At 46.7% G+C, this 982,791-nt stretch overlaps 16 protein-coding genes and 7 long non-coding RNA genes across 54 annotated transcripts; 13 read left to right on the forward strand and 10 right to left on the reverse strand.

Moving 5' to 3' along the window:
* Positions 1 to 58,089: 58,089 nt before the first annotated feature.
* Positions 58,090 to 67,524, reverse strand: LOC133214308 (uncharacterized). The gene is made up of 6 exons (XR_009726088.1): positions 67,390 to 67,524; positions 67,172 to 67,313; positions 66,832 to 66,912; positions 65,197 to 65,257; positions 60,741 to 61,035; positions 58,090 to 58,368 (listed from the first exon to the last, which is right to left on the reverse strand). It is a non-coding gene; the product is annotated as an uncharacterized LOC133214308 (long non-coding RNA).
* GRIFIN (galectin-related inter-fiber protein) lies at positions 60,265 to 61,814 on the forward strand. The gene is made up of 3 exons (XM_061357109.1): positions 60,265 to 60,850; positions 60,931 to 61,093; positions 61,566 to 61,814. Exons 1-3 carry the CDS (start codon positions 60,714 to 60,716, stop codon positions 61,728 to 61,730), a joined length of 465 nt encoding a protein of 154 aa, XP_061213093.1. The 5' UTR covers positions 60,265 to 60,713; the 3' UTR covers positions 61,731 to 61,814.
* A 6,059-nt stretch (positions 67,525 to 73,583) lies between the features above and the next one.
* LOC133214240 (QRFP-like peptide receptor) lies at positions 73,584 to 77,321 on the forward strand. Its single transcript, XM_061356982.1, has one exon. The coding sequence runs from the start codon at positions 73,659 to 73,661 to the stop codon at positions 74,985 to 74,987; it is 1,329 nt and encodes a 442-aa protein (XP_061212966.1). The 5' UTR covers positions 73,584 to 73,658; the 3' UTR covers positions 74,988 to 77,321.
* A 28,450-nt stretch (positions 77,322 to 105,771) lies between these two features.
* On the reverse strand, positions 105,772 to 114,524 carry CHST12 (carbohydrate sulfotransferase 12). 5 transcript variants are annotated; one of them, XM_061356987.1, is made up of 2 exons: positions 114,505 to 114,524; positions 105,772 to 107,558 (listed from the first exon to the last, which is right to left on the reverse strand). In XM_061356987.1, exon 2 carries the CDS (start codon positions 107,461 to 107,463, stop codon positions 106,216 to 106,218), a length of 1,248 nt encoding a protein of 415 aa, XP_061212971.1. In that variant the 5' UTR covers positions 107,464 to 107,558; positions 114,505 to 114,524; the 3' UTR covers positions 105,772 to 106,215. The 5 variants fall into 5 exon arrangements, with proteins under 5 accessions (XP_061212971.1, XP_061212969.1, XP_061212968.1 ...); XM_061356985.1 differs by lacking the exon at positions 114,505 to 114,524 and adding an exon at positions 112,891 to 113,029; XM_061356984.1 differs by lacking the exon at positions 114,505 to 114,524 and adding an exon at positions 112,727 to 112,867.
* Positions 114,525 to 130,926: 16,402 nt separating this feature from the next.
* EIF3B (eukaryotic translation initiation factor 3 subunit B) lies at positions 130,927 to 149,438 on the reverse strand. The gene is made up of 19 exons (XM_061357004.1): positions 148,898 to 149,438; positions 143,633 to 143,825; positions 142,302 to 142,421; positions 142,154 to 142,211; positions 141,666 to 141,794; positions 140,555 to 140,712; positions 139,534 to 139,665; positions 139,371 to 139,437; positions 138,733 to 138,779; positions 137,731 to 137,941; positions 137,105 to 137,177; positions 136,531 to 136,653; positions 135,953 to 136,031; positions 134,995 to 135,133; positions 134,255 to 134,380; positions 133,710 to 133,787; positions 133,160 to 133,268; positions 132,564 to 132,681; positions 130,927 to 131,492 (listed from the first exon to the last, which is right to left on the reverse strand). Exons 1-18 carry the CDS (start codon positions 149,403 to 149,405, stop codon positions 132,578 to 132,580), a joined length of 2,454 nt encoding a protein of 817 aa, XP_061212988.1. The 5' UTR covers positions 149,406 to 149,438; the 3' UTR covers positions 130,927 to 131,492; positions 132,564 to 132,577.
* Positions 149,439 to 149,976: 538 nt separating this feature from the next.
* SNX8 (sorting nexin 8) lies at positions 149,977 to 178,877 on the forward strand. Of its 5 annotated transcripts, XM_061356990.1 has the most exons (12): positions 154,480 to 154,613; positions 155,390 to 155,463; positions 162,069 to 162,259; positions 165,268 to 165,385; positions 168,115 to 168,236; positions 168,599 to 168,679; positions 169,614 to 169,774; positions 170,411 to 170,543; positions 171,600 to 171,668; positions 172,428 to 172,577; positions 173,302 to 173,451; positions 174,329 to 178,877. In XM_061356990.1, the coding sequence occupies exons 2-12, from the start codon at positions 155,430 to 155,432 to the stop codon at positions 174,440 to 174,442; spliced, it is 1,323 nt and encodes a 440-aa protein (XP_061212974.1). In that variant the 5' UTR covers positions 154,480 to 154,613; positions 155,390 to 155,429; the 3' UTR covers positions 174,443 to 178,877. The 5 variants fall into 5 exon arrangements, with proteins under 5 accessions (XP_061212975.1, XP_061212974.1, XP_061212973.1 ...); XM_061356991.1 differs by lacking the exons at positions 154,480 to 154,613; positions 155,390 to 155,463 and adding an exon at positions 149,977 to 150,123; XM_061356989.1 differs by lacking the exon at positions 155,390 to 155,463.
* Positions 178,878 to 179,257: 380 nt separating this feature from the next.
* On the reverse strand, positions 179,258 to 184,160 carry NUDT1 (nudix hydrolase 1). Of its 7 annotated transcripts, none has more exons than XM_061356998.1 (5): positions 184,137 to 184,160; positions 183,045 to 183,201; positions 182,167 to 182,258; positions 180,042 to 180,206; positions 179,258 to 179,780 (listed from the first exon to the last, which is right to left on the reverse strand). In XM_061356998.1, the coding sequence occupies exons 2-5, from the start codon at positions 183,194 to 183,196 to the stop codon at positions 179,608 to 179,610; spliced, it is 582 nt and encodes a 193-aa protein (XP_061212982.1). In that variant the 5' UTR covers positions 183,197 to 183,201; positions 184,137 to 184,160; the 3' UTR covers positions 179,258 to 179,607. The 7 variants fall into 7 exon arrangements, with proteins under 7 accessions (XP_061212982.1, XP_061212980.1, XP_061212981.1 ...); XM_061356996.1 differs by lacking the exon at positions 184,137 to 184,160 and adding an exon at positions 183,652 to 183,675; XM_061356997.1 differs by lacking the exon at positions 184,137 to 184,160 and adding an exon at positions 183,397 to 183,466.
* Positions 183,914 to 186,358, forward strand: MRM2 (mitochondrial rRNA methyltransferase 2). Its single transcript, XM_061356995.1, has 3 exons — positions 183,914 to 183,963; positions 184,669 to 184,940; positions 185,624 to 186,358. The coding sequence occupies exons 1-3, from the start codon at positions 183,917 to 183,919 to the stop codon at positions 186,046 to 186,048; spliced, it is 744 nt and encodes a 247-aa protein (XP_061212979.1). The 5' UTR covers positions 183,914 to 183,916; the 3' UTR covers positions 186,049 to 186,358.
* A 665-nt stretch (positions 186,359 to 187,023) lies between these two features.
* On the forward strand, positions 187,024 to 559,272 carry MAD1L1 (mitotic arrest deficient 1 like 1). Of its 7 annotated transcripts, XR_009726062.1 has the most exons (19): positions 187,851 to 188,036; positions 188,645 to 188,792; positions 190,065 to 190,205; positions 191,910 to 192,089; positions 193,521 to 193,645; positions 194,337 to 194,418; positions 195,043 to 195,173; positions 196,451 to 196,565; positions 197,499 to 197,560; positions 224,028 to 224,114; positions 301,548 to 301,692; positions 345,125 to 345,265; positions 370,443 to 370,499; positions 390,417 to 390,505; positions 399,143 to 399,233; positions 434,917 to 435,124; positions 467,242 to 467,432; positions 474,786 to 474,976; positions 558,183 to 558,311. XR_009726062.1 is itself a non-coding variant. In XM_061357021.1 (18 exons), exons 2-18 carry the CDS (start codon positions 188,649 to 188,651, stop codon positions 558,339 to 558,341), a joined length of 2,148 nt encoding a protein of 715 aa, XP_061213005.1. In that variant the 5' UTR covers positions 187,024 to 187,163; positions 188,645 to 188,648; the 3' UTR covers positions 558,342 to 559,272. The 7 variants fall into 7 exon arrangements, 6 of the variants coding, with proteins under 6 accessions (XP_061213005.1, XP_061213003.1, XP_061213004.1 ...); XM_061357021.1 differs by lacking the exons at positions 187,851 to 188,036; positions 474,786 to 474,976 and adding an exon at positions 187,024 to 187,163 and having other exon boundaries at positions 558,183 to 559,272; XM_061357018.1 differs by lacking the exon at positions 474,786 to 474,976 and having other exon boundaries at positions 187,859 to 188,036; positions 558,183 to 559,272.
* On the reverse strand, positions 425,665 to 427,260 carry LOC133214258 (uncharacterized). The gene is made up of 2 exons (XR_009726066.1): positions 427,178 to 427,260; positions 425,665 to 426,438 (listed from the first exon to the last, which is right to left on the reverse strand). It is a non-coding gene; the product is annotated as an uncharacterized LOC133214258 (long non-coding RNA).
* On the reverse strand, positions 435,048 to 436,035 carry LOC133214256 (uncharacterized). The gene is made up of 3 exons (XR_009726064.1): positions 435,938 to 436,035; positions 435,691 to 435,743; positions 435,048 to 435,186 (listed from the first exon to the last, which is right to left on the reverse strand). It is a non-coding gene; the product is annotated as an uncharacterized LOC133214256 (long non-coding RNA).
* An 18,666-nt stretch (positions 559,273 to 577,938) lies between the features above and the next one.
* Positions 577,939 to 815,703, reverse strand: ELFN1 (extracellular leucine rich repeat and fibronectin type III domain containing 1). Of its 5 annotated transcripts, none has more exons than XM_061357014.1 (4): positions 684,571 to 684,780; positions 662,770 to 662,882; positions 625,979 to 626,113; positions 577,939 to 581,599 (listed from the first exon to the last, which is right to left on the reverse strand). In XM_061357014.1, exon 4 carries the CDS (start codon positions 581,158 to 581,160, stop codon positions 578,770 to 578,772), a length of 2,391 nt encoding a protein of 796 aa, XP_061212998.1. In that variant the 5' UTR covers positions 581,161 to 581,599; positions 625,979 to 626,113; positions 662,770 to 662,882; positions 684,571 to 684,780; the 3' UTR covers positions 577,939 to 578,769. The 5 variants fall into 5 exon arrangements, with proteins under 5 accessions (XP_061212998.1, XP_061212997.1, XP_061212999.1 ...); XM_061357013.1 differs by lacking the exon at positions 684,571 to 684,780 and adding an exon at positions 681,535 to 681,597; XM_061357015.1 differs by lacking the exon at positions 684,571 to 684,780 and adding an exon at positions 679,356 to 679,468.
* LOC133214254 (uncharacterized) lies at positions 586,975 to 593,819 on the forward strand. Its single transcript, XR_009726063.1, has 5 exons — positions 586,975 to 587,599; positions 589,122 to 589,296; positions 590,312 to 590,394; positions 591,820 to 591,867; positions 593,315 to 593,819. It is a non-coding gene; the product is annotated as an uncharacterized LOC133214254 (long non-coding RNA).
* On the forward strand, positions 681,005 to 682,159 carry LOC133214305 (basic salivary proline-rich protein 4-like). Its single transcript, XM_061357106.1, has 2 exons — positions 681,005 to 681,310; positions 681,779 to 682,159. Exons 1-2 carry the CDS (start codon positions 681,005 to 681,007, stop codon positions 682,157 to 682,159), a joined length of 687 nt encoding a protein of 228 aa, XP_061213090.1.
* On the forward strand, positions 685,015 to 688,346 carry LOC133214257 (uncharacterized). The gene is made up of 3 exons (XR_009726065.1): positions 685,015 to 685,088; positions 686,761 to 686,849; positions 687,791 to 688,346. It is a non-coding gene; the product is annotated as an uncharacterized LOC133214257 (long non-coding RNA).
* On the reverse strand, positions 695,483 to 698,381 carry LOC133214309 (uncharacterized). The gene is made up of 3 exons (XR_009726089.1): positions 697,687 to 698,381; positions 697,142 to 697,354; positions 695,483 to 696,018 (listed from the first exon to the last, which is right to left on the reverse strand). It is a non-coding gene; the product is annotated as an uncharacterized LOC133214309 (long non-coding RNA).
* Positions 725,144 to 728,683, forward strand: PSMG3 (proteasome assembly chaperone 3). The gene is given in 4 exon segments (XM_061357005.1): positions 725,144 to 725,193; positions 725,195 to 725,349; positions 725,744 to 725,961; positions 728,132 to 728,683. Coding segments are annotated over 4 exon segments (561 nt in total). The 5' UTR covers positions 725,144 to 725,158; the 3' UTR covers positions 728,285 to 728,683.
* Positions 730,365 to 739,308, forward strand: TMEM184A (transmembrane protein 184A). 3 transcript variants are annotated; one of them, XM_061357025.1, is made up of 9 exons: positions 730,365 to 730,751; positions 733,819 to 734,043; positions 734,637 to 734,802; positions 735,663 to 735,753; positions 735,845 to 735,920; positions 736,483 to 736,574; positions 736,821 to 736,990; positions 737,086 to 737,283; positions 737,695 to 739,308. In XM_061357025.1, exons 1-9 carry the CDS (start codon positions 730,473 to 730,475, stop codon positions 737,943 to 737,945), a joined length of 1,548 nt encoding a protein of 515 aa, XP_061213009.1. In that variant the 5' UTR covers positions 730,365 to 730,472; the 3' UTR covers positions 737,946 to 739,308. The 3 variants fall into 3 exon arrangements, with proteins under 3 accessions (XP_061213009.1, XP_061213011.1, XP_061213010.1); XM_061357027.1 differs by lacking the exon at positions 730,365 to 730,751 and adding an exon at positions 731,823 to 732,401; XM_061357026.1 differs by lacking the exon at positions 730,365 to 730,751 and adding an exon at positions 731,823 to 732,392.
* Positions 741,852 to 755,715, reverse strand: MAFK (MAF bZIP transcription factor K). 3 transcript variants are annotated; one of them, XM_061357030.1, is made up of 3 exons: positions 755,546 to 755,715; positions 747,898 to 747,977; positions 741,852 to 746,729 (listed from the first exon to the last, which is right to left on the reverse strand). In XM_061357030.1, exons 2-3 carry the CDS (start codon positions 747,931 to 747,933, stop codon positions 746,295 to 746,297), a joined length of 471 nt encoding a protein of 156 aa, XP_061213014.1. In that variant the 5' UTR covers positions 747,934 to 747,977; positions 755,546 to 755,715; the 3' UTR covers positions 741,852 to 746,294. The 3 variants fall into 3 exon arrangements, with proteins under 3 accessions (XP_061213014.1, XP_061213013.1, XP_061213012.1); XM_061357029.1 differs by lacking the exon at positions 755,546 to 755,715 and adding an exon at positions 749,953 to 750,148; XM_061357028.1 differs by lacking the exon at positions 755,546 to 755,715 and adding an exon at positions 748,916 to 748,995.
* On the forward strand, positions 759,332 to 769,625 carry LOC133214248 (lysosomal alpha-glucosidase-like). 2 transcript variants are annotated; one of them, XM_061357009.1, is made up of 20 exons: positions 759,332 to 759,415; positions 760,414 to 760,939; positions 761,114 to 761,259; positions 762,393 to 762,558; positions 762,981 to 763,077; positions 764,034 to 764,153; positions 764,366 to 764,484; positions 764,556 to 764,687; positions 765,385 to 765,495; positions 766,263 to 766,376; positions 766,520 to 766,604; positions 766,945 to 767,062; positions 767,399 to 767,532; positions 767,636 to 767,787; positions 767,913 to 768,061; positions 768,146 to 768,287; positions 768,490 to 768,588; positions 768,715 to 768,879; positions 768,954 to 769,100; positions 769,315 to 769,625. In XM_061357009.1, exons 2-20 carry the CDS (start codon positions 760,424 to 760,426, stop codon positions 769,375 to 769,377), a joined length of 2,775 nt encoding a protein of 924 aa, XP_061212993.1. In that variant the 5' UTR covers positions 759,332 to 759,415; positions 760,414 to 760,423; the 3' UTR covers positions 769,378 to 769,625. The 2 variants fall into 2 exon arrangements, with proteins under 2 accessions (XP_061212993.1, XP_061212992.1); XM_061357008.1 differs by having other exon boundaries at positions 759,380 to 759,419.
* On the forward strand, positions 770,080 to 799,797 carry INTS1 (integrator complex subunit 1). Of its 2 annotated transcripts, none has more exons than XM_061357006.1 (47): positions 770,080 to 770,150; positions 770,248 to 770,538; positions 771,109 to 771,305; positions 771,508 to 771,645; positions 772,101 to 772,260; positions 772,635 to 772,740; positions 773,018 to 773,204; positions 773,346 to 773,491; positions 773,791 to 773,932; positions 774,653 to 774,829; positions 775,111 to 775,219; positions 775,812 to 775,932; positions 776,586 to 776,663; positions 777,189 to 777,346; positions 778,476 to 778,572; positions 778,925 to 779,016; positions 779,350 to 779,410; positions 779,794 to 779,991; positions 780,231 to 780,360; positions 780,535 to 780,714; positions 780,806 to 780,955; positions 781,521 to 781,700; positions 781,880 to 781,984; positions 782,826 to 782,993; positions 783,325 to 783,436; positions 783,876 to 784,037; positions 785,188 to 785,334; positions 785,739 to 785,837; positions 786,210 to 786,334; positions 787,016 to 787,270; positions 787,936 to 788,095; positions 788,695 to 788,835; positions 789,224 to 789,398; positions 789,483 to 789,606; positions 790,130 to 790,248; positions 791,292 to 791,379; positions 791,997 to 792,223; positions 793,209 to 793,332; positions 793,811 to 793,944; positions 794,328 to 794,520; positions 794,775 to 794,902; positions 795,393 to 795,505; positions 796,054 to 796,167; positions 797,059 to 797,129; positions 797,654 to 797,745; positions 797,862 to 797,971; positions 798,378 to 799,797. In XM_061357006.1, the coding sequence occupies exons 1-47, from the start codon at positions 770,093 to 770,095 to the stop codon at positions 798,491 to 798,493; spliced, it is 6,558 nt and encodes a 2,185-aa protein (XP_061212990.1). In that variant the 5' UTR covers positions 770,080 to 770,092; the 3' UTR covers positions 798,494 to 799,797. The 2 variants fall into 2 exon arrangements, with proteins under 2 accessions (XP_061212990.1, XP_061212991.1); XM_061357007.1 differs by having other exon boundaries at positions 783,879 to 784,037.
* Positions 807,550 to 830,766, forward strand: MICALL2 (MICAL like 2). 2 transcript variants are annotated; one of them, XM_061357010.1, is made up of 17 exons: positions 807,550 to 807,817; positions 813,815 to 813,863; positions 817,369 to 817,510; positions 820,333 to 820,493; positions 821,197 to 821,318; positions 821,684 to 822,352; positions 822,560 to 822,738; positions 823,216 to 823,291; positions 823,609 to 823,724; positions 824,215 to 824,364; positions 827,106 to 827,161; positions 827,568 to 827,691; positions 828,281 to 828,371; positions 828,737 to 828,810; positions 829,142 to 829,256; positions 830,201 to 830,247; positions 830,345 to 830,766. In XM_061357010.1, exons 1-17 carry the CDS (start codon positions 807,675 to 807,677, stop codon positions 830,437 to 830,439), a joined length of 2,409 nt encoding a protein of 802 aa, XP_061212994.1. In that variant the 5' UTR covers positions 807,550 to 807,674; the 3' UTR covers positions 830,440 to 830,766. The 2 variants fall into 2 exon arrangements, with proteins under 2 accessions (XP_061212994.1, XP_061212995.1); XM_061357011.1 differs by lacking the exon at positions 817,369 to 817,510 and having other exon boundaries at positions 807,725 to 807,817.
* Positions 830,767 to 898,884: 68,118 nt separating this feature from the next.
* Positions 898,885 to 901,988, reverse strand: LOC133214310 (uncharacterized). The gene is made up of 3 exons (XR_009726090.1): positions 901,443 to 901,988; positions 901,017 to 901,105; positions 898,885 to 900,468 (listed from the first exon to the last, which is right to left on the reverse strand). It is a non-coding gene; the product is annotated as an uncharacterized LOC133214310 (long non-coding RNA).
* Positions 901,989 to 982,791: the final 80,803 nt, after the last annotated feature.

The raw sequence follows: 982,791 nt of genomic DNA on the forward strand, positions 1-982,791 counted from the left end.
GCTCTTGGGTTTTTCTCTCCAGGCGTGTGTGCTGCTATGGGGAGGCAGATTTGGGTTTGGGCCTGGGCTGCAATGTAATGCCATAATCAGGGGCTGCTGCATTTTTGGGGCAGGGACCTTGTCCAACTTGCATTTTTCCTGCAGTCACGTGCTCCATTCATCTCTGGCACTGGATAAACAATACCATAATACCAGGCAGGACCAAGCAGGGAAGCTGCTTCCTCAGGCAAGCCCCAGCATTTGCCTTCTGCTTTTAGGCTATACATTCCCCTGGTCAGCCCTTGAACAATAGCTCCAGGCTAGAAATGCCTGTGGAGGCTGTGGGGTTTGGTTTTGCACGGTGTCTGGGGAGAGACATGTGCTGCCCAAGAAGCCCTCCATAATAAAGGGGGGAAAAAAAGGAGTTAGACCGTACAAACACAGGAACCAAATCCCACACTCCCCACTTCCCGCTATTGCTGCAAAACCCAGCCTTCCAGGCTCAATTTGCTTTCTTTTCGGGCACCCTTTGTCTCTAACTGATGGCACAGCAACCGCGGCTTGAGAGGCAGCTGAAAAGCCCGATCAGCAGAACCCTGAATGAAGAAAGAGCCCCTTTCTCCAGCAGCCAGAAGGGAAGGAAAGGCACTTTTCCCCCTACCAGCTGCTCTCCCGCTCCTGCAGGCTGGGGACACGCGCCGTGGCCAGATGTTGGGGTCCTGGCTGGCGCCGCAGGCCAAGTGACAATACAGGCTCTGTGTGCCCTGAGCGATGCAGTGAGGTCTGTGGAGCTGCTGTGCCCTTTCCAGCATGGTATAAGAGGTCTTCTGGCCCCCTGTCACTGCTTGTAACCCCTTTCCTCGGCTCAGCCCAGCTGCCCAGGGTCAGTGAGGCACGGCAGCAAAGGGAAGCTATTCTTTTGGTGGCGTTGTCCGTCCGGAGCGGGACTCCTGCGGGATTGTCCAGCCACTGGCTGTGTCCCCACAGGCTTCCTCTCCAGGCGCCTGGCCTCCTGGCTCAGCCCTCACCTGCCACGTGGATGTCCCCTAGTGAGCCACTGTCTCCCTTGGGGAAATGGTGATGGGGTAAATGGTTGCATTGCTTACCCCTCGGTGGGCACAGGATGGTACCCAAAGGGGTTGGGAGCAGGAGACTGCAGGGGGAGGATGCCCTCAGGAACACCCTGCTCCCAGTTTGTTGGGATTCAGCCACTCTTCTGGCTACAAGGAGCCTAACCCCTACCTGAATGTCCCCAGCACCAGACAAATTAGGGTGGCACACAAATACAAGGACCAAGGGACAGGAATGGTGTCAGGACTGCTGTGCAGGAAGGATGCTGGACTGGACCAGGATGCACATCTCGCTTCCTCCTCCAAAAAGGATCCCATTTTGGACAATGGCCCACAACTCGTTCCACTCACGTGTCACAGGCTGTGGCTGCAGGGTGCTGGTGAGCTCCTTGCTCTGCCCAGCTCCACATGGATGGGTCCAAGCCAGAACCAACTGCCCAAAGCCCCCAGATCCCAGGGATATGCCCTTTGCAGAGCTCACTCCCACTGCAAATTAACCTCACTCAAACCCCATCCTGTTTTTCCCCTGGAACTGGCTGGATTCAGTCCCACACCAACCCAGTGCTGAGGCTATCTCCCTTTCAGCCTCACGGTGGTATTAGGTCGGTTTAAATTGGTTTAAAGCCTCCTCATGGTCCCCGCTCGCTGCCTGACCCTGGCTCTCAATAGGTGGTCCCCTAAGAAGCTCCCAGGTTCTCAGGGCTGCTCGAAACGGTTCATAAATAAATCCTCAGCAGTAGTGTTCAGGTCATCCGAGGGAAGCGCCGCGCTCGGGCTGCCGAGCTGCATTGTCCGCCCGCCCGGAGCGATTTACGCGCTTCGTCGGACAGGGGTTAAAAGCTCTGTCGGGAGCCACCGCTTTGTCGCGGGTGTTTAACGGGGTCCAGCCCCGACGCGCGGCCGAGGTGTGCGAGGGGACACATCGGAGGAGGGCGGCGCGGGAGCTGGATCCCCCCCTTCCCTGCTCACCCCCTTGCTTTTTCTTCCTGGGATTTTCTGAGAGCACAAAAGAGACTTTGCATCAATTACTGGGAGGGAAACGGCAGCGCCCCGCGGCAGACTTCTGCGCTCCCGGCCCGGGTTTGGTTAACTTCCCATTGTCTCATGGGCTCCGCTATTCAGGGCTCGAGGGCCCGTTTGTTTCATCTACTGGGGGGTTTTAACCACTCTGGAAACACAAACCCTTCCTGCCCTCGCAGCAGAGGAGCTGGCACTGCCATCGGGGTGGCTGTGAGAGTGGAGCACATCCGTGCCTCTGCCCAGCACCCAGATCTCCAGCAGTGCTCATGATGCACCTCCATCCCCATCCCTATAGTCCTCCAAGGTACTCCAGCTCTGGCACCGCTGCAAGCCCCATGTACCCTCCATGGGCTCAGACCCTGCATCACTTTCTCCCTCCACCTTAGGGGACTACGGGTCCCCTCAGCGGGGCGGGAGGACACGATGTGATCCGTGCAGGGCACTTAGAGATCCCACGGGGCCAGGGGGCTATACAAATGCAAAGCGTTATTATATTCCCGGGGCTGAAGCAGAGGCCTGAGAAAGGTTGAGCGAGAGAGGCAGCGAGTGGGGAACAGCAGGGGATTTAGCTCCTGAAAAGGAGCCGGGGAAAAAAGCGGGCGAAGAGCTTCATTGTGCGCTGGGCAGAGGGGGTCACGAGCAAGTTAAACTGGTTAATGTATTGGAGCAGCTTCCTCTGAGCTGCTGGGAGCAAGCAAAGCCCTGCAACAAAAGGCCGAGGGAGCATTCTTGCGGGGAAAGTGGGCTCTCTTTAAAAGGATTTGATTTCTTTTCTGTCAGTTGAATGGAATTTGGTGGTGACTCCTCCAGGTCTAAGAATCTGGGGCTTTGGCAGTGGTGGTGACGGGAGGGGACGGTCCTTGTCCCCCCCTCCCTGCTCCTGCATTCTTCTCCATCTCCAAGCCTGCAGCCCCCAGATTACAGCTCCCAGTGTTGGGGAGGGGGGGGAGACGGGTCGGGGGAACACAAGCGGCCCCGTAAACGCTCTGATCCTGAAAGAAAGAGAGGGGCATGGGGCCATCCCTGCCCAGCCTGGTTTCTCATGCTCCCTATTCAGCCCAGGGGAGGGGAGGTAGATGTGGGGAGAAGGGAGGCTGGTGGGGCATCCATCGCTGATTTAATGCCTCTCTCAGAGCTTCAGGGTCGAGGTGGATCATGAGGGAGTTTCAGCAGTGTAAGGTGTGCAAAGGGGACTTTCTGCTCCTTCCATTGGGGTGAGAGTTTCTAACACTAAAACCATGGAATTAAGGCAAAAACAGGAGGGAAAGGGATGCCGATCTAGTGAAACCAGATGGATCCAACCCCACTTTCCCACGCCTTGTGCATCTCTCTCCTCCCAACATCAGCTCCTGTTCTCTCCGACCTGTCTCTCCCATACCAAAATCCCTGGATGCTGGGCAGGAGCATCCCTTCTTCATAGGTACACCCACAGGGCCATGGGGGGGGGGACACTGCTGCCGGCCAGGGATGCTGGGCTGGATGCTGTCTGCCTCTGGCTGCATTGGCGCTGGCAGCAAACCAGGGAACTTTAGAGCTGTCCGAGGCTGGAGGCTGCTGCACGCTGCTTGGATTGAACTGACACTGTGTGTCTGGGGTGGCAAAAGAAAATAATCAGTTAAGCAGAGTTTAAGTGACTGGTGACCCTGCACTGCATGAGCTATTGCGGATCCAGAGCCTTCAGCAGTGGCCAGCTAGGTGGACAGAGAGACAGACAGACAGAGGGGAATGGGCAGCAGGCTCGCACTGGCTCTTCCCATCTCATTGTGCCTCAGTTTCCCAAGAGGTGATGTGCCTCTGGTAGCTGCCTGTTTGGGAGATTCCCTTATGGGCTGTCCATGGAGTCTGTACGTGTCCATCTGTACAGGCAGGGCAAGAGCACAACAAGCTGAGATCATGTTTTGTTGGACATGAGGGCCAGACTGTCCCAGGCACCTTCCAGAGGTGGGGTTGGAGAAGACTGCAGCTCCTGGCCTTTAATTCCTGGCCTCTCATGCTTTCTGGCCCCAGTGATTTCACATTCTTGTCCTGAGTTGTCCCTCTCCCTACTGCCTTTCTGAAGATGGGCCAGAAACTGATGTCAGGGAAGCATTCAGATATTACCCCAAGGAGAAAGCAGGAATCAAGTCTCATGCTAGGCTGGACTGGATGAGGGCCCAGTGAACCCAGTGTCCAATCTCCAGCAACAGCAGAACTGGAGTGTAAGGAACAGCAAGTGAAGGAGGCTGCTCCCAGGCCCCATCCCAGCCAAGCCGTGCTCTCTGTTTAACAGTTGTTACAGGTTCTGTGTGAAGGGAGCAGAGGCAAGAACCAGGAAGGCTGAAAGTGGGAGCAGGTGAGCTCTGGCCCTGAAATGCTCCACAGTGGAGCCCAGATGTGCCCAGATGTGCCAGCAGCCACAGGCGAAAGCAGTGCAAGGACCCTCCTTGCTGGGGACAGCATCGGAGAGCCGAGATGAGCCCAGGTGGCTGCTTGTTCCCCAGGGCTCCCCTCCAGCCCAGCACCTGCCTTGGTAACCCCCTTAATCTGCTTTAAGGTCCACATTCTATGCAGCAGGTTTCCAAAACCTCCTGGGGACGGAGAGGATTGGGATGCATGTTAGTTCCCTGCCTGGACCTGTGCATCTCAGTGCCCCCAGCTCACCCTGGAGCAGCAATAGCTCCCACAGCTGCCTGTGCACACCCTCTACATCCAGCCCATATCTGATACCTGTGTCACCCCCAGCCCCAATACATTCCTGCCAAGGCTATTTCCAAAGGGAATTTGGCTTCTTTCTGTGCCCCCAGAGCTTCTTGGCTTCTCCCTTGCCCCTGAGGTGTCCTGATGGAGCTGCTGAGTGGTGTTTCAAAGGCAGATGAAGCGAGTCAGGATTCACCCAGCGCTTCCCCCAGCTTGCCTTGGTGGTCTCCAATTCCCCACCGCCACCCCCTGGGAAATCGTTCGCTCCTTTCCCATTCCCCCTGCAAAAGGGATTAAAAGCAACAGTTCATTTTTCATGTGATGTTAGTTTAAATAGGAATTTCACTGCTCTGGTTTCCGGGAGCCGAGAGAGGTTGGCATTAGCACTGTGCAGGGAGAAGGAGGAGGAGGGAGGTGGGAGTTGAAAGGGGGAAAGGCGGGAGGAGGGGGATATGCGGGGGTGAAGAATGGGATTAAAACATCCCATTAGAATTTCTGTTTTTGGAAAGCTCACAAAAATGTTGACATGTAGCATGACTAACATAGTGCAAATGTCAGCCCGGCGCTGCGAACGGGGGCCCTCGCTCTCCTCCCAACGCACTGGCCCCCTTTTAAGGCAAAACCATACAATGAGCTGCACAATGGCCGAATTCCAGAGAGCAGCGCTAATTGTTCCTCGCTCACGTCGGGCTAATTGCTTTGCTGAAGCCATCCGTGCCTGGCCTGGATCCCACGTGTTTTTACCATTTAATTAGGGGAGAAAAGCTGGGGCCAGGAAACGGGATGAGATAAAGGCAGGCAGAGATGGGGGACAGGTCGGGTGCTCTAACCTGGAGGGGAGATGTGCTATGTGCGCTCCAGCAGGAGAGTGGGCAAGGAACAGAGCCTGCTCCATGCCAGCTTCCAGTGGGATTGAAGCTGTGCAGGCACCCAGGATAGGAGCAGGAATATGGGTCAAACAGCTCTTGAGGTTGGCGAGATCAACTGTGAGATGGAGAAATGCTGCCAGCAGCAAATACTTGCATAGAACACTTTCATCCAGCTGCTCAGTGACTGCTCCGAGGCTCACGGACACAAGGACGTGTGTAGCTCTTCACCTAGTGCAGTAATTAGAAGGTCCGTCCACTTGCAGACCATGTGCAAAGCTTCATCAGAACTAAGGGAGGGAAACAATAGATGGGCAGGAAATGCCTTTTGATGACTGTTTATTGTCTTCCACCTTCTGGGGGAACTGGAAGTTTAACTATAGTCTTCCTCTTTCAGGTATTCCTGTAAAGCTCCAGTCCTCAGAGGATGCTCCTGGACCACAGCATCGTCAGGCGCTGGGCTCCATTGTACTGAGGAATGTGCATGTGGTTTTCCCCTTGAATAGCTCCTCTGAGACTGCAGCGACCCAGAAACACTGCAGGGGCCCAGCACATCCCCTCTGGGGGAGAAGGGTTTGCTTACAGGTGCCACTGTCCCCTCGAAGGCACAGCACAACATCTCTGCTGACTTTCACCCCACTGCGGTGCTGCAGGTGATGCCAATACCCATGCTGCAAACAGGGCTGAGTGCACAGGGTTTAATAGTAGCACTTCCTTCTCTTTCTCCACATCCACTGTACATCTCCACAGCATCCTCTGGGAAGACTTCATCCAGGCTGCACAGTCTCATAGGCCACTTAATATGTGATCTGATACTGAAGTGCAGCATCTTCTGGGGTGGACCCTGATGGAGCTGATCTGTAACTCCCAGAAGTATTTCATCTCCCTGTAATGCATCTTTCATTGCTCACCTACACATCTTCCTCTGGTGACAGCAAACAGCAAGAGCGCACTTGCTTGTTTGGGTCACTGGTATCACACAAGCCTGCACCATTCCTCATCCCTGCATGAGTGCTCCCAGTGCTTGGGATCTCTGCAGTACAATTTGCACTTGGCAGGTTTAATTGCTCAGTGGCCTCCATGTCAGAACAACTCTTGGCCTTATAAGCAATACTCCTGGTGTGTTTGGGCACTCAGCACTATCAGATCAGTGTGGAAAGATTGTAGCACGATTCAAAGTGCAAATCTCAAAGTGAATCTGGCTCCAGCCTCCATTAGTGCTGCAGAAGAGCCCCAGGAGCTTTGCTGATGGGCTCTCAGACCCTGGTGTGGAGAGGAGCTGTGACATCTATGGCTGGAGGCATTTCCGTCCATCTGTCCCAATGGTGAGGGATGTGCTTGGACTCCGCATCCCTCCCAGCCCAAGGTTCTGGGCTTTCAGGTCTCTTCAAAGAAGGTCACATTATGCTCAGGTGCAGATGGAGGAGGAATTAGCCACACAGAGCTCAACCATGAGCAGATATGGAGCCCAAGCTTCAAACGCTCCCCAGAAAATGTGTAGTTCTCTGTCCCAGTATAACAAGGGTGATCTTCTCTTTGTGTTTCCATAAAAGCCCATAGGAGCACACCCACGCCCTGAGGACAAGGATGTCAACAAACACTGGAATTTACAACAGCAATTTATTCAGGAGAAAGGCTGCAGGTGATGAGGTCTGATACTTAAACAAGAGAGGAAGAATTCTTCATAGATGCAAATGCAATACTTGTAAGTCAATATTTGCTCTTGCAATATTGGCACACGCAGAAACGGTTTTCCAACATGAATAGGTTTCAGGCCAGCTGCTCCAGGATCGTGTTGTTCAGAAGCATTCAGATCCACTTCTTAAACTTCATTAAAAATGTGTTTTTTTAAAGCCTTTGGGGAGCTAAAAGCCTTTTATGACGAGTCCTTCTAGCCATTGAAATCCATCAGCGCCATGGGGTGGCCTCATGCTAGCTAACCAGGAACAGATGGTCCCTTTGGGATGAGAATATTTACAACCCCAAAATACAGACAAGTCAGAACAGATCCATGTGGCAAGAAGAGCTGAGAACATTTAATCTTAGACCAGTGAGTGATGGACAAGCCCCCAGATTATATCTAGTTCGGGACTAACCCCCCACTCCATCATGTTTCTAGCTCCCTCCATGTACTGGAACATCACATCAAGATGCCCCTATCTTCTCACTTGTTTGAGGTTTTGAGCAGTCCCCTTGAAGTTACTGTCATGTATGTGTGAGCAGGGTGCCTGGGACATACAGGTGATATGAGGACCTCCTGGCTGGGCACAGTCCATGTGTATTGCAAACCAATGTGCCTGCCACAGCCCCCTATGCCTGCCCTTCACAAAGAACACAGGGGGTAAGTCCCCAGCCAAGGGATGTGGAAAGATATTCCTGATAACCCACAAAGCCTTCCTTAAGACCTGGCTTTATTTACACAAAAGAGGAAACAGTCAAAATACTGGGAATTAATTTTCCTATCTGGGATGGGAGATAGTAACCCAGCCTAGCCATTGCACTGGGTGCTCTGGGAGCAGCTCTACCAGTCCATGAGGTACCCTGGGACTCCTGGGCAAGCGCTTACCCCGTGATAAGGTGAGCGTATCTCTTTATGAGATGAACCAAGAAGCAAGCAAGCATACTGCAGGCTGGAAACCCAAGATGTAGCAGAGAACTGTGCAGTCTGTCTGCATATCACCTGGGAAAAACTTAGGTCAGGGATCATCGTCTAAACCTGGTAGCAACAAATGAGGAAACTCCTTATTCCTGTTCCCCATGGCTCAGAGAGGCTTGCGTCAGGAAGGGTGGAGGCGACGTGTTTTGTACTCTTGGAAGGGACTAGGCGTCCTCGACAAAGCAATTGCTCCTCTTGTTGCTGCAGAACAGCCTCTGTCCTTTGTCCCATGAGGGTCCCCTTTGTCCCCCATTCCCTGACCTTGAAGGAACACATCTAAGGGTGACATTGGCATTGCTTTTGGTTTTGTTTCAAGTGTTGCCCGATTAGAGAATTAACTGCAACTTCCACCTTGGAATAGCATCCCGGGTGTGGGTTGTCCACTCCGCTGGAGAAAGGACATGATAAAAGGGTAGTTATCCTGGGATTTAGACTCAGAACAACATGACTTTTATTCTGGAAAAGCTGGTTGCTGGCTGCTCCTCTGGAACAGGGCGCAGGGAGCGTGCCAAGCCTATGGAGGGGATGCAGCCACCTGCCCCATAGGAAGTGGGACTCAGGCCAGGCGCCGTGGTTTGCACACACCGCTGGACAGGCACCCAGCAGCATCCTCCACTACCGACCTGGGCTGGATTCAAACTGGCAGCTGAGAGGGAAGAGGAAACCATATTATATCGTTATCTCTCACCTTGCTTCCCTTTCATAACAACCCCATCCCTGTGCAGAACAGAAAAACACACTGGGGCTGCTGGAGCACACTCACTGAGCTGGGGCCAGGGCTGGAGCTTCCCTTGCAGAGGGCCATGCACACACAAGCTATCATTTCCCCAATCTGGGTCAAATGTAAAAGAGAAAAGCTGAGGGAACAGCAAGACTTTGTTTCCCAGCTCCATCGCAGCCTCTACAGGGTGGGATGCTGCTGCAGACAGGTTTTCTCCACAAAACTCCATTATTTCTCCATTATCCCCATAGTGCACTATCCCCATCCTCAAGACTCTGCTGTGCCGCCTGATCAGTTTTACCAGGAACATACATTATAAATGCCCAGGGATATGAATCAGAAATGTGGGAGGAAAGAGACTAAGCTCCCAAGATAGCTGCCCTCATGCTCTCCCCTTGTGCTGTGCAACAGTCCTGTCTCTTTGCGGTTTAAGCTCCTGATGTCTCAATCCCCGGGTCTAACAGAGTGCCTGGCTGTCAGCTCTGCCCACCCTAATCCATTCATGTGGCTCCTATCCGGGCTCCCAGGAGCGACAGGGGCCGTTTCTCTGTTTTTTCACATCAAGAAAATTCATGAGCTGGTTTCACATTTGTTTTTCTTTCAAACTTGAGGCTTTGCAGATATTAAACCATAATCCAGGAAGAATTTGCTTTGTGAGGGAAGAGTGTGGGATCACGGAGGGGAGAGGGGTCAGTGGGGGAGCGCGGGGAGGTGGGGGTGGCAAAGAGTTTTCATTTCCCCTCTGTGTCCCATTGGGATCGAAGCTTTTACCTCCCTGCGAACAATAGTGGCCAGTATGGGACTATATGGGAGTCTCCATGCTCCCAGAGGTGGGAATTTCTGTTTGCAGCAGCGAGTTTAGACATTGCCCATGGTGTGGGCAGAAGAAAAGCTCTTTGCAGGTGGAAGAAGCGGAGAAGGTGTAGACCATGAAGGAATGAGTAGAAAGGAGAGAAGAAAACTTCTTTTCTAATGCCAAGTTGTTGCTCTGCATCAAAATGAAAGGCAAACAAATACAATTTGTGTTATAGGTAAACAGAGGAACTGGCCAGGGCAGGACAGGAAGGCAAAGCCCTGTCAGAGCCCCGTGTTACATGGGGAGATAAACAAGAATCCTAGAAATGTGGAGAGAGGCTTAAGGTGATTGCTCAACACATGAGGAAATACGGGGCAAAAGCCAGATATCAGGGAGAGGAAGCTGGAAAAGGGCAGGCTGATACGAGCAATGAGGTCAGTGCTGCTAAAATAGCATGGGAAGGCTTCCTGAAGGCAGAGCCACGTGCCCCCCGGCTCCTCCTGCCTTAGGTGCTCAGGTGGCAAGAGCTTACTAGACCAATATTAGGCTAAAACCACTCCGTGGCAGTGAGTCCAGTTCATCAACGGCTCCTAAGCAGGAAACCCCGCTTTACAGCACCTGCAGCTGAGCTTTATTTCCAAGGGAGTACTTCCAGATTGACGCAGCTCCATTGGCAGAGTCCTGTTGAGCTTGCCCTAGCTGAGGCTGTCACCCAAAAAAAGCATCAGGAATGAGCGGCTGCATCCACTCAAAACAGCCATTTTTCTTGAATGAGTATAAAGCTGGCCCCAGCTCTCTGTCACAGAGCGAGCACAAGACAGACAGACTGCCCTCCTGGCTTGGGTTTGATCTCCAGCCCCGTTGTATGGTGAGCTCATCTCTTCTGGACTGCAAGGCACACTGCTGGGAGAGCAGCCAGCTGACCTGTGGCTCTGTAAGCACTGGCAGCATGGTTTGTTTGGGTTCCTGATATGCCAGGGGTCTTAAGGCTTGTTTTGAGTTCATCTCAGTTTGGCTCTTTTGATGGATTCTGCCTTTCTGGTCTGGTCACAAGCAGTTGGATCTTGCTCTAAGACAAACAGCATCCATAAATCTCTGGTTGAAGCCGAGCAAGTCTTGCATTGCTCCATGCTGTCCCCTTAGTCCTTTGAACCCCTGATGCCCTTACAAGTATGGAAACCTTAATCAATGTCCTATCAAAATGAACCGAATAAATCTCATTATCCTCTGAGATGAAGTCACACTGCCTGTGTGGCCCTCTGGCAACAGATGGGGTTGCTCCTTGGGTTGTCTTCTCTTTGCAGGAAGTCTTCCATCAACTCTTGCAAAGCATGAACCTCTATATGTCTCCAAAATGCAGTTTCAGCAGTTGTCCCTGCTGTGGCTTGTTTAGTGAATTACTGCTCAAACCAGATGACTTTCCATTGTGGTCCATCTTATCAATCCATCCTGCTTCAAGGATACATCATGCTTCCAGTCTTGCCCCCAGTATCTTACTAGGGGATCTCCCATTAGGATCCTATGAAACACTGAGCAACTTCTCCCGTTCCTTTGAAATACGACTGGTTTTTTCAGTTACCTGCAGAAAGAAGGATCTTTCAGGAGAAAGCCATGCACTGCAGACCCTTGTGCTTTGTCGAAGTGATTTCTCTAGCTTATCTGCTACTCTGCCTTCTCCTACGTTCACAGTGATTTGTTAAAACATCTCACCAAAGCTTCTAACATCAGTAAGTTTGGACCAGACCTTGAGCTTCAATTCATAGAAAAACCTATTTTCCTGCCCCATTGCTCTCTCTGTGCTGGACCTGATGCCAGGGTCAAGGGCAGCCATGCTGACATGAACATGTGTTTTTAGCCGATGCTCCCATCCACTCTCAGGCAGGAAAGTGGACAGGGATGTTCTGTGGCTGTTTGAAGAGGATGCACAGCTGATAGCAACCACATTCGTGGCAGTGTTTATTTGCATTTCCAGCAAGCCTTTGATAAATCTCTGCTCCTGCCTGTGCTGCCCAAGCTCCAGGGACCATGGGAATGCCGGGAGGACCATCTCCCCATCTGGGACAGGACACGGGAAAGCCAGCAACCATCCCACTGGCCCAGCAGCACATTCAGCTGGACATACATCCCCTTCAAGGGACAAAGGGACTCGTTGAGGGAGGAAGAAACCATGTGTGGCCTACAGGAAGGAGGGGGCTGAAGAGGACTTGACTTCACCAGCATCAGGGAGGGAGGATAAGGGGGGAAAATCAGATTGTTTCCAACTCACGTCCGGGAGTCCATGGGGAAGAGGCTATTGGATCCACGTGTGGTGTGCAGGGCCTGGAAGTTGCGGGAATGTTGGAGAGTTTCCAGTAGACCCTGTGGAGCCTGTTTGTTCCCAGGAAGGTGATGTCTCTTGCCACGATGACAATGGCACAAGGAAGTTCTGAATGTGGACAAGGGAAGCCAACCCCACCATCACCTACTGCCCACCAGCCTTTGCTGGATCTCATCACTGCTGCACTTCTTAGAGAGCAGAAAGGATTTCATGGGGAGCATTGAAGCACCTCACCCCATATGAAGTACCATTCGCGATAGCTGGGGAGACACACAGAAATGACTGCACATTTCCTCTTCTCCTTGGGCACCTTCCAGCTGTGTCTGCTCATGAGGCCAAGAGCAGTGAGGATCCACTGGGCAGAAGTGCCTGCTGACCCTCCCTAAGAACAGGGACCCTTTTCTGCCTGTTACCCTATAGCTATGACCCAGTTTCACTGAGGCATTTCCCAACTCCAGGCTTTTTTCTTTTTGTCTCCTCTCTCATCATTCTCCTCCCTCCCCTTCAGCACCAGCATTTGATATTTACTTTCAGGCTTGGGAGGGACAGAGGAGGCTTTTCCTTGTGTTGCCCCCACATTGTTCCCCACTGGTATTTTGGAACAAGTGTGACATTCAGGGGAGCTGGAGCAGACAAAGCCTGCTTGGAGGTAATCATACCGCAGGCGGGTGTATCGGGTGTCCGCGGACACAGGGCATCCAAGAGCCTTTTGACTGTGTCTTTTTTAGGAAGAGCTTTCTCAGCCTCGGTATCTCTCAGATTAGGTTTTGTCCCCAGAGGAGCCTGTTGTGTCTCCATTGTAGAGCAGCTGTGGGAACCCACGGCACAGCTCGGCACTGGAGCACTAGGACAAAGCCGAAAGGCACCGGTGCTCCTGACCCATCCGATGGGCGGCTCCTCCTGCGGTCCAGAGGGACCGATCTCTAACGAGAATGTTGTGTGGACATCTGCTTCCTGGCTCTTTCTCTTCTGTACTCAGAGAGCCACAAAAGAGCAGGTACGGATGGAATCCCTGTGCCCTTGGCAAGCATCCCTGAGACATGCATGGAGATGGAGAGGGTGAGACACACAAATACACATGCACATGGACGTGACTAGTACCCCACGCATAAATCATGAATGGTTTGGGTTGGAAAGGACCTTAAGATCATCTAGTTCCAGCCCCGCAAAATTCCCCAAAACATAGTTCTAACCTCCCAAAATGTGGGTTTGTGCCTTGGATGTGCAAGGAGGAGGCAACGCAAGGAAACCGTCTTGTTATCCCTGGATCTGGGCTGGGAGAGCAGCAACCACCTCAAAACCTCAGCAACAAGAGGGAAAGTGCTAAGGAAAGCTCAGGACTATTTCCGTTTCCTCCCATACACCTTTGGCATGACCAGGCCAAGCTGGTCCTGGATACAAAGCACCTACAGCCTCTTACAAAAAGCAGAAGATGCTTGCTTGCCTGTCTCCAATTATCTTTTACACTCAGGCATTTGCAGGGATGCTAAACACACCCCAGAGATGTTAGAAGGGATATTGGTCCTCAAGCACAGGCTCATGCTGCTGTATGTTCCATCTGAGGATGTTGATCCCCAGACAGCATAGACAGAGCCTGGCAGCTGTATGACCTTGCCCGTCTTGGGACAGGATGACATCTAGAGCACAGACAGGTCCAAGGAGGCTGCAGTGTCTCTTCTTCTCAAAGAAATCAGCACTCGCCCCTCCCCAGTCCCATTAAAATGCCTGATTCAGTACAGATTCTAACTGCATTTAGACCATGTAAAGCCACTTCTGGCTCCTCTCTGCTGAGGAGCTGCGTAAGCCTGGTGAAGCCTTGGTGATAGAAACCAGTCACTGACTGATCCCTTATCTCCAGCCTTCTCGTGCTGACTGATCTGTTCCTCCCTCTTCTCTCAGCCGAGCCTCTGCTCCAGATCCAGACTTTTCATCACTTTTGAAATCCTGGCCCAATAAAACATTAAAGCACTTGAATATGAATGGGTCTGTTTACTTGCTTAAACCTAAACATGGGATGTAGACGGATCAAGACCTTTCTCATTCTGCCCAATGCTTCCTCCTCCAGTGTCCGGGCTGCTCTGCTCAGCATCGTCTGTGGCTTCTCTCCACTACGGTGCAATGTAATGGAGCATTTCCAGTTTCCCATTTGTGACACTCTGGTTTTACCTAAGGTGACAAATGACCTCCTCCCTCCACGATAAACCAATTTACTCATCCCAGGCTGCGTCTGCTGGTTAGTCACAGACTGCCCTCAGAGCCAAAGGCTTTCGGTTCTGCTCAGCATCTGCACCACAGCTGTTTGCCATTGACTTTCCCCTGTTGTCTTTAGCACCCAGCCACTCACTTCCTATTGCGTTTGGGCTCGTCGTGTTTCCTTTTAACATTCTCAGTTCTCTAAACCAAGCTGGCTGCGTGCTTCTGGGAAGGACAATCCTCTGCCAGGCTATGAAGCAGCCCTCAGTAGCTCAGTGTGATTTAGCACATCGAGTTTTGCTGGGAATCATGAGCATTTCTAGGGATGATGGGCCAGGCAGGTGGGAGATGCTGCTAAGGATGGCTGGCTGGGGAAGGGACATGGCCTGCTGTCTCTGGATGCAGAGGGATGTTCTTGGATGGGTAGAAGTGTCCACTCAGGAGCTGATCTCTCCCCAGTGCTGTATGGGACCAGCTGCCTGCAGCTGCAGAGCCACTGCAGCATGCATGAGCATGCAGTCCATCAGATGTAGCCCTGGACGAGGTGTCTGGGAGCAGGTCAAGGCTTATGCAAGTCGGGCCGGCTGCCGAACGCACGCATCCTCCGTGCAAGGAAAAGATGCCTTAGCAGGGATACAAATGCACAATGGGCAGGTCCCTGGATGAAGCCACTTCCCTCCAGCACATCTGGAAAATTGCTCCCATCCCCCTGTAAACAGGCTTCCAGAGGAAGATCCGTGCTTGTGTTGTCCTCCCTTTGGGATGTGGTGGAGCCAAGGTAGGAAAATCCAGCGGGATGGGAGGATATAGGCTCTCCTAGAATAACTTACAGCTGTTCTGGAAGCTCAGAGACCTGGAGGGCTGAGAAACATGTGGGCAAAGTTACAGATTTCATCAATTTTCTCTATTCTTGGCAAAGGACCAGGGGAAGACACGGTTTCTGCTGTACAGCAGTGATGATGGAGATCCATCTGGAGTCCCTGCTGAGTTCAGCCTTTTCTCCCACTTCTCTAGACCCAGAGGAGCAGCAGTGTAGGTGGGTCTATGGGTCAGGCTCAGGGGAAAGCCTGGAGGAATCAATACAGCTGTTATTACTCCTCCTCCTCCTGAGCAAAGAAGTGATGTGGTAGCTTTAAAAATCACTGCACAACGTCTGGCACCACTGAGGATGGGTTATTGTTTAAAGTGGCTGGTGAGAAGAGAAAAGAAGTGGTATCATGCTATGAAGTCCTCCAAGGAAGGGGAAGGATCCAAGAGAATAACCTCAGGTCCTCAGCCCTGGAGCAGAGATTGGGAAGGGGCTCCCTCCAGCATAGGGAGAAGTGGTGAGAAAGTGCTGCAGTGCTTAGAGAGCAAACGGAGGCTTTGCTCAAATCTCTTGTAACAATAATTATGTCACAGCTGCTGAGCAGAGGGCCCAGAGCTATTTTGTTAGAGATTGTAAGCCCAGATATGGGTAAATGAGGAAGCTCAAGTCTCTCTTCAGAGGGGCATAAGTAAGGAGGTTGCTTGGTTGTTCTCCAGTGTAGATGGACGTGGAGGCCTGTGCTCCCTTCAGGCACCGCAGATAGATGTCACACATGAAAGAAAACAAACCAGAGGCATGATTCATGGCACACTGAATGTGATGCTGTGGTCCCACTCCAGGACTGTGGTCAGTAGCCCCAGGCACAAAAACCTCCTGCATACTGGAAGCAGGCTCCTCTTAGGAAACCAAGAACCTGCTAAGTTCAGCTCTGGTTACAGCCTTAAACCATCATGTCATAAATCTTACTTGCAGCATCCTTGGCAAGGGTGTTCTCCACCAAACGCCTTGCTCAGCAGCGTAGCCAATGTGGTTTTGGGGCTGTATCTCTCTGCTATGGGAAGGGCAGCCTCAAAGTAGCCCCCAAGGCATGCTCAGGCCTCGGGAGCCCAGCATGGTGGCCCTGGAGAGGTGACAGATGTGACTTTTCCAGCCTTCCCAAGGCCTCTCCCAGCTAAATCTCTCTGGGCAGCGTGATGAGGCAGACAGTGCTGGACACTGAACATGCCAACCCTCCTTCCAGCCAGATGACGAGCCCAGACAGGCTGACCAAAGCCAGTACGGTCTCTTCTCCCCACACTGATGCCCAAGCATGAGAGCCAGGAGGTCCTAGTGCCACTCTGTGGCTGGCACACTGGTCCCTGGGAGAGAAGTAAGCTGGTGGGGCACTGCTAAAGATGGATTAAGGGGTCAGCATTGAGCTCTGTCAGATTTTTATCACCTATAAAAACACCTATAGGAGCCTGTTCAAACTGAGTGTTTCAGAGCTCTCCCAGGGACCCCATTCCTGCCCTTCTCCCCTTTGCAGCTCAGCCCCAACTCCCTCAAAATCTCTACGTGACAAAAGGATCTTTGGGGCTCAGCATCATCCACAGCCCATCACCCGCCTGCCCAGCCTTATGGATGGAGGGCAGGACCATCTGCTCTAGGGCAAATGAACCCCATGGCCAGATGCTCTGCTTTGCTAAGAAGGCTGTAAAAGCCTTGGACCCAGTTCATGGGAACCGCTTCGCTCTCCCCCTCCTCCTCTTCCCACACACATTAACCTCTTTACTGCCACTGATGTCTTTACAGCAACATCTGAGGGAGGAGAAGGAGGCGGGTGAGAAGGCACGGGGGCCGCAGGGCAGGATGCTGCAGAGGTGTGCTGGGAGCTTGCCTGACACAGTGATGTGAAGTTTGCCGTCCTTCCTCCCCTCTTTGGGAAGATGGGGAATGAGAGGCCGTTCCCAGCGGGGAGGCTGCAGGCAGCACGGGAGCGGGTGTGGAAGCACCGCAGGGGTGGGAGGAGGAGGTGGCAGGATTGGCACTCGCTTTGGAAGTGTCCCTGCAGGGGTTTGCTCTCCATTGCAGCCGATTCCCACGAGCAGACTGAGCCCCATCCCCCAAAGCCTGTCCCAAGGTTTCCATGAACCATCCTGATGGTTCCCATCCTTAGGGCAGCAATGAAGGCACCCGGTGTTCGCTCTGATGGAGAGGACATGAGAGACTTTGGCTGTGGTCCCCATCGCAGCCCATCCCTGTACCAGTCACCCTGTGGCAATAGCACGCATTTGCACCAAAGAGCAAGGTTTTAGCAGGGAGAGGGACCCAGAAGTCCTACCTACATGACAGGTAATTCCTGTCATGCTGCTAACTGGGAATAAGCCACATAACTTCTATATCACCCTTAATCCTTCCAGAGACAGAAAGTGGGTATCAGTCCCCCTGGCAGGGTGCTCCCATGCAGCACCCTGGTTTGGGGCAGGACTGACAAGCATCCGGTCTATGGGGATGTACAACCTGAGTACTGCTCAGCACCACAAAGCCCACAACATAGGTAAGCAACTGCTTCTGTGGGCTGGATCCAACCCTCCTGCTTGGATCGGGAGTCTTTCAACCTATTAACAGACACAGAATGATGTAGCTTCTACCACGGTGCTGCATCTGCCTCTCCCCTCCCTCCTGCACATGTTTTCTGCCCCTCTAAACTCACTTTCAGCCACCCAGGCCACCAAGGGTTAAAGCCACCCTTCTCTGGTGGGCTGTCACAGCGCTGGGGACATCACAGGTGGGACTCGGCTTGCATGGCATGGCAGGCTGCTGGAAAAGACCTTGACTATTGAACCCTGAAAAATCTCCTCCTTTCCACCAGAGCCTTCCTTGTCCTGGTTCCCACAGGGCTCCTCAGCCACCCCGCACCTCTGGGAAGGTCACACGCCGCTGCTGTATCTCACTCAGTGCGGTGGGAATCCGATTAACAACCGGCCCCCGGCTCTGGGATTGGGCAACGATGGGCGAGAGAAGGGCCCCGTGCCCGGAGAAGAGCTTTCCCACACTCCGTCCCCCCTCGCCGGCGACGGCGGAGGAAATCGTCCATATCTAAATGTGTCCTGATAGCTGCGCTAATCTAGGGCTGAATGTGCAGCTCGGGGTGGGCTCACCGGCAGCATTAGTGCAACACATGGCCTGCATTCAGCTCACACAAAGGGCCATATTCTTCCTTACCCTGCTCCGGCTTCGCATGCTCGAGTGGGAAAACAGAGCGCGGTGAGGGATGAGGGGAGACCGTTGAGATGGAGCAGCTGGCTCCCCTAGGGATGCAGAGGGAATTCTGACCCCGGCAGGGTTTGCTCTGCACCCGATGCGTGTCCATCCCCACCAGGCAGAGAGGACTGTGTGATGCTGCATTTGTAGCTCTGAAAAGTTGGCAGAGAGAAGGGAAAACCAGGGTTTTCTAAGCAGTAGAGGGGTATTTTGGGGTGGCTGCATGGCAAAGTCCACCCCTGGTTCGTAAGGGTGCTCTATGGGATGGGGTTTCCCTGCTCATTCTCTGCACCAAGGGGAAAAAAATGTTGGCAAGACATCAACAAAAGTCAGTTCAGCTCAACCTGAAACATTCCTCCAACCAAACCCACAAGGTTTTCTTCCCTTTTTGGAGTCTTCCTTTTCTGCACCTTTTTAACCCTTCTCCTTTGGGCTCGCAGCACAGCTCAAAGAGGAAAAGCTGTTTTGAAATAAGGCGAAAGAATATGTTTTGCTTTGAAAAGTGTTGAAACAAGATGTTTCGACATCTTCCAAATGATCTCCCTCACTTGTTTTGGCTGAAGCCCTGCATTTGCATTTGACCTGGATTTGCACATTGTTGGTTCCCCACAAAAGGGCACATTTTTCAGTGAACTCAGCCCTGTTCACCAAAAAGCAGCTCAGCTCAGCTCTGGGGCCAAGCTTCTGTAAGCAGAAACTTTCAGAACTACAAGCTAAGCAGTTGGTCTGGACAAAGGTGAAGATCCTCTTCTCAAAGGACCTCAAAATGCCCCACTTTGACCACAAAGTTCCCCATTCCTGTCCTCTTTTTTCCTGCACTCTCTCTTCTCTTTCTGCCTCAATGCTTAGGCCAGCCCCTCACCTAAACATCTGTAAACTCACTTTTGGGGGAGTCATTTAGTGAATAAATGCTGCTGCCAGGCTTGGATGCAAATTCTTGGAGCCCTGGAGAGACTGGAAACCATAAAGCCCAAGGATGGGGTAATCTCTCCATAAGGACCATTCTCAGCCACTGGAAAACACTCTCCACCTGGATAAGGGAAAGTTTTCCCTTGGAAAAGAGGTGTCCTAACTATGCCCCCGCTCCCCAGGTCCTGGGGATGGCTTAGGGATGGGTGCAAGGGATCAGTGGGGCAGGCACACCCACACACATGGGGATGCTATGAGCAGCCCTCCCCTAATCACTCCTCAGATCACATTAGCAGCAGTTCCCACCCTTGCATGGAGCCCTGTCACCTCCCCACTTCACCAGCGGGATGAGTTTCCTCCTCCTTGCCAAGGACTGGCTCCTTCACAGCAGGCTGATGGGTGCTGATGGGGAAGAACCCCCCTATTCCAGAAGCTGGGAAAGCAGCGACCTTCCCAATGTCTACTGGGAAGGGTGGGGAGCGAGGGGAAGCAGCCTTTCCATGCCTGGCAGATCCTCCATCGTCCTCCTTCTGGGCCCTGTCGAAATCTGCCTGTTTTAACTTGTCTGTATGCCTCACTGGGGAGATGGACTGGAAAATACAAGGCACATCCAAGCAGCCTTCTCCATAGGGAAAGCTTTCAGCACATAATAGTCTGGGGCTTGTTTGATGCCTGGTGTAAGATGCAGCTGAATAAAACCATGTAGAAGGAGCTTGAATAGTAAAGGGCATCTTAAGAAACAAGCAGCCTTTTCTTCCCTTTCCCGCTGCTGGAGCTGCCCTGGAGCTGCTGTGTGTGAGGGGAGAGGGGCTGGTTCCCATTTAATCTCAGGATGAAGGCTGCCACTATAAATGAAAGTAAATATATAATTCCTCCTATTCCTGCCCAGTTGCTATGGAGACCACAGTTTAATTAACCACAACGCTGATGCCCTGCATGCCACAAAGCTGCCCAGGAAAATATTACGGGTATCTCCCTATGTGTCAGCCCTACGCCTGTTTCTTGGTTTTACTCACTTCCAGATCTTGCCAAAAGTACGTGATGGGCACACGGTGCAACCTGGCGTCATCGTATGAGCCATGCTCTCACTTCCCACAAGAGATGGGCCAGAAGGGCAGGAGCTACCAAAACCAGATTCCTTGCTACGATGTGTGGTGTCCCTGCCCATGGCACCAGGGTTAAAGCTGGATGATCTTAAGGTCCTTTCCAACCCTAACTGTTCTATGATTCTACGTGCAGGCTGGATGGAAAATCCCACGCGCACAGGGAATTTCCAAAGAAGAAAAGGGAGAAATCAACCTGTTCAGTCTTCCCAGGACTTTGCTCAGAAAACCCACTGAGGTAGGGTTATATGATCCCTGTTTCTTCTGTCTTGTGGACTGCAGCTTGGTGGGAGGCAGTGGTGCTGGTGCAGAAGGTGGCTGCACATCTCTCTTGAGCAAGGTTAGCTCCTGATATAGCCTTTGCAAGGAGCTGGGCTTGGAAGGGGCTTTCCTTCCTACCAGAGACCTGCTGGAGTATTTCCATCACACCCAGTTTCTAGTTGAGGGCTGAAGCTCTGCTCCAAGCCCCTGCACCCCTGCAGCAACTTCCTGGTGGGGAACATCGGTGCGAATCCATCGGGAAAGACTTCTGGGTGGCGGCAGATTTGCAGACCCCTCACTGCACTCTGGATCTCTCCAGCTTCTCACCTCCAGGGGAGGAGGAGCTGGACGGGGGACTGGGGAGAGACCTGCGGCAGGGAGCTGGCACAGGCACAGGAAATCCAGCTGTCAAGACGACTCCAGCGCGCTCACCCATCCCTGCCTCCCGGCACCTTTTTCTGGTGTGCGTTTGTGTTTCAGACAGCGCGGATCCTGCCGGCCAGCCCTTACCTGCCAGCATCTGTCAGACACCGCAGTAAAGAGGAGCCGGAGGGCACGAACAGCCCGCCACCGGGCCCACACCTAGATCCACCTCCGTGATGCAACGTCTTGCTGCGCAGCTGCTCGCCCCACTGCCAACAGCCCCCGCGGCTCCGAAGGAGGATGGGTCTCCGAAATAGGAGCTTTGGCACCGCCCCAGATGTTTGCTCAGCCCCAGCCTTGAAAGTGAATCTCAAGAAAAGCCAGAAAAAGCCTTCTCCTGCCTCGGGGAGAGAAGAGCAGGGGTAAGGCTTGACTTGGTCCATCAAGAAGATGGATGAATACTAAAGACCCTTCTTCATGCCTTTGCCCTCATCACGTAAGGTGCTGTCATGGGGTGTCACTACAGGGCTTGGAGGCAACGCAATCAACTGTGCTGCCACGTTGTGTGGTGTGTGACAACAGATGCCAGTTAATAAACAAAGTAGGGCAGTAGGCAGGGTGTTTATGGGATCATACTATACCAAGCATGTTCTGGTGAGAGCTGGTACAGAATAGCTCTGCTGTTACCCCAGCAATAGTATCCACATCTGCTACAGTGGAATTACCTGCATCCCTGGGAGCAGCATTAGCCAGAAATCACCACAGAAACCCAAAACTCAGCCAAAGACATGGGAGACACAAGCCCAGGCCCCAACAGGACGAATCTGGGGGCCTGGAGAGGAGGACGAGCCATCTGGCTGCTCCAGACATTCAGATCATCTTGACCTCATCTGGAGGGACTCACCTCTCTGGCTCATCGGGAGGGTTTGTTTTTCCTGCTGGAAAATTTAGACCCTCATTTCCATTCCCGAGCTCCCTGGGGTGCTGGAGAGGTCCTTCTCTGTTTTTACAGTCTGCACTGCTTTCCACTGCCCTCTGTTTTCCTTTTCCTCTTCTCCGTGACATGAAGCTTAACCAAACTCCAGAGAAGGAGGAACTCTGGCTCAGTGTTTCTATGAGATCCCCAGAGAATCAGGCATGGTTTTAAGTGCCCTGCAGGGTGCAGGCAGAGGGAGAGCCAGGGGATTACCCTCCAGGCCAGCCAGAGCTGGGTGAGTAATTCCCGTTGCTCTTCTTCATCTTTTCCATGGGACTTTCCAGTCTCTTCATCTGAGCTCTGATCTGACCATGCGCAGCAGCCAGGATGGCCTGGAAGGGTGTATTTCTCTGTGATGGTTTCAGTTGCACTTGCTCAGCACAGGAGGTTGGTATCAACAGTTTCATCCTTTTCTGCCCTCTCAAGTAAGATATTAGTATAGCGGGGGATTTTGATTGCTCAAGAAACCTATAAGATGCTCTCAGTGAACTGCTGCTTTGCAGTTAGGAAGCCTGTTCACAGCCTGCACCCTTCAACTCTCCAGGAAACTGACACCCATTTGGGATATGTGATGGGAACTAAGCTGAGGATCTCCAAAACACAGTATAGCCTTAAAAAGCTGGTAAGCAGGGGGCTGTCTTCATGACTCTCATCCCCACATGACATGTAACATGCAGAGCAACAGGCATCTATTCAGGCTGGGTTTAGCAGGTAGCAAGGCTGAGGTTTGGGGGGCAGGTATTGCACTGCCAAAGCTCACCCAGTGCCTCCTCAACAGCTCGTCTGCCAGCCTGGGGACAACGGATGCAGCACTCTTAAGAACAGCCCTGGTTTTAAGGCCATAAATCACACCCAAGGGAAGAACAAAGGCATCTCATTGGATGGGGTGGGGGGCAAAAAGCATTGCTTGGGGCTGCCTGAATTTATGGCACCCTCTGGCTCCTTTAAAAATGGATGCTTTTGACATAAGACTCAAAGCAACAGCCTTAGAGGGAAGATAAAAGGCTGGGAGAAAATAAAAGACCATCTTTTTTCTCCTCTTTCATTTTTGCTTTTAGAGCAGAGGGAGAGGAGGCACCATGGCAACGCCAAGCTCCTTGGGCAGGATGCTTGCAGTGGAGGCCCCAGGCTTAACCACCCTTCTCGGACCATACACCCCACAGCACACCCCTGTCTTCATTTCCCCATGCACCCACTGCCAGTGCTGCCCACCTGGCTGATAGAAGAATCCATTCCCAAGGATGGGATCATCCAACTGCCTCAGCTCCTCAATGAAACAGAGAGGGAAAGGAGGAGGAGAGCTACCCTGTTAACAAACCTTGGCTAAATAAGCTGCTTGGGGCTGTGCAGGCAGAGCCAATGCCCTCATTGATATTGAAATCAGGTGCAATCCATCATGGGGTGAACAGGCTCCTTCCATGGGAAGCTGAAAAGAGCCACTCTCAAAGGGAGGGGGAAAAACTTGTCTAGGGGAAGGGCAAACCAAAGCGTGGCAGGTGTGGTATGGAGAGGGATGCTGTCCACGACAGACAGTGATTCATTGCCCAGAGGCGCCATGCCATCCCTAGGGCAGGCACAGAGAGAAGGCGCCAACGTGTCCCCTGGATGGTGGGAGGACAGCAGGCATGGGGATGCACTGGGTTTTGTCTGGGTCTGGCTCCATAGCAGAGAATGGCTGTGGTTTGCACCCAGCGTGGGAAAGTCCCTGCTGCAGGAGTCATCATGACCAAGGCGGGTGGTTTGTGGGTGTCAGGAGAGGAGGTGGCATCGGGCATAGTCATAGAATAATAGAATAGTGAGGGTTGGAAAGGACCCTAAGCTCATCCAGTTCCAACCCCCTGCCATGGGCAGGGACACCTCACACTAAACCATGGCACCCAAAGCTCTCGCCAACCTGGCCTTGAACACCACCAGGGATGGAGCATTCACAATCTCCCTGGGCAACCCATTCCAGTGCCTCACCACCCTCACAATAAAGAAATCCCTCCTTATATCCAACCTAAACTTTCCCTGTTTAAGTTTTAACCTGTTACCCCTTGTCCTATCACTACAGTCCCTAATGAAGAGTTCCTCCCCAGCATACTTATAGGCCCCCTTCAGATACTGGCAGGCTGCTCTGAGGTCTCCACGCAGCCTTCTCTTCTCCAGGCTGAACAGCCCCAACTTTCTCAGTTATGGGACATGTACCTCCTGGGCCACCCCAACTCCTTTCGTCTGTGACTGAGCATAATGAGTGAAAACGCACTTTCACCCATGGGTTGATGTTGGTACCTGCAGGACAGCACATAGCTACTGCCCGCAGGGTGAGCTATGATGAGCCTTTTCACTTCTCATTTCAGTCAGCTCCCTGTGGCTCTGAGGGGCCAGCACAGCCGCCAACACTGGGAGGCAACACCAGTGCTCCCCTGGGTGCTCCCTAGGCACAAATGGAGACCAGACCACAGGGGCCCTTGAACCTGGGTTGCTCTCAGGTCTGTAGGTCTAGCTCAGCGTTTAAAACACAACCCAAAGTGAAACTGAATTTGGTTTCCTGTGTCTCAAACCAACTTTCCACCAAGCTTGAGGGCCACCGCTGGCTTCGGCACAGCCTGATATGACAGGAACCTCCTCCATGGGGAGGGCTGTGAGGACTAGGTCAATGAGAGGAGGGGGCACTGGGGATGGTGAGAAGCCTCATGAGATCCCCTACTGCAGACAGCCCATGGTCTCGAAGCATGGTCACTCTCACCCCACAGAGTCTTGTCTTTCAATGTATGTATTGAGGGTCATCCCAGAGTCATCCCACTGCATCCAACATGTTCAAGCAGAATGATGCCAAATCTATCCCATCATCTCAGCACTCAGCATCCAGCCTCGGCTCCCTGCACCTGGACGCAATCACAGAACCGGACGGAGAATGGGAAAAAGCCATCAGATTCAGTTCACCAGCAGCTGCTGTTTATTTACCCGGGATCCTTCCTACTGAGGAAAGATTTAATGGGGGAAAAAGCACTTCCCACCCCCTCAGGCTGCCCCTCCGGGGACCATGCGGTGTGAGAGGGATGCCCTGGTGAGGAGGGGGCTGATGCTCTTGTCAGAGCTGTGAATGGACCGTGGCAGGGTTGGCCTTTCCCAGCACAGCACCGGGGGCCCGGGGGAAGCCCACATCTGTGTGCGGGAGCCGGGCCAGCGCCGGTGTCCTGCGGGGATGGGCGGTGGAGGAACGCGGGGCTGCAGACCCATCGCTACCCTGCGGAGGCGTTTCAAACATCGCATTCTTCTCTCCTTTGCTTTCTATTTCCCGCCCCCCTCCTCAAAAAGAGAACCATGCGAGCTCTGGAGTTAATTAAGCAAAGGACAGAGAGTCTGGGATGTGCTGGGGTACAGCTATGAAAGCAATCCTGCTCCAAAGGGAAAAGGGGTTTGCTTCTTGAAGGCTTCTCTTAGCACAGTGTTGTGCTGTGCATTGGCTATGGGATGAGACCTGGGGCTGGCAGGGTTGCTCTGTGCCCCCCGTGGCATCCCCCATACTCCCTCTGATGAGCATCCTTTGTGCTGTGAGTGGACTGTGCTCAGCTTCAGTGCTGCCATAGGGTTTGTCACCACGGCAAAGTGAGTTATAGCTGATACCAAGCCTCTGCCCCCGCCTTGCCAAGTGGATTTGGCCACGTTATGTCCCTGCTTTGTGCCTTAGTTTTCTCTCTGCCTTATGCCTGAGAAATAAGCATTTCTCATATATACACCTTAAAGGGTGTATATAAACCCTGAACAGTTTTTTGCCAGAGCAGCTCTGTACAGTGCTTAGCACCATAGTGTGCTAGTGAGATTTGCAGCACTCCCCCTTAAACTTGTAACAGTGAATTGAAAGGTACATGAGACAGGAGGCAACCAAGGGAATCTCCTCTTCTAGCCTTGGGATTAGGGCATTTATCCCAGGATATGGGCTCTGCCACACCAGAGCAGGCAGGCATCCCTCTGGGAAGGAGAACCATTCCCAGGCTGCATCTGTGCCATTGTGCTCAGCTGAATGATGGGAAGGGGAGCGAAGGGGAAAATTAAATTTGCACCCTGAGCCTGGAGATTAGTTTCCCCTTATTGTTGTAGGAATAATTAAAACTGTTGGCCACATCATTGTTCCTTTTCACCTTCTCATAACCCGCTTGCCGTGTTTGATTCCCCAACCTCCTTCTGATAATTACACGTTACACTGTGCTTTTACAGTCCTGCATGTCCTCTGTCACCATGGGATCTTTCTCATTGCCACCCTCCCTTTTCACTCCACTATTTCATGGTAGCAATTGGCTCACCCTGCTTAGCAAGGATCCTTCATTCCCCCCATGCTGCTCTGGGAGGCCAACATGGGTCCCCATGGACCAACATGGGCAGTAATGGATGCCCACATTGCGGAACAAAGCCACCTCTATATGATGCTCTCCCAGGCTCATTGAGGAGCAGAGTTACTATCCTGGGTGTGTTACTGCTGCTTTATTCCTTCATTCCAAGTTGCTGGAGCTGGGTTTGACAAGGCTTTGCCTTGGCAGCCTTGCACTGCACTACACAGACCCTTGGCAGAAGAATGTGGAGAAAGCTGCCATCCAGGGAAAGCAAGTTCCCATCCCTGGGGATCAGCAGCATGATCCAGACAGGACCAGTGCTCTCGGCCACGTTAGACAAACAAACATGGAGCTGGGGCTGACAGGGGCTCATGGGCAGTGACCGGTGGTGGTTTGACAGGTCATCGGGCCCTCACAGCTGCCATCTGCCACTGCAACCTCTGGGATGCAGTGAGTGTCCCTGAGGGAATGGGGATGGTGGGACAGGGATGAGGAAGAGGAGAAGGAGGGAAAGCTGCTCCTGGCAGCTTTGGAGCAGGGCTGGCCTGTGGCTGTGAGCTGGAGGAGGCATATTCTGGCAAAATAATACTGAAAATAAACCCCACTAAACTTATTTTTAGCCCTGCTGATGATGCTGGGACTATTTAGAGGCTGGCTGACACTGTGGTCTGGGGCAGTTTGACAAGCCCCACTTATCTTGTGTTCTGTCCTTCGGTCGTAAAACTTGGTGGGAGAATAGGGATCATTCCTGTGCGTTGGTCAAGGACCCCATGCCTAGGATGCCTGAGCTCTTTGGTGTAGGAAAGAATAAATACAAATAATGATTCACCAGGAATTTACTATGTCTGATACAAACTATCCAGCTGTTCAAACAGGGAGAAGGAAATCTGCAGGGATGACTTTGGTCAGTCTGAGAGTGAGATGGATGCAGAACTGTGCCAGTAACTCATCAGACAACAAGACAGATGTTTAAAGTCTATTCCAAATATGCATGGATAATGCCAGTGAGAAAACAACCCAACCTTTGTGGAAATGAAACAAAGGTCAAAGAAGAAGAAGAGGGGATAGCATCTTGTTATGGGCATACTAGAGAGGGAGATAGGGTAACTGGGTTTGAGTGACAGTGGGCAACTCATTAAATCACACATGCTCCCATGGGTGGATGGGGGGCAAAGCAATGCTGCCCTTCTCATAGGCCACAGCCAGCCCTCAGGATGCATCCCAGCTTTGCTGCATGGGTCAGGAGTCAACATGATGCAGAGCAAAGCAGTAGCTCTTCCATTTCAGTCAGCACAAACCAACACAAACCAATTTTCAATGGCTTTAAAACCCTCCCTGCAAGAAGGTTTGACAAGGAAAACACATGAAGACCCATAAATTAGCTGCAGTAGCTGAAGCCCCATTGTGTAGGCAATGGCTCACAGCACACAACAGCTACTCCCGGTTAACAATGCGAGGAAAATCACTCTGCTCATTCTTTATCCTTTGACACAAAGTGCAGCTGCAGGAATACCTCAAACGGGATTTTAATGAAAGACAATCATGTTCTTCTGGCTCTGCATGTTTGAGAATGAACCCATGGAGATAACGGGCCCGGGCTCACAGAGATAAACATGTCCAGATAACTAAAATTATGGCTTTCTTCTAACAGTAAAGGGCAAGATCCTCATCTGATACACGCTGTTGTAGCTCAGTACGGTCAGTGGAGTCACTCCTGCTTGCCCCACTGGAGACTGAGCCCACGGAATTGGCAGCAGTGAAATGGGATCCAGCAACCAGGCTCTGCAGCGTGGTCAGAGAGGTCGCTGTTTGGTTCGACGTGCCAAATTCTCATCTTTCCCCATCCAAAATAAATCCGGGATTTTTGTATGTGTGTGCAAATGTCATCTGGGAGCTAAGATGAGGGCAGGCAAGCTGCCTGTGCAATAGGGGAGCCAGCTTTCAGGGCTGCAGGCAAAGCAGAAAGCACCGGGTGCTAAAAGGACACACATGAATTTTCCAAGCAGGAATACTATTGAATTAGGCTGGGAAGCTGTGGCAGGGAGCATGGCAGCAGGAGATCGGGGTCATACACACACTTGGGAAGGGCTGGGGGCAGCTTTCACTGGGATGAGACACACCAAACTCCACAAGACATTCTGGGCCAGGTTCCTAGAGGATGTTCAAGCAAGGAGAGGTGCTGGAAAACGGCAGCCTGAAGGAAAAAAGTCTGGAGGAGCCTCTGGCAGCAGCAGGGGAGGGCAAGCAGGCAGGATTGCCCTGCAGAGGAGGAGCAGGAGCGTGCACAGGGCCGGTGTCAGGGCTTGTCAGCACAGAGGAGCATAGCAAAGCTCCTATTGTGGAATAAAATATGCTGGAATGCAGACACGCCTATTCCAGAATAAAGCTGCTTTTTCCTAATTTAACTTAATCCACTATTTGTTTTTATTATTTTTATCATCATCAGATGCAGCTAATTTGGAAAAGCTGTTCCAATTAATTTCCCTGCATAGACAAGCAGTTACATGCTGGAAAGCCTTTGTCTGTTCGGTGGCAGCCTGACCAGCAGCTTCTATTCATTTCAAAACCAGCTCCTTTCTTCTCCCTCTGACCATTTTTTCTTACTTTGTCTCATCAGACCATGAGGGGAACAGGAGCGGGATTTTTTCCTGGGAGCATGGAGCCTGTTTATGGGATGAAAAGCAGGAAAGGAAGCATTATTTAAAGGGGAGGAAGACAAAGACTTCAGGAGAACAAAAGTCCAGGGCAACGGTCAAGGAGGTCATGAGGAAGATGCCATGAGGTGGTGTCTGCCATCCCCTTTGGACTATTTAAGCTGCAGGTAGTGCATGGACCAAGATCTCAGCAGGAGGGTAGAAGGATGGAGTCCACTGGGTCGTCCACACTGAAGAGACCCACAGCTTGAATCAGAGCCAGAGCAATGGCTGTTGGCACCATAGTTGGCTGTTGGACGTAGTCTTGGTGGTACCAAGACTATGCCAAGGATGGAGCAGCCCTCTTGGATGTATCCATGTCACTGGAAGGCAGGAGCATCCTGTTCCCCAGGGGGGCTGCAGTGACTGTGCTATTCCTGGTGAGGCAGAGCCAGCTCTCGCAGAGCCCAGATGCTGCAGAGGAAGCTGCTGAAGGATGATCCATCCTTTCCTTTGGCTCAGAGATGAAAGCAGTTCACAGGAGCTTGGAGCTATGAGCGAGTAACTGATTAACCAGTACTGCAGATATTGCAGATGCTGCAGGAGCCACTGTGCTGGTTCTGCATAGCTCTTTCCCTCTTCAGCTTTCAGCCAGAGTGAGACAAGACTTGGGGGACCTGTACATTAGGAAAAGCCAAGACACAACCCCTTGTCTCCAAGCTGATTTTCTCCCTCCAAATCTTCAGTCTGTCTCTTTTCCTACTTCCTCCTCTTCCATCCTTTTGCTCTGGGACTCCTCCATCTCCTCACTCCATCCCATGTGGTCTTGTCCTTTGGCACTTCAGAGACTTGGCTCATCCTCCTGCTGACTGGCAAATGTTGGGAGGCCACAGTTACACGTTCATCTCCAAAAGCAACCTGAAACTAGTCCAGTCCATCAGCCTCTGTGGTCTGGGCAATGGAGCCAGTGCCAGCAGAAAAAGCCAAGCATACCCATTGCTTGTGTGGCAGGGAGCTTGCAAGAGAGAGATGCTGGGGAAGAAAGATGAAAGTTAAACCCCAAAGTCTGCTGCCGGATGTTGGGGGCACCTAAAGAGATGGCAGTGGCTGATGCTAGAAGGAAGGACAGCTTTTCTCCCTTTCAGGCAATTCCTATGTTGTTTGTGAGTCTCTTTTCTTCCAAGGCTTGACCTTGAAAAACGCTATAAAAGCCTTAAAATCTCAGCGCAGGACTCTTGCAAGCTATTTCATCATGCAATCAGGTTATCATTTGCTACAGCTCCTTCTCCCCCGGTACCTCTGAGAAGGCTGTGTTCAGGGGAAACTCGTGGGTGAACTCCTCATGCTCTGGCTCTGATGAGTCAAAAAACAAATCTTCTGCCCCACCAACGTATTTGGTCCCTCTCACCCAGTGCTTGCTGGATCTGTACCTCCCTGCTAATAAAGCCTGGTACTTTGTAGGGGCAGGCCCGCAAGAAAACAACAAACAGCTTCAATAGAAGGGATGTGCTGCCAGCCCCCTCCCTTCTCCAGTGAGTGTTTGTATGGTCCTGATTTCCGTACAGAGACTCTGATCTGCAAGTTGTATTCGTGACCATAAAACAGAGATAAGCTCTTATCTCTGGCAGGCAGCAGTATTAGACACCAGCCCTCTCTCCAGAGCGTTGGCAGCCAAGAACCAGCCCAGCACACGAAGATGAACTAGTTGGAAGAGGAGGAGGTAAACAACGTGGGGAAAACCAGTTGTGGGAGGTGAACCTGGAGGATGGGATGATGCCAACCTGCCCTGGGCTGCAAGGGAGCCCCGAGCCCCAGCGCAAGGGTGAGAGGCAGGGGAGGAAGCTGTGATTAGACACCAGCGTCTGCAATCAAGAGGCAGGAAGCATGATCTCCAGGAAATGCTCGCCTCTTACCCTGTGTGATAAGCTGCCGAGTGCCCCACGGAGGAGGCACCCATCCCTTCCGTGCCCCCCTGGCAGGGTGCCCAATAGGCAGCACCCAAGCCCTGCACACATAGGGAGCTGGTCATGGCCACTGAGCCACTGGCAGCATCTTCCCAGGTATGGTTGCACCTGGATGGTATATACCTGGGTGGAAGAGCTGTATAGACAGGCAGAAACACTGGGGCTCATTTGGAGTCTTACTCACTGCTAGTCAAACACAGCTCCGCTTACGTAGGGGTTTGGGTTGATTCAGTGGTGGTGTGTGTGGGAATAGGCTTTGTCCATCAGATGGCTGCAGGAGAGAAAGAGAAGGAGAGTGAAGAGAGGAGTGGGAAAAGAAAAAAGTAAGAAAGAAGACAAAAGGAAAAGGAAGGAAAAGAGGAGAGGAGAGGAGAGGAGAGGAGAGGAGAGGAGAGGAGAGGAGAGGAGAGGAGAGGAGAGGAGAGGAGAGGAGAGGAGAGGAGAGGAGAGGAGAGGAGAGGAGAGGAGAGGAGAGGAGAGGAGAGGAGAGGAGAGGAGATGAGAAGAGAGAAAAGAAAAGAAAAGAAAAGAAAAGAAAAGAAAAGAAAAGAAAAGAAAAGAAAAGAAAAGAAAAGAAAAGAAAAGAAAAGAAAAGAAAAGAAAAGAAAAGAAAAGAAAAGAAAAGAAAAGAAAAAAGGAAAGGAAAGGAAAGGAAAGGAAAGGAAAGGAAAGGAAAGGAAAGGAAAGGAAAGGAAAGGAAAAGAAAGGAAAAGAAAGGAAAGGAAAAAGAAAAGAAAAGAAAAGAAAAGAAAAGAAAAGAAAAGAAAAGAAAAGAAAAGAAAAGAAAAGAAAAGAAAAGAAAAGAAAAAAGAAAAGAAAAGAGAAAAGAAAAGAAAAGAAGAAAAGAGTGGAGGGGAGAAAAGGAGAGGGGAGAAAAGGGGAGGGGAAGGGAGGGGAAAGGAAGGGAGGAGAGGAGAGGAGAGGAGAGGAGAGGAGAGGAGAGGAGAGGAGAGGAGAGGAGAGGAGAGGAGAGGAGAGGAGAGGAGAGGAGAGGAGAGGAGAGGAGAGGAGAGGAGAGGAGAGGAGAGGAGAGGAGAGGAGAGGAGAGGAGAGGAGAGGAGAGGAGAGGAGAGGAGATGAGAAGAGAAGAGAAGAGAAGAGAAGAGAAGAGAAGAGAAGAGAAGAGAAGAGAAGAGAAGAGAAGAGAAGAGAAGAGAAGAGAAGAGAAGAGAAGAGAAGAGAGAAGAGAAGAGAAGAGAAGAGAAGAGAAGAGAAGAGAAGAGAAGAGAAGAGAAGAGAAGAGAAGAGAAGAGAAAAGAGAAGAGAAGAAGAGAAGAGAAAAAAGAGAAAAGAAAAAGGAAAAGAAAGTTAAAAAGAAAAGAAAAGAGAAAAGAGAAAGGGAGACAGAGTGAGGGGAAAAAGAACCCCTTTTGAAAGCCTTAAACCTGCCTCTTTATCTCCCTAATCTGTATTTCCCCCCCAAAGCCTCTTTCTGTACAGGATGAAAGCAGATTTCTCCTCTTTATTTTCGTTTTCTGTGTCCTTTAGGAAGGCATTTGCTCGAGACTAATTGAATTTTCTGCCTGTGAAGAGAAAGACACGACACAGAGTGAGTTAAAGTCCGACACCAGGACAGGGCGCAGGAGCCGTGTTAACTGGTGTGGGGGACAGCCCCTCACTTAACAAAAGTGTTTAATTCTGTCCCCTCTTGTTAAGAAGGGGCGGAAGGAGGGGATATTTATTCTGTTCTTTTCTCAAGGTTTTTCCTTTCGGGTCACAAAGTGCCCCCCACGATCCCGGCCCCCCCTTCTTTCCCTGCTTTTGTGGCAGCAGCAGCTGGTGGGTTGCAAAGGGGACAGGCTTTGTCTTTTGACACACTTGAACATTGCTGCACAGAGCTGGGGAAACCTTTCCCTTCCCCACCTCTCGCCTTTCCAGCCAAGGAGGAGGGAGCAAGAGGCAGAGTTACAGCGAGGGGATAAAATGGCACAAAGGGTGGCTGGAGCTGTGGTGGACAAGGGATCAAGGCTGGGCTGTGGTGAGCAGATGGTGATGGGCATCAGGAGGGGGTGGGATGGCCCCGAATGCTGGGGAGGCTTGTGTTGAGCAAGCAGTTGGAGAGAGAGGGGAGGAAAGCCATCTAAGAGGCAGCAATGCCATAGAGTGCAGGGTTTAGCTCTTCCCAAATTCAACAAAGAATGTTCATCCCCTCCCAGGGATAGGTCCCAGTTAGTCTTCTGGACACAACAAATGGAGGATTCACTTGGTTTGTGCTGCCAGTCCATAAAAAGAGCTCCCTTTTCTGCAAGCAGCACTCTTGAGTCCTCCATATAATGTGTGCAGACTCTTCAGGCCCTTCACAAAGGTTGTGACGGCTCTTCCCACACCTCTTCCAAAGATGGGACATTGAGGCTGATGCCCAAGAATGCGCACAATGCAACCACGTTTGACATCAGGACATGAGGAACGCCATGGTGGAACCCAGCAGTGGTGGCCTGGGGCTTGAATGAGATCAGGCTCCTTGCAGACAAGAGCATGAAATCAGGGCTTGACCCCTGAGCAGTCAGAATAACCTGCCTGCATCCACCCTGTACCGTATGGGTCCGTAGCCTAGGAATGGCCCCAGAACATTTCTGTCCTGGGCAAAGCTCAAGGTAGAAAGCTAAACCCCATCTCTCTCATGATCTCACAGCTTGAAGACTAAATTCCTTCATTGTCTTCCCCATGACCAAGCACCTTGTAAGAGATCCCAGCCTGGGACAATACCGTGCCTCTGTTGGGCAGTAAAACCAATCCCTTGCAGCCTAATTGCTGTTACTGGGTGTTTACCAACAGTGATACCAAACAACCTGCACCAGGAGAAGGTCATCCCTTCTCAGGCTGAAGATGCGAGAATGTGTGGACACTAAAGGATGATCCTCCCAAATTACAGCCAGTGACCTGATTCAAGTCCATCCAGCTCTACCTTATACTAGCGCAAGCTGGCAGCTTCAGTGGGTGGACACTGGGGTAGAACCAGTACGAGGTGGGTGAGAACAGAGATCATAGAATCATTGTAGATGTGGATTTTAACCTCTGTGCAGCACTGGATGTATACTCGAACCTTTGGGAAATGCCTGCTTCCGCAGGAGCTTTCAGGAGAGTCCTTATGAGTGGAAAATAAATGGATATATTCATTATCCAAAATGTCTTATTTTTGTGGTGCTTCTTGAGTAAACCCACTTCTGAGGCTGTTCTAATTGCTTTGCAATTGAGCAGAGATAAATATTTATCAAAGAGCTGCATCAGGAAACCACAGTTCAGAGAACCAGTATCGGGCAATGTGTCTCAGGAAGGATGAGTCTGAGTGGTTTTAGCTTGCTGACCTGTAAGGCTTCCTCCCTCGCACGAGGCAGAGCTTCACCCAAGCTCAGACCCACGTGGCACCACACCAGTCCCATACCATTGCCTGGAGCTGGTCATGCAGAGCCTTTGGAGGACTATTCTTCATGCTGGAGTCCCCTTGTTGCCCTGTCCCATTGACCTGGTGTTTTCTGACACCTTTTCTTCCTCTGACTTCGTGGCCTTGCTTGCTTTCTATTAAAAACCCCAGGGACGTGGCCCATATTCCCCTGGGAGCCGCAGTGCTAAAAGAGGCCCACATGCAAATATTTAGCCGCACTATTATTAGCACAGGAACATCCAAACAGATGGCAAAGTTTCTAGGTCTTGCTGTGCAAAACTGGCTGTTAGGAATAAAATAGGCTGGGATGGAGCTCCAGGATTGCCCGCTGCTCCCTGAGATCCCAGACTGCTACACTGAGGCAGTAGCACACATGGGACAAGGGCTTTCTAGCATCTTGCACATGCGGGACATCCCTTCAGCAAGCAGCGTTTCATCTAAAAAGAGAGGAAATGATTCTGACAAGCAAATTTTGAGGTTCAATGTGTCAGACGAGAGGGTTGGGTTCACAGCATAGCCATTCAGGTCTGCTTCAGGCATACCTGATCCCTCTGCAGAGAGGAGGCATTTTGCATTGACCGCAATCTGCCGTGTGCTGTCCATAGCTGGGGAGGGCAGGAGCCCCTCTGTTAATGTCAGCATCAGCATTAAGCAGCCTCAAGAACAAAGAAGAGCAGAATTTGCTCTGCTGCTACAGTTTGTGCCCATCCATTAAAAAACCTCTCTCGCAGGAGCACTCCCTCAAGACAGAAATGCCCAAAGAGATGATTGTAATGCCGAGCACAAGCCAGCAAAATTGCCGGTCTAAACTTCAGATGGATGATGTTCCTATTTAATTGGGAGCGGGTGTTTGTTTTTGACTCATGCAAAGGGCATGCTATTTTTATAATGAGCTGAATTCAGATCACAGCCTCCTTATGTTGGGCTCTGCACATACATCTAATGAGAGCCAGGTCCTGCTTAGAAGCCCCTACAACAGGCTGAGAGTTGGGAGGAGAGCTCAGAAGCGTCTCACCCAGGGGCTTTGCGAGGTTGCCCGCCAGGGTCTATTTTTTCCATCCTCACTCATGTTGGAGAAGTTAAATATTTACTGAAGCTATTAAATATTTATGCTAAGCTGCTTCTCCCGTGGGGAGGCATCCTATTGCCGGCTCCTGGGGTCTGCAGCCAACTCTCTCACATGCCTGTGCTCAGCTCTGCTCTGCTCCAGAGCGCAAACACATGGGGACTTCATGGGGCTGCCATGTCCCGTAATAAGGAAGGAACTGGTTTTGGCACCAATAATACTATTAGATGATGGACTTCATGGTTCTTTGGGTATCTCACTTAAAGATCAGTCCTTCAGGAAGATGGGAGTTGCTCTCTGCTGTTCTTCCCCCCATGGAAGGTGGTGCCGTCTCATCCCTGAGATGAGAACATCCAGCCTGACCCAACTTTGGCTTCCTCTATCTTCCCAGTAGGTCACGACCACCACCATGGGAGCAACATGACTTGAGGCAGCAGGTCTCTAATCCATAGCATCCAAGAGGATTTATGATCAACACAGTAAGAGCAGGAAACCCAGTGACAATGCCAAACCTCGCTAAGTCAAATGGGAGAAGACCCATCCCCAGGGGAGCAAGTAGCAGCGCTGGAACAAGCTCCGACTCGGGCTGAGTGGGTTAATGTGGCTGTGCCTCCCTGCTGGAATGGGGCCAGAGGAAAAAGGCTCCACCGCTTCCCTGTCCGCCTGGAAAACAGGCCGGCTGTTCTCTCCAGCAGCAGGAGGCTGTTTATTCTGGGCCAGATTCAACAGTGTCTTTTCCACCCCAACCCAAAACCCTGGCCCATGGGAAGGCTGAAGGGCACAACCTGCCTGGGGGAGATCTGAGGGTGCTCTCCCCACCTGGTCTGACCCCCCCCCAGGCGCCACTCTGCCCTTCCTGTCCCCATCCTTTTCCTTTCCTCCCCGTCCTACTCCATGCAGGGCTGGGGACGCCCTTTCCTGCCTGGCACCAGGCTGGCTCAATGGCAGAGATGGTCCTGCCAAACATCATGGCATTGTCCCTGCCTTGGCACTCCTGCCCAAGGCCTCACCACATTATCACTCTCTTCATCGTGATAGAAGTGCCTGGGAAAGAAAGAAGAAAGAAAGGAAAAAGAAAGGGGGAAAGAAACCAGCCTTTGGCTCAAACACACCAAAGGGAGCGACAGTGCGTGTGCTTTGGCTCACTTTCTCGCCAGCTCTTTTCCCAGCTGAGCGATAAGAGACAGGGCAAGTGCAATCACAAGCAGAGCAGGTCCCAGCGGCTTGGCCAGCTCTGGGCTAGGATGACCGAGGGACACTGAGTGCTCCGCAGGGACATATTTCCAAAGTCAAGTCATCCTGGTGCTCCTCCAGCCACCCGACAGCCTGCTGCAAAGCATCGCTGCTGCCCCCACGGCCAGAATAAAGCTGTGAGGAGCCCTGACCCAGCAGAGGCACATTTAAGTGCTCCCCAGGCAGCCCCTTTCTCCAGCCACAGCAGTTTTCACACAGCAGCACATGGGCTCGGCTGGACACGCTGGAGCATCCTGAGCACAGGATGGATGCTTTGGGTCCAAAATATGGCTGGCCTAGAAGGGCAGCTTGAAGGTTGGTTTTGAGGCTGCTCCTGAGCTCGCTGCACTACACAGTATACCCACCTTGTTGGAGCATGGGGTATGTGGGCTCTCTCACTTTTGAACACGCATGCCATGGTGTGAGATACCAGTTGTGCTGGGAAAGGGCTCCAATGGAACTTGATAGTTGATAATTAAGGCTGGGAGAGGTTTGAAGACACACCAGGAGATAAAGTCATGAGGGCCAGCCTGCAGAACCTTCAAACTCCTCCTTGCTCACCTCAACCCGTCCAACAGCCCCCCTGCTCCAGCCCCACAACCAAGTGCCAAAGCCCTTCTCCACCCATCAGCACCCCTCTCCATCTCCACACTCATTGATAAAGAGGAACCCCTGTCCACCTGCTCTCCCATGGGACCCTGTTCATTTAACACTAGCCCATGATGTCCTGGAAGCAGACAGGATCCTGAGACCATCACCCGCCCCGATGCAGCAGTGTCATACAAGACTCCCTGGAAGATGACAGCTCCATCCCTGAGCCCTTCATGGAACAACCTCTGAAATCAGGAGGTCCCAGCATGGTTTGCCCACCTCCAGCACAGTCTGGAAATGCCACAGCATGCAGCCAGCACACTCAGCTCACCCTGATAGCTGCTCCCCAGCCCTTCCTCTTAGTCACCTCTTCCTTACCATAATAAATTAAAAATCAAATGGGTATTATGGTTCATTATCCTCTCATCAGCATTAAATTAGCAAACCTAACAATGCCCTGATAGAGGCACCAGTAGGGCTGAGATAAGCAACAATAACAAAGGGAAATCAATCCTCTATGGCAGCCCACAGGGCTTGGGGTATCCTGGCAGGGAATGCAGGGTCAGGCATTCAAGGAAATCCCACCAATTAGTCCATCTCCTCATGGCCTCTATACCAGAGATGCTCAGCACCCCATAAAGGACCCCAGAAAGCTGAAGGCAAGCACCTGGGATCCCCTGGGCGGGCCTGCGTGCCAATGGGATGGAGGAGAGACTCCAATGTCCATTAGAAGAGGTTGGGACTAAGCAAAGCTAATGATGTCCTTACAGGAAGCACTTTCCCCTGTCACAGCAAGACAGAGATGTCTACAGGAAAACCTCTGCCTGGAAAACTCATCTGAAATAGCTGCAGATGCCTCATCATCATGGCCCATCTCCAGCTGATGTGAGCAGGAGTTGACTTGAACCCACCAGCAAAGGTCTCAGTGATGTTTTGCTCAGCACCAAAAGGGGCTGTGAATGGGAATAACCCACCCCTCCTTCCTCATCTGCCTAGAAAATGGGCAGAAAAGGAACAATTGCAGCAGTCAGGGATAGTTTCAGGCCAGCTCGGGGTCTGGACAGAGCAGCTCTTGGAGGCAGAGACCATCAGGACGGCTCAGGCCATCCCTGCTCCCTGGAGAGAGGTGCACGGAGAGGTGGGACACACACCCCTTGGGAGGAGTTCCTGTTTTGAGGGAAGAAGAAAAGGACACGGACGTGGCGGTCAGGGATGTGCTGTTGGCCCTGCTAATAGAAACCCTCTGTGTAAACAGGGAGAGGATCCAACAGAGATCAGAGATGGTTTTTCTTTCAAGAAAATTAAACATTTAAACCATTTGAGAACACCCGCCCTCACCCCCCGGACAGTAATTAACTTCTTCCTGTGCAGAGCATGGAGCACTTTCCAAAAACAGAGCTACATGGATTATTTTTCAAAGGAAATGTTGTTGAAAGGATCTTCTGTTATGTCCCAAAGTGGGAAAACAGTCACAGCGACTGAGGAAGAGCTTGCTCCATGCATGTGCCATGTTGGGGCTGCCCAAGGAGATGGTGACACTCCAGATGCTGCAGGTTTGGGGGCCACGTGGTGGCTGAGCAGCAGTTTCTTTGTTTGAAAAAAGTTGGTGTTTGGTCATTGTATGACCCTAAAGCAAAAGAACATCAGTGCAAAGTAAACCAGTCACCAACAGTGAAAACCAATTGCTGGGGAGGGACTCGTCATTAGGGACTGTAGTGATAGGACAAGGGGTAACGGGTTCAAACTGAAACAGGGAAAGTTTAGATTGGATATAAGGAAGAAGTTCTTTACTGTAAGGGTGGTGAGGCACTGGAATGGGTTGCACAGGAAAGTTGTGAATGCTCCATCCCTGGCGGTGTTCAAGACTAGGTTGGACAGAGCCTTAGGTGACATGGTCTACTGTGAGGCATCCCTGCCCATGGCAGGGGGTTGGAACTGGATGATCTTAAGGTCCTTTCCAACCCTAACTGTTCTATGGTTCTATAACAACCTATGAGGGATGGATTGCATCTCCCCAACCACAATGAGGGAGTCTTTCCATGAGAGGATGCAAATTCAGATGCAGATGCAAATATGTGCAGTGTTCGAGAGGATTTACATCCCACATCCCCATCTGAGCCCATCTTCCTGCAACTTTGGATGAGCTCAGCCCTTGTGAATCTCTGTTCTCAGAGCAGTAGCATGAAAAGAGGCAGCTGGTATGTGTGTTAAACAAGCACAGTGTGAATGACATCCCAGCAATAAAAGGACTCCACTGCTAGCCAAGGTGTTTGGTGGGAACAAAATAACTTCCCAGGCTGATCCTACCACACTCCCTGAGCCTGCAGAGAGGCAGGGAGCAGCACAGGGAAGCAGGGCCGGATAGAAATGTGTAAGAGCTGGTCTGGAGAGACAATTGTGCTTTGTAGCAAAGGTTGAGGTTTGGATGTTTGTTTTCAGTGCTGCACTGGGAGGAAAATAAAACCCAGCATTTTTTGCAACACAGACTTGTGGGGAAACAGCCTTTCTGTGGTTGAAAAGGTCAGGTTTGCTTTCCATATCTCCCTCTCATCAAAAATGTCCTGCAATCCCTGGAGCTGGAGAGAAAATTTCCTCTTGCAAAGTTAAGTGAGGGCAGGCCTGCAGGGAGAGCTCATTTCTTTTCCTAGACCAGCTCAAGTCAACTGAGAGAAATGGGTCTGGGTTTGAGCACCCAGCTGCTCTTTCAGGGCTGGAGTAAAAGGGCAGGAAACAGCAGGAGCCCAAACATCTACAAGACCAAGTGTGGCTGGAGGTGGGTCAAAACCAGTGGCAAGTTTGCAAAAGCAAAGGGTGTTACTGGAACAGGACAGTCACGGTCCAGCACAGAGCCAGTGCACAGTCACTGCACAGTGGTTTTGGCCAAGCAGCCAAGCTGCTCAGCAGGACCTGCCTGCCTGGGAGACATGTGCAGCCCAGGACATCACAATGATGGGGCATCATCGTGGATGCTTCCTCCCTGGCAGTGTTCAAGGCCAGGTTGGACAGGGCTTGGAGCAACCTGGTGTACTGGAAGGTGTCCCTGCCCATGGAAGGGGGATGGAAATAGGTGGTCTTTAAGGTCCCTTCTAACCCAAACCATTCTATGATCACACCCTTGAGCAAGGGACAACAGGACTGTCATCATGCAAGGCTGTGTGTGGTCCATGCCAGAGCAGCTCTTGCACTCCTCCCCAGGGTACAGCATCCATTGGGAATCAAACCTGGCGCCACAGAGCCAGGGCACAATACCACATTTGGCATGGGAAAAGATACACTTGGGGTGGGAAGTCTTCTGGCACTGCTTCTGCCATTTCCCTTCATTCATTTTACTCCTTATAATCCTAAAATCACTCCAAAATTTCTGGATCCCCTTTGGGTATCCCTCCTCTTTGACTTGATGTTACAGCCTTCCCTTGGCTGAGATTTAGCTTTTAGAATCTTCACACTAGGAAGGATCTCTCTGTGTCAGCATCATGAAGAGTTTTGGCACTGCACACCAGTGTGTCCCTTATAATGAGACATCCAGTGCTGAGCCTGGGAAGATGGTGAATGCGTACAAAGAAAAAATAATTCAAAGAGACAAGACAAAGGGATCTGTTGGATGGGGACCAGTGCATCTGGGGAAACATCTTTGTTTTAGAGGGGGAAGAGAGCAAAAGGGAGAAAAAGAAAGAGAAAGAGAGGAAAAAGGCATCCAGAGCGGGATTGTTCCTTGCCTGCAGGTGTGTGAGTGTGTAGGACAGGACAGCACCATACATTTGTGACATTAAAAGCATTTCAAGCTGGTCACCTTTAGCTGTTCACTCCACACTCCCTCCCAGGGTGTTGTATTCCTGTGCCTCCAGGCAGCGTGCTCCATCCTTTTCTCTTTTCCCCACCATCTGCCATTGCAAATTCCCCTGAGCATCTCCCACCCCGGCATAGAGTTTCAGCCCCGGGAAGAAAACAAGAGGGAAAGAAACCCAAACCCAACCTGCAGCAGCATGGGGACAGACAGGACCCAGCTTGTGCCTGGTCCCTATCGCAGTGTTATTCATCTAGCCTCTGCTATCAGGTGCTACAGGGGCACTCCTGGATGCCAGTGGGTGCTGGGGGCTGCTTATCCCAGGCTGGGACAGGGGAGGATGGGTAATGCAAGGCTGCACAAACAGTGAGATCCTCTTTCCTTGTACGGCCAGGGCTGCCGGCAGCACAATCCCCCCTAACCCCATTGTTTCAGATTACAAAGCTGCCCCGATCCCACTGAGCCACCTCAGATCCAAGGAAAGAATTGGCAACTGCTTTGAAATCCAGACTGGAGAGTCTCCAGCAGGCAGTGCTTAAAACAACAGCTGGGCTCCCGCCTCATGGGACACAGCACCCCGGGTACCAGGAAGGGGACCATGGGCTTAGAGGCCCCTGGCATAAGTGAAAAGGGCGTTTGGATATGGAGCAGGGCTCCCACTGCTTCCCAGAGCAACCAGCACCCTCCTGCATCATTCGTGGCCATTACACATCTCCCTTAAGGGCCCAGAAAAGACCCTGAGTCCTGGTGAGTGATACACAGGGATGCTTCCTTGCATTCTCATGCACCCTGGTCCCTTTCACATGTCCCACACCAGTTATTGTGCTAAACCTCTCCTCCAGTGTACATTCAACCCGTTGTCCCCTGAGAGAGAGCAATAGTGGGCAAAGGTCTACAATAATCATGCTTTTGCCAAGCTTATTGCCCTATATCAGCGTTTTATCCCTTTTGTGGCCTCCAGCACAACCTTCTGGGTCTTGTGCCACCCATCCCTGACCTTTGGGATCTGTCACCCTCTGTGGTCACAGGAGATGGAGGATGGAAGTGGGCCCAAGGGTTGACCTGATTCTTCAGGCATTGTTAACTCCCCCTTGGGATGGTCAGGGAGCAGAACACAGGGCCATTGCTGTGACAAACTTGGTCATGCTCAGCCTCATTCCTGCCTTCAAAAGAGCCTGGTGGACAAGGGCCCTGGGAGATCACATTTCTCAGGGCTTTTGTAGCCCTAACAGCTGTGACGGCATGGGCAAAAACTGTTAGTGTGCATGGCTGTGCAGGCAAGAGGGTCGGGGAGGCACCATCCTCCCCAGCTCAACCCGGCATTAATCCCCCTAGCAGATTAATGATGCTTAGGGCTTTGAAGAGGAGAAAAAGGAGATGGGAAACTAATTGGGGAGATCAGCAGGACGAAGGCCAGTATGTACTCCCCACCAGAGCCCCAGCCAGCGTTTGGGGAATCAGCTTCTCCCTTGGAGAGCTCAGGGCATCTCCATAGGGAGCTCAGCCTGCCTCTAGGACCACAGCAGGCAGAACCAATGTCCCAACAGCCAGGAAGGGGTGACAAGGACCAAAGGTTGTAGTCCAATGCACACCTGGAGCTGCAGATCTGCACCTCCTGCATCTCCAGGGATGCTGAGCTCCCACCACGCACTCAGCCTGTGCCAGGAGCCTAATCCAGATCTCAGCTGTGCAGCTTTAAGCCCTGGCACACTCATGCCTCATAGCTGCGAGCAGCCTGAACAAATGCAGGCTGTTTGCAGAGCAGCAGCAGGAATGCTGGCCCCAAGCCCGGCAAGCTGCAGGGCTGGTGGCTCCCGTGCTCTCCTCACCACCAGACTGCTCCCTTCAGGCCTGCAGCCCAGGGGAAGGAAAAGGGCTTCACAGGGCTGGTAGACAAACAGGAGAAGATCATAGAACGATAGAACAGTTAGGGTTGGAAAGGACCTTAAGATCATCAAGTTCCAACCCCCCTGCCATGGGCAGTGACACCTCACACTAAACCATGTCACCCAAAGCTTCATCCAACCTAGTCTTGAACACCACCAGTGACGGAGCATTCACAACCTCCCTGGGCAACCCATTCCAGTGCCTCACCACCCTTACAGTAAGGAACTTCCTCCTTATATCCAAACTTCCCCTGTGTAAGTTTTAACCTGTTACCCCTTGTCCTGTTACTACAGTCACTAATGAAGAGTCCCTCCCCAGCATCCCTATAGCCCCCTTCAGATCCATCAGTGCAGGCAAGTCAGCTACTGTGTTTCATAGGTGTTGAAGAACCCACCTTGGAAGTGAATCGGTTGCCCTGTGGTGTGTACCTGCCTGCACTGATGGGGGCATCACAGCAGCCCCATTCGTAAGAACCTCCTGTGCATCCTTCCAGCTGCACTGGCCTCTTCACTGGTGTGGTCCCTCCTGTTCCATCAGCATCCCTCCAGGACATCACCTTCCTCCAGTTCCCAATGCACAGCCAGTCTCCAAAATAGGTGCAAGCCATTTCAGCAATTTCCCAAGGTCTTAAACTAGAAAAGGAGATCCATACTCACCTCTGCCTGAAGGAACATCAGCAGGATGCTCTGCCTGATGTCTTTTATTCTCCCCTAATTAGAAACAATGCAGACACCAATTACCTGCTCTTCTCTCCACACCTGTGAGACAGCCCTTTCCCCCAGTGTATCCTTGATCAACCACCACCCTGCAAACACTTGGTGGGAAAAGGGTCTTTCCCATCTCCAAGGATTCAGCCAAGGTGTCCTTTTATTTGTCTTCACTATCCTGGCCATGATTACTGCTGCAAAGGTTGTTGATAATTTCCTCCATACTTCCCAATAGCCCTTTGCAATGACTGACACCAGAAGACCAAGCTGAAGACCTCCTGAGCTCAAAAGCATATGGGCACTCCTGGGCCAGGTTCCCAAGCTGGAACAGCAGTGGATCTAAGTCTCTGGGTCACAGGCAGTCAATGAAGCATCCTTTACCCAAGTGATAGCTGCTCCAGCCCCCTATCCAGCCTGTCCAGCAGTATCCGGTCCTTCTTACCCTATTCCCTCTTTCCAAATTGGTACGAAAGCTCCCAGGACCAATTTACCCCATCCTGTGCACCAGGGAAAGTGTTTAAGGCCTAGAGGTGTATCAGGGCCACTGCAAGCAGGAAAGAAAAACAAACAGGGACAGGATGTCTCAGCAAACCAGCAGCCCTGAGAAGAGCCACCAGCCACCAGGTTTGTTGGGCTTTGGGTGTGTTGCCATCATTTGCTTCAAGCTGGCACAGGTACAGCTGCAGTGCCCATGCTGGATACATAACCACATCCAGAACCGGCACATCAGCTGTCATGTTTCCTAACCCTTTTATCTCCAAGCTTGTCCTGCCCCTCACTCAGTGGGCAACTGGCTTTGCCACCCAAGACAGTTTAGGCTAGGGATACCTTTCCTGATCCTGCTGTCCCTACTCATCCTGGTGTTCATGAGCATGCTCCCAAGCATTTGCTGAGATGTTCTGGATGTGCATGGGAATTTCCAGCCTAATTGACATAGAGTCATAGAATCATAGAATAGTTAGGGTTGGAAAGGACCTTAATATCATCCCATTCCAATCCCCTGCCATGGGCAGGGATGGCTCACACTAAACCATGCCACCCAAGGCTCTGTCCAACCTGGCCTTGAACACCGCCAGGGATGGAGCATTCACAACTTCCCTGGGTAACCCATTCCAGTGCCTCACCACCCTTATGGTAAAGAACTTCTTCCTTATATCCAATCTAAACTTCCCCTGTTTAAGTTTTAACCTGTTACCCCCCATTATCCCTTGTCCTATCACTATAGTCCCTAATGAAGAGTCCCTGCCCAGCATCCTTATAAGCCCCCTTCAGATACTGGAAAGCTGCTATGAGGTCTGCACATCTGCAAACATCACAACACTCCTCTTTGTACCATCAGCGATCCTGGTGGGAACCTTGGCTGCTCATCCCACCGTGCCTCAATTCGCCATTCATGCTCCAGGAACACTGTTCCCAGGGTCACGGGGAAAACCTTTGAGGACTTTCCCTCCATCCCCTGATGCCCTGGTGCTTTCCTTTCACCTGACTCCTTCCCATCTCCCTTGTTTGGTTATAACTGTGCATCTCTTCCCCACTGAGCTGATGAAAGAGCCTCCTGGTCCCCCCCCCCGTCACCCTCCAATGCCCCATCACAGTGAGCCCCTGTCTCGCAGAGGTAGGAATTAAAGTGACTGGCGATGCTTTCAGGCTCATCTAACGACTTCCAGAGCCTTAATTTAATTTAATTACCATCCCCTTCTTATCTTAATCATCCCGCCTGTGTTTATAAACAAAACACTGACTCCTTGCCCCACGGGCTGCAACCTGAGCGCGGTACCTCCCATCTGCACAACTCATTACATTCCTCGCTCAGCCCATCTGCCAGATGTCCGCAAGGAAGCCCGTGCAAGCCGGGACTGGAAAACCAGCACAGAAAAGGCACTGAGTTAACCACTTGCCTTTCATCCGACAGCCCAGATTTTCCCGGAACGCCTTCTTTGCTCCATGCCCCGGGTGAGGTATTTGGGTTGGGGTTGCTCTGTCCATTCCTTTGCTCTCCCATTGGGGGTGATGGTTCCTGCTGCTGCCAGCTTGGCCCTGGCCTCTCAGTTGGAATGTTTCTGCCGAGCAGACAGCCTGACTGATTGATCTTAGGGAAAACTGGGATGCTGTGAGCAGCCAGAGTGGTGTCAGCAAACTGCTGCATGAAAATGTTCAGCAGAGAACTTGTGATGAGCCATACCAAGCAGAACTGGGCTCCCGGGGATTCCCTGCTCATGCCAGGGAGCAAGATGCCATGGCTGGAGCTCACATGGTGGCTCTTCAACCCCAAAATGAGCCCAGAAATGGAGGAAAAGTCACTCCCTGCACAAACCCACTGCTCCCATGGATGTCAGTGGTCCCTGCACTTGGTTTGGAGCATCTTCTTCCTGCAACGTTGACGTGGGGTGAACCATGGTTCAGTTGACTCTGTCCCTACACCATGGACTTTGAGGCCCTGTTTTGGAGTCTGTGTCTGTTCCTCCTAAAGGATGCCCATCCTTTTAAAACCTGCCTCTTCCCCTCTAGGTAATCCTGATTATCTGAGCCACAGCTAAAGAGAGAGCTGGCAATCTTCCAGTAGAGCTGTTGTTTGGTTTCTCTCTTGACACTGGTTTTTAGTCCTTCAAGAGCCCAGATGCTTGCCAGTCTGGACAAACATCACCGAGATAACCCCACTGTTATAAAAGGTGAGGTGAGCTCCTGCTTACCAAAGAGATTCTCGTAAACACCAGAACAAGGGACTTGGCTCAATGCAGGCGTAAAAACAAACTTTGGCTCCGACTTCAAAAGCCTTGGGGTTTAAAAAGCAGTTATGATGCAACCTCCTTTGTGCGCGAGCAGGGATGGTAATGCCGGTTTCTGCAGGAGGGCGGGATGTGCTGCCTGCTCCAGGGGGGTATTTGCAGGAGGCTTTGCAAGCCCAGTGTGGTTCAGTGGTGGCAGGCCCATGGAAAAGGGCATCCCACTCAGGACATTCAGATCCTGGCTCCTCTGGTGGGAATGAAGATGATGGGAATGGAGGTATAGGGAGGAAAGAAAACATCTTACTCTGCTTTCTCTCTTTACTGCAACACCTGTGTTGCTCCTTGGGCTTTCTTCTGCCTGTCCTCAGGCCAGGGGAAGATTCACAGAGCATCACTGCTGAGACATGGTGTGGCTGGGATGGGTGATCAGCTTAGAGCCATGTGCTGGGAAGAGGTCTCAACAAGCCCTTTTCCCATCATTTGGACTCTTGACAAACTAACATCCGCAGGGCAGGCTGCGTGGCCAGCTGCACTTCGGATCTGCTGGCCCAAAATGCTTTGAATTGCCCCTTCTTACAGAGAAAGCATCAGGAACTTTGGACTGCTTTGTTTTCCCGATCTCACAGCACATCCCAGATCCCAGAAGCTCCTAATTCATTTCCATGATGCCAGATCCAGGACAGTCACACACCCCAGGGACCAGGGATTGCCAACAGCACAGTGCTAGCCAGCCAGTACCCAAAACATCTCTCCTGGAGATGTTTTCTTATGCCCTGCAGTTTAGCACCTTGGTAAACGTCCTGGTATCTGCCATCTGAGAAGCAGAACACTTATTCTGGAAAGGTGCATCCATGAGTCTAGTGTGTTTGGTTGGGTAAGATCTAGGTGAAGCTTGACACAAGGTCGTATCTTGTATTAGACTGATGGATAAATCAGGCAGAACTCTGAAGCTGTGTGTGCAGCTCCTCTCTGCAGCTCAGGTTGCTGAGGATTTAGGGGAAGATTGGTTCAAGTCCCTGTAGACAAATCCTTTTCCAAGTGTCCTGTATCCTTGGATGGACATCAACATCTCTATGAGAAGGGCAGATGAAACCACCAGCTCACGGAAGAGAGTTCTTGCTCTCTTGCAGCACCCAGGCAGCACAATGCCTGCTGGGAACAGACACGAAGGACCATGAACTTCTTAGAAGAGACAATATACAACCATCTTCGTGTCAGACATGATGTCCCCAGGCATTAACTGGGGTAAATGAGATCAGAAAACCCTCTAATGTGGCCACACCATTGTCCTTTGCGCAAGAGTGGGGAGCTGGGGCAGAGCGCTTGCAGTGATTTGTTCCCCTTGCACTGGTCGCTGGCAGGAAGAACACAGGTTTTTCCTATTATAACTTAGTCATGGGACTAATAAAGCCTCTTTAATTTTTGTTTGTCGCTTGTATGCACACACGCACACAAAGCTCAGAGCTGAAGTGCAGAGGGAGTCAGCACCTGGCAAAGTCATTATTGGCCACTTTAATTTCTTTCTAACCTGAAGCTGAGGATTAAAAACTGCAAACCTCTGCCGAGAGGAGAACTTTGCCCACGTGGGAGGAAAGGCTGCGATGGAGGTGTGTGGAATGGAGAGGGAAACTGAGGCAGAAGAGGGTGCAAACTGCTCTGTACCAAAGTGAGATGCTCTGGTGGGGTGCATTGGGAGCTCTCGCCATGCCAAGGTGCGTCCTGAGGCATGCCATGGGGCTGAGGTGTGGATGGGGAGGAGGGAACACCATATCCCCATGTGCTGCTTCCTCTTGCAGGGGATGGAAATACATGTATCAGTGAAACCAAGTTCCCAGATACACACTGCAGCAGCTCCTGGAGATGTCTAACATGGACCTTACCGAGTGTGCCTGATGGACCCAAAACTGACCGGGTATTACTTAAAACCTGTGTCCAGGCTAATAAGTTTAATGGAAAGTGGAGCTGCTTAAAACTCCCTCTCCCCTCACCCAGACGCAGGGTCCCCACTTCTTTATTTCAATAAGGCTGTAGCAATAAAACCTTATCAACCCATAAAACACACCCTCCTTAGTGCCTGTTCCCAGGGCAAAGCTGTGATAAGGGTTTCAAATACAGGAAGCAGCACAGAGAGCTCAACAGCAAAGGGGCTTTAGGGAGGTCCTACATAAATAACAGGCTCTGCGTTCAACAAGGAGCGGGGAGGATGGCACCCATCCTTACATTGGTATTGCACATGTGAGGCATGATGGAGAAGGGAAGGTTTCTTCTGCTGTGCCAAGCACAGTGTCCCATGGGTGATACACTTGGGTCAGCACCCCTGTTTGAGCTTTTGATCCCACCAGGATTCGGTTCAGGGACAGCAGGGTGAATGCAGTCAGCAGTGATAGCAGCGACCAAGAATGGGACTGAGTGAGGCAGGGAGGTTACCTGAGGGAATCCCATGTGGAGGAGTCCAGTAAAACATTTTCTTTTCCATTTTTTTCAGATTTATAGTGGAATAACCCATAAAGCTCAGTAAATATTACTCAGATATTTGTGGAGTCAGGGCTGGTGCGCTCACATCCGATGGCAGCTTCCTCGCGGCTTTCCTCGGAGCTTGGGAGGATCAACCCATCCGAAAGGAAAATACTTCAGTGACATGTTTACTCTTTTCACAGCTTGTTTTCTCGCCTGGATGGGAAAGCCTGAGGCTGTCAGGGTTTAAATCCAGCCAGCCTGCTGCGGGCTGGCAGCTGGAGGCACCTGCCACAGCATGCAGGAGTCCCTCGTCTTGTCTCCTAAATGCTCTCTATGGAAGTTCCATAGGAGTCAATGTGGGAGATGGTGTGTCCCAGGCTCCTTTTAAATACTTCATATGATCCCAATGTTCATTCCAGTCCCTTGGTATCCACACATTTGATCTTATCCTGCTTTTGACTACTGGCTTGGGAAACCCAATCCCATCTCAGCCCTGATGTTGAGGGTTACCATGATCCATCAGCTCAAACTTTTCAATACATAATGCCAAAATGAATAACATTCAATAAACAAAGAGAGCCTCCCCACCCTGTCTGCATAAGCAACGTTGCCAGTCCCTGAATCACTTCTGGGTTCTTTCCCTGAACACTCCCAATGTGCCATCCCTAATCCTTGGCAAGGGGACACTGCTCTCCCTGCTCTCACCCCCCTGCCACAGCAAATAGAACCTCCATCCACCACATCCAGGGATGGTGGTTGCCTCCTGCATTACACCAGGGATATAGTCAGTTACAGTACTTTGCAAGCACAAATCTGGGGACTCGGGGAGTCTGGAGCACCTCTGATGTGCTACAAAAACATTATTAGAGGTTGCCCCACTAAAATGAGGATAAACCCCATGGTTATGTATGGCTTGCACGTGCTTTGTTTCCCAAGACAAAGCGGTTACCCCATCCTGTAATATCACCTTCCCTTCTTGTTCCTAGACTCCCCATGTGGTTGTACTAAAAGAGGCAGTTTTGGCTTGCACCAAACTGATTGATCTGGCTCATTTTGTAACAGTCATTTACAAATGCTTTCAGAAGGGTCTTAGTTTTTCAGCAAACAGTAAAACTGGGGAGGATCCAGAACCAACACCACTGGAAAGGCGGCTGCATGACCACAATTCCCCAGGGCAGCTGCATCTCCCAGCCCATAGCCAGCATCATTTGCCCTCCCATCAGGTGAGCCGTGATGGTTTTATATCACTCTTTATCAATTAATCTAAGCAGTAGACTCCACTCCAGCTCCATTTGTACCGTGGCCAAATGCCACGTCAAACCACACAACCAAGGCTGTTGCATTGACAACATCATCTTCATCAACCCGAGTCCAAGCCTTGTAGAAATGAAGAAGTTAGCTGAGACCTATTTTCATCATTTTCTAGGATTGGCATCAGTTAAACCCCCTTATTTAATTAACTACACATTGCTTTGTATTAAAAGCCATCTCAGTGTTCCAGCTGTGATGGATGCCAAGCTGGCAGCCTCTGAATAACCCGAGGGGCCTCATTGCCCTTTCCAAAATACAGGCTTCTTTCTAGACCTCCTCCCAGCCTGGATATAAGGGCAGGCTTTGAGTCTGGGAGACCAAAACACCCATGCTGCCCCTCACATCATAGTGCCATATCCCTGTGCTAAGGTGATAGGCACTGGTGAGCACTGGTGTGACCTCCTCCAGGCATGATCCCTGTGGAGCAGGACCCAAAGGCATGTGATAGCATGGACAGGGTCTCACTGGGATTTTCCCAACTCCTTTCCTTTGTGAGTGGAGTGAGGATTTGAACTCAGCCCTTCCCAAGTGCCGCTATGGAGCATTAATCCAACAGGGTGCCTCCGTTTCCATGACCCTATTTCCACCCTCAGCTTTACACTCCACTCTAGCTCCATGAGCTGTTCCAGATGTTTTGGAAACCCCCTCACAGTTTGGTTAAAGCTAAAGCTAATTTCTCCCAGCAGCCAGATACAAAGGAGGAGGAGGAGAAGCAGAGGATATGAGGAGCAGAGCCATGGTTGAATAAGCTCTCCCCAGGCTACGATCCACATTAAGTACAAAACAGGATTGATGAAATGCTGATGCAGGTCAGAGCTACCCCTGATCACTCTTGGAGATGGAGGCTGAAACCCCCCAGCCCCTCTCCTTTCCCATCCATGGGAGCTTTACCCCTGACTGTGACAAATGGGCATCTCCCTCTGTGCCTGCTCCCTAGCCCTAGGGGGCTGGAATCCTGCCATCAGCCATGGCAGGAGCAGGAAAGATGGATATAGCACATTCTGGAGTTACAGCTCTGTCCTTAGGTCCATAGTGCGCCTTGGCTGCTCCTGAGCTGCTACTGAGATGCAGATGTGGCTTCAACCCCACTTCCCAGAGCAGGAAAATTGCAGTCAAGGTGTGGATAGGTCTCGGTTAAGCCTTTGGCGGATTAAACCCTTTGCAAGGCACGTGGCATACACCCACACCATGCTCTTGCTGCCAGTTTATATCCCTTCCTCCTGCTGAAATCTTGCACTAACAAATGCTTCATTTATAAAGCATCCCTTCACCTCCCTGCTGAAATTCTCACACCCTGCCCAGCTGTATCCATAACTATATAGAAGCAAATTATGTATAAATCCAGCACCAGAAACAGAGAGGGACTGAATCAGTAGCCTGGATCCAGCCTCCACCCAAGTCAGGAGTCGCGGGAAGCTGGACCTGTCTCCAGACTTTGCGGCTAGAGCCCATCTGCAAGCTCTAAAAGCCAGAATGAAAACAAAGATGAAACCAAATAACATGGCATCTCCTCGCCTTGACCACAGGCTCCCTGGGGCAGGGACTGTCTTTGAGCTCGTCTCAAGAAGAACAATTTTACTGTCTGCAAAAGAAGAGCTGGAGCAGGGTCAGGGAGTCTCATTGAGGGAAGGGGCAGAGAGGAGCAGATCTCCCAAGGGGGAGCTGGGTTCTTTGCTTCTCCAGCTCGGGAGGAGGAGGCAGCAAGACAGTCAGCAACAAACGTGGCTGTAGGGAAGGATACACTTCCCCTTCTTCATTCCTCAGCACCACCGTGTGTGCCAGAATCTCCAACAAATATGGTACCATCGGGTACCACCTCCTTGGCTTCCCCTGGTGCAGTCCCAGGCTCCAAGATGTGACAGCAAGGCAGTTATTCCTGGTGCCACCCTGTACAATGGTCTGGGAAGAGGATGGAGGGAAGCCAGACAAAGGAGGCAGGCATTTGGTTAAAAGCACCTCCCATCCCCTAAGCAGATCAGGAGACTGATGCCTCTGGTAGGGAGTTTGGTCCTTTCCAACTGAAACAGGACATCAGCCCTGGGACACAAGGAGTTGCAATTTAGCACCTTGAAATTACATCTCTTGGTTTGAGCTATCCCAGTCACACCAGGAAAGAAATGCAGCCGGTTCCCTAAATGAGAGGAAGGTTTTTGTCATTGTCGTCATTTTTCTAGTTTCAGTCTTTGTCAGCAGCTCTTCCTCTTCCTCCCTGCTCTCCGAAATAGCTGCATCCTCCTCCCCAGCTGCACCTCGCATGTTGCTGCAACACCCGGCACTTCTTCTCAGCCACCAGCCCTGTGGAGCAAAGGTCAGAGGCCACATGAAAAGGACCAAGTCTCCTGGCGCAGGGGTTTGTTGACTTGGTGACCTGTGGTACATGTGTATGGGGTCTTGCTGGAACCAGTACCCTTTGGATATGTGTCAGGCCCTGCCAAGCTGAAAATGCACTTCCCACCACTCACCTCACACGTGTCATCCCACCTTCTCGCAGAGGCTGGGATGGGGAGTGGACCCCACATCCCCTCTGCAAACATCACAGTCCCTTAATGCCACTGATGCAGCAGGGCAGATGACAGCCTGGTGCTGGAGGGGTTCTGACACTGATGGCCTCATTATTTTTCTCCTCTTTTGAACCTTTTCATCCTCCTTTGGTGCTTTTTGATATCTGAACCCAAACTGGACCTTGTCTAGGACCCAGCCTGTAGGACAGTTGATGGGGATATCAAACACAGACATGGGAAGGTTTGTACGATGCCAGCACCTCAACAGGACTCCTTATGTTAACAAATGTCAATTACAAATGGTGGAAAAGCAGGGCAAATCCTGATGTCCCAAAACCAGAGCTCTCCTCATGAAATCTGCTATCCCAGCACATGGGATACACCTGTGTCTGACTGCTCCATGAACACCAGAGCATCCCCAAAACCTTGCAGGTCGCTTCCCTTCAATTACAGGCTTCCTTCTCCTCTGTGTCTTCCCCAAACCTACCTGCAGGCATGAGGCTGCTGCTCCAACCCACGTCTTGGTGCCTGGGGGAGGAATCCAGGCTTTGATACACGGAGTGTGGCCCGCCTGTGCCATGCTCAGGCAAGTTGCCATGTGTTCTCCCAGGCCAAGGAGCTTGCATGAAGCTTGCAGGGAAGAGCATCATAAAGAGATGGTCTTGCTGTTACTTGTGTTCACAGCCCGGTGCTTGAGCAGAGCATGCTGCCAAGCTGCAGCCCCTCTAGTGATGTGCCTCCCCCTCCTCTCGTGTTTCGGGGCAGTAAATCACTCAGTATAGAAAAAGAGCTGCTCAAAGCCTGGCCCTTGGAGACTAACCTCACCTGGGAAGCCGCTGGGAAACACTTCTGAATTGGCAAGAGTTTGCAGTGAGGTGATGGGGGATTGAGGGGAATTCAGCAATGTTGATGATGCTCCCCAGGAACCAAGGATTCAATGTAAATGAGCACGGAGAGTTCACATGTACCCCCCCCTCCTTCTGAGGACCTGTCATTGCTTTAGCTCTGAGCCAGAGACCACCATGGAAGGACATGCAGTACACCCACACTGACTCCGAGGAGCACAGCGAGGCCCAGCGCCAGCTCTCCTCCTTCCCCATTAATCACCAGGAAGAGGGAGACAGATGTCTCCCGAGGGAGTTTGGAAGGTAGCACCAAGGAGCAGGATAAATCAGGTCCCTGCATATACAACGGGGCAATTATTTACGGAGGATCAAATATTTGCTCTATGAACCCCGGGCAGTAAACAACTGCCCGTGCCAGGTCGCGTGTTTACCTTCTGCCTGCCTGCATCTTGCAGTGCTGAGCAGGACTGATGGGTGAGCCATGCCCCAAACCCACCACTCCTTTCCAGCTGGTGAGGGCAATGGGACCTGCTTTGGGGCAGCTTTACCCAAGGGGAACTGAGCAAGAAATGATGAAGTCCTGGCTCACAAAGACTGGCTGGATAATGATGCGGCAGGTATGGATACCCACGGGCTGGGATGTGCTGGCTGCAGCAACGTTTGTGTTGCAGCACGTGTAACTGCCCTGAGCCAAGGAAGTAAGAGTAGATACAACCTGAACTCAACTTCTCTCTCTGCCTACTGCCTTTCACCTCTGCCTCAGTTTCTGGCTGGAGCCTGGCCATCCCCATGACATGCGTAGAGTCAAGGTGGCAGCAAGCAACGCCTTGTGGGGATGCCCATATAAGAGCAAATTCAAGCTCCAGATCATAAACTAAACCCTCCTCTTTCATTTACTCATCTGACCTGGCGGTGCTGGAGCTGATAATGCTGGTTTCCTTTTAAGCAGAGTCTAGTCTTAAATAAAATAAACCAGGCGTGCTTTGTGTTTCCACTGCCCTGCCTTTCATCCCTGCTCCTCAAAGCCACGCAAAGGGAAGTCCTGAACGGCAAGCAGGAGATGTGCAGGGACAACAGAAGCTCCGGGCTTGGCCTCAGTTGCACTTGTGCCAGTTCATGGGACAAATGAGACAGGGGTGGGATCACCTTCCCCTTTCATCTGCGTGGGGAAAGGGTGTAGTGAGAGGCAGAGATTTTGCTTGCAGTGATTCATATTCATGGCACTGACCAGGACCACACCAGGCTCCTTTTCCCGCTTACTGGACAACAAGAATAAAACCAGATTTCATACCCAAACAGCTGCTGAGGGAGAGGACATGCCCTCCCTTTCCCCAGCACCGGGAGGATGATGGGACCTGCTAACAAGCAGTCAAAGGATGGAAGATATGACAGATTCTGGCCCAGAAGCCGCTTGCATCAAGGCCATTCCCAGCAGCTTGTTAGTGGAGCTGATGCTCCAGTGAGGTGCAGGAAGCTCGGTCAACACCAGCCAGTGTATGCCGGGGTGTTAGCATCTCGCTGTTTCTCTTGCCACCTTACAGGGTGTGATGTTTTCTTTCTCTGCTCTCTGACAGGCTGCCTGGGGACGTTCAGGCTGAGTGGCTGCAAGGGGCTCCTTCTGCCAGGCATGTTGTGAGAGACAGAAGTCTCCTCAAAGCAGGCTTGAGAGGTGCAGGCTGCAGAGCTGATCCTCATCCCACAGCATAGCAGGTGTTGCATCAGGCTCTTCTAGAGTTAGACCTATGTGTGAGGTTTTGTATGCGTATCATTCATCGTAGAGGTTTGCCTGGAGTCTCCAGCCCTCTTCTGGCCAGTCCAGTAAAGCACAGCAAGGAAAGGCTGCAGAAGTAGATACCAAAGCCTGTTGCACTGAGGTTTAACTCCAAAGGGTTGTAGCCACAGTTTCCCTCTCCAGCATTAAGCCTGGAGGAGCACTCACACCATTCAGCCCTGATGACCGGTCTCTGGATGTTGGCTGTAGACAACAGCACTGAAGAGAGCTCCCAGTCGGGAGCAGGGAGCTAATGCAGAGCTGTAGGTCTGGGGGAAAGGGAATCAGGGTGAGCTGGCAAAGCAACGTGCCAAAACCCTTCCCAGAGTAACACATTCCCGAGGCGGTGTGACTGGAGCAGAGAGCTCACTCCTGATTGCACGGGGGAGCTTTAGGAATTCCCTGGAGAAACTGGAATGGCTGTGGAGGAGGTATAAATACTGCCAAGAGGCAGATAAGCAAGTCTGGAGAAGCCTCACACAGGGGTGTGTGATAGGGAAAACACAGCCCCTGGTTTGGTCTGGTAGGGAAGGCTCTGGGAGACCCACATGGTTTGGAATAACCAAAGAGAAAGAGCTGAGCCTCCCTGGAGCACACAGGCAATGCCCAGAGGCTCTGCTTGCACCCGGGCTATTGTTCCATTATGTCTTTGTTTCTGCAAAGCTATTGTCCTCAAACAAAGAGCATGGAAGGTTAGGAAAGACACTGAATCACTGGCTCCAGAGGTGGAGGAAAAGACCTGCATCCCTGATTTAGAGGAGGGAGTCATGGTGCTCTCCCCAGACAGGTAATGGGTGCTGGCTGGATGGGGATGCTCAAAGCAAGAAAAAGCAAGGGACTTTGCTATGGCATCATTTGCAGTCTCACTGTTGAGAGCCCAGCACTAAAAATACATCATTTCTCAGCTTAATATAAAGCTATTCCACAAGACTGCAAGGCTGGAGGCCCCTGGGCCAGCCCTAAGAGAGTTAGCCAAGAGTGACTTCAAGGGGAGCCCAGGTCTGGCAGCATCCATGTGTCCACATCCACCCTGCTATGGCCATTAGGCAGCAAAACAGCTTTGCAAGTCCATGGGCCACACAGGAGCACCGGGGTGGCTTGTTTGCATTGGTGTATTTAAGGAATGTGGGTTGATTTGTGATCACAGGCCTCCAGTAGGAATATATTGCTGAGGTCAAGTGGATGCTATATATGCATGTAAATACACATGTGAGTGAATATTAACTGGACACAGGGCTGTGCAATAATGTCTGAGGACACATATAGCAATATCAGGCAGGCATGGGCACAGCCAGGTCTGTGTGCTGATGCTCCCAGCCTGCAGAACAAGGCAGATATGGGACAGATATTTTACCAACCACTCACATTAGGGCTCGACTGAGTTAATCATGGGATGGACACCTCTTTCCTACACGAGCTCACAGTAAAACCTTAGTAGGTGTCAGATACCGGAGCATCACTTGGTGGGTGCATTGCAGAGGCAGGCAGTGCACAAGGAGAGGACCAATGTACAGGGTGTATTGCTGAGCACTGCCTTCAGGTCCTGAAAATCAAGGCTGTGTGTTTGGAGACCTCTAGAGATCAATGGAAATAATCACAGGTCTAGCAAAGCACCTGGCATAGCACAGGGGAGCCTTGCATGAAAATTCCCGTGGGAAGCAGAGTGCTCAGCTCCTCACTGGGTGTTTCTGCCACTTTGCTTGTGGGACAAACAGCAGCACATGCTTGAGGAAAGGTGCAAATGCTGATGCTTGTACGAGCAAATGGCTGGCAAATGCATAAGCAGGTCTGCTAATGCCTCCCCTGCAGTTAACCAAACCATTCTCCTTTCCTATGCTAGACTCCCTCCACCTCAGCCTGTATCTGTCTTTTGTGTATGCCAGTGGCAGACAATCAGCATGTGTGAGGTTCTTCCATCCATCACCAAACAGAGGGAAAAGTTATGACATTGAGAACCAACCACCCAGTGCTGCCTCCAGCATCTGAGGTTTATACATATTTACAGACCTTCCTCTTTGCTAAACAGACAGATGCTATGATAGCTTCTGAGCAGCAGCACAAAGGCAAATAAAAGAGCGCTTGTAAAACCAGTTGGTATTTGGGCACCACATACTGGTGGAACGCTTGTGCTTGCATTTTTCCCAAGCAACCTTTCTTGCTCTCATTGAGATGCCAACAGGAAGCAAAGCCGTGCATTTTGGGAAGTGCTGAGTATCTCAGATGTTGCTCTCCCCAGAATTGGAGCAATCTAAACTCCCCTTCCTTCCCTCAGAGTTTTCCCATCTCTCCAAACCTGCCTTCACTACTGCTGTTCTCCCACAGGGCAGCCCTATGGCTCCCAGTGCTGCTTGGCCCGAGGCAGCTTTTTGCAGTAGGGAAGCAAATTCCATTGCCTGTTGCTGGAACCAGTGGAAACTGGAAGGAGACTCGGTGTGGCTGGGGCATCACCCTGCCAGGTCAGACTATGTGCACAGATTCGTGACAAGCATACAATCATAAAGAAACCATAAAGAGCTACAGCAGCTTCTCTAGAGGTCGTGACTCACGCTGGTTCCTGCCCTATGTGGGTGAGATGCAGCCTCTGGGCAAGGAAAAGAGATGGCATTTGTCCCACCATGGTTTGACATCCTCTGTTATCCCACTGCACCGTGACCTGGCCTGTGGTGCCCAAGCCTTCCCCAGTGCACTGATCTCATTAGCATAGTTATGATAAACCTGGCACAGTTATTTAGCTTGCAGCTCACTCCTCTCCTATGTGCAGGACTGCAATGCAGTCTGGTTTTGTCCAGCATCCCACAAGCAGTCCCTTCTCCCTGCAGTCCTTTGCCTGACTGAGAGGAGGAACAATCAGGGAGGGATGATTTAAGGGTGAAAACACAGCCGGGCACATGGGAGAGGCCAATGTCCAGCATTGGAGGGATGGGTTGGATGCCCCTGGCCCTGGCATCACCACTTCAGCACCTCTGCTGCTGGCTCACGGCTCCTTTGCACGTCCCAATGCTGCCATCTGTAGCACAGAGCTCTGCTCCACTGCTCGCTGGTACAGAGCAAGGAGACCACGGCAGAGCTCAGCTTCACAAGCTTCAGTTCTGTAGGAGTCCAAATGGGCAAATCCCAGCTGGGACTCGGCTTCTTCAGCCCCGAGAGATCCTATTGGCTTCTATGTCCTCTGGATTGCATTTCTAATCATCTGCCAAGGGCACCAGAGCCTGGGATAGCAGCTCCCATTCTGCTTATCTGCTGGAAATAGAATAAACACATTAAGTAACATCAGCACTGCTGCCCATACAGTGAGGAAGTTTTAACCATGAAAGCCATGAAGTCCTGTAGGACCAGCCGGGAAGCGTTGCAGCCTGCTGTGCATGCAGGGATGGGGCCAGCATCTGGTTTTAATGCATTTACCCTGTGAAGAAGAGGGGGTGCACCCATCCCTCCCTTCCCTGGCTCGCTTCACCCAGCTGTACATGCTGACTGTCAGCCTGAAAATCCCCATCACTGACATTCATTTCATCGCTGCTCATTTCTTGGTGCTTTTCCATGACAGGAAATATCGGACAAAGGCTCCCAAATCCCTGTATTGTCCCCAGCAGGGAAGGGAAGCGCAGAGCTGGGGCCTGCTGAGCTCAGCATAGCAGCATCCCGAGTCCCACCAACACGAGGGTGCTGCGAGGTGGAAAAGCAGCTCTGACAGAGCTGGCATCAGCTTGTTTCAGACCAGGCTGTGACCCACAGGGAGTGAATAGAAAGAAAACAGGGAGAAAAAGGAATCTCTGATAATTAGGGTGAAGCTGAGCCCCTTCGGAGCCACCTCCCCTCTCTCTGGACCTTGCAGTGGATGGGACTCCCAGTAACTCTTGAGCTTTGGGAGCCCCCATCCATCCATCCTTCCTGCATTACACACAGACCACAGTGTGAATGCCTGTCTGCCCATCATTGCTTCACGCCAGCTCCATCACTCACAGCTCAGGATTGCCTGGTCACCACTGCCTTTGTGCAGGCAGCAGCAGGGCTGGATTAGCCCTGCATGCATGAGCAGGTTGACCCTGCTGGGCAGGCACCAGGATTTACTGCTCCCCATGTCCAAGCCCACTCTGAAAGCAAGACCTCAGCTCCTGTTGATGCTAATCCCACACATGTGGGCTCCAGGCTGGTGGCCTCTATATAGACCCCTCCAGCCATGCACCCAAGGTGGGTCTGCAGGACGAGGACAGGCAAGAGGATGGCGTTGAGGGTAAGTGCATCTGGCACAGCCTGGTCTGTCTGAGGGCATGGGGTCAAAGAGTAGGTAAAGGAAAGTGGCACAGATAAGAGCAAGAAAGATACAAATCCCGAAAGACGTGGGGATGAAACTTGTGGTGCTGCCCTATTTGAGTCTGGTCCAGGCTATTGCAAAACTGTGACCTTCATGGCTCTCAATAAAGGTCAATAGGACAGATGTTTAGCCTTGGGTATACTAGGGCTGATCTGGGGCAATGCTGCAGCACTTCTGGCTGGGAGGGTTTGAGCTGAGACTGAAATACAACCAATGCTTTGCCATCCATCCCTGCTGGAACAGCCAGCAGCAAAGAGGGAACTGCTGTTTGCTGTGTTCATGGTGTGCCTTTTGCTGGGCTTGTTACAGTGATGACAAGCCAAGAATTAAGGGAAGGTGAACCTGGTTGTTGCTGTCACCACTGGTTTAAAAAAGGAACATCAGTTCCATCAGCTCCCTGTGTTTCACAGGGGTGAACACTGGTGTGGTCAGAGCCTTTAAACAACCATGTGCAGGTTCCCAAAGCTGCCCTCCAAGAGTAGCCAGGCACGAGGGCATAAGGTTGGCCATGGTCATGTCTCAGCTCCTGCCTACGAGCATGCATATCCCAAAAATGCATTGGAAAATGAGGCATCATGGCAGATAAAGAAATGGGAAGGGAAAGGCTGTGGAGGTGCCAAGGCTGGAAAGGTCTTTCCAGTGCAAGCAAAAAGTTTGGGAGAGAGGGATGATCAGAAATGCAGGATCATTAGAATGCTAAAAAAAGCAGGGTGAGATGACCAAGCACTTCTTATTAGAATGAGTTATTTAATAAAACTATGTATTATTTAAAAAGTAATATTTTCCAGGCCATTTTGTGCCAGTTTAAATTTGGAGATGGGGGAGTAGGTGGAATGGGGGACCAGGCAGGAGCTTATGGGAAGAGCCTCCCATGCAATGCTAGATGAGGGCAGGTTGGATGCCACGTTACACCCATTCCTCGTCTTTCGCACCCTGCTTTGAAGCATCACAAAGTTTTCTGCTTCTGATTTTGTATTGCCCAGGCAGGCAGAGGAGCAGTGTCTTTGTGTCCTGCTGATGATGAAGGCAGCCAGGTTCCTCTTCAATTTTTGCTCCTTGATCGCACCCAGCTCTTCACAAAAGACCTCAGGGACAGCAAATCCCACTTCATGCCCTGGATGTTGGAGCAGCAGCTTCATTTCTTATCAATACAGAGCCCCTGAGATTGTATAGAAGTGAGAAAGAGGCAGGGGCAGAGAATACCTGAATGGGAATGGGGAAGAAAGGAGAAAACAATGACAGGATGAGAAAGATGGAGAAGTATAAGGAATAAATGGGGCTGTGCACCTCTCCACCTTACCATGTTTCACCATCATCTCCTTGTCGGCAGTTTGAAGCCCTGTACCCGGAGGGGATGTGTCCCGGCTGGAGCGTCGTGGTCAAGGGTGAGACCAGTTCCAGCACAAGCATGTAAGGACACTGCTTGCAGCAATCCCAGCTCACAAGAGGCAGCAGCATCACTCCATCTCCTCTTTCTCTCCCTGTCCCAGGTTTGAAATCAACTTGCTCTGTGATCCTGGAGACCAAATCGCTCTCCACTTTAATCCTCGCTTCTCCAGCTCCAGGATCGTCTGCAACTCCTTCCTTGCCAACCACTGGGGGAAGGAAGAGGTTAATAACACCTTCCCCTTCAAAGCAAAGGAGTCATTCCAGGTAACCCCCTGTCACCCCATAGATGTCCTCAGTGGTGGGACAGGAATGACCCAGCCAACACTGGGGTCCTCCTCATGGATCTAGCCCTGCTTTTCCTGCAGCACTATACCAAGTAGCATCCCCTTTCTGGCTCTGTCTCCTGTTAGTATTTCTGTTGTACCCTGATTTGCTGCTGATTTACACCCAGCTCTGGCACAGAAACACAGAGCTCTAACAGTAATTCTTGGATGCTCCATTTGTTTTCAATTTAGGCTTTGCTTTATCACCAGTTTCTGTTATCATGAAGCAAAGAACACAGTTATTCTCTCTCTTTTCCCAAAATGGGGATGAACAGAGTGTATGTCAGCTTTGGCAGGGTTCTACTGGGTTGCAGACGCATGCACCCATATCGAGGCACTCACAGACATGATGGCAACAAGGTCCAGTAAGGACACGTGGCCACATGATGGACCTAACACAGTCTCTCTTTCAGGTTGAAATCTACTCTGACCAGGACTATTTCCACGTTTTCATTGATGAAAACAAAATCTTGCAGTACAAGCATCGGCAGAAGCGGCTTTCATCCATCACCAAACTGCAGATTCTCAATGATATTGCCATTTCTTCAGTGGAAATCACCAAACGAGGCTTTTACTAAAGACTGGAGTTGGGACAGCCTCACAGACCATTCCTCCTTCAGCTCTTGATGTAGCCAAGGGGCCACCTCCTCCCTTTCTCCACCCAACATACACCATCATTAGCCAGGGAGATAGCTACATGTGTATTGAAGAATAACAATAGTCATTCCCATTGCATGTCATTAAGACAGCACCAAGCCATGTCACTAACTGTAGCCCAGATCATCAAAGACCTTCTGCCTTCATGCCTTAGGGTACATGGTGGGCTCTGTAGGTCTTTGCTGTTGGACAGCCTGACAGATCATCACAGCACACAGACATTTGCCTTGAGTAGTAGCCTGGACACCTGGCATGTTACCCTAGAAGTTGTAGGTGTGAGTTAGCACTAGTCCTCAGCTTGCTACATGGTGAAAGAAGTGATGGGTGCAGATGTTAGGAATGGAAAAGCCCATTGGTTTCCAGGAGCTGGGTAAAAATGCTACCAATATTTGCCAATAAAACAAAACATGGAAATCCCTGCTGAGCCATCCCTCAATGGGCAGATCTATCAGGTTATTCATTCCCTGCAAAGCTCCAGGCACCCAGCATGAGCAAGGGGTGGTGACTGGGCAGGACACAGGCTGAGAGCTGCTTGGTTTTGGCACTGGGAAAACACTGCCTTTTTGCTTTATGGGCTAGCACAACATGAAGGTCCCTTGTAGGGAGATCAGGGTGTTAAGATCCAACTTGCAAGGTATTTCCAGAGGTTATTTTCACCAGTTGCGAGACGTTTGCTCAGCCTGAGTCCTGCTGACTCCAGGCTTCTTAAATGGACCCTGAGAAAAGGGTAAAAGCTTAAGCAGACCCAATAAAAAGGGTCAGAAAATGGTAAAAGCTTAAATAGACACATAAAAGTACCCAGTCCCTTCATCATGCACCAAAAATGCAGCTGGACTCCGAACAAAAGTAAATCAGGGTCTAGAAATTACGATAAGTTTGGAATGAACAAAAATGCCATTATCCCTGCGGATAGCCTCTGGCTTTTCTCTTTGCTTGGCCTTCTTGTTTTCTTTTGTTCTGCTTCATAGTTGTCTTTCAAAACAATCCACTTGTCCCTTGCACCCTCTTCTCTTTTCCACCCTCTTCCTTGGAGCTCAGTCCATCCCTGACTCTTTGGCTTGGCCACAGCAGGCTTAAAGTTGTTATTTTTACTTTGTTTTAATTACACGCATCACAAGAAGCATAATGCCACAGTGTTAAAGTCTGACCAGCAACTCACTCCAAAAATGCAATTACAGTTGCCCCCAAATCACTCCTTTGCTCCTCAGACATAAGACAGACCACATTCCTGATGCAAAAGACAAAGATGATCCCGCCTTGCCAGTCCTTTCCATCAAGGAAAAATCACTTGGTAAGAAGTCAGCCCTGATCCATCCTTGCCTTTGGGTGAGATCTCTGGAAGTCACAGCATTGTTCAGCCTTTTCTCAATGCTCAAATTGGCCATTCCCAACTCTTCTCTCTGTTTATAGTTTCAAGGACTTATGAGGAAGAGGTGACCGCGTAGCCAACCACAACACATGATGCCACAGAGCTGATATTTATGGGTCTGCTAAAAGTTCATAATGTTTTTCCAGACTATAAAGAACCCTAATTGGAAACCATCCTGTCCTCGTGGCAAAGGGTGCAACAGGAAACCAAATGGGCCCAGCTGGTACCTCCTCCCTCCAAACAGAACAGAAAACACTGTTTGGAGATGGCCACAGTCTTGGTTGCAAGTCAGGAAGGTTGGAGATAGTGAGACTTCCTGTGGTCTGGAATAAATCCGTCAGAACAGGGACAAGGGGGTTGGCTCAGATTCTGGTTGTCGTGGTGTAACTCAGCGGTTCAACAACTTCACTCTTACGGCCATCCCTTCAGTAAAACAGGCACAAACAGACCAAGCAGGCCCACTGGGATCTCTGTGTCATGCATCTGATAATGCTGAGCTGCCATTTGAGAGAAAACGTTCTTTTTGTTCTTCGGAGGTTGATGGGTCAGTTCTCATGGAAGAAAAGTGATTAAATCATTTATAAGGGTGATGCTTTGTACTTATATGGCTGCAAACTCCATCTGTAGGCACTGCTGCAGAAACACAGTGTGATTTGATTGTCCTCCAGAAGTGGACACAAAAAATGAGGCAGCAGCAGAGGTTATGTGCTGATTCCTGACCACGTTCCCCCGAGCTTCTGTCAGCAGCTGATCTCACTCCATAACCATCTGCACCAAGAGAGCCCAATCTCTGCCGACACATCCACAGCACTGCTGTTAGCGTCAGGATTTTATCTGCTGCCTCCTCCAGCCAAAACACTCCCAAGGGTGAAGGGGTCATCAGAGCAAAAGAGGTCTACGGAGCTACAGAGCATCTCTGGGAGGAAAACTCCAGGGCTGGCTGTTTGTATATAGCTCTTTGGCACAGTTCTATGGAGAATGAGAGATGCTCTCCAAGACTGTGATCCTCATCTGCCCCTTAAGGAGAAACTCCAGAGTAGAACGAAACCCCGCAATTATGACGGTCAATTACACTCTCAGGAGGGGGGTTGGCACTTTAGGCTTGCACAGAGGCTGGCATTGAGGCGATCAAAGGGAACAAATAAATCCTTCCAAATTGTAACCAGTCTTCCCATTTATGACCCTGGGTTTGTAACTGGGGATGGAACCGATGGAGACAGGCTCCTGCCCAAGGGTGATTTCTGAAGAGTAGCAGACCTTTTGAAGGGGTAGGAGCAGAGGCAGCCGGGGTGCAGCTCCAGGATTTGCTGCCCAGCCTAAAGGCTGAGCTTGGTATTTTTGCTGTGACCAAGTGCAGGACAAGAACCAGGCTGAAACACTTCCAGAGAGAGCAATCACCATAGGATGGGACTATCCTAGGCAGGATCTGCTTATAAAGCAGGATTACACAAACCAGAGAGGAGCACCTGAGAGAGATGGTGACCTCCCATATGGGCTCTTCCCCTTTCCCACTGATTCTCCCCATTTGGGCTGGATCTGCAGAGCTCAGTGAAACACTCTGGCTTGTCCCTAGATCAAGGAGTGGCAAAGTCATGCTTGTAATCCATTATGCAAACACTCCAAGAGCCAAGGCCCCCTCTGGCAGTGTCAGTGCTGCAGATGTCCTGAGGAGCCTCTGTTGATGCATGAGCAGAGAGTTCTCCTTGGTACCACTGACACTGTGGACAGTCATCGCATACCCCAGCAGCAAGCACCAGCAGTTCCCTCACAGGCTGGTAGGCAAACAGCTCCCACGTCAGTGAGAATCACATCAGCAGGGCAGCAGCCTGGAGGCATTGGACTGAGTGACACTGCCTCTGCCAGCCTTAGCAAGGGACAGTTGAATATCAGACACTGGGTCTGGCATTGAGATAGGGAGCACGGTGGGAAAAGGTACAAGGATTTGTTGCCAGTGGGGAAGACTTCTAGGAAAGCACAAAAAAGGGGGAAATGTACAGGCTGCATCTGCACATACTCACTTTCTTTCATCAGACTTCAGTGCTGGAGTTGTAGCTACTTACATCTAGCTAGAGGGCAGCTCTGGTGAACGAAAGGCAGGAAGAAGGCAGCTATTAACCATTTAACTAACAATTCCCTTTCTCCTCCCATTTCAATGATGGATAACAGCTGAGCTGCAGCAGAGATCTTCACCTCCCCACTGATCCCAAGTGACTGTACTGGGGTGCAGCTCAGTGATCATGGACAATGACTGTGGCATCTCTGATTTCCCACATCCCCTATGGCTCCTGCTTTCCCAACACCTTGCCACAGAAATAGCTATTGAAAGTGCAGACCTTATCAGCAATGACTTTCTTCTTTGCACGTCTGAGCCCTTATGCAAGAGGCTGCTTATTCAAGAACGTGGGCTGTCAAACTCTGTAAATGCTCAGGAGCCACACGTGTTCACTGGCAGGACTGAGGAATACGAAGGGCAAATGTTCAGCCTTTCTCTGAAGGATATGACAGAAAGAAATTAACACCACACAAGAAGAAAGGAGGAGTAAGTCTCGGTTCTGATTGGGAAGAGGCAGTTCTGAGGCAGCCCCAGACTGCAATGAAGAGAGATGTTTCTTTTATTACATTTAAAGAGAGCATTATAAAGCCATTTTGACTCGCAGCATCTCCACCCAGAGCCAGCTCAGACACAAAAGTACCCCTCCCATTCCTGATCTTACATGCATGGTAGCAGGTACCAGCTGCAGACATTAAATGCAGGCTAGAGAAATACTATGTTATGAAAGAAAGGATCTGCTCTAGAGGCTGAAGAATTGGAAGCTGATGGTATCACTTTGGCAGCTGTGCTATTGTGTATCACCCAAGGAAAGGGTGACAGAAAAGAGCCTGATGCCCAAGTTTACCGGCCCTCCAGTTCCACAGTCTGTTCAAGACCCTCTTACCAAAGCTAGATGCAATCTATCGTGTCATTCCTTCAAGCTATATAAACACAGCTAGCCAAATCTCTGACTTTAGCAGAGCACAAGACACAGGCCTAAGGAGATCAGGATACTTTTGCTGCACCATCACACCATTGTAAGCTGTCTGGGTCTTATAAAGCACTTTAAAACCATACGGGTCCAAGGAAACTGTAAAGAGAAGGAATTATCTTAACACCCTTGTGAAGATGAGGAAACCAAGGCATATGCAGGAAAGCAGCAGAGCAGAAAAAGGAGGGAACAGGATGCTCTTGCCTCCAGCCTGGTGCTCTCATCATACAGCTCCTGGCCATATAACCATAGGTAGGTTTGGGTGGGACTTCCCATGATCTATCAGATGTTACCCCAAGCTTCAGTGAGTTACCAGGCTGCAGCACAACCCAGGTCACACAGACCAGCCAGCACCTTAGTCTTAAATGAAGCAGCAGAGCTGCTGGGCACCTCAGACCCAAGGGATTTTCCATCTATCCATAGGTAGCATTGCTGTGGTCTTAGCTACTAAACAGTATTTTCCTAGCTTGTTTCATGTTCCAGCCCAGACAACAACCAAAGAGCCACCAACATCCCTCCTTAATACTCAAGCTGTCCTTTCTTAAGCTTAGTAACATTTGTGTGAATTACTGCACAACAAACTTGCTGCTTTCAAACACCAGGAGTAAAACTGGGATGCAGCTGGTTTACCTTCTAACCTCTGCCTTTGTGCTGAACTCCATCTACTGTCAGCTTTCATTTCCTATAGCTGCTTTTTGCTGTGAGCACACGCTGGAAACAAAGACAGACGTGGTCAGTGGAGAGGGCAGTGATTGTACTTCCAGTAAATTGCCCAAGTCTTTCCAGATGAATCACTTGCACAGAGAGGTGAGGCATTATTACTAGAGAGAAAAAGTTTGCTACTGATCCTGACAGAGTTTAGCAGCCTCTCAAGGCCTCTGCCTGCCTGATGCTCTACAGCTCCATTTGGGGAGATTCCTTTTAAAAGGGTGCCCAAAATAAATAGCAGCTCACAGTTTGTTTTTCTTACCTGTCAAAACACCAGAGCAGGCTGCTAGAGTGCATTCAGACTCAGCATCACTTCTCCCCCTGACTCCCAGCTGATTCCTTATTGAATCCACAGAGCAGAAATCCCAAGGATTTTCTGGTTAGGAGTATAAAACATAAGAAAGCTTATTAAAAAACACATAGCACTTGACCACCAAGCCCTTGTTGCAAATGTGCTCATGTTCTAATTCCTATTACAACCAGATCCCAGCCACATTTGCTTTGTGACAGCTACCCACAAAGCATCACCTAAGGTTAGAGTAAATAATCTTGCTCAGAGAGACAGACTCCCTCCTATTGTATTCTCTCCAGTCCTTATCTCCTCCATGACAGAGGCAGACAGGGGCCCTGAGAGTGCTGTTTCTCAGAGCCTTTCCTTCCTGCCTCCTTGTGCTTCGCCTCTGCAGCTGGGAAAAGGCAAACAGTGGCAAATTTAAAGCCCTTGTCAGAGACTTCCCCCAGATGGCAATCAGCTGATGCAACTAGGAAGCTTTCTCATCTAGAAAGCCCTTTATTAGGCTTTATTATGGGGAGAGAGCACCAGGGAAGCAATGTTGGTATGCAAACCTGGCAGCATGTAGCTAGGATAGAGGACTGACTGCCTTAGCAGCCCCTTGTTTTATCTGCCTCTCTTCTCACTAACATCAGTGGCAAACTGCTTACACCACTAGAGTTACAACAGGATGAAAAGGAGCCCCACAGACCTGGTCAAACCACCAGATTTCCCCAGTTACCAAATCTACTTGATTTGGGCTGGTTCTAATTCTGTGGGTTGATGGTGCCTGTATTAATCCAGAGGGTGAGCCTGCCACATAACAGATAGACACAGAGGAAATCCCACCACTGCTTCAGCTGATCCTGGATCACAGCTCACAGGAGAGAAGGGCTATCAGACAGCTACTTTGTGTGTCAGCTGGCACCCCTGCTAAGTCCTGGTTTCTTTAAACTTCTTGACTTGATGCTCTGCATCACTTCAAAACCTTGCCTCTAAATTCGTGCAATGTATTAGGGACACACAGCACTGATTTCTCCTTTGAAAACCCACTTTGTTATGCAGTACGTCTCCATTTAGTGACTCTCCTTTTAACCAGACAGGGTCCAGTTCACTTGGCATGGTCCTGGTTTTCAGCAGGGACCCTGCAGAAGCACGTTCAGACCTGTGCTCCCCACCCTGCTTCTTGCCTGCACTACTGCACAAACCAAAAGCAAAGGTATCTGAAAGACATGTATCAATCACACTGATGCCAAAATGGTGTTTCATTGTCCTTGAGCAAGTGAACAGCATATCAGACAAATTCCTCTGAACAAAATCATCTTTTTGTTTCAGCCACATTTCCACAGTGCTCAATCTAAGAGGTTTCCAACAAGAAGGAGAGAAAATAAGGAATTTGGCACATATCTGTTTATGAAAACAAGCATCAGTGAATATTCTCAGGCGCTGAAATGCACACATTCTCCATTTAAAATTCTCCAAAGGACACTTGAAATACTTTAAACGTTTCAATCTTTGATTGAGGGGGAAGAATAGTGGCGGAAGAAAGATTTCCACTCTCATAAAAGTAATTACAAACAACGAACATCAATTCCCAGATGTTTTTTGTTTGTTATTTTATTGTCAAAGCATCTGAAGTGCACTTGGCATCTTCGGTGTATTGTCTTTGGCTGTGCACAGCGTTGTCCTCTTATCTCCTCCTGGATTCATAGCTCCGTCAATGCACTGACATCAGCGAATGCCACGCCAGAGCTATGACGAGGACCTGGACTGTGGTGCCAGAAATAGCTTGTGTGCCCCCAGAAACGGCAGTATCAGAGCGGCAAAGGCATGGGAACGGAGCAGCCACCAGCAGAGGGAGCGGCAAAGCCGGCTCAGAGGTCCCTGAAACCGATGGCACCCAGGATATGGGGATTTTGTTGCTAAAAAGGATGGACACCTTTTTTGTCTAATAAAAGTTAGCAAATGGTGATGCTGCTACTCTTTCCCCACGGCAAGACCCAAAGAAACAGATTTCAGTATTACTCCTGTTTATACTAAGCATCAGAAATGCTCATATAGACCCTCAAGGGTTGCAGTGGCCACTGAGTCCCTAGGAGGGGAAAGAGCCTACACAGCAGAGGGGCAGATGCAGGGGCTCAGGGAGCCTCCCTTACCCCATGGTCCTCCCATCTCCATGTCAGCCATTGAAAGTGAGAGAGGCAGAAGGGGTAAGTGACAATGAAGGTGGGGTTTATCCAGGGCAGTCCAACCAGCACCTATCTGCTGGGCAAGCATGGGGTGGGGGAAAGCAGCTATGTCCTCAAAACAGGTCTTTAGGTCAAGCCATGGCAGCTGAGACACATCAGGCATGCCAGGATATGCAGAGGAGGAAAGCTAAGAACACAAAGTGCCCTTCAGATGGGTGCCAGCCACCACACAGGGTCAAAGATGCAGCTCCACTGGAGGCTGTGCACCAGCAGGGAGTCTGAGCACTGTCCAGGGAGAAGAGTCTAAGTGGGGAAAGCACATGTGCTGCTGTAAGTAGATGCACAAGTGGAGGAATTCTTCCACCTTCACGCTCTCAAGGTGCACCTGGTCAGCAGCATAAGCTGGAAAAGCCTCAGGGTTTCCAGAGCTAGCACTCATTCTTGGGCCTGGGACAGGCAGTTGTCACTGCAGCTGTGCGACACCCAGCTTGTGCTGCAGCGGGAGCAGGGAGCTTGTGCTGAGACAGCTCTGCTAAATTTACCTTGCCCTGGGACTCTGATGTGCAGAGGGCAGAGCAGGTTTGGCAGCCGAGGCAGGCTTGGGAGCTGTTGTGAGTATTCCTGAGGCCCTGGCAAAGGCCCAAAGTGGCTGAATCACTGCTCCTCTCGGGTCAGTTCTTCACAGCTGTGACTCCTGTGGGTTATTTCTGATGTGCATCGCAGTCCAGTCCATTATCCGTGCTGGTGAAGGATGGCTCCTGTCTCCTGTGGGCTGTATTTAGCTTCTGCTCCAAAGCTGTTCCGTAAGTGGGGAACGTCATTTATTTTCGTTGGAGGTTCCCCATCCTGAGTTATCCGGTGACTTTGAACCTGTTAGAATCAATGAACTCATTGTAATCAGTGGCCCTGTTCTCTCTATCAGCTGGACACAGCGTGTAAGATTTATCATTCGCCGGTAGAGAAGAGTTGGCATCTGTGAGTTGTGCCAATGGACGTAAAAGCAGATTCATTGTAATTATATCAAACCTCTGATCAACTTAGTAGTCTAGTCAGGTATTTCAAGCCCTGAAGGTTCCTTAGCAGTAAATCATGCAGGTCACAAATAAAGTGCATGGGGCAGAAAAGAAAAAGAAGTTAACTGCTTTTATTAGCTTGAACGTTTGGAAGGCAACTGCCTGAACAAAATGCGATCGAAGAGCCCTGGCACATTTCTTCACTCTGTTCTCTTGTACTCTGTTAACACCCTGCTAAAACTGTTGACTTAACCACCTCCATCCTGTTGTTTTCTGTGCCTAATAGCAGCTCTGCTTTAGGGAGGCTGGACAGTGGCTGGCAAGGGCTTGGGAGCACAGTGATTCCCCATTGCTAGCTTTGACCCTGACCTGTGCAGCTGCCTCTGTGACAGATCTATTTGCTTGTGGAGTCGCTGTGAAATTGCAGCAGATTTTAGGCATCCATGAGAGTATCCATGCATTTCACCGCATAGGATAATGTGTACCTTGTGCTCTGGGCAGCACACTGTAATTAGTTTGTAGAAGTTGTTTGTCTCTGAAGAGCTATAAATAAATACACATACATAAAACTAGAAGGGAATAGCACTCACAAGCTTAATGCGAATGCATTGTAACGTGGAAGAGCTTTACACGCTGATCACATTCCCCCCACCCCAAATGTGATTCCACTGCTGATCTTCCTTTCATCTCACATAAGGCTGACCAAAAATATTTACTTTCTTATTTCACGTAAATAGATTAAATTGAATGGAGAATTTCCCACCGATATCAAGGGCAGTCACCATCCAGTGACAAGCAGCCTTCACATGGGCTGTGTTTGTTACCTTGCACTCTCTCGGAGAAGGCAAAGAAAACAAATTAAAACCAAACCCCTCAGGCAGAGGTAGCAGTTCCTTCTGTCAGACTTTCCCCCCTTGATTCACCAGCACCATCTGGGTACCTCCAGTCAAAAGCTGCATTTCACAAACCAATCTTGCTCCCCAACCAAGCCATTCAACTCTTTCATCTATCTTTTCTATGACCCATTCTTCCCATTCCTTCAGTGTAAGAGAAAAGACAAAACCCTGGCGTTTCTGGAGTGCTCTTTGCTTGAGTGGGTTCCAATACGTGTGGTGGTGTTAATTGCTGGCGTGCCAGCCTCTGCTGGGGAGCACAGTAGAAGACGGGAGTGATGCTGTTAGTGTTGTACTGGGGAAAGAAGCAACTCAAAGGCTGCACTGGGCCAGAAGTTTCATGAGGATCTGTGTTTAACTTATGCTGGAAACACTGTTCCCATCAAAAGCCTACTTTTACTGTAATTGGATGCTTCAAGCATTTAATTTTAAGGGAAAAGCAAAAATTCTAGTTTCAATATTTTCCCTTCAAACTAGTATTACTATGACACATAGCAGAGTGCCCATAAACACGGTGTATACCATGCTGTGGTGCAATACATTCTTAATTATAACAGACATTTCAATCTATCACGCCTTTATTTTCTAAACACCATGATTTACCCCAAACAACAAATTAAACTTCACAAAGGTGTTCAGGTTTAGTGCTCGAGGCCAGGTTTGATGGCGCTTTGAGCAAACTGGTCTAGTGGAAGGTATCCCTCGCCGTGGCAGGGGGCTGGAACTGGATGAGCTTGAAGGTGCCCTCCAACCCAAACCATCCTGTGATCCTATGATCCTGTGTAAGAGTAGAAGCAAGAACTGTAGTGCCTGGCCACCTCCCTGCCTTACTGAGCTGAGCGCAGGGAACCACTGGAGAGGGGAAAGAGAGGGGAACATCACGGAACATGTACGCCTCTGCCCTGCCTGTTCCCTGTTCCTGGCCGGTCGCAGCCTTGCCCTGCCCATCCCTGCCCGTTCCCTGCCCGGCCGACGCGGAGCTGTCCCTTCAGCACCACTGACGGGGTACATGATCCCGGCGGGCACGGCTCGGCACGGCTCGGCACGGCTCGGCTTGGCTCGGCACGGCTCGGCACGGCTCGGCTCGGCACGGTTCGGCTCGGCTCGGCTCGGCTCGGCTCGGCTTGGCTCGGCTCGGCTCGGCTCGGCACGGCTCGGCTCGGCTCGGCTCGGCACGGTTCGGCTCGGCTCGGCACGGCTCGGCTCGGCTCGGCACGGTTCGGCACGGCTCGGCTCGGCACGGCACGGCTCGGCACGGCACGGCACGGTTCGGCACGGCTCGGCACGGCTCGGCTCGGCTCGGCACGGTTCGGCTCGGCTCGGCACGGCTCGGCACGGCTCGGCTCGGCTCGGCACGGCTCGGCTCGGCTCGGCACGGCTCGGCTCGGCTCGGCATGGTTATGCCCGGTCCGGTCGTGCTCGGGTGTGGGTGCAGAGGGGGTGCAAAGCTTGAGCCGTTCCAGTGTGTGCGGGACGTGTGTGAGCAGGAGCGGCCGGGGGAGTGCGCATCGGGCGCGGACACGCGGGACGTGGGTGCTGTGTGTGTGCAGGGCACCTTAGGAAGGTGCGTGCAGGCAAGTGCTTGCAAGGGGAGGCTACACAGTGTGTGAGGGGGGCTATAGACGTGCGTGCGTGCCGGGGGTGTAGGGAGAGGGAGGTCTGTCGGGGTCCGCATGCAGGACTGTGCGTGTGCTCTCCCGTTCGGGGGCTGTACGGCGGGGGCTGTGCCTGTGCAGCGCCGTGTGAGTGCGGACACGGGTGCGCGCCGCGGGGTGTAGGGGCCGTGCGGTGGCAGCCGCTCGGTGAATGCGGGTGCGGGCGGTGCCAGCGGCCCCTGCGGTGCCGCGCACGGCAGAGCTGCCCTCGGGAGGAGCCCGGCCGGGAGCTGCCCATCCTCCGTCCGGTAAGTGCCGCCGCGCCGCGGGACCGGGGGAGAACCGAGGGACCGGGGCACCGAGGGGGGACAAGCGGGGGTCTGGGGGCTGCCTGGGAGCGGGGCACGCAACTTTCCCGAGAGGGAGGGGAGTCGCGGCGGGCCGGGGATGCTCTCTCGCGGTGCAGCGGACACCGTGCCCCCCTTCCTCTCCCTCCCGCTGGAGGCACTGTCTTCTCCGCGGCCGCACGGAGCCCCGGGCCGGTGCCCGCTGCCCAGCCCGCCCTGCCCGGCGCTCACGGCCCCCTCTTCACTAAGTTGCCGAGAAGCCATTTGAGAGCTGGTCCCTTCCCCGAGGAGGGAAAGCACACCCCGAACACAGCGCTCACCCTCCTCTTTCTGCACCGTCTTTTGCAGGCGCGGCTGATCCCGGCTAAACATGCCCGGAGCGCACAGGGCAGCGCGGCAGGCTCGGCCCCTTTAGCCCAGGGAGCCCGGGGGGGCTAAGCCATGAATTCCTCCCTCCCAACCCCCGGGATCCCCCCCGGCCCTCTGCAGCTCTGGCAGGAGGAGAACCAGACCCAAGGTGGGCTCTGGAATGGGAGCCAGGAGCTGGGATGGGAAGAGCTGGAGAAGATGCTCTTCCTCTTCGTGAAGGAGCCTGTCACCATCAGCCTCACAGCGATGTACCTGGTGTCGTTCGTGGTGGGCTTTGTGGGCAACATCATGTCCATCAGGGTGCTCACCCGGAAGCGTCGGAGTCGGGTGTCCAGCCTGAGTGCCACCCGCAGCCTCCTCATCAACCTGGCAGTGTGCGACCTCATGGTGGTGTGTGTCTGCATGCCCATCACCGTGGGCAACCTCATCTACAAAGCCTGGGTGTACGGGGACTTCCTTTGCCGGGCAGTGCCCTTCATCCAGGCTGTTTCTGTCTCCGCCAGCGTCCTCAGTCTGACCGTCATCAGCGTGAACCGGTACTACAGCGTGCATAACCCACTCAACGCCCGGTCTTTCTTCACCCAGAAAAGGATCCTCAGCACCATCCTGGTGGTGTGGCTGTTATCCTCAGGGATATGCATGCCCCTCATCTTCATGAACAAACGGGATGAAATTGGGGTGGTGGAGGGCTTGCCTCTGGTGTTTTCCATCTGCAGGGAGATTTGGCCTCAGGAGAGGCTCAAGCAAGCCTACAACTTTCTGCTCTTCTGTGCCCTCTATTGCCTGCCAGTCCTGTTCAACATGGTCATCTGCTTCCTCACGGTGCGCAAGCTGTGGAGCCGCAGCGGCCAGCTGAAGGAGAGCACTGCCCTGAACCGATCTCTGCCAGCCTCCAGGCTGAAGATACGGAAGAAGGTAGCGCAGATGGTGGTGGCCCTGGTGCTGCTGTTTGCAATCTCCTGGCTGCCCGTCTACCTGATGGACATCTGGATTGATTTCAACATCCCCAAATCCCTGCAGGATGTGACTCCTTCTCCTTGGATCTTGCAGCTCAGACCTTATGCCCAGTGGCTTGGCCTCACCAATTCCAGCCTCAACCCCATATGCTATTGCTTTGTTGGGAACCTCTACAGGTCAGCCAAGGAAATGAAGAGCAAATACCACCAAAGAATGGTCTCTTTCTTTAATTTCTCTCTGTCTGAAGGGACAACCCGTTCCTCAGTCCCAGAGCTGCTCTCTTACCAGAGCTCAATGGACCCTGCAAAGAAAGGACCCTCTGCCACCCCTACCATGGGCAGAAGATGTCAGGGAGGTCACGGACACAAGAACAAGTGTGGACACTTGAACTGCTGCCAGCATCCACCCCCAAACACTGTCTCCAGTGAGAACACTTCTTTGTGATTCACCCTCCCCTGCATTTAATGACTCTTAGGAGGACTTTCTGAGCCAGGTATTTTAATGATGGGAGAAAAAACTTCCTTCTAATCACTCCCACCACCAGTTCAAAAACTGAGACAGGGAAAGAAGCAAATAATGAGAGAAAAAAGTGACATATTTTAACTCAGATCAAATTTTAAGACAAAAGCTTTTTACTGGGGACAACTGGATGTGGAGCCTGTTGCCCAGTCAACAGCCACATAATTACATAGATCAACTTCCCAACGAGTGAGCTCTCCCTGCAGCTCCATCTCTGGATGCAGAGATGCAGTTTGGATACAGCAATGATTTGACTGCTTGCTGCTGCTCGCCCTGTGCTGATAAAGAGCAGCAATAAGAGGCACTCTGAGCTCCAAACCCATCAGTTGTAGTTGCAAGCAGGGAAGAAATGCTAAGAACAGCATCATAATAAAGTAACAGTAGAGGAGAATTTCACATACTTTACCCCTTGAGATTTCATTGTCTGATTGTTTCAGTCCTCCATGCAAACAAATCCCCCTGATGTGAAGAGACAGAGCCAGAAGCACTAAAGCAGCCATCACCGCTCTGCACTTGGGAATTCAAAAGGGATAATGTGGCTTTGGAGGTGATGTAGGAAATGCAATAGGAAAATGTTTTTTGGGCATCAGCTCTCTTTCTCCCAGCTACGTTACTGCAGGTGGAGCGGAAAGAACTGGGCATCTATTAACATCATTTGCACTTGAAAACTGTGCTCAGGCGTGTCTGCACCAAAGTCAATGGCATGTGGAAATAAAAATAGAAAGTGGTTTATAGCTAATAAAATCAGAATCAACGAATGCAATGCTATTTGTCTGGGAAGGAGAGAATCAAAGTGCTTGCTTTTCCTGAGGATCAGAAATAGGTTGAAACCTATTTCTTCCATCATCTCCTTTAAAGGAGGCTTTGATAAATAAATGGGATACTTTTATTACCTTAACATCAGAAAGCCCCACTAACGCTTGAGAATTCTATTGTGCTGAGCACTGGATCTGTATTTATAAATGAAAGAAGCCTTTCTCCCAGATGTCTAAGTGAAAACACATCAGGCCTGAACAGGTGGGAGAAAAAAGGAATACAACAAAGACCCTAAAGGCTGGAATGAAACTAAGGCTCAGCCCCTTCCCCATGCCCACCTGATGCTCAGTGGCATAGAAGAGCCCATGCCCTGGTTACCTATATACCAGCACCCAGCACAGCCAGGCACTCCTCTCAGTAAGTCCCAGGACCAGTGCAGCAGCATTCCTGGGACAGGATTTTGCATTTAATGGAATTCAGGCTTTTGATGATTAGGATTCCTTTTTGTAATTGCTGAACAAGGGAACTGTGTTCTGGCAAATCAAAGTTTCAGGTAATATTCTCCTGCCTTCTGGGGAGCTTTTTGCTTACAAAAACCACCAGAGCCAAAACACAGCCATTCAGCCCGACAGGACTCCCACCTTTGTAATGATTGCTCAGTAACGTTTTAACAATGATCTTCCAGGAGAACAAAAAAATCCCCTCTTAACAGAGCCCTGCACTATTTATGTTCTCTTTTTGTGTGAACGAGAATGAAATTACAACTCCTTGGTTTTACTTTGGGTGAGAAATCGCTTTTATGTGTGCTGTTTGACGAGAACATCTGCATTTTTGCAGGTGATTATGTGAGCGTACCTACTGCCGGAGCTTTTAGCTGTGGAGAAAAGCCTGTGAATATTTTATTTCCTCTTTCAAGGCATATTTTTAGGGCTGGCAAAAGGTGCCAGGGTGAGGAGCATTAAAAGCTCCCTCCAAATGCTGACTGCCTCCAGGTCCTGACTGTCTCCATCCCCAGACCAGATGTGACACAATACTGACACTTCCCTACCCATGTATTTAATCCTGCCCTGAATAACCCTAAGTGGATGGATGGTGGAGAGGCCAGGTCAGCTCTATCCCAGGTAGTGGCCCAGCTCTGAAAATGGCCAGGATCAAATAATGCAATCAAAGGTGCAAGACATTCACATCTTAAAGCATCCCAGAGGAGATGCTTTCCTTCTCTCAGCTCAAGAACTGATACCTGATGCCCTGAGAGTCTCTGTATCCTCTATGGAGGCAGAAATACCCAGGACTGCATGTTCTGAATGTGCCTGTGCCTTTCCCTCCTGCTGCAGATGCCCAGGCCTTTGTCCAGCCCCACAGCGTTCCTGACCACTAAGATACACGGTGGCAAGGACCACTTCCACCGGGCAAGCTCGTCTCCTCTTCACACTTTTCAATGTATTTTCCAGTTTCATTCAGTGTTCTTATTTTCCTATAATAAAGTCTAATTGTTCATTTTAACTCCTCTTTGCCTCCCTGCGTCTCTTCCTCCTATTCCCCATGCTCCACTGTTTCTATAGTGAAATCCCCCCCGCCTCTCATTGTTATCACTCTTTGCCTGTGAATTCCCCTCACCAACAACTCATTCATGTCTTCTCTCCTCTGATGAACAACCCCTCTCTGCCCTGCTGATTTGAATGGCTCCTTTTGTGCTGCAGACACCTGTTTGCTATGGGAAAGGGTGCCAGGTAGGAATGAATTTCGGTCACTATCCCCCAAGGGTAAATGAGAAGCAGTGACGTCAATGCAAAAGCCACTCAGCATCCCATGTGCCACCCAGGCTCTGGCAGTGATTTTATTAACCTGAACAGGTCTGTGTAATGCAGCAGTGTCTGGCTGACTCACACTGGCTTTGAGTGAGGTGAAACCTCAGCATCTGGGGAAGTGGCTTTTTTCCCCCTCTTGTCTGATAAAAGATCTCTACACTTTGGGCTGGGAAGACATCTGAGTGTCCTCCAGGCCACACAAGCTCCTTGTTTCAGATGTCAGGCACTTTGATGGGCAGTCATAGAATCACAGAATGGTTAGGGTTGGAAAGGACCTTAAGATCATCCAGTTCCAACCCCCTCCAATGGGCAGGAACACCTCCCACTAGACCAGGCTGCTTAAGGCCCTGTCCAACCTGGCCTCCAGGGGACTCCTGTCACTTCAAGGGATCAAGAGCAGATAGAGCTGTATGTGGTGAACAGTCTCCTCAAAGGAACTCAAGGCGAATGTCTCACACTCTGTGCATGGTTGAGGAAATTTGTTTCTCTCCAAATGCACCCAGGCAGGCTGGAAATGTGGATTTTAGCTGTCTCAAGGACAAAGTTTTCCCACAGCAATGCTGCTAATGCATCTCAGTTCCACTCCTTTCCTCACGGGTCTTTCTTCTCTGCTTTGCTATTGCAATCAATACAGGCATTTTACCACATTATCCAAATAGGACGTTTAAAACAGCTTTACTTAGAATCATTTAGGTTGGAAAAGACCTTTGAGATCATTGGGTCCAACTGTAAACCTGACATTGCCAAGTCCACCACTAAGCCATGTCCTTAAGTGCCACTTTTACCCATCATTTAAATACCTCCAGGGATGGTGATTCAACTGCTTCTGTGGGCAGCCAGCTCCAATTCTTGACAGCCCATTGCTGGGGTAAGGACTTCCAGAGAGTTGCTGTTAGGTAATTCTCTCTGGAATATTCCATGTTCTGTCCTTGTACTGTCAGTATTATCTCAAAGATGCTACAGGTTTATTTCCTGCCCGTGAACCACTGGAGAGATGAATAAAAGAGATAATCTTTCTTATGAGCTATTATAGAGGTACATATAATCACAACTGGTGCGTAGCCCTCATACAGAGAATGAAGAATGGCTGTTTCTCATAATAAAATAGACAGGGGAAGGCAGTGAAATGATTAGACAGCATGTGTAGGGCAAGGCAGCACCTTTTCTCAGAGCATGGCAACCACTGAGCTCACAGACAGAGGAGGTGGTGAGGGCTGAAAGCAATGAAAGGGTTTGAGAGGAGACAGCAGAAAGGGCTATCAAGGGCTACTAAAGACAACGATGCAACTTCTGGCTTAGAGAGTTTCAGGTATATAACCTGTAACTTCCACTCTTGCTCCTTCCCAGGACACGTGCTACCAGCCACCATTGGGAGCAGGATGCTGGGCTGAGCATCATTTGGTCTTCTTTGGTACTATTGTTCTTACTCCATTATGCAAAAAAAACCCACCCCCTTCACATTAACCTGAGTCCTGTTTTAAAGAGTAGGGAGAAAGCAGGGGTTGATTCCAGACCTGGCATCATTTGATCAAGAGAAAAACTCTGCAGGACACAGTCAGCTGGAGTAGGGCCAGCAGGAAGTACTAATGCTGACACAGCACAAGCTGAGAAATGCTCACTCAGTTACTCGTGGAGCAAGAGCTGAGTCCCTGTGGATGACAACAGACATAACATATCCATTCCTCTTCCAATATCCATCAGCCCTCTCGGTGGGTCAGCACCCTCGCTGCAACAACCCTGAGCACTGCAGAAAGGAGACTGTCCTCCCAAGGGGAACTCCTGCCTGTTGGTATTTTACATATTATACACTTATCAATGTTGGGATTCACGAGGATGGAAGCTGGCTGGTGAGTTCCCATGTCTCCTCCCGCACTCCCACCATCACAGTGCATCCCATACACAAACACCTGAGCTCTCCTGACTTCAAATAGCTAAAAGAACTGGGAGAATGCATGAGGTTCCTGGATTTCCAGTGCATTGCAATACCCTTGTTGTAAAGAACTAGGGAGCTTTCCAGGAAAACCCCTAGCAGCTCAGTTTACCTTTGTGATTATATCCAGCATGAAAATAAACCACTGGCAGCTGCTAGAAGAACAAATAAAAGAGCAGGCACAATGAAGAGATTGCTGGAGCCCTTGGGGAGAGTCAGCCTTTGGGAAAGTACTGCTCACCTGGCCCATATGGGGATCATATAAAACTTCCCCAGACTCCTAGGTATGCATCACCACTAGTTAGGTCAGCCCCAGGGGCACAGGAGTTGCAGTAGTTGCTTTCTTTGCCTGCTAAACACCTTTAGGCAAAGCCCTAAGACTCAGAACTGATACAACACAGCTATAAAGCCAATGTGGCCTCATGCAACTGCCTATCCCCATCCCCACTTTCTACATTAACTCACTAAAGATTGTGAGGAAGTCATAGAATTGAATTCTTTCATCAACACTTTATTCAAATAGTATTTTTAAGTATTTCATCAATATAGACACAGCACTTGCAGACAGCATCTTCCCAAAGGAGGAATCTGTGCCACAGTCTTCCCGTTTGGTGTCTCTTGCTGATTGCAAGAAACCCCATGAACAAATCAGTGCCTGGAGCACACTGGTAAAGAGCTGTCTCAAGGCTCCAGAGCAGGGGGCACTGATTGCCTTGTGATTATCCTCACACTACATGGGGAAGTCTCATGGAGCTGCAATGAGACCTTTGATTTTAAATGTTTCCTATGCCCAGCCTTTTCCCTCTTACTTCACTGCACCCTAAGACAGCTCAGCTGGTTTATGTTGTGAATTGGAGGGGGGGGGGGGTATGTGAGGGGATTTTCCTTCTACAAATGCATAAAAAATATTCCTGCTCCTGAAACATCCAGGAATTAACAGCTTGTCCCCTTACGCCTTACCCCTGTCTCTGTGAGATTTTGTGATGACAGACAGGTACTGTGGAGCACAAAACGCTGTGTGCACTATAGGATAACATCGCCAAACCTTAATCATTCCTTAACCCTTCTAATTAATCCCTTAGCACTCTGCCAAGCTCTCTGGGTCCAGTTTTCATAGAGAAGCAAGCAGTCACATTGCTGATGGGCTGGCTCGGGATGTCCCATCTGCCTGGCAGCCTGCCCCTACCAGAGGTGGCTGTTGGTGCCTGGCCAAGCTGAGCCTCTCAGCTCCACACTCCAAACACCAAGGACCACATCCTCAAGCAAAGCCACTGGGGAGGATTCCCAAGCTGGCTCCTGTGCTCCATGAAACAGGCTTAGCCACAGCCTGGGGATCTGTTGTACTTGGATGGTGCAGGAGACTGAACTATTCTTGTATCTACTCACTGTTGTGAAGCTCAGCTTGCATAGAGTGGCTGCAAACACCAGCCCACCATGAGATGCTCCAGCATCCCCGGGTTGCTGCAGGGTCATGCTGCTACCCAGGTGCCACATAGCCTTTGCCTTGCTTCATTTTCCACTTAACATGTTTTCAGTGAACCCCTGCTTTCCTCTCCTCAGCCATTCACCACAAGAACGGAGCTGCTGAATTAAAGAGCTGTATGAATGAGCCTTTAGGCTGTTATGTAGCACTCACAAGTCATGAGCTGCTATTTCTTGGTGTGAGGAAGGAAAATGTGGCAAAACGTTCAGGAATTAAGCTAGAAAATAAAAAGGGGAATGAAAGAAAATCCAGACAGTGAAGTAAAACCATCTTAAGGCAATTACTGGGGAAGAAATAGAGCTGCCAAGGATATTAAAGCTCTCACACACCTGCTAATCTCTTGTGATAAAGGTCTGACTGGCTAAACTAATAACACTATTAAATCTGCAGTAAATCATTACCAGAGGCATCCTGAGGATCTCACCAAGCCACGTGTCTGGAGGAAGACCATTTCCAGCATGAATGTTCACAACCAGCAGCAAGTAAGCGGTACCTGTACCTGACATAGTGTAATTGCTGGGTGGCTCTGAGTCGGTAACCTCCCTAATTGCCTGCCTCAGAACTGAACCCGCATTTCCCATCCAGCACTTTCCCATCTGCTTTTTCAGACTGTTCTTCTGGGTAGCACAGTTAAAAATAAGAAGTTCCTGTGCAGCCTCACAGTACGGATCAGGATTTGGAGTGCGCTGACTCACAAAGTCCCCGCAAAGGCTGGGATGTGCTTCAAAGGCTAATGATATAACATGGCTGCTGGCAGAAATGGATCGGGAAAAGGATATACAATGGCAAAAGTACCAAAAGTCTTCCTCTTCCTCCCAGGGAAATGGTCACAACACTAAGCCTCAGAGTTCAAAGGCTGTCTGGATGATGCTTTTAGTCGTATGATTTAGCTTTAGATAGTCCTGCAAAGGAGCAGGGAGCTAGGCTTGGTGAGCCTTATGGGTCCCTTCCAATTTAAGATGCTCTATGATGTGATATAAATCCTCATGGAAGGGGCAAAGCTGCAGTCCACTCCTCTGCGAGCAAGAGCAGAAACATACTGGGGTGGGATGAGCAGCCCCATAAGGTCCATGTATGTGGCAACCCTGGTACATCAGAGAGGAGATGCAGAAGCGCATCCACGCAGCAACATGAAAGGATGATCAAGACTTTGTGCTAAACCTTGTTTGATGCCATCACTCCAGCATGGTTCCCACAGCAGTGGGGCTGCTGCCTCCTCTGTGGCAGGGGAGCATTGCACAGGTTATCTGCTGCCTGAAAACACGCAGATCCTCCTTCTCTTTCATCCCCTCTTCACCACTGTTGACTTCGGCAGAGTTTCTTCTGATTCATACCTGCAGGAGATTAGAGCAAAGCCCACAGTGAAAGAAATACTGTCAAGGTGAAGCTGCTGTCACATCAGCTGCTGTAATTCTATCGACTTAATGGATCGACTCCCAATTTACGAGTCAGAGCTGGATCCAGCACCGGAGGCTGGGCACAGAGGTGTCATTTTTAGATAGTCAATAATAAAATACCACATTTGATCTTTCCAAGAGATCTGAGCTGCAACATATTCACTTCCATCCCTGCAGAAAGGTGAAATTCCCTTTATCATTTGCCCAGATTACCTTCAAGTCTCAAGGCTGGATATTTTTCAGCCATCTGCTTGTTCCACATGGACCCTCAGGGGCCAAAATGGGCAACTGGATCCTTCAGGGAGTAATCCAGCAATTTGCTGTGAGGGATGTTAAGTCCCTTCCTGGGGCTACTTTTTGCTGGGAACAGCAGCCTGATGATGTGCAGCCTCTTGCAGTGAAAATTAGGACAACAAAGAATAAATAGGCTTCTATCTATACAGGTTTTTCTTGTATACTTCTGAAATAAAGAATACTTACCTATAAGTATACTTCCCAACCAATGGTGGTGTAAGCACATCAAGCTCCAAACACCCTGGTCCCTCCAAAAACCAGTGAAGAGCTGCATGACTGCAGGTTGTGAATGGAAATTCATGGCTTAACCAATATCATGTCACACAGGACTGACTGTGGGAGAGGGAAATGGAGCTACACATCCCAGAAGAAAAGCACATCTACAGCACCCACATGTCCACATCAGCAAGCGCAGTGCGGGAATACTGTGTATGGTGGGAAAGTCTTTGCTCTCAAGGGAAATGAAATCCTCTTCTTGATCTCACCTCCCTAATTCCCTATTCTGAAGTCCAGGCATGACAGCCCAGAGGCCAGAAAGCTGCCAAAATTGTCATGGAAACAGCAAAGCAGGGTGTCAGAACTGGGAGCCAGAGCTCCAGCAATAGGAAAACCTCTTTCCCCACTCTTTTGCTCCATGAAGCAAAAAGTGAAGCTTGAGAAAACAGGAGCAGTGATGGATGCAGGGGTCCAGGGAGCATCTCCTCTTCCTCTATGCCCAAGGAATGCCAGGACATGGGGAAAGCTCCTTGCTCCAGGTTTAGTACAATGCACAGGACAGCAAGACCTTTAATTCCTTATCTGCAGACTTGAAGTTGTTAAACAAAGCTGTAACAACCAGAGGCATTCTTCACTCCCTTGTAGCACAGAAGCATGGTCCATAACCTACAGACTCCTCTCCTGTTGGCTATTGGAAGCCAGTGGAGGAAATCCTCAGGACATGGCACTTTCTGATGCAGGTCCATATCCTGCCCTGTGGCAGCAGAGATGTGCTGTGCTGGTGAGAAGGACTCAAAAGGAGTGAGAAAGAGAAAAGTAGCATTTCATTTCTCCTGATAAGCCTCAGTATGTTCGGTCAAACTGCCTTTGCTCATGGGAAATGTTTTGATAGATCATTGTTGGGGCTTTTTCCCCAAGTCCTTTCTGAACTGTGAGAAAAGTTAAGATCTTAATGTATTTTTTCCCCCTGTTCCTTGGCATGCTGTCCTGGAAAAGAGACATCTGCAAATAAAGGGATGAAATGATGGAGTGTATGCCTGACCAAGGAGCTGGACACATAGAGAGCTGCAAACAGCTTAGATTGGGAAGCAGCAAAAAAAGAACGTAAGTAGAGTAACCTTAGGTGAGCACACATATGTACCTTCTATGCTAGGAGCTTCTTCAAGAACCAGATAACCAACATGGAGACTACATGAGTTCGTCTTAACCTATGCCTCTCCCTTTAGTACATGATGGTCTGCTGTCCACCCTGGAGAAGAGAACTGGCTTTGACAGTCCCTGCTAACCTTTCCATGGCTCTCTCAAATGGAAAATGCTGTGACTCTCCCCATGCCTCCCTGTGTACCGCTGGGTGAGCCAGGACTTGACTTCCTTCAGTCCTACCATCCCCAAAGAGATGTTTGGAGCCTGGTCCTGCAGGTTCCACATCCCACAGCTTTGGTCCAGGAAAGGACAGGCTGGAGCCATACAGACTCCATTGCAAGGACTCAAAGGAAACACTCTCCGCATGCATCTGAAAGCGTGGTTAATTTGTCCTTTCCTTGCTCCTATTTTTATTGCGAGTCATTTAAATTATACAAATGAGGTTTTCTCTTGTCTCGTCCCCAGAGAGTCAATACATTAAACAAAACAAAACATTAAAACATACTCATAATCACGGAAACTCTCTCATATATATTTATAATCTTGGAATTATAATGCAGAAGCAGTTTCTATGCCCTTATCTCTTCTCACTGCTTCTATATCCAAAACATAAGGCACATGAAAGATAAACACATTGAAAGCACCCAGCCATTAACGCATCTGCCATCCAGCACCAAATGCAAGGAACAAATCTACAAGCAAAAGCCAGTGAAGAAGACAAACACAATTATGGTGATGTGTCTCCACCGCTGTCTGATCATTAAGGATGATGATGAGAGAATTAAGTGTCATTCCAAAGGTTCTGGCTACTTGGGGGCTGTTTCCAACAGGAGAAGCACTAAGCAGAGAAAAGGAGGAAGGTGGAAAACGCACAGTGACCCAGGGCAAAGAGGCTGGTTTGTTACCTGTGTGTAGTGCAAGGAGGCCCCGGGAATACTGGGGGATCAATCAATAAAGAAGGCAGGAGTTAGCCTCTGTTTTCAATGGTTGCACTGAAAATACTTCCCATTTCAGAGAGAAGGAAGACACCAAGAGCAGCCCTCAGCCACACTGTGCAGGAGAGGTGGGTAGGAAAGGATGAAGGCACTCATGGCTTTCGAGCATCAACAGATAGAGCAGTCACTACACACTACAGCCCTTCCATCACTCTCAAGCTCTTGAAGATGTGCTTCTTGGACTGTTCAATGCTGCTTTCACAGAATCATAGAATCACAAAATGGTTTGGGTTGGAAAGGACCTTAAGATCATCCAGTTCCAATCCACCTGCCATGGGCCGGGACACCTCACACTAAACCATGGCACCCAAGGCTCTGTCCAACCTGGCCTTGAACACTGCCAGGGATGGAGCATTCACAGCTTCCCAGGGCAACCCATTCCAGTGCCTTACCACCCTAACAGGAAAGGATTTCCTCCTTATATCCAATCTAAACTTCCCCTGTTTAAGTTTGAACCTGTTACCCCTTGTCCTGTCCCTACAGTCCCTAATGAAGAGTCCATCCCCAGCATCTCTATAGCCCCTCCTTCAGATACTGGAAGGCTGCTTTCTAAGCTTTGCTTAGTCTATTTTACTGTTTTCATAGTCTAAGCTTTGGTCTTGCCCTGGCAAAGCACTAGTGTCAGGATGCCTTCCCAAGAGCCATGAGACGGTAGCAGTCCCTAGCAGCTGTGGAGCCACAGAATGACCATCAAAGCGATGGAAAATAACCTCTGCTGCACCTGAGTCTCACTCCCTTCTCATATTCCCCTTGCCAGATTTTTCCTGGGCAGAGATTGCTGCAGCCTTATCCCAGGGTGGGAAGAGTCAAACTTGGTGTATCTAATTGAGGAGCCAGGCTCTTCCTTGTGCTCCAAGCACCAAAACACAAGACAAAAACCCTTCAGCATGCACCGTTTAGCTGGGGCATCTCTGCACCCCATGAACACTGTACAGCTTTCCCTCTGAGAACTTTGGATTTGAAGGCAGGAGCTGCTCTGCAGCACACTGGCTCAATAATCTAATTATGAAGCCCTCAGTCTCCAGTTTCTTCTGACCAATGCTTTGTGCTGCCAAAGCACCTCTTAGTTTCTGGCCAACTGTGTGCTTGATTTGTGAGTACCTTCAACTGCTCGCAAATTCAATCAACCATCCTTGTGGGAATTACTCCCACAGTTACACAGAATTCAAGGGAGACCTTACAAGGAATGGGCAGTCATGAAAAGCTGACCTTCAGCATCAATAACTGATGTTGCCAAAGCAGACTCCATAGACTCAAGATGCATTGATGCCAAGTGCACCTCCAGTGTGTATTAGCAATAAGTTACTGTAGGTACCTCTCAGTTTCTTCAATCAAAAAGCAATCACCCTCCTCCCTTCCCCATGGCAACCAGGGTTTAGTAATCACCTCATCACCTCTTCCAAATGGAGGTTGAAATACATGTTCCCAAGGACTGAAAGCTCCAGTCTTTATTAAACTGCAAATATCTGTTACTTGCACAGACAAAGCATCTTCCAGTCTTCATGTAGATAAATGTTCCCTTCTCTGGTTTGAAGTATGGTGGGATGGGAAGTGCAGAGGAGGTAAATATTTAAACAGCCTGCTAGAGGAAAGCCATGCTTTGAGACCCAGAAAACCAAAGGCTCTGCAGGTGAAACTCCCAACAGAAAGCAAGCAAATAAAGGATAAGGAATGAAGGACTGCATTTTGGCCGCAGGGAAGCCTTCTCTCATGTCTTTGTTTCTGGCTTTTGCAGGCAAGCTGACAGCCTGAGTTATCAAAGCATTTGTGCTACACAGAAGGTGTTCTCATTCTGGGGCTAATGCAGCAGAAGCCAGATCTAAGCCAGAAATGGAGGCCACCATTTGCTCCTTCACTGTTAGCTCTGGTAATGAGCTACGGCAACTTTCATCCTGGCCAGGGATAAAACCAAGGATGGGTCTCTCAACACTTGCAAGTATGCTGCCAAGGAGCCTGAAAATGGAGAGCTAAGACTCAACTCCAGACATGATGGAGGATGCTGAGCACTCATGGACAACGTCTCTTCTCCAGAGCCCCTTCACAGTGTTTCTCAAACAGTAGATTCTGGCCTGATACAAAATCTGAGCACTGAATTTTACTCAAAACCGTGAAAATTCGGGCAAACTGTATAAATTGAAAAATGCATGACCACGATTCATTTGTGGTTGTTTTTTTCCCCTAAATATTTGTGCTGTGAAAATGATGCGAATTAGACAGCATGAGGAAAATAGAGGAAAATTAAAGGTATAAATACCTTCTAGGATATTATTCAAGACATGGGGGGTAAATCTCTTCCTAGAATGGGAAGGATGGAATTCTGCTGGCTCGTGAGACACGTGCAGTCCTTGAAGCGACCATAAAAACCCTCCGATAAGAAACCGCTCGAACAAACGCGTTACCTGGTGGCACCATCTACTGGGTGTCAAGAGAAACAACTGAGGAATGGAGGAATCCGAGTCCGCCGTTGCATCCAGCAGACACAAGTGATGCAGGACAGGATGCTCTTGCTGCAGACACAAGTGATGCAGGACAGGATATTCTTGCTGCAGACACAAGTGAGGCAGGACAGGATGCTCTTGCTGCAGACACAAGTGATGCAGGACAGGATATTCTTGCTGCAGACACAAGTGAGGCAGGACAGGATGCTCTTGCTGCAGACACAAGTGATGCAGGACAGGATATTCTTGCTGCAGACACAAGTGAGGCAGGACAGGATGCTCTTGCTGCAGACACAAGTGATGCAGGACAGGATATTCTTGCTGCAGACACAAGTGAGGCAGGACAGGATGCTCTTGCTGCAGACACAAGTGATGCAGGACAGGATGCTCTTGCTGCAGACACAAGTGATGCAGGACAGGATGTTCTTGCTGCAGACACAAGTGATGCAGGACAGGATGCTCTTGCTGCAGACACAAGTGAGGCAGGACAGGATGCTCTTGCTGGAATGTGAGCCTGTCGACGTGCAGGATGCACAAAAGCATCTGCAACATCCAGCTATTGGCTCCATCCCGGTCTTCCCTACCATGGTGCTAACGGGTGAGAAACCCTCTTGCTTTCTGTAGGCTTCAAAGAAGATATCAAAGTAAGATGTATGCATTCTCTTGCTCTTGAGAACACATGATCTACATGTGAGTTCTTTACCAGGAAACACTATGGGCACATTTCTCCTCCTACATCCAAGAAATGTAGGCCTAAGAGAACCCCCAACAGAAGTGTTAAGTAGCTGCTTTTGAACTAGCTCTGTTTCAATCCACACAGCAGAAAGAGCATGGAGCAAATTCAGAAGCAGGGTTTATATTAAAGCATACAGTATACACAGTGTCTTCACAAAAGCCTCCCCGCTGGACTGGCCCTCAGTTGATGTGCTTGGCTTCCAACCTGCCTCATCCTTGTGCTCTTTGGTGACTCCAGGCCTCATTTTTGGCATGAGTGAAAGCTCCCAGCCCCTCTGCCATGTCATGGAGGTGGCTTCCCATGCTTGTGCTGCCCCACATCCCCAAGGTCAGCATGGATTTCCAACCGAAGTCCTCCTCCCAAGCCCTGACCTCCATTCTCTAGGTTACAGCATTCACCTCTGCTCTTTCAAAGGCAGCTTCCTTCAGGAGCAGACCCCACAGTATTCTTATAAGGAATGCACACCCTTAATCTTTTCCTAGTTTTCCTAGGCCTGAGATCCCTCACTAAACTTACTGAGAAGCTATTAGTTTTTTTATGACCCAGGCCTCTGTAATGGCTGGAGATACCACTGTGCCCTAGAGACACTGTGGTGTCTTGAGAATGAATTCTGGGATAGGCAAAATGGTCCTTCATTGTAGTTTGTCTTGTTCCAGCTCCACAGAAAACAGCCCAGGATTCCTAACCCATACCTGAATGGCACCAAGCAACCCGATTAGAACAAGTGATGTCCAATTAAAGATCAGCTTGAAAAGAATCCAGCATCAAAATCACTGAGTCTCTGGACTCTACAAAGAAAGGCCATTAAGTTTAATTCCCATGCTGCTGTAACATAGACCAGATAGACAAACTGAGAGGGGTTTTTCATTGGAATTCAACTTTGAAACCTAGTTGATGCCTCAGCAGAATCACTGCTCTGCATCCCACGCCTGCTCTCATCAAGACTGCAGCACCGTGTCTCAAGGAGGTACAAAAAGGGGGGGGTCCACAGGGATTTGTGATGAAACAGGATACAAGTTGCTGATTGTCTTCATGACAACCTGATGAGAGAGTGGAATCTTCATTCCATGGAAGTGGAATTTTATTTATAGCTGAGCTGCTTGAACCCCTCATCTTTGTGAGACAGGAGGAAAGTTGAGATTTCACCACATTTCCCAGCTGGAGATAAAACCAACTTGGAAAAAAAGATTTTCTGAGGATTTTATGGTGATTTTGATCTGTAGCTTCTTCCCCATGCATCAGCTCGGTGTCTCTCACAAGTCAAAGATGGGGTTTGTTACCTACATCATGGGGAGAAAGGCCTTATCACTGCTCTGATCTAAATTCTTCTAATACCCAAGCTTTTAAAGCCAACAGCAAAACTAGATTTTCCATGACTTTTAAACTTGGAAAAGATGATTTTTCAGTGGACACATGTACAATGGTTCTATTTTAGTTCCAGCCATTGATGGCTCTATATGCAACTTTTAACTCCCATTTTTAAGACCAGCAGAAGGATGTTCCTTGAAACAATTCATGTATCTGCTACAGGGATATTTTGGTACTTTGCTTTTAAGATAAATAGATAGGGGTAAGCTGAACTCTCCAGAGCTGCATTTTGCAAACTAGAGGAATACAAACAAGGGGCTTGTGAAAACACTTGTCAGGGATGCTGTTTATCACTCGCTGCAGAACCACATCAGAACATAGTTCAGTAATACATATTTTCTACCACCAATCGATCAAGTAATTGATATTGAAACATTTCAGGTACTTCTTCCAGGTTTTTCTTTTCATTAGAAATTCATATTGGACATTAAACATATTCCTTCAAAACACTTGAGAGTCACAGCTTTTCTTTTAAGTGATACAAAGCCCTCAGCCTTCTCTTTCCTCAGCCGCTTTGTATGCCTCGGGGTTGTTACAGCACAGTCCACTTCGAAGCCATTAGTCACCCATTGGCATGTTTGGGAGGATAATAGCTTTGAAAATCTGATTCTTGTGAGCACAAAGTGTCTGGTCCCATCGGATGCAGGCAGCACCAGATTGCTTGGCAGCATGAATACAAAGAGGCAGAAGGACATGTACGCAATTGCTCATCCTTGCTGTTGAATCAGCCATGGTGCTCAATACCATGATGATGCTGGTTAACGCCAGGGTTGGGCAGACTGGTCCCCCAGATGGCAAAGCACCCACCCTGGATGCCTGCCATTCCAAGAGCATCCTCCAGATGCAGGCAGGATGCCTGTGGGAGGCTGCTTTAGGACATGACTTCCTCTCCTAAGTTCTCCTTTCCCAGTGAAGCCTGGTGATGGTGAGAGATGCCAAATCCCTGTCCCAGAAATGGCTGTATGTGCTGCTCATGCCCTGCCTATAGGAGACATGGCAAGTGAGAGAGCGGACGCATTGACTAGTGGACAAGTAGGATACGCTGGCAGGCTTTGCTTGCCTGTGACTCTTCAGCTCCATCTCTGTCTTTGCCTCCTCACCCTTCACCAGCAGGGCAGTTCTGTCATCTGCAAACTATCATAGGAATGAGAGAAACCATCCCAGCTGATATTTTGCCTTCCAGGCAGACAGGGAGCTTCTTCTGGTATTGGGTCTATCTGGGTTAGTAGTGAGTCATTCTTCCTTGATATTTGACAAACCTCATCCATCACCAGCATCTCTTCAAGCATGTCCTGAGCAGCAGGAGAACAGTGATGAGGTGGACTCTTGGCTAGCTGAAAAGAAGGCAGAGGGCTTCCTCTTCAGAGTTGCAGCCCCACCATCAGCTCCAGATCTATACAGCACCTGAAGAGCAGGAGCAAGCTGCAGATCTTTGCCCCTCTCTTTCCCTCGCTCCTTCCACCACTGCCTTTTCAGAGATGGAACAGGAACGACAGCAACGGAACATTTTAAGGCTTTGAGGTCTACTGTCAGAAACGAGATACCAACCAAGCGCTGTTGGCTACCAGCGAGTCTCACCCACAGCAGTCCCTAAATCTATGCTCCTCCATCACCTTGTGCTCCTAAAATAGCTGTGATCTATTAAAGAAGCCATCCCTGGTGCTTTTGCTTCTACAAGGCTCCAGCTTTGCCCGCTGCAGGCTGAGATTGCCCAGCCGGGCACTAGATGGCCAAGAAAGGGAATTTCACATCCAACCCTTTCGGAAGGGGCAATGGGAGCTTAGGGCTGGGTTTCAAACGCAGGTGAAAATAAAGAACTTGCAAATCTAAATACATAGAGCCCAACAGAGACACGAGATCATTTGTATTCCCATCCTGCCTTCAGGAGGAGGTGTTTGTGTATGAGCATCTAATGCCGTTTCCTTCGGCGCTGCTCTCCTGCTGACAGATTATGGCCACAGTGCTTCAAATATGCAAACAGCACCAGAGCAGAGCACAGTCTGTCTATTTACATAGATACCATTTACATAGATACCCTGGCTCTTTGCAATGAGCATGGGGTAAGCAAACATGTGGCATCAGGTCCATGGATATCTGGAAACCTTCACATGGACAGCACTGCCAGCCTCTACTTTCAGCAGCTCCAAAATGAAGAATGGGCCACTTTGGCAGCATGGCTCCCCCACAGGGTTCTGTGGCTTTCCCCTCTCCTCCTGCCACATCCCCTTCCAGGTGGAAAAGATGCAGCTGCTGCACTCACTAAGGCAAATCCCTGTAGGGAAACCAGCCCTGGTTCAATGGGAGCACATGGGTAAGTGGAGGATGACCTGGAGATCTGTCCTGTGGGGCGCTGAGTGAGGATGCTCTAACCCTGTTGCTATGGCAATGCCACCTGTGCTCTTATGAATCCCCATATCTTGACTCTTGAGGACAGGACTATGTGTGAAGGAGAGAATACCCATCACAACCTCCCAAATCTTTCTCCTTCACAGTGAAGGGCTCCCAGCCCCACAGATGGAGATTGTCCCTGCAGGGTTTGTCTTATGAAGGGGAGATCCCTGCTCCTCCTTGTTGCATGCGCAGGGCGTCATCGGGTAACACACCCCATGTCTTACCCAAATGTACCTCCTGACCAGGCTTGAGTAGATCTCTTGGTAGGAATCACCATCCATTTCCTTTCTGGTGCCAGTGCCTTTCCCTGCTCTGTGAAATAGGATACAGAAGATTTAGGCACATACAAATGACATGCCCCAGTATTAAACCTCAGCTTATCATGCCACCAGGCTGAGCTCTCCTATTCACCCCAGGACCCATGCCCTTCACTTACCAGGTTCTGCTCTGTCCCTCCTACAGCATCCACCACTCTGGCCAGTTGCAGGGTCCAGAGCAGGTGATTGAAAGCCACTTGCCTCTAAAAAAAGCCATCTCCTCAGCTCCTCGCCCTCATGACTCCCTGTTGGCAAGTGCCATCTTCTTATTCCACAGCAATCAGCCCCTCGGTGGGACTCAAGGACCGAGCAGCCTCAGCTCACGAAGCGGTGTCAGTCATTTCTGCCTTCCCTGCCAAAACCCCTCCATCCCCCGGCTATAAAACATCACTCACCGTGCTTCGCTGTCTGGCAGGCAGGAACTGGAATGAGCCACAGAAACTTAACCTCACAAGCAGCTTTTTCCTTCTCTTTTAGCTCTCGGGATGTTAAATCCTCACCCGGATCTCTCCTCACTCTTTGCACTTCTACAGCCCCTTTGCTCAAAGGGCCTGTGACACTTAAAGGTACAGATGTTACAGATCATAGAGCCAGCACTGGCCAAGAGGGGTGACACCAGGCAGGGTCCAGCTCTCCAACCCTTGATGTTCTGCACTGCTAGCAGCACCTGTGTTGAAAACATCCCCCTTGCCTTGCTCTGGGGAAGCTGGACTGGAGGAACAGGAATCAAAACCTCCATCAAGGAGAGGATGTGGAGGATTTGGGGGCACAGATTGCCTGCAGCTCTGTCCTCCAGTGGGCACCCTCAGCCTGCATCATCACATGTGTTTGGTGGAGTGGTTTAATCCTACGTGAAGGTATCGGAAAGGGATGCTATGCCAGCTCCACAGCTTGGCAGATCGAGGGGAAAATGTGTTCAAAGCTACAAGTTCTGAGCGTGTTCTCTGCCTGGAATCTGCCTGCAAAACAACTCCAGTTTCTCAAAGGGATTCATTATTCAAAACTATTTGCTGAATAGCTTCTGTAAATGATTGCAGGTCTGAAGCTTGTCTGCAAACAATTCATCAGGAGTAGCCGGGCAGGCAGCTATAACTGCGCTCAGACTCTGGTCTGCATTCCTTGGCTGCGTGTGGATAACCCCTGCATTGGGTGGGAAGGGTAAATAAACTTGTTTACAAAATCAGGATCCTGGAAAAAGCATTAAAGAAATTGTATCAGCTTAAAATTACCTGCTCCCACCAGTGCTTCTAGATAGAAATGTGCCTGAAATAGTCTGGCAAGAGAGAAGTGAGAACTGGGGGATCAGCCCTGGGCTGCCACATCCCTGCACATGGCATCTGGCTCTGTCCTCCAGCTGCCCCAAGGGAGCAGCAAATCTGGTCTGGATGCAGGGCAAGGAGAGGAGCAGAAGACAGGGAAGGAGGAGCTGCTGCAACCCTTCATCTTCACAGGGCCCTGAGCATCACAGAGGGATCTGTCTGCTGGAGGAGCACACTGCAGAGCCACCATCCCTAGCAAATGCCACCAAGCAGCACTGACAATTCACAGGCACATTTGGAGAAGGAGCAGGGATTGACTGGAAGCGTTTCCACAATTGAGGGCTCAGAAAGTGCACAGTAGCACTGGGCTGGGTACCAAAGTCATCACTCAGGCGATGCTTCCTGCTGAAATCATGAAATAATAGATGTCCAATTAACTGGCAAAGTGAGATGCAAAGAGAAATATTGCTTACAGAGAGCTGGCATAGTGCCCATGGAGCTATAATAATAACATTTTATTTGCCTGGGCTTTAGATAACCTATTTCTATTCTCTCTCTTGCTGCCCCTGCGGCTCCTTAGGGTATATCAGTTTCTTGGAATAACTTCTTCTATTCCAGTGTCTGTAAAGTCCTCTCCAGCTCTACCAGCTCAAATGTAATATCAACTGCTGCTAGACTAAACACAGCCCTAGTAGCTGGTGTTAGAGACCAGGGTATGTAACACATTGAAACTGAGGCTGTGGTACTCCTCGAAAAGGGGCTGGCTGCTTCATCCTTTAAAATAGGCAGAGGAGGCAAAATTAAATCAGGAATAGGAGAAGAAAAACCAAACACCTTAGGAAAAAGATTATTTGGCAGGAAAAGTGCCTGCTTCACCCTGCAGTTTCCTAAGTCAAAATAAAGCCAAGGAGATGCCAATAGGACCCAGACAGATGTCAACTTCCCATCAGGCTGCCAATAAGTTATTAGAATCCAGAGGCTACTGCACGCAGGAAATCTTGTGTTCTGGAGCTAATACAAGGCACGTAGCACACATCCCTGAGAAACAAGAGGAAAGGACCCAACTGCAGCACACTAACCTATCAAATCCGTATGATTTAGATTAAGGATAACTAGCAGAAACTAAAACCTCTGAACAAGGTGCCTAGCAAAATAAGGTTTTTAATGGGTCAGTACCTCCCTATGGGTGCCACAGCAGTAACCTAATTGTTTGCTTAACTTGCCATGCAACCACAGCCTGGGGGAGTAAGTAACTGAAACCATTTAATTGCTGCAGCCATTAACCTAAAACGTGTTTTCTCTAATCCCCTCTATCTGCCTGGCCCAGCAGCATTTCCGAATCCTTAGAAACAAGTTGGAACTTTGGGAAAACCGGAGGCAGCAAGTGATCAGTGACTCACTGAAGAGCAGAGCGTGACCCACTTGCAGAACTAAGAATGGATAAACCCTTCACCTCGACCTCTTAGTCATACACCCTGGCCCTTGGATACAGCCCTGCTCCCAGTGCTCTCTGTTCTTGGGAAAGGCGACGCAAAGGCAGCTCCAACAGGAACTTATTTGTATTAAACTGCTATTGAAGCGGCCCAGAAACGTGATCTGTCAGTTCTGCTTCCTTCTTCCTTTCTGTTGTATTCTTTTTTAATTCTTCTTTTCTTCAAGGAATTCTTTCATCCTTGAGATTCTTTTATTCTTCCTTCCTTCTTTCTTATTCTTAAACCTCTCATTTTACAAAATCACAGAATGGTTTGGGTTAAAGGGACCTTAGAGCTCATCCACCTCCAACCCTCTGCCATGGGCAGGGACACCTTCCCCTACACCAGTTTGCCCTAAGCCCCGTTCAACCCAGCCTTGAACACGGCCAGGGATGAGGCAGCCACAGCTTCTCTGTGATCCTAAAGGCACTTTTACAGCTCACAAGGCAAAACCATTACCAGGCCAGCTGCAGAAGTGGGAATGTTATAGCTGTGATAGAGCTCCAGGCCAGACAAATCCTGCTGAGGAGCTGATTTCACCTCCATCACTTCTGGGATAGAGCTGGCTCCTGCCTGGTGCTACGGTGGGCTCTGCAGACACAGCCACCAGCTTGGAGCTGCTCCAGAGACCTTGGAGGGATTGATGTGAGCTCGGGGCTTTACTCTGTAAAGTGATGACAGAGTGAGAAGGAAAACACAGGACGTGACCGGGGAGTGGAAGATGTTTTCTGTCTGACAGCACCATTCTGGGAGCTGGGCAAAGCCTCAGTTCTCACCAGTGGAAGTCTGGTGCAGGTGCAAAAAAGCAATCAAGCAACTGAAAACACAATGAGACAGCCTTTTCCTGCCTTCTCCTGACCTCAGCCTTTCTCAACCCAAACACTGCTGTTCTTTCTGGGGGGGAAATGTTCCCCTGTTGCTTTAGATGAAACAAGAAAAGAAGAAAAACAAATCCAAATCCAGCCCATGCTATCTTTGGGTAGCTGTCTAAAAAGGGGGCAGAGAAGAGCGATGCCTCGGCACCACGCTGTCAAGCCTTGCAGCTGCAGGGCAGTGAGCTGCGGTAGCACAATGGCCTCTGAAATGCCTTGCCAGGGTCAGGCAGATCAAGCCAAACACGTGTACTCTCCCCATTTTTACTTGGAAGGCACTAAATGAGCTCCTGGAGGCAAATACAGAGTGTTTAACTCCAAAAAGGAGGATTAGGCAATGAGAGAAAAACCAGGTTGTCTCCATACCTTGCCCACATGTTGGTCCTTCACCAACATATTAACTCCATCCTGATGGGATGCCTCCTGCCACTGCTCTGGACACCCAGTGCCTAGAAGGGCCAAGGAAGGATCCTACAAGCAAGGCTTTGCTTGTGGACATCCGCACAGCATCACAATGTCTGTAATGCTGAAACTTACCCAATGCAAGCACCAGCAGGAAAAAAAGCCAATATTAAAGCAAATGTCAAGCTCAGAGTTAAGAACAAAGCAGGCAATTGCTGTGTGTTCTCTCGCTAAATGGCATCACTGCAAGGAGCGAGGCAGAGTATTTTAACCAAAATGTTCCAGCAAGGAATCTGCTTTTGGCAGCTACGCTGTATTGGAAATTTCCTTCCAATCAGCAGGAAAAATAGCTGACACTGACAACAGCAACCGGATCTATACTGAGAGCTCTTTCCTGTGCATTGGAGGGATAAATCAAACAAACCAACAAAACCCAAGCAAAAGATAAAACCAACAAAAACAACACATTAACTAGTCGCAAGCTGTCCTTTTAGCCTAAACTGACAAACTCAAGAGCTAGCTTTCAGCATCTCAATTCCAAAGGCAAACCTTGCACGCAGGCTGTTTTTTCCTATTGCAAACCAACCAAAAAGCATTACTCCCAAACCTGCAGACCTTCCAAAAGTGAGGAACCACATCCAAGCACACTGACCTTTTGCTAAGCTCTAAAGAATGTAATACATGCAAAGTGCAGCAGCATCTGGAACCTGCCCTCACATTTTGAATTCACATCCTCACTTGCTGATGAAAGATGCTTTGCATCTTATTTCAAACACATTTGGTCCCAGGAATGATGCTGCCACCTGAAGCCATGGCTGTGCTGGTGGAACTCATCCCAGCCTGACCAGGTTTTGGTACAGGAAGGGGCCTCACCGCACAGCAGCTTCATCTTGCTACTCTGCCTCAACCTGGTGCTGTGGGGTGGTTTGTCCTGGTCTTACAAAGCACTTTTGTTTCTAGGCTGGCTCCAAGCACCCTCACTTTCCTCAGGAAAATCTGTGTATAAGATGCAAAATCAATCTGAGAATGGCCTTGATTCAGCAGTACCTGTGCAATAACAGGCAGAGTTTTAGTGTCCACCATACACTATACTCTTTCTTTCCCGTTGCAGCTGGAAGGTCTCAGAAGGAAACTTTCGGTGCTATTTTGGGAATTCAGTAAATCCAGAAAGCTCAGATTTGATGCATCTATCTACACGAGAAGAGGAAAAGCCAGCATGATACCAATTCCATCACTTCGAAGCAGGGATGAGCTCCCCGCCCAGGGACTGCTGGATGCACGCAGTGAAAACTGGCCGGTGCACACAGCAACCGTGTCTGTGTGTGCTGGGTTCACTCTTTGGCTGCTAACAGCAGTTGGAACAGGAAACAAGGCTCAGGAAGTACAGCCAGAGAGATGACCACAAGCACTGTTAGGGCCTGCCTATCCCCCGCACACCCAACACAACACCAGCTTTTGCATGGTGATTGCACAACACAAACATCCCCAGGACACAACAGGGGCTGGCTTAGGAGAACAAAACTGTGTGAACAGCAAGGAGTGACCGCCCTAGAAATGACAATCCATTGCAATATCCCATATGAAGACAGGCTGAGAAAGTTGGGGCTGTTCAGCCTGGAGAAGAGAAGGCTGCGTGGAGACCTCAGAGCAGCCTTCTAGTATCTGAAGGGGGCCTGTAGGGATGCTGGGGAGGGACTCTTCATTAGGGACTGTAGTGATAGGACAAGGGGTAACGGGTTAAAACTTAAACAGGGGAAGTTTAGATTGGATATAAGGAGGAAATTCTTTCCTGTTAGGGTGGTGAGGCACTGGAATGGGTTGCCCAGGGAGGTTGTGAATGCTCCATCCCTGGCAGTGTTCAAGGCCAGGCTGGACAGAGCCTTGGGTGCCATGGTTTAGTGTGAGGTGTCCCTGCCCATGGCAGGGGGGTTGGAACTGGATGAACTTAAGGCCTTTCCAACCCTAACTATTCTGTGATTCTATGAACATACTAACGGTAACCACAATATTATCCTCTGCATACAGCGAACAGAAAGCCATAACTTGTATGTATTTCACTCTATCAAAAACTTCTGTGTTTAGCTAAACATTTCAACTGTGTCCACCTGCCCAGGATTGTGGATTGATTCTGGCACCAACTTGACATACACATACATTCCCATTCACCACATATAGGATACAGGTAAAGAGAATAAGGAAACACAAGTTCAGGTCATCCTGGTGCAAGAACCTTTACCCAGAACACCTGCATGCCCAGACCACTAACTGTGTAGCTGTGTTAACCCCAGAATGGGTCCCCACTGTTCACAGCATTACCCAGCACTTGGGAAATGCTTGTAGACACTCAGTTCATTGATTTCTCATTAGCTAAAGGTCACTGAAGGCTTTGTAAAGTGTTTTATACTCCCAGCATGATCATTGTAGGTGACAAATACTTCTGATTTACCCAAGAGCCAAAATATACAGAGTCTGAAATCAATAAGGCATGCGAAGGTTGAGAGAGAGAAAAACTGGAGGCAGACAGAGGTGCCCAATAGCATATGAAAGGTCATTGGCACCATCCCTCCTGTGCTTCCATCCCCTATGGGCATTGTCCTGCCTGCAGAGCCTGACAGCCGGTGAAGCTGCAATCCTTCCTCTCCCACTACAGGCAAAGGAACACATTAGCCCACTGCTAGTTTTAGTCTGCCTTTAAATGACCATGTGTTTGGTCCAAGCCTGCAGGTCCCACCACCGTCCACAAAGCCACCTCTATTCCAGATAATCAAAACCCCTCGAATTCGGATGAGCTTTCACTACTTCATTAGTCAATTACTGCTCTCCTCCTCTATGTTGGTCCTTGCTCCCACCCCTGCACACAGGGCAGGTCCCCACACTGCAGCCAATGACATTTGCTTTCTCAGCAGCCCCTCTCATTCATCTCAGCATTCACCCACTCTGCAGCATCCCCATTTCATCTGTAGATGCTTTCAACTCCCTCCGTTCTTTTTATCCTTCAGAAACGCATCCCCAGCCCTGCTCCACTCCCTGCTGACCACTCTTTTGGCTGCCACCGTCTTTTTGACACATCTTCTTGGCTCTTTCCTGTCCCCTGCGCTCCTCCCATGTTTTCCACAGAGACCTGTCCAGGGTCCAAACAAAACAAGAGTCAATCCCGATGGCATTTTCTCTTCCATCCATTTTGAATTCCTGCAATGACAGAGAAATAAACACTGAAACTGCAGCTTCTCTGCCATAAAATGTGGCCAGGCCAAAGCTGCGTGTGATCCATCTGCCTGGGGGAGAAAACATGGAATTTGTGAAGGCACTGCCTGGTGGGTCAGGAAAAGTCACTGTCATTTGTTTAATGCATGGTTTGGGCAAGGCTGGGAGCATTTTGATGCTGGCACAGACTGAGGGTGAAAACCTGGGACAAAACTACAAACCCCTTCACTAGCTGCAAAGCCACAGCCTCGCCGATGCTCATTGCTGTCTTAGCTGGCTGAGACCCTCTGCTTAAGGATGCTCAGTGTTTTCCAAGATAAAAGAAGACATTTTGTTCAGAGGGATGGCTCACTCCGGCCTCCCCTGCATCCCGAGCTGCCTGGAAGCCAGCCAGGGACAGAGCAGGACAGCGAGCCATGACCTCTGTGCATTTCCATAGCTGAGTTTTGCCCATGGACCCACACAGCTCTCCGAAGGGTATGTACTGCTTGAATCAGTACAGCCGGTTTTCATGCCAACAGCTTCCAAATTCACCCTGAGGTAAGAAAAGCCAGGATTGAGGCAGTTTTGCACAGCTTTCACTGCTGAATGCTGCAGCCCTGCCTTCCCAAGGCACTGCTCTTCCTGGAGACCTCCAAACCTCCTGCTGACACAGCTCATAGCCGAGCCCTGCAGAAAACAGGCATCTTCCACTGCCCCTTTATGGGGGACAAGCAGCAGACAGCTCAAGTAACTCATGAAGGGCATTACAGCAAACAATTAGCTAATCAAAAACATGCTCCTCATCTCTGCCTTTTGATTTGAGGAGAACACGGCCCATCACACGAGGCCCTGGGTTTTAACACCTGCATCCACATCAGCCCCTGCAAGGGAAACTCCTGCTGCCCTGCATCCCACCCCAGCCTGGGGGATCATCATCTCTATCCAAAAACAGTGGACCCTGCCAATAGGGTCCAAACCTCATGGTTCAGCTGGGAAAGACACCACCACCTGAAAAGCCAAAGAAATGAGAGGCAATAATAGTCTTAGGGTATAACTGGTGAGCAAAACACCGAGCAGCCCTGTTCACCTGCCCCGCTTCCCCTCTGCTAAAATTACTGCCCCATTCTCCATTAGCACCTATGGATTATGTCTTAAACCATCTCTTTCCATGTGGCTTTCTGGAGCCTTTGGTATTCTGTCGATGGTGACAGCCCCTTGTACCCCACTGCTGGCCAGGCTACTAGGCAGAACTAGACCAAATTGAAGCTGAGGCTGTGACCCAAAGCCTCCCAAAGCAAGGAAACACCAGCTTCAGGTGGGGCGGCCAGGTTTTCTGAGCATTAAAGAGCAACAAAGGCCCAAGTTCAAAGAGGTTTGGTTCAGGATGCCCAAACCCACACAGCCAGAGGGGGCTTTGGTGTGGGAACTTCCTCACCTCCTTGTCAAGGCCCAGGCTGCTGATCTTGCACCTCCTTCCCAACAGGAACCAGCTCCTACAACTTCTGCACTTCCTATTCTTATAAATAATTTAGTTCAAGCTGCTCCTGAACAAGGCAAAACCACAAAAAAAAGCAAAGACAAAGCAGGGCTGCAGGGACATCAGCCCCATGGGAAGTGCAACAGGGCATGTCGGGATGCTTGAGGGGACACCAGTGATGCTGGACATCACTGAGAAGAGATGAAAGGAAAGGAGCTTCATGTCTTGCAGGGAAAAGGCAGCAGGGCCTGATTCCCAGCTCCAGCAGCGAGCTGGCAGGCAGGAGGAGCAGAGTGGGGGGTCACTCACTGTTTAAGTGCATTTGCACCCCCCACACCCCAACCCTTTGCAACCCAAAGGCTGGGCAAGCACAGGATGCACAAGGCTCTGCTGAGTGCAGCAGCCTGGCTGCAGGTTTCGGTTGGGCTTTGCTCAACCCCTTCACAGGGCACCCAGCATGGGAATTGCTGCTGGTAAGAGACAGACCCCCGCTACCGCAGGAGCCAGGCTGGGGGGAGCAGGGCTTGCCAGAGCCCAGGAACAGAAAATGGGATTCAGATGGGGCGCTGCAGAGCGGCTGCACAGCCCCGGCTCCCACAGCACCTGGCACAGACACAGCTCACTGCAGTGAGCTCAGCCAGCCCTGCCGAGCATCGCTGCCGGCCCGGCATGGAGCTCTCCCACATCGCTTCCATCCCACAGCAAGGACAAGACTCAACCTCCGCAGTTCAAGCTAAATCCCTGATCTGATTTAATCAAGGAGAGAGCAGAAGAGCTGCATTATGCCTGCTCCAGACCCCGTGCCACCCACCCTCCCCATCTCTTCCCCAAACAGCCACATATCGATGGCAATACTAATTCTGCTGTTATTTCCCCCCCTCTCCTGCCCTTGACAAGCAAGACCAAGGTGGGCAAGCCTTTAAATGGAAGCAACGTGACTTGCTTGTAAGTCGCCACCCCCCGCGCCCTCCCTGGCACCGCTCTGCACCACAGCCACACAGCACCCTGCCAAGTCACCGGCTTTCCCCTTCGGCTGCCACGAAGGTCCAGCTTACATAAGAAGGAACAAACTCGCTTTTCTTCGCCACCCCTTCAATGCTGCCATTCATCCCCTGCCCTCCATCCTCCCGGTGCCACCTTGAGGGATGCAAAACACGCTGCCAAAACACTTCATCTCACACTTTATCCCTGGGCGAGTTTTGCCTGTGGGTAATGGGCCTATGATTTTGTCTCCCTAAACCACAAGTGAACTAATGTGTTAAAGCAAAACTGACTGGGATGCTGTAAAGGTATAGCTGTGAGGTAAGGACATCCTGGCACAGCCATGTCACTGCTCAAAAAGCAAAGAGCTCTGAGGTGTGACAGCCTTTCCCTGGAGGACACAGGGGCTGCAAGGGCCAGGTCACACACATCCCACCGGAGCAGAGACTCTGGCACCAAACAGAAAGGAACCGAGTCTGCCCAATGGTTGTGTAAAGGCTTTGCCTCTGATGCTGAGCGAGCACGAAAGCTGGTCTTAGTTCTGCCCAGCTGGAAACATCTTGGTCAAAACCCCAGGTTATTTTTGCATCTGCACATTGGTTCTGCCTGGTTAGAGACTTTGTGCTGACTTTGGCCAAGTGGTCAACCCGAGGGAAAAGCAAGCCAAGAGGGGAACAGGACATAACTTTGCAGGCTGAGCATGAAATGACAAAGCCAGGTTTATTCAGACACAAATAGGGCACTTCAAAAGCATTTTTCCACCCCCTTATAAAATCAGTACTAGCATCATCATCATCTACACGCCAGGATTCTCAGCCCTCTTCTGATTTCAGGCCAGCATGGATGCACACCGCCTTTCCTTTCCAATCATTCTGCCATTATTTGTCAAACACCAAATTCCAGCTCCTTTAGGAAACCAAGGGGGAAGGAAGCATGGCTGGCTGAACCCTTTGTCCTTCTCCCCCCCACACACACTTTCAATCAGAACAGAGCAAGAAACCCACAAAAAATGCACATTCCCAAAGCCAGAGGCTACATCCCAGTTCTGGCAACCCAGTGATCTCACCACAAAGCTCAGTGCATGCTTGGATCCCCTTTGACGCCTTAACAATGCATTCACAGTGGTGGAAGGGTGGGGAAGGAGGGCTTCAAAAGAAAAGAGCAGCATGGAACAAGCTCTTCTGAATCCAGAAGCCATCTACTGCAACATGAACCTTCTCCACGTGAGCTTTACTGCTCCTCCTAGCAAGAGCTTTGAAGCACGGCAATGAGACATGAGGAGAAAGCCAACAGCACTCAGTGCAGTGGCTGGGTATGGGCCTACAAGTACCAAAATGTCTTAAATGTCAACAAGGCCGATCTTGACAGGGTGACAGAGGGGAAGTACAGAACACAAAGCCCTCCGTCGCCTTATACCATCCATGTATTCCCCTGGCTGCAGCTCCTAGGGAGGCTGAGGAAGCCATTGGGATGCAGGCAGCTTACTGAACCTTGCACATGGGGAGCTTTGGACCTTAGCATGATGATATCATGCTAATACTTAAATATATATATAATACTTATCATGCTAATACCTTTATCTGTCTTTGGATGGGGAGAGAGAAGTCAATGCATTCAAAGTCTCCCCTCTTTAGCCAGTCTGCAAGCGAAGGGAGGGCTTCTCTTTTATTGCTGTTAAATTGCAATAAGGAGCGCAATAAAGGGAGGAAACATTCTCACACCACACAGAGCAGCTGCTCTGCAGGATTTGCTGCCATTCTGCACCTTCTCTGTCAATAGCACAACCAAGACCTTGCTGGCAAAAACGACAGCAACACATCCCTCCTCTGACCCGGATGACCAACAGGCAGTCAGTGACCTTGAAAAGATGCTCCTGAGCCCTTGGTTGGGACAAGCCATGGCCATGAGTCGCAGGACAACTGCAGCTGAGCAGGGAGCAGTCAGGGCAAGCCTGCTTCACGGGGGTACATCACCGGTCGGAAGGGCAGGAAGAGACAGGGCCAGATCAAGAGGTATAAGGGAAGCAGCTGGAAGGAAGCTTGCACAGCATCTGCGCTATGGTCCCAGCCACCCGTGTCTACACATATTAAACATCCATTAGATTTAAATTAAAAGAGAAAAAACAAACACTTTGTGAAGAGATGAAAACATCCATGCTGTATCTTTGAAGAGTGAGACAAATCCACCCTGAAGAAATGTAAATGTAGCAGGAACCAAGAAACTCCTGGGATTACTCATTACAGGAGACGAGATTCTCAACATCTTTCTGTTTTGCAGCAATTAGCTGGTAACTAGGAAAAAAAAATGAATAGCTCAACACTTTTCTATTATTAGCTTTAAATAATGATTCAGAAACAGGCACTTCCTTTTTCCCTTAGCTGTGAAGAGCCAAGCACCACGATCATGGCTTGGGGCTCATTTAAACTGCAAGTATCTCCGCAGAAATAACAAGAGTGGTGCGAACACAATGAGAAATAACCCCTTCATTTCAAGTGTAGCTATTAGCAATTACCTTCCATTTATAGGTTAAAAAGCTTAATACAGTATATTTGCTAGGAAGAGTGTGCAATGCCAAGAGGATGTATGCGCATGGAAGTTGGGCAGCAAGAAGAGACAGGGGCAGTCACACCTGCTGATGGCCTTGGAGAGAAACTGAGTAAGAAATCTGTCACACTCAAGGCTCCCTCCCAAAGCTTGCTCCTGTACTTTAATCACTGATACCATCCATAGCCCAAGGAAATAATTAAGCATTTCAGCTGTAAAAGGAGTTGCCTGCTCAATCTGCTAAGCAGACAGTTTCTGCAGAGCAATTCAGAGAGAAAAAGATAAGTAGATTCAGCTGATGTGACACAAAAAGTCTCTCTAAAAGCATTAATTTCCTTTGGGAAGCAGCCCACACGTTCCTAGCACAGTGGGCAACCATCACTCCTGCAGCAGGTCCCAGTAAGGCAGATGATTAAGTCTGCATCAGTCATTTGGAATAAGCAGAAAGGCAGCGGATCAGGATGCAGTGTCACAAGCAGTAGCTGGGTCTCTGAAAACAAGGGAACTTTGAGTTCACCTTGACACCTACTGAAAGAAGACTTTCAGATCTTATTCCAGGGATAATCATCTGCATCCCTGCCACATCCCCTTAAGCATGCACAGGAATGAGACATAGCACTACACACAGCAGCAACCAGGCCATGGAGCAGCACACAAACCTCCCTGTCCTGTAGCTGGCTGTGATACAGTGACCTGTGATTGTGCCTAAGCTATTGCAGTGTGATGCCTGGATGCCCATTTCCATGTAGCACATTCTGCCCATCCAGGCTGGCCACAGACCCCAAGAAAAGAACCTCAAGCACTATCCTGGAATGGGGCACATCATGGAAGATGCTCCATACAAGCAAGGTATAAATGGGCTGAGGAATCTCAGCTTTTTATAAAGTAGAGTCCCACCACCACTTAGCTGAAAGGTGAAGCAGTGCAGAGGTAGTGTGCTGGCCACCTGCACATCCTGAATCACCCCACAGGGCTTGGCATCATTGCTCCCAACTGCCATTTCCTTCCTGTGATCCTAGTGCTCTCAGCACACATCAATGGAACACCAGTATCCTTCCAGGACTGTTTGGCAATGTCAAGCACTGATGCATGCGATGTGCCTTGAGCCCAGCTCAGACCAACCACCAGAAGTGTGGGTGGTGGAAGCACCACCACCAAACCCCGCTCCCAAAGAGATCTGAGTGCTCCACAAACCTTGCACCTCCGAAACGGCAGCCCTGAGACAACACACAGAAGCAGGAGCATCATTTCTTGGGTTTTTCTTTTACTGGTTTTTTTCCTTTATTCCTTCCCTTCCTTTGCCACGACACACACTTTGTATTAAATATCTTAAATATATTAATTTTTAAAAAGTATTAATAAAAAGCTACTTGAAGGACACAGCTGGCAGAGTGACCGAGGGCAGCAACCCATTGCAAAACATGGGGGCATTTAAAAAAATCACAAACCAAATTCGAACCCAAACCAAAATGGCATTTGTTTGGTTTTTTGCATGTGCACAGCTGGCTGGAATACCCTGGACTCTGGCATTATTGCAAAAATGGAAGGGGAAGCAGTAGAAAAAATAGATTCCATTGTACCAACCTGTATGGGGAAGGGAGTTAAGAGCAAAAATGAGGAGGTTTTAAACATTTTTGGTATTTCAGATGTTCCCTCCCATACCCCCTCCCCCCCCCCCCCAATCACTTTCAGTCTTTCAGCAAGTTTTCTGGTTTGGGGTAGCCAAAGAGTACAAAATCTGCTTCATAAAGCTTATAGAGCTGCTGCCTCCAAGCCAGGGGGATTTTGGCAAACCAGTTATCTTCCCAGCTGCTGGCAGTCCTGTTCCGGTAGCTGGGGGGGAAGCGAAGCAGCCTGTCCACTTTGAGGAGCTGCAATAGATAAGCAGCATCCTCATCCAATGTCTCCAGCTTGCCGATGAAATCATAGTCTATCTGGCACGGGTGGCACAGACGGTAAACCTGCCTCCAATGCTCATTGAAAGGGGCCATCTTCTCTGTCCTGGGATCCAGTAAGTACTGGATGAAGTCAGAAAAGGAGACTTTGAGGCCTGCCCCGAAGGCCTCGCTAACAGAGGCAGGAAGGTTAGTATGGTTGGAGTACAGCTTTAGCATGGGGATGGCAAAACGCCGGTAGAATTCCTCATTCTCCAGCTCAAATTTGCTGCGAAAGGCAGAGATGAGGCGGACAAAAGGGTCCCGTACAAAGAGGAACTTGGTGTACTTCTTTAGCTTGATCTTCATGAGGTGTCGAGAGAACTTCCCATAGCGCCGCCAGAATTTGTTGAACGTCAAGTGGGTGCTGGTGTTGTGGACGTGTTCCCGGGGGATATCCAGAGGGTTCCGGTATGGGATACCCTGGTCTAGCAGGCTCTCACTTAGCACAATCATCACCCGCTTCCAGTTGGTGCAGGCCACCTTGGGGACGTAACAGTAGATAATGCCATGGCGGTCATCCACGATCAGGTGGTTGAGCTCATAGTTTGGGATGTCATCAAAGGAGCGCTCCTTGGTGGGGAAGGTGAAGCTGGAATTGGCACAAAACTCCTTCAACGTTCTCTGCCTCTCTATCTGCACTTGTTCTTGGTCCAAGCTGTTCCTATCGTTGTGTGTAGACCAGTCATAGCCCCGCACGTTCTCCTCCAAATTACTTGCCACAGGCTTGCTGGAGCCCTGGACAAGTAGCTGCTCTGTCTTTCTTGGAGTAGAGCTATTCTGTTTCAGGCTCGAACTAAGCAGCTTTGCCAAAAATTCATCCACATCTGGCAAGGCTTCCCAGTCTTCGCCTGCTGTGATACCAGGGGAATGAGGCCTGGAGAAGGATGTATGCAGGTAGAAGTGAGCTGTTCCCACGTTGTCCCAGTACACAATGATCAGGAGGATCATGAAGATGGAGACCAGCACCACAGACAGACGGAGGAGCCGTGCTTTGGTCATCCTGACACTTAGTGTAATAGTTGGCTTTCACCTGGATTCACCTCCAGCTTGCAGAGTGAGGCTTGGGATCCAGCATGGTGCTGCAGATCAAGTCCCTAAAAAGGTACCAGAAAGAAAAGTTAGTTGAACCCTTAATTACTCTGGTTTGGAGATAATGACCCTGCACAATTAACACTTGTCACTGAGCTCACCATCCATTTCTGCAGGGGAGAACTGTGCGAGTCTGAGGTACCCACAGAGAGACCCTGTGGAGAAGAGGGAACCGGCCAAAAGGAGGCATAATGTGCTGCAGTTTCACCAGTTTCCACAGCAGTGATGGGGGCTTTATCAACCTCAAGCTTCTGGAGCCATGTGATTTCAAGTTTTCATTTTAAAAAGTAAGCAAAACATAAAGATATCAGGCCTAGAGTTTACAGAGGGAAGTTGGAGACTATGAAGAGATACAACTACATACAGATAGGCAGAGCCAGCTACCTTTCAAACCTCCCTGGGGTCTCTTTTAAACATATCTAGCACAGACCAGGAAGAACGAGGGCTCCTCCCATGATTTTAACTTGTGGTACCACTCTGTGGTCTCATATCCCCATGAAGATGCTCTGTACCGCTGTACTGGAAACAAAGACCTCACTGGAGTTATAAATACATAGCTGAAGATGTTGTTGCTTTAGTGGCTAAAGCAAGCCCCTGTTGAGAGAACATCACTGACCTGAGCTCACCATCTTATCTGCGTGAAGGCACCCAGCACGTCATCCCCACAACCTTCCTCGGCAGTTACTTATTTTGTCAAAAACAGAGATTATACAGTTTTTCTACCAAAGAAAACCCAAAGGGACACAGTCCCTATAAGAGCCACATATCAATAAAAAAGGTCTAAAAGAATTATTAGTTTTAACTGAATGATTTTCCAGATTAAGGATGCTCTGGTAAATCTTTCTTCATGTTTGGTTCTGTCAGTGAGGACCTCTTTCTGGTTTAGTGTAATTCCTATTTCTATCACACTCATCCCTAATAACTCTTCACCACCAAACACAGGCGAGAAATAGCTGTTAGAAGGGCAGCTCAGATCTTTTCCAGAGGGTGAAACAGGTTTGGGGTATTTTTATTTCAACAAGTCCCATCTTGTTATTACTACGTATTTCCCTGCTGACTCCCAGCCCCTTTCCACCAGCAAGCTCCTCAAGGGAGATCCATCTCCCAACCCTGCTGCATGTTTTCTGGTCCAAGGCTCTGCAGAGCCAGCCGTGCTCTCTCCCCAAGTGATCAAGGAGCCAGTGCCTACAGCCTTGTAGGCTGCAGAAGAACAACTACAAATTAAAGGGGAGAACAATGTATTAAAGCCAGAAGCAGCTATCTGATATTTTGAGAGGTTTGATGTTCTACAGCCTCTCTGTGCAAAGTTTATCATCAAAAGACAAGCAGAAAGTAGTCACTCCTATTTCCTCTTCTCCAAACACAGTCCTGTCCCTGATTACAAAGACAGAACAGCATCTACAGATAGAAAAGAGCTGCCCTTTCTGCAAACATCCCCATTCTTTCCAATGACTTCAGAACAAGCCCTGCAAAAACCATCTCTGAAAACAAAGCCACTCCAGGACATGCTGCCCTGAAAAGCTTTTGAAAATGGAGACTGGGTGTCTCTTCCTCCTGAAATGCAAAGGTTGCTCCCCAATCAAGGCTCGCACAAAACCCTTCTAACAGGGCACCAACCCCATCCTAGGAAAGGAGTGAAAGAACCAGAGTCCAAATATGGGAAAGTGCTGAGCTCTGTCATTCCCAAGGGGAATATGCTCAGCACCTCTGAAGCTCACAGCAGCCTTGCATTTAATGACTTGTCTAAAGAGCATCTGCATGGCCGTGCTTATGCCTCAGGGATGCCAAATTTTAACAGTGCTGGTTTCAAGTACTAGACCAAAAGCATGAGACAAGAATTTAGTAACAAACAGGAACAATACAACATAGTCACATATCAAAGCATTACCTCAGCTTATAACAAAAGACAAAACATGAAACTGAAGGTTTAGGGTTTTTTCCATCCTTACACTTTAGAAGTAGGAAGAGCCAGAAATTCAATGGAGCTGTAGCTTAAGACATCTTTTCACTGTGACACCAAACACTGCACCTCCTGGAGCCAGGCTCTTACTCTACATGTGAAGAGGAGCTGGAGGACCTGCAGATGTAACACTTCGCACTTTGTGGAGCAAGAAGCAGGTATTATTCGGCAGTAATTACCTATGTTTAGCTAGTCAAGATTGTGGAGGGAGCAGATATAAGAAGCAGCACCCAAAGATAAGAGCACAGAGTTAAAGAAGAGGCAAATTACGTATGTGCGTCAGCACTTCTGGCCAAAGATCTCTGTCCAACAGCAGAAGATAATGGAGTGACACTGCCAAGCCTACTGCTTTGGCACACTTCTGGGTTTGCGTTTTGTCTGAATCTGTTCTTGCTTTTGAGCTGGTTAGCTGTTCAGGGCAGGGACTGCTTCCTATTCTGGATGAATAGGGTGCCCACTGCGCACATAATCCCTAGCACACTGTGCTTCCAACGCTGCTTGAGACCACTGGGCTGGCTGGAATGCAGCAAGCCCGGAGAGCTGCATGGAGCATCCTTTTCTGCCATCCCTATACCCAGCATCTTTAGACAGCACAGCATTTCTCCAGAGTTGTCCCACCCCAGCATGGACAGATCACCCTCTCAGCAGCAGTGACAGAGCAAATGAGACACTGTGTGTGGCATACGCATTCCTCAGGCAAACAGAAGGGGGGCTCTTTGTCAAAGCCACCACCATAATGTGGCTTTACCGAGCACACCCCAAGGGCTCGAGCCTGCTTTCCAGGACACAGCATGCAGGCCTGCCAGAGCGTTTGGCTTTTCCAAGACACACAGCAGCAGCATAGAATCGAAATGACTCCACTTCTATTAACTCTGTCAGTGCCAGAGCCCTGGAAAAGAGCAGTAACACAGCTTAAGTGCTCCTCATGAGAAAAATGCTGCAGAACACAGAGTTACTCTATTGACTACGATACATCCTCTTCCTGAGCACTTCATAAAAGACGCCAGACTGAAAGCACAAATTATAGGTCTCTGTGCACATCAGAAGGAACTCGCCTCCATCCTCCCCTTGCCAGAATCAAAAGGAAAAGCCTCCAGGAGGAGCCAAGAGCTTACAGTCAAGTTTAACCCAAAGTCACCAGCCAACAAGAACGTGCACCAGGATCCACACAAAGCTGCTTCTGTGACACGATGCTGGCAAACCGGGAAACGGACCAAGTGCTATAATAATCCTACAGAGTCCCCCAGCAACCATCCCATGATCATCTCCAACCTGAACCTTGCTTGGGTGTGAAACAAGGACTCATCTCCTCATCCTGGGTATGAGAAAGACACTGAGGTCTGAGGTCACCGGGTCCATCCTCTCCTATCACAAGCTGCCATGTCAAATAACCACCTCCCATTTAAAACCAGAAAGGGGAGGAGGGGGGATGTGTCCCCAGCGTTTTTATTGCAAAAGCTATTGCAGATGCAGCTCCTCAGGGATTTAGAAACCTTATTTGCACTTCACAGACCGATTACAACTGTTTGTTCCCAGGGCGAACAGCAACTTAAGTAATGACTGTCTCCTTCTTCCTCTCTTGCCTTTTTGCAATGACTACATTCTCCCACAGCCTCTCTCTGCAGGAGAGCAACTCTAGGCTACTTACAGGACAGTAAGGCCTATAGAAGATAAAGGAGCTTACATGCAGGTATGTACCAGAGACAGGGGACAGTGATCCCTCCTTAGGAACTGCAACGGTTTTGAAGGGACCGTGCCTTCAAAGGCTTGCATGCAGATTCCATCTCTTCTTGCTTTGTGTCTCCCCAAGTTTGTCCCTTTCCCACTGCTAACTGCCCATAGGGAAGCCCAAGGCACAGGTCGGGCACTCAGCACCATCTCATTTCCTCCAGCGCCCACTCATTCTGCCGTGATAAGGGACTTCAGGTAGCTTGCTTGGACTTTGCCTGCTTCTCAAGACAGAAAGAGGTGGAATGAGTACCTTTAAAGACATACAAAAACCACAGTCAAATAATTTCCCTTGGGAATGCAAGTTCCCTTGAGGTACCTACATTCATTAGCAACCACTCAATCCATGCAGCCTTCTTTACCCATATATTATGCTACACACCTGCCACCAGTTACACTTAGGGAACAAGGAGGCTCCAGAGAAGCGGAAGCAATTTAACCTGTTCCAGGTGGAGAACAAGCTCCCACCAGCCAAAACAGAAGTATCAATAACCAGAAATGAATTTCATTCACTTGCCATCACTCCATATTGCTGCTCCCCCAAAAACCTAACACCCTTTGCACAGCAGGAACGTTTTAACCCATGTAACAACATCAGCAGTTACATCAATACAAATACACTGTGTAAGCAGAAAATAGGGCTTGCACTGCATGTTCTACCCCAACTTAGCACGTGTATGCTAGAGACCAGCAAAGAATATCCTAATCTACGTAGCTATCCCAGTGCCTTCGCTCCCATCGCTGCCACAAAGCCTGGTTTGTGCAGGCTTGGCACCACCGGACGCCTCGTCTTTAACACCCATACTTGGAAGCTCCCTTAATGACCGTATTTCTGAGACTTCCCAAAGGAAACTCCCCAAACGCAGTATGTCCTGTTTGTTCATTGCCTTTATCACAAGCTTCATGCACACCCATTGCTCCTGACCTTACCAACATAAGGAGGGTCTCGGCAAGCCTTAGTGCTGAGAGCCTGAGTCAACAAGACCCCGGCACATTTGCTGTATGACAACACGAGCCAGAAATCAGCCCCCGCCACTCGCACCGCCTGCATTTGCCATACAAACACTTGATTTAAGCATCATTTTCTGCAGTGCGAAGTTTTCTGCGTGAAGTTCAAGCAGGATTAATCACGTTAACGGTTACCTCTGTAAAGCAAGACTAAAAACCACACTCTACCGTCAACAGGAAAGCTCTACCGAGGAGGCTGCTTCCTGGGTTCGCTTTTGTGGGCGCTGGGACCGCAGCCGCTCCCGAGTCCAGAAGCAGCACAGGCTGCAGATCAACACAGGGAAGGGGCACAAGCGGCTGCTCCCAGCCTCGGGCCCAGCACCGGCGGCAGAGCAGGGCAAGCCGGCGATGGGTGGCTCGGAGACGAGGAGCTGCCCATAGACCCAACCACCTCCCGCCACCACCGAGGTACGAGGACGGGCAGCGCTGCCCTGCCCAGCATACAGCACCCCGGTCCCGACGCGGCTCTCCCTTTACCTGGCACGCCGGAGGGAAGCGCGGAGGGACGCGGCTGCAGCTCATAACCGGAGCGGCCCCGGGGCGGCACCGCCGGCCGGGACCGCCTCACCCGAGCCCCGCCACCGCCCAACCCCTCCCCTCCCCTCCGGCCCTGGTCCAGGCCGTGCCCGCCCCGTACTCACCTCCCGCCCGGGCAGCGCAGCCTTCCTCCCCTCGCCTCTCCTCCTCCTCCTCCTCCTCCCGCTGCCCGGCCCCGTCCCGCCGCTACCCGGGCGCCGCCTCTCGCGAGACGCCGGGCACGGGGGTCCCCGCGGGGCCGCGGCGCAGGCGCTGCTCCGCCCGGCGGCGGGAGGCCCCGGCCCGCCCTGACCCGGCGCCTCCCCGCTGCTCCCCGCCGCTGGAGGCCCCGGGGCTGTGCCCAGGGCCCGTAGGCCCGGCCGGGAGCAGAGGGGCTGCTCCGGTCCAGCCCCCGGCGCGTTCCCGCAGCGAGGCCGCGACCGCTGTGGAGAACCAGGGGCAGCAAGCGGTGAACCACAGCATAGGGACCTTCCGAGGTGATCCGAAGCATAAGACTGCATAAGGAGGAGCTCGGGGGCTGCATGGATGGAATCCCGCTCCACTGCCTGCACCGTCCCAGACACAGGATAAGAGCCAGTAACGGATGGTCTGGTGACAGTCCTTGTCCTGAGGTGGACGCAGCATCCCAAGACCTGACATTGCTGCTTGCTATAGCTCATGGTTAAATGGAGCCAGGTCCAAGCTGTCTTGTGGAAGAAACCCCAGGCTTTGGGTTCTAGCACAGCAGAATATGAAAACCAAACTGTAGATAACTATACAGCAAGGCTAGAAAATGAAGCTGGAAAAACCCAGTTTAAGCTCCCTTTTTATCAGTTGTGATCAAGAAGAATCAAAGCAAAAAGCCATTAGCCCAGTGCTGAGGATGAGTGTGGTCCTGCTTGGTGTGGTAGACGGGCTGCAGACCATCTGCAGCAGTTAACCAAAGCTACAACTGATGATGTACACATTCTACCTCTGACATCTCAATCCCCAACATCTCCATTTGTTAACAGACCTAAAATGTATGTTTTGCAAACAGGGAGATCAGCACAGCCCCTGGCTCTGTGCTCTTCACAACAGTCATGGCAAATGACCAAACTCTTTGTCACACAACCTCCCCTTCAGAGATACAGCCTCAACCCGATGCGTTTGGCTCGGATGTCCCACTCTTTGTATGAAACAACTCTGCACAGTTTTGATGGTGATTCATCCCAAAAGTACATAGCAGAGATGTATACGCTTGGAAAACTCCGTTTTCCCTCATTTCTGGTCCTTCGCTGTTTGCAGGTCATGTGGGGTCCTGTAAATACAGGCTTGGCTCAAAGCCCTGCTGGCACAGGTTTGTTTTACACACAGTCTGTGCTTATTTATCTGTGCGTTGAGTTTTTGTGTCTTTGTTTATCTGAAAGAGTCAGCCCCGAGGGACAAGTGTTCCTGATCTTCTACTTCCCATCACACCTCTTCCTGATGCTTTTTCCTAAGGAAAATCAGCCGCTTGCTACACTTGTGTTGCACCCCCACTTCAGGACTTTATGGCATTTATATTTACAAGTAATCCAAGATTCCTCATCCCTGGAGAGAACTATCCCTCATCTTCCCACCAGCAAAACAAGAGGCAGAGAGGAGTGGGGAGTGTGCACAATGTCACACAGCAAGTCAGTGTATAAAGGAGACTTCATTGCAAGTGCTGCAGCTGTAATAAAGGTTCTCCATCCGTTTGAGAAAACACACAAACCTACCTGAAATCGTCATCTTCAGCAGACCTAGGAGGAAAGGCACTCCTGCTTGGGGCATGGAGTCACTGTGTATTCAGTGCAGCGACCAGAAGGCTTCATTCAATGGCATATTTGAAAAGCAGGGGAAATAGTGTTAAAAAGCCCCTTACGGAGGAGGCTGCTGGTTGGAGATGTTTGTTCCGAGGAGAAAAAACACATTCCCGTGGTTTACCTTCAGGCTAGCTCTTATCAGGGTCTGCACCTATCACCATGCTGCTTCTCCCGACAGCAGTTGTATCTGAAATGCTCTGTCGATAGAAAAGAGCTTAGAGCAATCTCTGGCTGCTCTCACAGCCAAACATCTGCTCACCCAAACAGCATTCCAGGCGTGTTACACCTCCCAGCTTCACAACAACACACAGGGACAGCGGGGAAGAACCGGGAGAACTATTTCTCAGGCATTTACATTTGGTTTTAATAGTCAGGGAGCCTTTTGGATTCATGGGTGGCATCCACACTTTTGCCCTGGGAAAAAAGGCAGCTTGGGCTCCATGCTGACATCTTCTGGGAGGCAAACACCGCTGGGAAAATGAGGGCTTCCTCTTCTCTTGGACTCTGTTAACACCCTACTTGTCTTCAAGTGAAGCTAACAGCTAAAGTATGCAATAAAGAGGAAAGTCTTGCAGTGGGGATATGGGAAAAGTAATCAACAACATATAGGTCCCTCTCCCCCCTTTGAATCATCCCTCTGCTTTTCAGCATCACAACACAGAAGCTAAAATACATTTTAAGGCACACTCCCCTGCATCTGCTTCCCTAACTTCCAGCAGTCTTGGAATGGCAATCCATGGGACCACAGAGAATCCTGCTCCCCTGGTGACTCCTATTTAATTTTCCTCTGGCTACTCACGCAGGAGACTGGCTGCTGCTTTTGCCGACTGCTGGCACCATCTGCAGGCCCTGCAGGTGAGGGAAGATGAAGCACTTGGGCAAGTTTCTCACTCTTCAATTCCAGTCTTATTGCCAGTCAAAGTGGGGACGAGACAGATCGCCATGGGATGTGGAGGGGTGAGTTTGGCAAGGGCCCTAGGATCTGCACATCAGTGACTGAAGAAAATCCCATGGCAACATGTTCAGGGGAAGTAGTGTGTTGTCACATGGCTCATTCAGATTAAATGATGTGCTTCACATATGGATTATACCAGGGTTATGTACAAGTCTGAAAATGTTATTTTCTCTTCCTAAGAGGTTATTTTTGGCTACGAGGGAGATGGAGTGTAACTCATTCTGGAACATTGCCCATATCATCTGTTTCAAAATAACAACAATAACAACAACAAAGGCTTAAAACTTGGCTATAAACCCCCACCCATGTGTCTGTTTTCCCAACTGGACTGTTTGTGTTGCATTTAACAGCTCTTTAGGTTCAGATTGCAACAGACAATTGAGTACACTGAAGTACTGAAGAATGTAGTGCTGAAGAATGTAGTAGTCCTCCTGAGCCAGCCAACCGGGTATTTCATATACTCACCCCTGACTTGGTTCTATAGGACCCATCCTTTGACATGATCTGCATTGCTCTGGTGGATGGTACTTGTAAGAGCATTGTCTTTTGGCAGCATCTCTGGTGGAGTCCCCTCTATAAAAGGCAGGGAGAGCTTCATTATGAGTAGTGGGAGCAGAGCACAGTTTAAAAACACTTATGCATGCATAAATTATTGCATTGTAAGTAAAATTCCAGACATTTATATATATATATATATATATATATACACACACACACACACACACACACACACGTAAAAAAGTAATTAAAACTAATTAGGGTAAGCACCCCTTGCCAGAATGGGGAAGGATTCTGGCTACATTTCAATAGGATTTGGGTATCCACTTCCCCTAAACTCATCCTGGCCACATGTGTCTGCACAAAGCAGAACAACTGAAGGTGACAGATGGTCAGTGCAGCCTGTCACATCTTGGTCTCCTTGCTGAGGCCTGGTTTAGATGTGAAACTGGCTGAATGATGAGGACTGAGCAGCAACTTGTATATGAACCCAGCTGAACGCTAACTCTCTCCCTTCATTACAGAGGCATAGTTGAGGCAGCGCTCTACAAAGGATGTGCTTTCTTACCCATCACAAGCTACTCAGTCCATATTAAAACAAATTAAGATCAGATTACTAATAGTTCTAAACATTTGCCTTTACTCAACTTACTGTCATATGAGAATCCATCTTTCCCAACAGAGCTGGTACAGGATGTCACTAAGTTCTTTAGCCCCTACCTGAATGGTGGCTGGTAGGAACCTTGCCCTCTGTGGCAGTGAATATGCTACTCACAGCTTTTGGCTAATGGAAGAGTCTAGCTTGGCACGAGCTAGCTTGGTTCTCAAAAGCTTTGTCTACACTGGGGCTTGAGGAAGTCCAATACTTAGCTTTTGAGATCTGAAGGCCATGGAGCTGAGTTAACATCAGTGATGTCTCTCACCTCTGTCTGTTCCACGCTGTACCAAAAAGATTTCTTTCCTTGCTGTTTAGGCAGGAGGTAAAGGGCATTATAGAGAATAAAGATATTTAACTTATTTCCTCCTGCAGTTTGTACTGTGTTCCTCATTGTATTCAAAAACTAACCCAGCTCCACTGGTTCAATGCCTTCTGCTCAACCCATTCCCTTTAGAAATACAAAGGACCTACCCTGTGGAAGTTTGATATCCCCTCAGGGAATATCCTTCATGGTACCAGATAGACCCTTTCTGATCTCAGCTTTATTAGGATCCAGATGCTGCCTCACATCAAGAGTAGGGCTGTTGTAGGTCTCCAGGAAGAGCGAAGAATGAGATCCTCAGCAGATTTTTCTCACTGTAAAGCCCCTCCTCTAGCCCAGGCTCTCAGCCTGTGGTCACAAAACTACTCTTGATACCTCTTGTGCTTTTCCACAGTTCAGCCACCTGCTGTTTGCTCCCCTCCTGTGGAAGGGCACCCAGAGTAGTTTTATTGCTCATATAACAGCAGGGTGAGCATTAAGTTTATTATTCAAGGTGAAACCCAACTCCTTGCCCTGTTCATTCTAGGCAGTCATAATAAACAGGAGATGCTGCAGCTTGGACTCCCTGCTGAGGACTGGCAATTTCCTGGCAGCCACTGTCTCAAAACACACACAAGTTTTCCAAAGACCAAGGAGCCAGCAGATCTTTCCTTTATTGCAGGAAGACCTGAAGACCTCAGTAACAACTGTGCCATCAGCAAGCGGATGGCTCTGCATGACAGTCTCCTTCAGCAGTCACTTGGAGAGTTGCATGTTTGGCCATCTGACCTTTGCTCTTCTGTTTGCCACCAAGCAAGTTGTCTCTCTCAAATCAAAGGGGAGGAGAGCAGAGCACCAGACACAAGATGTTCACAAAACAAAGTTCTATACAGCTCCTGATTGGCACCAGGACCCAGTCAGGCTTTGGGTGTGTGTGAATCTACCGATCAAGAAACAATGTGGGTTCTCCAGCACAAAGGCCTGCTCTGCCTTACCCTGAACATGCAGGACATCACTGAACGTACAGAAGCAGGTGGTTCAGTGTCTCCTCCTCCAGCTCAGAGAGGTGCTGGTGGTGTAAACTTCTCCAGTGCCTCTGGCACAGGAATATTCTGGGCTGGAACAGAGGTGGGGAGGAAGGGTTAAAGACCACTCCTAGAGAAGCAGCTGAGAACTGTGGAGTCATGACACTGAAAACAAGGTTTTCGGTGTGGGTTGTTCTCCAGTTTGCCATCAGAGAACAAAGCTTGGAGATAATGACAGAGCAGGAGCAAAGGTGCTGCTGTACCTCCCATCAGCATCTGCTGCTGCTGAGTAATCTTCACAGAGCAGCATATGCTGCTGCAGTTGCTGGATCACAAAATCTTTCTGGCACAATAGATTCTCCTTGTATAGTGTATTTGCCTGCAGCTCTGGTGAGGAGTCTTAGCACTTCCTGCTGATCCTCACTGGTGATTTGTCTGGGGAAAAACTCCTCCATCTGGGAAGCTTTTTCCTTGGCATTTGCTATGTGCTGCTCCAGCTCTGTCTGAAAAAGATAGACAGGGATTTGTCAAGACAGCTTCTTGGGATAACAAAGGCATCTGAGCAATTCTCTGCTGTGTCTTTCACACTGAGAATAAAGTAACACCTACAGAAAGTATTTTGCTTATTCTAGTAGAAGCCACCACGTTTCAGTCATGGCAGATATATTCAGATGCACAGTCCTAGCCTAGAGAAACTCACAAACATTAACATTAGTTACCAAAACAACCAGTGAATGACAAACTCTCAAAACATTCCTGAAAGGGGAAATGGGAAGAATTAGTCCCCTTACAGGTGCAAAAGCCCAGTGGGTGTTTTTTCCTCATCCTAAAACACACAGGGACAGATGCAGGATGCAAACATCGATGTTCCCATGCTGCTTCCTTCAGCAGCCCAAGGTATTTAGGAGTCCAGCTGCAATGCAGGTGCCACACTGCTCTTGTGGTGCTAGCCCAAAACCACATGAACCTCTCTGAGTTAACGCTGCTGCCCTCAATACCCACTGGGCAGAGGTCAGACTTGCCACCATAAGGACACCTTCACCTCCACACCTTCAGAGTCACTGTCTTGTGCTGTTCTTCCAGCAACAGGTTCATCTCCTCTCTTGCTACTCTAACTTCATGAGGTTCAGATGAACCTAGGATATCCATTTCCCTTGTCTTCTTCCTCTGTGTTTTCATCTTCCTCTTCTTTGGTTGCATTATCATGCTTGCATGCACCCTGAGCCTTCACCCGCTCCCAGCTGCCAGCTAAAAAAGAAAGGAACTCCTGGGACATGGTGACATAACTGATGATGCGTGCATAGCCCTTGCATTGTATCTGGCCTATTTCTTCTTGTGTGACAGTATCAGAACTGATTAGTCCAGGCTGCTCTGGAGCTGGACAAACCATACAGAAGAGCACAATTACCTTCCTCTGTTTGGAAGTCAATAAAACAGGCCTTGTGTGTGACATTTCCATGGCTAGAACAGTGCTTTTCCCCACCTTATCACAAGTTGTTGCCTATTCACATGTGCTTGTTGAATAACTTGATGTTCTGAAGGCTGTTTTAACTACAAATGACCCAAATCCTAAGGGGCTATAAAATTTACAGAGGCATTAGGTGGGTGATTAGTGATAATGAGAAGGAGCTGAAACCTACTTCTGGTTTAACCAGAAGGGTAGTGGTGCATGCTGACATGAAGCCATGCATCTGGATGGAAACTACTTCATAAACACAGAGTGACTAGACCATAGAAGGACCAACAATCCCAATCTGCTGCCATCCAGTTTTTCCATTAAAACACAAATCCAGAATAAGGGCCAAATAGGACAAATCTACCATTTATACTTTTGATCTTAAACTTGATGCTAGAAGTAGCTGGTTACCTTGTGAAGCTACATCAGGCAATAGCAATAAAGCAATGTGTGAAGACTACAATCTCCTCACAAGCACCAGGAGGGATTAGGGGTGTGTTTCTCAATAGCAGAAGTTACCTGTTGCAAATATAGCACCTTAATCTAAAGCTCAGAGCAGCATGGGCTTAATCTACCTTAAATCCCTCAGTGCCTTTCGCAGACCACCACCCTCCTAAGTTTTTCCTCGCCATAGAGGTAAATCCCAAACCTACTCTTGATCTCATTTAAGCTGAGTGGACCATGGGATATTGGCATTTCTTACAGCAATTTTGGAGGTCCATGTAAAGCGTACTGAAAGCTCAGGGGATCCTCACTCTGTGACTGTTAGGAGGTAGCAACAGGTATCAGCGTGCAGCAATGTGGTGTTCTCCAGCTCCATCAGGCTGTGCTTCATCTCCATTTGCTCTATGAAAGCCCTGATGAGCTGCTCCTGCAAGGTGCTCATTGCTTGGCCATGGTGAGCCTCACAGCCTTGATGCCTCTCTGCTGCAGAAGACATTTCTGACCTGACATTAGCCTACATAAACTACCAAGTCGCCACAAACCTACCCCTGGACCAAACCACTCGGTCTGTGTGTTACAAGACATTAGCTTGTAGGACTCTGCTTCATTCTGCGGCCTCTTGAAGTTAATCACATGCTTAGGAAATCTGATATATCTTTATGATTGTATTATTAGCAATAATAGGCTACTGCTTCTTCTTCTGCTTAAGAGGATACTGCATTGCAGGCACATCTCTTCCACCTTTCCATCCACCAAAAAGGTACTAGAGGTACCCTGGGTAGAGCAGAGGCCTGTTACGCCTCGTGTCTTGTCTCTGGGAGAACTTGCCTGTATTACATTCCTTGCCAGATTCATTGACAAAAGGAACAATCCCTGGGGCAGAACAATGGGTGTTTTAAAAGCTTCACCACGCTCCCTCCCTATTTATTTCCTTAATTAGGTGCGACGAACCATCCAACAGAGCTCCTGGACCTGACACAGCCTCAGAGCCTGCAGAGACACAGGCTACAAACTCAGTCATGTATCCGAGTGAGGGCTGCTCACAGCAAATGCCACCACTCGATGTCAAAGCTCTTTTCAAGGGCAGGTTTGTGGGATTTTAACACCATTTTGATGTTGCGGAAGATGCTGACAAGGTTGAATGCGTTGTCCAGTTAAACAGTACATCAGAGAGAGGGTCACACAGGAAAACAGCTTCAGCTCCCCTGTCTGTTTCCACTGCCCATCAGACTGTTTTCCACTCTGCACTGCTGAAATGGTTTCTCCAGCTACATCTGCATGGAAGCCCACCAAGCACCACCACAGCCTGGCCACACAGCTCCTTTCCCTACTCGCTTCCCTCCAGATTCCCCATAACAGTTCCTACTCCTGACTCTACCTTGCAAATCCCTGAGGTTGGAGCCGAATTCACTCTTCTCCTGTTTCCCAACCTTCACTTTTAGATGCTTGATCTCCCTGTGGAGGTCTGTGACGATGCTGGTGTATTGGTTGACGTTCAGCAGGTTCCATTTTCCTGGTGAGCCAGAACACATGAGCATTTGTCCCATGGTGTGTTATTGGTACAACAGCTGCAAGAAAAGCTATGCCTTCATTTGGAGTGGTGCTGAATCCTATGCCAGGGAAGAGTTTTCCCTCATGAGTGGGGAAACTGTAAATTAGGGGTTTTCCCTAATTACTGGAAATTTCCAAAAGGTAACAGAGAAAAGCCAGTGCTCCTGTGCCCACAGGGAAAACAGAGATCCACAAAGAGTGAAAACCCGGTTGTAGGTCATTGTTCATCTTTGTTCACCCCACAAGCCTCTCTCTCTTATTCCTCCTTTCTGCAGCCCCTCTGTTCCTCTTCCATACCCAGCATCCCCACTGGGACATTCCCTATACATTGTGTTCCCAGTAGTCATCTTCCGACCATCATTCCTTGTGTTCTGCACCCAGATTCATTTCAGGCACCTCACCTTCTGCCTTTCCATTATTCAGCTCCCTTGTTTTAAACCTCACATTCCTCTTCTCATCCATGACCCATACAATTTGCTTTCCACGGTCCCCTTCATCTGCTTTCCTCTGTCACCCACACTGAGCCCCTACATCCTACACTGCCCCATTCCGAAGTTTGCTCTCCCTTCATCCACTACGTCTGTTTCTGCTTTAAAAACTTTGAATCTCTAACCCCTCCTCCTTGTGAGTTGTTCACTCATTTACCTGTGTCTGGACGTTCTTTAGATCAAGGTCATTCCAGATTCTTCAAAGGAGATACTGGCCAGGCTGATGTGTGCAATCATAACAGTCCTGCTGTTGCCCCCTAATGAGTCCTAGAGGGATGCGAGTTGATGTGGCAAGTACAGACACAACAGGGACTTGCTGCTCGGTGGCTGTGTATCCCCGTGATTCATCGAGATTCTGGTGGAGAATCCCAATTAGGAGTGAAGGAAGTGCTGGTAAAAGACCATTCATTAGAGTCCTCTCTCCATCAACAGCACAATCAATAAGTAATTAACTGTCTACAAAAGAAGAATTTTTGTAATTGCCACAAACGTGCTGGCAGCTTCTCAGCCCTGCTCACAACAGAAGCCGGCCTTGTTCTCCATCCCTTCTCCTCCTCTAGCAATCACATCCGTCATGCAGTGGTAGCTCAGCTTCGAGGCTTGAGGCAAGGCTCATAAATGAGGTTGTAAACTATCCATACAAGAACCAGTGTTGCAAAGAGTGTGTCTGCAGCCTAAGGAAGAGACAACTGATGACAGCACATAGTCACGCTCAGTCTTTCTTCCTCCTGCTCCAACAGCATCCGAATTTATTGCCCAATTTCAGCTAAATCTGATAGAAAGGATGAAACATTCAGAGACAGTAAGTTGATTCAAATAGGGAAAAAAACACTGGTCACCTGTGAGCTTAGAGACTTACAACTCAAATCTATAGGATGTCCTTAACCCTTACCTATAGGATGTCCTACCTGGAGATCTGGTCTGAGATGCCTTGTATCCAGCCTCTATGGAGGAGGCATAATGGGAAATAGGGAGCCTGAGTCTGCCCACTAAAATGTAGGATCAACTCAACGCTCTGTAGATCTAAGGACCCAGTGCAATTCTCATACTAACCCCTCATTTCTTGCCTTACAGACCCTTATCAAAAGCCCCTCTCTAGGTTTCTTGTCAGCCCTTTTAGGCACTAGGAGCTGCTCTAACATCTCCCTGGAGCCTTCTCTCTCCAGGCTGGACAAGCCCAGCTCTCTCAGCCTGTCTCCATAGTCTGCCAGTCCTCTCACATTCAGCACTGTCACCTTCCAAGTGGGTGATGTGTGGCCTCTGGGATGGGCAGTTCTAGTCACTTGCCAAAAGCATTCATCTAAGCAGGGGAAAGCAATTCTATTGCTAAGCCATTTGGTTAAAAAAAGGGAAGGATGTTACCTGGGTTGTTCCATGATCAAAAACCATGTTAAATACCAATGTTTTTTCTCAGGATCTGTTAGTTTGCAAGATGTCATCTGGATCTTCACTTGGATCCACCAGGACCACCCTCTGTTTTGAGATACAGTCAGAAGAACTGTTATGTCTGGGTTTGGTTAACAGCCTGGCACTACCACCATCACATCTCTTGGCCAGAGGAACGTTGCGTTAGAGCTTTGTGTCGAACACACACATCACACACACAATTCTGAGGCCAACAGGGTTATTTTGCAACCAATGTCACAACCTCTGTAATTTGGAGAACCAGTTGTTGCTGCAAAATGCTTTGAAGGTCTGTTGTGCAGCGAAACAGTCACTGGCATTGGGTAATAGTGGTGGTTGCAGAGATGGGACATCCAACCAACCCCTATACCAACAGGAGGGGACAGGACCTCTTACCTCAATTTCCAGCCAACATTCAGACAGAAGAGGCATTCAAGAAAATCCCTCAGGATCAAAAGTGTCTGAAGTCATCTTCCAAAGCCTTTCCTGCACAAGGACTGACAGAAGTATCTGCATTGCTCATGGGCAGATTCCATTTCTGGCTATTATTAAGGAAAAAACTAAGGTGGGAGAGGCATTGCAGCAGGTTACGGAACTGGTTCTGATTCTTTGCAGTCCCTTAGGGTCTATTTTAGTACATAATTGTCACAGTATGTAATTACTGTGGAGAATGGTATTATTTCTCTATTGAAATGGCTCAGAAGGAGGTGCTCAAGCCTCAAGGAAAGGGACTGAGAGCCCTGTACCTCCTACTCCCAGAGCAGATTTCACTCTCTCAGGCACACAGCTCATTAGATAAGCAATTAGAGCATGGCTCAACCACCACTCGACCTACAGAACAACTGCACTAGGCGAGTACCCAGGACTAGAAACAGCCATGGGTGTTCAGGAATGTTAAGACTTCAGCCTCTTTTGCATTTCCTGCTAAACTCTAAGTCTCTTAAATGAGTACCTCCTTAAAACCTGAAGCAACACAAGAACAAATTCCAAAGGGAATTCTTGGCTTTATCCTCAGCAGAGGCATTTGCTTGCAAAAGATGGGCTGACATGTAATCATGTGCACATGCAAGTGTGACAGCCAAGTGCAGGGCTTGGAGAATGAGGTCAGCATGTTTCCTTTGGAGATATGCTCTGAAACACTTTCATGCTCCTTTGCCTGAGTCCTTATAACATCCAGATTTAGCTTGCAGTGTATCCATGGATCCAAAAGAGTCCTTCTCTTCCAGGCTGAGGCTAGCACCTTGTCTAAGGCGCAGTGGTCTGCAAGTACACATCTGCTATTGCATGGAAGCATTAAAATGCAACAAGACACTAACAGAGTCAGTTTTGAGTTTGGATTAATAAGCAGATAGAAGCTGTTCTAAATGAGTCTGGCTGGGAATAAAAATAGCAGGAAACATGGATATAAATCATAATACACCAAGAAATCCAAGTACTTCAACTGCCCAGTCAATTAATCTGCTTTTGTAATTACACTTATTTGCATTATTAAGAGAATCACATTCTCATAGATAGGAGTTACTCAGACTAACGTAATGCATGTTCTCTTCCCAGCTTTCCATTAGAGAAAATAGATCCCAGGGCAGATGATGCAAGTCTGAATAAGTGGCATAAAAACAAAGCTGATATCCTTGTGAGGTTAATGGCTGCCTTAAAACAAAGAAAAGGAGGGGAGAAGGGGGGAATGTTTCACCAGTAAGGTGCTGAACACAAATTGCATCTGTGAGATAATCCATAAAGAGAAGAGATTCATGTTCTCTTTGCTTCTGAGGGCTGCGATCATTTGACAGTTGTGTGGAGACAAGATGTATTACAGAATTAGTGTGCATTCAGATAAGGTTCAGGGGAAGAGCAGCTGAAGCATGATAGGAAATAATGGGATGGAAAAGAAGGTAAATAACAAAGGCTAAATAAAAATGTGTAAATAGATGTAGCAATATGGGAAGATAAGTAGGGACCTTCCTGCGGTCCTTGCCTCTTAAAAAGAGGAGGAAGAGGTGAAAGATGCAGAACTGAAGGAAAGAAGTACCATTTGCACAGGAGGCTGCATCCTGCTGTGTCCCAGCCAGGACAGGAGTTCTGCAGAGTCTGAAAGCAAGTGTTTGCATGTGAATGAGAAGAGCCAGAGTCTCATGGTGGCCTAGCTGGTACCAGGCAGAGCCCCCTGTCCCCATCGTGGGGACTCTGCAGTCCAATGCCCAACACAACCCACAGCTCACCTGGCAACAAGGGCAGCTCCCTCCTTCTCTTCTGCTTCATTGATGGGATGGATGCAAAGGGCCACCCGCACACACAGCACATACACACACGTGGTTTATGTGTGCTGAGGCTGCCCAGATTTACCTGCAACAGGTCTCAGCACCACTAATAGCTACAGCTTCTCACTGCATCGCCTCCACTGATTCATCTTAAAATCATGAATCAACTAGGCTGGAAAAGACCTTTAAGCTCATCAAATCCAACCATTACTCCAGGACTGCCAAGTCCACCCCTAAACCATGTCACTAAGGACCTCATCTACATGATTTATCAACACATCCAGGGATGATGACTCCAGCACTGCCCTGGGCAGCCTGTTCCAATGCCTGAGCACCCTTTGGGTGAAGAAATGTTTCCCAATATCAAGCCTAAACTTCCCCTGGTGCAGCTTGAGGCTATTAGATACCTGGGAAAAGAGACAGACGCTCACCACACTCCAGCCACTGTTACAGAGAGCTATAAGGTCCCCTGTGAGCCTTCTCTTCTCCAGACTAAACCCCAGCTCCCTCAGCCATTCCTTATCAGGTTTGTGCTCCAGGCTTAGGGCTTAGAGAGTTTAAGGAAGTTTATGAAGTCCAAACCAGTTAATTCTCCCAGGATTTGCACTTTTATCTGGACAAATCCTTCCTCCCTCTTCCCCTCTTTCCATCTCTAACGCAGCAAGACTCCAACTCATTGACAGAGGCGGCAGCAGAATGAACTCAGTCGTATCATTGCTGCTGCCAGCAAGAACCTTCAGGGGTCTGGGACTATGCTACCAACAGCCATAGAGCTGAGCATGCTTATAGATTCCCCCAGTGTTCCCAAAACACTGATTAAAGTTACCTGTGACAAAGAAAGGGAATTGCATTTCACTAAGTACCCATTTTGTTTAAGCCCAGGTAGCGCTATTATGAGCCTGTTCAACCAGATCAGAGCAAGTTGGCCCTGATCTGTGCAGGTCCTGCAGGGTTCCTTGGAAACTGGAATTCATCTAAGGACCAGAGTGATTATAAAGGAGCAATTAAGTGCCAGTGCCTTGTGCCACAACTCAATCAGTCAGAAACACAGTGCCCTGCTTTGAAACATGGGCAATTTGACATGAAGAATTAAAACACAGTGTCTATTTGTCAGTATTAACAAGAACAGATGTACTTCTGTCCTGTTTAGTCTGTAAGTGAAACAATAGAGAAAATGCAGCATCAGGGATCAGCTATGGGGTTAATTGTGCCCCTGAAGCTGGGGTGTTGGCTCACTGCAGCTGTGGATGAGCTGCACAATCCCGAAGCTGTGTGCCTGGTGAAGGGTCTATTCAAAATCCCACCTAAAAGCTGTCTTTGGGATCTAAGCTAATAACAGATATTGGAAAAATTCTATTTTCACCTTTCCACGGCTGTTTTTCCCTTTCATAAAATACAGCAGCATCCCCTTAGCAGCTCCTGACAGGAGAGTTGATGCTGATGGAACACTGCATAATGCACAGAAATGATGCCCCATCAGGAGGGTGTGCAATTATTGAAAGAGACTTGTTCTACAGCCCCACCAGGCGCAAGCAACCGGTTTCTATAGGAACCAGATTTATTTTCACAATAACAAGCTCCATGCCAATTTAACGAGGGTTTCACAAACAGCTCCCAGTCCCAAGCACTGCAAGCAGAGCTTTTGCAGCAGTTCCATCAACAGCGAAGGAACATTTCCTCACTGTGAACATCTTTGAGTACACGGAGAGCTCCTTGGCTTTGGGTAGCTTTTAATAGACCCAGGAATGTAACAAATAGATTCACTTCATCATCTCCCTAAACACAGCTGAGTGACACTCTTATGAGCATCTCATTCCCATGGGCTGAACTCATCTCTTAGAAGCATTTAAAGATATCATCTTGCACAGCATAATCCCAGATGTGCAGGAGCAGGGATAGTGCAAGTCTCCCTTAGACAGTCTTACCTTCCAGAATAACCCAGTTCATCACTGTATTGGGAACCCCAGCCACTGAGGGTATGAAAACAACCCCAAATAAGCAGCATGTGGAGACAGGTCACATCAAGTACTAAGGCTTTCCCTTGCATTAGAGAGGAATGCAAGACATTCTAGGTATTATTATTTTAAAGCAATTCCACTTTGAGCAGAGGTTTCTGAATCTGACCCAGTCATGTTTCAGCATATTATGAGTTTAATGGAGAGCCACAGGGTTGAAAGGCTGAAACTTGGGAAAGGATTACAGTTTCAAAGGGCTCCTCTGATCAACACAGAGATGATGCTGAGGTCCTGCAACAACGGCAAGGACTATAACCCCAGCTGCTTATGAGCACATACCTCAGATCCCACAGATGCACACACTGAAAATCCCTTTCTGAAGAGAACTAACGACCCCAACTGCAGGGTTACCCCATTCATCTGCACTGGGCTTTTTCCTCCCCACCTGTGACAGGGCTGCAGGAAGCAGAGTGCTAACACTGCATGGTGAAAGAGGTCAGGATAAGCTAAATGACCCACTTGCAAGCCCAAATCCTTTACATGCAAGTCCACCTCCATGCCACAGCCTTCACTTTGTGCCCAGATGCCAGATTCACAGACTGGTTTGGGTTGGAAGGGACCTTAAAGCTCCTCCAGTTCCAACCCTCTCCATCCTTCCACTAGGGCAGGTTGCTGCAAGCCCCATCCAAGCTGGCCTTCAACACTGCCAGGGATGGGGCAGCCACAGCTTCTCTGGGCACCCTGTGCCAGCGCCTCAGCACCCTCACAGGGAAGGATTTCTTCCTCATCTCAATCTCCCCTCTGTCAGTTTAAAACCATTGCCCTTTGTCCTGTCCCTACAGGCCCTTGTTAAATGCCCCTCTCCAGATTTTCTTGTCTGCCCCTTTAGGTATTAGAAGCCTCCTCTTCTCCAGGCTGAACAAGCCCAGCTCTCTCATCCTGTCTCCATAGCAGAGGTGCTCCAGCCCTCGGAGCATCTTTGCGACAGCTCCACGTCCCTTAGGATCAAACACACAACACAAGCAGGTAGAGGGGCCCACAGCTCCACCAAAAGCTGAGCAACAAGCACCCTGGCCCTCCAGTCCTGCACAAGAAGTGACAACCACCTTTAAGAGCACAGGAAACAGTATGCTCCCTCCCTGAGCCAAGTGTAAGCTTCCACTGTATTGTCACCTCACACAGAGCGGCATTTCACAGCTCCTGCATTCAGGAAGGCAATCACTTGTACTGTCAGTCCATTCTTTACAACCTATGAAAACAAAACACAACAAGATCACTTTTTCTCTTCATTATTTATTGACAGTAAACGAGTCAAACCTCATAAAAGTGACATAAAAAAACATTAGAATTTAAGGAGTTAAAACTTAGTATAGCAAGTGAACAGCACTTGCTCTGTGAAGTCTGCATGAAGGACTGGAGGTGGTTATAAAAGGTCATGAGAATGTTTATTACAGATTCAAATAGACTGAAAGTGAAGACTAGCCCAGGATTATAGGAACTGCTCCAGTTAATCTTGCTATATAAGAACAATCATTTAAAATACTTCAGACAATACTTTAACACACAGTGACATCCTATCCCACTTAATGCTTGCTTCCCTCCCTCCCCTTGCCCGAATTCTTGACCCTTAAAGGCATTCAGTGAAGTACAACTGCTGCTGGAAGCCTTTCCCCCACTTATACATCTCTCTATACAGTACCTACAAACCCACATCTGTTCTGACCATCCTTCAGAGCCCTCATAGGGGCCACAAGCTGAAATCCAGAGGCACCGAGTACTCGAAGCTACACCCAGCAACACAGATTCAATCCAATGAGACCCCTCCTCCTCCACTCTACAAGTCCTGGTGTTATTCTGAGCTATACCAAATAAGACTGCTTTACCAAATTCATACCCATAAAGCACTTTCAGTAGCACATGATTTCCAAAAAGCATTTGAAGTAGGGAACATTACAGAAAACACACAGTAAGTGAAGGAAGCAGAGTCAGAAATACCAGTGTTACAGATGAGAAGAGACATTTACCCCTGGTCATGACAACACTTGTCAACTTCCAAAGCTCCTACAGCAGCTTCAGAGAAGCACCTTGGAACTCAATTCACTTAACATTGGCATTATATTGCTTTACTTTGAAAATGGCCAGGAATAAACCACAGCAGCCCATTAAAATTTCAGTGCATGGAGACAGGAGAAAAAACCAACAACTTTTAACTCAATTTGTAACTTAGAAAATGCTGAGAAATCAGCTCTTTACAGCTAAAGGGTAATTAAAATGATTCCTGCCCTAGAAGTTCAAGCCCTTACTGGAGAACTCTGAAGTGCCCAGAGTTCTTCTGCACTGTTTTACAAGGAAGGAAGTATTCTTCTCCAGTCCAGTCCAGTGATGAGCTTAGTAAATACTGTGCAAAAAGCTTTAATCATCTATAGTATCTGCGTATATGGATCATGAATGAACACATTTCAACAAATAAGAATGGAAGCTAATACAGACTTCTGGAAATAAACCCACCCACTGGTTTAAGAGTCAACCACTGAAATTAAGCCAATACCATCACTATGGAACAACCATTCTGAAGAGTCTTCCTGCTGAAGAGAGCATGGGAGTTAATTGAGGGGTTTGCAGATCTGCTGTCACAGCATGTTCACCTAAGGACAAAGAAGAGTGAGTACTCAACACATTATTGTCCCTTGGCTGCCTCCAGCTGAACAGGGGGGACCCTTTGCCCAAGGGGTGCTTTCTGCTTCAGAGCTGTCAGACATTGCTGTGTCAGTGAGCTCAGGGTTTACAAACAGACAGTACACAGTGCTCACACTGGGCAATTTCACTGGCATCCTCACTCTCCTCTGCCCCTCAAAGGGCAAGCAGCCCACTAACCTCTCACTGCTCCAACAATATCCAGTAAAGAACTTCTACTCATAAACAGAGAAGTTCCTATAAGTACACTTTTCCCCTCTGAGCACAGAGGGCTTTAGAAATGAGACTAGGTACTGTAACACGAAGAATAAGGCATGTGCATAGAGCACTTCTCAGATATTTTGCACTATTCATTAATACGACAGACTAATCCAGTCATTCCTGAGGCTAGGATCATTTTGCAAATGGTTTAAGAAACCCACTCATTTCCTCGTTGCTCCACTAATGAAGAATAGGCCAGCTTGTCAGATGAATGAGCTGTACCATCACTGTAAAAACAACAAATCCAGAGGAGCCATGAGGAATTAAGACTAAAAAGTTCCAAATGAAGCATACAGACAAGATAAAAACCACTCTTGTTACTGCAGGCATGTTTGACTGTCATCACTCAGGGAAAGATTCCCTACAAACAACACGTAGCCAGCCTGGTTTTAGTATAGGTCTGCTTTTATTTCCATATTCAGCTCTTTGAGGGAGACATCCTTTCACAATCTGAAAGGAGGAGGATATAGCCCACTGTAGTGCTGCTTCAGCACACTAAGACACATCATATGAAAAATGGTTCTGTTGACTTTTCCCCAAACGAAAGGAACACTTGTCCATGCACTTGGGACATAGAAAGAGTCCTGAAACAGAAACATCGTGTGTTTAAGAGGTGCACTGGTGAATCTCACCTCACTGGCAATAGCCAAAACGCTACCAGTTGGCAAGTACTGCACAGGGAGTCAGGAAGTAAATACTGGTAGTAGTGGAGTTAAAAAAGAAAAAAAAAACAAAAATAAACCCCCTAAAAAAATAATAGAATTTAAAGCAGCGCCTTCCCAGTGCCTCACTGCAGCAGGCAGCAAGACTTAAAGGCACTACAGCGTGTCAGAATGGAGAAATCTGGTGCATCCACCCTTCCAGAGTGCAAGAATATGGATTACAAATTCCAGAGTTGATGTAGGCTTTCTGAAAAATGAACAAACTTCTTTTCAGCACAAGATCTGGTGGTGCTGCAGGAAGGGAAAAGAGAGGCAAGTTAGTTACTGTGCTTCTATATAAACAGCTCAACCTCATCAGAGAGGCTGCTTGGTGAAAGGCTGCACGTGTTTCACTTGTTCTTAAACTGATGTTTTCACCCTCTTCTTTCCATAAAAGGACCTCCCATGTATGGGACACAGATAAGCCTGATCAAAATACATTCACAGGTACCAAGGCTACATATTTGTCCATAAACCCAAGAGGTAAACTGTTTATGTTTTACTTGAACTCCTTAGATATCTGGAGATTAAAGAGCTATATAGGCTGACTTGCAGCTGTATAACGTATACTTCCAGTCTCCCCTTCCTTAAATGAAGTACTAAACATGACAGAACAGCAACACATTCCAGGTTTTAAGGCTTATGTGAGTGCCTTCACTATCAAAGTATCTTTTATCTTCTCAATCCAACAAACTCAAGCTCCCTAAGGGACATTTCCTATAACAGGGGCTGAAAGTAGCCTCTATTTTCAACATAGAAATACATCATATGAATTGACAAAAAGGCTCTGGGGAAAAGCACTGGATTAAATAAGATTTCAGCAACATGCAGCTGCATACAAGAATCTGCTACTTCCCAAGTTTTACCCAACATTCCTATAAAACAACAGCAGAGTTCATGTGGATGTTTAAACATCTCCAGGTTCTATCAGCCCAGTCAACTTGTTGTACCCTCTTCAGTACAGTACTTAAACTCTGTCCATTTTGAACTAACATGCAATTCATCCAAAAGGCACAATTTCTCTCTCATGCTACTCATTCCCCCTACTGACAGAACCTAGAGTCTGCAACACACTGAGCCTCGAAGCTGACCCTGACTCCAGTGCGGTTTGACAGCTCTGGCAAGACAGGCCATACACAGAATGCTGCTCAGCACAACTCATAAATCTGCCATTACTTCTTCAGACACTTTTGCCCTCTCTACAGAGAACGCACAAATCAACTTAAAGAGCAACACATTCACTCATGCAACAGACAGACCTAACTTTCTCAAGTAAATGATTGCATCTATAGCAATAGCAAACAGAGGGGTTTGTCATCTTACCACAGTTTAATTAATTACTCTGGTTCTGCAAGGGTAATAATTTCTTCATTGATAAAAAATTCAACAGTCTCCTCCTCCCAGTCGTCGACATTGCTGTCCAGCTCATCTGTGTCTACCCCTGCAATGCAGAAAACAGCAACACTGATCACACCAAACAAGGCAGCAATGGAAAGATTTGATGCTCATGGCAGAAACAGTCCTTAACACAGCAGTGAAAAGAGAGATTTTGGGGCTTTAAATCATACATGGTAAATTCATTAAATGACAACCAAGGTGCCTGCCAGCACAGGGCTTCTGCAGGTTTTCTGGTTAACTGCAACACCAAAGTCTCTTTGCTTTCCTTGAAGCATGAAGATGCAAGGTAAAACACAGATACCATATCTGGCAGCCAACAGCATTTGAACTTTCTCCTGTGGAGGGGGTGTGTGTGGTGGAATAAATCCTGTTGTGACTTAGGATAAAAAGTATAAATAACCTTTAGAGAACAGGGGATTAGCTTTGGCAGGAAATGGAGGGAGAGAATGGATGAATCCCCAGGACAGGGTAGTTATTTGGTAAGAAGCAGCATGACTTCACAAGTACTATGTGTGGCTTACCTCCTCGAAGCTCTAAACGCTCATTCCTCTGCTCCATGTACAATTTCTGTGCCATCTTGCGGTACTTTCTGAACTCTTCCATCATTGTACGTCTCCTTTCCACTAGCTCCTAGAGAGGCAGGAAGAGGTCATTAAACCTCCCCAGTAAATCAAATCCACATGGCAAGGCATTTGCTAGCAAGTCAAGCTTTCTCATGAACATATTTTCCACTAACTTGAAAGGAAAAAGATCTTTCACTTATGTAGTCAAAGAGCATCTTTGGTTTTAAAAGCTTTTCTTAAAGACTGCCAAATGGAGCAACTCACTAAGAACCCCCAAATTTTACCACCTTTGCTTAATGAGGCAACACCAGTGCCTCACCAGATTCATTATTATTTAACCTGACAGCTTGGTCACATCTTCCCTACTGGAACGAACTCTAACCATCTGGATTCAAATGAACACAAGTGTTTGTTAGAGAAGAAATTTAACTTGCATGTAACCATTACAAAATAGCTAAGGCCAGGTTACAAGTTGTATCTACATTACTATATTCCCAAAGTGTCTTGCCTTTGAAGCTTTGGACTGGCTCAGGCGATCCTTCTGCTCAAATATCTTGGAGTATTTCTTCAGGTCCTTCTTTATTTGCTGTAGAACAGGGAATTTTATTTCAACCAGGGTATCAGAGCAGCAATCATATTCTGCAAGAGCTCCTTCAATAGGTCTAAGCTGGCTATGCACTTTTTAAAAGCATCATCTTCTAGGTAATTTTCCTTCACTATCATTTTGTTTGTTCCGACTTAGGGATCTTGCAAATGCTGCTGTATGCATGCAATCAGTGAAATCTAAATTCAGTTTTGTTCTTTATACCCTTTGGCTTTACCCTAACTGTAAGAACAAGTTGTAGCCATTTCCACTCCGATCTTAAAGAGCAGTTAATATTTACCATCATTCTTAGAAGTGAGGTCCCCTACAGCAATGCTTTTTCACAAATTCAAGGCAAAAAGGCAGTTGCTTAACTTTGTAACAGCTCAAGCCCCATCCTCGACAAGAGAGAGTACGACAGGTCTATTCATACACCAAATCAATGTCAGCAGTCACCGGAAGGACACTACCTTTATCTGATCCTCACTGAGCAAGGTAGCTGGTCGTGGTCTCCACAGCAGCTGACAGAACCTGTCTTTGTTGTTTTTCTGGAGCAGACGGCCTTGGAATGTCCATAGCCAATATGCATTGTCCACCTGGAAGAGCAGTGCACCATCTCAGGTAAGATAAGCTATAACTTCACAATGTAGTCCTCACTCCATGTCTTAAGGGTCTTATAAAATAAGCACCATTAGTGAAGAGAAACAGGGTGCTCTTTTGGAAGTGCCTTCCTTGCACAAGTCAAATCCCTCTGCAAAACAGCTGTTCCATTAAAGCTTTGCAAGAAGTTACTCTCAAGGAGGATCCCACCAGTTTGAAACTAAGCCAGCCCTTCTACCACATTCTTAAGTCTCAAAGTCTATACTTGTACAGGAGAGGATTACAGAGCAGTGCCTGAAAGTAATACAGGTGCAATAAATCCTGCTACTCTGTGTGGACCACAAGGAGATCAAGGTTTAAACCACTAAAGACATAATGGAAAAGGACATTCAGTTTAGATTCATGAACTGCCCTTCCAGAACTTATTTTGGACAACTGGTGAAGCCAACGGCCTAAATACTGATGTTTAGAAGTTCATGTATAAAACTGCGGTGTAGGTTTTAAGTCACAGGATGACTGAGAGTTGCCCGTTTTCTTTTCCTAACCAACAGCCCAATAACTCTGGGAGACAAAGGAAAAACAAATACACCCCACAGGAAAACATCAGTACCTTATGGCTCCACCAAGACACAGAAGTCACAATGTATCTGCCTGTAGGATCCCATTCCACATCTGAAGCTGTGTAGTGTTCAGCTATATTCATCATGGTGCAGTCAGATGTATCAACAAATGCTAAGGCACCATTCATGCTGCAAAGACAAAATAAAGCAGATGGTTTTACATACTAGTATAGCCTGGTTTTTAAAAGCATTTCACAAGCTGCTTCTTTACACTTCCTCACTACAAAGATGAGTTCTCAGAGCAACCAAGAGACAGGCTCATACCAGTCTCTGTGGCTAGAAAGCATGTGATGAATAAAAACAAAACCCCAAGAATGACACTTTTGTGTCTGTGTTCAGTGACCCTGAACCCATTTTACTTCTGCTGTTAAAGTGACAGTGAAAACATACTATAGGCAAGTTACAGCCAAAGTTTAACAATCATATACTCAGACATACTTATGTAGTGAAGACAAGATGAGCAGCACTTGTCTAAAAGCACGTAAAGACAAATAGTACTCAAATGCTTAATAAAATTAACTTTCACTTGCTCTGATGTGAAACTTTCTTAATAGCTCTTTTACAAAACAGCTTTGTCATTAAGAGGTATTGCCCATGAGGAGCCACAGGGCTGTGACAACAAATGCATCGTAAGAACCACATGCGTGGTGCAAACTGGATTAGTTAAGTCAGTATTTAACTTAAACAGCTGAGAAGTGTTTCTAAATATCCACTTCTTGTTGAAAAAAGCATTCTGCATTTGGTATGGCAAAAATAGCATGTAAAAGATAAAGGACTAAACTACATCATGACATTGTGTTTCTTCTTTTCCTCTGCTTCTGCAAAGCTCTATCAGCATTACACAGTAATGCAACGTTCCTGGAGATGCCGAACATTCCTAGATGAATTACTCCAGTCTTTTCCCTCATCCAAATGAATGTGGTGTTCAGTAACTTGTGCAGTACTCACCTTCTGAGGCCAGCCAACACTACAAATTGCCCTTGAGGACTCCAGAATATCGTGTTTGCCTGCTGTTTGTCAAACGTTTCTGGAAAGAAACAAATTCAGAAGATCTCAACCTGACACCATCTCTTTGCTTACAAGCAGTCAACACCATTCAGTCCTCATAAGACATTTCTGAACTCTACAAGCAAGTCCTAACAACAGCCCTTAGCTCTACACTTCTAAAGGCAAAACCCAGTAGCACCCAGATGCCCAAAGGTAGCAGGAGAGATCAGAAGATCCCAACATACAACCTGGGAATAAATTTTATCTGAAGTGAGCCAAGTCTATGCTATCACCTCACATCCATTTCCCAAAGCCACAAAATTATTCTGCCTTGTAGGCCTTTTATTCCCAGACACTGGACTGATTCAGAGTCAAAACAGTTTAGCTGTCACCGAGAATTTAGATCTTTACAATACAATGTTAGGCAGAGCACATATCACTGTTCTACCCAAAACCAGGCAGAGTTTTGACTTTACTGTATCTACTGTCATGCAAAATGCCTAGTAACTCTATTTTTCACTTGTTTCCCAGTCACTTACTTATGAGTTCTATTTTCCCGTTGTTTTTAACATGGTAAAAGGAAACTGAAATTCGTGGAGTTTCTCCATGCAACACAGCAAACTTGCTTCCATTTGGTTCCCAAGCAAAGGCTATGATGCTTTCTGTAACAAAGAAAAAAACAAAAAACAATCCAAAACTCTCTCAAAAGACAATGCAAAACTTTGATTTCAAGCAGTTATCAAAGAAAACCAACGATGCTGAAAAAAGGAAACCCATCAGTTAAAAGACAGCCTATGTGGCAAAGCCTGTTAAAGCACGGGTTGATAAGGCAAAGGTAGGGAGTTATGGCATTTCAGACAAACAATAGCTCCCCAGAGTCTCCCATCTTCTGGAAAACACACTCATAGTATCAGCCCTATGATCTTTAATAGATTTTCAGTTACAAGCATGAGCAGCAACAAACATTTTGATTCCTCATCTCTACATGAGATGGAGGTGCCCTCCAACATTAATACTACACTAGGAAAAGAGTTATCTTCCCAGTTCTGTCACGTGCTGACAGCTATTTCTAAGAAACAAGTGTCTATAAAGTAAAGAAACACTTGGCATTACCTTTCATTTCCACCACATCCACTGGCACCTGTTTCTCTCTCATTCTGAATATTTCAAAGTTGGTCACTACTCCCTGTAAAGACCAAGATCAGCTCATTATCCAGCACAGAAGCAGTAGAGCAAATAGTTGTACTGGAAGGCACAGAAGGACAACTACACAATTAGCCTGTCAGGACACAGGATGAAAGACAAGATTTGTTTCTTTAATGGAAGCAGATAAATATAGTATGCCTCATTACCGAACACATTCCATCTTTTCCTGCCTGATAAAAAGTAACAGTACAAAAGCATTTGTTTCTTTCCAGACTGTTATGAAATTTAATTAAGACAGATAAACCTATGGTGCACCGTGCAGCACAAACTAAAGGCTGTTCAGCATCTGCTTGACATTGAGTGGAACAAGAGGTGAAGCCTGCAACTCTCGCCCAAGTCCACAATGTCACTGAAGTCAAAGCAAGCCTTGGGTGTAAACATGGCAGACTTTGCCTCTCCACATGCCTCAAATGCACATGGAAAAATGAAAAATAGCTTTGACATCATAGAATTTACACTGTCTGTATTGAAAGACAGTAGGTGTCAGCATGAGAGAGAACTAAATGTCATTAATATAATCAGAATCCACCTACCTGGGTGCCTTTGGGAGTCCTGTCTACCTTCACACACAGGTAATCCCCGTTCTTCTGCCAGTGTAGTTTACAGTCTACGACATTGAAGAGATTTCGCACACGAATCTCTTGTCTAGAAGGCAGCTGCATCAAAGTCACTCTTGCTGGGATGTCTTTGTCCTCAGGCACCCAGAAAGCAATTATGTTACCACCTGGAGACCATGAGAAGTCTCTACAGGAAGAAAGTAAAAAAATGCACTGGATTAATTTTTAATTAGAGATGCTACAAGCAGAAACCATTTTCATCATTGTATCTGAACCGCAGGCAAGTGTAAAATCTTAATAATAAAGGCAGATACAGACAAGCAACTCAGGCTAATTTAACCACCTTACACACATCACACCAAAACAGATGTTTAAACTGCTGTTTACACTTGCTCTATAATCAGTGTTATCAAACCCAGTACGTTTCAATTAGAGCAGGGGTTACACCCAGTGTAACAGATCTAAGAAACAGACTGATCAAACCAATGAGCAATAAGAAACCCTCCTATTAAATTACACAGGAGACAATATCCTTGCACCTGGGTACACTCAGTTTTCTTGTTGCTTTACAGAGGTACCTCAAAAGCTCTCATAGGAGTCCCTGTCTATCACACAGTCACGCACAAAACTAAACCCACTCCTTGCCAACAGGTAGGATACAGCACACCGTTCCAAGCCAGCATACAAATCTTGTTAGGGAGATATTCCCTGACTGCATTCCAGTTTGGTTTTGTAGACATAGAACAGGACTCCCCAGATAGACCCTGGATTAATCAGTAATACAAAGATTATTTCAAAGCACACAAGCTATCAACTACGGACAAGAATAAATGGAGCATTTTCCATTCCTTTTTGCCAGTTTGTCTGATTTGACCACTTTAGTGTACGAGACCAGAGTTCTAGATTCCTCTCACTATAAAGCCCCAGACACAACTCTCTTTAGTTAGAACTGTTATCTTTACAAAGGAATAGACCTACCTTATCCCATTGATTTTCAAGCTTTTTTTGTCCAACAAACCCATAGACTAAAAGAGAAAGGTGTGAATTTTGAAGTCAGTAACATTCTTCTTATTACAGATGTACCTTCTACTCCTATTAGAGCACACAAACTAGGAAATTGTGCACAGCTTTCAGAGATCCTGTATCACTTTTATTATGATCATACATATTCCACAGTTACAAATCAATAAAATCTGCTGTACAGATTAATGAGAGCAGAAGCCTGAATTGTCATGGAAATGTAAACCAGATTAGATTAGGCTGCAATTTATAGTGCATTTTTGGCACTCACCTTCTACTTAGAGCTCTGAGGCATCACAAACCTGATCCTACTGACTCATATATTGATCTGTCTAGTCATTCTAGACGTGTGAAATTGACTGTCAGACTCAGCTAAAGTTTTTCACCCAGGAAAGAAGACAAGCAAATGAATTTCTCCCCTTTTAAGCCCAGCTCTAGAGTATATTATTTTACAAAGTAAAACACTAATGGTAAGGGGGTTGGAACTAGATGATCTTAAGGCACTTTCCATCCCTAACTGTTCTATGATTATACATGTCATTTGAAATATATACCATGAGAAAGACTGACAAGAGAAAAAACAAGCAAGAACTTACAGGTGTTTCATAGATGCTGAGGATATCTGAAGTCATTCGAGCAAAGAATTTACCATCATGGCTCCATCTAAGCAAATAAAAAGGAAAAAGAATATTAAATAGGAACTGCCTTTTTATGTGATGAAATCTAGGATCAGTTCTCTCATTCTGTTTCTCAACCTACTTAAAAATAGGCCAGTGAGCTGAGTTTTCACAGTGGAATCCTCGCTTCTTCTGCCCAGTCAGAATGTCCCAGATGATAATAGCCTGAGGGTCATCCTGTGTGTCCATCAAAGGGCTGAAGGTCACTAAATACCTACAAAAGAAATAATTTCACTGTCAAAACTTCATCTAATATACCGATACAAGCAAGCTTTTATCCAAACAATATTACATACAATGTACTTTCAAACAGCAGTTTCTTTAATGGGATTTTAAGCAGTAAGAACAGTGTGATAAAGGGGAAGAATGCTTCCAAGATACTGTATTTCTCTGGCATTCCTCTGGCTGAGAAGACTCTAGATTTATGTACAAATCTTCCTGTATTGATGTTACAAGAAGAGGAATTCACTAAATACTGTTACCTACTATATAGCTTTGCCACAAGAACATGATTAGTTTCGGAAAGAATGTAAATCCATTGACCTTAGCCAACCTGAACCATAAGTATGTTAAGACTTCTCCACTGAAAGATAAATACTCTCTAATGTATTAAGACATAAAACCTAACGGCTTCCAAATGCTGTTTGAAAACTAGCAAAACAAGATATATCTCAGTCCTGAAACTATTTTAGCTTTCTATAAGGAGATCTTTAACATTAAAGAAAACATAGGGAATTCATGTAAGTACCAAAGATATACAGGACACTATACTCAACTGAATCTTAGAGAACGAAAGTCTAATATTAGAGACATCCCATCTAAGGAAAAAACACGGCCTTCTCCCTTGGGATAATACTCTCTGAGGAAACCTGTCAGCTCAGTTTTATAGAGCAATTATTCTAGATTATGTTAAGTATCTTTCCTGAAGTCAAAAGTCAGGCAGAGCTTCACTCGTTCCAAGAAGGAATTGTGCACGGAAAGCTGTACTTCCAAAGACAAAGGACAACAGAAAACCCCAACCACATGAGATTTGAAAGCACAGCAGCAACATGCATACTTCATGCTTTTGATCCCTTAGCCCAAACCAGTGTCATACCCCATACCTTTCACAAGGTGAGAAGTCAATAAGCTGCACTCCCTGGTGACTAAACCTTTGAATCTGCTTGAATTTCTCTCCACCCCAAAGTGCGATGCCTCGCTGGTGAAAGGTAGCTAAGTAGGTGCCCTTCGGGGACCAACGTACGTAGGTTTCTGTCCACCTCTGGATTTAAAAACAAAGGGTACACAAAGGTTTGGTTTCATGCTGCTTCCTAAAGGGGAAAGAATGAATGTGTGCCTTGTAGCTTCACACTTTACTGTTTATTAAGATCAGTGACAACCTGGACAAGCTGTGGAGTTTCATTCATGCACGTAATTCACAGTACTCAATTCTTCAGGTTGAAAAGTGTCAATTGAGACCTTTTCAACTTGCTGATCTTCAAAACCATTTTCCAGGTAGAGAGACAGCCTTTGTATAGTAACAATTATACCCACCTAAGCAGGCTTGGGTTTGCTCGCTGTGTTTCAGTCCTGGTAAGAACATACTCAGAAGTAAGGTCACTATTTCCAATTTCTTAACAATACACTTGACCTTCAGCTATGTTGAGAGGTTTCAGCAACACAGACCATGACCGGTGACCATGGTGATGAATGAATTACTCATCATCCCAGAGTCAACATCTTTCTACTGTAACACATAATAGTTACTACAGAAAATGCTTCTGGGTCACTGTCTGCAGCAGACAGGCACACTGACTCTCTCTTTTATATGCTACTACCAAACCAGCTATTCCTCTTTAGCATCTCCCTGTGGTCAGCAAAAAAGGATCAGAAGCAGCACACGTAAGCACATACTCCGCTCTAATGAATAACACTCCTCAGACTCTGACTTTGCATTTTCAGGTGTTTCTGAATCACCTACAATATAGAGACGAAGGAAACTAATGGGCATCGTGGACCAGTTAAGAAAAAGCAAACACCACCACAAACAAGTTAACTCTACATTTGTTTTACCTAAGCAGCTAATTCTGATTTTAAAGGATGTATTTTCACCATTCCTCACCAAAAGGAAGGAAAAAGGATTTCAGCAATAGGTGAAAAAATATCTTTGAAATGTCATAAAATAAATGAGACTGACAGTATATCTGTAATGTACAGCACTTCCAGGACACTCACTGCTCTGTCCTCAATTTGCACAGGTTCCTTGATGTCATTCCAAAAAATGGAGGTCCGGTCTCCTGACTCAAAGATCACACTGTACTGATCCCTACAATCAGGGTCTTCCAACCAGTATCGGAGATTGCCCTAAGACAAACAGAAGCAAAAAGCTTATTAGTGATAGTGGTAACAAACACAAGAGGTCTGCCTCCAGCATTTGGAAACATAAGATGCTTTCAAAACTCTATTTTTAAGCAGCTTGTGCAAAAAAATCATTCTTTCCTCTTATGTTTTGCTCTGTGTGGAACTACTAAACAGAGCCATTAAGTTCTTGTTCCTTCATGACAGTGAGAAGAAAGGAACAGGAGCGTATGACCACAGTATACTGTTACTTATAACAACACTACTGATGCATCATTTCTATTTTCATATGAATGCTCCAGTGATGAAGTCATCATTTCATATTGTGCTGAATATTCTTCCCACTTCCCCAAAGAAATCCTTACCAGGTCTTTAAATGGCTGTTTCTCAGGGATTTCCCACTCATCACTGATTGTCATGTACCTGAAAGAACAATTTCATTGGTTACCCTCCACGCAGGCACTTCTGGTTAGAATCCCCAGATCTACAGATACTCACGACAGCTGCACTCACTTATCAAAGTCTGTGAACAGGTTGACTCTGAAAGTGTGTTGTTTATCCAGTTTATAGGAATCTGCGTTCTTCACAGCATCCACAGCATGAGATGGAGACATGTACTCCAGGAAGATGTATCTGCAATGAAGGAAGATGACAGCAGGAAGTCATCACTGGCTATGTAACAGGCTCATATAAAAAAAAGACATTAAATAAAACACGGAACAAACAGTGGGGATGAACCAAGAACTCAGTATGGAGCACCTACAAAATTTTGTCTTGTCCCTAACAAGTTAGGGTTCAAAAGCAATTTATCTCCACTCTGGCCAAAAGCATATGCACACTTTTAGGCTGTATACAGGGCTTGATTGGAATTAAACTGATATTCTTTTTGCAGATAAGCTAGGCTAAGCAATGAATGCAAGTTCAATGCAACATAAATCAACAATGTGAGCTAGTAACAGGCAGGTTTGGTGCGCAGCTCTTTCCAGCTGAGTAACAAATCATGTGTAGGAAGTGTAAATCTTGCTGTCATAGACACCTCAAAGCACCACTCTTGTCTTTCAACTACACTGAATATAATCCAGCTTCCTTCTCACCATAATTTTCTCATGCTCCTCAAGCTGAACGTACAGAACCAACCAGGCATCTGCTCCAGAAAACCCAATTTCTTACGCTTTCCTCCCCAGACTCAGGAATATACAGTACTCCAACCAGAGGAGCAAGACTCTGTAAAACCTCATATTGATCAGGTTGATTTTGGCCTGCTTTCTCTCTCTAAAACTTTCCCTTTTGGCTTGATCACTTCTTGTTAGCTTTCTTCTCAATTTCAGATGCTGCAATTAACCATAAACAGGGATCAGAAGTTGGCAAAGGGGGACAGGATCTTCATAAGGGCTCACTGACCTTAAGGAAGTTGGAGTGACTAACATAAGCATAAGCACTGGCAACCAGAGATGAATACTGACAGTCCATTTTGAAATAAACAGTACATCCACTGCTACTAAGTTTTTAGCTAGAATCTATTATTAGCCATAGCTAAAATTAACAGAAAAATACCATTTAGTATTGCACAGAAATGTGCCTTCCAAACCCAGCTAAACTGTTTCCATAATTAATCTCCACACACACACACACTGTAGCTTAATGAGCTATTAAGCTTCTCAGCTCCCTCTGGAACTTCTGTTGCTTACTGAGACTAGATGTAAGGATTGTACAAAGTAAGGTAGAAGAAAGTGATAAGCAGGACTATGAGGTCACCATAAAAACTGGCCATAAAGTATTGACACTAACAATCAAGGGTAAGTCACAGCAGTGTCTCAGTCCCATTCCAGTAGGAGCTGACTTACCCTTTTGTCTTCCCATCTGCTTCTGGATAAAATTCATTGATAATTTTACCAAACTTGGAAAATATTTTGTGGATGACATTCTTCAGTTTCTCAAGTCGGTCTGGTCCAACCTGGGGAACATTATCCACGACAATTACAGAGTCAATCCCGTCTGCTTCCTGCGGCTGATCTTTCAGTACATCACCAAGTAATTCTGCAAAGAAAAAGCATACAAGAAACTAAGGCACCAGTCTACATCATGAAGTAGGAAGACAGGAGGGTAAAAAGAACAGTGACAGTAAGACAATAGGAAGACTTCAAATTTCAGGACATTTCAAGAATCATTCAAGAAAATTGGTAGTGAATGAATGTTCCATCAGAGAAACAACTGAACACCCATCCAACTCCCAAAACTTCCTTGCTAAGAGGCATGATTACACAGTTTCTTAAACTTCAAGCAGCTAACTCCTTACAGCAATACCTTACACTGAGGATGTCAACACCTGCACCACCAGCTTGTTTCTGGAGCTGTAACTGGCTCACAAAGCGCTCAAATTGTAACTGGATGACTGAAAGAAATGCAACATGTACCATCCTTCCAAATGCCATGAGTTTTAGCATAATTCAGAACTATCTGCTACGCTGGAAACTCTGCGTGTCTTAGCATCACTGTAATTATGTTTAAGAACTCACACTCTGTCTAAACCTTTAATTAAACACAAAAATGAAGGTCTAAGGCATGACACCTAAAGCCACCCTTAAGCATGCAGCAAGTGAAGACAAGCGCATACTTCTTCACACTCTGGACAGTCTTCAACTGTACTAACTCGCATTTCCTACAACATCTTAACACATTTTGAGAGTGGGATGGTTCAGTCCCTACACTGTCCCTTCACTACTAGGAAGAAATTGCTTACAACATCACTGAAGTTTCCCATACACAATAGGAAGAACATTCTCAAGGACTGTAACTGCAGTTATAACTTATGTGCCACACCACGATAAAAACACTTAAAAGGTCCAAAGTACACCTAGATGTTGTACATAAAGTTAGACGCTTCAACAACAACACTGCATAAGTTTTACTTAGTAGGTTTCTAGACTTATGTTCTGTAGAATTCTAGACAGACGTAATCTAGCTTTAATCTATTCCTCAAGTCAATTCTATTCGATTAGTCTGTAACCACCACCTAAACCCCATTGGTAATACATAAATTTAAACACAATTCTCAAATTAACATTACCCGAACTACATTCTAACCTGTAGATCCAAGAAGACACAGAAAAATTATATCCATGATTCAGTTCTCAATGGATTGAGCTAGAAGCACTAAAGACAAGGCTATCCAAACAAACCCTCACATAATGTTAACCTAAGGTTATTTTTAAACCTTTCCAGGAACAAAATCCAACATTATCCCTAGATATCCTGTTCAAACATACACTTTAATACTTGTCTAGATAACTGATTGTTCCACTTACTAACATGATTGCATGACTGGATTCTAAAGCAACATCAGTTACAAGTGGCAGATTTTCTCTGGTTTATGGACATTTTTAGCATTGTTTACTTAAATGGACCAGAACAGACATTCTGCTAACAAATAAGCCAAACGTGCTGAAATGAATGGCAGTTTCACACATACCACATGAACAGGAAAAATATACATGCTTATCTGCAGTAAGCCTTTAACTTACGTGAAAATATAAACTGCAAGACCAGACAGTAAATAAGTGTACACCACTATGCTTTGAATTAGAATACAAGGATAAAATTTGGTGTCAGACTATGTCCAGCATTCACAAGCCAGAGGAAAAAAATTAATCCATGCACATGTATGCATACACACAGAAAAACATTTAAAACATGAGAACAAATGAAAAAGGGTGCTCGATGTGTTGATACTTTGAAAGCATTTTAATGGAATTTTGCTGGTTTGGAATTCTAGAAGTTATCCTTCCCAGAAAGACCACTGGAAAGATCTCGAGTAGTGAATAAACATGTTTGCTTTGAATTTGAAATAACCAAAACCTTCAGCTTTCTATAACCTGAAGCTTCAACAGGTTATTACATGTGGAGATTTACAATGATTTGTGGCAATACGCTTCTCAAAAGCTTATGCAGAAACAGATGCCATCACCACTAAGATTATGTAGTACTCACGGAATATTGAGTTTGTAGTATTTATTATTCAAAAAGATGCTCTCCATGTGCTACTACCCGGCGTAAACTACCAGTTACTACTATTACTGGTAGTAACTAAAAGCTGAGGGGGTTAGAGGAATGATCCTCCATATTATGTCATTTTACTTACTCCACACACTCAGATTATACCCACAAACTTCCCCAATTATAGCAACTATTTACTAATTTGTAGCAACTATTACAAAATGGCTCAGACCATGTTCTTCAGAGCAAGTCAGATACTCAGTGAAGGTGTGCAACACAGCAAAAAGCAGGAGGACTTGACAGAAGTTAATGTTTAAGAGGCAAGTCTGAAGAGAGTCCTTAGTGAGGAGCAGCAGACTGAAAACTGGGACAAGAAGTCAAATGCAGGAAAAGTGAATTAAAACCCCCAGAATTAACAACAGGTATCCTAATGGCACAAAACCATATAGATCACCAAGGATAAGCAAAAACCTTGACATGAAGGTAGAGGCATTAGTCCCAGTAACAATCACAGGTGATGACAACTTTAAGAGCACTATTTCAAACAAATAGGTAGGCAAAGAAGTAGAAGGAAAATAGGACATACAGGTAAATCCTGACTTCTTTTAAGTACAGCAGTGTGTACAGGGATCACTCCAGGCAGGACTTTCTACCACACAAAGTGGTTTAAGTTAAGGTATTTTGGACCACGTTTCCCCCTCCTCCTTTCACCTTTCACCTACTGCAACATGGAAAATTGACCCAAACTGTTACAGATCCGGAAAAGAATACCACTTCTTTTGTGGTCAGGGGTTAATTTATACTATTGATTTACATACTATTTATCTACAGACTTCACTCTGGATGTGCAGAAAACGCAGAATGATGAAATCTAGTAAGATAAGATAAGGGCTGCAAGTTAATTTCCTAGTATATACTAGATCTCAAGATACTCTTTCAAGGAATAAGCCAACCTTCAGGTAGCTGATAATGTACTAAAGCTGTGGGTAAGGAACCACTTCCCTAGGATCTAGGATACACGCAGCAAAGTGTCTTCTACCACTACAAAAATTGGAAGGATTGAAAGGAATAGTTTAAAAATCCTGTATTACAGTAAAATAACATGCAGATTTCTTATTTACCCTATAATCCCCTATCTTAGATTTTCCCTGCATGTAAAATGAAAGCACGTACTTTCACACAAGTCTACAAGAAAAAGATGGAAACAAGGAAACACAAAAGGGTGATTTTTTAGGCTCTATTAGTCATTTTTCATAACTACTTCCCACAAAAAGACTTTGTAGGCCTACAGACAAACCAAGGAATGCATATTCAGATTCATTTGCAATAATACAGCGTTTAATCAAAACTGTAGCAGATTAAAGGCAAATGCCTACATTGTACCCTTCCTCGACCTTAAATCCAAAATTGTGAACAAAGGGATCTTCAAAAGGGAAGAAGCTGGTTTAGCCAGCTCTTATTCCACCCACAAGAGAAGCAGGGTGTGGTGGGTATACAGCTATCTTCAGCTGGCAGAATTGTAAGGACCACTATCATTATCTTAACTAAAGCTTCATTGCACCTAAGTGCATCTGACACATCCCTTCTCCTGCATGAACTTGGATGCGCTGTTCCTCCATGCCACCATCATGCTGGTGGAAAGCAAGCTGACGGTCCAATCCTAAAGATGGTCCAGCTCAAAGGTGCTCATGAAGATGGAATGTTATCATAAACACTGAAATAACTTTGGCTCAGTGACAGTGATAGACTCCTTTTCTCCTTCGGGAGTCATCAGGATACAGGGAAAGGAATAAGGAAGCTCAAGAAGTTGCGCATAGAAAGCCAGACCAACAAGAGTGACTAAACTTAAACACTGTAATTCAGGCACTAACACTGTATTATTCACACAGATGAGAAGTTAACCCAAATAATCCTTCACAATAAAATACATGAAATGGAAAATACATGCAGTTTCTGAAGACAATCAGAATTGACCATAATAATCCCAGGCATAGACCAAGTGTATCAAGCAAACGCTTAACCAGGCAAAAGCAATCCAACTACATACTTGCAGACGACTTTGCCAACATCTCTTTAAGAAACACGTGCACAAGTTCAAAGAGCCATACAGACGACTAAATTGAGACCAGCAAACACTCTCCTAATCTAAGGTATTTTGCTGCAGTTTTGTTAAGGTAAGCACAGGACTCAACACCAGAAGGCACATGGATCACCTGTGTTCCACGGCCAACGGAAGAACTGACTTACAATCACATGCTTTAAGAAACTTTTCTCCAGTTTTCATATATGTAACATAGGACCCTACAACACATAAGATACACGTAAGTCAGACCCTACAACAACGTATACCTAGACCAAGTACTTTTGCTATTCAAGAATGGAGATGATTTATCTAGAAAGATTTAATTGAAAGATACTAAAACAGAGTTCTAACTCCTGTATGACAGAATCACGTATTCCCTCGACTGTCTCTGCAGCTACACAATGGCTTTATAACATTTTATGACAGTCAATATTCAATACTTTTCAAGAAGAGCCTCAGTTCGAATTTAACTGGCAGAAATAATGCTCCCATACCTTTCTCATCACAAAGTGCCTATGTCATGTCTTTCTGAGCACTAAATCTTCTCAAAGCCATACTGTTATCTACAGATTTTACTCTGGATGTGTAGAACACACAGAATGATGAAATCTAATTTGCATCAGGTCAAAACTGAAGACTGCTGGTTTTACAGCCGAGTTTAACCAACGGAGGCAAACGGCAAACACACAAGGTGGTGATCCCGCTCTGCGCGAGCAGCCCGCAGACCGGTACTCGAAGTTTGCCATCACGTTTAGGACCAACAGTACGGTGCGCAGATAAACCAGAAGGAGCTTCATTCAGGACGCACTGCTGCGACCAACACGCGTACCCAGCAACACGAGCAGCTGCCAGGCAGCCCGGGGGGATGAAGGGAGCAAAGCGCGTCCCGGAGAGCGATGGCACGGCCATGCACCGCTCGTACACCGGGCTTCGGGGGCCTTCGCCGCGGTCATGGCCGGGCCCCACGGCCGGAGCTCTCCCTCCTCCCCGCGGCCCCTCCCACCCATCCCGCTCCCGGCCGCCCTTCCCGCACCTTCATCGCTGATGTCGTCCACGAAGTCCTCGGGGTCGCTGAAGGAAATCTCGTCCTCGGGCTCGGCCGGGACGCCAGGCGCGGCCTCTCCGTTCTCCTGCGCCGCGCCGGGTTCAGCCTCGGTCTTGGCTTCAGCCGGCGGCTCGGTCTTGGCCTCCACCGCCGGCTCGGCCTCAGGCTCGGCCCCGGCCGGCGGCTCGGCCTCGGGCTCAGCCTCCGCCTTCTCGGGGCTTTGGCGGCCGGAGGGCGGCTGAGGCGGCGGCTGCTCGGGCTCGGCGGAGGGCTCCTCGGCGGCGGGAGGCGGCGGCTCAGGGGGCCCCGGCGGCCCCTCAGACTCGCCGCCTTCTTCTTCCCGTCCCTCTCCTTCCTTCTCCTCCTCCTCTTCCTGCTGCGGCGGCAGCGGCTCTGCCAGGGGCGGCGGGGACCCGTCCGTGTGCTCGGTGTCGCCGCCGGGCCCCTGCACGGCGGGGGGCGCTGCGGCCGCCGGGCTCTCCTCGGTGTCCTGCATGGGGCTGGCTGCGGGGCCCGGCCGGCCGCGCGCTCCCTGCTACAGCGCGACGGGGAAAAGAGCGGGGGAGGGGCGGGGCGGCTCCTACCGCCCGGCCATGTGCGCCAGGACCAGCGGGCCCCGCGCGGGGGCGCATACCAACAGGCATGGAGCGGGAGGGGGGCTGTCGAAATTAAATCCTCGACCAGCCTCAGCGGCTGCTCACCGCCACCATATTCTCCCCCTTCTGCTCCGAGGCGGCCGGCATCTTCTTCTCAGCCCGCTCCTCTCTCAGTTAGAGGCGGCTCCCATTCTTACTCGCCGCATAGCAGCCGTGGCTCCCCCTATTTTTTGCGTCGCTGTGGTCGAGTCCAAGATGGCGCCTCTTCCCATCCTTCTGAGGTGGGGTTCGGCCGAACCATTTATCTGGAAGCAGAAAGCGCTGTGGCATTTAGCCTCGCTGAGGTAGATCGAAACCTTACTGCGCTTTCGGCACCTCAGCGTGTTTTCTTTTCCAGCTTTAGGCGGAAGGCGACAAGGCAGCATTCTGATACAAAACCTGCGCACCCTTTCCCTCCAAACTTTCAGCCATGGACTCGCCCGAAGGCTGGCCATGCACTCGTGGGAGCTACCAAATTCGTGTAGAGGGGGTAATGCCGACAGCAACGCGTTTGTTTTAAGGGGCCGAGCAGACGGAACCAGCGGTGCTCCCCTCTCCAGCGGGTGGAGTGGCCGCATGGTATGGCCCGGCGATAGGCGCCACATCAGCCCCTGAGGGGCTGGAGCTGGCTCACTGTGGGGTAGAGTGGCTCGGGTAATGGATGGGATTGTTAGTAACAGCTGAGCCGCGGGTCGAATGTGCCAGCCGGGCTCCAAGCGTTGTGTTAGTTCCTGCAGGACCTTTGTAGGTTTTAGATACCTTTTTATGTGAGGTAAAAAAAATGGCGCTCGTCATCCCGGAGCACCGGTTCGCGGGAGGAGCCCTCTCCAGGGGCAGGGAACCCGGTGGTCCCCCGGTACGGCGGTATAGAGAAGGAGTTGTGTTCGTCTCTAGTGTTTTCCAGTGGCCTGAGGCCTTTCCTTGCACAGTCCTACCTTAGTATGAGTTTTAAACTTGTAAAAGTTCTCTCGTGCTGACTGCTAATGGGAGCAACCTGAGCTCTCTTGCCTCCTGTTTTGGGCTCCTCAGGTTGATGCAAAGATATGTAAAGTATCTATTTTTTTTCAGTATGCGTACTAATATAACGTATGCAAAGTGAAAACGGGAACTTGGAATTTGGCTTGGATACCGTCTTGAGGTGTTGGTGATGTTTTGGAGGAAAAAAAGGTCAGTTCTTAAGGAGCAGTTCGTCTGTGTTTACTTCTGGATTAGCATTTTGTGAATCCAGTTAACTTTTTGCGTAGGTTTTTCTTTTAGCTCAGTGCTTTCAAACAAATCATCAAAACAGAATAAAATGCCAGCACAAAATGGCCATGGGAAGAGCAGAATAGGTATTGCACTCAGCATTTTAAATTTAGACCCTATTTTATATTGGAGTATTTTTCACACTCTGATAATGTTTTCGGTTGTCCCAATGTGTAGTTCCTTTGTGGTGTCTGTAGAAGTTTGTGTGTTTTTCTCCCTAGAGTGCTACAGCAGGAGCTTTTGTTTAAGATAAGGATGCTGGGGAGGGACTCTTCATTAGGGACTGTAGTGATAGGACAAGGGGTAACGGGTTAAAACTTGAACAGGGGAAGTTTAGGTTGGATATGAGGAGGAAGTTCTTTCCTGTTAGGGTGGTGAGGCACTGGAATGGGTTGCCCAGGGAAGCTGTGAATGCTCCATTCCTGGCGGTGTTCAAGGCCAGGTTGAACAGAGCCTTGGGTGCCATGGTTTAGTGTGAGGTGTCCCTGTCCATGGCAGGGGGTTGGAACTGGATGATCTTAAGGTCCTTTCCAACCCTAACTATTCCATGATTCTATAAATTGGAACAGGGAAGTTGTAGAGTCACTGTCACTTCAGGGATTTAAAAAGACATCTAAATGTGGTGTATGGGGACAGGGTTTAAGGTGGACTCGGCAATGCTGGGTTAATAGTTGGACTTAACGATCCTAAAGGTCTTTTTCTCAGGAATTGATTCTATGCTTAAGAACTTAAACCAAGAAACCCCCGTTTTGTAATTTATCATCTAGTCAGGAGATGGCAGACTAACTCCACTCACTGGGTAAGGGTGTCAACCCCCTGTGTTGGGCAGTGTTCGCGAATGGAAACGATGACTGGCACTTTGTGCAGTTATTTTTTAGCCCTCGCTACATCATGGTAGTTGACCAGGCTTTGACTTCCTGGTTTGTAGCAGAAGCGGACGGGAAGTGCTGTTCCTTCTCCCGTTGTCACAACAGCGTCTTTATCCAAACGTGAGGGAGGACATGCTGCAGTTTGATCCATAGTCTGTCAAGCTGTGTCCTCAAGATTACATGGCTCTTTCTCTTCCCTGTGTTTCACCACTCTCTTGGTTGCCTGTATTGGAATGTGGAATTTCTGCTTATTACCTTTGTTAGCAAGCTAACTACTAATTTTAAGTTAAACACTGAATCTAAATGTTGGATTCTCATTTCCTGTCTTTGCATGGGCTGCTATTTCCACTTTCCTTGACTTCGCAGCAAGTTTTAGCATCTCTTCCTTCCTTCCCCATCTATTAAAATTTCCCTTCAGTCCCTGTGCTACTATCTCATGGCTATTCTTCCAGTTCTTACTCAGCGGTCTGAGGGTGAGTGGATCAGCTATTAAACCCAGAGATTTTGGCACTGGCAGCTGGAGCCTCTTCTTGTAAGTATTCCCCACGCAAACCTCCTAATCAATGGGAAATGTTGTGTAAGAAGTCTCCCAGGAATGGCTTTTTGTAACAACTGTCAAACCAGTAATGCCTCATGAATTTTACTAGGTGCAAGGGATTTGAGAATGATGGAGCTGACAGCCCTGCTTCCTAAACTGAGTTCGGAAAGAGTAAGTGGGCTCTTGTGGGCTGCATGAAATATCTCGTGCTGATAGGACGTGCACTGAGTGACGCACTGAGAGTCGTACTTCATGTACTTCTGCATTGCATTTGTTGCTTGGAACCTGCTGACATGTCCCTTCCTCTCCTTTTCCCCTTCCCTCCCTTTCCCAGTGGTTATAGTTTCTCTATGCTGTCAGTTTTGCAGCGGCTTTTGCTGCATTCACAGCAATATGGGAGCATTCAATAACTCATGTCAAGCACGATCTTTCCAGCCCTGTTCAGAAATACTTTCTGCAATTGAATTATTTTTCATCGTATTTTTCATCAAGGCTCCTCCCATGGCTGGCAAAAACAATCTTCAGCTGAGAATGTCTTATTTATACCAAATAAATAGTTAAGCTATTAGCTTAAGTACAGACCAATCAAAAATCTATAGCTAAATGAGAACATGTTGATTCCTCCATTCATTTGCTCCAAAAGTGCTATATCGGCGAAAAATCCGGGAGTGCTCAGTGTTCGGAAGTGCTGAGCATGCAGAACTCTCCACTTGCTGCTGTAGACACGAGCTGAAGGGCCTCTCAGCTTCAATAATGCCACACTTTCTTGAATTCTATAAGCAGCTTTAGTTTGGGATCTCGGCTCAAATAGCATCAGGCAAAAGGAAAAGGAGAATCACATCAGTCCCACCTTGTTGCTGCAGGGGAAGTTTCAAGGGGGAGCGTTAGGACTGTAATTACACCTAAAATGGTTCTCACTTTCTAATCTTCTGGCTCAGTTCTAGTGAAGGTAACTATTTATCTTCCCATGGTTAAGTATCAGGAGCATTAATTACTGATGCTGTGGATGTTAAAACCAGAAAGTGTTATTATGGGCTGGTAACATCTTAATGGGGTCCAAGTCTGTATGGGTTTTTGTTTCTTGTTTGTTTGATGGTGCTTTCAGGACAACCACTGTGTACAACGTTTGCCTTATCTTTCACCAGTGTCAGCCATATCATTCCTGACCACGAAAGTACAGGAAGTGGAAAATTACTAATAAAACGTGTTCATACCTGAAATTCTTGGGGTTTTTTGTAGGTTTAGAAGGTGTTTGTGCATCCAGATGCTCACGTTTCTGTACTTCCTGGACAGACTGATGTTTGTTTCTACCATATTTGCCTTTGTCATGCATTCCTTGTGGTGTACGGCATAAAGTCATAGAAACCTGGAATGGTTTGGGTTGAAAAGGACCTTAAAGCTCATCCAGTTCCAACCCCCTGCCATGGGCAGGGACATCTTCCACTAGATAGGTGGCTCTAACCCCCATTCAACCTGGCCCTGAACACTGCCAGGGATGGGGCAGCCACAGCCTCTCTGCACCCTGTGCCAGTGCCTCAGCACCATTGCAGAGAAGAATTTCTGTGTAAGAGCTCATTTCAATCTCCGTTCTGTCTAAAGCCATTCCCCCTTGTCCTGGCCCTACAGACCCTTGTAAAAAATGCTGCATTTTTTTTTATTTGGAGAAACATTTAATATTTACTTCTAATTTATCATCTAGAATGTTTCATATATCCAAATGAAATCCAAAATATCAAACATCCTATGTATAGCAAACACCCTGATTGATCGATGAGATGGCAGCAGAAATTCAAGGTGGGAAAAGTTTACTCAATGAAGGAAAATACACCAAAAATCGTCTTGGATTATCTCATCTGGCTTGGCATACAAAGTATGCCATCCCATCCATCACCAGCTACTGGAAGATCTGTCTTACCACTACTTCCAACACTATCCACTTTTCATAGTGCACAATGAAATCCTCCTGCAGTTCACATTCCCAACAACCGCCTTTCCCAGTTTTAGGGGGGGAAAATCGGTTTCAGTGTAACGTCTGTATTCACTCCATGAGCGGATCACACCTTTCCCCATGCTTTCCAATGCTCGAAACGTTTATCATTAACCCCAAGTGTTTCTGTGGCGCTCCGAGCAGCCCGCTCCACAGCAGGGCCGGCCCGTTGCCTCTCCTTGAGCCCGCACAGCCCCAGCGAGCTGCGCTGCCGCCTCCCCAGGGACGTTACCCTGAGGCGCTGTCACCGGCCGGAGCCCACCCCGGCACCGTGACCGCAAGCGCAGCCCCGTCCGGGCTGTTCCCCGCCCTCTCCGCCCGCGCTGACAGGCGGGCGCTGCGGAGGAAGGGGAGGGCGGCGGCGGGCTGCGGCCTCACATGACTGCTGCCGCGATGGACGGCGAGCCACCGGCGGGCACGGCGGGCGCAGGTACGGGGCTGGGGAGTGGGGGGGTGCCGCCCGCTCACAGCTCCGGCACTGCCGCGGTGCCTCCGGCCGGGACGCGGGCAGGGTGAGGGGGTCCCCGGGAGGGGCCGGCGCCGCTCCCCGCGCCAAAACCTGAGGTAAAAAGGCGCCGCTTTGCCCCGCTCCCCACTGGGGCGGTGGGGGCCGGGCCCGGCCCGCAGTGAGGTTACCCCGCAGCCAGGCCGCGGCGGTGCCCGGGTCGCGGTGTGTTCCTCTCTCCTTGTGAGGGTGAATTAAGGGGGAGCCCTCCCGGGAGTGAGGGTCTGCAGCTGTGGGTCGGCTTCCCGGGAGCTTCAACCGGGGTTGACGGCGGGGACGGGCATGCGGCTGAGGCGTCCGAGGGCGCTGACATGGCCTCGAAGGAGAAAGTTGGTGCCAGCGCTTATGAAATGAGCAATGGAGGGGGGTCGTGGGTGAATGAAGAAGATAACGTGCTCGGTTTGTAACAGTTAAACCGAGGAAAGCTTTTAGTGGGGAACAGGGTGATAACAGTTCTCTAAAGTTGTTTTAAAGTGGCTGAAGTTCCATACTGGCAATTCCTGCTCTGTGCACAGCAGTTTTTTCCCTCTATTTGGAAAGAAAAACCAGTAGAGGTTACAAGTGGGTAAGCTTTATGCAAGGAAAAATAGTGATTGGATTATATTCAGAGCCCAGTGTGTGTGTGTGTTTTTGATAGGCCTGTGATGCGCCTGATGAGATAATGCTTTATAAATAAATTATTTTGGAATATTTCTGTCCAGGACTGATATAAGATATTGAACAGCAGCCTTTGGGGAAAAAATGTCCTACTGTACCAAAGAGAGAGCTTGTTCAGGTATGTCTGTTATGGATTTACCATCTGCTTCAGGAGCCTGATAGAGATAAACCAGCTGACTCTGAGTATTCTTGATCTGATTAACTTCTGCACTGGTGATGGTGCTTCTGTCTGATCTACTCACCTTATCTAGAAAGCTTTCTTTGACCAAGATGCTATCGTGAATGCTGAGAGAAGGTATCTGATGATCTTAGCGAAAGAAAAATAACTCTGTGAAAGCCAGAACCTTTTTATTTCTGTCGTCATGGTGAGGGTTCAGCGATGTTGGAAGTTTCACACCCGTAGGTAACTGGTTTTGCTCCCATTTGAGCCTGGTTTGAAGTGATTGCAGGGAGCTAATCCAGGTGTGTTGGCTGGGAAGAGAGGTCTCTCATTTTCTTCTAATGGTAACTGTGTGCAGCCTGTAGGAGGACTTGGTGGGGAGGGCTGTACCCATTACAGACAGTAGAAATCGCACATAACCGCTCCGAGTTCCTTTGCAGTCTTCAAGCTTTAGTGCAGGTTGATGGAGAGAAATTTATTAGTTACACATGTGGAGCTGGTACAGAAACAGAGAAGCTTTGACTGCTTTTCAACACTATTTGAGATGTGAATGAGCTTGTTCTAGCTATAAAATGTGTGAAAAGACCATTGGGAGACTGTCGTGTGGGGGGTGGCACACAGTTTTAATGCTTAGATGCCAAGATCCAAGTTGTTCCCCAATGCAATTAAGAGGGTGAGAAATGTGCCAGGAAGATGAGAAGCAAACCAAGAAGATAAACAGTTTCTTCTGATGGGATTTTCTTGACGAGTTTAAAGAAGGATGATGATGGAAACTTGGCGGTTTTGTAGTTAAGCCAAAATGCCCTTGTAAAAGTTTCCTGGAGTACAGTGCCTTGTGTCATTGCTTGTTGGGTTACTTTTTTGGATGTGAATTTTTACACTTCCAGCCTTTTTGTTTGAGCTGGGTGTGAAAAATGATAGTTTAGGAATCTTCTTTTGTGAGCTAGGAAACTGCCCTAGCAAGGGGTTGATGTTTTGTCTCTGTAGCCTTTGGGAACATTCCTTGACCAATTTTTTCCTCCCCTAATCCTGTTACTCTTCAATATGTGTAGCTCCATCTCAGTTTATTGTAAGTTTGGGACTATGGCTCCATGCTGTCTTGTGAATGGACTGTGTTCCTTGTATTCGCACACTTGGGAAATCACTTAATGATCTAATGGCCTAGTTAAAACAACAGGCTACTACGTTAAAGCTAGTTCTTGTTCTGTCACACAGATTTCTTGTTGGAGGGTTTTTTTTTTTCCTGCTGTAGTAGTGATTGTGTTACTTTGAGAACCAGTTAAAGGTCTACAGCTGTAGGGGAATGCAGAAATGCCAAGTGCTTTTAAATCATTATTAAACAAAGCTTAGATAACCTCACCTACTTTTGAGTTGTGCTGTTACTTCTCTGCTTCATCATGAAATGCACCAAGTGCAAGTGCTGAGTAGCAGTCTTAAACTGAGTTGGAAAAAAACCCAAATAACAAAACAAAACCAAAACCTCAAACAGGCACTAGAAAACCCCAGCACCTCAAAAACAAAGGGAAAAAAGCTCAACCAAAAGAAAAAACCCCAACCCAAAACCCCCAGAGCAGCAAGCACAGGATGCATATTTGACATGCGCAGTGAGAAAGCTGTGGTGGTGTTGGCTTCTTGTGTTGTTTTTGAAGGAGAAACCCCAAATGTTAGAGCCTGTTTTCCATCATCTAATTTTATGATAGTGTATATATCTTATGAACTTGTTTTGGCATTGGATATCTTGTGTTTGCAAGTGAATTGTTGGGAGAAGGAAGGACGCTATTGTACCATCTTATAGTTAGAATGAAGCTAAATATGATTGCTTGTACCTAGTGATAAACATGGACTTTTTTGCCACGTTGGACATAGATCAGTTAACTTTATTAGATAAAATAGACTGATTCCTTTGCATTGCTTGTCTCAAAATAAGAGTTGCGTGGGTTTAAATTCCTTAAAACACCAAACAAGTCACATACAGTTGTCTCGAAAGATATATAAAGCTTTTAAAGGGAAGAAAGTTTTGTTTGCCCTTTTTTTTTTGGGGGGGGGGGGGAACTTCTCTTTTTCTTTGCTTGTTTTTAGGGGATTTCAAATCATGTAAGCATTAAAAGGAAAGGAGTCTTATTTGAAGTTGTTGTTGAAATCCGCATCAGCTTTCAGATACGTTGATGTGGACACTGAATTCTGGAATTATGGAACAGTATGTTTGGCATGATAAGGGGGAAGAGCATTTCCATTATTCCCGAGGCTTTTCATGAGAAGACAGAAAGGAAGGGGAAATGCTGATGAATGATATATTTACATTGCTGCTTTAGTATTCCTGGCTTAGGAGTCTGCAGTGGAGCCCTCATTTTTTGCTAGGGAGAAATCCGAGGTATCTGTATACAAAGCCAGCCAGTTCTCACATTCCGCTCTGTTTCCTGTGAGCTGGATCACCTCTGCTCCACATGGCCGTGGCCTGTGAGGATGGAGAATAAGCCTTAGCTGTTTTTCTTTAAGGCTTTGCTTCCGTTCAGACTCTTTTCTCCTTATAGAGAATCTCCTATTAATGTAGTAAGTAATTCTATGGTACCCTCTACTTAAGTGTGTCTAATAAATTTAGCTGATTAGCACCCTGGTGTGATAGAGTTGTTAGCATCTGTCTGTAAATGGAGATGAGGCTTCCAAGTTCAGTTGACAGAACTTAAATAGGGAAGGGAGGTCTGTGTTGTGATTTACCACCTATGCTTTTATCCCTCACATTGCCCTTCTCTGCTCTGTGCTTGCTCACATGTAAAACCTCTGTGCAGCTCACCAGGCACTTGAAATTCTACTTTGGGTTTCATAAATGTATGATCTTAGAAATGTTGATGGAGGAAACTGATCACTGTGGAGGGTGGTTTGGTGTCGGATTCTATGAATGGCAGTCACAAACATTGAACACCAACTAAAATGTGATATGTGTGGTATAAAGTAGCAAAGCTTTGTTTTGCTGTAGTACACTGGGTAAGTTTCTCAACCCCTCTCAGTCCAAAGGCTGCCTAACTTGTTCCCAGGGAAAAAAGCCCTAAAATAAGGAAGTATTCTGCAGTGGTTTCACAGTTGTTTTGTTTTACAACCAAACAGAACTAAGTCTGTACTTCTTTAAACTTTTATTTCTTACCTTCTTATCCTCTTCTTTGCATATGTATGCAGACATATATTCTTTTTAACTTTTATATCAAATTGTTTTCAGTTATCCCAGACCACTTCCTGGTGTTTTATTGACAACAGATTGAGAAACTGCTGTAGGGAAAGCCTAGCTTGCACAAAACAAGCTGATTTTGATTTTGTCTGCTTCCCTGAGTTCCAGGGGGCCATTCCATACCTCATTTCTGTATTCACTTGCTACTCCATGTATATAAACTTTGCAGCAGATAATGATCTGCTGAAACCAAAGGGAATGCTTTCCAAACTCGCTGTTCTCCAGCAGAGAGAGCGTGATGGGAAGCATTAAGTGTTTTGTTACAATGCATGTAAACCCTTTTACTGGTTGAACACGGGAGCTCATACCAATGAGTTCCCACTATTATCCACCATTCCTGGCCAGGGCTCCTGAGGCTGTTCCTGAATTGACTCTTTAGTAAGTAGGATGAAAATGGGCTGAAGAATAGCTTCAGTATATATTGCTCTGCAGGGTTAGTGTTAATGCTGCGATTAAGTGTTTTCTAAAACAGGTTAACAGCTGTTCCAAAGTCATCTTGTTGTGTTCTCAGACCAGTGTTTGAGGCTGCAAATTCACTCCAAGTAGCTGTCTTGGTGATATGGAACATGCTGAGATTATTAATTAAACAGTAATTATTCACCCTTGTTTGTATGGTTCTATGATTTATACGATTTCACACATTTAGACAAGGGTGAGATCTAAAGAAGCTACAGAATGTTTCAGGAAGAGCCCAATGTGTGAACTGCTGATTTAAAAAAAGGCATTTCCAGTAGGTGAGCTTTTTGAAAGGAAATTTAGACAATAACTTGATGAAAACTGGCAAAGTATTACAAGTGAAAAGAGCCACGTGAGTGAATTGTCAAAGGAATGCCTGGGTCTCTCTATGGGGCTTCATTTCAGTTTCTTACAGGGTAATGTGGCTTCAGACCATTATAATGAATCAGAGAGGCCTCACCATGGGTTTGGCTGATCATGCTGTAGGCTCCAGGACTTACAGATGAGATCCTGAAGGATTCATGGTTCATCCTATAAATCTTCTCTCCAGTGATTACCTTTTGCCACTGGGAGTTTCAGTAGTTCACCAGACAGTGCTGAGCCACGCATTAGGGAATGGTTTGTGCCATGAAAACCTGGCTTTGCTGGTTGGCCGGCAGAAAGATAGAAACAGGGAGAGTGAATCAATAGGCAGGAGTGCTGTGTTAGCACAGGTTGGCTCTGCTCTCAGGGCAATAGGTGTGCTGCAGTTTTGGCTGGCCCCTCTCTGGGGAGCTAGTTTGCAGTGGCTGCAAGTGCTTTAGCATCCCAGAGGACTGTGGAATTATGTGTGAGTGTGCGTGCACTGGAGCAACAGATCTGTCATGTCATGTTGCATTTTGCTGATGTGTCTTGAGCAATTAAACCCATGAATTACAAGGGTGTGCACCCAGAGAACCGCTGCTCTGGAAAAGTGAGGCTGTCTCCTGCTTCCCATAGTTCTTTGTGGGTGTATTTTTGACACTTACTTTTGACAGTGTGGTTCATCATACCCTGCTGCCCTGTGAAAGGTCAAATATTTTGCCTTGATGTTTGTATTCTGTATGTGCTTTCCTGTTTTCCTTTGCAGTTCAGCACCTATCTGAAAAGCGGCTGTACAGATGTATTACTGCTTTATCCAGCAGTATTCCATGTCAACACTGAATTAACTTGCATTATCTTACTACAGATTTCTGGCAGGTAGCTAGAACTTTTCAGAAGCTGCTCTGTAACCCCTGTGTAGGTGCGGTTGGTAGGTGATACGTGAGTCCATTAAAGCGGAGGTGTTAAGACTTGCTTCTCTGAGTCATGTTAACAGCAATCTGAAACCTGATGGGACACGTGGGATAAGGTCACTTGTCCTGGATTTGGTTTGGTTTCCTTAAGCTGTTTTATGGAACAAAGAATGAAGTGTCTGTTCTGAAGCTGTGTATCTAAGGAATTGGAGATTACTTGTTTTCCCCCATTTATCAGGACCTAGAGCACATGAAGAAACAGGTGGGAAATCCTTATCAGGAGGAGGTCAGGGCTTTCAAATTGTGGATGTGTTCTTATCTTCCATGAGTTAATCTCTTACAGTTGCCAGCTTTTTGAACTATGTATCAAAGCTTAAAGAAATGGTTCTTGCTTCTGTTGTGTTACTTTCTTTTTTGTGTCTCAGAATTGTAGATATGTTTAAGAAGGGGTATATCTCTTGTACAGTGGCAGGAGAGGGATGATTAATGCTGCCCAGCTTGTCTAGGTAACTATCATCAGTGGATTTAACTTGCTTTGTCAAAGAGCTTGCTCGCAGTGTCCCTCTTCAATAGACATACAGAGAGGGAGCAACCCACATTTTCCAGGCTGGAGGACAGAACTTGGATGTGGGTTGAGTGATTCTAGGGTTATATCCACCTTTTATCACTCTCTTATGTATGAAGTGGGTAGGGGAAAAGAAGTGCTTTGAAAAACAATGTAAGCTTAGTATATGGTCGCATATGGGCAGTTATGAAGTCAAGTTGAGCTAACGGACTGCAGTCAGTCATTCAGTAAGGGAGTACTCTGCATCACCATCTTTGCTGCTGCTTTGATGTAGTTTGTCCTCCAGGGCCATATTCTTAAGAGCATCTTTTTCATTTTTGCATGTATCTGGGAATCAGAATCTCTTTGTCTAAACCCATCCAGCAGTGGTTGAATTCACTGTCAAATGCTGTTTGATTTTTAGCCATGAGCAGTTGAATAAGTATGTTTGAAAGATTTTGGCAGAGATGGCTGTGGCAGAGGAGCTGTAGGTTGGTAGCTTTTAATTGGGAACCTTTTTCCCCTGCTCTTGAACTTCAGCATATTGACATAGCATATTATTGTAGTTCACACCCACTCTAGCCTATTGTCATAGGGTTTAATAAGAACTCTGTCAAATGAAGTGTCTCTTTCCTTTGTAATGACATAAAATTAATGTATTGCATTTCTGCAGCACAGTAAAATCACACATTTTCTTCCATCAGTTGTTCTAGGCAGGATCCAAAAGTGCTGAGCTAGGCTTTTGTTCCATTTTGCCAGATCCTGCTGTGGTGGGAGCTGGACAGACAGGAAATGCAGGCCTCTTAGCTGATTCACAGAACAAATTTGGCCTGTGCTGCTTCTTTTGCTTAGTAGAGATGTCTTTCTGGCTCTGTGTAATTCGTGGTGCTCCTGGGTGTTGTGAAGAGGGAGGTACCAGTGTCTTGAACGTGTGTGAAGTGGCATAGCCTCCTCAGGGAGTGGCTTGCCTGTTGCTCTGGTGGTGTTGCACCACTGTTGGGAGCAGCCAGCAAGGGCACAGAATATTTTAAGGCTACTTCTTTTCACGTTATCAGGTCTACTGGACTGTTTTTTCCTTTTTGTCTTTTAGATTTGGCAAAGCCTCCAGTAAATGAACCGAGGGAACCGGAACAGTTCCTAATGCAGGCGCCTCAGGGAAATCCACTGCTTCTTTCCCACACCCTACAAGAGCTATTGAGCAAGGATAGTGTTCAGGTGGAGCTTATACCTGAGAAGAAGGGCCTTTTTCTGAAACATGTGGAATACGAGGTTTCCAGCAAGGTAATGTGAACAAGCATTGGTCTTAGTGAGTGTGTTCTCTTAATGTCTGTGCAGTTGCTGTTGGCAAAGTCTTGATAGATGTGTTGGGTGATGATGGTTTTCAGTAGGCCAGTTGTATAAGCTTGCTTTCAATGCAGTAGTATTATGCTTTCTTGACCTGGGCTTCTGCAGTATGAAGCATCTTCTAACTGAGGTCTGGTGGATGCTCTGCTCACTTGAAACCTTGAGTTTGAAACCTCTGTGCAAAAGCAGAAGTAGAACACTGAAAACTGAATGTTTTTGTAATGGATTGATGTAGGCAACTGGGAAGGTCAAACTATTTTGAGCTAGTGAAGAAATCATTTTGGCAGTGCTAAACTGAAATCCTTTATAGGCAGAAAAGGTACTGCAAATCCTTCTGCAGAGGCCAGGCTGCTTCCAGTTTACTTGCCCTGACACTGACCTGTGGGTTTCTCTCCTGGTATAGAAGATTGAAAATGATACATTTTTTCCTATTTATAGAGCAGGCAGTGAAATAGCTCTTGTGTGTTTCTTCCAAGAAGAAATCTGTCCTTTTCAAAGCAGGCCATGGGCAATTCACATCTCACAGGCCACCAAAATGTCAGTTGTTGAGTAGTGCTCAAACTGCTTTAGTCACTTGTGCATATTTCAGTGGCACATTTGGGTCACTTGTCTGTAGTGATGTTGGGACTGTTGGTGTTTTAGAGTGACATCCCTAAGTATGTCAGAGACTTGTGTGAGGGGAAAGGGGCAGATTCATTCACAGTGGCTGCTTCCGTGGCTCTCTGGGGCTCAGTGTTTGGTTTTTGCCTGTGATTTCAGGGCACAGGACTCAGTGACTCTGGTGGTCTCTCTACAATTTAAGTTTAGGAACTCGTTATCAGTTCCTTTCAGTTGCTGTCACCTTTCCTGCAGTTGTCTCTGTAGAATGATACCTTCTCAGAAAGCAGCATAGCTTGGCCCTGAGCTTCTGCTGAGATCTGTAATGCAAATCAACATCAGATTCGAAAGCAGAGGGAGGGTCTGGGAGCTGTGTCTGTTGGGCTCCAGTTATATGCCTCATTGCCTTTTTTTTGGTAATGCACACTGCCACAGTGAGTGGTGGGTGATGTGCAATGCAAATGGAGTGAGAATAAGTATGGTGTTCTGTAGTCTTTTTTATTAGCTGCTATAATACTTGAATCTGCAGTAATAGTGTGTGGGAGTAGTGGGGTTTTCATTGTTTTTACAAGGATTCCTGCCTCTTAAATGTCTTGTTCTAGCTGCTGCTTCACTGCTTTTGGAATGAAAACCCAGTTTCTTTGGCATCTTCTGCATATCGATGTAAGAAATAGAGAGTGAAGGACTAAGCTTTTAAAGGAACTTTCAGTCTTGTTTATAGATCTAACATCAGTGAGAGGCCTCTTGTGAGGTTCACTTAAAGCATCAGTCATTTGGGCTGATACTTAGTGTGATCTAGGACTGTTCTGCCACCTTTGGATTTGAAAGTGATTTAGAGCCCTTTCCGAAGTTGGAACTCGAGGACTTGCAGTACTTCAAGAACTCTCTAGAGCACTTTAAAAGTGTCAGCATTGTTTCTAAATGTTCTGTGTAATTTGGAAGACCAGGCAGCCTGAGGGAGCAATGGCATGGAATCACAGCAGATTTAGGGATATTTGTGATTTCTGGGTAAACTTCTTCCTTCATGGTCTCTTTCATCTTGTGCATGAATGAAATCTGACTTGTGTTTTTTAACTGAAAATCTTACTGTCAAAAGGACTTTATGTGGGGGGTCAGGCTGGACACCAGGTGCCCACCAAAGCTGCTGTACCTCTTCCCTCTGCTGGACAGGAGAATGTAAATAGAATGAAAGGCTCATGGGTTGAGAGGAGGACAGGGAGAGATCACCCACCAGTTACTGTTACAGGCAAAACAGTCTCGACTTAAGGAGATTAGTGTCATTTATTAGCAATCAAATGAGAGAGGGTAATGGGAAATAAAGCTAAATCTGAAAACACCTTCCCTCCACCCTTTCCTTCTTCCCAGGGTTACCTTTACTCCAGATTTTTTCTGTCTACTCCCCCTGTGTTCATGACATTGTCTCTGTTGCTCCTTCCTCCACAGGGAGGGCTCCTCACACTCTTGCCCTGCTCCAGCGTGATCTCCCTCCATAGGAGACAGTTCTCCTCCATAAACTCCTCCAACCTGAGTCCTTCCCATGGGCTGCAGTTCTCACTGCTCCAGAGTGGGCCCCCTGTGGGATCACAGCTCTTGCAGCAAACCTGGTCCAGCATGGGCTTCTCTCTCCATGAAGCCAGGAGTCCTGCCAGGAGCCTGCTGTAGTGTGGTCTTCCCATGTAGTCATAGCCTCCTTTGGTCACCCCCCTGGCTCCACTGTAGAGTCCTCCATAGGCTGCAGGGGGATATCTGCTCCACTGTGGAGCTCCGTGGGCTGCAGGGGCACAGCCTGCCTCTCCATGGTGGGTACCACAGGCTGCAGGGAGTGAATCTCTGCTCCAGTTCCTGGAGCACCTCCTCCCCTTCTTCCTTACTGACCTTGGTGTCTGCAGAGCTGTTTGTCTCGCGTATTTTCACACATCTTTCCATTGTTCAGCATCTCTTTTCCCCCCTTAAACGCGTTATCCCAGAAGTGCTTCTTCTGTTGGTGATGGATGGTCTCAGCCCTGGTAGGTCTGTCTTGGAACTGGCTGCATTGGTGCTGTTGGACATGGGAAGCTTCTGGGGGCTTCTGTGACCCCTACTACCAAAATCTTGCCATGCAAACCCTATACACTGCAGTTAGAAGAATGCCTTCTCTGTTCATAACTGAAAGGTGGCTGCCTTTGGAGTCTTCTCCCTCTTTCCTACCACAGCAACTCTAAAGAGAAGAAATGTTCTGGAGTCTCTGGAGTGTGATTTCCTTCTTCCCTTTGTTTTCAGTGCAGCTGATAGCGAAAAAAACCAAAACCATATGGAAATGATTGTCCTGTCTGTTTATTGATTTATTCTCCCCATTTTCTTACTTGCAGAGATTCAAATGCTCAGTCTACAGGCGATACAATGACTTTGTGGTGTTCCATGAGATGCTGCTGCAGAAGTTCCCGTATCGGATGGTGCCGGCACTTCCACCAAAGAGGATGCTGGGAGGTAAATCTAGGTCTCTCTTTTGACTGGAGGGGTCATGGTGCCAGTGTGAGCAAGGTGATACTGTAGAAAATATAGGTTTAAAAGTCTTTGCTTCTGCTTGGCTCAGAAAACAACTTAGAGGTTGTAATACACAACTCTGAAGTGTGAATTATTGCTGTCCTAGAAATCCCCTAATTCTTTACTGTGAGGGTTGTGAGACACTGGCACAGGGTGACCAGAGAAGCTGTGGCTGCCCCATCCCTGGCAGTGTTCAAGGCCAGGTTGGACGGGGCTTGGAGCAACCTGCTCTAGTGGAAGATGTTCCTACCTGTGGCAGGGGGTTGGAACTGGAGGAGCTTTAAGGTCCCTTCCAACCCAAGCCACTCTGTGATTCTAAGAGCTGCTTAGTATAACCAGAGGCTAAAAGCTGAGACTGGAATCAGCTTGTCAGTTAACTTGAGTATATTTTACCTGTTAGAATAGAAACCAAAAAAGGATTCAAAGACTGAAAGCCTATCAAAGCTCCTTCAGGCCCTTTTTTCACTAATCTGGAATATTGGCACTGGTTTTAAACTTTATGATTTCAGATGTTGCATAACTATATAAAATCCTATCTTTTTTTATATTTTATCTGTGAAAGGATAAGCTTTTCACTGCCTTGTTTCCTGCCCATGCTGCTAAGCTTACTGTGTTTCACTCTATCATTTATTTCAGTCAAGGAGTCAGTATACTGCTATAGTAAAGAGGAATTGATAAACAGTGAGTACAGCAGGTGGATAGTGAACTGGAACAAAGCAAAATAATAGTGGTGGAAAGCTTCAGTGGCCATAGATTCTCATGATGGGATGTAAATTGTGAAGCCCTTTCTTTTGGGGTTGCAAAAACCCCTCTGTTGAATTTGACCTGGTTCAGTGTTCTCAGCCAGAATTTCCACTTCATGCAGTACCTGTAAGTGAGGTGACCTTCTCTGATTAATCTCAGCATGCTTGAAAGAAACCTCCAATATATATCATTTGTCAGTCACTGTTATTTCCTTGTGTTCCTTGGGTGTTGATATCTCTGTGCACTCACCAGTGAATTGCCTCTCACAGATATATGTTCAAGAAAAAACTGATAGGATTAGTTCCCAATCTGTGCTAGGAATAGAGTCCAAAACTGTGATGATTGCCTTTAGCCCAGTGCCTCTGCATGTAGAAAAGCTGTGCAAGTGGTCTTAGCAGAAACTACAAACAGGAAAAAGGAAATGGAATGGGTCATGCCTCTTTCTGAGTAGGTTAATGGGCTGACAAATGGAATTGCAGGACACAGGATTTGATGGATTAGCATTGATGTGTGACTCCTGCAACCTCCTTCATCCCAGGGTGTGTGGGCAAAGCTGTGTTCTTCTTATAGTTAGTCTGCTCCTCTGCTAAGTTATGCTCTTATTTTCATGATGGTCTATTTTCATCCATGTGTCAGATGAATAAAGATTGTTCCTCTGCTCATTTTGGAGGATTGCAGCAAACTGAGGCAGGTCATGTAGGAAGTGTGTCGATGACTTCAGAAATCTGCACGTAGGCTAAAACATGAACAAAGCAAAATCAAGATCTGCATCTCTAATGACAGAAAAATACATTTGATGGGTGACACTGTACTAAGGATCATTATAGAGAGTCCATGCAGCCAGCAAACCCTCAACTTAAAACTGAGGCTGTTATGAGTGTTGTTATGGATAAGAGCATTCCTTTAATTTCATTCTGTGCTGCTTTACCTTCCTTCAGTTTTATTTTAGTTTAAATTTTCATCTTCCTGAAAAGCTCCAGGAGCTCTGATTTACTGCCTCACTGCAGTATTGCCAGAGTGAAATTCTTCCTGTTTCAGGAAGGCAAGTGGAACTTCTTTAGCTTGACAAGTAAGGACTTTGGATGGATGTACTGCAGATTGCTGTGCAGGTCTTCCAGAGTAGTCTTTGACATCTTCAAGATCTTTACTGATCTTTAACAGTCATCTCTGAGTGAAAAGTTGAGTGCTAATCTTGAACAAGCAACTTTAAAACCAACCAACCCTTTCCTTTCTCCCCCAAACCTTTATTCTCCCTCTAGCCCCAAAATGCTTAACAGTGTGGAGGTGGGGCAGGTGAAGGAACAGCACACTGAAGCTAGTTCTTCAAAACAGTGAGCAAACTCCCCACAATTATTTATGGGATGATCAGTTTGCAAGTGGCAGTGATCTTGGCAGTACTTTGTGCTGTGTTTTCTTGGAGCCCCAGACACACTGAGATCCCCTCTGGGGACCACCTGTACAACTGATTCAGAGGAAGAAGAATCTTTGTATGCCCAGGTGTCAGGCCTTAGACTCGATTGTTTATCCTGCTTACCTGACCCACCCAGGGGAAATAAGCACATGTAGGTACATGCTGGGTTTCAGTGCGATGTAAAGAACCACTTGAAGGACTATTTGTTATGATGGTCAATCCAAAAGATCTGTTGTAGGGAGCTGACACATAAGTAGATAAGTAGGTCCAGAGCCTTGGGTGACATGGTCTAGTGTGAGGTGTCCCTGTCCATGGCAGGGGGGTGGAACCAGATGATCTTAAGGTCCTTTCCAACCCTAACTATTCTATGATTCTAAGTGACCATTCTTTGGGTCCCTTGCATTGCTATTGAGCAAGGGTTATAAGTACAAGGAAATTACTGGGCTGAGTGTTTTTTCTCTTCCTGAGCAGCTGTACCCTGTGGTGCATTAATTGAAATGTAATGTTCTTCCTGTAGCTGATCGTGAGTTCATAGAATCGAGGAGGAGAGCGCTGAAGCGGTTCATAAACCTGGTGGCTCGACATCCCCCTTTCTCAGAAGATGTGCTCTTGAAGCTCTTTCTGTCCTTCAGTGGCTCAGTGAGTACTTGTTAGCAGTGGTCTTGAGTTTGCATATCTTCCTGTAACTGCTTCACTGGGCAGAGCTCAGAATTGCTTTTGACCTACACATTGTTGCTCCCTGTGATGAGAAGAATTTTCTCTCAATAGGTATTTCTGCAGTTGCAAGTAGAAGGTAATTTCCCTCAATAGCAGGCATACAGCTTTCTGAAAATAACTGTTCTTAGGGGAATACATATTATGTGTGTCCTTAAACCTAACCTGGGTAAAGCTGTATCTGCTAAGTTGTGCCTTTTACTATTGCAGTATATCTGAGACTTGTGTGAACTTCTTGTACATTACTTAGTTCTTCCATACTCATTTATTTTCTGTATCTTCTGCAGGATGTACAGAATAAGCTAAGAGAGTTGGTCCAGGGAGTAGGAGATGAATTTATGACCTGCAGATTAGCTACCCAGGCCAAGGTATGTATAGGAATTTCTTGCAATGTATTATTTTGGCTTAAATGACTCTCTTCTCCAGGTGGATCAGATATGGTATTTATTGAGTCATGGAGATCTCAGGTAGGAGAGAGTTGTTTCCAAATTTTGAAGTACTTCTAAGCTTGTAATTTATCAAAAAGGTCAAATAAATAGTTGACTCTTAAGGACCTGATATTTGTAGCAAAGTGCTGGTTCATGAATATGATAAAGATTAAACAGTGAGTCCTGCTCAGAACATGTTTCTCTGTAATTGTACTTGCATAACAAACTAATACACATACTGCACAATTTAAAACCTAATACATAGTTTGACATCTTCTCCACGTGTTCATGCCCTCATTCTGTTGCCTTCTCCCTCTGTGTAATTTGGAGTGCTACAGAGAAGTTAGAGGTAAGTTTTCCTTATATCTGTTTAGTGCAGTGATTAGTGCTATAGCAAGTTTTAACTATACATTCCCTGTGTCGATTGAGCAATTTTAAAGCAAGTTGTTGTTCAGGTTCCTGCAATGCTAGCAGAAGGTTTTGCAACTAGAGCTTAATTCAGTGATACACAGGTCAAAAAGAGCTGAACTTTCAGCATGCTGGCAGTTACCAGCAGTGTCAGAGCAGAACCTGTGAGCTTGAAACCTCACAAACCCCATTTTGTCTGCGTAGCAGAACTGCAGGTTTTGGCCAGCTCCATCTACACCCAGTATTTGAATCTCTTTGTGCCTCTGAAAATCGGGGGATTTTGGATGACATCTGATTTGGATGCTTAAATTGTGAAGCTAATCTCTTCAGGGCTATTACAGCCCGGTACAAGAGCGCGAGCACAAGAGGGAAACCTGTCTCTATCTGCTGTGTGGTGTGCCCACAATTAATGTATGTGATTGTGCCTCCAGTTTGTCCTGGAGTAATCTCTCTTGCGCTTTTCCAGGACTTCCTCCCCGCTGACATCCAGGCTCAGTTTGCTGCCAGCAGGGAGCTCATCAGAAATATTTATAATAGCTTCTATAAGCTGCGGGACCGGGCGGAGAGGATAGCTTCTCGAGCCATTGATAATGCCTCAGATCTTCTCATCTTTGGAAAGGAGCTAAGGTAGGCTGGAGGAAGAGGATTTGCTTATGTGAATCATTCTAGTGTTGTTTCAGAGCTCAGCTTTTGTAAGGTTTACCTGCAAATGGTCTGGTAAGAATGGGTATTTCAGTGCTGCAGGTCATTATTATTTTCCTACTGTAAAAGAAGAAAGTAGACGCTTTTCACTAAGAATCAACTAAGTTGGAAAAGACCTTTTAAGTCCAACCATTACCTCAGGACTACCAAAACCACAATTAAAGCATATCGCTGAGGGCCTTTTCTACACGGTTTGTGAACACTTCCAGGGATGGTGGTTCCATCACTGCCCTGGGCAGCCTGTTCCAATGCCTGAGAACCCTCTCTGTGAAGAAATTGTTCCTAATATCCAATCTGAACCTCCCCTGGCACAGTTCGAGGCCGTTTGTGCTAAGGTTGCATTCCACAAAGCAAAAGGAAAGAAAATGCAAATGCTTTGACATACAGGTACTGGTTTTATTGCCTCTTCCCCCAGTATATACACAGCTTTGCATTTGTGATTGTGCAGTAGTAGCTTAGTACAGCAAACTAAACAGATTTGAACCACTGAACTCTGCAAATAAGTGTATCTACTTAGTGGAATTTGTCTCCTAGAGTTGAACACTCCTTATCTCCTCTTAGTGCTTTGGGCTCAGACACTACGCCGCTTCCTTCCTGGGCTGCTTTGAATAACAGCACATGGGGGACTCTGAAACAAGCCTTGAAGGGTCTGTCTGTTGAGTTTGCACTTCTGGCAGATAAGGCTGTGCAGCAGGTGAGTTCTTGTATTTTTCCTTTTCTATGAAGGCAGTGCATTGCTGCCTATAGTTTCAACTTGAATCATGAGTTCTGTGGACATAGGCACTTACAGAGTTAAGAGGGAGACTGTAGTCCAAACTCCATCCTCAGCCACCAGGCAGCTTGTTCAAGCTTGAATGAAAAAGCTGGACTGTGTTTAAATGGGAAAAAATACAATGGGCAAGGGAAGGAATAGAAAAGCTGCTTTCTTTTGTATTTTCAAATGGTTACTGGACAATCAAGTTGTACTATTACACTGAGCTGTCTAAAAAGCATTCTTGTCATATTAATCTGATACAGAGAATCCAGAAGAATTTAGCTCTGAATCCCATTTTGACATTCAGGTACTTAAACATCACATGAGAGTCATTCAGACAAAAGCATCATATTGCTGTAAGTGTGCACTGTGGTAATGACTGTCAGGATAACATGAGAACATGACAGTCTGGGAAGGATAAGTGATAGTTTTATCTTCCCTTCTCTTCATCTCATTGTGTTAAGATACTCAGCATGCTTTTATAGAGCAGTTAACCCAGGTGTTTTTCTCCAGAGAGCTCTATTGATACAGGAGGAAAAGACAGTGTTTGGTAAAGTAAAAAAACAAGTAGTGAAATTTGGCTTGGTGTCTCATCTCTGCCTTCTGATGCATGAACTAGTATGGGGAACATGCAGGTATTTATAGCTTTAATGGATCAGTTACCTTGTGGGAAGGGAAGATGAAAGATTGGAGGAATCTGCAAGAGCAAGAAATTCCAGGCAGAGAGCTGAAAGGAGTGACACAGGACTGTGAAACTAACTCCTGTTACAATGATCAGTCAATTGGAAAAGCTGTGCCTGCTCCAGTCAGATCTTTGTTCTGCATAGCAGAGACGAAACACTCAAGTGCCATCTGAAAGGGCTTTGATGTGGTTGTGTAAGCATTGATGTGCCCTCGAGAATGCAGTGGAGGGCCTGCGTGCTGTAAGGGCGTGAAGAGCTGCGATGTTGCTGCTTGCCAGGCTCACATAAAATGTGCTTTTTCCTTGTTTTCTAGGGTAAACAGGAAGAGAATGATGTGGTGGAGAAGCTGAACCTTTTCCTGGACTTACTCCAGTCCTACAAAGTGAGCTCTGCTGTTCTTGTGCCAGTGAGAAAGTTGTTTAGAGCAAGCTTGTGCTCTTTAGAGGGTGTAACGCCAACTGGACGGAAAACCATTTGGGAGGCCAGTTCAGAGGCAAACTGGGCATCTGAAAGAGGGAGTGGCTGTTGGCCGTAGCCTTATGGATCAGCTCATCTGGTGATGAGAACTTGCCAAACAGCAAACCCTGCAAGGAATTGAAAACTACAACTGCTTGAAACTATGCAGATCAGCGACCTTCTTTCCAGATTTGGCTGCTTTTGGGTCAAAGCAGCAAATTGAACTACTACTGCGTTGGTCATGGAGACATAAATTCAGTTACAAATGAGTTTTTGTTAATACTCATCTTTCAGTCAAAGACACTTCTTTTTCTTAGAAGCATCTACTGACGTGGGATGTGGCAGCCTCTCCTGACATTCCCAGGTCTGAACTGGAATAGAAGGACACTGGCAAGCTCTTGTCACAGTTAGTTGCCAGCACTTAATATTGAGAAGGGCATGAAAGATGAGAGGACTGATAAGATCTAAAATGCTCCAGATTGCCTCTTAAGCTCACTGCTCTCCAGGCAGCTTTGGTTCTTGGATTCTTAGCTGACAACATCTTTTTGACCCTCTTGAAAAACAAAGAAACACAAATCTGCATAGGAATCACATAAAGCATCAGTATGTTTGTGTTCTGCTTGGCTTGCCTGCTTGCTGTCTCTTAGCTTCCACTAAGTACCTGTTTTTCCTTTTTCTTGTACAGGACCTGTGTGAAAGACATGAGAAGGGGGTATTGCACAAGCACCAGCGAGCACTGCATAAGTACAGCATGATGAAGAAGCAGATGATGAGTGCCACTGTGCAGAACAAAGAACCCGAATCGGTAGAGCAATTGGAGTCTCGGATTGTGGAGGTAGGGCAGAAACCTGGGAGAGCAAAGGGTTGTACTGAGCTCCTGTAATGGTGCTGCTCTGTGCCCAGTCACATTTGCAGAAAGCCATTAGACAGAAGGGGTAACCTGTACTTTGGGTAATTTGAGCTACCTGCTGTGCTACGTGGAAACACCTTTGTTTTCCTCAATGCTTATGGCTGGCTCTTTGGTAACATGTTATTTGCAGGAGCTCTGGAAAGTCTGCATGATGGAAAATACTGTTTGTATCCTAGAATCACAGAATGGTTTGGGTTGGAAAGGACCTTAAGATAACTGATTCCAACCCCCTGCCATGGGCAGGGACACCTCACACCAGACCATGTCACCCAGGACTCTGTCCAACCTGGCCTTGAACACTGCCAGGGATGGAGCATTTACCGCTTCTTTGAATAGCCTGTGCCAGTGCCTCACCACCCTCACAGTGAAGAACTTCTTCCTTATATCTAACATGAACTTCCCCTGTTTAAGTTTAAACTCATCACCCCTTGTCCTATCATTACAGTCCCTTCCAGCATCCTTGTAGGCCCCCTTCATATACTGGGAGGCTTCTATGAGGTCTTATCAAATGGGTCTAGGAACTCCTTTTTTAGGTTTTTGGTATGTGTTTGAAATCCTAGTATGATGAGGAATGCTGTACTCTCCTGCTGCATGTGAACCTCCTTGGCCTCTTCCTGGCAATGTATTTCACAGAGTTCCTCTCTTTCAGCAAGAAAATGCTATCCTAACCATGGAGCTGCGGAATTACTTCTCTCTGTATTGCCTGCATCAGGAGACACAGCTCATCCACATCTATCTGCCTCTCACATCTCACATTTTGGGGGCCTTTGTCAACTCCCAGATCCAGGGTCACAAAGAGGTGAGCTCTTCTGGACTGTCTTTCTTTTCCCAAAAGATGAGTGAGGATTTGAATGCATTTATTTTCACTTGTGGGCCTTCCTGCTCTCATCATCTGCCCAGCTGGGCTCTTTCATAACTCCTTGAAGTCACCTAAGGTCTTTCCAGTTTAGGGTGAGGGTCCAGGCTGGCCTCTAACCCCTCTAAAGACTTTATCTTCTTGCAGCAAGCTGCTGTGGGTTTCTTTCCTTCTTTCACCTGCACATGGCCTTACTCTACAGGTAGTCGAGGAAGAACTGACCAAGTGGCTTTTCTGTAATGAATGATGTGTCTTTGCTAGATGAATCTTCTTTCTGTTGTGTTACACAGAAATTACACAACAAGGAGCAACTTCCTTGGTTTTGCTCTAAATCCAAGAGCTCCCTCTTGTTAACCCCTAAATATGACCTTCAGCATTCCCTGCATAGAGACTTCCTTGCATTCATTATATTAAAGAAAGTCTCTTCCCCTTCAGCTTCCCCCCTTCCCTCAGTGAAGGAATTTGACCAAGCTGTGGGAAACTCCATTCCATGCATGCTCAGAGAGCTGCATTATCACACTAGTCAAAAAGGGACAATCTGGGTCCACTGAACTTCCAAAAAGTACTTCAGTAAGCTTGACTTGTGCTTTGGAGTACTCTTAAAGTGCTGCTGAAATAGAATACAGTGAGATGATGGTCATGGGTGTTTTCTCTCCTTGTGCTTTGGAGTACTCTGAAAGTGCTGCTGAAATAGAACACAGTGAGATGATGGTCATGGGTGTTTTCTCTCATTGTGCTTTGGAGTACTCTGAAAGTGCTGCTGGAATAGAACACAGTGAGATGATGGTCATGGGTGTTTTCTCTCCTTTTCCACTCCCAGATGAGTAAAGTTTGGAACGAACTGAAGCCGAAGTTGAGCTGCCTTTTCGTGGGATCCAGCAATATGCCAACTCCACCACTGTCACCTCCAGAGGGAAACTTCTTCTCCAATTAATGCGCTCAGCATCCCGCATGGAGCAAGAAGTGTGATCAGCGAAGGGGTGGGACCTCTACCTCCAGATGTTAGAATGAATCCTCCAAACGGCTATTTTTATTCTGTAATACTGCTGCTTTGAGCTGCTCTCTGATTAAGACAGACTGGATGTGGGGCAGAACATACAGATAGAGAGACAATCTCTTTGTTTTGAAATGCTCTGGGGCAGAGCTGATGTTCGTTATCTTGCAGACACTCTTCATGGGGTCAGGATGTGACCCGGTGCAGTGAGTGCTGCAGTGTTGTTGCTGATGCCTCTGCATCTTGTACTAACAGTCCTCTAGTAATGAGTATCTGCACACGTGCTGACACATCTCTGAAGTGCTGAGATGAACAAGATATCTGAAGCACTTGCTTGTAGTAGAGATGGATTGCCTTTTAAGCTGGGGAGGGCCTGTTTTAGGGACATATGTGCATAAGGAAAGCTGAAAGCCATCCCCCATCCCATTGGAGTTGATTTCTCACTGCTAGACCTTAGCACAAGATACATGAATGAAGCAGTTGGGGTGGGGGTCTGTGCTTCTGGCTGAGCAGGATTGTCCCTGTGGGGCTGGGCAGGCTGTTGTGTTCACCATTGCAGGGCAGCCTGGAGACTTGCTCATCTCTTTCAGTTTGGGGCCAAAGACAACTAACTGGGTTCAAGAACTCAGAGGAGTTTGCCTGGTGTAAATGAGAAAGTAATAGAATAAAACACTCCTTCATTGTAAACCACTCCTACTACCTGAGCAGCAATAACCAAAGTAGCTTGGTTATTGTCTTCTGGAGGTTCTGACATCCATCTCTTGAGTAGCTGTTTAGGACTACTGGAGAGCTGCTGACCCGCAGGCTGGTGTTCTCTTTGGTCTGGTATCAGATGCAGTATCTTGTTGAACCAGCATGCTGGAACACAATGCTGATAAAGTTCATTAGCAAAAAAGATCAGTATTTATCAGGATGTTACTGTCACCCATTTCTGGCTGTGGGTAGCACTGGAGTGTGTTTGTGAAGGAGAGAAGACGATTAAGTGACAGTTCTCTCTCAGAATAGGACAGTCCTTGGTAATAGAATGATTTGTGATAGAGGGACCAAACCTTCTCCATGTTTTGCTTTGTTTCTCGGGTGATTTTCCCTCATGAGGCCAAGGGTGGGGGGAAGAGACCTTGCATGCCATAGAATCATCTGTTTCCTCAAGGGAAATGGTGCATATCCTCCGGAGAAACTGATAACTGAGGAAACTGCAAACGTGTGCAGCAAAGCTTAATGTGAACAGGACTCCCCTGAACCTGGCTTCTGTGGGGTCAAAGTAGCTGCCAAAGGGGAATTTGAGACTTGGCTTCTTAGTGTTTTCTTTGAGTGGGTAAAAAGGAAGCACATTACCAAGGGTCGGTGCTTGCTCTCAAACTGGAACCGTTGCAGTATTTCCCATTGGGGAATGTCCCCGTTAGCAGGAAGTAGATTTAAATCCTCCAATCACAAAACCTTTTTTCTTTATTAACTTAGGAAACTCAATGCAACACGAAGTTCTTCCTAGCCCAAGTGGAAATTACGGGTTAGTTTGTTCAGCTAGAAGTGAGATAGTTACGTGCCCAGTTCCGTGAGACAGGCATAACCATTACACACACCCCTCAAAATGTAAAGTGCACTTAAGTGGGTGAGTTTCTTAAGAGCTGGGCCTTAAGGAGTGTGTAGGGTGTCCTGTTTAACAACTGCTCAGAGTTAAGAGCTTCATAGAGCAATTCAAATGTTAACTCTCCCCTGAGTCTCTCCTCCCATGTATTAGCCATGTCCAGCCAGACAGGGTTGATACTTCCTCCTGAAGATTTCCACAGTGGTGCAGCAGAGATTCTGCTCACAAGGCAGAGCAAACTGGTTGGGAAGGGGAACATCTGTGCAGCACGGTAATAAAGAAGACAGTATCTCAAGACCAGCACAGAAGGTTTTTCTGCTTGACCTTATCAGGAACATAGTTTGGAGTGTGGAGAGCATGTTGCTGTAATTTTAAATGCTCTTTGCTCCCAGCATCTTTAGAAGCTGCTGACTGGTTACAGCCTGTCGTTTGCTTAGTCTTTGAACCTTGTTCAGCCTCGTTTGCCTGATGTGGTGAACAAGCAGACTGAGAAAATACCATGTTTTGGGGCAAGATCTGGTATCTGTATGGTGTATCTTCTGTGTAACTTGTCTGGCTGGGGTAGATGACTGGGCTGTGTCCTGCAGGAGCACTTGCTAAGTATTAGCCTGAATGGAACTTGGCATTTCTCACTTTTATCTGAAGTTACAAGTTTGGACTTTATTTAAAATCAAGACAAAAAAAACCCAAGCATCAAACCCACATTTGGGCTTTAGACTAAATCCTCTCGTTCTCCTTCAAAGCAGGAATTCTGCAGTCCAAAAGTAGCGACTGTAATGGTGATAAATACAGACCACATGACCTGTAAAGAAACTGGAATTACATTGCTTGGATAGAACCCCATTCCAGAGCTCACCTCTCTGAAGGGAGCAGTTTTGGGGGTGGGTTTCCTTGGTTGGGTTTTACTCTGTTCACCTATTTTGAGAACAGAGGCATAGTGTTCTCAAAGCTGATAACAGCTAATGGCACTTTCAGAGTTCCTCTCATACTGGACTGTCAAGCTTCTGTCTCATTCCTAAATACCTGCCTACACTATTTCATACAACCCTTAGTTTGCAAATCTTATTTTTGGGAGACTGGTCAGTGTGCAAATAGCACTGTTACGTTTACCTCAATATGTGAGGGGTTTCCTTACTGTATTTGTTCTGTTTAGTTTATGGATCTGCCAGGCCTGGGGAGCAGCACCAAGTACAGCTTCCTTCCTCTAGAAGGATACAGCAGGGAGTCAATCCAGATGACTTCAGTTGTTTCATCTCCCCTCATCAGTGTAGGAGAATCAGTTCTAGTTACCTCCGTGCTATCGCCTCCTGCAGCAAACAGCCCAGCTATACACAAGGGTAGGAACAAGACTTAATGGAGTTGGTTCCGTTGCTGGTAGCTGGGTAGATTGCACTAAACACTAATCAAACCAGGAGGCTAACTGATGCCTGTCCAAGAACTGATGCTCCTGTAAGATGTAGCGCCAAAGAGTTAATGTGCCTTCTTGAGTGGAAGCTTTCTGTGTTGCTGGAGGTCACAGGGACTTCCATGTGTTCAACAGTGATGGTAGAAAAGGCCTCCAATGTTCCTGTCAGTGTCTCTGTCCAACCATGTTATGGAGGTATCAGGGTAGTAAACAGCTGAGAACCTGAAACCGTGCCTGAAAATTGTTTTATCAAAAGGGCTATATGTGTTTGTCACTCTTGAGGTCTCCTCTGCTCTGAGCTGTGAAGTGGCAATATCGAGGCTTTTTGACCAGTGTCTTATGTTGAAAGCCTTTCAAAACTATATTTACAATACAACCTTAATCTTTGATCCCGCTTTCCCCCTCCTTCCATCTTTGCAAGTTGGTGTTCCTCTGTATTCAGCAGTGCCTTGCTGCATTCCAGTGCTTTTACTCCTCTACTTTGATCGTGCAAGGGTGTAATTCCTGGAATTTCTACCAGGCTAATTTCCAATCTTCAGTTTGTGCTCTTTCCTAAAAGACTAAGATCACCAGCTGGGGACACAACTTGGTTAAAACATGTCAGTCTCCACAGCTGGGTAGGAGCAATACCATCACTGCTTTTTGACAGGAGCTAAAGAGGAGATGGCAAATAGAAGTGCAAGCATGAGCCACACTTGTTCTTTTCTTTCCTAAAGTGTTCCTGGAGTTACCTGCTGTTCCTGGAGGAATAGAAAGTAACTTGCTCTCTCTCAGCTTGCCATTTAGTTTCCACCAGGAAATAATCCAAACTAACATCACAGGTAACAGCTGCCAGTCAGCCCTTTCCTACAACACAGTCAGGTTTTGCACCCTGCTACAAGCTACCGATCTCCTTGTGCCTATTTTCTCTTCTCTGCTTACCTCGAGCCCTTCTCTCCACCAGAACAGCCAGAACCTCTTAATGCTGTCAGGAACAGAGGGGAGTATCAAGAACTCTGTAAATAACTCTGTGGAGCACAAAAGTGAAAGCAAGATCTGAAGGTATTAACTCTTATCCTATGTCTGAGTTGTAACTTACTGAGCACATGAAGAAGGGCATTTTTGAGTGCTGTAAATCATTCACAACTGCTGGAGGGAGACAAGAACAAACAATCTTGTTCAGAGGGTGTGAATTTTGCCTGCCTGGAATATCCTGTATCTTTGCTTTGCTCAAATAGCCTTATGTATGAAGCACTTTATCCAAATGCAGGAATTAAAGAACTATTACTACAGCTGTTAGACTGGAAATGTTTACAGAGCCTATATTACATTCCAAGAGTCTATCTGTGTTATATGTGTTTGTAAAAGTTTAAACCAAAAACCAAACAAAACTTGTGTAAGAAGTTTACATATGTGATGTGTTATTTCTAGCATGGTTTCATTCAGCCTTTGCTGCCCAGTGTGCTGAGATGGGCTGAGCAGGTCACTTGCAGCCACCACACGGCAGAGCTTGCAGCCATAGGTGATGGCACTTTGTAACGTGGTTTTCCTCAAAGTTGATTTTGTTCAACGTATTTTACAAAGGGCTTTCACAGTGCTGGTCAAGCTTTGCCTTACCCCAGGAGTTAATGCTCAATAAGGAACTGGATAGAAGCTGGCAGAGAGAAGATAATCAATTCTGCTGCATCACTGTCCACTTAATGCTTCTGTGAAAGGAAGCCAACTCCTGAAAGGCCCTTAACCAGTTGAGAAGGCAGCCAACATTTAACAACAGAGCAATGCATGCTTTTACTAAAAAATAGCTTTAATCTTTAAAAAAAAACATCTACAGCCATGAGGGGAAAGCCTAAAACATTATTCACCTGCGCAGGAAAGAGTTAACACTACGTTTTTAATAGCTGTGATCACATAACCCTGGCTGAAGTGTATGTAACACAGCCAGGGACTTCACAGCATGGACAACCTCATTACTTTTATTTCGACTGTAAGAAACCCCCTTATTTTCCTGGTTACTTCCCAGTGACCTGACACATCGGCCTCTGCTGGAGAGCTGAGAAAGAAGACCCTTGGAAGTAGTACTCGTGGTGTTCTAGCCCAATGTGGGCAGCAGCACGTGTGTTCACTGCTTCTGTTTTCTTAAACTTCCTCCACTTCTTTCAGGGTGTGCTCCAGGATTGTGTCTTGTCCCTGGAACTTAAAATAGCCCCGAAACAACTTCTTCTGAAGCACAAGGGGAAACCAGTAGATATCGTCTGCCCACATGCGACTGAACGGCACCTCATCCAGCTGAAACCACTGGGGACGCATTTCTGGTGGGAGAAAAGAAGCCAACTTTGTGTGAGACTTTCTCTTGGGGGTGCTTTGCTCATAGACTCTTAGAATAGTTAGGGTTGGAAAAGACCTTAAGATCATCTAATTCCAACCCCCCCTTTGAGTATTTGTCAGTAAGTTTCCCTCTATAGCTCAGCTGCTTCCCTTCACGAAGGGATTTTGGCCTGAATAGTTCTGCTTTTCCTAAGAGCAGTACTGTCTCAGAAGAGAATGCACATCCTTCCTTCCCCTCCACCTACCGTCGCTTTCTGTTGGCTCTCCATGAAAATCATCTGCTCGGAAAACGTGGACCTCCATGAGTTCGGAGTTGCCCACAAATTCAAATGTGATCTGACCCATCTTCTGCAAGGTGTTCACAGTCAGTCCACTCTCCTCCAGGAGCTCCCTGCACAAGAAACAGACTTCTTCACATGAAAGCAAGCAGTGGGAGAACCAAAAGGCTTTAGCTTTACTTGCACGTTTAAAACTCATCTAGTGAACTAAAGATGGATGCTGCACCTGCAAAACGGAGCAGGGCACAGCAACTATTGACTGACTGACACCACAGAACAGCCAGGTCAGACTAGCTCCTGTGTTATTCCAAGCTCCTAAAGGCTGGTAGGAAAACAGTTTATGTTGGAAAGGGAAGATTCAGGAAAAATTACTGTTTAGTGTAAGTTACATTCCTTACAACATGAGGATCTTTTCTGAGATGAGTGAGAAGTGGGCTAATGCTTGTATGACTGTAGCTGCATGTGGTTTAAGAACTCCAAGATAGGATTTGTTGGCTTTGCCAACTTCAACCTGAAGCTTTTAGAACTGTGGAGAAGCAGGTAAGGAATACTGAAACATCTGTACTGCAACAAACTCAGCTACTGCTGAGGTTAACTGAACCTTATTTAAAGAACACTACACACTACTAACATCATTTGCACACAGAGTTTGGAATACCATTTCCCATTCAAATGCCACATAAAAACACAAAGCAGTTGTGTAAACTTTCCATTTCTGCTCCTTGGAAGTACATTTAGCATAAGGAGAAGCTACAAGGGAAGACTTAAAGAGCACTTGAGGGACTTGCCAGACAGCTCTTTACCATTCATCACCATGCACAGCTACTCGAAGCACATTCAGTTACTTGCTCTCTTTGTGCTATGTGCTTAGGGCTTATTTTTTTTAGCCTACCCCTAACAGAGTCAGCATAACTCGAAGTTAGTCATGGTTTTTCTAATGGACAAAAATAAGGAATGCTTGGAAACAATGCATCTTCAGTTAAGGTTAATAATTGATGTAGTTGAGTATTTGGCAGCCACTTAATTTCAAAATGTAATGGAAATGCTCTTTAAGGCTCCAGCTTGCTTTGACATCGATTTCATGGATCCCATCCTTCAAAATCGTGTTCCAACTAAATAGCTTAGCTAATTTTAGTTTCCTTAAGAAACTGTGTTTAAAACAGAGGCAGTTTTCCAGCAGGAAATCTAAAAGCCTCATTTGACAGGCTGTGATAATTGAAAAACAAAGCACAACACTGCTATGGTTCTCTAAGCAATTTATCTGTTGGCTGTTTGGCTTCGTATATAGGAAGTAGAAACATTACAGGGAGCAAACTGAAAATAACAAACTAAATATTCCCCTTACAAGACGTGCTAGTGAGGAGCCATGAGTGCCCAGGTGCTCATAGGAATGTGATGTACCCAATGGAAGATAGGAGTCTTAACAGGCAGAGGAAACTTGCTCATGTTTCAGCTTAATGTTTAACTATCAGTGCTGTGAGGACACTTCACACCTTACACCAGTGCAAAGCCAACGGAGACAGTGCAACACAGAACCACCGCCTACTACCCCAGCCCTGAATACAGAGCAGCCAAGGTAAGTTTGCTTTGAACTGTGTGATGCTTCTTGGAGGAGAGCTGCACCTAAGGTAGCTGTAGTAGTGGTGTTCCTGCCAGGAAGGCAGGCTGTGTCTACCTGGCTCTGGGAACTGCTTCCTGCTCAGCTGGTATCAGTGGTGTCGCTGCAGTGAGCTCCTACGACCTGAATGGAAAGGGATGAGGACTGGATTGCTCTGCACTCCACAGCAGCAGGCACTGGCTGTTTTGTGGCACATTGCACTGGGATGGGTGACTCCTTTCTCACTTGGCATCTCATAGAGACTAAAGCTCCAGTTTCTCACTCTAGGCAAACACACACCTAGGAAATCAAATGCTAAATTCAATCATTTCACACCACAGTGCCAGTGCAAGCCTAGCAAATGGAGGCCTGAATTAAGTAACAAAACAAATCTCCCTCCTCTTAGAGATGACAAATCACATGAAAAGCCATACTGTAAGCATGAAGTACATTAACACTTGCAGAGAGGGCCCCTGTATCCCTGAAAGAGCTCACCACAGAACCCAGGAGGTTGTACTGGCACAGATGGCTCAGGGAAAAAGCTGTTGGGTAGCTGCTGAGCTACACCAACGCTCATCTTCCTGCAGCTGCAAGGGCAAATTGGGGCATTTATCAGAAACAGAGGAAGTGGCAAAGTGTGGCTTTGTATCAGCAATGTTTGTGTAAAGAATGAGGTACCTAAATTTTAGAGGAGTTTAGCAATTCAGCTGCCATCTGCTATTTCATTTTACTGACTAAACAGAAGAACTCTGAGGAATGAGTACTAAAAGCTTCAGAAATGCTATTGTACCTCTGCTCTGATGGAGTTCAATTCCCCAACTCAGCATTAAGGCTTCAAATGCTGCCATGAAGTCAAATCATAAATTTCACCAGCGCCTTTCATAAGGGACCCCTAAAAATCTGTTTTGCTACTATGTTTTCACTACTGGAAGGCAGCATCTGCTCAACAGCTTCAACATTAAACACTAAGCAGTTTGCTGGCATAAGCTGTAATTCTGCTATGCAGCCACGATTAAACTTTGCACCCTTATGAACAGTGCAAGAACTTCTGCCCACCACTAGCACACAAAGGCTCAGTTTAGATCAGTCTTTGGAAGGGAGGATGCTCACTTCCAGTTACTCATAGACTGGACAACAGTTAAAGATTTGCAGATGACAGCAATGGGAAGCCATCCCCTTTCCCTGTTCATGTGGCCGATCCTTCATCGCCTGTGGAGCAGGCCAGTTTCTGTTCAGAGATGGCTCAGGACAGCACTGGTGGGTGACACTGGTTCCAAGGGTGTTACTGATCGGCTGAGCTGCAGTAACCCCACCACAAATGATCCAACACCTCCTGTGCCCTGAACCCACCTCTCCCCACGGCACCAGCTCACCTCCGAGCAGCCTCTTCGATGCTCTCCCCTGGCTGCACCTTCCCACCGAAGCCATTCCACAGCCCGGCTCCGAACCCGCGTTTCTTCAGGCCCAGGAGGACGCGCTGCGGCTGTACCACCAGGACCAGGGTGAAGAGCTTGGTGGTGTACATGGCTCCTGGGCAGGGGATGAGGGCACGCTGCGCCAAGGGCTCCCAGCACCCCTCCCAGGGGAGGCCAAGCTGCTCCTCCAGCACAGTGGGTGCAGGCAGCCCCTCTACCCCAAACACCCATCCCCAAATGCCTGGTCCCAGCCATCCCCAGCCCAAACCCTCAGTCCCCAGTGCCTGCTTCTCTAGCATTCCCCACCAACCCTCCTGCTCTCCCAGCACCCTCTCCCTAAACCACAGCCACAGAATCACCTAGGTGGGAAAAGACCTTTAAGATGGTATAAAGTCCAGCTGAACTGCCAAGTCCACCATGTCACTAAGGGCAAACTGATGTCCCCTCAGGATCTTCACTCACAGCCACCCTTCATTCCACCCCCCACAACAGCGGCCCACACTATATAGCTGCTGCCCCTTCCCCTCATGGCCACTCCTCACGTTCCATGGCCACCCCTGCGCACCCCTCATGATCTTCCCTTATGGCTGCCCTTACTTTCTCGTCGTGATCCCCCTCACGGCCGTTCACCTGCCGCCCCCAACACCGGTCCCCATTCCCCCGGCCCTGTCCCCTCAGCCCCTCCGCCCCTCACGCCCCGCTTTCCCGCCCACCGCTCCGCCACCACCTCAGAACAGGCCCGGCCCGGTCCGGCCCTTCCCGCGCCGCCACCGCTCCAGCCCCGCCTGCGGCAGCCATGAGGGGAGGCGGGGCGGGCTGAGGCGGCCGCCATGGCGGGGAGGCGGGTTGGTGTTGGTGCCGCCGCCGCCGGGGGTAGGTGCGTGGCGGGGCCGCTGAGGCAGCCATGGGAGCCGGGCCCGCCCGGGGGGGGGTGGTGGGGTGTGCCGGGAAGGGTTGGTGTTCCCCCGGCGCCTGAAGCTTTCCTCCGAAACGGGTACCGTGCGTTTGGGGTTTGTCACTGCCGGGGATACCGCAGAGGGGGTTAGTGACCTGGAAAGCTGTGGTGGCAGCGGGTGGTGGTGTGCTGTGCCCAGAGACATGGCAGAGCTGGGGCATCCCTCCTTCCTCCGAGGGGCTGAGGTACCCCCAGCCAACCCCTCTGAAGCAGCCGGTGTGTGTGGGCTGGGGTCAGGCTGCCATGTCGTGTCTCTGTGGGCCTTGAACACAAACAGCAGAGCAGAAAGGAAGAGGTGTGAGGAGGCCGCTGTGTCTCACCTCAGGGTAACCTGTGAGGCATCCACCCCTTGGTTCGGGCTGGACCAGGTAATGAAAAGGTATCGTGAATCTCAATTTTGAAGGCTTTTTTGTGAGCCTGGGAGGAGATGGAGTTGCAACTAGAATGAATTACCTATATAGAGACCTTTGAGATACATAGTGATGCGGCTTGGAGCAACCTGGTCTAGTGGAAGGTGTCCCTGCCCATGGCAGGGGGTTGGAACTGGGTGAGCTTTAAGGTCCTTTCCAACCCTATCCCTTCAGTGATTATGTACTGATTGAATAACTTGCCTTCCTTACCGGGCAGCTGCTGGCATTTGGTGGGCAGATGTCTCCACACCACAGTGAGGCTTCTGAAGAAAACTGGAACTGAGCACTGGTGGCTGGAGCGGCACATGAAGGATCCCTTTGTCAAGGCAGCGAAGCAGCAGCATTACCGTTGCCGAAGTGCCTTCAAGTTACTGGAAATAGATGACAAGCTGCATGTTCTTCGTCCCGGACTTTCCGTTCTTGACTGTGGAGCAGCGCCCGGTGCTTGGAGTCAGGTTGCTGTAGAGAGAGTCAATGCCTTAGGTGCCGGTAAGTGCGTGGTGTTGGCAGGCAAGATGGGGATGCTGCGCATCTTGAGGTGTGTGGGAAAACTCGGTTGTGATGCTGGTAGTGTAGGGAATGGATTATGGATACTGGTAAATGGCAGGAGTCCCTGACAGAGGTGTGAAGATGTGTGGCAGTGAGGAACAGGAGCTCTTTCTTATGGTCTGGAGACATCATATTTGTGAAATTAAAACTTAACGTGGTGCTAATGTTCTGATTAAATGTTACAGGGAAGATCCCTTCATCCCGTTCCGCCATGGATGTGGCCTCAGGAGGTAGCTTGGCTTTCCTTAATTTTTATTTCCTTTCTTGGAAAATGATGGTACCCACTATATCCAGTTTGTGTGTTTTAAGCTATTAGTATTTCCAAGATAAGGTGTTACCATCTGTACTAGCATCCAGCATTTCTGGACTGTCAGCCTTGAAAGAGCAGAAGAAAACCAAGAAAAATACCTCTTGCTTATCCAAAGTATTTGAGTTTTCACATCCTGAATGGATTAGCTTACAGCAGACCATCCATCCAGACACATGTAGCAAATTGTCTAAGGATAAGAAGACCAGATCTGGCAGGTGGTGTGCTTTTTGTTTAATGACTAGCACAGAGCTTGTACTATGGAGGTTGTTTGCAACCATTATGAGTGTTCAGTGTGTCATTTATTCTTATCTAGATCCTGCTGTCCCCACTGGCTTCGTCCTTGGTGTTGACCTCCTTCGGATTGCTCCTCTGGAAGGAGCAGTCTTCCTGTCACAGGCTGACATTGCAGACCCAAACACGCTGAGGACGATTCAGAGTCTGCTTCCTGCAGAGAAGGTGGATGTTATCTTGAGCGACATGGCACCTAATGCGACAGGCATCAAGGAACTGGATCACCAGAAGCTGATCAGTCTATGTTTAGGCCTTCTGAAGGTATCCCAAAGTATTTTAAAGCCAAAAGGAACGCTGCTCTGTAAATTCTGGGATGGGCATGAGTCCCGTCTTCTGCAGAACAGACTGAAGGAGCAGTTCCAAGATGTGAGAACTATAAAGCCTCAGGCCAGCAGGAAGGACTCTGCTGAATCTTACTATTTGGCAAGAATGTACAAAGGGAAATGAAGGCTAAGAACTGCAGATTATCGAACAGTTGATCAGGCAGTCACTGGAACCCCAAATCTGCTGTGTGTTTAATGGAAAATCCCACCATTCAGACCCTGGGGATATCTGCCACGACTGTTACAAAGTATATCACATACAAAAATAACCAGGGTGGTGCCCTGCTGCCTGTATCTGCTAATTATCCCAGCAGAGGCATCCAATCTAACTTCTCACCTGTGGAGAAAACAGTGGGGAATGGAGAGGAGCAATCTGAAAAGTGACCTCTGGGGCTTGGAGTAATGGAAATGGAAATAAAACAGTGATTTTATGAGGTTTTAATGCGTGCTTGAAAATCATTGCACTGTTAATGTTGTCCTGTGTGAGGTTAATCATAAAAGGTGGCTGTCGGAATGAGAGGGAACAGCAAGGGCATTTTAAGCCGATTCGGTGCCTCTTCATCTTTCTTTAAAGCTGGTGCAATTTATTAGCATGTGCAAAAATAGGTAACGTTTTTGTGCCTGTCAGGGTCTGTATCGTCACCCAGAAGGTAGCTTCCCTTCTGTTTTCAGTAGTAGTTTATGTTTGACCAATGCTGTCTCTTAGGTGAAATGATGAGGCATTCCTTGGCACCCAAACAGGGAGGGTTACTGATTGAGTTGCTAGAATTCCTTTTGCACAAAGAAATTTAGCTACTGCTAAGATAAAACCAGTTTATTGGAAAGTGACAACTTTCACATTAAACAGCTTTTATCCGTCTGCTTGTGGCATGAGTTGCAAGATGGGCTCATGACAGCGTCTGGTTGAAGGCTTCCAGATCTTTCTCATTGTAAACAACTCATTTGGGATTGCTTACAGGGTTATCGAATTCCACCTGCTTTGAAACCTCCCGATTCCCTAAACTAGGAAGCTGGGTGTTGCTTTGTAGAAGTTTGGTAAGGAAAAGCCCCAGAGAAATCCCCCCCGCAGTGGCGCTGCCTCCGGTCATTACGGTAGAGCGCGGAGGCCGCGGCGGAGTGCGCGCCTAGTTCCGTCCTTACGGCGGCCCGCGGCGCTGTTCTCGCGAGAGCTGGGCGCGAGTTCTCGTGTGATTTCGGCGCCGGGGAGAGGAGGGAGATCCAAGCGGTGCGCGCGCGGCGGTGAGTGAGGGTGGGAGCGCCTGAGGGCGGGCGGGAGGCCGCTGGCTCCGCTCGGACCGGGCCGGCATAGCCCGGCTCGCCGCTCCCCTCGTGTGCCGCTCCCGCTGCTCGGCTGTCGCTCCCGGCCGAGTACGGTGTCGTAGGAGCGGGGAAGGGAGGCTGTGCCCTGTCCCTGTTCCTCCTACCCCTGGGCGGCCGAGGCGGGGCAGGGCTGTAGGCACTGCTGAGGCCCCGCTCCCCCTTGTGCGCCCTCAGGGGGGTCCGTGAGGGAGCACACCCCCCTCCCCCCCCGCGGTACCTTTGCCAGCGGGTTTTCTGCAGCGGGGACACACTTGTCCTTTTAATTTTTAGCGTTGCTCGTGATTTCAAATCAGGCTTTCTGTGCAGAGTTACCTGTTGGCAGTGGTGTCTCCTGAACTGATTTACATGAGGTACTTATTGCGAATAAACGTTTTCATTTGGGTTTTGGCTGATCCGTTGCCTATATTAGTATTATATCTTCTCTTTGCAGTGATGTAAATCCAAAGAGTAACACCTGTGTTCCCCTGAAAGTTAGACCCGAGTCTGTGTCTTTGGTACAGGGCTGTGTGGATGCGGTTGCCTTTCGTGGTCCTGAATCTTCTGTGGTCCTGAGGCTTTGTGGGGCTCACTAGACTTCTTGAAGTCTCCTGGGAAACCTTACAGGCTTTTCTGGGATCCAGGCTTGTTTTGGCTTTGGCCTTTTAGTTAATATTGTTCTAGATTTGAAGGAAGAATTGTGAGAGCTTTTATGTGAATGAGGAGACAGAGTTTTACTTACAGAAGTGACCTTGGGAAGTTTCGTTGCTGTAAGTTAAGTGCTTTTTTGGAAGCCAGAGGCAAGTTGTGTAGAAGGTGGGATTTACTGCTGCTATGGAATTCTTCCCCCATCAGCCTCAGGTGTTTGGATGAAGAGTAGTAAGTTCTGTTTACTGGTGTTAACCTGCTGCACATCTTCATGTCCTACAATGTTAACTTGTATCCCAGACCTTGATTGTATTGGAAAGGAAAATTCAGTTTTGTATGAGTTATGATAGCTTTTATTTACACACTTATGGGCTGAGATTTGGGGGAGAATCATAGAATAGTTAGGGTTGGAAAGGACCTTAAAATCATCCAGTTCCAACTCCCCTACCTTAGGCAGGAACACCTCCCACTAAACAATGCCACCCAAGGCTCTGTTCAAAATAAATCATTTCAGGTAGAAAGCTCAAGGGAAGAGCAGGCTGTTTTGCATAGTTTTCTCGTTTAGGAGGCCTTCAACTTCAGCTTTGCTTGGATAGTAGTTTCTGATTCACATTCATCTCAGCATTGACCAGCAGGTTGAGTTTTGTACCGTGTGAATTGAAAGACCTTCCATTTAATATTACATTTAGGCAACAACGTGTCTCTTTTGAACAGAGCAGCCAGTATTTCGCAGCTTGCTCTGACTGTTTTGCTTATGACTTCCTGTGTACTTCCAGAGCCATGGATGACTTCGAAAATAACACCACCGTCTTCTCGGCCCTGAGATCCCTCAACAACTTCATTTCGCTGGAGGGGGTGTCTGGGCAGGCGACGCCAGGCTCGTCTCGGAGCGCCTTGCAGATTCAGTACCAGCAGAGGGTGCAGGTGAGGTGTCCTCATCCCGGTGATGCTAGCAGGATCGCTTCAGAGTGATCGTATATTTCCTTTTGATTCCAGGTACTGAGATTGATTTCAGTAAGATCTCGTCATTCTTTCTACAACTGATACTCATGCAAGCTCAGTGGAAGCTTGCTTTTGCTCAACATTCAGGAATCTTTAAATTGTTTTAAAGTGTCAGATATTTATTTCTGTTTTGTACAAATTGCAGAAAGATCCCTTGAATATTTCCTTGCTAGTTATAGCTGCATGTAGCTCAGGGAATTAAATTACAAGTTGTTTTCGTATTGCTGAGCAAATGAGCTTTTATCAATTAATATTTTCTAGCAAGTAATTTTCTTACTTTTTTGCACAATCTTCATTAAAGTTCCTTTGTCTGGACACATGCAGAAGACTTGCCTTGTGTGTGGCTTTGATTTGCTGACCAGCTGTGCTTCCTTGTCTACTGCTGTTCATTTCCACATGTTTGTTTTGAGCTTTTTCCTGTAAGCTGCCTCATGCTCATGAAGCATGAAGTTAACATTTTGGATCCTAAGAACTGCTTATTATTTATTGAAGTTTCTGTGTTGTGTATCTTAATATAATTTCTAGTTGAGACTCTTAAGTATAAAATAAACTTGCTTTTTTTTTAATGTAAATTTGCTTTGCATTTAAAATGAAAAAACCTATATTTTTTGTCTGGTACGTCTAGGATTGCAAAAGATGCATTGCAAAGATGGTTAGAGGAGACTCTTCCTGGTTTATGCAGTCTTCCTTAGTCTTGAATGTACAGGGCTTAGATGTGAGGTGTTCTGTTAATATTGCCTGTGTTCTAGGGTAATTGGAATGAAAAAACGAAGTGTAATGTGGCAGTTAGAAAACAGTGTTATTTTGCAGAGTTAAACTTCCTGGGGAACATGATCTCTGTTTCTTGGGTAGCTGCTGTTACTTTTATGAGGTTTGGGAAGTTCAGTCATTAACATCTTTTTTCTAGATAGAGAAGTACATTTTGTCAGCATATCTCTAGAGATTGAATGAGAAATTCTGAATGAAGAGCTTGACATTTGCTTCTTTCCAGATAACATTGATTTGATGTGGGCTTCTGATTGTGTTGTTGAACTCATCTGCAGTTGGTGTGAGAGTACCATAAATATGGCGATAGATTCCTTGTAACTTGTGAAGTGGCATTCAAGTGTGAGCTGAACAGTACAAGGTGGGAACTAGCAATGTTATGTGCTGTTAATGGTGTGTAATGTCTCTTTTCACACATGGTCTGGTGAGATGGAAGAACAAGCTGGGCAGATCCACTCCAAATCCCAGCTCCTGCAGGTGGAACGAGAGAAGATGCAGATGGAGCTTAGCCACAAACGAGCTCGCATTGAGCTGGAGAAGGCAGCTAATACCAACGCCAGGAACTATGAGGTAGGTACATCAATTGCAGATGGTTTGATGTCATAGACCTAAGTCAGAACATATGTAGTACATCTACGTTGGTGTTTTAGTTTGGATCAGGTGTATATTCTTGACTTCTCATGTGCTGTGCTTTGGTTTGCAGTGGAATGTCTCAGAATGTGTATAGTCAGCTTTTTGGGGGATGAAACTAAACTGAAAGGTGGAGGCCAGGAACAAGCCTAGTGTTCTCCAACTGGTAACAGACACTGTCTTCAGAACAAGACTTCAGCAAACCTGTAGTAAATGGTCCCGGAATACGTTTGCTGTGTTTGCATTCACTCCAGATGTTGTGGTGGTGTGGGTGTCAAGTTCCCAGCACAAACTGTTTTGCTCTGCAGATCCCCTCATAGTGCATTGCACTAACTTGCTAATGTACATGAGAACGTGAACGTCAGAGCCTGGTTTGGTTTATAAACCAGTGATCTGATCACAGGCTGCCATTAGTTTAGCACTGAAGTCATCATGGGTAGCAGTAACAAAAGGTTTTAGTATTTGTTTCTCCCAGAAGTATTTAAGTGTTTTTCTCCCAGATGAATTTGAACTTCTGCTGGCACAATTGCCAGCATGTACTTTGTGTGACTGTAATTAATTGGAGTGGCAGCAGTGCCAACTGTGCACTGTCACACAAGAGAGCTTGTACTGATAAAACAGTGAGCCTCACTCGGGGACGAAGAGCTTTTATTGCTTTCTGGTCTGATGCCCACATATATTTGCTTAGCTACGTTACTGGAATAAGTAGTAGATGTGTGGGTTTTGTAGCATAACAAAGATCTTATATGAGGCTGATTATTAAAAAAGAAATCTTTAAAAAAATCATAAGCATGTTTTGTTGTCTTTCACAAGGGTGCTGGGTGGCAGATTTGGTATGTGGTTGTGAAATAGCGAGTCAGTGTTCCTCTGAAGTCAGGTGTGGGATTAAGCCGAGTTCAAACTGGAGTGTAGTTGAATCAGTCACAGAAACCCGTGAAATACTGGTACACAAAAGGGAGCAGCACTAATCCAGCACTCTGGTAATTACCCTGCTCAGATTCTGTGTTTTTCCAAGTCATGTGGATAAAGGTTTTGGGAACCTCACATTGCTTTGCATAATCCTTGCTTACTATGTAAATCCATGTCTCGATTTGCTTTGATTAGCAAAGCAATTTACTACACATTTTTTTAATAATCAATTTGTGGTAGGAATAAACTGAAATGGTATATGAGAAGTTTTCAGAGGGCAAAAAATATTTATTGTATTGATAATACTGTGCATTTAAACCCTGTTTCTTTTATGTTAAATATCCTCATACAACTTCCAGAAATTCCAGAGGGAAGTTTGTCTTATTAACCCAACTGTTGAGATCTGACTTTCTGGAAATCAATTTGCTGTGCATGGGTCAGGTTCAAATTGGGCATCAAATGGTTTCATCTTTTGAGTGTGCAGTGGAGTCGTGTCTGTGTTCTCACCTTCATGTCTTAGTCTTCCAGATCGCTTTGACTGCCTCTTGATTTTCTAGCTCCTTTGCCCTGTGTAGGTCCTTGACGCTGAGTTGCTGTTGGTAAGATTTGTGCCCCCGCTAGTGCTCTGACCACTGCAATGAGGAACGGAGACAGGAGAAACCAAAACAGCTTCAGTTTTGTGCTACTTTCTCCTTATGTCTCTTTGTGTTTTGTTTTTTTTTTTACTATGACAAGCGAGAGGCTGACCGTAACCGGGAGCTGCTCACGCGCATAAAGCAATATCAGGAAAGGGAAACAGAAGCTGAAAATAAACTGAAAGAACAAATGGAGATGAGCAAATGCTATAAGAAGAGCATGGAGACAATGAGTAAGAAGCTGCAAGAGAAGGAGAGCAAATTAGCTGAAGCCAATGAAGTAAGAACAGAGTAAATTTTTAATCCCTTTGTAGCTTCCGGTGACTGGCTTTGAAGTTCTTGTGAATTGAAAATCCCCTTTTTGATTAAAAAAAAAAAAAAAGACAAACCCAAAACCAAACAAAACCAACAGCCCAGACAAAACAATTGGAAGCACTGTATTTAGGAATAAACCCTGGTGGTATGTGTCTGTTTGCTGTCAAACGTTAGAACCTAACCAGGTCCAGAGACAAGTGAGCAGGTCAGAAGCTGTCGCTGTGTTAATTAACAGTGAGAAGGGATTTCTTAGATGGATACAGAAAAGGAGAAAAAAGTGCAAGGCAGTATAAAGCACCTAGGTCGGGTCACATGACATTGGATAAAGAAAGGGGAAACGATGGAGGAGGTAAAATGGGAAGGTGTTGAGGGAAGTAGGGAAGAATTGTAGCGTGGAGGAGACCAAAGTTACATACAAAGTAGTTCTTCCTGAAATGTCTTAGGTGCCTTTGTGTTCCACTGTAGAATTAATGCTTGGATAATTCTGATTTCAGCTCTTTGGGATGAGAAGACCATCCTTTCAGCCTCTTCAGATACCATTCTAGTTAGGTTCAGCTAGTTCACTTGTAACTTTTCTGTTTAACTGCATCAGCTGTGTACCTCTAGAGTCCTTAAACCTTTCAGCTGCCTAGCTATCACTGGAAATACTTGTGTGATAAAGCAGGTAAAAAGATGTAATGTACCATTTATTGGTGCTTAAAACCAGGGAGACAGTGGCGGCATATGACAGAAACTAAACCCATGTATGAAATGTGTGCAGCCTTTCTGTTTCTGTGTTCTTTTTATTATATCCATCAGTATCAAGAGGAGAACCCTCCATGAATCTCAGTCTAGAAAACACCTTACATATGGAATGTTTTGAGATTTTTCTGTTAAAGGGAGATGAATACTGCCTATTTGGAACAAACCCGTGAGGTTTTCTTTAGAATGAAGATATTTAGACCAACATTTTAAAATCCACTGGCCCCCCACCTTTAAGGAAAGCATAATATAGCTGGTATTTATTTGAGACAAACCCAGATGCTTTCATTTTGGCTGTGTTTCAAGATTTAATTTGGAATGGTTGTGGGATAATATTTTTACTTTAATATATATAGTTGTGTTTTATCATCATCTGGCTTTGAAGCTTGATAATTTTCATGCCAGTTTGAGGTCACCCACTTAATAGGTAATGGAAATGACAATTTGGGTGACAGATGAAAGCAACTAAATTACTTTCTCTTGCCTTTGTTTTTGAGGTGTGTTTGCAGGTCTGAAGGTTTGCAAGAGTGGGATTGTTTCTAGATTCACTGTTTGTACTTTTAATTTGGGTATGATTTCTGTCTATCACCATCCATAATATTTGGCTTGGAGAGTCATAGCCTTCTGTGTTTATTCTTTCTTTCCATTAATTCAGACAATCACTGTATTAAAAGGGAAAATCTCAGAACTGCAATGGAGTAAAATGAATCAAGAGATGCAGATGACAAGCCAAGACTCTCAGAAGCAGGAACTGATGGAACAGCTGGATGTTCAACATAAGTAAGCAGGGGATCAATGACTAGGGAGAAAAAGGCAAACAAAACTTCAGTCTTCTGTAGCTGTTGTCACTCAGAAAACTTTCCACAGCGTTTGATTTCCAATCTTCAAAGGGGTTCTTTGATCTGGATGTGCAGGTTATAACCGTTGTTTGGAACTAGCTCTGAGGTGCCATTTAATTGTACCTTGAGGAAAAAAAACCAAACCCCCAAATTTGAACTTAAAATCTCAGTGATGTCTCATGTTCATGGTAGAGAGTTAGCAGAAGGCATGTGGGTGGGAAAGGCTAATCTGAACTTCATAGACTGAACGGAACAAAAATACCGAGCCTTAACTCCTAGTTGAGGGGTAGTTGAAAGATATGAGTGTGTTGTTTTTTTTTTTCCCTTGCTTGCTAAGTTCAACTCCTCAGTTTCAGAGGTGCTGTTTATTTACTGTGGGTGTGTATTTGCTGGTTTCAAAGTTAAGGTGGCTGTAAATTTTGATTGTTTCTCAAGATGCATGTTTTTATTAAAATTAGTATTTTCTCTCTAAATTAGAGGGAGATGGTATGCGTGTGAAACTCTTGAGAGAGCCAATCTGCTGTAACAATACCATGTACCTTGTTAATAGTGTTTGAAAATGTTTGTCAGAGATACTTCTGCATGTAGGTGGTTTCTGGGTGCTAAATGCCTCTTGTATGTACATCTAATAGAAAATGGCAAGAAGCTTGTCAGCAAATCCAGATGTTGCAAGCAAACCAATCCCATCTAGCAGAATATGAACAGAAGATTAAGGTAAGAAATTCTGTGGGCTATATAAAGCTTTAGTTTTTAATCTCTTCCATAGAAGAACAGAACAGTGTTTTTTCTAAACATAATTACTATTGCAGAAATAAGAGGTTAGTTTGTCGTGTAAGAATGTGATCTGGTGGCCAGCAAGGGTTGAATTTGGCTAAATTGACTTTGATGGTCCAGACTACTTGTGATTAACTGTAACATGAAACACTTCATCTTTATTGTATTGATTGAGAAAAAGCATCTACCTGTGCTTTCTCAATAGAAAGGTGATTTATATCCTTCTGCAGTGCTCTGCAGGAGAACTGTGTTTGATCTTGTGGCAGAGCACAAGATTGCCCTGCAAAATATTCACTAGAAGTGGGTCCTTCTTGATGATTAGAGGAGATCTTGTTCTGTTAGGAACTGAAGGTACCTAAGTGTAGGGAAGAGGCCAGCCCAGGTGTTACAGGTGGAGCGAGAGTCATCCCTGCTTTGAGCGATGGATTGGGCCAGATGACCCACTGACTTCCCTTCCAACGTCATGCAAGTCGTTGATTTGAGTTTAAAAAGTACAATGGAGGAGTAGCTCTTATGAGTTCCAAGTTAATCATTGCTGTCCTCTTGCCATCCCATATTTTCTAGGATCTGGAACAGAAGCTCTCCCAGCAGGAACATGATGCTTTAATTGTCAAGAACATGAAGACAGAACTGGCTCGTCTGCCAAAAATGGAGCGGGAATTGCGCCAACTCAAGGAAGAAAATGCCTACTTCAGGTGAAAGAAGGGTTCAATTATTGGGAGGGTTAGGTTGTGTGAGGTGTCCCTGCCCATGGCAGAGGGGTTGGAACTAGATGATCTTAAGGTCCTTTCCAACCCTAACTATTCTATGATTCTGCACCTGCTACATTTGCACTATATGTACTTTCAAATCCCTCTGTTGGGCTTCCATAGGGGAAACTTTAGAAGAAAGCTTAAATATTACATATAAATAGTGGGTCTGAATTGAGCAGGTTGTGATGGCTACCAGAGGATTTGACAGGATCTGGGTGATCTCCCTAAACACAGTGAGAGCCTCACAGAATGTGTATTGATTGTTCTGAATGTTTGTTAGGTATATTCTGTCATTTGTTAGAACAAAATTCAGTGTTTAAAGATAGTGATGAGCTCTGTACAGCTTTGGGAAAGGAATCCCTGTAGAGCATAGAGACAGCTGATCACTTTAATAACTCTTTTTGCTTAGTTATTGTTGCCACTGCTTTAGAGGCCTTGTGTTCCACCATCATGTTTGGAAAGTTTTAAGTGTCTAAAGCATTCTGATACAGACCTGGGTCTCTGAAGTGGCAATTAGTTTGAAATATTAAATTCCTGTAAACTATGAAATAAGTTGCCCCTAAAAGGTTTTTATATTCTTTTGTTAAAGTAAACTTAATTTCCATCTTTTGCTGTATCTTAGAAAAAAACCCTTGAATTACATGCCTGACCTTACCAGCATTTTCTTATCCTAAAATTAAATCTCTTGGCTTTGTTTTTGTTCTTGTTTCATTAGAATTTTAAATTAGTTCTCTTGGAATCTTTTCTCATGCTTGGGTGTTTTTGTTGCGTACAGAAATGTGCTGTCAACAAATTAAAGGTCATTTTTTACAAACAGTTTTATCTTCTCGGCCTTGCACACCTTAAGCAGTGTCAAACGTGCTCAGCCATCACAGAGCACTCAGAAAGCCACTTGCTGTGTTCCAGTTTTTGTTCAGCCTGCCTGAAGATTGGAGTAGGGAGCCTTTTGTTACTCTTCACGCTGTTTTGCCAATCAGTGAAGCAGATGTGAAACTTCAGGTTCTTCGGACGTAATGAGGGTGGCACTTAAGAGTAGGAAAAAGCCCAGTTTAATAGCGCTGAGTTTCCGTTGTAGCAGTGCCTTTGCAGTGAGGGTTATAGAAGCGAGTCAGCTGAATGCCATGAAGTCTGTTCAGTGGCATTCCAGGGGTATCCAGAAGTTCGTGTGGGTGAGTTGAGTTGCTTGGCTCTTTAATTGTCTTTTCTCTTTTTCACCACAGGGAAATGAAAGAAAACAATGGGTTGCTCAAAGAGGAGGTGGAAGGTCTCCAGAGAAAACTGGAACGCTATGAGAAAGTCCAAGCACAGCTTGCGACCGTTGAATTGGAAAATGAGGTGAGGAGCTGGGAATGTTTGGGTGAGCAGGATAGAGGTTTCCTTTGTTGCCTGTCCTGTCTTTTAGGCTCTTCCTGTATTTTTTACTTGAGATGAGATACTTGTTTTAATTAATGTGTTCCAACCAGGCGTTCCCAGATTTAAATGTCAGCATTAGAGGAGCTATGGCAATAAAGGTGACAAATGCAAAAGGTTAATCTGCTGTTCAGCTGGAGACTTCCTGTAAAGAACTATCTCCTCAGTAGTGTCTTTTGTGGCCTTGCTGTTTGTTTCTTGCCTCTTTTCTGCTAGAAATGTCATTTTTGGTGTTAAGCTCTGCCCAGATACGGTGTTGCTGAACAGAGGTGTGGTAAGAAACTTGGTAGGCACTTAGATTACTGCCAGTGCCCGCAGGGCCAGAATGTGGTCTCAGATGAATAAAATGACTTTGCTTCCATCCCACCCTGTATCAGTCAGACAGCAAGCTGTCAAGAGTTCACCTTACTGTGAACCTGTTGATCTGCATGACTATACTGGTGTCTGATCAGGTTTAGATCATACAATTTGGCATAGACTAAAAGGAAGAAGCTAGAGGGGAAACTGGAGGAGGAGAAGTAGGCACTTCAGCTACTACAGGATTGGTGTTGAGAATACAGCTTGCTTACTTCTCCACTGCCAGGAGTCTACTAAGCTCTAGTACGCTGTTGGTAACTCACAGGGTTAGGTAATCTACAGTGGTGAAGTGTAACATGGATTCTGTGTGTCACAGAGCTGTGGTGACGGGGAAAATGTTTGTGAGGAACGGGGAATGACAACCAGAAATGCTAGATAAGAAGATAATGAAATCCACAGGAGGAAAAGACATTGACTTTGAATGAAGGATTATGGGAAAACTGTGGAAAATGAGCCGTTAGAACTCTGTGTGTCTAACTCTTCTTTTGATCTCTACTTCAGAAACTTCTGGGAAAATTAAAAAGCTGGGAGAGAGTGGACCAGAGCACCGGCTTGAACATCAGGTATGTGCTCACAGCTCTGCAGAGAGGTACAGTTTTAAATGGTTTTCCTTTCTTCTGAATCATCTGATCCTTGCAGTGTGCTGGTCATGTCTCTTGCTAGCTCTTCTTCCTGTGGAGGTTTTTCTAGTACTTTATTATATATAAGAAGAATCATAGGATACACACTGTTATAGGGTACCTTTGGGAGCTAACAGTTGTTTTTCACCAAGTCAGCTTGACAGTGTCTCTAAGGCTGTTTTGAGTTCTCTGAACTCCTTGTGTATGAGCATTCATGTTTAGTTAGAGACTCTGCTAGTTTAGTAAGCGAACTCTTAAGAATATTATGATGTGTTCACAGCGAAGAATCTGTGTTGACAGGATTCTTGTGACAAATTGCTGTAAATATGATTTCTTCGAAATCTGGATATCAAAATAAACTGCCAGATCATGTTGTGGTGACTTCTCTTCCCTAAAGCAGCTGACAAACTGTTTTGTTGTGACTAATGAGAAATGAATAAACTCAGTTTCTTATAAAAGGGGGAAAACTCTTCACCCCTCCAGTGAGGCTTTGTAACAGAAGTGTGTCAGTTTGGGTACTGTTACTTAACAGCTTTCTGACATGTGGAGCACTGAACCAGATTTTTTAAGATCTCTGGTACGTACGTGGTATAGAGAGGGGCTGGAAATAGTGCATTTTCTGATCGTTTCCTTCCACTGCAGGAGGTTTTCTGTGTAACTATGCCTTCATGTGTCCTCCTTCAGCACTGTTTTATCTTCTCTAAATGCTTACATTCTTGTTACACTATCAGAGGTGCTTCTTTATAAATAACTGTGTTGATAGCAGCATTCTAGTACAGATCACCTTTCATACTGGATCAAGGCCTGAGCTGCAACATGAACCGCAGAACCTAACTTTACTAGTTGTTTCTTAATTCCATTCATTACATGTGCCCAACAACAGAGTTGTATCTGCAAACTGCTGAGATTGTTTGGAAGTAGAAGCATTTGAATATGCACCTATGGTTTGGGCACATTATTGCTTCACGTAGATAATACTTGTGTTTAACTTGGGAAAGCTCCCTTAGCTTTCTTACTGTTTTCTGTTTAATGAGGACAATGAACCTTTCCCTGGAGGCATGCTAGTATGACTGAGATCCTCTCCTGCCTCTGCTGAGGATACATACATTTAGATGGAGTTAGAATTGTGCTGCCTCTCCTATGGCAAGGAAAGGCCAGAAACACTATGAATCCTTTTCACAAAACGTGTGCTATCAGACAGCAGAGTAAAAGCTTTTTACTTACCTCAAGCTGTTAAAGGTTTAATGAGGTAATTTCACACTGGGAGAGAAATGGAACCAAGTGATTCTGCCTGTGGAAGTCTAATAACTCCTTCATTTAAAATCAGAATATTCACTGGAAAGTGCTAGGCTTTGATTGGGCCATATTGTTTAGTGCTATTAATGGCGTCTTCTCTTACAGAGGAGGGAATTGCTCCTGAGAAAAACCATCTTTTGCATGAAATTGTAGCAAGTGGAACTGGATGATTTCCTTCTCCCTCTTTTTTTTTCCCCTCTTTTTTGTTGTTGCTTAGATTTCTTACATCATGAATTACATTGCTTCTCAGTCAGGGTTGATGAAGATGGACTGTTCAGCCTGGAGAAGAGAAGGCTGCGTGGAGACCTCATAGCAGCCTTCCAGTATCTGAAGGGGGCCTATAGGGATGCTGGGGATGGACTCTTCATTAGGGACTGTAGTGATAGGACAAGGGGTAATGGGTTAAAACTGAAACAGGGGAAGTTTAGATTGGATATAAGGGGGAAATTCTTTCCTGTTAGGGTGGTGAGGCACTGGAATAGGTTGCCCAGGGAGGTTGTGAATGCTCCATCCCTGGTGGTGTTCAAGGCCAGGTTGGACGAGGCCTTGGGTGATACGGTTTAGTGTGAGGTGTGCCTGCCCATGGCAGGGGGCTTGGAACTGGATGATCTTAAGTTCCTTTCCAACTGTAACTATTCTATGATTCTCTTCTATGATTCTATGATGAGAGATCATTATCCTAGTTAAGTTCCTGGAGTATACTGTTGGTGAATCATAGAATCAACTAGGTTGGAAAAGACCTTTAAAATTATCAAGAGAAGAGTTAATTGCCTATCTAATAGTAGAAGAAAACAGGAGCAAGTTGGATAGTTGTCACAAAGATGCAGAGCAGTATGCTGTTTGTTAATAACTAGGTAAGCAAGGAAGAGGGGAAATGCATCTTATCATACTCTTCATTGGTACAGAGAATGTAAGTTAAGCATGTACAGCATGTGGCGTTTTAGGAGAGGATGGTTTTTAATTTCCTCCAGCACTTCCACAGGGCTTGTTCTGTGTCTGCTCTCGGTGGTTTCTGTTCACTGATTGCCTGGTCCCAGCAGGCTTTTTGTCAGATTGGCTTATGATCAGACCTTGCAGTGTAATTTTATGTGATAATACTTGGAAAGGAGGTGCAGCTTTTAGGAGTGTAGTGGTAATCCTACTGGCTTTAGTACTGGTCTCTTTTTGGTAACAATGAAAGAGCAAAGTGTTTATAATGCTTCACCTTTTGTAGGTGCAAACAAGTTCATTAACCATTTACTCAAAGGCTAATCTTAGGTTTTCTGGTGCTGGTTTCCACTTGTAAGCGCCTGGGTTTTCTTCTTGTGCTCATAAACTATAGCAGCAAAGAGAGCTTTAGCTCTAGAGCATGTTGGTGTGCTGTGTTCTGTTGTGCAAACTCCTGTCCAGGATTTGCCTTTAGAATTATACCTGCCTTATACAGTTGTTATAATATCCTTGTAAGCTCCACAATAGCCAGACAATAAATTAATACATACTGTAGTTATGTTTGGTTCATGTACGCATATTATGCATGTCCTAATCTTTTTTGTGGTCAGTTACAAGTCCTTTTAGGATCTCGATCCTCTTACTGCCACTACCCTGGTATAATTTGCTGTCTCTTATAGTGGGTGTGATTTTTATCTTGTAGGTCTCTTTTTGTGAGTTACTGTTACGCTGCCAGGGATTTGCATGCATTTGTCATGTGTTGCTCTGACTTCATACTCCTGCTGTAGGATTTGTTTTCAACTGTAAAAAGAAAGTCTTCCTTATTTTGGGGTTGACTCCCCTGGAGAAGGACATTCATGGATGGATATTGTAGGACTTTGTTATTAAGAAAGAGTTGCGTTGAGAAAATAAGCTTATACTCTCTCTCTGGAATGTGCTGATGTAGTTTGTATTTCTTCAAGATCTAGTATTTGTGTAATTGAGTCATTGACCATCTTCAGTGAAGAACCGTGACAGACTTGGTTGGGTTTTTAGAGTTGAACTATTAGCTTAGAGATATTTCCCAGGTAGTTTATTAACTGCCATTAAACAACATGTATTTTAACCAAAAAACCCTTGGGGAAGGCTGTGTGTGAGAGGAGGCAGGTGCTTTATGTGGATGATGGCACATAAAATCATCAGTGAGGTGGTGTCCTTTCTCCTGCTGCTGTAGCAAACTGGATTTCTGCTCCAGTCTGGCAGGCTCAGCCTGATGTAAAACCATCAGCTAGGCTCTCAGGAATGGTTAGTGAGTGTAAGGAATGCTGCTGTCAATGCTACATATAAGCAATCACTGTCTTCTTGTCCAGTACTTTGGGTCATAACTTGGTGTGAAAAAGATTTGTGCATATTTGTCTAATGGCATACAGAGTAGAGTGTTTTTCAAACCAGCCCTGTAAACTTCATATTTACACCACACAGTAAGAGTTCTTCAAAGCCTGGTTCTTCTCCCCCCACCCCAAGCCTTAAAATTGCATCCAGAGCAGCACTGGTACTGTTTGACTTTCCCTTCTGCAGCATATAGAAGATATGAAAAAAGAAGGTTTCTTATTCTGTGAGCTTTACCTCTAAATAAGCTTTTTTTGCTTCTGCTTGTTGTTTTGACTGGTATTGCCTTTGTCCTCTAATAAATTAGCCAGGCAACTTTGCTATCCATAAACAGGTACACATCATTTTGCATCATTCTGCACTCCAGGATGTATCTGGTATGTTTTAAAGATGAGATAGTTAGTAAGTTGGATACTGAAGATATTTATAGTCACTGATAGTAGCTGACAAGGTTTAATGCTGAATTTGTCTTTGTATTCATGCATAAATAGCAGAATATTTCAAGTCTTAAAAGACTGGAGTTTTGCTGAAAGGTTACACGTATTTGTGGAAGATAAAGCAAAAGATTTTGTTCGTGTCTTCGGAATCGTATTCCTGTTTTCCATGCCCATCACAAGGAAGCACTAGAGAGATCAGCTCTCTTTTTGTGAAGGGCCATGGATACAGTATGGAAGTTAAATGTAAATCTGACATATCAGAAAGAAAAGCAGTGTGCTTGAACAATGCTGTGTTGCTCAGGGGCTCCAGATACGGTCTTGGACGTTCTTGAGTCACGTCTAGTTGCGGTTATTATATTGGAAGGGAGATCTTGGTGCCTTTGGTGTAAGGCTGACCTGGAGGGACTCTTGGTTTAATGAAGCATGAGTTTGGAGAGTACCTATAGTCGTCCTTCAGTTTGCAAGGGTAGATTCAGTTGGATTCACTGATGATAGTACATTAAGGTGCTCTAGCTGTTTGTGTGTTTGCTGCCTGGGTCTGGAAAGAGAAGTGCATATTGAACAGGAATTCAGGCCAATGCTTAAGGACCATTTTCACTCAGTGGAGCCTGCCAGATGCAGGCAGCAGCCACTGATCTGCTCGACCTGTCCCTTAGAGCCAAAGAATGAACCTGTTAGTGCTGACCTGGGTTTCTTGTGGAAACATCTGTGGGCTGGCTGGCTGACAAATCTTGGGGCCTAGCTTCCTGCAGTGTCTGAGACCAGATAAGAAGAGGAGATAGTGTGAATGTGCATGCATTTCCTCTCCAATAAAGGGTTTAATTAAGTGGGAAGTGTCTCTGTTTAGTACAGTGGATAGCATAGTTGTAATTTGTAATTACACAGGTGCTACACTCAGTACGGGAAGTCCTCCTATGCACATTCTGCTTTTGGAGCTGGGGGAAGGGAGGAGAGAGGGAGGGAAAAGGGAATCATTTCTTGATTCTGCATTTAGTGGTAGATTAGTGCTCTTTTTTCCCCAGTGAATAGGAGAGAAGGGAGAATATTGGAGTTCTCTACTTTGCTTTTTGAATCTTGATTAACTATGCTTAGCTACTCTGTGCTCTCTTCCATACCAGGCATTGAATGTCTTTGCGGTAGTGAATGAAGCTCATAATCTTCTCCTTTCTCACAAGGAGGTAATTTACCTTCCTCTGAATGTCCATTATGAGTAAGTGGTTACTGGTTTAAAAAACCTCAAAAATCTGTTGACAGATACCCAAAGCAGTGCATGTTGAAATGATGTGAGTTGCTCCTATCTGTTTCTGGATATTTCATTAACTGTAACCAAGCAAGATAAGGTTTGGGGGTTACTGATGCTAGTTCCAGTAGTGCCATAATTCTGGCATGATTGCTCCATAGTTGAGCAGGTATTGTTATTGGAGTAGCCTGTTGTATCCCTCTGGTCTTTTTGTCACCAAGCAAGAAATGGATCTAATAAAAAGTGTTTGCTGACTGCTGTCAGTAACTGCACCACTGCCCTGAGCTGAAATGCTAATTTCCATGTTTGGGGGGGGATAAGGGGAATGGATTTCTCTGGGTTGACTGATGGTGCTCCCTACTTTAGAGCTAAGTCTCTAATAGGAAAGAAAATCATAAGTAGCATAATACGAGGATCTTGAAACTTCATTTTGTACATCTAAGTTTTAAGTAAATAATTGTGATTTATGGTCTGTGAACATACTGAGAATTGCATGACTGCTGCTTAGGAGATTCCCAGTGCAAAACAAGCTGTCTCCTCACAGTGGGAATTCCCAAGGCACCAAAACCGAAGATAAACACCATGTAAAGGGAAACACTAATTAAAGCTCCCCACAAACAAACAGCAAAAACCAAAACAAAAGGAGAAGCTGTGCTGCTTAGAAGAAGCTTTTATAGTTGAGGTCTCAGCTTACCTCATGGGACTGTGTCTTCTGATGTCCTGAATAGATACAGTACTACATTTTACAGTTACTTTTAACAGTTTAATTTTGTCATAAGAATTGCTTTCCATTGAAGGTTTGATAAATGTTGAAGAATTCACTCTCCAAAGAGGTCAAATGTGACTTCTGACTTGAGTATGCGTGCAGATGTTCTATTCTATGTGGTACTTTATGGGTCTGTGAGCACTGCAGCTGGAAGAGGTCCTGCAGAGCAAAAAATAATCTAGAATGGAAACCAGCTTTCAGATGGATTGCTTCCTTTATCAGCTTATTGTGTCGGTGCAGGAATGCCTGTGTTGTTCCAGAGCAGGGCAGAGGGAAGTGGCAATGAGCAGCCAGGATGAAAATAAAGGATAAGGATCATTTATATATAAAGGTTATGTATTCAGTATACAGGTAACAGATGAAAGCATTGCTTTTGAAGCATTTAAAATCTTGAGAAGCGCCTGAATTGTTCCAGAGGGGATCTTTGTCCTTAAGAGAGTGAGGTAGAGGTTTCAAGAGAAAACAAATCACAATGTCTTACAATAATTTACATGGAGAAGTCTTGGAGGCAGCTGTCACCTATTGAATGTGACATACAGCATATGCTGGAGTATTGCTCTAAGCTCTCCTATGCTTTGTTATCTTGTTATGTTTAAAATATACATTATTCTTCAGTTTCTGCAGTGCCTTAGGTTTTAGCTTTCTGTGACAGAATGCTTTTTGTTCATGGTGGAGAGAAAATGTTCCTTTGTCGTCTCAATATCTGAAGCTGCAGTTTGTGCAGAGGAGTCAGAATGCAGTTTTAGGAGACTTCAGGCCATGTCTGGGTTTTGTAAAGGAGTGAGGTATTCAAATGTGATGTTTGGATGCCTGATGTCAAATCTGTGCTTTAGCCAGAGTTTAGGCTTCTCCCATTCTTATGCTGTTGATCCACTTAATGCTAATTTCGTGACAATCTGCATGTCTTTGTATAGATATCCTATAATACTGTAGGTCTGTTCCTGTCAGTACTTCATTGAAGTGCTGGGCAAAGCTTCCTGCCAGATTTTCTTATCTGATATTTTCTCCCCAAAAGCTGTACTTATCTCTGATGTTCAAAAAATATTACTGTTCTTTCTCTTTGCCATTAGTGCTTTTGTTTCCATTTGAATATATCAGAGTAATAAGTCTTTGAGACTAAAGGAAAGATAAGGAAAAGTGTAAAACATAATGGATGAATACCTGATACCCAGGCAGACCGAGGCTGTAATGTATAATCAGAGACAGAAGTAAGCAAGCTCACATCAAAAAGATGTCTGTCCTTGCTTTGCATTTCAAAGCTCTGGGACTAGTTAAAGAAACTGTCTTTCCAGGATCACAGATCTGGCATTCTGGAGACAGAGAAAACTATTGAACAAGAACGTAGCACGTTATCCATCTTCTTTGTTGCATAATTTGAGGAACTTCGGTAGTTTGCCTACAGGAACTGTATGGAGAATAATGATATCAAAGAAAAGATGGATGGTTCTTACCAGGGGAGTAAGAACTTTACTTTGGAAGATGCCAGTGGACGCTTTTAACTGGAAAATATCACTTCTTTTTCCATCTCACTTCCATTTTCATTGTTTTTATCAGAATATAGAATGTTGTCCCAACTTGAATATAGAGTCACTTCCCAAATCAATAAACTTAAGGTGCTTTTTCCAGTAGGAGCAAAAGTGAGTTTAGAAATGTGTGCTGGTGGTGTCTTCTGCATAGCTGGTGGCTTGTTTGCTGCAGGGGACCCACCAGTCAGATGCTTCTAAATGAGTGTTTGAATGCTGTTGAAAAACAATTGGCTGAAAGTAGCTTGCTTTCTTCCAGCATGTAGTGACCCATGTTATGTGTAAATGGCTTGAACTTAGGTGCTCACTCTGCTGTGAAGGAGAAGCTTTCAAAAATACGGAGGCTTTTATAAAGAGCCACTTTTCCTGCATTAAGCGGTTCTGTTTGCCTTAAAGTGAAATTATCATTTAAATAGCAGAGACTAATGAGCAAGGGGATGGTTTGCTGCTGTCAGAGAACTCAAAAAGCTCATCCTTGATTCTTATTCAGCCTCTCATTTGGCCATTTGCACAAACCCAATATCACTGTAATCTCTAGCTCATTTTTAATTTCGCCTCTGCATTTCCATTTCAGCATCTGTCAGTGTTTCAGTTCTAAATTTTCTTTTGACGTGCTGTGCCTTCCCTCTCCCTTAGATGTGCAAGGAATCTACCTCCTTCAGTGGATCAAGGAGTACCAAGGTGGATTGTGCCAGGCTAAGGCTTTTTGTGTCTGGAAACTTGATTAACTCTACCAGATAAAACACAATAGATCTTATTTATTTGCACTTCACTGAAATACTTGCTCAAGAGAGCCACTTGGGAGAGTATAAACCATGCAGAAGATGAAAATTAAAAGAAGAATTGTAGGGTGTATATGGAATTATTTAGGCAGGCATAGATTTAATATTGTTGAAGGGAAAATGCAAGGGTAAGTAGAATTCCTTAAAGATTAACCTTAGGATCTGCTTTTTAGTATTTCTGTTAATGGTTTTGGTGCAAAAATTTGTTGTGTGCTGATAAAACTTGCTAATGATGCCAGGTTCAGAAGATTTGTAATTACCCAAAAGCCGGATGTGCAGATCTGAGTGGCCCTAAGGATTAGAGAAAAGAAGTGGCACAGAATTCACTGAAACAAAGCACAAGGCTCCATGGAATTGGGAGCTGAATACAAACTTCTTTTGTAAAATGCAGTACGTGCAGTGGAAAGGACTAGAATAAGGGCTCTGTACTTGTTTACAACAGGATGCATGCTAATTTGCATGCATAGGATGCACCAGGAGAAAACTTCCATGAAGGTGGAAGTGTTCAAGTGCCTCTGTAGATGGCCTGGGAGATGCTTCTTGGAGTTCTGGTCACACTGTGGAGGAAGACAGTGCGAGTTGAGTGCAGAGAAGGGTTGCTGGTTCAAGCCCAAGAGCCTCCTGAGCCAGTGGTGAGTGCAAGGACTGGCCTCCTTTAGCAAAGGCTGGCAGGAGATGGAGAAGAGGTTATTTCCAATGCTGATACGGGTAGCTCAGGGATCCTGTTTTCAAATGGAGCTTTCTGTGGGGTTAGAATAGCTTGTGGAAGATGGAGCCAGGCCTTTTCAGCAAGATAGAAGATAATACATGCCCAACTATTTTGTGTAGCCAAGACAGTTAAGAGCTGGAGGTGTGCAGAATCTTCTTTCCTTCCTTGCCACTGATGCAAAATGCAGGGAGTGCCTTGGGAAGGTTTTTTTGTGTGGTGATTATTGTGTTTGTGTGTTTGGGTGTTTTTAGTGTTTTTCTTTTCTCTCTAGTGGCTGCTAACACATTAAGATGTGTTCTGCACCTATTTTGGTCATTACCTGGCAGTGAAATGTTTGTTCTAATGAAGTCATGTCTGTTGCACAATGGCATTTTGTAAGAGGATGATACATTTTGGAGTAGCGCGTTGGAAACCTCTGCACACTGAAGCAGCTCTCAAGTTTTACTGCCTCTTGCTATAAACGGAAATGAGATCTGACAGAGAGCCTGACCTTTCAACAGCAATACTTTTGGCTTTTTTAGAAAGGTATTTACTTGATTTCAAGCATCTCTTCTTTCCCTTCTAGTACCACTTTGAGTCAATCCTTACAGATTCTCTATACTCAACTCTTTTGTCAGTGAAGTTTAACAATTGCTGTGCGTCTTTGTGGGAAGCAATCGGCAACTATTGCAAGAGCTGTGTTCTATCATGCGTTATTCTCGTTGGAATTGCTTTTGAGTTCTCATTACTTCTTTTTTAAACTCTCTTCCAGAGATGCACTGATATGAACAGAAAGGATGATCAGGTTTTGGCTAGGAAGAAGTAGGAAATTCTGGATTTCTCTGAGTTACACCTTGCTGACCAAGTTAACTTCTTTTCTGTTCTAATGACACAAATCATCCTCTTTCTGTGGTACACATGATGCTGTTCAGCGAGGGCTTGAACTCATAGAACCACAGAATAGTTAGGGTTGGAAAGGACCTTCAGGTCATTCAGTTCCAACCCCCTGCTATGTGCAGGGGCATCTCACACTAGACCTTGTCACCCAAGGCTCTGTCCAGCCTGGCCTTGAACACTGCCAGGGGTGGAGTATTCACCACTTCTTTGGGCAACATGTTCCAGGGCCTCACAACCCTCCTGCTGACTTTTCTAAGGAGGACAGAAAAGGGGTATCTGGCTTTGACTCAGAATATGTTGAGTATGCTCAGTTAGAGGAGTCAGCTCTTCATCAGTTTATTTAGACAGCTGTCCTTGATAACCTCACAGCCCTTGCTACTGGCTTACTTCAGAAGATAATGCTTTAACCTGGTTATGAATTTATCTTTTTTAGTCAGCTTTGTAAGTACATTTACACCAAAAATTTCTTCAACCTCTTTGTATTCCCAGGGGTGAAGCTTTGTGGCTTCAGGTGGGTTTCTGCAAATATAGCAGCCAAGGTTGGTGGCATCAAGCCTGTTTTGTGACAAGCCTTTCATTTAGGCCTGATGGTTTCCAGTGTGACTTTGGCAAAGACATCTTCTGCCTTCTAGATAGCTGGCCACTTGTCAAGGTCACACAACACCTATTGGCTCACCTATCTCAAGTAGCTGGCGAGGGAAATGCAATTGGCACATCTTAGTAACTGATCTATTTGGAAGGGTGGTAGAGAGGAAGAGTGAAAAGTGCTCTGAATTTGTTTTCTTTCCAGGTGGGTAGACAAAGATATGGGAAAATACATGTGCTCCCATTTATGGCTTATGAGAACTGCTGAAATGTGCTGTTTCTCAGTGTCAGTCTTCTGACTGTAGTTACATATTGAGAACAGCTTCTTTCTAAAGGTCTGTTTCTTGAATCCTGTCCAGTTTTTTTCCATGATGGTGTGTCTAGATCAGTAGAGTTTCATAGAATGTCAGGTTGGAAAGGACCTTAAGGATCATCTGAGTTAATCTTTCATGGCAAAAGCATTGTCTAGACAAGATGCCTCAGTGTCCTGACCAGCCAAATCTTTAAAGAGTCCCATGTTGGGGAAGAGTCTGGAGGATAAAAAGCAAATCCTGAACTTTGCTTTAGGGTCAGCCATTCTGCTTCGTGTTTCCATGATGAATGTTAAGTATTTGCCAGAAGTCACTTCATGGACAATCTCTAGTACTGTATGATGTTTAGTAGGTAAGGGTCAGACTGATCTGGTAGTACACAGTGTTAAAAGAGCTGCACTTTGTGTCTAAGGTTGTATGGGTTACAGAATATATATTTGTCCCTTAGGTACTAAAACATCAGGACAGTTCCCAAGGTTTTAGCATTCGTATCAGTCAGTGGATTTGTGAGGGAGAACAAGATTCTTTTGGTATTAATTTGGGATTCAGATGCCCAGAGAAGCTGTGGCTGTCCCATCTCTGGCAGTGTTGGATGGCGCTTGGAGCAACCTGTTCTAGTGGAAGGTGTCCCTGCCCGTGGCAGGGGGTTGGAACTGAATGAGCTTTAAGGTCCCTTCCAACCCAAACTGTTCTGTGACTCCATGATCTATGGTGGAACTAAATCACTGCATGGAATTTGATGGTATTGTATCTGTCGGGAATCTTGCCAGCAGCCTCAAATTGCGTGTGGGTTTTCATAGGTTTAAGGAGCTGTCTCTCACTAGGTTCTTTCTTGTCCTTTTCTGTGCTTCACTGGAATCATTCTTGTTGTCTGTAAGCTGTCCTCTGCATTTTCCATCCTTCCTGTGCTAGGGGACTTTAAAGGACTCAGCTGAAATGAGAAGGAAATAACTACCTTCTCCTCCACAAACTGCTGCGTCTGTCAGAGGCAGCTCGAGGGCTCAGGTTGTCTTGCTGTTGTGGAAGAGCTGCAGTTCCCTTCTGTGTGAACAATAAGCTTTGTATCCGTTTGTACAGTAATGAACTGCTTTTGTTTCTTTCAGAACTGTGCTCTGCTGTCTGGAGCTTTTCCATTGACAGACAGCCCTTGCCAAATTAATTTTATTTAATTATCTCCCAGGGCTAAGCTTGAATACATTTGGCGTTAAATTCCCTGTTTCTCCCCTCTTCTGAACGAAATGGACTTAATATCCTTGTTAAAATCTGATTAAAACTAAAATTGAGTTTTTTGAAGTCTGATTATCCCATGAAATGGAATTTTTAAACCTAATAATGAATGGATTTGCATACATTTTGAGCATCATTGAAAAGAAAGTTGAAATAAATTTATTAATGAAATTTTCTTCTGCTGTCTCTTTGGGCCATGACGGTTGCTGGCAAGTGAAGTAGGAGAAGGGAAAGAGAGAATAAAATCCCTCCCTCTTGAAATAAATCCTCTTCTCCTCCCAAATTAATTCCAGGGTTGGTTTGACCCTGTCTCATTTCTCTTGCTCTCTGCCACACAGCCCAGTTTAGATAATTGATGGGTTTTCAGAGGCTAACTATACAGTTGAGCTGGTTTTGTGTATTTAAAGGCTTTGTGTTTTCTGAAGGGAGGATGTGGGGCAATATTTGTTTCAACTATTATGTTCTTTCCCTTCATCTCTGAGGTAGCCCTGATACAGAATCAATACGCAGGTCTCATTTCTCCTTTCTGAGAGCTCTATGGTTGAGCTTTTATTCTAAGCCTGATAAAAAATGGATAGTTTTACAGGCTGTGGTGAGTGCGCACATGGGATTTGTGATTGTTTATGTACTTCCTTGGGTTTGAAGCAAAAAGTTGCTTTGGAGGATAGGTTTGAATCTTTCACTACTGTAATTGTGCCCATTCCGTCAGGGTTTTGAAAGTGAAAAAGGATAGATGTAGCTTGCCCGAGCTCAGCTTCAGAGGGCAGCCAGATGCCTGTGCAAAGAAGTATTGATTTCACACTGGAAACCTTTCTGTATGTTTTTTGCACTGATTGAATAGCTCAGGAGATGTCCTGATATGAAAGGTAGTGCTTAAATGTGCAGCTGCTTGATTGTTTTGCTCAGTCATCCTCTTCCTTGGAGGAGCTCACAGAGGAGCTTATAAAAAGCTCTTTGCACACATAAGCATTAGTTACAGGAATTTCAGAACATCTCCCTGTCGTATGTATTTGTATGAAGACAGGCTGAGAAAGCTGGGGCTCTTCAGCCTGGAGAAGAGAAGGCTGCGTGGAGACCTCATAGCAGCCTTCCAGTATCTGAAGGGGGCCTATAGGGATGCTGGGGAGGGACTCTTCATTAGGGACTGTAGTGATAGGACAAAGGGTAATGGGTTAAAACTTAAACAGGGGAAGTTTAGATTGGATATAAGGAGGAAATTCTTTCCTGTGAGGGTGGTGAGGCACTGGAATGGGTTGCCCAGGGAAGCTGTGAATGCTTCATCCCTGGCAGTGTTCAAGGCCAGGATGGAGAGAGCCTTGAGTGCCATGGCTTAGTGTGAGGTGTCCCTGCCCATGGCAATGGATGATCTCAAGGTCCTTTCCAACCCTAACTGTTCTATGATTCTATATGCTGTGTGCAGATTTTTCTTTTCCTTATTACAATAAGTGTGGTAGAAGAAAAATTTAACAGTTCAGAAATCCTGATCTTGGTGCATGACTGTGCAAAGAGTAAATGCTAAGTATGTGCCAAATGTTCTCTAAGCATCTGCATTTACAAAGTTACTTGGAGCAGGGGGATTTATTTTCCATATGCCTTTGTGGTTTTGCTTTAATCCTGTCTTTGCCAAGGTTAAGTATGGAGCACAATGGATGGAGGTATTGAGTTCTACAAGAAGTGCATTATTCTGGCACTGTTTCTTTGAGATGCTTCTGAACTGGAGGGTTTTCTGAGGGAATCTGTAGATCAGCAGAGGAAGGCGGCTTGAGCTGTTTGGAGAAGGCTTTTAGCTGGCAAAGGCTCAGATTATCCAACAGAATGGTTGAAGTAAATAAAATATTTTCTTGGTAGCATAGCAGGAAAACTTGAGAATTCAGGATTAGGATGAAAGGAACTGAAGTAGCTCTGCACGAGTGACTTTGAATCATTTTGTGATTTAATGGCTGTGGCTATCATTTGTGCTTGCTCACTGAAACTGTTGTCCAAAGTAGATCTCTTTAGCATCAAAGTTATTCATACAATAAGTATTATATCGGACTGTCATTTACGCTTAAGTTATAAATGCTTGGCAGTATCTCCACAATCAAGCTCAAGTGGAATCTGAAGAGTTAGGAATGTCAGATGCATCTTTTTCTCAAGTGTGGAGCTGTTGTACTGCAGTCACAGCAGCAGTGAGCAGAATCAGGAAGCTGCAAGGAGACCTCCAGTGGGGGTAGATATTGTGAAGACTTCTAGAAGGTTGTTTTTGATTCATTTATTGTTGTCTGGTTGATTTTGTACTGTCTGTTCACCTGTCGTGGTTCAAACCCAGCCAGACAGCTCGTTCACTCACTCCCCCCCTTCTTGCCCACCCCCTACTCCCGGAGGGACGGAGAGGAGAATCGAAAAGAATGCAACTCCATGGGTTGAGATAAGAACAGTTTAGTAACTAAGGTATAACACAAATCACTGCTGCTGCCGCCAATAATAGTAATGATAAAGGAAATAACAAGGGAAGAGAATACAACACCTCAGCACCAGCCGACCGACAACTCACCCCCCTGCAACCTGACCAAGCAGCGACCGATACCTCTTCCACTCCTGCAGTCTACCAGCCCTTCTGGGTCACTCCGAATTACATCCTGGGCATGACATGCTGTGGTATGGAATACCTCTTTGGTCAGTTTGGGTCAGGTGCCCTCTCCTTGCTTCCTCCCGGCTTCCCCTCCTCCCTGGCAGAGCATGAGGCTCACAAAGTCCTTGGCCAAACCAAAACATCATTGTTATCAGCTCTGTTCCCAGGCCAAAAGTCAAAACACAGCACTGCACCAGCTACCAAGAAAGAGAAAAATGACTGCTACTGCTGAACCCAGGACATCACCAAAGAAAAAGTAACTGATGGTGGGTAGGCCTATATGCTGTATTGTGCAATGAGATGAAATAAGGTCTTGAAGATAAATGTGCATGCAAGGAAGGATGCAAAAGTGGTGTGAAACAGGGATGTTTGTTTTTAAGAGAGAATCGAAGCTCCTTCTCTTCTGTGAATACATTTCAAACTTCCAGAACTTTGCCATCTCATTTCAATAGTTCCTCCCCTGGCAGCTTCCAGCATTGAAAGTGACCAAAGCACAATGACAGCAGTAATTCAAGGTGGTGTCAGAGTGCTTGTGACACCAATCCAGTCCATATCTTAATCCTAGTCACAAGAGCCTGTAGCAGTGACACAGGGAAGTCATAACTGCTGCTGGCTGCTCTGACCCCGGTGGCTGATGCAGGCCCTGGGCTCATACCAGAACAGTAATTGCTGAACTGCCACTGTTTGTATCTTTAACATGATCATGCTGTTGCAGTACCACTTTCTATGAACAGGTCTCAAAGTTTGCTTCTGTTTTCTTCTGACATTGTTTGTGGGTGATGTTGATTGGGGTTTGGCTTTCACAGGCGGGTTTATTAGATCTGCTTACCTCTGATTGCTTTGGCATGCTCGAAGACTCAGTTATCTTCCCAGCTTTTTTTCTAAATGTTCATTGTTCTTGGTGTCCAAACTTCTGGACTGTATAATCCAACTCTAGTTTTGGGAATGAGAGACTGAGGGGTTGGTTTCTTCTTTTTCTGTTTGGGGTGTATGGTGGCCTGTGCTTATTGCCAAGGCTGAGGGCTACTGTTTTATTGTCACGGTATGCCAAATGACTTTGGTATAGCAGCCTTCCAATATGTGAAAGAGGGCCTACAAGGATGCTGGAGAGGGACTCTTCATTGGGGGGTGTAGTGATAGGACAAGTGGTGATGGGTTAAAACCTAAACTGAGGAAGTTCAGGTTAACTGTAAGGAAGAAGCTCTCTACTGTAAGGATGGTGAGGCACTGGAACAAGTTGCCCAGAGAAGTAGTAAATGCTCCATTGTTGGTAGTCTTCAAGTCCAGGTTGGACAGAGCCTTGGGCAACATCCTTTAGTGTGATGTGTCCCTGCCCATGGCAGCGGGGTTGGAACTGGATGATCTTAAGGTCCTTTCCAACTCTAACTATTCTACAATTCTATGATGTGGGATGCTTTATATGTGCAGCTTGCGAGATTGGGATGTTAAGGGGAGAAAGCAGAACTTCAAAATGAAGTGAGATTGATGTACTATGCCCTGGAGGGAGAGTGGTTCTGAGGGCTGTGAGATTTGGATTTTGAGCTGCCTGTCTGTGGTACTGAGGCACCAGCACCAACCACAGCAACAGTTTGACGTTTTGGGCTCTTCTGTTCCGACTTGTGTCATCTAGTTTGTACTGGGACTGCAGTGTTGAGGTCATGACATGTCTCATGTTTATTATTAGATGCCTGGAGCTGATGTGTTAATGGGCTTCCATAAAACTTTTAGTCTGAAATATTATTTGTCCTTCACTTTGAATAGTAAATTTTTAGAAACTTCAAAAAAAAAAAAGAAAGAAAAACTTTTGAGAGAGAGCGACTGCATTTGTGCAAAGTTTTGAATGCTTTTTTCAGCTAAACAGTTCAAAGAGCGCATCTCACTAATCAGAGGAATATTCCTGCGTCCCTGGGGTGGTCACAGTGTTTTAATTGGAACTCGGGCTTCTTTGAAGTCCTGTTTAAATCCTCCCTGAGCTGGGGGAGAGGAGGTTTGAAGGCAGCACTGTAAATCTGAAATGTCTTTGGTTTATTCACATGTGTCTGGGGACGCGTGTAATTCGTTTTCCTGCAGCTAAGCTCACTTGCCAGCTTGTGGACAGCTGAGTGAGAAATGTGCTTCATTAAGTGGGAAGGCCTGAGATAGGCAGTAGGGGTTAGAGATGCTGAGCTCCGGTGCTGGTGGATTTGTTAAAACCAGTAACTGAGCAACAGGCTCTGAATGGGAATTGAACTCGGTGGGAAATGATGTGATAGCTAAATGAGAGGCTAGACTAAGCAAAAACCTAGGATTTAAACTCATGTTTTAGGTTTAACTTATTAAGTATAGTACTTAAAAATAGTGTTGCATACTTACCTTTGGGTGCTTTACAAGGTAAGAAACAAAAGATTTAGGGTATAGCTCTTGCAGCTGATGGCTTCAATTAACCTTTAAATCAATATAGCCTTAATTTTAGTTACACTGGATTTGAATTACAGAGGTTTTTGGGTGTTCCTATTCAGTTTTGTTAAACTCTGTACCTCAGAGTCTAATCACAGAATTGTTAGGGTTGGAAAGGACCTTAAGATCATCCAGTTCCAGCCCCCTGCCGTGGGCAGGGACACCTCACACTAGACCATGTTGCCCAAGCCTCTGTCCAACCTGGCCTTGAACACTGCCGGGGATGGAGCATTCACAGCTTCCTTGGCCAACCTATTCCAGTGCTTCACCACCCTCATGGTAAAGAAATATATATCTAACCTGAACTTCCCCTGTTTAAGTCTTGCTTTGGTCTGGTTTCTGGCAAAAGCTGGTCTTACCCTCAGTGTATTACATGCTTACTGCACCCACCATGAATGAAGCCTCAGTGGTAGCTGATGCCTTTGTGCCATTTTAATATAAATAACTTGTAGGAAGGAATATGCAGCTACTGACAAGACAAGTAGGTCCTTGAGGCATTTTCTACTTTATTTGTTCCACTATTAATTTTCTTGATAAATACAATCATTTATCAGCCGTGTGTGTTCTGTACATCAGCAAGGTTTTTAACCTCCCCCATTTACTGAAACTAGGAGTTTTCTGCTCCTGTCAGAGGTGAGACGTGTGCTGTGAAAAGCTTTGAAATAATCTGTGCTTGAGTTTTATAGTTATTAATTAAAGCAACGGGCTTAACTTTAATTTTCTCTCTGAAAGGTGTTGATATTCCAGATGAACACAGAAGCAGTTCTTTCTGAAACTCTCATCATAAATTTACCTGCGACTGATGTTATTGGATGATATTAAAAACCCAGTTAAAATAACTTCTACTGTAGATTACAGTTGCAGGTTAAAGTAGGCATTCCTACCGTGAGATTGAAGAGGTATGTGATTGTAATCAGAAGTAAATAAGAATAATATATGGGCTGTTAAATCTACTTTTGTATAAAAGTACCTGAAAATATGGTCTGGACTCTCAGAAGGACCTTTAGGCTGTCAGTAATAGTATTTCCTCTTGCTCAAGATTAGGGATTTTTGTGTTACTGCTGGCTGATGCTTGCAGCCGATAAGAGCCTGGGAAAACAATGTGATCAATAAAGATGTTGAAACCAATACAGTAATTTAGGGACATTAATATTCTGCAAGTTTATCTCAGACAGGCTTCAAAAGAACAAGACTATCAATTTAATGAGATCTGTAAAACAGCCAAAAATACATATCCTGTCAGTATCTCATCTTGGTTACAGTGTTAGCTTCCTTTTTATCAGACAGAAGCCCTGCTTATCTATAAAAATGATGTCTCTGTGTTAGTGATTTCCATGTGAGTAGAAGTTATGCCAGTAGGGTGTGTGGGATACATGTGATTTGTGGGTTTTTTTTTAAGAACAGGGCATGGCAGAGTGTGCTTTGGTTGTTTTGAGTATGTCAAGCAGAAATAAGGGGTTTGGAGTCAGTACTTTTTGTATCTTATTCCTTATTTATGCTACAAATCATTGGGTTTTTTTTGCCAAAACCCTAGTGAGTGGCAGCTGAATGGAGACCTTGAGGATGTTTTGCTCTGTACCAAGTGGTCAGCTGTAATGTGAAACAGCAGAGCAATTAAAGGCCATCCCTGTGGGTTAGCAGCAGTACAAATTGAGCTTGTGTGGGGATGTATTTGTCATTAGTAAGAGCTCAAGATAGTTTACTCTTTTTCTAGTTAATTCTGTTTCCCTTGCTCCTTATGTACTTTCTCTGTGGTAGAACATCTTTTTTCTGTTTAAAGCATGAGTTTGTTTTGACTCTTGATGAACTCCAGTCTTGACAGTACTAAAACAAGTCTTTGAGAAATAGCAAACAATTACTCATCAACACCAAACCCCAAAATGCTGACATGCTGGTGGATCTCTTGCAATATAAGAAGCTTGACTTTTCACCAGCATTTGAGCGCCAGACTGACAGTTCATGTGTCTCACCCATGAGCCCCCTCATTGCTTTTTCCATATGCCTGATGTTACCTGTCTTGTTCAGTGTAGCACTCTGAGCTCAACGAGAGCTTGAGGATATGTTTTAATGAGAAGACAGCAGAGGCACTTAACAGCCTCTTGTTGAAAGGGGGAAGCTGGTTCAGACCTTCAGTGACAGAAAATGAACTAAACAACCCCAGTGACTGCCACTTCAGTGGCCACAGGCAATTAGATTTGCTCCCCTGCTCTCACTGAGCTGCACCCAGAGACGAAGAAGCCTAGAAGCCTACAGTGATGACCTGGGTGAGCTGGATCCCTTTTGGTAAGGCTGTGTAACAAGTTCAGACATGTGCTCTGAACACTTTTCCCATCAAACTATAGAAAATTGCTTTTGCTTCATAATGAACTCCGAAAGCTCTAAATTGCACATCATGTGATTCAGTTTGCAGTGACCCGACTTCTGGGAGAAGATTAAAATAAGTAAATAAAGAAAGAAATCTGACTTTTTTTTTAATCTTCCCTTCCAAATCAGCAGGTTTGACACTACTATGGATGCATTCCCTCTCCTTGGTCTATTAAAGCCTTTCACTTGTAAAGATACGCTCAGCTACGCATTGTATGTGCTTGTGGAGTTCCAGTGGTTTGTCCTATGCTTGCTGTTAGAGCAGCGGTAGGGATGAGAAAGGAGTTTGACGTGTTGAAATGACAGCCAAGTAATTAGTGTTTTTCAAAAGTAACAATAATTTTCTCTTGCTGAGCTCTTAAATACATCTTTAAAGTAGAAATGAAACTTGAAAGATCAGTCCTTACAATGCCATATTGTTAAATTTGGGAGGAAAATTACTTTCTTCATTTCAAACCCCCAGAAGTCTATTGACTGGAGTCTAAGATAGTTTTCTTCCTTTTTTCCTCCCCTCTTTAAATTCTGTCTTGATTGGATTAATTGCTAATTTTGCTTCAAGAGACATATCAGTTGTCTTTAGAATTGTCAAGACATTTGTTTGTAAGAAAGCATTTTAAGTGTTTGTAAGTTGTTGTTCTGCTTCAAGTGCTTAATGGGGAAGTTTGCTTTGGTAGAGAGTAATTGGGTTTGTTGATTCTATATACACAAATATGAGGTTGCCCTCCTAAATGAAGGGAACCTCAGGAGCTGAGATTGCTTATTGCTTTCAGTTTACTCTTCAGGTTTCCTCCCTTCACTGTACATAAACCATTAAGTGTGCAGTTATTGGAGAAGCAGCCTAAGGTATGCCTTAAGTTTGCTTTTCTGACAGCACTTAGCACCTTCCTTTGCATGAATAAAGGTAAGTGATTGTTCTTTAAAACTTTGTAAAGTGTTATGAAACACTAAATATGTCCTATTTGCATATGAAATGTTGGCAGTCTATTTTTGTGAACAATGCAGGTAGCAGGTTTTTTAGGATATGGTTTAGTTAATGTAGTCAGCAATAGAAAGGGAAGATGCAGGCATGTAGACATAACAAATAGTTGTAACTACCTTCACTGGAGGCTGGAGGGGCTTCTTGCAAGAGAAGTCCTGTTGTGAGACTTGATTCTCAGAACTTCCAAGGCTGGATTTCAGTGGCAATGTTTTCCTCTAGCCTGACAAAGGGGAGCGAAGGTTTGCACCTAGGGAGGTGGTGCATATTTTGAGGGGGAAAGGATGTGCAGCAAGATGCATCTTCTGATACAAACTTTGAGTTAATATGACCAAATTAAACTGAAGAACTCTGTGTTGCTGTATCTTGGGAAGTCATTATGTGCTGTTGTGATGAGTGCTATTTGCTGTACTTTCTTGAAGGGCAGGTTGTCACTGGAACTGAGCTGCTTTTGGACTTGCTAGTGAAGTATATGGAATAAGTGGGAGTCCTGTAAACCAGAGATAGAGGAGTTAAAGTAGAGCTCAAATACACAAAAAAGGATGTTTGGGAGACTCACTTCAAAGGCACAGGAAGAGACTATTACAGACATCCCACAGCCTTTCTAATCACACAGAAATATTTAAAACAACTAAAATGCCTTTCCAGAAGTCTTCTGTTGTTGTCATGTTATCAGGCTGTGTTTGTTCTTCAGATGCTGTTGTTTTCCTGCCTAGGAAACAGATTTTCTGTTTTTAAAGAAGAATTTAATGTCCTTCTTGGAATGGAGAACTTAAAAATCTTCTTGTGTTTCTTGTACATAATACAAGTAAAGAACAAAATCCGGCTTTTATACTTTTGGAAGACTGTCTTTGAAAACCAAATCAAACTAGAAGAACAAAACCCCAACCAAACTCAAAATAGGTATTTTTCTTGGAGTGAAGAGAAAGAAGTAGATGTGCCCTCCCTTTTTCTGCCTGATTCTCTTAACAAACCCTTTACTAAAGAGGTCTGTATTTGGTCTTTGTCAGTTAAATATACTTAAGTGTAAACCAGTTTATGGATCCAGCTGAAACGCTTGCCACGACTCGGAATGTTCAATTTCAATTTAATAGGACTTAGTTGAGACAACCAAATCTGTGTCATCATGTATTCATACTGAATTAAAACTAGAGAGAAGTATTAATCCAACAGGCTTCCAAAAACTTTGTACCATCAATGTGTTATTAGTTTGGTAGTTTCAAGCAAATTTAACTTTTAAAAGAAGCACTGAAGAGCTTAGTCCTCCAAAGTGTTGACTGAGTGCCTGGTTTTCTGTATAGTTTTGCTTTTATCTGATACTTCCACCGTTTAATGTCAGATATGCAGCTACAATCAAACCTCTTGCTTTGCTGTGAATTTTGATACACTTAATAGAAGCAGTAAGAAATTGCTTACTAATTCTAATAAATTATAAATTAAAAAATGTTCCCGTTTTTACTTTAACATCTTCATCTGCTTACTGAGTTTTGGCTTAATGGTACTTCAGCAGCTAAGTCTCAGTGTGTAACTGTGCTAGTTTATACCAAAACGACAATGGAACCTGAACCAAGACAGCTCAACAGAGCTTTCTGCAAACGCCTGTAAACTGTCAGCTGTGTGCATTAACAAAACGGAAGGCATAAAATACTGTGTAAACCATTTCCCTTCTTAAGAGTATCAGGGCTGCCTGAAAGTCACTGAATGACTTGGATGGGCATCCCATTAAGTCAATTTTTCACTTCATTTTAACAATTTTAGGCTTCTATCATTCTCAAATTGCTTCTTTTCAAACTATCTGCACTTCAAAGGAAGTCAAAATGCTCTGGTTAACAGCAGTTTTGTCCCTCTCCTGCCTTGCTGTGCTGCTAAACTGTGCTGGGATAATTTGCTCCTTGAGGGCAAAGAAATACTTGTTTCCCAATTAGGCTTAAACTCTCCTGGTTTGGTTGGTTTTAAGTGTTTCTTCAGTGTTAGTGCAGAAGGAAGTGTGATCTGTGGATGGGTTGGTGCACAGAGGAAGAGCATTTGGTTTTTGGCTCCTTGTGCCTTACCCAGGAACTGAAGTCAGGGATTTAATCTGCACCTGCAGTTTGGAAGCCACTTTGTTCTGCATGTTATCTTTATAATGACATAGCATGTAATTCAGTTTTAATAACGTGGTGCTCTTGAATTGTACTGTGAAGTGTTTCATTTACAGGATTTTGCATGGCTTATGCAAACTTAAGTGTGGGTTTTTTTCATGGTTCATGGTCTCCACTGTTATATGGAATCTTAGAATCACGCTGTAGTTTGGGTTGGATGTTGAAGCTCATCTAGTTCCATGGGCAAGAACACCTCCCACTAGACCAGGTTGCTCCAAGCCCTGTCCAGACTGGCCTTGAACACTGCCCGGGATGGGGCATGGGGAAGAAGGTGTCTGTGGGTTTGCAGGGGAAGCATAGTACACAAAGCAGCAGCTTTTCAGACAGGTATGTTTAGGTAAGGATAGAGTTTCAAACTTCCCTCAAGTAGCTGTGGCTATTGAAGTAGTGCTGGTAAGATGTACTGTTATACAGATTCTCCTGAAGCAGACTGCTTCTCTTTTTCATACTGGCTTTGATAGCAAGTCTTACATGGGGAACGAGCAGAGCTTTAGCAAAAATGATACTCAGCTAGCCCATCAGACAGTGACTTTCAAGGCCAGAACATGTTACATGTGTGTTGGGGTGCTGCCATTTCTGTCTTTATGCAGCATTGTTCTCAGAAACTTGTGAAACAGGAGTGTATTACAGTGATGAGGGGTGCTTGGTGCTTGCAGTGCTTTGGAGTTGATCATTTCTCTTCAAACTGAAAGCTTGCCTGCTTTAATTTCATCACACAAGCAGTGTCATTGCTTTACTTGAACTGTGTTAAACTGGCTTTTGCCGAATCGTCTGTGATCAGGATAGGATGTAGACCTCATAAATAAGCTTTGAAACCTCTCAGGTTTAACAGCAGGGTGCATGCAAGAGGTGTCTTTGATCACTTGGTATGATTTAGTTTTACAGAAAGTGAACTTTTCTTTAGAGGGGGTGAATAGCCTTTGACTTCGTTTTCTGTTCTGTATCTGTGCTGCTCCACTTTTTTAAAGAGAATAGTTTCTAATGGCAATGAAACATCCTCCAGAACGAAGTATAAACCTGAAGCTGCCAATTGCTGGAACTGAGATTGGAAGCTGCTTGTTGATTTGAATTGCTGAACAGATGAGGATGAGTGGTTTTCATTGGAAATCTGTCAGTAGCTATCATTACTACAAATATGTGGCTTTTAGAATCCTCTCTTTTTCCTATTGGATTAATTTGAGTTCTCTGTCTCAGTCCTAGTGCCTTATGGTAGGAATTTCTGAGAAAATGAGAAAAGAAAATCAAGGCAAATATACTTCTTTTCCCACCCCATTTAAGAATTATCCGTGTAATTGTTTCATTAACCAAACACTTTATTTTCATATTTCAGGGACCAAACACTGGGGTTGGGGACTGGCACTCCACATGCCCAGAGAGATGCTGATACCAACTATCCTTGTGATAAATCTGCTATATTTGGGTGCATCATGAGAGGTTTGAAATGGCAGTTTTCAGAGCCTTATTGACTGGCATTAGATTTTACAGAGGCTGTCTCTACTGAAACTGGTGTGTCTGCTTACAGCTGCTTTTTGCCAAGCAGACTGAGCATACCCCATTCATTTCTGTCTGATGTTTTCTGGTTTTTAGCTTCTGATTACTCCAGTAAGTGAAGGAGGATGAAGTGGAAAGGTTAACATAGTTTTTGTTTTTTCCTCATCAAAGCTAATACAAAGTTGCCTTTATCCTTATGTTCTCATTTCCTTATATCTAGATTTTTCTGGTTAGAAACCTCTGTGAAAGAGAACATCTGTTTCCTTAATTTATGGAAAAAAATCTTGAGTCAGAGGTCTTCTTCCTGCAGATAGAACCAATGTTGAAACTGATTGTAGCTTTATAGACTCCTAGTTTTTTTTTGCTGTTCATTCCCCCCTCTGCAGACATCATGGAGCATGAGAAACCAACCATCTTCCATTATCTGGCATAAGTTACCATTTACTTCTCCATTTACCTACTAGTAGAAAGACCCTGAATCCTCCAACTTTGCAAACAAAGTTAGACCACTGTCAGATTTGAGCTCTTCAGAGCTGAGATTCCAAGAATCCATTGTTGTTTTTCCCTTGCTCTTGGGTTGTTATGTGGAGATGTGGCTTGCATCAGGCTGGGTTGAATTAGTTTTTCAGTGTTTGCTCTAATGCTCAGCCATGAAGTAACCCTCACTAAAAACATAGGAAACTGCTTACATTAAAAATCCCTTCAGGCTCAGCTTCAGGAGTTTGAAGTGTGTTATCTAGTACTGCAACATACTTGAAAACCCAGGTGTTGGCTTAACATTGTCTTGTGTCTGTTACCAGAATGTGCAGTTTAGATGGTTTGGTCAAGCCATCTTTGGGTTGGTGTCTTGGTTTCTTCTCATAGTTTCCTTGGCCATCAAGTGTGATGTCTTTGAAGGATAATGTTTCATGCTGTTCTGACAGGTCTCTGACTGCTGCAGTATGTGCCTCCATTGCCTGAGTGGAGACCACATCCATCTGTTTTATAATATATGGACTGTTAAAACTTACATGTAACACGAGTGGGTATTAGAGGCTTTGAAATTTGCTGAGGAAGGCTATCAGTGTGCAGTTCTGGGAGCAAAACCAAGGAACCTTTGAACTTGGATTTCCAGAATTGAACCCTGACTGTCTGCGTCAGGTCAGTGTTTAAGCGATTTTTCACCTGACTGGAAGTGACAAAGAGGAAAAAGTGGTGGCTTTCTCTATGTGTGTATTTGGCTGAAAAGCGGCATCATCACAGAAATACCATCTTTAGTCCTACGATTAGTCAGAATCGTAATGATCAAGCTGGAGGTACATCTACCTGTTCCATTTTTGGAGTGGCAGGAGCCTTGTTGCAGGGTTGCATTTGAATACTGTAAATCTGATCAGACTTAATTTCATCTGCCATCAACAGTGAAGCCTTGACTTGCATCTTGGGGGACATGACAGAATGAGTTTCTCCAGATTTCACTCCTGCAAAACTTGCTTGATCCCTCTCCACTAGCTTTCAGAATTTGTCACTGGATTTGATGGAAAAGCAAACTTATTCCTGACAACTGCAGAGCTGTTGCTAGCTGATCTGTAGCAATCTTTGATCTCTTTGACAGGAAAAGGTTATCAGAGTGGGATCTGAAATGTTACCAACAGCTGATGGATTATTACTGATGTTTTCCCCCCATGGCTCTGGAGTCATGGTTTATATGAAGGCCTCTGAACTCAGCATGCTGGTAATTGTGTGGGAACACTGCTTTGAGTCTCCTGCAATATAGCTGAAGCTCTGTGCTATCAGAGGGTGTTCAGCAGTAGCCAGAGTTGTTGAATTGTGCAGTTTATATGTACAGTTCCTCCTTTTCTTACCCTGTTGGTAATAATCCTGTGATCATGCTCCACTGAGACTGTAGTTGAACAGCAATTAGAGTAACTCTGGGTGTGCTCACCCCTGTGTGTTTGTGCTGAGCACTAGGATGGGGAGGAGGAGATAAATACCCATTTGTATGTGTGTTAAAAACAAGTTATATGTGTTCAAGTGATAAGCTGTCCATCTGCTGTGAATATTTGTGCAGGATGCTTATGTTGCAGATTTGGTCTTGCTGCCTCTAGCTGTAAGAGCTGGTTTATGGGTTGAAGTGCACAGTAGTGAGATGATGTGACTTGGATGGTGATTACAGCAATGGTTTTAAAATGTAAGCAGGCTTTTACTTAAGCAGGGTGCAACTCTGTTGCTTTGAGGGGCTGCAGCTACTTCGGGCTGATGAAATTGCCTTGTCTGCTTTTGGTGAAACCTTTTTGTGGTTAGGTATGCAACACCGGTTTTTCAACCAATGATTTGTTAAAGTTTCTATTTTGTTTCAATTGTGTAGGACACCGGATGACCTCTCCAGGCAAATTGTGGCCCTGCAGCAAAGGGAACTTGTGCTGAAAGAGCAGAACTCTACCATCACGAGCAGGTGAGTGATACCAATAATGGATGCTGCTATCAAAACACCGCTATATTAAAGCGTATAGAAAGAAAACTAGGACTGCAAACTGAGAGAACTGCTCTTTAGATTTCCTTGCTGCTCTATGGAGCCCTCTATGCTACTCTTTCTCATGTTGATGAAGAGTTTATTGCTTACTTAAGTCCTTGAAGGAAGGAAAAGATGAAGGACTGTGGGTGGACGCAGTGAAGAGTTTATCCAGCTTGATTTTATGAGCCAAAGTGGTCACCATAAGGGGGAAGTGAGCTGCTTTCCCAGACCATTTCATCTTGAAAGGGGATGTCAAGGCAAAGTGTGCAAGGTAGCTATCTGTATATGGACAGGGGAGTAAGAGATCTGAGGACTGTGGTTTGACTACCTAAAGGACTAGTTTGTATAGATGATAGTGGAAAAGTTAGTTTGTAGTTTTGGTGGCAGAGTACTGCTAGGAGGAGTACTACTAGGAGGAGCCATCTGTTTATAGAGGGAAATCTGTATTTGACCTTAGAAGCTGTTTAAGCCTTTGCCTTGGTGGAGGAGTATTTGATAGGGGAAATGCCAGAGCTTAACTTTCCAGACTGCACTGGATGCTCATAGCATTTCTTAACATGGTTCTGTAGAGTGCCAGAAAGTGCTTCTCATTCTTGGTGTACATACTCTTGCTTCCAACACTGGTTTTATTCCCTCACATTAGGATCCCATTGTCTGTTCCTGTTAAAAACAATAACTCTCTTTTAAAAAGGCTCTTGGACTGTTTGTATTGCCAGGTTGTTCACTAACTTGTCTGAGCAACAGAAATGTGGAGAATTTGGTGTAAATGTGTTGAATGTAAAGCAGTGAACTGCTAAATAACTGAGCACTGGACAAACACTCTTAGTTTGTCTTGAGCTGCATTTGCTAATGTCTCTTGAGGTATGTGGTAGATCTTGGTTCAAGAGGTGATCATTGTCTGGGCTCTGCCTTACTCGTGATGGGCAGGATTCAAGCTGGGTCTTAAAAGCTTTGTGTGTGCTGCTGCTCTTAATGAAACTGTTCAGTCAGTTGCAAGTGTAAATTCCTGTGAGCACAGCCAGCCAAATTGTTCTGTGGTTTCTGCTAAGAACTTTAAAAGGGTGAAAAATACCTCACCAGTATAAAAAAAGACATTTCATATATTACAAATAAACCAAGCAAACCCTCAAAGCTGCAGCTGATGAAATGATCAAATGAAAGAATGATAGTTATGCTTGAGTTCCTGATTTATATTTGGTTTTAGGCTGCTTCTCACAGCCTGTCAGAGAAGTGCTTTCCCTGAATGTATTAATGGCCAAAGGGAATCATCTGTTGCAAAAGCTGCCTTTTGGTAGTGCCTGTTCGTGCTGGCTGTAATTGTGCCAATTTAGTTGAAAAATAAAAACATGATTAAGATTACTTTTGGATTTGAAGTGAAAGGGGCTGTAAAGTTGCTTCAATTAAAGTTCTCCCATTTTCTTGATGCAGTGCTATAATTTCTGAAACTGATAATTTCAGGTCTCTCCTGTCACATACCTTATTCTGTCTGAAAACGGAGGCAATAAGATACATTTTTAAAAGCCTTTCATTACAGATGAGTTGAAAGTTCCCAAGAGAAGGTCTTTGGGAATAAAACCTTGTTAAGGAAGCAAATCTGATTTTCTACTTTTCCCTGAATCTTTTTCAGATTTAGCTGACAGTCTTTTATTTGTTTCATAATTGTGGTCAGAATGGTCTGCGTATTACAGTAACTTAATATGTGATCACAACTCCCTCTAGTGATGGAGCCCAGCTCTTATACAGCTTTCTATTGTTATTTTCAACCACAAGTTCTTTTGGCCTTAGTTGAAATGCATCTTCAGTAGTGATAGCACTATGTTTGATTTATGAAGTTGTTGGTAATGTGTGTATAGAGCAATGTACAGAACAAAGACAAAATACTTTTTGCCTACCCTAAGAAGCTTTGATTTCATTTTCTCCATTAAAATTAATGATTTGGTAGATGCTTAAGAAAACATCCTCAGAAGTTGTCATCTGAATTTAGTTTTATAGCAATGGAAAATCACAGACAGTCCTGGTTTACCTGTGAGAAATTCAGTGTAACAGAAGAGGTTTGAGTGTTGTATTAAACATTCCCTAAATGGCTGGTATTGAGTCTTTGTACACTGCATATGTGTCTGGTTGTCACTGAACTCTTAAACACAGGCAGAAGGATGCCTGGACGGGGTTTTTGTCAACTGATTATTCTTTCAGTCCTTTCACTGTAGTCTTCTAGGTTTTTATTCCCACTGATGGTACCTTTCCCTCATTGCTTAGTGAGTGTGGTAGACACTTGCCAGCTACTGTTTGTCTTGCAAGGTGACAAATAGTCACTAGTTTCTTCTTGGTGAAAGGAGATGCTTGGTAGTGAAGCAGGAGCTAATTGCTATTGTAGCAGTCCATGAGCAGGACTTCACTTCAGAAAACAAACCAGGCATGGACAAGGTATCATGAGGGAATAGTTTGCTTCGTAAGGTCTCTTCTGGAAAAACACCTGGAGACAAATCTAGCCCAACTGCTTTTCAGTGTCCTTTAGTTTATCTAGCATGGAAAGTTTTGCTGTTACGGTTTAATCCCAGCTGGCAACTCAGACCCTCACAGTCACTTGCTCACTGCCTCCTCTGGATGGGGAGAGAATGGGAGAAGGATGAAAGTAAGAAAGCACATGGGTTGAGATAAAGACAGTTCTGTAAGTAAAGCAAAAGCTGCACACACAAGCAAAGTAACACAAGGAATGCATTCGCCACTTCCCATGGTCTGGCAGGTGTTCAGCCATCTCCAGCACAGCAGGGATCCATCATAGGTAACAGTCATCTGGGAGGACAAACACCATCACTCTGAATGTTCTCCTTTCTTCCTTCTTCCCCCAGCTCTATATGCTGAGCATGATGCCATATCGTATGGAATATCCCTTGACTTAGTTGGGGTCAGCTATCCTGGCTGTGTCCCCTCCCAATTCCTTGTGTACGCCCAGCCAACTCACTGATGGGGTGAGGAGCAGAAAAGTCCTTGTTTCTGTGTAAGCACTGCTCAGCAGGCACTAAACATCCCTGTTTCTAGCACAGATTTGAAACACAGCCCCATACCAGCTACTGTGAAGAAAATTAACTCCACCCCAGCCAAACCCAGCACATATGGTATACCAACACACTGGTAACAACGCTTTCCAAATGGCATATGGCTTAATTAAACAGACTAAATTTATTTTGTCTCATTTTTTCCATTCTTGAACTGCTCTCCATTTATTACTGTTTATATTTTAGAGCCAGTGTTTCTGTTATTAAAAAAGCAATAGAATTCATCGCACCACAAAAAGGCTATACTGCTGCAAATGAGCCCCTGCATTGATATTCCATTCCCCCTGCCTCTGGCTTGGAGGATCTGAAGGGCAGTCTGTGTTTTGTGTAACTCCTGCAATTGCTGGTGTCTCAAGGCTTCCTGGAGATCAAATGGTAATGCATATCGTATTTGCTGTACAGCTCAGATGGGATGCTTTTAGACATGGAACCACAGGACTGAATTTCCTGAACAGTGGGTTTAAATCAGTTTCTTTTAGCAGTGATTGTTTACATGTTGGAGTTGTGTAGGCTCCCTTGGAGCTTGCTATTTTTGCTAGGAAGGAAAACCTTCCTGTGGTGCTAGAATAGGAAAGAGAAGAAGCTCACTCTTCTACTGAACACATAAGTAGCAACTCACTTCTCCTCTTTGCAACTTCAGGATTGCTGAATAAAGTAGCTGAAAGTGCCATTAATAGTGTGAGATGGAATCTCACTGCTGTTTTGGAGTGTGTTGCTACAAGTTGTGTAAATAGAGTAAATTATACTTGCAGCAGTAACAGCAGGAAGTATTGTGGAACTTTAACTGCAGAACAAAGATAACAACCCAAAGGTTTAAAAGCTCAGAAGATTGCTTAAGGCCACCTTGATAACCTGCTGTACCTGCTCTGCTTTTCAGGGCAAGGTAATGAAAAAAGGGTGTTTAATTAGTGGCTGAGTTGAACCATGCAACCGTCATTAGCGTAAGCACATTTTTCCCCTAGCAAATGGGTGCTATAGAAGTGGTACTTGAAATCTGCTTTTTCAGGAAGAGTTGATAGTCGTGGCTTGTAATATGGGAAGTTGGCCAGTTTGTAAGCTTTTGTCTTATAGAAAAAATGCTACAGTAGTTACATTATTCTTTAAGGAAGAGATGTTTATTTTTCCAGATTCCTGTGTATTTGCAGTCTCTGCAGAGATTTCCCACAGCAATCCTGGTAAAGCATTCTAGAATTTGAAATGTAAGGGAAAACTTCCACTCTGGTCAGCGTTGTTCTCTGAGATGGCTGAGCAGGAAGGAATGGTACTGCTTTTACAGTTTGATCTTTGCTTCAATTCTGGAAGACAGGCTATGAAAATCGACTGTTTTGATTACTTGCAGTCTCTCCCAAAGTGATCATTTGTTTTCAACTTTCACTTTTGTTATCTAAGGCTAATATTGACTTTGGACCTTGAGGTGTCTTCTAGGAAGTCAAATAAAAGGAAACAAGTAAAGTTAGTACTGAGCAGGATGAAGACACAAAGAAAAATAGAAGAGCAATAAATCATTGCTTCTGGTGCTGGGATCCTGGAGCCGATGGTTTATTCCTGTCACCTGGTGTCAGAAACCTAGCCATGTGTTTTGACATATAGTTTCATATGTGAAAAACAATAGATAGAATGTGTTTGAGGAAACATTTTCCTTCTTCAAGTGCTCACACAGCTCTGCTAAGAGATGTGGTTGTTTGCCGCCTTTATTCATATAAATCATGTAAAACTGATTTACCCAAAGAACCTGCTGTGTGTGTTGTTGCTTAAAAATGAAATCAACTAAAGCATTGAAGGCTGGGGAATGTAGATTGCAAACTGAACACAAAATGCTTTTGAGTTGGACAGCAGGGATTTGGTCTAATAAAAACCCCAATGAATGAGTGATGATAAGCTCAGAACCATCCATCCCCATAAGTGCTGTTAGCTCAGAAGTGTTGTAAACCTATTGCCCATCTTCTTTTTTCCTTGGGCGTCCCAAGGAGTGCCAGTCATAAATTTAAATAGACCCTGTCAGACTTGCCTGTATGTTCTGGAAAGTTGGACAGAAGTTTAATTACAGTGAAGTGCCTTTTATCTGACAGAGAGAAGTGCTACCTTTTTAATAGGCTTTATGAGTTAGTTTGTGATCAAAAGCAGCACTTAATGTCTAATATAGGACAAGGTAGGGACGTTCTTTTTTTCTTCTCCTGTTCATCTCTGTGGCACATTGCACCTTGATTTCTATTGGAGGTGTGTGTGTGCCTAATACCAGGCAAATGTTTATTCACAGTGCTTCAGGGTGATATTAACTGGTGACAGGTTCTGCATTCATTTACAGAGTAATACTGTGAAGCAGTGACTAGGAGGTGTTGCTTTTTCTCTTCTCCAAAAGAAATCTTTCATGCATTTTTATACCAGGAGTAGCTGATAGGGTCCCATCAAGTGACCAATCTACTACAAATAGACATATTCAAACAGTAAGCTTCCAGAGCAACATCTGGTTGTTTGTGACTCTAATTGGGTAGATACAAAGCTGTTCTAGTTCTTTTTTATATCATGTACTTAGCCCTTAGCAGAAAATAGGAAGGCAAAAATAATTTAGTCAAGACATTGACTTATGCTTCCAATTCTAAAAACATGGGATTTTGCCCAGACCTTTACTTTTCGTGATTGTGCCATTTTTAGTCTGATTTCCTGAGGAAGTGATGCTTATTACAGTGCTTTGTGTGTGTATGTAGATGAGATTGCCTGTGCCTACCCCACACTGTTGAACTTGCTGGTTGTGTTCTGTCAAGTTTAGCAGATGGGAGAGGTCTCAAAAATAACACATTCCAGCAAGTTTAAGGAAAACAGGTCTCCATCTCCAGGAGAGACATCCTGTTGCTGCAGAGGTCATGTCCTGTTAGGCACTAGAGGGAATTGCAGATCATGCCTCCTTGGCCACTGCTCATTCAGCCTTGAGACTGGCAGTAAGGGAGCACTGCTCTGATTCCACAGAAGTTTCTGCTATACCATGTTTCCTAAGGGCCTGTGTTATTTGATAGTACTGTGGTAATGGTATCGTTTTTGTGCTATTGGTACGAGAAATGGAAATCTACTTGAGTCAATATTCATCTTCGGAGGGAGAAATTTGTAGGTAACCAGGTTCTGGAGCTTATGAAACTGGTCTTTTTCTGTTAGAAAGAAAATGTATAGAGAAAGCCTAAAGAAAAGCCTACAGGGGACAGACATCACTGTAATTGTACCATCTTTTCAGCCTGGAGCTCTGTACAAACTGTGTAGTGCAAAACCAGTAGAAATAATGATATTTGGTTTGTTACCTTGTATTTGACTGTGCTCCTTGGAAAACATTCAAGGCTAATCTGTGCAATGCCTCTGCTCAGTGCTCTAATCACTTCTAATGATGAACAAATTGGAGAAGCTATTTAACTCTGTTCTTAATACTATTTTTTCTTGCTCCATGATTGTGATTGACAGTTGGTGTTCCTACTCCCATCCTTGATGTATGTGCACGTTGTTATTAACCAGAATGAATGATAACTTTCATTTGTTAGTGTCCTCTGGGGACACTGATTCAGCATTCCCTTGGGTTATCCAGGTAACAGCGTGTGTTATTGACCAGAAAACTACATAAAGATGATCAGTGAGTTTGATAGGAAGCATAGGCTGTTCCTGCTGGTGTATTGTACAGCAGACATGGTGTTTCAGCATGGAGCTGCACTGTGACACTTAAGGAAGGAGCAGTCTTCTTAACATTTCATCTATGTGTGACTCACACCTGCACTATGAATCTTTTGCTCATGTGAGACTAGAATTCCTAAAAATCCAAGGTGAAATAGTTGTATGTTAATAACAGGCCAGAGTTCTTGGAAACCAGAATGAGCATTTAGAATGAAGTAATTTGAAGTCAAAACTCATCTGGTTTTATTATCCTTTTTAGCAGGGAGATGCTATGATCAAATTAATGATCTACATGAGGCTGATGGGCCAAAGGAAATGTCCCACGTCCAGGTTATATTTGTGATGTGAATACGAATAAACAAATTATAATCTCAGCTAAGCAGGAGGCAGCAGCACAAATAATATTCTACTTTGAAACCAGTAATATTTAAAACCATGAATTCAGCCTGTTGCCAAGCTTTGCATAGAGCTCTGGGAGTTGTAGAGCTTTTGGATTTCCAGTGCTTAGGCATTTCTCTTACTGCCTCTGCAATGGAGCAGTAAGCCTTGAAAAACTGTATATGAGCTGGAAAAAAGGAGGGCCCTTCAGTTTGGTGATATCTTTAGAATCAGTCTGGAAGTGGTAAGGATGGTCCCATGGTTAAGGTAGATGAATATGGCCTGAGAAGTCTGGAGTTAGCTTCTGGAGAGCTTTGTGTTTGCTTGGCTTCGGCTGTGTCACTTCATGCAGTGACCCAAGATTCTCATATTCTCAGCCAGAAAACCACATTAATGAGAATGAACATTGCTGCATACCCTGTCTACCCTGCACCTAATTATTTTAAAGGCAAATAGAAACCATTAATTCCTTTCTATATGTACCTTTTAAGATTGTTTCTTTTTTAGTTCCCTTCTCTCCCAAACACGTTTCTTCACATACAGTATCTTAAAATGATAGTACTGACTGTGCCTCTTGGACTGTCTCTTTGAAATGTTGTATTACTTGTCAACAATCAAACAAGGTTGTATATAACATTGTCTCTGAATTTGTAATGCTGGCACTGCCGTACAGCTTTCCTGAACAGGCACCAGGAGCCAGAGGTGGACTGGTGGCAGAATGCCACTCATTTACTTGAATACCTGCTGTAGGTGCCATAATAACAGGGGTCTCAAAGATTCTGGATTATTGTATGGTACTGTCTATATTGTTCATTTTAATCATGTGGTTTCCCAGTGCTGAGAGGGGAGTGGGGACATCTGGAACACACTGAGGCATTTTACCAAGGAAAGCATGAATTCTATAGGGTCTTGTAACTGCTGTGAAGTGGTGTCAGTTCAAACACTGCACAGAACATGATCCTGTCTAAAAAGATAGATTGTCATGGTGGGGATGTCTCCATCAGTTGATCATATCGACATGTAATCTGTGCTCAGCTCTCAAGCTACCTCCTTGTTTAACATTTTCTCATCTGGATCACATCAACCTCAACTGCGTGACCTCTTCAGCCTGCAGTTATTGGTATTTTCTTTATGTGTTTTCATTTCAACATTCTCTGTGTCTGTATGCACATATGAATGTATAGACCATGGTGCCATACAGTGAATGGAGTAAATACTGCGTGTATATAGCTGGTGGTGATAGGAGGGCATTTGTAGCTATAAATAGTTTCCTAATGTCAGTGTTTTATCATCTATACAAAAGACATATGGCTTGAAAAGTTGAATCAAAAAGTAAGCTGCCTTGTCTTTTTTAGCTGTGTAAGGCAGAAAAAAACTTGTCATAAATTATAGTCAACCCCCCCACTAAAAAGCAGCTTTCTTTTGCTGCTCTGAAAGTTAAATGACTAATGTGCATAATTTATTTGAGCATCTGTGCTAAAAACTTGCATACCAAGTTTTAGTTCAATGTGATCAACAATGGCGAAAATTAGGATTTATCATGGAAATGCTGACGGATATGAACATGTGTAGGCTAAACCGGTGCCTGACAAACCTTCTTATTGTGCAATGCTAATGGTGAAACACATTTTTTTCCCTGCTGTAATTGCCTTTCCCCCCCTCCTCGTCTGCTTAATTTTCTCCTTTTCAAACTCGGTGGGTTTAGCTGCACTTCGTATTCGGATTCCTGCTTTTTCTGGAGTCTGCAGAAAACCTCCAAAGTCGTGCTCGTGATATCTCTAAGCATAAGATAACCCTGAGCTCACTGCGCGAGTGCTGGGAGGAGGAGGATCAGCATCCCGAGCTGTAGCTGGTGCTCTGCAGTAGCGTGCTCCTAACAGAAGATGGTGCCGGCAGCATTGGCAGCTCCTCTGTCCTCCTTCCCCTCCTCCTCCACCGTCTCCGTCTCGCACAGGCACGGTGCTGTCACCAGGATTATAAATTCTGGAGCCAATTAGCTTAAAAACTCTTACAAGTGAAAGGAAAGAAACGAAAAGCTGCAGAACATCTTGACGTGAATATGCTTGTCTCAGAAACTCTTCTGTGGAGAGCTCAGATGTAGCCTTTTGCGATAGCTCTGGTGCAGCTTTGGGGGAAGCATCAGATACTTTTGAGGCATCTGGTTAAGGAAGGAGTAGTTGAAAGAGTCAAGCACGGGGAAACAAGGCAAGACCTTGAGGGTGTGTTTGTGCCTAGGCAGCGTTTCCTCCTTTCTCCATCCTTGCCACAAGGTTTCTTGTTGAAGGAAATGTATTGATTTTGTTCTGTTCCTTTCAGATTCCAAGTCAGACTGCGCTTGGTTCTTGCATAGGCATCTGTCAAGGCAGCAGTCATGTTTGCTAGCAGGAGTGGTGCAGCTAAGAAGAAAACATGACAATTTCTCAGCGCAGTCCTTTTGTAGGAGTGCATGGCTCCATAGGGAAGGAGATGGGGTAGACCTGGAGGTGGGTTAAGGACGGGTTGTTGGCAACTGGTCCAGTTATTTTGGTGCCGGTGGCTTTTGTTTTTCTTTAGCCATACAAGGAAAAGCTGCAGTAGGATCTGACATTCAGAGGACCCTCTGGGGCTGGAGGCTTGGTCAGAAAGAAGGCTTAGGCATTGTACTCTGTTAGGGTTCAGAACAGTGTTCTAGCAACATGCAATTTCCTTTCTGTTATATTTCATCTATGGGCTATTTTCACATATTTTCAATATTTAAACCCATGTTCACATATTTGTCAGTTTTAAAACACATTCTCAGTGGTAAGAGGTGGAAATTGGTAAAATAACCCACAAACACAGTCCCAATAAAAACCCACAACACAACCTCCCAGTTTTCCTCTTATTCAAGCAACAAAAATCGAATTATTATGAGTGGAATAACTCCTGAAGAGGCATTCTGCTCCTCAGCCAGAAACTGCTTTTGAAATATTCATGGAAATAAACTAAAATGTGTCCCTTTCTGGCTCTACAAGTAAGGGATTATCAGACCCAGGCCGTGGCAGCTGCAGTACATGGAGTTTGAAGTATCTACAACTGATAAAAGAGGAGGGTGTGCTTTGAGAAAACACTGAGGTTCTTATACTGACAAACTAGCACATATCCATGGGTTAACCTAATGAAAACAGTCCTTCCTGCTCCTTGCATTGGAGGTAACAGTTGTCACCAAGGCAATGCATTAATTGACTCTTAGAAACCAAATGTATCATTCACATTGATGCATCTACTTCAACAGCAAGACTGAAGTAACTTCAGCTCTTTTTCTGGTAGCTCAGAGTGTGGAGCAGTGCTGCTCACATCCCCTCCAGCTGAAACAGGCTGAATCCTGTGCCACCAAGGATGTAATTGCAGCACAGGTTGTCTGGCTGTGTCACACTCCCAATTTATTGAGTAAACTTGCTCTACTGGGTCTTATGCCTTGGTTTTCATTCTACAAATCTTGCCCTGGTGTAAGGATTGGAGCTTGTTGAAGTCAGAGTGCATTTTGATGATTCACAGGAGAATCAGCAAAGCAAGGTTTGTAGGGAGAAGTAATACCTTTTATTAGACCAAATGATAGGATTAGCAGACAGACATGAGTTTGGGCACACAGCCAATGCTCAGATTTGATATAGAAGCAAAAGCCTTTAAGCTAAATGCAGGTTAAGAACAATTGCCCTGAGTATAACTTCATTAATCAACTAGGGAATTTGAGAGAGAAGATAGTGGGCACATTTGGAATGGGGGAGGTACCAGACCGAAGAGATGTAAGGGGTGTCAGCATCTATGAGAGAGACTTGACCTAAATCATTCTGACACATAACCAGGGTTTTGATAAGACAACCAGTTGGTAGCATGACCTTTCTTCATATCATAGAATCATAGAACAATCTGGGTTGGAAGGCTCTTTAAGGACCATCTAGTTCCAAACCCCCTGCTATGAGCAGGGACACCAGATAGACAGTGTACGTCATGTTTTTGCTGGAGCCATATACCAGTAACTGCTGTGTTTCCCTGACTCAGCACTGGTATGTCAGATTTACAATTAAGGGGCCAGAACTTCAATTTCATATTAACCAAAAATACTATTTTCTGTACTGTCAATGAAATCACTTTATCATATTGTTTGACTTATCTCCTCTGGGCACTCAGCTGGAGCAGCAAGTCTGAACCTGCCGGTACAATGACTCCTGAATGAGTTTTGCTTCATTTGCCCAAACGTGGTGTAGGATGGTGCTTGTTTGCTGAGATACAGTAATTCTGCCTCTTGCACTGGCTGCTGTGAGCTGTGCTGATGCAGGGGAAGGCTGGCTGTAGGTACCCATGGGGTGGTGATGTTCATGGCAAAATCTTTTGTCAATTTTGAGTAGCCATTTGGACTTTATAAGGCAGCATAGCGTGGTTTCTTTAATGTTTTTAAGCTGTATCCTGTTTAATGAAAGTGCACTTCTTTTGTGTTACCTGTATCATTATGTGCAGTGTAGTGCAGAGCCATGAGGAGTATGTCTCTAACTTGCCTGAGAGTAATATAATCTCTTTTTAACAGTGTATTTGTCAGATGTTTTTCTTTCCTGATTACATCTAAAAGGAAAAAACCCCATACTGATAATAAGAACTGTGATTATAAAACCCAAGCAACAGTAAGATAACCTGGGGCAAAGTGCTGCCTAAAAATACTTGGTGTTTTTAAGCTAATTACATTTTATATTGCCAGTGACCTTTTGGAAACCTTTCATTTGCATGGATCGCAGATGCCTCCAAAGAAATGTCTTTATGCAAAGAGAAAATGCATTCCCATCGTCTCCTCAAACCCAGAGTGCAGGTCTGTTGTCTGTGGAATGTGCCCTTTGTCAGAAGAGCTTTATAATGTGCTTGTTCTCAACTGCAGGGAGACTTTGCCCGCTGGAGGACAAGTGCCCAGGCTGTGTCCTCTTACAAGGCTGATTCTTGAAGATGGTTTGGGGTATCAGCAACGACTCAGGGACACTCTTGAACTTACAGAGGAAGTATTCATTAATACTTAAAGGTAGAGGAGCCTTGCAATTCATTCTGACTCCCCTGGGAGGTCTCTGGCTCAGTGGCAAACTTGTGAATGATGAAATACAGACCTTGTTTCAGATGCACCTGAAGGCAGAAATTCTTCAGTTGTTGCAAGCTTTTAATTTGGATTCTTTAGGTCTTTTTCTTGAAGTAATTACTTCACCTCTTCCCTGAATTAATGCTGAAGGTCTGGAAATGAATATAGAAGAGTGAAGCTTGGTGAAGTTTCAGTAGTTTTTATTTTCCCATCGAGGCTGTTTCCTGAATGGGAACTGAACGAGAGAGAAAAGGGTGGTTACAGCTCTCATGGATAATGTAGCTGTCATTGAGGCTGACAGAAGTTACGGTGTCCTTCTCCCTGTAAGCGCAGCAGTCCCGGTCAGGCAGCCTCAGACTTCATTGGTTTTGATGTTTTAAAAATAAAGTGAGTGGCATTTTGTGTTAACGTGTGCAGACTTCAGAGGAGTGCCTCATGTCCTTAAAGAAGTGAATTAAGTCAAGGAGTCAGTGTAGATGCTCCTGTGTTTGATCAGTCAGGTTAGCATTTAATTCATTTTCTTCACAGCTCTTTAAAAGAGTTAAGTTCTGTCTCTAGTTACCTTATTTCACAGAAGTAGGAGAACATTGTTGCCTCTGCTGCAAGATATTAAGCCGTGTTCTAGAAACAAGCCCTGCTTCGAATAAATAGTGCTTTGGGACTCAGAGATTTGAATCCCAGAAGAAGAGTTTTGATTAACTGTATCTCCAAATACAAAACTTTATTGTAGCAGAGGTAATTACTAAAGTAAGGCTGGCAGTATCCAATGCCATTTCTCCTCTGCAGTTTACAAATGAACAACTCTTTCTAACTAACCATCTGAATCACCACCTCCCAGAACAAAGAAAAGGTTTTGGCACTCTTGTGTTTCTGCTTAAAAGAGAGAAGAATTGGAGATGTCATAAAATCCATGACACTCAGTTGATTGTTACTGATACAGAAGCCATTTACGTATTCCCATACTGGGATTTATATGATTAACAGAAGTCCTGCAGCAGAGGACTTGTAAGAATAGGACTTGTAAGAACATTCTTCTTAGAAGGAGGCTGGTGGTATGAGTGATGTGTATTTGCTGTGTTATTTACACCTGGCCTAGACTGGATCCTCTCTGCAGTGCAGTCAATGTTATCTGTATTCTTTCCAAGTGTAGAAGGATATGTATTCCTGCTTCTGGTCTGTAATGTAGCTCTTCTGGAAAGCATTAAAGCTGCTTAAGGTCAACAGCGTGGGGGAGAGGCTGGATGGATATTGAGACCTGTGTAGCACTGGACTGCAGAAATACTCAAAACTGAGCAGACCTTTGGAGGAAGTTTTGTTTCCACCTCTAATTCTGACCCAGGACTTTGGTGTGATGTTGAGTAAGTCAGAGATCTGTCCTCTGCCTTGTGGGAGTGAATAGTTAACAAGGCTATGGTAATATTTACTGAAGCATATCTGTGTCACTGCTTGTACAGGGCTTTCCCAAAGTGCAGTTCATGTATTTGCCATTCCTAAAGCTTTTGCTTGTGCCCCAAACAGTTTTCAAATTCTGTGTAATTCTGTGCATGTTAGCAAGCAGATAAATCTTGTTTTGCTTCAAGCAGCTTTGTATCCCATTCATTAAAGAACATTTAATGAATTAAAGTCTTAGTAGGAAAACTGGGAATCCTGGGGAGAGGAAGCACCTGGCAGTATTTTGTACTTCTGAAATATATTACTATGCAGAGACCCTGCTTTTGTCTGCTGTCTAGTTCATGCTTGTACTGTTGGAGGGACAGAGGGATAGGAGCAGTTGTGAGAACAGCTTTGCTTTGACAATATGACAGGTATTTGCTGTGACAAAGTTTTGCTTCAGTGTGAATTTGCTGCTTTACTGTACATATTGTAATAGTACATATGAAGAAAATGAGAGTAGGTAAGGCAGGAAGAAATAGCAATCTAAGAATTCTCTATTCCTACTCCATCTTCTGCAGAAAAGGGGTGGAGTGTGAAATGGAGAGAGAATGTGTGTCATTCCTGCAAAACCAGCTGCAGCTGAGCAAAACCACGGAGGAGAGATGAGTAAATCACCAGTATTTCACATCACCACTTTTACAAACAAGTATTAGGGAGCCAGAATGAAAACCTGAGGAAACAATGCAGAAGAGTGAGTCTGGGAGTGTCAATGTCCCTCGAGCCCCATGCAGGCAGGAGAAAAGGTTGTTGGAATTTCCAATTGATTTAAATTACTTCTGATTTTGCAGCCCATGCCTGGTCTGTGTATATTGTCCCTGGAAAGCGAGCAGAGGATGTTTGACTCCCTTATTTTTATGCCTGGCTAATTTTATTGCCTGTATTTTCTAGCTGTAAATGTTGCAGACTTTATTACATTTTAACTGGTTTTAATATAGTAGATCGTAAAAAATCAGCAAACGAGAGGTGGTGGCCACTGCAGTGATGTGTTTAGTGCAGGAAGGATGCTTGCAAGTCGCTGAAAGGCTTAAACTGAAAGTGTAGGATCATCTGCTTAGTGAAGGCAGTGCAGAACTAAAAAACCCTGTCACAGCTGAGAATGAATTTCATTGTTAAAAAATTCCTCCTTTCCCTTTCATCTGAGGAGCTGGTTTATGCTTTGAGGCATCAATCCAAATGTGAGGAGAGGAGAGAGGCTCTGTTTCCCTCTGTTTCCTTCCTTTTCATAAAGTGGTTCAGCAAGTTGTTATATAGCTATACAGTATCCATTTTACATCCGTATATATATACATAATTATTATGCAGTATAGCTGAGACCCTTCATAGCTGACTGCTCATATTTAACCAAGAGCCATGAATGGACCCATCTTTGTAATAAATGAGCTATGAGCAACATACACATATACTGGTGTTATTCCTGCAAGCTCCAAGCCATCAGTAAGGCTTTCTTGCTTTTGCAAACTATGCTGAATGATGAAAACCGTTGGAAACTTGTTCATATATTCCTGCCTGGCTTCCTGAAGACAGACCAAGCAAGCTCTGTAGACCAGTTTTCTCTGCCCAGCCCAGGGCTGGGTTACTAATGTAGAGATGAGGAGCAGCTTGCATATCTTAAAGCATACAGTTTCATACATCTGCTTTCAGGTCAGTTACTGCTGCATTTTAAAGCTAAAGTAGCTTGGGATGATAGGCAGTTACTGGAGGATGAGTCCATGGGTATATTTGACATTTCTTAACTGTTGGGTATTTGGCTTGGAAACTTCCTTCAGAGAGTGGCAGGGTTGGTTTGCGTGATCTCTGCATGGGTCAGATCTTCAGTTAATACCTTTTGACATGAAAACTGTTGGAGAACTGGTGCCTGTGGTATTGTCTGTTAGTTCTGATTTCATCACAGCTTCACAGATAGTAATGTTCCTGTAAAACACTTATGATGATTTCTGCAAGTGACAAGTTCCCACATCACGAACTTGTATCTTGTAGCAGCCACTTTATACTAAGTTCCACATTCAGCATAAACTGAGAGCCACAGAGGAAACGGTCTCAGCCAGCTTCACTGGAGTCTTTACCTTATTAGAACAGGGACTATTTGTTTTGCTGCTTCTGTTTAAAACAAAACAAAAATCAAACCAAAAGCCCCTTAATCCATCAGAATTAATAAAATGGCGCCAGTTTGTCTAAAATCTCACAAATGGAGACTGGCTTAAAACACAGTGTCTGTGTCTAGCTGAGGCACAGTTGGCCTCTTTAGAATCCTTTGTCCACCAACCTGAAGCCTCAATAGAAATCTAATGACTTTACAAGCTGCTGGTAATGCCCATGATAATTAAGTCTGCTTTTTGTTTGTGCAAATGATTTAATGGTCATAGAACTGCATTAAACAAAATAATTGCTTTATTGCATCCATTTAATCATTCAAGGAGCCAATGCAGATTTGTTCTGGAGTGTGCAAAACAGGTATCCCATTACTCACTCAGCTTTGTCCCCATCTAAGCAGATAGCTGAATAGCTGATGTTTTTCTTGTTTTAAACCTGCATTATTTTCCCCACTTCTTCTTGATTGTTACAGCAGAAAAAATGAGATAAAAAAGAAAATTGGGGAGCCTTGACTGCGTGTGTTCCTGTGTAAAATCTGCATCATGTTGTGTTTGAATTCTGGTACCTTTAACTGTAGTTTGGAAGAGGATGGGAAGGAAAAGGTGCCCCATTTGCTGCTCTTTAAAACCTCCATTTTTCTGTTCTAAAAGCTTGTAACTTCCAATTTCTTAACCACATTCAGATTGTACCTGCTGTATTTATGAAAGATGCTGTTTGACTAGAAAAATCAATGAATTTATGATACAACTTAGAAATAGACGAAACCTCAACAATCTCAGGGGTTTTGCCTGGTTATATCTGTTCTCCAGTGTATGTTAGTGTGAATGGAGCTGGAAAGAAATCTATCCTTATTACAGGGAGCCTTACATCTCTTCAAGATTGACATTCTGCCCAACAGAACAGCTGAGGTTGCATCTTGGGACTGCAAAAATAATCACCCCCCACAGCATTTAAAGTCAAGACATCATCTGTCTATTTGCTTTCAGTTTTTGCCAGTGCTGCCATTTTATTAAGGTTCTTCTCCATAAGGACAAAGGTCAGGGACTCACTTTGAAGATTTGTTCTGAAGTGATGAAAATCTACATCTAGGAACCGGTAGATAGAGAAGCCACCAAATATTAAGAGACTTGTGATAACAGCCAACTCTGTGTGGCTTTTCTCCTTTAAGATTAATGGTATGGATAGAAAAAACCTTTTTGCTAATATCTCAAGTATTCTTACATGTGCGAGTGTCATTAAGGTTTCTAATCTTGAGGTACCTTTGTAACAGAGGATGGCTGGTTTATGTGGCTTTATAGATCTATCTCTAAATAGTTCTGTAACTTAGAACCTTCTGAAGAGTTTGTCCCTGCAAATGTGGAGACAAAGGAAAGCCAAGCCCTTCTTTTCCGGTGCTGGTTGAGTTTTGAGTTTTAAGCTATGAGGTTTGGTGTGTTCCCACCTTGCACATTTGTGCCTGTGGCATGTCTGTGTGCAACAGTAGGCTCCGCTAAGCAGAAACTGGTGTGAATTGGAGAGGAGTCACAATTCTCTTCATCTGTGAATCAATCCAGCACTCAGATTCTTGCCTCTACCTGGCATCCCAGCATTGTCCACTACAAAGGATAAATGAGGCTTGAGTTAAGGCCAAGTGTGTATAAAAGGTACCAAAACATCCTTTGCAGGATGTATTTTGGAAGGAAAATTTAAGGTGTTTCACTGCTCCACAGTGGAAGTCACGTATTTCACGAAGACTCTTTGTTTGTCTTTAAATTGTGTTCACAATTTCATTTTCTTACTCCTTTCTTTTTGCCTTTTTGGTTTTTTAGTCCTTCATCAGTCCCATACAACTTAAAGGCCTGCAGTACCTTATGCAGTCTCTTTGAAATAAACTGTCTCATGTAGAAATTGCCAGCAGGGAGACCACTGGATGCCATGGAACATTCATTTCTCTGCTGCACTGGGTAATGATTTCCTGGCTCCAGGAGCAAGAGATTAAAATTCTGGGGAGAGGATTTGCCCCTTTCCTCACTCAGCAAGGTCCCTGTGCCAGGGCTCAATCACTTCCTCTGCAGCAGCAGGAGCAGAGGTAATGTGATACTGTGGTCATTCAATCAGAGGCAGAAATGCTTTAATCTCTTCTATTCTGCCTGATAAATGCTTGCTTCTTTGTTCTGAATTCAGATCTCTAGTGTTCCTATTGTTGCAGGGATTGGAGGAGAAAAGAGATCATCCTGTCCAGTTAAGTGTTCAGTGATGATGCCTTCTTTTATCCCCAGAGGCACTTTGTGATTTCGTTTGAAAAATGCAGTTGTGGGAAGGGGAGAAAGAGCATAGGAAAAAAGGTGGGACTGGTAAATCCCACCTCAGTTTGAAACTTCCCTAAAACAAGGACAGCTTCTATTGGGAGTGACTTGTGCACAGAAAGCGCAGTAGGGATCAGAGCAGCTTCTGCTTCAGCGTGTGGTCTTTGCTCTGAATAGTTGGGGTGCTCCGTATTAATTTAGCAGGTGAGCTTCTGACCTGTGCTTCCACTTCCTTTGTTGAGGAAAGTGATGCTGTGTTCACATCTGGTGCCAGGTAGAGCTGGAGGCTTGGGGTAGCTCTGATTTTGACCTGTCTGTTCCTCTTCATTGCAGCGGTTGCACAAAAATGTGATGGATGACTATTGACTTTGCTGCTTTATTTTGCTCCCTTTGCGGTATCGACACGAGTTAATAGGGCAGAAGCAGAAGACAGACTCGGTACAAAGTGGAAAGAGATTTTATGTCAATAGGGATTGTAAGATAAGAAATACAGCATTAAGGGTGAGCACACAAGAGAGTTAATAGCTAGCCAAACCACTCGATATGCCTACAGGAGAAAGGCAGTGACCAAGAGCCGTAAACATCTCTTTTGATGGAAATACGTTTTCTTCTTTTGTGTCATGTTGTTCTGTGATGATGGTCATTGGGTTTTTCTCAGTGCTGTCAAATTGGTGAAAGATTGGTTGTTGTCTTTTGTAATGCTGTTACAATGGTTCATTGGCTATATGAGTTTTTGCTTGATTAGCTGATCACACTATTAAAGGAGAGTGCCTCCATTTTCAGTGATTGTACTAGGTCCATATTGGCCGTATTAAAAGTGGAAATGGGTGTGTTAAGTGAAATTTAAGCTTGAAGGTGATTGGAAGTGGAAGGCAGAACAAATTCAGATTGAGTAATAATAGTTCACCAAGACTTGAAAAGATGTAGATCATTTAAGCTACTTAATAAGTAGAGTGTGTATTCTAGAATTTTAAATGGGTTTTTAGTGAGTAAGGAGCCCACTGGAAAGATACTTTTGGCTCTAAACCCAGATGAAGTAAAACCATTTTAGGTGTTCTTGTGTTCAGTGGTTCTAATAACAATCATTCTCATCTGTGGCAGTAGTTTGAAAGGCTGAAGAGATACTCTCACTGGTATCAGGAAGTGATTTGAGCATCTTAACATAAGTGATGTACTGCTGCTGTACAATGCATTGTTGGATCCTTAGAACGTTGCTGAATTACATAAAGGAGAATGCCAGGGGCAAGAAGCAGCCCTGGATAACAAATTGCAGCAGGTTTTTGGAAGCCAGCTAAGTATGTGTTCATTGGAAGATGAAAGGAGACTCTTAGTATCTTTTATAATTATGAAAGAGATGAGTTGTGCTGCTGGCAAAGTTATTTAGATTGTTTGACAATTGAAAAATGAGTCGTTTAGTTAAATATTAGAGAGGAAGGAGAGTGCTTAGGCAGAGATTATGCATGGATGTCTGTGCTACAGGTATGGGGAAGAAAGTGAGGGGTAAGGAAAGGCCTATTGGACAAGTTTTCACATAGCCTTTTGCTTGAGAGCTGTTTTCTAATGAGAAGGATGTTCTGTAGTTTTCAGCTGATCAGTGTTTGTGGCATTTTAATATTCGTTGGAAATGGGTTTCTGCATTCCTTCTCCTCCTGTTTTTGCACTGGACTTGGTAGAACTCAAAGAAGGGAAAGCATAGTTCAGTGTACTGCAGGCCAAAGCATTAAACCTGTGCTACAGAGACTGATAATGACGTAAGCTGAAGAGTTCCCTAGAGAGAAACCTTCCTTTGGCATCTTCTCAGAAGGGAAACAAAGGTAACTTCTTTCTCTTCCTGCTTCAAGTCTCTTTGTTTTTCCTTTGGGTTAAAATACTCACAATATGCAATAAATGTATTGCTGCCTGCTTGTTCTGGAAATGTGAAATCTTTTAGTGGAGGACATAGTTACACAGGCAAGGATCTTGGTGAGGTTACATCTGTCACTGAATTTCAAATGAGATCCAGCAGGGATAGAGGATTTTTCCAGATGTTAAATGTTTTGAGGAAAGCCCAGAAGTCCCCTTGGACAGTGCTGCTTTCATCTGTGACAGTTGCTTCTGTGCTCATTAATGTATTTGATTCTATTAGAAACAGCAATGATAAACAAATGTAAATGAAGACAATGGTGACTGCATTGTGCATTTGCTAATGAGGTTTTTGTCTAGAGCTCTGTGATCAGGATAACTGCAGATCAAAGCTTCAGTGCATCAGCCACAAGATGGCAAGCTGAATATCCCAGCTTTAAAACCCTATAGTGGGGTGTTTTTCCCCTGTTGGTGTGTAAATTCTCTTTCATATTTTCTGGAGAAAGGTTAATAGGTTTTTGGTTTGTCTGACATATTTTGATATATCACCGTAGTTTGGGAAGCCTGTGAAATCATAACCTATTCCTAAAATTCCGTTTGTCTTCAAATACTAATGGTACTTTTGTTGCCCTGTTTTAGCTCTTTGTCCAGATATTAATTATTGCTATCATAATATATAATCCTTTTCTAAACGCCTCTAAAATACATGTAATACTAATCATGTAAAGTTTCATATTGTATGTTCTTCTCAGTTCTAACATGGTTCGGCCATCTCGAATACAGGTCTTTATGTGTGTAATAATGAGAAATGAGCTTTTCTCATTATTATCCTTAGCTCTAAGTTGTGCCAAATAATAGAAACGTGATCAAGAATGTGTACTGCACTGTTAAAATCAACCCTAAACTGCTTCAGTTACTCTGCTATTCAGCAAGGACAAATGCCTTTTAGAATGCTGGATGGCAGAGGGTCACAGTGATTCAGTGATGGATTGCAGCAGGAAGCAACCTCACCGGTGTGTCTCCAATATGAGACTCAGATTTGGTGTAGTTTTTGGCTATTGCTTCATTTTGCCTTCTGCCGCATTGGGTTGGAACACTGATGGGCTGCACAGTGCTGGTGTATGGCTGGCGACCTCGAGGAGATGCTGGCTTCCCTGTTGCAGTAGCAGTGTGCTGTGGCATGAGGTAGATGTTGCATGATTTTTGCTGTGGTGGTTTAAATTTATTTCTATGTTTTTGGGGAGTATTTCTGTCACTTTACATGATGTGATTCACTATAATACGTCAGGACACTGAAGATAGATCATATAAATGCAACTTACAGGACCATGTAAAAGAAATGAAACAGACTGAAGTGGTTTATTGTAAAGCCTGGGTGTCCCCACAGACCCGTCATCAGGTGATGCTCAGAAATATGGCATCTGTGTCTGTCTCTGTAAAACCTTCAGATGTTGGAAAGCTCAGCCTCCTTAAATTTCTTTGAAAATACTGTATTTCTGGGTTTATCTATTTTTTCTTTTTTTTTTTTATTTTACTATTAGGCTCTGCAAAAGAATGTCAGTCAATAGGCAGAATGTTTCCTTCCTATCCATTCTTGGCAAAAGTGTAAGTGCTGAATTTTGCTGTAAATGAAGAGGAGAATCCTTTAGAGTAGGCTTTTATCATAGCCACAGTGTATTCCAACATTCTGTCTTGTTGTACGTGTAAGTTCTTTACAAGAGCAAGGCTTGCACTTGGGGTGGTATTTGTAAGATTAAGCACCAGTCTTGTGCCTCTTAGCCCAAGCCAACACTTGATATCTCGGAGACTCACACTAGAGGTGTGCAATACTGAGGCTTCTCCATGCCAAACCTGGAACCCCAGGGGCAACATTGCTCTTTTCACACCACCTGCCTGGCTTAGTCAACATGATGCCAACTCTGCAGTGCAGCCTCGGTGAGGTGTCAGCTCCTACTGGGTTTGAACATCCAGAATTATCCCAACACCAGTGGCTGCCTCTCAGACCTGGATGTTATGGGAAGTGTGGGTAGTTGTGGCAGCTGCAATTTGGAGTGTCCCTAGACACCTCAATAGCTTTTCAGATGCGTTGAATTGAGAGTGTTACGAGCATTGCCTTTGTTTCTAGTTTTGCATCTTTACCAAATGTTATGTGACAAAGTACAGATTGGGTGATAATCACAGTTAGAGTCAGCAGAGCTGGAAGAAGCTGGCTCTCTTTTAAATAAATACAGGAATAGTGATTTCTATTGGAATCTGACCATGGCCAAACAGCTATTGTTCATTTCAAATACCTTATCAAGGAAGAGTGTTGTGATCACATTTATGTTCAAGGCTGCTATCATTTTTTGGGGTGTGAGTTCAGATGCTGCCTTATGTGAGGTTCTCATAACTGCTAAATAATCATCTCTCAATGCATTGACTGGGACAACATAATCACTTGATTTGTAGGTCTCTTTGCCAAATAAATGCTGGAAGTGGCAGTCTGCTGTTAGGTACCCTGACAATGAATCTGTCAGTCATGATGGAGTTTGAATGGGGCATTTAACTGTGAAAAGCTTTTCTATCCTTTTTGTTAATTTACCTGGATTATTCATTTTATGAATACATGGTGCATGTTCATTCGCATGGACGGGCTCCATCTGCTTTTAAATGTCATGCTGAGATTAGCATCTTTGTTTCCAGATTTCATAGGACATCAGAGTTTTGTTACATCCCAGGCTTGGTTTGTAGATGACAGGGCTTTGAACCCTCCGCTGTTTAAAATGGGTGGTGGGTTTTTTTCATGCCAGGCTCCAGTTTTAATGCCACTTTTGCAGACAGACACAGAGACACTGAGGTATTCGCGCTGAATGAACTGCATTGTTGCAGGATTCTTTCTAGGCTGTCAGGCTAGCTTCTTTATTTAAAAGCAGAAGGAAGAAACCTTTTATTGTTATTATGAGTTTCTTAAGGCCATGAAGTTTGTGGTGTTTATTGGTTAGTGGCCCTCCCTTCTCAGCCTCTTGCCAAAGGTTGGACAGACTGGAGAGAGATGCAGGTCCTTTAAAGCCGGGAAGGCATCTGCAAACCAACAAAGGGGAGAGAAGGTCTATTGCTTTCACTCAGTCAAAATGCAGAGACAGTTGGTTTGCTCTATTTAGCTTGACAGTGGCAAGGAGAAGGGTATGTGTGTTCTTTAGCCCACGCATTCATAACTAATAGAGAACTTAAAGAGAAAGTGTGGGGAGTTGAGGGAAGAGGAAGTGTGGGCAATGGAGGGCTGATGAGGGCGACGTGGGAGGATGTTTGATTTATTGCCTTATGGGAAGAATTAGTAGATGTACAACAAAAACCCAAAGGAAACTGGGCTTTCCTAGTTAGGTGGTTTTGTGGACTACAGAAATACCTGGTATTGTGTGTGTGCAGAAGATAATTTCACGTGGGTGGAGACGGCTGCCTGAAAGGTGACTTGCTTAATAACAGCTGTTAAAAAGAGTTGTATTTTGCTCCTGACATGCATTTGTGACTGAGCAGGTTAAGACTGTAATTGATTTTCTTAAACCTTCTTTTTCCTAATGACTGTGCAGCTAAAGAGAGGCATTTTGGTATGGAGAATTTCATCCTGTGTCTCCCAAAGTTGAATCCATTGATTTGTCTGAGGATTAACAGGCCTGGTGGCGTGCTAATTATAAAGAACTTTATGGCAGAAAATTGCAAAAGAGAGACTATTGCAGTGGGTGGACTCACATGTACTCTGTATTTCTGAACTGAATTCCTTTGGCTTTAACTCGTATCATACATGTTGAGTTCCTTTCTCTTTGGCTCGGAATTGTCAGTTCAGCTGCGGATCAAAAAGTCTTTACAGCTTCCTTCACCACATCTAGATTGCGGGCTCAGTAGGAAGTTCAGACATTTGGTTTCTGTTCCAAGCAAGAGCATTACAAATGGCAAGATGAGACTGATGCATGGGGAAAATTCAGGCGTTGAAGGAAAAAAAGGTTTGATCCTTCAGCTGTGCCTATGACTGGGATCAAATGGGTTTGATTCCACATTAATAACTAAATTCTTGCATTGCTTCTCCTCTGAACCTAGCTGTTTGTAATTCCTGGTATATATTCCCTCCCCTTTGGCATCCTTCCCTGCTCCTGTGTTGCATCCTTTGTGCTTGTCTCACTTCTCCAGGCAATTAAAGAGTTTCTGGTGGCCTCAGATCCTCTGCCATCAGCAGCCACCTGCTTCATGTGGTAGAAAGGGAAGTGACCAGAAATCAGAGCTAAGCTCGGTGCCAGCACCCAAAAATAACCTCCTGTGTTAACTGTTGACTTTTAAAGTCAGTCTCTCTCCTTAAAAATAAATGCTGAATACTGCCAAGTCTCAGGGTAACACACATGGCTTTGTGAGATGTCAAACACAGTTCTGTTGTTTGAAGAAGAAAAAGGCAACAGAGCTCTTGCAGTAACTCATAAATCATGTGCTTACCTGTCAGAGATTGAAATGTTACTTCTGAAGTTAAGTTTTACTGTTTTACAGGGACACACACATACAGGAAGCCATGAAAATGCTCTTCTGTTGATTCTGATTAGTCTGTTGGAAAACTTCTGCAGGAGGATACATAGGGTTGTGTCAATTAATCACTATCAGCATAGCAATTGATGGAATGTAATAAAATTATATCATTCCTCAAAATAATAAGTCGTATTTCTTGAAGTGGTGCCTAGGGCATCATCAGAACCAGTGAGTAAAATGTCATCCTCTCACATGTCCTTCAGTTACCAGAAGATGCTGGGTCCATGCTTGCATACCTTCCTCACTTGGTTCTACCAAGAGAGGTTTTCCAATTAAATTGACTCATTTTGGAAGAGAGACTTAACAAAACCATTTTTGATGTGCAAATGTCACACTGTTCAGTGACTGCAGTAGGTGTGCTGCAAGACTCCCACTAGTCAGTTGGATTTTCTTTGCCCTCATCTAAGCATTCACATCTAATTTGTTTCAGGAAAGTGGGAGTGGAATGAGTGTGTGTTTTGCTCAAGCTGTTTAATCAAAGTAGTTGAATACGTATGTGTTCCCAAAGCTGCTGGTCCCTCAGTGTTGTAGTTGTACTTAGTGCCTCAGACTTGTGAAAGATGATGAAACTGGAACATTTTCCTTGATCCCACAAAATGAGGCAAGGCTCTGGATGTCTTGTAGCTGTCTGTTGGCTCTCTTCTGTACTCTACCTTTTGTCCTTAGTATCGTGTTGTACATTAAACTTCATCTCTGGGCTAGCTGAGTTACTGTTTGGCTCCTTATTGCCCTGAGCCCATCAGAGACAAGAGGGATCACATAGTTGCAGTTGCTTGACAAAAGCACAAAGTGGTCATTAGCTTAATTAGTTTGCAACTTAATTTAATTCAAGATGTAACAAGTAGGTATAAAACCAGGTGCTGGAGGAAAACAGGAAGGAATGATAAGCCTCACTGAGTACACTATAATAAGTACATCTAGATGGCTTTTAGTTATTAAACTGTTCGGAGTGTTGAAATCCCTTATCCGGCAAAAGCTCTTTGGTTGATGAGGCAGCTGAGACAGAGTTCAAGTAGGGTTTAATAAGCTGGGTTTTGACCAAGCAGTGCTGATTCGGTTTTCATTCTGCATCACAGAATGATACAGCTCTTAATAAACTGTTCGGTAAACATTGATGGATTTATTGCATTGGTACCCATTTCCATCAGGTTGAGAGGGTGATGGATAGAAGCAATGGCTAAACTCAGATACAGTCATTCCTCTCTGGAGAGTTATTGCTTTGTGACTTTTGCTTTGTAATCGACTTTTTCTTATGCTGGTGTTTTGAGCTGCGTTTGGTTGCACCTCTTGTGAGCCCGAGGCTCAACTCTCAAGCAGTTGTTGGATTTCACTAATCCTGTATAGTTAATTCAGGTTATTTCTATTTCATTTAATCTCTCTTAAAGGATGGAAGTAGTACAGAACTGATTCCTTTCTAAAAGTGGTTTGTGATAAAAGGAACAATTTGGTATTTCTCCTTTCTTTTCCCTTCAAAGGTTGTACCTTTCACTTGCTAGATATGAAGACCTTGTACAAAGTTAAACCTCTGTTTCCATTTTTGGGTAAATAACAATACAGGAGGTATGTACTTAACAGCTTTGTGTATTCCCTGGGTATTTGCAGTAGCTCAGCTGCATCAAAAGTTGGCATTTAGCAGACCAGTGTAGATTGGATCAATGCAGTGCAGGAGGGGATTGGTGTAGGGTTGGATGTAAATGTGGTTTTCTTTCCAGAACAATTAAAAGTGCATTTTTTCCCCACCCTCTGAAGACCTGGACTGCAGCTATGCTTAAATCCATTAGATTGGGTCTCCAGTTCATTGGGTGTCCAGTACTTGGAACAGATTGGTACTGTTAATTTTTCTACAGTGATGAAGCAGTTTCAATCAAACCTTTCAGATGTAAGATACACAAAATTGCTGTCTGTGTCCCTCATGCCTTTGAGTAATGTTTGTTGCTGTCAGATGTTTTCTTGTTTGTGTGCATTGCCTGGCATATTATTGCTACACAAAGATGTCATTCATCCTCATTTTTCTTTTCTTTTAATGGAGTGTGACTGCTACAATTGGCTGTTCAATCCTCTGCTGTTAATATCAACCACAGAGGAAAACTTCAGGAGTTGTCTAGTGTTGAGTTTCATTTATTTATTTATTCATTCCAGGATTGTAAAGAGATTTGCTTCCTGTGTGGGAGTGAGGCATTTGCTTGATTTCATACTTGCAGGGACACAGAACCAGGGGGATCTATCACTTGCCCACAGCCAGCTGATCCCGGTTTGTAATACACTTGATTGCTCTTTAACACACTTCACTTGACCCAATCTGACTATAGAAAGAATATCCTGAGGTTGCAACAGTATTTAAGATGTGTATATTGTGGCAGATGTATTGCTAGTTTTAACTTGTTTCAAAGGTGCCAGGTCTCCATGTTGTCCATTTGTCCATCTGATATTCCTGTCTTTAGGTTCCAGATGGTTCCTTCAGACTGGCCTTTCCAGCCTGAGCTTCGCCATGTCTCCTGCTTGGACCTCTTCTGAAAAGGCTGCTGCTTGTTCTCATTCTTTGATTTTTCATGGGTTTTGGTGTGGTGTGTCTGTGTACACGTCTGCTACAGATTGGGCTATTTTTATCAAGTTAAATTTGGTAAACTCCCCCGTTTTCAGTCTCTGTTTTGTCTAGTGTTGCTGGTGATATTTGGGATTATCTCTTTCTTCCTGCCTTTATGGAGATTTAAGGTACCTCATATGGAAACTCATTAGATCTAATTTGTGTAAGCACTCATTAAATTTACGCTTTGATCTTAATTTTTCCAGAGCTAGGATTTGGCTTGATGATGACTAGGAAAGACTGTAAATAAAAGTGTTTGTGTACCTTGTGCACCACCTTGTGAAGGGTGTGTGAATGGGGTCTAAAGAATGGTAACTTTTCTGCTATTGGACCACCAGTCCTCACCCCCCATTTACCCTACAGTTAAAAAGAATGTTTCTGGTTTAGTGAAGAACATCAATGTAATAAATGATGGACTTTTTACAAAGGCCTGTAGTGACAAGACACGGGGAAATGGCTTTAAGCTTTAGAGGGGAGATTGAGATGAGCTCTTAGGCAGAAGTTCTTCCCAATGAGGGTGGTGAGGCACTGGCACAGGGTGCCCAGAGAAGCTGTGGCTGCCCCATCCCTGGCAGTGTTCAAGGCCAGGTTGGACACAGAGGCTTGGAGCAACCTGCTCTAGTGGAAGGTGTCCCTGCCCATGGCAGGGGGTTGGAACTGGATGAGCTTTCAGGTCGCTTCCAACACAAACCATTCTGTGATGCTATGAAATGATATATAGTCGAAGGAGTACTGAGTGTTTACCAGAAGCAAAGAACATTGCTTTGTGTGTCTGCTTTGTGGCAGGGAGAAATAATTAACACAGTATCTGAAGTTTAAACTGTACGATAATCTTTTGTAGTGACTCAACACAGTCACCTGGTAATTTAAAGTGTTATTAACAGATGACTGTTCAGAACTCCTGTAAAGCCGTGCTTAATTGCTTGTTCAGTGCCTTGTGAAGTCAGCTGAGTTGCTCTGCAGTCCCCTTCCTGCCTCACCTCTGACGCGGTGACATCCTGAACTATCCCTGTGGTGTCGGCAGTGACTTCATGACTATGGCCTCAGTTTCTCTCATGTCACAATTTCACTCCTCACTTGTCCTCAAGCCCTTCATGGTAGCAAAGATCTGCTTCTAAAAGATATTTAAAAAATAATAATAAAAATATGATCCAAATTTACAGTTTTTCCAGCAACTTTGACAGGTGCTTTTATCAGCTGTTTTTCCTTTTTTGCAGCATTCACCTGGCATTATTTTCCATTTTCAAGCCACCTTTAGACAAGTACAGAATGCACTGCTGTGAGTGATAGGTACCATGGGCTGCTGCTCCTTTCTCCTACCCCCAGGTGTGATGTGAGCTACAGGTGTATTATCTTGTGCTTGATTGTATGCATCCTTTGTGCTGGTGTGAGTTGATGGGGAAGAATAAAATAGTTTGTTAGATAAAATTCCAGCTTATCTGCCAAATGCAATCTGGCCTTGGGCATTATGGATAAAGTAGCTTGGAAAACAGGAAGATGTGTGCTTTTATTTTCTCTCACTGAAAGGCCCCTCCTGAGGTTGGTGGAAGGACATTCTAACAATAGTCCATTCTGTAGGAGGTGAATTTGTGTTATGCTATCTATATTTTAGTAGAGAAAGATAGGATTGAATAGTCATAAGACTAAAATGCATCTTAGAAAGATCCATTAGTTAGAAATAGCCCTTGAAGCATCTGCCATAGATGTGGTAATAGAAGCCAGTGAATAGCTGCAGCTTCTCACCCATTTATTTTCATGTGGAAAAGCAGCGATTTGGAAACATCTGATTCCTTTACCTGGAAAATGAACAGTTTCCACCAGCATCCTGACCCCCTAGATGTGCTGTGCTCCCTTCCTGATGCTTCCCACTTGAGATACAGTCCTCCAGGAGGAGAATTTCGTAGCGAGAAATGAATTTGCTAATGAGCCTTCTTCCCAAAACAGCGAGGACATGCCAAGTGACATGTTGGGAAATGCCAAGCAGGAGGGAAATGGCTCTTCTGTGCTGCCTCTCATAAACAGGATGCAGTTTGTTTGCAGCCCTTACTTGATCTCTGTAGTCCCCCTGTCAGGGCTGCGCATGGATGAGACTCCACAATGGCCTGGAGAAACAGAGGTTTCTGAGCCAATATCAAATATTGTGTCAGAAGAGGAAGCGGCTTCGGGCGAAGGAGCAAACAAAATTAAGCAGTGTATCTTGGATTCTTCTGTGTTGTCCTGGGGTATTCATCATCCTGACTGCGCAGCTGCGTTGCAGTTGGCTGCAGAGCAGAGGGAGTTTAATAAACTGGGGGGATAACTGTTGGGTGACTAATTTTAAGAGGAGATGTGTTGAAAAGCCTTTGTAGTGGGATGGTTTTGGAAGAGTGACAGCAGTTTGTTATGAAGTACATTAGAAGCAGTCTTGCCCCTTGTAGAAAGAATAGAATAGGTCAGTTGGAAGGGACCTGCATCAGTCATTTAATCCCAACTGCCAAGAAAACAACTTTGGGGTTTTTTTTCCTGTCACCCCAAAAAATCCAAATAAAATCCTTGGCATTGGTTGGATCAGCTCCTAGCACTGTCCTGGGGGATTCTGCTGATCTTCTTCAAATCTCTGGTACTGTTGCTGCCCAAGTGTGGTGTAGGGTTAGTGTTACAGAGCATTATCAGAGCTGTGGAAAGAGAAGCAAAGGACTTTTGGCTCTTGCCATTGGTACTCTTGACATTTATGACTGCTGAAGTCATGTGCCACAAACTATTCCATGAGCAGTAACATGGTGATGATCTGCTGTTGTAAGTGAAACTTCCCCTGGGAGAGATAGAAAACACCCATGGTTCAGTGGCTGTCAGTATGGCACATGCTTCTGCTGTAGGCACTGTGAACAATCTCATTAGGCCAAGTTTCATTGTCTTATTCTTTACTGCCAATAGAAGTCCCTTGCTAGAAAAATCCAGCTGAGCTGTAGGCCACAGTAATGATTTGCATTAGAGCAGATTGTGAACATAAGGTAAATTTTTAAGTATCAAAGTAATTTAGAGACTGAATCATAGAATGATTTGGGTTGGAAGGGACCTTAAAGTTCATCCAGTTCCAGCCCCTTTCCCTGAGCGGGGACACCTTCCACTAGAGCAGGTTGCTTCCATCCAAGCTGGCCTTGAATGTTGCCAGGGATGGGGCAGCCGCATCTTCTCTGGGCAACCAGCGCCAGTGCCTTTAGTTTGTTTGGTGTTGTAGGAGATGTGATGTGAGGCTATTTGTGTACTATTTCTCTTTTTGAAGTTAAAAACCATCCAGCTTCCAGAATAGGAATAAATCATTCATACAGAGTTTAGATAAACTTCCAGTGGCTGCAGAGGTGGTTTTAAGGCTTTGTGGAGGGATTTAGTGATGTGGTCTGACTCGCTGTGCTCTGTCTGACTGAGGAAATGAGAGGTGATGACTATAAGCTACCATACATGAGTATGCTTTTTGTGGTTAACTCACTGCTCCTTATTGATGAAAATAGGGTGAGTTGTCGCTGCTTATATAATTTGTAGAATTAAAAATCAAATGTCATTTACAAACCAAGGCTGCAATGCAGGGTTGATGAATATTTCAGGAAGCAAAGTCATGACTTAAATATTAACAGGCACTGAGGATTTCGAATATAAACTGAAAGGGTGACTGTAGCAAGGCAGCACTTCCTAATCTCAACAACAACAAATAGGTGTTGTATTTAATGTTTAAATCTGCAAGTCTGAAAGTATTTGTGTTTCCCACTTGCTGTTGTGCTTTCCCTTCTTTATCTTGAGGGGAAAAAAGGTGGTTTGGTAAAAGAAGAGTTACTACAAAATAAAACCCTACGAAAGTGAAACCATCAGCCCAGCATGAGGGAATCCTTTACACAAACACCATTAAATAGAATTCACCTCTGACAGAAAATAAGGGTTTGCAATCTGTGGAGAGAAATATGAATCCAGCTGTTTGTATTATGATTATCATTTCTTTTTTGATTATAGGTTGTTCATGTCTAAGTTGAACAGCCACGCTGAGGAGTGGGTGTGCATTGTGCTGGAAGATGCTGGTTGGTACTTTGTCGCAGGCAAAAGCATGGTGACAGAGATACTAATGGGAAAAAAAGGAACAAAAAATACCCTGAAGGGGATGAGGAATGTTTTCTAGCAGCATCCAGGATGCTGGAACTTGATGGTGTGCTCTTGAAGTCTTGTTTCTCCTAGCACACTAAACTTTTCAAAGGCTTCTCATTATTTAATGTTTAAGATGCTGTATTTATAACATGCAAGGTATGAAAGACCCAACTGATCAGAGAGTGTTGGGAGCTCCAGAACTGTTGTGTCATCAATCTATTCTGTAAATAAGTTGCATTGATTTATTAATAAACCATATGTGGGAGAATGTGGGAGGTGTCTCTGTCTGAAATAAAGATGCTGTGTACTGCAGCTCCTTACAGCCTGGAATGGCAGCTCTCAAAACTGACATGCTGTGGTCCCATAAGGAAGTTGTGGCTGCACCATTCCTGGAAGTGTTCAAGGTCAGGCTGGAGAGGGCCTTGGGCAATATGGTCTAGTGGAAGGTGTCCCTGCTTGTGGTAGTGGGTTGGAATTAGGTGACCTTAAGGTCCTTTCCAACCCAAATCATTCTGTATCTGTAGCCTGTACATGGTCCTATTGGCATGTTGACATATCATGTCCAGTGCACTGTGTGCTTTTTTAGCAGTGGTGCAACAAGTGCACCAGGGATCTGACATTTCTTACAAGCATCGAAATTGCCTATATGTGCTATACAACACATGCCTTGAGTTGTTTGCTGGTATCTCACAGGTCTCCAGGAGTGGATACCATGGATTGCAGCCTGATCCTGTCTGTGGCTTTGCCCCTTGGCACAGATCCTGAGCTGGAGGAGCTGCTGCACATGTGGCATCTTGCTTTCCAGCCTTCCTTGTCTGGGGCTTGTGGTTTCTTCCCAATAGATGCTTTGATCCTGTTACATGAAGGTAGAGCAGCCTGTGTAGAAAATGGGGACTCTGGGAGCTGCCTGCTGCTGTCTGGAGGCATCATTTAGCCTGAGCTCCATTGTGAGAGATGTGGGATGATGTAGGATTTGTCTGGGCAGATTTAACATCTCCCAAGGGGCTATTTACACAGGGATGTATGAACTTGGCTTGTACCTCCTGAAATTGCCCCAGTTGCAATTCCCAGGGTCATCTGATCTTCAAATGTGCATTTCAGACAAGTGTGCAAGTACACAATTTTATTTTCCATTAAGTCAATGGAGCCTAGTGGATGCAGCTCTCCTCCACACTGTTTTGATCTTACCAATGTGATTTGTACCTTAAAGGATTAACCAGTGTCTTCCCTTAAACGATATTCTGGAGTCCTTAACATTCTAGCTCTGTCAGAGATGAAGCATCGTGACATTACACCCTGCAAGAACTGGACTTCTTGGTCCCTAATGATAAAAGAGCATTCTGGAAGTCCTCACAGAGGACACTGGAAAGGTTTTTGGTACTGCTGAGGGCTTGAAAGCTTTCAATGAAGACCACAAGTGAAAAATAGCCTGCAGCAGTGCTTACTCCATCATCCACTTTAGACACAGGACTATGCTCAAGGTTGCTACAAGTGAGAAATATCTTTAACATGGACAGGGCAGAGAACACTAAGGTGATAATCCGTGTGAGGAGAAGATGTAACCTTAAACTTGGCTCTCCCTGTACACCACAACCAGGACACCAAAAGTGCCTTTTGGAAATAGATAATTAAACTAACACAGAAGTGAGGCCATTCCTTTGTGGCACTCCAGCTGTTGAGTGACCTGGAAAAGGGCCAGGCAGAGAGTCAGTGTGGTGTAAAAGCTGGGCTCGATGTGTGCCATGTTTCACATAATGAGTATGTGTGTATTGAAGCTTGTCAAGTTTCCTGTTCCTACAGTATTTGCAGTTTGGATGTTTTTTGTTAATGCTCTGTTAGATTGTGGGTTTGCATGGGTTTACACTGATAGGTTGAGGGGTTTTTGTGTGTATTGTATTTTCATTTTAGAGAAAATAAATACTAGTTTTGTGGAGCTGCCTTTGATACATTTTTCATGATGGCTTAATAACAGAGCTAGCCTGAAAGCTACCAGCAATGTAGTGATTTCCATACAAGAGGGGGGGGAACCCCAAACATTTTGATGCTTCATTAAAATTTAAAGACATGAAACTCTCCCTGGCATTTCTAGAAAAGATTCCTTAATTCTTTTCTGGCATAGTGCACATGGCATTAGAAATCCCCAAAAAGCTCTATAAACCACCACTGTTGCTCCTCCTTATGAAGACACCAGGAGGCAGGGCTGACCAAGCACCCCAAGTGACCAAGACCACTGAATGCAGTCTTAATGTTGTTCTCTATACAAAATCTTTACACCTCTGCTTTCCATTGTCTGCAGTAATACTCTTCCTTTTTGCAGTTGGGGTATTGCAGAGCATGTGATGTACTTACATACAGACAGGTTTTGCTCAGCAGCTTGGGCATGGCAATGAAGGAATTGGCAAGAACCTCTTGGAATCTAGTCCAGGCCCCAGATTTATAGAGATCATGTCATATCCTTTTAATTGATTTATTGAGATTTTAAATGCTGCATTTCATCCTCTGATCTGTATTTGAGGGAATGACCAATATGGCTGTGTCATGATCCAATTTAATCTTTGCTATATCCCCAAATGCCTATAAGTAGGTTTTCTCTGGAGTGGAACAGTTGGCCTGTTGTTGCTTCAATGTGATCACCCATAATGAAAAGTTATACATGTAGGTCTGTAGCCAAGGAGTGACTTCCAGGATAGCTTCTGCCAGATCCTTCCATTTTTATCCTAGGCTGTTTTATCATAAATTCTGTTTAGTCATAGAATTTTCTCTGAGTTCTGCTGCTTCTGATTTACTTCACTGTCATCTTCTGCCAATCCCAGCTAAAAATAGCTGATGCCAAAATATTTTGCTTTATAATTCAATGATGTCTTCCTCCCCCCCCCCTTTTTTTTTAATCTTCTCCTATTCTGTGATGCTGTATTTGAAATTGAGCTGAATTTTGGAGCTTTTAGGAAATAACTTGCTGCAGCTCCTGTCCTGTGTAAGGGGCTGCAGTGGCATTACTTTCAATAGCAGTAGTTGAAAATTACCTAAACATGGTTCTGTCTTCGCTTTCAGTACACCTGACTTTCCTCTCATCTTCCCTGTTGCCTATTCAATACCCAGCTGCACCTCCTGATGTTGCTGGGAGATTGATTGCTCATGTAGGTGGTATTCTAGTTTATCTCTCTCATATACAAGCAGAGCACTCTGTGCCTATATAAAAGTGTTTTTTTTTCCTCATCCTTGGTAAAATTACCATTATATACACAACTGTTTCTTTTGTCCTGTCTCCTTATGCTGTGTGCTTTCAGTGTTTCTGAAGATAACTGTTGATCTTATCTTTTCCTTCTCTGCACTTACTAATGTTACCAGTCGCCTGCGTTCCCATTTTCTTTGTGCAGCAAGCTTTGCTGTACCATTCTTTACCTCCCTACCTAGCATCATTGATAGGTAGGGAGGCAAAGAATAGCAGGTTTGATTTGGCAAGAAAGAAGACTGGTTTGTAGCTTCCCCAGCTGTATATTAAAAACTTTTCATGTGCTTTCATTTACTTCATCATGAATCTTAGCCAAGTTGATGTTTAAGAGTTAGAGATTTAAAGAGCAAGCTTAAAATCCGTGTTTGAATTCCTTATTTGCATGACTTCCTATGTACCTTCTGTTCATACCTGTGTCGTCTCTTCCTTACATCTTACTTATTGCAAGTTCATTAATTCTTCAGCAGCTAAACTGCTTTTGATGTTCATAGAAACCTACTTATATTAAAATGGATAGTTCATTTGGCACTTGTGACCTGTATGTGGCAGTTTAGGAACAGTTTAGCTGATGCTTTTTGCTTCTTGCTGAGCTTCAGGCAAGGGCAAGAGTGAGTTACAAGCTGTATGAATTATTTCAGTAGCCCACTCCCTGCAGCTTTTCTTCTGGGCTTGTGATAGTCAATGGGATGAACCCATATTGTCTGATCTGATGGATGTATGCATGGGCTTCATATGTAATGGGGAACGCTGCGGAGCAATGGCTACCTTATGGCTATGGCATGAGGTGTATTCTCTGTAGGGATTTGGAGATCTATCTGATAAGGTGTAGGTAGTTCCCATCTCCTCAGCAGATTTGACACACATTTCCTACCCTCAGGTGCTTTTTAGCAGGTTACTGAGGCCTGTGCTCACTGAGAGATTACGCAATGCAAAATAAGCACCATTCATAGAATCATCATAGAATGGTTTGGGTTGGAAGGGACCTTGAAGCTCATCTAGTTCCAATCCCCCTGCCATGGGCAGGGACACCATCCACTAGACCACCATTAATGTTGATCAGGGAGCTACAAATGTATCCTGCTGGAAGAAGGGTATCCAGGGACAAGGAATGTACAGTCCTTGTCCCTACAAGGAATATCCCAAGACAGCCCTTCACTACTGTGTAATGGAGCATATGGGACTTTGCTGAGAAGATTTGTTGTGGTTTAACAGAATAAATGCTAGACTCTGTCAAAAAGCAGATATAGAAGATACAAAAATATGCAGGAGAACTTAGTTTTATGGCATCTCTTATTAGAATGAAGACAGTGATGCAGGTTAAGGTCTTGCTTTTCTGAGGTTTGAGATTTGCAGTAATCATTGTAACAACATTATTTTTGTGTTCTTACAGGTACAATTTTATTTCATCCCATATGCTGGTTTTGATTATATATATATGAAGGAAAAACAAATGTTTTTAGATCACCTGAATGACTTTGATTTGAAAATATTTAATTACAGAAAATAGATTTTCCAAAAGCAGGTGGCTTTAGAGCTCTTTATATTCCAACTGCACTCTATGATCATAAATGCAATACTGAAGTAAAAACATAGATCAGATTTTGGACTCATTTCCAAGCCTAGAGGGTCATATGTTGTTTATAAGCTTTGAATACTAAACATAATGGTATTGCTGGAGATAAGTTCTAGCTCCCGAATTACAGTAGCATGAAATAAACAGCCCTTTATTACTGGCAATCAATGAATACATTTTATTTTGTATTAAATCTGACTTAGTTGAAGATAAACCTGAAATGAGCTTTTTCTTCATCAGCATCTGCTGCTTTTGTGCTTTGCCTGTGTATGTTAGCAGAGAGAGGAAGACAAGTGTAATACTGTTGCTGGTGTGGGTTTTAGTCCAGAGAGGAATTGGACCACTTACGTGTTTGGATTTAAACTGGATAAGGTGATTGAGCATATGCTTCGGTGTCTCTGGACTCGGGGCCTGAGATTTCCCTCTCTTCTGGGAAAAGTACTTTGTAGTGTTAAATACGTCAAATATTGAACAGACCTTTTAGCAGCTCTTATCAGAAAGACCGAACAAGCGGTTTCATGGGCAATGAAAAAGCTTTCATATGGATTGCTCCGTCTTGGTTGGTTAGACTTCTTTAAACTGAATTGTGCTTAATTTTCCTGCTGATTCTTCATTAGCCTGGAAACCATGATCCTTTTCTCTCCATTGCTCTTTCCCTACAGAGCAGCATGTGAGCTGCTGCCTTGAACACTAGTGATTCGATCGGAGACTAAAGACTTAGGGGTGAATTTGTGAATTCCATATTGTCCCCCCCCACCAGCTGCTTATTTTCTCATTGTAGGAAGAGAATTATCCCTGAGATGCCCACTGTCTGTTTTAGGCAGATGAAATTTGGAGGCAGGTATTATACAGGAGGAAAAAGATGCCCTGAATGATTGATGCCCTGTCTGACCTTGATTTTAAATAATAATGATTTAAAATGGATATGCACCTAGAAGCGCTTATAGTGATGTTGTTTTTATGAGGATAATTTAGAGCTTACATCCTTTGCATACAAAGTGATGCAGCAACATTGAATGTTCTCTTCCTTTCAGAAGATGGTAAAAGCAGCATTGTGTGTATGTATCTGCTAGGAGGAATGTGCATTGTGATTTCCAAATCCATGTCATTTTGATAAAGCATCATCAAAGGCTTATTACTCTATCAAAAAGACACCAATATATTTTGTGAATAGTGGGTCTGTGCTTTTATTAAAGATTTCTTGTCACACTGACTTTGAGCAGAACCTTTTATGTGATCTTTTTAATCAGTTTGTGAATGAATTACTCAAGGTGCATTTGGATATTATACTCCAGTCATCTGTACTGAATGAAGAGCCACCATTGCCTTCTCAGTGATTTTATAGAGGTACTTCTGCTTGCTTTGATTGGATGCACCTTTGAATCAGTCATCATTACTGCACATTCTGAATAATAAATCCTAATTCCCTAATTACACATTTACCTGCTACTTGAAATCGTCTCTTATTTACCTGTTGCCATGTAATTAGGAAATTACACAATTTATACAATAGATGTTGTATTTTTCATGCTTCCTAGTTGAGGAAATACAATAGGGAATGGCTTAATAGGTATATTTAAATTTCTGAAGTATTTTCTCTGCTAATCACTTAAAGCTTACCTCATTTTTAATAAAGGCGTTTATGCTTATGCATTGCCTTCCTCGCAGGAACCATGAAAGGGGGAGTACAGCACTACCAAGATGAATGTTAAAACTGAAAGCCTGGGCAAATACTAGGGCCTTTTTCTCAATGCTCACTAATATTTGATAAAGAATCGTTATTAAATGACCCTTTGCTGACATCTTTGTTTCTGTACCTTTGTTGAACCTAAGTATTAATTTAAATAGCAGCTCTTATACAAACACTCCCTTTGTTCAGGAATCATCAGTGTTAGAGAGGACCCCTCTGACCACAGAATCCAAGAATGGTTGATGTGCTGACCATTAAAATATGATGCCGATTATTTGTGGCTTTCATTAATGTGGGTTTGTGCCTGTAACTGGGGAAAAAGAGGAAAAAATGGTTAGCAAATGGCCATTTGGAAACCCCTCTGCTGTCTTCCCTTATTTACCTTGAATACAAGAAGCCCGTGCAATTAGTAAAGCATTTGTTGCTTTTGTTGTTTGACATCTGAGAAGTGATGCAATTTTCCCCCCCTTTAAAAGAGAACCTAGAGCAAACCCACCCCTCGATTCCTTTGAAAGCCAGGCCTTTCCTGGTAATCAAGTGTTTACAGAAAGATGCTTTGTTCAAACCTTTTCTGGGGCTCTGTATGCTTAAACAAAGGCCTTTTTAGACTTAAACACAGCTGTTCGTTTGAAAATGAAAAATCAAATTAAGCAGAACCAGCTTTTGGAAGTGAATGTTGTAAAGCAACCGAGACAAAAGAAGAAAATACTGTGGTTTACGTTTCACTTAAAGAACTTTTTTTACCACCATAAAGTTTTCAAGGCAAAAGTGTGGTTTCAAAGCTGCTCATCTCTTGCTGGATCCCGCAATAGAACAGCTGCGTGCATTCTGACGCGGATGAATGACATGAATTAAACTAAACCCGTTGAAGTGCTCTTTTTAACATAATTACACCTTGTTCATTTTGGAGACACAATGCAGGGATGAAATGCCAATTAAGCCTGGTATGTTAATGAGATTGAGACTGAATAGGGGATTAGAGCGGACACAAATCCCAGTGGAATTGATTTGATATAATCCCTCAAGTTTGTTCTGTTTTGAAATGTACAATAACATTTCTATTAAAATCTCCAGGCATGGAATAAAAAACACACACACACAAAAATCCCCAAACATGTTGAATTTGGGGATGTGGGTAAAGAACCTGTACACTGGGTCTCAGTTTGCTAATCTTGGTTTTATTGTCTGTGGTCATGTCAGATTGGAAGAAAACGTCATAGGTGTTTGATGTGTGTGTCAGCTCAAATTTCTCTTGCCTGTTCATTCCGTGTGTGCCATGATGTTCCACAATATAGAATCATAGAATAGTTGGGCTGGAAAGGACCTTAAGGTCGTCTAGTTCCAAACCCCCTGCCATGGGTAGGGACACCTCACCCTGCTTTACTACAGATCCCTCAAGGCTTGTGAGATTAATTTTGGGGGGAGCATCTGGAAATCATGGTGTTAAATATATGTGTCTATATACATATAAATATATTTCCATATCTAATAATACAGTTCATTTTTATAACCATTATTAGTTTCTAATGTTTTATAATATAGCGTGTGTGTGTAAAATCACAAAACCCTCAAGCAAACAAAACACCCACCTCAAAACAAATGGATGCTTTCTCCTTATAAAGGTTGATTCTAACGTCTAATACCATCATTTTTTAATGACATTACTTGGAATGATCAGCCAGAGCAGTGCGTTGGCAGGAGGGTGAGCGATTGCAGGGCAGAGTGTAACATTACAGCTGGCAATCAGAAGAGGAGACAGGATGTAGATGCCAGTTGCGTGTAGTAGCTAGGTTGGTAAGCTGTGAGTGAATAAATACAGCTATGCTTAGAGCTAGAAGATAGTAATCTTTTAATAACCAGAACAACAACAGAAATATCCCCCCCCCAAACCCCAACCAAGCAAACAACCCCTCAACCCCCCCCCCCCCAAACCCCCTTGAATGATGCATAATCGAACCAACATTTTTCATAGCTCTGAAGACATAATTCCATTTCCTAGAAAACTCGGGAGTTTATCTACTTGAATACCTGAAGGCAAAAGATTCAGCCTCTGATGGATCTTGGTGCAGATCAGTAAGGCTTTAGGAGCAAATCTAACCATCTCTTCAGGTTTGTATTTGATTTTACTATGAAATGCCGTACCAGTATCCATCATTGATTGCTGTGTTTCTATTAAATGACTTCTGGTGCCAGACCTAGAACGCCTACGCCACAGGTATGTGGAGGACAGCTGCCTTCTTAACCAGGATGAGAACTGGAGAGCCTTAGTGTCATAGCACTTCAAATGGACTCGGATCCTAGATAGGGAACGAGAGAAGCTCCCAGTACAACGCTGCACAGAAGTCCCCGTTGCATGCTGAGGCTGGGTATGAGAAAGTGTTGCCTGGTCTATTCAGGTTGCCAGGAATGTATCCAGCTCACTGTCAGATTTATTCCCTCTGTCACACAGTTATCAGTTTTTTGTCTGCATGACTGAGTATTTACCATACTGTCAGTCACCCAGGGTACTTTTGTAAAGGGAAGCTTCACAGACACGCTAGAAAAGAAAGGAAAAAATTCCTTTTCTGTTCTTGTACAGTTTAATTTGTTTTTCTGTTACTCATAGGTGGAAGCCCTTGGGGCTTTTTTATTTGTTCGGTATTATAAGGTGTATTAAACTCTGTGTTCTCTTTGTGGCAGGGAGTCCAGTTATTTAAACAAGTATAATTCTTGTCTTTTGAGGGTGTTTGTAGTTTTTTAAATTGGATTTTGGAAACATTAGATGCTATTACGCTGTCGTGACACCCCGTGATTAGCTGACCTCTATAGATCAGAGAAGCTATGTGTAGAAAAGTAACTGCTTGAATTAATCGTAATGCTCTCTTGCAGTAGTGGATTGAATCTCTTAGAGAATGGGTTGTCTTCATGAAGTGCGTTTTTCTACTTCTGTTAGCTTATGGCCATACTGTTTGTCTTCAGTCTGCCTCCATATTTGCCTCAAAGAAACTCTTGGGTTAACAGCTAGTATTAAAATGAATTATTATTATTGCTGGCTTTAGATTGAACTATCTGGGAAGAGTGTGGAGCTATGGCACAGCCCCCTGTGAACATCAGGGCTGATTTATACCTACAGCAGTTTTCTTGGTCTGTTTTTTAAGCCAAAATTCTCCTTTTAAGTCTTGGTAAGGATTGTGTTGGGGCTGTGCTGGGGCTAAGAGACCGTATTGTGCTCGGCTGCATGGCAGCCTGCCCTCATTCATAGGTACCTCTGTAATCTCTTGACTGGACTAGAATATTCAGCAGTTTACTGGAGCATGTTCCTGCCCAGGGATTACAGAACACAGCAGTGTCAAGGCTTGTCTGCATGGTACAGAGATCAGATCTACTGTTCAACCTTTGTACTCTCCTCCCAGGGAAACCTCAGGTCTCAATGGTTTTGTTCACTACTCTAATTATCAGTGCCTGGGATATATCTAAAAGACTTCTTGAAATGACATTTCGGCTGTTCATGTAGAACAGAACTTTGCAAGGTTGAAGATCACTTTGAAGAGGTACTTTTTTAATTCAGTTGTTAAAGAAATTGAACTCATTATGGCTCTAAACCGATCACCCAGCTCCTCCTTTCTAGCTGAAAATGTATTTTAATATTGCCCTCCATAATTAAAGTAACTTTATCAATTGTTTCAAATAGTCTATAAAACAGGTAATGAATTAAAACTGCATGCTGCTTAGTGGCTGGAAAGGAGGAAAGAAAACCTGTAAGATACATGGTGTATGTCAAAGTTGTAATGCTCCTACTGTGGTGGAACGCGCTTGGTGCCATGGTGGTCGTGTTGGTGGGAGAACCTGTGTGGCAGATGTTCCAGAGGGAATAAATCGTATCTGTCACTCAGTGTTTTATGCACTACTGCAAAATGGTAGCCACTGTGTCATGTTGCTGGCTCTAGTTTAAAGCAGGAGTAATCTTTTTACTTAAAAGATGCTTGTACTTTGACTAATTTCTTAACAGATTAGCTTAAATCTGTTTCCGTTCGGGTTAGTAGAGCATCAAAGTGGTATAGCCTGTGGCTGGTGTCTGTCAGTGGGATAAGGGAGGAGTCCCACTTCTGGGATATTAATTCCTGGTAAATGCTCCAGAAACTGGGACCTTCCATCATACATATCACTTATGTTCAAAAAAACCAACCCAGCACCAAAACGAAACCCCCCAAGTCCCCAAAGAGATGCTGCTGGTTACTGTCAGGTTTTACTGATCATAAATAGGCAACCAGGTTTGGATTAATCTGGTTTCTAAGATCCTAAAACTTGTCTTTTATACTAAATGTATTGGGAATGCTGGATTTAGATGTATAAGAATAAAGCTCTTGACATTTTTAAGTTGAGAACTTATCTAGGTATGAAGTCATTTACTGAGACAGTTGGCTTAACGGAACTGCCTGATAATAAAATAAATAACTGGAGCTTTATTCCTGACATTCATTTAATTACTTTATATAAAGCTCTTTCAAGAGAGAAATTAATGGCTGAAGTGATTCTGAGCTCCAGGTCAGCTGCTTTGATTGTCCTGTCCTCTGGAATAACATCTCTTAGTAAGGACTGTGTCTGAACGCTGTGCTTGTATTTGGTTGCTAGCACCTTGCTCACATCTCTTCCTACTTTCTGCTCACTTTTTCCAGCAGTGCTTCCATGTAAACCTTGTTTGATAGATAAGGAAAATGAATGGTAATTTATTAACCCATAGAATCTTTCCAGGATTTGTCTTGTTGCTATTTTATATTGGAGGTACAGTTTCCACCCAGAGCTCAGATCTGCCATGGAGGAGCTGGGTTAGATCCTGTGCTGTTATCCTTTTTGCTGTTCTTTCCACACTCACTTAAAATGGGGGGTAATCCATAGTTGTTCAATACAGCTTCCTTGTAATCAGACTTCAGTGACTGTAATAACAGACACTGCCTATCATACAGCTGGGCAGCGAAACTCTGATCATTACTTATCTGAGCAGAGATGATTTGCCCCAGGCAGCTGGTTAGATAAATTCCTGTCTTTATCTTTCAGTTCTCTAGATGTTAGCAGCATGCTTCTTCCTCTGTGATACTTCCCTTGGAAGCTTTTGCTCTGAAGATTGTCTGTAGTGGTTCCTTAGTCTTGCGTAGTATCAGTTGAGGGATCTAAAAGGCATGTACAATCTGCGTTTAGCTGGATAATGCTGCAGCTACTTTACAGCGTGTATGACTGAGATGTTGTTGGTGTTTTTGGCTTGCAAAGGCCAACAGGAGTGAGATTGAAATGAGCCATGTCCCTTGCCTCTTAGCATCTTTCCTGCTTGGGCACAGTGGAGTTTCTCGCTGTCAGAGGCACTGTAAAGCAGCCCTTTTCTTTTACTAATAATTTGCCATCCTGACAGCTGCTTAAGGATCCTTTTGTATGTATTAACTCTACTAGAACGTGTAATTACAGCTGGTTTTACCCATGTAATGCCTCTCATTTGTTCCCTTCAGAGGATGGGTTAGCTGCCTTCAACTCAGGAGAGTAACTCGAGAAGGAGGTGAGGTGTGAAGCCATGTAAATATGTAGGTTTATAAGAACCAGATGCTGTGAAAGTACTTAGTAACTGCAGCAGGTCAACAATTCCTCTGGGCTGGTGACTGGAATACTTGGTTGTGACTTCTACAAGAGGGTAGTTGGAGCAGTAGGTACTTGTGGCAGACACTCATCCACCAGTGGTACTGATCATGCTATCTTCTGGCTGTGTAGCATCACAGCAGTATGGCTTTAAATGTATAATTTAAGACTCTGAGCTAGCTAACAAAAGGAATGCAGTTTTTAGCATCCCCTTGTATTATGTTGTCAACATAAAAAGGACATGGAACTGTTGGAACAAGTCCAGAGGAAGCCACGAGGATGATCAGGGGACTGGAGCACCTCCCGTATGAAGACAGGCTGAGAAAGTTGGGGCTGTTCAGCCTGGAGAAGAGAAGGCTGCATGGAGACCTCATAGCAGCCTTCCAGTATCTGAAGGGGGCTATAGGGGTGCTGGGGAGGGACTCTTCATTAGGGACTGCAGTGATAGGACAAGGGGTAATGGGTTAAAACTGAAACAGGGGAAGTTCAGGTTAGATACAAGGAAGAAGTTCCTTACTGTGAGTGTGGTGAGGCACTGGAATGGGTTGCCCAGAGAAGTGGTGAGTGCTCCATCCCTGGCAGTGTGCAAGACCAGGTTGGACAGAGCCTTGGGTGCCATGGTTTAGTGTGAGGTGTCCCTGCCCATGGCAGGGGGGTTGGAACTTTATGATCTTAAGGTCCCTTCCAACCGTAACTATTCTATGATTCTAAAACTATGTTTGGCAACATGAAAAGTCAAGTTTCTACTTTGCTTGAAAAATAGTAAAGGCTTTCTCTAATAATTCCATTGATTGCCAGTAAGTTACAGAAACGGGGCTGTTGACTTGTTTGCTGTAGCCATGTTCTTTTGGTTTTGTCGTTAATAATGTATTCCGAATAGCAATTAAAAACCAAGCTGAAATGGAGACTTTCCTCAGAGCCAATTGAAAATGAAACTTTGTTTCAAAGGAATATTTTCCTAATTTAAGAGGGAAAAAAAGCCTGAAGATACAGAGTTGGTGTGTGAGAAATCTCGATAATTAGAAAATGATTCTACCAGCTCACAGCTGACAGGGAATGGTAAATCTGACACATATAACAAGAAAGAAGAGAAAGGAGTGGAAAGCAAATGGGTAGCCTCCTGTTCCTTTACTGATGGGCAAAACAAGTAATCAGGTGCTTTCTCTCATCTTCTGACACGTGTAAATGAGAGTCCATGAAAAACAGACCTGCAACAGAAATGCTAAAATGGAAACAACAAGAAAATCAACCTGTCAGGTATGGGCTGAGTGTGAAGGTAAATCTTTGGGCAATGTCATATGTTGAATACTCTTATTAGACAGCCCAGCTCGAGCGGTGAGGCTGTGTCAGGGCTGTCTTTCCAGAAACCATCCTGCAGTTCACCAAGAAGTAGATGGCAGTGAGAAGCCAATCCTTTAGTGCAGCCCTCTGGATCTAGCTAATAGTTCATGACTGGGGGATCACAGAATAGCTGTGGTTGGAAGGGACCTCTGGAGATCATCCAGTCTAACCCCCCTGCCAAGGCAGGGCCACCTACAGCAGGTTACATAGGAACGTGTCCAGGCAGGTTTTGAATGTCGCCAGGGAGGGTGACTCCACAACCCCGTTGGGCAGCCTGTTCCAGTTGTTCTGCCACCCTCAATGTAACAAGTTTTTCCTCACATAGAGGTGAAACTTCTTGTGTTTTACTTTATGGCCATTGCTCCTCCTGCTGTTGCTGGGCACCGCTAAAAAGAGTCTGGCATCATCCTCCTGGCACCTGCCTTTGAGATATTTGTATGTATTAATGAGATCCCCTCTCAGTCTTCTCTAGGCTAAACAGGCCCAGCTCCTGCAATCTCATAAGAGAGATGCTTCAGACCTCTCATCATCCTTGTGACCCTCTACTGGACCCTTTCCAGTAGCTGTTTGTCTGTCATGTACTGAGGAGCCCCGAGCTGGACACAGAACTCCAGATGTGGCCACACCAGGGTTGAGTGGAGGGGGAGGATCACCTCCCTCAACCTGCTGCCACACTTCTCTGATGTACCCCAGGATACTACTGGATGTGTGTATGTGGTTTTGAAGCAAAGTCAGACCAAGGGATTGGCTGTTCAGTTCCTTGCTTTGTTATAGAAAGAAGTACTGCCATGGTGGGATTATTGCTGGCAGCAACCACAGGTTGGGATTGGGGCATCTGAAACCTGCCCCTGGCTGGGAAGGGTACTCCCAGACGGGCACTTACAGGATGTAGGAGATGCCACTGAAGTCATCCTACTGAGATAGCCAGCTTCTCCTGGGTAAGATGCCTCATTCCTTTTCGAGATAGTAGAGCTGAGCCCAGATTCTACTGCCTTTGGGTAGAAAAAGGATGGACTGTGTCACTGCTGGACTTGGGAATGCTCAGAGCTGAAACCCCATCCTCTTGGCTTTTCCCTATGGCTTTTGTCAGTAGAAAGGATTCATGACTATGTGTCTTAAGCACTTGCTTCACTTTCCTTAACAAGAAGGAAAACAAGCTGATGTATGATGACAGCCAGCACCCCACTTCTCCATGGAAAATACTCCCCTGGTTTATGTCTATCAGTGCTGGCAAGGGGCTGGAGATCGCTGCGGAGCTCCTGCTGCTCTGAACTCGGTGTGTGCTTTGTTTCTGTAGTGGGGTATCGTCAGCTCTAGGACTGGTGGGTTTTAATCAGGCCTTTCCTTTTCCTGTTTGCACTCTGCTCCATTTTCCTATTAAATGGTGATTGCACATTGTTGAAGAAGGCAGTCAAGTGTAAATTTCATTTTTTGCTTCAGCTAATGTTGCTGTTGGAGGTGGCTTTGCACATCTGTGAATATTCCCTGGAGGAGGAGGAGGAAAATCAATCGATGGAGCTAAAAAGTTCAAAAAAAACAAAAAAAAAAAAAAGAAAAGAAAAAGAAAAAGGCAGTGGAGGAGATTTTCAGGTAGAGAAAATGTTTCTGGTGCAGAAACTTTATGGTTTTATCTGCTCATATGGGCTTGCGGTCATTCTGCTCTGAGTTTCCGTAGGGTCAACAGGGTCTATGCTTCTCCTTTGTGAATTCAGAGATGGAAGGCAGTAGAAGGCATTTTCTTCTGAATAATGGAATCAAGTGGGAATGAAATCTTCCTTTGTATCTTTTATTTAGATTCTTATTAAGTAAATGAATGCATTCTGTTTGAGAGGAAGGTTTCTTAAGCTGCTGCTTCTGGGATGTCATGGATTCATGTTTTGTGCTGGCATTCAGTATAAGGTGTTAGCACATGCTGTCGATGAAAGATCATTCCCATCATATGGTCCTGTGTCTCCTTTTGTAATGTTGCACAAGCTTGTTCAGCCTGGACAAGCAGCTTTCAGTGACTAAAGGGGCTGACAAGAAAGCTAGAGAGGGGATTTTACCAAGGGCCTATAGGGACAGGACAAGGGGAAATGGCTTTAAACAGGCAGAGGGGAGATTTAGATAGTAGGCAGTTCTTCCAAGTGAGGGTGGTGAGGTCCTGGCATAGGGTGCCCAGAGAAGCTGTGGCTACCCCATCCCTGGCAGCGTTCAAGGCCAGGTTGGACACAGGGGCTTGGAGCTGTCTAATGGAACCTGGTCTAGTGGCAGGGGGGTGGAACTGGATGCATTTATAGCCCTTTCCAACCCAAACCAATCCATGATTATATGTAGCTATGTACCCCTTCCTTCAGCATGCTGTTGCTTTGGGAAAATGCTTTCTATACAGGAGGAAGCACCAGATATGCTTTGTCCTCTCTTTCTGGTCACCCTGAGAACGTGTTCCTCTAAACCTCCTAAGTTCCCAGTGACTTTTTGTTATCCAGAAGGGATATTTTGTTATCCAGAAGGACTTCCATAACTTCTTGTCTGCAGCACTGCTTCTTGAGTGCACTCAAATTCCAGTAGCAACCGGTGATTTATTGTTTTGCATATGTTTCACTGGTGGCTGGTTTTCTATTATCACCTTTTCATTTGCCCTGAAGACTTTGAGCTGCTTGTATGGCTGAGACTCTTCTTCCCTTCCTGATCCTTTTGCACACAAACATTTTGTTCTTTTAATCCCTTTCGCTTGCCACTGCTCTTCCTTGCCTAAAATCCTAGCGCTGGTTAGGTTTTGGATGCATTACAGCTGCAACCCCCAACCTGCCTTTTAAGCTGTAACCATGACTAAAGACAACAAGACAGTATTTATTTCCTTGTTCTTCCTTTGTGTTTATATTCATTTATTATCTTGTCTTTTAAATCAAAGGTGTTCTGTGCAGCTGCTGGCTCTCCTCTGTCTCATAAAACTTCTCTGATACTTGGGGCTATAAAAAACTGGTTGTAATCTGGTTTGGGATTTTCTTTAGAGATTTGTGATCTGTGTGCTACAGTAAAAAATGTGTTGAAACAATTTAATTTGTAGGGGATTTTTGCTCATTTCTCTGCAGGAGTTCCTGCAGCCAGGTAGATTGAGCAAGGAATGGTCTTGTCTTCACATGTGGATGTGTGCATCTTTGTCACCCCAGCTTGCTTTGCATACTTCCTTGTTGTTGTCATTTTGCTTTCAGAGTAACTCTCGATTTCATCTAATGTTGAGTATGTGCTTTACAGGAATTAGAGACCAGCAAGTAAAACCTGCAAGCTTAAAGCAACACAATCACAATGAGTTCAGGTTGGATATAAGGAAGAAGTTCTTTCCTGTGATGGTGCTGAGGCACTGGAACAGGTTGCCCAAAGAAGTGGTAAATGCTCCATCCCTGGCAGTGTTCAAGGCCAGGCTGGACAGAGCCTTGGGTGACATGGTCTGGGATGAGGCATCCCTGTCCATGGCAGGGGGTTGGAACTGGATGATCTTAAGGTCCTTTCCAGCCCTAACCATTCTGTGATTCTATGGGTGGTGATTATCTTTGGGGTACCATGCTGTAGGATGTTTTGGAAGTTGAAAAAGGAAGTGAAAACATTAAAGGAAGAAAATTACATTTGAGTTTATTATTACAAACCTACCACATTTGATCCAGAACCAATCTGAGTCCTTTATCCTGCTTTTGCTATTTTCCAAAGGCTGCTTTTGAAGACAGTGCTGGGCTAGATTAAATTTGATCTGACCCATTGTGATGGCTGAGAGGCAGGTTTTGGGGGAATATGTGTGTACTCAGTGCAAACTGTGGCTGAATATAGATGTTAATAATAATGTAGGTGGGTGTTCAGGAAATCCATCTTCTGCATGACAAGACAGTTAAACAAGTTTCCATACACCAGGAATATTCAAGCCAATTGTAAATTATCAACGGAGCGAATTCCCTGTACTTCAGAACCTGCTGGGTTGAAATCGAAGTCACCTTTACCATTCACACCACGAAGGCGGGTTTAATTCACTAACTATTTAAATGCAGCATTCTTCCTGCAGAAACCTTAGCACTCCCAGGCCTTTGCACATGTTAAATTTTCATGGAATATCTTCGATTAAAATGTAGCTTTTGGAGCTCACACTGTTTATATGCAAAAACTGCTTCTCGTCATAAAACACCCAGGAGGGGAGCAGAAAACTGCAATACAATTTCACACTGTTTAATGCTCGTCACCCTTGGGTATCTGGTAGATTTCCACTAACTAAAATGCGAATGTGAATTCCATTTGCTTTAGAAGCTGAATCTGCTTTATCAGCCAGCTTGCTTGTGCTGCTGCCCATGGAGAGTGTGTTATGAGTATCTGCTTTTGAAATGTATTTGTGTTTGTTCACATTTCTCTCTTTAAAGAAGGGCATCTCAGTTAAGTAAAGTGGTTTATTTCCAGCGACACACCTGAACATCTTCCGTTGGTTCATTTGAGCAGTTCTTTGCCACCTTTCCTCCTCATCTCTGGGCAGAAGTTGCTTTGTGGAAGGTCTGTAAGGAAGCAGAAGTGCAGTTCTATGCTTTGCATTCCCTCCTCATCCCTAGCAGGTTGCTAAATCACAGCCAGATACTGGGAAATCTAATAGATGGCTCAACCTCATAAGGTAAATCTGTTTTATTCAATAACACTGTGTGTTATTACCTGCTGTCTTTGACCACAGGTTACTAAAAGTGCTAAGGTTATCAAAAGCTGCTGACTTCTATTTTTGGTTTTGTCACCATGATTCAAGATTCACCTCCTCCTCTGTGTCCTGAGCTCCTTTGTCAGGACTGTGCCCGTATTTCCCCTGGCAAAGAACTCAATGCATCAAGACAGCTGGAAAACAAAAGTGCTTCTCCTGGAGATGCTGCTATGCTGACTGCTGACCTCCTGCTTGCCACCTCGGCTTTCCCTTTGGAAACCAAAGGCACTGTGTCCTGCCTCTAGCGTGGCTCCTGCAATGTCAGGGAATGGCTGATTTCCCATCTGTAACACTGGAACAGAACCAACTGGGTTTGCCTCCTCTCATTTCTCTTTTGTTACCTGAAATGAAGGTGATTTTTGTCGCTGAGCTGGTGTGCACACCTCAGACCTCTCTCTCTTATTTCTTGTACTCTTGCAGTGGGGCCTCTGATACTGAGAGAAAACTTTGCTGTGTCTTCTTTCTGACAGTTTTTATGACAGCTTTTATGACAATATCTGGGCTTTTGGGGAGAGATGAGATTTTTACCCCCCTTCAGAGAGATATTTATGCCCTGAAGGTTCTGTTGAGAAACATTTGGGGGGTTGAGTCTTCAGTGTGGCTATGGATACCTGCATAGATCCCAGTGCCAGAATTTGTTGCATGTTTATCAAACAAACACTGTAGATAAGAAGCACCGTGACATTCTTATTAAATACAGCCTTGTACAGATGAGTAACAGAGGTACAGGGGAGGTTAAATGAATTGCCTGAGGTTAAGCTGAAAGCCTGGGGCTCAGGGAGGCTTTGAACTTGGATCTGCTGAATCCCAGATAAGAGCCCTACCCTGTTAATTTTCCTTCTTAGACCTGTTGCTGCTGCAATTAATTTACAAGTGTGTCCTGGGTTCAGCTGTAACAGTTATTTTTCTCCTTCCTAATAGCTGGTGCAGTGCTGATTTTCGGCTTTAGTCTGAGAACAATGCTGATAACGCACCAGTGTTTTAGCTGTTGCTAAGTAATGCTTACCCTGATCAAGGACTTTTCAGTCTCATGCTCTGCCAGTAAGGAGGGGCACGGGAAGCTGGGAGGAAGCAGAGACAGGACACCTGACCCAAACTACCCAAAGGGGTATTCCATACCACAGCACATCGTGCCCAGCGTAGGAACTGGGGGCAGTTACCCAGAAGGGTGAACAAATGGCTGTGTGGTTCTGAGTTACCTGCTGGGCTTAAACCATGACAAACTGTATCACCAAATGCAAACTATATCAGTGGCTAAACACAAAAGAGTTCTTTTATCAATTTTAGATGGAATTTACTCTTAAGAACTAGGCAACCACTAAGAAATGTTTTCAAAGTATAATGGAAAGTGGAAAATAAATTGCTTTTAAGTCTAAAGTCTGTCTTCAGGCTAAAGATATCCCTGTTTGTAACTGTGTACATGCAGTTACCTGGGAGATCTTACATACTGTTTTGATTTCTTGAGACTGAAGTTAACCACTTTGCAGAGACCTCTCTCCTATGTTGACTGTTGTGAAAGCTTGTTGTATCCACTGAGTAACTGCTAGCGCTGCTGTTTAGCACTTCAGTTCTGCAAGGTGATTTTCTCCTGCGTGTTGTTTTGTTCCATTGTCTTTTTAAAATGAGTTTTGTTTTTTAAACAATAGATTTCTTTGCTTCCAAGGTAGCTTATCTACTGATGCCCAGTGTCAACAGGTAGTTAGAATGATAGAATCATGGAATAGTTAGGGTTGGAAAGGACCTTAAGATCATCCAGTTCCAACCCCCCTGCCATGGGCAGGGACACCTCACACTAAACCATGTCATCCAAGGCTCTGTCCAACCTGGGCTTGAACACCACCAGGGATGGAGCATTCACAACCTCCCTGGGCAACCTATTCCAGTGCCTCACCACCCTCACAGTAAAGAATTTCCTCCTTATATCCAATTTGTCTTCCCCTGTTTAAGTTTTAACCCGTTACCCCTTGTCCTACCACTACAGTCCCTAATGAAGAGTACCTCCCCAGCATCCTTATAGGCCCCCCTTCAGATACTGGAAGGCTGCTATGAGGTCTCCACCCAGCTTCTCTTCTCTAGGCTGAACAGCACCAACAACTTAGTTGGGTAGGTCTTGACTCGAGAAGCCTGTAGCTCAGTGTGTAGCTGTGAAGTGTCTTATCATGGGGAAAAAACCCCACAAGAAATGCATATAAATGTGCTCTCCAGTAACGTTTTTAATTATTTGTCATGGTGTTTTCAGAGATTCACAGTGAGGTCACACATTGTCGTCTTCTCTTTTGCCCAGAGAAGCTGTGGCTGCCCCATCCCTGGCAGTGTTCAAGGCCAGGTTGGACACGGGGGCTTGGAGCAACCTGCTCTAGTGGAAGGTGTACCTGCTTGTGGCAGGGGGGTTGGAACTGGATGTGCTTTAAGGTCCTTTCAACCCAAACCTGTCTGTGTTTGTATGACAGGAAGTTCTCACTGGTCTTGTGAAAACTAGCATCTGGGTAGAGGAGATAGGACTTGGGGAATCTTTTGTCAGAGGGGAAGAAATGCAGTAAGAATGCAAACCTTGTACAGCTCCCGTGAATGTATTGCAGGGCCCCTTACAATGTGGAAATGCCCATGTCACTAATGGAGTTTCTGTTAGAGCTCACATTGTCTTGACAGCAAATTTGATCAGATTTTAAACACAAGTTTGTGGTAAACCCAGACTTGCCCAGCTCTGATGCCCACAGAGCTGTCCCATGCTGCACTCCCCTGCATGCCCCCTTCAAGCTGCTGGACTTTCAGCCTCTTGGAGGAGGAAGAGCAGCAACAGCTCTGAGACCTGGTTTATGTTCCTTCAGTGCTGGAGAAGCCTTTCTAGAATGAAGTCACATCAAGGAGGATAACAACACATTGCTCTTAGAAGAGTGAAATTGCTGTAATGTTGTTGGCCTGAGTATGTAGGAGAGGTTTGTGTGCAGTGTCAGTGTCTCTTACTAGAGCATTGGTAAAAGCAGACAAGCCATCGGACACTGTGAAAGGGCTGAGGAGTCTGAAAGCATGTCCCCTCCCCAGACCTGTATGTATGGAAGATGTAACAAGTTTTACTTTCTCTTCTGGGAACTGTTTCCTTTGTGGAAATGAAATCTCTTTGCAGGCAAGCTATTATCCCATTCTACAGCCAAGAATATTGAAAGGAAGGTTCGGGATCATAATAGTGGATCTAGCACTGCATCTTGAGAATGATGTTTCTTAAAACAAGTCACCTGTATGGAATTTGGGACATTTGGGTAAGAAATGGTGGATATGCTTGTTGTCTTTTTTAGGCAGATGTGCACAAGCTTTTGCCCATGCTCCAAGATGACCAGAACCCGTCTTATTGCTGTAGGGAGATTCCTTAACATACCTTGCTTCTCAGCATGATTTAGTCTGTAACAGCCTCTGCATAACTTTTTAATTAGCTCAAAGTGTAGGTGCAATGCCTGTTTGTCTGCCTTCAAAACACTGTAGAAGTATTCACCATGTTTTCTAGTGTTGGGAGTTTTGATACCAAGTTTTCAATATTCAGAATGAAATTATGGAATAGGGTGATGCTGGAGGCTTAAAATTCTTAATTGTTCCTATGCCTCAACAGCTTCTTATAAGTACCTCTCTCTGTGTCAAAAATACATCATTGGAAATACAATATCAAAGATACTTTTCCCCTAAGAATGTTATTTGCAGCTGTCATATATATAATATAAAAACTATGGAAGCAATTTAACTTGGTCCAGCATTTCAGTTCTGTCTATATCACTAGCCAGGCAATTTGGACGCATTTAAGGAAATTACAGTGGGATTATGTACTTTATTACTTATGTCTGGGGAGAGGATGAAACTCCTCAGCCTTTGTTCAGCCTGGGGAGCTTCAGAAGTGTCATGGTCTGGAGCAAGAGATTTGCAGCTGAGTTTTGTTAGCAATAGCTGCTAGCTGGCCAGCCATTAGAATGACTCCGGATTTTAATGCCCTTGCACCTTGGCTCCCTGCATGGGAATAATGTGCTGTTTCACAAAGATGAAAGTGGCAGAAAATGGTTTTGTAATGTTTCTACAAGAGATTCTCCTTGAAAACTGAGACGAGGGATTTGTGGCTATGAAGGGCTGATAGGCTTTCAACATGGAATGGCTTTTTGTCTCATTTTAGTGGGGCTGCAGTGCGTGCTCACTTTGACCATGAGAAACATATAAAGAGAATTCTGGAATCTCTATATTGTAAGGTTTTATTGCAAACCTGGTCCTATGTTCATTTGGCAAGTCACAGTATTGGGCTTGGACTGTTTCTCACAGGTTAAATATGGCATGGCAGGAACTGACCAAAACTTCGGAGACTTTTTGCCTTCAGTATTAATCTCTTAATATCCTTTTCTGTACAGAAAAAAAACCAACCCCAATTTGAAGGAACAACTTAAGGAACAAAGGGGATAAATGTACCAAGTTCTGTGAATAAAGCAGCAGGACAGAGCTATTTGGGGGTCATGGATCTTGGTCTTATGGTCCTGGCACTTGCATGCTACAGTGGAAGTATTTTCCCTGCAATTGGTGTGATAACTGCATGGCTGGCTGACAGCTGAAAGCTGGCTGCTCATGGGAGAGCAGCAGTTTACTCAGCACCTTTTTCTCCCCCTGAAACTCTCTTGAGTTCCCTGGATTGGTACAGAGATCCAGGGGATTAGCACTGCTCTTGCCAGCTCTGGTAAAGCCCTTAGTTGTGAACTGCAGAGCTTTGAAATGTGTCATGCTAAGAAACACACTTGGAATCATCTGATCCAAAGTCTGCTGGCTTTTTTGTTCAGGACAGGCAGTGGCTGTTTTCAGAGAGAAATTACCAAGCATGGAGGTGAAACACAGCCAAGATCAGAGAATCAACTAGGTTGGAAAAGACCTTTAAGGTCATCAAGTCCAACCGTTACCCCAGGACTGCCACATCCACCACTGAACCATGTCACTACTGTGATGGTCTGAAGATACTCTGAATGTATTGGTAAGAACCTAACGACTAGCCAGGCCAGAAAACCATGGTGGGCTATAGATACAAGGCAAAGTACATTTTCCTCTTTCATGCTAATTTTTTCCATAGCCAAAGAACTGATCAGACTCAAAGGGTCACCATCTATAAACCGCTGTGATTCAGAGACAGTTTTGGAAACATCTTCCCTAGTTAGCACACTGTGATGCTATTCTTTGCTTTTCAGGCTTAATGTGTCTTGAATGGAAGCAAAGCAAAGATGTTTATGTTGTTTTCTTTGGTGTTTGCACACAAATGTCAGAGGATGAATGCTGTCAGTGGGACTTGGTATGCAGAGTGGTGACGCTTAAGTGTTACTGGAGGCTTACAGATGATTTTAAACTTAAGTTTCCTCTTGCTTAAGCCGTGCTGTTATCTATAAATGTCAAACTTTATGTATACATAAATGACCATATGCATACACTTTGGATTAGAGAATAAAGAGCGTAAGTGCTGGTAAGTTAAGAGTAAATGATTAACTTAAGCCACTGATTCAGCCAGCAACCCTAGCTGGACAGGTCAGCTGCCCAACACCATTTGTAGTAGCTTTTGTCAGGCAGTTGGTTTCCCCAGTGCACAGGGGTTAGGGAATGAAGTCATTTTGGGAATATTCACAATAGAAGGTGGAAGATGCCTGGTTCTAGTCTCAATTCCGGGCACAAACCAGTTTCAGGACAGCTGGATGTTTCCACTGAAATTATCCATTATGCAATTAATGTACATCTCTCTGTTTCATTATCACTACTATCCACAGCAAACACAGGGAATGAATAGGAAATTTTCACTCTTGTTTCTGAACTGTATCTGCAGGCTGTGTAAGCCAGCACAGAGCACATGGTTGTCAGGGGACCCTCCCAAGTGTATGAGCTCTGAACTGAATGGATTTGAAATGCTTTTGAGATGTGGCTGGATGAGAAATGTCAGCATCTCCTGCAAAACAGTTTGGGATGAACCTTCATGTGAACTGTTTGGGAGAAACCTACCCCAGCACATCTCCTGTATGCAACACACGAAAGTGGAAAAAGCATACTTGAGAGAAAACCTTTACTTGAAGATTAGAGTAGAAACTAAACTGCTCAGCTCTTCTTTAAGAGCAGACTAAGCTTAATATTAACACAATCACAGTTTGTGTGGCCCAGAGGAGAGTAAACAGGACTCTTAGAGCCTACCTTTAAAAATAAATAAGGTGTTCCTAAAGGCAAGATGTTTCCAGCTATTACAGCCTCATATTTATTTGTAGTCTCTCTTTCCTTGCGTTTACATTTAGATCTACTACTACACTATTCAGTGTAATTATTAGGTGTTTCTACCTTAGTTTTGGGAGGCATTGGATTTTCAGATTGATTTTTAAAGATACACAGCTCCCAGGCACAGCCTTGTAGCTGATTACACTCGATATTTCCTATTTTATTTTAAATCAATGCCCACTGAATCTTGTGCAAACCACCACTAATTTCTCCTAATGAAACTCTAAGTCTGGCACCTTGGCTCATCTCAGCAACCCGCATTTTACCTCCTGAGCTCCGAACTCTGCTGCGCGTGGTGTTGGTGACTTGTGCCATTAGGATTCCTGTCTCGCCCTTGTTCAGAAAGATGGCGAGAATAACTACAATTAGTTACTGTCAAATTGATCTTGGTTCTTGGGATTCACTGGGGAGTCTCATGGAGGCAAGTGAAGACTATTCAGGCAGGTATATGGATTAGTTTATGTCTCTCTTCAGGGCTCTCTCCGGTGAAAGACTTGTCATGGGATGTCAGTGAAAACAGGCATTGCAATTAGCTCTATATAGATAGATTTGATCTTATTTAACACGATTGCTTATGATGTGTTTATAGAAGCTTGCAGAAGAAGTGGAATAAATACTAGAAGTCGTTTGAATATTCAATGCACCAGCGCGTCTCCTCTCGTTGCTTCCTTGCTCTGCACCAGCACTTGGCAGAGCAGAAATGTGCAAAGTGCTAAAAGCATTATTTTCTTAACAGCTTGTTTTAGAACCTCATAGGAAGCTTCTTTATGTTTTTGTTCTTAGGGGATAAAAAAGCATTTTCAAAAAGACCCCTACCAGAAGCAAAAATAAAATCACAGAATCATCGAATGGTTTGGGTTGGATAGAACCTTAAGATCATTCAGTTCCAACCCCCTGCCATGGGCAGGGACACCTTCCACTAGAGCAGGTTGCTCCAAGCCCCTGTGCTCAACCTGGCCTTGAACACTGCCAGGGATGGGGCAGCCACAGCTTCTCTGGGCACCCTGTGCCAGTGCCTCAGCACCCTCACAGGGAAGAACTTCTTCCTAATGTCTCATCTCAATCTTCCCTCTCTCAGTTTAAAGCCATTCCCCCTTCTCCTGTCACTGTCTGCCCGTGTTCAAAGTCTCTCTCCAGGTTTCTCTAGCCCCTTTAGGCACTGGAGCTGCTCTAAGGTCTCCCCTTAAGGAGCCTTCTCTTCTCCAGGATGAACCAGCCCAGCTCTCTCAGCCTGGCTCCAGAGCAGAGCTGCTCCAGCCCTCAGAGCATCTTTGTGGCCTCCTTTGGACTTGCTCCAACAGGTTTTTCCCAGTATTCTTTCCCAAGTTAACCACATGACACCCAGAAAGAAAACCAGATACAGGTTTGTCATCTGCTTTGGAAATATCCATGTGTCCACATAAGGTTTGCAAGAATTCACTGTGCTACAGTTAACGGTGGTTTGAATGTTCAGTGCAATGTAAATGTTGGGTTATACCTCAATTCTCTTTAATCCCAGTGCAGTGATTTCATCCCATGTACTGTACCACAGATGGGTGAAATGGACTACTTCACAAATCCAGTTTAAAAACTAATGGATGAACTTTTGGAAGCTGTGGTTTTCTTCTATAAACACTGTTGGTAAACTGCAAATAGTAAATCTACCTGGGTTTCAGAAAGGAGCCTTTAATGACTTCGGATCGATAGAAATGTTTCCATACATTTTTATAAAGCCATGAAAACTGTTGTTTCATTCGAGTGTTCTGCCTTTAGAGAAACACTGATATTGGAACAGCAAGATCCTGAAAATGAGAACACAAACTGCCTTGGAATGAATTGATTATCATTGTCTAGATGGAGAGAAATATCAGAAAAGCACTAATGAAATCAGCTAGATTGGGCTTTTTAAATACTCTTGTATGAATTTTGTAACAAGTAATTACAGGTTTATGGATTTTTAAATCATTCTCAGGTTTTTAAATATGTATATATATATATAGATGCTATCAGTGAGTAATAGTTGGAGCTATGGAATCAATAGTCTCTAAATAGATTAATGAATTCGACTGAAATTGGGTGACATACTGATGTAAGTGCTTGCAGGTAGACTTCTCAATATAAGCTAATTTTGAGGTATTAAAAAGTCATAAAATCAGCTAGAGATGAGAAAATATTTACTGTTTTAGGCATATATACCAGTATCACATGATATGTACAGTATAGTAGGTTTGGAAACATTTATAGATCTGGGGTTTTGCTATTTACTGCTTTTATGCAGTTTAAGAATAACTTTGAACAGCTATAACATCAAAGAGAAGTCTCTCCCAGGGTCACAGTCTGTCAGCTCAGGCGGTGTCCATGCACAGAATAACCTCCTTAAAATCCTTTGTCTTATGTGTGCCTTTAGCACTGTCCCCTGTTATTTGTGTTTTGTTTTCTTGCTTGCTTGGTTGCTTTTAATTATTTCATGTGTTTTAGTCTTCTAACAAGAATGATGGCCATATACAGTTGTTCTGAGAGTTATCTTTCATATATAACCTCATCTTTATGCAGCAATTTAGAAAGGCTCTGAAGCACTTCCTGGCTGTTCCTACCTGACACTTGCACATAATGGAGTACTTCCAAACATTCTTTGGTTTGGAACATCACTTACAGCTGGTACATCTGCTCTCTTAAAAGCATCACCAAGCAGTAGTCAATCCACAACTGGCAGTCAGGGGTGACATTGTTTATTGCTGTTCTTGGAATTAGATCTTCTGTGTATTCTTGCAAGCTTCTTCTGAATTTACAAAGGTGTATTTGCAGTAAAATGACCAGATTCCTTCTTGAATTCCCTTAAAAACAGACCAGTTCTTAATGTTTTCCCTCATTCTGATGCTGAATTTGGGAAGAGGGTTTGCTGAAGGTTTCTGTGCAAAATTGACAACAATCTCAATCATGACAATTCAGTTTTGCGTTACTTCCTATGAACAAGTCTACCCAGGCTAATTCTGCACAGACGTTAGTGGAGGGATGTGCACAGTGGCACACTGTTAACAAGCATCATCAGAGAGTCTGGTGCCTCCAGCCTTTGGGAATGGTGCAGCTGTCAGTGCTTTAATGGCACATCCCAAAGCAGCATTGCCTTAACGGAAGCTTTCCCCTTATTAACCATCCTAGTTTGTCCAATTTATTGAGTGAGTTTGTTGTTGTTGTGTTGTTTTTCTTCCTTTTTTTCCTTTCTCTCAGATCCAGCACTGTGTTATTGCAGTATTTGAGTTCTTCTGGTAAAGATGGATTCCCTATTTTCAGCAGGGGCCTTGCTTAGCTTTGCATTATGCCGCTTTAAGTGAGCTTACACAACATACTAGTAAGGTATATGTATTATGGCTTGCCTAGGACTGTTGACATTTCTTTATCCTTCAGTAAACTTTGTTTTCTGTACTGTTCTGTGAAATCTGGGGGAAAATCCTGCCCTTTATTCTGAGTCACAGGGTTCATTTCTGCTAAAATACCTGGAGTAACCAAAGTAGATGCGACTTGTAAATTCTCCTGGCCTTGACTGAATTGAGTGACAAAGAGCTGCCAAAATGTGGATTCTTGATCACATCTTTCTTCTTCTCTTTCTGCGTCCTTTCACGGATAAATAGGATAGAAAAATTCCCATTCTGACTTAAGATGCTCAGTGCTGAAGGTTAGATCTGGGAACATACATTGTAGGAGTGCTTCAGCAAGCAGTGATTGAACTCATGAGTCTCCCAGTATTATTCAGACCAGCCCCTTTCCCCCCTCCTTCCTTGTAATTCCAAAGATCTAATAGACTCTTGAATCAAGGGTGCAAAATTGTTTCTTCTTTTCCATTTAGATCTTCATCTTTCTTTAGATTTCTTTCTTCAAAGATATTTTCTGATCTATGTTCGTGTTATCATTTGCTCCCGCAGGAGTGATTAGATTGTGCCAAAGCACAGAGAGCAGAGTTCTTGAAGCAATTGAATGAGGAAGACAACTTACTACAAGAAAAATGCCTTGGGACATGAATTGCTTTAATTAAAACCTTCAGGCAAAAGTTAGAAGTCTCAAAGTACATCTCACGTAAATAAGATGGTGGTTTCTTACTGCTTTTTAATGTTGTTTGATGTATATTACAGTCGAGCAAATCTGTTTTGCGGTAGTTCTACACCTACCATATAAATCTGTATTTTTGTACTTTCCTATTGCCACGCAGATGTTAAGAAGCCTGTTTATGCACAAGAGTCAGATTCCCAAATGTGGTTTTCTGTGCATGAAAGCAACAGTTGGAGGCTAAACACTGTTAAATTGACTGTTAAGAAGAAGTGATTGTACAGGAACTCGGAAAGCGGGAGGCTCTCTCGTGCACTGCAGGTGTGAACAGGTTTCTCTGAGACCTCTGGGGATTAGAAGTGTTGGAGACGCCCCATCAGGGAGATCAGTTAGTATTTAAAAAGATGCAAAAAGATAATACTTGTTACTTTTCCAACGCCGTGCAGGATGAAACAGTACAGGTGTTCTGTTTTAATATCCGTAAGTACTGTGTGTTTGTGTCTCTCTGTACACACACAGAAATCACAGAATGGTTTGGGCTGGAAGGGACCTTAAAGTTGGAACCTCATCCAGTTCCAACCCCCTGCCATGGGCAGGGACACCTTCCACTAGATCGGGTTCCTCCAAGCCCAGTCCATCCTGGCCAGGGATGGGGCAGCCACAGCTTCTCTGGGCAACTCTTCATTAGGGACTGTAGAGACAGGACAAGGGGTAACGGGTTCAAACTTAAACAGGGGAAGACAAATTGGATATAAGGAGGAAATTCTTTACTGTGAGGGTGCTGAGGCACTGGAATGGGTTTCCCAGGGAGGCTGTGAATGCTCCATCCCTGGTGGTGTTCAAGGCCAGGTTGGACAGAGCCTTGGGTGCCATGGTTTAGTGTGAGGTGTCCCTGCCCATGGCAGGGCGGTTGGAACTGGATGATCTTAAGGTCCTTTCCAACCCTAACTATTCTATGATTCTATGAACCTATGAACCCGTGCCAGTGCCTCACCACCCTCACGGGGAAGAACTTCTTCCTTATGTCTAATTTAAATCGACACCCTTTCAGTTTAAAGCCATTTCCCGTGTCCTGTCACTACCCGACCTTATCAAAACCCCCTCTCCAGATTCCTTGGCTGGAGATTCAGATTCAGCCCCTTTAAGCACTGGAAGTTGCTCTAAGGTGTCCCTGGAGCCTTCTCTTCTCCAGGCTGAACAAGCCCAGCTCTCTCCGCCTGTTTCCGTAGCAGAGGTCCCTCTGAGTATCTTCACTGCCTCCTCTGGACTCACTCCAGCAGCCCATAAATATACATATATTGCAGGTTTAGGAATTTTCTCAGTCTCCAGTAGCAGTGAGATGCCAAGGTCTCTCGTGACAGTTTCCACTCAGTATCCCACTGGTGCTGTGGTTCTTTGCTATGCCTCCAGTTGCACTGGAGAGCAGAATACTGCTCCCCATCTCTTCTCTCCTCCCTGATTTTTCTCAAAGCACATTTCTGGATACAAAACATTAGAAATAATGGCAAAAATGCTTCATTATTAATAAGTTAACCTTGGCTGCGTAGGGCTTGACTACTTCTGTCTGCCTTGGTGAGCTTGAAGTGTACTTTGCTTCCAGATACAAACAGAAAGGAAATTCTGCACAGAATAGCCATGGGGTTCTCTTTATAAAATGTCTACTTCTGCTCAAGTGGGCTGATAGTAGATCGGAAACATTTCATTGCTGCTGATGGCAAAGATACTTCATACTTCACTGGAGATATCTGAACTCCATCAGGCCTTTACTGCTAGGAGTCAGTATGGCTTGGTAGATGAAGATCAAGACTAGAAATGAAATGAAATGAAAATAAAAGGCAAAATTTCAACCCTTCCTTTCAGGATTTTCTGCCCAGCAATGGAAGGCTTGTTCATCTTCTGCATTAACATCTTGCTTTTATCGAGAAGGCTACATCTGCCTTCCTTACAGAGTGAGAAACAGGTGAATACTTTTGCACTGTCTGGGATAAATGAAGTACAGTTTGGGTATCTTGCTGAAATGTGCAGGTTTAGGCCTTCCTGCCACCAGGGCTTTTTATATCTTCAAATGATATTCAACTGAATGTCATTATTAACACATAGGCAAATTAAACTTCTTTATCTCCAGTGTAGTCTCATACCCACTGGCATCCCAGATATTTGCTTTGTGATTTTCCTTTGTCAAAACTCCTCGGTTATCCTCTGCTGCCACAGAATCCTTCAATGGCTTTTCTTTGGCCATCTGGTGGTATTAATTGTGTGATGGACCTCAGACAAGAATATTCTGCCCAGTTACATTACTGGCTACTAGTGTGGCAGCAAGTATTATTAGTAGGTATTGTGTATTGGTTTGCATTTTCAAACTGCCTTTCATTGAAGACCATTAATGAGCCATGTAGTGATTAGTTTCTTTTTCAGCAGCTTCAGCAGAGATTGATGGAAGCAAAGTCACAACAACCAGATAGATGTCCCAGAACAGGAGTCCAGGCCTGCTGGACTGATGGTGTTATTTAAGGACAAGTCAGTGGGTGTGCTTGGTTTTGATTGTGCCTGTACTGCTTCTTTGTGGTGGAGGATCAGGTGCCTTGAGGTTATGAACACTGGTGTGGTCTCCGTCTTGTGTATATTTAAGGTCACTGGTTTATGGCTTTAACATAGTCTTTCCTTCTTGATGTAGACAAGCTAGCTTGCCAGGTCCCAGGTTCTCCAGTCTTGTGAATCTTATGGCTGATGGAACATGGTGTTCTTCTTGCCTCTGGTGAGAAAGGGGTGTTTGCATAGAAGATTTGCTCAGTACCTAGCTGTGCTGTGTAAGCATAGAATCCTTCTATCAATTCATACAAGAACTAACCCTGCCTTTTTAAAGGTCATTTCTGTCTCAGTCAGCTCTTAAAGTTCAAGAGGAAATAAACTGCTTAGAGTTGGCATTTTTCAAGTCAAGTGTCAACTTTCCGAGCCCCCAAGCTAGTGAATGCGGAGGAAGGAGAGATTAATAAGTGAGCTGCTTGGTTGATACAGTGATTGTGCAGAAATGTTCCCTTTTTTCTTTCCTCTGTATGGAGCTTTGGAATGAAATGGAACATCATTGAAATATCTCACTTTCTCCTTTTCACTTTGCAATGCAAAAGTATCCAAAGCTCTTTAGAAGTGCTTCTTTTCTCATTAGTCCACTGACAGCAAGCAGAGAGTTTGTCAGCTCTGGTGAAGTAGGACACAAGGAACATTTTATGACAATGCCAATACCTAAAAGCTCCCTTAACCACAGAATCTTATTATCCAGTGAGAATAAAATGCATTTTCAGAAAGCAGCTGAAGGGTGAAGTCTCTGAGCAGGTGCTTGCTCTTAACTGCATTGATGCCTTTTCCCATGCAGGAGACAGCGGATCGATAAGGAAATAAACAGCAAGAATGGGCTTTATTAATCAGGTACAATGGAGGCAGCAGGGGAGATGATAATGGAAGAGAGGTGGCAATCGAAGGGCATGCTGAGCATAGAGCATCTATTGGCTGCCAAAGTGCCTGTATTGAATGTGGGAGATGTAGGCTCTGGAGGGACCAGCTCTGCTAATTGTGCTGTTGGGTGGCTCCACAGAGAGCGAGCTCTGCATCCCCCTGTGTTGGGTTTTTGGCGACTTTTTGCCTTGTGTATTTGTTTTGTTGGTCCATATGAGCTCTCATTGAAGGTTCTCAGCCTGAAACTTTCCTCTTTCCTTCAGAAAGGAGTTTGTAAAACTAATCACAGCAGCAGCACTATCTTTCTTGCTTTGCTTTTTGCCACAGCACAAACTATTCTTTGGTGATAAATCAGCCTTGCCAAGCATCTCTGCATTTTCCAGCTGTATGTTCTTAACCTTCTTGTTTTGCTGGTACAGTTATGAATTCTTAATGTAGGAATGCTCTGCCTGCCCATCATACTGTGGGAAATGGTGGTGATAGTGTATTAAGGGCTGCATTTCCAAGTGCCTTTAAAATAGGAATAGTTTTCTGGTTTTCTCTATATGCAGGTGGCCACTTGCTGTGAAATCACACATGGTGTTATTTTTTATGCCCCTTGGGTTTTTATGCAGTTCGTGTTTGGTTTTTCTAGATACATACTTAAAAGAAGAGCTCTTTGGAAAATTTGGGGCTTTGACAATTGTCCTTGGTAGCCCTTGTTATTGTCCCCTGGGATGCTGAAAATGAATATTGTGTGCCTGCTAACCAGAGGGAAGATCATAAGCAGATCTGTGCTTGCATGAGAAGTTGATTCACGGTCCTTTTAATTCCTATTCACATTCTGTCAGCAATACATGAAGAGAGGTGCTGTGAGGAGTCCTGGCTGCCAAGGTGAGGGGCAGCCCAGTTGCTCTGGTCTGAAACATTGGCTGCTCCAGTCACCTCTTTTTATACACATCGAACAGCACAGATGGTGCATCTCACCCTTCCCTTTACAGGCATTTGTGGGCCACCTGTGATCTGCAGCCACTTTTTATCTCCTCTTTGGAGCATGATCCTTTTCATTGTCCTCTCCAAAGGCTGCACCTTTTGGATAGCAAAGTCAGGATCTAACTGGGGCTGTGTTGTGTGGTGGCTCTTGGCAAGCAGCTTAGTGCTCAGGGAATGAAGCAGTTCTCTACAGAAATGCCCTATCTGTTCCAAGCACCAAGAAAACCTCAACTAAGGTTTGTTCAAATACAATAGATGTAGGCTAAATCCTTACATATTAGGAGATTTCTGGCAGGTTTTGAATCCTTTTTTATTCATAGGAAGCTATGGTAGCAGAGACTGATCAGCTGGACCCTTCCTGCCTTAGCCAGCAGCTGACAAACTGCACCTGGGAGAACAGGATTTTCCTTTCCCAGCTACTAGTTTATACTTTGGGAATTGAATATGACTCACGGATGGAAGAGAGAAAATAACACGGTCACCTAAAAAAATGCAACAAAAATGTGCACCTGAGTAAAGCTGAAGCTGGATGAGATCTGTTGGTGTGCATTAAAAATAAGCAAAGCCTCTTCTTCAATGCTATTCCCCACATTTGCCATCAGATAAAAAGTCAGCCTAAGCGAATGAATCCATTCCAGAAGCTTTGGGAAAGTCTAATAAAGGAGGAAATACACAGTGATGCTTCTCACGCTTAAGGATTTCTTGAGCTGAAGGTGATAGCTTTTGTATTTAATAGCCCATGATTAATTTTCCTTCATTAATTTGCTTAGCTCCTCTATTGGAAGAGGCAGGGAACAATTGCTCCTTCTTCACCTCCTGCCACTGATGATTTTGCAGAGTCACGATTGTTTTTGTTCCTCTCAGACTGCTGTGGCAGAACATATTGCAGTTAAACATGTGATTTTCTGCATCGCATCAGTTATTCCTCGTTACTGGACACTGACCAGGGCAGTATTTGACAGGGGCATGAGAGTTTGGGTGGTAAAGATTTATCAGAGCTGGTCTTCATTATTCTCCATGAAATGGAGAGGGGAGAAATGAGGCCAACGTGGTCAAGTGCCTACTAAAAGGCAGAATGGGAGGGAGAATGATTTCTGTATTAGAAATGTGTGCCAAAATCACCATGGGCTGGGAGCTGGGAAGCAAGTAGATGAAGCAGAACCGATCCCAGTGTGCCTGGAGGGTCTGGCAAATGCCATTCCTTCCTGGGAATGACATAACACTTGGTATTGCTTTGCACTGCTGGAAGCGCTGTTTGCAAATAGCACTGGTAGCACGCAAAGTAGTTCTCTAATTGAGTGTTTATTTTGCTATGGAGAGACTCCCACGAAGGTGAATTTTGACTGTGCTGCTTCCACATCCCAGGAAAGAGAGAGGTGAAGAGTTGAATCAACCACTGTGTCCAGAAAGGTCCCATAGAGATTCCGAAGGAATAGTTGTGAAGCAGTGCTTATACTATAAGTTAAGGACTTTTCAGCTTCTCTTGCTGCCCTGCTGGAAGGGACAGAGCTGGGACAGCTGACCTCAGCTGGACAAAGGGACATTCCAGTCCGTATGGCTTCATGCTCAGCATATAAACTAGGGGCAAAGCTAGTGGGGACAATGCTTGGGAACAGGCTGGACTTTGGTCGCTCGGTGTGAGCAACTGGTTTTCATTTGCATCACTTATTTTTCTTGGGTTTTATTTCTCTCTCTTTTTGTCATTTTCATTACATTATTATTGTTATTAATTATTGCTACCATTATTTATTGTTATTATAGTGGTTTTATCTCAACCTATGAGTTTTCTCACTTTTGCCCTTCTAATTCCCTCCCCATCTCACTGGAGGAGTGTGAGCAAGTGGCTGTGTGGGACTTAGTTGCTGGCTGGGATTTAACTGCGACAGTGCTGACTTCTGGTGCTGCAGGAACTCTTCACACTGTACCTGTTGAATCCAGGCTGGACTGCTATCCCTTCCCTCCAACATTTCAGTGTTGGCAGATGGAGCTTTTTGATGTGTGATTTGTGATACCAACTGGCTGAAACCAAATTACATAGAACAAAGCTGTTCTTTTATGAGTAGCACAGAAACAAAATGACTTGGTTGCCATGTCTTTTAAATTCATTTCCCTAGCACCACTTCACCCTCAAATAAAGCAGCTGACCCTCTGCTCATTTTGTGGTTTTGAAACCTGGAAGTGCTGCAGAAAGGCTGTTGACATGTCTGCCTGGCTGGTTTCTGTGTATTCATTACAAAAAGATTGCATAGCATGTAGTATTGTTTTATTAAACATTTAAAAACATTGATGCAGGAAAATCGATGTAACAGGGCTATAAATGTAGTTGTTCTGGCAGTTCTCCTTTCACAGTGACAGCTTTATTCCTCCTGCCTTATACTGGTTTAAGGATTCTTTGAGCCAGTTTGGGGGATGGAAATTAGAGCAAAGTAGATCTCTGTGCCCTGCAGGTAAGTCCTAAGAGTGTCAACAGTCCAGTGGATTTCAGGGAGATAACAAGGAAAACAAACATCCACAGTATGTTTTAGGAATAAGGTTAGCAGGATTTCATTGGTTAAGTCTGATCTGGGCATATCCTTCTCCTGGGGGGCAAATCACTGCTTGGAGACACTCTGAGCAAGCAGTGTGCCTCTGCTCAGCTGCCCAACTGTATCTGCTGAGCAGAGTGAGAGCAAGTGGTTGTACAATATCTCTTGGGCTTATGGAGAATGGGAGTGCAGAGCCACTGCAAAAGGAATGGCAAGTATTCATGGTGTGATGGTATAGCTTGGAAAGATCCAGTCTTTTTAGTCTCATTATCTGACACCAGATGGCTGGAGATCAGCTTTTCTCCATGTGGATGTATGTGAGAATGAAAAGTAGTTTAACTGGGATGAAGCTTACTCCACGGTGGATATTTTGGGGCAATTTCAGCCAACTGTTGTTTTTTTGCTCATTCTTGTTCTTAGATATACGTTCTTGCTTTTAGGGTTTTTTTTTTTATATTTTAAAGTAATATTTGCCCCGTATGGAAAATAGGTACTTGGAAGGTTGCATCAGTGAAGTTCTCAGAGGGTAGGAAATGCCAGAATTCAAGTCAACCAACACATCCTTAATCTGGTTTCCTATGCCATGCGGGATTCCCGTTCCACTTGGCTGAGATAGTGCATTATGTTGACTTAATGAGCAGCTATTAATGTTTTTCTACAGAAAAAAAAATAGCAATTCTCATGCTAGTCTTTTATACCAGATACAAACCAAGGAGAAAGTGTAGCCTTATACTGGGGATGCCATTCTGGAATACTTAGAAGTTGTTCTTTCAGAACACTTTGCATTACCCAAAGCTTCATATGTTCTGAGCAGCTGCTGTTGATTTCAGTACCAAGCAGTAGTGTCAGTGCCCAGGACCTGAGCTCAGCTGAAGGACTGCCAAATGACTAAGCACCAAGGACTACCTTTGAAAAGTTCTTGCTGTCAGCCAGGAGCTTTGGCATAGGCAAGAATTGGAACCAGGTTTCATCTGGGAGACTTTCAGTTGCCTTAATTTGAGACCATTCTCTTTAAGCAGTTTCTGTGCTTCATTGCTCTTCCAAATTCTGCAGCAAATGAGGCAGAGATCCCGCAGAAAACAGCGAATCCTGGTTTGTTATTAGGGCATGGGAGAAAAGATAACACATTGCCATGTTATATTGTTTATGCATAAAGGCACTGTGGCACTTGGTTACAGGTTATGTTATTTGGTCATGGGATTTTTAAGACCTCTGCAGTCTTAATAAGCATCCATGTTTGGGATGTAATGACTAGCAGGTCTGTTACAATGCTGTGCTTAATATGGCTTGGATCATGGTAGACTGCTTTGGTGTAAGTGGAGTCAAAGCAGGTGGGAGGCAGATATGAAATGAAGTGAAACTGGTGGTTTTGGGAAAGAAAAGCCAAGAGCAGCAGTCTGGAGTGCTTGTCATAGATAGCTATGTGACTTTTCAGCTACTCCTTCACTTTTATCTGTGCCCATGTCCCATGGGTCAGTGCTAGGGGGTAGAACTAAATTGTTTGGGTTTATTTCTTGTCAACAAGTAACCGTTACAAATTCTCCTCTGAGTCTCCAGTGTAAACCTAGCCAGGTTTTCATCACATAACCTGGAAGGGTTTTCACACACAAAAGCCTGACGCTGAAATGCTGAGCCATAGCTTTGAGTTTTAGTGAGAATTATGGAGGGGGGTCCATCACTGAATTGTTCTGCAGGAAATACTTTAGACAGTTGTTCATTCAGGTAGTCTGGGATCCAGACATTAAAAAAAGGAATGTGACTGAACTGTTATAAACAACACTCATCTCGGTACTCATTTCACTGTGGAGTACAGTTAATGCACACTGGAAATGAGCTCTCGTTGGAAAAGGTAATTTGAAGCAGCTCCACAGAACCTTCCCGAAGCTGTCATGTGTCATGAGGCTGTGAGGGCTCACTTGCTGTATTGCAGTGGAGGGTTTAATGTTTTGTTTTCCTCACCTAAACACTTTGACCCTCTTTATTTGATTAAGATAAGCTATTCTCTCTCACTGTCAGAAGCCTGGGATTTCAGTGGATCTGTTTGCTGACAAGCTGGTTCAGCACAGCCATTCTCCTACTCATTTCTTCCCCACCTCAAGCAGATTTTCCCTTTTTCACTCCTCTTTATCAGCCCTTTATCCTTTACAGCTCCTCAGCTCTCACACTGCCTATTCCCAGATGACTCCTCTCTCATCAGAAGTGTTGGGTTGAATGTATAACTGAGATTGGAAATATTCTTAGTTACCTTGTGATGTTTCTTTCACCGGTTGCCTGTGCTGTGTTGCTGTGCTTCGCTCCACTGCTGGAGAGTTGGCCTGTGACCTGACACCTTCCTGGGAGGGAGAATACCTACCAAATTTAGAGCGTTTACAGGGAACTCTTTACAATGCATATAATAATGGTTTGGGTTAAGAAAACTCAAGTGATGCCTTCACCTCGCTTCCCACTTCTGACTGGGCAACAAGTCGAAGCCCTTGACGTGGTGTTGGGGGTGAGTGGGGAAGGATGGAGAGTAGAGGCTTAATCTCTATAAAGTGAAGGAGAAGCTGAAAAAGACCAGGGCAAAAAGAGTGAGAAGTTTATACTTTCTTCCTCATACTTAAGCACGTCTGTGCGTTCATCCAGCCCACAAGTGTGATTATAGATTGGTAACTGATGGGGCCAACTGCATTATTCATTATGGTTCAGATTGAAATGAAATCATCGAGGGCAATTTTCTGTCTCACACTTCAAGGTCAGATGAGAGTATTTATTATTCCCTCTCTGTTTATGTGTGAATGCAAATTGAATTTAGTGATTCAAATTGATGAAATGTTAGAAATCTAAAACTCATCAGAGCTGACACGAAGAGAAATTACTGGGTAGAGCTGGCCAGTGACTTCACCATCCCATGTAGAGGCCTCTGCTTTGATTAGTAATTATTTCAGTCTTTGGGTTTTCTCGTTCCCAGTTTTGTTTCAGTTGTTGTCATTTTTGTTTTCAAAGAAGAAAAAAGTGTAATAACACTTTGAAGCATTTAGAATTTGAATTAGATGCTGTAAATAAAGCCAGCTGCAGGGAGATGCTTGGATCCTGGCTGGAGGAAAGAAAGGTTTCCTTTCAAAAGTCTTCCTTGGGGTTGTGTTTTGGGGGCTTTTGGTTGGTTTTGGTTTGTTTTCCTCCCCTGGTGATGGTTCCTTTCCCCAGTATTTTGCTTTCTCTCATTGCATTGAATGTTCCAAGCTGGTGAGGGGGTGATGGGGAAGGGAGCAACCGTTTGCTGTCTCTTGGTGCTGAAGCTCTCTATGTTCCCTTACTGATGTGCCCTTCCTCACAAGCTCACGGTGTGAGGACATCACAAACTAGGGGACCAAAGGAGCCTGGCTGTCTTAAGGAAAGAATTGGAATGGAGATACCGTGTTCCTAACTCCTTGTAATAATTTGGAACATTAGTCAACATCTTGACTCAGTTTGGTGTACTCATCTCTGGTCAGGAGGCATTGCTGTAGGGTGCATCCTGTTCTCTACAGTGCTGGAAAGACACTTTTAACTGGTACAAGGGGATTATTCTTATCTCAGAGTGGGTGTGGAAAATCCTTATCAGTGAATGCTCTTTAAAAATAGGCAGCCCTCCATAATTGCCAAATGCCACATACAAAATTATGATACAGAGACAGATGATGCATGCTGTGCAGGCTGTAGGCTCTGGCGATAGAGGACTCCTGGTTTTAACTCATGCTTTTTAATTACTTGCATTTATTAACAACATTTAGTATTTGTTTCACTACCAAGCACTGCAAAGGGAATCAGTTTGCTCAGGATGCAAGTGTGGCTGCCTTGTTGTTGATTCAGAACAAGAGCCATGAGCATTTGGACATACCAAAGGCCCTTAATAGATTTGTCTACATAAGCTATTGTAAACCACTTTGTGTATTCGACTATCAGCTTGATTCCTCCTGTACCCAGGTTTGCTGAAGAGAGCAGCATTGTCGAGGTGGGAACCGTGTGGCTGTAGTGTTTTTTAAATATCAGTACAAGTATTCACCAAATAAATGCCTTTAATAGAAGCTTCAGGCTTAGGAACAGATCAGGTTTGGAGTCTTTGGAAAAGGACAGTTACAGAACCCCAAACTGGTGTGGGTTGGAAGGGACCTTAAAGCTCATCCAGTTCCAATCCCCTGCCGTGGGCAGGGACACCTTCCACTAGAGCAGGTTGCTCCAAGCCCCATCCAACCTGGCCTTGAACACTGCTGGGGATGGGGCAGCCACAGCTTCTCTGGGCACCCTGTGCCAGCACCCTCACAGGGAAGAACTTGTGCCTAAGAGCTCATCTCAGTCTCCCCTCTGTCAGTTTAAAGCCATTCCCCCTTGTCCTGTCCCTACAGGCCCTTGTAAAATACCCCTCTCTGGGTTTCTTGTATGCCCCCTTTAGGCACTGGAGCTGCCCTAAGGTCTGCCCTTAAGGAGCCTTCTCTTCCCCATGCTGGACAAGCCCAGCTCTCTCAGCCTGGCTGCAGAGCAGAGCTACTTCAGCCTCTGGAGCATCTTTGTGACCCTGCTCTGAGCTCACTCCAACAGCTTCACGTCCCTCTTCTGTTGTTGCCCCAGCGCTGGATTCAGGACTGCAGGAGGGGGGCTCATGAGAGCAGAGTAGAGGGGGAGAATCCCCTCCCTTGACCTGCTGCTGCTCTGCCTGTGGTTATCTCTCCCTCAGAATATTTTGCATTCCAGTATTCAGTGATGGATGCGTTTGACAAACTTCATGTTTCACATTAAAACCAAACCAAACCACAGAAGATTCATTTAGTAAGATGTTGCTTTCATTCTCATCTGGGTGGTGGATGTGGAAAGCATGTTTATTAGCGTGGCAGTAAATCTTGCATCGAGTGGCTGATTAAGTCTCTGTTCAGATAGAGCCCCACTGGCCCTTGCATTTTGGCAGCCTTCCTGGGGTTTGCTTCCTGTGGGGTGTTGCGGTCAGCAGAGCCGTGCGTGTTGCAGCAGCCGAGTTGACCCCTGTAATGAACAGAAGCAGAGGGTGCCTGATGTGAATGTCTTTTAGTAAATCCTAACTCCTGCCAGTCAATTGCTGCTTGTACCAGGGCTGGGACATCACATTTGTGTTATTTCTCGTCTGTAACTGTTTGCTTTGAAGGAGCTGCGTTTCGCAGCTTCCTATTTATGCTGCTGGTTAGGGAGTAAAATTAAATACTGTCTGAACGATAAAACATATTGTCAGCGTACCAATAAAGCTCCAAACATCTGTCTGCTGCTTACCCATTTCATCTGTCCACGCTAGCAAAACAGTTCTCTTTATGTTGTTCCATCCTTATAAATTTCCTATGATTCGAGTCTTTGCTGTATGCAGAGCACTAAGGTGATGTATGAACTGCTTGCTTTTGAATGATTTGTGAGGTATGGAAGCCTGATGATGGTGAGCTCTATGAAAGGTCTTTGAGAAAATACAGACTGTGAAGCAGGAGAAAGTTTGCAGATGTTTGCTAAAGACTTGGGAGAAATAAATAGCAAGGAGAAAGCTTGTTTTCCTACCGACTCCCTGTAGGCTGTTGTGTGTAGTATTTTCTGTAGCAGTATTTTATGTGGCTCTCTATGGGGCACAGTTAAAGCTTTAAATAAAAGATATCCCATGTGATAACTTCCACTAAATATGTTGATGTTTTGTATCGTTGCTTCTTCTGAATGTAATAGGCAAATAGCAGATAACATGGCAACGTTGGCTTCTGCAGTTCCCACCTGTGCCATTGCAGTAGCAGTGCCGTGCTTGAGAGCAGGGAAGGATGCTGCTGCTTCAGCCTATTCACATTTCATAGAATGGAATCCCAGACTGGCTTGGGTTGGAAGGGACCTTAAAGCTCATCCAGTTCCAACCGCTGCCATGGGCAGGGACACCTTCCACTAGAGCAGCTTGCTCCAAGCCCCTGTGTCCAACCTGGCCTTGAGCACTGCCAGGGATGGGGCAGCCACAGCTTCTCTGGGCACCCTCTGCCAGCGCCTCAGCACCCTCACAGGGAAGAACTTGTGCCTAAGAGCTCATCTCAATCCCCCCTCTGTCAGTTTAAAGCCATTCACCCTTGTCCTGTCCCTGCAGGCCCTTGTGAAAAAAGCCCTCTTCAGATTTCTTGTATGCCCCCTTTAGGTATTGGATGGTTGCTCCAAGCCTGAAGCCTTCTCTGCTCTATGTGAAGAAGGGAGGCAGAGTCAGATACCAAACAATCTTATTTAATAAAAGTTGTCACCCAGACCTTTGACTTTGGAGCTGAAATACTCGTAGCACTGAAATAATCTCCTCCTTCCTGATGTTTGTTTTTCTAGTTTACCTGCCTCAAACGTATGGCTTCAGGCAGCTGTGTTCTGCAGCAGTGTCCTCAGAGCTCCCAACAGGCTTTTCAGCAGCATTTTATAATGGATCCATTTATGTATTTTTTTGTCCTTTTTAAGAAAAGATGGACATTTTTGTGTTTTGCCAAGCTCCACCTTTTCTTTCCTGTGGCCTGCCCCTTTGTAAGTCAGATCAGTTTTGTCATCTTCTCCCTTCTGCTTTTCTTTTTTGATTACTATCCCAGACAGTGGTCATTCCTGTGAAGGCCGGTTAGGCAGAGGCTGAAAGGGGAAGAAGTCTGTGCCAGGAACTGGAGGCTGGAGGGAGCCTTGGGAGAGGGCACAGACAGCGATACTCTGCTGATGCCCACTGGACGATATGAAGACAGGCTGGAGTTGCCTTGTTGCTACTTCCGCCTTCCTGTTGGCTTATAAATCCTGGAGGAGAAGAATCAGAACACAAAATAACGTTTGCTCTCCAGTGTGGTTTGTGTCTGAGTGTGTGCTGTCTGTAAATGTGAAGGTATGTTGAGAAGGCTGCAAGCTGTCAAGCCTCAGGAATGGGTTTGCTTTTCTTCATCCAAATGTCTTGCTACAAAACAATTTCCTTTGCTTCTTTTTGCCTCATTAGCTTGTGTGCTAACCTTTTTATTTTGGACTCTGTCATGAAGATGTTGATAGCTCCAGCGTGTCTCTCTTTGCTGTTGTGTCTGTGTAATAACACTGTCATTGTGTTTTCCCTCTTTACACCTTCGATGTTCTTCCTGTCCACGCTCCCTGGATTTCAGTGCTTTCTCTTTGATGTGATGCTTGTTTCTGACAGTTGCTCCTGGTATGTGCAAGTGTCTCATCTTCTCCTGACTGACCCAGACAGCCTTGTTCTTCTGATTGTGCTGCTGTGGACCTCTCGTTTTCATCTCAGGTTGATACACAGACTGATTCTGGCATCCTGTTTGCTTCCCCTGTTATTTTTTAGTCTCTCTGAGGTGGTAACTTGACTGTTGAAAGGATGGAATGATTAAGATAATGTTTTATGGATCACTGGGGGGGAAAAAAAACCCAAACCCTATCAGCTGCTTTTGTAATTTCTGAAGGAGATTATTAAAATGTATCTCATGGCTTCAGTATTCTCTCTCAGCAGTCATTGTTCTCAGCCTTTCAAAGAACATTCTGGAAAATGAAGTTTTATCATTAAGATTACATTAAAGTGGATTACAGAAAGGAAGAGCAAAGTGTGAAGAGTCTCAGCGGCTCAGAACAGAAAGATGTTGGCATCTCATTCTCAGGGATGGGGAATGAGGAACATTAATAGGCTGATAAACAGAAATGACTTTTTCTCTTGAAGGTTTAAAAGGTTTACTTTGAACTTGCAAAGATTTAAAAAGTGCCACTTCTCTGAGCTTATGTTGGATGGAGAACTTTGGGCCTGCTCCCTTCTTATTCAATGCTTGTTTGGAGTGAGCAGTTACTTTGGAAAAGCCATAGGTGTCATCACTGGGGAAGAAGAGGGCCTGCATCTCACCTGAACCGCGTTTGCTGTTGGGCACCTGCTTTCCCATTCTGGTTTGTGTTAATAGGGAATGTAACTTTCTGTTTGGGTTTTTTCTTCCATAGTCAGTGTATGTGGTGTTTGGTGCAGTTTCTGAAAGAATTACCCATCTCTCCTAAAAGAGAAAGAAAGGATCTCAATATGTGGAGAGTCATAAGGCAGTTGAATTTCACGCTTCCCTCAGCAAGGGAACCTGTGGTAACAGAGTCAGTTCAGAGGGTTTGAGTGTCGTCTCTGCTTTCATAGACACCTCTGGCATTTAAACTTCATGTACATTAACATCACATTTGATCTGAGGCTGAAATATCTACAGATGATGATGTTCTTTCCAAACACCATGCGATGGCTGAGGAAATGGCCCATTTGTCTGTCTTTGCTCAACTTTTCTCATGTTTTAAAATAGTCATTTCCCAAACTGGTTTTAGAGGTGCGTATCTGAGTATTTTTCATTATTTCAAGAAGAAACCTAGCACCTATCTCATTTTTCTTTATGAATGTCAACTCAGTCATCATCCATCAGCATTTACAGAAATAGGGCACAATACTGGGAGATTGGGGGAAAAAGATTTCTCTATTGTCCTATCAAATGTTTTGCAATAATCAAATGTGAGAGTCTGCCTGTTTTGTAACACTTAATCTTATGTTTGCATTTCTTCTTCTTCTGTTCTGACTTTAATCAGGACTGAGTTTATTTGATAGAGCAAATAATGTTTGCAGTAGGGTTTCTGTAGTGGGATTTAATTTGTTATAACACAGTTGATGAGGTTTTTGTACTTGTATTTACCCTGTGCATAGAAAAGATTGAGCAAACCTTAATGAATGTTAAGACAGTAACGGGGGTTACCTGCTCTCAGCCACCCATTCTGCCCTGCGTTGGAGGTTGACCTGCTTCAAACTTGATAGGCTGGCACTTAGCCATGAGCACTGTCTTAGTACAAGCTTAGCAAAGTCTGGCTTAATACAAGCCCCATGGAAAGGAGGGTAAGTGTCTTAAACCTAGGATTTTGAGAGGCACGGTTCAGTGAGTCTTCCTGTTACATATTAAGGTGTTGCCCAAATTGTGTCCATCAGCTGTAGATTACTGTCAGCCTAAATTGCCCCTGGAGGGGTGTTTAAGGTGCAGGATGCTGTACTATGAACTGAGGGACCAAGGTGCGAGCATGGGTTAGAGTTTGCCATGCAGAAGGATGGGCTGCAGAGCAAGCAGTTTAGCAACTGCAACTTCAGAATGATGTGTGGTTTGTACACTGCACGTGATCACTTCCCAAGTGATGCATATGTGTTTGTGACATTTGACATCTTGGTTGTACCACCGGATTTTGTCCCGTGTTTCAGAGATGCCAAGGCTCAGCCTGCTCGTGGTCATTTTTTGGGTGTTGGCTTCTAGGATAGCTTTTAATATGGATTTATTTAGTGGAATCTGATAAGAATTGATTCTCTGCTTTATCCTGTGGAATTCTTGCATTGCTCAATCAGAAAAAGAGGAATGTTTCTAGCAAGTATCCATGAGACTAAACTTGAGATACTTGCTGAGGGTAGGATGGGGAAGGGAACGTCCAGTACAGATCTGGTGCCACTTCATGTTCCATCACCATGGATACGACTCTTGAGCACAGGTTCCCTTTTTTAACTGATTAATTAAAACAGAGCCAAGGAAGTAATGGTGCCCTGGTAATGAAATTACCCATTTTCAAATGCAGATTTGAAGCCCTCTTGATGTACTTTCCCACCTGAATGTAACAACGAAGAGACTGTTTCACAGTCCCTGATTATTAAATTGGTCTGTGAATGGTTCCAAATCGAACTGGAGCTTTAAACAGGTTCCTAATTCATCCAGTGTTTTAAAATGCATATTTTTCTTCAAGGGGGGAGGATTTTGAGGTATGAATTCCTACATAAATTTCCCAAGAAGTGTGATTTGGTGACCTGGCAGTGCAGGTTGTACTGGATTTATACTGAGAGTGTCTTTAAAAAGAGTTCCCTTTTGGATCTATCTCCACAGTACCTTACAATAGTGCTAGTTTATGTAAAAGCATTTGCACTTATTTTCTTTTAATTGTAATGAAAAGAATACCCCTCTGAAGCACTCAGCAATTTTCCAGTCTTGTTTTTAGCATCAGAGCAACAAAGATCTTGTGTTACTAAGGTAGAGATGTTGCTTTTGATCTTTCTCGCTTGCTTGAGGGTTTTTGACTTGTGTGCAATGCTTTTCTTCATGTCCTGCTCCCACTTTAAATACTTAAAGGTAGCGCAGGCTTGGTTAAACTTGTCATACTGAACTTATGATGAACAACTCTTAACAATCCCTAGAATGATTCGACTCTTTGGTACTGATCAACTACTTTGCCAGCATCTTTGATCTGTGAGGAGCTGCTTGGTGCATGCCTTGGAACAGCTCCATGAGCATCCCAGCAGCAAGACTGAGTGTCTGAAGGGCACACATGAAGAACATCACCAGGAATACATGGGTAATTGTGCATCACCACATCATGCTGCACAGTGGGCTGGGAAGAGGAGGGACCAAGCTCTTCTGCCTTAGTTGAGTCATGCCCACATTGCAAAGGAAGTGCTAATCACTAGGCCTCAGATGGCATTTCTCTTCCAATAGAGGTTGCTGGCAAGCACAGTGTGCAGGTGGTGGCTATAATTACTTGCTGAGTATTATGTGTCTGTCAAAGCAGATCATATTAAACCTCAGTTTTAGTTCTACTTTGTTAGAAAAGGATTAAAAGATAGAGTAGGACCCAAGACTCTGCCTTGTTTGTTGGAAACGAGGCATCTTCTCAAAGGCAAATGGGCTGATTTTGAAATAGATATGGAATTACTTAAATGCTTTGTATATGTGAGGTTCCAGTAATTGTCTTGTGCTGAACAAGAAGGCTGTCACTGGGAGGGTTCTCCTCTCCTGTCTTTTTCTAAGAACAGCTGATAATGAGACTGCAGCTACTCAGTTTCCAGTGGTACAGCCATGAGATGAAATGGCACCAGCCCCAGTGTCCTGGTATCATGGTGATGTTTCTCCTCTCAGCTTTATCTCATTTGTCTCACTAAGAGGCAGTGCTGAAGGTCTCACATGTCTATATTATCTTTCTTAGTGCCCGAATACTAGAGAAGGCCCGGGTGCAGCTACAGGAGGACATAATACGGATTCAGAGCCAGCTCTTGGAGGAGAAGAAGAAACGTGAGCAGCACGAAGCACTGGTCAGGCGGCTGCAGAAACGTGTGTTGCTGCTCACCAAGGTGAGTTCCTGCCTAATGCTTGCAAAAGCCTTTCCTTCTTTCTTTCCCCTAGGTGCAGTTCTCTCTCTTTCTTCTTTGCTCACCTCCATAACTGGTACTACAAAGTTGCCATGGGGTCTTTGCATAGTGAGGAAGAGACATGAAACTTGCATTTAGGACTGCATTAGAATAAAAATGCTAGTACACCCTAAGGCTCTGCTAGAGTTCCCCCATCTGGGCTCATGCTGTGATGGTGACATGGGACTTTGTCTGAGGCTTGGCATTTATGTGATGGCAGAGAATGGACTCTAATTGTCCCTAGAGTGCTTTGAGCCGCTGAAGGGAATTTCTAATGGCTTTGGCTGCATCACCTCCTTTCCTAAAGAGAACAAAACGACGACACCTTGTCAACTCTTCCTATGGAAAAACAATTTACCGAGTGTACGAGATTCGCCTTCCTCTTACACTGAAAGTGTTGGAATGTAATGGTAGGCACTAGACCAGTAAATTGAAAACGCGTTTTGAGGTTCTTTCTATAGGATATATCAAAGAGGTCTGTGTTATCCTGTATCAGCTGTGCTGTCCTGATGAAATCCTGCGCAATCATTTTGAAGTCTGTAGAGCACTGAAAATGTTATATTCAATTCTGAGATTGCTCTTTCCCCAAAGGGAGTAATAATTGTCTCTAGTTGGAATGATGCTTGGTTCACTTCCCAAGAATACTCCTTCCAAAACTTCACTCTCCCTGATGTTACAAAGCTGCTCACCTCAATCAGCTTATGCATGTGCATAAGGTCAGACTCAAGCTGTTAAGAGCACATGAGAGGGTGTATCTGAGCAAGAGAGGAAGGAGCTGTTCTGTTGCTTGTACTTCAGGCTTTAAATTTCCAGTGTTAGCTAAAGCATTTTGATCCATTTTAATTGTGCTGTACCTAATTCTGTGTAATTCCATGTCATTGCTGAGCTAAAGAAGCTCTGCTATATGATGTGGTAAGCAGGGCTTCTTGAAGCATGAAACAACTGCTTTACAAGAGGATATCCTATTAGATCTTCTGGCTGCAGAATTTGATGCCATGGAGTGAGGAGAGAGAAATGACAGCAGTTCTTTCTGCTTCACACTGAGGTAGGCACTGCAGTAAGGGCTGAACGAACCAAAATCTCTCCATGAAAACAGAAAACGCATCTCTTCTCCACAGTCTCTGTAATACCCCCAGCAGCAGACAGCCCTCCATGGTGTTCTAGTTTGGTACTGCCTTAGCTGCATATGACAGAGGTAGGTACAGAACCCAGTAAAAATCCTTCCTTTACAACCTGCTCAGCTCTCTGGCATTGTGCTGGGCTGCTCAGCCCTGGAGGAAGTTTCTCAGATGATTTCTAAAATATTCCCTTTGTTAACTTATTTCCAACCCTCAGCATGTTTTGTCATAGAATACAAAATGTCATTACTTCCCTTTATGTACTGGACTGAAAGACAGCAGTACATTGTCAGGTAACGGATTGTACCCTCCTTTATTGAAAGACAGAGCCTTTGCTTTGTTTGCTCTCCTCCCCCTGAAGAGTTGGAAATGTCCTTCATCAGACCATGGCAAATGAACTTGTGTTTTGACAGTGGAAGTTTTCACTGTGCTCAATGATTCTTAACTGACCTGTTTTAAAAGAAGAAAGACTTTGCTGTTCTCTGAACATTTATATTCCATCCAGGGAATGTGAGGGGTCCTTTGTGAAGGCGTACATGCATTATGGCACTTGGGCAATCTCTCCCTGGCACTGTTTCTTCCACTGGTTGCTCTTCTCATGCAAAATCAGAAGAAGGAATTTGATTTAATTAAAAAAAGGCTGATATTGTGATTTCAAATGAGCTTGAGCAAATATATTGCCTGTCAAAAATAATTATTTCACATTGAAAGCATATCACCTAGAATGGTATTTAATCATCTCATTAGTGGCATCAGTGGTACTGTGCGCTTCTATGTAATTTGAGAATGGAAGAGATGAACTCTCTCTGTTGAATCTTTGTCTTGTTAAATAGGACTGTGAAAATCTAATTTGGGGGAGACTATTATATATATGATTGAATTGATATTGCTTTTGATAGTGTGATTTTTGCAGTTGTGTATTTTTGACCCTCTGCTAGGGCAGTGAATCTGTTTCTATATACTGAGCAAGTGAGGACTGAAAGGCATGAGATATGTTCAACAGCGTAAGTTTAACGCAGTGACAGCTATCCTTCTTTCTTTGGGCTCAAATTGTAATGTGGAGGTCTCGGGCCTTGAATGTGTTTTAGAAGATCCATAGAAAATGATAAACTATTCATCATTTGGTAAGAGCAGTACCCGGTATTTCAGTAGTGAACACACTCTTCAGGAGGTCCTTGCTTTACCAGCCTGATTCCTCCTCAAGCTTACTTGTATAGCTAGTATTTCTTTTTCCTCAAGATTCTAGCAATACTGTTTGGCTTTTACAGACTGCTTGTCTCACTTCATCGAATCATTGAATGATTTCGGTTGGAAGGGACCTTAAAGCTCATCCAGTTCCAATCCCCAGCCCAGTCCATTTTCTACTTGCCACAGTCTGGCTTGGTTGCTCCCACGTTTCCATTTCAGTGCACTTAACTTCTCTGTCCATTGCTTGCTTCCTTGCCTCATTTGCTTCTTTTGGGCTTTCTTGACCTTACTTGGGCCTTTCCAGCTGGCTTACTGTTTGGAATGGGCACAGTTGTCAATCTAGGATACTTCAGTGACTCACTACAAATCTCTCTTCCCTGGAAGACCTGAGCAGCATTCTCCAGTCTTTAATCTACTAGTGCAGTGGTCCAGCCCAATCATTTCCACCTCTGAGAGTGGGCTGGTATAGGAACTGCATCCAGGTGATTCCTGTTGACAAACTGCTGTTTAAACATATTAGTTGATTATCTCCCACATGTCTGTGTAAATCGGGACAGTACTTCAGTTTTCTGATCTGTGTTTGCAGTGAAACGTTAAGACTAGATTTGGACACCCTAAAGGTTTTCAGACATTGATGGCTTGAAGGTATCTGCAGTGTCACTCTGTTCACTTAAGGTGATGAAAAAGAAATTGATGTTTCTAGGGATGTGTTCATTCCTTCCTTCAGAAATCCCCTTGGCTGGGTTCACTGTCTGTTGGGCTATCTTTTTGCTATGGCTTTGCTCAGTTTTAGGGAAATCCTTAATGTCCACTTTATTACCCGAGGTAGTTCTGATACAGCAGTAGTAGGAGATATCTGAAATGCTGGGGAAGGAGCTAGTCCACATCTGCCCCTTTTCCCTGTTTGATTTACTGTTGTATTGGCTTTGAATGCCATGTTTACCTACACAGTTTTGTATTTGACTTGTGTTGTCCTTAAGCCTGTGAGCATTTCTCTTTCTCTGAGAGCTCTGCACACAGTTCCTGCTTTCTCTTTATGATGTAGACTTGTTAAAAACATGCAGTTCTGCTGCTGAATGACTAAAACTTGAATCTGTTAGGAAATCTTATATGACATGTAGGCCTCCCATAAAAAGCCCTTAGTGAAAATCCTTATGTGAGTGCAGGCAGCTGATTGAGTCTGTTTTAAATGGAAACAAAGCTCTGTTTGTTTCAGGAGGGCAGCTTCCAAGGGCATAAATGAATCTTATGCAGCAGAAGTGAGGTTGGAGGAAAGCAACAGGGGCCCAGTGAAGGGTTCTCAAAGCTATCTGATGTCAGGGTCCTGAAGCTGGGTTTGCATGGGTCCTTTTAGGGTTGTCACCTGCTAGATCAGCCCTTAGCTGTGTTCCTTACTTAGCTGCTGTTTGGGTTCAGACCTGCAGCCTCTTCTTCTGCAGAGACTCCTTAAAACAGTTATTTCTCCTGTGCACGGAGTGACTGGACCTAAGTACATGAAGCTGCAGAGTAGGAACAGCCCATAACACTTGGCAGCAGATTGGACCAGACACAACATGCCCAGCTTTTCTGCAGCCAGTGTGTCACCCTTCATGGGAAGCTCTTGCCTGTCTGAGTACACCAAAACTCAAACTGTGAAGCCCAATTTCAGTTACTTCTTCCTTATTCCAAATGAGCACAATTTGCTTCTCAAATTGTAGACTTAGTCAATGTACACTGTCCTAATTGCATCCCTTGCTCTCATGTAAGGCATAAGGCAACAAATGAATTAATCTGGTTGTGCTGGATGTTGTTGTTTTGCTGGTTTTATTTCCCTTCTGTGCATGTGTCTGCCTTGGGGTACTCCACTGCCTGGAGAAGAGGCTGAAAAATTCCATCTTGTTTCCTGAGCTTTCCATGTGATCCGATAGGAAATCTGTTTCCATTGAGACATAATTTAGGCCATCACCATAAAAGTCGGAGATGAAACAAGTATTGATTAACCAACCCCAGCTGCCTGTTCGTACCACATGTTCCTGGAGATCTCTGTGCAAGAGTCAGTGCGAAGTGTGGAAGCGACTCCCGGAGCTGAGAATGGCAGAGATGCATCAGAAATGAGACTAGGTAATTAAACTGTTCATTAAGCATGGCAGATGTAGAGTTCATGACTTGATTTGCCATCTGCTTTGTTGTGTAATCAGTAAAGATTTAAAATCGTGCTGATGGTTTCTCTGTCACACTGGGTCCTGCATTATGGTTTTTCTTAGGGGGTAGATGATTTTAAAGCACAAAGAAGAATCTTAAGGTTCTGGAAGTTCAGTGAAGAAGGTGAAGTAACCCTTTCCTTGGGATATATGAAAACATTAAATATTGCACTTTATTACACTCACTAGCAATAAAACCAGCCGCTCTGGCAAAGAGATGCCTTGCAACAAACCACCTTTTGGGTGTTGTATCCTGTGCTCTGTGTCCAGGTAGCACACACAGTTCTGGGGCAAAACTCTGTGTTATGAGGACTACCAAATGCTTCTCGCTGGCTGTTATGATATGATGCTTCTCCCTTCTTTCAGTCCACTTCATGACTGTATCATTTAAGCAGCACCATTACTCGTGCATCACCAGCTGTGCTGCCACTCCATGTGCTGCAACTGTTAAGTGCTGTCAGCCTGACCCTTGCCAATCCTTTACCTCTACTCACCACATCTTCTCTTCACAGGTTTCTGTAAACCCATGGAGGTTATCTTCCTTTTTATGCCTGCAAATAGATACATTTTAAAGCAATTCCACTGCTGTCTCTTCTTTGATTCAGCAAGGCAAGCTTTGTCAGGTGAGGTGGTACTTACTAGGTCGTCCTGCGTGCTTCAAAAGAGAGGAGACAAGGCACTCTGTGTCTGAAAGAGATGCAACAACCTTTTAGATTGAGCTCAGTTCCCCTTAATTTCAACTTGATTATATTAATCAGTTAAATAATTCCAGCAAAAAGGTGATTCATAGTTATGGGCAGAGGGGGATGATAGCAAAGGGAAGAGAGAAGATCATTAACTGCTGTGACACAGAGGAGAAAAGCGAATTGCTGCTTGTGGAGTACAGGGGGTTTGAACAGTTCTCTGCTGAATTGTGATTTATAGTATCCATTTATATCATCAGTTTAATTCTTAGACCCCTTTTGTAGGGGACCTTTTAAACAGGTCAGAGATGAGGTACTTGCTTTTATGATTGATCTCTTCCCCCTGTTAGCTAGTGCTGTGCTGATGCCAAACGACGGTTGGGCTTTGTGCCCATGGTTTGCCCAGGAGTGTCTGGGTTCCTGGGTAAAGCATCCTAAGTTTTGTGAGGAGAAAGTGGGGTTTGGAGGTTTGCTGCTGTAGGCATTTTCTGTTGGGGCTGAGGAAATACCACCTTTTGTGTTTGCTTTTGTTGGTCTCTGAGAGCCTTGTGTCTTGAGGTGCTTCAGGGAAAGAGAGCTCTGTGAGGGTTTTTTTAACACAAGGGTGCTTCTTTTTCCCCCCTGTATAACCCAAATTTCTTAATCATGTTTTTGAGAACTTCTTCCAGTTATTTATTGTGCCATGCTTTAGTCTTCATCCACTGAACCCCTTCTGGAGCTTGGGCAACAGCCTCCCAAATGCAGCAGCGTTGGAGGCAATCTGCTGTACCATGCTTTGCAGTGGATGCTCGACAAGAAGTTTTTGCAAGTATTTATTCTGAGGACACTTTTCCTCTCTGTTTTTTGATCTTTGTAAATGTCTGTCACTGCTCTACTTAACCTTTATGAATCACCTTGCTGTCTGCATGGCAAGGACCTTTACACCATGCTCTCACCTTCTGTATGGAGCAGCTTTCTAGGACTGTCCCTGGAAGTGATCAGAACCCATGTAGATGAGGCCCTCAGTGACATACTTTAGTGGTCTTTTCAGCCTAGGATTCTATGAGTCTCTGCTGACCTAATTTCAAATCTCTCTAGATTTCAGAGTTTGAGAGTGATTTTCCTCCTTTGTCTGTACCCCCCCAGTTTGTCTGTTTCTGGCTTCTATTTTGCTTGCCATGGAATGGTCTGACTTGCTTTCATGTGCTTCAGAAAATACAAAAGAATAAGTATAAATTCCATTGGTCTCACCATAAGCTGAGTTACACAAGTCTCAGCTCTGCAGCTTCACCCTGCCCTTCTGCTGAACCACCCATAACATGTAATTAAATGGTCTTGTCTGCAGTGCTTATGCTGCCCTTTCTGTAGCCATCAGAACCCCCACAATACTCCAGTGGCAATTGTAGCAGAGATTCCTGCAATGACAGCCTAACTTTGGGCTGATTTATCCTTACTGCTTCGTTATATTCATTACAAGATCTTATTTGCATGCTTGACATTTTAAAATATTGTGTTTGGAATGTGTTATTTATTTTGAGACCTTTATTAAGCAACCTCAGTCTAAGGGTTTAATTGTTACTGATAGCTAAGAGTATAATTACCTCAGTAAAATATCATGACTATATTAAGCAAATGGCAATTGTGTTCCAGAATAAAATGAGTACAAGCCATTTTCCTATGAAGCAGGCTGTTCCACGGCCTGCTAATGTCATTTGCTGATACAGATGCAGAGTCTCTCTATAGAGGATGAATAAGGAGAGCTGAAATCGATGTGTTTGGAGAAGAGGCTGTCTGTAGTAGTGTCAAAGCGGTGCACAAAGAGCATTTGGAAGCAGGAAATATCTTGAAACCAGAAAATGTTAGTGTTCCTCAAGAGATTTGTAGGTTTCTGAAAGGCAGGAGTGTGTGTTCTGTGGCATAGCCTCTCGGGATACGGGGATGCTTTTCATTGTCAGACGTTAGCTCCCTTCCTTTGCCTGTTTTAGTCATAGGTTTACTACCCACTCATTTTACTCCATGAAGAAGGTTGGAGAGTTGTTGAATTCTCACTTCCTCATCCTGCTCCAAAATGGCTTTGCAAAGTGTAGAAGTTCCCTTAGTTTCTGACTTGTCTGCATGTGTTGAGGGGATCTCTGGGTCTGGGATGACTGAGCTTGTTCAGTGGCTGTGGGCACTGCAGAAGTTTGGGAGCTTGGTCTGCCCTCGTCTTCCTGCTTCCCACTAGATCCTCTCTAGTTCCTGCAAGTTGATCTGATGTCCTAATTCTTCATAGCTAGTGGGTAAATTTGCCTTTTCCCTGACTTTGGATACTCTACTTATTTGTGCTCCTGTATGGGTACCTAAAGGCATCTGTCCCACAGAGGCATGAAGGTGATGGGCTTTATTAGAGTAGAGCTGAGTCACCTGAGGGCTTTTGACATGGAAATGGTGAAAGTTAGCTTCAAATGTCCAGCCTGGAGGCAGAACATGAATTGACTCCTGGGCCTTGTTTCCCTTTAGCTTTTCGAAGCATGAAAGAGCTCATAAAAATTATGTTAGTCATTTTTGGGGAATCAGTTCTCTGACATTCTTTCTTTTGCCTTTTTATGTATGTGATAAAGTTTGTAATGATAAAAACACAGAGTTCATTACTACCATTACATCTGATGCTTTTGAGGCGGAGGCACAAGGACGGCCTCTGTACTCTTACTGATGTTAAACCTAACGATTTCTATTTCAGTGAGGTGTTTAGAGGGTTTTAAAGATGCAGCAGATTTCAAAGTTATGTGTTACTTTAGGAGGTATTTTTGAAGGACCCTAAGAAACATTGTATTTCCCAGAATACTGACTGGCTTCTGCTTTGTTCTACCACCACCAGGTATTGATGCTTGGTGCTGAGAGGTTAGAATATGACAATTAGAAACATACCCATAAAAGAATTTATTTGACCTTCAGTTCCCATTTTTCTCTCAGAGAAAGGGCTGTAGGACTTATAAAGGTAAAATATTCAATAAAAATAAATCAGGTTAATCCAATGTTATGGCTTGGAATTTAAACTCACCTGGGTCGGGTAATTCAAAGTTATAGTTCCCTTGATGCCTGTGCTGTAACATTGGCTCCTGAGCTCCTCAGCCCTGAATTACGAAGGATGGTTGAGTGGATAGGGCAGAGAAGCAAGGGGGAAGATGGATGGGTGGGATGAGGGAGTTATTGTTAAGGGAAGTCAGGCAGCACAAACTTCACTTCTGCACCCCACAAGCAAGGGAAGGGCAAACAGCAAGAGGTGGCTCAGTGAGGAAGTCGGGCACGGGCTTGGGCAGCATCCAAGGACAGGGGAAGGGATTTAGGATTTCTGAACAGCAGGCTCTATAAAATACAGCTAGGATAAGCTGCACAAAGGGCTTTTTGCATTTCTTTGTTCCTCAGATACTTAGCGTTTGAAGGCATTAATATCTGTGCCTCTCAGAGCGGTGGTATTGCCACAAGAGCTGCAGCTTTGAATCTCTGACTTCTCTCTGTTTTAATTCTCAGCCACAAAACTGGATTAACTGGGTTTGCTTCAAGTTGAATCGCAGTGGATTTTTAAAAGGATAGCAGAGAGAGATAATTAAGTAATTGCACAGTAGCTTATTTCAACAGGAGATGGGAGCTTCTGGTAAGAGCAGCTGCACTACTCAGACACCAGTCACTCAGAGCATCCTTTCAAATGAACACCCAAAAGCTTTAGAAGATTGAAGGACCATTGGGAGAATTCAGGAGTTCAGGGTTGCTCCTGGCACAGTGTCAGCAGCACCGACTGTTTTATTCAGTGCACGTTCACAGCATCTCGGGTCAAGCTTTGCTTAAATTGGCAAATATATTAGAAGTCAAATGAGTTTTCTCAGAGCATTGTAGAAACAGTCTTTGACCCATGATTTGTTTCATTGAGGAGAACTGTTCCCTGTTTTATGAACACATTTGCTTAGGTAGTATTTCAGATGGAGACAACATGTAATAGGAACTAGCATGTGGAATCAGTTTGGACAGTGGGGGAACTGAGACTTCATCTTCTGTCCGTATGAATCCAGAGCCACAGGATTTCCCCACAAATATCACTACTACTAGCACTTGGAAAGGGATTAATATGTAAGCAAAGTGTGAGTATGAGACGGGGAAAGAAAACAAGCTTTTTACACCAGGATGATGTTTAACTTCCTTCTTGTCCAGACAAGGAGGAGAACTGTTTTTATGAGAGGCTTACAATTTCTAGAGGTTGTAGGTAGGAAGTTCCTACAACCCTACGGAGCACCCAAGCTGCTTTTTAAGTGTAGGGCAGCACAGTCAAAGCAATGTTTAAATGTGTCATTACAGTTGTGTCTATATGTCCTTACTTTCCTTGGGTAATGAAGAAAAAGAATTGTCAAAGGATTCCAGCAAATGCATCCCTTTGGTGCCACTGTGCAATACTGTGGGGAGCAGAGACTGAACCCTACTTGGTCTTCTAGTCAGTACTGTTTTGCATGCCACAAGACTGTGTGGAAGGAATTGAGACAAAGTGCTTGAGGTGAAAGTAATTGAAAGGGGGAGTGTTTTTAAACGGATCCCTTTTCTGCAAGGGCTTGAGGAGGTTTGTGCTGATCTCCTGCCCAGGAGCTGCAAACACCCTGAGGGCTGGTTTGTCATCCATGGCAAGTACTTATCACAGATAAAGTTTAATTCTGCTGGTTTGCTGTGCCAGCCCATGCTGTAACTGCAGGACCTGTTCTTTTGCTGCAGCTGAATACTCTTCCCCCTAAGCCCTTTGCTCTACCCAAGGTGTGAGTGCAGCTTCCTCTTCAGTCTTCTCTACCCTGTGGATGGCACCCTGAAGCTCACATTCACTTGTCCTGAGTGCCTGTAAGGAGCTGTGAACAGTAACTGTAGAAAGAATCGGATGACAGGACTTGGGGCTCACTGGCCTTGTGTGCATTTGAAGGAGAGATTCACACTACAACAAGCAGCAGGTCCTAGGTAGAAAGCATAGGTTTGGATTAAAGTAGATGGGATGTGCCCAGAGCCCCATGCACTCACCCTCCATAAGGCAGTGCCAAGAACTGATTCCTGTTTCAGGGAAAGGAGATGGTCTTATTCCCTTCCTCCCTCAGAGCAGCAGCATCTTCCTTCCACTGGGAGCAGCAGTTGGAAGAGTCCCAGCTCCTGCACCCTTTCTTCTCTGCCTCAGTGGGAGACACATTGCTTACAGGTAGGTCCAGGACCAGCAGCTGGTTGTTATTGCTTACATGGATGGGAGAGTAGCTGGAAACTCTAATTCTGTGCATGAAACACTGATAACACTGAAGATCAGCATGGATGTGAAGTAACATTCCTTTCAACACGTGCACACAGCACAGAGCTGTGTTCTTTTACAGGCAAAGTACAAAATGAGTTTGCACAATGAATGTGCATCTCTCAAAAACATCTAGTGTCTGAGTGTGCAAGTGAGGCAAGTTCACTCTTCTCCCCAGTTGCTGGTTTTTCAGACATGTGCATAAGCTGCAGGAATCCTGTTGTTTGTCCTTAGAACAAGTTCTGTATGTAAACAGTATTTTCCGGTCTATAGATAGAAACACTGTATGGCTTTAAAACCATAGTTTTCTGTTGATAACATATTACCTTTGGAGGTTGACATTTCTATGATATTAATTACAAAAGAAGAAAAGCTGTGCTTGTTTTGTCACTAGGAAATGCCATTCGCAGGTTATTGGGAAGCTGATTGTGTCAGCAGTGTTATTGCATTATCCCTCTGTGAGGGCCACCACGACTAAATGGCAAGGAAAAAAAAATGCAGGAAGAAAAAAGCAATTTCAGGAAATAGAATGAAATCAAACCAAAATGCCTTTTATCCCTCTCCAATGTGAAGATGTTTATTAAGATAGCAAACACAAGAGTTTGGTGCCAGGGGGAAATGCCTGTGAAGCACTTTAGGTTGTGTTTTTAAATAGAAACCACCGCAAGAGAACTTGTGACCTTTTACATGAAGCACACAGGACCAAGTGGCAATGCTCCAGTGACATCTCTCCCACTCCTCATTTTTACCCACTGTAACCCTGACCATCATCCTTCTCCCCCTTCCCCATTCTACACCGGAGCCTGTGCAGGCTCAGCCTACATGGAGCAAAGCACAGGGCTGGGGTAACCTCTGCCAGCATGGTGCTGTGAGGGTCTCCCTGGAAGCAGTTTCTTTTCTACCTGCCTTCACTCTGCCAGTCCTTTAAGTAAATCTCAGCTCTTCTGTTTGCTTCTAGTAAAATGCCAAGCAACTCATCTCTTTGTTTCCCTCCTTTCCCTCCCAGTTTAAAGCCACAAAGCTGTTAGTCTTCTCAGGGCTGTTATGGGGAACAGCAGCACCTCCACATACCTCCTGCTCTGCCTCAGTGTCTGGTCCACACACAGCTTTGCTGATCAGCCGTGATGATAGCCTCCTACAAGAGAGCTGCTGGCTTTCATGGGCCTCTAAATAACCTTTTCTGCTCCTGAGCAGATGAGTGCCACTTGGTGCAGTGGCCATTTCTTCTTTGTACGTGTCAGCCACTACAGGAGATGTAGAGCACCTGATTCCAACCGTATCCTGGGCTGCATCGAAAGGAGCGTGACCAGCAGGTCGAAGGAGGTGATCCTGCCCCTTTATTCTGCTCTCGTGAGACCTCACTTGGAGTATTCTGTGCAGTTCTGGTGTCCTCAACATAAAAAGGACATGGATCTGTTGGAACAAGTCCAGAGGAGGGCCATGAGAATGATCAGGGGACTGGAGCACCTCCTGTATGAAGACAGGCTGAGAAAGTTGGGGCTGTTCAGCCTGGAGAAGAGAAGGCTGTGTGGAGACCTCATAGCAGCCTTCCAGTATCTGAAGGGGGCCTATGGGGATGCTGGGGGTGGACTCTTCATTAGGGACTGCAGTGATAGGACAAGGGGTAATGGGTTAAAACTTAAAGAGGGGAAGTTTAGATTGGATATAAGGAGGAAATTCTTTCCTGTTAGGGTGGTGAGGCACTGGAATGGGTTGCCCAGGGAGGTTGTGAATGCTCCATCCCTGGCAGTGTTCAAGGCTAAGTTGGCCGAGGCCTTGGATAATATGGTTTAGTGTGAGGTGTCCCTGCCCATGGCAGGAGGGTTGGAACTTGATGATCTCAAGGTCCTTTCCAACCCTAACTATTCTATGATTCTATGATTCTATCCCTGTGATGTAACTGTGGCAAAGGTGCCATTCACAGGTAGCTCAGTGACTTGCTTGTAATGGAGTGTGTTCATCGCACTTTAAAGGCCTTAAAAGAAATCTTCTCTACCAAAGAAATAATTAAAACCCTCAAGAAAGCCATTTAACCCACCCCCTCCTTTTATCTAGCTAATGTGTTCCTTATGTAATATCTACGCACATGAATTTGTCATGTGTGGTGGTGACCCGAGGCTGTGTTTGCATCCTTTGCATTGCACTGTTGGCTTTTTCCTTGCATAAAAGAGAACAAAAAGAGAAAACTGCCAAATCCCTTGAAAGTATCCTAACTAGGTTGCTGAACAGCTGTAAATAATAGCCAGGTTTACGGTTTAACTCTCTAGAGGCTAGGCAGGCTGCAGGATGCGCAACATATGTTCTAAACCTGATGTTTTCCTTCGGATAACACAAATGAAAATGGAGAAGCAATTAAATGTGCAGAGCTTCCCTGCCTTGCTTTCCTCCCTGCCTGGGCATGGATGAGTGAGTCTTAAGGTTCTGAGGTCTTTCTGCTGCAGCCATTGGTGCATCCTATGTGACTTTAGTTGTGATTTCCATTGGAGTTCTCTCCTTAACATTGGGAATGATTTGATCCCTCTAATGGACGAGCTAAAGAGGACTCCTGAATTTGTCTCCTTGACTTTCTGAGGAGGTCTTCTTACATTTCACCTCACTAGCTTGAGTTTGGGCTTTTCTTTGTCAGCGTTTATGCACTCATTACTTCTCCCTCTGCAGAAGTAATTTTTGTCTGATTAGCTTTCCTTCAAGGAGAGGGAACAGGGTATGGAATTGTTGCCCCTCATCAACCAGCAATTACACAGCCTTAGGTTTAACGTCAAACTGCTCCACTGAAGGAACTGGATGACTTAGCAGCTGCCAAACATCAAAGTACACATTTTCAGCTGAATTAGCAATAACAGTGGATAAAGGATTTATTGCTGACCCTGGCCTGGTAGGTACAGGCTCATAGTTTGTTTGCTTTGTGGAGAATTTGGGATGCTCAGAACGTGCACACTGCTCCTCTATTGCCGGGGTTCTACCTGCTGGAAAGTAGCGAAGGGGAAAGGGACCTGGGGGCCTGGTGGATAGGAGGATGAACATGAGCCAGCAATGTGCCCTTGTGGCCAAGAGGGCAAATGGCATCCTGGGGTGCATTAGAAAGGGTGTGGTTAGTAGGTCAAGAGAGGTTCTCCTCCCCCTCTATTCTGCCTTGGTTAGGCCGCATCTGGAATATTGCGTCCAGTTCTGGGCCCCTCAGTTCAAGAAGGACAGGGAACTGCTTGAAAGAGTCCAGCGCAGAGCCACAAAGATGATTAAGGGAGTGGAACACCTCCCTTATGAGGAGAGGCTGAGGGAGCTGGGTCTCTTCAGCTTGGAGAAGAGGAGACTGAGGGGTGACCTCATCAGTGTTTACAAATATGTAACGGGTGGGTGTCAGGATGATGGAGCTAGGCTTTTTTCAGTGATATCCAGTGATAGGACAAGGGGCAATGGGTGTAAACTGGAGCATAGAAGGTTCCACGTTAACATCAGGAAGAACTTCTTTACTGTGAGAGTGACAGAGCACTGGAACAGGCTGCCCAGGGGGGTTGTGGAGTCTCCCACATTGGAGATATTCAAGGCCCGCCTGGACAAGTTCCTGTGTGATGTACTCTAGGTTACCCTGCTCTTGCAGGGGGGTTGGACTACATGATCTCTTGAGGTCCCTTCCAACCCTTGGGATTCTGTGATTCTGTGATCGTGGTTATTCTTCCATGTGAATGAACGGATGCCCGACAATCTGCATGAAAAGTTTGGAGTTGTAATTAGCTTTTAATATGCTAAAGGGAGGGCTAGTAAAGTGAAATGTACATTACAGGGTTCACACTGTTCCTACAAGTACAGCTTCAGAACAGTGGCATGTTCCCATTTTACTGCATTGTCAAGCTGTAACAAGTGTGATTACTGCTCTCCTCCTAAGTCGCAGGGAGAGCATTGGGGTTTACCAGGTTTATTCATCCAGACCAAGGAGTTGTTTTTCCTTGCAAGTTCTCCCCAAGAAGTAGTGATAAGAAACTCTAAAGGCAGGAATCTTCTTGTTATGTTGGCAGTCCTTTCTTTTTTTAGTCTCGGGACTTGGTCTGGAGTTAAATGTGTTATAAATATCTGAGTATTGATGCTTGGTAGACTTACAAGAGCTGTTGACAGCTAATGAAGGTTAAATACTGTCTATTTTGGGAACCTGAATGACATCATCACTCATTTTAGAAGTGCTCAATGTTTAGAGATGCATTTTGCCTTCTGTCGTTCCTGTGCGATAGCAAAGCGCCATTATCTTGGTTATAAAAGGATGAGAAACCAAGAAGCTGGGATGAAAAGTCTAAAGACCTGAGCCCAAATCAAACAAGTTCTGTGGAAGAGCTGATAAATCTTTATTGTATTTCCTACTGACAATCTTTGGGTTTTATGGAGTTCCACAATGCAGACTGCAGTTTTCTGTGCCTTACCTATGTGACAATGACCTTCCTTCAGATAGCAAGTCCTTTGCTGTAGCATGTGTGTATGTATTCCGCAACACTGCCCTGCTGCATTAGCATCAGCATTTCAGTGATTTCCTACCTCTGCTGGCTGTTGTCATATCCTGGAAGCATCCAGTGAACCTGTATTAGCACAAGGATGTGATTTTTCTCTTAGGGCCATGTTGCTGAAGTGGTTTTGCTTGTGGAGGTTGTGGCCTGGTTTGTAGACATGGGTTGGAGCCCCTTCACTCCTCTCTGCAGGCCATGTCTGCCTAATTCCTAAGAGACTGTGGTTTAAAAGCTGCTTGCCTGCACACTGCTTGAAATCTAGTGGTTTTTCTTCCACTTTGCATTAACTTGTGTTTATGTGTGCTCACTGCTTATCGGCCTTTGCTCTTCCCTCATTATTAAGTTTTTTAGGTGCTCCAGAAGGCCTCATCCTTGTCTCCAGACTCTGCTAACATGAATATTTGATGTTGTCAGCATACATTTTGCTATTTGCCCCTGTTTTTCTACACTAATCAGTATCCTGAATGAAACTTCTGGCGGCAATCCCTGGGGCAGCCTGCTGCTAATTGCTTTCCGTAGCAAGAGGAACCGTGGGCTCCTCTGTTAGCTACATCTTACCAACCAGTATTTGACTCTCACATAATGATTAAAACTGAGGGGTACTCAGTCATTTCTATAGATTTTCAAACCCTACATTCACTGGTTCACTCTCCAAAGAATTGTTAAATTACTTTAACGAAAGCCTGTGCTTATCTGTCTCTATTTCATCTTGGTACACTCAACTAAAAAAGATGCTTTGTAATTCTGAACCTTCTCAACTAATTTTCTTAGTGTTCAGGTAAAACTTCCTTGCCAATGACTCCAATTTCCCAGAACAACGTTATCTCCTCTTTCAAAACAGACAGGGGGATGTCTGCTGTCTAGTGTCTCCAATACAATAGCCATTTTAAATGATAAATAATTTTATTCCTCTTGTCTCCTACCACCTTTGTTATTTTGGTCCTGGGTGAATATCTGGCTTTGGGATTATTATTATTATATCTTCTCCTTAGTGCTGTTTGATTTCTTGAAGCATGTAGTTGTCTCTGGTTAAAATACAGGAGAGGACCTGTGCTAATTCTGATCAGAGCCTGCGTCATTCAGAGTGCAGCTCCAGTCACTGCTGCTGCTTCTGACTTCTGATAGACTCAAAGAATTGCCTGTACTCACAGCTGTCCATCCCAGTTTGGTTTGGGGTTTTAAGCTTCCATTGTGTTGAAATTGTCTACCTTTGAAATATTATAGAATCATAGAATAGTTATGGTTGGAAAGGACCTTAAGATCATCCAGTTCCAACCCCCTGCCATGGGCAGGGACACCTCACACTAAACCATGGCACCCAAGGCTCTGTCCAACCTGGGCTTGAACACCGCCAGGGATGGAGCATTCACAACCTCCCTGGGCAACCCATTCCAGTGCCTCACCACCCTCACAGGAAAGAATTTCCTCCTTATATCCAATCTAAACTTCCCCCATTTAAGTTCTAACCCATTACCCCTTGTCCTATCACTACAGTCCCTAACAAATAATGGTGTGGTTTGTGTTTTTAACAACAGAGTCTGAATAGCTGACTAAATAGCTATTCTGAGAAAGATTTAAGAGCGTTAAACATTCTCTGTCATTTAATAAGAATGGAAAAGTTCCCATACTATCGACTCTGAAAACTACCCTGCTTCAACTGTCTTCCAGGAGGCTGTTTTCAGCTGTAAATAAGTGATTATTGTAGCTGTGGCTTTTACTGACCTGACATTCTCCACTGTGGTTTACATTTCCATGCCCTTGCCTCACTTTATGCAAGCATCCCAACTTTCTGTTTTGGTACTTGTCTTTTTTTTCATCTTTGTGTCTGTTTTCTTTCAAATGTTGATAAAGATGTGAGATGCTTTTGCAAGTTCATGTGTTGCAACCAGCAGTTTCCAAAATGTTCGTTGAATACCCATGAGATTTAACCCTGTTGCAATGAGGTAAGCAAATCACTGTATTCCCAGACAAGCAAAGTATAACTGGATCAGAGTTGCTGTCACTCCTGTTGATCTTGAATACGAATCAGTATGCTGAAACGTGCACCTGTGGGCAGTATATGGAGATAGGGAGTCTTGTTCCCTATGACCAGGTTGAGATTTCAAATCTGTTATACCTTATTTACTTTGGGGGATTACTTCATGGATTTTTTTCCCTTTCTTTGCTTTATTGATTTGATTTGATTTGATTTGATTATGAACTGGGTGGTGGTTGTATACTTATTTAAAATGAGGCAATCAGATGGCAGAAATAAACTAAGAGGCTTAGCTACCAGATATCACTGGTAATTCAGATATTACCAGTGGCAGGTATTGTTACCAGGTTGCCAAAGTGCAATCTTTAACTAATGGTGGATGTGGTTATGATGTTTTTATGAACTTACTCCAATTTAATCTCTTCCTTTTCTTCATAGCTGTTAAGTGCACTTTTAATGGTGTTTCTGTCTACTGGAGCATTTAGATCACATTAGAACATGACTTCTCAAAGCTCTGCAAACTGGTGCATGGTTTGAAGAGGATTAGTGATGGGTATGTATAAGGACTATTCTGTGTAAGGTAAATCTTAGAAAGAGCACCTTCATCTTTAGTAATTTATGTGTCAGTGGAGATTTCCTTCTTACTTCAGCTGGAATCTGTTGTGTTAAAGGTCATTTTATTGAAATTCATGCTTACATATTCATAAAAGCCTGCATTCTTCTGAGCATTACCAGTCACCAAGGTTTTGATGTTGCCACACTGGATATTTTCTGTATCTTCTAGCACTGGAATACGGTTTGATGAATAAAGTGAAATGTCTGCTCTTGATATTAAAGCATTAATAACATATGGGGGGGGGATTATGATGATGTTTTTATACCTAGAACATAGAATGGTTTGGGTTGAAAAAGGACCTTAATGGTCATCGAGTTCCAACCCCCTGCCATGGCCAGGGACACCTTCCACTACACCAGGTTGCTCCAAGCCCCATCCAACCTGTCCTTGAACACTGCCAGGGATGGGGCAGCCACAGCTTCTCTGGGCAGCCTCTGTCAGCACCTCACCACCCTCACAGGGAAGAACTTCCTAATGTTATGCTCTGTAAATACTGTAGAAACCCAGGCTGAAAAGGATGGGGGGAACCCAAGTATGGCAGATAGAAATTTATACTTTTAACCCTCTTGATAGATCTTTGGTCTCTGACCTGGACTCAGCAGTCCTATTCCTTCATTATAAAAGGTGAGGATTGCCCTCAAAGAGGTATTCCTTCTACCTTGTCTTCTTCTTTCAGCCTTACTTGTCTTTTGTGTCGCCATATCAGGTAGATTTTCAGGGTTCTCATCTTTGCGTCACTGCCTGTTTTTCTTGAATGGGGTTTGAATTCTTAGCAAGGGAACAAGCTGCTAATCTCATTCCCTCCTACATGCCTCTGCTCTCCAGGCTCTTCATGCTTTGTCTGATAGCCAGGGTTTTCCCTGTTTTTCCTGTTGGACACTCAGGAGTTCTGCTGTTCCCTCCTTCAGCTTCAAAGAAGCCCAGGGGACTGAGAGCTGACTCCTTGCACTTCTGGCTGGTGTGTGCCCTTAAGCTGCTCCCATTCACCCTGCAGGAATCTCAGTTCAAGTTCAGCTCTTTAGGAACCTTACCGATCAGCTGTCTGAGCCGTAAGTGGCCTCAAAGTGGTCACTCCAAGCACGGCTGGAACCAGTGACCTTTCTATGTCTTTGTACCAGCTCCCATCAACCAGCAGGGTACCACTTCCAGAGCTAAATCCAACGTGCTAAGCAAGAGTTATATGGCAGTCTTGTGCTGCCGAAGATTGTGATATTACATCTCCTTCCATTTATCCTCAGGTCTTTTTTTCCCCATCAAAATTTGTTTGAGAGATCTCCTCAGTAGTGGGTTATGAATAACACTTATCACATTTGGAAACTGTAAGTCATTGAGGAATGATTTCAGCTTACTCCTTTATAGTCTGCCAGCCTTTTTGCCATTCAAGATTTGAAGGGCTGTGTAGAGCTGTTTCCTCAAGTTTTCTAACAATGAAATTGCTTTGCTCTTCAACCTTGAGGATTTTGTTTACTCCAGGCTGAGGAAATGTGGGCCACAGAGCACAGCCATACGGTGGGTAGAGTACTGGAAGCTACAGGAGGCTGCTGCCTGTGTGTACGTGTGTGTCTGTGAGCTCTGGCACGCCTGCCCCAGGCCTGGCTGTCAGATGGGTGTGAAGTGAGCTATCGTCTTGCTTATGGCATCTCTTTGTTTCCATTCCAGTGTGGGACTAATGACAGTTCTGATAATGCCAGATGGCAGTCACCAGTCGTCACTTAATAGCAGAAAAATGTCTAAACATTGTCTCCAGAATTGGTTTGTTCATTCTTTCTCCTTGTTTTAGCCTGGCAGTGATCCGCAGGCAGCACTTAGGGACCTCCTAAGAAGATCCCGTGTAGAAAAACTGTCAGAACAGATTGCTGTATGGATTTTCAGAGGATTAAAGTTAATTAAAGAGCTCTTTCTTGCTTTCATTTCCTTGTATCTGCCAGCTATTTACATGCTAATGTAGGGTCTTCCAGGGAGAATAGGACAAGTGTCAGCACTGGGCATGTTATCACACATGGAAACATTAGAAAATAATGAGATGAGCAATATAGAAGTGTGTGTCGCTTGACAACTGAAAGGCAGCAGCACTGCTTTTTGCATACTTTCAGTAGTGTGTGATCTTACTGAATATAATTCATTCTATTGCAGCTCACACTGCATAATTTAATCCTTCATTCACTACATTATCTTTACACAAGAAGTTTTATAAATAGATATAAGGGTGGTTTGGTGGGTTTTTTTTTGGTCTGCCTTGTTCTAAAGTGGAAACTTCTTTTGTGTAGCAGCAATGAGTAGTTTTACTAGCAGTACAAACCCGGGAGCAGAGACTGTTGTAGGGACTGGCATCTGCGGTGGGAAAGATCTCTTGGAAAGATGAAGCAGAGTAGGTGTTCAGCGTGGAAGCAAACTGAGAGTGGATGTAATAGTTTTCTGCTCCAGTTGCATTACTGTTTGCCCGTTTCATTTTCACATTATTTCAAGGGATTATTCTCTCATGTAGCTTTTCGGTATCTTCCATTTTAACACTTTACTAAAACTGCTGCATAAGAGATGAAATAAAATTGATCTCTGTTTATGTTTCAAGAGGGAGTTTAAGGCTTTGGGAAAATGAGAAGCCTTGCTGTCTGTGTTTTTAAACAGAACCATCAAACCCATCTGTGTTGCTGAGCGTAGGTAAAGAGTTTTTTCAGCTGCTGAAGGCAGTCCAGATCATTTGACAGTACTGAAAGTAATTAAACTTCTAAGGATCAAGGGCAGTCAATGGCAGATTTGTTTCCTGCAGCTTATTGTTCCCCAGTGTGCAGGTGAGGAAGCGACTGGCTTAGCAGAACAAGACACGCTCTTACCGTAGGCTGCCATCGAGGCCAGAGTCCCTGTGTTTCACAATGACCTCTGTGGTCTGGCGTTAGTCTTTCTCTTCGTTCTTATCTTCTGTGGTTTTCATAGTGGAAAACACGATGGTCTTACTGTAAGATGTCAGGTGGCTGCTCTTTGGCCTGGAAAATCAATGTGATATTTTGTGAAAGAGTTAAAGGCGAGGGAAAGGGAAATACTTTTAGGAGGCTTAGCTGGGGCAGGCAGGGGGAGAAGGTCAGCCACACTGAGAAGTCACGAGTGACCTCCTGCATGCTTCCATGCTTCCAGCCTGGTAGCACAGCTTTCTAAACAGCAGCTGTGGTGTCAGGGTGGAGATGCCTTGGGATTTTGGTGTTTGAGGTTTTTTCTTGTGCTTGATATTCCAGACCTTCTCCTCGGTAAGCCTGCTGGGGCTGACCAGGATGCAGTGCAACCATGCAGTAAGCCTAAGGCTGAATTTCTCCCTGATATCATCCGAGCTACACCAGGGAAAATGTTGTCCCTGGTGGTCTAGATGTTGCTAAAGGCTTGTTACCCAGCCCTGTGGTGGTCTGAATAATTCAGAGGGTAACATGTTGTACTTGGTTCCTCAGAGCAGATGAAACCAATATTGTTCCAGTATCTCTGATGACTAAATCTTATTGCCGAGTGTGGCTGGGGGAATGTGATGTGGTTGCCAGCAGAAAAGGCGCTGTGCTCTCAGAACTGAGATGGGAGATGTATGTGTGGTAGTTGAAAAGACCCGCATGGGGAGCTGATAACTTGCATAGTCCCTGCCCATCCCAGGCAGGGCCAACAGAATGCTGCTTTCAGGAGCTCTGACAAATGGAAACCAATGCTTGAAAAATTAATTAGTATTTTACTTTCTAAAGCTCATCCATCTCTCTTGCACAAGTGATAAATATATATATAAAAATAAAGTATTAGCAAATGAAAGCACTAAAGAGGCCTGGTTCAGTAAGACAGTGTTTTCTTTGTGTTAGCTTTCTGAATGCCTCTGCTGGTACAGCAGAGAGGTCAGAAGTTCTGTCCTTGCATCCATGAACATTTAAAGAAGGCTCAGATGCTCACAGCACCTCTCCCATTAATGTGTTTTCCTGTCTTCAAGACAAATGACCCCATGATATGTGATAGCTGTTAATACATTTTGAAAGTCTCTCTCTCATAATTAACTTCTGATGCAATAAAACACAAGGCCATGGGGGTTATAGATTCGAAGAGACTGTTCAACAGGTTTTGAAAGCGGTATGTCGAAGTTTTACTGCCACTCATGTAATTAAGCTTAATCATTTTGTATTAATTAGAAGAGCTTGAGCACAGATGTGTTAACAAGCCTTATGTTATCCCTCAGCAATGGCACCTTTTTAAAGCCCTCTGCAGTCATTCTCTTACTTGGCAGCATAGCCCATGCTACCCTACAGGATGTTGCAGCCTCCATGTGTATTTCATCAGAGCACCTCCCATCCCTGTCATCAGAGACTGATGATGCTAAAGCCTCTTGCTTGGTCAACACGCTGCCTGTTAGCCTCAGATTAAGCTTTCCAGCCCTGGCAAGTTTAAACACATTGTGTCTGCTCTTCCCACCCTCTCCACTACCTCCAGTCTTCCCATGTCACCAATGAAAAGTGCAGAACGTGTGGTGACAATGAAATTCATCTGCTCCGTGCCCAAGAGGCACAGGTTTTGACTGTTAATTACTAATTCCAGTCCTGTGCAGCGACTAGCCTGACAAATCAGTCTGTGCAGGAAACTCTTGGTACACTTTGAAGCAAGCATGCAGAAATATCCTATTTTCAGCTGTACATATTTTTTTCCCCCAGAATTACTTCACCATGACACTGCTCTAAATATGTCTTGTGAGATAAGCTTTAAATCCTACTTGGGCAAAGTTTATTAAAAATTAACATTTGCATGGGTAGTCATAAAAAAGAATAGGCCCTTCATTAGCTTAAAATCATCCAAAGTACAAAATAATATGGAATTGCTCTCCGCTGGTCCAGACCAGGAAGACTCTTAACCGCTGGCCAAATCTTGAAGCTCAGAAATAGTCAGCATCTGTGACATCCAATAACCCACATTAAACTGCACTTCTAGCCCTAGAGGTCTGAGACAATGAGCTGCTACCAAGAGGCTGAATAGCCTGAAATCGTTGGCATGGGATATTTGTTATGCAGTCATAGACTCATAGAATGGTTTGGGTTGGGAGGGGCTTTAAAGCTCATCCAGTTCCAATCCCCTGCCTCGGGCAGGGACACCTTCCACTAGAGCAGGTTGCTCCAACCCCTGTCCAACCTGGCCTTGGTCTCATTTGTCTCAAGTGGCTTTTTCTTGGTCTTACCCTAAATTGGCCTTATATTCCCACTCCCTTCTTGAATGTAGTAATACTTTGAACTGGAGCACACTGGCATTGCTGAAGGGTATTAAGCAAAGCCCAGGCTGTGCTTTTGCTTTACATAGATGTGTGTGCAGAGCAGGATGTGGAGGTAGTGTGCTGGCCACCTCTGGGGTCCTCCTGTACATTACAACATTGTTCTTCTTTTCAATGGAGAAAATTGTGTAGTGTTCATTCGACTTAAGGCCCGAGGCTAACTGCTCTGGTAGTTGATGAGGTTTGGAAGTGAAATGTCAATGTAGATGATATAGTTTGATTTGGTTTTGTTTTATGGAAGTTCACACTTGACCAGAGAATCCCATGGGCCAGGTAATGCTGGTTTAGCCTGGCTGAAGACGTATCACAGTGGCAGTGATTCTGGTCTCCAGCCTTTACTAAAGTTAGAGGAAAGTGGACTGACAGTGAAGATGTTGAAATGTAAGTGGGATGAAAAAGATCCATTGTACAGCCTCTAGGGAGAACATCAATCTTCATACAAATCTAGGACAGATGAGGAACATCCTTTCCCATCTTCCTTTTTTGTTTGGGCTGCCTATTGCTTGCCTGTACCTTGCAGCATTTAATCTGTTGTGATTCCCTTAAATGTCTGTGTCTCCAGCATATTCACCTTCCCTTGGGTGGCAAGTCACCAGCATGTGTGTCTTTATGTTAATTTGTCCCAGTTCAGAGCCGTAGCATCATTAGTGAAGTAGTGCTGCTGCTGTAATTACTGTGGGATTTGTGTGCAGCAGCCTGCTGTTGCATCACGGTGTACCTACTCTTTAATCAACATGAGCCATCCGCTTTATTCCTTAACTAAAAGTTGTTTTGTTCCTGCTTCAGAAGAGTGATTCTGTTACTTCTAATCTTCTCTATGTAGAAAAAACATTGCAGCTAGGATAAATTAAATCCCCGATTGATGGATCGTGCTCATTTTGGTAAGATTTCTTCCGAGTCATGCCCTATAGTTTTGCTGTGCATGAGTTTTTGCTCTCCTTTGTGGCTGCAGGGACATTCAGGTCAGAATTTGGTAGGACCACTCTATAATCTGGAGAACTCTTGACCACTGTAAGTTCGATAAGGTCAAACACAGTATAGAGTCCTGCTGATGGCTCTGTAGAGAAGATACCCCACTACAACTGAAAGACATTATTGGATGGTTCTCCTATGGCAACTCTGCAATAACCTTTTAAACCCCCATTCAAGTAAACAGTGTCCATTGTGTGACAAAGCACTTTGACTTCTGTCCAAGAGGTTTCTTGTATCTCTTACTACTGCTTGCTTAGTGAACTAATAGTGAATTGAAGGGCTGATCGGGTCAAAGACCTGAGCTTTTCCAAATCTTCTGTGAGGGCTCTCTTCTCCCCTTTTGCCTTTATCTTCTCAGGCCTTCTCCGGGATTAAATGGATCAGCTCTTTATTATAAGCTGGTTCCCTAAGCTTGGGAAGTCCTCTGGCATAGATATTGCTCAAGTGGGATGGAGCATTGACATTGCTGTTAGAGAAAGCTTGCTTTTGTTTCCCAGAAAACCTCATCCATTAGATGATGATTTTGAGAGGTGTTTCTGTGGTGTGGTCAAACTGGATGATTTTGGATGCTTTAGAGGCATTAAAATCAGGTTGTAAAATAAGAGCAGTGTGCCTCTGGCAGCATGTGTCACTTTGCTGGTCTTTTGAGAGAATTTCTAGCCTAGTTTTACTGTAAAGAGGGTTTTGTTGTTGTTGTCTTATACTCCTTTTAAGAACGTTGCTGTTGTCAATAATAAGGTGAGGGCTACAGCGATCCGTGCCTCAAAGAGTATCACATGAGAAAAATACACTTCCTTAGGTCTGTTGACAGTTTATTTTCCTTGCATTATTTATACATGAGCCTATCTCTCCTTACCGCTGGAAGTTGTTGCATTCAATTCTGAGACAATGAAACAGCAGCATCAAATCAGGCAGTTCACATCTTGGTTTTGTTAAAAGAATCAAAAAAACCCCCTAACATTATTTCTCATAAGATGTTTTGGAGTAGAGCAGTCATTTAGGAAATGAAAAGATCCTTTTGTCTAGGAGGCTCTTCTGTTTTGTTCTTTAATCTAAGCAGCTGTCTTTCTCCTTCCCTGTGGGAAGTTGTGGTGGGTAAATAACAGGGAAATTCATTTGATGATGAAGACATTAGAGGTTGGCATGGACAATTAATTTGTTATTAGACAGAATTAATTTTATTTGATCCTTACATGGGTCTGTTGCTGCATATAAATTCAGCAGCCTGAGTTAGCCTGCAAATGTAGCTCTGTTCCGTTTTGCTGACGGATGGCTTTATTATATCTGTGAGATGAAGAGGGGCTTCTTTCCTCACCTGCCTATGAAGTCCAGGTTACAGGGAAGCCTTTGGCATTGTGCTGCTGGACATCATTGCTGGGTTTGTGACCTTCTCTGCTTGACAAAGTGGCCTGTTTCGCAGCACAGCCAAACCTGCCTAACGTGTTGTGGTAAAGGGATGGTCCCTCTTCCCTTCTCCTCTTCCCAAACTAAATGCTCCTATCATTTTCTTTGCTCAGAACTGGTTTGAAAATGAAGTTTCTGCAGCTAAACCAGCAGAAAGCTGACTCTAGAAGAAAGTGAGTTTCTGCTGGTGAATGGTTTCTTTGTATGAGTTCCTTTGCTCATATGAGGGACAGGACAAACCTGCCCATGGCAGGGGGGTTGGAACTTGATGATCTTAAGGTCCTTTCCAAACCTAACTATTCTATGATTCTATGATTCTATTACTGACTACAGGTAGAACTGTTGATTTCCATCTCCGGAGGGATGATCTCCTTGCAGTGTCAAAAGCAGCATCTTCCTATTTCCTCTTTTATTCCTAGAACTGAATGACATGTTTTAATTGATTTTGGTAGGTACTGGTCATTTCTTCTGCAAAAAAAAGGTAGAAAGGAGTTGGACCTTCCTCCATTTTTCTTAACTTCAGCATGTCAGGAATTTGGAGCACATGGAACAGGAGCACTTTAGGAATGTTCATGCTTGTTAACATCACTGCTTTCTTTTACTATTTCTTTCTGGTTTTGCCTGTCTGCTGTAACTTCAGTAAAGGCAGCATCTCAAGTGGCTGCACAATAGTAATCCTTTCCTAAACAGAGCTCATGCAGTTGATTGACACATTTTGGGGGGTTTGGATAAGGGTGACCTAATCAACGGGAAGATCCCCAGAGAGAAACTGGAAGGGGGACTGTGATTTAGCCCAGTTCTTCTAAGCTGCTGAATGACCACAACCACTTCAAGGTGTGGGGCATCAGTTCTGCCTTCTTTAAGATGGAGGTGGTGGTGCTGAACTTCCATAATAGGCTGCTTTTAAGACCAACTGCTAAAAAGTACAGCAAAACAACCCATGAGTATACACTTTTGCAGTGCTAAGTGGAAGAGTTCCATGAACAAGTTACTTATAACAGTGTCCTTACGAGACATCTGCTTTTGCATCTATTATACAGCATTTTTCCTCCTGCTTCTCTCCTCTCTTAATTGTCTCTGCTCCAGTTTTCCCCAGACTGGAGAGTCTCTTGCTTGTGCTGGATTGGCAAACTAAGGATAAAGGTTTTTGCAAATGAGACCAAGGACAAGAGCAAGGAGTTCATCTCGGAGCTGTGAAGGAATACGTGGATGTGTTCAGAAGGGTACCAAATTCAGTTATTTTTGTTAACCAGTGACATCAGAAAGAGAAATCAGTTATAACATGGAGATACCTTTCTTTGTGAGCTGCATGGTGAAAACTTCAATTGCATTTGACTTTTTAAAGTTGACCTGCCAGGAGAGAGCATTGTTTCAGGAGGTATGAACAAGGAATGCCACCTGTAAGTGGCAGGGAAATACCAAACCTTGCACCTCTTGACAGTTATCTTTTCCATTGAAAAAGCAACTTGGAGAAATGCTGTTTAACTATTCCCATAGTAGTGAAAAAGCAGGAGAAACTAAGGGATGAAATCACACCTCTAGGCGTGGTTGGAGGTGATTTAGTAGTAATTAAATCAGTTCTAACATAGTAGGTAAGGCTGCAGATGAGAAGAATGGAAGAAAAGATTAAATTCCTGAATATCCATTAGCATGCCAGACTGTTAGCAAGCTTAGCAGGAGAGTGGCATGAAAGTAAGCGCAGTGATGAGTAGCTGTCCTCCCCTTCCAGCAAGCTCCAGGTCCACACTGAGCAAGTGCTTAATGATTGCTTTAACCACCCAGCACAGACAGGCTGTCACTTCTTGGTCAGCAGCCTGGCAGCTGTTTAAAATGTGCTGGTAACAGACACGGGAGAGACCACACGAATCCTCCTAACGTTGAAGGCAGAATGAAGCGTGGCTTGTATTTGCTTCCCATCTCTCTGTGAGGATCTCACCTATTTGCACTTGGTGGCAATGCTGGTTCAGGCATGTGCCCATCTTCAGGGCTCCAGCAATGCTCACAAAGCTCACCCATGTGCCTGGGTTTGTGCAGACCTGATGGAAAACCTCTCCTTGCTGTGGGATGCTGTGCCTCTCCGGCCGTGCTGGCGTACAAACCAACACGATGCTTATAAATAACACCAAGTTATTTATAGCACTCTCCTGCGGTGTTAGAAATAACAGCCATATCAATCACACCCCGTTCAAACAGGAGACTTTAAAACCCGTTCAGAGCCCCCTGTTCCTTCATGTAGCTAGTGAAAAAGAAGTTGCTGCTTGGAGTGTTGGAGGAGTGGCTTTGCTTTGCTCCTCGCTCTTTGTATCAGTGGGTTAAATTGTCCAGTAACTTCAGTTCTAAGGTTTTGAAGTATTTTATTGTCAAAAGTATCCTTGAAGGATGAAATAGACATGTTTGAAGTGCACGAATGTTGAATTTAGAGAACGATTGTGTTCAGCTCAATTCAGTGGCTGATATTAGAGAGGCAATTACATATGATTTGTGAAATAAAGAGAGCAACCTGTGTGGAATGTGGTACCTGCGGGGCTTAACAGCACACGCTCTAATCCAAGCTAATAAGAACAGTACCTGGTATTAGAGTTTGCCTTGTCAGGAAAGGCGTAAGTGTTGCTGGTGTGAGAACAGGGGGTGTGATGCAGAAAGGAAGCAGCTGTTTGCCTTTTGGTACCACAGGAGGAGGCAGTGAGAAGCTCTCTCTAAAAAGTTCATTTGCTATGCTGCTGTTTCTTTGTTTTTCGCATTAAAGTGTTGATAAAGGAAAGGATGTTTGAATAAGTGCATTCTTTTAGGTGCACGCAAATGTCAGCTGGAGATTAATCCCTTTATTTGCATGTGTTTCTCTGAAGTTTCTTTTACATTTTGTGTAAAGTTCTGTGTTTTGCTTTAGAGATGAAACCTTCAGAGCTCCCTAGTTTTCAAGCTATTTATTTTCATATCTTCCTGCTTCATACATGCTGAACTGACAGTCTTTTCTTCCTCTTTTTCCACACCTCCAGGATCTAAATACAATTACAGCTTCTGTTTTGTTCCCTCTGGAGAACAACCCTTATACAAGTCCATGCCACAGGCTTCATGAGGAGGGGTGTTCAATTAGCATCACGTTTGTGTCTTAAATTCAAAGCTTCTAAGGATCAGTGTTAAAATGAGGTATATGGAGTAACCTGTGGAAAGTGGGATATTAACAAAATCTGGGGCCTGAGCCAGTTTTAGACCACAGACACTTCCTCCCTGCTTGATTTTTAGTGTGGCCTTGCAGGTCTCCTGCCTTTTACTTCATGGTGGTTGGCCCTGAGTTTTCAATTACAAAGTGATTTCTTGTCCTTAATTCCCATCTCATTCATACCCAGCTCTCCTTTCAGTCAGGTCTGGATAACTCTTGTGTGATAGATACTGCAGTGGTTCCTCTCAGTTTCTGGAGGCGAATGGATATTCGTTAACCAGTGACAGGGTAAAAAGTAAGAGGAAATAGTGAAGAAATACACTAGTGAATGCTGAGGAGAGAAACATAACTTCAAATATATAAAAGACTGCTCTAGAGTCTTAGCATTATGCTTTGCTTAATATTATGCTTACAGGGTTAGGAGATCATTTCTAGCAGGTATTTTCAGTTCTGTTCACTCTCCTAAGGTGCTGCCCCAGCAGCTCAGAGTACAGACAGGACTGACGGACTGTGCTTTTCCCTCCGTCCATGACCATAGCTCCTTGGTGTCCTGCCACCTTGGACTGATGAGGAAATCCAAATGAGAGAGCCTGTGAGCCAGCCTGGTCTTGGCATCTGAGGTGGATGGGATCAGTATTTCTCTGAATGGAGTTCTGTGTTGAAGTTTTGTGTGTGGTCACATACCTTTGTGAGACTTCAAGTGTTTAGATCATTAGAAGGTACCTCTGTATTTTGCAGGTACACCAACTACTTGTACCTTCTGCATCATGTTTCAGAACTGGCACTAGAGGATATTGTGGGATGATCTAATACAGAGTGTGTTCAGAAACTGAAGACTTCGGAAGATACAGCAGTAGCATTTTCTTCACATATACACATTTCATTATGCATATCTGGAGCCAATTTGATTTGCTCATGTTCAACTAATAGCTTTTCTCCCAATTTACTTCTTAAGCGAGTATTAATCACCAAGTGTTTCATTAGGAACTAATTTGATTCAGGGAAAATGTTGCAAAGATTTGACATTGCTGTAAGATTTGCACTACGTCTTCCACGGATTGAGGCAGGTGTTTTGCACAAGAAGTCTTTAGTATAGCCTTGATTGTTGATCTTGTTTGTGTATGTGTTTGGCATCCTTGATGTGCGCAGGGAGACAAAAGCATCAACTTATCACTTGCTGCTTTTTGGGTGCTTCTGTTCTTACCCTCAATCAGCTGAAGAGGCCAAGTGGATTCGTAATCATGGGCAGCATCTTCGAGACTGCAGCGACAAAGACAACATGGGAGTCATGCTTTCTTTTAATGTGGTGGAGTTCATGTATGTAGTTACTGGAGTCGAAATAAGAGGGATGCGTCTGTAAAAGAATACTTGAAAGCAAAATAGGACCAGCTTTTTGGAAGAAGCTCAGGAGAGAGGTTTTGAAGTGGTCATAAATTCTAGCTGCATGATTTGTTCTTGTTACCTTTTGTCTTCCCTTCATCTCTGAACCAACCTTTTTTGTGCTTGTGGTATCAAGTGATTTTCTGTTGATTGTGGATGGCAAGGATGCTGTTAAAGGTATTTAAAATGACTCCTGAGAGAAGGGGACAAAGCAACTACAGCGGGATCACAGCACTGGACTTCAGGAGAGTGGAATTTGACCTAATCATGAACCTGCTTGGAAGAATCCCATGGAATATGCTCCTGGAGAGAAGGGGGGATCCAGGAGAGCGGGGGAGGTTGGGTTGGCAATTTCCAGAGCAGCTTTCATACCTCAATTGTTGTGCAAGTCTGAGTCTGTCTACTGCTGATAATAGACTATATTGAAAATGGCATCATCTCAGATAGTATTCATTGGCAAGATAAAGCCATATTTGAGACAGATTGTGCTGAGTCAGCAGAGTGCTGGCCAGGTTTATTGAAAGGCACTGGGAGAGAAAGGCCTTTTATTAAATAATGGTATTTCACAAATGGAAGCAGAAGAATGAAACAAAGCAACAGATACGTGACTTCATTGTAAACTCTATTTATTTGGACTAACAAAATAGCTCTGGTAGTATTTCCTGATGCATCACAATGGACTTTCTTTTTCCTGAGATGGGCCAGATTTCGTGATGAGTGTTGTATGCTTAAATATCACTGCGCAAAGCGGATCTGTGCTCACCCTTTTGCCTTCTGGAGGACTTGCCTGCAAACTGAAAGCTCTGTGACCTGCCTGGGGTGGAACGAGTGTCCTTCAGGTTGTCTCATAGGAACATCAGAAAGGCTACATTTCAATGGGAGAACTCCAAGTTACCCATAAAGTTCTGCCTGCTGGGTGCGTCGCGGGATGGAAGCAGGAGTTCATCACTGCTATTCACCAGCTCTTCCGTGATGCTGTGTGCCAGGGAGAGCCTTCTTCCCTCTGTTACTGCGCCTCTTCCTTTGACAGTCATTTCTGTGATTATACCACTTTGAAGTGGCAAAGCTGATAGTCCTTTTTGTTCTCAAATACCTAGCACTTCATTAGCGTGCAAGCAAACCAATAGGTTTAGTTTGCAGAAAAGCGGAGTTTTTGATGCCGTGGTTCTGCTCTTCATCACCACGGGGTTTGGTTGGAAACAAAGTGTAAATAAATACATTTATTTACTGTCGTGCACGTTTGTGTGTGCAGTTTGCTGAGCTGAGTATCTCTGGAGAGGCCGCCTTCAGCAGGCTCCTTCCTGAGGGACCGGAGGCACGGAGCAGCCCCAGCGCCCTGTCAGGACCCAGCGGTGCCTGACTGCAGGCGGGAAGGAGAGCGGGAAGCCTGAGGTAAACTCAGCCTGTGGTCAGAGAGAAGGGGCAAAAGGATGGCGGCCTTCTCCTTCGGTAAGTGAGGAAGAAGGTAAGATAAACCTCCACCTAAGACCTCAAAAAAGGCTGAATTTGGACTGTTTAGGACGCTGGCTGGATTCATGGGCTGTGGCCAGTGGGATGAGGTTCAAAAAGGCTCAGTGATGAGACCTGCGCTTGGGCCACAACAACCCCATGTAACACTCCAGGCTTTGGGAAGAGTGGCTGGAAAGCTGCTCGTGGAAAAGGACCTGGGGGTGCTGATTGATGGGGTTGAACATGAGCAGCTTGTGCACAGACAGACAAGAAGGTCAGTGGCATCCTGGCCTGTGACAGCACCAGTGTGGCAGCAGGGCCAGGGCAGTGATTGCCCCCGGGCTGGGCACTTGGTGAGGCTGCACCTCGAAGCCTGTGTTCAGTTCTGGGCCCCTCACTGCAGGAGAGACATTGAGGTGCTGCAGTGGGGCCAGAGAAGGGCAATGGAGCTGGTGCAGGGCCTGGAGCACAAGTGTGATGGGGAACGGCTGAGGGACCTGGAGTTTTCAGTCTGGAGAAGAGAAGGCTCAGGGGGGACCTTATCTCTACAACTACTTGAAAGGAGGTTGTAGTGAGATGGGGTTGGTCTCTTCTCCCAGGTAACAAGTGATAGAACAAGAGGTAACGACCTCAAGCTGCACCAGGGGAGGTTTAGATTGGATATGAGGAACAATTTTTTCACTGAGAGGATGCTCAGGCGTTGGAACAGGCTGCCCAAGGCAGTGGTGGAGTCATTGTCCCTGGAAGTGTTCAAAACCCATGCCCTCAGTGACATGGATTAATGGTGGCCTTGGCAGTGCTGGGGTTGGGCTTGATGATCTTAAAGGTCTTTTTCAACCTAGGTGGTTCTAAAAAAAATAAAGTAAAAAAACTGTGGTCAAATATAATAAATATAATTAAAAGACCAATGAAAGTTTCTGTCCTATGCATTTAATCCTTATTCTCTTTTGGATGTGTATAATGAATATATCTCCTAAATAACCTTTTTCTTCTGGTAAACTGATTTTTCCACTTGTTTTTAATGAAGCATGACTTGAGTGCTTCACGTTTTTGTCTAATGGTTTGAACATAACATTCTTGATGTCAGTGCAGCTTTGAGGAAAGCTTTTGTTGACTTAATATTGCAGAGGCACTGAAAGGAGAACAAAGGCAGGAACGTCATTTTGTCTGTGTGAATTAACCAGCACTCTGGTGACACTGTAAAAGGAAGGTGTTCGCTGGGTGGCAGCTAATAGATTAATATTAGGTTTACCAACTTGCAGACTATTTTAAGGTAATGGTTTTATTTCTGAAATGTGTAAAATTTGAGGGAATCCGTGTATGTGGGTTGTTCTCACAAGGACTGGAGGTTCTTGGGTGTAGACATGCATCCTCTTTATTCTCTGCTAAGTGTGGTTGAGAAGGTTTTTGTTTGTCATGTTCCCAAACTGCAGATCACTGGGCTGGAAGGGACCTTAAAGCTCCTCTAGTTCCAACCACCTGCCATGGGCAGGGGCACCTTCCACTAGACCAGGATGCTCAAAGTGGTGCAGTGGTGAAGATGCCAATGCAATGATGGTGAAGCACCATAATCTACCTACCAGATGTGGCCCTTGTACCTGATTCTTAAGCATGCAGTTTTGTTCTTCACCATATTCAGATCTCAAGAGGAAAGGTATCCCCAAGCACAGGGGGGTTCATGGTTGTCTCTGCCAGCCTGAACTGATGTTTATACAGGATTCAAGTGCCAGCATATGACAAACCTCAGCTTGAGAAACTGAAGTGAGAGCACTGAGGTGGCCCATTTTCTTTTTAAGCACAGAAAACTGTCAGAAGTGCAGTTCGCAAGGTCAAGGAGTAGCCAGGCTTCATCGTGTTTACTTGCTGTCTGAGAGCAGACCCTAAGGATGGCTGCTGATTAAGCTAATGAGACATGTTCTGTGGTTCTTGTCTGAACTGTACTCTGGCTTGAGAGAACAAACTGATGGTAAAAGAAGCCAAGGAAGTGTTGCTTGGTGCAGCTTTTGTACTCCAAGTGTTAAAGTGATTGTTCATACTTTCAAAGGGTACGAGTTAAACTACGTAACCCACATCATGTAGGTTGTGAAATGTGAAATAACATGATGTTTAATGTAAAATCATTATTTTGACCTCATCCAAGTAAATAATAGCATTTTAGTTCTAAATGATTGAGTATTATTTATTGCTTTGCCCTAGATAAATAATTTTGTGTGATTAAATAAACTATGCCTTAAATTAGGCTAGTTTACAGTTGGGAGCATGGCTTGGGTGAGAAATGACCCTTTATGGTTGTTATAATTTCAAGAAGAACATGTTTATGTATTCTTTTGCCTAGTAGATGGCTTAAATAGTGTGGAAGCTGCATCTTGTGCCTCCTGTACTTACTAAAATGCTTTTTGGTCAACAACTTGAGCATCAGGGTAGGTGCTGGATATGGTGGTGTATGTGCGGGCTGTTTTGTAGCTCTGTGTTCTGCATCAGGGTGGATATATGAATGCTGTGGGTTTCTGGGCAGTTCCCTAGTAGTTATGGACCGTAAATTAAGGAAGTTTCCAATAGTAAAAGAACAAGTTTCTAACAGTTGTTGTAGAAAAGTGAAAACATCTAACCCCAATGTATGGTGGGAAGAAAGGCCTTTACTATAGATACATTCAACTGTATGGCTTTCAAATTTGGCCAGACCTCATGTGATGATTTGCAGCGTAGGTGCTGTGGATATCCTTAGGCTTCATGTGTGTTAAGGTGCACGTTACTTCACTTGCTCAACTGAAAAGTCCTATTGCAGCAGATGCAGAGTTTTGTCTCTTCTGTGCCCTTCTTTCTCTGTCGCCTTCCAAAGGAGGCATTGTTGGGCTGTGAGGGCAAAGGACCTCTGTCCCCTCTGCCCATGGCAGTCCTTTGAAGATAATGCAGATATGCCATGGGGGACCTAGGAGATAACTTGATGTATAATTTCTGAAACACTTATTGAAGCCTCTGATCTTTTACAGCCTGGAGGCAGTAGAGGGAATGTTTTGTGAAATAAGTAAAATATGGGAAATTACCAATATTTTCTAATAAAGCAGTCAGGTGATGTATATTCTGAGGCATTAGCTAAAAGCCCTTTTTCTTTGCCTTTTTCAAAAAGCCACAGGTAGATATTTCTCTAGAAATATCTAGAGTTGTTGCCCCATTGTAAAGGCACCAAGAAATTATATAATTTCAGTGGAATGTACTGTGTTGAGCTGATCGAATGAGCTCAGGTCTTTGATTTTTCTGTCCTCTCCAGATGTGTTGTGTGAGATTTGCCCTCCTGCTTCAGTTCTGGTTTAGCCTGAATCTCCTTGGTGATACCAGGAAATAAAGGGTTAACATTGGGCCTGCTTGCTTAAGCAGTGGCTGTGCTTGGTGAAGCAGAACGGTAGGAATCAAAGTTGCTAGAATGGTGAAGCAGAATTGTAGGAGTTACAGCTGCGAGGCAGAATTGTAGTAGATAAGATTCATAACTTAATATTTAAGGCATTCTTGTTCAAATAATATCTTTAGGAAGAAAAGAAACAAAAGATAGCCAGAATAACAAAATTTGCGAACTTGACAAGTTTCTACTTTTAAGATACATAAAACCGGCTTGTACTGAACCTGAGGTTTAGACAGGAGCCAAAACCCTATTGAGTCTGCGTGAAAGCAAGAGGTTACTCGTGGTGATGAAGAGGAACTACAGGCCTTCATCCTCACGACCCCCTAACGACCACCACCTTGAGGCACTGCGCAGGCACGCTAATGGGATGAATGCCAGAACACTAATTATAATACTAGACAGGAATAGGTTTTGCATATGTATTAGGCAAGAAACAATCTCATGTTTAGGTAATCATTATATATGATATGAACGAACTGAGTAACAAAGGGAGGCGCACATGCTTTTGGAGGAGAAACCCCCATGCGCCTCAGCACTGAATAAAGCATACCTACTTTAAAACTCTAACAAGTTGTGGAGTCAATCCACTTATCATTGGAACAGAGCCTGGACAGCAGTGCAGTGCCTTCTCCTTTTTTTTTGTGCAGATAAGTACACCACATAGAGCACAGTTCAGCTTACTTTTCTCCCGAGTTAATGATATTTAAGTGCTCAAACCTGCAGGAAACCGGCTGTTAAGAGATTAAGAGGCCAATATCTGGGTTATTTAGGAGGCAGAAAGAAAAAGAAATTTGAGGGTAAGGAACGAACATAGGGCTGAATTTTTATGTGCTGTAGTACACTGGCAGAATAGAAGAATCTGATGCACAAAGAAAATTTCTTTTCAGGGTTGAATAAGGCTTTCCCTTTCCCTTTCCCTTTCCCTTTCCCTCCCCTCCGCCCTCTCCTCTCCCCCTTCCCCTCCTTCCCTCCCTCTCCCTTCCCCTCCTTCCCTCCCTCTCCCTTCCCCTCCTTCCCTCCCTCTCCCTTCCCCTCCTTCCCTCCCTCCCTCCCTCCCTCCCTCTTCCAAAAACAGATACGTAAAATACTAGTTTTGTATTGCCCCTAAGTAAGGATGAACACATTTCCTTGTCAGTTGTATGATGCCTTCTCTCTGCTAGCATTGGTGATCTAGAGGCTGGGTTGAAGAAGGTATGGGATTCATTTATTTGAGTTTAATAGAAATGATCATTTTTCATCTGTGAGCTGTGCACATGGTGTCAGATACCAGTGTCAGAGTGGCCCTGTGCTGAGACAGGTGAATAAAGCAGCTTCACACTTGTGTGAGATTGCCACTGCTTGAGCAGCGGTGGTAAGAGGAATGGTAGTAAAAAGAGAGGTTTTTTGAATTCAGAGATGAGAAATACACTGAGATAGAAAATCAAGCTTGTGCTAGAGATTAGCGGTGGTGAGCATTCCGCTAGAAAGGAGTTAAATGAAGAAAAATCATAAACTTATTTCACGGCAGCAGGAGGTTAGGAAACATAACTAAACATGTTAAACTCACTGTGAAGCAAGAGGACCCCAGGGGTGTTTTAGTCAGATAATATTTAATTTGTTGCAATGTCAGTTGTATGATTGCTTGTCGGCTGCCATATGTATGTGCTATAAGCAAAATGAGGCTTTTAGAGACCGTGCACAATTTTCCAGCAGATAGTAAGCAGGGGATTTATCAGAGGCAGATTAAAAGAGTTACAGTGCATTCATTTGCTTTGGTCCATTGCCAGGATATAAGGCAAGCTGAGCCCTCTGCAGAGGACTGGAGGTGAGGGACAAGAGCTAGAAAGGAAGGACTAAAAATGTGGAGAAAAACCTATGGAATAAAAGAACATGTAAGATACACAAGTATTTTTAGGTGTGCAATGAAAGCTGCCTGCTGAGTGTTTGCCAGAAGAGCAGTCAGATTGCAGAGGCTCTCCAAAATGTAAGAAATGAAGGTTAGGAAGCTAAGAGTGTCTTTGAATGCTTTGTTCTGGCACTTAAAAGAAGCCTTTGATTGTCTTTCTCAGGCTCTCTGCCTATTCTCACTGCAGTTTGCCAAGTGATTGCCTTCTCCAGACTTCCAGCCATGGGTGGAAAGTTGGTGTTCAACCTTAATAATATGCTACCTTCCCTAGCAAGAAAATGGCTCTCTTACGAGAGTAGCAGAAGTGATGAAAACCATCAGTTGTAGAGAGATGATGGGACAGATAGAGATGCTTAATTCCTGGTTTGCTGTGTGCTTGTGGTTACAAAGTACATCAGTCTGTCTGACCTCTCTCCCTATTCAGGTTAGACACACAGGTACTTCAACATATAGAGAATAAATATCTTATTTTGTTGGAGAAACCTTGATTGTAGGGCACAATACATCTGGAGGGCTTCTTTATAGGTTAAATCCATCTTTAGGCTCCTGCAATAGCCTTATATTGGCTTGAGGGGTGAAAATGGAAGCAGGGGGTTGATATATAGAAAGTCACATTTGAGAGGCAAGGATATTTTGAAAAGCCATTTCCTTATGTTCTTGTCAGTGTAGAGATGGTGAAAGCTGCTGCATGTTTTTGTTTTTATGGAGTTAACAGGCTTTTTTATAAATGCTGTTTTAATTGCGGTCTTGAGTAGAAAGTCAATGGTGTGTACATACATATGTGTCTGCAGTCAGTTCTAATTTGCAAAGTAATGTGAAAATAGGTCAGCCACAGAGAGAAATGTTGGGAAATGGCTGCAGCAGAGAAGGAAGCTGTTTGGAGGTTTGGGAATAGAAAATTTTGGTTTAAAGATGATCAGTACAAAAGTTAGGGTGGTAAGAGAAAGTGGAGCTATTTGTCCTCTGGTGAGAATAGATGCTGCTGTAGACAAGGAGGATGTGAAAAGTTTCTGGTAATTCAGTTTTTGCTGGGATTTTTGGCATATAACTCTTGGTTTGCTGTCTGTTCTGGAAGATTCAAGCAACTCTTGTTAGCACTGCAAGAGGGTCAGGAGTTGAGGGGATGTGGCTCCTTTAGATGCGTACCCGTAATAGCTGACTGAATGTGCCTTTAGCTACTGAAAGTTCTGCTTTCAGGCCTCTGCTGCTTGGGTCTTACTGTCACTTTGTGTTTACTTTTCCCCTGTTTTCCGTGAGGCAATGGGATGTGAGTGTAGATTGTGAGGAGAGAAGCCTCATTACAAAGGATCAATTCCTCATCAATTCTTCCAGCCGTTACACTGGGGCAGAACCTGTTAATTGTCTGTAGTCCCATGGGCATTCCCTAGCTAATGCTTCCCCATGGTATATAGTACAGCTCCTGTATCCCTGTGAGCTTCAAGTGGGATGCACATGTTTCCTGTAAGGAAGGTGCAAAGAGGGAGATGCCAACTGATGCTGCTGCCCATTAACAGTAGCTGGTGTCTGTGTTGCTACGTAACACGCAGGGCTCTGTGCTTTGCTTTCATGAATTTCATCACTTTGATACAAATTCATTTCTCTAAATTAGGGATGCTGTTGAACTGTAATCCTCCTCTTTGATAAACACATCACTGAAGTTGAGGTTTATCATTTATTGTTTGCCTTTATTCAGTAGACAAGTTACCTGTCAGAGAAGGAAATTAGACTGGTTGGATATAATTCATATCAAGGCTCAGTTGGTTGTTTCTTGTCCCTAATTCTCCTCTAGTGCCAGCAATTTGATTGTTAATGTTGGTTTTTTGAGTATTTGATTAGATACCAAAATGTTGAGGTGATTTATAATTGCCAGAGTCTGTATCTTCTCATCCATCCTTGTTTTAAAAGGTTGGATCTGTTCCTCTGTCCTTTTTTCAGGGCCTGTCCTGCCTTTTGTGAGTTCAAAGATAGTTGCTCCTGGACCATGACTAATTTTCCAAGTATTCTAGGAATATATTTTGTCAATAGGTCCTGACACAGTCTAAGAGAGTTAATTTTTATTTCTGGCCATATTTTGGCTTATGTTGCCACACCTCATACTGCTAATTCTGTTTGTGTTAAACATCTGCTCAAGCCCCAGTTACCATCTGCCTTTTTCTATGTATTTGTATTGCTTCAAGCCAGAAAGCAGAGAACTCTGTTACACAGTCACCTGTCTCTTTTATTTGGGTTCTTATGAAGACTATTTAACTCAATTGTACCTGATTGCAAATAGCATCTCTTTAATGCTGAAGCTCCATATCTTTCCTCAGTCTCAAAATTTTCTCTTGTTACAACTAATTTGGAGTTAGGAGTCTGGGGAGGAAGAGGAGGGAGAATCTTGCCACTGATTTCCTATAATGAAGCAGTCTATTAACATTCTCCAAAAATTATCATTAATTAAACAAAAAGTTCACCCAATGCTAGGAACAGGAATATTTCTGTGTTATCAAAAAAGGCACTGAGTGGGAAATAGCGTTATGATTCCACTTTACAAAGTCTGTCTCCTCTGCCAGGCTCTAACCCAAGCAGAAGCGAGAGAGCAAGCGAGCTGTGCCTGTGGGTTGTGGATTAATAGTTGAAGTTCACTCGTGTGGAAATAAAGCAGATTTCCTGTGACTAGAATCTGTCATTAAAAAGCCATTATCAGAACCGACCAGCACAATTTCTGCTCTTTCATGGCTAATGACAAAACAATACGTTCTTGAAAACCCAACCTGATGTTTTCCTTCCGAGGAGGTGCAGGAGACTCACCAGAACAGAAGCGGGTGAAGAGAGGCAGTTGAAAGATTTATTGATCAATAAACCAGACAATTACAGCTTGTTTATGAAAAGAAAAAAACCAACCCACAAACCCCAAACCTCGGGCCAGCAAGCAACACCGAGACTCTAATAATGATAACTCTGGCATCCAGCTTGAAACCATAAAAGTCAATAGGAAGATATAGGATTTCAATAAAATTATGACACTAGATAAACTTTACCCCAGGAACAAATTTTCCCTGGGTGTGTGACTGACTTCAGTTAGATTTGTAACTTTAATTTCTTTCTTATTGATTTTTCTTTGCTTCAACTAATTAGGAAGTCTGTGGTGAATGGTGTGGATGGATGTTTGAGGAGCGGTAAGGAGCACCAACAGGAATAGGCACTGTGTTTGTGTGTATGTATAGAAGGTCAGATGGCTTTGTAAATTCTTTTGGCTCTGTTTTTACTGTTCAGTTGCTTCCAGCACACAGTTGAGAGTCCTCAGTGTCCTAATACTTGAAGCTGCAGCTGCCCTTGGAGGTGAGCAGTAGCACTGCTTCAGTGACATGGAGGGTGTTGGTAGGATGTTGATGGTGCTGATGGGAACCGTTCTCAGGTCTTTCCCTAATATGAGCCCCAAACTCCTGGAGGAGCCCTTTGGTGTGTAAGTGCTGGGAAAGGCTTGCTGTTAGCCTCAAGCTGCTCGCTAACCAGGTTGAATTTTTGGCTTTACATAGCAGGAATAGAGGAGCTGGTGGAAAGACCAGAGAGAAGATTTATTTTAGGGCTGTCATTTTGTAGAGGTGCCTTCCTATACTTTCCCATAGCAGATTTCCATGGGATTAACTCTAGTTTGTGGTTAAGAACATAAAACGTGTTTTCTTTTTAGTTACATGTGCAGTAGGAGGAGGCAGATTTGTTTGGTGAATGGGCTGTTGCTGACAGAAGGAAGGGAAACTTCAACCTTTGAAAAAATCACTTTCTTTCCTCTTTTTCAAAGCTATATCTCCTCAAACACAGCTGCAGGCTGCAGCACCAGAGTTTGCTGCAGGGCATTAATTTCCTAGGGTTATAATGAACATCAAACCCAATTATTCTGGTTTTAGGGCATGTTGAGAGCAAGCTGCAATTCTGTTCTGGTGGTGATTTGAAACTGGTCAAGGTAAAGAGCACCTGGAAGTGTGCCAGTCTAAGGTCCATGGAGAGTTAGCAGAGATACCCAGTGCTGGGTAAATGTTGGGAATTCCCAGAGAAACTGCTTTTCACTAATGCTGATAACTACTCTCCTGGAAAGCAGGAAAGCAGAGGTGTTGGGAAAAGGTTAGAAAGGGCATCTGAAAGTCCCAGGCAAAGTTTTTGATGGAGCTAGGGGAATGTTGCGTTGGGGATGAGGAGGTACTGCCGCAATTACTAAATTAGGATTGCATTTTAGAGAATCCTTTTTGGCAGAGGAGTTCTCGACAAGAACTTCAGTTCCCTGCCAAACTGACAGGAGGAAGGGAAAAGCTTTCAGTAAGAGCTCTTGATGGGGAGACATTTAAGAAAGGGAGCTGGGGACCACTTGTTGAAAGCTGAGAATTGATTTCATTACAGTGTTAATATTTAGACATAATTAAAGAGGAGAACTGAACTCCAGGATCGAAGTGTTTAATTGTATCACCCTTTATTTCAGCACCTTCCAACGCAGCTTGTGCTGTGCTTACCACACATGCTTTGTCTTGAGAAGTTTACTCCTTCTTTAAGAGAAAGGCTTTGAAGGACAAGATGTGTAGCTGTTTTTAGGGCAAAGCCAGCCTGTAGGGATGTCCTGCTCCCATGCAATTTTCCCATCCTAATGTGAAAGCTGAAGTTTGTCCTCCTTGCAGCTGAACAGCTCAGGCAACTGCTAGGACCTTGCTGGGAATGATTCGAATGACCTAATGGTCACCAGTTAATTGGAAGCCAAGTGTGATGGGAATTGCCAGGGGTCCTGTTTGCTTTTGAAAACATGCTAAGGATTTTGGGACTGCCCTGCTGTAATGGAGAGAACATTGCAGTGTTAAATGATCACATTGATGAAAGATGCTGAGTAGAAAATGAGGCTAGAGGAACGCTCGGGGCACAGAGAAAGAAAGGATGCTGTAATTGCAGATCTAATTGCAAGGATACCAAGGCCAGGTTGAATGGGGCTTGGAGCAACCTGCTCTAGTGGAAGGAGTCCCTGCCTGTGGAGATGATGAGCTTCAAGGTCCCTTCTAACTCAGACTAGTCTGTGATCAAACAAATACCTTCACTAAAGGCTGTCATTACATTCTCATCTCATGTGTGACAAGATTCTGCAATGAAGGGGGAGTGAAAGTCATCTCCTTAGCAAAAGCAGCTTGCCTTATGGAAAGTGCACTGGGCAGATGGGGTGATGTGAAGGGGAGGGAGGATGGAGCAGTCCTGTTCTTCTGACTTGCATTACGAGCCAGGTGTGCTGTGGCTGGGTTTGTGTTTTAATTCTGCAGTTAACGTGGAATTATTTCTTTTCATATGTCTGTCAGTTGAATAATTCTTTCCAAATTATGTCAAAACTGTTCCTTCGTTGGAAAAATGTTTCTCCTGAGCCAGGCCTAAGCAAGGAGCTTGTTACAGCTTCCAGTACTATTTATGTTAAAACCTGGTTTTATTATTTTCTTAACTTGGTTCCTGTAGCCTCAGGCTGTCCTTTGGTTTTGGTGTCCTTTTACCTGCTGACCAGCCATCTTGGCTGACCTTTCAATCCATGACATGCTCTGAGCACATGCTGTACCTCTGGCGGTACCCTCAGTGTTATTTTCACACCTTGAATTTGCCTGCTCCTTCCCTTCCCCACGTGTACACTTGCTATCCATGTTCAGTCTTTGACCTTTAGATTTTGAAGGAGGAGATAATCTTTGTATACAGGCTTGCTCAGCTGAGCAGTTGGCATCACCTCTGCTGTCTGCAATACAGCCATTTTCATCTGGGATTGGGGAAAAAGGGCCTTTTTGTCTACCCTGGCAATTCCTGAAATGCCCCAGAGAGGAGGATCCCAGCAAAGCATTTCAGTGCAGCCTGGCTGGGTTTAGGAACTGCTCCAGGTCCAGTGCAGTGGTGGTGCCTAGTCTGGATGCAAACAGCACAGGTATAAGGCTGGGTGATCTAATAATGTTTGTTTGTGATGGCAGAATTTGCACGTGAGAACTGGTTTGTCCACAGCACTTGTGCATTCCTGCAGCAGGACAAGCTAGAAAGCAGCAGCAGCAGCAACTTTGGCCCTGTTCTGTAGCCTTACAAACATGAAGGTTAAACACCTCATCAGCTGGCTGATCCCTCTATGCATACTGCACTGTGAAGAGTAATCTTAAAACACACCTGACTACTGGCAGTTTTCAGCCTCTTGTCCCCATTCTTCTTCTTCATCAGTGCCTTAGAGGTAGGTGTTAGGTGCTGTAGGAAGTTGGGAATGCATTAGGAAATACCTCAAGCAAGAGTCCACACAAGTTTTACCTTTAGCTTTCAGCCCAAGCTTTATACCTGAAAGGGGAGCGGGATCCTTCTCTTTGTCTTTCTCTGCGCCTGCTTGGTTAGTGAACCAAACACATTGTTTGTGAGATTATTAACCTCTGAAAAGGTATTTATTGCAAGCACTGAGCGTTGCTATGTTTAATGAGTGATAACTCACGTATCATATAGGGGATATTTGCTGTCAGCCACTTTGTTCGTTGTCAAATCTGTTTCATTTCTGTTGTGACAAGTCCGTTCGTTCATTGCTGGAACTCTGGCAGGAAAAATATCAAGCACTACACTAAATATTTTGCTGAAGAAACCTATTCAGCCACACTGAATTAGAATACTGTCTCCAAAAAGAAGGCAGGCTCTGTTTTCAGTTGCCATCTGCTTGTTAGAATGTATGCATGTTGCTTTCCTGCAAGGGGTATGTGGTTTTATATACACAAAGACAGTCTAATTCTCCAGTGTTCAGAGCAGCAACATTTGTTCTGTTAGAACTGTGTATTCATCCGGGTCTTGATGCCGCTATGGAGATGACGAATGTCTCTCCATCAGGGTTTTGTCCGTAAAAGAATAATGGGCAAAGGTGTAGAATGGTGATTTGGGAGCTCTCTCCTTGGAGTGGGTCAGGGGCTGTATCCCTGAAGGTCTTTGCTGTTCTTCCTGACAGGAGCGTGATGGGATGCGAGCAATTCTGGAGTCGTATGACAGCGAGCTGACCCCTTCGGAGCACTCGCCCCAGCTGAACCGGCGCATGCGTGAGGCTGAGGACATGGTGCAGAAGCTGCATGCTCATAACACTGAGCTGGAGGTAATAAAGAAGCATCATGCTCTAAACCCGGGGTGAAGTAATTGAGATCTGTAATATTGGATTGCCTAGTGAGGTGATCTGCCCTCACAGAAGACAGATTTGCAAAATTCAGGTTTCAAAATCCCAGGATCAGTAAGAGCCACAAGTTACTATTCTGCACCTGAAGCTGGCACAAGCCAAGAATAACCAGCTTTGGTGTGATGAGTGTGCTCTGTGTTAAGCATAGCTGTACTGCATGGCTAGAGTGCCAGCTAGTCCCTGTGAGTTAAAGGGTTGTATATAAGGGGAAGGAGTAATGCAGTGTAGGAGGTGTGGTGTCTTTTCTGTGGTCTACTCTAAGTAATTCACTGTATCACACGTGTAGTGAGGTTCTTCTGTACACAGTGTGATTGTGCGTTTGTAAGAGCTTTAAGGGTTGAAGAAGGAAAGTGTGTGTGTTTGCTGTTAATTCTTCGCTTCCTGGCATTGGGCCTGATATCACCAAAATACCAGTAATTATTAAGTGCTTTAAACTAGGTTTTGTTTAGGAAAAAACATTCCTTCCAAAGATAGAAGTTTTGCTTGAAGGTATTCTTCCACTATTTTTAGTTCTCTTTTGGAAATATGTAGTCTGAAATGTGACTGTGGTGAGGTAAATGCTAACATGCATTTGCCAAATACTTCTCCTCCGCTGTGCTTTGTCACAGTGGAATGGGCTTTATGGTCATGAGTTGAAATGTTTAGAATATGTCTGTAATCTTAAAGCTTGGCAGCTTGATTACATAGGCTTTGCAATAATCCTAAGTATGTGAGTTTTCCTTCCTTCATGTCTAGTTCCATCATCATAAAAATTTATGGGTGCTATAATTCAAATGGAGTAAAAGTTACAGAAATTGATGCTCTTCAGGTTCATGTTCAAGCCATAAAGTGCGTTGTCCCACTGTGCACAAAACCCGGTTGCTTCTGGTATCCTTAAAAATGCTCTTTTCTTGTATTGATAGGTGGGGACTTAAGTCAGGCAGTACTGGCTCTAATGACCTTCAAAGCCTTAGCAAGCAGAGCAGTGTGGTGTTGTATACATCAGTAGCATAGTGTAGATCCACCTTATCCCTGTTTCTCAGAAAAGGAATGCTGAAGAGTTTTGGACAAGTTCATAGAGAGATTAGCTGGTAACATCAGATAAAATGGGAAACCGTCTGAATTTGTCTGTCTCAGAATGTTTCTCTGTGGACTTTTGATCACCACACTGCTTACCAGCAGACAGAGCAGGATTAGATGGTGCTGACATAAAGTGAAGGTGATTATTTCATCCTGTTTTCTTAGTTGTTTCCAGCATTGGCTCTGCATTGCTGGAGGGAGATTCCCTGATTTTTTTCCATGAATAGGTCTGATGTGCATGGTGTCTTTGGGCAGTAGTGAATTACCTTTCCTTCTTCAGGTGAAATCTTGCAAGATTGTGGGAACCAATTGCTACAGCCCTTTATCTATAGGGTACAAATTCCAAGGTGTTTTTTTTTTCATGGATATTGATTACAGGCTACATGGAAAGTTTCAGAAAGGAGCTGTGTTCTCTGGAGGCTTGTTGTGTGTGATGTCAACCCTTCAGCCTTTCAAAGGCTGCTGGAAGCGGGATTCAGAGATGTGATGCTCTCCTTGCAAAGTAAAATGTTACGCTTCACTTGGTTATGTTTGACTTTCTGACTGCAGTGTTGACTGCTGAATCCCAGCTATTCTGAAATCTTGGGAGGAAGGTTTTTGTCCTAGTAGAAAATCTGAATACTGGAAAGGGAAACAGAGGTACAGGCAGGCCTCCTGGTGCCTCATTGTCAGGAGCAGCAGCTGTAATCAGCTGCCTATAGATCAAAGAACTGGTCGATAGCAGCTATTAATAACTTCTAACGTAATGCTCTGCTGTGCCTCCGTACAGACTTTAGAAGTGTTGACACCTGCATGACTCACAAGCAGAAGAGACAACAAGAATGAGGCACCTTGGAGCCTCTGTTGTTTACAAGGTGTGGCTTAGAGGAAAGGAAAAAGGAACTTCAACATAAGTCAGTATGGCAGAAAGGTTTTGAGAGCCCCTGGTGTGGATGGAGTTTGGGAGGGCAGCACACAATCAGCTTGGAGAGTAGCGTGGAATAATGAGAGGAGCACATCTGGGAGCATCTGCATGTGGCAGCAAAGCAACAACATGCAGAGCTATTCAGATAAGATCTAGGTGAGGATTGGGGTGGCTGCAGAGAGACTGATGGATCTGAGCGGAGAAGGCCTGGCTGATGCTTTTTGCTAGGCTAAATTGGTTGAAGTGTGGAAAACAGTTAAAATCACTAGTTTCCAGGGGATATACCACTGCAGGTACCCAGCTACACCCACAGAAGGGTGCTGCTGGACTTACCACCACTGGGACATTGTGTATAGGAGCAGCACTTGCACAGTCAGTGTGCTGCATCTCCACGGGGCAGGCTGCAGGTATTGCTATGGTGCAGGAGCATCTTGAGTTGAAAAAGCCCTTGGAACCCCTAAGATAAATGCATTTTATTGCATTATATTTTGTAGCTTCTGCCTTCCAGCTTTGGTCATAAACCTTAAAATTCACACCATGCACCTTGTCTCTCCTCCCTGAGTTATCACAGCTGGTTTTCTCTTTTTCTTTTTTCTACGGAGTACTTAATTTACCAAAGTCTCCTTCTGTGCTCCCTACCAGAGAGCACTTTGATATCTTTTAGTTTCTTGTTTTTTTCTGGCTGCCCTAATCTGTTACCAGCAGCCTCACCTCTGAACAAACCATCGAGGAGAATCAAGTGATGTTCTTAACAGGGATTTTTCCTTATTCTTAAAATGGAGATTTTTCCATCTATTCCAACAGCACTGTGTGAGGCACGAAGCTCTCTGGTGAAGACAGAGTGACAGTGATAACACAATAGGAGAGAGGAGGAAGCCATGTGGGATTAGGAAGGTCTTGGGCTGAGGCAACAGCTTTTAACTCATTAGGGAGATGAGGTCTCTGATAAGTCTTTTGCTTGATGTATAAATGGAGGTAGGAAGGTTTTTAAAAGAACACAAGGAATGAGAGAGGTGTGTGCAAACCCTGGAGGGTTGTGTGTGAGTATTTATGTATGCTGGGAGGATGGAGCTTGGTGGTACACTGGGTCATGCCTTACTCCCTCCTTCCCCAGCCCTCACTGGGCAGGAGAGCCGCACAGACACTGCCTGGATTGCAGGTACCTTCCCAGAAACTGAAATGCAGAAGAATGCTTTCATCCCAGATCACTTTGGAGGTGCAGTGGTGCTGCATAAGAGCTAGTCCTATCAGAGCCTGATAAGGCAGAGGACTGGAAGGCAAAGAAAGGCTGATGGGAAATATTTAAAATCCCCTTCATTGATGGCTGATGAGAAAAGCTGGATTTCTAATGCATGGACATACAAACAGATAGTCTGATCTGGGACACAGAATGATTGCTTTATCCTCCCCAGAGCTGCCTGCCCCCAGGCCAACCCCTGATCCATAGGCTGATCTGGCTGGAGATGTTCAAGAAAGCACCTCACGTAGTGTTGGATGTAAAACAGGGGAGGTGCAAGGAAAAATGCCAGCTGACATGGTGGCTTGAAGAGCAAGCTGGCTGTGTCAGCCTATTTCACGTGGTTAATGAAGTGTCACTCACCATCTTCTTAAAAGTGTCTTTTGGAGCTGAAGAGGGAATGAGTTTGTCCCTGGCCAGCCTCCTATAAATACTCAAACAGAATTGTAGCTGCATTTATATCTTGGCATGGAATTTTCTGTTTTGATGCTGGTGATACGAGCAGTTTTCTTGCCAATCTTGGGTAACTCTTGCTATCTTAGCTCCCAGAACTTCTGATTTCAAGGTAAACATGACAAAGCAAGAAGCATCTCTGCAGGCAGCAGCTACTGCAAAAAAGCTCTGATGCGGAGTTTAGTGTTGGAAAAGTTAAATCCAGCTGCACAAAAGAGCAATCATCATAAATATAACTCCATTAATAGCGATTTTATTACAACACACTTGCCTCCATATGAAACTTTAATGAAGAGAGATTTGCAAGGAAGACGCATGCTGACACCTTCAATGGTCTCCAGCATTTGTTACATTGAGAGATTTACACTGTCTGTGAGCACCATATGCACTCTAATCAGTTAATTACGAGTCTGACAGTTTCAGCACATGAAATGCCATATGCTCTGTGTTTTTGTTCCACCGTGGGGCATTATTGGTGACCCCCGAACTCATTGACCAAATATTGTCACTTTAGCTGCACCTGATAACTGCAGCACATCTGCTGGCGATAAAAATCGGGCATTGTTGATTCTTGTGAAGGTAGCCACAAATCTGCTCTTTGGAAAGGGAGTTACTTACCAGTCACCCCTGTGTTTAAAGCACTTAAATTTTATGTGCAGGTGCAATAAAGTGTTTATCTGAGAGTTAACAGTTCCTCCTTGTCTCTCACCCAGCTTCTCCCATCAGTGCCTTTCCACTGTTTTTACATTCTTTTCCTTATTCCTTTTTTCCTTTCTTTGATCCACACTTGATGTTTATCTTGCTTTATCCCCCCTCTGCTGTATTTCCTCTCCTCCTCAAAGGTAAATTGCCTCTTTACATAGCAAAAGAGGGGTTTTTTGATGATGGGAACTTTACAGAGAAATTTCCTTCCATCTGTGCGAGGTACAGAGGAGTTTGTTTTAATTTCCACTTCTTCCTGCTTTCTCTACCTCTCTGCTGCCATCCAACCTTTGGGCACTGTCTTCTCAGTGACAACTGTAAGAAGCAGCGCTAAGATTACTCTGCTCTCTCTGGTTTGTCCATAAGGTTCAAATTGAAGTCACTAGAGCTTTCCTGCCACTCCAGTATTGCATATGTTTCACTTGCCCAGACTTCTGCTGTCATTGTAGCATCTTATCTGTGACTCATGGGGAAGAAAAGAGGCTCTCTCTGGAGATGACGCTAATGTGCTCCATGCATCAGCTACCACTGATTACTGAAGCAGTCACAGGACTGGACATCATCTTCTGACAAAGCAAACACCTTGTCGAAATAGCATTTTGAACCTGAACACCTTGGCATCTCTAGTCAGACTCGAGCCTTCCTGGGAACCACTGCAGTCCTTTGTGTCCCTTTTCTAAAGGAGAGCAAGTCAGGCTCCATGTCCTCCAGCAGTCCTGGAAAATGGATTATATTGGGTTCTCTCTTCTCTCACACGTTTCATCTTCCTTCAGACCTAAGTGACCTTACCAAGTCAGGGAGCCATTAGTTTCCTTCCCTCCCTTTTCCACCTGCCAGTGGCTGTATTTTGAGAAAGCACATTGCAAATAAGCACAATATAAATGAGGAAGTCAAGTCATGAAGGGGCTTAATGAATTGTTACAGGTGACAGTCCCTGCTCTGTGGAAAAACAATGCCTCTCAGACCGAGTTGATGCTGCAGCAAAGCCTCTCTGTGTGTAACTGAGGCTTTCTGTTAGGCCAAGACTAGATTTTAAAACTCAGTTGCTATTAATTTTTTTGAGGAGATTCCCATTCTGAATCTGTGCTGAAAGTTAGTAACTGATCAAGAGAAGTGGTCCATGGCACTGCCTTAAGGGTAAGTAGGAGATACCCTGCACCAACCATCATTGTTTTCACTACAGGTATTTTTAGTGTGTGGATGCTCTGGCAGTTTAAAGAAGGCTTCAGCTCAGCAGTTCCTAGGCACCATAGCTAACAGGAAGCAAGCCTCCATCATTCTGAAGGAGTGAGAATGTCCTGGCACCAACTTGCATAGAATAAATAAAATCATTAAGTAAGACAACATTCGTATCTCTAACCTATGCTAAGCTGCTTTAGAGACAAGCCCCCAGAACCAAGCAGCCTTAAGGACCCTTTTCACACTCTTGGCTTATGTTCAAGTGCATGGGTCAGAAAAGCATTTTACAACTCTGCTGCTCTCTTGTGCTTCAAGTGCAATACAAACAAGGGGAGACATTGTATTTGCCGTCCCTTCTTGATAAAAGTCACTCTCCTGACGTAGATGCAGTCCCTGACACTGCCCCTAGTTCTTTACTGACTAGATTGTGTCTTTGGCTCTCTAAACACAAAGATCTCTAGTAATGATAAATGTAAATTATCACCTGTGCTAGCAATGCAGGGAGTTTAGGATGGAATCCTGCTGTCTGAAGGGTTTCAGTCTGCAGGAAGCATACCTGTGACTGTGCTAGTATCGTCATCCTGCTGTCTAGGTGTGATGCTTAGAGGACATGGGAATGCTCCTGTACTTGGCCTCTGAAGGAACTCTCTTCAGCCCCAGAAAAACTGATAGATGCCAGCAACAAAAAGATTTCTCCCTCCCCTCCCACTAATGCCCCCTTAAAATGCTCTTGATAGGAACAAATCCTCCTGTAGCCTCTTCTGGTAATGTTATAATTAATCAAGCACATCCGAGGCTTGCCCTAGGAAGTTTGGGTTAGCTTCAGATGTGCCTGGCTATACGAGACAAGAGAAACACATAACTGGGTCTCAAATTCCTACAGAAGATTTAAAATGTGGCTCTTTCTTAGTGATGTTTTGGAAAGGAAGATAACCGATGTGCAGTTACGAATCATGATGATACCCCAGTAGAATAGGGGAGAACATTTCACACAGTATTGAGAGCTTTAGAACTCTTTACAGTGGAGAGCCTGTGTGCCTGTGCTCTGCAATTAGATGGAAGAGGAAGCAAGAACACATATAAGCTGGAAGCAGTGGCCCCATCTGCAGCAAATGACAGCAAAGATGTCACATGAAAGAGCTGCTCTTTTGCAGTATGGTGCATATCGCCTCCTGTGGTGAGCCTGAAGCACTGGGAGCAGGGAACTGAAATTGGGTTGCAAGTAACACGGTGATAACACGTCTCTTCCTTCACAGGTGGAAAACAGAAGGAAAAAGGTCAATTAAGCATCCTTGGGGAATGGGGTTAGGAACAGGCAGCTTCCAGCTTTTGAAAGGGAAGGCTTTGAAAATGCAGAAATACGTTCTTACATCTTGTGCTGGTCTCCATCACTTGCTGTTGAGCGTAGCAGTGTGGAGGGAAGGGCTGGGAGTCAGTAGGGAGGTTGCTGGGCAGGTTCCTCCATTTGCACCATTTTTCTGTGTTGTTTTCCACACTTACAGATTTGTTTGGGCTTTTGCAATGTTGGAAAACATTCGCCAAGTAGGACAAGCTTCATTTTGCATTTAATTCAGAGATTTAACCTCTTTGAATCTTTTCCAGGCTGGAAATCATGGTGCTTTTATGTAGCACTGCTGTCATCTATGTGGACTGAGTCCTTGTCAGTGCTGTGCCTCATGTCTGGTAGCAGGGTTTGTCTTTTTGGGTATTGGAGTGATCCTTGGATGGGAATGACCAAAGCTTCCTAACACGAGGGTACGTTGTGTCTTTCTGGAGCAGGGTGGTGTCATCCTATTGAAGACAGTGCTACATCCATCCTTCCCAGAGGTGCTCTCAGGCCAGTGCATCTTGCCTGTTTTGAACCATGTTGGTGATCCAGGTTTCAGTGCTAGCACAGATGTAAGGTTGATGTTAAATACCCCCTAATTATTACAACTACTGCTTAGGAACATTCTTGCACTGATGAAAGCTTTGGTAGCTTGTGGAAACCAAGCAGATCCAGGGGAGGAAGGAAGTAAGTATACTGTGAAAGAAGTAAAAGCTAATACTGCACTTTGGGGTAATGTTTTACATGGAAAATGCCACGGAAATTGTAGCTATTCCGTAACTCTGCGTTGTATTAATGACATTAAATAGTGCTTGTCTGGCAGCTTAAGAGATGTTCTGAACTTGTTGAGATTTGTTGATTTTTATAATGATTGGATTTGAATTCTATGATTTGAAGTGCTTCATAGCAGAATAATTACCCAATCTCTGCATAATTCAAGATTTCAAGTATGTATTTGTAAGTGTTTTTGTGTCATCTTTTAATTCACGATGATGGTCTCTTGTAAGAAAGAGGGATTAATATTTTTAATTATTACTTTCTATTTAAAAACATACTGTAAAGATTCTAAAGATTTCCAGCAGGGAAAGAATGATAAAGTTTGTACGTATGTGTGCATCCATTGTACTTGGGATTCATTGTGTAAGGGAAAACAAGAAAAAGGAAGAAATGATGTAGACATAATTTATCTGCTCCATCCCTCTTCCACATAGTGAGAAAATGAAGACAACTAATATTCCATATGTGCAGACTTGGTCTTGACGCAACACAGGAGCAAGAACCCAAGGGTCAGATCTCATGTCGGATGTCACTCATTTCTGCCCACTGTGGTGCTGTGGGCTCCAGCTGCAGAGTTTTGTGAAATCCTGTTACCAAATACCTACATAATATATAATACATAAACATAAAAAGTGCTTTGAGAAAACAACATCCATGCAGCCTTATTCCCATGCTCTTGTGGATCCTAACGCTCCTGCTCTTCACAGCTCGTGAGGTTTGTAAGATGCACTTTAATATACTTAATACTTTGGTTATTGTGGCAATGAGAATAACAGTAGTTGCTCTCTTGGTTTGCTTTTTGAAGCCCATTGATTCTTTATTTTGGCCTTAATTACCAGTAGTAGAAGTGGTGTTTCTTCAGGGAACTAATCAGTCTACAAAGCCTTGTTCAGTCAGTGCGTGAGCACAGTTAGTTGAATGGTGCCTTAGTGCAAGAGCCAATTGCAATTGTTTTAGTTCAGAACATATATAATTATTCACCCTTAATACTTCTCCATAGTCATGAGTTGCGGTTTGTCCATGGGCTGCAGCATCTCCATTTCCCCAGTCTGGTTTCATGTTCAGGTCATGAATTACAGAACGGCACCACTGCAAGTCACAACAAACAGAATTTAAAGGAAGGTGGCTGGAATTCTCTCTTTATTTTTCTCTTTTTCACTGCAATGTGACCAGCCTACTAATATTTGGAAGAGGCTGAGAAGAAATTAAGTGACAAAGCCAGCTGATAGCAGCTTTCACCAAGCTGTGAACCAGAAGTAAGCTGTTGATACAGATCTCCTCTCTTCAGGGGTGGTCCAGGTAAATTGCAGGGAACAAGTCTGTTTTCTCAGAGGCTTTGCAATTTATCTATTTGCTTTAATCAGTGTTAATGTCAAATGTGCTTTGATTGTGCTAAAAGCTTTTCAGCAAAACATACTGCAAGTCCTAAGTTTTGGAAAAAGTCACAGTCTTCCTGCAATGCAAGTTGTAACGTTTTTCCTCTGGATTTTATTTATGCTGTTTAATAAAACAACTAGTACTAGTGTACAGTACATGTGCCATGAATCCAGTTTTGGTGACAATAACACAGATATGAAATGCATGGCACATTGATTTGACATATTGAACTGATGCATGTTTTCAATTTGTTTAAACAGCTCTAATAGCCTTGACAGATGTATACTGAGATTTCAGTTCTATCCAAGACCACTGTAAAAAGAGAGCTGATTTCTGGTTTAAAGCATTGATTTTTATCTATTCTGTGCTCTCATGCCTGCATTCCACAATGCAGACTTACAAATACATGTTCTTGTCACATCAACTTTACTTCCTTTTGGAAAACGGTAGAAATAGCTCTTTTTCCTTTGGAAAGCTGATTCTTGGAAGAGTTGCTAAACCTAAATGCCTTTAATTTTTAAAGGACGTCAACAAGCTTGACAGATTATATGTGACACTATTACTGGTGTATAAAACCCCAGTGATATATTGAGTAGCTGTGAATGCGAACAGAGTCATTATTTTGTAGAGGTTATTTAAAGTAGATTAACTTGTGTAATGGGAATGCTTTTTGAGGCTTCTTTGTGTAAAGAAGCCAGCGTACATTATTTATGTACACAAAGAAAAGATGAATATCTGTATCAGTGTTAATTTATGGGAGTATCTCTTGAGAGACCACAAACTCTGAATTTTTCTTAAAGCCAAGGCTGTGCAACGCAGTTGGGAACTGGTAGAGACCATAAACTAATGCTCTTTGGGGTTTTATTATTGCTAGGCTAGTTATTACCAGCCCTACCTTTGGCAATTACATTCTCGCTACTCTGTATTAGCAGTTCACATAGATGCAGTGTTCTTCACTTTCTAGTCATCTGTTTTATTCCCTTGTATAAGACATCATTTCATTAGGGGAAAACACAGACTTAGGGTAGGTCAGTTCCCTGACCTGATTTCTCAGATATTCAGGTGTGCTGCTTTGACCTCTGTGCTTCTAGTTGCAGCTAGCAACATGAGGGTGCTGGTTTCGGGGTATTCTGTGACCTTTTGGATGAAGAAGGGTGTTACAGGCACCTATGAGTGATGTCTGCACTGTGGTGCCAAACCCCCATTTCTCTAGGTGGGAACATTCCAGCAGTGGTTAAACCACGCTCACATATTTGCCTTCTGTAATGTGGGTATGAAAGGGCAATAGCAGCCACTTGCAGAGTGCTTCAAGAAAACCCTCCTTCTTCAGACAACCTCAGCTTGAGGCATTTGGGCCACCATTCTTACTCGGTGGAGATTGCTCTGTCTGAGCCATTCACTCAAAGCTCATCTGAGCGTACTTAATTGTATCTCAGCTGCAGCATGGCAGCCTGCAGAGCTGTCAAGAACAGAAAGCTGTTAGCATTATGTACGGTATTTATTTAAAGTAGAGTTGCTCATTGTGCTTGGCAGAGGCTGCCTGGGGGCTTGTGATGAGCGCAGAAATACCTATGCAGATGTATGTAATTCCTGGGAATGTTTATAACGGTATAAATGTGTAATTAGTCTTCAGTTCTTTCAGCAGACATGGCAGCAAACATATCCAAGCTTGTTTGAAAATGTCAATGCTTCTTTTTTAAATGGATTATTATGACCTGAGAGGACAACATCGGTACCTGTGTGTACATACATACGTGTTCAGGAAAGCATCTCTAAAGAACTCCACATGACCAACCTTATACTCTTAAAATAACAGTGTCCCAGGCTAATTCTACAGGCTTTTTATTGCTTTGCTGTTTATGTACATTTCTGAAGACAGTAGGTGAGACTCTCACAGCTATATAGAGAAATGACATTTATCTTCACAGTGCAGCATGACCTTATCGTTCATAAGTGGCATTTCCTCTCAAGATAATGAGCACCTTTTTATTTAAGCCAGGCAAGACCCAAATTCATTGTATCTGATTTCTACAGCCCATCAACACTTTACACATCGCTGTAATTATTGTGGATATTAGTTTCTGTTACATTCCATTTGCTCTTTGGAGTCCACTTGTTCTTGTTTCTGAACAGCAAAGGGGGGGGAGGTCACGCTGGAGTCTCCATGAATACCTGAGAACTGCTGCATGGCACAAACACAGCCACAACAACAAATGCACGTTTTATGCACCCTTCCTGCATGGCCTCTTCCATAAAAAGCAAGACTTTTTTGGCATGGGTAAGCCTAGCCTGGACAATTAAGCTGGTGTCACCCTGAGGCCAGCCACCTTTAGGCGAAGGGGAAGCTTTGTAGCTCTTTATCTGCTTGGTTAAGAAGAAAGGAAATTTAAGCATGGATAAAAAGGTTAAAATAAAGAGTGTTCACAATTCCTACTTGCAGATCTTCACAGAAGGGAACTGTCTGTCATCTCCATGTTGCCTTACCCTGGCTCTATTGCTTGATTTGACTTTGCCTGCAGCATCAGCTGCGTGTGTACTCACCATGTCTCTCCTAATGCCCATCCACCAGCAAGCCTTTACATGCCTCTGAAACGGCACTCGCAGCCTTGGAGCATCCCATGCTGTGCGATGGAGGAGCAATTCACCGCATCTTGTACCTGTGTGGCAGGAGCTAATAACTGAGATGATATTAGCATGTGTTCTGACTTCTTTCGTTCCAAACAGAGATCTTTTATGTTTTTATAGCATGGCTTTGCTAGACAGGCATTCAGGTGCAGGGAAAGCCAAAGGTTTCTAATGGGACCATCAAGATGGTTCACCTTTTGATTTGTCAGTCTGCATTTGCTAGAGTGAGAAGTGATTGGGAGTTGCTGGTTTGCTTTCCTGAAATGAGATGCTGTTTGGTTCACTCAGGGAAGATAAACACTTGCATCTCAAAAATACCATCCTGTCTGGCATCTTCTTTGGCAGTCTCAGCAGAAGGGCCAAGGAACAAATGGACCATGTCTAAGATAAAATTGCAGTGCTCCCTCTGTAGTTAATCCCTTCAGCCCAAAACTGAGAAGCACTTGATGGAGCAGTGTAAGGAAATACGCACTTCTGTTCCTCCTGCTCTATTTTATGGATAAACAAAGGGCTTCGGCCCCAGATTGATTAATCCCACACTTTGCCCTCACAGTAAATCTCCTGCAAGTTTTTACAATGCAAATCAAACTGGTGGTTGGCAAACAGAGAATAATACTGTGCCTATCTTGTGCAAGGATGGTATGTTTATTTGTTCTGTTCCTGTCAGTGCAGCTGGGTTTTTACCCCTTGCATACCCTTTCCAAACCAAGTAAGAGAAGATATTAACCGATGGAGTTTAAAGGTTTGGGTTACAGACCATATTGACTGCCTTCTCCACCTCCCTGCAGGAGGAAATGATTGAATTGAGAAAGCTGTAGATCTGTGCAGAGCTGGCATGGGATAAGCCTCCATCCCCACAGAGGAGAAGGCTCTGAGGAGGTCCTGGGTTGCTCGCTGGCAGACTCCATGTGCTCAACAAATCTGCCACGGAGGAACTTTTCAGGAGTAGTGAAGGATCTTAAAGCTAGTAGAAGTCTTTGGAAAGAGAAACCAGAAGGTTATCTGGTCCAGAGGACGCCACAAAGATGCTAAAGGGACTGGAGCTCCTCTTCTCTGGAGACAGGCTGAGAGAGCTGGGCTTGTGCAGCCTGGAGAAGAGAAAGCACAGGGAAGACCTTATAATAATCTTCCAGTACCTGAAGGGGGCCTACAGGAAATCTGGAGAGAGACTTTTTACAAGGGCATGTAGTGACAGGACAAGGGGGAATGGCTTTAAACTGACAGGGGAGATTAGACATCAGGAAGAAATTCTTCCCTGTGAGGGTGGTTGGACACTGGCACAGGGTGCCCAGAGAAGCTGTGGCTGCCCCATGCCTGGCAGTGCTCAAGGCCAGGTTGGATGAGGCTTGGAGCAGTCTGGTCTAGTGGAAGGTGTCCCTGCCTGTGGCAGGGGGTTGGAACTGGATGAGCTTTAAGGTCCCCTTCCAACCCAAACCATTCTGTGATAGTGCTCCTTGGATTCTATGAGAGCCTCCTTCAGTCTTGAATGAAGGAGCATAGGATTAAGAGAAGTAATTAAAAAGGATGATTAAGCTGGCTGCTTTGATGAATGCTGGGAAGCTGGAGGCTGGGATGCTGTGGGCAGTCAGGCTGGCTGTAGGAAAGAGGAGGATGAGCAGGCAGGTTAGAGCAGGAGCTGTGAAATACAAGTTCCAGTTATTTTGAGAAACAGTTATTCAGTGTTATCAAATGGAGTTTATTAGAAATTTTCCTGCAAATGCTTTCTAGAAACTAAATCCTCTCTGGGAATGACTCAGATTCCCTCAGCTCTGTTGCTTATTGACATGAGTATTTCCACTTTTCTTATAATGTGATGAGTGCTTAACTTGTAACAGTTTTGAGTCCACTCCTGTTTTGGATGACTCTTAACCACAAGACGCCTGTATGAACACTGCCAGTGCTTTACTTAATGGCTTCACTTAACAGAATGTTGCATCTGGTATGTAGAAAAGACTAGAAATGAGTCCAGGATGGCCCACAGGAGCTTGAGTTTTCAGATAAGACTCTACTGATAACATAAAAAGCCTTCTTCAAGTAGTGAGTATGTGGGGATCTGCAGAGCATCCTCAGTCTTAAGCCACAAGCATCTTTTCCCTGTGTACTTATGGTTTAAGTAGCAGCATTAGTTCATAATGTAGAGCCTGAGACCTGTTTCTGAGTAACTGCACCAAAGTCAGCATCATGGCTGGGTGTCATGTTTTGTGTGTGATGGTGCTGCCTCTGCTACCTCTTTACCTCCCTGCTTACCTCACATGTGGCACAGTTACTAACTGATGCTCTGATGTACCTTCCCCCATCCTTCATCCTTCAGTCATCTGGAAAACTAAAGGAAAAAGCATACCTTATGTCATACATTTGAATGTCTTCATGTCTTTTTATCCCTCCTTCCCACAGCCCGTCCTTTATTGTTTCTTTACATTTTCCCCACATTCCTTCCACCTTGTTAGCCACCTCCTTCCCAACAAACCAGTAAGCAGTAACAACAGAAAACAAAACTCTGCTCTTCCCTTCAAGTGCTTGCTTTGCATTTGATGCCTATTTATAGATGATTCACTTAAGCCATGGTGGCAGTCAATTAGAAATGTGGTGAATCCTCCTTTCAAGAGCGTGCCAAGAGAGGATCTCTTTAGTTTGCTTCCTTTTCGATGAGTTTTGCTGGAGCCTCTGCAGTGTGCTTAAATCCCACTGGGATTTGTTTACTTTGAATAAATTCTCAAATCAAAGTGGGAGAGTTTTGTGCTTACAAAAGAACTTACAGGAGCGTGACCGTGCTGCACAGGGATGTTTGCTTTTATTTGAGGGTGGTTGTTATCTTGGAGGACTTTTCGCTTTTTCAGTGTAAGGACTGTTAATGCCTTTTCTTTTTCCCTTTCCTATTTTTTCCCTACAATGTCAGGCAATTTCTACCTCTAAAGTCTGTTTGTAGTACGAAACTGATGAGGTATAGCATTATAATCATAACTGGTGACTGTCTGTGGCCTTGCAAAGGTCATGCAATCTGTGTGCTTTGGTTTCTCCTTTTATTGAGCAGGATTGGTGCTAACCATCTCCAGTGCTTCATGGGGCTTTGGAGAGGTGGAGGAAGTTTATATGAGCATATCCCAACCAGCAAGGCAGGTGTGGGTGAGGCACAAGTACATCACAGGTGAGATGTTGCATGAGACCTACATTAATAAACTCAGCTGGACTTCTGCTGGCTCCATGGGACATGCTGAGTTGTGGAGCATTGCCAGGGGTTTTGAAGTCAAGCTTGTCTGCAAGGAGGCTGGAAACCACTGCTGTATGCAATACCTGGCAGTGCAAGTGCTGGCATTCTCCTGCAAGGGTAGGAGCTCTTTGCTGTGGGTAGGGATGTGTTAGGAAAAAATACTTTGCAGAGTTGTTTTTTAATGCTGCAGATTACTGGTAAGAACTAAGGTTGGTTTTGCTTTTCCAAACAGATTTTGAAAGCAGATACTGGTTTAGATCGTGTCTGTGCATTTGCCTGAGTCTCTGCAAAAGGGTTTTAGTAGCCAATAGCTGTACTAGTTTGGGAGATTTGTCCCCTTTTTCATCTGCCCTTTACTGCTTTTCATCTTTATGCCATGGTACCCTGGCAGGACAAGGCAGAGTCGTTGGGGGGCTGATGCAGAGAGCAGGCATAACATTCCAAGAGAAGTTCCTGATTGCCTTTAGGTGTGAATATACCTTTTCAGTGGAGAGTCTCTCTGCTAAACTTGCCTTCCACAGAGAATACAACAAAATGAAGGTACAAGATGAAGGAGGACAATTACCCTGTTTGGTTTTTCATCTCACTTCCTGTGATGGGACTTGATTCTTTACTCTGGACCTTCATGTTAGTCATGATTAGAGCAGCCATCGGTGCAGATCAGCTGTGCTAAGCGCACTGTGACATTTGGAAATCCCTGTCTGAAAGGGGGATTGAGCAGTGCTAATTAGAATAGCTATGTTTAAAATATAATGTTTGCTTTATTGGGCAAAATCAAGCTACACACCCAGACTAGGGACTGGAAATACCCTGGCAGCAGAGACAGGTCTTCAGCAAGCTTGTTCCCAGGGCAGAAGCAAGGGCAATTCAGGCATTGCTTTGTCAGAGCAAATATTGCAATCTTGTCTGGGGGGGGGGGGGGGGGGTCACAGTGTTGTTACTTAGCAACTTCCAGGAGGCTTTGAAATGTGTCAGAGACCCTCTGAGGCTTAGGCAGTTCACCCACTGCTCTGCTGGATGCTAAGAGTATGGTGGCTGAAATTTCCCAGTCCAAGGGTAGTGCTGGCTTAAACCCCTCCGTGACCTTTATTGGAGCCAGCACAACCTGTGCAGTAGCACAGAGAACCAGGGCAAGAAACCAAACTAGAGTAAAATGAATCCAGAAGAAAACAAGTTTGATTTCAACATGGATTTTCACTTCCTTAATGGCATTTGCCAGCTGGCTCACAACGGTTGCACTGGGAAATGTGCCAGCATGCCTGAGGGCTCCTGTTGGGAGTCTGTTTGTGAGGTACAGTTAGAGACAGGGCCACAGCACACACACATCATTAAAGACATCTTCCCTGAGCTATTACTGTGCATCACCAACTGCCAGAGAGCCTTGGGCAGCGTAGAGAAAGGCTCTGCCATGGAGTGCTCACGTGTGCTAAGGTCAGATTGGGTTGGTCAGTGGCCTTGGTTTAATAGTTAGAAAGGTTAATCAGAATGACTGTGAGATTAGGAAACTTGTATGAAAAGAAAACTACAGTTGTGCTGCTGTTTAGCTTCTGACATCTTGTTTCATCTAGCTACAGATCTTCTGGCTGGGGTCTAATCCATGCACAGAACGCTCTTTCTCACTATTGCTTCCTCTTGGGCCAGAGGTTTTCCATCCATGCTGCTTTTGTCTGAATTTCTGTTTGGATTCTACCTCCACTGTTAACTCATAATGAAGTATTAGTGTTTCTCTCCAAAGATACTAGCCATCCACTTACGTCTTCAGAAGCATTGCCACCCATAGGCTGTAGATACTCCTCCTTGTCCAGCAAGAATATTTTCCAGGTATTCAACTGGAAAATTCACCTGTCAGTCCACTGGAAAGAAAATGTTCCTCTATGGTTGGTAGACTGGCAATTGCTCTTTATACCTTTAAATTAAAAGTGACACACTCATATAAATCATTATAACAGTACTCTATGCAAGCACAGTGCCTGAAACCAGAGTCATTATGAGATGACAGTGAATTGGGGTGAATACCCTTAATCTTGACTTTGAGAAGAGCAGGGACAATGAATCATTCTTAGTGATGAGATGCAGCAGTGCTGACTCATTGGGCTGAAATTAGAAGGGTTTTTTTAGGTAAAGATGTAATTCCACCATTTTTTCTGATGAATGGATTAGAGTGAACATTTTTGTTGGCTAATTTACAGGCTTCATCAACTAAATGTCATTTCTTTCCCTCTTTTAACTATCAAACCTAGTTGGAGGCAACTGACAGAGGGAGAGCTTAGATCCACGGAGGTGGTACTGGTAGAAATGTGTAGGAAGGAGTAGCAGGAAAGTTCATAGTTTACTGGTAGAGATGCTGGGTGTAAAATTGCCACCACTTTTAGGTTTTGAGATGCCCTTTTTCTGGCTTTGGTGAATGCTTTCATCTCTATGGGGGTTTGGAGCCTGAACTCCTTCTGCTGAGAAACTAAAGGGGAAAAAATATAATAATATGCTGGAGTTAAAACACACAAACATTTGGTCCCCTTTCCCCACCCAGCCAACTTTGTCATTGTCTCTTATAGGAAGGGATTCTGCCTGTTAGCTGCTGTGTCTTCCATGTGTATTCTCTAGCATTGCTTCCCGGTTCAAGAAGGGTTAACACAACCTGAAGAAAACATCATGCTCAGTGATCCCAGAATTGTTTATGGTATCTGTTTTCAGATCACTGAAATGGTGATGAATGACCAGATTCCCAGAGGTGCTACATTTGTCTCAGAATCTGGTGCTGGTATCCCTTAATTTCAGGTTTAGAGATTTGATCACAGCACAATAAAGTTAATTCTCTTTAGTGTCCTCCACATGATTTGTATTCCTTACCAGTTTTGCTGTTTCCCTATGGAATGGGCTGATACTCTAACGTTTTGTAGTTGCACTAATATATTAATAATCTGTTTTATTCCTGGCAAGAGATTTTTGGTCAGTCCTCACTGGACAGATTTCATTCCAGGTTATCTTTCTGCTGCTAGGGGAGCAGCAGAAGAGGAGGGACTCCCTGCTACAACAGCACACTGCGCTGCTTTCCTGTGGTAGGAATATCCCGAGATCACAAAGAGAGAGGCAGAGGCTTTTCTAATGGGTGCTCCAGAGATGGGAAATGACTCCTTTGGAGAGTCTATCAGCATCCAGCAGTCACTTGTGTGCGTCCGTCCAGGAGCTGCTGTGCTGCATGATGCTCGAAGCAGTTGGCTTGGCAGAGTTTCATCAGTGAGGCTGTCCTGTGCTGTGGAGGAAGCAGCTGCAAACTCAGAGTTTTTATTTGGCTCTGTATCTCTCCACAGGGGCTGCAGCACCATTTGATTAGGATGGAGGGCAGGACCTATTGTGCAAGTGTGTTATTCCCAGCAGAGCTGTGCTAATCTTCTGGTCTCTGTGTTCCTGCTTCACAAGGTGTTGAATGAAAACATCAAGGAGAAACAGGAGGAGAGAGGAGTTGCTCAGCTCTTCTCCCTCAGTCTCGCCTCTGCAGCTAAAACAACAAATGCTTGCTCTTGTTTTGAGATGTTTTTACACATCTCATGCTTTCTTTGCCACATGAAAAATCTGGTAACACCTGAGCCCTTGTTTTCCTGCCTACCTGCACCTACCTGCTTGCTTTGTAAGTGTTTTAGTCTGAACTGCGAGAACTCATTCTTTCCTGAACACGATGCTCTGCGTTTTTCCATCTCCCAGTTTGCTTGGGTAATGTGTTCTTAACCTGACAGCACCTGCCCAGGAGACTGTGAACAGTGTTGGTGGAACAGATTTTGGGGTGTTCAGAACTTTTCTCCAGGTTTTATATTTTATTGCCCTTGTGAAGGTCACCTTTGCTTTGAGGATCAGGGAGATGAGGTTCTTACCACCTCCAAACGTGGAGGTGCTCGAGTACTGCACTTAACATGCTGCTTAATCCTTCTGCAGCCCGAGTGGTGTGGCCCATCAGGTGCATTGTGTGTCGGTAGTGGCACCCTGTGCTCAGGGATTACCTTTGGCCAGAGATTTTCGCATGGTTTTACACAGTGAGGATTACCTTTACAATAAAAGGAGAGGAAAAAAGGAGTTTCAGAGATTTTAGTCCTTCACCCCAGGTCTCAGCAGTTGTTAGGCAGAGTGGGAACAAAAGCCAGGTCTCTGCTGCAGACCTATGCAGCTTATTTTAAGCTAGGTCAAGTGACTTGCCAGGAATAAGGATGTGGGCAGTTTCTGCTTGAAATCCTATCTTGCTCAGATGAGTTGTTCCACGGTGTCTTTGTTTACACCCCGTTCTCATAGCCTAACCAGTGAGTTTGGGGTGATTTCATTATAATAAGCTTCCTGTCAGATATTCCTGACATTACTAAGTGAGTGTGTCTCTTAAAAGAGAAGGAGAGAGATTGGTCTGTCCTTGAGACTTAACATCAATAGAAAGGTTTGGTTATTACCTCTTTGTCCAGTAAATCTTGATAGTGTGTTGACAAGAGTTTGTGTCTTGCAGCTGTTTTCCCTGTATCCTCAGTAATTATAACTGTGACTTCAGCAATTTTTCAATTTGCAGTATCATTTTTTTGTTTAGCACCCAAGAGCGTTTTCTTTCTTCATTCCTTTGGTAACCAGCTGCTTGTATCTCTCACTTGGGGGCGGCATTTCCCTGCTGCACATCAAATCCAGTAGAAAACTGGTACTCTAAGAAGTAGCAGCTCTTGCTTTTTGGGCTGAAAACCACCCTTGGCTACTCTGCACAAAGCAGTTCCCTTCAGCCCCTGGATGTTGTGGTTTGCTGTGATGCCCAGGAGCAGGAGTCCCTGGAGATGTGGGACATCTTGCTGACAGGCGTTCTAGTTTCCTCTGTTTCCTCTCCTTGCTTGGGGTAAAATGAAGAAAGGGTAAATTAGATGGAAAAGCACAGAAGCTGTGGCCTGAGATATATGCTTTGCATTGTTCTGTAATCTACGTAATATGAATTATGTCAGTAACAGCCTGTTTTGCCTATTGCAGCCTTTCTGCAAGGCAGTGAGTGTCACTTCACTGTAGAATGAGGGTTGGAAAAGACCTTTAAGATCATCAGTACATACATTTCTGAAACACATTCAGAAGTTGTTGGGGAATTTTCCCCTTCTCCTTTGCATCAGACCTGAGCACCCCCCCTCCAGCCTCCAGCCCAGCTCCTGGAAGGCAGCATGGTGAATTTGGTGTTTTAGAGGCAGCACTAGAGTTTATTTGTAACTGTTCTTTCTCACTTCATAAAGGGTGTGCAGTTGATTTTATAACCAGGAAAACATTCTTGAGAACAACGAAATTGACTCTGTAAACCAGCAAGGAATTATTTAGCAATGTCTGATACTCAGCTGTCTTCCTGATTGGGATCTCGACTGTTGCCATTCTGTGGAAGATCAGTCATTCCCTCTACAAAGCATTGCAATATTTTAAATCAGAAATGACCATTTAACCCATTGGAATTTTGTAGTGCCCTTCAGAGATGCTAAGACAACACTGTCCTGCTACCAGTCTGGTGGGCTGAGGGGTTGAAGGCAGAAGGTATTGGTTAGCATGGGATAAATGGATATATTACTTTAATGTATAAACAGGGAAATGCATGCATTAAGTGTTGGAAGCTGAATCCCATGGGTGAGATTTCACATTGAACACTAATGAAAATTTCATTTCAGTTCTCACGGTATTTTAATACGCAGGAGCACAGTATGCAAATAAACTCAAGTCAAACTTCAAGTGGCTGATGAGTTACTTCTGTCTCGGGCTCTGCCACCCCCATAACTAAGCTGTTCTGTGCCTTTTGTGAAATCAAAGTTTTCCTCCTGCTTTTCCTACAAGCCAAAATGTGTGTGAGATAATTACTGAGTGCAACCTTCTCTTCAGAGTGATCTCATGGTACTCCTTTGTTGTTCGTGTAACTCATCAGTATGGTGCATACAGCTTATATGGGCTTAGATTTGATTGACTTGTAAGTGTTCTCATCAGTGCTTTTTCCTTATCAGAACTGTCCTGGGAGTGAAGCCATATTTTTGGGTTTCCTTCTATATTCCAGCTGCAGCTTCGATGCACGGTGTTTTCCTTGTGCCTCCTGAATCTGATAGAAAGGGGTGATGTGCTATTTTTCTTCTTCTTCCCCAGCTTGTGGCATCAGATAAGATAAACTGACTTGGAGCCTGTTATAGGTCACATCGTACTTTAGCCACACATGAAGGCCATCTAGCTTGAGCCAAGAAGCTTCATCTTATACCTTCTTTTGTAAGTGATCACATAAATGAGTTACTGTGAAATCAGGCAGCGAATGGGGCAGCCAGCACAAGGAAACTGAAATGACTTGGCATGTCAGAACATGCCAGATTCCATATTTTTGTGATCAGTAGCCGATCCTTCCTTGTAAATTGAAATTGTGTGTTAACTTTCTCAAAGAGGAGAGGCAAGAGTTTATCTTAGAAATTAATTAATTTGAAACAGCTATTAATGAACATTATACCTAAATTTGCCAATTGTCACACTTGACTTGAATTTGCATACAACTGTTGCATATCAAACAGTGCTCAGGTCGTCCTGGGGTCTGTGCTGTAGAAGTACCACATTCTGTGGCTGTGTCACAGCTCTGCCAGGCTGAACCTCCTCCTCTTTGCCACCCAAGTGGTGGTGCTGCCCTTCCAACAAGTGCCCTGCCTTTTGAGGACCCACAGTTGCGATCTCTAGCTGGGAAAACACAACCCCAGGATGGGTAGCTATGTATAGTCTCAGGTATTTCACCCTGATGGGGAAGAATAAAAATGACTCTTTTTAATCTGAGGGAGTGAATATGCTGCTTGTTTCTCTCCCTGGTAAAGCACCTACCTTGTATAAATGTGACTGGTAAGAGAATCATGTTTTTGATGAAAGCATAAGACTGAAATGATGTTTCCAAATGAGGTTGTTTTGATTTATCCCCTGTATGCAGCATGCATAATTTCACTTCCCTTACTCTTTGAAGCAAGCTTTAATTTTATGTCTTTGGCTGTTGCTACTACTCCACTGTGCTGTACCTATGAGCTGTCTAATGTGCAACGTCGAGGAGTAGATTAATGCAGGTCCACAAAGAGAGCGCGCTTCGATTTGCTAATTGCTTGGAGAGTGGAGGGTATTGTGCTGTACAGAAAGACTGTTCATTAGAGACTGAGTAGTTAATTTTTGCCTACAAGTGAATCTCGCATTTGAGCTGCTTCCCTCTCGGTCAGGGCAGTCGGCTAACGTTCAGCCCCCGGAGAAGAGCGTGGGGCTGTTGATGCACTTGGTGTTAACACCTGCGTTGTACGCACCAGATTGCTTCAGCTTCATTCACTAAACCCTCCCTGACCAGCCTCCTCCAGTGTTGTCAGTGAAGGCTGATTTTGGGAGGTATAAAAGATGAATTATTGATGCAGGGAAGCAAGCAACAGTTCAGAACTGTCTCCTTAGGAGCTGAATCGGTTCCTCTCCTTGGAAACCAGTCCTGCGCCTCTTTCAGCCCTGAGCTGCAGCTATGAGGCCGGAGCACAGGTTATCTTCCCCTTCCTGCCATGCTCTTCTTTTTAGGATGACAGCAGCATTGACAGTAGATTAGGCCGTGTTGTCATGTAAGATGAATGTTTTGAATTGACAAACTTTTTTTATTTGAGGCTGAAAGTAATTGACTGAAATACTTGAGAGGGGTTTGAGTTTTTCCTGCTTGATTTTCTTTTACCTGGTTGTGCTTCCTTCAGAGGGCAAATTGGACTTTACATGTGTTTGTATATCTGATTCTTAATAACTGCTTGCTTATCGGATTTCTTAGTGCTTAAACTCAGTGATCCATGGGAATTTTAACATGTGTATTAAGTAATGAGGATTTCCTTGGGGCTTTAAGTTAACTTTTATGCATAGTCTGAAAATTCAACATGCAAGTCTACCCTAAGGAGAGATCCCTGAGAAACCAAGTTGAATGTGATCAATCAAAAAGCCTGTAAAACAGCTGAGCTACATATAGGTAGGACATTGCTTTTCCCAGTGCAATAAACCATATGCTGGGCTGCATCAAAAGCAGTGTGTCCAAGAGGTTCTCTCCCTCTACTCAGCTTTCATGAGACTCCCCCCCTGCAGTCCTGCTCTGGGGACAACATAAGAAAGAGGGAGCTGTTGGAGAGAGTCCAGAGGAGCCCATGAAGATTCTCTGAGGACTGGAGCACCTCTGCTCTGGAGACAGGTTGAGAGAGCTGGGCTTGTTCAGCCTGGAGAAGAGAAGGCTCCAGGCAGACCTTAGAGCAGCTCCAGTGCCTAAAGGGGCTACAAGAAACCCGGAGAGGGGCTTTTTACAGGGGCATGTAGGGACAGGACAAGGGGGAATGGCTTTAAACTGACAGAGGGGAGATTTAGGTTAGACATTAAGAAACAATTCTTTACGGTGAGGGTGGTGAGGCCCTAGTGCAGGTTGCCCAGAGAAGCTGTGGCTGCCCCATCCATCCCTGGCAATGTTCAAGGCCAGGCTGGAAGGGGCTTGGAGCAACCTGCTCTAATGGAAGGTGTCCCTGCCTGTGCCAGGGGGTTGGAACTGGAGGAGCTTTAAGGTCCCTTCCAACCCAAACCATTCTGTGATTCTAAGAAACTCTGAGATGGGACTGGCAAACTGCTCTTGCATTTGCTACAGATAACCCTTTTGTGCGGGCTGATGCAGGTGTCAAAGACTCTTGCACACCATGTCCTTCCTGACCACCCTGAATGGCTCGGGTTCATTGCTCATGCTTTTGTTGGCTGGAAGTGGCCAGAGATGATTAAATAGAGAAATCCAACAGTTCACTCCTGAAAAGGTAAATTCCAAGGAACAACATAACACTATTTCTTTCAGGTCTGTTCTGGTAAATGCTTGAAGCGTGGCTGCGTGCAGGGCCTCAGCACCACTCCAGGGCCCTCTGCAGCTCCTTCCTTCCATGGCTGTGGTGGTTGGCAGCTTCCCTGAAACCCTCTGATGAAGTGAGACATGGGGATAAGTTCAGAGCCCAGTTTCTTCTTCATAATTAAAAATGTGTGCATCTGTCATGCTGCTGGTGATTAGGTTGTATTTTCTTGTGGCCTAGAAGGAATATGGCTGTGAATCACTTTGCAAGCAGCTGTCCTCTAACAGCTGAGCTAGGTTCAATATTTGATTTAAGCTAATAAAAAGTCTGGGGTAAGGCTAATGTTTACAAACTGGACGTGATAAAGCATTCAGATCCTCTGTTTCACAGCCAGGCGAGAGCAGGCACAGGGGACCCACTGAAAGTTGGGGCTTTGTCTCGTGATTCCATGCCTGCCTACATGGGCACGAGAACGAAGGACCCTGCTCTGGCCCACGAGTGCATTGGGCAGCATCTGCTGTCCTGGAAAAGCTTCCTGTTTTCCAGCTGTATTGTTGTAACAACTCTCAACACATTAAATATGTCCCTTTTGCTCTTCTGTGGGAGTTGTAGGCAAACCATACATTTAAAAAGTCTTTTAATCTTCATAAATCATTTCTTCCAGCAATCTAGTAAGTTTAGTTGCTGTTCTCTGAATTCCCACTAGTTAGCTACTCTTTTCCTTTGAGATGAGCTGCCTGGAAATAAATGCAATGAAGAAAACCTACTCTGTGATTTAATTCTTATCTGATTGCTTCTCCAAATCATATTGACCTGCTGGTATCATGCTGCTGGTTTGGACTTGCTGTCCAGGGTTGCCTCTAGCTCTCTGCTCCTATAGCAGCTTGAGAGGTTTGGGTTTGGTTATTTTCACTCAGCCATATTATACATCAGGTAAATTATGGAATATTTCCTGCTTGTATTTCTCATTTCTCCCATCCGTTTGTATTATTTCTATCCAAAAGTTTTCACAGCCTCTTCCTGAGGAAAAATGTGTCAAGTCTTTTCTATCCTTCACCAACTAGTGATGGACTCAGTCTTGGCGGGTCTGTCTTGGAGCCGGCTGGCACTGGCTCTGTCAGACACAGGGAAACCTGGCAGCTTCTCAGAGAAGCCACCCCTGTAGCCCTCCATTACCAGAACCTTGTCATGCAAACCCAGTGCACACAGGTTGCTCAGAGAGGTTTTGGAGTTCACCCCTTTGCTGATACTCAGAACTGAAGTGACAGGAGCTGAGCCTGCTCTGAGCAGGGATTGAGCTGGCTTCTTACAGCCGGAATTACTGTGATTCTATAGAAGTCTGTACTTGGGGGACGGGGCTGGGGGTGTGACAGGGAGTGCAGTTTTCATTCTGATAATATGATCTGGACTTCATTTCCTTTTTTTCTTTGTGTTGAAGGCTCAGCTGTCTCAAGTTCTGGAAGAAGTGGGGAATCACAAGCAAAGAGCAGAGATGGTAAGTGTTCATCTTTTGGGGTTTTTTTACAGTGTTTTACAGAACATTAACATGCAAAGTTCGGTTCACTGAACCAGTGGATCAGTTCCAAACATTCAGAAATGAATAACAAAGAAGCATTGTAAAAATGGGTATTGTTAGTGCTACTCTTGGCACCACAGTCACCTGGAATAAGTGTTGGATGAGATCTAGTGGTCTGTCTCCCCTTTTTTGGCAATTTCCTTTCTCTTTGTTAGCAGTTCTAGAGTAGAAGCAAGCACTGAATTTCATACTGAATTAACTCCTTTCTCTGGGGGCTTTTGATTCAGTCTCAAGTGTGCAAAGGACAAGTAGAAGAGATACAACAGAATTGCCACAAAGCGCTTTTTACAATATCTGTTAATTTTCTGCTGGGTTTGTCTATTTTATTGGCAGTTCCCTTAAGGAGCAGAAATAATAGAAGCCACAAAACCAGGCTGTAGTGAAGTTTATGTGCAGTTTCATGAGTATGGTATATGATTCTTCTTACTCAGGAATAAATGAGGTGTAAGCATTAAGTTGTTTTTGAACCAGTGTTTTTGCTAACAGGAGAGTTGTGGGATTCCTGCAGCTTTTTACAGTCACAAGAAAAACTTGAGCAGTACCCGAGATACCCACTTGTTCTATAGATGTGTTTTATACTGGATTAACTTTATTACTAATGAAAAAACAGGCATGCATCACTGATTAGTAAGTAAGTACTAAACAGACATCCGCTCAAACATCCAAAGCATAAACTGGTGCTAACATGAGTCTTTTTAGACTTGTGCTTAACTCTACTAGGGTACTGAAGGGCAGAACTGACATGTCCCTGCTGTGCTGTTAAGAGGTTGCCATACATATGGTAAGATCTTTGATGTGATTTGTGCTCCTTGTTGTTTCAACATCAGCTTTTTTATAATGAGAGTGTTAAATGCTCCCAGTTCTGGGGTGCTCTTACGTTGAGGGCAAACATTTTGTACGCCCAGCTGCTTTCTGTGGTGGCACAGGTCAAAACTGCCATGTCCAAAGAAAACTGAATGAGTTCTATTTCCCATCTGATCTCATTACGTGCTGCCTTGTTACAGTTTGGAATTCTGTATAACCAATTTTCCATTGTGCTCACTCTAAATTTGCTGTTACATTTCAAGTGTTGTAATGTGTGGCGTTTTTAAGCGTTTCAAAGGCTTTCTTATTAAGCCTGAATTTTGAGTTGTTTGTTTGCCTTTAGAAGTTTGTTGTATTGAACAGGCCAGCAGAGAGCTGGAGAAACTGGAACTTCCAGTGTTGAAGCATTAATTGGTGTTGTGCATCATCCATCAGCAGAGGATAAGGCAGCAGTCAGTGTTCAGTGCCTATTCCCAAGGGTTACTCAGGGGAAGACTGCACACCTTGTGATCTTACCTCAACCTCACACAAATAGCCTGTGCTGTGTGGTGCTGAGACAGTTGTGAGGTGTGGGCTTCATTCAGTATTTTGAATTGCATTCAGTAACTATAGGAAAATTGCTTCATACAGAGGGAAAGAGATTGCTTTTGCCTCTTTCTCCCTTTTGAGGGGAAACCTGACAGTATTGCTTCTTCTCACTGGTGGTAGATGGTTCTTCTGCATCCCCCTTCTGAACGGGCAAGATGTGTCACTTCTTGTCTTCTGCAGTGTTTGTGGCAGAGGTGTGCCCCCTTTGGATGGGGCTATTCCATCAGCTGCCTGCCCCAGTGCTCAGCGGTTATACCATCAGCCCCACTCTCCTCCCTGCCAAACAACAAAATGTTCCTTATGTGTTTTTCTTTCTCCCTCCTCTTCAGATCAGAGTCTCACCTGGATGGCCTTATTTTCAGACTCCTTTAAAGCAATTGTTTGCCTGATTTGGATTCCTGGCATCTCGCCTTCCCTTTCATCCCTCTTCCCCTTTTTCACCTGTGATCCACTGCTTGTTAGTTTGATCTTAAGCCTCCACAGCTGGGGGGATGCAGAAGGGCTCCTCCTGCTCTGAGTGCTGATGGATGTGGATATTGCTTTTCATCAGCCATTCTGCAAACAGGCTTATGGCCCTAAGCGAAATGGAATAAACACCTGTCAGGTGCTATCATGCAGTTTGCTGAGTCTTTGGTCTGCTTCTGGGATAAGCCTCGGTAGAGGTGACATCTCTGCTGCCAGCCTGAAGAGTGCTCATGGCTTTGCCACCTTCCCCAGACCACTGGAAATGAAGCAACGTGCTGTGGGGGCAGTAAATTGGCTGTTTGGATCTCACTGAGGAGTTTGATAGGCTTCCATGTATGCTTAAGGAGGCATCTTAGATGCCCTGGTAAATAATTTGTTCTTTACCCAGCAATAATTAAAACACTTGTGGGATAAATCTGATGGGAACATGGCCTCAAGAAGACAGCATCAGCATGCTCTGGGTCCTTGGGAGGAGGGGGAATTGTGAACCTAGTTCAGGGAATTGTGTCTGTGGGGATGATACGAGATGAAGGGTGGTGTGTGCTACAGGGGACACCATACAGGGCCAGGGCACAAGGTCTTGCTGGAGGAAAGGGAGATGGACTTGCACAGGCTGCACTGAGGACTCGGTGTATGACTTCATTGCTTGCCAGCTAACAGTGAGTTTACTACTGGAAGAAAAGAAAAAAAGGGAAGAAATTTAAACATCTTCAGCTAATTACAGTTGACAAGACAAAGGCAGTTTGACTTTCCAGTATTAATTAGCAAACCCAGAGTAATTAGCTTGTATAAGCACAATTCATGCATCTTTCCCTAAATGCAATTAATATTGCAAGGGAGGACGTCTCTGGGCTGGGCCTCTGTATCATTAACATCCTTTGCCCTAATTAGACACGGCCGGTAGTGGCTGGAGAAATGGGTTTGTGATTACAACCATAAAAAATCCTCTAATATTTTATATCCTTCAGGGAACTTGAACCTTGAATTTATTTTTCTGATTTAAGAAAAATTACCCTTATCATTGTGCTGTGTAATTAACAGCGAAACCTTGATTTTTCTCTCCCTCTAACCCTTCATTTATTTGTTTTGCTTTATTAATGGTTTGAGTGTGTTCCTGTTGTAAGGGAACAGTCTTCTGAGGAGTGGCAGGTACCAGAGGCACTGGTCTGATAGGGCTCAGATGATTTAGTTGTCCCACACATCTGTGGGCTTTACGTTTCTTTTATCTGCTGAAATAATGGTTTTTGTTCTGAATTGGTGTGGCTGCCCATGCACACTTCCTTCCTGCAGTTGCTGTGTGTGCATGCATGCATCTTTCTTGACCAGTTTAGCAGCACTGGAAGCTTTCTTCATCAGGGCTCCTGCTCCAACATCTTTATCTCCAGGATGTGCCAGGAGATTGCTCTCAGAGTTCACATGTGGCTCCCTGTTTTGTGGTCCAAGGATGTATCTTCTTATGGTATGTTAGTTTAATGCTCTACTGGCTGAGAGCTGAGAGCTTTCTTTCCTCCCAGCAAAATGTTGCTTGTGGAGAATGCTTTCTTGTTTGTTATATTCTTTTCCTTTCTCTCCCTGAGGGAGGGAAGCAGAAGATGTGTTAGTTTTTCTAATTTTCATTTGCCTTTTTCATATCCCGTTATAGACAGGAGGAAATTGTTTCCTCAAGCTTGCCATCCAGCAACAGCTGTGATCCCTGATCTTACATTCTGGGTCTGGAGGAGGGGGCATTCATGTCAAGAGGCATTCATTAATCCCTGAGGGAAGTCAGCTTGGTATTAAAACCGGATCACCTGTATTTTCATTGCCCTGAAGTGCTCTGGGTATCCTTTGGCTTTCATCTTCAAAAGACAGCTTGGCCCATGTGGGCTCTGAAATCTATAGACTGCTCATTGGAACAAATTATATTTCACTCTCCAACAGATTAAAAAGGATGGATATAAGAATCAGAAGAATTGCTTAGCAGAGTGGGAGGTAAAGAAGATTTGAAGTCCAAGAATGTAGCTGTCACAAAGTGAATGGCATAAATGGAGTGTCCATATAGAGGAAATAAAGATAACTTAAAACGAAATAATGAATGCCCCTTGCCTTGAGTAAAAGTGTGGGTTAGCATTCTGCAAAAAACAGGAGACCTTTACTTAACGGCAGCAGGTCAGGAATAGGTAAGGAGCCACATCATGTGTTCAGTCTGATGAAACCATCGTGGTTTGGATTAATTTAAATGCCAGTACCTACACTGGTGGGTATCAGGAAAAGTTAGGAAGATGGAAGGGAGAATGCATGAAAGAAGGAAACTGAGAACACTGTGTGTGCTGTAGTTGGGAGCTAGCTATTAACTGAAAGCAATACAGTTAATTACGAAGAGTTTGGGAAGATCACAGCAGCAGGAATACATCAAGAAGAAGAGATCCACACAGGCCATAAACCATTTGCACTGCTTTTGAAAGACACTGCTTTCTAGTGATTGCATCATACTTCCAGGCTTGTAAGAACTGTAACTTTTGGTACTTCAGAGAAATACCTGGCAAGGATCAAAATTCTGTTACACTTTACTTTTCAGATTAGAACAGTGATAATATGAAAGAAGTGAACTTCGCTATTGAAAGACTGCCCCGGGTAACTTACCAATGTAGTTTGTTTAATTCTTGGTTTAGAGTTATTAAGCACAAAGTAAGAAATACAACGGGCCAGGCATAAGAGCAAAAGTGGTGGTCATTAGTGGAAATGTACATTCTCTATATTATAATTCCATATTAAATGTGGGATTAGATTACTGAACCATGGTACTCATAAATAACAGTGAAGCTCTGCTGGAACATGTATAGAACAGGTTGGGAGGGGAAAGGAGACGACGGATCAGTGGAGGAAGTCTCCATCGATCAAAAGTGTATTTCATCATTTCTGAATTGATTTAGCAAGGTGCCAGCAAATCTCCTTCCCATCTGACAGATTTTATCCTAACACCTTATGTGAGACCAGCAAACCCAAGACAGATGAGTAGTGTGGCGCTTGCCTGAGCAGCAGCATGAACACAGCAATAGTTCCACTAAGGCAATTTTAGGGAAATACCAAGTTCTCAAATCAGATTGAAAAACATGAATCGGGTTATAAAGAGGCAGCAAAAAAGCTGATCCAGAATGAAATGATATAGTAACAGAAGACTGGAAGAGGACTTTTAGATCATAAAGTTGAGTCCTTTGGTAACTAAGGCAGTTGCAGCATATACTTCAGTTCATAAATTTATCAAGTTTGTCTTGAAACTGCTTTGGTTATTTGTGCCATTCCTATCATTGAAAGACTGCTGAGAGCTGAAATCTTCCCAAATCCAACTGAAAATATATGTGCATCTAATAGCCATTTTTTTCTTGTGCTAATGTTCTCCTTAAGCTACAGTGACTGTTCTTCCTCCCTCATATTTATGTTGTGACATATTTATAGAGAACAGTTGTTCTTCCCTAGCATTTCATTTGTCTAGGTTAAACAAATCAAGCTCTTGCAGTCTTCTCTTAAAACAGGCTCGTTGGTCTCCTCATGAATCCTGCACCTTTCTTTAAATCCCTTTCCATTTCTCTCTGTCTTCTTAAAAGATGAAGAAGCAGAGTGGTCACGTCATTCCACGCGATGTTCCAGCAGGAGCTTGTACAGAAGCATCTTCTGTAGGAGCATCTTGCACCTCTCTGTCCTGGGTAGAATTGTAAAATCAACCTTTACCCTAGGACTGCCAAGGCCACCACTAGACCGTGTCACTAAGGGCCTCATCCACATGGTTTGTGAGCACTTCCAGGGACAGTGATGCCACCACTTTCCTGGGCAGCCTGTTCCAATACCTGACCACCCTTCTGGTGAAGAAATAGAGCTCAGCTCTTCCATTACAGCCTCACGTTACCCATTTCCACTGCCTCATGGCACTGGTGTTCATCCTGTGATCAGTTCATGTGCCCAAGGCTTTGTCCTCCTCTCTAGTTTCTGACTCATGAAGACTCAGTTTGTAGGAGTCTTTTGTGGGACTTGCACTATTATATTTCAGTTCTGCTGCTGTTCCTTCACTTTTCACCTGGCTGCTTCTTTCTGATCTCTTTATGCTCCTTTGTGATAAAGCCTCCGTGCAATTGTCTGTTTATATTTTTTGACCCAAGATCTTCAGTGAATTCTGTTTGTTTTAAACACATTTTCGTGATCGATGTCTGAGGCAGCTTTTTCTCTATCAGGTTATTTACTTCAGCAGAGCCTTTTGTTGCTTGTTTGCTCTATATACACTTCACAGTGTTCATATTATCCTTTATCCTGTTAGCTTAGAAATGGGATTGTTGGAAGGAGGTGGTGAAATGCAGGAGCCATTGATGCCCTGTTTCAACTTTTCTCTCTCTGTTTTTGCTGTCGAGCTTTGGTTCTCCAGGTGGGTTAAACCCTAGAACAGGGGGATGGGAGCGCTCAGAGTTCCTCTCTTTTTCCTTTTCCAATCTCAGAGCTCTCTCACAGTGCTTGTTGTAAACAAGTACATTAAAATTAATCCTTGCTGTTCCCCATGCTGTAGGAATATAGTGAGCTCTGAGGAACAGAGGGATTATTTCTTTTCCTCCTCTTTCAGCATAGGGAATGATGAACTGCCTCAGTTGGTTGTGTTGCACCTGCTGCAATCCCCGCTCTACACACAGAACCGTGTCAACACAGGAAGCATCTATTGTGTGTGACTGGGGGCAAAGCAGAAGGGGTGGTGGTAGCTTTGGGATCATGGTAGATGAGTGCTGACAAGCTGCCTGTAGAGCGAAGAGGTGATCAGTCGCTGGCACTGCTGCACGTTAATATCTCAGTGCTATTTTAATTAGGCTGGGAGAGGAGACTCAGCGAGTCAATTCCTGTGGTTTATCTCTGTTTTAAAAATCGAGCCAGGCACATGGGATCAAACAGTACATTCCCTTCAAATTAAAAAGAAATAAACGGTCTGTTTAAAAGTCCCATTACACAAATGAACCTGCTGGTGGATCCATTAACATGAAAGTTTTATGGAACTCAGCAGCACCGTTTGGTTTCAACAGAACTGGTTTCATTTTCTCATCGGGGGTGGTAAGAGCTGACATGGGGTTAGGATTCTGAGAGGGAAGGAATGGAGCATCCTGAACTGCTGCCTTACTGCTGCTCCTGCCTTTGGGATCCCTGTGGGAAAACAGTCTGACCCAAACACAAACAGCTATTCCAGCTCAGATGCAATGCATGGACAAGGACCTGACTCTGAGCCCATCATTTGGAGCGCCCTCCATGCTATAGGTGCGGCCATAAAACCCAAACTGTACTGACAAACAGTGGCTTCTTTCTTGGCTATTCAACTTGGAAACAGGCTGCAAACTGGTAATATGCTCTCACCTTTGCATTGCAGGATTATAACTGAAGCAAGGACTGGGGAGGGAGAAGAGGTAGGGATTTTGTCTCTTCAGTTGTGAAGAGGAGGAGAAAGGTGAATCATTTTCCTGTGCAAAGGATGCTGCTGTGCTGCACTAAGAGAGGTCTTGTTGTCAGTGCTGCTGTTGTCACTGTAACATCTGAGTTACACTGAGTTACTTGGTTAAGTAAAATGTATGGGATGGGAAAATTATCAGAGGCCTTATTACAGTAGGCACAGCCTTGAGATACAAAGGCATAACTAATACACATGCAAGTACTGTGCTTTTCTAGACTAATTTGTGTTTACAGAGTCTGTGAGAAGTTTATGGGCTTGTAACTGTTGTGGTTTTGTTTTAATTGAGCTAAAATTTCCTGGAGGGTGCTCTCTGTTATGTTCAGCACTTTGAAAGATAGGGATAAATCAGATGAGAGGTCCAGGATACCCTTAGGATTCCTTAACTTCTGTTCCTTTTTTCTGCCTTGCCTAAGCAGAAGCTGTAGAAGGAACATGTGCTTCCAGTGCGTGTCCAGAAAGGGAAAAGAAGACTTGGTCTGCTGAACTGTCATGTTAGGATGGGACAAAGCAATCATTAATTTCCAATTTGCTTGTGACAAGGATGGAGACCAGTTTCCTCCTGCTTTCACAGACCTGAGGAGTTGTAGCGGCATCAGAAGGGGAGCATCCTGAGAGATCTGATCTGAGAAACACAATTCTGTAGGCGCAGCTTTTTCTGGGCAAGAGGGAGCATGTGAAGAGCTCTACCTCTACATCTACGGGGCATTGAGGGCATGTTCAGTGGATGTGCTGGTGGATCAAAGATTGCTGGATACTTTGCTTCTTGCCCAGGGCTGGCTTTGTGAGTACAGAAAGGGAGATAAAGGCTTTAAAAACCATGAGATTGTAAGACTCAGTCCTTGCACTGAGAGCCTAATCAGCCTCCTGTGTTCTATCTTCTGCTTTCAATCTTTTTGTGCCTCGGTGCCCTTAGAAGAGCTTGCTCCCAGTGGGTTTTGTGTTCGGCTGATCGGTGCTGGGTGCAGGTAGCAGTGGTGGTGGTAGGTTGGGGTCTCTCTGAGCTGCTCTGTCAGGGCAGCAGAGTCCTGCAGCAGGAGCTATGAAACCTAATTTATCCACGGAGAGAGGAGGATCATAGAGCAGAATTCTTCCTGTGACCTCTTAGTAAATAATGAATGGCCGTGCCCTACCTCTTTGGAATCGCTTAATTGAGGCTGACAACTCTTTGTTGTACTACAGGAGCTGGCTTGTCAGGAGAATTTTGACTTATTTATGAATATTTCATTAACCTCTAAAGACTGGCTGTATAAAACTGAGCTCCTGCCAGGCCCTGTCCTGTTGAGGCTGTGTTCTGTGCTAATGTCACCCACCACACATCTATTACACCTTCCTTCCCCTCCGAGCTGCACCTCGGAGTTTATTATTGGTGGCAGCAAGAACATGTTCACCAAAGGTTAGAATGCCACATTCCTGCTTTGGCACCAGAGCTGAACACACAGTATTTGAGAGGAAATTGCTTTTTGTGCTATGATTGTTTGCTGGCAACTTGAAGGGAACCGCAGGGAATAATCCTCAGAGGCTAAAATGGGCAGAGCTGTCTTGGCAGGGCCCTGTAACCTTTGCTTTTTGGCACAAGCAGAGAGATTTCCCACTTCTAATGCATTAAAAGCCTATTGCTTCTTGTTGCAGGAGGGACTCAGAATGGGTCATTTAGATAGAAAACATTAAATCTGCTCCTTAGTTTGTTCTTTGGGTAAGGGTTTGAGGAACCAGACTCCTTCAAGCATCAGCTGCTTCCTTGAAGGCAGCTGGAGGCTCTGTTGAGAGAGCTGCTGTTTTCCCATAGCTGCATCTCTTGCCTCATCCTTGTATTTCCCATCTCTGTGGGTTCAGAAACCACTCTGAGTATCAGCTGTGGTGGCCCCTGCTCACCCTCCCTCTCTGTGTCCAGAAAACAGTGCTCCAGCTGTAGTGAAATGTAAAATTGGGCTGGAGATGCAGTGGGAATGAGAGCTGCGCTTAAAAGCATGTTGACGTACAGGCTGTGGGTTGTTCCATGTGAGTTGAAGCAAGAGGATTAAGTTCAATTTTCAAGTCTCCTTTGCTGTCTTTACAGTATTAAGCAAAGATTGATTCCACTGTTTTTATGTTAGGAGACAAAGGAACAAAAATGGATGTTAGATTCCTCTTTCCTTTCACCTTTTATCTTCCTAGGTGGTCAGTAAATGCATAGGTTCTTCTGTGGCTGTTTAGTATGTGATGATTTTTCAACAAGAGAACTGATGGGGTGGGAGCAAGAGGTGGGATTTCAAGCTACCAATTGCTGATTGAACACTCTGGAAACTCCTCCAGGGTATATTTTCAGGCAACAAACTGTATTCAGACTTTGTACAGAGGAAATACGGCATCTTTGCAGATTTATTTGTTGCTGTGCCTATGAATTACAGCTGCCAGAAGACATGCTTCTAGCAAACATTCCTGCTGCTGCATGAAAGAAGTGACCTGTGTGATGCTCTTGAGAGGAGGTACTTCCATTGCATCAGTACCATGACCACACTGGACAGGGTTGCAGCACACTCAGTCCAGCACCATGACAGGTTCCCTAAGGAGACTGTTAACTGTGTTTTGCTGTTCTGACCAGGAGTAATGGGTAGGAGGTGTCTGCTGTGTAAGGCTTAATTACTCCAGAGTTTCTTCTCTCCGTGGACAGCAGCTGTTTTGCTCTCCCTGGTGGGAGGAGCTTTTGGCAGTAATTAAAGGAAACAGTCATCTACATGCTGGTGAAGGTGGTGGAGCGAGGCTGATAACAGCACAGAAGCTCTGAGCTGAATGAACATAGAAATTAGGTGATCCTTCTTCAGAATGAGCTGTTAGAGCGGAGAGAAGGGGTTTGTGTATGGAAGTGTCAAGTTTTGCTGGCACGCAGTGGTGGTGAGATCTCACAGTGGCACCTGAAAGCGCGGACAGGACAGGCTGAGAGGAAAAGATTCCTTGTTTGCTCCTTCCCCTGGGAGTAAGAGTTGGAATATGTAATTATATATGAATAAACTCAGGGTTTAAATTAACATCTCCAGTTTTCCTCTCTTGGTGGGTCTTACTGGTCTTCTTCCCCATGAACTTTCCAGTTTTGCTCATCTTGAGCTGTGAGCCAGCTTCCATCCTGCTGAATTGTCCAGCAGTGCTGGACAATGCAAGATGTGACAAACTGTCACATCTTGCACCCATCCCAGAATACTGGAAAGAAATAAATGCAGCATAAATTGGGGAACAAAGCTCAGGAAGACAGAACTGTCAGAGCTATCCTACTTTGGTACCATGTGATGACTGATTGGCATTGCATGTTACTGTTGACATGAGGTCTGTGCTGGTGTCCATGGCAGTTCCCTTCAGACCTGCTGTAGCATAAGCAGAGCATCTAAACTTCAAACAGAAGGAGAGGATCCTTCCAGAGCTAGTATATGATGTTGTATATACCACTTGTGTAAAAGGTCCCCAAGTGTTCCCCTGAAGGATTACAGGAACATTCAGGCTGGGCAAGGCTGCAGGGGTTTGCACGCCCTTTGCACCTCCAGTTTGGATATGAGGTCTTGGTTCTTAGGGCATTGCTGCAAGGTAACAGTAAAGAACTCTTTTCCTGATTTTCTCTTTTTCTCTGGAGTATTCCAGACAGGAGTTATTTGAAATGGGTCATCTGAGTGCAGGGTAGTTACCTCCAGTTAGATACTATTGCTCATCAACAATAACCTGCTGTTGCATGGGAGCACCTGTGGGTGCGGAGGTCAGCAGTTCTGCTGGACTGGGATGTGGAGATGACCAAAGGGAGGTGGATGAGTGGGGACCGTCGGCATCTGGCAGCTTTGGGTTGTGAGAAGAGACTTAAGGAGGGGCAGGAGGCAGAGTCCTGGGGCAGAGGGGTGTTGTAGGTGTTTGGAGGAGAGCTTGTTGGAAGGGCTGTGCAGGAGGAGGCTGGGGTTTGGAGGGTGTGACATGGATGCATCCTTCACCTGCTGGCATCTGGGCATGCAGCTCAGGCTTGAGAGAGCTGGGCTTGTTCAGCCTGGAGAAGAGAAAGCTCAGGGAAGACCTTATAACAATCTTCCAGTATCTAAAGGGGGCCTAAAAGAAACCTGGAGAGGGGCTTTTTACAAGGGGCATTGTCTTTAAACTGACAGAGGGGAGATATAGGTCAGCCATTAGGAAGAAAATCTTCACTGTGAGGGTGCTGAGGCGCTGGCACAGGGTGCCCAGAGAAGCTGTGGCTGCCCTATCCCTGGCAGTGCTCAAGGCCAGGTTGGACACAGGGGCTTGGAGCAGTCTGGTCTAGTGGAAGGTGTCCCTGCCCATGGCAGGGGGTTGGAACTGGATGAGCTTTAAGGTCCCTTCCAACCCAAACCAGTCTAGGATTCTATGACATGGGAACATGATAATTTTGGGACCCCCTTCTCATTGGCCCTCCTTTGCAGGACAGAGCCTTTTCCCTCCAATACCCTATACCATTGTGGTTTACATAAGGAAACCTTAGATAACCAGTTTAAATAGGGTGTCTGTGTGTTCAGTTCTTCATCTTCTAAAAGCAGAGCTGTGCTCCTTTGCAGCAGGGCTGGATTTGGCTCACTGAGCTTGTCTGGAGTTTCACTTGTGCAGCACAATGTAGAGGGGAGGTATTTGACGGAAAGCTGTGGGCTGCCTGCAGATTGGGAAGCAGAGGGGAGAGAGGTGAAAGCTCGTCAGGGCTCCCTGGGGGAGATGAATTAGTTAATGACTATGCTGTGCTTTGAAAATGCAAATGCTGTGTCAGAGCGAAGTCTGATTATAATAATCAATCTTCCTTTTGAGAGGGTGCTGGAGATGGGGAGAGGGATGAGACTGGCACTGAATTTTTAGATCTGAGTTTCTCTGCTGTTATTAAGGAAGCCTTAATGACAGCCACCACCCAAGGGGGCAGCAGAGCCAGGGAGAGGCAAAAGGGGAATTTAGGAGGAATCATCCTTGCGAGTACCGATGGCTCCTTGACAGGCTGAAGTGAGTTTTGTAATTCTATTCCTTATGATTGTCCTGCTTGTAAAGGGAGGGGTTGATGCCTGCTCCTGTGTGTGAGCTACCTCTGCTAATAGGAAAGATAGAAACTGCCTCCTAAGCAGGATCCCCTGGGAACAGGAGGGAGAGAAGGGTGGCTGCTGCAGCTGTCCAGCGGTGACAGCTCCTTCTCCCTTGGCACTGGATGCGTTTGTAGCGAGCGTTCCTGGTAATTACGCCTCTTCATTTAGGAGAGCGAGGGGGGAAAAAGGAATATAAATTTGTATATTAACTTTAGAGATTGGAAGCAGTGCAAAGCGAACCTTCTATCTGCGAGATTGTGTTTGGAAATGAAATAGAATGACATTCAGTATAAACTTGAAAAATTGCTCTCTTTTTACTGCAACAGGAGGAGGAAAGCCACAGGCCAGACTGTATTGAGAGAAGCAGAAGTCAGCCTATGTCCGTTTCCCAGTTTGCCTGTATCTACAAGAATATATATATATATATATATATGCATGAGTACATTTTTAGGAAGCTGTTTGCTGGAAGGTTGTTTCTAGCCTTGTCTTCTCAGTGATAAAAGCACACCAAGTTTGTTAGATTGGCAACTCTGATCCAGCTAGGCCATGTCTTTAAAGGTAACCAAGTGGGAAATAGATAGTTCTAAACCTCTTTTTTTATTGAATATCTGATTTTCTTTGGCTTTATTGCTTTTGATTCACAATGGCATCAAGGATTCATTTTCTCAAGGAAATGTACCAACTAATCCTGATCTGCTTAACCTGTTTCTGAATGCAAGTAGTATTTTATTTTGCAAGTATTGTCCTATTTCTTTGAAGAAGAGTGAAGTTCACTACAAAATCTGTTGAGGTTTAGATCTCTCCCTGTGTGCTTCACTGCAGATGTTTTAGGGGAACAGCCCTTCAGAATCTCATGGGGTTGGGTGTCATGGTGTAAGTCCAGTCAGTAATTCAGAGCCACGTAGTCACTCGCTCACTCCCCCCCTTCCTACCCTGCACCCCGAAGGGATGGGGAGGAGAATGGAAAGAATGTAACTCCCATGGGTTGAGATAAAAGCAGTCCAGTAACTAAGGTATAACACAAATCACTACTGCTAGCACCAGTAATAATAATGATAAGGGAAGTAACAAGGGAAGAGAATACAACCGCTCACCACCCGCCGACCGATACCCAGCCTGACCGATACATGCTCCAGCCCTTCTGGGTGACTGCCCCCAGTTTATATAGTGGGCATGATGTGCTGTGGTATGGAATACCTCTTTGGCTAGTTGTGTCAGTTGTCCTGTCTCTGCTTCCTCCCAGCTTCCCCTCCTCCCTGGCACAGCATGAGACTCAGAAAGTCCTTGGTCAGAGTAAACATTACTGAGCAGCAACTAAAACCATCGGTGTTATCAGCGCTGTTCCCAGGCTGAAAGTCAAAACCACAGCGCTGCACCAGCTACTAAGAGGGAGAAAAATGACTGCTGCTGCTGAACCCAGGACACTGGGCATCTTGAGGAGGAGATACTGCTTGTGCTGAGCAGAATGATCTGTGGCAGTACTCAGCACGGTGTCTTACACTCTTGTATTGCTGGACACCCAGATTAAACTCACTGGTGTTCGTGTGTGTTTGATTTCTGTTCTGACACCAGATTTATAAGCTTATAGATAACAGGAGGTCACCAGGCTTGCCATGGTGCCGTGTGGGAAGAGAGGCCAATAAGATCCTTAGTCACTGCCACATCCTTTGGATAGAAGCGTGAGTAGCATCACTGGTAGGGCTGGTGTATCCAAGCTCCTGGGGAGCTGTAGTTTGCCGGTTTTCAAACGTCAGCATATGGGTCATACTCAGGGTCCTGTTTCTCTGTTCTTGTCTATTTTAGTGCACACTCTTCCTTTCCAAGTCTGCTTGGTTTTCACCATTTAAATATTTATGTATTTAAATAGCTTCTGGAATTGTGTTGAGACTTGTAGTCAAACACAACCTCTCAATTCACCTTTCCATGTGGGCTTCATGCAATTCAGTTCCTATTTATCTCTGCCTTTTAAAATCAGCTCTTTTGCCGAGGAAGGCCTTTCAAAGGATGTTGCATCAGCCCATTGTTAAATAAACCTTTAGACATTTATAATGGATTCAGCATTTCCTGCTTTTCACAGTTCCAAGAATGCTGAATGACGTGCAGACACACTTCATCAGGGTAAGATTGCTGTATCAGCCCCTCACTAAAATGCACTCATTATTCAAATAATAACTCTATGTCTCCAGCATGTGTTCTGTGAAATGTGTGTACATGATGTGGGCGAATAAACCAGCCCCTTTCTTTTCAACATGCAAATCCTGTGAAATGCTTGAGATTTTGAGTCCTTTCCTACCCAAAATGAGGCACCTGAACAAGGATGTGGTCATGGTTTTGGGCAGGATGTGATAATGTTCAGAAGTTCATAAATGTAGTTTTCAAGTGGGACTGAGTTGAGGTAGAAGTTCAAGACCTGTGGTAAGTCTCATTCTGAAGATGGGCTGTGGGCAGTAGGATGCTTTGGAATGGTTTGTCTTCCTCGGTGCTGAAGCCTGCTGGAATCAAGCGTGAGGAACACCAAGTCTGTGGCATTGCAGAGGCTTGTTTTGGAGGGGACATATATGGGTCATAAATGACAAATGCTAGAAATAGACCAAGAAAATCAGCTCTCTAAAGTAAAGTTCTGTTTCTTCGAGCTGTCAGGAGATGAATCCATAATTTTATGTTTCTCCTGTCATCTCATATATCTTTAAATAATTCCTCCAGAAGAGAGAACCAGCAAGGAACATATTTCTTCCACTGCTGTGGGTGTTTGCTATGTCATTAACACTTGGAGGAGAACCACCATCTCGCAATCCTGTCCAGGCAGGTTTAAAAATAAGGCTGAAAGAAGAAGGATATTTCATTTAATAAAACCCTAGATGAAAATCCATCCATGTTCTTCCTTCCTCGCTTTCTTGGCTGGTAAATAACGATGACTTTTGGAAAAAAGCATTTGCATTTCAGCTTTTGAGGCACTTGAGTATTTGTGGAAATGGACATTCTAAACTTGCTCTATATACTGGATGTGTCCTGATCACTTCTACGGAGAGCAATGAAGCTGGACTGAAATTCATGTTTATGAGCTGAAAGAGAGTAGAAAAGGATTGAGATAAACAGGATCATTTTAGGTCGAGAGCAAGAGGCTCCATTATATTCTGAAAACATCACATAGTCAACATGTTAAGTACCTGCCTATGTGTTTTATTCCCAAGTCATGGGCTCTGACATTACTCATTATTCTCCCTTTTCTATTGTCAGAAAAGCCTTGGATAACTTAAAACCAGTATTAAAATTAGTGGCTTGGTTTCTTTTCAAGTTGCTGAAACGTTCTGTACAGTGGGGTTATTGCTGGGGGTCTGATCCTGTGTGCTATTAAGTCTCCTTAAGGCTCCTGCTCCTTAGGTCTGAAAACTTGTGCAGTTTTCAGGATAAGAGATGTCATTATTTTGGGACAATGCTCCCTTTCTGCCCTCAATACTCGTTAAAAAAGTTAAAAACATAAAAGAGAGCAAAAGGAGCCCAGCTTGACCTTGGTTGTTTGGTACTCAATGGGGGAATACAGCAGTGAGCTGTAATTTGAGCAGCCCTTTTCCTCACTCGGGATTCTGGTTTAAGGTATTCAAAGTGATGAAAGCTTAACTCAACCAGTTATATCAAATTCTTGAGAGAAATTGGAAGAATTTAGACAGCAATATTGAGTTAGTCTGAAAAGCAGAAGGAGCCTGGTGAAAGTGGCATCTGGTGAACCAGAGAGACTAGGACTGGAAATTAATTGAGGAAAAGAGATGTGATGGGAATTAGGCAGCGAAAACAGCAAGAGGAGCTTGGTTTTCCCTCTCCTTATCCCTTCCTGAGGGCAAGTGGACAGGAAGGGACAGGAAGACTTTGGGACTTCAGTGGGTTGTTTGATGTTTATCACCCGGTCCCCAGGGCTGCCCAAGAGGCTGTGTCAAAGAGAATGTTTTGGGACCCCCTCACCTCTTATGCTTCCGCATAGTGCTGAAAGTGATGTAGAAAGAACATGGGTTTGTTTTTCCCCTCTTCCTGCCTTCCTGTTGCTTATTTTCTTCCTTCAGTTCTGCTGCTTCTTTTCTCTGCTTTCTGCCTTGACCACATACACAGAACTGAGTGGAGGAGCACCTGGAGGAGCCAGCAGTGGCAGTGTCTCATGCCAGCATTATGCTGGTATGAGTGTGCCAGGTCCAACCAAAGGCTGGTGAGATCCTGTTCTGCAGGTGAAACTGGAAAGAAGAAAAAGGTTTTATCAATGGGTTCCTTATTTCTCGCTCTTTTTTGCTCTTCTTTTAGTTCTTGTTTCATGAAAGACCTGTTTGCCTGCGCTGTGCCTGCACTTTGGAAAAGCATAATTGGATCCCAACAACATGCAGCTCCATCATATCTTAAGAAACTTCCTTTTTGCCCTGGAAGAGACATGAAAAAGGTTTTTAGTACCTTCTCTGAGATTGTCAATGAGGGATGTTTCACTCACTGAAACTCTTTAACAGTTAAAGGAAACAGCATATTAATGGAATACTTAATAGCTTAACAGTTTTGCTTGCTATTTTATTTTCCATAAGCAGTGAGGTTTTTATGGCAATAATTTGCTCTGGCCCAAAGTGATGCCTTGGTCTGAACTTTAGACTCTTCAATAGTTTTAATCCTGTAGTTTTAATCCTCGTTCTGGGAATCAGGTCCATGTCAGCATGTAACTGCTGGAGCCAGTTTCATCTGTAAAGGTCTCGCTGTGCTCTCCTCCCCCTTCTCACCTCAGGCACATCAGATTTCAGTCCAGGTAGTTTTGCTGCTTGAAACCTGGGAAGACATAGAAGTACCATAAAATACCCTTCCAGTCCCTGTGCCCTTCCCTCCTCATTCTCCTTCAACAGCTCATTCGTAGAAACCCAGCAGAATCTCATCACAGCAGCACTGAGCATACCTGGCACTGATTTGTCACCGCTGGATATCAGACAAGACCTGTGCTGATGTTTTGTCACGGCAGCATTCACCGGAGCAGGCATTCATTCCCTGTCCTATCTCCTTTTCCCGTTGCACACTCCATGTTTAACTCTCTATGCTGCCATCACAGAGACCCCAAATCACACCACCAGATTACTCCCCCATCCCCTCTGTATCCCCTTTTCCCCTGTGAAGGTGGCTGTGATTTATCTCCTTGTGCCGGTGAGCAGGTGGCACTTGGGCTCAAGGCTGAGCCCGCTTAGCCAGTGATAAATAACACACTTACCAGCCCTTCCATCTTCAGATGCTGTCCACATGCGGTCCAGAAAAGCAGCACAAAACTCTTAATAGCAAACACATCCAGACTTCAGCAGGCACGGCAAACAGGAGATAGAATGAGTGTTTTCCTGCTAGAAGCAGGTTGGAATTGAAGCCTGCTCCTGGTCCCGGTACCTTTTGTTTACATTCCTGGAATTATCTAGCCTGCTTGCTTTATCCCCAGCCATCTGTGATGGGCTGAGCTGGGAGAGATAAGCTCGGTAATCAGAAAATTGAGGGAAGCATTTCTGGCTGTGATAATCTTATCAGGCAGCTAATATACATTAACATTTGTACAGCCTGATGGTGCAGGTGGGGACTTTGCTTATTTTTGCTTCCTGGATGCCTTTTGACAGAAAGGAGGAGCAGGGCTTCAGGGTACCAGGGGGAAATTTGGCTAAAGCCTCTTTTCTGTCCTCTCCTGCTCTGTCCCTGAAGGATCAGAAAGGGGAAGGAGATTAATCCAACCATATCTTTCCTGCCCTTTCCTGCTAACAGTGCTGCCATGCTCTGCCTGTCTGTTCTGGTAAGCGTGGAAGGGCAAAGAGGCAGTATGTCAAAATCTCAGTTCTGGCTGAGCAGTATGACTGCACGTGTCAGTATGCTCCTTTTCCATGTAAAACTGGGCAGTTTCTGCCAGCTTTCTGTCTCTGCAAGAAATCTGCCATTGCAATGTGATTTTGCTCTCCAGCTCTAATCCGTGCTATGGAAGGGAATGGTGTATTAATGGATTATTTCCCTGATGCTGAGCACTGAGCTCTCTGTGGTCACAAGTTTTGCATCTGTAATTGCTTATTGCTTTCCTCCTGAGTGAAAAATACTGTTTCTGTCAATGGATTTATAAGGGGAATTAGTTGCCAGGTGCTAGAAGACAGATGGCAAAAGGAAATCCAGAATGTCAAGGATGAGTGTGAGGGAGGTCTAAGCTGGGAGAAGGTGCTGGAACAGAAGTTTGAGTATCCTCTGGGTGGTTCATCTCTGCTTACGCTTCCTAATAAATCATTTTCTGAGGGTTTAGAAACAAACAAAATATGTAGTTTATCAATCTATAGAATCACAGAATCATAGAATAGCTAGGGTTGGAAAGGACCTTAAGATCATCAATTTCCAGCCCCCCTGCCATGGGCAGGGACACCTCTCTCTAAACCATATTACCCAAGGCCTCGTCCAACCTGGCCTTGAACACGGCCAGGGATGGAGCATTCACAACTTCCCTGGGCAACCCATTCCAGTGCCTCACCACTCTAACAGGAACTAACTTCTTCCTTATATCCAATCTAAACTTCCCCTCTTTAAGTTTTAACCCGTTACCCCTTGTCCTATCACTACAGTCCCTAATGAAGAGTCCATCCCCAGCATCCCTATAGGCCCCCTTCAGATACTGGAAGGCTGCTATGAGGTCTCCACGCAGCCTTCTCTTCTCCAGGTTGAACAGCCCCAACTTTCTCAGCCTGTCTTCATATGGGAGGTGCTCCAGTCCCCTGAGCATCCTCGTGGCCTCCTCTGGACTTGTTCCAACAGTTCCATGTCCTTTTTATGTTGAGGACACCAGAACTTGATAGCTGGCTTAAGGATACAGATTCCCATAAGTCAGGGAGCCTAGGAATGGGAGAGTCTGGGTAAGAAGTTTTCATGCCTGCACAGTTTTGAAGTACTTTCTTACAAGTTCCTTCCCAAACAAGGCCAGAGGCAGGAAGTATTCTTAGTTGTTTGCTCCACACGAGCTGCCTGAGTGACTGGAGCTAGAAGTGTATATTGGAAAGTGCTGGAAATATTCTCCGGCCTTTTGGATTCAGTGTACATGTCTCAAACTTGTCTTGGACAAGACAGCATAATCCTGTGGTTCATTTTTCTGGGGAGGAACTGAAACTAAATGAGGTTGAACTGTCAATACTGAATCTCAGGTAGCAGCAAGCTCCTAATACCCTACAGATAATTCTCTGCATCCCATTATCCATGGGGGACAGGTGAGGGAAATATCTGAAAGAGAAGCAGGAGCTTTGCTTAGAAACAGCTTCTGTACCTAATCTACGTTGGAAAAGATGTTGGGAAAGGCAAAAGGGCAAGGAAGCAAGGTTAAGTGAGGTCTTGACATTCAGCACATGGAGGACAGTGCTTCACATCTGCATTCTGGGAAGGGCCTGATCTGTGCAGAACATGTTCCCCTGCTCCCCTTGCTGTTTGTGTGTGCTCCTTATTACTCCTGGAGGACTTAATGCCTTCTCTCTTCTGCAGCTGGAGGTGGAGATGAAAGTCCTGAAGTCTCAAGAGTGCACAGCAGAGCAAAGTACCATCATTACCAAGGAGGAGATTGACACACTAAGGTAGGCAAAGCAAAGGGAAGACTCAGAAGATTCGGTGGTTTTCAGTTTAGCTAATGAGAAAGGAAATGCCCCCAGGCATAGTTTCACTGCTTGCTTTGGTTATTTCCATGTCATGGTAAAACACCAGGTGCTACATGTCACAGTCAGAACATACTGTCCTTGCATCTCTCAAGTAGGATGTGTTTTCCCCAAGCACACTTTTTACTTTCCCGACAGCTTTTATGGACATGAGAAATCCAGGAAGCATTAACAGAAAGCCTCAGCCCCTGATCTCTCCTGCATTTAGATACTTTATAAGCTTTTCTATCTTCTGGGAGGCTGCAGGCTCTTTTCTTTCAGTGTTTGGGGTCTCCTGGTCTCAGTTAATTCGTAAGGCTGGCTCCTGCATCACTATTCCCACTGTTGACTTTCTTTCGTGTGGAAACAGCATTGCTGTTTGTTTCTTATTTTGACCAAATCTTGACTGTAAATACAGGATCCGTTGGCATTTGTGTGAAGAGATTCAGAATCCAGCTTTTGTAATACTGATGTGCATGTAGCACTGGAGATAAAAGAGGGATGTTTCCCCTTGTGCATTGCTGTAGCTGGCAGAGGGATACCTGTTGTGATTCAGTGAAAGAGAAGTTACAAAACAGCATTTCAGCAGAGGATACATGAGCATTTACAAAAGCTACAGTGAAGCTAGACAACCTTCACATGTATTTATTAAAGCTGTTGCAGCTTCCATTCCAAAGCAGGTGACACAATAAATACTGAGCACAGAAAAGTTCATCTGATTCTGAATGTTTAATAAAGTTCCTTTTATTTAAGTTGAGCAAATCAGATCTTGACAAGCTGAGGTTTTTATTCTCAGCTGATGTAAGACTTTGGCTGGAGTTTCACTTCTTAATTCTGTTGTGTTTTCAGTTCCATCACTATGAAGCTTTACTGCCTCATAGGACTGAAAGCAAGAGTTTGCAGCAAGCAGAATCTTACAGAAGGCAGAAGTTACTGGCCTGTACGTTATGACTTTGCTCCTGTGCTTTGCCTCTGGAGCTTGTTTTATGGCTTGGAAAGCCCAGTTCTATAGCAGAGGGGAGGTGTTTGATAATAGCACATGTTCAGCTAAGCTATTCCAGTACCTTTTAGGATTGTACACCTCATCTTCAGGACTCCTGTAGTTTTCTTCAAGGTGGTTGAATAGGTGTGGAGACCCAAGGCATACATCTCCCTTTTTTATTCCATCATCTGTTTGATATCTGGTAAAGGATAGTATGCTATGTATTTTCAGGGAGATAAACCTGTCTCCATCTGCTTTTGGGCATATTTGTTTAACCTGTGCTCATTCAGGCCTTTTGTTTGCTAAGGCACACTAGACCCTCTGAAACCTGATGTTTATACTGCTGCAGAAGCATTCAGCACCTCCTCAGCACATTAAACCCGTCACTTCTGATTAATGCTGTGTCTCCATATCAGTAAAGCAAGCATCCTGTTTGCTGTCTCCTGGGAGCTGAAGGTTTTCAGAGTATTTCTCCTGTACCTCGTCCGTCTCTCCCTCCCTCCCTGGGTTGGTCTGAGCTGCAGCACCCTTTCATGTAGGAGGTGTTTAGTCTCTTTTATTTTCACCTCCAAGACTCATTATTTGGTGTTTATCTCCACTGAACAGCACTTGCCATCTATTAACTGAGCAGCTCCAGGGACAGCGTGTGGAGGGGAAAACAGCTGGATTGCCACATAGTCCAGGACCACTCTGCATTGTGGAAGTCTCTTGACAGTGGGGATAGAGATGTTTGGCTTTGCCCTGAATGAAAATGTGTTTCCTGGGCCTGCGGAAGCAGAGCTCCCAAGTATCTCCTTGTTACGGGATTGTGGTGTTTGGTTCTGCTCAAAGGTAGCCCTGAACTCCCTTAGATAATGTTTTTCTCTCTTCGTTTACAAAGAATTTCTTTGATTACTAATCTCCTCCTTTCATGAAATCGTGTCAAACCTTTCACACAAAAAGCCATTGATGGTGCACAGCTACATTCCAGTGATGAGCTGTGCACTGAAAGCTCTTTCAGCAAAGAGGCTAAGCTGCTGCAGTTGTTTCATGGTGATATTTTGTCTTTTCTTCTCTCCCTCATTTCAGTACCATGCTCTTGAGGATGGTGCTGAATGTGGATGTACAGGGGCCACAGTCCCAGGATCTAATTCCAGGCTGGTTTTTCTCTCACTGTTTACTGAACCACTTTCTTTTGTTACAGCTGATTTAACTATTTGTCCAGGCCCTGATGCTAGTCATTTAGCTACAGAGCTGTTCCAAAAGCATGGATTTCTTTGGTTTTAAGCACCCTTTTCATTGCTGAGCTCTAACAGTAAATGACTTGGTGCAAAGTGTTCTTTCTGCTGGAGAAATGGTAAACCAGTCCCTGCTCCTTTTGCTTTACTGTTTGCTACTATTACTGCTTCAGGTGTCATTTTAGACTCTCAGGAATTCAGTTCAGCTTTGCAGAATCAACTGCGTAAAGACTTTTTTCTTATGCTTCTGGACAGAAGCAGTCAGAGGGTATGGCTGGGTCTTACTGTGTGTTTTCTGGCATTTTCTGTGTGTTGGGCAAAAAAACAGGGCCAAGTTATTTCTTTACAGAGGCAGCTCTTTCTCAAAGGAGCACAAGATCAATCACTACCTTTCCCAAGGCTTTTGGGCTTCAGGAATAATGTGCTGTGGTCCATACCAGAAGACTCCTCGGGGCTCAGCTGGATGTGTCCTGTCTGTATAGCAGAGGTGAATTGGAAAGCTGTGATGAAAGAACAGAAGGGGTTTGGAGGAGAATAAAGATTAGTATGGGAAGGGATTAGGTCTGTTGTGCTTGGCCTGCTGTGTCTTTGTGGGCCTCAATGGGACTGGTTTACTCAATTTTACATAGCGGCTAAGGAGGAATGAGCAACACAAGCTCTACTATTACTTCTTCCTTCTAGAGACCACTGCCAGCAATTAATTCTGTCAGAAGGCAGGGAAGAATGTAACTTTCAAATTGGAAAGTGGGAAAAGAAATGCCACAGCTTATGAGGGAGTTATTTCCATTTCTGTAGCTTATTGTGGTCTTCAAAATCCCATTAACTTACAGTATGATGCTACTGCTGTTCTGGACTGAGCCCAGCCTCTCCAGTTAGCTGCTGTCATGAAGGAATATGAAAAAGAGAGGAAAACCAGCAGAAGCCAGCGAGGGGATTCAGTAGAGCAGGAATGGTCTGGGAGCCTCCAGGCATTTCCACATACACCCCTTGGGTTAGAAGCTTACTTCTGAAAACAAAAGCAGGAGAGACATAAAGGTGGAGAAAAATCCATATTAATCCTTTGAATCTGTATTCACCTCCTGTGAGTGAATGAGAGCTTTTAAAAACACATCTTTTGTCTCATTTTTCTTTAGTATGGAAAGTAAATTTTCAGCAAGAGACTTGAAAGACTTTATCAGTTTTTCCTCCTTCTCTTGAGAACAAAGTGCTCTTTCGTCAGCCCTTTTATAGCTTTAAATGTGAAACTCTCTCCCCAGCATCATCGTTTCTGAAGAGACAATAAAAGCTGGTGCTAATGCTGTCATTTCTCACACTTCTTGCTGCTCCCTCTGAAATCAGATTTGTTTATATTCTGCAGATCTTACGAAGAGAAAAAGTGGTTGAACTGTTGAGTTCATGCACTGGGGGGTATAGCAAAGCAGAGAGCGTTTAGGCATTAGCACCTTTTAGAGGGAAGGTGATAACTGTGCAGTAACTCCTATTCCAGAACCTATAAATAAAAGTAATATATTTAAAAAGATCTTCATTCAAGACTTAAGTGGCACGAGCTGAAGGACCTTTTCAGCTGGAACAAATCTGAACTTCTTCTTCCTGCTGTCAAACTGCAACCCCAGTAAATCCTAAATGTTTTCTGTGGATTTAGTGACTGGGGAGAGTTACAGTAATTCAGAAGAAATTCATGCCCTTGCCAATGCCCATTAGTCACACTTGCTGGAATCCTGTCTGCTCTGCTCCTAACACCATCTCAATGCCATCTGGATCCCTTAATAACGTCTTCCCAACACATACATTTTCTGCTCCATTCACTAGTTTCCTGTTCACCAATAGCTTTTTCCACATGGCCCTGTCCTCTTTGCAGATGGTTCCTCTGTGACACATGTCCTCATGGGTGATATCCACACTGCTCTCCAGGAGACCACAGAACACACATCTGAGAACATTAAAAACCAATAAAAGGTAATAAAAGGAAGTCATGGCAGGGAATTGTCATTGGTTAACTGCACTGAATAGCTCTGGACTGAGAGAGTTTTTGGGATAGTGCCTAGATGCTGTTGAAACCCTTCTTCCTTTCTAAAGTAGGAGCAGCTTTTCTGTCTGGCAGCCCTTGCTCACCATCTAAATGCTTTTTAGATAGACTAAACACACACAGTGTGATGTCTCCTGATTCTCCCAAGTGTCATTTCAGGAGACCTGAGGCTGTAGGGTTGTTTTCTTTCATTCCTTCTTCTGATGTGGGACAGTGACACATCCAGTGGAGGCAATATAGAGCTCAGTTTTTAAAGCAGGAAGATCCACAAGTTTGGGCAAACAGCAGTGAATCTGTGTGCTTGCACTAGGTTAGGTCTTGTGCAAGGCCATGGAGGTGGCTTGAATTTGTGTTGTGCCTGCGGGGCCTTCAACTCCGGATTAAGCTGTCTGTGTCTGATGTAGGAAGAGTCTTCTAGAAATGCAGAGATCTTTGCTGGAGTTTAAATATTTCCATGTTTTCCAACCCCTGTATGGAGAAGCTGGTAAATTTTCCAGGAATTAATCCAAAGTACATTTCCATGTATCATAAACCTTAAGAACAGTGTCAGTATTTCAGAAAGTTTCTTCCTGCCTTGTGCTGCAAGGCTGCTTTTAAAATGGGCACCAGCATCCATTCTGGACCAAACGTTAAGCCGGTAGATCATAGAATCATTGATTGTGTTGGGTTGGAAGGGACCTTAAAGCTCATCCAGTTCCAACCCCTGCCACGGGCAAGGACACCTTCCACTAGAGCAGCTTGCTCCAAGCCTCTGTGTCCAACCTGGCCTTGAACACTGCCAGGGATGGGGCAGTCACAGCTTCTCTGGGCAGCCTGTGCCAGTGCTTCAGCACCCTCATAGTAAAGAATTTCTTCCTTATATCTGTAACCAGATGTTTCTGTAGTTTGTGGTTTCTGTAGTTCCCGTAGCTCTTTGTGGTTCTCACATGCATTTATCTGGGATTGTTCTCCCTACCTGAAAGCTATTCCCATGTGTCACAAGTTGAGGCATGCAAATTGGTGATAAAATAGCATCACACATGTGTGAATGTCCCTGGACAGAGAGAGCATGAGGTGCGTGCAGACTGCAGCTGCCTTCGTGGATGCTGTTGCATCCAAAGCAGTGCACAGTTGGCTTTGTACCTGAATTTATGTAAATGAAAAGATTCAAGTGCCAAGCAAGTAAATATTTTTCAGTATTTGACTACTGTATCTTAACCACCAGCTGCAAATGCTTTGCTGTGTTTATATATAGATAGGATTTCCCTTGCTTCCCTCTCTTTGCCATTGGGAAGAGTTCCCCAGGGCTGGAAAGCAAAGCTGGAATAGCACAAACTGTTTGCTAATGGTTCTTAATGCTTTCCCACTGGAGATCCAGGACACTTAACAGTTTTTAAAATAGAAGAGGGAGAAGTAGTGAAGGCACTAGTCAGTCCCAAGAACCTCTCTGGTACTAAGAGGCTACAGCACTGGTCCTGGTCTTCAGCATGAAGCAAGCAGCAAGTTGTGTCTCTGAAGGTGAGCAGAGCCAAGGCAGTGTGGAAAGGCACTCGCTGTGCCTCGGTGGGCTGCCTTTCCCTGGCACACAGCCTCTGGAAAGGAGGATACCAATTATTACATCTTAAAATAGCAGGCAAAACAGCACAACAGTATAATGACTTAAACCCACCCTTGTTACAGCTCACTCAGATCTTTGTGAAGTGTCTTCTGGAGACTGTTATGAATGACTTTCAAAAGGTATCTGAAGAGGTTTGAGCTTAAACCTCCACATGCAGAGGAGTTCTGCAGGCAGATATTGGTGACATCACGACTTACTTGGGAGGTTGGATGGGGAGGAATTTGTTCTACATTAAAATTCAGCATGTGAAGTATGAAGAAAGTCCTAATGAGAGTCCTGTGTCTGGCTCTGACCTTTCGGTAGCTGCTGCACTATTGTTTCTCAGAGAAAAATTGTTGTTCTTCTTGTGTCCTGTTCTGCAATGCATTTAGAAACACGCTGTTAAAAGCATTCATTTCGGTCTGAATTTCCATTTCTTCCGACCTTTTCAGTCTCTGGCTTTTCCAGCATCCTCCATCCCCACTAGCTTTGTGTGTCTCTTCTGGAAATAATTGATGGTCTTTTTAATGTCTTGGACAATGATAAAAGCTGCTCCTTGGCATTTTAGAGGCTTCCAAGAGTAAAAAAAAAGCTGATGCTTTCTAATATATGAAAATTACCAGTAGGGGTCGGGCTTACGAATCATTTAAGCAATTCAAGCTGCCTGTTTCTAAAGGAGACATTTCCGTGCTGAATGGGTTGCGGATCAACCAGCTTCTATGGAAAAGTTTAGAACTTTTGCCCATTGAAGAGGAGAGATAACCTCTTTGTTGGACCCAAAATTTCTGGTGTGGGATGCTGGGATAGTGGCAGATGGGTGCTGGGATTTTCAGCTTAATTTAGATCGTTTACAAGTCAGTATTATCAAACAAGATGATAAATCTTTAAATGGTATTCTGGAAAAGGAATCCAATAAAATTCAGTGCAAAAATCAGTGTTAGTCTGCATTAGTTGCACAGTTAACATGTGAAGCAGCGTTAAGTACCCTGTACTTAAACGCAAAGAGAAATGTTGCACTGAATGTTCTATAATAGTATCTCCCACCAAATAAGTGATAGAGAATCAACAATCCTTTGGCCAAGGCTGATATGGTTGATAGGATATATTTGACCTTTCAAAAAGCATTGAGCCAAAGGTCAGAAAGAAACTTTACTCTGTGGAATATGAATGAAAGTTCTTTGTTGGATTAATAGGAGTATAGCAACCACTGAGAGCTGGTTGTCCAGTGTACTCTCTGCAGGGATGGCTGGTGGGTGATGCCCGTGTGAATAAAGCAAAACTGCTTTGCCAGAAGGCTCTCCTAGCTTCTAGTGCCTTGTCTCTAGGATTTCCTGAGCCAGAGATAATATGATGTCTTTTTATTCTATGAAGCTTCATGCATTTTTCTTCCATTAATTTGCTTATGTGGTACAAACTTAAACAGGGGAAGTTTAGGTTGGATATAAGGAGGAAATTCTTTCCTGTTAGGGTGGTGAGGCACTGGAATGGGTTGCCCAGGGAGGTTGTGAATGCTCCGTCCCTGGCAGTGTTCAAGGCCAGGTTGGACAAGGTCTTGGGTGATATGGTTTAGAGCGAGGTGTCCCTGCCCATGGCAGGGGGGTTGGAACTTGATGATCTTAAGGTCCTTTCCAGCCCTAACTATTCTATGATTCTATGAAACTTAAAAGATAGAAAATCAAAGAAGAAATGTTGTTGCCACAATAGGGAGGGGTTCCCACTGTTGCTGAGATGGTTTTTATTGGGAACTTGTCCAACACAAATTGGAATTTGTGAGTAGTGAGCTGACAGAATTTGAGATAATATGAAATTATTCAGCTCATCAAACTGCACAGGGCTTCAGAAGAACTTTATGATTGGACTCGAGATGGGAAATGAAGTTGTACGTCAGTGATTGCAAAACCCATACACATAGGAGAAAATATCTTTACTTTTCCTCCCTCCGTACTGGGCTCCAAATGAGCTGTTATTACTCAAGAAGGAGATCTTCCTTTATTGTGAACAGTTTTCTAAAAATACCAGGTAAGTGCTCTGTAGTTAAAAAGACAAATAGAATACCCAGGCATTATTAGCAAAGGAGACAAGGACAAAACAGAAAGCTTCATTATACCACGGAATGCATCTGAGTGCTGTTTGGAGCTCTAGCTTTTCTCATAGCAAAAAGTCTCGGTAAAACCTGAAGAAGAACAAGGAAGGGCAATAAAGGTGAGGAGAAATACCGAAAATCCTTGATGTGAGGAAAGACTAAATTGAGATCCTTCAGGAAATAACAGAGGAGGCCTCTAAAATGGTATGGAGAGGGGAGCACGGTACCTTTTGTAGCAGAACTAAGAGGCACTTGGTGAAATAGTCACATGTGAGGTATAAACCAAAATGAACTAAATTTTCATACAGCACATAATTTAATTGTGGAACTTACTGCTAGGGAGCGTTGTGAAGGCCAAGAGTATAAATCAGATCAAAAAGAGATTTGATGCACTCATGGAGATTTTAGCTGTTGGTAGTTATTAAACGTGATGGTCTAGACTCAGTCTGTGGTTCAGGAATTATCCCAGTTGGATTTGCTTTATATTCAAGCTGTATATTTTTAATATACTTTTACAAATTATATTTTCATCATACAGACTTGTATCTTTTAGTCATATGTTTTAACTGCCTCGGTCGTGTAGCCTTGTGGTACTAGATAATAATCTGATATTGCTTGTGATTTCGTGCTTTGCTTGATGATTTATGGTGGGATTGTGCAGGGACACAGTGTCATTAACTTTCCCTTCTTCTCCAGGCAGAAAATTGAGGAGCTGGAAGCTGAACGCAGCAAGCTGGAAGAGCAGAACAGATCTCTGGAAATGAAACTGGAGAAGCTAACTATGCAGGTAGGAAATGTGGAGGTCCAGAGCAGCTGGAGAGCCTGACATGGTCCATTCACTGTAGCTGTTCTAACAAATACACCAGAATGCTCGCAGCACACCACTGCACTTCCCTCAGTCTGGGCAAGGCACTAGAAGCCTATGCAAACTGCAGCAACACACCTCTATCTCTGACCATGGTTTTGGAGTATTTTGATGTCAGTCACATAAGTGCAGTTATTTTTTTTAATGCCCTTGCCCAGAACCTCTTCTTTCTCTTCTTAGAGCCTTAAAAACTTCCATTCTAAGTAACTCCACTACTGTAAGTTGTCTGTGTGCAAATTCATTTGTGCCAAAGCAGGAGTGTAGACTTTGCTTAAAAGCATGGAGCTGATATGGAAATTCAAGATCCTTTCATACTGAAGACTCCAGTGCTGCTATCAGTGATAAAGACAGTGACCATCAGTCTGTGGCCTCATTATTTAGCAGTTTTCCAAGCCAGGAAGCATCAGTGCTGTTAAGAGGATAATGTGGTACATCTCCAGACCACAGGCATAAAGAGCAGAAGGTGTGGAGTCAGAAGGACAAAAGGGTGTGTTTCTTTTGCTGTGCCACTATGGGTGTTTTACCTGTTCCAGAGGTAGTGCTGTCTTATATGGCTACAGGTCTTCAGCTTTTCACTCTGAATAGATCTGTGAAGTCTCACCCTCCTTGAAGGGGGCAAATTGAGAGTGGACTGTCTGTTCAGCTTGCTCACATTCAGGGAACAGCTCCCCTGTGCACAGCAGGGACATGGGAGTTGTTTCAAGCTTTTATAGTGTTTCTTGTTTGAAAGGTACTAGAGCAAACAAGAACCTGAGCCTTTTGTTTAATCAAAGCCCATCCTGCTATGAACAGTGTTATCTCTCCCTTCTGTTCTCTCTGATATGCTGAAAAATTTGGCATTGTAGCGTTTCATTCTCTTAATTTTGCTTTCTTTCTCCCTTTATTTTTTTCCCCCCATTTTTGTGTAAATTGCTTCATGGTGGAAAACCTGCAGGTCTGAAACTCCCCACATTGCAGACAGAGCATTGATTTTATCTTGACACCTATTAGAGGCGAATCAAATCTTTTTTCCCTTTTTTTTTATTACCAATTCCTAGAGCCAGGGGAAGTGACAGCTTTGATAAAGCAGAGAGCTAAGAGCTGCTGAGCATCATTGCTGAGCCACGCTTAGTGTGAAACCTGTCACCCAGCTCCTTTAATTGGGTTTCAGTCATCGGATGAGCAGGAAAGATTTGGGCTGGTGTTTGGATGCTTAGGTCTCCAATAAACATAACAGCAGCTGTGGCTTCAGAGCACATTACAATTCACTAAGGTCACGTTTAATTTGCCTATGTTGTCTTACCATGGCTGCTGGCTTTCCCAGAAGGCCTGACCAGAGGAATTCTGTATTTTGTTTGTGCTGTCTCGAGATGCTCTGCTTTGTTGGTGCTGCTTCTGAGATGCCAAAACACCCAAGCTTTTCAAATTGCACATTCAATAGAGGAAAGGTCTGAAGTCTTCAGAGACGTCTTGCAAATTGTCTGTCTTCTGGTAGAGGAGACCATCATCAGCTACCATCTGGATAGCGGAGCTTGCACTGTATAGAACAGTAATGTGGTGATAGAAACAAGATGGGACCTTCATTCTGTATTAAAGCTACGGTACAATAACAGTTGTACTGGTCACCAACGAGGCTTGGAAGGCTTCTCACAGGATCCCCATGACCTATCTCACTAATGGTGCTCACTGTTTAAATGTGGTACTGTGCAGGTCAGGGCTTTGTGGACAGAGTATCTGCAGATAGAGCAGAGAGAAAATTATATGGGAAAGAGGAGATAACATGTAGGTGTGAAAAAAGAGAAGAAAAGTGATCATTTGGCTTAGCAGGTCTAGGAAAGAGAAATCTTCCAATCTCCTAAAAGGCTGGTTAGGGAGCTGAATTAAGGTAACCATGCCCTTACATCTACTTTGCCAAAGCTGAGGACGTGGCTTTCATTCTTTATTTAACAGGAGGTAGCTCCCCCTTTCCTTAGCTTTTCACTTCACTTGTGTCTGTTGAGACTGGATGCCACAAACAGCTTCTCCAAAAGAGGAGTAGAAAGGGAAGTGTAAATAAAGGAATACATAAGCTCAACACTAAAATGTAAGTATTGATCAGTGTGTACCCGCTGGAATGGTCAAGATTTCAGAACTCCTCAGAGACAAAAACATCAGCTATTTTTTATTGACCTTGAGAATCAAATATCATGACAAGCCAAGCTTAGAATGACTTTTCTAACTACTTTGGAAGAAGGTTCTTTACAGCGGGAGCACACTAAATTAAGGACAAGCATAGAAATCCACGTCTTCTATCAGTGCAGAGCAAATACACTGAAAATATTATTGTACACTCAGATAAGGTCACTGAAATGTTGCTAGTTTGACATGTTACTTATTCCCATCTCTGAAAGAAATCACTGGGAAGTGATGGGTTAAAATAATGTCACTTTATCACCAAGGGAAGAAAAAGCCAGGCAAAGCTTACATACAGAAAGCAAGAAAATTCTTCTGAACAGAAAGGTGATTGGAATTACAAACCTGGGGAAAGCATGGCATCAAATCAAATACAGATGTAACAAAAAGTAAGGGGTGACATTAAACAAGGCAGGATGAGGGTGATTTCTGACAAATCTATATCTGCAGTTCCTTCTATTTGAAAATAAAACCTCTGGCTTTCTGGAATTGTATCTACCACGTGAAAGATACGTAGAAGGGATGCATTAAAGTGAATTTGGAAGAGGAAGAGGCAGGTTGTAGAAGTGAAGCTTCGACTGCTTTACACTGGACTGAAGCCTGTGGAGTTCACAAAGCTGAGTGTGGTGAATGAAACTGAAGGAAATACAGCCAGTATTTGGTGATTAAACCTCAGTGTTTGACTGTGTTGATGTGTGGAAAGGAGTCAAGTTTCAAATTTGCCTCTTCTCTCATCCTTTTGTATCCGGGTATTGGTACATATATGTTGCTTGTTTCTGCTGCTATTGCTAGTGTGCTTTGTGAACTACAGGACCCTGATGGACTGGCCACAGTGCAAGCGAGCAGGTGGGAAGGTACTTTGGTGTTATGTGTGTAATTCACACTTCTTGAGCTGAGTATTAGCAGATAAATAAACCAAGATCGTGATAGCTATCCACAGCAGTGTGTATGACATCTGACATCTCTTTGTATCCATTGCTTGTGTAGGGACAGCTTGAGTTATGGCTTAAGGCTCTTTCCACATCCACACACCCCTTCTTCCATAAACCTCTTGGCTCTTGACACCTAGCTGCAGGCTGCATTGATTTTCCTTCACTGGTATAAAGATCTTAGCATGGATATTACTCACTGGTCAGGTCTTTACAGCTAATAAAAACCTCAGATTATAAAAACACAAGAAATGTTGGAACTGTGGAGAAATGACACCCTGCTGAGGGTGCCTTCCCCATTGCACAGGGTTTGAACTGTGGTTCAGGAGGGGGATTCAAATAATATGTAAAAGGAGTGTTTTTAGCAGACAATTTTATCTTCTCTCCTCTCTCCTTCTTTCTTTCCATGAAGCAAAAACACTGTTAGTGCCTGGCCTAGGGTGGGCAGACTTGCTGAGACTCCAGTGAAGGGTTTGGTTTGGTTAGTTATCTGAAAGGATGTGTCCCATCTTCCAGAGCTGCTGGTGGAAAAGTGCAGCTCGGTGGCAGGAACAAGAGACTGATCAAATCAGTGCTTTTTAGATAAAGTGGGAGGAAAGACTCATGAGGAGTGTTCAATTAGCATTTCTTACTGCTAGAAGCCCTGTGTTTGCAGGCAGCGAAGCGGATGTGAAGTGTTCCTTATGCAAATACTACTCTCCTGCTTTTCCTGCTCTCCTCTACTCTTTGAGCTGAAGGAGGAAAGATTCTTCAAGTTTGGCTGCTTCAAGGAAGATTGATTAAAATCAGCTGCAGTTTGACTTAATTGGCTCCATATGCTTGGAAAGGGAGCAGGACTAGTTAGAAGTCCTTGTGATTAGTTCACAGCTGGTTGGTGATAAAAATGAAACTCCAGTTAGTTCAGACAAGTGGAGCTGTGCAGATAAAAGGCAGGGAGATGTGGTTGGGCTTGAAAATCACCTCTAGTCTCATAGCCGAGCTAGCAGCCTGATCTCTTTGAGTGTGTGCATGGGTATTTATGAGGCTAAATGGAAGGAGTCCTTATTTTCTTGCTTGTTTCTGAGTAAAAAGAATGGCCTGTGGATGCTGGCAGTCAAGGAAACCTGAACAGGGACTCAGAAAGCCAGGAGGGGGTCTCAGGGACTAGTGAAACCCCACTAGGGTACTTTGGCAGTGTGAAAGTGTGGCACAGACTCTGAACTGAATAACTGTGATGCCCCTGCAGTAGTAACTAGTTGTCTTTAGCCTTTGTGATGGTCGGGAATAACACAGCAGCACTCATGAAAATGCAATATTAGTCATAGAAATTGAAATAATCAAACTTTGCCTGTTATCTCAAAGAGGTTGGAAGAAGTTGGCTGCCTACTGAGTATGGGCACAGTCATCAGAAAACTCCCCAGACAGAAGCTGGTATTTAGGCTAAATTCTGCTGTCGGAGTAGGAGGGACTGAATTCCCTATTACACCAAATTCCCTGTTAGTGTCCACAAGGGAGCTGGCTAAGAGAAAGACACTCCACAAAGTGTTTAGGGGTATTTTTTCATGCTGGCACGACTTTACTAATGTGTTTTGAGGTATTCATTAATGCATGTGTAGTAGTTCCTTTCTAAATGTTTAATTTCACTATTGTTATCGACCATTTTACATCTTAAGATATTAATCTGGTTAATTAAACCTTTGTTTCTTACGGGGCTTAAATTGATTATTTTTGCACAAATTAAAGCATAAACCACTTGTCCACTTCAGTGGTAGTTGTGTTGAGCTGTAGCATTTTCTACAAGCAGAAATTGCTTTATTTCTTAGTAGGAGGAGCTGATATAATTGGTAAAGTTAGATACAAATAGAGTGGGTGACTGAAAATTTGGCCTGTTTGTCTGCTTCAGGTTGTTTTAATTGGCCTGCCTAAGCTGCATGGACATGTGCTTGGTCCTACCAAAGCAGGAGGCTCTGCAGGGGGAGTTGATGGCAGCTGTCTCCTGAATTAAGTTCTCCAGAAGTCAAATGCCCATGGATGAAGAAGGTGCTGGGACATCCAGAGTGCTCTCATGTTTCTTTTCTCCCTTTTCTTTGCAACCTGTACGTTTGGGTTAGTCTCCCTTGTATGCTAGTGCTGTTTTGAGGGACTAACAAAACATCTGGGAGCTGTACCCCGGCACAGATTCCTCTCTGTGGTAGACAGGGAATGTTTCTCCTCTTTAAGCATTAATGACTCATTTAATAGTTAGGACTTTGGCGGCCAGGCAGTAACTAGCTTGGAGTTAAGAGCCCAAGGCAAAGTTGAGGTCATTTAGCAGTCTAGCTCTTCATTATGTGACCAGTGGAGATTGATGAATGAATCATTTACACTGTTATAAAACTTACAAGGGACATTGTCAACCTCTCAAGGTTCCTTAATTGACCTCTCAATGTTCAAGAGTCTTCTCCATGCTTTCCCTTTCTCAAACTTCCTGTCCTTTATCCTTCATCTGTGAGTGCTGTGGTCCTCATTTGCCCCTGTGGCCCAGGTGCTTCTCACTAAGAGTCTCAGGTGGTCATGTTCAGCCCTATTTAAAAAAATCCCAAAAAGAAGCTTCTTTAAATGGGTTAGTGCAAACCACTTGGCATTTCTTCAGTCAGGTATAGCTTCTGGCAAGGGGTAGGAACAAATCTGTGTGTGCTCTAGAGGGATTTAATTATGAGATAGAAGAGCTGAGAACATAACAAGAAGAGACCCTGTAAAAAGATGAGCTAAGCAGGGAAGTGCAGGTCCCTTCTAACCCAAACCATTCTATGATCCTATTTTCAGTGCTACCAGCCAGCTGCAAAGGATATATGCTAAAGCACTACGAAAATGAATGTGTGGGAAAAGAACTTCCCCTATAATGTGCCTGTAAATTGTGCTTAAAGGATATGTTTATTTGGGAGAAAACATCGTGTATCTTGTGCCATGTGAATGAGGTACTGAAGAAACCAGTGTAAAATGGAAGGGTTGTAGAACCTGCTGTGCTCCAACCCTTGAGGGCTGTGTGACACTGAATCACCTGGGGCTTTGCAGATGTTGGTACACGTTAATTCTGAATTAATGGCAGTTATTAGAGTTAACAGGACATAGAAACATTCCATGGGAGCAGAGAGGAGAAACATAAACATGTCATCAAGTTGTAGATTTGTCATTAGGTGGTTCAAGGAGAAGCTGTTTCATGGCCTCAGTGGCCCTGATAAATGTCATGTGCAGAGTGGATGTCAAATAAAACAAGGACATGCACGGTACAGACTTGCTAATGTTTGATAACAACAGGGACCAGGAGTGCCCAGATTCACATTTGTGCAGCGAAGTTTTACCAAGATGCCCTTTAAAACAATGTTTTTAAAGGAATTTTCACATTGAATATTAAAGACCTGCAGCTCTCTAAATTCCAGTGGAGAGCTAATGCCGTATTGTTTATTTCATGCAGCACCTTTCCTGAAGTTCTGCAGAAACTGATTAACATTTGCATAATACATTTAACACAGAAATCTGTAATAAATGCATTCATGTACTTCTGCCACTGTCCCTGAAAATGCCAGCAGTTGTATGGCATTGCAAAGCTCATTAGATGAGCAGAGGGGGAGGAAGGATGAGCGCTGCGTTTCCTCAACAGCTCTGAAACGGGAAGGTCAGTGACTGAGTGTCAGTACCTGAGCAGCAGCACAAAGAGTGCAGAGTAAGCAGGGACAAAGCTGGGGCAGGGGAAAAGTCCTGCTGGAAAAGGTCACTGTACCAGGACATATGAAGCACCAACTTTAAGAGGTGGCATCAACGCTATAGAGTAGAAAAGCTGGTGATGAGCACTAACTGCAGATGAGGATGCTACTCTCTAAGGAGGACGTTGCTCCTCAAGTGTGTGTATTCTGTAAGGGGAAAATGCCAAGAAATTGCTCAAGTCCTGCTGTGATACAAGAAAGCTGGCTTGAAACAAGCCTGGATTTTCTGAACAGGCGTTGCAGAATGAGCAGTGAGGTTTTAAAAGTCATGCAAAACTTGGTTGCATGGCAGGGGGGCACTAAACCACTAAATCTGGAGGTGTTCTATGTGTGGTGTGGCAGTGACATCACTGCTAGGGTTCTTGTATGGTAAAAAGAGCAAGAAAATCAGTAATTTCAGATACAATTATACATTCAGGTGCACAGCTGTGTTTATAACTTCCAATGCCAGCTGATGAAGTAGTAGTATGTAGGAACTACAGGAAGCTCCTGTGCAAGAAGAAAGTTCCATTGCTTCTCCAGAATCATCCCACCAGTGAAGACCAAGGCCAAGGAGACACACACAAGAGGCTTCACCTTTGAGCTCCTCTAAATCTCATTTACCACACAACAAAGAAAAAGCTAAGTTTCAGGACATGCTAACAGCGACTGTCCCTTTACAGTGTCTGGTTTTTCTCTGTAGTCACTTGATGGCACAAATTAGTTTTCACTTGTTCTTTCTTCATTTTCTATTATTCTGCTGCTGCTTTGAATTCTGCTGCGATGCCACAGAAACAAAACCAAAATGTCATTTAGACCCATATAGGGAAAATGACACCTCCCAAGGTTTGTTTACTGAAGCTGTGTGCTTTCCCTTAGATTTCTATGAATGCCATGTCCATAAACGGCAGCTCTTTCCATGTTACACTTTTAGCTTTCCGTTGCTCATTATCATTTCAGCTTGTGTTTGATGACCCAATTATTTTCACATTTTTGATTACAGCAAAGCAATAGTCCCAGTTTCATGCTCTCCTTGTCTTTGCCACTTCTACTGTGGTCTGGCTTTTTGCTGCTGGTCTATGTAAAGTCAGAGTGTTCAGTAATAGTATTTAACAACTTTAATCCTTTCTTGATAAGGGGATTCTGGTTATGGTGTAGGATTTTTCCTCTACTCCTTGGTAAGTGGAAAACTCTACACCATTTCTAAGAGGCTAATTCTTTCCTGTTAGGTTGGTGAGGCACTGGAATGGGTTGCCCAGGGAAGCTGTGAATGCTCAGTCCCTGGCAGTGTTCAAGGCCAGGTTGGACGAGGCCTTGGGTAATATGGTTTAGTGTGAGGTGTCCCTGCCCATGGCAGGTGATTGGAACTGGATGATTTTAAGGTCCTTTCCAAGCCTAACTATTCTATGATTCTATGATTCTAAGACCAGAATGTGTTACCCAGATTATGGAAAAAGGTGAAGTCAGAGTTCAGCCAATCTGTGTGTGTGTGTGGTGAGGAACAAGAGGAAAATCTGCCTGTTTTGTGTCACACTGAGGAGTGGGCAGTGGTCATAATGATGCTAAAGTATAGGTGAGGAAATGGGGAGATGCTCTGAGCTGACCCACTGCTGGAAATGGCAGCGTGCTTCAGAGAAACAGGTTTTCTTTTTGTGACCTGTCAGGGGGATTCAAGTGTGTGAGATGTTGATGGGTTATCTTCCATATTGCAGAACCCTTCCTTTTGAGCAGACTGACCTACCACCTATCTCATGCCAGCAGGCAGAGATCTACATAAAGAAAATGTGTTTCCCCTAAAGAATTTTATCAAATAGTAGAAGGGAAGTTTGATGTGTCTCTGTCACTCAAACGTGTGGCATTGAGCAGCTCCATCTGCAGTCCAGGTTTGCTAGGGATGGGAACTTGGGGTGTTCTTGGAGTCCCAGGGATGTGAGTGGGGAAAAGTAACACCCCAAAGCTAGAGTCTTTCTGCCACCCCCCCCAAAACACAGCCAGATCATGATACGGTCTCTTTCTAGGCTAAGTTTCCAGATTTGCCTCAATTTCCACTTGCTGTTGTTTGATAAGACTCTAGAGAGACATAGGTCCAGGCAAGTCAGAAAAATGAAATTGTTTTTGACAGCTTTCCTGCCTAGGTTTGAAAGACAGGTAACAGCAGCATGGAAAGTGATGCCCAATTTAGATAGAAAGGCTGTTCTATTTAAATAAATAAGAAGAGACAGTCGGGATGGCAGGATGAGTGAAACCCTGTGGGAAGAGCATCTTCTTTGTGTCTCTTAAGACATCTGGGGTGTCACAAGAGGCAGTTGTGTGTGTACAAAGGAGCAGTGGTGTCTGTAAAGCCCATTTGTGTTTAATACAGAGGAAAGGGTTCCCAAGTGATCTGTTGCATTTGTGTTTACCTAAGCATGGGCTTCGGCTCCATCAGGAACACTGCTGCTTCCCCTGATCAACATTTAAACCCCACATATCTTAAATAATACAGAAGCTGTGCCTGTTCCTTGCATTTTTGGCAGGACATCTAAAATGAAAACCATTGTGTATGTTGGACACAACATAAGATGCTCAGTTGAGATTGTGACCTTTCAGAACAAAGACATTGCTTTTGAAAGGGGGTTCATTGTGCTTCTGGCTCCAGTAAGATGAAAAACTTGAAAAACCACTAACATGAAGGCTCTGCAGCAAGGATGAGCTCCACAGAGATTCTCTCATGTATTTTTGGTTGTCTTCCAGCGGGTCCATCCTTTCTCTCTGTGCAATGCTACCACAGTTGCCATCAGTAGTAATGAAATGTTCTCATTTTTATGACTAGGAGGATGCGAAAAGCTGTTGGCAGGGCAGGCCCTGCATGGGACCTCAGCTGTGGAACTGATTTCCCTTTCGATCCATCACAGCTAGAGGTGCAGACCTTAAGGTTATTTCCATAGGAGTCAGGGCTTGCTCTCAGGTTCATCTGTTCAGTGCACAAGAAGCCTGATTAGATATGTGTGAGGTCTTGTTAATATTGTCTTTTGGCATTAATATTATCATAATTAATGTGATTAATATTATCCCGGTGGAGCAGCCTGAACATTTAGACACAACATCAGGGAACTTAATTATATATAATTAAATCTTATAGATTGTATATAATATATAATATATGTTTTGCTATATATAATGCAATATATGTTACATTATATACAATGTAATGTGATATAAATCCTAGAACATATACATTGTTTTATGTATATGTATAATACATAATATGCTATATGTAATGTATTATGTATTATATATAATATGCTACACAGTAGAGTGTCTAATATATATTATATTTTATGTATATAATATTATGTTATACATTATAAATTATACATAATACACCCTACATTGCAAATTATATATATTATATATTATATATTGTATATTGTATATTGTATATTATATATTAGTGTGTGTTTGCAGACAATTGTTAGAATGTATGCAGTTTTATTTATATGTAGACATGAATTGAGGCATATGGGTGTAAAATAGGGAACATCACCTAGGTTGTTTCAACAGAATTCGACTGAAATGTGGTCAGGTGGATGGTAAAGGTGGCCAAACAGAGGGAAATAACTGCTTGAGAGGGAGAGCAGGCAGAGGGTCTGGGCTTGGGGTTCTTCCCTGGACACTGCAACTGTGGCAGTTGTCAGACTGTTCCTTTAAGGTTTACAGTAGAAATGAAGGAGGTGTCAATATGACAGATATTCATTAGGGTCCTCTTCAGGTGGGTGGTGGGAAGGAGTACTGATTGTATAGCATATGAAATGGTTTCTCTCGTGCTGCCTAGTAGCTCTGCTGCGGTGGCACGGAGACACTTGTAAGTCCAAGTGATTTGGGGATTGAACGTACAATGTCTTTTGGCCTTTCTGCTTTCCCAGGGTCTCTGATATCCTCTGAGTATGATGCTGCTGTTGACACTAACTGCTTAGAAGATAGATCTGCATCAGCACCTGAAGATTTATGTGTGGTCCATTCTCTCAAGCATCCTAGAGAAAAAAATACTGGACATACTGCAAAGCAAACCTAGTGGTCAATTCATCAGCATATTCTTCCTGAGCCTACCCTTTCACCCCTGCTCTTTGGCTGTTCTGTTCAACTTAATGCACTTTACTCATGTTGCATGCTTCCAGGGGATCAAAAAGATAGAGTCTGAGTCCTTTAGCTATGTGTGAGAGTTAGAGATGATGCCCTTCTACCAATTTACTCAATGACAGCTTGAAAACTTGTTACTGGGCAAAGATGCTCCTGAAGTATTTCTTTCTGTATGCACTCAGATCAAGATAATGTTGAATTTGCTGCTTGGAGCAGTTAACTCAAAGCCCTTCAGTTCCTGTAGGTTAGCCCATAGCCATTCCTCTTATTGTTTCAGTTTATCTATAAATCTCTCTTATTCTTGTAAATTCTAAGTAAAGAGATGACTCTCCCCATCTGAAAAGATTTCAGTGCTGCTTGAAGCTTCCTTTTACTGGCAGAAGAAAAACAATTGAGCTTTGAGCTTGAACTGGAAGACAGATAAGATCACCAGGAGATTTCCACAGCAAATGCAGAAAATATTCTTCACTAATGGATTCTTAGTGCTCTCTGGCAAGCAGTTGAGTTCCTTGGGTAGGAAAGAAGAGGGGACTGGGTAGCTTCTTCTTCCTTTTTAATTTAGTGGGGATAGGAAGTGAAAGGTGGTTTCTCTGCATGACCCAGAATGTCTGTCAGACATAAGGGAAGCTAATTAAAACATCACTATATGTACATGAGGGTGATGAGGCAGAAAGGACTGATCGCTTCCTTGATTCAAGGGACTTGTCTGTGTCTTTGCTTCTATCTACGCACTGTGAAATCTGCAAGTAATTCATGTTCTGGGGGTAGGAAAGAGGCCAGGGGGTAAATCTGTGCTCTTTCTCTCTCTGGAGTAAAGCAGAAAATAAATGAAATCTGTTCTTGCTCTGCTGCAATGACTGAGGCAGTCTCACTCCAGCTGGGCAATAGCAGGGAAACTGTTTCCTGCTGTCCTGTTGTGGTCAGTGCTGCTACACTCAGTGTCACTGGACCAAGTGCTGGAAGAGGGTGGCACTGGGTCATCTGGGACGTTTCCACAGCCTGTCTGTGTCAGTGCACAGCATGTGAGGGGACAGAAGCAGAGCAGCGTCCTCCTCTTTCACATCCTTTTGTTTGAAAGTATGTCCTGGTAAGCCAAGGGAATGATGGAGAGAGATAATAACACACCCTTTGGAATAATCTTTGGAAACACTCCGGTGGCAAAGAGGTGTTCCAGCCCATGCAGCCTGCATCATTGAAAGCCACTGAACAACAGCAAAAAGGGGGAAAAAAAAAGGATGATCATCAGGAAAATTGCTATAATGGTAAGATAATTAGAACGCAGAATGATTAATATTAGTGTGCTGCATTGGCAAGGACTGTGCAAGTTGACATAATAGGCCTCTTCCATATCAAATGTGGGGTTTCAGCATTTGGTTTAACACTTTCATGTGACTTTAATAGAGTTCATAACTGAAACAGGCGTTTGGTTCTCGTGTAATGTTGCACAGTGCTTTTCGTCTCCTATGGCTGCTACAAGGAGCTTCTTGTATTTCCTTTTGTAACTACTGATTACTGAAGTATGAAAACCACCCTCACCATGAAGCCCTCCTACACTGTCCTGAATGCTCAGCCAGACACGAATTCCTAAGTGTGCTCTTCATGTTGTGCTGATGAAAATGGACTTTCCTAAAAGGAAACATCTCTGAAGTTCTTCAGAAAATGGTTGTCTTCTTCTCAAGGAATAAATACCAGGACTCGAGAGATCCAGTACTGACATTACTTTTGAAAAAGACTCCTATAAATGTCTAATGTATCACGAGCTCCTGCCTGTTTGTTACCTTCACCCTATCACTTGGACAGTCCCCCAGCCAGCCCTCCTGTGTGGGCTCCTACTAAGCCCTTGTTACATACCAAGACTAAACTGGTGCAAGAAACTAGATTTAGCACCAGATTTAATCACTGGTTTTGTAGGCTGGTTGAGTTTGCAGAATTACCTCAGTGAAACACACATGGTCCCCATCTCTACCGGATGTCACAGACGCATGAGGAGTTGTTCTCCTTCACTCCTGGCAACCCCATGTGCTCATGGGCCACGTCTGTTGGCATTTTGTCTCCCTCCATTTTCACCAGTTGCTTCTGAGTAGGCTTGGGCCGTTTTACAAGGATCTGCAGTGGCTTAGACATTGTCTGTTGTCTGCTCCCTGTGTTGGGGCACTCGTGGTAGCACAAGCTTGGCCTTCCCCCTGCCTCTGCGCACTGCAGAGATCAGGCGCATCCTTCGTTACAGCCAGATTTAACATTGGTGCTTTGTGGCAGAAAATCCCCTGACTTCAGTAGTGCTTTTTTTCCCTCTCACCCCTTGCCTGTGTAAATAAACCCCCTTTTTTCCTTCAGCAGTGGGAGAGTGCACTGCCCGAATTCCCCCCTCTGCTCCCGCACACAGCGTGCGGGGCCTCTGGCTGCTGTTACAAAGGGATATCGGAAAGGAATCGCAGTCACGCAGCTGTGCAGTGAATATGTAAAGAGGGTTTGGTGTGGTGTGTATTTTGTGGATTATTTTCTCTCTCCTTCTGACCCTCCCTCAGATGAAATCCCTGCACTTCATCCGTCCCTCCGGGTTGGGCAATCAGCAGGTACGATCAAGGTCTGTAAGGAGGCAGTGGTCAGGCATACCAAGCAGTTGCACTAAGACTAATGGGGAACAAAGCTGGGAACAGAAGACAGAGAAATATGGCAGAATAAGATTCATTAGGGATCAGATTCAATAACTGTAAAATGATGAGAAGTTTATGATCAAAGGCTTACTTCAAGCATTTTAATGACACAGTCATTTAATCCATTTAAAGCAGATAGATAAGGAGTTAAGTGAAATCTACAGCAGTCGTCTTTCTGAGCTGTTTATGAACCTGTTGCAGGCTACAGATCACTGTGAAAGGCACAGGATGGATGCCTGCTATAGTAATTGAATAGCATATAATGGGCTACCAGTCTTTACAGCCTGATTTACATGTTTGGTTGGTACAACTTAATGCAAAAGCTTGTGGTTTGTCTTAGAAGCATGCGTGGTTCCTGAGCTATTTCTCGTGTGTCTGTTCCTAGCAAGAGAACTGAATGAAAGAGAGGGCAGAATTACTTTAAAACCTTTCTGTGCCAGGATATTTAATTCTCAGTGTGTGTATCTGCTCTGAAAGTAGCATCAGTTTAGGCTGTTGTAGTGACAAGGTTCAGATGGGCTCTGACATTTGAACCACCCTGTCACCTACTATGAGAACTACAGATCTTAAAGCAAACTGGTAGGGTCAAGGGGACACAGAAGGTTGTTTTCATCTTTTCCTTCCACTGTTGGACTTGTGCCAGCTCTCTTGGTGACTCTCCTTGGTTAGTCAGCTTCCTTCCCAGCTTTTCTTGCCAAACTCTGGACACCAGGATGGCGCTTTGTTGTGCTCACGGAAAGCAGTGCTCCCTCAGTCCCGCATTCTCTCTTGCTTTTAGTCACCTGGCCACTATGAAGCCAATTATAGCTGGGGGACTGTGTGTGTCTACAGACTGCACCACCTTCTATTTCTCAGGCTGCTCTCTTCAATGCTCCTCTCTCAGCGTGCACACTCCCGGGTTTATAACATAGCTAACAGCTCCTGTGTCCCACATACTCCTTCAGTAAAGGAGTACTCTCCTTTCGTTAAACACTTTGTCTACACACACTTTGCACAGCTTGAGAAGCAAGCAGAGGGGGCTCTTTCTCTACTCACAGCTCGAGGCTTGTTGAGCTGTAGGAAGCAAAGTAGTCGCCGCTACTGCATTGTTTAAGGCTGTGTTACAGCACTGGCTGTGCATGCTGCAGACACAGCAGCAGAGTTGGTATCAAGCTGGTAGGGAACAGGGAGAATTTGCAAGGGCTCCAGGCCATCTTGTTTTCTACTTGCACAGAAAGTTCCTGTCCCGCAGTGGTATTGATTAGTTTTAAAATAGGAAGATGATAAATGGAGATCTCAGGTGGTTCTGGGAGATGTGACTGCAATGGTTGGAGGTGTTTAAATAAAGCCTGGAATATCTTCTCTTACCTCATGCTGGTTTTCTTGCTGGTCCCAGGAGGGATCTGCTGATGTCTAGCATCAGTTTGGTCCCATGGAGGGGCCTTTGTGCTTTACATGGCAGCTACCTCCATCCTCACTCCAGCTTCTCTCCCCCATGCTCACTACCCTTCCAATGCGATCTTTGGGATGCCTGTTAAATACTCAAAGGGGGCATATAAGACAGATGGGGACAAACTTCTTAGCAGGGCTTGTTGCAATACAAGAAGGGGTAGTGGTAAACTAAAAGGGGTGAGTTTTAGACTAGATAGAAGGAAGAAATTTTTCACAGTGATGGTGCTAAACCAATGGCACAGGTTGCTTGGAGAGGTGGTGGGTGCCTTACCCCTGGAAACATTCAGTCAGGTTGGATGGAGCTCTGAGTAACCTGACCTGTTCATTGAAGGGCGATTGGACTAGATGACCTTTAAAGGTCCCTTCTAGCACAAACCATTCTGTGATTCTGTGATTGTCAGATTCTGGTGCAGTTAAAGTTTGCCTTTGATCCTTCTTGGGTACAGCAGATCAGTCTTTGCAGAAGTCAAACCCTTTGTCCATGTGCTCCTCCCAAGGAGGCTTCATGGACTGCTGGACCTGGTAACCCATTCTTTGCTGCCCATCTCACGCGGCAGAGCAGTAATCCTGGTTTTGCTTAGTAGTGCTTCATTTTAAATAGGAGACTATCTCAGTTAACAGATTTTGAGAGAGGCAAATGCATTTGTGTGTGGTTTAACTCAATATACAGCCTGCAGAGCTGAAGTGAAGGTGCTGATCAGTTCCTACAGTTGAGATAGCATTCAGAAAACAAATTAGAGTTTGCAGCTGGGAAGGATCCAGGCAGAACTTAGAAAATTGAATGGTATTCTCAAGTTCAACATGGCTAAGATGGTTGCTGATCCAGAGAAAGCAGGCATGTGTTGAGGAATTAGGGATGCTTGGGATTTTTCTGTTCAGGATAGAGAGGCAGCCATGTTACAGTCTCGGGTAGGGCTTTCTTAATATGGATTAGAATTCCTAGCACTGGCAAGGAGGTAGCTGTGGGGAACTGATCTTGAAGTTAGTGAGCTGGGTTTATCTATTGCAAAAGGCCAGTTAATAGCTGAAGCTTCTCAGTGTGTCACCTCATGATGTTCCAGGAGTTTCCTGAGGGCAGAACCAAAATCACTTATGCATCTGAACCCTGCTTGATGAGCATGAAGCACCACAATCATGTTGTTGTTACTGTGAGATGCGTGTGCTAGGAAGGGAATAATCTGGGATTACAGGGGTAAATAGTGCTTGTTCAAGTTGTTGGCTTCCTTGCTTCACCTCTACTCTGCAGTTCATCAGGTGCCTTGTTGACTGCAAAGGTGCTCAAAACTAGATGGCAGATGCTGCCATCAGAGGGCAGCTGTGGAAGATGGATGAGTGATCAGCAGCAGGGTGTTAGATGGGAACACGATAAATAGTTTGTTAAAGCTCTGGCTTTAATGAAGGAGAATGGTTGTTTTACAAAGAATGAGTACACTGTACACATGTGGTCAAGAGGGATGTATCTAGAATCATAGAATCATAGAATAGTTATGGTTGGAAAGTACCTTAAGATCATCAAGTTCTAACCCCCCTGCCATGGGCAGGGACACCTCGCTCTAAACCATATTACCCAAGGCCTCGAGATGTGCTTGTGTTTTGTGACTTCTTTCTTGAGCTTTCACATCTCAATCCATCTTTCTTTCCTCACCATCACCCAGAAGAGAACTCCTTAAGTTAACTTTATTCCCTTTAAATCAGGATGGAAACTCCTCGATTTAAAGCCTGGTGACCAAGAAAGATGGCAGGTGACAAACCTGGTCCCAGTCTCTGGTTTTTTGCACTCTAATCTCCAAATAAGCCTTGTACTTTTCCAGTGAGCTGGATTACATTGGTATGGATCAACATGCACGTGTTCAAGTTGTCGTTACAACTGTGAAAAAGACATTTCCTTTAGGGGAGAAAAGCACAATCCCAGTGCCTGGATCTTAAGTGTCATTCTGCTTTTCCATCACCTGAGGATTTGAGCAGCTCAGCCACTCTGACATATTAAAATGAACATAGATTTGGAAGTATTTTTATATTTAGAAGCATTGATTCTAATGTAATTTCTGTACAAATTAGAATTCTCCTTGAGAAAGATTAAACTGCCAGTGATAACATCTCGGTTCTTGTTATGTCTGAGAGGAATAAATGCTGAAGTTACAGAATTGTCTGGAGGCTTAGAAAGTAAGAGGGGGAATTAATGATATGAGAGAGAATGGATGAAAGTACTGGATAACGCTTCTTCTGAATTGGAGGAAGTGGGATGAGTTGAATTAAGAGGTTTATGGCCAAAAAGAATATCCATTTAGTCTGAGCTGCTGAATAACACACAAAATACAGGTTTAAGAGAAATCTCTACCCAGTGACTTGTGGTGGCTTCACAGACCCTTTTTAATAAGATATCAAATTTTGATTTAGAGATACTAAGTAATAGACAATGTATTGGTTTCCCTGCTTAGTCATCTCTATTAAAATATATGTATATATTATTCCCAGTTGGCTGACTTCCCCATGAGCTATTGGGTTCTCGCTACGCTTTTGTTGCTGGATTAAAGAACCGTTTAGTGTCAGATTTCCACCAAAGAGCCTGATCAAATTGCTTCAGCCTTCTCCATAGTAAATGCAATAGTTGGATTTCCATTCATTTCTTTTTGTGGGATATGTTCTTCAGACCATGAATCATTCATGGGAATCTTCTCACACCTTTCCTTAATTTTCAGCAGCCCTCTGACACATGCCCAGCTTCCCTGGATGCAGCAGCACTGTAGTGGTCTCATCAGTGTTGCATTCAGAGGCAGTGTTATTTCTCTAGCCCTACTCATAGGAATGTGAAGATTCTCACTGTTCCTTCTCTTTTCTCCCCACTGCATTAAATTGGAGGTTACCCTGAGTTATTAACCATGGTCAAAAGCCTTCCTCACAGACATTGTCTACCAGAACATATTGCATACCTGAGACTCCATTCTGTGCTTTGGGATGTCTTAGGATGCATTTGAATTCCAGTGGAACAGTTGTGCCTAGCACAATCAGATTTCTAAGCGATCTTTGTGGGTTTTGTTGTTTGCTACAATTCTGCCTTTGTGTTACCTGCATATTTTACTAAGGATTTCTTATTTTCTCGTGTATCTCAGAGATTGAATGCTGCATAGGAGTGGTGAAAGAAGCAATTCTTATTGGAGGCAACTGGGAAATGGCGCTATTAGTTCATCAGCTTCCAGGCCATTTAAAAACTGCTCTAGTCTGATTTTGCATCATGCTGGTTTTAACAGAGAATGTGATTTTGATACCGAGGCAAATATTTCACAGAATTCCCATTCTGTTGTGTCAACAGTGTTATCTTAATTAGGTAGACTTGAAATCTCCTCAAGTCTATTTGACAAGACCTGTTTTCCATGAAATTGTGTTACTTGCTTCTTTCTGCTCTCTTCTTCTAATGGAGTTATGTATCAGTTCTGTCTTGTGAGTTAAGGGGATTCAGTTTGCTGCCTTCTGGAAGCTTCATGACAAGTGAACGAGGCAGCAGATAACTTGATCTGTATGAGGCGAGCTGCTTAATCTCATTTCTCGGTCTTCACAGTCTATTCACCAGCCTATGCTATCTCACTCCCACTGCAGTAAATGCAAACTGTGCAGATCAATAGTGCCAATGGGTGATTAGTAATTTGCAAACTTCAGGAAGTGAATTCATCCAATTCGAGGTTTTAAGTTGGAGAAGAAAGTAGAGGAGTGATCGTGCGGGCTGAAATGACGGATGCAGGTATTTCCTCTCAAGTGAAATGTAAGCATCGTTGAGCTCTGTTAAGCAGGACCATAGCAGAGGTTTGTTCTCCTTTTGCAGTGATTACAGAAAATAATGTTTTCTCGAAAATCACTAACATCAAATATGCTTTTCCTTTATCACCTCTCTTGATCTTCTTCTTCACTGTTGACCTGCTGAAGGATAAAAATGGATAAATTTATGCAAGGAAGATTTTTATCATTATTCTCGAGGTCACTTTTTGCTGGTTCGGGCAGATGGAGTCAGAGGTGCTTGGCTCCTCCTCAGTATCAGCTTCAGGCAGAAACTCCCTGCTTTCTGTCAGTACATCCCAAAGGCATCAAAGACTATTTGGGGGTTCTGCTTGTGAAAGCAACTCGGAAAAATGCTTTTAGCTCCCTCGGAGAGCTTGTGTACTGTTGAAGGTTGCAGTAAATAGCAGTAGTTTTAAAACCAAAGGTTTAAGGTATTAAAACCAAAACAGTAGCTGAAATATTAAAAATGACCAGGTCATTGCTATAATAGTCTAAGGAAGGCAAAATGCAGTCCCCCATAGCAAGTGGGATCTGCCCCATGAAAGTCAGTGTGATTGCATGCTGAAAGCTGCTGTCTGAAAACCAGGAAGCTTGTCTTTGGGATTTGCTCAAACAAAGCTGCAAAGATGCCTTCTCAACCACAGCTCGTCTGTGTTCCTGAGTTATGCATGTGTTATCTAATTAAAACTTAATGGCAAAGAAGTAACTACCGCAGAGCAAGAGCATGTTGTGGTAGCTGTTGTGTAAGGCTGAGCTGTCCTCTCCTTGCTGCTTTGTTGCACTGAGGCTGGAGAGCTGGTTTCCCACTGCGAAACACCAGAAAACTGGAATTTCTCCTCATTCTCAATGTTCTTTCATAAAAACGTTGTGATTCATGTTGGCAATGAGGAAAGGGATGCTAAAAATCAAACCCTGAATTTTATACAGCAGGATATACTGTGTTTTGACTGAGCTTTTGTAGGGTCTTAACAGTTTATAGGTTGACATGGCAGTCATAAGTCTGGGGAAACTTGGCAGTAACGTTTGAAATCATTGCCCCTTCACATCTCTGAGCAAAATGTGCTTGTTGCTCTCCAGCCCATTAGTAGGGTGAAGTAAAACTGGTGAAATGAAATCAAACAGGAGATAGGACAGTTGTATTTCAGACCATTAAGTCGTGCAGTTTTGTGTCTACCACATATATTTCAAGATAGATTAAAATTGGTTTGGGCTCAACTTTGTAGCAGTCTGAGCTTGAATAAAGATGCATTGTTGGAGATGAATAGGTACAAGGCAGGTCTAGCATGTTGACAGAGTCATTTTGCTAATGGGCTGGTGATCCCACTGTGTGTGACGTTCATAAGCATTTTCCCATATCTCTGGTTCACATTGCCTGTAAGAACAATAGTTGAATAGTAGTTAAAGCTTTGCAGGCAGCCAAAAAGTATTCTCCCCCCAGTGGAAGCCAAGAAAGTGTATTGAAGCAGATGGTTGTGCTGATACAAGTCCCCACCATGGGCAGGCTCCCACAGCACATGGGGTGTGAAGTGGTGGGGAGGGTGTAGCTTATGTCACCTACCGAGGTGCAGCGGAAACCAAAACCCTGCCCTTGTGCCAGAAATGTTTTTCTCCTTGTCATGGGAGTAGAAAGCTTTAAACTGAAGCTCTTCTCTGCAGCCAAGGCTCAGGTGGATCCCTTGTGATCCTGCCCCTCTTCTCCCCTCTGCTCCGTTATCACTTGAAATTCCCCTACCTTAGCCCAAGCATTTTTTTCCCACATGGAGACTTTCCAGGTCTCAGCGATACAATGGGTAAATCAAAGCCAAGTTACCAGCTCATGCTTTCTCAGGCTCTATGTAACTAGCGAGAGGTATTGATTTAGTTTTGATGTGATGTACTTTATAAATATGCATGAGGATTTAGGGTTATTTAACTGTGCTTTTTAATTCTCCTTGCATTGCTGACTCTTCCAGTCGAGAGTTTCTTTGTATGCACAGCAAGGTGCTCCGTGACAGCCCTGTTCTCACTGCCTGGGACCTCTCTAACGTTTGTTAATCCCAAGTCAGTAGAAACTCTTAATGATCAAGGAATAAAAGGACACAAAGCGATACCCTTCTGCATGGGGACCAAGGGAGCAGAGTCCAGCTCCCTCAGGAGCTGGGTAAGGAAACCTGGGACCAGAAAGTGATCGTCAACAGGTGGGGAGGAGGAAGGAGATGGAGGAGAGCTTCTCCATGCTTCTGGATAAGGGGAATATGCTCTTTTCATCAGGGATCCTATGACTTGCTTAAATAAATGAAATAACCTCATCAAATGGTAAAAAGGGATGGAAAATCAAATGTTTGCCTGTTTGCCCTGAGGAGCTGGAAGCAAATGTAGCCACTGAATTGATATTGGGGTGTTTTAGATACTCAGGTCTCTTACTTGAGAAAGAGCAGAACAAGATAGGGTTCTGCATATTCAACATAGCTAAGTGAAACTGCACTTTGGGATGAATAATGTAGGTAGCTACATGGATAATTAAGAAAGGTATGTGTGTATATATATGGTCTCTGAGATACTGGGAACTCCCTATTTGCTCTTTCACTTCTCCCTCTACCAAATGATCCATTACTAGAGAAAGAGCCATTTCCTCCTGGTACCTGGTTGGATGTTGAGGTGGGGAAAATGAGCTCTCCCCAGGGGCAAGCTGTGTCAAGACAAACACCACATCGCTGAGAAGTGGCTGTGACAAAAAGAGTGAAACTTGGCAATTGTTCTCTGGCTCCTCTTCCCCTCAGTGTGTTGCAAGGACATGTTTTGTTTCCTCATTATTATCTTCTGCTTGGCCAGCACAGGAGTGTGGGAGGCAATAACCTCTCTCAGTGAGAGGCTGCAGTGGAGCTTGTTTAACCTGGAGCATGTTTGCTATAAAACCCACTCAGACACTGCCCTGCTGCTCGAGGAGGCTGTCAGAAATGAGTCCTCCAAACCATTTGTGTCTGTCACAGTTTCTATATGATGTGAAAGGCAACTTGACTTGCTCTTTAAGTGGAACTGCTTCCAGCTTGAGGCAGGGAGTCTGTTAACAACAAGGGGTTAGCTCTGTGCTGTGGCCGAGGCTGAGGGTGCATGTTCATTCACTGAAAGCATGGCGAGCTTTGTACCCTGCCAGGTCAGAGTTATACATGCAAGGATATATAATAGCACTGTCATACACATTAAATTACAGGATCAAAACATGAAGCCTTTAGGAAGTCTCAGCATTGCTGTTAATGCTGTTGTGGTTAACCTCAGCAATCAGCCCGTGCAGTGTTTGCTGTACAAATACACAACATGATAGACAGCAATTTTGTCGCTTATGTTTTAGGCTGTTATATGCTCAGCTGAGCTTAGATGGGTCCTACCATCAGATCCGGAAGGCTGTGGCTTTTGCATAATTTGTAATTATTCATCTTTATTTTTATATAAGTTGCTATCTAAAAAACTAACCCGTAGAAGTTTTGGGTTTGCTCTAATGAGATATTATTAACTGGAAAATCTTCTTATATTGCACTTCTCCTTTTCATTATGGAGTCTAGGAAGAGGGACCTCTGTTGTACTTCGCTTTGAACACCGAGGGTACCAGCCTGGCACAGCCAATTTGTGCTGCTTTTTTACTCAGGGATCTCCCCTTGAAATCCCACCTGAATCCATTCCAAAGTAGAGCTTTACCAGGAAATGCAGAATTAAGGAGGCGTTTTATAGGGCATCACTGGGAGGGAAAGCTTTGAATGGTTGAATATCTGGACTGGGGTAAACGCTACAAACTCCCTTCACTTCAAGTATCTTCTCTCTTATCTCTTGTACAGTATCTGCATGTGCATGTTGCTTGCAGAATAAAGAGAGCAACAAAGAAGTAGTTTAATTTCTTGCATTTGGAACTGTGTGCACTTCTCCTCACCAGCTCGGTCTGGTCTGACACTTCTCGACAGTATTCTTGGCCAAAGTGACTTCATTTGTATGGGGAGGTTGATAAAATGTTTTTTGAAATTCAGATCTGTGAGAACCAGAGTTTCTCACCATGAAGTTAAGTCTTATCTCTGAAAAAGAATTCCTGTAACACAAACTAAAAGCTCTTTGGGGCTGTTTTCAGAACTGACAAACTGCTTTTTACTTTCACTGTCTATCAAAGGGGTTTGAACCATCACAGGTCTTCTCTGCACACTACCAGGGTGTAAATAATAGCAACTTTTTATGGACATTGTTCTCTGGACTTGAAACAACTGGTGTAGAAACCCTGGAATTCAAAGCTCCAGGTGGTAACAAACCATCCCAGAGCAGACTGTGATTTTCCTCCATTTCAGTAAAAGGAAGAGCAGCAATTGAAAAGGACAGTGAACATCTGAATGCTTTTTCCCTCTCAGATTATCCCAACTCCACACCATTCCGTGTCTTCTTGTCCTGACTCTTAACCTTCTGATCACGTTTGTTTGCATCCCTGACCTCATCTGAATGCCTCACTCAATGCAAATTATAGTCTTGCATCCTCCAGGGGATAATGCATTTCAAAGTGGGTATAGAGGAAAGATTTCCTATTTAAAACTGTACCTGAAGGGCTTCAGCACCACTGCTGAGACATTTTCTTTTATTACTTGTATTGCAGCAGTGCCCAGAATGTGTTATATGTTGTACCCAAAGATGTGGTCTGGTGTTAGAGCAGTGTGATTAGGTGATTAGAGCTTTTCTGTCCATGATACAGCCCAAGTCCAACTCTGACTCATTGCTAATTTGCTGTAGATGCTGTGGTAAAAGAGAGCCATAGGCAGGAATATCAATGAGCATGTGTAGTTGTGGCAGGTCAGCTCAGGAAGGGAAAGAAAAAGCCCTGTGGAAGTCCTTGTGGGAGAAGCAGCTGATCCAGGTATTGAAGGTGGCATTTACTGATAGAGTGGAGAAGGTAATACGGGATTACTGGTGTCATTGCTTGTGAGGGTAAGGACCCTGAAATCTGTTCCTCTGGTGGGAACTGTAGAGGAGTTACTGAGGATGAAGAGGCACAACTCAGATTATCTTTACCTTTGCTGTTCTGGAAATGACTAACATGGGTGTTTAGGAGAAGGGTTCCCAGAATCAAGGTGTGTGGAAAAGAGGTCACATCACTGAGGCAAGGAGAAAGACCTTGCTGCTTTGGAGAAGAAACAGCAGGGATTTGCCAAGAACTGGCTAAGGGGAGGATGTAAAGGTTGCCCAAGTGAATTTCTGCTGTCAGGTTTCAGGGTTGTGCACACTGCAGATGTACACACAAAGATAGACGATGGAGAGAGAAAAAGAGTGAGAAAGAGGGAAGGGAATCACCATGAGACCTGGTGCAAACAAGTGAGCCTCTGCCCAACACCCAGCACCTTCTGGGTTATTTTTTACCTCCAACTGTTCCTGATTTCAAGTGCACACACTGCAAAGCTGCGAGGAGCAGGTGGTGGTTGTTGCTTATTTGTTAGCTTGCTTTGTCTCATCTTTGCAATCCATTTTTGTTAATACAGCTCCTTTTCTGAGGGCTTTAAAGATCCCTCGGTGTAGTTATCTTCTGTGACAGAGGGAGCTGGGGCTGCTGAGCGTGCTGTGCTTTGTGCACTGGCTACAGAGGGAATTCTTTGGGATGCAGTTTACTGTGGGTTTTACTCTAATCACTTTAACAAGCCTGAGCAAAGAAACAAAAGGAACAAAACCAAGAAAGAGAATTTCCATTAAAATGGCATTTCCTAAGGTAGGATTAAGCTTTCAAGGCTGCCTGCTACTAGATGCAGAAATGCTTCCTATAGCCCTTTGTAGGACAGAGCTGAGTAACCAATTTTGGGTTTGGTTTTAAAAAGCTGTTAAAAATAAATCAAGGTAGATGAGAAGCTGTTCACCTGTATAGTGAGCCCTAGTAAATAAGCTGCTGCAACAAGAGCTATGTTTGTTGGGGACCTTGCCTGTGCCTTTCTGATAAATTCCAGTTTTGCATTCACACTGGGTTTTTGGTCTCCATCTTAGAGTAAAATTTACCATGGGTATTGGGGGAAGACTACCAGTGGACAATTCTTGACATGAATGCTATAGCACTAACTGTAAGCTGAAGATAAATACAATCAAAGATAACTTGTAATGATTTGTGACTTCTCTGGTTTCATAATTCAGTAAAAGCAACAGGGTATTCATTGGCTATGTGCAGAGCCCTGTGCCTTGGTGCCTGTGTTTCCTCACAAAGATCACATGTTTATGGAGGAACAAACCAGTTAATTCCAGAAACCTGAATCCTTAGCAAAGTCATGCGTTTCTGTTACAGCTTGAAATGTGTATAGGTTCTGTGGTCAGGAGGAAGCACTGAATTCCAGCATCTTTCCTCCAGCCCTCAGCCCTCCAGAATCGTCACCTTCTTTGAAAGCTCTCTTCTTTCTGGGACCAGTTCTTTTTTTTTGGGAACACCTCTTTTCAGCACCACCTTTCTTTCTGGAGCCCCAAGCCCCTGGTTTTCCCTATCTAAATAGTCAAAATCATGGATCAGCTTGTGATCAGTTCCTTAAGCAGTGATTCTGTCTCATGTCTCTCTGTGTTTGGAGGATTCAAGATGTTCCCCTTTTGGTTTAGTGCAGGTCTTACCAAAACTTACAGACATGCTCATGCTCTGCTTGCAATAAGCAAGTAGCATCTTCTGCTTGGGAGTTCAAAACTTCACTTTCAGACATCCACCACATGCATATACACAATTATCGGCCATGTGTTCACAATTTAAACTACTTTTTGCCTCCAGAAGGTAGCAAATGGATGCAAGAGCATTCCCTGGCTAGTTGAATGCCTTTCAAACACTCCCCTTGCACCACCCTTCCAGTTGATGCTTTATGCTTTGTATCTAAGAAACTTCCCCATCTGTTTCCTACAGATAGATGCAGTCTCTATTTCAGATGTCCTTCCAAGGTAACTACTGACCCATCATTTCTTTAAAGCTGATGCAGTCTTCTAAGCTCCTTTGATTGTTTCTAAGTTCCCAAGTATTGAATAATGTGTCCCACTCTGGAATGCTCAGAGGTTTTTCTCTTAAGAAGTCAGCATGGAAACATTCCTTAGCTCAGAAAGCAGTGGTGTGTATCGCTTGTGTTTGGGTGGTGCTCATTGTGTGTGAGAGTCACGCAAAGAAGAAATGGTCCTTCCCTTGAAGAGCTTCCAATTGTCAGCCTTTTCTCAGCAGGGGCAAGCACAATCTGTTGCATTGCAAGCGAGGAGCGATTAAACTCAGCTGTCCATATGCTCTGCCAGAATTGATTGTGCTGCTCAGAAATCAGAATCTTTTAAGGTTGATAGACATGAAGAAAAAAAAGACACTTTAAGTGTATGCCAACCTCATCTATGGGTTTTGGCAGCTTTGTTTTCAAATGCGTTAAACAGGAGGAGCCTACGAGGATGTGAAAGCAGTTGAAAATCCTTGATAGTGCTTGCTGGCATTGTATCCTGACAGTCACTGCCTCCTTGGGACGTGTGAACTTCTTTAACTTCATTACTGATGTACATAAACATATTCACAACAGCTGAAACTATTCCCTTTGCTACCAGTTCTACCTTCTGATTAGAAATACCTGCAGTAGATGAATAGATCTTAAATGGAGTCGTTAAGGACTGAATGTTTCATCAAATGTAAAGCAGTCCACATCGTTTTAAGTACTTTATTCTTACCTGTGGGCCTGTGAAAGTGAGTTGAGTGGAAAGAAAAGCTTTTATAGCTCCTGGAGAAAGACATCCCTGAATTGGGACTGCACAGTTTTCAAACAACCAGGAGGAGAGACGCCAGGGTAAGTTCAGGCCTTTTCAAGGTGCTGTCACTGGCAGCTTTCATTGTTCTTCTAAACAACTCCTCTTCTAAAGGAAAAGTTTCTGGTTTTCAGAGATTAAAGCAGTCCTGTCTTCATTCATTGCTTCGTCACTTGACTGATTCTTCCCTAATGGGGAAAGTACTTAGGAAGTTTTTGAGCTGCAATTTCAACATGTAGCCCAACATACTGACTGTTTGCCGATAATGTAGTTTGAAAAATGACACAATCCATCAGAGCAGTTATCTCCTCAGGGTGGTTTTTGCAAGCTGGGAGATACAACAGGGAAGGAAGGAAGGAAAGCAGCAGCATCTGACTTGAGCTTGTTCTTCTGTTCTAGATGGCAAATCGGCTCCGTGTCAAACTCTCTTTTCCATAGTCCTTTGTCAGAAAGTTCTTTGATCATCGGAGTGTCCCATGTCCCAGAGCGTTTAGAGCATACTGCACTGGGACAACATTTATGTCTTGCGTCTGTGGTGGCTGTCTCACGTAATGGCTCTGCAGTGGGGACACAAGTGGTGGGGTGACTCTTCGCAGTGGTATGCAAGAGAGTTTTCCTCATGCAGACCCTGGGGCACATGTCTGGAAGGCTGAGGATAATGCATCAAAACAACGTTATTTCACAAACTAGAACATATTAACATGGTGAGTCAACAAATCATCTCTCTAAAATGTCCGATGCCCTTCTGAGAGCACGGAAACAGTTTTGCTGCCTTAAGCACCAAATCAGTTAGTTAGCATCTTGCTTTCCAGAAATGAATAATTCACTCTTCTACTAAGTGTCAGCCTGACTTGGTTGCAATCAATCAAGGTATTTATTGCTTCCTCCTAAATTGAAGGTCTTTGTACATTTTTCTGACAAATCTGCACTACCAGCTCAGTGTTATTCCTTGAAAGAAGAATCAATGAGCACCAGCAGTTCTCTGTAGCGCAAGTTATTTACTTTTCAGCATCTCTACAATTTCCATGTTTTAAAGTATTGGGAAAAATAGGGGTACAGAGGGGGTGATGCTGAGAAACTAGCAGTAGCATGTCATCTGCACTGCTTGAGACACTGGCCATGATGTGCTGTGAGCAGAACATTCTACTGAATGAACCAGGGACAGGGTGGCTTTCCAATAGAGGGACTGTCTATAGATCATATATTGATTGCATCTCCCAAATGTCTCATAGTTCTGTATAAAGACACAATGAGCTTAAACTGATTTAGTCAATTCTTACATTCAGGCCACGTTTCCAAGCCTGAAGCACACTTTCCATGCTTCTTGGAGAAATCAGGGATACACTCCTATGTGCTGCAAGATGCTTTTTAACTCTGCTAAGCAATACCTCCTGCCATGTGTTGGTTCATCACAGAAGCAGCATCTGGATCTGCTCTTGGACAGTTGCACCAGCTCCTATTCAAAGAGTGTCCATCTCTTCTGTACCACACCTTTCAAATGCCTCTGTTTGGTGGCACTGGGCCTTCTTCATCAGTAGCCCCAGATTAGAAATTATTTTCTAAATGAGGAAATCTGGTTTAGATCTTCTCACCCAACATCCAAACCATCATTTTCCAGGCTTCTGTTGCAGAGCTGAAAGGGCAGAATTCTGATAAGACTTAGTTTATTGTGGAAGGAAGAGCAGCTGACAGAGAAAAGCAGCTATTTATGTTTTCCAGAGCTAAAGGGATTCCAGAACACTGTTTGCTTTCTCCAGTGCCTGGTTTCTTACCAGCATTAGGGTTTCATTTCCTTCAAATGCTAGTGAGGTTTGAATGCTGCTTTCCAGCCATGACTCCTCCTAGAGCCAACCAAAGTCACTCCCAACCTTCAGAAACTTGGAAGAACACTCCAGATAATTGAAGTTGTGATTCTATTTTGGATGTCTGGTATCCCATACACCTGCGACTGTTCCCTTCCATCAGAAACTGGCTCTGGTCTGCATCTATTTGGAAATCCATAGAATGGCAATAAGTTTCCCAGAGCCTTGAACTGGAGACTGCATCTTTCCATACCTCTGCTCCCCTCACATAGAATCGTAGAATGGTTTGGGTTGGAAAGGACCTTAAGATCATCTATTTCCAACCACCTGCCATGGGCAGGGACACCTCACACTAAACCATGGCACCCAAGGCTCTGTCCAACCTGCTTGAACACTTCCAGGGATGGAGCGTTTACAACTTCCCTGGGCAGCCCATTCCAGTGCCTCACCACCCTCACAGTAAAGAACTTCTTCCTTATATCTAACCTGAACTTTCTCTGTTTAAGTTTAAACCCATCATCCCTTGTCCTATCACTACAGTCCCTAATGAAGAGTCCCTCCCCAGCATCCCTATAGGCCCCCTTCAGATACTGGAAGGCTGCTATGAGGTCTCCACGCAGCCTTCTCTTCTCCAGGCTGAACAGCCCCAACTTTCTCAACCTGTCTTCGTATGGGAGATGCTCCAGCCCCCTGATTGTCCTCATACCATCAGCCCTTATTGTCTCTTTTTAGGTTTTTTGATGGTAGTTTGTTGTGGAGTTGTACAGGATCTCTCACTCCAGGATCCCTGTCTCACTTGGTTTCTTTTACATGTTTCTATAATATAAACCAGCAGCACTAATATTTTAGCTGTAGGGAGAAATGTACTGGTTTGATGTGTGCTGTGTAGAATAAAGAGAAAGCTACTGCCCCTAGCCCCAGTATGTGAGTGGCATAGCAAATATGTTAGTGATCTCCCAGAAATGCTAAATGAGATGGATTCAGCCACAGCCTTCATCTCACAGTGAGCTTTTAAGAGAATCTCCTGTCTCAGTTTAGCTACAGACTGACGTGCTCAGGAGCCTTGGTGAGTCCTGAAAATAAGACTTGAGTCTTAGTGCTGAGGTTTAGAGCATGATTTTTCAAGGAGATGTGTTATATAAAAGGAGAGGATAAATGGACTGAAAGAGCTATAATAGCCAGAGCAATGCAGCTTCATGGCAGGGCTTTATAGAAAGGCCAGAGAGGTGTTTTAAAGGAGTAAATAACCTGCAAAATAAACAGCCTAGTGCAGTGTGGGTTAAAGCAGCCCTGGCAAGAAGGCAGCAGCAGGCTCCAGGTTTGCATGGCTTTCCTCCACACTCAGATCCTTCTGCTGCCTCATGCCTTGCGTGAGTGCCTGCTGTGATGGTGCAGGATGGAGCTGCACCAAGGAGAACTGATCCCTGCCTGACCTTGGTGCTGCAGCCAGTGAGGGAGACGGGGCCAGAGCTTCATGGCTTGTCAGAAATACCGTGGTGCATGATTGTGCAGCTCTGATTTTCAGGGCATCACTTGCCAGCCAGTGTAAACCCCTCAAAAACTTTGGGGTTGAATCTCTCCCCTTGAAAAGCAAACACAAGAGTGAGGAGCGCCCTAACCTGTCTGGGAGACTTCTGACACGCAAGTAGCACAAGGATTTAGATAGCTGGATGCAGAAACAGGCTTGTAAATGCCAGTGTGTTGCTGGGGAGAATATATCTAATAAGCTGTCTTCATTCTCCCTCTGTTCAACATCTCCAGGATGCTGCTTGTGGTCCCAGTCCTTCAATTCTCTCCTAAATTTCTCGTGGCCAAGGCTGTCAGTGGGATTATTTCTTTTCTTGGTCCTAATGTCCTGTCTGTCAGGTCCAGGTTGCTTGTCTCAACCTTCCCATGGAAATGAGGTCACAAAAGCCCATTGCTGTGGGATTGCAGAATAGCACTGGCCCTCAGGATGTTCCTTAAGGTCTCCTGAGTACCACAAGGCATGGGCAGTATGAGAATGTGCATTACCTGCTTGGTATATGGCTGAGGGCTGGAAGACCATGTACTCTGACCGTGGGGAATGCAGACAGCTAGGCAGGGTATCCAACATTTCCATGCCTGACTTTCCCAAGTTCTCTGGAGTGAGCTACCTGGCTGGACCAGGGCAGCCCATTAGGGGTCCCTGTGTCTTCCTGTGTTCAGGGGTGCCTCCCACCCCTTCTTGACCCGGGACATATACAGATATGCACTCCCTTTGTTTCTAACTTGTACTTACACCATGAAGTAGTGACTGCCTCTTCCACCAACATGGGCACGAGTGGTTAAACTGATTTCTCCCAGTTTTTCATAACGTAGTGATTTCTTAGTGTAGTTAGGAGAAACAACTGTACCCCCACTCCCACCCCCTTTTTTTTGCCTTTGGGAAACACAGCAGTGAGAGCATCTGCTGGTTTCTAGGCACATTCCATACCAGTTCTTATTGAACACAACTAGATGCATCATGCCAAATTGGTTATAATCAGAAATTAAAGCTGGCCACTCCCAGCCCCTCTGATCTCTGAGGACTGGCTGCATCACAAGGAGGGGGTTTGATTTTGTGCCAGATGTCTATACTTGAAACACAACAACCTGCATCTCTGCGGGTGAGGGCACCTCTTCCTGCTGCTTGCTGCCTGGCTAACTAGAAAGTGAGGTTTTAAAGGAGAATTTCAGTATGGTTCCAGGAGAGCACTGGAACACTTGTGAGATGTGGCAAACATTGCATGTGAACATCAAAAAGCACCCAGCTGTCCTTATCCACTGTCCATTCAGCCCGTAAGAGCATCTCTGGCCACAGTGATGGAAGATCTCTTTTCGGAGAGTCCACACACTCCAGAGCCCTCTCAAAGCAGCCAGAGATGCTGGAGAATGCACCCCTGCCCTCCCTTGGCAGGATTCAGTTGTGGAGCTGTTGTCAATGAATCTGCCAAACCCATGTTTGAACCAGTGCTGTGTCTGCTGTCAGGCAGTTCCCTCCCACTGTAGGCAGAGGTGCTTTATCCAGTGTGGACAGAGTGTTTTCCGTGAAAGGTGTTGGGAATGGGATCTTCCTGGGGTCTCTCACCAGCAATGACCAACAGGTCAGGATGCAGTTGCTCAGCCTCTGCTTTGATTTGCATGAAAAAACCAACCCACATAAAGTTCTAGCACATCCTTAATGAAAATGAAATGATAAAATTGGGATAATACCCACCTCCTGCTGCTCTTGATGGTTAATTAATGTTTACAAATCACTTTAGGTCCTGAGATTTAATTGAAGGCAAAATATTAGCATGTACAATACCTTTTTCTGCAGGCGGTGCTGTTGGGTTTCACTGGGCACAGTGCCGTGGAAGCCAGCATTAGCACAAGCTTTACTGCTTCTGTGCTCGTGAGGCTTCCTGTGGTTTGTATGGAAATTGTCTCTCTGAAATCATAAATGTAACATCAGTGTTTTCCTCTCGCTTTGAGAGAGTATTAATTTGCTAGCTTAGGATTTGACTGACTATTTAAACTGCTATAAATAAAACTCACCTCTGAGAAGAAAGCATCAAATTCACATTTACTATGTGCTCACTTGCTTGGGATGAGCTGATACAACTTGCTAATGACTCTACCATTGGATGTTGTTGGCTTGTAGTAAATTAGGCTAGTACTGGGTGTCCTGCTGCAATTGAAGGGTGTATCTGTGTGCTCATTATAATCTCCTGCTATCAAGAGATGTAAAATGCAGCTATAAACTTTCATTTCTGGAGGTAAATTTAACTGTGGAGGTGGCAGCAAGGGAGCAAGCTCTGCTGAGTGGGGGTTTTGGTGGTGGTTTTTGGCTGGTTTCTTTTTTATGAAGAGTAGCAAGAGAATGAGAAGCAATACTGGGTTTGGCTGGCTTCAGCTGCTGGAATAAAACACTATCACTGCATAAATGTTCCGTTTTCTGCTGTAACACTTTCTGTCTTCACACAAAGAGTGGCACAGGTTAGAATTATAGAATCACAGAATAGTTAGGGTTGGAAGGGACCCTAAGATCATCAAGTTCCAACCCCCCTGCCATGGGCAGGGACACCTCACACTAAACCATGGCACCCAAGGCTCTGTCCAACCTGGCCTTGAACACTGCCAGGGATGGAGCATTCACAACCTCCCTGGGCAACCCATTCCAGTGCCTCACCACCCTTACAATAAAGAATTTCCTCCTTATATCCAATCTAAACTTCCCCTGTTTAAGTTTTAACCCATTACCCCTTGTCCTATCACTACAGTCCCTAATGAAGAGTCCCTCCCCAGCATCCCTATAGGCCCCCTTCAGATACTGGAAGGCTGCTATGAGGTCTCCACGCAGCCTTCTCCAGGCTGAACAGCCCCAACTTTCTCAGCCTATCTTCATACAGGAGGTGCTCCAGTCTCCGATCATCCTTGTGGCCTCCTCTGGACTTGTTCCAACAGATCCATGTCCTTTTTATGTTGAGGACACCAGAACTGCACACAATACTCCAAGTGAGGTCTCACAAGAGCAGAATAAAGGGGCAGGATCACCTCGTTTGACCTCCTGGTCACACTCCTTTTGATGCAGCCCAGGATACGGTTGGCTTTCTGGGCTGCAAGCGCACACTGAAGCCAACTCATGTTCATTTTCTCATTGACCAACACCCCCAAGTCCTTCTCCACAGGGCTGCTCTGAATCTCTTCTCTGCCCTGCCTGTAGCTGTGCCTGGGATTGCTCCGACCCAGGTGTAGGACCTTGCACTTGGCATGGTTAAACTTCATGATGTTGGCATCAGCGCACCTCACAAGCGTGTCAGGGTCCCTCTGGATGGCATTCCTTCCCTCCAGCTTATCAACCGAACCACACAGCTTGGTGTCATCGGCAAAGTTGCTGAGGGCGCACTCAATCCCACTGTCCATGTCAGCAAGAAAGATGTTAAACAAGACCGGTCCCAACACCGATCCCTGAGGGACACCACTCGTTACTGGTCTCCAGCTGGACATTGAGCCATTGACCACAACTCTTTGTGTGCAGCCATCCAGCCAGTTCTTTATCCACCGAGTGGTCCATCCATCAAATTGATGTCTCTCCAATTTAGAGACAAGGATGTCGTGTGGGACAGTGTCGAACGCTTTACACAAGTCCAGGTAGATGACATCAGCTGCTCTACCTTTGTCCATCAGTTCTGTAGCCCCATCATAGAAGGCCACCAAATTGGTCAGGCAGGATTTCCCCTTACTGAAGCCATGCTGGCTGTCACCAAGCACCTTGTTGTTTTTCATGTGCCTTAGCATGCCTTCCAGGAGAATCTGCTCCAAGATTTTGCCAGGCCCAGAGGTGAGACTGACTGGTCTGTAATTCCTCGGGTCATCCGTTTTCCCCTTCTTGAAAATGGGGGTTATATTTCCCTTTTTCCAGTTGTCGGGAACTTCACCTGACTGCCATGATTTCTCAAATATGATGGCCAGCAGCTTAGCAACTTCATTTGCCAGCTCCTTCAGGACCCGCAGATGGATTTCATCAGGACCCATGGACGATGGTCTCGAACCAGATCCTCTCCTACAGTGGGCTTAGGGTCTTCATTCTCACAGTCCCTGTGTCTGCCTTCCAGGAGTTGGGTGGTGCGCTCAGAGCCTTTGCCAGTGAAGACTGAGGCAAAGAAGTCATTCAGAATCTCAGCCTTCTCCAAATTCAGGGTAGCCAGTTCACCTGACAGCTTCCTGAGGGGGCCTACGTTGTCTCTAGTCTGTCTTTTATTCTGTACATACATATAGAATCCCTTCCTGTTATCCTTAACATTCCTAGCCAAGTTTAATTCTAACTGGACCTTAGCTTCTCTAGCTTCCTGGACAACATCCCTGTACCCTTCCCAGGCCGCCTGTCCTTGCTTTCACCTTTTATAAGCCTTTTCTTTTCCTTGAAGTTTCCTCAGCAGCTCCTTATCCATCCAAGGAGGTCTCCTGGCCTTCCTGCTGCACTTCCTTCTAGTTGGGATGCAACACTCCTAAGCTTGTAGCAGGTGATCCTTGAAGACCAACCAAGAGTCTTGGGCCCCCCTGCCCTCTAGGGGTATATTCCCTGGAACCTTACTAAGCAGGTTCCTGAAGAGGCCAAAGTCTGCTCTCCTGCAGTCCAGGGCAGTGAGCTTGCTGCACGGTCTTCTCACTGTCCTGAGGATCTCAAATTTGACCATCTTGTGATCACTGCATCCAAGGCTGCCCTGCAGTGCCACATTTCCAACGAGCCCTTCCCTGTTGGTGAGCACAAGGTCAAGCATGGCACCTCTCCTTTTCGGCTCTTCTAGTACTTGCAGAAGGAAGTTGTCTTCCACACAGTCGAGGAACCTTCTGGATTGCTTGTGCCGGGCCGTACCATCATTCCAACAGACGTCAGGGTGGTTGAAGTCCCCCATGAGAACAGGGGCCTGTGAGCGTGAGGCTGTTCCTATCTGTCTGTAGGGTGCTTCATCCACAGAGTCCTCTTGATCTGTAACAGATCCTCTTGTATGTAACAGATCCCCACAATAATGTCTCCCATCGCTGTTTTCCCTTTAAACCTGACCCACAAACTCTCTGTTAACTGCTCACCTGTCCCCAGACAGGGTTCCGTACTTTCCAGCCTATCCCTAACATAAAGGGCAACTCCCCCTCCGCGCCTGCCAGGCCTGTCTTTTCTAAAGAGTCTGTAACCTTCCATTCCAGCACTCCAGTCATAGGAGCCATCCCACAGTGATTCTGTGATGCCTGTTGTATCATACCCCCGTAGACGTGCACACATCTCTAATTCCTCTTGTTTGTTTCCCATGCTATGGGCATTTGTATAAAGGCATCTGAGCCGAGCTCCAAATGAAGCCGGCTCATTGCCTGGAGCAGCCGGAGTATCTCTACATTGCTCCGAGCATTCATTATAGGTGCTGGCAACTGATTGGGTGTGTTGGGATGGAATGTTGCCCCCCGCCCCCAACACATCTAGTTTAAAGCCTCCTTGACCAGTCTGGCAAGCCTCCTACCAAAACCACTCCTCATCATACCAGATCCACCAGCCCCCAGTGGACCTGGCCCACTAACGTGGGTCCTGTGTTCAAGACACCCAAACCCCTGACTATGACACCACCCTTCTAACCATTTATTAACCTGACCAATCCTCCCAGCCTTTTTGAGGTCCTCCCCTGTATCCTGGAGAGCTGACTAAAAGACAGTCTGAGCTCCAGACCCCCTAAGCACCTCTCCCAGGGCTCTGTAGTCCTTCTTTATGTTCTCCAGGCTACTGCTACCTAAATATCTACTGCTATCTGGTTGGGCCAGTTACTCAATCTGCTTCTGTTGTTTCTGCCACGCAGGGTGACTATGACCCCAGCAAAACCAAAGTTATTCATTTCAGCATGAATCCAGCAAGCTTGGCCATGCAGCAGCGCAAGGAGGAGCACCAGCAGCTCCAGGAGGCATATGAAAGGCTGAAGGAGACGGTGAGGGTGCTTGAAGAAGGTGGTTCCATCCCTGAGAATCTGGAAGGACTTGGGAGTTTACAGTCATCACAAGAAATTGCAGGTAGGCTGCTGGCTTCTGGTTGTGAAGATGCACTTATTCATGCATACTGCCAAAGGAGCTGTCTGCAAAAGCAGATGGAGACATTGCAGACAGTGTGCTTGATGGAACAGTTATAAGGGAAATGAATAAATACTGGGTTGATGCAGGAGAGAGTAAATGTGGTGGCAATCCTGTGGCAGTTTGCTATAGAGGGTAGGTGGTAAGGATAAATAATGATAATTCATATCATTTGCTCATGATAAATGAAATGCCAGTGCAACAGCCTTCATAGCCTGGTCCTGCTGATGGAGTAAAGGGAAATATTGCCTTCCTTTCAGGGCTGGTTTAGCCTTTGAGGTAGTACAGACAGCAGGAAATAACTTTCATAGCTGCAGGGAAGCAAGTGGTTGAACTCTTTTCAGACCTGGCTTAAAACAAATTAATATTGTTTATCAGTGTATATGTGCCCCATTAATCACAGCTACATTCAATACTCCATGAAAGTAGAGTACATCTTTCACTGAGCTAAATACATGGCACAGAATCTGTGGCTCTCCTCCAGTATATTCTGTCTTCCCTTCACATACCTGAATGAGACTTTTTACCCCAAAGTCAGCACCTCCAGACATGCTCTCAGACTCTGTAAATCAAGGTAAGGATATCAAGAGAACGTGACCCATCACCCCTCTGTGCGGGGACCAGGCAGACTTGAGTCATGCTGCAGAGCCCAAGAGATCTTCCTGCTGTGACTCTTCCACATGTACCTTGCCCTCAAAACGGTTTTGTTAGAAAAGATTAAAAATAAAGAGAGCCAAATGTCTGTGTGGAGCTAACCTGTGCTGTTTCTGCAGCATGTACACAGTCAGTGGCCAGAGGTCAGGATCCTCCTCTGATGGGGCCAGGAGGGCAGAGCTCCACTCAAAGGAGACTTGGGATCCACAAAAGGCAGAGCCCTGGTTTAAGGAATATACACAGAAGAAGGTATCTTTCACTGTTACAACATCAAAATTCTCTGCAAGTAGCTTGCCTTACCCATTGCTCAAACAATGGTACTTTATTACTGCTAAGGATGGGTTTGTTCCAGCATCTCTCAGTGGATTATGGTGCTATATAGCCTTAAAATACTATGGTGAGAAGTGTAGATGGGGTGGTTTATAAAGTGAAGAGCTGTTTGGATGTTAGAGGTGTGATGACAGTTTGTCACTGTTGTTAGTGGATGCTCTAACAAGTGCATAAGCATTAAGCACTTCACATACATGTAAGGAAGACTGTCCATAGGAGCTTCCAGTCTGAGACCCCACGGAGACTGGAGCAGTTCTTGGGGGAGGTTCTTGCATTGCAAGTTGAATTTGACATGCACTGCTTTTTAAATTACAGCAGATGCTGCTGCCTAATGCCCTTGTCTGTTGTTATGCCCTGAAGTACCTGGCACTTCTAATGAACGCTGCAGATCCACAGGGCTGACAGTGCCCCTCGAGCTCAGGGTCAGGGAGGAGAGCGCTGGTCAGGGAGGATGCAGAGGTGAAGTCAGCTCTGTGTCTCTGCTGCTGAGGAATGAACCTCTGGGGTATCATCCACAGTAATTAGAGCATTTCATCTGGGGGAATGCATTTCTCACGTGTGCCTCCTGTGATTTGTTATTCAGAATTATTATTCTGCTGCCTTTCACGCAGTTGCTTTTAGTTGTTTGTGAGGTGCTGCTGTGCTGGGATGTTACCAGGTTTCTCATTAGCTCATAAGGGATGCATTTTTAAAGCTGTTTTCTCTTCTGCCTTTGATTCTGACAGGAAAACAAACAGCTCACTGAGTTCCAGGGTGTTCTATCCTCTCATATATGTGATGCTGTTCGTTTCCTTTTGCCCCAGTCCCATGCTACATCATTCTGACCTCTGGTCACTGACTCGAATGGGAGAGATCAGCTGCAGAGCCTAGTGGAGTGGGAAATGCTTCAGTGTCATTTATCAAAGTCACAGGAGGGCACTTTACATTCTTGGAGTGCCTGTGAGTGCATATGGAAGTGATTCATGTAAACAAAACAGGAAAAAGAGCTGGGAGTGAAGCGTGGATGAGCCCTACGAGCCCTTTGAGACCAGGGCATATGTATAGTAGGGACCAGGGCATATGTATAGTAAGCCAGGCTATATGGAAAGATTTTGAGGTTTTTTCTTGTATTTTGTGTACTTTTGTACATCACTGTCATGCACAGGGAACATTGCCATAAACAGTCTTAAACCCTCCTTTCTGCTGGGGGAGCGTTCATCAGTATGGTCGGAGGATGAAGACCATGTATATCAGGGTGTGCAGGATGCTGAGGACATTATGGCACTGACTGCAAGGTTAACAGTGTTGAATTAGCCAGACGAAAGCCAGATGTGCTGGGCAGGGCAGAGCTCCTGGTGTGTTAGGGGAGAGCTCATCAAGTGTACCATGCAAGCTGCATCTGTTTTTGCATTGACTCTATCCTGCTTAACTCATGCAGCATCTGCAGTGTGGATGCCACAGCTGTTCCTGTGGTTTAAGACCATGGATTTGCATGGCCAGAAAAATTCCACTGTCTTCTCCCTCTGGATAAGAAATGGAAGATCCAGCTTTCACTGTTTTCTTAGGATCTCAACAGCTCTGCCCACAGGAATGGCTGCCATATGCTTTCCATTTTAGTGTATTTCCAAGGTGTGAAGTGGGGAGCATGTGGCAGAAACTCCCTCTACTCTGTTTGTCACTGTGCAATTGACTGCCTTGGGGAGGCAGGTTTATTGTGTATAATGAGGGAGCAGGTTCCAGTGAGGTTTGTGGAGCTGTTTCTGTGCAAAAATAACAAGAATTGGAATTTTTCTTGCACCCCTTTCTGTCAGCTGCAATACCCATATGTCTGTTTATCCATTTCATTTGTATGACACATGCAAGAGGCAAATTCAGTTCCCTGAGCTTCTGAGATGGGAGGTCTCTTGTGTCAGAGTGGAATAGGATGAAGGGGGGCTGAGGGCACAGTAGGAAGAGTATGGATAAAAGCTGGGAAGACAACAAAGGTCATATGTAAGTTTGCATTTTGCCTTTTGACTATAAAGGTAAATGTAAGCTTTTACTGTCCTATTTTGCCATATAGCCTGAAGGGCTTTTTGGCAGAGGTGAGGGATTTGGGTGGCCTCTAGCCAGTCAGGTTTGCTGTGTTCAAGAAGCTTATGTGATCTGCAGCAATGATGCTTAAGGTTCAGAGAATTAGACCAACCAAAGAAAAGCATTAAGGACAATGATGTTGATGGTTTTGATACTGATGTGTTGGCCAGCGTTAAATTCATTGGACTGGAATGCAGCATGTTTTTTCTGATCATGGTTCAGACTCCTGGATAGGTAACAGGGAAATTATTACTGTGGACGTTAAAGCTCATTAAATGTGACTCTATTAAAAATCAAGGTTATGCTGGACTTTAAATCTCTTTGAGCATAACCGCTGGCGGCTGCAGCACATCCTGGCAACGTGCCACATAATTCAGTGGTCCTTTCCTCTCACTGATGCTGTAATAGTCTCTGTTAAAGCAGGTACCAGGGTTATTGCAGAGCAGAGGTTTGAATGATGTGAGCTGTAACAACATGCCCTCCTTTTGCCAAGCAGAAACTTGCACATGGGGTTTTGTGGTGTTGATGGGGCAGATTTGTGGCAGCCTCAGTACAGGAATGGGCTGTGGCTTCATCAGTGCTTTGTGCCTCTCCCTGTGGCTGCCCAGGTCTGGGTTGTGTATGAGCAGGGTGCTCTAAAGTCAGGCTGCCATCTGTGGAGAGCCTCCGAGTCTCTGGAACAGGGACACAGATTGTAACAGCTTTGGAAAGGTATCACTGCCCAGATTGGGAATCTGTTCCAGTTCTGCATTTCTCTTCCCTGTACTCTTCACATACACACCACCACTCTCCCTCCTCTGTATTCAGGCTGCATCTTGTGCTTTTTCCCTTCCAGCTCCGTAGCTTTTCCAGGTTTTCTCTGTTTCTCTCCAGGCCATTTCTGTTTACATCTCCCGTTCTTGTCTTGTATGGTCCTTGTAGACCTCTAGATTTTTCTTTTCTGGCACTGCTAGAGATGGAGTTCAGTCTTAGTTGCAAGCAAATAGGTAGGTGACAGCTCATAGGGAGCTGACAGAAGTAATGATGTGTGTATTGTGGCTAAGCGTAGGTAGAAATGAGAATGCTTCAGGTGATGATTATTTCCATTTGTCTTCTCATCTTAAATATAGTGTATTTGAAGAGAGGAACGGGTGACCCATGGAAGCTGGTTCCTGACTAAAGAACTCTAATGCAGATTCCATGAGCTCTCATGATTTATTGCTATCCCATAGGCACAGTGGAGCGTTCCCTTCTTTCAGGCAGCCTCTCCCCATGAGCAAGAGGAAAAGTGCTTTTAATATTCTTTCTGTTGGGAGACAGGCTGGCACCCCTACCAGGGAGGAAGATGGGGAAATCAACGCTGATTTCAACCATCTGTGGAGAAATTTTGGAAGTGAACTATTTCCCTGAACGTAATCCCACCAAAAAGGAAAACTATTGATCCATCTCAGTGTGTTCTTTTTCCCTTGTTAGGGCCAAGTAGGAAAAGGGGGTCCTTGCTGAAGGTCTGGGGAATCTCGTTGTAGGGCAGGTGTTTGACCCCAACAGGGATGCTACGTCTGGTCAGCAGAGGCTGTCTCCAGCATCGCTGCCATGTCAGGGCCTTGTAAAAATGTAATTAATTGGAATTAAATGGGGTAATGAATTAATATTAAAATAATATAATCTTGTTGGAATGACAAGGCAGAGATGGTAAAATTTGTCACTGTCCTGGTATGCTTGTGCTTCTGGTGAATGTGTTTCTGAGTACAGAAGGCGACAAAAAAGGAGCAGATGGAGTTTAGAAGTTGCTGTTCTCCATCCACAGTTGGCTGAGCTGTTGGTGCTTGGAAGCCTTGGTGCTTCCTACCATCTGTGTATAGGAAATCCACACATGATGAGGGCTGCACCTGCAAACAGAACCTCAGTCCACCTGATGAAGGATTTTTGTGTGACCTTAGTTGCTGGTAGATGCACTCATGGAAGCACAGCATCCGTCTCTCACCTTATGCCCGTGACTCCCAGCATCTTCCTGGTCAAACAAGGTTGGGCCAGGTGAATGCGTAGAGGGCAGCTCTTCTTCAGTCATGTAATGCCTCCTCCTAAAGCATGGGAAGGATTCATTAGGTGACACTTCTTTCCATGATGTTTAATGTGCCAAGTCTCCTGCAGTTTGTCTAAAGGAATTGCCATCCTTCTGAAGAGGCACAGAGTGAAGGATGAGGGAATTTGCTGCCTTCAAATGTTAAGGGACGTTTGGTAAGAACAGGATGTTGGCCTTTGTGCCCTGGCTGATTTCAATAAAGTAATTGCTTTCTGCATATCCCAATTTCCTCTGAAGTTTATAAGAGCTTGTCTTTGCCTCTGGTGTTTCGCTGTGCACTGATGAAGTTCTGTCCTCTCTCACTCCAGTGCTGGCCACATGTTCTTGATGGGGGACGAAATCATTCCTTACTGCTACCTGGATCAGAAATGTTGAATAGGTTTAATGTGCAAAGCACAAAGGGTATGGAAAATAGCACACAGCATGAGGGTTATTTAGCACCAGTCCTCAGGAGCTGCTTTACCTGAGCTGCTGGGAGCCTGCCTGCCTTCCCGTGCTGACTCTGCAGCTGAAGAGCAGAGCCTCCCTGGGGCAATGCCTCACCTCCCTGCTAGTTATCATTATTGGCTTTATGCTGCTAGTTTCTCTACTGCAAGACATTTAGACCAGTCTGGGACCCAGTATATTAAGACTGGGAATAAGCTGGTAGTTTAAATAGAGCTTACTCTCATTTCCTTCCTTATCATCCATATCCCTTTGTCCCAGCCCAGCGCTGCAAGGTGGGGTTACTAAATAAACCAGTTTTCCTAAAAGGCTATAACCAAGTTGGGACCTCCTGTGCTTCAGTACTGACAGTGTTCCAGTAGTTGGTGGGAAAAGTCTGTAATACCCTTTTACTTTACAATGGTGTCAATAGGTTTGGGCAGTCTAGACACAGGGGGAAAATGCCTTGAAGTCTTCGTGTGTTCTGATTCAGCACCAGTGTGGCCTTTGATGGTAAATGCTTTGCACTACTGAAGTCAGCACAGCCACCTATAAAGAACCAGGTTTCCTGTCTTGAATAAAAGTGTAGTACCTCAAGAAGGCTGAAAGAAGTGCTTAAAAGTTAAAAAAGATTGCTTTTATCATACATAACGCTTGTCATCCAGATAGATTCCCAAGTGTTTTTGGAGATAGCACAGCTATGAAGTCATGCAGCACTGAATACATTGAAAACAGTGTGCCCTGCCTGTGGCAGCATGCCATGAATCCATTAAACACCCAGAGACTTGCCCCCGAGCAAACTTAATCTGTGTGCTGTGAGCAGGCAGGACAGGAACGGGCAGACAGCAGTCACTGACCGAACAAACCCCTGAGGAGGCAGCTTCTTGTGAAACAGGGATGTGAGGTGTCAGTGAGACACTGCCAGGACTTCCAGACTCTTGTCTGCTGTCCAGGGAGCCAGGGGTTTGTAATAAATCCTGTAACATAGTTCTGTCGTAGCTACTGAATGTGTAAAACTTGGTGTCAGTCAAAGGTTACAGTCCAGACTGTATTTAGCCTTCACAAAGAGCAGAAGAGCTGAGGGCTTTCTTCCTGTCCCCTCTTTTCCACTCAGTTCACGTGTGGAGTTACTGGGGGCCTGCGTATTCCTGCTTTTGTAAGAGGCAGCCTGTGAACCTGCATAATGCTTCCATAGCTCCATCGATTCCTACGAGGGCTTTTATTTAATGCATCTCCTACCCTCTTTCTAGGCACTGTGTAGAAGTTGATTACAAAATATGTAGTAGCAGCAGAAACCGTGCTCCAGAAAAAATAAAGCCACTTTACCAAGAAAGAAATAGTAAAGTTGGGAGGAAGAAGGAAATGGAAAAGGAAATAAAAAGGTATATGTGATGAAGGGGACCAAACTTAAACACTGGACTATGAGAACATCTACAATGGTTTCTGTAGCAATATGAGGAAGGAGGCTTCTAAGGGAAGGGTCTCTGGGCTTAGAGATCCTGCCTTGAATCTGGCTGTAATGGAAATGAGTAGGACTGCAAGAGATACTGCTGAGAAGGCTGCCTGTTTCCAAGGCGGGTGCATCTTCCTTATTCAGTGCTGATGCAGTACAGTCATGGTGTTACATCTGAGAAGGAAGAGGTCACCTTTGCTGAGGTAGATGGGATGGTTAGAGGTAACTTCTAGGACCTTTCTGGAGGAAACCTGGGCTGACAGGGAATATTCCCTCTCCTCCTGGCTTACTCTGTGTGTAGCTTTGGAGGAGAACTGTATTTTTAAGCCTGCTGACTTTGGTTTCTACTTCACAGCCCATCAATAGCTGAGTGAAACACAAAGCAACCGGGAGAAATAATTGTTCTCTCTACCAGAAGTAACCCCCAGAAGCAGCTGTGCTCCTTCATTACTAACCAGGGGAAGTTCAGAGCCTTTGCAAGGGGAGAAGTCAATGGGCAGTGGAAGGACCCATACCTCTTCTCTCCTGTGTTTTAACCTCTTCCCACCCCCCAAATCCCTATAAAACACCATGAGATTTCTACCAAATGGAAACTGCCATATTGCAGATAGCACCCTTCATGGCTGTAGTTCTCCTACATCCATCAGGTTCTTCTCTGTCCCTCTGCGCTAATGGTTTCTTTATCAAGCAAAGACAAGCCAATAGGCTATTGAGTTTTATGGGTCTTGATAAAGTTTGAGTTGTGTTTTCCTGCTTGGGTATTTGAGTCAAGCTCTTGTTATTTGGTTGTTGCCTTCTTGGTGGCTATGTAGCAGTCAGAATGCTCTTGCTAGATCTCTCCAGTCCGGTATTTCCCGTGAAGGGAAGGAAATGCAGTATTATCTGCAGCTGCCCTTTGGATCCTGCAGGGTTGTGATATGAGCTGCCTTTTAAGGTAGTTTGCATCACAGAACAGCTTTTGATTAGGATCCATGTGCCACAAGGCCTCTGGATGTACACAATTGAATATGCTCTTTCATTCATCAGCAGGATTGAGAAGAAAGGCTTGTGCTGATGTCTCAAATTCAGGCCGACACGATTTCCCTGACATTAGAGAAACCAGGCTGCCAGCGTGGTAGAGCATTCCAGCAGGGGAGAGCCTCAGATCTCTGCTCTGCATCTTGTCAATGTGTTGTTTCTCCTGGAAATTAAAGCTTGATGCCTTGGTGAACAGTGGAGAGTAGTGGAAATCTACTCAAGGAACTTTGCAAGGTGTGTCAAGGTTACCAGAGATGTCTTGAAAAGCCTTGTGCTGGCAAGGTGGATGTTCCCTGGTTGAGGATGTTTATTAGATTCAGGACAAATAACAGTAATGGGAAAATACTGGACTTACTGGCACTTTCCCTCTCAATACTATCCAAGGTGGCGGTATTCTTGTTCTAGCAGGTTCATAATGGGACAAAAATCACTGAATTTGCTGTTTTTCTCTGGAGTCCTCATTTCAGTTTCCAGGTAAGTATACGTGGCTGGGAGCTGAAATGGGACTGCCTTCGCAGAGTAAATAGAGACTCCTTAACACTGAATGCCAAATCAGGTGGCATGAATATGTAGAGGCTGAGAAATAGAGTATGTCTACTGAGGAATAAAGTATGTCTACTCATCCCACATTTTAAAGGGGCAACATCCAAATAAAATTCAGAAACCAAAGGATAACCTTTTGCATGGGCTGTTTCTCATTTACTGCTCTGTGTCTGTGAGAAGCTGTTTTTCCCTGGAAAATACTGTTTTCCCGTTAGGTTCCCATATGTTTTCCTTTTCCCTTGCTCTGATTATTTAGGGGCTGTAAATGAAGCAAAATAAGGCTGTTTCAGTATTCTAGAGCAGCGGCTGTATTTAAGAAGTTTATATTTGATGAGTAAGTTGATGACACCGCATTATGTGAATTTGATGTGCAAAGTTGTCACTAAAGTGTAAACATCGTGACAGCAGGACCAGCAATTCCCAGCCTAATCAAGTAAGCCGAGTAACACATTCTTTGAGCTATAGAGTAATAGAGACTAATTTACATATTAAAATGAGAGAAGCTACACAGATCCAACAATTAAGTTGATATTTTAATTGCATAAAAGTCAGGAGATTCAAAGTTATGTTTCCTGCATCAGTTCATTTGTCACCCACATGTATTTGTATGTTTTCAATGACTTTATTTGGTACGAAACTAACGTGGATTAAAATACAGGAAGTGTTAGTAATGGAAGGGAGGAGAGCTTTGGATTTGCTGGGTTGGAAAGTAGACTGAAAGAACTGAGAATTTCTTGGTCTGTTTAGAAGTAGTACAAACGAATTCCAGGTAATTTCTCCCTTAATATTCTAGTAGATGTGCTAGTAGGGAGGGAGATGCAGCAATATTCAAATGCAGTGAAAAAAAATTCCCATTGATCTCAATAGACTGTGAATTATATCCTTAACTTCTTGTTTTCTTTTTAAGGAATAGGCTTTATTTAATTGCAAATTCACACAAATGCACGAGTCCCACCAAGAAGTACATCAATATATGGATTGTGTCCTTGGTGTTTGTGCTGGTTTCACAGTCCTGATCTTGCATTCAGATAAGCACACACGTATACAGCTACCCTTATCTCCCCATGCTGATGTTCTGATATCTGAATGCTTGTTCCCTGCGCTCACAAAAACCTATTCACATGCCAAGCCTGACAAGTTTTTTATGCTCCTCCTTTGAATTAGACTACAAAAAGAATGTTTCTGAAAAGGTTAACTAATGGATACACTTCCTGATGAGGAAAAGAAAACGGATGAAGTGCTGAAAAATGGTCAAGCAGAGTTTTGATCAGGCTTTTGTCATCAAATACATTCTAGGCAAGGAGGAGAAATGTTAATCCATATTGGATTTATTTGGAATGGAGAAGATTTATTTGGAAAGCAATCAGCGTATAAAAGCAGACGCTTGCCATCTCAATCATGGCACTGACATCAGTACTGTGATGTGATAATGTTGTGATAGCCTTTAGAATGTGGTGCTGACATACAAATGTCGATAGGAAGAGAGAGAAGCCTCTCTTAGCATCTTCACGCCTATTGACTTGGTTTGCTAATGTCCATGCAGTTTGGGCAGCTTGTACAGTGATTACTGATCACATGGTATCCTAAATAAAAAGGTGAAAGACCCTCAGCTTGTTTGAGAAAAAGTCATCACCTTGCAATCCCCTCGGGAATCCAGCAGTGGACAGTACAGCAGCCAGAGAGAGTGTGGTGTCCTCCCAGCATGGCACAGGTCAGTAAGGAGTTAGCAGCGTCTGTCATGGTGCTGGCTTTGGTGCAGTTATCTCATGCTTTTGGTGTGATTTTGTGCCAAGGAGGTGAAGGCATGGGGTTAAATCGTAGCAAAACTTAAAATGCAGGGGAATATCATGCCTGTCATCAGGGATTTCATAGTATCCAGGAGCAATACATTATTTAGACTAAACTAAAGCTGCCTGGTATGGTTTATGTAGTCACAGCAGCTGAGGGAGTCTTCAATCTCTGTTTCAGTGTTTCCACATTTTCTCCATTTCAGTGCCAGGTTATCTGGCATAATCTCCAGTTAGAGAGCAGCAAGTCAATCCAGCCTCCATTATAATTATATAATTCTTAGATACAACCAGCTCCAGCTCAGTGGATGAAAAATGGATGAAAATCAGACAGATGAAAAGCTGGTTGAAATCAGATTCACAATTTGCCATTTCTCTGGCTGGCTAAGTGTGTTTCTGTCTGTGTTGCATAGAAGGTCTGTTGGAGTACTGCAGCATGGTGGGTTGTTGGGTAGGTATGCAACTTTGTAAAGGTACCTTCTGCGATTATCAGACACCATCGTAGGCAGCAGCAGAAGTATTTAAGTTAAATAGATCAGAGACTTCCATAAGGAAGGGCTGGAGGCAGCAGCAGCATCCACCTTTGCTACAGACTGCGGATGTGTCATCAAAAACCTCACCACTAGTGGCATCAAAGGCAATCTGAAAGATTCAGCAAAGGGTTTCTGAATAGGCTGATAATGACGACGGCATGTGATTCCCTTTTTAGCCTGCCATATTGCGATGACTTCCCTGAAACGAGGCAGAATTTAGGCGAGGGGAAGCTTCTGTTATACAACAGCGATAAAAATCAATCCCAAGATAGAAGTGGGGATGTTGGATCTGCCTCACAGATGTGGGCTAAAGGCGTTTTCATCATCAGGCACCATTTGCAGTAACTCCTGGTCAGGTTGTTTCCACGCTCATGTCCCTTCCTCTGTAGATGTGCTGATGCGTTTGCAAGCTCCCTGCAGAATGCATTTGGACTCCTGTAGTGCTGTAAGGAGCAGTGGAGATTACTCTTCACTTCCATTTCAAACCAATTCTTTCTACTGTAGGATCCTTCACATTTTGCAGGCTGAAAACACCACGGAGAGAGGAGGGGAGCATTACCCTGAGCTGGTATTGTGGAGTCATAGGAAGGTTTTGGTGAAATGAAAAATTGGAAGCAGAATAGGGACATTCTGCAGGTATGCAAATGTCTTCATCTGCAAGGTGATATGCTAAGCCAAATGGAGAGGCTGCTTGCAGCACTTGGGAACAGATTTAAAGCTAATGGCATCTTAGTTACGCCTCAGGTAACTCTGAGTCCTAGGCTGCTAACCCCAGCAGTTAGAAATAAATAAGGATAAAAATTAGAACTAGGCATATCATATCCCACTTAGTGCAGCCTGTTAAACGCTGCTGCTCTCCTCTGTCAAAGGTGGAGTGAGCCAGCCTGTTCCATAAAACCAGGGCAAATGAGCAATTAGCAAGAGGTACAGAAATAGTGTTTAAGAAGTTATAAAGTTGCTCGGAGAGCAATAAAACGTCTCTCCTTGTTTTGCTCATGGTTTAGAGTGGGAATATTTGACACTTAACAAAAGCTGACTAAATCTTTGTTGTTCCCCTTTAATGATTGGAATTCAGGGGAGGGCTGGCTGTGACAGGCAGGAGAAAGCGTTGCCATGAAAGTGAAGCTCTTTTTAATTAGAAAGTCCCTTGGATGATTTACCTTCTAGTGATTTGAGTGCTGCTTTGAATGTGTCAGCAATACTGACCGGCACGATGCAGTCTTGTCAGCACAGGTTCTGCTTGGCTCTTTAGACATCAAGAGGTGATGCCTGCTCCAGCAAGGAGAGGCTGTGATGAGGGAAATTATAACTGCAGCCAGCCGTGCTAGCGACTTCACCATCTGCTGTGAAGTCTCTGCCCTGAATGCCAGCACTTGTGGTAGCAGGCATAATGATGATGATATTTTCCACTTCTGGAGCACCCTCTGCCCAAAGGTCTCTGGGCATCATAGAGATACTAATTAAGGCTCACAGCACCCATGGGACGTGGGTGTGAGTCTCCACACTGGATTTTCTTGCTTGCAGAGTCTAAAGAGGCTGTGGTACTCATCTTTGGGAAGCAGTTCCTTCCGTCAAGCAGTTCGGGAAGAGCAAAAACCTCTCATGCTGTTGTTAGTCTAAATCAGCTCTGTATGGAGAGGCAGTCTGCCTCGTGTTAACCTGCTGGAGCGGAAGGCAGGGACTCATGCGTCTAAGTGGGTTTGTTGGGGGAGCTGTAGAAGCTGTGTCTGCCATAGCTGCTTCATGGTTTCTTACAGTGGAGGTATTGGGGTCTTACAACTTGAGTCCAGGGCCTACTGTGTGATGTTCTAGGGAAACTGGACTCTTAACATCAGACTGCAAACACTCAGTGCAGTGCTCGACATGTGGAAAACCATAGAATAATAGAATAGTTTGGGTTGGAAGGGACCTTTAAAGGTCATCTAGTCCAACCCCCTGCCATGGGCAGGAACATTTTCAGCTCAAAGAGCCTTGAATGATTCCAGGGATGTGGCATCTGCCACCTCCCTGGGCAACCTGTTCTAATGCCCCACCACCCTCAGCATAAAAATTATTTAGATTGAAATTAGTTTTTTCCTTGCATTTCCACGGTCTGCAGGAAATGCATGGATAACATTGTATGGACCGTTGGAAGGAGTCCCAGCATGGGACGTAAGAAAGGGAGCAATTTGACCACAAACTGTTAATGCATGATCCCAACACTCACACTCCTGGATTCAAAAATGCATTTCCATGAAGATCCATTTAATGTGCTCTTCAGTTGGGTAGAGCTGTGGCAGTGAAGAAATCAAAGATACACCCTACTATCCGCCATCTCTAAGAGGAAAAATACTGTTGTCGAGTGTCATTATATGATGTGTAAGTGTATTTGAGGCTATTAAAGACAGTCATCCTCAGAGATTTCTATGTAACACGTTAAAATGAGAGAGGGTGGGGAACAAACCCTTGCTGTGTTTAATTATTGCTGGGTGCTGCATGCACTTTCTTCATTATTTACTTAATCTTAAATGCCAGATGCTAAAGGGCACCATCATCAATTAACTGCTTAATTAGACTTGCAAAGAAATCATGTAACTTAGTTACAGGCAAATAAAAAAGGGAAAAAAACCTCACAGAGCAGAAGCTCAGGGCTCTCTTTGCAATCACTTTTAAAGCTCCCTGCATACATTGTTTGCTTTCATCACTCGCTGGAAACTCTTTGGAGCACTCTCTCTGCCGCTGGCCCTGTAGGGAGGCAAGTGGCTCACTGCACCATCACTTGTTCATTGCCATTCTGAGTGGGTTTAGTTACAGCTTGCTTACTGCTCTCCAGATTGTTTTAATAGAGGTTTGGATCAGAAGCCGTCTGCGAGGACTGGTGTGGTGCCGCATCCTGATCCACAGGAGGATGTGGCCTTCACCCTCCCTTTGTGATCTACACCCATTCGGTGCTTGCTCTGGGTGCCATACCACACAGTGTCCCCTGTTTCTGGTAGTAGGACTTTCGTGGTGAGCACATCTCTGTATTTTGCCATGTATTTCAGTATTCTAGCATGCAGCCGACAAAGCACCCTATCATTAGCAGAAAGCCCTGTTTCCCTCACTGCAAAACAATAGGAAGCAAGATGCTTTTATTCCATTAGTTCCCACTCTAATGAGTAAGAGTGTTTGCAGGAGCAGAGCACATCCTCAAGGCTTACAACTGTCCAAATCTTTATCTTGCAAATTGCCTTAACAGAGTAATAATCAATGCCTTGTGCTTGTGTATATGCAAAGTTTTTCCTCTGTAGAGGTACTGCTGCCTTTCTGACTATGTTACTGCTAGTCCCACATTGTCATTTAAGTGCCTTTGCAGCATCCCATGTTTTACAACTTTGATTTCTTTCTTAGTGCCCTGATGCTGGAAGCCGCTGGTATACTTCTTCCTTTCTGAAAACAAGGTGGTGTTTGGTTTCTCAGAGCTTTGCTCTCTCTCTGTGCCTTTGCTGTCTCAACACTGCTCTTTTCCTTTCTGGAAACATGACCTAGCCCTTCCAGAGTTCCTCATTTCTTCAAAGCACTGTATAAACATTATCTAATTAAGTATATATAACATGCCCTAAAGTATGTTAAGGGAAAGCTGCAGCACAGCATTGAAGTTTCCAGTCACTTGATCCAGTGTAAAATCTGATTGAATCACTAATTATTTCTTTAAGTGCTGTGCCTAATGACATGTATCAAGACAGGGAGATCAGAGCCGCAGCCAGAAGCACTGGGAGCAGGGACAGGGCCCATCAGGTAAGTTCTGTGTTAGTTCTGGACTTGGTTTGGATAGGCACATGAAGGTAATAAAACAACACAAAAAATGAGGAGCTGCAGCATTTGGATCTTTCCTGTTTTGATATATATAATCAGCTCCACATTTCCTGTTGAAATATTCATTAAAATTGCAGCCCCTGTGATTATGCAGCTGCCTAATTCAAATCAATGGGGCTCCTGAAACAATTTCGGATATTTTTAAATACTTCTGTAGAGCTTCCTTGTTTACAATGTTATGATTAAGTGACTTTTTATTCTAAGTCATCTAAAGCATTAATAAAAATCTTTTCAGCTTTTCTTTAATGTTCTTTTACTCAGAGCGTCTGCAGATAATGCAAACCCTGCTTTATGGCTCTATCTTTTACTTCTTAGTGCAGCATGTCTCCTTGTATTGATAACTAAATCAGAATCCCAATTACACGAGTTTTTTATAATTCCTAGTAAGCCATAAATGACTTGTTCTGAAATCCTAACACAAATAAGTAGAATTAATAGGGCAGCAGAATAAATAGCACTGGGAATACAACAGCTCACTAAATTCTGGAAGCAACTGTTGAGAATGTCTATTTGTTGATGTTATAATCAACATGTAGGTGTCCAGAAGGAAGATTATAACGTCCAAAGGGTCAAGATACTTCACTAGTTCTTGTGCCAAAAGGGAGGCCATTTTAGTTTATGGGAAAGATGCTTTTAAGGTAATTTCAGCTCTTCTGCTTTGGAATGATTCAGAGTGATGCCAGGGTTCTTGTAAGTTTGTTTTAATGACTTTGTGTTTATTAACTTTTCACTTTTCTAGTAACTGCAATACCTGTTACTGTTCCCGGAGCCTTGGCACAATTCAGGTGTGTTTAAGTTGCAAACATTACAGGAAAATACCTAAATCAAAACATGGTGGGAGAGAGTCTGTACAACGAGCAGATGTTTACGGTCTGATTTCTGCAGTTGAGAGAAAGCAAACATGTTTCTATAAAGACTCCAGTGTGGGAAAAGCATTTTAGTTGCCTGGTTTTGTGCTTCACCTGCCTGTGAAGGTATTTCTTTAGTCTTCTTTTGCTTCTGTTATCTCACCCCAGCTGAACTTACTGACTCCTCTGTTTAACTCCCCTTTGTTACACTCCCACCGGAGTGCCAGGCACAGGGAGGAGGCAGATCTGGCACAGCTCAGAGCTTGGTCCCTTGATCCCTCACTGAGCACATCTACTTGAGCTGATGCTGCTGGGTCAAGCATCAGGGTGGCCAGATGTGAACTGCTGCAGATGTTTTAGCAGTCTGGTTGAGCCCAAGTGTTCTGCTACCAACCTGCCAGTGCTGCTGTCACTGTTAGAGCAACATCCTTGTTCACAAAAGGAGGAGTGAAATATGGAACCTGTGCAGGTCCAAATCGGTCAGTGCTGAGTGACTGGTGACTGCCAACTGTATCATACTGGGTTAAGAAGCAGATGATTTTAAATGAACTCTTGTTCTTTGGTGCTAAAGAAGTAGGATGCAGCCTATATGACAGGGAATTGAGTATTATCATTTGTGTATCATCCTGCATTTCCGCTTGGCATTCAGGACTTGGGCACCTATTGGAAGTTGGGTAGAGGATGGGAATGAGATGGGAGAGGACAGGAAAGACTGAAGCTTTTTCTTATTTTAACAGAGAATAGATTGAATGTGATTTGGCCACTGCACCTTAATGGGTAATCCCCACTCTGAGCTGCAGATGAAAAGAAAAAATCTATAAGGCTAGGGATAACGCAAGAGGATTTTTGCAGCGTTTTCTCAGATGTAAAGTGAGCTACTGAATAGCATGGCCTTTAATGATAGCTTTTTCTTCAAGCATAGAGCTAATTCATTGATTTAACCTGGTTGAGTAAATCTATTTTTCATTGCTTGCACATGTCGTGCACACAGATGTTTGGTGTGTGCCATATTTTCCTTCCCACACTTGTCCCTCAACATATACTGTTCCTAATCCTCTGGCTGACCTGCCTCAGCAGTGCCCTTCATGCCAGCAGCATGGTCTCCATAGCCTTTGGTGTCGCTGACATCAGTGGGAAGAGTTCCTGACAGCAAAGAGCGAAATCTCTAAACCTAGACCTGAAATGAATCCTCCTCATGGAAGACTGCAATGCAAGAGAGCAGATTTCTCTGTGCGTTTGGTCCCTTGGGGGTGTGGATCATTGGAGACCAAGAGTCAAGGTTACCTATATGCTATGCTTGTTTTCTATACCAAAATACTCTCTTTGGTGACTAAGCACTATGGATCTTGGTTTCTTGCCTGATCTTATTTCAAACAGGGTAGGTCCTGCACTAAGGCAGTGTTTGGTTCAGAGCTCTCAGGAATTGAAGAGATAGAAAAGTTCAAGCAACACCAAGAAGCAAGAGGATCTTCAAACGAGCGGGGCAGGAAGGAGGCTGCTGAAGGCTATGTAAGGAGAATGCAGACTGCAGCTGGAAAATCTAAATAGTGATATTCTGGGGTAGGCTGTTCTTTGAGCCTGCTACAGCAGTTGATGTCAGCAGGGCTTTGCTGCAATAAGGATGTCAGCCTCTCGGGATTCCTAAAGTGCTTTGTAAACTTCACAGCAATAGGAGATATGCAGAGGGTTTGCATCCATCACTAAAATGCATCCACAGCTAGCGTGAAACATAGGAACTGCTTAGTGCCATGCAGAAACTGTCCTTACGGCAGCAAGAGAGAAGTGTCTTTCTAACTTGGAGGCAGAATGCAGTAGCACAAATGGTGTTTGTGCAGGACAGAAGGGCTGATACAACAGTCCTGCTTCATGCCCTTGTTCCCAAATAAAAGTGATTTGCCAGGAAAATGCTTTGCCTCTGTAACAGTCCAGCTCTGAGTTTCTTAGCTTCTGTGAAAAATGGCATATCCACAACCCAGCATGCTCCCTGCCATAACCTTTTGTTCATTACTGATGCAGAGAGTGAGTGCCAGCTATTGAATCAGTGTTGGGACCAAGCTAAAGGTCAGGACTGTCTACAAACATAAAAGCAAGCGTGACCTCTTCTTCTTTCTGAAAGCACTAATATGTGGAGGTGTAAAAGTTCCTATCTGTGAATTCTGCAGCCTTCACGTCAGGGTTGTGAAGCAAAACAGGTAGGAAAAGGCAGTTTTCCAGTTGAGGAAAATCCCATCAAGGGACAGTGGGCACAGGCATACAGCCATTGTTATTCTCCAGGGTGGGAAAAAATGTGTTTCTGCCCGCAAAGGCAGACAATACCTGGGAGCAGGTTGAAAAGCCAGGCTAATTCCCAGAGCTTGCTGGCCTCCGAGATAACGCTGTTACCTGTGGCCTGTATCCCACTGCAAAGATTTCCTGCTGCTGGCTTTTTCCAGCTCACAGTCGCTTTTCAGAGTCTCTGTGCTTCCAGCAGCTTTTGAGCTAACTTTGCACTGCTTTAAACTCTTTTCTGCCTTTTGTAGTTTGACTTGTGTGATGGGGAACTGAATGCCTTGCATCTGTAGGGAAAGAGACATGCGTGGACTTCCATACCTTTGCTGCATGTTAAATGGAAGGATTTTGCCTTCGTTACTTGGGATTTCTCAATTGTTAGAACACTTCAGTGCCTGTCATTTGCAAAGGGGCATTAGGTTGACAGGACGTGCTTCTCAGTCTCCTGTATTTACTCAGTTCTGCTGAGCTTAATTGTAGTTGTAATGCACTGGGTCACCTGTGCTCCATCAGGCACTTTTCTCTAAGGTTTTGTTTCATTAGAACTTTATTATAGAGCTAATTTCATTTTTTAAAGCCATCAAATTCAAGGCTAAGCTGTGAATTTTCTTGTTAAACACAAAGATATCCCAGGACTGTGCTGTGATTCAGCAGATTCTGTGCTCTCAGCCCAGGCTGTCACCATATCAGTGCTGTCAAATTAAGTAGCATCTTTGACTTACTTTTCCTTAGCTCTTCTATCTGTAAAAAGGAGACAGTGCTAATCTCTCATTTGTGTAACTCCATAATGTTTGTCCAGCACTTCAAAGATGCCAACTACAATAAAACTGCCAAGCACTAACAGGATTGATGATTTACACCCAAATTGCTCATTTTTGTGCTAAAACAAGATCACCTGAAAGATACTGCGGTTGGAACCAAACCAAGGAAGGGGGGGAGGAGGAAACCATCTGTTACACAACAGCAGAAATATTTCAGGGCATCCGCCTGGGAAGCTCTGGGTGACGAGTTTGGAATATGAGGGCTTATTTATATGGATGGAGCTAATTTTCTCCAAGTTATTCATTTGTCACTTAGGGAATTAGCTAATCTTACAAGAGACTCTAGGAGGAAAGATTCATTTATTCTTTGTCTTGTTCAGCTCTGAGGCGAGCCTGAAGATGCTCTGCCTCTTCCAGTTCTGCTTTATTAACTGCTTCCATTAATGGAGCTTAAAGTTTGTCTTCTTCTGGATAAAAAGGGTTAATCTTGCTCCTTCCCTCTCACCCTTTCTCCTCCTCTTTTTCTGGAGAGTTCTTTTTTTGGCTGTTTCTATCATCTTCCCCCCTAATCTGCCACTATCTGAGGAATTCATTACATTTCAAATCAGAGGCCTTGCTGCATACATTAGCAGGTTTTAATAGACTTGCCACGACTCAAAAAGGAGGAAAAAAAAGAGAGAAGATTTAAAACTCTTGTCTTGCCGAAAGCGGACAGATTGACTCAAAAATGACTCAGTCAATAAAAGATGAGTTTTGAAAAGGCTTCCCTCTGCTCAAAGGGAGCTCGTATTCCAGCGAATTAGGTTTTTCTAAGCCCACTGTCAGAAATTAATAATACATACAGCATGTAAAATGGATTTAGCCCTCTACAGCCTTATACAAACATATCTTTGACTTGCTAAATGTGACACGACTACCAGGATTTTCCAGCCTTTATCCCAGGAGTTTGTCATCTCTCCAGAATGATGACTTCAGTGGAATTTTTAAGCCCATTAAAGGAAAATTGCTAAATAAGATTTTCATTAAGAGTGTTTCCACTTCCCTCACCTTTATTCTCCACCCAAACCTCCTGTATCAGAGCATTTTATCATTATCATTATTTGCAGTTAGATTATGCCAAAAGCTCTAGTTTAAACTCTTAAGGCTCTCAAGTCCCTTTACTACACTCTTCCCGTGGCCTTCCTTTGAAGGAAGAGACACTGAACCTTGTAGCAGCAATCTGTCATTGGGGTATTGGGTTTTTTACTGCTGCTGCAAAAAGGCTTATAGGGCAGGAAAATATCTCTTTCTTAGAAAAAAGAAAGGGTTTCTGTCATATTAGATCTGTCCTCAAGTATTCTTTTGTGATTTGAGGTCTTCCCCGATGGTCCTGCTTGCCTTGCTTAAGGTAATTTGAACATGCGGGTGTGGAATCAGTCACCACTCCTGCTTGTTCCTCCACCAAAGTCCCTCAGCTGATAAGAGTTACAAGTGGTACTAATTTTAACCTCTTGGGTGATTTGCCTTGTCCCTTTATTCAAACTGCCCTTGTTCTGTACTGGACAGAGCTCTAAGAACTGATAGACGGTGTTGTCTTTAGCAGGTAGGTGTATAGAGTGTTCTGTGTTGGCTGCATTTGTCTGTCTCTCTTTCTTCCAAATCCCAGTATTTTATTACTTGTTCTTTTATAGATTTCTGAGTGCTTGACTCAGTCCTGAAATCTTTTCTGCATTCTATCTTATTCCTAGTCCTTTTTCTTCATTATTTATTACAGATTTCCTTTAAGTTAACGTTATAAAAGTCACTGCATGCCCTCACCTCCTCATGGATCTGTTCTGGCCCCTGGCTGCATTATTCTACCTATTGGCTTTTTATTCCTATGCTTGCATGATGTATTGTGTGAATGTATGGCAGCAGCATGATGGCTGACTCTGGACTACATCTCTTAGTGATGTAGAGAAGCTTCTTGAAATGCTGGTGAAGAAACAAACACACTAAAGTGCTCCATTTTGGACCATTATGTTCTGTACGGATGTTTCTTGGACTTGAAACAGACAGAGCTCATGATTTTTTTAATATGTTTATAAGTTGTATGGGAAGGCTGAGCTTGAAGCTGTTGCAGTATGCACCCAAAAATGCAGCTATAGTTTGTTCTTTCCCATCATCACAAACAGGAAACTTGCCCAGATTTCCTTGTGCTTCTTTGGCTCCAGAGAGGAGATCTCTAACCATGGGTGTAGGTGTTTAGAAATGCTTCCATCGAAGTAATGAAAATCGTTTTTTCACAGAGGTGAAGGTAATGGGCTGCTTCAGCAAAAATACTTCACTTTGTAAGTAAGTTCCTTTTTATCTCCAGGGACAGACTCTTAGGTTGGGATTTTGGGGTTTTCTTAAATACAGTTTTGATACGTAACTAGAAATGACTGGTCCTCAAAGGTAACAGTAGTAGACCATCGCTTTATTGAACAGCGTTTTCTTTATTGCTGAAGAAGTTTGGGTGCCTGGATCCCATGGTCCTTCTTGCCCAAGCGTGGACCCTACTTACTCATTTCTGTTCAAGAGCTGTGAGTAATTGCTTGCTTGAGATGAGACGAGGCTTCTGCTCATCTTCACTCACAAACATCAGCCAAGGAAACGTTGGCTCTTGGGTTGTGTTGTAAGGTACAACCAGGAGTCACACAGCAATCCCAGGAAGAGGGAGCATTGGTCTATCATGCAGATGTTTGGTTCTCAGTGCTTAGAAAGTGTTGGAAGAACCAAACGTACAAGGCCTAGAAATCAGGTGGATTTTTGCAACTGGGAAGAGGTTCTTGAGTGATTCTTCTTTAGGGTCTTTTATTTATAACATACAAGCTCCTTCCCAGGATACGATCCCAAAGTTAATATCCTGTCATCTTGTGTCATAATCAGGACCTTTTAGTTCTCTTTGAAGACGTGCTCCTTACTTTGTTATGGAGATGAATGAAATTGAAGGGAAGAAGCTTGACTCTTTCTCTAGTTTTGTGTTTGTTTCCAGTCTAGTTCATTTTTTTCATCTGTTCCATGTTCTCTTGACTTGGAAAAGGAATTTTCCTAGGGAATATTATCTCACTTTAGCTTCCAGCTGCCATGCTGGGACACAGGCACTCAATAATCTCCTTAGGAATAATTGCTGGTGTCTTTTCAGATCATTTTTGTGAAAGGTGACAAACCGCTTGCCACAGTGAGATGTTAATAACATAGAGATGCCCTTTGTTTGAAAGCTGGTGCAGAAATTACCCCATGGAGTTGCTGGAAAGTCAACATTGTAATGATAAGAAGTGAGGAGCACATCCATTCATTTGCATATAATTCCAGGGCTTATGTGTTGTCTTTTGTGTAAACCATACAATTTCTAGCATGCTTGGGAACGTGCCCTCATAATACAGAGGGACAGGAGCATGGGCTTGCTCTCTGCATGGATCAGGGTTAAAGAGATGTCATCTACTAAAGAGGAGGGATAGAAAAGAAGCAAACATGGTCTGCAGGAACTTCATGGAGGAAACAGGGATGGATGTTTAGTGAATGAAGTTGTCAGTCCTGCCCAGGAGAAACTATATCCTGATGAGCTCTCTGAGTAGGCATCAAGAAAAGGGGAGAATGTGTCTCCTTCTACATGTGTATTGAGCTGAACTTTCACTGCCTCTACCCTGAATCACAGCTGAGACCTACTGCACGTTTTCCCTGTAGCTCTTGGAGTCGGAGGCTGCTCAACTGTCCTTTCCCCAGCCAGATACACTACAGGTATCCAGGGTGGACATCTTTCTCTATGACACTGCAATTAAACTCTTTAAACTGCAGCTGAGGGCTTTCTAGCATGTTCCCAGTGTAGGTTTCTCAGCTTTTTCATTAAAAGATGATTCTTTTTTAAACAAAGGGGACAGGTGTCTGTGTTTCTTGTGATTTACAGTCAGGGAAGTCCATAAATACTTGGTTTGCCCTTTTTCTTCTTCCCTCTCCTTGTCTAGGAAGCTAGAAATTCTCTGTGAGTAGCCAGTCAGTCCCTATGATGAACTTAACAATTAGAGCCTTAGTGCCCATCTTCCCAAATTTCTAATAAAATTGCATGAATATTTAACACCCAATTATTAAATATTTAAAAATTTAAAACGGATCTGGCTTGGAAGTTAACGTGTGATGAATAATTCAGGATCAGGAGAGGAGAGTTGGCACTTGGGCTGAGACAGATGTTACCTTTCTCATCTCTGCCCAGAGATGGCTTTGGTGTTCCTCCAGGCTTAGGAAGGTTTGTGGGCATTGCCTGGAGACTTCAAGCCTTTACCTCTTGCTCCAGAACATTAGCACAAGGTTAAGGGAAATAACCCTCCTGATCTGTAATAATGCTTCAGACTTCTGTGATGGAAATGTGAGCTCTAGAGGCTGGAATAATGTGATTGAAAGCCTGGTTATCCAGGAGATGGCTCTGTTTCCAAACATCTTTCATGCTTCAGGGAAAAAAGATTGCTTGTCTTTACATCTGTGTCACATTCCTGCAGTTTTGTTATTTGAAAGCTCTTTTTCCCCTCTTGCTGTTCTGCTGTTCTTCATGCTGAACCGGTGTTTCACTCAGCTCCAGCACAATCATCTTTAAAGGATTGTTTTCATAAAGTGGACACCAGAAAATGAAGTAGAACATGAAAAATATGCCAATAAAATGAGGGCAGAGCCGCTGTCCTGTGAGAGGAGGTCCAGGGCACTCGGAAGAATGCACAGAGGAAATGTGTGGTGTGATTTTTGAGCACAGTAAGTACCTTTGGGGCCTGCTGTAGGAGCACAAAGAGCAAAGAGGGGGGTTTGGGGAAGGTTTGACTAGTTGGCATCCAGAGTGCTTTCAGGCCAAAAGCAATATGATTGCAGTGCCAACACTTGAAAACTCTATTAAAGCGATAAACTGGGGTTAAAAAACGAGTGAATAGAAGGAGTGGAGGCTTTTTAGAGCTTAATTTCCTTCGGCACAAAAGCCCTAAAACAAACTCCACAATCTTCTCCCATTAAAAACACAAATCAGGTGGCGTGCTGCGGAGACCTGCCTTCATCTGTTGCAATTGTACTTCCATCCCGCTGTGCTGGCTAAACTGGTGTGTATTTTCCCATGCCCCTCCAGCCTGCCTCACACGCTGCGCACAGCAGAACCACTTCCATTAGCACGGGCCATGGGAACAAATGAAATGCCAGGCTGGCCTTTCAGCAGAGCTGCTCTTTACCTCGAGGATGGAGGCGCTGGGCTTTGTCTCCAGAAAGTGAGTTCTGGACATGGCAATAGTGTTATAGTGTTAAGAAGAGTGGCAGTTTATGGGTAGAAGGGATTTAGTTCCACGCAGCGGCATAGACTTATTTCTAACCACGCTCCAAATAGTCGAGGGGTCTGCAGGGTTTCGAGTTCGGCCTCTGCATCCCAAAGAAGAACTTAAGGATGCTTGTGTGGTGCCCTGTCCCATCTCAGACTCTGTCTCACACCACATATTTAGTTGATAAGCTGCTTTAGAAATGGGAGGAATCTCTTCAGGTGTTAGTTCTGTATTTAGATCCATCTGTCTGCAAAGCTACAATATCTTTATGCAGGGAAGAGAGGGAGACTAGATACTCTGCATAACATGATCGTGGACACTATCACGAGTCAAAATAGCATTTCCATGAGTCTCAGCTTAAGAATTTGAGCATAAAAAAATCCTGGAGTAAGAGCAAAACAGCTTTGCTCCTGGGAAAGCTTGAAATCGTCTCTTGCCAATGGTGAAAAGCTCCTGTTTGTAGCCTCGGTGAACATCATTAGCTAATAAACTGCAAAGCACTCTCTAATGCATGATTGAATATTGTCCACCCTGCATTGTGAATGACTATAACTCCTGCAAGAAATCTTCACTTTGAGAGGGAACAAACAAATATTTCTGGAGCAGTTTTCGTGTGTTTGTTTTAATAGCAGATGTTGGCTGCTGTTTCAGAGGTTTAAATAGCATCCGGTGTGTTGGGGTAGGAGTAGTAGTGGTGATGTGCCAGTGGAAACAAAATAATGGGCAGAGCACAGAGGGAGGTGAGCAGACAGGGAATAAATTAGATGCTTCTCAGACCACCCCATGTAATGAACTGTGCGTATTACTTATGTTAATTATATAGTCCCTGGGATTAATGCTTATATTAGACACTTGAGCAGTTTCAAGACCACAGAAGTGATTCCCCTTCCTCTGACAAGCAATACAAATGTGCCCCTGTTCTTGCTACCAGACTTCCTTGCACTGCAGCCCATAAAAATCCCAGTGTCTTTATACCTGGAGAATGGGTAGACTGGAAGATTTGTGCCTGATACTTGCTGGCTTGTTCTAGAAGCTAAAGAGAACTGCTTTCCTGTGAACTCAAGTGACACAGTCTATTCGTATTTTTAAGGTGAGGCTATTTTTTGCATCTGAAGTTAATGACTAGCTCCAGCTTCTGACTGACATCACTTTGTTCTGGGAAGTGCTCTTGGTCTGTAATTGCCATATGGAAGGGAAGTGTGGATAGATGTTAATCATCATTTGAGGGATGGGGGGAGATGGCTTCCTGGTCAGCTCACGATTTATGAACAGTGTGACAATCCTAACCTCCAAATGGTTTGTGCCGCATCATACTAATTGGTGGAGTCCACCTTGGGCAATAAAACAGCTCTCCTGAGGTTAATTTATCCTGTGTCTGGGGTGAGTGTTGCCATCCCCACTGAGTTCTGTAGTGCTGCAAGCAGGCTGCTCACATCAGTTAAACCAGTAATTTTAAAGCTACCCAGGGTCTTTTTACACAACACTTCATTGCCTTCGGTGAGAGCAACACGAGCTGAGCTGAGCTTCCTAAAGCCCACTTGTTTCCTGCTTTCCCCCACTCAAACAGCTTTGCCAACAAGGAGAAGAAGGGCACAGAAAGCTGGGATCCCCAAAAGGAGTCTTTTGCTCAGTGTTGGTTCATCTGCCAGGGCTGAATCCTGTACACAGGCCAACTTCAAGTGTGATTGTGAGTTTTGAAACCTTGCATGGTAATCTTATTGTTATCAGAAGAAAAGAACCCTTTACTTAATCCTAATTGATATTATATGTGTGTGTAGGTACTACAAGGAAAAGTTCATCCTCTTCCATAGTGTTTCATCAGAACTTTCTGGTCCTCAATGTCCCGTTTCTTTCACCTCTAGCCTTCTGGTGTCCTTTGCTACTTTGTTATCTAAGGATAAAGGTTAATTATGGACTTCTTTCCAGGAAATTACAACCTTGGAAAGATAATGTGGGTTGTCTGAGATGGGGGCTTCAGACAACCAGCTTCACTGAAGAGAAACACGGGAAGCGTTCTTAGTGGCGGGTTCTTGGGCTGTGCAAGGGCTGTAGCTGGCCATGGTCCTGGAGACCTTTGCTTGTCCTGTGCTGCATTTGAAAACTCTTCCCTGAGCAGCTGGAAGGGCAAGTGGTGGCTGGAGGAGGGGACCGGGAGGTGCACTGAGCCATATGGTACATGCAGGGTTTAAAAATAAACCACTGTTGACTGATCAAATAAATACCACTTAGGTTGAAAATTGAACAGCCAGTGCAGTCTGTTGAATATAAAACTGGTTTTACCTTCAAGAAAAGTTATAATTCATGGTCGTAATGTCGCAAATTGCAAGTTCTGCAGGGAGCAGTGGGAGCCTGCCAGACTGTAAGGTCGTGTAAGGGTGGCGTGGGGCTGCCGCAGCGGCCAGGCTGCATGGTCCTGCTCCCCCAGGGTATAAAACACACCTATAAAATCTAGCAAAGCGAATTTTATTTCTCAAAAGCAATGGTCATAAACTTGCCTACATCAGAAAGTGCTCAGCTCTTCTTCTATTAGGCTTTATTTAATACAATGCAATTTACTTTTATATTGTGTCCTTCACAGAATAGCACAGAATGCCTTTTCTTTTTTTTCCCAGACAGTCTTCCTCATAAACTAAAGCTGAAAGAGAAAATTTCAGCTCTGGGTTGGAGCAGAGCAATGATTGGAAGGAGTTCATGTGCAGAAGGGTGGTGGTAGAGTTACAGAGAGTGGGATGGGAAGGACAGACCTGAAATAGGAGAGTGTAATTAAAGAACAGGTTGGAGGTACAAGTGAGGGTGATTGATGAGTGGCATTGCATGGCAGGCACAGCATTATGGAAATGAAGGGAAGCAGCTTGTATAGGTGGGAGAGAATAAAGGTAATTGTAGCCTTGCTTTTTGGAATGGAGGAAATAGCATTTCCTCTTCCCATTATGGACCTTGGGTGAGCAAGATGGTACTGGCATCCCTTCTGTGTGCTGGAAACAAGGGCATGTAGTGATAGGACCAAGGGGGAATGGTCTGAAAGTGAAAGAGGGGAGATTTAGATGAGACATTAGGAAGAGGTTCTTCACTGTGAGGGTGTTAAGGCGCTGGCAGAGGGTACCCAGAGAAGCTGTGGCTGCCCCATCCCTGGCAGTGTTCAAAGCCAGGTTGGACACAGGGGCTTGGAGCAACCTGCTCTAGTGGAAGGTGTCCCTGCCCATGGCAGAGGGTTGGAACTGGATGAACTTTAAGGATCCTTCCAGGCCAGACCAGTCTGATTCTATGAAACAAAATGTGCAGTTTGTTGTTTAAATAGATCAGGGTTGGTAAAAGTACAGCATCCTTCATAGCAGTGTTGGGTGGCATCTGTCTGAGGCGTTCTGGCAGGGTCAGCAGGGATGGGAATTCATGTGTAAATACTTCACGTGTAAATATGTGTGTTGGACTGAGTGACCCCCAAATATGTTACTAAGGGAAAATAACCTTTAATGGAGAGTTAGAAAGGACTTCAGGCCTTTGTGAGAGAGAGACAGATACTAGCTGGGATCACAACTGAATTAACGCAGCTTCATGGCTTGTGGCATCTTTGAGGATGGGCAGAACAAATTTGTGTTTTCCTGGAAAAGAGTAGTGATACATTTAATTTCATGGTACTTTCGGCACGCTGAGAGCCACATTGTTTCCTCCTCTTTCCCTGCGGTTAAGCGTGGATTTGGTTTCCTTTGGTGTACAGACTGCTATTGCTATTGATTGACCTCGCTGAACTCGGAGCAAGAGCCAAAGCTGTGGTATTTCCAGGCAGCTGTGAGCGTTTTCAGATGTAAGGAGTGTAAAGGCAATGGAATAAAAAGCAGTGACATTTTCAATAAGAGACCAAAAAAAGCCCAACTCATATTTTATTTATTTACCCAAAATAGTTTGAATTATTCATTAAAGTCGATATAAGTGTGTGAAAATACAAGGTGTTTCAAGAAGCAGCATCATTAGGGGAAGGTTAATCATTTGGCACTATTAATTTTGTAACAGGTTAATGACTTTTTTCAGGGAGGGCCTTTTTTCCTCCATCAGACTTTTCAGGATGGGCAACTTTCTGTACACTTTCTTGATCTGAACACAAAGGAAATGGAGCAGTATGTTTTCCATATATATTCCTCTTCTCTCTGCTCCCATTTATGTTTCTTCTACACAAAGTAAACAGCCAGTCATTATCCCTGACCAAGGCATAGCCTGCCAAATCTCATGCTTATTTTCCCAGTTCTTACTTGTTTCATTAACGCTTCAGTGAGGGATGCTTCGGTAGCACTTCTCTGGGATGAAGGACGTTTGTGGTGTGACTTACCCCATCCATAGCTTCTGCAGAGCTACAGCTTCTCTCCCCTGTTTTATGCAAATGTAACAGAGTCGAGCACAGGAACTCAAATGGGTACTTTAAATACAGGGATTTTAGTTTTCAAACACTGTCTTTTAAAGATTTAATGAAATCTAATTCTCCAGAAGTTGTGAAAGATCTTAAAGGATCAAAACGTTCAGTGTTCCGCAGATGGGATCGGTGATGCTGCTCTGTTAATGCAACTCAAACCATCTCCCTCTGTTCGGTGGTCTCTGTGGTTGTGCTTTAAATGTTGCTCTGAAACACACTGAGTTGCACTCTGTGCAGATGATGATTTTTAAATCAATTTTTTTCTGACAGTGCTGGAAATTAGTCGTATTTAGGTGAGGCTTAAGAACTGGCACCATCACAGCTCTGAATTCAGATTCAGAGCAAACAATGAGCTGCCTCTTAGCTTAACATCTGCACTTGGTAGGGGGAAAAGTTAGAAAGATTAATTGCTGAACCCAAGGCAGTGCATATGCTGCTTGTGCTGTTCTCTGGGTGCAGGGAATCTGCAGTGCCAGGGCCATACATGGGCACATCCATGGTGCAGAGAGGCTACACAGGTACCCAGTACCTAAAATGAACATACTCTGCCAATTTAGACACCCCACAGTGCCTGAGACATTAGTGAGGGGCTGGCTCCTCCAGAAGTGAGATCAAATCTCAGGTTACCTTCCTATCAAGTTCCACTTCTGTGAATCCTCCTCACAATGTGGCTTCTTGGTTGAGTTGGCAGAGCCCTCAGTGGAAAGCAGGGGAGTAAACAAAGTCCTGAGTGTTGTCCTGAGTTAACCTGGGAATAGCCCCTAGTTGGACTTTTTCCATGGGATAAATACTGCAGGAGGTGGTGGCAGCAGTGGCTGTAACTGAACTACTGAGGGCTGCAGTTGAATTTCATCCAAAGGAAGAGTGATCTCTGTTTTACAATGAGGGTCCAATGGACCTTTCACTGGGGGCAGCTGCAAACTCAAGTATCCCTCTTGTGTCCCTGTGCCTTCTTCTTTTCTTCTGGCCCAACCACAAGCTAAAGAAACACTGTTTGGGAATTGCTAATGGAGCCATGAAGGGGATGACAAGGCCTTATCCCATCCCTGGCAGGTGCTGGCACATTTGGCTGCATCTACATTAGCAGTTACCGAGTTCAGCACATTGTGCCAGTGGCTGACACAAGGCATCTCTAACAAGGGGATGAGTTTTTTCATGCAGATGAATTCCTTCAGCCAGGATGGCTGACACAGGAATACACCAGAACTGCTGGAGGCAATGGAAAGAGGGCCAGGAGGAACAACAGGGAAGAGGCGAGGGCATGCTCTTGGGAGTGAAGGCTTGCTAGTCCTTCAGTTACATAGAAAAGCTTGGGATTTCTTGCATAAAACACTGATTCAAGTTCCCTTTTTCATCCTGAGAGTAGTGAAGGGAATCAGTTGCCATCAGTTGCTATTCTAGATTCACATGGTTATGGTCTAGCTAGCCCAGTTCTAACCTAGTTGAGTGCCTGCTTGTTGGGGGAGTGATAAGGCTGCAACCCAACCTGTGTGAGAATGCTCATGATGGCTTTTAGCAGTACTAAATCTGAGAGATAAAACAGTGGACAAGGCGCTAACTCTTCATGAATAATGAAAGCTGTTCAAGGAGTTCATGAATTAGGGTGCCATCCACCTCCAAGGTTATAAAAGTCAGGAAATGGGGCCTCTGAGATGCGGTAGGAAAAGGCAGATTTACTTTTCCAAGGCTAGACTGCATTTGTTAGGGAAAAAAATACTGCCCTTGGACATGTGCTGTATATTAAAGGCAGTGCTCTCTGACAGTGACGAAAGGTTATTTACCACTGCAATGTGGTCACTGAATTTTTACTTTCATATATAGGATTTTGTCCTTAACAGTTGCGTGGCCGAATGAAGACAGTGGGGATATTGAGGTCAGAGCTGCCAATTAACTTCCTGATTTCAGAGCCTGATTACTTGATTAATCAAAGACCAGACCCAGATGAGATAATGGGAAGAAGGTTCTAACAGTCCCAGGAAGGGCTGAGTTAATCACACAGTGGTGAGCTTGGTATGAATGGGCATGTGTGTGGTCAGGAAATGCGTCGCCTTTTCAAGCTTATGAGAAGGGGCAGGGTGTAAGTCTTTGGGCCTGTAAGCAGGGTTTGGGTACTCTGTATACCTTATATCCTTGAGCAATTGGTGGGTTCCCTATATTAAGAGTGTTTTACTGAACAAACTGCTGGTGTTCCCTAGGACTGGCTTGGTCCTCTTGATAAAGCAAGGTACAGCTTCAGGGATACCAGGACTAAAGGACATATTTTGCTTGTGCATCATCTCCACAAGCCACTCAGGAAGGTGGTGCTGAATTAACCATAGGTAAGGAGTTGGCCAGCGTTCACTCTCCTTATGTGGATGCTTTCACTCAGAAGTGAACGGACCATTAAAGAGATCTCGTCTTTGCCTGGCGATTGAGCTGAATTGGATTAAGGCCAAAGTACTTCTGAGCAGGGCCACCCTCAGTGGCATTTAAGGCACTTTAACTTAACACATTGAATTATCCTTTTGTCCCACACGGAGCACCTCACTAAAGCAGTGCCAAAGATAAGAGGAGTCTCGCTTCCTCCTGGTGGGCTTGCAACTGCTCAGAGGTGAATCACAGGCAAGTCCATGGCCTTGAAGTTACTGTTCTCCATTGGAGCCAGTGGAAACACTTCTCAGTTAAATACACAAGCAAAAGCCTTTCCAGCTTGCTTGGGAAACAACAGTGCTTTAGCATGGGCTGTATAAGCCCAGCCCCAAATCTTCCTTCATACTCAGGCAGTCACCTTGCTCTGAAGTTTCTGCTGTCATGCTGTTGGACCCTGAACTAGCTAAAATAAAGACCTGTGGCCCACATGTGCTGTAATTGTATCTCTGATCACAGCACAGACAAAGCCTTAATCCTCAGAATGACAAAGGTATCTGTGGGAGGAAGTCTATTTGTTTGCTGTTAGAAAGAATCAGGTTTTGTTCCTAACCCTGGTTTGCAGTGTTGATAAAACAGCCTGACTTGGGAGACATCTCTAGTGTATATTAACGTAAAGCCTATCTCTGTAATTAATGGGGAGATAAATCGAGGTCTAATTACTTAGAAGGCACCTTGGGTGAAAGATTCATGGTAATTGTTGTGTATCCTCTTGAAGGATTCACAGTTACTGGCAGCTCCCTTTGTAGCTATAAAATACGGGGTGAGTGGCAGGCAGTCTCCCAGGGCTGCTCTTCTAGGGACTAGTCCAGTTAAGGCAGCAAATGCAAAGAGGCAGTGGTGCTCTTCAGGCTTTTTATCACACTAAAAACCCCTTCCTGAATCTGGAGGGATTCCTAAGCAGTGTGTCAATGTGAGATCAAAGCACTTACAGGCAAATCAAGAGTACATTGCAGGAGATTTCCCTCTTGAAGCTGCCAGTGCGGGGGGAGCAGCTTCTTCTTGATGCAACCTTACAGAGGCATATTTCTTACCATTTTTCCACTTTCCTGCTTCAATAGAGTAACACCCTTCTCTTGGGTTCCATGTAGAAAATGTATGCGTGTTGAAATGGGTGCTATGGTGTTGAATTTTGTCGTATGGTGTTAAAAAGCTAGCTGAGCAAAAGACGAATCCATCCCACCAAGATATGTCTGTGTTCCAGTTTATTATCCGTTGGTCTGCTGGGGCCCAGAGGAGAGGAACCTGGTTTGCCTGTTTCTTTACTCTGCCTGCTTAATTCACTTCTTAAAAATGTAATTAACCTTTTCCATTCACTTGGTTTGGGTAGCATTGTAAATACAGCGCAGGGGCTCTGTGCTGATGGCGTATAAGAATGTGCCTATTCCCTTCCCTTACACAGAGCTGAAGAAGCAAGTGGAAAGTGCAGAACTGAAGAACCAGCGTCTGAAAGAAGTTTTCCAGACCAAGATCCAGGAGTTTCGCAAGGTGTGCTACACGCTAACAGGCTACCAGATCGACATCACGACTGAGAACCAGTACCGGCTCACCTCCATTTACGCCGAGCACCAAGGGGACTGCCTGCTTTTTAAGGTAGGTCTGCGCACCCCTTGCTTCACATGCTTCTGTGGGTTCATGGTTTTCAGCATGCCAGAATGTATTTGCTCTTTCCCAGTGTTCAGACTGGAAAATCACTCCCCCCCTGCTATGTGACAGGGTGTTCCTTAGGAGCGAAGTAAAGATCCTTTCTTCTTTCAAAAAATGGCTCTAGAAGGTTTGACATCTGATCTCCCACTTACATATCAAAGTAAGGAATAAAGAGAAGAGACTATACGTGCGTAATACCTAAGGCATCTGGCCTTGCACTTCACCTCTTTGTATTACCAGTTATATACACTGCGGCAATAAAACCTTATGTAACATCAAGGTTTTATCCTTCCATCACCACGAGATATATGTCCTTACTGCCTTTGCTGTCCTCTAGCTTGTCTGCGTGTCATCATCTTGTCTTTATGCAAATTGGAATCCCTTTTGAGCAGCAACTCATCCTTGTGTGTGTGAAGTGCCATTTATGTGAACAGCACAGATGAGTAGCAATAACAGTCTGTCTTCTGTCAGTCTGATGCTTTTATTGGTCTAGCTAGGTGGTCCGAGGTTGGCTTGTGGCTTGATAGATGCTGTTTTTCTTCTGTTACCTTCCAGCTAGCACAGTTGAGCTGATGCAGTAGAGAGCAGAGGTGTGACATTAGAGTCACCAAGCTGTTAAGTTCTTTCATTGCCTTGGTTCAAGTGTCAACAGCCCCAGTTTACAGGTCAGCAGGAGAACTTTCTTCTTCTCAGTGGCAAACGCAATTAGCACCTAAAAATAGTACCTGTCCCCACTGATCCCCCTGCCGTGAGTCTCATTATGAGAAGGATGAGGGCTTGGGAGCTGTTCAGTATAAGAGAACTTTACAAGCAGGAGCTGGAGAAGTTCTGTTTCTGCAGGCCTGCAGCTGTGTGCCATGTATCGATTGCTGCAGTACTGTTTCTTCACATGACAGGGCAAACGTTTTCCTGTTCTGCAACTCTAGAGCCTCAGAAAAAAAACAGAACAAACCAATAAAAAACCAAGTGAGGGTAAGTAGAAGAGAGCACCTTGGATCCTTAGTAGAAGTAGGAAATATCCCCAAACCATTTGTATTGCTTGGCCTTATGAGGGTTCTGGACTGAGACAAATGGCAGCAAGAAAAGAAAGCTCAATGTTCAGGGAGGAGAAAATCTGTTGGTTTTAAGGCACTGTCCTTGAATCCTGAAAACAGTTCTCTGTTGAGATGGTGCAATGCTGTTGGCTCTATCACCTCCATCTGTAGTGTTGAATGCTTAGTGAGTGAAACTTAGCAGACTTCTGGAGATGTCTGTCGCGTGCTGTGGCCAGACAGAACAACTAGCAGTTCTTTCTGTGTCATAGGAAGGATGGTGTGCTTGGACAAGGTAAGAGAACAAGAGAAAATTGCATACTGGCCACATGAACAATAACTGGTATTTTGATAGTTTGTCTCCAGTAGGATCAAACTCTCCTTCATGTCATGGCAATAGAAATAATGTACATGCAGGAGAGTGAATAATTAAAGTACAGGTTCCTCTCCCAAACACTCCTTTTTCCTCTCAAAGCCAAGGGTGGGTTGCTTATTGATTTGAGGAATTCCTCAGCTTCTCTTACTTCACATACACCTCTCAGATAGCAGAAGCAGATTTGCTAATTAGAGCCCGAACAACAAAATCTCGGACTCCTTCTCCCTCTTCAGTACATTGCAACCAATTCCCACTGTCTGCAGCTTAGAATAGCAGTAGAAAATAAACAACAAATTGTTTCCTTGCTGAGCCCAAGCAGCTGGTCCTCATGTATGTACCAGGGCTTGAAACCCGGCTACAGCTTCCAGCGAGGTTGTGTGTTTATGCTGTGGAATTTCTGAGCTCTAGCAGACTGTGGGTGTTTGTGTGCATTTCATTAACCCGGAGAGGTCACAAAGCAGGGAATGCTATTTGTATTTATTCCATTCAAGCAATTTATGGAACAGGGTCTATATAATTAAACCAGAGAAATCCCCTGGCAGTTTACAAGCTTCTGTGGTTTGCCTGCAAACTTTAGAGCATATTTCAGTAGTGCTGCTGGTGGCATTTAATTTTCAGGGGGGCTTCAGTAGCAGAGATGCAGTAGGAGCTACTGTAATGTAACCCCTTCAAAGCTAAATGAAGATGAAAGATATGCTTGATTTTTCCTGACCAAGGTATGGTGGTAGAGCTTATTATCCACATGCTGTATGTGTCCAGCCAACTCATGTTAATTGGCATCACAGCTTCAGTGAAAAAGGGTTAATCGCAGTGCCATGGTGTGAATATAGATGCATCTATAACTGAGCACTGTATTCCAATGAAACCATACCAGTATTTATTGGTGATCCGTATCAGTGCAACAGATGAGCTCATCAACTTGAAGGATGTTCCAGTGATTTCCAGACCCTCGGTGTGTGAGTGCGTAGGCAGCGAGGTGCAGCTCAGATTTCACAGCTCTCGCTTGCTTGCTCTTTTATATTCTTTTAATTAAACACTGTGGAAAGCAGTGTTACAGATTCCTCACCACAGTTTAGTTTCTGATGGTTTTATTTTTTTGGGCTATGCAATTCATTATAGTTATTGGGGCACTTAACAGATTGGCGTTCTGTTCTGGTTGCTGGTACATTAGACGTGTTAGGCCATGAGAGACTTCATGTTCTGCAGAATGCTTGACTGCTGTGTCAAGGTCAGCCCACCCATGAGATAGCCAAGAACTGCCTTGCTTCCTTTGTAACAATCCATTAAAGATACCTTTTAAAACAAACACACATCACTGTGGAGCCTCAATACCATTGTAGCCAACTTGGAATTAAGCAGTGGTGAATCAGGATGTCATTTCTTGGTCGTGTGTACATCGTGCTGTTTACCCTTGTCTCTGGCTAGATCCTGAATGAGAGTAAGGAAATGAGGTCTTTAGAAAGGCAATGACAATTGTTTCAGACAAAGAAAGTCTTTTGGTAAACAGAGAGACTGGTCAAATTTGAAGAGGAGATGATTTGGAGACACTTGTGCAAATGAACAAACAGTGTAGAGAAATTGAATCATGGGCTCTTTCTTTCTATGTGCCTGAAGACACAGCCCCAGCCAGAGCATCGGAAGCCAATGAATTTAAAATGAAAAGAGTGGAAATCCATTCATTTAATAGACCCTATGGTTTCAAGGTACTGCTGAGAGCAGGAATTCTGAAATGGTAACATACTTTGTGGACAAATAATAATAAGTAGTTTTACATTAAATATTTACATTTACCTTAAGCAAGCACATGCACAGCCCTCTGCATTGAGGTGTAAAGGCAACTTCTTGCTATAAAGGAAGAATATTCCCATGCATGCTGCTTATTTTGGGGGTTGTGTCTGTATGGCTTTGCTGCTGCAGTACCTGGCAACACTGTCCTCTGGAAATACTTGGGAATAAAGGGTTAAGTGAGGAGAGAGCAAGAAGAGTGCTCAGAGAGAGAAATCTCTCTGTGCTTGATTATTCAGTGTGCTTCAGGTAAAGTGTGATCTTATGAATGTGGACTTCTTGTTAGGATGCTGGACTGAAAAGGTGATTGATCTGACCCTTGTAACAGCTATATCACATCTGGCAGTGTTTGAAATCTTTGTGGTTTCAGATTCCTGTAGCTTCTCAGAAAGCAATGCTCAGGTTTCTTAGTAATTCATGTATAAATTATTTGGGTCTAAGCTGCTTCCTAAAGAAGGTGAGGCTGATAAAATCCTTCCTGTATCACGGCGGTGTTACTCGAGCTCATAAGTAGTCCTGGCCAAAAGGCTGCCTGTAGACAGATATTCTCTGTATCCTCAGAGCCCAGCCTTGCAGAGTACAGAATCCTCTCTGCTTCCAAATCTCACCAGTGGTGTTATTTCCTGTCAAAGTTATCAAATAGAAATGCAAACACCAGCAGTAATTCATTAAAGAGCATCCCCAAGTTGGGAGGCTTTATGCCTTGAAAGGGAATACCCAAGATCCGAGATGGCAAGGAAAACCAGAAGCATCTTGACGCAGCTTGAGGAGGTTGCCAACTACAAAGCTGGCACTTCTTGCTGCAAAATAAAACCTTTAGTGGTGTCCTGTTGGGTTGGTAATATGGTCATAAAATCAACAGCTTTTCTGCAGACTGTTAAATTAACAGCCAGTGGCACACGCTGTCTCTGATGTACTCTTTAAGGACTTACATAGAATTGGTTTGCAGGTCTGTAAGGGGAACTGTCAATCTGGAGCAATTCTGATGTGGTTCCCCATGGGTGCAGAGGCAGAACATAGTGGGGTGAAAAGGAAAAAGGCTTTGTATGGAAGAAGGGTATGTGGAAGTACAGGCACCACCTTTAACTTCCCAGGCTTCCTTTGCTTGCCCCATCACTTGTGTCCCCTGCTGTCCTGTTGCCTTTATATTGATGAGGTGTGTAAAATGCAACACAGCAGCTATGTGCACAAGAAGTAACAGCTTAATCCTCTTTTATTGAGAAGGGGAATGAAGCTGGATTGAATAATAAAGAACTTGGGGGCTACTTTTCAAACAAAGTGATGCTGACGAACTGGGAGCAGGGGAAGGATAAAAGAAGGCCAGGTTGACCAGAGCATAGAGCAGCCTGGTCTAATGGAAGATGTCCCTGCCTGTGGCAAGGGGTTGGAGCCAGATGATCTTGAAGGTCCCTTCCAGCACAGTCCATTCTGTGATTCTATGGAAACTCATGTGGTTACATGTGTATAGAGAGACAATCTGCAGAGATTCCAGTGCAGCTTTAGCATCAGTTTGGCAAAGGTGCACCAGTGAACCATGTACATCTTAGAATAAGCAGGATGGTTAATAAAGGGATCGCTTTTGCTTGCTTGAGTGCTCTTGTATTGTCTTGAAGCTGGCAGCACTGTTGGGAGCTCTGAATCTGAGTCCCCATGCTTGGCATACCTGCAGCTTCAGTTATTTCCTCCTTGAACGCAGCAGAGTATCTCTGAGAAGCATGTTCTGGCTGTTTGTTTCTTTCTGCATCTCTATCTTCTCCCCTCTCCTCCTCCTCCTCACCCTCGATGAGTCTCGAGGGGAGAAAGGAATCACAGTTTTGGAGTGCTCTTCCTCCAGCAGCCCTCTTGCACACACAATCACAACTAACAATGGGGCTCATTGGTGGAGCAGGCCAGGCAGCAAGAGATTGATGAGAGATTGCAGGCCTCTGTTAACTCCTCATTCTTGTTAATTGCAAGTTATATTTAGCTTTCAATTTGCCTGTGTGGTTGTTGGAAGCTTGATTTCTGCTTAGCTCTGGGAGCACCGGCTGCGCTGTGTGAGCACAACGCCTTCCTGGCGGATCATTGTGCTGGGATTCCTGGAAGGGTCAGCAAGGACCCATCTTGGGTTGCACTAATCAGCTCTAAAACATGAGCTGTTCAGCAGTCTGTGGTGTTACAGCAGCAAATCCTGTATTTAAAATTCCTACGCATCATTTAATTTCAGCTATTGTAGCAGCCTGTTTCATGGTAGGACCTAACTTTAATTCTTGATGCTGTCTATTACACTGGCACAGGGTGCCCAGAGAAGCTGTGGCTGCCCCATCCCTGGCAGTGTTCAAGCCCAGGTTGGACACAGGCTTGGAGCAACCTGGTGTAGTGGAAGGTGTCCCTGCTCATAGCATGGGGTTGGAACTGCATGAGCTTTAAGGTCCCTTCCAACCCAAACCAGTCTGGGATTCTTCATCTTATTCTGCTCTTTCCCATGCACTGTGGGAAGATACAATTCCTCTCTTGCTGCATGTGCTTCCCTTAACAATTGCCTATACCCTAGTGCAGGGTAGGGTTTTTCCCTTCTTTCACCCCAGTCACCTCACAGATAGTAGAGATTTAACAGAGAAGTTTCTTTTTTCTGCTGAATTTCCAAACAAAACATTGCTGCTCCAAGACTTCGGGGCAGGGCTGAAGCCTCGTTCCAACTGAGCAAAGTCAGCACTCATTTCCCACCCTTAGGAGGTGGATGATGCTCCTGCCAATGTCATTAGGCTGTTGTGAGGATAAATAGACTGTGCTGATGTGGAACATAGAGGAGCTTTGGGCTGGGGAATACACTCCCCTGTTACCTGTCTGTCTGGCACAATACCCGTTTTCAGTGTGTTGGCACTGCTTGCATCCATTCCCTGCCATGCCTGTGGGTTTGCCAGGGAAGACCCAGCCATGCAGGTAATTAATGATGATGATGATGGAGAATTATCCCAGTGGCTGAGTCTTTCCTGACTAGCAGGAGGATGGTATATGTAGGGCTGTCTGAAAGGTCACAGAGTTTTCTTGCTGATGGGTGCATCCTCTCTCTTGGAGTCAGTGATGTGTTACTGTGAGGCAGATGCATAACCCACCGCTTCACAAGAGCAGGCCTGTTTTGGGCAGGAAATGTGAGGTTGGTTCACAGGTGCCATCTGAGGTTCAAGTTGTCCCCCTGCAATCCCCTGTTTGCTGTGAGTTACCATTCACAGACTTCCACAGGAGTTTGAGAAGCTTCTCAAAACGTTCTGTGATGGCAAAGCTGCGTGTGAGCGGATTGAAGACGTGTGGTGCTGAGGGCCTGGAGCAGCAAGTCTGCTCCTTTCCTTTTCTGTGAGTACCCACCACCTTCACTTGGTATTAAATCTTATCAGTTTGTTCAAATTATGCATTTATTTTAGTGTCTGATGGTTTCAAAAGATGCTCTACTTAGAGCCTGTGTGATCAGTGCTCTTGAAGGAAAAGGTGATGCCTTTGAGTCTGGGCAATGGGGGAATACCGAGGCCTCAGCACACATGGAATGGGTGTTTTGCAAAGCAGCTTTTGATGCACACTTGTTGCTTCCCTGGCTGCTCTGTGGTGACTTTGCAGAGCATGCAGAGCCGAGTCAGCAAACCACAATTCTGCTGGTTGCTTGTGTATGGTTGTGTTCAAAGCTGCACATAAAAAGGAATGGAAATCGCTGGAGGATTTTATACCTTTGCAGGGGAAAAGCCTTGAGTTTCTGGGTACTCCACATCTCTGCCATCTTCGCAGGCAGTTAGTTCCACAGTCTGTCTTTGGACATGAGGACGAGGGTACAGGCTATCTCTCTTGCCTTAGGTCAGCTAGGAGCATCTGTGCTGGTGTTGGTCAGCATTCTCAGCCACAGCGAGACCGTCACGGCATCCTCTTTGTGCCATCCCTGTGTGACAAATGGTGTTACAGACTTCAGCAACCCCTGTGCCCTTTCCTCCACTTGTGATCCCTCATAGACATCCCTGAAGCCTCTTTTTAGCTGCCTGTGAGGACTGGTTGGTGGTGCAGGGAGCACACAGTTGAAGCATTGCTAAGGTACTTCAAGATGGCTTTTGTATCACTCCTTCACTTTTTCCCTGTGTGTTCCAGTAACAGGTTTGTGAGAAGACCTCTGGGAAAAGCAGTTAGCTCCAGGAAACAGCTCTGAGGTGAGATGCAGCTGGCAACATCCAGCAAAGCACCCACCAGCTGTGAGTGCCCCAGGTCATAGCAGCACAGCTCAGCCTGCACAAAGCCACCAGTGAGAGCGAGTGGCAGCTGCTCCCTCTCTTCTTTCTCAAGTAAGCAGCACGTTGTTTAAACACAAACATAATTAGGACTTATCTCTTGCTCTGGGAGTTGTAGCTACTACCCGTGCTTGACTGGGGCAAAAGACTTTCTAAGCTCCAGGGAGGGAAGAGGGTGTGTGTTTGTGCGTATTAAAAACCTGTTCACAAATAAGGAGACACAGCAGAAGATTCTGGCATGGTTTTGGGACATCTGTTGCCTCCATCTGAAGAGTGGATCTGGGCTTATATCAAGGTCTTCTCCTCTTATTTGCTGTGAATATAAATGCCTGTGTGTGCCCTCATCTAGGATTTCAGAGTTGAAAGTTGTCAGCGTAAATTTAGTTTGGTTAACTCCCCCTTTCCCACAAGGCTTGGCAGGGGAGTGGGGAGGGATGTAGTGGGGGAATAGTGAGGAGCAGAGTATGGGGTCTCGTGGTCACAGGTTGCCTTTGGTAGCCACCATCAGAGTGAGACAGATGGGATCTCACAGCTATGTGTTCCTCTGTCATCTTTGTATTGCTTTCATATTTCAAAGCCTAACTGCTCAGTTACTACATGGCTCTTAGCCATGAACTGGCTTGCCAGTTTGAGATAACAGCCCATATTTCAAAGCTTGTTAGGCAGCTCTTCTTCATGGGACCCCAGTCTCTGCTGTGTTTGGGTGTTCCCTGAGACCTTTGCCTAAACAGGTCTCTTACGTTTTCTTTTTTGAGAAACCACTTGTAGGAAAGCAAAACCAACAACCCCTGTGAGTGTACCTTCTGCTTTGCGCCAAGGCATCCCATCTCTGTTTGGAGGCAGCTGTTGCTGGAGAGGGTTGGGAGCACATCAAGCATTCAGTCATGGCATTTCTTGAAGATACAGTGCACTTCACAGCATCAGGGAGTCTTAAGCACGAGGTGCCACACAGGCTCTCCAGATCATAACATGTCCTGGCAGTGATGCAATGCCAATCTGTTAATGCTGGTGTCCTTGTCGTGGTGCTGAATCTGTGGAGCAATGACAGAATGCAGCAGTAGAGTGAAAATCCTTCTGGAGAGCTTTGTTATGGCTGCTGTGATTCTGGTGAGTCCTGTTCTGTGCTACAGAACAACAGTCTTTGCAGCTCAGCTCTTCACATTATGCTTAACAAGGATACAGGTTAATGTTATGATTTAATATTGGATGAACTGTCTTTATTCATCTGCATGGTGCAAAACCCTTCCCTGTTCTCACATTTACTTCAGACAAACAAGTACAGGAATGATCCTAACTCCACACACATTTATTCTGCCCCTTGTGTCAGTGGGAAGAGGAAGTAACTTAGGACTATTGTAGGACTTTGGATTTAATGTATTTTCTTTTTGCCAATTGCACGAGAACAGCCTTTGAGGAAGCAGTGCAGAAAGGTATTTTATGTCAGGTCTGTCTTATAAGGATTCATAGCTAAATCATGTTGCTGCTTTCTCCTCCATGGGGGAGCAGGTAGTTGGAGGGCGGAGGATGACCTCCAGCTTTGGTAAATCCAAGATTATCTTTTGATGGCATCTCTAGCTTCCAGAAGAAGACATGCCTGTCTGCCTGTATCTGGGAGAGAGTATCTCAAACTGAGACTTAAAAACCTTAATTTCCCCCTAATCTGTATTCAGTTTGAGCTGAAGTAGGTAGCTGATAACAGTGGATCTATCTCAACCATGTTCTGGAGAGCTGACATAAATGTCAACCTTAAAGCAAAGTGTTTGTCTTGGTGGAAGGCTCTGGAGAGTGTTTCATGTGCTGGCCATCACTTTGCATTTCTGGGATGTGTCTGACTCTGGATTGGGGACTGTGTGCAGATGATTTTTGTATAAATCAGATGGTGGAAGAGGTACATGCAGAGCGAGCTGGGGGTTTATAATCACGGCGGTGCATTCAGTGACTAGTTCTCCTGCCATATGCAATGTGGCTGTGATGGATTTGCAGCAAGAGTTACCAGTCAGCTGTTGTTTTGTTGGTGCCTGCCAAAGCTCTCGTGTTCCTGGGTGTTGAAAAGGCTCAGGTGGCTGTTGCACAATGGCCCAGAGGTTTTGGACATGTGTGTAAACATCTGTCCATTGCTGTGCTTCCCAGGAGGTTGTCAGACATCTGTGCATGTCTCAGGCACGAATCTCACTGTGTCATCCTAGGAAAGCACAGGAGATGTCCTTGGCTTTTTGGCATCGTCACTACAGCCCGAAGTTGTTCTTCTTCATATAATTCCATTAGAGTGATGACAGTTTCAAGTCAGAACAGAAAAAAGACCTGATGAAAGGACCATTCTGTAAGTAGGGAAGATGGACGGAGTGGAAACAGTAACTAGCAGGGTAATAGACGGTGATGGATCTATAATCTCTGAGGCTGCTGTAAGCAGTAAATTCCTAAATAGTGTCCTTTCAGCGTTAACCTATTTATTTGCAAAGTGCTAAATTTAATTTTCCTTAGTCTGCAGGAAAGCAGCATCACAGGAATAAACCTTTAGCCCAGCCAAGAAGCTGTGCCAAAATGCTTGTCCCAGCATTTCCATTTCCTCTTTGCTCTGCACAGAGCATTAGGGCCGTGTGCCCCAGCACATTATCTCTCAGGTGTGTTGGTGTCACGAGGCTGGAGTCAATGCTGCTGCAAGGTGGGATGTGTCCTCCTCTGGAGCCTTTTCAGAAGGGGAGATTTAATAGCCACAGGTTCAGTAAAACCACCTGAACTCTTTCATGGCACATGAAAGCATGTGAGGGAGCTAAGACTGCACGTACTGATGATGCTCTGTTTGCCCTGTAGATCCAGGACTGCAGTGTTAAGGGCTTTCAGCTCAGAATAACTTCCAAGAGTTGAACAGCACATAAAAGTCCATCTATTCTGAAACCTCTACAAAGCCACATCTTGAGGAAGAAAAGCAGTGACTTTTCCTGTGAGCAGCCAGTGTTCTGCACCTTCACCTTGTAAAGTTTCAGTGAATGTGGTAAAAAGTAGGTTCCGTGTGTTGCTGCTTGTTCCTGGTAGTACTGTGCTGGTGACATACCCAGCATGCGTTCTTCGGGAGCCAGCAAAGATGTTTTCCCCCAAAATTCACTATTTATGAGAGTTTTTGGAAACTTTGATAAAATACCTCAGGAGCAAATGTAGCGTCTGAATCCAGGCTTTGAGTGAGCAGTCAGTGTTCCTGTAGTTGTCATGACCCCAGTAAGGTGCCATGTGGGCTGTCACTAACCCTTCAGAGAATAACCGGTTCTCAGTTTCAGAGCTTTGCTATTTTCCTGCCTGCAGAGAATTCTGGCACAGTTTCTCCCATTCCTCTTTGTCCCTTTCTTATCCCCACCATGGATGCACAAGCAGCTCTGCGTTGGTTGGGAATATCCTGCCAGTGCTGCCTGGGGTTCCCACCGTGTTCTCAGCCTGTTGCTGATAGGTGAGTGGAAAGATGCTAATTCCAAGGATGGAGGAGTTTGCTGTCTTTATTCTTGGTTCAGGGTTTAGCTGGGTTTTACTCAGTAAAGTGTCATGGAAAAAGAAGGCTTGTTTTATGTGTTTATTGTATTTTGGCAATTTTTAGCACATTAGGAATGAAATCTCTCTCTCTTAAGTTTAAATCCAGCCACTGCTCCTCATTCTGTAATCTAAATCTGGAGGGTTCAGACCTCCTCAGCTCCATGTGCTGCTCAGAGCTCTGATTTCCCTCCTCTCACTTTTGCTTTAAAATAAGTAACAACAGTGCCAGGAATGGAGAATTACAAAGGCTTTCTTCCTGCTTTGTCCTTTGGTGTGGAGCTGATGGGCATGGTAGCTTCACTGCAGCCCCAGAAAAGACCTTCTGGAACTGATACTGAATTTGCAGTGAGGGGTCTCTGTTTTCCTGGGGTGGGTTGAAATGGTCTCCAGGATTTGGTGGTGTGTGACCTGGCAGCCTTTCCTCACCAGATCACAAGTTCCTTGTGTCTTGCTCCTTCTGCATGGGTGCAGATGAGAAGATGACATTTCATTGTGAGTTAAGGTGTCTTTGTCCAAGGGCCTTTCTCTGCTATTCTTTCATTTCAAGCACAAAGTCATAGCAAACTTCATTAGCCACACCACAAGTTTGCCAGCCAACAGTCAGCTTTCCAGTGAGTGATAGATGTACAGTGGTGATTAATACTGACATTTATTGGAGATTTTCCCTTAACCAATGGATCATGTAGAAAGCCCTGAGCCTTGGAAGAACCTGAGGTTTGCTCTCTACACTAAACCCAGCACTGGTAAAGCATTAAACTGAAATGCTTTACCCACGGAAGCAGAACTTGATCAACTTAAAACCACATTCCCCTACCAGATTTTCCCCCTTGAAGCAAGTCTGTGGGGAGGCTTCTCATGCAGGGGCTAAGCAGGCAGCCTACCAAAGGCCTTCAAGCTGCAGAGGGGCATCTCCAGCTTGCTTGAGCTGCTTCCATCACTCAGGGACTGAAATTTTAATCATTGAATGAATGTTTTAGAAACCAAAGTGCAAAACTGTACCCCCAGTGGTATTAATAATGAATGCAGGGAAGAGAGTCCTTAAAGCAGAAAGAAGGGCTAGGAAATTTGGGGTTGGGGAATGAACTTCTGGGGAGAGGTACTATTTTGAAGAGATAACGTATGGGTTGTATTTCCTTGTCCTTGGGCCTTTCTGCTTGTCTTGCCCGTGCTTTGTCCAATGGAGTCCTCTTTGTTCCTGTCCGAGGCATCTTTCAAACACCTTTTCCTCCCTGCTTATCTTCTTCTGGAGTTTCTTTTCCAGCCAGGTCTGTACACACACGATCCCACTCTTCACCTCCAGAGCAGCCCCCTGAAGCGTGCAGGGGCTTTGGTTGTATCGTGCAGAGCAAAGCAGCAGGCTGCAGGGTTCACCTGCTCTGCCAGATGTAAAGGAGAGGAAGCCTGAACTGCAGCCAAGAAGCCAGAGCTTTCTGCCTCGCTTTTGGCTCCTTCCTCCCTCTCTCCAAGAGCATGCAGACTTAGGGTTTTTTCCTAATTAAAAGTATTATATACCAGAAGATTAATTAGAAATGAAAGTCATTTTTTTTCCCCTCCTTTTGTGTCAGTGGAAAAGGCCTGTGCCAGGCGACTGCCAGAGGGAGCTGGGATTTCTCCCTTTAATGGGTTCCAGGCAATTTGCCTCTGGCCAGCTCTCTTATAAATAATGAATGTTTGCACAGATTTCCCCGATTCTCAGGCAGCGCAGGTGGTCGTTTCAACCATCCCAAACAAATCTGGAAGCAGCAGGGTGTTCCCATCCTTGGTCACCACATGAAAGGGGCAATTCCTCACATCTCCCTCTTTTCCTCATTGCATGCAGCATGAAGACCACCTATGGGTATGGATTTGTATCTTTATTTATTCAAAATCCCATAGAGCAAACACAACTGTGCTCTGCCATTCCTCCTCTGTGTCACACAGTGCTACCTGCAAAGCCAGCACGGGCATGCTTCATCAGGGACTGGAGTGATAGGACAAGGAGTATTGGTTTTAAACTTTAACAGGGGAAGTTCAGGTTGGATATAAGGAGGAAGTTCTTTACTGTAAGGCTGGTGAGGCACTGGAATGGGTTGCCCAGGGAAGCTGTGAATGCTCCATCCCTGGCAGTGTTCAAGGCCAGGTTGAACAGAGCCTCGGGTGACATGATCTAGTGTGAGGCATCCCTGCCCATGGGAACTGGATGATCTTAAGGTCCTTTCCAACCCAAACCATTCTGTAATTCTGTGTGCAGTGAATGGGCACGTTTGTATAAGCAGGAGGTCTCCTACTGGTCAGATGGGCTGATGTTCTCAGAAGCACAAAGGATTGTTGGCAGCAGACAAGACTTAAGCATAAGTGCACGTGTGATGTGCAGGACATTGCCAAGGGCCTTTGTGCTCCCCTCCGAGGCTCACAGTAAGAGGATGATTCTTTGAATTGTTATATTAATCTTCAGAAATGAGGCTCTTGGTTCAATGGGTGCTCCACAGAGACCAGCCTAAAGGAGAAATCCTCTCCCCGAAGGAAAACCATTCTTGAGTTAAAAGCACCCGAGAGTGATTTATGCAGCACAGGGACTTTAAAGTTGCCCTGATGCAGGGATGAATTTCAGCCTGGAGGAGGGTGACACAGCCTGAGGGGTTCTCTTCACATCATGCCACTTGCCCCGTTTATTTCCTTTCCATTAGGATTGAAGTGGTGCCTGCAGGAGGATGAAGGTGAAGGTCCTCAGCTGCAGAGAGCTCCTGTGGTCATCAGCCACCTGGTTCAGCGAGAGCCTGGGGATTGCTCCAAGAACCTTTTCTGTGGCTCTAAATACAGCAGCTAATGACACCTTCCACTCAGCAGGAAGAAAACAGAATTACTAAACTTGCAATTTGGCACAGTGGGAGTGTGAGTTTGTCCTGCCAGGTTCTTGTTGCTATATATTTCCAAGACCTTTCTTTTTTTTTTCCTTTTTCTTTTCTTTTTTTCTTCCAAGCAGGTGGAATCATGGGGTTCATTTTAAGGACTCATTATGTGATGGAAGGCACAGCCCCAAAAGGAAAAGTCTCTGCTTGTAACTCATCTAGCATAAAAAGGAGAATGTGCAAGTTGTCTGGGAAATGCTACATGTCTCGGCCTTATGAGTAATGTGTAGTGATGTCTTATTAGGAGCCACGTTCCCAGCATGGTGTTGAAGGAGATGTATATATTTCCATATCATTTTAATCATTTTGACTTATGATTTAACTTTGTGCCAGGCAGGCTGCACGGAGGTTCCAGGAGAATACAGGTTTAGATGGCTTTGGGGGCAAAAGAAAGAAGATGACTGAAGGCAAGGTTAGAAATAGCTCAACATTTCCAGTTGAGCAAGTTTTACAGTCGTGTGCTGTGATAATTGAAGGTTTGCTGTTAAATGCTACAAATCTGTACTGGGGAAGAAAATGTGTCCCCATGTTAGAGATTGAGGCAGTCTTTGGTCTGAGGAGGGAGAGTGCTTTTAGGGCAAGAGGTGCTGTTTGAAAGGAAATGTGAGGAGCAATAATGACAGCTTAGGAAGGACCGGTTCTTTTGGGGGCAGGGTGTGTTTTATAGAGGGGGCATTCATCTCCAGGGGTTGTGAAGGCTCATCCTGAAGATGTGTGAAAAATTCAGATGAATCTTTCCAGCAATGCCTGGAACAGACAGTGCTGATCTGAGCTTGTCCTAGTGCTGGTAACACAATTGAATGCTGTAGAGTTGAATCTATTTGCCTTTCTAGTTACCCTTCTACACCTCCATGTGCTGTTGCCCCAGTTCTAGCACTGGGAAAGGAAAGAGGGAAAGATCACTGACTCGGACTAGTGAGATGTGCTCAAAAGCTAATTTCTGCAACCAGCACCAGAGTGCTTAGAGCAAGTGAACATGTGGTTTCTGGAGCAGTGGCTTGCTTTAATGTTCTTATCAACTGTTTTGCAGTCTTTGTTAAAAGAGGTCAAGGCTCATCCCTCTGGGTGGGGACTTCTTGAGCACAGTACTTATTATTAGGGCAGTCCCATATCTTGTAATTAGGGATGTAACTCCCATCTCTGTAGAGAGCCAGGCCATAGCCTGGGTACCATTTAAGAGTTTCATGAGGTGAATTAAGCAAGGATGGATTGAGCAATAGAATGAATTTCAACAGAGATCCCTTGCCTGAAGCCCTGCAGGTGTTTCAGAGGAGATATTAAAGGTAAATACCTTCCCTCATCTTCCCTCCCTTTCTTTTCCATAGTAGGTAAGGAGAAGCACATTGTTCTAGGGACCACATAATAGTGATGCTCTGATGACTTGCGGCCTGGTTGTTTGAAAGGTTACCTCATCTCCTTATCCCTGCTATAGCAGCTGGGAGAAGAATCTTATTTCTTTTCCTGTCTGTCACTAAAGCTTTTTGCCTGAAAAGGACCTGTGTGTTAGGAAATTGCTGTTGCAGTACATCTGAAGAGTCAGATTTTGGCAAGCTTCAATGTATGATGCAAGAGATTCTTACTTAATTTAGCACTTCGTTAACTTCATTTTTTTTCCCTCCTTACCTACATGGGTGGTAGCAGTACTTATGGTATTCTGCAGGGAGTTCTATAGTTTATATGCATTGTATAAAATCATTTACTGAAGAATCAATCAAACTTGGGAGAAAAAAGAGGAAGCAATCAACTCTGGGCTTGAAACAAGGAGTAAGTGACAGAATGGAAGAAAAGGACAAGGAAGATGAGTTGTAAAGAAAGATAAAACTGCTGTCAAAAAAAAGGAAGGACAAAAAGAGGGAAAGAATAGTGGAAAGACAGAAAAAACAAGGGAAGGCCAGACATACAAGTTAATGCACTGTATTTTCCTCTGTAATTATATTCATTTGATGTAGATTTGTGCCAGGCACTTTACAGCAGTTTTAATGAGAAGAAGGAAGCAAGAGTTGATAGCCATGGTGGATTAAAAGAGGGCACTCAAATCAAATTGTTGCTGTTCTCGGTGGGCATGGATATATTTAGCATCACAGCATCCTGTGTACAGTATGCTGTTAGTCTTACACAAGGTCTTTTGAATGAAGATCTCAAAGCACATTACATTAGTGCTAACACAGTATCTCCCCCGTTCTTATAGTCTCTGGTGTTGAGAGCTACAGTTGCCAGTTGTTGCTGTATTCATATATTTTTACAGCACATGTCACCATTGAAGCTGGGTCAGCTGCCCACTGAGCTGACTGCCACCACCTTCATGTACTGCTTCTCCTGCAGCCTTCTTTGGGAAGGATTGTACCACCACCACGTTACCTTCAGGTGGGAAGCTCTTTACAGTCTGTCTTGGAGGAAGGAAGCTAATTCACCCCACAAAGGGAGTGTGTTTCCTCTGGTAATCTGCATTTGCCTCCCTTAATTCCACACGTCATCCTCAGGACTGATGACATCCTCATTGACTTCAGACCCCCCTGTAGTCCTGTTAATAACCTTGCTCTAATGATGCACAATGTGCTGAGGAGTCATGTACTGCAGTCATGCTTCACCCCTTCTTCCTGAAAAACCACAGTATAGGTTTTACTGGGAAACGGTGAAAGGAAAAGGATTTAAGGTGTTACAGAAACCTTCCTGTATGGCTGAGAGCTCACATGCGCATAGGCTGCTGTATTACTGACAGGTAGGAAAAATGCTCTGGAATTATTCACACTGGTTCCTGGCAGGAGCTCAGAGTCTCTCGTGGATTATCCACTGAGGCAGAGAGGAGGTGAACAATAGGGGTTTCATTTAAGGAGTGTTTTCCTTGCCTTCAGTACATCTCTCCAGCTCCCATCCCCGTTCCCTGATTGCAGTGTAATCTCAGTCATCACCCCATGGCCGTAACCTCCTCTTCCCCTTTCAGCAGTGGGGAACCAGCAGCCAATTTGGGTCCAGAATGAAGGTTGTGACCCTCTCTTACCTCTGCTGAAGGAGGTATGCAAAGACTCCTACTAATTGTTACAGAAGAGGAAGCTCTGACCCTGAATTGTTTGCTGAGATGTTCTGCAGTTTATTTTCCTCTGTGCAGCAACAGTTTTCATAGGAGCGGAGGATTGATTGCTCCTGGAGTTTATTGGAAGTGCCTGGTTTTAAAGGAGTCTGAAATAGTACGGATGTCAGAGAGGAGATAGTTGGTCACTCTCCTGATGAGGAGATCTCATCCTCAGTGCGTTTCACTTGCCTTTTGGGAATGACAGTCGGACCTAGGAGCTGTGGATGACATTGCGTTTGCTCTTGCTAGTTGAACTGCTAATGCTTCAGGTGAATTGCTTGCTAGGGAAGGCAAAACAGTAGCTTTCTTTTTGGAAAGAAGGATGAGCTGATTCTCCCAGCTGAATAAAGCTGCACGTTTGGGGCACAGCTGACCCATTTGTACTCACAAATGTACAACAGCTTTGTAGGTGGTAATGACTTCTGTCAAATTCTTTCATTTTAGTTGTCACTTTGAACTATCAGCTTATTGAGGAACCACAAAGACTCTGTGTTGGTAGAGAGATGGCTTTAAGTTGCTGAATCATTACAAGCATCTTAATGCAGAAGCAACTAATCTTTTTATCCAGGGCTAGCTTTGGGCTCTGCTTTCCCTCAGGACCTGGATGTTGTAGAGGAACAAGAAAATTAGTGCTAAAAAGATTACTTTGCTCTATGTGGAGCATTCCTCTGTGCTCCCCCTTTTTCTGAAGGCTGTTGCTTGCAGTGCTGAAATGTTGCAGTATGGAAAATATAGGTAAGATCTGAAGGAACACCCAAGATGTCCACAAGGACACAGAGGTCACTTCCTATTGTTTGTATTTACAAGAATATATTGTATGTAGTGTTGAAAACTGTGGGTAATTATGTTTTGCAATGAAATCTATGAACATCTGTTCCTCCTTTCTCTGCCAAGGCCCAACCTCAGGAGTCCATGTTGTCTCCACAACAGTCAGATAGCACATTTGCCCCCTAAAATAAGTAGAGGTTGCAAGGCAGAGAAGGAATCTCTCAAGAAAAGGGTTTTTTCTTTTAAAAGCTGCCAGCAGCATCTATGCAGGTAAGAGAAAAGGGATGCAGAGGTGGTGGCAAGAGCAAAGAAAGCGTGATCCGCTGTGGTGCCCATATTGGGCAATGTCCAGTTCTGCCGTGTCCCATTGAGCTGGGAGCAAATCTCATGCCATGCTCTTCCCACATCCCCTGGATGGATGATATTCATGGATTAACAGCTCTGTTGGAGTTGGGTGTGTGTTAGCTGTGGGGTTCATAACTGCTGTGTCTCAATCCAAAAAATACACGGTTTTAATGCCTCCTGTTTTAGCAGGAGTTTGAAAGTCTGGTGGAATCCTCTGCTATAAATATTTATCTTCTTGCTCCCTTTTTTTTCACCCCCTCCATTGGGAAAGCTCTTGGGTGATGGCAGAGATCCCATAGCAACTGCAGCTTTTCTTCTCGTAGCAATCACAGCAAAACAGTAATGATGGCTAGTGTGTAGCAGGGAAGAAGAATGTACTCCATCTCTAGGCTAGACTTGCAAAGAGTGAATTGGAGTGAAAATAGATTAAATCTTTCCATAGTTCAATGGCAAAAGAAAATCACCCATCATTTGCCTTCTATCTCCCAGATGCATTAAAATATGGGAAATGCTCAATCTCCAAACCCCTTCATTTCTTAACAGGCTTCATTCACTCTTTTCTCTGCTGTTTTTATTAATTTATTCTTTAGAGCAGTTCCTGCTGAGCCAGCTCCTTTTACTGCATGGTGTAGGGAGGCATTCATAGCTCTCACACAAGGAATGCAGGATCCTCAACTCGGAGCTTGATGGAAGCTCTCTGACTCTTCCATGTTTCTTTTCTTCCCTTTTACTTGAGGCTTTTGCAACATCCTTTGAAAGGGAACAGTGGAAACAAAAAAATCAAGGGTTCCAGGAGTTGCTGATCTTTTCTGTGCCTTTTGTCACACTTTATAGAAGTCCCAACTAATGCAGATAAAAAGGAAGAAAGGTAATATCTCTGAACCTGACTGTATTGTGAAAGACTTGGAGTGCTGATGATTCGTGATACAACAGGATGTTCAGAACAGGGGGGAGGTCCCAGCCTCTTTGAGGATGCTCCCAGCTTGGACCTTAGGGTTAAACAGTTTTAAAGACACCTTCTTTGAAGGCTGTGACCTTATCCTTCTCCTTCAGTTTCAGGCCTGAGGTTTAGTGCTCTCCCAAGGAACTCGGAGCAGTTGATTAACTCGTAACTCACTAGTTCTTGACACATTAAGCAGCAAATATGGCTCTAATTAACAGCTTTTATTAACCTGGGTTCCCCCTTCCCTCCTCCTGTTTCACTCTAGAGACTCCTGAAGCCATTACAGGTTTTAAAGTCAAATTCATTTCTAATTTATTTTTATCTTGGAGTGGTAAGTGAGTGTGTGCAGACCTTGGATGGCACAGCTCAGTGGGGGACGTGTGTCTGTCAGGAGAACATTTGGAAAGCAAATACAGTCACCTGGAAGGAAGCGAGGGGTTGGATTGTGGAGAGAGCTGGTGGCTGGCCACAGGGTTGGCTTGAAACAGAAGAGGAGACCATGAAGGGCAGGCTTTCCTCAGCTGTCCATATACTGCTTTGAACAGTTGCTTCCTAGCTGAGAGTCGATAGGCTCAACCTCAAAGATCCAGCCTGGCGTAAAAAGTGAGAAGGGCATTGCTGGAGCTCTTGGCCAAGCTGGGTGACAGCTCTTCTGCTCCTCCTGAGCCTGCCAGCCCTCTGCTGCTTCTAAATACCTGCATGGAAATTGCAGTCTGTGGGGAACCAAGGGAACTGATAGAACTGGTTTTGGAAAGTTCTCCTATACATAGCGTTTGTAGTTCTGTATATACCCAAAGCGCTGTGTGCTTCCAGCCAACGCTGTTGAAGTGTACAGCTCCACTGGGAGCCCTCCAGTGCAGTGCAAAGCCACGCAGACTTGGGCTGTGGATGGGATGGGTGAAGGACTGAGAAGAGCTGAGGATGCTCCTCTTCACCGCTGAGGTTTACTCTGCTGCTGTGCTTGTTCCTTGCTGGTCAGCAGGTAGCAGTAGCTTGTTGGCAAGCACACAGCCAAAAAATCCAGGAATCCCCTGACTGTAATTCCAGCTATGCCAGGGTGTTTCTCTCTGTCTCATTCCCCATCTGTGCAATGGGAGCATAATGACTCTGCTCGTTTGTCAAGGTGTTGCAGTTCTGGTGTGCGAGTTGCTATTACAGTATCACAGTATCACAGTATGCTAGAGATTGGAAGGGACCTCAAAAGATCATCTGGTCCAATCCCCCTGCTGGAGCAGGAACACCTAGATAAGGTTACACAGGAACGTGTCCAGGCGGGTTTTGAATGTCTCCAGAGAAGGAGACTCCACAACCTCCCTGGGCAGCCTGTTCCAGTGTTCTGTCACCCTCACTGAGAAGAAGTTTCTTCTCAAGTTTAAGTGGAACCTCTTGTGTTCCTGTTTGTACCCATTGCCCTTTGTCCTATCATTGCCACTGAGAAGAGCCTGGCTCCATCCTCGTGACACTCCCCCTTTATATATTTATATGCACTAATAAGGTCACCCCTCAATCTCCTCTTCTCCAAACTATAGAGACCCAGCTCCCTCAGTCTTTCCTCATAAGGGAGATGCTCCACTCCCTTAATCATCTTAGTTGCCCTGCGCTGGACTCTCTCCAGCAGGTTCCTGTCCTTCTTAAACTGAGGGGCCCAGAACTGGACACAATATTCCAGATGAGGTCTCACCAGGGCAGAGTAGAGGGGAAGGAGGACCTCTCTCGACCTACTAACCACCCCCCTTCTAATACACCCCAGGATGCCATTGGCCTTCTTGGCCACAAGGGCACAGTGTCGGCTCATGGTCACCCTGTCGTCCACCAGGACCCCCAGGTCCCTCTCCCCTACACTGCTCTCTAACAGGTCTATTGAAGAGTTAATTCGTATTGCATGCAAGTTGGAGGACTTTGAGGTTTGTTCAAACAGAGAGAGATGGTTTGTTTTCAGTTTTCAAAGCACACTGTGGTGTAACCCTCTCTACGAAGCTAGTGTGGTATCTTTGTAAAAGATGGTTTTCATAAGCTTTGTTAAACGTGCTTCACCACCAGCTTGCTATGAATGTATCTGATCCCGGTTTGACTTTGCTGAACTGGCTCTGAGAGGCAGCCCGTGACAGCGAAATCCAGAGGTCAGTTCAGGGCTCGAGAAAAGAGGTTTTTTATATCTATGTAAAATTGCCATTCAGTTCCTGCGGGTATCATTTCCCTCCCATCTTGGAAGGGAAGAGTAAATATCTTCATTATTCTGTGCTTTCTCTTCAGCTCCTCCTGAACTGCTAAACAGCTGTGGTTTTATATGTTCTGTAACTAAAGCAAGTGAGCCTCTCCCAAGATAACTCACAGTGAAGATGAAGCATTTTAGTGCTCCTAAGAGGCAAGCAAGCCAAGGTCAGCTCAATACCCCCCAAACCAATAATGTCATGGGCAGCCTCACTCCATCACAGCTCACTCTGCTATGCAAATAGCTGAAGAATATGCTAGACAAAGCCAGTCCTTGGGGAACACCACTGTCACCTTTGCTATGCCGAATATTGATCATGTGTTGTAACCCCCTTTTTACTTTCATTCAGGTAATTTCTGGATTTGTAATAGCCCTTCATCCTTGCTCGGACAGTTTTCTAGTAGCCTGGCTTTGAAAATCCAAGTAATTAAAGCTAATCCTCAGGGATTACTTTTTTCCTTAAGAATTATAGGGAATTCTCCTAGATAGCAGAGAAAATGGCTTTATTTATTAGTATTACTTTTCACCTGGGGGTTATAGTTCCTTGTATAGTTTTGCTTGGCACAGAAATAACTTTTACAGGCCTTGTATTCTCTGAATCACTCCTGAAAACCTTTTGGAGTCAGGCTGCAGTATTTCTCTTTTCCTGCTTGCTGGAATACACAACCAATTTTAGGGCAGGTTTATTTTTTAACAACTTCAGTACTTTTAGGTCCTCAAATACAATCCTGCCTTGGTGATTCATGATCCTCCGAGGATAAGAGATGTGCTGTGGGAGCTTGCAGGTGATTTGGTGAAGTGGATGAAGTTGCCAGGTTACACAGGGAGCTATATGGTGAACTGACATCCAGGATGGCTTTGACAGCCAGGGGGTAAATGTGCCTCATCACCGGGGACCACTAGAATCTATCTCTTCCCTGTGGGGAAGGCTGAACTCCTTCAGCATGTCCTTTGCTGACTTCACAAAGAAGGATGAAAGTAGGTTTCATTCTCATGTTTCTGTATTATGTTAGCAAGATTTAGTTTGAGTAGGGTTAGAACAGAAGTCCTTTTATTAGGGTTGTGTAGAAAACTAATCTGGTGTGATGCTTGTGTTGCGGCTGTGTGATGCTCATGAAGAGCAGCGATGGAGAGTTGTCTTTGTCACTTCTTTGCCAACGAGAATAATATGGCTTCTCTTTTGCCATCTGCACAGCTCCAAGTCTATGTTTTTCGCAGGAGGTGAGACTAGGAATCAGGTTACCTTGAGGGATTCCCTGCAGATCTGAGATACCCGGTAGGAGGAAACGCATTAGAGATACTTTGGTGAGTGGGTGTAGTGAGTACACATCTTCCAGGGTGTGTATTCAAAGGGTCTGTCTGAGGTTAATGCTGCACTAGATCTCCTCTTTTGTGCTAAATTAGGCAAATATTTGAACAGCCCTCTTATTAATTTCTTTGTTAATTCCAATGTTTATCATCTATCTACCAGTAATGGATCTAAATCTGTGTGTGTGTTTTACTCCTGGAGTTCCTCTGGTGAAGGGGCTGGAAGTGGCTCTATACCATCACATGTGTCAGTGTGACCTCTGTGCATGTTGTTGAATACTAAAGATGTTCAAGGCTGGGTTGGATGGGGCTTTGAGCAACCTGGTCTAGTGGAAGGTGTCCCTGCCCATGGCAAAGGATTAGAACTAGATAATCTTTAAGGTCCCTTCCAACATAAACCATTCTGATTATGGTTATGATGAAGGGCTAGAGATGTCAAACAGAACGAGCAACCCTCTGTTCCCCATTCTCTTATCCTCAGTTTCTTTTTCAAGCCACCTGTGGTGAGATTACCTTCCCCTGTTGAAAGTTTGGGTGATCCTGCTTTGGTTGCTCTGCTCTCTGGTTTTCTAGACTGTCTCATTTCGTTGTCTCCTCTGTACTTCCCATCTCTTCAGGGCCTTTTTGCTTTGCTGTCTGTTCTTGAGGCCACAGCTCCACACCAGTTAGAACCAGCTGCATCTGAAGAGTATTTAAATGAAACTGTGCTTAACAGTGATGCTGGCAGCACTTGTTCCAATCCTTACATCCAGGGACATTTTGTTATTTTTATGGTGTTCTCATCGTGACTTAAGTTTCAAACAAGCATTTGTATGGCAGTAGTGGCTGCCTTGCTCCACTGTTCTGCTTGAGGTAGAAGTGAGAGTGTGCAGGACTAAAGTGCTTTATTCTCTTAAGGTACTGTGTTAGCTTCCAAAGTCAGGTAATTTCTAAGTGCTTGTAATATTTTTTTATGAACAGCTTTAAATAGAAGTCATTAGACATTGTTGTTCCAACTTAATTAACTGTTCTCCTTACTGAATTACAGCACAGCAAAGAGTGACGGCAGCGAGGGAAGGAGAAACATCTTACTAGGTTTAAAAAACCCCCAAACAACTAGATTTAACACTTAATTAAAACACAGGACCTGTGGCAGCCCAGGTATCAGGTTGCCTTCTGGGAGAGATGAGGCTTTGGGGAGTGATGTCTCATTTCCCTGGTTACTGCAGTTAAACCATGTGTCTTTTGGGCACGGTTGGAGTGCATGCCCTTGCTTCTTCATTCACCGAGGGGCACTGCTGCTTACAGATGTGTCTCCCCCAGCAAAGGCAAAATGTGATTGCAACATGCATTTATTTACATGCTTAATTTAGCAGTATTGAACAAGAAACAGTCAGAGTTTCAGCATGTGCTGACAACCACAGTGTGTGCTGCAGTCACTGGAGAACCTGTGGTTGCCAGTACATGTTACTGTCATCCTGTCCCATCACCACAGTGTCACAGGATCCTGTGCTCAGCATCAGGAGATGGATGATGGATGATGCTGAGCAGAGAACCACAGTTGTGTCTGCACAAGGAGGTGGCATAAAACCATGTGTGTTAACAAGAAAGGCAGGAAATATTGATGTCCTTCTGGAATGTAGTTACTTTGGAGGGAAACAGAGGAGTTATAACAACATAATAATGGGCATGCCTTGGAGAAAAGAACATAATCAGAAAAGGGATTTAGAGGGTGTTGATGTACCCAGTTACCCAGAAATGGTTTTCAGGCAAAATGAATTTACCCAGAAGCCTTTACGGGATTAAACCAGGCATATACTGTATTTGACATTGATATTTGGAACAGAAGTTCTGGAAACATCTAACCTTCCTATCACATTCAAAAGGCTGGTAGTGTTTTGACACTTACTGCTTTGTCGTACTGTGTGAGGCCTCACCTAAATGTGGAGGAACAACCTGGGGACACCATATGACCATGTCCCAGTGGGAAAATGCTTCCTTTTAAAAGAGCTTCCAGAGAATGTCTGCTGTGTATCCATCCTGCAGGGAGTGGGTGGGAGCACACTGGAAGCTGAGGGAAGCACAGCAGGCTGAGCATCTCTGCAGCAAACAGGATTCATTGAGTTGTATTAAAGTAACTCTGTGTAGTGCCAGCAAACACTCAGTTTTGCCATATGCTGGATCCATCTCTCCTTTATCCTGTGCTTTTGTCTGACCATCACAAAACAATTTAGTTTCTTTAACTTGGCTTTGGAGCAAGAGCAAGACCTTACTACAGCTCTTTGGAGTCATTTTTACCTCCATTCCAGCTGACTAGATTAGTCTGCTGATAATGCTAGGGGTGAGCAAGAGCCTCTGCTCCGAGAGAGCTGGAACATAATTACACTAGATGAAGGGTACTCTCTGCAGCTCCTCCAAGAGTGCTGAGATTAGACTGTAATCATTGTTTGTAAGCAGACAGGAATGAGAGGTAATCAGCCAGGCAGCCCTGACACGTTATTCCAGGAATTAATATTAGCTTCCTGAAGTAGCTCATCAATTCACACTTACATCAAACTGCACAAATCAACAAGTCCCGTCTTCCCACTGTGGGAGCCACCGACCAGGCTGGAGGGAATGGCCTGTGGGCATGAACTTGGGGTCCTCTGGGTCAAGCTGGTGTGTGCAGAGTGGCCAATGTGGATGTGCAAGAGGGAATTGGTCTTCCAAAGACTTCCTCTGAGCTCTGTGGGGAGACAGGCTGCTGCAGTCCCTGGTTGTCTACAAAGAGACTGGTTAATGCAACACCAGGAGAGAGCTCTGAAGCTTCCAGCCTGGAACTGCAGCCTGGCCAGCCTGCTGCCCTGGAGGGCAAGCTGGGTTCACTGTGCTGGGGAGGAGAAGGGATTGCTTTATTCTTTAGCCATCATCCTCAGCCTGCAGAGCTGCGCTGGGAGGGAGTGGGGAAGTCTCCTTTTGGTTTAGAAGAAAGTCTTTGCAAGCGTGCTTGGTGCTGCTTGAATCCCAGGCCTAATTATAAAGCCTGCGAGTCCCAGTGAGCGTGGCGAGAACACCATGTAGAGACACAAAGATAACACTAGGCAGGGGAAGTCTTGACGTTCTTCTGATGTGAAATGAGCAGAGAAGGAATAAAAGAGCTTGCAAATCCAGGCAGAAAGCATTAGGAGGCAGACCGAGGGTGTCATTTGGTTTTCCAAACACATGTGTATTGCTTTCACCACAGTTGCAAACCTGATGGTAGGACCATTATGATATGAGGTGTTAGCCTGCCTTGCTACCCTGCTTTTCAGCAGTTCTCACTGCCGAGCCCTTTGCTTCTATCAGTGTTGGAATAAATCACCAACCAACCTAATGACTTTGTGTTTTACATACATTAGTTATGTGCTTGTGCTTTTTAACGATGCTACTGCTCTGACAACTCGGGAAGTACAACACAGCTTTATGGGTGGCATTGCTAATACTTTAGCAGTCAGAGGTTGGCTGCTATTATTAACCACTGGCTTCTGTATGAAAAATAAGTGGAGATAGAGGTTTTATCTAAAATCAAACCCAAAAGGAGTACCAAAGGGAGGAACAGCACGTGAGCAAACGGCTGAGGTTGGTGGCTGGCACAGTGTCATGGGCTTACTCTTGTGGTTGTTGGTTCATTTGGTCTGTTAATTGGCAGTAGAGGTAGGTCGAAGGGCACAGCAGGAACCTGGCAGCCAGCAAGAGGAAGAGGAACAGATCTGTCACCTGTCTTGAGTGACTGCCAGAGTTTTGTAGCTCTCTGCAGGAGGGAGTCTGGAAAGGCAGAAAAGAAGGATGTGTTAATGTCTGCGTGGATGGCTCCTCAAAGTCCCTTCCAGGATGGGAGGGTAGCATGGGAGGGCTCAAGGGTGAAACTATCCTGTGGGCACAGCAGGGTGTGACTATGGCTGCTGCGGAGTGACTGCCTTAAGGAAGGACCACATAGCAAAAGCCTTGATGGTAAAGAGAAATGAGTGAGATTTTGGACACCTGCAGAGGTGGATGAGGAGGAAAACGAACAGCTGGAAGAGGGTTTTGAAGTTAGTCTCTAAAATGAGTTATGCTGAGGGATGCACGGCCATGAATTCACAACATGGATGTAATTACTATAGTCAAGATCAGAGAGGAGGAGCTGTCTAAACTCATTTCTTTTTGCTGCCTTTCTCATTTAGATATATTTTTTTATCTAACGGATCTTTGTGCAGTCAAGCTTGGGAATGAGAATAGTCCTGTTTGTTGTGGCAGGAGCAGTGAATAGGGCAAAGAAGTGGGGTTTGCTGATGAGTATCAGCTTCTAGAAAGGAATTGTTTTTCTTGCTCCTGCTGCTGCTTTGCAGAGGGACAGGGATGTGTATCTGATCTTAGAAATCTCACTCTGTGACTGTCATGTTTCTTGGAAAGGACAGTAGGGAGAATAAATCCATGGGATGAATGGAGATTGTGTCTGTGGGTGACACTGTCTCATCTGGCTATGCATTTGTCCTGTGCTCATCGCCATTCACATCACACAGAGGAGTTCTGCCTTGACTACCTAGAGATTGGTGTCAATGTCTCTTCTGATGGGCTATTAATACTTCCCAAAGCCCTAGTAGCCTATCTAATAAAAGTCAGAAGTGCCTCAGTGTCTTGCTGTATGACTGGAAGATTTATTGCTACAAGCAGCAGAAAAACCACTGGGGAAGTAGAGGAGATGCTTAACGAAATCTTAACAGTGCAGGTCCCAACATTCCAGCTCATCTTTAGCATTGGAGTTATCAAATTAGAAGATCTGGTGGGATCAGAGAGATGATGTTATCAACGCTGTTATGGTGAAGGCTGTGGCAGCACATTTAATAAAAACCTTCTGTTTTCAAAGGACTATAAATAGTTGGTTAAATGCCCATAAATAGATCCTACCTGGGGGGTAAATACTTGACTTTGAAGTGAGCAGACAGTTGCTTCTCACTTTTAACCTACATAATACAAGGGACAGCAGTATTGCCAAATATGAGCATTGAAAACTGTAAATGCAATGTAAAAATAACAATATGCTTTGAGATAATTTTGTTTGCCATCTGGTTTGGAGCTGTCGGTTATACTTGCATCATGTTTTCTCTGCAACTGTGAAGTCTCTTTATTTTGAAACAAAAACAAAGATTGCCATCTAGTACCTTGACTTCGGGATATGGAAAGAGGAGAAAAGGTTTTAATCAAATCAAGTGTGGCAAAGCTTGTCAGAAAGGAAAGAATGCTGGGGCAGTTTGGAGGAGTTTATGAACCTGTTTTAGTTTTATGTAAAAGCAGATTAACCAAACTGACTTAATGAATGCATAAGACATCTCCATGCATTCACAATGAACATTTGCAGGTAGGCACTTTGAAATGAGAAAGTGTTAAGTTAAAGCACATATTTTCCCTCTTTGCTTGTACCCTAAAGAATTAGCCACAAAGAGCCTAAATAATCTGCAGGTTTGTGGGTTTTTTAATCATAAAACACAAAAGCTGTTTTAATATGTTTTTTTTCCTTGGGTTTTTAATATTTAATATTCTTGTCCCAGTCTTGGTTTTATGGGAAAAAAAGATTAAAACAGAGAGCAAAGAGAGGCTGACACGTACAAGGCTTCAGCCATAGTGAATTGCTTTTTGTTTCAGCTTGTGGGCAGGCAGCTGGAGTGGAAGGAAGTTGGTTTGTGCACTTTTCACAGGGCTTGTAATGAGCTGTGTGAGCCTTTTTAAGGTGGGACAAAATGCATGAAGTGCTGGTCATATTCCCAGCTTAACTGGATGAAGCAGGGTCCCATCAACAGGACAAGAGGTGTTTAGAGCCGTGCCTCTTTGAAACTGTTTCCCAATGGAGAAGGGAGTTTTCTTGAATGACTGCAAGGCATCAGTGTACAGACTGAAAGGAGATGGAAGAAAATTGTCTTTTTTCATTGGGTTGAATTACCCTACTCCTCTGGTTTGCATTTAAAATGCACGTAGTCAAGAGGTTTGTCAGGGAGGGTTGGTAACACTTATCTTGGGCTGGCACAAAGGCAGCATTTGCCTTCCCAGAGTTTCATGGTGCAGATTCCAGCTCACTTGGCAATGGCAGGCAGGGCTTTAGGAGGGACTTGCAGACCATGGGAGCTTAATTCTGTTGTGCAAGAAGGCTGCAGACCTTGGCTGTGACCAAGGCATGGGATGAGCATCTTCCCCTGCACTCCGGCCGAGGCCTCCCCCCTCTGCCCAGCTTTGCCAGGCAGCTGATCTGTACTTGGAGCTGATGCCCACGCAGTGCCTGCTTTGGGTTATTCATCTACAGTAACAGGCTCTGCTGCCTCCTCCCACCCCAAGCTAATCACTTTGCAAAGCTTCCAAGGTACACCAACTTCGTGTGGCAGCTAACAAGCTTAGCTGATGAGTTTTGCCATCATCCTTCTCCAGAGCTAATCAGCTTACCCTTGCTCCAGAGCTAATGGGCATGTGGGTCACAGCAGCACCGTGAACTGCTTGCACACGAGTGTTTACCACATCCATCTCTAATTGCATGGCCAGTGCTCTAATGGAGTTTCATCCTGCATATGCTTTGCTTATTTTTCCATTGGTTATCACTTGTTATTTTGCAGCCAATTCCTTTTTTTCCCTCAGACACACAGTTCATTAAAGGCTATTTCATGCTAAGGTTGAGATTTGAAATATCAGCTGCTTCCCAGTCATCCCACCCGGACTGGGTGGTGGCCAAAATTTATTTACAAAGGGAAAATCACACTTGGGATAGCACATCTCTTGAGCACTGTGTGCTTTTACCAGTGCATCCCTGAAATATCAGTTCCAACAGAGAGAAGGACTGAGTGGTGGCAGCTCTCAAAAGTCAGGATGGCACAAAGTTGAGGATGGAGGAATGTTGCAGGGATGAAAGCTGCTGCGGTAGAGGGACTACATCCCGAGAGTGACAGTGCCAGCTTGTAACCCAAATCATCTTCAGTGCAGCAGCTGAAGCTGCACCTGCATCCCTCCCCTTATTTGAAGTGCCTTTACAATCATTTTGCTAGGAAAAGTATTTCATCCTTTTCACTTGCTACATGAAAGCAGGTGGAGAAAAGTGACTGACAAAGAAATGCTGATGGAACGTGTCAAAAATGCTGAGTCTGCACTTGGTGAGCAACCCAGCCACAAGAAGAATCTTTTCCCCTTGTATTTTTCTGCTTTTGTAATGGCATGGGGTGGGAGCCGTTAACAAGTCTGCCTGAAACTTTGTGTTGTGAGGTGTCTCTGGCTTGGCAGTGTCCCACTCTTAAGGTGCAGTGTGATGTGAAGGGTTTTATGAAGTTATCAGATAAATGCATTTAAACATTTCCCCACTGTGCTCCATCCCCACCTACAGCAACACTTACGGCAGCAGGGAAAGCAGGGGCAGAACCACCATCCTGGTCCTGCCCTGTCCTTAAGACAGAGCCGGCAAGACCTTGACAAGGAAGAGTAATACAGTGAGCAAGAAGTTATTCCTGACTTAGGGAAAACATGGTAAAATGCTGATCAGTTACTGCATTGTTAATCAGGTGGTTAAAAGGTTTCTTTTGACCGTATCCCATTCTCGAAAGCAAAATGGAAATGGCAGAAAAGCCATTTAGAAAATGGGATGTTGTTGTCTGTTCTAGTCTTCATTAAATCCTGCGCTCCTGCTCCCCTACAGCAGTGGTTGCACAGGTTAATAAACACATATGTTGCCTGAAAATTAAAGTCCTTAAATTTTATTTCTTTTCAGTTGAGTTCTCTCCTGTTCTTCTCTTCCAGAACGAATAGCAGTGCTCTTCCTTCCTTTATTATAATCTCAGTATTTTATAGACCTCTTTTATGAGCCTCTTGTTTTTGTCCCTTCAAAGAGTTCGCTTAGAATTTCTGGGGGGGGTTTATGAGAGCCTCTTTCTTCTCTCTAATGCTTTTCAGTACTCTCCTGGGCCTATCTTAAATGAAGTGCTCAATAGTTAGGTAAGTATAAGCCACCAGTTAGAACAGTTGCATTATTGTCAGCTTGGACAGGGGTTTGAGCAACCTGCTCTAGAGGAAGGTGTCCCTGCGCATGGCAGGGGGTTGGAACTGGGTGATCTTAAGGTCCTTTCCAACCCAAATCTGGACTCTTCCTTATTTTCTGTTCACTACTGTCCAGTCCTGTATCCAATGGTTTTGTTAACTCTTGGAAAGAGCAGTACTGAATCAGGGGAATGGCTATCATCTGCTCTAAGCCACACTGAATTATTTCTCTTACCATTTTATACTGCCACAGAGGAGTTGCACATGTATTCAGTGATTTTTCCTTGCTCGTTTTGCTGGCACGGGGGCATGGCTTGCCAGTCCAAATGGATAAGCTGCTGTTCAAGCCTTAATTTAAAAAAGAGCTTTGCCAAAAAGCAGTATTTTGCCTTGCTCAGGAATCCTTTGATTTGAAGGAAAATTCCACATGTGTAGGAAGGAGTTGTTCATGATATCTGGCAAAATTAAATGGGGGAAAAGAAGCAGTTTGGGACATTCTGAGTCAATTCAGATGGAGTTGCTGTGAAGCCTCAGTGGGTATGTTTGAGGAGGGGAGAGGCAAGATCATACTGCTTTTAGGTCAGTGATCTGGGCCCTGCAAACCCAGGGTTAGGTTATTGCCTTCTGCTCTTAAAGATCTGGCCTCGTTTCTGCCTCCCAGTAGGAACATGCCAAGACTGGGCTGTCCCAGCTGTAGGGGACAGCCTTTCTTCGGGCTTATGCTGTGGTCTGCAAGCCCACATGTTCTTCAGAGAGGAGACCAATGTCCAAAACACCCAGAGGGGGGTCCTGACCACCCTCTTGAAGTGAAACCATCAAAAGTTAAGCACCTCTTCAGAGCAGTTTAGTTCCAAAGCAGGTTGGCCTGGCCACCAGAAGTGGGATGCCACAACACAACATCCATGGTGGAGTCTGTACATTCTGCACGGAGATACTGAGGAGACAGGTTGGCTCTTGGCCACACCAACAGATTGCTCCTGTTTTGCAGGGTGAAGTTATTGTCTGAAATGAACGCAAGCACTCACTGCTGCACATCCTACATGGAGCAGTGAAGGAGCTGACCAGAGACAAACTTTTCTGGCTAGAAACTTCTGATACTGTCTTGTAGAGATGGATTTAAAGCTCTGGGGCAAATTATTCTCCTTCCATTAGAAGACTCTTAGTGGCTTCAGACTTTCCTGTGTCTATAGCTTCAATGTGATTAGACAACTGTCACCAAGTGAGCGTGTTTTAATGAATCCAGTCCTTCAGTTGGGATACTTCTGGACTTACAATAGGGCCACTGACTCATTTTGAGTCTGGCCTTACCTTAACATCTGAATCAGATGTCTGCAGGTCGTGAGAAAGAGAACTAAAAGCACAGTTTCTATCCTGACTTTATATTTCTCTCTCTGCTTCAGCTCTGTTTGCTTGGAGTTTGCCACTTCCTCCATCACAGGTCCTGTTTCACAGACCTGGTAGGCACTGATTGCTGGCAGGGAGCATGCATGGAGATGTTTGCTGGGCTCAGTGAGGGTCCCTGGTGCTCATGTTCCTTTTATCTATAAAACCAGCAGTGAAAAGCTGGGGGGGCTTGCATAGCGTGCAAGTGTAATTACAAAGATCAACTACGCTGGTTTTCTGACTCCCTTCTGCTCGTGTTAGGAACAATAGCGCTAAATGATGATTGTAATTCATTACAAATGCTCCCTAATTAAATTACCCATCAGTGGCTGCGAGATTAATGACACCAACCCAGGTTAGAACATGATTAAAGTTAGGCTTGTCGCATTTCTCAGTTATTATATGGAAGTTCACGGGGGGGAAAGGATGGGGCAGAGCATGAGGTGTGGTGGAATGATGCTCTGGAACACAGCTGAGGCAGTGAAGGGCTGCTGCTGATGATGCTCCTTCATACTTTGCTGGTGAAGAACCCTCTTGAGGTTCTTCTCCTAGCTGTGCTCTGGTTAGGAAGGGTTGCTAATCTATGTAAGATGGGCAGGACAGTCATGAAGGGGGTCCAGCATAGCAAGGAACTGAGCCTGGATCTCCCAAACTTAAGCTTAGCTCCACATTTAGCTTGCCGAGTTGTGTTGCCTTTCTTCTTTTTATCTTTATATTTGTCCATGCAGAACAGCATCCAATCTTTCTTAAAAGTACCTATAAAAATAGCAGGGAAAAACCATGAAAGACTTAAGAAATAGTATCAAATAAGCAGAGCATCAGCCCCTCTCCCCTTCCTTAGAGAAGCTTTACACTGCAAATGGTTTTCAACAGCAAATATTTATAAGGGGAAGACAACTCAACAACATATCCTTGCCTCCAGTGGGGGAAGTGTGAAATCCAGGACATTTTCTAATGAGACAAAACCAAAAGTACCGACTTACCTGATGGTGCAGAGCTGGGAATTTTGCTGCCTCTGCGCTGCTGGAGAAGGAGTCTCTGGATCTGTTCCTGCGGCCTGGGTGAGGACCGATGGGTGGGATGTGTTTAGGCAGATGAGAAGGGAAAAAAGGCTGCCTTGGCATAAGGACTGTCTGTCTGAACAGCCCAGGACAGATTGGCTGCGCTTGGCATCGACTCTTCTGTCATTATCTGGCAAATAAGCAAGGAGGAATTTTTTTCACAGCAGTTTCATTTTCCAGTGTTGCACGTCCTGTCCTTAAATGCCTTCACTGATTGCATTGCCAGGGCCAGCCCAGAAATGGACACTGTTTAACACTTGGGGCTGGACTCTTAATAGATCTTCTCAAACTCTTTGAGAAACAGATCTTGAATGCTCCAAGTGGAAATAAATTGAGCAGTGTGGTCGATGTGCCCTTTGTATCAGTGAAATGAAACTCATTAAAACATTGTACACAGAACCTTAGGGCTGGAACAGCAAAACAAATGGAGTTCCTGGAAATGAGAATAAACCAGGGCTCGAATGGGATGTGGCAGAAAGGAGGCATCTGTGTCTTCACAGTTGTGCCTAGGTGAATTGTTCCTTTTGCTGGATGCCAGGTCAGGCTGGGGTTTGTGAAACACAGGATGCAGGAGTGGGTGCTGGTATAGCAGGTGAGATGAGCCAGCCCATCCTCTCCTGTTCTATGGCATCTCCAGCAGTGTTGTGGCAGGCAGATGGCACTTATTAGCTGTGCAGGCTTAATTAGTTCACATCAAAGTGGAAGACATTTCTCTGGGGAATGAATGGTTACCAAGAGATTCAAACCCTGTGCACAGAAAGGGAGATACAAATATTGAAGGTAGTCATCTCAGGTTTGGATGACCTTGCTTCTGTTGATAAAATGATGCATTTTCCAGGTTTTTGCATGGTCTCTTCAGCAATGCTGCTGCTTATAATATTGAAATGATTTCCCTTGAGGAGAGTAGGGACAAGCAACCTCAAAGAGTTTTCCTCCATAAAACCGTGTGCCAAAGCTGTCTCTCACTACGCTGGGGTTGTAGCAGGCATGGTTTAGAGGCAGAGGTAAATCAGCCAGCAGAAAGCACTTGTACCACAGGCATCAGTGGATCCAAGGGAGAGCACAGTATGGATTGCTGGCCTCCAGATTTCCAGATTCCACTCACATTAGCACAGGAATCTCCTCCATGCCAGCAGCCCGATGCTGCTGTCACATCAGTGGGTACCTCTTGCACAGACCCAGCACTGTTGATTCCAGGAGAGCAGAGGCATTGCCTCTGGTGCTTGTCTTTCTGTTGTTTCTGTTGTTTCACGTCTTGTCTTTCTGTTGGAGAGTTTAGAACTGCTTCCCACAGCCCATCAACATGTAAATACCTGAATGAAGCAGAGTAACCAGCCAGCTCCCCCATCAGAGGGGCCTCACCCACAAGGTCTGGATAATTGAGGCATGTTTAGCAGCTAATATCAGGTTTGTGCCCTAGTTCTTTCTCTCTGGAGGGTTTTCTGACCTGGCTGTGTAGCCTTGAAGCTGCCTATTGCTCTGCTTGTTATTGCCTTACAAAGCTAAATGTGTTTTTCCTCTGTGTTTAGACGTGGTTTTATTTAGGACACAACCCTTTTTTGTCTTTTTGGTTTTGCCTTTCCCATCCAGCTCCTGCAGACGAGGTGGTTGGGATCCAGGGAAATAACTTGACTCACGTGGGCAGGTGCTGAGATTTTCCTGTATAAATGAGAGGGGAATTTTGCTTTAGGCATTGCAGAGAAATAGCTCTGCTGGTTCTGACACAGTCACTAGGGTGGTGTCAGCGCAAAGGAGACGTCCTTTAACTGAGGAGATGGGGTGAAACTAGGGAGTTTCAATGGTGCTATAGCTGAGCGGTTTGGATCCAGCTTGTGCTGATAGAGATGAAAACTCATTACATGCCCTCTTGATCAGTGACCCATGTGAAATGAGTTTGGGTTTAGTCCAGTTCTCTGCGGATAAGCTGTTTGCAGAAGGCAGTGAACGTATCTGGCATGGGCAGGCACTCTAACCAGCCATCTCAGCACTGAGCAAGGATGCAAAGGTGTCATGGAGACCAAGATATGGTTACCTGAAGTCTGGGTCAGGCCTTTTGCTGTAATCTGCTACTCTGGTGCATCTTGCACCTTCTCCATTGTGGATCTTCATCTTGCCAGCTTCCAAGCTTCTGGCTGGTGCTTTGATGCACCTGCAAATTGGAGGGGACAAAAGCAGGAGGGTTTTGAACCCATGGTGTCATGCTGAAATTGCCTTTGGGGTGAAATGAAGTGCTTGTTAACAGGGATTGTGTCTCTTGAGGTCATGTTCCCATACCTCTCCAAGGCTGCCTCCTTTCCTGCAAAGGTACCAAGCCAGAAGGGCTTTGGGGCCAGCTCCTCTTGGCCACCTTTCTCAGGAGCAGAAGAAGCTGAGGCAGAGTGAAGCCACCTCCATCATCTGGAACTCTCATTGACCGCTGCTCAGCCAAGGGCTCTACACCCCCACAATGATGTTGCTGCTTCTTTCCAACACTGCAGATGTCCAGTGGCCCCCCAGAGCTGAGAAGCACCTTGTGGGGATTGAGTGTCTCCAGTGTAGAGATGTTTCTTTCAGAATGAATAAATACCTCTCTGCTTCAAATGATGCATGTTCCAGGCTAATCAGTAATCTGAGGAAGCAGCAGCAGCACATTGCCTCACTGTTTTGAGAGCCTGATCTCTCCAGCACAGAGCTCAAGCTGTTTCTTTCAGAGCAGTGCTGGAGGAACTGAGGAGCAGGAAGTGTGTAGATGATGCTCCTTCAGCACCTTACATGACTGTAGTCCTGCCACCTCTAGGGTTAAGTTTCTTGGTTACGAATCCTGTGATCAGAGTGGTCAGCAGATGGGCCACAAGTTCAGCCTGATTAGTGCTGTTCAATCAGCAAGGCTAAGGCAAAGTTGTTTCATGCCTCATCCCATATGGTGGCTCCTGCTGTCACTGTTCTTATACAAAGAGCTCTGAGCAGCCTCCTGGTCTTGAGTCCAACCCCTGTGTTCTCTTCACCAAGTCAAAGAAAGCTCTGGATACACCAGTGTTTGTCCAATGCATGGTTGCACCCAAGGAGTGACATTGGACACACGGTGCTGATAGGTGGGAGCTGGCACTGCTTGGTCCCAGTGGATGTTCCCTTGTTCCTTGGCAAGGACAGGCTCCCAGTGGGAGTGAATTGCTCCAATGCCCTGCAGATGCCCGGAGGCCAGGCCCTGCCTTGGGTCTGTGAGCAGAAAGGCGAAATAGATTAGTGCAAATTTATTCAGAGCAGATGCCTGAGCTGGTTCAATGATTGAAGAAGGAACAGAGAGACTAAACTGAGGCCACTTGGGTAACTCCAACTTGTTCTTCATGTTTTCTGTTGGAAACTGACATTTGGGATTAATCCTTTCTGTGTACCGTAGATTCTTACACTGGTCTCAACCACAGCAACAGGCTGAGGAACTTACTTGATAAAATTGTATGGTGTAGGTTGACAGCTCTCAGGCAAGGTCAGAAGAGGGCCTAGAGTCAGTGTATCTCTCCCTCTGGGTATGTGATGAGAGGGGGTGCAGAATTGGAGGGCTCTAGATTCAGGACTTTTGTAATGACTGGCTGTGATCCATGTGGGTAATGCACACAAAGCTGCTGGGTATCATCCCTGTAACACCTTTTATCCTCAGAACATCATAAACTCCTCGCTGCTATGGCCAGGTAGTGCTTTCTTCATCGTTGCTGGGTTGTTCTTTCCAGCTCCCCACACTGGGTATCTCCTCATGTCCTCCTATCATGATCTGGCACATCAGTATGGAGGAGGTCTTCTCATGATGCTCAAATGCTCCCATTAATCACCTATGGCAGTTTGTGCCTCTTGCTAGTCTGGAAATGCAGAAGGATGCACAGCCTGTTGAGGTGGAGCAAGTCTGGGTCTGCTGAAGAGGAAGTGGCTCAACCATAGCTGGTTTTGTTTGTCTTCACAGTTGTTAACCATCCACTCTTCGCGATCACATAAAATGAGATCCGAGTAGATCCAATTTATGTTTTTCTCCTCCTCTATGATTCTGGGCTTATTAGCCCTGACAGTTGCTTATTTGTCCTTAGTTGTAGGCTGGGGCAGCTTTATGGAGAATGTGGGAAGCATGTCTTTTCTAATTAGACCACAGTCTGTTGTCTGGCTGCCTTATGGGCAGGACACAGCCTGCTGTTTTGCTGTGTTTATAATAGCAGGAAGCCCTGGATGCAGGAGTTCACACTGGACTTGTTTCTGAGATGTTTTACAGCAGCAACTCACCACTTCAGTGTTCCTGAGACTGCACAGGAAACAAACCCTATGGACTTTATTCTCCTCTTATTTCCCACAGTGATCTATCTGAGTTATACTGATGAAGTACAATGGGAACTAAGAGCAACCCACCATGCCGTGGCAGACCTCAAGCTGGCTTTGCAGGAGCTTATTCCAGCTTATTTCCCGTGTTTCATAGCAAGGAGCCAGCACACATGTGGCACCCCAGCTCTGGCAGGAGTTGTTCTCAGAAGTATTGCAGCAACTAATGAAGAAGGAACATTGGCTTCATGGAAGATCATGCCTTCTCTTTTCCCAGCACGATCCTCTATGGAATATGTGCTGTGTCACAGTTATATGACCAGTTAGTTTTATATAGCATCACAGCTTCTGTAAGAAGCTAAAGCTGCTGTCTCTTGCTCTTTGAATTCAGTGTCCTGTGGCAGGGGGTTGGAACCAAATGATCTTTAAGGTCCCTTCCAACCCAAACCAGTCTATGATTCTACAGATAATCTTCTTGCATCTTCCCTGACAGCAGCAGGCAGGAAGAGTAACTTGTGCAGAGCAGCTCCTGGTTCGTTGCTGGCAGTGAAGGAGTGAGATTTGTTCTCATGCCACCAGGGAGACTGAGATGGAGAGGCAGTTGTCAGAAGCATATCACCAGCCTTCCTCCTCTGAGTTTGACTGAGAACAGTCTGCCAAGCACTCATCCATGCCTTTTTCATTTGCCCCTGCTTTTAGCAAAGGGGACTGGAACAAGTCATGTTCATTACTGAACCTTGCAATTCAAAATAACTTTAAATAGCAACTTGCCTCATTCTTCAGTTGCTGGCTCAGTGCCCAGGGAAAATAGTGGGTTGAGAATACGAAGCAACAACTTCTCTTTTTCCTGTAATAGTGCTTTCAAACTGTATGTCTGTTTAGAAACATTAATCATGGTAACTACGGGGTAAAAATCTCCTGCCTGTCTTTAATCTTACCTGTGCAGTGAGATGGCAGGAGTGAGCTGTTGCTTTCTGTGGGTGAATAAGAAGGGCTAAGCTTCAAATAGCTGACTCTTTTTCTCCATTTGCTTTTCTACCACTTAAAATTAAAGATGGTCTTAGCTGTTCCGTTGCAAACTCTCCTTCTTCTGTGACCTTTCCTGCTGTTGCAAGCTTTGCAGGGCTAGGCTAGGTTAGCCCTGCGTTGGGAAGGCTCAAGTAAAGGTTTGTCAGGAGGTTCTGCATTAAAAAGCACCCTTGTTTGAGGCACCCATGGGCATGATGTGCTGTCAAGAGATGTTGCATTGCCTGAGGGTCTGCCCTGCAGAAGAGACCCAGAACTGCTTGTAGGTTTTGATTCCTTGTGGCATTTTTATGGAGAGTAAGGGTAATTCTTGACAAATATTCCTGTAATTACATTGTGCCTACTGAATGTTCCCCACTTCCACAAACCTAACGAAACATGGTTGGTATTTATATCTCCTTTCCAGCCTGTGCTAGCATTGGTAGGTCATGTCAATTGGGTTGCATGATTAGTAGCTTAAGTGATACTTCAAAGTGTTTTCCAGACAATAACTAATCCAGTTTGATGCTTACGAGGGAAAAGAGATCCCATGGTATTATTTGTAGCATTTTAAGTTTGTAAATCCCTCCAAAATCTCTGAGAGGCAAAAGAAATCCCCCCCCCCCCCCGATAATTATGTTATACAATGGTACAAGATGCTAGCCAACCTTCCTACATGTCTTGGACGCCTATTGCATGTGTTGCTACCACAGCTGCCTCCTGCATGCCAGATGTTCTAGTTAAAGGCAATAGGGAAGTGTGGGCATGCAGGGGTGGAGGCTTCTTGCCTTGTGCAAAGAGCATATGAGGTGGCTCGTGGGCTGTTTCTGTGCCCAGGCGGTGGAAGGCCACTGAATGCAGTGGATTACCTGAGGCATTGTGGAGCACCTGGTCTTGCCTTCAGAAAGAGGGTTACATGGATGACTGGGCTAACACAAATGGTTCTGACTGGTGCAGTAACTTGCTCGTGGATGAGCTTCATGTAAACTAGATACACAGGAGATGAAGTCCTTGGCCATGGCTTGTACTTGTGTGGTTCTTCAGTGCAGCTGGGGACATGCTGTCTTTCGTCTGCCCAAGTTCCTAGTGAAGAGACAATACAGCTCAGCAGTATGTGTCATCTTCATTAAACTCTGACTGCTCCTTATGTCCATTTCTGCAGTACCTGCTTCCATGTCCAGTCCCTTAGAAACCCATATTACTACGGGGGAAAGTTTCTGAGGGGCAGGAGTAAATGCAGGAGTGCAGATATCAAAGGTTCCACGTTAACATCAGGAAGAACTTCTTTACTATGAGAGTGACAGAGCACTGGAACAGGCTACCCAGGGGGGTTGTGGAGTCTCCCACATTGGAGATATTCAAGGCCCGCCTGGACAAGTTCCTGTGTGATGTACTCTAGGTTACCCTGCTCTTGCAGGGGGGTTGGACTAGATGATCTCTTGAGGTCCCTTCCAACCCTTGGGATTCTGTGATTTCTATTGAATTTCTTGAGGCTAGGTCTCATTTCACAGAACAGCCATCTGGGACAACCTGTTTTCTGTGAGTATCCTTCTGCCGTCTGCCATTTGTATTGTTGGTCCCCCCTGCCCTGACTGGATCTCCTTTCCCCCTTGTCACTTCAGCTCATGGCTGCTCTGTATCTCACCATCTTCTGATAGCCCAGGAGCGCTTCAGCTTTTCTTTCTTCTTTGTTGTTAGCAAAGGAATTAAACATTGTTGTCTTGTATTGCTAGCTCTATTTAAGCAACCTGCGAGCGCTGTGGAAGAGCACAAGCGTTACTGCCCCATTCCCCATCTCCTCCTCCAAGTGTTTTTAGCTGTCAGTAAGCTTTGGATAAAACCACAGTGGTGAGTGACAACCACCAAACCGATGCAGAAAGTCAGTGGCTGGAAAGGAAACACACTGAATAAAGAAAATGGTTTGGGGAGATGCAGAGGGGAGGGCAGAATGAGTACGTAGAGGAGGAAGAGAACATAAGGCCGGTGGCAGAAGCTAGGCAAAACAACCAGGGTGGATCAACAGGCAGACGGCGTGTTTCCTGAGCGTGTCTGATTTGTTCCTCTCTTCCAAATGGTTTAGCTGAGGCCCGCAATTTGAAAATAAACTTTCCTTTTGTTTTTTAAACAGTTCAGTGCCCAGGAGAGCATCACGCAGCTTCAGCTTCAAATCGAAATGAGATTGCAGTGGTTGTGTTGTCATCGTACCTGTTCCGCTGCTATGGTCTTTGGGAGGAGGCGGTGTCTTTGGGGAGCGGGTCCAGCTAGGCTGGTTGCTATGGCAAAGTCTCTGCTGATGCCTGCTCTCTGCCTGTAATTGCTATTCAGCAGCTGTTTCCAGTGGTCGTCCGGAGGAACTTGCACAAGTTATGGATGTGAAAATCCCTCTCCGTGTGTTGGCCTTCACTGGAACTGAGTTTTGACAAGAGAGATGCATTAGCTTCTCAGCTCACCAGTAATTAGGCTGGTTGGAGTGTTGTTTGCTGAAAGTTAAGGCTTTGGGGCTGGAAAAGGAGGGTGGAGGGGGAAGTGGCAACTTTAAAATCAATATTGCAAATGCAATGCAAAAGAGTGTAATTAGCATGTTTTGCAGGGCCTATTAATTCCTCTGAAATGCTGTTTATTAGGCAGAAGAACTTGGGAGCCCATCAGTGGATTAAACAGGTTCTGTAATGAAATGTAAATGGTGTAATTGGGCTTGTTCTGAAAGTATTTATTCTTCACCTGTGACCCACTTGATTGCGGTTTGACAACACGAAGGAGTGTGCATCTCTTCGTTAATGACATCTAATTCCCTGGAGCTAATGGAGTGGGACGCCCGGGCGCATGGCGCTGGGAATGGCAGGTCGTGCCTGGAGCTCTGCAGTGATTGGCACCAATCCGAGCACAATGTAACTTTAATTACAGTAATTCCAAACCTAAAGCAAGCATTTAGCTGCTGGAGAGAGGCTCTTAATTTCACAAATAGATGCCATATAATGGGCTGACCTTTTATTAGACAAATATTGGGATGGGTGGGAATGCTGTCCTCTGAGATACAGGTAACGTTATTGGTTCCCATTAGCTCAGTGAAAATCACAGAGGCACGTTCTCCCTTGCCAGGTTAACGATATGAACTTCTTTCAATGAGCAGCGTAGCGGAGCCAGAAAGGAAATAGGGTGCTGTATGTTGTTTAAATGCAGTCTTTGCATCAAGGCATGAAATTCATCTGCTGCTCCTCTGCCTTATGTGTGTGCTTTTGTCAGTGTAGACCCCTGGGATTTGTTGTTGTTGTTTTCCTTTTCTACAAACCCTCTTTATCCAAACTGTGTGGTGCTAAATATCTCCAGGCACGCAGGAAAGGTCACATTGCTGTCTTGGAGCAAGAGCTGAACACTCAGTTTTGTTTGGCATTATGGTATCTTGCATGAAGTACCTCCGCTGGTGCTTGTTGCACTCTCTGTTCCATGGGGTTAAGATGTGCATGCACAGCCACAACCTCCCTTCAGTTGTACTGGAGACCTTCCAGTGCAGAGACTGGCTGTTGTCTGGGAGCAGAGGGTGGTGTGCTGGGAGGCAGGACTGCAGAGCACACACCAGCAGGGACTAACAGTGCCCCAGCTTTCCCTAATTCTTTAAGCCCTGTAGCCTCCGGCCTTCCCTTCTGTCAGCTCAGTCTTTCTTAAGCAGGGGTCTTGTTAGCATTGAAATGAACCCAGGCAGGGAAGCTTTTATCCAGGAAATGTCCAGGTCTGTGTGTGTGGATTTGGAATAGGTTCCCAGGGGAATGCTGTGGGCTGTCGTCTTTAATGTCTGGAGCAGAAGCAATACAATTTCTGCGAGCAATGCCTTTCTTTTCTGTTTCAGTATTCTTCCTCCTCCGCCTCTTTCCATTTACAAGCTGAGAGGCAGGAGTGACAGCATGGTCACAGGTCTCTTTACATTGCTGATCTTGGGCTTGTCCCCTGGGTCAGGACGTGATGGTCATGGTGACTGTGGAGAGGGCAGGGTGGGAGGCAGCTGTAGGCAGGGTGGAAGACAACACAATCCATAGATATTTGGCCACCTGAACAGAAGAATGAGAATCCTTGGGCTGGGAATACATAAAGGATGTTGCAGAGAACTGGAAATGATGGGGCTTTGATGCTGCTGTGGAATGGCAGCCAATGCGAGGCAGTTGTCTGAAACCAGTCCAGCAGAGAGATGAGAACAGTGGCAAACAGGAAGGAGCATCCTTGCGAGGCAACGCACGTTGCTGCTTCCCAGCAAATGTCTTTCTATGCACATTGCCTGATCCCAGCAAAAGGAACAACTTCTCTGGATGAGCTCATGCTCCTGTTGAAGTGCATCAGCCTCTTTTTGTGCTGGATTTGTGCTTTGTGGAGAGTCCACTGACACACACCCAGAGCAGAGGCAGAGCAGCCCCCAGCTGCAGCATGGCTACGCTGAGCAGGTTCTTCTGTTGCCAAATGCATCCCATTCCCCAGGTTCTCATCTGGAAGATGCAGCTCTGATGGGAATGTTGCTGGGCAGTGATGTGTGCTGGGGCAGGGACCATGTTAACACTGCAAAGAAGAGATTCCCTTGGCAAAAGAAGTGCAATAACTCTGGCCACTGGTATTAGGAAAGTCAGAAACCATCTGGTTTACATGCCTCCTTTTCGTAGCCTTTGCTAACATCCAGTCTGCATCCTAATCACAGAATCATAGAATAGTTAGGGCTGGAAAGGACCTGTAAGATCATCCAGTTCCAACCCCCCTGCCATGGGCAGGGACACCTCACACTAAACCATGGCACCCAAGGCTCTGTCCAATTTGGCCTTGAACACCGCCAGGGATGGAGCATTCACAACTTCCCTGGACAACCCATTCCAGTGCCTCACCACCCTAACAGGAAAGAATTTCTTCCTTATATCCAATCTAAAATCATCCTAATTATGTCTCCACTTCAGGTTTAGGAATCTTCAAGGCTGGGTGGCCTCTCTCAGCCCTTTCTGCTGGGTCTGCTCACAGCTGGCAGTCAGCAAAGCCTTCAGTGCACAAAGTATATGCTGAAATAGTTTTTAACAGACAGCCCTAGACCACAGGGCATGATTGCATGTGGCCTGTGATGCTGACAGTAAACCCAAAGCAGAAGTACTGTCCATCTCTGCTATAGAAGCCCAAGTTTTGGAGTTATTTATTGTTGTGGCTTCCAGATGCATGCTTCTGGCTGCTGGTGAAGTCCAATATAGCTCTCTAAATTGAGATCCCTGTCTTTCCAGCATGTACAGAGAATGTATTTACCTGAACTCTCTATATAAATGTTGGGAGTGCTCAGATGACTGGTGTAGATGACAGAGTTGCCTAAGAGACAGTCGTAAGTGTTGATTTTCTTAGTGACAGCATAACTTCCCCACTACTGCTGAGGCATCACCTCCCTTCCTTTTGTGGCCTTTCTCTGAACTTGGAAACCTCGTGCTGTAACCTCTGGAAGCTGTTTTCAGTTCATAGGTATCTAAATGTTTGCTGGTGGAACATGTCTAGTGGATGTAAACCTAATGACCAGCTTGCTTTTCGTAGCTTACTTTACATCTTTGTACAGTGCCTGTTGAGCTACAGCTCGAAGACAGGCACCCCGTGTAAAATAAAGATACTGTTGAGGTTCTTTTGAAGCAGTTTTCAGCAGTTTCAAAGCTTCAAACCAAGTCCTTGTTTTCATGAAGTCCAAAAGGCTGGATTGCTCTCTGGGGAAGGCTGTGCCAGTTCAGTAGTTCTCTTGTTGGATTTCTCTGCTCTTTTATCTTTGAGACATGGGAAAGAGGGGAGATAACATGGCTCTGCAGCTGGTGGATGAGAGCAGGCAGATTCTGGTAGCAGCTAGTCCAGTGTGAAGTGCAGCAGGCAGGATAGGCAGGCTCTGGCTTTGCATGAGAAGCCTTGGATCAAAGGAGAATTTGACATTGTTAACATGGCCGGGTGCCTCTGAGAGAGCTTGGAAGAGGCTTCAGTCTTCTTATCCTTCCAATCTCTCCACCTATTTGTTCTCTTCGGAGTCCATACAGCTAATGCCACCGTTTTTCCCTTCAGTCTCCCATTTTGCCTCCAAATAAAGGAACCATCTCATTGCATGTGTTACATGCATGTAGTAAGCTGTATAAAACAGCTTTACGTGCGTGAGTTGAGAGCATCAGCTGAGTGCTTTATCACAGCAGGCCCATCCTCCTTGTCCGTTCAGCCCCATTCATTTCCTTTTAAGTCTTTTCTTCCTATTATGAGCCCGAAGGTGTTTCCAGAGAAGGGGACTCTGTCTCTGTCCTGTCTCCACAAATACCTGTTGCATTTTGGACACTAAATAAATAATCAATAATGACTGTACCAGCAAGTTGTCAAGCAGATCAATGCTGCTGCTATAAACAAAGCAGGTTTTTGGCTGGGGAAAGGCAGCAGGTTTCCTGGGCGGTCTGCACTTGGGATGAGTGGCAGCTTCCAGTCATTAACAGGGGACTTTGATCTCTAAAGTAAGAGATTATTCCCCCGTGGCCCTTTGGTGTGAGGAACCGGTGATAGAGTGACTGCAGTAAAACCCGGCCGTTTGAGAGGTTGCTCCAGCATTTTACTGAGATTAGATCTCCGAGAGGGGCTGTTAGAAAGGAAGAAATGATGGAACTGAGGGTTATGTGGCCACTGTGACTCATTAATATAACAGAATTTATGTCCACAAACTCTCACAACTGGTCCGAACCAACTCTCAGGAGCTGATTTCTTTCTTCTGGTGCTGCTATTGCCTAAAGGCCTCTGTGGGAGATGCGCTAGCTCTTTTAACAACCTCCTGCAATTACTCTGACTCTCTGGGCTCAGTTCACAGAGGCTTGGCTGTGCCACCAGCAAGGACTTGGGTTCATTCTATACCTGGGATGGCCTCCCTTGCGAGTGGTGGCTTCATGGCACAAGAACAGGTTACAGAATGTGGTTGCGCTGACATATGTATGTGACAGCCTCACTGGGGCTGGGCTTTGGGATTTTTGCCAGGTTGTCTGGGTGAAGTCATCAGAGCATCAAGACAGTTGCTGGGGGTGATGATGGAGAAGCTTGTTTTATTGAATTTCTACCCCTGCACCAATAAATCATATCCCCGACTGATGGGGAAAGTTGTGTTGCTGGTTGGCACTGCAAGAATGCAAGTCAATAGAGACCTGACTTCTTCACCTAGAGGTCCCCAGGCTGAGTGTGGGTTCTGGGTAAAAGTGACAGAAAATCATTGACACTGAGCAGTTTTTCTCTCTGGGAAGGGTTTTTGCCCTTCATCTATTTCCTATTAAACAGCAGATACATGAATGAAACCATCCGAGCCTTGTGTACCACTGTCATAGCCCAGGATCCATCATGCTAATATTTGCTCTCTAAAGAGGAGGGGACTCGATCCTGCCCTATCCATGGGACAACTGGGGCACATCACCCTTCGTGGCATGGCTGAGCCTGGCTCTTCTCACTTCTGAGGATATCTCGTTTCACTCTTGCTGTTTGCCATTAGTTCTTCCCATCAGCACTAAATTGACTTTCTATTTTCTAAATTAATCCCCTGATGTCTGCTGGCAATTTCCCCCCCTTTTCTCCCTCCACTTTTCTTAACCAAGGTGACCCCAGCCTTTTGTCCCAGGTTTGCCTCATTCCCAGAAATCAGATTGGGATAACAGGGAAACAGGATGATCTTCCCAGCCCCATCAGCTGTTTTCTCCTTTGGTGCAGCAAGGTGGATCCTCCTTCTCTCCACTTAAAACTCATTCGTCAGGGGCATGATGCTGTTAAACGACCTCTTGGTTTGTAGTTCCAGTTTTACATTTGCTGTAAATACAAAGCAGTGAATTTCTCTCACTGCTTCCCCCCAAAATCTACCATGATGCTCACTGTTCTCGCACCGGATCTCTGCCATGGCATCATGCATGTTCACAGCTGTCGGGCCACTGTTAAGCACCAACACAAGCATTGCAAAACCACCTTTACCACTCAGTTTAAAGGGAATCAAAATGCATCTGCAGCAGCACTCCAGTTCATACAGAGGAGATGATCAATGATGAATGAAGTCAACCAGTGGTTAGCACAAGAATGAGATCCTTCTTGAGAAGAAACATTTCTGTGACTGTGAATCAGTGTGGATATGAAGGAATCGGCCTCGGGGTGCCAGCACAGCTGTTCCCACCTTCCTTTCCCAGCAAAGTGACTCACAGAAAGATGACAACTGCTTAGAAATCCCACTGGTAGCAAAGCAGTTTTGCCCTGGAGTTGTGCTGCTTCGTGTTGGTGCTTACAGTGGTACTTGGGGAACAGATCTATTCACATCTAAAGCAGCAGGAAGCATGGCCAGGCTGAGCAGTTGTGTTGCAAAGGGCTGGAAAGGAGATGGGGGCATGCTGGGTTTGGAGTGTTTCACATAGGAGGGTGTGTTCTTGTAACCTCCCAGCGCTGAGAACCAAACAAGCTTCATTGACAGAGCAGGATTTGAGAAGAGGTATCTTATGGCATGCAGAGGAGAGAACCAGTCCTGAAAGTCCTCCCACAGAGAAGATGTGAAGCAAAAAGAGGAAGGCAGGGGAGAAAGCACTCTTTAAGGCGATTTGGCAAAGAAGAGAGTGAAGAGAAGGCACGTGTGTGAGAGAAGTGGGAGGGGATGGGAGAAGTGATCCAAGAGCTCCCATCAGGACTGGGGAAGAGATGGCTGTGTAGGTAATTTGCCACACAGGCAGGAGAGAGCAAAGCAGCCTTGGGGAGGAGAGAACAGCTGGCAAAGGGCCTTCGGAGAAGACAGCAGATGCCAACTTGCAAAGCAGCTTAGGGGCTTCATGATAAAGAGCTGCATGCCTCTTTCTGGGTCTTCCAGCAGAATCTCCCAGCATGTCAGGCTTTGCCTCTCTGCTTTTCTGGCTCGTTGAGGTCAGTGGTCTGTGTGAAGATCTGCAAATTCAGCTTCCAGCATCGCCCCCTTCATCACCCTCTACCAGGACAAGAGAAGGCAGGAAGGGTAACGTAAAGATGTGATAGACAGCGTGAAGCACACGAGCCTCTATTTTATCACATCATTACTTTAACCTGGTTTTCTCTGAAAAGAGGGGAAATTCTTGCTGGGCAGTCTCTATTTCTCCTGCCTCACCTCAAGATCTAAAACCAGTGAGAGGCTGGAGAATTTCCTTCTAATTAGCTTAACAAAGAGTAGGTTAATAAGTAGCTTGATCACAGTCTGAGTTCCTATAAGGGAATGAGATTTTGGCTAGTATAAAACCCCTTTAATCTGTTGGACAAAAGCGTAACAAGATCAAATACTGGAAGTAGAAACCAGGAAAGATTAGAACTAAGGAAATGCTTTTGTTACAACAGGGGTAATTAGCCATTGGAACTATTTATCTCAGTACGGGGGGATTCAACATCACTTTGAAGTGTCTAAATGAAGATGGGATATTCTTGTACAAGAAATGTTCTAAGTCAGCTAGCAATTATGAGCCTGATGCAGGAACTGCTTTGCTTAATTCACCAGCTTGTGCTTTTCATCAGTTTAGATTGGCTGATTCTTACGGTTCTTTTGAGCTCCGCAATTTGTGAACCTATGAGAAATCAGGGGTACTGCTGATGAGCAGAGCACCTGATAGTGCAAATACTGGTACCAGGAAGCAGTCGAAGAGTGCAAAGGGTTCTTTTGAAGTAGAAAAAAGAAATCTGTAGCAGCATTTACTGACAACTTGGTAATTCAGCTGAAAAGAAAATGGCTTTTCGTGTGCTTCAATAGGGATCTGCCTGCAAACCCACCATCAGAGGTGGCTGGAGGTGTTGTCATCTCCTCAGACTTGTCATACCGTGTGTGTACTGTCACAGGACTGAAAATGCAATGGCTTTGTTTGTCCCAGCATGTAGCATTCATTTCTCAAGCAATTCCCACACATAATTAATCCACTCCCTGTAATACCTTACTGGCTTCTTGTTATCACCACTTGTCTTATGGGGAAGGACAGCTGGGGGGGCATGGAGATTTTATTCAAGCAATTAAGGAAAGAAGTTGTCAGAGCTGGGATTCATACCCAGGCTTTCACAGCACCGTCTCATTTTAAAGCTACTAATGGAGAGCTAGGAAATGTATGTTTGCTGTTGGTCTGAATTTGATCTTCCTTTCCTAAATAAGAATAATGAAAGAGGGAAGGGGCTGGAGGAAGCAGAAGTACCAAGAAGACTCCTCTGTTGAAGCCCTATGGGGAGTACCAGAGGCTTCAGTGTTTGTTTGTGTCTCTGATAGCCTGACCCTGTGGGTGAGGTTAATCAAGTTGAAAATTAAATCAAATTTCAAATGTTAAAGCAGCCAGTTAAAGAAGCAATCGCATCAGAACATGCATTTTTAAGAAGTTTTTTGTTTACTCTGCCATAATTAATTTATTTAGCAAGAAAACTTTTGTTTGTTACAAAATACTTGTTAAATTGATCATGAGTGGTTGAGGAAGCAAAGATGCAGCTACACGGAGGCGCAGCAGAGCAGCCGTTAGCCAGAATATGTCACCTGAAGTTCACTAAAGATCTGAACAAGTTTTATAGGGAAGGTCTTTTCCTAGCACAAACCAAACAAAATGCATCTTTTCTCACACTGTGTGGCCGGAGGCATGATTGCTGTTTGTGGCCTGTCCATTAACCTTAAAAGTGTCTCTGATCAAATAACTTACCATCTCCCTGCTTTGATTTCCCTTGATGCCTCCCTTAGAAGACTGAATAGCTGGTGAGTTGGATAATTGGCTCTTTGGAAGTTATCCCTTACCTGCATGCTCTTAGCATCAGTTGATAGCATGTGAATGATTTTCTCTGGCTTCCTGCAGCTCAGCATCCCTGCATTTCAGGATCTTTCCTGCATGTTTAGGCAGGTTGGTATTTATTTTGTCTGTTGCATACATTGGCATATCTCTCTTGAGGTTCCTCTTGGAATGTCCTTGAACCTTTATGAAACACCTTTCAGTAATGAAAAAAGGTGGTTCACAGGTATGTCTTTCCTTTCAGCTTTTACCATATGAGATGAGGGTTATAAGCTTCAGTGTATCAGGAAGTGCCTGAAAGCTTCTTGCGTTCTGCTGTAACCACCAGTTGTTTGGACATTGGTTATTCTGCCAGGCTTGAGACTCCACTTGAGGAATGACAAGTGCAAACCTCTAATGAAGCAATGAGGAGGGAGGAGGTGCTGAAGAAGCCTCACAAAGATATGAATCTTACAGTATGGCAGGACCTGGAGAGGAGCATGGGCACCAATGGATCAATGGCTGATAGAGCAGAGCTGGGGTCCTCAATCCAATCTCAAAGTGGATGACCTGCTGCTTTGTTTTGATTGTGGTTTACAGATCTGAATAGCGGGAGCCAGGGGACACTGATGTGTTTCTCCTCCATGGGGCTGGAGATGACACAGTGATGCTGACCTGGAGAACAGCTTGTGATTCCCAGGGTAGCTGGATGCAGTCTGAGGAACTGGTTGTAAAGTGCTGAGATAGAGTTTGTTTTCCATCACCCAGCAGTGGTTAGTTTGCAAAGAAGGGAGGAAATATGATGCTTGGAAGCTTGAATACTTGAATTCCTGATGCTTTTCCCTTTTTTGTTCAGGAATAGACAAGGACTGGAAGCAGCCACCACAAGTTTGCAGTTGCCTGAACTTTTTGTTATTAATTAATCCCATCTTTATTCACACAGCACTCCCTTTGCCTCAGACTGTGGGTAATAAACACCGATCAAGCAGGCAGAGATGATAAATTATCTCTTTAATAATTAACAAATTAGTCCTAACAGATGGAACCCAAACAAAATGGTCTGTATGTGCACACAGCACACGGCTTGCCTTCCTGTTTGTCGCACTGAGATATTGCCAGAGATTTTAACATATCCCCACTGATCTCAGGTTAGTCACCCTCACATACCACGTGGGCTGTCTCTGGGTCTGCTGTGGGCTCTTCATAGAGCTGATGTTCTCCATATGCCAGCAAGGGAAATAATTGAGACAAAACAATATGATGTCATGGAGGAAAAGTGTGATGGAGGAGAGAGGGGGATCCCGGCTTTTTAGCATTAGTGAGGATGCAGGAGCATCCCCACAGAAGGATCAGCTGTACCTTGTGATCTGTTATGTTGATTTAATAGAGATTATAGTCCATGTAATTCTTTGTGCTATTATCTAGCAAAGAATAAAAAGTCAATGCACTGCTGAGTTAAATAAACATGAGACACTACAGTCATATGAGCATAGTATCCTGTGAGCTAACTGAGCATATATTATTCATCTCCAGTTATTATTCATGACCTTTCCCTCACACTGTCATGGCTCCATCACTTGTGAATTTATAAGTTCATTAATAATGAGTGAAAATTAATAATGCATTTTCATTATATCCATTGGGTATATTTACAGCATTCATAATGCATTCAAATAACTGATTTGAGGTGTAAAAATAAAGCCATAGCTCTTCCATGGGCCCTCACCTTTTTGATTTTGAAGAGTTACTATTTTTGTTAATAATCCTTCCTGCTTCCATTGCCGTGCAGCCATGCTGCGTAATAGCCTGCCATCTGCCACCATCATGCTTAAAAAGGCTTGAATCAAAGCAGGAAATGTCATTACTGGGTGAGATTAGAAGAATGAAGGCTGGGTTGGACGGGGCTTGGAGCAACGTGGTCTAGGGGAAGGTGGCCCTGCCCATAGCAGGAGCTGGAACTAGATGAGCTTTAAGGTCCATTCCAACCCAAACCATTCTGGGATTCTACAATGATCCACAAATCACTCATTGAAACAACACCAAATTCTGAGAGGGTGGGTAAAGTCTGAGGTTCAGCTGTTTCCTTCCCTTCTCCCCCATCAGTTGTATTTGGCACAGTCAGGTGGAAAGAGGCATATCTGATCCATCCATGCTCCAGGAAGCACTGGGATACTCTTAGGAGCACAGACATTCACTTGGGGTGTTGCTGTGATGTGTTCCCAGGACAAGTATGCCCTAGCAGGTCACACTGTTACGCTTTATTTTAATTGGAAGACGCCTACCTCATTTCCTTTCTCATCTGCAGGGGTTTAATCCTTTGGGGTTTTAGAACCTGGAAGTTTTTGTGAGCTCTTCTTTCCTGTTTTCATTTTGTTCTAAAGAAGGAATCTCCAAACCCTTCTTTTTTCTTCTCACAAGACATCTTTGCCCTGGCTCTGTGTAGGGAAACGCTGGCACGGGTGTGCAGATCATTAGTTGGCCTTAAACACCAGAGTCTAAAAGTTTGGAGACACAGTGACAGATAAGCAGTTAACGTAACTAATCCTATTCCATTTCCACTTCTTTCCTTTTCAGGTATTCTGATTATTCCTATTTTATTTTGTCAGCAGTACTTTCAGTTTCATTTCTCTGGTTTTATTTCAGTGCTCATAGCACCGTGGTAAGACGCAACTGTAAATAAAATACACCTTTTAGCTGTTACCCATTATAAGCATAGGCTGCCTGCTTTTAAACAGCTGCAGGAGCATTGAATGTAATGAAGGTACTGCCTTCAAAGCACAGAGCTGATATTCAGACAGGACAGGAAGGGCTGCCTCTAGCCCCATGGAATTGGAAACACTTAATGTAAGAGTCAGTTGGATATCAGTGAGAATGTATATTATTTTCTCTTCCAACTAATAGGATTTTTTAAGTAAAGCTAAAGCTGATATGTCTGGCTGAGTCCCTGCCCTTTGTGAGAGTCACAGCTTCACCGAGTGACAAAGGATTGAACAACGTGAATTCTGGGTATCCTGCGTGCTTGCTAGAAATGCTGCAAAGTAAAGAGAGAAGCAGAAGAAAAAAGCCACAAGGAAGGGACAGTAAGTGAGCTTTTTATATTGGCTTTAATCAAAACATAATGACAAGAGTTAAAGCATAAAGCGAAGGAGGGATTTTGCTTGTGTCAGCCTGGAGGAGGGAGCCATTAATTTCACTCCATCATTTTGAATTGCTTTCTAGAGCGTTTACTCATCCATCTTCTCCAGCCAAACATTTCACTCTGCCTATCATCATTCTTTCCTTTAGATTTAAATTATGAGTCTGTATTAAATTAAGTATCTCTCTTTGCTCGTTTTTGTGTTTGCTTATTGAACCCAGTTTGGACCCTCAGAACACTTTCATGCTCTGCTTAAGTGGCCTAAGTTAGCTGGGAGCCTGTGCAGATACTTTTTCCTTTGGACAGCATTGTCAGAACAAGCCAGCCAGTGACTGATGTGATCTGGAGTCAGCGAGTGTGTACAGTGGATAAATGTGCCTGACGCTTTGTGATAGAGCTGGTAATTACATTTCACAGTGAGTGGTATTAATAGTGAAAGGAGGCCCTGGTGTGCTGCATGAGAATTGGTAATAGGAGAGGCTGTAGGGAGAAAAGGGAGTCATTTATTAACCTGACGAATTATGGAAAAATGGACTTTTCCTTTGAATGCAGAGAAGCTCTCCTAGACATGATGCCTTTTGAGATACCTCAGGACCTTTGGTGAGCAATGATGATACTGAAAACTCCTCTCTTTCTTTTTACCCTGTTGCGCTACCCCTAACTTTTATGACTTCCATCTCTCTGCCTTTGCTTAAATACTGTGTCACCTGGTGTTATGCTGTGTAGAGATGGTGCTTGGTTAGGGATTCACACATCTTGAGATCTGAAGATCGCAAGTTTGAACTATGGTAGAGAAGGTGGTGAACCTCTGAAGAGAATCAGCTGTTGGTTATCAGTCACGTGGGACAAATGTCCTGCAAAACAGGGTTCTCTGACAGCGTGGTCTTGTGCCTATGGAGGACACACCCCCATTCTGGGAGACTTGCCAACAAGCAGCAGAAACTTTTGTACTTCAGTCTTGCTTAGACGAAAATAACCTCTCCCAAGCTTTCCTTCCTATGAAAGATCTTTTCCTATGGATCATTTTCCTCCTCCACACTCACATCTCTACATTCCAGCCACAATCTTGATTTTTCTTAAGGTTTCTCAGCATTCACTGCATACCCAACACTGCATCTCACCTCCGAGCTATTTCCTTCCAGCCCAGCAGCAGTGCTGAAGGGATGGTGCTGGTCCAGCCAGTCCATTAGCACTCAGAAGGGATCTAAGGTGCCTTGAAGCAAAGGCGTAGCTATTGACACAGCTGATGCACAAAGGCCCCAGGCTGCTGCACACACTGCCAGGTTGTGCAGCTCTCTCCTGAGGTTCTTAAAAGGCAAAACCTGCCAGCTCTGGGAAGCAGGACAGCACAGCGATGGAAACGAGCCTGAGCTGGAGAGATTTGCCAACACTTGAAGGTATTAGAAGTGCTCCAGAGCCAGAGTGATTTAATGGTGTGATTACTTCTTCATGCAACACACACAAGGTTTGTTATTAGATTCCCCCCCCTGCCTTCTTTTGTTCTAAATGCTGTAGAAACAGGCTAGCTTGAAATAAACACCTGGGGCTGTTATGCTATATCATTCATTTTAATTAACTTTTAAATCATATAATGTCACCTGGATACCTTTCTAAATTCTACGAGCCTAAGACACAGCATTAGATGTAGCTCTATTCAGTTACTGCCTTTGATAAAATCACCTTCTGGAGGCTCCAGGGTTCTCTTCCACCCTTTCCTCCCCACCACATGTGCTGTCCTTCAAAGAGGATAGGCTGTTACCAAGTGACTAGTGGCTGAAGGGCTTGAAAGTATGGTCTTGTTGAGTCAATGTCAAGTGGTATCGTTGTGGGTCGATGAAGCAGCTCTGGTGTTCAGAATAACTTTATACTGATGGTTTCATAGGCTCTGTATCCATACGGCAATTTTATGCTCTTGGCCATGAGATGTTCTTGCCCAGAGGAGACAGTGCATTGGGAAGGGAGGAAACGTGTCCCATGGTTGTTAAAGCTTCTTGGCAGGGAAGTCTCTAATATTAATTTGTGCTCTTCTCTGATACAAGTTGCCTATGTACTAGTATTTCTTCTTCCCTAAGAAAGCACCAGCTGTGCACTTTCCCTGTGTGGGGCTTTCAGAGCCAGTAAATGCAGACTGTAGCATCCATCCATCCATATGGTATTTTGTAGGTGTTTAGAGCAGAGTAACAGGGGAAAGAGCTAAAACATGAGATTGTCTTGTCCCTTCATCAGCCGCAAGGAGGGAGAAATCCAAGGGCTCTGTGTCTCACAGCTAAGCTGTTTGCACTGAGCCAAGTCCACCCTGTGCACGGCAAGCTGAATCTCAGAGGAGTCATGCATTGAACTGTTAGGGAGAATCCTTTAGGATATTCATTATTAAAAAAACCAGAGTGAAGGTGTTAGTACTGATGGAGAAGAGGAGCACAGAAGGATTAGGAGGCAAAAAAGATGAAGTTGTTGGGGTTTGTTGAGCACTTCCAAGCTCAAAATGCCCCAAAAAGCACCAAGTAGAGTCCTGATTTAAGGAAATAGTTGAGGGATGACTTTTGAGATGTCTAATCAGAGAGCAAAGAGAAGAAAAGATGGGAAGTAAATGTGGAAATTACTGGCATAGAAATGATGGCTGAGTGTAGGAGGGGGAAAATTCACCGAAAGGGGCAGTGTTGCAGATGGGCGTGATGAGGAGAATTCATGGAACAAGAAACAGAGAAGTCAGCATTGGGTTAAGGGAGTGCAGAGACATAACAAATGGGACAAGTGGGAAACTTTAAGGGTGAATAGTCCTGATGTGACTATGACAAGACCTGCTGGTGAGAAATGGAGGGGTTGGGAAAGGCCATGGGAGAGGTCTCACTTCTGATAACCTCTGAGGTGGAGATTGAATGGATTGGCCATGCCATAATATCACTGCATCCTCTTGATCTTTATTTAAAGTTCTTCCTTTTGTGTGTGAGCTCCTTCCACAGCCTCAGCAGCATGAGTGAGCAGGGCTGCGGTCAGCTCTGTTCTGCTGTGCTGCTGGTCCCTCCTTTGATGGTACATTTCACACTGTCCAGGATGTTACCCTTTGACTTTTCTCCCTGTGCTCTGCTCTGAATGCATTAGAAGCTGGAAACCTACAGAAATGCAAGTCAAACAGCAAGATTCCTGAGACCATTAGTGTGTAGTGCCAACATCATCCTTGCAAGAGTATGTGGGATGGTTGTTACAAGGCCCTTGGCAGCTCAAGTGATGATGAATTTGCAGGATATCATTAAGCTCCCAGGATTTCTTTCTGCCAGTCAATATGCAAGTTAAAAAGCTCCACCATTTCCATAAAATAGGGAAGGAAGTGGGTTGGGGCATAGCAAATCCTTGGAGCGAGACACGCTTCAGTGATGCAAGAGCACACAGTCCGCTCCGAGCAAGGGAGGAACACTTCTGATAGGATGCCGTTTTGATCTCTTCCCTTAGCAGCTTTTCCAACCAAGTTTTCCACCTTTTTCCCTCTGTCTGTGAAATGGGAGTGAGCTGAAGTGGCTGTTTCACACTGCTGCCTGCTGACATTGGTGCTTTGTTTCATCCCTGGGAAGGTCAAACGTGGTGCTGGGGGAGCAGCCAGCGGGAGCTCCCTGGAAATAATCAATAGAGGGAATAGCAGGACTGAGATAGCATCAAGGCCATGCTTAATAAGAAGGGGAGAGAGAAGCACAGGGCTTGGAAGGAGGGCGGGGGAAGGTGGTAGGACAGCCAAGACCTAGCAAGAAGCTGCATGATAATGAGGCATAGGTGATAGCAAAATGGTTAAGTCAGCAGAGCTGGACGAGGTGCTAATGTCCAGCTTTTCAATTCCAGGCAGGTACTGCTGCGTTTGCAGCTGTGGCTCCTCAGGAACGGGAGGCATGTGGCTGTGAATGTGAAACCCAGAGCGAGGGGACAGGGAGGTGGAGGGGAGGAGGGAGATGGGGACACCCCGATGCTTGGAGCACTGGAGGTGCATGGAGGGAGCTGGATACCCGGAGCTTGGAGGGAGCTTTGCTCCTTTGGCTCTGTCAGGTTCATGGACCTGCTGGAGTTGTGCTGTTGCCCCCCTGGATGGTGTTGTGCCCTGTTGTGGAGGTGCAAAGTGAACTCGGAGAACCTGGTGCCAGTAGCCTTTGTTTCCAAGTACGCTGCTTGGCGGTGTTACAAGTGCTCTACAGGGTGGCTATGAATGGGCCTGTAATAGACCTGTGTACACAGAGCCAGATATTAATAGCCTCCTGAGAAAGAGCTGAGTTGGATAAGTGCACCTACTGTAAGGCCACTGGAGCAAGAGAGGGAGGGAGAAATCTGTGTGCTTTTATTTCAAGTTCCAGCCCCTGATAAAGGCCTAGTTAAGCTCATGGTTTCCTATGAATATGAATGGCACAAAATACTATTTCCCAGGTGCTGTCTGCCCTGAATACAGGCTCTTAAGGAATCTAATGGTGGTTTCTGGCTCTCCTGGGTTTCCAGCAGCTGTGTATCCCATCTGTGCTGACCCTGGGACCCTTTCTCCACATTTCCATCTCATGTCAGCATGGCTCGAGTGGGCTCCCATGAGCTCACACCCTTTTGGAGACCCTCCCTGAGCTGTTCAGCAGCCTCTATTCCTCAGTGGGACTGTGGGCACGGGCACACCAGCAGCCTTGGCTTCAGCCCTGTGCTTCCCTGGAGCCCATCCTGGCCCCCCTCTCCAGTTTTTGCAGACTGTGCTTTGGTGTCCCTACCTCTCCAGTATTTATTGTGCTTACACTGCTGTATCGTGCTCCATTCACCCTGGCCAGCCCTCATTAAAAGGTAATATCCAAGAACTGGCCTTCTGCACCTTCTCCAGGGAAGATGTTCTCATGTGTTGGCAGGTTTTGATGGTTCATTCCTACCAGCCGAGGTATGCATAGGTATCAAGAAGGATTAACCCCACTGGTGCCAGTAAGTAATCATTGAAAAGGAAGTAATCAAGCCATCTCTGTGGTTGTTAGTTGTATCAGTTCTGCGCCATACAGTGGGAACTATGTGTGCGTGGCTGTGTTTACCCACGTGCTACAGTCATACTGATCTGAGGGTAAATACATAGACATAATACCTGGTTTTGCCAGAGATAGCTAGAGCATGCCTAAACATCCATGCAGTTGTAGGAATGAGTGTTGTGTCTGTTGAGCGATACTTTGACTCTCCCTGATAATTCTCCCAAGGGACTCAAGCTGGTACCGTGACTGCTCCAGCCATGGCACACAGGTGCCACTTTAAAAGCTTCCTCTGCTTAGTGTATTTTGCTTCATCTGTCCCTCCAGCCTCCCTCCCCCTAAAATGATTCTGATTGCTCAGGTCTCAGAATAGACAAGCGTGCTGTTTCAGCCTGATGTACAAATCTTCCCTTTAGTGTCACACAGTCAGGGAACAGACATTCCTCCGATTGGGAAAGGGAGATGCATTGCTTTCCAGTGGCCCCACAGTTTAATATCTGTAGCCTGGAAAGTCCTAAACTTTATGCACTGTGGTTAAATGATATGTTTACCTACAGAAACTTTACTTGCTTTTGGTTTTAAAGGTCTCTGGGCTTAAGCTAGCAAAGGAAACTTGGTATGAGAAGTGTAGGTATTACACACACTTATATATGTATTTATTTATTTGCTTTTTTATTTATGTGAGTGTATCCACTCTTAAAAACATTTGTAAGCTCAGTTTTGAAATATCCAGTCTCTTATGCCTCTCATTTCCCTGTTTAACTTGAGGCCATATTTCACATTCGGGACAGGAGAGAGCCCAGCTTTAGGTGGACCAGCTGTGCAAGCAGGTTGCACCATAAAGCAGTGCTGCTGTGGGTCATCAAGCACTTTGCATCCCTACCTGGTAAATCCCCCGCAGACAGAGCTGAGGTGCTGCAGGACGAGGGGACAGGGAGAGCTGGCATGACCCTTATTTGTAGTTATTATCACAGTCCACACAGATATGTGGATTCATGATTGTATTGTGTGATTCAGGAAAAAGGCAAAATGTTCCAGTTTTTAGTCCAAGGTTTTCTGACTGTCTCTTGATGCTGGAAGGCAGAATCCCTTGAATTGTCCTTTTTTTCCTTCAGACCAACCTGTTTAATATTAATGCTGATTTCCCAATTGCTCATTTCAAGGAGAGTGATAGCAACTTTCAGAGCTTTGGGGACTTAATTTTCTTCTGGATTTATGGGCAGCCACTGAGCTCTCTCCAGCGTGGTTCCTTTACTCCATCATCTGTATTTTTCCAGAGAACACTTTAAGGATATTTGACTGTAAGTTATTTCACATTGATCCTTGGGTTTTCCCATCTTTTCTTTCTCCTTATTAAATAGAACAGTGTGTTTATGATCTTTTTGAACATTTTTACAGAAGGTCAAGCCAGTCAGGAAGCAGTCACTAATACACTGAAAGGCAGATGCATTTGACACACTTGTCTGTGAACTGTCAGCATCTAGGGGGTGATAGTGGATAAGGTAAGGAAAGAGTTGCCTGAATAACATTTAGGGAGAGAAAATGAGAGAAAGCTCTGTTCTTCCAAGGCATTACCTGAGGAGGATCTACTGGAAGTTAACCAACAGATTGTGTTTTACCAGCTCTGAACCATGAATGAGTTTTATTTGAACCTGCATGTGGAGGTAACAGTGCTCAAGTCCCTCCACCGTTTAGTGCAGCCATTCCCCTGGTACAGTGAGCTCTGTGCAAGAACCATGTCCACCGTTTGAGTGTTGTGGTGTCTCATTAAAACATTAATGCTTGGGGAAATGATGAACCCTGGTGGGTTTTCGACAAGCATTCCCCTGGGAAGAGGGAGAAGTGTCACAAAGCACTATGTCAACAAGGGCCACGTAGCTTGTGCTTCTCACGCTGTACATCATTTCTTATCAGTCCATACCCTCTCTGCTCCTCAGAGGATGAATCAATCACACTGCCTGCCCCATGTCCTATAAATTAGGGAAAGATGCAGCTGATTTGCCTTTTGTTTCTTTGTGGTCTTTAATTGCCTTTCCATTATATCATCTAGTGTCCCTTTCTCCAGCCTCTTTCCTATCCATCTTTGAGAATGATGAGCAGTCAAGTGTGATATGCCCCGAAGGTGACTGTCAAAACACGCTGAATTATGGAGTAGTCCAGGATTCTCTTTCTTCTCTCTCCTTTAGAGTACTGCTGGGAGAATAGTTGCAGCACTCGACTGGGAGGTCAGGATTACCTTTTAGATTAGGTGGGACACTTTGGATTTTCCATGATTTGAAATGTAAACCTTGGCTAGTCTTCCTATGCGTTGAGGCTTTATATACTGTTGATAGAGTCCTGGGGCTCTGTGCTTCACTTCACTCGTCCCACTGTGAGCTCTGGCTTGTTCCCTGCATTGTGTTCCCAGGTTTTTTGTTTGGATTCAAATGACTGACTGAATTAACCTTTTGACAGCCACGTATTTTTGTATAATGACATTTTCCCAGGGATTAATCTGATTGTTTCCTGCTTTAATTAAGATCCCTGGAACTAGCGTTGTGCTGGCCTCTGCAGTTCCTGTCTCTCCTCTTCTATCACTACCATAAAACTGTGGTTAAAGAAACCTTCTCTCCCTTAAGGCAAAACATGAAAGGATGCATGTAGGCTGTGCTGACATTATCTGTGATAGCTGTGCTGGAGTTTAACGGCAGCTCAGAGAGCCAAGTGGCTTCATCCAGCTGCCTCCATCCCCAGCAGAACCAGAGCCAATGCTCCCTTATGTCTGAGCACCCCTGCCTGAGGAGCCCCTTGGTGTGCTGCGGGCTCAAGGCAGGGTGTGAGCCATCTCGCTAGTGACATAAAGCTGGAAGAGCAGATGGACCACAAGCCAACAGTGTCCTCTGCCTGGCCTCAGGCAGGGAACTGAACCACAGCTGCATCCATCCATCCAGCACTGCTCGAGTTGGGGGGTGTTCATCCACGGATGTGCCTTTGCCAGGTCCTGCGCTTGGGCCACAACAACCCCATGCAATGCTTCAGGCTTGGGGAAGAGTGCCTGGAAAGCTGCTGGGTGGAAAAGGACCTGGGGGGCTGATCAACAGAGCTGAACATGAGCAGCTTGTGCTCAGGCAGCCAAGAAGGCCAACAGCGTCCTGGCCTGTTTGAGAAACAGCATGGTCAGCAGGGCCAGGGCAGTGATTGTCCCCCTGCACTGGGCACTGGTGAGGCTGCACCTCAAATTCTGTGTTCAGTTCTGGGCCCCTCACTGCAGGGGTGATACTGAGGTGCTGGAGTGGGTCCAGAGAAGGGCAGTGAAGCTAATGAAGGGTCTGGAGCAGCTGAGGTCCTTGGGAGGTTTAGTCTGGAGAAGAGAACGCTCAGGGGGGGCTTTATGGCTCTCTACCTGACAAGGGGGTTGTAGTGGTTATTCTAACAAGTGATAGGACAAGAGGTAACAGCCTCAAGCTGAAACAGGGGGGGAGGTTTCGACTGGATATGAGGAACAATTTCTTCACAGAGAGGATGCTCAGGCATTGGAACAGGCTGCCCAGGACAGTGATGGAACCGCCATCCCTGGAAGCGTTCACAAACTGTGTAGATGAGCCCCTCAGTGCCATGGTTTAATGGACTTGGGTAAAGGTTGAACTTGATGATCTTACAGGTCTTTTCCAACCTAGTTGATTCTGTGATGCTAAAGCATGTTGCATTCAACAGAATTTGACACATTGCAGTCTTAAACCTAAAGTAGAGCCTGGGGAAGAGAGAATGCCTTTTAGGCTTCTTTAAAGTAACCCAGGGTTTTAAATAATAGTAGTAGTAATAACAGCAATAATAATTATTATTATAACAGCAATAATGCTACATATTACTTATCTGGGACCCACACAAAATCATTGATATTTGCCTTTGCCATCCACCTAATGTGCATTTTGCTGATGCACAGCTTCTGATTGATACTGTTGCATAAATAAAATAAGCCCTCTTAATTTCTAACTCCTTGAGAAACATATACATGCAAAAAAGTAAAGCTTTCTCCTGGAAAAAGGGCAAAATCAGCAGGAAAAGAGAGAGATTATTTTCAACAGTGTCCTTTTAATTAGAGCAATAATTAATTCTTTTCCCTGACATGCACATACAGATTACTCTTTTAAAATATTCCTGCTTGAAATAAAATGACTTAAAGCTACATAGCAGCAGAGCATAAATCTAAAGGAGATAATTTGGGAATGCATATATTTTGAGCACTCATTTTGAATCCAGAATGGTCACTGGAAAGCATGGGGAAGGATCATATCCGTAGCATCTAACTGCAAGGTGAACAACATACAAGACAAGAACAAGTAGAGGCTCCATGCAGGCACAGGGGGCTGGTGAAGTGGAAACTGGAGTTGCTAATTGTCTTTCCAGGGGACAAAATGCTTCCTATTGTTGGTCTAGGTGCACTGTCTTTCCAGAAGTTTTCCTGGCATTATGGACTTTGAAGGTTGCTCAGGGAGGGATGCTATTTGGAAAATGAATGTGGAAGCAAGAGATCACTTTAGAAAGGGTGGGAGAAGGCCAGAAGCAGGCTCAGGCCAGAGGAGGAGGTGGCAGAAAGGCCCGTGACAGTGCAGGCACCAGAGCTGGGGTGGACATGGGGTGGCCCAATACAAACCAGCTCACCTCAGCTTGGGGGTGGGTAGCAGCAAGACCCTGGTGAGCCCAATTGTTGGGGGCTGGCTGTGGAACACAGATGGGGGGACATGGGCTTCATGTGAGGCTCTGAGCTTCAGTTGTGTTGATGGAGAAATGACAGAGGAGGGTTGAGAAGAAAGAAGGCAAGACATCAAGGACTGGTGCAGAGGTGAAGAGAGGGCAGAAAGGAGATGTGCTCCTGGAGGAACCCAGGCATCCTTTGCTTTTACCATTCTCTATTACCGCTCTTTTTATAACTCCCTGAGCCATGCTAAAGGAACCCCCTGGGTATCGCTGCGCTCCAAACCCCAGCGTGCAGCCGTTTGCTCCCAGCTAACATCCCCACAAGCCCGCACCGGCTCCTGGAGCTCAGTCTCTCGACACGGTGGAAATTGCCTTGGGCACAGCAGGGAAGCATCTCACTGCTTCCCTGTAATTACACTTGTGAAAATGCCTCCGTGGAGAAGCCAAGGTGGGAGATTTCTCCTGAGGGCTGATCCTGCACCCGGGTATTGTCAGCTCTGCTTAGAGAACTGTGTCATTGAGCTGTGCTGCCCAGCCAGGGTTTGGTTTCTTATGTTGGTGATTAAGACTACTCATTTAGGGACATAAAAGGAGTTGGCTCTCTAATTGCACATACAGATGTTTCCAGACATAAAGCAGAATGATGCAGGGAGGCTGCAGCAACCAGCTTGTTCGTTTGGTCAGTGCCAAAATGAGGAACTAAAAGGACAGAAGGAAAAATAAACCATAAGGAGCTTTTCTTCACCCGTAAAGGAGATAATACAGGAACGGTCATGAAAGGAGAGGTGGAGAGAAAATGTGGGTGTGGGAAGATGGAGTTCATATTGTCCATGCTAGGTTGTTTTGCTGCACCCAGGGCAGGCTCTGAGCCACAGAGCCATGGTCAGCAATGCAGCCATGAAGACCTCCCCAGCCCAGTCTCCAGTGGTGCTAATTAAAAGAGTTTCCTCTTCATCCTTTGTGACAAAACGATTTGCAGGGGTCTCTTCATTCAGGTACTTTTCTCCAGAGATTAGCAAGCCAAGGAAGCACTGTTTCCTTCTCCATTGTTAATTAAAAGAAGTCTAAAGCACCTTGGTGAACCTCAGGTGCCTCTCAATTTGCAGAGGCTTTGCAGCACCGAGATGAGCTGCAGGGCTGGGGACACATTTCACTGTGAGCCCCAGAGGTCCACAAAACCCTTGATTAGAAGCGAGAAGTCTGTTTCATCCAAGCTCTGTCTAGAGCTACTAAGGAGGCATAATCATGTACTTCTCTACCTGTTAGAGTGCTCTAAAAATGACTTTTTTATACCCTTAAAGGACCTTGAGGCTTGTGGTGTTTGGTTGAAAGCAAAAAGCACACGGTGTCGTAGGGCGCTACAGGGATGCTTCCCAAGAGTACCACACCAAACTTGATCCTTAGACTTCTACCTCAGCTGTATGCTGCATGTTGCCCTTCTGCTTCTCTTGGTCTTAGTGAAGCCCCATATGGCTGGAGAACCAGTTGAAGGCCTTTGCATCCTCCTCACTGCAAGTTGGACATAAGATCTGTGTGAGAGTGGTGTGGTACAAGGGGCTGGGTTGTTGGGATTTGCCCTTCATGACCCTGCAGGCATGTATATCCCATCCTCATTCAGTGTCACAAATCAGCCATAAGTTCCAGTGCTTCTCCAGGTAGCAGAGGCAGGTGTTTTCTGCAGTACCTTTCTTCTTTCATTGAACAGCTTCCAGTTTCGTTCCTTGCTTTCCCTTGTTCACCACTTGGCACTGAATCTGATCTAGATGTTGAATAAATAAAGGCAGTCACAGTGCGTATTGTGTTGGGGAGATAAGTGGTTAAATGGCTCAGCTTCAGCTCAATGCACTGATATTTTGGGGGTCCTTTTGTTTGCTTGTTTCAGGGCACGTCCAAGTTTGAGCACAGCTAAAGGTGATACAGAGATGGCACCTTAATTGAAAGGGATCAGAATGTCGCCTGTTTCTCTTGCATTAATATTCTGTGCATATTCCTTTTTAAACCCAAAGGCTCTGTCCACTGTTCCTCGCTGGCCTTCAGAAAGTGAACTCCTGGTAAAGGGCTTAAAAGGCAATATTAAAAGGGGAGAGAAAGAACTGAAAAGGGGATTACAAATCGAATAAAAATTGCTCTCAAGAGTAGACAGTATCTGCTGGACAGGAAATATATTTGAGTTTGTGACTGGCTGCAAAATGCCTCAGCCACAGGGTAAGCCTTTTGCTCAGTTAATCATCAAAGACAAGCAGAGGACACTCAACTTGGCTCAGGGATCAAGTCCAAAGCCGCCTCATGCATATTCCAGCATCTCCATCCTTATGGGTGCTCAGGTGCTGATGGAGCAGCAGCCGCCAGGGAGGAGAAATTTGCTGATGCCTCTTAGCATGTGCTGCTTGTTTCTGGAAGGTGACAGCCAGCCTGCTTTGCATTTAGTTCACCTGATGCTTGGGATGCATGGTGGTCACACGGAGATCTCTGGTGATCTGGGGTGTGAAGAGCTCTGAGAATTGGAGGCCCTGCTCTTCTGGCCAGTGCCTGGGTGGTAGCATTGGTCTCGGCTTTCCTCTGGAGTGGATGCAAGTTTGGGGCATCAATAGCAGGTGCTGCTTTTAACATTCCTGTGGTTTGTGAGGGATCATTCGCTACTGCATTCATCCCATGCAGATTATCACACAGATAATTTCAGGGTTTTCATCAGTATTTACCTACTCTGGATGTGACTACAGAGGGAAACATGCTCTTAATCCCATCAGCAGAGAGCGGAGGAGGCAGCGTCTCCAACGCTGCTCTTCGTTCCCTGAATGCTTTGTGTTAGAGGCTGGAAATCTTTCGTTTGGGCCTTTTCTTTTTGTGGATGCTCTTTATGCCTTTGTCTTTCATCCGAGTGAGCGGGGGTGGGAAAGGCAGGATGCTTCCCCCCCCATCTCTGCACACCGCGTATGAAGTGCCTTGTGTAGACTTTGTTGGAGTCTTTCTAAGAGCATCTGCCTCCAGTTGGGGTAATTAGTACTCTCAAGCTGTAGTAGTGAGGATCTCGTTGATGGAATATGAAAGTGAGCAAAATGTCAGTTCAGCACTGCGTGGAGGCCTCACTGACACACAGCCTGCTTCTGAAATTGCTGCCGGTTTTTTTTCACTTAATTGCCTTTTTAATCATAGTGAAATTGCTCCTATTTGCATGAATATTCCAACAGCAGGATCGGTTTGCTCTTGTCACAGATACGCACTACATATCATACTCGGTTTTGTTAATATACTTCATATTTAGAGGATCAAACCTTTTTTTTTTTCCCTCTTGGTTCCCTCTGCCTGCCACAGGATGGGCAAATACTCATTTAGTTCAGGAAATATTGTTCCCTGCCCCTTACCTGCTGCCACCTGCCTGCAGGCACCTCTGCAATTAGAAAACAAAGTTGCCTTAAAGAAAAAAAAGATGTCTTAATAATAAAGAAGGAAGCAAACTCTTTGCCTTTATACACCTGCAAAGGTTTGTGGTCAGCAAACAGTGTGTGGGAAAAGTGTGTCACTGTCTCTGAGCACAGAGCATGTCACACACATACCCTGTGTTGGCAAGGAGAGATGGGAGTGATTCCTGGTCATGGTACTGCTGATGCTCCACCAGCATCAGTGTGATCTGCTCCTAATGTAGTGCGTACAAGAAACCAGGAGAGGGACGTTTTACAGGGTCCTGTAGCGACAGGACAAGGGGGAATGGCTTTAACCTGACACAGGATATTGGGGTGAGCTCTTAGGCAGAAGTTCTTCCCTGTGAGGGTGCTGAGGCGCTGGCACAGGGTGCCCAGAGAAGCTGTGGCTGCCCCATCCCTGGCAGTGTTCAAGGCCAGGTTGGACACAGGGGCCCGGAGCAACCTGGTCTAGTGGAGGGTGTCCCTGCCCGTGGCAGGGGTTGGAATTGGAGGAGCTTTAAGGTCTCTTCCAGCCCAAAGCAGTCTGTGATTTTATCGTCACTTGCACCTGAGTAGTCAATATTACCAGCAGTATCTCACAATATTGCTATAATTGTTAGGTATTGGACTCTGGCACAGATCAGAAGGTGGCTTTGTACAAACCACAAATCATCATGACAGGCTCTTTCCAGGGCAAGAGGCAGCAGATGGAAACGGACAGCTAAGGGACAGCGAGGAGCAATGATGCATTGATCTAGGCAGCCTGGCTGGGGTTGTAACCCCTGGTGCAGAGCTTGCTTGAATGGCCAGGGATGCCAGTGCTCAAGTTGTTCCCCTGAGCAATCCCTACCAGGGCAGAGAGGGGGGCAACACTCTGACCTGCACTGGAGACCTGGCTGCATCCCTAAGCTATCCTTGGCTTGTTAGCAGAAGGATCTGCATCCCTGAGGATATGCTAGAATCAGCAGCCTGTGATGTTGGAGATGTGTTGTGCTGCTGCAGGTGTCCCAACTGCCTAGGATGGATGAGCCCAAGTGTTGGTAAGGCACAATGAAAACATAGCTCAGAGTCAGTAGCATGCCAAGATAGACCCATCCACTTCCGAGGCAGTAAAGCAATCGGAAACAGGGTACACAATGAGTCATCTCAAACTGTCAAGTTTAAAGCAGAAAACATTGATTTTAATGGTAATTTCTGCATAAAAATTAATGGCACAATAAAATCTTAATTTGGAGTTTCAGAACAAATAATGTACTAGTAAAAGGCAGCATCCTGGAGTAATTTGAAAATGAATTAGGCCAGTGGAATCAAACTCTCCCCACTGAGATGCTTTTAACTGATCATCCCTGTAACAGCTAGTTTACAAACATACAGAGCACTTGCTGCCTTGCACCTTCCAGGCAACACACCCAGGAGTGGTATGGAAACCAGTACATCCCTCCCCATCCCTTCTGGGTCCCAGTGAGGAGATGACGGGGATGAAATAAATCAAGCACACAATACAACACAACCCTTTGAGGTTTGAACAGGGGAAAAGCATTCTCCCACAAGAGGCCAAAACCACGAGGCTAAAATTAACCAAGCCTTTGAGATTGGCAATAGGGGAAGTGGTGAATCCCTGTGGATCCTCTATGCTGACAGCACTATTAATACATCAGCTAAGGGCTTGGGTGAGGGTGGGGAGAGTTGCGTGTGCGTCGGGAGTAATGTGTTTTCAACATCTGGTCTCGTTCGTTGGAGTGATTCCGGGGGCTGAGCTGTGATACAGGGCAGGGATGCTAGAGATTTGTTCTGAAAGGTAAAAAAAACCTGCTGCTTCTTACTTAATTACAGTCATGCCAGTTGCTATGTTGAAATGCTGCTTTAAAAGCCTTTGTGAGTAATTAGTGTCAAAAATATAAGATCTACAAAGCTATAAACTCACAGCTTGGTAATATTACCAAGTACTAATTAAAAAAAGAAAAAAGAGAAGTCTCTCTTTCATGATAAGATTTCCAGCATAGAGAAAGATAAAAACGATGCAATTTGCAGATGATAGGAGGGGGAAAAGAAGGAAACCAGAGAGAAGGATTGAGGAAAGAAGAAAGTCAATATCAACACGGCTGTAGATCGCTGGATGATTTGGTAATGCTGAGGGTAAGGGCAGTGAAATACTGCAGTCTAAAGACAGAAATACAGTCAGGAATATATTGTGGGAGCATCCTTACTACGAAACAGAGATAAGCTTGAAGACAAGGCATTATGGAGGACAGGGATAAAAATACTGCTGTATTTGGGACTAAATAACCTGGCACAGCTCTCATGAGCAGTAAAATGTTTCAGGAATGGCCTAACTGGCTCCAATACAGACACTGCTTGCAAATTGTACTGTGGCATCTTGTGAGGGATATGGGAGATCCCACTGCAATCCTCCTGATCAGTCTGGACCGACCACTTCCTGGAGCGGTGATACAGAAGCAGGCCCAGTCCAGCAGAAGGAAAGCAAGATCACATAGAGTAGCTCAGATAATCTGATTATACTGAGATGAGGTGGTTTTCCTTTGGAAAAAAAAAGATTAAGAGACCTCATTAAGGTGTAAAGCAAACCCTGCTGGGAATAAACGATCAAGGCTGTTTGGGTTATTGTCGAATGCATATGTCAAGGGACATGAAGGTAGTCTGAAGAAGGACCTGAATTCCATGAAATGTAAGCTGAATTTTCTTTTGTAACAGCACTTAATAATGCCATTATAGTAACAACTTGCTTTCTCCTGCCTTCCAATTTAAGATCTGAAAGCACTTCACAAACATGAATTAAGCCTTCCAGGACTGTTGCAAGGTGCAGCGAGTATTCCTCTCTTTTACAAATGGAAAAGCTGAGGAGCAGCATGTGGACAAGGCAGTGCAGCACATGGAGGAGTATCTATTTTAATCAAGTTGGGCATTGCACATAGGCTTTTCCTGCTCACCCGGTACAGACCTGTGGCTGGTACAGAAGCTGTCTCCTGATTGAATCTGTAATTCTTTATAGCACACCTTTCTTCCTCCTGATACCTTGACTTTTATGGAAAACGTGGGTCATATATGAATAGGAAAAACAGAGTGGTAGAAGGTGGCCACATGGCCACGTGCTGCCCTATTGACAGCTCAGTGCTGTTCCAACATCCTGAGTGTCCCTTGGCACCAGTGTGATGATCAGCCTCACTGGTGTTCCAGTGTGTGCCAGCAGCATCACAGGAACCTGGGGCAACAGGGAATTCCAGTCTGTTTATATCCAGTGTGGCTTGCGAATGACTGTATTTAGAGTACCACAACGCTGTCGAGGGAAGTCCTTCCCCTGGCTCCCTGCACTGTTCCAGATACACGGCTGAAGAGCAGGGGAACCATAAGCTCAGCTTTTGAAGTGTTTTTCAAAGGTTTCTGTTCTCATTTCAACTTGACAGAAGCATCTGCAGGCAGTTGGCCGTTTGGGACTGGGAGTTGTGCTGTTACAACTGTACCAGCCACAAGAGTGAAGCTGCAGGTGGTTTCATTGGACATCACAGGCTGGAAGCGCGTGCTGCTCTTTTCACCTTGACAGCGCTCATGTGAAAGGACCATTAGTGTGAGTGTCAAGTCAGTGGGAAATAAAATTGTCCTGCCCTTAACACGCTGGCCCCACCTGACCTTGAAAACCTCATTTTGGTTCCTGGATGTTTTAAATTGAGTGGCATTTTGACTAAGGTGGTTACATGTAAATTGGTTGGGAAAATGCTTGCTTGAGCTAGATGTGCCCAGATGATGCCCCTTAACTCCCTGGTGCTACATCTTGTTCCTGCCTCTTCCCTTTGTTGACCAACACAGGTTTCCTCTAGGCAATGCCTTTTCTCATTGTTTTTCTTCACTGCCTCCCTCTGTAGCACAAGAACACAAGCAAACTTGCTTCAACGGGCATGCCATGGATAAAGATTGGGGGGTTGGGTTTAGTCTGTTTTGATGGCATGTGGGTAAGCAAGACCTTGGGCAAGAGTCTACAGGAAGGAGCTATGCTTCAGAGGAGATGTTTGCGCAAGTCCTTCATGGCACATGTTGCTTACTGTATTTGTTTCTATACTTTGAGATCATCCTCTTAACACAGACAACATACAGGAACAATTCTGCAGGTTGCAGAAAGAACTAATTTGTGCTTTCTTCTTCATCACCCAGAGGTCCAAATATCCCTGGGATGTTACTGGTATTTTAGTAAAGGTGGCTTTACAGGAAAGCATTCCTAGGAAAAGTAGCATTGTTATTCATGCCAAAATGTTGGGACAATCTTTCTTTTCTTCCACCATGCAGCCCATCACTGCATGGGGCTGTGTTTGAGCTTCAGCAGCTCACCACTGTTTGTTAGAGATTAAGAAATAAGAATTGGTGGTGGTGTTAAATCAGTGCTGCTAGTGAAACCAAAGCCTCAAACATAATCAGACTTCTCCATGTCTCACAGAGGAAAAAGCCACAAGAGCAACAGAATAGCCGTGTTCCTGTTACTGCTCTGATCCCACTGGTGATATTGGTGGCAGATATCAGATTGCTGCATTCCTCTAGTGTGAGATGCTGAACACATCAATAAACAATATAAAACAAGGAGGGCGTGTGTTCAGAAGTGCTAAAGACTTTGGATTAAGTATTTGTTGAGAGTTCGCTAGGAACAAAAATCTAACTGAAATCAATGGCAGTGTGTCTGCTATTTAATGGCAAGCCAATACAGCATGGCATGGAAGTACAGCGTGTTCTCACCTGCCTCTGTGCTAAGGGGACAAGCTGCTGTGAGCTGATCCAGCTGAGAAGTGTGCATGTGAATTACACCCTCTGGAAAAGAGGCTGGGATCCCAATAGCTAAGCCAATGTTGGAGTGAAAAGGCTCCAACCTCCTGGTTGGTCTGACGAGGTGTTTGCAGCCACTGCTGGTGCGGATCTGTAGCAGTGGCATGTGCAGAAGGAAACAAGGGCCATTCATCTCCCAGATAGATGGCACTTCAGTGGAAGATGGGGTCGAATTTTCTGGCAGATCCTCTTACTGCCAGCAGCACCTCTGCAGTTTCCAGGCTGAGCTGGAGCCATCTGTTTTTCATCCAAGCACTTACCTTACCCAGGAGCTCATCTGTTTGAGTGATAGCTGTGCTCTTCTTTAATGTAGATGTAGGGCTGGGTGTCGGCATACTGTTGAGAGTGAGTTGTGGGCATCTTCCAGACTCCTTTGGTCTGACATTATTGCTGTATTAGGGGAGGAAAAGAGGATAAAAATCAGCAGCAGCCCTGGCAGCTTTGGGAGAAGGAACAGTTGTTCATCACAACCTATTTGTTATCAGTCTGAGCGTGGAGTGAGCTTAACGCTTCTTTGGATCACTGCTGCCAGGTATTTGGGCCAGCCAAGGATGGAGGCCACAGGGACAGGCTGAGCTAGATGGTAGGCTGGAGTTGGTGGCTGACCCAACACTATCTCTGTGTGACACCCTGGCTTAAAGGGGAGATGGAGTATGACAGCAGAGGTGAGGTGCTGCTGTAATGCTTAGGGGGATACTCACTCCTCTGTAAAGAGAGATTAGAAACAAGCTGGTGGAAAGACTATGTGTGATGAGATGTCACTGCTTTTGCACCAGCAGGTCTGTTTTATGGTTGAGGGTCAGTATTCAGCACATGGAGAAGGTTTGGATGTTGGAGTCAGCATTCAAGTTAGCTTCAGGTGCAGCCAGTGCTTTCAGGACATCTGTTTGCACAACTAAGCCAGATTCTAAGATGGACATCATGTTTACCACTCGGCACCCCCTGCTTTGGACCTTGAGAAATTGTGAAGGGCTTGGGTTTTTGCTTCTGTAACGCATGCTGGCAGGCTGAGGCAGGACAAGGTGCTTACATACAGGCTGAACTGAACTCTGAATGAATCCATGAGTTGATTTGCGTTCCTATTTCATCCCAGCCATTGAGATTTTGCAGATCCCGTAGCCAAATGAAGGGTCGCTGCAGCAATGGTGAAGGATAAGCCAGGACACCATGCTCCCATGGTTAGTATTCAACTGGAGTCGTGCAAGATCAGAACTGTAATCTCTTGTTCGCACAATTCAACCATTGTAGGGTATCAGCGAATCAAGGTGACCTCTGAAGCAAGGAGGCCACTTGTGACTCTGCAGCTCTAAAGACAGAGACCAGTTGCACTGTGTAGTGGAGCTGGTTGTCAGTGTACTTGTCCTGCGCCTGGGCATCAGCATGTTTGAGAAGTCCAGTAAATCCATGAGTCTTCAGAAAGGAGAAAGGGGGAGGCTCTGATTTTTACTTCTTTGAAATACAAGTAAAAATCCTGCTATCATCTGTGCTCTGCTGGCTGCTTTCCCCACTGAGCTGTCCTACCTGGAGTCTGATGGAGCTGCTACTCTTTCCTTACAGCTAGCAGCTTCTTTTTGGCAGCTCCTCTTGCAGCCTGGCTGTCATGGCTCTCGGATTTCTCATCCTGAAATGCCCTTACAATGGTCCTGGATTTCCCTGCGAGTAATTTCCCATATTTGTACCCGCACTCAACAGCATCAACATGATTTCTTACAGCTCCAAGTCTGCCTTCCACCGAGAACCTGCCTGCACCGAAGTCCCTGGCACAGTTTGAGCTGCAGTTCTGTCTGATCCTTTTAAGAGCTGGGAATGGTTGTTTTGATGTCTGATATCTATGAACATGAAAGGCTCTTTTCCCTCTAACTGTGCATTGGGCAGGGCAATGCCTGTCTCTCCTAATCAAAAATGTAATCAAAGATCTCACTTCTCGTAAAAAATGTATTAAGAAGACGAAACGATGCAGCGCATTTCTATTGGCTTCGCTACTGGTTTGCTCTGGTTTCTACTTCTGCAGCGCTCCCTCCTGCCTTTCACAACAGAGCCCCCACCTCGGTTTTCTCCATGTCTTGAGTTGTTTAATTGCAAAATGTTGAGCTTTGAAAAGAACAGCCAAAAAAAAAAAAAAATCATTGTATTTGATGATTTGATCGAGCAAAAATATGAATTGTCCTTGAGTTCCCACCCCACGGATGTTGGTGGCGTTTTGTCAGTGCAAAGAGTGAGTAGAAAGATCACAGCAAGGAAATAAATACTCCAGCTGGAAGGGAAAGGAGCTGAGACAGGAAAATAGCTGTGCCCTATCGCTCCCTCTCCCACAGCTGCTTCTTAATAAATGGTCTGTTGACCTGATGTTAACGTTTCCAGTTTACAGTAAGCACCATTTCCCTTAAACAAGATCCTGATAAAGTGAAGCGAGGGAATAGAGGGGGTGGAGAGCAGATTTGCAAAACATGCCGGAGTGAGAAAGCTGGAACATACCGTGTGTGTCTCGGGAGTGGGAACATGCTTCTGTGTGTGAATAAATATATAATGTATAGACATATGCTCTCTCTTCTCAGGAACTCTCTGAGTAGTCCCAGATTGTGCTGCTTCCAGCAGCACGGCACAGTAAAAGGCAGGGCGCTTGCGCACAGAACATCAGCGTTGGTGATTGTGGGGTTGGTGGTTTCATGGAGCATCCTCGCTCCCCAAAAAGATGACTGATCATGGAGAGGGGTCTCAGGCATCACTCAGGCCAGCATGTTGATGATCAAGTGGTCTGTCTGGAGAGACACAATGTGCTCAGGTTTGCTCATTTCCATCTCACAGATGAGGGCTAATATTTCGCGAATGGAGATCAGATCTTCACACAAGAGCAAAGGAAGAGGAATCAGATGAGTGTTAGCACAGTTATTTGCTAAATGGATTTTGTTGCTGTTTTCCAAGAAGCCTGTTGTCCTCTTTAATTTGTTCCTCTTCTGGCATTTGTTCCCTTTTTCATTGCCTCCACAGTTCTCTCATTAAGGTTGAAAAAGCTACCTCCGAAAGACCAGTGTAGCATTAGCAGAAATTACTAGCAGCAGTGATTTCAATATTCAAATGGACAATATATTTAGTAATAGACTAGGAGCTGTATAAATAGAGTATGAATGCCTGGTAATGAATCATATCAATAATTTTCACATACAGACTGTGCCTTCCATTTCTCAAAGGCCTTTACAAATACCAATTGATTCTCACAGCATGCCTGCTCGGTGGAGGAGTTCTTATTAGTTCTAGTGGAGGGTGAGGATATCGAGATGCAGAGAAATTATGCTGCTTGTGTAGCTCATGCTGAGACCCAAAGTGAGGAATGAAGTCAGAAGCTCCTGACTCCCATGTGTGAATTGTAGGACTACACAGCTCTGTGTGGTTTCTTTGGCATGGCTGGAAGTGGTGGTCTTCATAGACAGTGGCACGAGGAAGATGGTCTTTTGTCAGGCCCCAGAGTCTGGGGCTGACGGGATGCAGCTAAAAGCAGGAGTAATACACAGTGAATGGCAGAACTGGTCTTTCTGGCGCTGTGCTTTAAGCTTCTAGTCAGGAGCAGCACTCGTGTCCTGTGCAGGTGGGGGCTTGGAGGTTTTTTGACCTATGGAAACATGGTCTTCCATGCAGGCAAACAAGAAAGAGAAAGAGGTGTTTTCAATCCAGCTGTGCTTTGTAACTTTCACCCACCTCAGTCAAGGAGGTTAATACTGAAGAGTACCTGAAATACTGAGAGTCTCTTCTCTAGCATAGCATCCTACTCCACATTCACCACATTGCCCATCTCTATTTTGCTGTTGCCCTTCTTAATTCTGCAGTAAATTGTTCCAGCCTTTAACATCTCTCCTGCTGACCCAGGGATGCAGTCAGTGATGGAGGTCATCTTCAGACAAAAGTGGCAGGTTATGTAGTGCATGCCTCAGACAAGGGAAACCTCATCTATCTTTTGCCCTTGTGTCATGCTGGATTCACCAAGGCTGACTCACTGCCTGGGAGAAGAGGGCATGTATCTGAACTTGCATAAAAACACGACATGGTACTTCTAGCCTTTCTTTCTTAAAAAACACGTTTTGACATCTTTCTTGGCATTTTGAGTGACACTGTACACTGAGAAGTTGTCTTTAAGCTGGCTACAGTGGCACTTGGATATTTATTCTGAGAGGTTACATCATTTCCAAACCCATCGGGGTGTTAAGAGTCCTTTATATTGGCACTGAGTCCTTTAAATTGCTGTTGAAACTACATAGACTTCACTGCACTTGTCTGTATTGAATTTCTTCTGCTGTAGCAATGCCCAGTGACCCAAATTTCACAGGTCCTCCTGGTCCCTCATAGTTCTCCCCACTCCTGACCCACCTAAATAATTTTGCCATCTTGTAGATTTTTCTGTCTTCTAAGTCATCAGCCATTGGGCTGAAGCTATTGATTCTTGTCATCATGTTGCCACGCTCCTCCATGGACTTCCCGTGGAGGCTGGCAAGGGACTAAGTATGGAAAGAGTTGTCCAAGTCCCTCTGGAGGGGCAAGGCAAAGGAGGAATGGGCAACCCAAACCAACGTCTTTCCAGAGCTTAATTGCTTAGCCCTAACCCCAGGTCAGCAAACTCCCACCAGTCTTCATAAAGGGGTGAGAGGCAGAAGGTGGCAACGTAGGACTCACAACCCAGAATCATTTTGCACCATGGCCATGTGGCCTTTGGAAGGAGCATGTGAATTCCTCAGGGCCATCCCAGAGAGACAAATTTTAGCTGTCAAGCTTTAAGGACTGTTTTGACAAGCTTATTGAGCAAGTTCATTGTATTCCAGATTAGACTTGGCCACATTTGTTCCCTTTTTCCCCCCTACCTCCTTACCAACTTACAGTTCAGCATGGAGTTTTACCTTTCACTTCTAAGATACATTAATACTCTTTTTAAATGATCATTACCTGAAACATTTTGATAGTCTGTCTAAATAGTATTAGTAGTTGCATTAACTCTTTCAGAGAATAATGTACACCCTGGTGTCAAGAGGACTTTCTTCTACACATCAACTCTCTTCCAGACGGATTACATTATATTCTTCTAGGCTCTGCCTCGGATATTTTGTTCCATGAACTGAGTCTAGCACATTTAGGGAATAGATTGGTTCCCCCCCCCCTTCTTAAGAAAGAAAAAGGAAAACATAGCAACGACAGCATGGCAACAGCAGCCGCTGCACAATAGAAAACTAGGCAAACAGACTTCCGAAACATGTATTCACTGTTCTGCTATTTTTACTGGTTGGTGAGTATGTGGGAGTATTACAACCAAATAAGTGAGAAAATAACTAACAAATAATTCATAAGAAACTTTAGATGAGAACACATCTTAATGACTGCAGCCTCCCAGCTAGCCCTCACACTGTACGAGTCTCCGCATGCACAAACTGAAAAGGTCACCTCTGATCTCTGCTATTTATATATTGCAAATTCATCCACAGATACATATATAAAATACCATACCAAAAATAATGCCAGTGGAGCATTAAGGTTAAGTAACTGGGCACTAAAAAGTAAAGAATTGTACATCCCTGCATAGTGACTTGAGAATAAATCCATCTCATGACTCCCCTGCCTTTGCACCTCAGTGTCAGAGGTTTCCTAGCACATGGATGTGGAGGAGCCCCACAGCCCGGCTGTTTCTGGAGGACTTGTAGGAGCTGTACATGGCTTCTGGCTCTACTGCTGACCTGCTGTGACCCTGGGCACTGTGTATCACTTCTTTTGGGACCTGTTCCCGCGTTCACCTTTTGTCTGTTTGGAGCAAGCAGGTAGGAACCTCCAGCACAGAAATACGTCTTTGGGCAGAGCTCAGCCACATGTGGGGCCGTGTGTGTGCTGAAAAGTGACAAAATAATAAGGGATAGATAACATCTTCCTTGATCAGTCTGAGAAATGTTATGCTTCACCATCCCCTCGCCAGGATGCCCCCCTTGCACTACAGGATAGTAAAGTTCAGGAAATCTTTAAATTCAAAGTAATCCATGGAGAACTTGAGAGAAACAGCCTCAGAAGTGTTGAACTTCTTACAGTTGCAGCCCAATCTGTTGTGCTGTGTGAGCCCTCTTTTGTGTTCAGATGCAATCCATGGGAGACTGAAGGCAAACAGAGTCTCTTAAGTCTCCTCTGCAATCCCAATGCTTTTATTGGCACTGAGCAAAACACAGCTCAGCCCTCTGCAACCAAAGTGAGATTCGTTTGTCTTTAGAAACAACACAAATCTGTTTTCCTGGTTAAATAAAGTCATTTGCAGGGTTCTGTTGTGGGAAGGATGTGTCAGCTTGTCCTGAATGGAGCAGTCATTAGGATGAATAGGTTGGTTGTTGGGCTGAAACAGCCCTCTGCACACTGAAGTGGCCTTCCAGAGACAGGCTGAGCCCTCACTGAGGGACTGCAGGTGCCTCTGCATCACTGCAGGCTTTATTGTGGGCATCCCCTTCCCACACCCTCATGCGGAGTTTATGACTGTTCTATTGCAAAACGTTATGAATCCCGCATCTTGCACATTCCCCTCCGGCCCTGTGGTTTGAGCTCGGGTTTGTACAGCAGAGGAGGCAAATGGGACTTGAACGACAAGTCCTTTGCATGGTCTGTGTTGCCTTGCTAATGTAAGAAGCCCGTTGCTTTTTGTCTGTCAATCTCAGTAATGCTGGTGCTTCCCTACCCTTCAGAGGCATGATGAGCAATGACTAAGTAATGTCTTCAGTTGTTGTTGCTGTACACTTGTTCTGGGAAGTTTGGTGTGTAACTGATAGGGAGGGAGGTTGCTAAAGTTCTCCAGAGGACATCAGGAATGAGGAAGCAGCAGTTAAAGTGGTTCGGTTCCCTCTGAGGCTTATTTTTTCCCCCTCAAATTTGCTTGAAAACAAGCAAGTGAAATGCAGCATTTAGAAGCACTTTGTAAGCTCCTTTCTGGTTTTAAATTACTTCGTTTACACGTCTTTGTCTGAAACCTCCGAGGAAACTCATCCACTTGTTTTCTCATCTGCATCTTCTGCTTTCTGTGGTTTTTACACAAGAAAGAATGCAAGTGTCTCATTTGTGTATAAATACACAAACCAATGCAGTTTGTATTGTAAAATACAGGCTGGTTGTGCAGGACAGGGATCAGTGCTCTAAAGCGAACCTGACACCTTAGGATATGCACTGTATTATATCCCTCAGTGTTTGCGGAGGTCTTTTCCTGTGGCCTTCTGTAACATCTGAGTATATATTAACGCTGTTTCTACAATGGATTTAGAGCACAAATAGCCCAGATTTGAGGCATTTGAAGGAGTACTTCTTGATCCTGTTGCTGGTTTGTTTGTATTTTCTGCTTGTGAAAACAATTCTCAAGAGCACTGTTAGGTGCATCATAGCAGGAACACCTCTGGGCACGCTGGGGAATGTGTGAAAGCGGGTTTCGAGAGCTTTTATTTTCACACCATGTTTCAGTTCTGTAGTGATAAATGTTTTCTGGAGAACAAACCTGGAGTCCCTCCCCTTGCAGGTCTCACTGCTTGAAATGTAAAAAGGGGGTTTAAGTTTCAGGGGTTTGTTTGAGTCAGGTTGTGTCTTTCTTGGCTGGTAACAGGGGCTGATCAGCTGTCTGCAAGCGGCACGAAGCGTAACTGCTGCTTATGTTAGAAGCCGATGGCGTTAGACAGGTAAGATTATTATAGGACCTGTGGCAGACAAGAGAGGTAATGGCATAGCATGGGAATAAAGTGAGGGAGGAACAGATCTTTTAGGCAATTCTGCATTGGTAATTGACGTACCACTCAAGACAAGCCTTATACACCCAGCATACCTTCTAGGCTGTGTCCTGGGGAATTCCCATGTCCTTCAGCAGGTGGGATGGATGCTGCTGAGCGCAGGCAGCTGGGACAGAAGCATTTGGAATCCTCTGAAAATCATCTTAGTTCAGGGCAGTACTTTAAACATGTGAGTGTGGGGGAGAAAAATATGATCTCTTTCATTGCGTGCAGAATCCTGGATGGTAGAACCAGACTGTGCACACACACACTTAGCATTAAAAGCCCCATTTCATTACATGCCCAACTAGTATGTGGTCCTTTCAGCCGGACAAAGAGCATCCTGCAGGGTGAGTGAATGTTAGATGGCAGCTTTATTGCTGCAGTGTTGTGACCACAGACAGCCCAATTATTTCAAATGGACCTCAGCCAATATGTTCAGATTTGATTAAGAACTTTTGGAAGATAAGGAACATTTAGAGTTAAGGGCTGGCTCCAGCCTTAGTTATTTACATTGGGATGGGGAGGGGTAAAATCTTTTATTAGCGACACTGTTTAAATATTTTGGCTCTTTATTCCAATATTGTGGCAAGAAGGAACCATATGTGTTCCTACAAAGAGAGCCTAGTACAGCCGTTAATCAGGAGGGGATCTATTAATGTATTAACATTCAGAATAATGAGCAAAACCAGCATGCACTGGAGAGACTAACACACATCTTTCGTCTGTGATTTTCAAATGTTTGGAAAATGTGATATTCCTCCATCTTTCAAAAGCTGATTTTCTGCCAAAAGAAGTTCTCTTCTGCTGTTAATTTTAGACAGGTTGGATCTATTTACAAATGGCAAAGATAAGCACGGAGTGATGAAAACCTGAAGGATGTGGGGAGGATACAGGGTTCATCCCAGGATGCAGAGTTCACAGCAGGAGCTGATCTGGCAGGGAAACTTGGAGGCAATCCTTTCCTTTTCTTAACATTAGTGTGTAGAGTGGGCATGTGTTTGGAGAACATACAAAGCCCAGGCTCCATTCTAACTTGCCACCACCACCTTTCTCCAGAAGACACTGGCCGACATATGCATGTGTCTGCAGATCTCTATTGGGCTTTAGGGATTATTGCTGAAAGACTTGGCACAGGAAAAGGGTAAATTTTAAAGAGCTCAAGAATGAGAGAGATTGCTGGTTGAGCAGCTTGGTTGCCTTGAGGTCATTGCTCTAATTAGCAGCATCTTGCCTAAAGAAGTGGACATTACATTTTAATGCTGTTATGAAAACCAATCACATTGTCTCCCTTTTGCATCCCGCGCAACTTGCCTGCTTTGCTGTGGCATCTGGAGCAAGCTGCATAAGGGAAGGGAAGAAAGCCCTTTGAAAGGATGTGGAAGGATGCTGAAGTGGTAGTGGAGCTCAGATGAGAGAGGCTGGAGCATGACAGCTGTTACTGGATCATGCAAAAAGCCTGCCAGGAAAAACGCATCAGTTTGTGTGATATCCGGGTGTCTTGTCTTCTGTTTTCATAATTGCATACATGGTGTCTGCATAAATCTTTCCCCCCTCTGCACCTCCAGCGAAAGGAGCTGACTGGTGGATGGCAGCACATCAGTGGGAGAGCACCAGCAGGAAGAGACAACCAGTCAGATGTGTGTCAGATGGGGAGGGCCGGGGCCTGAGGCACATTCCTCGGAGGTTGCTTGAACATGGTGCGTTCACTAAATAGAAAACCTCTCCTTTTCCCTAAGGGAAGAGGAGCATGTTCATCCAGACATGAGAACCAGCAGTGCTGTCTTGCCATGTTCCTTCAGGAGGTTAGTGCCAGATGACAGCGCAGGCGGCAACAGCAGAAGCTCTCAGCAAGTGCCTCATAGCCCAGAGGTCTGAGTGTCCCCTCAAGGGACATGGTGGGATTTCTTTTCCTTTTTCACTGAATATGGAAATCCTCCTATTTATTCACTCCTTAGCTGCAGCCTCTGCCTTTTCAGCTGTGGGCTTCCTTCTTATGGTGAGATCAGATCTGCTCAAAGAGAGGAGTCCTGTGACTGTTTAACACTGGGTTTACCATTAAAAGCCCATTTCATGGAAACCTGCACAGGCCATTTGATTGTTTTCCTTACTATCTTGGTCTTCAGGTTTTCCTGGCCATGGAATACCAGTTTGGGTGAGTAATCCCCCAAATACAGTTACTGGTAAACACCAGCTCCACGCACTCTAAAGTCTTGAAGTTGAAAAAGAAATGGCGAATTTTGTTAAATAATCATAGAATGGTTTGGGTTGGAAGGGACCTTCAAAAGTCATGTAGTCTGACCCCCTGCAATGAGCAGGGGTATCTTCCACTGGACCATGTTAATGGCATCTTCTCCCCCAGTATAAATCTTGACTGTACATACAAATGCATTGTAGGAAATGTCCTTCCCCACAGGGCCTTTTGTGCTTTTAAGAGGTAAAACTTATTCTTGAAGACACAAGATAAAACGTTTTACGTGTTCAAAGTCAACTTTTCCCTCTTTGACTTTCTGGGTCATGACAGCTCCTGCTCACTTCAGACCTGTTGACAGTCGTGCTGATGACAGCAATTTCAAATGAAGAAAATGTGAGCCAGCAAAAAAGGAAGAGCAATAAAAGCATCTCCCTCAACTGCACTAAGATTGTGAACTGTGCTTATTGATGTTACACAGCAGCTAATGTCATTTCCAAAGCCAGCACTTAAATTCCAATTTGGTACATCGTAACTATAAGTCAGTCACACAGTCCCATAGGAAGAGGTAATTATTGACCTATTCTTGCTCATAGATGAGCAGTGGTTTTGCTTTTGGTAGCACTGGCTGTGTGCAGAAGTGACTAATATGTGTCACCAGTTTCCTTGATGTAAAGCTTACACCTGCATTTTAGCCTGGGGTGCCAGACTATGACAAACAAGAGCTAGAAGAGGGTAATGAATAAACATGGTGAGAATTTCAGCTGTAATCTGCCATCGGGTCCATCTGTTACTCCTTCCCCCACAAGCCTTGCAAACTCAATGAGCCAGGAACAGGCATGCTCCATATACTGTCCCATTCTTCAGCCACATATCTAAGGTCTAATTATGTGCTTGTCATTAAGTTTATCACTTATGGTCTCTTGAGCCATCATTGGTCACAGGATTTTCTTGTTCAGTTCTTTAGCCTTCCGTCCACCACCCTACTTATGACAAGGCTTTCAGAAGGATACTGAAAAGATGAGGATAAATGTATTAATCACATGCTGGTGTCTGCTGTATCGCAGACTAGCAGTTGCTCCAGGGAGATGTGCCTCACAGGCATGTGTTCTCTGCTCATTTAACCATTCCCAGCCCCTTGCACTCACCCTCTATCTCTTGCAAAACTAGATGGCCAGCTCCCAGATGAGGGGCTTCTTTTCCAGCTGGCAGCTGGTGAATCCTGAAGTCTTTGTGACCTAATTGCACTGTGCGATGGGCAGGCACTTCAGATGGGGTGAGACTTGGAGTTTCCTCCTTACTTGCTCTGATTGGAGAAGGAAAAGCAGAGGTCTCTAGGCAGGAGCATGGTGCAGAAGCAGCTAAGCAGAGGAATGGCGCATGCCTGGTGTGACTCAGTGAGTGGGGAAGGCTCCAGCAAGTTCTGCCTGTTGGGGAGCAGTGGTTTGCTTTGGGGAGCGGATGCCATCTCCCAGGCAATGCGGCAGCTTGCAGAAAGCTGCCATCAGATTCACTGTGGTTCCAGCCATCTCTCATCGATGCAGGGTTTTGCAGACTTAGCTGCTCCTGTTCTCTTCCAGACCTCGTGCTCACAGCTGCAGTTCACAAGTGGAGAATCTCTCTGCTTTGGGAACCCAGCCATCTTAATGAAAAGCCCACACAGACGATATGGCTTTGCATTTCTTCCCATTCCTTCTCATGTTCCAGAAAATCCCATGCTCTTGGTTCTCTGCTCCTCTGTTGCCTCCAGCTCTTCTCCTAGCAAGGGAGATGGAGAAGAATGTGATAAACAACTTGGCTAGTTAATGAGTTTCCCTGTCTAAATGAGGGATTCTTGTGTGCTAGGTTCATTTGCCATGCCCTTGGTATCTCCCTCAAATTGTCCCTCTGCTTCTGACTCTCCTGGGAGAGAGGTTTGGGATCTAGTTGGAGTTGCACCTACTTTTCTCTTTGTGCCAAGCCGTCATGTTCAATGGTGCTAGGTTGCAGACCACAAAGTGCCTCTGGATGGCAGGGCTGAAGACCTACATGAAGCTGGAAAAAGAGAACTGAAATAATACCCATTCCCTAGCATTGCAAGCTACAACTGCAGACTCATTTCAGAGAAAGTAACAGGAGATTTTTCTCTCCCTAATTCATGTCTCTCCTGCATATGGCTTCTATGGAGTCACTAATGTTACAGACAGATGGGTTGGCATTTTACTAGACAGAACACATGGGCTAGATGTTGTTAATGCTTGTTAGCTACTCACTCTGCAGCTTGACCAGTCCAAGACGGTCACCTCGCAGATGGTTGGAAAGCTGCAGCCTGGGTGCTGGAGCAGTCCAGCTCTGCAGCACGTGGCTGTGACAGCAGTTGGGATAACATGTGTTTGGCTGCTCTGTCTGAAGGGCCTCATTGTAGGTCAGAGATACCTGTGACTGGAGGATCAGTGTGGCTTTCCCATATGTCTGAGTTATAAAGATCCTGTGCCTTTTATTGAGATATACAGGCTTTAAAAGCTCAATTCCAGAGTTTGGATTTTTTCTAAGATGAGGTTGGAAAAATTCTGTGAGCCCTGTGCCTTGCTCTCATTTACTTCGTGGTTGATGTTTATAAGCATATTTGGCTGGTGAACACTATTTGGCCTGTTAAAAGGTATAATTTACAATCTCAAGCTCTGACTTACAGCCTACTGCCAGTATTAGTTTTGAGTGGACATCCCATGCAGTTTTCCTTTCTGTGATGCGAGTAGTTTGCTGGGATTTACTCTCACCCAGAACTGTATTCAGCTGAACCATTTCTACGTATCACCTCAACAGATCCCCACAGGCTCAATCTCCTTGGTAGCTGGTTTGGAGACCCGCATCAGAATCTGGGGATGTAAAAGCAGATGCTACAAGTGAATCATTTGTGTTACCATCTTCCCTCTTTAGCAGCACTGATGTTCAGTTTACAGCGGAATGGTGAGAGGCTGAGTGGATCCTACAAATGAGACAGGGAATTTTAGTTTCAGGAGCTGTCCGTTAGAACTCTTAAAGCACTTTTGGAAAATGCATGGATATTAACCCACCATGAGCAGTAGTTCTTCAAACCAATGATTTAAATTAGATATATTTGTCTCTGTCTGTCCTGAACTGCTGAGTAACATTAATGCACCCTGATAATAGCTGTCACATTTTACCCTGGGGGTTGTTCCTCAGTGATAGGTGAAATCACAGCAGTTCAAAGACCTGTCTTCCAAGATAAAAAGCTCTGTAGGAATATTCAGATATCAAATAGTAATAGTATGAATCAAAAAATACGCTTCCCTTATTTTAAAGCCTTTGATCTTATTTTTATGGCATCACATTTGACAGTCTAAAGGGCACTAACCTGTAGGAGAAACCTTTTGAGAGAAGATGCTGACTTCCCTTCCACTGTGCAGAGCACCGTCCCCCAGGATTAGCACCAACCAGTTTTCCCCATGGAGCGGGGTGCAGGTGCTTCAGTGCACAGCTCTGCTCTTTTCACATGTCTCATTTCTTACATCAGGTGGAAGGAGAGCTCACAGAGATCAAAACACGTAGCTGTAGGGAGAAGCTCTGCTGTGCAATACTCTCTGCTCTGTGTTTCTTTGCTGCTGAACGGGTGCAGCATCCAGGACCCCATCATGTGCGTAGTGCCTGGGTCGTGTTTCTGATTAAGATGGAAGTGTATGAGCTGACCTCTTGCACAAAAGGCATTGTGGGGTTGTGGTTCATCTCAGTGTTGAATAATAAGAAAGAGAAAGGAAATGTTTGCTATAAATCTCAGTACACGCAGGACTGTTTCTCTCCTTACCCCACCCCAGCTTTCAATTTTCTTCTTGGCATTGCCAGGCGCTTACTTTTCTTTGCTCAGCAGCTAAAAGCAGCTTTTTCATTACATTTCCTGAAAGGCCCTTTACAGGCTTCCATCCCTCTCTGCCTCATAAATCCACTTTATATAGCAAGCTGGTGACACAGAGGTCAGAGGTCTTGGCAAGAAACAATTATTATAAAGAAGCGCTTTTCCTTTTTTGGGTTACAGAGAGGATATTAAAGGGGGAAAATCTTCACTGCGGACAAGGAATGGTGAGAGATGGGTGACTTGATTGATGGAGAGCTGACAGAGCTACCTTGGGCAGGCGTCCTGTCAGGCCAGCTGAAACCTACCAGTTACCATGGAAAAAGAAGGAAACCAATAAGCAGTTTGCTAAATAACCTCATCAATATTTCCAGCCATGAGCACGTCTTGTGGTACAATTTGGGGTGTTTTTTTGGCTTTTTTAAATATTTCCCTAATTTTAAATGAACAGCCTCTAATTAAAGTGATTTAGTGGCCACCTGGGGACCTGGTATTTGAGCAGTGCATGATGCTTAGGAGAGATTGATTGGTGAGGCGTAACTCAATCGGGGGATTCTGATAATGATATCATCGCCCAAGAGAGCCAATTTAAAGCAATTAAATCTCAAAACCTCGTGTCCGGGTTGTTAGAACTTCAGCAGGTGGTTTCCACATGGGCAAACACACACACACACGCACGTGTTTTCCTTGGGTATTTTCTGGACATTCCAGATTTCTGGCTCTCTGCTTGCTGGTGTGCCCCATGTGTGTATGAGCCTGTCCAGAGTGACCTGTAATGGTGATGTATGAGCTTTGCAGACCCAGGGAGAGGGTGCCAGCCCTCTTGGCACCAGTGCTTCCCCCCTGAGCATCTGCACATGGACAAGGCGGCCTTTGACATTTAGAAAATCTCAGCATCCAAAGCAAGAGGCAGAAACAAAAGGATTTTCTCATTTAAAGGTCAGAGCCAGCAGCTTCTTGAAAGATGCTTTCAAATAGGTTTGTTGGGCTCTGACAGGGTTTATGTGTTTTAATGGGTACCAAGGAAGCATCAAGAGGGCAGCAAGGCCACCCATCAGGGCCACCAGTGCGCCCAAGGTGCTTGGTGGCAGAGGCTCTGTGGCACACACGGTGATAGTGCAATGGCACAGCCAATTCTGAGGACTTCTGCTGATGCAGGAAGGTGTTGGGAAGAGGGAGTGACTGTCTCACATGAAGAGGAGGTCTGAGGGATTCAAATGATGACGGCAAATTGCCAAAGGAATGGATGTGGTGGGGAGATGTGCATATCCCACATTGGAGCAGGTGGCACAGCAGGCTTCAAGGTGGGGTGAGGACAACAGGACAAGGGAAATGAGAGTAAGAACTGGGGCAGAGAGAGGAGAACGTGGCCACAACATGGCTCATGATGCCAGAGGAGCCTGTGCACCTGAACACAGCAGGGAGAAGGTCTGTGTGAAGCCTTGGATGTGAACCATGGTGCCCCTTCCCTCGGTATGCATGGGGCTGTTTGTGGTGTGTATTCAAGAGTAGCTGTGCACAGGGATATGCAGCACAGACAGTGATTTATGGAAGGAGCATTCCAGATGAGATGGTGCCTCTATGATACATTCGCTGAGTAAATGTCACTGGGCAATGATTTACTTGCTCATTTTGACCCCTAATACATCTTAGCCTTGAAAAGTACCATTTACCCCGTAGAGTAGGGCTGAAGAGCATCTGCAAAGCAAACTGTGCCAAGGGGAGGAAAGCCACTCTGGCAGCCCTGCCAGAGTCCTAGACTTCATCCTTCCTCTCGCTGAGGAGGTGTTTGAACTGGAGTTCCCAAGCGGAGACACAACTCTTTTGCCTGCTGTGCCTGGCACTGAGTTCCACCATCACTGTTGTCAGCTCGCCAAAACCCGTGCAAGGAAATCTACCTCCAGCAATTGGAAGTGTCTGTTTGAAGACACAGGAGCACATGTCCTGCATGGGTTGTACCCCCAAAGGCAGTTGTGTTTTCTCAGTTTGGAAATCAGAGGTAGAATATCCCCACTTTAGGCTGAAATCTCAAGTTGTGTTGAATGCTGAAGACGTCTTCTCACTTTTTCTTCATTTCTACCCCATGTTTTCTCATGATGCCGCATCCATGTCAGCCTTCTCCTTGGGGCTTGCAGCCACCCTCTTTTCAGTCTTATTCTGGAGTCCTAAGGTGTACAGGGTGTTGAGTCTTATGCTCAACCAGTATTTTTCAAGAAGCATCCTTTGTGTGATTTAAGTCGCACTGCATGCCACTTCATAGCTGACGGCACTTTTGGAGCCACACTTGGGACATCCATTGTTCTTATGTCCGAGAGGAAAAGGGCATACAGAAAACTAAAGTATTGGTGTGCCTAGTTCAGAGTTCTGAACCCCATGTTGTAAAGGACCAAAGGAGGCATTGTCACACCTCTCAGCTGGTGGAACAGTAAATGCTGGGATTTGGCTTTCAGGGAGGGTTTCCATGCAACACTAGCAAGGGGGGAAGGAGCCATCTTAGCAGAATCAGTGCAGTCAAAGCCCTGCGTGTGTTAAGATGAAGCAACAACAGTTGGGAGAACCTCCTTTGTGGTGCATATGTTGTGGCATTACCAGCCTGGTCCAGCCAGCTGCAGGTCCTTTCCCCAGGAGGGTCCTTTGGGAATGCCTATTGCTCCTCTGCATGTCTGCTCCTCACTGAGATGGTCCCTGTTGGAGAGGAGAGCTCACTTTTGTAGCACACTGGTGGTTATTTGAGAGACTTTTATATGTCTATCTAAACTATAAACCTTGAATAATTTACCAATTTCCAGGGCTAAGAAGAAGATTTATGATGTTTCCTTCTGGCGAGCAGCAGCTGATCTAGATTCTCCTGGAAAACAATTGCACTAATGGCTGCTGATCCAGTAGCAGCTATGGCAAGTTTATATCACCATGTGGTAAATAGATCTGTCTCCTTGTGTTTCACAATATAGTAAAATCTGGCCACTGATCTCATTGCTCTATGGGGGGGGCACAACCTGGGAGGAGAAAATCAAGGGGTCACCCTTCAAACCTATGACAGGAATCGCATCCCCCCGCCAGCAGAATGGAGCATGTAGTGACACAGGGCAAGGATTGATTTCCATTGCTCTTCTAGGAAAGGTCCCCATAGGCCTTAAATCAGCCTGAACTGGCAACAGGGCTTAGTGAAAGCTGAAATCCTTCCTTCTGCAAGTATTTGAGATCTGAATAAAACATAACATAGACCTGAATCTGTGTAATTTAGTGAGCCAGGCTGATTTTTTTTCCCATAAATTAGAAGAAACCAATATAGGTCTATGTAAAGAGCACCTGAGAAATGGTATTCTCGTGGTACTTAGCTTCAGCATGCTGAGCTGCTCTGGGCTCAGGAAAACTGAGAGTGCAGGGGGAATAGTTGTGTCTCTGGTGAAGTGCTGCACTGGCTGGCTTATTGAGCACAGCAGGGAAGGGGGGATTGAAGCATGATCATAGTCCGCAAAGTGTCCTCTTGCATTGACTCCTCTGTGCATTGACTATGGGGTGGATAAGGGTACTCACAGGCTCAGCTTGTCTTTTGATCCCATGTTTGACTCTAAATCTTGACAGTTTTTCTTTCACGCTTCTCTCTAAAAGGAGCACAGTGTAGTGAGTAGCTCTGAGTAAGCAGCGTCAGTGGTGTTGGGTGCAGAGCAGTTAGGGCTCTAATCTCTCTTGCCCTGTTCCCACTCATGGACCGTCCCTGTGGATCAGTGACACTTACCCAGCTTCCTCAGCTTCATATTTTCTCAATAGATGAGCTTTGTTGGCTTTTGGCTCCATCTTAACTTAGAATTCCTGGGGATGCGTCACTGGAGTAAATGGTGATTGCATTACATAGCATATGTCTTGTGAATAGTTGGTATGTGCTGTCACTTGCAGCTTCTTGTTAGCAGGGATTGTGTCCAGGAGTTTTTCTTTGAGGGTTGAGAGGTTTTAATTTTAAAGATTGATTAAAAACGAGTGGAGGGTTTCCTGGCTGGGAACTGTGCAGAGGAGGGCTCAGGCATCCTCATAGATTTGAACTTTGTCTTTCTCATAAATCCACCTTTTAGAGCTGGAGTTGTGAGTCTGCTCTGCGCCGATCCAAACCAGGGTAGAACAACCAGACCCTGTAGCATTCATTCAGCAGAGCATCCCCTCCAGCGTCCTTGTCATCATCCCCTTCTTGCTCCCACACCACCCACAGCGGTGCTTCCTGCACTCACTGGGTGCACCAGGCAGGGAACAGACTGACATTTGAAAAGAAACCTTGTGAATTAACGGGAACATATTGCTATTATTTCCTATAATCACTTTATTTGTAAAGCACATGCTGCAAAGGTTCTTCTGCTGTTGAACCCAAATCAACAAAGCTATCTATATATCCCCATCTCTACTGCATTATGAACAGATGGGTGAAGGAAAAAAAGCAATAAAAACAAAGAAGAAGAAAGGTAACAATGATAGCAGTTTTAAAACACTCTCAGGGAAAAAAAAACCTAACTTTTTTGGAAAGCAGCATGAGATTGAATAAACTGAACTGCAAGCGCATCCATCCTCAACGTTAGCATGTAAACATCTCCCAGCAGAGGAAGAATTGCCTTTTTTCCAGTGCCTGCCCTCTCGCCTTGTTCCTGTTACAGAAGAGAGCATAAGAAGCCTGGGTGAGATGTGTGGGGTTTGGAAACTTCTTTTGGAGTTCCTGAGGAGGTGGAGGCCACAGCAGGAAGGACAGTGCTTCCTTTGACCACGCAACAACCAAGAGAAACCACAGTCCCATTAAACTCAATAGGAAATAACATTTCCAAAGCACGTATTCGTCTGCATAACTTCCTCTGAGCGTTATTCTCCTGCCTCTGCTGCAGGAGGAAACTTTGGTTATGAAGAGTAGTAGAGAGAAAATACCATTAATCTCATAAAAAAGAATTATTCAAATGTAGCCTTCACCTGCGATGCTCAAAGCAGAGAGGGGATTGAAAACGTTACTGTTCCTCCGATTCCAAGATCATAAAACACAAGGAAGTGTTCTGGCACTGGATGCTAAATTTCTTAAGGAACTGGCTTCAATTAATTAAACTGGTAAACCAATTAATGGATTTACTTGTAAATTCTTAGAAAATGGATTCTGTGCCCAAAGAGTGGTTTAAGTCTGTGGAGAAGGCAGTGTCTATTTCATACAGAGCTTGAATTCCCATTTTAGATGAATCCAGTTCTGCACTGACTTCAGAGACACAAGTGATGCATTAATAATACTCGGACTTTCCTCTAAACCAGCGCTTCCCATCAGCCAAATCCAGGGGGGATTTGCAGAACAAAACCCGTGTGGCTTTCACAGCACCCAGCCCGTCTTCCATCTGCTTGGATCGTGGATATATGTCCCTCCCTGTGCTTCCAACTGGCTTCTTCGTCTGCCTTCTCTCCCCTCTTTCTGCATAGACTCTTTAATCTGACCCAGTGGTACATCAGATGTGCAGAAAACAAGTCAGGTAGCTCCAGAAAGCAGTGGATTAAGGCACTGAGCATCCTTTGGAGTCACTGAAAAACAACCAAGCCAAAGTGGAGGAGATTTAAACAAAAGCTAATTTACTTTTCCACACAGAAACCTTGTTTAGATTCCCTGCCTGGCTCAGGGGTGACAGGGGCATCCTTGGTACCTTGTGCTCTTTGCAATCCAAAGTGACACATACATGAAAAGTTCATAATCAAATGTGTCCAGGCTCCGGAGAACATGAAATCAGAAACAAGCAGGCTCCCCAGGGCTCTCGGTGGTTATCACTTCCCTTCTCTCCTGACAAGTAAAGCCATGTTTTTCCCTTCACATGGCAATCCTCTGCTCTGTCTCTTGGGGTAGGGGTCTGCCCCGCTCCTGCACATGCTGGGATGATGCTGGCTTTGCCTGGTGCTGCTCCAAGGGGAAGCAGAGCTGCAGAGCCATTAGGAATGGGAGCATTTTGAAGAGGAAAATGGCAAGGGGAAAAATTAGCATTTGCGCTGTGATGTGTTTGCTGTTTATTAATAAACAAGCTGCTTTATTCCTCCAGGGGCAGGAGAGGCTTCAAGCATTCCTTATTTCTCTTGCATGTAGCTTTTTTTTCCACTTGTTTTATATGTTACAGGAGATTTGTAATCTTCTTCCCACATGTTGAGCTCCCTTATTTTCCTGAGAGCATCTCTGGAATAATTCCTCTGGAGCTCTTGGCTATGTGCTGCTGGGCTGATTTAAACATCCAGAAACACTTGAGGGACGCGGGGTGGATCAGCAGCTTGTTGGGAAGGAGTTGTGCTAATTAGGAGCAGGTCTGCTTCCTCCTACAGAAGCAGAATGACTTCAGGGATAAGTGTTTTCATGGAGAGAAAGCCGTTGCACATAGCTCCTACCTCCAGAGATCTGAGTGGTGATGGGGATGGTGACCCTGATGTGAGCACCCCAGTTCCGTGCTGGCAGCACAACCTGGCCCCTGTGCAACCTCTTTCAAGGATGGTCAAACCTCTTGTCTCTCCACTGCCCCATTTGTCACTGGGGGAGGCTCGCACAGGATCCTCCATGGATAGGACAAGGGGTGATGGGTTTAAACATAAACAGGGGAAGTTCAGGTTGATAAAAGGAAGATGTCCTTTACTGTGAGGGTGGTGAGGCACTGGAACGGGTTGCCCAAAGAAGTTGTGAATGCTCCATCCCTGGCAGTGTTCAAGGCCAGGTTGGACAGAGCCTTGGGTGCCATGGTTTAGTGTGAGGTGTCCCTGCCCATGGCAGGGGGTTGGAACTGGATGATCTCAAGGTCCTTTCCAACCCTAACTATTCTATGGTTCTATGCCCGACTCAATAACAGCCCAGTTACCTGTGTGCTGAACACCCATGCTGCAGCAAATAACATGTCCTTGATTACAGGTGGATCCATGCAAAGGAGGCTTCAGGGTGATGCCGCCAGCACTGCCCTGTGTCTTCGGAGGTGAGTTAAAACCCTGCTGTATTAATGGGTTTGTTCTTCTTTGCCCTCAGGCCTCCAGCTCCTCCGGTCGAAAGATGCAGCTTCTGGAAAACGAGTTCTCCCGAACCATCCGGGAGCTCATCGAGCTCCACCTGCTTCGCCAGGACAGCATCCCAGCATTCCTCAGTGCACTCACCCTCGACCTCTTCAGCCGCCAGACCATTGCTTAGCATCCCACTGCCAGCACCAGCCACGTGGAGACCACTCCTGGGCAGGTCTCTTGAGGTAGCAAAGAAGAATTCTCCCCCACCATCCTTTATTTGTGGTATTGGGTTGTCTCTGGTTTGTGGGGATCTCCTTCTCCCCCTTTCATCCTGAAATCCCACTCTGATTCCTATGAAAAGCATCATTTCCCTCCTGTGGGAGGGCAAGTCTAGCTCCATCCCAGGGCTCTACTGTGCCAAGACCCAGTCCCTGCTTTTGAACTGGGAAATGTGTTCATCACTGCCTAGCCTGCCTTGGCATCTCTCTGGGAATATGGTGGGAAATGGTGGTTTGAGGAGCCATAGCATCACCGTTTGCAGCTTTTCACAAAAGGATCCCCCAGATCTGAGCCCTGGCAGAGAGATGAACCTTGCAAGAGGATGGTGCTTCCTGCCCTCATGGTTGTCTTCTCCTCATGGGAGCCAAGGGCTTGGTCCTTGAAGCCAGGGACCTGCAGAAGGATCAGTCATGAGTAACAGGTTCTTTGTGGATGCCTCCAGCTCTTGCAAGCAGCTCATCTCTCAACAGGGCTGAAATTACTTTCCAAGATATCCCATTACCCGAGTCTCCCATCACTCAGCACAAGCATAAATGGCCATTTGAAGGCCCTGCAGCTGTGCTGACACCGCAGTGTTGTGTGATGTGCTCACATGTCACTGGTGTGCTTTTTGTTCCACACAAACACTCTTGGGTTCTCAATTATCTCAGGGCTTGCAGGAGGTGGGAGGGAGCAATTTGGGTTGTGGTCACTGCTGCTGGGTTTAGCTTGCCAGGCTGTGGGTACCTGCTCACCTTGACAGCGGTCTCCCTCCTCAGAGGGCACCCCCTCAAGTATGACGTTCTGTGTTAGAGTGGATATAGTTCTTCTGTTGGAAGAATAAAGTGTCACTTCCTCAACTAGGTGTATGACTCCTTTATTTGGGATACACACTCTACTCTCCCACATGTAAATCATGACAATGAATCACCCATCTATGGGCTGATGCTGGTACTGCTTTGAGAAGGAGGACATCGTTACCTCAGTTTTTCCAGACAAGTCTCATTCATGCTGTAAACCAGAATAGTTTGTTATGAATTTGTCTGTATATTGATTTCCCCTTGATATCAGCAGAGCCTGCTTCCTAAGCTTAGAGAGAAGGTAGCAGCCTAGAAAGTTAACTTAGATGCTCCCAGTGGCTGTAGGGTTGGCCATGCATGGTGGCATCACCCTGGGACCTATCCATGTGTCTACGGGCATGGAGAATAGCTGCTATAGACCCAACTGGTGAGAGATGGAGGGACAAGCACGTGCTCTGGGGGGGCTGCAGCCCCCATCTCCTCAGCCCTCCTCTCCAAAGGGTTTGCAGGGAAGTGCAATAGAAAAGTTGGGAGTTTTCTCTTCTGCCTGAAGTCCTGGTGGAAGATGAATTGCCTGGCCTGCTGTGCCAGGGGAACGCTGCCTGATTCATATGCACAACATGGCACTGAGAGTCGCCTTCCTCAGTCATGGGGAAAATGAATCCTGACGTCAGGCGCATTCAGCTCCTCCGCCAGCACAATAGCGGATCCTGGCTGCCTCTGGAAATTCTTCTCTTGGCTCCTTGCAGGAGAAATGAAGTAATTAATAAGTTTACAATAAACCCTCTATCTTAGCAAAACACGGGTGAGGCGAGAAGCGATGCTGCAGAGTGACGAGGGAAAACACATTCTGCCTGTTGGAAAATTGCCTCCCAAGAGTGAAGGGATAATAAGTTGGGGTAGAAAACACAGTACTCTTCTGAGATGCCTTTGGTGGGGAGGAGAGGCAGATGAATTACTGCTCTGCACCCTGTTCTCCCAGGAAGACTGATCTGATTAACTGAGTTTAATAGGCAGCATGGCTGGGAGAGGTGTGTTGTGAGGATGGGTGCTTGGTGCTGATGTGGAGCAGTGCCTGGTCCTGCTCTCAGCTTGGTTGATGCTGGGGTAACTGTCCTGCTTTGGCCCTGCTCATGCTGTTGAGCTGTTTCACATCAAGCAGGCTTAGCCACTACGTGAAAGTGGGACTTCTGGGAACCTGGTTGCTCTAAGGCTCACCAATGGAGGCCTCGCAGCATCCATGTGGATGTGTGACCATTGCAAAGCCGCCCATGGGACACAGACCTGTGGCTGGGCACAGAGGAGAGGAGCTGAGGCTCCCCAGTTTCTAGCTCCAGCACTGAATTCAGGATGAAGCCCCAAACATATGGCTATATCCTGCCACCGCGGCAGCTCCCGTGTCTGCTGCTGTCATTACACTGCTTGTCTCAGCCGTGACAGAGCTGTGAGGAGCAACACAACGCTGAATTTCACAGTGATTGCTCCTTCTATGCTGAGCTACGTGGGGCTCAACAGCCCATCACAGGATCCTTCCACCGCCTTCACTGCCCTCTCCGTGGGTGAAGCTTCCTGGGGCAGTGCAGAGACCCTGGTTGCCACCAGTGGCACATTTGAACCACCCCATGGTGGTGGCACAAATCCCGGTGGTTTTGGCTCATCCCTTGCAGAGCTCCAGCCTCATTTGTGGAAAACCCTTTTAGAAAATCTTGGGAGATTGGTAATAAATTTGCAGTTGGTTGGAGGGAGAGGAGGGAGTGTTAACAAGTGTGCATATGCTCGCTGGGTCTGCGTGCATGCTCGCTGGGTTTATGGGCTATAAGCTGTAAAATATGATTTACTAATGCACAGCTGAAGGACTGTGTGTATGTCTCTCAGAGCACTGTCTTCTTTGCAGTGTTGCCTGAAGCTTCCCTTCACTCAAACTGCTTGTGAGCCCCTGCTCCCCTCTACTGATCAACCCTTTTCTTTTGCGTGCATGTATAAATGCAGAGAGCTGTCAAGTACTGCCATATGATCCTTGAAAGCAGCAGAGCTCTTGGCTAAGGCAGGTGTTGCAAAGTTCATGCCTCTCCTAAGGTCACATCTCTAATCCTGGAGCCTTTTGCTCCTGCTTCATGTCTCCTGGCTCTTGGCATCTTTGCACGTTGCTTGCACGAGCCTCAGAGCTGTCCTGGAAGTGTGCAATCCTGAGAAGGAGCTAGGGAAGCCCTTTATGGATGAGCCATGAGGAGTTTGGGATTCAGAGATGTTGGTTACAGATCTTTGTTATGCAACACTACAGGAGGAAGGGAAGAAGAGAGAAGAGCATGAAGCTGTGATGGAGGCAGGTACCCAGGGAGCAAAGGGCAGGAGCAGAGATGGGGCCAGATGGAGAGGAAGAACCAGGATGCTGGACAGAAAGGGAAGCCATGGCTTCTGAACTAAAGAAAGAAAAGCCATCTTCTCCCACTGTGTGGCAGCTTGGGCCCAGGCTCTCCCCATCTCGGGCTCTGGAAAGATCCGGCTGCAGCTCCTTGCCAAGTGCCTTTTCCCCACAGATGCAGTTGGTTACTGGGGGTGGCTGATGCAGCCACTGTCTGAATAGCCTATGGCTACAGGTAGGCAGGAGCCACAATGGAGAGGGATGAGCATCCCCACATACCTCTTCCCACTGCTGCTGGACTGGGAGAAGAGCTGAACTGGCTCATGGGGGTGCAAAGAGGATTGGAGATGGAGGGTGATGGAGCAGGAGCGGTCCCACTCCTGGGTTTTGGATTTTCTGCCTGTCCTGGGGCCATTCTGCACTGTGGGCTCTTTAAAATGGGAATATCACTTCCCAGTCATGGCCTCCCAACACCAGCCAGCACTGAAGGTTGTTTGACCCCCAATGGAGGGAGCCCAGATGGGTGGCAGCATCCCACCAGGTGTTACAATTGGTGGAAGTCGGACACAGCACCCCACAGCTGCAGCACTGGCATTGCCTTTGCTTCTCCATCGCTCCCCTCTGCTTGCTTCAATCCACCAAGGAAACACGGAGCAGCACCCACCCGTTCCATTTCCCAACCTCAGCAGTGGGCTGAGAGGCAGCTGGGAATAGTGTGAGTTAGACTGATGGGTGGTTGTGTCAAAGTAAGTGTCTGGGGGAGAGAGGCAAAAGCCTTCCTAGGACATCACCAAGGTAATGCTGGACCCCAGCATCCTGTGCTGCTCCGTGTGGGAGATGCCGCAGCCAAGGCAGGCTTGGTTCTATTACAGCTTTTTGCTGTTGGAAGACAGTGGGAAGATGATGACAGTGTCAGATGCCAGGTGACCGTAGCTAATGATGGTGTCTCCTTGACGAGGCAAGTGTAGTAGCTGGGGAGGACAGAACAGGCTCTCCTCGCTGGTGTAAATCACATTCGCGCTGTGACAGCAGATTGGGATTTAACAGCAGCGATGCTAAAAGTTGCATGATATTTAAAAGCTACAAAACGCGCCCACTCCGATCAGGGGAGGGATATTAAATAAATAAATAAATGGGGAAATCAGCAAGGCTTCTTCAGGAAGTCGTTGTGAAATATTCAAACCCCATCCTTCCCAACAGGAAAGCTTTTTTCAGGCTAAGAGGAGCGGCTGAACGGCATCTGATGATATCGCATTGACACAAGTGTCTAGAAAAATAGGGGAGGAATGTATGATCTGTTCTCAGAAAGGAGCCCTAGCTAATAGGAAATATGCTGATGCTACTTTTAATTTCATGACTCAGGTTTGCTGCAGAATTGATGGGGATCTGTGTTGGAGGCTGGAATAGCGAAACAGTTCTCTGCTGTGTGGGGGTTTTCCACTTCTTGTTTCTCCTTGGGGGTTATTACTGTAAAAATCTTCGTACTCAGGGGGCTTGTAGATGTTATGGAAAGGACAGGGACGGTCTGGATCCAGAGGAAACAGGAGATGTTTGCTTCGGAAACATTCCACACAGAAATCACTGGCCAAAGCCGTTGAAGAGGGACTGGGCAGACATCCCAGCGGCAGCTCCTGCTCCTTCCACCCATGGTGGCTGAGTCTCCTTGTGTGTGTGCTTTCCCTCAAAGCAAATACAAGGGACAAAACAGAAGGAAAGCACACCTTAAAGACACTGCTGCTGTGTAAGTTAGGGAGCCCAAAGGCAAAAGGCAGATTATGTTTTTGGTCTCCATCCAAACCACGTTCCTCCACCAATGCACATTCCATCAGGTTGTGTCACTTCTCTCTCCTGCTTCCCCAAAGTAGGATTAAGCATCTCCCAGCCCCTTCGTCTCCCCTGTGCTGTTTCCTGGTCCAGGCTCCGGTGCTGATGAGTTTATTAGTGTTGCTAATTTTACCTGATGCTGCTGCCTTCTCTTTGTGACAGGTTGTGTTGTTTTGAACTCTCCAGCTGACTGATTGAGCTCTCTTTAATATTGCCTCATTTACTTTGAATTCTCTTTGTTGGCTCTTGCTTGCCGTGGGGTTTGTTGTTTTTCTTTTATCCTCCTGCTGCCTCTTCTTCCTCCTGGGTCCCTCTGATGCCTCTTCAACCTGGAGCAAAGCCAGAGACCATCAGGAGGTCACTGAAACACAGACGGTTGTTGGATTTAAATAAGGACTAGATAATTTTATGACCATTAAGAAGACTCACTGCTATGCAAGCTAAAATAATAAGGGCAATCATATCTCATGCTTCGGGGAGCAAGCTGATTGCCTGGAGGGACTGAGAAGGTAATTCTGCATCCTTGACTCCCCCCAGATATGATACAGAAGCACCAGACAGGTCGAAGGGCAGGAGGATGTGCAAGGCACAGGGCTTGGCTAGAGGATAAGAGCATTTCCCTGGTCACCTCCAGCATCACCCTCCTTTTATCTGGTGATTGGAAACTTGTGGTATCATAGCATCATAGAATAGTCTGGGTTGGAAAGGGCCTTCAAAGGTCACCTAGTCCAACCCCCTGCAATGAGCAGGGACATCTTCAACTAGATCAGGTTGCCCAGAACCACATCCATGATGGAATATGTCTCCCAGGCAGGTGAATGGCTCTGAAGTTTGGCAGATGAACTTTTCCTCTGTTGATGAGCATCTACTGGGCAATGTTTTGTGCTCTACAATTGCAGGCACTTTGCTTTGCTGGTGATGGTTCATCTGCCAGGCTGTCCCCATCGCCACTACCAGGAAGCAGTCTCCCTAAAGAGAAATGAAAAGCATGAACCTCACTTAGATCCTTTGGTTTGGAAGTGCTTTCCAGTCCCCATTGGAATGCATGAGGGAGACCAGCCTTACCCATAATGGGGTGATGGCAAATTGCGCTGTCCCTCTTTCACCCCTTCTCCCCACTGTGGCTTTCCCAGCTCCTCTGCTGTATGTGTGTTTCCACAGCTTGTTTTGGGAGCCAGGCTCCATCCCTGGGGGATGTACATGATCAGCTCCCGCTCGGATCCTGCTGTTCCAAGGCAGGGCTGCCCCTGAGTGGCACGTTCTGAAGTGACAGCTCCTCTGCTCTGAGTCCTGGGAGGGGAAGGAGCAACCCCATCCAGGAGGCGATGGTGGGGAATGAACCATACCCACAGGGAACCAATCTGAAGCACTGAGATAAGGAGGAGCACAAAAAGCCCCCCACATAGCACCAGTCTCTTGGGTGGATTCATTCTGCTGCTGATGGATGCCTTTGGGTAAGCCTGTAGGTAACACTAGCACTTCATTTCAATGCTGGAGTCTCCTGCCTCCTACACCAGTATCCTGGACACCAAGCACTGGCCTCATGTGGGCAGAGCATCACCTCTGTGCTTCCACCCAGATCATGGGACTCTTCGCCCTGTATGGAGATGGCACAAGCCCACCACAGTGTGCTGCTGATCCTGAGCTGCCAGCCCTGAGGTGAGGATGATAGCTCTGACAGGTCAGGCGTTAGCTTTGCTAACTCTTTAGAAAACACTAAGTGCAGAATAGTTCCTAAGCATGCTAAGGACTGATTTTAAGGGATCACTGCAGTGGTAAACTGTAATTAACAGTCTGTAGCAGCACTTCTTATTTAATTACACACAGGCAGAGCTGGGAGGCACAGGAAGCTTGATGGGCAAGGTGGGAGCCACCAGCACTGACTGCCCAGCTCCAGTGGGGGACCCTGAGGGAGGTTTGGGTGGTGCAGGCTCTTAGTTTGGTTGGCACCTCCAAACGATGCTCAGATCATATGAGCTTTAGGGGCTCACATCCTGCCCCTGCCAAATGAATGTGGAGCAGTGTACAGAGTCTTGTCATGGCTCTTCCGCATGGTTTTGCTTCTGCAAAGGCAATTGTCAGCTCCTGGGAGGTCCCTGCTCTTTGCTGGTGAGGATGGGGTCACAGCTCCTATGGGACATGCTGCCCATGCTTGCGGGTCCTGTCTCTTCCCATGTGCTTCCAGCTCAGCCCCTCTGCACCCCACACTTTTAATACAGTGCTCGGGGAGGATGGAAATCCCACCTGTGTGAGATGCTCAGCCCCAGTCCCACTGGCAGATAGGGTGCTTCTACAGGTTCCCCTGACACCCCAACCCCAAGCACATTCCTGCCCTGTGCAGAGAACCCACAGCACCCATCCAACCTGGTGGCACCTCTTCCTCACTTCTCTCCTAGGGCTGAAGCAGAGGTGTTCCCAAGGTGAGGAAGGCAACAAGCCCCTCAAAAGCTGCAGCATCCCCACGCACACCCCATTTCCATCACTGCTGCTTCCTGGCTTCACGGTTACCTCTGGCCTCATACAATCCCCAGGTCCTTTAACTGGTGTTAACTGTAATGAATGATCTTGTCCTCCTTGTTTGTCTCCTCTTTAGTGTAACACTGTAATTAGCTTAATTACCAACAGATTCCTATTTTTTTTTAGGTAACTTAAAATGGAAATTAAATTTTGCACCAGGTTTTACAGGCTGTTAACGGGAACCGAATAATCAAGCCTGACTCCAAGTCCTTGAAAATGAGTATTAAAAAAGGTCTGAATTTGCATATTCATGTTTTTAATAGGGTTCAGAAGGTATATTTGCAACTGATGAAAAGGATTAATTAAGCCTAATTTGCATAGGAAGAACTGTTTAACCCCTTGCATCCTAGCAAGGCAGAGACTGACAGTTTGAATACCACGGCTTGATACTGGAGAGGCACATGGGCAATGCAGCACAGGGCTGGGAGCAGCACCCTGTGGAGCATCTTTCCACTCCAGGAGGACAGGACTTGGAGGAATCCATGATCCCACCATTGCCCTGGCAAAGCCAGCTTGATTCCTGAGCCGATCACAGCAGGGCTGCCTGTGGCCAGTATGGGGAAGGAGCACCCATGGCTGGTAGAGGCACCAGAACCTTCATCTCCTGATCCCACCTTCAAGGATCGGTAAGACTGGTGGTAGTCAGGGGTTAAAAGCTCTCTGGGAATGTCAGACCAGGGTGAGACTTGGTGTGTCCTGTCTTCCTCCCAGCTATCAGCCTGAGGCTCTGCTCTGGAGGTTATAGCATCCCAAAAGACTGGGATTCCTGCAACTTCAAGGGAAGGGACATAGGGCTGCCTGCACCCTAAATCCCAGCTGGAACCACTGGCATTGAGAAATCAACAGGGCCTTACACAGCTCTATCCGGTCACCTAAGAAAAGCAGATAAACCCCCCCAAGAGCAATCACACCCCTACCCTGGAAAGCAGAGCAGGAAAGTGACACTTCCCAGGGCCCTACAAAGCTGAGAACAGAGCACAGCTTTGAGTCAGCGCCTGAATGTTGCTAAAAAGTAGGAAGAAATAAATAAATCAGGCATTCATTTTGCTTCAGCAGGTGGTGAGCTGCATTCCCCTTGTAATGCTTTGGTGGCATGTGTTGCTAATTATTTTTCGGGTGGAATTTGCTGTGCGCAGCGCACGGGGTTCATTAGACAGAGATGGCTTTGAAGCGGCGTTCGGAATGAATGCTGGCATATGTAAATGTTTCTTGTGCCATGGAAAAGCTGGCTATAAATGATGCATGAGGTCCAGGGAGAGCGATGCTCACTTTGTTTATACACACCCGTTGGGCTTTGTTACGCCAAAACCAGGCAGAGGAAAAGCAGCCGTATCTTGCACAGGCCGTATATCTGCTACCCGGCTGTACGTGAGCGTTTAGCAGAAGCTAGCATGGGATGCTTAGGATGCTGCCTCCCAAATTTACCCTGGTCAGAAATGTGTTATTAACCCAGCAAGGCTGATGCTCTCTCTTCATTCAGCATCTTCCCCAGCTCCCCCAGGCGATGAGGATCCTGCACTGTAAATCATCGATGTCCTGACCCATGCGCCTCACCCAAGCCAAACCTGCCTCAGGGAAGAGGTGCTTGGTGGTAACAGCAGTGTAAGGAGTCATAGAATCATAGAATAGTTAGGGTTGGAAAGGAACTTAAGATCAAGTTCCAACCCTCCTGCCATGGGCAGGTACACCTCACACTAAACCATATTACCCAAGGCTCTGTCCAACCTGGCCTTGAACACTGCCAGGGATGGAGCATTCACAACTTCCCTGGGCAACCCATTCCAGTGCCTCAGCACCCTCACAGTAAAGAATTTCCTCCTTATATCCAATCTAAACTTCCCCTGTTTAAGTTTTAACCCATTACCCCTTGTCCTGTCACTACAGTCCCTAATGAAGAGTCCCTCCCCAGCATCCCTATAGGCCCCCTTCAGATACTGGAAGGCTGCTATGAGGTCTCCACACAGCCTTCTCTTCTCCAGGCTGAACAGTCCCAACTTTCTCAGCCTATCTTCATACGGGAGGTGCTCCAGTCCCTGATCATCCTCGTGGCCTCCTCTGGACTTGTTCCAACAGATCCATGTCCTTTTTATGTTGAGAACACCAGAACTGCACACAATACTCCAAGTGAGGTCTCACAAGAGCAGAATAAAGGAGTCCCTGCCACCTCCTTCTGCTCACCTGACTCATCTTCTCAACAGAGGGTCCATGGGGCCATGCTGGCAGCAGAGATGGGGAGCATTTCACTTAAGAAGTAAACCTGAAGAAAGAGAAAGAAAACACAAAGCCCACAGCTGGGAGAGCAGGAGGCAGTGCCTGGGGCAAAAAGCCAAAGGGAATGTAAGATCCTTCAACCCCTGTCTGCACCAAAGGCTTTTGATGATGGCACTGCTGCTGCTGAGCATGTCCCAGAAATGCTGGGGTCAGCCCTGGGCTCTGGTCTGCTCTGGAATGAGTGTATTTTAGCCTAGCAAATGCTTTCAGAGATGAGTACTTGTGCATCTCTTCTATAAAGCTGGAAGATCCCTCTTGGATCACCCAACAGTAAGGTGAAGAAATAGCTCCTCAGTATCTTCTAGGAGCAGCAAAGCAGGGTCTGGAGCATCACTGCACCAAAAATAGGGCACCTCCCAGGTGGCAGCTGAGCATCTGGGCACCTTCTTACCTTTCAAGCGTCAAGGCCAGTGTTTCAGTGGGTATCTAAGCTGATAAGGCTCAAACCCATCACGAAGTGGGTGAGAAATAGTGGCAGGTTGGGGTACATGCAGAGAGTGCACTGACAGCTGCTCTGCAAAACTCTATAAGCCCATGCTGGTTGTTTCGGGTTAGACATAAATGATCTCTGTATTGGTCCCCACTCATAGAATGGCTCCATCCTGATCAAGGTTTCCTCTTCCCAGCTGTTGCCCTGACCAGGAGCAGCCCCCAGAGCCTTGTCTACCCCTAGATAACTGGGGAGGATGTGTGGGGCAGCCTCTTTGGTGCTTATCCGCTCCTCCACTGTCAAGAAAACAGGCTGGAAATCACCAGGGTGCCACTGTGTCACGTTTGCTCTGCAGTGTTTATGGAATTGCTTGCTCATCAAACACAAAGGGAATTGTTTACTGTTTAAGTAAAGCAAACATAACATACCTGCGTCTTTATTGCCGCTCAAAAGGCTGCTCTGCTCCCTCCAGCCTCCGTGCTTGCCAAGGCAATAGGGCTGCGCAGTCAGGGTCTCTCTGAGCCTGAATCACACACATCCATACACAGAGAGGAGCCCACATTCCTCCCCTGTGGATGCCCCATCACTGCTCATGTAGACACCGGCACAGGGGCAATTCCTGGGCGGGATACACCAAGTTTTGGGACTGTCAGAGAGCTGGACCCATCCATGTCATGCTCCCCATCCAGACCTCCAAGAAAGCTCCGTGTCATGGGTCTGATGTGGACAAGCTCAAGGAAGGAGCTGAGCATGAAGCTGTGACCGAGTGCTGAGATGCTGTTGTATTTTCCTACTTCCAACTGTTTATTTACCAGCATGTTGGAGAGCAGCGATCTATTCCTCAAGCCTTATTGAGAAGCTCAGCTGTGAAATAACTAAATGAACCATCCCTTTTTATTAGCCTTTGGACTTAGGAGAGGAGCAATCAGTTAATGGCTGACCAGTTTTTGAAGATGCTAAGCACATTACAAGTGCTAAGTATTATTATTTTCCCTGTAATGCTTTATTTTTTCCCTCTGAATACTTAGTTTAAATAACCCTTTCAATTACATTATCCGTTTCCATGCATTCTGCTCAGATTAAATGCAGTGCTGCTTACAATTCACTCACCTCTGTGGCTTCCAGGTCTCTACAAGCCTCATCCTAACCTTTGCCTCTCAATCCTGGGCTGAAACGTCCTTCTTTCTGGGTTCAGCATCTGCCCCAGCTCTGCTTTGGCTTCTTAAAATCAAATGCATCCACGTTCTTTCCCCACAGGTACATCAACCGCTGGCATCTTGCTCTTGCATGTCTATTTTTCTTTCTTGATAGGGGAACATCTTGCAACCTTTCCTTCCAGCTAAATTAGCTCCCTGGATAAGCAATCTCCTCCCACTTGCTGGCATCTTCCTACGATGCCTTGTGCTGTTGGTTTCTTCATGTTTAGGGAAGGATGACAGATCAGCTGTCCAAAGGAAAGCTTTGTACCTTGCTGTCAGCCAGACTACCTTGTCTCAGCTGGAAATCCACAGCCATGTACCTCTATGGCTTTGCAGAAGAGTGGGACTGGCTCAGACTCCACATTCAGTGGGTGAATCCACTGACAGCTCCGGAGCAGCAATCAGAGGCTGAGTCCTTCACAGCTACAGATGGGCTCTTCTGGGTATGGTGCTCTCCAATGCCAGCCTAGGAGAAGAGGCTTCTCATCCTCTCAGCCAAAGGAGCCTCCTGACTCTATCAGAAAGGGTTTGACCATCTCTGGTGGTGAGGGGCAGCTCCCAGCTCTGCTTCCCCACTCTCCTGACAGCCTTGTCTCCAGGATGGAACTGCAGGATGGGTGGATGCTGCAAGATGGCTCAGATACCAGCCCACGTCTCAGCTCACCCCCTTTCCCCGCTCTGAGCTCCAACATGGAAATAGGTTTGGGGTATCCACGCACACCCCAGCCTCTGCTGCCGGTCTCCTGGCACACGTCTTACCCTGAGCCCTGGTGTCTGCATTCCATTGTCTTTTAGGAGCCGTGATCTCCCTGCAAGGCTGGAGGAGGCTGTGGAGCAGCCCAGGGGGTTCAGCTGTCAGCCTCTGAAGGGTTTCTCATGCTTGGGGCTGCCACGTTTCTGCCACGTTTCTGCCAGACAGAGATGTATGTGTGTGAACTGCAGTGGGTGGTAGTGTTGTTACAGCCAGAATGATCTAAGGATATAATTGAGATAAGGTCTGTATGGAGAGGTAATCTCTCTTACTGCAACACCTGAGGTGGCTGGGGAACAAGAACCAAAACACAAGAGCTTTTGTGCACGCAGGCTCTTTGTCAACTGAGCCAAATGGACCAGGGATGCTTGCATGGACAGTGGTGGGTGGTTCGTGCCCATGTACTTGGTGGCCACTTGGCTCTGCCAGCCCCCTGGCCTGATTCCCAGCAACTCCTTGGATCTTCCTGCAAGGCAAATCCCAGGTGGGGCAGGAGGGCACGTTTGGGAGAAGCAGGCTTTAAGCTGCAGGGAATGGGAACCTTTGTGTCTTGGCTCCAAATGTAGTGGAATTAGAGTAATTAATTTAGCTGCATCACATGAAGAGTGCCAGTGTTTACTTAGGAGACCACAGATGAGCTTTAGCTGTACCCAGAGAGGCCTCTTGCTGCTCGAATGGGCTGGGTAGCTCTTGATTGCAGGGCAGGAGATGCCCGAGGAGAGCTGTGCTGTGTAAAAAGCAATGCTGAGAGAGAGGAAGAGATTTAAGAGCCCCCCCCAGCAGAGACAAGCTGCAGGCACCCCATATAAACTTCGAGGCATCGCATCACACCCCTGCAGATCTGGGCAAGCCAAGGGCTCATGTAAGCATGGAGGAGGCTGCCAAGGCTGGATGCTGTGGTGGGATGCACCCCATCAAAGAGCTGGGGAGCTGCAAGTGGGGTGGGAGGAGAGCATGGATGTTATATGTGGGGCTGATCACCTCCTTTCACAGCTGGAAGCACTAAAGAATGTGATAGACTCAGAAGAGAGCCTAGGAGATGAGCAAGACCACGTGGGGGACAACACCTGCATAGCTTAATGGAGAAGATGGACCAGGAGAGAAGAGCTCATTAGAAAAGGGCATTGCACAGAGGAGAGGATATAAACCACAAGAAAGCTGATAAAAGGCAGAAATGGAAATCTTTTAGTCCCGAAGAAAGCGAGGAGTACATTAATGAGCTCTTTAATGGCGAGGCAAGGAAAGGTGAGCAGCAAATGGCTATTGCCATACAGCTGTGCTGAGTGTGGAAAAACAGATGTTGGTGGGATGCGAGAAGCGATCAGCACGTACAGGAACACCCTTTAACATCCATTAAGTTGTGGAAAAGGCACACACGTGCAGGCTCAGAGACCTGGCAGACTGTTCTGATCATTCTGCAGGGATAGAGGGAGGGGAACAGGCTTGTTCACATCCCCTTTTGACCAAAAGAAAGGGCAGCAAAACTAGAGGGCGTCCTGCTTGCCTGCTTCCCACATGGTGAAGATCCACATCCCTGATACTTCTGTGTCCTCTCATCCCTTGTGCAGAGGAAACTGGTGAAACTGGAAAACTGGCTCCACTCTAGATCAGATTGCTTCCCTTCATGAAGTATTGGGTGGAGCAGGGAAGATGGGAATGAGCAGACTCTCATGGTGCCATTTGGATAACCTGTACCACCCTTCTGGTGCTGCTGGTGAGCTGGTTGAGAGGTAAAGCACAGGACAAGGCACACAGGACACAAAAAGGTGCAGTGTAAGTAAACCAGGTGAAGCCAAAGTCACTGCTGTGAGCCAAGGAGTAGCTGTTGGGTTGGCTTCTCCAGCAGCACCAACCATGCCCACCAGCAGCTTCACTGCCTGCAGCACCTGGGGCACCAGCTGGCAGCAGAGGTCTGGAGATGAAGGGATGGAAATGTGCTATAACCTCTCTAAAGAACAGTTTCATCTCAACACCTACCAAGGAAAAACAACTTAGGGCCCTCCAGCGGAAAGTCTGTGGTGAGTAAATGAGAGGGAGGAGCTGGAGGAGAGGGCTGGGGCACCTCTGATGTCCATACCTGCCTGGTGCCGTTCCATGGAGCCAGGCAGTGTTGCAGCCCCACTGCTACAGGACAAGACCTGTTCACACCGCCTGCACATTTATCGTAGGATCAGGGGTTTTCCCAAGTAACCCCTTCATCCCTTAAAGCCCATCCCCTCTCCTATATCCCCATCCTGTATCCTTGTGCACAGCTCCAAGCCTTAGGGTGGTGTTACTGTGGAGGAGAGGGACGTGGTACACAGCAAAGAGGAGCTGCAGCCAAGGGGAGCTGCTCCCAGAATAGGCAGGGGGTGCTGCTGTGCATGGGCATGGGGGGGGTGTTCTTCTGCCAGAGGAGCACTCTCAGATGCAAACACATTCTGACTTGGGCTCCCACATCCCTGCTCTGCCGACTGCACTAAATACAGCCCAACGCAGTGCGTGCTGGCTTCAGCCACCTCATCGATCCCTGCTTTGGGGTCTGCTCCAGCAGCTCCACAGCCTCTGCAGCCTGTGCCCTCCTCCAGACCCTCCTCACCCAAAGGGTTTGGATGATCAGGTCCCCCCCCCCATCCTTGCTAACCCGCCTCTCCTGAAGGAGGTGATGTATTGCTCCAGAGCCAGGCTGCAGCAAGAGTGTGACACGGGGGGCTTGTGCTGCAGTGCCTGACTTCTGCAGGGCTACATCCACGATGGCAATGAGTTTAGGGGTATTGGCAATGGAGCTCTTGGTTCACCAAGACCTAACCCCACTTCTGTGAAGGACTGGTATAGCAGAAGGGCAGAGGGGGGCATTGGAAGGGGGGTTAGCTGGGGTGCTGGAAGTGAAGGGGTGTGCAGATGTAGAAGCTGGGATGATGGAGCTTGTGCTCAGGGCCCTGCTCTGCCACAGGCTCTCCAGTGGCCCTGGGCATCACCTGGGTGTGGATGTATGGGCTGACCCGTAAGTATCAATGGGGCTGTAAGCCAGATCAGCCCCATGCATAGGCTGACTCACAAGCACCAATGGAGGCTGTAAGCCTTGAAGCTTGAAGTGGTGGTTGAAGTACTCGAAGCCTCAGGAAAGGTCCCACCTTCCAGCAAGCACTACAGGTGACTAGCTTGATTTCAGCAGATCCAGTACAGTGTGGCTGTTGCCATGGTCTGGGTGGTGAACAGGGAGAATGTTCTTGCCTTAGGGTCCCCATTCATCCTTGCAGATGTTCTTCCATGGGATCTGCACCTGCTTTCAGACTCAGCTGAAGCAAATAAAAGGTTCGAGTACCAAACTGGGGCAGGTGGAACCGCTCCAACAGGCATCAGCTGTGAAGAAGGAGGCAATCACCAGCTCCAGGGCTGCCACATCCCTTCTCAAGTGGGCAGGCAGTGCCTGCACCACTGCCAGCCTTTCTTGCCCTGCGTTTCTACCTGTGGACATCGCACTTCCCATGTGTCACGTTCTGAAACGCACGGACACAACTGGTGGGCACACTTGGGCAGGTGGGTGCCCTCAGGAACCCTGGGCTTCAATGGTATGTGTCTGTATGGAGAGATGCTACCACAGCAGCTGCCAGCACTTCTGCCTTCCCCTGCGCCACACACCTCTCCTTGCCTTTCAGCCCTCCCCTGTCTTTATTTTCCCTTCCCTTTAGTGATGCTCTCCAGTGTGCAGGAAGGGGACATGGGAACCTCCAGGTCCTTGGCACTGGTGGTAGTTTTCTGTGCCAGCTCCCAGTTCTCCACTACCCATTGCCCCTTGCTTGAGATGGGGCAAAATGAAGGAGAAAACTTACCCCTGGCTTCCCTTCCTTTTCACTGAGACATGTTTCTCCTGTGGTCTGTCCTTTCTGCTTGGCATGGAGCCCTCTTTCTAATGGATGGGTTTGGGCCAATAGGAACATCCCAGCTGGACAAGGCATCATTTTCCTTTGCAGAAGCAGTTTAAGAGCTTTGGTGGTTGAACGGGAGAGGAAATAAGGAGGAAAAGCACCCAACAGGTTGCAGGTGGTGAAATTCTCCCTTCGTCCTCGGGGTGGGGGTCTGTATAGCAGATGCATTATTGGGATGGAGGATGCTGCACAGCATCCCTGTGCAGAGGCACCCAAGAGGTCCATGCATGGGGCAGTTGCTTTGGGGACAGTGGAACTTATTCCCTTTTCTTGCCTGGCTTTTTTCTCAGCTGATCTGGCATCTCATGCTAAGGGACATGGACCATGCTGCTAGGATTGCACCCTATCACAGAGGGAGGGCAAGGAGGCTGGAAGGTCATCATCAGCACAACCAGTGCTCCATCACCCAAGGAGCCATCTGGAGCTCTCTGAGACCTACAGTGAGGCCCCACCAACTATAGGGTACAGGGTGCTGCATGTGCAGGTAACTCCTTGGAGATACCTTGGAGATGGAGGCACCTAGACCTATTCCAACCCTCTTTTTTTGTCTGATTGCAGAGGGTTTGCATCTAGGAAGTGTTTAATTCAGGAAGGCCAGCGCTGCTGCATCACATTTCCTGTGTCAAGTCTCTGTTGGTTTATGACCAGTGAAATCCTGGTGTGAAAACAGAATCAGGCTTTGATTTCATCTGCCCCTGCTGTTTTATGCCACTGACAGCTTTGCGTTTCTAGAGCGGCTTTTATTCTAGGAGCTAAACGGGCTTCACAGACAGGCAATTAATTAATGGAGCCTCCCCAGCCAGCCTACGCCCTCAGCACCACGAGGAAGCATTTTGCAGGGGAGGGAAGAGAAGCAGAGAGGAGCAAAATGACTCACCCCAGGTAAAGAGATGAACTCGCTGCTGACGTGCTGCTGCCTCCACAGCGAGGCCTTACACACTGCTGGTGGTGCCATTGCTCCGGGAGATGGTCCTGATTCATCTCCAAACTGCTGTGGGAACTGAATTCAATGGAGGCAGTGACAGAGGAAGGTGATTTGGGATCTATCAGTGGTTGCCATTGCATCTGAGCCTGAATTAACTCGTGAGTTCATCATCTTTGACCATCCTCTCACTGAGAAACCCCCTTATGCCATGAAGCAGTGCCAGGACACCCCGCTACCGCTATCTAGCCTTGCTGACCAGCTCCTGTTTGTCCAAGTCACTCATGGTTTGTGAGGGAAGGTGGTTGCAGTTAAAGGGTTTGCTTTGGTCCAGATGCTAGAGCTGAGATCTGGGGGGAGACCTGCCAAAGCAGAGGTGAATGCTCCATCCCTGGCAATGTTCAAGGCCAGGTTGGATGGAATCTTGGGCAGCATGGTCTAGTGTGAGGTGTCCCTGCCCTTGGAATGGGGTTGGAACTGGATGTTCTCAAGGTCCTTTCCAACCCAAACCATTCTATGATGACACGAAACAAGAGAGGGGTGATCCTCAACTCCCCTTTCCAGGTCCTGCTCACCGACCGCTGAGCAAGACGCAGCCCTGGGAGCTGCGTGCTGCAGGCAGGACCTGGGGCACCTGGAGGAGGTGGAGGAGTGTGCCTGTGCTCCTGCGGAGTGAATGTGTTCCTGGGGGAATTGCCTGTTTCTCATTATGAAACCCCACTAATGGTTTGTTGTCTACACAAATAACCATGGGGAATAACTCGTGTGCTTCCCAGCCTGCTCCATGTCTTCCCGGCTCAGCTCCTTCCTGAACAAACATAACCTTTGCAAGAATACCTGTCAAAATCACTTTGAAATGTTGAAATAACAGGATGGGATATGGTTTGCTCCTGGGCCCTAGTGCTCATCCATCAGGGTTTGGGATGCCCATCCAAAGAGACCTGTGAGCAGGATGCAAAGGAAGAACTCTGGCAAGCAGCAGGGCCCCACAGGGCTGCATGTGGGGAGCTTCTCACTGCGCTGTGCTGTCTCCCACATGCTCACCAGGGGAGCAGAGCAGCTCCCTCACCCTCATGTTGCTGCTGCTTTGTGTCAGACATGGGGGCGAGATGGGGGCTTGAGTCTCAGATGGTGCTAATCGGGGCAAAAATGTGTCCTTCAGCCACCAGCATGGCCTGGGATTGCCTTCATGGCCTCAGCACCTCCCTTCTTCTCTTCATCCTATGAGCAAGGCATTGTCTGTATTTCAGAGATGAGGCAAAAAGCTACTGAGTCTTGGACTGGCATTGGAGAGCAATGGTTGTGAACACATGAACACGGGGCCATTCCCCTTCCATTCCAGCCTCAGAGTCCCAAGGGCTGTTCAGGGGCTCCCCACGGTGTCCATCTCCAAAGCCACTCATGAACTGGGAGTCAGACTGGCCTGTGGGCAGCCCTATGGCTGCAGGCAGGAGGAGCTGCACTCCCTGAGGCTGTGGCTGCATTTGGGGTTAGCCATAGGGGAGCTGCTGGATGTGCTGTGGCGGGAGTTCCAGGAGCAGGGGGCAGGATTCCTGAGCCAGGGCCTGTGCCTACTGTGATAGCTCTCAATATGTAACTGCTTAGTGTCTTCTTCTCCAGCAAAACTCATCCCTTAATGCTGTCCTCTTGAGAGCAGCAAGAGGCTTTCTGCTTTGACTCATCATTGTCTCCCCATCTTGAAGAGTAAGGGGATAATCATAGAACCATAGAATCACAGAATAGTTAGGGTTGGAAAGGAACTTAAGATCATCCAGTTCCAAACCCCCTGCCATGGGCAGGGACATCTCACACTAAACCATGTCACCCAAGGCCCTGTCCAACCTGGTCTTGAACACCACCAGGGATGGAGCATTCACAACTTCCCTGGGAACCCATTCCAGTGCCTCACCACCCTCACAGTAAAGAACTTCTTCCTCATATCCAATCTAAACTTCCCCTGTTTAAGTTTTAACCCGTTACCCCTTGTCCTATCACTACAGTCCCTAATGAAGAGTCCCTCCCCAGCATCCCTATAGGCCCCCTTCAGATACTGGAAGGCTGCTCTGAGGTCTCCATGCAGCCTTCTCTTCTCCCGGCTGAACAGCCCCAACTTTCTCAGCCTGTCTTCATATGGGAGGTGCTCCAGTGCCCTGATCGTAACCCATGCCTCAGCATGTAACACCAAGGGCCATGCTTTCCAGATACATTTGTTCAGGGAGGAAAGCCCAACCAATACCTTTTAATTTTGAGGAGGCATCCATTGCATCCCATGGTGGCACCGGCTCAACCAAAAGCCCTTTGCTTATCCCCTTCCCTGTTCTTGGTGGTGACGTGTCCCACCTGGAATAAGGTGGGGGATTCTCCTTTCTGGGTACGTGCCTTTTTTGTCAATGTGCTTGGACGTGTTTGAGAACTCAAACACAAACAGTTGTAGGAGAAATTAAAACCCAGCGCTTGGAAACCCAACCATTCCCCACCCCTCCACAAAACATCCCATCCCGCAACCAAGCACCAACCAACAAAGTAGTCCTTCAAACCAATCTCCATCTCTTTCTCTAAAATCCATGATTAAAACCTGGTACAAACAGGTGAATATAGATATATATATATATATTTTTAGTAGATGTAGTATTGTTTTGTTTTTTCTCCTCTCTCTCTCTCATTATACAGCAAACATTGCAAATATAGAAATCTTCTCTGTACAATTAACGACTTCGGTTTACAATGCAATGTGTGGTAAAACCTCTCAGGGAGTGAAAATGGGAACGGGCCTTCAAAGCGGGTGAAAGTCTAAACTGGAAGACTCCGTTTGCAAAAACAGCCCAAAGGATGGATTCTCCTTCTGGTCTCTTTTTGGCTTTGGCTGCTGTTTTTGTCGCTGTTGATTTCGGAAGGGAAGGAAGGAAGAACACAAACTGTTCACAAAGAATCCACGAAATCACGGAATAGGGGCTCATGCAATGCGGTATTGGGGAACGCCAGACCTCAGCTCTCTGCCCGCTCCTTCTCTTGGTTTTTATATTCAATTTTTTTCTTTTTTTTTTTCTTTCTGACTTTTTTTTGTAAAAAAATCGAAATGAAACAAAACTCTTTTTTTTTTTTTCTCTCCACAGTTTGTTTCTTTTGTAAAGTTTGTGTTCAGATTTGGTGCGTGTCTCACCAACGTGAGGCCATTTTTAACATCTCGCTTTATATATTATATAGAATATTTATAGATTTTTTTTTCCATAATTTGTTCTCTCTTTAATTTTTATTGATTTTTATAATTTTTTTTTCAATTTTATTTTGTTTCCAAAGACAGTCTCAATAAAAATAGCTGCTGCGGATTTCTTTTGGTCCAGTTAGTGTGTTAAGTCACGAGTTGTGTGAGGACTCAAGACTTTTGCTGGGCAGAGACGCCCTTCCAGTAGTCTAAGATGTCGTGAAGATCCTCGTCTTTGGCAAACTGGACCTTTTTGCGTAGGGCATGGCCGGCTGCCATATACTCCTCCTCGTCTTTGTGCCGCTTGCGGTTGAGTTTGAAGCGCTCCCAGATGCTGTGCGATGGTTTGCAGGTGTACTCTGGGCTGGAGGTGTAGCTCAGGTTGTGATACTGAGGAGAGAGCTGGGAATAGGCCAGGTCTCTGGGGCGAGGACGGGTCAGAGGCTCCAGGATGGAGGGCTTTCGCCCCACCATGCTGTCGTGCTGCTCCCCTTGGTGCGAGCTGGGGTACGAGTGCCGGTGTTCGCTGTACTGACGGATCTTCTCCGCTTCTGCCCGCAGGATGGCCGCGGCCGGTGTCACAGTGAGGATGGTGTCGGTGGTGGGGGACGTCTTCTCGATGTATTTGGCTTCTGATTTGTGGCCCGATCCCTCGGAGCGGTAGGACCTGGGGCTCCGTATGGAGCCACTGGAAGAGGTGCTGGAGCGTTTGGGGGCCGCCTCCATGCTGTGGTGTCTCTGGAGAGGGTGGTTGTAGCTTTCCTTGTAGACAGGGGAAAGGAATCCATGCTTGCTGGGGATCTGCTCTGATAAGAGCACCAGCTGAGGCTCCACCGTGGAGACCGCTCCCGATTTCACCCCTTGGAAGGAGGTGGACTCGGATTTCAAGGCATCGATGCAGTTGTTGATGATCTGGTTCACCTTGTCCACCTCCTTGGCAATGGTGGAGATCTCGGCCACAGAGCTCTGGGTGTCCGGTGGCAGGGACAGCTCGCAGTCTCTCCTCTCTGGCTGCTCACCCGTCCTCACCTCCATGTAGTTGCCCTTGGTGGCCTTGGGGGTCTCGCTGCTGTCAATCAGCTTGTACTGCTCCACCTCACCAGCAGAAGGCAGGTAGGGGATGCGGGTCACCGTCTCCCCTCCCAGCATCTGTCCCTGGGACAGCTGGGTGATGCTGGTGGTCTCCATTTCTGGCCCATATTTCAGCTCAATGATGGTCTTCTTCATGCTGCCGGCAGCCTTTTTGTGCTTCTCCTCTTGCTGGCGCCTCTTCCGCAGACAGTAATACACAACGCCCAGAACGATGACCATGCCAAAGAGACAGCCCAGGATTGTCATGATGTAATGAGTGGCAGTGGAAGGGGTGGGCACTGGCTCCTTGCGGTTGGGTCTGGTGGGTGTGATGGTGACGCAGGTGTGGTTGTACTTGGAGTATTGGTGGACGGAGACTACACAGTAGGTGTAATCCCTTTGTGCTACTAGGTTGCTCACGGTGATGTTCTCCTCCTTCTTCCTGAGCTTGGTGATCATGGAGGAGAAGCCGTTTTCGAACTGGGAGAGGATGTACATCTTGCTGAACGGGTAGGGGATCTGCACGGTGAGCACGGCCGAGTTGTGGTTGAGGTGCTTCACCTGGATGTTGGGGCGCACCTCCGTCTCGCCGATGGGCGTGAAGAGGGAGAACTGCGGCGTTGTGCCATCGCCAGAGGAGCACTCCTCCTCGGAGCAAGGGATTTCAGAGGGCACCGTGGTCACCTGGTACCTGGGAGGGATAAAACGAGGGATCACAGTGTAGGAGCCACCAGTGCAAAGGGAAGAGAGCATGCTCAGAGCATTGCGGTAGCTGGTCCGGCCTTGGCCTAATAAGTAGTAGCCCGTGTAGTCGGGTGGGGAGTCGCACTGCATCCGGTCATAGGTGCGTGTCATGTTGGTGAATGCTTCCAGCCATTGCAGGAAGCCGAGGAGCTCGCAGGAGCAGTAGAAGGGGTTACTGTAGAGTTCACAGACAGAGAGCTTGTTTAGGCCCCGAAAAGTGTTGCTGTCAAGTCTCTGGATCCTGTTCATGGACAGGTCAATGTTCATTATGTTGGGGCACTCCCAGAAGGCATTGGGGGTGATGGACTCGATGAGGTTGGCCTGGAGATAGAGGTACTCCAGCTTCCCCAGGCCCCGGAGGATGCCCTCGGTGAGGTTCCTCAGTCGGTTGTAACCCAGCTGCAGCACCTGGAGGTTGAACTGTCCTGAAAAGGCACCATCCTCGATGTAGGAGATCTCGTTCTTTGTCAGGTTGAGGTATGTCAGGTTGCCGAAGCGGCTGAGCGAAGCGTACTGCACGCTCTTGATCTTGTTGTCGTTCAGCCGCAAGTCCACGATGGTGCTGTTGATCTGCTGGGGGATGGACTCATAGGGGGGCTGGTTTTGGCTGCAGATGGCCAACCACACGAAGCCCTTGTCCCCCTCGATGAGCCAGCAGTCTGCCCGCACCCCGCCGGTGTGCAGGAGGGACACGGCTGCCACGCATACGCAGAGGGCTGACGTCGCAGCCCACCGGCGACCTGCCATCTGGAAGGACAGCGCGGAGAAGGGGCTCCTGGTCTGCTGGAAGCGGGGAGTGGGACAAGGGCTGGGAAGACGTGGGCTAGTGCTTTGTCTGCAGCTCCTCTCGCCTCTCCCTTCTCCTCATGGCATGGAGACGGGGGGAAAGTGTCTGTGGACAAAGTGGATCTTGGTGCCCACCGCACTTGGCAGCCACCAGGCAGGGGCTGCTACCAAAGCCTGGATGGCTGAGGCTGGTCCCGCATCACCAGGTCTCTGGTATCTCGGAGAGGGAGTCATGAAGTTAGGTGCCCGTGTGCAGGAGTCCCTCTGGCTCAGAGACAAGCCTTCCTCTCACTTTTTATACTACATCTCCTTGTTTTCCTTTTGCTGCTCATCGCGATGCTGGTCCCCATCTCCGTGTGCTCCATGGGTCTGGCTGTCCCCGCTCAGTCCCTCAGCTCACCTGCTCAAAACAAAACACAAGCACAAACTGAACACAAAGGGAAGAGGTGTTGAAAACTGCCTTCTGAATGTTAGGCATTTGCCTTCCAACTCTGCCTGCCACCTTTCACGGAGCCTTTGGTTTATTCGGGTGCTGCCACCAGCACACTTGGCAGCACAAGGGAAGGTGGTCCCTGACCGCAGAGGTCATCCTATCACGTTACCCAGCATCACGTTACAGGCAGTTGAGAGACCGACACACATCCAGGGCACTGTTCATCCGACCTATTTAGGTGTCTACCTTAGGAGGAGAGGAGTGATGCCCCAGAAGTGTCTGTTCCTCTTGGCTGAGAGAGGATGAAGTCTAGACAACTCGCTCTGATGTAGATTTGATGCTGCAGTGTTTTGCTGAGGGGAATCCTGACTGTCTCGCGTGCTGGTGTGCACAACAGAGGGGGATGCTGGCTGAGGATACTCTGTCTCTCTGACTGCATTGCTGTGTGGCATCTGGGATGAAGCACAGCATCAAGTGCTTGTCCTGTTTCTGGGGACCTGGGCAGTAGTTCCAGGGCACTGTTTGACTGCAAAACATGTTAATGAGGTGTTATGGCAGAGATGGAGCTGCCCACAAATGGGGAGAAAACAATCATGGCCTATCTAGAGAAATCCTTCCTAGGACTTCTGCTGGGAGCAGGAGCTCTGGTTGCCTCCCTTGTCCCAAGGCAGACTGTAGGAGGCAGGGAGGACACCACCAGTGCTCCTTGAAAACACAGTTGGTAGGAACTGGAGGTTTCTTGTGCATCCATGAAGGAGACAGGAGCACATCCTGTATCTAAACTGATCTTTCACTGGATCTGAAAAATAGCATAAATCCAGAAACTGGTTTCCAAACTAATTCCCAGGACCCAGGCAGTGAAGGGACTGTGCTGGGTGCTGCACACCTGAAAACCCCATCAGGCTGATTGTCAAAGGAGCATTTAGATGCAGATGTTGTACCCTTGCCTTTGTCCCAAAGAAACCAGGTTCTTTCCCACCAGCAATGCACACATTGAGTCAGACCATGTTCCACTGCAGAGATCCCTGTTAACCATTCAGTTTACTTCGGCAAACAGGCCAGTAATAATCAGCAATAGAACAGTTTATTTGTTCTTTCTGGATTGTGAACAATGACTCTATTCCCTGGTGGCTCAGCCGGGTTTCCATTACATGAATAACAAAACCTGCTCTCGCATCAGCTCTGTGCCCATGACGCTCTCCAGCCACCTTGTCCTCTACAGCAGACAGAGGTGAGGCTGTGGGGAAAACAACAGCCTGACCCTCAGAGTCCCATGGAGGGCAGGCTGTGTGGTACATCCACCCTTCTTGCACCCTGTACTGTCTATGGCAGTTGTGCAGTCACGTGGGGGTGAGATGTACTTGCCCTAAGATGATGTTTCTGTGGGGTCCTGCCTGGGTACGTGCAGGTCTCTCTCTGCCTCTCCAATGCCTGGTGCTGTCCTGTCCTACCTAGGATTAGCAGAAACCTCAACAAAATCAGGCTTTCAAAGTTAACTAGAAACGGGTGATGTAGTTTACTGTGAGGTGTCCCTGCCCATGGCAGGGGGTTGGAACTGGATGATCTTAGGGTCCTTTCTAACCCTAACTATTCTATGGTTCTATGAAATGGGGCTTGGGTAGAAAGATGCTGAGGGTGAGGCAGCTGAATGTCACATCTCCTTCTTCCTGAGGGTAGAAACCTGGACTTAAGCATGTTTTACATTGCTATTCCAGCTGAAGCCCTTATTATCACCGCAGTGATGCTGGTATCACAAGTATCCCCATTTTAGGGAACAGTACCTGCTACAAACACATTGCAAGGATGTGGCCATCCCTGCCCTGGGATGCTTTGCCAGGATGTGTCAGCCCATTTTGGCATAGCTGTGTCCTTTGAGCCGACGAGGAAGGGAAAAGGGACTGTGCTGCCTGGGGCATTGCATGTGAGTGTCCCCCCTTGCCCCCTCCCCAGCTGATGGAGACGCAGGCTGCAGTGCCAGGCTGAAAGACGTCTGCTGCTAAATCCCTCCTGGCACTGGCCAACTCAATTAACCTCGCTGTGCTCCCGTCTCTTCTCCGGTACCGTGAGATAATGATAGCACTTCATAGGGCTGTGGGAGACTGAAGGACAGTGCCCCAGCCTCCTTCTGCTGGGATGAAAGTCCCAGCACATGCATTGCTCTCCCTCCACCTACAAGCTGGGCTCTGGATGTGCCCACTGTCCTCTGACACAGAGACCCATCCCCAGCTCCTCAGATTGCCTCCCACAGGGGTGCCCATTGCCCTAAGGGTGTGGGAGAAGGGTAGTTCTGACCTCCAGAGCCATAAGCAATGGCTTGCCCGAGTGGTTCCTTTGGGATGGCACAGAGGGTCTTTCCTTGCCTGCTGCCCCGCAGTGCTTGCCCTTGGTGTGAGCATCTCTGTGTCCTCCCCATGGGCTTGTGCATTACAGAGACCTCCTGCAGCCAGAGGAAGCCCTGCCAAATTGAGACAGCACAAGCAGCAGGGAGTGATGCATCTTAGTGTATTCTCTTTAGCAAGCACTTATTCTGTCTGCTCTAAGTCCCATTTTGACCCAATCATCCTCTCTGGGCAAGCTTGTGTTTGGAAATGCTCTGCAGAGACAAAACCAGCCTTTTTCTTGCAGAGGAAGGTTCTTGTCATCCCTCCCTGGGGAGGCTGTGGGTTGCAGCCTGTGTCAGAGGGCATTAGCTAGTGGAGTGGGACCATCCCATGAGTAAACAGCAGAGACAGACCCTCCATGGACCTTTTCAGTCTGATCCCCCATAGCCATCCCATCACCCATGTGCCTCCCTCCTCTAACTGGAGATGCTGGGGATGAAGAAGAGGAATGGTAAATGACTCAAACACGTTCAGTGAGGCTCCTGCTGTGTGTTTTCTCTTCTTCCCTGCACATTGCCTATCAGACGAGTCCTTCCCAACAACAGAAAGGAGAAAAGGCATTTTATCAGCAGCCTGAGTTTAATTTCAGCTCATTAAAGCAGGCAATTTGCTGGTTTATTTGCTTTGCAAAGTGTGAATAAAATGACAGCATTAAGGAGATGTAAGAGAGGAAAGAGGGGCTAATCTCCCTTTTTATTAGATTGCCAGGACATGACTGGGGAGTGGAGAAGTGGGTCTTGTTGCTTTCTGAAGGCATAATTGTTCATCTTGTTGGCTTTTGGAAGCTTCCTTCCAAGCATCATGCCAGTGTTGATGCATGGAGGTGTGTGCCTGTGTGTGTGTGCTGCAACATCAGCCAAGCACCAAGCATCCCACAAGGCAGGACAGGAGCAGGGGCACTTGCAGTCATTCCCAGCTCATCTCCCTCTAACAGCAGATAACAGACATCCACAAGGTTTCTCCTTCTTCCTTTTTCTACCTTTTGCCTTGCCTCTAATCTCACTTTTCTATTCTTTTCTGCTTCTGAAATCACGGCCTTGATTCTTGCAGGTTCGAAGTTGGGCTTGTTCACCCTGGAGAAGAGGAGGCTCTGTGGAGATCTTGTAACAGTCTTCCAATACCTAAATGGAGCCTATGAGAAACCTGGAGAGGGACTTTTACAAGGGCCTGTAGGGACAGGACAAGGGGGAATGGCTTTAAACTGACAGAGGGGAGATTGAGATGAGACATTAGGCAGAAGTCCTTCCCTGTGAGGGTGGTGAGGCACTGGCACAGGGTGCCCAGAGAAGCTGTGGCTGCCCCATCCCTGGCAGTGTTCAAGGCCAGGTTGGACACAGGGGCTTGGAGCAAGCTGCTCTAGAGGAAGGTGTCCCTGCCCGTGGCAGGGGTTGGAACTGGAGGAGCCTTAAGGTCCCTTCCAACCCAAGCTTTTCTGAGTCTATGAAACAGAGCAGCTGGCTGGCCAAGGAACCTTTGCTGTCCCTGACCTCCTGTAGCTGAGACGTGGCTTTGGAGGGCAGGGAAGAGACCACTCTGCCTCTTCCCCACAGGCTGGATAAAAATCAGTATGAAAAGCTTGTGTTTTAACCCTCCTGCCTGACTGGTTTGTCTTTGCCCAGTTGTCCTGATATTATCCTCCTGGTAACCCAGCTGCAAACCACTTTTCCCGGTCCTCTGACACCACAGATCTGCCTGTAGGGAACAAACCACCTACAACTCTAATGTGCAAAACAATGAGGAAAGTGAAGATGTGGGGTTCCTCTTCACTGATTGAGAAGGAAACAAATGAGAGGAATGAAGACAGCATGGAATAACAATAGCAATGATTTGAAATGATGGATTTAATCTCAATCAGAGATATCTTGAACCGGTACTCCAGTATCTGTGCTTTGCCCTACTAATCCTCACCCCTTATTGGTTATGTCCTCCCCTCCTACCCATCCCTGCTTCTCCAGCCCTTGTCCCCATCACAACCCAGCAGCAAAGATGATGTCCACAAGGCTGCAGCCTGCACTGGGTGAGCAGCAGCAACCTCATCCTGGTTGGATGCAGGGGCTCCACAAAGCAGTGTGGACCGGCTGGGAAGTTTTTGCTTCCATCTCCTGACTAATGCCATCTGAGTAAATGAAACCAGAGCAGCAGCTGCAGGGAAGCAAACAAAGCAGCCATGGGGGCTGGGGAAGCAGCGGGAGAGTGCGCTAGCACTCAGTTCCTGACTCTGTTATTCCACTGAATGGGTTATTTCAAACTGTGGGTTACGTTTACCGAGTGAGGGCAAGGAGCTGGACTAACACGTGTGCATGTGCGTATGCGTGCATCCACATGGCAGTGCTCCAACACAACTTCATTGCCCCTAGCTGCTCCATCTCCAGTTCACCATGCCTCAGTTTCTTAGACCCTCTTTCACAGCCACTTAGTCACTAAACAAAGGAGCTCCACTACAAAGAGAGACATAGCAAAACGGGAACAATACATTACAACCGACAAGTGTTTAGTCACCCAAAGAGGTGGGGAGGGAAAATGCATCTAAAGGCACCCAATTTTGAAATGAACCTTGGTTCTTCATTATTCATAAGATAAACCAAGGAGGCAGCTCCAAGATGGCAGAGAAAACATTTACTAGTGATGAAGCCTCCCCTAAATGGCTTGACATCCATCCTGTGCATGTCAGGTGAGGAAAGGAGGCTTGCAGGCAAGTTTTTCTGCTCATTTGTATTCCTGGTGTTCGCTACATGCATCCTGCCGGGTGGTGTTGGTCAGAATCACAACCACGCAGAATAATAAAGATACTCAGGCCTGTAAAACTCGTGTTCATTCTATATCCAAAGGTCCTGGTACAAATACTGCCTTTTCAGCATTTTGGGCACCCCAACCTTATTCCTGCATTAGATAATACGGTTCTCTGGCAAATTCTACTCTCTCCTGCTATTATTTATGCTTTAAGGAAAATAGGCAAGGGAGAAGAGATGTATTTTCCACTGAGGTTTTGAGAGAGATGAAGAAAGAGTGAAGCAGAGAGGTAAAAGGGGGTCTGAGAGAGAAGTGCACAGCACTGCATTTACTGAGACCTCGGGAGGACACAGGATAGGTGACAAGTAGCCAGGCGGGACAGATGGAGGAGATATCACTTTTCTGGGATGGGCTGGGAGAAACAAGCAGAAGTTACGTACTTGGTGTCTATTACTCTTCCTATTACTGGTGTATCAACACTCCTGGGCTCTATATGGTGCTAGCGCCAATGCTTCTCTCCTGGGTTGCTCCTATCAAGGGGAACACAAGTCAACAGAGATCAAGACACTGATGGCTTTTTTGGTGTTCAGACTCTGGCTGCTGGATCATTTTGCAGTCTCTTTGCAGGAGGCATGGGACAGTGTGACCAATGGCCAAATGAACACCAGAAACATATCCGGTTGTCAGGCCCTGAATCCACTGATGACCCTGATCAGCCTCACCTGGGGCCTCCAGCCACAGGCCCAGGAGCTCCATCTAAGCTCAGTGCTGGTGCTCTATTCCTTTCCTGAGCTCTGCTGATGGTGTCCCTGTCCCCAGGTGGTCCTGCCTCCAGGATAGACCTCAGACCTGTGTGGTAGGTGGCTAATCTCTTGGATTGACTCCATGCAATGCAGCTTGTTTCCAGTGCTGCTCCTGGCTCCATCTCCTTTAGCTCCTGAGTGGTCTCCTTGGGTGGACCCTGGATGTGGTTCATCCCTTGTCTTGCCTGAACTGCCAATGGATCCTGTTAGCACCTTGCCTGCTGTGTTCATGTGCCGGGAGACATCACCCTGGGTGGGGAGGGAGCTCCTGCCTTGCCTTCCCTTGAAACAGCCAGCCCTTGCTGCTGCTTGACATGGATTCCCGTAGGAGACAGCTTACTCTGCAGCTGGTTGCATGGGGAATTTTCCAGTAAAACGTTTTTCTGTTGCAAAATGCACTTTCTGCAAAATTAAACCTTTGTCTGAAAAGCAACTGGAAACTGAGATTTGGGCCAGTTTAGCTGTGAACTTGTGGATGCTTGATGGGAGCCCTAATTCAAAGCCCCTGGTGCCTCCACCAGCCAGGCTGAGGACAGCGCTGCAACCTGGGGTGAGCCAAAACAAACCTGTTTGCACAAGAGGTTTTTAAGAACCTGTTTGCTCTATGGCAAAACAAGCTCTGTGTTAAAATGGCCACATTTCCAAGACAGGTTAGCTCTTGGAAATACAGGCATTCTGCTTTACACCCAGCTGCAGTCCAGAGTCATTTACCTCCATCTCATGCTGCTTAGCTCCCAGGGTCTACCGAGATGACAACACTGCTGTGGACCACTGAGCAGAAGTCTCTGCTGAGTTTGAGTAAATGCATAAATGATCTTCCTGGTGAATGTCTTAAACCCAGCTGGGTTACCTGTGCGTTAAACCAGGCCCCTGAAGTATCAGCATGGGCAGATAGGAAATGTCAACTCCAGCCTGTGACAGAGCAGTCGAGCCCTTAACAGAGCCAAGGAGTGCAATTAGAGGGGCAGTTAGAGGGAGGTGAAGAGGAAGAAGATTTTAGGGGATGTGGAGAGCCAAGAGCTCTGATTAGGTACAACAGGAGTAATAAGGAAAGTGTGTTTCCAGGGGAGAAAGCCTCTCTAGTATTTACTTGATGGGGTTCTTCCTTAGGAATAATCAGCCTGAATCACAGCTCCATTATGGGGTGGTTACGCTGGTGTTTGGCTGGGGGAAAGCAGAGGTCTGGTGTGCAAGCAGGACTCCTGTTTTACCCCTGCAAATAGTGCTGAAGATCAAAGCATGTTTTTCCAGCATGGATACAAAGGAGGGAGCCAGCCCCACGCTGGGAAGCAAAGCCACTGGTGCTCCTCAGCACTGACAGTCTGAACCGTGCCTTGTCTCTGCTGCATTGTCATCCTCGCTCAGATCTTTGCTGCTGTTTGGAAGAGGGTTTTACTGCTTTCATTCATTAATTTCTTTTGGCAGGAGGCCCACATAACCCTTTGCAACCCAGGCAGGAAACGTCACTTTTACACAGGGTGAAATCTGGTCATGGATTCATGAGATGCTTCTCAAAGTCGTTTCTAACAGAGCTAGCCAAGCGTTTTGTTCCCTCTTTTATGGTTGTATTCTCAGGACTTTTCCCTCTGTCACACTCTTCTCCTGTGAAGGGATCTCAGACCAGAAAGTCTCTGGCCAGTGCCTACCTCAGTCACAGTGGGTGGATTGTGCTGCTGAGTGTTTAGGAGATGGACAGGAGAATAGGCAGCACATGTAAGGTTTCATGGCAATGGTTGGCTGTGATCTCTGGGTAGGCAAAAAGGGATTCATCTCTTCATCAGCAAGTGTCCTACACACAAGGATTGCCATGCCTTTTTGACTTGTTTGTCTTTGAAGTTGTTCCTGCTCTCTGGTTGGAGAAGGCTTCCAGATGTCTCTTCCAGCCTAAATTATTCGGATTTTAATGTTCTCTGGGGCTGAGGAGCCCGGCTTAAGGCTGAACCTATTGGCTGCACACTTTCTGAAGGGGGCTTCTGCCCAGACATCCCGATACCTGGCAAGCCTCAGTGCCCTCCAGGCCTAATTTTAGCTCAGTGCTGCAGGCTGGTTTCTTGTCATGGGCCAGGAGAAGGTTAATGATCATCTGGGCAGCTCTCCAAAACCTATCTAATGTTTATTCAGGATAACAGCATTGCAGAGGAAAGCAGGCATGACCACCTTCCATGCACAGCTTACCCAGCACTGCCCTGCTCCTGCACACAGCTCTGCTGGAGGAGCTTGGGTTTGTCGGCTCTTGGAGGAGAGACCTTCTCCTTCCTTAGGTCAAGACAGGTCCTGTGCAACACTGACAACCCTGCTTATGCCCTGACACCTTATCCAAAACATATGCTGTGTTTCTGCAGGAAAATACTTTTCAGATGCTGTTTGTTTCAGCAGCAGAAATGTTAAAACCCATGCTACAATCAAATACCTATGCCATAAACACCTTAGCTTGTTGGTCCCCGTGAAGGAACGGCGTTCAGCCCCACTGCACCCTCCAGGTCCTTGCAGTGCTAGGGGAAGCTGAGGGATGTGGGACTGTGGTCCCAGACTGGTGGTGGTGGCTTGGTGGACCTGGATGTTGCAGGTCTGTGCTCAAGATGGGTCTGGGATGAGGTTGAGAGGATGAAGGGTGGATGCAGACTAGCACGTGTGGTTGTGGAAGGATGAGAGATGGCAGTGACTTTACCCTCTGGCAGAGCCCATAAGGTGGTTATGGGTGTTTATTCACCTCAGCTGCTGTTTAAGAGCTTGATTTCAGCCATAAACTCACAGCGTCCCAACAGCGTGGCCTCTGTAGTTGTTCTGCCCTGCCTTTGACATAACATGCATGGACATGATGGACTCATCCCAAGGATACCCTGTGCCTGTAAGGAGGTGGGTGCACTGCTTTCTTTGGGCTCCCCTTGGGGGTCTCAGGGCTCCATGAAGGGTTTGGTTATGGCACATAAAGCCTGAAGTCCTGTGATGTGCTGTGGTGAGAGAATGGCTTCTCCAGCAGTGACTACTCACAGACTCATGGCCAGGAATAGAGCCCTTGCTGCTTCCCTTGGGGTGTGGAAAAACACTGTGCTGATAGCAAAAAGTGTTTTCTGAGATGCCAGTTTCACCATCAACAGACCCAAAATAGCTGGTACTTGCCGGCTTCCCAGGGATGCTCTGAGAGGCATCATGAGAACATCGATTTAGTAGGCTCTCTGGAGAGTGCTGAGGATGTGCTTCCTCCTACCTGAAATGGTTAGGAGATGGCTGAGCAGCCAGATGGCTGTATTTGTGTGGAGCTGTGTTAATGTCTTATTTGATTGTGTTTGCAGCATGGTTAATGTGGCTTCTAGATTCCTGAGCAGGTATTTTTATTATGTTAAACTTAAACAGAGCAAAGATATGGCTTTACTGTGGGCTTGGCTGGTTAAACTGTGTGCCAGGCTGTTTCTCTCAGGGGTAGCTGATTTCCCACTGATACATGCTGGGAATAAGCAGGGCCCATCTTTGTCCATAGAGGATGCTCAACCACAGGTATGAGGGACTGTTGGGTCTTCTCTACGGTGCAGCAAGCTAAAAGCCCAACCCAACTGCCTTCTATCCAAAAAATGTGTGGGTAGAAGCAGAGAAGCTTGGGAAAATGGGTCCTGTACATGTCAAATTCTATCCATGAGAAACTGGTTTTGCATTGATACGTGGCTAATGCCAAACAGCTGGTGGAAAAGCAGGAGCAGGAGCTATTGGTCCATTATCATTGGCTATGGGAAAACTCTTCAATGGGTGGTGAAAAGCAGCAGCAGGAGCTACTGATGTGTTAGTGTGGGCTTGCAGCATGGGACAGCCCTTCCTATGGTTAGGGCTGTGGTCACTCTTAGGGATGCTGCATTTCCTTGCTTGTCCAGACGCCTCCAAAAGAGATGGAGATAAAACTGTGGACCCAAGATAGTAGAAGCAGGAGCTATGGCAGGATTCGGATGGCCTGTCCTTTTCATAAGCATTTCCTATGGAGGTTACCCAAGCTGAAAAAGCAAGCGAGCCCAGAAGACCCACCCTCTCTGGAGGAATGGAGTTTATCGTTAATAATCTTCTGCTGAAAGGGTAACATCTGTTTTGGACCAACTGTAATGAGATTTAAACCCCAGGTGGAGGCAGGACTTCACGGTAATAAACGACTTGCTGTATGGCTAAAGAGTTTTAATTTTTTTCCTGGCAGAAATAGCTGCTTTTCACCTCGGGCTCTTTTTTTTTTTTTCTCTTTTTTTTTTCTTTTTTGCCAGCTCTCTTTTGTGTAATGATTGCTATTAATTTCCAGGGTGGCAGATGGATTCCAGGCTGAAAGGAGGAAAAACAGATCATGAAGGTGTGAGCGCGCTGTGAACGAGTGCACAGGTCACACGTGTGCTGGTGGGATGCCATATGGGGGTGTTTGCTTTCCAGGGGAGCTATTGCTGCTTGGTAGGTGCTTCCCAACCATGGGATGCTTGAGCATCCTTCCCTCAGAGAGGAAGGAGAATTAACTTTCCTGGTCACTGTCACTCTGCCTGCTCAGACCTTGATTCAACAAAGCTGCTTTCAGCAAGGCTTTGGGAGGAATTCAAACCAGCACTTCAGTGCTTTGCTAAACCTGAGCTCAAGTGGGCTGGAGAGCAGCATGTGGTCTGCAGGACATGTGAAGGAGCTCCCTGCCCAAGTCTAGGTGATGCTTATGGCTGGGTACTGCCAGATGATGAGAATTCCTCCTTGGGCATGAAACACAGACACTTCTCAGTGCTTTTCCTGTGTTACTGTGATTCCTTTTTTCTAACATGATGTGGGATGCTCTAAACGGGCAATCTTTCTCCATCCTCTGGCTATGGAGACAAGTGGCTGCTGCTGAACCCAGCACACTCTGCCACAAGCCCCAGTGCCCAAAGGAAGACTTCCTTTATCCTCTCTGCCAGCACCTCCTTCTCAAGGAGAAGCCTACGGAACAGCTAATGCCAATTAGTGCTGCAGTGTGCTGGGATGCCCTTCTTTCTCTTTCCCCTCCTGCTGAGCATGCCTGGCCTTGGCTCAGGATGTAGGTGTGCAGGATACATTGGTGGCCAGGTGAGAAGCTGGGTCCAGGGAATGAAGCTGATGATGGGCCACCACATGGCAGTGCCCAGGTAGGTACCCCAAGACAAAAGTGTGGTGGAGGACAAGGGAAGGAGGTTCTGTTGCCTGGATCTGGGTGAGCCCTGGGGGTGGAGAGAAGGGGTTACAGATAGAAAGTGCAGCATCTCAGGTGATGCAGATAATCTCCCTTAATCTCCCGCTCAAAATAACCCAAAGTCAAGTAAAGGAGGGATTATATGACCTAAGCCACTGTTATCACCAGGGTGTAACAGACTTAGGCTGCATCTGAAGGGCTGCTGAGGAGGAAGAGGAGCTGCAGCAAATATTGGCCTTCTGGAAATGCCTCTCCACTGATAGGGGCTGGTGATGACCTGCCTGAGGAGCCCAAAGAGACTGGGGGCTGCAGGGTATACAGATACCCAGAGCAGACTCAGGAGCCTGTGCAGGGACCTGGTCCCAGGGGCGAGACTGTCTCCGGTGCCCACTTGTCACGTTGGCACTACTGATGGGTTTATTCTTAGTTCAGGATCCAAAGTGCCTTATAGCCATTAATTATCCTAATGGGGGAGTGGTGACCATCAAACCCATTTTACAGATGAGAAACAGAGCCTGGGAGGAGGTAAATGACACATGAGGTGTGGGGGAGAGCTGGAGCGAGGTGATCAGTCCCTCTTTCCAATTTTAATGTGCCTTTTCTTGTGTCCTCACAGCTATGAGGCACTGGTAGGTTGAAGGCATCTCCTACTCTTTGCCAAAAAGCCACACCAAGGCTCGTGTGCTGCTGCCAGAAGAAACTGAATTGCAGAGCTCTATTCATCAGCTCCTGATGATGTCTACAAGATAACGGCAGCACCGAGACAGCGTGAAGTGGGATTGCAACAGGGAGGGAGCAGAGCATGTTCATTTTAATGAGCTTGTCCCTGCCTAAAGGAGAGAGAAAGCAAGAGGCCAACCTGGTTTAATAAACTCTAGCATGTGGGTTTAATCAGATGGATCATTGTTCCCTGGCACAGGGATGAATATATTAAAAAAAAAAGAATGATTCAAACTTTTCCCCTATTGTTTTTCATTTGTATTATGTGCCATGGTGTGATAAAGTATCCTGGGGCCAACTTGCAAGGCAATAAAAGAGACAGTGAAGGAGAGCAAGATGTTGATCCATGCGAGTTAGCACAAGCACGGTGGGGAGGGAGGCCGCTGGTGGGCAGGGCTTGAAGTGAGGAGTTGCAGCATCCTCAGCCCCACAGCAAAACCCCAGGGATGATGTGATTACGGGGTTTGACCTGCCATCAGCTCCTTTTCAGGTCTCCAGTACTGAGCCTAGACCGTTCAGTAAGGTTGCTGTCTGATGGCTAATAAGAGTTTACGTTTGATGCTAAAGCTGTCCAAGCTTGAGACCTTCATCTCACTACAGAAATGCCTGTGCACAAGCATATCCCCATGCTCCTGTCTGAGGAAGGAAAGAGGTACTCAGCCAGTTTCTGCAGGGACACCAGTTAGGGCAATGTGCTGGGGGTGTTTTGATGTGAGATAAAGCTTGCCTTCAAGGGAATGGGTGCAAGAGGACAGAGTTTCCTCTGGGCTCTTCCTTCCTCCTTACCAAGGCTCACTTCATCATTGCCTCTCCATTATACCATGTGCCAAGAGCGCTACTGCATGCAAAGCAAGGCCAGCTCTGCATTACAGGAGGGAACTGGGCCACTGCTCACTGGCTGAATGCCACATCCCTGTACCTCTGCCTGGCCCTGGGGACAGGCATTGCAAGGAGGCATGGGAAGGTGTAGATCCAGCCCAGCAAAGAGCAAAACGGGTCTGCAGGCAGCGCAGGTAGGATTACATTGCTGTTTGCCTCAGTAGTGCATGGCTCTGGACTTGGAAGTCTCTTGCTATGTGGGTGTGAATAAAGCCAGCTTAGGCAAAATAGTCTTTTGTACTAAATCCTGGGCAGACCAACTGGAGCTGTGGTCAAGGACAGACCTTAGGGGCCTCCAAGCTGCCTCCATGGAATTCACCTCCTTTGCCCTGTCCAAGCTCACTGTCCTTGACTCAGGCTTAATAACCTCCAGCGCTTGCTTTGCTTACCTTTATCTGCATGCCACCCTGGGACATGAGCAATCTGCTCTGCAAGGCTGGGTCAGGGAACCCAGATGGGTTTTAATCACTCTCCTTAATATTAAAGCCAGAGCTGTCCAGTTGCATTGGTGTATGGTGAGACAGCCTTCAGGAGGATGGACAGCCACCCTGGATGTATATGGATGGCTAAAGGCAACCAAAGGAGCTTTGGGCAGGGGACTACAGGTTCCCCTGCTGTGGAGCAAGGCTGTATCTGATGGAACCTAGGGCAGAGGTTGGGTTTGTGGTGAGAACCCAGGAATTGCTCTTGGCTTGGCCCCTACCTTACTTCAGGATGCATCGCCTCCAGAGGTGACTGCAGGCTGACGGTATTGGTTGGAGGAGGGAGAAACGGTGTTTGCTTCCTTTGGAAAGATTTATCTATGTTGTATCATTGACCCATTCATGGAAAAGTCACTTATGGCCACTTGGTATTAAACATCACACACTTTGGCTTCTAACGCACCCCCATCTCCAGTTTCATTACTTTATCCATTACTGTTCATAAACACTAATAAATAATCCTATTTTCATTCCAACCATTGTTTAAGTGGTCATTAATTGTGGTTTATGTGCTGTCTTTGTGTATTTGTGTACGATGGCTTCTTCAGGATTCCTTGATTAACTGTGATTGATTGTGCATTTTAAAATCAATTAAAAGTTTCAACACTAGAAGATAGAGTCTTCAGCAGTAATGCTTGGAGACATCGCCATTTATAATGGAGCTATTATAGTGCTGTGATCCATTAGTGTGGCATGCTGTGATCTTTATTTTGCAGACCTATGCAAGTACCTATGTACACATTAGTGTAGATGTGTTTGTGACTCTTTTGTGTGAGGTTATATAGGTGAAAGAAAGTGTATGGTACGGGAAACTGAGTCAGCTGCTCACAGGGTTGCTGGACCACATAGCGTGGGCTGGCTTTTGTGGACAGTCAGGTATCATCCACTCCCTTCCTTAAGACACAAACATGAGGGCTGAGTCCCAGCACCCCATAATTTCTTTGCTGGCATGATAGTGCTATGTATTAGTTCTCTATTTATAAATTGGAGCTGGCTGCTAATGCCCTCAGCTGAATGGGGCCACAAAGAGGGATGTTGGAACTTGATGATCTTGAGGTCCTTTCCAACCCTAACTGTTCTATGATTCTATGTGTGTCTGCATTGCTGTTATAGTGAATGTATCTGTGATAGGAGATAGGGGATATATGGGAGGAGAGAGGTGGTGGTGAAGGCATACGTTTGTGGCTGTGCGGATATCGTGTTGATAAGAGAGAGGAAGAAGAGGAGGGATAGCCATCACCTGGGCACCAGGGCGTGTGCCAGAGCATAAATCTATAATATCGATCCTGTATTAGATCAGTCCTCAGCTCCTCATGTTGATGCTGTGGAGGAAATGGGGTGAACACTGCTCTCTTCATGCTTCCTGCCCTGCCTTGCAAATCTGAATCCTGCGTGCCTATGCCTCTGTGCACAGCAGAGCATCTCTGCCCGAGCAATTTCTTCTGGTCCATGAGGACACCACAGAAGGAGACTTTGTGCTGGTGCTCTGAGGGAGAGCAAAATCCCCAAGGAACCGATGGGAAATCAGCCCCTTGTGACTGATCCCCTACTTTTCACAGCATCCTCCTGGATGTCTGCTCGCTGCGATGCAACAAGCAGGGCCCTCCCAGCCAGCTGCCAGCTTGGGCAGAGGATTCCTGCGTGCTGATCTGCTCAGAGACATTTGTCACCCACCCCTCGCTCAGCTGCATGCTGAGAAAAATGCCTCAGTGCCCCCAGTACAGCTGCTGGGATCCCCCGATAGGGAAAATCACCAGTCTTGTTAAATGATGGGGGGACCATTCTGGGTAAGCCCTGCAATGGGATCACTGTTGTATTAACTCACTCGCACTGATGTTAATGAAATAAAGAAATACAATGGTTCCAGACTTCTAAACTTCTGATGGCTCAATTTGCATAATGGCCACTGCTACCCTGAACAGGAACTGGTCTGTCTAAAGATGTTGTTCCAGTCCTCTATCATTCAGCTCAGTGGAAGTCACAGATTTGCCCACAGGGGCCGTTTTTGCTGATGGAGTAGAGTTTGTGTAGTGCCGAACATAAAAAGCTGCCTATTAGGATGCAGTCCAATATGGTAAAAAATTAATGGGTTAAAAGTTATAGATCAATAACTGTTAATGTGACTTTAGTTTTCAGACAGATCGTGTTGATTGCTGCTGATTTGAAGGCAGCAGCCATCCTGCTGGCTGAAGCAACTCCATGGTTGCTCCTCAGAGGAACCTGTGTCTCCCAGTTAAGGCTCATCTGCCCTCAACAACCTTGTGAGCTTAGTAGCCTGCATGGAGTCTCTTGTGGAGTTTGTTCCCCTCTACCCTGGACTATGAAGGTTGGTCAGGCCTGCACCTAGCACCCAGGGCAGAGTGCCAGTCCCGTATCTCACCTTCCTTCATGACCCCTCGGCATCACACTGTGGTCCCAGAGCAATGCTCTGGGAGCATCCCTGTGAGACAGATCATGTCTCATGTTCTAGGCCACTAGAACAACCCTACTTGGTACCCTAGATCGCACCTCCTTGATTACCTACATCTCTTCTCCTCCATGCCCTAGATCTCTTCTCCTTGATTATCCAGATCTCCCCTCCTTGGTGGCCTAGATTGCTGTTCATCAGTGCCCTAGATCTCTGCCTGCTGCAAAGACCACGCTCCTTCTGCAGTGCCTCCAGCTCTTTGAGAGCAACTGGATGCTTTCAACTGTGGAGAGCAGGGCCTTGGACTTGGCATATGTCTCTCCCATCTGTGAAGTGAGGTAAGAATCTTTCCCCTCTAGGGTATTTAAACACCCCTTGTGTATATTTAAACCATGCTGCCCACACAGCAGGGACTGTCTCTCTCCATCAGTGTGTTTAGGGTATGCAGACCTAAACTCTCAGCTACAATGATGGGGACAGGGGGTGTGCAGGAGCAGGGAGCCAGCTGAGTATCACAAACCAGCGTGACAATGGTCCTTATGCCCCTTTTGGTGACCTTGGGCTTGCCTCCGATAGCTCATTACAGCCTGCCTTTGATCACTTGCCTCTCCCCCGTCTGTACTTGGAAACGCTGGAGAGCTTTCCTGACCAGTATCATCAAAAAGGACACTTTTATTTCCAGAATATACAGTGTAATTAGAACTGTGAAGGGAGAGAGCAGCCAGTCCTTAAAAACACCCGTGCTGCGACAGTCTCTGTCCTGACTCTGTGGAAGCTGGGGATGAAAGACTCCTGTTTTTCAATGGGAACAGGATGGTTTCCCCAGTACTGGAAATACCACTCAGGTCCTAGCTAGAAAGGGGTTCTTCCACTGCATGAGAAGGGTTTGGTGTGAAAATACCCTCACCTGCAAACATGCTTTTGCTTTATCAGGACCCATTGCAAACATGGAGTGAATAGCTTCAACCAGCAACACAGAGACCCTCATCTAAACCATCATCATGTAAAGGCACCTTTTGATTGAATGGTAAAATATCCCACTGTTCCCCACGGTCTTGCTAACATACTCACTGAACTGGGACCATTTCCAGCTTCCCAGGCCCCTCTCCCTGTAGGCAGCAAGGCTGGTCCATAACATGGAATGGGATGAGAACGTTTGTATCCAGCTGCTGGCTGTGGACAGAGGCTGCCTAACAAACCAAGGTCCAGTTGTTTCCATCCCTGCAGCTGCCCTATGAAAACAGCTGACACCTTAAAAATTGATGGGGTTCATTTCCTGCCTCCGTGCACTTACTTGGAGCACCAGCTCTGCCATTACCAGCAATGTCCACATCAATTACTATCATAACCCGAGTACCTTTGTGTGCACTTCCTTTGCCTGGAGAGCGCAGTGACCTGCATTCCTCTCCCCTCGAGACCTTTCCCGTAACTGGGATTTTCAGCACTGCTGTCTGCAGGAGAATGAAGCTGATGCTGGGATAGCCCCAGGGGAGGAGGACAGCCCATCAGGTAGGTCTGATGGCAGTTTGTCTCTGCCCCAGGGGTTTCTTTCCCTTCCTCTCCTTGTCTCACTAAGCAGCAGCATTGGTTCTGACCCATCTCTGGGGCTTGGGCTTTTCCACACTGAGTAAATGATTTAGATGTTCATTGGGAGCAACAGACTGACTCCATGGCTGGGTGGTGGAAGTGCTTCCACTGGGACTGTCTGGAGCCTTAGCATTGAGTTTATGTAGGTCTGAGTCCGGAGGACCAGCCTTCGGCTTTGTACTAGTGAGTGCTTCTCAACAGAAACCTCCAGTTTCTAAGGAAAAAACAATCTAGCCATGCAAAACACCCAGCTCACTCTAACCAGGCCATGCTGGTCTGTTCTTAGTGCTCTGTGAACTGCAGAAAATTACAAATCTCATATTTTTTTTTGCATAAAATGCTGATTATCCAGTGTTAAATACAAGCATGTCTTGGAGACCGTGAAAGGACACACATGAAAGAGAGAAAACAATAGAAATGATGAGGCAGTGGGAGCCAGCAGCTTAAAGGATCATCAACAAAGCCTCTTCAGCATGGACTGAATAGCATCCAACCCAGGTATCACACAGCCTGCTCAAAAGCCTGAACAAAAGTGTATTTTCAACACATGGGCATACCAAACTCAGGACCTGGAGGAGACCAACAAATACAAGAGAACTTGTACCTTCACTCAGGATACTTCATTCCTGCCGTTTACTGTTCACCTCAAAACCTCATGGGAAACACCAAGCCTCCAAACAGCAGCAATTCCCTAGAAAAAGGTCTATGAATTATAGTGGGACATGAGCTGAACACAAGGTATCTGTGTTGAATCAAGAGGCAGACAGTGCCCTGGGATATAAGAGCTGCAATGTGGCCTTCAAGACCCACAGAATAATCTTCCTTGTCCCGTCAGGGGTGGTGAGGTCTATGCTGGACCAGATTCTGATATTGGCTTATATCAAAAAGGAGGTGGCACTGCTGCAGGCAGCGCGGAGGAAACAGAATGATCAGAGGTCTACAAGACATGACCTACAAAGAAAGATTGAAAGAACTGGGTTATTTAGCCTAAAAGAGATGATGGGCGAAGAGATGTGATAACAGTCTTCAAGTGCTTAAAAGGCTGCTGCCAAGGGGAAGAGAATAATCTGTTCTTTGTGTCCCTGGTGGACGGGACAAGAAATAATCGGCTTAAATTACAGCAAGAGGAATCAGGTTAGACACCAGGACAAAAGCGGCTTGTGGAGCATGGCAGTGGGTTACCTGGGAGGTGGAGGGGCTCTGTTACTACAAACACACAAACACTGTTTTGGGACAGGTTGGCAAATGTCCCTAGGGAAAAGGGGTGTGCTAGGGCAGGACTGCACCCTCTCCATGTCCCTAGGGTGCCTTCAACATGATGGCTGGTGCTCCTGGATTGTCCAAAGTGTGACTGGCCTGCAGCAATCACTGTGCTGGCTGGACAAATCCCAGAGACTTCAGCTTGTGAGTACCTCCATGAGAGCAAAATCTGATTTTATGGCAGATTGGGGGCACAAGTCACCACTTTGGGTTATTTTTCTTGCAGTAAAGAAATACTTCAAAATATATGTCTTTTTTCCCTTTTTCTCTTTCAGCCACTGTACTGCAGCACAAAGTGGAGCATCCCAGCCACACTGTACAAGCAAGCCAAAACGATACCATCCAAATGAAACCTGTTGGATAATGTCCTTGCTGAAAACAACAATGAAGTCAATCTCTGCTCTCCAAACAATTAGGTGGAGTTGAATCACCAGTTCCTGAGTGAATAGACTTGCCTTGAGGTGTTTTTCAACCAGCTCAGAGCATTGTTGCTACCAGAAAGGCAAAAAGAAAACAAACAAGGACTCCTTCCAACCCAGGTTAGGCAGCAGCCTGTGTGCCAGAAACCAGAATAGGGGATCCACCAAGGTGTCTGAGAGCAGCTCAATGCACTTCCACTCGGAAGCGCTTCCTCTACACTGCTGAGCATGCACCTCTGGGGTAAGGATGAAGAGATTCTGCTCTCTCACAAGAAATTATGATTATTCTTGGCTTCCAAAAGCAATCCTTTATTTTAGAACTGCCTCCTAATTCATTTTATATTTACCCATAAAATCTTGGCTGGGGTTTCTGAGAGTTGCGGTCTTTCGGAAAGGCCAAGATTTAAATGGAGCTGACTCAGCGGAAGCTAGCTTGATGGAAGTGGTGCCTATTTGAGTTTGTACCACTCCCGGGTTGAAAACAGCGCAGCAGGAACTGGAATCTCCCCCAGCTTTGTTTTCTCCACAGGCTCTCAGCTGTGTGCAGCAAACCTAGCTGCTGACCCGCACGGCTGGGGCTGGTGAAGTGGAGGAGAGCAGAAGGGAGCCGCAGACTCCCTGCTGTGTACCCTGTACTTTGTTGACTTAGAGTTTAATATATCTGAGATGGGAACCAAAAAGAAAAAGGAAGAAATAATGAGAAAAAGAAAAGTGTAAATCCTGTAAGTGGTTGATTTTCAGCCTCACTGTCCAGCATCACCTCAAGAAAGGGACTGGGGATGCAACTAATACTTAGCTTATTAAAATACTGCTCTGGTTCAACCCAGGACACTCTGGGACAAGCAAGCCCTGCCCAGGGGAAGATGGGCCCAGCTCTGGGACTTGGACTCATTTTAACACAGCTCATGCTGCCAAGCCTGCTTCTGCTTTTTTCCACTTTGCAATCACCTTAGTTGTGCCTGTGGTGCAGCCTGGCTTCTGGACACGATGGCAGCAGGTCTTGCTTATTCATGTCCGTGGCATCATGCTGTCCCAAACAGCTCTCTCTTGGGAGGTGTCTCCTCCACAGCGCTATAGCCTGGTCTTCATGCTCAGACTCTCCTCCACCCAAGAGATGAAGCTGGAAGGAGCAGATGGATCACAGAGAACCAAGCTGCTATGCCAGTGTGGATTGCAGTGGGATCCTGTCCCAGGTGGACCAAGATTCCTTCAAGGAAAAACTCATTTTAAGCTCAAGGGAAAAACAGAAGAGTGCTGAAAGTTCACCATCTTCTCATAATTTGGAGACTGTCTGCTTCTGATGTTCTCACTGTTATGAAGCATTTGAGTGACAGCAACGCAATGAAATACAGCCAAGGCTTTTTGAATTGACAGCTCGTTCCAAGGCTCTGGACTGTCTTTCAGCAAAGCCTAAAAGACAGTCCAGAGCTGCTTAGCAATAGCAGACTAATAGCTAACCACAGTGGAATCCTAATGAGAACACCAGTATCTCCTAACTCCAGCTTCATTCAGAAATAAGTCAATTTGTGTCCAATGGCCATAATGAATATGCCAGTGGAGATGCCCAGAAGGAATAATACCATAAATTGGCAAGGTGGCAGATGCATTCATCAGCTCAAACAAGAGCTGGTCATCCATAATCCAGCAGCATCAAAGACCAGTACTTCAGCCCCAGTGTTATTTCCACCTTTAAAGTATGGATGGGAACGCTTGAAATTTGCCGGCAGCCCAAACAGATGTGTCACTGCTTCTGAGAGCCAATGCTGGATGGTGATCCAAGGGTATAAAATGCTATTAAATTATTATAGCAAATGCTGATATTCATCATGGGATTCAAACCTCAACCCCAAGTCCTCTGGAGAAGGCAGTGAGTGTGTGCCCCAGACATGTATCAGTAATGATGGTCAATGACCTGTTGAAATTGGCCAGCCCCAAGCTTGTGTTTTGAGTATCCTACATCTAAGCTGGAGGTGGGGAGCAGCCTGCAGTGGGCAGCAATCTGGGGCCACCTCCAGCACAAGCCTGGATGTGGTGCCTGTTAGGTTTGTGCTGCAGGGGCAGCACACAGCACCCTGCTGTCTTCTCATCTGCGCATGGAGTTTGCCTCCAACCTGCCGGCATGAGAATGGAACCACGAGGCATCCTGCCAGCTCCCATCCTTCCCTTGGGAGCTGGGAAGGAGGGTAGAAAACACACTGCAAGTCCCCAGTAACTCATGCTTGTACAAGCACACCATCAGCCGTGCCTGTCATTGCCAATGGGGCTCACCACCACCATGCCAGCTCCATGAGACAACACAGCGCTGCCTTCACCCTGCTGCTCGCACTGCTGCTGATGTATTTAACAAGGAGTAACTTGTGCAGGCAAATAAGTTTCCTTCAGGGTCGCGTCCTGCCTTCCCCTGTGCAAAGTGATAGGATTCCTGGCTCTCTCAAGGCTTTGTTATACTTTTCATGGGGAGGCACTGGGTATAGGGGTGTTTTGCTTGCCCCAGGGTGGCCAATGATGTGATTGTAGGTAAAGGAGCAACTGGGTCCTTCTGTTTCTTCCTCCCCCTTCCTTTGCAGAGGAAAAAGGGTGATTTGAACCCTGTGGGCCTCCAAGAGTTGCGCAGTGTTACTCATGTAGCAGCTAATGGAGCTCACTCAATCCATAAAGATTTTAAGTCAGGGGTTTGATGTTAATTATGGACCAAAACATTTAATAGCCCGTTACACTTCCACGAGGCATTTTTTTAATTAAAAAATGATATATTGCACAAATGGGGGAAAAAGGGAGAGGAATAATTGAAGATTTTTTTTTATTCCAGAGCAACCCGAGGCAGGGAAGGCAGTGAGGAGCTGGCATGTCAGGGAACGTGATGGCAACGCCGCAAGACAGGAGCTGCTAGAGCAGGAAGCTGAGGAGGGAGCAGCCTCATCCCACTGGCAGAAGGTGCCCAGGGAAGAGGAGAACAGCCTGGCCAGAAGCAGGCAGGTGAACATCCAGGTCATGCTTTTGGTTACAACATTGGCTTATCTTTACCTGTTGAATCATTTACTTCTGCTGCAGAAGACTTTGCTTCAAATCCCTCTTTCTGAATCTCTATAAGCTGTCTTTCAGGGAAAACAGCTAAACCCCCAGGGTGGAAATTAGTCTGGAATAGGTCAGGGATGAAGAAAATCTGACATGTCTCGCTCTGATGCTACTCCGTTTTTCATTCAATATTTAAAGGCTCGTTTGAGCAGGAACTGGCCTGAGATGCATTCAAATAGTCTGTGCAAATTGAAAGGTCTTCAGGCAGACCAAAGCAACACTTCCCCTGCCTTGGGCAGTGCCCATCAGCTGGTGGTCCATGGGAGGCAGCAAGAGAGAGCCCACGAGGGAGCAGCTCTGGTTGGGAGCTAACTCAAGATGGGAGGAAGAGAAGTGGGATGGAAACATGGCTCAGGGCTGCCCAGGAAAAGTTAGGTTGACTGCTTAAAACTGGAAGTAGCAGGAGTGTGACCCCCAAATCATGGCCATGAACGGACTTATGCAAGTCCTCGTGTGTAAGTCCCCAGGTTATCCAACCAGCATGGATGGACTTACACAAGCCCTCATGTATAAGTCCCGCTCTGCACTTTGCTGTCATTCACTTCCCCCAACTCTACAACGGGAATAATACTATTCCCTCCTCGCAGGGTTTTGAGATTCTCAGTTACTATGGTGATGGGGCCATAAAAGTACCAAAGATAGCAAGAACAATAATAATATCAGACATGGTAGGAGCCAAATAATTGCATCTAGGGCACTCACACAACACAGAAGTGAGAACCACCTCCATGCACCGCAGCTCTCAAACCCAGAGGACAAAACTTTTGTTATACCAACGGGCTCACAGCCTACTTAAAGGGCTAATTTCCAATTCCTGAAACATCCACCCAAATGCAGAGTGGCCGCCAACAGCCACAGCTCCAGGCATGGTCCTACCTCTCCCATTGCCAGCCTGGAAGCGGGGAGCAGAGGGACCGAAGGCCCCTTGCCAATGCAGAAATGAGCTGTTCCTCGCACCAGCGCTGTAACACAAAGTCCCTGCAGATGTTCGGCCACCGCATTGTTTAACCAGCTGAGCGTTTTGCCACCCAGCACAATGCTGCTGGCGGCTTGTTCCTTTGTCTCTGCTGAGCATAGCACTCGCCTCATTCTGTGTTTTTAATTTATGGGGTTTTAATAGGAAAAAAAAAGCGATGTATCACATCTGTGGCTGCTTAATAGCACCTGCGTGCGACAAGGCTGCTTTTCAGCGGCGATTGTCACTGCGTTCTCATCTGGGCAATGCTGAGCCAGTCCTGCGTTGGCCTCCTCTGAATTGCTTAGGCAAGAATGGTCCTTGGAGGGCACGTAATTAACAGGCAATGCAAAGCAAGATGCCATGAAAAGAAATCTGTGAGAGACATCCTTTTTAACGAGGGGAATTGGAGATGAGCAGGTGATGAGTTTGTAACGCCTCGTCTGAGACTATTGGGCTGCCAACGCAACTCTGGTGTTATGGTCAGAGGAGGTGCAGAGGGGATTTGGCCTTTACATCAGCATTGTGGGCAGTATTTGCACCCCAGTCCTTGCTGGGCACTCACTGATCCTCCTCCTTACACCAGTCTTTTCCAGCAGCATGTGCACCAGCAGTGACTTACTACTCTGGTATTTGCTGAGCCCAGGAGGGCTGTTGGCAATGTGAATACAAACTGCCCTTCTGCCCTTTACACTGCAGCTCTGTGATAGCTGCAGGGACCCATGATGTGCATCCGTGCTCTAACAAACATTTGCAGCATCCCAGATGCAGGCTGGGAGATGCCACCACCCATGCTGCTGCATGAAGCATGGGGAGATGCTGCTGCACTCACACTGCAAGCCTGCCAGCTGTGGACTTTGCCATAGCAAATGCAGCGGACACCTGCACGTGGCCAAAAGCCCAGAATCCTTCTCTTTCACCATGAGGTTTGGAGCTGCAGTACACCCCCAAGTAGTTTCTACCATGAGTAAGAGGATCCTTAAGTTCATTTCTAGTGTTGCCACACAAATCCTCATGGTTTTGACAGCCTTGAGTGCTGAGGCAGCTCCTACCAATAGCTGCCTCCTCACAGCATCTCCTGGGGCTTGCTGCGCAGGTGCTGGTTCTAACACTTAGGCTGCTCAGAAAGCAGCCTGTGAGGCTTACAGGTGCCTCTTACATTTACACATGCTCGTAACAAAGCCGCTGGTAGCACAAGTAAGTGAAGAGCAGGGGGGATGCAGCTCCAGCCATGCTCAGGCTGAGGTTTCCTACTTGCAGGAGCCTCCCTACACAAAGCTGGAGGAGGTTTTATCCACTCCTCACAGCTCTGAGAAGCTCAGGCTGCCCTAAAATCCCTCTTCCCACTGTGACATGGTAAATAAATAAAATCCTGTTCCTTGCTGAGCTCAGTAGTGGAAACAGGGCTGCAGGGCTGCAAAGAACCCGGCTTTCCTTGGCTTTTCCTTGGGCTTGCAGGTAGAAAGCAGGGGATAGCAGAGTAGTTTGGCCAGGGAATAAAAGAGTGGCAGTGCAAACATTTCCACGTCCAGCCCTTTGTCACTGCAGCTTGGTAACGTCTCTGTGTAACGTGGGGTATTTGGGCAGATGCCCTCTTTGCACACTCTCGATGCAGCCCCCACTGCTCTTCCTTTCAGCACAGTGAGCTTCAGCATCATGCCCTGTCCTTCGTTAATGCATTCGGGCTATGAATTCCCATCATCTCTCAGAGTACATTAAAAAAATCAATGTAATTACACAGCAAACATTAATTATGATCAAAAAATGCAATGGAGAGGGATTGATCTGGAGGAGGGCTGCAGCCAGCCACCAAATTACCAAAAAACAAGTCAGTGGGGCTGAGGCCGCTGGGGTGTGTGGCTGGTCCAAACAGCAAAGCATCCTTGGAGACACCTGGCCTGAACATCTTAGTCTCTGGTTTAATTTATTGGCTTTTCCAGCTTGTGGTGTAAGTCAAACAGAGTGAATGAATTTAACGTGTGTGTAGATGTATCTAAGTGCCCCTGGTCATGATAAATGATCCTAAAGGTTTTATGATCAGGCACTGCAGCCACATCACAGGGATGAATGGTGCAGACCCTTCACAGATGGTACTATAAGATCCAAGATCAATCCAAGCAGGTAATTGGCTCACTGCAAAATCATCTGTATCTTCTTCCCCAAATGGGCTCTTTAGGTGCCTCCACGATGGACAGAAATGGAATTGTAGTTTGACAGCAGCAGAAACCTGGAACAGAAGTGTGGCTGGGAGCATTTTGCCCAGGTGTATGAAGAACACAGCTGGCACGACCCTGGGTGAGTGGGATGGATGGTGCCACAGTGGGGATATAACCCCTGCAGGCACTCTGAGGTTGGCCATAACCTGGTTTGGCTGGTGAGAGGACATGAGACAAGAAGAAGGGAATCTCTTGTCTCAGCCCTATAACCCCAAAGACATGGCTAATCCTGCTTGGGGTGCTGGCAAAACCTGCAGTGGGAGATAGAGTGTGAGTTGCACGGAGCTACCTCCATGCAGATGCTTCCTCAGTTGGGTGTTGAAGCCATCCAGAGGACACACACCCTTTACAGCCTGCACTGGCTCCCAGCCAACCTTGCTCTTAGGAAGCTTTTCCTGAGCACCTAACCCCAGGGCTCTTGGCTGCAGTTTAAGCCTTGTCCAACCCTTCATTTTTGTAACTGCCTTTTCCACACTGGATGGATGTTACACGTTCCCCCGCCTTCAGTTGTTTCTGTCTGGGAGCACAAACCCAGCTCCTTCAGTCCATCTTCCCAGGGCATATTTTCCAAACTCGCTCAGTTTGTCTGAATCTCTCTTGAAGTTGTGATGCCCAAACCTGGAGATATATGTCTCCAGCTGATGCCTCACTAGCACTAAATAGAGCCAAATAAATTACCTTCCTGTCTTCCATCTGAAACTACTAATACATCTACAGGCAAGATGGGCCTTTTCTTTCCCTTCCTAAAGCATCAGGTTATTGTCTGCTGCTCAGTTTGAAGATTACTACACTGCTTTAGCCTCGGATGCTCTCCTGCTGGCTTACCACTTCTCCCCCATCTTATACCTGTGATTTTGATATCGCCTTCCTGAGTGAAACACTTTGCACTTGACTTTATTGAATTTCAGCGTATTGATTTCAGGCCATTTCTCCAATTTATCAAGATCATTTTGCTCTGAGGAATCTTGCAGCAGGTTGTCTTGTATCTGCTCTGTTGACAAAAGGTCTTAAGTCCTCAGGGCTATCAAGCCAGGACTTTGTGCTGAGCCTTAAAATAGTCAGAAAGAACCACGTAGGAGGCATGGGGACAGTGGAAGATGGAGGTGTCAGGAAGGCTCATACAGGCCCCATGCTGCCTTCTCAGCCAGACAAGGTGCAGAAGCAACAGAAGGAGATGCAGCGAGCATGATGGAAATGCTAATGGGTCCCCAAGGATGAAAACTGGGATACCTGCTGAGAGATGCTGTGACCCTGCTGCAGCCCTGGGGACAGCCCTGGAGCTGGGAGGATGGAGGGGAGATGAGGACTGGGATTTAATGCTCCATGTTTCTTCTCAGGTCAGCATGTGATGAGCTGCCCTGTCGCACCTGGGGGCTTGGCAGCAGATCAGGAGGAGCCCTGCAGCATCAGGCATTAATGAGACTCTTAGGGGACAGCTAAAACTGGACTAGGCTGGAGACAGAAGTCCACCCTGGTGTGCACAAACCAGGTCAGATGTTTTAATTTATTATTATTATTATTATTATTATTATTATTATTATTATTATTATTATTATTACATGAAGGTTAGTGTGCTCCTCTGTTTAAGGCAGAGAAAGGCTTGGGAAGCTGATGCTTGTCCCAGAGAGGAAGGAGCAGATCCTAACCCTTCTGCTTGGGCACACTGGAGAAGCACAAGGCTTTGAGACAGAATGATGGACCTGCACCATCACCTACCTCCCCACCATCCTTTCCTCCCTCTGCTTTCCCCACCAGCTTGCCAACAGCCTCCACCTGCCGACCCCTTGGGAGGGCTGAAGTTCAGTCCACAATTACCCAGGTTTTGGGAGGAATTTCCTAGAAACCTTTGCCTCCTGATAAGTCCCCATTCTCCCGCAGGGGGCAGGGAAAACTGCCCAGCTTCAGCTGCAAGCAACAGCGGGAGGGATGGGGAAAGCATCAGAAGAGAGATGCAAACAAGCCTGGGGAGTGGGAAAAGCAGAGGTGCAATGGAGGGACTGGAACAGCTTGGGAGACATTGAAAAGAGTTTCCTTGTGAAATAAGCCTCAACTGGAAAAGGGACAGCAAGGGAGAAATGAGAGAGCTCAAAGACCATGGGGAGAGAAGATGAGCAAGGTGGTGGGTGAAGCCCTAGCAGGCATAGAAGCCTGCATGGAACCTGGCCCTTGACATGGTAATGATGCAGACACAGACGTGTGATAAGCCCTGCTCTACACGCACTTTAAAATCTAAGTAGCTTATGAATAAGTAAAAATCCCTTATTCCCAGTGCCATAATCTATATTTAATTAAGAAAATAACTAAGCGATGGCAGTAAAAGGGGCTGTGTAGGGAAATGGAGACAGAAACACCATCACATAAGCTGCATTAAGAAGAGGAACAGACACAGCACGGCAGAGGCAGCAGAACTGTGGCCTCCAGCTTGGCTGTGAACTCAAGGCCTGCAGAAGACCCATCTACAGCAATGCCTGCCACAGGCAGCTTCTTGGGTCAACAAGTGAGCTGAAGGTTGGCCAACAGGGACGGGGTCATCCACTTGCAAGTGTGAATTTTCCCTCCCTTGCAGACCTGGTGTTGATGCTGGACTGTGTGTTGAAAGCAAGGCACCAACGTGCCAAAGCAGCTCATGTCCCATATAAGAGCATCCAATGGCACCCAGAGCAGCGCCTTCACACTACTGCAACAAGCTGTTTTGGTGCCTCCATCTCACAATGTTTCTGTGCTAAAGCATCCTTGGCCAGGATGCTCCACATATCTTGCCTTGGCAAATCAAAGCCAGCCCTGCAGCTGACTAGCACTCAGGGCTGGCATGCCAGAGGTAATCCATGCTGTTAGAGTGGAAGGGGCCATTCCAGGCCAACACTGGCCCAGTGCCTAAAGCATGTAGAGATGTTCATATTATGTATGCAAGAGCTTCTCAGCCCAGGCCAGACTCTATGGCAGTGCTCTGCTGCATCTCTTAGTGCACCCCTGGTATCACCATCCTTCCCACCATCACCTCAGCACCCATGGCATTAGCTACAAGAGGTCCTTGCCAACATGGAGCCAGTGCCAGGCCAAAGACTGGAGTTTGGCTTTTCTCCTGTCTCCATGCTGAGAGCACTGTGGATGGTGCTGATGTCAGCTTGATCAGCCTCTGCTTTGGACAAGAGAGAAAAAGTGTGTGGTGTGGCCTTAGGTAGCCCAAGTACTCTGCACTTTTGTCCAGAGCCCTTTCAACACCACTGAAAGTACTTTCTTGCTACAACCCCAGACATTTCCTACCTGGCATCTTACATAGAATTATAGAATCATAGAATGGTTTGGGCTGAAGGGACCTTAGAGCTCATCCAGCTGCAACACCCGATCATAGGACATCTTCCACTATATCAGGTTGCTCCAAGACCCATCCAACCTGGCCTTGAACACTTCCAGGGATGGGGCAGCCACATTTTCTCTGGGCATCCTGTGCCAGCGCCTCACCAGATACCCAAAGCACCACTGCAGCCTTGCTCCATTAACTTTGTCTTGCTTATCATTTCACTCATGGGTCTGCAGTGACAGATACCGCTCTGCTTCCTTGAACTGTCAGTAGTGGAACTTAGAGCATGTTTTAAAAGCAGGGTTAAAGAAAACAAAATCTCAGTCCACACACTATAGATTATAAATAGACCGTCTGGTTTTTAAATTGAAAACCAACAATAATCACTGCTAAGAGCCTGCTGAACAAAAGCAGCCTTATTACCACTGGGATAGATTCATTTTTATCAAGAGAACACAAATAATGTTCAAGCTGCTCTTGAGCTCCTGAAGTTGCTAGTGTCCTGCTGCTTCCCGTCATCTCTGTCCCAGGGAGCCGTGGGAGGCACACAGCCACAGAAGGGACCAGGAGTGTTGTGTGGGCAGTGCAAAGTGGGGACAATCCCTTTGGATGTGGGCAACAGAGGGAGGCACTTTGGGGGAGGATCAGCTAAGCCAGGCTGCAAAGAGAGAGAGATGCCAGGGTTTAGATGCACTCTAATTGCTGTTTTACAGCAGGGTTACATGAGGTCTGGAGAAACCTGAGTGGAGAAACTTGGCTTAGCCTGGCTGGAGCTGAGGAGTTGGGATGTGACAGGCTGCGTTGCAAGGGGCACAGACATTCAAGGTAAGCTGCTTGTTCAATTCCTATTAAGCAATAGAGAAGAGAACAACTTCCAGAGAGGACCAAGTGTGCACAGAGCTCACAAGTACACAGTGGGTACCTGCTTCTGTGAAGGTAGCGTGCTGAGAGGTATGGTCCATAGCAGCCTGATGTGCAGGTGTACGGGCTGCAGGGACTTCTTGGATTTGGGTTATCAAGGGGGATAACCGAGGTAACCCTACCTCACTGGCTCATCAGAGGTGTCACAGTGCCAATAGCAAGGTCCAGAGATGGGCAATGAATGTGCTGGAGGGTCTGCAAAGCCTAGAAGTAGAAGGATGGGATCCCCAGAACTGCCTACCCTCTACTCCGTGACCAGAACAAGAGACCAGAGCAGGGACATGGGTCTGCAGAAACTGCCACAGGGATCAGGGTGTATCTCAGCAACACAGAGTCCAAGGGTTGTCCAGTGGGTACAGAGCAGACTGAGTCCTTATACAGCACAGATATGGGAGAGCAAAATGAAATCAGCCCCATGCCAAGGTTCTGAGATATTTCTTTCCTCTCTTCCCAGGCCATAGTACCATGAGATCACTAGGAGCCAAGTGCTGGCTGCTAAACCTAATCCGCCCCATGCTCTGGGAACAGCATGGCACTATGGAAGTCAGCAACATGCTGCAAAGGTGGCTGCCAACCCAGAGCATGGCTTGGGTAGGTGGGAGACTGGAGCTGGTGGAGCTAGCACTATTCCATCAGGGTTTTGGTCCCTGGATCAGAGGGCTGGACAGCACCAGCCATTACTGACCTGGAGCCAGCATCTGAATGACTGCAGGAGAAACTCACCAACACTGGATCCCTGCCTGGGCTCTGTTTCAGGCACAGCTGCCAGCAGGCTCATGCAGTTGGCCTGTCCTGTGTTATAATCAGAACAAGTAATGTGGGACCAACAGCATCCCACAGCCCTGGCCACACCAGCAGTTACCATGAGCACATACCCTTGGAGATGGGGATAAGAGGGTCTTCTCTCTGCCAGAGTCTGATTGTGGCTGCTGGAGAGGAAGCATAGACCTTTAAGATTGAGCTCCCAAGTGATGCTGACTGCTCCGTGTTGGAAGTTGTCTTTCTGAGTGCAGCATGCAGGTTCAGATGTTACAGAGAGGTGAGAAAGGTGCAGCCTTGGACACAAAAAAGAAAAGGAAAATGTCAAAACCAATTTAATAATTTATCTATTACTCAGACATGCCATGCCTCTTGCCTGCTGGCATGGACTAATATCCATAAATCAAAGAGGAAGGGGCTGGTTTTGGTGCTGGAGATAGATTCTGGTCCTCAGAAAATTGCTAAGGGGGCACTAATGTGGACAGATATCTGGGAATGGCTCCAGGTGCGTTGGCTGCATGCATGGGAAATTCTGCAGACCCACTGTCAGCTAGAATGTATCCCTGTGCTGTGGATGCCTGTGGTCCATGGGGACAAAAGCATGGGGACCATGGGTCCCTGTGTTGAGGTGTTGGTCAAGCTCAAGATGAAGGTGGATGATCCCTTGGTTCTCTGCTCCACAAGGCAGCTCCTCGCCTTCCTTTCTCCAGGCCTGGTCTTGCAGACCAGCAAAGCTGGCCCCATTTTTGGCTTTGTTCAGCAAGAAAATCCCCACTAAGTGACAAGACAGTCTCATCTGTGAAAGCCAGGAGCCAAAACTAAGGTAGGCCATGCTATTACATCCATCCTGCCTCTGCTGGGCATGCAGTCACCAGAGATGAGACTCAGGGGTGGTGTTATCTCACAGCCACCACAACTACCATGGTCCAGAGGATGGGGAGCAGCACCTCTTCCTGATGTTTGAATAAGCATTGGATCAGCCAGAGATACAGACAGCCCCTTGGTATGAGAAGGAGCCCTCCAAATGTGAAAGAAGGAGCTTTGTTGTTGCAAGTAAGGGACAGAAGGCAGAGACTCAAAGCATGGAGCCTCTCTATGATGCCTGAGGATGCCTGGTGGGTATCTGGGCAAGAAGCAATTGCCCTGTTGAACAGGGGTCTGCCCTCTTTGGGATGTTTCCCTTTCAGCAGCACAAGGGCCCTGCCAGCACTTCAGAGGGACATGAAACTCAGTGGAGATGGCACAGCACAAACTTTGACAGCAGGGTTGGAACTGGATGGTCTTAAGGTCCTTTCCAACCCTAGCTATTCCATGATTCTAATATCCTCAGGAGGGCTCTGCATGGCAGGGCTGCTGTGGGGAGGGGGGGTCACTTCTGCTGTTGGTATTTTTGCCTAAGGAGCAGTATTGTGTTCCAAGAACATTGCCCTCACCTTCTCCCTCCCACCCTGTAATCTGGCATTGGTGGCCTCTCGTGCCTGCTCTCTTCCCTTCCCTTCCCTGGACCACCTCCTTCCCCTCGCACTGACCCACTTGAGCTGTCAGGTTTACAGCCAGCAGGGAAAGAGGCTGGATGCACAGAGTAGACAGGAGCCAGCCGGGCATGAGTGTGCAGAAACAGCCTCTGCAGGAGAGAGACACCCGCACCAACACACATGGGAGAGGTGAGAAACCTGCCAGGGAGATGACTGGGAACAAAAGTTGCTAAGAAAATGTATGTTCACAGCAGGAATAGATTAGAGGGGAGAAGGGGAAAGAAAATGAGGCAGGAAGGTAGCAAGGGAGAGAAGGGCATGACAGAGAGGGGCACAGGGAAGCCCAACAGTCAGCCAAGGAAACAAACCCCACCATGGCACGGCTGCTGTGTTTCAGGATGCACAGCAAGGACAACGTGTGATGTGGGAGAAAGCTTGGTCCTAGCAAGGGGGGAATCTGCTACAAGGAGGGTGACAGGGGATGTGGGTAGGGTAGGGTAGACAGCAGGGAACTTGCTGGCTTGGAGGAGAGAAGGGGAAGACCTGGAGGATTCAGAGGGCTGCAGGGACCAAGCTGTGCAGGGAGAATGGGATGGAGAAGGGATGGGATGGGATGGAATGGAGATGGGATGGGATGGGATGGAGATGGGATGTGATGGGATAGGATGAGGATGCTGAGCATTTGGAGACAACTCGGCATTTCAGGGTTTATTTGAAGTGAACAGACAGCTCCTGCAAGCAGCTCTCCTCTGGTGGAGCAGCCCCAGCTCCTGACAGCACAAGGAGCTGCCATCCCTGGGTCCCGGTGAAGCAATGGAAACCCCAAGCATGAGATCTTAAGGGCTGTTACAAGCAAACCCATGTGGCAACATGAGAAAGCCATGCTGGGACCAAGCTTAAAGGCAGATAGGCTTAGCCCTTGGAGAGAGGGGAATCACTATCTGTGTCTGCCTCTGTTTTCCCTGCTTTTATTGTGTTTTGTTTAATTGAATCACACACACACATGCACACAAAGCCCCAACTCGGGGTGTAAAGTCTATAAGGAAATGAGCAGCAAATTAGTGTTCCAGGAGGAGCGATGCTGAGCAAACGCATGACATGGCACGAGCCACAAGCAAGAGGGAGTGAAGCAGCAGGAGGAAAGGGGGAAAGAAGAGAAACCTGCAATGAATAAAGAGGGACTTGCAATGGGATTTGCATTTCTAAAGGAAAATGGAGCTAAAAAAGAAGCAGAACAAGGGGAGGAGGAAAACCCAAGAGGAGAGGGACAGGGCAACGCAGATGATGCTGGTGTTACCTATAAGGTCACTGTGTCCAAACTCTTCCTGATCCCCGTGTGAAGCAGTTCAGAGCATGGGAAGAGGAAGATGAAAGAACACAGCTCAAAGTCCCATAGGCCCTTTGCTGTTCCAGGGCTCTTCTGCTCCAACATGAGCAGAACACCCCTTTGGACAGTACCCTGCTCCACCTAGGCTTCCATCATGACCTTCTCAGACTCTCTCAGCATGGCAGTCATAGCCTTCTTTCAGCCCTTGGCTCAGTTAGGATCCCCACTCTTCTTCCTCTTGTGATGTGTGGTGTACCTGCAGCTCCATCCTCAGGGAAGTTGTGAATGCTCCATCCCTGGCAGTGTTCAAGGCCAGGTTGGACGAGGCCTTGGGTGCCATGGTTTAGTGTGAGGTGTCCCTGCCCATGGCAGGGGGGTGGAACGGGGTGATCTTAAGGGTCCTTTCCAACCCTAACTATTCTGTGATTCTATGATTCTATGAATGATGGATCTGTGGGGTGAGACCACGATGTGCTGGGGGATGTGCTCCAGCACTCCTGAGGCTCCCATCCCCACGCAGCCTCACCCCAACGGCACCATCCAAACCCTGGATGACTGGTGCAGCCCTAGCCAACAATCTCCTCCACTGTGACCACAGTGCAGAGGGCAGGGACACCAGAGGGGAAGGAGCTCCTGGAAGGAGCAGAGGGTTGGCAGTGCAGAACGGCAGCTCTCTGGCCTCTCCCCACCCCTGCTCACAGGGAGCAGGGAGGCAGCACGATGCTGATCAGCCACTCCACGATATGAAACGCTCTTCAGCGCTGGAGAAGTGCAAGGTTAAAGGACGTGAGCCTCCTGCCCGGGCTTGCTGTGACAGGCCTCACATTGTGTTTATTCACATCCCGCTAGGAAGCCACTCTGGAAACCAAGACATTTATTCAAAGGAGCAGTGGCATCGCACACGTATCTGCCTGTGTGAAGGAGAACTTCAAAAGGGCTGACAGTCACAGAGCCCAGCCGTAACCTTTGGCTAATTAGCTCTCTTGATTTCCTTGCAGTTTATTTTTACACTTCTTGGGCACTGAAATGCATTTACTGTAATGTCAGCAAGGTCATGGTAAGTACAAAGCTTCCTAGCAATAACTATATCCACCCCACTGGGCTTTTGGGACTAATGGCTACAGCTTGGCTTGGGACAGGCAGGCTGACAATGCTTTTCTGATGTTTTTGTGTTGCACAGGACTTACTGAGACCATGGTGGTGGTAATGATAAAGGCCCATGAGGCAAAGCAGGTATCTGCATGGAGCATAATGAGCATGGAGCAGAGGGTGTGTGTAAAAGTGCTTTCCTGGGGTCAAAGAGTAGATAAGCAGGAAAGGTGGAGGGATGTGGAAGCCTACAGGATGCAGAGCCATTAGCCAGCTCAGGAAGGAGAGGTGAGGTGGAGGAAAGCAGGCAAGTATAAAGGTGGGGGCAATGCTGAATCTGCAGAGAGGAGCAGGTGGGACCCTATCCTAAGCATTAATGAAATCATCAGCTGGAGCTGCTGACCAGAAAGCCTTCCTGCTCCTGGGCAGAGGAGGAGGGAGATGGAAAGATGCTGTTGTTAGAGCTCAACCAAGAAGTGATTTGAAACCCCCAAGCCCTGTTGGGAAGATGGAAGATGATTGTGTTTATCAAAGCAGGTCACTCTGCTCCCCATCCCACCTGTGCTCGGAACAAGACTGTGCTTTGTGCATCACTGCACAGGGCCACAGCCTCCTTGGTGGAGAGTGGGGACTGTCCTAGCTGTGACCCTAGCAAAGCCCACTCCTCAACTGCTAGAGGAGCTCACAGCCCTGGTGATACCCAGCAGCATCCTGCACTCCACACACCAGAACAGGTCTGCATGTCAGCACTGACAACTTCCATTTGGCCAAGGTGTTGGGGTTAAGCTGAGGGTGTCCAGAGCCTGAGCTATTCCTGCTTCTCTCCATAGGGGCACGCAGCCTTACACTGTTGGCAGCTTGCAGAGCATCTGCCTCCCACTGCCTCCTGCAGGCTCCAGACCTGGCACCAGGCAGAAGTGTGAGACCAGGCTGAGCTGCACTGTCAGGAATCACAAAGGGTAGGAAAACAGCTTCATTATCTGTGTGCTGTGATCTCCAGCACAAGCCACTCAATATGTGGCTCCCCCTGGACTGTGCAGAGAGATGAGCGGAAGGAAAACAGAGAACAGACCGTTGCATTAATGATCAGAAATGAAGCAACGCTCCTCTGCCCCCAGATCAGTGCAATGGTGCTGAGGAGACCTCTGAGTACCTGCAGATGGGTGGCAGGCACCCAGCACTTGAAACAGCCTTCCTCCTTGGCTGCTGTTCTGCCTGCCTGGCTGGGTGTCAGTCTTCAGGACTGCCCTGGTACCAGTCGGGAGAACACGGTGCCAATTAAAATCCAGGCTGTAGCATCCTTTGAACTGCAGAGAAACAAAGCCCACAAATTCGACCTCTGCCTGTTTGTTTGGGTTTTTTCCTCTAAATAATGTCAGGAGTTGAAGAGACATAACAACACCGAGTGCACTTGCTGTTGAAAGCTGCTGGCTGTTTCAGCGTGCTGCGGAGGCTGTGCTGGAGTCAGCTTAGCTCCAGATCTTTAATTTTAAGGGTCAAATCATTATAAGCTCTCTCAGGGAAGTTAATAGGAAGTTTACCTTGCCTCAGCCAAGTAAAACCAATAGGAAATTCCCAATGCCCACAGTGACACACTGTCCCATCTCCAATGCCAAGCACCCCTTCCTATGAGTCAAACTCATGTTATATTTTCCTTTTCAAACACACTCTTACAATGAAAGCTTCCGCTGCCTGATCAGAACCGAACTGTCTCAGATGACTGGCAATAAGACAAAGGGCTTGATTTCAGGGCTGACATCAGCCAGCACTCAAATCTGAGTCTCTCTGCTTCTTCTGCTGAGGTTCAGGTATTTCAGGGCTGAGCTCTCTGCTGGGATGATGCACCTGCATCTTTGCAGCACAAGGCACAGCACGGCTCTGTTCAGCCCCTTGGTGTGCAGCTGCTTGGGCCCTGACTGCACCAGCAAATCTCTTTGGCTAGTACCCAAGCACCTTAAAAGCCCTTTTCAGCTTTGTGCCAACAACCTGCACCTGGGTGGTTTTAAAGGATGAATACCATGGGCTTCAAAGCATCTTACTGACCACAGGGCTTGTGAGAAGAGCAAGGCACTTTGGTATCTATAGCCTTAAAACTGCACACAGAAATGATGGTGAGCAATAACAGCAAAGGCTTCAGCCACAGGGAAGGAGTTATTACACTGCTCTAAGCAGGCAAGGAGGGACATGCAGTACCAAGTCCTCACCACTATCAGCCCTTTTATTGCCCATCCCTGTAATCCTCAGACAGATGTGGAGGATGTCTGTGTATTCTGAGCCTTCTGGCACAGTCAGAACCATGGTCAGGCATGAAGCAGGGGTCCTTTAAAGGAGCTGGTACCATTCAGGAAGGGAAGGACCTGAGCTCGTAGGGCATGCGTATATAGGTGCATATACATTATTTATACCCTCCACATGACAGCTGCTGGGTGCATCTACAGACTCTCCACTGATGCCTGCCTCTGAGTCATGGCTACATAAAGCTCCCCGACAGACCTGGAGGATGAGAGATGTGGTGAAATCCCAAACATGAGTATTGCATCAAAGGTACATCAAAGGTATCAGAGTGCAGATAAATAATGACTTCCTCAATTTCAGGGGCTGCAGGGAGAGCCAGGGCTATCTAACCAGCCTCCTGGAGCTTTGGTACCAGGGAGAAGCACAAGGTCCGGACCTGGGGACACACTGCATCTGTGCTGGTGGCTATAGGGCCAGTCCCCCATCCATTGGGGTGCACTGAGGCTGTGTGTCCATGCTGCTGGCAGAGGAGCTGGGGAGCTCAGTGAGGAGCTGCTGGGTGGACTTGTGTGGGATTGCTCCTGCATGGAGAGCTCTGACAGTCCTACACGCATGCACGAATCACTCTTCGTTTGGCTGACACTCAGGAGAAAGCCTCTTGCAAGACTTATTAGAGGATATTGCACACAGATGGTGGGAGATTGCCCCATGTATCCTCATGGATAAGCTGTGGTGAGGCAGAGCCTGTGGTTCTATGCAGTGCAAAGTGAAGAGGGGTGGCTGGGACAGTACCAGCAACGTGTCCTGCCACTGCATATCCCCTCTTCTGATGATTTTCCTTCTCTCATTACTGCCTTCCTTATTTTCCCCAGGACTTTTGCCTGCTCCAAAACTCCTGCTGTGTCAGTTGCCCAAGGTGCAGGAAGGATATGTAAGCATCCTGATGGATGTAATAGCCACTTGCAACAGCAGGTACCTGGCAATGCAAAGGGCATTCACATTTACGGCCACTATTTCAACCAGCCTCTGAGGCTGGACAGGAGGTTTTCCACCCATATGATGCTCAGGGGGATAGCCACTGCCCCGGCAAATCAGTGCTCATGTACCACCCTGCCCAGCACCACCAGGCTCTGAGGCCTGGGAACCAGCACAGGGTGAAGACTGTCCCATCCTATCCCACTGGGAATAGGGACAAGGAGCAAGACATTGGGGAGGATCATTACTTTCATAGTGGGTTTGCTAGCAGGGAAATTGGCTCCTTTCAGCTCCACCTCTCTGCAGAGTCAGTGGCTCCCACTACCATGCATTACGTTTTATTCTATAAGTACAAAGCCATTTCCACTGAGGGTAGGGACACTGAAGCACAGAGAAAGAGGAGAATAATATCTTATCTTTCTTTAATCCCCACCATCCCAAAGGATCCTGGTGTCATTTGCTTTACTTTCGAGATGTATGCACAGCTAATTAGCATTACCACAGAACTGCAGGTATTCTGACTTAGTAGAGGGAATATCTTGTAATAGGAGGGTAAGCAAATTGTTTCTGCTGTTTCTATTACAGCCAGCTTTGATTATCCAGGGTAATGGGATAACAGGGACAAAGCAAAGAACATGGATAACATGAAACCTGTGCAAATTAAGCTAAGAAAAAAAGTGATGTTGAGAGTAATGGAGAAAAGAAAGGTCAGTGATACTGATTAAGGAGCATGGAGATCCCTGTGGTAGCACTGCCCTCAGCTCATAAATCCATACACAATGGTACCTGGGCACAGCAGGGTTGGAGCAGATCTATAGGGTCTGTCACTATGCGGGGGAAGCAGAGACAAACCCTGCACAGCAAAGCCAAGCTGCAGCAGAGGGAGGTGAATTGCATTAAAGCCGAGCATTTCCAAGCCTCCATGTGAGGGATTTGTCATTAAAATGAATAAGATTTGGGCACTCAACCTACCTCCTCCCTATATGAACAGGAAGAAGCTCAATTTAAAGGTCAGTGTCTTAATGACTTTCGCTGTGTATGTATCAGGGTAATTCCTCTTCAAACAGAAATCCAGCACCTCCTCAGTGAGCCGCAGACAGTGTTTGAAGGAACATGACAGGTATAGCTTCTCTGTTAAAACAGGAGGGGAAAGGCTAAGAGCTGACTTCAATGGCATCTCCTTGCAGTATGCCCCAAGCTGAGGGAAGGAGACAGCGCTTTTGCTCCTCTGTGGTCTCCTGTCTCAGCAAAGACCAGGTTCACTCTGCTCTGGCAAAGGGAGTTCTCAGATCCTCAGCACCACTGTCTTGGAGGCAGCTCTGAAAAATCACTGGTAGTGGGTGGATAGAAAGGGCAGCAGTGGAGATGAGACAGAAAGAAGAGAGGGAGGAATCTTAGAGGAAGATGAACCTTCTTAATGGGTTTATTGATTTAACCCAGAGAGAACAGTAGGGGGAAATTTATGCCATTTAGATGCAAACCAGCAATAAAAATAATCATTAGAGTCATAATCTCAATCTGTTAGCATTTTAGGTAGAAATAAGCTTAATGGGAAATATTTTCCATGTAAACTATTTGCATTTACTTAGTATGAATGAGCCTCTTAAATATAACTCAATCATTATCCCACACTTTTTTTCTAAGGGGTTGTTTTCAGTCCTCAGTTCTTTGAGGTGCCTGATGATTCCACAGGCTCTCTTGAGCCTGACTTGGAAAAGCTGCTGACCCACCCCTGCTGTGATCCAGTGTCCATATTCCTGTGGATATTCCCATTTCCGTACTGGAAATACATGTGGATTTTGACAGCGGTTAGAAACGATCACTCTTCACACGAATCAGGCTTCGATTCTGTGACCAGCCAAAGAGGCTGCATCATTCACTTAGATCTTGGGACTTTTAACTGAGGAAAAGTAACTTCAGAAGATGTTTCCAAGCCCCTTCATCTTCTAGAAGTGAGAACCATCTGACAACCTGCCTCAGCTTTCCCTCTTGTAGAAGAGGAGGAAAACATGGGGGTTTTCCCTTTGCGGAGGAGCTGAAAGGCTGATGCCAAGCCCGCATCCCTGGTGCAGGAGCGCAAATTGGATGCATCCTCCTGTATCTCAGAAGGAGCTTTTCTGGCCTTGTCCCCAAGATCAGCCACTGTGGGGACACAGCGCTGCCCACGTGCAGATGCTCAGGGGTTAGGTCATGGTGCGTGTGACTCCCACACCACACGCATCTCACCTCACAAAGAAAGCAATAAATACTCCTGCCTGGGGACACCTTTTAATCTTCTTGCTGGATTTCCATGCACTAGTCCAGAGTCTCAGCTGCGCCAGGCATGATCTTACTTAGCTTTCCATCCACAGGGCTCTGCTAAACCAAAGCTGCTATTTCATGCCATGTGATGGTAGGGCCTGGGGCTGCTCCCATTCATGGCACTGGGGGGGTTCAACCATCCTGCAGCAGCCCATACACTGCACAGGAGAGGAAAACATCCCATGGAGGTGGCCAAGCCGACCAGCATCCTCAGTGCTGGGAAGCTCACGAGCCCCTTGCAGACCTGCTGGTGGCAGGATGCTTTCAGACAGCAGATGCCAGAGCAGTGGCTCTCCAGAGCCATTGGCATAAGCCATCACAGCTCCTCAAGCAGGTCTGTCCTCATGTCTTCAGCCTGAAGAGCAGATCCAGCTCCTGATGCACACTGCTCATGGCCAGGTCTCCAAACACACACTGGACCTCATGCTGCGCAGGTAATTTAGGCTCACAAGGAGGTTATTAAAATCCATTCAAAGCTAATGTCAGCCATTCCAGTGTTAATGTCAGTGGCTGAGAGGCACAGCAGGAGAGGAGGGAGGAGGACTTTGATTTCCCCACTTTAATTTCCAAGTGGGACAGGCTTGGCAGGCAGCAGTGGGAGACAAGGAGCAGCAGCAGGTGGGAGCATGTGGTACCACATCTCATGCTGCAGACAGGTGGGATTCACAGCTTAATCCTATCAGCCAAACATTTCACTCTGTGTTTTACTTGACAGCATCCATGTCTTGCCGGCCATTTCAGAGGCATATTAACTGCCAGGATCCCAGCAGGTGAGTCTGAACGCTCAGCTCCAGCACGGCGGCTGGAAAGGGGCTGATGGTGATGCTCTGCATCAGCTCCATCAGGTCTGGCAGGTGGGATCAGGCATCACACCCAGACACACTTCCCACTGGGGGTGCATTTGAGGCTTCAAACTTTTTCCCCCACATTCAGGCTTGAGTCTGCACAGACACAGCCCCTCAGACCCACTGGGCATGAAACCAGGGCTGGAATTTGCTTACATTGGTTGGGTGAATCTAAAAAAGCCCCTAGACTTTGGAAAAAGATGGGTAATTTCAGGAAGTGGTTACCATCATGCTGGCCAGGATAACAGTAATCAGAGGTTCAGGCTATAAGCCGATTCCTTGTGAGTCTCAGGAAGGAATTAGCCCCGTTTCCTCCCTGCTGTGCCGCCCAGCAGCATTTGCACATATGGGCACACACCTGGCAGCAGGCTGAGCCATGGGGACACACATGTCCCAGTAGGGACAGGGTGACAAGGACCCAGTGCAGGCAGTGCAGAAGTCCCATGGACAGAAGAAGGGGCATGGAGAACAGAGTAAATCTGCTCTGACCATGGACTACAGGGCAGGTATTGCTGTTCCTCCTTGCAGAGGCTGGGACCCGGAGGAGTCCTTCCTGTGGGATCCCTGCCCTGTTCCTCCCCCTGTTTCAGCATCTGTTTGCAGCAGGGATTCCTCCACGTTGGCTGAGAAATGCGTTGCAGTCTCTTAATAGCACATCCTGGCTGGAAGCTTTTACTTGTATGTAAATACTATGTGTATGAGAATATAAGAATGGCCTTGTTTCATACTATGGAAGTGCATCGGATGCAGCTAAACATACTGAAGATGGCTTAAATGATCTGAATTTAACATTTAGTTATGTAGTTTGAATATTTCATTGGGGTTTTAGGTTGGAAGGCACTGTAGCTGTAGTCTGACCTCCTGGAAAGTGAATTTTACCCAGGGATTAAGAGGAAGTCTGACCATTAAGCTCCATCCTTCTGGCAGACAAAAATTAGCCTGGTTCATAAACAAGCAAGCAAAAATCAACAGTATTAGAGAAAACCAAAATTTTAGTGGGTTCCAGTGCTCACCAGATGGGTCAGTCTCATGGCTTAGGATGATAGGACCACCAAGGAGATGTGTGGCACCAGCAGATCAAGGTCCCATCCCATGTCCCAGGTAGGTGCAAAGGAGCCACGGTCTCCCTGCAGCCAGCATCCCGTGCCACATGGCAGGTCACCAAGCGTCTGAGAGTGGGCAATGATTTCTTGTGCCAGTTTTCTAATTTATCTAATGAGCAAGAAAATAAATCAAGCTGACAGTCACCCAGGTGGTTTTGAGCCTCAGCTCCTCACAGTCCCCTTGTTCTTCCAGCCCATTTTATAACAGGGTTATAACCCGAGGACATGGCAATAACTCCTTCTATAATCTTTTCTTTACTAACGTCACTTAGCAGATGGAGTCATTTAGAGGTGCTCACGTTTAAATGAGTGGCTTGCCCTGAAAGGGACAGAGCTGGGGCTGCTGGCAAGGTTTTTGAGATCGTTAGCCTAGAAAATGCTTAGCAGGGGAAGCAGTTGGCAGGCAGATTTCACGGACATGGCACCATTGTCCTCTGCCAGCAAAATTACAAGGCTGAAATCCTGGAGCTGGATGGGGCCAAACTGTTCACAGCAAACAATTTAATTGATGAATGAAGTGAATTGCCCAGGAGATGATTTTCAGTTATCTGCTCATTGCATGAAGCTGCTTGGAGAAGGGTCTGCGCAGTCGGGTGTCTCCGGCTACCTGCCCACATCAGGGATGGATGGGCTGGCCAAGGCTCACATCATGTGGATCCTCACCAGAGTCTGAGAACCTCCTCCCCAGATGATCAATCCAGTGCTGCGAGTCTCCAGGCTTCCCAATCAAAGATGTTATGCTTCCCTATAAGTGTTACTGGCTAGACCAGTGATGGGACCATGCAGAATATCTCAGCATTAGCTGTTTGAAAGGGAGCCTACACAATATAAAGAAGAATGGCACAAAACTAAACAAAAACACCTACTTTTCATCTTCTGCAAGAAGTGAAAGTGGCAATGTCAGAGGGCTCTCCTCTATAGCTCCCAAACCTTCTTCATAGGCTGCCTTCATAAGCTCCTTTCATTTGGTCTAATAAAGTAAATTATCTCTTCAGCTCTTCCAAGAAAAATAGCCATGGAAATGTACAGTGAGATGAATGCTTGCAACCCTTGAAAATACCTCTTGCTTGTGAAAAGGCTTCTGAGAAATGAACAGAAGGGATAATAATTACCAAAGAAGGGTGAAATATTGTTCATGCTGGCTAGCAGCATTTGACCCAAAGGTTGGGGAGAAAAGAGATCCAGGGAGCTGAGGCATTAATGGCAATCATTGTTCTGTGGGGACCAATATCTTCACAGTGTTCACAGAGACCAATCCCAAATTATTCAGCCTAATAGTTCTCAAAACAAACTCTTATTCTGCTCCTTTGTGGCAGGCATGAAGCTTTCTCTGCAAGTCCAGTTTTACATCTTTGGTAACTCAGTGCTGGATGGTATAACACTCAATTGTGAAACCCTGCAGGAGCCTTTGATGCAAGCATCTTCAAGACGCAGAGCTTATCAGCTCAAATAACACAACTGTCTTTTATCCTTCATGTCCCACGCCTGCTATTTTGGCACTTATGTTTGTAATTCATTGCTTGGCCTTGGGTCTGGATCCATCAGGACAGACAACACTGCCTATCTGTCTGCACTGCTGAGATATTTTTGTCTGCCCAGAGGGACCTGAGCACCTAAACTCTGCTTATCTTCAGTGATGCTTAGATTCCTAATTGGTTAAAAGTCACTTTGGAAAGGGTGGCTTAAGAGCTGTAGATTTGTAGATGCTTTCAAAAGGACTACCCCCAGGCCAGGCTCTCCATCTTTCCCTCCCTTCCATCAGGGACTGTATCCTCTCAGTCCCATCCGGCCTTCAGAGATGCCTGTGCACCTCCAGCACCACTGTGCCTCCCTTTCAAACCAGTTCCAACCAGTGGACTGCACACCTTTGACCAGCACTGCATTTTCTTCGAGAAAGGACAAATGAGGTGGAAGAAGAAAAGGTGAAAACATGATAATAGCTGTGAGAAACCTGACAATGCTGGAAATGGAGGCTCGGAGAAAAGTTTTTCTCCAAAAATTACTCTTTTCAATCTCAACAGCACACTGAAGGGAAGTTGAAACACACTTTTTAACACCTTTTGTACTCAAATTCCAAATTCACCTGTCTACAGAAGTAATAAGAGAAATAATCTTTTTTTATCCAGCTGCACATTTTGCTTCAGAAATTTGTTTCCATTAAACTATCCCCTTTTGTCCTCTTAGAAAGCGTATTTTAAATAATAACAGGGTGAAAAAAATTATATGCTACCCAAAAAAAAACACCTCTACCCTGTCGACTGTGCACCTTTGTACAAAAGTTATCTTTTTCTTCCGACGGATGGATGAAAACCCTTTTCATAATGTCAATGTGAAGATGAGAGAGAGGAAATTTCAGCGTGTCCAGTACAGCTAGCCATTTCAACAGGAAACACAGGGCAAACTCTCCTCCTAGAAAACTAAGTTACACCAACATGAACCTGATGTTCTCTTTCTGCTTTGTAAAATGCAATTTTGTAGAAGTTGAGATGGAGGCACACACTGTATTTCTAATCTGAGGAGGAAAAACCCCACTTTTTCCATGCTCCTGAATTCTTAACAGGCGATATCCCTTAAATTCTAGCAGAAGAATGTGAATTCAACCTTAAGCAATTAAAACTCAAAATTATAACCATGATAACTTTCACTGCTGCCACACTTTTAGGAGTGCAACTGCCACAGCTCAACCATTCAGAGGCTCCCCAGGAAGGTCCATGCTTGACCAAGAGACAAGAGGCTCTCCAGAAACAACTGCAAGAATGGAGATGTGAGAAACACAACCCTGGATCACTGCACCAGCCTCTTTCCTCTTGGAAATGAATGCCATGAGTCTCCCCTTCATGACCCAGTCGTCCATGCACACAATCCCTGTTGGATCTCTCCCATGGCCATCAGTCTCACACCAGCTGCTTTTCTCATTCCAGAGATGCAATCGACAAGGCCACCCCTTACCTTTGTGCCTGAGTGTTGCTGCTGTTTCCTGCCACAGTCATGAATGTCTCCTAGTTGTTGTCTGCAGGGGCTCGGAGGCACACTGGACACAGCATTTGGGATCCCACAGGATGGTCACCAAGCCCGGTGTTCAAACTGCAAGGAAAGAATCAGAAAACATAAGAGGGAGTTTCATCAAGGGGTACAAAGGATTGATTGATGGCTTGATTAACATAGAATCATAGAATAGTCAGGGTTGGAAAGGACCTAAAGATCATCCACTTCCAATCCCCCTGCCATGGGCAGGGATACCTCACACTAAACCATGTGGACCAAGGCTCTGTCCAACCTGGCCTTGAACACCGCCAGGGATGGAGCATTCACGCAACCCATTCCAGTGCTTCACCACCCTTACACTAAAGAACTTCTTCCTTATATCCAATCTTCGACCTGCTGATCACGCTCCTTTTGATGCACCCCAGGATAGGGTTGGCTTTCTGGGCTGCAAGCGCACACTGCTGGCTCATGTTCATTTACTCATTGACCAACATCCCGAAGTCCTTCTCTGCAGTGCTGCTCTAAATCTCTTCTCTGCTCAACCTGTAGCTGTGCCATCCCAGGGACAACACAGCTACTCAAACTGTGAATCACAGAGACACAGGAGCAGATATGAACAGGAAGAGAACCAAGGGGAGGTCCATATGAGACCGGCTGCTCAACAGAGTATCTAAAAGGGAAAAGAAATCCATGCACCAGTGAAAGAAGGACTATAAGAAATAGTGGAAGGGGACCTGAAATAAGAAGAATGGGACAGATGCCAGACAGGGACTGAAAGAGATGCAGGGAAGATGGGCATGCACAGGGCAGGTGGTACAAGACAGACATCAACACAGAGATTCTGGAGGGGTGAGGAGCCACTGCCACCACCATCACCAGCCACCTGGCACAGACAGATTTTAATAAGCTGCTTAATCATCCTTACACCTGGGGATTGGTCTCATAAATGTGCTTTTAAATCTGAAGTGTGATTTTATTGTCCTCATTGGTCACTTCCAACCCGCTCTGATTTTCTTTTACTTTTGGATGCTTGGCTGGCCAGGGCTCTCTATGCTTTACCACTGCTGTCAAGATCCTGTTCACCGTGATGCAAGGCAACCAATACAGCAAGAAAAAGCAACACTGATCATAATAGGAATCTTTGGGATATTCAATGTCTTGTTTTATTATCATCAACATAATAACAATAATAGCAATATTAGTGACAATCATTCTATTACTCCTCCCATTAGTAATATTCAGACATGACCTAAGAGGTATTTCAGAAAGACAGCACAAATCCAGTGTAAGATGCAGGAGAACAGGGCAGTTAATTAAACGTCAGAGTGATGGACAGAGCTGGGACAAGTCTGGAACAATATCAGAGAGCTGGACAACCTCTGACAAGTTCAGGGAGATGGATGGATTTGGGACACGTCCCAGACCTCTCCCCCAGTGGAGGCAGAACCTTCCTACCTACACATCCCTTTAAACACAAGACTGTTCCCTGCCCTGTTGCTGTTTCATTGACTAATGCAGTAGAGATTTTCTGTAGAAGGCTGCCTTCCAAGCTGTATCACTGATCGCGGTCTGATCTGGTGACACTTTATTACCTCCAAATGGTGCAAAGAAAATAAAGAGCCCCATTGAAAACGACAGCGTCTCGAATGTGTTTTTTAACCAGTGTATGTGTGAACTCACAGCAGGCAGGGCTCTTTTCACAGAAGGTTTCTTCTCTTTTTTCCAAATCAGACATTCACAAGAGAGGCAGGTGGAGGACAGTGGCCAGGGAGAGAGAATGGTGTTGCAAAACACCAAGGATAAATATTACAGAACAAAAGCGAGCCTGTGACAGATACCAGGCAATCTATAAGTCATCAGGAGAGTGGAGAGCATAATAGACCAATCAATAAGGTAGACAAGGGTGAGAAGTGTCACAGGGAGGCAGCAGGTAGTTGGAGGTCAGTTATGAAATATAATCTCTAGATTGGAAAAAGGACAGTAGAGCAAGAACAAGGGCAGGTATTTGAATGCGGGTAGGCGAATGTTTGGTTGGTGATTTCCAGGAGTGTACGTAGGATGGGAATATTATGGGGGGATGAAAAAATGAGCTGGTATTTTAGAGATGGGCACATACTCTGCAATGTGAAAGGCTGAACTAGCGAGACTTTAAAGTGTAGTTCCACTTCAGAAGATGCTGCTGAAAGACAGATGGTGGGGCTCCCCCTTGCTTGTCCCTCTGGGTTTCCAGACACATTTTGCCAGGTTACAAGGGAAAAAAGTGATGCTTTTCCTAAGTGCATGTCCTGCAAATACCATCTGGGATCTAAGAGCCAAGCCAGATCCTTTCTCAACAGTGATCACTGCATGCATTATCTTTAATCTAGTTAGTTAAGATGCAGGAGAGTTGCAGGCTGCGATGCATGAGAAGATGGGGCTCCATAGGTAAATTTAATTATTCCTTCTACAGGGAAAGTGGGAGTCAATAAGGCACAACTCACTCTCCATTAGCTATCCAGCTGCATTGTGACAAGAAGAAGGCAGGCAGCATCATTTATTTCCCTTGCTAAGCTAAGCAGGTATAGAAGCATTACACCCAAACAAAAGCTTGACTTAACATGAAGTCATTTCTACCGTCACTTTTCTGACCTTAACTATGTACTACAAAGGCATCACACAGTCCTTCTAACAACAGCTAGATCCAAGCAATTAGAGCTGAATGAACAATCTGTAATGAATAATCGCTTTGGCAAACTTCACCTCATTTTATGCTTACGAAATGTTCACATGCAAAGTTCTCACATTTCTTTGTTCATGGCAATAACTTGCCATTTTTCCCCCCTGAGCAAAAAACCATGTAGCAGTTCATTGAAAACAATCTATATTCAAAACATAGCAGCACTGTTGGGGTATAGCAGCCACATGGTGCTCTTTCAGCTACTCCATCAGGTGAGGGACCGGAGCAGCTCCAACAACTGCAAATCACGACTGTTACATCTGCCATTTGAAATTCCCTTTTGCCAAACCTATCAGCTATAAAGCGCTTTCACTGGGTATGGATAAGGTGAGAATGGAGCCAGCTGTGGTCCCTCTACAGCTGATGGAGAGGGACAGGTATCTTCAGAGGCCACTGGAAAAGTGGGCATCAAGAACACACTGGAGAATCTGGAGAGCTTAGGATGAAGACCCTGACTCCTTTAAACTGTGTGCTTAACTCTCCATGCCCAGCACTGGTCAGGGTGGGCTAGATCCTGCAGGGAAAAGGGCACTGGTTTGCAGCCCAGGAGGTGGCAGGCTGCTTGTGTGAGGCTGGACTAAGGACCAGCAGCCGACCTGCCTGGTTGCTAATGAAGCCGAGAACAATGTGTGCTCCAACAGGGCTCTAACAGACTGAGACACGCAGGGAGATAAGAGAGCGTGGGGCAATAAATCAGGCTTTCAAAGCAGCGCATATTAGGAGATCAATGGGACAGATATTAGACCGAAGGAGCAAGCACCGGAGAAACAGGAGCAATTTAGTTCCTCCTCCTTCCCACCCGTTGCTAAGAGCTTTTTTTTTTTTCCCCATTTAATAACTTCCTCATTGTTTTTAAATGAGCAGAAAAGCCAGTGGGTTCCACGTGGCATTAGCGATGTGTTTGTGAGAAGGAAAGCAACTGCCTCCTAGCAGGATTTGATAAAAGCTTCTCCAAGCTCTCAGTGATTTACAGCTCGGGAAAACAAACACAGACTGATACAAATGCAAGGAAAGGCAGAGATGGCACCAGCATCCAGGTACACTCAATTACCAATTCATCAGCCCAAGTGAATTTGAAGGGCTTTTCAAACTCTACACAGCTGTAAATTAAAGGAAGTCTTAAGACAGATAGCATTCTGCAATAGGGGCAGAAGAAGACTAATTTGCCGATCCTTTGTGGGCAAAGGGCCATGTGCAAGGGGGGCAGGCAGCAGATCCCACTCTTCACATAAATCCAGGGAAAGGACCAAACATCAGGATGCCTTTCGCACACTGCTGCAAAGCTGTTGGCCCACACCTCTCTCTCCATCCTCACCGTGTCATGCCCCAGTCCCCAAATAGCCTTTTTTCCTATCTCTACTAGAAACTCTGTTTTTGCCTGCCCTGGAGGTTTTTATGGCAAAGCTGTGAAAATAACCGATTTTTTGGATCACTGGCTGAGCTAAAAAAAAGGGAGGAAAAAAAATCACTGCACGGTGACCCCAAACTGGAATTGCCCAGGCTCTCCATGGGAAAATATATATAGGGAAAAAAATATATAACTATGGCCAACCAATTGTTTAATTCAATTTGAAACTAACTCATGGGGAATGTCATTTTTCCATCCATCCCCTGCCTAGAAACCCATTTTTTTCACAAGAAGAGATGATTTACAGCTTCCCAGCTCCATGCTCCAGCGGCACTGACACCGACGTGGTGTTTGGTATCATTCCCTGTTAGATGAAGCTCCTCGGCAATGGGGGACAGGGCGCATCCGTGCTATTGTGATATAAACTCGGAGGCAGCTGGGGGTAGCAGCAGCATGGCAGGAACAGAGGGAGTCCGGCTGCCGAGAGACTGCGGGAAACTCTTTGTTAATTGTTCATGCAGAAACTGTTTTCATTTCAGTGTCTAATTGATATCTTGGGGAAACAGCATCCTTGGAAAAGGCAGCGCATCCTCTGCAGGCTCCACCTCTGTGTGCTCAGGCGAGGTGCCCCATGCTGCCTGACGGAGTGACTTGCTGTCCCCAAAGCTGTGATGCTGTCCCTGTCCTCCTGCCCCTCATCCTCATCCCATGGGTTTCGAGCCCCTGAGTGGGTTCTGAGCTCAGCCACCTCTCAAACCTTTGGCAGAGAGGAGACTTTGGGGAGGTTTGTACCAAAATGCCCATTCATCAGTAAGGAGAGCTGTGCCGGTCTTCACTCAGGGGTAGGGACTGCCCAAATTCCTATAGGAGCTGCCAGCACCAGCCCTTCTCCTGCCAAAAAGGAGCACAGAGCCCTTAATTTCCCACTGGATATCAGCCCTCCTCTTTCCTTCGGTCTCCTCCAACGACAGCAGCCATCGCTCATACATGCAGCTCCAAGGCTGGCTCTGAACTATTTAAAAGCACAGCAGGTATTTTAATTATTCACGTCAAGCACGCCTTGCTTGCTAATGACTCTCTGAAGCTGTCACAACCAGCACGGAATGGATGAGAGCCCTGCCAGGCAGCTTCCCATGGCCCAGCCGCAGGGCAAAGCTGAGGTCTGCAGAACAGCCATCATCAGGTTTTGTCACTGAGGGCAGAGGTGGCACAGGGACACCTGGGTGAGAAGCACCCTAGTCTCATGCATATTCATTTGCCCACTCCACCTATCACCCAACAGCCTACCCAGCCCATCTTGTAGCCAGCGGTTTATGGCACCTCTCATGCTCCCAGCCTGGAGCATCTGCCAAATGTGTTGCTGTTGCTGGGAGCTGCTGTCCCCCATGCTGATAGATTAGTTCTCGTTATATTTTAAGGGCACTGGAATTACCGAGATGTAAAGAAATAGAGGGGTACATATACAGCACAGCTGGACAGCTTCAGATGAAGACAATAGCAGGGATGGCATCTTTTCTCACTGCCTTGGGCTGCTCCCAGGGTTGTATGCAAATAGCTGCTTTGGAAATCAAGCCCTTGCCACCCTGCAGCAATGTCTCTACTTGCTGTTCTTCTGACCCACATCCTTCCCTGGGGCCTGGCACTGGGAGTGCAAGGAAAGCAAGCTCATCTTTTGCAAGGGTAAATAGGAGCAGAAAGGATGGTGTCCCACACTCATGGCTGGATAAAAGACAGCGTTAAAGGGAGCCAGGGTTTTAACACTATATTCCTGGGTGTGGAGCAGAGATGGGAATCTTACCTGCAGAAGGACTGGGGCTCCTTCATTTTGACCCCAGTGAGTTCCAATTAAATGCGAGCTTTCTTCTCTGGACCTTGGGATTCCTATCTGAGGCTGTTCCTTTCCCTTGGAGATTGCTCTTGGTTATTTCTCTTATTTCTGATAATAACTTCTTCCCTGCCTTTGCTCACCATTGCCTCACCGTAAATTTGGAGCATTTCCAAGAATACTCAGGATCTGCTTTCCCCCGTCTCTATGTGAGCAAGAGACTCATGATGGGTAAGCCTGAGCTTCAAGGCTCAATAACGCTTCATGAGGCTTTGCCTACGAGCATAGAGCACCTCACAAAAGCACATACCCTGGCTGCAAAGCTGGGATCTTCAAGCTTCCTGGGCCATCAGATCCCACCCTTCTCTTTATAATCTACGTGGTTTTTAATGCTAATTCCCACCACATGCCCAATTTGAAGCTCTAATAATGAACAACTGCCTTCTTCCTTTCCTTTCCTTCTGATTTCATATTCATGAGTCAGGGTTTCCTGGCACTAAATGTAAATGCTAAACGGAAATCGCTGCACAGTGACATGTCTGTGTAGCTTCACTGTCCATTTATTTGCCTTTTCAAAGAGCTGCTGTGTTAAGCAAACATCTCTGCCTGGATCCTATCTGGAGGAGTTTGTCTGGTACGGCACGGTGCCTGCCGGGGCGGGGGAAGCGACTCTGTGTGATGATGTCTCATAGCTCTGTTTTAGCTTCAGGGTATTTCTTGTACAATAGCTTGAGCTCGGTGAATACCTCAACCTTTTCTTGAGTATTTGCTTGAGCCTTGGCAGGCTGCATTCAGAGCTGACACAGTGAGGGCTGAAGCTGGGAACCCCTAGAGAGAAACACATCCATCGCTTCGGTTCGGACTCTACTGAGGGCTGGTGCAGGCAGCAGTGGGCAGATGTCTTGGCAGGGGAGGCAAAGAGACACCTGTAACATCACTGGGCAAATTATGCTTTCTGGCAACTGGAAAATTCACATACGCACACAAAAACCCCAACATTTCAAGGTTCATCCAAACTTACTGCCTAAAGTAAGGGGCAAAAGGCATCTTGAGAAAGGGAATGCTTTCTGTTAACCAAAATGACCAAATGTTTTGGTATTTTCCTTGAAGACTATGCTTCCATGTTGAATGGCAAGGGCAAAAAGGTATCTAAAAGCAAAAGAATCAAAGTAACTATTTGTGTATTTCAAGGCACTGTTCTCTGCAGAGCCCCCAAAGGTGAGGAGTCTCTCCTCCTTTTAACTTGCCTGGGACAAAAGCTTTAGACACACAAGCCATCACCCTAAAGTCCCCTTCCAACAGTCCACACTGCCCTTGGAGCAATGCATCTGCCAACCTCTGCTGGTGAACCACGTTGTCCCATTGGTGACATCATCATCCTCACCTATCTACTTTGCAGTCGAACAGGAAAAGGTATCACCACCCTGGGAGCAAGGACAACCACCTGGAGCCAAAGTTGGGCTGTGCTTGAGTTGCTCACTGCCTGGACTCTTCATGGAAACATCAGCTGAAGGTGACTTTGCTCTAAGACATGAGCTAGAAAAGGGAGCAGCTGATGTTCAAGCGCCCTGGGCTACTCTACCAGTCTTGCTCTTGCAAGGGTCATCTCCATGGGGCAAGGTGGGCAGTGAGGAACTGCAATGGTGTATATGGCAGCTCTTTGCTTGTCCAATGTGAGAGGCTTTACTTCCTCTCAGCTGCCTCTACCTCAGCCTCCTTCTCCAGGGCTCCATGGATGCACTGCAACTCCTTATGGTCTGGTTATTGCATTCTTCCTTTCCTTCTACAGTCATCCAGTGCCCTTTCCTGTCTGCCTTTCCCCAAAGGCTATAACAAATGAGCTCATAGAAAGGCTAGAGTGAGGATGAGAGATGAATTTCAGACCATGAGAAATGAACTCACAAATGTGTTTGCAACTACCAGCTGAAGAGCTGTGCTCCTGCTCATGGAAGACATCATGTGTGGCATGTATTCAATCAAAGTAACCAATGGGGACCACATTTTGAATATTATCTACATGCCACAGGCTTCTTGTGAGGAAATTATGCAGCAATATTTAATGGTGCAATGATTCAGCAAGTAACAGGAAGAAACAGTCCTCAAACCATCATCAACTTCTCATGGACAAGTCCCAGATGGGACTGAGGGTAAAAACCCTTTCATTAAAAAGCTATTCAATTGTGGTAAAACTGTTCCATGTGTCTCACTGAGACAGAAGAAGGCTGATTGTCAAAAGTGACTTGAGCTTGAAAGCTGCAGGGAAATCAGAAAGCTACCTCACATTTGAACAAGGGTTTTGAAATCTGTCTTTTGGGACCTGAAAGCATAGCTAGATCTCACACAGCTGAAGGTATCTTACAGCTGGGTGTCTAGGTTAAGGTAATTGTCTAGACTTCTTTTATCATCAGTGAACAGAGAGATGCGCACCAGCCCCCAGAGAGTGATTCATTCTTCCTGTCTTAGACATCTTTTTTTGGATGGGATGAATTACATTCTGGAGGTGTTGAACTTTCTCCACCAACTATGGAGGAGTCTAAAGGATGAACTTAGTCTAGACAACCTTTACATTGCTAAAACAAGCAGGACTTGACTGGTGAGAGCAACCCAAGCTATAACAATACAATATCATAGCTTTGTTAGTTTGGGAGCATTTGGCCAACAGCTACAGCAAATAGACACAAGAGAAGCAGTTCTCTCTGCAGGCAGGAGATGGATGAAGAAAAATCCTCTCTCCTCACCAGAAGCACACGCTGTGGTGATCTCAATATTTAAGTAAAAACTGAGGACTCTCTGGTACCTCATCTCATCTAATTCATTTATGTCATGCAAAAGGTACAGATTACATCCAATCCCTTCCAAAGCGTGGCCTGAAAGGTGCAATTTTGCAGTCCTGGGAGAAAAGCAGGGACTTTTTACCAAGCTTGGGTTTTCCTGGGATTAGTAATCCCAAACTTGAAAAATCAACAATTTAGCTCTGATAAAAACAGCTGTATTCTTGCACCCATCCTCCCAGTTTTGAGCAGCCATGTCTTGTAATTTTGAAGGCTTGGTAACAAGCTTGAGAGCTATTTTATGTACAAAAGGCTCCATGTCTCTGTTTTGCTATAGTCCAGCGTCAATGCTAATAACCTACACTGTAAAAATAATCCTACTGTCTTCTAGGTGCTTCTTGCTGTGAGTCTTCCAGAAACCAATGAGATTATTACTGCCATGACTTCTGTGAAGGCCAATTTTAATCATCTTAAAAGTAAGATCTAGACACCTTTTAGAGCCATCATGCCCAAACCTCTCCATCTTCCGCTCCTGCAGTATAGCATTGGCCATGTTATCTATTCAAAACCCAGGACTGGAGATCCAGAAACTGTAGAGGAAAACCAGACGTTGTGACTTCAAAGATCAACATGAGACAATCAAATATAAATAGGTAAATAAATGGAAGGAGACATTACCAGAAGAAGGCCAGACTGGCATCCATAAATAGCTTTCTAAAGGAAATGTCTGCAACTGGTTCTGAGTGGGGCAGCTAAATCACGAAAAGCATGTCAGGACCCTTCTCCAAAGCCAACAAATGCGCAGAAAGAGTGGGAATAAAATTCAGGAAGCTAAAGACAAAAATGGAGGATTTTGAACTACCCAGAGTTGTGAGTTTTAATTCACAAGGAGAGAGATTTGTGTTCTTTCCTGGGGTGTACTACTGCCAGAAGCAGAATGCAGATGACTACAAAAAGCTGATGGCTGGAAGCCAAAAGGTTCCTTGGGGGCCAGGGAAATGCCTGGGTGACTTCAGTTCTCTATACCAATTGGCTTACCTTGTCAGAAAAAGAAATAAGTGTTTTTTCCTGACTCATCTGGAAAATTAAGATGGATCATACTTATTTAAGGGCATGTTCATAGTGCTCATGGGAACGTGTTCAAGACAGGGCTAGGTTCACAGTGAAATACCAAAAGTAACACCAAAGATGTGAAGTATACATCTATCTATCTAGGAACATTCACACATGCACGACACACAGGCTTCTTAGAGCCTAGTGGTATAAACTAGACTCATGTGAATTGAACAGATTATTTAAGGGTATGACGGCCCAGTGGGACAGATGCAGTACTGATAGCTTGGTTTCTCCTTTTTAGCTTGGTTTCTCCTTTTCTGCATGCTTCAGACGTTGAGTTACCTGGGCCAAGTTTCTACAGCTGTGCCTCCATTTCCCTGTATTTCAAAACAGCGCAATGTGACTGCAAACTGGTGGAGATGTCTTAAGGAAAGACACCTCATAAGAGATTTTTCTATTTTAAATCCTCAAAAGTCCTAGCCAAATGCTAGTTCTTAAATACAGCTGGTGAAGAATTATAAGAAGAATTGATTTCTGCAGACGACTACATCATTGCATTGGAAAGTCAATAATCATCTTCCATATCAGCTTTTAAATATGTGATCAAAAATATTCAGTTAATGGTGTATTTTGGGTTCAGATTGTTCTCTGGAAAGCAGGGAACACACAGCATTAGGCTTGGTATTAAATACTATGTTGACAGAGAACACAAATGTCAGTATGACCATCTCAGAAAAGATATTTTAGAATATGTAAAATGACTCAGGATTACTCATAATGATATCTTACAAGAAGCAGTGAAAGCTTTTGCTTCAGGAGAATTCTTGGAATTGCTAACAATGTAAAGAAAATACAGTTATAAAAAACCTGCCTCCCTCGATAAATAAATACAAAGACTTCAGGCTCCAAAGATGAACACTGCAAGCCAAAACCAAGACAGAATACTAAAACCTCTAACAGAAATCTCAATACGTAATCAAGGGAAAAGGCGAAATCACAAATACAAATGGCCAAAGGAGACTTTCATGAAAGGGGCAGGGAGATAAAAGAGTTTGGTTTGCCTTTTTACAAGGGAGTTTTTATATATGTACAAAAATATGGAAATGTTTCAGAACAAATGCAAAATTATTTTAATAAGATGTAGCTCAGTCAAGAAAAAGACAAATCCAAAAAAGCCCAACACCACAGTATCATACCAATGGTCAAAAGGCTAGGAAACCCATGGCAAAGGCTGTGACCACTTTGCTATGGGCAGGCAGGCCCAGTCAGACATCAGTTCACTTCCCCACCAGAAATTTGCATTTTGGCAAAAGTGAAATTTCTCCTGACATAAATTGCTTCTGATAAAACCATGTTTTAAAAGAATTAGAAATGTTTGATAAATCAAACATTTCAAGAATGAAGTTCAGGAGAACTTTTCATTTCTATTTTTATTATATAATAAAATCTTCAATCATTTGTATCTATGTGACATTGAAATTAACCTGAAATATATTTTAATATTAATTTAATATTCCATTCAGAATTCAAATAGATGTCAAAATCTTGTCATTTCCTGCAAGATATCAATTCTTCTATCATCTCATTACTATACCTTCAGGCTTAACAGGTATCTATTCCAAAACTTCTACCAAAACATACGGCTAAGACTCTGGATAACCCTGAGGTATGGGAAATCTATAAACAAAAGCATCTGCAGCCCACAGAATCAGACCACAACATGAGCATGAGGACTATAAACACCCTCAGTACACAGTGAACTTGTATTCACCCAACCTAGGTAAAGAAATGGGGATTTAAACATATTTTTGGGTACAGAGAAAGCATCTGACTGTGTAAAGTGGCCATTCCTTGTGAACCTTCTTGTCTCAGTTTGGCTTATATTTAGAAATGCTATAAATATCTTCTATTTAATCAAATGAAATAATGTTTTGATAGATGATTCACTCATTTAATCTCCCCAAAAGAAAGGCTGCAGATAAGACTGTTTTCACTGCATCTGTTCATCTGGCAGAAAAAAAAGCGTTTCAATGGAAACATTGCAAAACCCAACCCTTTCCACCCAGATGCTGTATTTCCATATTTCTGATGCCACCCTGCCTACAAGGATTTCTTTAAACGTCCATGAATTAACTAGCACAGGACAGATACCAGACTACAAAGTAAGTCTTCAAAAAAGTAATGGTTGCTTTTTTTAATGACTTTGGAAACTCAGAACAAAAGCTGTAATCTCTTGTCCACATCCAAAACCAAACCTTATGGGATGGGTTTAATACGCCTGAAAGTTTCATCCCATAAGGTGCTTTTATGTAAGTTTCATAATGAATCTAGAACAAAGGTTCCAACTAGGAAGATAATGAAGCATTTGTATGAATTTATTTCTTCCTAATTTCTACTCATTTTGTAGGTTACTTCGGCAACTATCCAAGATCTCTTTGGCACTTACAAAAAAGTGCAACCGTAACTTTACAGGCCTTTTTTAAAATAATAAAACCTATTGAGTTAAGTATAGTTCTTCACAATGGTTTCTAGAGCAAACTAGAATTCAGGCTGAAGTAGAAGTACTGACCAGAAGAATAATAGATATGTGGGATGGAAGTTAGGGATAATTTGTGTTGAATCCAAACTGGAGACTCTTTCAACCTCTGTAGGTCTTTTCATGACCAAGTTTAAGGAATCAACAGTCATGAAAAATCTGTAGTGCGAGATAACACCATAAGATAATGCCTTATTCTGGGCTCAGCTGCACCAAGGTGAGTTAATTGTACAAAGTTTGTACAAGGTATAGAGCAAGGTGAAATTAACCCTTTTGATCTCAAGGAATGGGTAATAAATGCAACATAATACAGTTTTCCGCAATAACGATCCTCCTGTTTTCTCCTAAAGCACTTGAATATTGGGAAAAGAGCCTAAAAGATTACACAAAGTACTTAGGATTTGTATGGTAATAATGATTATACAGTGTAGCCACGGAACAGGATTTTGCCAGGTTCTAACTCTGTAGAAGTTTGATGGTAAATTTACAGTCTTCTGGAGCATGGTGGCAGGAGAACAAAACAAAAAGTGTTTGTCACTGTTTTTAGTATGACTGCTTTACAGCATCAAGTCCTAACAGCTGTCAGGATTGTTATAGCCTTCACTTCAAGGAACAGATAATAAAAGACAATAATCAGAAAAGCGATTAAAATGAGTTACAGTGAGAGGGTTCCTTTTGCTTATACCTCTTATTATGCAACTATACCCCAACAAAATCACACTGCGCCAAAACAGATGAACAGAAGAATTCTGCTGTCATCAGACAAGAACTGTATGTAAAATCCTTGTAAGGTCTGAATTAAAAAATAAGCCATCAAGATAAAAGCAACTGCTTTTCAAATGGCCAAGTGAAATGGATTGATAGAAACTGATCAAGTAGCTATTGCATGTAATTTGATGGCGAGCCTGTATAAAACTTAATATAGCATCTATTGTACCTCTTCCAGATTATGGTCTTGATGCTACTGGCTCGTGAGTAGTGCTGGAGAAACTGCAGTGGGGAAAAGAGCTTCCAACATATAATTTGGTTTTGTCCTAAAATACAGACATATTATGAGGAAATAGTAACTGTTACCAAAAATACTGCTGGAATGAAAAATACTGTGTTCTTTCCACTGGAAATAATCTTAGGAGAAGAAGATACCAAAATAGCTAACACTAAAACACAAAGTCCCTATAAGGAGAGCATGCCCTGATTCAGCAAAACAGGTAAATAATGTGTTTACATTAAGGGAGCTCTGCCCAGCTGAAATCACATATGGGTTACAATTTTAAGCATGTTTATGCCACCTTGAAGTGAGTTGGATGCACAGTGCTCTGCTAAACTGGATGGTGGTAAGGATCCCTTCAGCTTTGCATAGTGTTGAAGCTATGGCACGAAGTATAAGGGAGAAGAGAGACCTGAGAACGTGAAATTCATCTGAAAGAAAGCTGAAGAGCTGCAAAACACCTTTTTGCTGCGCAGCTCATAGCAAAAGAGGAGTGAAGGAGTGGATCACCTAAGATGGGATCAGAGACTTGTGGTCTGCTAGTTTGCAGAGTTGATAACCCATTACATCCTTTGGTCTTTGCCTTGTTCTGGTGCCAGCAGAGGAGACCAGCCCCTCTCTGAGCCCTCCTAGACATGGAAAATTTGTAGGGGAAGAACTTAAGGAATCAACTCCACTCTGACCCATGATCATGTGTAGCCTTGACACAGATCAAAGATCCCACACTTCCTGTCGTTCAGATCTAAACTTCTACCAATGGCCTCCATGAGAAGATCATGACGAAGGCCAGTGTGAGTGAGGTACATAAGCAACATTCTCATGCCTCAAGGCAGCAGCTTATGACCCTTCCTCGCACAAAAGGGGAATTGCTCCACTGTGAGTCTTAGATCCAAGGACAGGTTGTTAAATATTTAGTTCAGAATCTGGATTTTCATTTTTGGCTGTTTGATCTTTTCTCTTTTTTTCCCCCTCTTTACTCATTCTTGAGTATTTAGTCCCATCCCACAGCTCCTGAGTAGATGTGTTAAAAATAAAATAACAACCAGGGGTGGGATTTTCCAAAGCACTCAGCATTGACTGACTCTGTTCTCTTTGAAGTCAGCAGGAGTTTTATTATCAACTTCAATAGGAGCGGTTAAGCCAATGCTACACATTGTGAACGCGCATATTCATGAAGCAAGCGGCATTTGCTAATGGTACATGGATTCAAAGGGCTGATAAGATTTTAGTGAAAAAGCTACTTGAAAAAAAACCCAGTTCCATGAGCAGCAGAACTATGAAATCCTGCTTTCCTTGATTGACTTGGGAGCCCAAGAAGGTGTGTGGGCTGATTGAAGTCCTTCTTGTGGGTGGGGTGCTCTCTCCCAAATGGATTCGCTGGCACCAAACAAAGGCTCAGCACAACATGGCAGCTTTTTCCTCACTAGAAGTAGGGCATCTCTCTTCTACCTCTGCCTGTTTGCTCAAACCTTGAGGGAACTTGCTATTTTTGAGTCTGCTACCCTCTATCCAATTTGGCTGGAGTTGGATAATGCACTTAGAAGTTGCTAGGCATACACACAGGTATGTACATGCTCCATGTGAACATGAAATACACGTTTTTGCAGGAAATAATGTAAAGACCTATCAGAATCAAGTTCTGAGGGAGTGAAAAAGATGGATTCAGAGCAGCTGGTCAGTGAATAGCCTTGGATGGATGAACCATGCTGCTCTGAGAATCTCAGCTCTGGAGAAGGTGCTAAGAGTAGCGCAATCCTTGGGGAAAGAAGGTGAAGATAAGAATATGGTCCTTTGAGAGGGTTTAGGAAAATAGCTGCTGAGATAAAACTACATTCCATATATAAATGTGTAAATCTGCTCAAAGTACCCCAAATGTCTAAAAAAAATGCAGCATTTTAAAGGGCACAAAGGTTTTTGAGAAACAGAGGCACTGTACTTCTGGAAAGCCAGACCATTTCCATCTGGAAAGCCAAAGCATCTTTGGCTGCACAAAGAAAACGAAGTGAAGCGGCAACCGTGACTGGTCCCTTTGGCATCTGGGCTAGAGCAACCCAAGAGGAAGACAGAGAGAGTTGGACATGATCCTCAAACTCCTTTCATGTGGGAATCCAGACTCCCAGGAACAAAGCCTGTCAATGGACCTTCCCTGCCAAGAGCAGCCCGCTGCCAGCCCAGGTGCTCACATGCACCATCACTGCCTTTGGCACCGGGGATGTCCAGAGAAGAGGATCAATTCTCTTTCCACCCCACAATTTCCACACCGCTGACAACTTGGAAAACAATTCAAGAGGGAATTCAAAGGATCTGTTGAAATTTCAACGAGGAAATCTGAGTGAGTGAGCATATGTAAATAGAAAGAATGAGTAGCACATAATTACATCAAATTGTTACTTAGCAAGGGAAGTAAATAACCCAAAATATGCAGAGCAAAAAATGGCGATGAATTAGAACTAATTACTTAAGGCTAATTAAAATAAGAATGGCACGAATTGAAATATGTTAATGGCATTGAACCTGCCACCTACAAAGGAATTTAAATCAAAATGATAATGTCGCTTCAACCTTCATCTGGTAAGGGTGGGAAGTTGGGAAGCTCAAGGCTGCTTTGGGGGGTATTGACCACCAGCAATGCATTATTTATGATCACGCTTGGAAATGAGCTGGAATTTTCTGGTGGGTGCAGGTCTCCTGGTCACAGGAAGAAAGAGGTTTTCTTGGATAATGGATGACAAAATACCATGACAGGAAAATCTAAATCCCTTAAAGACTAATAGATACAGAGGTACCTCCTGATGCCAGGAAGCGCTACAGGTGAAGAGAGTAAAAGAGAAAGGCACAGAGATAATGAGATCATGAAGAAGGAAAGAGAAAGAGGGAATAAGAGAGACTGAGGGAGCAAGCAGGAATGAAATAGATAGGGAGAGCCCAGAGCCGTGACAAATCATCACCAGCTTCAATTACACAAGCCTTCCAGGCTATGAAATCTACCAAAGGTCATTGGATTCCTGTCTTTGCAATTAAGAAACAAGTGGCTTTGCTGATTCCACCCCACGGCCTGACTGCCTGGCGCAAGTGTCCATGGACCACTGGCATCACTGGTACCTGCACCAAGAGCAGAGCACTAACAAGCCAGTCCAGAGAGCATGCACAGCCTCATTTAGGAGATGGACGTGTCTAAGCCATGCACCAACACGCCAAAGTGCTCCTGTGCTAGCAACTCATGCCCTGCCAGAGAGCAGAGGGGAAACCTCAAGCAGCAGGAGAGCCTGGTTTAGCATCTTTGTGCCACAGCCACGCTCCAGCTTTGTGCTTCACCACCACCCTCTGTAGGCTTACACCCAAGTCATCCTCAGCTGCAAGCACTGATCCTGGTAGACTTGGATCTATGCTGCGCATGGTTCAGTGGAAGCATCTGTATGTGGAGAAGTCCTGCCACAAGCAGTGAGTGCCCTGGCTGTGCACCATGCTGTGGGGCTCACCTGGCAGTGCTGAGCTGGGTGTGAAGCAATCCCTGCTCCTCTGGGAGCAGAGCTGTTAGTTGTGTTTATTGCCTCTTTCCAGTTCCCCTGGTTCACACTGCAGGTGAAAACCTCTTATCCCTCTCCTGCACTGGGATTCACATGAAAGCCATGAGTTCCACATCCCAGCATGCTGCACTGACAGGCACCGTGAAGGGGATGGAGGGTGGGATATACAAATGGTGCAGCCTTTCCATTTTCACACCAACTCCTGGATTGGCTTCTGAGCCAACCGAATAGAAGGCTGGTGCCAGGCTTGCTGCCAGCTGACAAATCCATCTGGATTCATCTCAGAGCTGGGCATCTGAGAAAGCCCAAGCATGGCTGTGCTCTCCCCAGTGGGTATGAGATGCTGTGAAACATCAGCAGAGGTGCTGCAGTTACAGAGGCCTTGCCCTGTCTCTAACAGTGTTCCCAACACACACCAGCTTCTGAGACTGAACTGCAAAAGCCACTCAGCAGTATCTGGAATATAGGCTGACTCCTGAAATCCTACAAGGACAATGGTAACAAGCCTTGGATCAATTGCCAGGCTGTGATCTACCAATGCCCATCTCCTCAGAGCTCAATTTATACCAAATGCCAGCCAGGATGGGCAACAGCGGGATGTACCCCTGGAAAACATTACTGTATGGAGTACCAGGGCTCTGCTCTGCTCATGCCAGTGAGGTAGATCCATACCAGGGTGGCTGCAATGTGATTTCTATTTCTCCAGCCTCCTGCAGGGAAAAATATTACCTCCTAGAAAACCAGTTTGGACTCATCGCTCCCCCTCTGTGTATGGAGGAGCTGTAGCAGAGCAGGAAGGTGGTGGAGCACAACGCCAAGGTCCCAGCATCACCACTGCTGCCCTTCCTGACCCCCTGCTTTCCAAGGAGGGAAGCCCCAGCACCAGGGATGATGGCACCTCAGCAGACACAAGCAGTCGGCTGCAAGATATTTCCTCTTTGTTTCTGTGCTCGGTGTAATGAATCCTGCCTCCCACTCAGCTCTGCTAAGTAAGAGGAGTTACTGTGAGTAATCCCCACTTCGGCATCTTCTGCTGTAATCGCAGAGAAATCACATTAGGGGTTTTTTTCTAGGACAAGGAGAAATTCATCAAATTTCAATCCAGGGAGAACACACGGATGAGAGAGAAAGCCAACAACAGCACACACGTACCCTGCAAAAATCCCAAAGTTGACATTTACATTTCAAACACTTACAACAGCTAAACAAATAACAGTAATTATACCATTTGCATACTTTGTTAAATAATTGTTTGTTAGGTGAAGGGAGCCTGTGCGTGTGTGTGCAAGGAGAGGATGCTCGAAGCCTGGGGAGGCAGAACATCTGCTTCTTCACTTCCCAGGTGCCCTGTTTGCTTCATAAAATGGTGCTAAGTGACCCAAAGCACTGGAGTTGGGTGTGGTGATATATGGGACATGGAGGTATGGGGGCAGGAGGCCCTTGGCTCTGGAGGATGAGGATCGTGAGATGTAATCATGCTGCTCAGCAGCCACATCACCTCCCCAAGCACATAAGCAAGCTTATTGCTCCAGACACAAGCACCAGCACTTGCCAAGGGGAAGCTCCCATTCTCTGAGCATGAATTTAGGACTGCAGCAGTGGGCTGTTCCCAAGAAGGAGAGCCTCAAACAAATCAGAAGCCTTTCTGGCCCGCTCTCTGAGGGAAGGTCCCCCCTTTGCAGCACTACATACTGAACACCCCTCTGACAACACCGCCTTACTCAGAGCCCACAGACTGTCTCGTGGCTGGCAATTTCCCTTTGCTCTTGCAAAAGCATCTCAGCTTTTATCCCTTCCTGCTCAGCTCCTCGGGCAGACAGCTAATTGAAGGGTTTTTCTTTCATTTCTAGTACAGAAAGCCCAGTAAATGCCTTTTAATCTGCCCAGCTTTCCCCATGATTGGCTCTGTCTATCCTCTCACCACTCCTATCCCCGTTTTTTTGATCTTTAAGTAGCCTTGAATGATGCAAGCTGGTGGGGAGAGGAGAAGCCTTCTGCCTCTCCTCACATGGTCAGCAAAGGTGGAGCGGAGCCAGAGCCACTGCATCCTTTCACACCTGGCTGGAAACAGGTCAGGCAGCTAATGTGTTTGTCAGGCTCGGCGGCTACTTGTTGGAGACACACACAAACGCTGCTCAGCTGTTTGAGTGCTGGAGGCTGGGAGAAGAGATTCCAGCAAGAGACATATGTGTCGGAAGGCAGAGAGGGATGCGGAGCCAGGAGAATGGAAAGCAATGCAATGGAAAGAGATGTAGATATAATAAAGGCTCGATGACTTTGAAACTGTCCCCCACAGCCTCGGTTAAGACAGGAGATTTCATCACCATAAGCAAGTGCTCTTGCCCTGACAATGGTGAAATTCCAGCTCTGGAGGTTGAAAGTGTCCATGTGGGTCCATTAGCCTGTGGGTAAAACAATGCTAAATTTGCATCCCCTATCCATAGATTTTGTTTCCCCAGGCAACAGCAGGGAAGTCGCAGTCCCAAGGAGGAACCCAAACCTTGGCTGGCTGTGATCTCTACAGCTCACATTTTTAAGTGTACAACTAAGGGCATCCCGTGGGGATGGGAAAGAGAAATGTTCCAAACCAATTGTTCTCCCCTCAGATCATTTTCACTGGAAACGTTTGTATTTACCCTTCAGCCAAAACTTTTTCCTGATTTCTTTTTCTTAAGTTGAAAGAACATTTCCAGTTCAACTCTTGTTCTTTCAAGAAGAAAGTAGAAATGTTCGGTTTCCTTTAAAGACTTCTTTTTCCTTTCCCTCCCACTACCCTGCTTTTTACTTAAAGCCAAAAACAAAAGGGAATGAGGGAAGGAAAACTAACAAAAAATCAGAGAACTTTTTTTTCCATTAGTTTCAAATAACTTGAAACAACTTTTTGTTTCTTTTCCTACGTTTTTAAAAAGTTTTATGAGTAATATTGAAGGATGCAAAAGCTTGATGCAAACCTTCTTATGTAGGTCAAAAACCCTTTTTCCCAGGATAAAAAAAAAATCCCCAAACAAAACCCCTTAATGTTTGTGAAACAATGTAGACCGGCTCTAAAAATAAGCTTCCATAGCAATAAAAGCTTTGCCCCAACTGACTGCGTCTCGGTGTCATCTTCTCCTGCCTCGAGCATCCTGCGTTCCCCTCCTGCCTTTGCAGCCTGCACTAGGTGCACTGTGTATGCTGCACAACCAGGGCTACACTATGGTCCACAATGGTTTACACTCTGCACAAGTGCAAACTCCTTGTCTCCATGAATACATCCTCCATCATGCAATCCTGGTGCCCTGCATCTCTTAAGAAAGGCAGACCTTCAGCATCAGGTGTCCTATGCCCAGGCTGATCCATCACCTCTGCCTTGCAGAAAATAATGATCCTTTACGCTAGATGTTGGTCCAATTTAGCCACTCAAATGAGAGACACTCATTTAAAAAAAAAGTAATGACAACTAAGGCAATATTTGTTAAGCTTTTTGATTAGGCAGCGTTGCTGTGGAACACTGCACTCAGCAGGAGGTAACATCCCCATGAAGGTAGCAGCACTTAGGGAAGAGATGGGCTTCCAGAGAAAGGGAGTCAGGGCTGAGAGCTCCTGAGGATGGCTGAGCACTTTGCTGTCCAAAGGGGAGTGGGGTGCAGCCATGGTTTGATGGCATGACCATGTTGGCTTGAGTCAGAGCTCTGAGATGCAACCATCCTGGCTTGATGCAGCAAACACACACACAGCAGCTCCTAAAGCCGAAAGCACATGTGTCTTCAGGTCCTGATGCTGCAGAGAGTGGTGTCAGCCTCAAGCAGGGCTCATAGGGTTGACCCCTATGCTCAGCTTCAGCACCGTCACCTCGAGGGAGATTTGACAGTGTGAGCAGGGTCAAGGCAGGAGTCAATGCTGTCCCCATGGCACACAGTGTAGTAGGAGAGGCTGGCATGTGTCAGCCGGGGGGAGCTGGGAGCCTTGGAAAGTGTGCTTGGTTGAGGACAAAAAGGCACAAAATCGGAGAGAAAAGCAGTGTGGTTCCTGACTCCCTTTAAATAAAATCTAAAAATCGCATGGAAATTGATGAATTTGCTTCAAAATACATTTAACACTTCATTTTGCTTCATCCCTTTTGAATATTTCTTATAAAACACAAAGGCTTTAAACAAAGGTCATTAAGAGATAAAGAATTAAAGCCCTTCTTCAGAGAATGTAAAGAGAAAGCATCTTGACATTTTTAACAGGGCTCTTTTTTCCCTCTTTTCCAAAAGGAAAATTAATCAACACTGATTTGATTTCACACACAAAAGCCCATTTCGTGGAAGTGGCATTTGCTGACAGAGAGCTGTTTCGACAAGAAAATTCCAGCCAGAGGAGCACACAGTATGCTGCACACCATTAGGGTACATGAGCTGCAAGGACACCAGTCTCCCAGGGTTTGTAATAAATCCCATCCTTTTTCTGGGTCAAGAAACTCATAGCTGTCTGGAGGTTATGCTAACACGCCAGGGTTTGGGGACTGATGTCAAGATCTGAGGAATTCCTGTTGCCTGGAATAGAAACAATGGAATTGTTCCAAGGCACCATTTATTCCCATGTGTCTGTGAGCTGCCATTTCTGGGGAAGATGAGCAATCTGGGATGATCTAATGCCTTCAGAAATAATTCAAGAAGACAATTCATTCAGCTCCCCCCTGGTCAATAATGAATGGGGCTTCTCTAAGTCAGAGGAGGACAGAGGGGATCTGACCACCAGCTCTCCCAAACCAGGTGAGCTTGCGCAGCCATGCAACAGGCAAAGACACATGGTCCACAGGGGCTGGGAGGGAGCAGTGAGGACCCACAGATGCAGTCAGCATGGGAATGGCAGATACATGCCAACAGTGGGATGCTGCTGTGCCAGCATATCAAGAACCAGCTTCATCTCCTTGCCTTGAGCCTTGTGCTGCTCCAGCATCCCACTTCCTCCCAGTAAATGCCTGTTTTATCTTCCCTCCTTTCACTTGACAGTCAGTTCTAGTCTAAGGACTAGATAAGGACTAGCACAGACTGCTCCAGCTGGGAACAAAAGAGCGATGCTATGAACAGTGAGGTGCAGAGCAAGGCTCTTTAGATATCTGGAAAACAGCTGTGAGTCATCTTGAATGTGCCACATTCAGGATCACATCCTTCACCTGTGGTGAAGGGTCAGAGGTGTGACAGGGCAGGGAGAGCATGCAAGGAAATTCTGCCTTCCCAATATGACATAACGACACATGAAGTCCGGGTACCAGAACCAGTCCTGCTTCCCCGCAGCACTGCCCTGGCTCTGCGCAGCATCCTGTCCTGGCTTGCATTCACTTCCCTGCATACACCACTTTGAAGTGCCTTGAGTTCCTGTATCCATGTCAGGAAGGAGAGAAAATAGCGAGGAAAAAACAAACAAAGTGAATGGGAAAGTGTAACAAAACCATCAGAAAAGCCTTCCCACACCACTCTGTGCTTTCAAGTAAATGAGGCTAATTAACTAATTGCCTAAATTATTAGGGCTATTTTTACCCTTGTATGAAGGCTTGGCGTTATTGCCCAGTTCTTAAGACCCAGCACTGAACTTTCAACTTACCACAGGGTTAATGATGCTTCTGGAGCAGGGAGTCAGAGGGTAGAGCTGCCACTGGACCAGGACGGGCTGAGGGCTCTGGTGGGTACCACTGCTGTGAGGAAGCAGCATCTGTACCTCAGCAACCCCCGCTGCGTGATGCTGTTTCACACAGAAGTTGGGTGTTATTTGCTGAAACCTCACCTGAATCTGCCTCCCAGGAAAGGATTTCTTCTGTAACAAAGCATCCCCTCTCCTGCACTGGTTTCCCATTGCAGCCAAGATGATAGATGCTGATTTGGAAGAAGGATTTCACCCCCAGGTGAGAGAAGGGGAACACTGATGGCTAAGGGTAAGTCAAAGATGCCAGTCCTGGCAGTGATTGCAGCTGTCACAGGCAGACCCAAAGCAACCTTGAACCACCGTACAGGAAGCAAAGATAGCACACAACTCAGGATCAGCAGCAAAACCTGCTTGAAGATGGCTTTTTAGCCACAAGGGATATGTCACCAAGCTACTATTAACCCATCTAGGGGCAAGCTGGAAAAAGTGGGGATATGGCTACAAGTGGGACTTTGGGTTTGCATCTGAAGAAGGATGGAGCTTGCTGATCTGGTCTGTGACCTGGCTGGGATTTTAATCTACAGCACTGCGGTAGAGTTATCACACCCCAGCAGTGCCAGCTCATGAAACACCTATTAGCAAAGAAACACCTTCCTGGGACCAACTGGAGCCTCTGCTGGGTGCACTGGGTGCACTCTCTGCCTGCCCTGGGAAACAACCACTTTTCAAGCCTGGTTTTCCCACCGTTGCCTTGGGGCACAAGTTCAATCCTGCATGTGCTGCTTCCAGAACTAATTGGGGTTTGTTGTGCTAGTGATGCCCAGTGCCTCCATCATTATGGAATGGGCTGCAGCCAACTAACCGAGTGTGGTGGGGAGTTAAAAGCGGTGTTGTTTGTGATAGAACAGCAAGTGGGTCTCTCCAGGCATATTTATTGAGATCACCCATTGCTCTTTCTCTGGGGACACCAGCACCACTGCTTTGCACATCAGCCCCAAGAATCTCTGGAATAAGATAGATATCTGCATATCAGGAACTGATGTTACATCACCCATACACACAAAGTCACCTCTCCATCACACACACAGGTATCTCCTTCCCAAATTATCCAGACCACCCTCCACAAAAGGAAAGACCTAATCCACTTGCTGCAACCTGACCAACCACACACACAGTCCCAGGCACACAGCCTCCATTCCAGCAGGAATCCAGTGTCACAGCAGCTTCCCCCTTCTACTTTGAGTAAACGCCGTTTTCTTGGGGTTTGAGGGATTTTCTATCAAAACTAGATGTTTTCTCCTCTTCAGCTAAATGCCAGTGTCTCATCTCCCCACTGGAAATTTCAGTTAACTCCATTAAAATCCCCCCGTTATTCCTGCTGAAGAGCTAGTCCCCTCAGGAACAAGAAGACTGATAGACCTTCTTTTCTGTAATGAACCTCACTTATCAGCTGTAATGAGGTGACATTCACTCTGCTTTCTCTGGCTTTCCCCTCAACACACAAGTAAGCAACAGTTTGGGGTAGCTGCCTCTTCCAGGCATGTCACTGAGGAGAAGGGAAGGTGAAAGCCCCCTGTCCTTTGGATGCAGGCATGAGCTGCCCTCTGAGTTATCTCCAAGACCATCTGGGCCAGCCATGGCTTAGTGCATCTGAGTCCTGGAGACCTCCAAGGGTAGAGATCTCAGCCCCTCTGTCCACTTGTTCTGCTGCTGCACCACACTATTAGTGCTCATGTCTTTCCAAATGCCCAGCCTGGACCTCCCTTCTGTGCCCATTGCTCCCCTTTAGGCTGCCTGCCACTATTGAGAAGGGTTTGGCTCTTTGCAAGCTCTGTCCAAGCAGCTGTAGTTACTTGATGCTGCCTTTCAAACCTGGATCCTGCTGAGGATGCAGAGTCTCTGGATGAGCTGAAACGCTGGTCTGACACTGCTGGTGAAGGGAATATCAGCACCACATTAAGCTATAAAGCAAGTCACAAACTTCCTTGTGGGCCAGTTTCTGCCCAGGCACTTGTCCCTCCAACAGGGTTTGGAGGGACAAGTTTCACAACTGTTTCGGTAAGGATCAGGTTGAAGGAGGTGATCCTGCCCCTCTACTCTGCTCTCGTGAGACCTCCCCTGGAGTATTGTGTGCAGTTCTGGTGTCCTCAACATAAAAAGGACATGGAACTGTTGGAACAAGTCCAGAGGAGGCCACGAGGATGACCAGGGGACTGGAGCACCTCCTGTATGAAGATAGGCTGAGAAAGTTGGGGCTGTTCAGCCTGGAGAAGAGAAGGCTGCGTGGAGACCTCATAGCAGCCTTCCAGTATCTGAAGGGGGCCGACAGGGATGCTAGGGAGGGACTCTTCATTAGGGACTGTAGTGATAGGACAAGGGGTAATGGGTTAAAACTTAAACAGGGGAAGTTTAGATTGGATATAAGGAGAAAATTATTTACTGTGAGGGTGGTGAGGCACTGGAATGGGTTGACCAGGGAAGCTGTGAATGCTCCATCTCTGGCGGTGTTCAAGGCCAGGTTGGACAGAGCCTTGGGTGCCATGGTTTAGTGTGAGGCGTCCCTGCCCATGGCAGGGGGGTTGGAACTGGATGAGCTTAAGGTCCTTTCCAACCCTAACTATTCTGTGATTCTATGATGAAGGTGAACCAGATGGCAACCACTGCTGTACTCAACAATGCATGAAAGACACCTCACAACTCAGCCAGCAAGGTAATACGCCTCACCACAATCCTTTGTCATCTTTCCTTCTGTCTGCAGACTCTCTCCCCACATTCTGGCCATGTTGTTTGCTGAAGACCCTGTCTCATGTGGAGCTGGGCAGCTTTTGCTCTTGAAAAACACCATTTTTTGAGGTTTACCTACTCCAGAGTAGAATCTCTGTTAAATCGGGCTCTTTACTCTTAGAGAAAATGAATGATTTCTACTATTTTGCCAGTGGAACACAGGGAGCAATTGTCCCAAAGTTCTGTAAATATAAAATGGAGATGATGGTCCCTGGCGTGATTTGGCAGGGAGCTTCACCACTTTTCAAGGGCCTTCCTGCGTTTGAAATGGAAAGAGCAAGCTGCGCTGTAGCTGCCTGTTTGCAATGTACTTAGAAATTCTGGCATACCTGGCACTAGATGTGCCACATTATCTCCTACCTCATCTCCTGCCTCTAAAGCTGGCAGCCTAGCAAGGGAAAGCATTCCAGATTTGTGCTGTCCAGAAAACAGCCTGGCAGAAAGATTTGCAAGTCACGTCTCCCCGCTCAGTGCCATCTCCTGCCTCGTGGCTCAGTAACCCACTGGAGATGGTGAAACCTGGGGTATCTGTGCTGGGATTAGCTGGCAACCACAGACCAGGAACTGGCAGTCAGTTGCTTGCTGCCTGCTGTCAGGGCCAAGGGCTGCTCACTGCCTGTTGCCATCACACTCAATGTGCCCCCCTAAGACACCACTACCTCAGCTGTTAATGCAGAGAAACCACACACCACATCCAATGCTACCTATTCTACCCATGTCTAGGGACCAACAGGGAGACTGGGGGAGCCCAAGAGAGGCCAGTCCTTCTGCAGTATCTGTACAGGACAATATCCTGGTTTCTTCATCCCTCCAATTCCCAGATCCATAAGGCACCGGAGATGGAGAGGACTTCAGGACACTGCTATTTCCCTACTGACCACGGCAGGTCCTGTTGGAGGAGGAAAAGATCCAATTTCCCAGGTGCCTCAAGTGCTTCTCAGTACAGTTGCAAGCCAGATTAAATTTCTCTTCTGCATATTTTATCCACTAGCAGATTTGCAGAGATTTAAATACAACACAAAGCTGCAGATACCATCAAAAGAGGTAAGGGCAGGAGAAGCTTGTCCTTTTTCTTTAGGCTTATAGAAGATTCCGCTCTGAGAACTCAGAGAAAGGACACTGCCAGGCAGAAGCTGTGCCAGACCCTCCTCTGAGCAAGCACTACTTAGGGAGACAGACAGGAGGCATGGGACGCTTCAGTTAGGTCCAAGCATTTGAGATGCTCAGGGCAGGGATGATGCTGGTGATGCTGAGGAGGAGCATCCTGAACCCATGCCATTACCACCAGAGAGAACAGGATGTCAGCTCCAAACTTGCTACACTTCCTCTCTTCATAGAGAGCAAATATCCCTTGGATAAAGCAAAGATTCCATGGGAATACCCCAGTGGTGAAAGAGGCCATTCCCCCGAAGGTCTCTGGGCAACAGGTACAGGGATGTAGCCCAAACCTTTAAACACAAACTCCACAAAGAGAAGCACCATGTTAGGTGATTAAATCCCCCAAGTACCAGCAGGAAGAGGGGACTATATTCTGCTCACCAGAGCTGCGAAATATATTCACCTGTTGCAGGAATTAATCCTTCTTTTACTAACAGTGGCAGAGCTGTGCACATGGAAATCCTCTCTGAAATGAATCCCTGATAAAAAGGAAGCCAAGTTAAAAGGTGAGTTTTACTGCCTGCCAAGGCTTTAGGTTTTTAAAGGGTATCTTGTAGAATTACTGCATTAGCAGGCTATTATGGATATAGATATCAAACTGCTATGCACAGCAAGAAAAAGCATGGAAGTTTTGAGATGGGAAGAAACACAGGAAAAATGAGGCAGAAAAGGGCAGGAGGGGGAAAGAGAAGCAGCAGTGATGTGCAGAGGGAAGGGAGGCTAATAAATGATGGAGGAGATAGTGGAAGGGGAGTGAAGAAGTGAGCAATGAGCAGCAGGGTAAGGAGAAAAGAGAAAGATAAAAAGAGGAGGAGAAAGGGAAAGAAGAGATAAATGAGGGCAAAGACCAACTCATCATTTTGCAATTCCATCCCGGTAGAGAGGAAAATTGATGTCTGGAGCTTTTTTATGGCCAACCTCCTGGGCATGGCACAAAAGACAAGTTATTACCCAAACCTAGGTCAGGTCTGTAGCCTGCCAACTGCTTAGACACATTCCGAGAGCCCACAACAGCTGTAAATCAAGGGGGGCAAAGAGATCACAGCGAAGCTGGGATCAGGCACAGAGCAGGGATGAGCTCGCAAACACAATATAATGACAGGAAAGGAGCAAGCCCAGGAGCAACACAGGCTAACAATGAGCGCCCAGCCCAAAAGGGCTTGGCTTATCTTTCCTTCATGCCATTCCTAAGGCCAGCGCTACCTCAGAGATGCAAGTTCCCCTGCATTTCCTCCTGATTTCTCTTCCTATTGATTTTCAGGCTCTGAATACCATTTATTTTTGCTTGCTTGATTCGCTCATTCATTGAATAAAGGCATCATCACTATTATTATTATTATCCCCGTCATCGGGCTCCTCATCACACATTATATTATTTGCATTGCAGAGTTGGAAGATTTCAGGTTGAGGCAGGAAATTTGAGTGAGTTGTTATTACTGCAATCAGATGAAGTGAGAATTGGATCAGCGAAGGCTGCCAGAGCTCAGCTTTCCCAGCAGGACACAGAGGCTCTGCCCAACCCAGGGAAGATGCTGTTACACTGCGCAGGTCCCACCAGCAATTTCGGGCTTGCCTTTGGTGTCCCAGCTCTCCCTCCCAGTCCCACCACCCAGCTCCACCGGCTGCCAGCAGAGGAGAGGGAAATGCAGTGGTACAGGAGGGCAAGGAATGAGAAAAGACTTGGCGAGATTGCACATTTTCTGCCTTGCTGATGGTATTTATTAGACAACAGAAAATAGCTGTTTTACCATCTGCCTTGTAAAAAAAAAAAAAAGACAAAATTTAAAAAAAAGAAAAAAAAAAGACAAAATCCTCATTAAATTAATGGAATGTGCAGCTGCTGAACAGAGTGTTCCTCTCCCTGCTGCCTCCCACCCAGCCCAGTGCTTGCTGGAGCAGGGAACTGGGCTGCCAAAAGAAGCTGAGGCTAACTTGGGCTTGTGAGGTGGGAGAGGATGGAGATGGACAGACAGCCCTCTGCTCATCCCAACCCCAGGGCTCTTGCCAGGGGATGTATGGACACCCTGCTGCTGCATACAGGGTGCAAGAGCTGCCTTGCTTGCTGTGTTGTGGTACAGAGGGTTCATCCCCTTCCCACATGCATCCCTGCAGGGTCTCAGCTTGTGAAGGTAACTGGACGAGTCTGCTCAGCAGGCTGCAAATGCCACCTTTTGCCTAAGCAGAGCATGATCCAGACTTAAGGCTGAGGAAGTCAGATGCCCATTGACCTTTGTTGAGCATGGCGAGATATGGGGGCAAGTAAGGTCCTCATTTCCATGCCTCCAATACCTCAGTAAATGCAAGCTACTCAATCCATCCCTCTCATCCCTTGACTCTACAGGTCAAAGTTTGATCTGAATTGGTGCTTGCCCTGTTCAGCTGAGATCACAAAACCAAAAAAGCCCCGATTCTTTCTCAATCCCAGCAAGACAGGAGCACCATAAACCAAACGTCCTGGATGATTTTAATGATGCTAATGGAACTATAACAGCAACCAGTTTAACACCAGTGTTACCTATTCACTTCTACATGGCACAAACTGCACTGAAAGGTTTTATATGAACCTTTTCTTCTGATATGTGGTGGAGCAGGAGGAGTGTTTGTTGGAGGACTGGTTGCCAAAAGTCCATATTACATGTAGCTTTGAAAAGCAGGTCCACCAGTTTGCATCACCATATGCCACAACACATTGCTTTAGCTAATACACTCATTGCCTCATTGCGAGTAACACCTGAAGAGTGATGCCCAGGACTACTTTTGGTCCAGCAGTTCATCTCCGAAGGAAATTAAGCCCTTTGTTAGATGTCTCAGCACTGATGATGTTTCAGCATCGCTGCAGTATAATCCACGTTTAATCCTCACTTGCATTTTCTGCTACTAACCCCTCTGCTGATGCCAGGGAGTTTCCAGTACCTGTTCTGCTCCTTTGAAGGTGCATTCTCTCCTTTATGGTCCTCTTCTCTTTCTAGGAGGCTTTTCTATATTGTTTTTTTTCACTTAGATGAGGTTTTACCTGTTTTTGCAGGAATTTTGCTCCCTTAAATTTGTTCCTTTAGCAGTTATAAAACAGCTGGGGAAAGCTGACCCTGGAAGATGGGTCCAGCTGCAGAGAGGTTGCTTCCATTGTGCCTGTGGATCTTGGATTATTGTGCCTCCTGAATTTCAGCACGCAAAGGAAAGTTACAGGACTACAGCATGTCAAATCACTTCATGCCCAAATAAATCCTGACATAATAAGCCCTAATACACCAAAGAAACTATTACAGTCAGTCACAAAAATAATCCACATTGAAAATCGGTGAAAATACCTCTCCCCAGTGGAATAACATGGCTCCAGAGGATCAGTTCCAGTCAAAGAAGATAATTTCATGTTTACCCAACAGATGAGAGCAGCTCCAAAAGGCAAATGTTTGTGCCAAAAAACGTCTGGTTAAGCAACATTTTGTCGCCTCCCATCAAGGACTTGCCTTTAAAATCAATGAGCAAGAACAAAAGGGAAGACTGTGAAAGACAGAGGTCAAATAAAAGTCCAGAAGGATGTCATGGCTGTCTCTTACACATCGCCTTCAGTCCTATCAGTCCTTAATTAGCAGCAGTAAGGGCAGAACCCCAACCTGATTGCTTCACATGCACAAGTTTTCTGATTGCTGTTTAACAGCAGCCTTTGCCTGCATTGCCTCTGTGTCAGGGTAGGCAGAACCGTGTGTGCAAATCACCGACCTTACTTGCAGCACCACTTGGTTATCCATGAAGGGCTGTAGATGTCTTTGCGTGTGTGGATCCTGGCTGTGTGGTGCATGCACGTTGCCTTGGCCAGTCTTGCTAGTGCTGCTCTCTCAGAGGATGATGCGAGACAAGGCTGCTGAGCTTCATGGAGTAGCTCACAGGGTTGTCTTAGAAATCATGTTAGCCAAAAAGATGGAACAGAGTGGTAGAAACACAGGGGCAGGCATTTTTTCCTTGACAAACCATTTCATAGGATCATAGAATAGTTAGGGTTGGAAAGGAACTTAAGATCATCAAGTTCCAACCCCCTGCCATGGGCAGGGACACCTCACACTAAGCCCTGTCACCCAAGGCATCGTCCAATCTGGCCTTGAACACTGCCAGGGATGGAGCATTCACAACCTCCCTGGGCAACCCATTCCAGTGCCTCACCACCCTAAAAGGAAAGAATTTCCTCCTTATATCCAATCTAAACTTCCCCTGTGTAAGTTTTAACCCATTACCCCTTGTCCTGTCACTACAGTCCCTAATGAAGAGTCCATCCCCAGCATCCCTATAGGCCCCCTTCAGATACTGGAAGGCTGCTCTGAGGTCTCCACGCAGCCTTCTCTTCTCCAGGCTGAACAGCCCCAACTTTCTCAGCCAATCTTCATACAGGAGGTGCTCCAGTCCCCTGATCATTCTCGTGGCCTCCTCTGGACTTGTTCCAACAGATCCATGTCCTTTTTACGTTATTTGCTTTCTTAGAAGAAAGTATCTAGCATCTACTGAGGGGGGACACAAAAAAAGCCCTCCAAAAAGTTCCTTTAATTAAAACTTGAAGCCTATCCCAAGGAATTTTGATAAACACATTGACATTCTGCAAAGCTGCCCTTGGACAAATCACAAGCTTTGAAAACTCCGAGACACGGACACTGTAGAAGCACTTCTGTGAATGCCAGAGCATTTGGGAAGGACATTGATCCTCCTGCAGTAGGTGGTTTGGTAGCTCTCTGATGGTTCTCATGTGTTTGTCCTTCCCGTATCCACATGGCAAGCCTTGGGAGAAGGCCAAGAGAAGGTCCTGTGGTGGCACACAGGGGAAAACACAGCATGCACATCGCAGTGCTTAGGGTGCATGGCAATGCGGGCACGCAGGGCTATGGATGTTGTTTAGACATGAACAACATTATGCCTGTATGTCTCCTGTTGCTTGCACATAGAGCTGCATCACTTCATGAAGCCCACATGCACTTATACAGCTGAGGTCAGGGCTGCTGGCTGGGACAGCGAGAGGTGAGACACAGCTCTGAGATTTCAGGTTCATTCCAAGGGGATTTGTGAAGCTGCAGGTTGATGCAGCATCCGCAGCTCTCTCAGACACCTACAGCACTCAGGTCCTCGTGCAGACAGATGCTTCCACCTTGTGAGACAGAAATGCTGATGCTGAGGCTTTCTCCTGCTTGTGAACGTTTTTATACATCACCTCGCGAGGCCTCACCTGTAGACAGCAGCTCTTCCGTGGGCCCTGCTCATGCAGACACAGACCCATGGCCACCTCCAATCATCCTTGAAGAAAAATGAGAAGAGACAGACCAGGTCTGCTCCGGGGCTGATGCACAGTCAGGGAGCCATTGCTTTTTAAAACAGTGGGTCTCAGCACCGTAACCCATCACTCCATCCACCTACTTCTCCCATGTGAGCATCCCTGGATGATTAAAGGAAGCACTCCCTTTTAAATCACTATGATTGGGGTTGACGGCTGTGTGGAGCTGGACACTTGGCTCTAATGATGTGTGAAAGTCTCCCTGCTGTGACCAGTTGCTCCTGGAGGCAGAGGGGAGGGGAGAAAGAAGAAATCCCTCCCCAAGTGGGAGTCCCAGATCAGACTGAGGTTTGTCACTCAGGCCAGTAGCTCCAGGACTCTGCTTACTGCCTGTACATGGCTGGGAAAGCCAGTCCTGCTTTGCAGTGTTAATGGGGATGCACATGTATGTGGCACCAGCGGCCGCCTGCTCCATGGTAGCAGATGGATCAGGGTATCCCTCTGGTGTGGGTCAGTATGACCAAAAGCAGCCAAGCCACGTTGGAAGACTGCTCCCAGACAGGGAATGCCTGCAGGTTTCACAGTGGGCTCCTTGTGGGCTCTGGCTGATCCCACCAATGTTCCCATGCTGGTGTCAGAGGGGCTATTACCCGAGACCAGAGTATTGCACGTGTGCACAGGCTGCCACAGCACAGGCATGCTGCTGGAGCATCACTCAAGGCTGTGAATCCTCTGAATGAAACACAGAATGAGCTGGAGAGGGGACCCAGCCCCTGGGGGAGGCAGAGCACAGCCAGCACCCACAGCCTGGAAGTACAGACAGCGGCTGCACAAAGATGATATGAACCTAGCCAACATGTTCTTCTTTCCCCACCACCTCCCTCTGTTGTTAACTTCCTAATGACAGCTGAATCCAAAGCAAATCTCAGCATGCACAGTCCAATTCTTCCCCTCCAGACAAGTTTCCTTTTCAGAGCCTCTCCCTGATGAGATTCGATGCTCTGTAGCAGAGAGGAATGGCTGGGTGGGCTCCAAAACAAAGGATGCCTTTCCTCACACTCAGATGAGGCCAAACAGAAGCACAGCAGGAGGCCAGGCACAGGCCAGAGGTGTCCTGCAGCGAGTGACCCTCAATGTCACATTGATGGCTCTTAATTCCTAAGCCTGCTTTGGAAGGATTTCAGTAGATCCTATTTAATCACTGCAGCCTCTTCACCTCCCCTGTCTTGGCTCAGGGTACCGGTACACATTCTCTGCCAGGTCTCTCCAAGAACTGGCCATCCTCCTCTTCCTCCCCAGGTCCCTGCTGCAGGAAATGCCACCAAGCCCCTTTGCCTGCTGCAGCCACCCTTGGCTTGTTTACTAAAGCACAGCTCAAACAGCGTTTACCTAATTCCCCCCCATCCACAGGAGAACTCCATCTCTCCCTAACGAAGGGCACTGCTTCCTAGGGGTGCACGACTGGGCTGCGCTGTGCACAGCATTAAATATTTAGGCGCTTGTCAAAATGTTGTAACAATTTTTCTGCCTTGTTCCATTAGCTCCGTTTCCAAAGGCCACCACTGCAACTACTGAACATTTATTTCTATTGAAACCAGCTTAGAAGTTATGATCTGAGAAGCCGGGAGACAGGACAGTATGTTCTGCGGCGCCTGCTTTTCCCCACCACCGCTCAGCTGAGACACGCCGGCCTTTGAAATAGCATTTTTATCCCTACCTTAGAAAAGCTAAACTAAAGAGATTGATCCTTCCGCCTGCTTGATTTGCTTCTGCTGGCAAAATAAGGCACATCAATATCAATCAGGTGGATTCCCTGCTTAAGTTTTGGGTCCATGGGTTTAAATGGCACAGGTTGTGGTACCGGTCCGTGTGAGCTGGATTTCCTCCCCAGGTGCAAAGCGAAGTGTCTTTATTACGTGACTCTCCTGTTGCTACAGAGGGATGCACATGGATCTCTCTCCCCCGCTGTCTGTGCATGAACAGCAGCTTATTATGCTAATACTATATTAAACAAAAGCACTTAAGAAAGCCAATGGAGACAGCAGCTCAGACTGAGGGAAAAGCTGAAAGGAGAGCTTATGGGGTCCCAGGTTTGCTTTAGCTTCATGGTATCACCAAGAAGTGCAAAGGCAGATGGAGTTGCGTGGGGTGGGGGACACCCACAGCCCCCCAGGGATGTTGGGAGATGCCCAATGCACAGCCCTTGGCCATGGGATCCCTCACACAGGCCACTGCAGGGCTCAAGTCTCCCCAGGCAAACCCCAAGTTTGGGCTTGCTGCAGGCCAGGGGATGGACCAGGGGGTCATGGAGAATCCCTCTCTGGAGACATTCAAAAGCCACCTGGACATGTTCCTGTGTAACCTTCCCTAGGTGGCCTTGCTTTGGGGTAGATGATCTCCAGAGGTCCCTTCCAACCCTAGCAGTCCAGTGATTCTGTAAGTGCTGGTGGCAGCCCCATCACCAGCCTTTCCTCCTTCTGGCAAAAACTGGTAAAAACCCATGGAAACCTAAAGCATTCTTAAGGACTTCCCTACGTTTTAATTCCTCTTTATTTAAAGCCGTGGCAGAGCCCTGCTGCCTGCCCCTGGATGCTCCGCAAAGTTGTAATCCCCACTAGTGACATCACGGGCGGTTGCCATGGCAATATCACAAGCTCATCACTGTGGGGATGTCACAAACTCGGTGTTGTGACTTCACCACAGCAGGGATGGGCAGCAAGGGAGGCAGTGATTCCCAACCACCAGCATCCCCAGTAATTAGCAAACTGGCACAGAAAATGAGGATGAAACACACATAAAACTGTTTTGTAAGTATGATCTATTGGAAAGTATTCCCTCTTGAGAAAGTGTCTCCTTAATGGACCTTAAGTAAACCACGAAAGGCAGAGAATAAAACAGAAATTATAGTGATTTGTTTCATTGGGCACTTCATTGAGTAATTAAGAGGATAATTAGGAGAAGAAATATTAAAAGGCGTCACTCAGCCCTTGTCTTGCTCTAGAGGAGTGAGCTATTGAACGTGCATCTTCCTGTGATGCTTTCCTGCTCTAACACAGGGTTCCCTGGTGCAAGGGAGGCATGCATGGATGTGCCATAACATGAGGGATCACATACAGGATGGGAAGGAGTGAAAAGCCATCTCCCCTGTGATCTGGCAGGATGTCAGAGCTCTCCCAGGAAACACAAGGTGGGAATGGCAGGGAGCAGGGAGCAACCACCACCTTCTCAGCACCTCTCGGCACGTGGTGTCAGGCTTTGACACTTGTGCATCGCTTGTTTCAGTGCAGGAGAGGATAAAGGGAAAACATAAACTAGCTCTGGCTGCAGAAGAGCTCTGGGGAGAGCTCGTCATGGTGAAACCTGTGCTGGTGAAGCACCATGGATGAGGTAGACATGGCAGAAAGATGGAGAACCAGCTGAAAGCTCAGCACAATGGTTACCCAGTGCCAGGAGAGCAGCTCTGTCACCCATATAAAAGTACCTATATAAAAATACCTGTATAAAAGTACCTGTACAGCTAACCCAGATCCAGATAGGACCCAACACTGCTCCAAGAGCCCTCAGTGACTGCTTCCCTAAGATATCCATCACTTCCCACAGACAAGGAAATCTTGGTGCTGGCCAACACATCCATGAAACGAAGACCTACTCCAGCAATGAAACCTGTATCTCCTTCCAAACTCCCAGCACATCTTGTTGCCCCCATTTACCCACCAGCATGGAAACACTCCAACACAGATTTCAGGGCACCCGGTCCCACCATAGTGTCTGCAGCCCACAGTACACACTGGGAACCCCAATGCTCACACACTGCTGTGTCCTAGAAGGCCTCAAGGCTAAAGCCAGCCCCAGTCAAGAGCACTCTGTCCACTGCAAGTCCCCAGTGGTCACTGCAGGGAGGAAATGCAAGCGCAGTGACGGGGAAATGTAAAGTGAATTGACAAACTCCATGGAAAGAAAGGGTGTTACTGAAAACAGTGTGTCCCATTGAACATGCATTTATAAACACTGAGATGATAGATAGGCTAATTCATGTTATTGCCTCAAACCACTTGCTCAGGAGACCGAACAAGCAACACACCAACACAGATAAATGAGAAACCCCAATCTGCAACACTGCAGTGGTGACCAGTTGCCAAGAATTAAGCAGTTCTAAGGTCCTTGCTTGCTCCAGGACTCACACAGTTAGGAAAGGATGCAAAAGGCTGATTTGTTTTAAACTGGCCTCTGTGGCTGGAAATCCCTTTTTATTCCCCTGGGGAGATGGATGTGATGGCTGTGATCCAGTTGCCACGTTGGTCCAGTGTCTGAGGGACAGTGACTTGTCAGGGTTGAGCCCAAAGTGTCAGATAACTGTCAGAAAATCCATATTCAGAAAGTCACCAGCCCTCCCTTTCCATCCCCTGGGAACCACTGCTCCCCTCTGTCCTCCTCTGCACTGGGGAAACAATCCCCATCCTCTTCAAAGCAAAGTAAAACTGGCTTTTTTTGGCTTGTTTCTGGCCGTTACAGGCATGAAAGCGGCTTGTTGGGAGACTCAAGTGCTCAGCACAGCCCTAAAAAAAGGCTCCTGTTTGAAGTGCATGGATTGAGGCTGGATTAAGAAAACCCAGGAGGAGTGTCTAGCTCTGCTCCTGCACTAAAAAGGCTCAGCAGCAGCAGCAGCAGCAGCAGCAGCAGCCAAGGTAGCTTCATCCTGCTCAGTCCATGCAGTCCCTGGGAAGGCACTCCACACTGGGGAAGTGGTGATTTCACATGCGATGTTCAACCTCACCCAGGGAGGGGGTAATTACAGAGCGTGTGCTCTGCCTTCCGATGCTGCTGCAGGAGGAGAGCAGAGCTGGCTCCTCACCCCTGCTGCAGGAGCACCCAGCCCTGCTCTAACCCTGTTACCATTGAGAAGAGTTGGACAATTCACTTCCACAGGGGCAGATTAAGACCAAACAGCAAATGCAGGACAAAACACTGCCATTAACCACCTCTGCCACATCAGGCAAAGCAGATAGAACTTAGGTGCAGAGCATATCCCAGGCACACAGCTTATCTGTGGCTTGAGACAGTTTGGAGACTCACTTCTGAAGTTTCCCCTTTGCAAATAACTTATTCCCCCCCTTCTAGTCAATGCAAGAAACAGGTTTAGAGCAACACAAACAGGGAACAGAGGGTAAAACAGTATGACAGCCCATACCTGAAGGTGCATCCTTCCTTTCTCACCACGCAGCGGGGAGGATCTTGCTGTCTCTCGGTAATTTTCCAACATCCTGTGTTGCAGGTAGATTTAAGCACTGATCATAGTTGGAGCTGTTAATAAAAAAGTGCAAAGAAAAGGGGTTTTATTGCAAAATGTAAGGCTGCTTCTCTTCCAGCTTTGTATTATCAGGACTTTCTCTTTTTAATTCTTTTTTTCCTATGATTGACCATGTTTAGGGTTCAAAGCTTTAAAAATAAATCACAGATCTTCTTTCATCTGCTAGGCATGAGAGAGTCAGAATCATTACATGGCTTAAATGGGTATTTTGGGAGGGCTCCCAGACCAAGCAGTTCCTACTTTAACTGGGAGCCAGAGAGATGAAGCTAATTTGCAAATAGTGTTACGTGCTGGTTTTACTTGAACTCAATGGAAAAGGATGCAGTGGCTACTTGTCATTCTGTGCAAGAAGCTGAACAAAGTAAAAAACATACATATATACATACATATATACACACACACAAACATTACAACAAAATCTGCAGCAGACCAATTTCTCCCACACCAGGGGAACACCCCAGCACTGCAATGAAGCCGTGCGTCAGCACATCGTGCATCTACCACTGCCTATGCACTAGGGGCAAACAGACCAACTGTCCAACCAAGTGCAGATGTTTAACTCAGACCTCAAGCATTTCTTGAGCTTGACTTGAGCCACTTCTTCCTTACACAGTTTGAAGGACAACTTTCCCCTTTACCATCACAAATGTCTTCCCTCGGGTGAGGGAAGCTCCAATATCTGCAGAGCTGCCTCTTTACAGAGAATTGCCTATCGATGACTTTGTGGCTAATACACACAATGAGAAGCAGAGGAGCTAATATAATGTAATTTTCCATGTTTACTGCATTATTACAGTGGTTGAATCTGCTGATTAATTCCTATTTTTCTTGCCATGTCTTTCTGAGCATCCCTTTTATTTTTGCCCTGCTTATCTGCATACAGTCATTTATCCGTACGGCTGGTATAACAGCAAGCAGGGCCAAAGCTATCATTTCTCCTCCTTTTCAAATTTAATCTTGCAGACCTCAATCTTTGTGATACTGCTATTATTTTGTCCATATCTGATCTAACAGGAACCAGCCATTATTTATGCCTTAAGAAAAAGAAAAATAGAAAAAACTAATCTGAGCAGAAGATAATGATGGCTGTGGCACTAATGATCCCTGGCATATCTCCTTGCAATGAATCCAGTGCTAAAACAGAGTCTGTTTGTTTCCCTTCTCTCTGCATAACTGCAAGAACGAGCCCTCATGCACAGGCAGCTCCCCACCAATAAACAACATTGCCCCCATCTCCCAGGAGATGCATTTCATTGCCAACCCTCTCAGCAGTCCTTCTTATTGTTTTAAGTTATTTACCCAAGTAGTGGAAAAACAACTCAAGTGGAGCCGGACGCTCTCCAACAATAGGACTGCAACTGGTTTCTTCAGCGTTGTTCCTGTACAAGCTAGGAAAGCCTCTTCCCCTGATGGTTTTTAATTGAAAAGGGAGTGGGGAAAATGCCTACAATGTGAACAAAATCAGAAAGTGCTCTTCATGGTTGTTCCTTGAAGATCATGGCAGGGCATTTTCTGTAATGCTCCCCACCTCCTAGCTCTGAGCACACTATCACACTAGCTGGAGATCATCCATTGAACCATCAAGCCGAGCGTGTGCTAACCCCATCAGCCAGCAAGGATTGAATTGGGAGTGGTGAGGTGACAAACTGAGGAATTGCTCTCCTCCCTTCCTCCACATCCCAAATAGCCACAGGCTTTCCAAACAGCAAATGTGCCCGTACTCATTGTTCCTCCATAATCTGCACCATCACTCTGTGGCATGCTCTTCATCTCTGCCTGCAGCCCAGAGACCTTCACACACCCTCCCTTTCCCCCTAGGACTACTACAAATAAATCACGGAGCCACATTCAACTCTTGGTCTGTGATGGAGCTGCTTCAAATGTACATGGGATGACAGGGCACGGGATCCTGCTTGTCCCCTGCACCTCAGCATTTACACAGGTGAAACTCATGGAAATCAAACTGAGCCCTTCCTCACATCCTCTGCCAAAGGGGCCTGATTTGGGGGACCTCCTGCTCACATCAACATGGAGCTGCCAGGAGCTCCTGGGAACCCTGCAGTCATCTTGCATTTCTTGGTCTAGATACAACACAGCATGCGTTATATTTATTATTAATGGAAGCATAAACATTCTAAAGAGCATTATTAATTTTAAAGCTACTAATAACCATCAGCTGTCCTTTACTTCACTCTGCAAGCCTGAGAGCAACAATGGAAGAGCAAACTCCAGCTCAAAGCGTCTTTAACAGAGGCTGCTGCGATCCAGAGCTCAGCTCCACAACTCAGGCCTATGGGCATCCCATGAGCAGATAACACTCATATTGCCTCCCAGAAGAGTCATCTGCTCCCATCTGAGGTGCTCCATCAGCACCAGGGGGAAGCAGGAAAGGGCCATTTCTGACCCGAATTCTCCAGCATCTCAGCAGGAAAAGCAGATAGGGCAGATGCGTCAGAAAGGCACGTGCAAGTACAAAGCATCCTTTGCACACCAGCAGCAATGTTTTCCTGCCAGCTCAGCACAGCAGTATTGGTGGTGGATAACATTTCCTTTGTATTTCACTGTCAGGACCCGGGGGAAAGATGTATTTTACAGAGAAAAGTCACAAAGAGCCCCTCCTTGGAAAATGGGCTATTTTTGGTACTGTAATCCCTTTCCTGTGGAAAAGAGAGGGAGGCCCAAGATACTGAGGGAGCTGCTGAAACCCAGCAAGGAATTTGGCAGCAGAGCCTGGAGCATAATTCAGATATCAAGGAACAACAACCAGGACCAAGCCCCATGTTTCAAGACTGTATCAGCCTCAGGACTTCAGCACCTGCCTGCCCACCAACACTGCTGTGAGCCACTCCAACACGAGATGCTGCAGAGCAGGAAGGTGACAGCGAACACTGTTTGCTTACCCAGATCTTTCCTAAGCATCCAAAGACCTGGCTCCTCATCCGAGTGCTAATTCTCACCCTCTTTCAGCCCAGTTTTTTGCAGCTCTTCTACAAATGCAGAATACATTTGAGCGATCAGCACAATGTTTAGTGAGAGAATCGTATGGTACATTTCCGCTTGGCATGATTTTGAAATGGTGAAGCTGTTAAGCTCTGAAAGGGAGGTTTTAGGAATACAGTGGAAAAAAGAAAAAAAGAAGCCAAACCCAAAAATAAACATAAAGGAATCATTTGGATGGATCCCCTTTTCCCAGAGAAACAGTGCATGCTGGCTGCTACCTTCCAATGTCAGGATCTCTGCAGTTGTGTAGCACTTGGACTCTCATTACAACAGTGGGGAAAATAAATTCAAAGTCAACACTAGCACACAAGAGAAGGAGAAACTTTTCCTAAGCTGCGAGCAAACCTCTTACAACCTTCTCTAAGCCACAGTCCTATTGCCCCTCAGGGTCTCCCATCTCACTCTTCCCCAGCAAGGGTGATGCTGTTGGGGTAAGAAGATGTTGCTTTTATTAGCACATGCAAGTGCTAGTATAAGGAATGACAATGGTCCAAGGTGGAGAGAAGCTATGGCAGACATGCTGGATATGCTTGTGTATCTGCATTTTCCAGATAAACCCTTCCAAAGGGAGGCAAATTCTGCCCCGCTCTGTGGCCCACCTTCACGCAACACATCCCCAATGGTGCTGGTCCCTCTAAGGACCTAGGGCATTCAGGGGGACAAAGAGGCCCTTCACACCAACCAACTGGCTTTGCACAATGCAGTGAAAGCTCTGCAGCCCCTGTGTCCCCTGTGTCACTCAGAGATCCCTCCTGAATTATGCATCACTTTGCTGCTGTGCAGACTGACTTGGTGACTTACTTATGCAGCCAGTTACTGGGCTGAAGGACACTGCTCCAATCGTAACCATTTTACATTGATTTTTGTCATAAAATAGGATGCAATTATGGATCAAAAGACATTCCACTCCACCCCCGAATCCATATATGTGACAATGTCCCACTACAGCTGTGACACTGGTGATGACACTGCCAATAGCACTCATACCTGCTGCTTTTAGGTCCACCCAACCAAGTAGAGCTGACAGAAACAAGGGCTCTTTTTCTTCCACCCCAGCCTCCCCTGGGTCACTGTGAAGTATTTGCCATTCAAAGAGTTCTTGCAAGAGAGCCCTCCTGGGAGGGTTTGGATCAGACATCAGATTAGGTTACCTACAATGGTAATGATGGGAAAAACCTCATTCCCCAGCATGCTCACATCTGTGCACATCTCTGCAGATGTCGAACACGCTCGTGATAAAGGCATCTCCAGGCCAGTTCTGTACATTAACCCACCTTCAGTTGGGCACGATAAAGAAGATGGATAAAAAGCCTTTGCCCCCATCCCCTAAAACATCCCCATCTCTGGTCCTCCCCTGCCTTTCTGAAGGGCCAGATGATCTTGCTTTGGGTCCATGCAGTCACAGGATGAAGCCCACGACCTGTACCCCCAAATATCACTGGTATTTCAAGACTTGCCTAGAAAAAGTCAACACCAACCTGACACACCATTGACAAAACCCCTTTTTCAAGGGAGAAACCAGGCTGCAGACCCCTAGAAGCCCCCTGTGCGAGTATTTCTGAGTCCTGCCTTGTGATTTTCCCTCCTGGACTCACCTTCTTCCACAGCCTTGAAACTGCAATTCCTCTGAAAAGCTCTCTGTCACTCTAAGTGGAGAATCTCATATCTGAAGCATTGACAAAGCCCTGGGATTTAACTTTTATTGCAAAACCAAAGCCCCCTCCGCACATGGCCCTTCCCTAATGACAGCATCGCTGTAGCTGCCAACTACTCCTGAATCACAGCACGGTTACAAACAGCTTGCGAGACCGGGTAGAGCACACAGTGACCTGCAGAGGACTTGGGCTGAGAAAACAGCACGATAAATAATTACTTTATTGCAAGTCGAGGGGCAGCTTTTCCACAAGGGGGAGAATTTTACTCTGTGCTGTTGTTTATGTTGCAAATTGCTTCCGCAGTGCTGTCTCAATGAGCACTTGCTCCTCATTGTTCCAGGAGGAAGGGGTTCAGGCATCCCCAGCCTCTCCACTGAGCAGCCAGGCTGGCAGGATACAGCCTGATAGCCTCATCCCAAGGCATTGGTTTTACTTCAAGTAGGGGAATAATTCCTCTGGGTAAGGTGGGTAACAGCACAGTGATACTCATGGTCAGGGGGATGCACGCAGCCTCCACTCACCAATACTGTGTGTATGGGCTCCGAGATCCCTTTTGCTACTTCAACATCCCTCCGTCCGATTTCCAAGTGGGCTAGTGGGATTCATGGAAACCTGGAGCTGCATCTTTAGATGTCATACAGCTTGCAGAATACCACCTAAACAAGCACACCCCTCCTTCCTTCCTCACCCAAAGCATGGTTGTCAAGTGCTGAGTATCTTTAAAGATATTACTGTGCAAGCATCCCTACTACAGCACAGCAAAATACACTAAACACAGGGTGAAAATACATTGGTATCTATGGAGGAGGTCTCCTGCCCATAGGCACTTCAGGGACAGTATGGGTATTTCTTCCTATTGGCATCCTGCTGGCTCTCAGTGCAATACTTGACTTCATGACAAAAGACGCAGAAAAGGTGCCGGAGGAAGAAAGGAGAAGGTTTTTCCCTTCCTTTTGATTTACACGTGCTTGTGCTGGCACTGGCTCCTGGACATGTATTTCTCCATGCTCAGCTACTGCTGAGCATGATAATACAGAAGCACAGACCCAAGCATTCACTGTCTGTGGGCTCCACTGTAGATCAGCAGCGTGATAAGGAAAAGGCTTATTTGCATTGCCAATACTTGCAGCAGGGTGCCGAGAGCACAGTAAAAAGCATCCAATTTAACCTTCACACCACGCACCTTCCTGAACGCATTACCCATCAAATCGCCCCTACCAGCCCTCTGTGCCATGCTGTGATGGAAAGGCAATCAAAAGCACCTCAAAATTGCCCAGAGCATGTGGCCATGGCAAGGTCACAGCACCCAGCATGGTGCCCAAGGTGGGGAAGGCTCCTGTGACACTGCTCAAAGCCCCCACAGCCCAAAGCAGCTCTTTGGCTCCTCTCAATCACATCATGCTTTCAGTCCTATCATGCTTTCAGTCCTCAACTATGGAGCTGGGAAACACCAGGACAGCCCAGAAGGCAAGGGGTTGTGTTATCACACATTCATCATCAAGAATGAGAGCGCACAACTCAACACAAGTGTCCTCCATTGGCTTCAAGGGCACCAACACATTGAAATTCCCAGCTGATTCAGGGCTCTCATTTGCACTTTCATCACAGCCGTGGCCAGGAGCTCTGGGAAGGCTTTCCTAGCAATTCCAAGAGTTCCTCTAGGACTGGTAACATTGGTTTCCATCTATGCAGGGTTGTGTGGATGCTCCTGGAGCAGAGCATGGGAGGCTGATAGAGGGATTTTAGTTATTCATGAATTAGAAGAGTTGTTTACTTATTTTAAACTGGAAGATAAAGATTTTGCTCAGAAAAAGGGGTTTTTTTTTCCTGATTTTTTTCTCAATGGCTTTTCTAATCATTAATGCTTCTTACCACAGAGAACAACCAGGCAATTCCATCATATTACCTTGGATGTCCCATGGCAGGCAGTTAATGTTATTGGTCATAAATCATGTCCCTTTCAATCTCCATTATATAGGAAGAGCAAATTTGTTATGATGCATGTGTCATTACACGCCAATGCCTTTTCATTATCATATAACTGGATATCCCCAAGGTTCATAATTTGCAGCATAATAATAATTTTTAAAGAACCATTGGTAATCAATAGCACTCAGCATCCCTGTCAGGATCATTTGCAAAACAAATAACAACGCTGATCTCAAACAACTTTACAGGAGGGATATTTAATCCCCATGAACTGCATTATATGATGGATGAACAAGGAATCCTAGACTACGTATCATGTATTTTCCTTGGATTAAATGTCACTTCAATCAATGCTGCTACCAGCTGTACAATGCTGCTTATGTTTTCACTAAATAATGACAAAGTATTGCCTTACAAACAGACATTAGCTACGTGCCGGGCACCAAAACCACATGGTAACTCTATGGGGTGTGAGGAAGAGGGCAAGGTGAAGGGCAGAGCAGCAGAGGAGTGAGTTAGCTGATCTGATGCTGGGTAGGGAACACATGGGTGGGTTTGCTCCACAGAGCTCACCAAGGCATGGACCTGCCCTTGTTACCAGAACACCCAGCATAGCTTCCACACCAAAATCAAGGCACTGGCAGAACAAGGTGCTGTTTGCAGTCCTTTGTCAATGCAGAGCTTGGGTTTAAGTTATAGGTAGTAACTCAAGAGAAGTGCCAAGCACTGTTATTAAAAAGAGGTTCAGCAGTCTGCCTCATTAGTTAACAGACAGACCTTGAGGACAACAAACAGAGGCTTGATTCATTTATTGCTTTTCATTTTCCTTCAGCGTGTATCACCAGAGGCTGTAATTGGGAAGGGAACTTTGTCCTGACTGCCCTGGTTGTGGTCGGTCTGTCTCAAGTCCATCTGCACCCCGGGCTGTGACAACATTTAATGGAGCTTTTACATACAAAATCGAGACAGAAGCAGTTGAGCCAGCAGGCAACGAGTGCACGGAGAGGCACTCGCAGGGATGGCACTGACCACAGGGTCTGACACATCCCCACACATCCCTGGCTGTGCTGCAGCCCTCGATAGCGCAGCCAGCATCCAGCCCAAGGCTCCTTAATGAACATCTCTGAACTCAGATTAAAGTCAGCAGCCACAACATCCGTGGTTCAGCAACCCCACTGTTGGGGAGCCTGAGTTACCTGTTGCACGGCCAAGAGCCAGCCAGCTCCTGCATCTTTCCTCATAGATGGTTTTCCAAGGCATGAAACCCATGTTTTCATTTCCCAGGCAGGTTTCTGCCTCTCCGGAGCTCTCCGGCAGAGCCGTATCTCACTACTTACAGCTCCAGACACCTTTAGCAAAATCTTCAGTTCCTACTGATGTGGAAAATTCATGCATTTCTCTCCCTGTGTAAGCGCGGGTCTGGGATCTGTGGCACTTCCCAGTGATAAGCCCCAAATCACTCATCGCTGGAAAGCCTGCACTTCAGTAAGGATGGACACAGTCGGGAGGGGGAAAAACCCAAACAAAGAAACACACCAACACAACAGCCTTGGACCCAAAAAGCACTTTAGCTGCTGGAGATTACAAAGTCCTATTTCGCAATATCAGAGAGGATTTTCCACAGAGGAAACATCTCCAACCTGGCTACAGGAAGGCAGGAAAATTAAATATGTTGAGAAGAAGAAACCCCATGGAGTTTTGCTTGCTTGGGTTCATTTTTAGAGACAAATGTGTTTCAGAAATGGGATTAAATGGGGCATCCTGGCACCCCTTCCAGCTCAGCAGCACCTCACCTGGGCTGCACGCTTCTGTTGGAACTGGATGATCTTAAGGTCCTTTCCAACTCTAACTATTCCATGATTCTATGGTTGCCCCAAGGAAAATGCCATTAAAGAAAATACAGCTACTTTTAAAGCTCAAAGGACAAATTCTCCTCCTATTTACAGCAGTGACCTCCTGACTCTCCACAAGCCCTGAGCTGGGGCTATTTTGAGCATCCTCCAGAGTCACCAAGCACCCATCAGACAGAAAGCACAGAGGAGCAGGAAGAGGCCCTCACCTCAGACAGTCAAACCCAACCTGTTAAGACACTGAGAGGGTAAATGAGAGTAAAATGAATCCCCTGCTCAAATAAAACACTTTAATCCAAACCCTCCAGCCAGCCTGAAGGGCTAGGGCACAACCCCATACGAGCACGGGCATGAGCAGCGCTGGTGCATCTGCTGCCATCCCTGCTGAAGAATTACACATGCACATGTAGTACAAACTCATTCAGGGCTCCTCCATAGATGAAATATTTAAATGGTTTATGCATTGCTCTCTCTTTTCATTTAAATAAGATGGAAATGCTATAAACTGACTTGGGATGACTTGCTGTCCCCAGCACTTTTTTTTTTCCCCTTCAATTTCCCACCTGCAGTTTCCTCAGGCTCTCATTCAGCACAATCTCAGAGCTTGGTAAGCACAATTCATGATGGTAAATGGATGGAGACCTCTAGGAAAGCTCAGATGCTGCACGGTGATGAGGAAGCACCATTCACTCTTAAGCGAGCATGTAGGCTACAGCGTGGCTGAAAGGATATCGTGCATCAAAAGGGATGCGGAGCCTGGCCTTTTCCCATCTACATTTGGGATAAGCACCACCTGCCTGGCCAACAAAAGTAGTTTGCATCACCCTTTTTGGGAGCTGCTGCTCTCACCCCCAAGGCAGCAGCTGCATTTTAGCTGCTGATGACACCACTAAAAGCAAGGTGTGTGGCAAGCTCTGGAAGGCAAGACATAATTCTCTGCTGGTGTGCTCAGGCACAACCTAAAACCTTCAAGAGCATCAGGCTGGGAGGTATTTCCCAGCTCATGTGGTCCAGGGGAGATCCTACCCCAACACTCAGGCTTTCACCCCGCAGCCATGCCCAGCTCTTGAGCCCAGAAGGCTGCATGCACACACACAGCTTCATTAGCAAAGTCAATGGGCAATGAATGATCAAAGCAACCAGGAATTCTACCCCAATTCTCACCCTTGAAGCAAGGGGACCAAACATCGCTGTCTGTGGTGCAAGGGGAGAGAGAACACATCTGTGGGCAGGGAGGGAAGATCTCACCCTTGGACTGCAGAAGCCTGAAGATGGAAAACCCTTACAGCTGGGTGCACATCCATATGTGTAACGGAACAGGCCCTGATCCAGCACACACATCCCTCTGTCATCACCAAGATTTAGGAGAATATTTAAAATTAAGCAAAAATTCCCTTGTGCTGCACAACTAAGGACAAAGAAAGAAAACAAGTCTCATGGTTCAAGCAGAAGAAGGTGTTGAAGGACTTGATCCCAGCACAGGCTCCAGCACCAATGCCCCAGGTAACCCTGGGCATGTCACTTCACCTCCAGGTTTACCCACCAAACGCAGCTGCCCGCTCTCCAGGTCCAGGAATCTCCCCGATTCCCATTACACCTATAAGGGGCTCTCAAGGGGTCACAGGAAACCTGACCAGCTTTGAAGGCCATTTCTCTTAAAGCTCATTTAGTTCCAACCCCCTGCCATGGGCAGGGACACCTTCTACTGGAGCAGCTTGCTCCAAGCGCCTGTGTCCAACCTGGCCTTGAACACTGCCAGGGATGGGGCAGCCACAGCTCTCTGGGCACCCTGTGCCAGTTTCCTGCTGAAAATGAAACCAGCAGCATTTCAAACCAGAAGAGGAGAAAAGCAAGCTCAAACACATTTGTTTCCCAACCCAGCCTAAATAAACGAAGTGTATTCACTGTTCACCATCACAAGTAAGAGCTCCGGTGCAAAAGAGAACACGTCATCCCAAGGGCTATGCAACATGACACTGGTTTATGGCTGTTTTGTTAGGAAGATAAAGGCTGGGGGGGGGGAACCCAATACATATGTGTGTGTGTATATATGTCAGAAGAGAAAGTAGTAATTCTTCATTAAAACAGAGGGGAGAAAAGCCATGCAGAAAGAACGGGGCTTTTCCTTAAAGCTAATGTGGAATCAGAGAACCTACAATTGAGTTCACAATCAGAAAGGATTTTAATACAGAAGAGGACTTCTCTGCAAAACTATTGGTGAAGCTCAAGATTAACAAACCAACCCACACAGTAAGAACCACAATAGACTTCTCTGAACTTTGATGTGGTGGTGAAGTTCACTTTGCTTGTAAGCATTACAGTTGGACTTGATCTTAAGGGTCTTTTCCAACCTAAATGATTCTCCGATTTCTGGTAGAACTTGCATCCCACAGATTTATTCCCCCTTCTTTCTTTGACAATGAAACATAACAAAACCCCACAGCCTAATTTCTGCTCCACTGTGAACTGGAACAGCTGTTGAAACAAGTTGACTTATTTAAGAGTCCTCAAGTTTTCCCTTTACTCCTCTGGTGCTGATGTTCTCCAGAAGCAGCTGTGTTATTCCTGTGCTTGTGCTTCAGTATTTCCCTAGACAAGGTAAACAGGAGCCAGGCCAAGTGAGCCTGGATGGGTTCAGATGGGTGTCCATCCCTACCCTGCTGGCTCAGTCCTACCTGCCTGCACAGCAAAGCTGGGCAGATGCGCAGCTCAATCCCAGCATCCTGCTCAGTTCACCAAGCACAGCTCTTCCTAGCATGGGCCAGGTCCCCACGAACACTAGGGACAGAGGCTCAAGCACAGACAGCATTAAAGTTCAATGGTGCCATAAACCACAAGAGATAGGTTAGAACTCCTGGATTTTAGACAGAAACTCTCCATCCCTTTGGGCCAGATGTTGCGATTCACTGCTCAGCATCACCTTCCCAGGAGAAGGCAGCTGGAAGTGACATTACTGCAGTGCCCCTATTCCATCCCCAGGTGTGAATCAGCTCGGTGACACCAGCGTCACAGCCCTCATCCTGATGGATGCCCTGTCTATCATGCTCACTATGTCTGCCCACATTTGTACCTGCTGTGCCTTGAGTATTTTTATACCCCAAAACCAGTGTGCAACGTTGGGGTTTTTTAAATAACTCATTTTTTGGTGCTGCTTGAACAACTTCACTCTTTTTGCTATGAGAGCTCAGAAGGGAGGGTGGGAAAAGCCCCTTCAGGGCCAGGCACAGACTTCTTCGCACAATGATGAACTCCTCAACTGCCCCAGGCTCTTTGCTTGTGATCAGACTGAATCAGCTGCCCAGTCTGGAGAAGGAAGAGTTAATCTATAATGTCACAAGAAGAGCACTTGGACCATGCAATTACCATCTCTGTTAGAAAACCTTGGTGAACACCAGCATCAATGGAACCAGCACTGAGCCGCAGTCAAGACGCTCATCCTTTGACAGTGCTCTATTGCAACAACTTTATTTTGATGATACTGGATGATTAATGCTTACAGCCGCTGTCATTTCCTCTGATAGATTTTGGGGCTGTGCAATGGCATTTGCTCAATGCACCGTTCTTGAAAAGCTGCACTTATCGTAGCGTGGAGGAGAGAGATGCTCCGAGCATCAGCCATCGGCGGGCAGGCACTGTGCAAGCTGCAGGTGGCCAGGAGAGCTGCTTTGAGGAATATGGGGATGTTTATGGAAAGCCTTGCCTAGGAAAGGCTGCAGGGTGAGGGGAAGGTATGTTAACAGCCGGTGGTGTAAGGAATGCCGAGAGTTTGTCTTATCTAGTGAAAAGAGACTTCTATATCACACCCAAGAGCTGTAGTAGACCTAGCTGTTTTGCCACTAACATACTAGAAGATCACACCCTGAGCTGAGACTTTCCAGGTCTGACTTGCAGCCACATCGAGCTCTCAGAACTGCTCTTGAAGCCAGAAAGGATCCAAAAAAATCAGACTGACCAATCAGTAAAACAAGACGGACACAAATGTCTTAACAACAGCATTCACTAATGGCAAAAAGCACTCTAACAACCTTGGAAACCTCAATCTTCACCTCTATGCTCCCAAGTCCCCCCCCTCACCTGTAACATGAGGACAAGAAGCATATACCTCACCTGGCTGCTGCAGCATTCTCCTGATCAGCTCATTAATTCATGCAAGGCATCAGATAGACAGCAGATGGATGGCTTTGCACAACAGTCCTTGCTACAGTGAAATATTGCCACTGAATTCCCCACCGGCACACTCCCACCTAACCAGCACGGAGCAGCCCAGGCTCACGCAGGGACACCCACAACGTCCACAGCAGTTGGGTCTGGGGATTCCCTGGCTGGAGGCACCCTTTCCACAAGGCTTCTCGCAGCTTTGGTTTTCACCTCGTCATATTTAAAAGCCGTCTCGGGAGCGTAATGACTTTAAACTCACTCACGGCCGCAGTCAATCAATGGAGCGGCTGCTCGTGCCTCGCTAGCGGGCGGTGATGAATGGGGCTTTCGAGCTGCATCGCTCGCCTCCGAGCGAGAGGAGAGTGTGGGCAGAGGGTGGGGAAGAGAAGCGAAGCCAGAAACAGGAATTAAAGGAAGGACAGGATGGCGGGTAGGAAAACCCAACCTGCTCACTGCAAACCTGGGACAAGCGTTCTGGAAGGCACGGCTCGAAGGGAACGGTCCTTGCTCGCGTTAGCCTCTCTGATCTGTTATCATCACGTACCTTAAACAAAGCAGCTGATACAGTTCTTGCAGATAAGTGCAAACCCCAAACCTGGCTTGCAAAGAGAACCAGAGCCCTGGCCGCCAGCCTCCTCTCTGCACACATGCCCCTGACCCAGCTCTCCTTGCCAGGAGGAGCTGAAGAGCTAACACCAGAAAGCAGCTCTCAAGAGCGTGTCTACCCTCAGGACAAGGCGATAAAGGGCACAGTGTTGAAGGTGTTATCCCTCCACCCTTCCCGTGCAGCAGCCGACAGACACAAGCCCCACCAGGTGACACATAGCAGCACCCTGCCTCACCATCCCTGGGCAGCAGAGGGGAACAGCACTGGGTGCTTGAAGCCATGCCAGAGACCAGAGGGACAGGGAGCATCCATTCGAGTTTCCAAGGATTTAAAAACACAAATACATGCATATGACCTGGTGGAGCCCAAAGGGCCTAATCCTGCTCCAGCACGCTGCCAAGCACCCTGCTTTACCAAGAAAGGATGCTGCTCAGCATTTGAAAGGAGCTGCTTCACATCTGGGCTCTTTTTCTCCCTCTTTCTCCAGTTACAGAGTCAGGTCAGTGCTGCTCAGCCTGTGAGCACAATATGGGAAACAGGTATTATCAAAGAAGCTGCAGTTGACGGTGTGAGCATCACAGCTGGGTGCTATGAGCCTCACAAAGCAGAGAGGGAAAAAGAGTCAGAAAGAATGAAGCCCACCACTCCAGCAAAGTAAAAACAAGAGGCAGTAAAAGTAAGTTAATGATGTTCCAATTTGAGCAATCACCAGTTAAAAATGTGCAATTGAATGAATGCAACATTTAGAAACCCCGGCAAATCCTGACCTGGCATATAAATACGTCCTAGGGTTCCTTTGACATCGCATATCTCATGCCTAGCTACCCACAATTTGTTTTAATGGCACCAGCACCTCCAGGTTTATTCAGGTACCTGTCACTCACCATTGTTTCACATTTACCCCATCTATTTATACCCTCTCCCCTCAACTCTGCACACCAAGCACTCCATATGGGGCAGCAATAACCATTTGATATGTCATAGTTGTGTGATAAATTAGCTCAGCTCATCAACCACCTCCCCTCCCTATGGCAAACAGCCGCAAGACTGGGTCTAATTTATTTAGAGCCTGGAAAAACATCAAATACCTCATCAGAAAACGACCCCATCTTCCACAAAGAATGCTTTTCTGCAGCTTCAAGTGTCAGTTTGCCGCATGTTACACTGGAAAAGGCTCTGCACAAGCAGGATCTAAGCCCAGAACAGGTTGAGAAACTGATACCATCACACCTTGGAAATGGAGGAAAACAGCAGCTCAGGAAAAAGGGAAAGAAAGAACCCTCAAAGGTTGATGTTTGTACCTATGAAAGGTCCCGAGATAATGCATTTACAGCTGCACTAGTTTTGCTTTGGGTATTTAACAAGAGGCTTTACATGCATTATTCTTCCCTCCTTCCAAGCCCTTTGCAGTGATGCTCACGGCTCTTACTATACCTGCGTTTCTAGGAAGAGATACAAATACACCAAAAGAAAAGAGAGAAATCCAGCCAAATCGTTTCAAGCTGCTAAAGGCACTTGTAAGGAAAGCAGCATGAGGAAATACACAGGTGAATCCAAGTTCACACATATATATATAGCTCTAGGAAAGGGGAAAAAAGAAACCAACATTAAAGTACCTTGCACTTTGATATGAGCATATACTGTAGCAAAATATACATGTTGTTTATAAGATATATTGGAAGATGTTTCCCCAAAAGATGCCATAGAAAGTATAGAATTTATTACCTCTGCCTGTCCATTTTACAAAGATATACACAAACAAGTTGCCAAAGCTGCCTGCAGTTTAGCTCCATTAAATCCAATGAATGAGTTTGGCCCACAGAAAACTCTGCACTTACTGTAATAAAGCTAAAAGCTGATAGCAGCTGATACAGTGAAATGCATACATTTCCATACACTTCTTCCTGCTGATTTAGAAACACGATGAGCTACAGAGACTGCCCTTGTCCAGCTAGTACAGAAATGCTGAAATGGAGGAGGCAAAAACCCAAACCTTGGAGTTTTCCCCTCCAGTCTCCCCTAAGCACAAAGGGGAGAGGCGTAGGGGAAGCCAGTGGGGCTGTGTTCACTTGGGTTTTCCCACTGACCACATGCAATGGGTGTGCTTGAACAAAAAGCCCGATGGTTTGGTCCCCAATTGGGCAGAACAAGGGTCACAGGTCTGGACCCCATCCTTGGACACCCAATTCTCCCCTGCTGGTACCCAGAGGGGAGAAAAATGCTCAGGCTCCGGGGCAGAGATGTGGAATACTCCGCTCCACAAGGCATTTGGCCACAATTACGTTTGGAGAGAGCTCTCCAGCCCCTAGGTCATGTTGAATTATACCTTGAACCTTACACTGCATGGGGATGATGCCCGGCAATACAGAAGCTGGACCCAAATGACACCACATAAGCCTCCCCTGATTGATAGGAGGGAGTTTTGTCTGTTGAGGTTTGGGTTTTCTGAATGCATACAGCTTCCATGCTGCTGCCATAACCACACCAACTCCCATCTCCACATCCCTGGCTCCCCGTTGTGTCCCTCTTGCACCCTTATACAAGCTGATCCACACTCTGCACCCTCAATGCCACCTCCTCCTCATGGTGCATGAGGGCTCCAGGTCCCCCTCACCTGGGGTTCACTCACACAGCTCCTGTCTTAGACATTTATTAGTCCTCATTTCTATTAAGGGGTGTCTCAGACAACCCTTGTGCTAGGTTCCGCACCTACATTCACCACTCCAGCAGCCAAACTACACCTCACCTATCACTTCATGCTCTTCCTCCCCTTCCTGCACTCCAAACCCCTGCCACCCTGGCTGCCACTGCTCTCTTCATGGTGTAGCACATATGGGACCAGGGCTCAGGGTCTCCAGCCCCTTCCCCTCAATATCCCCATAGCCCTGCTGCTTTCTCAGCTCTGTCTCCTTCCTCACCCACACTTTGGGGCCATGCATAGCTCCATAGCCATCCCACTGAGCACACCCAGGTCCTCTCCTTCCCCATCAGCCCCCTCTGGGCCCAGTTTGCCAGTGACCATCACACCTCCATCTCACCACACTCAGCCCCAGTGCTGTCCCACCATGGGGCTCACATAGATTCTCCCCAGGCCCTGGGTTCATAGCACCAAATCAATCCAGCAGCTACAATGGATCATGCAAAAGACTGCTCAAAGCTGTGCTCCCAGCATGTATCACCCCTATAGCAGCTTCCCCTCCTCTTCCACCCTTCACCTAAAAGCCTTGCTGATGCTTCCCCATCACAGCTCCAAAAGGCACAACCTACCTGCATCAAGCCCCCAGCACCACATCCTCATCTTCGGAAGCATCCCATTACCCTACAACAGCTCCTCCTTAAATCCCTCTACCCCACTGGGCTTTTCAGTGCTCTTTGCTCAGAAACCACCTAATCCCAGGCTTTTCCTACACCTGGAGTTAACACCAATTCACAGCCAAGCGCCAGTAGCTGGGATGCTGCGGGTGTTGCTGTGCTGCTGTTGTAGCTTTTCCTGGTGTGAAATCCCAGCCCTGGAGCAAGCAGCAGAGAAACTCCACGCAGACCAGCACAGCTAGGATGTGTGGGACACTGGGCTTCACTGGCACAACCTCATCACTGGTCCCCAGCACATGCACAGGGAAAATAAGCATCATTAAAACATGCCTGAGGATGGGGCTGAGAGTACAAACAGGCAGGACAGCACTGGGCTCTCTGAGGCATGGACCACATCCTGTCCCCATCACAGCTTTTCCAACCACAGCACTACATCCAGAGCTCGACTCGGAAACCTCGGAAGCACCGGACACATCCTTCTGTTTGCATGCACTGTGCATAGGATGGGAGAGCTGTAATAAATAATCCATAGCTCATAATAATAAACCTTGCACCTCTAACAAACCAAAAGCCTGACCTTTCATAGTTAAGGCGTCCTGGTGAGAGGTTAGCTCTTGTGTTTTGTGATCATCAAACAGGAAAGCATTAGCCAGACAGGGAGAACAAGCTCTTATCTAGACCTGATTTCTCTCCCCTCCAGGGGATCCTGTAGGATATTTCAGTTCTCTCTCACTCTCTGTATGACTCTTCCCTCCCTCAGTTGCTTGAAATCAGCCAAATTCACAATCTAATCTGGCCCGGAGTCAAAGGGGAGAAAAATCAAGTCCTAATGCAGTGACTACTTTGAATGGGGAATTGAAGCCAATCAGAAAGGCATTATTGATCCCCGCTCGGAGCACCTCGGTCAGGGAGGGGAACGCTGCGGGCAGCCGCAGAGCTGCCCACCGCAGCCAGCCCGGCTGCCCTGCCAGGCCTGCAGCTCACACAGCACTCACCCGGGCTGGGAGCCAGCCCCATCCCACACGAGTTCCCTGCCTGAGAGAGCACCCAGGGCACCCCTGCACCAGCACTGGTACCCCACGTGTGTGTGCGAGAGCGTGACCCACCGCGGGTGTCTGTGCACAAGCCCTTCTAGCGCGCATCGCTTCGGAGTGGACCCATCTGAGAGAGGAAGGCTGCTACAGCAAGCGGGGTGTGTGTGCATGTGCATGGGCAGCATTAGTGCAAGGCAAAGCGCGGGCTGCAGGGCTGGGAAGAGAGTGTCAGTGTGTATGTATGTGTGTGTGCATGTGTAAGCCTGTGTAAGCATATGTATATGTGTAAGCGTGTGTGTGTGTGTGTGTGTGTGTGTGTGTGTATGCATGTGTATACCTGTCCCCACCAGCTGCCCACCTGCATGACCCACAAGCACAGTCCCTGCAGTGGGCAGAGGGAAGGAGGTAGCGGGCAGGGGGAAGGAGGCAGCTCACCCCAAGCAGTGAGGCAGGGGATGGAGAGCAGTCGAACGGTGCCAGGCTCCTCTCTGGGCATCCTCGGGTGAGCTCCCGGTGCTTCAGCCGGTGCTAGCGCTACACACTCCTCTGCCTTATGTAACGTCAGCGGGGATGCAGAGCGGGGCAGAGGAGCTCCCCACTGACCCCATCCCGAAGCAGCACCTGGACTCCCCCCCCAGTAGGGTTGGATCTAGAAGCCAGGCCGAGGAGGTTCCATTGCCGGCGGCCGCGCTGGGCCCGCCTCGGGGCTGCCCCGCTGCGGGACAGGTCCGGCCGCCGGTGCCGGTCACCTCCGAGACGCTGCCGCCCTGGCTCGGCAGGGCCAGGGCACGGCTTCCGCTGCGGAGGGGCTGTCCCGGGGAAGGGGCTCAACCCGGAGTCCCCCAAAGCCGGAGCCAGCGGGGAAGCGGGGCGGCAGTACCGGGAGATGGGGAAAGGGGGGGGAGTCCTGGGAAGTTCGGGGAATCCCACATCTGGCAGGAGGGAAACAGCCCCCCTAAAATAAATTAGTAAAATGAATAAATAAATGAAGTAAATTAAACCCCGAACACGCGGGGTACCGCTAGCTCCTGCCCCCCCTCCTCGGGCTGTGCCCCCCAACCTGCCATCGCGGGGCTGTGCGACCACCGGCACCTCCTTACCTGCCGGCGTCACATCTGCTGCTGCTGCCTGCCCTGCTCCGGCTCTTCCTTCTTCTTCCTTCTTCCTCCTTCTGCTTCTTCCTCCTCTTTCCTCCTCCTCCTCTCTCCCTCTCCCTGCTGCTTGGGGCTCTTTATGGAGATTCATTCATTCATGCCTTCCCATCGGTCCCTCAGCGTTTCCCTGCCTCCCGGAGGCAGAGCGTGTGACGCCTCGCCCCTTTCCAGCCACTTTCTGCTGTCACAGAGCGGCGCTGCCCCAGCCCGCAGCGGCTGCCGGGACTGGGACACGCGGCTCCGGGCCCTGGGACAGACCCCAGCTCGGGGTCCGGGGGGTAGGCACGGCACTGACCCGCCCCGGGGGGATTACAGGCGGTCTCAAGCGCCCGTCAACGAGGCGTCGGGTCTCCCTTCATCAGCCCCATCCCACTCCCCGCCCCCACCGAGCAGCGGCTGCCGACGAGAGGGAGCGGATGGGCCCGTACCCCCCGAGTATCCCTCGGCCCCTCTTCCCCTCTCTGCTCTCCCGCAGACCGTCCTTGCTGCCCCTCTCCTGCTGCCTCCGCCGCAGGACCGCATCCCGCTCCGCGCAGCGCTGCCCCATCCACGCCGCTTACAAAAGCGCTGACTCAAGCTCGGAGCGGCTGAGCCCGGCTTGGGGAGCCCGAGACCCGCTGCCAGCCGGGCACCGAACCCCGGCCCGAGTGCCCCCCCCCCATATCCTGGCGTCCTCCAGGTCACCGAGCCAAGCTCACTCCTGCCCCAGCCCTCCCCAAGACGGGGGTCACCCCGCTGCCCAGCGCTGCTTGCACCCTCGCTGCACTTTGAGGATGCTGGAGGCACCCTCCGGCCCCCATTGAAAGCACGGCGCTGCCCATTCCCCCCCACTGCATCTACACCCTCCAGGCCGGGGCAAAACAGAGGGTCTGGACTGATCTAAGCCCCGCAAGGTGCCAGGCTGGAAGTGCTGGAGGGGGATGTTTTAGGTGCTAAACTTCGAGGTGGTGGGGGGGGAGGCAGGGATGCCTCCTCTCTGCACAGACACCGGCTTGTTCTTTCCAGCCAGGCAGGGCGGAAAAATCCGCTTTTTCCCTTAAAGACACCGTCGGAAATGTGAAGAGCAGCGTCTGGGTTTGGGCGCTGCCGGAGCCTTGAAGCGACAAGCCGTTAATATGGGGTGAAACCCCTTAAAAATACTCCGAAGGGCCCCGCCCGCTCCCCGGTGAGCCGTGCCGTTTGTACAGGCGGTGCCACCCCCTTTGCCAACGTTGCCATCAATTTCTATTAACGATCCCTTTATTCACCGCTGCAAACTTCTTAATATTTCATAGCGTGCAAAACCGGCACCGAAACGCTCGGAGCTGATGGAAGGAGGCGAGAACCCGGTGTGAGCGGCCGCGACCGGCTGAGCTTGGCTGCCCCAGCCCCGGGTGAGCCTGTTGATACAGGGCCCCCCTTCCACCTCCCCTCCTTTCCGTGGGGCTTTCCCCGGGGCTGCAAATCACAGCCTGGACGTGGTTCCCACGGGCTGCCCGTCCGGGGGAAGGCAGGGATGAGCGGAGATGCGGAGGTTTCTGGACGGGAAGAGAGGGAGAAGGAGAGGAGGATGCGAGGACCCCGACGGCCAGCATGTCTCCATCACCGGGACTGCTGCTGCCGCCCGGGTCCCGCCGCGCACGGGTGAAGCAGCCTCTCTCCACGTCGAGCGGGATGGGGCTGAGGACCACAAGGCTGTTTGGGGTGGTTGGAGGGGTCCTGCTCGGGGGGAAGCTGCCCCCCACTCGCCCTGGCATCCCCGGGTACTGCCTCACCCGTAATATGCGGCAGGACCCGGGCAGGAGGGGTCCTGCATAGGGACCCCCCCGAAGAAGGAGGGAGGCATCCCAGCCTCACGCCGGGGTGCGGACGGGGCACCCCCCTCGAGCCCCCCTCATCTTCATTAAAGCTTCATTAAAATCAATCAAGCAAATTCTTTGGCAACTCCGGCCGCGGTTCAACGCCCGCCCCGGTCCCGCGGGCTCAGCCTGAATTTGGGAACTGAGACGGAACTTTACAGCAACGTCTGTCATTAGAATTAAAACTGCAACACACCCACGGGGGAGGAACACGCTCCCGCCTGTCCCCCGCTCCCTGCTTTAAAAACAAGCAAGCGAGAGCGGCTCAAACTCACAGAACGGCCCCTGCTCCCCGCTTCCACCCGCAGCCGCACCGGGACAGGATGCTGCCCCCGGCCGGATGCTGTATGCCCCCCCCCATCACCGGATCAGGGACCCCCACGCCCGTCCCCCTCCACTGGTTTTCCTTAATTAAAGCTCTATGTGCAGCACGTTTCGCGAGGACCGAAATAGCCGCTGGAGGAGCGCATGTGGGGAGGCAGGTCCGAGCTGCCGGCGTGGGAATGCAGAGGGATTGGGGGGGGGGCAAAGGGGGAGAGAGCCTGGAGTGGCTGTACCCCAGCCCTCAGGCGTGGGGCCACCGGGGTTATTAGGGTGCTGAGACAGACACATACACACATACAGCCCCATTCCCGGAGCAGAAGACCCCCATCCCCAGCAGGACACTACTGCCCGCGGCACCGGCTCTAACCCCGGAGCACCGGGGCTTCCCGCGGGCAACAGTTGCAGCGGCGGCAGGGATGCACCCCGCAGGCACAGGGATGCACCCCGCAAGCGGGGGGGGGATGCACGCACACACCCTAGGGTTGGGATCCCCCATGGACAGGGGATGCTCCCCCGGCTCCGCGCCCTCGACCCGGCCGGGGGGAGCTCCGGGCCCGCCCGCCCCGTCGCACAGGGGTAGCCGGATCCCCCGGACCCCCGCCCCGCGGTCCCCGCCCGCTGAGCCCCATCCTGCGCTGCAGCCTCCGAAAGTTTGGCGACAGGGAGCGGCCACCGAGGGCTGCGTGGGGCTCGCCGGGCACTCGGGGTCCCCGGGCACCGCGGTGGGGAGACACCGGGGGGCTCAGCCGGGGGTCGGTGGCGGGAGGAAGGGAGGGGGATGAACGTGCGGGCTGCGGCGGGGGGCTGCGGGCGCACTTACCTGCTTCGGCGGCGTCTCCCGGCGCTCGGCGGCGCGCCCAGCCCCGAGGCGCGGTGATGGGCGGCGGGAGCACCCGCGGCTGCGGCTCCCCGCGCCCTTCCAGGCGGGCGGACCGGGGGCAGGAGGCGGGCAGGGAAACGCAGCCTGAGCCGAGCAAATCCCAGTGCTGGAGCCGGCCTCCGAGAAGAGAAGGGCTGCAGCTCCTCACTGCGTCAGGCGGAGAGCCCTGCCCGTGCAGGCGGCGCCGGGCAGCGCTGCCAGGCCCGGGGGGCTCCCATCGGCACGGCTCGGCTCGGATGGGGGGGGCTCGGCTCGGCTCGGCTCGGCTCGGCTCGGCTCGGCGGTGCGGCTCGGCTCGGCTCGGCCTAGCACGGTCCGGTTCGGCTCGGTACGGCTCTTTTCGGCATAGCTCGGCTCGGCACGGCCCAGCTCGGTGGAGCCTGGCTCATCCTGGCTCGGTGCGACCCGGCTGGGTCCGGGCGCGCTGTCATGACATGGAGCGATAAGCGGCTTGTCCAGTAGAGCCGGGCTGGGAGCGGGGCAGGGGAGTGGGGATGCCTGTATTTGTGTGTGTGACACTGTGTGTGCATGTGTGCCACTGTGTGTGTGCCACTTGATGTGTGTGACACTGTGTGTGCATGTGTGCCACTGTGTGACACTTGATGCGTGTGACACTGTGTGTGCATGTGTGCCACTGTGTGTGTGCCACCTGATGTGTGTGACACTGTGTGTGCATGTGTGCCACTGTGTGTGTGCCACTTGATGTGTGTGACACTGTGTGCATGTGTGCCACTGTGTGTGTGCCACTTGATGTGTGTGACACTGTGTGCATGTGTGCCACTGTGTGTGTGCCACTTGATGTGTGTGACACTGTGTGTGCATGTGTGCCACTGTGTGTGTGCCACTTGATGTGTGTGACACTGTGTGTGCATGTGTGCCACTGTGTGTGTGCCACTTGATGTGTGTGACACTGTGTGTGCATGTGTGCCACTGTGTGTGTGCCACTTGATGTGTGTGACACTGTGTGTGTGCCACTTGATGTGTGTGACACTGTGTGTGCATGTGTGCCACTGTGTGTGTGCCACTTGATGTGTGTGACACTGTGTGTGCATGTGTGCCACTGTGTGTGTGCCACTTGATGTGTGTGACACTGTGTGTGTGTGTGTGTGTTGTGTGTGTGTGTGTGTGTGTGTGTGTGTGTGTGTGTGGTGTGTGTGTGTGTGTGTGTGTTGGTGTGTGTGTGTGTGTGTTGTGTGTGTGTGTGTGTGTGTGCCACTGTGTGTGTGCCACTTGATGTGTGTGACACTGCGTGTGCATGTGTGCCACTGTGTGTGTGCCACTTGATGTGTGTGACACTGCGTGTGCATGTGTGACACTGTGTGTGTGCCACTTGAGGTGTGTGACACTGTGTGTGTGCCACTTGATGTGTGTGACACTGTGTGCATGTGTGCCACTGTGTGTGTGCCACTTGATGTGTGTGACACTGCGTGTGCATGTGTGACACTGTGTGTGTGCCACTTGATGTGTGTGACACTGTGTGTGCAACACAGACACTGCGTGTGTTGACACCTCGCGGGGGGGGTGAGTAGTGCTGGGGAGGGGTTTGTGAAGGTGTGAGTGTGTCTGTCGGGGACATCTGCCTCTGTGTGTGTGTGACACTGGTTGTGTGTGTGTGTGGTGACATACTGCGGGGGGTGCGGGGATGGCGGTGTGGGGTGTGTGTCTGTATGTCGGGGGGGATCTGTGTGTGTGTGACAGGCCGTGGGGGAGCGTGTCTGTATTAATGCACATGTGTGTCTGTCTGTGAGCCCATGTGAGCATCTCTATGTGTGTCCCCACGTGGGCATGGTGTGTGAACGACATCATGGGGATACCCTCCCACCAAACCTGAACCTCCATGGGTCAATCTGGGCCCAGCTGGGCAGCACCCGGTGACACTGGGACCACAGGGAGAGCCAGGACACTGATGGGGCTGGATTGGGACCCCATCCACAGCCCCCAGGGTCCCCAGCACCCTGTGCTCAGCCCTTTCCCATCTCCCTGCCCCAGACAACCTCTTACCTGACCAAGATCCTTCCATCCCACCTTCCTGTTTGGGGGTTTATGCTGTTTTAGCATCACAACACACAACTTCAGGGTGACTGGCACTGAGACAGCCCTCAGGATAAAAGTGCTCTTCTCTCTCCTCAGGCATTATCATTGGAGGTAAGAACTGGCCAGTGCATTTCTTGTGATGCCCCAAGGTGTCTCAAGCCATCTCCAAATGCATCTCCATGCCTGTGAGTGCTTTTTGCAGCCCTGCACGGGGGTGGCAGGGGAGACAGAGAAGGTGGGGTGCAGGAGAGACATTTCATTCCTTTCAGTTTAATAGCAACACCACCAGCACAGCCAAAAAACCTCAAGTGTGGAGTAATAGAGCTGGGAGACAGCCTGGGAACAGGCGAGCCATGGCCCCTCTCCAGACAGCAGCTGGCAACCTGGCACAGTGCTCACTGCATTAGACACAGCCCTGGGAAAGCGCCCATGGAAAGGCAGGGGCACCCCTGTGTGATGGAGAGGACAGGGCAGGGAGAGGAGCTGCAGCATCCTCTGCTCCACAGCCCGCATCTGCCCCCCTGTGGGGCTTGGTCTCTGTGTGCGCAGGTTGTTCTGGGGTTCTTCCATTCCCCTTCCCCTTTTGTTTCCCCTTCCCGCCTTCCCCTTTTCCCTTTCCCTTTTCCATTTCCCTGCCCCTTCCCAACCACCACTTGGACCCACACTCTTGAAGCACAGGAAACCCCTCCCTCCCTGGAGTAGGGATATCCCACTTCTCCCACATCCATTGGATGCCCTAAAGTCAAGGAGCTCCCACTTAAATTGCTTTGGACAAATAAATGCAAAAGCAGTCATATGAAATAGGCAGGGGCCTACCATGAGAGCACTATGGGGTCAAGTGTCTTCCATCCTTCCTGTGCCTTTGCTGGGGAAGGCTCTCCAGCCCATGGCTTGCATGAGCAAGCTGTCACATCTCCCTAGGCAGTGAAGGACGCTGCCAGGTCCCTCCTGGTGCCAGGAATGGGGTGTTCCAGGGTGCAGCCCCCTCCTTGGTGCCTCACAGCCCATGTGGCAGCCAGAAGCACTGTGGGTTCAGGCCAGCCCTGGAGCTGGGTCTGTCCCGTGGCACCTGTAAGGAATCACCTGGAACGGACAGGGATGCCCCCAGCACTATGTTCCAGTGCAGGTCTTACCCACAGAGGCCAGCAAGCAAGGACAGGGAGGGTTTGCAAAAGGCTCTTCACACCCAGCTCCCCAGAACTACTTGGGGAGAGGAAGACCCCCAAGCCTCACCCATGGATCAAGGACAGGCTTTAAAGGAGCACCATTCCTACCAGGCCAATGGAGGGGGTGGTGAAAAGACCCAGTGCAATCTAACAACTTTGCAACTCAAGATAAATTAATAAAAGAAGTAAGTACTTCTGAGTGAGCTGTTCCAGTTCTGAGAGGAACTGACGCCAGCCCAGCCTCTGGCCCTATATTTAGTAAAAATCTAAACCAGACATTGATAATATTATTAAAGACAGGAAGGAGTAAAAGAAGACGTCGCCTTGCTGGGATGACTGATCTACTTACGCACGACGGCGGGAGTGCTGAGAGAAAGGTGTCTCGGGTCAGGAGAGCCTCTGCTGGGCTCTCAACCAGCGGAAGAAGACTTCTGACACAGCAGGTTCAAGCAGTCCTAACCCAGTTTAACAAGTGGTATGGGAGGGAGAGGTGGTGAATAAAACATGGGCTGCTTCTCCCAGTGATGTGACGGTGGTAATGGGAACAAGAGCTCTTCTGTTGCCTATTGCAGCATCACCTGGAAGGGAAATGCTGGGCAAGGGACAAAGCGTTGGCTGGGCAGGGCTCTGCTCATCCATGCACAACAGGAAGGTGTTAACTTAGATAAGGACTAAGATCAAGGGCTCTGAAATGCGATGTGACCTTGGGTGAGTGACGTCCCTCCTGGCCTTGCTCAGGGCAGAGGCTGAGCTGTCCCCATGCAGTGCCCACAGCAGCAGGGCTCAATCCTGCATTCTCTTTGTGTCACGGAGATTGTGACAGCCTGGTGTCCTCCAAGAGAAGAAAGCACTCCCCATTATAGGGGAGACCAGAAAGGTGGCAACGTGACAGCCTTGCGGCTGCCTCAGTGCAGAGCCTAGGAAAAGAGTACTATGTGCTCCATGGGACCACACGTGGGGCAAGGGATGGAGGTCTGGGGTCTTTTACTCAGTTAGACTGTTCCTCTCTGCCAAAAGGCAATGGCTTCAAGTGTCTTCAAAATCACAAAAGCCTGAACCCCCCCAGTGAAACCCATAACAACAACAACCCACCATGCACAGAGGGTGAACCAGCCTTGCTCCATCCAGAGCTCCAAGGGCTGGGCCTGAAGCTCCTGCTGCAGGCACAAGCAAAATGTGCCACAACAGGGAGGAAAAGGGAGAACGATCCTTATGGGAAGGGCATGATCTTTCCCCCCTCACATCCCTAAGAGACTGGTTGGTGTCCCCCACTGGAGAGTGAGGAGATGCATCCCACCACCAAGTCACCATCCAGCAACACAAGGGGATGCTGCCATGCGGTTCCCAGCCATGTGCCCGTGTGGCTGTGGGTGACTTGCTGTCCAAGGTATAATTTCCTGCAGCCTGAGCTGCTGCTTTGCTGCTGTTGTCAAATCCTATCTAAAAAGCATCAGACTAATTAGAAAATAAAAAATGACATTTTATGGGCTGTTAGTGCTGTAGAGTGGACTAAGGCCTCATGGTATTTAAGGAATGCTTGGAAAACAACTCTGGTATTTACATTTGGGAAAGAGTTACCAGGCTCAGGCAGAAGCTGCATTTCAGAACAGTTTTGTTGAACACACTCAGCCTCGGTGATGACAAATATTACTGCACATCATTACCCCAATTTTTCAGGGTGTTAAAACCTCATCCATTGCGAAACATCTCTGCTGTAGACTTGGGAGGTTGGATGTGTTTTTATAGCTTCCCATTTGTTATGATTTTATTTTGCTTTGAAACTCTGAAGAAGTCAACTTTATGCCAGTGAAAGGGATTAGCAGTAGGGCTGAGGGACCTCTGCCAGCCCACAGCCCAGATGCAGAGTGGTTAGACATCGTGAGTCACTCTGCTTAGGGCCTTCCACCCAAAGCTGGTGGAGACACCCAGGACTGGCTTGCTTTCTAGCCCTACTTTTACTTGCTGAGCCTGGCGGCTAAGGTGATTCCGTGAGGATGATGGAGTTGCCATCCAGACACTCAAGCACTCAACCACATCTCAGAAAAAGACACTTTCTACATCATGTGCTGCTTGCATTGATCACCAAAGTCTCATAATGGGCTTGATTTGGTCCCGTTCCTCCTCACTGATGTCGATTGCTATCTCCCTACTGCACTTGCATCCCTGTGGAGCATAAGAATCCTATGGCTATGACTTTGGCTTAAGGGCAGCAAAGGTTGGGTGTCCACAAAGGCCCCAGGGTCTTATCCTACAGTTGATGGTTTCTCTGGATACCCTGACATGCTACTGTAGTGCAGATTATGTGGTTCTTTCCACCTGAGGACATCCAAGTGAGTAAACAGAGTGAATAATTCACAGTGTGTAATTTCTTTAAAGATCTTTCTCTCTCTCTTTTTACTTCCCTCTCATACACACATTGTCCGTGAAGAGAATAAGAAATACTCCAGTGCATTTGTTCAGTGTTATTCACAAGTCTCTCTGATGAACAACTCGCAGCTTGCAGGTGCTTTCAAGCTAAGGAATCTGACATCAAGTCTTTAGGATGCAATGTGGGTAATGGCCAAACAAAATATACAATCCAAGTTACACATCCCAGGGAAATGTCCAGATCTGATGTCCAAAATCCACACTGTACTCTTAGCTACCTCCAAACATCAGTGGATGGAGAGAAAAGGCTTGATTCTGCCATTCTTAGCACTGCACAGGCCCAAGCATAGACATTATGACCCCCATTTTCACAAGTGGCCACTGATTTGAGGGCATCATTTAAGACATTAAAGGCATGTTACTCATATACAATGCTTAGTCTGTTTTGGGGTGGTGATGGAGGCAAGTCAGTCTGGATCTGAAGGTCTTTAGAGCAAAGCCTTTCCTTTCTTGCTTTGCCTTCAGTTCTCCTACACTCCTTGTGCGCATCTGAGGTCATTTCCACTGACCCTTTGCTCAAGGAATCTCACCTTGCCATGTGTGAGAGACCTCATCTGTCCTTCAAAAGGCAGAGCCAAACCAAGCGATGCTATTCCAGGGCTGTCATTGAGATGAAACTACTCAGCTTCGCCAAAGCCATCCCTGAAGTTGGCCCCCAGCAAGAAAGGTTGAGAGAGAGCACACTCCTGCCTTGGAGACACGTAGAAGCAGCCTGACTTTCTTTTTATTTACAGAGCATCAGATTGCACATTCCCTAAGAGCTCTGATTCATCCCTCCCAAACCCTAGAACAAATACTCCAAAATCAGTCTACAGCATGGGGACAGGCTTTGTTCAGCGCTTTGAAAGAGAGCAGGTAAAGTCATTACCCTCACTTTGCATCGCAGAAGTGATATGCATAAAGCTGCACAGAACAACCCTGCAAAGCTCAAAGGAAACAAATGGGCGACTTGCACCATGAATTTCAATGGGACTTTGTGCCGCCAGGATAATAGCCAGCAAGACAGTGAAATATTGCACAGAGAGACAGTGGGCAGTAAAAACAAGTTCCACTTGCTAATGCAGTGGACTATCCTGCAATATCACATGGGGGGGAGATTGCAGAGCAATTGAGCAGGGGCACATGGAGCAGCCTGAGAGATTAGGGAGCACACTAGGGTGCAGGGCTGGAATAATTCAGGATGGGGTGTGAGGGTCTTCGAAGCACAGGGAATTATGCTGCAGCTTCTCACTGGAGCTGTCCCCTCAGCTTGAAGAGGTATTTATCCAGCTTGGCTTGGAGGCTGAATAGGTCTGAGGGCCTCCAGCCAATTTTTCACACGGGTTAGTTACAGCCCTTGGAGCACTCGACCTGCTGGGGGTCAGGCAGTGGCTGCACGATGGAGATCCGTAGCCAAGTTTCTTGTTATTATTCCCAACAACTGCCTTCACACCAATCCCTGGCTGCTGAACACAGCCTTGCCTCAGGTTGCCTCTGTGCTGTGGTCACAAGCAGGGCAGACAAGGGAGAGTCCGCAGGAGAAGGGGCTACAGGGAGCCCCAGCCAGGGATACAGCATCCACAACAGCATCTCAGCTCCATGGGGACGGTGCTCCAAAGCATCTCTGCTTCCTGTGAGCTCCCTGCTCTTCCCATCATCCTCCATGGGATACCCTGCAGGCCCTGGGCTCAGCAAAGTCTCTAAATATTGACTGGGAAAAATCATCCTCCCATTGGACATACGGAGTATAGGAGGCTTCCATGTAGCTTGATAACTCACCTGAGGCTGGAGTGGAGTGAATTAGCATCCTTTAAATTAAAGAGCTTTAAACAGCATCTTCTACCCAAATTGCTACTACATCCATTTCAGGAGTTACAGCAAACACTTTGCAAGTAGACCCAGAGGAAGAGGAAGGAGGAGGGAGAAAGCCAAGTCTGGTGTGGTGGGTAAGGGGCCAGGAGATGCCTGTTTGCACCAGAGGCAGCTGTGCTGTTATTGAGGCAAAGATGTTAAAGCAAGCAATTCCCTAAGGCACCCTAAACCTTTATAGACTGCTGATGGTGAAAGCAGTAAATGAAAGGACACCTTTGAGTGAGCACTCATGTGTTAAGCACTCTTGAAGGTTGTCCCCATGCAAAACAGAGTGTGTCTTTCAAGGCTATGTAACTCCACAGCAGATACAACAGATGAGGGGTGCTAAATCCAGACAGGAAAACCTCACCAGGACCTTCAAGATGCCCACAACAAGGGGAAATGGCAGTGCAATAGTCTGACTGCCACCATGGACACTAGCTACTGGTTCCTGTGCATGCCCACCTGGATATTTAAGGGTTAAATGATTTTTGGGCCAAAGGGAGATGGGGAGAAAGGAGAGAATAGCCAAGATGTGTCAATGAAGGTACAAGACAGGGTTGGCTGGGTCTTAGCCACGGCCACTTAAACTCTTTGGCTCTGAAAAGCAGAAAAAAGCTAAGATGGATGAAAGCAGTGGGCAAACTGAAATTCAGATGGGAATCCACCTCTCCAGTACACCAAATCTGGGATTAATAACACCATCTCAGCATCCTCTTTTATTTTAAGGCTGACCAGAGATCCATGAGCGTATTCAGGAAGAGATTTGGAAACGGGTACAGAATGAGTCACGCCGTGCCTCTCCTCTCCCCCAGCATCCCAGGAGCGCAGACCTCCTGGTCCTTCATCTTCTTCATCAAAACCCAGGCAGGCTGAGCACAGCCTTGAGATAAGAGTGTGAGGAGCAACTCTGCTCCATCCACACCGACCCGCAGCGACAGGACCCTGGTAATGTCCCCTTTCATGACACAACGTTCAAAATAGCACAGCACGAGGGGCCGCTGACTCAGAGGTACCCAGGTAAGGAAGGAGCTGCCGGGGAGCCTGCAAAGCTGCGACAAGACTGCAGTGACTACAGCCATCTAAAATAGCATTTGTCTCCACCGAGACTCACAAGCCCCTTGGGAGGGGAAGGACCTGTTATTCAGCAGTGCCGTCAGAGCCCAGGGGAATGGTTTGCTTGGAGAATGGGAGTTCAGAGGATTTTTGCAGCTTCCCCTCCCAGTCTCCATTTACCTCGCTGAATTCAAAGCAGTGTGGGCTGGAAACGTTAAAAGGGGAAAGGAGGCAAAGAAAAAAATCACACGGAGTGTATTGTTCTGGATAAATAAGACATAGGCATGTTGTGGAAGGGAGCTAAACCCATCCCACAGATGGTCTTCTCCTGCCAGGAAGACATGACACAAATAATTACCTGGGCTATACATAATTATTATACTGTTTTGAGGCAGCCACTTGCCCTTGGCACAGTTAAGGGAGCCTTCGCCTGATATTGATTAATGACATTAACCATTAGCCCATTAATGTCCTGACCCACTAAATGGGCTGGGATGTCGCAAGTGATGTAGCCAGGCACCAGCCTCCATGTCTGCCCACCCAAGGGGGGAGGCACAGTGTGCCTGGTGCAGGAGAAACTCACCCAGTTGCCATTCCCAGTTGCACCAGTGCTTGGAGATGGATGGACCCCAGTGCGATCAAGCATCAAGATCTCTACTGGAGATGCTGGTTGCCATTGGCAGGGACAGGTGGTCTGTGGGACTCAGAGGAGGTGGGACCAATGCTGGAAAACACAGAATTGATTTGATGATGAAAAACAAAGCATAGAGGTAATGAAATCACTGTTTTTTTGTCCCCCAGATGCAGAAAGCTCCAAATTCCTCCAGTTTGGGTTCAGCTGCAAGAAAAGGACCTGTTCCATGGGTCACTTGGGGAAACCTCAGTGGGAGAAATTAAATGTTCTTCATTTAATTCTCTCAAAGGGGGAAATAAGAATTTTACAACCAGCTGTCAAATGCTCTGCAGCTAAAATATCAACAAAGTATGACAGACGCAAGATGGAAAAAGCCTCTGAGGTTTCCTTTTATTGACTGCGAAGTCTCTTTCTTATCTTATTATCTTCCAAGCTAAACCGATAGGAGCTAACAATCAGGAAATTGAATAGCATCATTGGCAATGACCATCCTCTCCTCAAATAGCTGACAGTGATGGATACCTGAGGAGACCTATCACTTCTGTACAGTGGGATCTAACAAAACAGAGTGTTTCATCTCATTCCATACAAACCATTTGGCTGACGATGATGGAGATCCAAACATCCTGCATCTCCTATAGGTTTAACTGGCAATAATCTAACGCTTGGGTCATGTGGAGCTCAGTTGCACATTGATAATCACATACTTGAAGATCACAGGCTATGAAACTTATTGCTGTGCTGGCTGGAATAAATTATGCAAAGCAATGCGTTATCTGGAAGCCTGCAACGCGCACGCACATGCACACACACTCCGGTGATCTATCGCTCTCCATGCAGATGTTCTGCTGCAAAGGCATTTTAATTAATACATTGAAAATATGTTTCCTGCCTTGTCTGAGCCGGAGATGAGCAGCGAAATGACGCCAAGTGGGGGAAAAGCCCCCACTGCAAAAGAAAAGACGAAGGGAAAAGGCAGTGACTTAAACCCAGCCAGAACTATGATGTTGTCTGAACTGGGGCCCAGTCATTCGTTGAGCTGATGTTGGTGGGAAAGTGAGTGGCAGGGATTGAAGATACTCTCATGAAGACACTATGGGGCTGTAGCACAGCTCCTCAATACTTATACTCCTATTCCTCCTGCTGAGGACATCCCTGCACCCAGTCTCCATCCCTGGCATCCCCTCCGTCTCCCCATCAGGAAGGACCCGGTTTAAGGAACCCACTGTTCAAACAAGAAACCAAAGCTAATGCATGAAAATATGGCTGTTTCAGAAAGGCATCGAAACAAAAAAGCCCAGTCAAGACACCATCCACACCAGCAACATCCGGATATAAATGCCGCCTTTCCAGCCAAGAGAAATAATTTCCATCCCTCAATGCAAACTGAAAAGGTGGGACATTTGCTTTAATTAGGAAAATGATTTCGGCCTTTCATGCCTTTTTTCTACCTTATTTTTACTGACTCCTGCCTCACCCATGAGACTCTCCCATACGGACCAGCCAAGGACCATAGTGGCAGCAGTAAGTAAAACCAGGCAATGATTGCCCTGCTGTCCTCAGTGCCTGCCCCGAGAGGGGTGGCTCACGGGAGCACAGGGCTGCACTGCGACACTGCAGGCATTGGAGTTGGCCTCAACCATCACATGGCAAAGAGGTGGTTGAAGAGACCCCCAGAAGGGTGGGAGAGGAGATGGGGAGGCACAGACCAAAGAGCGGTGATGATTCAGGTTTGCATCCTGATGGCTTGCAACAAAATCCCACTGGGAAGGGAGGGTAGAGGGAAGTGGAGAGTTGGGGCAGGAGGAAGGATGAGCCAGACAGCAGCCAGCCCTCCCAGAGGTGACACATTTGCAGGGGCACCATTCAGTAAGCATGATTTGGCCATAGCGGGGTTGTTGCAACCAAGATGTCCTTTTGTAAAGTGACCCTTGGCCATGGCACAGGATTAATCCTGGGTGGGAGGGTGAGAACATGGAGCTGTTTTCCCATGGGAATGGGGATGTGCTTGCAAAGAGAGCTCATGCCAAGAGCTGAGCAGGGTCTGGTGAAAGGAGACAAGTTACCACCGCAAGGTCTGCCCTCACCAAGGGGACAGGACACACAGGCAGGTCTGTGCAGCTGGGCACCTCTATCATGCTCCATCAGGACTCATAGAGAGCAATAACCAAACCCTCTTGGCTGCATCTAATCAGGAGGGAAGGCTCCTGCCTCAAGCAGGGAGAAACCCTGATATATACCCTGGAGAAAAAGAGATGTGAAATTATCCTCCCCAGGCTAGGGAGTGCTTTTAAATTGCAGCAGAAGCCTTTGAGAGATAGCTCTGCTCTCCACAGGAACTTCTCCCCATCCTTGGAATAAAAGCCTGTTAACAGTGGAGTATGATGATATTATCTGTTTGTATTGCACTTTTATCACAAGCCATTCCCAAAGTGATTTGGTATCATGTCCTCTGAGAGCTGCTGAAACACAGGCCCTGTTGGGAAGCAGCAGCACAGCAGCCACCACCCTCCTTACAGGCAGGGGAAAGGGGGGATGTGGAAAAGAAAACCACATCCTTGGTTTCTCAGACCCTCACAAAGCAGCAAGGATGTGAGGTTTATGGTCCTATCCCAACCCATCCCTCACTGCTCCACACCAGACTCACATTCCCCTCAGAGAACACAGCCCACAGCCTGACCCACCAGTGTTAGAGCACAGAAGGTGTTAGAGGGAAGAGGAGTTTCAAGGGAGCAGGAGGAGAGAAGGAATAAGACTAGGAGAGGAAAAGGAAAGGAAAGGTTTTCCCTAAGTGAACAATGGCCAGGATGGCTGAGAAAGGGAGAGACTCATTGCAGCCATGCAGTCCCTGTTGCTGTGTAGGCCCAGAGGATGTATGTGCTATCTCTCCCTGAGGATTTATCTCCCTGCAGAAGTCGCAGACAAGATCCCAGCGCTGATAGCAGAGGCAGCAGGAGAAAATGAAGAGAGAGCCCTTTGCCAGGTGGGGAAATGCCTGCATTTCTCACCCTCCTATTGAGCTCCAAGAGGCTCAGGTGTTAGCATCCATTCTCCAGCTCCCAGTCCAGACAAGGGAGGATCAATAGGGTTACAGATCTCCGATGGAAAGCAGAAGCTCACTACTGTGTTTAGACACAAAACTGAACAGCTTTCTCTTTAAGTGACTGATGGAGGAGTCCAAACCCTGCAGCATCCAGGCCAAACCACAAATAATCCACCACACTGTGGTCCGAGGACCTGGACTCCATAGGATTAACCTGGACACCCAGGTTGGAGGACTGCCGTCCAGTTGCCTGTGAGCATCACCTGGTGATGCACGTGATTAGGACAAGTATTTGTGTGTTTTCCTTTGATGGACAGGTACTTTGGAGAACCGTTTCCTTCCCTTAGAGCCAAGTGCAGATGTTGTGGCCAATTCTCCTTCCTACAGCCACGTTTTAAGCAGACATACAGGGCATGGACACGCAGACCTCAAGAAGCATCATGGAGAGGCGAAAGCCTGCAGCTCCGTGCCGGGAATATCAGTGGAGACACAAAGCGATTTTACTCACAGCTAAACTGTTGCCTGATTGACACCCTGTAATAAAGAGATTCGCCACATAATTATTGTGCATTTGGGATGCAGCACCAGTGTTTCTTTTTTAACCCAGTGACAGTTTTAAACAGTGGTTGAAGTGTGTGTTTATATTAATGTCGTTAGTTATTTTTGTGTGTTTCAGAGAAAAGGTTTTCCTTGGAACAGCAATACAGCAAACACGGGCTCAGGTGTCTTCTGGAGACACCCCTGCTTTCAGATGAACTACTGAAAGAGAATGGAAAAGGATCTGAGCTGGGATTTAAACAAGCAGCATCTTGACTTGATGACAACAAGGGGTGCAGGATCAGGCATTGCTCTGGGGAGTTTCTTACCTCTTATAGGGTAAATACAGGAGCCTGAAGACATCTCTTCCACTCTTTGGCTCCTGCTGTGATAGCAAGGACTTGCCATGCCTTCACATGTGACATGATGTCAGTGGCTGAGACCTAGCCTCTGTTAGGGCATCTACACCTCGGCACAGCCAGGATGGGGACACAAGTGCTGTTGTATTCAGGTATCTATCCAAGCCTTGCCAGAAAAGATGCTAAACTAGGCTTATAACAAATGAGAGAAGGAGCTTGGCATTTACTGTTAGAGAGAAACAATAATAAATGATGTTTTTTATGAAGAAATATTATCTAGAAATTTTATTTCTATTCCTAGGGCCTCCAACAGCCAGCAATGTAATAAAGAGGAAAAAGAAGACGTGAAGGGAAGAATTAGAATAATGAAGATGATCAAATAAAACCACACGCATCTATACGCCTTAAGTCAATAACACCTTGAAGTCACAGTTGGGTTTGTGTTCTTATGCGATGGAAGAAAGGCCACATTTCATAAACTGATACAAATTATCCTGGAATCAAAATGAAAATGGGTACAAAAGAGGTGGTGAAATATTATCAGTCAGGAATGGGAACACGGGTCCTTCCATCACTGTCACTAGGAAGGCGCGTCTCCGGTGGATGCGCAGAGCTCAGCCTCGGGGCTTGCTGCTCCATCACGAGGGTTTGGGCTGGTACCAGGAGCCCCAGGAGATGCTGTGGTCTCCCTCCAGCTTCCAAACCTGCCTGAGTACCATCTGTGGCTGGGCAGAGCAGTGTGGGCAGAGGGGGAAAATCCCTGTCCTTCCCAACGATGCATTTTAAAGATTCATTTGGGAGTTGGGGGAAATGTGGCTATCAGCTTTCACAGGGCAACTTGGTCCTGCTCCTCAACCTCCCACCATCACCTGCAAGGCTTTGTAAACCAGGAACACCATTTCTTTTCTTCCAGAAGCATGAGCCTGCCTCAGAGTTCCTCCTCCCACAGATGCACAGCATGGATGCAGCTAGAGCTATCAAAAGTGCTTTGTACCAATACTTCTCTCTCCACAGGGAAATGCCAAAGAACCCGATCAGTCCCTGCATATGGCAGGTGGTTGGAAATAGATGATCTTAAAGTCCTTTCCAACCCAAACCATTCTATGATTCTATAAAGCCCTTCGAAGTAACATCTCTGCGTATTTCCAGCAGCTGCCCCATTACACCATACTGTAGGAGGTACCGATGTGGTGGCTTCAGCCCTCTTCACAAGCCTGGTACAGCTCGTGGTGGTGCCCCTACATGTCATAGGGGTGACACACCACCTGGGAATGTTCCTCTGCTTCCTACTTTGCTTTATATCCACTTTCTGCTGTGACAGATACAACAGACCCGTCCTGGGACTGGATTGCATCTCTGCAGTGGTAGTCACCCATCATTAACTGGGTGACTCAGGCAATTTTCCTGAGCTGCTGCTCAGTTCCCAGCCTGTAGTACAAGTTCTCGTCATCTGCCCTTATATGTTTGACCTTGCACTGCTGGCTCTTTTAGATTTAATCACTTCTACTCATGTTGAGATCACCCAGGTCTTCTGGCATGACATAACATGACTCTGTATTGAGGATACTTCCCATCATTGCATCTCCAGTGTTTCATTAGCATAAGACTAATTCTTCTGCCAAGGTCATTAATCAAAATCATGATATGATGAAAACAACGTCATTCCTGAACTCTGTTCTTGAGACACTTGGTGAACTATCATCCCTTTACTCAGAGCTTCCCTGGTCCACAGCGCCCCAACTTTTACCTCCACTAATTCTCACCTCTTCTGGCTTCATTAATAGGACATGAGATAGGTGAAGTAGCCAGGCTGTGAAACTGTCTGGGAAGTGAATTTTGGGGTAATAATGGAAAAAGATTACATGGCTTATGGAGGAGATCGATCTGCATACACATACCTTGCAAAGATGACCCAACTCTAAAGCATGTACCTCAACATCCTTGTCTCCACGGGGAGGAGGCACCATACAGACACTCTCGGAGACAGACTGAAGCCATCTGTGGTCCCAGCAATGGCCCAGCACAGTGTGATTCTTCATTCTCATCTCCTGGTCACTGTAGGATGGCCAATGTCTGGATGTAAAGATCTCAATTTGCTTAGCAAACACCCTGACACCTTCCTCACCCTCACCCACAATGATGCCTGCACTCCACAGCAGAACCCTCCAACCACTCCTGCAGCACCACAAACCTCTCCCAGATTTTACCGTGGAAAGGAGCAGCATTACAGCATTATCACATCCCCCAGGGATGTCTCTATCAGCACTCTCTGTTAGCTGAATGTGGATCATCACAGTTAGTATCTGTGCGTGTAACAGAAAGCAGGCCTGCAGAGTTGATACTGATGTGGAAGGGACAAGACAGAGAAGGTCCCCAGTGGATGGAAGAAGTCACAATATCCATGAGGAACTGTTCTGGAGCTCAACCGATGGGAAGTGCAGCGCACACGTCCTCATGACCCAAAGTCTTCTCAACTCTTCCCTCTGTCTGAGTGGCAGGCAAGAAGTAACCTCAGTGATTGCATTTCTTTGTATGACCCCATCTAAAACTTTCAGCATCAGATAAACAACTCCCAAGGGTCAATTAACATGTCTTGAGATGATTAGAGTCTGACACTGATGAAACCCAGCAGTAATTAGCAAATTAAAAAAAAAAAACCAACCCTTTTGATTAGTACTCAGCATAATTCCCTCCAATTATTCAAAGTTCATGACTACAGGGGGTGGAATATCTCCAGGAATATTTATTTATATCCCTATTTTTTTCCAATCAACTTTGTGAATCTAGTTAATCATCAGCACTTGAACTTGTTAACTTGGAGAGTTTCAGAGCTGTCACTCTGTCTGATTGCTGGAGACAGCCTGAGGAAGAGTTTGGGGAACACAGAGAATCCAAATACCTGTCTTAGGCAAAGAAAAAGCCACAGAAAAAAATAAACAACAAGAAGAAAGCAAAAAAAAAAGGAAAAATCCCAACTCACTGCAGCAGCAGAGCAAATAAAAATAGTGTTTTCCCTCTCTTTGTTTAGAGTCACAGCTTGGTGCTGGCATGTTTTGCATCAGCCTGTCAGACAGTGCTTTGCAAAGGCAGCCAATACACCTCCTTCTGCACACGGACAAAATCCTCTCCGAATAGATGCTCGTGCCTGCAGAGCCCAAATATCTGGGCAGGAGCAGCCCAGGCAGCCAAGCTTCCCCTGCAAATGTGTTCCGTGGTACTGCAGGCAAAGAAGAGCCTTAAGCTATTAAGCTCCTTGGCTGCAGGTGCAGTAAATCAGTGCCCCAGCCAGCCCCCCACTGTGGCTGGGGCAGGGCTGACCTGTCCATCATCCATGGGAAGCAAGGCAAGCCACAGAAAAGCTGGAATTCCTCTGGAAGTCATCAGTGACTGCAGGGAAGCTTTGCTAAAGCATTGCATGCCTGTCTTCAGATGATAGGAGAACAGTTTTCCTGCCCTAAATCCTTCTGCATCCTTTACATCAGGAAGGGTGGGATCAAGGACCACAAAACCTCTCCTTCTGTATCCCTCCCCAGAGCTGCCCCAGCAACCAGGGCTCATGGCTGTTGGGATGGAACTGGGGTGGGGACCAGCATCCCCACACTGCTGTCAGAGGCAGGTGGATGTGTGACCCCCATCCCATAGCCCCGTATGTCCCAGAACTACTGCTGTCTCCTTCCTCCCATAGATGCCTCCAGGCCTATGGGAGAGATCAATGAATGCAGAGCAAGAGATGCCCCCACCTCAGAGGATCAAAGTGGTCAGAGCACTGCAGGGCTTTATCGGGAAAACACTGCAATGGAGCCTGGGAAAACCTTTTGGCACCCTCTCATCTCCTGATGCAAGGTCTCAGCAGCCCCAGCTTCACTGCCTCCTGCAAGTCACGTTGCTTGGGCAGAGACAAGGTCCATCCTGGTGGCATGCAGGGACTTCCCTTGCTGACCTACATGGGCAAGAGCTGGGGGCATGGAGATGTGACTACCTGAAGAGTGGGCTTGCCAGGCTCTAAGCTGCAACTCCTCCACCCTCTGCTTCATTAAAACCTTCTTTCCTGCCCGAGTGAGCCCTGAGGGATGGAGAAGACGAATCTCTGATAGGAAGACATACGCTTAAACCTTTCAAAGCCATTTTTCATTGGACTTTTCCACATTCATCACTGCAGACTAACAGAGATTTTCTCTCTAGTTTAGATGATTATTTTTTTTTAATTTAATCCTATCCAGTGAGAGCCCTCTAGGGAGCTCCTAACCCTGCTTTAATAACATGCTCATTAGCGAGGTTATTCAGGGAGTGGTTTCTATTTGACACTCCAGCATCTTTCTAATTAATGTTGCTTTAAAACAAGCAAACCTTAAAAAAGAGAGAATATCAAACAGCTCGGAGTCAGCACTGCGGGAAGACAGCAATTTCCTCTGGATTTTCATCTCCCTTCTCTCCAAAATTCCGTTCTGAGAATGTCAGCCATTTGCTGAGACAGGACTAAATTAAAAGACTACAAGGCCCTGCCATCCCAGCAGCTCAGAGACGTCAAAACAGCAGCCAGCACACCAAGTAGGACACTAAGCGTGGGTTTGTTGAGCTGGATTAGGTCCTGCATGAGGCACACTCTGAGTCATGCATGTGCAAGGTTGTACCAATGCACACAGGCACTCCCCATGGGCTAAGGGACAACAGGGTGACATTTATTGCCACCTCTGCAACTGGAAGTCCTTCCATCAGTTCAACGCCTCCCAGTACTGGAAGTCCTTCCCTTGGTCCCTCATTTGTGCTGGGTTTGTGCATGGAAAACTGCTGCAGCAGCCAGCAGGATCACTGGGTTTGAATGAAAGGATGTTGCCACAGTTGCTGGACACAAAACTCCTCTGACATCACTTCAGGTGACCTGGATTACCTATATATTTAGATTGACTTTTCCCTTTGGCTTAGTTATCCCATATGGGATGGTCCAAAAGCTGGAACAGCTCAGAACTAAGCTCTGAGCTCATCTCCATCCAGTAACTTCACACGTGGGATTTGCCAGGCATGTGCCTCAGTTTCCCTTCCATGAAGGCGAGCTCTGGAAACACATCCCACAGCCAGGTACTGATGCCTCTTAGCAAGCAAGAAGAGTCTTGCACAGCAGGTGCTGCAGAAGGTGGAGCATGGCAACATCAGGGCATGAGTTACTGAAAATGGTTCCAAAACATGTTCAATTCACTCACAATAAGCAGGACTGAAGCTTCTTCCACTGCCCACCACCTCCCCAGCTGCAGTAACAGGTCCTGTTAATTTCATTTTAGATACAGAACATTGAAATCTGGGTCACAGGTGGGGAAAGCAGAGCCCACTGCAAAGAAATACCTCCCTTGACAAGTCAGCAGATGCAAGGAGAGCACAACAGGGACAAACTCTGCACTGTTGGAGGGCCAGCACCACTCCACCAACCAAAGAGAGCTGCAGCCATCTGTGCCCCAGCTGAACTTGGTCCTGGAGGGCTGACAGCAAGTGCTACTTGGGCTGGGAATGGGATCCAAGTGGTAAAATGGTGAGATAAGAGGGTTAAGAGCCTGTGAATTCCTAGGGCTGGTAACAATACTGAGATTTGCGCAGGGCTTCCCTCTGTGTTGTCCTCAAGTCATTCCCCACAGTTTGGACTGAAATAAGTGGATAACTGTGTTGCCTACCACAGCTTGCCAAGCACATGTCTCCGCCTGTGACGCAGGGAATAATGTTGGCATTACCTGGTTGTGTGAGCAGCTAAACTCTGAGTAAGTCTGCAGGCATCCTCCGCTCTCTATTATCGCAAGCTCCCCTTAGGCTCTTCTCTTTGCCTTCCCCAGTCTTACGCAGAATTTGGGCTCTTTTTAATTAAATGACAACCGTCTGCAGCCAGAGCTTGAATTACACCTGCCTAAAGCGATCGGCAGTGATTGGAATTGTCATATCATTTTGATTGCAAAGATTCCCACACAAGTCAAAACAAGCCGGGAGAGCAGGCATATGCTGGAGCTATTACTTGGGCTGTGAGACAGCTTCCCTTCTGCCAACACGCACCCAAGGCCTGTCTCTTTGCAGTGGTTTGCAGAGGGAGAAGATGATGCTGATGCTGTTTGTGGGACCCAAGGTAGTGCTAGAGATGAGGCACAGACCTCATGCATCCAGCTCCACTGTTTCAGGATTAATTCTGTACATCAGGCTTGCAGCAGCTGGTGTTTCCCTGGCTTGTTTTATGGCTGTGGTGGAAGAAGAAAGGGATATAACTGAAATAGGGCAAGTTAGAAGCAGGCACATAAAGATGAAAGAGTACAGATCAGTGACGATATATGGAAGCTCTCTCCCCAGCAAGCATCGTGCCAAGATTTCCCCAGGGATTGTCCACTCCTCTCCATACTGCACTGCAGTGCTAACTCCGGTTCTTCTTTGCAGTTGCTCTCCACTCCCCCTTAAAGTCTTGATCGTATACACAGCAAATGGGATACCCATGACTTCCCAGCAGATCTTATGGGAGGCTATGGGCAGATCTTATGGGAGGCTATGATGGCGCAGCTATGTTGGGAATGCTGGGAGAGGACCTGCAGGCAGCTTGTGGGGAGGAGGGTGAGACATTGGCTGGACCCCTCATCCTGTACTTCCATCAGCTCTTCCACCAAGCAGGACACCATGTTTTCAGTAAATACCAAACCAGTCAGTAAATGGACAATCCCAAAATCATCAGTGAAAACAGGCTGGACTGGGGGAAACTGCAACCAAAATCCCTGGGAGAGGGAGGCAGAGGGAAGATGCTACCCTTTTGTACATGAAACTTCCCACTGCTGTGGTTTCCAAAAGCAGGTTTTTTAATGACCAGACCTCACTTTTAAAGTGAAGCAGGGAGAAGGCAGGAAGTTTTTACACATCAAATAACTTAAAGCAAAACATTCCCATCCCAGTCCAGTGAGACAGTTGGGGTCCCCAGCTGAAAGACAAAGGGAGAGCAGGCAGGGGGGGACTTGGACCAAATCCTTTCCCCCTATTTACTGAATCAAGACACCAGCCAAAAGCCCCCTGACTCGCCAGCCCCAGCACCATGCAGGGGCACCCACAGGCCCCTGCTGTGGGGAACATCTCCCCCCTGCTCAATCCTGCTCCTTTCTGTTGCTACAGAAACAGCCGTGATGTCATCCCATGGATGAGGAGGTAGCGCAGGAGCTCCTGGGAAGGGCAGACAGGTGACACGGGATCACATCCTCCCTGTGCTGAACCCCAGGCACCCTGTCCCCTGGCAGGCAGAGGTGTGCCAGGGAAGGCAGGAGCTGCAGGAGAGGTGAACAGCTTTGTGTCCTCAGGAAGCTCATTTTTAAGCTTTCCACCCTGAAAAGTCACATTTTTTTGGAGGTGTGGAATAGATTCTTTGCTGTATTGGTTTGGAGCAATAATGACATCCAGTGGCTGGTTAGCTTAGTCCTCAAGGGGAATCATGCATGAGCATCCCTGTCTTGTCCCTGTTCAAGGGTGATAAAGTGGGACAGGCTGGAGCAAAAGGAGTTGTTTGCAGGTCACTCCAGGCTTCTCTTGCACCTGGAAGGAACAGCGCTAGAATGAGCCCTACGGCTCCTCCAGCAGCTACAGAAGCTGCTCCCAGGACATGCTCCCACTGAATCCTCTCCAGCAAGCCCCAAGCCTGCTTCTTTTGAAGTTAAAAGTCTCTTGATTTCAGGGAGGGAGCAGAATAAGAGGCAAGAGCTCTGCTTCTCCTGCCTGCCCCAGGAACACCCCGAGCTTGCTGGAGGGGCACATACGGTGAACAAAAACCTACTGAAGTGACTCAGGCAGTGTGGGCACTATACACTGACACAGTTTGTGCACTGAGTTACAAGACCTGAGACGTTTGAGGCCAGGCTGAGCTCCTTCTATGCCCACAGAAACCAGGAACATCATAGATGAGCCCCAGGATGCCAGCATGGGCCAGCTCAGTGGGGTGTTTCTGTGTCCATGCCAAGTGTGACATCAACCACTAAGTCAACCCAGAATAACCAAGCAGCATCTCAGGGCCTGTGGCAAGACACACGGAGTTCTTGACCCTTTTCCTGTAAGCAGGGGATGGGACAGCACAATTTAGGGATGTGAGACACAGTGTATCAGCAGGATTCACATGGGATGAAATGAGACTTTAGGGCTCAGCCACCACAGCGGCTTCATCACATCCCCTGATGACAGCAAAGGCAGGAGAATGATTTATTTGAAGCCAGAGCCCAGCTGTTGGGTGTTTATGGTCTCTGAATGTACCTCTTGCAGAAAGCTAGGTTGGCAAAGCCTGTCAGGAGCGGTTTCTCTGCTCACCCCTGCCAATGATTACTGGGTCAGGCAGAGGTTTCACTCCGGAGCTGACGGCTTTACACGCGTGGATGTCCCCAGTTCCCCTCCAGGCTCCAGCAGCAAACACAGCTCAGCCCACACGCGCCTGCCCAGACCCTGAGCAAGTCACTGAGACGTGAAGAATACAGTTACACAAGCGGAGCAGTGAGCACTAGTGCCTCTGCCCCGGCAGCTCCCAACATGGGCTGAGCTGGCAGAGGGGATGGCAGAGACAGGGATGCAGCCGAGCATCCCATGGAAGCTGCACTCACCGCAAGGGCTCTGGCACCCCACATCACTGCCAGAGTGGAATGAAGTACTGGGGTTGATGTGGGTGCAGGGCATGGCCATGGTGCAGTCTCAGGAGCTTCTCACACCTTGGCTGCAGCCATGAAGCTCTGCTTTGCATGTGATAAGAGTGTGAGGTTCACCCCATGTCTGCTTCTCCTCTCAGCTGTTACTGCATTTCAGGAAGTGCTACTTTCTCCATGGATTGCAGATGGAGCCATTCATCTCCGAGGAGACTGGAAGAATGCTAACGTCTATTAAGCCAGGGGTAATAATTGCAGAGGGTCAACAAGAGTATCTCGCTGCGCAGGAAGATGTGCAAAGACCCATGCATAGTCAGGCACCCAGAAGATGAGTTGATTTAAGGAATCACCTCTTTAAAAAGCCACCTTAACAGTAAGGTCACCACCTTACTGCATCATCTGTGCTCTCCACAGTGGCTCAGGTTTCCCCAGCACTGACTGTACCAGTTTCTATCCCAGCCTACACAGCTCATACACTGTCATTTCTGTGAGCTGGCTGCTGTGATGGCCTTGCTCACACTCCTCTATGCTTTGAGAGGATCACTGTGGGTGCCCTGTGTGATTACAGGGGAAAGTACCTCCTGCCATTGCTGTTAACAGGGCAAGTCCATGTTGTACTGGCCTCAAAACCACCTCTCTCCAGCCCACAGGGGAAAGGGACTCTGACAGTGCGGACCTTCTTCACTGGGTGTTTCCCCCAGATGATGAATGAACAGGTTTCTTGTTCCCTTCTGCTCTTAAAATGTCTAGCAAGTGCCCCAGAGTCACATCTGCATAGGAGATGCACTGTAGAGCCCAGTGTATCTCTCTCCTGCTGTTCCCAACAGGTCACCAGTGTTTCAGCAGTGCCAGAAAAGGAGAAGCCCTGAGGGTCTACCCTTGAAGTGCCATGTGTTGGTGTGACAAGGAAACCGCTGCTTGAAGCAAGAGAGACAGCAGCCACAGCTGGTCCAGGCATTACCGTGGCCAACACATCAGCTGGGTGGGATGCCTTTGTCTTCACAAAGCCTTGGCCAGACTCTGCCCAAGTGGTATCAGCCAAGATGTGAGGGATAGCTAAGCCTTTGTGAGCATGCAGCAGTGTGAGAGCAGGGAGGCTAGGATGCAGGGCTGACCCCAGCAGTAAGTGTGTGCATGGCTGCAGGCAATGCTGACAGCTGCTTTGCAATCTCATTTCATACAGATGTTCTCTTCCCTGCCTTCAGTTCATTGCTATTGCTCACTTCTGGTCTGGGGGGAAGGGAAGGAAAGGGAAAGAAAAGGAAAGGAAGAGGGGGAAAAGAAGGAAAAAAAGAAAAGGAAAGGGGAAAACGAAAGAAAAAAGATAAAAGCTATTGCAGACCCAAAGGACCCTTCCGGCACAACATTTAATACGCTTTCTCCTGTTATATTAGCACTAGACAATCAAACTGTTCAGCACAAGGTTATTTCCCTCTAGGATAGAGCGGTGACTTGGCGAATGCTTAAAGAGATCTAACAGACATGTTATTGCACTCCTGAAGGCTGAGGGATCACCAACGAGCCATGCTGGTCTCTAATTGCCTCTGTGCTGCTGGGCACGCTGGGTTTGAAAGGAGACAAAACAGAGATCTCAGCTGAGACAAGTCACCCCAAGCCCTGCCTTTGCCCTGGGGAGGAAAGGACTGATTCCCTGGGCAGCCTCCCACGTCTGGCATTCCTCTCCCAGCTAACGTGGCTCCGACAGGTTTCCCAGTGCTGTTTCCAGCTGCCATTGAACAGATGCCACTTCGCCCCCTGGAGAGGTCTGTTTCCTAATGCTAGCATCAAACCCTCCATCACTTCACAAAGTGCTGCGGGCACAAATACAAATCACATCACCAGCATCTGGGACCTCCTGCAGCAACCCCTCCTGCCCATGCTGCAGGTCCCCTGAGCACTTGAAGCGCTGGGCAACCAGTGACCTGATACTCATTTCCATTGCAAGTCCCAAACCCCAGCCACTCGTACTGCTAAGAAGTGGGTTTTGGTGATGTAAATGGATTTTTTTCTCTGCCAGCTCATGCCCAGGAGGTGCAGTTTTGTCAGTCACTAATTAAGGAAAAGAATTTCTTTCCCTCCTTTAGGCAGGCTCCCCACACCCTTGTATCTTAGCCTGGATCTCCCCTGCTTTCCTCACCAGATTTAATTTCCTTCATCTTTTGGCCTGTAACTCCTCACTGCAGCTTCACACTCTGGTACCTTATTGCCACGACCCAAGCTTGGTGGGATTCCCTCGTGATGTCCCTTGTGATCTCCTCTGTGCAGTACAACACAAACGAGCTCCTAGGGCTTACATGCAGAACGTCCCAGTGGCACATTACCTGACACAGGATCTTTCCCTTTCCCCTTCCCTTTCCCTTTCCCCTTCCCTTCCTTCCCTCCTGCCCGCCCGCCCTCCTTCCTTCCTTCTTTCCTTCTTCCTTTCCTTCCTTTCCTTCCTTCCTTCTTCCTTTCCTTCCTTTCCTTCCTTCCTTTGCTTCCTTCCTTTCCTTCCTTCCTTTCCTTCCTTCCTTTCCTTCCTTTCCTTCCTTCCTTTCCTTTCTTCCTTTCCTTCCTTCCTTTCCTTCCTTCCCTTCCTTCCCTTCCTTCCTTCCTTTTTTCCTCTTTTCTCTTCTCTTCTCTCTTCTCTTCTTTTCCTCTTCTCTCTCTTCTTGTCTCCTCTCCTCTCCTCTCCTCTCCTCTCTTCTCTTCTCTCTTCTCTCTTCTCTCCTCTCCTCTTCTCTCTTCTCTTCTCTCTTCTCTCTTCTCTCTTCTCTCTTCTCTCTTCTCTCTTCTCTCTTCTCTCTTCTCTTGTTTCTCTTCTCCCTTCTCTTCTCTCTTCTCTCCTCTCTCACTTCGCTTCTCTTCTCCTCCCCTGCCCTCCCCTCCCTTCCCTTCCCTCCCATCCCCTCTCCTCATTTCTCTTTCTTCTCTCATTTCCTCTAAATGCTCTGACTTCTACCCACAGTCACCAATTCTGTCCTAGCAACCTGTTGCTACATCACCCTCTTGCTACGTTTCATTCTAGGTCTCTAATTTACCCAGATCAAGTTGTATTACCAAGAATGAAAATGTCCATGTAGTTAAAGCTCTGGGTCTGAGATACAGGTTTAACTCCCAGCCCTGCCACATTCTGTTTGTACAGTAAGGTGTTTAGATGTGATAGCAGTAAGTCCCACAGAAATCACTCCTAGGCCTATTCAAACAGGATGGTATGGTGCATTTGAACACCTAGTCCCTACAGGTGCCGAGTTGCTCAATCCCACATTTTCCTAGTCCATGTGGCTCTTCTGTGAAGTTTAGGCACCTCAATGCATCCCCAGCCTGCTATACTGCTAGCATAAATCCTCGCTCCCCTGTGCTGCAGCAAGCCATTTAGAGCTCTTTTAAATGACATTACCTTTGCCTTGTGTATTTTTTGATCCAAAGCACAGGAGAAAGCTAACAGAGGGAAATCAGCATTTTAATTTGGTGATGTGGCAGTTCATAAGTAAGTCAGCTTATACGTGGGTTTGGATGATACAGAAATTGGCTAGTGGGAAGAATATTTACAGGAGTCTTTTCCCAGCTTTGGAATTAGACAAAATAATCCTACTAAATTAAACAAAAGTGATAATAATATAGGAAACAGCTTCTTAAACATGACAGCTTCCATCCTTGCCAACAACAGAGAACACAGTTTTCAACACATGTATAATGCATTTTTAATGTAAACAGCAGGAGGCATAATTCCAGCATAGGATGTGAAATGGAAAGTGCTCAGGAAGGGAGCTGGGGAAATTGCTAACGCTGCACACAGAATGAAACTTCCTCTAAATCCCAGGCTCTGTCTATGGGGCATTACAGCATCAGTACCATTATCACTGCACAGCACGGACAGCTTATTGCTATTAATTATGTTAGCAAAATAAAGGATCCTTTCTGGCCGGACTGGATGGACAATGTTAAACCATGCTGGAAAAGCTGGATAAACCTCATTAAGGAGAATTTGGCACAGGCAGAGATAAGGCTGCACGCTCCCCGAGTTCAGGATACTTCAAAGGGAAAGCTGGCTTGTGATAATGGACTTCTCAGGAGTCAGGACATGACTGGGCACCTTACTCATCCTGCAGCCAACTGCTCACACAGGAGGGGAGGCCTTCCTAGGAAAAAGCCCTCCACTTGCCTTGCCACATTCTAAGCTGTACTGGTGCTGCATTTTAACTATAATTTTGGGGTCTCAAGCCTCTCTGCCTCCTTGTTTCAGGACTCCTTGGTTAAAAAGTGTGTGGTGAGAGGGCTGTTGCTCCAGGCAGGCACACAACAGGATGGCACATCCTTGGGGAGCTGCTGTTTCCAACACTTCCCACTGTGTATGGATGGCTGGGCTGTACAATCTGCTGTTTGCTCCATCTTGGGTTTTCAATGAAGACACAGTGAGGGATAAAGGAGTAGGTTTATTATGCATGCAGACAAGAGCGATCAGGGAGGGATGGCAAGGACACTTTGGGGACAAGGTTAGAATGCAAAATGATTTAGTCGGATGAAATGGCCCGAAATATTAAGTTGAAATGCAAACCAGGGACAACAGCAAAGCATGGCACTTCAGCAGGAAGCACAGGCTCCTCACATCAAGGGTGGGAATGAATGGAACCATGGCTTTCTTCCAGAAAGGAGCTAGGATAATGGCAGACATAGGGCAAGGGTCTGTGTAGAGAGAGCACAGAGTCCTGCAGCTCTGTACCAAACAACAAATGGTCCCTCTCCTTATGTAGCCTAAGAAGTAGCGGAGGAGGGATGTTGGACTCATCTCTCTGCCAGCTTAACAGTTATGTCCTTAAGGTCTTTGAAAGATAACCTTCATGAGGAAGGGAATGGTCTGTTCTGGAGAGGACAGGTTGTTATGGGTTTAAATTGCAGTGAGAGCAAATCAGGCTAGACACAGAGGACTGTCCAACAGGGTCACTGGAGCAGATAACCTTGGGGTACTGGGCAGTCTCCATGTTGAGGGACCTAATAGCATGAAAGCTGTCTCCTGTTAGTGTACAGGTCTTTCTCTCTTCTGTGGTGTCTAAAATGCCATCTGTGTGGCAAGAGGAGTTGAATTTAACCTCTCCTTGCAGAGAGGTGCTGGTCTGGGTTCCCCTGAAGCATTTTCCCTAACACAAGGGAGGCAAGGGCAGCTCAGCGTCCTGTGCACTAATGCTGCTCTGAATACTGGGAAAAGACAGAAGTGATGCTATTTTTAAAGGCAATATTAAGCACAAATAGACATGGCAAGGTGCCAGCCTCAAAAGATAACTGTTTCCAATAGAGCTGGGCGAGGCATTAAAGAGTCTTTGGAAAAACTCCATTAAGGCTCCATCAAAACAAGGAGCTTTTCAGGATGACAGACACATAGGTGCCTCCTTCAGCTCATTCACCCAACCAGAAAAATCAGGCACGTTTTCTCCTCATTTTCTTCCATTCATATACAAACCCTCCAGGAAAAAAAAGCAAAACACAGAAAATCATTAAAGTTTCTGTTGCAGGGAGGAAGGCAGCACCATTTCGAGTTTTAACACATCTTCTATTGATCAGCCTTAAATTTGCTGCACGCTACTTCCAGTCAAGCCCTCAGCTCCGCTGCATTGCTGACGACATGGAAGGCACTTAGCAGGCAAGCAGAGAACTCCCAGCCTGCAACCCTTACCCAGCGCTCAGAGCTTCTATATGCAGAAGCCTTTCAAGGCTGAAAAGCCCAGGCTTTTGCCTCTCCACCAGCAGGTCTTTGAAGACCTCTGGGTCTTTGTAATAGCAGCATCTGCTTCATCATTTCAATTTCTGCATGAGTCACAGTTCCCCTCACGTACTACTTTTCCTTTCCCACTCTGCCTCAGTGATAAGATGTTAGTGTCCCAGAGCAGAGATTTGACAAACCTCAGGCAGTGGATTCATGTCCAGAAAAATAATTCAACTTATGACAAAAAGGGGAAAGGAAGGAGGAGGAAGAGGGGGATGTGTTTGTAGTAAAATTGTTCAGAGATCAAATTAGTGCTTCCTTAGGAAGTCCCTGGGATGTAAAGTACCAATTAACGTGTACATGATGTGAAATATGAATAGGCCAGAGTTTAGACTCATCCCCCAGTACAAACTAAGTGAAGAGCTTGAGTTGGCAACACAAGTAGCTATTTGAAGAGGGAAAAGGAAAGCCTTGTATTTCCATCTGGAGGATGTGCCTCCAGCCATAGCAGAAGAACAGAGGAAGAAATACAAGTCAGAAATGCCAAGATGTGGAGATATTAGCTGAGGGGGCCTGCGGTCTGCCTTTGGACACAGGCCAGATGAAAGCCCTGGGTCGATACAATGCTTACCCAGTCATGAATCCAACACCCACCGCAAACCTGAGCACTGGCTGAAAAGGAACAGTACACACTTCAGACGTGGGCCCCCAAGCACTGCATCACGCTAATCAAGCAACCCATGCAGTGCCCCTGGCAATGAGGTATTTTTAAATTACTATTTTAGGAGACAGCACAAGGATCAAATTGTTGTGAAAGCCCCCAGAATTGGTCATTTGATTCCTCAGAAGATGCTTGTTCTACTTGTTTGCAAGGGAGATGAATGCTCCTCTAGGAAAGGTCCCTGGGACCTATCCTTGCTTACCCCTCCAACTGCCTCAGGTAAGACAGCACCGGTGCCCATATCCTGCCTGGCTGATGGATGCTCTGGACAGAGCAGGGTTATTGCTCAGGTGCTGAGAACACAACCAAAACCATTTTTGGCGCATTCTCTATTTACTGCTGCAGCACAATCAAATCCATCAAACGGGAAGAGGAGTTCAGTTGTCACTGCCACATCCCAGAGGAAGGCTGAGCTGACTCAATTAGAAGACGTACACGTGTATCGATTATTGCCAAGTACAAATTCTCTCTTCGCTCAACCATTTGGTACACTGTTAGTTTATTTGCCCCCTCCAGGTTATTCTTAATTTTAAAACATGATTGCTGTTGCTCCAAATGCACAATACAAATTGACAATATAATATAGCTTGTATCACTGCAGTCCCTGCTGGCCTCTGATGAGTTACTAATTCAGCCATCTGATTTTTTTTCCTTTCTGCTTGTGGATTCCACAATCTCTGAAAATGTATTTCTTGTTCATGTTAAAGCAAAGCCATCCTGCAAGCATAGGCTGGCTGAAGAATTTTTCTTGCCTTTTGACTCCACCATAGATAAGATTGGATCTGTTCCAAAGATCTCCTCTAACTGCAGCCATCAGTCACTTATCTCATTCTCAGAGATGTGCCCGATGCATCAGTGTGTGGTGACGACAGGTTTCTGGGAGCCAACCTCTCTCTGTATGCTGGGACAACTGTTTTAGAGGGGATGGTAGAACCTGTGAGCTCCCTACCTGAGTTTACACACAAAAACACAGGCTGATGCTAAGAAGGAATGGGTGTAGCAAGCTAAGGTCTTCTAGGATAAATGTCAGATCCTCACTAAACACATCTGCTTAGACCTGATTCTTAAAGGAGGAATTCATCACTTCTGCCCCTGTAAATATAGACATTAGAGTAAGTAACTGCAAACTGATGAGCCTAAAAAGGGTCTCCTGAGGCTGAAAACAACAGATGTCAAGGTGTCATCTGTCAGAGCAACCAGAAGGTCCAGCTTTCTACACAAGCATTGTCACTCTCCTGTCCTTGCAGTGCAATCTGGGAGCCCAACTTCTCTCACACCTGCAGTTTCCTTTGTGGAACTGGCAAAATGCACTGTAGCCTTGGGACTCAGAGGTCCCATGATCTCACCACAGGATATTAAAATTCTCCATCTTCCTCTTGCCTGATGAGAGAGGGATGAACTGTGCTTGGTCCAGTTAGAAATTAAACTATTTCAAGTGTATAACATCTATTGCTCTCCTTGGGGATGACTCAGGATGTGAGCTACACATTTCTGGTTGAATGGTACTGAAGAGGACAGCAGGGCCAGCACTTCAGCTCTGTATTTATGGGTATCATCAAAAAAGCTTTATTGGATACATATTTTGCATCCTTCTCTCTGGAGGATCCAGCTGACTTTCACAGTATTTTTGTTCTCTGGCTTTCAGTAACTGATTTTATACATATTTGTATATATATATATTATACAGAGGGGATTTTGGTGACAATTCCTCAAAATATGGAGAAATGGTGGGTGTTTCCTGCTTGACTTAGGGGAGGAACATGGAACTCCAACCTTGAGTGCAAGTCCAAAAGGCCTGGAGTGGGTTCTACCCTTCTACTCGTTACAACATCATGCTTCCCTCCTCTAAAGGAGACCTATCACGTGCTTGTCTTGCATAAAGGCTACCTGCCAAAGCTGTTTTTTCTTCTGGCTCCCCACCAAGATGTGCTGCTTTCTCCATTGAAGTCATCCTTCAAGGGCACCGAGGTGCCCTCTTTAAGGGCTAATTGTGAGAAGTGCTAGGTTCCCTGAAGGCTAAATGCAAAGATGTACTCCTCCTGCCATCCATCCCTGCCAAAGAGCCTTGTCTTGCATTTGTGAGGGTGTAAATTCTTCAGCACAGGGTCCCAAAGACCTACCTTCTGAGCACTGAGCCTAGCTTCCCGCAGGGACAGTGCTCACACAGTGGCACAACCGAAACACGGGACCATTGTGTAGCTAAACAAGAGACCTATCTATGTTCAGATGTACAAAAGGGTGATTCAGTATCAGTTTTAGCACCTTGATTTTGGCCTCTATAGCGTAACGCCCTCATCAGAGTGCACTCTCCTTCCTCCAAAGGGTGAGAGGTTCTAAGATTTCCTCCCGAAGAGGGAGAAAGGAAGGAGTATATTGAAAGTTTTCACAAAATCAGCATGTCCCACGCGTAGTTTGGGTCAATCAGATGTTTTCTTTTGCTCTCTTTTCCCATGTAAGATAAAATGTGGATGAAAAAAATGACATGAACTGAAATGACTGCAACTTCATTTGAAAACTCATCAAAGCAGAACACTGTAACCTGAAAGTTACTTTTGAAAAGGGAATGATCAAAACATTATGGCCTGATGTGTCAAAATAACATTTCCAACAAAACTCATTTTGACAATATCTTTCTCAAAAGCTCTTCATTGCACCATTCCCAAAAGGACCATTCCTCGTGATCGCACAAAGAGAGCCAGGAATTTCCTTTTAAGGCACTACCAATGGGCACTGGCCTCTCCTTCTCTCTTCCTGTGCTGTGTGAGACTGAAAGGCTTTTGTACAAAGGTCTTGTTGTTACTGTTGGCCATGGGGAGCATGTGTGTGAGATACACAACATCACAGACTTCACAGCTGTGCCATGTTTGCCTGCAATAACAGGGGATTGGTCTGAACTGACACAGATGTCCCCAAGACAACAGTGATTTATCAGAAGTGCAGGCACATGAAGGAAAAGCAAGCTTGATGTGAAGGTCGCGCTACACGTTTTGCCCCATTCATATTCATAACTCCAACGTGCATCTGCTGCCTGATGCACATGTAGAGAGCAGATAGTTAGATAGGATGGGCCGTGCATCAGCATAGCATTGAGCTGTCCAGCACATAGAAATATATACAGGAAACAATAGTTGAAGCATGATTGTGTGATCCCTCAGCTCAAGATAGTACGTGCTGAACTCTGTCCACACAAGCAGGATAGTACAGACCTGAACAGAGCATAATGAATGCCCTTCTTCATCATGCAGGTGTCACTTCTCCTGACTCAGATTCAATTACACTCAGGGAGCTGATTGCAGATTTCAGCCTACCCTTGCATATCAAGAGCATATTCAATGTTCCAGGGACTTGATGAAACCAAATGTCAGCACGTGGCCTTCTTTACAGCCTCTGGGTCTTGTTCATCCCTGGTGGAGCTACATGAAGAATGAATTTGGCCTGTTTTGTCAGATGCAGGGATATCTGCAGAATAGTATGTTCAATCCTTTATGTCAAGACCATCTATCTCTTCCCAGCAAAATGCATCTGTGATTAGTTCCCTGTTCGCCGGTTTTTAAAACCACAGAATTATACAGTAACCCTCAAACAGAAGGAGGGGAGAATGAGAATATTTAATTTAAAAGTTTATCTGGTCAAAGTAAAGTTAGGGAAAGCACTGAGCATCTCCAGTGCTGGTTAACCTATAAATGTAAAATAATGAAGACGGGGAAGAAGAATATTAAATGAAGTAAATTCTTAGGGGAATCATATCTTGGCTCATACACAAGTCTGAGCTGCTGCAGGAGAGGAATAGGAAGGCTGGGCTAGGCAGGGAGAGGACTATCAGTGTATTTCCATGGAAAACAAGGGAAAACCTCAGTGGAACTCAGGTAGGATGGAAAGTAGCTCCCCTTACAAAACAGTCTAGATCACATTCACCCCGCATAATAGCAGTGATGGGGTTTGCTCTCAAAAACAAATAGCAAAGCAAGTCTCATGCTCAGATACAGTTTAACCACATATGAAGCTGACATGCAGACCCTGGAAGGGTTATTCCCTGTGCATGGAAACTCTGCCTTATTGTAAAGAAAGAGCTGTTGTACCAGGAAAGTGCCTACAGAGGTGGAGTTGCACACTGCTTTCTCCTCCAGACAGGGATCCTGTCCCTTGGGAATACACTGGGCTTTTGCAGATACAGCCCCCTTCAGCATTTCTGGCAGGCTGCCTCCACATCGTTCCTGGATACTTTCCTTTCACCCATGCAGGCACGCAAGTACCAGGACCAGTGCAAGAAACATCAAATCCCACAGCAGGCCACTCATATGCTGGCAAAGATAGACACTGACTCAATTTTCTCTTAGTCCTGCTCTCTGCAGCTTCTCTGTGGGGGGTGATGCTGCAGGACCCATGTTGCATCGTTACTGTAGATCAGTAGAAACTCCTCTCAAAGGCTCTAACTTGGCTTCCAAGTCAACAGCAAATAAACTTCTGCAAAGAGTGCTGAGCTGTAACGTGGGTCCCAGCTGGTTTTGGGAACATTGTTCTGTTGGAAACCATATTTCACGGTATATAACTGTGACAGTGCTTTCTGAAGAAGGCCGAACATGTGGGAACACTTCCCTCTCCCTGGAAGTTAATGGTTGTTTCTCAGCATAGATTTACAATTTCATTGAAAAACTGAGAGAAAGAGAAGAACTTTTGGTTAACACTGCTTTTAACCAGCACTTCTTTGAGTGGGCACCAGCCCAACCCATATTAGAGGACTGACAATAGAAACATTCAGAGAGGAAGATAAAATGAGAATGAGGCAAACAATGGTTTCACTTGCTCATTACTAACTCCATGACACAAGCAGCTATTCCACATTTATGTGCCACAGAAGCTCAAGTTGGCCCAGTGCCTTCTTGACTGAACATTTTTCCTGCCTTCTAATCTTCAGGAGCCTTCCCCAACAAGCGTGCCTTCAGGCTCCTATGTGTAATGTTTGCATGATGTATCAGGAAGCATCTCTAAAAAGAGACATCACTCAATGGCATGGAATCCTCCCTGGGAAATTATCTGCTGTGCTGCAGGCTGTGAAGGGGAGATTTGTCACCACTCAAGAGCTGTCCCATTCAAAAACTGCTGAAGCAAATAGCAAAACATTCTCCGAGTCAACCCTGAACTAAAGTCCCAGCCAATATCAGGAAGCCCTATTCTGTTAGAAGAGCCTCTTTTCAAGTTAAGACTTTCATCCAAGGTTATCCGAACACTTGCAATCAAGTGGCATTTTGTGCTAACATTAATCCTGGTGTCCTGGCCACATTCCAGTTTAAGGAACAACATTCTGCCAACCTAAATTCCTCCAGAGATTTCAGCAGGATGCATTTTTCTTCTTCCTTTTTTGTCTTTTTTGGGTAGTTAACTCTGGACAGAGTAAAAGGCTGACTGTGTTCCACATGGGGAAAGTGGACTTTGAAGTGAGCAGGACCAAAATACTGCGTGAAAACACATTATTAATAATAAATGGCTTTTAAAACACATTTGTACTTTTCTTTTAAATGCTGGTATCAATTTAAAGCCCAGCAATGAGAACAGAGAAGTGCATTTTAAGTTGTAATCAATACATAAATGACACAAATGAAAGGGAGATGTTATGTAAGGATTTTTTTCCCACTGGAAAGAGCCCTGACAGCCAGTTATTGCATTGAGGAAAGGAAGTCATCCAGATGGACTCTCCGTCACACTAATGAAGCCGTCTCATAACTGTAACAGAGACCTCATGTATCTGCTGTGACACTTAGCAAATCTGGGTATGAATAAATAACCAAAGTCCAATTGAATTAACCTCCAGCTGATCAGCACTACTAAACAAATTATCCTAAACTCTGAACAAGATTAGAAGGACTGGCACAGGCCAGAATCATGTGGCAGAAGTGTTAATTCAGTTTAACAAGTTTAAACCTAATCCCCCAGTGTTCTCTGGTCTCAGGGTTTTGGGGCAAACTGGTTCCAAAATGCTCTTGGAAGAGGAAAGGAGGATCACATGAAGTTAAGAGCAAAAGCATGAGCTCAGCCTAGAGTTGCCTAGGGAAACAGAAGAATTCCAAGTGCAGAGCACAGAAGGACTTAGGCAGAGCATTTCTTACAGAGACAGAAGAGAGTAGGAAAATGACAATGATTTGCTCATGGAATATTCCAACCTTATTTGCAGGATGAAACTTTAAAAGATGATAGCACATCTCTTGATTATCATGTTTCTTGTAGAGAAACAGGAGATAAACACCTGAGAAATTAATGTGATTTTCCCCACTATATAACTGCATTTTTCTTCTAAGAGCATACTTGTACTGTCCATCAAATGCACAACCCAATTATCACAAACTTCAGTTCATTACTTACAATGACACTAACAAACAATTTCAACACTTACTTCTTTTATGTTCATTCATAAAATAATTTATGTGGCCAGTTAAAATGAACTTTAAACTTCAGCTTTAACAGACTCAACATTTTGCAGGCTTCTGAAATGTTAAAATCTGCTTCCAACAGAAAATATTTATTCTATTACTCTCTAGAGGCAGGAGAGGGTGTAGTAAACTCGACAAGTTTTATGAAACGGCGATAACCAGGATTTGAAGCACTTCTAAATAGAAAATCCTGCAGCATATGCACATGCCTCACAAATCTTTCAAATCACAATATTCCTTATAAATATATTTCAGATCTTCTGTCATAGCTGAGTCCTTCAATATTGCTTCCAGTTTCCTAAAATCTTACCTTTTCAGAGACAGCAAGTGAATCAGGCTAGTATAGGTAGGTGAAGACCGAGATCCGAAAGCCTCTACAGCTCTGAAGGGCACCTGCCTGCATTCTTTTGCCTTGTCATGGTATATCTTTATGCAGGTCTGACTTTGATTCTTTCTTGTGATCTATAGCACAACTAATGGTTTAAGTGCTAAACTTCAGCACCCGTGAGGATTTTAAATTCAACTACATGGCAAAAAGTATTAATGTGTTACGAAAGAGAAGCATCCAGACACCAGCCATTTCCACCATCTCCATCTTCAGCATCTATAAAGAACAATCAGATGGGGCCAATCTTCACCTAATATAAAACAGTGGTGTTTAATACCCAGAAATCATTTTGTTATTGTTTCATTGGCAAGGAACAGAGTTGCCCACTTGGTTGGGAAATGCCTCAATGCTTCCATGTATTTCAATCTTGCAAGATGAATACCTCCTGCAATCCTGAAACTTCAGTTACACAACCCTCAAAATCACATCATGACCTGTCTACTGCATACTTTGCTGTTATTTATGCAGTATAGAAATGAAAAGTAAATATTTATTCTCATTTTGCACTGCACTGACTGATACCTCCCAAACTTAACAGCAGCATTACAAACTGCAAATGATGATACATTGTCAAAGTTGAAACCATTTGGTTAGATGCCTCTTACATTTTCAACTATTCCCAATATGCAATTTCATAACTGTCTTGAACATGAGACAATGGATTTTTCCTCTTTCAACTGTGTAACAATGAACAACGATTAGAAACACTTTTAATTTCCAGCGTTTCAGGGATCAATGGCCACGGAGAAAATATGCCCTTTTCAACCAAGTTTTTAATTGTTTTCTCACTTGAAAGAGGAGCTAATTTATTACTGGCAGAGCACAAGGCATTTGTCTCATCAAGATATATCATTTTAACTCTGGGTGGATTCTAGACAATAACGCTATTTAATTTGCTGTTGCAATTAAGTGATTTATACAACTGACTAAACTATTAGTATCATACTAATACTCTGCAAGAGCTACGTTGCTATTTTCTGTGCTGTCGCACTTCTTAGGAACAGAGTGGTACAAGTTTTGTACTTATGAGCTATGCAACAATTACTTTTACAATCCACTCCATTTGCATGGTGCCTTTCATCTGACAGTCCACTACAAGCAACTGAAAAACTCTTGCATAAACTACAGTGAGCTTTATGGCAATTACTGCTGTCTTTACTGATCCATGGAGATAATTTCTTCAGCCATTGCAGTAATGCAAAGCTTCTGCTGTTTACAGGGTGGATCTGTTGATGGATGATACCATCCACAGGCGCTGTCATAGCCAAGATCTATGTAGGGCTGTTATTTGACAAGTGAAAATTATGTAAACAGTACTTAAAGTCAGTCTGGCTTCATAATGACTCTGCCTGCTCCATATACCCTGCCTACAGTGTCCAGTACAGACATCTGATATTTCATTATAAATATTGGGGATAAAAGTTATTATCAGACAGCACCGGCTTGACTGCATGATGTAATCCAGACTCAGGTACCTGGAGCTCTTTCAGCTCTCTTAGGTAGTCTGAAGCTGCTCTGGAGATAAATTCCACGTATTTCAAGAATGTCATTTTCATTTCAGTGGTTGCTGAAATAATTCCTGGGTATCTTTTTCAAGGAAATGTAAAATCTGATGGTTTTAAAAGTACTGAATATATGATAACTACTGCTCTGTGAGACCAGGAACCCAAGAAACTGTTTTCAGCAACATTCTTCTGTAGATGTGACTTATCTGACATTTGTCAGGCTCTGTAACCCCAACAGTAGCTCCCTTGTAAAACCCTGCCAGCACCAAGGGATCTCCTTTCCCATCCCAGCCCCATGGATCTGGAGTCCTCCTTCTTCAGCCTGCACAGCAGCCCAGAAAACACAAATGACACAGCATAACAAAGTCCTACAAGGGCTCCTGGAGTACTCCTCTATTTATATGTTGCTAAATCTGACTTAAAAAACCAATAACTTCCAAAGGGCTCCAGTCAAATTGCTACCTAGATGTTTCCAAGCCCAGCCGGAGCGTGCTGGCTTACTGCCACGGTTTAAATCCTACCCTCTCACAGAAAAAACATGCTAGTGCTCATATGTGGGCAGTTCCTGTTTACACAAACAATAATGTTTCCTTACTAAGTTGCAAACGCAAGAAAACAAGCATGACCTGAAAGAAGAAAACAGCATGACCTGATAGTGCCCAGCATGCAAAGCCATCCATCCATTTCAGACACGCAGCTAGCACAGAAAGGGAATAATGTGGTTTCTGAGCATTATGTTTATTTTTCCTTAAAAGACTGTTTTTTCCAGCTGAATTCTACACTTTGGGGGGGAAAGTGTTTAATCAACAGCTAAACAGCTTAGAGTGGTTCTGCAATGCCTAATTGATAGGTTTAGCCTTCCTCTCATTCATGGAACAAACGAAGTAAGAAATGGCCCATACAGTAAGAGCCCTATGGACAACTTAAGAACAAAGCAAACCTCTTAGACATGTCTCTCAGAATTAAGAAAAGATACTAGTTGTTCTCTTAGGGAGCACAGAAAAGCGACCAATGTACAGAAGAGCCAGAATGATCACATGGAATTACAGCCTGAGAGCTTTAACTCTGAGAATGCTGTTCAGCTATCACCTAACCCTAAACACATCAAACTCCTCAGCTGCTCAAATCTTAACCTCAGGCTCCCCTGCAAACCTGATGCCCCATTTCTGTCTGTCTCTCAGTTGGTTTTGGTGATGTCTGGCAGGCCCACACCTACATAAACCTGAAATCTAGAAACCAGGAGGTAAAACAGCCAACTTGAGCTGCACCAGGCTTAACTCCTCACTGCGGATAGCCAGGTTCAAAGCTGTGCTTCCACTTCGCACCAAGCAGTGACAAAGCCTCTCTCCACTAACTGCAGAGAGAGTCAGCCAGGGACTTCTGGGGCTAAAGCTAGTCTTTGAGAACAGCCCCAGATGTGCTCCTCTACCCCTTCTCCAAGGGCCTCAATTCAGCAGCATTTTCTGAACTCTGCCTCTGCCAGGCTCTATTTAAATGCAGTGGAAACTGCTTGAAAGCACCAGGAGGTGGATTTCTCCCATCCCTCCTACTCCTTTGACACGACCCCATGGAGAGAGTACACACACAACCCCACACCACCCACATCCCCCTGACCTTGCAGTGACAGCAATAAGGGGGAGAGGATAATGCTTGATATTGTCTGGCCAGAAGCATGCACTTTAAAGGCTGCTCTGCTTCACGTACCCAATTTATAACAAGGGTCAGAATAATTCCCAAGCAGCTCCCGCATCAGGGAGCAAACTAATTCCTTTCCTCCCTCCTTGGCTGCGCAGCCCTGAACGCAGCTGCACCTGAGGTTCCAGCCCACAGTCTATATTCTGCATCATAAAAGATACAAGAGAGAAATCTAAACTAGAGAAGTAATAACCTGTAAACTAATAAACCAACCCAGCACTTTGATAGCTAGGTGCTCCCAAGAGCAAGGATTATTAATGGATGTCCTCAAACACCGTGTGTCTAGTTTTCAAAGGAAGTGGGAAACATTTCGGATGCTCTGTGGATCTTACATGTTTGCTCTTACAAAACCAGCTTGGGGAAAAAAAGCGAAGTTTACGATAAAAAGCATCCTCCTTCCAGTCCACACAGAGGCACTTAAGCAGCTTAAAGAGTGGTAAGAAACCACTCAAATGAATAACAATAAAGGTATAAAGCTGCAATACTATGGGTAGGTTTTGTTATCGAAGTATGGGGCTGCAGAGTCATTGATTTTCTCTGGTAACTGAGAGAGAGACAGGCATGACTTCTGTGTCTTCGGCAGCAAAGAAAGGATCCTGGAAACCTGCAGAATCTCCAGCCAAGGACTGGATGGCTCTGAACTGCTGTCTGTCCCGATTGTTTATTTCCCTCAGATTGTAAAACGCAGTATATTAATCCTGTTATGTCTAAAGAGAGTTTGTAGTAATGCTTGCAATGTGATTAGGGATCTTCGGAGGAAAATTGCTATAGATAATGGAAGTGTAAGCACAGATACACGTTCTTCTAAGCCAGAAAACGCTGGGAAGGAGGAGGCAGGCAGACAGGGACACCTCAGGAAAGGTCCCATGATGTGCCATGGTGTGTATTCCCAAAGCTCCATCCCCTGCCTCCGTCACACAGAGCCTTCTCCTTCATTCTTTTATTTCTCTTTTAATGTATTTCCTTTCACCGATGAAGACTCAGTGCCCAGCCACCTCCTGCCATCTGCTTCTCGAGTTTGCAACATCCCACCTCAGCTCCATGCCAAAATGAGGTATCCAAACCTGTTACAGACAGCTCTTTTAGAATCATAGAATCATAGAATAGTTAGGGTTGGAAAGGACCTTAAGATCATCAAGTTCCAACCCCCCTGCCATGGGCAGGGACACTTCGCTCTAAACCGTATCACCCAAGGCCTCGTCCAACCTGGCCTTGAACACTGCCAGGGATGGAGCATTCACAGCTTACCTGGGCAACCCATTCCATAATAATAAGATAATTTGTCCCAAACTAATCCAACCCAGCATAGTGCAGTGTTTCAGTGCAAATCTGAACTAGAGCGAACTCTTTATCGTGTAAAAATAAGACGGAGTCTGGCAAGGCTGGCCAAAGATGTTCCCTGGAGTAAAACTACTCTCTGGAGAAAGCAGAGCAGGAATAAACTTCTTTATGAGTCAGGAGGCTTCACTGACAAGAGCTGCCATTATCTCCATGGAACAGGCAAAGCCTCGAGTGACTGTGGCAAGCAAGGAAGAGGAACGTTGTTTCCTCGCAGTTTTGGAAAACAGACCATTTGCCAGATTGCAAGGAGCGCAGAAGAGGCATCAAGGCTCTGGATTAACCACCAGTATAACCTGGTGCATTAAAAGGCTTTCCATGGACCTCTGCTGCTCTCTAACGGTGCTTTAAGGGATTCTCCGCACGAAGTTTAAATCCCCTCCTTGTAGCCAAGTTTTGTTACAACTTTTAGTGCAAAACAAACGAAGATTCATTAAATCCCTGATTTATTGTTACCTGAACAATTCACAGGTCAGGTCGCTATTGCTGCAGCCACAGCAGGGATAGGTTGTGTGTGGTGGGAATGACGGTAGGGAGAGGTAACACACAGAAAGTAAGTACTGGAGCCTATTTAGGTACATCAATTGTTAGTTCGGAAGGTTGCAAACCTCTGAGAAAGCCCAATCTTCAGAGCTTTGTACAAAATAGTGCTCAGAATTACTAGTCATGAGTATTTCAAACAGGAAAAAGAGCACTGGATTACCTGTGCAGTTAACAGGAAGAGATGTGTTATACGTACTGCTCATGGAACATGAACATCTAGGTTTGCACTCTTCACATGGAGGTGTTCATCTCCCATCGCAGCCCCATGGGGCAGCCGCCATCGTGCCCTCAAGCCCCACACGTCGCTCATGATGAGGACACAGCTGCTCCCATGGCCCCAAACCACACTTTATTTTGATGGGAAAGCACGCTCGGAGAGGGGCTGAACACCACCCGGTGTGTGGGAGCGGAGAAAACGGGGGTGGAAAACGGGAAAACGGCATCGAAATGAGGCCGGTGGAAGGGGCTCAGCCCCTGGGCCAGCGAGGGGCGACGTCCCTGAGAAGAACCGGGGGGGGGGGGGGTAATGGCGGCCGGTAATGGCGGAGCGGCGCTGAGGGGAGGGAAGAGCAGCAGCCGCCCCGCACCGCCGCCATCGCCATCACCCTGCGCCATCGCCCCGCGCCGCCGGCCGGCGGAGGGAGGGGAAAGGCGCCGCTTCCGCCGCAGCGGGGCGGGCCTGGGCGGAGAACGGCTGCGCGGCGGGCCCCGGTGCGGGTAGGGGCGGCAGAGGCCTCCCGGCAACCTCGGCCCGGCGGGAGGGGAAAGCGCCGCGGCCTGCGGGGCCCAGGGGTGGAAAGCGGGGCTCGCCCCTTCGGTGCCAGCGGCTGGGAGGCTGCGAGGGAAGGGAGGGCACGGCTCCATAGGTGCGGTTGCTGTTAAAGCATGATGAGCTCGTTGTGCTGTGGCGGGGCAGTATGATTTCCCATCCCACCAGGGATGTGGGGTGCTGGTCGCTGTTCCTGCACACACACACACACACCTCCGGATGCTTTTGTGCTCTGTTAACACTGGCTGTTTCAAATGAAGGATTCAGGCTTTTTATAGCCCATGGTCGGTGTTTTTAATGTTATTATTGTTACTATCGCTTTGTTGTGTTCTTTTTCATCAGCCATGGCAGCGAGTCCCATCGTGATGTCCAAGCAGCGAGAGGAGGTGGTACACGGGGTCCCGACAGAGGTGGTGTGCACGGCGTTCTCCAACTCCGTCCTCGTGGTGGTCACGCAGTACGGCAAGATGGGCACAATCGTCTATGTGGACCCCAACACAGTGGGTGACAACGTGGGCAGGCCCTCGCTCACCACAAAGGTGCTGCTGGGCAAGGACGAGGTGAGAGTGGATACACAGGCACCAGGGATAGGAAGGGGGGGATGTTGTAAGTGGGGCTGTGCAAGTTGCCAGGGGGTTGGTGGATCACAGCAGTGCACTGGTGGTTGAATTGAAGAGTCCCTTCCAAGGGGTTCATCAGAAACATGTGGTGCTCCTCTGCTCCTTGACGTAACAGAAGTTGAACCGAGTGGTTTGGGGAGCTGTTATTTCCTGTCCAAGGGTTGCTTTGCTGTGTTTATGGCAGGTTTGATAAAGCTCCTATTGATTTAAGGGTTACAGCATCAAACATGCATCCTTTGATAACCTTTTTTGGGTTTCTGCTCACAGTGAGGTTGTTTTCCTTCTTTTTTTGCCCCCCCCCATCTATGCCAGCCACATCATGGACTTTAGTTGCCCTCTCCCAACTGTGCCTGCCAGCACCTTCCCTTGAGAAAGTTTAATTTGTTTTGCTTCAACAAAATGAGTTTTTATCGACCCTTTCACAAACCTGGAGAGAAAGCAGAAGAAAATGTATTTCACAAAGCGTCAGCTAGTCGACCATTAAAGCACAAAGTTACAGCGCTACAATATGAGGCTTTCCATCAGAGTTGGAGCTATCAAATATTACTTTCTAACCTGAACTAGAAAATCTGTAGCAACACAAGTTCTTGATTCTAGCTGCAGCTTCCCCTTATGGAGTTCTTGTTCTTCAGTGATAGACTCCCTTCTCTGGGAGGTGCTTTTCTTTCCCAGGTATGATGTCTGCTAATCCTGACCCCCTCCATCCCCAAGCTGGTTTTGTGTTTTATGTGGAGATGGGAAGTGTCTTTGTTTTCTTTGTAACATCGTATTTCTAAATCATTTTGCCAACCTTATTGATCAGACTTTAAGGAAAGGCTTTCACTGGTTTGCTGTCTTCCTGCTTGTCCCCATTAACAACCCCACTTGGGATGGTGCACACTTCCATACCACACTGGTAGCTGCAATCAAGTGCATCCTTCTGATAAAATACACGACTGTGGGTGTAAATAAAACCTAGACAAGCTGAATGGGTCAAAGCCACAGCAGTGAAGGTTCAGACTGGACATTAGGAAGCACTTCTTTACCAAGAGGATACTCAAACATTGCAACAGGCTTCCTGGAGAGGTGGTCGATGCCCTAAGACTGTCAGGGTTTAGGAGGCATTTGGATAGTGCCCTTAATAATATCCTGTAACTTTTGGTCAGCTCTGAATTGGCTTCAGGTCTGTAGTAGATGATTGTTGTAGGTCCCTTCCAACTGAAATGGTCTGTGCTATACTGTTCTGTTTTTTTCATGTTAAAGAAACCTTATTAAGAAGATAATCCGCCTCTTCTTCCCTCCTTCAGCATCACTACGTAGTTCTGGTTTTTATTATTCTATTAAAATCAAAACCAACACGTCTTTTACACATGCTGTAAAAGACTAAAAAAAACACTATTTTGGGGTCTTTAGGAACTGCAAAAGTAAGTTTTTTTTACCGAGCTTGTGTGTTAACATACCTTCATCAGCAACAAGGTTTTAAACAAAAGCTGCACTCGGAGACTTCTTCAAAACTCTGGTTATGATGGAAGCAGAGGCATTTTGATCCATGGCATTTCATATAATTTGATATTTGGTAGGTGGGAGGATTAGTGGAAGGAAATTGATGGTTAGGGTGGGAGGATTAGTGACAGGAAAGCTTCTCTGTACCAGCTTTCGAAGATATCCAGGCTGGTGCAGAACTCGATTAAAGTGCAGCTCCAGCTCAGTTGTTTCAGGGTGGTTTGGGTGGCTGTCACTCCTATGTCCAAACTCTTCCCTTTTAAGCCAGCTGGGCGCATACTTTGGCTTTGCTGACCAGCCAGACTCCGTGTCTGTTCCCAATCATGTTGGAACCTCTCAGCAAACTGCATGCTCAGTCTGAGTCCAGTATCATAGAATCATAGAATCTCAGACTGGTTTGGATTGGAAGGGACCTTAAAGCTCATCCAGTTCCACCCCCCTGCCACAGGCAGTGACACCTTCCACTAGATTAGTTTGCTCCAAGCCCTGTTCAGCCTGGCCTTGAACACTGCCAGGGATGTATCAACAGGTTCTCAACACGTTCCATGTCATTGCAGGACTCTCCCAGCTCATGCAGGAGAGTTCTCCCAGCTGTGATGGTGTACATCTGTATGCCTTTGCTTTTCAGCCCCTCGTTCATGTTTGTGCCAAAAACCTGGTGGCATTTGTGTCTCAGGAAGCTGGGAACAAACCCGTTCTTCTCGCCATGGCTTTAAAGGACAAGACCATGGAAGGAATACAAGCTCTACGGGAAGTGATCCGAAGTTGCCAAGTGTGGTGAAGTTGTGCCATCTGGATTCAAGGAAATGATCTTGAGTCTGTGACTCATCACCACCTATTTAAAAGGACAAGAAATGAAAATGATGGAATGTCTTTGTGCTGGTTTTGGACGAACTGAGGAATTTCATGAATTTTTCTCTACTGTGTAGAACATTTGTGGGTTTTGTTACTGTGACAGGTTTGCAGTCCATACAGTCAGTGATGAGACGAGGGCAATTGTCTCAACATACAAGAGAAGTGTTATTTTAATCGCATTGGGTGGGCTGTATATTTGGGAAGTGGCGTGGCTCTTGCATTTGTATCCTGAGGAGCGATGGATGCCAAGCTCTGGAGCTACACTGCACCGCAGAGGGGGAACACCCAGTGCATGGTGAATAAAAAGAAACATTGACAAATCTAATTTTACCTGTTTTTCTTTTTTGCTCTGTGAAAATTGCTTCAATTGAAATACAAGCCTGTAACGAATCAACAGCAGTTGCATAATAGGAAAGCTTTTCTTGCTTGTTTTTAAGGAAATGAGTCCTATACGACTGCTTTTGTCCTCCTGTCAGTCCCTTTCCTCATGCAGTCGGAATCCATTTTCCACTTTTGCTCTGGTTTTAAAGAGAGGCAGATAATTATGCTCTGCAAATTTCATGAAAGCTGACATCAGGGTGGAAGACAGGAGCCCAATTTAGTGATGAGAAGGAGACAAATAAGAGCTGCTCATGCATTATGTGGTACCAGCACATCAGAGAGGCAGCACATACCTCGGTGGGACCACTTGCAACAAGCTGTCCCTCTCCTGAAGCATCTGTCATAGGAGACATGGGGACAAAAGTGTTTTGGGGGGTTACACATGGGTGTTTCTCCCAAGTCTGTTGAAATAAAAGCGTTCAATGAAGTCATATGAGTTGATGCAATGCTTAATAGCCAGGCTTTGCTTGAAAACACATTTGTTTTTACCTCTTCTTGTAACAATACCAAGTAGTATATTGTTAAATGAGCTGTTACACGCTTCTGTCACTTGTTGGCAGAGCAGAATAGAGGTTAGGACTTGGATTCTGAGCAGGCAAAGCCTGTGTTGCATTAGGACCTGTTGGTCGGGCAGAACCAGCCCAGAGCCTCTGCCTGCCCCACGCAGATCCAGCTGCCGGGATGTTTCTGTTGCTAAAAAAAATCCCCTACAAGTAGAAAAGCAGAAAGTGGCTTTCGAAAGGACTCTTTTCTCTGAAGTCATTTACAGCAGTGAAGGGATTATGAGAAATGAAACTTTAAAAGTACATTCAGGCACTGCAGGCTTGCAGCTGCCCCTGACAAGAAATTTCATCTAAAAATAATTCTCCAAACTGTGCTTCCAAGAATCAAAGATTTGCATCTGTCAGAGCTCCACATTTTCCCTCATTTATGCTTTTTTACTGGTCTAGGAAGGCTGAGAGAGGCATGTGGAATTTGTTAATGACGATGCTGGTTTGTTAGTAGAGATTCTTTCCCAACATGTATTGGGGAATACATGTATTACATGTATACAATCAATGTATTGCCCAAATCCTGGCCCTCTTACGGCATCCACAGCTCCAGCAGCGTGTGCAAACCATACATTTATTAGCAAATTGAATGCAAATTGCATCTTCCACAGTGGTGATACGGTGGCAAACCACCGCTGTGTCCTGAAAACCTGAGTGCTGCTACCAAAGAGCCAACCACGAGTTAACCACCTTCATTTCCTGGCTCTGTGTGCTACCAGGTCTGCACAGGGTGACAAGAAAGTACCTTTTCAGCTGAAAACTGGCTTTCAGATAATGCCAGGGCATGGGGGTTATTTCCCTGCCCACCCTCTCCATACTACCCTCAAGGCCACCAAGGAGGAAGGACCTATAGCACATAGCTATAAATTGAGGCAGGACAGCATCCATCTCTCCTTAAAGCCTGTCCAGAGGAGTGGGTGATGCACACACAGGGCTCTTGCTGTGCTGGTCCTATGGGTGCTTTACCTGAAAGGACCGATTTGGTGTTGGAAACAGGACACACAGATCTTACTGCCTTTCCAGGTGTGATAAATTAGACCATGGGCAACAGGTCCTTAGCTTTGCAGTAAACCAAGGGGGAGGCCTGCCTCAAACAGCAAGCACCGGTCTGCCGATGCCATCGCTTTCCTGTAGGTGAGGATTAACTCCCAATTGCAATACAACCTGCCTTTGCCCTGCGGGATGCGTGCGGGTGTCAGGCTGCGCCATGGCTTTCCGTCCGTCCCTGTTTGCTTTCCGGGTTGGGTGCCGAGCGTGGCAGACTGGAAAGGTAAGTTGGGTGGCTTTTCCGACCTGCCGCTCCGGCTGCGGGCTGCGGGCTGCAGGCAGGGTGAGCTGACAGCGGGCAGGGCTGGGAAGGTGCCCGGAGGAGGAGTCTCCACCGAGCCGCTGGAGGAGGGCGCAGGGGATGCGGGTGCAGGTGCCCGGCAGCCAGGCCAGCTCCTGGAGCAGCCCCGCAGGGTGAGTGGGGTCCTGGGAGGGGGGGACCGGCATGGCAAAAGCCCTGTGTGTGGGGGGCACCCACTCCTTTGGGATTGCCTTGAGGAGAGATTGATGCTTCCCTGTCTCAATTCATAGCTATGTGCTATAGGTCCTTCCTCCTGGGTGGCCTTGGGGGTGCTATGGAGAGACTGGGCAGGGAGATAACCCCCGTGCCCTGGTGCTTTCTGAAAGCAATCACGAGGAAGGGCATGTCTCCTGTGGTGGGGCTGAGCCTGGATGTGGGTGATCCCACCGCCAGGATGGGGTTTAGGGATCTCTCCCCCCTGGGGGGGGGACTAGGGTGGGTGGACTAGGGGTTTGCCTTTCCTTTCTGACTGCCCCAGGCTCACGGGAACAAGGTGGGATTTGTCCTGTGTGCTTCGGGACATGGGAGGGATGTGATGTTCTGGCAGCCTGTGGATGGGGGAATCCCTGGCAAAGAAAAAGCCCCCCAAGCCGGTTTCACTGCTCAGTTTACCTTCTGCTCCGTGCTCACTTAGCAGCCCTAATACTCCATGGAGTGAGGGTAACAGGTAGGCATGGCAGGTACCTGCAAAGTGGCTGAAAACACCCAGACTGGACGTGGCACTGGCACTGAGAAGCTGAGTTTTGCTGCTAATATTGTTCTCTGTCTCCTTGCCGCCTTTGTTTTGGAAGCAAATGTCCCTCTAACTGCATTGAATTGCCCAGCTACCTTGCATGGCCGGGATCTAATTACCTGCGGAGCTGGGAGCCCCGTCTCCAAGCGGCACCGAGGCTTTTGTGTTTAATGACTTGCTCCGCCACGTTCAGTGTGTGACAGTGTCGGGGAGCCTGCCAGGGACCGGCTGCTGGAGCCACTGTGCTCCTACCGCCATGCCTGGGAAAGCTAATAGGGGTTGGGATGTCTTGGGCCAGGCACCTGTGGCACAGGGATGGGTTAAAAACAAGGTAAATGGGTCTAGCAATGAGCATGGCTCTCCGTTGTGTGCTGGGAAGTGAACTGGATCCTTCCCTGTCGTGATGTTCGGGAAGAGGGTTCAGGTTTAAACAGAGAAAGTTCAGGTTGGATATAAGGAAGAAGTTCTTTACTGTGAGGGTGGTGAGGCACTGGAACAGGTTGGCCACAGAAGTGGTAAATGCTTAAATGCTCCATCCCTGGCAGTGTTCAAGGCCAGACTGGACAGAGCCTTGGGTGACATGGTTTAGCATGAAGTGTCTCTGCCCGTGGCAGGGGGCTGGAACTGGATGATCTGAAGGTCCTTTCCAACCCTAACCAGTCTGTGATTCTATGACTCTATGGGGTCCATGCCCAAACCCAGCCTATGGCCCCAGCCAGCAGCAGGGCAGCCCCCAGGAAGTGTGAGGACTGTTGGGGAGCGGGGCACAGCTGAGCTCTCCCCTCCCTCCCCTGCCATGAGCTATCTCCCTCCTCCTGTTAATGTTTACAAGGCAGGTCCGGCAGCGTCATGGTCTGAGCAAAGACCAGGTCCCTGCCCGGCTCTCCCTTCTTCCTGCTGGCAGGGGCAGGGCCGCGGGACAGGTACAGGGAGGCCAAGACCCTAATCCCACTGCCTCCTCCATCCACTTTGCTTCCCTCCATCCACGCATCCACCTCCGGCTGTGCTTCCCCGCTCGCAGGTACTGCGGGTGAGCTCCTGGTTCCTCGCCAGCTCGCTGCTGCCCCGGGCATCTCCGCTTACAGGCAGCTCCTGCCAGGTGGAGGGAGGGAGGGGGGAAGGTATTTTTAGGGCTGTTGATCTGACACCAGCTGAGTTTCCTCCCCTGTGAGGCTGGGGTTCGGGCAGAGGGCAGCAGAGGCAGCCACAGGGCGAGCTCTCCCTTTGGTTTTCTGTGTTTAAACGGACCAAGGCCAGTCCCTACCACTCTGATCTGCGGCAGATACTTCCCTGCTTCTCGCCAGTTCATGCTTATGGTTTTATCTGCAGGCAGTTGTTACCCAGCAGCTGAAATCGTTGTTTATGAATGCACTGAGAAGCATCTCTACAGTTAGAGCTCTGCTTGCAGGTCATTGGTTTTGGTCGGGGTTTTTATAAACCACTATTGTGGTGCTTGGGAAGAAGCAGCTTTCTGGAGATTAGCAGAAAGAAGAGGCCAAACGTGGCAGTTTGCACATCTGTTGGCCTTGAGATATGAAGCTGCCCTATAAATAAGAGTGTATTATTAGGCTGGTCCTTGCTGTCTGGAGCCGCAGGGTACACGGTGCCCTTATGCCCCAGCCGCTCTCTGTGCTGGGAATGCTCCACACCTTGGGGCAATGCTTCGAGGAGGACAGACCTGCTGGGGAGATGCTGGCGCACTGCAGCATCCCCAAAGGGCAGCAGCTCTGCTGCAGCATGGCAGGCTTGCTCTCTGGTGCTCAGTTTGGTGCAGGAGGGGGCACTGACTGCCCTTCAAGTCTTGGAGTTGGCATTGATGGCACACCAAGACCCCCATGATCCCAAAACGGCCAAGGATTTGTTGGCCAAACAACCTGGGTGATGTCAAACATTCTTGGGCAGCCTTGGACTTTGCCTCCATCAGGCCATGCATAATGAAAGGAGCTACATTTGGGAGGGGATCACAGGTATTCTTGTGTTTTCTGGGCTCCCAAGGAGGAGGAGGATGTAAGTGTCCAGATGGTGAGTAAGTAAGGGACTTGTTATTATCATGGGTGAGGGATGAGTTTAACCCTTAAATATCTGGTTCCTGATGGAAAAGGGTCCTGAGCAACATGAGTGAACTCACAGCGACACAAACATAGGCAGGTTTTCCATTACAAGTGGGATAAAGACCCCTGAGGAAGCAAGAAGCAAGGCTGGGAAGGAGAAGCATGTGTTCTGGGGGCACGATGCTTGCATACACCTCCTGCTCTTGAAGGATGTTTGCATTTTCCTGCTGTTTACATCTTCCAGCCATCATAAATAGGCTGGTTTGGATGAGGGACACGCTGGAAAAACCCTATGGAGGTTTGCCCACACTGTGTGGGCTGGGAAATGTGCTGGGACCTTCCCCCTCACCAGCTCACCTCAGTCCTGCCTCTCCCTTTGCCTCTCCCTCCCTGCAGATGAGTAATGCCACACGTGCCTTGCCCTCTTCCATGGAGCCCAGCACCCTGAGGCCCAGCACAGCTCCCAGGCTGGCTTCATCCTCCCCATCCCCAGCCCTTGCCCTGCTCATGGCTGCCCACAACGACTCCCAGGACAGCCAGCAGCTCTTCCTGACCACTACAGCAGCACAGGCCATCTCCGGCGTCTTCGTGTGGTCGGCTCTCATCATCACCTTCCACCAGGTACAGGCTGGGGCAGAGACAGGGCTCAGCACATGGGACCAGACTGTTGATTGCCCCCAAGTTAATTGCAAATCACTCAGCTCTGGATAAATACCTCCTGCTGTTGCTGCCTGGAGGGGATATCTCCGTTGTGCAGAGGGAGCGTGGTGCTGGCAGCCCAGCACTGTGGACTTTGCCCATTGCTCCCTGATGGCTGCCAGAGAAGGGCATCGGCACTGCCTGGAGGCAACACCCAATTTGGTTCCTCATCTGGTACCTAAGGGTCTGTGCCTTTGGGATGCACACCACCGACTGCCCATGGCCGTGGGTTTGGGTGCTACTGAAGGCAAGCTGGTGCCTCTGAGCACTGGGATGGGGCTGGCACAGATAAAGGCATGCTCCTTGCATAGAGCCAGGGAAGGGACCTGATTTGCATGTGTATGCTTGGAAGGGAGTGCCCCAGGGACTGGGATGGAGCCTGTCTCTTGTGTCTATTCACCACAATGGAAGGCTGACGTGGGATGAACATCCTGCAGCCCTGCGGGCTGGGGGGTACCTCTGGTTTCCCTCCTGACCAGGGGTAGCCACAGCTCCTCACACTGGGCTCTTTGCAGATCTACACACACCTAAGGAATTACACCATGCCCAAGGAGCAGCGCTACATCATCCGCATCCTCTTCATCGTGCCCATCTATGCCTTCGACTCCTGGCTCAGCCTCCTCCTCCTCGGCAGCCACCAGTACTATGTCTACTTCGACTCGGTGCGCGACTGCTATGAAGGTGAGTGCAGCCTCTCCTTGGCAGGGATGCTGATGGCAAAGCAGGGCTCTCATCCCACTGACCTGTCTCTGGATTGCATAAAGAGGCAAATCTCCACCTCTTTCACTTCCCTTCCTCCAAGCAGGGATTTTCCCCTTCCATCTCGATCAGCAGCAGGAAGCAGATGCCCCATAGGCAGACATGAGCCTTTCCAACAGCCTCAGAGGGACCCCAGCATCGTGTGCCTGGGGAAAGAGGTTTTCTGGCTGCCTTTGGGGTAGAAGTGCAGGTCCTCTAAAGCAGGAGGTTGACATACCTAAGAAACTGGGGAGTTGGGGTGACTTGAGGTGCATGGGAAGCTTCTCAGGGTTGAGGTTGCACTTCTACCTTGTTGTTCACCCCCTGAGGAGTGGAGGGTGTGGGTATGTGCATTACTTCAGGTTTGGAGTATATGAAGAATAAGTGATGGGGATGTCCAATAAAGCTGTTCAGGACCTGCTCCTTGCTGGCCACTTGTGCTGCCCCTTAGCAATTCTGAGGTCTTTCCATGCTGATGGTCCGTGGCCACTGCACTCCTGCCTGGGTTTGTCTGGGTGTGCATGGTGCCTGGCTCCATGAACAGTGCTGGGACATACAACTGCTGCCCCGTGCACATAGAGACTGTGTGTGCAGAGAGGAGCTGCTGCATCTGCAGCAAACCCTGTGCACATGCTGCTGTGTGTCTGACTCTGCCTGCTCCTCTTGCTGGGCTCCATCCACCAAAGGTGAGGAGGTGCTGGGGTGGATGACAAAACACCCGAGCAGGAAGGAATGTGACATGTACCAGGCCCCTCCCGGATCTCCATCAGCCCTGCTGACCCTGTCCACCCTTCCCTTGCCAGCCTTTGTGATCTACAGCTTCCTGAGCCTGTGCTTCGAGTACCTCGGAGGGGAGAGCACCATCATGGCTGAGATCCGTGGGAAGCCCATTGCGTAAGTCCCAGCAACACACAAGCTCCTTAGCCCTGCACCCACTATCCCCATGCAGCAGCCCCAACAGCATCTCCTCGGCTTCTCCTTCCAGATCCAGCTGCTTTTATGGGACCTGCTGCCTTCAGGGTATGTCCTACTCCATCGGGTTCCTGCGCTTCTGCAAGCAGGTGGGTACCCACTGGAGGGCATCGGCTCTGCTCCCCTCTGATGAGGGCTCTCTGGGTCCCTTCCCCACTGCCCTGCTGAGGGCTCTGCTTTGTCACTCTCCCAAGGTGCTTGGTTTGGGTTTTCTCCTCCGAGAGGCAGCTCACCCTGCTCACAGGCAGCCAGCCAGCAGCAGGGCTCGCTGTCCTTGCTGCTGACTCACTGCTGAGTCAGGGTCTCCTCCCACTGCAGAGCCGAGATTGCCATCTCTGTCCAGTCCCAGGTTAGCCTGAGCTGCTCTAACCCTCTATAGGTCTGTGCTGCAGGCTGAATCCTGGCTCTCTGTCCCCAGCTCAGCTGGTCTCCCATCACAGAGCGACCATGCTGCCTTTTGGGAGCCCTGCTCCTTCCCATATGCAGGTTCATGTCTCACCCCACAGCACTGACCACTGCTCTGATGGAGAACTGCTCCCTCTCTGTCCTGGCAGCAGAGGGCCTGGGTTGTGTGGAGAGGTAACAGGAGCTGCAGGGAGGGCAGTGGGATGTCCCTGCTGCTCAGGCCACACTGTGTCTCTCCCCATGCAGGCCACACTGCAGTTCTGCATCGTGAAACCCCTCATGGCGATCGTCACCATCATCCTGCAGGCATTCGGGAAGTACCACGACGGGGACTTCAAGTGAGGATGCTGGGTTGGGATGGGAGGGTGAAGGGGGCACTAGGGGTCCCTGCTTCATCACCACAGAGGAAAAGCTGAGAGTGGTCCCATGCTCCCCGCTTTCTCCCAGCCTCTCCTTCCTGTCCTGGGCTGTGCTATCTGCTGCAGCAGCTACACACTTCTCCCCTCCACATTCATCCTTCTTTGCCTCCAGTTGTGTTCACTTTGCTTCCTGCACCCTAGAGCATCATCTCTCTCTTCCCACAGTGTCCAAAGCGGCTACCTCTACATCACCATCATCTACAACTTCTCTGTCAGCCTGGCACTTTACGCCCTTTTCCTCTTCTATTTTGCCACCATGGACCTGCTGCGCCCGTTTGAGCCAGTCCTCAAGTTCATCACCATCAAGGCAGTCATCTTCCTCTCCTTTTGGCAAGGTGGGTACCACCACAGATGCGCAGTGCTTCTCATCCCACAACCACATCTGAGCCAGGGATACAGCGCCAGAGCTGATCCCTCTTCCCCTGCGCAGGGACGCTGCTGGCAATCCTGGAGAAATGTGGGGTGATCCCTGAAGTTCAGATCATCGATGGGAAGGAGGTGGGAGCTGGGACAGTGGCTGCTGGCTACCAGAACTTCATCATCTGCATTGAGATGTTCTTTGCCTCCATTGCCCTGCGCTATGCATTCACCTGCCAGGTGTACAGAGAGAAGAAAGAAAACTCAACAGGTAACTTTTCCTTCTTCCTTTCTTTGACAGTGACTAAAGAGATCCCCCTTATAGCATTACCAATGGGATGCTAAAACCACAAGAGCAGTTTCCTTCTCCTGTGCTCCACGAGTTCCTTCTTATTCCCTCATTACACCCATGAGTAAGTGCATAGGAAGAGAGACCTTGATGTGGATGGGCAGAATTAGGGGATTTTGGTATTACAGCCCATGCTGCTGAGAGGATCCATCCGGTTAGACACAGAGCTGGGGTTGCCTTCCTTCTCCTTGGAACTTGCCACTGCAAGCTGACATGGACCACAATGAACCCCTTATCTTGAATTACTATGGAAAAGTGTCACTCCAGTCTTGGAGCACTTGGGCTCATGAGTGTCTGATGTCCCATCTCCCCCCCTTTCTCCCTGTTTTTCAGCAAACCTTGCTCCAATGCAGAGCATCTCCAGTGGGCTCAAGGAGACCATAAGCCCCCAGGACATCGTCCAGGATGCAATCCACAACTTCTCACCCACGTACCAGCAGTACACCCAGCAGTCAATGCAGGAGGCAGAGCGCAAAGCACCAGGAGAGAATGGGCACGTGGCCTCCAAGGTGGATGGACCGAGCAGCAGAAAGAGCAAAAACATTGAGAAGAGAGTGCTGATCCTGTCGGATGAGGAGCTGTAGGGGACAACAGAAGGGACAGTGACACTGGGTACATTTAAACCCACGCAAATGGGAGGTGTCTCAAGGCTGAGCCAACCTCATCTATTGGGAGCACTGAGAATCCAGGAACTCTACCCAAAAAGCCAGTCTCTCGAAGGGAAGATGCAATAAGCCAGGGAAAGGTTAAATCAAATAGTGCCAGTTTCTGCTGTCCCATCTCTTTGGGCATTAAGATTGGGGCTATCTTTGCTCCTGCAACTAAGCAGCCATGCGTTGCAGCCTGGGCTTTGCTCCCCACTACTGGTGGGGATGCCCCCATGCCCGTGCTGGGGAATGCCAGGCAGGAAGGGAAGCCAAGCTATAGGATGGACCAGCCGCCCTCGCCGTCCTCTTACCTCCAACCAGTGCTGAAATGCTTTTCTCAGCACGGTTTTGCTCTAGTTTCTCCTGAGTTGAGTGAAGAAATCTCCAAGGGCCCCATGGAGAAAACCAGCCCAGGAAGGTGACTTCACTTCACCTCAAAACCCGGTCACACTTCAAAGACATCATTCCTTATTTTTACATCTTTCCCCCTCTCCTCCTCCCAGAAAAGCCCATGGAGTTGTGCAGACCTTTACCAGGGAGGAAGAGTAAGTGATCCTCCTCTCCCTCCAGATGGGGATGCAGCTGGATGAGTAACTCCCCTGGGAGCAGCAGCAGGACCTCATTCAGGGCTAACACAGGGTCTTGCAGCTGCATTTGGAGTGCTGCTGGTGACAGAAGCGCTTGTTTATATCCAAACCAGCTTATCTCTGCCTGGATCAGAAGTTAAAAGGGATTCCAGATTCCTTATCAGAGCCTTTATTAGGGAACCAGACCGTGACTGGTGGTGGTAGGAATGCACTTACTGGGAACTGTCTGTTCCTCCCAGCCCTTCGCTATTTACCAACCTGGGGGAAGGCAGGAGGGAGCTGAGCACAGCAGGGTGATAGTGGTGGGGACAGAGATGCTGGGGGCAGGACCTGCTCAGGGCAGGACCGCTGGCAGAGGAAGGTACTGCATGGGGGGGATTCTGCCATACCAGTGATGGAGAGTGCGCATCCTTCCATTAAACTGCCTCTCTGGGGTTTCCCCCCCCCCCCATTTTTAGTCCAAGATGATCCTTGAGAACATCCTTAGGCACTGGGTGGGCTGTTGTTAGGGGGCAGTGAAAGGACAAGGGCAAGCCTACAGCCTGAGTTGCACTCATGTGGCAAAGCGATGGGTAAGGCTTAAAGCTCTTTTACATACAACTCCTAGTATTTGTTTGGTCCCCCCTGTACCTCCTCTTATCTGCAAAATGCAAATCACATCATGAAATTATTTTATTTATGAATTTTTCTAATAAACAGCGATTTCTACCACAGAGTGTTTTCCCTTAGCTCAGCAAAGCCACAATCTGCCTGTTCCTGCTCTAATGCTGATGCTCTTAAGCTCAGTGTCCTCCCTGCCCCTCACTGCTGGCCCAGCAGAAATACCTGCACACGCAGCATCCTGCACACTTCGGCATTCCCACAGGATTCGTGCTCATCTTTTTCACTCCACAAAGAGTTTGTGTGTGAGTCTCCTGCTTCCTCTCCTTCTACTGCACCTCTTCCAACCCTCATCTAAGCTGTGGATGCAGCAGTTCAGAGCTGCTGGATCTGCTTTAGCCAAGCCCAGACTCCAGCACCAAGACAACATCTATTTGTTGTTACTGGAGAAACCTTATTGTGCTGGAAGCCTGGACTCCACACGAGCAGCTTATAACTAAGCCAGTCTTGCAAGTCCCTTTGCTCCAAAGCACCTCACCCCATACCTGTTTAGCTGGTGACAGCTGCCACTTCTCTTGCAATGAGGTCCATCAACTACATCCATGTGCGTTGTGCATCCAGGCATCCACCCGTGGACCTGGCATCCTGGAAGAAGAAATACCCTGCCTGCAAAGGGCAGCCTTAGTGCCCAGGAACGAGCCTGCTTGGCTTCGTAATGCAGCCAGCACTGAAGCAGGGACATCACATCTTGGTCCCCTCCATCCCCTGGGAGAGGGCCGGCCACAGCTGCAGGAACAGAAGCGAGGCCAGGCTGCAAAGGTGATGATAGCACATCTGTTGGCAGGCTCGCTGAGATAAAGACTTGCACAAGAACACAGCAAGAGGTGTAGTTGTACTTCATCGCGCAAATGATCGACTCCGGTGCATAATGGGCTGCGTTCATTGCTCTTGCCAGCAGGTGCAATTCCCACTGCAGACAATAACATTTGCCTATTTATGTCAAGCCCTGATTACTGTATTATATGTAAAACAGGTCCTTCGTGCAAATGAAACAAGGAGGAGGGGTACCAGCTGTGGCTCATCCAAGTCAGCAGTGTGATACCAGCCTGAAGGAGCCATGCTGGGCTGGACACCAGCAGGAGGGAGTTTGATCTCCTGCTCCTTTTCCTTGGGATAGGGAGCAAGGCAAGAGCTGGGCACCGGCAGGGCCCTCAAACCGTGATGCTGTCAAAACGCATCCACTGGGAAAAGGAACAACCAGCAGTGTTGTAGGCTGAGCAATGCATTCTCCAGCAGACACGGTCCTGTGCTCCTCTGCTAACGCATCTCCTCCATCTCTCCAGCAAGGACACAGGGAAAGCTGGCAGTGAGCACACGGGTGACCTACACAGGAGCCCGGCTGTGCCTGGAGCCATGCCAGCAGGCAGGCAGGGACAGGCTTTGCTCCCTGCCAGCAGCAGGCTCCAGTGGTTGGCAGATTTGTTTTCCAGTTGTCTCTTGTTCTTGGGCTTTCCCCAAGGACAAGGCTGGGATGCAGGTATGGTTCTCCCAAGCTTTTTGGGCTTGGGTCAGGCAGGTTTAGAGCCTGCTTGTGTCCAGGATGTATCCTTACATCAGGGCACACCATGCCATGGCAGCCGAGAGAGCTGGAGCTGATTGTGCTTCTCCATCAGCACACACTGGCCTATTTCCCTCTCTTCTTCAGCGTCACCAGCTCCTTGCTGCCATCCCTCTAGGCAGGAGCTGAAGCACATGATGATGAGTTTCTTGCTCTGTGGGTGACTGCAATCACTCCACAGGCTCCACCATGGTCCCTGCTCAGCCAAGCCTGCCTGGCCCCACCTAATGACCATCCATTACCCGCTGACACACAAAGCCTTTTCAGCCCTACCTCCAATTCCAACCCTGGCCAACACACCCATCTGCCTCCAACTATTGCCTCAAGCCGGCACAGACCAACTGTCTACCTCCTTCATCTAAAGAAAATTGACCACGTGGAATAGGGGGTTAACGCTAACATGGTCCCTCAGAGCACATGGGCACATGGTCCCACCTCTTTATAGCCCAAACAGGGTGAAACACGAACAAAATATTGATGTAAGGGGTTAGAGTGATTTATTCAGAAGCAGACACATAGGAAAGCAGTGAAGGATTGTTTCACAACCCACAGGAGCAAGGGAGAGCGTGTCTCTCCAGCACCACGACCTATCTAGGATGCACAGGGCCTCCTAGCCAAGAGCACCCTTGTGCATGCAGCTCTCAACACCATGACTGCAGGCAGGAGCCTGCTGAGCTATCAGCCTCCACTTGTGCTACCATAAATACCCACTGATCACACACAGAGGCACAGCCTGGGTTAGAACCATGTGCTCTGAGCATGGGATCTACCAGAGAAGCAACTCACAAAAGATATCCCTTGAGCATGTTCCAAACACACCAGGGAAGCACCATGGCAAGGCCTGGAGCTGGGCAAGGGGGATACACCGGGCTCATCAATGCTTGCCAAACCCCAAGCAGCATCACACTTGCTGAGGCCTCCTAAAAAACACATTGCCCACCGTCAGAATGGGGATACACAGGCAAAATCCCCCATGGGAAACACTCCACTGAAGATCAATTCAAACTCCAAAACGCTGACCATAGACCAGGGCAAGTCTGAAACCAGAAAATGCTTTATTGGAAAGGTACAAAAAAACCAGTCACTGCAGCTAGATTTACAGCAATAAATTACGTTGTGGCTGTCAAGAGAAAGTAATGGACACATACACAGGGCTATCCGCCTTACAAACAGGAATCCACATTGCTTGGTATATCAATAATTTATTTTATAATAAAAAAGCAGCACAAAAATAAATATTGAAATGAAATTACTGAGTAACCACAGAGGATAGAATGAGCTGGTGATAAAAAACAGAACAAAACCAACTGAAAACAGAAGACGTCTATCATTAAAAAAATGAAAGCAAGTATCCACCATCTACAGAAACACCCCAGCAGACTGAAATACAGACGAAGGAAAACAAATCCACGTTACAAAAGGTTTTAGGTTTTGTATCTTTTTTCCTTTTTTTTTTTCCTCTTTTTTTTCCTTTTTTTTGTGTTTTTTTTTTCTTAAATAAAAACAATCATGACAATGAAGTTTAAATGATTTGAGAGAGAAAAAACAAAATGCCACCTTCTCCTCCTCCCCGGGACTGAGCCATCCAGTAGCCTGGCTTTGGCCCTGCCACAGCTCACCCATCAGCGCCTCATCCCTTCTCCGGTGTCACCCCGGTCTCCATGGGCAGACAGTGGAGTTGGGCAAGAGCAGAGACGCTGACTTGCTTCAAAGGGATCTGGAGCTGTCCTGGAGGGAAAAGGTTCCCCATTCCCAATAGAGAGCACAGCAAACATCCACAAGAACAAAGATGTCCCTCCCCGATGCTTCCGTTTTCCCCTGCCTCCCGCCCAGCCCTTGGTACCCATGCTGCGGATGGGGAGCATCCCAAGCAAGGCCATGCCCATGGGGAGAGGATCCCAGCATTCAAATCCAACCCCTGCTCCTCAGCAGCGTGGCAGGGAGGGGGTGACACAAATGAAAGAGGGGCAGAGAAGGGAGCCCCCAGCATCCAAACTACTGCAGCAAAAGAGACAAGCGAGAGGCACGGCCCGGGGGGATGCCACAGGCTGCAGGCAGCTCCCCACGCCGTGCTGGCCCTGGGTGTCAGGCTTGCAAGTGCAGGACGGAGAGGAAAAAAAAAAGAACCCCAAGAAAATCAAAGAAAACAACCCCCAAAAAATAAAGCAAAAAGAAGAAAACCACAACAGAAACAAACCGACCCCCAGAGGAATGCAACGCGACAACCCCAAGCTGGAGGGACCCTCCAGGGTGGAGGAGCTGGGTCTCCAACGCGGTCACAACAGCTTTCGGGTCATTCCTCCCTCCACGTTACCTTGCAATTCTGATCCCTCTGTGGAAGTTTTAGCCAGGACATTTCATTCCCCTCCAGGTCACCACCCAGGGAGCCCTGGACTGGCAATTTCTTTTTAATAAAGATTTACAGTATCAAACTTGGAAAAAAAATTAATTTTTTTTCTTTTTTTTTTACGAAAAAATCTGTACGATAAAATGTATATAATTATATATTTATATATATATTTCTCTCTCTTTTAAATATTTCCACGTGGTCCTTATGGATATCCAATATGGATTACCTACCATGGCTATGGTATCAACAGCTTTAACAACACCCAGGCCTCTTGTTCTTTAGCGAGTGACCAGAGATTGAAGTGCCTACCAGCACTAAACTAGCAATCACTTGGACAAGCCTTTGGCACCCTTCCTTCCAAGAACTGGAAATAAAAGAAACACTTGGCCACAAGGGATGTGCCACGTAAAGATATGTTTCTCAACCCATTCCAACAGCAAGAAGACCCCACAGAACCAAGGTCGACCTCCAAGTTGCCCCGGCGCAGGGCTCGAGAGCAGCCAGAGGGTGTTCCTATCTAGCCAGGAATGTCATGGAGCTCTGGAGCTGTTTGAAAGACTGGAAGCATTTGGGCGTTTTCAAGTCAACTGGCCTTTTACATTAGAGTTTTCATTTAAAGCCCCAACAGTGCCAGGAGTCTCCATTTTGCCTGTTTTCGGAGGCACCTGTAAGGTCTGGGAAAGATTCCAATGTCTGTGAGCTGGAGAACATGAGAGGACCAGGAAATGACAGTAACATCTTTCTCTTCCTCAGCTTCTGCTGTGGGAGTCAATAACTGGTACTGATACACAGGGCATCGATCTGCCTGTTCGGAGATAGGGAGGGAGTGGAGGAGAAATGAGGTAACGCTAAGTATCATCCAAACTCTACGTGTTGGAAAATCACTTTGAAGGAAACTCCCTGCTCCCCTCCATAACACACGGATCTGGCAGGGGTAACGAGCCTTCGGGAAGCGTTTCACTTACACCCTTTCTGGCTCAGTAAGGTCACGGCTGTCGATGTTGAGGACTGAATGAGAACCAAGACTGAGGTTTCTCTTTTCATTAACCTATTTCACAAAGGACCCTCCTGGGAAATCCAGAGCCTCCGATGACAAGGTGAAAAACGAAATAAAATCATAAAAAAAAGGAAAAGCAAGCTAACAACTTCTTCCAAAGACAAGTAGGGCTTCAGTAAATGTCTACAAACCTACTGCTATTCAAGGCCTCAAACAACAAATTATACCGGGTGTCAGGTGCCAGTTCGCTGTCCCCTTCGCAACAACGGCGGCACTTGATTATTCTCTTTCAGTCCAAAACACTCCTGGATTCTCCGTGATCTTTGCTTTCTGTTCTGGAGCCCAAACCCTCTAAGCTCTTCTCCTCCTCTTTAAACTTCAACATCTCATTCTCTTCTCACCTGCGTGACAACAGGCATCGTCCGTTGCACAAGTCTCTGACCTGCCCTGCAAAAACTCACAGTCCCTTTTCTTTCCTACTTCAAAAAGGAAAACAAACGAACAACAACAGAACACATGAACACCAACATAGCTATTTTGTTTTTTACAGTGACCTGGAAACATTCATGTTTTCAGCTCCTTTCAGCTTCCCACCTCCTGCCCATTGCCGAGCCAGAAATCCCTCTCCCAAACCACTGCTCAGAGCCATCCAACCAACTTCTCGATCCCAATTCTTCTGTCCCCTACATACACACTGGTTTTCCATCCTGTCCTCTCGGGATAATCCACCCATTGGCAAGAGAAAGCGTCAAGTTTCAGGGTCACGTTCACACAGGTTGTCTGAACGCTGAAGGTTGTTCACTGTACTCTTTGGATCCCAACTTCAGCGCCTGACGTGCTCTGGAGAGGAAAAGACTCTTCCAGCTCCCATCCAACCTCCCCACAGCCCTTCTCTGGTCAAAGACTGGCGAGCCCAGCTCTCCAGCTAGGATGCTCATTGCTAACCTGCCAATGCTTTTGTCAAAGAGGAGGCTCTGGAAGCTCTCTCTCCTCCTGTCTGAATGCTATTGCCCTTTAGTTACACTTCAGTGCTTTAAAAACATCCCTCTGAAATACCTCTGCACAAACCCCTTCTCATAGTGCTGATCCCAGCAGAACTGTCCCACCTTCTCGCAGCCAGTTCTGCCTCCACCTGGTAATACTTGCAGCATCCTTCCTCCTCATCTCCCCTTCTCCTCCCCTTCACACTGCTCTTCACAGCATTTACTGTGCCTCCTTCCCTTGTCAGCTTCAGGGAATCCAGAAAAAAATAATAAAGCAGCTGCTACTTCAAGACTGCGGATCATTTGGAAGAAATAAACTGCATAAATATACCCAATTCACAGGCACACCTTAGGGAAGGAGCTATAGGGAAACCTGGGCTTGGAAGAAAGGAGGCTGCAATGTAGTTGTGTTTTGTTTTTTTTTTTACAGGCCACACAGGTAATGGGGCATATTAAAATATGTAAAATATATGTATATTCCCATATTTTAACAGCATGGATTGAAAAACGAAAGGTTATTCCTAATGGGTGTGGTCAGACCCAAGCATTAGTCTCCATCGTCCTCCTGCTCCCATCCACTCATAGCAGGATGAAATCTAATCCAAAAAGCCTATATCCCTGCCCTCATAGTATCAGGTGGAAGCGGGGAAGATAGGGGGAAACCCTTCGTACAGGGAGTAGGATGCCACAATAGGAAACTCTTTTTTTTTTTTCCATACATTCATCTCACATGATTATTTCTACAGTCCATCTGTTTCCTGGCTCTTGAGCATCATTCACAAAGACTCCGGAGGCTCCTCAGGTATCTTCTTGCAGCTGGAAGGCTGCCCACAGCTGAGAGGGGCTTGGGGGAGGCAGGGGTAAGGAGGAAGCAGATCTTGTTATTTGTTCTGCGTACAGAGCTCAAATCCTGGACACAGGAGGTTGATGGAGCCACCGAGTCCAGACAGAAGCAGCCAGTTAAGTTCCCTTTGCAGGTTTGGGGTGGGGTTTTCGTTTTCTTGGTTTTGTTTTCTTCTCCTATTTTTTGCACTTTTGGAAGAGAACTGTTAAAATGCCAATTCTTGACGTGACCAAGTACTCCGGAACAATGCATAAGAGCCTTATCCCCTCCCTTCTGAAAGGCTGCTAGTTCCCCCCCACCGAGGGCACTAGGACGCTGCTGAGAACGGCACAGAACTGGATGAGATTTCGGCTGATTTCACGATGGTGATGACACTGGTGGTGGCAACTTTGGTCGGGGTGATGGGCCCTCGCGCCACAGTACGAGCAAAGGTCTGGAGTGCTTCGTACTTGGAGCGCAAGGCATCCAGCTCGAGCTTCATGCTGCTGTTTTCTCTGGCCAGCTTCTCCACCTCTTGCTGCAGCTCAACCCGCTGCCTCTCCAGCTCCTCTTTCTGAGTCACGCGCTTGATGCGGCAGCTGGCAGCGTAGCCCCGGTTCTTCAGCGTGCGCCTCCGCTGCTTCAGACGGATGACCTCCTCTTTGGTGAGACCCCTCAGGTGCTGGTTCAGCTCCCGTACGGACATTGACACGAGTTCATCATCACTCAGCACTGGGGCATTCTCTCCTGACTCCTCCTTTACCTGCAAATACCAACAGCACAGGGGTAGCAGCAACCCTACGTGAACGGATGCTCTGGACAGTAAAAGAGAGACAGGCCACCCCTCAGCAATGTGACAGCCACACCTGGGAAACATCCCCAAAGCACTGCAGAGAGCACGTATTCCACTAAAACATCTGCAGAGATCTGAGCACTGCTTTCTCGGCTGGATTTGGGTAACCCTCTTAAGTCAGAGAAAGCAGCGAGCCTTCCTCACCCAGTGTAAGCTGAACAGTAAGATTCCTAAGGAGATAAATGTCAAGCAGACTGAAGCCTTCTGTATTCCTTTGTCAGGACTCAGAATTCATACTATGAATGCTAAAGATGACACCTCTTCCCAGCATTATGCTGGGACACCGGTGCAGCATCTCAAAAGCAGAATTAGCCGCTTATATGCAAGGTGGCTTTTTGCTGAAGACTGCTCATTCAAGTAATGAACAAACCCCTGCTTCGACCGCAGGACCACAGCCTGATTTGGTTCTCCTGCTGCACAGGCCAGACTCTGAAGTACATGAGAAAGATACCAAGGCCTTGTGCCTTTTTCTCAAGCAGGTTTGCTGCCACAATTCTTTTAAGAATCATGGAATCATTTAGATTAGAAAAGACCTTTAAGATCATTGAGTGCAGAACCTTTAAGACATCATCCTTTTGTCTCTTCAGAGACTGCAGAACATCTGGATTGAAATGCCAGGGCAGGAGAAAAGAACTGTGACAATGCACGTACAACCCATGCATAGACTGCCACTAAGCTGGTATGTCTGAGGCATCTACTGTCTCATGGATGTGAGAGACACCAGCTGAACAAATCCTTTCCCCGGTGCTTTCCAGTCCTGAGAGGAGAAGGACTTCATTGACAGGCCTGGGAGCACTGGTTTCAGGATGCTGCCAACACCTGCTAAGTCAAAAGTCTCTTAGATAGCAACTGGGATACCTCTATGGCATCCCAGAGATTTCAGACATCTTTCTGGGTATCACCAGTATCCTTCTACCCTAACTTTTCCTGTAGACAGTAGGAAACTGTATGAGCACCTGTTTGCAAGAGTCTCTCAGAATGAAAGAGAACAGTCATGCATAACTGATATTGCACGAAGCATGGTTCTGTGACAGCCTCCCCCGCCACCCAGCAGCACCCACTCAGCCTTCTTCCCTACCTTTAACGCCTTGTTCGGTTTGGGATTAGTCGTCATAACCTGAGCACAGTCTTCCGGACAAAACTGCTCAGAAATTGCAACTGGAAAAACAAAAGAAGATTTTCAGGTTACAATAATGAATGTCACAGGTGAAGGCAGGAAGAAGACACCCAACGCATGGTGGAAGCCCCCAACTCAACCACCATTAAAAGCAATAACCGCACAGTTGTTTAGAACACCTGGATGGATTCAGAGATGAGTTTACCCCATTCAGATACAAGAAAGAGAAATCTGTGCTGACAAGTGCACTGCTTTTTGATGCTGAGACCTCGTATTTTGTTATTAACTACACTAAGATTAAGAAGGAAGGACAGGGCAGGGAGGGGGAAAAGTACACCAGCTCCTGTCTGTAAACAGCAGTTAGGCTAACCACCATGCACCACCTTCCAATATGCCATCCCTTCTCAAGGGAAATGCACGGTGTGGCCTCCCAGGCCCAGTCACTCGCTCACCTCCCTCCAGAGGAATCCCAGACGCTCGGAATGGCCTATTAGGGATTGAATTAAGAGTTACCTCCGCTCATAAAAGGCACTGAAAAGCCACAAGACAACAACTCCCTTCATTCTTATTTTGATTATTATTAACCCAGCTCGAAATTGAATCAGCAACCCAGAAAGAAGCTGCCTGGTTTGCAACCTGCTTCCAGCGCCGTCCCCACCCAAAGGAGACGCCACCAGAAAACCCAAACAACAGAAACAAAAGCCCCCCCCCCGATAACAAAGCAAAGGCAGGAGTTCGCCTCTCCCAACGCACCAAGACTGTTCCTTCCCGATCCTCTCAGCGCCAGGCTGCGAGAGCTGACCTGCCTGGTGTTCCTAGTGACATGGAGGCATGTCCACCGACAGCGAGACACCGAGACACTGCCCTTCACTCTCACCTTAGCAAGAGGCTACACCCCTTCGACCAGCACCTTGCAGAAACCCCACCTGCCCGCACCTCCACCGGAAACCTTCACCCCGTGGTGACGGCACCTACCTACTGCAAGAGAGGCGACCGCAGCCGTGCCACCATCACAGCCTCTGCCTATGGCTCCCCAGCGGGGAGAGCACAAGGCACCGGACCCCCCCCCAATGCACACCCAAGCGGCACCGCAGAGCGCGCAGCCTGTCTGGCGGGAGTCCTCTTCCCCCCTCCTTCCTTCTCCAGCCCAGCCCAAACCCTCCCCATTTCCACGTCTGCATCGTGTCACACATCCTAATCATTCATGAAAAATCCAGCCAAAGCATCCCAAGCATGATTCCCTTCTGATAGTTGCCATGGTGACCTTGGGAAAGTAGCCAACCCAGAGACAGTCGCCATGGAAACAGAGAAGCCCAAAAGCAATAATGACTTCAGGTCATGTCTGTGCAAAGACATCACGAGGTCGTCGGAGAGTAAACAAACTCATTCATATCTGCAAACAGGGGGCGGCGGGATTTGGGGAGGGGGCAAAGGTGGGGCTGGGGACCAGTGGGAGCCGTGTGGGTAAAGGTGCTGGCTCAGCCTGCGCCGCTGTCACTTGAGCTTTATCAGTCGAGACACCTCATCATCACACGACTTACGTAAAGATCAAGATGAAGAGCAAGGAGGGGGGAGAGAAAGAAAAAAAACCAATCCCCTAAGTGCAAAGCTGTGAGATAATATCCTAGATATTAAGGAGTGTATTTAGGCGCCTTCTCTATTTTTAAGCCCGAGACAGCACAGCTCTCCATGTCTGGAGGAGGGACAAGGACAGCCGCACAGCACACAAGCCAAGATGCTCCGTGATGAATGGACCACTTACAGCAACTGGTGTGCGCTGCATTTTCTAGAGCATCACCGAGTCCTTCCCTCCTCTCCTCCAGCACCGAACCCCACCCCGGGCACACCTCCAACAGCCCCTGCCTCACCGGGGCCATAGGGGACCAAGTCCCAGCCCCGAGGGACACGGATGCGCCCGACCCACTGAGTGTTTTGCACGAGGGCTGACCGCTGGCAGGATCTCCTTCAGACCCCATTGTGACCCCTCCACACCAGGCCATGGCCACCCACCCCTACCTCCAGGCCGGAGGCGCGGACGCAGGCGCTAGCACGGAGGAGGAAGGAAAAAGCTCCTGGTCTCAGCCCAACGGTCCCGGCGAGTTCAGGAGAGCAGAGGCGCTGCCAGTGCGTAGAGGAAACGGCCGGCAGCCCCCTCCCTGCAGCCGCGCAGGCAGTTGGTGCCATAGTTATGCAGTGAGTCACCAGCTGTTTACAGAGTTTGAGAGCTCACATTCCCACAGCATCAGAAACTCTTCCTTCCCTCGGCATCCCCCCCTCCCTCGCCGCCCCCATCCCTACAAGGAAAGGGGCACGCTGCCGGCACTCCGCGCTGCTAAAACCGGAAAAGGAAAGTCAAAAAGGAGGGGGAGGCCGACGGCAGACCCGTCACACCCACCAATTACACAAAAAAAAACCCTTTTGATCCTCACCCAGCGCGTCTTCAAAGCGCTTTCTAAGCCAGCCGATGGAAAAACTGAACAGGGCCGCTTGGCTGCGCCGAGATGGAAAGAAACGTAAAATACCATGGAAAACAAGAGCTGAGGTCGCCTCCGGTGGGGTCGGTGTGGGGGCTCGCCTGCCACCCATGCGATGCTCTGGCTCCATGTGACAACACCTTTAGGGTCACCTGTTGCTCCATGTCGTCAAAGCCTGCACATTCCTCAGTGGACGGGCTTGTGCTGCACGCCCATCTCCGCTTGCACCCTGGATGGGCCAGCATCCCTCTGAAATGGACTGGGATCCATCCTATTGCACCAGAGCTGCTGCTGGCACAGAGATGAGCAAGAAGGTTCGGCCCCCTTCACACAAGGGTGGGAGACTGGGGTCTGCCCTGACAGTAAGGGCAGGATTTGGTATTGCAAGTGGAAACACAGGCTCAGGTGCCAGGGTGAGTCTTATCTCTGTGCTAGGTGAACCCACAGGCATGGTCCAGGCTCGAAACCCATACAAGAACACTCACAACCCTCACCAACAGTCCTCCGGGGCCTCAGACTCCATCTCTCCACCTACAAAATCCTTCCCATCAGGACTCTTTGGGACTCTTCAGCTACCAACTGAAATAAGCATAGCATCTCCTACCAATAGAAGGCAAAACCCCCACAATAAAAACCATCCTGCAAACATGCCCTATCCAGCAGCGTTCCCTAAACATGCTGCACAGGGGTCTGCTGGGACCCTGCCTGCGATTTGATTATTAGAACCCTTTTAGTCTTTACCCTATGCCTGCCCTTCTTTCCTTAATTGCGTTTGCTGCATCACGTCTAAAATTAGGAGCTCAGCTTTTTTGGAACAAGGACTGCATTACATCGCTGCTCTGTAAGCGGTACGACACGTTTCAAACGCTACATAAATAAAGCAGCGAGTAGTAATACAACTGTTAAGGGGCAAAGGCTTTTCCAGCGCAGCTCACACTTGTATTTAGGCAAGTGTTTTGACTGCGTGTTACATAAAGCGCCCTTGTAATTCTGCAATAAAGTTACCCATTGACAGCCTTGCCAACGCCCTCTCCCTCTCTCAGTCGATTCCTCAGCCTCTTGCAGCATCCTCCCAAAAACCTGGAGGTCTCTGGCTGACATCCCAAGCCTGACGGTCTCAGCTTGGACCATCTATAGGGATCGCCATTCCTTCGCTTTGAAAGGGGAAGAGAGCAGAAAGCCTGGCTCGGGCAGAGGTAGGATGGTGCTTTCCACACCAGGCTTGCAATTAAGGAAGAAAACATGCCAGAATGAGATTTCAGACTTTCCACGCTACAGGGCTTTCAAAGCGCGTTGTGTATTAAGGAATTACTATCAAGTCACTGCTGACACCCGACAACTGCGGATGAACTCGAACCTTAAAACTCATTCTACACTGAAAGACAACCCTGGCCAGAACATGAGAGCCTGGCAGGCAGCCCTGCCGGTGTTCAGCTTCCATCCTCAGACACATACAGCAAAGTGAGAACATGCAACCGTCGCTTCCAGCCAGGCCAGTGATGACTTCCAGAGGGCAGAAAAACAGCGTGAGGTTCAAGCAGCAATGGGGATCTCTGCCACTGAGCGCAGTTACACAGAGAATACTTTACTCACTCCCAAATGCAGTGATTTAATCCCCAGGCAGCTATTTTAGTTACATTTCTCATCTATTCACAAGTTATTCCCAGCTCCAAAGCGCTACCCAAATGGAAGTGCCTACCAAGGATAACATCTGAGCTGACAGGTGAAGGGAACCAGAGATGCTTAAATCTTCGTGGCCGTGCCTCTGCTGCTCAGAGGCATGACACGGATTTCCAGCATGCTGCAGCATGGTAGGCAGAGCACCATCCTTCTCCCTATCATTCAAGAAGCCATTCTCCTGCTCTGACAATCTTCACACATCCTGTAAAGCAGACTGACGCTTGTCAGTCATTTGTAATGAGAGCGGGGAGGGACGGGCTGATGGTGTGAATCAGAGAGTAGAAGCATATGCGAGGCAATATATTTGACATGAAGGGAGAGAAGACACAAGGAGGGGGTGAGTCACTGTTTACTGTTCTAGAGGAGCTCCATGCAGCCCTCGCCCAGCTGGCCAGCTTTCCGTTTCCCTTATGGATCGGAACCAGCATCCAACAGCAAAGTGGAGATTCAGGAACCTTCAGAGCACATTTGAGAGCTGGTGCTCTCTGGGGAAGCCTGGACACGTATCAGCCAGCCTTCAGTGGTTTGGTAAACAACCTAGTTAGATGCTGCAGAGAGCCTATGGCCAGGCAGCAGAGGATACGGGGTGCCAGGAGGGCATGCTTGCGTGTCACCTCAGAAACCCCACCAAGGAGGTGGCTGAAAGGGAAAGGTATGCAGCAGCGAGCCCTGGTACTGACAAGCACACAGCACTTTTTCCATCACGTGCTTGCAAAACACAGTGACAGAGCTACACCAGAATTGTGCCTCAGCATCACTAGCCCAGAGATGCACCTCCCCGGACAGCCAAGCTAAGTCATTGAGCAACAAATAACTTGCTCGGATGCGCAGCCAGATCCTGGGGCAGAGCCGTGATTGGGATTCCTAGCTACACTGCTCCTGACCCCACGTGCCAGCCATCGAGTTGGACATCTTCATCAGCTGCTAAAAATGGAACACAGCACATCGCTATTCAGGGTCCTGCAATACTGCAAAGCAGTGTGACTCGCTATGCAACCTGTCCCTCTGCTCCTGAGCTTAGCGGGAGGGTAATCATTCTCACTACTGCACACGCACCCCCCCCATTTCTTGTGTTGATGGTCACAGAGCACTCTATCGCTTGCCCTTGAAGGCAGCCTGAAACAATAGCTCAGACAGAAGTGGAAACTGCCTGCTCATCTCTACAGGGTGCTGAGCCTGAAACTTCCTGATAATTGAAAGTGCTAGCACCGCTCAAGTACTTCACAGCTGGATGTTTACAGAAATGATCAGTGAGCAAGCTTATCCCACAAACCCCAACTGCCGCGGGGGCCAGCGCTCCCAGCTGTCCTTTCTTCGCTTCCCAGACATCTCACACAGCTAGAGATTTCCAATACCAAGTTCTGCAGCGCATTCCACACGATTAATCATCTTCCAAACACTGATGGAAATAAGACCGTATCAAGCTGATCTGTATTTTTCCCTTTCAGGAGGCACACAGCGGTACTGAACTCCTTGCCGCAACAGATTGCCGAGACGGGTGACGGCGCAGAAATGACATAAAACATGACAAAGCACGCTAGCCTTGACAGGCAAACAAAAAGAGAGCTAACACATCTCTGCCTCTGGTTCAGAAACACTTGCGAAGCAGGGCACAATACAACCAGCAACGTTTAACGCTGCTGTGGTACAAAGCCCAAAGGCTCAGAGCCTGCACAAGCAGGCAGGGTGTCTTGGAGGCAAGAGTCATGGCGTGCCCCAACCTTGCAGCGATCACCCCGTTGCTGCTGGACCCCCCCTATTCAGCACCTCCAGCGGGTAGGAGCAGAGTTAACTCGGGTGCCGCGCAGCCGAGCGCGCTGCCATTGGGCAACCATGACGTCCATCACCTCTAGGAAGTGACTGCACGAGGAAGGCTTCTCCAAAGGCAGCACCGAGTACACACGGAAGGAGAGGGGGGAAAACCGGACCAACACGCGCCCGTTTCAGCAGTGAGAGAAAAGCCCCACAAGGTAAACCCATGTGCTGCTAAAACCCCGCCTGGGCTGGGGCACAGCGCTGTGCTTCCCCACGGACAGGGCTTGTGTGGACTGGAAGTGCAGGAAAAAGGCGTGCAGCTTTCCCGGGAAACACTTTCCTCTCACCAGTTCCCTCTCCCCACCCTCGGCTGAGCTTCGGGACTAGGATAGCAAAGGAGGTGGGTGCCAGGTGAAAGTGAAAATGGAGGCCTTTCCCTTTTCTGTAACAACTGTGCCCAAAGGGGGCTCGTTCCCAATTTGAGACCTCATGGCCTGCTTTCAGCGCAATCTGTAAGAGAAACCCTCCGCGGAGCAGCCCACGAGGGAAGGGAGCGGGCTCTCAGCCTGAGGAAGAGGAGGAGGAAGGAAACAGACCCTGACACACTGAGATCTCGGTTCCCCTCACTCCCGACCCGTTTGCTTCCCCACCTTATACCACTGCCTTCATAGGGAGCCCGGACGAGGTTCCCCCACCCACCCTATCACTGACTAAACCCTCAAACCATCCGGCGCCCACCAGACGGCCACCAGGCACCCACAATGTCACCGTCCCCTTCCCTCCCACTGCCCATCCCTGCGTGGCTGCCGAGCACCCCGTTTGCTGACCTTCCCCCCCCGCCCCGCACACACACACACCCCGCTCCGACAAGCTCCGGGACCAACCCGATCCCACCACGCTCCTCTCCGCGTTCCATCCCAAACCCACCCCGCGGCTCGCAGCCCAGGGGACCGGGAGCGGGGTCTCCGGGGACAAGAGGGCAGCCCTGCGAGGCGGCCGCCACGCCCGGTGCCCGCCGCACGCCGCCGCCACGCTGCCCGGCACCGGCTGCTCCCTCCGTACTACAAAAGCAGCTATTTTTAGAGCCCGGAGCGCGCAGCGTCACAACAGGTTTCCTCATGTATTTTAAGAGCCATTCAAAGCCAGAGGCAGCGCGCTCAGCCTCGAGGGGAGGGGGAACAACAACAACAACAACAAGAGGAAAGCAGCGCCCAGGCGCGGCCCCTCCCGAAGGGACCTCGCGGTGCGGCGGCACCCGCCGGGCCCGTCCCGCGGGCGGGACGCTGGGTTGGGGTAGGTGTGACCGCGGGTCCCGCCGAGCCCCCTCCGCCGCCGCCGCCGCCTCTCCACGGTGCGGCCAAGCCGAGCGCTCCCCTTCCCCGCCGGGGCACACGTGCGCGCCGCCCGGCTCGTCTCGGCCCGGTGCGAGGGGCGGCGGCACCACGTGCCCGGCGCGCTGGTGACTCAGCACTTTTACCTCAGCCGCCCCGCCCGCCGCGCCCAACCGGACCCGACCGGACCGTGCCGAGCCGCTGCCCCTCACCTCACACCACCACCCCCCCCCGCACACCCCACCTCAGTCACCGGCAGCGCACAGACCAACCCCCCCCTCCCCTCCCGCGTCTCCCTTCACATCCCCGCCCAGCTCCAACCGACCCCCCCCCCCACAACCCCGCCGCGCCCGGGCGGCTCCTCCTCACCTGCGCGCCGGCGGGAAGGCGCGCGCGCGCCCGTGGCGGGTATCGGCTGCGGGGGGCAGCGGGGCCGGTGGCGGGGGCGCTGCGCGGCTCCCTCCGTCCCTGCCAGCGAGTCCCGCGGACAACAACAAGCGCGGGGCGGCCCCCTCCCCCCCGCCGCGCCGCCGACCAACCAGCGCCCCCGCCGCTTCCGGCATGGCGCGTCACGCCGCGCGTCACCCCGCCAGGCCCCGCCCCGCCACCGGAGCGTCACCACCCCCGAGGCCACGCCCCCCTCCCGGCGCGGTTCATTCATGGGGAAGGGCGCGGGGAGCGGGGTGGAGTGGCAGCGTCACGTGACTACCTCCCAGCGCACACATACCGGGGTGCGCAGCGCCGAGCACCGTGACCCTGTGTGTGTGCGAGCATACGTGTTTATGTATGTATGTATGTATGTATGTGTGTATGTATGTATGTGTGTATGTATGTATGTGTGTATGTATGTATGTATGTGTGCGTGAATATGTATGTATATGCGTGTATGTGCGTGAATATGTATGTGTGTGTGTGAATATGTATGTATATGTGTGTGTATGTATATGTTTCAATGTGTGTGTTAATATGTACATATATGTGTATGTGTGTATGTGAATATATATGCATGTGTGTGTATGTATGTATATGTATGTGTACATGCGTATGTGTATATATATGTGTTTGTGAACATGTATATGCGTGTATGTGTGTGAATATGTATGTGTGTGTGAATATGTATGTATATGTGTGTATGTATATGTGTCAATGTGTGTTAATATGTACGTATATGTGTATGTGTGTATGTAAATATATATGCATGTGTGTGTATATATGTGTGTGTGAATATGCATGTATATATATGTGTTTGTATGTATGTGTATGTGTACATGCATGTGTATATGTGTATGTGACTATGCATGTATGTGTGTGTATGTATATGTATGTGTACATGCATATGTGTATATATGTGTATGTGAATATGCATGTATGTATATGTGTGTGTAGGTATGTATATGTATGTATGTGTACATGTGTATATGTGTGTGTGAATATGTATGTATGTATATGTGTGCATGTATGTATATATGTATATGTCTGTGTGTGTGTCCCTACAAGGGGGCATGCCCCTACAAGGGGGTGCAGCGCCGAGCACCATGACCTGGTGTTTTGTGTGTGTGTGTATGTATCTGTGTACGTATATATGTATTCATGTGTGTGTGTGAGACACTGTGTCTCCCTACAACCGGGGTTTCCAGCGCCGAGCACCCTGACCTGGTGTTTTCTGTGTATGTGTATGTATGTTTATATGTATGTATGCATGTGTGTGTGTGTCCCTGCAACCAGGGTGTGCAGTGCCGAGCACCATGGCCATGTGTGTGTATGTATGTGTGTAGGGGGGTGTGTGTGTCCCCCCATTACCTAGGTGTGCAATGCCAAGCACCGCAACCCAGTGCGTGTGTCCCCATCTACTCGCCCCCGCAACCGCCAGGCTCCCTCCAGCCCAGACCAGCCCCAGAGCATTCTGCACCCTCACACCAGAGGGCTCATCCTCCCCTGGCTGGGTCCCAGAGCCCGTGAGCACTGTAGCAGGGCCAGATCCTGACCTGGAGCCAGATTCCACACCCAGCTCTTGCTCTTTCCCTGTGCAATTGCAAGAGCTCCTAACAGAGCACCCTGACCCCAGCGATCCCAGGCGTGTTGGATCCTGGGAGCATCCAGTAATGATGAAAACACATCCAAAAACACGTAATAACCCAGTGGTTGCCCAAACCCAGCTGTCTCCATCGAAACTGGGCTCCCTTTCATTTTTCCATGCTCATAACTCTATTAGAAGGTCTGCGTCTGCCCCATGCAATTTGTGCTTTCCAGCCTCAGGGACAAATAACCTCGTCTGAGGAGATCTAAGGGCCATACTTGAGGCTTTGAGTAAGATCCTGTCTTTCACTGCTCCCTTTGCACAACCCTGGCTGTGAAACATGGGCAGCCCCACATCTGGCACGGCCCCATGGCTGCATGTGGCAGATGCACCTCCCTGCTGTTAAGAAACCTCTATTTCTTATTGGAACCAGAGTAATGAGGGTGGTTAAAGCTCCCAGGTGGTGGCATGAATCTTCCACCCAGTGTGACTACAACAGCATTGGCCTCCACCTCTCCTTGAGCTGCAGACTCTGGCTGAAAACCTGCCCTGGGCGCTGCGACAGGGTGAGCTTGGGGTTGGAGGGCAGATTTCAACCATCCCCATGGTCCCCATTGTTGCCTCTGAGGTTTGTCTCCAGATCTCATTTATGTCCTGGTGGCTCAGAGAGTCAAGACAAGCAAGGAGCAGGATGCTGGTGGTGGGAGCCTTGGGCCACCAATGTCCCCAGCACGGCCATGTGCCCCTGTGGTGGGCATAACAAGCAGTGGATGGAGCCACCCTGCATCATCCAAGGTTTCTCTCTGTGACATCCCTGCAATGATGGTCCCCTAAGCAGGAGGGATGGGCTGGCTGTATCCTGGGTGGGGTGTTACCTTCTGTGGTGACAGACCCATGCATGGAGCTCACCACAACCGAGGTATTTTCTGTGGTCTTTGCAACAGCATGGGTTTGCCAGGTCGCATATGGCATGGCAGGGGGGGATGTTGTGTAGCCTGAAATCCTGTTTCTGGGTGAATCGCCCTGTTCTCAACAGCTCTTACTTTCCGTTTTAATTCCCCGTGGAAAGCAACTCTGCTCCAAAGGTCTGCTGTCCTTTGCTGCTGACCTTTAAACTGCAATGGCCTTCATAGCAAACAACGAAGAGCTCTCCAGTCCCCTGAGAGTGTGAAAGCCTGGGCTTTCCTGCAGTTATGGACACTTAAGGATGAACAGGAGTGCATAGGAAAAAGGGCCTCTGGTGAAAACCTGGATGGCAAAATGGCTTTGTTTTGGGTGTAGCCCACCTGTGTGCTCAAAGCACATCCAGCATCACAGTTCCTTGAAACCATGGTGCTGGATTCAGCACAGGCACCTCTTTCAGGCTGTTTCGGGTGAAGTGTTCTTACCATGAAAAGGGACACTAATACTCCTGGTTTTGAGACCCTGGAGTACTGCATACAGCTCTGGAGTCCTCAGGACAGGAAGATATGTACCTGTTGGAATGGGTCCAGAGGAGGGCCACAGAAATGATCAGAGGAATGGAGCACTTCTCCTATGAGGAAAAGCTGAGAGAGATGGGGTTGTTCAGCCTGGAGAAGACTCCAGGGAGACGTTATTGCAGCCTTTCAGTTCTTAAATTGGGCCTATGAGAAGGATGGGAGAGACGTTTTAGCAGGGCCTGTTGCAATAGGATGAGGGGAGATGGTTTAAGCTAAAAGGCTGGATGTGAGGAAGAGATTCTTTATAATGAGTGTGTTAAAACACCGGCACAGGTTGTCCAGGGAGGTGGTGGATGCACCAGCCCTGCAGACATTCAGGACCAGGCTGGATTCGTTTCTGAGTAACCTGATCTATGTGAAGATGTCCCTGCTCATTGCAGGGGGTTGGACCAGATGACCTTTGAATGTCCCTTCCAAACCAAGCTATTCTATGATTCTATGACCCTGAGTGCATCCAGGCTGGGAAAAATCTAAACGATCACTCACCTCCCATAACCTGCACCTCGTGTAGATATATATGTATTAAAACACACAAATACAAAGCGCACAGACCAGAGGAGCAAGCAAGCGGCTGGCAAGCGTCCCTGGAAGGCGTGTGTGGAGGCGCAGCTACTAGAGAGGAGCGGTAGGACCGGGCGTCTCGTAGGGTTTTTACGGCGGAGCAGGCATTGCTGCGGCGGCCGAGAGCTCTGCCCGCTGCCCGCTGCCCGCCCGGAGCCACAATGTCAAGAGGAGACACGTGTATGTAAGCGCCTGGCGAGGCCGGAGCGGGGATCGGGCAGCCGGGACAGGGGGGGCCCGGACCGCGCTGCCTTCCCCGGGCAGGGCTGGCGGTGTCCCGGTCCCCATAGTGCGTGCCGCGGCTGCGGGGTAGCATCGCATGAGCATGGGGCCATGGGCTGGTGGCACGCCGAGGACCCCGCGGTTCGCATCCTACCCCTTGGTGTGGGGAAGTGACCGGCGCTTGCATAAGGCTTCGGAGCCAGGCCGTGGCAGGTTGAGCCATTGTGATGCCGGGGAATAAAATCTGCCTTTTGGAGAGAGCCGTTTTGCGGAGGAGGTGTGCAGGGTCTGTGTGCTTATGGCTTGGGAGGGAGATGCAGAGAAGAAAGTTGTGTCTCGTATTTAAGGTGCTGAGGTTGTGCCCTGCACTCAGCAGAAGCGCGGGGGTCTCCTTTGCTTACGGTCTAGGAGATGTTTGCCTAAGAGGTTGTAAAAATCAGGTCTGTCAGTGGGAGGCAAAGGCTGACTGCATATTTCTTGTCATCCCTCACCCAGCCCTTCCTGGGGCTAAAAGCTCTGACTCAGGGCTTTGGGCGACGGCAGAGGATGCTCTGCACCTCAGAGCTGCAGCTCCCAGCACCACAGCTCTGTTCCCATGTGCAAACAGAGCTCGGTTTTGCTTGCAGCTTCCAGAAACGCTGTAGCCCATAAATTCAGACCTGGGGAAAAGCTGAGAGGCCAGATGCTGCCTTGTTCCTTGGGGCTGTCAGAGGCATAGGGCAGCATCTCCCCACATTCCAGAAGGGTCAGGCCCACCAGACCCTGGCAAAGCCATCTTTTGCCAAGTTTGCTGCACGTATCTTAGCCAAGGGCAGAGCCATCACGGTGCAGGGTGCCGAGGTGGGCAGGCTCTGCCTGAACCACAGGTACTGGGAATGGGAAAGCCGTCCTTGAGGCTCGGTGAGCATCCCTATTCCATCTCCTACATGTTTGCCTCCTTCTCCCCCTTGCTCCAGCACCAGCACGATGAAGTCATACCAGAAGCTGACACAGCCATCAACATGCCAGCTGGAGGAGGAAGGGGCTGCCCCAGCGCCCACCGGCCATGGGAAGCTGGCCCCGTGCTGGGTGGGCAGCGGGCTGCTGGTGGCCGCCGTGCTGCTGAGTGCCATCACCGTCTGGGTACTGCAGCAGGTATCAGTGGGCTGGCCCCGACCCACGCTGCCCCCCAAGTGTCTCCTGGTACCCGAAAGCCACCGCTTTGACTGCTACCCGGAGCGGCGCGTGGTGGTGACACAGCAGCTCTGTGAGAGCCGAGGGTGCTGCTTCATCGAGAGCTCACCTCCAGCGGGGGGCAAGCAAGGGGTGCCCTGGTGCTTCTACCCCCCTGACTTCCCCAGCTACACCCTGGAGAGCCTCAATCAGACAGCGCTGGGCATGGTGGGGTTGCTGGTGCGGCGGGAGAAGGCCTATTACCCCCGGGACATCGAGATGCTGAGGCTGGATGTGGAGCTTGAGACGGACACGAGGCTGCACATCAAGGTGAGCCTCTGGCTGGATTCTCTGCTGTATCCCTCCATTCCATAGCTGACCCTGCTCAGACAGAGTCTGCAAGATACACTGTGCTCCAGACACATGTATGTGGCCAATGAGCATCTCCAACCCTCTGCCCTCTTGCTGTGCTGGTCTGTAAAACACGTTTTCTCCGTTTTGCAGATAACGGATGCGGCCAACCCACGGTACGAGGTTCCTCTCGAGGTTCCCCGGGCAATGAAGAAAGCAGAAAATCCCATCTACAGCCTGGACTTCTCCTGGGATCCCTTTGGGGTGGTGCTGCGGCGCAGAGCGACAGGGGTGGTGCTGTAAGAACCTACCTCCTCTGCATCCTGCAATGGGTGGGAGGAAGCTCATCCCACCATAGGCATGCTCCAGCGTCATTCCCAGAGGGAATTGCCACGCTACAAGATCTCCAGCCAATAATTACTCTTTGTGTTCATCTTTCCATGCAGCATGAGGCTTATGCCCCCATAGGCTGGCCACGCTCTTGCTGTGGCTGTGGCAAGACTGGGTGGGATCAGCTCCCATCCAAAAACCTCCCAGTGCCCTAATTCCTCTCCATGTCCTGCAGCAGCCCTTGTGCAGGTCACAGCACATCACCAATAAGGGACCTGGTGGCTCAGGGAAAGGGCCACAAGAGTGTTGTGGCTTTGCCTGTTTCACCCTGTTCTTGGGTTTCCCTGGCTGTCCAAGCAATAGGGACACACACACAGCTCCAAGCTTTCTGTGCAAAAGGACCGCTTTGCTGCACTGCTCAGTCACCTCCAAAGCTTTGCCCACCCTGAGCTGTTGGTGAGCACCAACAGCTGGTCAATGCATGGCCAGAGTGTTTTGGGATCCCATCCTTTCCTCCTTCCTGTTTGCTGGTGCCTGTTGTCATCCTTGAGAGGTGCTTATCAGCAGCAGCAGGCTGAGAAAGCCCACCACCATTGATGGTTAACAGTAACCTGAGTGGACACTTCTGGTGTCAAAGGAAAGGCCGTGACATGCTGGGTCAGGCTGATTCAGCCTCGGGCTGTGCCTCATGTCCGGTCAGACCCGAATTTGCTGCCTGGGCCAATGTGTTGGGGCTGGATGTGGTGCTGCACTGACCCTTGGGATGCTTCAAGAGCAAAAGGGTCAATTGTTGATGGGCAAGTGGATCCCAATGGATCCCAGGATCCTCTCTTAGAATCATAGAATTAACTAGGTTGGAAAAGACCTTTAAGGTCATCGAGCCCAACCATTACCCGAGGACTGTCAAGCCCACCACTAAACCATGTCACTAAGGGCAAACTGATCTCTCCTTATGGCTGCCCACTCACAATCACCAGTCACATCCACCCCTCATCTGCCTCCTCACAGTGGCCCCACACTGTATAGCTGCCACCTCTAACCCTCATGGCCACCCTTCATCTCCCCTCTTGACCTTCTCTCTCTCTCCATATCACCCCGGCAGGCTCAACACCACTGTGGCCCCATTGATCTTCGCTGACCAGTTTCTCCAGATATCCACATCGCTCCCATCAAAGTTCCTCTATGGGCTGGGGGAGCACCGCGGCCCCCTCCTGCACAGCATGGACTGGAGCACCCTCACGCTGTGGGCCCGCGATGTGTCCCCCACGGTACCGTCTCCCCCCTCCCCATGGGGATGCAGGGGGTGAGGAAAGGGGGTACCACTCTCTACCACCCTGGGAAAGCACATCAGGGGGTGCTCAGGGCTGGCTGGCGGGCAGACACGTACCAGGAGGATTTCAGTGCAGTTGCAAAATGCTCTTGGCACTTCAAGTGCTTTCTGCTCCACCCTGCTGCTCATGCAACATGTTGTGATGAGGCAGGTTTCTCCCTCGCCCAGCTCAGCTCGCTATCAGCCCCAAAGCTGTGAGAAAGAAGCATCCTACCAGGTCTGAAACCATCCTTATCCTTCGCCTTGTCCTCTATGGGCAGCAGATGCGACTTGGGGCCATTCATTCATCCCTGGTGACATAGGGGATCTCCTGTTTTGCCCCAGAGCTGCTCTCTCTCACCCATCACCTCCTCTTTGCAGGAATCATTCAACCTGTATGGTGCTCACCCCTTCTACCTGCTGATGGAGGAAGGTGGAGATGCTCACGGGGTTTTCCTCCTCAACAGCAACGCAATGGGTAGGTGATCTGGGACATTCCAGACCAGCTTGTCCCTGGCAGATGGGGCCACATGGGAGAGATGCTGGAGCGGCCGGTTTGGGAACTTGGGGCGAGAGGAAGCCATGAACGGGAAAGATGTGGTTTGATAGCTCCGTTATTGAGCATCGCCATCTGTTTCCTGGCTACAGCGAGGCTCTTTAGCAACTGCCGAGCAGTTTAACCACACACCCAGCTGCCAAGTTGCCATCAGGAAAGCAAGTCCCTTTTGTGTGGGTCTGTGCCCGTTCCCCCTCCACCCATGACACCCTTGCCCCTAGGCCTGGCAGTGTGGCACAGGGCGCAGCCGGTGATGCCATCTGCCACCCGCGCTGTTCCCAGCTGTGGGATCTGCCAGCTGGTAACACAGCAGCTCATGCGGGCTCCTGCTGTGTTGGGAATGGCATGGCCAACCACCCGTGTCCCCCCCGGCAGTGACACTTGCAGCCAGCTGGGTTGACGCTGTGACACTGCATCTCTCATAGCTCCAGCTGGGCTCGCTGTAGTGCAGGGATGCTCCACCGCAGGAGCTCCTGCGAGATGCAGCCACCTGAGCTGACGTTTGAGGGCCCTCTCCTTTTCCTTCTAAGAAAGCCTTTGCTCCCACCTGCTCACCTGTACAAGTAGCTCTTGATTCACTAAGGAGGGGGGTTTGCAGGAGGATGTGAAAGTGAGCCCTGCATGTGCTTGGTTTTTAAGTGGAAGCTGGGAGAATGGTGCAGCTTTAGGCTTAAATAGCAGATTTCTAAGTTAGCAACCTCCCAGTGTAAGCCAGTGATGATTTAAGCCTCCAGATGCCCATTTAGCATCCGCTAAGCGCAAGGCAGGGATTTCTGTGTTCCATTGCCTGTGGTGCTGACTGGTTCCTGCCATGGGGGGTCAGGGTCTGGGGATTGCTCCCCAGTTGTCACTGTCTTATTCTCTTCCCCTCACCAAAGAGGTGGCCCTGCAACCCGCACCAGGCCTGACCTGGAGGACCATCGGGGGGGTGCTGGATTTTTACATCTTCCTGGGGCCCGATCCCAATATGGTCATCCAGCAGTACCAGCAGGTGATAGGTAAGTGCCTGCATCCAATGTGGCCATTTGCTGGCACATTCCCCATGCCCCATTTCCATCTCACCCCAGCTTCACCACTGTCCCCAGCCCTCCCAGTTAGGGAGGGGTCAGCAGTCCCCTCCTTTCCCCCATCTCCCCTTCCCTTCCCATCCTTTTGAGATGCTGCTGTTCTCTTGGGACACCCCATCCGTGCTCCTGCTTTCCCACTGCAGGTTTCCCAGCCATGCCTCCCTTTTGGGCACTCGGCTTCCACCTCTGCCGCTGGGGTTATGGATCCAGCAATGAGACCTGGCAGACCGTGAGAGCCATGAGGAACTACCAGATCCCTCAGGTAGCTCCTCAGACCTATGCAGGGGGGGGGTTCCAGGCTCCGTGACCCATCCCTGAGCCTCTGTCCCGCAGGATGCGCAGTGGAATGACATCGATTACATGGACCGGTACCGGGATTTCACCTTGGATTCCCAGAAGTTTGCCTCCCTCCCGTCGCTGGTGGAAGACCTGCACAAACATGGGCAGCACTATGTTATGATCTTGGTACTCCTCCTCCTCTCCCCCTGTGCTGTTCTGGCTGCAGAGCCAGGATGTGATATAGAGCCATAAGGGAGGGTCGTGGTCATCTCCACCCCCAGGGATTTTTATCCTACTGGAACTGCCACTGGAAAATCCCCCCATGCATGGGCCACAGAGACACGGGTCAGGTTATTGTGTTGTGCTCCTTTCTGCTGTGGGAGCACAGGGATGCCCCTATCCCCATGGGTGAAAGGATGGAGGAACTGTGGGTCAGGCTGTCTAACTCGTGGTGCTCACATCCGCATGAGTGCTGGGATCTCATGACCTGGCTGTGGTCTCCCTTCTTCCCTCCACAGGGAAAGGGGGTACTGGTTCTGCTTGCTGGGGGTCCTGGGAAGGGAAAGGTTGTGTTCCCTCCCTGTTGAACTCCCCCTTGTATCCCAAGCCCATCTGTGACATGACATTTCTTGCATAAGCACAAGGCTTTACTTGAATTTGTCCCCCCCTTCCTAAAACACCCTGATGGGTCCTGGGGACTTGCAGAAGCGGTGCTTTAGATGTGTTGAAGCAAGTTTCTGTTCCCCTTGGGGGAAACAGCCACTGTGTGTGAGCTCTGGCTGACCCTGTCTGGGTCCTCCTCTTCTCTGAATCACAGCAGTCTGGCATGAGGAAGAGGCTATGGCCTGCCAGGAACGGCACTAACGCTCTGCTCCATCCCCAGGATCCCGGCATCAGCAGCACCAACCCCAACGGCTCCTACTGGCCATTCGATGAAGGCTTGCGGCGGGGCTTGTTCCTCAACACCACCCAAGGGCAGACGCTCATCGGGCAGGTGAGGAGCTCTGGAGGGAAATCCCAGCCCTGTGGCATTGAGCAATAGCAGGGCTGGGGTTTCATCCCTCACGCTGCAGGGAAAGACCTCTCCGGGATGATTGCCAGGGCTTGGCTCAGCTCTCACCCCTGGGTGTCACCTCCTGGCATCTCCAGCACCCTCGGGAGCCAGCCCCTGCCCCAGCAGAGCAGCCCGTGGATGTCATATGAGCCTAATGGAGCTGGCAGTTCTGCCCAATCTGGTCATCTGATTTCTGTCCCTTCCTGCTTCTGGGCTAAGGGGAGGTTGTCTGTGATGGGCACGTGCCTTTGGATCTGCTCCGCAGTATCCCCCTTTGCCATTTGCTCCCACCAGTTTTCCCTTGCTATCTACAAGGAGAAGGGTTTTAACATAGCCTGAAAATGAGGGGAAAAATGAATCAGCTAAATTTCCTCAAGTGAAGCAAAGTGTAGAGAAATCATGGCCTCTCCATGGCATGCCCTGGGCTAGGTGGTGTCAGGGCTTGTGCAAGAGGAGGCAGAGAAGCTGCTCTATCAGTTGCCACTGCCCACCAGACGCTGGGGTGTCCTCAGCATCCCGATGCTCCAGGGTACCACAGAGGCAGGAGGGATGCTGTGCGTGCAGCATCCAGGACTCAAAGTAGTCAGACTGGGTTTGTTGCCTGTTTCACCCCTGGTTCTTCCAGCGTGCTCACACCCCTGTTCCATCTGGTGGTACCCCACAAACCACTTGCTCACTGAAGCCATCATTTTGTGATGTCCCCACAGGTCTGGCCTGGCTTCACTGCCTTCGCAGACTTCTCCAACCCGGACACACACCAGTGGTGGCTGGAGAACCTGCAGCGCTTCCATGCCCATGTACCCTTCGACGGCCTCTGGATCGTAAGTCCCTCTTTGCCCCCATGTCACTCCCTGCCAGCAGCTGTGCTCACACCATCTGTTCCTTTCAAATGCAGTCTTTCCACTCTATCCATGAATCCCCAAAACTTCCCCCTTGAAATCGTTCCACTGTTTTCTTTGCTCAGGACATGAATGAGCCGTCCAACTTCATGGATGGGTCTGAAGAAGGCTGCCCATCAGGAGAGCTCGACAGCCCACCCTACACACCAGGTAAGGAAGGAGATGAAATACAAGGCTGTGCTGGTAGGTACTGTGTGCTTGGAGATGACTGGCAACTGGGTGTGATAGGGAAAAACCATTTTTAAGAGACATCACATCCTGTTTCACACACTGCATGTCTCCATCCCTACTTCCATGTGCCAGTATCCACACCCAGCCCTTGAACGCTTGTCAGGCCATGTGGGGGACCAGGATAGGACCATTTGGTGCCGGTTTGACAGTGGTTGGCAGTGGTGGGAAGGATGCCCCAAAGCCAGCAAGCAGGGCAGGGGGATCTGCATCCCCTGCAGCCCTCTCCCCATGTGCTGACAGCATCTCTCCCTCCTGACAGCCGTGTTGGGCGATTCCCTCTCTGCAAAGACAGTCTGTGCCTCAGCAAAGCAGAAAGCCTCAGTGCACTACAACCTCCACAACCTCTATGGGCTGATGGAAGCCAAAGCCACAGTGAGGTACCGAAGCATCCCGCTTCCTGCTGGCCTGGGGATGGGATGAAATCCTGCTGCTCACAGCTGCGTAGGGAAAACATGGGGATTTGAGTGCCTGACCAAAAGGGCAAATGCTGTGGCTGCTGCCAGCCTCTAGGATGGGATAACCCAGCAGAGGAGGGAAGCTGACATTCCATATGAGGGATGAAGCTGGTCCTGGTGCTGAGCCTTCGCCGTATTCTGGCCAGCCCTCTAGCACTGCAGGGCTGCCATGGTGCTGACCTCTACCTCCTCTATTACGGGTTAAGGTGAGGGGGCTGCTCTCACCTCCTGCCTCTGTCCCTCCCTGTGGTTTCCCAGCGCCTTGATCCAGATCCAGGGGAAGCGCCCCTTCATCATCTCCCGCTCCACCTTCCCCAGCCAGGGCCGGTACTCGGGGCACTGGCTGGGTGACAACCGGAGCCAGTGGAAGGACATGTATTACTCCATCCCAGGTGGGTGGCACAGCACGCAGGTCCTCCCTACCAGCACCCCCAGCTCCATCAAGCTTCCTGTTTGCTCAGAGACACCTTGGAAACTCCCTGTCCCTGCCCTCAGGGCTGCTGAGCTTCAGCCTCTTCGGCATCCCTCTGGTCGGGGCGGACATCTGCGGCTTCTCTGGCAGCACTTCGGAGGAGCTGTGCACTCGCTGGATGCAGCTCGGTGCCTTCTACCCCTTCGCTCGCAACCACAACACCCAGAACGAGAAGGTCAGTGGGAGGCATCCCATGGGTGAGATGCGGGATGGGGGATGGAGGATGTGGGATGCAGGTCAGGGGCAGCGGGGATGCCTGGCGAGGCTGGGGATGGGGATGACTCTCCTTGTCTCCCCCAGGCCCAGGACCCAACGGTGTTCAGCCCTGCAGCTAGGACGGCCATGAAGGATGTGCTGCTGACACGCTACTCCCTCCTGCCCTTCCTCTACACCCTTTTCCACCGTGCCCACCTGCAAGGGGACACTGTCGCCCGGCCCTTGTTCTTTGAGTAAGAGCATCCCCACCGGGAGCTGGGAAGACACTGGATCATGGTGAAGTGGCTGATCCAAGCGGCATCTCCATCCCGCCACAGGTTCCCCCAGGATGTGACCACCTTGGGGCTGGACAGGCAGTTCCTGTGGGGCAGGAGCCTGCTGGTGACACCGGTGCTGGATCCTGGGGTGGACTCAGTCACAGGTTATGTCCCCCGAGGCACGTGGTACGACTTCTACACGGTGAGGAGCACCGCGGCGCTCGGCTGGGGTTGGATGGTCCCCGCTTGACCATCTCGGGTCTGTTGATGGGAAGCCACAGCTGAGCCCAGCAAGCCCTAATGGAGGAAGGGGTGGGGATGGTTGTTCCATCCCAGACCCATGCCCAAAGCCCTGTGTTGTGCTCCTGACCCCCTCATACCTGTATCTCTTGCTGCCTGCCCAGGGCTCCTCAATGAACAGCAGTGGGGAGATGGTGAAGATGTCAGCCCCCCTGGATCACCTCAACCTGCACATCCGGGAGGGTGCCATCCTGCCCACCCAGGTAAGCACCCATCCATCACCTCCCCAGAGCTCTCCACAGCGTGTGTGTGTCCCCCCTGCACCTCAGCTCCCAGACCCCCATCCCATGCGCTCGCAGCCCTACAGCACCCATGTCTTTGACCCCCAGAAACCAGGGACCACCAGCGAGGCAACCCGAAGGAACCCCCTGAGCCTCATCGTGGCCATGTCGTCCAGTGATACTGCTTGGGGGGACCTCTTCTGGGATGATGGAGAGAGCCTGGACACCTTCGAGCGGGGCAGCTACTCCTATGTGGTGTTCAATGTCACGCAGGTGGGATGCAGTGGGGAGGGTAAGGGGGTCTGATGGTACCCAGGACCTTGAGCTCATGCTGTCCCCTCCTGCAGAGCATCTTCACCTCCACTGTCCTCCATGCCAGCGCTGAGGCCACTGGAGTCACCATTGGCACACTGAGCATCTTTGGGGTGCGAGAACCACCCAGCAAGGTCCTCCTGAATGGCCAGGAGAAGCCTTTCTCCTACCTGGACAACCAGGTATGGCTGCATCTCAGGGTGCCCTGTCCTGGGGAAGCCCCATCCCTCCTCTTCTAGTCCCAAGGGCACAGGCAGGGTTAGTGGCTGACCAGGTGGCTCTCCTGCCATGTCAGTGTTCAGGGGGAGCGGAGCTCAGGCAGGCTGGGAAGGGGACAGGATGCTCCACATCCCCAGGCTGAGGCTGTACCCCAAAATGTTTCCTCTCCTCCCGCAGGTTCTCACTGTGAGTGATCTCGGTCTTAGCCTCAACCAGGGCTTCTCCCTGCAGTGGCTGTGAGCAGGGGGCTGGGGGTCACCCCCACCTAGTCATCACTGGAAGATGCTCGGTGCTCCAGCCCTTGAAGCAGGGATGCTGCTATGGAGGAGGTGGTGGGGACTGTCACATCCTGCCATGGCCCTCCCAGCACGGCTGGGGATGGGGAGCCTTGGAGGGGAGGCTCGGCCACCATGTCCCCCCCTCCTGGTTCCCATGGGTGGTGTGCGTGCCTGCGGTCCCTGCTGCAATAAAGACACGTGGAGAACTTGTCCTCGGAGCATGACATGGGAATGGGATGAGGGAATGGGGCGGGATGCGGGGGGGCAGCCAGTAGCTTTGATCACCCCCAGTTTTATCTGAACTAAATCCTCTCATCCCCTAAACCTCAGCTGCTCAATCTCATCCCTAACCTAAGCTCCCCAGTTGCAGCTCCACATCCCACTGCCCCACTTCCAGCCCCTGATTCCAGCCCCTTGGTCAGTGTCATCAACCCCCCCCCCCCTCACCCCCAATCCCAGTCCCTCTCCCAAAACCCCCCCCCGAGACCCCCAGTGCTCTCCCATCTCACGCACCCCTGGGTGCAGTTCCCCCTCCAGCCCGCCTGGCGGCGCTGTCCCGCGGGGCGAGGGGCGGAGCGAGAGTCTCTCGCCTCCACCTCCGGGCGGGGGCAGGAAGGGAAGTTCCGCTTCCGGTAGCGGCGGCCGCATCGGGGCCCCTCGGCGGCGGCGGTATCATCATGAACCGTCCCAAGGCTGCTGCCGTGCGGCGGCCCAGCACCGTGCCCAAGCCCTCCGGTGAGTCCTGCCGGGCCGGGGAGGAGGGCGGCGGGAGGGAGGCACCGCTGTTCTGCGGTGTCCGGCACTGTCACGTCTGCTCCGTGTCCCCTTGCAGCGCACCCGCCGCCGGGAGACTTCATCGCGCTGGGCTCCAAGGGGCAGAGCAGCGAGGGCAAAGCCGCCGTCACCCTGCTGAAGTCGGCGCCCCCCGGGCTGCCCTCCGAGCGCAAGCGGGACGCGGCCGCCGCTTTAGCGGGCCCGGCGGGGCTGACCGGCTTGACCAAGCGGCCCAAGCTGTCCTCCACGCCGCCCCTCAGCGCCCTGGGACGCCTGGCAGAGGCGGCCGTGGCAGAGAAGAGAGCCATTTCACCGTCCATCAAGGAGCCGTCTGTCATCCCCATCGAAGGTGAGGCCTCAGGGTGCTGCTGCCGACGCAAGCAGGTCGGGGGTGCGATTTTTCCTTTCCCTACTGCTTCAGCCCAGGAGCCTTTCTTGAAGCCCACACACTGGCTTTGTGTGCTGCCCTTAAGGGTTTCCCGTGCTGGATGTAGGCCTGAGGTCGCAGTTTTGTCTCTTCTCCTGTTGGCATTCACTTGTGCTCACTGTCCTGCCTGATAGGTGTTTAATGGCAGCATCAAAAGGCTCTCTGAGGATGTCTTTGAGTGTGCATTGTGGTGTTTTATTGATACACAGTGTCTGGATCTGAATGGGGCTTGCTTTTTTGAATTGCCATTCCATTCTCTGCTGTTAGGGACCTTTGCAGAGGAGCATGCTAGCACGAACCAACTGGATAACAACCAAGGGGCATTGTCAAGTGTGAATCAGAGCTTTTCATAGCAATTGGGTTTGGGAAGAGCCATTGTAGAGGCTAAAGTTGAGCTGGTTCGTGCTCTGCTTTCCTGGTGACTGTCCCTGCCAGCATCTCAGGGTGAGTTATTGAAGGTAAATGCTGATGCCTGTGTGTTGGTGATTGCAGTTGTCCCCACGGTGCTGCTGGATGAAATTGAGGCAGCAGAGGCAGAAGGCAATGATGACCGTATTGAGGGGGTGCTGTGCGGAGCAGTGAAGCAGCTGAAGATGAACAGAGCCAAACCTGATACCACGCTGTACCTGAGCCTCATGTACCTGGCCAAAATCAAGCCAAACATCTTTGCCACTGAAGGGGTTATTGAGGTGAGGGCTGTGCCTCTTAAGCTGACGTATCATTGCAGCACAGTTTAGTATCCCTCAGGTCAAAGCTTAATCTGCATGTCTTTAAAATACTGTATATCTGTGGCAAGCTGCTGCAATTTGTATTTCTCTTTGTAAAGCTTTTCTGTATGCTTTCTTGCTAGAGGGCTTGATTATTACTTTAGTTTTGTGGATGGTATTCCAGGCACTGTGCAGTCTGCTCCGAAGAGATGCTTCCATCAATTTCAAAGCCAAAGGGAACAGCCTCGTGTCTGTCTTGGCCTGCAACCTTCTGATGGCAGCTTATGAAGAGGATGAGAACTGGCCGGAGATCTTTGTCAAGGTTATTGAACCAAGGGTGCTTCTGCTGGGCTGAGGCAGTGGTGGGCAGACTGGGTAAAACCAACCAGGGCTGGGAAATACAAGTGTCACAGGGTCTTCTAATTTGTCTGTAGGGATTAAACCAGCCCATTAATTAAAAAGGCTAAGCTTTTGAAAGACCAGCTTCTATATTCTGGCTGTAGAAGCTGTAAAATCTTTGCTAAGGGTTAATCAGCTGTGTTGCTTGAGAGGGTTGGTGCCTGTAGAATTTGGGTTGTGATGGTTGGGATCTTTTTGCTCTTATGTGGCTTTCTTGCAGTCATCTGATCTGTTTTCCCTTCATGCAGTGGCTATGCTGATTTCCTACTTTGCAGCTGTATATTAGAAGTAAATAAAAACTGGGAAAGCTCACAAGTACTCCTTTGATTAATCAGTAAAAATAATAGGCTTGAGCATGGTTTGTGATCTCTTCTGCAGGTTTACATTGAGGACTCCCTTGGGGAGCGCATCTGGGTGGACAGCCCTCACTGCAAGACGTTTGTGGATAACATCCAAACAGCTTTTAACACAAAGATGCCTCCTAAGAGCATGCTCTTGCATGGAGAAGTTGGACGTAGCGGAGGGGACCTTAGTGCTGGTAAGAAGGTGTTTGGGAAGCAAGAACAGAGAGGGGTAGGGAGAGCATGGAGCCTAGTGAGCTCATTGACTGGTGGAATGGTTTGTTACTTGATGGTGTCAAATAAAACAGACTTTGAGTTCCAGGGATTGCTTTTCCTCTCTTTGGGGCTCTTTCATTTCCTGGGGACGTTTGAGGGCAGGCAGTGGAAGAGGTTTGGGGAATGTGCCTCTGTGTGTGTGTGTGGTACAGTGTGAGGAAGCGACTAGTTGTGGCTTCCTTCAGTGCTGCTGAAGGGGATCCTTGAAAGAAGCTAAACACATGAGAGCGTGAGTGAGTGCTCTGTAGAAAAAGGAGTTGTCCTGTGAAGCATGCTGTGTGCTGGTCTCTCTTAGGAAGCAGCCCACACCCTTCCATGACAGAGGAGGAAGACAGCCAGAGTGAGCTGCTGATTGCAGAGGAGAAAATGAGCCCAGAGCAGGCAGGCCAGCTCATGCCCAGGTACAGTGCTTCTTGCTCTTCTGATGTAGCTGTGTGGCAGATCTGTCTGTGCTCACCCACTCCTGCAGTGCTGCAGCAGGGAGCTCCTCTGCACTATCTGTCCTGTGGCACTTGCTAGAGGATGTTGAGCATCAGATAAAACTGGTTGTAGGAGAAAACAGTAGGCTTTGTTTGTGATGTGTGCCGTAAACAAGAAAGGATGCTGATCTCTGAACACAGCAAAGTGCGATTGCATTGACTTGTGTGGAAGTGAATAAATGCAGTTTGTGTGGCCCAGGTATGAAGACCTTGCGGAGAGTGTGGAGGAATATGTCCTAGACATGCTGCGGGACCAACTCAACCGGCGCCAGCCAATGGACAATGTCTCCAGGAACCTCCTTCGACTGCTAACAGCAACCTGTGGCTACAAAGAGGTGCGGCAGACGGCTGTGCAGAGGCTGGAGATGTGGCTGCAGAATCCAAAGGTAAGGATAGAAGCTGTCGAAGCAGCACAACTCTTCTGGACCTGGTCTGGAATCCAGCCAGGAGGGTCCCATACTGTACACTGCATAAGTTTCTGAGCTGTGATGGTAAGTGACAATAGCCTTTCTGCTCTTCCTTTGCAGCTGACCAAGCCAGCTCAGGACTTGCTGATGTCAGTCTGTATGAACTGCAACACCCACAGCTCAGAGGATATGGATGTTATCTCCAACCTGATCAAAATTCGTCTCAAGCCAAAAGTCCTTCTCAACCACTACATGCTGTGTGTCAGGTGAGTGACTGGGGCTGTGACAGGAAGGGAAGCACTCTGGAAGACGTGCCCAGGGCCCTGATGGATGCAGTGTCTCTGCAGAGTGGTTTTAAATACCAGCTTGGACCGTAGGGTGTTGTGTGTGACATTTACATGGATTTCAATGGCCTGGAAATCTTTGTGATCCTTTAATATTGCTGGACATGCGTGCTGCTCCATCCTTTTCACTTTGATGTGCTAAATACTTCAAAGAGAAATCGAAACAGTGGCTCTGGCTGCAATGAAGTATCAACTCTGATACCTCTGGTCTTCCCTTGTAGAGAGCTGCTGAATGCACACAGGGATAACCTGGGCACCACAATCAAGTTTGTGATTTTCAACGAACTGTCAAATGCAAGAAATCCCAACAATATGCAGATCCTGTACACTGTGCTTCAGCATAGCTCAGAGCAAGCTCCAAAGGTAGGTGTAGGGTCTTGTGTGACTGATGGTACTCCCAGAGATTTAGTTGATTTCACAGTATCACAGTATGTTAGAGATTGGAAGGGACCTCAAAGGATCATCTAGTCCAATCCCCCTGCCGGAGCAGGAACACCTAGATAAGGTTACACAGGAACGTGTCCAGGCGGGTCTTGAATGTCTCCAAAGAAGGAGATTCCACAACCTCCCTGGGCAGCCTGTTCCAGTGTTCTGTCACCCTCACTGAGAAGAAGTTTCTTCTCAAGTTTAAGTGGAACCTCTTGTGTTCCAGTTTGTACCCATTGCCCCTTGTCCTTTCATTGTTTGCCACTGAGAAGAGCCTGGCTCCATCCTCATGACACTCCCCCTTTATATATTTATATGCACTAATAAGGTCACCCCTCAATCTCCTCTAAACTATAGAGACCCAAAGGCTCTTTCGTTTGAGGCTCAAATGAAATCTTTTCACATACAACTGTGAGATCTGTATCATATTGTTTTGAAATTACATTATTACACTTGTCAGGAATAAATGTACATGGGTATTTTCTAGCTCCCACATTCTGGGTGACCAACCTTGTGGTAATGAAGTTTTGTGAGAGAATGGTTATTACAGTTCCCTGGGGGTCTCGAGGACAGGAATTGTTTCCTTGTGTCTTTTCATTTTGTGGATGAAGATGCCTTACAATTCACTGAAAGTTTTCTCTTTTTATATGGCCGTAGTACCTAGCGATGGTGTTCCAGGATCTTTTGACCACTAAGGACGATTACCTGCGAGCTTCAAGGGCTCTGCTGCGAGAGATCATCAAACAGACAAAGCATGAGATCAACTTCCAGGCGTTTTGTTTGGGTCTGATGCAGGAACGCAAAGAGGCCCAGTATGCAGAAATGGAGTTTAAGGTACCACTGTTTGACTCTTGTGCTGCTTGGTGTAACAGTGGTGTACTGACCCTTGTGCTGCTGGGTGTACCAGTGGTGTACTGGGCTCTTCTGTAGCTGCTTTTCTGGCTGCTCTTTCTTTTGTTCTTTGTTACCTGAGCGAGTCAATATTTGTGTGTCTCATAGCATCACTTCTATATCCCATTTCCAAACATCCATGGTCATAATCTTGCATGACAGAACACTTTTCCAGAAGGCAGCTTTGGCTATTATTGGCTCAATTCATCCTTTCTTTTTTTAAGGAGCGATTTGTCATCCACATAACTGATCTGCTAGCTGTCTCCATGATGCTTGGTATTACAGCCCAGGTGAAAGAGGCTGGAATTGCTTGGGACAAAGGAGAGAAAAAGAGTAAGTAGAACAACCTAAGTTCCTTCTGAAGATGGGTAGCTTAGTAGATATCTCCCCCTGAGGTTCGGGGAACGTTGCAGCTAGGGTTAGGAAGAGATGAAAGTCTCCGTTCTGAACAGAAACATGGAGGTGCTTACTATCATCCTGAGACTGACAGCTGTGAGATGTGACATTTGCATGGTTGGGTGCTTCTTGTATCTATGGAAGTAGTGGTTGAGAGGCTGGGGAAAGGGAACCGTGTATGGAGAGGCCTCAAGCCTGGAGGGGCAGCCATTAGGATTACTGAGTATCTAATGCTGAGAAGACAGACCTTTGGGGTGGCACTGAAGTGACTGCCCGGGTATCTTCTTCTCACAACACTAATTTGTCCGTGCTACATCTTGTGGTTTTGTTGCAGCACGCATCAGAAAGCAAAGTATGTGTGGTGTCAGTGCTGGGATACTCAAGGCTGTCCCACTATACCTCTCCCCAGTTTACTGTTGATGCTTCAGAGCCCTGGTTACTATCTGCTCTTAAAACAGCCACCCTCTCCTGCTTGGCTCTTAAAGATGCTCTTCATACATGTGTAGTTTGTAACCTGGCTGTTTTTCAGACCTGGAAGTGCTGCGCTCTTTCCAGAACCAGATTGCTGCTATCCAACGAGATGCTGTCTGGTGGCTTCATACGGTCGTTCCGTCTATCAGCAAGCTGGCTCCAAAGGACTATGTGCACTGGTAAGAAACATAGCTTGGTGATCTGCAATGCATAGGCAGTTCCTTTCCCAACAGTGTATGACATTTTGTGAAAAGCCATGTGTATGCCAGGGTTTGGTTGGATTTCTCTCCTCCTGTCAGACAGGGAGCAGAAACTGTTTTAGCAGCGTTTATGCTGGGACTGTCTTCCCCCTCTGCAGATCCATCCTCTTACCAGAAATATATAATGGAAAATATTCCTGATTTGAATTATTTGGGTCCACCCAATAGGGAATTTCCAGTTTCCTGAGGAAGCATAATCCCTGGGGACTCCTTGGTCCTTTGTCTGCTGTCCTTTTTCAGGCTGTATGGTTGTGGGCTCCATAGGTAGTGGTGTCTTTCCTGCCTGCTTCTGACAGACAGCTTGTATCCTGGGCTCTTGGCACAAGGCCTTACAGTAGCAGGTCAAGCCAGAATTAATAGTAAGTGGGATATGTTATTGAAAGTATAAAAGCTGAATGCCCATACTGTACAGTCCTCTCTGTTATGATTCATGTTGCTACTTTTGCTAGACTAGCTTATCTGAGGAGGCTCCTTCATGTGTAAGCATTAGCAGGAGTCTGGGGAGGATGGGCTGCTGAATGTATATTTGAGCATCACATAGATTATGTTTACTGTCGTCTTCGTCTCTGCAGCCTCCACAAGGTGCTCTTCACAGAACAGCCAGAAACTTACTACAAATGGGACAACTGGCCCCCTGAGAGTGACCGCAAGTGAGTGCTTTCTCCACCCATAGCTGGGTACTGGCATGGAGCTGCTGTAGCTGGAGGCAGAGGAATGGGTGTTTTCTGGTGTTCCTTATATAGCTCTGTGTTGGTAAGACTTGGAACTGTGCTTAGATTTTCTTCATCTGTTACATTGCCTTAAGATTGAGGGATGTTGCTCCATTCTCCATCTGATCCTCTTTCTCCTTTTTTCCTATTCTCTGTGCCAAGCTGTTCAGTATCTTGATGCTGTAATTGTAAGAAGGGCCGTCCTGTGCTGTCTGCTTTACTGGGGTAATGTTAGGGAGCTCAGACTCAAGCAAGCTGAAATGTAGAGGTACAGGGCAATGTGAGCAATATTCTGTAAAGCAGTTTGTTTCAGGTAGTTGCATTTGGAGCTGGATACTTGGGAAGGGATTGTGAACTAAGCTGTGATTTCTCTTCTGCTCAAATGAGCTCTAGGGTCTGTGGAGGGTTTCAGGAACCCTCATACTGCTGTCAGAAAACCTGATTGATGTCTCATGTCTCATGCAGCTTCTTCCTTCGCCTCTGCTCTGAGGTGCCCATCCTTGAAGACACCCTGATGCGGATCCTTGTGATTGGTTTGTCACGGGACCTTCCTCTTGGCCCTGCGGATGCCATGGAGCTCGCTGACCACTTGGTGAAGCGGGCTGCGGCTGTGCAAGCAGATGGTAAGACTGCATAAATCTCCAGTCAGCAAGTGGTTCCTCCTGTCTTCATGTCCTGTTATTGCCACAGCTGGCTGTGGCAGCTCCTACCACATACCGAAGAGCCTTTGCACCACCTAAAGCATGTTTTAGTCGAGGTGGCTAAGCATTTGGCTCAAAGCCAGGCACATGTTGCTGTTGCTTTCTCACTAGAGAAGCTTTTTCTCCTACTGTCGCTCTCTGTTTCTAATTTTCTCTCATGGAGTGTTGGGGAAATTATTGGTTGGGTTGAGGATGAAGGACTGTGAATAACCACCGAAAGCTTGGAGTTAACATCTGAAAACTCAGTTTAGTCCTTTATACATACTGTAAAATGAGTAGAAATTTTTAGGCCATGCAGAAATGAAAGGGTTGGAAGTTAAGGTAATTAACCTATGTATAGTGTGCTCCTCCTAGTTCCATTCAAACACTGTTACAGAAAAGCAGTTACAAAAGCAACCTTAACTCTTAGCTCCTATTATGAATTCATTCAGCATTTGTCCTGTCATCCTTGGAGCTCATTCAGTTGAGTTACATGTGTTTGTGTCAGAGTTGAGGGGGTTGTCAGAGTTTGATTCTAAAGCATCTTACGTGCTCTTAGTGCTCACTGGTTAATAGCAAAGTCTAATCCAGTGCAAGAGGAATGAGCTAGACTTTCAGTCTCTCAGCATAGCATATTAAATGCTGCACCATTTCAGATACTGCAAGAACTGGAGTTAGAGTCAGTCTGAAAACTTGCAGTGAAGTTGAATAGCATTTTTAGTTCCTCTGAGCCCCAGAAGTTCTGAGCAGATTTACTGCTTACTTGAAGAAGTTTATCTGAGTTCTGAAACAGGTATCATATTGGATACATTGGGGGAAGAAAACCTGCCCTTAAGAACTTAAACCAAATTGGACCTCAAAAGCTCGATAACCTTATATATTGACTTACAACTTTAAGTGTTGCTGCTTTTTAAAGTGTTGTTGGGTTTTGTTCCTGTAATATCATGAGAACAAGTCCACAATAACCTAGTTGCTTGAAGTGAAATTTTTCTTATACTGTAATGCTTTTCTTGAAGGACTTTCAGCCAGGTAGACAGGTCAATAACTTGCTTAGTCTTTTCTTCTCCTCCAGATGTCGAGGTCCTGAGGGTAGAAAGAATCCAGCTGATCGATGCAGTCTTAAATCTGTGCACTTATCACCACCCAGAGAATATCCAGCTACCCCCAGGGTAAGGCTTATCACGTAGACAATCTTGTTGTGATCTAGCTCATTTTCACTTGGTGACTAACAGTCGTAACTCACAGATTTTGAGATGCTTTTCCCTACGACAGTTTGTAATAGCAGAGTCATGAGGAAACCTTTCAATGCTCAGCTGGGAATTTCTCTAAAGCAATTAAGACCTAATTAAGACCTGACTCATGGAATGGGCTTTCCTCTGCAAGAACTCTGACCTTTCTGCTCGTGATATTTTCAGTTGAATCTGAGTCTTTAGATCAGTGCATGATTAAGGAGAAAAGCAGCCTTGAGGCGGGCTTAAGTAACCAGATCTGACAGCTTGTATTTGTTGATGGCTTTTGCAGGTACCAGCCTCCAAATCTGGCTATTTCTACCCTCTACTGGAAAGCCTGGCCTCTCCTGCTGGTAGTGGCTGCATTCAATCCTGAAAACATCGGTAAGTGTGGACATCTCTCAGGGTACTATTCCTGCTGCAAAAGTTGCCCAAGGTGCTTTCTGCTGAAGTCTGGATGCCTGTGTTCAATGCATGTGCTGGGCTGATGAGGTAACCACAGTTAACTCTGCATTCCCTGTGTGTGCAAAACCACACAGTGTGGAGGTTTAGACCACCTTGTGGCTAGAATCATGCAGCTTGTGCTCTGAAGTGTGGTGGGCTGTTCTGAAGCGAGTTTGTTGTGTGTCTCCCCATTTTGGAGTGTGTTGGAATATATATATAAATACCCTCACCTTTTTTTCCTTGTATTCCTGATTGCTGTTTTCTCTGCTGCAGGTCTGGCTGCTTGGGAGGAGTACCCTTCTCTAAAGATGCTCATGGAAATGGTCATGACCAAGTTAGTATGGTTAAATCTCTACATAAGTTAAATAGACCACTGAAAACATTTATGTCTGCATGAAGTTTGTGCCACCTGGTTCATTCCTTTCCAGTAGGACTGATGTAAAATAATATGTCTGGCAGCAACACTACAGTTTGAGTGGGAGAGGTACTTTCCCCCAACAGAAATACTAGAAGTAAGGAATAAAGCTTAAAAAAGGAAGGTATAACTGTGGTGTGCATTGCTGAAAAGGTTTCAGTCTCTCTGGCCCCATTGGGAAGCTCTCTTGTTTCTTTCTGTGTTGCCTAATGGAAGCTGAGGTTCTCAGGGCTTTCTGCCTGTAGTTCATGAGTTTTGAATAAGCCAAGATAACAATTTTCTTTTCTAACTTATTTTCTCAGTAATTATTCCTATCCTCAATGTACCTTGACGGATGAGGAGACGCGCACAGAGATGATCAATCGTGAGCTCCAAATCTCACAGAGAGAAAAACAGGAGATTCTTGCGTTTGAGGGTCATCTGGCTGCTGCATCCACGAAACAAACCATTACAGAGAGCAGCAGCCTCTTGCTGTCCCAGCTGACAAGTCTGGACCCTCAGTAAGTAACCTTCTGCAGGCTGGTGCCATCATGAAATCCCGGTTAATGCTCATCAGGAGCTACTGCTCATAGGGTGGTTGATGTGGGCAAGAGAAGCCCTGAGATTTGGTAGCCTGAGGTCCTTGTCCTTCTGTTGCTGCCTCTATGTCCCACTCATACACTTCTGAATTGACTGATCCTCATCAACACCAGAGTGAAGGTAAGTCTGTGTGGTGGATAACTTCTTGTTTCTCTGGCAGGGGCCCCCCACGGAGACCTCCACCACATGTCCTGGAGCAGGTAAAAAGCCTGAATCAGTCGCTTCGCTTGGGCCACCTCCTGTGCCGCAGTCGGCATCCTGACTTCCTTCTCAACATCATCCAAAGACAGGTGGGCTGCCTCGATGGTTTGGCTGTGTTGGGATCTGATCTCTTGTCTCCCTTGAGCAGAGTGAGGGGCAAAAGGAAGCTAAGGGGAAGGGGGGTTTACTGCTCTGGAATTAAATGGTCAGTGTGCTGCATCTGTATTCTGCTGCTGTTGCATTGTTATTCTCCTGCTTCCTAGGCCTCATCGCAGTCAATGCCATGGCTGGCAGATCTGGTTCAGTCCAGCGAGGGTTCCTTGGATGTCCTACCCGTGCAGTGCCTTTGTGAATTCCTGCTTCATGATGCTGCTGATGAGTCAACCTCAGGTGAAGAAGAGGAGGAGGGCGAGAGTAAGGACCAGCGTGCCAAGAAACGCCAGGTGAGTGTTCTCTTGGGGATCACTTCTGTTACCTACTTTCTGTGCATCCCAGATTTGACTTTACTGGAAAGGCCAACTTCTTGTTCCACAGAGACAACAGAAACAAAGGCAGCTGCTTGGACGCTTGCAAGACTTGCTGTTGGGTCCCAAAGCAGATGAACAGACAACTTGTGAGGTGCTTGACTATTTCCTGCGACGCTTGAGTTCCTCCCAGGTGGCCTCACGAGTCCTGGCCATGAAGGTGAGCAGAATGAAAATCTTCTTGACTAAAGTTGGTCCAAAACTGAGGGCAGAGTCCTAGGTTCTTACGAGTTAAGAGCCAGCACAGTGAAATGCTTTCGTGCCACCCTTCTTCATAACTTGTCTCAGTCTTCAAACCCCATGAAATGCACTTCTACTCCCTACTGCTCAAAAACCTTCTCTGTTCAACAGCCAAGTAGTACTTTTCTTAAGGTAGATCTAGATTTTGCTGTTTCCTGTGAAGTTCAGGTGTAGACTTGCAGATCATGTGTTCCATGGAGTAATTGGCAGGAGCCAATGGACAGTGTAAATGGGTGACTGCCTGGTGCTCTAGAGCATAGTCAAGGCAAGTACAATTGCACAGAGCTCAAAAAGAACATGCTTGGAGAAGACCAAAACTTCAAGCAGAGCAGCTGTCAAGAAAAGACATTGAGATATGAAACCTCTTATGTGCTGCATTTGGATTGCTCCATGATGTTTGAATGTTGTTTTTGTTGTATTAGTATGAAGGCAGCAGTCCAGCTGTGGCTTCAAATGCAGCCAGTGTGTCCCTGTGACTTCTACAGGGCCTGTCCTTGGTGCTGTCAGAAGGGGGACTGCGTGATGGAGAGGAGAAAGATCACCCCATGGAAGAAGACTCTGGTGATTCTGAACTGCTGCAGGGATATCAGTGGCTGCTGAAAGACCTCCCCAGGCTGCCACTGTTTGACAGTGTTAGAGCAACAACAGCTCTTGCCTTGCAGCAGGTAGGTGTTAGTAGCTGGAAAGGATAAGTGACCAGCTTGCTGTTTGTCCTACTCATGCTGAAATGAATCAGAGCAAACATGCAATATCAACATGTTTATGTACTCACAAAGAATTGTTCTTACGCTGATGCTTGTTTTAATTAAATCTTGATTTCTAATGAGAAGAATTCTCATTCTAGGCCATCCACATGGAGACAGATCCCCAGACCATCAGTGCTTACCTGGTGTACCTCTCCCAGCATGCCCCTGTGGAGGAGCAGGGACAGCACAATGACCTTGCACTGGTGAGAGGCCTGGTTGTTGGGGCAGAGGGGTTGCATGGGGGAGACCTGGCCTGTCTCAGGACAGTGTGGACTTGCTGTACCAGCAGGATGAGTGTTTTGGGAGCATATGAATCTGATAACTGCATGTTTGCGTTTCTGTGTACTTGTTGGAAGGTAACCTGTGGCTTTGGTTTCGTATCATAAAATGATATTGGAGCAATGACCTCCAGTGCAGCTGCCCGTCAGATGGGAAATGCAAGAGTGAATAGTGGTTTGAAAGAAATCCCATCACTTGGCAGTGTTTCATGAGTAAGCAGGTGCTAAACCTGTAGTCCCATGTATCTGGGGGGGGAAGTCAGAACAGTAGTGGTGGGCTGTGCATTTCCCTGTCACCAAAATTTCTGATTTTTTTTTTTCTCTTTTAAAGGTTTTGGTGATTTATTTTTTTATCAGTTTATTGTTTTTCCATTTTTCTATCTCTGGGTGATTTTTTTCATTGCTTTTAAGGCTCATGTACTCTTTCCCTCACCATAGATCTGTTTAGATACATGGAGAAGGTTAACTGATAAGAGTCAATAGGTCCCTTTAGAGAAATGCAAGTTTTTACTGGGTAATGCTCACTTTGTTATGGGATGCATCAGAATGCAGCTGTGCTATAGCTGGGGCACTGCAACGTTATCACAAGATGCATGCAAAGCACTGGCATTTTCACTGTGCGATAGTTCTGCTCTTGACTTTACATGTTGACCTTCAGAGTGGTATTAACTGGGATGATGATGGAAACTGGAGAATGTGATGCAATGAACAGGAGAACCTGGCTGTGTTATTCAGTAAAGACCTCAGGGATCTCTTCCCCTTGCAGGATGTAGCCCGACTCATTGTGGAGCGCTCTACCATCATGTCCCACCTCTTCTCCAAGCTCTCATACTGTGCTGAGTCAGATGCAGTGCTTGTTGCTCTTCTCTCCATCTTTTCTCGCTACATCAAACGCATGCGCCAGAGTAAGGAGGGCGAGGAGGTGTACAGCTGGGTGAGTGCCTTCCTGCCTGTCTTAAGCAGGTAAAAGAAACCAGACAAGTTAACAAAAGAGAAGCCCTTTGTGGGTATAAACCATGTCTGGTTCAAGAATTCCCTCAACTAAAGGTAATTGGATGTTGGCATAATATCAGAGCCAGTCGTAAAAAGCTTTCTTAACTTCCTTGAGTAAATTTTGCGGTCACTGTTGGAGATATTGGGCTGGGGGGGGGGACTTTGATCTGACTAAATTTGTCCAATGTCATGCTCTCATCTGTATGTCACATATCCCATTCTCCTTTCTCTCCCCACCTTTGTTCATCCTCATTTTTTCTGTTTTTTCCCAGTCAGAGTCCCAGGATCAGGTGTTCCTTCGTTGGACTAGTGGGGAAACAGCCACTATGCACATCCTGGTGGTTCATGCTATGGTTATTCTCCTGACACTAGGGCCACCTCAAGGTTAGTGAAATGTGCTCAGATATAGTCAAGGGGCCATGGACAATACAGAGACTTCTCTATCTGCTGTCTCCTAATCGTTACGGTGTTAATCCTTCTACTCAGGGGCTTGTCCCTTGCAGTTCTTGTTCATAGCTGTAAAAGGTATTGGAATATTGCTGCACAGAGTGATTTGCAGGCTTATTACTTTTGCCTTCTGTAGACAGGAAATATTAAAATGCTGTTTCCCTCTGTACTAAACAAGAGGGACTCTGAGACTTATTATAGTATGAGAACTGGACACTCAGATTTGTAGTTCATATTTCCACTTGATATTGTTTACTGCCAAGTTGTTTCTGACAGCTGAACAAAGAAGTGTTCTGGTGTATTGATCTGTACAGAGAAGGGCAGGCTGTTCTAGGTGCTTATGAACATGGGAGATAATTTTGTATCCACTCTTAAGCAGGGGATGGTGATTTTTACACCTTACTGGATATATGGTTCCCGGAGAAGAAACCCCTTCCTACTGCGTTTCTGGTTGACACCTCAGAGGAGGCTCTGCTGCTCCCTGACTGGCTAAAGCTGCGTATGATCCGCTCGGAGGTCCCGCGTCTTGTGGATGCAGGTGAGCCTTGTGGCATATTTGTTGGTGGTTCAGACCCTCCTGAAAGGAAAACGAGAGGCTTCCCTGCTCCAGTCCTCTGTGCACCAAGCTATCATACTTGGATGCCTTTGGATGGGGCCATCAGTCACTGCAGACACTGCAACTGCTCAGGGCGCTTGGATTTAGCAAGCAGTGTGTTTAAATGCAATCTAAACATACAACAGATTCTTTGCTGCATCCCTTAGGGCTGCCAAACAGACATACAGAATATGAGCTGGTTGTGGGCATGGGATGTAAAGGGATGTTTCAGGGTGATTCCCTCAGTTCATGTACAAGGGTCTGAGAAACAGGTACAACCTCGCTAACCGTCAGACCCCACAGGTTAATCCCTACAGCATTAAAAGCAGAACTCAGGGAAATCTGAGACCGAAGGGGAGGTCAGTGCCTCTGATAGAGCTTCTTACTGCAGCATGAAGGGCATTTCCTCCCACTCTGATCCAGCTGAATCTTGCCAGCTTTTGCATGCATTCACTATTACTTTTAAGATACAGGAGTGAGTCTGTATGGATGTTATGCTTTCTGAATATTTGAGAGGAAATGAGGGACTCTGAATTGGAGTCCCATCTTTACTACAACAATTTAGATTGAACAAAAAGCACAGCACTGCTTCCACAGGGCAGTGTTTGCAATGTGGAAAGCAGTGTTTGGAGGATGTAAGCTGTGCCTCTAGTTACTTTTGTCCTTGCACAGCTCATCTGTGCTCTTTCTCTTCTTAGTATTCAGAGCTTTCGTCCCTTTCTTACTAATTAAATGACAGCTGTCTATAGACAGTGATTGAATTATTCAATAATTCCTGCCTGCAGCCATCAACAGATAGGGTGGAAGTTATTTTTTAATATGAGTGATTGGGTTACTGATGTTTTGATCAAGTTAAACAGAAGATCAGATTAAGCAGTGAGTGAATTAACTGGAAGATGCAATAAGAAGGCAATGATTTGCAGAGGAAAGAAGGCACAGTAGGCAGCTGTCAGACCTCATGGCTTTAGGCTCTCTGCAGTCCTGTCATTAAAGTGTCACTGTTGGTCCAGCCAAAAGCACAAAGATCCAGTAATAGAGATGACCCTCTGTGGGCAATTCAGAGGTCTGAGGATTCAGTGTTTGTGTATTTCAGCCCTGCAGGACCTGGAGCCACAGCAGCTGCTTCTCTTTGTTCAGTCCTTTGGAATCCCAGTTTCCAGCATGAGCAAACTTCTTCAGTACCTGGATCAGGCAGTATCTCATGATCCACAGACACTGGAGCAGAACATCATGGACAAGAGTAAGAGCTTTAGATAAGGCTGGCAAAGCATTTTACTTGGAACGGTTTTCACGAGTATCTCATATGACTTCTTTGGGAAAATCAAAACTAGTTCAGCAAAAGGTGTGCACAGGCTGCTTTGGCACCCTGTTGTCACTGTAGATATCTCCCTAGAGCTTGTCTGCATGGCCTTTGGCTGTATTTCCTGAAATAGAAGGATTTTGTGGATTAGGTTGTAAAGAGTCTAAAAAGTGATTTGGAGGCTATCTTATGAAAGAAACAAGGTTTAAAAGCATTGTGTTCACAAAGTCCATAGGAGCAGCAAATTCTCCTCGCTGTGGGAGCTGTACAAACAGCAAACAGTCTGTCCTGGTTTATTAAAGAGGGCAACACGATGATGTGTTCATGGTTTTTTCCTTTTTCAGACTACATGGCTCACCTTGTAGAGGTTCAGCATGAGAGAGGAGCAACAGGAGGCCAGACTTTCCACTCCTTGCTCACTGCCTCCTTACCAGCCCGCCGAGGTACTGCCTGGGATGGCCTAAACTGCGGAATATCAAAGTCGTCTTCCAAACTTCCTTGCTGTTGAGAGGGACAGGAAGAGCTGCCTTCAGAAGGGGTTGTGTGGCAATATATCAGCAAGCTACAGTTAGACAACAGTCCTTGCTAGAGATTCTTGCTCCTGGCAAAGGGAGAAATTGCAATGTTTTTGGAGTTTACTTCAATGAGTTGTTGTGAGTGATACGGAATAATAGGTCTTGCTTGGCCTCAAGAGAAAAGCTGCTAAATTCCTCACTAGTTAGAGACTGTAAAGTTGAAGGTGATCCAGTGTTGGGCTTCCAAGTGCTAGTTGTCATAACAGCATTTATCTTTGTTTTCCTTTATTCCTCTTGCAGACAGTGCTGAGACTGCAAGGTCAAAATCCAGTCCTGAGAACTCTCAAGGCCAGAGCCGGATCCGGGCCTTAAGCCAAGTGCGAGTTCTGGGCCCAGAAGATGATTTGGCAGGCATCTTCCTGCAGGTACTTGTGTAACCTCTAGCTGATAAACTGCTCCCCTGCAGCAGCCTCCCAAAATCTGTTTCTCTTATTCTTGTGTCTTCTGACCCTTCCTACTGCAGTGTTTGCAGGCAGTAAGTATGAGAGCCCTGCATGCAGTGAGGCTGCGCCATTACAGCCGTGTGGGATTGATACTGGAAGGGTTTTTTCCTTTTAGTTTGAGCATGATGTGGCTTTTGATTATGCCTAATGCTGTCAGTGCCTCTTAGCATGTTACTGTCTCTGTAACTTGTTTGTCTGTGTATAGTGGCTTTCCTCTTAGCACTAGATGGAGGATTTGTGACATGCTCACAAGCAGCAAAGCAGTGTGCAGATAGCATTTGTACTGTCTTGCCTGCTTGCAGAGCCTCCGTCTCTTCATTGACTCCAGAAAGAGTCTGCAGGGAATTAGTTGGCCAAGTTAGTTGCCAGCATTTGGGTGGTATGGTGATTCCCCCACAGTGTTAATGTTGATAGTCATGTTGGGGTTGCACAGACGCTGTGTATGTTCCTGTACCAGGAACTGAAGCATTAAATGAGCTGTATAAGAAGGTTCCAGTTAGACCACAGTCAGTGTAATTGTACAAGTTAAATCAGTCCTCTGCTTCAGGATGTTCATGGTATAGCAAGTTCTTTCATTTCTTACTCCCTTCTGTATTCTACCAGCTTTTCCCACTAAATCCAGACCCACGATGGCAGAACTCCAGCCTGCGCCCTCTTGCCCTGGCACTACAGCAGGCCCTGGGGCAGGAGCTGGCTCACATCCGCCAGGGGAACACGCAGGTGACCGGGATCACAGCACGACTTCTCCAGGCAGTAGCTGCACTCATGAACTCACCGCACAGTGGAGCATTGGTGATGGCCATGCATCGCAACCACTTCATCTCCTGCCCCGTCTTGCGCCAGTTGTACCAGTATCAGGTGAGCAGTGTTAAGATGAGGATCTCTGTAGTATTTAACAAAAAGGGGTGAGGAGGAAACGGTCTGCAGTTCATCTGCTCTGCTGTGTGCAGACTCTGTACCTCTGTAATGCTGAGCATGACACAGAGAGAATTAAGTTGCCTGGACATAGACAGGCTTGCCACATTAATCTAGCCCTCCTGAGAACTGGGGCTTGGATGCAGCGTTAGGCGTGTCTTACCTAGTCTGGAAACTGCAGCATGGAGGATTAGCAGCTGGTTGGTTTTGGGATCTCTAGCCTGTGCTGGTTTGGAGCAAGGATGTGTCTTGCACTCCAGGGCATTTGCAAATAACTTGAGAGCTGAAGTCTGTTGTTCCTTAAAGAAGTTTTCAGAGCAGGCTGAGATTTATCCAATGAAATAACTCCTTCCTTTTGTTATGATGAAAGAAGGCACAAAGTTACTCTTGGTTATGCTGGGAGAGGTATTGTGTGTGTGTGGGTGGCTCAGTCTTCTGCTTTGCATTTGTACACTAGAAACCACTGCCTTATGAGTGAGCTGTGGTCCAACAGCGTAGGTGTGCTCTATGTATTCTTGGCAGTATGTGCCACTATCTGCATCTTTCCTGCTATTTTTGTTGTCTTCTTGAAATGTGTATAACCAAGTGCCTTTTGCTGCACTCCCCAGCGCTGCATGCCACAAGACACTGCCTTCTCCTCACTCTTCTTCAAAGTCCTCATGCAGATGCTACAGTGGTTGGAGAACCCTGCGGTGGAAGATGGTCCTCTGCGTGCTCAGCTGAAGGGCTTTGCTGTGCAGTACTCCTCAAGGCACAGAATTAGTGATGGTACTGGCCTTGTGCAGCTTATGGGACTCAGAGTGGACAAAGTGGGACAAGAAAGGGACAGAAACAAAACTGCCCCCAGGGTGGAAAGTGTAGTGGGCTGCCTTTTAGAGAGCTATGCTTAGGAATGGCGAAGGGAGGTTTTGTCCTGTGGTGTATAAACTCCATGGGGATGCAAACAAGTGACTTAGCTCTAGGGGCTTGCAGGAGACAGCTGGCAGCATCTCACCAAGCACAGCAAGTCTTTCAGGGAAAACTTCCAATTGCTCAGGCTTGGAATTCTGTGCTAGCTGTAGTTGTGAAAGATGAGAATGCCACTGGAACAAGGTCGCATCATGACTTCTTTTACCATCTGCCATGTCATGGGAGGAGGAGTATATAACCAATTGGAAATGGGTTTGTGGTTCTAGAGTTTTCTCGTAGCCACATGTCCCTGTAACATGTAGAAGAGCTGTCAAGAGTTTTGGTGGGAGTAAAAAGGCAGTAGTGTAGGGTGTATTCTTGAGTAGTTGTGCCCTGGAGCTTCACGGGCGTGTCGAGAAGAGAAGCCTGATGTGAGGGTGGCTTGGCCCTGTGATGCCAATGCTGTGATTTCTTTGCAGTTCGAGGTGGCTTCTTGCACCTCACAGAAGCTCTGACTTTCCGTCATGACCCTGATCTGATCAGCTCCACAGTGCGTGCCATCATTGCAACCCTCAAATCAGGAGAGAAGTGTAATGTGGAGCCAGAGCTCATCAGCAAAGGTAGGGTTGTCCTTCTGCTCTGCTCCCCTGTTGCAGCAGCAGCTTGAACTTCCAGCCCAGCAAGGGAGTGCCTGCTGTGCAGGCTGTGAGAAGCTGCCTTCTGCCTGGATCAGAAAATGTGAACTGATCTAAACTTGGTCCTATCTTGTATCACCTGCTTACCCTGCACTGGTATGTGGGTTTGTGAACTGTGATCTGGGGCTGGGATTAGGTCTCTCAGCACTGTTTCTACTAACAAAATGAGAAATAGAAGATAAATAAAAGTCAGATTCCCTTTTTACTGAGCTAGGCTCTCAGGAATGCTGGGCTGATTGCTTTCATGATACTAGATTCTGTAGCTTTCACCATGTCCTGAAGTTAATGAGTGACATCTTTCTCCCTCTGCCAGTCCTTCAAGGTCTGATTGAAACTCACTCTCCATACTTGGAGGAACTCCTAACTGTCCTCTTCTCAGCTAATGTTGAAGCCAGGTTTCCTGCCATGAAACCAATTGCTGTGGTGAGCTCCTTGTTGCTCCAGGACAAAGAAGAAACACCAGTGAAGAAGGAGGTGGACAGTTGCAGGTGAGCCTAAGACAGTGATGGGAATTCACTGATAGGTCTGGGTTCACAAGATCACTACTGATACTGGCTTTGTTTTCTCCTCAGTACTGAAGCAGCTTGGCTCGGGCCCTCCTCTGGCCTTCTTAATGACTGGCTGGAGATGTTGGACCCAGAGGTGATCAGCAGTTGCCCTGACCTCCAGCAGAAGCTATTATTCTCCTGGAACAAAGTAAGAGTTGTTGGGTGGAGGGACTACTGTGCTGAAACCACCTTCCTGGGGTGCTGACCTGCACCTAGAAACAGGGCAAGGGGTAGTTTTGTGTTTTCCCATGTACTGGTAGATCAGTTCCAAAGCAGTACAAGATGGCTAGGAGGGGGAGTCTGGCGTGTCCTTCTGGATGCAAGGCTTATGTTTCATCTTATATTACCTGAGCTGTGTTCTTTTCAGGACCTTGGAATGCATTACAGACACAACATAGTGTCCTAACAACCCAGCCAGCTCTGTTTTCATTGGTATTTCTGCAGACAGCAATAGCTTCCCCAGAAGTGCTATGTCAAGGTTAAGACTAAAACTGAATCTCATGGCCAATGCCATGTTCTATTAGAAAGTACTGCAGAAAAAACCCAAAATCCACCTGTTGTCTTCTGTGCTGCCTGGATCATCATCCTTCTGTAGTATACGTAGTATTTCCTACATCCACCTTGCAGCAAGGATCCATTTCTTACATCCTGGCCTTGTTTGGTCCTTTCAGGCAGGGTCCCAGGTACCCTCCTTCCGCCCGTATCTCTTGGCTCTTCTGACTCACCAGTCCAGTTGGACCACACTGCACCAGTGCATCAGGCTTCTGCTCTGCAGAAACAGGGAGCAAAGGTGAGCTTTGTGTTTTTTTTCAGGCCTAGCAAGGAGTTTTGAGTTGGGTGACTCATTGTGTTGGGAGAGAGCAAACAGGAGTTGAGAACAAGAGCTGCCACGTTCTATGGTGCATCTGCCAGGAGATGTAACCCAGCCAAAAACAGGCTTTGTGAGAGGGATGCTGATTTCAGTCATGCTGATTCGTGTTCCTTGATATAAATATTGCCTGCTGTTTGATGGAAGCAGCACATAAAGATTTGGCTGTGTTCTAAACAGGAAGTGCTAATCACTGGGTAATCCATCTAGCATTGCCCTTGTTGATAATCTTTATGAATATGGGGTCTGTGAGATGCCTTGGATAGTGAAATCACAGCAGTCACTACCTGGACAGGCTCTGTTGGATCCTTTGGTTGTACTAAAATCCATTACCAGTCTTTCTCTACCCCCCTTCCTTGCATCAGTCTCCCAGTTCTGATCTCTAAAGCAGCCCTAGCTCTCATCTTCTTATACCATTGCTCTCAAATACTTAAGTGCCACTGTAGTAGTTATCTTGCTTAAACTTGTTACGCTTATGGGCCAGATAATGTTAACACCTCATAGCAGTAATTCAGGACATGAATAAACTAGCAGGACTTGTAAAGCTGGTAGTATTTCAGTTTGCTAATTACTCTGTTATTGATCTCTTGCTCACTAACAGTTTCATTCATTTCTGCAGTCCAGGATAACAGCCAGGATAAGGATGTTCTGTTCACTGGGAGAGGGCTAATTGTTTGTGTTGATGACCAACTTGTGGTGCAAGACTCCATGTAGCTGCACGCTTGCTGAATGTTATTTGTTCAGCTCTGTACCCTGTGCTGTGCTTATTGAAACAAATATTTAGTCATAATCTGGGAACAGAACCAAACCCCTTCTTGGGACTTAATGGATCCTATTTTTACATTTGCAGATGTTTCTTTCTTCACAGTGCTCAGGATGTTTAGAGACACTACCATGTGTTTGTGTGCTGCCTGAGGGCTGTGCTGTCTCTAATTGCAAATCTGTCTTCTTTTGTCTTCTGGCAGGTTTGACCCAACTGCATCCTTGGATTTCTTGTGGGCCTGTATTCACATTCCTCGGATCTGGCAGGGGAGGGACCAAAGAACTCCTCAGGTTGTGGTTCAGTTCTTCCAAGATTCCTCTCTGGATGGAGTTAGAGAAAATACTTTGACAATGCCTGATTTTCCCATGGCTGAGTGGTAGAGGTGCAGCATGCCAAGTTTGCTGCCTGTACCTCAGCTGGTTATTTAGCTGCTCTGTTATGTTGCATATTACAGTGGCAGTTTTGAGTCCAAAAAGCTGGTATGAACACACATAAGTTTGCACACTTGGCATGTCCCCTACGGTAATGGGCACAGTGTCTGTTAAAGATCTAGGAACAAGGATACAGTGATGAGCAAGCTAAAACCCAGGGTGAGGTAATTCCCATTTTACAAAGAGAAGGGGCTTGCATCTCTTTGCCACAGAATTTCTTTGGTTTGGTGACTGAATTATGGTTTCTGACCACTGTCACAGATGCTGGGATGGAAGTAAATGAGTTCAGACATAGAAGACTGGTAAAGACGTTTCATTTGGGCTGTGAAGCGTGCTTTCAGAGCTCTAGATATGGGGCAGTACTTAAGTCTAGTTCTAAGAGATGTTCCATTTCAGTAGGGGAAGGTGTGACTAGAAGGAATTAAGGATCTAGGGCTTTACTGTGGATTCATTTTGGGTTTTCTCTTGCATTACAGAAGCGCCGTGAGGAATTTGTGCTCCACCTGAAGGCATCGGAATTGATCAGCATGGTGGAGCTGATCCTGGCTGAAGCAGAAACAAGGTACCAGAACACTGAAGAGGCCTCCTGCACACTCATCCAGTCTCGACTGCCGTTGTTGCTCAGTTGTTCTCATGGGGACCTTGAGAGCATCAAGAAAGTGACTGAGTATCTGACCAGCTGCATCCAGCAATGGGGAAGCAGGTGGGGTTGCAAATGGGGAGCATTGTCTACTGTAATTCTACTTGGGCATGGGCAGCCAGGTAATGATGAGACTTGCTGGCATGTCTTCATGAAGAATATTGTGTTCCAGAGTCTGTATGAAAAGTCCGTGCTGTTCTCACAGATGTTTTTTGGGAATAATAAGTAATTTTAAGCAGTACTTGGACCAGGAAGGTGACTTTAAAAGTGAAGTCTAAGGGCCCTTTTAGGACATCAGGATGAAATGCTTGCCATGCTTGGTTTTGTTTTTTCTTGTAAGACAATGGTTATTTTTAATTACTGCTTCCTGATGTGGGATTTCTCGTCTACTCATCCCTTGAATCACTGCTCATAATGCATCCTGCTTCTGCACCATTATGATTGCTCTCTGAATGGAGACTAGATTGCTTCCTAACAGCTATGTTAGCACTGTGGGAAGAACAGGAGGATGCTGTGTTTGTGGCAGTGAAACAAACTGACCTCATTCTAACCTCATTTATGGTGGTGTTAGAAACGATACCGAGTAATCTCAGTTGCCACTGCATTGTACTGCCTCCCAGTACAGACTGTGCCAGGGTTTTATGGAGGGCAGGTGTGTAGAGAAGATGCTAGCTAGTCTGAATAGTTCTGGTTCTGACTACTCTTCCAATGGGGATGGGGGTGACCATGAGTACCATGTGCAGGAACTCTTCACCCAAGATGTAAGCAAAGCTTTCTTATTCTGTGCCCCTTTGTAACTGTGGTGTTCTAACTCCAGATGGTCTAATGATGCACCCCCATAGCCTGTGGATGGATCCCTGCAGACTGTGAATGATCTGAGTAGGTCAGAAGAAGCAAAAGGACTGAAAAAACACTGGTTCACATTATCAGTGGCTGCTCTTTTACATGGTCTGCTGGCCATATGCAGGAAGGCTGTTACTAATTTGATGGGTCTGAGATGTTGGAACTAATATAGTAAGCAGTTCCTGACCTCTCCCTTTTTCTTCAGCTCTGTGGGAAAATGCTGCCAGGACCTTCTGCTTCAGATATACCTGCAACTACCTGAGCTCCTTGTGCCTTTGCCCGAGATGCTTCTCACCAGTGAAGGAGCCAGAGACAGCAGCACTTGCAAGGTAAAGTTAGAGGCATAGGAAGGCCCATTTCTAGTTGTATACCCAGAGTGGATGCTAGCTTGATGCCCAGAGCTGTCATAAAGGACAGTCCTGGCAAAAAGGACAGGATTGGCAAAAGCTTCCTGGGTCACTTGGTTTCTTTACCTTACTCTTCTGTTGCTCCCTCCCTGCATGCACTCTTAGGAGCAGAGGGTTCAGTTCTCGTTCATTTTGCAATGTCTTCCTATAAAATAGTTTAAGCTCCACAAGCTTCTGTAAAGCACAAGTGTGCAGGCATTGGATCCTGCTTTGATGTCTGTAGGGACTGTGGACTTCAGATCTTGTGCCAGCTGGAATGTTGCATCTGCTCGCAGATTCTACTTGAAACTGATTTCTGTTACCCCCCTCTGTAGTTGGAAAGGAATTGGGAAACGCTGCTGAATAGCCAGGGGCTTGTGCTTTAAACTTCTTAACTGTGTACTCATTGCTTTTCTTCTAGCTCGATGCCCTGGTTCACAGATTCATTAACCTCCTTGCAGACACCAATGACTCCAAGTCATCAGAAAGCCGCGTGTGGGATGCCAACATGGCCTGCAGGAAGCTAGCTGTGGCTCATCCCATCCTACTTCTCAGGTACTGCTCTTCCCTTTCATCCTCTGTGTAGCTGGGCTTCATTGAGAAGCATTCACCCATGTCCTAGAAGGGGAACAACCTTACTGCAGTCATCGTGGTTGTGACAGAATCCATGTTCAAGGGCAGCTAAGTGATACCTCTTACAATGAGGTAGCACCTATTTTGGCTCCATGCCTGTCCAGGAACAGTCCTCTTGGAACTGGAGACTGGAGAACAGAACGTGAGTGGGAAATGGGACTTGCTGATTCTATGGATACGGGGATGAAATCCAGAACCCTGGGAAGAGGATAAGGGACGCTTCCTTCCAGGAACTGAGGTGTAACAATATGTAATTGTTTCTAGAAAGAGGCTAGATCAGGATTTTCTTGTGTTTGGTGTTTCAGGCACTTGCCAATGATTGCAGCACTGCTGCACGGCCGTGTTCACCTCAATTTCCAAGAGTTCAGGCAGCAGAACCACTTAACCTTCTTCATCCACGTCCTGGGCATCCTGGAGCTGCTCCAGCCGCAGGTCTTCCAGAACGAGCACCAGGCGGCACTATGGGACTGTCTCCTGTCCTTCATTCGTCTGCTGCTGGTAGGAAAGCCGCTGCTCCCCTTTCATGCGTTCGGGCTGCCAGCCACTAGGTGGAGAAGCTCCTGTAACACAGGCCAAGCCCAGCTCCCACTTGTTTGAAGGGAAAACTTTACCTAGGAACAAGAAAGTACTTTGAGGAGCTTAAAGAAGAGGCAGGAGATAAGGAAGCTACCCCTGATACCTCAGAGGTGCAGGATGGGACAGTGCATCATTGTTGTTTTTCTTTAACTCTCATCTTCTCAATCCTTTCTCAGAACTACAGAAAGTCCTCACGGCACCTGGCTGCCTTCATCAGCAAGTTTGTGCAGTTTATCCACAAGTACATCACATGCAATGCCCAGGCAGCTGTCTCCTTCTTGCAGAAGCACTCGGATCCACTCCAGTAAGCTTCCTTACTCCAGAAGCCCATGGTTATCGTGTGGAGAACTTGCACAGTCGGACTGCCATGAGCTAATGGGGCAGAAAACAGCATATGAATGTGACAAAGTAGCTATTAATATGGCATGTTTTCACCCTTAGCTCCCTGAAGCCTCTATTGAGATGAGCAGCATATCCCTTCTTACTGGCGAAACCTTAGTCCAAGGAGACCAGATAATGATTTCAACTCACATAATGGCATAAACATCCTACTGAGGCCTTATAGTGACCTGGAGTCATTTCCAGAGGGCCAGCAGGAGGGTCTTTTCCCTGAGTGGTGGGTGCAGGGTCCCGCCTGTAGATATGGGGCGAAAATGCATGTGAGTCCCAGTTATGATTAAAGGGAAAGTCTTGTTGCTGCTTCTGAAAGAGGATTCATTTTAGTGTACATACATGTGCTGTTACTTCTCCTCATGTCCTTACTGGTATTGAAAGCTAAACATCTCTTCCCCCAGTGACCTGTCATCGGACAACAGTGACCTTGCAATGTTGAAGTCCCTCCTGGCTGGGCTGAGTCTGCCTAGTAAGAGTGGCGTCTTGGATAGGGGCTCTGATGAAGAGAAGGACGGTGAGTCTGAGTGGGGGGAATGTTATTCCAGCTGAACTTGCAATATGTTTTGGAACACAGATGCTTTTATGGGCTGTATGCTATACTTGTTCTTCTCATACCAGCCTAATGAAAGGGTATTTAAAGTGGAGAATGTCACTGGTATACTCAACAGTTTGGAACCAGTATCTGGGATGGGTGATCACTGGAGCAGAACAACAGCTCTTAACAAAGGCAACTTTCATTGTTGTGGATTTTGCCTTCCTTAGCTACACTTAAGGATTTACCTATCAGGATACTCTTAAGGGTAAATCCACTTCTCCACTGTTTACAACTTGCATGGGAAAAATACTCAGTATTGAAACAGCTTGGGAAGGTTCCTTTGTGTCAGCTGAGGGGTACCATAAGGTGCAGTGATGCTATAGACAGCATGAAGGTCAGGAACTGTGTGACAGTATTGCTGGTTGGCTTGTGATACACCGCTGTACTGGTAGGGAATACTAGACCTGTCTCCCTGTTAAAGCTACATGGGCTCTGGGGAATGACCTACTCTTTCTCTTTTCCCCCAGATGAAGCAGCAGCTGGCTCTCTCCCTCTGGTCAGTGTGTCTCTCTTCACTCCTCTCACACCAGCTGAAATGGCCCCATACATGAAGAGGCTGTCTAGAGGCCAAACAGTTGAGGGTAAGTGAGGACCTGCAGAGCTGTACAAAGATGCAGGGCAAATGCAGGCATGTGCCAACCCTGTAACTTACCTGTCAGCTATAGGCTAGCTTCCTGTTTCAGTCTTGCGTTTGGAAGTCTCCAGCAGTTAGGATGTGGTTTTGTTTTGGTTGAACTTGTCCATAACTTGCTGCAACAGAGGCTTATGATGATGCTGTTATCACTTAGCAGTGCTGCAACTGCCTCTCTTTTGGGGCTCTTCAGGGATCTTGTAAGTGCTCTGGAAGACAGAAGTAATTCAAGCAGTTCATGTAGAGCCAGATCTGCAGTGCTAATAGGAATGCTATTTTTTTAGTGATATGAAGATACCAAACTGATGAGAAGCAGGATTTTGTTAAAAATCCCCAAATGGCCTTCATGGAAGAAAACTGTGTTAACCTGACATATGGGAACTACGTGCTTTTTCTCCAAAGGTCTCTGAAATTGCAGGTGTCCAGTGTTCAGACCTAAGTTGTAGTGTTGGGGTGACAGTTTTCTTTCCACACTAGAAGTAAGGGGAAGAAATCCTGCCTGGATGTGTTTTTGAAAGAGCCTTTCTGTAACGATCCTTCAGTTAACTTCAGAAGAAGGTGTTCTGGAACTGAAACCTCACACTGCACTCCTTCCCTTGCCTATGGCATGGCAGTGCTGGTGACTTCTGGCTGTGCAGGTTGGGATGTGCTGATCTGGCACGTGACTTACCTGTTCTCATCCTTTGTGAAGAACTGTCTGTATTACACTAGTTCTGTGTCATAAAGACAGGTGGGAAAACTTGACTGCTGGGGAGATTGGATTTGTAGGGGGGAAAAGAACAAGATCCTGTGTTGGATCAGTGAATTTCAGTCACCTCTTTCAACCTGTGTCTTCCACCAGACATCCTGGAGGTGCTGACAGACATTGATGAGATGTCCAGGCGGAGGCCAGAAATTCTGTCCTTTTTTGCTGTGAGTATTAGTGTCTCAAACTGCCACTGGAAGGAAGAGGTTCTTCTCCCCAGAGTCTGTGTTGCACAGTCAGCTCAAGTACTACCCTTCCTCTGCTTTTTGGGTGGTGGTTGGAGCATCATCTTCAGTTAGGCCTTCTGACAGCAGGCAGTATTCCTACCATCTTCTCTCCATTGCATGCTGGGTCTGCCATCATCCACTTTAACTTTTCTTTGTCAGGGGAACAACTGACCCTCTGTCCTCTTCCCAGTACTGGGGAGACAGCAAAACAGCTCTGTTGAAAATGCTGGAGCTGGGGGAAAACTCAGGTGACCCACATGGAATACGATTACAGAAAGATGCTTTAAAGTATTCAAAACCAGGATAATCCTTGTTTTGTAAGAACAAGAGGGATTTTCTGGCTCAGCCAGTATGTGCTGGATGTGTGTTGGGCTGGATTGGTGCTGGAGGGGTAGTAATGCAAGTGTGAGGAGTGTTTGCTTCCTGGCTGGCCCTGTGATCCTAGTTTGTGCGTCTTCTTTCAGACAAACCTACAGAAGCTGATGAGTTCATCAGAGGAGTCCTGCCGAAATCTGGCCTTCAGCCTGGCTTTGCGCTCCATTCAGAACAACCCTAGGTGAGGCCCACTGGAACTCAAGCTGTCCCAAGTCACTGATGGGCACTGGCTGCCCATCTGGAATGCCTGTTGATGGTGATCTGGAGTGTACTGACACTGTCATGTTTTGCTCCCAGCATTGCTGCAGACTTCCTTCCCACCTTCATGTATTGCCTTGGCAGCCGAGACTTTGAGGTGGTGCAGACAGCACTGAGAAACCTGCCTGAATACACACTTCTTTGCCAAGGTAAGTTGATATCTGCCACCTTTGGTGCATGCTTGGCCTCACAAGGGTCAAAGCTGGGCTTCTGTGCTGGGAACAGCCTCCCTGGGAAGTTGCCAAGGGTAAGGGTTGCCTAGACCAGGCCATCAAATATGCAGGTGATTATATCAATAATAGCTTTGATCTGAGCATCACAGGGGAGATTTGTCATAGAGGCAAGAAAGGCTTCCTTGGTGTAGATTTGATCCCATATAACCTTCCCTGAGTTGTGATCCCTCGTGTGATCACGTAACCACAGAGCTGTTAAATGGTGGATTGTGCTACCTTCTTACGGCACAGCTGCATTCATCCCCGTGTTTATTGGTGGATTGCTCTTGCTGGCATGTTGGAGCTCCTGGGGCAGTCCTCACGCTCTCTTTCCCTTTCACAGAGCATGCAGCAGTGTTACTGCACAGGGCCTTCCTGGTGGGGATGTACGGCCAGATTGACACCAGCTCTCAGATTTCAGAGGCCTTGAAGGTTCTGCACATGGAGGCCATGATATGAACATGTGGTTCTGGGACCTCCAGTTCCAGAGGAATTAATTGAACTGGACTCATCAGCTGCACTGAAGCCCTGTAAGAAGACAGTGTATTTCAGCCCATGTGCTGGAGGATCAAAGAGGTGATGTAGCAAGCCAGACTGCTGGAAAAGGAGAGTGTGCTGATGAAGAGCAGAGAGGGGCAGTCTATCTGGCTAAGACATGATTGCTCATCTCCTGATCACTGTGCCAAACAGGGACCACTTCCTTCCTGGGGTCTCAGGGCAGTGGCCGTTGGTTGGTTGGTTGTTTTGCTGTGTCTCCAAGAAGGCAGAGCTGCTGGGCGAACAGAAGGGAGCGCTGGCCCTTGCACTTGAAGTCTGCGCTCTCTCTGTTGGAGGAAACGTGCAAATTTGTGCAGGGGGAGAGACCTTTTTGTTTTCTGGGGATGGGGGTTTGGATTTTTAATTAAAATTCTCTGTTTCCATTGTGCCTTGCTCTGCTTTGTGCTGCCTTGGGTGTAGCTTGACATCCCTCTGTGTTCTTCAGCCTCTTGTTATTCTAGACAAAGCATCTCTGGAAGACCTGTCTCCATGGACAAATGCTCACTGAGCTGTCTTGGCCTTTTACAGAATGTGTGGAAAAGAGGTTTAGGAAGGTCAGTGAGGTGTCATAGGTGAGTTTAGTCAGCACCAGCTGCTGGCAGGATGACTTTTAAGAGGGTCTTAAAAACAACTGCGGAAAACTTCTTGGTACCTCTGCAAACATCCCAGCAACTGGCTGCTATCACAGTGGAGTCTTCAAACAAGCAGTTGGGTTTCCTCTTTGGGATCCACCACTTCCTCCCTGTGACTCTTCTGACTGCTGCTCTCTGGTCCTTGTGTGCTGATAGGGATGGTGGCTAACTTGCCAGCTGTGATTTGAGGACAGAAGAGGAGGTGTCTTCTTTCCCTCTGCTCCAGAGAAATAACTGCCATGTATGTTTGTTCTCCAGTCTTGCTTAATTCTAGTCACCAGTTTGCTTTCATGTTTGTCTCTATTTCTCTGGCACTTCACTGTGTTAGTGAAGAATTTGTGTAGTATTCTGGATAGAGAGTTGTAGACAAGTGTTTCTCCTTGCTGGTAGCAGGAGTTGTGTCCTCATGGGTGGAGAAACACCATCCATCCTTGCAAATGAGGAGCACCATAGCTGAGCCCTTGTGCTGATCTGCCAAAATAGGAATGAACGTCCAGCAGGCTTTGCAGAGAGGTGGAGAAGAAGAGGGAGAGATCTGAACCTCCCATCAAACGTAAGTTGCCTTGCCTTTAAATAAAGAGATTAGAGCCATCACTTAAGGATGCAACATGCTTCCTTTCCTCAGCAGCATCTGCTTCACATCCAGAGCCACTACTGTGGCAATTAGCTACATATAAATTATGTGGAGAAACAGCTGAAGATCAAGTAATTGAAACAGTTTTCCTGAGGGGCTCAGTGACAGCAGGATTAATGCCTGTCTAAAGGGTTCCCAGTGAGATTACTGACTCCTCTTACCTCAGTCCCTTATCAGACATCATTAAGGCACTGCTCTGTCAGAGCAGGGAAGTGGTTCTTTTGGTGCTGCTGTGGACCTAGAGCAACTGGGAATTTGTGGGACTGGCTGGAAAAGGGCTTTTCACTAGGACTTGGAATAAAGGAGCAAGAACGATGTCTCAAGGCTTACCACACAAAGATGGTGAGTCAAAGTCATGGTGCTTTAGTGAAGATCCGTCCTGTATATGGGGCTTTCTAGAACCCTGCTTCAGGGCTACAACTAGAAACGTGTAAAACCAAATTGTGTGGCTGGCTCCAAATTCTACTCTGGTGATGCCTGCTGTGAGCTGACCACCTCCAGGATGCCAGGTTGGAGGAGCAGGACATGCTTGGGTGTTGGCAAAACTACTTTGATGACCTCTCAGAACAGCCAGGCTTTGTAGGGCACTGCGGAGAGAGAGGTGTCTGAGAAGGTGGAAGGAGCATCTCTGTCAGCAGCAGCACACATCATCTTTTGGGAGATCAGGAATCAGATTCAAAGGGAAGGAACGTGGGAAGAAGTTACTCTGCAGAACTGTTCCTTCCCGTAGATCTCCCAGTACAGAAGCATCATCTATAACTTCTTGATCTCTCTCCTTTTTGCTGTATTCAATGTTCCCATGATGAATTTGCTCTGCTGCCACCCTCTGCTTGGACGCAGTGGAGCTGAGCAGGTTGCCCTGGCTTGAAGTACATCACCAAAACCAGATGAGTGCTGAGAACAGAGCTGTCAAGGGGTGCCTGGCTGTGCAGACAGCTCAGGGCAGGAGCTCGTCCCTCCTGTCTGAGAAGGCAGCCGTGACAGCTCTAAAACCCTTAGTGAAGGCGTTACTGATGCCCTGACACTCGCCCGCCTCTAATCTGCGCTGTGTCACTTTCATCTCCGCCTGGCTGAGCGCTTTGCCTCCTCCCATCCCTGCTGAGCTGACAGGGTCTGGCTTCATGGGTCTGCCAGGCTCCTCCTGGGAGCTGGAGCCATCTCAGTCTTCAAGGAGAGCTGGTGGAGAGGAGCGGTGAGCAGGTCTGCAGGGTTATTCCTGGCCCAGCCTGTGGAGGTGGTGGCATGGTGCAGGCAGGCTGCAGCACAAGAGCCAAGGCTTGAGAGGAAGGGGATGTGACATCTCCTCGTCCATGTTGTGATGGCGTTCAGGTCGGGTCCTCTTGAAGCCCAGCTGCTTCCTCACAGAGATGACCAGGTCCCACTTCCTGGTGGGAATCAGGGGATCACAAATCCCCTGCAAACACCAGGCACCTTTTGTGGTGGTTTCCTACTGCAAATCATTTATCTGCTGCAAAGATAAAATGTTTTTATGACCCAGCTGTGGCAGCCTTTGAAGGGAGATGGACACTTGTCCAGCATGCACATGATGGATCTTTACTGCATGGGCTGTAGGCATCTCAAACCTGACCATACCATGTTCTGCCAGGTCTGGTGCAAGGCATAGAATCATAGAATGGTTTGAGTTGAAAAGGAGCTTAAGATCACCCAGTTCCAGCCCCCTACCATGGGTAGGGACACCTCACACTACACCATGTTGCCCAAGGCTCTGTTCAACCTGGTCTTGAACACCACCAGGGGTGGGGCGTTTACCACTTCTTTGGGCAACCTGTTCCAGTGCCTCACCCCCTTACAGTAAAGGACTTCTTCCTTATATCAACCTGAACTTCCCGTTTTAGTTTGAACCCATCACCCCTTGTCCTATCACTATAATCTCCAGCATCCCTGTAGGCTCCTTTCAGATACTGGGAGCTGCTCTGAGGTCATGACTAAGGCATGCTCCTGACTCAGTGGCAGCTGCCTCTGGGGCACACTTGGTGCTGGGGAGCTGGAAGAGTCCCAGCACTGAGCTCAGAGGCAAATCTGCCCAACCTGCTACGTCAACAGCAGAACACAGGGAGAGGCATACAGGTTACAGCCAGCAACTGGGATTTCATGATTTCAGCGTCTTGCCAGCCATTAAAAAAGAGGAAGGGAAGAGAAAGAGAACCTCATTCTGCAAGTAACAACGTGCAAGAAATCTCATGGGGGGGAAAGAAAAGGAAGAGGAAAGCCACCTCCACTACTCACTGTCTGTGTGTAAATGTGGGCTGTGGTGTCTATTCCTGGGCCCTGGGGTCCCACCATCCTCTTCCTCCAGCCAACCTTATCCATGACCTCTGTCACTGACAAATGCCATCGCTGCCTGCCCTCAGTTAACTTCCTTCTGCCCATGCCACAGTTCAGGATGGTGTGATTCATGCTTAACTCAAGCAATTGTTCACCAAAAACTAAAAATGGTAAGAGTCTTTTTTAGCTTTGGGGATGTCAAAGCCAGCCCCACACCAGCTGAGTAGCCTCTATGGATAGTATTTACCTAAGGGGGGCTGAGTTTTAAATCTCTGCATTGCTTCTCTGTGTGTTCAGCTAATTTGGCCCTAAAGCAGCAGAATATAGAGCTTGTGTTTTCCCCTCCTTTCAAATTCAAGAGACCTTTATAATACTGTATCTGCCTGCCCTGTGTAGCTGGTGCTGTCTTGCCTTTGGCATTACCCTGTTTGCATGAACAGCATCTCTAGCACAAGAAGAAATTGGGCAAAAAAACCATCAAGACCCCCAGCAACAATTAAAAAATTCATTAAGCTACAACAGGCCCGTCACTGCTGGGTAATTATTAAGCTGTAAGAATTGCTAATTGTCTTATTAGCATTAAACAATTATGCAAATAATGGAAAACATACCATAAGAGTCATAAAATTACCTCCTTTTCTCTCTTTTTTTTTTTTTTTAACCAATAATGAGATTTAAAACCTAAAGTGATGCTTATGGCTTTACTTGGAACATCTTCAGAGAGGAGTGAGACCTCTAAGGGCACTCAGCATCAGGTGAGTAGGACACCTTGAACTGCATCTGCCATGAGGTGTCTTGTAGAGCTTGTAGTGCTTCCCTGTTCTACATCAGTTCAACACAGGGACACGCACATGGCCTTGGAGGACCACGCAGTGGTCACACTGCTAGGCCTGGACCAAAGAGTTTGAATTCTGTGCTATCACAGACCTCTCATGGGCACCCCTGTTCTCCCCCACGTAAAGCACATGGTGCTTCAGGGTTTCTTTCTGGGTGAAAATAATGAAATTTGTAAGTTTTCTCATCAATTCAGGGCAAAAGTGCAAAGTTTTGGCCTTTGAAGTTATACTATCTCAAGGACTTCATTACTACTAAGTGAGTAACCTAAGGTAAGAGCTGGACTGTCTTCTAAGTGAGGTTCCAGCTGGATTTTGGAGGTCAGCAGTAAGTTGAATGATGAGCAGTCTTTGTCTTCCTGCGACACGAGAACAAGTTCTTGTTTATCCCCACCCCTAGGAAAAGGAGACCTCACTTACTCATGTTCACACTGAGCTTGGAAGAGACAAAGTGCTTTGTTTCAACATGTTAGTGCTGTTAATCTCTAACAAATATTATTGGTTTGCAGGCTTCAAACTCTGCTGATAAGGCACAGCACTTCAAAGCAGCCAGGGTGGGTCCTGCTCCCATGGTGATGCAATGAGAAATACAAGTCACCTCACTCAAGTCTTGTATTTAAACAGGTTTTCACCACTAAAACACACCTTCACTTTCGCTTTCTGATAAGAACAGTGATGTGGATGGGGAGGGCATTCTGCCATGGCAGTGCAGAGATTGGGGATCACCGCCACCCATTTCAGCCTTCTTGGAAGAGGAGGGGAGGCCACCTGAAACAAACACCAATCCTCAGTGTCCTTGAAGAGCTGCTTCTAGTGCCTTGGGATATGCTGGTACCCCACCAAGCAGCTGTTTGCAGCCTTTTCCTTCTCACTTGGTGTGTAAGATGCAGCACACAAGGAGCAGTTTCTCATCCTTGTTGCCTGGAAATCGCTTTCTGACTTTGACCTCACCTCACTGTTTTGGGGGAGAGGAAAGCCAGTGGGCAGGAGGGAAAACAAGGGAGAGAGACTTCTTTCTGCGTGACATTGTGTTGTACCTGGGTGACAGGACACAGCGAGCTCCGATGCTCACTCATTTTGAGGTTCGAGGGTAATGGATTTGCCGTTGGTGAACTTCTGAGGGGCACGTCATGGAGAGATTCACTGAAGTGCCTGTTTCTGTAAATTCACATTTCACTTTCACATTATTTGAGTGGAAACTTGTGCTCAGACTTGAGTTCCATAATACCTTTGTTTATGTTGGGCTCCTTTGCAGGTCAAACCGCCAGACTCGGAGGGGAGGCGCTTCTCGTACTGTGTGAGTAGCTGTGAAACTGTTAGGGCTTTCTTTTCCCTGGCTTGGGCCTTTCCGTCTCTCTGGAGTCAGCCTGGCTGCCTTCTGGGAAGGGAGAGCTGATGAGGCATGTTACTGGTGAGGCACATACTTTTTCCTTCTCATTTTGAATCCCTCAATTTATTACAGGTCACTGGCATGGGAATGTATGAGAGCTTTTGGCTACAACACACAATTCCTGTTGTTGGGAGTGAAGAGCCCTGTGTACAGCCTGCAGCACAATGACGAAGTAGCTCAATTTGATCAGCTGATTTCCCACAGTAGTTAAAAGATGTGGTTTTTCTATACTGTTTCATTCTCTTATGAAAGAAACTCCCTTCATTCTCAGCTTCATGAGGCCCCACATTGCCTGGTATAAGGATTCCACCCTTTCCCTCTAACTCAAGTCCTCAAACAAACATTGGTTGTTTTTCTTTGGGCTTTAGAGTGCTCATAGTCATATATTTAAGATTTTTTTTCTCTACTAACACTGAAGTCCAGACTGCTGCATACAGGAACCAGGATAAATTTAAGAGGCAATGGCAGAGGGTGGTCCCCACCACTCATAGTCAAAACAACCATCAGGAAGCATTTCTCTGCTGCAGTTTGGTATCTAGGAAGAGAACTGAAAAGGAAGAGAAAGAAAAGGAGATGTGTCTCCTTTAGTAGAGAAGAATAAATCAGTCCATGTCTGTGGACTGCAACTCTCCCACAAGCTTCCAAACACGCCTTAGGAAGGGATCTGGGGGATCCTGTGCTTGCAGGACATGCTCTGCTCCATGAGCTGGCAGTGAACTGGTAGGAAATCTCACCCAGCAGCACTGGGAACAGCTCAACGGGTGTGGGAAAGGTCTGCAAAACAGATGAGGATATATAAGGCTCCTACAATGAAAAGTTGTAGAAGGGAAAAGTACAATGCAGAGAAGAGATTTGTAAGCATCATCCCATGAGGAATATCCTAGGAGAGGAGTGGTTGTGGGTAATAGCAGGCAGCTGCACAGGCAGCTCTGCTCCCTTCCTGCCCTGTTCCTCCCTCGAGTGCTTGTTAGTTTACCTGTTGGTACATTAAAGACTCATCATTGCTATAAACTCCCGCAGAGCTCTCCTTAATCACCAACTAAGAACACTGCACAAGTCGCTGATGCCTGTGTTTTGAAAAGCCATTATTGGGCCAGTAGTAATACTATTACTGCTTTAGCTAACTCCTTCAGCAATGTCATTTTAATCACCTTAGTGTATAATGCGGACTTGATTCTTCTGGTGTAGCAAGGGCTGTATACCTTCAACCTAATCCTCTGTGGAATGCACAGCTTGGAGCCAGCAGCTAATGGTTTTCTTCTGGTGTTTGCAAGCCTGGATGCCTTCTCGATACAACTGTTGTGGCCAAACACAGATGACCAGGCTCAGTGCAGGGAGGGATGAGGTGAAATGCAGTGGCCTGTGATGCACAGAACATCACAGCTGGTCCCAAGAGTCCAGCCTGGCTTTCTGCTCCATGGCTCTATGTCTCCTGCTACCCAGCCCCAGCTGCCCCTTCCCAAAGCACAGGGTAATGAGAAGGCACCAACCACACTGAGTCATTAAGCTGGGTTTGTGAGAAGACAGATTGTCATGTTAAACAGATGTAGTTTTTCAAAAGCTCAATGTCATTCCCTGGGCCGTTAAATCTGAAAGGGGTAACTACAGCTGTGTCAAAGCTGAGCTCCGAAGCTGCTTCTCCCTGTTTGTACTACCAGCGATTGGCAACAACTCCCATTCTCAAACATTGTTTTCTTCTCCTCCTTTCCCAGTGCTGCACTGTATAGATTGCAAGCACGGCAGGGGGCTGTACGCTGCTAAACAAAACAGTCTTTGAGACTTACAGAAAGAAACCCCACCAAATGCATTTCCTAACCCCTTTGCATCCTCTGTATTTCAAGCCCTAAGTTACCTGATGACAGAGGGTGGGAAGGGCTGCCTATCGTTAGCCAGTTGGCTTTTTGTTATCAATCTAATGAAAAGGTGGTGTGGAAATGAAGCCGGACAGCTCAGCTTCCAGGGCTCCAGCGCTGCAAGTTTCCAAGAAAGCAAGCATCTTTTCCAAGGGAATGGGTAAAAAAAAGCCTTTTGAGTTAATCCAGCATTTCTTTTGATTGGCCCCTTGGTAGTCTGATTAATTTTGAGTGCAGATGTTCATGCTTTCCTTCACAGAATACACCCAGTGCTCGGGAGCAGGCTCACTGTACTGCGCTTCCTCCTTGCCACACCGTTCTTGTTACGGTTGTGCAGCAACATATGCTAAGGCCTTATTACAAGGGATTCCTATAAATGGCATAAAGGATTAATAATGTATTTATAACACAGCTTTGTTTTAGTATAAAGTGATCTATAAATTTGTAATAAATGTTTTATAATGTTTTTGTAGCCTGTTATAAATGATAAATGGGAGACTATAGATGCCTCATCAAATATTCATGCCGCATTGTGTGCATTATTATGCTGTTACTGTTCAGGAAACCATTAATAATAAAGTGAATGGAGATGTAAAAGTTGCTGACATGCCCAGCAAGCCATTTATAATGAAATGTATAATCCTTACCATAAAGTAAATACATTGGCCGGTGATTGTTGATGAAATGGGAACACACTGAATTATTTGTGAGGTATTTATATATTAATGTATATTATCCATATCATGGCATAGAAACACCATTAATATATGTATTATTAATTATTTTAACCTAATTTATAGGCAGCTCTTCAAGCATTACCTTATCTCTTCTGCTGTTTTGTCAGCTGCATGAGGCCGGGTGAGTTACGGTGTGTGATGTGCGTGTCATGGGGCAGCCGTTGTGTGTTGGTGATGCTGATGCTGGCCATGGCCAGGACAGCACCAACGCGACCGGTTGCCTCACCCACCATCCCCATCCATCCCCTTCTGCAGGGACAAGGGCTGAAGGTGGCCGCAGGTGATGGTAACAGCCCATGGCCGGCTCCCCTCTTTCCTTAGCCAGGACGAGGCCTCAAGGCACCCGTGCTTCATCCTCCCTCCTCCTCCTCACACCTCCCTGAAGGGCACTTGGTTCTCTGTGTGTGGGTGTGAAGGAAACCTCCATTGTCCACACGGCAGAAGCCCAACATGTGGGACCCCCGTGTCGCGACAGGACCCCCATGTCGGGGGGTGCAGCCGCAGTGCCGCAGGACACCCTCTCCCCGCCGCTTCTCCGCCGGGGGGAGAAGCCAAGCTCGGCCCCGGGGCGAGGCCCTGCGGGGCCGCCGCTGCCCGCCCCTCGCCCGCCCCTTCCCCGCCTCCTGCGCGGCGCGGCTCGGCTGGGCCGGACGCCACTCAGCGGCGGGCAGCGGCCGGGCTGGGCACGGTGAGGGGCTCCCTCAGCGCTGCCGCCGGCTCCCCCGGCCCGTCGAGGCCATGGCGGCCATCCAGAACCTGCAGCTGTGGTGCAAGCAGCAGTGCGAGGGCTACCGCGATGTGAACATCACCAACATGACCACCTCCTTCCGCGACGGCCTCGCCTTCTGCGCCATCCTCCACCGGCACCGGCCCGACCTCATGTGAGTACCCGCGATGAGCATCGAGGACAAGGCCTGGGCTGCCGGCTCGCCGGGGCTGGGACCCTCGATGGGCTGCTGTTTAGCCGCGGACCAGAGCCCACCATGGGCCCTCGCCTTCCCTCAGCCCAGCCGAGATGCCAGCTCCTCATGGGGAGATGCTGTGGGCTGGCGGCTGGCTCCAGGAGCTCTGCCATAGCACCCACGCTGAGGCTGACCAAGTGGAGGGTTGTGCTCTCACTACCCACACGCATTCCTCCCCTCCCCAAGATTTTCCCTTTTTCCTTCCCTCCGTGGCTGGATTATGCGTGTTTAAAAGCGTCTTTTTCCATTGCAAAACAAGTTCAGGCATTGGTTTTGGGGGGAAAGCGTTTCCTCCTTTGCTGCTGGTGTTTGCTTAGGCTGGGCTTCCCTTGTGCAGCCCGACGGCAAGCTCAGCTGTGAGTGGGGAGGCGAGGGCTATATGACCAAAATACAATAGAAGGACAGGGCTCAGGTTCCTGCACATCATTCCATTTTCCCATCTATTGCCCTGTCTGTGGGAGGCAAAGTGTTTTCCACCCCTTGCCAGTGCCATTGCTGGTGCCCTGCGGGTTTTGACCTGTTGCTGCCTAAGTGTTAACATCTGGGAAGGTGAAGAGCCAAAGGGAGACGTGGATCCTGCTTCCTCATTGGTTTGGGTTTGTTTTGTTGCTTCTGGGCTCTTTGGACTTTCATTTGGGGGAGCTGCGAGGGGAGGTCAAGGCAAGGGATCTGCACAAAGATTGCCCAGCATTACTGATTTAAGCTTAGGTCTCTCCCACAAGGCAAAAGACCACCATTGGGTTGTCAGTGCTGCGCTTTTCCTCCTAGTCCTTGAATTCCGCCTTTTTCCTTGTGCTCCCAGAACAGCCACACACTTGAGTTTGTGCGTAGAGATCTCTGACGGGTCTACTGCTTCTGGTGGAATCCCAAGATCTCCTCTTGCTCTTTTTTCCTCTTGAAACTTGGAACAGGCACTTAAGGCACACCTTCTGTAGTCCCAGTGCTTGGGCAGTCACCATGGTGTTGCTGTGTATGGCTTCCTGCCATGCCGTCATGTCCACATGACTCCAGATATTCCCTTTCCTTCCTTTGATTCACAGTCCCAAAGATACAGAATACCGGAGCAGAAAGGTTGGTGTGACCAGGAGGTGCTCATAGAGGGATGATGACTGCTTCCTGGCCAGCTCTGCAGCTGGTCTGTCTGGAGCATGGGTGTACACAGGGGCTCAGCAGCTGAAGAGCTGGAATAATCCTGTTGATCAGTTTAAGTGCGTTGTTTATAATCCTTGAACTGTGGATACACGTATCTTAAATAAATCCTCCTGTGCTGAACAGGGAAGATGTTCCTTGTGGCGTCTCCCTGTTCCCATTCATTTTCTTTTATGATGGAAGTTCTGCCAGCCTGGCTTTATTCAGGACCTTACAGAAGCGCTTCTGACTCGGGCCAGCTCAGCAAAGACTGCCTGGAGGTTAAAGTAAGAGAAGCTTTTATCAGCAGCCTCCCTCATCAGTGTCAGTGGTGTAATGCAGGAAAACACCAGGTGTATCCTTGGCTGGGCAAAGTCCTGCTGGAAGGAAATTATGCTTTCAAGTGGCTAGGGCTGCCGGGTGTCATGTGTTGGATCCTGGCGCTGAATACTTATGCCATTCTCTGCCTAGCTGTAAAGGCCTCTCAGTGTTGATAGTACAGGAGCCACAGGCAGAGAAGTGCAGCTGGATGCACATGTGGCTGTGACCCCTGTTTCCCAAGGACTTGGAAGTGGTTTGCCCTGAACTTCTCCCCTTTGCTTCTAGTAAAGATCCTGGTTGAAGATTAAAAGCATCGTACTGCAAATAAACTGAGGAAAGGATAAACTGGTGTTTGCAGCAGCTCTGCTGTATTAATTGCTTGCAGGACACGATTCAGTCACGGCAGCAGAGTTTTGCAACAGCGCGTTTTCTGTCGTGGTTTACACAAATGCCATTCTTGGCCTGAGGAGTGCAGGGGATTTCTCCTTGCAGAAATTCCCAGGAAAACTTCAAGCAATTACAAAACATGGTCATAATCACGGGCTTCTCTTGTGGGGCATGGGGCTGCTGGGGGTCTCTCCTCCCCTTTCCTGTTTTCTTGCTGGAAAACATATGGAAAATATGATAACTTCCCTCAGACTTGCCTGATGTTGGTTTGTATGCTACCAGTGAGCAGGGCAGGCTGCGTCAAATCAGAAATGCATTTCCCACCCTCTTCCCACTCACCTAAGGATGCTGTGGGGGAGTGAAGATGAATGTTGAATCACCATGGAAATTCATTTCTCTTTTGTCCCAGCTAAAGAGAGCTCCAGAGCCAGCCCCAGCCGGGCACGCACGTGTGTCAGGCAGGTCCCAGCCCATCCTCTGGGGTGACTGCAGAGCCCTGAGGCTCCTCTCATCAGAGGGATGTGCAGCCTCGCAGCAGTGTGGTGAGAGGCTGAGATCAGAGCTGCTGCATGTGATGGCCACGGCTGTGCAAGTTTTAGTGGCCTTGGCTGATAAGTGAGTTAGAAGAAGCTGGGGAGCTGTGCGCCCTCACTCCAATATTAATGCCAGATGTCAAGGAAAGGTTTTGATTAAGCTGCTTCTCCCTGGGATCTTGCTCTTTCCCAGCCTGTGGGCTGGTGTTCAGCTCCACGTTCTGGGAATGGACTGGTTGTGAAATTCCCCTTGGCAGCTCAGCAGCCCGGGGTGCCTATTCCAGCAGTGTTTCCTGGGCTGCTGTCAGCTCAGCAGGGCAAGATGAGGCCGACAGTCATCAGTGCAGATAGGGGGGGCCCTGGCTGTGCTGAGGATGGGTTGCACTCCCCATCCCCTTAGCAAAAGGCTGGGGTGGAGCAGAGCTGCTGCCCGCTTGGCCTGCCTTGGGGTTGTGGGTTGTGTGATGGGCATAGGTGAGAGGAGGATGGTGCTGGGGTCAGTTGCTAGTTACCCCCAGCAGCACACCGAACAGACCAGAGCAGTGTGGAGCAGGCGCTGCTGAGAGGAGGATGAGCACATTGGGTCATCTTCCAATTGGGATTCGTGGCTCTGTCCTCTCTGCACAGGTTGTTTGCGCCTCCAGGAAGAGCACAGCTTAAAGGTCCTATTCCCAGCAGAGCACGCTGGATTTGAGCCCTCTGTTCCAGAACTGGGAGCTGGCAAAGGGCGTTTCACTCTTTTTCAGTGAAATATCTTCTTATCTAGAGAGAAGATGGTACAAAAGTGCTGAGGAGCAGAAGCTTTTGGTACTGTCACGGATCTGGGATTTCTCCCCCCTCCTTAGTCTGCTCCGAGGTCAAGTTTACAACCAAGTTAGTACTTGCAGCAGCAGCAGCAAGCAGAGATTCCTCCTGTGGAAGCACATGTGCTTTGGAAGCACTAGGTCTGTGCAGCTGGAGCTGTGGGTGGTCAAGGAGATTTGTGGTCATGAGGAGCACTGGGCCACTTCTTTTTGCTAAGAGAAGGGTTATTTTGGGAGGTAAAAGCTTCACTTGTATTCCTGTGCTGGTGAACTCCACTCTGATTTGTTTCCAGCACTGGAGGCCCTCTCTTGGGTCAGATTATATTTCTCACCTCTTCCAATTAATTCAGTTGCCTGTGTTTTCTCAGTGGAGAACTCCTTCTCCGTTTGTATTATCTTTGCTTTCTTAGGATTACATTGGTCCAGAGAGCTTTGATATTCCAAGATAGGAGTTGCACCAGCAAGATCAATTTCCAAAAGAAATATTATATGCAAGCAGTTCACCTGACTAGCCAGGGAAGAAGTGATGCTGAGCGGGCAGGAGGCTCTTGAAATGACCAAGTAACCTGGTTGTTTGTGCTCTCCTTTGGGGTTTCAGACATTCACCATCAAGAGATTTGGGTTTTAGGTCTCTTACATGCCGTGCAGTGTGAAGCTGCATGCACGCTAGCAGAGCAAACAGCATTCAGAGTGGCTGAAGGCCACTGACCGACAGTGAGTAGTATGTTATGCCTTATGTGTCAGCATGACTGAGTGTGCTGGAGCTCCCCTTTGCTCTTGTAGGTGTTTTCCTGCGTATCCCCACTACAGAGACTATTTGGGAGCAGAACCAGGAGTGAGGCCGGGTGCTGCAATCACCTCATTCAGCTGGCTCTTAAAGAACACTGATTTTCTTGCCTGACACAACCAGGATGATTGTATTTACCCCTGAAACTTGCTGTGATTGTTTCTGTTGCTCTTTTTAATCCATTGTCTCAGGGAAGGGAAATCTCCGGGCAGGAGCACTGCTTGAAGGAAAAACTCTGCAAGTCCCGTTGATTTTGCACAGGAAAGAGTATATGATTTAGAGGTGGGATGTGCCTTGTCTTTATGTGCTTCTCGGGGGAGTTTGACCTTTGGGTCTTATCTGTCATTCATTCTCTCCTTATCCCACGTAGCAATTCCAGATGCAGGAAGCAAGGAGGAGGCGCAGGCTGTGGTATGATGAACAAACCTGGTTGAAGGCGCCTCTCTTATGTATAATGTAATGCTCCACTTTCTGTAGTAAGTAGATAAAGGACCTGGCTTGCTCCTTGCTGATACAAGTCATGGAAAAAGTTCCCCTGCTGTGCTCCAGATCATGTGTTTGTCTCATGAATAGGTTGCTGTGGGCCAGCTTTGCCCTGGCTTTCACACTGTTATCCTGGCTCCTCTTAGAGCTGAGGGGCTGGCTAACAAGGGTAGGTCCACATGGGTTATAAAGGTGCTACATACAAAAATGCAAAGTTGGTCTCTAGCCTTTTCTGCTTATCAGTGAGAATTTCCTCTCTGATACCAGTCCTTTGCTTCAGCTCTGTGCTAGTAGGTACAAGGATTGTAAAGTGAAACTGGGTTATCAGAAAGGAATTGACCCTGCCCGCTTGCCTGGGCAGAAGGAAGCGGTGTTGGAGGGCAGGGCTGGCAGCCAACAGGCCGTTTTGTATTCCCAATTTAGCAAGTGACAGTCGCTTTAAAACAAAGCTGATGGTGGCTGTTTCCTAGGCGAGGGACATGCTCTGCTATGTGTGAGAAAGCACATTGTATTGTGGCTCTACTTCCAATAGCACAAACTCATTCTTCCCAGTGCTTTCTTGCCTGTCTTGCCAGGTGCCCACTTTCTGAGTTCCCAGCACAGAGGGAGGTGGCATCTGTGTTGGACTAATAGAGGGAGAGAGCAAATCTGTTGATAGGGGAGGAGGGAGGTGATGTCCGGGGACAGCAGGAAGGAAGAAGGACTGTTGACTTTGGCTTGTAACTTGCAAACAGTAATTGTCTCTTCCTTTTCAGTTACTGGTTCTGATTACAAATCAAAGGAGACAGCCCTAGGGAAAGAAGAGTAACATTTCTGCAGGCAGCTTTGGTGTTATCAGCCACGGTGTTGCGTTGTGGGCAGAGGTATTTCCCAGGCACGTTCCTAGTGCTGGTTTTGTGGAGCTCTGCCAGAGGACAAAAGAGGATTTGAAACCAGAACTCGGAGCTGAGGTCTCCCTGTGTGGAGACAACTTGCAAGATGGGAAAAGAGCATGGATGTGAGGGTTTGGAAAGTATTTCTGGGAAGAGAGTGTTGCAAATCTGGCTGGCAGGCACCAGTGTACCTTTCTGAGGTGGGAGAGGAGCTAGGCTTTCCATGAGTTAGAGGTTGCTTCTGTCTGTCTCAGCAAAAGCTCTGAATTTGCATGGGATGTCTTGGCATCAGCACGTCCTGACTGCAGGAGGCAGCCCTGCAAGGGTAGATGTGCCAGAAATGTGTTGTGCTGCCTGTGGGCAGATGGCTGTGCCTGCTGAGTCTCCTGCACCTCTCTGTCCTGGGAGGTACAGCAGGTCTGTGAGTGCCTTGGATGGGATCTGACACACCGCTCTCTCCAGAGCATCCCTGAGAAGGCAGGGTGGGAGGAGGTGCTCTGTCCCCTGGACCAGTGAGACTCAGAGAGGCTTGAGAAGCTGGAAGCAAAGCAGCTTGCTCTGCATCACCAACCTGAGATTTTTCTCTTGTTCCTGTATTTCAGAAACTTCAACTCCCTCAGTAAAGAAAATGTGTTCGAGAACAACAAGTTGGTAAGTGACTTTTAATGTTTTACTTGTGGCCTAGTCCATAACCTGGCGCCTTGCTTATGTGCTTTAGCAGATGCGGTGTGCTGAGTGTGCTGGACTCAAATCCTTTGCCTTATTCTGCATGTTTACAGCCTTCTGATTTAGATGGCAACGTCTAGGCTTGCTGGCTGCTTGAAAGCACGGTCAGACCATTCACACTTCTTCACTGGCCTCATAGTGATTCCTGCCCAGTGTGTCCTGTGACAGCAGGGACTCAGAAATGCTGGAGCACACGATGCTCCTGAAGGATGAAGCAGGAGCTGGGAGGTAGCTGATGTGAGAAGGGAAGTGCCAGGAGTCTTCCCCCAGTTCTCATTACTGGTGCAGGGGATGAAAGCTGCTAGAAGGTGGAGACATCCTAAAACCTCATCCTTCTTGGACGCTTCACTCGAGGTTGGGATTCGAGTTTCTCTTCTCTTCACGAAGAAAGTAGCAGTTGAGCAGGCCAGATCCCTCCTGCACTGGATTCAAGCATGGGCTTAGTGCTCCAAGGAAGGATGTTTTTCCCTCCCTCTCTCCCTCACAAAGAAAGAGGCAGTGCATTAAAATGCTTGTCTTCCCTTGGCATCACTCCACACAGCTTCGTGGCTGCTTGGCAGGAGCTTGGGATGCGAATGAACCACGGCAGCTTACTCTTGTCTGCACTGGAGGAATGACATCCTCTGACGCAGTGAACTGTCTGAGGTGGTCTGGGAGAGCTAAACTCGCCCTCCACATTCCTTAGCTTCCACTCCCCTTCAGCCCCAGCCGTGTTCACGGTGCCTGTGGCAGACCCCTCTCTCCCCAGCATGGGGCTGCAGGCTGTGAGCAGTTATTCACACCCTGTGGGGTTCAGCCCGGCATGTTCCCCTCCTCTAGGTGAGAGTCAGACCACGCGTTTTTGCCCTTGAGGTTTGGTCTTTGGCAGGCATCAGAGCCTCTTTGCAGTGGATGGTCATCCTGGCCAGAGTGCTGTGGAGCCCTGAGTGTTCCTCCTTCCCCAGCTGGGCTGGTGGTGTCTCCTCTGCTGGCAGCTTTGCTTGTCTCTGGGAAGTGAGCTGTATGAGCTGCCTCCAGTGCTCTTATTAATGAAAAGCTGCTTTGTGCCTCTCATGTAAAGAGTTGCTGCCTCCTTTGTTGCAGCCTGTGTTTCCCCCACACCTTCATTTCTTAGTTTCTTCTATGTCCTTTATTTTGCTCTCTTCCTTATTACCCCTACTGTAAGATGACTTGTCTGTGTTACCCTTTCACTGCTGATATCCTGCTAGCTTGGCTTTTGCCCCTCCTGTGGGCTCCTGGGCTGGCCTTCTCGCTCAGGCTCATCTCCATCCTAGCTCTTACACTTGCTCTGGCTGCTCTTGGGATATGACTGAGTCTGATTTCTCCCAGTGCTATTCCTCTGCTGTTGTTCAGGCCCTCCTTGATGGCTCACTGTTCAGTAACTTCTTAGAAGCTGCATTATTCATCTAAAAACTCTCATTTGAGCTGCAGTTTGCCATATAAGGTCTTCTGCTGAGGAGGAATTTGTCACTTCTCGAGTGCCAAAAAACCAACCCACAAGCCCTAGAAAAATTCCAGTTGGTGGCATTTTCTTGCCTAAGATTTCAAATATGTATAAAGAGGAGAAAGGCTTCTAGCAGCCTTAGGTCCAGTTTTTTCAGTGCTAATGGGTGGTGGCGTGGTGCAGCAGATACAGAGGTGGGTCTGTGTCAGAGGACGCTGTGCCTGGAAGACTCAAATGGCTTCGAGTGTATCACTTTGCCTCCCCTGTTGCGCACAATGGGAGCAGTGGCATCTACCTCCTTGTAAAGCACTTGGAGGTGCAGTGGTGGAAAACACTATGCAGAAATAACATGTTGCTGCTTTAAAGGCCAGCCTGGGCAGGCAAGGTAGAGGAAAAGGGCAACTGGGCCATGTTAGGTGGTGATCTTGGATCTCCAGGCAAGAGCAGTTCCCAGGAGCACAAGGATGCTGTAGGCACAGGGGACACTACATGTAATGCTGCTGTCTGCAGTGCTCACCTGGTTCTGGCCAAACCAGCTGTGTGCATGGAGCATCCTCCTCTTTGAGATCCAGGCAGCCCCTCACACTTGTCCTGTGTTCATTGCACTGTCTCACCCATGGCACTGTATGGCAGGAAGTGACGTGGTCTGTGTTGCTGCTAGACTGCACACTGGGAATGTCCAGCAAGAAAACTCCACTGGTCGGACCAGTTGTGCAGCTAGTGCAGAGGGGAACACCCCAACGAATACATGGAGTACCAGGTTATGAGGCAGGCAAGTGCCAGGCTGGGCTGGCAGCACGACACAACCAGAGCTAACTGGCTGAAAGCGTTTTTAATGTCAGCTCAGTTACATTTTTACTGGGCTACCCAATGGAAAAAAATGGTAATTATCTTGCTGCAAAAGAGTGGCTGTTTGTTTCTTCTAAGCAGGAATGGTTGGCTTGTACACCAACACTGTGGTGTGTCTGTGCCAGAGGTCAGATGCGGAGGGTTTTAATACATTCAAGCCTTTCTTTAACCCTTTCACTGTGGGCTTCAGCAGTAGCCATCCTCTGGTTCTGTAAGGGCTGTTTTCCTTTGTGGTGTTGGCATTTCAAACAGGATGCTCCGAAGGGGGATGGAAGGGATTTTTTGCCTAAAAGCTAGGAAGGAAGAGGGCTGGAGAAAGTCCTTAATAAAGCCCTACAGTGATTTGAGGAAGGGCAAAGCTGCTTTATGGATGTTGCAATATTTTTTTGTCCTCTAGTAAAGGCTCTTGCTCAGAGGCAAAAAGGAAATAGCTTTTGCCTCCTTTATCTGACTTTGATCCTGCAGTTTCAGAGCAGAGGGCAACACAAAGAGGAATATTGGCCCCAAATATTGGCAGCATGGAGATGGTTAAGCTGGAAGGGAGATAAGTATTAGGAATTCTGCATTATTCCTCTCTATAGTCTGGGAGAGAGGGCTCCCCCCTGCAGCCCAAGATTCCCCCTTTGTTACATGGGGAAGAGCAGGCAGTAGTAGGCAGGAAGCTTTAACCTGTGCACAGCACATGGAGGTGGAGAGCTGCCTGCAAACACCTACCAGTGCACCGTTAACTGGGGAGCGCTCCAGCTCGGGCTGGAAGCCTGGAAGCGAGTCTGCCAGCCTGGACTGACACATCCCCTTCTGCCAGGCCTCGCTCTCGCTCTCGGCAGCTGTGCATAGCCAGCTAGAGGCAGGCTGGAGGCAAGCAGGGGAAGCCCAGGTGAGTTCCTGTGCAGTGAGCTATGGCCAGCTTGCCAGGCCAGATTTTTGGCTCCCTGCCTGGGTTTCTCAATGCAGTGGCTGGAAGCCATGACTCCGCCGGTTCCTGCATGATGTAGGAGTTAAACTGGTGCAGCTGTTCCCCAGTAGAGTTATTATTCAAGCGGGGCTGTTTGCAGTGATGCTTCCTACTTCTGATGAGGGCCAGTTCTGTTGCCTGGGCTGGACAAGACCCCTTTTGTTTTCTCCTTCCTTCTGTAGGCATTTCGAGTGGCAGAGGAGGAGCTGGGGATCCCAGCCTTACTGGATGCAGAGGATATGGTTGCTCTGAGGGTGCCAGACAGGTTGAGCATCCTCACCTATGTTTCCCAGTATTATAACTACTTCCATGGACGGTCTCCTAGTAAGTACCATATTCCCTGGAGGGGTGGGAAGGATCAGGGCTTAATCCTCTGCTTTCCTTTGCCTCTTAACAGCTTGGAAAAGCAAATTAGACTGCACAGAGGCCTTTTGGTACCACAATTATTTCAGTGGGGGATCTGAACTCTTTACACACCAGACTACAGTAGCACCAGTGGAGGAGCCCGGGGCCATGCAGTGTCTTTAATCTAGTGCCTTAAAACATACAGTACAATCTAAAACTTCTCATGGTCCAGCCAGTCGGGAACACTGAAGGTTTCCCACCATGTTCCCTACCTCAGCTTTCCTTTCCTGAGAACCTCCATCCCTGCTTCAGTCTTTGCCCCACCAGAGGGCTGGTGAGAACAGAGTCTAACAAGGCTGTGAGCTTGCCTGTGAGGTTATGCCAATGGAACAGCATCAATGGTAGGGCTTGACCAACAAAAACAGTAGTAATAGAAGGAAGTAGAAGAAAATGACTCCTTGCCAAGCTGGACTAGATGGCTCTATGTCAATGACCAGCTGAGTGCATGGAGCTGGTCCTGGGGTTGGGTGAGGAACCAACTGAGACCTTAAGGGTCAGGATTAAAGGGAGGACATGAACAGGTGACATTATAGTGGGGGTCTGCTACAGGTCTCCTGACCTTAGAGCAGCTTCCAGTGCCTAAAGGGGCTGACAAGATAACTGGAGAGGGGCTTTTTATAGGGGCAGGTAGTGACAGGACAAGGGGAAATGGCTTTAAGCTGACAGAGGGGAGACTGAGGTGAGATCTTAAGCAGAAGCTCTTCCCTGTGAGGGTGGTGAGACTCTGGCACAGGGTGCCCAGAGAAGCTGTGGCTGCCCCGTCCCTGGCAGTGCTCAAGGCCAGGTTGAACAGGGCTTTGAGCATCATAGTCTAGTGTGAGGTGTCCCTGCCCACGGCAGGGGGTTGGAACTGGATGAGCTTTAAGGTCCCTTCCAGCCCAAACCAGTCTGTGACGATTCTCTGATTAACTGGTGTAATAGTGATAACAATTCTTTCAAACATGAAACAGAGCTGTCAAGGCATTATATTCACGTACTGGAGAGTTTATGTGGGCTCACAGGAGCGTTGTTGTAGGCTTGGTTTATATTTGGCTCTAAGCTCATACAAAATGAAATATGATAAGCCAATTTCACAGGTTCCTCCAGAGGAAACTTTAGAAAGTGGGCCATGAATGACTTAGCTGGTTAAGGTAAATCTAGATGGAAAAGACAGATATGTATTGAAAATGTCCTATATCTTGGAAAAAAAAAGCACAATTCACTCTGAGAGCTGCTTTTAATGTCTAAACTTCCCCCTTCTCCACCTTTTTACACATTTAAGCGTGCCTTTTCCTTCACAGCCTCTTCCCTCCCCCTCTTCATTACTTTTGTTTCTTGTCTTAAACCCCTTCTGATTGAAGTCAAACAAATTCCATCGTGTTTGTGCCAAGTGGTGAGAATCTGGGTCAGTTTGAGGGCTTTACCCCTTTCCCTTTAGCATCTCACATACCATGTCATCAAGCACAGCGCATTTTTATACTCTCTAGTGTCCCACAAAACACTCTGGTTGCATTCCTGTTGCTGGGGTGAATGTAGATGTGTGAAAACGAGACCAGCCAGGAATGTGCCCTCTGACACTAAGCAGACTCCTGGTATCATAGTTGTGCCCTTTGAGTGGGCTCCAGCAGGACCATGAAATAAGCAGGACACAGGAGGCCAGAGAGGGTGAGCAGCCAATACTTTATTGAGGTCATGCATTTATGGAAGAGTAGAGCTGAAGGCACCAATCTTTGTGCTGGGCTTTGGGAATTCAGTGAATGGCACATGTGGGAAGTGAGGAGGCAGCATGAGACTAAACCCTTTGCTGGGCTGGCTCTCACCAGCCCACTGGTTGCTGCTGTAAGAGAGCCTTGGGTGTTTATTTGGATAGGTGGCTTTCTTGAGGGAAGGCTGCTGGGAGCCAGGCTTCCTCTCTGCTCTCTGCCCAGACCCTCTTTACTGAGAAGGGTATAAATCTCCTTTTAGATGGGTGATCATTTAATTGGACACTCTTAAAGTGAAGCTGTGACTCAAATATCCCACAAGGAAAACAGGCATCTCATTCAGAATAAAAAGTGGAGCAAAAATACCATCCCCATGAGAGAGATGAGGGCTCTTGTCTGTAAAAGCTGTGCCTGAAGCCTTATTTCCCAGGGAAATCTCCCTGCCACTTTCCAGGGCACAGGGTGTCATTCCTTGCTTGACTAAAGTGTGTTGGAGGTTCTCTTTTCTTCACTTTGTGTGAATTTAGAGGGTTTTCTCTTTCACCTGCAAAGAAAATAGGATTGGGTGGAATGACCCATTTTTGGTGGTCATTTCTGTATTCAACCTGTTTGCTCCGTGAGAGTCCCAGCTGGGATGTGGGATGGACATCCACAGCAGTGAAGGCTCAGGGTATGTAGGATGTCTGGAGCACAGCAACTTAAGCAAAACAAGCTCTCCGTGCTTCAGTTCCTCAGCTGTAATACCCAACAGTAGTGCCTGATTCAGTGGGAATCAGTTCCAGCCATGCTGTAGTCGAGGTACAAACCCAAGGTGTTGTCCACACCATTGATGGCTGGTGATGGAATTCGCTGTTTCAGCAGTTTCAGCTGAATGTTGCTAAAATTCACTTGTTGCCTCTTGTCCCTCACTCCACAACAGAACTGCTTGTGAAGGAAGCCTGTGTCTCCTTGTATGCTTTGCTTGTTACCCATCAGGCACTCTGGATCTCTATATTGTAAATTGCATCTAAGCCATGGGTTTGCCTTATGTTTCCTTCAAATCTTTCTTCTTCCATCCAGTTGGAGGCATGGCTGGAATCAAGCGTCCTTCCTCTGAACCTCAGGAGCAGCCTCTTGGGAAGAAAGCTGTTTCCGAGCCTCCTAAGCCAATGCCACCAAAGCTGCCTCCTGCCCACCCACCAGCCAGAGCTAAGCCAAAAGAAACCTCCCCAGTCACCACGGTAAGCAATGTGTTTTGGGGTGTTCCTTATACCTTGAATCTGCTCAGTGAGCTAGAATATTGGGCTAGTTCAGTGCTCCTGGTGGTCTCTCAATTTTCTGCTCACTATGGGGGATTTAATCCAGAGGCCTGGTTACTGCACAGATGCAGGTGGGAGTCACTGGAGAGTCATCTCCATCTCCATCAGGTGGGAGTCACTCTGATGGGAGTCACCCCATCAGAGAGCTGGGATTCATCTCGTGGTGAACAGGACATGGGTGTCGTAGGACACAGCTGTGCTGCTCCTAGATCTTGGGGATGGAGATTTTTAACGGAATGTGTTACATTGATTAAGTTCTTGAAAACAGTTTCAAAGCAGAGCAGGGAAGAAAACAGGGTGGAAGAAGGGAAGATACGCTCTGGAAATGGGAAGGCCCTTTCCCAGCTCATTCAAGTCAGAGACCTCCGCACTTCAGTTTCGCACAGGCAGAATAAAAACACCCTGGTCCTCTGATTTTGTGGGAACCAGTCCCCCTTACTCTACCTTCTTGAGGGCTGTTCCTCTTTGTATGAGCAAGGGTTTAGTGGGAGCAGGATTTTCCTGGGTATCACTTCTCTATCCTAGCCAGCTGACTATCATGCCAAACATTCACCTGACTGTGGGATCTCTGTAGCTGTATGCAGGGCCACAGTGCTGCCTACTCACCCACTGCTTCTCCCCACAGAAAGGGGTCCTGGCAGACAGCGGGAATATCCCAAGCAGCAGCTGTGGGGTCTGTGGGAGCCATGTACACCTGGTGCAGCGCTGCTTGGTTGATGGGAAGCTCTATCACAGGAACTGCTTCAGGTACAGCTCTTCAGATTTGGGATGTGTTGATTGCAGAGGGGCAGCCTGGTTGCTTTGGGACTGGAGAGAGAGTGGTGTGGGGCATTGTGTCACAGTGGAGGCAAGCTGGACCTGCTCTTGACCTGTCCATAGGGGAAGGCCTTTGCACAGGCCTGTTTTCATCCACCCATTTCACACTTCAGACCTTGCTATCAGCAGCTCCTGCTTTTGGTGCCTGAGGAATGTGCACACGGGGTCTGCTCACGGCCAGCGTGGTACCTTCACCCTCCCTGTGCTGGTGGTGGAATCGTGCCTGCACTCTCAGCTGCATGTCAATGGCTTCCCAGTGCTCTGGAGGATGTTTGCTGAGATTTTTGTATCCACAGGTGCAGGCAGTGTTGGAACGTGCTTCTTCCTGGAAGCTACAAACCTGGGCCTGAGCCCAACACGTTCATCTGTATCAGCCACCAGCAGCCAGACAGTGTCCAGATCTCTGGTCTCCGCAGCACCGGGATCAAACCTGAGAGTACCCCAGCTCCTTCTGCTGCCAGGGCTTTCCAGAAAGCAGCAGAACCCAAGAAACCAGAGCAGGTGTTGAAGAAACCCAGCCAGGAAGGCCTTGCTAATTCAACCAAGCCATCTGTTTCATCTTCTGGAAGCTCTGGCTTCAAAAGTGTAAATACTCCATGGTCCTCTTCAGCTGTAAATAAATCAGATGACTGCAAAGGTACCCCGTTGGGAAATAAACCAGATCATCGTGAAGGTGCCCCCCCAAGGCCTCCTTGGACAACCTCCACAACAAAAACACGGCAAGCCCGAGAACATTTCTTTCAGTCATTGGAGTCTTCCAACAATAAACCCTCTGACACTAAAACCCAAATCCCTCCTCATGGCCCTGCTAAAACTGCCTCTGCCAAAACCACTACTGAGGTCCATCCAGTGAATGCTGCAAAGGATCAGGCACGTAACCATATTATACAGGCTCTGGCTGGATCAAACACCTCTCCAAACAAGCCAGGAGGACTCAGTTCCACTGGCTCCTCAGCACCCAGCAGGTGAGTACTATTCCTCTTTCCCTTCTTACTCCCAAGGTGATCATTGGGATAACTTGGAGAAGTCCCAATCTTTCTTCCCTTTTCCCTGACTGCTTTTGTGGCTGAGATTTAAAGACATGTGGAGGAACTAATCCAAGTCTTTGGAACAGAGGCCAACAAAAAGGTCCATCCTTTCAAAGAGACTGACTAGGTTGTTCTTTCTTGCAGTGGCAAATTTTCTCCCACCAGTTCTCAGTGGCAGAGTCCAGCTCCAAAAGCACAGCCCAGCAAAATAGGGTACACAGCACTAAAACAGGAAAAGATTACAGACCCTCTGCCCAAGAGCCAAGCTGCCAGCAGCAAACCCGTTAACTCTGTGCACAAGCCAGAGTCAAAAGGCATCAAAGGTGAGGATGACTGATTCACATACAGCTCTGTCTGGACCCAGCACACCATCTCTGCGCCTTTCTCCTGGACCAGTACAATGAATGTGTCAGTGACTCTTATGCTTTCTATCTGTACCACCACATAAGAGTTTTCTGAGTTCTGGGGCTCCTTTTATCCCTCTGCAATTGCTCCCTCTAGCATGGTGAGTTTTTCTATTCTGATGACTTCCAGGTATTTGAATTTGTGCTAGCTGCCACCAAACGTTGGGATCATGGTGGATTTCAGAGGCTCAAGTACACTTTTCCACATGGGAGAACTTGATGAGACTTCAGGATGATTCCATGATTGCAGCTAGGGCTCACCCAGCTTCCTTGTCTCTGGTTTGCTGCAGTAACATCAAAGTATCTGCTTCAGTGCATGGCTTACCTCCTGAGACTTAAATCTCCTTGTTTCTTTTGGTTGGATCTGCTGTTATCTTGCTATGTTCCTTTCTTTAGGAAGCATGAGTGCTGGTGAAGACAAGTCTGAGAGCCCAGCAGACTGGAGATCTCGGCTGAAGCCTGTAGCAAACAAGTGAGTGTCTTGGAGCTGGTGGTTCTCCATGACAAGCAAATGGGGGTGTCCAGGCTTGCATCTGTGTTTGTTGCTGCAGGTCTGCATGCACATAGGAGGAATGAGCTCCTCTGCTCTTTTAATGCTTCTGTTTTCAGCAATCTGATGGAAAAGGGAAAGGCTTTCATTTCTGGGGGAGGGAAAGCATGTTTCAAATTGCTGGACTCTGATTAGAAAAGCGAGACCAGTTGGAGATCCAGCCTGGGATGTCCAGAACTCTTCCTGTAGACCATTCTGCAAGAGGGATGGTTTCCTACCTTTGTCTTCCTTCTTTGCAGAGACCAAAGTGGCACTAAGAAACCTACTGGTAACTCCCAGGTGGGAACAGGGAGTCCAGAACACAAGGAGACAAAGCCAAGCCCATCAGTTGTCCCATCAGCAAAGCAGGACTCTGGTATGAAGGATATAAGCTTTGCCTTCATTTTGCTAGTTAGGCAGGGGACAGACACTAGGTGCTGCAAGGCACAGCTAACATGTTGATTGAAATAGTGCCTTGCTTTCAGGCACATTTGTTCTTTGCACCTCCTTTGGCCCTGTGGTGACTATTTGGAGAGACATGCTTCCCCAAGGAGAGGGACTCTGTCTTCACAGGGTGCCCTTCTTCTAGCAAGATTTCACTTACTGTCTCTTGCATAAATGTATAATGGTGAGAAAACCCCATGATGGTTCCAAGCCATTTATTCTTCTCCTCCACCCATCTCCTACTCCGCCTTGTAATTGGTGGTTTCTCCCTGTTTCCTTTGAGTTTGTCCCCCTCCCTATCATCTAGGACTTGAAATGAAGGTGCTAGTGATGAGTGCCAGAGATGCTGGGCAATAAAGGGGTTTTTGGGAGATGAGGGTTGAAATCTCTTACACAAAACCTGTCTGTGCTTCTTAATCCAGCTTCACCTGGTGGACTCATGAAGAAGAAGTTGATCCCCAGCTCAGATCTTGTCAGGAGTTGTCAGAATTCAAAGCAAGGCTGGAAAGACCCTGGGGGCTCAGCCAAGAAGGAGGAAGAGGGCAACCAGTTGAAGAAAAGCACTACCACAGGTAAGGTCTATTCTCCATGCTTAAAGGCACTCTTTCCTTTGCACTATCAGGGAACAGCCTGACTGGTGAGTATGGGAGATGTGTCCCTGAGTTTCCTGTCGCTGTAGTCATGGGGTAAAAATCTGTGTCCTTAATTCTTACTAGCCAGCTTGGCCTAAGCAGGAACCATCCAGGCCAGAGAATTCAGTGGGAAAGGAAGAAATGAAAACAGGGATTTGTCAAGGTCACTGCCCTGTCATTCTTTAGACTCAAAGCTATGAAGAGGACCGTCTCCTCGTTCGGAGAACTGGGATCTGGTTGATATCTCTTCCCTTCAGTTGAGTGGCTTTGGAAAATGAAAGGAATGCAGGGAACTGTCAGCCAGAGTCTCCAGCTGGTGGGACCATGGTAGCAGCAGCCTTGGCTGCTTTCCTTCTTGAACATTCAAAGATGTTCTGACCGGTTTGTTCCTACCCTTAATCCAGTTTTTTCTGTATGTTCAACCAGAGCTTTACTCTGTACCTCTCCTCCTTTGCCCAGTTGTTTCTGCTCCTATGTATCCCTTCAGAATGTAAATGAAACTTCCTGGAACTTACCTGATGTTTGCTGCTGTCCTGTTTGCTCAGCTTGTTTGATCTCCCCTTTTCTTACCCCATTTAGCTCTGTTTTATCTGTTTATCAGGGCTCAGCCCTTGCTCAGATGTTTGTCTTGGAGCAAGCAGGATTGGTTCCGGTGGCACCATGGCCTCAAGCTATAGTATTTGTTAGCTAGTTCCAGCGTTGTCCTTAGCCTGCTCCTCTGATAGCTACAGAGCATTCAAACTCCAATTGTGTTGTCTGTTTTAAAGTTTACCATGGCTCCACTGCCCAAAACTTTCCATCTCCTTTTTCCCCAGGCTCAGCCACAAGGATCAGCATTACATCCTTCCCAGGAAGTGAGCTGTTAAGATAAGGGAGGCTGGTTTTATATCCGTCTTTCTAATGCTTACTGATTGCTGTTGGGGAGTGGCTGATATGGGAAGCTTTTCCCAGCAGTCTCTCCCCATTTTTCCACATGTATGTAAGTCTGCCATCCCAAAGGCTGTTCTCTTGCTCCTGTCACTTCGCAGCCTGCAGATTAAGGGCAGACTTGTTGCTTCTCTGTATAAGCCTTTACCTCAGCATTCAGAGACATGCTGTGAACAATCAGCTACCATTCCTGCCCTTAATCCTCTGTGTGTTGTGTGGATGGTGAGCATTTCTGTAGATCACTCATTTTCTTTGGGATAAGCAGAGTTTTTCTTTTGAAACAGGGGTTTTTTTTGGGTCATTTTGCTAACTGTTCCTCTCCGGTTACCTTGGTCTTCTCATGATCAGTGGTGTAGCTTTCTGCCTTGGCTGAAAGTGTTACAGAGATCACTCAGAAGAAGCCTGGAGATGCAGGGCTGAACTGGTAGAGGGAGGTTGCTCAGGCAGTAGCAGCAGGCTGCTCATGACAGGCCAGGTCCCTCTTGGAGGAACCTTTAGGAGAGGTTGGAAAAGAAACCAGGTTGAACACAGGGGCTTGGAGCAACCTGGTCTAGTGGAAGGTGTCCCTGCCCATGGCAGGGGTTGGGGCTGGATGAGCTTTAAGGTCCCTTACAACCCGAACCATTGTATGATTCTCTGAGTGCAATTTGCAGGTAGCGTACAGGGCAGCAAACCCAGAGCATCCAGAAGGAAGAGTACCCTGACAAAGGGCAGCAGTGCAGGGACAACACAGCACATTGCCACATGCAGCAGCATCTCCTTCTGCCGTCTTCCTAAAAAAACACAGCAGAGCAAGGCCTGGGCAATTGGAGAGGTGTCCTTGAGTGCTTCCTCGAGTCAACACCAATTGCTAGAGACTCTCAAGAGGCTTCCCTAGTCTGTCCTGTCTTTCTCCTTGTGTATGCTGAGCCTGCACTGCTGCTGCTTTTCTTACAGCTATGCTCTTTTGGTACTAGAGTTTTCCTTCTTTATCACATCATCCACGTATGCTTCTGTTCTCTCTCTGTAGTAATTATCTAGCCCAGCCCCTCGGGTATCCGAATACCTCACACTCTTCTGTAGTTATCCTTGCAGCACAGTTGGGCAGAGGAAGCTGAGGCACAGTGGAACAAATACACACTGCAAAAAGAATTGATTTTAATAGGTGTCCAGGGCCTAAATAATGCTGTGTAGTGGGGCCTTGGGGACTTCTCACCTAGGAAGTGTTTTGTGGAAGGAATTGAACCTTCGTTTCCTGAGACCTATGATAAGGTCCCCTAGACCATCTTTATTTCACGAGTATTTACTGATGCTTCTTTTTAAAAGACCACTAGAGGGGTGTTTTCAAGTATATCTTAGTGTTTCCTCTGACAGTAATCCAGTATTTCTGTTCTATCCTTTGGAAGATTAATAAGGGGTGGCTTTTGCCACAAGTATCTTTGAGTTTTAACAAGGTAAAGAATGAATGTGGAAGTCAATATTCTTGGGTGGAAGACTGAAAGTCACAGCTGAGTTAGGTGGCTGGCTATGCCCTGGGGATGAAAGCAGCACCCTGTGACCAGAGGGTATCCAAGTGTCCAGCCATAAGGAGTAAATCAGGCCGTGCTGTTTCCTGTGGATGCATCTCCCACCTTAAGTCAAGGGCGCTGATGCATGCATGTTACCAGTGGCGTGGCAGGGGTCTGTTGTGCTCTGGTGGTGTAGGCACTGGCCCACACCACAAAACTGTGTATGTTGTGAAATTCTTTGGTTTTATGTTTTTTTTTCCCTTCTAGTTAAACCCTCTGCTCTGAAAAGTACCCAGAGCCCTGAAGCAGTGTCCCCAACCAAGGTATGGCTGGAAACCAGGTGTAAGTGGAACAGGCTGGGGTTGTTGGGTGTTCTGTCGGAGTGCTTGCCCACTTACATCTCAGTTTGTCTTATTGGGCTGTAATAAGACAGTAAGGCAGCTTGTCTTACTGTTTGAATTCCCAGGGAGCAGATAACACAGAGCTAAACAAAGTTCTGGTAGACATTGTGTCTCCCAACAAAGGAGGGAGAATGTCTACGGATTGACAAGTGTGGGTTGATCTTATCCTATAACGCGTCAGTGGCCACCACGCTGATGACTTGGCCCTTCCAGGACATGGCTCTGCAGTTGGGCTCCTGATGTCATTTCCCATCTCGGTTGGAGCTGTGGCCTCAGTGGGAAGTCTGAGGGCACTGAGCTGTATTTGGTCCTACATTTGTTTTTCTAGCTGCACCCAGACTACCTCCCCGAAGAGGAAATCCAGAGCAAGGTGCGTGACATCGAGAAGCAGCTGGATGAGCTGGAATTGAAAGGAGTGGATCTGGAGAATCAGCTGCGTGGCTGTGAGGGAGGTAAAAGAGGCTCCGGGCCAGCTCTGATACAGTGGGGAGGTGTGAAGCTCGTGTCTTACCTCATGGCATTCTTGGCTCTGTTTCTAGGAGCTCTTGCTATGTGTGAGACACCAGGTTGCCAAAAGTGCCTGGTATAGCAAGATAAAGCGCTGGGAATTTCAAACCCTGTCTGGCTGTTTCCTAGCCTATTGTTTGAGCAAGGACTTCTGTTTATTTGTCTGAGGATCAGGGAGTTTGGGAGTGGAAGGCTGCTATTGATCTGACTGATCTGATCTCAAGCCAGACTGGTTGTCATGGCTGGCTCCAGTTTCACAGGGGTTAGTAGGTTCATTCAGAATAGCAGGGTTGAGCTGGGCACATGGAAGGTGAGCTGGATGCAGAGTATTTGTGAGCATCTTCCTTGGATCTGCAGGGAGTGATCTGCATCCTTTCCTTTGTACTCAGGAGTACCAAAATGAACTGTAGCTCATCACTGCCTGTAGCTCATATTAGTCATCCTGGGCTCTCCCTCAAGTACTGTTTGTTTGAGCCAAGGAAACTGAACTGGTACATCTTCTGAAGGAATCTTTCTGTGTGTCTCCTCTTGCAGATGAGTCTGAGGATGCTCTCATGGTGGATTGGTTCAAACTGATCCATGAGAAACAGCTGCTGCTCAGGCAGGAATCAGAGCTGATGTACAAGTAAGTATAACCAGAAATTCACCCATCTGCTTATGCACTTCACCTGGGAGCAGTAAGCAGGGAAAGGAGGAGTGCAGCAGCCCCCCAAAATAATGTGCCCGATTGGTGGGATGAGGGAGACTTGAGGATGTCTCTGGGAGAGCTGCCAGCATCCTGATGGGCCTTTGAACACTGATGAGCACCCAGGGCCTGCGATGAGCTCATGGGAGGGAGACTTCACAGATGTGATGGAGGAAGATTTCCCCTGGCCCACCAGCCCCTGCCCAGGTAGTGGGCAATGCAGAGGGAAGGCTTTAGCATGATGAGAAGGGTTCAGCCGTGGGCATGGAGGGGCAGTTACTCCCCACATCTGCGCTTCCTTCCAGGATGAAACAGCAGAAGCTGGAGGAGCAGCAGTGGAACATTGAGATGGAGCTGCGACACCTCATGAACAAGCCAGGTGAGGACTGGCTGCACTGCAAGTCTGGCTGGCCCCAGGCTGTGTGTAGCCCTCCACTTTGTGTGCCAGCCCTAGGATGCCCTTCAGATCCACATGACACTGCCAGGGACTGCAGTTTCACTGCAGGGTGTCTCCTGACTGCATTGTGGAGCTGTCAGTTGCAGACTCCCTATCACATCCAACCCACCTGCACTGGATGGGAGATGTGCCCATGAGCATGAGGATAATTTGGGCCTGTGAGAGGGACTTGCTGGAGCAGGGTGGAGGCAGGAGCCACACAGAGAGGTAACTAACCTATAGCTGTGAGATGGCCTTTCCTTGTCTTGTGCAGAGGAGCTGAAGACTCACAGGGAGAAGGAGCGAGAGAAGGAGCTGCTGGAGTCGTACCTAAACACAGTCAATGATCGGAATAGCATTGTGGAGTGCCTGGATGAGGACAGGCTCAGGTGAGGACCCCATGATGGTGGGAGATGAGCCAACACCAGGGATGATTTCCACTGTACTTCTTCCACTGCCCAGGCTGCAGGGGTGGAGGAATGGCTGTAATCCAGACTTCAGCTCCATGCGAGATGGGCAGTGACCTGTCACCAAGCATCTCATCCTAAATGCTGCTGCCATTGCTTCCTTGGCAGCTGTTAGAAACTGAGATCAGGACCACAGCCATATTCAGTGCTCTTTCAAGCTAATGCTGCTTTGAATTGTGAAAAGAAGGCAGGGGAAGAGAGAGGCTAGAGATGGGGAGGATGGAGGCAGTAGGGGAGCTGCAGGAGAACTCTGGGAATATGAAGGCAGGAATGTGTTCGTCTGCTGCAGCAAGTAAAAGAGCTGTAGCTGGGAGTTGGATCCTCCCCAAGCTCAAAGAAAGACTGCTGTGTCAAGTAGCTGGATTTGTGCCTCCTGTTGCTGACAGAAACCTCTATTTCTTGACCTTAGGGCACCCACTCCAGCTCGAGTTGAGTAATGCCTCAGCTTTTGGCTCTGGCTTTGCCCAGGCCATGGAGATAACATTGCATTTGTCCCTGGTTGTGGTGAGCACCCCTGCAGCACCCCAGGCCACTGGTGTGTCATCTCCTAGGGTGTGGTGTTGCTTCACAAGTGGTGAATTCAGATGATTCATAGGCCAGGAAGGACCTCTCTGTTCTAGTGCTAGATATCCATGGTCTGGAAATCCCCACACAGGCCCTTGCTCTCAAGGGAACCAGATGCAATTTGCTAATAGGTAGGACTCCTCTAACTGCTTGTTTGGCTGTTTTTTTCCTGCACCCTTCTCAGAGTGTACTGTGGAGGTTTATCATTTCTGACAGGGGAGTTGTCTTTGCATGGGTTTTGGTGTCTACCACCTTGTCATGAAACACAGCAAGTTTTCTAATGCCCTGCCGTTCCATTACAGAGAGCGAGAGGAGGACCAGATGTTGGCAGACATGATCCAGAAGTTGGGTAAGGGCCCATTGTACTCTGTGGAGCAGCACTGGGTGGTTCTGGGGCTGTCTGGGGCGGGTCTTAACCTGCTCTGTCCCTGCACCCTCTCCTGCAGATGGATCTCTGGCTCCTGGATCTCGAGAGAAGAAGAACAAGTTCAGTTTATCCAGAATATGGAAGTCAAAAAATAAGAGTAAAGCTCAGGATTGATGTTCCTTTGCCCAGTGGCTCAGCAAGGGCTATCATATGTATGTTCCTTCCTCACTGCTGCTTTCCTGGAGTCCTGCAGGATGAGGTTCTTCTGCTCCCTGACATGGAGACTGCAGGTTTGTCAACCAAAGGGACAATGCGAATCCCCTCTGGCCCTGGTATGGGGATCAAGGATACCTTTCCCAGAAGGTGGACTTTAAAGAGTGTTTTCCTTCTTTGAATCTAGCTCAGAGCTGGCTTCAGCCCTGTTGTCAGCTCAGGAGGGCAGAGCTCAATTTGCCCATCCACTGCTCAGGTCATCGCATTCCTGAATGCAGGAGCATGTCACATCACTCGTGTAAGCCAGGGCTGCACTAAGGGCACTGCACTGGTCTGTAAAAGGGCTGTACTCCCTCCCTTCCTCTCTGCATGTGCTGTGGCTCCTTGGCCAGGATCAGAGACACAGAGAAGGAGGTGCTATGGGGTGAGAGAGATTGAGGGTCTTCCCTCTTGTAATCCTGAGCTGCAGGCCCCACAGCTGGGAGGAGGCAGAGAGTAGAACCCCCTCTGTATCTGTGGGGTGGAATGTCCTAGATCCAGGTTGTTTCAGCAATAATGCTTTTGATTTCAGACCTCCTTTTGGGAGTGTCTGCGAGCTGGTTTCTCAAAGCTCATTGCTTCATTCCCTCTGTGGGGGAGACATGCAGCTCCCTTATTTCTCTGGCTGCACAGTGAAGCAGGGTTTTCATTATGGCCCGTTCTGCTGAAAATGAACAAAAATCTCCTTTTAATAACCTGGTGCTAACGGAGAGCAGAAAGATATTAATGGGTTTGCCTCATCCATGAGTCTTCTGAATGGGACCAATACTTCAGTTCCTGAGGCTCCGTCCCTGGGCAGGCAGCGCCCTCAAGGGGTGCTGCGGTTCACATTGGTGGCACAAGGCGAGTACGAGCATGTCCTGGGCTGCTGGCAGTGAGTCTCTCTACTCTCCCCTCCATCCAGCGACTGCAGCCAGTCACCTGCATGGTGTGGCAGCATCCTCTCTTCCCAGTCAACCTGAGGAGCAGGGATGGAGACAGGCAGGGAAAGGTCAGATTCATTCATGATGCCTCTAGCTCCGCTATGTGTGGGCTTCCCTCCTCCCTCCCAACCAGGTACTCTGAGGTTTCTCAGGGTCCTGTTCTCCAGCAGGGCCTGGGGTTTTGCACAGAGTTGGGGTTTGCTGCCCGCTCTGCCCGGTGGCAAAGCAGAGGCGATGCGTCCCTTACCCACGAGGTGGCAGTGGGACTCTCTGTCCCAGGAAGCCTGCCCTGGGCACCGCAGGGCTGTGCTCGGTGGGGTACCAAGTGCCTGAGGGGTTCCTGGTGTCCACACTGTGTGTACATGTGGTGGGGCACCCTGTCCCTGCGTCTGCTTTTGTCCAATAAAGAACTGCTGGAGCACATCTCTGAGTCCCAGTGTGAGTTTGGATGTGGGATGTGGGCTGCCCTGATTGCTGTGAGCACTGACGATCCCTCTCTGGAGCTGTGAATGGTAGCTGGAGCATGGCATAGCTGTGATGGAGAGGCTCCCCTGCCCCGAGCTTGCAGCCTGACTGAAGGTCCTGGGAGAGCAGCAGTGCTAAGGAGTTTCTCAGTGATTTCAAACTCCCCCCAGCTCTCAGGTAAGTATTGCTGCTTTAACATCACACACGTCCCCAGTCCTTGTGGGATGCCAGCAGTCTGGGGGGGGAAATGAGAAGCAAACCCTCTTCTGCCATAGTTGTACTGTGGCACTGGTGAATGGCTGAACTGTGGTTTCATCACGTAAAACACTTCTGGAAGTGCCATCACCACGGTCTTTGCTCCATGTTCTTCCAAAGGGGAAGACGAGGTGGTTTTGGGACACATGCTAACCACAGTGGTGGATGCATGCTGTGCCTTGCATCCCGACCTGCTTCTCAGGAAACTATTTGCAAACATGAGGGGAGGGAGGATAGAGGGAGACCCCTCTTCCAGACCTGGGCATTAGCAGCAAATCCCCAGAATTAAACATGCCTGTGTGGGCTCTGCCAGCTGAGAGTGATAGAGATGAAAACACTTGTGCTAAAGGGAGAAATGACCCTAACTTCCTAGTGAGTGGGTCCCCCTCCTACAGCTATGCCACACTGTCATCATTGCTGGGCTTTCATCTTCTCAGGCTTAGATTCTCCAGCCTTGAGAAGTTCAGTTTGTGTGGATTTGGGGGTGGCAGCATCATCCAAACTCATCCAATCCTTCTCTCTCCAGGACACACGGAGCAGTTTAACCCATCTTGAAGGCAGGCAGGAGATGGGTCTGCACAGGAACGTGATCACACGGCGCTTAAACAACAACCCCCAGGGCTCTGCAGCAGCAATAAGTGCATATGGTTTGATCAGCTGCAGGGTTTGCTTCATGAGGTCAGCTGCTCCCAGAAAGCAGGCACTGGTTACACTTGCTAGCTATGTGCTTACTTGCCTCCAAGAAGAGGTTCTGAAGGGAAAGTTGCTGCTTCTCCCATGTAGAGTCTGTTGGAGACTGTTACCCTGGTCTAAGGTATAAGAGGCTCTCCTGGAAATGCTATGTGGGTCTTCAAAGGTTTGAGTGTTCTAGATACAGAAATACTGAGGAGTGGAGACAGGGCCTCAGCCTTCCTCACCATGCCACTGACAGCAGGAGGTTATGGGCTGGTGTGAAGCTGACTTCAAGGCTGACCTCAATTATTTCTATGTCAAAAATGAGCAGATGAATAGTGGAGTAGTGATCCAAACACACCCTGCCCACATACCCAAACTCCTGTCTGTACTGATGCAGCACTCTCTGGTCACGGGCAGGATCTAGCTGTCCCAAGCCCCATACAGCCTCCTACAGCCCCACAGGTCCTGTGCACCCAGACAACTGCTGGTTGTGAATATGAGGACAGCACGGCTTGTTCCTCCATCCTCTACCTTGAATTTGGGACTTAAAGGATTTGCATTTCCACCACTCTCCTAATCAAGACCTGAAACAGGGCCTACACAACTAAGGTGTTGGCTAAGGTGGAGAGAGGGAACGGCTTTTTTCCAGCTGGCTGCTTTTGGCTGAGCCGGTTCTCCCTGCCCGGCCCCTGTTTGCTCTCCTGGCACAAGCAGCTTTGCTCACCCGATGGAAGTGCTCCAGGAGGCAAAGCCAGGAGGATTTGGCCTAGGGACGGTGTGGGGAGGGAGGTGTTGGGAAACCAGCCTCTCCGTTGCAGTCACTCCTGAGTAATTAGGCGATGTAGGCACCCTCCTGTAACCGAGCAGGAGTCGAATTCCTCTCCATCCTCCATGGGCCGGTTTCTGCTCTACTCCAGCCTCATCAGATGCCAAACCCCGAGGTCAGGCTAGCAGGGGGTTGACAGATAGCGTTGCTGTGTGCTTGTGGGTGTCTGCATTTCGGTGATGACTGAGAGCTTAATTACTCTTCTAGGTCAGCTCCTCCACTTCCAAAATGGTTTGAAGGGGGCTGAGCTTCCTGCTCATTTCCTCATGGCCACAGTCGGGTTCATGGCCTCGCCAGCTCCTGGATACCTGGAATGCAGCCACTGCTTTCTTTGTAGCTGAAGAGGAATGTGGGGGGGGACTATACGGAGGTTGGGGGCTGCACTCCTGAGCTCTGTTGTTTAGGAGGCTCTTGGGGATCCTTCTGCAGGCTTGGGGTGATGGGGAGGCTGCTGGCTGCTCCAGCACTTGAAGACTTGCAGACGAAGCTGTGATTAGGCACTCTGTGTGTGTGTGTGTGTGTGTGTGTGTCTGTGTCTCTCTTCTGCAGTTTTCTTTAATTACAATCTCGGAGGTAATTTCTGACGCATCATTAACAGTTCTGAGTAAACAAGGGGGATTCTCCAAATTATTCGCCATGAGCACAAAGGGAAATTGGCTTTCATCGTCTCCCCCTTCAGCCAAGGAAGAAGCTGATCTGCAGGAGGCACAGCGAAGGAAGGGAGCATGGGGCTGCCCTCAGATGCCTTGAGTCAACTTGAGGCGGAGCAGCAACCCCTCCAGTTTATCCAGCTGACTGCAGAGCCAGCTCTGCCTGCAGCGTTTTATCCCTACCACTGACCTTAGTGCCTAGGACTCATTGCAGTTGTGACTGTAAATGCAAAGTGCCTTTTGCCTATGTTAGCTTTGGGTGCTGCCTTTGGGTGTTCAGCTCCTGTTTCCTGCTGGGTGTATTGGTATCCCTGCTGCTCAGGATACAGGACTGACCAAAAGCATCCTCAGGGCTGTGTCTCGGCATGGAAGGTGCCACCCTGGTCCTTGGTTGATGGGGTTAAGGGTAATGCCTGAGAACAGCGTGGAGTTTGCAAAGGAAGGAATAAGCACTGATATGGAGGGACTTGGGGCCTGGGAAGCTAGATTTGGTCCAAAGCAAGAACCGGCAGGGATGCTGATGCGCCCTGTGAGAGCAGCAAATATGCCTGCGGTGTGAGGAGGTGACTGGAGAGGACCTTTTCATTGGGCAACCATGGCTTTGTTTGAGGGGTGGCACATGAAGCTGAGACAAGGCAGCTGCACCCATTGGAGCATGCCCACCTCTCCCACCCCAGGTACTGTGTTATCAGCCCCTTCACCTGCATCCCAGCATAGTGGCAAAGCGTGTGCAGCGGCAAGCGAGGGAGTGCAGGTTCTTTATATGCACGCCGCAGCGCAGCCAGCCATGACTCTGTTATCTGCCATGCATGAATATTACTTGAATACAGAGTTTGTCGTGACTATTCTTCCGTGTGAAACAAGGGATTTGCTGCGGGATGGGAGCCCTCCCTCCGGCTGTCAGTCAGGAGGGGTTTCCTTTTCCTGTCTCGCTGGAAGCCGCGTCCCCAGCAAGGTGAGACAGTGGACACTTTTTCTCTTGTTAATATCCATGTCTAATCTCCTCTCAGAGGGGCCCTTTGTCCTAGGCTGGAGCCAAGATGAGTAATTCCGGGATAGATGAGACGCTATAATTGGTTTGTGACAAATTAAAACGTTTTTCCTTGGGAGCTGAGAGCAGGACTGTGGTCTGGAGCTGTCAGGCGTCACAGGGGAGGGCGATTTTTCGGAGTAAGCGCATTGCAAATTGGCTCCAGATACGCCTCGGAGTCTGAAATTAAACTCCAGCTGGTGCCTCTTCTCAGTTGGGGTTTTGTTTTAGGGGGGGACACAAAGGGAACATGTGCAGGGAGGGGAGAGCCTGATCGATACAGAGAACGTGACTTCTTTTTGCATCATGCAATGAGCTGGGGACCACGGCGAGCCCGTGGTGGGGATGCTGGGGAGCATCCAGAGGTGTGATGGAGTGAACAGGCCAAGAGCTTTGCCTGCTTTTTCTCCATGCTGCTCTCAATGGTTTCTCTACCACATCCCAGGCAGGAAGGACCATGATGGGAAGTTGCAACTCACAGCTCTTCCCTTGGTTGTGAGTGGGTGCCAGATACAGAACCTCCTCAGGAGCTGCAGGCTGGTCCTTGTCCTGTCATACTTATTTTCCGGGGCTAAGGAGAGTCCTTCACCTCCACCTGGAGAGCAGGTGACCAGCTAAAAGTCAGGAACACACAGGAAATCAGGACAGATACCTTTGGTGTTTATCAGCTGGTTTTGAGCAAAGGGATGGAGGTGGAAGGAAAACAACTTCCTGATGCAACTGCTTGGCACTGCTTAATGGAGAATGCTACAGCAGGAGCATCTCCACTTTGTGATGGAGGTGGATGGAGAATGAAGGACTGCATAAACAGCAGACTTGGAAAGGATGTGGGTCTACAAAGGGGGGATTAAAAGAGGCAAGAGGAGTCACCATGTGGGCTGGTTTGTGTGTAAAAGGTGGTAGGGAAAACTGAGCTGGGAAGAGTGGACAAAGTCTGCAGGACAGGGGTGTTGGGGCTGGTTCAATATGGGAATGGGTCACATGAGTGGAAACAAGGCCCCCAAGATTTTGTATGTGATACCAAAGAAAAAGGGGGCCTAAGGAAGGGGTGCCATGAGTTTTCAATGGGTTGTACCTCAAAGTGAAGGAGGTGGTCTGGAAAAGAGAGTTGGGAAACACAAAGAAACAGGGAAAGCACAAAGGCTGTCAGCAAAGAGTTCCGACCCTGGAGGTGTTGGGTGAGGAAAGGAGGAGGAGATCTGGGCATCTCCTAGATATGAAGAGCATAACTAGCAGGCCACGGTGGCACGGTAGTGATGGGCAGCTGGAGGACGTGGAAGGAAAGATCACAGGATCTAGTTTAGCAAGGGGAAGTGCCCAGATGCAGGAAATCCTGACCGGCAGGATCAGATGGTGAGCTGTGACTGGTGTCACCGGCATTAAGACGTTAGCTAATCCGGTTTAAGGGGATAAGCCCAGGAAAAACTGTGGAGACCTAAATTGGAGCTTGTCACTCTCCTATGCAAAGCAGAAGTGTGGAGGAGGAGGAGGATTTGCTGAAAGGGGCCCTGGATTGTTGGTCAGAAGCAGAGGACTGCTGGAGGAGGGCTGTGAAGATGAAGGGTCAGGAGGTTCTGGATGGGAAGGAATGGCACAGGATAGAGAAACCATTCACTGTGGCAAAGTACCATGGAATAGCTCCGTGAGGTGTGGCCAGGGCAGAAGATGATCTAGGGGATGTGAGAGGGGCATGCATAGGAGAAATCAGGGCAAACCTTAAACAGAGATGCCCTGTGGCTTCGTGCAGTGAAGGGTGTGCTGTGTTTCAGAATTCGCGCTCAGTTTTACCATCTTTCCCTACTGTAAGTGTGATGTTGCAATGGAATGGCAAAAGGATGGGTCAAGTTCAGTTGGTGAGGGTAAAATAAATGCTTAGCTGCATGACTTTTATCAGTCTTGCTGGATATATTTCAAAAGGAGTTAGGGAGGCATCGTGAGCTTGTGACTGGAAATTACAAGGTCTGGAAGAAATCACTGGTCTAGTTTCACTCCATACATAGCTTCCCATTACAGTTTGTCCAGGAGCCTTCTGGGCTGCAGTCTGCCTCTTAATAGCTGACCTATAGCCCATCCTACTGGTGAAACTGGGAAGGTAGCAGCAAATCTACAGAAACCCAGTGACTGTGGTCTGGGAAGCTTACGCGATGCATATCAAAGCCAGTGTGTGAATTGCATAAGTGTGGTGTAGGTCTGGCACTGAAGTGATAAGAGTCATATCAAGGGAATAACTTAATTAACTGGTCTTGATCAAAGAATCATATGAATTCAATAGCCCCGTTTTCAGCACTAAATGAAGTTTAGAGACACTGTACTTGACGCAATTATCAATTTTCCTGTCCGAGGAGCTTTGAAGTGGCATTGAGAAGGGACAGTCTGTTGTTCTGTTTAGGACAGCTTCCTCCCTCCCTCCAGTGATCAGGAGGCAGAGGGGCTCCCTCTGCTTTTCAAGTGCTCATTTGAAATGGTCTGAAGCATAATAAACAGTGAATGCCAAGGGGAACGGTATCTCGGCTTTCACAAGTTAATTGTTTCAGATGATGTAAATCAGGAACAAAGAGCTGTCCTTTCCGTGTCAGCCAGACAAGAAAGTCCTTAATTTCCCTATAGCTTTCATTTTGCTTGGGAATTTGGGGGGTCCTAGGCCTTTTTCCCTCTGGCACATCTGCCTGGCTGCATTCTGCTCAAATGATATGTTGGGTATGAGAGCAAGACAGGAGTTAGGCTGTGGAAATGCTGCTGGAAGTCTTTATCAAATTCCACATGTGTTTATCCAATTTGGATGCATCCATATGTACCACAGCGTTGGTGTCTGTCCCACAAGTTGGGTTTCTTTGGGCTGGAGGGAGAGGGAAGTGTTTGACTAGCATGAGCCAGAGTAGACAGACTCAAATGGTTTGTCCAGCTGAGTGAGCATCATCCTCTTGGTGGGTTCCTCAGCTGCTGGTACTTCACGTCCAGCTTCTGTCCTGGACACTCACCCTTCTGCTTCAGTAGAGTCAGTACAGGAGAGATCATTCCACTCTCTGCTGTTGCCTTGGCAGACCTCAATGAGGTCTTCCAGAGGGGCAGGCCAATGCATTTACATATGCCTCCTGGAAAAGCACACCTAAACCTCATTCATCCATCAGTGATGGTGATGGGAGAAAAGCCCTACTACTTCCAGTTGCTGTTACCTACAGACAGACTTCCCACTTTTCTCCATCCCTTGGGCACTGTGTCCTTCCCATCCATGAGTACCTCCTTCCCAAGCAAGGCAAGGAGAGCTGTCTATGTGTTGTGTCAGACAGGTATGGTGTGAGGCTGCTGTGACAAGCTGAGAAGCCCCAGAAAAGCCTTTGGAAAGCTGAAGATTGATTCAATTTCCTTATGACTTGGGGCCTTCCCGCTACAGAACACAGATGGACTTTGATTTTGCTCTCTGAAATGAGAAGGTTCCTTCTCCTGGGCAGAAAGAGGGAATGGTTTCCAAAGGCAGTAAGCCCAAGGTCCATTCACTTGGGTCTTCCCCAGAAGATGGAGGTGGGATGCTTCACTCTCGAAGCCACAGCACTGGTTTCTCTCTAGGAGATGGCAGCTGGGTGCTGGTAGCTGGGAGGCGAAGCTGCAGCTGGCCATGCCAGCTCTGAGCAGTGAGGGCAATTAGAGATCAGAAGAGCCGGGGTGGCTTCTTCACATTTCCTTGCTGCTGTTCTGGAGGTGATAATATAATTCATATCAGAAGAGTTAGTGGGCTGAAAATGAATTGGAGAAATCAATCCAGAGGGTATAAATGAATTAGCATGTAAATGAGGACACTTGCTCTACATAGTTTAATATTGCCTGCAGCTGTAAATAATTCCAGGGATGGAATCAAAAGCAGCAAACAACTTCATTTTGGTGCTCCTCCTCCGTCCGAGAGCACCTGCAGCTACGACCGACCCACCCTTGTAGAATCACTGCATTGCAAGGAAATTAAAGGAGGTGAGATATATATACAGTTCTTATTATTATTTCCCTGATTGGCCATTATTTACGAGGCTGTTCCTGGTTTCTGGCACCAAGTTGCTGTTTGTGCATGCACACGGCAGTCCGAGCGGCAGGGAAGGGGTGGTGGGTACCAGCCTGCAGTGAGAGCTCGTGCAGTGTATCATGAGCTATCCTGGTCACCCTGTGGTGGGTTTATATGTGTGTGAAATAGCAATTTCTCACCAAGACCTGCAGCATGAAGGGTCTTGATTGGGGTGGAGGGTTTACCCCTCCTGGGGTGTCTAAAGGTGGGTGCTTGGAGAATAGGAGCCAGCCAGGAGGACCTGCTGGTTAAATAAAGAGGTGCTTGGAGCTATCTGGAGAGATGGCTTTTCCAGAAGAGATGGAACACTGTTTGCACTAGGTACGTGGTGGGACTTTGCTGTGTATGGTCTGGAAAACTGGAAATGGTGCAGAGGCAGGTCACCAGAGTGGGGAAGGTGTTGGGTGACTACAACAAGCACAGCTTATTTAGCCTAACACAATGAAGGCTGAGAGGAGATGTGGTTGCCCAGGCAGATAAACACAAGGGAGGCAGAGGAGCTGGTTAAGCTAAAGGCCAGTGTTGCTACCAGGACGTGCAGATACAAACTAGTCATGAATACATTTCAGAGGGAAACAAGACAGAAGTGTCTAAGCACCAGAGCAGAGGCTATGGATGGGTGCTGGAGAGTCCAGGCAACCAGGCTGCTCTTGCACTGGCATTTGACTATAAAATAGGATTAGAGGAGCACGTCCCTCAAGATCAGGCCACTGAGTTTTGTGATCTGGGAAGTCCTGCCTGTTGCCAAAAGCCCCTTTAATGTTCTGGCAGGGGAAGGATGCAGATCTGAAGAGGACATACGTCTCGTTGAATGACTCCAAGCGCAGTTGTGGAGAGCTTTTCTATGGTACTGATGACAGGAGGTTAAAGATGATCCTCAACAGTCTTTTATCAGTGCTTCCCTCTTGGTTTTGACACTGACGGATCACTGAGTTCCCTCTTTCATCAGGTTGGAGTTTCAGGTTCTACACTAACTAGATCTCCCAGGTGGACTGGAAACACTGATTAAGATGGATAGAGTGAAAGCAAGTCCATTAAATTGTTAATAAAGAATATTACACACATACCTTAATCTGCAGCTAGCCTGACACTTTATAAAAGTACATTAGGATATAATCCAATTGAAGCCACAATATCGAGAACATCTTATCTCATCACAAATTGAAATTATATCATATTCCTCATTTCTTAAATTAAAAAGCTAAAACCTTTTAGTTTGCTCTCATATGCTTGTGTAAAACTTAATCAGTGGTTTTAACAACATTATTTTTCAATATGGTCCATTTCTGCTCTCATTTATTTACAAGAGAGAACTTCCTGGTAGGAGAAGTGATTCAATTTGCAGGAGGATACATCAAGCACTTAAGGATTTTCTAGGGATTGATTGATTATTTATCGTGTTATCTTGCCTGGAGACGTCTGATATGCCTGTGCTTTTGCTATCTCTCATTCCACCTAATGCTTCTCCTTTGCGTCTCGCTCCCCTCCAGTGCTAAGGGCGCTCTTCCCATGCTCATGTGTCTGCACAAGCTTGTTGGAGGAAAAGGGGGTCAGGGAAGGCAAGGCTGAGGCTCTCTCTGTTGGTATGGAGATGCTGGACTGGGCAGATAGGAGAGATTCATTTCACTGGAAGATAGCACAGAGGTAAGAGAGGTTAAAGGGTGGCTTGAAATTGGGCTGAGTTTTAACTGCAGGCTGCTGCACTGCTCAGATGTAGATCTCCAAGTGTGTCAAATGTGTCCTTCCTCAAGAGGAAGGAATTGTGTCCATCAGCCCTAGCTGGGAGCTGGTCACTTTGGGCTACTCTTCACAGGGTAGCTTTAAACACCTTCAGGTTGCCCAGTGAAGCTTCCTGGTGCTTCCATGGGACAGTGCTTCCTGGTCAGCTAAGCTGTCACAGTGATGCGCTGTCACAGTGATGCGCTGCCAATGGCTTGTCTAAGGCTCTATGTAAAACCAACATTGTCCCTATATTTGAGATGAATCTGGTGACCCAACAAAGTAAGGTTTGGGGTATGGAGAAGAAGGGACCAGTTCCTCATGCTTAAAGGAAACCACTCTGGTAGCAATAGCCTTGCAGGGTGAGGGATGCGAACTGTCTCCCACTGCCTCGCTGCAGCAGAAGGACCCGTTAGCAATGGCAAGTCTTCCATGAGGTGTCAAGACCAAGGCCAAAGGGGAAACATTCAAGGTCCCCATTTGAGGTGGGATGACTCCCAGGAGCATTGCAAGAGGCTGTGGCTTGAGCATTGTCTTGAACATTGGCTTCTCTTTGGTGCTGGGGCATGAGTGAAGGAGGGATGCTGCCCATGGAGTTTCTTGGCCTCATGTTTCTGATGGGGCTTTGGAGAGTTGGATATAGGAAGAAAGAAAACTTTAATTCAAGTTAGAAAACAATGACAGCAGAAACTCCCAACCAAACCAGCAACTGTTTGGACTGTGGTTGTCTTCCTGGCAGGGAGAGGCACTGGGAACAAGGGCGTTTGAGGTTTATTCTTTTCACTGCTGCAGATTCTGGCAAATTGCTCTCTTTGCTGTAGTTTTCCCTGAGCAGTTTGAGATCAGCTGGGTTTATTCTTTTATGAGTATTGAAGTGCAGGAATTGGTCTCTTCTGGTGAAAATAAATACAGAAATCCTGAAGCACAGCCCCAAAGAGAGACGAGCCTGCGAACAAGCACCACGCTGGAAAAGGGAGTACATTTGGGTTGTCTGTTTTTCCTTGTGATTTTGGGGCTTTTAGGGTTTGTGTTGTAGGGATTGCACCAAGATGACAAACGAGGGAGGTCTGAAAAATGGGAGCATAATCCCCCGGCTCCAGGAGCTCAGACTTAAATATCAACCAGTACCTCAGGATGCAGTGGTGAGTGCTGATGGAGCAGCTGACTTAGTGAGCTTGGAGGTGAACAACTCCAGAGCCCCCACAGAGCCCCATGGTCCTGATTTGCTGAACCCAGCAAAATAAATTCCTGTATAGGATGATCCATGTGCCCATGCTCCTGAAGGATCAGGGCCAGGATTGCGGAGTGCTGTGAGATGCTTGGATGAAAGGGACTACAGAAGCGCAAAGTATTACTTTTTCATGATGACTGCAATTGCTATCCTTGGGGCTGTCCAAGTGTTGTTGTTCCAAGTGAAAATATAAAACCCTTTTGGCATGTTTCTTTTTTGCGTTGTGATAAATAGAAATGCAGGAGGCGAGAAAAAAACACCCCAAATCTCTTCCTAACAGTGAGAGAAGGAGAGCGGCCCCTGTGCAATTTGTTACACATCTCATACGTCTCTGACTGCTAGCAGTAGAGATGTTTAGAAGGGAGTATTTAGCCAACCCAGCGCATAGCCTCTGGAGGACCAGCTTCTGATTTGGTCCATGCTTGGTTGAACCTTTACAGCAGCTTTATGGGTTTTTGACACAGCATTTGAGGAGAGGTTTGGTTCTAGAGGATGCCAACTGCACCCAATGGGGCTGAGATGATTAATCAGATTATTGGAAGGGTGCTCACCCATGCTGGGAAGTGACCAGTCTCTGTCCTAATCTCCGGATTGAGATGTCAAGGCAGCATCCAGCTCGGAGCACTGAGCTCGCCAGGAGGCTGAGGAGGGAAAGAGATCTCCGGCAGCAAACAGCCTGGCAGGGCTGCCCGCGGTGGGGAGGGATGCTGGCCATCAGGGGCCAGGGGTGCTGCTGCGAGGGCTTTGCACATCAGGAAAGCCAGACAAAGCTGGCTTTATACAGAGCAGGAATAAGGTGATGGTTCTGCCTCAAACTGCCTTCTTCCCACTGTAGGGACGGAGGGGGAATAGCCAGGATGTGCTGTACTCCTGACAGGACACTGTACGGGATCCTCTGCTTCCATCCCAGTTTTAGGTCTTTGCCAAGCAGAACAGAGGAGCAAGCGGTCTGGCATGGAAGAGACACAAGCACAAAGTCGCTTTGGACACCGGTTTAAGGTGATTAGAGGAGCTGGGGCTTTGGTTGAAGTCTTGCAGGGGATGGCTTAGGGTGGATGGCGTGGGGCCACCCTCATAGGGCTAGCAGAGGGCTCCACGAGACAAGAAACAGGGTAGGGAGCAGGGGCTTGGCTCTAATGATGTGCTTTTCTCTTTGGGGACCAGATGCGTTCATTGCCCATCTGCTTTTTATTTCAGTGTTTGGATTTATCTGCTGTTAAAGATGAAGCCAGAGCACCCAAACAGGAGAAGGCATGTGCTGCAGCAGCACTGCACGGGGCAGCTTGCGCTGGGTTGAACGTTGGAGTTAAGAGGGAAGGCAGCCACATGGGGATGAGGGACTCCCTGCTGCCCTTGGGCTTGCAGGCAGATGGGCTTTCCCCAGAGCCAGGGCGAGCGCTTGGCACTGCTGTGTAGGGCACTGCAGGTCTCAGCTCTGCTCTCTGGCTGGCTGGTGTCCCTCCTTCTATGTAAGCCCAAAGCGTGCTGGGATCTCTTTTGCAGTATGAGCTGGTGGCACCTGGGGTGTTCATGGACCAATGACCTGAGCATCCTCACTAGCTGCCCTCCTGACATAGAATCATAGAATAGCTAGGGCTGGAAAGGAGCTTAAGATCATCTAGTTCCAACGCCCCTACCATGGGCAGGGACACCTCACCCTAGACCATGTCGCCTAAGGCTCTGTCCAACCTGGCTTTGAACACTGCCAGGGGTGGGATATTTACCCCTTCTTTGGGCAGCCTGTTCCAGTGCCTCACCACGCTCACAGTAAACAACTTCTTCCTTACATCCCACCTGAACTTCCCCTGTTTAAGTTTAAACCCATCACCCCTTGTCCTATCGTTACAGTCCCTGATGAAGAGTCCCTCCCCAGCATCGTTGTATCCCCCTTCAGATGCTGCTTCCCTGTCCACCATTCAGTTCTCTCCCCATCTCTCCACGTCTCCTCCAGCCCCAAACGGGGGGCACTGGCCCTTGGCCGGCGCAGCACCAGACCCATGTGTATGCAGAGCCCCCAGTTGCCATCTGCACGCTCCCAGCCAGGCCCTGCAGGTCGAGCCGCCTTCAGCCCCCAGCCCTTCGCCCATGGCACCCATGGCACTGCCATCAGCTGATGGGGAGGATGACTCAGCCGGCAGCTGTCGGGCCCCTAAAATAATGACAAAAACAATTAGCAGTCCAAGCAGTAGCCTCTCCTTAATTATCTCCTCCGAGTTTAATTAACTAGCTAAATTATCAGCAGTAATGTAGGCATTAATTATGTCAAATTACAGTGTAAAAATCACAAAGTGTGGAAAATGTCAATTCAGCTGCGCTCACCTGCCGGGCTGAGACGGCGCTGGGGACAGGGGCTCAGCCCGGCGCAGGGGAAGGGGCTGCTCATCCTCCCCAAGGGGTTGAGACCCACCACGGCATCCTCAGCAGGACCAGGGGGACGTTGGTGCCAACAGGAGCCAGTGGCACAGTTTGGGTTGGGGAGCATTGGGGGCTGCCTGGGTGGGTGCAGGAGCAAGGAGGTGGGAAGCGTTTTGGCTCTGGCAGAGGGAGGGGAAGGAGCGTGGCTCCCCAAACCAGATGGCTTGGATGCTGAATTATTGAATTATGAATATTAATACAAATCAAGACACGGAAGAGGTAATAATTTTGCTGCCCTACAGAAATAATTAACATAATTTTGATAAATTACATGATAAGAGAATCTCAAAATTGAGGTAGATTTATCTTAATTAATATCTTGGACTTGCTCCGAAAGGTAAATCGTTCTACTGGGGACTGGGAAAGGGCAAAGAAGGGGCCCCTGGTTCTGTGAGCTGGACCATTTCTGAGGTTGGGGTGGTGGGGAGATGGGGCAGCCCCCCCCAAGCTGCGCCCCAGCCTTAGTTCAGCCATGCAGGGGGAAGCCCCACAGGGACATCAAGTGACACAGTTCAGGTTGCATGGGTCAGAGAGCAGAGGTTTGAGCTGGCAAACTCTGTGTACCCAGTGCCACCTTCCGCGTTTTGCTCTCTCTGTAGAGGCAGTGCTGGGCACACACTGAGGTCTGAGCCCATGGGATCAATGGCTTCACCAGAAACTGCTGCCCAAGTGCCCCTTTCCTCTGCCTGGATGCATGTATATCGTGACACACGCCTGCTGTATTCATCCATCTGTGCCGCTCCACGCACACGAGGGTGGTTAGTGGCTTCTTGTTTTCACACTTCATGCAGTGATCTGCCTGTCTTCTCTTGTCCATGTCTAGCCAAGGGATGGGTGTGAGAGTAAGACCTCATATGCTTTCTGTACTTGCACACACATGGCTTTTATCCTTTCCAGTGCATCTTCAGCACCATCATCCACATGCTGGTGACAAGCACACTGCAGAAGCAGGTGAACACTACAGAGCAGTGTTCATGCTGCATGCCTCTGACAGCATCACTCCAAGGCATCAGGACAGGGCTGCATCCCAAGCAGATGGAGACACACCAGATGGGTACAGTGCGTCTGTTGTCTGCAGGTGAACCACCAAGAGCTGTGAGTGTGGGGACATCCCAGGGTGGAAGTGAGCCTGGAAGGGAAGGGGGCATTCAGTTATTGAATGATTTGCTTCACCATCCGTCCTCGTGGTGTTGGGATGCATTGCCACCGCCCCACATTGTTTCCTTTCAGCTTTCCTGACTCCAGAGAAGCCTGTGTCCCTCTCTAAGCGTGTGTGAAATGAACGGGCAGTGCCCTTCCCCTTTGCCAAGCTATGGTTATTGCCATGGTCTTTGTCTTGGTGGTGCTGCTGATCGTCAGCTCAGCCTGAAAAGGTGCAAATCTGCCCTTAAAAGGGTGTACAGGTGGGGTGTATGAATTGCTTTATGTTGCATAAGGTCTTGTTTTGAATCCTGAAGGCACAACCTCCCACCTTCAGCAGATATCCCCCAGGCACAGGCAGTGCATTTTCTGGTATGGATATACACAGTGCTCATCAATAGCTTGTGGCATCAAAGCTCCAACTCCAATTACAGGGCTAATTGCAAAATTAAAGGAAATAATGCTTTATTATGACGTTTTTGCAATACCAGCTCAAGCAGTCAAGGAGAAAACATTATCTGCACATTAATGGTGTCCATTTATACGTCCAGAGCGGTAGCTCTGCTGCAGTTCTGTCTGTAGCCTGGTTACGTTTCAAGTGTGTGTCTGCTTATAGCTTAGTTACTTGATGTGTTTCTGACACGGGTGAGAGCGAGGAGCAGCCAGGAGAGGTTGTTCTCAGGAGGCTCCAGTCTTGGTCTCGAGCTCGAGAGGTTTTCAGATTCACATCCATGCGTTTGGCAGCTTAATTGGCAAAGGCTTTAGTTTTTCAGAAGGGTGAGAGATCTTGTTGATGTGTTCCCACTGGCAGGGTTTGAAGCCTCAAACACTTTCCTTTTTCAAAGAGCGGTACAAATGGTGACTAATACAGCCCCTGTTAAGTATAATCTCTAGATGGGGAAACAGAGTCACATGCTGCACAAGTCCCTTAGCCGGCACAGGGGAGTTGCTGGGTCCCCATCCCATGCTCCATCCAGAAGGCACTGTCATCTCTTCCAAGCCTTCCCCGCTCTGCCTCGCTGCTGTAAAACCAAAGTGTATTTCGTGTTATTTGGCTGGGCAGAGGATAATGGGAATTAAAAACCCAAGGCCTATGACTGCCATGATGCCAAGGTGTAGGCTGGAAGCAGACTTGTGATGTGGCAGCCTTGTTTCATCCAGGTGAGACCGGAGGTGGTGCTTGGGATATCCTGGACACAAGGAGCAGCAGGAACCAGTACTGGGAATATCACTCATGGAAAAAACACAACAGGAGAGCCTTTGCCTTGCTTTCTGGTGTTGCAGGAATACCCCATGTGCATCATGCTGCACAGCCCCAGGAGCATTTTGCAGGAGGCAAGCCTCACTCTGTGTGTAGATATATGCATGCACACACACAAACAGATGGATGGACAGGCACCAACGCTGCCCACTGCATCCAGCAATTCGAGTCCAGCCTTAACCCCTTCACCACTGCAGGAGGCATGTTCTGCAGCTTGGTCCCATCAGGAGAGGGGATGTGCTACTGGTGGTACTTTGATGGAGCTGTTGAGATGGGAAGGATGTGCCTGGCCTTGGGGGGACCGAATTGTTCAGCTGTGTTTGATGTAGGGAATGGAGGAATGGAGCTGAAGCCCAGTGTAATGTAGGGCACAAAGGAGGGATATTAGGAGATCTGGGTGGAAGGAGGGTTGGATGGAGAGTGGTGCTGGCAGTACTCCCCCATTTGGGCAGCAGACCCCAAGCTGTAGGAGGAAAGTGGGGGAAACTGAGGCAAGGAAACACATACAGAGAGGGGTATTGTTAGTGTGGCTGCCCTGCTTCTACAGAACAAGGATGGGGTGTGAGGATGAGGGGCATTTGTTTGGGGTGAAGAGAGAGCACAGGAGCCACCCCTATGCGTGCACACACATGGGTATGAGCAAGACATTCCCACCTGGTAGAGCACATCCATGATGTGGAGCTGGTGGAAACCTCATCCTTCCCCTCCTGTCGCAACCTCCCCTCTGCTGGGGCTGGAGGTGGGGAGACTGGCTCTGCTCCTGCCTTTTGTGGTTGCTACTTCCACTTTGTTCCAGGTCTCTCCTCTGTTGGGACTTTGGGCCTTCCCGTTCCTCAGTAATTGTGTAATTACTTCACACCATGCTTCAGGAGTAGTGGGGGAGACAGCGACCGCCTAGCACAACAATGGTGACAAGTAAAACATTAATTTCTGGAGTTCTTTTAATTAATTCATCAGGAATCGTGCTGTGCGGGATGATTACGTTAAAGTGTTTAATTACAAATTTATATGTAATGATGCACTTTAATTACTTTGGACTGGTGCAATATTATTGGGCCCTTTTCCCAAGATTCCTGGCACTGGGTTTGGGCTGCACAGAAGCAGTGCCACGGATGCTTGTGCCTCTAAATTATTTACATGGCATGGGAGAAATCTGGTGCTGATTGATGAGGGCAAATTCTCCCCTTAGCTGAATGGGAGCAAGGGCCATGGGGAATGAGGAGAAGGCAGGTCAGCGTGGCGTGTGTGTGTGTCGGGCTCAACATCAGGGTGGGTTTTGTTGGAAGAACAGGGGTTAATCTGGTGGAAACCGGAGTGATAGAGAGCCAGGAGTGATAAATATTCATCAAAGGGACTGGTGTCAGGATTCTGGTTCACCGACATAGATGTGTCCCGGATGGATCTCACGAAGCAGCACGAGATGCTGCTGCAAAGAGCCCTCGCCAAGCATGTAGGATGCTTTTCTCCTGCTCTGCTCCTTTTGCTTGTCCTGCTTTCCTTTGTCTTGCCTGTCTTTGTGTGTGTGTGTGCACATGCTCATTTTCTTTCCCTTTAGGCTCCCGTTCTCCCCTCATCCCATCTCTATTTGCCTCTGTGCACGGGGAGCATCTGTCATTCTTCTTTCTCCTTTGTCAGCATCCCCCCTAGCTCCCAGACCCCAGAGGGGCATCCACACTGTTACAAAGCCCTGTGAGCTGAAGTGCTTCAAGATAAGTTTGAGGTTGGCCCGTCTTCAAGATGCTCTATGTGTAAAATAACCAGTTATGTGGTGAAGATGACATATAGATACATGTATCTGTGCTGCATAGAGTAATCTGCAGGGCAGGCACTGCCTTGTTGTTGTGGATTCTCAGTGTCTGGCATGCAAGGGTCTGGCAGAACTTGTTTTGTTTTGCTTGAGTCTGGATATCATGATCTAGAAAGGAAGAAATCCAACAATAACCTCTTCAAGAGCAAGGGGAAGAGAAATCAGTTTTGATTTGTTAGGGTCCTAGATCCCCACAGAGGCACCACTGAGGTTTGGAGTAGCATCACCAACACTTGGCTTGCCATAGGGAGCCCAGGTTTGGGCTGGTTACTCTGAGGAGCTGCCACAGGAGGAAGAATGTCAGGACATGGACCAAGAGCAGCCAACGGCAGAACACAGGGGACCCTCATCTGGTGATCTCTAGACCCAAAACACCTCATCTGCAGAAACTGAGTGAATCCAGATCTTTTGGTGATCTCTGGGTGGCTGCTGCCTGGAGGATGTAGCTCAGGTGATGCCCACTGACAGCCCCAGATGTATTAGTTGTAATTTGGTCTATGGCCATGGAGGGCTTCATAAGGAAAGAACAACACAGCTCCTGCAGGGCTTAGATGGGCAGGAGAGCCCATGGCCAGGGTGGCTGGGATAAAACTGAATGGAGAAGGGTAGGAGCTCCTGGCAGTCACTGCTTATTGAAGACGGAAAGGGCCATGATGACTGTACCCTTCAAGAAGACAAAACACAGGGCACATTACTGCTGAGTGAGAGATGTCCTGGTAAAGCAAGGCCATTCACATGGGTAAGTAAGTGAGAGGGAGTCCCTTTGGGAGCCAAACTACGCATCACCCTGCTGACTCTCAACGACTGCTGCTCCTGATGATGCTGTAGCTGAGGTGAGGGAGGAAAACTCCTTTTCCTCCATGGGAAGACAGGGTGTTTGCAAGCCCAGCTCGTTCCAGAAGCTCTTGTCTCCTGCATGCCCTCCTGATGGTCAGCTTTCACAGGGGCTGTCCCAGCAGATGGAAATGGTCCCTCTTTGCATGTGGAAGGCAGTGAAGAACTTCTCCCCCCGAGGCTTCCTCTGCCCCTTTCGTTTGCCTATGTGTTGAGAAGATGCAAGTGCACTTTGGCAGGGAGCGGGGAGCGCTGGACATCTCAGTGAGTGCAGAAGTGCTTCTGGCTGTAGCTTGGGTGTTTCCAAGCCAGAGCTGATCCCAGTGTTTGGCACTGCACATGCTGGGTCACGCAAGCCTTTTCCAGGCTGTCTTCAGAGAGGAGTGATGGCAGAAGCAGGGCTTTCCTGGAGGGTGGATGGGAGGGAGGGGGCTGCAATCAAAGTACAGACAGAATGTGTGGGCATCACGGAGATCAACCCAATCAACTCAGGTTCAACCTGAAATCCCAGAGTGGGACATATCCTGCACGTGTTTGTAGTAGCGGTAGTCTTTGCCTGATGGGGTTGGCTGGACCGCCACACAGGCTTCAGATGTCTTCTCTTTCTGTTCGCTTTGACATTGCTCCAGACATCCAGAAATGGTTTTAGTGCTGGTGCTTACTGCGGAGGAGGAGATGGGGTGTTGCACACATACCCCCCTCTCCTAAGTGCGCCGCATGGGTCAGAGGCACAGAGCAGCTCTCCAGGACAGACCCATCCTGAGCAGAGAGATTCATTCTGCCACAGATAATTCCTGGTTGTGGCTTCTCTCCTGCCTGCATCGGGCTGGTTCGGGTGCTGGCAGTGACACCTCACCGTGAGGACTTGGAGCCTTGCATGCCATGCTAGGGAGGGCTCCAGGTGGTGCCAAGGAGCCTCCTGGTGCCGTCTCCCCACCTCCTGGGGGATCATGGAGATAATAACATAGCTGAACGTTGCCAAAGGCTCCCCTTTTCATGGGGGGATGAAGGCAAGAACCCCCCTTACCCCAAGTCCCTTCTCCAAGCCCTGTTCCCAGCGGCACCTTGGCCGTGCTGAGAGTGGCTGGCACCGTCCATGTCCGTGCTGCCGGCGCAGGGCCGGCTCGGTGGGCAGCAGCCCTGCCAAGGCCAGATGGTGTTTGTGAGCAGCGCCAGGTCCCAGCTGAGCGCTGCCCGGCGAGACGCGCGCAGGATCCGCTGCCGCCGCCGCAGCCAAGCCCACGGCATATGCTGAGCTCTGCCCTACACCTGCCCATGGGCAGCCTTGGTGGAGGAAGCGGGAGAAGCCGCAGCCCCATCTGGAAGGAATCGAGCGGATCAACGAGACCCGAGGATGCAATAAGAGATGGTGCAGGGGGAGATGCAGCAACCCCGGTAAGGTCAATGGGTGTGTGGGAACGGGGTGGCCGGCACATGTCCCCTTTGCGTGGGGACCCCCATCTGCACCAGGATCCCCCTTTGGGGTTGGACCAGATGATATTTAAAGGTCTCTTCCAACCCAAACCATTCTGCACAGCTCTGCCATATCCCCACCAGCCCCAGCAGAAGGTGCTGGGAAACTGCTAGGGGATATTAAACTTCTCAGGAGCAAACCCCAAGTGATCATAAGAAAAATGGATGGGAGGATATACTTGCTGCCTGTTTTGAATTCACTTTGGTAAACTGTATGCAACAGGGGCTTGGGTCTGTAATTTATTGAAAGGAACCAGACTGGAAACCAGCTTCATACTGTGAGTAATTTCTAGCATCGCTGTAATCTATCACTGGGAGACAGGGCACTTTGTTCCTCTGAAAAATTGTTTTTTATAGTTGGCTTAGTAACAACAATTATTGTTATTAATATTAATAACTACTTGTGTAAGGCCTTTCTTGTGTGGTTTAGAAAGCATTTTGTACATGGGTCAATAGGAGTCGAGGGGCATCTCGTGGGAAGGGAAACCGAGGCACAGATTTGACCGCTGCCTTGCTTAGATTCACCCTGGCACGCAGCATCATTATTCTCAACATACAGCTTGGCCCACTAGATGCTGATTTCCTTCGTGTATATCTGAAGTATTTGAGGATTTGGTAGTGATGAAGGAGCAGATCAGGGAATTATTTTGTTTTAAATTTGGGTCTGCTTAGACTTAAAAAGTTATTAAGAAAACTCCAGAAAGAAACAGCCCTCGCCATGCCATGGTAGCTGGAGCCGGTGTGCCGATTGTCCCCCCATGTGCTGCACTCATCCCCTGGGAGAGCATAGAAACAGGCACATCTGAACTCAGAGACAGTGGCTCTAACATTGCCTCCATTTAGTTTTAATGTAAGGGAAGTGCGAAGCTTTAGAAGCCTTTGATTTCCCCCTGACTGGCTCCCTGGCCATGGGACACCCCTCCTTAACTCCGTGCTGCCAAGCTCACCAGCTTGGCTGATAGAATAACACAGTGTCACCTCACAGGGATCTCCCCATTTCTGCATGGAAAGCAGCAAAGCCCTGCTGCTGAAAGCACACTGGTGCTGGGGATGGGGGGAAGGTACCCAACTTAGCTCTGGTGGCAGACACGTATGGATGGGGACACCTCAACATCATCCTCTCCACCGCTTAGGCCATATGCAGACTAAATGTGGCTGTTCTGGATATGTGTGAATTTACGTAATTTAGGGACTGAAACTACTCCAGGTGATACTTTCATTCTTCTATGGAACTGGTGTAAACTTTCTATCCATACATTGTTCAAGATGCTGTTTTATCTGTAATGAGAGAGTTCCTAAGCTGAACTTTATCCATCTCTTTTCACTTCTTGCTTTGTAGCAATAACAATATTTAAACGTTATGGAACATTTTACATCTCCAAAGTCCATTTGCAGGTATTAACTAACGTACCCTTGGGTCGCTCCCATGAGGTGGAGGAGCACAGCAGTGTTATCTACATTTGCAGGTGGAAAAGTGAAGGCAGGACAAGAGGTAGGACAGGATCAGGACTGGAGCACAGGCTTCCTGCCTGGCCTCAGGCAGCATCCCTCAATGCGTTCTTGTGGCCCACCATCTCTGGGTTTGCTTTCAAATGTTCACGTCCAGTAAGAAAAGTGGGTAAAAAAAAAAAAGTAAATAAATCAGAAGAAATACTTTTTTTTTTTTTTTTAATTAGGAATTTTAGCTTTCTTTTGGCATTTCTCTGTATTGCTTTAATGCAATGAAGAACGCTCAGAGCAGAGCTGTGTTCCTTAATCCTGTACAGCAGTAATATAATCTGCATTTGTTCAGTGCCATTCAGCCTAAATCATCCCTGAGCACTGAAGCTGACATGCATGCAATGCACGGCGGTAAATCCAGCCTCCACCTCGATGGAGGCACTTCAGTTAAAACACAGCGAGACAGCCCTGGCACCGGTGAGGCAGGAGAGGACACTCATCCCCTTACCCAGCAGCACATGGAACTGAAGCCTTTGCAGAATATGCCCATTTCTGCTCAGTTTGCTGTGCTGCAGTCAGATGCGTCGGTCCATGTGCAGGTCCATGATCCCCGGACATGTGTTGCCGGTGCTGTCCATCTGTCCAGGGTTTCTGGACATTGGCAGCTCCATCAGGGTCATGCAACATCCTCATATCCCTGGAAAATCCCCCTTTTCCACCTGGATAAGAATTGCGGGAAGGTGTGTTGGAAGAGACACAGTGTGTGGTGGTGGTACTTAATTATCCAGCATCCCAATGGGGCTGAGCTGTCACTGTCACCGCTAAGGCTGGAGAAGCAGAACCATTGGGAGGGCAGCGTCACGGCCCCCCTCACACGCAACGCCAAGCATCAGATGGAAAAGCAGAGTGTTTACGCTGCCAGACCCATCATCTCTGCCTGCAGAACATAGAGAGGAGGCCAGGCAGCAGCACATGATGGGTTCCCCCCCCTCCAGTTTTCTCCTGTTTCCCAGGACTTTCGGTTGTTTCGCTCCATCGCGGGTGAGGAAGCCAACAGATGGCACTGTGCTGTTTCTGGAGGAGCTCAGCCTTGCTGGAGGCCAGGCAGGGATTCCAGAATGCTGGAAAAGCATTGCACTTCAGGGAAGTTTCCCCGTGGTCCTGCATCCACCCACCCTGAGCTGCTGCTTTGGCCGAAACCGTGATGCAAAGCATGTTTGTATGCAACCCCAGGACATTACCTGTTAACTGGAAATAGGATGCAAACCATTCTGCAAACCAGGTCAGTGTCAAAAAAGCTCAAACTCCCATTAAGAACATTCTTCCCCCTGCATCCCCAGATGCAGGCACCCCCAGATGCAGGCACCCCCAGATGCAGGCACCCCCCAACACTGTGCTGATACCCGGCTGAGGAAATCAATTGTGGGAAGCTGATTGTTTTGGTAGGAGCCACAGGGCTCCCTGGCAGTGTGGATGTGTTGGCTGGTGGCCCTTATCTAGAGTTTACCTTTAGCCCCAGGGGCTGCTGCTGTTTGGGACCGGCAGAGCAGAGGTGAGGGATGGGGTGATGCTGGGGTTGGTTCTTGGCAGACAGACCCTGCCTGTTCTTTCCATCAAGCCTCCCCTGTGCCAGAGCACCCTTTATTTTACATGTAGGTTTGCACTTGTTGCTCTAGAAGCAGAGACACATTGATGGCTCCAGGCATAGGTTTGTGCTTTCTAGCAATGTTGGGTGGGTGGTTTGGGGTGAGCTCCAAATGTGCCTGTTTTCCAAGCTGAATCTCTTTTCCAGACCATTATTGGGAAGTTCTGTGGAGCTGTTCCCCAGTGTTCCCAGTTCTACCTGGTGAGTATCGCTGTCATCACTGATGTGTTGTTTCCACCTCCTTAACAACCTTCTATACCCTGAGATCTTCCTGTATTGATATGGCATCCTCCAAGCTTCGATGGGGAAAGCTGGGCTCCAAACCCAGCATCAGGAACTGCTCTAAGCTGGTAGCTACATCTGAGCAGACACAGATGTCAAGGTGGGGGAAACTCAGGCATACAGCCCTATTTTTTTGCCTGCAAGACCTTTTCTATCAAGCAGGACCAGCAGTGAGTGCACACCACAGCTCCGCACCCTGCAGTGCCATCTCTCCGCCTTCTCCTTCCTACAATTTGCCATTCTTTCTTTCCTCCCTCCCTCCTCTAAAAGCCCTCTCAAGGTCCAATCCAGTGGAGATAAACAGTGTTTTCTGCCAGGTCCTGAGCATCCCTGTCTCTCCCGGAGCCCCTGCACACCCCTCCAAGGATGTGTTCAGCATCGCTGTTGTACCCAGCCACCCCCTGCACGTGATGGGCTTGACCCCGCTGTGGTCCGATGCTGCCTTTCAAATCGCTGAAGCCAAATTAGGGTAAGTAGTTATATTAGGCTGACCTCTGCCTTGTCAATCTTTACATCATTCAGAGGCAATTTAGCCTATTCATTCATAACAAGAGGCTATTGACTGAATAATCTCTGTTATTAGTGTTTGGGTAGAACTTGCTCTTGGTTTTATTTTATTATTAGCTTGGTGTGTTCAGCTTAAACCCGTTTCTCTTTTGCCCTGCTGTAACTGCAATTACTGTAAAGAGTGTGAGCAGATACTTGATTAAGCTTTGCAGAGATTATTACAAAGCAAGGCCTCTATCCTAATGCACATATTTCAGGAGAAATAGCATAAAGAAGCAGCATGCATGTGTGAATCCCTAGAATCTGCAAGCATCATTTATCCTTGCAGGTCAATAGCTCATATTGTCTGCGCTGCGAAATTGTTCAAACATATACAATGCTCTCAAAACATTGCTTAATTAGATTCTAGAGAACATTGACACACAAACAAAAGATATTAATATCAAGGATTTCAGCATCAACTGTAGTTTACACAGATCAAAGAACATTTTTGGTCCAAAGAGGTTATGCATGTGACAGGTTGTTACTCCACAAGTGAAGAATATGACAAGAGGGGGAAGCAGTGATCAGAGAGCGGAGCACAAAGAGGAATGAGTATGGGCTCATGAGGGACATGGGGAAGATGAAGCTGCAGAAACATTAAAAGGAAGATTACTGGAGATGCAGGGAAAACACCTTACAGAAAACAGTGACAGATTCTGTGGCAATGCCAAAATGGACATGGGGGGGTATAGGGTGGTGAATTCCTTGTTGCAGGGTAGAATAAGACTTGTCCTCTTTCATAAGGGTGGCATGTTAAGAGTAATATACAAAACTCAGAAGTGTGTTTCTGGACAAAATCTTTCTCAAGGTTGATGGCTGATGTCTGAATGGAGACTTGGTCCTTAGCTGGGAGCCTGTTACTGTTTAGCCATTTGATGTGGTCGGTGCCTCTTGAAACTGGAATGAGGCAGTGAAGAGGGGAAGGAAGGGGATGTGGAGGTGAGCTGGAAGAGCCACGAAGTGACAGGTATATGTCAGAGGTGAGTTATCAGATGTTCAGTCCCAGCCAGGCCTGGGATCTTGGGTGGCAATAAGATAGGAAAGGGGACAAATAGAGTTAAAAATCATCTGTCCTGAGTTCTACAAATGCTGCTGAGAACAAGTGACATACCTGCCTATGCCCAGCATGGGGGAGATTGATGACCTACCTCCTTGGGATGTGGGTATCCTGTCCCTATCACCATGAAATAGCTGCAGGGCCTGGGGGCAGCTTTCTGGAGCCGTGGTGATCCTGGGACAAGCAGGACTGCCCCAGACTTGCAGCCTGAACTGGGAAAATGTTCAGTCTGGTCAATGGGATCTTCATTCAGCTCATCCACCACACCTGGAACAGGAAATTACTCTCTGGTAGCTACCTGGAACAGAAGCAGGGACCCGGAATGAAAACATAGGAAACGGATGTAAGCGCAGGCACAGAGTAGCTGTCCAGGAAAACAAGCAAACAGGTAAAAGAGCAAGCCAAGGGAAATCAATGAAATCGACTTAAAATACATATGACTGAGAAAAAAATTAGTAAGCCAAAGCTGTACTTAATGTCAATATTGTTGTGGAGTCTGAGAAACCATGAATAAATAAAAACAGATGGTGGATTGATCATACAACACCAAGAAAGGCACTTGTGAAGAATATTTCCTTCTCAAGGCACACAGACTCATATGTGCGTTTCTCGTTTGCTTTAATGGGAGTCATGTTTGCAAACTCCTGTGTTTTGAGAAACTGGAAAACCTCAGTGGTTAGGGCTTGTTTTGGCACCTCTGTTTCCTTTTTCCCCTGGAAAGTACTAATTTCTGTTTCAGAAGTGTTCCACCTGCATATTGCACTATACATCACGGTGACCTGCCAAACCCAAAAATACACTGACAAATCAAGGACTGGCATTTTAAAACATAGGTAAACGTAGCATTACTGAAGAGCATCCTCTCCCTTCAACTTTTACTAACAAGCCCTAAAAGCAACTGTCCCTGTTGCTTCTGACAAAGGGATTGCCCTCATCAGAATGCTGGCGGAGCTACTGGGACCTGCATCTTGGTCCTAAGAGTGCTCTCAGAGCCAACCACATTGGAGAAGCTCAGCTCCTTGCCCGACTTTGCATCTGTTGATTTTTCTATGTGGATAACGCATCATGACATCCCACTTCAAAATTTGGGAAGAGAAAATCTGCATCACGATGAGCTGCATATTCCTGGCACAGAGGGCACACTATTAGGCCCTATTCCAGAAGATCATTTAAGCATGCACTTCCTGAAGAATCTTATTTTTAATAGGCTTTTTCATTAGGTAGGTCCTTAGCTATACTGTGGGTACAGAGACAGGTGATTTGTCTATCACTAGTTCTCATTGCTGTGGTATGTAGCCTTCAGAGACTGAAACAACATCCTTAACATCCCCATGAAAATGAATTATTTGTCTTAAAATGTATATCTTATTATTGAAATGGAAGTGGGAGCAATAAAGAAGTGGCCAAATTCAAAATCATCAGAGTATGTTCAGTTATGTGCCATTTTTATCCCAACTTCAGCTCACATCATCAACAGAAAACATAAAAGTTTCTTGTTTCTTCTCAGAGAGCACATGGGATGACATGTTGCATCTCTCTTGGAGCAATAGCAGGACCTGTCATCTGTGCCATGCTTTGGCACAACTGTATGTTCAAGAGGAAACAGCCTCAAGTTGCTCCAGAGGAGGTTTAGGTTGGAAATTAGGAAACATTTCTTCACCTGAAGGGTTGTCAGGCATCGGAACAGGCTGCCCAGGGAAGTGATGGAGTATTTAAAAGATGTGTAGATATGCATTAGGGACTGTAGTGACAGGACAAGGGGTAATGGGTTAAAACTTAAACAGCGGAAGTTTAGATTGGATATAAGGAAGAAGTTCTTTCCTGTTAGGGTGGTGAGGCACTGGAATGGGTTGCCCAGGGAGGTTGTGAATGCTCCATCCCTGGAGGTGTTCAAGGCCAGGCTGGACAGAGCCTTGGGTGATACAGTTTAGTGTGAGGTGTCCCTGCCCATGGCAGGGGGGTTGGAACTGGGTGATCTTAAGGTCCTTTCCAACTCTAACTATTCTATGATTCTATGTGGTGCTTAAGGACATGGTTTAGTGGTGGACTTGGCAATGCTAGGTTAGTGGCTGGACTGGATGATCTTAAAGGTGCTCTCCAACTGAAATTATCCTATGATTCTATGAATCAAAATGCTGCTAAGTGTTGTCTATTCATGGCTATGAGCACCCTGAGCTGGGGAGCATCAGCAGAGTAGGGACAGGAGATTCTTGTGTTCAATCAACAGGTAAGGAGATCCAGTCTTCTAATGAAAAATATGGACCAGTCACTTGTGAGGAGATGCAAACACAAAACAAGGGCAGGGAATGGCACTGCCTGCCAGGAAGAGGTGGAAAAGACTGATGGATATTTGGCTGGAGGCTGCAAAATCCTGAAGGCAATTTATAAGCCAAATGGTCATTCACCAAATCCTGTAATAGTAGAACGGGGGCACTCAATAGAAAACAGTAAGAGATTAAGTTTGAGATAGATAAAACAAAACACTTCTGGACGCGGCAGGTAGTGAACTTTGGGAACTTGCTGCCACAGGAGGAAAAGGGGATTAGACAAACTCATGGAAACAGTTTTGTAAGTGACATCTAAAATCCCTGGGCAGGAACACATCAGGGAGCTGGGAAGCACAACAGGGGTGGAAAGTGTCCCAGGTAGCAGGCTCTCCTGAAATACCATCTGCTGTGCCCATCAGAGACAGTATGCCAGGCTGGATATCCTTCTGGGTGGGGAGAGCCAGGGCATCCCATTCACTCAGCTTTCTGGATGAGCATTTCTGTTGCAGTACATGCCAGATTGCATGGGACCGGGATTCTTCTCATACCAGGCTTTCAAGGGATATCACCCCGCAGCTTATTCTGCGTCAAGGAGCAAAACTGGTGGTGGTGGAATTCACCCCCCATCCTTGGGGTAGGGGCTCTGCTGCCCCCCTGCTCTCCATCCTTCCCATACTGAGCCTAAGCGATGGTAGCTGCCCGGAGAGTACCTCGCCGGTACAACATAAGACACATGGATCAATTAACTCAGTTGCTGGGTTTCACTTTTGAATCAATTAACTGGAACTGAAATTAACTAAAAATATCCTTTGCTTATTAACAGACTGAGCTAATTGCAATAAAAGGTGGGGGAGAAAAGAGAAACACAGAGATGCTATTTGTCACTGTGAATCTCTGCCCTCATCTTTATTGCAAATATCCCTCATTTACTGGACAGACTAATGACTCTACAACCTCCAAATGGGTAGTGTCATCCCATGATGAGGCAGCTATGCTTCCCACCATCCCCAGCGCATCCTGGCTCTGCAGGGCTGGGATGGGACCTAACCAGGGCCTGCTCTCATCTCCACCGCCCCTCCTGCCCTGTTTGCTCCATGGGGCCTGGCGGCATTCATCCCTCTTTGTCTCGCCTTCCTTCCCTTTGTTTCTGGCTCCAGTTCTTTGTTTGCCTGTTTTTTCCCATTTTTGCTGTTTGCATCCATCAGTCCTCTCTTGGCTTCTCCTTCTCTTTCCTTCTTTGGGCATTCCCCAACCATATCCCAAGGATTTCCATTCCCCAGCCCTTTCCTTCTCCCCTCTTTCCCTTCCTTCTATCCACAGTGCTATCCACTCCTTCCCTCTGTCTTCCCAGCTGCAATTAGAGCTAATCAGATACCTGAGCAGCTCTGCAAAGCTATTAGTGGCTTCCCGCTCATCCCAGGGGAGGTGAGCAGAGCTGGACAATTAGGCTTTTCCATGCAGCCCCCAGTCTGATAAACACAATAAACAACACAGGGTGATGGGCACATCTCTGCCACCAATGGGACCGCATTGGCGAGCATCCGTGCCCAAGCTGGTTGTCCCATGGTGGGACCCAGCATTCGGGATGCTCCTGGGGAGCACACCCGGACACCCTGCTCCTGCCCTCACTCCAGATCACCCCATTATAGTAACCCAAGGGGTGATTTTGGTGGGGGACACGGCCTCTCCTTGCAGGGCTGATGCGTGGTGTTTGTTGCAGAGAATCTCCCTGCTCGCTCTGCAGCTCAGCACACCCCTCCTGCTGCTGGATCTATGAGCTGTGTGTGTGTTTTGTAATTAAGCAGTTAATTGCACTGGAGTTCTTGATTAGCTTTGGGGGATGGTAATGTTCTAGCAGGATGAGATGTTGTGTACAGTTCAGAATCATTTACAGAAATTGGAGCTAATTTTGCTGTCTGTGCTTATTACTGCATTAATTTAATTTGGGTTGCTTTTAGCTCATTAACACATCTAATTAATTCGTTGACATCACTATTAAGATGTCTCTTTGAAATTGGCGTCTCCAGATAATCAGGATGGAAGAGGCTGACAGATCAGGCGCGAAGCTGACTGGGAAAATGGGGAAGGGAGGAAAAAAAAGGGGACGACTAATGAATTTTCCATCAGAATCGCACAGTTTGTCAGAGTTGGTATCAGAGAGGCAGAGACGGAGCTAGTGAGACGGAGAAAGGGCATGAGAGAGACAGCAGTGGTAAAGGAAGACTCGTTCTTTCAAAAACATTATATTTGTTAGGAGAGCAAGCAAGACACGAGAGGACAATAAATATTCTTTAGCAAATTGACATCAAGGCTGCGTATTTCTTAGTTAATTTTCCTCTCTCCCTGGTTTTCCGTTGTGGCCTTTTGGCTGATTTCATTTTTTTTTCCATGCCACAAATGATTTTGTAATACCCGTGCTGTGGGTTTTGATGGACTGGGTGTGATGCCCCTTCTGATGCTGTGGGTCCTGCTCTGCTGTGGAGAGGGGGAAGGCTAAAGGGATGAGAGACCATCCGTATCCCATGCTGCTGTGAGTGCCAAGTTCAGGGGATGGACAGACAATTGCAAGCAATTAAATTATGGTTGTTTAATGAGTTAGCACATATCAGCAGAGCCTCAGTATCTGGCTGTATGCTGGCCTGGCTGCATTTGTGAAAGAAAACAGCTTAGCTTAAGCCTGCCTTCACAGCTAGCAGAAGATGTCTTACAGGTTTGTGGCCCACTGGATTGGGTGGAATGTCACAGCAAGACCATGTACTGGTCCAGGAGCTGCTGGTCCCAAAAGTGGGCAGAAGACCCAAAGCTGGGAAATAATCTGCATGGGAGCAAATATGAGCAAACCCAGCAAAATGAGGCTGGCAGCAAAGAGGCAAATAACACCTTCCATCAGGCAAGGGTTGGTGCTTTTGTCCAGGGCATAAACTCACAGCCCATGTTTGGGTGCAGCCATGAAGATGATGCTGTGTCCTGAGGATGGGTAGTAGAATGGCTCAAGAATTGTCCTTTGGCAGGGGTTGGAGTTAGGTGTGCTTCTGGAGAGCAGGGAGAGAAGAGAAGGTGACTTGGCCCCTACTCCATGACATAGGCTGATAAGAATACAGTACATGCTTAAAGTGACTCAAAAGAGCTGCTTTTTTCATTATGATTTCCCTGTTTCCCCCAGATTTGCCCAGAAGCCCCTGGTCAGCACAGTGCAGAGCCAGGAGCCTGAGTGTGACCATGCTGCCATAGCGGGAAGCTCTTCCCTCCTCTAGTTCCAGACAACTTCTTCCCAAAACCATCTTCCCAAAACTTCTTCCCAGACAGGTGTGTTTGGAGGTTGATTATGGTTTTCTCATGTAGATAACCCCGTCCAATTGCAGAAGACACAGCCTCTTTCTGTTCCACATTCCCTGTGATAAGTGGAATAGAAACATGAGAAATAGCCCCCAGAAAACAACTCCATCCATGGTTTTATCCTTTTTGGATTCACAGAACCCCCAGGTTTTCACAGTGCATGTGCAGACCCCTCCATGTACTTAAAATTTGTGCTGACTTACAGCAAACCAGCTTTTCTCCGTTACCTTCCACAACCCCTGATGGGTCCCTCTGGAGTCTGTAGGCAACACATTGAAACCACCAATCTAGTTAGCACACTTCTAACCGCATACTGGATGCGCCAGTCAGTATGCTTGTCTCTGGAAGCATTTTCAATAGAGATAGTAACATTATCTGGCCTACAAACATAATGTTCTCTTCCCACCATCCCTTTTCCCCTCTCTAGGGAGATGCAATGTGGATGGAGGCAATAGAAGGAGCGTTTTCACTGGGAATAGCTATCCTGCAGAAAGGCTTTTGTAAAATGGATTCAAACTAATTGTTTGAAAAGAGAAGAAGATCTCAAGTTGCAGTAGGAAGGCTGCTGTGGAGGGAGAGGATGATTTTAAAGGATCTGTGCATTGCATCTGATTCCATGGGTGGACCTTGAAGGCTCTGAGATCAGTGTGTGCCCTGCTCTCTGAACCCAGGCAGGCCAGCTCTGTGCTTCTTGCTCCAGGGACATCCCTGTCCTCATCAGATTCATTGTCTGTGTGCCCTCTCAGGCTTGTAAAGCCAAATGGAGAAAGCAATTTCTTCCTCACAGCCGTTACAAGACTTGCTGAAAGTGAGAGGCTGGGGAAGATTGTAGGCAGGAAGATCTGACTGCGGGAGAAGAGGCTCCAAGTCAGGGTCTGGGTGGTGGTGAGGGTTTGCAGAGGTGAAATCCCCATCATTGGTTTTATTCCTTGGCCCAAACCTCACCTGAGAGAAGCTTGTGGTGGTGGATGGAGATGAAAGAGAGCCAAGATGTTCTCATTACAGAGATTAAGGGAGTTGAGCTTTGTGTTATGCACTGTAGGATGGGTAGGGGAAAGCTGTGTGCTTTCACCAGGGTTGTCAGTGTTGGAAACATGCATCACATGTAAGTATCTACCTGGTTTTCAAAGGTGCCAAACCAGACTGGGGCCAAATTACAAAACAAGACTGGTTTTAGGAGCACCTTTTCTGTTAGTCCTGGTTTGCCATCAAGCTAAAACACTTAGGCTAGTGGCACCACTGGTGTGTTACCTGTTCTCCTTCCCAAACAGAGATCAAACCCTCCTTTCAGCCCACCCCAAAAGAGAGAAGCACAGTATCATACTGAATGCACAGTCAGTCTGAAAAGCCACAGAAGTGAATTTCATTGGCTTCCTGGGACTCCTTGCCCAACAGCAATGCTAAAATGGAGCATGTCTGCAGGTTTCTTCTCCTACCCGTGGTTTAGGAGTTAAAAAACCCAAGAGTATCCCCACATCCTCAGTCTAATAAAGTAAAGCCAAGCAAATCTTTCTCCCCTGCACCACAAGGCTCTCTCTATGAGGAGCACAAGGCAATTTACTCCAATGCTGAGCTGCAGTTTCCACCTGGAGAACAGAAGTTTGCTCAGATTTGTACTCAGTCTCATTCAAGGGAAGAATATTAGAAACTCCACTCTTTAGCACTTCATTAAACACTTTAGTTTAATAGCATCCTCCAGGGAATCCCAATCCTGGGCCACGTGAGCCAGGAGTAAACAGCTGCATCAATTAACCCCATAATCTCAAGGGTGCTATTAGAAGGTGAGATACCCTTAGAAAGTGCATATGCCTGCAATTAGGCTTAAAATACTTATGTGTCAATAGCATTAGTTATTTGTGCTCTCTGCTATTGATCTTGCTTATGTTTTCCACATTAAACAGTCTTTCTTACTTCATCAATAAATTAAGTGCTGCTTAGATTTATTCACTTTTTCTATTAGATGGTGCAGGCTCTCAAGCTCCAGACCCTGGCCTGGCTCTATCTGAGATGAGGGGCTCCAAACCTCTTCACCTTGCTTTTGTTTCAGGAGCTGGGGAAAGCAACAGGGGGAAAACAAATGCAGGAGCTGGTGGCCTGGATTGACCATTAGTAAAGCTCAGGCAGGGCAGAGGAGGTGTTTGGGTAGGCTGGATATACAACTTCACATGTTTGTTTTGGAGAAGATCTTAGAGGTCAGCTTTCAACACCATGAACATAATAGAAATGATTGGGTTTCTGCCACACAGGGACTTTGTGAAGGGGCAGGATCTACAAGACCATGGAGATGAGGTTCTCGCTGGATTTTCTTCTCAGTAAAAGGCTTTGGGAAGACCTTTCATTCCTCTGAAATGGCAGCTGAGCAGGTAGGAAGCAGTGCTGCCAGGTGAGATAAGTTCTCTCTTTTTGCTCCTCATACTTTCCATCAGCTTCATTACTGATGACAGCCTCCTCTTTCAGATGATGTGGCCTAAAACCACGTGTATGCATAGACAGAGACTTCAGAGTGCTCAGTATTCCAGGCTGGAAGCTGGGACTGCTCTGGGACAATCAGGTATTGCTGGGTGTCAAGAAAGGTGAGAAATGGTGGTGAGATGTTTGGCTGCAGAGCTGGTGGAGAAGAGGGCTTGAGGAGGAGGTTTTATGACTGTTCCTTACTTGTAGCCTGACTTTTAAGTCATAGAATCATAGAATAGAATCATAGAATAGTTAGGGTTGGAAAGGACCTTAAGATCATCAATTTCCAGCCCCCCCGCCATGGGCAGGGACACATCACACTAAACCCTATCACCCAAGGCTGCATCCAACCTGGTCTTGAACACTGCTAGGGATGGAGCATTCACAACCTCTCTGGGCAACCCATTCCAGTGCCTCACCACCCTCACAGGAAAGAATTTCTTCCTTATATGCAATCTAAGCCCTAATTCTTACTCATAGAAAAGTGGACCAAAGCTGTGGTCCTGCTGCAGGATAAGAGTTGTGCTGAGGGTTAAGAACACTGAGCAAAACAGCAGCTCTTGCCAAGGGCTGGTGGAATCATATGCTGAAAATACCTACTGTCCTTTTCATTCCTTCAGTTCTCCAAGAGTCTTTGCTTGTTTCCACCAGCTCCCCTTGAAGGCCTGTTGGCTTTCTGTAAGGAAACTGCCAACTCTTTTCATGGAAAATAATCGTGGAGGTTATTTTTTGTTTCCCTTGGTCATCTTGGCTTGTCTGTGCTATGGGGTTTCATGAAGAGCGTGCATGAAACAAGGAAAACTTAGGGCATTTAAAAGAACAGTCTTCAAGATTGATTGAATTGTTTGGTTTGGTGCTCCCCTGCCCATCTGGTGTGTACTGGTGCATGGAAAATGGTATCTTTGACCAGGCTCTCCTGACCAAACACAGGCCAGCAGGCCCTTGTTGTTACAATTAAGCCGCATGCTACTTTCCATAACTCATTAGCCCGTTAGTTTCTGGATTAATTCAATGTGCAAATAATGTCACAAATTGAATATTAGTAGACTTCTATAGAGGATTAAGCGGCAGTAAAAGCATATCACTGTGTCTTCATTTTGCTTTGCACGACTGTGGTTTGTCCAGCATAGCGAGTGGTTAGTTAACTACCCGATAGCTCAAGGTCTTCTTTTCCATGCTGGTTTTCCATGCAATAGCCCAGCTATTAGAAGAGAAAACTCTTGTGATTGTAAAAGTGGGGGTACACAAAATGAGCCTCCCTGTTAGCACTGCATAGTGCCCAACCTCTCTTCTAAAGAAGAGCTGGATGGCCCTAGCTCTTCTACAGTTGCTCCCACAACAGCCCGTGGTTAGCTGACGGGCTCAGACTTAAACACTTCACCTGCATCACCGCATGGATTTTGCAATGCATTTTATCACCTCTCATTCTCTGCAGATACAAAATCTGGATGGGATTGCTTAAACCAGCCTTAGCATCCCCATTGCTGCAGAGATGAAGCAGAAAAGTAGCCTTTGGAAGGGGTACAATGTCCCATCCCAGCCAAAGATCTCTATGGGGACCCCAGAACCTGCCTGCAAAGGTCTAGTTGAGAGTTTGGGACCCATGGTGGTCACTGCAATACAAACACAAGACCAAAGCTTTTAACTTCAGATGTGTTGGTGGTTTCAGCATGGGGAGGATGGCTTCATGCCACGAGAACTTTCAGGACATTGCTGAGCAAAACGGGTGCAGCTTTCTTTTAATGCACTGAAGTGGAGGCAAATTTCAATCTAATAATGTAAAGAAGCAATAACCATTATAATTAATTTATATAAAAGACATTATAAAATTACACTTGATGCATTTAAATCCCATCCAGGAGCAGTGCTCGTTTTCCAGTTAAGCTATGGGCTGTGCTAAGGCAGACGGGGAAAGAGGTATTTCAATATTTCTTATAATTTTATATTCTTTCTAATATCTCTCATGCTAATTTCATTATGCAACACAGTCAGCACAGTGATGTAATTATTGAAAAGTAATTTTGCAATAAATGGATTTAAATGTGCTCGAGTCCATTGTAAATTCAATCTCTTGGTAAAGGTGGATTGAACGGGCAGGAGAAAGGGAGCAGGGACGTTGCTGGGTGAAAACTGAGAAGTCCTGGGTGTCCCACGTCGAGCATCTGCTTACACCAGCTAATAACATCCACTTCAGATGGAAACTGCTCGTGGAGCCAGCTCTCCATCCCTTTGAGCCCCCAAGGCTGCTGCTTGCAGGAGAACTTCCAGCCTTCACCATGGGGGGAACCTTGGATCAGTCAAGTTTCATTCCAGAGCCAAGGCACTGCTGTTGCTGGCTGTCTGTGCCACTCTTAGCTAACTGGGTCCTGTGTGGGTGTCTTAGTCTGGATTAAGGGCTCAGTTACTGGGCAGGCACATGAAGATATTCTCTGCATAAGACACGGGAGATGTGATTTCTATTCCTGGCTCTGTCAGAAACTTCCTGTGTGATACTGGGCAAGCGGTATATCATCTCTGTGCTTCCATTTCCTCGTGTGCACAATAGGGATAAAGAGTGCTTCCCCAGCTCATCGGTGAAATTAATGTAACATATGTAAAGTGCATGTATATCCCCAGATGAAAGGTGCCATTGTAATAATATTCAAATTACTATGGAAAATAGATAAAGCGACCAACCCCTGCTAAATGATCGTCTAGCTTTTCACCAGATTCATGAGATCCACGCAAAATGTGATAAGGAAACTTCAGATGTCAAGTGGTTTAGAGTCAGACTCTGCTCATGAAAGGGAGCTGCCTCTGCCTTTTAAGTGGAGGATGATATAGTGGAGAATTTGGGGCTTGGAAAGTTGTTGCTGTGGTTAAGCTGCCCTGGTTTGCTGGATGTCACCGTTCATCTAGAGGGGAAGCCTGAGGAATACCTCACTTGATGTCCAAGATCCAGGAAGCCTTCAGTGACACTGAAATCAAAGAGATAAAGCAAGGCTGTTTGTTTTCCCTGACTCTAGTGACTGCATACGGATTGGGATATCTAAGAAAGGTCACAGGCGGATGGAGGTGACAAAGCAGAGACTGGGTGAATTGGATTAGTCAGAATACTTAACCCACATGGCTTATGTGAGACCTTTAACTAGAGGTAAAAGAAAGAGCTCTGGTGTCACTTGTAGAGCATTAGGAGATACTGCAATGGGAGGATGTTCACAGCCAAGTATAGAAGTGATGGTATCTCTTCTCTGATGTCCTTTCTGCATCTCTGCTTTTCCCCAGCAAGGTACGCTGGGACAGGATAGAGACCTCTGCCATATAAGCAGTATCCATGTTCTCTGGAATGGGGTTGTATCTGAGCAAGGCTGCTAGCAGGTAGACATTTGTATGTTTTCTCTGAAGCAAATGTACCTCCTTCCATTGTGAAGGAGATAGTGGCATGGCCTGTGAGAGAGCCATACTGGATTCACTTAAAACCTGAACTCACTGGAGGTTTGACTCCAAAAGTGCTGTGCAGGTCTCTTCTGGCACCATTGTACAGTTGCCCAGCACCAAATGCTCAATTATAGACAAAATTGAATTTACAATTTGCTTTTGGGCAATGTGTAAATTGGCCCTTCATTGATTATTAATGAAGTGCTAATTGCTCTTTGCAACCAATTTTTATGCAAATGCTATTAGTGCTATTTGCACTATCCTGCAATTTACAGTTTTACATTTGCAATGGCCTGGTGAAAAGATGTGAAAAGATGACAGCTTGTCCTAAAAGAAAACAAGAAGGGGAGGGGGGGAGGATATTGCAAAACTTGCAAAACTTGGCGTAGCAAAATAACACAATTAGGAAGGAGAAAACATCTAAAAACGCCAAACGAACAAACAAACTCTCCCTCTTTATTGATTGTTACAGATTCAGCGTTGACAGGGGTTGTTCTGAATGTAACAGGATCCCATGGCAGATGTAAACCAGACTCCAGGCATTTGCTGTGTGTTTCACCGAGGAGGTCAGTGTATGAATTTGCCTGTGAAAACATTGATGCTGGCTGCCAGCATTACCCATTCAAGAGCCGGGTGCTTTTCTCGGTGACAAATGACGTGGTGTTAGTTTGTGAATCAAGTGTGGGCAGCTGATGAACTGTTCTGGCGCAGAGCTCCTCTCCGAGATAACACCTCTCCCCTGCATGGGGCTAAGAGCTGAGCCCTCACGGTCGTCTGCCCATGGCTGGTGTAAATCCACAGCCCTCCTGAGTCACCACACCAGGCTTCTTTAGTCCTCCTTTTGCTTCCGCATCACAGCAACACCTTGTAGATGGTTCAGGGGGTTGTATTTTGGCTGGGTCCTGCAGCACGGAGTGGGGAATGAGGGTTTAGTATGGGCTTGTTTGCAGGTCCGGTTTCCTTAGATGCTCTGGGTGTTGCTACCTGCTCTGTGGCTTCACAGGAAGCCTTTGGTGGAGCAGGAAATCAGATTCAGCTCTAATCTATCCCCCAGGTGCTTCTTCTCTATAAGACTTTTCAGTGAGCTCCACTGAAGGTGTTTGGGGCTTCACCTGCTGCTGGGTGACATGTTGCTGGTGGAACAGGGCTTGCTGAGCCCCTAGCAGATATGGGTAGGGGCAGGCTGTCATCATTAGGACCCAAGGAAGTCACAGGTAGTCTTTGTGTGATGGGATAATAGGAAACAGCTCATACGAGTGCCTGTGTGGACAGCACAAGCCAGGCATCTTGAAATTAAGCATCATTTTGGGAGCTTCAAGCAGGGCACAGTAACAGTGGATGTCAACTTGAAGTCACCTGTATTTTGAGGATGAAACAACAGGAGAGTTTATTGTTAATCCACAGCCACTCTTTTTGTTACTCATTTTATTGCTTATATCACTGATCAGAAAGATGCTGTTTTTACACACAGCCCCTATGTTCATACATCTAGGGTTCCTGTTAACACTTTGGCTAGAGAAGCACACTGGGATCAGTGCTGAGCTGCTTGTTCACAGCAGCTGCTGGTCTCTCTAGAGCTGCCCCTTTTCGAGGTGTGTCCCTCTCTGCTTTAGAAGTTCACTGTGCCCTTCCTCCTGACATACATGACCTATCCTTAGCCATAGCAATGTCTTTTGCTGGGTGGGATGAGTCCACGCAGCCAAGAGATCCCAACTGCACTTGCTTCCACTCCGGTTTGGTATCATGCCCAGTTTTCCCAGGAGTGATTTAAAGTTTTCTTCCCAGAGCCTTATGAGCTAGATTTCATGCCATACTTGTCTTCAGCTTTCAAAGGATGAGGAAGCAAATGGTTCACTGCCCAGGTGTGTTACCCCCATCCAGACCTCACTAAAGGCAACATCTCAGGTCCATGGCAAAGCATTTGATGCAAGCCAAGGCCCTTTTCTGCCCTATCGTGGTGAACAGGTGCTGCTGGCAGGGCTTTCCCGTGGTCCACGGTCACTGCTGGCTCTCCCTCCTTGGTCAGCAGTGCAGGAATTGTGCTGCAGCCGCAGGGATCACCGCTGGCTGCATCGCTCCCTCTGGCAGCACGGGGACATTTCCTCTTGCTTTATTGCAGCACGGGTGTTTTCCTCCATGGGACACTGCTCCTGGCATGGTCCCTGGTGGTGCAGGAAGCACAGGGATACCGGGAAGCGGCAGGCACGGAGGATGGCTGGAGCCGCGGGTCTCTTCCCCGAGGAGCTGCGTGCTGTAAGGCCCCGCACAGACACAGCGTGGCACTCTTTTCCACAGCACAATGCCTGGTGCCTATGGGAGCCTGTCCCCATGCCTGACCCCATCCCTGACCTTCCCATCCCTGCCTGCCCACCCTCCAACCCAAAGCCGGTGCTTCGCTGAGCATCACAGCTCAGAGACCTGAGCATCCTAGGCTCAGCCTCAGGAAAGCACTCAGAGATGCTCAGAGCATACATCAGGATATGTGTACCTATAAACCACAAATACTATGTGGATAGACCATGAAATAGTTTCCAGGGGACTAAAACCTTCATTTTTAATCCTGGCAGAACTGCTTGGATGTGACTGTTGGTTTGCCTTTGTTTTGGGGTATATAATCTGCTTTTTAAGGGTGGGTGCGGCCCTAATCTGGATGAGGACACAGATGTGACAGCTGAGGTTTCAGGAGATGGGAATGCAACCAAATCATCCCATGATAAGAGGTACCCAGTGAGCTCCCCCAGTAATGCCCTGCTTGGTGTCTGGGGTAAAACATGCATTGTACCCAGGAGGAATTGCTTAGCCTAGAATAAATCAAGGAGTCGAGCTTGGGTGGCTGGTGATTTTGGACAAGTCTCCTGGTACTTTAAGGTGAGTGTAACAGCACTCACAGACCCTCAGGAGCACTGCCCTGGGTGCACACAGCCTGCAGCCCTGCAGGGACTCTCCCATAATGCAGACATCAGTGCCATGCTCCTGATCCCATCAGTGCTGTACTCCTGATCCTGGAGGAAGAGGGTTGCAGCTTCCATTTAAATAACTGTTGCCAGGGTTTCAACAGTGAATTGTTCCATCTCCCAGACAGGATCCCTTGTTAGCAGGGGGCTATCTGGGGATCACCCCCCCTCCCTGTGTTGCCAGGGCACCTCAACCAGAGGGACTTTCTGCATCTCATTCTGCCTTTTGTTTTCCAACTGGCCCAGACTTGGCAGAGCATCTCCATGCACCTCAGCTTGCTGACAGGGTGCGTATATACATACACAGGGATGTTTAACTCAAAAGAGCTCTGCTCTGCCACTGCAGCCGGGCTCTCATGTCTTTGCCTTTGTTTTTACAGAGGTGGGGGGAGAGGCTGTTTTGCTGGACCACTGAGCATCTTGTGGGTCAGTCTGTATCGCTTTGCCATTAGGATGTCATACGTATCCTGAGGTTCCAACACAGCAGATGAGTGTTGGGCTTCCCTTAGCCGTGTGGGCACCTTGAGGAAAGGCAGACTTGGGATAGTGAGACAGGAGGGGGATAAACTTGCTTCAGCTGTTTTGGCTCTCAGATTCCCTCCAGGTTTAAAGCATGCTTTAACTTCTAGCATTTTCTTCTGTTTTCTTTCCAGTATCTGGTTTGGAAGGCTATTCCACCAATGAAATAGGAACAAAGTTGTGTTTCCCTCACTCTTCAGCAGTGGCTGCCATCAGCACTGGTGGTCTGGGGTAGTCTTGTTCAATTCATCCTTAGTCTTCAGACAGCACAGGGAGGTTCAGAAGATGGAGAAGGAAAACTCTCCTCCAACCCATACAGGAACACTTCCCTCCATGTACTGCTGGCATTTGGTGTGCATACAAAGTCCCTCCTCCCCATGGAAAACAAAACCCAAGAAGAAGCTGTGGTCCCCTCTGTTTTTGGGAACCGGGAGTCCTCATTTTAAATCCCGCACATCTGAGGGACGTGTATTTTAAATATGACGTTATAAAACTGTAGTAAATATTTAATTTTATTTTTATTAAACACTAAGTTGATGACGCCTGACACTTCATTAAAGTGTCAAAGTGAGTGTTCCTACATTCTAATTACTTATTCTAACAAGGAGGCAGCCTCGTCAGGAGCTGCGTGCGCAGGCGAGGGGCGCTCCCGTTAAGTAACACCTATTAAACTATCATTTGCACCTAGAGGCATCTCATTAATATCTCAACTGGTGAGACTGCGCTGCCAGTGCCTACCTGACCCGGGGCGTTGACAGAAGAAATGGCTCCAGGAGGCCTTTCCTCTCTCCAGGCTCTCCTGTACAAATAATTCCTATAAAATTAATAACGACTATTCCACTTAATTGAATTCCTGATAAATGAAGATTCTTCCAGGCCCCTGTTAAATGCATCCAAGAGATGCAGGAGGAGTGTTGCATCGCAGTCTGGCAAAGTTTTGTTCTTCTCCTCCCTCCCGTCCTTGCTTCCTTCATCTCTCCAAGCCTCTTCCCGCTGTATGCATCCCTCCTGCTGCTCCCTTCTTATCACTTTTCCTTCCCATCCTGACCATGGCTTCTCTTTTCCGCAGCAGTTTCCTTTTTGATCTCCCATTTGAGTCCCTCCAACTCTCTGCCTGGATCTACCTTTATGGGTATCACATTTATTTTCTGTCTGGAGCTGCCTTCTTTCCTCTGTTCGCCTTCATCTTTCTTTCCCTTTCTTCCATCTTCCACTTGGCTTTTCATCTCACCAATAAAAGCCATTTTTCTCAGGCTTCCTCTCAGGCCCTGATATAGTTGACTTAAAGGAAACTCCCCCCTGCTGTAAGATCTCTGTTGGGTGAGGTTGTGGCATTGCACTTTCAGGCCTGTCCAGTCCATGAGAGGATATGTCCTTCCCAAAACTCTTATGGAACGTGAAAGTCTTCTTTTATCCCATCTTCACTGTGGATGGAGAGGTTCCTGTGTAAGAAGAAGAGATGGTCCAAGGCAGTTTATACAGTCCCCACTTGGATGCTAAATCATTGCAAGAGAGTTAATTGGCTTCTGTGAGGGACACTTTGGAGTCTGAGGGCTTTTTGTTGCACTGCAGGGCTGTCTTTAATGTCATTTGTTCTGCTCCTGGCGGTAAAGAGGCTGCCTTTTTTGCTCTTATCTTGTGCAGATGCCCTACTGGCGTGGGCTTTGGCCATCAGTTGGGGTTTGCTTTTTGTCTTTCCTTTAATAAATACAAAAACACCCGCTAAAAAAATCCATTCTAATTTTACTTCATTCCAATTAGGAAAACAAACTGGAAACTACACTTAATATTAAAAACACCAACTCGAGATTCAAAGCAAGCAACTTAAAAATAAATAAATGCATAATGGAAAAAATATCATTAAATAACACATGAATAGGAAGTAATGGGATTTTAATCTTCTTGCTAGGAGAGGCTACATCTGCAGCTCTAAAGGTGACTCACGAGCAGCATCACCCCAGGAAAGTTGAAAGTGATGATTTGATGAGACTCAGTGATGGTGTAGGATGTTTTTAGCATTTTACTCTAAAAGAGGTGGCCACCAAAGTTGTGGAGGCTCTAAGAGGATGAACCCACTGGTGTGTTTCCTTCCTACGAGGAGAAGACAGGCAGGTACTGCAGGAGCAGGGGCTTCAACATGCTGCTTTCCCCATCGCGTGGCTAGTCGCTTCCAGGGGTATAATTTAAGGCAGAACTTGGCCTTTCTTACATATTTCACTTACTCCCTTGATTTTAATCGATCCCGTTGTGTGCATTCCAACCATTTCATCAGCCTGTGGTGCCTGGTTTCCCAGGTCAGAGGGAGGTGAGCACTGTTTCTCTAGGGAAGGGAGTGCTGTCTGTGCATAAGCTTTGGGATGGAAAGAGGGCTGCAAATTGGTGTTGAACATGAGTACACCTTGTAATATTTCTATATCTGCTTTGCCTGCCTCGGCTCACCCTCCTTTTCCCTCCATCATCCCTCTTTCTTTTCCCTGCTTAGAGTCTGTTTCTCTATACTCATGGCCTTTGTGGGAGCTCACCCCACTCTCATTCGAGGTTAGCTCTGCCACCATCACAGCCAGGAGGCTAACACGGAGTTCAGCATGTCACTTGGCTGGATATCTGTGCATAGGGTGGCTCAGAACACTGGGTCTCTCAGTCTCCGTGGGTTGGTACACACGGTTTGGGCAGCACCACTGCAGGGTGCTGTGGGTAGGGATGCAGGACAAGGGTACCATGCCACTCCTCCAGTGAGCAGTCTGTGCCCTGCTCCTTGCACTGCAGCGGATGGGGCAGGCTGGTCAGAGGTACAGCTGCCTGGCTTCAGATCAGTGTTTATTTTCCAGGCTGAAAGGGAGCTTGTGATGCCAAAGCCCTTCTGTGTTTAGCCAGACCTCTCATTCACTTGCAGAGGAAACCCATGTCAGCCGCTCCCCTTTGTCTCCCCTGAGCTATTGCTTTGAATCTGAAAGGATTGGGTGCAGATTTCAAGGGATGTTCAGACAAAGGCTGTTTGAACAGCACTTGTGTAAATAATCCATGAAAAACTCTTTGAATAACCTCAATGAAATTTTCTCTGAATTTGCTATTCTTTTTCTCCAGCGGCAGAAAGGAGTGGAAGTCGGGAAAGGGAGGAGAGTCGGAGGAAGGGAGGGAGGAAAGGGGTGGGAGAAGGACCCACACTTTTTTCTCTCTGCCAACTTCTCTGAATGCCAAGAAGTAGCTTGGCTTAGAAAAAAATCTCTTTGTTATTTTCACAGCTTTAGGAATAATCTCATACGGGACCTCCACGTCCTCAAACTTCCCCATACATAAAATGCACGGGGACACCCTTGTATTTAAAGCAGCAAGGGTAATGTGGAGCCAGTTAATTATTAGCCGTACGGTTTAATGTTCACTTGCTGTACATATGTACGAAACAATTCCCCTTTAGCATGCCGTTTAGTTTGCATTAAAATGAGCATAATTGTTTTGATGCCAAATGTTCCCGTCCCTGTTCCCCCCTGCATCCCTCTTCATACAATTTATACAAATTACATCCTTAAACAAGAGGGACAAAAAGTCCTTTGATTTGGTTTCTTTTGAAGATACCCAAATTGAATCCCTTGCTGTGGCTGGGGACACCTCACCCCAGGCTGGGCAAAGCTGGTTTTGCCCCTGGGCTGTGCAGGGATTTGAGGGGGACCTGCAGTGACTCCCCCTGGAGCACCCCAGGATGGAGGCAGAGAGGCTGCACCCACATGGGGAAGGGGCTTTGGGGTCGCTCCCAGCTCTTCGTGGAGCCGGTTCAGTGGATGTCCAGGAGATGGAGCAATGTTTCTGTGGCCTCTGCCGCCGGTGCCCCTAACGAGCCAGTCTGTCTGAACTCGGAATGAATTTTGTTCCCTTTTCATCACTCTCTGATGTCCAGCTGCTCCTGTCAACACCTTCTTATAGCATGTAATTCATCGCTCAGACTGACAGCTGGGGCCGTGGGCCTGGGACCAGCTCCTCCTGCCATCGGCTGCACCCACAGAGGGTCCCTGGCCGGAGCAAGGGCTTCCCTCGCTCCCTTCCTGCACCTGAGGCTCTCCAACTCTCCAAAGGATTCCACAGACAAAACCAGGAGCAGCACGGCTCTGGATGGGTAACCTCTGGTAGGGGCTTTGTGGGGAGCATCTCCCTTGCAGACCCCTCCCCAGTGGGTACTGCAGGGCAGGGGGAAGCTAATGAGAAGGGAACGAGGAGGGGAGGATGGCCAAGGCTCCCACAGGATGGGATATCATCTGGGCTCTGACCACCCAGCCCTTTTATTCTCGGGTTTTATTTTGGCTGTAGGTCAAAGCAGGAGCAACCTTGCCCCTAGGTTTATGGGCTTGCACCCAAATAACGTATACTGGCTGTCACCCCATGCTGTCCCCAAGGCGCATCTAACAGGGAGATGCTTTGCTGATGCCACTGTGCACAAAACCGGCTTCCTTTTGTACCAGTCCCCCTCCCCAGATGCCCTCTTCCCTTCCTCTAGCAGCCAGTTTCTAACAATTATCCTTTAACTCAGCACTTCTGTCTTCAATTCTCCTCCTGCACCTTCCTGTCTTCCTGTAATTTATTCTAGATTTAACCCATTTCTTGTCCTCATTTATAATTCTTCTTTATTTTATTACTTTGCATAATTTCCTTTTAGGATTTGTCATAAAATAAATTCTGCCACTTCTGTCTTCTCTTCTCGTATCTGCTCCCAAGTGCCAGTGTGCGCTCTCCGGCAGCGGTTCCTGATGCCTTCCAAGCCCCTGTGCTGGAGCTGCCCCAACCCTGGAGGACCTGGGGAGCCATTGGAAGTGACCTCAGTTTCAGAAGGGGCTTTCTAAATGAATCAGCACCCTGAGTGACACCTGAAGAAGACCCTGAGGGTGAGCCTCCAGCCAGGGTTTTTGTGCCATGGTGAAAGGCTGGCATGGGCAGAATCATCATCACTTGATTGCCCAAATCTGAGTTAAAAATACTGATGGCTCAGTGAATAAGGAAGCTGAGGAGAAAAGCTGCTGATGTACTAACGTCCAATCAGTGCTGGAAGGTAGGAAATCACATGGGGAAACTGAGGCACGGAGCCCTAATCCAGATCCCCCAAGGTGTTTAGAAGCTTGTCTCTCTTTGAAACCAATGGGAAGGAGGTGTATGACATTTTGGATGGTTTGTGTCTGATTGGCCTGTGCAAGGTCTCACAGAGCACTTGTAGGAAGGTGATACGGAAAAGTGAACGCAGATTTTCCATGGGTCATCCTGGAATCTGAATCTTTGAGCTGAAATGTGGCCCAGTGTGAGGGAGAGCAGAATTGAATGAGCTGGTCTATGTTCCAGTGCACTCCATATCCAAGGAAAATAGAGCTTATGGGGAGTTGGAGTCCAAACGTTGTTGTCTGCTGGTACATCTGGAGGAGAAAGTGGAGCTACCACATCCATGGAGCAGCCCCAGAAGCACAGATTTCCAGTTACCTCCATGGAGTGCAAAGTGTAAATTTGCACAATAACTTTTATGCAGGATGGAGGATTTGGGAAAACTGTAGGAATCCTGATTCATGAATGGTCCTTGCTGCCCAAACACAGGGAGCTGTGGGAGCATGAGCTCATGGCGACGCTTCCGTATCCTTGGAAAGTCGTTTGCAAGAGGAGAGCATCCAGGAAGGACCAGCTCTGTGAAAGGCAGCAGAACCTCAGTGCAGAAATGAGAAGTTGCATTCAGAGGAGGTAAGAAACAATCAACCCCCAGCCCTGGTAATGTGGCCTCCTCCTTGAAAGCACCTTTTCTGCTGCAGACACAAAGAGGTCCCATTCCAACACACACTCGGAGCAAAGGTTGGGGCCATTCATGGAGGTGGCTGTGCAGAGAACCAGGAGTCTGGGGTCATGGAATTTGTAAGTGAGAAACTCCTGACAGCAGAACATGCAAACAAATGAAAGCACTCCCCCTGTGCCCGGAGTCTGTAGTGGTTTCTGCAGATGTCTCACCTGCATTGAAAAGTTGGGAGTTGTGACACAGTACACAAAGATTCGTGAACCCTTTTGAAGGCTCTGTTTGAATGAACCCGGGCCAAAAGATGGCTTTGTGTGTGAGAACCACATGGTCTCATTTGCTTTGATTTGTAAGATCTGCTTGGATTTGAAGCTCAAAGTGAAACCCACGAGAGCAAAACCTCAAGGGATCAGATGGAAAACATCCTCCTGGTTCCCTGTGCTGGAAGAAAACCACCAGCTTCATCTTCCTGATGTATTTTGGCTTGTTTTGGGGTGGTTTCTTTTCCCTAGGATGGAGAAATCCCCGTGTGGTTTGGGTTTGCGAGAAGGATTTTCCCTTCATGCGCTGCCACAACAACTGAGATCAGCTGAGGCACTCGAGTGCACGGACCCTAGATGTAATTGTCTGAGGGCTGGTGGCCAGCTTGTTTCAGAAGAGGGTCTGACTGGCTGCGTTTCAGTTCCACCTCTGCCTCGACAGAGCCTGTCTCCTTGAATCATTAGAGTTCAGTGCACGGCGTTTGCCTGGCACGAGCTGGAATTTCATTTGTTTTGGAGGAAGATTGCTTCTTTTGTTAGTTTAGGTCTTTTGGTTCCAGTTGTGTAAACTGGGACAAGCCGATCCCATCGGCTCCAAGGAGCTGACGGCCAGCAGAAGGCTGCTCTGCTGTTCATTTTAGGGGGTTGGCATTAAATCTTTAAAGCACCATCCTTGTGTCTATAGAACCATTCTAGCTGCTATAATGAGGCATGTTTTACCAAATGTGAGCAACATGAATGTTTTTCCCAAACTCAGGGTCGTCAACACAAACTCAGGGCCATAAACTGGGTTTCCTGAGTAAACTGAGTTTTGAGTTTATTCAAATGAAAGGGGATGTGGTGTTATTACAGCCTTGCAAAACTCCAGTTAATTTATGATAGTGTAAAATCCAGTTTTTGTAATGATTCTGACACCACCAAAACCTTTGCAGATGCAGAAACAGCTTCACAGGAGGATTTCAATCTAGCATCAACAGGAGATTTGGAAGATGAATCGTGCAAGGATCTCCTTCATCCAAAAAATGCTGCTTTGTTTTGCTCTTTAGCATTTGGTTTGGCTCTACCGTTGTCTGGTTTATGATGTTTTAATTATTGTTGTTTATTTATTATAAGCATACTTTAATTGTTTGTGTAGTGCCTTGAGTGCCTTGGCAGAGGGGTGCGTTATAAATTAAATTATTATTAAAAAGTTATTATTATGTGTACCTACTCCAAACTGAGCTAGAGCAGGGAACACAATCAACTGCCTGAGCAGGGAGGAGACAAAGGAAAAGGAAAGGGGGGAATTAATTCCAGGCGAGAGAAAATGATGTTTCACTGTCTCCTTCAGGGGTGAGGGGGGAGCTCTGATTTAGGCTCCCTCAGGGACCTGGTGCTGCCTCCCTTGGGTGCCAGGGATGAAGTTATGGAAAGGGTGTTCTCTGTAGGCTAGGCAGGGGTTGGAGTTATTCTTTAAAGCCTTTCTGCGTCCTTGTTCCTGGAGGGTAGGTTTCTAGAAGAGGAGAGTTGATGTTTGCTGCAGTACAACAGGATTTGCTAATTCCCAAGTTAAAAAGGAGCCTGTGATGTGCTTGTGGTGTGTTTGGAGGGAAGAAGGGGCTGTCACCTCTGGTGGCCACGCAAGGATGGCAAGGGCTCCTGGCCCTGTCTGAATCTCACTTTGTGCCTCCTGCCCTATCTAGTTTGTTGTAGATATCGCCATACCTACTGTAATGGTCCCTGCCAACCCTGAGGAATCCCACCTGGGGAGTCCACAGCTCTGGAAATCACAGACCAGGTTTCAGTTGTCTGGTCCCATCGCTGATGCACAGGGTAGATGCTATGGCTCCTCCACTTCTGCTTTGACTTCCCTGGGGTTTCCATGTGTCAGGAGGCAGTGACCAGTGATTGTCTCAAAGCTGGTGATGGGAAGGCCAAAGCAAAGCACCCTCATCCTTGGCTTATCCCAAAGGCCAAATAGGACCACTCTGGGACAAAACTGGTGGAAAGACACATCCCTCAATTTTCGTATAATTTATCTCCTCACAGGTTTTCTCAGACCCCTCTGTTCCAACGTGGTTTGCTGGTGGTGTTGCAGGATGAGCACAGATAACTGTCCCCTGGGAATCCAGCTTGAAGGTCACCAAGCACTCAGATCAACTGATCCCATCCAGACTTGTCCCCCAGCATTGGAAAAGAAGGATTTTCCCCTCCCTCAGACTTCCCCACCACTCGCTCAGAGGCTCAGGTATGGATTATTCAGGTTCTCCTGCTTCTCACAGGCATGCTGCAAGGATGCTACAGATATTTGGGTGTTATGGCCACCGGAGTTACACAAGTACCATTGATGGATTAGTGGTAATGTTACATTAGCTGTCAGTTTCCTAAGGAATATTAAGAGACAGATGTCATATGAGCATCTCTACACTGTAGAGATGGTGGCAAACTTCGCACCTTCAGCTCTCCTAATAAGACAATATGTCATCCTACTCAAAATGCTTATTATAAGTAGTCTGATAGGTCCTGTAAGCTTCCATTATTTATAGATATGATTTATTTGGATAGATCATAGAAAAATTATCTAGAAGGGCAGCAATTTGTTTCTACCATTTAGGAATAAAACTGTCATTTTAACTTCTTCCAGTTTGTGGACTCCTGAATGAAGTTTTCCAGCAGAGGCACAAATCTCTGTGTGTTGCTCTAGAGCATAAAAGATCTTGCTTTATTTCATAGCCTGCTACAGACCTCCATTCACAACCCATGGGAGTCTGGAGGCCATGAGGACAGCAAGGGAAATGGGTTTGGTGTCTCTGTAAGGCTCCTAATGCCTTAATAAACCCGCAGGGTTCCACTAACGGCTCTCCCTTGGTGGCATCAGACAGGGTCAGCAAAAATAGCTGTTTCTGCAGATAGTTGGTGTCAGTCCTAAAAGAAGTCATCTTTTCCATCTCCTTTATTCCTCCTGCTTAACCAGATCAATGTCCCAGGCACCTTCTTCCTCCCTGACACACGTCCATTTATTGGCCCTGCTTTGGACACTGCTATTCAGCCTCTGCTTTTCCCACCCCTCTCTGGCACATCCCTGGGGCTGGGGCTCAGCTGCTGCCCTTCTCCATATGCACTGCCTCTTCCTTGGGCCCTTTCTGCCTGGCTGTGATGGGAAGGGAGCTGCAATTCCCCACGCTGCCCCATCCTCCAGCAAAGCCCTGGTAATCCTGCACCCAGGGGCCATTTAGCCCTGTCTGCCTGGTTTGTGGCTCTGCCACTGAAGGGTCCTAATTTGGTGTCATGTTGAGAGAGGACCAGGAGGCAGGGCAGGGCTCCTGAGGGTTGGAGTCTGCTCCCGGTTTTACATCCATGCATAGGCTGAGCTCGATGAGCCCCTCACTGCAGAGGGCAAAAAAGGCTGGGAAAGAGTACTAGTTAGAATCAAGCACACACCAGCCATGTTGTTCCTCCTCCCAACATCCAGGCTTAAGGTTTAATTTCACTGTATCTGTTGCTGGTCATTACTAAACTGATGCTGTTTTGGCATAAAGACTTTGAGCTTCTCTGGCTTTCTGAGTCTGTAGTAGGGCAAATAAGCCTGTACTTGGAAAAAAACTAGCTTTAGACCCTCTGCACCATATATTATCCTACGTACTACGTATTTTCTATCTGCTGTTGCTGGTAAAGCCCTATTGTGTCTAAAAAGAACATGTGAATGTGCTTAGCTCTTCAACGTCACGCTTATTCCCTTTCTTCCCCTTGCAACCTTCATTGTTATTGCTTGTGCTGGTGCAGAGCATGGGCAAAGGAGAATCATGCCTCTCTCTCTGTTTTTGCTGCTGTTTATGGCACCAGTTATCCCTGCCGCAGGACTGGGAGATTTGTAGGCTGCACATCTCAGTGCAGAGGCCCTGTGGTGAGGAGTGCTGCTGGTGCCACTTGGATGCTGGGTGTCCCTTCTGCCTGAGCTTCCAATACGGGAGTAACATGCATCAAATCTCACTTCTCAGCAAGTATCTTTCCCAAGTAAGCTCTTAGGTTGTGCTATCAAAAGGGGAAACCAGAATGGCTATTTCCTTTACTTCCTTCACTGAGGAGCTTAAACAAGAAATTCCAGGCTGGGCAAAATACATCCCTTGCTCTATCCACCATCATCTTGCTGAGGTAACAAAAAGGGGAACACACTTTTCCAGAGGGTCAGGAGGGCATAAGGAGGCCAACACACATGCCTCCTTTACATGCTGGTTATAGTGGATGTAGCCATGGGATATGTGTAATATAATACACCACCCTGTGATAAACCACACTTAGCTCTGTTCTTCCCACTAATCCACCTCCAGTGGCACTTCCAATGCCACAGACCCCCACATGCTTTGGTAAGTGGTCTTTTTGAAAGCAAAATCAAACCAGCAACTTGCTGCCTGTCTGGGGCTTGGGATCCACCCCAGAAATAGGCATTTGCTGCCCCACACACACCCCATTCGCTCTCCTGCCTCTACGCTGAGCCCTGCTGCACTGAGGAGTCCACCTCCCATGTGCCAACAGGACTCAGACCTGGAGATTTACACCCGCAGCCATTCCCACACAGTTGTCCTGGATTTATAAGAGGGCAGGATTTGACCTGCAGAGTTTAACAATGGTTGTTAACCTTGCCTGTGATCAAATTAGGCTGGAGCACAACCTGGCTGTTCTATCATGGAGCTAAGTTGCAACCTGCCTAGAAAATAACGTGCATCCCCTTCCCTTGCATTAATGTGGGTTTTTTTCCGATGGGTTGGGATCCATTCTGGCTGTGTTTGTGCTAGGGAGGGACCAGCAGGATAACAGCAGTTTTTGACCCAGATGGGCTCCATCCTTTTCTATTATCTAGCTGAAGCCAGAGGAGCTTTTAACTGAGAACAAATGTTTTTAGGCCCTCTCCATGCTGCCACTCTTCCAATACGTTTGAAAGTGTTTTCCCCAATGCCTGATGTGCTTGTAGCATGTTTTAACTTCAACGTGACTAAATGCTCGGCTCTTGCAGGTCTGCAGCACAGCTTCCCATTTGCCTGGCCGAAAATCAAATCTATATGTGCATTTGCATACTGGAGCTGGGCTACGATCCTGCCAGCCGGCTAGTGCATTCCCTGTGTAGACAGGTCCTTAGTGTCTCTCTTTCCAGACAAGAAAACCCTTGTGGTTGAGATGCTAAGAATAACAAGTGTCTCTTCATGCCTTGAGTAGCATGGGCCCTGGATGGGCACAGCCTGGCTTTTGAAGGGTTAAGGAGGCTGTGTCCTTGGTGACATGCAATTTATGATCTTGTGAATCCTTTTTTAATTATTTTGCTGTGACAGAGGTGGAAATATCCAACTTCAAACGACTGGCTTTATTGATATGCTGCTATTTGTGCCTCTGTGGAGGAACAATCCCATAAAAGCAATAAATTAGAAAAACCCCCTTTTCTCATCAGAGAGAGAGAGACACTTTCTGGCTGGGAGCGAGAGACCTGGTGCAAAGGCGTTTCAGCTCCACGAAGGGGCTCCCTGTGATCTGTGGTGAACAGCCCTTTCCTACTAACCAGGCACATCTATGGTGCACCCCGCTACTCAGCTGCGTGCTCCCCTCTGAGCCAAGCCAGGCTCACTGGAGTTTGGGAACAGAGGAGGAATTTTTGCTTGCATTCATGGATGTTGGCTTAACAGCCGTAAAACATTTATGGCTTTGTGGCTGTTCGTATTGGTTGGTTATTTACCATATTTGCACTGAGAGGATGATCAGAAAGTGCATTTTAGGACAGAAAAAGGGATTTGAAAGTACAATTAACTAATGCTGCTGGAGAAGAGCTGGTTGAGGCCAAAACGGCAGTGTTTATTTGCAGACACGAATGACTGGTTTTCACCACAGAGAACGTAACAAAATCCATCTCATGAATCCAGATGAGAGCAAATATGACATTGTATATTTTTTTTAAGTGTAAATAGTTACCCGTAACAAAGATGTTCAGGCCTGGCCACAGGAGTACCCAGGCGCAGCCATACAAACACCAGCAGTTATGAAGTGATTTGTGCTTCCAGCTGCATTTGGCAGGTGCTGGAGCTGAGCTGGGCTCTGCCAGTGTGTGTGGAGTGAGCATCGCTTAGGGTCTGACCCAGTTACAGCATGTGAGCAAGCCTGCTACCCTCTCCTTAGACAGGCACAGCCAGACACGGAGCAAAAGATAAATGGAGACTGACCCTGTGGCCCCAGGGACACCCACATACCTGAACGTCGGAGCCCCTGCTAGCACAAAAGCTGCTCAGCCTTGCAGGGTGATTGCAATGGGGTCTCAGTCCTGTGGCTGTTCCATTAATGAGCTAAGCACGTGAACAAGGGCTGAGCTTCTTGCCTGCTTCTTTTTGCTGTACATGTTACCTGGTCTAAGACACGCTGAGGTGCTCAAGGGACTGGGATGCAGCGCATTGTGGGAGGCAGGTGCTAAAGTCCAGTTCTGGTCCATACCATGGGATCTTGTGCTAGTGCAGGAGGATGGATGGCGCAGTAATTGCAAGGAAGTTGTGATGGCTGGAGTCAGTGTCCAACACAAAGTTATCAGTGTGCTCACACTATGCTCATGATGAAAAGTCATATAGACTATCCCAAATCTTTAATGGATAGTACTTAGGAGGGTTCTGAAGGATGAAGGTCTGAGCTTGGGTTCAGCGCAGGCTCTGGCTCCTCTCCATCAGTACAGCCCAGGCCCTGGAAAACACCCCTTGGTGTAGAAGGGGTTTAGCATCTGTGTTGGCACACACCTCAGCTCCTCCGTCAAGGATCAAGTGAGGCCAACAGCAAAGATACTTAAATCAGTGTCACAAAGGAATTGTGAAGTTTGGGAAAAACTGATTCCGTGTTCATCCTGCCCAAAGTCCCTGTGTGTGACTGCAGCTATGGACTGCCCAGTACCAACCCTAGAAGAGAAGACTTCACCAGGGCTGAGCTCACATTTTTCTAACTGAAGTCAACTATCAGTCCCAAGTCTTGTCTTTACCAGAGGGAAGAGAGCAGTGTACCCTGACCTGGAACCTGTAACTTGTTGCTGTTGAAAGGATGTGTGACATATCTGCTCTGCTTAACAGCGGAAATCTTTGTCGTACCTGAGACCTCCACTCATTTCATAGGCTGTCCCTTGGTTATGACTTTTGTTAGCCGCCTAGCCTGGCCTGGTCTGAATCAATGATCTCAATGTAAAATAGCTCCAGATATAATCATTAGCCCCTAGGAGCACGTAAAATGCAGAAGGTAGGGCCTGATTCTCTTTTGCACTCCGGCATAAATCAGGAATGCCTTCACTGAAGTCCCAGGCACTTCACACACTCTAGAGGTGGTACAAGAGTAAGATGATTTAGTCTCTGAATATTTACCTGCATTGATCTAATCCTGAGATGCTGCAGTAAATGGGATATTGCTCTTGACTTACAGAGATGCTGGATCAAGCCTACAGCGATTAACATTCAACATCTGTGCTTCAATCAAGCTACTTTTCTGTAGTAATAACATTTATGCTGAAACTTCTCCTTCAGTCACTGATCTTCAGGCTTATCTGCCTTAGCCTGGTGTAAATCCAGGGTAACCCTGTTCTTATTGGAGTTACTCCTGATCAGCACGGGTTTAAATGAAATCCGAATGTGACCCACAGATGACATCATTTCAGGCCCTGTAAAGATCAAAGCTATAACACAAGTTCACTGGTATTGATCACCTCATCCGTGCCGACAAGAGCAAACAAAGCAACGGGGCTGAGACACTATTGCGTTTTAATTCCTCGACATGGTAAAATCTGCTGTGCAGCGAGATCTTCAACAGTCTCTGTTTATAGGCATCGTTTTCATGGGGGTGGGAACCACCTACCTCTGCGCTGGCCCATCCTCAGGGTTTCTCCTCCAAATCCATAAAACATGCAGGCTTGGCACGTGCTGCACTGGAAGAGATTGATTGGAGCCAGCCTGAGGGATGGAGAACATTTCATATCCAAAGAGAGAGTGACTGGTCAGGAAAACAATCCGAGCCTTGGTAAACTGTATCTGCTGACAGACGGAGCTGGTCATCTGTATGGACAGCCCATCTTCAAGATGGGGGGATTTTCCCATGACACCCAGAAAACCCTGTTCATGAACTGCAGCTCAGCGCTACCCCAGGTTCACATCCCACCAGGACTGGTACCTTCATGTTGGATTGGGCACCCAACACTGAGTTGCTGCCAGCTCAGAGCCCATTTCCACCAGCACCTTGCCATGCCCATGGGAAAGATGAAGCACCACCAGTGATGAGCAGCATGGGACCAAACTGGGCGCACCAGTGCAGAGCTGGAGGAAAGTTAACAGTGATTATTTTTATAATATCCAAAACTATCCTTATCCAAAACTATCTTTTGCTGCTGCTTGATCACATCTTTGCAGTGTTCAAGGCCAGCTCGGACGAAGCCTTGGGTGCCATGGTTTAGTGTGAGGTGTCCCTGCCTATGGCAGGGGGGTTGGAACTGGTTGACCTTAAGGTCCTTTCCAACCCTAACTATTCTATGATCTTGAAGGTCACAGGTGGAGCCAGGCAAGGAGAAACCAGTGCCTGCCACCTCACTGGCCCTCCTGGCCATGTTCACACCTCCAACCTCGTGGCCCCTCAGGAAATCCTCCCACTAGAGGGCACTGGGGGTCGATTTTCCATCCCCTCCTCTTAGTTTCTGCTCTTTCTTTGAGTTTCCCCTTGCTCAGTGTTCTCCCCACCTCTCCCTCCTCTTTGCTGGCCAGCTCAGACTGTTTAAATTGGAAATTATTTGTATTACTGTCTGTAAATAATAGATGAGGGAGTGAAGTGGAGTTGGTGTCCCTTCCATAAACTCCTCCTCACTTTAATTAGTGCGAAACAGCCTGGTGAGAATGCGAGCTGCCTTGATGCTGGTAATTAAAATTGAAACCACTGAAAAGCTGCTCTATTTTTTATCGGAGCCGGGAGCCTGCGGACGGCTCTGCAGTAAAGAGTGATAATGAAGGTGTGAATTCCCGGGGGGAGGAGGGGCAGCTGTAGCGATGGCTGAACTTACACCAGATGAAAATGCAGGAGCAATTAGAGGTGGCTGTGTACAAGCTGGGCATCGGAGATTAGTTGGCACCTTGGGAACATGGTGGGGAGGGACGGGGAAGGGGGAGGGATTATTTTTATTCCTTTTTGGAAAATTTTAATAACAACAACAACAAAAAAGAGGATGGGGGGAATGGGTCATAACTTAAAGACAAACATGCACAGTGTCGCTGCATGGCCCTGCTGGTCTGCCTGAGCAAGGGGTGGTGGGAGATGGGGATGCGGTACAGCATGTAGGGTGGGAGACAGCAGAGCCCCTTGCACTGGGGGAAATGGCCACTGGCCACACTGGTGTATTTGGCAGTTCCATGGCTGCCCTTGCAGCAAAGGCACAGCCCGTGGGTGTGTTAGTCCTGAACATGGGCTGAACATCTGAATTTCTCTGTGTGTCCTCGCTCCTGCCCGTGGAACTGATCCAAAGCTAAGCAGTATCCATTGAAGGCTTCCTCTTGTCTTCAATTAGGCTTGGGACAGGCCCCCATCCCTGAAAAATAATCACTGTTAACTTTGGTATCCGAGAGCGATGGCAGCAGTGACAGGAGATGGAAGAGCGCAGGCAGAGGCCTTTGTTATTGCAAGACAAGGAGGAGTTTGGGAAGAGCTGCTTTAAGTAATCAGATGTTTTATTAATTGCTTCCTGCCCTGGCGTGTTCATCCTAGTGTGGGCTCCACTGAACAGCTGATAGTCTCTGCTCAGCAGCAGAAAAGATGTCAGATAATAAAATGTACTCACTCAGAGCTGCGAGCCTGCACAAGCTTCTTCTGGCTACAGTCACCTTGCAAGGAAAACGCTCCCTGTGAGCACAAAAAAGCATGTGAGACAGCAGTGCTTTGGGGGAAAGACGAGCTCCTCCATCCTCACCCAACTAATGGGTGCCTCCACCCAAAGGGCACCTTGTTCCACCCTGGTGCATTAGCTGCTCAGACACTGGGGACCACCTGAAGGTGCCGAATTGTCTTAATTTAGATGGAAGTTTTGAGGAAAGGAAATTGAAGAGGCTGTAAATAACCTACATGGAATCAGTTGTGGTTTCAGAGGGTCGGTTGTTGCGTGCTGCCTGGATCATGAGTTGCTTCCAGGGGCTGGAGCATCATGGCAGTTTGTAATGCCATTCCCATTGTGAACTTGGGTTTTGAAGTGGAAGCTCACACTTTCTATGGTTTCAATATCTGAATGAAAAGCCAAAATTTAAAAATTGCTATGAAAGGAACAAACTTAATGTGTCCTGTAATATTGTGATCTTGAAAGAGGTTTAAAATAGCTTGTGTGTTAGCGTTCTTGTGCACTAAAAAACGCAAACCAATCGCTTAATTTGAAACGTACATTTGGACCTTACCAGGATGAAGGAATCTGATCAGTTTTCATTGTAATGTGCAGCACAGATTCCTAGCAAACTCCATGTCTTTGTGGAATTAGCGTTTCCTTGCAAAAAGCTGCTCAGCTCTGGTATCTTATCTTTGTCATTGACTCACAGTAACAAAATGTTTTCACACTTGAAATTTATCACTTGATCTCCTGACGGAAGAATCCAAGAGAAGATCGAGGGCAAAGGAAGGAGAGCGGAGATGCCCACGGGATGTCCTTTGGTGATTTTGTTTGTTTTCAGTTAATACGATATTCTCAGGAATATGCTGATCCGGGTGTAGGGGACTGTCCACAATGCTGATTAGTGCCTTAGCATATTAGTGAGATCTCAGTGATTCATATTTATTTCCTCTTTCTTTTCTACCTATGAGTTTCTATGGTTTCTCTGTGATTTCCTTTGTATACACATCCTTTAGAGGGACTTTGCTAAGCTCCCCGGAGTTTAGAAACTCTGGCAGTTTATAAACCCTGGAGATGGGCAAGTTTAGATTCACGTGGGGCTTAGAGACTCTGAAGAATTGTATTTTCACTTGGTTTCTGTTTGTGTAATGAGGCTGGCTTATTTCATTATAAAGCAGGCAGACCTTACAGTTGGATTAAGGATTCGTTCACTACTGCATATTTTGTTCAACATTATCTTCTCAGTGAATAAGCTGTATTTTCCTACCTGCTAGGCATGATACAAAAATGTGATTGAGCAGATTTCAAAATGAGGAGGGCATTTCCTTTAGTCTATGGGACATATTTGTTTATCAACTTCTTTCACATGTTAGTTGGTGGCTATTGCTATTTAAACCGAAAAGAAAGAACAGATTTGAATCTGGGACATCATCTTGTGCACAGATATTTAGGACTCTGAATGTGTCTTCATGCTTTTCCAAAGAACTTCTTCAAGAAAACTGAGCTCTCAATATATTGGAGAGGAAAAAAATTACATGTTAGAAATGCTTATTTCTTTTACTGAATGTTAGGAAATTCCCAGGGAAAAAAAACTTATTAGGATAGAACTAAGTTAGAAGATAAATTGAAATCCTTTGATTGAAAGTAATGTTATTAAAAAGTTTTAATTATTGAGAAGAAAATGTAGGAAAGGCACTCAGAGCTAACATAAAAATGATTGGAAACTGGTAATTAAAACAAAATGCTTGAAAATTAAACATTACAAAATATGAAAATGCAAGCTTGGCTCTGATTCATTGCAATACTTAAAACCTGGGATTGCTATTGAATTCTGGGTGGCTGGTTTGAATTCTGCAGGCCTACGCTGATGCTGAAAGTTGGGCAAAGGCTGCAGTACTCTGCTGACTGAGGCCACCAGGTTCCAGACCCTATTCTTATTCTCCTCTTCCCCACCTCTTACCATTCTCCATTTAGATTTCTACTTTAAAGCAAAATTCTCGCTCTTGCAGAGAGTATCTGGAAGCTACATTCCCTTGGTGTTTTTAAAGTTCATTACTTTCACCTTTTCAGGTATCTAGGGCTTTATTTTGCAATCCCTATACAGTCACATCAAGTGTGGAGCTGTGTGTCTCTGTAGACACTTTTCAGAGGTTGCTTTCCTCAAGTGGCAGACTCCATTTCTACACAAACATCTCCAGAACAAACTTGGGATCTTCCAGGACTGGGTCTGTATTTCCTCAGGAACCTTCAATAAGGCAGTTGGCACCAGACAGTTGATTCCTCTGGTCAGTGAGCTGGTTTGGAAGTCTGCACCTCCAAAATGTAACAAGGAGTCATGCAATAGGTAGGAGACACCAGCACCCTTCTGTTGACCTTTTTTGTACCAGAAAAGCCACCACCACTCTGATAGCCATAGCCACAAGACCCATCCGACATCTTTTCCTATTAACCCATTGTGTTTTTCTCCATGATCAGAGCAGTGAATGTCACCTTGTTGCCACCCTCTGATGGAAAGACTGCCTCATCCCTGCTTCAAGGACATCTAGGAGAAATATCCGCAGCCCCACATAGGACAGCCATGGCTCCTTGCAACCGTCTTTGCCCACGGTGCTCTTTCCCAAGAGAGACCAAGAGAGAGCAATCTTAGACTCGGAAGAAGGTAATTTGAATTGGATGTGAAGTTGTTACTAATTTAATGTTTATCCAATAACAAGGACTTTGCAAAACCCCTTACCTTTTCATGAGCCTCAGGTAACACTGTCAATTCATAATTGCTATGATTCCTTTATCCCGTGGTTTAATAAATAATTTACCTAAATTATTAAAATGAAAATTTCAACATTATTAAAAATTAACCAGGTTAAATGAGCAAACAGTAAATAGTGCTGGGCTTGTCCTGCGTGACAAGAGTCTGCAGCTTTTATTGTCTTTTTCCCAGCACAGAGGGTACATTTCTCCCTCCTCCTCTCCCTCCCTCCCTGTCTCCACTTCCACTGCTCTACTCTTGTCTTTCACAAACTCCTTTCCTTGACGCTAGTTCTCTCCACAGCCTGTTCTTTCATCTCTGTGTTCTCTTCTCCACTGTTGGTTTACTCTTCCTTCCCATGAGCCCTCTCCTTCCCTGCTGTAGCAGTAGGCATCCGTCTCCTCTCTGCACATTATATTCTGCACACATATGTAGCACAAGATGCCTGGCAGGTCTTTTTGTGTTTTCTGCCTTTGATCCATGGCTGGCAACCCCATCTGATGCCAGAAAGACATAGATCCAGGAGAGCACATGCTATCCAAAGAACAGAGTTTGTCAGGTCTTCAGGATACAGGCTGCTTCCATTCATGAAAAATGTATTAAAATCTGACTGCTCTTAAAGGATCGCAGTTCTGTCATTTTTAATTGAAACATTCAGTTTGCCCAAAATGAAGTGCTCCATCTTTCAGGCTCTATCTCTTGCCAGGTTTTTTTTTCTCTCTCTGTAATTCCTGCTGAACTGCTCCTTCTGCTGCTTTCTGGCAGAATTCCTCATTGACTTAAAAGGGTTCTCCCCCTCCAGGCTTCATCCTATCCATTTTCCCTTTCAACACATGGGAGTCCTGGAAATGGCCTTTCCTCCTGCCTGGCATTTTTCACCCAGCGCAGACCTCAAGGCACATAGCTGATCTTTTCCTGCAGCTATCTGGGAGAATTTGCCATCCAGCTCCTGTTCAGTTTCAGGAAGAGCGTAGTGCCTGCTGAAACACCAGCAAGCCTGTGCATCCCTTCTCTGGAGTGTCTATAACACTATTACCCTGCCGCTGTCTGGGCACTGACAGGCAGATGTTGGCTTCTTAATGTGCTCTAATAACACTCGAATTTTGTTTCTGCTGCTAAGAGACCACAGAGTGAGTAAGGCAACATTTGCAGCTGAAATCTAGCTTTGTAGACTGGCTCCTTCCTATCCCTTTCTGAGCAGCCCTTGGGTAGTACCCAGCACTATTACACCTCTGCATAGGATGGAAAACTGAACTGAAAATCCCACCTGCATGCAAAAGCAGAGGTGGTGTGAGCCAGAAGATAACTCAGCTGGAATGTGTCCAGGAGACTGTACCGCAAGTGCCTGCTTGTACAATACACCCTGCAAGGTGAAGCCCCAAGGGTATGGTCAAAGTGAAGGCAAATGGATGCATTGAGATAGTGGTGAGACCTAGAGCATACAAAACACGGGAACTGTGTCCGTGGAGAGCGTGGCAGTTATTGACTGCACTGTCACATGGTGTAGCCCTTTCCTTCCACAGTCAAAGCTGGTATCTGAATTACTTTGGATTTTAACCACAATTAAAGAGCTAATCAAGGTCAACAGCTCCTTTCAAATACAGTTTAGTACAAAATCCTAATGCAGGAATTACACAAATTGATATTGTCAATATAATGGATTCAAGCCAATTGTGCTAAACAAGGTTGTATCAAGTCTGTACTCTGTATTAGGTGAGGGCTAATTCTGTGTAGCAGCAGTGGAGACAAACAGAAAAACAGATACATCAAGCCTTCACAGTCTGGATTTATTACTGAGGTGGTTTTTACCCCTCTCAAAGAATTTGTTAGTCTAAGAAAACTGTGCCATTCTGAGCATTTGGTTCCATTCAGAAGGCAGAACACACAAAATTGAACACATGCAATGTATTGGTCTAATATATAGGAGATAACTGAAGGACCAGTCAAGAATAAATCTAAGTAGCGGCCCTTGGTGAAAAAACATGATGACAAAATGCTTAGGTACCCAAATGTACTGCACTGCTTGAGACACCCTGAAGTATCCAAGACACCAGGCATAGCTGGAAGATGTGACAAGAGACCTGTAGAAAACCCATGTTCTGCCACGATGGCAGATAGTCTAGAGCATTTCAAATGAACCCTAAGACATCTAACCCTCTCATATCAGGTGACATCTCAGCCTCTTATTTCCTTTTCCTCTGAGGCACTTCAAAGTTTCACCAATTGCTTTGACATCCCAGGAGGTACCTCTTCAGTAGGTGTGAGGCTTACTGCTCCCTGTTAGGCATGTGGATCTAGAGACACATCTGCAATCACTCAGTGAATTAGCAATGCTTTCCCCCCCCCCCCCCCCGTGTTGTTTCCCACCTAGATTCCAGTATTTCTGCTGTGAAGCAGTTTATGGGAAGGTAGATTGGCCTTTTCTTTTAATTGAAGCTAATGGTATCCTCGAAATAGCAAAACTCAAGAAGAGAGGAGGACTTTCTTCAGGCAATGAGGACCACCCAGGGCTGCAGATGGTAGAGCTCCTGGAGATGGGAAGAACCCTGGGTCTGGAGATGTGAGCTAGCTCTTTCCCTTCACCTCAGCGTCCACTTTGTGACTCCTCTCCTCAAAGGAAATGTGTAGTGACCCCAGCCCTTGCTCTCATCCTCCAGACCGCTTGGGAAGGGTGGGAGACTGTCAACCTTTCCGGGGTCCGTGTGAAAGAAGCTAAATGGGACCATGAAGGTGGTAATGGAGTGGAAGCAGAGCAAGGGAAGTCTTGCTGATGGATTATTAGGCACTGTCAAAGTTTCAGCAGAGTGGAAAACTTGGAGGCTGGAGTGAGTAGTAACCCATGAAAAATCACCTCTTCCTTTTCCTGTTCATGGTAGGGCAGCGTGTCCAGATCAAAGCCACCCATCACCGCTCAGCCTCAGTCGCACGATTTACGAGGCACTGGGGCACCAGCCCATTAACAGCCCTGGTAATTCATTGCAAGGGCCACAGGAGGTGTAAATCCCCTCCCCTCCAAACTTACACATTTACCTAATTGTCCCCCCAGTTGCTGGACCTGGACATCAATGGGGCTGATGCTATGAATGAGAAGGGCCACAAGAGGTGCAATGGGAAAGAAGACTGAGGAGAGAGTCTGGTGTGGTCTGTGCAGGTGAGACAAGCATGACCCAAGAGGCAAACCCTCTTTCCTTTGCACCCATTAAGTAGCACAAAATCTCATTGTTTTTAATTGCATTTTGACCTTCCGGAGCTCCTCTCGGCTGTTTCCCTTGGGATCGGTGTTGGAGAAAGAGCACGCTTCATGCACATGGGCAGCTGGAAGGCCTCCACAGTTTTTCAGGGCTTGTGAGACATTGTGCTGTACCACACATGGCAGTCCCAGTACAATCATCGATGACAGCAGGTAACACCGTCTAAGGAGGCATATGAGGTCTCAAAGTGCTTTGGAACCTCAGCCTCTAGGTGGAGAACATCAATCTATGACTCCATGACTTTACTGGTAGCACTCAGGCATACTGTCTTCTCCTACGGTCTTCTGTAGCATGCCCACATTCAAAAACAGCTTTGCAGAAAACAAATGCTTTGTTGTTCTCCAAACAAAGATCAGACTTACTCTCTGTTTCCTTGTTTCTGTCTACTCTATGCATTCACTCTCATTCTCTAACTTTACCCTCCCCTTAGATCACCAGGTCCCCCTTTCTCACATCATCTTCTATTTTCCTTGCACTAGTATCTTTCTGCTATTTTATGCTTGACAACTCCAGTTGTTTCTGGCTTTCAAAAAGTCCCCTTCAGTTTGCTCTTCTCTGACTTTGTTCATTCTTCATATGTTCCCTGTGTAAATGCTCAATTCTGCAACTTTAGCTAATATTTGATATCAGAAAACTTTCCCACAGCTGTATGAGTAGGTTTAAAACACATATTTACAGGAAAACTTGGAATGTGAGTTTTCCACTTTGACAATCTATACTCTAGAAAAAAATCCTCATCAGAAGTGGTTACCTTAAAAGCAGCAGTGGAGATAAACAGACTGAGCAGGAAGAGGAGGCTCACTGGTAGAATTAAGTGAGATAAGATGTCCAGATCTCTGTAGTGGAGTGTTTTCTTGCAAATATTTTCCAAATTTCCCTTTAAAATGGCCTTTGAAAAACTAATTCCACTGCAGTTTCTTTTGTATCATTTTTAAGTTATCAATCACTCATCATTTCTTTCTGAAGCAAAACTAGCAACAGATTTCCATGAGCAGTTTCCCTCAGAAACACGTTTTCTTTTTCAGGCTATGAAGTTCAGAAGAAAGACACCTAATTTCTCAAGCACTTGTGCTTCCCAATTGCTTGCAGTACACTTGACCCCATGGTTGTGGGAACAGGCAGGCGTTCCTGCAAGACAGGAGAGCCCTAGTTTGGGTCAGTAGGGGACACGGAAGTGGTCAGCTAAATGAGGATGAGGTGTGAATGTTTCCTGTTCCTCCTCCCACAGCAAATGTTCATCCTTAAAACATGACCAAGAATGAGAACTGGGCAATGATTTTTGGTTAAAAGATAACCAGAAAGGGGGGAAGTGGAGGAAAAATGCAAATAAGAGATTGGTCTGGCTGGGAGAAAAGGACATTGTTAGGGTAACAATTTGTGAGGAGAACCTGTGAAATTTGGGTCGTAAATGCTCGTGACTCTTGAAAATGTGATTTAGGCACTTCAGTGCTTCTTAGGTGCAAGAAATTACTTTCTGGTTAAGAGGAAGGAACACAGAAATGTAGTGATTCCGTGAAACGCTTGTAGTAGAGCTAAGGAAAGTTAGGACACTTTGCCAGTTGTAACTTACTGGAAAGCAGATCTCAGCCACACACGCATCTTCTCCAGGGTCTGTAACCCTGGGAGGACATGAGAAGGAGATGAGGAAAGGTTTTGATGGCTTGTCTGTGTTAGTTTCCCAGAAATGAGCCTCATCTGATCTGTAGACTCGAATTGTGTACAGTTCTGGCTCAACATAAAAAGGACATGGAACTGTTGGAACAAGTCCAGAGGAGGGCCACGAGAATGATCAGGGGACTGGAGCACCTCCCATATGAAGACAGGCTGAGAAAGTTGGGGTGTTCAGCCTGGAGAGGGCTGCGCAGAGACCTCATGGCAGCCTTCCAGTATCTGAAGGGGGCTATAGGGATGATGGGGAGGGACTCTTCATTAGGGACTGTAGTGGTAGGACAAGGGGTAGCAGGTTAAAACTTAAACAGGGGAAGTTTAGATTGGATATAAGGAGGAAATTCTTTCCTGTTAGGGTGGTGAGGCACTGGAATGGGTTGCCCAGGGAGGTTGTGAATGCTCCATCCCTGGCGGTGTTCAAGGCCAGGTTGGACGAGGCCTTGGGTAATATGGTTTAGAGCGAGGTGTCCCTGCCCATGGCAGGGGGGTTGGAACTTGATGATCTTAAGGTCCTTTCCAACCCTAACTATTCTATGATTCTATGATTCTATAAATGTTCTTGGATGTTGCCATGGGAGTTACAGCCAATTTAGGACTTGGGGTTATGGTTCATTCTGAGCTCTAAAGGCAGATGGCTCATCTTTGACAGTAAGAAAGGAAGACGAGGGATGAGTTGAAGCCCTTCAACAGAGAGGGAGAAATGAAACAGGGCCATGAGTTGCAAACCTTTGATACTGCATGGAAGAGAAGTCCAGCGTGTGAAAGGGCAGAGCTTCCAACAGGTCTTGCAACACATGTGAAATCCATCAGGGTCACTGTTCCCATGGTGTTCTGTTGTCTGAGCCATAACACAACACCCTACCGGGAGGGAAAGGCATCCTGTAGGCAGGGGGAAGAGCTATCTATGCTTTTAAGAGGTTGTCTGGGAACTAAGAGAACACTTTATGGTGGTTACACTCTGAATTTATAGTTTCCTCCTCTTGCTTTTTAATGTTCTCCTGCCAAATTACCTACGGTTTGCCCCATAACTTCAAGCTGCCCTGTGGTCTGATATGTCCCAGCACCACCCGGGACACATGAAAGAATACAAAACAATCTGTCAAAGAAGAGAAGGGCTGCACTCAGAATGTAGATTCTTCTCTGGACATAAACCTTAACTGTCCAGACCCTTAGGTCAGGATGTAATAGATTTGCCCTCTTTTGATAGGGCAATGGTGACGTTTAGATACAGATCAGATCTGAGAAACTTGGGAATGAGACACGTGTGCAGTAGGAGATCTAATGTAAGCGTGACCACCCATGGTTGCATCATTTCACTCACAATAGACCTTTTTCAAGAGTAAGCACAAACAGTACGTTTGGAAGTGCCTGCTAAACGATGGTGCAGCATGTATGAAAGAGTCACAGGACATGATCAGTTCATTTCCCCTTGCTTTTCTGAGAGCAAAAAGCATTTCCTAGTACAGATGCTCATGTCCCTGTCAGTCTCTGGGCCATTGTCTGGCCTTCTAAGCGGACCCTCAAAATTAAGGCCATGTACTCCCAGCGGAGAAAGTCTTCCGATAATAGAGAAGAGCAAACAACATGACCTTTGTTTCAGAGTTAGTCACTTTCTATAACTGTTTGTCTGTGTGTTCTGGGGTCTGCCTATGTCTTTATCTTCAACAAGTGCTTTTCTCATCTCCCAGGCTGTGCCCCCCCCTCTGCAGCTGACCCATCTCTCCTTCCATCCCTATTCCTTCATGGTGGGGAGCACAGGAGCTGAGGCTGCCATGTGTGGGTTTCCAGCCACATGTGTCCTCCCCAGGAGCAGAAATGCAAACCCAGCAGTGGGAATGAGCTGCTTTTTCTCTCAGCTGCCCTCCCCTGTGCTGTGTTCCAGCAGCTCACCTCAGTGGCTCTAAAATAATTAGGAGGGAGGTTTGAAGTTTCACATGCCCCAGCAGATACAGACATTGCAACTCATCTGTTACTGCAGCCCCAGCACACAACACTGTGTAATGGCGTGGGGAATCCTGAACTTGGCAACCCCTCTTTGACCTTTGTCTGAGAGGAGGGTCATCCCTAATATCCGGGATGGATGCTGGTTGAGCTCATGTACCAGTCTTTTTCAGCTGCAGAGCAGGGAACCCAAGCATCCCGACGCAAGGCATCACCTGTTAACTCAAGCATTAAACATTAATCCCGGTTGGACTTTCACTCCTCCATCTCTGAGGTGGAAACAGATTAGGAATTTGATCTCTCAAGATTACTGCATGAAAGTCACCCTTGGAAAGGCTCCCTGTAGCCTGGCCATCTCTTGTCCATCTCTTTGGGGGTTTGTTTTCTATTAGATGCCGCTGCCCTTTGGGCTTTTTGGGGGTTTGTTTCTGTGGTTTTCTTCTTCCACCTCCTGGGGGATTGCAGGAGACCTGGAGGGTGCTCAAGTACCTGGATCGCAGGCTGAAAATCTGGGGGAACCCCAGTGGTTGTGAGACCTTCTTTGAAATCATGGTGCCTCCAGTGTGGGGTCCATGGCCAGAGCAGAGCCTGAGGGTTTTTCTGGGACTGTAAGGATGCAATAGCTGCAGGAGAGTTAAAACCCACTGCATGCAGTAGTGGCTATTTTACCCTGTGGGCAGGGTGAAGGAATAACCTCTAGCATGGTATAAAAGGGCTCATGTGAGGTGGGCACAGGGACAGATCTGGCAAAGGAGGCTGGAGGGTATCAAGGTGGTACGGAGAACGAGGTTTTCTCTCTGTAGCCATGGGGACCCAGGCTCTGGGTATTCACTCTCCCATTTACCTCTGGAAGGACCTACCTATTTTCTCTGTCCTCCTTTCTGTCTGGGTATGGCTGTGCAGGTTGGAGCATCTGTCCCACGGGAACTCTGCCCTTGATGACTTGCTTCAGCAGCCCCAGTCTCTCGGATCACAACTTCTAGTCTTCTGGTAATTGCAGAAGGGCTTTGTAGACACACACTGGGTTTCTTTGCTTTTGTTTCAGAAGTTTGAAGACTTCACCCTCCTGACTAAACCAGAGAAAAGCTTTAATCTTTCTTGCCCACAAAAACACTTCCTTCAGTGTGCTGTCTCTAGGAGCCGAAACTCCCAGAAAGCAAGTAAAAGGCACCTGTTATCAGGCAGCTGGTAACAGAACCATGTTCTAGCATTGGTATCTGTCAGAAACCCTTCCCTGCCTGCTTTCCATTTCATAGAATCATAAACTGGGTTGAAAAGACCTTTTAAGATCATCAAGTCCAACCGTTATCCCAGCACTGCCAAGGCCACCACTAACCCATGTCACTGAGGGACTTGTTTACACTGTTCTTGAATGCTTCCAGGGCTGGTGATGCCAACACTGCCCTGGGCAGCCTGTTCCAATGCCTGAGCACCCTTTTGGTGAAGAAATATTTCCTAATACCCAATCTAGACCTCCCCTGGCACAGGTTAAGGCCGTTACCTCTTGTCCTATCACTGCTTACTAGGGAAAAAGAGACCAGCCGCCTCCTGGTTCCATTCTCCCATCAGGCAGTTGTAGAGAAAGTCCCCTCTGAGCCTTCTCTTCTCCAGACTGAACCCCCAGGTCCCTCAGCCATTCCCCATCACATTTGTGCTCCAGGCCCTGCACCAGCTCCATTGCCCTTCTCTGGCCCCGCTCCAGCACCTCAATGTCTCTCCTGCAGTGAAGGGCCCAGAACTGAACACAGGATTCGAGGTGCAGCCTCACCAATGGCAAATACAGGGGGATTCTTACTTCATTAAATAGCCATTTCTCCACTGTTTTGGCAGTCACACATCAACACAGAACCATTGCTTAAAATGATCAGTTCCCCAAAGACAGACCTGCACATTATTTGAAACAACAGAGTGCCATTCTAAAATTGTTGGTTTGGATATGACAGTGACTGAATTGCCACAGACAAGATCAGACGCTCCTGAAGACTGACCTTCACAAAACAGCTCCCTTTAAAACCATCCCGACACTTTGTTCTTCCAGCACCTCCCTCAGTGCAGTTGCAAAAGCTCTGCTCTCAGTAGATGAGCTGCCACCAACTTCCCATCATGCTCATTTTAAAGATTCATTTAACCAGGCTTTAGGCTCAGAAATGTTTTAACTGGTTATTTAACGGGTACTACAAGAATGGGCAAAGAATGGGCAAAGAACAGAAAATTTGTCACGTCATGTGACAAATAAAATGAACTTCTTTTAAGAAAAAGTGAAATTAGATACATTCTACAAAATTAGGCAACAGGAAGAAAAGATAGGATAAACAGGCTCTGCAAAAGGTATTTCGCTCGAGCAGAGGGCTCATCTTGCTTGAGGAGTTGGATGTGCCGGCGGGGGCATCTTCTTTTCACAGGTCATCCTCTCCTTGTTGCATCCAAACAGATAACGCAGAAGTCTCCCCCAGTTCTGGCTGAGAGGTGGCTGGCTATCCTTGGCGAGCTGTCCATGCTCCACCATGGGAACCAGTCAACGGATCGGCTGGGGCTAAGAGCTGGGTGGTAGCAGTCTCCCTCCTCTCCCACTCATGCTCCTCTCACCAGTCCCTGGTGGGGAGCTGGAACTGGACTTGCTTGGGGGGCCTGTTCTTCTGCCCTTCCCCTTGCAGCATGGCCACCAAGGTCACTGGGAGATGGAGATGCTGCACCAGTGATGCCACAGGACACGTGGGAGGTGTGGAAGTGCTCGTTCAGCTCCTGGGACAGGGAAACCACAGAGATGCCTCTCTTGCCTCCTCACACATCCACAGTCGCTTCTGGAGCACAGGCAACTGCCAGCTGGGGCTGTTGACACACGGGGCAGCAAACATTGCTGGGAAACCATGGAAGCAGACAGTGGGCTTCTATATGCCAATGAGCTCGGTGACACCAACCGCCAGCATGGCCTTAGGCCCTGATCACCAGGCCCCATGGTGTTCAACACTATCATGTTATGCCAAAGCAGTTAGTTATGAGTCCTCCAACGCGCCTCCAGTGCCTTGGTTTGGTCCTGCCGCACTGGAGGGAGTCAGTCCCTACCCCAAAAAGCTCTTATGAAGTCAAATCAGGTCCCCCGTGGAGTCTCCCCACCTTCTCCTGTTGCTCTACGGGCAGAGAAACCCATTGGTGCCATTCCTGGCTGTGCCTGGCAGGGAGGTGGCAGTGCTGACTGTGATGCTGTTTAATTCATGTTGCCGTTCTCCACCGACAGCACCTCTCACAGGGATTGCAGAGTAGCCAGCGTGCCGCGGTTGGATTGAGCAGACAGATTTAATTAAGTTGCGATTTAATTACCTATCAGCATCCCTATTTAATAAAGCTCAGGAGGATTTTAATTTGAAAAAAATAATAATAATAATAATAAATGATATGGCCTGTCACAGAGCGGCGGTATCAGCACCCGGTGTAGGCAGGATAGCATCGTGGCCAGTGTCCCTGCCCTGTGGGAGCGAGGCAGCAGGAGGTGACCAGGCTCAGGCAGAGCCTTTGAGAGCAGCACAGATTGCAGGGAGGGGAGCATGACCCACCTTGGCAGCCGGTGCGAAGCGGCATGCTCAGGGCTTGCCTCCAAACGCTTCTGCCTCCGCTTGCTGGTTTCACCTCCTGCATGCAGGGACTGAAAGGGACTCACGAGCCCATGCCCTGTGTTTTCCTGAATAGGGTCTGTCATTTTTGATGTCTGCTGAAGCTTTCTACCTGTGATGGAAAGTTGGATCTTGTGGTAGTTAGCATCTCTCCTGTGACCTTGTTAGATGGCAAGACCAGGGTGTGGATGCTCGTTGGGTTTGCTGGTGGAGTGTGGAATACCCTGAGAGAGACCCAGTGAGTTATTATAACCTGAGGTTTAGTTTTGACTCACTAAGCTCAAATCAAAGTGCAGATCCCCAGCTGTTTGTGATGCTCAGGTCCATCAGGATTTGGAGAGGTTTGGAGAAGACACCTTGCTTTGGCTCCTCTCTGAGCAGTGACTTACAATGTCAGCTAGTGGCCAAGCCCAGCATCTGTGAGAATTTCTATCAAAGAAGATATTGTTCCACTTTAGCACTTTAGCCACTATGTTCCTTCAAGCTCCTCCCAGTTTCGCTAACTTGTACACAGCATTCATCTCACTGTTTTACTGATGGTATTTCCTAAGGGTTCAATTGAGCTTGAGGTTTTATTTCTTTTGGGCCAGACCCAGCCCTGTGGCAAGCAGGCATGGTTGTTATCCCAGGGTGAATCTCACCAGCTTTCCCTGAACATAGATGCTGGCCGGGGACCTTCTGGTCTTTGTTACTTGTGGGGATGGGCTTCTTGTTCTGCCATCTGTGTTCATCCTGTTTTCTGGTTTAGAGCTTTTCTTTAATGGACACTCACCTGGGACCTCTGTATCTTGCAGAGCCCCATCACATCTCCCCACTGATGATTAGATTTCAACACCAAGTTTAGAGCTTGAACTATGGTAACTGTGAGCACAATAAAAAGGAAGCAGTGTTTTTAAACAAGAAAAAATGAAGGAAAGCCCAAACCTTTCATTAGTTATCAGCATCACAGCAGATGAAATCTAGCCTGAGCTCTAAAATACCTCCAAGGGGATCATATATCCATATGTGCTTCCCACCTGTGCCTGGGACATCACATATGGCTTCCTTAGCTCTTGCCCTGGCCACCGGAATACATCTAGATTTGGGGCACTCATTTTAGACATCTCTCAGTTAGGCACAGTAGGTCCCCCCCTTGTGTCCCCCCCTTAAAAATGCCACTTTACAATGGAGAAAACAGCCAAGATAGAGAAAAACAGACCTTGATATTTCTATTGTTTCGTGGTAACAGCGCCTGTCCCGAGACCCCAGGCCTGACAGATTGACATAACAGGTTAATAAGTGCTTTCCACTTCTCCTAAAGGCTAATTAAATATTAATCCACTTGGTGAGGTCAGCAAAAATAACAAACAATTGGCAGAGTGAAATTCGTTTAATTAATTCTCCTGTGGAGGTTTTTCAAGCATCTTCCTCCCCTGACACACGGCTGCCTTGGCTGAGGTAACCTACAGTGAAATCAGACCTTATTGGTTCTGGGCCTGCTTCTCTCAGATATTTAATCTTGCTGCTTTTTTGTAGGGGTTTAGTTTCTGAATGCTTGTCAGGTATTGCCCAAGGCCCTGAGCACAGAGGTGAGAGGAGAAGAAGGGAATGGAGAAGTGGGGTATAAAGATGAAGAAGAGGTGGACAAAGTCTTTTTAGAAAGCTTCAACCTTCATCTACCACAGGCATAAGTTGCTCTGACTCTTTGCAAATTGAAATGCAGGTAGGTTGTTGATATTAATTCTATTGCTGGAATACCAAGAAATAAGTATTTCTTACTCCTAAACAAAAACTCTCTGCAGAGACTGTGTCCAATAGCAATCTGGGCTGCCAGTGGAAGTGTCTGTCCCACCATGATCTCGATCACCTGCATGTGGGCTAGTGGCTTCTGTGACAAATAGGTGCAGTTTGCAAGTCATTTGCACCTACAGATCAAGAATGTGTGGGAACACGTGGTACCCCATAACACATCCCCAGCACCCTGCACCCTCCAGTACCCCAAGCCAAGCTGTCTGTCCCTTGCTTCCTTGATACCTCTCCAGGAGGGCAGGGTATCACCTCTATGTCTCTGACAGCTGTGAGCATCCATAGTTCTTATCCCTTTTCATTCTAGCACACAATTGAGCATCTTTCCTCCTCTCACTATTAGTTCCCTTAAGGATAAGTGCAGCAGGATGCCTTGAACATCCTTTTTGGTTTCTGGCTTGATCTGTCAAAACAAGTTCACGTCCACTGTAATGAAATTCATCTGCCTAACAATCCCTATTCTAACAGTCCTAAAGCAAGACCCCATTTGCTTTGGTCATAGCTCCATTAAAGCACATCCCTGCATGGCAGGGAATGCCTAGGGTTGCTTTAGAGACAGTGCTCTCACTGTCTTCTGTGCCCACCATCCTTAACATGAGCATGTCACTGGCTTGCTCAGTGTTATGCTACTCACTTCCTAAGAATCTCTCCAGAAGTGCTGCCCATTGGTGTCCAGCTCCATTTCAGACATTTCTGGATACAGCACCACGCTGCACTCTCACAATGAACACTCCATTTGTGTTCATGCACTCATCCATCCACACCACAACTGATACAGACGCAGCAGCTGGAAAGAGGCAAGGAAGACTGGGAATTCCTCCTGTCTCTGCTAGAGGACAGACCCATTACAGGTATAATTTCTCGAGTGACCCCTGTCTCCTCTGTTGCAGCCCTTGTGTTGCAGCGTGCCCGGCATGCTGAGCGGGAGCACGGTGCTTGGGGCATCTTCCACTGCAGAAATCACACAGCAGGTGCCCCTTAGCCTTGGTAGGGGTGAATTGGGGTACAAGGAGGGGAAAGTCATCTCAGCCAGCTTTTAGGTAAGCCTTTAGGTGCTGTAATCTGGGGAATGAGAGAGGAAGGGGTGATGCAGAAGACAGCGCATCCTCCCAAATGCACTTTTAGAAACAACAGGAACTTCCCAAGGAAAGGTATTAAGAAAAGCAAAGTCTTCATACACAGCAGTTGCACTGGGTCTGTCTCCAGCTATTTCTCCAAGCATCTGCATGTCTGGAGGAGAGTGTCCCCATGGACACTCCACAGCTGATTTCCCTTGTGCCATGAACTTCAATCCAAGCTTGCCTTTCAGCACTACAGGGGGAAGCGTCTTTGGGCATGAAGCTTTCCAGACATCATCCCAGACACGGAGAGGACTGAGGGAGAGTGGGGAAGCTTTCTCCAGGTTACTGCTTTAGATCCATGTTAATTTTTTATTTATCTGAAAGTGGCACTGGAAGGGTTTTCAAAGTGAATCTAAAGTAATTAGGCGCTTCTGCTGATGGATTGCACTGGAGAGACGTGGATTATTTATTACAAAGTCACTTGCTGGAAAGGTTAGAGGCTGAGAAGTAATTATTTTTCCCTTTTCTTCCTTTTTTTCTTTTTTCTTAAGTGGAGGAATCAGCAGGGGACAGCAGCTGAAGTTCCTCTGTGAAATATTCCCTCCTGGCTAAGTACCCACTTTGTCCCTTCTGCCACTGTAACAAACGGGACAGGGACCCCAGGGAGGATGTGAAACAAGAGTTCATGAAGTCTTGACTGCTGGAAGCGTGGTTTGGGTTGAGATCCCTGCCCAGCACCAGCCTTTCTGCACCAGGGACATTTAGGGGTTCCCCACTCTTTGATCTCATCATGTCAGACCTGCAGCCAGGGTCAGTTTTGAGGCTGCTTGGCTGACCTAACCAAAGGCTGTGAGGATGTCTGGTTCACATGGTGAGTCTGGCATACATCTGGTGGGTGTTTTGAGCAATACCAGGAGGATTCAAAGCTTCCAGCAGCCTCAGCTGCCTCCTCCTCTCCTGCCTTGTAATCTATGTCTAGGATGGGAATTGAATCCAAAGAAATGCAATCCTCGACCTTGAAAAACAAAGCCAGGCTTGGCGCAGTCTACGGATGAATATGCAACAGCCCTAATCAGGAATCCTTTGTCAGAAAAGGGATAATTGTGGCTAACAACATGTTAGTGTAGAGCTGGATCTTCAGGCTCCTAACAGCTTATAAAACCAGGATCCCTTTTTTGGTGGGGAAAGCTGAGTGAACAAAGACAAGCTCAAGCAATTAGCCACTGGAGAATTCAGGTCCTGCAGGACAGCGTTAGCCCTGTGTAAACTGCACAAAGCCTCACAACATCCAGAGCAGGGGCCTGGGATGGTGTCAGGAATGGATGGTCTTGGCAGGGTGGTGTTGACACAGGGAAGTTGGGAGGATGGAGCATTAACAGCTCTGCTTTGTTTGTGTTCTTTAAATGGTGCCCATCACCACGATACCTGGGCATGTATTATCTCATCTTTATGTGGGATGGCTATTTGAGGCCCTTTCCAAAAAAGAACCCGAAACCACTGAATAACCCCTGTCCCCTTGCAGGGGTTAGTCTGGCTTTAGATGTAAAGGATATGAGCTGCTCGAGGCCAGCAAGGAGCAGGTATCAGTACTGCGGCTGGTGCTGCAGATCCCCCAACCCTGTGCTCCCATTCCTGACCACATTTCCAGCTGCCCCTGGCCATGCTGCAGCACAGCCCTGGGAAAAACCCTGCCTGTGGCATCACCATCTTGCACTAGTCATGGCTCCCAGCTAGGGAGACAGCCTGCTTTGGCCTCCAGGCCACCCAGGCAGAGCTCTCCTCTGACAGCAGCAACCCCCAGCTCATGGTATTTATAGATCCCGTCCATGTCCTCAGCTAGGAAGGCATCCGTAATCTCTTACAGATGTTGGGGAGAACAAAGCCAGCCACTGACTCGAAAGGGCCGCCCAGCAGAGTAATGGATTGAGACCTATTTCTTAGTCACCTCTGACATTCCCAACCCCTGCACTCTCCCTCTTCCCCAGGAGGCTCAGTGGGGCCTGCCTGATGCTCCCCAGTGTCCCAGAATCTTCCCCTGGGCAGGGACTCATCCCCATTCCTAGCAGAGAGGGTATCAAGAAGCTGTCATCCAACCTCCCCAAAAGGGAGGGGATGTTCTGCTGGAAATCTCTAAAACCACATGAATGAAGGAGGAAGAGCACAGGAAGAATGTGCCCCTGCATGCTGCCAAAGCACGTGGCTCTTACCTGGCTGCTCCAAAAGGTACAACGACTCCAAGATGCTCTCTGCCAGCTCTCCTGGGGCTTTGGGGTTACAGAGCACCCATGGCACACTGCATTATATGCACATCTCCTGGCTTTCCTGCATGTGACGGTGTTTTACCTTCCCCTAAATCCTTATGTTACCATCTCACGTTTCCTTCTCCAGTTGTCAATGTCTCCTGCACAGGAGCAAAAATCTTCTCTGATCTCCCCAGTGTTCTTTCCCTTTTCACTCACCATCTCCGATTTCCTCTTCACCCCTGGGTCAAAGCTCACACCTGAATTCTCACTTCTTTTCCTTTTGCTTTCTTTTCCCCTTTCCCTTCCTGGATTTTTTTGTGCCTTCCTCCAATTTCCCTCTTGCCCTGCCCCAAATCCCGCCCTGCCTTCTGCAGAGGGAAGCTTGATATTTGGCAGTGCCCGCATGGGGCTGACCGGCTGCCCTGGGGTCTGGCAGAGCATGTCCTGTCCTTATTTTCAGGTCAAAAACCTGTTTTCCAGGAACCCAACTGTTTGCCTGGCAAAAACCAATGTGCAGGATCTGATTAGGAATTTACTTGCCTGGATGCTGTTATCTTCGCCTCTGCCACTGCTAGGGACCTCGGTCCTGTCTTTGGGTTGTCCCACAGAGGGTTTCTGAGGAGCTTTAGGAGTTGTTAAGGAGCAATAGACTCGCATCCCAAGCAGGTGAACTCAAAATAGCACTGGCAAGAGGGATGAGCAATCTCAGTGGAAAATGAAGCACGTGGAGCTGCTGGACACAGTGTTCTAGCAGCACTGATGGGAAGCAGGGGTGTGCTGGCCAGAGAGGTCTGACTGGGAAGGCAGCACCAGCTCCCATCCCCTCTGCACTTACTTGCACAAAGATCTGCAGCCAAGCATCCTTTTAATGCGGGTCTGATTCCTGATGCATATTCTGTGAATCACTGCTAGAAGTAACTTTGAGGTCATACATCCTGCTTGACTACCTGCTGAGCTGGATGTAGTGTTTAGGGGCTCAGCTATTTCACGTGTTTTGGAGTTATATGGGAGCACTCTGAGAGCTCCCTGGCCTGCAGTCCTGTCCAGCTGCACCATGCTTCAGCTGCATTTCGCTTCCTTTTTCGTTGGATCTTCCATGGCACTATATGCTACCCAAAAAACCCACTACAGGAAGCAAGGCAGCCAGTAGAAGGAAGCTGGTTCCCCCTCTTGCTTTGCTCAAGTCTCAAATCTTTTGCCTCAAAAGCCAGGCACATCAGTGCCTTCCTCTTCTCCGCAGCGTGGCCTCTTGAATGGCTGTGCAGGAATTTGCACCTGGAATTTCCTATGAGGCTGAAGTTGCTGTTAGCTTGACTGTGAGGAAAAGGAGTCGTTTGGAGACTCCTTCAAGGCTTGTGCTCCTTACCAGTGCTAACCCCTTCTATGGGGAGGAGGCAGGATGGACAGATAGATGGATGGGCAGGCAGTGTGTTGGCAGCACTTGGCAGAACGGTGCCTTTGCACTGAGCTGGACCGAAGGCCCTTTTAATGAGTTATTCCGGTCAGGGCAGCCCGCCAAGACAATATTAACATTGATGCTTAGACTAATGGCAAAACCGGCTTCCAAACCCATGGTGGTCAAGGAGGGAGAAGGGGCTGCTGCCTGCACACAGCAGGGACCGGCACCACTGCCATGGGGGAATGGGAGGCTGGAGCAAGAGGACAAGCAGCGAAAGGCAGCATCTCCTCCCACCGCCAGCATCCCCTGCAAAGGGAACAGACCTCACACTTACACTGCCCTTTGCATGTGTTGGGGGGGTTTTCCCCTTCATCAGCCCCTTGCCCCCTCCAGCAGTGTGTTCCATGGGGTGCAGGGTCCCCCACAGCCGTGCAGCCAACGCAGCCATTGTCGGGGCTTTGTCAGGAACCAAACACAGTAACTGTTTAACGATTTAACTGCACTAATGAATATTGGGCCAGATATTTTCAAGGCCTGTTCAGACTGATTACTTGGAGAGCTGAGTATGTCTACCAATTACCCAGGCAATTAGGCAACTAATTAAACACTTACCCTCAGCTTCATAAACAGAAGAGAGAGAGGGGGGGGGAAAGGAGGGAGGGAAAGAGCTGGCTCGGGTTTCTGTGAAATATTAGCTGTCAGAAATTGCCGCTTGCAAGGAAAGGTACACAAAGGCAGAGGGATCCAGGCGGACAGAAACACTGACAGCTCAAGTTGGGGACCACAGCCCTTGGACCCTTCTCTTCACCAGCACCAACAGCATGGAAGGGTATGGAGCCACTGGGTTTGCCCTGCCTGGACAGGCAAAGGGCTTCAGGACACATCCAAGCCATTGCTCCCTGCCCCTTTCCTGCTTGCCTGTGGCCACCCGGCCTGCAGAGTCAGGGCTCATCAACACACCATCATCCAGCACGGTGCTGGCAGGGAGGTGATGGGAGGATGCTCACTCCCAGGGCTGCCGGAGCACCCAGCAGCTCCCATCCCATGCAAAAATACACATGGTGAAAGGAGAGAGCAGCGAGCTGCAAGCCAGACCAGTGGGAGAATTGCTTTGCAATGGGGAATAAGCAGAAATGGCTCCAGAGTCTGCATGCAATAGAGTTTATGCCAGTTTAGGACACTATGGTTTCATCCTTTCAGGTGTTTTTAGGAGCTGCGCTGATGACCAGCTCATTTTGCCAAGGGCCAGAAGGTGGAGGCTGTGCACAAATTAAATCCCACATCTGGCATTTAGTCAGGCCACTGCTACAAGGGAGTTTTATCTTAAACCCAAAGTTCATGTGCCAAAGTGATGCAGTGTGGGTTCCCTCCAGGCAAGGCCCATAAGAGGCATTTCCCATTGGGGTCTCCACTTCTTCCCTGCTCAGCACTGGTGGCAGGGTGGTAGGAACCAGCCAGGTCCTGCTATTCATTTAATCTCTGCAGAGACATGTATTTTGCTAGGAATAATAGACTCAGGAAAGAATGTTGTTGGAGGGCATTCAGAAACACTCAGAGCTTTGGGGCAAATTTTCACATAAAGTTCTTGCCTGCAAAGCAAAGTTAAAACATTGGGAAAAGTGGAAATACTTTAATTCATTTTTAATTATTTTGCTGTACATTTTTTCCTTTTAAAAATATGCTTGCCTGTCTGTTTTCAAAGGTAGAGTTTGGAGAATTTGAAGACTGATGGGCAGCTGTGCTCTTGCCTGATGCAGGGTCAACCCCATGGTAGCGATGAACCTGCTTGGTGACTCAAGAAGCCACTGACAATACTCCTTTTAGCACGTTGTGAAGATATCTGTCAATTTTTAGATGTATCATGTCTTCATGATCTCTGTTTTGTGAACCCAGCTGCAGATCTAGAAACAGAATGGGATCAGATTGATGCTCAATAGTAGATTATTTTTATGCCACATCCTGGGGTATTTCAAGGGGTATATTTTGTGTGCTTCTGGGATATTCTCAAAGCTGAAAGGGAAGGAGGAAAATCCTGGAGTCTCTTATACACTGAGAGACTTCAAGAACAGGGATGTATTTGCTCTTTTGATACTGTTCATCTTAAAGTAGTGCTTCCTTCTGAAGACCATAACAAGGTGGATCAGATGGCTCAGGGGTAATTCCAGATATTTCAAAGGATAAAATTAGCCCCATGAAGGTGGGACACTACAGGAGCCACCTTGACAAGCTATATAATGGCAGTACGGGCAGATGGGCTTCATCTTACTCGTGAATATTCAGATATAGATGTACCTTTGATGAGCACAGTGATGGAGCCGGTTGGAATAACTGGATGTGACACACGGTTGATAACGCACAGATGGCATTTAACAAGGTAAATGAGTGAGCTGATGGGCTTCACTGGAGCCTTCAGACAAGGCAGAGGTAGAGTTTGCATAGCCCTGGAGTTTGAATGACACAGAGGCTATTCACAGAAGGGCTCTCTCTGTACCTGCTTAAATAGCACATCTAGGTTCAGGGCAGCTATAACTGCCTAATTCCTCTTTCCAAGCCCTCCATGAGTTTTTCACTCTTTAGGATTGTGGTCCTTCAGAAATAGCCCCTCTATTGCTATTAGCGCATAATGCCCATACGGAATGTAACAATTGATGAGCTGTTTTAATTCAGATCTCATTTACTACATGTCTTGCTGTGCATGCCAGATTTTAAAGGTTTCCCATCTCTTTCTGACTCCTCCCCTCTCCACCTTTCGGAGATGTAGCCCTGCAGAGCTGAGATTTCGGAGGCCCTAGGGGCTGCAGTACTGCACTCTGGCAAGCAGATGTCCAAGTGACATGGACAAAAGGTCAATCAGCTGTAGGAGACCATGCAACCATGGTGGCCTGCGGTCACAGAGCAGCCTATAGCAGCATCGTTTGGTGATGCCAGCTTCTGCCTCACATTTCATTGGGGAGCCAGGATGTCTCCACCTTTGTGGAGGTGGAGCCATGGCAGAACTTGCTTAAACTGGTTTTGCTTCCATAAGGAAAAGCAAAATACCCTCCCAGTAACAGTTGTGTCTCTAATGTACCGTGGAGCTCTCTTGGATTCAGACCCACTGGGGGCAAGGAGAGTTTTCTCACTGGCTCTGGGGATGCAGGATGGGATCCTTAACTATTACTCCAAACAAAACAAGCTGTCCTGGTAATTGGGGTAGGTCTGCTCTCGCGCCAGAGCATTGAAATGTTTATTGTGTGAAACATCAGAAAAAGGAAAGGAATCTGCTGGGAGCACTTGGTTCATTCCCGTACAACATGCCCGGAGTCTCTGTTTGAATGCCGGGTCTGTGGCATGGAGACGGGAGCTTGTTTTGATAGTTTCCCTGCATTCAGAGGCATGAACACTTTACAGTTTTCTGTTTAAATGACCCATTTCTGAGAGCGGAAAACACCAGCCAATAAGCGCCCGGGCCCCTCCGTATGTATCCGGAGTTTACAAACCGTCCGCACCGATCCGTGGTAGTTAATGGACACTCCTGCTGCTTAGGGGGGCTGGAAAACTGTTCCAGGTGACTACCAGCCTCGGCTAGAGACAACCCAGTCCCCAGAAGGCTGAGGAGACACATGAGAATGAACTCAGCGTTTCTCTGGAAGCATGACGTTGATTAATGACGGGACAGAGCTACGTCCTGCTGGCAAGCAGCTCGGTTGATGCAATCTGCGGGGAATAGCTGTATATAAAGGAACTGAGCACCAGTGTTCACAATGAGCCAGCCGCCGAGTGTCCATAAGAGGCTTTCAGATATGAAATTGGCAAGCAGCTTCTAGCAGTTTCAGAGCTACACCTCCTCCCTGTGGGCTTTTGTCACCTGCTCACCCATTGTCACCTGGTATTTTGGCTTCAGCCTCCCAGACACCCACCACCGTGGGGATCAACCTCTTTTTGGGATGGGTCTGGGTTTGGACCAGACTGGCTCATAACAATCTGGAGCAGTGCTTCTTCTGTCAGGAACACTGATTTTCCTTCTTTTTGTTGCTTTAGTTCCAAACTGGGCTGCCACGGGTGATGGTTGAGGGTAGGAGAGACCATGAATTGATCTAGTCCATCTTTCTGTATAATACCAATTGCAGGAGCAGAAAGGTAGGCAAGGAGGTAGAGAGGATGTTGAAGAACCTAATTCTTTTGGGGGTCTAACTGTTCACATCTGCCATCTTAAGGAATTTTAAACGTGGCCTGGGGACTTGAGCTCAACCTATAACCTCATCTCTCCTCAGTGAACAATGGTGGGTACATCTGACGTGTGGCTCCAAGCAGCCCTTCTTAGGGGTCTCTGGGATGGGCATGGCAAAAGAATGCTCAGCACAGCAGCTTAGTTGGAGCTGAGGCTACCTGGATATGGTCTTCTAGTCCTCCTTGCCTTCTCCAGGAGGAGTCTGTTTTCCCATCCACCCATTGGTATGTGTGTGACAAAGGTCTATGCACCGTGTGTGCTACTGTTGTGGGAGGCTGCTGCTTTCTGCTTGTTCTCTGGCACTGGCCAGGGAGGACTGGAATTATCCTCAGACATTGTATGAAATAGTAGTTTGGTGCCTAGGAAGAGCTGGAAAATCCTCTTCCAACAGGCTAACCCCACAGCCTTGAGAGAAGTTTCCTCCAGACCTGATTCCCTTCTCACCCCAGAAATGCTGAGCATCCCTTCTTTGCTCCTTTGGGTAGGCAGAGGATGAAGACCCTAATGTCTTTGCCATCTCAGCACTGTGCAGACGCTGAGTGAGCATGGATGTCTGAGCATCTCACTTCCCATGTGCTCTGCATCTGATGCTTCCTGGGAGCTCCTTGTGCAAAGCCAAAAACATCTGCAAAAGCAAAGGTTAAGAAAGCTGCTGAGGATTCATGTTACCTCTCTCCCTCAAGGACTCTGTGACTTCCATTCTCACCACTTCCCACATAATCAAAAAACAAACCTTGAATGCCCGAGAATGTAACTTTTCTCAGAGGTAGGACACACTGGCTGTAAACCCTTTGTAAAACAGCAGGTTTCCTGGTAAAACACACTGGCTGTTTCCCAAGGGGGGTGATGCTGTCTCTACAAACCCAAGCAAGATTCACAGCAGGCGGCTTATGCAAACAGATGCCAGGGCAGGAGTGGTTTGGGGTGAGGGGAGGTACAAAGCCGGCTCTGCTGTTGCTGGGATGGTGTGTGAGGAGCCACACAGGCCACCCTTTCATCTCCTGCTGTCCTTGGAGGATGGCAGGAGAGCAACGATTTAGCAATGGCTTACCAGCCACCAGCTAGAGCTGAGACTCACCCAAGCTGCTTGCTGAAGATCTGCCATGCCTCTTCCCAAAGGCTTTATTTTGGTACAACCAGAGACAAACTGGAAAGGAGAAGGGAAAACTTGACAGGAAAAGGCAAAGGGAAATCCAATGCACTTTTCAAGACCAGAGATAAGAAGCTCCCAACCAAGGCATCAAACCATCCAAGTGCCACCAGGGTGTCCACGGGTTTGCTTTCATGAAGACTGTATTTGCTGGAGTCATCCAGATTAAGCTCCCAGTGCATCACGTACACACAGGAGGCAGAATATTAGGGCTTGGAGGATGCTCTTTTAAAAGCTGCATACTCTTTTGGGCGTCTGCCATCATTTGGGGAGTTGGAAATGGAACAGAAATCCCTGTCTGTCTGTTTAACACAGGCCAAGCTGTGTCTGCGTATTTATTTATATCCAGCACATGTAATATACACTCTGGTTTCCATAACCCACTCTCCGATGGTGCAGCTGAAGGTGCAGCATCCCATTTACCCTTAGCTCAGACAATGCCAGGAGACATCCATGGCTTTCTGTGACATACAGAAGGAAAATGCCTGTTAATTTCTGCGTGAGCAGTGGGTTTCCTCTGGGATGCCTTGATTGATACACTGCTATTGATTCAAGCAGCAGCTGGGCTGGATGCAGGGCGCACAGATTCGAAACCAAAGGGAAGCATGTGTGCAGACCACAGCTGGCCTGCCTCCCCTTCCTGCCTGAAGCCTCCTGACCCCTTTCCTATTAACCACAGCCCCAAAGGAGGATGCTGGCAGGGTGGCTGCCACCTTCAGGCTCTTTAGCAACAACCTCCCCAGCCTTGGCCCTGGAGCCCAGTCCAGGCTGATGCTGAGCCCACCTGCAATAGGGCATCTAATGGGCTGGTGGAGCAGCTCCAAGGCACCTCTGGAGCCGGGGAGGTTGCAGACATGTGGGTCAGGCTGGTTTCTCCCCCTGCCATGGGCTGACATAGTCATATGGCAGGAGCAGCAGACAGGACGGGGAGGAAACCACCAGCATTTAAAATGGACAGATGTAGGGTTTTTAGTTAATGGAGATGAAGGAAGCTTTGTTCTTTCCAACTACCTCTGTCTGTGTTTATTCCTGTGGTATTTCTTTTTAAGCCCTGTTGAAACACTGGAGAGAGCTGAGGGGAGAAGCAAGAATCATAGAATCACAGACTGGTTAGGGTTGGAAAGGGCTTTCAGATCATCTAGTTCCAACCTCCCTACTATGGGCAGGGACACCACACACTAAACCATGTCATCCAAGGCTCCATCCAACCTGGCCTTGGGCCCTGCCAGGGATGGAGCATTCACAGCTTCTTTGGATGAATGATGCCTTCTGGAAAACAATGGGTGTGAAGTAATAAATGAGACACCAAGGCAACCTGCAAATGCAGGTGAGAGAAGAGCTAACACACAAAAACTTCCAGACAGGTATTTGTTATTCCCTCTCTCCAATAGAAGCCAATTGCAGGAGGTTGGGATCCAGCTCCCGCATTCTCCACAGTTCAACAGAATGGGATGTCCCTGCTTCATGTTTCTAGCCCAGGTCCACAACTGAAAGCCAGTGCCTGGAGTTTCTTTTCGTCACTTCATACCTGCATCGAGGTGTTTCCAGTCTTGTGTCCTGCTGGTGCCAAAGGAATACGCCAGCACTTGGATGTGAAGTATGGCAAAGTTTCCAGAGAGCAGGAAAGAAATTCCCCCCTGGAGTCTGGAAAGACCCTATCGTTTAAATTAAATGTTAGCCTTTGAGAAGACAAAAAGAGCACTGTCTCCAGCAGAGCTGCATGGCGACATGGCTAATATTTATTACAGTGCAGGTAGTTTAAGAAAACAGAGGCATTTCACTGGAGATTTGGATCTTCAGCCTAAATAGGAGCTTGGACTGGAAAGGTTCAGTTGCTAATTAAATCTAAGTTGGACGCTGTTCCATAGAGGACAGATTGTAACTATAAGAGGATGTTAATGTGGATTTTAAATATTTATTATAACTGAGGTAGGTTATAAAAACAGACATTCTTCCTTTCAACACTCTATAATGTCAGATTTAGAGGTTTGTCTCGGGCTGTGAGTGATTTCCCAGCAGCTGTCAGGGGCTGGAGGGCAATTTATCACCCTCCCAGTGAGAGATCTCTCCGGACAGTGAAAGATTAGCACTCTGATTTATGGCGCGCAAGGCAAAAACAACGCTGCTGGAGCGGGTGCCTGGGTGCTGGTTTTCACACACCTGTTCCCAGCCCGGATGCACGAGCCGCTGATTTCACTTCTCCAGCGGCGCCTCGTGGAGTCGAGACTTTAAATCACCCCAGGACCATGTGCCAGGACCAGGAGCTCCAAGGATGGCATGGGCTGAGCAGGCTGGGGCAGCAGGGATTGCGGGTTTAAGGGCTTTGCAGAGACAGGCTTGGTTGGAAGCCTGTGGTTCCTGCTAGGGCTGGGATTTGTCTTTGCCAGGGATTCGTTGCAATGAGCTTCATCCAAGTCAGGGTGATGGGGCAAGAGCTGGTAGTGATGCACACACCTCTGCAGAAAGGGGAGAAGCTTATCAAGCACCAATCAGGCAGTATTTTGTCCCAGGCCCAAGCATTGCCTTTTGGAGGGCATTAAGTACCACTTCTCACAGACAGGCAAGTATTTCTCACTTCGAAAGAGCACATCCCCACAAGGGTTAAAGCCCCTTACTCTTCCCCACAGGGTAAATCTGCTCTGAACCATGATTCCCATGTCTCCTGATATGGGTATGCTCACACCCTGGACCCTCGCCCTTCTCCTGAAGCTAACCCATGGACAGCCCCAGTCTCTGCCCAGCCCTGGCAGCATGGTGATGGGCAGCCCTGCATTGGTGCTCCTCACCACCAGTCCTATGAAGCACAGCTCCCTCCAAGGGACACCAGGAGCAGGGGACCTGACTGCCCCTGGGTTTCATGACCACAGGAGTTGCTGCATGATTTAGGCTCTGCTGGATAAATTAATGTGTGAAGATGCCTGCTCTGTTTAGCTTCTCCTCCTCATTATGTCTTCTCCTTACCCCCTCTTCTCTTCTTTCTGAAGACACTTATTAATAGGCATGTCTTCAGCACATCCTCAGGAACTTGAAAGCCCATCATCAAAAGATGAAAGGGAAGGGGCAAGAAGGAGCTGGGGCATGGGGATGGCAGGAGAGCCATGCAGAGGTAGGGGTGTGAGGAACTGAGGAACTGGGGTTTTTGTTTAACTGTTAATAATGTTCTGTTTGAAGGCAGGACTGAGGGCCCTCAGTCTTCTCAATTTTGGAACGACTCTTGAAGGAAACTCCATGCAGGTGGCTTGGCAAAGTGGGAGAGACCACCAGCACCTGCTGGTGAAATGCCCCATCCCATACATCAGCTGCCAACTGTTGGTGCTGCAGGTTTCACCTCCATGGCCATGGACACGGTAAGGATGGAAGTGATTAATGATCACATCACCTGCACAAGTGGTGGGGAGTGAAAAGGTGATGGGGGTCTCCAAATGACCACACTTCTGGAGCCCAGGATGTGCCTGGAAATAGCTCTGGTTTGTGCACCTTGGAAATAGCATGACTATAGGGAGCTGTAGTGCTAGCTCCGGGGAGAAACGTCTGCAATCCTCTGTAGACAGAGGAGTTGTTTTCAGTAAGCCCAACAGAATTGGGAATGAAATTTCATTCAGCAGAAAAATAATGAAAACTGTGGCTTTGTGGTGAAGATATCTTTTAAAACCAGATAAATAGCTGTGTTTTCAGGGAAACAGATGCATCCAAAAGGCAAGCTGACCTGTTCCTCATGTGGAGTCAAATGCACACAGGCTGAGTCATGCTCTGATGGATCATCTCTCCACAAACTTCGTGATCTTGGCAAGGAGGAGACACCCAATTTTCACATACCCGAACCTGCGTGCCCATAAAAAGCTATAACCCCCTACAGAGGTTCCCAAACTGGTGAGTGTCAGACCTTGATGCCCAGGTCTGGTCCTGCTTCCTCCCTCCCTCATCCTGGGATTTATCGATACCTTTGCATGCTTTGTCTCCCTCAACATAGCACAGTTGATGCCCACATCCTGAGACATGGATACGCTTGTGCAGCTCAGTCAATTAGAGGAGACCGTGCCATCATCTGATTTGGTTTGTTACTTAGGAAAGGCGACAGTGGAGACAGGATTGATTCAATAGTCTAAGACGAAGCTTAGATAGGGAGGGATGCTCGAATAAGGGGCTGTGTGTAAGTGTTAGTGATTGGTTTTAAATCAGTCTTCCTTCTCTCTGGATTTCATGTGGAGGGGGGGCTGAGACTGAAAATCCTCTTGTCAGAGAAAACGTGCTAAAAGGGCAATTTACTCACTCCCTGCATTGCCATCCAGGCTCAGCAGGGCTCTGGAGCTGTAGGAGGCCTTCTAGTTAAACACTTAGAGTGGAAAAAACAACTTTCAGGTGTGGTTTATGACGTACCAAAACCAGACCCTGTGGGTCTGCCTGCTGCACAGCCATTTCCAAGAGGCAGGAAAGCATCCAGAGCACCCAAAGCCTCAGCAGGGCTGAGCTGGCACCAGCTCTCATTTGGGCATCCTCCATGGGAAGGAAAAGTCTGGGACCTTTAATGGGAACGTGTATGCAGGGGAGGAAGGGCTCAGATGGGGTCACTTCTAGGGGTTTTCTCATTAAGAGTGGGAGGAAGGTTTGGGTCTGGGACCCTGTCTCTGAACTGAGGATGGGGTGTTTGGAAAGGGGATGCTGTTTCTTGCTGAGATTTGTCTTCACTGGAGACAGACTTGCTGGGTTAAAAGCCTCCACAGAAACATGCATTTAAAGAAATGAATATTGCTAAGCAAAATATGGCTCAGAAATCCAGGAAACAGTCTGATTCCCCCTTCCAGAAATGTCCTGGTCACTAAACCGAAATGGTTTTAAATCAAAGCTGCTGAAGAATTCCATTAAACAGGCTGAGCGGGAGGAAAGAGGCCGTGTGCAGCAAATAACTGCATTAGCCACACGACAAAACAAATACAACAAAAGCCTCCAAACAAAATTGCATTTCACAATTAAGGAATGAATAACTCTTTAGACAAAAGCAAGGCAATGGAAAAAATTTAGCCTAGACTGAGGCTTCTAATTGTCTTTCTTTTAGTTCCTCTGTTCACTGATCCATTGAGCAGTGATAAAGGCATTAAATTTGGTGATTATGTTCAGTGTTTCTAATGACAGTGAGCTGCCTGTGACTTGACTGGCACTGCTCAGGTGTGGGTTGGAGGGAGCTGTGTGTGTCTCTGCATCGCACTGCAGTGTGCAACTGGCTATACAGAGGAGCTGAATCAAGGTAAAGCACCTCCATCCTTAGCAAGAGTTTTGCCCCTCAGTTAAGGTAATGCTCCAGAGTGCCACCATAGAGGAAAAATCCTGCTGGAGATGGTTATGGGTGCATTAGGCTCCAGCGATGCCCTGGAACAGGAAGCCCCTCACTACCTGGTTCTCAAAGCCTGACTCCGTTCCAAGGGTGCTGAGAGATGCTGAAAGCACTTGGGCTGGGCTGTCTCATGCACAGTAAGAGTGTTCTGGAATCAGAGCCTATGATTCTCCCTTTTATTTGTTTTCTTAACTGTAGGAACTTGCTTTCCCAAAGCACATCCCCAGCTACCCCTAGCTTGGGCTTCCTTCTGATTCAGATCAAGTTTGTACTTATGGCTTTGATTGAAATAGGCATGTGATCTTATTATCCATATGTCCACCGGGGTGCATGTCACAGCTTGCCTAGCACATGGTAGTGCTTATAATATCATTAACAATGTCTGAATAACAACTGTTAGTTAGAGTCAGCCTTTATTATCACATGGGGCTTCACTTGGTCTTCTTTGATTATTATTTTTCTCCATCTTGTTGTGAATATCTCCTGATCCTGCACTAATTAAAGGCAGTCGCCTGCAGAAGGATGCAACAACACCTTTCAAAGGCATTTGTGATGGCCTTGGTGTAGGTGAGAGATGGGATGTTTTAAACGTTGGTCCCAGTGGTCCCAGGCAAGCCAATGCCTGAGTTATGCAACCCAGGTCTTCAGTGTCTCTGCTCCTTCCAAATAAGATTAATGCAGAACCTGGTGACCAAAAAATGGGCTTGAACTTCTTCCTGCTGGAGTTTAAATCTCCACCACCTTGCTGTTTTGCAAGAGACACTACTTCCCTTTGCCTGTTTGCAGGGTGCTCACATCCTGGCTTGGGCTTTGTGCCTGCTGCCAACATCTCTGCTCCTGGGGGATATGATGGGCTGCAGCCCATGGGAACATGACATGCAGTGTACTTCACACACTGAGGCAGTATCAGAGTCAACAACATACCCCAGCCCGTCCTGAGTCTAATGATCATAACCACTGCTTTGCATGGATTTATTCAGCACCTTTTCCTTCACCTCTCTCCATGCTTTAGCAAGTGTCTGAGGTTCCGTTAGCATCCTCAGGTCAGGAAAGTTCCCAGCCTTTGGGATGTCCCTAGCATCAGAGGAAAGGGAGCAGGGTTTGCCCTGCATTGATGACACGAGTTTAATGCCTCTTCCCTTTCAAGTGTGTGTGCTGTGATGTATTGACCCACTGTGTTTTTTCAGTTGTGTTGTGATTTAGAGGAAAACAGCTTTTGTCCTGCAAGCAAGGCAGCCCTGAGCTGGGGCAGCCTGAGCATGGTGAGCTCGTAAAACTCTGCTACATGGTAGGTAGAAGGGGAGGAAGAAAGTCTCCATAGCATGGGAGGGGTGTGGAGCTGGTTTCTATCTCCATCAGGCTGGACACACACAAGTCACAAAGCAGACGGTGACCTGGTTACAATCCCCTTCTTTCTCTCTCCAGTGCTTCCCAAGGGCTGGGCTTGCCCCCAGCCTGGGCTGGAGGAGAGGCAAAACAGAGGCTGACATGAATATATTCACTCCAACACTGCTGCCTGCATTGCCCCTACACTGGGAAACTGATCTGCTCCTTATAGAGTGTCTTTTCATAGGGGTGCTGCACATGCACACACATCGCCACGTGTGCTTCCTCCTCTGCAGTGGCCTGCTCAAGGATAGGAGCTGCAATACACAAGCCACAGGTCCTTCCATGCACATGTTTATTAAAGCATTGAAGTTCCTTTTTCCCCATGAGCTGCCTTATGCATGTCCTTCTCTTAGAAAACAACCTCAGCACACAGATTCCTCCCCCTGGCATCTCCAACTGCCCTGGCACAGAGTACTTCCCTTGTCAAACTGGCCTTGCTGTGATCAGACCCCAAGACAGGGTGACATCCTCTGTCAGCCACCAGTGTGTTCAGAAGAATCTCTGGCTTCCCACCTCCAGCCAGATTCATCCCCAGGATGGACAGAGAGACCTACCCGTGGACCACACAACCTTGAACAGCTTTCAAGTGCTTGTCACCCAGATTCACTGCCCTCTGCTTCCCTTTATGCTGTTCTTTTGTAGACCAGTCTTCCCAAGCTTTCCTTCCAGTGACTCAAATTTGATGTGAGCTTTTGAGAAAAAGGGCAGTATTGAGAATGAAGCTGGAAACACGAGATCAGGGGGTCTGGAGAACTGGTGCCACAGGCCCAGGCACAACGAACGTGACCGTACATTGATTTGTACATTGTGTGCCCTGACTGCAGTCATCCATGCCTCTCCAGCGAGCAGAATGCACCATGTACTTAACTAATGAATTAAACAACTATAATTAATTCTATTTAGAAGATGCCTCTAGGTATATTTACAACAAGAACAATAAAAACAATAACACATTACATGATGCCAAGCAGCATTAGTTAATGCAAACGAGAACATGCTGCAACCAAGCCCCAGGACTGGCTGCCCTGTGCCGTCAGCCTGGCTGAGCAGCATCGCCTGCACCATTTCCTAGTTTCATTTTCCTCCCCCCTGCTCTGATTTCAGGCACTCATGGGCTTTTTGACAAGGTCCTTGTTATTCTTTCCATCTGAGAGCTCTCAAGTCTAATAATCTTCAGTTTTAAGATGGGTCTCCCCACTTCATCGTGCCCAGACTTCAAGGGACAAATGTGTCCGTCTCAAACAGTAACATTTTTCACTCATTTGCACCCAACTGCTGCCCCAGAAGAACCTAATGAAAGGGGATCTGGTGCTGCCAGAGGGCAGCAGGGTTCGGCAGCCCCATTTGGAGCAATCCCCATCATGATGCAGGGCCTGGCTGACAGAGATGCTGCACCATCCTCAGCTCCATGGAGGAAGGCAGAACCAGCTGTCTCCTGAGAGGGTGTTCATGAACCATCAGGGTTTGCAGGAGGGATTTCCCCACATTCAGTTTTGCCACCATATCCTTCTTCCATTGGGATCACCGGGAGTCTGGGCTGGTGGCTGGGCAGTTTGGCTTTGATCATTTGGTGGCAAGAGCACACGTCTAAACCTGCTGATGGCAGTTACACTTGGTTAAACCAGTGCTCTTCTTTTATTATTTTTCTGGCATAAGCATATGGGCTGTAACTCTTTTTGTCAGCACTCCAAGAAAGATTTAACACCTTCCCCATAGAAGACAGCCTACTGATTACCTGCTGCTCTGATGGGATATCTGCAGCCTGCCTTCCCTAACTCCAAACTCATCTACCAATCCAAGACGCCTGATTTCAGGGAGAGCTGTAGCACTTTCCTTAGAACAGGCATGTGGTGGTCTGCACGCCAGGAGAAGACACACAAAGGCAGAGCCTGAGCTGGAGGTTGCTCACTCTCCACTTGTTGCAGCAGCTGGGGAAGGGAATTGGGTGCAGCAGAGGGTCTGCCCCTTCCCAGGGTTCCCTGCATGATCCTCAATGGGTTGTGCTAGGGATGGTGACCATGCTTAGTGAGGGTCTGACTGTCAAAACCCACCTTTGTGCAGTCTTGGGGTGCCACGGGGTGCACACATGGTCTTTTCCTCTCCTTCAGTTCTTGGGGCTGCTGGTTATTGATACGTTGAATAATGGGGGGTGAGCAGTTAATGATAAAAAACTCCAAAAAGCTGTTCTACTTGTGGCTATAGGTGTGATACCTGTGGCAGCACTCCTGAGAGCCCATTTCCCCTTGAGGAGATCTGTATCATGAAGACTGGGCACAATCCAGAGCTGAGCTCATCTCTGCACTGGCTCTCTCTTGTTGTATGGACTGAACCAGTGCCCAAAACATTTTGGGGTGCCAGGGCTGCAATATGCCACAGCAAACCCATTTGCATGCTCTGCTTCACTATGGCCACCACCAGCAGCAATGGGATGTGCCTCTTTGCAAGCTGCCAGTCCCCAAAGGCAGTGAGCTCCCCACTGCCCTCCTCTGTAGCCCCTCTGCAAGGGGGAAAGGGCAGCTCCTACCCCTGTTTTCCTTGGCAGAGATTTCCTTGATCCTTTCAGTTTCGATAGCTCCTCCTGACACACTGCCAGCTCCATGCTCCTCTTTGCTCATCAATCTTCCCACCAAACCACGGTGATATACACTGTGATATACACGGAGCAGCGTCCCCACAGGCTCCCAAGACAGCGGACAAATTACCAGATTATTTGTGAATTTTAGCTGCCCAATGGGAATTGAAGGCTCCGACTGTAAATGTGGAATCAGCTACTTCCTACAACTTCAAAACAGGGAGCTGTTAACAAGTCAGGTAAATTAAACAGCAGACTCACTCCACTAACAGGCAGAGCTGTCAGGAGAAGACAGATGTGTGCAATCAGTGTGGAGCTCACACCAGCTCCGCAGGGTCCAGGCTCCCTGTCCCCAGCTTGAAGAAGAAAGCACTGACTTGCTATGGACTGAGTGTCTGAGAAGTTCCTCCAGGAGCAGATCTACCCTATAGCTTTTCTTACCCTTCACTAGGATGCTGTTGCACAAGCCCAAATAGGGCAGTGTTATCTATTCGTGCTGTGGCTCCTCACCCTAGCATCCCGCTTTGTCTTGGTGTCAGCCCCTGCAAATCCTTCAACAGCCCTTAACACAGAGCATCCAAGAGCTGCAGGAGAAAAATCTCCCTGGGCACAAAATGGCTTTAAAATCTCACCTAGCCAGAGATCAGATAGAGGGGAGAACAGCGTTCAATCAGAGATCAAGCTGGACAAAGCCACTTTCCCCACAAAAAGCCATCAAAACCAGGGTTACAAAGCCTTGTCCTCTCCCTCATGCACAGGGATCCGTTAAGCCAGAGCATAACTCTGAGTGCTCCCAGCCAGAGAAACTCTGACAAGGGGAAAATGCAGCTACACTTGAATTTGTTAGGTGAATTTATTATGGATAATTTAAATACACTGCAGAACTTAGTGTGCCGTATGCACCCTTTGATAGGGCTCCACAGTGCTGTAATCAACTAGTGCTGACAATAGGAAATGCAGATTTATTAATTCTCATTTATGTATTGGTTTAAATACTGTAAAGTTAAATAAGCAGATTTCTTTTTTTTGATTCCCCCTTCTTGCTGCATGGCAGATCAGGTTAAATTTCATAAGAGTAGTCACCAGCATGAACTGATTTATGCAGCAGTCCTTCGACGTGCGAAATGTAGTCACCAAAATTAATATTTCAGGGGTGAAAGCAAGAGAAGGCATCAGGTTTTCATCTAATCTGACCACTTTGAACCAGGTTGTTACAGAGAAACATATCCCATCCTCGCACCCCTCTTGCAAAAGGCTTCTATGTCCTGTTTCAAATATTTATGTGGGTACAGAAGGAATTACTCTCAGCTTTGTGTCTGCAAACAATTCCCAGCAAAACACTGCAGGTTTCAAGGCTCGGGCCTTGTTTCTTTTAAAGTAGTTAGGAGCCTTTTCATAAATGTCATCTGGTTGTATTGTTTTGACACTTTTGCAATGATAAATATTGTTACTGGAAGTCAGCAAAACAGATGGATGGCTGCCTTGGTGAATTTTGTGAAATCTCATGCTAATTAAGGGGCTGTCAGAGAAAAGGGGGTTGGGGAAGGAGAATTAAGACACTGTGCTCATTTCTCTGACTTGACACATGAGGAAGAACACAGCAGCCTGCCGAGTCAAACCTCCTGCAATTCCAGGGAGCTGTGCTGGATAAGAGCATCGGGTCTGCCCCACAGTGTTTCCTGATGGTGCTTTTCACTGTTGGACTTTGCTCTTGTCATGGTTTAACCCCAGCCAGTAACTCAGAACCTCGCAGCCGCTCCCTCACTCTCCCCCTTTTCCTCTCCCACTCTCCCAAAGGGATGGGGAGGAGAATCAAAAGAATGTAACTCCCATGGGTTGAGATAAGAGCAGTCCAGTAACTAAGGTATAACACAGACCACTACTGCTAGCACCAATAATGATAATGATAAGGGAAATAACAAGGGAAGAGAATACAACCGCTCACCACCCGCCGACCGATACCCAGCCTGACCGATACATGCTCCAGCCCTTCTGGGTGGCTGCCCCCAGTTTATATAATGGGCATGACGTGCTGTGGTATGGAATACCTCTTTGGCTAGTTGTGTCAGTTGTCCTGTCTCTGCTTCCTCCTGGCTTCCCCTCCTCCCTGGCAGAGCATGGGACTCAGAAAGTCCTTGGTCAGAGTAAACATGACTGAGCAGCAACTAAAACCATCGGTGTTATCAGCGCTGTTCCCAGGCTGAAAGTCAAAACCGCAGCACTGCACCAGCTACTAAGAGGGGGAAAAGACTGCTGTTGCTGAACCCAGGACAGCTCTGCACCCAGATGCATCTCTGTTTCTCTGTCCAAACAGATTTGCCTGCTTTCTGTCTGTCTCTAGTCTCTACCACACATGGCTGTGGAGTGGTGGCTGAACTGTGTCTCCATAACTGTGGTGCTGCAGATGAGGTGGTGATCCTGGGGCTTGAGGACCATATGCCTTGTGGGGCTTACACCTTCTCGCCATGTTGCTCACTGCTCAGACACCTAGCAAGTTTTTGGAGTAACACTGCCTTTCTCTGAGGTTTAAAGGGAGTGGATGATCTCACGGTTGAAGGCAAAAGGTGTCAGGAATTCAGTGCTGAAATGAGGATGATAAAATTCTCTGTGTGCACCTTTCTTGACTATGTCCATGTGGTTGTAGGACAGTCGTGGATCCAGTGATGAAAAACCAGCTGGGAGCCCCTCTAGGTGTGGGAGAACAGGGGCAGGAGAAGTCCCAGTGCTGAGCAGGGGGTGAGGGATGCAGCACCTGGTTGTCTTTAACTGAAACAGCCACAACATCAGTAAAAAGTTACAGGCTGGCACAAAATTGATTGGTTCTAGGAGGTAAAGATTGAAAAACACCAGTGGACTCCAAGGGACGGTGGGAATGAGGAGGACCTGCCCAGGGTTTTGTTTACACTTCCAGGTTCCCACCATTAAGCAGAGGAGCCGCCAGGGTTGTTTTCCTTCCAGCAGCTTGAACTCATCTGTTTGTCTTCATCTCTATTTGCAAACAGCAGCCCAGGGCCAGCTTTGCTTTCACTTTATCCTCAGCGGCAGGGAGAGCAGCAGAAAACAGAGCCTCAGCCCATCGACCAGCATGAGGGATGGGAAACAGCTGAGTGGGGACACCCCCAATCCCCCGAGGAGCCCAGGTTAAACAAGCCGAGCATGGGACCCACAGGCATTCAGAAGCCTCCCCATCAGCTTGGGAAAGGTGTTGAAATGTGTTTGCCACCGCTGCAGGCTCCACATCTTGCAAGCTTCATTCTTGTGAATAGGCAAAAGGTTCCTGATCATATCTTTGAGGATCCATGTGCTTGATTAGCATCTTTGATCCTCTCCTAAAAAAGACTTCATTTTTTTCTGAGACACTTAAGCTAAGTAATGTGGGACAGCAAATTGCAGTGGACCAGTTGCCAGAACAGTTGAGTTTCAGCACTGGATCTATCACTGACTCATTGACTAAGCTAGCAATAGTTCATCAAGGATATTAATAATCTTCTCCATCATTACAGCTTTCAGTTGGTTCTCCCACAGCAACCTTACATACATCACAAGAGCAGTGTTGACAATAAAAATCCATCCTTCCCCAAAGGGAAGAAACTGTTCATCACCATGTGCCTCTGTTGTTCTGCAGATACATGTGGGTGGTTGAAAGCAGGCCATGGTTCATTTCTCTCTTTCCTCCCAAAATATTCCTAAGGAATCACTGTTTGATCAGCACCATTGCCCAAGCACCCCCAAAATGGGAACCAAAGAAAGAAAACCCAACCATTGCCCCTTCATTTGTCAGCAAGCATCTCCCAACCCTCCAGGCTTACAGAGGACTTGGTCTTTGTAGGTTTGCCCAGACCTTCCTTGGCCTTCGCACTCATCTTGATTCATTTAAAGCTTCCTTCTAATTTAAAAAATATCATTGATATTTTGCATCCTTTTTTTTTTTTTATATTATTCTTTCTTCTATTTTACTTTATTTCCCAGGGTGCTAATATTCCTTTCAACAGACCTTGATTAATGGCTGAAACCTCAGGAATATTCCTGGTATTCACTTAGCCAGAGCAATTACACTGCAAAGAACAGCATGCGGACCCCGGTTTGACATGCAAATAGCCATGTTACACAATTAGTTGATGCACAATTAATTGGAATAACGACAAATATAGTCAGATAAGGCTGGATTTACGCTGTGTAAATCTGAGGCATACCTTAGGGTTATATAATTAAGAGAAACAAGGAGACAGGAGCAGAATCCTTCAAGGACAAAAAGCCTATTTCTGAGAAAAATGCTTTTCTCTTTAGATCCAACCTGGGAAAAACTGGAAAACAACAGGCAAAGTGACCTGACTGTGATAAGAATTAAACAGACACACGTCCCTTACTTAGGTGGGCTTGCACCAAGTATTACCAACACCAGTCAGGGCACCTCGCCACAGGGACAAGAGGAGGGAGCCCAGGAAGGGAAGACCTAAACCTGTTGGCACTCAAGGCACCCCAGCATAGATGCTTCTTTCCCTGCTCTTGTCCAGCAGCATCCAGGACCCTGAACAGGTTCCTCAATAGCAGTCTCCCAGGCCTGGCAAGGGTCAATCACTCTCAAACCTGCTCAAGCCCCACAGGACAGTTTTGCTTCTATTTCTCATCCTTTTTTATAACCCAACAACCACCCAACTTCCTTGGAAGGAAAAGAAAACCCCAATAACATCTTGCACAGCACTGCCACAGTGGTCTCCACTACGACACACTAAAAATGAGGATAAACTTGGAATGTTTATTTCCCTCCCATCTGTTTCTCCCCTGAAATGAGTAAAGAAAGTGGGGTGCAAACACTTCTTTTTCTGCAGCTGCTTCAGAGCTTGCCTTCCTGTCCTCCAGTGATGCACACGGTGCCCAAACCTGCATAGCCTCACGGTAACAAAATAATTAACCAGCAGGCAGGGAGTACTGAGGGCTTCCTGCAGCCGAAAAGAACCCAGGACACGTTCATCAGTGGATTGTACAGAGGACAAGCATGCCTTAGAGTCCTTGCAACGTTCATTCTGTTTTATTACTGCTTTATTCTCCTGTCCTTTTGAAAACTGCTACATTAACCCCCAGATCTTTGATATTGAGCTTAGCCAGTGTTAAAAGTTTAATTACTTTTACTGTTAATTACAATGCTTGCAGAGAGTGCTTGCCATCCAGTCCTGGCGAGCTCTGATTCCCTGTATGTTTTTTAATAGTGGGTTGCATTTAGAGGGGAGTTTTATGCCTGTGATAATAGAAGCACCTGGTGCATGCTGGGTGTAGAGACATCATGATGTCTGAGAACATCTCAGAATGGCTCCAGGCAAGGTCCTTCAAATGTGGCAATACTGCAAGATATCCTGGAGGCGTCCTGACCCAGTCTACACTTGTTTCCCTAGCCTTGGTACCTTGGTCTATGGGTTTGGATGACCACTTCATGTTTTTTCCTGGTTTCCACTCAACCTTTGCTCCTACTGTTTCTTGCCCATCTTCCCAAATATGTCTTTTCTCTAAGTTCCCATCAGATAGACTTGAAGAATGGATTCCAGCATAGCTGCAGCAAATTCATTTAAAAATTGAATAGATTTGCAGAAGTTTTTTCTGCATGTTTCACTAGCTTGTCATATTTTAGATATTTTCATGGGCTTTAGATGCCTTGTTCTTTAGACACTTATTCTTTTTCCCTTGATAAGGAGTTATGTGCCATAGCCTTACTCCATTGGCAGAAGAGAGAATTAATCAAACCCTATAAAACATTCTCCACGTTCAGTCTCTTACTGGGGTTCTATTGAGAAACAAATGATCCTTTAGGACTTAAATCAATGTCCATTGAGCCAACATCCTTCCCGTGATTTCAGAGGGGTTTGGATCAGCTCTTTAGCATGCACATTATTATAGTAAGTGTTATTTATCTAGAGATGATATTTAGCCTTGAAAAACGATCAGGAAAACTTTAAGCAGCCAAAGACAAATTCTACTTGATCACACATACAATAATGATTGATGGTAATGGAAAAAAACAAATGCTATAATGATGATTTACTCGCCTGTCAAAAAAAATTAGTCATCCTAGAATTATGCCAAGCTTATGTGTGAATGTGGCTATGTACACAAACACACGTGTACAGGTGCATATGCGGTGTTACATCTGTGATGGCAATGTGTGCACATGCTCTGGGGCTGGGGGACACAATGACAAAGAGCCATAGTAGGAAATGTAATTCACAAGGGTGGCAGTGATGCTTTGCAGAGGGATGATCAGAGGAACCATCTAATTACCAACATGTGCCATATGAACTCATGGCTGGTATGTAGGAGAGCATACAAGGCACGTATGCTGAGGCCTCACTTCACACTGCAAGTTAAACCTACGTTTTTAAGCACGAATGTTTTGACCATATTTCAACCCAGGGATTTCTGGTGATAGAATGGGGCTCATTTTGCAGGACTCCAGTGTCATGTGTATGTAGTCACTTACTTGAAATAGATGGTTGATGCATTTGATCCCATATTTATTTTTGCCAGCTGGGCTGTGTGGATTACTGCTATCAGACATTTGTGTTTCTTGCTTTTGATTGGAGATGGGGGCTTTTTGTGGGGTTTTATTTGTTGGGGTTTTTTTTTCCCCCTCAGCGCAATTTTGGGTAGTTTCAGGTCACTAACGCTTGGTTCTGAACCTCTCCTCACGTTTGCAACCAGCACGAGGGTGGAAGAATGAATGAGACCATCCCAAGATTTCTGTTTCTTTACATAAATCAAATTCTTTTACAATCCTTCAACATAATGCATTAAAATATGCCTGTCTCTCCCGCTCTCTCCCAGCAGCGTTCTCCCGGATTGCCTGCGAGAGGAGTTGGAGACCCCCGGGAATTGTTTAGCAGCGATTCACTGGGTCAGTGTATTAGAACAGACTCAAGTCTATCAGCCAGATGGTGACTTCAGAAAAAAATTGACACACCATTTCAAACTGATTTCACGCAAACCCTCCTGAGGGGAGCCAGTGGGAATCCAGCAATCAGATCTGTTGTGAATAAATATTACAAAATTGTCAATTACAAAAGGGATGTTTAAAATGTTTGACTGATTTAGAAGTCTATTCATTCCTTGCCTTATACTTTCATGATGGATCTTTCAATATCACTGACTGATTGCTTCCCTTGGCAAGCGAAATCTCAGCTTTTATTTTTTTCTCATTGGAAGAAGTTACTGTAGTGCCTTTCCAGGCTTTTATGGTAAGCAGGCATCTGAGATGAAAGCTAAGCCAGGTACAATTTGGAGCATGATGGCCACTACAGATAGTGGCTTAAAAATGAGCATTGGACTTAATAAGGTAATCACGGCTGAACACTTTCAAAGCTACAGAGGACCAAGATCTCTCATGGGTAAATTTAATCAATGTACATGCAAACGTCTGCTTTTGCAGAAGGAGAAGCTGGAATATCCTCCCAAGCACCAGCTGTACATGATCATCAAGGTAGGTATTAGGTGAAAAGAGTATCTAACTTGCATTGCAACCCACAGTGGAAGCAATTTTTGCTGTGCTGCTACCCACACGACTGCTGTCTATCCATCACTTTCTCTGGCCTTGTTTCTTTGTCCTGAGCTGCACACCCAGACCGGCCATTCCCATCTCAGCAGGGATTGCTGAGCCTTTTCAATCTCTGTTGGACCCACGATCACTTTTGGGTTACCTGAACCCATTCCTGAACCATTGCAGCTTTCTCATTGTGGACACATCTATTTCCAAGGGTTGCTTAATTTATTGTCCCAGGTTGGTATCATCAGTTGTCTCTCTCTCTCTTCAGATCTTCATACAATAAACAATAAAGCTCACCTCCAACTGAAACTGTTGTTCCCACATGGCTTTTAGTTGGTTTGTGCTGGTCAGTCTTACCAGACTCACTCAGCAGATGGAGATATGATCACTGGAAAGGACAATGAGGCATAAATGAGTATCTATCCAAAAACAAAATTTCAGAGGGTTTTTAAGGATGAAGATGAAGTGTATAAATGTTTATTAGTGCAGTATTATCTAATTGTAACCAGATTGCAATAATGAATATGCAATTTATAGAAATTTATATATGTTTCCATCCCAGATTTATCCCCATTTCTAAGGGATTACAGCACTTTCTAGCAGTCCTAACACTTTTTCCATGAACAGATAAATCTCTCTTTTAAAAAATCCAGGTCCTTGGCCTTGCCTCTCCAGACTCTATGTACAATTCAGCCATCAGCCTGAACTCAAGCCAGGCCTGGAAGAGCCTTTCTCAGCAAATATTTGTCCACCTTTTTAGAGATTTGGTTTGCCTGGCTCAGAGGCACTCTGGACACAAGCACTGATGTGTGGTATTTATACTGCCTTTCACTGCACCCTTGCTCCCTGTGCGATGGTTGTAGGCAAAGAGGAAAGAGCCATAAAAGCTGATGTCTCTGCCATGGAAGATAACCTCGCATCTGGATGACACCTGTGGGCTCTGTCCCTCTTGCTCTAAATAGCTCACCAGCATGGCTGCCCTCCTCCTCGCTGGAACACCCCATGCTGTCAGGAGAGTCTGGGTCACACTGGTTTCAGAGAAACCTTCACTGCAGCCCCTCTTGCATTGGGCAAGCACCACCTTCCACAGTGCTGTTGCACCACATGCTCTTCTCTGCTTCTCCTCCTCAGCTCAGAGACAGTGTTGCTGACCCACTGGTACCCCCAGCTTTGCCTCTCCTTGAAATTGTACCTGGCTGCCCCTCCAACAAGGCCTGGGAGAATCATAGAATAGTTTGGGTTGGAAAGGACCTTAAGATCAGCCAGTTCCAACCCCCTGCCATGGGCAGGGACACCTCACACTAAACCATGTCACCCAAGGCTCTGTCCAGCCTGGCCTTGAATACCACCAGGGATGGAGCATTCACAGCTTCCCTGGGCAACCCATTCCAGTGCCTCACCACCCTCACAGTAAAGGACTTCTTCCTTATATCCAGTCTAAACTTCCCCTGTTTAAGTTTGAACCCGTTACCCCTTGTCCTACCACTACAGTCCCTAATGAAGAGTCCCTCCCCAACATCCCTATAGGCCCCCTTCAGATATTGGAAGGCTGCTGCTATGAGGTCTCCACGCAGCCTTCTCTTCTCCAGGCTGAACAGCCCCAACTTTCTCAGCCTATCTTCATATGGGAGGTGCTCCAGTCCCCTGATCATCCTCGTGGCCTCCTCTGGACTTGTTCCAACAGTTCCATGTCCTTTTAATCACATTCTTTGCGATGGCAATGTCATGGTGCGACTGCCCCGGGCAGCCCTGGAAAGCTGAGACAGGCTCCAAATCACTTTAGTACTGGGGGCATCTCCTTTTCCTCCATTCAGCACTTCGTCCCTGTAGTCCCCAGTGTGTTCAGCCACTGCTGGTTCCTTGGGATGGAGCAACAAACCAAAGGCAAAATCACACATGATTTGTGTGGCTGTAACCAGGGTTTTGTTGCTGAGGTCTGAGGCTCATTTCAACCCCATCTTGGCCACTATTATTCCTTAACATCCTTCCCAGGCGCTGGAGAAACTCTTTGGTGACACCAGAGCTCTGCCATCAATCTTCTGCTGAGCTCCTCCTCACCAGACCTCTCATCTGTTTCCCAAACTCAAGAGCCCCCGTGTGCCTCTTGAGCCCTCTCCCCCCACTGTCCCCATGCCCTGGCTGGGTCCCATCACATAGACAGCATCTATCCTGCTTGCCTGGGAAACTGCCCGCCTGGGAGCCTGGTGGAAATAGAGACCCAGGGACATCAGATTGAGTTGCACGGTCATTATTTCCAGGAGCCTCTTGAACAGCGGTATGAAAGGCAACAAAGGTCATCCTGAACTTTAAACTGAACACCGTGCCCCATCACCCCAACGAAGTGCTTTCCACCCAGGCAGTAAATCTTGCTGTGGAGAAGGAGAGCTCACCATTTCCAAAGAGCAGGTCCTTCCCAAAAATCGACTTCAGCATCCGAGCCTGTGCTCACCAACGGAAGAGACAAATGTTTGGCTGTGAACCTCTTACCCAGCTCAGAACCCACAAGGTATTGGGTAACCCAGCCCTGGCCTTGCACTGGGCTGTCCCTGCAGTACAGCAGGGCACAGGGTTGGGTCTGACAGGCTTGGAAGGGGTGTGCTAGAGACACTCCAGGCAAGGAAAAACTCAATGGATGTGTGTCTACCTGCCACCCTAAAGCTAGAAGATACAGCATGTAGCATCCCTTTTCTCCACCTCTTCTTTGCCAGGGAGCATGGAAGGCTTGTTGGTGGTCAGTGCTCCCAAATCACTGCCATGCTTTCAAATAAGTGTCTCTCTGCATGGGAGGGGGGGGATGTGTTTCAACAATATCTTCTCATTGCACACCAAGAGGCATTGCTTGTAGCAGAGAGAAACACTCAAAAAAAAAGAAAATTAGTCTCTGGCTTCAGAAACATTTCCACCCAGAACATTCAGATTTGGGTCAATATTCTGGGCAATTTTTAACAAGGTGAATCAGAAATTCCCTCATAACAACAATCTGAAACCACTTTTGTCAGCCACTGAAATTGCCTTGCACCCTCCTAGGTCGTCTCTGAGGTTTCGCACTCTTGCATGCTCCCTCTTTGAGCACACACCCACCCCCCTTTCCTTCCCTGTAATAAGATTTATTATTGGGTTATTCTTCATGGTATATTAGCCCTTAGCCAGAGTCGGTGCTGACAGAAATGTTAGTCATTTGGGCTCTGCTTAACCTGCTAAGAAGAACTGAATTTACAGAATGGGACGAGGCTTTTTATGATTTCATTCCAGAGCCAAATCAGATAAGAATAATTATCCTCTCCTGGGATATTAGGCAGCACCTCCCCAGGACCGGCAGCTGACAGCTGTTTTATTGGTTGAGTCACTTGGGTCTGGAGTCGAGGATTAATTGTTCGTGTGTCCGGGTGGCTTCAGGAACAACAGTGAAAGGTTCTTTCTGGAGATGGGAGATAATTTATTTTCAATTGTTTTCGTGCCCATGATTTCAGTGGACAAGGCGAATTAAAACCAAAATCGAATAAATAACACCGCTCCCACCACCCTCTGCCTCCATTGTCAAACACCGGCTTCAGCAGTTTGGACCTGGGGTTCTTTAGGAGAAACAAATACAACATCAGAAGGGAAATATGCTCCTTCCAAGTCCACTTTGTCACCAAACATCCCCTCTGACCGACCCGCGAAGGCAGTACCTGATGCCCACCCCTGCCCTTCCTTGGCACCCACCCCCGAATGGTTTTATTCAGAATTAATTTACTCCTGCCTATCACCTGCTGGAGATTATTCTAATGATAATGGCCACAATCCAAAGCAAATTAAAAGCCAGTAGCGAGGCTTTCCCTGACTTCAGCAGCTCTGCACTCGCCTGAGCGCAGCTTCACACCAGTCACCCTCTACCCCCTGACAGCAGGATTTGTCCTCCCCCCTCGCTGGGGACACACGCTGTGACTCTGATGGGCAGAAGGGGCCCAGGACATGGATGAGGAAGGCAGTTGCCTTGAGCAGCAGGGGCTCGGAGCAGCACAACTCCCACTGCCTGGCTTGTCTGCACGGCACTGCCAGCACCAGGGAAGCCAGCGAGGGATGCAAGCAGCAGGAGGAATAGAAGTCCCCATTCTCCAAGGATTTGCTGCTAGCATCCCTTTTCCACCAGCTTGTGAAATGTACCTGTTCATGGGTTGTGTTCTGCCTGGGTGCTGAGGGACGGGGAGTATGTTCAAGGGGGTTTGGGGCTGGGGTTTGCTTGAATCACAGTTTGTTTGCATGGGATGGGGTATCACAGTTTGTTTGCATGTGATAGAGCAAGTCCCCTAACCCTCTTGCAGAGCTCACCCCCATGCTCGCACAATTGTGGCTCATCCTGCAACTACGGAGCAGGTTGGGTCCTTGCCCTTCGAACCCAGGAGAGCAGACCTCAACACCAGGTCTGAGTAAGCAAGGACCAGACAGAGACACAGGCACTGTTTCTGGCTTTTCATCCAGAGTTAAGAGCATGAAGCCACATTAGGATACCCATCAGCTCTTAGATGAGACTTGGGCCAAAGTCCAGGTGCTGCTCCAGCCTGGGGGTTGGTGGCCTTTGCTCTTTAGGGCAGACAACCCTCTTCTCCTTTACGATGGTCTCCATGATCCACTAAGGCAGTGGAGATGGATACAGAGGGTAGAGCTCAGGCTTTCTGCACTTGATCAGTTATTCGGTGTGCACGCTGCCAGCACCAACCCCGTCATCTTCAGGAGATATTTTGGTGTTGTCTTAGTGCAAATATGGAGGAAAAATATGAATGTGCCTAGGCAGGGGTACCATAAGACAGACTACATCTTAGTAACATGGAGGAGGAGACACCTCTAAGTTACTGCATGAACCAAGGATGTGCCTGTAGGCTACCACAGCCCCCAACACTTTTCCCCTACAGCAGGTGAAGGAGCTGAGGTCTTGGCACAAAGTGAGCAAAACTCCCTCTGAAGCCAACAAGCATCTTTGCCCACTTCTGCCAGGGCTAACTTTGTCCCTGAGGCTATTACCCAGGGGCTCTCAGGCGGTTCGGGTGCACAGTGCTGATCTGTCAGATGAGGAAGTTATGAGGAAGCAATGGAGTGTCACAAAGGGATTGAAGAGAATTCATACGTGAACCCAGATAATTATGAGGTTGCCAGTCCGGTGTCATTTCACGGCTGGGCTGGCTCTTTGTGGTGTATGATACCCATCAATGCAAAAATAGAAATGAAGATAAATGGGGCAATGGCAGAAGCAGTTAGATCTACCTTGCAGGCTGATTGCTGAAGGTCTCTGTTGATTAAGGCATGGCACCCTTCTTCAGTAGCAAGGGGTGAATTCGTGAGTCAGAGGGTGCAATTTGCTACAATCTCCTATGGGATCCACAGCAAGCTATTGAGGACTAGGGTCACCAGGCTGAGCAGTTTTAAGTAGTTTGCCAAACTATACTTTCCCAAGGTAAAGTTGTTGCTCTGCTGAATCTGTTTTGCATGTTAGAGTGAGCATCACAGGCACAGCGAAGTAGCACAGTGATGCAGCTGGGCTGGGAGGACACAGGGAACTAATGGAGCCATGGGGTGGAAACTTTAAGGTAGATAAGAAATAATGAGAACTAAATCTTAGAAGATGCTACATGCAATAAAATGTAGAAGAAGCAAAGACTTAACTTCAGAGTAAAAAGAAGAATAAATAATTTCCATGCAGGAGAAATCTTTCTCTGATGTACCTGATCTGAGCCCCAGTAGACAGGACACTGAGGCTCAGCTGGGCAGCGTGGCTTTCTCAAGGTCACATCAGTTCTTCCTTCCCTGGGAGGGAAGTGTGGACTACAAAAAGATGGAAACTTGTCATCTGAGTCAGCCCATGTTGCATCATCCTCAAGTTGACTTAATACTCACTAAATCTGTCCCTACAGCAGTTGCAGATGGGTATCCCTGAAAAAACAGAAAAGGAAAATTTTAGACATTTCCCACAGGAAGAGAATTGTAGGAATTACAAGCAGAGGAGCAGAAGAAGATGCCATGCAATAAAATATGTTGGCTATAAATGGATTTAGATAGGGAAATTGCATGTACATGGCTACCCATAGCCTGACAAACTTACTCCAAGACTAACAGTGGAGATCCACTTTGGAGGCTCTGTCTACAGAGATGTGCTGGAAGCACCAAGGTACATGTGGAGTGCCAAGTGGTGGAGCGGGGGAAGCCCTAAGGATGGTTTTGAGGAAACAAGTACTTCTATTGTGATCCCCAGCCCTCTGCAAAGGGGAGCGATGCCAAACAGATGATGACATGATTTATTTGCTAAAGGTGGTGCCCCCACCATGCATGAGATGTCCAGGAAATAAAGGCTCTCAGACCTCAATTAGCAATGAGATTCCAGTGATAACGAAATGCTGATTGCTGCCCTGCAGAGCAAGACCTGATTAGGGGAGTAGTGGAGGGTGTCTCTGTAAACATGGCCAAACCCAGGGCAATAGTGTTGGGCTGACATTACCTGTCACCCTCCACATCTACCCCTGCTTCCTGGAGCTGAGAACACGTGGGAGCATTAGTTCATATTCACTGCATGGTCTCCACAGGACAGCATCTTTCTGGTCTCAGGAGATGGAGACTTGGGGAAAAGCACTTGCAGTGAGTGTGAACAGTGGTTTACAGATCTCAATTGGGATGCTGCTTCACATCCACTTCAGCCAGGAAAGGGAAAGGCTTGCATCCAGCAGGGGAACAGTACATTTAATACAACTGCACCGAAATCACTGCTTTGACCCACATCCTCCTCAGGATAAGGGGAATTTGAGCATCCTCTGAGTTTAGGTCACTAAACAAAGTGAGAAGCCTCACTTGGGGTCCCATCTATCCCCTGCAAAGAGGAGTTCTACTGAGAACAGAAGACAGAGTGCCCATATTACAAGCCTGGCAAACATTTAATACGAAGCCCAGCAGCTCCAGATGGTTCCTTCGTGAAGCATAACTAAGACGTTGACAAGGGATTTAAAAACTTTGCTACATCAATGCAAGAAATTGGAACTGGATGCAGTTTTATTGGAAATGTGGGTTTTTTTCCATTTCCATGTTCAATAGAAAACTCTCTGGGGATGGAAAATCTCCTCCAGTTCACCCACGGCTGACAATGGGGATGATAGTTTTTCAAACCAGGGCTAAGACCTCCCCTGGGAGCAAAAACGTCAGGAGCAAGGTCAAAAGGTTGGAGCTTAAATTCAGGAGACTTGTTTTCTTCATTACTTTTTAATTTCACACGTTAAGAGAAGAGTTTAATAGCACAAATTTGGAGAATATTTCCATTTCCCCAGTTGCATGCAGTGGGTGCAAGCAGTGCTTTAAGCCTTCTCTCTGTTCCTGGCAAAGCGGTGGTGGGATGTCAGTGGGTTGAGGATGAAGAAACCTCATTCTCTCTGACTCACCCCATGGCCTGGGAGCAAGTTATTTACTTTACTCTGGCTTTTGCCCCCCATGTAAGTTAGAGTGCAAAGCAAGCTGAAAAGGGCTGGCAAGTATGTGGTGTGGTCCTCACTGTGTCATGGCCCTGATTTCTCATGGAGGCAGTGGGACACTCCTCATGCCTGTGCCTCAGTTTCTTCGCTTGTGGCAAATCTGTGCTGGCCCCTGAAATTGGTTGGAGATGTGCTAATAAATCAGCCAGCTAACAGGACTTGGGGCTGCTCTAACAAAAGCAAGCAGGAGAGAGTTGGTATCCTTTTTATTTTTTTTCCCCCAAATCAGATGCAAACCTACTCTGCTCAAATCCTCCGCTCTTAATGTGGGACACTGCCAGTTTAAAAGGGGGGCAAAGAAGGGATTTCCGATGCAAAATTCAGGACAGTCAAGAGGCAATGTAATAATTGTCAGTCCAGAGAGCATCCTGGTGCACATGTTCGGAGGATAAGAGTGTCACCAGAGTCTATTGTCTGTCCCCTCTCTGTTAAAGTAGAGATAAGGCTGGGATAAATCTCACTGGGACATTCTGCCCTATGATGTTATTTCATGCCACATCACCTAATAGGTGTATTTTCACACTGCTTGCTACTGCTGTGAGGCTCTGCAGCTCCTAGCCAGGCTGACAATCTCACTATATGGAGAATGGAATAGTGACGGCTAATTGATTTTACAGCAGTACCGAAGGACAGACAATGAAAGTACCATCAATTTAATCCACTATTTAATGGTTCCAATTTAGCCTCTGTAAATGCTCACTAAACTAATTTCTCTGGGTTCAGCAATCTGAAAAGCTATCATATCTCTAATCTCCTTCAATATATTCATCTGGAAAAGGGAATTTAGCCAATTCTGATGTGCGGAGATGATCTGTTAGCACAGTGTAAATGTTTATAACACGGCAATCTAGTTCGTTTATAAGGATATGAAAAGTTTTATTGGGGAGGGCACTGAAGTGGAACCACGGGATAATAGGCAGTTACCCAGCAGTCTCTGGGAGCCAGGGAGCGGGCAGGCATGCAGAAAAATACTAGGATTTACTTTAATCCCAAATTGTAAGCTAAAGTTCTGCCCAGTACATGATGCACCTGGGACTGCTGGAACAAAGGATTGTCTCCCGTCCCTCCGTGACCCAGGCTTTCACGCTACACCATGATAGCAACAGTCATTTTGTTTCCTCCAAGAGGCTGAAAATTAGTTTAGTTTTAGCACATACAAATCTCCTTGTCCAACCAAGTCCTAGTGGGGAGCTTGTCTTGAGGGCACTTTCTCTCCTGTAAGGTTTGGGGGATTTGGGTTTTGAGGATTTTTACAGAGATTGGATTTTTCTTGGTTAAATCTGGTTGCCCCCAAGCCCTGGACCCCATCACTGATCACCTTCAGCTGCCAGGGTATCTCTGTTGGTTACTCAGCTCCAAAGCAGCGCCCAGACCCTCCTCAAGTCAAGGTGGGGTTTTGTCCCTGGTTTCAGTAAGAACAAGACCCATCAATGTGTCTTTAGAGTAGAAAATTCCCTTGAGCATAACATTCCTCTTCAGCAATTTATCTCTATCTCTCCTCCTTTGGAGAAGAGCCTGTCCTAGATCCAGGTCCAAAGACTAAAATCTACCACTGATCCAGGACAAAACATACCAAGTTTGGGGTCTGGACCCCATGCAAGCACCATCCCTCCCTCTTTATTGCCTGTATCATGAACAGACCAGAGACTGGTATGTGGTTGTGCTTGTCCTGTTCCTAGAAAATGGTGGTGTTACTAAAGCTGCTGTGGACACTGGGAACCTGAGACAGACCATTTATTGCATTTAGAAACGTTAAAACTCCCATCAAGATTACACTTGCAGGGGGACATTCACTTTGGGAGCACTTTACAGCACTGGGAGTTTTGCTAGTAAGAAGGGATAAATCCTTTCAACCCACCACAAAAGAGGGGGTGACAGTGAAATAGTCTTTGGGTTTGTTATTTTATATATAATGCATATTACTAGTCCTTCCTCTAATAATTGCCACATGCCAATGCAACCAAAGGAGAGGATCTACCCAAGTAGGCACACACATAGACCTGCCAGTCTGTGGATACACGTAGGAGCTGCTCACAGCCTGTCAGAGGAGCTCTTCATCCCCAGCTTGCCATCACCATGCCTGGTTTGCCACTCCCTGGCATTCCAACAGGATCTGGCAAACCCGTACGGGCATCCAGGAGTGTGATTGGCATTAACTGGCCTAGGCTGTCTAATGCCTTTTATGGGAAGAGCACTTCTGGACTGCAGTGGCTTTGTAGTTCGACCATCTTTTTTCCCTTTTAAATTCAAAGACAATTCCACAAATGAGCTTCTGCTTGATTAGTGTTTTAATGAATATATCTGGATGCACCACAAGTCCACCAGCCGTGACTCCAGAGCCACAGGCTATGCTATCCAGATGCCGCCTTTGTGCTGTCAGTTCGGGGCGTTAATGTCAGATACGCCAGGGGAGTGAGAAGGGCAATAGTCAAGGAATAAGCATCCTGTGAGACTGTGATTTTCCCTGGACTGAACTTTGCAGCTTCAGCTCAGGCACTGCAAAGTCCAGATGGGTGATGAAAGGCACTGGGCCGTGCTCCCGTCTGCTTGGGACCCCAAAACAAGGGCAGCTGGGACCCCACACAGCCAAGCAGCCTGACTCGATGCTCCCACTCCAGGCATCCCTTTCGCTGGAGATGCAGCACAGATAATTTACCTCCTGTTTGTTGGATGCTTTGTGGATTGAGAAAGGAATCACAGGATATGGCCATAATTACTCTGGATAAGGAAATCTCAAGCAAAGTATGGCAGTGCATGTTTCCTTCTGCTCCCGGACTGATCCCTGGAAATGGACACCACATGGGACGGCCTATGGCAACAGGGCACGTTTTTTTCCCTTGTAAATTATATTTAACATTCCAGAGAACTTTATTGCATTTGGTGTTAGGGTTTATGAAAAAAAACTGTATTTAACTTCAAGCCCTGGTAAACATCTTTGCTCATGTTGTTATGTGATTCTTTATTTGAGTATTTCGATTTAATTTCACAGTTCATATACCTTAAAGTTTGGATTTTTTTCCCCTCCCCTCTCATTCAGGGAGAGCCAGGGCTGGCCAGGGGCCTGTTGGTCTCTGGTGAGCTCTACTCTCCCACAGAATGGGTGATCATGGGCTGCCCCATCCATCCTCACCCCTACAGAGATGCCTGGGCATGGGGAGCAGCCAGGAGACCCTGGGAGGATGGGGAACTCTGCATCTGAGCCCAGTTCTATTGTCAACATCTTCCTAAGAGCCAGTCCTCTGAACTAGATCATCCCTGGTGGCTCCCAGCACTTACCCAGATGGAAAATGCATAGGGCTGAATTTGGGTCAGCACTAATGGGGACTGTCCTGGGGACGACATCTAAGCCAGGTGCCAGGAGTCCATCCCAAGGTCTGTTCAAGTCTAAGGGAGGTTTTCTGCTGGCACCAGTGGGCTCTGAATCAAGCCATCAAATGCGTCTGTCACAACTTCAGTCACCATGGAGAGGAAGGGGAGGATGAACAACCGAAAGGATGGCAGCAGTAAAGGTTGCAGGAAACCTTAAATATGAAGCTCAGTGGCAAATCCCATTTATTCACCTTCCAAGTGCTAGGGCCTGGCTGCTGAGCATACAGATTATTTTAATAGCACAACATAGCTTATTACCTTGGGTTTGTGCTGCTCCACCTCTGGCTCTGTCCTGGTCTCATCAGGAACACTGCATGTTCACCTCCTGGCCATCACCTGCCCAAATTCTCCTGCAGCTCTATGGCAAAAGGAAGAGCATGAAGGTTTGTCCTACTTGGTCAATTCGTTCAAAGCTGGTGAGGATGCGGCACAAAAGACAAGAATGGTGATCCTGGATAATTATGGGGATTTCTGTATTTCTGGTTCTATTTTCAAGATCTATGTGTAAGGCTTTGTTTCGCCATTTATCCACTCTTCCTGTACGATTGTCTCTCTGCAGACCCAAATGCAGTAATGCTTTGGCAGCTGATATAGCCACAGCTGTATATCCACTTCCCACCACAATTTGCAGAACTCCAACTCAAGCCTGGGTTTAAATTTTCTGACTGATGATACTGAGGAAAAGAAAAATCATTTAGAGTTTCTGGGGGAGATTTCCTTTTCACACTTAGATTTTTCCTCTATTTTTTGCGTAGACAAAACCCAGTTCAACATTGCTGAATTAGTATCTGTATAAAGAAGACCTTGCGTATGAGAAGAGACTTTGTGCAACCCCCTTCTCACAGACCACATTAAGAGGACACAACACCTTGGCATTTCATTTTTCACTCCTGTATGTGGATCCTGCATATTAAATACTTCCTATTTGCTTCAGCCTGCCTGGCTCACCAAATCATTACTATTTGCATTTCGAAGGACTTTCCAACAAATGCGTATGTCATACTGATACACAACTTCATTTCCTTTGGATGCTCTAGACTGTAAGTTCCATCCTTGAATATGAAACTCCTGTCCTGGAATGCCAGAGGTCTCAATAAATCCAGCAAAAGGAAAACATCTTTTATTATTCTTGGGTAAAATCAAAACAGACATAACTCTTGGTCAGGAGCTGTACCTCTCCAAAGAGGAGGAGGTGAAACTACATCCAGAAAGGGTGAAAGAAATTGTATCTTTGCCTCTCTAAATTAAGAGTCATACGCTGGTACTCATCTTTGTACAAAATTCCCATTGACACCAATTTCGCTTATTTATTGATTGGGGTTTTTTTATGTGCTCAATGCCATAGCAACGGGCTGCATTCCATAAATTAAATGCAACACTGCATTAAGTTAAACTTCTCACAATGGAGCACAGACACACACAGAGTACCCAACCCTGTGCTGCTCCTGAAAACTGATAAATAAAACAGCGATTATCCAGAACTGAGCAAATGTAAACTTCTCCTGGTGGATGTGTACCTCCATGGCACAAATGTGTACCCAAAATCACATGGAGTGTGACACATCATGGAACGAGGCCCTGAGTCTGCAGTCAGCAGGACCATTGCTCGGCTTGCTGCTGGTGTGATCCTATTTAGCTCCAAGCTACTCCTCACATGTGTAAAATTAAGCAAATGAGCAAAGAAAGAAGTCCTGGATCATCAGAATAACTACAGCTCGTCTGCATTTATGGGTGTCATTCATTTTAGTGACATCATTACTCCATGGTAACGAGTATATTTTAGATTAGAGAAATAGATGGCATGAAAAATAGATTAGTTTTATTTAGATAGATTATATCATTATATAAATAGATAGACCACTCTATTTCTACTCATCTTCCACCTCCTGGTTAATAGGACATAGTTTTATTTATAGATAGAGATGCAGGAAATGTTTCTATGGAAATGTTTCATAACTCTGTTGCATCTCTGTGTTTTATTCTAACAGGTCACCCCCGTTATACCAATCTAAGCTAGGTAATACATCTGTGCAAGGAGGAGAATATTTTGGGGTTGCCTGGTTGGACCCAAAGTCAGGGAGGCTCAGAAAACAGATCCATCTCATGTCAAATGTGGGAGAGAGTAAGGACTAAAGCCAAATCCTGGAGGGACACCCAGGGAACTTCAACCCAGGGAATTACTCATTTGGGTTATGCCAAAAAATAGCAAGGATTGGGAAGGGAAAGGACAAGGGCTTTTGCCTGTCCAAGCTGAGTGAGCGTCAAGCAGCCAGCACATGCCAGGCTGTCCCTCCTGCATGGTCAGAAATGGAGAGAGAGCCCAGGGGCTATTGGAGGGGGATCCTGCCCCATCAGCAGGTCTACTCCTGGGACTGGGACCCATGGGCTTTATCTGGGGTATTTGCTGGCAACACCCCAACAGGCTCCAGGTATCCAGATGGCGTTTTGGGTATGTAGGCAGAATAGGATCCTGCTAACGTGTCACTTTCCTCCCTGCCCCTCTCAGGGTGGCACAGACAGCACCCAAACCCCCTTCCCCATGCATCTCCCACCCCAAATTCTCCCTAGTAAAGAATTACATCCTCTTCACAGCCAACTGCACCCCACGCATGGTGACCCCACAGAAACCCCACCACCCAGGCGGGATGGAGCATTTATTGCACTAAATAAAGCAGCAAACCCCCCCTCCTTAGCACCCAGCCAGATAAGCTCATCCTCCCTCCTCACAGGGTGCAGGGCTGGCTCAGCGCCGGCACCTTCCCCAACGCAGCTCAATTACAAGCAGACAAGGCAGTGTCACATGTGATTCACAATGTCGATTTCATGCTCGCGGTAACCATTTACGAAAGAGCTGCGGAGGTTTTACATTTGATAAGAAATCAACAGTGTTTGTGTTTGTAAAAGACCGATCACGGAGTGTGACAGCTCCAAGAGATTGCTGCGGAGCATTGACTGCACGTCTGTAGTCTGTCATGGACCCATAAGTATTTATTTCAAATGCTGGTGGGTTGTGGTGTGTGGGTTTGTGTCGGTTCTTTTTTTTTTTTTCCAAGCAGGGTGTTTGAAAATAAACTGTCAGTCTCTATTTACAGCTGAGCAAGTAGGAAATACGAGGGATTTTAGGTTAAATTGTCAGTTAACAGAATTCAAAATAGAAAAAAATATGTACAGCGCTTGCTGGTTTATTACCTGCTGGAAAGAGAGCATCGTTTCTAAATTTAGAGATACAGATGTCTCTCTTTCAGGAAACACAGATTGTCTACATGGCATATTTGAAGTGCCTTTATCTTTCTGAACCCCCCTCATACCTTGCCTACCCCAGCATATTTGCATCCAATTACTAAGGCATTAGCTGCCAGGGGCCTGGATGCAATCCTAGGTATGCTGGCATAAATCTTGGTGTTTTGATAGAAATACTCTGGATTTACCAGCAGAGCTGAGATTGGGGTCTGGCCCCTACATCCAAGTTCTAAAAGCATTTTGGAGCCAGGTGACTGGGGCCAAATACTCATTTTGGAGACATCTGGGTTTCTTGAGAGGGCCCAGATACAAAGATATTTCTCACTTTTACACCAAAGTAGCAGCCTCTTGCATTATTAAATGTCTTGTCCTTGCCTCAATTTCTGAACCTCTTCTCCAAATGCAGGAAGAGCCTGTATCAGCTCTTGGTGACTTTTCTCAGCAGCTTCATGAGGCAAAAACAGGTACAGAGAGATAGGTTCGGGTGCAAAGTCTCCTGCATATTTTCCATGGCCCCCCATTTCTAAAGTCAGCATAGGTTTGCTGAACCTTACCCAAGCGAGCCTGAAAACTTGCCAATCTATGGAAGGAGCCAGAATAGAACATGCTATTACATACTGGGACTTACGGATTTTATCAGACTCTAAGTAAGATTAGGTAGGAGCTTTCCCAACTGTGAATGTACAGCTCCAAAACAAAATTAGAACCCAAAGTTGAACTGTAACAGTCAGATATTTCCTATAACTCAACCTCTGGCTGCATTTCAAGCATGAGTTTTCTCAAAAACACAAGAGGACAGGTGCTATCCTATACTAGTAAGTGCTTCATTTCTTGACAGATGCTCTGGATAGCAAACAGCATCAGAGGAAAGAGGAGAATAAAAAAATGAAGTATAACATGAAACATATATATTGGGCCAGGACTTGGCTGGAATAAATCTGAGCATCTCGCAGTTCAGTGGAGCGACATAGGTGAGGCCTGACTGAGGATGTCTCCTTTTTAACATGTCACAGTCTGCAACCATGTTGTAGAGAAAATCATAGACCCAGAAGGAGATCATTCTCTGCTCCATCAGGTCATGGAGGTTTTAGGTACAACCATGGAAAGCCATTGGCTTTGTTTGAATTCCTTCATTTTTTTACCCAAAATGCTGCCTGTAAACTCTGGTCCAAAGTTTCTATTTCAACTTCATGTCCTTAGCAGAGCAGTCCCATGGTCTGATCCATTCAGTGGATGGAGGCATCACTCTGGGGTGCTGGCATGGCAGAGCATCTCAGTGGTACAGCCCCCAGGTCTAGCTCCAAGAGCTGGGTTTGCAGGGACCTGGGCTGAGGAGAGAAAGAGAAAATCAATTCAAAAGGGCCAAAGGCTTATTTGTGATAGAACAAAACTGCTACAAAAGCCTTAATTTTACTTGGTTTTAACAGGTACCTAGTGTTCATGCTGCTGAAAGGTGGTGGATTCTTCTGCAAGGTGCTGGGAGTCCATGCCGTGGTGCTGCTCGGCTGTGTTTCTGATGTGGCAGCTCCTGGGACTCTACCATGAGTGCTATAATGACAGAAACAGTTTTTTTCCCAAAGCTGCAGCCCTTGAAATCTGGTGAATAAGAGAACAATTTGGATTTCTTCCAAGCAAATTTCTAGTTCATGGTTACAGAGAAAAACTTGAAGACGTAAAGCCTGCAGGCTAAGCAAAAGTAAATATATATATTTAGGGAAGAAAAAAAAAAGATAAAGCATTTCAAATTAATTTCTTAACATGCTGCACATCATAGACTAGGGCCTTGTATGATCTTAAGGTCTTTTCCAACCATAACTATTGTATGATTCTATGTCACAAGTTCCTGACTCCAGCTGTTGGCTGCTGTTCGCAGTCCTGATGATTTCTCTCTAAGCTAAGGTACTTCTGCACTTCTGCCAGATGTGTCGCTGAGAGCAGCTTCATGTATTTCCTTCAAAGGTTTGCCCTAGGCAGGCTCCCATCCTGCCTGCAGCATCCTTGCCTGGACCTTGTTCCTCTTTTCCATTCCCCCCAGTAACAGTGCTGAGCCCAGCGATGCTCAATGCATCATGCTGAGAAGGGACATTAACCCAAGTTAACGCACTTGTCCTCAACACGGGGCACTCCTGAGACCCTTCACCCCTTTGCATGCACTCCCAAGTGCGCAGCTCCAACCTGCATCTTCCCCTGGCCCTGCACACTCCCAAAAGACCAGCTCCGTGCTGAACTCCCTGCAACCAAGAGCGACAAGCACATTTACTGAGACCGTTTTGTCAGAGGGCAGAATTGGAGCCTGCCTGTTTGCAAGCTGTGAATTTTCTCCATGTTTATCCCCTGGAGGGGTTGTTTTGTGGGTTTATTGACTAAATAAGGGTATTGATTTGTTAAGAGCTTTTCCTCCTCCTTTCAGTGGGAAATATTGCTATCTCTTTCCTCTTCTCTGTACTCCAGGTGAGAAGTTCTTTTAGTGACACCATAAATTTCCATCTCTGCTTTTCTCTGCTCTGTAAACAAGTGTTTGCCTGTCCATAGGGGTTAATTTGGTCATGTTAAATGCTCTGCAGCTCCCTCTTGGGCTCTGTACTAACAGACTCTTGCTCTGAGGGAGATCCCCCTGCTCGCAGTGCAGGTAACCAACTGCATTTCTCCCACCACTCATTGAGAGCTCCATCTGCACAAGAAGCTTTGAGATCAGGGTGTTGCAATAGCCCACACCAAAGCCCCATGCCCACACCAAAGCATTGCTTCCTAAAACAGCCTTCCACTGGGAAAAGGATGGCCTTAAGAGGCCATTTTGGGGCTAACGCATGATAAACACTGTTAACAATGAATGAAGGTCATATTATCATTCCCTCATATCTGTTTTATAGGGCGAGACACTGGTTATTGCTTGCCATTGTAATGCAATACATGGATGTGCTTGTGTCCATAAATGCAAAAGACTTTCTCTTCCAGAAGTCCACAGTCTCTGAAAGGCTTCCAGTCTTTCTGTATGAGCTTGGCTTCAAGCCAGAGAGCCCTTCGTCCTAAGGAGAAAATGTGGGTCTGATGGGAAGCTCACAGAAAAGTCACCTGCTTCTGAGCTTTGCACAGATGCCTCTAATTTCAGAGACTCCTTGTGCCTATGGGTGAGGTTTGTTTGCCTTTTGTTTCCTTGACATCCATCCAAAGTCCCTTCTGCAGGGTGGAGAAGAGGAATTAGTGTTTTGGTTCACAGTGTATTTTCACCTAGAGCAGGATCAGCACCTTGGGTCAGATGAACTTTCTAAATCACACTGCTAAGGACCCTTCACCATGATCCTCCTTAGGCTAATTCTTCCCTTCTCAAGATTATGCTCCAGCAGTGAAACAAACTATTTTAATCTCTTGGGATGCCAGAAGAGATTACAACAAGTCCCATTAATCTTTTCCTTGGCTTAACTGTGAGCCATAGCGGGCTCTGGAGCACTGTGCCAGAGCTGGACTGTTGGCCAGTGCAAGGCTGCTTTGGCCAGAAGGCTGTACCAACAGCATGTGCTGAAGCTAATCCCAGCGGGCTGGATCCATCCTGTTCTCCCCTGGGCTGCATGATTTGAGTGTCATGCCATAAAGGAGTTAATTTTCTGAGTATTGCAGCGCTGTGCCAGCCTGGGGAGCCAGCAGGGAGCAATACAACCCCAAGCCCATGCAATACTTTGGAAATTCACTCTCGTATGCCGTATCCCTCAAAAGCCTCCTGAGCTGTCAGTGTTATAGATCACGGGGAAGCTGGCTGTGCCGAGGCACCACCGGGCAGTTACTGAAGGTCTTATGAAAGTGTAGAAAACATATCCCAGAAGGTGCTGTGTCAGCTCCATTATTTATACAGCAGCAGAGCCCCGTAGGCAATGGAAGCACAGCTAATGCAACACAGAGACTGCTGTACCTCTTGGGCTCTTTCAGCATCTTGGCTGTGATCTTCGCTCCTCCACTGAAATCAGGGAAGCAAAGGCATCCTTGGTCTTAGCAATGCCAGGACATGATCCAATTACTCTGCTGGGATAATTCAGCACAGCATAGTGCATCACCATCATTAGGTCAGAATTGAATGAGACCCCCCTCAGAAGAGGAAGAGGGTCTGGACCAGGCACCAGGCTGTGCTATAGGAAGCACTAGGGGTATACTTCTGTGACTGGAGCAGACACAGGTGCTAACATGCTCCTGCTAAGTGTTTATCCTCACATTTTCTGTAGCAGGCACTCTACCAGGATGTATTTGGACATAGCCTGAATTCCTTTACACCAGCCTTTGGGTCAGTCATCCAAAGGTCTGAACTGTCCAGTTGAATGGCATAAAACACTGATTATGTAGCCAGCAATTTCCACCCCACTGCCCCAAGAGAAACCCTGATGTCTGATCCTGTGGGTCATGGTGGGAAACAGCAGGTAAAAGCAAGCTCAGGAATACTGCCTGCAACAGCAACACAACATCTGCTGCATCAAACCTGCCTCTGGATGCTCCAGCCCGCTGCTGATCCGACTTACTCCTGCCTTACATCGGTGTGAGAGATGAATCAGGCCCTCCGTGTGCACTGCGAACATATGTCCCAGCAGCTGCCAGCGAGCTGTGCTTGAACCCAGTTGTGTGAGCAGCAGGTTCGGCTGGGTTTCATCAAACCCGGAGTGTCACAGAAGGCATTAATAGGCTGTTTGGTGCGTGTTTGAAAGCACCTAGAGGATAACCGAGTCATAAGCAATAAACAACATTGGTTTATAAAGAGCAAGTCATGCCAGACCAACTTGATATGGTCTTTTTTTTCTTGGATTAAATTACTAAATTAGTGGATGAAAGGCCTCACAGAAGATGTAACACATCTAGACTTCAGCAAAGCATTTGATATTGATCCTAGCTGCAAAATGCTACTTGAGAAACTAATCCAGACTGTCTTAGATAGGAGCATTAACAACAGTGTGGGTTGAGAGGCATCCAAAGGGCTGTAAACAGAAAGGAAATGCTAAGGGACAACATATTGATGTAGAGGAGCTGTGTCACAGGGCCAGCGCCTGGCTCAGCTCCACAGAAATATCTATACATGGGGGTGATGGGGAGAGGATGATTCAACCACAGACTGACCTGGTAAGGACTTGAGCAGAGAGCCTTCCTCAAAGACATGGCTATTGCCCATAGACAGTGGTGCCATCACTGCCAAGATGCTGCCCTCCTCTCTGGCTTGGAACCAAACTGGTCCTGTCCCAGGGCTGATGTGGGGCTAAGACAGGAGGAGGTCACCAGACCTTTCTGAAGCAAAGAGTTGTTCACCCTGGTCAAATCTCCACAGGAAGCCCCAAAATCCCCCAAAAAAGCCCCTCCTTTGGCTTCAGGGCTGCTCTTTCAAATGCGTATTTTTAAATGCTGTTTCATTTTATGACAAACTGCTGCTGCTCTTAATGAGGACCATGGGCAGAAAAAAAGCTTTGGGAAGTTTTGTTGTGTGGCAGCCAGGGCTGACAGGGGTTGTGGCTGACCCTGGTGTCATGGTAGCTGACCTCAAGCCTGGGACCCTGTAGCAGGAAATGAAATGCTCGTACGGCTCATGAGCTGTAGGAAAACTCCACTTTGGTTGTCACCAGCAGAAAAACTGGTTCTTGTGGAGTCTGACATCCCTCTGATTGTATAGGCAGATCCATGGTCAGAGCTCAGGTTTTGGCATCCCAATGAAGGCACAGGTCTTTCCCATGAGGTCCAGTCTCACCACCCAGACTTTTATAACAAGTTGCAAAGAGGGTTTTGACCATCACAGTGCTTTGCATGACTACTCTTCCTGCTCCCTTATCCCATCAAAGAAGAGCACCACTCTCCCTAGAAATGCCCTCACATATAAAGCCTACCTGGGGAGAGAGTGAACACTTCAGCCACTTGTTTCATAGTTGTGCTCCCTCCTGCTCAGCCTCTGATTAGACTCAGGACTCTTGGTGTCTGCACCCTGCTCACCTCCTTTTACCCTGGTCCTCCAGCCTATCTCCACACACAACCCATCCTGCTCCAGCAATGAGTGTCCCAGCCACTGATGGTTTCACCCACAGCAATCCCAGGTGCCAACAAGTCATGTCTGATCATGCCATTAATCCAATTATTCATGATGTGGGTTTATAAATTCTTTGATTGCTTCACACCTACAGAGATGTTGATAGGCATGTTGCTAAAAAGGGAGGGGAAAAAACAGTATCAGCTACATCAAATAAACAAATTCCTCAGCAGCCTGTTGGAAAAGTGTTCCATCCAGGCACACAAACACTCTTAGCAGGTCAAGCACTCAATCAGCATCCACTCTCCATGCTGGTAGCCAGAGAGAGGTTTTGCCAAGCTGGTAGAAGTGAGGTGGCATCTCTTGACACAGGGATGGCCAAGTGGGATGCAGCTGTGAGCTGGCATCACCTGGGTCTCACCAGCCTCTCCTACCTCTGATTGAGGAGCCATCCCTACAGGGATGTCAACTGAGGCTTTTCAGCTCCAAAAAACGTCCTTTATTTAACCCAAACTGATGGACAGCCTCACTAAAACCCCAGTTCACAACATTCCCCAGCCCCATGGTCGTTCCCAGGCACACACCAGCTCCTTACCAACCCAAATACCCTCTTTGCACAACTGTTTTGAATGGCTGTAGGGTTGCAGTACCCATCAGATTCCTGTCCATAACACAGCCAAGGGGCCAGAGTGGCTTCCAGCACCTTCCAGGATTCACATGACGTGCTTCGATTCCTGCATCCGACAGATGTGCGCTTCCCCTCTGCCCCACAGCTCCTCCTTGCTCTGGAGCCATACTCCCCATCACCAGGCCAGGCAGACATCATCTGATCACTGGACCAGAGGCAGGGGGCAGCATGCAGGGACCAAATGAGGTTTGCTTCCCTGATAAAACCTGGGAAGGATTATGGTCTCTTTAAGCCTGTCTCCGCAGCCGCGCCAGCTCCCCGCACGCTGACCCAGTCGTGTGCTGTATTAGAATTGTAGAGTAATAAATGAACAGTGGAGGGGTTTGTAATGATGATTAGGGACTGAAATTGGTTCAGATTTACAGTGTCACTCAGGAGCGGAGGCAGAGGGGGAAGGCATTCTACGCGGCCTAATGGATCCATCAACTCGTTTTGGCTGCTCGGTGGGCCGCGCAGGGTCACCAGGCTTTCCGCTGGCAGCACAAAGCACTTCAATTTTGTTAGGAAATGTATCAATTTAACTGACTTGAGCAGCGCATGACGGAGAGAAAAAAAATATAAGGGGGGTGGGGGGTGGGAGAGGAGAAGGGGGGGGGAAAAAACCTAATGAATCTGGACTCAATTTTCCGCCACACTGCCTCTGCGAACTGTCGGAAACAATGTCTGCGGTTGGGGTGAAGGCAGCGCGGATCCGGGAGCACGGGCTGCCTCCCGCCAGCCACCGGCCAGGGCTGCCACTCTCCTAACAATGATGTCATTAAAGGTAAATTGGCCTCTATTTCAGCAGGATGATAGTGCTAATTGAGTGGGAAAATATAATATAGGGAGCTGTTGTCTGCAGTTAAAGGGAGGAGGGGGACAGATTAAATGGCCTACAATAGTGGGTGTCAGGCACGGCAGATGTTGCTTTCCGCTGATAACTGCGCTGACATATCTCGAGCTTGTCAAGGCTGAGGTTTTCAGAGAGACTTACAGCAAAAGGCAGCAGATGGCCCTCCTGAATGGGAATGAAGTGCTTAAACAGCCTGGCTGCTGAAGGCAGCTAGTTTGTAAATAGAGGAGTCGGAGGTGTCTTATTGATCCCGCTCACTGCCCGCCAGTGCAGAGGACCGCTGGGCTGTGGGGACCCAGCGGGATGGGGGTGCTGGTGGTGGTGGTGATGGAGCTGGGGCTGGCAGATGCTGCTGGATGGCAGCCCGGGGTGGTGGGGCTGAGCAGGGCTCGGCATTGGGGATGTGTCGCCTTCAAAGTCACAGATGTCAAACGGCAGGACAAAAGTCAGGGCGGTGGCCAAGTGAGAGGGCGACAGGGCTGGGGCATGGGAGCACAACACCTCTGTCCTCAACAGCTGCACAATGGGGACCCAGACCTCTGCAGTCCAGTGAACCCCACCAGCAAAACCCACCCCAAGGCCATCCCATGGCAGACCCCGTTTGCAACCCCATGAGATGAGCACAGATATTTCAGATACAGAAAGATATTCCTTGGAAGTGTGCGTGTGTGAGAGCAACGCACCCGCTGCAAAGCACAGCGTGTGAAACCACGCGTGGCACTGAACAGCCAGTGCCTCTGCTGTCTCAAGCCACAAATGGGCCTCAGTGTACAGCAGACCTACTGCAGACTAAGGATAAGCTCTTGGTGAGACAGTTTTGCTTGACTCTGTGAAGTGGTGCCTCAGCTGTACTGGGATGTGCTGGGAAGTGCCCTGAAGCTATACTGAGTTTTGGAGCATACAATGGGATGCTGTTATGGGTCCATAACCATTACCCTTCTGTATCTGTCCATTGGAAATCTTCAAAAATACATCTTCCCAAGGCACTCACCAAAATGAAATGGCGTATGCACTTGTTTCCCATCCAACTACACACACATAAATCCTCTCCCTCCCTGTACGGGAGCATCACCAGCCACAAAGCAGCCTGGGACGCACTGTCAGGAATGCCACACACATGGGCATGGTGAGACCCAGTTGCCATCCATGCAAAAGCCAGAGCAACCTGCAAGCCTCCAGAAGAAACCCTCCCCAGCCAGGCCATCCTCATGCCGTTTCCCTGTGTGCTAAGCCTTTCCCATGAGTCTGTCTAAATATAAACACGCTCACATGCATGCTGTTATTAAATCTATCCAAACATGTAAGCACGCCTTTCACAAAATCGCACAGAGTCTGGCACAAACACTTATCTGCTTACAGAATGACATAAATTGAGTCTGTATACACAAACACATACACTGACGCAGCTGGGAAAACACATTGCTAATATCCAGACAGACAGAGATTTACCACTGATAAGGTTACGGCCACGCTCCCTCTCCCACGCACCCTCCCAAGCAAAACCTTTCACCCTGGGACTAATCCTGCACTCCTTGAAGTGAACGGGGGCTGCTGTGGTTATGAGTCCTTGACATTGGAGTGGTTTGGAAACCTGGTGCTAGATCTGCTGACTTGCATGGAATTAAATCGAGGTTCAATTGTCAATTAGGGATGTATCATATTCTCAGGCTGCCCAAAGCTGAACAAACCAGCACCAGCGCTGAAACTCCCTACAGAGACCTGGCAAAGGATCAGGCCTGGAGACCATCTGGGGACATGTACCAAGAGCTTTGCACAGTGCAACAGCCCTCCTGCACAACTGGTCCTGTGGAGGGAAGGGGTGACCCCCAGCCCTATGTGGGCTCCTGCTCTGCCCAGGCATCTGCTGTGCTGCACAGAGCAGGATGTTTCCTCCATGGGAAGGACACTGGTTTATCCCAATAGGCTCTGCTGCATGGGATCAGGGTGATGCTGTACAACTCCTCCTTGCTCTTTCCCATTACCACCTACAAGAACAAACAGGGGCACTGAACAAATGCCACCGAAGCAAGGCAGTTAACCAGTTTTAAGGCCATTTCTGATTTGAGGACTGCCAACAGTCAGATCCTTTTGAAGGTACGAGCAATGCCTTATGCAGCCATCCAGTGCTCCTCCCCACAGGTCCAATCGGCCACCCTCAGCTCACACAAGTAGCAGAAAGCAATAGGTCACATTTCATACAGCACAAAGGGAACATCAGCCGCTGGCCAGGCCTCTGCTCGACCAGGCAAAGATGACAATGAGACCCAAAGCTCTTGCCCTGTGGCCAGGATGGTCTTTTTGGTGTCCCCTCCATCCTCTACCCTCAAGAACCTCACAACCATTCCCTTGCCTCCCTGTGGTTTCTTCTCCAGCTTTTCTCAGACAACATCCTCGCTTTGCTCAGTCTGTTATCTCTTCACAGTCCATTTTCTTCCTCCTTTAATGTGTTTTGGCCTTCCCTTCTGTTGTTCCCAAGTCCCTCTTATTGGCTGCATCAGCAGTCTCCAGCCCTCTCATGTCTCTCTTCTCTGTGTTTCTCAACTGCCTGATCTCACTCATCTGGCCCTTAAAACCCTGTTTCTTTGCTGCTCAGACAGCTTGGTCATCTCCAGCTTTCCCACGTCCTCACTTCAGGACACCCATCACCCACAGGCAGTGCAGGCAGATAACCCCAGCTGGATTTTGCCATGGCTTTGCTGGCAGTCAGGGATTTGGCTGCTGTTCCACCCACAAGAAGAGGTCTGTAATTTTGCACAGTAGGTTTGGACACACCATCAAAGCTCAAGCACAAAATCAAACATTGGGTGGACAGATGTTCAGCCAAGACCTTCTGCTTCTCACCCAGCACCCTGATTATAATATGATGTCTACAAGCCACTCTAAACCGCTGTTATCTGGTATCAAACACTCTTCTGCATCCAATTCATCATGTTTGCAGCTCTCTCATCTCCACAGAGGTGATGTTCTCCTCTCAGTGTCCTCCTGCCAAGTGGAAAATGGCTGGTGCATGCTGGGATGTCCTGCATTTTGATCCACTTTTAAGCCTCCAAAAGGAAAAAGGTACAGGATGATGGATGCTCTGACCTATCCCCAAATAGCTCATGAGCCCTTTGATAGCCCACAGAACCTTTAGACATGTGAGGAAACCACCTTAGACCTCTCCACCACTTCAGACTCATTGGCCTGAGTTGGCTAACCCACATGGGTACCAAGGGACCCTCCATCCAGAGGACAGGGTGTCACTTGCCCCAGTTACACACACAGTACAGAAAGAAACTCCCTCTGCATGGAGAAAGAAAGCCCTTAACGGGTAGCCCAGCATTTACAGTAATCAAGAATGATTCAATTGACAGGTTTGTGTGGTGTTTGTTAATTTACTTGAGATTCATTCCTGGGAACAGCTGGCTGTATCCCAGCAGGACTGTGACTCTCACTAGCCCACCTGCTGCTAGACAGACGGGCTTTGGGTACGGTTGTAGTTAAAGTTTAGCAGGCAGATATTTCTGGCCATTAAAAATGGAGAAGTTCTTCAAAGACTCATGTGCAGAGAAGGTTTCGGAGGCAAAGATGGTGGCCCTTGGCTTTGCTAAATGGCTTCACTTGGGTTTCCAAGGTGGTCAAGGAGTTGAGGGCTCGTTGTGCCATCTGAGCATTGCCAATTGAATTAACAGGATCATGGTACATAAAGAAGAACTCATGAAAAAGTCACTTAATATTCAACTGCAGGGTCTGCTCTGGAACCTTTTTACAGGAATTTGACTCATAAGGGAATTAGACACCTAGCTCCTCCTGAAATTCCAATGGGAATGAGCATGTACCTCTTTGCTTTGGAAACCTCTGACCAATCAATTTATATAACATTAGTATTTGTCTTCCTTTAAATTGTCTATATTCTTTTAAGATATAATTAGATTTTCTTTCTAGTGGGAAGACTCACGTGGGCACGAGTCTTTAAAATGCGTGACAAAAAGATGTATTAAAAAATACATAATTATTTCTCAGTAGGATCTTTTAAAAAGTCATAACTAGGTTTCAGCAAAATGTGTTCCCCATGTGCAGAATACAGATCCCTCCCAGAAATTCCAGCTGATGATGAGATGCTCAGAAAGGACTGCTTCACCCTACAGGGCTGCTGGACCCTGTAGCACAGCCAAACCCTTAACAGCTGCCTCCCTCTTGGGAGCCCCATGACCACAGGGTACCTACCATCAGTGATGGGAGAAGTGCTGCATCCCACCGCTGTTGACGGCATCAGTCCTCAGTCCCAGCCCAGAACAAGGGTCAAATGTCACCAAGCCAGAGCAAAATGCCTGCAACGACTGGGGCAATTCCCTCTGGTGGGCTTGCCTGTCACTGCACTATTGATTAGCTATTGATGAAAACATCTATTAATCTTTATAAATTATTTATAAATGGAGCCTTAACATAAAGTGTGACCTGTACAATATTGAAATAGAAATTATACTTAATATGGATTTTTAAGTAAGTTAAAGGTGTAAGTGAAACACCACATCGCATCCCCTAAGCGTGTTCATTATATATCAGGTACAGAATGTTTCCATTGAGTTATATACTTTTGGCTTTACTTCAGGTCCTTGCACATCTGACAAAAAGATGTAACAGCTTTGATTAAACATCTGCCCAGACCCCTGTTACCTGCATTTCCTTTGCCCTGCGGTATTCTAGGCTGCTCCCCTCTGATCCCTGCAGTTAGGAGCTGCCCTGCCTGACACCTCCCATCTTGGTTGCTGGCTGAAGGACCAGTTTGCTCCCATCCTTCAGCAGCACTTCCATGTCTTACTTCAAGCTCAGGCCCAGCAGGGTGGCTGCTGGAGGAGGTGGTGGCAGCACTGGGCTGTAGTGACAAGCTCAAACCAACAGCACTTGCTGGCTAAAAATCAAACAAGGAGCTCTCTACTGTGAGATCTCAGCCGACTCCATTTGTTACATGGCACATCCAGGAGGGGTAACCAGCTTGCAATATATTAAACAATTAATCATTTAGATTGCAATGCTTTTAATGCTGCAGGAATTTCCCATGAAATGTGTGGCACAGGTACAGGTGCTCTGCAGAGGAATCCTGCCTGCAAACTTGAGGAAACAAGGACAAGAACACAAAGCCAAGCTGGAGGAAGTGTGTCCTCCAGGTTTACAGGGCTTTCCTGGTGATCCCACTCCTCCATGCTTTGCATGTTTCTACATACATTGACCAATAACCCCCAAAAGCACCACTGTGACTAGAGTAGCTCAGCAGGAACAGCAGTCAAACATGGTGTTTAACATAGGGATGCTCTCCATAGCCAGTGCTGCTCTGAGCCTGGTCCAGCTCGTTTGTGCTAACAGCACCAGCCTCTCATTTACCAGGTTTGCAGTGAAGACCTTTGTGCCTCTTTCTTTGCATCTATTTCACCAACAGCTTTTGAAGCTCTTGACATCACTTATTTCACAGCATTTTCATCCTTATTTCCAGCTGAGGGACCAGGTGACATGGCAGAGGTGATATTGCTGTCACATATAGTTGCAACTAAAGGGTTTACAACATTTACATAGCTATATTTTCCTCTCCATTATGGATTACACCTACCCTTTGAGAAACAGGTTCAGTGAAGGAGGAACATGGTAATGGATGAGAAGCCAGCACTCAGCAGCACATTCCTCCCTGGGTAATGCCATGGTAGCTAGAAGGAAAAAGAGGTGTCAGGATGGAACCTAGGCTGGCTGCACAACCTCAGGCAAATAGCTGAACCACATTTTTGTACCTCCCTTTTCTCACTTGAGAAGGAGAATTTTGGGCAGCACAGGGGAAGCCAAGTGCAGTTGTGAGGATGAATAGGAGATTTTAGGAGGTGAAAAAGACTTCACCCCAAGTCAGCTCCCTTCTGTATCCTTTTCCTTCAGAAACACCCTGAGCTTCTGGTTGCTTCCAGCCCAAATGGCAGAAGAGGCTCTTATACCTCTGGCCCTGCCAGTGAATTGCAATAGATTTATTGGGTCACATTAATTTCTGAGTGTTTTTGGAGGGGACCCTACAGCGATAACACCTTCATCCAAGAGCTGGTTGTACTAGGAAAATAATGAAACCCCAGGAGGAGAAGAGGCTCTTTAAAATGTCCATGGCACAGGGATTTGCCCCACATACTGCTTTCTTATCCATACTGCATCAGGAGCTCCTGCTCCACCAGCAAAACTCCCTGCACATATTTGGGCTCTTGGAGAGCTCACATCTGCAGTATCCAACAGGACTCTGCTCCATGAGAAATCCATCTCTGCAATGGAGATGCTCCAGATTTGCACTCTGCAGACCCAGGAGCAGGATTCAGCCCTGTGCTTTCAGTTGGTGTCTCGTGAGCCGTGGGCTGAATGGGAGCTGTAATTGGTGCAATTCTACATCTTCAAGGCTATTAGATCCTTGTAGCTCCCCATCATGCTATGTTTGGAGTAAATAGAGAGTGTTTAGCCAAGCTGAGAGATCCTCTAATGGAACAGACAGTTCTTCCTCTCTTCATCTGCTTGTCCCCACAGCTTTGTTATTTAAAGTCAGGTTAAAAAAAAAAAAAAAAGGAAAAAAAAAAAGAAAAAAAAAGAAAAATCAGTAGACAGGTTTGGTTTGGAAGCCGGAGGACAGGAAAAGTTAGAGATATTTATTTGACAGGGTCAAGGTTGCTGCTTTTCTTTTCTCTTTCCCCAGGTCCCATAGGTGTTAGACTGAGAGACATTTAATCGAGGGAGTAGCGGTTTCATATCTATAACAAAAATCAAATAATGCAAGATGATTTACTCCCCCTAGCAACCAGGGAGCTTACCCTTAGCAACCAGCCTAGCCTCAGGCAGCGGTGTAATCAGCTTGAAAATATTTCAATTATTGTGTTGATTTTAGTGGATTTGAGAAGCGCTGTGCGGAGAGACCAGGCACATTCTGCCCACGACCTGGAGAGGAAGATATTGATTTAAACAGGTGTCAGAAAGGAAAAGTGGAGTAAATTTAAATGCAATAGGAGAACAGCGCATTGAGTGTGGTTCAGTGTGGGGGTGACATTTTGCTCATCGCCTTGAATGAAAGTGACTCAACTGAACTAGAAATTTCACCTTGAAAATCATCTCCCATCGACACAATCAAGAGAAAGCCGCTCGCCATCTCTTTTCCCTGGTCTGGGGGGGGGAAGAAGGGAGGGGAGCCGGCACCTGGGTTTCCGAGACAGCTCTGGGGAAAGTAACTGTCAGAGGAATATGGGATTAGCGCACCCAGCCTGAGGAATTAGCCGAGTGGTGCTGGGGGAGAAGTGGGGCAGATGAGAAGGAGAACATCTGCAGAGCATGGGCTGCAGAAACTAGGTAGACTTTGCAACACAGGACAATGCCATTCACAGACTCTTGGCTGCTACTCTCTAGAGCAAGGAATCTGGTACCAGCACTGGACTGAGATGTCACTGGTGGGGTTAGCAAGAGCAGTGGCCCAGCAGGTGTTGGACCTTAGAGCATGTTCCTCCTCCTTGTGTACCACAGGCCATACCCTGTTCTGAGTAGATACACCACAACCCCACAGAGCAGCATACTGGGGGTCTCTGGTCTCTTTCAGCCTCCACAGCGCAGTTTGCCCAGGCTAAGCAGCCCTAATCTGGCACACAAGAGACACCAAATCCTGGTCTTTAGGAAACTGTCCATTCCCTTCCACCCTTTGCTGCCTGTTACCAGGCACAGAAGATGCTCCTAGCAAAGCCCCATGCTGCTCCCTCACCCCCTGCTCCTGCGTTTTGTACTAATCACACAGCTCCCCGCTGCAGTAACAGCCTGTGTGAAACCAGTGACATCTTTGTACACACTGCACCGACGAGCTGTTTTCTGATGCAGCGGAAGCCTGTAGACAGTGTACTGATAATAGGGTTTCATCTGTTCCCGGTGAAGTGACAACTGACATGCCATGTTCTGATGAGCCTCTTTCCAGTAGGGTGACACCGTGCATTGAGTGTATTAAAACCCCAGTTCTCCGGGCTGCGACAGTCCGTACTCAATACCAGTGATAACCAGAGCAGAGCTGAAACTTCTGTCCAATTCATGAAGAAGCTGCTTTTGGTGTGTTTGCCTCTGACAGTTTGCATACCGGGCACTTGTCACTTGCTCCCTGCTGCAGGCAAGGTGCATTCAGCACAGGGGTACCCAGCGCAGGACGTTGGTACCAAGCAGAGACAAGCAAGTCATGGCTGTGGGGATATCATACCTTGCCCTGGACACTGCTGATGCATCCCAAGCTCTGCTTCCTGCTCAAAGCTATCCTTCCCATTAGCAAGGAAAACAGCCAAGACAGGAGCAAAGCCTCTGCAAGGACAGTGGGGACCAGGATGGCTTCTTCCCCACTAGAGCTTTTGGGGAGCCTGAAGGATTGGCATTGCCTCAGTTTTCTTTCCATTGCCAGAAATTCCTCCTGCACTTGTCAATTGACCAAGGTGAATCGCTTTTGTTTGAGACAGTTCACACTTCTCTGAGTTCAATTTCAAAGTGGCATTTTTAGAGCTTATCACATGCCATTTATAAACGTATCAGTGCCTGCTCAAAGGCTCGGCTGAGAGAGGGATGCTGCATCTCTCCTCCATTTGACAGGAACACAAGCCCTGCACAATCTTCAGACAGCAAAGGGCACTGCCTTATCTCTGGCTAGTAAAGGGTGCATCTTGACATTGCTACAATCACTCTCATGGTGTAAGAAGAGCAAAAAATCAGCACTCCTCCTGGATTTTGACCCTTTTGGAGGCTTTCCTCTGCGCTGTTAACCAATCTGAATCCTATAACAGAGGTGCTAGGACAGACTCCTCCAGTTAAAATGGGATTTGGACTGCAGTCATGGACTGCTCTAGCGGAAGGTGTCCCTGCCCATGGCAGGGAGTTGGAACTGGATGAGAGTTAAGGTACCTTCCAACTCAAACCATTCTGGGATGCTATGATTCTCTGATTTTATGTTTAAAACTTCAGCTTTAGCTTTACCTCACAGCAAGTTTCCAGCAAACCCTGAAAAGGAGAAGGGTATCCAAAACATCTTCCTTTGGCATACCTAGTGTTTTGCAATGACCAGAGGACTGCTAAGACAACATCCACTGCAACCAGAAAAGGCAGTGAGGCCAAAGAGCAGGTGAATGATGACGTGCCTGAGAGAGGTGCTGGCCAAATACACAACCACCCTCACACCACCAGGACCAGCTTAGTAAAAGCACACATTTTAACCTTGCTGACTTGTCCCAGGTGGGCAGGATCCTTCCCTCACTGGTCCCAGCAGTGCAAACAGAGCCTGTTTGATGTGCTGACCTGCCCTCCACAAGCATCTTACACTTTCTGTCTTTGTTGGATTGGGAGGGAGAGGGGGAAAAAAAGAAATTCAGATTATTTTTAAGCCCATTTGCTGCCTTGCTCTGAAATATGCAGTCTCTTCCCCGGAACGTACCTTCAGTGTAATCCGCTCTTTACCAGAGTCTATAGTCCCTCATTCACGCCTCCCTCTGCCTTCCTTCATTATAACCTGTTGCTGCTATCAGAAACCTTAGCAGCTTAAACTGGACTGCTTCTTTGCTTGATAACAGTAATCAGGGCTTTAGCAGACAGCTTTGCAGAATCAGCCTGCCCTGCATCCCTCCCACTCCCAATTTCCTGATGGATAGGTGATCACTCAGGGGAAAAAACACTGTACCTGTTCACCTGGAGAGCAGAACAGTTTGCATTTTGGAGGGTGGTTACTGCAAAATTCCTTCTTTCCCAGGGAGTTCCTAACTTCAATTGGAAGAACCACTTTTTGTGGTATTTTGCCTTGTTAGTATCTGTAAAGTTGTTAAAAATCAATAATCAAATCAGAGTAGGTAAACACACGGGGGCATCTCCTGCCATTGATTTTTGGGCAGGTTACCCCTCTGAAATCAATTGAGAGCTTTGCTTAAAAACCAGTGGCATGATAAGGGCCACATTTCTTAAACAGAAAGAAGCACAAATCCAATATGAGTTTATCTACCAGCTCTGTCTCCAAAACCTTATGTTTCTGTCTTCTCAATCCCACTTTCCTATAATACAATCCAAGTAACTCCCATTGACTTCTCACCAAAAGTCTTATTTTCTATTGCTGCTCTTTAAAAGGAATTAGACAGTTGTTGTTGTCGTGCATTTGGAGATACAGATCTGGAGGTTCAAGTTATCCTGCCTTTTGGCTTCAAACTGATATGTTGGACAGTCTGTATGAGTGACAGATCAATTCATTCACTTTGGGGAAGCTTTTCCCCCCTGAATTTGAAAGGCTTCGGTTTGGTAATAGTTGTATTAAGCCAGTGTTTGTAATTGAAATAAGAAACTGCAGTAGGAAACACATCATCCTCTAAACTGCATTTACTACTCAATGCCAACACTTTAAACAGTAAAGGCTATCCCATATCATAAAGCCATCCTCAGCCACCCAGCGGCTTAGGGATGAGAAACTGATTTAACTCTGGACCTCATCCAAGGCCTCTGGAAGTCAGTTGGTGGCTTTTCTTGACCTGGCAGATGCCCGAGAGTTACTCTAAGACTCTTCCCTGGGTTACTTTGAATACAGTGCTTCCTTTCTCTGGCCAGTTTCCTTATGCTGCCACATGCGACGACAGCTTTCTTCGTGTCTGAATTGCTGTTTGCATTTTTTGGCTTGACAAACAGCATCATAATCCCTTTTTATGTATTTTTTCAAACTTCCCAATCAGGCATAAAGCTGGAGACCCATTTCTCAATCCAGCAGCATCTCTGCTACCGAGGCTGCCAGCTCCTGCCTCCCCCCTCTGCCTTGCAAACAGTGCTTAAAATCAGTTTTGCAACAGAAGCTTTTAGGACGGAAGCAGACCTTTGAGCATGACACCAACATTTAGACTTACAAAATCTAGGAGAGGTGACACCAGCCCTCTTCATGGGTGCTTACTTCTGTGTCTGCTGCAGTGCTGTGCAAGGCAGCGGGGCAGGCAAAACCCAGACAGGTCAGTGTAGCCATCAGCTACAGAAAAACCTGGCACAGGGAGGAAGTCTTTATCCCCTTAGGTGGGTTGCATCTTTTTCAGACTTGAGGCTGAGCCCCATCTGAGATACAAAGAGTTCATTCTCTACCTGAACTCCTGATCATGATTACAGGCTGCGCATGGAGGGGAAACCCAACAGGGAGCTGAGATACCGACCTGGTGCCTCCATCCTGCTGAAGCCCTTCTGCCACATCTTCCCAGCCCGTGTCTCTGTGCCAGCAAGATTCAGCTGCTCAGGTGTGCTCGCCTGCTTTAGATCTGTATTTCATTTTCTGTAGCAGCTGCCGAGTGAGATCCACTTAAGCTTGATGCTGAAGGCAATCTGCCCCATCCGCTTCTGTCCTGGAGAAGGTCCGTACGCAGAGTAGAGAGGAACAGCAGGAACTTTCATCTCCAATGTGCAGAAAGCACAAAAGCAGCATCTTTCCCTGCTCTCCCACCTTTCTCCAAGTGAAGACAGTAATCTTCAGGGGAAAAAAAAATAAGGAAACCACAAGCTGGAGCCTCAGGCAAAGCCAGAGGAAGCTGGTGGAAATGTTCCAGCCAGGAAATAAATCCAGCCAAGCCATTAAATGCTTCACTCAGACACCTTCCCTGACACCACTGTGGGCCCCCTGCACTATACCCCACACTGCCAGGCTTGCCACATATAAAACTGAGGCAAGTGACCACAAGCATAAAAAAGAGTTATGCTTTGCTGTGATGCATTTCGAGCACTCCAACAGGCCAGCACCGCAAGGAGAAACAGGGTTTGTCCCTGTTCCCTGCAGGAAGAGGTTTAAACCAGCAAACTACACACGTTATGCCCATGGCAGAAGTGGCCACTACACTGTGGAGGAGCCCAGGGGACCTCTTGCAGAGGCTGATCTTCCAGGAGAGCTCTTCATTTACCCATTGCAGACCCTTGCCCAGGATGCATCACCTTGATCTCCAGTTGTGGGCACACTGTGTCTCCAGTTTCTGGAGGTTCTTGATATTGGAGAACCCCATCCATGTTTGCCCTGGGTTTTCTAATTGCACTCTAACCCATGTGAACCTCTCAGGTTCTCTTCCTGGCTTTCCACCAAGACTAGGGGTGGTTCCTAGGCTGCGAGAGGAAGCTTGGCCAAATCTAGCTTGAACCTTTGTGGTTTACAGATGGCAAAGGGGTCTCCTTGGTATTTCCAACTGGCCTAAATGATCCAAGGGAGCCTTCCCCATTGTCAACCTTTGGATTACCAGAAGGGTTCTGTGCAAATTCAAACTCAAACAAATACCACCTCTGTTGGTTTCAAATGATAGATGCACCCACCAAGGACCTTTCTCCAGTTCTGCATTCACAGAATATGTATGCCCCCTCTTCACTCTGCAGCTATATCAAAGGATGAGAGCTAAGCTAAGATTGAACATAGTGATGACCTTACGAAATCCAAAATGAGAACAGCTTCTCAGTTATGTTTCACTATCAGACCTTTCCTAGTAACTGATACATCTCAGACCACACCTGAAGCTGCTCAGAAAAAACCTCTTGTTGCCTTTTTGCGACAGACACATCATCACTTTAGAACAGAAAAACAAAGCATCCACAGCTCCAGAAACTCTTATTGCAAATAATCTCACCGCCAGGAGAAAGGCAGCGTGATGTTTATCAGAAAGCTGGGCTCATATGTAGGACCTTTAGCATCTTCAGATGAAAGCAATCGTGCCACAAACAACAGCAAGCCTTCAGTGTGAGAAGGTGTTACCTTCACCGCAGCACTGCCCCAGCTTGATCTGCCCCAGCAGGCTGCCCACTGATGCTGAAACCCCTCTGTTCACAAAGTTTCCAATGGGTTCTTTTTCTGTCATGTTTTCTCCTGTTCCAGGAAGGAATTTGGGATCACTCAGTGAAAGCAAGAACCATGCATGCTCCTTCAAGTCCTGTAGAAACTTAGCAAGGAAGAGAGAAACCTTTTGTAACCTGAAGGTTTTAGGATGTTAAGGCCAGTTCTGGCGAAGCTGAGGCCACAGCTATGTCATGGTATCCAGGAAGCGTCCACCTCCTGTGTGTTGGTATGAAGGCTGAAAAATAAGCAGCCTTCACAGGTGGATTAAACACCACCATTCCCCAGCAGCCATCAGAAAAATAACGCTTGGTTTTCTTAGGAACCAGATGTTCCCCAAACAGAAAATGCCCCAAATTTATAACAGCTGTGTCAGACCTGTAATAGTCTTTGGTCAGAGGGAAAATAGAGCAAATAGAAAACATACAGGACGAAGCAGTGGGGGGGGGGTTAAAAGCTTAATCCCACATCCTCAGCTGTAGAAATGTATTTGGAGAAAGCATTGAAGGCTGCAGCTCCGGGAGCAGACTGCACCATCTCTCATTGAAAACAAGCCTGGTATTGGTGAAATTATGTTCCACATCAGCTGTCAAGTAATGGTTTTGAAACCTTAAACAGAGAATACATTTGCAGCTATTAGCACGGTACGGTCATGGTTTGTATTTGAAGGTGAAACCACTTTGTAAGGAGGGAAAGAAAACATTAATTCTATTCATCTTGGAAGTTACTTTAACTCTTCCAAATGCTATGGTAAATTTCGAAACTTTAAAATTAGTTTCAAGATGAATAAAATTAATGAGTGAATTAGAACTGGTACAGAATTGCAATAAATAATATTCGAAACCTTTTAATAAGCTTTGCAATGATTAGAATGAATGGATTTTTTTTTCTTTTTGCCATAAAACTGGAGCTCTTTTAAGTATAAATTGTGATAATGACTCAAGAATTTCCAGCGTCAGGGTTTTCCATTACATCTCAGCTTCCGCAGTTGATCTAAGGCTTAAAGAATAACATTCAAGCCTCACTTTCTAATGATGAGGTGTTTGACACAGAAAGCAATCCTAATAGAGAAGGCTGCTTGCCCGGTGATTGCTACCAAGCAGAGCTGACAGAGACAAAGAAACTCTTTTCTACTGAGTCTCCTAATGAAACCTCCTCCTTGGACCTGGGATCGTGAGCTGGGAATGGGAATCCTGCTGCCAAAAGCACTCAGCAGGTCAGAACCATGTTTGCAACAGTGCCAGCATGTGTTATAAGTATTCTTTTTAACCAGGGACAAAAAAGAGAGACAAGAATTTTAGTAATGCTGATTGATGGAGCCCTAATACAATTAACACAGCTCTACCAGGTTATGGTACTGCAGGTCTGGTTCAAAACAGGAAAATCCTCCTTTGAAACCAGGTTTGGAAAACTTAAAGCTTCCTTGCCCACAGCTCCTGCCAAGCCTTTTAAGCTCGCAGCCTTTCTGAGTTTGACTAGGGTATGTTTCCATCACTGCTGCTGTCCTGCGAGTGGTTCTTCAGAATGGCCCAAGGTCTGCCTGTACCATTTCCTGTAAATTCGTTATTCCCAATGTTGGAGGAAAGTTCAACTTGGCATCAGAGAGCACTGTAGCAAAAATGCCTTTTCCTGTTTGTTCAACCATTCTCCTCTGCGTGCCTTGGGGAGAGGCTTTGCTCACAGGCATTCCCACTAGAACAGCTGCCCGTCTTCATCTGCAAACACAGCCCCTCCCGTGGCTTGCTGGAGGACACCCTCAGAGGCTGGTTTTGTTCCTATCCCTCTTGATATCCTTCATTCCTGCTTCTCCGGGTAGCTCTGTAACCCTCAGTCACTTCAATATTCCAGTACTGCACATCCCCAGGTGGATTATCCTCTGCTGTTTCCTCTCTGGTGAGTTCTACCAGGTTCATATCCCAGCTGGGAAGCAGATGCCCCAGGATGTCCCCCGCTTGGACTGACCCTTGCTAACCTCCTAAGGTGATTGCTTTCTCCATGGGAGGAAGATCAGGACTGGAGCCTGGTCTCTCCAAACTGGTTCCCCAGTTTACAGCAGGAGTGTTGGACCTGCTGATAGCCTCCATCACCATCCTTTCCCTGAGGGGTCATTGCTACCCATGGAATCCCCTGTCCCTCTCTGCTAGCTTTGCTCAGTGTGATGAAGCAGGTGCTGCTGCCTGGCAGTGCCCACATCTCCTGGGCATCCACTGCTCTCTAATGAGCTTTGCTGTGATGCTGAGGTTTATTTTCAGGATCCATCACATCTCCATGGCTTGCTTCTCCTGTTCTCTCCAGCAAGACAGCAATGCTCCTCCCCAAACAACCCACTTTCTGCTTAATCAATCATTCCTTTTACACAGCTCGTCTGGCTTCCAGCTCCGCTTTCTCCACCCTAGATGTGAGGACTCATCCTGAGCCATACTTTCTTTATTTCTTAGTTTTGCATGAGAGCCCATAATCCACTCAGAAGCAGTTTGTAATAATTCTGCATGGGAAACGCCACCCAATATAAATCGTGTCGCGTTAACTTCCCAGGTACTCACTGTGCTGAAAGCCAGGCGGAGGGAACGATGGAGCCGTCTTCTAGGTGTATTTATTTCACTAGCCTGGACAGCTCGTAATCGCAGACAAACTGTTTGTCCTTGACTCCTGTCTCAGCAAAGGAAGACTGAACTTCCCACAACACGATCCATATCACATCAGATTTGATGTATTTCATAACAGCCTTTTATTCTCCTGTCTTTGTTCATTTATTTATCAATCTGACACTTTGCTAGATATGTCGCTGTCTTTCTTTTTATTCACCTGTCATTATCTCCCGCTCACACGTTATAATACTCACCTTTTTTATGTATATTAAAAATAAAAAGGCTCTTGCCCTGTGCCTTTTCACTGTGAATTTTCTCCGTTGCACTTAAAGAGCAATAGAATGGATGGTTTGCAAATCCTTTCTGACTTTTAGTGATATAAATCATCGCTATTGGGAGCTTCCAGCCTGCCCTGCAGCACCGAAAGGCCCCACTACCGCACATGTCTACGCAGCTGAAGTCACACGTGTGACGCTCTCTGGGCTTTTGGGACCATGTCTATTGAGAGGGAACTCAGGAGCAAAGCAGAAGAGCATCATAAACACCCAGGCACCATAAATAAACATTTACTAGCTTTCCATGATCTAATCCAATGTGTTAACCTGTGATAAATCCCACAGGAGGGAGCCCAAGCAGTCTTCCCTACTGCAACTCACAGGGGCTCGAAGCTGGTGAAGGTGATGTGGTACCTGGCGTGGCTCCCTGGGTCCCAAGGTGCTGAGTTGAGCCTACACCTTTAAAAAGAAAGTCTGCTTGAAACTTATACCCAAATAAAATCATCCTCTCCTCTTCCTTGAGCATTTTACAAAAGCAGTCAGGTTATTCCATCCCGAATTGTTACCAGCACAGAAACAACTAAAAATATTTAACTGGTTTGTTAAAATATTTAACGGGATTTTGACAGTTCACCAGCTGTTTAAAAGTAGCTAAAAAGGATGGCAAAGGCTGTTGCTGAGTTTAATAAATATGTGCATCTGTAATGTTTGTTATCTGAGAAGTACATTTAGATGTCTGCTTAGGTTAGTATCACATATGCTAGAACACATGTTCCTATTCTGGTACACGTCTATAATTGTGCCCATTTATCTTATTGTAGTTTAAAGTACCAACAGGATAAATAAAGGCGCTGTCTATTTTACTTTGAGAGAGAGAGAGACCAGGCTATTTAAGTCAGTGAGAGAATACAAAACACTGTAGATAAAAACTTTCAGGGGTGGGGAAAATTACTTTCTAAAACAGCACAATCAAGGACATCTTTGCTGTGGATTTTTGTTAGAATGAAGCAATTCAAAAGCTTCCACAAAACGGGCAGTAGAAGAGAATAGCAGCAGAAGCAGGGAGGTATTCTGCCTCTGTCCTTTTTTGCAATCATTTCTATGCATTAATTTTGCATGTCTATTAAAATAAAGTGCTCTCGCAGATTTACTGTCCCGTGGTACAGAATCTATACACAGGTGAGGGATGCCAGTGCTGCAGGTACAGGCAGGTGCGGGTTAGAAAGGCATGGAGGAAGCACAGGCAGGGGTAAGCCTGCAGCATAGCATTACCACACCAAACCAACCCAGCAGGACAAATCCCTCAAGCCAGAGCGTAAGTGACACCCATACTCCAGTTCTAGCTGAGGATCCCACTGAGATGCCTCACTCACACCATAGATTAGGGCTAGAGACACTGTCTACACATAACCCCGCTCAAGATCAGGGAAAAGCTACCAGGACTTGGCCTTTATCCACATTTGTCTGGTCTTTGTTCAACATGAGATGTGAAGATTTGCTGAGATAGCATTAAAATGCCTACCTTACCTACTTTACACACATCCTGAAGACGAAGAGAACTGTGGTGCAGGATAAGGCCTTTCAAAGCAAACATCCTTCAAGATATACCTACCCCAAACTGACCTCTCACACCCAGTTCTTCTAATCAACCCCATGCTAATCCATATGTGGAAGAAAGCAATCAGCCCACACTAAAGCCAGAAACAACTGTCCCAACCCCTGACACCAGCCATGACATGCAGGGAAATAAAACAGATCAGGAATCCAGCACTTTGTGGCTCGGATTTGTGAAAGCAATGATAAATTATAAAAAGGATTTAGGAAAACTCTAATTGCAGGAGTCAGTCTTGAGAGACAGAGCGAGACTCGCAGACTTCTTTGATGTTCAATCCATAGAAGTCCTCAAATTACAGAGGGAGAATCACTTTGCAGCTCGGAATAAACTGACAGTCCAGAAGTACACTGAAAACCAGCCACCAGGCATCAATAGGAAGACAAACTGCCAGTGGCAATATGAACATTAAAATCAGGATCTCCAGACATATGCAGAATGTATTTTGAAGGAGAAGCCAAAGAGTTTGATCATATTTGTGACTAGACGCAACTGCACACAGATCAGCCTGGTGGCACTGGGTTTCCAGGGGTGATTTTTCTGCCTCTTCTTGAAGATAAACTGCATAAAAGGAGCCTTGGCAGGACAAATGAGACTACTGAGGTCACTCAGTTCTGATGTGAACTGTTTGAAATGAAGTAGATATGGCAATGAAGGGGGTTAGGGTGCTGATTTGTCAACCTGAGATGAACTGTGAAGCAGTTGTAATGAAACATCTCCCCTAACCACACCTTAGGAGAGTGCATAAGCAACAGTGATGAAGTGGACAGTGAGCACCAGTAGCTGGATCTGCTTAAGACTTGTAAGGGCCCCATAATCTTTTCTTACCTAAGCTGAATAAAAATATATCCAGTGGGGCATTAAAGTTATTTTCATCACACGCACAGTTAGCATCAGTCAAGGTAAGAGCCATCCTGGAGCACACTATGAGCTCTAAGAACATCAAAGCTATTTTACGTGGAATAAAACATGATACTGCAGGAGTTTCTTGCAGCCTGAGTTATGTACCAACCCTGGATGACAATTCAAATAACAGTGGAAAAAGTAATCCCAGGCTGGGCTTTGAATTCCTAGGTGTAGCAAGAGCTGGAAGTATGAGGAACGCTTCTAAATCACCCATGTGTTATGGATCATCACAAATGTACCAGCATTGCTGGAAGTCTTGCAAATGACAGAGGCTCAAATGAAGGCTTTATCCTGCAAAATAAAGAGTGGTGCCAAGACCACAGCTATTCAGATGCCTTGCCAGAACAAACCACCTTGTGAGAGCAAGCCCTTGGCTGCCAAGAGAAGAGCAGTTCCTGGAGATACAGGGATGGGGAAGAGGCGGCCGCACTGAAAATGCTGCAGGAGGCTCACCTCCTTCCAAAAGAAAAAGGCAGCATTAAAAAGAGAGATGAGGACATCAACAGTATTATTTTTAGGAGAAGGAGAAAAGCCTCCAGTGTCTCCAGATGTCCCCAGGGTTTGGGGCATTGCAGCCAATCTAAGGCTTGCACCATGGGCCCATATGTGTCTGCTTGGGATGGTACGTGCAGCACAAGCAGCCTGAGGAGAGGATGGGAAGGAGGAAGGAGTGGGGAAGAGGGAAGGAGAAGGAAATCGTGCCATGTCCTTCTCTTATGCCAAAAAAATGAAAAGAAACGATAAACCCCCCGTTTTCAGAATATAAAAAGGTTGTGAAAATAGGACTCCAAGGGCTCTGCAAATGGTTATGTTAATTAGATCCAAGGCTATTCAATAGCACTGAAGTGATGCTCAGGAATTTTGAACTACAGTTTTTAGTGTGATTACGGATCATATTAAAATTCTATTAGTCTTCCCTTAAGTTCTGATAAGGGGGACGCAGTAACGGGACCATACTTCCATGAACCCAAATACTTTTAATGTAGCAGACATTTCAGAGTGAAAATACCCCCCTTTTTTAAAAAACTCATTTTAAAACAAAGCTTTTTTTACTGTAACAACACAGAGTGAAGTTACCAGAAGTGAAATACTGAAAGATTACCGATTTCTCCACATGGGCCCAAGTTTGGAGGGTTGGTGTAGAGCAGCATTTAGAATTGGTTTAGCCTTGCTACATGGTATAATTGAGACGCTCGGAAGAGAAAACTTGGTGGCAAAAGCTCTTTTTGTTCCTGCCTTGCGAATGATAAATTGTTAATGAGCACCTGTTACAATGTTAATGGAAGTGAGAGCTGTCTGTAAATAAAGGAAATTTAATAACTTAACAAGGTGGATTAAAATTCCCAACCTGCTCCTCGCTAATCTAATGCCAAACACCAAATAGTTGCTATCTAAGCAGGAAACTCGTTAATGTATTCACCTCCGTGTACTTTTCCAACTATAATTAATATTTTAAAAATTTATAAAACCGAAATCATAGGTTTGATTGTAACAAACAAAATATCTGCCTTTAATCTACTACAAAAGGTTGGCGCAAATCCCCTTAAATGATACTAAAATGTAAACCGCCAGGCAGCACTGAGGAATTGATTATGTTTAACTTCTTTTGCATTTGTCCTAATCACATTCTTTATAATTGTATTTAAAATTGCTCCAAAACAGTTGATTGGTAATTCTGTAACACAGAAGAAATATGGAATGAGAACATTGTTTCCTTGGAAGAAAATAAAAGCCCTGTTATAAATAACTTTCAAGGTATGTCCTCTGGACATTTGGTGAATATTAACACTTGACAAATGGACGTTTGTTGGTTTAAACTAAAGTGAAAGTTATTGGAAGGGAAGAAGAAAGGCTTTTCCTTCTTAGAGAAGAAACTGCTCGCACATGTTCTCTCTCTTCTCCAAACCCCAGCCAGGGTTCTACAGCAATGCCCTCACCTCTCCTAATTCACACCCCACCAAGTCCTGTGACCACCTCGGGCAGATCTGGTGCTTTCTGCAGTGAAACAGCAGCCTTGGTGCAGCCTCGGAGGGCTGGGGCTGTTGAGCTGTTGGAAGAGCCCACATTAACCCCAGCCCTGAAAGCACAGATCCACCAAGAAACTCTGGCAGGAAGTTATGGAAGTCCTCAGTCAAACCTCCTGCTCCAAGCAAGGTTAGCTCCAAACATAGGCAAGGCTTCTCAGAACACCAAGTATGAAGAGCCCGCATCCTCTGTGTGATGCTGTCTCATTTCCTTCTCATGGGAAAGGGTTGTTAGTCTGGGTTTTGTTTTGTTGTTGTTGGGGGTTTGTTTTTTCCCTTAAAACCAGTGGGAATTTCCCATTACAACTCCCCTCCTGCCGTCCTGTTGGGCACCACAGTCTGTAGTTACAGCAGGGAGATGGAGCAAGGGAAGGTGCATCTTTTGCCTTCCAGTCTGTCTCCCCATGTGCCACAATGGCCACACACCCATATAAATCCTTCCTACCAGTAATACTCTTATCTCCTCAGCTCCAGTGCTTTTCTCCCCATTTCAGAAATGTGGCCTGAAACACAGAGATCAGGGGGTTTTGGCAAGACCCCAGTGTAAACCCACAACCAACCTGTGGTAAAAAAGCTGTATGGGCACATAGGAATCCATCTGGCTGGGCTCTCACCCACTGGACCTTCTTCTAAAGTTACCCTAAATGTGGAGTCCTAAATACAAACACTGCTGCTGGCAGCCCATGAGCACTTTTGGTGGGTCTGGTCAGCATCCTCCCATGCCATTGTCCATGGGGAAGTGAGCCCCAGAGGAGATAGAGACCACAAATAACTGGGGTTTTTTTTACATTTTGGGTAATATACATCATAGTCTGTCCTTTAATTGGGAAGCACTTCATGGGTCTGCACTTAATCAAGATGGATACCTCATTAGGACATCTCCCAGGGAACCAGTTTAGCCTAACAACAGCAAATCGCAATGCTGCTGCTTAATTGGGACAATTTCTGCAAAGTCTCCACTTAATGGAGACATGTTGGGCCAATGCCAGGAGTTAAGCGGTGTTAAATGAAATAGGTGCAAAACTCCAACTTTCTGTCTTTTGTATATGAAGATTGTCAGCTAAAATCGTGAATAAATAAAGGGTAAATATTTAGAAGTAGGAACTTCTGTTTTCTTATTTTTGGTTACGTACAGTAATGTAAAGAAATGTATGCTTCTTGGGTCTGAACTTACTCCTACCTCCAGCTATGACCTCACTGAGGAGAAGCTTTTCTCCTCTTGTGCTTGGACTGCACATAGCAACTCCGGGTCCAGATCTGTGATAGAAGATCCTGATTTTGCCTATCATAATCAACAGAAATTGTCACCTTCTACTTAGCCTTCTTATAAAGGCATCTGCATAACACCAAGAGTCGATATGCATGGGAACCAATGCCTTAGCCCTGAAGCCCTGTGAATGGAAGCCAATGTCCCCAGTGGAGCATCCCAGCCATCCAATCACGTGCATTCCTATGGTCCTACCGTACAAGGACCTTAGTGGTCAGAAATAGAAGTCGTCCACCTAGATGACACAGAGGACCTAATAAATGATATATTCGTGCCCATGTTGGGAAGCTTTCTTCCATTTCCATTAAGTCAGGTCTGTCCCACTAACATGATGTTGAGCCATTTCCCTTGAACAGTGCAGCACCAAGTGCACCTCACCAGTGCAGTGGGAAGGCTGGTCCAGAAAGAAAGGTTCTTTCTTTGGAAAGAACCATGACAGAGGGTCAGACATCTCTTGGCCATGCCTCATTCCTGGGACCTGCTCCACGAGGGTCATTCCTCCTTCTCTTGCGTTCCCTTCCTGCATATCAAGGGCTTCAATCTTGCTCTTTCCCTATTTCTTTGGAAATGCAGCTGCTGGGACAGTGCTGTGCTGTTCAGAACAGGGTTAGCTCTGGGCAAAAGCTGCTGACAAATAACCACATTAACGACAGGCTCTTCCCAGAGTCACCCAGGGCAGTCACAGCCAACAGGCATGCTGGGAACAGACACCCAGAGCATCTCCCAGAACATAAACCCAAGCTCTCTTCAAAATACCTTTCCCATGTCTTAGATCCCCTTAGATATTTGTGAGTGTTAACATGAACTGACGAACAAGCCTGAGAGGCATCAAAGCGGGCTTTTTTGTCCTCCCCTCATCATTAAGAGAAGCTGTTTTAAAGGTAGTTGAGCAATTTGAAGGAAATAAAAGGTGTGTAAAAAATTGCCTGTTCAAGACATTGACTCTGTAACCTGTAAAAGATTTTAGTTAAATACATTTCCTCGGAACTCCCACAGTCTTTGACTGAAAGTGTTTTGTACATAAACAAACAAGGCTCCTTCCATCCATTAAAACCCACCAGTCACTTTCATTCATCACAGCGCAACCATTTAGCTCAGTCATTTTTCATTGTTTGACCTCACTTTTAATTAGAGACTAAATTATTAATGCCATTTGATAGGAGACAAACTACTTGGGAGTGCTGCTGTTCTCTAGGCCAGCTCTCAGGAACTACACACGCAGATTTTGTACGTTTCAAATAAAACACAAGTGGCCAGAGGAAAAACAATTTACATTTACAGCTCCTACAAACCCAGCATCCATCAAGAGTTTGGTGCTTAAAAAAAAAAGGGAAATAAATAAACCCTCACGCCGTGTTATCAGCAGACTTTTAAAAAATCAGCAGGAAAAAAATATAAAGTTCCCCCAGAGAGAAATTCCCTGGAGATTCTTCAAGAAGTTCACGAGCTCTGGAAAAGTAGTTGCTGGATCCTGCAAGCACAACGCCTGGGATCATTGAGAGAAGTTAGTGGCGTGTTTCCCCCAGCGCTGCTTTGATGTAGAGGTTCCTATGGTGGGAAGATGAGCCCACAGAAATAGGAAAGCTAGAGTTGATTTAAAGCCAGGGAGCGAGAGGGCACGGCTGCAGTGGAGACCCGGTGTCTGAGCCAGCTTAGCTGACACCAACAAGCCCGGAATTGCTCCCAAGCAGGCAAGGTCAGTGTGTAACGTGCCCATCACCAGGGCATTTGATCCCTTGTAAGCACTGACCTGGTTTCTGCACTCTGGCGCTTTCTCTCTGAGGGCAAGGAGCGCTGGGAAACAACGATTTCTCTGACACTGGGGCAAATGTGACACCCTGCTCACAAAGAGAAGGAGCTGGCATGAGGTCCTCCTCCGGAGAAATAAAGACCGGGCCCACAGTCATCATCATGAAGAATAGGACAAATCTGGGATCCTTGGCACTGCTGTAGGGATTGGATTTGGTCTCCCTTGCTAATAAAGAGCCTGAGCCTGGGCCATTTCACTCCCATTAAAGCCAAGCCCGGGTAACAAGAAATCAGTTTTTCAGCTGGACTGGCCTTTCTGTAAAGGATGATGTCTGCCAAGCCCATTTATTTGGACTCATAACAGCTCCCTGGCACAGACTTAAAGGTTTTTGTGTCATGTCCTGTCCTTCCAATTAAGGCATAAGGTTTTAAGTTCTTTGCCATACAAACCCAGCCTACAAAAATCCGCTGAGTTAGAATTTAGCCTGTGATGCTATTGCTGTCGAGTCAGACCGTGGTTTTATTTCTTAGACATGTGTGTCTTTTTCCTATAGTACATTTTGAGCAGCTATTTTCACTTAGGAGTAGGGAACAGAAAAATTGCTCCTTCTACCCCCTGCCCCTAAAAATGATATAATCTCCCCTGTATGTTTTCACTGTAAAATAACCAAGTGCATATGAGGACTAATGGCCCTAAAGGAGCTGCCTAGATCTACTCACTCAATAATCCATGCTTTCAAAAGGCCTGATTTCACAGTTACAGAGACACCCCTGAGCAGTTTTGCTGTGAGAGCGAGTGCTCCTAGCATCTCCTCTCGATATGCTTCAGCAGCTCCCTCTAATGTCAGTGGGGACCCCCGTGTAACAGCTCCGAGAAAATTAGACAGCATCAGACCACATCCTGCCCTTGGATGCACATCCACAGCTTCCAGTGGAGGTAATGAGACCCTCACAGCGTCCCAAGGGATGGAAGCTGGTAGGGAAGCTGGAGGTGCTCCTAGTACCCAGCATGTCCAGCTCACCCTGAGCTCCATCTACAGATCGGGCAATGCATCCATGCAAGATGCTGCTGCGTGGTATGGATACTGAAGATGGGAACCCCTTCCTTCTCAGCAAAGCTGATCCTAACACCAGGAGGGAGAACTGCAGGACAGAGTAGCATAAAGCGTCCAGAGTCCTTGAATGAACCCTTTGCTCACATTCATTTCTAAGCTGCCAATGCCCTACGTCCAACAGTCAGTATTTTAAATTGTTATTAAATGTCTTTGGGGGGATTATAATTTGTATGCCTGATTATACAATGGATATACCTATCTATCTCGTGGTATCACAAATAGCCATACCATAACGATGATTGAAATATATAATCCCCCCAAAGATGGTCAGAACAATTTAAACTTCCCTCTGCTTAATTAAGAGAGTTAGGGGATTAGGTACACGATTGAAATGCAGGGGAAAGCTTGGTTTATGTTTTTAAAATCCGATGGAGGCACATGGAATTGGTGAGGGAGAAGTTAGGCCACCTTGTCCAGCCTTATACTGCCTCATCTCAACTGAGCTGCCTGCCTTTCTGCCTGCCTGCCTGGCATTGGGAGCTTTATCTCCTTTGATGAGGATGGGAGAGCTCTTCTCCTGCCTATTTCCACCTTTGAACATCTCCAGTGACTTCCCAGTGTCTCCTGAGGAAACTGACTCAGCACCCAGCCAGATGCCGTCAAGGAGGTACTTGGCCACTGCAGCCCCATCCTTGCGAGCACAGAGCGCTCCTGCTGAGATTCCCAGTGTTCCACATGGCCATACCAACCCACCATGCCCTGCTACCAGCCTCTCTTTTTAGCATGGAGTAACAGTGTCATCGTCACCCATGGGGTACAAGGTTTCTTTGGGTGAGCTCCTGGGCCCCAGTGCACAGAGGAGAAACGTTTCAGAGGAGTGTTAGAAAACCAAGGCAAATTCTCCCAAGTTTCCCTTCCTTCAGCAGATCTTGGACCTGCCAATACTGCACCGAGCAGAAGTGATCAGTTTGTCTTCTTCACACTGACAATAAATCCAATCACACCTTGAACGAGTAAACAGAATCAATTGAGTCCCTGCAGCACCGTCCTCCCCTCAGCTCAGCGCCAGCCATGCTAACAGAGAAAACCAGGCAGATTTCACTCCCCGCATTTACCCGCTGATTGCGGAGCCATCTTTGTCATTAGGGGTAAATTAATCAAGAGAGGTGAATGTTTTCGATAAGCCCCACTGTTTACTTCAAAATAAAAAGGAAGCAGAAACAAAATTAGTGCAATGTAGGGAGAGCCAGACACTCACTGGGCAGAATGAAGCACACAAATCCTTTGGAAAGCAAAATGACTTACATGTTATTGCTGTCTGCCAGCACAACTTGGGAAGAAGGATCTCTGAGCAGACACATCGCTCTGTGGGTGCCAGGGCTGCACTGGGCAAGACTCTCTGCACTCCTTCCCCATGGTCCCCATGCCAAGACCCCCTCCCTGGTAAAGGCAGGGCTCTCAAGCCTCACATGCACAAGCACTGGGTTGTTTTGACACCCAGATGCTCACCCCTCTCATCTGACCACCGATGCTAGGCTGAGATGTGCCCTGTCCCTTCATGTACTTCGGTCACTCCTAGGGAGAGTCCTTCACTCCAGACCTTGCCAAACCCTTTGGCCTGGGAAAAAAAGCCTGAGAAATTCACAGCCACCCATAACTCTCTTCCTGGGTCTGACCGGATGCAGCTGAACCATCGTCTAGTTAAGAGGAAAATATCAACCCGGATTTAAGAGGCAGCAAGGCCTCTATAACTCTTCCTTAGAGCACAGCTTGGGTGAATTTATGCTCTGCAGTGTGGTGGCAGGAAACAGATATAACTCGTAGTGATGGTGCTGCTCCTTCTGCAAGGGAGGCTCTACCCCCAGCCCCTTACTAGAAAGTTTTGGGACACCATCCCAACTCCAGGGCAGGGAGTCCCGAGATGTTGCGTGCGGTTCTTGGTTCAGATCTATGGCACACGTAGTGAGGAAGATGTGGGGTTTCTTTTCCTTTCTTCTTTTTGTCTTTGAAATCTTGTCAGTATATCAACACATTTGATAAGGGCAGTGTTGTAGTTACACTTCTTTAATTAAGTGAATAATTAAAAAGAAGTTGATCATCAATTAGTTAATTAAATAATTAATCCATTTTACTTTCATACCCTTTTTTGTTAATCACTGTGGCTTCGGTAATGAGCCGCCTATGTGTTGCTAAGCAACCGCCTCCTCGTTTAAACCATTAGCAGCTGCCGACGGCCGCGCCGGTGTGAAGGGATGCGTCGGGGCGGCCCCGGGCCCGGCTGCGGGCTCCGACCTCCGGGGATCGCAGGTTCGAGCCCCGCCTCCGGCACGTCCCCCACCCCTGCTGCTGCTGCCGCCTCAGGAGCCGGCAAGGAAAGCGGTGATTCCTCAAAAACAGCCGCTGAGAAAACCAACGTCCGTGCGCTCCGCCGCTGCCCAGGCCGCAAGGCCTCGCTCACCGCGAGGAGGAAGAGTGCTGCCGCCGGGTAGCACGGAGGAAGGCAGGGGATGCGGCGCCGCTTTGCCCGGTGGGGATCCATCCTCACCCCCGACGGGCTCCGGTAGCGGTGGCTCGGCTTCCCCCGCCGACACCCTGCGTCCCCCAGGGAGAACATCGTTCCCCCCAGGCACCCCCTGCCTCAGTTTCCCCCGAGGGAGAGCTGCCCCGACGGTCCCCGCCGTTGGGAACCGGGCTGGCCCCCACCGCAGACGGCAGCTCCCCTTCCCTCCTTGCTCTCTCTTTATTCCCCCGAGTTCTTTTCTATTTTTCCCCCTCCTCTGTTACCAGTTGTTTCTCTGCCCCGGGGCCAACCTCTAAATGAGATGTTACATCTGCACCGAGCTAAGTAAACACTTTATAAATGAGTAAATAAGTGAATAAATAACGAAATAGTAATATCTGCGCCAAGCGGAGCCAGTACCGCGGCGGCTCGGCCGGGGGAAGCGGGTAGCTGGGCCGGGAGGGGAGAGACGGACCCCCGAAGCTCCCCACACCCGGAACCCCATCACCGCTGCATTGAGCACCTCCCGGGGGGACTGAGCCGCCCTCCCGGAGCCTTTCCCCCGGTACCACAATGCCACTGTCTTGTGTCCCCCCCACTCCGGATCGTGTCCCTGGGAGGGACAGGGCTCGACCTCCCCACCCGGGGCTCCCTGCCCGGCCCGACCCCTTCCCTGAACTTTGTAATTATAATGGATAACGAGAACAAAGGCAAGAAGCACTCATTGAGTAACTGATATCAATTATGGAAGCAAGCTTTTGAGCCTGGAATAAATGATAGGGGAATTGGCCTGAGAGGGAGTGGGAACAGACATGTTATTATTTACGCCAGATTAAGAAAAGTATCCAATTTGCCGGCCATCTCCTTCCGCTGGGAATCGGCATCAATTTTATTATTGTTCCTCAGATTTTAATATTCTCTAAATGAATTACGATCGAGTGAGGTAGTTAGTCAATAGTTTAATGCAATTAATTAACTTCCCATCGCTTGGTTATCTCTGCCCGGGCCCCCTTTTCCCGGCCGGCCCCAGCGCAGGGCAGCGGTTTGTTTGCGGTAAATACTGGTGCAGGCTGCGCTCAGAGCCGGGCTCCGTGTGTGTGAGTGTGTGTTGACTCTTTGGTGTCTAGGTTTTTTCCCACTGTTCCGTGCATTGTACGACATAACTAGAACTGAAGCAGTACATTTCTTCAAACAATGCCTCCCGATTCCATTTGTAATGGAATTGGAGGGAGAAAATGTAATTGTGTGTTAAACATGAGGCAGCCATACATGAAGATAAGCAGGGCTGAGTGACTGGATATGGAAATCCAACGCGGGGACTAGATACTGGAGGTCTATTTTGGAGTTAAATGGCTCATAAAAACAGGAGGCTGGCGTTTATTTATTTATTTGCCGGAGCATCTATAGGGCTGCGCATGTGGAGCTGCGTTTTGGGGAGGCGGGGAAGAGGAATGCGAGGGGAGAGCACGGCCGCTGGCTTGGGGGGGGGCTGGTGGAGGGGGATGGAGGAAGGGGACACGACCCCCGGGCAGGTACCCCTTGGAGCCCACCCCTCTGAAGCAACTTCTGAGGCTCAGATCAGGACAGCAGTGACCGGGGTTCCCCCCCGGTTTGGGGGGATCCCCCCCGAAGCGGGGGGGTCGGCGAAGTGGAGGGCGGAGGACTCCGGGGATGCGCACCTGGGGTGCAGGCAAGAGCACCCCGGGAGGGCACGCAGGGGGCGTGGGGATGTGCGCAGGACCATGTCCCCGAGCAGAGCTGCCGGCGGAGCTCCCCCCAGCCCCGGGGCAAGCTCCATCCCTCCCGGTGCACCCCATCCCATCCCGTCCAGCCCTGGGCCTCGCTGGCGGGGCCGTTCCCGGGGGAGGCCGGCGGCCGGGGCCGCCCCTTCCCCGCCGCACATCTGGGAACGTCGTTAGGGCCGCCCTGCTCAGGAAGTTTTTCACACTTCACGTCTCATTAACCGCAGGTCTCGGATTCCTTGGGAAAGGGGGACAGGCGGGAGGGCGGCCGCTGGCCCGGAGTGGGGAGGTACAGCTGCTGGGAGAGGACGGGGGTCCTTGGGGGGGTCCCGCACCCTCAAACCCCCTGGGAGGCCGAGCGCGGAGCCCCGGGGTGGCGACACGGCCCAGGCCGTAGAGAAGATCCCGGGGGGGATGTGAGGCAGGGATGGAGCACAGGCACGGACCCCCGGACGGGCTGCAAGCCTGTGTGTGTCCCCCCCCCCAGACGTCCCCACGCAGCCCCTAGTGCAGAGGGACCTGGAATGCCCCTTCCTTCTTCTCTGGAACCCGCAGGGGCAGGGGCTGCCGCTGCAATCCCGGCTCTTCCCATGGGAAACAGCCTCTATGGGATAGAGCCTCCCGGGGAGGGCGGAGAGGAACACCCCCCGCAGCATCTTAAATGTTTAAAAAGGGTTTATTCTGTACTTACAGTGAGCGAAATTAAAAAGAAACAGTAAAATATTTGAAAATGAAGTGCATTATATTTAATAAATATAAAATGAACAAAGGCTGCTATATTGCCAGCAATATCATTTCTTGCCCAGGGGCATTAATAAAGACTGAAAGGTTTGGAAAAAACAATATTTTCCATTAAAATTCTACGGTGCGTTTCAATATTAAAAGGATAGGTGATGAATTTTCAGTGTTACTCAGACGGGGTCAGCGACTAATTTCATTTCTTTCTGGTCAGCATTCTGTCGATAATTAATCAAAAGCAGAGTTTCTTAATGAAACACTTTTCATAAGGTGATAATTAGCAGGAAAGACGAGGAGTGCAGACAGTCACTGGTAGCTGTCTAATAACCAGAATGAAACCAGGGCTGGGGCCGGGGAGTTAAGCAAGAGCTAAAAAAAAAAAGGAAAATCGGAAAATCAACCAAATAAAAAGGGAAAAGAGGAGGGAAAGGGATGGGGGAGCAGCCTTGTGCAAAGTCCCGAGAGAGGGTTGTGTATTTCAGCCCGCTGCTGATAGCTTTTAACACCCGAGCTGCTGTATTTTTGCCTCCCGGGCCCTGCGGCCCGGCCCTAAACTGGGGGGCTCGAAGACAAGGCGCCGTTCCCTTCCGCCCCTCTCCATCCCATACACTGGGCTTCGAAGGAGAAATCAGTGCAGAGGACACGGTCCCCACACTGGCCTTTCCCCACTTGGCCCGCAAAAACGCGTGGAAAGAGTAAATGAAGTTAATGAAGAAAATTAACAATGATTAGCAAAAGGTGCGGGGGACCTGGGGTTCCGGTCGGGAAAGTGCCTGGTAACAATTACAGAGACACCCCGTGCATAAACAAAAGAAATTAGCCCCTGGAATGATATTAAACAGTATAAAATTAACCGAAAGTTGGAATAAGTGGGGGATTAAAAAAGACCTGGCATCAGTTCGTGGGTCTGAAGAGAGCCCAGCAGAAGGGGGAGAGAGGAGTGTGGAACCCTGATTAATTTTTGGCTGGAGCATACCTTATTCATAATGTGCACTGATGTAACTACTCCACAAACAGACAGGGGTAATTTGTTCAGATAGATAAAAATAACCTTCAGGTGAGATTTTAAATACAAAACCAATCTATCCCTTGCATCTAGTCTGGCACTTAAACAGCAAACCTTTCAATGGGCTTTTTTTCCCCCCTCATATTAATATGTTTTTAATCCGAACATGAATGACAGGTACCGCTTTCCTACCACGCCGGCTTTTTATTATGAAATTCTCCTGAAATGCTGTAAACTTTCAGATAAAGCTGAGAGGCAGGAGGCTGTTGAGGAGATGAGATTATTGATAGTTATTGAAAGTATCCAAATAGGATTTAGAAATCGGGCTCCTGCGCCTTTAATAGAATTCCAGATAATCTTTTATCACAACAAGACACCCATAGAATTATTTAAACAGATTGGACTATTCCAGCAGCAAATTTCAATTATTCTAATGCTTTAATAAATGTGTTGTGTGTGTATTAAATTCAAGCTTCTTAATCCAAATTTTACGATTTAACTGCTCTGATTTTTCATTACAGCTACACCCACATACAGCAATTTACTTTTTTTTTTTCCTTCCTTCCTTTTTTTTTCCTTGGGAAACTGATGCCTCATCGAATCGGACCCGCAATAAAAAAACAGAATAAAGTCTGTCTTAAAAGTGAGTTCTGGACACCCCCAGATAGACAAATAAACAGGAGGCTCCACAAGGAGTGCAGGAGCTCAGGTATGAAACGTGATGGGGAGGAGGAGAAGAAGAAGAAGAAGGAAGGGGGGGGGGGGAATGAAAGGAAGAGGGGGAAAAAAACTCAAAACGCAGGAAAATGAAGAGCGGAGGATTGAATTGATGGGATCCGGGGGCTTTGTGGCTGGAACCTTTTGTTTCAATATTTATTTTCTCGGAGGTTAATACCTCTTTTCTTTTTAAACGTAACAGCAGGTGAGAGGGAAAAGCGTGGCCTTCAAAATCTGTCCGCATCAAGCCAGCGAAAGGAACGGGATTATCAAACAGTGGGAGAGAAACAATATTTTACATTATCACTAAATTATGGAGACAAGCTCTCGGAAGGAGGAGGGCGCAGAACGGATCAGCGGCTTCCCCTGCGCGCACACACACACACACACACACACACACACACACACGAGGGTGTTCACTCGCGTTCCTCTTTCTTTCCATAAAGGGAAATAATAATAATAATAATAATAAATAGCAAGGGGCGTCCTCTATTGAAAGGGGAAGAGTTAACAGGTTTTTGAACATCAGAAGTCGCCGGTAAGGAGGCAGCCCCGGCCTCCAACCCGGCAGAGCGCAGAACCGGTGGCTGCGGGCTCTCCCAGCCCTCCCCACGGGGTTCCCCTCGACGGGACCCTCGGTCCCTCTCCGGATTCCCCTACCCGGGATGGAGCCGGCGGCATATGCAGATGCGGAGCTGATTAATTGTTTTCCATCCTTTTCATTTGCCCCGCCGCCGGTCCCCACAGCCGGGGCCGTCCAGCCTTGCCTAGGAGCTTGAGAGTCACGGCCTCGGCGGGGATCCCCGCTGCTCGGCCCGGAGGTACAGCACGGTGGGGTTCCGCTGCCGGGATGGCTGCCCCTGCCTCTGGACACCCCCCCCCAGGGATGGAGAGCACCTGGGCTGCACCCCTCGACGGCACCCCTTCCCTGGGCCAGCGGGTTGGAGCATCCCTTCCCCCGGGGCAGCGCATCCTTCCCTGGGGCAGAGCATCCCTCCTCCAGCCCCAGCCACCCCAAACTACCGCAACCCCCTGGAACGCACACACCACACACGCACCCCGTCGCCCCTGACACGCGTTATTTGCTTACAAGGGGCCCGGAGGCAGCTCAGCCTCCGGGGCTGCAGTCTCGTTATTAAGCAGTTCGGTTTGTTAATATTTCAGGCCTGACCCTGGCGAGGAGGATGTGCAGAGCCGCCCTGACCCCAGCCTGCCTCCTTAAAGTACTTTTGTAATCAGCTGTTAACTATACAAATAGCCTTGCTGCTAAGGATTATCAGATAATCGTATTT

Source organism: Neopsephotus bourkii, unplaced genomic scaffold, assembly GCF_033783945.1.
Source record: "Neopsephotus bourkii isolate Nb327-2 ecotype Australia unplaced genomic scaffold, CSIRO-AGI_Nbou_v1 NB_882, whole genome shotgun sequence".
Taxonomy (NCBI): domain Eukaryota; kingdom Metazoa; phylum Chordata; class Aves; order Psittaciformes; family Psittacidae; genus Neopsephotus; species Neopsephotus bourkii.

Bases quoted from the DNA above. Each gene is read 5' to 3' on its own strand.
- GRIFIN (XM_061357109.1), top strand. From the start codon at position 60,714: ATGGGGCTGTGCACCTCTCCACCTTACCATGTTTCACCATCATCTCCT. The intron at 60,851-60,930 runs GTAAGGACACTG...TCCCTGTCCCAG, and splicing joins ACCAGTTCCAGCACAAGCAT to GTTTGAAATCAACTTGCTCT. The intron at 61,094-61,565 runs GTAACCCCCTGT...TCTCTCTTTCAG, and splicing joins AAGCAAAGGAGTCATTCCAG to GTTGAAATCTACTCTGACCA.
- LOC133214240 (XM_061356982.1), top strand. From the start codon at position 73,659: ATGAATTCCTCCCTCCCAACCCCCGGGATCCCCCCCGGCCCTCTGCAG.
- CHST12 (XM_061356987.1), bottom strand. From the start codon at position 107,463: ATGACCAAAGCACGGCTCCTCCGTCTGTCTGTGGTGCTGGTCTCCATC.
- EIF3B (XM_061357004.1), bottom strand. From the start codon at position 149,405: ATGCAGGACACCGAGGAGAGCCCGGCGGCCGCAGCGCCCCCCGCCGTG. The intron at 134,381-134,994 runs GTACTGATGTTT...CTGCTCTTCCAG, and splicing joins TGTCTTGGTGGAGCCATAAG to GTGGACAATGCATATTGGCT. The intron at 133,788-134,254 runs GTAGTGTCCTTC...CCTGTTCTACAG, and splicing joins TCAGTGAGGATCAGATAAAG to CAAATAAAGAAGGACCTGAA.
- SNX8 (XM_061356989.1), top strand. From the start codon at position 154,562: ATGACTGCTGCCGCGATGGACGGCGAGCCACCGGCGGGCACGGCGGGC. The intron at 169,775-170,410 runs GTAGGCTGGAGG...ATCTCCTCTTAG, and splicing joins ATCTTTGGAAAGGAGCTAAG to TGCTTTGGGCTCAGACACTA. The intron at 170,544-171,599 runs GTGAGTTCTTGT...CTTGTTTTCTAG, and splicing joins CAGATAAGGCTGTGCAGCAG to GGTAAACAGGAAGAGAATGA.
- NUDT1 (XM_061356996.1), bottom strand. The intron at 182,259-183,044 runs GTGAGCTGGTGC...TTGCCCTTGCAG, and splicing joins ATCGAAGAGGCTGCTCGGAG to CTGCAGGAAGATGAGCGTTG. The intron at 179,781-180,041 runs GTAGGTGGAGGG...TTCTCCCACCAG, and splicing joins AGAGCCAACAGAAAGCGACG to AAATGCGTCCCCAGTGGTTT.
- MRM2 (XM_061356995.1), top strand. From the start codon at position 183,917: ATGGCGGGGAGGCGGGTTGGTGTTGGTGCCGCCGCCGCCGGGGGTAG. The intron at 183,964-184,668 runs GTGCGTGGCGGG...CTTACCGGGCAG, and splicing joins GCCGCCGCCGCCGGGGGTAG to CTGCTGGCATTTGGTGGGCA. The intron at 184,941-185,623 runs GTAAGTGCGTGG...ATTCTTATCTAG, and splicing joins AGTCAATGCCTTAGGTGCCG to ATCCTGCTGTCCCCACTGGC.
- MAD1L1 (XM_061357018.1), top strand. From the start codon at position 187,939: ATGAGGAGACAGAGTTTTACTTACAGAAGTGACCTTGGGAAGTTTCGT. The intron at 190,206-191,909 runs GTAGGTACATCA...TACTATGACAAG, and splicing joins CCAACGCCAGGAACTATGAG to CGAGAGGCTGACCGTAACCG. The intron at 435,125-467,241 runs GTAGGCTGCTGG...TCCCTTACACAG, and splicing joins GTCATCACAAGAAATTGCAG to AGCTGAAGAAGCAAGTGGAA.
- ELFN1 (XM_061357017.1), bottom strand. From the start codon at position 581,160: ATGGCAGGTCGCCGGTGGGCTGCGACGTCAGCCCTCTGCGTATGCGTG.
- LOC133214305 (XM_061357106.1), top strand. From the start codon at position 681,005: ATGCAGAGCGGGGCAGAGGAGCTCCCCACTGACCCCATCCCGAAGCAG. The intron at 681,311-681,778 runs GTACCGGGAGAT...CTGCTGTCACAG, and splicing joins AGCGGGGAAGCGGGGCGGCA to AGCGGCGCTGCCCCAGCCCG.
- TMEM184A (XM_061357025.1), top strand. From the start codon at position 730,473: ATGCGTGCGGGTGTCAGGCTGCGCCATGGCTTTCCGTCCGTCCCTGTT. The intron at 734,044-734,636 runs GTACAGGCTGGG...GGCTCTTTGCAG, and splicing joins TCATCATCACCTTCCACCAG to ATCTACACACACCTAAGGAA. The intron at 736,991-737,085 runs GTGGGTACCACC...TCCCCTGCGCAG, and splicing joins CTTCCTCTCCTTTTGGCAAG to GGACGCTGCTGGCAATCCTG.
- MAFK (XM_061357030.1), bottom strand. From the start codon at position 747,933: ATGACGACTAATCCCAAACCGAACAAGGCGTTAAAG. The intron at 746,730-747,897 runs GTAGGGAAGAAG...TGGTATTTGCAG, and splicing joins AACCGAACAAGGCGTTAAAG to GTAAAGGAGGAGTCAGGAGA.
- LOC133214248 (XM_061357008.1), top strand. From the start codon at position 759,397: ATGTCAAGAGGAGACACGTGTAT. The intron at 761,260-762,392 runs GTAAGAACCTAC...TCACCCCGGCAG, and splicing joins AGAGCGACAGGGGTGGTGCT to GCTCAACACCACTGTGGCCC. The intron at 767,788-767,912 runs GTCAGTGGGAGG...TGTCTCCCCCAG, and splicing joins ACAACACCCAGAACGAGAAG to GCCCAGGACCCAACGGTGTT.
- INTS1 (XM_061357006.1), top strand. From the start codon at position 770,093: ATGAACCGTCCCAAGGCTGCTGCCGTGCGGCGGCCCAGCACCGTGCCC. The intron at 779,992-780,230 runs GTAAGTAACCTT...TTTCTCTGGCAG, and splicing joins CTGACAAGTCTGGACCCTCA to GGGCCCCCCACGGAGACCTC. The intron at 781,701-781,879 runs GTAGGTGTTAGT...TTCTCATTCTAG, and splicing joins CAGCTCTTGCCTTGCAGCAG to GCCATCCACATGGAGACAGA.
- MICALL2 (XM_061357010.1), top strand. From the start codon at position 807,675: ATGGCGGCCATCCAGAACCTGCAGCTGTGGTGCAAGCAGCAGTGCGAG. The intron at 823,725-824,214 runs GTATGAAGGATA...TTCTTAATCCAG, and splicing joins ATCAGCAAAGCAGGACTCTG to CTTCACCTGGTGGACTCATG. The intron at 830,248-830,344 runs GTAAGGGCCCAT...CCTCTCCTGCAG, and splicing joins AGACATGATCCAGAAGTTGG to ATGGATCTCTGGCTCCTGGA.